Source organism: Homo sapiens, chromosome 5 (assembly GCF_000001405.40).
Source record: "Homo sapiens chromosome 5, GRCh38.p14 Primary Assembly".
Taxonomy (NCBI): domain Eukaryota; kingdom Metazoa; phylum Chordata; class Mammalia; order Primates; family Hominidae; genus Homo; species Homo sapiens.
Window position 1 is genome coordinate 117,403,556 of NC_000005.10, and position 933,372 is coordinate 118,336,927.

The window sequence follows — 933,372 nt, forward strand, 5'->3', positions numbered from 1 at the left end:
TAGATGTAAGATGAATTTTTTGTTTTAATTTTAGTAATTTTATTAGACATCGTCATTATTGGTTATTCTGGGTCTATTTGTCTATATTTGTGTTGTACTCTTTTATTTGTACTTTTAAGTCTTTTTATTTTTTTTTAATTTTAGGAATGTTCTTGCATTATAACTTTTATTATTTTTTGTTCTCTGATTTACCTTTTTATTTCAGGGAATCATAACATGTATCTTGAATCATTTTTATCTGTCTCCTACATCTGTTACCATTTCTCATATTTTTATATAGCATTTTTTTATTTTTTGTTTATTTCAAAATATTTCCTTCTCTTTACCTTTGTCCTTCTCAGTCATAATCTGTTATGCTTACATGTTCTTGTGTTTTTCCTAGTTTAGTCTTCAGTTCTAAATAACTTTTCTAAATCTTTCCCAGTTCTATAATCTCAGTTCTAAATTTTTTCCACTCTGCCTTATGTTGTCACTCAAATAATTTAAAAAAAATTATTTCAGTTCATTTTGAAAGATTAGATTACAGTGCTTTCTGATTTATCCATGTGTCTATCAGCCTATTCTACATCAATCATAATGACCTAAAATGGATCATGTTTACTGAGAGACTGTGATAAAGCAGTTACTCGGCATATATCATTAAATGTTGAATGGAACATTCCTATCTACTTTAGTCCACACACTCCCTTCCTTCTTTTTTTTTTTAGTTTTTTTTGAGACGGAGTCTCGCTCTGTCACCTAGGCTGGAGTGCAGTGGCGCAATCTAGGCTCACTGCAAGCTCCGCCTCCCGGGTTCACGCCATTCTCCTGCGTCAGCCTCCCGAGTAGCTGGGACTACAGGCGCCCGCCATCGCGCCCGGCTAATTTTTTGTATTTTTAGTAGAGATGGGGTTTCACCGTGGTCTCCGTCTCCTGACCTCATGATCTGCCCGCCTTGGCCTCCCAAAGTGCTGGGATTACAGGTGTGAGCCACCCCACCCGGACCCTTCCTTCTAATAACGCTATGGGTTTTATTTATAAGGTCTTCATTCACTTTATAAGATTCGAGAGAACTTTGTTCCAATCTTGGCTCTGCTGCTACTTTTAATAGGTAATTTCAAACAAATGACTTAATTTTTCTGAATCTCAATCTTCCTCAATAAAATATGGTTAATGTCTATTTATAAAATTATAGAAATTAAATAAATGTAAATGCTTAACACAGTGCCTCACTCTATGAATGGTTGTTACTTTTGTTATTACTTGATTAATCTTGGTATAAATTATTAAATCTGCTCAGTAAAAGTGCTCAATCATCTCTTTTCAGTAATGTGAAAATGACATTTTCTTCTAGCTCAGTAATACCATATTTTTCATTGATAATTTAAATTCTTATTCATGATATACTTTCATGAATATGAAAGTTGGGCTTTTCTAGCCCAACCTTATTTTCCCTATCTTACTGGTTACTTTAATTTTAATTGTATCATTATTCTGACTTTTTTTCCAATGAGACAAAATTCCTCACGTGCCATGAAGTTGCTCAGTTCTGAATTACTGCCAAAAATTGAAGATATGCTTTACAACACTTGCAGATAACACCTATGCCATATATGTGGACAAAATGAAGAGAAGGAGGCTGTGGGTGAAGGCTGAAATCCCTGTATGATAACTCTGCACCTACCATGATTCTTTTCTCCACTCATAACTTGTATTTCCTCCTTGCTTTTATTTACTTTTTATTTTATAGCATGTTCTGATTTCAAACACATTTTTTCTCTTTTATTGTTTTATTGGCCCTAAGTTGGAGACACAAGGCATTTAAACAAATGGGTGGAAGGGGAGAGAAGGGACTATTATCTAACTGTTCCCTATAGTCCTGTCTACATTCACACTTGCAGACTGTGTATGAACCAACTGAACTATGTAACCAGGTTCATTTACAGTGTTTTGAGACAGGTTGATTTGAGTTCCGGGTGCAGATAATGCGGTGGATTTTTGTTTCATTTCAGTTTTGTTTTTTAAACATATTCATTTAGATGATGATTCATATATCCAAGGCTGTTGCAGATCTGTTTCCACACATTGTGGGTATAAGGTAATGATTACTTGTCCTGATTGTGTACCAGGATATTTTGAGAAATATGAGCCCCACTCCCAAGTCAGTTTTATTCGGGAGGTTAAAAAACAAAGGCATAGTCATTAATATCCAGATTTATTATTCGCTATGAAATGTACTAGTTGAATAGGCTTGGACAAGTTACTCAATTTCCATGAGAATTATTTGATTTTTAAAATGAAATGATGGTAATAAAATATCTGTAACAGTTTTAGAAAGCCACTTATCATGGTACTTGGAGAGAGCATGTTTTAATAGCAAATATTAATATTCCTAAAAATACATTCAAATTGTGGAAGTTGACTGAGCAAAGGTGTTGATTTATGAGATGCAGAAATTCAAAGTCAACTTTAGAATAAGTACCTTTTCTGCTCCAGCTCGTTTGTTTCATTTCCTAAATTTATCTGAGACACAAAAATAATTGACTGTACTCAGTGGCATTTGAAGATAGTTTTCCATCTTTATCCCTCCATAACTATTCAATAGTAGATCAAAGAAAGAAAGAAAAATCACAGATCTGAAACTGATCCTAGCACATTCTCCAGAGAGGAAATGCTACCAGTACTTGCTGCGACTGGGTCGCTGTCCCTGCACTTTGGCTCTCACAGTAACGGCTGATGCTCAGCTGGAAGAGAGTGGCCTCCTGGGCACCCTACTTTTAGGGTAGAAATGCTTATAGTTCATCTATGCAGCTTTCTGGAGTTCATGGACTTCACAGTTATCATCCACATGTCTTTGTTAACTATTCTCACTGGGAAAGTATATATTTGGTGTTTAAACCATTTTTTTTTTTATCTACTCCCTAATCAATTACGTCAGCAAAAGAGGAAAAATCTATTTTAGAGGATATAAAGGGATATAAAACAAAGACAGATTTCAAAATTTCTATCATTTTTAAAATGTGTAGAGAAAGCAAATTTGAATAATTCATTATAAGCCAATTTGAGAAAAATATTCCATCAAATACATCTTTTTAACTGTATTAACAATTTAGTATTGCCAGAAAGTAATTCCTTCAGCAGATGTGTTGCTCACCAAAATCATCCTAACCTCATACACATAAATAAAACCCTTATTTCATACTTTTTGCCTAGTTTCTGGTCCAGTTCTAATATTTACCTTACTTTATTTAAAACATTCTATACAACATGTTCTATATTTTTCTTTTATTAATTATGTCTAAGATAATGCCAACTATACTCATTTCATTTCATTTCTTATTCATTATGAATCTTTCTAACATCCACTTACAAATGTTTCTATTGCCTTTCTCCTCTTTCTTCTGTGTCCGGAATTTATTCCTTCTGGTAGGTTCTTGTTCTCGCTGACTTCAAGAATGAAGCCATGGACCCTTGCAGTGAGTGTTACAGTTCTTAAAGATGGTGTGTCCGGAGTTTTTTCCTTCAGATGTTCAGATGTGTCCGGAGTTTCTTCCTTCTAGTGGGTTCGTGGTTTTGCTGACTTCAGGAGTGAAGCCACAGACCATCGCAGTGAGTGTTACAGCTCTTAAACGTGGTGCGTCTGGAGTTGTTCGTTCCTCCCAGTGGGTTCGTGGTCTTGCTGACCTCAGGAGTGAAGCCACAGACCTTTGCAGTGAGTGTTACAGCTCATAAAGGTAGTCCGTGGACCCAAAGAGTGAGTAGTGCAAGATTTATTGTGAAGAGCTAAAGAACAAAAATTCCACAGCGTGGAAAGGGACCCAAGTGGGTTGCTGCTGCTGGCTGGGGTGGCCAGCTTTTAGTCCCTTATTTGGCCCTGCCCACATCCTGCTGATTGGTCCATTAAACAGAATACTGATTGGTCCATTTTACAGAGTGCTGATTGGTGTGTTTACAAACCTTTAGGTAGACACAGAGCACTGATTGGTGTGTTTTTACAGAGTGCTGATTGGTGCATTTACAATCCTTTAGCTAGACAGAAAAGTTCTCCAAGTCCCCACCAGACCCAGAAGTCCAGCCAGCTTCATCTCTCACTTCTTTTTAAATTTTACATATATCTTGGAACATAACATTTTTTGGCTTGCCATTCTATTCCCCCCTCCACCTTTAACATACTACCTTTTTCATTTAAACAAACTTGAGCTTTTATTCTGCTTTCTTTGCTTTCAAGAGACACATTTTTGAGAGTTTTTGTTTTTGCTTAACTTCAATTTAATTTAATTATTTAATTATTTTATTTTTTTGAGATGGAGTCTCCCTCAGTCATCCAGGCTGGAGTGTAGTGGCACAATCTTTGCTCACTGCAACCTCCACCTCCTGGTTCAGGTGATTTTCCTGCCTCAGCCTTCCAAGTACACACAGGCATGCAGGCATGCGCCATCACATCCGGCTAATTTTTGTATTTTTAGTAGAGATGGGGTTTCGCCATGTTGGCCAAGCTGTTCTCAAACTCCTGACCTCAAGTGATCCACCAGCCTTGGCCTCCCAAAGTGCTGGGATTACAGGCGTGAGCCACTGAACCCAGCCAACTTTTATTTTAAGTTCAGGAGAAATGTGCAGGTTTGTTATATAGGTAAAATTGTGTTATGGGAATTTGTTGTACAGATTATTTCATCACCCAGGTACTAAGCTTAGTACCCACTAGTTATTATTCCTGATGCTCTCCCTCCTTCCACTCTCCACCCTGATAGGTCCCAGTGTGTGTTGTTCCCTTCTATGTGTCCATGTGTTCTCATCATTTAACTCCCACTTGTAAGTGAGATTTACATGTGGTATTCGTTTTTTCGTTGCTGTCTTAGTTTGCTGTGGATGATGGCCTCCACCTCCATCCATGTTCCTGGGTAGGACATGATCACATTCTTTTTTTTTTTTCTGCATAGTATTCCATGGTGTTTATGTACTACATTTCCTTTATTCAGGCTACCACTGATGGACATTTAGGTTGATTCCATGTCTTAGCTTTCTGAATAGTGCTGCAATGAGCACACACATGCATGTGTCTTTATAAGAGAACGATTTATATTCCTTTGGATATATACCCAGTAATGGGATTGTTGGGTCAACAATATTATAGATCATATTGTATTTCTTTCTTTAGGTCTTTAAGGAATTGCCGCATTGTCTTCCACAATTCTTGAACTAATTTACACCCCCACCAAGAGTGTATAAGCATTCCTTTTTTTCAGCAACCTTGCCAGCATCTGTTGTTTTCTGACTTTTTAATAATAGCCATTCTGACTGGTGAGAAATAGTATCTGCTTTTGATTTGGATTTTCATTCTCTAATGATAAGTGATTTTGAGCTTTTTCTCATATGCTTGTTGGCCATATGCATGTTTTCTTTTAAGAAGTATCTGTTCATGTCCTTTGCTCACTTTATATGAGGTTGTTTAAGAGTTTATTTCCCTTTTGAGTCCATCATATTTTTTCTGTCTTCATTTCTGCTTGATCACATTGTGCTTATCCGCTTACATATTTTATTCTCATGCAGTCTTCTATGTACTCTCTCTACATATATATACATATGTATATATACATATATACATATATATATATTTGGCTTATAACTTCCTAATTTGAATTCCACGACTTTATATATCTCTACAGATTTGCTTTTTTTTTTTTTTCTTTCTTTTTTTTTTCTGAGATAGATCCTTGCTCTGTCACCCAGCCTGGAGTGCAGTGGCGTGATCTCGGCTCACTCCAACCTCTGCCTCCTGAGTTCAAGCAATTCTCTTGCCTCAGCCTTCTGAGTAGCTGGGATTACAGGTACCTGCCCACCACGCCTGGCTAATTTTTGTATTTTTAGTAGAGACAGGTTTTCACCATGTTGGCCACACTGGTCTCAAACTCGTGGCCTCCTAATCTGCTGGCCTCAGCCTCCCAAAGTGCTGGGACTACAGGCATGAGCCACCGTTCCCAGCCTCTTTTATTGTTTTGTTGTTGTTGTTGGTTTTGTTTGTTTTGTGTGTGTGTGTGTGTGTGTGTGTGTAATTTATGAATCTGAGGCAGAGAAGAATGATGATAGGGGAATAGGGGGGCTTAGACTCTGCTTAACTGAGTTCTAACTAGCCTGGAACTATTGAGAAGACAAGTGGTAGTTTCAGAGAAGTAGGTCCGAAAATGGGCTGCATCACTCACTAGGTGTTTGACCACTGACAATGTAAACTTGCTTATTCTCAGCTTTCTCCTCTATCAAATGGAGAAAAAATACTTGGCTTGTACAATTGTTGCTAAATTCTATATGTATACTGGCATATATTGGCCACCCAATAAATTGTAAACACTACTGTTTTTGATTTTTAATAACTGTTAAAATCTATACACTATACAAATTCAGCATTGAGATGTTAACAAGATGAGTTAATTGCTACTTAGATTCAGGTCTCAGATTTTCTTTGTATCCCTAAAAGTTATGAGTGACTCAAAGAGCTATTTTTATATGGGTTATATCTATTAAAAGTAGAAGTTAAGGCAAATAAATTGTCAACATATATATTTATGCATTTATTAAAATAATAATAAATTCATTACCTGTTACACCTTTGCAAATATCACCTGTTTACTAGAAGACAGCCAGTACTCATATCGGCGTCTGTACTCCATCTGTGTAGTATCATATATCACATAGCCTTTGGAGAACTTGATGGTTCACCATGAGAGTATAAAGTAAAAAAGATAGTAAGTTCCATTACTATTAAGAGAATAGATTTGACTTTGTGGGTTCCATGAATAGATCTCAGAATCCCATGGGATCCTCAATCACACTATGAGGATCACTAATTTATAGCAATCATGATCCCTAATTTTTAGTCTTATATTAATGTCCACTTGACTTAAAACCTTGTGGACTTTGGTTAGTTATTTTTGTTGTTTTTTTGCTTATGTATTGGAATTTTAATATAAAAAAGGGGAAGTTTGGACTACATTTTCTCCAAGGTTCCTTTCAGCTCTTAAATTCAATTGTATAAAAATGTTTTATTCATTTTTCAACTTATTATTGTCTTATTTTGGTACAATATTCAACATTTCACTAATTTTTTAAACATTTCATTTTTTTTCAAATTGGGGCAACAAGCTCTCTTTACTTGCCAGCATAGTAAGTGTTGAGTGATATTGCTATATCTGAGTTATGGGGGTATTCAACAGCTCATAGCATTTCCCCCCAAATTGGGTAAACATAATGAATTCAAGAAAGTCTAAGACAGGCTGGATGTGTTCAGCAGTGAGATTTCTTGCTTCACATTAAGGAATTCATGAAACTGCTTCAGTTCTCTAGAAGTTACTTAGTCTCTCTGATAATCAAAATCAGATATGTATGCATTGTGCATTACTTACACATTGGAATTTTATATACCCTGTCCCATTTAGAATGTGAGCTTCATGAAAGCAGAATTTTTTTCCTGTTTTGTTCCTTCCTCAACATCCAGACAAATACTGGCACATTGTAGATGCTCACTAAATGTTTGTTGAGTAGAAAAGGGCATTCAGATATACACTCAAGAATCATAGTATTGTAATTTAATGTTGGCAATGAAATATCAGTAGAAAATTTTCACCGAAATAAGCCAGACTGCTATTACCTTTCTCTCTCTCCTGCCCACATCAGTAACATATCCTGAAAACCAGAACTTATCATTTATTTTTAAAAATAAAAATAATGTGTTGAAATTTTATTTGATTTCTACTAATATGGTGAAAATACTAACTTGCAAATAAAAGCTTCCTAGAACTTTCTCCACAGACAAAATAGTGTAGCTTTAAATTTATGAGGATTGTGGCTTCTGAAAAACAACAACAAAAAATATAAATCATTTCAAATGACCGGGCTTCAAATATCATTTCATTTATGAAAGGATACTCTATTTGAGAGCAGGAATTTTTCATAAAGCTACTCTCTTCACTCTTTCACCTCCTAAATTATTTCTAGGCTGTTACTTGAAATTGGAGTATGGAGTTGAGTTCCAACAAAAATCCTTGGTACTCACTGGCTCTTCTTGTGCTAATCCTTTGTGATTGTGTTGCATTCTGTGCCCAGCTTGGCCTTTGCTCAAGATGTTCAGTTGTTCTGAATGAATCCCTCCATCTTTTTGCATTTCAGCTCAGTGAAATCCCTGGAAACACCTTGAAAACAGGATCTGTATCTTTTCTCTGTATCTCACTAGGGTCTCATCAGGGCCTTCTTGTCTAACAAGGAAGTGCAGGAGAAGAACACATTTCATGAATTAATTCAGTGAATAAATGAAATAATGAAATCAGAAGCAAACACAATGCCCTTCTTGCTCACCTTCCTGTTTTTGGATAATATTATGCTTAATCATCTCTAAAGAATGGAGTGGATCCTCTTAATAAAGTCTGTTAGTCCTTACATTCCTTTGTTAGCAGCAGGCCATAAGCCTCAGTGTTTATAGGAAGGGTGATATCCTTAATGCCTAGCAATCACTTTAGGTTTATTTCTTCCTTTTGGCTTGTGTTCCACAGACAAATTACAGTGTTCAGGCAATTATTGAGATAACTCAGGTAATAAACCTGCTTTTACTAAAAGATCCCTTCCAGTGCAAATGAAAAACAGTTGTTCACAATTAGGTAACATTTTTATGGGCATGGTTGAAATCACCACTTAATTGTTTAGAGGGAGGCAATATGTAAGCCTCAAATACTTAGTATTTTTGCTCTAGTAGATATATCTATTTTTCACCTCTTTTATCATTTTGGTCTTTGGTTTCCTCTGGTTTTCTTGTGGATATTTCTTGTACAATATTTACAAGTTATTTTTTGAATCAGTGTTTTCAGTTCTACCATCTCCATCACTGCTAATATATGCAAGAGATATATTTGTAGAGAACTTTAGCATTAATGGCTGGATTTTAAGGAATCTTTAAAATGCAAGGAAACACAAAAAGGTCCCCCGATAGTACAATACTCCCTGAAGACTTGATGACCTATTAAAATTATATCCAGTTCTGCAATATAATTTTGTAAATATTTTCAGATTACATAACTAGTAATATTTTCATAAGAAAACAATGTCAATAATAATCTGTTCTGATACCACACACAGCACCTGAGAGGCTCATTCAATGGCTAGTTGTGGTGTCAGCAGCTGTGAGAGCTATCAAGTTTTAAGGAGGTGGATAGAATATGCCATGTAGCAGAGTTTCTTATGGAAGCCTCCTGAGTGCTATTTATATGGTGCAATAGGTTTAAACAGTACTGATGCACACCCAGGAAAGATTAGTTTTGGCTTGAAATTGTCATTCTTTAAGAAATCAGAAACTAGGGCAGAATACTAAATTGCTGCAAATGAAAACAGAAATAATGAGTCTAAGGAAAAGTTTGCCTAAAGGCACAAATCACTCTGCCTTTATCCCCTGATTAGACAGATAATAACAGTGAATTATAACAAGGCTGCTGCAGAATCAGAGTCAGTAAACAGAGTCTATACAGAGTCGTAATATTTGTAAACCCAACTAGAGATAATGGATGTCAAATATATTATTTTTCCCTCCTCTACATTTTAACATTTTATCAGAGTAAGAGATGAAATCTTTTTGGTAATCTACAAAATAAAATAACAATTACAATTTTCTGTAAAAAGCAAATAGCAAAGAATTGATGGATTAGTAGTTACCAGCACTCAGCCGAGAACGTTTTCTTCATGTTTTCCTCTGCCCGCTGTTACTACATTTCAGCCAAATTCCTTTGTCAGCTAAATTGCAATTTAAAAAAAAAGAAACAAAAGAAGAGAGCAAAAACAAACATACTATACGTATATTCCATATATACCAGTTAGTGATCAATCACTGTTAATGGACAGCATGTTTATGTCTCAACTGTTAATTCATTGCTCCTCGGCACCATTTAGTTCTGCAAAATATGCAGTGTTTTAGAATACTCCCTGGATGAAATTTTACCTTTTCTGTTAGGGTTATCAGTCAAAACTTAAGAGCTATATATATGACACATCTTGGGGACATGCAACACAAAAAGAAAATATATCCATGTTCATTTTATAAAAGTTTCTGATAACCTCAGTGATAGTTTGCAGGGCCTGAAAATCAGATGGGTGCTTTTTATAAAGCTAAATGTGATCATGGAGTTCACAAAGTTGAGCACCTATTATTTTACACTTTGAATTCTAATTTGTTCTTTTCATTAAAAAGAATGCGAACGTGTAAGTCACTTTAACAGGTTGATATACGGGCTCATGACAGTTTCTTACGGGACTTGCCACCTAGAGATACTCTAATGGGATGTCATCTACACTTGCCAAATCATATTATATGACTTAGCCATAGCTGTGAAAAAAGCGATCTGAGTGCCTCTTTTACCCTATTGAAGAATTTAAATAAAGTTCCTGTAGCCTTGGCCAATCAGGCATATTACCCTCCAATAATAGAATTGCAGTCACTCGATGTTCCATTTAAAGACAGCATTAAAAATTTTCTTGTCAGGAGACTCCCATGGCTGGAAAGAAGGGTCTTTGATGTTGAATGGAAAGGAAATATTTTTCTGAGACAGTTTGGAAATCAAGTTCCAGATGACGGCATCCATAGTATCACATAAAGATTTTGCCAGAAGCAAGATATATTTGACTTAGTTGCTCCTTGTTAGCCTGAGAAGGGGATGAGAAATTTCATGACAGCAGAACTACTTTTGAAATTTTGTGCACCATTTCTTCTTTCAGATGTGTTGGATTTCTAAGAAAATCATATTTCTTTGAGGAAATACAGTTATTTTGCTTGTAGCTACTCACTAAAAAGGGCAATTGAAATTAACAACAACAACAACAACCAACCAAGAGTGAATGTAAAGCAAAGTAGTTAGCATAGTTAGCACTAGAGAGCTCCAATAGACCTTCAAAATTTGTCACATTTCTTTCTACCACTACGAAGTGAGAATATGCTATCAGAGACTGGTGAGAATTAAGGACATTTCAACGGACCTTATTTCCAAAGAAGTAAGACTTTCTCTGTTCTAAAGGAGATAGTTAAAGATCAGAAGTGAAGAAAGATGTGTCACTTTTGGATAATCTCTGCTTTTCATAAAGTTTCACTAAGGAATGGGGTGTCCCAATGAACATTTACTATTTGAAGAGCTAAGAAAATAGAAGTATTATTAAAATAATAATTTTATTGAAAATGTGGGAAAATACTGACTTCCTTATACAATATTGCAAATCCAAAACTGATTTGGGAAACAATAGGATTAGCCATCCAAATAATTTAACACTTTAGCTTTTGCTTAGTAAATCATGTTTTAATATAACAATTCTTTTGGGTAATGTGGAAGTCATTAATATGGCTCATCAGATGTTCTCATCTTTTTGCCTATTAGGCACTCCCTGGCCCTCTTATGAGAGGGATAGACATGTGACTGAATGTGGCTGGCCAATGAGTTCTGAACAGGAATGATGTGTGTGACTTCTGAGCCATAATATTTGACAGCTGAGACAGAATATTCTTTTGATTACTGATCTAGAGTTATCTGTGTCTCTGACAATATACCCAGTCATGGCTGCTATATCTGCTTGGCTCCAGGATATGAACAATGCTTTGTTGTGAACAATGCATACCAGAATTCTTAGCCATCCAAGATAGACACAAAGCAGAGATTTAAAATAAGCCATACCATTTCAAATCATGGAGATTCTGACGTGGTTTGAACAACCACAATCTAGCCAATCATGACTTGATAAAAGAAAGTTTTTGAATTTCTAAAAATATTTTTCTTTACAAATTAAAGGGCTATGGTCTAAAATTGGTAAACTATTTGAGAATTTTAGAGTTGTTAGGAACTTCTGTATTAAGCAGCCCATTCAGTAGCCTGGCATTTAAGCTAAGTTCTACGGAATCCTGTATGCTGATGCAATTGTTTTTGAGAGAGTTAGGTCCAGAATGTTGCTTAGTTTCTATTCTGAAAGCATCTCTGCCAACTCTAGAGAGTTTAGATATCTACTTATTTATATCTACATCTATCTATATTTATATTAAACAAAAGTGACAGGACATGGTAATAGATGCAATGTATAGGTGAATTAGAGAGAGGTATCAAGCTTGACTCCCAGGTTTCTGATAGAATGGCTGAATTGATGGCAATACCTTTCACTGAGAGGAAACATTGGCAGAAAACCAGTTTTGAATGAAGAGGTAAGTGTATTTTTGGACACGTTGACTTTGAGTCACCTTTGAGACATCAAGTAGATGTCAAGATGCTAATTAGATAGAGAAGTCTGAAACTCAAAGTAGAAATCTGGACTTGGATATACACTTGTAAATTTTTTGTATATGGTGTAATATAGTGTTTATAAATGAGATGGTGGAAGAAGAAAGAATGACAACAGAAGAAGAGGCTTTAGAGTTAAAACTTAAAATGTTTTTCTATGTAAACAAAGTGCTTGCAATTTAAAAGGAGTGATAGAGAAGGGATGTAGAAGCAAAATCAGGGAGTATTGCCTAATAAAAGCCAAGAAAAGAGAGTATTATAAAAATTGGTCAATAATGTTAGATGGCGCTGCAAATTCAGGTAAAATAAGGACTGTTATATTTAGTACAAATGAGATTACTGTTGACTTTAGTAAGAGCTGTTTCAGTGGAGCATGGAACTAGGACAACATTTTAAAAATAACATATAATGGTATTTTAAATAGGTTTGTTTATCCCTCTTCATTTCTAGTTAGAGTATGGGTTTGTTGCCTTTTTTGATTCCTAAAAGAAATGATGCAGAAAATACATTTTATAAAATACAGACAGTGCTTCAAATCCTCAAATCATTGTAATAGCAATAAAGCATATAGTAGATGAAATGCTTTCATGTACATTAATTCATAAAATCCCCTAGAGGTGAGAATCTTTCATTCATGATCATTGTTCTAAAATTCATAAATAAACACCTATTCCACTGTCTTAAAATTATCATTTATGAAGTAGCACGGTCTCAATATTTTGCTCATAAGTCATAATAATTATGAAAATGGCAACTTATTTATTTACATGCTAATTTTTATTCAGAAAATATGATGTGAATGTTTAAATGCACAATTTTAGCTAATCAAAAAAACATTATCAAATTACAATCCAAACAGATTGTCTGACTATTAAAATTCAGCAAGTCAAATGTTCTAGGGGTCTAGCAGGAGGATTAAGGCGAGGTCGCTTAATGGCAGGCATACCACTTACAGCTCCATTTACGAAGAGAACAGGCAGGCAATCTGGCTGAGCTTCACCTGAATTCTCTAGAATTTCTCTAGAAACTCATGAAAGACAGTTGTGCATTTCTGGTTCTCCAAATAAGCTATCTACAATTAAATCCAGCACATGTGCTATTTCTTCAAACATCTGTGAAAATAGGTTCTGAAATATAGAGTTAAATGAGTAACACGCTTTGAAACTACTTTCTCTCATTTCGAATTCACATAAATGCCATGCATGAAGTCATTTTATAAAATGCTTTTAATCAGTGTCTATGATACTGCATTTATGGCACAGCATGAATGAATAAAAAGGAAAAAAATGTAACAAATCTGTTCATTGATTAGTACATAATTTAGTGTGGTTTAAGTTCCACTTTCCTAACTTAGATGCTTAAGCCAAAAAGTAGTACCTATTAGATTGAAAATTACTTATTTCTTAGTGTCTATTTTTCTTTAAATTTTCAAAATATTTGCAACAGTGAACAATCTAGCTCATAGCTTCACTTACATATTATTTAGATTTGCTCAGGTATTTCGTTTAAATGTTCATTTCGCTTGTTGCTAATTGTTATCATTGAGGAAAAAATTCTCAAATTCAATTTAATTTTATTAAAACAAACCTCTCTTGATTTATGTGGGGGCATATGCTGATTTTAATTATAGAGAGAAATTTTATCTGAACAGCAAGTGGAGATTAACCTTCACATCCTAAAATAAACATCCTGGAAAACCATTCAGTCAGCCCATATTATCTTTACATCATTACAACAGTCAGAGGATGTTTAATGGTAGCAATCCAACAAAAGGTTAGAAAACTAATAAATATTTAGGCTGGAGTCCATGGCTAATTAAAATCACATAAACAGATAATCAGATATCCAAACCTCCAAGTTTATTGTTGTCCTTTTAAAACTCAAAAATCTAATGAGCATAGCCTTTAAGAATAAATTAAGAACTCTCAATATCGAGATCAAGCAGGGGAGTGCATGTTTATAAGAAAGATTTTTTAAAAAATGCCCATTATCTTTTGACCTTTGGTGAAGTACATGATATTCTCATATGGAGTAAGCCCCTTGAGGATATTTGGACTAAAGAACTTAGTGTGTCTTCCAATCACAATATATTCTGATTCTATTATTGCAAGCAACTCCTCATTTCTACTCCAAACCCATCAACTCTAACGAATAAGAAAACCACATGAATTTGCACATTATCAACTCAATTATGACCTGATAAATAATTTCAAGACTATTCTTAAAATGGTCAAGAAAAAAACATTTTTATTTTCTAATTAACCTGTTTATCTTTGGCTTTATGGACTTCATTGATCGTCAAGCCTTAAATGACTATTAAAGTCACTGCTTTCTGTAAACAATACTTATGATAACTTTACAGATAACTCACTCAAAGGATTTTTTTTTTAATTACCCCTTGAGGCAAATACATCACGGTGATTGAAGCTAAATGAAAATAACTGGTTGCACCAGTTTTGACTATGTGTTTCATTAACAAATATTAAATTGTTTCTAATTACATTTTTTTGTCTTAGGATGTAAAGTCATGCTAGATGACAAGTGAGGAGAACATGTATTAAATACAAGTATAGATATTTGTCATTTTTTAAACCTCCTTTCTGGGCCCAATATGAGTGAAATAGTTTTGTCCTGTAGTCACAAAGTGTATAGCAACTCTTTGTAGTTTTTGATATATAGTTATTAATTGGGTTCTAAAAGAGCTTTTAACCTGCCTTGGCTTACGTTTGCTGTTACCAACCAATCTCACCTAAACAGGTGAAGGCCATGCATGCTTTTCATTGTACTGTGAAAAAAGTCTATGGCAAAAGATCAACTCATTGCTCTAGAAATGTTATCAAACGTTTTGATCATGACTTTAATAATTTAGTGAACCTAAAACAAATAATTTTGAAGAACAGAAATAAATTATTCACCATACAAATTTCAAAATAGCCATGTTTTTCTTCAAAACATTTAGGAAGAAAAAATCAAATATTTTTTAAAATCATAAAATAAGAAAAATACCCATTATAGCAATATGACAATAAATTTGAATGAGAAGAATTCTCTAATAACATAGGAAAGCATTTTAGAATGAACTTATTTATGTTAAAACTTCATTTTGTGATGAAGATATATCAGATAAATAGGAAGATAAGAAAACCAGGGAGAGTAATGTTGGTATCACATACTGTACATGAAAGAAAAATATTTCATATGATATAAAATCACATTTCATTGAGAAAAGTGTGATAGCAAACATATGAATCATAAAACTATCAAATATTACAGCAGCAATAAGTCACAAAGCAAAAACAATTTGGAATAAAATGACCTATTAACAAGAAACTATTGCAAAACTTTTAGAATGCCATTGTGATTCAATGGCAGATCAAATGTACAGGGTACTAATGAGAATTGCCATTTACTTGAGGAAAGGGTTTTTTTGTTTGGTTTTTACTTGTTTTTGCAGTTTTTTATTGTGATAATATACATATAATATAAAATTTACCATCTTAACCATATAAAGTATACAATTTAGTGGTACTAAACACATTCATAATGCAGCACAACCATCAGCACCATCCATCTCCAGAACTCTTTAATCTTGTAAAACAAACTTTATATGCATTAAATTATAACTTTCTGTTTCTACCTCTACCCAGGCCCTGAAAAGTAACTTTCTACTTTCTATCCCAATTATTTGGACTATTCCAGGTACCTTATATAACTGAAATAATGTATTATTTGTCTTTTTGTGACTTAGCATAATATTCTCAAGGCTCATCCATGTTTTAATATAGATCAGAATTTCCATCCTTATTAGGGCTGAAAAATATTTTATTGCATGTATATGCCACATTTTGGTTATTTATTTATCTGTATATGTACACTTGCGTTACTTTCACATTTTACCTATTGTGAATAATGCTGCTATGAACATAAATATGCAAGTATCTGTCCGGCACCTCACTTTCAATTTTGGGATATATATCAAGAAATGGAATTGCTGGATGGTGTGATAATTCTATTTTTGATTTTTTGAGGAACTGCTGTAATGTTTTCCACAGCGATTGTACCATTTTACATTACAACCAACAGTGTACGAGGGTTGCAATTTTTCCACATCCTGACCAGCACTTGTTATTTTCTGTTTTTTTTTTTTTTTAGTGATAGTCATTCTAATGGGCATGAGGTGGTATTGCAGTATAGTTTTCATTTGCATTTCTTTAATGCTTAGCGATATTTACCATCTTTTTATATGCTTTGTTCATTAGTTTTGTATTCAAGTCCTTTGCCTGGATTTGAATTGGGTTTTTTTTTTTTGTTGTTGTTGTTGTTGAGTTCTGTATACATTTTAGATATTGTTCCATTATCATATATGTAATATGCAGATATTTTCTCCCACTCTGTAGGTTGCTGTTTTACTCTGGGAAAGTAGTATCTTTTGATGTGCAAACTTTTATAATTTTTATGAAGTTCAATTTGTCTACTTTTATCTTTTGTCATCTGAGCCTTTGGTGTTATGTCTAAGAAATAACTGCCAAATCCAATGGCATGAAGATTTTATTTTTTGTTTAAAGCTAACAGTTTTATAATTTTAGATTTTACATTTAGGTCTTTGATCCATTTTCAGTTAACTTTTTTGTATTTGGTGTTAGGTAATAGTCCAACTTTGTAATTTTGCATGTGGATATACAGTTTTCCCACTACTGTTTCTAGAAAAGACTGTCCTTTCCCCATTGAAAGGTCTTGGTACCTTGTCAAAAATTATTGGATTGTATATATGAAGGCTTATATATAAACTTTCTATAGTATTTCATTGGTCTATATGTTTGTCTTTATGCCAGTAGCACACTGCTTTAATTAAGTGAGCTTTGTATAATAGTAAGTTTCAAATCAGGAAGTGTGAGTCCTCTAGCTTTATTCTTTTATAAAATTGCTTGGGCTATCTGAGGTTTCTTAAGATTTTATATCAATTTTGGAAGATTTTATATAAATTTCTTTCAACAACTTTTATAGTTTTCATTGTACAAGTCTTTTACCTCATTGGTTAATTCCTGCTTTTTTATCTTTTTGTCAGGAGATTTTTGATTACTGTTTTAATCTCCTTGTTAGTTAGAGTCTATTGTATTTTTTTTTCTTTGAGACAGGATCTTGCTTTGTCACCCAGTCTGAAGTGCAATGCCCAATCACAGCTCACAGCAGCCTTGACATGTAGGCTCAAGTGATTCTCCCACCTCAGCCTCCCACAAAGCTGGAACAATAGGTATATACCACCCATGCCTGGCTAATTTTTTAAATTTTTTGTAGAGACAGGATATCCCTATGCTGCCGAGGATGGTCTCAATCTCCTGAGCTGAAGGGATTCTCCTGCCTTGGCTTTCCAAATTGCTGGGATTACAAGTATGAGCCACTGCACCTGACCAGACATTATTTTTCTTTATGACTTAGTCTTAGCAGGCTTTGTATTTCCAGGAATTTGCACATTTTTTCTAGGTTATCTAATTTGCTTCTGTAATTGCTCTTGTATTTAACTGTAACAAAATATTTCTTTATTTTGCCTCATGTTTCTATTTAGTGTCCTTAATTTTTCCTTGGAGGAATCCTTTGAGTATTTCTTGCAGAGAAAGTCTACTGGTAATAAACACTCTGAGCTTTTGTTTATCTTGGAATATCTTAATTTCTCTCTCACTTTTGAAGAACACTTTTGTTGGATATAAGATTCTTAGTTCACAGTTTTTTTTTTTCTTTTAGCACTTTGAATATATTAGTTCACTACCTTCTAGTCTCCAAAGACTCTGATGAAAAATTTGCAGACAATCCAATTGAAGATCACTTGTATGTAATGAGTTACTTCCCTCTTGCTGATTCCTATATATTCTTTTTGTCTTTGGTTTTGAAAAATGTGCTTATAATGTGTCTTGGTATGGATCTATTTGAGTTCATCTTACTTGGAGTTCCTTGAGCTTCTTGGATGTTTGTATTTATGTATTTCATCAAACTTAGAAGTTTTAATTCTTCAGATACTGTCTCTTCCTCTTTCTCTATCTCTTCTCTTTTGGGGATTCACATAGTATGCATGTTAGTCCACTTGATGGTATTCCATTGGTCCCTCTGGTACTATTCACTTTTCTTCAAATATTTTTCTCTCTGTTCCTCAGACTCAGTAATTTGCATTTTCCTATTATTGTTTGCTGATCATTTTCTCTGTCCACTCAAATATGCCTTTGAATTCACCTAGTGAATTTGTTATGTCACGTTGTACTTTTCAGGTCTATAATTTTTTGTTTGCTTCTCTTTGAAATTTTTTTTGTTGTTAATATTTTTACTGTTGTTGGACTTCCTTCACATCTTTTCTTAGTTCTTTGAGCATCTTTAAGATAGGTGGTTTAAAGTCTTTGTCTAGTAGTTCTGCCATTAGGTCTTTCTCAGGGAGAGTTCTGTTGATAATTATTATTTGAAATTGTGATACCTTCCTGTTTCTTTGTATGCCTTCTTTTTTTATTTTAAAAAAACATTCGAATGTAATAATGTGATAACTTCTGAAATCAGATTTTCCCCCTTCTCCAACATTTTCTGTTTTAGGTTATTGTGTTTGTTTCTTCTTATTATTATAATTTTATAGGCTATTTCTGCATGAACAATTGACCTAAGGTATGGATATATAAAACATATACATAAAAACAGTAAATTATATTGATTGAATTATATTGTTGAATAATGAACCAACCTTGCACCCTTGAGATAGAACTCACTTGTTAATGATGTATTATGTCTTTTATGTATTGTTGGATTCAATACATAAAATTCAATTTGGAGCCAGCAGATGTCATCTCTCGTGTTAATATTTGGTTAGAAATTTCTGTGTCAATGTTCATGAATAATGTCCTTTGCAGGATCTGAACTTAGTTTAAACTACAATTAAAAAATGACCTAGAAACTGTTATTCATCTTATATTTCCTGAAAAAGTTAGTGTAAGACTGTGGAACCAGTTTAAGAATTATCAACAAAAAAATTTGATTTCAGATTGATATCTATCATGGTTTTGTGTTATTTTTTTCTGATCAGTTTTTATTAATTGTATTTTTTAAAGACTTCTGTACTTCATATACTCTGTCAAATTTATCAGTATAAATTATGCATAATACTCTTTATTAATGAATATGATCCAACTAACTTGCACCCTTCAATACTTGTATTTGGGAATTTGTCTTTTTTCTTTTGTGTGTGTGTTAAATCTTGTTAGTAGCCTGTTAATTTTATCAATTATTTAAAAGAATTTTTAGCTTTGTTAATAATCTTTCTAGTATGCATTTTACTTTTATTGCTTTTTGATCTTTTAATTATTACTTTATATTTACTTTGAGATTAATTTGTTCTATTTTCCTTGCTTATTCAGAGAAAACTTAGGCTTTTTTAAAATATTTTTTATTCTAAGCTTCTAAGCACTGTTTTAGCTGCATTCTCTATCATGTGATACCTGTATTTTTATAATTATTCAGTTTGAAATATTTTCTAATTTGCCATTAAATTTTTGTTTGAGTCATGAGCTTTTTAAAGAAGTACTATTCAAATTCTAAATATTTGGGATATTTCTAATAACTTTTTATTATTGGTTTCTCATTGAATTATGTTTTGGTCTAATGATAGTAATATTTCAGTCATTTAAAATGTATTAACGTTTATTTTTATGGCCTAGCATGTGGTATAACTTGGTGAACATTTCATGCACACTTGAGAAGAATATGTATTCTGTAGTTGTTGGATGCTGCATTTGATGAAAGTCAGTTAGGCCAAGGTGATTAATTTTGTGGTTCAAATAATAAATATCTCTATATTCTGTCTGTTTTTGAAATTTCCAGTGTGATTGTGGATTGGTCTCCCTCTTTGGTGTTATCAAATTTTGCTATATGTACAGTGAGGTATTAGCTTCAATTTTGAAAGACAGTTTATTGACTATGGAGTTTGACTTTTTAATTTGTTTATTTAGTTCTTTAAATATACTGTTTCATTGCCTTTTGGTCTCTATTGTATCAAATCACCTTGGTCTCTAATAACCTGTGGGTCCTATATAAAGAATTAGTCTTGTTTTGTCTCTTTTGGACAGATATAATTAATGCAAATTTACAAATACATTTTTAAAAACGTTTAAAGTGCATCATACAAATACGAAATTGAATAGTGTAATCTCTCCCTCTCTTTCTTGTCCCTCCTACTACCTTCCCATTTATTGATCATAATGTATATACTAGCCGGGTTTCTATGCAATTTAGATATAATATCTGAACTTTTGCAAAGCAATATAACTGTGGTATTAATATTTTTTTTCTTATTCTCAGCTGGGCATGGTGGCTCATGCCTGTATTCTTATTACTTTGGGAGGCAGAGGCAGGCAGATCACCTCAGGTCAGGAGTTCAAGACCAGCCTGGCCAACATGGCGAAACCCCGTTTCTACTAAAAATACAATTAGCTGAGCGTGGTAGAGGGCGCCTGTAATCCCAGCTACTCAGATGGTTGTGTCAGGAGAATCACTTGAACCCAGGAGGTGGAGGTTGCAGTGAGCGCGATTGTGCCACTGCATTCCAGCCTGGGCAACAGAGCAAGACGCTGCCTCAAAAAAAATTCCTTATTTTCTTCATCTATAAAATGTGTATAATAATAGTAAATACATTATATGGTTTTAGTGAGAAATAGTGCAATAATGATTATGAAACTCTTAGGAAAGTGTCTGCTTCTTAGTAATTGTTTATTAAATGACAACAATTAAAATTATTTTTGTTATGCCCATTTTACAAATGCCAGTTACCAATTTATTGCCTCTCAAGTTTAAATCCACCTTATCTGTCATACTTTTGATACTGTTGCTGGCCCCAGTAGATTTCTTTTTTCAGCTGGCTCAATGTTAGGCTCTGTCAATAGAGGGTACTGCTTCAGTGTGTGGCTTCTTTGGTGCAGAGTCAGCAGATATCTTCTCTCATGAACCATCTCTTGCTCATACCTTCTGGATAGTTTCTTTGCAGTCGGAGGCTGCTTATTCTTGTGACAGCCACACCCTCTCAAAAGATGTTCGAATCTCAGTTTTGGGGATAGAGGCTCTTGTTAACATTTTACTTTCTTCATTGCTTACTCTCCATCAACTTTTGATGTAGTAGCTTTGCTTTTGCTACTACTATACTAAACCCTCACTTGGTTTAGTAGTTTAGTAGTTACCTGCATTTTAACTAGCTTACAATTCTTTATATATAAAAATTTTTTAAATATAAAATTCCTTTGTTCATATTACTGATGAAGTTTCTGTCTCTTGATTGGACCCTAAGTGATGGCACATACAATATCTAAGTGTTAGAAAATTGACTAACTAAATCTCACAAAATGGATGACCTGTAGGGCTTAGAATTAAAACCGGTTTTACTTTTGTGCAGATTATTATCCATTAAGGCCTACAGATCTGCTCTCTATCTCCCTCCATCTTTCTTGGTGCCATGAGAGACTGACTTTGTCCTCTGTTAGTGAATTCCTTTGTCCTCTGTTAGTCAGTGGGGGGTACCAGCAAGCGTTCAGGAGGAGGGAGAACATCAAAGTATTATTCTCCCAGCTCTCTTCCTGCAGGGTTGCTGTAGTTTGGCTTCTTGTTACATGGCTTCAGCTTCTGTGACAGTCCTCTTATTTCCATTTCCTGATAACACTTTCTCCTCTTGTCTTTATAAACCTAAGGGAGGTGTCTTAGCCCCGCTATATCTAGCTATAGAATATTGCACTGTCCCCCATGGTTTCCCAACACCTTGCCAACACTTTTGAAAAAAGTGTCTTTATTAGATACGTCTTAAATTTTACTAACTTTATTGCACCATCTGTTTTCTGCAGGGATCTTGACCAAAATAACAATATTCAAAAGTCTGTGCTCAATACCTTAACTTATAATGCCTCATTGGAAGCCAAATATCATGCCAAGTGCAAAAGTTTCTCTGCCAAATATTTTAACGTTTCATGTATTTGAGTTGGGATTTACTTAATTTTAAAAATCATCTAGAGAGGAAAATCCAATTTGAATGTTGGCAAAATGTTCTTTAAAAATAGAATTAAGTTTATGAGGAAAAGAAACTCTAGCTTCCACCTGTATCTTCTAAGCATTCATTTTCTCCTCTGGAAGTAAACATCTTTAAGTTTCTTGTGTTCTCTTCCAGAAATTGTCCATTCATTTACAAAGATTATGATAAATAAATGGATGTACAGACAAATGATAGATTAAAAAAATCTTTACACAAGTGGAAATACAATACACACAAAATAAAATTTCACTTAAAAACTACTTGGAGCTTTTTCTGTATCTGTCTTTATTTATTTTAGAGACAAGGGGTTGTGCTGTGTTGCCCAGGCTAGAGTGTAGTGGCACAATCATAGCTCACTGAGGTGTCACACTCCTGGTCTCAAGTGATCCTCTCACTTCAGCCTCCCAAGGCAACAAGATTACAGTCATGAGCCGCTGTGCCCAGCTCTCTCTCTTTTTTAAGGTAGCCTTTTAGTATTTTACTTTGAAAATATGCCATCATTTATTTAGCCAGTAATCTGATGATGGTCAATTGGCTTCTTTCCAATGATTTACTATCACAAAAATTCCACAATGAACATATTATATGTTTGTAAAAGTGCACATGTATATGTATTTGCACACAACAATATACTTTTAGGATTAAACCTAGGGGTAGAAGGTGTACACTTAATATATTGACATTGCCAAATTTCTATTGAAGTTGTACTGAATTATATTTCCACCAATAATAGATTACAATTCTCTTTTTCCTACAAATATCCTACACCATCTAATAGATAAAAATGTAGTATAATTATACCTTTTGTAGCATTTCTTTTCTGATTTGCATGGGTGAGATTAAGCACCTTTTCATATATTTAAGAACTATTTGTATTTTCTTTTTAAGTGTAACTGTGTTCAATGTTGTTTATTTTTCTACAGTGCACATTTTTTGAGCTATTATATTGATAGAGCTTTTTGTGTATTAAGGAAATGAGCCTTTATCTGTAATGATGTGACAATATTTTTTCTTAGTTTTTTCTGTTTTTCTTTGGACATAGTTTATGGTTTGATTTAGCCATTCAGACATTTTTAAATTTAATGTGGTCTAATATGTTAGGCTTTTATGGTTTGGGTTTTTTTTTCATACTTAGAAAATCATACATTTTCTAATAATTTTTTTTGTTTTTAGTCCAATATAATTTTGGTATACGTTTATATTTGTCATCCATTTTGAATTTTTTTCAGTGTAGGTAATATAGTGGTCCAATATATTTTTTTCCGAAATGACGATTGATCACACAACTATTTTAAAATCATTGATTGAAAATCAATTTTCACTATTTATTTTCAGAATTACTTTATCATGTAATAAATTTACACACATATATTAATATATGTATTTATACATATTTAAGACCGTCTATACTCTTTGTTCTATTTATATTTCTCTGTTATTGATTTATTTCATACTATTTTATAATATGTTTTGTAATCTAATAAAATATTTTCTCCTGGTTTTGGATCTTTATTTTCCCACATGACTTTGGATCTTTTTTATCTGGATCTTAATTCAAAGTCCTGTTGGTATTTTTATTGTGGTTTTATTAATTTAAATTTAGTAGAAGCATTGATAGAGTTGTGATACTGAATCTTCCTCTAGGAATGGCATATTGAATGGCTTACTCTTTAGGATAGTTTGTTTTTTTCTTACCTCATTGCCATAAAATTGGTTAGGTATATATTAAACAATATGTTGTGAGAAAATTCTCCCTCTGTTCTTGACCTTTCTGATTTGTGATGAACTTTATCTGCCCTTTCTTATCAGCAGATGACCTAACCCTCTCTTTCATGGACTAAATAAAATCCACAAATTTAAATTTTCTGCCACAATATCCTTATTTACTTGTATCTGTATCAAAGCTTCTCCTCTTTTCTTTAAGAAAAAAACAGAAATGGTTCTTTACTTTGAGATAGGCATTATCTGTTATCCAAGTGTATTTCTTTTTTGCTCTTCAGAGCCATAACTTCATGACCTTTAGCAGCTAAATATTTCTTCTAACAAATTCCAGATATATTCTCTTCTTTTGACCTACATCACTGTCATTGTTGTGCAGAAGGTCAACAATATTTTCTTTGGTAATTGGAATAACTTCCTAATAAATCTGCATATCTCCAGTTGTGACAATTTTCCCCAGTCTCCGCAAATTCATTCTTCAACTTTCATTGTTAGTGTCCAACTGAATTCATAATGTTCTTGTTCAACTACACATTTGATTGTTATACAGTCTTACTAAAACCCTTCAATAGGTTCCCAATGCTTTTCAGATGAGGGCCAAGCTCCTGATCATGGCTTGTAGAAGGAGACCACACATTCTGGCTTTTCTTTATCTTGCCATCCTGATCTTACTATAGTCCTTGTGACACTTTGTGGGCTCCCAAGGTACCCAGTTTAGTTTTCTGAATCTTGAGTCTACCATGCTCCTCTCTACTAGTGCAGCAATATATATATATAATTTTTTTTTCAGCTGATTTTCTCTTTGTCTGGAACTTTCTTCTATCTATTCCTCTCCTACTCCTAAAGGAAAACTGTTTTAATTCAGGTCAACTTTACTATTTACCTGACTTATTACAGGCAGTAGAGCATAGTAATCAGGAATATAATATTTAGGATGAAAAATTCAGTTTTTGAATCCTGTTTCTACCACATACACAATTTGTGTGATCTTGGGCAATTTCTTATCTAATCTGAGCCTCAGTTTCTGATTTACATAAAATACTGATAAGATCTACTTCACAAAGTTATGACAATTAAGAGGTATAAAATACATGATGTGCTTAGGACATGGTCCAGCTCTGAGTAAGTAGTCCATAATATTATCTTCTTCTGTTATGTCCAGGTTGCCTTCTTTCTTTAGGCTATTCTCCACAATACAGTGACCTCATCAAGTTACAAATATGCTTAAAACTCATCTGGGCCTATTCAATATCTATATAATAAAGAACAAATTCCTTTCTTCTTTTACTTAGCATGTATTTATTGGGAACATTTTATATGAAAGTTATAGTGTGATGAAATAGTGAATGGTAAATGAAACACTTTCAATATTCTGTCTTAAAGAGCTTATATTCTACTAGAGTAGACAGATCTAGTATTTCTCTCTCTTTTAGATCCTAACTGAGGATTTTAGGGTGCTGTTGAAGCAATGAAATCATATATCTTGTGCCCTCATGGTTTAAAGACCCAGAAATTGTTTCCTTAGGGGAATTGTTTTAACCGAGCCTGATAATATGAATAGAAATTACAAAGGAAACTTTAGCATAAGTAGTTTTGACTTGCGAGTCTTTAATGTGGCTATGAATCATTTTGTAATTTTGTCCCTTCTTGCTTTTCCACATCTTTCTGGTTTTTCCTTTCAGAAGCTTTGCTTAGGCCATAAAAATTATCTATAGTTTCCCAAAGAGACCAGGTTCTATTGACATAAGCCCTTTGCATATGTTACTGTCTCTTGTTTGACTGATTTTTCTCATCTTTTTTTCTTAGATAACTCATCCTATCCTTCAGGTTTTAGCTTGGATATTCCTTCTTCTGGCAGCCAGTTGAATTTGTTGTTCTGTAGATTACGTAGTACCTACTCATACAACATTACACTGGGTTTGCCTCTGTAGTTTGCAAAGCTCCACAAAGGCAAAGGCAAAGGCAATATTCCATTCTACTTTTTTCCCTTAGTTTCAAAAACAGTGCTTGGTACATTATTGCAGGTTGTCAATAAACATTTGTTGAGTAGATATATGAATTTCTAATATAAAAAGAAAATGCATTTAGCACATTCAAATCAGAACGCAATATTTTCCAATATGTTGTTGAATAATGTAGTGTGTGCCAAAAATTTAGGAAAGAATATATCTTAATCCAAAAAATAGAGCATCTGTCTTCCTAGCAGAATATAATCAGGAAAAATTTATGGGATAGAAATGGCTTTGGAATGTGAGCTGTCACTTTAAATTAATACCTTTTCTGGAAAAACTTTGCTACTCTTAGCATTATTGAAATTGTTTTTTTTTTCATATAACAAGTGAATGCATGTATACATATATATACACATGTGTATTCTCACATTTAAAATTGATGTATTAAGAAGGTTCTAGCAACATTTAGGGAAACATTAAAAATCTATGTCCATGCAAAGACTTAAACATTTTTATAGTGGTATTATTTATAATTGCAAAAAACTGGGTAACAATCCAAATATCCATCGACTGCTGAAATGGTAAACAAAATGCATCGTATTTATACGATGGAGTGTAATTTAGACATAATAATGAACAGACTACGGATATGAATATACCTCAAAAGCATTATAAAATAGTGAAAGAAACCAGACACAAAAGACTATGTATTGGATGATTTCATTTATATAAAATTTCTGAAAGGGACAAATCTCTAAGAGACAGAGAGCAATGCTTGCCTAGGCCTAAGAAATGAGAGTAGGGACTGACTGCAAACGGACAAGAGGCAATTTTATAGGGTGATGGAAATGTTTTAATGTTACAATGATGCTTACACAACTGTGTAAATCTACTAAAAGTCATTGAAATATAAACGTCAATGTGTGACTTTTATGGTATATAAATTACTCCTCAATAAAGCTCTTTACAAAAAGATTGAAAGAAACACATCCTAGTGCATTTTCTATTGGAGTATAAATTAGTACAGAGTTTTGGAGGATATTTTAGTAATATATATCAAAAGCCTTAAGATTATATTCTCTTTGACATAGCAATTACACTTCTGAGATTTTTGTTTTAAGGAAATAATTAAGAAATTATTAAAGTACACAAACATTTAAATATAAGAATTTTATTTCAGGATGAAAATTTTTCTTTGTTCAAAACAAAAGTTTTCTTTACTTATAATTGCCTCAATTTTTCTATTTTGGTTTGCATATAATCAGTGCTTTAATAAAAATAACATAATATTTGGTTTTAGGATGAATATTAACAGTAAAATAAGTTGGAATTAATCTAAATATTCCAAGGGAAATATGGAAGCATTTCCTAACTCTTCCTCATGAATAGTTATTCTCTTTTTAATTCATATAATATAGCTCCATAGCTCCTTTTGCTTCCCCACCCATACCGTCAGCTTTAACTGACTACATAAACATACTGGAGAAAAACTACTTTCCTAGCCGACTTCACAGTTAGATGTGCACATGGTATGAACTACTGACCAATGTATGTGAATAAAACTAATGTGTCCAATTTCTGAGCCATGCCAATTAAAGTCATGTAGCTTGCAATCTAACTTCATTTTTTCTTCACCCATCCTGTGCTTGGCATGTAGATGTGGTGTTGGTGAGCCACATTAAAACTCGTGGTTGAGGACAATGTACTATAAGTTATGACAGAGTGACAAGGTAGATGAAACCTAGGTCCCTGAATGACATGAAGCAGAGCTGTCCTTTCAGCCTGGACTGGCCAGATGGTTAATGTAAAACAGAGAGCCACTGCAGGTCTTCCAATAACATCGTTTCATTCAAAGTTCCTTCGTCATTATGTTGGTAAGAAAACAAATAAAAAGAATCCTGCCTGGGCCAACTCTCTCTGTGGAGTTTGCTCATTCTCCCCATGTCTGTGTGGGTTTTCTCTAGGTACTCTGGTTTTCTTCCACACTCCAAAGATGTGCACATTAGGGTGAATTGGTGTGTCTCAATTGTCGCAGTGTGACTGAATGTGTGTGGGTATGTGAGTGCACCCTGTGAAGGTATAGCATCCTGTCCCAGATGGTCAAGGTCCCCACCTTGCACCTGAGCTTCTAGGATAGGATCTAGTCACCCATGACCCTTAACTGGAATAATTGGGTAAATAATTATCTTACTTATTACTCTTTCTCAAAAATATGAATAGCTCATATTTATTTTAATGTTTAAGATTAGAAGTGTTTTGGTCTTTTTTTTTTTCTTAGAAGTTCAATGATGCATTGTGTCCAGAAATATGCCATTGGAATTTGACCCTTGTTTGTATCAACTAGCTTATGGTAAAATTGGTTTTGTTATATATGGTTTTGCTTACAGTCACAGCTTCCAAGAACGTATTGATGTTTAGTGAGGACTTAATGTACTTTGATTGTATGTCAGCTGCTCTAGTTCTTGTTCTCATGTTATAGCAGCTTAAAGTAGCACCTTCTAATATAGGAGAGGCCAAATAAAAAAAAGTGATACGATTAAGTGAAATATAACCATTAATTACATACTGGAATTGAAAGAGAGCTGTGGACATGGGACATGCTTTATTTCTGGATATATCTATACATTTCAGCAGTAGACACACCAAGTTATAATGGCACTAAAAGTTGAAAAAGCATGTAAACAATTTGCCTAGTAAAGATATTTGGGATTTTTTTTTTTTTTTTTTTTTTTTTTTTTTGAGATGGATTCTGGCTCTGTCACCCAGGCTGGAGTTCAGTGGCGTGATTTCGGCTCACTGCAACCTCTGCCCCCAGAGTTCAAGTAAGTCTCCTGCCTCAGCCTTCCAGGTAGCTGGGACTACAGGCCTGCACCACCATGCCTGGCTAATTTTTGTATTTTTGATAGAGATGGGGTTTCGCCATGTTGGCCAGGCTGGTCTTGAGCCCATGACCTCAAGTGATCCACCTGCCTGGGCCTCCCAAAGTGCTGGGATTACAGGCATGAGCCACCGCGCCTGGCCTGGGATTCTTAAGGTAAAAATGTATTATATGCAGGATGGTTAAATGATGCTAAGATATTTAGTTATACCCCACATAACATTCTACAGTGTGACAATATGATATTTTTCATTCTCATTCAATTCTCTATCTTTGAGAACTCATTAATTCATAGAACTTAAACTTCTGCTACTCTATATACCAATCCCAGATCTATTTCTCTGAGTGCAAAAAATTCTCTTAAAACCTAAGGGACATGCAAAGCTGGGGCAAATATTATGTCTGTTCACATGACGGGGGGTAAACTTGACTACAAAGAATCTATGGGCACCTAAGACCAATAACTGTACTACCAAGATAAATTCCAGATTGTTATTATATTGCACAGTGAAAGCTAACTCAGTATGAAATGAACTGTCTTAGGAGATACTGGAGTTGTCTTAATATAATCCTATCAAGTGTTGTAGATACTAAAGATAAAGTAGTAAAAATTATAAATATGTATTTTGGCCTAAGTGACCATTCAGACTTTTGGTTATCTCAGAGGTTACCACATTCTTTGTTAAAATGCATGTCCGAACAATGCCATAGTTTGAATGCAATGCTTTGTACAAAAAGAGTTTTTTGAAATTATATTTTCCTTATTTTTAGAAAATAATGTTTTTATATTAACCTTCAAAGTCTATGCTAGCTATATTTAGGCATGTCTTTATGATCACAGTTTCAGCTAAATTTCCTGGAAACTCACTGTTGTAGTGTGCTCTTACCTGAATTAATTTTGTTTTACTCTTCTTGGTCCTCAAAGACTGAATTTTTGGAACATTTTAGCACAAACCACAAACATCTTTAAGGAAAAACAAATAAGATACTTTTTGACATCTGGAAACCTTACAGTTAGTTTTTAGCTTATAAGTTTGGTCACCCTTCATAAGTTTACTTACAATAGCAAGTACATTTTATGTGCATTTTACATGTTGGTGTAATATAAGATACAGTCAATGCTGACTTGGAAAGATACACAGAAAATCTTTGCAAATTTTGAGGTAGAAAAAACTACTGTTTTATATGTCTCCACTAAAATGACAAAGATGCTTAAGTAAAGTTATAATGCATTTATGACTCATTTTTTCTATTAAAAATAAGAACTGATATAATGATTTTCAACATCTACTGTTGATTTTCTACAGACTGGTGATTCGATCATGAGTAAAGGAATGGTGACTGATTTTAGCCTTTGGAGAGTTGAAGAGAGCTAGCTAAAACTGCAGGCTGTGATTCAGAAATCCCATAACTGAGAAAGCCTAAAACTCAAAAAGGGCACGTTTATTGTTGAGACAATATGGCCTAAATTAATCTGAGTATATTCAAATGCAAAGTGAAAATGCTAAGCATTTAAGTGCCTTCAGCTCCTGTTCATTCCCCTAAATGGAAAAGCTGCTACAATGAAGAAAATACCTGGCAGCAGACACAGTGGCTTGGATGTGGCAGGCAGAAATGAGCTGCTTATACACCCATGTACTCCTCTACAAACCATGTAATAAATGTGCATGAGTCAGTGGGAAGTGAAATGGTTAGCCATATAATGCAGAAAGGTGTATTTTCTTCCCACATTAGCAAATTAAAATACAGCCTGCCTTCATTGTGAGATGCAATTTCTCTTTATTTTATATATATTTCCTCCAAGCTGGTTCTCTTTATTTTAATTTCTTGAACCCTCTTCCCACACTTTGATGGAGTCAGTTAAACATTCACTAGCTCTGTTATCCCCACCTTTAAATGAAATAAATATGGTTTAAGTCTGAAAGCTGCTTGCTGCTACATGAATAAAGGTAGCAGGCACTTGCCTCAGCAAAACAAAAGCAGCTGAAATGTGGTGAAATGCACATATTTATAGATGACACTGCAGTATTTATAATGTGAGGCTGGAGTCTCTACAGTGGAGATCTGGCTCTGTGTGACTGTGCCACTGAGGTCAGTTCAAGGCAGCTGACTGGCTTTCTATATATGGCCTGGGGGACAGCTGTTAAATTTTGAGACTAGAGCATTTAAAACAAGTCTTGGACCTGTTAAAGTCTAATAATTAGAATGAGAAATGGCAGGACTGGGAGTAAAAGATGCCATAGTCTTGACATTAGGGGAATATTTCCAAAAGAAATGATTTTGTGTCAGGCTGTAGTTATTACAAAGAAAATATTTAATTATTTTTGTGGTCTGAGTAACAAGTAGAACAAAAAAATCAATGCAATAAAGTTTGTAATTTTGATTATGTGACTCTCTCTTTGAGCAGTACTTGAGCAGAAAAGCAGATAGGCTCTGATTAGGCTTATAAATATAGAAATGTATTGATCACACACAAAAACTCCTTTAAGTGTTCCCTGCATGAGGTCAATGCATCTTTTAAAAGAGTAAAAAGATGTAGCTTGTCTCTCAAGGCTCCAACAAAGTTCGTGGAGCTGACATCTCTATAAATTACAGAAACATATTGACTTCTTTATGGACTATCCACAAACCAAATGGGATTATGTTGAGCAGTGTTCAGAGAATGTGCAGAACCCTATTTTGATTCCATTGTATGGATGTAAATTTTGTCAATGTTAAAGAGTCCAAAGGAGCAGGGGGAGCTGTAGATAGACACATTTGCATGAAGGAACTGGATTTTTTAGCAAAGTTATGAAGATTTTGGTTGCAACAAATTCTAGCCCATTTACCTCAACACCCTTCACTTTTGTTTATATAATGAATGAGATATGTTTTCACCTTCCAAGGTTCTTATCCATCTATAATTTTAGTTGCTCTGAATTATCCCTGACTACATTCTCCAAACCCAAACAAGAGAATGTTCCTGCTGAACATCATCCTGTCACTACAGAAACTTTGGAATCTTTGTAGAACATTTCTAATGGCTGGCAGAAAACTTTCCTTTTCAGAAGTACACTTTTGGCTCAGTTCCTTTTCCCAGGGCAAATAAGGAGCGTTATCATTTCTCTTAGTAACCAAATACACGCTTGTAACAAAGTAACATTTATACAAAACTCTTAGAAAATATAAAAGAAAGCTAAGCATTTCCACATAAAGCAGCCCCTATGGTCTAAAAGGATGTTTGTTAAATTATCAATTATGTAAAATTACTTCAATTGTTTCTTCATAGCATCAAAATTCTAGAAACTCTTTCAAGACCCAAGTAGGCAACATCCACTGAATAAATGTTAAAGCTGTCACTTATGTATCATAGTTCTATGCTCTAATCACTCAAGCATTTTTAGGAAGAAGACTCATACTTCCCATCTTATAACAGGCATTTTATCCTAGTCATTAGAGATGTAAGTTAGCTCAAAATAAACCAGCCTAGATCTGAAGGGATTTGTACTAGAGACATATTTATTTTAAAATATGAGAATTAAAATCTTACTAACTTTGGTGTCATGTTTTCAGCTGCATAAGACATTTATCCAATTAACTATTTTATATGAGTGACTTCGATTAGATGTAACTATTTTGAAAAATAGGGAAAATCAAGATTATAATTACAGAATAAACAAAAAAAATCAGAGATTAAAAAATATACAAGTCTTTCATTGTACATATTTATTTATGTCTTCTCAGTTAAAAAAGAAACAATTCTCTTGAGTGCTTACCATGTCGTAAGTAGATATCATGTTAAGCGTTTTGCAGGTGTCAGTTCAGCCATCTCAAGAATCATTTAAGTTTGATACTATTAACATTACTTCTATTGTAGGAATGATGAAACTGAGACTTCACCATTAATTAAATAAACTTATTGGTAGAAGAGAGAGTCAAATTCTGGTATTTGTCTACCCCTTAAACAATATTGTGCTGCGTTTCTGATGGAAAACAAGAGCAGCAAATAGGAAGTCCAGGCCAAGCAAGTTCATTAACTGAGGTCACTCATCTACCTAATGGCAAAACATGAACTGAGACTATAATCTACTGACTCATAATCATTAAGACATTTTTATTCCATGAAAATATTAAATTTGTGTGCACATTGTGTATTATATGCCATCTTATAACTACTGTTTATAACTCTTACATAATTTATAGCATATATAAAAGTGATACAAGATTAATAGATTTTTAAAAATGATACACTTTATAATTTTGTCTATTGTTGCCGAAAAGGGCACTCAAAAACATCTCTCCCAAATACTCCACCAAAAGTGTTGTGGAAACCCCTTGAGAGAATTGCTCTATGATAAATGGGTCATTCCCTCCTCGGAGTGGTTGACTTTAGTTGAATAATTTAATTACTCTCCTTTTACTACTAGCTGAGTTTAATTGCACGGAAGGTACAGGGATGTATTTTACTGGTCACCATTAATTGTTGAATTACTTAATTTTGAGTTGGCATAGTGAAGGAATTCAGGGACGGAAAAATTTGATTTTGTTGCCCCCCACCCCACGCCCCCCCTCACCTCCCCCCGCTCCAGATGATTTGTGTAGAATAAACTTGGTAAGTTTTAGGATGCAGAGGATGGGGTAGGGAAAATGCAAGATCAGCAACTAGGAATAGTGCCAAAAGGGAGGAAAATATACCACAGATACTTCAGCTACTTGTTCATTTTTCCAGACGACTGGGTACTAGGTTTCATGTGATGCTATAAGAGAAACAGACAGACAGTATCTCAAATAAATGATAAGCACTTTGGACCTTGAGGGATCAAGAATGAGAAATGACAACTTTGCTTTTACTCACACTATTTTTTCTTTCCCTTGGATACCCTCCTTTCTCCCTATGCTATAGTTTGGTGTGTTTGACCCCTCCAAATCTCATATCAAAATTTGATCCCCAGTGTTGGAGGTGGGGCCTAACAGGAAGTGTTTGGGTCATGAGAGAGGATTCCTCTTGAATGGCTTAGAGCCATTCTCCAAATAATGAGTGAGTTCTCACTCTGTTTGTTCCCAAGAGAGCTGGTGGTTAAAAGAGCCTGGAACATCCCCCCTCCATCTCTTCCTTCCTCTCTCACTATTTGATCTCTACCCAGGATGCTTCCTTTTCCTTCTGACATGAGTGGAACCAGCCATAGGCCCTCATCAGAGGCAGATGCTGGCACTTTGCTTCTCGTACAGCCTGCAGAATGGTGAGTCAAATAAATACCTTTTCTTTATAAATTACCCAGCCTCAGGTATTCCTTTATAGCAACACAGAAATGGAGTAAGATCCTCTCTATCCACCTGGAAAATCCTACTTCCCAGAGAGTTTTCTTTTATTTGCTCTTGCCAACAAAGTAGGGTCAACAGCTTGAAACCAAACCTTGTAAAGGTTGCTAATGTGTGGTTTTAAAAATTCAAATGCCTTTAGAAACCAGGCAGGGGACCTTAATGTGAAGCAGGAAAGATTATTCTAACAAAGGATTGTGTAGACTAAAAGGGGCATCACCCTCAGACACTGAATACTCAACAATTATTTGAACAACTTGAGTTAGGATTTCTTCTGAATTGTGCTGGATACTGCTTTGGCAGCTTAACAGAGGCTCGAGAGTATGTTGCCTCATGATTGTCAAAGGAAAGTCTATTATTACACTCCACAATGGCTCTAAAACCTGGTAATGGGCTATCCTATTTCTTACTACATTAAGTAACTTCTATGTCTAATGGCAATAATTTTTCAAGGTTCTTGAGCCCAATTTTTATAGATTTTTAAATTACCTATTCTCTGTATATATATATATATCAGTTTATATCCACCACTTCCAAACTTTTTCTTCTAACTTTCAATGTGCTGCTTCTGATTTTTGTGGCCTAGGACTACGGATAAATACATTTTTGAAATTTTGCATAAAATAAAAATAAGGTTTGAGTAAGCAATCTTAGAGCTATGTATAAATTGCAAGATATATTTTTTATATAATATTTGATAGATATTAAGCAATACATCTAACATTTAAGTAAATTTAAAAGTTAATTAAAATATTAACTATGACCTCACTATCAAACTTATAAACTATTAAAATACTAGTAATATTAATACCTATTATCTGTTCTTCCCATATTTAATTTCTAACTTCCCTACCAGAACAAAAACTACTCTTAATTTTGTGCTTATCATTTGTTTGTTGTAGTTTTTTAAATAGTACTACTATATATTTAAGTGTTAAACAATATGTTGCTTAGCTTTCTTGGTTTTGAGCATTATGAATTATCAAAATTATGTCTTCCACTATGAATTGCATTTCTCCCTCATTATATTTCTCACATTTATCCGTGTCGTTTTATGTAGTTGCAATTTATTCTTCTCATTCTTTCATAATATACCACCGTGATTATTGCAAAATTTCTTTACCCACATTCTAGTCAATGCATCATTTCTGTTTTTTTCAATTCTATGAACAATACTGTTACGAACATTATGTCTTTCCTGGTATACATATGCAAAATTTCCTCTAAAATATTGTTCAAACATTTTACTGTGATTTATACCACGATATAAATTTTAAACAACAGCTTGGTAGATATTTACAATAAGGAGTCTTTTAGTCTATGAATGTGGTATATCATTCCATTTATTTAAGCCTTTTAAATCTTTCTCTTTTTTTTTCTTCTTCTAGAGACAGAGTCTTGCTCTGCTGCTCAATCTGGAGTGCAGTGTTATGATCATAATTCACTGCAGCCCCAAACTCCTGTGCTCAAGCTATCCTCCCACCTCAGCTTCTTGAGTAGCTGGAACTACAGGCACATGCCAATATGCTTGGCTATTTTTTTAATTTTTATTTTTTATATATATGGGGTCTTAACTTTGTTGCCCAGGTTGTAAATATCTTTTCATAAAGTTTTCTTCTTTGCATGCAAACCATTAGCCACACTGAATTTTTCTATTCCCTCTTGAGATTACAAGTAGAAAGCAGACCTTCTAGTTTATCCCTTAGTTCTTTTAACATTCTTTCATATTTCCCATTTTCTTTTATCTCTAAACTATGCCGTGAGTACTTGCTCCACATCTGTCTTCCAATTCTTTTATAACCTTTGGCTGCTTTCTTACCTACAAATTAATTGTAAATTGTAAATTGTTGTTCTAGAATTTCATTTATTCTTTTCCAGATAAGTTTTGTAATTGTAATAGTTTATTTTCCATTGTTCACTTAAAAAAAAACTTTCTTCTTTTTCTCTTGAATATATTACATTATTTTATATTTTTTCTGATAGTTATATTATCTGAAGTCTTTGAGAGGCCTAAAGTTGTTGCCTTTTTAGTTTCTGCTTACTCTACCTCATGTTATATTGTGTTTTCTAGGTTTGTTTGTTTGTTTGTTTGTTATTGAGACGGAGTCTCGCTCAGCCGCCCAGGCTGGAGAGCAGTGGCGTGATCTGGGCTCACTACAAGCTCCACCTCCCGGGCTCAGGCCCTTCTCCTGCCTCAGCTTCCGAAGTAGCTGGGACTACAGGCGCCCGCCACCACGACCGGCTAATTTTTGATTTTGTATTTTTAGTAGAGATGGGTTTTCACTGTGTTAGCCAGGATGGTCTCTATCTCCTGACCTCGTGATCTGCCAGCCTTGGCCTCGGAAAGTGCTGGGATTACAGGCATGAGCCACCGCGCCCAGCTAGGTCTGTTTTTATGATTAAAATATATTAGCTATACTTGGTTGAAGTTAGTTTGTAAAAAACTGGGTCTGACTCAATGATGTTAACCTCCAAAGAGAATTTTATTTGTTCCTGCTGGATCCCAGAACCTGCTATTAATCTGAAGCTACTTTAACCTCCTCAGTGTTTCAATCTTAATCCACTGGTATTAGGTCCAGCTCTTTCACTGGTATTCCCAAGGCCTTGGCTCGAATTGCAGCATCACTAGTGGTATTATTTCCCAGGGCAATTATGTACCATTCACAGCTACTTTCTCTCATTAAAGTTCATCGTTTTGTTGTGGTGGTGGTGGTGCTTTGGGCTTAATTTTTACTCTTTGGAGATTTTCCGTATTTGTTATTAACCTTGACCTCAATGTCTTTCAAAATACGTTTTATCCAGATTGTAGCCGTATTGTAGCCAAAAGACCTTTCAAAGTAGCTAGCTTAACTCCCTTATTTCCAGAAACCAAAGCCCACATGCATGATATCAACTTTATGGCTACTTGACATCTACTGAGTGAATGACAAAATTCATTAGCAAACTAAAGAACATAATCAGCTTATGTGTGAATGTGTTGGGGAGTCTGCTTACAAATTTATGTTTGACTTATACAAATAACTGTACCTGTTACTTTGGATAAATGAAATTGATGAATCTCTTTGGGGACTATGCAAATATTAAAAAAGAAGAGCCTGAAAGTTTTATCTGCTGGATATAATGTTGTGGGAATGTTAATAAGAGTTAGATTATAACTTCTGTTAATAAGATATCTCTGGTGCTATAAAAAGAGGTTTTTGCTTCATTGATAGTACAGTGAATTAAAAAACATTAAGTAAATGCTTTTCCTCATGTGTCCACATTAAGAGGAGAAGGCAAGTTCTTGTTGGAAAAGTACTAATAGGACTTCATTCTTCTAATTAGATTTACTTTTTTTCTTTTCCTTTTGACAGCTGCCTGGGAAATATATAAAATGTAGTGAGCTGAATGGCATTAGGGATTTAATAGTGTCTGAGAAAAAATTCAACTATCTGTGCATTGTTTTAAGCCAAAGAAATACAATAAATTATCCAATTAACCTTACAGTCCTGTGGGTCTTTAAGTGTTATATTGTACATATTATCTTTCAAAGGACTATTCCACTCTCTTCATGGTTTTGCTTTATCATTTTGGTAAGTACTTTCAAGTTTGTGTATGCATCAGGATGGCTGAACAGGTTTCTTAATACATCCCATGAGGTGGCAACAGAGAGACTCCAGGGTTGAGGTGGAGGCAAGTGATACTACCTTTATGGTACAGTGCTATCATATTACTCCAACTACTTGCCACAGCAATGGCTGGAGTGCAGGAAGGTTCTGAGGATGTGGGGAGGAGGTGTATAAGACACAACTGTGCCTAGGATGCTCATTTTGAACAATCAGTTAGGACTTTCTACAGTTTGCGTACTCCTTAGTCTCTTGTACATCACATAGTAACTACTCCTTAGATTGCTTTTCCTGTGCTTTTTGCAAGTTAGGGATTATTCACTTCATTAAGGTGTAATCTAATACACTGGAATTGTCTTTTCCATAAATCATAAAAATAACTGTTCTATAGTGTCCTGTTTATGAAAATTCTTAAACATCACTTAGATTTTATAGTAAATATAAATATCACAATTATTCCTTTGTGTTTAACTACAGAAAAGCAGAAAATATTATTTTATGCCTGTGAAATGCAATGCAGGAAATTTAAATTCAGGATATAAATCAAGCAGCTGAGAGAAAAATCCATGATTAATTTAATACTTTATTGAAAAAGGCACTAAAGAATGGTCACAAATGTAGTGGTGTATTATAGATAATCTAATTGTTTATGTAACTGCAAATTTTTTTAAAGGCAATGTCTTTAGTTCTGCTCATAAAAAAAAAAAAAAAACAGCTTGAGCCCACAACTTCTAATCACACATTCAAATGTATTCAAACTACAGATGTTAATCACTCAATTCATCTTTCCAGCTGTGATGAAGATGAGGTTAGGGTGAAGTTGAGTGTATGAGTTTTTCAAGATAACAGATTATTGAAAATCTGGGCATCTACCTGGGTTTTGTTTTTTATGTTTGGAAATAAGAGTGGGTCAGAGCACATAAGAAAAATGTTAAAATCAAACTGAAATCTGAGAAGAGACAGTCTCTCAGAGAGCCAGCAAGCCTGAATGGGATAGAAGAGAAGACATGAATTAATTAATTAAAAGAGGGAATTGAAAGACTGCTGTGAAACAGCGTTACTGAGGAAGACCAGTTTCAGAGAATATAAGGTAGGAAGATGATTTAAAAAGCAATGACTATGGACCAATCAGACGAGAACAATCAGAGATGAAAAAAATAATTTCTGAAAATGTATCGGGTAGCTTATGAAGCTAAGATCATGAGATGACACCTAGGGCAGAGCCTAATTTTCTCACGTAAGTCTCTATAACCTCTCAGATACGTATATGCACTAAAGACATGCAAGTGCAGTTGAGAGGGCAAATTAGTTTTCTGCAATGCTGTCCTAATATGTTCAGACACATATTTCATAGCAATTCTCATACCCATGTGAGAATGTGTTAATTACAACAATGTTTATGGTGGTCAGGTGTTACAGACAATTTGGGTGACAGCACCAGAAAATGTGAGTAAACATAAGTAAATGTATACCATGATAAATCTTTCAGTGATTCAAACAGTGAATTAGATATATTTATGGCAAAATGGATATATAAATAAATATATGTAATATTTACATATATTATATATATCCTTCCTGATATTGGTCAATCTACCTAAAGTTATAACAATTTCATCAAAATTTAAAAAAAATCTGCATTTATTTGCTTTTTCTTTAGTTTTCTCTCTTTTTAAATTAACTTTTGCCTTTACATTTATTATTTACTTTCTTCTACTTGCTTTGAGATTTTCTTCTTTATCCAGTTTATTATATTAGAAGCTAATATCACTATTTGAGACTTTTCTTATAAGTATTTAATGCTATAAATTTCTTTCAAAACATTGTTTTAGCTGTATTTCACAAACTTTGATATATCATTAGCATTTTTATTTAGTTCAAAATGTTGTGTAATTTAATTTGCCTTTGCTTTCTTTAAAACATGGGCTACATAGAAATGTGTTTACTTTGTAATTACTTGAGAATTTCCCATACATATTGCTGTTTTTATATATATATATTTGATATATAAATATATGTGATATATATAAGATATATATGTTAATATATAGTTTAGTTCTATTATGGTCAGAAAATACATGTTTTATAATTTCAACTCTTTTAAATTTATTGATTTTGCTCTGTGGCTCAAATTATAATTTCTCTTGTTAAATGTTTCATGTCCACTTGAAACTAATGTCCATTCTGCTGTTGTTAAGTTGAAAGTTCTTTAAATATCAATTAGTTGATTTTACTCCCTGGTAAAATTTCTTGTTTTGAATTATACTTTGGATCATATTTACATGGCCACTACAGTTTCCTTTTCATTATTATTTTAATGGTGTATCTTTTCCCATCCTTTTGCTTTTTCTATATGTGTCTTTACATATATATTTTGTAAACAGCATGCAATTCAGTATGGCTTTGTTATCCAAACTGATAATCTTTGTCTTTTTATTGGAGTGTTTAAAACAATTACATTTAAAATAATCATTGATATGTTTGGGTTCAAATATTTCTTTTTACTTTTTTTTCAATTTGTAATATCTGTTCTTTGTTCTAATTTTCCTCTTTCCATGTCTTCTTGGATTATTTTTATTGTTTCATGTTATCTCCACTAATTATTTATTGGTTACACTTATTTTTTCTCCTTTTGTTTTAGTGATTGTTATAGGGTTTTATATACCTATGTCTCTCTCTCTCTTTCTCTCTGTGTGTATGTGTATTTAGCTTATAATGGTCTACCTTCAAATAATATTATACTACATTACATGTAGTATAACAACATAGAATATACATTCATTTTCCCCCCATCTTGCTTTGTGCTATTTATGTCATTCATTTTACTTCTACATATATTATAACTCCCAAAATATATGTTGTTATTTTGGTTTACACATTTGACTTTTAAAGAGATTTAAAATAAGGAAAAATATAGTTTATACATTTTCTTACATTGCTATACCTCTTTTTTTGTGTATTTATAAATGTATCTGTTATATTATTTCTGCTTAAATAACTGCTTTTAATGTTTATTTTAAACTTTTGGTTTGGCTGTTTTTCTTTCAGTACTATATATTACCTCATTTTCTTTGGACTGCATACTTTTAAATGATATATCTGATATAATTGTTACCTCTGTTCCCTTATATAAGGTGTGTTTCTAGCTTGTCCAACCTTTACTACTTTTTACTCATCTTTGGTTTTCAGCAGGTTGACTATGATATGCCTATGTATGTTATTCTTTATATTTATCCAGTTTCGAGTTCTCTGAATTTATTAGAGCTGTAGTTTATTTAGTCTTTCATTAATTTCGTAAAGTTCTCACCCATTATCTTTTCAAATGCTTCTACAGCCCTATTCTCTTTGTTTCTCTCATCTAAGGCTGGGCGTCCAATTACACATATATTAGATCATTTATTAATGGTCTTGGATATTTTATTTTTTCACTATATTTCATTCTCTCTCTCTCTACACACACACAGTTACACACACATTATATTTTGGAAAACTTTAATCAAAATATATTCTAATTCACAGTTAACTTTCTGTAATGCCTTTAGTCTGCAAATAAGCATGTGAAAAAATTTTTCAACTTTCATATCATGTTTTCTTAATCTGTCATTTCACAGGATTTCCTTTATAGTTTCTATCTTACTGCTAAAATTCTTCATCTGTTCCACACCGTTCTTATTTTCCATAGATTAATGAACATATTCATTATAATTATTTAAAAGTCCTAGTCAAATAGTTTCAAAATATGTTTCATTTCTGAGTCTGGTTCTGTTGACTGCTTTCTCCCTTGATGATGAGTTCTTTTTTTCATGCTTATTCATGTCTCTTGTGATTTTTAAAATTAGATTTAGGTATTGTATGCAAAAGAACAACGGAGACTAAAGTAAACAGCATTAACTCCTGGGAATTGGTATGCTTCTGCTTCTATCAGGTTGTCTCGGGGATTGAGACTTCTATTAGTCTCTTTAACTCTGAGTCTCAGAGAATGTGGAGAGAGCCTATTCTCAGTATTTTTGTCTTTTCCTACACAGCAACAAAACTGCCTTTCATAGTTAAGAAGTCTTGTCCAGGTGGTCTTGAACATAAGCAGTTTTTTTTCACTTCTCTTCCAGTAGCAACAGCATCGCGCTTTGTATTTGTGTAGGAGCCTTGAAACAACAGAGAATTTATCCTTTCTCCAGCAGCAGCCAACCTTTGCTTGGGATAAAAAGAAGAAAGATTTACTCTAAAAGACAGACAGGTTTTCCTTTATTTTTTCTCCAGAGTCAGCTTACCTATTTCTGGAATCTAAGCTGAAAGTTTTCTTGCCCCTTACCTGGAGGAAGACAGTTTTTGCTTTATATGAGAGAAGAGTTAATTGTGGGTTTCATACCTGTTCTATAGAAAGAAGCAACTTACCTCAATGTTTCATCATTAAGGGAGACTTTCTCAGGTGGCCTTTTTTGATTCTACTCTTTCTCATGGACACCTGGTGGAGGCTCATGAGAAAGTTCTGGCAAGTGGGTGAAGACTACTTTTGTATTTAGAACTCCCAAGAATATTAACCTGTGCCACTAGCCCACACTCTCTGTTTATGTGTTTGTTAACACTGAAGATTTTTTCTTCTTATTCACTTCAATGAGTGTCATCTCTGTTTGATGTGCTTTGCCGGGGCAAGATACTTAGCGTGGCCTGTCCTGTCTTTCCTTAGAGGAATTTGTTACACTTTGAAAATCAAAGTACCTCATTGCCTTGGGATTTCAACTCATTGAAGAATTGAAAAGCAAGCAAACAAGCAGGCAAACAAATGAAACCCCAATAACTCTGGTTCTGTATATTTTCTTTGTTTTACTTATTGTTGGGTGGGATCAACGTTCTCTTATGGCTTTCTGGATTCTTAACAGAAGTAAAACTCTGATTGGTCTTTAAGAATAAACCTTAGTGAAAAAAATGAGAACTATAATGACATATATAATAGCATTTAAGTAAATTAAAATATCTTCACATTATACAATTTGCATTTTCTAAAAGAATTTCAAATAAAATTAAATACATTATAATTGTTGCCTGAGGAAGAAGCAAAGGAAAGTGATATATATTAACATAAATGAATGAATTAAAGATAAATGAATAAAGCAAGAAAGGAAACTTTCATTAAACAAAGTTGATTAAGTGCAATAGACAGTATGATAAACTCTGTCCTTTGTACTTGAAATCCAAAAGGTATTGATAAACAAACAACCAAACACAAAAGATTGGATATATGACATTATCTTTTTCCACTTGTATTGCAATGCTGTGCATATATATCATCTTGGATCCCTCAATATGCTGCTTATAAAGCTTATTTTACTTTAATAATAAATGTATTATGAAATATAAAATTTGACTCCATTGCATTACTGTAAATATTTTAGTGGTTTTTTTGTGAGTATATGTAGCTAATTGGAGGATGAAATACAATGTTTTAAGCAAGTGTGATTAACATAATAAAGCACATGAATTACTATATTTTTGTGAAAAGAATAAAACAAAATACTATGAACATACATCATGGAGGAAATATTTTATTTGTTAATATCGTGTTTACTTCTTTAATGGAAATAATTTTAGTTCTGTGTATCCATTTGAAATAAAGTCAATAGGCAAAGTGATTTGTCTAGGCTGTGAACGATTTGTGGTACCTTGGGACAGATATTTTGCCAATTATGAGCCTCAATGTTTTTTATCAGACTCACGAGGTAATTAGATTTTAAGGTCACTTCCAAATCTCATAATAAAGAATAGCCTACAATAGATAGCAAGTCTTGGAAAATGTTTGGATAAGATACCAGAGAGTACAGCCTAAGACAGGACACCTTGATAAAAGAAAATGAGAGAGAACTTTGTAGGTTGAGATTTATCAAGGTAGTTAAAAAAATAAAAACAAACTAGTAGAATAGTAAAAGTAGGAGCAACTTTCACTGACTGTAAGTAGCATCATGTAGTAAGCTTTGAGTAATATTGAATAAAATCTTAATTCAATTCCACTGTCTTGTGCCTACACATACATCTCTGTATGAGTCTTGTTGGCTGTGCAGATTTAGAAAATTGATAGTTCTACCTCAAAACCACTATGAGTATTCTAAATAGGATTTAGATTCCTCTCTAATTTAGCTTGGTTTTTCATCAAAAGCAGAGACTGTAAAGGATTTGTACATAGGTGGTTTATTTAGAAAGCAATGGAACCTCAATTTAGAGAGCTAAGTGAGTTTCCAGCAAGAGTGGACAGCAAAGGAAAAAGAGTCCACCCAAACTACATTATCGGATTGCTCAGTGGATGCATCAGTTGGAGATAGATCTCTTGAAGTCCTTTAGGGGAGTAAATAAAATGTTTCTCAAATTTTCCACAAAAGATCTCTAAGCAAAAAGCACATGACACACCTATCTTGAAATGCAAGTAATATCTTATACTCTTGAGCTGTGTGTGTATGCATGCCATACAGTCTCTCAACACTGCTCCATATCAGGACTTAGAAAAGCCCAGGAAGAAAGAAAAACTCATGCAGAGACTGTTTGAACCAAGGCACTGTCAATATACCTAAGTCCAGTCTTACCAGAAGCTATTTACAGAACAAGGTGAGTCTGAGAGGATGATGTGGGGTGGTGTGGAAAAGGGTCTGATATACCTGAAGCTTTGGCATGGCAAGTAAGTTATTAAATTCCCTCCGTCTGGGATTGGTAAGACAGTCCTTCAGTGTGATTCACAGAAGAATTTGCTTCTTATCTTCTCCTGGCTAAACTTAAGACTGAGCTTAAATCTCAGACCATTGGCAGAGTATCTGCCTAATCTTTCAATATACTCAAGGATCGGCACGGGGATGTTGGGATGGAACATTTTTCTATGTACATTTAAGTTTCATGGAAAAAAACTAACACATATTTTGTGTGTGATTTTTACATAGGGCAACGATTATTCTGAGTTAAGTACTTTTTGAAATAAGAAACAATATTTTTATTAATTTACACTTAAGAAATAATTTCTCCTGCTGTTTCTTGTGCTTTCTTCACTCTATTGGCAGAGGTTTTCTGTGCCTTTGAAAAGCTTTCCAAGTGCTAGAGTTGCTTCATTCAAAGTTTGCTTTCTCAAAGTTCCAATAAACCTAAAACCGTATTATTTTCATAGTGGAAAACTCAATGTGCTAGTTTTCAATCAGAATATATATTTTTTAAATTTCTGGTTGCTTTGTTTCACTTTACTTAGCTTCACAACATAAAAATAAAGAATTAGAAGTGTTTATTTTCTCTTCAATAAACATATATCTTGAACAATAGTATTAGTTATCAAAAGTGACTTTCACCTCCAGATGAAAGATACATTGTTTAAAGAAAGGAAAAGTATGGAAATTTCCACAGAACTACTTTTCAAAATTACTGTTTTATTCATTTTGATATATTTAGAAAAATGGGAAAATAAGTCATTTTGAAGTGGTAATAAGATATAATCTTTAACAAAAGAAAGTTTAGGGACATACTACTAAGAAAAAAATAATAGCTTTGTCATCAGTAAGAGAGATGTCACTGGGTGACTATGAGAAGACTGGAGGTAAAGTGGAAATGCAAAAAGTTGAAGGAAGCCAGCTGAGAGGTTAGATTTAGATCATAAAATTCTGAGAAAAATAGATGAAGCTTGGTGAAATCTCAAATACATTTTTATTAGTAAAACAATTACAATCCCACTTTCTTACCAAGTATTAAAGGTACTTGAAACTTCTAATTCAAAAGATCAAAGAGAGTGGATGCAATGCATTCATATTGTTCTTTTAGTATAGTTTTATGTTTCTCATGGACTATAAACATTTTTACTTTCTTTCATAATTTGTGCTGCACAGTTTCCTCTCAGCGTGAAATCAAATACCATTTCCTTACTTTTTGGTAGACCTTTATAAAACGATTACACTATAAACCAATCAACAAAAGATGACATTTAAAATAGCCATCTACCTTTTGGCATTGTCTACTGTAAAATTAAAAAAAAAAAGATTGAAGCAGTGTTTGCCTCCCAACTGTCCTTGCCGTCACAGAGGACATGGAAAACCCAAATCAGAGGGCTAACAGTGCCACTGTTGAATTCCATGTCCTTTAACTCCTTACACAAGTAAGTGCTCAACATACCAATGACTTTTTCTAACCCAAACTATTGTAAAGTTGCTATTTTGTTAATCTGGAATGCATTTTCCTGTGGAAACAATATCATAAACTAAATGGAGTCCCAGATATACCTGTTGAAGTAGTTTTAGTATTCATTTAACAACTAGAATATTAATTGGGACAGTGCTGTTGCTGAGTCTTACATTGACTTTGGGGAAAGGATAAGGAGAGATATACAGTCAAGTAGAAAAAAGAGGAAGAGATAGTCTCCCTATTATGGGTTCAGGCTAAATCATGGGAAGATGTCAAAATAAGGCATTTGAAATAAAGAGGAACATTCTCTCTTGGCTTTTCAGTTCAGAACTCATGCTCTAAGTCTCCCTTAGTTGGCATCTCAGATAGGTGTAAAGAGGGAAGGCATCTTATTCAGTCTTGATGGTTATGACTGATGCATCACCTTTTTAATTCTGTCAAAAGGTTAAAAAAGAATATTAATAAAATAATCTGTAACTACCATGCATGGCAGACCATGTCAGCCTTTATCCCAAATCCATTTTACTTCTTATCTGGGCATTTTTTTTTTTTTTTTTTTTTTTTTTTACTTTCTTATCTGGACAAGAAGGAGTGATGAACTCCTCCTTCTTGAAGGCAAAGTTCACATCGCTTCACTTAGCAAAACATCACCATATTCTGAGCTCCCAAATCATTTGGCTGTTCGTTGATGAAGCCAAGGTTCTTTATATTTAATAAAGCAGGAGTAGAAGGAAGACAGGTAAGGAGAGAAGGGAAAGGAGGAGAAAGACAATAAAGGGAGAGAAGGAGAGGAGAAGAAAAAGAAGAGCAAAAATGTTTTATGCTTTCTTTCTTTTATATTCACAAGGTATGACCCATATCCAATAATATTTGGTACTTTCAAATCTTATTTGGAATATTTGGTACTTCCTTGTAATAAATTTTATTCTTTTAAAAACTAATAGGACTTAATATTTAGAGAGTTAATTTTTGAAATTTAATATTAACCTAATGCATATTTTGATTAAATAAAATAAATTATTCCCTACAAGAAAGTCCCTTTGGGGAGTTTATTGTCTTTATATTTTGCATTCTATTCACATGTTTTCTTACACAGTATCTGTGGTGTGATTTTTATTTTATGGAAGGAGTGGCTAAGAAATGGTCTGCACACAGGTCAGTTCAGAATTCCCACTACTCCACATTTATCCAAACAGCCAATTCATAACAAGTGTTATGAACGAGAGTTACATTTAGCGACATAGAAACACACTTCCAGTTATAAAAGTCATTTCTTCCCTTCTTTCTTTTTCTTTTCTTTCTCTTTCTTCCTTCCTTCCTTCCTTATTTTCTTTCTTTCTTTCTTTGCTTTCTTTCTTCTCCTTCCTCCTTCCCTCCCTCCTTTCTTTCTTTCTTTCTTTCTCTTTTTCTTTCTTTCTTTCTCTTTCTTTCTTTCTTTCTTTCTTTCTTTCTTTCTTTCTTCTCCTTCCTCCCTCCCTCCCTCTCTCTCTCTCTCTGTCTCTCTCTCTTTCTTTCTTCCTTTCACCACATTTTGACAGTAACATCAGCCCTATGTCAAACATGAGACAGGCTGGACCAAGGTCAGGTTCAGGAAAAGTAGACAGAGTACACTATGAATTATCTGTTTTTCTTGAAGTTGTGTGTATGTGAAATGCATTAAAGTAAATATATGTTATTATTTGATTTAAATATTAAATGTACCATGTGCATTATAGGGTTTATTTATTCTAGAAATTAAATTCTGGCTTACATACTTCAGAAACAGCATTTCTTCAACGAATTCCATCACATTTGTCCCAAATTCAAAAAAATTTCCTTTTCACAGATTTTTGCAATTTTTTTACCCATTATCTCTCATAGTAGTATATGATTTTCTAGAGGGCAAAAGTATTTTTTATCGTCTTTGCACTTTGCTGTCGTTAGCAAGGATCTTAGTGTAAGACAGGTGTTCAATAAATATTGAATGATTGAGTGGAAATTGTCCAAATGTTCTGCTTTCTGTAGAATGTTTTTATCCTTTACTTTTTACATCTCAGATCCTCTAATAGTTTCTATTATTAAATTATTAACTCAATTAAACATTAGCTCCCTTGGGGCCACAGAAAGGGCTTCTCCTCTATATCTACAAGGTCAGCAAGAGCAATCACTTGTAAATTAGCTGTAATGGGATGTGATTGCTGATGTTTCTCTGTACTTATAAATCTCATTTCTTATTTTGCAGGCAAGTTCCTAATGGATAATATGATGTAACTTTGGTGATTTTGTGATTTTGACACCTATAGTAATTGTTTCGAGGGAACTAAAAACCTCATAACAGATAATCTTTACAAAAAGCAAAGAATCATGTCTCTATCTATAGTCTGCTTTTTACAATAGATCTGTATAGTTGGAGCCTACATTTTATACCAAGTATTCATAACTCTAGATATACTTATTGTTCAATTGACACCTTCATCAAATATTTTTCTACTGCTTTCAAAAGTCTAAATTACAGATAAACAATAGTTTTTACATGGAGCTTAGTAAACTGAAAGTAAACTTCTTAAAATAAGTTTTAGATTTACCTCATTCCCATCTTCTCGTAAAATATATCACTCTGTCTAGAAGAATGGGAAAAATGGATAACCACAGAAAAGGAGTTTTTGGTTGAGGATTCTAGCGATAAGGATATTGGTCTTCCAGCTTCTGTTGAACCCTCTGGTCTGGCAAAAGCCACTCTTTCCCCTTGCCAGACATGAGCAGCCTCATCCCAGCAGTCTTTACAAAAGCCCCATTTGAGGAACATAGCTCAGAAGATAGCATCTTTTCTCCTCAAGATGCTCCCCAACCATTTTTATTGTCTCTAGGTGGATAAGCAGAGTCCACTTTCAGCATAAGCCATTCAGAAAAGTGTAATCTGTGGTCTGGAGGAAATAGATCATACCTAGAAGAAATTTTAGGAGTTCACTAATACACACTAGCCCACCTGGATGTGGGGGAATATGTGTGGAAGGAGTACTGGACTGTAGACTTATGCAGGATTTATCAAAATGTAGTCTGGGGTCAGTAGCATTGCATCACCTACAAACTTGCTAAAAATGCATTTTTGGGCCCTATCTCAGACCTACTGAATCAGAAATTGTGGGGATGGCACCCAGCAATCTGTGTTGCAACAAGCCCCCCAGGTGCTTCTGATGCCTGCAACAATTGGAAAACCACTTCTCGCATGCATCACTTTACATCATTTGTAGCTTCACTATGCCTTGTTACAGCTACTATTGTGGTCACCTGCTCTGCATGGGCTCCAACAAATGCAGCCTAACAGTACCATGCCTCATGCATGTGCCCTGAACCTCTTGCCTCCTGCCCTACGGCTATCTTTGGATGCCAAAGGCACAAAATGCTGTGGGATTTAGTTTACTACCATATATATGCAATGTGGAAGTATGAAAATTTTCCAGTTTCCCCAGAGACAATCTTTGACACATGGGAGACACTGGGGAAAACATTTTTTATCACTTTTTCCCTCTGGATAGACTGTTTTGAAATACAGTTTATATGTTTTCTTAGAGAATGCTTCTTAGAGATCAGGCAATCACCACTAATTCAATAGCACATTTTTGTAGTATACTCTACTTTTTAAATACTCTTTCTCTCCCTTTGTCTCTCAGGTCAGCTCTCTGGGATTACATTTCCTAAAACAGTAGTAGCTCATAAGCCTTTGCCTCAATCTCCAATTTCTGGGGAAACCAGGCTAAGACAAAAGATGCCCAGTACGTGAGATTCATTGCAGTATCATTGTGGCAGTTCTGATGTGTACTTTCTACGTAGAAAATAATATGCAAAATTCATATTTTTATAAAATGTTATAATAAAAATTGTTACATTTAACATATTAAATAATAAAGTAAATGCCTGAGAGCAAACTAAGACATTTAATATATGCATTAAGTTTCTAATCATTATTTTTAGGCAATTCTACTGGGTACCCAATGAGGTTTTATTGTACCACTTATTTATTTATTTATTTAATTTTTATAGATTTTAGGAGCACGCATGCATTTTTGTTACATGGATATATTGCGAGCAGTGAAGTCTGAGTTTTAGTGTAACCATCACCCAAATAATGTACATTGTACTCATTAGGTATTTTTTCATCCCTTACCCCTCTCCCACTGTCCCGCCTTTTGTAGTCTCCCAAGTCTATTATTCCACTCTGTATGTCCACATGTATACGTCGTTTAGCTCTTATTTATAAGCGAGAGCATGTGGTATTTAACTTTTTGTTTCTGAGTTATTTCACTTAAGATAATAGGCTTCGGTTCCATCCATGTTGCAACAAAGGATGTAATTTCATTATTTTGTATGGCGGAGTAGTATTCTATGGTATGTATATACCACAGTTTCTCTATCCAATAATCTGTCAATGGACACTTAGGTCAATTTCACATCTTGGCTAATGTGGACAGTGCTCTGAAAAACATAGAAGTGCAGGTATCTTTTTGATATATTAAGCTCTTTTCCTTTGGGCAGATAACCAATAGTGGGATTGTTGGATTTAAGGATAGTTCAAATATTACTTATTTGGGAAGTTTCTACACTGTTTTTCGTAGAGGTTGTAATAATTTACATTCATACCAACATTGTGTAAAGCATTCCCTTTTCTCTGCATCCTCTCCAACATCTGCTATTTTTTGACTTTTTAATAAAAGCCATTCTGATTAGTGTGAGATGATATCTCAGTGTGGTTTTAATTTGCATTTCTCTGATGGTTAGTGATGTTGAGCATTTTTTTCATGTCTGTTGGCTGCTTGTATGTCTTCTTTTAGAAAGTGTCTGTTAATTTCCTTTGCTCACTTCTTAATGGAGTTTTTTTATTGTTTAAGTTACTTGTACATTTCTGATATTAGCCTTTTGTGGGATGCATAGTTTGCAAATTCTTTCTCCCACTCTGTAGGTTGTCTGTTTACAGTGTTGAGTATTTATTTTGCTGTGCAGAAGCTTTTCAGTTTAATTAAGTCCCATTTGTCTTTTCTTGTTTTTGTTGCATTTGCTTTTGAGGTCTTAGTCATAAATTATTTGCCCAGGCCAATGTCCAGAAGAGTTTTTCTTAGGTTTTCTTCTAGAATTTTTATAGATTGAGGTCTTACTTTTAAGTCCTGATATGGCTTGGCTGTGTCCCCACCCATGTCTCATCTTGAAATGTAGCTCCCATAATTCCCACGTGTCATGGGAGGGACCCAGTAGGAGGTAACTGAATCATGCGGGCAAGGTCTTTTCCTTGGTGTGGTGAATTTCTCAAATGGTGGTTGTAGTAGTGACATACTGGGCACGTGAGTAAATGCTCAGTCTCCTATAGAGACAGGCAGGTGGAGGCCTCAAGAAGCTTATCTCATTTCCATGCGCTGTGCTCTGGAGTCAGATTTTGTATCGGGTTGTGCAGTTCAACCTCCCGGCCAGTAGGTGGCACTAGTAAGTAAGAACTGGCTGTGGCAGAAACAGGTAAGTATAGGCTTAATCTTTATTTTCTAGGAGGAGCTCGCTGTTACCTGAAGGGATGGACTGGTCGGTGGAATGTCCGGTGCCGTGAGTTACCTGCTCAGCCCTGGAGCAGGGGTCAAAGCTGGGCGGAGCTGGACAGCCAGTCTCAGCCTCAGGTACTCCAGTGACAAGCAGCAGCACCAGTGCTGATGAGGGTAGCAGGGAAAACTGGTGAAATGTGCCGAGGTCTCTCCAGAGGTGGTAGGCGGTTGCGCCAGCTTCACATCCTGGATAGGCAGGAACGTTTCCCTATCATACTCCTGTCCCGGGTCTCATGTGTCTCAGTTCAAACAGACACTGCCGTCTATCTTCAAGCTGCAATGAAGCTGAGAGCCACAGAAAACACCTGTACCATGGTTTCAGGGAGGAGTCTCTTCCCTCAGCCGAAAACAGACAGCTTTGCTGGTCATCTGTTCTCCACTGCGAGGACGCTGCCACTCAGTGTGGAGAGAGGAAGGGGTTCTGCCTATGGTGCAAGAAGGTCGGACTCGGCAGGTAGGCACACCACCAATATCATTGTAGCTGCTCCTGATAGTCCTGTATTGGCTGTCCACAGGCATCCACGGCTTTGTCTGCAGCAGTGGGCAGTCGGGAAGGAGAAATCCTCCTCTCTACTACTGTGCCTGAGCACTGGGGCTGCCTGACCACTGGGGCTAAAAAACACTTCCCCCCAGAGCACTGAGCATGGTGCCCATTTCTCTGCTGGAAGGGGTGCTGTCACCCTCAGTCCCCAAGCAGGAAACTCTTGGGCACGGGAGAGCATACGCTCTGGCTTCGTTTGTCCCATGGGGCACTCCCTAGGCGCGCTGCACTCTCCCTTCCCCTAGGGGCAGCATACCCTGAGGTTCAGACCACCGGGAATTCTGCAGCTACCTTAGGTACATCTGGCCCCATGTGTGGCTGCTGCAATCTAAGCAGGTGCTAGGGAATGTCTGCGGGGGATCTGGTGATGTGGAGACACGAAGGCTGAGATTTTCTGGGCAGGACAGAGGACCACAATGATGCACACTCAATATGGCGCTTACCACTGCAGCTCAGGTCTGGGGAGAGGGTGAGCAACTTTACACAAGCTGGTAGCCTGGTGCAATGCCCTCAGTAAATTAACAAATCACCACCCACACCGGTCCTTGGGCTAGGGCCAGCAAAGGAGCTCTCCTACAGCTCGGAAACCCAGTCTGCCACAGCTGTGAGTGGAACGCAAAACACCGCACCTACCCTTTCCACCAGACTCCAAGTTCCTTGGGGTTCAATCTCTGCCACACTCTTCCTTCTTTTTTCTGTGCCCTAGCTTCTTTCTGTGAGTTCTCCAATAGGTTCTGGCACTCTCTCCTTAATCTTCTATTCAACTTACGATTATTCATCTGTAACTTTGGTTCTTTCTGAGGAGAACTGGCATCTGACATCTCAACTCAGCCATCCTGAGAGGGCAGAATTTTGATAAAATTAATAACACTATTTTCTCCCTTTACTCTGCATCTCAAGAGAATGAAGCGGAGTTATGACTTTTTCAACAGAATCATAAACTTCCGTACGCCATTGAGGAATAAGGAGCATATTCCTTCAGCACCAGATTTACCTTTCTTCTTAGTGGCCTGATTTTGATGCTGCTTTTTTGGATTAAAAAAAAAAATCATTCACTTTGCAAATGGGATAATGAAAAGTATACACCTCAATTTCTTTTTGGGATTCAGTGGATCTTAAGAGAAATCAAGTTTCGATGTGATCAATGCCCCAGAAAACAGAGGTGCACTTACAGGGACATGCTAATGCTCTTGGTGATCCTTCTGTAAGATGCGAATGGTCATTTATTCCTCTCTTGTCTGAAAAGTCCTTCCTTAGGTGCCTAAATTACTCTTAGAGGTGCATCGCCAGCCCAGGAGAAACAGACTTCTGAGACAAGGCTATCTTTTGTTCTGTAATTTAGGGGATGTTTTGAAAAAGCCCCTGAAGTGAAATGTTCCCTTAACCTGCTCACAACATTGTCTTACATTTTTCATTAAAATGATTTTCTTCAACATAAGTTTTGATTTCCAGGAGGCTAGTGTTACAGTTTTAAGTGACTTTCTTTGAATGTCCAAAAACGCTTTAAGTGGAAAAACAGATGTTTTAGTTCTTTCTGTTGAAACCACCAACCAAACACTATTCAGATCAATGCATCTTCTCTAAGAATTCTATATTTAGCCCATTATTATGCATCGGGGCATGCATTAAAATCTTTTTCTTCCATTTTCAGACTATTCATATTTTAGGATTCTGGACTAAAACGTAAACCTATCTTGTTTTCATACTTCCACGTGCTTCTGTTATAAATAAACATGTCCCTGTTGTCAGTTTCAGCTCCACTCTACAGCTTATCTGTGGCTGACCCCCTCCACCTCTGACTTATTGGATCCTCATGAGGTCTCCACATCTTGATTTCTGAATAAGGCCTATCCCAAAAGATCCATCAGTAGTTATGTCATTGCTAACTCACAGTTACATCCCTAAAGTTCATGCCAACAAAATAAGCAATTGGATAAAATTATACTGGGGGATGGAGTAGAAAGCAAGTCCATTGGGATTTTACATTTTAGAAATGTGAAAGTAAAAAAAAGAGAAAATGTTGTCAATTGGTCGTAAGAATGGGACAGACTAAACAACACAAATGTCATTTAATCTTCTTTAAAAATAATCCATTTATGTTATACGCATTTTCATGAGTTTTGATATATGACTTTTAATGGCAATTTTTAGTAGTTTTAAAATATTCATCTAGCCTAAGTAGATTATGCTTGATTTGATCACTTCTATATTTGTGGTTGTATTGATTTTCTTCAGTTTCTTAAAGATAAAATTTATTGCAATAAAAATCTAGTTCTGCATATAAGTAGTCCTCTTCTGTGGAATTATGACTTTAGGAAATATATTCCCAAAGGTGGAATTACTGACTCAAATTGGATAAACATTTTATCTCTTACTACATATTGTTTCTTATAAAGCAGACAGCGGTGTTCAACTGTATTAGTTTCACTACAGTCTCACAAACTTTGAATGTTTTTATTTAAGCAATTGTTTTATCCATAGAAGAAGAATACAGTGTGTCCTGAAAAAAAAAATTTATTTTTTTATTTCTTCAATAATGGACAGAATGCACGTTTGCCATGTTTTTATAATCACTGCTTATATAAACTGTTTGTTCATATCCTTTGCCTTATTTAATATGAAAAGGAAGACTCTAAAAATACTGTAATAATCACAATATAAACACTTTGGAAATCCTGTCTGATGCAAATGTTTTCCTAACATTATTTTTTTCTTAGGCGCTTTCGTTTGTATGAAATTTTTATTATTTTATATATGTTCATGTTATCCTGTCAATAATTTCTTTCTATTTTTTAATCTCTGCTCTTCCTCACTGCTAGAGATTGGCATGCCCTTGGATGAGTTCTGTATTTATCATCTCTTCTATATCTGTTGTCATTTATAGGTGATTTCACTTGCATCTCACCCCTTTGGCTTTAAGTATCATTTATATGCAGATGATTTTTATATTTTTATGCCCTGACTCTACTTCTCCCCTGAGTTTCACACACATGTCCAACCAGCTACTCTTCGTCTCTACTTATACGTTTATCTCAAACTTAAGATATCTAAAGTAGAATTTTTGATTCCGTTCTCTAAACCTGTTTCTCCCCACTCTATCTCATCTTAGAAAATAGGTCTATACCTATTTTTGTAAGTCAAAATCTAGCATTGGTTTGATTTCATTCTTTCCCTCAACTTCACCTCTAATCGTCAATAAAGACTTTCATATTACTTCCATTTTTCCCCAACTCCATACTAGCTGAAACACCATCATTGTCTACCTAGGATACCAAAAGAATGACAATCTGGCCACCCTGCTTCAACTCTTGTCCCCTAAAATATGCAAGCAGATAGCGGAGTCAACCCTTTTACTTCCATAGATCAAATCACATGATCCTTCTGTGTAAAACTTTCCAATGTCTTCTCACCCCATGTAGAAAGCAATCCAAATCTCTTGCCCTGGCCATCCAAGGTCTAGATAGCTACACATTATGAAGCTACACTTACCTCTTAATTCATGCAATTTTAGTTCTTGTTCATTTCTCTGTACTCACATGGCACTTTGTTCTGTCCATAAAGCATGAAAAATTTGTTCTTACCCCAAGCCTTTACTCTTGCTGGACTCTGCATAAAATGCTTGTCTTTTTGATATGTGTACGACTGCCTCCTTTTTGTCACTCAAATCACAGTTCAAATATCACCTCCGTCAATTTTAATTTTGAAAGAGACTTTCTCAGAGCACTCAGCAAAAAAAAAAAAAAAAAAAAAGCTCCCAAGACACTATCTATATAGTATCATCCTATTTTGTTTTAGTAATAACACTTATTGTTTTTCTTTCTTTAACTTGTCAGTTGTTTATTTTCTATTTCACGGAAATAATAGAAGCTTCAGGAGAATCATTATCTGGCATCTCTAGCATCTTAAATCATGGAAGTAATTCAATCAACATCTGTTTGATGAATTAATGAATGAGGTTTTTTTTTTTTTCTGCTATAAATCTGAGAGTGTTATTTTGTGATGAATCCAGACACTGGTAAACTTTTTTTATTTTCTTGTTTTTCTCCACAATTTCTTTCTTAATTAAATTTTAATTTTTTGAATCAGAAATTTATTTGCATGGTTCAAGAAATTGAAGCTATAAAAAGCAGTATATTCATATCTTTCTCCCCTCCCTCTTTCTTGTCTCTTTAGTTTCATCACTCAAACAGGGGAACAACTGTTTTCAGCTTCTTACAGCACTTCCAAAGTTTGTCTATATAAAAATGACTAAAAATAAATATTTTTATTTTCTACCTTCTTTGTAAGCACTGAGGTTTCTTAACGTAAAAGCTGTGTTAACTTAGATTTTTCTTTCATCAATCATACATCCTGGATATCTTAGGAGAATTCTCATTATTTCTATAGCTATGTCACATTTTCATTGAGTAGATATATTATAATTAACATAGCCAATTCTTGTCCCCATCAATGCATATATGATTATTCCATTATTTTACATTTAATAATAATGCTGCTATGAATAACCTTGTACATACCTCATTATGCACATACATATGTCTCTAGGATATTACCCAAGTTGGAATTTCTGTGCCAAGAGGTATATGCCTTTGTACTTTTCATAGATGTTGCCAACTTGCTTTTCATAAATCTTATACAAATTACATGCCCATCAGCGATATATGATAATAACTGTTTCCTCAGAACTTTGCCAATGGGAAGTTTTAGCACTTGAGTTTTTGCCAATCTAATAGATAAAAATGGAATAATTTATCTTATGACTGATGAGAGAACATCTTTAAATATGTGTAAAAGCCATTTTTACTTTTTTTTTTACAAACTACGTTCTTTGCCAAATTTTTCAATTTGATTCATGTATTCATTCAATAAATATTTATTATGTGGCAGGTAGTGTTCCAGATACTTGAGATATAGCAAGTATATAGATGAGTTATATATTGCAAATAGACTTATGTTTATATGTTTGACTTTGCTTGTGTTTTCTTACCTTTTGGCCATGCAATGGTTTTGTTAGGTAATTGAATTTCTACTTTCTTTCTAAACCTTGTCTAGGAAGCTTCTGCTGCCACTGTGATACAAGTCATAGTTTTTGCATTACTGAATGAATGACTCCTCATCTTTAGGAAGTATATTTTTCTGGTGCCTTTAAAGTGCTGCCACTGCTGGGTCTTGCTTCACTCTCTTTTTTTTTTTCTTCTTCTTCTTCTTATGCAGCTTCTATAAATTTCTCCTAATTTCATTTTAAATGGGGTGCATGGAAAAGATATTTATTGCTTTTATATAATTTCCAGGAAGAACAGGTTGGCAGGAGAAGTTGATATAGACAACCATGTTCATACCAGAAGTCTCTACTTACATTTTTTTTAATAAGACATATGTAATTATAACCCTATAATAGGCATTGTCACAAAAAGTAGTCAAAAAAGTTTTGGGGGTTTCCACAGTGGCCAGCTGGGAGAAGTGATGTAGGAAAAATTTATTCTTCAAAGGTCATTGATATTGGAAGTGAATTATCCAATCAGAATACTATTAAGAAGGTAAGAGACACAAAATTGAAAAGTTCAAAATGGTGGAGAAACTCTTACTTCCAAGACAATGTAATTCTATATAAAATCTCTCTCTAATATCTTCACCAACAAGTGTAAAGATATTCATATGCTGAAAATATTATCTAATGAGAATCCCATGCAACCTGCGCCATGGATGCTAAATCATTACATGTAATATTTACCTATTTCTTGGGAAAATGTAAGTCAGGTTTCTGTTTCTCAATTGATATCTCTGCACGAAAACTATTAGGGATGTGCTCAGTCTTGACACTGCCTATTTTGCATAGCATATATTCCTGTACATATTGAGAGGATTAATGATAAAAATGAAGGGGAAACTTTTAGATCACAATTTGCCCAGTTAATTGAAGACTACATCTGACTAACACTCCCTTTCCATTGCAATAAAATGAACGTAGAGACCACTTTTGATTTTCCAGGTGCACACTAACCAATTTAAAAATAGCTGTGGTTCAAGCACAAAGAGGAACTGGGCTGATCTGTGGTCAGGTAGGAGCCTTGTAGTATTGGTTGTCTCTCCCTCTGACTGGAAGCTTGATGGTGTTCAGCAGGATAGAGGGGACAATAATGGAACTGAGCAGGGGCATGTAACTGGTCAACATATTGAGAACTTTCATTATAGCCAAGTAAAATTTATATTGCTCTATTTTTGATAATTTTTTGTTTTGTAATCCATTTACTCCAACAAAAAGCAAAGCCAATTCATTTGTTTTCTGCTTTTATAAAATAAGAACCTCATGGAGTTAGTTGTGAAACAAGATTCCACTTAGAGAAATATCCTCAGTAACAGGAATAGTAGACAATACCGTCTTTATTTCAGACTAGAAAAGTAAAGCTTCTAGTATAAAGAAATCCTGTTATTAGTTGCCAATAATTAGATTGTAGATTTGCACTTTGAGGTGATGGACATAGAAATAGATTATGGGAATGAGCAGCACCAGATATGACTAATGTAGAACTTTGTTCAGAATAATTCAATTATGTGAAAGAACATGCTTAGGGAACTATGTCTACCCTGCTACTTAGAGTCTGTGTAGACCTGAATGTCAAGGGATCCTTCCTGTCACGAGTCCAGAAATCCTAAATTCAGTAAATTCAAGCCAGCTGTTTCTTGATTATTCATTAGAAAACACTTAGTAGAAAATAAGCAAAGTTGAATGCTACAGGACTAGTCTTTAAGGAGTTTATTTGTCGGGAAATTACTCTCATCCCATAATTCTAACAATGAGTAATATTTTTCAAATTACATATTCTTTAAAAAATATTATTGATATTTTACAAAGGTAAATACCCTCTGCTCTTCACTATAATAATAACAATTTCCTAATGGCTCAAACTGTGTAAAAAGCAGTTAATGTTTTTGGAAATAAATAAATTTAGGTCACAGGGGTACTGAAGCCCAGATAAAGAAATAAAGGATCTTTATATTCACATAGGCAAAATTTGATTTTCTGCTGTGCCTTGTGTCTCTAAAATTTAGGCATTAACATTTTAAATTATATTGTGCTCATAAGAAGTAGGTTGTGTTCAATGATCAAATCATCAAAAATGATGAATGATCAAAAAATGATCCAAAAAGGAAAGATGTTTCATTTTATATGATACTATTGAAAGTAAACTGGTCTCTTCTCTCGCTGATGAAGGAATATGTACTACATCTACATTTATTTTACACAAAATCTAGAAAATCAATGAATTAAGATAATTACTCAAAATTCAGAACAACAAATACCTTTATTGAATCAAAATGATAATTTGAAGAAAGTACACTTTGCAGCTAGAATAATAGGTGAGTATCCCATGCTTTGAAATCAGAAGAAAGTTAGAAAATGAGTGTATATGTGTGTATATATGTGCATGCATTTTATATGAATGGTCTGGATTTATTGTGCCAATAATCACACTGAAAATAAAATGTGTTTTTATATGTTTATATGTAAAAATATTATCATTACAATAATATATTTTCTCTTCTATAATACCTGAGAATTTTCCCTTTTCTATTGTTTTCATATTTTTCTCAAAATAAATGCTAGAATACTGGATAATATTTTAGTACATAATACTGAAATTAGATAATTGATGACTTTTTATTTACACAAACGTATGAATTCAAGATACTCTAGGAATTTATAATTCTTTGAAAAACAAATAAAACTGCAATGAAAAGGTAAAAATTCTGAAAGTACTTTATTCTTCAATTCAGTTCAGGAATCCTGACTCTCAGATACAAAGGACATGCCTGAAATAGTCTACTCCCTGTGTAAATTTGCTGATTTGTAAGAGTTTTGCTTTTTATTCCTCGATACCAGCAGAAGATTCAAAAAGATTTTTATTTTTGTGATACTATTTATATCAATTAGGTATGGTTCCAAAAAGAATCATCACATTTACTACATAAGGCAGATAACTGAAAGTTTATCCTAGAGGCAAAATACTTTTTATTTCTACCCTCAAGCATATCCCTATAATTATCTATTCCTAGTCTTTTATTAGTACATGTTCTCCACACAAATAAAGCAGGTTAGTGATCTCTAATCCTGAAGGTCATTGTTTCCCAAATCCATAAAATTGAATTTACTCCTCGAATTTGCAGCCTTTATTTTATCACATTAGCAATAGAAGATCATTCACATAATCTCTAATAGTTTTCCACATTACTTTTTAAAAGTTAAAGAAAATGGTGATTATTTGAAAATTAAGGACTTAAATATGTTTGACATGTTGAAAGCCTTGTATCTTATGTATTTCTTCTGAAGCGTTTTGTCATTTAAAGCTAGCTTTAGGCTTAGGGATATTTATCCAGTGGCAACATGACGATAAACATGTCTCACTGCCCTCCTTGCCAACTCCCTATCCCTTTTATTGGTAAGACTCACGGTTTTGTTATGAAATATTCATGTTTGGAATTTCAGGCTGCTCCATCCTGTCAAGTGGATGACAGTCGCCTGGAAGGCAGCTGTGCATGTAAATTAATCAACCTTACTTATCTGCCCAAATATATCTTCTGTTTCTTAGGGATTGAAAAAAATACCTAGCCATTTCCAAAGCACTGTGCAATGAATGTAGACTTGGGAGATTTTTGTAGATTTGACTGTTTTCTTCTCCAATATACCTGGACAGTTGCCATTATTATCTTCTTGAACACTTTGCAAAGCCATTTATGAATAAACAGAAGTGCTGCAATTGGCCTTTCTCACAAAAATTTTGTGTGGGTTCATTCAGTTGCTCAGGACACAAAGACACACAGTGTACTTCATTAGTGTCCTTGCATTGTACTCTGGTTCTCAAACTGATCCTTAGAAAGGTTGTAGCAAAATAACCTTATAAATCAGAACTTTTGGACTGAGGCCAAGGACACTATTTTGCACATGCATTTTCACTGAACAGCTTGGAGTCCAGATACCTTAACTAACATCTTTACAATCTGGCTCTAACAGATATTCTACTGCTCCTGTTTGATCACGTTAGGTACACTGAAATGTTCATGTATTTTGGCATGCATACTCTCCAGTTCCTCCATGCACTTGTGGTTTTCTCTGCCTAGTCTACCATTGCCCTTTTATGTTTAAAAAACTCTTGATCATTATTTTTTTCATAAGAAGCATGCTTAGATATACCTTTTATTTACATATGTATATTAAATTTTTAGGCATATATAACAGTTGTACATTCTTATGGAATACATGTGATATTTTGATAATCATATAATGCATGATGATCAAATCAGGGTAATTGGGATATTCATCACCTCAAACATTTACGTTTTTTCTGGTGTTGGTAACATTCCAAATCCACTGTAGTTATTTTGAAATATACAATACACTATTGCTAACTATAGTTGTCCTATTCTGCTATAGAATATTAGTTCATATTCCTTCTAACTGTGCATGTCCATTAACCAACTTCTATTTATCCCCTTCTCCCCCAGTACCCTTCCCACCCTCTGATAACCATCATTCTATTCTCTACCTTCATGAGATCAATATTTTGAGCTCCTGCGTATGAGCAAGAATATGCAATATTTGTCTTAATGTGCCTGATTTATTTCACTTAACCTAATGTCCTCTAGTTCCATCCGTATTGCTGTAGAAGACAGAGTTCTATTTTTTTTTTATGGCCGAATAACGTCCCATTGTGTATATATGCCACAATTTATCTGTTCAGCTGGGTTCATGGAAGTTTGGTTGATTCCATATCTTAGCTATTGTGAATAGTGCAGCAGTAAACATGGGAGTGCAAATATCTCTTTGATATACCAATTTCCTTTCTTTTGGATATATACTCAGCAATGAGATTGCTTGATTGAACAGCAGTTCTGTTTTTAGTTTTTTGAGAAATCTCCATACTGTTTTCCATAGTACCTATACTAATTTACAATCCCACCAACAGTGTCCAAATGTTCCTCTTTCTCCACTTTCTCCCCAGCATTCATTATTATTTATCTTTTTGGTAGAAGTCATTTTAATGGGTAGTATGATATCTCACTTTGTTTGCATTTCTGTAATGATTAGTGATGTTGAGCATTTTTCATATAACTATTGGCCATTTGTATGTCTTCTTTTAAGAAATGTCTATTCAGATTTTGGCCCATTTTAAAATCAGATGATTATTATAATTATTTTGCTATTAAGTTATTTGAGTTATTTATTTGTTCTGATTATTAACCTTTTGTCACTTAAATTGTTTGAAAATATTTTCTCCCATTCTGTAGTTTAGTCTCTTCCCTTTGTTGATTGTTTCCTTTGCTGTGCAGAAGCTTTTAAACTTGATGTGACCCCATTTGTCCATTTTTCCTTCAGTTATCTCTGCTCTTCAGGTCTTACTCAAGAAATTTTCTCCCAGAGCAATGTCTTGAAGTATTTTCTCAATGTTGTATTCCAGTAGTTTCATAGATTCAGGTCTTAAATGTATGTATTTAATCTATTTTGACTTAGTTTTTCTACATGGTGAGAGATAGAGACCTAATTTCATTCTTTGGCATATGGATAACCAGTTTTCCCAGCACCATTTGTTGAAGAGACTATCTTTTCCCCAGTGTATGTTATTGGCACCTTTGTGAGATATCAGTTGACTGTAAATGTGTGAATTCATGTCTAGGTTCTGTGTGTCTGTGTGTGTATGTGTGTGTTTTAATGCTATTAACATGTTGCTTTGGTTACTATAGCTTTGTAGTATAATTTGAAGTCAGGTAATGTGATACTTCCAGCTTTAGTTTTTTTTTTTTGCTCAGGATTTATTTGACTCTTCTGGGTCTTTTATGGTTTCACATAAATTTTAGTGTTGCTTTTTCTATTTCTGTGAAGAATGTCATTGATATTTTGACAGAGATTGCATTGAATCTGTTGATAACATTGAGTAGTATGAACATTTTAACAATGATGACTCTTTCAATCCATGAACACAAGATACAGATATCTTTCTGATTTTGTGTTCTCTCTCATGTATTTCATTAATGTTTAATCTTTCACTTTATTGGCTGTTTAATTCTAGGTATTTTATTTTATTTTAGCCACTGTAAATGGGATTCCTTTCTTGGTTTCTTTTTCAGATTGTTTGCTGTTGACATAGAAATACTACTGAGTTTTGCATGTTGATTTTGTAACCTACAACTTTACTAAATTTATTTATCAGTTCTAATTTTTTTGTGTGGAGTCTTTAGGTTTTTCTCAATAAAAGATTATATAATCTGCAAATAAAGATAGCTTGACTTCTTCCTTTCCAATTTGGATTTCCTTTCTTTCTTTCTCTTATCTAATTGCTCTAGCTAAGACTTCCAGTACTATGTTGAATAACAATGGTGAAAGGGGCATCCTTCTTATGTTTCAGATTGTAGAGAAAAATATTTCACTTTCTTCCCCATTCAGTATGATACTAGCTGTGGATCTGTCATATATGGCCTTTATCATGTTGAGATATGTTCCTTCTGTACCCAATTTGTTGAGAGTTTTTATCATGAAGGGATGTTGAATTTTACCAAGTTCAAATACTATTTTTTTCAAGCAGAGTCTGTAACTCTATCTTCTATGCACCTACAACTAGTTGTATCTTTCGGGCATTAATTTTTTTTTTTTTTTGCTTCAGCATACAGTTAAGTATTTGCTAATCTAATATGCTCTTGGATTTTGAATTCTGAAGTACAAGAGTTATATCTTTCTTTTAAACCTTGCTATTACTGGATTGATTTTCTAATGGTATTTATTCTATTTGCAACAATCTGACAAGTTCAAATTTTGAAAATGATTTTTAAAATATAGAAATTGTGAATGCTTTCCATAATGTAAGTGTCCAGTGTTCTTACATTGATACTTACAGTGTAAGGTTACCTTAGACACTTACTTTTTCATATATATATACACAAATATATATACACACACATATATACATATATACATACATATACTTATATGTTTTATATGTATGTGTGTACATAATATAGATACATATGTATATCTATATGTATATATGTATACACATATGTATACATATATACGTATGTATATATGTATCTATATTATATACACCTTTGTATATATGTATATATGTATCTATATTATATACACCTATGTATGTATGTATCTACACACATATGTATATATGTATCTATATTATATACACCTTTTAATTTGGAGTACTTTTAAAGAGCTTCCCAAAATTTTATCTATAGCAAATCACGAGTTCATAAATTTGAGCTTCATTCATTAAATGAGTTGAACAAAAAATATCCCTTTGTAGCCTTGAAATACTCGTCAGTTAATTGTTGTCATGAGGTTCAGTTTGCAAAAGTTATTTTGAAGAAATATATAGATATCTTCAAAATTTGTTTAAGTGGTTGTTTTCTATTAATGAACCGTAAAAGGAGCCATAAGAGATCACCTTTCATTACCTTGTCTCTAGTTTGACCCAAACCATTTATTTTTTATGAGTCTTTAGAGAAGAAGAGCCTATAGCCTGAATCATTTCAGTGATTAACAATGTTCACTACCAAGACAGTTTTATTTGTTTTTAATCTAAGTTACTAAAAGTAGGTCTATTTCCTTTTGTCTTGTCTTCAGAAAAGATGGAAAACAGCAGGTTACCATCCTCTGCAGAGAAACCACTCATATATTTGAAGACCATCAATAAGCCATCCTCCTCCAGGCTAAACAATCTCTGTCCCTTTAGCCTCTAAAATTGCTCTTGTAGTCCAACATGTTAATCATCTTTGTAGCTCTTCTCTGAACATTATCCTACTCCTATAAGTTGTAGATTGCATAATGCTTTTCTAGGTGAGGATTCAGTACATTTTGTTTTGATTGATTACAAAAAAGAACATTTTTTTAATAGGCAATTTAGTAGAGCTTTACAGTCACATATTTTTCAGAACATTCCCTACTGAAAACTCTTCTATGTGCTCCAAATATGGTTAATATAATGAATTAAATGTGCAAGAGAGAATATCCTATGGCTACTTTTATTACAATTTAAGTATGTAAATTTAGCCACTTAATTATACATCAGAGTACTTTAAATGGATCACTATGACTGAACTCCAGCAACCCAAAATAGAGCCTGGCTGCATTGAGTTTAACTGCTATAATCAACCTGAATTTACAAATCCATAGAAATTTGGTATAATACATATAATGGAGAAAGATGATAAACTGACCCTGAATGGGTCATTATTTTAGAAATGATGTTGCACTATTGTGGTTCTAAACCTATCAATCCCATTTTCTTTTTAGTTGCCCCTGGTGACCAGTCATCTCCATTATGTAGCTATGGCTCGCAGGTAACCTATGGCCAAGAAAAGATAGTAACTATACACATGGAAGCTAATAGGGCCCCCATTTAGTACAGGGATTGTAACCATTAGAAATTCTCCTTTATATAAAGATATGTAACCCTTTTGGTTTTAACCTTTTCCTTTTACACTATTTATCCATACTAGTAGTAGACTAGAAAACTTAAATGCAAATAAATGCTGAAGAGAAGTTGAAATAATATTGAAATTTTTAGAAATTTTAGTCATTCCAAGGAGATGTTACTTGTATTATTTCTAGTCCTTCTCTATTCCTGATACAACATGGGTATTCTAAGCAGTAGATCCTTCTTTAGTGTTAATAGCATGCTCCAAATTATATGGAAAATATAAGGCCTCATCTTTCCACTGCCCATACTTGCCCCCAAGTACAGTGATATTATGAGTAAAGGCCAAGGATATGTATCTAAGAGTGAAAATTTAGGTTAATAAGGAAATTTGGATTTGTGTCTGTTGGATTGTGTGTGTTAGTGTATGTTCTTTTTTTAGGCCATCTTTTTGTACTTATTTTCTCCATTAGAATTGCATTAGCTGGGCTGCTACAACAAGCTAAGCCTGGGTATTTGTACTGCTAGGAAGAAAATGTGTGCCATCAACAGTTTAATTAGGCAACTGGATGGAAAAGAGGAAAAGAATCATTTCCCAGACCTCTTAGAAATGTTTTGTTGAGGGAAAAAGCAGTCAATATAGATATATTGATATACTAATAAAGATACAAATATACTTATTAATCCATCAATCAGTCTATCTATTTATCTATCTATTTTCTGAGCTATCACAAGGAATTGGTTTACATGATTGTGGGGAAGTAATTTGAATCCACAGGGCAAGAAGTCAGGAAGTGAAGATCACAAGCAGACTGAAACTCTGAAGCTTCATGATGAAGCTGTTGTCACAGGTAATGAGGAAGGGAAGGTTCTATAAAGGAAAAACAAAGTGTAGACCAAAAATATCAGAGCATGGCTAAGGACAGTGCCTAAGTCTTTTTAAAAAGGCTTCCACTGATTAGGTCAGGCTCATGAGGATAGACCCTGTACTTTATTTAATTACAATTTTAATTACATCAGCAAAATACCTTCACAGCCAGCACTTAAGTTAGCATTTGATTGAAAGACTGGAAGAAGATGTATGTATGCTACAAAATGGCTGCTGTAGTTCCTTCTGCCCTCATATTTTATGTTGCCAATTTGACACCTTAAAAAAGTCATCATAGACAGGTCTGGATGTTTTTCCCAGACATTTTTCTCAGTGGGCGTCTATCAGGGATTCCTCTGATCATTGCAGTTGTGAGAACAGAATTCAGAGGTCTGAATCGTGATCTTTTGCAGGCAAGTCTGTAGATCAAACTATTATACCTAGATGCTAAATTAAAAACAAAATGAAAAGCAAAAAATCCCTCAAAAATCGATGATGGCATAAAATTTGAGAACTAGAAGAAATCGTATACATTACTGTGCTTATTTTCTCATTGTTATAGTGCTAGTTAGTAACAGAGTCACATCGAATGGCCTAATCATATCATATCTTAATAACACTTAAAGACACTACTCCATGATAGTTACCTGTGGAAACCAAGGAAAAGGGAGGCTAAATAACTTCCCAAGTTACTGTTAGTAAGGGAGGTAGGATTCAACATAGATGGCCTAATTTCCAAGGCTGTTTTTAACCTGCGTGCTCTACTACATATCCCAGACTAGAATACACATATCACAACTGCTGGCCACATAGTGTATTTTTTTCTAGTAGTTTCTCATTTAGTATGGAAAAATCATCTCAAATTACTTTTATCATTTGGCAGGTAGGAAAATCCATTATCTAATGGCTTTTTTTCTTTAATTCTAATTCTTCCCTTTTTTAACTCCATTCTTTCTCTCCTAAGAAAAATATCTAAAATATATTTCTGTGTTTTGACTTGTACCCATTTATTAGTTTCCATTTCTTTTCTCTTTCTGTGACTTCAATAGATGAATTTTATCAAAAGGTTGTTCAGATATTCAAGAGTCCCCTTCTTATTTTCACTAGCTTTTTAAACTATAAGCTTAGCAAGATTTCAAGCTTATAATAGCTATTCTTTTTGAATATCTGAAGTCTAGAATTTTAGTTTAACATTTATTTTTCCTAAATCACACACATTTAAAGATCTTTAGATGTGGCATGTACAAAAGATTAATCACAAGTCTAACATGAATCTGGAAAGCTGTTATTTCCTAGGGCAATATGGAATTACAAACCTGTTATTCCTTATAGTTTTTTTCTGTAGATATGATTCTGGTAGGTTGTACTAACTGCAAATGACTTTCATCCAACAGCAGGTTTGAAATGACTTATTTTCATACAAAAATAAAACCATATTAAAAAATCAAAAGCACTAAACAACAAAAATGAATAATCAAAGACTCTAAAGTAAAGATCATACACATGCCAAAAAAAATCACACACTTTTCATAGCTATATTGGGGCTTAATTTATGTACCATAAAACTCACCTGTTTAAAGTGTACAATTCATTATTTTCTTAGAATATTTAGAGAGTAAAAAATAAAACTTTCTTTGGAGGAATAACTATTCAAATCCTTTCCATTTTTAAATTGTGTGATGTGACTTTTTGTAATTTAGTTGTAAGCATTCTTTATGTATTCTAGGTACAAATCCCTTACCAAATATATGATTTGTAAATGTCTTCTCCCATTCTATGGGTGGTCTTTTTACTTAATGATGTTCTTCAAAGCACAAGGGATATATGTCATATTTTAAAAATCACCAATTTCTTTAAATAGTTACATGAATCTAAACAATTAACTGGTTAATTGGAGGAAGAAGTATTCTGGTTCCACTTCTAATATCATATAACATAAATTAGAGCAAGTAGATAACATGGTATTTAATGGCTGTACCTTGGTCAAGGATCATTGAAATGACTGGCTTAGTATTCTAAAATATTTGCAGTGAGTGTTTATATCTACTTTTATGCATTCTTTTTTTCTTTTCAGTTAATACTCTTGGATAATGTATTTAAGGATGCTTAAGGTAAGCCATTTGAATTTTATCTGAGTCTTAGTTTATAGATGCAATAAGATTCTGCCTACTGAATTTTCTCTTCTTCTGAGATTTGGTTAGCCCGTTTTCTAGCAAGCTAGGACAAATTTCTGTAATTAGTATTATAAATATTTATAAAAGACTACAGTAGACACAATTTAGCTTTTTGAATTTTGCATAAATGCTACCTTATTCACTATGTCGAGTATTTCCCTTACAAATTAATTTTTATACTAGTGCATTCAAAAACAATGTCTTGAGAGATTTCCCACATCTATTGAACTAGAGATGACAAACTGCAATTGAAATAAAATACAAACATTTTCCAAATGTCAACATTTGTTTACATTTTACATAGGTTTCTAGGAGTCTTATCATAAACTATTATAAATAAAGGTGGTGCAATCTAGTACATTGTTTTTTCCTGCTCTAGTTGACGTACTCATTCAATTTTCTAGAAACACCCGTAACTTTAGATCTATATATCACAAGTTAATCATCTTGATATGTAATTACTTTTATGATTAGTTTATGATTTTATTTGAGCCCTTTGTGTGAAGATAGTGAAAGCTTTTTATCTTACACTGATTTTATACCATCTTCAACTTTGTAAGAAGCCTTTTAATCAGAAAGGCTAAGAAATTAGTCAACAGCATTTATTTGATAATATAGTTTTAAAAAGGTAGAAATATTACAGGTTTGATATTCTTTTCCAGGTTATAAAAATTATGTATGAGTTTTCATAATGTTAACAGTGGAGGTGATGGGAATAAATATGAATTGGGTAATTTTCTACTTGGAGGAAACCAAGGCAACATAAATAATCTTTAAGTGATTTAGTTATGTAAAATTACTTATTGGTCTTTTGAATGACTCTATTCTTGTTCATTTAACTAGGTTGTATCACACAGAATCATTCATTGTAAAATAAATTATAAATTGTGCTTCTAAAAATATTGCGATATTCTCATCATGATTTGTCATTCTTCTAGCAACAATGTTAAAGTGATTGATGCATTCTAAAGAACTGCAAAACAGAAACAAAATAAAATAAGAAAGTTTGAAAGTGTAAGATTTTATAAGTTCATAGCAGACACACCATAGATGAAGTTAGGGATGTTAACAAAATTCTGTATAACAAGCAAGAGTGCTGAAGAAATAAATAGGTTGCAGCTTCATATGAAGCTCTTCTCCTTCTCAAGAGAAAACTGCTTTTTTACATGAAGTCTCTAATAACATAATGTGGTTTGAATCCTTGTCCATAAAGTATGTTGTGCATTTCTTTTTATTGTCGTGGGCCCAGCCCCTGCTGGGACAAGTCAGCTGTGAGAGATTGAAATTCTCTCCTTCACTTCAGCTGCAGCTGCCAAGACTCTGCCTCCCAGGCCTGTATTCACCAAAACAGTGATTACCTTGGACACTTGCTAAATCGTGGAAACCTCATTTGCACCTAAATACAGTCTATGTACATGAATAATAATTGCTTGTCTTTCGGGTGGAATTACGTAAACATACAGAGAAGCTACATACTTGGACATATTTATGACAGCTTGGCCAAGAGTTTTCAAAAATCATTACATCAGGCTAATTAATCTTTTGAATTTTGCACAAGGAAGTCTGTTCACATTAACCAATGCCAACCTTTCCTTCTCCCCATCTCCTGCTGTTCCACATCTGAAACCAAACTGCCTTGCCCAACCAATTTCATTGAACATAGCCTTAATAGACAACATTTACTGAGAATTTGACAAGCATGGGACTCTAAACTAAGGACTTTATATGTGGGAAGAATATTTTGTAAAATATTGGAGAGATAGTCATGGCACAATAATTTAAAACAGCATGAATTATGTATTCAGATATACCCAAATTCAATTCTTGGCTACGTCTCATGCTAACTTGGACTTAAACTTTCTGTTTCAGTTTCTGCATATTGGAATTAAGGGGGGTAATTATAACTTGGAAATTTTTTGAGAGACTTCTCCCAGGACATGGAGCCAGTCACTTGAGGAATCAACATAAAAACCAAGGACTCAAGTCCCTGTTCTTATCAATAAGTTTTATTGTCACCATTAATTTTTGATAGCTCTTCCACTTTTAACAAGGTTGTTGAGACCCTTCAAGGTATTGAAAAATATTGCTCTATTTATGGCTTATCAGAAATAGGAAAAATATGACATTATTTTATATTTCTGAACAATTTAAATTCATACCATGCATTTTAAGTTTTGAAAACTCTCCTACAGTATTTCCCACAGCTCATCCACTCCTGTCTTTCCAAGTACTTTTCTTAACTCAGCTCTGATAAATAATTTTGTACAGTGTGCAGGGTTGTGCATGGGTACAGTGTGCAGGGTTGTGCATGGGCGGCAGGGAGTCATGGCATATGTATGAGGAAGGAGTTGCAGAACTGAATACAAGTAGTGGGTTTGAAGAAATAAAAAACTTGATTCCATTTTCTAACTTCTCATTTTGTCACATGTGTTCTGTGACTATGAAAGTGGTGTGTTTCTCAGTATGGATGACTATCACTCATAAACTGGAAACTTTTGGTTCTAATTGTTTCTTTTAACACCAGTATAGAATATGGCAAGGAAATATTAAGGAGAGTGAAGGAGAAAAGATAAAGACTGTTTTTGATGTTATTAAAATCTAAGTAATAACCATAAAGGGTTACATAAATGAACATAAATCTACAGGCCATTAGAATGAATTTGCTGTTAGTTTTATTTTATGAAGAGCTTGGGGTGAACCCTTGAGCTCTCGTCATTATGTGGATTTTATCCCAAAGTATCCTATGGGCTGGATTAGAGGAAACACAATAAGATTTATAAAATGTTATTTTTAACTCTCTTTATTGGCACTTTGTGCATGCACATACAAATGTAACTTTACAGCACCCCTGCATTGTGCATGATAACCTGAAGATGCTGAAGAAACAGAAACTCAGATTTCATTGGATTAACACTTATTTTTACCCAGTGGAGTGCAGGTCAAAGGCACTCCATAAACTGAATTTGTAACTCTAGGAAGCAATGTTCTGAACCAGAAAGCAGGAAAGAGTATTAATCAAAAGTGAAAAGGTTCTGCTGAAAGCGGAACAGTCTTGGAAAATGATTTTAAAGATCACTTGCCATGCACACAATTATTTTGTATTTGCAGTTCATGCCAAGAGTTTAAAGAAAACTGATGGGAAATTTCATTATTCAAGTATGCACTGTATGTACAATGTAATCCCAGTCACTCACTGGGGCAAGGCAAAAGTGACATTAAGACAGAATATTTTAAAAATCTAATTGTTCCGTACTATACAAAGTGAGCTTTCATTGCAAATAATTATTCCTATTATGAGGTCTACAGAGGCATAATATTGTTAAAATGAGAATAGTTTCTGAACCATATAGACTTTTATGGATATTTAAAAAATACGTCTCTAAAGTGTTGAATAACTGGCAGTGTTATTCCTTATTTTCATTTTTTAATGTATTTTACCAGTTCAGGAAGGATGTAGTTCAATAAAAATTCCCATTACAATCTGAAACTTCCTCTCCATTTTCATAATAGTAACTGGGGACACTGCTTCAAACATAGTTAAGCCTTTTAAAGGTGTTGAAGAGACAGCTTTTGTCATTTTTAAAAGATACGTATTTCTTAAAGAAGGGATAAGGTTGATAGACTTAATATGATAAGAGATTCTGTCTTACAGAAAAATAAAATCAACTCAAAGAGATGTTTTTTCTCTTTCCCTTACATGCCAAAGTAGTGGACTACTTTCTTGTCCCAGGGTTTTCTATATAAGCTCAAGAACATACATCCCATAATATCTGTTAAATAAAAAAAAGATTAACCTTTTATTAAAAAGATAATAATAGAATTAAGTGAAACCATTTACTACATTGAAGGGATTGATGTTTTGTTGAAATAACTGGTTAAACTAAAATATTTTGTCCATTGTCTCATTTTTATTCTAATTCCAGTCACAGATTTACTTGTTTATCTGACAAAAGATAGTGCTATTGTGGAGAATTACGAAATAAGTATAAATCTTCATAGTATAGGTAAACTACACTTTCAAAAAATAATCCTGTAGAGGAAAGAGGCAGTATCTTTTAAGACTCACCATCAGTTCCAGTCTTTGACCTTTGAACTTTTCCTGTTTCACTTTCATTGGACTAACTCTGTATGATTCCAAAGTTCATTCTCTGAGGTGGAAGTTATAATGACAGTTCTACAAAGCTTTTATTTTTTCCTCACCCAGATTACCATTCTATCTTAGGAATTTAAGCAAACTATACAGTAAATACAAGATACCATGTAATAAAGTTAGTACATGTCTTCGATGAGTTTTACCTAAGTTGCATCACTTTTTTTGTGGTTACCTTATTATTGTTCTGAAAAAATTATCTTCATTTCTCTACGTAATATATAGAAAATAACTTTACATTAATGCACAGACCACTAACATATATTAAAATCTCAATGAAATTAGTGTCATTTTATCCTTGTTTCCTGAGCTATTTAATTGGTTGTTACTTTTGTTTCCTACAGTGTATCCTTTGTTTTAATATGCTTTTTAATTCAGTCATCAAATATTTATTAACTGCCAACTATACTATGGCAATATATTTTGTTCAACAAATGCTTCTTGAATGCCTAGTGTGTGAAAGGAATTATACTGTGAAATTCGGGTATAAAAACATATGCTCTTGATGGTCTTATCCTCCAAATGCTTATAAAGAGCTAAGTAATAAGCCAAATGCTATTCAAAATTAAAAGTCATTGTGTAATTTTAAGACCTTCAATACAATCACCAAGGAAATATTATGAGACAAACTCCAATAGCTCATTTTATGCACATTACTCATTTTGATAATTAAACTGATAGCACTTAGAATATAGTTATGTTATATCTTGCTTTAAGTTGGATAAATTAAAATATTTTTTCTAATGCAATTGTACCTGATTTTGTGAAATATTTTAATTCCTAACAGCCTTATAGGCATATCTCACTTTATTGTGCTTCAGTTGATTGTACCTTCTAGAGTCTATGTTTTTACAAATTGAAGGTTTGTAGCAATCTGTATCCAGCATGTCTATTGGTGCCATTTTCCAACAGCATATGCCCTCTTTTGTCTCTGCATCACATTTGTTAATTATTGCAATAGTTGAAACATTATTAGTATTATTATTATATCTGTTATGGTGATCTGTAATCCATGATCTTTCACGTTACTGTTGTAATTGCTTCTGTACGCCATAAACTGCATCTGCATAAGATGGCAAACTTAATACGTTTTGTGTGTTCTGACTGCTCCATTGACTTGCTATTTTCCCATCTTGCCCCTTCTCCTTGAAGGAGAGGCTCTTTATTTCCTGAAACATAGCAATATTGAAATTGGGACAATTAATAACACCACAACAACCTCAAAGTCTTCAACTGAAAGAAAGAGTTGCACATCTTTAATTTTAATCAAAAGCTAGAAATGATTAAGCTTAGTGGGGAAGTCATGTCGTAAGTCAGGACAGGCTGAAAGCTGGGCTTCTTGTGCCATTTAACCAAGTTGTGATGCAAAGGAAAAATTTGTGAAGTAGGTTAAAAGTGCTACTCTAGTGAAAACATTAATCATAAGAATGCAAAGCAGCCGTACTGCTGAAATGGGACAAAATTTGAGTAGTCCAAATAGAAGATCAAACCAGTCACAAAATGTCTTCAAGCCAAAGCCTAATCCAGAGCAAGATCCTAATTCTCTTGAATTCTGTGAAGGCTGAGAGAGGTGATGAAGCTGCAGAAAAAAGTTTGAAGCTAGCACAGGTTGCTTCATGAGGGTTAAGAAAAGAAGCCATCTCCATAACATAAAAGTGCAAAGTGAAGTAGCAGCTGCTGATACAGTGGCTACAAGTTATCCAGAAGATCTAGCTAAGATAACTGATGAAGGTGGCTACACTAAAAAACAGATTGTCAATGTAGATGAAACATTCTTCCATTGGAAGAAGATGCCACCTAGGACTTTGATAGTGAGAGAGAAGTGAATGCCTGGCATCAAAGCTTTAAAGGACAGACTGACTCTTGTTAGGAACAAATGCAGCTGGTGACTTTAAGTTGAAGCCAGTGGTCATTTACCATTCTGATGATGTTAGGGCTGCTAAGAATTAGGCTAAATCTACTCTGCCTGTGTTCTATAAGTGGAACAATAAAGCCTGAGTCACACCATATTTGTTTACAGCATGGTTTACTGAAATATTTTAAGCCCACTGTTGAGACTTACTACTCAGGAAAAGAAAGATTTCTTTTAAAATATTACTGCCCATTGACAATGCACATCCTCACCCAAGACTGATGGAGATGTACAAGGTAGTTAATATTACTTTCATGCCTGCTAAGGCATCTTTCATTCTGCAGCCCTTGGGTCAAGGAATAAATTTCACTTTCAAGTCTTATTATTTAAGAAATATATTTCGTAAGACTACAGTTGATGGATCTAGGCAAAGTAAATCAAAAAACCTTCTCGAAAGGATTCATTCTTCTACATACCACTAAGAACATTCATGATTCATGAGAGGAGGTCAAAATATCAACACTAATAGAGATTTGGAAGAAGTAGATTCGAAGCCTCATAGATGCATTTGTGGAATTCAGTACATCAGTGGAGGAAGTAACTGTATGTGGTGGAAATAGTAAGACAACGATAATTATAAGTAGAGCCTAAAGAAGAGGCTGAATAGCTGCAATCTTAGAGTAAAACTTGAATGATGAGGAGTTGCTTCTTAGAGATGAGCAAAGAAAGTGGTTTCTTGAGTTGGAATACACTCAGTGGATATGTTGTGAACATTGTTGGAATAAAGACAAAGGATTTAAAATATTATGCAAACTTAGTTGATAAAGCAGTGGCAGTTTGATAAGAGTGACTCCCATTTTGAAAAATGAAATTGTGTGGGTAAAATGGCATAAACCAGTATTACAACTTACAGAAAAATATTTTGTGAAAGGAAAAGTCAATTGATATAGCAAACTTCATTGTTGTCTTGTTTTCAGAAATTGCAACAGCCAGTTCAACCTTCAGCAACCACCATACTGATCAGTAGTCATCAACATTGAGACGAGACTGTACACCAGCAAAAAGATCCCAACTCAATGAAGGCTCAGATGATTTTAGCATTTTTTTAGCAATAAAGCATTTTTAAATTAAACTATATACATTGTTGTTTTAGACAAGTTTTTGCACATTCAGAATACAGTAAAGTGTAAACATGACTTTTATATACACTGGGGAAACCAAAAAATTTGTGTGACTTACTTTATTGCAATATTTGTTTTATTGTGCTGATCTGGAGCTAAATATATCTGAGATATGCTTGTACTGATGATTATTTTAACACCAAGATATTTTAAAATTCATTAAATAAATGTTTATTTAAATAGACCTCTAGCATACATTTACTGGTAACTAAAGGCTTTGTTAACAAAGGGAAATACTAAATTATTAAGGTTTTGCATGACTTTGAAAATTTCTATATTGAATTATAAATACTATGGAATTATAGCCTTTTTTTTGTTTTTTAAATCAAAGATTTAAATTTTTCTCAAATGCATCTTTATGATTGAAGTCTGCTTATCATTAACATTTGATATCAGAAGCACTAATTCTTTGTTGTAGCCTTGTTTCATCAAAAGCTGATCAACTATGTCTGTATGAGTCTGTCAGAGAGCTGAAAAAGTAATCAAAGGTCAAGATGGAAGCTGCAGCTACATACAGGATCCCTGTGCCAGATCATGAGAGCTGAGAGTTACGACACAGATAGTTCTGGGTGAAAAGCTTACTAGTAATAGAGTATAATATGTTTTAATTTAAAAACAATTTACTATATTTAATTCAAACTAAAATCATAAAATCATTAGAATAAACTATAGGGATAAATTTTAATGACCTTGGCAACAAAAGAAAAAGTAAAAAAAAAAATGGGCTTCACAAATATTAAAAACTTTAGTGCATCAAAGGACATTATCAAGAAATTGAAAGGCTCTCTGGAAGAATGGGAGAAGATATTTGCAAATCATATGTTTGGTGGGGGAACAGGATCCATAATATATAAAGAATTCCTACAACTCAGCAACAAAAAGACAAACAACCCAGTTAAAAAGTTGGCAGAGGACTTGAATAGATATTTCTCTAGAAAATATACAAATAGCCAACAAGCACATGAAAACATATTCAAAATCATTAATCATAAGGTAAATACAAATCAAAACCACAATGAAATACCAGTTCAAACCTATTAATATAGTAATAATAATAATAATAGGCTGGGTGCGGTAGCTCATGCCTGTAATCCCAGCACTTTGGGAGGCCAAGGCAGGTGGATCACCTGAGGTCAGGAGTTCCAGACCAGCCTACCAACATGGTGAAACCTTGTCTCTACTAAAAATACCAAAATTAGCCGGGCGTGGTGGTAGGCCTCCCAGCTACTCGGGAGGCTGAGGCAGGAGAATTGCTTGAACTCAGGAGGCAGAGATTGGAGTGAGCTGAGATCGCACCGTTGCACTCCAGCCTGGGCAACACAGCAAGACTCCTTCTCAAAACAAAACAAAACAATAATAAGAATACTAATAATCAGAAAAATAACAAATGTTGGTGAGGATATGGAGAAATGGCTGATAGGAAGGTAAAATGGCACAGCCACTGGGACAAACAGTGTGTGGTCTTCAAAAAGCTTGTTATGGACTTGATGTGTCTACCCACGTCCACTGCCAAGTTCACACTCACTGTGATGGTATTTGGAGGTAGGGCCTTTGGGAGGTCATTAGGCTAGGAGGGTAAAGCCCTCATTAATGGGATTAGTGCCCTTATCAAAGAGACCCCAGGGAAGCCCCTTACCATGTGAGGGCACAGTGCAAAGACAGCAATCTACAAATCAGGAAGTGGTGTCTCACCAGGTACCTAATCTACCAGAGCCTTGATCTTGGACTTCACAGACTCTAGAACTGTAAGAAATAAATGTTTGTTTTTTAGGCCATCCAGTTTATGGTATTTTTGTTACAGTAGTCAGAACTAAGACAAAGCTAAACAGAATGACCATGTGACACAGCAATTCCACTACCAGGTGTAATGCCCACTGTAATTGAAAACAGGGACTCAAACAGACACTTTTATACTAATGTTTTTGCAGAATTATTCACAATAGTCAAAAGGTGAAAATAGCCCAGTGTCTATCAACAGATTAACGCATAAACAAAATGTAGTATGTATACACATACAATGAAATATTATTCAACCATAAAAAGGATTGAAGTTCTGATACATGCTACGATATAGGTGGATCTTGAAGTCATTATGTTAAGTGAAATAAGCTGGGCACAATAGGACAATATTGTGTGATCCCACTTAAATGAAATATCTAGAGTAGGTAGAACTAAAGACAGAAAGTAAGTTAGAGGTTACCAGGTTTAGGGAGGAGGTGGGGAACAAGGAATAATTGCTTAATGGTTACAGAGTTTCTGTTACAGGTGATGAAAACATTTTGGAAATAGATAGTGGTGGTGGTTGAATAACACTGTGAATGTAATTAATACCACCAAATTGTATGCTTAAAATTTTTTTAATTGGCATTTTACATTATATAAAACCACAATAAAACATGTTTTAAAGCATTTTATACTTAGTTCATTTTAACTAACTTTGTATATCTTTATATAAAAAACTTTATATCTACTCGAGTAAATATAATTCTACAAGAAAATTGAAGAATATATTATTTATATTTTCCAAGCAGTACTAAATATGTCAAGAAATTTTATTTAGTGCTACACGTTTCTAGGCACTGATTTAAGAACTTTACCATTCTTAACTATTTCCTACTCATAAGAACCCTATGAAAGAGTAATTATTATTACTTTAGCCATTTTACAGATGAGGAAACTGAGAGGTAGAGGGTTAAGTAACGTGTTCCAGGTGCAGTAAGCAGCAGGTGGTCAAGCTGAGCAGCATCTTCAGTCTGCTTCCAGAGTTTCTGCTCCTAACCACGAAGTTTGGCCATTTTGACATTTTGCATTTAAATTACTTGAAATTTAATGATCACACTGAAGCCAGGGAATGCCCATGTACAAGTGGAAGAATTCTTTCAATTCTTTCAAGAAAAGTTTATTATGCTGTCTACAAGTTCCCCTGGAACTGATTTAATTGTTGCTGCTACTAGTCATTATTAAAACTTGGCAAGCGGTTATCAGTACTTTTGCATTCAAACTATACATGTCATGTCTCGTTTTCAATGTGCCACCTGAAAATTGCGCTTTAGTCAGTTCAGTTCTCAGAGTTGGATGCCAAAAGGTCAGTTAAAACATGGAATGTATTAGGGAAAGAGCCTTTTCCTCTCCTTTATGAACCCTCTGTCACAGCAGTCTGTTATCTCTACAGTGACCGGAGAATGGATGAAATTTGTTGGAAATGAGATCCACACTGTATCTCATTCATCTCTGTGTCCGCAGCACAAGGTACAGTGCTTAGCATGTGGTAAGGGCTAAAAACACTTTTGTTACATGAATGAAGAAAGGAATGGCACAAACAGAGCTGAGTAATTTTCTAAAGACCTTCTAAGGTGTCCCAATTCATGGTGTAACATCACAGGAAGGCAAAGAACTGAGTCCTCCTGCTCTTTACATGTGTGCCTGTATCATGACTGGGTGTGAATTCTACAGCATTTCTGCAGTGTCCATGACGCCGTGATTGTACTCTATGTTGTTTTATCTTTGGAGTTTATAGATTTGAATTTGAATGTTTTGATAATCCGAAATACATCGTTGGATGTGCAAAGGAATGCAAGGAAGGATCAACTCTTTCTGGCCAAAATGGAGACAGTGCTGTTTTTTTTTTTGTAATATTTCTTGAATGTGTCTAAGCAGAGCTGGCACTCTGCCCAGGGATAGGGGAATGAGATACCCAGAGTGCAGGGTTCAGACACTCACTCCGAGGCCTGTGCAAAGACAGAGTTAGCACAGACATGGACCTGAGAGTAAAGGCTTCCTAATGTTTGCACCCTAGGCACCCTTTTTCCCCTGAGCCTACAATATAAAAGGGCAGCACTGGAGCTAATAATGAATGACTCTAGGGCACACTGTAAATGGAAGTGAAAAGCTGATGGGGAGATGGAAAGAGAGTATGGCAGCTTTGAAAGATGGGGAGAGTCTTGCAGGTGCATGTCTTCCTTCCATGTGTTGTCACAGGCCCTACTATGCACTGGTGCAAGCAGGCTGCTCAATAAATTTAACTGGTTGGTTAGCAGCTTGTTTGTCTGTGTGTTTAGGTATCCCACAGTTATAGTTCAGGAAAGATCTTTGCTATGGAGGCAGAGAAGATGAGGGAGACAATGAAATCTGGAGGGAACTGATTCATATTGTCTTTTAAGAAGGCCTGAAATATGAAGATAGAGATTCCCGTGGTGGTTGGTCTAAACTTTCAACTTTGAGTAAATATGGACTATCTTACCGTGGGAATTCCACGTTTGTTCTATGGAAGGAAGAACTTTCATTATTTTTGAATATTTTTAAATAACTGTAAATCATTAGATGACATTGTTTATAAGTCATTGCAAAATAATTTTAGTTTATTGATAGGTAGAGCTATAATGACTAACATATTTGTACTTGGTGAGTGCCAGTGATGTAAATAATCTCTATTTCATCCAGATACCTTTGGGTTCCTTTGTATTGTTATGGTGTAACCACCCACTCTCAACTATTCTATCTCCCCAGTTCATTATACTGTCTGTGTGCTCTGGTTTCCAGTAGCTAGCCCCTGCCTGTCTCTGCAGAGGGCCAACCGTGGATGCTGTGTTTTGCCATGGCCTCCCATGCAGACAGCTCAGAGGACCTGGGGATTCCTGCTCCTTCCCACCTCAAAGTCAGATGCCATTTCTTTAACATTCATTATATGGCCGTCATGACCTGCTTCCTGCCTGTCCTGTGAAAACCCTGCATCACTCTCCCCCATAATCCTTTCATTCCAGAATGCTCTCTCATAGCCCCTTTGTTTCTTCTGCTAGAAATAGTGTTTCTCTTCTTTTACACCTCAGTCAGCTAACTCTGACTGGTCCTTATGATCTCAGCTGAAAATTAATTTTCTTCTTCATCCCCTAAATTTGGGGTTAGGAGTACATCTGATGCAATCCCAGAATGCTTTGTACTTCCATGACAAGCTTATTTATTTATTAATGTACTATTTGTACATGTTTAATTTATTTTCCTACCAAGTAGCCTGTGAACTTTGGAGACCAGGGATGGAAGTTTTGGCTTCACTGTGGTAACCTGAGGGTGTACACAGTGCCTGGCATATGCAAAACACATAATAAATACACATTAAATATAGGAGTAACTCCATGAATTGATTTGATAAATTGGTCAATATATGGTTTATAAATATAAATCACTTCTGGTAACCTGGGAGTATACATAGTGCCTGGCATATACAAAACACATAGTAAATATGTATTGACTAGATGAGTAATTAGATGAATTGATTTGATTAATTAATATATGGCTTATAAATATAAATCACTTGACATTGTGTCTTATTTTCTTGGCTTACATGCATATTTGCCAGATTCTACATAGTAACCTTATATATGTTATATGTTATTATGAGGGATATTAATATGTATATGTATGCTGCTTTCTCTAGAAAAGTTCAAAACCACTTTAAGAATCAACACATAAATACATTTAAAAACTAAATATTTAAAGATCACTTTCTATTGATTTTCTAAGGGGTTAGGTGTCAACATGTAACCAAAAATTCATGTTTATTCACAGAGAGTATTTTCTAACTTGGGGCAATCCCTGGCCACAAATGTATAATGTTTTCTCCTGCCCTCTCTCCCAGCTTAAGTGTATTCATTTAAATATTTAAAAATCAGTGTTGGCCTGTAATCCCAGCACTTTGGGAGGCCGAGATGGGTGGATCACCTGAGGTCGGGAGTTTGAGACCAGCCTGACCAACATGGAGAAACCTTGTCTCTACTAAAAATACAAAAAATTAGCCAGGCATGGTGGCACATGCCTGTAATCCCAGCTGCTCCGGAGGCTGAGGCAGGAGAATTGCTTGAACCTGGGAGGCGGAGATTGCAGTGAGCTGAGATGGCGCCATTGCACTCCAGCCTGGGCAACAAGAGTGAAACTCCGTCTCAAAAAAAAAAAGAAAAAAAAATCAGAGTTGGTTGGGATCTTCTACCATAAATATTCAGTATTCTGTGAACATAAAATGTCCCTCAGAAAAATTAGAGAGGCCTTTTAAATATTTTCCTAAAGCAGAATTTGCAAAATGATAGAACCTTGGGAGGAATCTCTTCTGAAAATAGAGCCCAAGGAAGGGTTTTTTTTTTTAAATTTCTTTACAGAAGTGTAGAACTCAGGAAAATTAAATCAAGGGAGAGAAAACCAATATAAGGATGTGTTCTCAGCCTTTGTCCACCACTGTGGGTGACTGTAGATGATCCATGTATGTGAGCTTTGAGATCATTCCACCAATGACACAAAAAGGAGAGTGATTATCAACTAGCTTAGGTACCGCAATGGTCAATGTGTGCTCCACTTGCATTTCCAACTACCCAGACTCTAACACTGGGTGACTGATTTAAGTGTAGCATGCTGAGGGGTCAGAAAAGCCCTGGATGGAAAAGTGAAATCTACTCAGTGCTGCTGAACAAAAATACATCAGGTTCCCCTCAGAGGGGCTGATTTCCTGAGCAACATCCAGAATATTGCTGGGTGTAGAAGATGTAAGTTGAAAAGCAAGAGTTATCCAATACACTTAGCCTGGTGGTTGGGGAATGAATACCTCTCACAGATGTGTTTTGTTTGGTTGTTGCAGGATTTTTTTTGTCAGTAAATTGCCAATATTTAAAAATCAGTAGAATTCATATAATAACCTGAATGTTGTGCTTCACTTCCAAAAATGAGATGAATCTCTCATAGATGTGGTTTGTTTAACCATTATGAAATCCAATTGTTTTGCCAATTAAGTTTTAATCTCTAAAATTAAGGTGATGTCACATAGCTATCTGGATTATAGATCACTGCAAAACTGAAACTCCTGGGCTCTAATGATCCTTCCACCTCAGCCTCCCAAGTAGCTGATTTGCTTGACTTCTTAAAATGGATCTTCTAGACGTGATGATTCACATTACCTCAAAGCTGGAAGGAAGTTACATGTGTGGTGTTCATGCCCTTTTAGATGGGGGCATATTCAACAGTCTGCCATTCACTCATGTTGCTCCCTCTTTCTATTTGCATACTTGTCTGTCCCCTGCAGATAGTTGCACGTGAGACCACAATTCTAAAGACTGGGACCCCTTCCCAAGGTAGATGGTTAATGTGTTTGCCTAATTGGAAACATCATTTGCCCACCTCTATTCTGCTGTGTGCCCTGAGCAGCTGATGTGCACAGATGGCATCTCTTGGGCTCCCTTTCCACTGTGGCTTCAGGTTGTTCTCACCAATGGGAGCCATTGGCAAGAAATCAGAGGGCAGGAGGAAAAACAGTTTGGGGAATATTTTCTCCACTCTTTCCCAGTTTCAGCATCACAGCTATGAAAGTGGCTGCATCCCTCTGTAATCACAGCTCCCCTGAGCTATCACTGGTCTCTAGCAGCTTAATATTCTCCCCTTTCCCTTTTAGGCTGTTACTAAATTTTGGATACCTCCACAGTATTCTTTGGGTTTTCAGAAACCTGACCTCACTACTGTATGCTGTCCCTTCATTAAAATATCTTCAGCTAATTCACCTGATCGAAATTCTGTTTATTGGCAAGGTCCTGACTAATATTAATAATAATAGAGCCACGCTTCTCTCAGCAGTCATTTGTCAAACCCTCTTTTCACTTTAGGGAAACAAAAAAATCTTTCTATTCTGAGCTGCTTTTACCTTCACTGCTGATCATGATCCAGTCCTGTTTTCCCACTTAGCTGACCATGTGCACTACTGAGGCCTAATCTGCTGCCTTGCTTTGGTTTACACTGTCTGCTTCAACCTGACAGCAGATTGATTGACTACTGGGCCAAGAGACTCCTTGCTGGGCTCTCAGGTTACCCACTGTACTTGGCAAGGCTTCAAGTGACCATAATGAGTTTCCCATCCACCAGCTGTAGCCCAACCTGTCTTGCTTGCAATAAGCAAGGGCAGTCAAGTCTCTTATCTTTCTTCCCTCCTCCAGAGCAGTGTTTGTGACTTTAGATTGTTTACTTTTTTGATAACAATCTGTGTAAAAAAGCCTATGGAGACCAACTTTTGATCCTGGTATGACAAGACAAAGATTCCTCCAGCAGAGAAGGCACCAGAGGCTTTAAAAGGTTGACTCTGACCTTTGCACAGCTTGACATGATGAGTAAGCTTTGGTTCACTCCTTGGTCCATCTTGCAAGATACCAAAGTGTCTAACTCCCCAGGCAAGTGCAGACTCCTGATGATCTTCTTAGCCTCCACTGCAGCTCTAAGCAAGCTCTATCAGCCCAATTTCAGATTCAGTATTTCAACAGCTGTTCAAGCTCCTGCTCTTACCACCGCATCAAAACACTAGAATGAGACAGACTTGGGCTTGAACACCTATTTTGCAAATATGAACAAGTTACTTAACTTATCTGAATGTATTTTTTTGTCTTTAAAACTGGGATAATAATTCCATTCAGGAAGATGGAAATAGATAAGTTATGTTAATTGCTATCCCAGTGTCTATTATGTAATAAACATTCTACAAATGTTAGTTTCTCTCATGAAATGGAATCCAAATTATTCATCCCTGTTATCAAATGCCTGCCAAGCATTAGCCAACTTTGTTAAATTCTCAACCACAGCGTAGAATCATGTGGTTAAGAGTATAATCTGTGGGTTGGGTGTGGTGGCTCAGGCCTGTAATCCCAGCACTTTGGGAGGCCAAGGTGGGCGGATCACAAGGTCAGGAGATGGCGACCATCCTGACTAACATGGTGAAACCCCGTCTCTACTAAAAGTACCAAAAAAAAAATTATCCGGGCGTGGTGTCAGGCACCTGTAGTCCCAGCTACTTGGGAGGCTGAGGCAGGAGAATGGCGTGAACCCTGGAGGTAGAGCTTGCAGTGAGCCGAGATCGCGCCACTGCACTCCAGCCTGGGTGACAGAGTGAGACTCCATCTCAAACAAAACAAAACAAAACCAAAAAAAAGTATAATCTAAAATCAGAAAGATCTGGGCTGAACTCTGGCTATGTACCTTCCCAACTGTATGATGCTATAAAAGTCAGCTGATCTTTCTGCATCTGAATGTATTAACTCTGGAATTCTATTGCCTGGGTTCAAATTCTACCTTTATTCCCTTATTACCCATGCAAACTTAGACAATGTACTTTACTTCTCTGTGCTTCTGCTTCCTCATCTGAATTTAGATTTTGACTGGAGATCATCTACCTTATTGGGTCATTGAGATAATTAAATGACTTAATTCTTATCAAGTGCTTAAAACAATGTCTGTTCAACATAAGTTAGCAAATACTCATTTCTTTATATGTAAGATTGGTGTGATATTTACTCACAAAATTATTGTGAACATTAAATAAAATAATAAATTGTGCAGAACCAGATGAAAGTGCCAACATCTGGCCATAGGCATTTTCTTAAGTAACACCATAAGCTGTTAACATAATGGCTGACACATATTTAGTGCTCAATAAATGTTACCTGTCACCATTTTAATATCATGTTAAGGTAAAAATTCACAACTCTCACTGACGTCTTTGTATGTAATTGATATCATTAACACCCTATACTCTTTCCTCAATAAGCCACCCTAATGTGGCCCAGCCTCAGATATTGCTTTTGTACGTCGAGAATATTGGGTCTGTTTGGTCTAATCTTCTGTACACAGAAGAGATAAGAGCTTGCTTTCACTCCCAATACATGTTTTGAATCCAACTTCTAACTCTAAAAAGAGTATCCCTTAATAGAGCTTTACAGGGATCTGGCCAACTTCTTGTCTAAAAGGCATAGTGGTATTCTCCTCCACCCCTCAAGGCTCTGTGAGATTGTGTGTACTGGCAATATGTGTCCAGATATTCCTTCTGGTTTGGGCCATTTCCAGATTGTGGCAAGCTATAATTCCATGAGTAGCTTCAAAGTTGCAGTGTAAAAACCTCTTCCATCTACTGTCCCTAGTTGGCTCCTGACCAATCACCCCCTTGAAGTGATGGTTATGTCAATAAAAAAATTATGGCTTTTGGTGTGGAGCAAGAGAGCAGCTGGCAAAAACTCTCCTGTCTCTTTCACTGAGCTCAGCTAACCATGTGCCACTTCCGTCTAACATCAGAGAAACAGGATAGCACACTCTCCAGAAAACAAGGCAGGCTTGCCTTTGCCAGCACCAAGGAGAGAAACGTGGTGAGAGGGCAGAGGGATGCTTGGGCAACAAGCTCCTCTTGTAATAGTCCATGAGAAAATGACCAAGAAATGTACTAAAGGGCTTCTGCTTAGACATTTTGTTCAAGAGTATTTATATAGATCCACACAAATGGATAAGTTTATAGAAGCACTACACTGAAGAAAGCCCTCTATTCAGGCCTCTCTCCCCAATTCTAAACAGGACTGAATGAACATCTCTGCAGATGGTGTTTCAAAATTCATTTGAACAAAAGTGGCTAGATGAGGTAATGGCCAGTTAGGTAAAAATGTGCTGGGAGAGAACAAGGGAAAATCCTTGCTGTAAAAAATTTTTTATTAAATAATTGGAAAAATGGAATGAAACACCTGCAGTTTATAAATCAAAGTTACCATATGGTATAGAATATTTGCTAATAAATTCTTATAAGCACAACCCTAAAAGTGAAGACTTTTAAAAGTTTTTGCTATGGTGCAATATCTTTTTATATTAGTTTATTTCATCCTATGACTTTTATTTCAAACTTTAAGTTAATAGATTATTAAATTGTACTTTGAAGCTCATTTCAAACTCATACTAGTGATAAAAATGCACAGCAGAGCAAATTACTGAAGAATAAATGGCAGCAATGAATTAACAGTTGGGGCATTAGAATAATCTTTGGACAGCTTTTACTCCACTTTTTGTTGATATTCAGTTTTATGTTGATGCTTTGGGGTGATGAAAGCAATAGTTTGTTAATGGTAAAGTGGTTGTAGCAAGTATCTTCATTTTCAGGCACTATATTATGTATACTTTTAATTGTCAAATATTCATTAGCATCGGCATTTTTTTCCAGACCTTCTTTCCTCTTTTAGAAAAGAAATAACAGTAACAGAAAAACAGCATAATAATCACTTCCTAATACCCCATTTACTTTTGACATGTAAAAGAACAATTTTGTTTTTAAAGACAGATGGTACATCGCTTGCTCTATATTATAAAATTCTTCCTGGACACATATTATCATAGACTCAAGTATCAAATATTCCAATCCACATTTACTTCTCAGGTATTTCATGCTGATAATTCTTACACCTTAAATACAGGACTTTAAAACGTAGAAATGGGTTCATTAAAAATATATTATATGCACGTATCTGAAAGAGTGTTGCAGAACCAAAACAATACCAATGTCTAAGGTTTCTAAATTTGTACTGAATTGCCTTTAGTGTCTTGGCATATGCTTTTGAATATCCTTAATGATTCTAGCTGTTTGCCCTCTGATGGTAGATTTAATGCTTCCAATTGTCTAAAGGGCTCTGGGAGCCAAGTTCAGTGCAAAAGGAGCTTTATTAGAAATAATTGCACTTACAAAATATTAAGTCCACTTTGTTAGTAAATTCACAAGTCATTTACTTTTAAACAACTCAGTGTAGTGCTACTATTTTAAGTTAAAAGAAAACTTTCACAGAGGTATTTGTAAAGTTTGGCATGTAAATCTGATTTGGTGAAAAAGGGTAAATTTAAGATTAGTAGAATAGATGCTTCTAATATGCTGGATAGCCAGCAGGATTATAATTTTCTGTAAAAATCCTATTCCAGAGCAAATGTTCATAAAAATCCTGAGGAAAAACCAAAATCTATTGGGTAAATGGTGATTTATATTGAATCAGAAAGATTATCATTGACATATCAGCCAAAACCATTTGCTGTGTTATAAAATCTCTCTCATTTTTAAAATCATAATTTGATGTCATTTAAAAGAAAGACACATGTCAACCCTGTAGTGAGCTACTAATTTATGTGTATATATACATATTTGTGTGTCATATACACTGTATACATTAATATATATTACATTAATATTTGTTAATATACATATATTTTCAATAATGTATTATTGAATGTTATTGAAATTATTGAATAAAAATAATATATATTATTTTCAATAATAAATTTCAATGCATAAAATACTTAACTATTTTAATTAAAGTAAATCAGAATTCTACATGTACTATTTGCCACAATCCATTATAAAGTATTTTAAAAAATTAAAATTGAAGTTTGCAAAAATATTCTTTGGTCTTTCACATTCTTTTTTTTTTTGCACGTTTTTATTTTTATTTATTTATTTTCATTATTATTATACTTTAAGTTTTAGGGTACATGTGCACAGTGTGCAGGTTAGTTACATATGTATACATGTGCCATGCTGGTGTGCTGCACCCATTAACTCGTCATTTAGCATTAGGTATATCTCCTAATGCTATCCCTCCCCCATCCCCCCACCCCACAACAGTCCCCAGAGTGTGATGTTCCCCTTCCTGTGTCCATGTGATCTCATTGTTCAATTCCCATCTATGAGTGAGAACATGCGGTGTTTGGTTTTTTGTCCTTGCGATAGTTTACTGAGAATGATGATTTCCAGTTTCATCCATGTCCCTACAAAGGACATGAACTCATCATTTTTTATGGCTGCATAGTATTCCATGGTGTATATGTGCCACATTTTATTAATCCAGTCTATCATTGTTGGACATTTGGGTTGGTTCCAAGTCTTTGCTATTGTGAATAGTGCCGCAATAAACATACGTGTGCATGTGTCTTTATAGCAGCATGATTTATAGTCCTTTGGGTATATACCCAGTAATGGGATGGCTGGGTCAAATGGTATTTCCAGTTCTAGATCCCTGAGGAATCGCCACACTGACTTCCACAATGGTTGAACTAGTTTACAGTCCCACCAACAGTGTAAAAGTGTTCCTATTTCTCCACATCCTCTCCAGCACCTGTTGTTTCCTGACTTTTTAATGATTGCCATTCTAACTGGTGTGAGATGGTATCTCATTGTGGTTTTGATTTGCATTTCTCTGATGGCCAGTGATGATGAGCATTTTTTCATGTGTCTGTTGGCTGCATAAATGTCTTCTTTTGAGAAGTGTCTGTTCATATCCTTTGCCCACTTTTTGATGGGGTTGTTTGATTTTCTCTTGTAAATTTGTTTAAGTTCTTTGTAGATTCTGGTTCCATATGAACTTTAAAGTAGTTTTTTCCAATTCTGTGAAGAAAGTCATTGGTAGCTTGATGGGGATGGCATTGAATCTATAAATTACCTTGGGCAGTATGGCCATTTTCACGATATTGATTCTACCTACCCATGAGCATGGAATGTTCTTCCATTTGTTTAAAAACTCTCAATAAATTAGGTATTGATGGGACGTATCTCAAAATAATAAGAGCTATCTATGACAAACACACAGCCAATATCATACTGAATGGGCAAAAACTGGAAGCATTCCCTTTGAAAACTGGCACAAGACAGGGATGCCCTCTCTCACCACTCCCATTCAACATAGTGTTGGAAGTTCTGGCCAGGGCAATTAGGCAGGAGAAGGAAATAAAGGCCTTTGACAAAATTCAACAACTTTCATGCTAAAAACTCTCAATAAATTAGGTATTGATGTTTTGCTGAACACCAAGATATTCAGACACAGGAGAAACCCCCGAGGAGCCATAATTAAAAATAAAAACAGCAACAAAAAACAAAAACTGCAAGTTCACACTGTAGGGAAAAGAGACTTCACAGATTTAATCCAGGGAAGTTACTAAGCAAGCAAACAAACAAAACACAACGACAATCCTCAATAAAAAAATCAGAATCCAAAGTTACTAAAACCTATAATAAAAAATGTCTAATATTCTACAAAATTTTAAGAGACCTGCAAAAAAAGAGGGAAAGAAGTGTGACATTCAACAAAACTAAAAACAAAACCAGTCAATAGAAACTGTCATTAATTGTCCACAGATATTAGATTTACTAATAACTGCAAATGAGCTATTATTGGTATTTTCAAAGAGCTAAAGACAACAATATTTAAAGATTTAAAGGAAAGTATGACAATAATAACTCAACAAATAAGTAATATCCACAAAGAGAAATGAATTATAAAAATAAACCCAATGGGAGTGCTTACAATGTGATTATCAAGGTTAGCATAACTATTGAAAAGCTCAAAATGTATGAATTCAGACATTTTCAAATGCTCTGGATGTTACAACTTGAATTCATTTTAGATACATATTTTTTTTTTCTCAACAGGTATATAATGCTGTGTATAGCATTTAACAAAAGTTGGTGCTTTCTTTTTGAAAAAATAGGTCCTGGCATTTTCTGGCCCCTTTTTTCCTCCTCCTTCCAATACAAATACTCACTTGCTCAAGAGCAATAAGTAACTCATCTTGGCACATTTTGGAAAAAAAAAAAAGAGTAATGGAACCAAATGTAACAATTTTTCACTCAATCCAGGGAAAAAAGATAAAATTAATATGTTCTGCATTTTTTCAGGATAAGACTGCTACTCCATTGATAGACCTATATCAGTTGGCTGCTAAAAGGACAAAACCCAACTGAAAATGGTTATTAGAGTCCATCAATTTCATGTGTTGATGTTACCAGCTGTACTTTCCACTGAGTTTCCAGTTCACTCAATAACCCAGAAACAGAATAAATTGAATTGTTTCTTTTAAGGAATAATATAGCAAAAAGCAATGTGAGGTCAAATTAAAATAAATACAGTAATATTAAGAGTTGGAAGAGTTCATAATTGGACAAAAATACCTGTGGCCTTTGTGATCAGAAATCCTTCAAATAAAAAGTTGCATAAAACGCTGGTGTGGATTATTGGCTGCATATCCAGATTGTATAAGGAAGAATCTCAACAAAGTGAGTTATCCACAGCATCTTGCAAGATCAATATGACTGAGCTATACAGTAGCTCAGGGAACTGATGAACCAAAGGCTTGAAAAGTAGGTTGGAGTTAAAGAATTGAAGCCCAGACTAAGATACCAAAACTCTGAATTCTTGCACTCTGCTGCTCAAAAAGCATTAATTGTTCCCCATCGCTAAATGTGAACAGACAGCCTTGAAAGATCAGTGTGGTACTCACATTAGGATGGATTGGAGACGCAGTGTATTGGAGGCAGAAATAAGATTTCAGAAAAAGATATTTTCAGAACAGAGAGTTGGCATCAGAGAAGGCCTGTTGATCACTTCCAGACTCTCCACATCAAATCCAATGTTAAACTACATTTTTATAAACATGAACCTTCTCAAACTCTGACAAGTTTGCATGCATAATTGAGTAACTTGTGACCTCTGACTCAACTTTAACATTCTTCAGTGACTTTGCAATTTTTTCTCACATCTTTCACACTTTATGAAACATATATTTTCAGAAAATTTTATATATATATAATCCTAACAATGTAATTAAACTTGCAGCTCAGTAATATATATCTTTAAATACTATACACTATCATAAAAATGTTATACATAGCACCATCTGTTGGCTGAGGTATCTTTAACAGATGAGAAATGTTTTATGTAAATTGGATTAGAATATCATTAAGAAATTTGAAAAGAGAAAGGGAAAATAGTTTTAATTAAGATGAGAAAAAGATGAAGTCTGTATGTGGTCACTGATAAGGAATGAAGCTTGTAATTCAGATTATTTTGGCCTCTGCCATGAGTAATAGCAACAAGTATGACAAATTGATCTTGTAATAATCTGTATTAATTTGAGATAATAAAAGTGATTTTTAAAAGCCATCCTTCATATATTTTACGTAAAACAGGTATAAATAGTGAATGCAGTCACCTTAAAAATGCAGTGCCATATGTAAAACAATTTATGAAATAGAGACACTATTTACTATGCGGTTAGAAGATGGAATTAACCAGATAATAAATAGTTTACATGTTACTCCTTGCTTCACTTTAGCCCATCTCTGAATATTCAATAGTGTAATATGTATAGACAAGCTGCATGGGAAATTTTAGTTATATTTACATGCACATCAGTGGAAATTCAGCAATGGAATAAAACTCTATCCTTAATATTTATTTCTTAATGAGTATTTGTCACAAGGACAGGTATCTAGTGCTTATAATTTTTTTTTTTTTACTTTTCCCTAGGTTGTGTCTATTGCTTTTAAGAAATACCAACAACTGAAAATTATCAGAGAAGTTCAAGAATACTATTTTCAGTATTAGATTTTCACCATCTACTATATCAGAAAATCAATAAATATACGTTAGGTGTCATGGCCGAATATTAGGCAATCCCTGTCTCTAAGGACTGCCAACACATTATAATAAAAGAGAAGATTCACATAAAGGACAATATAGGAAGAAAGGTTATATTATTTTAAAATGTAATAAATATTTGACAATAAATGATAAAGGTGTTCATATATGACAGTTCTTTTAGACCTGAAGTGGTAGGTAAGACTTAGTGCTTATATATCTTGTCCTTTCCATGCTTGTTCGTCAGCCGCTAAACTCCAGTCCATTATCCTATTGTTCTTTTCTAAATAAGGCTTTCATAGTTCTGTGTGTTTTCACAATGCATTCTCACCTATTCTCTCTTTCCAAACTCAGATTCACTCTTTAGTAGTCATCTTAACATGACTTTCATAGTGCTTTATCATATAGCCTCTGCTCATTTCCCAACTTCTTTCTCATCAATGTCTCAATGATATGGCATGCTCCATGTATGCTGAACTTATTTATGTTCCTAAAACATGCTAAATTCTCTTTTCTATATAATTGAAATTACTGTTTCCTCTGTCTACAATGCATTCTTTTTCCACCACATCTCATCCCATATCTCATTATTAGTTTATAATTCTAACTCATTTTTCATCTCTCAGATTAGAAATCATACCGTTTTCAGAAGCTTTCCTGTTTTTCCAATATGGGTGAAGAGTTCCTCTCAAGTACTCTCTTGTATGTCTGTGTATTAGGACTTACTACAACTATACTGTAAATTCCCAGTTCCTTTCTAGCCTGTAATTTCTATATATATTCTTTAAGACTGAGATCTAACCAGATAACGTAGTGTCTAATACATGGTGTAGACACAATAAATGTTTACAAGTAATTTAACATACAAATGATTCATCTCTCTTTAAAAAGCAGAGTTAGTTGTTACCCTTTATATGTTTCCAATTTTTTTTTTTTACCTTTTGTCATAAGTTACCATATTTATTTTAGGAAGTAGTTTAATCTTTATGTGCAAGGATAGGGACTGTCTTGGCAATTCCAAACCTTAGCAGAGTGGATGGCAGGATAGGTTTTAAATACACGTTTATTGATATATTAATGATAATAATATAAAATCAGATTGGTAGAAGGTCTAGAAAACTAAGGTACTACAGTTTGTCTCTGATTCTACTGCAAATCAATTATAAATGCAACAAATATTTTTCATCACACAACCAAAATTCAAAACTTTAGTCCTCCAAATAATGTTTTACAACTATTTCTTTAGTGCATTTTTTTCTCTAAGAGATATCAGTAAACATGCTTGACATATTTGAAAAAAGTTTTCATTTTTAAAGAAAATCTCCTTACTGTGGGATTTGCTGTTATTACTTCTTTTTTCCTATAGTTGTAAATTTATTGTGGCAGTGAACACAAATATAAATTGCAAGAACCTATTTGAACTGGTTTTATGCATTAGAATAAAACTTTGCAGTTTTATTAGAATATTAAACAGCTTTTGTTTTTCTTCTAAGATCTTGAATTCATCTGTATATCCTGGAAAAGGCAGAAAATAATCTTGGGAAGCTGAATTTAGTAGACATGTATATGGAACCCAAGTAATCTCAGGAGGATTGCAAATATGTAGTTATTCAGCATCTGCTAGACACTCTTCTGGATGTTGAGATACAGCAGTGAAAAAAAGCCCAACTGTTTTCATGGTGCTTATGGAGTTTTAAACATTGAAAAAAAAAGAAAAAAAAAGCAAATACAAAAAAGGAAACGAAGTTAAGATCAAAATAATTAAATAAGATAATTTTATATGAGTATAACTTCCATGGAGAAAATTAGAAAATGATAGGTTTAAAGAGAGGTAGAGCTTTAAATACACTGGCCAAAAAAAGAGTTAGCGTCTGAAAATGATTGAAAGGGCAAATGAGGGAAAAAAAAGTGAAAAATGCTTTAAAATAGAAACAAAAGTTTGTTAGCAAATTGACTGTTTTCTTTGATAGAGTTTACATTTTATTAAAGGTATATTAAATCATGACTCTTGATTGTTCCACCAGGTTGGGCAATTTGGTGAATTAAAAGGAGTTATGTGAGTACAGCATCCCACTCTAGGTAATAGCTCTTGGTAGAGCCCTATGTATTTAATAAGTGCTTAGGAGTATCTGTTGACCTGATTTGAGAATTTCTACTGGGATACATTGCTTTTCCTCTTTTATGACAAGAATAGTTTTAAAAATAAAGCACATTGCTTAAAATCAGGACACAAGATCACAGAGACCACTGTGTAAGGCAAGTCCATTTTTAAGCCTAACAACCTTGAGGGTGTCCCTTTGAGCAGGAAGTATTACATGTATACTGGGAAGAAAAAACTTCATTACTGTGTCCATTCTTTAGGAATCACAACTATCCTTTCAACTAAATAGTTTGCTCTGTCTCTTGGGATATGATTTGGATCTTTGAGAAGGAATGCAAGGTTATTGGTCTGGCTTGAAACGTTTGCACATGGTAATCTAAATCCCTGAAGAAACTTTCAAGTTTCTGGCCGAGGCTGCTGCTATTGAGTACGATAAATATGTTTTCAGAAACTCAGAGCAATAGAGAGTGAAATAATTTACTGGTAACCTTTTCAAAACTTTAGTTTCCTGTTGTGAACATAAGTTTGGTCTTTTGTCTCATTTGACTATCAATTTTGAGTTGCTTCATTAAATTTTTCACTGGGTCAGGGCCAGGTTTCTCAAGGGGTGGGAAAGAAGCATACAAAATTGACTAGGTGTAGGCTGCTTTTGAGACATGTTTTCTCCTTTGCATTCTGTGTTTAATGTGTTTAAGAGCTTTGGGAAAAGGAGTTGTATTACCTGCCCTGGGACAAATTCTGCCCTCAAAAACAAAACATAATTGATTTATAAGTTAGCAGTAATATTTCAGAGAAAAAGTTATTGATATTTTTATTTATCAACATAATTATTAAGGTGCAGGAAGGGCTAATGATATAAATATTTAGTTTCACAATTTCACTTTTAAAAGTTAGCCTAGTTCAACTCTCTGTGTATATTAACACAGATAGTCACAGGAAACCCAATCATGGAAATTTGTTGACAAACATGATCCCCATAAATCTGGGAATTAAGACCATTTCATTATGTATACTTTATTTCAGGTATTGGCATATCCATCTTTATTATCATAATCACTGAGATATGTATGAAAGTAGATATGTTCCTGGAACTTTTTATATAGCTTTATACACTTTATCTCATTTAATATATACAGTAACCCTGTAAAGTAGCTATTTTTTATGGCTACATATTATGAATGAGAAATAGAGTTTAGAAAGTTTAAGTAACAGGCCTAAGGTCACACCCAAAATTTCCAAGTTGTGCACAAGGTAATTTCCGGTACCATAAATAGCCAATAGGAAGATTCAAATCAAAACGTAGAATTTTATCTATTTTGTGAATGCTTTGATAGTCAGTGATCCTTGATACTCTCATTTTTTTTTTTTTTTTTTTTTGTGAGAACAAGAAACCAATGTGATGGTCAAATTAAAAACATTTTCTCTAAAAGTACTAAACATTTTTGGGGTCATTATTAAGTCTAAAAGGAATAGAGAAGTAACCCCAGGAGAGTAAAAAGTCCCACTTGTATTTCTGTTTTCCAATCTGAGAAGTACTAGGTGGGCTCAGCTAACTCTGTAATCGTATGATTTCTAGAAGTGAGTAAAGAAGTCCTTGGTTTCTTCAAGGTGTCTCGTCCTGTATAGCTACTGATACATTGCAAGGAGAGTATGAGAGAGGCAATACAGTCCAGAGAACAATGTCTGGGTTAGGGTGGCTGAAGGCCACCTTTACTATTCGTCTTAGGAGCAACCTCCCAAATCTACAATGTAAAAATGGTGGCTTTGATACAGTTACTATCTGAGGTCTTCCCCAGATATATTTTTTTAAATATATGCCTTAATTTTCGCCTTGACTTCTTTCTTAATGGGCCTCTTCTATTGAAAGCATTATGTTTTAGGAACTATTGTCCTGTGAAGATCTGAACCCAGTGCCCTAGTTCACCTGTGTCTTCATCATTTAGTATAGCAAATTAGTTTGTTGTTATGAAAATAAAATTCACAAGTAATTTTTATGTCAGCTTTGTGTATTATAGCTAGACACCCTTGACACAGATTTATTGCACTTCTTGGCAAAATATGTGAGCCAAAGGAACTTTCAAGACAGCAAAGAGAAATATTACAATAATGCAGTGTTTTGTGATGAGATAGGTTAAATTAAAGAACACTGGTGTATTGTGAGGAAAAATATACAAACAGTTATAAAGAGAGGTCATGACACGAGTTCATTCACATTTAAACAGGCTAGAAGAAAAGAATCAGGTTATTTCTGAAAGTCGTTGTGAGTGAGATTGATGCTTGTAGTTTTAGGAAATCAATACAGTGCCGTCTCTACAGTACATCTTGATTTGTAATTCATACAGTGTTATGAAATGTTGTAAATCTTCAGGAAGAAAAGGGGCTAAGCCTGAGGAGTTCATGCAGGAGAAACTAATGTTAGAGCAAAATGATGACTATCCCAGATTTTACACTTATTTCCTTCTCTTTTACCTATTAAATTTAGCTTTATGGTAAAAAGCCATGATATCTGTCAAAAGATATAAATGAAGGTCAAGCCATATTTGTTTTTCAGTTAGTGAAAGTCTAATTTTCATGCTAAATGTAACTGACAAAATGTTATGATATATAAGGCTTAGTTAAAAAATGTAAATAGAGGGATGTATAATTTTTTAAATTACTTGAAAATATTCAAATTTTAAAACCTTGTATTTCAATTTATGACTCAAGTGGTGAGCGTACAGTCACCATGAAGAAGAGAAATAAGATTTAGTTTCATTTAATAGATAAAATATGACATGATATTTTAAACTTAAATGAAAACTACATTATTTGTTTCTCTGAGTAATTATTATGTAATAATTAAGATTGTAAGTTTTTAAGAAAGTGACAGTATCTATGTTTTTTTTTTTTTTTGAGATGGAGTCTCGCTCTGTCGCCCAGGCTGGAGTGCAGTGGCGGGATCTCGGCTCACTGCAAGCTCTGCCTCCCGGGTTCACGCCATTCTCCTGCCTCAGCCTCCCAAGTAGCTGGGACTACAGGCGCCCGCCACCACGCCCGGCTAATTTTTGATTTTGTATTTTTAGTAGAGACGGGGTTTCACCGTTTTAGCCGGGATGGTCTCGATCTCCTGACCTCGTGATCCGCCCGCCTCGGCCTCCCAAAGTGCTGGGATTACAGGCGTGAGCCACCGCGCCCGGCCCTATGTTTTATACTCCATGCTGAATAGAAAAATTTGGACACATCATTAGACTCACAGTAAACACATATAGAATAGCATAGCACAGTATAGGGTAAAACTGGGTAGATCACAAGATCTTCTCAAACGCTTTCAGTTAAATCCATCTATATATAATAGCATAAAAATTGTGCTACCTTACATTATTGTTTGTAACCAAAAAAAATTTAAAAAATGAAAGTTTAGGCTCAGTAAATTAATGGCTGATTCTGATCAATTTATCTGCAAACCTAACATCAGTCTGCTAAATTCTACTTTTTGGGCCAGATGATAAAACTTTTTCAACACTGAGGCGTGTTTTTATTCAGCCTTTCGTTTTTCTTTAGCACACTACAACATATTTCTTCATCATAATCATAGTAATATTATGCCCTACAATATTCATTGTTTTACAATCAAATGAAGCACAGCACACTTTATTATATACATATTTTCCAGCTACCTACCCACCCTGCTATCTGCCACCTGGTTTAGAAAAAATCTTGACCCTTAACAAAAGATTGCTAGCTCTATTCTGTGGGTAACTAAGATGGTTTTCCAGTAGTGTTCTAGAGACAGTATTCACAAGAGCCAATTTTCGCACAATTTTTTCACAATCTATGTTAATTGAGAAAACACTGGTAGCTTGAAATTGACCGTGGAGGGAATATTTGTACTATGGAAATTGGCAAACCCTATGAATCAGGCTTTTTTCTCTCCTCCCCCGCCCCACCACACCCCTGGCTCCTGTGATAGCCAAGTATGTTAAGTATACCAGCCTACCACTGGTTTTCCTTTCTTTTTCTTTTTCTTTTCTTTTCTTTTTCTTTTTTTTTTTTTTTTTTTTTGAGATGGAGTCTTGCTCTGTTGCCCAGGCTGGAGTGCAGTGGCGCTTTCTTGGCTCACTGCAAGCTCCGCCACCTGGGTTCACGCCATTCTCCTGCCTCAGCCTCCCGTGTAGCTGGGTCTACAGGCGGGCGCAACCATGCCTGGCTAATTTTGTTTTTGTATTTTTAGTAGAGATGGGGCTTCACTGGGTTAGCCAGGATGGTCTTGATCTCCTGACCTCGTAATCCGTATTGTCTTTTCTATTGCTTCCCATTTTTACTGTAGAAAAAATAACAACAAAAAAAACCATAGTGGTATTTTAACTACTTCTTTTACAAACTCTAAACCACAAATAATCATGGGATCCGACAGGCCTGCAAAAATGGAGATTTATAGATATATTTTGGAAAAGAGACATCTTTATTTCTTACCATTTGTAGTAAGAGGAAAAGATGTTATTTTTAATACCCAATTCAAGTATATATTTTGATACATTGTATTTTCATACTCAAAGTCTGATGAACTTTACAGCCTTTGATAACTGGAAATTTAGAAAACATTCCTTCCTATCTGGGCTTGTAGTTTCATTTCATTTGGAGATTGAATTTGTCTTTCTATTATTCCCTACCTGCTAAATTGAACTTTTGGAGTAGTCTTCAAACAGTGATGGGATGCACAATATGATTATGTTTTAGAATGAAAGTATTAATGAAACAACAAAAACTATTAATAGTGTTAAATTGTAACAGGTATATTTAGCCGTGTATGTTCATTTACTGTACTTACATGGTATTTTTTCTCTTCTATTTCATATGTGGGCCTAGAACTACTTAGCATTTTCTCTTTCATTTTTAATTGAAATACAATTATGAAATAAGTATGGAATTCACATGGGGAGGCTTTCCATTTGCTCCACTATGTATGTCAAAGTACATGTGATTTATACTTTTCTCTTTAAGTCAAACAACATTAGTTTTCTTTGAACATCTGGGTGGCATCTGGGAGATCTACTCCACGCAGCATTAATCAGAATATCATTGTGCAGTATGGGTAATGACCGATGTGAATAGAATACATTTATATGTAGAAAAGCTCACTTTATTGATTTAATACTACTCAGTGTCCTGAAGTGCTTTGGTTTTCAACGCAATTTAAATATACTGCCAAAGTTTTATTTATTTCATCAATTTACACAATATTTGTCTTCCAAAGTACTGTATAGTAATCGCAACCAGGCAAGACCCAAAAAGCACTTAGTCTTCCATCTTCAGTCGTTCTCACTGATCATTTTCCTAGGAGCTAACTTTATAACCAGCAGCTGTCTGGGTTAAGATATAATGCAGCCGGCCAAGCAAGGTGGCTCACACCTGTAATCCCAGCAGTTTGGGAGTCTGAGGCGGGTGGATCACCTGAGGCCAGGAGTTCAAGACCAGCCTGGCTAACATGGTGAAACCTCATTTCTACTGAAAATACAAAAAATTAGCCTGGCATGGTGGCGTGTGCCTGTAATCCCAGCTACTCAGGAGGCTGAGGCAGGAAAATTGCTTGAAACCGAGAGGCGGTGGTTGCAGTGAGCCGAGATAGCACCACTGTACTCCAGCTTGGGCAACAAGAATGAAACTCTGTGTCAAAGAAAAAAAAAAGAAAAAAAAAGAAAAAAAAAATATATATATATATATTGCAGTCTTTTTCTTTTTTTTCCCTTCCATCCTCTCCTGTGTGAAAGGGACACTTTCACTTTGTTTTGCCAACAGTCTGCTTCTCTCTCTCTGCCTCTCTCTCTCTCTCTCTGTCTTTCATTCCCTGTCAGTCTCTTTCCTCATTAGGAATCATTTCAACGTCTGATCATGGAAAACATAAAAATTAAATTGTTAATGTCTTGCTATTTTTTTTTTAAAATTTCATGCAGTTTTCCCGTCCTACCCTATGTAAATTGTTTGCTTTCTTTTTGTTCTTCTCTGAGTGTCTCCTATTCTTAGCCTAGTTCAAAAGCCCTTAAAGTCAGGACTATTTATTGTTGTATGGGGGTCAATCTTACTATCTCAATTTATGAATGAAGAAAAAAATAAGAGAAAATAAAGAGACAAATACAAGAAATGTGAATTAAAATGATATAAATCTAAGGGCTTTTAATATGTTAATTATTTAGTGTTTAAATTATTTTTGAAGGCATTCTTTAAACCCAAACCCTCAAATAATGAATAACTAGCATGTTTAAATTTTTAAAAATTTTTTATTTCCATTGTTTTTTAAAATATTTTTTGAATGTTCCAGTGTTTCTTAATTGTTAATCCCCTGAAGGGAAAGACTCTGTTTAAATCATCATGTAAAGAACAACATGCCAAAGAGAAACAAATATACATTTTTCTGGCAATTAAAATAGTAATCAAATATTAACTGGTTTTATTACTTTCCTTTTACTTATGGTAGCAAATGGTCAGTATGGTAAGAGGCAAAATGAGTCAGTTATCTCTGAAGTTTGTTTATCTTATATTTCTCTAACAATGAAACATAAATATGTCTATAGGTTTGAAATTCTAATTCTGAAGCCAGGATTACAAATGTGAAGGCAATAGGAGTACCTGCTGAGCATATTCTTCCCAACAAATACATCCAATAGCGCAAAATCACTAGAGATGACTGCTCTCTGTTTATCACATCGGATCTTCTTTAGATACCAGAATCAGAGATTCTTGATTTCCAGACAAATATGACTGTGGTAATCTTGATTTTAAAAAATAGCACATACCTTTAATTTCTACGAAAATATAAAATTTGATATTTCTCTCTAGTTCTTATCCCAGTTTCCAAATGACTTTGCCTGTGATGATTATATACTATTAAACTTTGACTGAGGTCTTCCCCAGATGTAGCTACATGAGTCACTGGTTAAAACATTTCTTTACAGATGTTTGGAAAGTGCTCTGGGAGTTGGTGTAACAGAGGGTGTTTACTTATATGCTGCCTCAAGTAAATCAGCGACTGTTATTTCATGTACCAGAAGCCTAATGAGCCAATGGTGACTGCAAAATAAAAGCAAACTGGGTGTTATTCATCCCACACATAGCTATTAGGAAGAAGAAAAACTAGCTGTAGATTATGCTAAGTCAAAACAGCAGAACAACCAATTTTACCGTTTCCTACCATTGCTTTAACAATTGAGTTTAGCACTTAAGAGGTCACAAAGCAGTTCTGTATCTAACAAATGTTATGTATTAAAATAATTTAAATAGACATCTCTCTTCTTTTGAGAGAAAATGAGATAGTTTCTGGCAAGAGATGTATTGAGCAGATAACAACTCAGAAAGCAGTCTAAATAGAGGAGAGTGGAGCAAAGGCACAAAGAAGGGGTGACCCTTGATTTCCTCTGTGTTTCCCTGCAACCCCCTAAGCCCCTTAGTAGCTATTTTCTGCTTGCTATGTAGGTCATTATTATGGCTGGGAGTGCATTAGGGATTCACTTTTTTACTCCTATATTCTGAGCTGCATTTTTCTTGTACATATACACTTACAAACACAGACATATATACTCTTTTCTAATTATACTGTTATCCTGGAAATTTCCACTTTTGTGATGAGGATACTAAAAGCACAGAGTAAGGAAAAAGCCACAAGAACTTTCAGATTTTAGGGGGGTGTTTCTCCTTTCTAGACTCCAATGGCTTGGAACTTCTGTTCTCTTGAGGGAGTAGTGTTTGTGCTGATTGAAGTGACTAAATTTATAAGCAAATTGCTGAGTTGGAGATATGAGAACAGACACCAACACGAGAGGAGGAAGAGAGAAAAAGCCTCTCACAATGAAATAGTAGCATGTAATTTTTAGAACAGTAAGGGGGGTATCAAAAAGTGGAGAAAAATACAAATATTTGAGGGAAATGGAACAATACCTCTACTTGATTAATCAAAGGTGGGTTTAGTCCACACATTTGTGATACACGCAGAGGCACACAAACATTCAAGCTCACATTACCAATGAGGGAATGTCAGTTACTTTTAAATGTTTTTACTTCACTATCAATAACCAAAATTAGTGCTCTGATTGTGGCTTCAATGTCAAAATATTGGGGGAAAAATCAGAACTGTTGTGCCAAATTGTGCTTTCTTGTTTCAGGTTCACTGGTCCACTTGTGAATTCCTTAAGAGAGCCAAGGATTTGAAACTCAGTTGGCATGAGTGAAAAGGTGTGCCTTTCCTTGATCCTTGTTTTTCCGAGGTTGTGGACAGTCATGATCTTTTCATTTTATGTGATCTCATGGGTGAGAGAACTGCACACCTGCTTGGCTCACACTAAACTACATTTTTTAAAAGCCTAAATACATAACAGATGCACCAGAGGATTTATTCTGGGAGGAATTTGCTTATAAATTCAGACAATTAACACAAACAGCACAGTCATAATCTTATCCCTATGCCGTAATTACGGTATAGATTAAGTTGGCATTGTGTATTCCTTATGGAAATGAATCCAATATGTTTTATTCATATTTATTAGATGTGCTCAATAAAACATATTGCACATATATTTAAAATACGAGACAGTTTTATACATGCTATTGGAAATATAACCTAGTTAAATATTTCTAATGATAGTAACAGTGTTGACAGGTGATATTCTGTTTGCAAATCTTTCTAGAACTTATCAGGACCACCAAATCTGTCAGACACTCTTTGTTTTTGTTTTTGTTCTGAGACACAGTCTCACTCTTTCACCCAGGCTGGAGTGTAGTGGCGTGATCTAGGCTCACTGGTACCTCTGCCTCCTGGGTTCAAGCAATTCTCATGCCTCAGCCTCCCAAGTAGCTGGGATTACAGGCGCGCACCAAAACACCTGGAGAATTTTTGTGTTTTTAGTAGAGATGGGGTTTAGCCATGTTAGCCAAGCTGGTCTTGAACTCCTGGCCTCAAACAGTCGGCCTGCCTCGGCCTCCCAAAGTGCCGGGATTACAGACATGAACAACTACGCCCAGCCTGTCAGACACTCTTGAAACCTACTTCCTCCAGGAAACTTTCCTCAACTAAATCGAGTGATGCTGAAGCCCTTGACATAGAAATTCCTCAAATCCTCTTTCTTCACGGTCCCTCTAAATGCGGCTTTACAAAATCAAAATGCTTCATTTACTCCTTCTGATTTTCCTCAGAGTAATTATTGTGTGTCATTGCTCTTGTTTGAGACAGTAGGTTTCACAATCACAGTGTCTCAAACTTACTCATTAGTGTAATGCCAAATGTTTACTATATTCAAGTATCTATTGTAATATGTTATAAATTTCACAAAATTGGCTAATTTTTATATTTAAGTCATTTATTTAAAAGGGACATTTTAATTACTACTATACATCTGAAATTAGTATTTTTCATAAATGAAAGATAAATATAAAAGTAAAACAATAAAAACATAATAATGTAATTAAATTCCACCTTGAAACCTTCGCCAGAGGAAGCTAATTTAATGCCTGATTCCCAATTGTCAGAAAGGACATAAGAAGGGTTAAATGTTAACGACTTAATAGTAACAGGCATAGGCTTGCCTCTGATGTAAACTGAGAGAATAAAAAAGCAATCTTAATACTTACAAAGAATTCTTAGGAAGAACAAAAATTAAAAAGGAGTAACTTTCTCACCATTTTTTAGTAATGTACTTGTATTACTGACTACAGTCATCTTATGTACCATCACTGTAGTGAGTCACACATTTGAGGATCTTCTGCCTTGCTGATGTGCAGTATTATGTCATCTGTAAAGTATACAATATGATATAAAATATAGACAGTAACTTTTTTATACAGAAAAAAATATAAAAGGAAGTCCACTAATGTGAAGTTCAAAAACACTCTAATACATGGTAATAGGAGTCAAATTAGTGGTTACTTTTGTGGGTTAGTTCATGACAGCAGATATTCAGGACACTTCTGCAGTGGGGGGTGGTAATATTCTATATCTCAGTCTGGGTAGTAGTTACATGATTGTGTTTGCTTTGTGAAAATACATTCTGCTGTACACAGTATATGTGCACATTTATGTTGTGTGTTATGTGTCAATAAAATATTATTTAATACAATAATAATAAAAAGATATACTTGCTTACTTAGGAAGAAGTTCACAGACAGGATGGCATCATGATAAGTAAACTCCAGTGGTGTGTTAAAGATGGCTTGTACGGGCTTGTGAGAATTACCAGCTAATCTTCTGGAGTTTTGTAAGCTGGCTATTAAACACAGCCATTGCCCAAAATCAAATTATATAAAATCATGTTAAAATTAAAGGTAATAAATATAACTCATTATTTCCTAATTATTATACTATTGTTTATATTCTTGAAGTTATTTACTTCTAAATTCTATGGTGAAAATACCATGTAATGTACTACTCCACATCTTTGCCCAACTCTGCTTAGTGACATCAAGGTTGTTACCTTAAATCTGCCATGCAGAGAGTATTTCCACCGCAAAAGTTATCAAACAATATAAATTAGGGCATCCTTTACATCTAAAGAGCCAATTGTTAAACATAGCACAACACTGCTACATACAGTGTTTGAACAATGACATCAAAAAATCAAAGACATTTGCCTGAGGTCTTACTCATGAATTCCTTGCCTAGACTATTGTCCAAAAGAGTTTTGTCTAGGATTTTCTCTAATATTTTTATAGTTTCAGGTCTTACACTTAAGTCTTTAATGCATCTTGGGTTGATTTTTGTATATGGTGAGAGATAAGAGTCCAGTTTCATTTTTCTGCATAAAGAAATTATTCTGGTGCTGAACACACAAAAAGCCCTGACATCACCACTATGCACTACAGTCATGTAACAAAATTATATTTGTATCCCATGAATTTTTACAAGTAAAATTTTTTTAATTAAAAATGTTTGTAATACATACAACTAATACAAAAACTGATATCAAGAATATGCAAAAATCTCTATAAGTCAATAGAAAAAAAAGATAGACACCCAAATAGAAAAATAGGCAGAAGGCCTGAACCTTGCAAAAATGTATATATGTGATCAAAAAGTATGAAAATATGTTATACTTCATCAGTCATTAGGAAAATGTAAATTAAAATCATAGTGAGATACAAATATAAATGCACTGGAATGGCTAAAATAAAAAAAAAAAAACTGAAAAATCTAAATGTTGGTGGCATTGTGGAGCAATTACAACTTTTATACCCAACTGATGAAAGTGTAAATTTGTACAATACACATGGCAGGACTTTTATAAAGCTACACATATGAAAACCCATGACCTAGAAATTCCCTTAGATTATACTCAATAAGAATGTTCACATATCCAAATGGACCTAACAGACACATAAAGAAATTTCCAGACAATATCAGCAGAATACACATTCTTCTCAATCTCATATGGCACATTCTCCAGGATAGATTACGTGTTATACCACAAGTCTTAAATATAAGATATTGTACCAAGTATCTTCACATATCAGTAACAGAAATAAAACAGAAAAATTTAAAAACATGTAGAAACTAAACAACACGCTCTTGAACAACAAAGAAGATGCACAAAGAGCATTTGACAAAATTCAACATTGCTTCATGAAAAAAACCTCCAAAAAGGTAGACATTTTATAAATGAAATTATAAAACCACTGGATAAATGATAAAATAAGAATATTTTAAAAAATGTGATTCTAAAATACAAATACAGCCTACCAAAACTTATGGGGTGCAGCAAAAGCAGTACTAAGAGGCAAGTTTATACTGCTAAGAACCTAGATTATTAAAGAGAAAAAAATCTAAATTTAAAACAACTAACTTTATACCTTAAAGAACTAGAAAAGCAACAAGTTAAACAAGGAAATATTGAAGATTAGAGCAAAAATAAATGAAATAGAGGCTGGAAAAGCAACCGAAAAAAACAATAAAACTAAGTGTAGTTTTAAAAAAAATAATAGTTTTTAAAAAAATAATATTGACAAACCATTAGATAGGCTATAAAGAAAAAAATTATTTAAAATCAGAAATAAAAAGATATTACAATGAATGACACAGAAATGAAAAGAATAAGAGAATATCATAAACAATCATATGCCAAAATATTAGGTAAACTTAAAAAATGACAAATTCCTGAAAACATACAACCTATGAAGACTAAATCAAGTAGAAACAGAAAGCCTGAATAGACCAAAACAAGCAAGGAGTTGAATCAGTAATCAAAATCCTCCCAACAAAGAAAATTCCAAGACCAGATAACTTCCCAGCTGAATTCCACCAAACATTCAAAGGATAATTAATATCAAACCTCCTTAAACACTTCCAACAAAATAGATAAAGAGTGAACATTTTCCAACTCATTTTATTAGAAAAGCATCATGCTGATTCTGAAGCCAGACAGAAACGACATACATAAAAACTGTTGGTCAATGCCCTTGATGAATAAAGATGCAAAAATCCTAGCAAACAAAATTCAATAGCACGTTAAAAGAATGAGGCATCATGTTTAACTGGGATTCATCCTTTGGATGCAAGTTGTTTCAACATGAGAAAATCAATCAATATGATACACCATAGTAACAGAATGAAAGACAAAAACCACATGATTATCTCAAAGATGCACAAAGAGCATTTGACAAAATTCAATATTGTTTCATGAAAAAAACCTCCCAAAAGGTAGACATTTTAATAAATGAAATTATAAAACATTAATAATTTTTTTAAAGATACAAATAAGTGAAAAGACATTTCATGTTCATGGATTGAGCACAATTAATATTGTCAAAATATCCACATTGGTCTTTCACAGGTTGCCAAGAACAGACAATAGAGGAAAGAATAGTCTCTTCAACAAATGGTGTTGGGACAACTGGATATCCCCATGCTAAAATATGAAATTGGACTCTATCTCACACCATACACAAAAGTCAACTCAAAATGCATTGAACACTTACATATAAAACTTGAAACTGTAGAATTCCTAAAACAAACAAAACAAATAGGATAAACTTTCTTGATATTAGTCTTGGTAATCACCATTTGGATATGACACCAAAAGCACAGGTAATAAAAGCAAAAGTAGACAAGTGGGATTACATTAAAAGTCTTCTGAATAGCAAAGGAAATGATCAACAAAATGAAAAGACAACATATTGAATATTTGCGAAAAGTATTTGCAAATAATATATCTAGTGAGGGATTAATATCCAAATATATAAGAACTCATACAACTTAATACCAACAGTACAAATAACCCAACTTAAACATGTGCAAAGGACCTACATAGGCTTCTTAAAAGAAGAAATTTAGATGGACAACTGGCATACTGAACGGTACTTAACATCTCTAATTATCATGGAAATGCAAACCAAATCCGTAATGAGATACCACCTCATAGCTGTTAGAATCACTATTACAAAACAGATAAATATATCAAGTGTTGGTGAGGATGCAGAGAAAAGGGAACCCTTGCATACTGTTGAGGGGAATGTAAATTAGTACACCATTTATGAAAAAAATATGAAACGTCCTCAAAAAATTATAAATAGAACTACCATATGATCCAGCAATTCCACTTCTGGGTATATCCAATGGAAGTAATGTCACTATCTGAAAGAGGTATCTGCATTTCCATGTTCGTTGCATCATTATTCACAATAGCCAAGGCATGGAAACATTCTAAATATCTTCTGATGGATGAATGCAGGAAAAAAAACACAAAACTCTGTGTGTGTGTGTGTGTGTGTGTGTGTGTGTGTGTGTGTTTGTGTGTGTATTATTCAGCCTTTAAAACGGGTGGAAATCCTTCCATTTGCAACAATAATTGGAGTGGGAGGACATTATGCTAAGCAGAAAAGGTAAGACACAGGAGGAAATACTGTACAATCTCTCTTATATGTGGAATCTAGCAGAGTATAGTCATAAAGAAGAAAGTAGAATTATGGTTTCCAGGTAAAGGGGTGGAGAGGAATAGACTGATATTGGCCAAAGGGTGTAAAGCTTTAGTTATGCAAGGTGAATAATTTCTGGAGATGTAATGCTGTGCATGGTGACAATAGTTAAAAATACTGTATTGTATACTTGAAATTTGTTAAGAGGATGCATCTTAAATTAAGTCTCACCACACACACACACACACACACACACACACACAAATGGTAACTATGCAGAGATGATAGGTATGTTAATTAGGTGGAATGTGGTGATCATTTTACAATGTATACATATATCAAAACAAAAAGTTGTACACTTTACACATACACCATTTTATATGTCAATTATACCCTAATAAGCCATTGAAAATGAATAAATATAAAAACAAACTCAAAAAAATGACGAGCACAAGAAAGACGTTTCTCAATTCTCTCTTTAAGGATTGAAGAGGACATTCTCACAACTCTACAGCTATTTTATCCTTTTATATTATTTGTCAGAAGTGTCTACATGCTTATTCTATTAAGGAAATGGTATTTTCTTAATTCCAGTTCAAGTAATAGGCCAGAATGGAGTAGTCTTCAACCTTTAAGCTATTTAACAATGCGGGGGGATAGAATAGATATTAGAGAATCACTTCCAACACCCAAGCCATTTTGCTGCTTTCTGGTGGACACTTTTAACTTGTGGCCCATACTTAAAGCCACATTTTTACATCTAGAAATTTCTCAGCACAAACCATATCACAGTTTACATCATAATGTAAAGCAGTGATTCTCAGTTCCTTCAGAACCAATGATCCCTTCAATGTCTTGAATGAACTCCACATTTCTTTATCTCACCTTCTCGGATCAGTTTAAAGTTTCAATATAACTTTCTAATAATTGAAGAAAAATAATTTATAGTAAAATAATGTTTTATTATTAAAACATATAGGAATAACTACATTAGTTGACATAATGAAGTAGCCAGATGCTTGACGGCATTTTATGATGAATAAAGTTGTTTTTAGGGGAATAAAAATAATAACCAATAGAATATTTTGACACCTTTTCTTTATACTTGACATTTTAATGTGAGGACTATATAAGCACATGACTATGCAAGCTATGATTGAAAATTGATACAGGTGACTTAAATGGTTATGGCAAGTTAAATACCATGAGTAGCAATGCCTTGAGCAAAGAGATCTTTGAAATGGTGAACAACTTTGGAAAAATTTCCAAAAAAAACAAATTGCAATCTTCTATTGACCTACCCAGTGTTATATTTCTGGAGAAATTAACATATATTAAAACTTACACAAATCCTTCTTTTTATATGGAAAGCAGAGTGTTAGACTTGAGGCTTGTAAAATTATTAACAGGTGGTTTTCTTTGATAATCTCTAGTGAAAATTTCAAAAGTCTCATAGCACACAAGTAATTTATGGCTAAAATAATCTCAATATTATTTAAGACACTATCCCTGGACACTACACTAAATGCCAGAAGTCACTCACAAACATTTTGATAATCAAAAATGCCCTCACAGATTTCTAAAATGTCCCTAGGGCCATTTGCAACAGGGTTGTAAAAAACACTCTAAAAATGAAATGAACTTAGATCTTTGAGTTAGAGAGTCTTGGTTTTAATTCCTTATCCTATCCCTCTTGGTTGTGTGGACTTGATAAAATTAATTCGAGGTCTTAATTTTCTTCTGTGAAATAGAAACTGTATCCCAGGATTTTTTTTTAATGATTAATGAGGTTACTAGGCACTGAATAGGTACTCCCAAGTAGTTACTTCTTATTTCTCTTCACTTCTGTTTTTCTTTCCATATTACTGTACATTATTCTTTCCAGCATATTTATTTCATAAGAGGCTATCACCAAGAGGGGAAATTATAAATCAAAAATATACTCTAATCCAGTATAGGAGAAGACATTGGCAACCATGTGGAAAAATATGGAAGGATAAAATTGATTGCACTTGTTTTTCTTAAAAAGAGATGGTTGAAGCAGTCAATTTGATAACTCCTATACCTAAATATAACTCTTTCTTTAGCTCTTAAACTAGTAAATAAATTAAACACTGTACTTGGAACAAAGGCCCAGGCCATGTAAATGGCACCTCTACACAGGACATAGATAATATCATTAGAGCAATATTTTTTGAAATAGCAATGTCCAAAAAAAAGGCTTGGATAAGTAACCACACAAACCCACCTCCTAGAAATACGTTGAAGTAGTTTTTAGTTTATGTGTGCAGTGAGTTAGGAAAGGAGCTATTAAGCCAATTTTGTCTTGTTAAAAATTCACAGATTTAAAGGGGTGCAAACCAGAATATAGCAATGCCAGTTTCTTCTACGTAAGTTGATTAGGAAATCTTGATTGATGGCCTAAAAATTACTAGGATTATTCTTTGGAAAAGCTATAAATATTTCTTCCATGTTCTCAAATGGCAAAAAGGTCTTTTATTTGCTATAGTTGAAGTAAGTCTTCTACGTGGATGGCTGCATACATTTGGAAATTTGAAGAACGTAAGCATAACACACGAAGGTTGCCAAAAAGCCCCATAACACTATTGCACTAAATATTAAAGTATTCACATGAGAGTTTCACAATTGTTTCCTCACTTCCTCCATTACTTTAAAATTAGGTAAGATGCTGTTTTAATAATTAATTTCTTGGAAACAAGATATATTAGTCCTAGATTTAATACAATGAAGCCACATTTAAGACTGGGTTATATTTCTAAGGCTAATATCATTGGTATGATAAAAATAACCCTCAAACATTTCTTGATCCTTATTGAAGGTGCTACAGTGAATACTGGCGCTTTGTTGCTCGTTTTTCCCCATGGGTTGGAATACAACCCTGCTTTTTTGATGGAGAGGTACGTGATCTACTTTTCTTGCAGCTAGGGTTTGTTTTGTGTGAAATATACACATCTTAAAATACTGAAATCATATTTAATCTGTAAGAGATGTTCATATAATGAAAGAAATTACAAACTGAGGCTCACTGGAGAAACAACAGATTTATGGTTTCTAGAAATAAATTTAAATAAATAAGTATAAAAGCTCTTTAAAAATAAAGATTATTGAATCCCACAAAATATATCCTCAATTAAAGGGAAGATGGTATTTTCATCTAAAGGAAGACTCACTGTCTTAAAGAGATCACTGTTCAAGCTCCAATAAGCATTGGTAAAAATTAATAAATTGGTTACAAAATTTATGTGAAGGTATAAATGTCCAAAATATCCCATATTAAAAACAAGGAAGGAGAAATTGATTTCTAGATATCAGCTCTTTTTCTAAAACTAGATAATTAAACTTATGCTATATTAAAACAGAAAAAGTGACAGATGACATAGAATTCAGAAACATATCCATGTATGTGATAAAATCATGGAATATGGGTAGATATTACAAAGAATGATTTTTGACAGTTATTTTCCTTCAGTATTTGATAAACATGTGCTGCATCCTTCTGGCCTGTATGGTTTCAGATGAAAAATCTGTTGTCATCCAAATTGTCAATCCTTTGTAGGTAATGCATAGATTTTTTCAAAGAAACAACATTATAGCAGTTTAAATGAATGAGATATATATCAGTTTGAATAGTTCTCAAGAACTCACTGTTGACATGAAAAACAATTCAACAGTGAAAAACTATATACATTTTAATAGAATTTACATACAGATAATACTTTTGAAACAAACTACATTGAGTGTGTGTATGCATATATCTAAAATTATTAAAGTGACTCAGAAATTTCCATACAGATTTTTTTTTTATTGTAGAAGCCCCTCTGGGTAGAAGAGAAACAATGGGATAGACAAAGGGAGAAAAATGTTGACTTTATTTGTAATGTTTGATTTGTTCTCTAAATCAGATTTGAGGAAAGTCTTATGATTCTTTTATTCTGAGCAGAGCACACAGGTATATATATTATTTTTAGGTTCCTATTTTTTTCTTGTAAATATCTAAAAAATGGAAGTTTCCACTTGTGCATATTCTCATTTCAAACTGATCTACTAATGGTAATTGTGATACATAATTAAAATATTAAACTTTATACCACCTATAAAATATGTTCTAGAGAACCTCAAGCAGTTCAACGGACATATTTGGGCAAATTTTTGTGCCAAAGATGTAGGAGCTGGGCTTTGGAATATACTACAGGTTATTCTGTTGGTCAAAATGTGGACATTTTTGCTGAGAGCAGAGAGGTGTAATTAACCGTGGCTCTCTCAGAACTATAATTCTGTCTCCAGGTGTCTAGAAAAGGTATGCTTAAAATTAAAAGGAGAAATCTTACGATAATAGGTAATTTACTCTCTTACTATAAATTACAGAATTAACCTCCAAATCTGTTTTTTCTCCACATAAACTACAGTAGGCAGTATTCTTTAAAAGTTATATTCTGTGAAGCAGTGAATTATAGGGTTTCTAAAACTACTAGCTATCATCATTTTTAGAAACATACAACTCTCTTCACTAATGCAACTGTACTTACCCAAAGTTAAAATATTATTTATTTAGGTGTTGAAAAATTTATATAGATGCTTCTTTGCCAACCCATATCATTTACAGACCTATGGTAATGTGGTGACATTTTGATTTAGGCATATAAAAATTTCCCTTTATTAGATATTTTAAATAAAGTAAAGAAAAACTTCTGGAAGAGAGTTTTATTTTTGAGGCTTCTGACAGTTGTAAATCTCAGCAACATTTACCTTGTAAATTTCCTATGCATATGAGGAGATATCATTTTTCAAGTGTAGAGGCTACAATACCCTCACAGTGAATGTATGATGCTTTGCACACATTAGATCTAGTTTACTTTGTAAAATAATCATGTCTTTTGACCTGTTATATTAACTTAATGTCAGGGACTTCTAAGTTCCCTACTGAGCTTTCCCTACTGAGCTTTTGCCTTTTTTTTTTTTTTTTTTTTTTTTTTTTTTTTTATCAAAGGATTAGAGAAAGATGTAAAAAGAGGAAGGAAATTGAGAAAACTTGCCTTATGGGGTAGCAAACAACGAATGAAAATAAAAAGAAAATATCTTACACTTCTATAGCTCTTAGAAGAAGGAGACACTGTTTTAAGTAATTTACAAAATGTTCCTTTATTTTCACGGCCACTCTCTGAGATGGACACATTATTACAGTATTCCCATTTTACAAATGAGGAATTAGATCACAAAGAAGTTTAGAAACTCGACCAAGATCACACAGCTCATATAGTAAACAAAGAAGCTGAGATTTGAACCCAGGCATTTTAACTCCAGAGTTCATATTTTTGGTTGCTACACCATATTGCTACTGAAAAGTAAACCAAGGCTGTAAAAAGGTGACTATGAAGAAACCCTAAATCAATATTGATGTAGTTAAGATAATTTGAAATATTTTTATAAACTCTTTTTCTTGCAAAAAATCTGCTGCTTCTACCTCTTATTGCCTATCTTAGTAAATGTGACCAATAATCATCTTTTAATACAGGCCAGAGAACATAGACTCATCCTAGATTTCTACTACTTTTACACTACCAAAGGACCAAATCTTACAGGTTTAGAATACGAATGATTCAAACAGCTATCATTTACTCAGCATCTGTGGTCATAAACTGTGCAAGTTACTTGATCTGTGATTCTTGTATCTCTCATTTCATGAACACAATTTTAGGTAGGTATTATTATCCCTACCTAAGATTCACAAAGTTGCATTAATTTGTTTAAATTACATTGTCAATAAGTGACTGAACTGGGGATTGGCCCACACTCTTTCAACTATACCATACTATATTGATTATTAAGTATCTCTGCTGTGTAACCCATCTTTTCCATCCCCATTGCCATACCCTTCAATCATCTCATCATCTCATCTTCATTAGTACAAAATGTTCTTTAACAGATTTTGCTGCTTTTAGTGTCAAAATTCTCATACTCTCATCCATCCATATCCTGTTGACTATTATCTAAAGGGCACATTTGATTATGCCACACCCTTGTGAACAATCACAACTGTTTATTACAAGATAAATACAGTTTCATACATTCATAAGGCACTTCTAAATGCCTCCTTCCCTCACTAGTTTCTTATTCGCCCAGACTATCTTCATCCTTTGCACACAGGCGCACACACACACACACACACACACACACACACACACACACACACCATGCTCCAGTAAAATTAAACATTGGAAAGGTCTCTTTTTTCTCTTGCTGCTTAAACAGAAGGAAAGGTCTCTGAATGCACATTAGTGTTTCATGTTTGTATACACTTATTTATTTAAATCCCCTTTGTTGTGATTGCCATAGTATTTTTTTCTTAATCCAACTACAAACTCAATTCATGTCTTGTTGCTTTATGCATTCTTTCCCACATTCTTCTTGCCCTTATCCCAGTCTGAGTTATATATCTCTCTCTGTGTTTGCATACTTTTTATAGGACTATGTTGTAATTGTTGATTTTATTTTCTTTATATATCACATACAACGTAAGAATTTTCAGGATATAATTTTAAAGAAGACTAGGAAATCATCAATTTTTTAAGATTTTAATGAAAGAACCAACAGCTACATTTCTGAAAGGGTTTAAGTCAAGTCAGTATGTAGGCAGTGATAAGGGCCATACTCTCACAATTCCAGCTTCGTAGCATGTAGTTAAGCTAATAAATATTTCCTAAGCAGGTCGGCAAATGAACACTGCTATAAAAGAATCTTACATGATTATTTGTTTCATTTTGAAAATATACTCTTTTTATCCAATGAAAATATGCATTAGACTGCTGAGAAGGATGTATTAGAATGCTAAGTGTGGGTAAACAATAATTTTGCCTTGTGTAAAGAAATATGTGGTTTAAAAAAGCAAATCTATTTATGTGCACTAGTCTGAATATCAAGCTCATAAGCTTAAATTAATTTGGTGCTCATGTTGATTCAGAAATCGTATTTAGTCATTCACTCAACAGATACGTATTGAACGTCCCAAATAGAGGAGGAGAGGAAAGGATAGCTCATTTGTGGACGAAAGATGTGACATACAACAATGCTAGTCCAGATAGGAGAGGAACTGAGTGGTGAAAATGCACTGTGGGCACTGAGAACAGTGAATAGGAAGCAGTGGGAAGCTGAAGGGGCGTGTGTGCCAATGTCTGAAGGTATGATTTTGCCCTGAGGGCACTGTAATCCATTTAAAAATCACAAATTGATTATAGTCTGAGAAATATTACTCTAGCACCATCATGAAGCTCAGATAGGAGAAGACCTATTGAGTAGGGTTGTTATGAAGTAAACTGTTGGTTGACAATAGGAGGACAAGATTGGAGGCTAGTCAAGCAGGCCTGGAGATGAAGCATATAAAAGTCAGTGACATGGGATAAGGAATGACCAGCAATGAACAAGATGAGGAAGTTCTCACAGAATTTGGTTTCTGATGATTACATTAGTTTCCTTTTGCTGCTGTGACAAATAATTACAAGCTTAGTGGCTTAAAATAATATAAATTTGTTATGTTACACTTCTGCAGATTAGACATCTGAAATCAGTTTCATTGAGATAAATCAAAGTGACAGCAAGGCTATGTTTCTTCTACAGACTCTAAGAATAATCTGTTTTCTTGCTTTTTCCAGTTTCTAGAGGTCACCTGCATGCCTTGGCCTGTAGATCCTTCCTCCATCTTTAAAGCTAGCAGCACAGTGCCTTCCAAACTCTTTCTCTGTGAACTCTGCTTCCTGACTTTGCCTCTCTCTCATAAGAATTCTGTGATTCCACTGGGCCCACCTTTATAATCCACGATAATCACTTCATCTCAAGATCCTTAACCTAATCCCTCATGCAATGTAAGATAATGTATTCTTAGGTTCCAGAGATTAGAATGTGACATTTGGTCAGGGAGAATTATTCTGTCTACCATGATGGTAAAGGAAAGGTTGAGTTGTAGATTGAAATTCACATATTTGTCTCAGAAGTTGGTAACAGTATTTACTGATACAGATAATGAAGGGAAAGAAGGGTGAAGTAAAAGGGAATGCATCTTTGTATGGCATTTTGAATTTGTGCTAACTCAATATGGGATATCATATAGCTGACCAAAAGAAAGGTGGCCATATGTACTAAAAGCTTAGCAGAGAGGATTTGTCAGGATGTATTGATTTCAGGGTCATCAATATTTAAATGAATGGTAGGAATCCCACTTCAGGTCACGAAGAAGTAACTGGTTCTGAACTTGCTCTCTTTCTGTCAGCTATAAAACTTGACAAATATATAAGGTGTTGATTTTCAGGCAATAAACAACAGGCATTAAAAAGTATAATTCTTTGGCATTGGAAATCTTACAAGATTTATCCACAGACAACTTTGCTCTTTGCTTGGGGACTAGCTCCTGACCAGAGTGCAAGGAGCTCTAACACTAGGTATGATGATCCCATTGAATGAAGTGGCAGAGATCAGAATTCAGAAATGGGCACCAGAGAGGAGGAGACTAAACAGATACAGTACTCAGGTATTTATGGGAGGTTTTTTTCTAAGTTGTTGACTGTAGGCTTGGGTGCACAAGTACAGAGTAAGACTGGTAGGCTTACCAGGGAGTAGCTGCTTCACAGTTGAGAGCTGAACAGAGATATTAATAGTGGTGAGAGACATTAGAGCTCCATTTCAGCCAAAGAGGAGAGAATTTTCTTAAAGTTGTGGATATCCATCTGAAGCAATAAAATGCCCACCTAAGGTGTAAGAAAAATGTCTTATAAAAGAGTCAGCAATTTTTCAGGGTATGGTGAGAGAGTAAACATTTTAAGCTTTGTAGGCCATGTGGTCTGTGTTATGGTTACTCAACTCTGCTCTGTAGAACAAAATAGTCATAGATGATACATTAACAAATGGATGAGACTTTGTTTCATTGAAACTGCACTTACGAAGTCAAGAGGCAGGCTTGATTTGGCACTATACAGGCTGTAGTTTGCCAGTCCATGTCCTGGAGTAAGGCCTAGTCGCAATCTAACAACCCCCCACCCCTAGAAAAAACAAACAAACAAACCCTGAACTCCCCCTAAAATCCCTGAAAACAAGCCGTGGTAAGATCCCATGAGAGAACCAGAGATTGAATCTGCAAAGTTAGAGAGAAAGGAGGACCTCTTGGGCTTGCCACAATTCTGCCTTATAAAAACATACAAACAAGCCTAAATAAGGTGATCAGCTTTTATATGAGCAAACTAAAGAAATAAAAATTAACATTCTCTAGAGGACAATAACGGAATGTAGATTCTTCACAATTCTTTCCTCATATGTTCACCATACAATAAAAAATACTAGATGATCAAAGAAATAGGAAAATGTGATCCATATCCATGGAAAAATGCAATTAATATAAAATAACCCTGACATCTCCCAGATGTCAGATATAACAGAATAAAGCATAATAACTGTTTTCTATGATGAAGTACTTAAGGAAGCCTTAATAAGTCTTAATATGTGAACAGACAGAAAACCTCAGCAGAAAAATGAAAATTATGAAAAGAAACCAAATGGAAATTCTAGATTTAAAATCACAATAAGTGGGCCAGGCACAGCTATAATCCAAGTGCTTTTGCAGGCCAAGGTGGGAGAATCGCATGAGCCCAGGAGTCTGAATCTGGCCTGAGCAACATAGTGAGACCCTGTCTCTACAAAAATAAAAATAAAAATAAATAGCCAGGCGTGGTGGCACACACCTGTAGTTCCAGCTACTGAAGAGGTTGAGGTGGGAGGATAGCCTGAGCCCAGGAGTTTGGAGCTGCAGAGAGCTATGATGTGCCACTGCACTCCAGCTTGGGTGGCAGAGCAAGACCCCGTCTCTAAAAATAAATAAATAATCACTGAAAAAGCACTTACCAGCATATTGGGAATGGCAGAAAAGAGACTCAGTATATTTGACAGATCATTAAAAATATCCAAAATGAAGGAATAAGAATAAAAATTCAAGAAAAATAAATCAAGTTACAGAGCTGTATGGCACAATATTGAGCAATCTAGCATTCACGTAAGTTTATACCCCAAAAGAGAAAATCATGAGAATATAATAGAACAAATATCGAAAAAAGAAATGGTTAAAATGTTCCCAGTTTAATAAAATGATTTGAGTTACTTACTTTCTGAGTTACTCTTACCTTCCTGTAAGAGAAATTCAAGCAAGATAAACAGATAGGAAACCGTGTTTGGGAACATTATAGTTGAACTTCTACATACCAAAGAAAAAGGAAAAATCTTTAAAGCAGCCAAAGAAAAAAGAAAACCAATGAAAAAAAGAAAAAAACACTGTAAAGAAAGGAACAATGAGATGCATGATGAATGACTTTATGTAAGAAATTAGAAGGCCTGAAGAAAAGGAAACATCTTTGAAGTGATGAAAGAATCAATTGAGAATTCCATACACATCAAAGTTATACTTCAATATTAACAGTAAAATAAAGACATTTTGAGATAAAAACTGGGAGAGTTACTTTCCAATAAATCTACCAGTCAAAGCTAGGCACAGTGGCACATGCCTGTAATCCCAGCAATTTGGGATGCCCAGGTGGGTGTTATCGCCTGAGGTTAGGAGTTTGAGAACAGCCTGGGCAACATGGGGAAACCTTGTCTCTACTAAAAATGCAAAAAATTAACTGAGCTTCATAGTGCATGCCTGTAATTCCAGCTAATCGGGAGACTAAGGAGAATTGCTTGAACCCAGGAGGTGGAGGTTGCAGTGAGCCGATATAGCACCACTGCACTCCAGCCTGGGTGACAGATCAAGACTTTGTCTCAAAATAACATAAAATAAAATAAAGTCTGCAAGTTAAGAAATGTTAAATGATGTGCTTCAGGATGAAGGATTTGATGTTTGTTGAAAATGTGACTATATCAGAAAGAATTTATACATAAATGGGTAAATATAAATTTTTTTCTTTTCATAACTTCCCTAAAATACAACTTATGTTAGAGCAACAAATATTTAATATTATAAATATGAAGATACAAAAACAATAGCACGAAGGTTCAGGAAATGGGCTAATGGAATTCTACCATTGTAAGGTTATTGCATTTGTCAAGTTGGAAGTGGGAAGTATAAAATGTGAAGGATACAATCTTGACTCTAAACAAACTTTAATGAATTAAGGACGTATAACTTTTAGCCTTAGACCAATGATGAGAAATGCTTTTAAAGAGATTCTTTTGGCAGATAGACCTGAATTTATCCTAATCATCCTCACCTTCTGGTATTCACACCATGATATAATTCCCTCCTCTCGACTGTAGACAAGACCTATTTTTTGTTTGTAACTGGCAGTATATGACAAACATGATGGTTTATCACTCCTGTGATTATGTTATAGTGTATAAGACTCCATCTTGCTCACAGACTTGCTCTTTCTATCCTGCTGGCTTTGATGAAGTAGGATCCATGTTGTGAACTGTCTCTGAACAGGGCCATATGGCAGGGAACTGCAAGTGTATTTGTTGGGAGAAAAGCTGAGTGTTGGAAGAGAAGCTGAGGCACGGCTTGCATGTCTGCTAGACTTGCTGGCTCCTTGTTTCTAGCACTCCCATTATCTCAAGCAGCCATGTTTCCCATTCACTTGATACACTGTTTCCTTTCAACCCCCACATCCTCACCACCTGTTTGTCTGTTTGAGCACTACTAAATAGTGTGGGCTCCCAGAGCTCGGGGACTTTGCAGTCTCCACACTCACGATAGCCCCCTGGTCCCACTTTCTCTCTCAAACTGTCTTTTTCTCATTCCTTTGACTCTGCTGGACTTCATAGCCCCCATGACCTGGTGTTGGGTCTGATCACACCAACAGTACTGGACTAGTCAAGGGTGGCTTCAAGTAAGAACCTGAAATCCTCAGACACAGCCATAAGAAAATGAATTCTGCCAACAACCTGAATGTGCTCAGAAGTGAATTCTTCCCTAGCCAAATCTTCATGTGAGTTTGCAGTTTGGCTGACATGGTGATTGCAGTCTTCTAGAATTTTGATCAGATGGCAGAGCTAAGCCACGCCTGGACTTCTGACGCATAGAAACAGTTTTAAAATCAATCATCATGTCATAAGTTTATCTATGTAACAAACCTGCATTTGTACCCCTGAACTGAAAAGTTAAAAAAAAAATTGATAACTTAGATAAAACTGACAAATTTGTTGAAAACTACAACTTAAAATTTGCACACGAATAATTGAAATCTGAATAGGTCTGTACCTAAAAATTAATTTGTAGTCATAGTAATTTCCAAAATGAAAATCATGGAAGGTTTATGTGGCAAATTCTACCATTTAAGGAAAAAATATGTCAACTTACATAAATTCCAAAACAAAAGAAGAGGAAATAATTTCTGACTTATTTACTGAAGCAGGTATAACTTAACACCAAAACCAGATAAAGATATTATAAGAAAGTGTAAGCCAATATCCTTTAAGAATATAGAAGCAAAAATGTGCCTTAAAATATTAGCGAATTTAAACCAGAACTGTATGAAGAGAAACTACATCATGGCTAAATGAGCATTTATCAACAATTCTAAAATCATCAATGAAAGTTATCGCATTATCAAAATAAAAGAGAAAAATCATATCTCAATAGATGTAGAAAAATTATTTGACAAAATCATGCCTATTCATGATCAAATAATTCAGCACATTAGGGATAGAAGGAAATTTTATAAACTTGTAAAAGTCATATATGAAAAGCCTCCATCTAGCATCATATTTTATGGTGAAATATCAAGAAATTTCTTTCTAAGATTGGGAATGAGACATGAATATCCATTTGTACAATTTTTACTCAATATTATTCTTGCAATAACATTTCTAAATATGATTTCTAAATAACAAATCTCATTTCTAAATCTGCATTAGTTCTCCAATGTAACTGCAACAAATTACCACAGATTAGTAGCTTAAAACAATACAAATTTATTCTCATAGTTTTGGACGTCAGAAGTCTAAAAAGAAGGTGTCAGCAGGGCCGTGTTCCTTCTGGAACCTTTGGAGGTTTTCTTTATGTTTCCAGCTTCTAATGGCTACCTGCATTCCTTGGTTCCCAGGTTCTCTCCATTTTCAAAGCACATCACTCTGACCTCTAGTTCTGTCACATATATATATATATTATTTGATCCTTCTACTTCCATTTTTTAACAAACTTATTCATTACATTGAACCTACATGAATAATTCAGAATAATTTTTCTAACTCAAAATTCTTAGCTTAATCACATCTGCAAAGTCTCATCTGCCACATAAGGTAATATATTTATAGGTCCCAGGAATTAGAATGTGAAGATCTTTGGGAAAGACTGTTATTCAGTCAAACTCAATAAACACCATGGAGGAAAAACCTATAGCTAGTATTACACTTAATGGTGAAATATTGAGCATTTTCACCATAAGAATGGGAATAAGACAAGGATGTTCAGTGTAGTTATCTCAAAGGTTTAGACATTACTTGGAAGCTTAGGCTCCCAGGTGAAATCAGTTAGGCTTCTTGTGACCCAGCTATATAAGTCATACCACATAATTTCTTCCACAGTCTATTGTTTATGCCAGTCCCAAGGAGAGGGGTTATTAATTCTATCTCTTAGGTGGGGATAGCAGAAATTTGTTACCATCTTTAATCTATCACATTTTCCATTCTCCTCAAATTGATTAATAGATTCACCATAATTTCAATAAAAATTACAACATACTGTTTTTTCTTTTGATAGAGATTAGCAGACTAATTCTAAAGCTCAAAATAGAAATGCAAAGGACCTAGGATTACTCAAATAATTCTGAAAAATAAGAACACACTTGGGAGATATACATTACCTTATTTCAATACTTAAATGAAAGTTGTAGTTCAAGACTATAAAGTATTTATGTGATGACAGAGTCCAGACCTGTGGATACATGGCATATTGATTTTCAAAAGTTATCCCTGTGATGAGGGATAATGGTATTATCAACAAGTGTTGCTGGAACAACTAGATATTTGATGAAAAAATATGAACCATGACCTCAGTTGAAACCATACATAGAAAAATAAAAAGTTATCATAGACCTAAATGCAAATCTACAAGTATAAAACTTGTTGAAGGAATCCTAGAAGATATCTTCATGATATTGAGATGGACAAAGATTATTAGATAGGATACAAAAAGCATGAAACATAAAAGGAAAGGTAGATTTGATTCATTAAAATAAAAAATATTTGACTCTTCAAATGACATTCTTGAGAAAATTAAATGATAAGCCACTTACATGGAGGTAATATTTGTAAGACATATATTTGACAAAGTTCTTGTATTTAGAATACAACTCAATAATAATAATAAAATAACACAATTAAAATAAATGGGCAAAATATTTTAATCAACACTTAAAAATGGATGACATATGAATGGAAAATAAGCACATACAAATATTTTCAAGATTTTATTCATCAAAGATATGCAAATTAAAACTACAATGAGATGATACTTCACAGACACTGGAGTAGCAAAAATTAAAAACTATTAGTGAGGCTGTTGATGAATAACTGCAAATCTCATAAATTACTGGAAAAGATGTAAAATGTTATAAACACTTTGGGAGACTCCTCGGTTGTTTCATGTAAACAGAGTCTTACCATTTGGCCCAGTCATTAATTTCTTTTCTAAAAATTTACCCCCCAAAATAACAACCTATATCCACCAAGATGATTGTGTGCAAATGTTTATACTGGCTTTACTCATATTATCACAAACTGGAAACAACCCAAATGTCTATCACTAAGTGAATCGATTAAATAGATTGTGGTATATTCATATAGTGGACTGCTACTTAACAATAAAACAAATTAACATGGGCAAAACAACATATATGACTCCCAAAAATATTATGCTGAACAAAGAAGTCACTCCCAGGAATGCACATTATGTATTTTTTTCACTTATATAAATTGCTAGAAAAATGCACCATGATAGAGCTTATTCTGGGCCATAAAGCAAGTCAGTAAATGGAACAGAATTACGGTCATACAAAAATATATTCTCCGACTTCAATGTAATTAAATTAAGAATAAACTATGATATCCAGGAAAACCCCCAAGTAACATAAAATCAAATAACACTTTTAAATAGTTGATGGCTCAAAAACAAAATCACAAGGGAAGTGGAAAATATTATCAACTGAATCATAATGAAAATACAATATATTGAAATCTGCTGGATGCAGTTAAAGCCGTCCTTAGAGAGAAATTTACAGGTTTACGTGCTTATATTAGAAAAGAAGAAAGTTCTCAAATTAATGATCTCTGTTTTTACCTTAAAAAGTCAAAAGAAGAATGACAAGGAAAAGAGAAGAAAGAAGGAGACAAAGACGAGGAGCAACAAAAACTCTCAATGTAAATAGAAAAAAAGATTCAATGAAGACAGCAAAAATCAACAGAATAGAAAACAGAATGTTGAGAAAATTAATGAAACCGTAAGTTTTTTTTAATTACCACAAAAAGATGAACTAAAACTAGATGGATCAATAGCAAAAGAAGGATATCAAATTATCAATATCAGGAGGAAAAATAGGCTATCAGTAAAATCTGTGGATTTAAAATGATAAAAAGGGGATATTATGAACAACTTTATGCCAACAACTTTAATGACTTAGAGGAAGTGGATAATTTTCTGTAAAAATACAATCTTCTAGAACTGATAAAGATAAAACAAAAAATAAGAATAACCCAATATCTACAAAGAAATTGAATTTGTTACTAAAAACCTTTCCACATAAAACCTGTACATGAATGTTCATATCAACTGTACTTATAATTCCTCAAAGCTAGAACAAAGCCAGATATGCATCAATGTGAGAATAAACACATTGTGTAATACTTATATAACTAAATAATACTTAGAACTAAAAATAAAGGACCTATGGATACAATATTAATATTAAAAAATTACTCAAAAGATTATATACTGTTTACTCCATGTATGTAAAATTCTGGCATTAGTAAAATGGAATAGATGAATTGTTGCCTTGAAGATGAGTGGCAGCAGAGAATGTCTCTGATGGGATCCGAGGAATTTCCTGGGGTTATAGTAATGTTTAATAATGTGAAAAAATTGGGATTATATAGGCATATGCATCTATCAAAGTTCAGTAAACACACACTTACCTTTGTATAACTCATATATTAATTTTATTTTTTTATAATTTTATTTATTTATTTATTTTTTATTATACTTTAAGTTTTAGGGTACATGTGCACATTGTGCAGGTTAGTTACATAGGTATACATGTGCCATGCTGGTGCGCTGCACCCACTAACTCCTCATCCAGCATTAGATATATCTCCTAATGCTATCCCTCCCGCATCCCCCCACCCCACAACAGTCCCCAGAGTGTGATATTCCCCTTCCTGTGTCCATGTGATCTCATTGTTCAATTCCCACCTATGAGTGAGAATATGCGGTGTTTGGTTTTTTGTTCTTGCGGTAGTTTACTGAGAATGATGGTTTCCAGCTTCATCCATGTCCCTACAAAGGACATGAACTCATCATTTTTTATGGCTGCATAGTATTCCATGGTGTATATGTGCCACATTTTCTTAATCCAGTCTATCATTGTTGGACATTTGGGTTGGTTCCAAGTCTTTGCTATTGTGAATAATGCCGTAATAAACATAAGTGTGCATGTGTCTTTATAGCAGCATGATTTACAGTCCTTTGGGTATATACCCAGTAATGGGATGGCTGGGTCAAATGGTATTTCCAGTTCTAGATCCCTGAGGAATCACCACACTGACTTCCACAATGGTTGAACTAGTTTACAGTCCCACCAACAGTGTAAAAGTGTTCCTATTTCTCCACATCCTCTCCAGCACCTGTTGTTTCCTGACTTTTTAATGATTGCCATTCTAACTGGTGTGAGATGGTATCTCATTGTGGTTTTGATTTGCATTTCTCTGATGGCCAGTGATGATGAGCATTTTTTCATGTGTTTTTTGGCTGCATAAATGTCTTCTTTTGAGAAGTGTCTGTTCATGTCCTTCGTCCACTTTTTGATGGGGTTGTTTGTTTTTTTCTTGTAAATTTGTTTGAGTTCTTTGTAGATTCTGGATATTAGCCCTTTGTCAGATGAGTAGGTTGCGAAAATTTTCTCCCATTTTGTAGGTTGCCTGTTCACTCTGATGGTAGTTTATTTTGCTGTGCAGAAGCTCTTTAGTTTAATTAGACCCCATTTGTCAATTTTGGCTTTTATTGCCATTGCTTTTGGTGTTTTAGACATGAAGTCCTTGCCCATGCCTATGTCCTGAATGGTAATGCCTAGGTTTTCTTCTAGGGTTTTTATGGTTTTAGGTCTAACGTTTAAGTCTTTAATCCATCTTGAATTGATTTTTGTATAAGGTGTAAGGAAGGGATCCAGTTTCAGCTTTCTACATATGGCTAGCCAGTTTTCCCAGCACCATTTATTAAATAGGGAATCCTTTCCCCATTGCTTGTTTTACTCAGGTTTGTCAAAGATCAGATAGTTGTAGATATGCGGCGTTATTTCTGAGGGCTCTGTTCTGTTCCATTGATCTATATCTCTGTTTTGGTACCAGTACCATGCTGTTTTGGTTACTGTAGCCTTGTAGTATAGTTTGAAGTCAGGTAGTGTGATGCCTCCAGCTTTGTTCTTTTGGCTTAGGATTGACTTGGCGGTGCGGGCTCTTTTTTGGTTCCATATGAAGTTTAAAGTAGTTTTTTCCAGTTCTGTGAAGAAAGTCATTGGTAGCTTGATGGGGATGGCATTGAATCTGTAAATTACCTTGGGCAGTATGGCCATTTTCACGATATTGATTCTTCCTACCCATGAGCATGGAATGTTCTTCCATTTGTTTGTATCCTCTTTTATTTCCTTGAGCAGTGGTTTGTAGTTCTCCTTGAAGAGGTCCTTCACATCCCTTGTAAGTTGGATTCCTAGGTATTTTATTCTCTTTGAAGCAATTGTGAATGGGAGTTCACTCATGATTTGGCTCTCTGTTTGTCTGTTGTTGGTGTATAAGAATGCTTGTGATTTTTGTACATTGATTTTGTATCCTGAGACTTTGCTGAAGTTGCTTATCAGCTTAAGGAAATTTTGGGCTGAGACACTGGGGTTTTCTAGATAAACAATCATGTCATCTGCAAACAGGGATAATTTGACTTCCTCTTTTCCTAATTGAATACCCTTTATTTCCTTCTCCTGCCTCATTGCCCTGGCCAGAACTTCCAACACTTTGTTGAATAGGAGTGGTGAGAGAGGGCATCCCTGTCTTGTGCCAGTTTTCAAAGGGAATGCTTCCAGTTTTTGCCCATTCAGTATGATATTGGCTGTGGGTTTGTCATAGATAGCTGTTATTATTTTGAAATACGTCCCATCAATACCTAATTTATTGAGAGTTTTTAGCATGAAGGGTTATTGAATTTTGTCAAAGGCTTTTTCTGCATCTATTGAGATAATCATGTGGTTTTTGTCTTTGGCTCTGTTTATATGCTGGATTACATTTACTGATTTGCGTATATTGAACCAGCCTTGCATCCCAGGGATGAAGCCCACTTGTTCATGGTGGATAAGCTTTTTGATGTGCTGCTGGATTCGTTTTGCCAGTGTTTTATTGAGGATTTTTGCATCAATGTTCATCAAGGATATTGGTCTAAAATTCTCTTTTTTTGTTGTGTCTGGGCCAGGCTTTGGTATCAGAATGATGCTGGCCTCATAAAATGAGTTAGGGAGGATTCCCTCTTTTTCTGTTGATTGGAATAGTTTCAGAAGGAATGGTACTAGTTCCTCCTTGTACCTCTGGTAGAATTTGGCTGTGAATCCATGCGGTCCTGGACTCTTTTTGGTTGGTAAGCTATTGATTATTGCCACAATTTCAGCTCCTGTTATTGGTCTATTCAGAGATTCAACTTCTTCCTGGTTTAGTCTTGGGAGAGTGTATGTGTCCAGGAATTTATCCATTTCTTCTCGATTTTCTAGTTTATTTGCGTAGAGGTGTTTGTAGTATTCTCTGATGGTAGTTTATATTTCTGTGGGATCGGTGATGATATCCCCTTTATCATTTTTATTGCGTCTATTTGAGTCATCTCTTTTTTTTCTTTATTAGTCTTGCTAGCGGTCTATCAATTTTGTTGATCCTTTCAAAAAACCAGCTTCTGGATTCATTAATTTTTTGAAGGGTTTTTTGTGTCTCTATTTCCTTCAGTTCTGCTCTGATTTTAGTTATTTCTTGCCTTCTGCTAGCTTTTGAATGTGTTTGCTCTTGCTTTTCTAGTTCTTTTAATTGTGATGTTAGGGTGTCAATTTTGGATCTTTCCTGCTTTCTCTTGTGGGCATTTAGTGCTATAAATTTCCCTCTACACACTTCTTTGAATGTGTCCCAGAGATTCTGGTATGTTGTGTCTTTGTTCTCGTTGGTTTCAAAGAATATCTTTATTTCTGCCTTCATTTCATTATGTACCCAGTAGTCATTCAGGAGCAGGTTGTTCAGTTTCCATGTAGTTGAGCGGTTTTGAGTGAGATTCTTAATCCTGAGTTCTAGTTTGATTGCACTGTGGTCTGAGAGATAGTTTGTTATAATTTGTGTTCTTTTACATTTGCTGAGGAGAGCTTTACTTCCCAGTATGTGGTCAATTTTGGAATAGGTGTGGTGTGGTGCTGAAAAAAATGTATATTCTGTTGATTTGGGGTGGAGAGTTCTGTAGATGTCTATTAGGTCCGCTTGTTGCAGAGCTGAGTTCAATTCCTGGGTATCCTTGTTGACTTTCTGTCTCGTTGATCTGTCTAATGTTGACAGTGGGGTGTTAAAGTCTCCCATTATTAATGTGTGGGAGTCTAAGTCTCTTTGTAGGTCACTCAGGACTTGCTTTATGAATCTTGGTGCTCCTGTTATGGGTGCATATATATTTAGGATAGTTAGCTCTTCTTGTTGAATTGATCCCTTTACCATTATGTAATGGCCTTCTTTGTCTCTTTTGATCTTTGTTGGTTTAAAGTCTGTTTTATCAGAGACTAGGATTGCAACCCCTGCCTTTTTTTGTTTTCCATTGGCTTGGTAGATCTTCCTCCATCCTTTTATTTTGAGCCTATGTGTGTCTCTGCACGTGAGATGGGTTTCCTGAATACAGCACACTGATGGGTCTTGACTCTTTATCCAATTTGCCAGTCTGTGTCTTTTAATTGGAGCATTTAGTCCATTTACATTTAAAGTCAATATTGTTATGTGTGAATTTGATCCTGTCATTATGATGTTAGCTGGTTATTTTGCTCGTTAGTTGATGCAGTTTCTTCCTAGTTTCGATGGTCTTTACATTTTGGCATGATTTTGCAGTGGCTGGTACCTGTTGTTCCTTTCCATGTTTAGTGCTTCCTTCAGGAGCTCTTGTAAGGCAGGCCTGATGGTGACAAAATCTCTCAGCATTTGCTTGTCTGTAAAGTATTTTATTTCTCCTTCACTTATGAAGCTTAGTTTGGCTGGATATGAAATTCTGGGTTGAAAATTCTTTTCTTTAAGAATGTTGAATATTGGCCCCCACTCTCTTCTGGCTTGTAGGGTTTCTGCCGAGAGATCCGCTGTTAGTCTGATGGGCTTCCCTTTGAGGGTAACCCGACCTTTCTGTCTGGCTGCCCTTAACATTTTTTTCTTCATTTCAACTTTGGTGAATCTGACAATTATGTGTCTTGGAGTTGCTCTTCTCGAGGAGTATCTTAGTGGCGTTCTCTGTATTTCCTGAATCTGAACGTTGGCCTGTCTTGCTAGATTGGGGAAGTTCTCCTGGATAATATCCTGCAGAGTGTTTTCCAACTTGGTTCCATTCTCCCCGTCACTTTCAGGTACACCAATCAGACGTAGATTTGGTCTTTTCACATAGTACCATGTTTCTTGGAGGCTTTGCTCATTTCTTTTTATTCTTTTTTCTCTAAACTTCCCTTCTCGCTTCATTTCATTCATTTCATCTTCCATCGCTGATACCCTTTCTTCCAGTTGATCACATCAGCTCCTGAGGCTTCTGCATTCTTCACGTAGTTCTCGAGCCTTGGTTTTCAGCTCCATCAGCTCCTTTAAGCACTTCTCTGTGTTAGTTATTCTAGTTATACATTCTTCTAAATTTTTTTCAAAGTTTTCAACTTCTTTGCCTTTGGTTTGAATGTCCTCCCGTAGCTCAGAGTAATTTGATTGTCTGAACCCTTCTTCTCTCAGCTCGTCAAAGTCATTCTCCATCCAGCTTTGTTCCGTTGCTGGTGAGGAACTGCGTTCCTTTGGGGGAGGAGAGGCGCTCTGCTTTTTAGAGTTTCCAGTTTTTCTGTTCTGTTTTTTCCCCATCTTTCTGGTTTTATCTACTTTTGGTCTTTGATGATGGTGATGTACAGGTGGGTTTTTGGTGTGGATGTCCTTTCTGTTTGTTAGTTTTCCTTCTAACAGACAGGACCCTCAGCTGCAGGTCTGTTGGAATACCCTGCCGCTTGTGAGGTGTCAGTGTGCCCCTGCTGGGGGGTGCCTCCCAGTTAGGCTGCTCGGGGGTCAGGGGTCAGGGACCCACTTGAGGAGGCAATCTGCCCGTTCTCAGATCTCCAGCTGCGTGCTGGGAGAACCACTGCTGTCTTCAAAGCTGTCAGACAGGGACATTTAAGTCTGCAGAGGTTACTGCTGTCTTTTTGTTTGTCTGTGCCCTGCCCCCAGAGGTGGAGCCTACAGAGGCAGGCAGGCCTCCTTGAGCTGTGGTGGGCTCCACCCAGTTCCAGATTCTGGGCTGCTTTGTTTACCTAATCAAGCCTGGGCAATGGCGGGCGCCCCTCCCCCAGCCTCGCTGCAGCCTTGCAGTTCGATCTCAGACTGCTGTGCTAGCAATCAGCGAGACTCCGTGGGTGTAGGACCCTCCGAGCCAGGTGCGGGATATAATCTCGTGGTGCGCCGTTTTTTATGCCCGTTGGAAAAGCGCAGTATTCGTGTGGGAGTGACCCGATTTTCCAGGTGCTGTCCGTTACCCCTTTCTTTGACTCAGAAAGGGAACTCCCTGACCCCTTGCGCTTCCGAAGTGAGGCAATGCCTCGCCCTGCTTCGGCTCGCGCACGGTGCGCCCACCCACTGACCTGTGCCCACTGTCTGGCACTCCCTATTGAGATGAACCCGGTACCTCAGCTGGAAATGCAGAAATCACCCGTTTTCTGCGTCGCTCACTCTGGGAGCTGTAGACCGGAGCTGTTCCTATTCGGCCATCTTGGCTCCTCCAGCAATTTTATTTTTTAAAAAAACTCTTCAAGTACTGAACTTTTATTATTGATGTGCATACTGAAATATTTAGGGGAAATTAATGCCTGCAATTTACATCGTATGGACAAGGGAGATGATATATGAATACGTATGTAATAACATGAGTTTAGTAAAATGTTAATATAGAACCTAGATTGTGTGAATGTAAGAGTTCACTATACAAATCTTCCAACATGACTGTATATGTGCTTGTGTGTGTGTATGTTGTGTGTGTTTGTGTGTATACCAATGTGTTGGTTAACAACATGGATATGTTCTGAGAAATATATCGTTAGGTGATTTCACCACTGTGTGAACACCATAGAGTGTACTTACACAAACCTATGTGGTATAGTCTACTAGACACCCAGGCTATACAGTAATATTGTCTATTGCAGCTAGGCTTTTCCAACTGTCTATTGTAATGGTATGTTACCGCATTAAATACTGTAGGCAATTGTAACATAATTGTAAGTATTTGTGTATCTACACATAGAAAAGTTGTAGTAATATGATTGAAAAAATAAAAAATGATACACCTGTATAGGGTACTTACCAGGAACAGAGACTGCAGATCTAAAGTTCCTCTAGGTGAGTCGGTGAGTGTGAATGGGAAGGCCTAGGATATTACTGTATATTACTGTAAACTTATTTATAAACACTGTAAACTTAGGCTACACTAAATTTATTTTTAAAATATTTTCTCTTCCACAATAAATAAATAGCTTACTGTAACTTTTCTAATTTATAAACTTAATTTTTTAACTTATGGATTCATTTGAAATGAAGCTTAAAACACAGACACATTGAACAGCTGTACAAAAATATTTTCTTATTCTATAAACCTTTTTGTATTTTTATTTTTTAAATTTTTATTACTTTTCACTTTCTAAATTGGTTTGCTGTAACTAAGACACACATACATAAGCATAGGCCTGCACAGGGTCAGGATCATCAAGATATCGCTAGACAACAGAAATCTGTTAGCTCCATTATGTTATGGGAGCATCATCATATATGCAGTTCATTACTGATGGAAACATTATGTGGCGCGTGACGGTGTATATATATATTTGCTTTCACATTAACTAACAGACTTTAGAGAAGTGTTTGCATCCCTAGGAAACATTACCTTTGAAGTTCTCTTTTCCCATCAGAGAATCAAGAGTAATAATATGAGATAACATCTTAGGTTTTTAGTCTTCTGCTACTCCTGATTTAACTAGGCACAGTCAAAATATCTTCAGTACAGCAATGCAATTCAATAGGAAAATACGGCTTTTCTTTATCTCTTCTTGTCAATTACAACACATAGCTTTATATTTGTGGTAGATTTTCTTCAAGAAACTGTGTTTTATTTCTTGGTGATTTACACTAGCAATTATGTTAGAGGACTGGGGCTGGAGATGCTAAATTTCTTGGATGCAGAATTAAGTCAAAGATGAAATGGAAGCCAATCTCAATAAATAGCATAATTTGTCATGTACGAATGAATTACCTTATGCCAAAAAAATCCTTTTCTAATTTGATATTGCTTTGCCTTTGAAACTTTCATTTCTTGCCATTACTTTTTTTGGCATATTCCATATTCTCACTATAAATAGCATATATCATCTTTTAATTCAACAGTATTTACATTTATCAGGTCTTTTAGTGCTACATGTTTGTAACTTTAAATATGATCACATCAAAAAAATAGAAGACAGAAGAAAGAAAAAGAAATTACTAAATTACACAGTACCCTGAATGCTAATTTCAGGGAGTATCCAACAGATTAAAAATGTCAAACCGGTAACATTGTGTTAGTGGGATTTTCTTTAACAATGATACTGATTTTTTTTTTTTTTGCTTTAACAACATAACAGATTCTATCTCAGGCACTGGGACTTGCGAAAATTTAAGAATACAGAATGATAGGATTGAGAAAAGGAAGACAAACTGGTCAGAGGAAAAATGAAGAATCACAGGCTGGAAAGAAATAATAGATATGAAGATGCAGGTTGATAGAAAGGCTTAAAAATGAATAAAAGATTAATATAAGGTAAAGTAAATGAAGAAATTTCTTTAGATGCTGAATTTTTTTTACAATTTGGATGGCAATTACGATAGTAACAATACACAAAATAGTAATCCATTTTTTTCTTTAAGTTTTCCCTAGCTCCAGTATTTAGGAGATCCCCATTTGATGGTATTCAAGTGAATTAAGCACATTTGTTTAGCTTCAAGGAAAATAGACTCCTAGTGTGAAAAAGAAAGAGGTTTTCCAGTAAATGATTTTAATAAGTAGAAGGTAATACAAAGTAAAGACGCTTGAACGATTAAAATACATAAAAGTGTGATAGTGAAATGCATTGCTATTTTCTAGTTCCTATTTTCTGTGGGCCAGGCGCAGTGGCTCACGCCTATAATGCCAGCACTTTGGGAGGCCGAGGCAGGTGGATCACCTGAGGTCAGGAGTTTGAGACCAGCCTGACCAACATGGAGAAACCTCACCTCTACTAAAAATACAAAATTAGCCGGGCGTGATGAAGCATTCCTGTAATCCCAGCTACTCTGGAGGCTGAGGCAGGAGAATCTCTTGAACCCGGGAGGCGGAGAATCGCACGCCATTGCACTCCAGCTGGGCAAGAAAAGCGAAACTCCGTCTCAAAAAAAAAAAAAAAAGAAAAAGAAAAGAAAAGAAAAAGAAAAGAAAAGAAAAAGAAAAGATTTGTGTGTGTGTCTGTGTGTGTGTGTGTGTGTGTGAGTGAAAGCAGATATATGATCAATCTTTAAAAATTGCCTATGTTGGGAAATGGGAAACTTGTGCATCAGCTTTCTCACAGGAGAAGACCAAGTGATGATGGTCTATTGATGTTAGTACATTAAAAATTATATTGTAGTTTTTTTTTAAAATACAACTTTAGCTTCTATTATTTAAAATTGTTTACAAACAAGTAACCAGTCTTTCTCTGTTGCATCTCTGTCAAGTTTCCCTCTCTATTTGTTCCTTTTTAGACTCAATTCCCAGTTCCAGCCCTTAGGATTGCTCGCTCTACTTTTCCATGTTTACTTCTTCCAGATCTTTTCCTCATTTGCATGAATCGGCACTAAAATAAAAATAAACAAAATGTATGACATCTTGTCTATAGACTTGTGCATGTGTGCTTGAGCCTGAGTATGTTTATGAAGGGAGGAAGCATGGAGAAGGGAACAAGAAAAGATGGTGTTAAAAAAAATGTCATGATATTGCTGCAAGTTCTTATTACAAGTGACAGAGGAGTTACTGACAATGGAATAAGAAAAAGACAAAAAAAGAGAAAAAAATAATGTTTTCATTTCTTGATGAAGGGGAAATTCTCACCTTCAGAAAAGGTGATCTGGAGATTTTGGGTCAATATTCATATAAAATAAAATTTTGGGACACTGGATTCTACATTAGAAGCAGAAGAACAATTATAATTGTGTAACAAAGATAGAAAGGGACTCTAAGAAAATAAACTGAAATAAACTAGGCAAGTGCTGACTAGTGATTTTAAGTAAAGATGAGAATAACATGACTTATCAATTGCTAAAGGACAAAGACAGGTGGGTGAACATAGAAGTAGGATCTATACAAAGGAAGAAGGGAGCCTTGGGAAAGTATGCTATAATATTTATTTCTGTTTTTAAAAAAGGAGGTGTAACAAAGCTGGAAGTTTTACTAAGTGAAGGGTTTTCTCAGAAAAGAAAATGGAAAAAAATCTTGGGAACGGAGGAGTTGATCAAAAAAGTTTAGTCTACAAGTCCAGGGAGGATTTGTAAGCTCTCAATCTGATAGGATTTGAAGATAAAAGGAGTAATTCAGTGAAGAGGTTAGAGCAAATAGTTGATTATTGTTCCACTTTGTGTAATCATGTAGTGGCTTGGCCTTAGGATGACCTTCTAAAGTTTAGAGAATCTCGAGAGCAAAATTGTACCAGGGGGAACTATAATAGTTAGAAGTGAAAATTCGACTTTGCTAGTCTAAGGTTCAGCATAAGGGTGAATTCTAGCAATTTTCCATAATCATTATTCATCAAAGACCACAGACTTAACCATAGGGCTATATTTGAGGTCGACAAAGCGGAGAAGACACAGACCCTAGAAATAAATCAGAGTATAGGTGAGGTGGGTGATATTTCAAAGCCATATGACAAAGATTTTTTGTTATTGTTTTTCTTCTTTTTTAAGCATAGAAGAAAGACAGCATTCTCAAAGCCTTCAGAGGGAGTTAGTCATTTAAAGCAGCATCTGACAGTTCAGGCAAAGAGGTCACGGGGAAGCTACTGATCTGAACAAGTGGACATTAGATTGCTGCGAAGAATTAGATATTCTTTACAGACTCAGTCAGGTCTGCACCCTACTTTTAGTGGCTTTAGTGACCCATGTATGATCCAGTAAGATGACCTTCTATTCCAAATGTGTTATTCTTTGAGTAGATTACACACTTTTCTAAGAGTCTCTGCTTACTTGCTGGGAGTCGATACAGTAGAAAAAAGGAAATAATGGATTTAGCTAGGAGCTGGAAATGATGGTGGCTCCATTTTAAGACAGAGAAGTAAAGAAGCCCTCAGCACTGAATACTGAAGAACGTATGCCAGTGGAGCCCATACGCAATAGTCCTTTACAAAGAGAGGACATCAGAGTCACATTTTCTTACTGCACATGTTACTTGATGATTGTGATAAATTGTTTTTTTTTTTTTAAACTGCAGTCATGACTAGACAAGGAAGAGATCATTTATTGAAACTTCCGAAATAGTCTGACCTTCCCCTAAGGCTTTGCTTGTATACATATGTTCAACAACTCTCATGACTTAATAACTAATCTTGCCACGTTAATCTCAGCAACAAGTTTTCGAGGCTACTAAATGTTATATATTAAATTAACATTGTAATATGACACTTTATCCTATATTGATTTTTCTCATTGTTGCAGAACAACACAGTTCCCTTTAGTGTTGAAAAATTCCCAGATTCAGAAAGAAAAAGCTGTAGTCATGTCACCATGATCCCTTGGGGTCAGAGATTAGGCCACATCAATAAGCCTAACGAAAAAACCGTTGTAAATTAAAACATAATAGAAGGAAACAAGATTGCCTCCTCTATTTCAAGTGACAAGAAAATGAGGAGGAATACCCCAAAACTCCAGAGTTATGAATTATTCCTACACTTTAGTAAAATAAAGAAATAAACATTTTAAAATGATATTGATTTAAAGATGGCTGTGTTCACAGTATCGATTAGGATGGTTTGTGTGCTTAGATTCTTATAAAGTGAGACTGATGAAATTGTTCCATCAGTTCCATGATATATAACATGGCCTGCTTTATATATATTCCATATATATATGTATAAAATTTATATGTATGCCATGTTTTGTATAATATATAAGGCCATATTATATGTAAGTATATTATATGAATATATGTAATATATATTTATATAGAGAGATGGGGTCTTGATCTGTCACCCAGGCTAGAGTGCAGTGGCGTGATGACAGCTCACTGCACCCTTGAGCTTTTGGGCTCAAGTAATCCTCCTGGCTCAGTGTCCAAAGTAGCTGAGACTACAGGCAGATGCCATCATACGCGGTTAATTTTTTTTTTTTTTTTTGGCAAAGATGGGGTCTTAATATGTTGCCAAGGCTCATGTTAAATATTTCTGTATACTCACCTATTAATGTTTCTCCTTTCAATGTTGGTTGTATTCATTTGTTAAGCTTTGGGTAATCATTTTTATTTTTGATGTATATATCAAATTTTAAAGGTAAATAAAATGTGCATATAGAACATACACATGGTGTTCATGAATTCCTTAGATCTTCAAGTGACTTTATTAAGAATCCTAATTTTTACAGATAATCTTTTTAAAAAAATTGTGCAGCATTTAAGGATTCCTAGAGTAAAATCTGAGATGTGCCATGTATGGATTGCTTGAACTTTGATTATTCTTCCTGCTGCTTTTTAACTTGGTAGGTCCTGTTAATAATTGAACAGGTCACTGTGTATATAGAAAATGTGGATAGGAGTAAGAGAAGAATAAGGAGTGATAGAGAGATAAAGGATCAGTGGAGAGAAAGCAGAAGGTGTATATAGTAAAAAAGTATAAAATAAACCAGAAAACAAGCAAGAAATGCAAAGTAAAGAATTTTAAATAAACTTTGGCTCAAAATATTGTGTCTCTCTAACATGCTACAGAGGAATCAATTTCTAGGCTGCTCTGAAACCAGGATGTGACAGGTGGCTGATCTCCACCCTCTAATAAATCCAGAGCCTCAATTATGGATTGAATTCCTGTCATTCCTTATATTTTTTGTTTACTTTTCACAAGAACTAAAATCAATGGTGTGGTGAGAAGAAAAAATGAGGTGGAGAATAGGGAAGAGAAAATATTATATCGACTAAAGACTATTTCATACAGATTTCCGACTCTCTTAAAAGACCTTGTCCTTCAGCCTGAGTCCATATCTTCTAATGATATTTCTTTTGAGACAGGTGGAACTCACACAGGAAGTAAGAATGTTATTCTAAGCTCATCTCTTTAATTTACTAATTTGTGTATGTTAAGCCCATTTTGAAGAGTACTCTTGGGTTAAAATGTCTTTGAGGTTATACTGCAGGTACCCAAAACAGGGTGTGGTGCTTTTTTGTTTGTTTGTTTTTTGTTTTTGGAGTGGGGGAGAGAGAGAGACACAGAGAGAGAGAGAGAGAGAGATTAACTTCTGACCTACATGGAATTATTTCTGGTCCTAAGAACAATTATCAAGAGGTTAGGGCTTTCTGAAAAGCTGGTTATTGACACGATAAATAAAAGCAGCCCCAAGGTAAACATGTCTGTGTATTTCAAAGTATATAAAACATACCTGAAGAATACAGATGTGCTTTCTTCTAAGATAGCCCTTGAAACACGGAAATTTATTAGTTCACCTTTGCCAGCATATGCTAATGATCAACTATTGAGATACATATTCTATTTTCCTTAGACAACCAATGAGCAACTCTTTGGTGTAAAATTATGGCAGACCAGTTTAAGAATTATTTGTCTGTTGTTTTATTCTAAAGAAATAAGGCATGACTGAAAGGCAGACACCTAAGTCCATAGAAGTCATCCAAATGTTTTTTTAAAAACATATTTGTTATACTTCTAGGCTTGAAAATAAGCCATGGTTCATGTCCCAAAAAAGCAAAGAATTCATGACTAAGACCTCAAAAGCAAATGCAATAAAAACAAAGTAGACAAATGGGACTTAATTAAACTAGAAAATTTCTGCACAGCAAAAGAAATTATCAACAGAGCAAACAGACAACCTGCAGAATGGAAGAAAATATTTGGAAACTATGCATCTGACAAGGAACTAATATCCAGAATCTATAAGAAGCTGAAACAACTCAACAACAATAACAGTGAAAACCCCATTAAAAACTGGGCAAAGGACAAGAACAGACATTTTTCAAATGAAAACATACAAATGGCCAAGAAGCATATGACAAAATGCTCAACATCACTAATCATGAGAGAAATGCAAATTAAATCCACAATGTGATATCTTACACCAGTCAGAATGGCTATTAATAAAACGTCAAAAAATAACAGATGTTGGCAAAGACGTAGAGAAAACGGAACATATATATTCTTGATGAGAATATAAATTAGTACAACACTATGGAAAACAGCATGAAGATTTCTCAAAGAACTACCACTACTGGTAGTTCAAGAGATCCCACTACTGGGTATCTACCTGAAAGGAAAAGAGATCATTATATCAAAAATATAACTGAACTCATTTGTTTATTGTAGTACTATTCACAATAGCAAAGATATGGAAATCAACCTCAGTGTTTATCAGTGGATGACTGCATAAAAAAAATCTTTCATATATACACATAATATACGTATATACATAATATAGGTATATACGTATATACATAATATAGGTATATGCATATATACATACATATAATATACGTATATACGTATATACATACATATATACGTATATACGTATATTATACATGCATATAATATACGTATATACATGCATATAATATACGTATATACATGCATATAATATACGTATATACATGCATATAATATACGTATATACATGCATATAATATACGTATATACATCTACACACATACATATAATATATGTATATACATCTACACACATACATCTAATATGTGTATATACATCTACACACATACATATAATATATGTATATACATCTACACACATACATATAATATATGTATATACATCTACACACATACATATAATATATGTATATACATCTACACACATACATATAATATATGTATATACATCTACACACATACATAAAATATATGTATATACATCTACACACATACATAAAATATATGTATATACATCTACACACATACATATAATATATGTATATACATCTACACACATACATATAATATATGTATATACATCTACACACATACATATAATATATGTATATACATCTACACACATACATATAATATATGTATATACATCTACACACATACATATAATATATGTATATACATCTACACACATACATATAATATATGTATATACATCTACACACATACACATATGTATATACATCTACACACATACACATATGTATATACATATACACACATACACATATGTATATACATATACACACATACACATATGTATATACATATATACACATACACATATGTATATACATATATACACATACACATATGTATATACATATATACACATACACATATGTATATACATATATACACATACACATATGTATATACATATATACACATACACATACATATATGCATATACATATATACACATACATATAATATATGCATATACATATATACACATACATATAACATATGCATATACATATATACACATACATATAACATATGCATATACATATATACACATACATATAACATGCATATACATATATACACATACATATAACATATGCATATACATATATACACATACATATAATATATGCATATACATATATACACATACATATAATATATGTATATATATACACATACATATAATATATGTATATACATATATACACATACATATAATATATGTATATACATATATACACATACATATAATATATGTATATACATATATACACATACATATAATATATGTATATACATATATACACATACATATAATATATGTATATTCCATGGAATACCACCCAGCTGTAAAAAAGAATAAAGTCATGTCTTTTGCAGCAACATAGATGGAACTGGAGGCCATTAAGTGAAATTACTCAGAAATAGTAAGTCAAATACCACATGTTCTCGCTTATAAACGGGAGCTAAATAATGTGTGCACATGGACGCAGAGTGGGGAATAACAGACCTTGTAGACTCAGAAGTGTGGGAGATTGGGAAGGAGTAAGAGATGAGAAATTACACTCTAGGTTCAATGTACATTATTTGAGTGATGGTTACACTAAAAGCCCAGACTTTGCTGCTATGCAATGTATCCATGTAACAAAATTCCGCTTGTACTCCTAAATTTATGCAAGTTTTTAAAAAATTTTTATTTTAGGTATAAGCAAAACAAAACAAAGACACTAAAAATAAATAAACAAAAAAATAAGAGAGCAGGGTCCAGTTTTCAGATAAGAAGGCAGTGGGGGACTTGTGAAAATGCTCATCATCACTGGCCATCAGAGAAATGCAAATCAAAACCACTATGAGATACCATCTCACACCAGTTAGAATGGCAATCATTAAAAAGTCAGGAAACAACAGGTGCTGGAGAGGATGTGGAGAAATAGGAACACTTTTACACTGTTGGAGGGACTGTAAACTAGTTCAACCATTGTGGAAGTCAGTGTGGCGATTCCTCAGGGATCTAGAACTAGAAATACCATTTGACCCAGCCATCCCATTACTGGGTATATACCCAAATGACTGTAAATCATGCTGCTATAAAGACACATGCACACGTATGTTTATTGCGGCATTATTCACAATAGCAAAGACTTGGAACCAACCCAAATGTCCAACAATGATAGACTGGATTAAGAAAATGTGGCACATATACACCATGGAATACTATGCAGCCATAAAAAATGATGAGTTCATGTCCTTTGTAGGGACATGGATGAAATTGGAAATCATCATTCTCAGTAAACTATCGCAAGAACAAAAAACCAAACACTGCATATTCTCACTCATAGGTGGGAATTGAACAATGAGATCACATGGACACAGGAAGGGGAATATCACACTCTGGGGACTGTTGTGGGGTGGGGGGAGGGGGGAGGGATAGCATTGGGAGATATACCTAATGTAAATGACGAGTTAGTGGGTGCAGCACACCAGCATGGCACATGTATACATATGTAACTAACCTGCACAATGTGCACATGTACCCTAAAACTTAAAGTATAATAAAAAAAAAAAACAAACAACAACAACAACAACAAAGAAAAGAAAATTCTTACGTGTTCTTGATGATATTATGCATTACATTTTTTACATTCAATTGAAGCACAAGTAATTAAGTGATCAAGCACATGCAGAGTAGAAAGTGATTGCTTTACGTTAGAGAAAAGCCAAGGGGATTTGTGGCACAATCTGGCATAGGATTTTGTATGCTCTGATCACCATTTTCTACTTAATTTTCTTTTAGAACTGTTAGAGACACAATTAAAATAGATTCTCTCAACTCCCCAGTGTGTGGATAATTTTACTGCCTTTTAGGCCCAAAATGGAAAGCCTGAATTGTTGAATGACATTTACGTTGATAGATAAATGTCTCTCTTCAATTGTGGTATTTCTATCATTTCTAGTGATTTCAATAGCACTGAGATACAAAAGGACAATAAATCTGATAAGAAAAGTAAAAAAACATTTCCCCTCATTACTTTTTACTTTTTAACTCCTTCCATCTCCTACTACCCAGGCTAAGGCCAGCTATAAGTTGTAGATAATATAATTAGCCTCAGATGGGAAAGTAACTCTGTCTACCTAGAGGTGAGAATGTTATGATGTTCCATTATACTTCGCAGTAACAATAGTAATAATAGCATTGCTACAACATCACAAAATATGCATGAGTACAATACAATTATGTGTGGCAATATCATTTGCAAATATATGCAATTTTTTAAATTATTATACTTTAAGTTCTAGGGTACATGTGCACAACGTGCAGGTTTGTTACATATGTATACATGTGCCATGTTGGTGTGCTGCACCCATTAACTCGTCATTTACATTAGGTGTATCTCCTAATGCTATCCCTCCCCACTCCCCCGACCCCACAACAGGCCCTGGTGTGTGATGTTCCCCTTCCTGTGTCCAAGTGTTCTCATTGTTCAATTCCCACCTATGAGTGAGAACATGCAGTGTTTGGTTTTTTGTCCTTGTGATAGTTTGCTTAGAATGATGGTTTCCAGCTTCATCCATGTCCCTACAAAGGACATGAATGCATCCTTTTTATGGCTGCATAGTATTCCATGGTGTACATGTGCCACATTTCCTTAATCTAGTCTATCATTGATGGACATTTGGGTTGGTTCTAAGTCTTTGCTATTGCGAATAGTGCTGCAATAAACATATGTGTGCATGTGTCTTTATAACAGCATGATTTATAATCCTTTGTGTACATACCCAGTAATGGGATGGCTGGGTCAAATGGTATTTCTAGTTCTAGATCCTTGAGGAATCGCCACACTGTCTTCCACAATGGTTGAACTAGTTTACAGTCCCACCAACAGTGTAAAAGCATTCCTATTTCTCCACATCCTCTCCAGCACCTGTTGTTTCCCGACTTTTTAATGATTGCCATTCTAACTTGTGTGAGATGGTATCTCATTATGGTTTTGATTTGCATTTCTCTGATGGCCAGTGATGATGAGCATTTTTTCATGTGTCTGTTGGCTGCATAAATGTCTTCTTTTGAGAAGTGTCTGTTCATATTCTTTGCCCACTTTTTTATGGGGTTGTTTGTTTTTTTCTTGTAAATTTTCTACAAAGAACTCAAATATATGCAATTTTATACTCCATAAGTAATTGTTGTACAAATAAATTAATCTTAAAATTTATAAATTAGTTATTTTCAAATATTTTTCCTTTTTAATCTCTTTAACAAATATTGGGATCTCAAGATGAGCCAAGTGATAATCCAATAAATTATATGAGTAACTAATTTTGCATGGCTTAGTGAATGACAGAGGCAGAACCAAAAGCAGCTCCATTTTCTTCACCTGTGCTGGATTCTGTGGCCTAAGCCAGTGAAAAACTAATTTGCAGGTTATAGTTGTTAAAATTGAGTCTTCCCTGAGTAGTACTAAGGCCCTAACTCCTACTGGGGCTGAGGAGGTTATACCATTTTTCCCATACTTTTAATTCAATAGTCGTTTCTTCCTATTTTCAGTTCATCATGGGTCCTCTGGAAATCTCCTACCTTTGTGAGCAAAGATTACTGCAGGGTGGAAGACAGGTCCATGATTGCCCAGGCTGCAGTGCAAGAAGGTGAGCACATTTCAGTTTATCTCCCTACATTAGAAGGAAGAAACTTCTAGGTTAACAATCAGATGCATCTTCACATCCTAATGACCCCAATAAGATTAACTTTCACTTTTATATCTGAGTCAGTGCCAAAGGAAATGACAGTCTCCCTTCTCTTTTTGAGAAATTCATTTGTTCATGTATGCAGCTGAGTTTTTGGGTTACCTAGTATGTTATAAGGATTGTGAGGTGCAATGAGCACAAGGGTAAGCAAATGAGCTATCACAGGTCCCTTACATGTGGATTGTATGTTTGAGTGGGGAGGACAAATCTCCACACTTGGAGTAGTAATTACTACTCAGAGCCAATTACTCATTACCAGAATCACTGTGCTTTAGGCTTTGATCTTTGCTAGCATATATCTTCTTGGGTGAAATAAGTTACATCCCTCTATAAAAATCAGTGGTTAGAGTCATTGGTGAGAGGCAAGTTGGCAAAAGCAACAACCAACTTCTGAAGCTGCTGTCTAGCTGGGTACTTTCTCAGATTGTAGACTCAATAGTAGTTAGATCCCCAAACATTTGCACTGACATGCTATGTTACAGTTGCAACTGGTCTGGAGCCCGTGTGCTGGTCTAAAGCTTTTTCAATGCCTCATACAGAAAATGAGGAATGGATATTCTGAGACTATTGCTGTCCTTACTTGCAATTGGAATTCATGAGGCTCTAGTTTTGAGAAAAGGAGAAACGCTGAAAATGGCATGCCAGCTGGCCTTGATTCATTATTTACCCCGGGAACACTGGGCTTTAAGACTCCCCTGAAGCTCATAGCTGTCTCTCTTAGCAGATGTGTGAAACTTCAGCTCTTCCCATGGTAGTTTTGCACTATGACAATCCCTGAACACTGCTGTTACCACTGTATATGAACACTGAATGAACAAAGACATTTTCTACCTGAGTAAACCATAAGCTCAGATTTATTAAAATGCCAAGAGGTTAGTTATTATGGGAGATTAACAGAGCACTGCTGATCCTATTTTTTTAAGCAAGAAGACTTGATAGCTAAAGTTGTATGCCTCCTGAACTTACATGATTATTGCCCTGCTCCAATCCTTCATTTCAATGCAGGGTTCTTACAGCATCAAACAGCAGTTCTGTATGACTAACAGAAAAGCTAAACTTTGCTTCCCCTCCTTCCGTACTTTACCTGTATAAGAATGTTTAGATGTTTTCAAGTATGAATCATGAATGTTCTGAACTTTGGGAAGGTAACAGGTCAAATTTTAGGGTGTGTACATGTTCTCAACAAAATAGAAGTCCTATCACCTTCTTCACAAGGTAAAGAGTAAATTCACCTTCAGATCAATGCAAAATCACTGGAAAATAGTCATTGAATGGAAAATATATTTTGTGTTGGGCTGATAACCTACAATTTGGTGGGAGAAAAGGCTCTTAGTTGTTGCAGCTCCCAAATTTGTGGTATAAATACTTCTATCATGTAAGTTTAACAAATGACTCACCATATTCCTAAATACTTAACAATTGGCTCTTGCAAGCTATTATCAACTGGTTCCAGTAGAGCTTTTCTAAACTACATATTTCCCACTTAGGGAACAAATTGACCTCGATATGACCTAGTTTACTGTTTTTGATCAATTGAAAATAATTACAAAGAGATTGATTCTCCCTGTCCATTTGGGTGGAAATTATGCAGGAATTGCACCCTTCTGTTCAGGTTTCCAGGCCGCTAAAGCATCCCCCAAGGATACACTTATCCTTGACTGGGATATACTGTGCTGAGCTTATGAACTAAAGAGATGTCAAAGTCAGATACACAGAAAACAAGACCAAACTGGGCTTCCAAGAAAGGCACCTGAAGGAGTAATAATGGTATGAGATATAAAATCAAATGGACATCAAGAATTGTAAAAAATTCACAGGATGAGACAATTCATGCATTCAACACTAATCAGTTTTTGCCCTTAAGGACTGTATATTCTTATGGGGACTGGGGAAACCAATAAAGAAATCAACGAAAACAGAAAGAACAGAGATAGGGAAATAACAATATATGCAATAAAGAAAATTAAACAAGTTAATAAGACAATTTGGGTTTAGATGAGGAATGCAGAGGAGTCCTTTCTGAAAAAGTAACTTTTTAAACAAAATATTTCAGGTGGCTGTATTAGCTTTCTATTGTTTCTGTCACAAAAAAGTACCACCAAATCTTTGGATTAAAACAACACCAATTTATTTTTTTACAATTCTTGTGGTCAGAAGTCTAAAATCAGTCTCACTGGGCTAAAATCAAGGATTGGGAGACGTCTATTTATTTCACCTGAAGTTGGAAGTGCACTTGACTATTACATATTGGCCATGTATATTAGTGTTGCTGGAAAATTCCTTTTTATTTCAGTAATACATCCTTACATTGTTTTAGATTTTTCCTGCCTAGAATTGCATAGTCCATGAGTAATATTATATTATTATCATCCATTTCAGTGCTGATAAGTGACAACAAAAGGAATGACTTTTGTTTTGTTTCATTTAATGGGTTGGTACCTGCAGTGCCATGCTGAATAGAAGTCATCATAGGGAACAAACTAGGGCCATTCCCAGTCACAGGGGGAAAGAATCCAAGTTGTCACCATTAAAAATGATGTCTAGTGTAGATTTGAAAACATGCCTTTAAAAAGTAACATTTGAATCAAGCCCTCAGTGATAAGACGGAGCCAACAAACCAAAGATTTGAAAGTGTCTATTAGGTAAAAGTAACAAAAAACCAAGTACTTTGAGGTGGAAAATGCTCAGTGAGTTCAAGTGGCAGCTACTGTGGCTACAGCCCACTGCATGAATGTCAAGAAGATTAGTAGAAGATGAGGCTGAAGAAATAAGCAGGGGTACATTGTTTAGGGCCTTGTATGCCATATAAAGATTTTGTGTTTCATTCTAATTTTAATAAGAAATCGTTACAGTCTTTAAAGCAATTGGTGATATCTGATCTATATTTTCTAAAAGATAACTTGTTTTCTATAGAGAATGTAGATGGCAAAGGAAGTATAGAATGGATGTATATGGGCTAATCTGGAGGAATTCAGAGACAGACTCCTATGGTTGTTTATTATACAATCCTGGCACGGATTTGCAAATAAGTAGTTCTTGTCAGGGGCAGAAGAGGTACAAAAACTTTGTTTCAAAAAGAATGGACAATGTCTACATTGAAGTAACATAGAATCACAGCTTTTTGGCTTTCTTTTTTTTTTTTTTTTTTTTTTTGCTTAACTGAATGCGATAACACCAAGTGCCAAGGTCTCCTGCATAGCCAGTCCAATTCAGCCTTTAAAGTTAAATGCTTACATGGAAAGGAGCCCATTTCAACCTTTATATTGATGGCTGCTACTGCAAATGATTGGTTTGGTCAGCAAAAGGCTAGCAGAAAAATGAAACTTGTAAACTTTCTGACAAATAATGGCTCATAGTACAAAGAGTAAAGTTTAATGAGTATCTTTTCCCCCAAAAAAGTAAATTAAAGAGGAACGACTTATTTTCTCTTTAATTGGGTAAAAAGCTCTTCATGTGATGACTTTCATTGTGTACCACATGGGCAAACATTTCATGAATTCACCACTGATTTAGAACTTCGTAGACAACAAAAGTATTTCCTTCAGTATGTCTATTTATGGATTCTAAATTTCAGTAATTAACCAAGAAATAAAATAAACCATTTTTAATTAACCTGAAGATAAAACCCTTAAGAGATTCTTTTTTCTATAAAATTTTAAAATGATTCCTTATAATTATTTAATTATAATTACATAGAAATAAGGTTTTAGATTCTATTTTGAAGCATACTAATGTACCTCAAAATGAATTGTTACCTATAATTAAGAGTCACACTTGCACAGTAACTTGCAAATCTTGCCCGTGCTGAGTTTTCAACCTTGTCATGATAATGTTAATATAATGGTGATAAAATGCAGCAGCTACCTGATGACTTTGAAGTAGTCCTCTTTACAGAGTAATTTCTTATATATGTCTATAAATTAGATATAAGATGATTCTTTTTGCAAGCAAGTTTATTGCATTAAGCTGTTTCAAACCTATTATCAAAGACCAAAGGTAAAAAAGTAAATGGCATCTAGTAAAAAAGTAGATGGCAATAAATTTATTTCACCACATTTAAAATTAATATTCAGAATTAGTTATTGGCAATATGTACAAGGGCATACATGAAACACATACACGCATTATAGACAATCTATTTTCTGAGTATGAAATGTCCTTCAAGGAATCTTGCATGCAACTTTTTGTTTACATCATTATCTTCTAGGTTAATTCTTGCTACGAATAGTAGCCTGAGATTCATAACACAGTAACATTTTTACTATTGGCTAGGCAAATAGTATCAGAATTCTGATAGGGTAGAATCAGAAAGGGAGGAACAAAGAGGGAGAGGAGGAGGAGAAAGTGGAGGAAGAGGAGATCATAAAACAGTAGGAAGAACAAGAAGAGGAAGAAGAAGAGAAAGAGGAGGAAGAAGATGAGGGGAAGACAGAGAAGAAAGCAGCAGCAGCAGAAGAAAAGAGAGCAGTGGGAACTGCTATACTAGTTCATTGGGTGAATCCAAAAAAGTGACATTAGCGTTCTTCCTTCTCCAAGATGAAATCAGGATGGAGTGGTAACTTTCCAGCCATCCTTATGATAAGACATCAAAACTTTGTTTAAAATATACCAATTTCCCATAATGTCTGATGGCCATTTTTCATATGTAAGCTGCAGAAATAATTTTTAGGTCAAATATAACTTGGGGAGAGATTTTATATTATTTAGGATTACACAACACTCTTCTGTTTATGAGAAGCAGAGGCTCATTCAGGTTATTTCAACAATAGAAAATGTATTGTATGGATACATCCAGAGCACATGTGTCAGGTCTCAGAGAAACCTGGTGAAATATAAATATCTGGGCCTCCCAGCAAGAACAGGAGCTGCAGGACAACCATGCCTCATGATAGGTTCCCAGGTTCCTTGAAAGTTCTGCTGAATACATTATTTTATCATCCCCTCAGCAGCAGAATTTCATTGCTTTTCCTCTGCTTCTGTCAGTACCAATCAACTGGTCCTCTTTACTTTCCTATTTAAACCCCCTCATCCATTTTCCCTACCTGATTTTCCATTTAATCACCATCTTCCTTATTTCAGCAGAGCTTTGGCATTCTGCCACCATGAAGGCCACTGGCAAACCTGTGCATGAATTTTGTTATGGGCTACTTGTTACAACTGTGCAGTCAGCTGTGGCCGGGAGGCTGGCTTAGTAGTAGTAGCAGGCTCTCTTCCATGTGGACCATGGGAGTGGCTACAGTTTGGATGTTTGGCTTCTCTGGTCACCAAATATTTGAGAGATGATTCTGATTACAGCTTTGAAAGTTTCCACATTTCGGAATCTTAATATATAAGATATATATACATGTATGTAATAAAATTATGTATATACAATAGATATGTAATAAAATAACATATAAGATATATATATGTAATAAAAGGGGAAGGATAGAATCAAATAGAAAAATAATATATAAAGTTATCATGGCAAGCCTATCACAATGAAAACTGAAATGTCTCAAGTAAGCAAGTCCTTGACTTTCTGAAAAACCTCACATTGATTAAGTCATTCACTCATTTAGTTATTCATGTTACACATGCTATTGATCTTCTACTATATTTCACAATCTCAACAAACAGGTTCCCAGACCCTACTTCCAACCTCTCCCTTTGCCTTTAGTGTGGCCTAAGTTGCTTTATGAAATGACATGCAATTAAACTAAATACATGAAATTAAATGGTGATGCGTATTTTCAGAGATTACATGACAGAGGCCACATTAGAGAGTGTGCTCAGGGAGGCTATCTCTGCTACTTGTGCTGAGACACAAAGAATGAGAAGGAACCAGCCTAAAGCAATAATGTTCAATGGCAGCATTCAATTTTGCAGTGCCCCATGGTGACAAAAATTAATAGAATGCAGTTTTTAACCCCACCTTTTCACCTAGCTAATTCACTATGTACAGCAAAATATGGGTCCAATGGAAAAGGCATGTGAGGCATTTTCTTCACATTAGTCCTTTAGTACTGCAATGGTACTGTTACAATAAGCCACTCGTTGGCTTGCTTCAAATGTTTCTGTAATTTGGGAATAAGAAAAGAAATTGCCACCTGGAAGAGAATATTTTTCAGGAATGATAGGACAGCCCATACCACAAAATTATACTAACAGCAGTTGAGCATTGATCCATCTGGAATCTTTAAACAATGCATCTGGCAATTTACAGGTAATAACTTGCCACATTTGACAGAAAAGGTCATAAATATTTCTTATTATTACCAAACAAGACACCTGTGAGCTCCAAGCTAATACTTATAAATCTATGGGCCATATTGGCTGGCTGTCCTGAAGTAAACATAAAGTCAGCTAATCTTACAAATTGGAAAATGCCAGAAACACAGCCAGAAGAGAGAATATTTGTGAATAAAAGTAGTCTGTCTTATGATAAGATGTAGTTGGATTTCATCTTAAGTCAGTCATTGATATTACAATCTGTGATATTACAATCACAGATCCCTGTTTTTCTGGAACTCTCCTGGTTTATGCCAGTTGCCTTGGTGTATTAAAAGGTAAGTTATATTGTCTCCCTAGTCCTAACACAACCGTCCTCCAGAAAACAGAAAGATAGAGTGAGAAAGAACTGAAACATAACTTAGATTTCCAACTCTCTTAAGAATAGAAAATAAAAGAGTTGTTCGTTTTACTGAGGATACCACTTCCTTAGTCTCTCCTGCTGCATTACTGGCTCAGGCTGAAGGAGAGCTCTCCCAAAAAAAAGCAGGCTAGCATCCTGATATACATATATACACACACACACACACACGCACACATATATATATGTGTATATATACACATATACATGCATATATACATATACACACATATCTCTATATAATATAGAGATATCATAGGTTATATATCATATATGTTAGCTTGTCATATATATGATACATATATGATAGTCTAACATATATATGATAGGCTAAACTCTGTACTCAGCTAAGTGCAACTGCTCTAATGTTCTTTCTGAGAAGTAATGCTGGCCTACTAACATTTTCTGAATCCTCAATAATACAATTCTTTTTTGAAAAAGCAGTAGATGTATTGTATACACACTCCAAAAGCACAAAGAAAAAATTATTTATAAAAATGTCAACTAAAGACTAATTTTATAAATATCAGGAATAACTGTATTAAGCACAGAAATTTAAATTCTTCTAACTAAAATGCATTAACTTAATATGATGAATTCTAGTGGATGTGAAAATTATCAACTCATCAATCATTTGAAATTTGCAAAGAAAAGGTTTTTGAAAGAATTCAGTGTCACTAATATCTCTTTTTTTAAAAAGATAAAATTTCATTGTTCAATTCCCACCTATGAGTGAGAACATGCGGTGTTTGGTTTTTTGTCCTTGTGATAGTTTGCTGAGAATGATGGTTTCCAGCTTCATCCATGTCCCTACAAAGGACATGAACTCATCATTTTTTATGGCTGCATAGTATTCCATGGTGTATATGTGCCACATTTTCTTGATCCAGTCTATTGATGTTGCACATGGACACAGGAAGGGGAACATCACACACCGGGGACTGTTGTGGGGTGGGGGGAGCGGGGAGGGATAGCATTAGGAGATATACCTAACGCTAAATGACGAGTTAATGGGTGCAGCATACCAGCATGGCACATGTATACATATGTAACAAACCTGCATGTCGTGCACATGTACCCTAAAACTTCAAGTATAATAATAATAAAATTAAAAAAAAAGAAAAAAAAAGATAAAATTTTATTGCAATAAACAAGTTTCTTCTCATTACAGACTAGTTTCTCCTTACCTTTTTAAAGTTCTATGTTCCCTAAGTTTTGAGCTTCATTTTCTTTGCATCAAATAACTTATTTGATAAGAGTGGCTAGCATTTTCTACATAACAGAAATCAAGTCAGGCAGGGCACAGTGGCTCACACCCATAATCCCAGAACTTTGGGATGCCAAGGTGGGTGGATCACCTGAAGTCAGGAGTTCAAGACCAGCCTGGCCACCATGGTGAAACCCCATCTCTACTAAAAATACAAGAAATTAGCCGGGTGTAGTGGCAGGCGCCTATAACCCCAGCTATTTGTGAGGCTGAGGCAGGAGAATCACTTGAACCTGGGAGGCAGAGGTTGTAGTGAGCTGAGATCGTGCCACTGCACTCCAGCCTGGGCTACAGAGTGAGGCTCTGTCTCAATAAATAAATAAATAAAATAAAACGAAATAAAATAAAATAAAATAAAAGTCATTTAAATTTCAGGATATGATTAGCAGAATAAATTGAGGTAAACCAATGGTAGCAAAAGCAGATTAAAACTACTCAAAATAATTCTTTTCCTGAAAAAACTTATACAAATGGTCATGAATTCAGATTATGGGTTAAATAGTGAGGGGAGTTGGTGAAGTTAAAAAACAATGTATTAGGAAGCTAAACTAAAATGTATATAGTTTGTGTGGTGTTCTTTGAAAATTACATCAAAGCCATATTATCTATATGTGCATACATCTTAGCTAAAATCCACCCAGGAGGTAAAGAGAGAGAAGAGTACTAATGCATTAATTATCCCTTTGCCCCATTTAGAAAAACATGTTAGTTAGTATTGCCTATTTCATTAACACCCTAAGATAACCATGCAATATCCGAATTTCACACGTTTAAAAAAATTTCTGTGTTCAGGGAAGCAAAATTGAGAACGTATTTAAATATTCATTATTAAAATTAAAGTGTAGGGTATTTGCAAGGTTTTAAATGGCTATCTTCCAAAAGAGAAATATAATTAAAAACTTGATTTGTGGAATTTAAAACATTATTTTACTTTTAGCTATTAATTGTATCTGCCTTTATATCTTTTCAAGACCATCCTTATCTCTATATGTATACTTCTATACTGCTTTTATTGATGATATTGCTTTAATTGGTTCTTATTAAAGAATAATTTTTATCCATCCATTAAAGAACATCCATTAAAGAACAATTTTCAACCTTAGTCTGTAGTGCTACTGCAAAGTAGCACTTTCCTTGAGGAAAGCAAAGTGTCTTTGAGGAGAGAGAAGAATCTCCACCAACTTCTGATTTGATAGGTCTCCTAAGCCTTGTCTTGATTGATGGCAAGATGAAAGCAATACCTGTTTAATATACCAGAAGCATGCATTCCCAGGTGCAAGGGGCCCTTCATTCTCATGTTTCCAGAAAATGCTTTGATTTTATATAATGGCTGAGTATTTTATCCCATGTCAATGGATTAAAAATTTGAAATCATGATAACAAATATAATTGAGAGTTAGTAAAAATTAACCTTTGGCATCATTCATTTCCCTATCATTTCTCCCTCCACAGTATGATGGCACCATATCTCATCTTGCACCTCAATGATCATCTAACAAGAATCCTTCTGCAGATCCCATCTAAAATTACATTTCCAGGCATTCCACATAACCGGAGGAAAAAAAACATGGATCCTATGGAAAGTATGTAAGTAAGATAGACTTCAGTTTGAATCTATTCTGACACCTCTGTAACATTAAACAGGGTGTTTTGGCTCTTTTACTATGAGCTTTCTTATCTGAAAGTAAGAATAGTAGCAATTTTCTTTTAAACTTGTTGGAAAAGTTAAATGAGATATACGTTTAAATCACTTTTGTGTCTGGCACATAGTAGGTATGCAATATACAATTAACTTTTCTACTCTCTAATCCAACATATCCACCTTGATTAATAAAAATGCATTTATCTTGGTGTACTAATATGTGAAGTGGGTCTTTAATACCTTAATTTTTTTTCATGAAACATCAGAATTAAAACTCCAAAGCATCACAGAATCTATAATTTATCCACATTTTTACACATTCCTAAACAGAATTTAGTTTTACTTTTTAAATTTTCCATATGTTTGAATGTATGCAATTATAGATTTGAAACGTATGTATATACATATATAAATCATTATCTTCAAATTTTAAAATTATTACTTTCAATATTTCTTCATAGTTCATAGTTGTTGCTTTTATAGTTGCCTAACATCCTCTTTTACTGTTATTGGAAACTTACCACTATATCCAGAATTTACCACAATAAATAATGTTGCTATTAAAATTTTGTTTTATATAATCTTTTTCAAAAATTCTAAGAAGCAAAATGACTGAACCAATCTGGGTAGTCACTATCTTTTAAGTGGCCCTTGATAGCAGTATGTGAAAGAACAGTGAGTTTTTCTCAAAGGAGTCATGTTAAACTTGATGTTCAGTTAACAATGTGTTTCCATAGGGCTTAGAGAAAAACCTTATAGCAGCCAGTGCCTTTGACTTCTTGAATCCTTCACCCATGTATACAGCTGACTGTCTTACTCATGAACTTCCAAGTAAATCACAATATAAATCTGGAATTACTCTACAAATATGGACCTCTATGCCCAGTGGAAAATAATTGCCACAATCTTTCCTCTAGGATAATTAATGTTGTTTACATATGTAAGCAACAATACTTATCTTCAAAACACTGAATTCTGAAGAGTTCCATAAACAACAATTTTTCAAATAAAGTAATGTCTTCATAAGCAAATTTACTTATTTATTTTCATCATTTATCTATTTTGTAGTTTCATTTTGGTTACTGTTAACACCTTCACTTTTATCTAAAAAGTATGGCATCTTCCTAATGCCAGTTTTTAATTCAGAGTTTCAAATCATTCAGAATACTGAGGATTATTTTGTGTAAAAATAAATTGCCCATATCATGCGTATTTCATTTCCTTGGTACAAGTTTCTATGTTCAACCCTGTTAGGACATGTTTGACTTCTCTCTCTTGATTTATGTCACTTTCTTTTTCATTCTCTGCAAAGCCCTCTCGCCTTCCAGCCTTTCCCACTCATTTGAGAATACGAAGGTTTGATGTAGGTGAATTGGCCTCCCTGAAGACGAGGAGTTTGACACAGATTGCAGAAACTTTCCTCTAAAGTTGTATATCATATGAAGAGTTGTTAAAAGAAATAGCTGCCTAAAGTATCTCATTTCACATTACCTGGAGAGGGAGTTTTCGTCAGAAACCATCATATTGATAGGTGAAAATACATTGCCCAGCATATTCACCACGACACATTATATATGCTACTCCCATGAATAATTGAAATTGTATCCCACAGAGTTAACATTATTAGCATTCAATTGAGCATATGACAGTAGATTTAGAGAAAAACCTCATTCTGAATATTTAATAATAATATTTAGCATTTTTATGGTATATTATATTTTCAAAGTGAGGTATAAAGATTTATAATGAATTAGTGATCTCCATGGGATGTACCTTGGAAGCATGTCTAGCTCGTTCTGCCCATTTTACAGTTGAAGAAACAGAGGACTTGCGAGATTAAGGGATTTGCTCAGTCTATCTCTGTATCTTCCTTTTACTGAGTTCTGCTGGCAGAAGACATCCACTGTCTTTTAAGGGGAAATTAAGATAAAAATGTAATATACAATGTTTTGTATTGAAATTCAAATATTCAAATAGCACTGACAATGGCTCCTTACTGAAGATGGCATGTGAAGCGAATAACACTGGCTTCTTAATTCTTCCAAAGTCTTCAAAAATAAAGATGATTATAAGTAGGTATTTGGCAGGAAAGATAACTGTAGAGTCATGGAGTTTTGTAGTGAATTGCCCTGGCAATTCAGGTCATGAGGCTTCTTAGCCAAGAAGCAGTTCTATAAACTGATATGTGGGCCTGCTACAATACATAAAATTAAAGGATTCCCCTGGGCATCTTTGTCTACAAGCATATTTCAAAGCATTTTGCACTTTGCCATGATAAATTTGATGTTGAATATTACAAGGTAGCCAGGCATTCAAGGGAATTAAAAACATTTCTAATTTCTGAAAAATAACAAAATGAGAAGGCAATTTTCAAAATATTTTCAGTTTTCACTTCTAATCAAGGAAAAGAGTCTAATGGCCATTAAACATATATATCCTTTTTAGTTAACTTTAGTGTGTGGTTTTTTTTGGCCAAAAAATGAAACTATTGAGAATATATTCCATTTTAAAAACGTTATAATACTATAAACAAAGGTATATTTGAATAATTTTGGCAAATGTCAGGGTCAAGCAAAAATGTGTTTTTAGACAATGAATTAAGAATTATAATAGGATTTTGGAAACTGAATGTATGAGTATTAGTATTAGTATTTCCTCCTTTACAAAAGCACATATTGGGGTATGGAATGACTTATTTATTGTCACAGAACTGATTGGGGCAATGGTCAAATCACAATTCTGATTATTTAACCTTTACTTCTTTACCTTTTTTTTTAAAACTGTTTCTTTATCTCTTTGATTCTTGATTGGAATGACAGAAAATTAAGAATTGTCTTTTTTTTTGAGACGGGGTCTCGCTCTGGTCACCTGTCTTTTTGAAATTAATTTTTATCTTTTACAACTAGATATTATGAAGTTAAAATACCTTTTACTTAAAATATAAACTCATAGTAATGGAAGCTGATTGTGTCAACCGCCTTCCTTCCACCTCCTATCCTAAAATTGTAGTGATTCTCTATTGACTACAAAAAAAAAATTCCTCCCATTTGGTTTGAGGATTAAGACATCTCCTTATTTATCCATAAACATTTATTAATTTACCTTTGATTCCCATTGCCAATCTGTGTTCTGGCCACATTGAATTATTTATTTGGAGTTTCTTTTTCTAATATTTCTGGTTCCCTGGTTTTTCTCATGTTCTCATTGCACCAAATTCTATTTGCTTTCTCTCCACACAGAGTAAATCTGCTCAGCAGCAAGGCTAATCTTACGTTTTATATCTTCTGTGAAGTCTTCTCTGCACCCCAGAGCAATAAGTGGGCTCCTCCTTCTCTGAAGTTTCTGAGCTCTCTAGCTAGAGCTTATCCATTTAGTCACATACAACCTGCTGGACTGCAGACGCCGCAGGTTAGAGTTCTAGCTGATTAACCTTTCTACCTCCAATAGTAATCCCAAAGTCTAATGCTTTTTCTTCATTCATTCATCTACTCATTCATTCACCCATTCAACTAATAACTGCTTTAAAATCCTCTGGGTAATAGGCACTGTCTGATTAATGAGTAGTTACTCAATAACCATTTTGTTAAATGAACAAGAGTAAGCTAACAAAGGTCAGTTTGAAAGGACCTAGAAGTCAAAGAAGTTTATCTGGCAACAGAAATAAAGTAGACTCATTTATTAGAATTAAATGCAGATTAGTAATATTGCTGGACAAATTCCTAATGGATATAGATATCCATATCTACCTACACACACAACACACACACATACACACACACACACACACACACATGGCATAGATTCTTTTCTTTCCTATCTTTGACATAACATGACTGACTGACAAAGCATAACATAACTAGCTTTTGTGGCTCAGAATTTACTTTGAAAGTTAACATTTATCTGAGTTTTGAAGGGTTGATTTTTATTGCCCTCCATACAGTTACTTTTCTGTAGGTAAAGCAGCTTCCTGTGAACCTAATAAAAAATTCACATAAGGCAGATAAAAATATGAATAATAGCTATTTAAAGGTGTATATCAAACACATGAAAGAAAACTTAAAGACTTCAGAAGAAAATCTTTTTGTGTGACCAAAACAGACAAAAAATGGCCTCCAAAAATATAAGTAAAAATTACATAGGAAGAGTTATAAGTCAGAATATGAATACCTATTATATACATCTATATTGATACGGATAGCTATATAAATCCAACAATTATTTTCAAATATCTTGATGTCTATATGCTAAATACCCATATTATATGCAAATTCATGCCATTAAAAATTATAAAATATATGTGCTAAAATTTTCCAATAAAATTCTTTTCAAAAATTTTTTTTGCTGTTAAAAGATGACAGCATAGCTAGAATATAATATCTGGTACCTTTCACAGGCTTCCTTAAAGATTAGTAAGAATTCTTCATGGTATACATCTCGTTAGCAAACCAAAGCCCAAAATATGAGTTGTTAGGAAAAAAGATAATCTTTAACTAGCCTATTTGTTCTTTTTTGGAGGGAGAAAGAGCCTAGGGGATTGTACATCAGTGCTGTAAATTAAAAGGGAATTAAAAATATTATCAGAGTTGCACACTTGCTGTCAGCTTAGAAGTGAACAAAGCTCCCTGTTAAATGAAGTGTGCTTGTTCTTACTTCTTTCTGTGAACTGAATCACGTTAATAGAAGTAACAGTTTGGTAGGTAGGAGCTGGGCTATTGATTGTTTCTCCACAGCGTTGATTGCAAACTTTGAAAATTTGGCCTCATTTCTTCAGTTCACTGGGGAATTGATATTATCTAACCCTTTTACCAAGTTCATATATGAATGTTGTAAATAAGGTCATCATAAATTTTATTATCTCTCTATTTTTTGAAATAGTAAATTTAAATCTCAAAGCCATGTCTGAGAAGGTGAAACTGCTTCTTAAAACTGAGTAAATTTGGTTATATCTTTACTTTAGTGATTTATTTTTCTTCCGACTAGTCATTCTTCCCGCAATACTATCTTGGCCATTTGTTCAATATAGATGAGACCTGAGTACCTCAGTATATGATTTATTTACTTTTTCTTTTCTACTTATTTTCCTATCAATTTCTTAGTCTGCTTTCATATTTACCTACCAGAATGTGATGTTACTCCAGCACTTCCAAGCCTACTTGTAATGATTGTGAACTCTATCTGCACCTTATAACCACATATTTAACTGATTCCACATATTCCACATCAGATTAAATTTTCCATTGTCTTTTGTTACTCTATTTCTTGTTTCAAATTCAAGATCATCCACAAATTTGCAAGTCACACTGGTAACGTTATCTGATCACATCCTTTTCTTGTCCTTTCATTACTTAAAATGCTCATGAATGCAAAGTATGTTGGCTTCTTGGTATAAGAGACTGTTGTCTTGTCTAAATGTATCTCAGGATGAAATAAATCTAAAAAGAAGAATCCTTACTTACCTTTGCCTTACCTTATATTCTGTAATACATTTTATATAATGTCAAAACACAGGAGTAATAAGTAATGCTAAATTGTCCATTACCAGTACAGCTACATGGTTTCAGTTGCCGTTTCAGGAACAAGAGAATTAAGAAAAGTAAAAGATGATATTAAATGTTTGCCTAAAATTTGAAAGTAAAAACAGTCAAGTGAGAAGGATAGTGATAATCTCTACAACCCCCGACACACATTTACCTGTGTAACAAACTTTTACATGTAGCTCTGAACTTAAAATAAAAGTTAAAAAAAGACTAGAGAAATAACTATTTTTGAAATAGTCTTATTTAGAATCTCATATTAGTCTAATGAAAGATGACGCTAAAAATACAAATTATTTAGCATTTTGTTTAAATTATAATATGCATATAAAATTACATCATTCATAAGTGCACACATCAGCAAATCTTCCACAAAGCTAAAACACTCAGGAAATAACAAGTCACATAAAGAAAGAGAATGCTGACAGTCCCCAGAAACCTCTATTGTGTTTCCTCCCATCTATTACCTGCGCTGCAAGCTTACCATATTCTGACTTCTATTATCATTTGATTACTTCACTGGTTTTGAAATGTATATAAATGTTTTTCACCCAGTATCATATTTTTGATTCGTGCATTTTGTTTCCTGTAAATATGGTTTGTTCATTTTTATTGACATACTTTTTTCAGTGAACAAATATATCAAATTTACCCTCTCTTACAAATAGGCATTTTGGCATTTTTAGTTTTTGTCTATTAAAAATTTTTCTGTGAACATTTTTATTTATGTATTTTGGTTAAACGTGTGCATTTTTATTTGGTGTGTGTGTGTATATATATATGTATGTATATGCAATCTCACAATGTCAACAATTTTTTTTTCCTTTAACAATTGACTAATTCTAAAATCTACATAGGCAAGCAAAAATCTTGGAATTGTCAAAACAATTTTGAAAAAGAAAAGCACTGTTGGAGAATTTATACTATCTGATTGAAAGACTTGTGGAACTACAGTAATCAAGATTTATTTTATATACATTATGTAGAGAGATAGATATATAATATCTAAGATTGGAACTGCTGAATTACTTAGAATGCATATGTTCAGGTTTTTCATTTTCAGTTGAAAAGGCAATTATTTGTTTGTTCACTTATCTTGACTCCTTTAGTCCAAAATTTCTAGCCTTATTTCTAGACTATTCTGCCCCATTAAGATATGCGTATTAAGAAAGACATTATGTAATAGGATATATATATATATATATATATGGCCTTTCCCTGCATCCATAGCCCAATATCTTGGTTACTGTAGTTCCATAAGTCTTAAGTTCCATAAGTCAATCAGACAGTATAAATCTTCAAATAGTGCTTTTCTGTTTCAAAATTGTTTTGACAATTCCAAGTCTTGTTTGCCTATGTAGATTTTAGAATTAATCAATTGTTAAAGAGAAAAAAAAACCTGTTGAGATTGTAAATGAGATTACATTAATTGTATTAATCAATCTGAGCAAAAATAACATCTTAAAATTGTTGAGTCATCTAAATCATAAGCATGGCATATGACGCCATGATTTTAGGTCTTCTTTAATTTCTCCCAGTGTTTTTTTATTTTGCTTTGTTTTGATTTTTTTCATGGAGCAGGCCTTGCACATATTTTGTTAAATTCTCCAAAGTATTTTGTGATTTTATTATGTTATTGTACATATTATTCAATTTCAATTGTTTGTTGACAGTTATAGAAATACAATTTTTTCTATATTAATTTTCTGTCCTGTGACCTTGCTCTGCTTCCTTTTTAGTACTTTTTTTTTCTAGATTCCTTTGGATTTTCTACAGTCACAATCATATCATCTACTAATGAAGAGTTGTATTACTTCCTATTCTCTATTTTATATGCATTTAATTTATCTTCTTTTCCAATTGCATTGGGTAAGTGCAATGTTGAATAAGAGTAGTGAGAGCAGATGTCCTTGTCTTGTGCCTGATCTTAGGGGGAATATATTCAGTTTTCTGAGCTTGCACATGATATTGGCTTTTTTCATAGCTATCATGTATCTACTTGAAAAGTTTGGTTTTCTGTTTTTTAAAACCGTTTCATTATTAATAGGTGTTGATTTTGTCAAAGTTTATTTTTTGTCTACTGAAATTTATTTTTCCTTTTATAAAAATTGTAATGATTTTCAATGTTAAAACAACCTTGCAGCCTTGAGATGAGCCACAGTTGGTCACAGTTCATTAATCATTTGAAATATTACTGAATACTCCTCATTAGTATTTCGTTAAGTATTTTTAAATCTGTTTTCACTAACTGTATTAAGGTGTAGTTTCTTATCTTGTAATTTCTTTGTCAGGTTTTGCTACCAGGGTAATTCTGACTTCATAACATTATTTGGAAAGTGGTCCCTCTTCCAGTATTTTCCAAGTTTATGTAGAGTTGGTATTATTTCTTTAACTGTGTCACAGAATTTACCATGAAATCAATTGAGTAAGATAATTTTTTTCTAGGGAGATTTTTAATTGTGAAATTTATAACTTTTCTCTCTGTGTGTATATAGGGATATATAGGAATATTTAGATTTTCTATTCTTGAGTTAGTTTTAATAATTTTTTCCCTCAAATTTATTGGCATAAAATTATTTCTAACATTTTCTAGTTGTCCTTTCAGGATCTATGCTTATGTCCCCTCAATTATTCTGATATTGGTGACTTGCTTCATGTCTCTTTCTTTCCTGATAAATCTGGTTGAGTTTCATTAATGTCACTGATTTCAAAACAAGAGCCTTTTGTTTTATTGATTTCCTCTATTGCTTGAGTACTTTATATTTTATGGATTTCTGCTCTGGTCTATTATTTTAGTTATCCTTTGGCTTACAGTCGATTTTGTTAGCACTTCTTTTCCTAGAATCTTATTGTGCATGATTAGGTTCTTGACTGTTGAACTTTTTAAATCTAACATATGCATTAAAAATATGTAATTTCCTCTAAGTCTTACTTAAGTGACATATTACCAATTTTGATATGTTGGGTTGTTTATGGTTACTGAGTTCCAAAAATTTTTTAATATATACTGTAATTTTTCATAATCTCATGTTAATGCAAAATATGTTATCTAAGATTTAAATATTTGTTTTATTCCCATGCTTTTATTATTGATTTTTAATTCCAGTATAGTCAGAGATTGGTATTATTTAGATCCTTTTAAAACTGTTGAAATTTATTTTCATGGTTCACAATATGGTTTATTATAAAGAGCATGTATTCTGCTGTTTGTACGTTTTGAATAAATGTCAATTAAGTTCACACCAGTTGATTGTGTTGTTCAGGTCTTCTGTTATACTTTCAGTAAATTTGCTGAATTGTTCTCTCACTTAGAGAGAGTGAAATGTTGAAGTTTCCCACTATAATTATAGATATGTCAAATTTTCTTTACAATTCTGTCATTTTTTGTTTTTGTTTGTTTGTTTGTTTGCTTTTGAGACAGAGTTTCGCTACTGTTGCCCAGGCTGGAGTGCAATGGCATGATATCTGCTCACTGCAACCTCTGCCTCCCGGGTTCAAGCGATTCTCCTGCCTCAGCCCCTCGAGTAGCTGGGATTACAGGCACCCGCCACCATGCCGAGCTAACTTTTTGTATTTTTAGTAGAGATGGAGCGTCACCATGTTGGCCAGGCTGGTCTCGAACTCCTAACCTAAAGCGATCCGCCTGCCCCAGCCTCCCAAAGTGCTGGGATTAAAGGCGTGAGCCACCGCGCCTGGCCTGTTTCATGTAATTTCAATCTATTTTAGTGTTTGTACATCTGTTTATGATTATTTTTCACGGAAAACTGACCCTTTAATAATTGTATAATATCCCTCTTCATCTCTCTAAACACTTTTTTTCTAAAATCTACTTTTTCTTAAATACAGCGACTGTACTAGTTACGGTTAGTGTTTTTATAGTATGTCTCTATTACTCTGTTATTTAACCTACTTGTTTTTTATATTTAAAGTGAGTTTCTTATACACAGTATGCAATTGTCTTGATTTTTTATTTTTTATTTTTATTTCATTTTATTATTATTATTATTATTTGAGATGGAGTCTCGCTCTGTTGCCCAGGCTGGAGTGCGGTGGCACGATCTCGGCTCACTGAAAGCTCCTCCTCCTGGGTTCACGCCATTCTCCTGCCTCAGCCTCCCGAGTAGCTGGGACTACAGGCGCCCGCCACCACGCCCGGCTAATTTTTTGCATTTTTAGTAGAGACGGGGTTTCACCTTGTTAGCCAGGCTGGTCTCCATCTCCTGACCTCGTGATCTGCCTGCCTCGGCCTCCCAAAGTGCTGGGATTATAGGCGTGAGCCACCGTGACTGGCCTATTTTTTATTTTATTCTATTCTATTTTATTTATTTATTTATTTATTTATTTATTTATTTATTTATTTATTTGTCGGAGTCTCGATCTCTAGCCCAAGCTGGAGTGCAATGGCACCATCTCGGCTCACTGTAACCTCTGCCTCCCAGGTTCAAGTGATTCTTCTGCCTGAGCCTCCCCAGTAGCTGGGATTACAGGCACCTGCCATCATGTCCGGCTAATTTTTGTACTTTTGTAGAGACGGGGTTTCACCACGTTGGCCAGGCTGGCCTGAAAACTCCTGACCTTAGGTGATCTGCCTGCCTGGGCCTCCCAAAGTGCTGGGATTACAGGCATGAGCCACCTCACCTGGCCTGAGTCTTGATTTTTTGAGTGGTCTGCGAATGTACGTTTTTTAGTTGGAGTGTTTAGTTTAGTGTTAAAATTGCATTTACATTAAATGCAATTTTCAATGGTGTTGAAATCCACCATTATAGCATCTGTTTTCTCCCTTCCCATCTGACGCTGTTCACTTTCACCTCCATCTTCTTGGATCGAAGATATTTTAAATAATTCAATTTATATTCACAATTAAATTACTGAGTATACACTTTTATTCTTAAGTGCTTTTCTAGTGCTTATGATACACATCTTAAATTTATCTCATTATAACCCCAGATATTGTATCAACATGCTTAAAATGAGGGAAATTACAACAATACATTTACACTTACCCCCTCCAATTTTTGTGCTTTTTGTGCTGTTACAGCCACAAATTTTAATTTTTCAAATATTATAAGCATCACAGTACATTATTTTGTTGTTTGTAGTGCTATTTGTTTTAGTTCATAATCTTTTAAAGATATTTTAACATGAGCATTAAATTATTTTATATTTAGAAACTTTTTTGTTTTTTGTTCAGTGCTTTGCATAGATCTGAGTTTCTATTTGTTATCATTTTCTTCTGCTTCAAAAATTTCTAAAACATCTATTGTATCGATCTGCTGATGACAAATTTAATTAGGTTGTCTGAAAATGTGTTTATTTTTTCATTGAATTCTAGATTTGAAGATTTAGCTCCTTATTTGCCACCTTAAAGTCATGTCATTGCCTTTATGGCATTCATAGTTTCAGACAAGCTATATATTGTAATTCTTAACTTATTTCTGTGAAGGTAGCAAGTATTCCTTGCCTTCCTTTTGATTTCTTTTTATTTTCTTATCTGGTTTTCAGTTACTTAACCATGATATGACATGATGTGATTATCTTTGAAGGAATAACTTTAAAATTTTTAAATTAAAAATATATATCTATGCATTCAAAAAGCTAAATATTAAACTACTTGATATTATAGCAGACTATCCTAGAGCTCTTTTTATTTTTTAACCTTTATATTTATCTCTGTGATTTTTTTGTTTAGTTGAACATTGCTATGTCTTCAAGTTCACTGATCATTTTTACAGGTTTCTAGTATGATGATAATAAATTATGTATTATTTTTAAATATTAGCTATTGCTATTCACAATTGCAAACACATGGAATCAACACAAATGCTCATCAATGATAGCCTGGATAAAGAAAATGTGGTACATATACACCATGGAATACTATGCAACCATAAAAAGCAATGAGATCATGTCCTTTACAGGGACACGGATGGAATTGGAAGCCATTATCCTCAGCAAACTCATGCAGGAACAGAAAACCAAACACCACATGTTTTCACTTATAAGCGGGAGCTGAATAAGAGCTGAATAAGGAGAACACATGGACACAGGGAGTGGAACAACACACACTGGGGCCTGTTGGGTGATGGAGTTGGTCAGGAGAGAGCATTAGGAAAAATAGCTAATGCATGCTGAGCTTAATACCTAGATGATGGGTTGATAGGTGCAGCAAACCATCCTGGCACACGTTCATCTATGTAACAAACCTGCACATCCTGCACATGTACCTGGCACTTAAAATTAAAATTAATAAAAAAAGAAAAAAGAAAGATGGGTGGGAGCATAAACTGAAGAATTCAAGCAGCCTTTACAAACTATAAAATGCAAGGAAATGGTTCCTACTTAAAGCCTCAAGAAAAGAAGGAATACTTATTCATTTCTTCCTGCAATTTTAAGCTAATACATAGCATCATTTTCCTTTTACAGAAAATATTTTCTTTATACAGTCATCCTTCAGTGTATGTGGGGAACTGGTTCCAAGTACCCTGGATATACCAAAATGCACACCCACTCAAGTCCCACAGTTGACCCTGCAGAACTCACATATATAAAAGGTCGGCCCTCCGTATATGCAGGTTCATAAATACTATATTTTGTACATATACTATACTGCATTTGATTGAAAAAAACACACATGTAAGTGGACCCATGCAGCTCAAACCTATGTTATTCAAGACTCAACTGTAGTAGATATGCTGATCACAGGTTTTCTTTGTTTTTCTATGACTAAAAATGTCTATTTTACATTCAGTTTTGAATTATGCAATAATAAATTATGAAGGTCTAGCTTAATCATTATTTTCTTATAGCTGTTTGAGGATATCACTTTGATGTCATGGTAGAAAAATTGGTGTGCCACCCAAATACTCCCATCAAGAAAGAACTTGTCTTTGTTATCAGCAGACATTCTCCAGCTGTCAGTAACTTCATGATTTGCCTCCAGTACACATAGCTGTCTTTTCAAAATGTGCTGTTTTCGGTCAACTGATAACCAAGGATTGCAGTGGAAATATAAAGACACAGCGCATTAATTGGCCCAACATGGGCTAAATCATAGAGGCCACAGATTTCCATGAGATTAGCCAAGACTTTGCTGTATCTTCATCATAAATTTTCAGTTTTCACTCAAAATCCTACCTCTTTCCTGCTTTATGCTGCAGGTGTTAATCACTAATAAATATCCTGTATGCTAAACCTTGTCTCAGCATCTTCTCTAGAAAACCCAAACTGGGACAGTTGGTATCAAAACTGATTTGAAAAAGCATATGATGAAATAAGAATGTGGAAACTGATTACTCACTGCATACCTAGACATAAGTTATCTGTCACTGATTTTAAGTGGAACACAGACCCAGTGATAGTCCAGTTGTTAAAATTCTGGGAAAAAGAAATACAATAGAATGTGTGATGTAGCTGGCATTTGAGATACACAGAGGGAATAATAACCAACAAGTTTCATTATTTTTCAGTTACTAAGCACCACTGGAATCCTAAAAGAGAAAATGAAAACCGCAAGTGATTAACAGGCAGGTAAAAGCCAAGAGTGGAAATCAGATAACCTCTTTTGTGATTCACTCCTGCTTAGCTTTTACTTGCAGCAGCAGGACAGAGAAAGCTGGGAACCAGGATGAGGCCCAGTGGCTGGGCTCAAAATTGTAGCCCCTACTGCCTGTAGTTGATATCAGAGCCTCAACTGATACTAATTTTTCTTTCATCCACTTTTTAGTTACATTACTTTAGCACTACATCTGCTGGCTGCAGTGGCTCTCCTGGAGACCAGTATCTCTGAAGGTTCTGAGTTCCTGTCTTCATGTCTTCACTCTCAGGCTGGGGTTGCTTCTCTTGCCCACTTACCATCACAATTGGACAAGGGAACCCAAAAAAGTCTAAATGGATTACTAGGATTTTGCACAAATTTCTCCCCGGCCCCATTCCCTGTAACATGGGTACCTCCTCATGAAGATCACTGTAACATAGTCCTGTCAGCCAGATTGGTTACTTTTTTTTGTTGTTGTTGTTTTGTTTTGTTTTTTGACTGCTGGTCTCTGATCCAAAAGCAAGAAAAGGGCAACGGCAGTTGCTACATCTTATAATTCACTGGGAGTCCTACTATGATTATGGCAACAGTATGTACATGTGTGTACTTGCACTTTTAACCACTTAGAAGCTATAATTTTGGGAAAGAGGAGTATACATTTTCCCAGTGGATCAATGGGTGATGGATAGTAGGGCCACTGCATCTTCCTACCCTTGGCTTTGAGATCTAAATATTAATATTCTTCTCTTTTGATAATAGTATCATCTAAGGGTTGTTGACTTGACGCATATTCTTTATTCTGGAGAATGGGAGTCCATTCCCATAGAATATCATCTTGAAGCCAGTGCTTGAACTGATCCAATACTATATCAGGCTGACAGCTTTTCAGTGGTGTGACATGTGATATTTCTAGTAGGTTCCATGATTACGGTCCCACTCCCATACCCCCTTTGTTGTAAAGTGGGATTTCATTCTTAAAATATGTTATGTGATACCACGTTCTTACAGATCAAACATTCCATACTTTCTTAGTTAGCGGTGCTGCCTCAGGCCACATAGGTAGAAAAGACAATCCCCATATTTAGAATATGCTTTTTTTTCTGTCTGATTAGAACAAATTACAGAATTAATTACGTGGAAACAGGCCAACGTAATCAATTTTCTGTTGTGTAGTCCATTGGTGTCCTCAAGGAATGGTGCCATATTGGGAAATCAGTTCAAGTCTCCACTGCTGGCAGTTTGGATATTTTGTGATAGCAATAGCTACATCAACCTTCTGCCACTGGGCCCATACATAGCCTCTCTTCTTTACTTATGGTCATTCTTTTCATATGTCCATCATGCCAGCATTGGTGTAGGTGTTCCTTGAGGCTGGCTGATGTAAACTGGCTGATTCATTATGTCTACTTGGTGGATTAGTGTCTCATCATGGGTATTCTTTGCTAGGCATTAACATAGGATACAAAGACCTTCAGGTTTTGTTTTACATCCATCCACATTTCCTCTACCACAGAGCACTTTCCCCAATCTTTTAATAATTCTTTCAGACTCTTGATACATCTAGCATAGCAGCTAAAATTGAGCCTACTACTTGGGTGAGTTGGGTTTTACTGTCATCCTTCACCTGAATCTGCAAGGCTTAGAGTGGTGAGTTAAAAATGGCAAATACCCCCACTACTACAGCATTTTGATCTGTGAAGGCAAGGCAACAACTTTTGCCATCTACCCAAAGGTACAATATGGGTAGATTGCAAGAGTTGTTACCTTTGTAACATTGTTTTTATTATGTTAACTAGGGTGACAATGTCAAAACTTCCTCTTTGTCTTTCTTAGTATCATATCCCTTAACATACAGGTCAGGAACCCAACTCTGGTTGCATCTACTGCTGCTCTTCAAACATTCCTCCAGGAACAGAGGATAACCAGAATTCTGAAGAAGCTACTTGCAAAATGTATGTGAAAACTGAATTTGAGCAGAACAAGGATATATTGTTAGGAAAATAAGGCTAGATACCAATACCTACTTCAAGGGAGGACTCATTATCTCAGCTGCCAGAAGACAGCTTCTAGCTGTCTGAAACATCAGAGTTGATTCAGCTACAGAGGACCACTTCACCTAAGGGCCTTCCTTTCCTGCAGCAGCCCATATTCCATGAACAATTGCAGTAAGGAACAGAAAGATCCAGCTATTATGGCAGGACAACTCTCATGGGCCATATATTCTCCCAAATTCCAGTGGGGTTGGCTGAAGCATTTTTAGGGTAGCATTACAGCGTAACTTCTCCCTCTGCCCACTCCGTCTTTCATTTCTATGATATAGGTATGTATTCTTAGTAAATATCGTGTACACCAAACTCTCTTTCACTGTCTGCTTCAGTTGAACCCAAACTTGGACAATTGTCATCTGGTTTTGTTTCTGATAAAAAGTTCAGTATCAGTGTAATATTTTATCCTACGAAGAAAATCTCTTTTCTTCTGATTGATTTCAAGTTTTTCTTTTAAAATTTTAAAAATAATTTTATTAAAAATTTTTGCAAAGATTTGGTAAATTGTTTTTGAATTTTATTTTAATGCTAGAAAAATCTCTGGAACATTCAGGAAGATAATGCAGCATATGTGGAAAATAGAGTTCTCGCCCCTAAAAAGCTATACATTTAATTTGGTTATGTTGTATAAAGCAATGTAATGTTCAAAAATCCCCTTCAAAAGTAGATAAAGTGGTTTTCCTAATGATAACTTACTTTGTAAGGAAAACTATCCATGTTATTATTTTCTCAATGTTTTACTTTGTCTCCAAACTGAAACTCATCCTTAGTGGGATTATCTGCATCTAACCTCAAAGCCCCCAACCAACCCCCTACCATCACTTTAGGATTTCGAGAAGGCTGGATACAGTTCCATGATCCAACTTCAATTATCAAATTTAATCCCTTCTGCTATCCCCCTCCAGTTTTCAATTTGTGATATGGATTTGACTAATTTTTAGATTAAATTGTTATCTCTATAAATTAAGAGGTCAACTAGATAAACACTATAGTCCTTTCTGAGTCTCTATTATTCCATGCAATATATCTCTTGGAAATTCTTAGTTTTATAACAGGGATAATACCTTTCAAAAATTTTTTATTTAAAACATCTATTTCTAAAACAAGGTAAAAAATATTTAAACATGTTTATTATTCAACAGTTTTGCTACAATGATCTTTTTTGTATTTTGCCTCCTAGGTTTTGTAGGCTTCTTAAATATAATATTTGATATCTGTCATTATTTTTAAAATCTGCTAGGTATTATCTCCTCAAATGCCACTTCTCCATTCTTACTGGAATTCCAATTACCTGATATTAGGCTTTACCATTCTCCCAAAAATTTCTTATGTTATTTTCTGTTTGTTTGTTTATTTGTTTGAGACAGAGTTTAGCTCTTGTTACCGAGGCTGGAGTGCAATGGCATGATCTCGGCTCACTGCAACCTCTGCCTCCTGTGTTCAAGCGATTCTCCTGCCTCAGCCTCCTGAGTAGCTGGGATTACAGGTGCCCACCACCACGCCCAGCTAATTTTTGTATTTTTTTTGGAGATGAGGTTTCACCATGTTGGCCAGGCTGGTCTCAAACTCCTGACCTCAGACGATTCACCTGCCTCAGCCTCTCAAAGTGTTGGGATTACAGGCATGAACCACCATGCCAGGCCTCTTCTGTGTGTTTTTAACATTTTTGCCTCACCATTTTTAAGTTAGGTTGTTTGCTTTTTGCCTCTTACTAGTTTTTTAACTAGCTAGTGTTTTTAAACTTGCCATTTGTGTTTTTATTTTGTCAGTGTGTATTTTTTTTTTTATTTTTCTGACCTATACTTGATCCTTCTTTACAATTTCTTATGGTGTGTCAAAATTCTCAATGACAAATAATTTTGGCTCCTGGAGTAACCTGTTCTCAGCTGCTTTTTCTGTTGTCATCATCCCCATTAAGGGATTTCCTGGGGGCAGAATTACAAGATAACAGAAAAAAATGAGAATAAATAAAAATGGGTATTTCACTTATTCTTTCTGAGTTTTCAGCATTTCTTTTTCCACTCCTTAAGTCAGACTAGTAGATTTCTTTTGGATCTTTCTCTGCAGTCTAAAGCTTACTTCCAGTTTTCAAATTATGCTGAGTTGAGGCCAGAGGATACCAGAGGTGGAAAACAAAAGGTAAACACAACACCGTTTCAATGGTACGTTAAATTGTGCCATTCTTTCTTTATCTAGTTCCTTGTATTTAATTTTCAGAGTTCCCAAATAATAACTCCTGTGCATCTATCTAAGTTTCTTTGATGAATTCAGTAAGATATAGAGAGGTGTGTGTTTATCTTACTCAGAATCAGCAGGATCTACCCCAACTTTATCCTCTATTATCTAGAATATAGTGGTCATAGTTATTTTTACATTAATGTCTGACAATTACATTATCTCCATTTCCTATGTTTCTGTTTTATTGTGTATGGCTGCTCTTGGTTTTCATTGCTTTATCTTATCTCTTAGAGTATTTTTATTGTGTTACTGATATTTTATAGAAAAATGTTATACAAATAAATAATGTTATACAAATAAAATGTTGACAAGCTTCTGTCAAGCAGTTAGTAGCAATAATAATCACTGATGATCTTAATTCAACTTCAAGAACTAGATGATTTGAAGATGTGAGGTCCAGTTTATTTCTAATTTGGCCTAATTCCTAAAATGTGGTTTTCACGATTTCAACCCACTGGACTCCCTTATCAGCAGGCCTTGAGTTCCAGTTTTGCCGTGCTAGCCCAGAAGTGCTAACAAAAACTCTATTCAGCTTCTCAGCCTTTTAGAATGTATTAATTATCAAATACACATACCTGGTAGTCTTTAGAGACTAATGGGAAAGGCTTGTGATTTCTTTCTAGTGGGTTTTCTCAACAGCACTCTGAGAAGGTTCTCAGTGAATGTCTGTTATTATTGTTGTTCCTTGCTTTAAGAAATTGTTGGGTCAATATGGCCATGATGACCACTTATTTTGTTAATTAAGAATAATGTCTAGTGTGCAGTATTGCATGCTGTGCTTTCAAGGTCACAGAAATACAGCCTTCAAAATAAAATCTAAGAAAATATAGAAAGAAGAACTTAGCATGGAATTCATGTCATGCATTAGAAGGAATTTATTCTCAATCAATTTAGGAAACATGACTCGCCATGAAAACACAGACTAAAAAATACAAATTAATTAATTATCTATTAAGTGTTAGTCAATACACTAAAAAATGTTCCCCAGAGAACTGTTCCTTGTGGTGGATCTGGATTTGTTCATACTGAACAAAGGCACTTAAACTTGGTCTGAATTTTTAGGTCCTTTTCACACCTTACATGGCCTACTTTGTAAGACACCATTCATTCATGGGTTTGTTCCTTGAATACACATTTATTTAACACATAACTTATTTCAGTCACTTTGAAAGACATTAAATATAAAGACTGTATGTAATAAATGCAGAGCTTGCTCAAAAGGAGTGTTTAACACAATGGACATTGTTATCAGTTCAATGAAAGAGGTATTAAGTGTTATTTTATGCTGCAAAAGCATGTGAGCCATCACATATATAGAAGTGAAAAGAAAAGCAGATAATCTTTCTATTTTAGGTATTAAAAGGTCATTGATTTTTGGGGGGTTGCATACACTAGACACTCAATATATGTTTTAATAACTCACTACAATTTTCCAACTAGTGCTATGATACACAACCATGTTTAAATCTTTAGTTCTAACAAAACAAGTGGAGTGTAGGTTACATGCCTTGCCTGCTTTAATTATTTTTTCTTTCCAACATTCACATAGTACATTGACATCACTGTGGATTCTCATAAATTTTAAAACTATGGCTGTACTGCAAATTTGGATCACAAACTCCTCCAAGAAACACTTAAATAGCTTTCTAATTATATAGAAATTATACACAACTTGTATTATTGCATGATTTTCCTTGACCTGTAATGTTTGAAAGTAGGCGTGAATTGAAATTCTGGGAAAAACATATTCTTTAACTTCAAAGTCCTTCAGGTATGCCTACAGCAGCCCTTCACTCCAGGGACTCTATTGAAAGATTGCATGGGCAATGGAACTGTCAGGAATGTTTGTCTCCTTTAAGCAAAGTTTTGGATTCTATTCACTTGACACATGAACCAAGTAGGTAGAGATCAATCCAGTTGCATCTGAACCACTGGAAGTCTCATTAAATGATACCATTTACTAACCACCTTCTGCCCCATGTTCTACTAACCTAGGGGGATTTCAGAAACATTGCCAAGGTCTCTTCTGTCTAAAAAAGGGAGGGGGGCAGTTATAATTCAGCAGCTTGGGTAGCTTCTTCTTTCATTGTGTGTAATTTATAAAGCCAGACAGTTGATATTTATTGTCTATATTGTGGCTAAACAACAATAAATAGCTTTTCTGAATTACTAATGTCCTTTTCCAGTCCATGCATTATAATACTCAGGGGTCTGTGTTGTTTTATCAAAAGGCAATAAAGATGAGAAGCAGAATCCACTAGCCTCTGCCCCTACCCCGCTAATATGTTGACTTACCTCTGAGTGCTTGTAGACTCTAGCACCCATCATAGGCCAGATATTATGCTGGGCTATGGGAACACAAAGTTGAGTAATACATACTACGGCTTTCAGGTGTGACCCATCTACTGATGGCCTTCCACTGATAGACTCCTTCCAGGAGTTTGCCTCTATCTCCGCCACATTTTTTCATCGAAGATTTAGAGTGCTTCAAATTTTAAGTATTGTATTTAAATCCTTGGGACTGATGGAAAAGTATTTTTCAAGACTATTTATGTTGTTTTAGATAGAACAAGATAGAATAATCTTGCAAGTGTCTGATATAAAAGAGTTTGAGGTCACTGCACCTAAACATTTGTTGTTGTTGTTTTTTAAGAAACAATCATTCTTGTTGCTTAACAAGAATGATTTCTCATAATAGTGACTAGAAAATATACAAAAACAGCTTAAAAATTGAAAGCCTCTGAGTTTACAGTACCTATATGTAGCAAGATTTATTCCTATCAATCAGGAAGATGTTAAAATAAATCTAACAGCACTTCATCCTAAGGAGCAGTTAAGTCAGATCGGTTGGAAAGAGAATTTTCAGGCTAGTAACGCTCTCTACTTTTTTCAAAGGAAGAAATTCAGTGCCCAGGTATTTTTTTAAAATTATTTGTCATCACAAAATTAATGTAAGCTTATTTACTGTAAAATCATGGTGAAAACCCTATAATTTTCCTCAATTAAATGTTTAATGTAGTAAAAGCTGTCTCAATAAAAGAGGTGATCAGTTTGTAAGGCAGCCAATGCAAATAAGAGCTTTGAACTCATTTAGGTTCCTTAACACAATGATAACTTGGGAAGCCTTAGGACTTAAAAAAAAACAAAAAAAAGAGTAGCCACAAGATTGGAGAGTCAGGAAGGCATAGGGTCCCACCACAGGAACTGTATAGGTTTAACCTAAAGAAAAAGAGACTAACAAAGAGAATGGTCTTCAAACTGTTGAAAGATCAACAAATATAAAACGAAGTAGACATATATAAGCCAGCACAGGACCAACTGGTGGAAAATAACAAGGAGAAAACACTTCTGTCCTGCATGAACGTGAGTTTCCTAACAGTTGATGCAGCCCAATTATAAGATGAGCTGCCCTCTGAAAAATACAGCCTCCCACACAGTATATGCTTAAGAAAGGACTATGTGGCTATCAGTCAATAACACTGTAAGAGGGTTTCCAGCAATAACACAGGAGATAGGTTTAGGGGCCTTTCATTAGAAAGTCTATTTCTGCTTCCTCTCTGTGTTTCCCCTCTCTCATTTTCTCTCATTCCAAACATTTAATTTCAGGTGGCTCCACCCCAATAAAGACAAGAGAAATAAGCATTTGGCTTAAGGTAAATGGACAAAAGAATGGTAGGAAGTATTTTTAGCACTTTGTGGAACCTCAGTCCTCTTGAGATGAGAGCCTTGGATACTTTCTTTTCCCAGAGCAGATGAAAACAACAGGCACCAATGTAGCATTTCTATTTGCTTTGCTTTAGGATAATTTATATTTCTTTAGTATAGAGGGCCTAGCACCATCATGCTTGGCTTAAAGCAAACACATTTTCCTGCATCTATACCATGGGAGTATATAGAATTTTTCCAAGAAAACTTCAAAAGAAACTCTTGAATGAATACAAACATATCTGAAATGCTATTTTTACCTCATTGCCTGAACATTGAACAATAATCAAAGCTTATGAAATTCTGCTATACTTGTGTTCACTAATTACCTCCTCCTCTTCAATTTCTAATTTCAGTTGAAGAGTTTCAAAAATAAGAAGAAAAATAGCAGAACAGTATGAGAAGACAGATGGCTCAGCTGATGACAAAATCCATTTGACTTTTACCACATTGGGAGATGGAGAGCTTGATTAATAGTTGGTCAGCCAATGAGACAATTTAACAAGAAAAGCTACTTGGCAAAATATGTCTTAACCAGATACAGCTATGTTATAACTGTTATAACTTAAATGTTTCTTGTGGAATCACCATTTTGCATCAGACCTCTTAAATATGCCTGTTTGAATAAGCTCAAACCAACATAAAACTGTTTCTAGCATTAAGTCCACAACGTAAGCCAATATCAATCTATTTTAACTGCATCTACTGATTAGGTAAAAAAGAAAATGCCATTGAAAACTTCTTAGTGCCTTTCCCTGAATGGCACTATAATCTATTACAATTACCAAAGAGAAAAAAGATCAAAGAACGCCTGCCTATACAAATTATTCTTAGAATACTAGAACTTCAGAGTTGGAAAGAGCCTGAAACTTCTTCTAGCCAATTACCTTTATTTTACAACTGAAATTAATGAGGCGCAGACACATGAAGTGACTTTGCTGAGACCACACAGACTTGGAGGAAAAACTATGTGAGAACATGAATTTCTGGTCTTCTAATTCAATATGCACTATCTTTTTTTTTTTTCCATTTTTTACTATATGCATAGTCAGTTATCTTAGAAATGTTGTTAGGATTATTATGGCTTCTTTTTTAAAGTTGGAGAGGACATTGCCCATTAAATTACATGTGCCTGTGCTTCAGAGTTATCCAAGATCGGAAATTGTATATCTCAAAATAAACATGTGAATAGCATTTTTAAAATGCTGTTTAATAGAACATATCTCTTGTAAAAGCCTGGGGATAACATGATAATATCTGTTAATTTTAACTAGATTAATTTCTTTTTTTTTTTTTTTTTTGAGACGGAGCATTGCTCTATCGCCCAGGCTGTAGTGCAGTGGAATGATCTCGGCTCATCTGGGCTCACTGCAAGCTCCACCTCCAGGGTTGACGCCATTCTCCTACCTCAGCCTCCTGAGTAGCTAGGACTACAGGCGCCCGCCACCACGCCCAGCTAATTGTTTGTATTTTTTAGTAGAGACGGGGTTTCACCATGTTAGCCAGGATGGTCTCCATCTCCTGACTTCGTGATCCACCCGCCTCGGCCTCCCAAAGTGCTGGGATTACAGGCGTGAGCCACCGCACCCGGCCTTAACTGGATTAATTTCTAAATAATAATTTGGAAGGGGGGATAATTTTTATATCATTGATTTACTTGTTATTATTGACCAGATTTTTGGTAACCTTTAGTTTTGTGAACCCATCATAATATTATAAGGAAAATAGCCAAGAGGAGCAATGACTTTAGAGCAGATGACCCCTTGAGCTAAACCTTTCAAGGGAAATAAATCACAAAAAAAATTATAGCAACTTTAGCTTCAACTTGAGAATACATGCTCAAAATATTATGGCTGTGGTTATTACACAATGATATATTATGTGAGTGATTTCCTAGGGAACCTTCTCTTCATCTTGTTATTATTTTTTGACCATACTGGTTTATTTATACAATTTTATACTAGATGCTTCTCTCATTTCCTTGATAACACAGCTGCACACACACACACACAAATGTCTGTCTATTGCTGAACAATGTTAAGTAATATAATTTGACACATGTACATTGCAAATCAATAAATGTGACATTTTCTTTTCCTGGTACATTCTGTATAACTTATAACACAGCTTCGGGTATATGATATGCCAAGTCATATCTTCTGTATTATATCAACTGAATAAAGGAAAAGGCTGATATAATTTAATTTCTTAGGGTAGATTACTTTTGTCTCCACTTAAAAACTGCCTCTCATGTTTTGAATTAAAAGTTGTTTGTCAAATTGGATATACCAAATCATTGCATTCCTAGCTGTCTATATTAAAGACATTTAAACATTGTATATATAATTACTACATATACATTAATAATATATAATGTATGTATACACATCATATATATAATTAATATGAGAGAAACCGTTGATCATCTTTTTATAGTCCCTAGACTGTGACAAAAAATGTTAAATATATATTTTCTGAGTGTATATCTAATAGTCACATGAATGTGACATACTCCATAAGTCATCAAATGATAGTATTGTTTTGTGATTTTTTACTGTATGTAAAGTTATCACTTCCAAAAAAATCTGCATAATATTATTGAATTCTAGTTGATCCAATGCATGCAGAAATATTTGGAGGTAAATTGTACTAATTTAAGCAAACTTTTTAAAAATTCATCAAAGTAAACATGGATGTAAATATAGACAGAGAGTTGCATAGACGGATATGTGATAAAGCAAATATAACCAAATAATAATGTAGAATTTATAAAATCAGTAAATGGGTGTTAATTGCACTATTATTTTGATATGTCTGTATAGTTGAAATTTACATAAAAATACTGGAAAAACATAGATATGTCCAAGTTGTGGCTTACTACTTGAGATATTCCTTCAAATTTCTCTAATCTCATAGATTATTTTACAGTTTCAGTATAAACAACTCAAATTTTATGAGAAATTACTTGTGACTTAAACAGTTTTTAAATTTAATAATTATGGCCTCAGAAATGAATGACACTGTACTTTAGATCAGGTGCTTTCAATATTACCCTGTCTCTAAACACTGGTTTCAAAGTACAAGCTATCGATAATTAAAGAACTCTAATAGGCAGGTCAGCTCATCTCATTAGCTGGGAATACAGTATGCATGCAACTCATCTTGACAGCCTTCAAGGAAGTCAGAGCTGGTAACAATCACTCTTGAACATTATATCCACTGCCTTGTGGAATGCTGGCATCTCAGTTGTGCACTGGTTATGGTTCTTAAGCAGATCTGTTGTCCCTCTCTGGCAACCCCTTGGCCTACCTTCAGTGGCAGTGCAGTGGTCTGCCACCTAAGTAAGAACATCTGTCAGATCCTTAAACTCTCATAGTGAATGTCAATCCAACCATTTATAGATTATGGGAATTTTCCATCAATTAACATCAATAAAGCAAGTGCTACTCAACTTGTAAATATTTAATAAATGCCTTTTATGTCAAGCCTTGTGCGAGGCTCTGAACATAACAAAGATGAAAAAACTACCATGGGATATTGTTTTCATGAGAGACTTAACAAAAACTGTTGGCCACTTAGCTCCTATCTAAATTAATGTTTTTTTAAGAAAGTCACTCTAAGGCAAAGTCATCTACTCTATGGGACTCTCAGGTTTTAATTTAAATTATCAAGTGAGACCATCAGATAGCCATATATCTGCATCACATATGACATTTTAATATTAAACTTTCAGATTCAAGGGAAATAAAAGAACAACAACAACAAAAATCACTTCTGTCTTGATACTAAATCTGATTTAAAAGGCATGGTATATACATGTTCCCTGTAAGGTCAATAATCAATTAATTTTATAATTAAACACTAAAAAAATTGACTTCAGATAAAATTTGATACACCACTTCTATAAGACAATGAAAAATATGTAATCTCTTTTTACCCAGATTTCCAAGAAGTTCATAGTGAAATTAAATGTTTAATAGCTGTAACTATATTGTTTTTCTACTTCTGTTTTACTAGGCATAATATATGAGAGTTTAAAAGATGTCAAATCACTTTTAGGAAGAGGAAGATCATACAGATACCTACAATATTAGTCATGTGCATCAAATGCAGATGTGTCGCCCAATGTAGTTTAAATGATTTTAAATGAAGTTGTTGAGCTGTATTGTAATTTATTGCATTAAGAATGTTACCCTATACTTTCTGACTACAGTGTTACTTTCTCATGATCTAAAAGCCAAGACAAAATATGCACTGAAAATCTATTAAAGTTTTAAAATAAATCATTAAAATCATTTTAACAGGCAGAAAATTATATCTGTGTAAGAATTCTGAAGTCAACATAGGGTCACTTCATATTTATCAGTGAATGATGAGATGGCATTTATTTTCCCCTCACTGTGTATCTTGTAGAAAGTTGGAAAATTAGCTGCACTTCTTCTGATAACAGGTCCAGGAAATGAGATTTGAAAAGAACTAGAAGCATTTTCTGTGACAAACAGAGAGCTTCCTAATTCATTTTAGCAGCATCCTTGTTATTCATCTTCAGGCTATTATATAGTCTCTTGTGAGCCAGGGATAGGGCTATGGAAGAGAGGGAACAGGAGAGACAGAAAGAGAGAAAGAGAAGAGAGAAAGGAGGAAAAGAAGAGGAGGAGGAAAGGGAAAAGGAGAAAGAATTTTAAAGCGTTTATACTTTCATACCTTTTATTCAAATCTATGCATCTCATATACCAAAAAAATGCTGGGATTGCTAAGAAAATAATGTGAAGTGCAACACTCCAGGTCCCTCAGAAAATTTAGTCTTCCTTAAAATTATTATTATTATTGACTAAATATCAATTACATATAATAATTTCTGAAAACAGTACTTATTGATTGAGAACTGTAGGGCAGTCTCTCCCTCAGGTAGGTTTTGTACAGCTTATAGAATATGTTTCATTATGGTATTGAAATATTTTCATTCTCCCCAAAGGTCTTTTGTTAAATATTTAATCACTGAGGCAGTCCTAAATAGTCTTGTATCTCAGGGAGTGAAAGCCAATATAATGCTCCATTAAGTTTATACAAGTAATTGATCTATATTATCAGTCAATTATAAATGACTTACTTTCATCCATGCGTATTACTCTGGAAAATGTGAGATAGAGTTCACCTGTTTTATTCCATATTTCATAAATTTCCAAAACATAATACTTTTTTTTTCCTTTTTAAACATTTTTATTTCAATAGTTTTTGGGGAACAGGTGGTGTTTTGTTACATGGCTAAGTTCCTTACTGGTAATTTCTGAGATTTTGGTGCACCTGTCACTTGAGCAGTGTACACTGTACCCAATATATAGTCAGTTATCCCTCACCTCCCTCCCACTCTTCTCCCGATCCCAAAGTCCATCATATCATTCTTATACCTTTGTGTCCTCATAGCTTAGTTCCCACTTATAAGTGAGAAAATACAATATTTGGTTCTCTATTCCTGAGTTACTTCACTTAGAATAATGATCTCCAACTCCATCCAGGTTGCTGCGAATGCCATTATTTTGTCCCTTTTTGTGGCTGAATAGCATTCTATGGTGTATATATGCCAATTTTTTTTGCCCACTAGGTGATTGGTGGGCATTTAGGCTGGTTCCATATTTTTGCAATTGCAAATTGTGCTGCTCTAAACATAGGTTTGCAAGCATCTTTTGCATATAATGGATGTCTTTTGTTTTTATACATTTATTCTTTTTAACAAAAGGCTGTGGTTTTCTCTTCACACTTCTCTTCATAGCATAAGATATCATCAGTGAATCTTTCTGCATTGGAGGAAATTCAATGGTTTGTGAACAAAAGTCTTTGGCCTGTCTTCATCTGGGCAGGAGCATGACGATATGCAAATATCCATTTGAACAGATCTGTGATGCAAAAGAGGGGTAGTGCTAAGTCTTGTACTAAACGGAGCATGACTTGATATAGTTAGGTTTTCTCTCCCCACCTGAATCTCATCTTGAATTGTAATCTACATAATCCTCATCATGTCCATGTGTGAAGGGAGAGACCAGGTGCAGGTAATTGAATCATTGGGATGGTTTCCCCCATGCTGTTCTCGTGATAGTGAGTGAGTTCTAACGAGATCTGAGGTTTTATAAGTGGTTCTTTCCCCCTCGCTCAGCAAGTCTCCTTCCTGCCATCTTGAGAAGAAGGTGTCTTGCTTCTCCTTTATCTCCTGCCGTAATTGTAAGTTTCCTGAGGCCTCCCCAGCCATGCTGAAATGTGAGTCAATTAAACCTCTTTCCTTTATAAATTACCCAGTCTTGGGTATTTCCTTATAGTAATGTGAGGACGGACCGATAGTACAACTCATACAAGTAATCTCAGAAGGGATGAGACCTGAGAAGTGTCAGTGGGGCAGAATATCTGCTTTGTAATCTGAACATTGTAGGGAGGGATGTGATCAAGTGAATTTGTTAAGTGGCAGCATGATGCCCCATTTCTCTATGTCTCCACTATTCATGGCTTGTACCATCTCTGTCAATTGTGTATAGACACTGAAACATTGCATACTACTCTGTAAGCTAAGTTCCCTACCCTGGGTACTTCCAAGCCTATGAACTCATTTGCTAACCAAGAACAAGAGTCGCCCACCTCGAAGTGGTTTTAGAGATGAAATTTATATCATACTGAAGAGGAGTCAGGTGGTTTTAGAATCACTGTTTGGACCTTGAAATAGAAATGCTTATTCATAATTAAGAGCTTTAAAAGAAGCAGCAGCAGCAGCTGAAGACTTTTAAATCTTCTTTCCCAGTCATTCACTATGAAATCTAACTCCATTCCTGGAGCGCAAATTGATGGCATTTAGGACTTTAGTGTTTTCCAGGTATCAATAAATCCCTGCTAGTGTCTCTTAGTTTTTCTAATAGCCAGGAGGACCAGTAATAAAGTACAATAAAAGGTTTTAGTAAAAGAAGTAACATTTCCTCATATCATTAAGATACGTTTTAGGCATTCTTTTAAAATCTATTATTTGAGTAGCCCATATTTTTTACAATTAATTTTTAACCATTTTATTATGAAACGCTACACTACAAATTAATAACTCGTCATAATGCTAAATGATGAGTTAATGAGTGCAGCACACCAGCATGGCACATGTATACATATGTAACTAACCTGCACATTGTGCACATGTACCCTAAACCTTAAAGTATAATAATAATTAAAAAAAAACAAGAAAAAGAAAAAAATAAATAATTTTTAGTGTGCTATAATCATACGAAGGGATATTATATATCAATGACAATAAACAGTTACATGCAACATTATGGACAATTTCACAAAGATAACATGTAGCAAACTAAGCTAGACTTAAAAGAATACATGCTGTATGGTTCCATTTAAATTAAGCCCTAAAAATAATAAAGCTGAACTTTAGTTTTTAGCAACATGATTAGGTGATGAAATTATAAACAAAAGGAAGCAATTATTAGTGAGGTGGGACATGTACTAATGATTGATTAGAGGTTTGAGGGGTATTCTGCTATCTTACCAGTGTCTGATTACATGATACTGTTGGTGATAAAAGGTGACGGATTTGTCACAAACAAGGAGCTATTCATTTTGTTTAACATAATACTTAATCTCACAATCACTAGCTCTGTGTTCACAAGTGCCATATTATTTGTATCAAGGCATTATTAGTGAATAACCTTTGGTTCTAATATTGTAGCAGTTTACACTTTTTCTCCATTCAGTCCATCTCTGTTCACTCATGCTTTCCTTAAGTGGACATTTTTAATATTGGAAGATCCACCATTCCTTTCAAATTATTATTTTTAGTGTGTTCAGGAAATCAATATCAAGTGATAATTACTGCCAAATAGTTCTCTCGTAAATATTTAAATTATTTGATGACTGCCCAGGTAGAGAATAGGGTATTTTATTGTTGTTAAAAGTGAGACACACAGGAGAATATGTTTGGGCAATGGATCATGAGGTCAAGAGATCAAGACCATCCTGGCAAACATGGTGAAACTATGTCTCTACTAAAAATACAAAAATTAGCTGGGTGTGGTGGCGCACGCCTGTAGTCCCAGCTACTCGGGAGGCTGAGGCAGGAGAATCACTTGAACCCAGGAGGCGGAGGTTGCAGTGAGGTGAGATTGTGCCACTGTACTCCAGCCCGGCAACAAAGTGAGACTCCGTCTCAAAAAAAAAAAAAAAAAAAAAAGTAAAAAACAGTTTCAGCATTTGTGCTTAATGCCAAGCTATTCTTTCAGGAATTTCATTTGACATGTTGTTGATAAATCAGTGGTTCTGTTCCTATGAACAATAGCAAACACACCTAATCACTATGTGCTAGTCACTATATGTATGCATATATATATACACACACTAGTTACTATATGTATACATATATATATATATACAAACATATATACACATACAATATATTAACTCAGTTTAGCAAATAATTTATTAGGTGAGTACTATTGTTATCTCCATTTTACAATGGAGGAAAGTGAGGCACAGAGCAATTAAATAACTTAATAATTTAGTGGTAACACATGAACACAGAATCATGGTCTAAATTCTCTTGAAGGACAATTGAGTTTAAGATGCCCACCATTTTAAAATCAAAATACTGAAAAACAAACTGTACTTCTGTTTTTAGAAAATGTTTGAATATCTAATGCTTCCTATTTCACAATTTAGCTCATTTATTCTTGTCTACTCCTGAAGCTATTGCAAAGTTAATTTCTAGCTTTTACATTTTATTCCTAAATAATCTAGCTGTTGTGGTTTTAACAAATACAAAGATTTTTTAAAGTAAAATATATTGAGTACATTTAAGGTATACAACATAATGTGATAAGATACATGTATATATAGCAAAATGATAATTATCATGGAACAAATGAACATATCCATCATCTCACATACTTACCCATCTCCATCCCCCATTGCAAGAGCAGCTATAATCTACTCATTTGCCAACTCTCCTGAATACAAGACATTTTTATTAACTATAGTCCTTATGTTGTATGAAGGATGAACGAGTCGAAAGATCTAATGTACAGACACTTGAAGAAATCCTATGTTCTAATGAATTCAATTAATTAAATTTGTACGATATATAAGACATGACATTTTCATGAATCAAAACAAACAACATGGTCTCTGCCTTCAATGAGCTAATATTCCAGAAGGGAGAAAATTGTAAGAAGCAGGAACCTTGGGAGATAAATTATTATTGTGAAGTCAGATCATAGAAGTAGTTGCTCACAACAATGAATTCAAGTCAGAAAATAAGCAATGAAAGGGGTACAATCTCATGTAATATACATTGTGAATTTTTAACTAAAGAAAGAAAACAAACCTTTCTGTGCTCCACAATGTGGTTCCTTATGCACTACCATCATCATAAATGGCACTGAGAAGAGAGTCAAGGTAACCGCTGAGAATTTTCAGTAAGACTTACCAATGAAGAAGGAAGCAGAAAGACTAGGTATGAAGGCAGCATGAGAAGCCCATTTACTGAGGCACGATTTCAGAGGAGGTTCGTCAGAGGCTATTTTACAAGGTTCTTCATTACATTGGGTGAAGAGCTAAGGGTTAGACAAAGGGGATACTCCCCTACCTGAATGGAGTTGACCCTGGCAGTAAAGTCTGAGGTTGGAAAGCATGGTTTAGGACTCCAGCAAAGGCTGCCTAGGGCACCAGTCAAGCTCTCCTTCTTGAATCCGTCTTTTATCTTCAGACTACAGAAAAGCAGATAGAATAAATGAAGGTTTGTGGTAGAAGACAAACATGTATCAAAAAGCACTAAAGGGGCCAGGGAGTGTGCAAATGCACTAAATCAATTAGAAGTTCCATTCATAGAACCACAAAGAGACAAAAAGACATGATATGGCAGCTATGCCAAACACATAAGTAATAAGAATAATAGAAAAGAATATTATACAAACAGAAAACAAGGAATAATCAATTTGGAAGAAATTTAAGGCAAGGAACAAAAGAAAAAATCTCTATAGTATTTCTGTGTAATTTATCCTGTGGAATATTTTAATAAGATTATGAATTAAACAGGTCAATAAATGAAGAACAAGATAATAAAACAACAGACCGATGTGGTTGGAAACTAAAACTGAAAATAGTTTCATTGTAAGACTAAGGGGAAGAAAAGGAAATCATATATGAAAATTATATGAAGGGCTTGAGTTAATCACCTTATAAGCAGAGAACAAATTCAGAGATTTTTAGTAATCATGAGAAGGTGATAGATATGGAAACAGTCAACGATGACCCTGAGTAAAGATAATTGGTGACCCCTAAGGAAAAAAAATTCATTATAATGAAATGGCAGACAATTTTCCTGGAATAAAGGAAGGACTTAATATCCATTTCAAAGGAGTGCATTCAGTTACAAGAATGATACTACAATGGACACTGAGACATAGCCTGGTTAAGTTACTGAATTTCAAAGGTGTAAAAAACATTCCTTAGATATGCAAGCAGACAAAAAGCAAGTCACTTTTGTGGGTGAAAATTTCAAGCTGACCTCTACAACAATATTGAATTTCAGAAAACAGTAAAGCAATTTGTGTAAAGTGGTTGAGGAAAAGGTAAACCTAGAATGTGATGTTCAGCCAAGTTTTTGCTCAACTACATTACAACCACAAACAGACATTCTCATACATAAACTCAGCTGATCAATTTCCTCTTCTTAGTTGTTTTGCTAATGGGCTCCAATCTCTCACGGAGGTCACTTGTATGTGGGAAGATGCTGCTGTCATTCCCAAATACATAGCAACAGTAGATATAGGATTAGAAACAAGAAATGTTCAGAAAATTATACCACAATGGTTTTTAAAGTGTGGTCCTCTGACCAGAAGAATTAGTATCACCTGGAAACTTGTTACAAAAGTAAAATCTTAGACACCACCATCAAGACGTACTGAATCAGAAACTCAGGGGACGGGGTCCAGATATCTTTATTTTAGTAAGTGTTCCAGGTAATTCTCATGTACACTAAAGTTTAAGAACATTAGTGCTAGTGTATTCCTTTTACAGGTAGATGTTAACACTCAAGGATCAACATCCAAGAAGCGTCTAGACTGCCCAGGATTAGGATTTCAACAGCAGTCCTGAGTCTAGAGGGCCAAATACAACACACACAAACTCTGGGGCCAAGGCTATGTGCTGAGCTGTGTGCTGAGTTATTCCTGCAAGTATTGATCGACTTCCCCTCCTGCCTGTGAATGATTACATGTATTGAATGGAATTGGCCATTTAAAAAACAGCTTGCCATGACCAATTAAGTCCAAAGTCTTTATGAAAAACAACTGAGGAAACAGATGGCATATAAATTTGGAAATAGGTAACATGAGGGTGTAGAAAGAATGACAGAAAATGGCAAACAAGCACAGAATCACATGGGGATTATTATGGCTGTTGGGGCGATTGAAATCAGCCTTGAAATGAGCCAACATTCTGAAAGGAGCCCTTGTTACAGGTGTGATGTAGGCCAGCTGGTCTCCAAAGTCAGGGGTGCTTTCATCTGGGAAATACAAAAGTCAAATACTGCAGGTATGGAAAGAAAATATCGGGACTTTATATCCTTTAAAAATGCATTATTTGAGTGCATGATTTATAAACTACAAATTAGTACATTATAGAATAGATAAATATGCATTGAAAGAAATCCTTAGGGGCTACAAATGCGTGAATTGAAGACATTTCTTGGTGATGAAATCTAGTCAGCAGCGAAATGTATAAAAATATGAGACTATTAAAACCATTTAAATGAAAAGCCAAGGCCAAGTAATTGGGAGCATTATGGTTGCAGAACAGAAAGTGTTGTTTACCTTGAGAAAGAAAATATTTATCATACAACCCACATGGATTGGAATGTGGGAAGAATAATGATGGCTGTATTGCACAACTCCAGAGGGAGACATTCCTATAACATAAAATGTGAATTGTACATCCTAGAGTTACACAACGCAAGAACTTGAGGCAAAAAGGATGTGAGGAGAAGTATGGGAGAAATAAGTCCCTTATCATGTTTCATATCAAGTAGTCAACAAGTATTGTTTAAAAGTGAAACATACAATTGAAAGGAAATGATGGCTCTACACTTAATGATCTTTGTGTTCTTTCAGAAACTTAATATTTATATACTGATATATCGTGTATATGAATAATTGAAGTTTAAACTCCTCGTTGTCATTCAGCTGCTTCTATTAAATTCAAGTAAAAAGAAATTATATTATAGTTAAGAATAGCAAGAATTGTGAAATCTCACTTTTAGATACTTAGGTATCTGTGAGTAACTTTTTGTGGTCTTTCTTATTTTGCTGGAATTTTTAATAATATTTACCAAAAAAATCATTTTTTTTAATAAAAATCCCCCAAACAATGTCCTTTTTAGCACTGTGACCTCTCCTTCTCATGGCCTCTAGTACTCACTTTTACACTGAAGGCAATTTAGATTTATTTTGCCAGTCAGTAACTATTATAAAGCCATGAAGTTAATCTCACACTCAGCTATAAACACTAAGTCTTATTTCCAACACTTTTTCTCCATCTTAAGTTTACAGAACTTCGTATAACAAAAGCAAAATGAGCATTTAAAACGTCGTTGCATCCCTCTAATATTGAAAAAAACAGTTTTATACTCCCCAAATTAAAATTTTTCTGTCAGACCAAGGAAACAATACACACACAGGCATGCACACACACACACATATACATTTTTGACCCAGTGTTTTTGAAAAGAAAATTATAATTGAACTATATGAATAAATGGGGTTTGAATATTTATCAGGGAAAAATGTGAAACAGTAATATACCTTGTTTTAATTCTCAGTTTTTAGTATGTGCCGCACCTCCTTGAGGAAAAAGACTCCATCTCTCTGTTTTACATGAAATGTAAACAAGCTTGATTAGAGGCCCATGCACTGGCTTGATGATGAAAGTACCATATTGGAATGGCTTTCTAGAATATCAAAAAGTAATCTCAGAGCATCAGAATAGAATATTGGGATCTTTGGCCATGCAGCCTAAGGTCCTTACCCATCACTTACATTGGAATTTTGTAGATAAGTATATTGTTCCAATTCAGAAATAAATAAATATTTACTCTAGAAATCTTGGCGGGGGAGGGGGAGTCAGAGAAAGCAGCCCACTGAAGGAAGAGAAAAAAATCAATCAATACATTTATTTTATTATTTGCACTTATTTTATTATTTGCATTAAGGGAATTATGTGTCAATTATAAGTGTGACTCAAAAGTGAAGCCTCGGGATTTACATGCAGTGAACTCTCATATGCAACCAAACCTTTTGCTCACTTAATTGGTTTTAATGTTTCAACAACTATTTATATCATATCTCTTTTTTCAAGATGAGTAAATTGAAGCCTGACCTTCAGAGAGATAACAAAACTTGTCTAGGAACCCAGGGCAGATAGGAGTAGAGGTGGGATTCAAAAATTGGCATGGCATTTTTTAAAGCCCAACCTTAAACTTCTATCTAGTGGTCCCCAACCCCAGCTGCACAATGCAATCTCAGGAGAAACTTTTAACAAATCTTGACGTTTATACCAAACTTACAGAGATTCTGATCTGATTGGTCTGGAATGTGGCTCAGATATTGGCAACTTTTAGAAAGTCTTCCAGGATATCTACTATATAGATGGTTGAGAAGCAGGTCCAATGCCAAGCTATCGCACTCTTTGATGAAAAGTCTTGTAGCTCACCACAGACCCCATTCCTTTACCTTGGATCTAGATGATAAATAGTTTGCCCTGGGTTAGTTTGTCTGTTACAATGAAGACACTGGACATTCCCATTCCTCATGTCAAACATATTTATTACCCTAATAAATTTTAGTACAAGAAATGGTATCATAAGCAAACTTATCAAATTCTAGCTAATGTAAGTTCTGACAGTATTTGCTATAAAGACGGGTCCAGCATCAAAGTAAATCTTTGACTGCTGCCTTATTCCAGGTATTTTCAAGGTAGAGAGAGGGGGTGCTGAAACAATTCTTGTTAGCTTTGCATTTTATTGAGATTTTTATGAAGTTCTAGGTGTAAGCATTTACTCACATCAATAAAGACAATATTAATACAGCTGCAAACTTTTTCACTCAAATAAGAATCAGAGGGAATAAAATAAAGAACATCATTTGCTGGAAACTGAAACTGTTTTGTAGGTTAATTTTTGCCAGAGAAGCCAAACCTGTGGGTAATCAGCTATACCCTCACCAATAGGTGTCACTGCAGTAAAGAATTACTAGGTGAGGTCCTCATGTTGAGGCAGTGAAATCAGATCTAGGTGCTAAAAGTAACTAAAAATTTTTTCTCTTTCTGTGTCTCTCCCCACACACACGCATATACATATACACATATATATATACACTATATAAGTATATAGTATATATACTATGTTTATATACTATATATGTATATATACAATATGTTTATATACTATATATGTATATATACACTTACATATATACACTTACAGTGTATATATACACTTTTTGTATATATATGTGTACATATATATACACTTTTTGTATATATATGTATATATGTGTACATATATACACTTTTTGTATATACACTATATGTATATAGTGTATATATACATATAGTATATACAAATATATACTATATACACTATATAGTATATACAACTATATACTATATACACTATATAGTATATACAACTATATACTATATACACTAGTATATACAAATATATACTATATACACTAGTATATACAAATATATACTATATACACTAGTATATACAAATATATACTATATACACTAGTATATACAAATATATACTATATACGATATTATATATGTAGAGTATATATATGTATATATATACACATATATATAGAGAGAGAGATACACACAAATTGTACAAATTATCTTTTGTTACTTTTCTCCCACTTCCCTCTCTTTCCCCTTGAGTTATTTCTAAAGAGGATATCCTTAGTGTAAAAGAACGGTGGTGAACAAAGGGAATTGGAGGTATAAATAACATACAGGCACCGTTGGACCCGTGCTCTTGGTTTTCATCTGCCATACTGATGATTATTAGTGCTGTTCAATTCTTTTTCATTCTTCAATAATTGTATTTTATTTTGTATGTACTTACTCTGTACTACATGATTTTTTGAAACATATAGACATTGTGGAATGACTAAATCTGACCACTTCACATGTGCATTCTCTCACACAGTTATTGTAATGATAACACTTTAAATGCATTCTTAATATTTCTTTCTTTTTTTTATACTTTAAGTTCTGGGACACATGTGCAGAACGTGTAGGTTTGTTACATAGGTATACACGTGACATGGTGGTTTGCTGCACCCATCAACCTGTCATTTACATTAGGTATTTCTCCTAATGCTATCCCTCCCCTAGCTCCTCACCCCCCAACAGGCCCTGGTGTGTCATGTTCCCCTCCATGTCCATGTGTTCTCATTGTTCAACTCCCACTTATGAGTGAGAGCATGCGGTGTTTGGTTTTCTGTTCCTGTGTTAGTTTGCTGAGAATGATAGTTTCCAGCTTCATCCTTGTCCCTGCAAAAGACATGAACTCATCTTTTTTATGGCTGCATAGTATTCTATGGTGTATATGTGCCACATTTTCTTTACCCAGTCTATCACTGATGGGCATATGGGTTGGTTCCAAGCCTTTGCTGTTGTGAATTGTGCTGCAATAAACATATGTGAGCATTTTGTGGAAGACATTGTGGCAATTCCTCAAGGATCTAGAACCAGAAATACCATTTGGCCCAGCAATCCCATTACGGGGTGTATACCCAGAGGATTATAAATCACTCTTAGTATTTTTAAGAGTACAATATATTGGCTGGGTGCGGCAGCTCACGCTTGTAGTACCAGCACTTTGGGAGCCCAAGGTGGACAAAGCACCTTAAGTCAGGAGTTCAAGACCAGCCTGGCCAACATAGCAAAACCCCATCTGTACTAAAAAAATATAAAAATTAGCTGGGAGTGGTGGCGGGTACTTGTAGTCCAGCTACTCAGGAGGTTGAGGCTGGGAGAATTGCTGAAACCTGGGAGGCAGAGGTTGCAGAGAACCGAGATTGTGCCACTGTACTCCAGCCTGGGAGAGAGAACAGGACTCTGTCTCAAAGAAAAAAAAAAAAAAAGATACAATATATTATTAACTATAGTCACTATGTTGTACAGTAGATCGCTTAAACTTAGTGATGTGAACTCCTTAGGTAAGTAAATTGTGCTATCTGAAAACTGTTAGCACTATAGGCTATGTTTCACCATTTATATTGTAATTTCATCTACTGTTAGGGCTATAACATATGTTCTACGCTTTACATTGCAATTTCATGTACTTTTGGTCTTTCTATTATGGACTTGGCAATACTACATTGTATAATACTATATTGAGGGACTGACATGAGAAGGATGAGTGGAGTTTCTTCATAACATTCACATATATCGCCCATCAATGCTCTGCTTATTGCATGCATTCATATACCCACTAGAAAATAAGACCGACTTTGAGGAAACAAGGCGAGCCTTATCCATCTTTGAATCTACCATTGTGTCTAATAAGGTATTTTCAACTCAACATTTACTGTTTGGGACGCCTTAAACTAATTTAGGAATTGAGTCTGGTGAAAACCAAACTTAAGTCACTTCAAAACAAAAGGAAACAAGGAAGCAGGGCCCACTAGAGCAGAGTAGGCTTTCTTGCCTGGGAATCATTCCACGCACTCATGAATTGGGTTCTTTCTGGGAATGAGTAAAATAGCAACAAATCCAATTTGATCAACTCTGAAAAAGGACGCATATCTCAAGTAAGAATGAAATAAATTGTTTCAGAAAATGTAGAACCCAATATTCACATTGCATTTCTTACAGAGAAGGTGCTCACAAAGCAGAAAGCATAATTTTGAAACTTCGAGAGAGTCAAATTCTGGAATGCAAGGTTTGGACAGAGAAAATCTGAAAGAACAAGAAAGAGAAGCAGAGAAAGTGCCAGCTTGAGATGGATATAGATTATTAAATAAGGTTGTGGCTGTGTTGAGACTTGAGAAGCAGTTAGACATCCTTTGCTAGTTTGGGGAGTCTCAGTGAGAGAAAGGACAGAACCAAAGAGAGAGAGAAGAGAGAAGGAGATGGAGAGAGGGAGAGAGAGAGAGAGAGATGGGGGGAGAGAGAGAGAGAGAGAGAGACAACAAAGAATTAAACTTAAGGAGAATAAAAACAAGAAAAGGGAATGATGATGGGATTGGTACAACAGCACAAAGCCAAGACTAGTTTCCTATTATCTGAGCTAGTGGGTGCCTGGCAACTGGAAAGAACAGGAAATATCTCACAGGCTGAAGAGGAGGAGGAGGTGCTGCAGTGAGCGGCACACATGGCCCACAGAAATGTCAGCCCAGAAGGAGAGGCAATTGTCCCGCTTCCAAACACTGCCAAGGCTTATTCCTTAAGGTTAAGCTTGGAAAAATCACAAAGTTCTGTGGATATGAATCATATTTAGAACATTGTAATGATTTCTTCATCTCTCAACATGTGAACTAGTTGTTTATGGAACTAATTGTTTCTTGGAATTCAAACGTTTTGGTTTCATAACAAATACAATTTGTGGAAATATTTCTCAACGCTTCCAGATCTTATTGGAAACCACGATTAGAAAACAAATATATCTTTGGTCTGATTCCTTCTTTAGAGGGGTAACATATATACTATTTTCAGCAAAACCAACAATATAAATCATCTTGTTGAAATTCTTTGAAGTGCTAAAAAAAAAAATCACGCATCAAAAATAAAAATAGATTAAGCCAGGTGCGGTGGCTCATGCCTGTAATCCCAGCACTTTAGGAGGCCGAGGTGAGTGGATCACTTGAGGCCAGGAATCTGAGACCAGACTGGACAACACGGTCTCTATTAAAAATACAAAAATTAGCTGGGCATGGTGGCAGGCATCTGTAATCCCAGCTACTCTGGAGGCTGAAGCAGAAGAATTGCTTGAACCCCGGAGGCGGAGGTTGCAGTGAGCCAAGATAGTGCCTGGGAGACTCCAGCCTGGGAGACAGAGAGAGACTCCATCTCAAAAAGAAAAAATAAATAAAAATTAAAAATAAAAACAGTTTATACATACACTAAAAAGCGACAAGACAACATGCAGAAATATTTTTTCTTTTTGTTGAGCATAAAAGAAAGGTCCTTTGTATCAAAATATTAGTTAATTTTGTTAATTTGCTGACTGGTACAAATGAGAATGCCCAGGCTTCTCTAAAGGAGATTGAATTAAGAGATGTTTTTCCATCTCAACAGATATATTGAACTTTCAGTTTGCAGATATTTTCTAAGAAAATGAAACAAATAATGTTCATTTGCTTCTGATAGCCTGCTTTGACAGAAAACACGCAGTAAATGATTCTGAAAGAAGTGCCACTCTGAAAAATACTGGCAGTCATATCATTAAAGAAACATCGCTAGACTAATTCAGTCTCCAATTATATTTTACATTAAATGAAGGTAACTCATTATTCATTTGCTGTAAAGTCAGCCCTTTTAATACTTTCAGGTCTTTGGGGCATAGTAGTATTTTCTTAACAAACAAATATTTGCAACTTTGGTAATATACTGAACAGTACCTTACAGTGCCATAGAATCATCAATGTCTACATGTGTACCTATACACATATACATCCAGACAGTTAGCTTAAATGATGAGAATTCTAAACTCACAGATGAACTTCAGGTTATCTATTATTGTGGTCAGATTATTTTTTAGCCATCATACTACTTTTAGAAGAGCATTGGAAAATTCATTCAAAATTGCTGCTTGAGTACAATAGTGAAGGTCTAAATACTGTTGGTAAGGAAAGTGAAAAAGTGAAAAGCAGTTTTTAATTTATAATACATTTGTGCAAAACTGGGAGGAATAACATTACATTTCAATTGAATGAGCTATCAGTCTATTGAACCGTACAAATCTCCTTAATATATTTGGATCCTGTGAAGTTCATTTATGCAAGAAATGTCAAAACCCATTTAAGGGAATGATCAATGAAATGTGACAGCACCATGTAATAAATAAAACAATAGGTATCAATCACAGAATGAAAACAAACACTGAGGCAAGTTATGCAGTTGAATCCTGCCCCTTTTGTTGTATTGCCCTCTTGCCTGTGCCTAGTAGTGTAGATGAACACACATGACCACTACTTAAATTGTTTTTTTACTTTAGAGAGTGATCCATAAATGATATAGATATTAAAATGTGGGGGGGAGGGAGAACAAACAAAACAAAAACAATGCATTTTGGAGTGTCTAGACCTGGATATGAGCCCCTGCTTTACTCCTTATTAAATGTGTGGAACTGGGCAAGTCACATTCTCTCTAAAATGGAGGTAACAGTATTTGACTCTCAGTTGTTACAAGAAAAAAAAAAGTACATATGTGTGCTTGTAACTGAGAATGTTTGTCATGGAAGGTCCATGCAACTGTTGCATAATGTTAACTGGAGAATACACTACTTTTTGTATTTTTTAAGTCATTTATTAGAAAATAAATGTAAAGTATCTAACATGAAAGTTAGATGATTTTAGTGTGTTCTTGTTTTGTTTGTCTTAAAATTATTCATCTTTTCCTAGCCTCCTTGTACTAAATAAGTTGTGTAGCTGATGTTTGATGAGACATATATAAGAACATAAACTATGGGTGTGAGTTGCCTGTGCTCTAACTCTGGCTTTATCTGATTTCAAGCTGTTTGACTCTGAAGGGGTTACCTACCTTGTCGAAGTCTCAATTTTTCATCTATAAAGTACGGATAATGACTCATACAGTCATTGTCAGAATTAAATGTGTTGAGCACATATAAACATGCCTCACACATGTATTCAGTAGATGTTATTATTATCATTCTTAATGATTCCTGGAGAGTACCACAACCAAACTCACAAAGCTCATGCAAACACTAACTACAGCTAGCCAGGCTAGCTGTAGGAGGGTCAAGAAGCAATAAGGCATTTTATGCCATAGTGGATGGCAGGGAAAATTCCTCTAACTTCTATCTCATCAAAGTTCTATTTACAATTGCTTTTATGGAGGAAATCCTCATAAAAGTATATATCCCAGATGTATTTATGAGTGCATTATTTGGTCTCAGGAGTTGAGCAGAAGTACAGTAACTTGAGACTAATTTAGAATTGTTGATTTTGAAAAGTTTCAGATGGAGCCCAAACCTGTCTCTGCATATAAGTTACACAAATGATTCTAATAGAGTCAGCCTTGAAAGCCATTATGTTATTGTGTACCTAGAATATGTTGGTTATGGTAGGTGGTAAAAGATACAAATACAATTAAAACTGTCCATTTCTTCAGAGAATCTATTAGAGAAAGGCAAAACAAATAAATTACACTGCTATTATTGAGACCTGTGAATAAAAAGATTTTTTAAAATTCAGAGAAAAATACAAGTAACTTTTTCTAGAATTTCAGAAAACATTAAATACCTTGTGAATGCTATGGCTAAAGAACAATTTTTCAAACAGATTCTGTGGAAGAGAGGGTGTGCCAAACATATGAACTGCATCTGTAAAGTATGGAGGCAGATGATCTGATGACTTATTAAAGCAATCTCAAGTAATAAAGTATACTGAGAAAGAAGTATGTCTATGTATGTGTAACAGACATTAGTAGTTTATAAACAGATAAGGGACACAGTCATAGAGAAAACTGACTACTGTATGGAATAGATAGTTAATTCACTTAAGGAAAGAATAGAGCTGGAGGCCTAAAGGAAGCTGTTTAAAAGCTTGGAGAATACCCGATTAAGCCCTGACCTAAGATGGCAGCAATGGAAATGATGAAGAGAGAGCAAATTTTAGAGATATCTCAAAGCTAGAAATGGCATGACCTTATGACAATGACAGTGCGATGTTAAAGTAGAAGTTCAGTATTTTTATTAAGGAAGAGGATAAATGATATATAAAATACTGAGAGAACATGAGAGAATCACCAATTTTAGAAATAAGTGTGCATTTACTATCTTAATCATGAGGAGCTTGTTACTAGAATTAGGGCACCTCTTCTCTTTAGCTTTCTCCTGAGGTCCAGAGTAACTTGGGGAAGGCAGAAATAGTTTGGCCTAAAAATATATATAGAAACTTACAGAACACTGCCACATATGGGGCTGGCAAAGTATAATCCACACTGGCCACAGAGAAGTAATCGTTTAGAAATAAATGTATGAGACCAAATGCTATAGAAACTTCATATAACTCCTGCAAATTGTACCCATAGCTGACCCATAAGGCCATGATAATTAACACTGAGCTTTTGAAGATACAGCCCGGTGAGAAAGAGAGAAAAAATAAATAATTTAACATGCACAATGCTGGGAAACTTTAAAAGCATATGTATGTTATTGTTCAGTATTCACCTAAATTAGAGTTACATATTCATTTAGTACTTGCATTTAAAAAGGTCTCATTCAGGTCCAAACCACCGTATTTATATTTTTATATCAGAATAGCTGAGTCTCTCTCAGAAGTTTGCAAAACAAAATAAGCAAGAAAAAATGAGGAAAAATAAAGCCATTCAAGTCAATTTGTTGGTTTAACAAAAGGGAAGATAAGGAAAGGCATCATAAAGCTGTTAAATCATAAAATTTCTTTTACATAAAGATAGAAAAGCTCACTTTGGACCAAGTGTTCCTGTCTATCTACTTCAACGTAATTCTATTTGAATATTAGTGTTTCTTATGACAGAAATGAGAATTCCAAGTCTTCACCTCTTCAACTTTAATTCATTAATAATTCCTAAGTAAACCTGGAAATATTTGGAGACTTGAATTTTGGTCTATTAAACTGTCTGGGAAGGTGACATTTAAAAATATGAATGGATGACTTAAGTAGAACCCTGAAAAAAGCAATAGGTAATGCTGATAAAAAACTGCACTGCAAGAAACCAATCCAAAATGAAAAAGGAAAGAAGGAGACACCAAGATGTCAAATAATAGGAGTGGGCGGTGCTTTCCCTAGATGCATTGGAGTTCAAAGATGAGTTATTTATTTATTTATTTATTTATTTTTTTATTGATCATTCTTGGGTGTTTCTCACAGAGGGGGATTTGGCAGGGTCATAGGACAATAGTGGAGGGAGGGTCAGCAGATAAACAAGTGAACAAAGGTCCCTGGTTTTCCTATGCAGAGGACCCTGCGGCCTTCCCCAGTGTTTGTGTCCTTGGGTACTTGAGATTAGGGAGTGGTGATGACTCTTAACGAGCATGCTGCCTTCAAGCATCTGTTTAACAAAGCACATCTTGCACCACCCTTAATCCATTTAACCCTGAGTGGACACAGCACATGTTTCAGAGAGCACAGGGTTGGGGGTAGGGTCACCGATCAACAGGATCACAAGGCAGAAGAATTTTTCTTAGTACAGAACAAAATGAAAAGTCTCCCGTGTCTACCTCTTTCTACACAGACATGGCAACCATCCGATTTCTCAATCCTTTCCCCGCCTTTCCCCCCTTTCTATTCCACAAAACCGCCATTGTCATCATGGCCCGTTCTCAATGAGCTGTTGGGTACACCTCCCAGACGGGGTGGTGGCTGGGCAGAGGGGCTCCTCACTTCCCAGTAGGGGCGGCCAGGCAGAGGCGCCCCTCACCTCCCGGACGGGGCGGCTGGCCGGGTGGGGGGCTGACCCCCCCACCTCCCTCCCGGATGGGGCGGCTGGCCGGGCGGGGGGCTGACCCCCCCACCTCCTTCCTGGACGGGGCGGCTGGCCGGGCAGAGGGGCTCCTCACTTCCCAGTAGGGGCAGCCGGGCAGAGGCGCCCCTCACCTCCCGGACGGGGCGGCTGGCCGGGTGGGGGGCTGACCCTCCCACCTCCCTCCCGGTCGGGGCGGCTGGCCGGGCGGGGGGCTGACCCCCCCACCTCCCTCCCGGACGGGGCGGCTGGCCGGGCGGGGGGGCTGACCCCCCGACCTCCCTCCCGGATGGGGTGGCTGCCGGGCAGAGACGCTCCTCACTTCCCAGACGGGGTGGCTGCCGGGCGGAGAGGCTCCTCACTTCTCAGACAGGGCGGCTGCCGGGCGGAGGGTCTCCTCACTTCTCATATGGGGCGGTTGCCAGGCGGAGGGTCTCCTCACTTCTCAGACGGGGCGGATGGGCAGAGACGCTCCTCACCTCCCAGACGGGGTCGCGGCCGGGTAGAGGCGCTCCTCACATCCCAGACGGGGCGGCGGGGCAGAGGCGCTCCCCACATCTCAGACGATGGGCGGCCGGGCAGAGACGCTCCTCACTTCCTAGATGGGATGGCTGCCGGGAAGAGGCGCTCCTCAGTTCCTAGATGGGATGGCGGCCGGGCAGAGACGCTCCTCACTTTCCAGACTGGGCAGCCAGGCAGAGGGGCTCCTCACGTCCCAGACGATGGGCGGCCAGGCAGAGACGCTCCTCACTTCCCAGACGGGGTGACGGCCGGGCAGAGGCTGCAATCTCGGCACTTTGGGAGGCCAAGGCAGGCGGCTAGGAGGTGGAGGTTGTAGCGAGCCGAGATCACGCCACTGCACTCCAGCCTGGGCACCATTGAGCACTGAGTGAACCAGACTCCGTCTGCAATCCCGGCACCTCGGGAGGCCGAGGCTGGCGGATCACTCGCAGTTAGGAGCTGGAGACCAGCCCGGCCAACACAGCGAAACCCCATCTCCACCAAAAAAATACGAAAACCAGTCAGGCTTGGCGGCACGCGCCTGCAATCGCAGGCACTGGGCAGGCTGAGGCAGGAGAATCAGACAGGGAGGCTTCAGTGAACCGAGATGGCAGCAGCACAGTCCAGCTTCGGCTCGGCATCAGTGGGAGACCGTGGAAAGAGAGGGAGAGGGAGACCGTGGGGAGAGGGAGAGGGAGAGGGAGAGGGAGAGGTAGAGGCGATGAGTCATTTCTTGATACACTGAATATAAGAAGCTGTTAACACATTAGAAAGACTCAGAATTTTTAAAGTACTAGCTAAATATTATACTAATAAATACTTCTCCTACATTCTTTAATTCTAGGATTAAGATACAAGGGCGTCTCAGGATCAATTATTTGAATAAGAAAAATTGAAGTATCCTGATTTGTATTAATTGAAGATTCCACAGGCAATTAAAAATTATATTTTATCCTGTCCTGACTTATGCCAGCAACTGCTAGAAATTATGTAGTGTTAAGCCATGGGTTACAGAAGATCTATATAATTTACAGCAAATAATTTACCTTAAGGAATAGCAATACAATTTACTACAATCCATTGTCATATGGGCACAGATAAGCTATTGTTCTTACCTTATAGAGGGCTGAGGCCTATATAAACTATCATGGTGGGAAGATCTCTGGGATCCAGAGCTTAGACACCTAGAGTCGAGCCTATAGAAAAGCTTCAGAGAGCTGCTTAGCGTCTTAAACTTTAAGTGCCTATGCAATGGGGGGAAGAAAAAAGAAAGACTTTGAGAGTGGAGAGATAAGGGATTGTGAAAATCAACTCTCCTTTTACATAAATAAGGCTAGGATTGGCCCAGGGCTAAATGGACCTTATTATGTTTACCTCTCAATTTGGAGTTTAGATGGCTGAAGTTATTATTCATTGATATTAACTCAATAAGAGCATACAGTATAAATTTTAAACCATACCGAATATTCAATCACATAGAGATAATTTGTCACAGGGAAGAAAGATTGACTGGTGAAGCCTAAACTCTATATTTTTCCTTCTTCCTGTTCTAAGGAAGCTCTATTTAGCTATTTTTAATAATGTACAATGCACTGTCATACAATGAGCTCCTCCAAATTTTAAAGTTTTAGTTTATAAACCATGTATTGTTTTTGGACACTAGAAAATGTCAGCAACTGAAAATCCACCAGAATAATAAGGTTTAGGAGCCTTGTCAGATGAACAAAAAATATGTGGTCACTTATATTCCTGTAACAATGGTAATCAATTATACAAATAAAAGATGTTCAATTTATAATGAAAAAACCATATATATTTTAATAATTGATGCATGTACAGTATTATGGTTTAATATTAGTGAGAGATTTTGTGACCCACCTAAAGAATGCTAAAAAATTATTAAGCGATATAACATAAACCTGACTAAGTGGACACACCTCACACATTTCTGTTCAATAGAAGACTAAATATTTTTTAAAGAATTATTCATTATTTTAATTTAATAATTTAGAGTACTTCAAAGTAAAATTTCAATAAAATTCTGACATATTGGTAATGCATAGGGATTTTTTTCAGATTTCCATCTGTGAAGAGGGTGGAGAGAAAAAAAGAAGGAATTTCTAAGTTTGCTTACCAATTAGAAATTGTGGCTAAGAATGCTAAAGTAAATTTTTGTACTGCTAGCCAGTGTTGACTACAAAAATATTTTAGTTCCTAGCGTTACACTGAAACTTTTCATATCATGACACACATAAAAAATGAAAATATTTTTATAGCAATCTAAGGGTAGTTAACAAGGCTCTTTATGTCAAAAAAAATCTACCAGCTCTCCCAAGGGTTGAGGGGATCCATATCTTGGCATACCTGTCACCCAATTCCTGTACGCCAGGGTGTCCTATCACATACCCATTGTGAATCTCTGGCTAATGGACTGGACCACCTGTACTTTCTCATGAAAATGACAGAATCTGTGAAAAACAAGTATATCATAAATAATTAATGAAAGGCACCATTGCAGTCATAGCTTATATTCCTCCTGGATCATCTTGTGAGTTGATACTTTGGGAAAAAAACCTGATAAAATGGAATCAAGGGAGGGGGGAAAATCAAATGCATTATGAATTATCTGTGCCTTTCTCATGACACTTTTTGTGTGTATTTAAAATTTATTTAAGCTATTTATATACTTGTCTTATCACCCATTAACAATCAAATCCCTCAGTACCAAATCACTCTGAGATAAGCTGCTATCTATCACATATACTATGTGTTTAATAAATAATTATAAAGATGAAAGGGAGGCTGGTGAAAGAGAGAAAAAGATATAGAAAAGGTGAAAAAATTAGTAAAAAGTAAGAGAAGGTGGAAAAAGAGAAGAGAGGAGGAAGAAGGGAAATACATTTAGAACTTTTGCATATTTGTTTTGAATCAATTACAAATTTTATTAAGAGTCACCAATAGAAACCATGACTCCTACTATTAAGGTGTCTCCTCTCATTTAGCAGAATGCTAGTCACATAATAGAAATACAATATTATAGATAAAACAAAAAGTAGAGAAAAGGGAATATGAAAAGAGCGTCATTTTTGACTCATTTGATGTAAGAGCTGTCTATTTAGTGAAATGCAAGCCCACTGCCTGTGCTGAAATATGGACTTAGAAATAGGAGTTTACAGCATTTTGCAAACTGCTGTAAGTTTCTGGTGAAACAGCTAGGTTCAATACTTCTTCAAACTGATGAAAACATTATGGATGAGTCCTTACGTTTTCTCAGTGAAGTTGTCACAGGAGTTTTGTGTCGATTCTTTGTTACTTAGTTCCTGCAGCTAATCCATATTAGCCAATATCAGTTTGATTTAAAAAGAGCTGATAGATATCACACCAAAGCCTTCCGCATATAACAAGAAATGAGGACAACAACTTTGTCCTTGACTGATAATGTTAATTTTAATAAGAAAAATAGGAGAACCAGAATATATAACAGTAGATTAACTTTTGTTTTTCTTACTCTTTTCCTGAGACATAGCATTTAAGTAAAGTGGAAAAAATTTATGTAGGCACTTTCTCTGCATATAGAAGTTATAGACTTTTACTTGTTTACATCATTTACTACTCATTGATTTAACATGCATATGTTTATGCAATTCTAAATGATTATTTCAGATACATTTATTAAACACTAAATCTTCCTTAGTGAGAGTCCTATGTGAGATTCCTTAAAATCTCACATTTTGCCGTGTATAATTTCTTAATACTTATATATCAACCTATTCTGATAACTTATTATATACATTCAATATAGAAGCTCAATATATTTTTAAATAAATAATTTTTTAAATTTAAATTTTTATTTTATATTAAATTTAAATTTTAAATAAAATACTTCTTTGGAGAAAATGAATAATACCCTGATAGTCAGTCTATATAAAGTATTGAAAAAAAGCTGCCCCAAATAGGAATATTAGAAAAGTTGATTTTTATCTTAAATAGATTTATCATAATTTAAAATGTTGTATGGTTTTCATCACTATTTAAATACACTGGTCAGATTAGTGTGAAAAAATCAGTAGCCATTATAGATATTATTTACCATAATAATAACTCATCATCATCTGCAAGCTCATGTCAGATATTTAATGCTCAGCATGAGTATATGATGCAGCGTTGATGACTGGATGGAAATTACTATTCAAGATTTACAGATAGGGAAGAACTGAATATTAAGTCTAAGAATGTGCAGTGGCAAAAATGTAAAAATATATTTAGTGTGATTTTTATGGTAATGCTTAAATAAGAGGATGTTCACCTTTGTAAGTTTTGTGCTTATTGCTCTCACATTTTGCAGTATATAATTTCTTGATATTATAATTGACTCAAGCGGGATAACTTAAAGGTGAAAATAAACTCATAGCATTAGGATAAATACCTAATGTAGATGACAGATTGATGGGTACAGCAAATCACCATGGCACATGTATACCTATGTAACAAACCTGCATGTTCTGCACGTGTATCCCAAAACTTAACATGCTATAATTAAAAAATAGAAATGTAAAAAAAAACCACAATGAAATATCATTACACATGTATCACAACAGTTAAAAAACCAGTGGCATCATCAAATGCTGTTAAGGATGTAAAGAAAAAAAAAAGAAAAGAAACTTATGTATCTGGCAAACATGTATATACAGATGCAGTGACACAGTCCCTGGCTTGGAGGAGCTTGTCGATATTCTCATATTTGGTATATAATCATAACCTGAGCTTTCAGTGGTTGACCCTTAACAATATTTTACTCTTTTGTTTTAAATTGTGATTTTAAAACATGATAATGACAGAGTTGATCTAAAGCTGGAGAACTCCAATCACAAAGCTTGTGTTTATGAACTCAGCAAAAATGACTCACTGTTGACTGTCTAACATTATCTGTGGTATAATGCAGTCCTTGAACATGAACACACCTCCTTTCTGTGCTAAACATCTTCATTGTGTATGGAAGCAGAATGCATCCAGTTCGTTGAAGCTAGAACAGTTCTACCACATTTAAGCTGAGGGTGTTGGCAGGAACCTCCCAATATATTAAGGACATGATACAAAAAGATACATAGATGTCAGCCAAATAAGTGGCAATGTTGAAAAATGCTGTGTAGGTACTTTCTAGGAATTGAGGCTATCAATTCTGCATAGGAAGAATACTATATTGAGCATAGGTGGCAGCCATCAACATGTCAACAGTAAGCACATGATTGCGCAGCCTTTGTATATAACAATGCTATTGATCCCCCATCAGTGGGGCATGTACTTGGAGCTATTTGGGCTGAGAGTGATGATGGATCTGAGCTGGTCTGCCTAAACTTCATTACAAACAACTGTTTGCAGTTGGGAAACAGATTTTTCTCTCCAAATGAATCTACCTGGCTTCAACTGGCCTATTTCAAAGCATTGATCCTACCTACTAGCCCTGACCTGTATGTGGCTACCTCTGCTCTCATATGTAGAAGTTGTTAGATAAAGTATGCTAATGATTTTAGATTCTATACCCTATCTAAATTATAATTTATATTATAGAAAACCTTTTTCATTCAAAGGCAAGGGGTTCAGTCCTCTTGGTAGAATAGTGCCCTTAAAAAGTGCACTTAAAAAGAATGTTCAATCAGCCTCCCACTCCCCTCTATTGAGGGCTGACTCTACAATTGTGCACTAGAAATAGTGACTATAGTGGTGTCAAGAGGTTTATGTTTTTAATATGCTTATATAAAGACTGCAGGTGGTGAAGTTACTTAGATGTGCTTCTGAATCCCAGTATCATAATATACTATCTTGAACGAATTATTCCCTAGGCCTGAGTTTTATTATCAATAAAATAAAAATACTGACAAAATATAAGTACAAAGAAGACAATAATGCTAATGTTTATTTCACAAGGTTGCTGTAAAAATTGAGTGATAATCGACTCAGAGTAAGCACTGGAAAGTTTTAGTTCACATATTCATCCATTCAACAGTATTTGTTGAATGTCTACTCTTTTCCAAGCACTGAGCCAGAGATAGGTTTATTTATGGTGAATAATACAGTTATGGTCACTACTATCTCTTGAAGCTTATATCCTACTTCCCTTTACCCAGTTCCTCCATATTTCTTCCCTCCTGTAGTATTCAGTGTTGATAATCTATATGAAAGCATGAGAAAATTGTTCAGAAATATCTCCTTCAAAATTATAAGTCAAGAAATTCAAAGCAATTGATTTGACAAATTATTTCCTATGGTTAATATGGTTTTTGTACTAGCCTACTGTCATTTATAATGTAATGCCTAGATTATAGAAATATAAATATATTTCTTTTCTAAATACATTTTTGCAATTTTGCCAACATAGTCTAAGTCTCATGGCATTTTTGAATTTCCTGAAAGGGTTTTACAGTAATTACGATAATATAAATATCAGAAAATAGGAAAAGCAATGTGAAATACTGGCTAAAATGTGATCCGTGATATGTTTTTTTATTCTTTCTGTATTGCAAATCTGTTAATATAATAAGAGGTAATTCTAACCTTGGGGATGTGAGAAACAAAAAGTAACATGACAAAACATTTGCATGTATTTACTATATGCCAGACACTACATTTTTACATATTAACTCTGTTAACCCTCATGGCAACCCTATGAGGTAAGTATTATTAATTTGACAAGTTACAGATCAGAAAAGTGAGACATAGAGTTTACATAACTTCCCTCAGTCACAGACCTCTTTGATTCCAAGAGTCAGGGCCAGGATTCACATACAAGCTATAGGGCTTTCAGAGGCTATGTTCTTTTTCCAGTGCAGATGCTTTAGGGGAAATAATGCAACAATGCACCCAGCGATTACATTCTATAGTCTACGTACATATCCACACATTTCAACACAACCCTACTTAAAAATGAAATTGGATGAGCATTGTAATCCTCCACTTTGTTAGCTTGGGACATTTGGCAAGTCCTAGCCCACATTAGGTCTATGTAGACCCTTCCTCAGAAATCTCGATTTTTTAAAAAAAATTCCATTTCTTTTTAATATGGTTACCTTGTTCTAACTGTTGCATTTGATTTCCCAGGATGTTAATTTCCTACTGCTGCTATAACAAATTACCACAAATTTTGTGGCTTAAAGCAACACACATTTATTATCTTATATTTCTGAAAGTTGTAAGTCCAACATGGGTCTCATCAGGCTAAAAATCAAGGAGTCAGCAGGAATGCAGCATTTCTGGGAAAGGGGGCTGGCTCTAGGAGAAAATGCACTCCTTTATCTTTTCCAGCTTCTAGAGACCTCTTGCATTTGTCGATTCATGGATTTATCCTCCATCTTCAAAGCCAGCAATGCAGGAGATCCTATTTCTCTCTCTGACTTTGGCCCTCCTATGGTTCTCTTATAAGAATTCAAGTGATACATTGGCCCAGACAGAAAATGCAGGATAATTTCCCCATCTCAAGACCCTTTACTTATCACATCTACTAAGTCCTTTGGCTATAGGAGGCAACATATTCAAAGGTTCCAGGATAAGGAAGTTGGCACCTTGGTCGGGCGCGGTGGCTCACGCCTATAATCCCAGCACTTTGACAGGCCGAGGCGGGCGGATCACGAGGTCAGGAGATCAAGACCATCCTGGCTAACACGGTGAAACCCCGTCTCTACTAAAAATACAAAAAAAAAAAAAATTAGCTGGGTGTGGTGGCGGGCGCCTGTAGTCCCAGCTACTCGGGAGGCTGAGGCAGGAGAATGGCGTGAACCCAGGAGGCAGAGCTTGCAGTGAGCCAAGATCGCGCCACTGCACTTCAGCCTGGGCGACAGAGCGAGACTCCATCTCAAAAAAAAAAAAAAAAAAAAAAAGAAAAGAAAGTTGGCACCTTGGGGACCATATTCAGCATATCAGACCTAATATCCCTGAATAGTCAGCACTTCCTGGATGCTATTGATTTGTTCTGTAACATGATTGTTCTTCTTTCAAATAAAGCTGATTGAATGCAAAGTAGCCTTCAGTGACTCCAGCCATGTCTTTCAAGTCCCTGCTGCTTCACGTGATCCTGCTGACTCTGGCCTCCTTTGTAATTTAGACTCTTCTGATTAGAAACCCCAGGGGTTATATTAAAAAATTATTTTACTTTATTGAAGACAGGATTCACAATGTAGGCCCAAACTGTAAAACCCTTTATTAGTCTCTTTACCAGTTTTACATAGAAGAATGATAATTCTGACACATACTGAACCCACTAAGCTGAGAGTTGTAGCTTCTCTGAGTCATGACATGCCCACATGTTACAGAATTCAACAGTTTATACTTTGATGAGACCTAAACTTGGTTCTTCAACATTCCCATGGTATGCTTGTTTCAGATGAGGTGATAACTTACATTGGACCTTTAAACTGGGCACTTCTACATACCAAAAATATTACAGATATTATCTGATTTGACCTTCAAAACAATTATCCAGATATCTGAATTCTGACTACTTCTGGAGCCTTATTTTCTAATTCCCTCTCACTATTTCTCTGAGCAGCAGCCACCCTGGACTCTTTGCAACACCTCAAATACATGAATCATGGTCTCTACTCAGGGCCTTTGTACTTGTTGCCCCTCAGAAGTCATATGGTGTCTTCATTTTACTCAGGTCTGTTCAAATGCCACCTGTTCATGAAGGATTTCTTGGTCATTCCATCTATCATAGCCCTCAACCTCTCTGCTTTTTCCTCAGGGCGCCTGTCACTAAGGTCATTATATAGTCTTCTTAAATGTCTTCAGTGTCCCTATCCTCCATTGGCATTCCAGCAAATCAGGGACCCAGCAGAATTACTGGCACAGCATTCTGTCACCAGTTCCTAGAATCATGCATGTCACCAAGAAGCATCCAAGAGATATTTTACAGACCAAAAAAAAAAAAAAAAACCCTGAGGTTTAACTTAAGCAACTTTTCCAAGGTTACGATTACTGCAAATCCATGTCCAATATATTATATCGCAGCTGTTTCCAAAATGCCATTCAATCTTATTGTCTCGGTTCATTTTCAATGTGGGAGTATTCCCTCAATTAGACACGAAAATTCACATAGACATTTGGACTAAAAATGACTCATAAACTTTTATGCTTTTTTCTGATATAGAAAATATAACATAAGGATTTTGCGGCTCTTACCTCCAGTTTGCCTTTCTCTGCTGGGTGCTGCCTTCTGGCCTCTGCCATGCCAAGATCCTATTATCCCCCTTGATAGTATAGAGTCTGGGTCTCCAGCATGATGTGCTCTGCTCAATCCTGGTGCAAAAAAGCAGTCAGCCCTACTCAGCAGCTCATTTTTTTTTACATTTATTTTAAATTAATATATAATAATTGTACGTATTTATGAAGTACATAGTGATGTTTCAGTGCATATAAAGTATAGTGATCAAATCAAGGTAATTAGCATATCCATCATTTCAGACATTTAACATTTCTTTGTATTGTAAACACGTAATCATCCTTCAAGCTATTTGAAACTATGTGTATAGTTCTTAACTAGTTATCCTACAGTGGTATAGAACACTAGAACTTATTCCTCCTACCTAGCTGTAATTTTGTAACCTTTAACAAATTTCTCCATATCCCTCATTTCCCTCTATCCTTCTCGGTCTCTAGTATCCTCTAGTGATAGAAACTATGTGATCAACATTTTTTAGCTTCCACTTATGAGTGAAAACACGCAGTGTTTAACTTTCTGTTCCAGACTTATTTCATTTAACATATTGTACTCCAGTTCCACCCATGTTTTTGTGAATGACAGGATTTCATTATTTTTTATGGCAGAATAGTATTCCATTGTGTGTGTGTGTGTGTATGTGTGTGTGTGTGTGTGTGACATTTTCTTTATCTATTCATCTGTTGTTGAACACCTAACTTAATTCCATATCTTGGCTATTGTGAATAGTGCTGCAGTTAACATGATGGTGCAGATGTCTCTTTGATACCCTGATTTCCTTTTCTTTAGATAAATGCCCAGTACTGAAATTGCTAGATCATATGGTAGTTCTATTTGTAGATTTTGAGGAATACCCATACTATTCTCCATAGTGGTTGTACTAGTTTACATTTGCACCAACAGTAGACTAGAATTCCTTTTCTCTGCATCCTTGCCCTCATCTTATTTTTTTGTTGTCTTTTTGATCATAGCCATTCTAACTGAGGTGAGATAATACCTCATTGTGGTTTTAACTTGCATTTTCCTGATGATAAGTGATGTTGAGCATATTTTCATGTATTTGTTGGCCATTTGTGTGTCTTAAGAAATATCTGTTCCAATTATTTTGTCCATTTTTTAAAACTTTTATATTAGATTTAGAGGTGCATGTGCCAGTTTGTTATGTAGGTAAGTTGTGTGTTGTGGGGTTTGGTGTACAGATTATTTCATCACTGAGGGAATCAGCATAGTATCCAATAGGTAATTTTTTGATCCTCACCCTCCTTCCACCCTCCACCCTCAGGTAGGCCCTGGTGTCTGCTGTTCCCTTCTTTGTGTCCGTGTGTACTCAGTGTTTAGCTCCCACTTATCAGTGGGAACATGTGGTATTTGGTTTTCTGTTCCTGTGTTAGTTTGCTTAGGACAATGGCCTCCAGCACTATACATATTGCTGGAAAGGACATGATCTCATTTTTTATGGCCGCATAATATTCCATGGTATATATGTACCACATTTTCTTTATCCAGTCTACTGTAGATGGACATTTAGGCTTAATCCATGTCTTTGCTATTGTGAATAGTGCTGCAATGAACATACACATATATGTGCCTTTATGGCAGAACAATTTATATTCCTTTGCATATACACTCAATAATGGGATTTTTGGGTTGAATGGTAATTCTGTCTTAAGTTCTTTGAGAAATCACCAAACTGCTTTCCACAATGGCTGAACTAATTTGTATTCCCATCAGCAGTGTATAAGCATTCACTTTTCTCCACAAACTTGCCAGTATGTTATTTTTTGACTTATTTATTTATTTATTTATTCATTTATCTGTTTATTTATTTTTGGAGACAGAGTCTCACTGTCACCCAGGCTGGAGTGCAGTGGTGCAGTCTCGGCTCACTAGTAATAGCCATTCTGACTGGAGTGAAATGGTATCTCATTAGGGTTTTGATCTGTATTTCTTTAATGATTAGTGATGTTGACATTTTACCCATTTTTTAATCGGATTTTTTTTTTTTGGCTATTGAGATGCTTCAATTCCTTATATATTCTGATTGTTAGTCCCTTGTCACACAAATTGTTTGTAAACATTTTCTCCTATTCTGTAGCTTGTCTTTTCACTCTGTTGATCATTTTCTTTGCTGTGCAGAACCTTCATAGTTTAATATAATTCTATTTGTTTATTTTTGCTTTTGTTGCCTGTGTTTTCAAAGTCTTATTCATACAGTCTTCATATTGCTCTAGTGAAGGGAATGTCTTCCTATGAAGCAGAACTAGGTGGTGAGGTTTCTAATATCACATATTAAACCTATTCGAATATCTTCATCTCTCCAAGTCTTCTAAACTTTTCATCAATATTCATCCAAGGCAGTTCCAGTAGCTTCTCCTCATTTACCTGAGACTATTGAGCAAGCTCCAAGAGTCCTCCTGCAGTGCATTGCGTGGCAAACAGACCCAAGGATGGCCTCTACACATCCCTGCCTCCTGGTCCTCATGATCTTGTATAATCCCCTAAAGTTGAGTGTAGGAAGCTCTCATTTGCTTCTAACAAATAGATGATGGCAAAGGAGAGGGGATGTCATTTCTGCCATCATGTTATATGACATTGTAATCCATCCTGTGGGGAGACTTTGCTGGCTTAGATAAAGCAAGCAATCATATTGTGAGCTACCCTATTCAGGGACCATAGATCAAGAAACGAAGTCCCTTGGTCCCACCATCCACAAGGCACTGAATGCTGCCAATAACTGCAGGAGCTTGAAAGTGGATACCTCCTCAGTCAAGTCTTGAGATAAAGCTTCCAAATTGAGTGCAGTGTATACTGCTGGTATGATGGGTGCACCAAAATCTCACAAATCACCACTAAAGAACTTACCCCTGTAACCAAACACCACCTGTTCCCCAATAACCTATGGAAAAAAAACCTTCCAAGTTAACACCTTGATTGCAACCTTGTGAGGACCAGAAGCAGAGGAACCAGCTAAGCTATGCCTAGGCTACTGATCCACAGAAACTAAGATAATAAATATGTGTTTCATAAGCTACTAAGTGTGTGATACTTTATAATGCAGTAATAGTTAATACAATTAAGAAATGTTCCACATGTCCTTGCCATAACACAACACTTTCCATCATAGAGTAGCACTCACATGTTAATACATTCTTTTTTATCCAAATTCATATGCCACACATCCCCAGTTCAACATTTTCAAGAACCAGGGAGTCTGTGGAAGTCTAGGGTTGGGAATTCAAAAATATTAGATTTTATCTATCCAAATGTCAGGGTCCCACTATTTTCCTGAACACTCAGTCCCATATTTAATCTCATGTGAGGTTCTACTACCTTATAATTAAATCTTGAGGCTGCTTTTCAGCAATGAACCCTATGGCTGCAGGTGATAAGTGTTTCTTCAAACTCTGCTAATGCAGCCTTCTCAATTTCATAGCATACTTTGAATTGATTATTGGTTGAACTAAGCCTGTCATTTTATTTTCGTAAGGTTTTCAGAGCATTAAAGCAGGTGATTCCATAATTTATCTACTTATTGCTGACCCTATAATGCTCAAGTCCCACAGCTGCCACATAAGCCAATGCTTTACTTTCATTTGTACTTCATCCCAATCTACCTCTCAATAATTGGGAAGCTACAGAATGTCAGGGATTAACATCAACCCACACTGTATCAGCAACAGAGTACTTATCAATATTTCACTCTTCAATGCAGTTCCAAAATTTCATTCTGTGGGTCTGTTTTCTGCCTAATTTGATACTTTACTGGATCAAATGTTATTAGCCTATGTTTCCTCTGGAAATCAGAACTGGGGCAAAAGACTTTCATGGGGCAGTTTATTTTGAATAGTGATCAGATTGAGAATGTAGGGCCACAAAGACCAAAACAGAAGAGGGGCCAGGAGTGGTGGCTCACGACTGTAATCCTAGCACTTTGGGAGGCCAAGGCAGGCAGATTACATCAGGTCAGCAGTTCAAGACCAGCCTGGCCAACATGGCGAAACCCCATCTTTACTAAAAATACTAAAATTAGCTGGGCATGGTGGCGGGTGCCTGTAATCCCAGCTACGCAGGAGGCTGAGGCAGGAGAATCACTTGAACCCAGGAGATGGAGTTTGCAGTGAGTCAAGATCATGCCACTGCACTCCAGCCTGGGTGACAGAGTGAGATTCCATCTCAAAATTAATAATAAAACAGAAGAGAGTTATTGAGTTAATTACTGCTGTAGGTAGCTGGGACTTGGTCCAGATGGGAATTTCTATAGAGCTAATTAGGATGTATTTCAGAATTGTTCACCTCAAGGATAAAAGGCATTTGGATTTATACATTAGCTCCCATCACCCATCTGATGAGGGTCAGCATGCATGGGGTGAGCATGCATCTTTCTCACATTTCTGAGTTTTCTGTAAAAGTTGTGATTTCCTTGTAGGCTCATAGGTATTCCACACCATGTGGTGAGAAATACCCTGGCAAAGAAGGTGAAAGAGGGACAGAGGATGTCTAAGGTTAGATGTTGTTTGAGTAAAGCTGGGAATAATCTTTTTGAGTCACACTTTCTCTGTTTTAGAACTGTGTTGGTTAACATTGTTCTATTGTCTTCTGTTGTATACTTTGTTCTATTTTTCTATTGTATACTTCTGTTGAGAAAGAGGAGAATAGCTTAATGTTTCTAATTTCTACCAGTTTGATGTATCTAGATGATTGAGGAAATCTATCTTAAGCTTTGAATTTTGAATTTCATTACCTTCCCTGGAACACAGGGAGTCATTTTTAATTGTAATTTCTATACTTTCAAGTTTTAAAATAAATTTGAATGATTTAATCAATTCGAAGTGTTCTCCACTCTAGCAGATAAATTACCATGAAATTAAATTATTTTCTGTCTTTATTGTATACTTTCAAATTGTTTTCATCTTGTAGGATCATCTTTATTGACTTTAATTATCTTAAGATTATCCTTTATGTCACTTTATGGTTTATAGCCATACCCATTTTCTAATTTGATTGTTATTTTATTGTTGAGTTTTGAAAATTCTTTATATATTCCAGATCATAGTTCTTTTTTAAATATGTGATTTGCAAATATCTTCCCTAGTCTGTAGCTTTTCTTTTCTTCTGAACAGTCTTTCACAAAGCCAAATATTTAATTTTGATGAGGTTCAGTGTCTCCATTTGTCCTTTTATGAACCTTTCATGTTTATTTTCAATTGGAGATTTTAAATAAGTTGATATGCTCACAGATTAATTAGTCAAACAAGAGACATTGACTATAAGGAAGCAAGATGAGATTACAGAAGAAAAATACCTGAGGGGGAAGTAAATTCAGATCCAGAACATGATTAAGGATTGGCTGTTGGCAAGCCTGAGCTAAGTTCTGAGAAAATTACGTGAGAGTCCTACATATGAATACTGGGGAAACACAGAAGCTCCTCCCGGGGCTCAGGGTAGGGTTCTCAAAATCTTTAACCAGCAAACCTCTTATATTAGACAAGTGAATAAAAAATAACACATATAAATTCACTAAGGGGGCTCACTAAGGGGGTACATACTCTTGAGTTCTACGTGGGTGGTAACACTCCTCTGTCTTATATCCTGTGCTCTTATATTAGAGTTTCAGACCTTTACTTGAAACCATGAATGTTGTACTCTGTGTGTCCAATGACTGGCAACACTCAGGGACTTTGATCTTAGCTGTTCTCTCTTTTGATACTACTGCAAACTGAAGCAAAAGTTGTCACATTAGCCAACTCATAAGGAAAGTGGGGTTTAGGTGTCTTGTTCAGACCCTGTTGTGATTGACTACAAAGATTGTGCTTTTTAAAATCTTTCCCCCACCAGCTGTTGCTCATAGAATACATTCCTATTTTACTGGTTATTTTAAATAGAGTGCACTTGTGTTTAAAAATTCAAGATGTCATATATATATTTTTGTCACCAAATTTTTCACTATCAATAGGACATATCATTTTTATTAGAAAAATAGAGTATACATCCTAACTACTTGGTCAAAGCAAGTAACCACATTCTTTATTATATCTGAACTGATCCAAAAATAGCAAAGTGGCAGATGGAGATTTTTGTAGTCCTTGTGATTGAAGAATGAATCAGAAAAGTACTTGTAAAAAGCCCACAATCTTTGATGGGAAAGAGATTAACTGGGCAAAACATATCTGCAATGTCACTGAGTAACTTTGAAGAATGTACTTTTTTTTTCAAAGTGGCAAATATCAATCTTAAAGGTCTTAAAAATATTTCAGACTGTTGCTCTTCTGGATTACATTTTAAAAATTTCTTTTTGGAAATACGAAAGTGCAATTATTGTTTTAAGCTCATGAAAAATACCCACAAGTAACAACTAAGCATTGAATTCACTTTATATAATTTTAAGGCAAAAATGTGAAACCGTATTTCCAACTTCCAGTGGGTAATATAAGAATCAGAACTTGTAGTGCATATCATGTGATCTAGTTTAACACTAGGAAATTTTTAACATTTCAGGGTGGTAATTTATACAAAAGGGGTCACAAGGATTCCAGTTTCAAGCTAGGATTTGAATTTAATAAAATTTGTATCATTAGTTTCATTCCTTGCATACTCAACAATGTAAGAATTTTTTAAAGTGCTTAAAAACACACAGTAATTCTTGCATTTAAAGATGCATCTTAATTCTTTACCTAATTTTTAGTCTAGATAGTTACTAATTAAATATGTCTCTCTTCCTTGCAGATGTGTAAGGAAATTAAACCAGTTCAGAGACATGTTTTAATGTTACCTAGAAAACATAAAACATCTGTGATTTTATCATAATGTGAATCAGTTTCTACTCCATTATTAATAACCAACTAATAACCAATTATGGAAAAACTACTGTATTTTCTTTAGCACTTAATATACTATCTTGCACATTTTAAGTTCTTAACAATTGTCCTATGTGATTTTAACAAGAAATGGGTATGAGGTTTCCTGTCATATTTTAGAAATGAGGTTGTAACTCAAAACATGGTTTTCAAAATATTTAACTATGCATGTTAAACTGCTCTTCCTAAGCAAGCATTATGTGATTCTTTTAAAATGGGATTGTAACTATACATTTTATGGGAAAATTTAAAAACCAATATTATTAAAAGAGAAGGGGAAAGATAAATCAGATGCAACTAAAAAGGGAGTGTGCTCAGCTAAATATGGAGATGGTGCCTATAAGCATGCAATGTTCCCGAATAAGTATCAGATAAAATAGTACAAAGGTATTTGAGCTATGAATCCTTTATAACCTTTGTTTTCATTATATCTGACTTTGGCAGGCAGGAAGTAAAGGAAGGTGGGATAATTACCTGGGACTTCAAGCTGAGTAGCACTGGATGGATAAATCCATGTTGGACTTTATTAAAACCCAGTAGCATAAAACATATGAAAGAGAAAGCATAAAGTGCCAAAGAACTCCACATCAAGTGTTCACTGCCTGGTTGATAGAACTCAACAGTTACCATTTTGAAGCACATTCTGTAAAACATTATATCACTCTATTTCTTATATCTCCTCTCTAGCTGTATGTAGTGTTTTTGATAAGAGAAATAACACAAAATAAAATCAGCCTTAAAAATTAGCATTTTTCAAAGCTCTGACGACCATGAACTGATGTAGTACTTAGTTTTTCCTGTTAATAATTCTATTGATCATTATGATATATATGATGAAACAAACTTTCTTTAAAATGTAAATAATTATAAGGGCTTGAAAGTATACATGGCAATACGTTATCATGTCTCAATGTGCAGTAAGACAAATTTGTTTGGTTTTTAGCATATCTTTTGTGGGAAGAATATAGAAATTAATGTGTCTTTCCATATGATACTCTTCTGAGTGCACCCTGATTGATTCACAAATAACTTCCCATAATTTGACACTTCTTTGAAACAGGATTCCATAACATCAATTCATTTTTGATTTAATAATTTTTCTAGAAAAATATTGCCTATTCACTTTTTCTTTTTATAAATGTTGCCTGAGGACCTACTATGTGAAGCATTATTTGCAGCTGTGGTGAGGAATATATGAATGGATAAACAATCTCCTTCCAAGCTTAAAGAGAAAACTACTCAAGTTAAAAACAAAGTCTTTTAAACAAGGTAGTAAATACCACCATGGTCTGCTTCCAGGCAGGATCTATCCCCTCACAGAAAAACACAAATAATTAGAAATAGGCATTTCCTAGGAAGACCAAAGAATCTGTTTAGCGTAGCTTTTAGTTTAAAACTCATCGTCATTGAGTGTTTGTGGTCATTGTAAATTATAAAATATCTATAACCATGTCTTCTACAATACAGATGGAATCATTTACAAAGACCCAAAATGAGATAAGGAGAAATGAAAGAAATCAAGAATGAATTTCTAAAGAATAATTAGATTTTTTTGGCTATACTTATAACTAGACAGAAGGCAATTTAGTCAGTAACCCCCTACTCCAGCATTCATTAATTTATATGGTACATTAACAAAAACTCGAGGATCCTCAGAAGGCACTCCCAGCCAGCAGCCCTCTTCTTGATGTTCCTTTATAAATGTGTTTCAGTGCTCCATTTTATCATCTTCCACTACCCAGACCAAGGGGATTAAGAATGGAGATCTGACCCAAAACAGACCAATGGACTACGATATGGTTCAGAACAAGGGGTCTGCTTAGCAGTGACACTTCACACTCTATGGTAACTGGCTAAATTAATTATGCCTTATCCTTCTTACAGAGTTTAAATGTGAACCATACAAGGTACATGCACAGAAGAAGAGGCATGTGGAAAGAATGGAATGGACATGAGTGATAAAAAGCAGGTGATGTAGTGTAGAGGAAGAGTCAAAGGTGGAGTCACTAGAAAAGTGGTTGCAGGCCCAAAAGACAGAGAATAGCTGAGTAGCCATAAGCATTAAACTCTAAGGAATAAAGTATCAGGTGCTTCTCTTGAGAATTAGATAGCTAAAGTTAGAGATTTAAAAGGTTATTGTGATTTGTTCTTTACTCTGTAAGGCCTGGCAATGAGGATGCATTCAGAAAGGGGAAATGGGCAAGCTTAAAGTTGCTGCAAATACAATGAATATAGTATGTTAAGGCATTGAAAGTCATTCAGTATGGTGAGCAAGAATACAGTGTGTGAGGAGAAAGCTTTGGTAGACAAGGGCCATATTGTTTATGCTCTAGTCAGTTTGGGAAAGGGTGTGAATTTTATTTTAATTGCAGTAAGAAGGTATCAGAGAGTTTTCAGCCCAAAATAAATAGTTATGATTTCATCGTAAAAATCTCATAATATTAAGCTACTGTCTTCTCAGTGGATACTATGGGACAAAAATGGATAAAGGGAAGCCAGTTTTATTTAATATCAAACAAACTCAGGTAACAACTGGTAGTGTTTGGGGCTAGAATGTTAACATATATTGAGAAAAACACCCATATGGAACATATTTTGGAATTAGTGTAGCTGGCTAAAGAATTAAATAAAGGATACTAATGAAAGAAAGGAAAGAAGGGTATTCCCTAAAGATTTTAGCTTAAGCAATTGAGTGGATCAGGGTGCCTGCAATCTGCTAAGATGGAGAGAGAGATGTAAGACTAGCAGAGGTATGAGGCATTGCATGGAGATCTCTCTTCTGGACGTGTGAAGTTTGAAGTGTGTATTGATCTCAAAATGAAGATGTGGAACAGGCAGTTATATATACTGTCTAGAACTCAAGGGGGAGGCCAGGGCTAAGGAGATACACTTTGAAAACATCTGTGTACTGATGACATTCAAAGCCTAGATGAGATCACTAAGGGAGACTATACAGATGGAGGTCATAGGATGCACTTTCCTGCATAAAAATTAAAGTGTCTGTGCATAGCAAATGTGAAAGAGTGACTCTTGAAGGTTAAACTGGAAGAATATGTTCAACACAATCAAGCCAAGGGTTAATATGTCTCATTGAAAAAGAGTTACTCTAACTTGGTTAAAAAATAAGCCAATAGGGAAAAAAATGAATAAAGAATATAAACAGTGCCAGGAGCAGTGGCTCACGTCTGTAATCCCAGCACTTTGGGAGGCCGAGGTAGGTGGATCACCTGAGGTCAGGAGTTTGAGACCAGCCTGGCCAACATGGCGAAACCCCGTCTCTACTAAAAATACAAAAATTAGCCAGGCGTGGTGGCAGGCGCCTGTAATCCCAGCTACTTGGAAGGCTGAGGTGGGAGAATCGCTTGAACCTGGAAGGCAGTGGTTGCCGTGAACTGAGATCATGCCACTGCATTCCAGCCTGGGCGACAGAGCAAGACTCCACCTCAAAAAAAAAAAAAAAAAAAAAAAAAAAGGAAAAAAATATATAAACAGGCATTTTGTAGTAGAGGAAATACAATTGGTCAATAAATATGAACAGATGGTCTACCTCACTAGCAATCAGGAAAATGAAAATTATGGCAATTGAATATCATTTTTCATTCATCAGATTGGCAAAAGTTAAAAAGAAAATTAAGTCCCTTGCTGAAGTGGATTTATGGAAATAAATAGTTTTATATATTGCTATTGGGAATATGAATTTTTACAGAATTTGGGGAAAAAAATCTGGCCTTACCTGTTTAAACTAAATATACTCTTTGACTTAACAATTTTCAATTTTAAGAACCTATTCTATGTGCTTAAGGACAAGTATATCAAAAAGCGTATTTTTTAGATATGCAAAATAAATTGAAATTCATCATGGGGGACAAAATATAGTATGTTCATATTATGGAATATTATGTAGTTATAAAATAATTTTTAGACATTTTCAATAAATCTGCTTTTAAAAAAGAAACTTGGAGTTTGCTTAAAATTAAACTCATATGTATATACATGTATAAGTGTGCAACATTGTCTTAAAATATATATCAAATAATCACTTTTTAAAAATCTGAGGTGTCTAGGCTTGTGAGTAGGTTATTTTATTGATCTTTTTATTACTTGACTTATGGAAACAACCATGTTATATGCTTGTAATTAAATTAAATATAAATATGTTCATTTTTAAAGAGATAAAGCATAGCTTTTTTAAGAAAAAGGGACAAAAGTACATTGATAGAGTTGTTTGATATTCAGCACTCTTTTTTATATTGGCTTTTTTATATGGTTTGGCTGTGTCCCCACTCAAATCTCATCTTGAATTGTAGCTACCGCAATTCCCATATGTTGTGGGAGGGATCTGGTAGGAGATAACTGAATCATGGGAGTAGGTCTTTCCTGTGCTGTTCTTGTGGTAGTGAATAAATCTTACAAGATCTGGTGGTTTTATGAAGAGGAGTTCCCCAGCACAAGCTCTCTCTTTTTGCCTGCCACCATGTAAGACATGCCTTTGTTCTTCCTTCATCGTCTGCCATGATTGTGAGACCTTCCCAGCCACATGGAACTGTGAGTCCATTAAACCTCTTTTTCTTTATAAATTACCCAGTCTAGGGTATGTCTTTTTATCAGCAGCATGAAAATAGACTAATACACTTTTACTACCACCTACACCTCAATTAAACTGACCTGAACATTGCTGAGGTAGAAGACAGAGTGAGAGTAAGGAGAGATGAAGTGGTTTCAATCTTTACAATAATAAAATATTTGTCCATCAGCAAGAAAACTCAACCTGGTTTACTAATGGGCTGTGCGTGAAAACTCTGAAGCCTGTAAACTAGTTCTTAGCTGCACACTTGTCATGGAACAGTTGCTAAAAAAAATCTAATATAATGAGTCAGAGAAGTTGCTGCATAGACCAACTGATGAACTGTCCTAATTTTAATACTTTTGTAAAGACATCAGATATAAGTGAAAGAATAGCATACAATTTTAACCTGCACAATCATCTACCAGTGAATTCTTCTCATCCCCAAAAGAACTCACATGAATAGCAGTCACTACAAATATATTAACTTTTTAAATAAGTTTTGGACCACTTACGGAGAATAAAATGTTCCCCTACTAAATATACTATGTATCAGACTAATACAAATCAGAAGCGATAACTCTAACAACTTGTATATTACCAGAGAAAAAGACAAAAAAGGGTTCTTAATTTTCTCATACACTAGTTGAATGCTGATTTTAAAAGCTATGAAAAAATAACTACTAAAAACAGAAGCCATATGCATTTCTAGTAGGAATAGCAGTATATATATGTTTGTATAGCAAGTGGAATGATTCATAGCACTTTTAAAATAGAGTATATAATTATAGGCCTAGAACCATACCTGGGCTTAAATAGAGTAAATAATTATAGGCCTAAAACCATACCTGCCTGAAAACGTGCCTAAAAAGAGAGATCTGTTTTTCCTTTTTCTACTTGGTGAATGGGCTATTTTTAATTGCTGAGTTTGAGATAAGGAATTGTTTACCCCTTTTCTACATTGTCCTTAGAATGTGCAGAGGAAAAAAAGTCACAGTCAAGGGAAATTGCAAGCCACACAATGGTAATTCATATGGAAATTTTAAAAAGTACCTCTCTAGAAGCAAATATAAAATAATACAATAAAATATAAATAACATGGATTTTAAAGCCAGAGAGGAATTCTAGCCATACAGTTTGGTAGTCGCTACTTTCAGAAATAAAAGCAGAGAATTCAGTACTTTGGAACTCTGTTACTCTCTCAACAAGGGAGTCAGCCCACTGGTCAGGAATCATGGCTGTTACATCACAGGATTTATGGCTTTGTACTTCTGTGCATTTGCTATTATATCAGAGGAGTTACTTAAAGCCACTTTCCATACCAGACTGTCTGGGGTTTGGATTCTGGCTCTGCCAATTCCTAGCTGTGCAAACATGGGCAAGTTGCCGAATTATTCTGTGCCTTTGCTTCTTTGTCTCCAGAAATGGATAGTGATGTAGAGCCTAATTCTGATGTGAGATGGTATAACTGGAACATATCATAACAGTAATAATAATAGGAATAATTTTGAAGTTACTGGGTGTCTTTGTTGCTCTCATTGCTTTATACATATTAAATCCTTTCATCTTCACAACCTTATGCTATAAATACTTATGAAAACAGTAATATTATTATCCTAACTTTATGAATGATGAAATGTTTCCTTAAGAAAGAAATATAGGTAAAGTTATACAGCCAACACACAGTGGAACCAAAATGCCAATCTGGGCAATATGGCTCCAGAGCTATTCATTTCTACACTTCTCCTTACTAAAAAGATTTTCAACTCTCTGTACATCACTTTAATACCTATACCATGTTGGATGAATTAGGGTCAAAAAGCAAAATAGTCAAAGTAAAGAGGAGGAACTGTCTGTTCACAGTTTATGTACACCATCCAAAGGACACACATTGTTGCTAAATCAAGTACTGCTTCTCCTATTCATTCTTCCATATTCATGTGTCCTTTATCTCTACAATGAAACAATAACCCTCCTGACAGCACTAGGCAGTCCAAAATTCTTGATTATTGCCAATATTGATGGATAATGAAGGGTTGAAGAGATTGCTCACACTCCATTAATCTTTCTCTGATCATGTAGTAAATAATCAATACATAGTTACTGGCCTGACCTCACAATAGTTAGTAGTCATGGCTCTCCAGTCTGCCAAGCTGAGTGGCAGGCATTTCAGACCTAGTTGGCTTTCAGTGGGATATATGTCACTCTTAAATTCTCTTATGCGGCAGTGACTATCTCTTGCCGCATAGTTTTCTATGTTCCTGCAGATGCCTATTTGCAGTAGAAAAACTCAGCTCTTGAATTGAACAAAGGCAAAGCATTTCTCTCATTAGAGAGCATAGAGATCTACTGCAGAAGAGTTCACATAAGCTCTAGGCTTATAAATAATCTTCATCCTGGCACAAATACAATCATAAGGGATGCAAGGTGAATGGTGTTAAAATCTGAGAAAACAAAGGCAGATGGACAGTTTGCACCAAATGGTCTCCTGGGCACAGGCACAAAAAATATGCAAATAGTTGAAAGAAAGTGTAGGTCTGCTCAAGATGTAATACTACAAGCTGAGGAAGACCCAAACAGGAGAAGACACATTGCATTGAGATTCGAAGGTCCTGTTTGGTGTTACCTAATCACTTTTTTCTCCATTTGCTTTTTAAAAAATATGTTTATTTGTTACAGATCTTCAACCTCTGCATGTTCTTGCTTTTCAAGTTAGAATCTTTTCCTTTCTGACACAATGCAGCAGGAATCTTGCAAACTAGAGTACTGCAGCCAGCTGCTTGCTAGACTGTCACCCTTTTAACCTGCAGCTGTGCAGGCAAAGTGCTGACGGGTCAATTACTGTGAGGAGGGAAACTTCTGGGAAGGAAACAAAACCTGCCAACCAAGAAGCAGATGCTTTAGTCTGATACATTCAGGTGGCTGCCTACCCACGTGGTACTGAGGTAGGGTGATGATTATGTGTAATGACTCAGTATATTGTTACTGTGATTAAGCACTCATACTTTAAAAGTGAACATAGTATATGGGAGGTAGGACTCATGCTTCTGCAGAAGACCCTTGTTCATCTCATTCCCCTTACTATTTCCAACATTTTCCTGTGATTTATATACTCATTTTTTTCAGTAAAGTATGTACTGTCAGCTCTGTGCTAGGTGTGATGGTAAGCACCAGAGTTATAAAGGAAGCGAACAAAGTGTCCCTGTTTTAATAGAGCTTATTTTCTAGGTGAAATAAAATACAATAACCATGTTAACAAACAAGTGAGATACTTTTATGTGTCGATACTTAATATGAAGAAAATACAATAAAGTGATATAAAATAAATGAATTTGTGTGGATGAGGTTACATAAGATTGGATGGTTAGGAAAGTCTTCTCAGAGCATGTAACTTCTAATCCGAGACAAAAAAAAGTCAAAAAGAAGCCATACAAATGATAATCCGAGTGGAAAGGTGTAGTTCGGATAGAACTAACACCAGTGGAAAGATGTCAGCAAAGAACTAAGCTTGCCAAACTGAATATGTTCAGGGAAAGACAAAAGTCCTTTCTGCTCATTTATTATCATTAATTATCATTTATTATCATGTGGCATTACCGACTTGAGGACTCAGGGGATGGAATATGGCATTGCCAGAGAAGCTGGCAAGTGAGAGAGGAAATTTTTCAAAGGAAGAACCCAGCAGGTGAAAGCGAGGTCCAAAATCTATATATAAATTCAGATCAAGCCATCTGATCAAATGGCTTGCTTAATTAGCCACTGAAAAACTGCTGAAGTGTAAAAGAAGCTCCATGGGGGCAAAAGAAAAGTAAGAGCTGGAAAGCTGAAAAACCAAACAGAAATGTCAGCAACTTCTTACCATAATTTGGAGTTGAGTCCAGCTTGGTCCAGTACCTGCTAGGAAAAAAACTCAACAATCTTCAGGGGAAATTTGGAAAAATTCAGAATCTTTATAAAGTATCTTTGACAATATGTAGTATAAAATACAAATACATGCAAAGAAACAAAGAAACGTGACCATGCGTCGCCCATAGTCAAGAGAAAAAATAGCCTATCAAAGCTCACCTGAGGAGAATAAGTGCCTGAATTAGCAGACAAATACTCTAAAGTGGTCATTATAAATATATTTAAATACTAAAAGAAAAATATGTTAATAAATGAGCAGATAAAAAATATTAATAGGGAAATATAAAGTATATGTTTTTTTAGGAATCATATAGAAATTTTCAAACTTAAAAGGTCAGTATTCAAAGATAACCTCACCAGATGGACTCTAAGTCATACCAGAGATGGCAAGAGGGCAAAAATAGATAAAAGTGAAGATACATAAAATTATTCCGTTTTAAAAGAACAAAGAAAAAAAGACTGACTTATGGAACAATATTAAGCAGTCATATACATTCTTCTGAGTTTCAAAAGAAGAGGAAAGACAATGGGACAGAAAAAAAAATATATGAATGAATAATTACTGAAAACATTGTAAATTTGTCCAAAAGGTTAAGAAAGCTCTGTGGCCCAAATTTGTTGAAAAACATTAACTTACAGATCCAAGAAGCTTTTTATTCTAAGTAAAATGAATCCAAAGAAAGTTATACCAAGGCATATCATACTCCATAATACATACTCTAATAACTAAAAAAATAAATAAAGAGAAAATCAAATTTCTTTCACAGTGACCATAATAAGGATTCTCATCAGAAACACGGGAGGCAAGAAGACAAGGTAATTGCATCCTTGAAGTGCGGGGGTAAAAAAATCAGCCCAGAATTCTTTAGTCAGAAAAAAAAATCCTTCAAAAGGGAAGATAAAATAAAGACATTGCAGATAGATTAAAAATGAGATAAACTATTACTAGTAGACTTACACTATGAGAAATGATAAAATGTTTGAGTCGAAAATTATTCTAAGATTTCACTTATTCCAAGATTACATCTGGTCTAAGCTGTACATTTGGTACAAATGGTATCTCTGAATAAATGAAAAGTAATAGAAATGTTAAATATATAGGTTAAATTAAAAGGTTATATAATTTTGTTGTCTTAATTTCATTAAACATCAAAGAACTTTTTAAAAATAATTATTATTTTTCTTTTAAGTTCTGGGATACACGTGCAGAATGTGCAGGTTTGTTACATAGGTAAATGTGTGCCATGGTGGTTTGTTGCACCCATCAACCTGTCAGCTAGGTATTAAGCCCAGCATACATTAATGGTCTCCCCTGACACACTCCCCCAACAGGCCACAGTAAGTGTTATTCCCGTCCCTGTGTCCATGTATCCTGTGTCCATTTTTCAGCTCCCACTTATAAGTGAGAACATGCAGTGTTTGGTTTTCTATTCCTGCATTAGTTTACTTAGGGTAAGGACTTCCAGCTTTATCCATGTCCCTGCAAAGAACATGATCTCATTCCTTTTTTATGGCTGTGTAGTATTCCATTGTACATGTACCACATTTTATTTATCCAGTCTATCATTGATGGACATTTGATAGGACATTTGATGGACATTTGATGTCTTTGCTATTGTGAATAGTGCTGCAGTTAACATACGCGTGCATGTATCTTTATAACAGAATGATTTATATTCCTTTGGGTATATAGCCAGTAATGAGATTGCTGGGTCAAATGGTATTTCCAGTTCTAAATCTTTGAGGAATCTCCACACTGTCTTCCACAATGGTTGAACTAATTTATGTTCCCAACAAAAGTGTTTCTTGACTTTTTAATAATTGCCATTCTGACTGGCGTGAGATGCTATCTCATTGTGGTTTTTAATTTGCATTTCTCTGATGATCAGGGATGTTGAGTTTATAAACCTTTCAAAGCAAGCATTATAAGCCTGTATTGTAAGGTTTATAGTGTATTAGGATGTGATATGTATGATGACAATAGCACAATGTATGAGGTAGAGTCTTTTTCCTTTTATTTTGTAGTTGATATAATAATTGCACACATTATAGGTTACAGTTATATTTCAATACATGTATACAGTGCAAAATGATCAAACCAGGGTGATTAGCATTATCAGTCACCTCAAAGAGCCATCATTTCTTTGTGTTGTGAATATTTGAAGTCCTTTCTTCTAGCTTTAAAAAAAATATACACAAAATTAATGCTAACCTTATTCATTCCACAGTGCTAGAGAACACTAGAACTTATTCTTCCCATCTAGCTGTAACTTTGTGTTTGTAAACCCAGCTCTCTTTATCCTTCTCTCTTCTCTACTCTACCTAAGCCTCTAACAATCACAATTCTACTCTCTACCTCTATGAGATCATTTTTTTTTAGTTTCCACATATGAGTGAGAAAACATAGCATTTAATTTTTTATGCCTGACTTATTTAACTTAACATAATGTCCTCCAGGCTCATCCCTATTAAGATGAATGATGGATTTAATTCTTTTTTATGGCTGAATAGTATTCCATATATATCACATTTTTAAAATCCATTCATTTGTTGATATAAACTTAGGTTGATTAAATATCTTGGGTATTGTGAATAGAACTGCAATAAGCATGGGGTCGCAGGTGTGTCCTAGATATACTGATTTTGGATAAACACCTAGTAGTGGGATTGCAGGAATTTATGGTAGTTCTATTTTTAGCTTTTTGAAAAACCTTTATACTTTTCCATAATGGCCATACTAATTTTTATTCCTACCAACAGTGTATAAGAGTTCTCTTTTCTCTGTATCCTCACCAGCATTTTTTATATATTGCCTTTTTGATGACAGCCATTATAACTAGAGGTAATATCTCACTGTGGTTTGAATTTACATTTCGCTGATAATTAGTGATACTGATAATTTTTGCATATACCTTTTGGCCATTTCTAAATCCTCTTCTATGAAATGCCTAGTCAGGTGTTTTGCTCATTTTTAACTCAAATTATTATTATTATTTTGCTGTTGAGTTTTTGAGCTTCATATATGTGTATATATTTGCTCTGTCTCCCAGGCTGGAGTGCAGTGGCACAATCTTGTCTCACCACAGCCTCAACCTCTTCAGCTCAAGTGATCATCCTCCCTCAGCCCCCCAAGTAGCTGGCACTACAGGTGCTTACACCACACTTGGTTATTGTCTTCTTTTGTATTTTTTATAGAGAGGGGGTTTCACCATGTTGCCCAGGCTGGTCTTGAACTCCTGAACTCAAGTGACCTGCTTACCTTGGCCTCCTAGAGTACCGGGATTAAAGGTGTGAGTCACCATGCCCAGCCTTCTTGTATATTTTGTATGTTAGTTACTTATCATTCAAATGCAGTTTTCCCCTGTTTTACAGGTTGTCTCTTCATCCTGTTCACTGGTTTTTTGTTTGTTTTGTTTTGTTTTTTTGCTGTGCAGAAGCTTTTTAGTTTGATATAGTTTCATTTGCCTATTTTTTTTCCCTGTGCTTTTGAAGTCTTTGCCATAAACATCTTTGTCTAAACCTATGTCCTAAAGCATTTCCCCTGTATTTTTTTTCATAGTGGTTTTACAGTTTGGGGTCTTACATTTGTTTTTAATCCACACTGGTTGGTTTTTGTATATGGTAAGAAATAGGGGTCCAGTTTCTTTTTTCTTTTCTTTTTTTTTTTCTTTTTTTTTTTTTTTTGCATATAGATAGCCAGTTTCCAAGCATGATTTATTGAAGACAATGTCCTTTCCCCTCACTATGTTCCTGGTACCTTATTGAAAATCAGTTGGCTATAAATACATGGATTTATTTCTTGGTTCTCTAGTCTGTTACATTGGTCTATGTTTCTGTTTTTATATCAACACCATGCTGTTTGGGTTACGATAGCTTTATAGTACATTTTGAAATCAAATAGTGTAATGCTTTGAGCTATGTTCTTTTTGTTCAGGATTTCTTTGGCTATTTGGGGTCTTTTGTAGTCCCACACGAATTTCAGAATTTTGTGTTTAATTTCAGTAGAGAATGTCATTGGTATTTTGATAGGGATTGCATTTAATTTGAAGATTGCTTTAGGCAGTATGGTTATTTTAACAATATTAATTCCTTCAATTCATGAACATGGAATGTCTATTTGTCTCTTCCTTAACTTCAATTATCAGTGTGTTGTGTTGTAGTTTTCATAGTAGAAATTTTTCACTTCTTTGGTTAAATTTATAACTAGCTATGTAATCTGTTTTTGTAGCTATTACAAATGATATTGTTTTCCTTTTCAGCTATTTTTATTATTGGCATATAGAAATCATATTGATTTGTGTATATTGATTTTGTGTCCTGTAACTGTACTTGTTTATCAGTTCTATGTGTTTTTTGATGAAGTCTTAGGTCTTGCTGTCAATAAGTAAGATCATGTCATCTGCAAAGAGAAACAACTTGACTTTCTTGTGTGTTTTTTTGTTTCTTTTTCTTTTTCTTTTTTTGAGACAGAGTCTTGCTGTGTCACCCAGGCTGGAGAGTACAGTGGCACAATCTCAGCTCACTGCAACCTTTGCCCCCTGGGTTCAAGTGATTCTTGTGCCTCAGCCTCCTGAGTAGCTGGGATTATAGGCACCTGCCATGATGCCTGGCTAATTTTTGTATTTATAGTAGAGATGAGGTTTCACCCTGTTGACCAGACTGGTCTCAAATTCCTAACCTCGGGTTATCCACCTGCCTTGGCCGCCAAAAATGCTGGGATTGCAAGCATGAGCCACCACACTCAGCCTTGACTTTTTTTTTTTTTTTTTTTTTTTTTTTTTACTAATTTGGATACCTTTTATTTCTTTCTCTTGCCTGATTGCTCTAGCTAGGACTTGCAGTATTATGTTGAATAGGGTTCATGAAAGTAGACTAGCTGTTTTGTTCCATTTCCTAGAGGAAAAATACTTTAGCTTTTCCCCATATTGTATAATGCTACCCATAAGTTTGTCATATAGGGCCTTTAATATGTTGAGATGTTTCTCCTTCTATGCTAATTTGTTGAGAATTTTCATCATGAAGAAATGTTGAATTTTATCAAATGCTTTTTCAGTGTATATTGATATAATATTTCTTTGTCCTTCATTATGTTGAGGTGATATTTATTGATTTGGTGTACATTGAACTATTTTTGCATCACTGGGATAAATCTCAACTTATCATAGCATATTGTCTTTTTGATGTGTTGTGGATTTGGTTTGCTAGTCTTGTATTGAGAATTTTTGCATATATAATTATTAGAAATAATGGCCTGTAGTTTTGTTGTTGTCGTGGTGGTGGTGGTGATGTCCTCATCTGGTTTCACTATCTGAATAATGCTAACCTCATGGAATGAGTTAGAAAGAATTTCCTTACCCTTCATTTTTTGGAATAGAGAATAATTGGTGTGAGTTCTTTATATTTTGGTAGAATTCAGCAATAAACTCATATGGTCCTGGGCTTCTCTTTGGTGGGAAACTAGTACTTATTCAATCTCATTATTCATTACTTGTCGCCTCAGGTTTTTAATATTTTCTTAGTTGAATCTTGGTAGGTTGTGTGTATACATGAATTTATCCATTTGCTTTTGGTTTTTCCATTTGTTAGTATATAGGTGTTTACTTTAGTCTCTAAAGATCTATTTTATTTCTGTGGTATCTGTTATGTCTCCTTTTTCATTTCTGATTTTAGGTGTTTCGATTTTCTCTTTTTCTGTCAGATAATCTAGTTCTTGGTTTTCTATTTTCCTTATATTTTCAACAAGCCAGCTTTTTTTGCTGATCCTTTGTATCCTTTTTAGTCTCTATTATGTTTAGTTCTGCTATGATCTTTATTATTTTTTTCCTTCACTAACTTTGGGCTTGGTTTGTTCTTGCTTTTCTAGTTTTTATGAACTGCATAATTAGGCTGTTTATTTGAAATCTTTCTACTTTTTGATTGAAGTGTTTATTGCTATAAATGTCTCTCCTCATACTGCTTTTGCTGTATTCTATACATTTTGGTATGTCGTGTCTCCATTTTTGCTTGTTTCAAAATTCTGGTGATTTTCTTCTCAATTTCTTCATGAACCCAATAGTTGTTCAAGATCATGTTATTTAATTTCCATTTATTTTTACAGTTTTCAAAGTTTCTCTTATTTTTGATTTCTGGTTCTGTTCCATTGTGGTCTAAAGAGATTTTTTAAAATTATTTTTTAAATGTTTGTTGAGACTTGTTTTGTGTCTCAACATAAGGTCTATCCTGGATAATGTTTCATGTGCTGTAAGAAGAATATGTATTCTGTAGCTGATGGATCAAATGTTCTGTAAATGTCTACTAGGTCCATGTGGTCTATAGTTCAGATTAATTCCAATGTTTCTTTGTTGATTTTTTTTTTTTGTCTAGATGATCTCCCCAATGCTGAGTAGAAATAGGGTATTGAAGTTCCAAACTATCATCTTATTTGAGTTTATCTCTCCCTTTCAATCTAATAATATTTGCTTTATATATCCGAGTGCCGTAGTTTTTAGTGCATATGAATTTATAATTGTTTTGTTCTCTTGTGGAATTGATCCCTGTATCATTATATAATGACTTTCTTTGCCTCTTTTACGATTTTCGCCTAAGATTAGGTTATGGTTTGGCCGTGCCCCCACCCAAATCTCATCTTGAATTGTAGCTCCCATAACTCCCACATGTTGTGGGAGGGACCTGGTGGGAGATAATTGAATCATGGGGGCGGTTCCCCCATACTATTATCATGGTAGTGAATAAGTCTCACAAGATCTGATGGTTTTTTAAGGGGTTTCTCTTTTTGCTTGCTTCTCATTCTCTCTTTGCCTCCCACCATCTAAGAGGTGACTTTTGCTTCCCATTATGATTGTGAGGCCTCCCCACCAATGTGGAACCGTGAGTCCATTAAACCTTTTCCCTTATAAATTACCCAGTCTCAGTTATGTCTTTATCAGCAGTGTGAAAGCAGACTAATACAGATTATTTTGTCTGCCATAAGTATAGCTACATTTTTATGCTTACATGATTTTTTTTTCTATCATTTCACTTTCAGTCTGTGTGTTGTTACAGGTGAAGTGAGTTTCTTTTAGGCAGAATATAGTTGAGTTCTCTTTTATATATTTTTTAATCCATTCAGCCATTCTGTAACATTTAATTGGCAAACATAAATGGTTAACGTTCAAGGTTGTTATTGATAGGTAAGGACTTACTCCTCTTATTTTTGTTAATTGTTTTCAGATTGTTTTGTACACTGTTTCTTCCTTTGTTCCTTTTTTTTATCTTTACGATTTGGCGATTTGCTTTAGTGATAATATTTGTCTTCCTTTTTTCTTATTTGTATATCTTCTCTACCAGTGAGTTTTATATTTTCATGAATTTTCATGATGGTAGATATTATCCTCTCACTGTTAGATGTAGGACTCTTTTAAGCATTTCTTGCAGGTCAATCTAGTGTTGATAAATTCTCTCAGATTTTGATTGTCTTGGAAAAACTTTATTTTTCCTTTTGAAGGATATCTTTGCTGGTTATTTTATTCTTCATTAACTTATTTTTTCTTTCATTACTTGAATATATCATTCCATTACATCCTGAACTGTAAGGTTTTTGCTGAGAAATCTGCTGTTATTGTCATGGAGATTCTCTTAACTGTAGTTTGATGCTTTTTTCTTGCCGTTTTAAAAATTATCTTTCTGTCTTTATCTTTAGATAGTTTGACTATAATGTGCATCAGAGAATACCTTTGGGATTGAGTCTGCTTGGCGATCTTTAAGCTTCTTGGATTTGGATGTCCATAAATCTTCAAAGACTTGGGAAGTTTTAGCTATTATTTCATTAAATAGATTTTCTATGCCTTTTCTCATCTCTTCTCCTTCTGGAACATACAAAACTTGAACATTTGTTTACTTGATGGCATGTGTCCCTTGTGTCACATAGACATTCTTCATTCTTTTTATTATTTTTGTTTTTTTGTTACCTGACTGTGCTGTTTCAAAAGACCTGTCTTCAATCAGACATTCTTTTTTTCCTGCTTGACCTAATCTACTGTTAAAGCTTTCCTTTGTATTTTTTTGTTTCATTCTTTGAATTCTTCAGTTCCAGGATTTGTATTTGGTTCCTTTTTATGATATCTCTTTGTTGAGTTTTTCATTCAGATTATAAATTGTTTTCCTGATACTTTTGTATTTTCTACTTGTGTTCTCTTGTATTTTACTGTTTCCGTAAGATTATTATTTTGAATTTATTTTTAGGCATTTCATCGATTTCCTTTCACTTGGGGTCTATTATTGGAGAATTATTATGTTCCTTTGAATGTGCTGTGTTTCATTGCTCTTTCATGTTTCTTCTCTCTTTATGTTGACAGAATATATCTGTGCATATGGTGTAATGGTCACTTCTTCCAATTGTATTGAGTAGCTTTTGGAAAGAAAGATATTTTCCTGTAGATGTTATATAGTATGGACTGAGTAGGGTACATTGGCTTTGATTTTGTGTTGGTGCCATATTGTTTATTCAGTTGTAATAAATGTCAGTGGTGTCTGTGACTCAGTAACTTAAACTGAGGTTGTTCATGGAGTCTATTATAAGGCTTTGTTGGTAACAGTAGTACCAGTTGGGCTGGTCTTGAAACTCCTGCGTGGTATATGCAGGCATTTGTGGTGGTAGTGAAACGCTGGGTAGGTATGTCCTTGAATCCCTGGGTGGGGCATATGGGTGCCAGCAATGGTGGCAGTGACCTAGGACAGCCTGCTTGAGGTAGAGTGTTTTAACAGAAATATATTACTGCATGTAGTATGACATGTTAAAATGTGAATTCTAGCCAGGCGCGGTGGCTCATGCCTATAATCCCAGCACTTTGGGAGGCCGAGGCAGGCAGATCACAAGGTCAGGAGTTCAAAACCAGCCTGGCCAACATGGTGAAACCCCGTCTCTACTAAAAAAATACAAAAATTAGCCAGGCATGTGACATGCACCTGTAATCCCAGCTACTTGAGAGGCTGAGGCTGGAGAATCCTTGAACCCAGGAGGTGGAGGTTGCAATGAGCCAAGATCACACCACTACACACCAACCTGGGTGACACAGCAAGACTCCATCTCAAAAAAAAAAAAAAAGTGAATTCTACATAGACTGAGATAAGTCAAGAATGTGTAGAGAAATCTCTACAAAAGGCATTAAAAACAAAGAGGAAACTAAAATTTTAATAGATAAATGAAAATTGGAATTTTAATAAAATATTTACATAATTCAAGAAAGGTAGAATGGGAAAAACACAGTAACAGCAAATAGGTGACATAGATAGGAAACAGCAAAATGGTTAGCCTAAATCAATTAACATCAATAAGCTTACCAGATATACGTGAAATAGTCATTGGATAAAAAAGCAAGATGTGACCATATACTAGTGCCAAAAGATGGACTTTGAATATAAAGAGAGATTATTTGAAGGTAAAAGTATTGAGAAAAAGATATATCATACAAACAGCACAATAAAGCTGGAGTGATTATATCAGGCAAAATAGATTTCACGACAAGGAGTATTAACAGACATAATGAATAAAGGTAACTACAAAAAAAAGTTGAATTCACAAAGATTTAAACATTATAAATTTGCATGTACTTAATAATAGAGCTTCAAAGTGCATGAAACAGAAATTGACAAAACCAAAAGGAGAAAAAGACAATCTACAAATAGAGATGGATATTTTAACACCTTGGTGCAGTATTTGGAAGAAAAAATCTAGGCAAAAGTATCAATATAAACATAGAAGACGTGAAAATCATTAAAATCTACCTTAACCTTACCTAACTGAATTTATATTTTACTGCACACAACAGTGGCTTAAAGTCTTTTTAGGTGTATCTGGAATATTCATCAAACATAGACTCTAAATTAAATTACAAAATACAAATGATTGAAATTTTACAGAATATAGTCTCTGACAACACAAGAAATTAGAAATTAGTAACAATAAAGTATTTAGAAAAGCCCCCAATATCTGAAAATGAATAACATACCTCTAAATAGCTCATGGATCAAGAAGAAACTACAAGGGAAATTAGAAATTATACTAAACTAAATGATAATGAAAACATATCAAAATTTGTGAGAGGCAGTTAAGATTATTAATACTTTTCTTGTTTTTTTTCTCCTTAAACTTTAGGCAGAAGAAGGAGTAAAGAAAGCATAAATTCTGTATCTGTGTTTGGGTAAATATATTTTTATTAGGTATGCCCAGCACAGAGATTTACTTGTAGTAAAGAGCAATGCCAGATACTTAAATATTGCTTCCCACTTCGTGATTCTAATTTTATAAATATTTCTATCAATCTGTTGGTATCTATTTTAACCAGCCCTCATGGTTAAGTCTCTGAACATGACAAAAGTCTTTGAACTACTCTACCAAGAGTGACACAGTCTCCATCAAGCTCTGGAGCCATGTAGTCATGGCAGAGCAAAGAGTATTTAGCTCACTGGGGATTGGAATTCAGCATCGTTACAAATGGACACAGTTCACACTGGGACACGATATCTCCTTGGATGTCTGGATAATCTCCACTTTCTTTTTTGCCCTCATAGCTGATATGGTCCAGGGATTCTGCCTCTTCTACATTTTCTCCCCTGTTAGAATGGAGGTCCTAAATCCAGTCAACTGACTGGAGCTAGTATTCTTCCTAGGCCAGGACAGCCCTTTCCTTAATGTAGGCAGATCAGGCCAAAATAATGATTGTTGAAAATGATATAGAAAGATGAATAGAATTGTGCTTTCTTTGCTATCCTAGGGTATGAAAACATATTCTGTTCTCCCTTTTCCCTGTAATTCTACAAACATCTACTGCACACTTAAACAGAATCTGCAAATTTCTCCCCTGAAAGCCAGAGAAGTTTCTCTGCCACACACCAGCTCTTTCTCTTTGACACGTAAGAAGATGTATCCTTTCTTACCAACCAGCAGAAACTGGGACATGCACACCACTCCCGTGCCCTCCCACCTCCTTCCCAGTCTTTCCTTCTTCCACCTGAGTTGACACTTTTGCCCTTGAGAGATTCTCCTGATTACTCAAGACATTCCGTCCACTTTAAGTACAGGCCACAGGTCCCATGGCAAGAGCATTTGTCTCTTAACATGTAGGAGTCTTTATACATTCCAGTCTCTAATGATGACAGGCTTGCAGTGGGCTCTTAATTCTTAATTTCTTACGGAAGTTTTAGTTTTCTAAAGGCAGTCTAGGCCTTGCAGCATCTCTTCTGAATTCTATGACACATGAAAAGTGCTCAAATATTATGCCAGCCCTCATGATTTCACAGTTCAAACTTTATCCCATCATTCTCACTTCACAAAATGCTTCCATCCACCAGAAACCCCATTTCTGTGAAGAAATGAGAAATATATTTACCCTCTAACTGGCACACTACGTATTTTAAGTGCTGACCACACAATCTTCAAACCATTTTGGTAAGACATGCAGTGAGAGCATAGTTAGAGCTGAAGATTTTCCTTATTAAAAATTGCTGATTGCTTTTCCTTTCAGCATAAGAATGTGCACCTTATATACAAAGCCCTGCAATTCGAATGTAATTAAAACACATCCATTACCTCACACAAATCCAATGACACACAAAAGTAGTTTAAATGGGCATATAGACCCTCAAAAGCCTTTCTAACATCAATGGGAGGTAATTTCCTGTAATTATTTGATAGTGATCAGGGCCAAGAAAATTTCATGAAATAGCTGCTGTTTCCATGATCAATAGGGTAATCTTCCTTGACACATTAAAAATAGCTAGTAATAGGTAAAAACAACCCATGACAGATGATGAGCAACTTCTTATATTTTGAAAGTGTTTGTTGTGTCGCACTAGAAGGCTTTTTTTTTCTTTGCTATTTATCTCCAAAGCCCTGCCTTGAATTGTGACACTAACCACTGCATGTCAATTTGTAGCTCTTTCTTTATTCCAGACTTTACATTTTAGGCATTGTTGTGATTATGGCTTTATTGCCTATGGGCACAAGTACCTAGGACTTTGGGGCCATAAAGCTGCCTTTGCAGCTTGTGCCTTTTCTGACAATCCAAAAAAGTGGCTTTTCCATATTTCCTTCATTTTCCTTGTCTATGATATGAAAAAGGTTTGCAGCATGGCAAGATCAATTAAGAGCAGAAACCCAAAAGCTGTTAGCTGAAAAACAAACAAAAAATACCTATGGTGAAGCGTGATTTTTGGGTGAAGTTAAAGGCAGGAAGCTGGTAGAGTTCATAGGTTGTTTAGTGGATTAGTTGATAGCATGTAAATATTTAAAATGTTTATTTAAAACTACAGGTCTCTGGATTCTTTTGAAACATCAGAAGCTCTTGAAATAAAAAGTCTGGTCCTCAAGTGTCCACATTCAGTTGATTCTTCTGTTTAGGTTGGCATCTCTCTGATTGACCACTCTCCACCTGGTCTGTCTCACTCATATATATTTCCTTTTAGCCACTGTGAGCAACTGTGTTTCAGGTCCCTGGTCAATGACTGTTTCTCATCAAAACACCAGTATCCTTGGGAACAATAACATATTAACTGGGCCTTATGAACCGTTATACATTAATAGGAGTGTGTTTTTCTGATATTTCGGCAATTTTACCTTGTATTAACTCTGGCTAGAACTTGTTTGAAGATTCGACTTTAAGTCTTACAAACATGTATCACAATGATTTAAGTCCCCAGACATACATTTTCCAATAGGAACGGGTTATTTTCATTGAAATATAAATGCTCTACTAATATTGCCAAAGGAGGAATAGATGCACCTGAATTGTCCTGAGAAATGCCCTCACTGCGCCAGATGATCATCCCAAGATATGATGCTGGAAATCACGAGGGTTCCTGTATGCCACCGAATTATATTCAGTAACAAAGCCACCCACCTCAGATGCCCAGGAACATCTCCCTTTTCTGTCAATCATCTCTGATCATTTCTTTAGCAGGAAGAATATCAATATCCGTCAATCTAACTTCTCAGTTGGGGTGAATTTTCTAAGATATGAAGAGACAGATGTCAAAGCTTTGGGTAACCTACAAAATTATTACATTATTATTCCTTACAACTTTATTCTGGTATTGCTATACTCCATGCTACCTGGCTAACAGTTTTATACTTTATATTGTATATTGTATTTTTATTACATGGCAAAACACACATAAGCTTTCTGGTCAGAAAGGTTTTAGTTTTACTCATGTTGCTATCATTTCTTAGCTGTTTGACCTTAGGCAACTTGCCTAAACTCTCAAACCCTTACCTGTAAAATAGATACAATACCACTAACATTAGAGTTAAAATGAGTTACGTAAGATAATACACATGACAATATCTGACATATTCCTTGTACTTAGTAGTCATTTAATAAAAATTATTTTCTCCATTTGCCAACATCTGTTAAAAGGCATAGCTTCTGTCATTACATGCTTTCCAGCATGTCTTTGCTCCACTTATTTATACTGAAAATCAACATCTCCACTTCCATTTCTGTAAAGTTGCAGCTTCATTGAGTCTTATGAAGTATTAATTGACAGGTTTATAGTTGCGAGATAACCCAACTTGAACTTTAAATAATGAAAGGGATATGCTGGCTCAAACAGATGAAAACTTGAAGTAAGTTTTGACCAATGACCTAAATGACATGACCAATGTCCAGTTTCTATCTCTCCATTCTTAGGACTGATACCACATTATTAACCCCCATCTCAGGCAAGCTTTACCCTCAAGGCCATAAATTGCTATCACCCATAGCAGAGACTATTTGTCTCCTCATTTACATTCAATAAGAAATATAAACTTTTATTTTTCCCATAGCTCATATATAAGTCTCAGAGTTGAGTCTCATTGACCTGGTTAAATTTAGCTACATAATATTCCCATAATAGTTGAGGAATTAGGATATGTGTACTGGTACAGTGAAATTTGGGTCTATTCCCATTACTATAGTGGGTGATTTTTTTCATGCAAATATTATGTCTGGTTAATTTAAGGTTGTGATAGGAAGATGAAGGGGGAATATGTGCTGAGGAGGCTAACAACAAATGGCTACAAAGCCAGATTGAACTGGTTCACCATTCATGCCCATCTTAAAAGCACTTCCTTTCTGATACTGTGTATTCTACACCACATGCTGCCCTTTTCAGAATGTGGGTGAGGTGATACCTCCTTAATAAGGGTTCCTAGAACCTTGTCTCTCTTTTCTACCTGGTAACCTCTTCAACAGATGGGGGCCTCATGGAGTCACAGCCAGCAGGGTTCGGATTTGGGCATAAGCTGTGAAAGTAGAATCCGGTGTTCCCATCCCTGGTCTGCCTCCCCTCATTGTAGGATTAATCATTGTTCTAATGCTAGAGGACATAACACTATCTTTCCCATATTGAAAATAAAACATACTTAACAGTGTGCTTGGCATATAGAAAGTGCCTAATAAATTAAATAATGGTTCTTCTTACAAAAATGAGACTAGTCTTAGAGAATGTGTCTATAAAACATTTCCCAACTTCTCCCAGGCAAAGCCTCTGTCTCAAATCTGCTCCTTTGTGCCTTATACAAGTACACAAAAATAAGTGTCTGCAATGTGAAAAGTGACACGTAACTACCATTTCCCCTGCAGAAAACTGTAAACCCTTAACAGCAGGAATTTACCTATTTTTATTTCCACCAGACCAATTTAAATTGTTACCTTTTATGAAAAACTTCCTGCAGGCTAACATTTACTATAGATTGTATCATTAGTGCTTAGCCCAATTTTAGGTGTTGTTGGGTATTACCAAAATGGCACTGTCAAGAAGCTCTGGGCACTTTCTACTTAACAGAAATGTAGCTGAAAATATCGGGACATACAAAGGAAAGTAGGATTTTCATCACTACATGGATTCCTCAGGGAGGGAGATCACCGAGGCTAAGCCAGAGTGGATATCTTCACCCAAAGTAAAATTAGGTGAACCCTGAGATGGACCTGGCTAGAAGCTCTGGAAACAGAGCCTCATCTAAAGGAAGAAGTCTGCTTGTAGTAATGGGAAAACTTGCACATATGTTGGTATCTCTGTCCAGAGAGAAACAGAAAAGGCAAGTGTGTGGCTACTAGATATCAACGCAAAGGATTACAACCAGAGAAATATAATGTATAAGAAAATTGGAAAGGATCACAGAGCTGACTACAGAGGATGACAGGCTTTACCTATTAAAATTATGAGCAGTGCCTCCTCTTGTGAGTCTCACTGACCTTCATATATTTTCCTTTCCACTATTTTTCTTTCATCAACATAACCTCAAATCAATATTATTATTTTTCTTCTTTTACCTCACTGCAGACCAGACTTTCCCTTGTGGCACCATTTCCTGCTTCTGGAAAATGAAAACAGACACATTTCTACATTTTTATATGATTTGTCCCTAACATTGCTCCTGGCTTCTCCAATACTGCTATTTTAGCATCTGTAAGCATTTGGCTTCATCATTCTAAAAAACAAAACAAAAAACAAACAAAAACACACTTCATGTCTTTCTAAACTATGCAGAGGTTATCAAGGTACAACAATGTTACATCTGCTGTGATTCTAATAAATTCTAAATTAAGAGTATGAAATCCAGAATGTCTCTTGTTGGTAGCCCATGCCATGCCAAAAAAAAAAAAAAAAAACAAAAACACTGGCTGTCTTTGCTTCTCTTGACTACTTTCCAGATCCCCTCATGAAGTAAATTTGAATGAAAAGAAAGGATGAAAGGAACACTGTTCAACCATGGGCAATCTGAGCAAGAGGCTGGGTTAGAAAAATGTGTAAATGGAAAATTGGTGGGGGGGATGATGACAACTTGAGCTGAAAATTTTAAGAGTGCTTTCATGCTATGCATATGCTTTTTCATGAGCCTGCACATTTATTGATATTAAATAAAATATTCTCTGACGTGTAAATGTACCTGACGTGAATATACACTGTTCTCCATTTCATCCCATAAATAATTAACTATTTTTTTTCCCAGGAGTGCCTAAGGAAGATTTCAGATTAGGAGGTCATTCTTAGAAAAACAATTTTGAGGTTTCTTTTCTGGGGAAGGAGAAAGGGCTTTGACTTTTCATTGATAACCTCAAATATATTTTTAATCAATTATTTCCCTTCATTTTCCTTTACGCTTCTATTTGAGGTGCCCAACCTTTAAAAGTCTTACCTTTAAGGGAACTAATCTTTATAGAGGAGACTAGAGCTCCATAAAGCTGGTACTGATAATAATATGTTTTTGGCCATCTTTACTAAATTAACTCACAGGTGAGTTTTAGACAAGTCATACTTCTTTGTTGGATCTCAGCAGCATGCATAAAACAACTGGAATTGGACTAGATGAAAAATAGTCCTTTTGCATTGTTGGTATAGTGATTTCCAAATACTTTACAAACCTTATATTTAGTATCTATAATAAAACCCTTAGGGGTATATTTTAGCAGATGAGGGAACTGAGGCTCAAACAGGCTGAGCGGCATGAACAAGTTCACTCAGGACTGCAGAGTAGAGCAAGCATTTGAAGCCAGAGCTCTCGGGCTCTGCAAACCATGGCACTTTTATTAGGCTACAGTTATCAGCCCTGAGGTGGTAGAGGAGATGGCTATCCAGCCTTGAGATACTATCACTATATTCAGGTGAAGATTCTTGTCTCCAAAAGAGCAGGTCAAAAACTTAAAAAAGTATAGGTTTATTGAATATCTGTTACATGCCAAGTACTATGATAGGAACTGAAGATGAGAGATATCTATTTTTTAAAGAGAGAGAGAAAAGGTAACATTTCACTGAACTTGAGGAACATAATAGCACCTATTGAAGAAGGCAAAAAAATGTTAAAGCATATTACAATGCAATATGTGAAATAATTGGATATTAGGACATTTGTCTCTCTTATAGCATAGTAATTAGCATTAAAAGAGAATTGAGAGAAGAGACTTTGTTGATTAAATATTGCATTTCCTATCACTCCTAGTACTTGGGTGTGCACTCCTCATTGTTTAAAGGAAAAGTTACATTTTTGAAATAACTGTTACATAATAGACATTATCAACCACATTGCAAATATATAAATATATTTAATTTTTAAAAGTTTATTTTCAATATTTAAAATAATCTAAATCAAGAATCTCTGCGAGAAAAGACATACTTGTGGTGAACAGCTCTGCAGAGCATTGTGGACTGGAAATCCACAGGAGGCCATGGCAGCTACTTCATTTATTTTATAGCTAGCAAGTTGCCAGAGAGCTTTGGAGGAAATGGAGAAACTCAAGTAAGTTAGACAAGAGCTAGGTGAAGGTAATTCAGGCAATGGTTAAAAAGATGGATATTTTTATTATAATTAATAAGAATTAATGCAGTTTTAGGAGATAGTAGTGGCAATTGTAAATAATGAAGGTAAAAATTTAATAACTGAATGAAATTTAAAATTAATTGTTATTGATAGCCAAAAATCTTCCCTGCAAGAAGGTACTTACGTTAAGCTAAATTGGTTAGAATGATTCATTCTTTGAATGGAGGAGTGTGAGCCTGAAAAGTCTCAGTGAGAGAATCCTGATATAGTTTACTTAGCTAGAAGCAGGTGCCTAAGAGTATAACAGAAAGGGAACACTATTTCAGTAAGGGACTAGAGCAATCTTTTAGTCAAGTCCTATTCAAACCATCTGTATTAAATGAATATGTTTTTCTAAAATAAACAAAAGATTATTTTTAAAATTTCTAATCCATTGTAGATCAATATTTTGCAAAATTCAATAAAAATAGAAAAATAAAAGACATACACAATATAAGCTTAACTTTAAAAAATATGTTGCTTGGCAAATATAAAAGTATATTGTTTAATTGTTATACATTTCCTAAATTCTTATTCTTTAATTTCTACATTTGAATAACCAAGAACCAATAATGGTTTGCAGATTACTAGATTATTTTTGGAGAAGTCCACACACAGTGTATTAGTTAGGATAAAATTAGCTAAGGTAATAAGTAAACTCCCAAATATGCAAAGGCTCAAACACAATAGAGGTTTATTTCTTGCAAAAGAGTCTTAGGTGGCAATCCTTAATGCAACAGTGCAGCAATGAGGTTCTTGACCATGCAACTTTCCCAGGCCTTGTGTGCCAAACATGCATCTTAATCCAGACAAAAGAGAGAGAGCAGGTATGCAGAGGCACCTGCCTTTTAAAATGCTTAGGCCTAAAAGCAACATACATCCCTTCTACTTATATTGGTGAGAATTATGCATGTGATCATGCATAGATACAGGGAGTTTGGGCAATATAATTCGTGACTGTACAGACACCTCCCAGCAGTTACTCTATATTATTGTAGAGGAAGCATGAACTTGGGTGGACAGCCAACTTTTTCTAGCTTGCCTCATCAAAAACAAATCATTGTTTTGGCTTCTGTGTATCTTTTGTTATGAGAGTAACAACAAAAACAAAAATGATTATAATAATGTCAGATAAAATAGTCAATATTTATTCAGAAACTCCAGTATACCAGATATAGAAGTAAGGACTTTTAGTCATGATTTTATTTTAAATAGATAAATTGGCATTTCCAGTATTAGTAAGGATTTGTAAAAGGTATTTTGAGTTGATTGCCTCTGGGTGGGCTAATAGGGGGGACTTCTATATTTTTGTGGCTGAAGGCAGGACTTTAGGAGAAAAATGCCTCATAGAAGCGCATATATATCTTTCCCTTGTATCACTGCTTTCCACTGTGAATATATCAATAGAGACACAGGATTTTAAACATATACCAGACGTTATAGGGGAAGATGCTCTGGCTTACATAGTATTTGGGATTGGTGAGATAATGAGTCAAAACAGTATTGTTTTTCTTCCCACTTTGGCTGGGAAATTTATAAGACAATGACAACTCTCTTCCAACATATTTTGGCTGATATTCCTTTTGATTGTGTATCAACGTCTCAGGCAGGATGGGGCACAGGGAAAATTTCCATAGTTAGCAAGGCAACAATTCATTTGGTCAGACTGGAAAATAATATCATGTGGTTTCCAAGGAAATTTTGAAAAAATCTTCCCAAACATAAAGGTTTTTATTTTCCTCCTTAAAGGGAAATTATTGCAACTGGGAGTATTCTTGATTTGACATCCCAAAAAGAAAACAAATGTGTCTGAGATGAAATAGGAACTGGAAAAAGAAAAAATAAAATGAATGAACTTACTTTTCCTTATACTGTTTTATCATTTTACCTTCAATATAGAGTGAAAACCCATATATATATATGTGTATATATATGTATATATGTGTATATATATGTATATATGTGTATATATGTGTATATATGTATATATGTGTATATATGTGTATATGTGTATATATGTGTGTATATATGTGTATATATGTATATATGTGTATATATGTATATATGTGTGTATATATGTATATATGTGTATATACATATATGTATATGTATATGTGTGTATATACATATATGTATATGTATATATGTGTATATACATATATGTATATGTATATATGTGTATATATATGTATTTTAGCTGCTTTGATGTGACAACAAAATATAATGAGGAAGCATTATATTTCTATGTTGTTGATTCCATTCTAGCAAAAATAAAAATTCAAACAATCTACAAAATCATAATTTTTCTTGAGACCATCAGAAAGCTGAGATTACAAGGCAACCAGGTGAACTGAATTTCAGAGGATATGAGACCCATGGAGAAATGGGATACATAGACTGTTTTATCATAGAGTACCAGAAGAAGAGGTGGCTCCCTGAAAAGGGATAAGTTGAAAACAACTAAATTTCAATAAGTTCTTCAAGACTTAGTGATGGTTAGTGTGACAAAGTTAATTCTTCCCATATTCAATGAAAGTCTGCACATACTTGCCAAGTTCTTTTCTCTGTCTCTATTTTGGTTTACCGGAAAGAATGTGGGTAAGGCAGCAGACATGTGTGAGAGCACCCCTTGGTATCACACAGGAAAAAAAAATCTTGTTATTTTCCAAGATCCATCTCCTATTCAAAGCAAAAGGTTTACACTGATGGGAGAGGACTCAAAAATATTTTCATGCCAAAGGCTCAGGCGAGGTTTGCTACTATTAGAAGAGAGAAAGAAGGAAGAGAAAACATCTGCCTTAGGAAGAGGCCAAAAACTTGCTAGGGCTCAAGATCGTGCATTGAAAAAAAGCAAATATCTGCTCCCACCACTGGTGGAAAAAATACACTGAGCCTTTCTCTCCACCTGCCCCCAATAACTGGACAAAATTTCGCTGTCACCGGGGGTGCATGTGGTGGCTGAAACGTGAGGGAATTCCACTCCAAGGCGCAAATGCTCAAGGTCTGCCTCAATCTGAGCCTGGAGGAGAGGAACCAAACCCACCCATCCCCCCCCACCCACCTCATTGGCCGGGCGCGGTGGCTCAGGCCTGTAATCCCAGCACTTTGGGAGCCCGAGGCGGGCGGATCACAAGGTCAGGAGATCGAGACCATCCTGGCTAACACGGTGAAACCCCGTCTGTACTAAAAATACAAAAAAAAAAAATTAGCCGGGCGTGGTGGCGGGCGCCTGTAGTCCCAACTACTTGGAAGGCTGAGGCAGGAGAATGGCGTGAACCCAGGAGGCGGAGCTTGCAGTGAGCAGAGATGGTGCAACTGCACTGCAGCCTGGGTGACAGAGCGAGACTCCGTCTCAAAAAAAAAAAAAAAAAAAAAAAAAAAAAAAAAAAAAATTACATTCCACAAACACCTCACAGCAAATAACAAACAACAGTTACTGACCCCTTGGGAGGGACAGGAGCACAAAGGCAGACCTCATCTGTGGGGTAAGCATGTAGGGCCTCCTGAAAACTGAGGATAGAAAAAGAACCCTGAAACAAATTTGGGGACACTCTAGGAACCAAACCAAATGAGATAATATCAGTACACTGCTTAAGTAAGTATGATACACTGAATGCAAACATAGTAACACATTTGTAAACTCAGTTTAACTACTTGCCAGATTAATTTATTGACTTGACACCTATGCATACTTTGACAGCCTTACAGAAGAGGCATGTTCTATTCCAATTGCTACAGTTAAATACTATTGACTTGACTGTCTGCCTACACTCATGTACAGAGTTTAATTTTTTTTAAAAAAATTGAGAACCACAAAGAGTAGAGGAAAAGATACACAGTTAAATGATAAAAACGTTAACAGAAATGGACCCAAAGAAAAAGTTAACAGAAATCGACTCCAAGAAAAGCCAATGATTTGGAATTATTCAAAAGGATCTATAAAGAGTTAGTTAAGTTATAAGAAATAGGGGGAAAGTTAGAATATGTATAAAAATAAGTGAAGAATTTTGACAGAGAAAAAAAGTTATAAAAATTAATCAAATAAAAATTCCACTTGCGTGTGTGTGTGAGAAAGAGAGGAAGAATTATTTCTTTCACTTTCAGGAAAAATAAATATGAACCAGGATTCTATAACTAGTTAAGGGTATCTTTTAAAACAAAGGTGAAATAAAAGCTTTTTCAGACAAACAATATCTGAGCTAATTCATTGCCAGCATGTCTACCTTAAAACAAATATTAAAGGACATTTTTTAAACAGAAGAAGTATAATCCAGATATAAATTTCCATGTGCAGAAAGAAAAAATGCATAGAACTATTAAAAGAAGAGGAGGAGGAGGAAGAAGAAGAGGAAGAAGAGAGATTGAATATTAGAGACTTTTTTCCCACATTTAATCTCTAAAAACAATTGCTGAGAATAATTAAGGGAGACCTAAACAAATGGAGACCACTACCATGTTCATGGATTAGAAAACTCAATATTGTTAACTTCTCATTTTTTCCCAAATTGATATTGTAGATTCAATGTAATCCTTATCACATACACTTTTTTTGTAGAAATTGACAAACTGATTCTAACATTTATATGAAGGGATCCAGAGTATGTATGCAAAACAACTTTGAAAAATAAAAACAAAGTTTAATTTGATTTTAAACTTTATAAAGTTATGATAATCAAAAAATATGTTATTGGCCTAAGAATAGGCATATGGATTTATAGAACAGAATAAATAGTTGAAAAACAGGCTCTCACATGCATTGTCAATTCATTCTGAACAAGGTGTCAAGGTAATTCAATGCAAATAATCTTTAGCACAAATGATGTTGGAACAATTAGATACTCATGTCCTCCCTCCACCCAACCCTTCCCCAGAAAAAAAAAGAGAAAGGAAAAGAAAATTGACACCTTACATTATATAAAAAATTATATTCTACATGAAGCGTACTCCTAAATGTAAGAGTTCAAACTAAAATTTACTGAAGGAAACAGAAGAAAATTATTGACATTTAAGGTTAAGCAAAACTGTTAATGCAGTTAGCAGTTAGGGGTATCTTTACTGTATATAAAACTTAAAATAATGACAAACAATTTCATTATGCAGAAAAACACTTGCATTTTGAATGATAGTATTAATAAGATGAAAACATAATACACCCTGGGAAATTACATTAAAAAACACATCAATAAAGAATTTGATATAAAAAATTCTTGTGACTAAATAAGACAGCAAATGATCCAATTAAAATGAATAAGTTATTTGAATAGATAATTAAAGAATATATACCATTGTAAGTGAGCATGTGAAAAGATACCCAACATTTGCCGTATGGAAATGTACAGTAAAACCATGATGAATTACTACTAAACACATATTAGAATAGTGAAAATCAAAAAGACTAACAACACCAAGTGCTTGTAAGAATGTAGAACAACTGAGAATACAAAATGTTACTCTTATTTTGGAAAATTTTTGTCAGTTTCTCATAAATTTAAACATACATTTTCCATACAATTCAACATCCTCACACCTAGATATACCTAAGAGAAATCAAAACGCATATCCACTCACAAATACTTAAATGTTATGGCAGCTTTGTTCATAACCTCCCCAAACTGAAAACAATCCAAATGTCAATTAACTGGTAAGTAGATACACAAATTGTGTTACATCTATATAATGGAATAATCCTCAGTGATAAAAAGGAGCAAACTACTGATACATATAACAAAATGTTTACATGTAAAAGCATTATGCTGAGAGAAACAAGTTAGATAGAAAGGCCCACATGATTCCATTCATATAACATTTTGGAAAAAGCAACACTGTAGTGACAGAAATCAGATCACTGCTTGCCAGGGGTTGAGTGATGGGGGTGGGGTAAGGAAAGGATTGTCTACAAAGGGTACAAGGAAACTTTCTTTGGGTGATAGAAATATTATAAATCTTCCTTGTGTCAAGCTTATAACTATATAATTAATAACTTTCATTGAACTGTATAATAAAAGGAATATATTTAAATCATACCTCAGTAAACCTGATTTAAATAATTGAAGAGAAATTAAAGAAAGTATGGAAATCCCAGAAGGAATACTTTGATAGAAGAAGGTCTCCTTAACACAATTCTTCACCTAAAATTGTGAGAAACTCTTTCTGTTGTGTCTTAGTAAATGGAGATTTCCAGATTTCACTGACATTGCTGAAGACAGGCAAAGTAGGATTAGGGCTGCAATTCTAGATAATGTGTTTTTTTTTAATTATTATTGTATTTTAAGTTCTGGGATACACGTGCAGAACATGCAGGTTTGTTATATAGGTATATATATGTGCCATGGTGGTTTGCTGCACCCATCAACCTATCATCTACATTAGGTATTTCTCCTAATGCTATCCCTCCCCTTGCTCCCCACCCACCTCCAGGCACCAGTGTGTGATATTCCTCTACCCATGCCCATATGTTCTCATTGTTCAAATCCCAATTATGAATGAAAACATGCGGTGTTTGGTTTTCTGTTCCTGTGTTAGTTTACTGAGAATGATGGTTTTATGAACAGACACTTTTCAAAAGAAGACATTTATATGGCCAACAAACATATGAATAATAGCTTATCTTCACTGGTCATTAGAGAAAAGCAAATCAAATCCACAATGAGTTACCATCTCATACCAGTTAGAATGGTGATCATTAAAAAAGTCAGGAAACAACAGATGCTGGAGAGGATGTGGAGAAATAGTAATGCTTTTACACTGTTGGGAGTGTAAATTAGTTCAACCATTGTGGAAGACAGTGTGGTGATTCCTCAAGGATCTGGAACTAGAAACACCATTTGACCCAGCAATCCCATTACTGGGTATATACCCAAAGGATTATAAATCATCCCACTATAAAGACACATGCACACGTATGTTTATTGCAGCACTTTTCACAATAGCAAAGACTTGGAGAATGTGGTTTCTAAGAACTAGAAATAATAACATAAAAGACTTGTAGAAGGAGCCCACATGACGTGATAACACTTCTCACTAGCAATATTATGTCTTCAAAATGGCTATGAGAAGAACTTTTACTATTTTTTGTAAATCACTGCCCAGGAATTTTTTTTTAAACATGACCTTTTAAGTCATCTTGAGTCACCTTACTTGATTGTGAAGAAAATAAGAAATTAAAGCTGGGGAAAGGTGGGTTACTTACCTTTTAAAAACATAGTTTTGGATAAAAGATATTTTAAAAAAATGATTCCTGCCTTTTGAACCAGAATTTCATCCTGAAATCTAAAATAAGAAAAAAATATAGAAAATGTTTTTAAAATGTGTGAAGGTTTATAAATAATACTTTTATTAAAAAGTTGGATCATTTAAAATTTCCCATGTGATTATAATTATGTCAAAAATAAAAATACAAATATATACACAAACAGAAATAAATATTTAAATAAAATAATGTTGTGTTTTCTAAGATGGCTGGTATTATGTATTTATTATTATTTTCCTTATTTTAAAGGGATTAAATTAACACTAGTACCATATTTTTTCATGGTACTAGTGTTAATCTTGCATGCAACATGTTTTTGAAAATCTCATGTTTTCATCATTTGGTCCCTAAAAGTAATCCAGAGAATCTAAGATTATAGATATTAGTAAGAAGCCAAGATTATATGTCTTAATAAGGTTAAATCTCTGTGAGAAACGGTAGCTGTGGTAGAGAGAACAATTCAAAGACAAAAATTACTAAATTGTCTTTAATTGAGCAACTTCTGTTATTATTGTTTTTCCTCTGTGGCAGGCTGTACTGGGATGCATATTAGATGATCAGAATTTGCTCTGATTTTAATTGCTTATCCATTACTGTATATTATTTTTAAACTTGTCAGCATTAAAAAAAAAACACAAATATTTACTATCTGAGAGTTTCTGTGGTTCGGGAATCTGGGTGTTATTTAGCCTGGAGCCTTTGGCTCAAGCTCTTTCAAGAAGTTGTAGTCAAGCTGTTGGCAGGAGTTGCAGCCCCATCTGAAGGTTCCACTGAGCAGGGGGAGTCTATTTCCAAGCTAACTCATATGGCTTACGCCTGGCCTTGGTAATGAGATGGAGAGAGAGATAGAAAGACAGAGTTAGATGGAGAAATGAGAGAAATCACCCCAGATGGAAGTTGCAATCTTTTTATAACCCAACTAAGAGTTGGCATCGTGTCTCTTCTGCCAATTCCTGTCAGAAGTGAATCAGTAAGTCTAGTCCACACTCAGGGAGACAGGATTATTACACACAGGCATGAATGCCAGAAATCCAGAATCCCTGGGGGTTAGAGACTTTCGACCACAGCTCACATCAGTTTTTCTATCACCAAGGCTCACCCTGGTCCTTTAGGGACTCTGATCTTTCTACCTGGCTTGCACCTGTGCTGGCTGTCACATACACTCACATTCATAAAATGTTGATCATTTCTAATCTGAGTTAGGGAATGTTAATGCATTAATCATTAAACTCAGGTTTCTTCTTAATATGTTAGTTGCCTTCTTTCTTAATCACATTTTTTTTTTTTTGCTGAGTGATTAATAAAAAATCAGTGGTTTGAGGGTCTGTAAGAAAACCACATTTCTAATTATTTGTATTGAGTAACTGATCTAAAATGATAGACAACAGATATTGAGCTGATTTGTGTTACGAGTAGGATAAAAACAGCCATAATTTCTACAATAGATTAATAAAACAAATCTCAATGACTAAATGCTTAGAAGTGTAAAGCATAGTCATAAATACAGTTCAATGTGTAGGCAGTAAATGCCATAAGTAATCTTCCAATTCTAGATATTTCTTACCACTGAAGTGGAAAATAAGCAACTTAACCTACAACTAAGCTTGAACCCTGTGGGATTAATAAATAACCAGAAGTTTAAATACTTAGTTTAATTTTAGGATGAGAATGACATAAGCTTATTACTCACATAAGACTCTCTTGAATTTTCTACATTATCTACCAAATATAACCACTGAAAATTGTACTGATTGATAGTTGTGGTTAAGTTTGTAATTTACTCATTTGACTTTTTTCTCCCTAAAGTACCCAAGACTTATTTTGAAATAGCACACCCTTTATTTTGTAGAATTAGTCTACTTGTCCTCCCTCCCGCTATAATATATAGCCCCTAAAGGAGCTGCCATTTCCTTAAATAACCTGCCTTCTCCCAGCCATCTAGAGTCAGGGATGGCTGGGAATCATCTTCAGGTATGTATTGTACTCTATTTTCTTGAGCATAGTTACTGGTTTTGGATTGGACCCATGACCATGGGTCAGCCAATCAGAACTTTACTCTGTGATATTTTGAATAAGCCAAAACGAAGAGCCCTTCCCTCCTATGTGACAAAGATGAGAAGCTGAGAACCTTGGCCTGCTGTCTCCACTGCTTCGAAGACATGGAAATGGGTGGTCTGAATGAAGCTGACTCCTAGAGTCAAGAGCCTGGTTATTTTAGAGTCTCTGCTTTCAGTCATCTCTAAGGTCAGCTGTGCCTGCTGTTGCCAGATATGTTGCATGGGTCAATACCTTTTTTAAAACTTTTGTCTAAGCACATCTAAATTTGGTTAATATTACTAGATATCATCACATCTTAGATCATGCAGATATATTCATATTGCATATATTAAGAGGTAATAATATGAATGAAATAAAGAGACAAGTAAAATGGAAAATAAATAGGTTAAGAAAACTAAATAATGCATTCATATAGGCTAACAGTAAGTGATAGAGAAATATAATTTGAACTTGCAGAATAACTGAGTTTGAATGAGTTTTGATTTGAAAAACTGAATTTGAGCAAAGTATTAATTTATATTAAAACAGAGAAATGGCTATAGTTTATTGACAGCTTATTACAAGCCAGACACTGAACCATGGTTTGGACTTATGTGGATAATACTTCTTAATTATTACCTTTTTTAAATCAATGCTCTGACCTAGGTATTATTATTTTCATTTTACTGATGAAGAAACTGAGTCTAGTAGAGGTAACTACCCTTACTCCAGGCCTTCTAGTAAGTGCAGTCAGGATTTGAACTGTTTGACTACAAGTATTTATTAAGGCCAGGCTAGGCAGATTACAGATTATTTTTGTTCTGTAGGCAGTTGAGAGATACTATTTGTGTGTGTGTGTGTGTGTGTGTGTGTGTGTTTAAAGCAATATCTACCTTCGTGAAAGCTCTATTTTTAGAAGATGAGTTTTCACAGCAGTGTGCAGAAATGGATTGGAGAAAGGCCAGGCATATGTTAGGAAGCCATTCAGTAGGCTAAAGCAGCAGCCCATGTGTGGGATGATACTGGGAAACATTTAAAATAAGCAAAGCTACAGGCTCGGTGAGTGGGTGAAACTTCCCACTCTGTAAAATACAGGACCAGATTTTGTATGTATGATTTACTATTCCCCAGGCAATGTATATGATAGAAAATCTTATTGTTAGGGGAAATGTATAACACTTCTTATCTGATCAGTGTCAACAGCAGCAAATGTGACCTTTCCTCATAGAACAGTAAGTAAAAGATGGCCACTGGAACAGATTCAGTGATGTTGTGCTACGCAGCTTGGATCACATGGAATTGCTGGATTGATTTACAGTTACTACTTGGCCCTGTCTTCCCATATATGTGGAAAACTGCATATGTGTTTAGCTTGTATCTTATTACTCCTAGTTTTTTCCACTTTGCTTATATTTTGAAATTACTTGGAAGACAGGGAGTTGTTTAATAAATTTTGTCATAGTCCTGGTGAAGATGACACACCTTTACTATGTTGGATTTTTCTCTACCTCCCCGGAAAGAAGTGTAACACAAAGGCAGAGCAAAGGAAAGTTCCCAGAAATCCTGACTTTCAAACTGAATCATCAGCCACAAGCTGAACACTTGTATGCAATAAATCAAGAATGCAACATTTTATTCAGATGCCATGCATTAAAGCCAATTTACAGCCTCAGGTATTACTAAGTACCTTGGAGGAGTCAGTGACAGAAACAATAGACTTTCCAATTATTATGAAAAGGTGGTGAGAACCCGCTCTGCCCCTGTGAGACACTTCTTCATCCACAGTAACGATTTGGCTTCACTCTGGGCTATGCATGTTTCAGCAACCCATCTGATGGCCTCCCCAGTTCTGGGATTCTTTTCAAAGATAAGGGTATCGAGTGACAATTTTAATGTTCTGCAGTTCTGAGTCACTCACCAAAGTGAAAATCCAACTTCAACTGCATGTAAAGATTGTAGCATTATCCTAATAAGACAGAGAGGAGGAACTCATTGGAGGAATGATATCATGTTAATTAAAGCATTCAAAGCCACTTGATATTAGCATACCATTTGGATTAAATACATAAATAACTTTGTTCACACTAGTGAGTTTATCAATTTACATTTAGTCAACTTTATGTACAGATATAGACATGTTCCTGTTGATGCCATGAATATTTTCAGGGTTTCTTTAAAGGGGAAATTTAAAAATGGCAATCTGATTTTGAATGGCCTAAAGGTTGTTGTGCTTCAAGCACATTTGCTTAACACTCCATAGAATTAAAAAATGTGTGTGTGTGTGTGTGTGTGTGTGTGTAGTTCACATCAAAGAATGGGAGGTGTTCTTTAAAGCTGGAGAGGGTACTTTGAACCCTAATCAGGCCAGTGCCTCACACACCACTCTTTTCACCAGCCACTCCTTCGTACTCCTACTTAGTGACATTATTGATTATTTTACATTTTTAGGATGTCTGATAGAGTCTGTGTTCATTCAAGCTTAACCCAACTGTTTTGCAGCTTGAAACTTCAGTCAATTTTAAATTATTTTATCTATCCAACATCAAACAAATATCCTAACTAAAATTTTTACAGAAATAACAGAATTGGTCATTTGTGACACTAGATAATCATAGCCCAAAGCTACATTACTATAGTTAGAATAAACAACCATGTTAAAAACCAAGTATGTAATTTAATCATTTGTAAAACTCAAAGAAAGCCATAGGAACTACTTCAGCGTTTATCTAGAAATGTATTAGTAGAAATTATAAATATTCAAAATTGATATTTTGTATGTATAAATAAATTTTAGCAAATTAATTTGGTCTCTCTACAATGAATTCTGTACACTTTGAACATATTGCTTCCAGAATTATGTAAAATACTTGTAATTTAGACAATAAGGAAAGAGAATTTTTCTGAGGGCCTATTGCAAACCAACTTGTAATGACAGCTCATAATTACTGAGTGCTTACAGTGTGCTCAGTACTATAGGCTAACATTTGATATGTTTTCTCAGTATCCAAGGTTTTGATGAGAAAACTGAACTACAAATAGATTAAGTAATTTGACCAGGGCGATACGTAAGAATTGGAGCCATAATTTGAACTTGAGCAGTTTGATTACAGAACATTTGCATGTAACCTTTATCCTAAATTGTCTCTCTTGCAGGAATCGTGGACAAAGAAACTATGTGATTCACTGTGAAGGACCTGTTAATAAAACTGCAATTAAAAAAGAAATTCATAATAATAATAATAATAATAATTTACTTATTTATTTGCTTAAATGTTTCAGTTTTGGCCACAGGGAGCTCTTTCAGTTGATTCCTGTGTCCCTTTGACATAGTCTAAACTACAAACACCTTTTCTTTGTAATTTTGTCTTGAAGTTTTTTTTTTTTTGTGTGTGTGTGTGTGTGTGTTCTTTTGTTTGTTTTTTGAGACAGGGTCTCCCTCTGTCACCCTGGCTGCAGTAGAGTGGCACAATCTCAGCTTACTGCAACCTCCCCTTCCTGGGCTCAAGCGATCCTCCCATCTCAGCACCACAAGTAGCTGGGACAACAGGTGCACCACCATGCCTGGCTAATTTTTGTATTTTTTGTAGAGATGGTTTTTGCTATGTTGCCCAGGCTGGTCTCGAACTCCTGAGCTCAAGCAATCCACCTACCTAGGCTTCCAAAGTGCTGGGATTACAGGCGTGAGCCACTGTGCCTGGCCTGTTTTAAACACTATTTTATGGCTCTTCAAGGTGCTCTAGGTTCATCTGGTATATTCATGTCTCAGTCTTAGAATTAACCATTTCTCCCAGGGATAATTGGAGAACTGTATTGGAAACCAATAACTGGGTGGTAGATGTGCTTGTTGCTACTGGGATGTCATTGTCATAAGCCCTAAGCATATAGCAAGAAAATATATTCTTGTATACTAACAAATGTACGTAGACACATCTATAAATATTCCCATATGTATCAATCTATATCTATATTAAGCTAAACACAAGTTCGTACTGTTGTCTCCAACTCTGATTTGTTAACATATGAAATATTCTAGCCTGTTTCCTTTGTTGTCTGTGTTCTCCCACTCCAATAATGAGAAGCCTGTCTCCTGCCATCAGTAATCCACTTACTTAGCTGTTTAATTTTAGTATAGAGTTTTCAGAATTGTTTGCCAGTACTCACATGAAAAACAACTTTAACAACTAGAGTATTATGCTCATTTACAGTTCCTTTTGGCTTTAGTCTTAGTCCCTACTTATTTCTAAAGTTACTTAAGTCAACACTTCTCCCACACCTGCTTTAGTAAAGTAATTTCATATATTTGTAACACAGTTAGATTTTGTCATCATAGTATTCATTCTATTCTGGGATCCACTGATGTTCTAAATTTTTTTTTTCAATTGCATATATTAATATTCACTTTGTGCCTTAAGGTTTATGTAGATTTAAAAAATTTTACAGTATCAAGTATCCACCGCTGCAGTATCCTAAAAAATAGTTTCATAAATAAATGAGTAGAAAAGTATGGACAAATTTCCAGTGCAGAAAATTCCAAATAACTTATGCATATATTATACATTCAGGAAGATGGAATTTAACTCCTTGTTTCTTAAGTATGGATTGCACATAGTGACTTCCTTTTTACGAGTATAGTTTGGAAAGAAGGAAAAAGAGTAATTTAATTGTGGAGCAACCTGACAAACTACTTCAGCTTGGTGATCAAGATTAACATCAATAGTAATAAGTCATGTTATTGGCATGAGACCTCGACATGAAGTGATGAGACTGGCCCTTTATCTCTTGGTCTTCCTTCCAAAAACCCATAGCCCCAGTCTACTTATGAGAAAAACACCAGACAAAGCCCAGTTGAGGGATATTCTACAAAAAATCTCATTAGTACTTTCCAAAATGGTAAAGATCGTCAAAAACAAGGCACATCTGAGAAACTATCACAGTCTGGAGGAGTCTAAGGAGACAGGGTGACCAAATGCAATGTCGTATCTTGGATAGGATCCTGGAGCAAAAAAAGGATATTTGGTAAAAAGTAAGTAAATCTGAATAAAGAATCAACTTCATAATAATATATTAATTTGGCTCATTAATCTTGAACAGTGTACACTTATAAAAGACACTAATTATAGGAGAAACTGGGTGTTTGGGGAGGAAAGTATATGAAAACTCCTTCCTATCCCTATACAACTTTTCTATATAAAACTGTTCTACTATAAAAAGTTTATTTAAAAATATATAACATAGGAGGCACAACTTTAAAAGAAGCATAACTATGGCACAGATCAACTTCTTGTAAACTGGGTAGGTAGGTATCAAAGTGATGATGAGTAATTTCATGGAAAGAGTAACTCTTAAAATTCCAAACTAGAATTTGAAGAAAGGCGGACATGGGAAATCTGAAGGCAACAGGTCATTCCCCCAAAGGTTTGGATGGAAAGGTTTGGATGGAATTTTAAAAATATGCCAAAATACTGAATGCATGTGAGAAAGATACGCAATGTAATGATCTTCTCTATTTTCAGGAATATACAAATATTTGAAGTGTGTAATTGGCAAATAAGATTTAAACAAATCTAAGCTTCACAGGTTTCTGGGAAAAGATGATAGTGCTTTTCAGAGAAGATGTCAATGCATCTGCTGAACTCTGTTGGTCCACTATAGTATCTTCCTTAAGAAGGTTAAGCATTGCAAGATTAGCTAATGCAATTTTACTTGCCCAATTCCATAGATTTCACTGAATTCTAAATAGACTTATTCAAAGGTACTGGCTTTTTCATATCTTAGAAAATAAGGCATTTTCAAACAGCCAGAGAATTTTCTTCCCTTCCCGGAGTCAATATGTTTTATATTCCTATATTCTGCATAGATGAATTCACAGAATATTTTCTTTTCCTTCTTTGTTAGGCAGGATTGGTCTGAGGTATTTCTTCTCACTGATCGTGAGAAATCTGTGGTGTTTCTTAAACTCGAATTTGCACACTAGTAATAACCAATTGGTCTTACACATTTGAACTGAGCACATTTATTCTCTTTGATAATGATTTTCTAATATTAATTTCCTGGGAATGAGGAAGAAAGGGTACAAGAAAAGATGTACCAAATCTATATGTCAGCTTTTTCAAAGACTGTATGACAGTTGTGACTCGAAAAGAATCCGCAAGGTGACAGTAATCCCTTTCAGAAAGGAAAAACGAGGGCTTGCTAATTTTTGAACAAGTCTTAGGATATGTGAAAAGATTACATTCTAGCAAGTAGTCACATCACACTTCTGGTTGGTTATAAGATAGGCAGAGCTCATTCTGGAGGGAGAGGTCCTGGCAACCACTGCAGCCAAATCCTTAAAATGGCCGCCAAACTTCCATCTTCTAGTGACTAATTCTTACACAGATTTTTGCTTAAATATAGCATCATGAATGCACAGCTGCAGAGGATGTGCAAAACAGCCAAATTGTACACATTGCAATCTGTGAGGAGATTTTTCTTTCTTTTTATGTCTGGGGTGTTGTTTCAAACAACCATGTGGATGCTGTCTTTGGCAATCTGCCATTTCTCTAGCACATTCATAAAACAATTGGAATGGCAGTACCTGGGTGCTGTTCCCAGAGAGGCATATAATGTGGAACAGCTGCTCTTCTATTGAAATCATTATGGAGTGTCAGCCTGAGATATGAGTGGGCACTGGTTTAAGGATCACTGATGAATAATGACTAAGTGGGTTTTCAAAGAAGCAACTTGAGGTTCCCCCTCTCTGTCTGGCATTTTTGCACAGGAGCTGCCTGCTGGGAAGCTCAAGAAGAATCTTAAATGTCATTTAGAAAAACTGTCATGTCAACTTTGGCACAAAATATAACAGCCGTGTCCATGTTAAGCAGAATAGGCTACAGTGAGTTATCATGGAGGTATCATGGTTTCTAAGGAGTATGGCTTATAGAATATGTATAATTGGAAATAGAGAAATTAGAAATTTCCATAGATTTACACACCTGTGAAGTAAATGATTGTGTTGCTGAAAATAAAAATTATTAATCCGATCACTTAGCAATAGGTTGTGTGCATGTGTGTGTGTGTGAGACATTCCATTCCATCTGTAGCATATTTAGTAAATATTTTCGTAAACATTCATCACAAACCATCTACATATGTTAGCCAGTGAACTAGAAAATAAGCTATTAATTGAATGGAGCATGGACATGCCTGCCCTTATGGAGTTTATTTTTTTAATGGGGGAGACAGAATCTCACATGGCAATGTGATAAAGTTATGAGAGTTATAAATATAGGTCTTTCTTCCTTTTAAACTCCCAAAGCATCCATGTTGCTCAAGATTCAGGAGACTACAACAGCTTCAGAGAAAATAACATTTGGGCTGTTTCTTGAAGAATCAGTAGGTCACCAAGTTGAGCGGATTGGATACAGGGAGAAGTGTAGGAGAATGTTGGAGGGGAGTGTTTCAGAAGCTAATAATATGGTCTACAAATGAAGGAGAAACTAAACAGACTGTTATTTGAGAACAAGAATGACAAAAAGTGAGTATGAAGCAGAGAGAAGCTAAGATTGAAGAGAGGGGTGGCCAATAAATGTTGTATATATGTGCTCAGAGGTTTGGACTCACCATTGTGGGCCAGCACTGCCCCACGTGTCCCTGCACTATCATTCCCTAAAAGATGCTCTGTTAAAAAAAGGTTTTTGGCCGGGTGCGGGGGCTCATGCCTGAAATCCCAGCACTTTGGGAGGCCGAGGCAGGTGGATCACAAGGTCAGGAGATCGAGACCATCCTGGCTAACACCGTGAAACCCTGTCTCTACTAAAAATACAAAAAATTAGCCGGGCGTGGTGGCAGGCGCCTGTAGTCCCAGCTACTCGGGAGGTTGAGGCAGGAGAATGGCTTGAACCAGGGAGGTGGAGTTTGCAGTGAGCTGAGATCATGCCACTGCACTCCAGCCTGGGTGACAGAGCAAGACTCCATCTCAAAAAAATAAAAAAAATAAAAAAAATTTCAGTGGACAAGTGTGTTCTCATCTTAGAGATTCACAATGACATTAGGAAATAAAAAGCTTGCAGTAGACTTATAATTAAGAAGGCAGTTTAACTAGACAGTAGGGAGACAATCAAAAGATTTAAAGCAAGAAAATGTGTGAATAAGTTACTTTTAGAAGAAAGTTATGCCAGAATTGTGGGAAATAAACTAAAATAAAGAAGTCTGGGGAAGAAAGCAATAACAGTTGAGTCCATGGGACCGTGATGAGACTCAGAGAAAGAAGTGACAATAGGAATCAAATGAATCAGAAATGCATCTCAAAATAAAATGAATCTGGTCCATGAGAATAATGAGAGATGTAAATCCAATGTCATGTTTTCTATTGGACCACGATAAGTTTGCATGAGTAGTACATTGCCATATTGATAGTGATAAAATTAACTATCATAAATTGAATGCCTACTCTTGTGTCTCACACTACATATGACATTTGAAAAATCATATCTCATTCCGTCTTCACAATAATCTAGAAAAGTAGGCAACATTGAAGGAAATAATCCTCATAAAGTTTAGATAAACTAGCCCACAATCATATACTTAGCAACTAACCAAGGTGTATTATAGTACTGATTTTCTGACTCCAGAGATTCTGTCACTGTAACACCAGCACCAAGCACAGACATTGGGGAAGAACTCCTGCCTAGAAGGGACACCCCATTGCAAGTACAGATGGAAGAAAATTTACGTTTACTAAGTCTGACATTCTGCTTGGAGAAGAGAGCCTTTTAAATGTCCCATAGTGATGGTTTGAGGGCTGGAGAGTTTGCCAGTAGTCATGGGGAAAGGTAGAGGTTTAGAAAATGTAGTTTGTACCTAATGTTTTACAGTGCTGCTCTATGCTTAAAGAGGCCATTCAACCAGTAATCTCAGTTTTTCACAAGTTTTCAAAAAATCAGAATGAAGAATAGAGTCATTTTATCCAAAACTGATGCCATTAAAGCCCTTATACAAGTGTTCATGAATCCAACTTATTTGAGAATATTTTGGATTCTCACAAGGACCCTAATTTTATTCATTTCAGAACTAACTCTTAAGTGTGTTTGCAATTCTTAGATTGCAGCAACAGAATGCATACTCAGTGATGAGCATGGGGGTCGCTCCCAGAGCCAGAGCAGGAAGAGAAGGAAGGAATGTTTATAGAGCAAGGGTGAGGACATCTGTGGAAAAGGGTCACCATTTCTAAAAGAAAATAATATTCAAAGAACAGAGCCAGCACATGCTAAGGAGAACCTTTAGGAAGAACATACACAAATAGCATGATGAGAACAAAGTAGCAAGGGCACACTCTTATTTATTTATTCCACAAAATGTATTTGATGCCTTCTAGGTGTCAGGCTCATGCTTGAAGTTGGGAAAGCAGAAATACACAGACATGAAATATGTATGGAAATGCTGATGAGATATTCTTTACCCAGCCCCTGCAGTACAGACTTAAGACATTCTTTCTTTCTCACCAAGGAATCCTCTCCAACAGCATACTTAAGGAGATGCCGAAGAGTTAGTTCCCAATATAGTATATGTGAATGTGACCACAGCTATAGAACATGATAGGAATCAGATCCACCAATGGTTTAAGAGATGCTTGAGCTTACAATCCTGCCAGTTGTTGTTGTTGTTGTTGTTGTTTTACAGTATATAATAGTCCCCGGGTGATTTTTGACAGCAGCACAGACTTTTTTTTTTTTTTTTTTTGAAACTTCTTTAATTGATGGATTCCAGTTGGCCTGGAACTACTGTCACTTCCTCTAAGAACAGAAACAGTATTTCCTGGAATCCACTTCTTTGTAAGAACTAGCAAAAGATTTGAAAGAGGGAAATGAAGACAGTTTTTAATATCTACAGGCAGTTACAGCTGGGTGAACATAGAAAGTAGAAAGTAGAATAGTTAGTTCTCTCTTCTTATCTTCTTCCCCAAATAAAATCTGAAAACTCTTTTTTCTTAATGACAAATTCTCTAATAAATAATACTGTAAAACATATTAAAGATAATAGCCTAAAACTATAGGTTGTTTATTATAAAACAGCTGCATAGGCAGTATCACTATTTTTGTAACTGAAGTCAGAGCATCATCTTTAAGAAACGATTTGCACAGAGTTAATTTACAGTAGCATGTCAGACAATGTCTCTTTCTCAGGAGAAATTCCATAGATGTTCTAATATATAGCTGGATAAGAAGATGAGCTCTGAGCTCCTAATCAGGATACCCTTACAATTCACTTTCTTTGATATCATGCCAATAATCACAACTTTAACAGGAATTAAGATATTTCCCACAAAGGAGAGAGGCTTTCCATGATCACAGTATAGTAACAGAACTGCTTGTGGTTTAAGTAACTACCCACACTACCTCGATCATCATTCTGAAGGCCAACTAAGGTATAAGCCAGGTGTTTTGTAGATGGTAGAGGCAGAGGAATAAAATATGAAAGTAATAAGAGAGAAACACAAAAGATGAACTTCACTTCATTCCTCATATTGCAGAGAGAGAGAGGCAGGCCTGAATATATTCACAATGACATGACTACGACAGGCAAGGTTAAACTACACTTTTCTACCACCATCTACGTAGACACCATTAATTGAATTAAACAAAGTTTCCCCCAAGAGGGAAAGAGTAATTGTATTCATGATAAGAAATATTGAAAGATTTTACGATAACAAGCATTTAAAAACCCAAGCATTTTTCTTATGGGTGTCTGAAAGAAAATCAGAGAAAACGGCTTATCACCCAATGTAACTTTTTCCTTAGGGCCGAAGCATTATGTCCTTTAAATGGAGTAGATTAATGCTGATATTCATTGTAATCCTGTTTTAAAATGTCAAGTTAGGATCAAGAGCTAGCTCTCTCATTTTGGAGATTCATTCATAGTAACATTTTATAGTATAATGGTGAAGCAGTTAACAACTCATTAATTGCAAGTACTGTATATTGAAAAAACATACCAAAACATTAAACTGTTTTTTTAACAGCAAATAAATGGAAGAAAAACATTCATGCCTGGGACATTTCCTCTGCATTAAAAATCTCTCCTGTAGGACTTTGCCAGAGTAAATATATTTCATCCATATGCAGAAAAAGGTGCTGTGGCTATGTAGCTGAATCAAAATTTTGAGTAATTTCAAAACACAATTTTATTTTCTCTAGCTTTTCATTTTTGATTCCATCTCCAAATCTATTTACATTGACTGAAGCTTTAGAAAGGTTTCAGTCATGCTCCAAATCCCTAAATGCCTCCATCTGAACCGACATCAATGGAAGTGAGATATAGCCCATGTTACAAACATTGCCAAGCCGGGGATTTTACCACAAGCCTTGGATTTCCTTTAGTGACAACAGCCAAAGAAACATTTATCCAGACCCTTTTCTTCCCAGCCACTAAAAGATAATTCAGGTTCTAATATTCCAAGACATTCTTTACCTCCCTCTCTCCATGATGTAAGTACATGGCTCTTTCCTTCAAGGATGAAACCTGAAGAATTTTAGGAGCTAATTGTCACCAGCACTTAGAAGTCTAATCACAGTGATAAAAAGGTGTTGTTTGGCCTTTACAGTTTTCTAAAGTGCCTATATTGAAAGCATGAAATATTATTTCAGGCGTGCTGGAGAGTGAATACTTGTTATTCATACTTGATTCAAATTAGGCCTTTTTAGATCTAATGCTTATCTTGTAAGATTAGTGCAAGCTATAATCAATACAGTCAAATTTCAGCACTTTCCTAAAATTAATACTGAAAGTCCAGAAGGGAAAATAATTGTACATTTAAAAATACAGAGCAGGTAATAATGCTTTTTGACAGCTTATGGTACTGATCACTAACCAAAATGGCTTGATAAATACAATTTTACTTGAAATTTCAGATCATTATCTCTCCCGATGAAGATGAAAGATATTGCTACAAGATATTCCCAGCTTCTAGCATCCACTAAAGTGGGTAGCCAATGTGTTTACAGTTGCCTGTAAAACATAATCCCATGTACATAACCCTGTGTTTCTACTGGTGTGCTTTGTTTTCTTGGTGATTGTCATGAACCTTTCAGACTGCAGTGAAGACTGAGGCTACAACCCAAAGATGGACGATGCTCAGGAACAAAAACAGCCAAGTTGCAAATACACCAAACTTCAAACAGAAATCTAATCACATCTGTTTATCAAAGTATAAATCTCATTGCACCAGCATGTTACACACAGACTGGTTGCTTTAGGCCAGGAAGATCTCCAACCATATGTTATACTAAAGAAACTTTTAAGTACATCTTGGGTTTATAGAAAGTAACGGGTTCTAATTAAACTAAAGAGCTTCTGCACAGCAAAAGAAACTGTTCATCAGAGTGAACAGGCAGCCTACACAATGGGTGAAAATTTTTGCAATCTATCCACCTGACAGAGGGCTAATATCCAGAATCTACAAAGAACTTAAACAAATTTACAAGAAAAAAACAACCCCATCAAAAAGTGGGCAAAGAATATGAACAGACACTTCTCAAAAGAAGACATTTATGCAGCCAACAAACGTATGAAAAAAAAGCTCATCATCACTGATCATTAGAGAAATGCAAATCAAAACCACAATGAGATAGCATCTCATGCCAGTTAGAATGGCAATCATTAAAAAGTCAGGAAACAACAGATGCTGGAGACGATGTGGAGAAATAGAAACACTTTTACACTGTTGGGAGTGTAAATTAGTTAAATCATTGTGGAAGACGGTGTGGCAATTCCTCAAGGATCTAGAACTAGAAATAACATTTGACCCAACAATCTCAGTACTGAGTATATATCCAAAGGATTATAAATCTTTGTTCTACTACAAAGACTCATGCACACATATGTTTATTGCAACACTGTTCACAATAGCAAAGACCTGGAACCAACCCAGATGCCCATCAATGATAGACTGGAAAAAGACAATGTGGCATATACACACCATGGAATACTATGCAGCCAATAAAAATGATGAGTTCATGTCCTTTTTAGGGACATGGATGAAGCTGGAAACCATAATTCTCAGCAAATTAACACAAGAACAGAAAACCAAACACTGCATGTTCTCACTCATAAACTACTCATACTCTCACTCATAAACAGTGAGAACACATAGACATAGGGAGGGAAACATCACACACCAGGGCCTGTCGGGGGGTTGGGAGCTAGGGGAGGGATAGCATTAGAAGAAACACCTAATGTAGATGACAGGTTGATGGGTGCAGCAAACCACCATGGCACGTGTATACCTCTGTAACAAACCTGCACGTTCTGCACATGTACCACAGAACTTAGAGTATAATAAATAATAATTTTTAAAAAGTAGGGACAGCAGTTCAGGTCAAAGGAAAGGCTGGTCTTTGGAGTCCATCACCCTGGCTTTATATCTTAGCTACCATGATCCAAATGTGTGATCTTGGGTAAGTTACTATTTTCATTGAGCTTCAGTGTCCACATCTATAAAATGATAAAATTAATATCTAACCTTTCATGAAAGCTTGTGAATATTCAATAAAGTAAAGAATAAAAAACACCTGGCTTGATAAATGATGCCTTATTGAAGCATTTGAATTTTCTTAGAATTGCTTCTAAGTTAAGTAGAATAGTTAGTTCTCTCTTCTTATCTTCTTCCATTCATCTTTCCCCACCCCACACAAAAAGTTATCCTATAAGAGGCAAAACTAATAGTAGTGGGTATATTTATGCTTATTCTTGGGTTCTGTGTCAGCATCTCTTATTTAAGACCCTAGATGGTCATCCATACAAAAAAAGGGAAATTCTCAATGATAAATAAATAAGCCTAGTTCTCCACTGAGAGCAGCAAATTCCCTGCTTGAGAGATTTCCTTGACTTCCAGGAAAAGATGCATGCTGCACTTTTCTTTCAAAAGGCCCCCATGAGAGAATATTTATCATCTTTAAAGCAAAGAGGCTGTAAGCAGCTGTGCCCATTCTACCACTGAGCCTTGGAGAACCGAGCCTTGGAGAACACTCTAAAACCACTTGCAGTCAGGGGGCACACCACAGGCTTTTAACTAACATTTTTAAAGGCTCTGTGCCAATAGCCAGATCCAATTGATACCAAGTCATCTAAACAATTCTACACCAATATGCTCACCTGTTGTATTATGCAATAACCATGAAAGTTTCTCTTCATCATAGCAAAAGTAGAGTCCCAAGAGGCTCTCCCAAACCATGCTTGTTTTGCTTCTCAGGCCAACAGAGTGGTATTCTATCATTACATTCTTAATTGAAAACTCACCAAATGCAATTGAATCTCTTTTCCTGGAGTGTTTCATAGCACATCTCTCTTACCCTGGCTGCTAGATAAAAGACTAACTTTAGAAAATTCTGTTTCTCTCCCGTCCCTTCTTCTGAATTAATATGTTTGCGTTTATTTCACTTTTACGTATGTTCAGTATTTAAAATGTTCATTGACTATAAACTTTAAAGTGCTTTGCGAATCACTCATTAGGTCAATAACTGCACAAAATAGGAAATGCTCTAACATTTATTTATTTCAAGTGTAAGTAGAGGATTACATTTATGGTGAGAAATTTTACATGGTCAGGGTTGGTGTGGGTCTGCTATTCTGATCCAGTGAGACCCTTCTGATTGGAAGGAGCAATTTACATTTTGACATGATTGACACAGTTTCTAATAAGGTATTCTGAAAGGAGTATTAATATTCTAAATGGCCCTGATTTCTAAGTTCAGAAACTCCCATCTGTGCCAATTAGCTGGAAATGATTGCACATATAGTGGAATTAATACCCTGCATTGGTTTTCCCAATCACAGTATAACTGCAAAGGTCAATTTCAATTGGTTGTTAAATGTTCCTATTAATATAAGAATGGAAGTTAAAAATGGTATCACCTATTTGTTTTTAAAGTCTTTAGTCAATCATGAAGCATTCATAATGCTTTATGAAAAATATCTTAATGTGAACAATCTTTCAATATGTTATATAACTGAGCAAATAAATAACCTTGGGACCTTGAAGGTTGACTTTACACTATTAAATAAAATTTAGAGGAAGCCATTGGTTTGGACTAAGGTCCTATGTTAGGCCCAACAGACTGAATCAGAACTGAGTCACTCATGCTGTATTTCCACATCACAAAGTCAAAATTCAATTGTATATCTGATTTTCAAAAACATCAAGAGAGAGAAAGAGAATAGCCAAATTCCCAAGCAAGCCAGTTCTTTCAGCATGATAAGGAAGTCCCTTCTGCTTTAACCTTAACAAAGAAACTTTGAAAGGGCCCATCTGCTTTTTGTCTTCTGTTTCTGTTTCTTCAGCTCCTTTTTCGCTATAAAACTAAACATCTCTGCACAGCTCATTGAGACGCTCAGTTTTCTTTATAAAATGTGGTGTTGGTGTTGCCTGATTCTAGAATTGCAAATAAAAGCCAAATAAGATCTTTAAACTAATTTTTTTTTGTAATTTTGTCTTTGACAACACCATCATAATGTTTTAAGTAAAACCCACTTTTGCTAAATTGTCTTGCAGAATTAAACAATGACTCCTTTATGTTTTAACAAAGGTGAGTGTTCTAAAATTAAGTCTTTCCCAATTAGACTTACTTGCCTAACAAAATCTTAGTGCCATCTTAAAAGAACCATGAAACGTATATTTTTTTCTAAATGATTTATTCTCAGTGAATTTGCAAAATATTTAAATCCTAGTCTTTCATCTAGTTTCAATGACTGCAGCGAAACTTACAGAGAAGTAGAAAAGGGCTACATATTGAAATTCCTAGAAAGGAAAACATATTTCATTTTCTTCTTACTTAGTCAGCGGTTAAATGCAGGAATCAGCAATTGCCTTCAGAAAATCATACTTTATCAGTGCATGGAAAGGGAGGGGGTTTGTAATTGCTTGGCCTAGAGTCAGGAGTGACATACACATCTGTCCTCAAAGAAAGCAAGCATTCCTAGTGCTAATAAATCAATCAATCCACAAGGAAATGCCAGAAGAAGGGACTAAAGTCTGGAAATTCACTGTTCCTTTGGAGCGTGTTTGCAGGTGAACCGTTGCCTTAGCTAGGCTGCTGAGGGGGGCAGCTGTGAGAAGGGAAGGAAGCTTCTTATGCATTTTATGCATAGTTCTTTTCAATAGAAGGCAGTAAATGACATCAAATTGCAAAGACATTGACTGAATATTGGGATGCATTCAAACTTAATTTTTCTTGGTTAACTCGATCATACTAACCATCAAGGTACAGATTTAGTAAGATAAAGCAAGAGTTCTTAAAAACAAAACCCCAAACCAAAGCTTTAGCAAAACTTCATTAATATCCTTTTCTCAACCAGATATTTTATATATAAATATAAATATGTATGTGTGTGTGTGACGCACACACAAACACCCACTAGCTGTGTGTACTAAAAGTCAAGAGCCAGGGTTTTCCTACAAAATTTACTTGGAAAATGTATACACACAAATCTCAAACATAAATTAGTAATTCTAACTGAGCTGTTAAACATTTAAGGATTTATCTATCACAGACTCCCTAAATGTATACCCAGCATTTGGCAGGATACAGTATGTAAGCAATAAGTTACCTTTCTCTGAATTTTTTTTACCAGACCCAATTTTTTAGAAAACAGTTTGGTTTTTTTTAGAGGGGCTGGGAATGGGGTTGGGCAAGGGTGTCTGGTTGTTGCAATTTCAAGTGTAAAAGTAGCTCACTTTCTTACCCTACAAAATACTATTGGATATATAGACTGTATAGTAGGGAGAAAATTTAAAAAGGAAATACTTAAAGTGGCCTATATAAAGTATTAAAAACAACTGAGTTCTTGACAAAGAAGAATTCAGCATATTAAATAATTTCTGTAACTCATATGTATCTTGGGCTAAATGTTAATAGTTAATTTGTTGAGTAAACATTCTCTTCATCCTATTACATGTAGAATGACTGCAGAAAATTTTTCATATATTACCTATTTGCAAATACACATCCTTCACATTCATATTTTTAGCTCTACATGTTAGAACACAGAATGTTAACCACAAAATAAAGGTCTGAAGATTGATTTATTAAGAATTAAAATGAAGTTATGAGAAGTGTCAAAATAATTATGCATCTGGAAATTTCTGTAATATCAATAATTTAAAAGCCTATTTCCATTTTATACAAAAGAATATCAGTAATCATCAAAGCTGATATTGGATCAAAAATGAGACATGGCTCCTGTGATTATATTTTTAGATAGATTGAAAGAGAGAAATCCAGATTTAAACATAGATATAAAGTAATATTTATTCAAATATAGGATATTTTAGTCACCAGATTTCACATGTGTTTTGTGATTGGAGTTACCATTAGTGAACAGCTATGTATTTACCATGGAATTTTGCCTGCCATCTAGGAATGCAGTGTTTCAGGCATGGAAATAATTCTGGATCATGTGAATATTAACAAAGAGGGGCACTGGAGAGTCATGAAGTTCTCAACAGAAAAATTCAAAATAATTTTAGCGGCTATCACAGCAAATATCTGACTTTGGATTCTTGGGACCAGCTTATTAAGAAAGACCCCTTCTGATTCTGGGCATCATTCAAACTTCATATTAACTATTTTTAACAAAAATAAAACAAACATTTGACATATTTTCATGTAACAAAGACCATTGCTTGTTCGAACAAGGATTATAAGACAGCTTTGAGTTCCCTAAGATGATCTCATGAATGTACTTATATTCTTTCCACTGAGTGCTGCTCTTCACAATTGGCCCCCTACTCTAGACATAGCCAACATAAATGTAAGACTATTAGGAGGACTAGATATTATAAAACTCTTAAAAGTTTTATAATAAACTCATAAAAAGTTAATAAAGTGAAATAACCCAAAGCCAAAGGGAAACTGAGTGTATACATGTGTGTATAAATAGGTGGATATATACATGATTGATTGATTAATCAAACAATAGATGATAGTTAAACATAGAGATATAATTTGTTTCATTATCAAAGAACTTAGGACAGTGATGTCCTCTCAAAATTTCATTTCCTAGTTACTAGCATACCTAGTAAAGTTCTAAAACATGAAACTTTTTTTGTAATTATACAGACAAGTTATCTTTATTCCATAAAATCTACTATAGTTAATGCCCTCTACTAGGTTATTGAAAGATAACCTCTTCAAAGATGCTTAAGAATTGTAAAAATATGCATATATTCCTGTGTATTGGTAGAGTTTTTTATATGTGTGCATAATTAAAAGAATGATGAATACCAATTTCACAACACTAGTTACTCCTGGGGAGAAGTTGGGGGATGAGCTGATGTAATTGTCATTTGGAAATGTGTCTTTACAGATAAGTGGTTGAACTAATTCCATACTAGCTAGTAAGTAGATGCTGCCCCAGTTCATCTGAGTGTTCCCTTTACCCATTCTCCCTTCAGTCCTTCTTCTGTGGACCACCTTAATAGCAAGGGGCTCCAGAATGTGGCTTTAGAACTTGGGCCTATATCAACTCCCTTTGTGCTTCTGTCTTATATGTAATTAGATAATGTGCATATCACTGTACATCTTTTGTATACTGTTTCCTAGAGCATTAATTCTTGGTTTGCGTTATGAAAATATAGATGTTTTATATCATTAATTAAATATACAGCAAATAAAAAGGGGAGAAGGGATCAAAAGACAAGTGGACAATTCACCAGAACAGTCTTCTATTTGTGACAATTTTTTCCTAAGCTTTGTGATGTACTGCATAATGGGCTTTGGTTTCTTTCTTTTTTTTTTTTCTATATTTAACTAGGGCTCAGCCAGAAAATTTATCCTGCATGCTTCCCTGGGAGACATAATATTCACTGACATTATCAATACTGGGCGCACTGCCCAGCGAGTGATTCAATATTAATTATTATTACTTATCGAGCATTGACTGTGTACTTTGGGTTACTAAAAACATAAGAGACAAGGTCTCTGGCCTGAGGGTGTGCAGAGAGCTTAGGTTAGTGAGACAGGATAATTTGGCTGATGCATACACAGCAGATCTGAGTTCGGTTGTGTTCCCTCTGCTGACCACCTCGTTGTTACCACTCACAATGGGAAAACAACCCGGTCATTATTAATCCCGATAGAGATCTCACCCAAAGACTTATGTTTTTTCTTGTTGTTGTTTTTGGCTTTTAGTATTTATTGGTCTAGTTTTAATGCATTTCACATCTTTACATGCAGGCAGTTTTAAGGGACATAATTTGAGGAGTACTAAATGATCCACTGCCCTAATGTATCACCAATAAAAATATTTGCTAACGTTTGTTTCTGGCTATGTTTCTGGAAATGTGCAATGGAGTTTACATGTATTATCTCATTTAATGTTCAATCATAAAAATTCAAAACCTTTGGTGTAAGAGTTTGTAAGAGTAAGAATATGCAAGCAGTTTGAAATGGTAGAGTGAGGAAAAAGCAGAATTTTTTATAGGAAGAAAACTCATTTTGTTAATGGGCATATTTAGATATAAAAAGCTTTTTTTTTTTTTAACTATCCAAGACTCTGAGAAATGTCTGTAAGGAAAGTGTGTCACTAAGTTCTTCTGTCTGTGGAAGTAACAGGGACTTGGAAGATCTCTGAATCTGGAAACTCTGAAGAATCCAGAAACTAGACGACCTAATAACTGAGGTACTTTAAACTTGGCAATAAAGAAATATTAAGGGGAATAAAAAGGAGAGGAGATCTCAGAAAACGTTGGAAGCTAGTCCTGGGTGAAGGACACATTAATCATGAATTACCTCAAGAGAGAAAACAGCCAAGTTTTTTAAGGTAATGATATCTAACCTTGTATTTTAAGCTACCCTATGTGTTGAGTTACAGTCCTCTCTGCTAACCCAGACTTTGACTAAAAATCAGTTATACACTCCACATACTAATGGCATGTCTGCACACAGAATAAAGAAGTGTGACAGGAGGAATTTATAAAATGACCCCTTAAAGATGTCTCAGCCTCATCCCTATTTATATCTATTTATATACCAAGATATCACACTCAGGATTATGTTATATTATATGGCACAGTTGACCTAAATTGTGAGACTACCAGGTACCTTTAATCTAATCACATGGGTCCATAGAAGAAGAGCGTTTTCTCTGGCTGATGGCAGGAAAAAAAAAAAGTCATGAAACATGTGGACTTGATGCATGGTTGCTTTGTTGAAGATGAATGGGGTCACATGAGAAGACACACGGGGGGCCTTAAGGAGTTGAGAGAGCGCCCTGACAACCAGCAAGGAAACGGGGGCCTTAGTCCTACAACCGCATGGAACTGAATCCTCCCAACAACCTGAGTGAACTTAAAATAACTGAGCCCAGATGACACCTTGATTTCAGCCCTGAGCATAGAACCTACTCAAGTTCACCTGGACCTAAAGAACTCTGCACTAGTAAGTGGGTGTTGTTTTAAGCCAGGAAATATGTAATAGTTTGTTACACAACAGTAGAACACTGATATCAGTTATCACCATTACAGACCAAAAAAGGAATGCACATAGAAAAGGAATCATGACACAAGACAGAGAGCATAGAGGAGGAATAGGACAGAGATGATAGATGGAAAGAGAAATGTAAGCTCCTTGAGAAGCATCAGCTGCATTAGGAGGACTCAAGATTTCCCACAGTGGGATGGATGCTCATCAGTTTTATTTGAATGTTAAACACGTGTGAATCTTCCAAATGTCCTGATTTGGGGGAATATCCTGTGAAAGAGACATAAAATCACTGTCCCCATTTATGAAAGTATTAGTGAGTAGGGAATTTTAGTGGCCTGGTGCAGAAGGGATGTTAGAAAATCCCTAACTGTGGTGAATACATAAAACTGTATTTATCCCATCTTGGATTATGTTTTCAGATGGAAGCTGTAAAAGTTATAATGTGTTAAAACTATAGTAGTTAACCATGGAATATTTCACAGGTAGCAATCAGAAATCAGAGGTCTTTTGTTTGCTTCAAGATATTATTAATTATATCTACAAATACTAGTATGCTCTAGACTATAAGGGTACTACACTTGCAATTAGATGGCATTAAATTAAGGCCAGAATATCAAAATACATATACATATATATATATATATATATGTGTGTGTGTGTGTGTGTGTGTGTGTGTGTGTGTGTGTGTGTGTGAGATGGAGTTACGCTCTGTCACCCAGGCAGGAGTGCAGTGGAGAGATCTCGGCTCACGGTAACCTCTGCATGCTGGGTTCAAGCGATTCTCCTGCCTCAGCCTCCAAAGTAGCTTGGATTGCAGAAATATACATACATTTTCTAAGGACTTCCAGTTAAACACAGAAAACTGATCATTCATTTTCACTAGAAATCCTACTTGAAACAGCACTAAAATATCAGTTAAAGAATTTTTTATAGGTAAAAACCAGAAAGAATAAAGAAAACAGAGGAGGGAAATACAGCAACGCAATTTTAAAAACCAGAAAACACTAGGATGAATGGTTGCTGACCTATAAGTGGTTACTACCATCCAGATGTAGGCACATTTATGGTATAGCAGCCTGGAAAACCTCAGGAATTGATGGTACTAGGCACATCTGATAGAGAGTAGGTAATGCTGAAAACAGATGTACTGTTGGCATGTCTCTCAAATCACACCTCACACACTATAGAATTGCTTATTCCCCCTTTTCCCTTCACAGCCAAAGACTGTGAGGTACATTAAGCTCAAGAACATAGGTTCTAGTGGAGGAAGGGGAAGGGTCATAATACTGGAAACAAAGGGATTTAGTGAAAGACAACACATTAAATGGTGAGGTCTCAAGCCTCCATCTTCTACTAGATTCTGTGCATGATGGCAGTCAAGTTTACAGCTTATGGCAAGAGATTAGACTACGGGTTTGAAACAATGGCCTACTGCTTGTTTTTATAAAGTTTTATTGGTATATAGCCATATCTTTTGTTTATGTATTGTCTGTGGCTACTTTTGTGCTACAATGGCAGAGTTAGCCAATAAGGCCTAAAATATTTGCTACCGGCTTTTACAGAGAAACTTTGCTGAACCCTAGGCTAGAAACTCCTTACAAGGAAACTGACTGGGACAAGTAAACCATCTATAGAAACTGAAAACCAGAGTTTCCAAATGAAATGGCTCAGCATGTATGTAAATCCTGCAATAAATCTACCACTAGACAAAGCCCATCTATGCAAATAGAATTGACAAACATCTTTGCAGTGAGTGCTTAGCTTCCCTTTAAATATAAAATAACATCCAAGGATTACCAAACATTTAAACAAAGTCTATAACACGAAATACAAAGATTAGAAAGAAAAATGCAGAGATTGGAGCTAAAAGAATCAATGAAGGTAGCAGAAGGAAAAAATGAATATACATACACATATATATGCAATGTCCTTGGATAAATAGATGGCATCAATTAAATGAAAAAGGGTTATACAAAAGAAGTATTCAGATAAAGCATTTTAAAATTAGATATACAATACCTGAAAAAAAATTCACATGACATTCTGGAAGTTCAAAGAAATCTAGAAAGTAGAAGAACAAAAAAAGGAAAGCAACAAATAACTAATCTCAGAAATTTTCTAAAGTGAAAACACTAGTGTTTCCAGATTGAGTGGTGAAACTGAGGGCTCACCACAATGTAAGAAAATAATACATATTTCTTCTAGGGCTCTGATACCAAATTAATTGGCAAATCTCAGCTTTTGAAACTGGCAGAATTTATATTAGGTTGGTGCAAAAGTAATTGCTGTTTTTGCCATTAAAAGTAACACAATTACTTTTGTTTGTTATATTGACCATATATTTATTACATACAATACAAATTCAAATTCTGTTGAATTTGAGAAAAGAGCTAATATATGGTCAAATTAACCAGTTTTTGTTCAGGTAATCTCATTGTAGATGTTTTGTTTATCACAAGTTCAGATTATTTTGCAAAATGAATCCAAAATACCTAGGCTAGATGCTTCACAACTAACTCAATGGCTCAACAATTCGTGTAACATTTTAGGACATTCGATGATAGTAGTGTCCACTCTGAGGAAGTACGGCTGTTTCCTCCCAAGTAATCACAGAAAGTCCGAAGTTCCCAAAAGCAATCCAAGAGAATCCATTTTGCCAAAGAATATCCCAAAAGTATTTTATGAGAATATATATATCAAAAATGCTGTGAAAAAAGCATTAATAGAAAAAGTGATTTAAGATTTTTTCTTCCTCGTCTTTTTGCACCTTACAGATATAAAATTCAAAACTGATGTTAACTTTTTTATTACACAGATTTTAATAGGCTTATCTCTCTATAGTAATGGAGAACTTCTGAAAACCAAAATAGAAATATGGTTTGTTTGCATAAAAGTTCAGTGCCTGGCTCTTAGAAGGTAATCAAAATTTTAGAAGGTAATCAGAATTTTAAGATTTAATTTAAAAGTTTAAATTGTATTCATGTCTTTAAATTCAATAAGAAATAAGACATATCATATGTTCACATTATTTTCACCTCTTTATGAAGTGAAATTATTTAAAACTGATTTCAAAATGTCTTCAAACTTAGGTTTGGTGGGTTTGCCAATACAACTTTAATATATTCAGAATTACTTCATAAATATCCATTCATATCAGTTTATAGTCTTGACTTTTGTCTTGATGTTATTGACTGTGCATCTTCATGGGCAGAAAGACATGAAATCTTATAATAAATCTTGGAATCTCTTTCTAAACCTTCCTTTTCATCTATTCAATTTTTAAGTCCATTTAATTAAAGTATATCACACATAAATCTTCCTCTCTACTGTCATAGCTAGTACTCTAGATCAGGCCCTAGTCACTTATGGCTAGGCTAACTAATACAGTAGAAATCCGAGGGGTCTTTGTGTATTGAGCCTCTTGTCTAGTATATCCTGTAGGTGAATTACAAGGAGTTACTCCTTGGCTCAGAATCTTTGAGTGGATTCCAGGGCGTTCAGAAAAGTCCAATATTCAGTATAATGATAGCCAATAACCATGTGACCTGCCACCAATCTCTAATTCTGGCCCTATTATAAACATAGACACACATACACACACACACACACACACACACACACACACACACGGACACACCATCCTCTCAGTGTTACTGGCCTTGCTTTGCTCTTTGCCATATCACTTTCTCTTCTAGAAAGCCTCTCTTTTATATTTTCTTATGCTAATAAACATCTTCCAAAGACCCAGATATAATACAGATATTGCAAATAGGTGGTTTGGTGGTTTGCAGGTCAAAAGTGGGCATCAAATATATTTTGTTAAACTGTGTGTGTATATAATATATATGTAGGCATATATGAATTTATGAAATATAATCAGTTTATATATTATATATTATATCTAATTTTATAAAATATAAAAACATAGATATATAAATAATATATACATATATAAATACACTTTAAAAAATTTGAAAGGTTGAAGATTGCACATAGAACTTTGGCTTTGTAGCTTCGCTTGAGAAATCAGAAGTCTTTGTCACGTAAGGGTCCTTATCCTAGAAGGTAATAATTAGCTAGAGCTAAGGAAACGTTGTCCTCTTTAAAAGGATATACACTCTCCAGTTTTCCTTGGTCCCTACCACTCCCCTTTATATTACAGATGGTTTACCCAGTTGTTCATTTATGCCACTCTCCTCTCCTCTTTAACCTTTGTTATCCCTGTAGACTTTTGAATCGGTAACCTCTGTTTCCTATCTTCTTCTCTGTGAAAACTTGTCTGATTACTCCATTCACTTCAGATCCCTGCTTTCTCTGCAGTCCTATAGATTTTTAAAGTACTATTTTTCCATCTTATTAACAACAAAACAAACAAATAAATACAAAAATCTACGACCAAAAGCAACATTTGATGCCTTTCTCCACTAATGCTTTTTAAACTCCTTGAGAGTTGTATTAAGTCTCATTTGATGTTTTTCCTCTCAAGGAATTTAGTTTAGTAAAGCACAAATACTTTGCGATATTGTTTTTCTTCAGAGGGTAAATGAGTAAATAATGAGGCTTCCCTAAAATAATTTTCAATAAATATAATTTGCCACTTCACTAAAATGACAAATATACAGATATAGCTCAATGAGATCACTGACATACATAACAATCATTAAGAGTTGTCACTTAACTATTTCTTTTATTGTATTTTACTTTCCATGGCTAAATAATCTGCCATTCTTTAAGCTCTGCATTTGGTAGTCTCATTTGCACATGTGTTTTTCTCATATCTTCTGCAATTATCTTAATGGAATGCTTATTTGGGCCCTCACAGATCTTGCCATATGGAAATAACTTGTTACTTGCTATGATCTTACATATTACTTCAGCATCTCCACACACTTTTGTATGCAACATGCAAAACTCAGTCTTCATTAGTGGTAGAGTGATTTGTTCAAGGAGACAGACAGGGTAATTAAATCTTACAGAGTCAACCTATTAAGCCCAAATTACTTAGAAGACTATAAATTTAGAGCCATTGCCCTTCTTTTTAAGTTGGGCAAAACGTGGAGTTTGGTTCCATGAATTCTTGGTCTTAGATTTGTTTGAATGATTTGATTATCTGGTTCCAGGGAATTAGAGTGGACTCACATTTTTTAAATTGACTAAAATGTAGCTGTTAAAACAGAATAAAAATTGACTAACGGATTACTTGAAAATTGACAGCACAACTCCTGATAGATTAAAAACCCTAACATCTTCTTTATCATTTGATCCAGGAGGAGAGAAACATAAACCATCCCTCTACTACTTAAATTTGGACCTTCATTTAACCTTCTAAATATTCTTTCATTTCGTATGTGTTGGCTCTGGAAAACATGAATGATATGCTCATCAAGAGAATTAAAGTACAGTTGTTGTATATTAGTCTAAGGGAATTATCAGGTCTCTTTAATAATAGGAGTGTATCTTTGCAATCAATCAGCTATTCATTAATAGAAATAGCAAATTTGTCTTCATTTCTAAAAAATATTATTTAGTTAGACTGAGACTCTTCCTACGTGTTGTATAATTGCTTTACAACCCTTTTAAAATTACTGTCATTTTTGCTTTTTATTAGCAGAGTTCATTTTTGTCATGTCTATGTGATTGCAACTAAATCAGATTAAACTACAAGATTTAGTTTGGCTGATTTATATACCACTAAGTGTTGTTTTTTTATCTTGGTAAATAAACAGTAATGATGTAGTTTGAATATAGAGGTATTCTATATTACTCATCATATGTATGTATTAAGAAATAAAAAACTAGCTGCTTAGATGACAGCATCAGCTTTGGCAGACAAAAATGTTGAACTTGGGTTTAGTGTCCCCTTTGACAGTAACTTCCTTAGACTTCTGAAAATGTATGCTGAACCAGTGAGACTATGAGGCTAATCTGTTTTCCTGTTCCTACTATCTTTCTAAGAGTGCGAGTTAAGAAGTATCTTTTTACTTCAATTTGCTCCCTGAAGAATAGGAAAAACATACAAGTTTAAATACTTAAATAAAGATCAATTTAGTCCAAAACACTGAAAAGAGTAAAATATAATTAGCCTTGACATCTGCATGCCTATTGTTTTAAACATGATTTTTAAAATATCTAAAGATTATTGGCATTACTTACTAGTTTCCTATGTAAATAAAAAGTGTATGGACTTGGTATCATTATTCAGGCTGTTTTCTAAAAAAATCATTAACAGTTTCTTTTATGTACAGTTAGTGGACATGATTAGTAAACATCTGAATAATGTTCTCTTCTTTTTCCTTTCAGGTAAACTTTTACTGAAATTTTCAGGTAAATTTTTGTTTCAGGCAAATTTGTGCTAAATTGTTATACCAACAACAAAGCATATAAATCATAATTATTTAGCTTTTTCTGTACAATTGTATGCAAAGTGAACACAGCCATATAAAAAGTACTCAGATCAAGATGCAGAACATTACCAGCAACCCTGAAACCCACTCATATCCTTTCCCAGACACCGTCCTTCCAAAAATAACTACTATTCTGGTTCTAAGACATAGATTAATATTTTTCTGTTTCTTAAAGCACAATGTATATACCCTTTTGGCTGGTTTCTTATTGATCTCATTTTTGAATTCAACCATGTTATTGCTTGAAGCAATAATTTGTTTGTTCTAATGATGTGCAGTATTTTGTCATATGAATAAAACAAAGAGTATTTGGTTTGTTTCTCCTTTGAGGTTTTCATAAATAAGGATGTCATAACATGATTAAACATGTCTTTCTATTGGGCATGCACCTAGAACTGCTATTGTTAGGTCAAATGGTAGGCATATATTCGACTTGGCAGATGCTGCCAAATAGTTTTCCTAAGTGATGTTTTCCAATTTACACTCCCATCAATAGTGTATGAGAATTCCATCTCTTTCAAAACCTTGCCAACACTTGGTGTTGACTGTCTTTTTCATTTCAGGCATTCTGCTGGGAATATATAAATATCACATTGTAATTTAATTTGAATTTATCTAATAACTAATTAATTCAAGAATCTTGTCATGTGTTTATTTGCTGTACAGACTAGTATTCTGAGAGTCTGAACAAATTCAAATCATATCCATATGGCTTCTTAGCATTAGTGCTCAAACTGTCGTTTTGTAGGACTGGGACTTTAGTAGAAGATCTGAGTCTATATGCCATTGGGAATAAAATAATGAAGCAAAAACATTCCTCCTACACCCCTCCAATATCACCATGCCTATCCTCAATGCTTGCAAAAGTAGATCAGCTTAGGGTGAGGGATGATTGGGTAGGTATAAAAGAGATGTCTAATGGAGCTAAAGATACAAAATGTCATGGCATGCATGATTTTTCCATTGTGGAACATATATTTAACCTAAAAAATGTCAATCAGTCTAACAAACCAAAAAAGGAACATCGATCACATCATAGTATAGAGCACCCATGGTGAAGACTGAGAATCAGATGAGGCAGCACACAAGCATTCCCTGCATTCTGTGGTCCACATTGCAGGAAACAATCCTCCCGTACCACCACCACTCCCCGTCCCCACACACTGTCCATTAGGTATCAGCTAACAAAGACTGTGGTAAAGGAAACTCGAAGCCAATGTATAAGCAAATACTCAGGATTTTCTGAAAATAGCAAGGGCCTTAAAACAAGAAAACACCAACACCAAAGGTCAGCAAGAGATAATAGTAGCAAAAGCCATACAAAAAAGAAATAGAAACTATTATCATGGCCACATTAATTCTAGTTCCTCCTAATATACTGAGCAGGGAGGGTCTAGAAAACTATATTAGAGTAGAATCTCATAAGACTTAAAAAGGGTCTTAAGCATGAGAGGAACAGAATGGCAGAGGGAAAAAAGACTTGAAGGGATTGTATTCTTTACACAAATTATCTTTGATCTAATTTTAAATATAGGTAAATTTCTCAAATGGCCCAAGTGAAGATGTTTTTAAGACACAGTAAATTAAGGAAAGGCAAAAGGGAAGAAAGCCAACTGGGACAGGTAATTTGGAAAGTGAAGAAGACAGAACTAATAAGCCAACATGTATTGAACATCTTTTGTGTTCTGAGATAGGGAGTGAAGCACCCATCTGAAAGCAAGTGTGTGAACTGTGGGAGAAAAATCAGCCCAGGAGCAATGATTTCACACATCAGTCCTTGGAGGTATGTTGTACCCAATGAGGACACAATCATGGTGTCATGCAAATGTTGCCACTATGTACTCTGTCCTTAATCTTTGTCAATTCAGTCTTTTCTAAGGATTCGAAATAACAGAAAGAAAAATTGTAAAGTTGTTTTGCTTGTCTGCCTGCCTGCCTGCCTGCCTGCCTTCCTTCTTTTGTTTCTTTCTTTCTTTTTTAGTCTTGCTCTGTCGCCAGGCTGGAGTGCAGTAGTGCAATCTCTGCTTACTGCAACCTCTGCCTCCTGGGTTCAAGTGATTCTCCTACCTCAGCCTCCTGAGTAGCTGGGATTACAGGCATGCACCACCACACCCAGCTAATTTTTGTATTTTTAGTACAGACAGGGTTTCACCATGTTGGTCAGGCTGGTCTCGAACTCCTAACCTCGTGATCCGCCCACCTCGGCCTCCCAAAGTGCTAGAATTACAGGTGTGAGCCACCGCACCTGGCCTGCTTTCTTTTCTTTTTAAAATATGACCATTTAACCCAATTTCCTGCCTTAAGTCTTATGAATGGATCTCCTCTTTTGGGATTTTGACACATGCGGTGTTCCCTTTGCCATCTCTGCCTTGCCATTGCTCCTCTTGCCATACCCATCTCCTTTCCTCTTTTGAGAGAGACATATATTTGTCTCTCCATTTGTTTTACAAAGGAATCTGGATGGCTGGGAAGGAAGGGCTATTTTTCCTCTTGGCATGCTGTCAGGCATTTGTGGCATGTTGCAGTTGAGACTGTGTTTATTTTTGCATTGTATATCAGTCTAATTTAATATGATTCCTGCATAAAACTGTCCACCCATACACACACACATTTATATATTTTATTTTATAGTCAGGGAATAAGGATTTTTCACCTCTAAAAGAACAACTGGCAGACTGTGGTTGCTGCCTGCCTACTGAATAGTTTATTGAGAGCATAGTTAAATTGACATGAGACTTGTCATAACATTTCAAGTTATCTTTGGAGTAGGAGCCATGATTTATTTATTTATTTATTTATTTATTTATTTATTTATTTATTTCTCTTTCTTCTTTTCTTCTTTCTTTCTTTCTTTCATTCTTATTCTTCTATTTAATGTCTTTTCATTCTATTAAGCTCAGGGTCGGCTTAACTCAGTAACTTGGACTTGACATCATACCTAACTTTTAATTTTTAAGAATTCGGGTTTGAGAAATAAAGTTCCAGATCTGATGAAGGACTGCATGGTGTTAAATTTGATAACTACCTCAATATAGTACATAAAATTAAAAATCTCCCATGTTTTCCCTGCTTCAGGAAGCTGGAATGGTAGGACAGTCCACCTGCCTTTATGAAACAGTGTAACTCCCATTCCTCCATCCTGTCCCTGGCAACTTTGTATCCTCATTTATTTTATTTTGCTTATTTGAGATAAAAAAGGATAGGAACAAATAAAGTAAATCACTTGAGACCTCAGAGAAAAATTGTACTGTAGGGCATGTTAGCACTTACTAGCCTATTATCTGTATTCTACTGTGTCTCTACACTATGGAATTATTAAATTTATTTTGATCCATACAAACCATTGTCCTGTGAATAATGTGACACCCTAAAAGCATCAAGTAAGAAGTTCTGCTGTCTCTGCTATTTTAAATGAGCATGTGTAGTTTCACTTCTCTTCCTCTCAATTGACTCCTCCCAAAAGAGTATAATTAGCAATAGTTTCTGGGTTACTGTACCTATTTAGCATGTCAGTAAAGACCTAGAGATCAATGGGCAACATCAAGGCAGTAGTCCAGGTTTCATGAATAAATTTCCCCAACCATGAAATTCAAATCGGTTCATTCGGATGCCACATAGAAAGCTGGAATGTGATGCCTCCCAGATAGAATCCCAGGGAGTGCCTTCAGCGGGGAAATAATGGTCTAGCAGACACTGCTCTCCATGAGGGGTAAGCAACAGCATCATGAAGTTAGAATAAAGACTCATTACAGGAAACTCTGAACATTTGCCTCAGATGCTACCACCCTGAGACCCCAGGCTTTCTCAGAGAATGAGTCCAAATGAATACATCTGGGACATAATAAGCCAAACCACAGAGATTTTGCACTGAAAAATAAAAAGCAGCAATGCTGGAAGTGAGCCAAAGGTTACAGTAAGCCATGATCATATCATATACTGTGGATGTCCAAGATGAAATATGGATGTGCCCATGTGATGAATGGCATATGGCCAAAACAGAAAACACACTTGCCCTTTGACGTTAAGTTCCAGGCATCTACACGTGGGAGACATTTCCATGAAGGAAAAAGCGCTCAAAATTGGAAAATAAAGCAATTGAGAAGTTGATGTTGATGGAAAGATGAAATGAGTTTAATAGAGACAGGTTGCCTTTATAAACAAAAAGACAAAGAGTTATACAAGATCTTGAAGAATTTGTTCTCTATATCCCTAATATCTAGAAGAGTTCCTGGCACATGGTTATTATTCAATATACATCAGATGAATGAATGGCTTTCAAATATAAACATTGCTATAAAGAAGTCATCACTGTGCCCTATAGGAACATACAACCACAAGGTATTTTTAAGGTTTTCCTTTAAATGCTTGAGAAGTAATTTAAACAGAGTAGACTCAGATATTCTTTCTAACCTCAAGACAAAGTTTATGTGCTCTCATAATTCACAAAGGGAAGGTGAACTTTTTAATAAAGCCGACAAGCAAAATTCTCTTGATTGTGGGACATTCCAGGCCTGTGAATAAGCCTTTACAGCTGTGCCAACATTCATAGACAGAAGCAGAAGCTTGTAATTGATCACATATCATAGATTCCCCAGAAGAAATTGTGAACTCTAAAAGCATGCACCCCATTTGCCACCTAGTACCCTGTTCTTGCTCCTATTTAGATGTATAAATGAAACTTAGTAAGTTATATTTTGCCGTATATGAGGATTTGGGGCTTTGTCTCGGCTTTGTCTCAAATAACTTCAGCAATAGAATTATACTTTAAATCTTGGCTGATTTTTGAATAGCCAAAATGTATTCATTGTGTGGCTGCAAACATGTAATGTGGTATGCACTTGATCAAAACTTTTAACAAATTGCAAGAAAAGATATATGCTTCCCATATGGGAAGTCGGAAATGAAAGGGCAATGCTTATGATTCAACACTGCAATGTTTAAATAGTTGTTCCTGGTAAAATTAATTCAGGATTCTAGCTCTGTAGAGGAGATCAAAAGGAAAACTGTAGAAACTGTTGCTATCTTGACAGATCATCTGCAGCAAAAACAAAAAAAAGAGTAACTTCTATGGGAAGATTAGGATGTGTGAGCACTGAGGCTTTATGAAAAGGTGCATTCAAGGTCTTTCTTTTAATAGAGTTTGAATGCTTGATAATAAGCATATTGTTCACAGAGTTTTGGGACGTGATGACAGAGTCTATTTTGTGACCACCCGGCTTCCTCTGGCTAACATTAATTATATGCAGAAATGTAAGTTGTGAAGTGGACGACTGGAAAATAAGCATACCAACATGTGGATGGGCTTTCATGTAACTGGATCACCTTCTGCTTCTAAGTAGTTAGAGTCCTACATGGTTACTCTTAGCCTCCTTTTGGTTGAGGCTATTCTTCAATTCAAATCCCAGATGAGCGATCAAGTGCAATGTTTTCTACACTAAATACCTGTTCTATGCAAATTAATTGTTAAGGGTTAGATTGGCATTAAATGCAATTATTAACTTATTGAAATAATGTGGAAGGAATACAGCCAGGAAGAGACACATGTCAGACCATTTCAAGATCTCAAAATGAAAGAACAACATGTGGGTCCTCTACTGGTTCTTTAGATCCCATTTTGTGTTCCACACTGGGTAGGGTTGCTTCAAGCCACATTGTTCTTATGTTACTCTTCTTTTTAGAAGTTGGCAGTGAAGCCCTAGTCACAAACCCTGTGCATACCTTCCTTGTTCTCTGCAGAATTTATCTAGTTGTTCATTCCCCTTTTCATTGGATTCCAGGCCAATGAATTTCCCTCTTTCTGCCATCTCTCTGACTCTAACTTGGATGCTTAATGTTCCTCTCCTTTAAATTTAATGTAAATTTCCCACAGGATTCTGCCTTTGGCTGTCCTTTCTTTTCCCTTCTAGAGTTATCTTTCATTCATGCCTTCTGCTTAAGAATCCTAAATCAAGAAACATGTTTTTCACTCACCCTATTTGCAAGGGACTACAGCCATTCTCCTCATAAATGTCCTGTCAGCACCTCCAATTTGACATGCCTATAACTAATCATCTACTTTCTTCTTTATGTATTCTATACTATGTCTCATCATACTCTCAATTGGCAGAAGCTACTGCTCCAGTCGGACAGACTCAAAACTGTAGAGTCCTTCCTATAGTAGGTCTGCATTATAAATTTAGTGCTAATCTTGTAATAATGTAAGGAAGTAAATTGCGCTTCTTTACTGTCTTTCACATGTATCCCTTTCCTTTCTATTATTGCTACCAATCATCTAGCTAAGAACTGTGTCTCTCTCGTAAACAATATCTATAAGAGGATTTGTCCTACTGCAATTCCTTCCTTGAACTTACACCTCTGTTCATCAGACAAGCATTACTATTACCATCACCATTGTGTAGAATGGTAAGAAAAGTATTATTAAAGCAGAACTCTGGTCAAGCCATCCCCAATTATATAACTTTCAATGGTTTCCAAATACTTCCTAAAAAGTAAAGTACAAGAAAAACAAGGAAGACTAATTCTAAAGCAAAAAGCCATTGGGTTATATGAAAGGAAGACTGGAAGAAGAATCAAAGATAATAGCAAATATTTTCCACGTATAAGCTGAAGGACTGTGGATATGTGGTGAGTTATTACTAAATTATGCAAAGAACCATAATTTGCTTATTCAAATCATTACTCTCTTGGACAACTTCCTTTCCTAGACACCTTAGTATTATTCTATAGGTATACATGTATAAAATGAATGTATTTCCCAATGATGTATTATGGAATCCGATCAGTCATATGCTTGTAGAAATGGGGCTGGGAAGACAAGTGAGGACCCTGTGGGATGAGGCCTGTGGCTTGGTGTTACCGGCAAAAGGCTGAACAACTTCTGAATTTTGCCAAGTCTAGAGAAATGCTGCTCCGATACATCTCTAAATATCAGCAGGTCTGTTTTTGGTCAATGACTAGCTGTGACACCTAGAAGGGAAGCAATGATACTAAGAGTTAACAGCTTTTCCCAATCTGTACCAATCACATTTATTTCTGAAGAAACCCTTTGATGTACTGAAAGCTCTAGAACAAGAAAATTACTTTCTATCTAAAAGGCTCCATCATACCTAACAATGAAAATCACATACAATCCTTCAAATCCAAATAAAAGTTCATTTTCCATAAAGCCTTTCTAAGTTATTAGAAAGGTTTTTGTCCTCTGTATTTTATAGCTATTTTTCTGAATCTCAGTTATAATCTATTATGTCGTGTTGAATATATTAGAAATATAATGTAATGTATTATCTCTTAATGTATTCTACATTCCTCAGTGTCCACAATGGAAGGAGAGAACATGAAATATAAGATCGAAAAACGTGTTTGAGAACCATCTCTGGGACATATGAGTTTTGTGAGGAACTTTGAATGAGGTCCATAACCTTTTTGATACCCACTTTCATAATCTGCAAAACACCAACAATAATATTTTCTCAAACAAGTGGTATACAAGAACTTTGCTGATTAATCTAGAGGTACTTTGTAAATGATAATGTGCTCTGCAAATATTACTTACTATGCACATCCTACTCTGTACCTAACCGGAATCTTTAATATATGAGGCACTCAATAAATGCTAAATGCCTGTAGAATCAAATTGAATTTCAACCCTTCAAGGTGGAATAGGAAATATTAAAACAAAATTTAGAAAAGACACTTTATATGCACAGATTGTTTTTATAGATAAATGATTTCCCAAATGAATACCAACAAATAGGAAATTGTATTGGCGGTAGCTCAATATCTGGAATGTTCTGCTTTAAACCAACGTGTATCTTCATCATTTTTATTTGGTATTATCAAGAAAATAGAATGTAGTCAGGCTTGATAGCATTGCCTTAGGATCTAAAAGACAGAAAGAGCACATTTATAAAAGAGAGACAAATAGAAAGTGAATGAGGAAAAGGGAAATTAATCACTGGGGAGAGACAGGGAAAACGTAACTTCAGTCTAATGAATGCTATGATTGCACTTCCCTGCTTTCACATCAGTGGGGCAAGTGAACATCCAGAATAACAAGGAATCACTTTGCTTTATAGCACTTATGATCTTTACACAAAGTATGAATGTTTTCTGAAATCTTATCAGACCTGTATATACCTTAAGTTTGAGGAGAAGATATGAGTTTGGTTGCTAGCTACTCCACATTCAACATAGAACGAAGGTCCTATTACTCCTATTTTACAACCGAGAAAACTGAAACACAAAGAGATTTCCAGTGATACTTAAAGATAATTTAAGAGAGCCCAAAGTTATAGTGCCTTTGAGCCTAGGAGACAGAGTGAGTCCTGCCAATGATAAGATCCATATTCTGTGCAAAATCAGTGTGTTCCAATTCATCAATGACATTCACCATTCAAGGCCTGAATGACATTCACCTCTTGGGGACTGGAGGGTAACACCCTGGTTACAGATAGTGTTTTAATGGTGGAACCAACCATGGTTTCCTACAGATCTGTGATTCCTAGATGACTTCTCAGGAAGACATCCTGAACAAGAGAGCCAGAGAAAGTGGGAAAAAAAATAGGGCAGGCCTAATAGCAATCATAACCATAGCTAGCATTCTCTGAATGCTTACTATGTGCTGGGAAATATGGTGCATTCTTGATAGGTGGTTCCTTGCTGTTCCTCACAATGACCCTATGAGGCAGGTACTGTTATTATTCCATTTTACAGGTCCAGTATGGAGATAGAAATAGCCACTTGGCTCCAAACACTTTGCTCTTAACAAGTGAAAGTGCCTTCATACTACACCAATCATATGATATAACTGAAGCCAGCAGAGTGTTTTTGAATAGGCGTGTCAGATAGTTCACTTGGGGGTACCTATAAACAACTGTGATGAGTTTGAGAAGGGAATTAAGGGACTATGTGAATGAATGGGGACCTAAGCCCTTATGGGTTTTCACTGCTAAAGAAATCCAAGTTTTTCCTGACCTCGGTAGCCTGAAAGTACAACTAGAGTTGTCGTACTCTGGATACTTGGAAGATGCTCATGGGACTCACATTCCTTTCAGAAAATTTCCCTCAATTTTTCTGGCATCTGTGGATAGTGGAAAAAATATTTCTCTGTTGCTGTTTTATTCCAGTTTCCTGGTTAGTATCTTATCAAAGCTACTTTTACCATTGTAAATCTTTTGGTTCAATCTTAGTGTGTTTTGTTGTCTTCTGTCTTCTTATGGTGGAAGTATCATGGACAACTGGATGATCAAAGTATGTATCAGAGAGAAGGAAGTGGAGGATAAACATGTAAGGTGGAGAAGAAAGGCTGACCTCAGAGTGTGTGTCTCACAGCTGCTTCTTTGTAATGCTTTGGGGTCCCTTTTTTGTGGAAAATGTAAACATACAGGACTATGTATTTTGATGACCCCAACTTGTCAGAACCTTGTTCTTCATGCATAAATTCCCTCTAAAACCGCACACATGAACTACCTTTTCTACTACTGAAAACTGCTTCTAGATCCTTCCTCCATACCATGTGAAAATTATGTGAATAATAACATTATAACTAGTAAAAATGAAATGTATAATAACAATTTAAAGCAATGGTTCTCAAGCCTAACCTTTCTGTGTTTATGAATCACTTTAGCAGTATTGTGATACATATGGAATTCCTTCTCAGAACAATGTTATTAAATGCATAAAATATTTAAAAATAAAAGTAAAAAATCATTTATACTGAAATACAATTATCAAAATATTAAACAACAAATTTGTGATATAATAAGTCATCTTTATTAGCATACTAAATAAAGTTCTTGGCAGCAAGTCTAGTAATTACTGTGATTTCTGAATAATCATGAGGGTCAACAATATTTTACCATATTTGCAACAACTGTAATATGATTTGAAAATAGCTGTGATTTCCATGGGGGATGAAGTAACTGTCGTTGCTCATATTACTGTGCATGTTGCACAGGAATGTTGGCATTAACAATTGAAGGGTATATAAAATTTCAGTTAAAGATTGGTGAAAATAAAGAGGTAATTTTTTTCATCTTTGATTGTCATTCATGATGTCTTGGAGATTCTGTGGACCCAAGGTTTAGAAGACTGAATTAAATTGCTGTAATTGTTGTTCTCTCCAGAGATTCTGCTTCTGTTTATTTTATTTTGTTTTGTTTTGTTTTGTTTTGTTTTGTTTTTTGGAAACAGAGGCTCACTCTGTTGCCAGGCTGGAATGCAGTGGTGCAATCTTGAGTCATTGCAACCTCTGCCTCCCGGGTTCAAGCAATTCTCCTGCCTCAGCCTCCCGAGTAGCTGGGACTACAGGCGTGCACCACCCACGTTCAGCTAATATTTGTATTATTATTAGTAGTAGTAGAGATGGGGTTTCACCATGTTGGCCAGGATGGTCTAGATCTCTCGACCTTGTGATCCATGATCCACCTGCCTCGGCCTCCCAAAGTGCTAGGATTACAGGCATGAGCCACTGTGACCACCCTCTGCTTCTGGTTTTCAAGCTTATGAATGATACACTGTTGAATTTTAAATATGAGTTATTTTATAATAGAGAATTTGGGCAAGCCATTGCCTTCTTCTCATTCCTAAAATCATGCCATAAACTAGACTACCTGGTGTACACACCGATATTTCTGAAATTCCCTCATTTCTAACCATTTGCAATTGAAGGGGGCATCAAAAGTTACAATTGCTATGTGGGTGAGGTAATGCAATTAACACTTTTATCTCTTGTCTAAACTGATATTCAATTGTCTATTTAGTTATATGCCAAAAGAACTAATGAAAGAAGTCATGGGCCAGGTAATTTTGAAGTAAGATATCTGTGCATGCAATTACTTATAAGGAGAATTCACAAAGCACATGTATCCTAAAGAGCCAAACTGCAATTTAACCACCCTGGATATATAAAAGAATAGTGAATGGAAATAAACATGGGGAAGGATTATTGGAGGTGGATAAGTAGGTACTACAAACAAAATTTTCCTATGTATTGCGTGTCCAATGGATAGCCCAGAAATCAGTTCATCTGCTTCTGAATGTGGAATTCTGCACTCCATAGAATTGTTTGTTTTGTTTTTTGTAAAAATTACCTTAAACTAGAACTTTACAAATCATTTTAATTACATGTGTGATACACAAATGTATTGTTCTATAATATTAGCTATTACAGATAAAACCAAAGTGCCCTTTATCCCCCTTTATCCTTCTCTAGATGTGGTTATGTCTATTGAGTACATTTCCACACTTTTCTATTACATATATATTGGATCATGAGTTTATTATTTATTGATTTATTTTATTTATTTATTTTGAGACCGAGTCTCGCTCTGTCGCCCAGGCTGGAGTGCAGTGGCGTGATCTCTGCTCACTGCAAGCTCCGCCTCCCGGGTTCACGCCATTCTCCTGCCTCAGCCTCCTGAGTAGCTGGGACTACAGGCGCCCGCCACCATACCCGGCTAATTTTTTTTGTATTTTTATTTTTATTTTATTTTTTTTTTTTTTTGAGACGGAGTCTCGCTCTGTCGCCCAGGCTGGAGTGCAGGGGCGTGATCTCTGCTCACTGCAAGCTCCGCCTCCCGGGTTCACGCCATTCTCCTGCCTCAGCCTCCCAAGTAGCTGGGACTACAGGCGTCCGCCACTACGCCCGGCTAATTTTTTGTATTTTTAATAGAGACGAGGTTTCACCGTGTTAGCCGGGATGGTCTCGATCTCCTGACCTTGTGATCCACCCGCCTCGGCCTCCCAAAATGGTGGGATTACAGGTGTAAGCCACTGTGCGCAGCCAATCATGAGTTTATTTTTATATCATATACATATTTTTATAGTTTTCTCAACAATATAATTTTGACATGTTTCCGTGTTACTAAACACATATCTATCTACCCTTCTTAGCTACTGAATATGGATACACTATAGTTTATGTGACCATTCCCTTTTTATCCAGCACTTGGGTTTTTTTTCCCCAATATATTTATATTAAAAACAATGTAGCAACAAACATCTTTTTACAAACTCCCTTGAGCTCACATGATTGTGTTTTCATCATGAATAAGCTGATAAATAGACTTCCTGTGTCTTTGAATGTGTATGTGATTGTATATACACATAGTTGTGTATATAATTGTATGAGACACTGCCATATTGTTCTCCACAATGTGTAGATTTATACTTTTGTCAGTGCTGTATAATATTTCCAATTATCTGTACCCTTGCTAACACTTGACTTTATGATATAAAATGACACTAGACTTTTATTTCTTTAGTCAGTCATAACTGGAAGAGATGATGCAAGGTTAAAGTGATTTCTAAACAGAAATTTCAGGGTCTTGTTTGTCCAGTGCCCCACACAAACTCCTCTGAACATTCTCGACGAAATACATGTTCCTAGTGAGCTCCATCAGACAACAAGCTGAGCAAATTATTGGGACATATGCAGTGCCCTGAAGGTCACTATCTTTGAACAAGTGTAGATATGGCACTTTATAGTATGAGAGCTTTGCCTAGAAATATCGTTTCAAATATAGAACTTTCCTCTAGTGATCTCTAAATTCAGCAGGGCTCTTAGGAAAACAAGTGGCTTCTTTAGTTGGTAGAATAAAACAGTACTTTCCAGTTGTATCCAGGAGCACTCAGAGATCGTGGCTGTTTTGTTCCCGTTGTGTTTGTGAGGCATCCATGCTGGGGGAATTTCAACGAACCAGCTGCTGCCACAGACAGCTGGAGCCAGCCCACCTCTCTCTCTCTCTCTCTTTCTCTTTTAGCAACCTCTCCTGGAAGACTATAGGATCCCTGGAAGGTTTTCTTCCCTAGCACCATGATGTGTATATAGTGAATTTTATTTCCACTTTCTACAGCTCCCAGTCATGTTCAAAGTCCCAAATGTCTTGGTTTATTTCATGGCTGTATTCAAGCAGAACTGCTTGTGAAATTAATGAAAGAAACACTGATGGAACAGAAGTAAAAAGGACAAAGCATTTTCCCATCCATTCCCACTTTCATACTCAGAGAGGTACACCACAAAGTAAACAGGGCTCATGTGTCCCTTGAGTTTTCTGAGGCAATAAAGACCCCTTTGCTCTCTATGTGGGAACAGGACTAATTTTGTGTCCATGTTTATTGTAGACACTAAGTGGAAAGCATATTCTCTTGCAACAAGATGTATCATGTCACATCCACTTTTTCTAATGGTCGAAAAACAGTCTGGGACCCGGCTGAGTCAGAATACAGGAATCTTTTGATGCAAAATAATTTCCTTGTCACTTTATTAAATCTTTGTGAAGTTCCATCTTAATAAATTAACATGTAAAGGATGAACATTTTCCAACCTTGGTGGATATAGACTGCTTGTATTTAATTAAAAACATTGATGGCTCCAGAAACAGGATTTGGTGCCCAGAGTGAGAGTTCTCCTAACGGAGCCCTGGAACTTGGACACAATTTTTGGCTTGGGGCTGTCAGTTCTCTTTTCTCCTGATTGCATCTCTCTGTAGAATATCATTTATCTTAAGAGAGCCTAATGTCATACGTCTATGGTGCAATAAGCATAGCTACATAAAACTGTGGATTGAGAAAGGATTGAAACTGAGTTCAAAATATATATAAAGATTAAAAGGACACTTCTTTTTCCACAATAGTCCTTTAGGGAATAATTGTAATTACCATTTATTCCAATTTCCATAGCTTAGTTTTTGGCATCGTTTTGCAGAGTGTGAGAAATTCACAGACTGAATGTGCAGTGTTCAAACTTATAACCTTGAGGATGGTTACTGTCAAGTTTAGCGTCAACTCAGTACTTTCCCCCATTCCTCTGGGTATTCTCTTTTATGTCATTTGTGTACATGCCTCTATTTTCTAGTAAATGTTAAGCTTCTGTTAAAACCTAGATAATATTTTATTCAACTTTATGTATTTTCCAACTTATCTTCTAACACAGTGTGTTGGAATCAGAAGCAGTTCAATAAATATTGGTTAGAGGGAGAAATAGAGGACAGTGTTTCACAAAGTGAGCTACCTAACATGATTACAGGCAGTAAAATAAGTATTTTCATGATAATACTATGATAATTATTTTGTGCTTATTATTAGAAATCACATAGCTTCTGATCAGATCTGCAACTTCAATGTTATTTTAGAAGTTAAAATGCAGACAAATTTCAAAGAATAAATATTAATATTAAATATTAAAATAGGTTTTATGTGAATATGAGAAAAATTGTGGCACTGGTATATTTCAATAGCAACAACATGAGAAAACTCAAGGGTCCATATGTTACCTGTAGTTGTTATTATCTGTGAGTTTTAGCTCACAGATAATTAAAAAAAAAAAAAAAGACAATATGCTGAAGTCAATTTCAGAACCAAGAGTAGAACCCAGGACTCAAATTATACTGGGATATTGAGCTTCTAACTACTATAAATCTTGACTTTCTCATCTAGAAAAGAAACTGATTGGACTAAACTGGGTAGTCGCTCCTGTGCCTGTAACTCCAAAAATAAGAACCAAATAATAGTATTCAATGGTGTTCATGGGTACTTTAAAGAGCCATTTATTTGTTGCATTGTTATGTTTTTTTCTCTGCAATTTCTGTATTCATTCTCAATTTATACAGCATGGCTCTGATCCAGTTTGCTGCCAACCACTATACAATTTATCTCTTTATTATATAGGCCAGAATGTGAGGATAAATTTAATTTTGGGCTCTGGCAAGTCAGATCTTGATATGCTATGGTTCCCCTGGTAGTAATTTAAACAAGTTTCAGTGTCCTTTCAGCGTATATGAATGTAGGTGCTTTTTTACATTTCTTCACCTGCAGAAATGGAAGTTTTAGATAACACTTTTCTCTTGGTAAATAACACATTTTATGTAACCAGTTTATCCTCCCATATGTTTCTCATGGTGATATCTTTCTATTAAGGACTTTTTGAGCACTTAAAGGCCTGCTTCATCAATAAAACTAGATTTATATTGCTTTCACGAGTTCTAAAGTAGTAAATGCTTTAAACAAGGTTTATGGTAAATATAATTGAATTATAGATCCAAAGTTCATATTTATAGAGGAATTATGTTACTGGAAGCCTATAGAAAATGTAGTTGATGATAGCTAATAGAATATTTCACGTTAGGTACAACCACACCAACCTGTAGTCCTGCTTGATATTAATGTTCATATCCTCTTCTTTCCTAAAGTATATTTTCTAGAAATAGAGACATTTTCAATTAAACTGCATACATTTTTCTTAGATTTTCATCTTTTTCTCTGACTCTAACTTTCTTAACATGTCACTCAGTGGGAACTGTTAGAATGGCTAACTATAAGAAGGTTCCTCTTTGCTACATTTCAAGTCTGTTTAAACTCTAAAATGAACAGACAATTTTACTTTATTCTTTGCATGAAATGACATGAATTAGAACAGTCTAATATGAAATATAATTGCTCTAGCAATGCTTGCAACTGGCCTTTGAGGAATAGTGTTTGAAGATCTCAGTGGGACATTAATTCAGTTGAAATTGTGTCCCTCAGGTCAGCCCCAACTTCCCAATTTTTCTTTAGTGATATAGTAGGACACTGTAGAAGTATGTTCACAATCAAATTTACTCCCCTAAGCAGATGATACAGCAAATCTTTTATTCACCTAGGTCAGTTGGCATGATCTAAGCAAAATGCCTTATTAGATGAAATGTTCCCAATTGCTCACTGGATTAATACAAATCTGTTTATCTGAATCTACAGCTGGCAGTGTAAACCCTTTTGTGAGTTCATTGCTAACCCTCTAAAAAAGAAGGTCACATTGCTGAAGTGGGAAAAAGAAAGAAGACAGGGAAGCAATACAGTTCTTTCAGACAAATGGGGCACACTTTTGAACAACCCGGCAAAGCAACTGAGTGGAGACCGTATATCCCAAAAGTACAAGTAAGAAAGCATGATTGTATCAATTGTATCCTTGAGAATCCAAAATATCAATTCCCCTCTTAAAACCTTTAGACCAGCAACTTAGAATTCCCAGTCATTTTTTTATTCATTTAATTGTCTTAATTGTCTATTTCACTTTGGCAGCAAAGCATAGTCACACAGAAAACATACATATATGTAGGGTCTACCATGAACCACTCATTACCTTAAGCATAATTACATATATTTTCTTATTGAATCTACTTGGTAACAATATGAATAAACTGTTATCCATATTTTCCAAATGAGACAAAACTGAGGTGCAAGGAGACACAGTAATCTTTCCCAAGGTCATGGTACTATAAGGTCAAAAAATTAGGGCTTTAACATGGACTAGTATGGCTCCAAGGCCTGTGTTCTCTATACTGCATCATGCTTCTCAAAAAAATTTACTATTTTTATTAGTTACAAACAATAGAACCTAAGCAACTTCATATGATTTAACCTAATAAGTTTGCAGTTGTCAAACCAGGTGGTGCACAGAACACATTTATTTCATATGATTGCTGGCAACACAAGAAGGGCTCGGTTTGGGGGACCACAAAACCTCAATTAGTAGCTTTGGCTGATTTTAAGGGAATGTTTTGTATAATAACCTATTACTTTTGAACAAGGTATAGGCCAATGTTTCCCAAGCTTTTATGGGCATACAATCACCAGGGGATCTTGCTAATGTACAGATTAGGATTCAGTAGGTCCATGGTGGAGTCTGAAATTCTGCAGTTGTAGCAAGCTCCCAGGCGATGCCAATGTTGCTGGTCTGGGAACCACACTTTGAGTAGCAAGAGATTAGGCAACTATTCTTAAAAATAAGTATTCATTCTTTAAGAATAGTCTGGCACCAGTAGCAGCTGTCTCTAGCCTGCAAAGTTGCTAAGTGTCATTTGTGCCATGCCTTGCTTTCTGAAGCCAAGAAATTAAGAACCAGGACCTCTGGACTCTGTGTAAAATGCACCACAGCACACCTCCTGGCTCTGATCTCTTCCTAACAGGAAGTACTTCCAGGCCTAAATAAGTAGGAAGTATTTAGAGAAATAATCCCCCTCATTCCAGCTAGATACCACCAACTCTGTGATAATTTATGTTAGTTGTAAGCAGTGAGAAAAAAACAAGATTAAAAATTTCCAGTTATAAAGTAAGCAAATAATTAATGAGTTAGTAATCTTGAGAAGCTATATTATTAATTTGGTAATGAAGACACTGAAAACTAAGACTAATTATGATTATAATTACTTTGTAAAGACTATAGGTTATTACTTATTTGTCTTTTGCTGAATAACACACCACCTTAAAATTTAATGGCTTAAAATAATAAATATTAAATATTGCTCAGAATTCATTAGGATATCTACACTGGGTCAGCTAGGGCTGAGTGGAATAGTATGGTCTCACTTACAGTACTGAGACCTCAACTGAGACTGCTCTGTCATCTTGGAGCTGGGACCTCTCTCTCTGTGATCCCTCATCCTCAGGAAGATATACGGGATTCATTTTTCATTCTTCTATTTTTATTTTTTTTCTAGTATTACTGAACTGGCTGGAATTTTCAGTAAAATGCTGAATATGAATATTGATAGTAGAGCCCTTGTTTTTTTCCTGATTTAAAGGGAAATCTTTCAACATTTCCCATTGAGAATATTTTTTGTAGAGACTCTTTATCAGGTTTTTAAAAAAGTTGTCTTTACCTAGTTTTCTAAGAGGTTTTTTCCTTATTTTTTCAAATACCGTGTGTTCTGACTTACATATGCCCAATGTTAGTGGAACTAAACTCATAAAAATGGGATTCTTCACAGGGTGATTCCAGAGTTCCCAGGAGCAAAAGAGGGGAGGTGTCAGTGTGGAAGCTGTTTTTTAATCATCTTCTTGCATAGTGTTTTCTTATATCCCATTGTCAAGGCAAGTCATGAGGTGAAGCTAAAATTCAAGGGATGGAGGCATAGACTTCACTTGCTGGGAGGGGCTGTGAAATATTGAGAGCATCTTTTCAATTGAATACATTTTGCTTTCTGACTACAATTAGTGATACTCCATCCACAGGTAAAATATGCTTATACCCATCTCAGGATCCCTCAAAGTCTTATCCAATGTTGTCATCAGGTCTTAATGCAGATGAGGCCCCTTGCATGGAGTTCTTCTTGATTCAGAAACCTGTGAACTAAAAATACAAGTTATCTACTTTCTATCTATCCCACATACAATGTTGGACAGGGACTGATTAACTGCAACAGACACTTCTACTCAAAAAGATGAAGAAAAGGAAGGGCATGGCAGTCACTGATTCATAGCAATTCTGAAATCCAGCCAGGCTCATATTAGCAGGTCTCACTATTTGCGGGGCAAAAGATGATTTCTGATTAGGGCCCAGTTCTGGTCTTCATGATTTACTCTCTAACACTGCATTTCCATATGGCTTTTGGCTCCACTCTCGGTTTTTCACTCTGCTCATTGAGACATCCTTCTTTTTCCACAAGAAATGGCTCCTATTTGCAGCTGAGTAATTTTCACCTTGCTTCTTACAGTAGCAAATGCAAAGGCCACTGGTCTTCTTTTAAATATAAATTATCTTTGTTCCTTTTAGTCTAAGACTGGTTACCTATTGATCTGATTCAGGTTCACTCCATGGCCTGAAAGCCACATTCCTTTTGTTTGTTTGTTTTATTTTTAAAGACCAGCCTCTATTTGGTGCCATGGGTCAAATTGGCATGACACAATACTCTTAGGTTCCTAGACCTTTAATCCAGCTATGTCTTCAAGAGAACTCTAACAACAGATCTTATAGTCACTTCCTTGACTTCACTTTTGGCTCTGCACCTTGTTTCACATTTTAATAGAGTTATTTTTGTAAGATAGAGAGACCATTTTATTTTCCGACCATGCAAGTCCTGGCTTCTAAATTCTGCTGCAAGTTGAATAGTTCCTTCTGTAGCTCATTGACATCTTCCTCAATTTTATTATTCACAGCCATAAACATCCGCTGACACTTTCAACATTCTAGTTGCAGATTTCCTTAGCCAAAATCCAAAAGTTCACTAGGTACACTCTCAGTTTTCCAAATTATCACAAGCAACAGTTTTTCTAATTTGTTTTGCTGCTATATCATGAGTTGCTATTTTTTTAGTATTCTTTAGAAATTTTCATGCCATTTTTTTTCCAGGCTTCACTAACAGTTTAACTACCCATTTTTCTAGACTTTATTAATGCTTTATTCACAATTTTCCAGTCTTTTCCTGTTCCATGGTCTGAAATTCAATGCCATGCACTTTAGATTTGTGTTCAATACCACCTACTTCCAGTATCATTTTATGCCTTAGCTGTTGCTGTAAAACAAATCACTCTAACACCTAGCAGCTTAAAGCAACATACGTTTATTCTTTTTCAAAATTCTGTGGATTTTCTGGATCATTCTTACGTTCTGAGTTCTTAGCTGGGACGGTTGAGAGTTTATGAATGCCTGGAGCTCTTTCCACAAGATTTCTCACCCATGGAAGGCTTGTCTTGGCTTCTGCCCATGATGGTCTCAGGGATCCTAGTAGCAAGAAAGGGCAAGCCCCAAGGTGATATAGTATGTTTTAAAACACTGCTTGCATCACATTTGCTAATATCTTATTAAAAAATTAAGGTAACATGGGCAAAGAGAGATTCAAGGGGTAGAGACATAGACTTTGTGTCTTGAAGAATGGATCTGTAAAATACTGATTTTTTTCCTTCTATCTATTATTCTAGATTCCAAAGAAATATACTCTTACTCTACTTGAAAACTATTTAAAGAAATAAAATTTATTTTTAACATAGAATATTAGAATTGACATTTCATGAAACATACACAAATATATATAGAAATAGCTATAGCTATGCATAATATATATATACATATATACACTTATACACACACATAGGTGCGTGCATATGTGTGTGTGTGTATTCCTAAATCAGATGTCTCTCTTCTGAATAAAAAGCATTAGATTCTTATCTTCTTCCAGAATTTCTGTGCAATTTTTTCTCCATTCTCTTTTACAGTTATACTCTACCTTAATTCATTCTATTTAGCTAAGGAACTTTTAAGATGGGAATTTAGTTACTCAAAATCATATTATTTATATAAAAAATTTAGCATCAAATTTGCATGCATTCTGTAGGTCAAATCATCAATTATTTTTATACATAATTACATAATAAATTCCATATTATAAATGTTCTTTTAAGAACACCATTCCTACAATAAGTACAGTGTTTACTTTCTACATGTAAATTTAAGTTAGGTAAAATGTTAACAAACGTAGAATTGAGTTTGTTACCTTCAGTTACCAGAATTTGTCTGGAGTATTCTAATTTAAATTATACATTTAAATATTTCCAAGCAAAATAAATAATTTTTACATAATTGGAATTTATTTCCACCTAAAAAGTAGCCAATCGCTTCAATATTGAAAATTTAATTCATTTAGAAAGAGAAGTATACTTCTAATCATAGAATTTATCCATTACTCTGCTCACATTTGGAATACTTGAATATGGAAATATTTTGACAATATAATTACAAAGAAGTATGTGATTTTTATTTCTCCATGATATATTGAATTTATCGAATGTTGCCATTTTTCAAGGAGACTGTCATAAAAGGAAAATGACGTGAGAGAACTGGAAATATTGGAAAGAAAATATTGATGAAGGATATACCACAGATTCTAAGCTGAAAAGGAAAGTGAATGGTAGAAATTGATTGAGATAGAGAAAGTACAAGGTTAATGGGACAAAATAACTCAGAAATGGTCTTAAAAAGAATAAGAAGGAAAACAGAAGTGGAGAATATGTAAATGAGACAATTATAGATGTGTTTCTCAGAATATCTCCCTGTTAATATTTCTCATTTGACTGCCACTTTGTTTTCAATTTTAAAATGTAGTAGAATATATGTATCTCTCATTACAAAAGTTTTCATCAAATGTTTATAAGGTAAAATTTTTATTTATGCTCTTGTAACAGTATAATATTTAAAATATATTAATCTTTGTTTAATTCCTATTTTTATCATCTACATGATTGCACAAGAAGTGCAAAAAGAGCCAAATAATTAAACAATGTTTGTTTTAAATTCAACAATGACCCCTCATCTCTCATTTCCCACTCTCACTTTTTTGGCCATATAAGCTAAAAATAGTGTTTGTTTTTCTATTTTAAGCATTATCTATTGACCTCCCACTGTGGATGAGGATTTTCTCTTTCATCCCTTCTTAATTGCCAGCACACACATGTGTCCTTTTCATAATCCTATACCTGCTAAATATTGTAAATTAGGTTAGATCAACATGCAATATTTACATTAACTCATTATTATTACTACATAGGATCTCTATTCACCATCATCTGGGGAAAATATCCTTTGTCTCTTGTTTGTATTGTGTCTCTTGTATCTTGTCTCCCACGTCTTCTTCCTTTCTTGGTTTACTCTCTCATTGTGGGAGATAATAGCCTACTATAACTTCCTGAAAAAATATACGTGGGATTTTGGGAGGTTTTCTTGCATGATGATATTTTGGCTAGGCAAACTGTACTCTGTTGGAAATAATTTCTCTTCAGAATTTTGACGGCATTGGCTCACTACTTTCTAGTTTCAGAATTTGTTATTCAAAAGGCCCAAGCCATTCTGATAGCCTAATTCCTGTGGAAATCTAAATCGTCTCCCCTCTCTAGCCCCTGTGGAAGTTTGTAAAAGATCCTTAGTTCTCTGAAATTTCATAGTGATTTAACTTTGTATGATTTATTTTAGCCATGTGTGTAGGTAATTATAAGGCCTTTCAATATGATAATTAAAGTCCTTTAGTTCATGAAATAATTTTGAATTGTTTCATAAATGATTTTCTCTATTTGTTTTACTCTTGTCATTCTTTCTGGAATTTCTTGTATTCAGATGTTGAACTTTTCCAATTATTTGTTTAATTTTTGTAAGATTTTCTCATATATTTTTCCATGTATGTTTTTTTTGGCTCTACTTAATGGGATTTTTTTTTTACTAAGTTTGTCAGCATTCTATGAGTTTTCCTTTCTGTTATCACTTTTTTACAAAATATTCAAAAGCTCCTTTTGGATCATTGAGTGTCCTTTATAGATAGATAGATAGATATCTAGATATACACACACATTTATATATATACATTTATATATAATTACATATATTCTGAAATTTCTTTGTGTGTATATATGTATGTTCTTGCTTCATGGATGCAATATATTCTCTTATTTATCTAAAGACATTAATAGTTTATTTGAAAAATTGTTAGATTTGCATAATATGTTTTATGTTGCTTTTGTTTCAAGTGTGTGTGTGTGTGTGTGTGTGTGTGTGTGTGTGTGTATGTGCTTGTCATTGTAAATTTTATACTAGGAATTTCTCAAATATTGTTCTTCACTTATTTTGGTCTTTGATTTTTTATTATAGGCTTTTTTCAGATAGTGAATAATCCATAAATTTCTACTCATATTATACCGTATAACACTGAATAGATAATTGAAATCCCATGGACTTGCTGACTGAATTTCACTAATGAGTGCACTGCCTGTGCTTTTCCTTCGGTAGACATAAGATGCCCATCACTTTGTGCCTTTTCCTTGTAAGGTCTAATTCACTAGAGAAGAATGTGTCAACGTTCTTGCTAGCATTCTGTAAGCCAACTGGCAAAAGAGGAGGGTTCAGGAGCCTCAGGAATTGGTATGTAAATATCCACTTAATGCCACCTTCACCTCCCTCATTTTCAGTAGAGTATCCCTATCCACAACTATGCCTAATTTTTCCTACTCCAGAGGCTCTCTATTTTACCCTCTGGAGAGAACAAACCTCCAGAGTTCTGCTGAAGTATAGGAAGGTTGGTTTCTTGGCTAATGGAACTGAGGGTGGGGATTGGATCAGAGATATGCAAAGCCCATTAGGGGACCTCCTTGGTTTCAACTAAACATTCAGCTTCACAACACATAGGCCACACTTGTACCAAGCTACTCAGAATGATATAAGCAGGAAACACAGCTTGGAAGGAGGGCAGTATCAGGCATTCCTTCAAAAAGAGTCCTTGCAGCAGCTCACATGGCAGTTCACATCCAGTAGCTACTGTTATCCCAGATCACAACTGGAGGGCTAGGAGGTAAGTCCGTGTTAGGAGGTGCAAGAGTCACTTTGGCTGAAAAGACCCATGACTCATAGCATAACTTCCAGAGTTGCATGAAAAACTTACCAGCCATTACACTCAGAATAGGCCAAAGCTACATCCAATCCAGATGTAGTTTATCAGGAGTCATTGCATTCTAAGCAATGTTGCCTGATAACATGGTTAATATATTATTTTTATCAAGTTTCCAGAGGATCAGAGTTAGACAGTTAAATAAAGTGTAAATTCTGAAGCCCAAAGAAATAGCTTTTATTAAGGCTTTATCCAGACAATCTAATTGCTTCTTTTACTTTTTATTTTTATTTTTTAATGAAGCAGGAAGGAAAAGAGAAAGTATGAGTAGAAATATGGGGATAGAGGCAAATTAACAAAGAGTGAAGATAAGGGCATTTCTGTCTATTTCTTCATTTTCCAGGAAGTATGAGGTAAGAACACCATCGTAGGGAAAGGATAGATAAGGAAGTGAGTGATTTGTGGGAGGAAAAAGTGTGAAGTAGCATTTTGGTAAAGTATATAAGGAGTATCCTAACTCCTCCAAAATATATTATGGTCAGTAATTTTTTTATTTAAGAGTATTGGTGTATTACTTATAGCAGATGAAATACAATAATGTGTATAATGGTCTGAATACAATAGAAGTCGATTTCATGCTCATATAATTGAATTAGGCAGGAAGACAAGGTGGTGGCAGGACCCTCTTCCATGTAGTCAAGTTGGGACTCAGACTGGCAGAACCACTGCCGTCTTCAAACTTAACTTCCAAAGTTATTGGGTCTTCTTTCTTCCAGCCAGAATGGAAGAATGCAAATGAGAATTTTCTTTGCGTTAGGCCTGGAAGTGACAGCTCTCCCTGCAAATGAGCACACCTAATTGCAAGCAAGGCTGAGAAATATCCAGCTATGTGCCCAGTGTACTAAGGAGAGCATGGATTTTGTTGTACAGTTAGTGAGCATTTAGATTTTTTAAATATTTGTATTGAATGCATAAAAATAAACATGTTAGAATCAAACGATATATGGTAGTCAGTTGCTTTTAAAGACATTATTTGAAACATCTTATTTTTTAAAACTGTCATGTCCATAAAATGCTGTTTAATGAATTAGTGGCAATGATTTCAATAGCATGACATTAAGGGTTATCATTATATCATTTTAGTAGTGATTGACATGCATGTAAAAATGTACACTGTTCTGTTACAAAATATACCGCTAGACTTTCCAAAACTGCCCATGGATCAATTACCTTCATAATAAATGAAGAATTCATCTTTAGTTTTAAAGAATAAATTAATAGCTTATTTTTTATCTCCATGTCTTATTTTCATAGATATTCATTTTTTAAAATTCAGGTACCACCATATTTTGCTCAATTGTACATGGTATCAATTTACTATGTTACAGTGGGTATGCCATTTTATAGGCTCAAAAGAAGTCAAACGTGGAAGTAGGAATATCCAATTTATTAAAATGCATCTGTTACTCTTTCTGATATTGAATGAGCCTATTCTTTTTGGTGATCTTACATTTCTTAATGTAATATGGGAGCTACAGGGGGAGCTGAGAAAATATTTCTATCAAAAATATACTTTATGATATTAAAATAAAATAATAATTGAAGGATACAACTTTTTAACTTGTAATTAAGGTTAAATATTAAAATGGGTATTATCCCCTTAGTTCATAAATGTTAATTGTTTTAATTTTACCAGTAATATCATCCCAGTTTTATATATTTATGAAATGTCTTTTCTTTTACTGATGGTGGTTTAAAACATGTATTATTTTCCTTTTAAAAATGCAACTTCACAAAAAAGAGAAGAAAAAGAGGGTAAACCCACCATTTGGCAGCCTGTTTCTATTCATTCACATCTTTCTGTAACATTATCCTTTTGATCTATTGGGCTGCAGCAAAAGATGAAAGTTTCATGGTACGTGAGCCACACTTGCATTACTGTTTTTCAGTTACACAGGGATGAAAAGAAAGTGCTGTCCCTACTCTCTGATTATTTTTGCATATGTGTAACTTAGAAAGTGACTGTAAAAACTGAAACTTTCCATCAGTCTAGTTTGCAAAAAGAAAGCTTCTCATGGCCAATGTAGAAGAATAAACATCTAAGTTCTGATGTTTGAAAAATTAATCCAAGGCCAATGCCTTAGGATTTAAAACATTTAAACTTGCCTTCATTAATGATAATCTATCCATTACTAAGGAGATTCACATGTGTTACATAATTACTTCATATCTACCCAGAAGTGGAATCTTTGGAAGCCCCTCCTTTTACTCTCCAGTGGAGAAATAACCATGAACCAAGCAACCAAAGTAACTCTCAATCTCAACACTACCATTCTGCACAATATCAGTGTGTCTGTAATCCCTCAACTTCAGGAAAAGAAGGTACAATTACAAAGGAGAACAAGTCTGGATATATTGTTTAGACATATTTCCTACACTTAAAAAAGAAACAAAAAACAATATACATTTGCTAAGAACCTAAAAGCCATCAGGAAATATATTTGTAGCCAGAGGTTACAAGACAACGTATTCACTTATCTAATTTTATTTGAGGAGAAGGAAGAAAACTTGTTTGGATGCTGATTTAGCATTTCAAGCTATAGGAACACAAAGGCTGGTAAGATGTCTCATTGCCAAATGATGCTTTTTCAGAAATTAATGCTAAAAATATAGAATTAAAAATTATCTTATAGGCTATCTTTTAAAAAGTCCCTCCTTTTATCAATGAGTAAAGTAAAATAAAGTGAGATTATACACTGACGGAGATGAAAATCAGAGGTTTTAGTTCGGTGGAATAATGAAGATTATCTGATACAAGGTGATACCTGGTGTTCTATATCTAGCTGGGTTTTCGGTATCATACCATGACAGGCATAAATTCTGAACATCAGTTCTCTAAAAGTGTGAGCAGAATGGCAGAAGACCTAGGTTTTTGCTCATTTTCTTTTCTTCTTTTGATGAGAGTTGCATGCTTATATATTGTAGAAAGGATACACCTCTAAAACACTGCTCCCTTAAAATGTAGTGTTGTGTGCTATTCCTGATCCTACAAGGATCTTTGGTCTTGGATAAATGATACATGAGCATGTTAAAGAAGCTCTTGAAGATTATTTATGATTCAAAGTAATCTAGGCACATACCATTTAAGAAACCACAATTTAAAAAAAAATCTGCCTAGACCTCATCCCACTTCTTTCTTTATGTATCAATTTGTCAAGTTTTTATTAAGCATATGTACTTTTTTTTCCTCTTCTGGGTGCTGTTCTAGGAAAGCAATTCATAAATAAGATTGGTAATATTCCTCCCCTCAAGGAGCTTAGAAACCAGTAGTAGGAGATTCATAGAAAACAAGAAAAAAAATAAGTGAATTTCAAAAGTGGTATTTCCAGTGAAGGATACAGAAAAATATGATAGTGTTTGGGAGAGATAATATTTCACAAAACGATCAAGGAAGGACTCTTTAAGGAGGCGAATTGAAAGACAATCTAAAAGATAAGAATCTAACCATGAGCAATTTAGGGGAAGAATGTTTCCAAACAGAGGGTTAAGCAAGTACACAATGAGGGAAAAATCAGGGCTTGTATTTTTGAGGGAGGGAAATAGAGTCCATGTAAATAGAGCACAAGGAATGAGGATAATTTTGGCATGTAACGAAACAGAAAACTTGGCAGGGCAGATTATGAAGCACTTATGGGCTATCATAAGAAGTATAGATTTATCACACTTTGAAGTTGAAAGAAACAAAAACATTACAACACAGACTGTCCTTTAAGGCAAAAATAATATTAATGTTCTTTATTTCCTTAATACTTACCAGAGTGTCTACTATGTAGCAGACAATCAGTAGATATGTGTTTAATTAAACATATAAAATTTGTTGGTAGGAAATGGCTGATATTGCTAGTATGAGCAATGTGTTTTTAAGAACCTCACATTTTCATTTCATATCCCATTATTAAATAATATGCCTATGAAGAATGATGTAAGCAGGGGTGTGGAGCCCACACAGGAACAGAAGTTTAGTGCATTTCTTTTTGGGAATCTCCAGAGTATCTACTTCATGATAAAATGGAAAGCTTTCAATGTGAGAACCAAACATTTAAAATGTAACCCAGACTGGACCACTCTAAACTGCCTGAGATTTCCTGGCAGGGTCCATTTGCACATATTTTTCAACATTTAAGTAAATTCCCATCTCTTTCGTTATAATTTTAACATTTTTTAAAAGGCATCATCAGAAAAGATTCTGTGACGAAGAGCATTACAACACTCACAGGGCACCCACACATGCATCCAAAGACTTCAAACTGTATGGGCAGACTTTTTTTTTTATTTATTATACTTTAAATTTTAGGGTTCATGTGCACAACGTGCAGGTTAGTTACATATGTATACATGTGCCATGTTGGTGTGCTGCACCCATTAACTCGTCATTTAACATTAGGTATATCTCCTAATGCTATCCCTCCCTCCTCCCCCCACCCCACAATAGGCCCCGGTGTGTGATGTTCCCCTTCCTGTGTCCATGTGTTCTCATTGTTCAATTCCCACCCATGAGTGAGAACATGTGGTGTTTGGTTTTTTGTCCTTGCAATAGTTTGCTGAGAATGATGGTTTCCAGCTTCATCCATGTCCCTACAAAGGACATGAACTCATCCTTTTTTATGGCTGCATAGTATTCCATGGTGTATATGTGCCACATTTTCTTAATCCAGTCTATCGTTGTTGGACATTTGGGTTGGTTCCAAGTCTTTGCTATTGTGAATAGTGCTGCAATAAACATACGTGTGCATGTGTCTCTATGGCAGCATGACTTATAATCCTTTGGGTATATACCCAGTAATGGGATGGCTGGGTCAAATGGTATTTCTAGTTCTAGATCCCTGAGGAATCACCACACTGTCTTCCACAATGGTTGAACTAGTTTACAGTCCCACCAACAGTGTGAAAGTGTTCGTGTTTCTCCACATCCTCTCCAGCACCTGTTTTTTCCTGACTTTTTAATGATTGCCATCCTAACTGGTGTGAGATGGTATCTCATTGTGGTTGTGATTTGCATTTCTCTGATGGCCAGTGATGATGAGCATTTTTTCATGTGTCTTTTGGCTGCATAAATCTCTTCTTTTGAGAAGTGTCTGCTCATATCCTTCGCCCACTTGTTGATGGGGTTCTTTGTTTTTTTCTTGTAAATTTGTTTGAGTTCATTGTAGATTCTGGATATTAGCCCTTTGTCAGTTGAGTAGATTGCAAAAATTTTCTCCCTGAATGGGCAGACTTTCAACAACACATCCTGTATTATTATAGCATTGCTCTGGGATAGTCTGATTCCTGATGTATATAATTACAGGGGCTGAAACAAACCTCAAATCTTTAGCGTGTCCCTGGCCTACATAACCATTACCTAGACTTAGCTTTGGCTGAGGAGGAAAGTCCTTTACCGCAGCACTCCTGCTTTAATTTTGTAATTTCTCTCAGAGTCAAATTTACCACGAGCCCTCAAAATACAGCGTAGACTTTGAGGGAAAGTAAAATGCCTGCTTTGTATGTTCACAGAGGTATTAATCCAGTGAGCTTCATGGTTCAAATCCACTCATGCTTTTTTTTTTTTTCTTCGTTGATTGAATCATACTTGCTTTTGGAGAAATGAAGTCTCACCATACAAATTATGTCTCTAGAGTACATTGGACACCTGGAGAATGCAATGACTTTCAGGCAACTCTGATGCCATGGGGCAGATTCAGATCATTTAGCAATTGACTGATTGCTTTCACCAACTGATAGCCAAGCAGCTTGAGAGTTAACGTAGAGATCCATGGTTGCAATACCGAAAAGGAATGTTTGACTATATCCGAGTCATACATTCTCATTACTGTTGGAAACAAGGATTTATATTTGGCATATCTTTCAGTTACACACTATAAAAGAAGAAAATGTTGTGTTCATCCTGGCAGAAACAATATTTTCCCTTTTAGATTTATTTTAAAAATAATTTACTGATTGAAAAGTCACACAGGTAAATCTTTTTTTTATTATTATTTATTTATTTATTTATTTTTTTAACAGAAATAATGACATTCCCAGACCAGCAGACTTCAGTTCAAAATGTTAAACCAGGCACCATCTGGAATATTCATTTTCAAACTCTATGCCAATGGGATCAAACCCTGGCATGCTCGACCTACATTTGATTAACATTCTTTTAAAATAGAACTGGCAAATCAAAAGTCCTTTAGATTCCTGACCTTTGCTCAGAGATATAATGACAAGCTTGAGATGGCCTTTGCTATTTAATACAGAAAACTTCGACACCTGGCTGCACAGTGAACATGGAATGGAAGAACGTGATATTTAATTATTAGCAAAGTCACACAATTGTCCAGAAACAAAGTCTATGAGTTAAATGTATATTGGAGAGCTTAGAAATGTCACTTAAATGCTCCTAGTCAAAATTCCACTGCTTATTAATCTCACGTAGACATTCTCTTGCATGAGTTATTCACTATTCAATGTGGTGAGAGTTTGGGTTTCCTAATTGCATCCTAAGTTCTGTAAGGGTAAGGGAAGGTACACCCATTATATTATTTCTTCTATAGCCTCCATCTCCTTTTTATTCATTGTTTTTTGAGTGCCTTCTGTTTTCCGAGCAGCAATACTGAAGGTTGCAAATATTAATATCAGTGTTCCCTGCTCTTGGGAACTTCAATCTAATGGAAAAGACAGCTATGAAAACAAATAATTATAACATATTGGGAAAAGAGGTATACTATAGGCATGTAAAGAATGTAATGGGACAAGAAACGGAACAACCACATTGGCCTGGAGAGTTAGAGAAAGCTTCCCAGAGATTACTTGGGACTTGGCCTTGAAACGTGAGTGGGATTTAAACCACAGTAAGAAGAGGAATACCATTTTAGGCAATGGCAAAGGCCTGAAGGCCCATACGACAGTGTAGAAACATTAGTCCTTGTCCTATTTAGCTTTGGCTAGAAGAAAACACCTTCCCTAGAAATCTTGCTATAACTACATGATTTTAGTAAGAGTAATAGGAACATAATAGGAATGTAAATTCTGACCAATATAATATAGCAGAAGTATGTGGCTTAAGGCAAGTCATTTGGAGCCAGACTGCCTGGGTACAGATTCCAGCCTGAACACATAAATGCTATGTTACTTTCAGCAAGTTACATAAGTGTTACAAGCTTCAGTGTCCTGGCCTGTAAATTAAGGACGATATTAGTAACTATCTCACATAAATTATTGTACAGATTAAATAATTATTTTAAAATACTTGGAAAACTGATGGATTTGTGAAAACTTTTTATAAAAATTAGCTACAAATGTTTGAATTAATTGCTTTTTAATAGCTTTATTGAGTTGTAATTTATGTACCATAAAATTCACCCATTTAAAGTGTGTAAGTCAATGAGTTTTAGTAAATTCACAGGGTTTTGTAACCATCACCTCAACCTAATCTTAGAATTTTTTTTTTTACTCAAAAAGAAAGCTCATACATATTAGAATTCAATCCTTATTTCCACCCAATCTGCTTCTCAGATCTAAATAAACACTAATCTTTTTGTCTCTACTGATTTCCCTATTCTGAAGATTTCATATAAATACAATTATATGTATGTGTTCTTTGTATCTGGCTTCTTTCACTTAGCGTAATGCTTTCTAATGCTTTCAAGGTTTGTCCATGTTGTAGCATGTATCAGAACCTCATTCATTGTTATGGCTAAATATTATATTGTATAAATATACCACATTGCATTTACTTATTTTTCTGTTGGTGAATATTTTAGTCTGCATTTTGGCTATTATAAAAATGATACTATGAGAATTTTTCATAAGGATGTATAAGTTTTTGTATGAATATATGCTTTTGTTATGTTTTTGTGTGTCTTGGCTATATATGTAGTAAAATTGCTAGGTTTTATGGTAACTATACTTTTTTTTTTTTTTTTTTTTTTTTTTTGAGATAGAGTCTCGCCCTGAAACCCAGGCTGGAGTGCAATGCTACAATCTCGGCTCACTGCAACCTCCACCTCCCGGGTACAAATGATTCTCCTGTCTCAGCCTCCTAAGTAGCTGGGATTACAGGTGCCTGCCACCACACCCAGCTAATTTTTATATTTTTAAGAGAGACGGGGTTTCACCATATTGGCCAGGCTGGGCTAACTATACCTTTAACATTTTGAAAAACTGCCAACTGTTTGCCAAAGCAGCTGCACAGTTTTACATTTCCAGATCTTTTACCCATTTTAACAATTGAGTTGTCTCATTACTGTTCAATTATTAGAGAGTTGTAGATTCTTGATACAACTTGATTAGATAAATGATTGCAAATATTTACTCTCATTCTATGGGTTGTTTTTATTTTTTTGATGGTGTTCTTTGAAACCCAAATATTTTTAATGTTGATGATGTTCAATTCATCTTTCTGATGTATTGTAAAGAATTAGTTTCACTACCTTAAAAGTACGCTATGCTTTATCTATGTCCTTCCCTTCCTATCTCCAAAACCCTAGGAACCACCCATCTTATTTCTGTACTATTTTGCCTTTTCAAGAATGTTGAAAACATACAGTAAGTAGCTTTTTCATATTGACTTCTTTCACTTAGAAATTTGCTTTTATGATTTCTCTGTTTTTTTTTAATCCTTCATGTCTTATTTCTTTTTATTACTGAACAGTACAGTTTGCTTATAAATTCACCTACTTATGGACAATTTGGTTGATTCCAAGTTCTGGTAATTATGAATAAGGTTGCTACAGACATGTGCTGGTTTTGTGTGGCCAAAATTTTCAGTTTATTTAGGTACATCTGAAGAAGCACAATAGCTGGATCATATGGTAAGAGCTTGTTTAATTTTGTAAAATACTGCCAAATTTTTTCAAAGTGACTATACCATTTTGCATTCCCATCAGCAATGAATGATAGGTCCTGTTGCCCTACATCCTCACCAGCATTTGGTGTTGTCAGTGTTTTGAGTTTTAGCTTTTCTAATAGGTAATATTTTGTTGTCGATGTTGTTTTAATTTGCAGTTCCCTAACGACATATGATGTTGAGTATTTTTTTATATGCCATTCACTATCTGTGTATCTTCTTTTGTAAGATATCCACTCAATTTTTTTTCCTTTTTAAAATTGGATTGAGTTTTTTTTTATGTTTAAGAGTTTTGCATATATTGGATATCAGTCCTTTTATTTTATCTTATTTTATTAATTTATTTTTTTGACAGAGTCTTGCTCTGTCGCCCAGGCTGGAATGCAGTGGTGCTATCTTGGCTCACTGCACACTTCACCTCCCAGGTTCATGCCATTCTCCTGCCTCAGCCTCCCAAGTAGCTGGAACTACAGGTGCCTGCTACCACGCCTGACTAATTTTTTGTATTTTTAGTAGAGACAGGGTTTCACCATGTTAGCCAGGATGGTTTCAATCTCCTGAGCTCATGATCCGCCCGCTTTGGACTCCCAAAATGCTGGGATTACAGGCATGAGCCACCACGCTGGGCCGGATACCAGTCCTTTATCACGTTTTTGCAAATATTTTATCCGTCAGTAGTTTATTTTCTCATTCTCTTAACAGTGTCTTTCACAGAGCAGAAATTTTCTAATACACCTAGATTTTCTTTTATGTTATGTTTCACAGATTTTATAGTTTCACCTTTAACATTTAGGTCTATGACCTCTTTCGAGTTTTTATTTATTTATTTATTTTGTGAAAGTTACAAGGTAAGTGTCTAAGTTCTTTTCTTTGTATAAGGATGTCAAATTGTTCCATCAACTATCCTTTATTTATTGAAATATCTTGGATTCTTTGTCAAAGATCAGTTGACTATGTTTGTATGAGTGGATCTATTTCTGGGCTTTCTATTCTTTCCTGCTGATTGATTTATTTTTTACCAATGGTATTATTTTGCCAATATCACACACTATTGGTATTGGTAAGATACCATTTTATTACTGTAACTTCACAGTAAGTCTCAAAATCAACTAATGTCAATATTCCAAATTTGTTCTTCCTTTTCAGTAGTGTGTTGACCATTTTAGGGTCTTTTGCCTTTCTCTATAAACATTTTAATCAATTTGTTGATATCTACATGTTAAGTTACCGGGAGTCAAACTGTGTTGAATCTAGAGATCAAGTAGCAGAGAATTTACATCTTAACAATATTGAGTATTCTTACATATACATGAGCATGAAATAGCTCTTCATTTACTTGGGTCTTTTAAAATTTTCTTTAGTTTTGCAATTTTCCTCATATAGGTGCTGTACATATTTTGTTAGATTTATACATAATTTGGTTTATTGGTAATGTCAACAGTATTGTTTTTAATTTCTTATTTCAATTATCAATTTCTGGTATATGGGCAATCTATTGACTTTTATATATTAACCTTGTAGCTAGCAACCTTGCTATAATTGCTTATTACTTCTGAGAGGTTTACTTGGTTGATTATTGATGACTTTCTACACAGAAAATGATGTCATCTGTGAACACAAATATTTTCCCCCCAACCTTTCTACCTTTTATTACCTATTATTTTCTTATTGTATTAGTTTTGACTTTCCATAAAATTGTGAGTAGGAGTGGCTAAGAGGGGATGCATCTTTGGCAGGAAGATTCTTAGGCAGAAAGCGCAACATTTACTATGATGTTAGCTGTAGGTTTTTAGTAGATATTATTTATCAGAAAGCAGAACTCCCTCTCCATTACTAGGTGTTTAAGGGTGTTATAATTTGTTGAAGAGTTTTTCTCTATTAATATAATATGATCATCTTAATTAGCTTGTTGATTGGATGAATTATATTAATTGATTTTCAAATGCTGAACCAGTATTGCATACTTAGATTTTTAAAATATATTGTTGGGTTTGATTTGGTAATATATTTTGAGAATTTTTTGCATCGTTGTTCATGAGATATGTTTGTCTGTGGTTCAGATATCTTTCAATATTTGTATCTGGTTTTGGTATTAAAGTAATGCTGTTTTCACAGAATAAATGTGAAAGTGTTTTGTATGCTTTTGTTTTGTAGATACCTAAACAACTGGAGTACACACTTTTAAAAAGGATTGTACAGAACTTGTATTTTTTCTTAAATATTGGGTAAAATTCACCAGTAAAATCATCTGAGCTTAGTGCTTACTTTTTTGGACGTTTATCAATTTCTTATTCAATTTCTTTAATATAGGCTGTTCAGATAAACTAGTTCTCCTTGTGCCAGTTTCCAGTTTCTCTCTTTCATGGAATGGGTCAGTTTTATGTAGGTTATCAAATTTGTGTGAGTATAGTTGTTCATAATATTCCCATATTAATCTTAAAATATCCACAGGATTATCTCTCATTTTTGATATTAGCAATTTATGTCTTCTCTTGTTTTGTCTTGATTTATATGCCTAGAAGTTTATCCCTTTGTTGAACTTTTTAAAGAAGCAGCTTTGGTCTTGTTGATTTGGCCCATTGACTTCATGTTCGAAATGTTAATGATTTTCCCTCTAACTTTTATTATTTCTGTCTCGTTGTTTTGGTTTTCCATTGCTCTTCTCCAGTTTATGAAGTTTAAATGATCAATTTTAGATCTTTCTTCTTTCCTATTATATGCACTTCATGCTATAAATTTTCCTCTAAGCACTGTTTTTGCTACATCTCACAAATTTTGATAAGTTGCATTTTCATCTTATTTGCTCAAAATATTTTAAAAATTTTCAAGACTTTTAAAATAACTTTATTTTAGGTTCATGGGTACACATGCAGGTTTGTTACATAGGTAAACTCGTGTCATGGGGGTTCAGTGTACAGGTTATTTCATCACCTAGCTACTAAATGTAGTACCTGATAGTTATTTTTCTGATTGTCTCCCTCCTTCTACTTTGCTCCCTCAAGTAGGTCCCAGTATCTGTTGTTCCTGTCTTTGTGCCCATTGCTTTTTATTATTTAGCTTCCCCTTAAAATTAAGAAAATGCAGCATTTGGTTTTCCTTTCCTGCATTAGTTTACTAAGGATAATGGCCTCTAGCTCCATCTATGTTGCTGCAAAGAACATAATCTTATTTTTTTTTTATGGCTGCATAGTATTTCAGGGTGTTATATGAAGCAGAAAAATGCAAAAAATAAAAACAAATTTCCTTTCTCCTTTGGCATAAGTAAACTTATGAGCTTATGGATTCCTGTTTTCTGTAACTAGTAACTTCGAGTATTCTGTTTTTCATCTAAGCAGCACAGTGAAGGTCATGAGATGCCTGAGCAGGCCTGGATTGCAGCCATCTAGGTGCCATAGTGAAGGTTATGAAATAAGCCCGTGCAAGGCACTTGAGCAAGCCTAGATAATAGCCACCTGGGCCGCATAGCAAGAGTCACATGTAACCCTGAGTTATGAACCTGTCACAGATTGATTAACTGTGTTTGTTCTTCCTCCGTACATTTGCTTTCATGCCACTATGCTTCACGCCACTGTAAGCTTGTTTCAAACTAGCCAACCCCCTTTTTGAAGTGTGTATAAGAGTCAAGTCCTGTCTTTGTTCTGGGACCAGTCGCTGGATGTTAATCCACTGGATGTGAGTGCACTCAGTAATGTCCTCCTATTCTACCTACTGGTCTCTCTAGTCCCCCAAATCCTGCAAAATACATGTACCACCTACATTTTCTTTACCCAGTCAAAAGGTAGCCCAAATAGCCAAGGCATTCCTAAGCAAAAATAACAAAGCTGGAGGCATCACATTACCTAACTTTATGCTACAGGACTACTGTAACCAAAACAACATGGTACTTGTACAAAAATAGACACATAGACCAATGGAACAGGATAGAGAACCCATAAATGAGACCACACATCAACAACTATCTGATCTTTGATAAACCTGATAAAAACAAGCATTCAGGAAAGGATTTATTTTTCAGTAAGTGGTGCTAGAATAACTGGTTATCCATATGCAAAAGATTGAAATTGGATCCTTTCCTAACACCATATACAAAAAATCAACTGAAGATAAATTAAAGACTTAAATGTCAAACCTCAAACTATAAAAACTCTGGAAGATAATCTAGGAAATACCATTCTGGGCATAGAAACTGTCAGAGACTTCTTATTTGACTCACGTGTTAATTTGCAGTGCTTTTTTATTCTCCAAATATTTGGCGATGTTTTTAGCTATCTTTATCTTGCTGATTTTTACTTGTTAATATCTTTCATGACTCAACATATACTTTGTCTAGCCGTATGTCCCATGTAAGCTTGAGATGAATGTATATACGACATTTATTGAATGAAAGATTCTATAAATGTCAAATAGATCTAGATACTCAATGGTGGTTTTCTGTAAACTGGATGAAGTTATTAATTAGAAACCTTAACATAACAACCCTAGTAGCTGTACATGTTAGAGACTTCAAAGTTTTTTGTGCTAGTTATTTTTTCTCCCCTCTTTTCTTTGGGTTTCGCTAGATACTCTCTCTTAATTAGAGACTGTGTATTAGGCACTTAATTAGAGATTGTGTATTACAGCTCTTGTAGCTAATTCACTGTTTGTATAGTGAAGTCTTATTGATCTGGTTGTAAGGTGATGGGGAGGGAAGCATTCTGTAATCTTATGATTAAATCCCATTCTTTTAGTGGTTATGAGTCATTGGGCTATGACCTTTGTGAGCATTTCTTAGCTTTTTAAAATCTCGTCTTATGTGAGAAAGGAAGACTAGGGGAGTTTGGAGTTGTTTAACTGACATTTTCCTAAGTCAGAAAGGTCCTATAGTGTAGGCCTTTGTTATGGAGAAGTCTCTAGAGATATTTCAAAATGGTTACTTCCTTCCCAAGTTTATTTCAAAACAGTGACTGTTCATTATTCCTGCCTGAAACAAGATAAATTATTCTCATACTTTCATTGTGAGTACCTACCTGGTGGGGCTACAGGAGGTTAAAATCATGAGAGTTCCGCCACAAGATTGGTACCCCAGGAGTTTTCAATTCTCAAGATTAAGTCCCCTTTTGAAAATATGATTTAATCCTTTATTATTGGATATCTTGGAGGTGCTATCCAATTGAAATTTACATTTTTGCCTCATTTTAATCCAGGGATAAATTGCTAGCAAATTTCCTCTCTAGTTGATTTTAAGAGGGCACACAGCACAGCCACCATAGATATCCATTCCTTCCTTGAGATTGCCAGGGAATAATATAATTTTTTTTTAAATCCTGGCATTCTGAGAATTATCCCTAGGACAGAGTAGCTCATTGTGTAGTAAGTTGTGTTTAATCTCTTTGTGCCAGTGTACTTCACTGTGTTGATGGGTCTGTGTATGCTTAAGAAATGTTTCTGATTCTTGATTTCTTGATCTGATTGTTTTGGAATGAGTATAGCTTAGCACACACTCACAGCCTTCCAAACCCCAGCATGAAGTGTGATTTCAGGAGGGCTCTTGTTGGCAATCTTTCTATAGTTTCCTCTATTTTACCTGTATCATATCCAATGCCTATAGGCGTGCAGTTCTCTATGCTCTTTTCAAATAAATTCAGTCCTGTCAATTCTTATGGCCTGCCTTTACCCTTAGCAGATCTCAGAGCTACTGCACTGGAACTAGCGTGGGGTGGGCAGGGGTGGGGGGCCTGGATTTTCCTGAAGTGATGCCTTCACATTATGAATGATCATGGGGTGTGGTCAAACTGAGAAGACCAGACCATACCTTCAGGTCTTCTCAGTTTGATTCTTTCCAGCATGGAACCACCACCCTATGAACATTCTGAGGCAAGGGCCATTGGAACCTGATTATTCTCAGATTGCTCTATGTAAAGTAGAGCTTCTACTCTATGAGTGGGCTGGTGGGAAGGTAGAGGCAGGGAGGCACCTGGTTGTTTTAGCTATGCTTGCATGAAATAGAACACCTGCAACACAGGGTGACAAGGCATTAGAAATCCTAACAACCTGCCCTACCCAGAGTGAAACCATAGCCCAAGAGTAGACAATGGTGAAGGGAGAGAGCCCCCATCTTCTAGGTCTCACTTGCAGGTTGTAGAATACCCAGGGCAAATTTTCTGTTATAGAGAACCTGGGGGAGCAGTGGGGATGGTAAAGGATTGGGTCATGGCTCAAATGCCACAGACTGTTGCCGTTCTTAGTGAGATTTAGTGCATTTTCTTGATGAAGATTTCTCCATTTGCTGTATCCCTTAGGAAAATTTCTAAAGACTTTAACTGATTGTTAGACAACTGCCTCGATTGCTTTTAATTATGATAAAATATATATAACATAAATCTTACTATCATAACCACTTTTAAGTGTACAGTTCAGTGATATTAAATACAACCAAAATCTTGTGTCACCTTTACCACTATTCATCTTCAGAACTTCCTTCATCTTGTAAAACTGAAACATTATACCCAATAAACAATAATTTTCCATTCCTCTCTTCCCCTAGTCCCTGAAAACAACCATTTTATTTTTATCTCTGTGGTAATTGACTACACTAAGGACCTCACATAAGTAGAATCATATAATATTTATCTTTTTGTAACTGGCCTATTTCACTTAGCATAATGTCCTCAAGGCTCATCCGTGTTGTAACACATGCCAGAATTTCCTTCCTTTTTCAGGCTGCATAGTATTCTACTGCATGTATATACTGCATTGTGCTTATCCCTGCATCCACAAATGAGTGCTTGGGTTGCCTCCAGATTTTAGCTGTTGTGAATAACACTGCTATGAACACGAGTGTGCAAATATCTCCTTGACACTTTCTTTTCAATTTTTTGAATATCGAATATATACCAAGAATAGAATACTGGATAATATAATTCTATTTTTAATTTTTTGAGGAACCACCAAACTGTTCTCCACAGTAGCTGTACCATTTCACATTCCCAACAACAAAGCACAAGGGTGTTGACACTATCTTGTCAACACTTGTTATTTTATAACTTTTTGGTAGTAGCCATGGTAATGGGTATATGATAGTATTTCATTGTAGTTTTGATTTGCATTTTCCAAATGTTTAATGGCATTGAGCATCGTTTCATCTGCTTACTGGCCATTTGTATATCTTCTTTGGATAAATGTATATTAAAATTTTTTGCCCATTTTAATTTTTACTATTTTTCATTTTCTGTGGTAAACAAAAAATGATTTAATAGAAAATAATAACAGATATGAAAAACTAATGAAAATATAAACAAAAATCTAAAAATAAATGCTATTAAAATATACATCAATTATAAGGCACTCTAAATGCAAAATTAAAACAAATAACAAACCAAAAAAAAAAAAAAAAATTACAGCTCTTCCCAGGAATGCTGTTTGCCACAAAATGTTTCTTACTGAGCAGAGTAACATGCGTTTTGCTTTGCCTGTGGTACATATCATAAATGCAAATTTCATAGCAGACACTAGAGACAATGTTTCATTGAATACACCTTTTAAAACAACTTAATTGCTGAAGTATTACAACATTCTTGCCTTCTAAAGGGATATTCACTGACCTTCCCACACTTATCAGATATTTAAAACTTTTTTTCTTTTTTTTTTTTTTTGAGAGGGAGTCTCACTCTGTCACCCAAGCTGGAGTGCAGTGGCGCAATCTCAGCTCGCTGCAACCTCCGCCTTCCGTTTTCAAGCAATTCTCCTGTCTCAGCCTCCCCTCCTGAGTACTTGAGACTACAGGTGCCTGCCAACATGCCTGGCTAATTTTTGTATTTTTAGTAGAGACGGGGTTTCACCTTGTTAGTCAGGCTGGTCTTGAACTCATGACCTCAGGTGATCCATCTGCCTTCACCTCCCAAAGTTCTGGGATTACAGGCATGAGCCACTGCACTCTGCCTAATAATGTTTTGTTGTACTAGAATGTTAGAAATATTGAACTTTGTTGGAAGCCTGGCCAACAAAATAGTATTTGTAAATATGATTGGGTGGCTGTGGGGAGAGGGATTAGGAAATTAGGGGGTGAGGTTTAACAATCACCAATGTGCACTTCTTATTTCCCTTAAAAAAATGAAGTTTCATAATATTAGGAAACACAAATGTGTCATAAAATTAAGAATTGGAGAAAATGTTTACAATAGCTTTTCTACATTTAAAAAATGAAATCATGGAAGAACTGACTGATAGCTGTGCCTATATTTTTTGTGTGGACACTCTATATATACACTGTGGATAAATATGTACATATGTTAGCAGCAACTTTATAATTTGTACCTCCCTATTGATTCCAAAATCAAACCAAAATAAAATTCTTTTTATTTTAAGAGAATGGATACTCTCTTACCAATCAAAACTGTACAGAAGTGAAAAATAATATCTGATCAGACATACTGTAGATTAAATTATTGCATAAAATATGCAAAATTTCAAATTATTTGATATTTCTAGAGCAATATATTACAGATAACAGTTCTACAGCTTAAAATTCTACAATCTGGAAATAAAAAATAAAGAATTATGTAACTTTTTAAAAATTCACTTTATTGAATCATACATTTTGTTGAAAAAAAAGTTTACAAAGTTCAAAATGAAGCACAGCAGACCTTTACAATACTAAAAAAATTAGTTCAGGAACACTCTTTTCAAACATTCCCACAGCCTTTCGCCTAAAATCTTATGAACAGTATGGCGGGAGGGGTGATGTCAAAGCAGAGTCCATTTCATTGTAAGGAGCCACCACACCAGCACACATCTTGCCGCGCTCAGGCAATTTCCCCTCACTCCTATCAAGCAATCCTGAACAAGGTGGTTGTTCATTACTATGATTTCTTCTGTCCTTGATTTTGAATCCTTGAGGTATCAGTAAATAAAAACTCACAGATGCCTTGTCAGTCAGGATTCAAGTTAGGTTATTAAAGTGTGAAATCTTTCTCCACTGGAATGATTTGTTTTAATTTTGTGCATGTGTGTTATAGTCCCACTAAGTAGTTGTTAGTTAAAAGTTAAGAAGGACTTCTCAAGTGTCCTGCACGGTGCAGAAGAGACTCCATGGATATTGAAGGACTATAGTAAAAATCCAGAATGGGTCAGGGATTTCTACATTGTATATTGATCAAAGCTGCCCAGTTTCTCTAGCACAACTCAATAGAAAAACCAATTCTCATTCTCTGTTTGTACCATGGCTGGCCATTGTGTTCTGTATGTTTTGATGGTCTGGAAGATATCTACAACTCTTTCACATCTCATTATTTCCAAAACAATGCTTAATATTATGAAGATTTTACTCCTTCCAAGCTCACATTACAGTGAACTGAACTGGGTCCATCTTGACCACAGTACTCTTTTGTTTTATGCACTTGGCCAATTAAGTCAATAAATCTTTTTCCAGACTTTGGCACTTTTTAATCTGGGCAGTCAGTGAACTGGAGCTGTCTCACTGTTCAGGACTGGCTGTCCTTGGCATCTATGACTTTAAATTCCCTTGTGATAAACTATGGCATGTTGTACTCAGCCACAGGATCTACAACAAAGTACTGGTATCTTGTGGATTATTCTGCTGGCCAGTATTGGTGACATTTTTCTCTGCCCATTTCACACAGCTTGGTGAAATTGTGTTTCCAGAGCATCCACTGGAAGTCCTCAGTGATCTCTTTCAAGGGTCCCTAATGTAAGCTTTCTATTGTCTTTACTCATCAATAAAACTGGCATTAATGTAACCAGATACTTCTACTCCATGGATAGGCTGCAAGTACAACCTTGTGGATTTATATGGTGTAATATTAACAAGGTGATTTTTGAAATTATTGCATGGAAACACAGAGCCAAATCATGAGTGAACTCCCATTCACAATTGCTTCAAAGAGAATACAATACCTAGGAATCCAACTTACAAGGGATGTGAAGGACCTCTTCAAGGAGAACTACAAACCACTGCTCAACAAAATAAAAGAGGATACAAACAAGTGGAAGAACATTCAATGCTCATGGATAGGAAGAATCAATATTGTGAAAATGGCCATACTACTGAAAGTAATTTATAGATTCAATGCCATCCCCATCAAGGTACCAATGACTTTCTTCACAGAATTGGAAAAAACTACTTTAAAGTTCATATGGAACCAAAAAAGAGCCCACATTGCCATGTCAATCCTAAGCCAAAAGAACAAAGCTGGAGGCATCACGCTACCTGACTTCAAACTATACCACAAGGCTACAGTAACCAAAACAGCATGGTACTGGTACCAAAACAGAGATATAGACCAATAGAACAGAGCAGAGCCCTCAGAAATAATGCCACACATCTACAACCATCTGATCTCTGACAAATCTGACAAAAACAAGAAATGGGGAAAGGATTCCCTATTTAATAAATGGTGCTGGGAAAACTGGCCAGTCGTATGTAGAAAGCTGAAGCTGATCCCTTCCTTACACCTTATATAAAAATTAATTCAAGATGGATTAAAGACTTAAATGTTAGACCTAAAACCATAAAAACCCTAGAAGAAAACCTAGGCAATACCCTTCAGGACACAGGCATGGGCAAGGACTTCATGTCTAAAACACCAAAAACAATGGCAACAAAAGCCAAAATTGACAAATGGGATCTAATTAAACTAAAGAGCTTCTGCACAGCAAAAGAAACTACCATCAGAGTGAACAGGCAACCTACAAAATGGGAGAAAATTTTCGCAACCTACTCATCTGACAAAGGGCTCATATCCAGAATCTACAATGAACTCAAACAAATTTACAAGAAAAAAACAAACCCATCAACAAGTGGGCAAAGGATACGAACAGACACTGCTCAAAAGAAGACATTTATGCAGCCAAAATACACACGAAAAAATGCCCATCATCACTGGCCATCAGAGAAATTCAGATCAAAACCACAATGAGATACCATCTCACACCAGTTAGAATGGCGATCATTAAAAAGTCAGGAAACAACAGGTGCTGGAGAGGATGTGAAGAAATAGGAACACTTTTACACTGTTGGTGGGACTGTAAACTAGTTCAACCATTGTGGAAGACAGTGTGGTGATTCCTCAGGGATCTAGAACTAGAAATACCATTTGACCCAGCCATCCCATTACTGGGTATATACCCAAAGGATTATAAGTCATGCTGCCATAGAGACACATGCACACGTATGTTTATTGCAGCACTATTCACAATAGCAAAGACTTGGAACCAACCCAAATGTCCAACAACGATAGACTGGATTAAGAAAATGTGGCACATATACACCATGGAATACTATGCAGCCATAAAAAAGGATGAGTTCATGTCCTTTGTAGGGACATGGATGAAGCTGGAAACCATCATTCTCAGTAAACTATTGCAAGGACAAAAAGCCAAACACCACATGTTCTCACTCTTAGGTGGGAATTGAACAACAAGAACACATGGACACAGGAAGAGGAACATCACACACCGGGGCCTGTTGTGGGGTTGGGGGAGGAGGGAGGGATAGCATTAGGAGATATACCTAATGTAAATGACAAGTTAATGGGTGCAGCACACCAACGTGGCACATGTATACATATGTAACAAACCTGCATGTTGTACACATGTACCCTAGAACTTAAAGTGTAATAAAATATATATATATAAAAAGAAATTATTGCATGGAAGATTGGCACTGAGGAAACCTGAGATGTGAGCTTTTGAGCTGATTAGATGCTTAAATTTGAGCACCACTCCTATGACATTCTGTCCCCTCTCTATTTGTGTCAGTTTCTAATATAGGCATACAAGTTTCTAGCTGGAACTTTGGTATTTACACAAGTAACTGCCTCTAACAGTGCATCATGGACAGAGATACACTGGTCTCCTGCTTGAACCATGTAATTCCTCTGGGTTCTCATTAAAGTTGCATAGGCATAATTACCTACAGTTTTTTCATGCTTGATTCTTTCCAACATGGCATCTATGACAATGAAACAACCAGTCCAGCCAACTCCTTCAGATTCGGTAGGCTGTGCAAGCATGGCAGCTGCATCTGCTTGTCTTCTGGTGTGGCCTCAGGAAGCTTTTATGCAAGGTGGAAGGTAAAGGGGGAGTGAGTGTGTCACATAGTGAGAAAGGAAGCAGAAGAGCCTTTGCCAATTTTTAAATCAAGTTGCTGTTGGGATTGTTTGGTTGTTGAGTTTTAGTTCTCTGTATATTGATGATAGTAAGCCTTTATAAGTTACGTGATTTGAAAATATTTTCTCTTATCCTATGGTTTGCATTTATCACACTTGGCTGGCAATGTCTTGATTCACAAATTTATTATTATTTTTTTTTTTTAGAGATGGAAATCTCCCTATTTTGCCCAGGCTGGACTTGAACTACACTCAAGCGATCCTCCTGTCTTAGCCTTCTGGGTAATTGGGACTACAGATGCACACCATCGCATTCTAATTTTAAATCTTTATCGACTCCTGTGTGTCTATTTTTGTCTTTTTCTGTGCTTTTGGTGTCATATCCAAGAAAGCACTGCCAAATCAATGTCATGAAGCTTTTCCTTATGTTTCTTACAAGAGTGTTAGAGTTTTAGTTTACCTTTAGGTTTTTGGTATATTTAGAATTAATTTTTGTATAAAGGGTCCAACTTAATTCTTTTACATGTGGATATCCAGTTTTCCCTGCACCATTTGTAGAAAAGATAGTCCTTTCCCCATTGAATGGTTTTGGTACCCTAGTCAAAAATCATTTGACCATATATGTGAGGGTCTATTTCTGGGCACTCTATTCTATCCCACTGGTCATATGTCCTTCTTCATGCTAGTACTTCATGGTTTGATTATTGTAGCTTTGTAGCAAGTTTTCAAAATCAGGGAGTGTGTGTCTTTCAGGTTTGCCCTTTTTCAAGATTACTTTGACCATTCAGTGTCCCTTGAAATTCTATATAAATGTTAGGGTGGATTTTTTTATTTCTGAAAAGTACATCACTGGGATTTTGATAGATATTGCATTGAGTTTGTAGCTCACTTTGGGTAGTATTAACATCTTAATACTATTAATCCTTCCAATTCATGAATATAGAATGTCTTTCCAATTATTTATGTCCTCTTTAATTTCTTTAAGCAATATTTTGTAGTTTTTATTATACAAGTTTTTAACCTTCTTGACTAATTCCTAAGTATTTTATTCTTTTTGATGCTATTGTAAATGCAATATTTTTTAGTTTCCTTTTCAGATTGTTCAGTTAGTCTATGAAAATGTAACTGATTTTTGTGTGCTACCTTTATAGCCTCCTGCTTTGTTGAATTTATTATTTCCACATTTTTTGTAGAATTGTTAAGGTTTTCAATATATATGATTGTGTCATCTGCAGAGATAATATTACCTCTTCCTTTTCCATTCATACGTGTTGCATTTCTTTCGCTTGACTCATTCATCTGGCTAGAAATTCTAATATTATATTGAAGAGAAGTACCACAATTAGCAACCCTTGCCTTGTTCTTGAAATTAAAGCTTTTAATTTTTCATAATTGAGTATGATATTCACTGCAGGTTTTCATATATGGCTTTTATTATGTTGAGTGGTTTCCCTCTATTCTTAGTTTGTTGAGTGTTTTATCATGAAAGTGTATTAAATTTTGTCAAATGCTTCTCTTTGCATCAATTGGGATGATAATGTGTGCTTTTTTTAGTACTTTCTTTCTGTTAATGTGGTGCCTTGCATGGATTGGTTTTTGCATGTTGAATCATCTTTCCCTTCCAGAAATAAACCCCATTTAGTCATAATGCATAATGCTTTTAATATGTCACTAAATTTAATTTGCTAGTGTTTTGTTTCAGATTGCTATATCAATGTTTATTAGAAATTTTGGTCTGTAGTTTTTTTCTTATGATATTTTTGTCTGATTTTAGTATCAAGGTGATACTAGCCTCATAGAAGAATTAGAACATTTTCTCTTCTATTCTATTTTTTGCATAATTTGAGAAAGATTTGTGTTAATCCTTTGAGTCTTCTTTAAATGTTGGTAGAATCCTCCAGTGAAGCCATCAATCAGGTCCTGGGATTTTCTTTGTTGGGAGATGTCTGAGTACTGATTTAATCTCCTTACCAATAGTTATAAATCTACTTAGGTTTTCTATTTCTTCAAAATTTAGTCTTGGCAGGCTTAATGTTTTTTGCAATTTGTCCATTTCACCTAGATTAGCCAATTCGTTAGTGTACAATTTTGAATGTTTAATTTTAATTTCTCTGGAATCACTAGTAATGTTCTAATTCCTGAATTTAGTGATTTGAGTCTTCTGTCTTTTTTTTATAGCTGTTCTATTCGAAGTTTTGTCAATTATTTTGATCATTTCAAATAATCAACTTTTGGTTTCCCTAAATTTCTCTATTGTTTTTCTATTCAGGGCTTCATTTTTCTCTGCTATAGTCTATTATTTCCTTTCTTCTGCTAGAGTTGGCTTTAAGTTGTTCTTTTTTTCTGGTTCCTTAAGTTGCTAAGTTAGGTAGTTGATTTCTTATCTTTGTTGATTTGAAACATGTTTATAGCTATATATTTTTCCAATTAGCACTACTTTCACTGTGTCCCATAAGCATTGGCATATTGTGTTTTTGTTTTAATTTATTTCTAATTATTTTCTAACTTTTGCTTGTTATTTTTTCTTTGATCCACTGGCTGATTTGGAGTTTGTTTTTTAAGTTCCACAAATGTGTTCATTTTCCCATTTTCTTTGTGTTATTGACTTCCAACTTCATCTCATTGTGTACAGAGAAGATACTTTGTACAACATCTATATTTTATATCTATTAAGACTTAATTTGTGGCCTAACATGGTCGGCCTGGAAAATGTCTCATCGGCACTTGAGAAGTATATGCATGTAGTTGTTGCTGAGTTAAGTGTTCTGTGCATGTCTGTTAGATCTAGTTGGTTTATTGTGTTAAGTCCTCTGTTTCTTTACATATATTCTGTCTTGTTTTTCTATGGATAATAGAGAATGAGATATTGAAGGCTCAAACTATTACTGAGTAACTTTTTATTTCTTACTTCAACTTTGTCAGGTTTTGCTTTATATATATTTATAGTCTGTTATTAGGTATGAAAATATTTATAATTTCCATATCTTTTTGCTATATTGAAACTTAAAAAAATTAATTATATTTTAATTTCTGGGTTACACGTGCAGAACATGCAGTTTTGTTACATAGTATACATGTGCCATGGTGGTTTGATGCACCCATCAACCAGTCATCTACATTAGGTATTTCTCTTAGTGCTATCCCTCCCCTAGCTCCCCATCCCCCGACAGGCCACAGTGTGTGATGTTCCCCTCTCTGTGTCCATGTGTTCTCACTGCTCAATTCCCACTTATGGGTGAGAACATGTGGTGTTTGGTTTTCTGTTCTTGTGTTAGTTTGCTGAGAATGATGGTTCATCCATGTCCCTGCAAAGGACATGAACTCATCCTTTTTAATGACTGCATAGTATTCCATGGTGTATGTGTGCCACATTTTCTTTAACTAGTCTAACATTGATGGGCATTTGGGTTGGTTCCAAGTCTTTGCTATTGTGAAGAGTGCTGCAATAAACATACGTGTACATGTGTCTTTATAGTAGAATTATTTATAATCCTTTGGGTATATATCCAGTAATGGGATTGCTGGGTCATAAAAATAATGACCAAAAGAGAGCAGAGGTGGCTATGCAAAATCAGACAAAATAGACTATAAATCAGAAAAGTTGGCAAGAACAAAGATATTATATATTAATAAAAGTTTCTGGTCAGAAACACTAAGATCTTGGAGAGAAAGAAAATGCACTTAGGTACATTTTTACCACAGTTTTTCTGCACAGGAAACTTACAAATAAAAACAAAAATAAAGAGATGCTGAAGGAAAAGTAGCAGCTTGAACATATGTTCAAGCCACTGGGCTCGGAGCAAAGAAAACAAAAATAAAACAAGCAAAGTCACTGGGCTCGGAGAAAAGAAAACAAAAATAAAAACCAACAAGGAAGCTACCAAGGAAGATAGCATTTAATGGGGACAAGATCCTGAAGAAAAAAGTTGTATGTGCATGAAGTGATATGTAAGAAACTAAACAAAAATCATATACTAAAACAGCTAAATAGAAAAAAGTTTATAGAATATGAAGAAAAAGTATTTTATACAGCTGTACAATGTATTTGTCTTACTTTAAGTGTTCTTCCAAAAGAGTCAAAGAGTTAAAAATAAGTTTATAAAGTAAAAAAAGTAATAAGGAGCTAAGGTTAATATATTATTGAAAAAAAGAGTTTTTTAAATGAATCTGGTGTAGCCTAAGTGTGCAGTGCTTCTAAAGTCCACAGGAGTGTACATAATGTCCCAGGTCTTCACATTCACTCACTACTCATTCATTGACTCACCCAGAGCAGCTCCTAGTCCTGCAAGCTCTATTCATAATAAGTGAATTATAGATGTACCACTTTTAACCTATTTTAATATTTTTACTTTTCTATGTATAGATACACAAATATTTATTATTGTGTTACAATTTCCTATAGTATTTAGTACAGTAACATAATATACATGTTCATAACCCAAGGAGCAATAGATGACAATATCATATACCCTAGGTGTCTAGTAGGCTGTATCATCTAGATTTGTCTAAGTACACTCTATAATGTTCAGATAACACTGAAATGGCCTAATGAAGCATTCCTCAGAATGTATCCCTGTACTTAAGTGACACAGGACTGTATATGATCAAATGTGTTATATTTTTAATGTATTGAATACCACAGAATCTTTAGCACATTCTACCAGATTAACTCATTTCTGTGCATATGTGAATAAAACTTTTCTTTCCATCTGTGTGTACATGAGGGGTATACTGAATTGGCATGAGGAGTAGTTAAATTACTACAAACCTTTGCAAATAATTACTGAATGAATTGGATTTAAAAAATATTATGCAACTAAAATATATGATAGATACTGAATTATAGTAAATACAATAGAGACTGAATTGGGACTTTATAATACAAAACCAAAAAAATAGTGATTGTGTCATTGTTATTAATTTTATAAAGTTTCATAAGTTTATATTTATAAAACAAATTCATACTAATATAGTATCACTTTTGTTAATTTTATATATACTGTGGTTTCATGTGTTTATTAGCAAAAATCAAGTTGCTTCTATAAAAGTTATAAAACTACTGAAGAAAAACTATAAGAACATTTATGGAAGAGTTTGTACCTGCAGTGCCTAAAGAGTGCTCGATGATGCCTATTTGATGATTAAATGGATAGGCTAACTTACGTGGCTAATAAGCATGTATATATAAGCCTATATTTGATGGTCTTAAATTTCTTGAGGAATAATACTTTTCATATTCCATATATGAAAATAATCGACTTTTAAAAATCCTACACATCTTCTTAGTTATAAAGCCAAATGACCAAATGGTTTCCATAAATGTGTATAAAATATAAGCTCTGTTTCAGCTACCATTGTGGCACAGGTGTGAACCTAACATCTGCTTCAAATTAGGGTGATCTTTTTAAGAGCTGAATTGGAATGCTGCAGAATTCCATTAGAGACTACGTGAAAATGTGGACAGGAATAGCTAAAAACACTACAACTACTGAATCAGCCAAATCCTCCGAAGTTGACATTGCTACATCCTGGAATGTAAAAATAAAAACAAGGATGCAACTGGAAAAATACATTTGAAGGTGCAAAGCATGCACTTGGTTGAACACTTATACCAAGGATGGAGGAAGTAAAATGCAGCTGCACAGAACTGAAAATATTTTCTGGAAAGTAATGCTGACAGGTGATATGCTTTTAAAGAATGGCTTCTTACTAGCCATGCAAAAATATGCAAAAGTTGTTTTCACCCAGCATGTTCTGGGTCTACAAGACATTCTGCAAATGTACTGAGGTCTGTTACCAAAAAAGGAAGACGAACAAAAATAAATATTTTAATATTTCTAATATTTCTCCTGGTAGAAGCCCTGAAGTGATATAAAGTGCCTGCATTATAATGAAAATGAACTTGAGCAAACCTTGCATTTGGATGTGGATTTTTCCTATGGATCAGGATTTTTGAGTACCTGGAAGAGAAAAGGAGCATTATTTGTTATAATACTTTAACAACTATTTCAGTACTGCTTGTTAGACAATTTTTAGGAAGACTACACATAACTTTTTAGGAGATATGTGGAAAAAACAGATGTTGACCAGTATTACTGTGGTACATAGGTGGAATGCAATTGCTCTTTGATACAAAGCTCTACAAAAAAAAAAAAAAAAGGTTTTTTTAAATTATAGATTTTCCTAGTTAACCTGTAACTGTGTTTTTTTTCTTAGAGAGATAAAGTGATGGAAAAGAAGGATGAATAGTCTGCCCAGGACTCATAATGTTGGTATTTCTTTTTTATAGTTAATTCACAAAGGTGGTTATCACTGGTAACTCTTTGTGGAAAATTCTCCATTCTTTTTTCTTTAGAAGTAAAAAGGGACTGTTTCATATTTTATCCAAATTACAACCAAATTGGTGAGGAAAATGTGAGTCAAAGTATTTTCTAAGTCATAAATATTTTTGAATGTTTTTGCTACTAAAGTTTCACTATAACAAATCTCAAAGAAATAAAATATACTAATAGGACATTTATGCTCTTCAAGGAAGTTCTGATGGGAGCATTTAAGTCTGGCCCCAACCTGGGGACTACCTGCTTACTTATTGTCCCCGAGGTTATAGTCATACCCTGAGGTCAGTGGCTTCAATCTTTCTGTAGTTGCTGGTCAGCTGTGGGACAGAACTGAATCCACCTCACATTCTATGTTGGGTACAGCTGAAATTTAGTGAGTTCAGCTGGGCACAAAGCTGAGTAATTTTCAAATAGAATAAAGCAAAGCTGTAATCTATATCTTTTTCTTAAACACCCTCTGTACCTACCCATTAGTAATAAATTTGGCTGGGTGGTTAGAGTTTGGGATGTAGAAGTGACTCTAATATTTAAGAGATGAGTCTGCTAGTTTACTCTTTTTTAAAATAATTTTTGAATTTTGAAACTTAATTTCTAAATAACACTCTCTAAAGAATCTAGATCAAAAATTGTTATTTCATCAGGAGCATTAACTAAATAAACACTGTTAATAATAGCATTGAAAATTATTACACACCTATTGGCTCAAGCTTATGGCTTTTGGTAGAAGAAATAGCAGACCATAATTCAGATTTCATTCATTCATTCCCATCAAGAGGAAAGGGTTTGCCGATCTAAATTTGAGCAGGTTGGTGAAGTATGCATATGTCTTTACAAACTTATTTCATAGTTTCATTTAACAAATCTTCAGGTTCAATTTCACCCTCAATACATGCCTTATAGAGATAGATATCACAATTATTAGATGAATTTATGATTTTAGGGTTTGCATCATACCCATATATTCACAAGTTTATAAATTCTGTTTTTAAAACCATCAGATCTTGTGAGACTTACTATCATGAGAACAGCACAAGAAAGACCTGCCGCCATGATTCAGTTACCTCCCACCGGGTCCCTCCCACAACATGTGGGAATTCAAGATGAGATTTCGGTGGGGACACAGCCAAACTATATCAAGAGTTTAACTGACAACTGCAATCATCCCAGACACCTGACCCCACTTGCCTGTACCTTTCCTCGGAGGTCCAATAAAAATGCCTGAAGCTCAGTGTTCCATTTAGGGTTCCACTTTCTCACCAGGATGTCTGTACAAGAGATGCATAGTCTTACGGGAGAGTAAAGTATATATCTTTAAACAATTTGTTTACTATGATATTCTACTAAGTGCATTTATTATCTTGCTTTCTCTCCTACCAGCAAAGGAAAAAAAATCATCTTAAGTAAATTTTTATAGATGATACTATCCCAAATTCTTCAACAAATGTTTTCCTGTATAATTTTTAAAAGGTTTGTTAAATGATAATGCCTTACTGATAGATTGTTGTATAGAAACTTTACTGGAAGGGATTCAGGAATACTGAAGAATGGAAGAAATCACAGAGAAGTCCAGCTTCTGATTCACCTTTGTGGGTGATATGGTTAGGCTTTCATCTTGAACTGTAATCCCCATGTATCAAGGAAGGAACCTGATGGGAGGTGATTGGATCCTGGGGGTGGTTCCCCTATGCTGTTCTCTTGATAGTGAGTTCTCAGGAGAACTGATGGTTTTAAAAGTGGCTCTTCCTTCTTCACTCTGTCTCTCTCCTGCCACTATTTAAGATGTGACTTGCTTCCCCTTAGCCTTCTGCCATGATTGGAAGTTTCCTGAAGCCTCCCAGCCATGCGGAACTGTGAGTCAATTAAACCTCTTGATGTGGTTTGGCTGTGTCCCCACCGAAATCTCATCTTGAATTCCCACGTGTTGTGGGAGGGACGCGGTGGGAGGGTCTTTCCTATGCTGTTCCTAAGCTCACAAAATCTGATGGCTTTATAAACAGGAGTTTGCCTGCACAAGCTCTTTTTTTCTTTCTGGCCGCTGTCCACGTAAGATGTGACTTGCTCCTCTTTGCCTTCTGCCATGATTGTGAAGCTTCCTAAGCCACGTGGAACTGTGAGTTCTCCATTAAACTTCTTTCCTTTGTAAAGTGCCTAGTCTGGGTTATGTCTTTATCAGCAGCGTGAAAACGGACAAATACACCTCTTTTCTTTATAAATTGCCCAGTCTCAGGTAGTATCTTTGTAGCAGTGTGAGAACAGACTAATACAGTGGGCATGTTCTGCTCCATACAATCTGACACTTGATTATAAAGTAATTGTTCGCTGTACGTTCTTTTATCTCAGAATAACCTGTTTTCTAATTAGTGCTTTATAGAGTGTTATAAAGTGTTATAAAGTGTTACAGAGTGTTACTTTAGCCTTTGCTTGCTGCAAAAGAAAAATTGGGCCAGAAATTGGCTATATATCTATCGGATCTCCCTCCCTCCCTTTCTATCTCCCTTTCTCTCTCTGACGAATCTAATCTGTGAACGATGGCATTTGAAAGCAAAGCAAAATGCAAAATACGCAAAAATAAAAGTTCTCTGGTGTTAGAAGACAGAAGAATCTTTTGAAAATTTAATTAAAAATTAAATTACCAGGCCTCTTCCTTAGAAATTCTGATGTGGTAAGTCTGAGCTGGTATCCAGGAATTTCCACTAAATAAGCTTCCTTGTAATTCCATTGCAGGTGATTCTTCTACTCATGTTAAAAACACTGGCTTAGGGAATCTGTATTAGGGATTATTCTGGTTGGCAGAATTTACCTATTTTCTAGCTATTCTACTGATATTTCCAGAACTGGTGGTCTATGATAAAGCATTTGAAACTTAAGTATTCGATTCTGGCTATTTGAAACTCACATTTTTCCCAGAAGGGCATTATTGTCCTATTATGAACCCAACAGCCATTCCTGCTTTCCTTTTTATTGACTTTTGCTTGACCTACTCAGAAATAACTATTATTTGGGTCCAGCGAGGCCCCAGGCTGTTACATATTTAGCACTTCTTTCTCCAACTCTAAGCCATCCAGCTTGGCTTAGCTATATAAAAAGCTCTTTCTCACAGCGGTGTTTCTGCCTGGTTGTTTATTTAGTGCATATCAGTTCACTGTTGCTTGCTGAATTGTTTCTTTTTGCTTGGCAGAGATGTTAAGTTCCCTGCTCCTATTGCTACATATTATCTGCAGCTTTCAGCCAAAATTATTAAGCAGATTTTGTTTAGTGAAGCTACATTTATTTAAAACAATTTTCTTTACCTGCAATCATTTGACTTTTTCATGATGTTCCTGCCTGATTTGCTTGAGATTTTTAATGATAATTCACCAAATAGTATACGGGAAGGTGGTTTATAAAATCATGTAGGTATTTGAATGGTTCAAAGGATTTTACTGTTCCTTCCACCCCAACATGTACCTCTTTTCATTGTAATTTGCTTGTGTGTGTGTGTGTGTGTGTGCGTGTGTGTTTTCATCCCTTCTCAGTTCTTGAAAAAGAAGTTGTGCCACATAATTAGTGGCCATTTAAGTCAGAGGTAATTTTTGGTTTACAGTAGCCATATGTCCTGATGGCACAGTTATTTCAAATACATTATTCAATTTTCTTCATGAATGTATTCATAGTTAATATGAGCGAGTCCTGAATTACGGGTGAGGGTTTATTTTCACCATTGCTCAATTTCAACAATTTGTGTTAATTCTACCTTCTAAACATCTCATGTATTCTCTCCTTTCCGTCCCAGTTGTCACTGCCTTAGTAAGCTGTCACTGTATTCTGCGGTGGACCATTAGGGGCCTGAACCTGAACTTCTATTTGCCCTCTGGATTACTCTGTTTAAATTCTTCCACTACACTTGAGTGATCCTGGACAATCTGCCTTCTCATGCCTCTGTGTCAGTGGTCCCCAACCTTTTTGGCACCAGTGACTGGGTTTGTAGAAGACAATTTTTCCATAGACTGGGGTGGGGGGAAATTGTTTCAGGATGATTCAAGTGCATTACATTTGTTGAGCACTTTATTTCTATTACATTGTAATATATAGTGAAATAATTATGCAATTCACCGTGAAGTAGAATCAGTGGGAGCCCTGAACTTGTTTTCCTGCAATCAGATGGTCACATCCGGGGGTGATGGGAGATAGTGACAGATCATCAGGCACTAGATTCTCATAAGGAGCTCGCAACCTAGCTCCCTCACATGTGCACTTCAAATAGGGTTTGTATTTGCTCTTAATAGAATCCAGTGCTGCTGCTGATCTGACAGGAGTTAGAGCTCAGGAGGTAATGCCAGTGATGGAGAGTGGCTGTAAATATAGATGAAGCTTTGTCCACTTGCTAGCCGCTCACCTCCTGATGTGAAGCCCAGTTCTCAACAGGCCTCAGACTGATACCCGTCTGTGGCCCAGGGGTTGGAGCCCCTACTGTATGTGTTTGCCTGTGACCTTCCCTGGCCTGAAGTTCACAGCCCAGCTGACCCACTGGCAATTCCTAAGCATTATTTAAGAAAGTTAGTGTAAAACTCTTCTCAGTAGCTTCAAAACTCCTCTCTGTCTCAAGTGGGCCACTTGAGTCCTTGTTCTCATCTATCTCCTGTGTCCTCTTTTGTTGCAGAAGTTGTGACGTGTCATGGAAAATATTGTTTTCTTCATCTGTTTCTTTGGAAAATTGATGTCATTTTGCTCATTAAAAATCTTTTGCCTAGCCAAGTATCTTGCAGGAAATAGATGTTGATTTAAGAAATAAGTATTTACATGTGATAAAGAAGAAAGAATATAATAAATTGACGTTTGTGTTCATTGGCCTCCATTATTTTTAATGTAAGCCCTATTTCACTTGCCAAATTTTTGAGTCTGCAGGAAAGTTATTTCCCTGTCTGTTATAAAGATTTTATGTTTTTATGTCCTTGTTGAAGAGTTGAGCTCCAATTTTTTTTTAAGAGACAGAGATTGTCGGGTGTAGTGGCTCACGCCTGTAATCCCAGCCCTTTGGGAGGCTGAGGCAGGCAGATCACCAGGTCAGGAGATGGAGATCATACTGCCCAACATGGTGAAAACCTGTCTCTATTCAAATACAAAAAATTAGCTGGGCATGGTGGCACATGTCTGTAGTCCCAGCTACTCTCAGGAGACTAAGGCAGGGGAATTGCTTGAATCTGGGAGGGGGAGGTTGCACTGAGCCAAGATCATGCCACTGCACTCTAGCCTGGCGACAGAGTAAGACTCCATCTCAAAAAAAAAAAAAAAAAAAAAAAAAAAAAGAGAGAGACAGGGTCTCACTGCATCATCCAGTCTGTAGTGCAGTGGTGTGATCATAGTTCACTTTAACCTCAAATTTCTGGGCTCAAGCAATCCTCCCACCTCAGCCTCTCAAATAGCTAAGACTACAGGTGTGCACTACCACACCTGACTAATATTCTCTGTTGACCTCTGTTGTTGTTGCTTCAGGTGGCAGTTTAAATATAATCTAAGAAATGAAACTTGACCTCAACTCACTACAAACCTCACCTACATGACGGTTATACCCATGGGAGAACGTCACGTATATGTTTATCTCTGTTCCCATGTGAAAATGACAGTTTTGAGTCTCTTTAATCTAGTTTTTATCCTGGTAATTCCCAGAATATCAGGACATTGTTTAATTTTTATATTCCTACTACAAGATAACACATTGTTCTGTCTAGATCTTTTCCTGCCTGTTCCCTCCAAAGCTACTCTCCGTGCTGCCAAACTCAAGGGTTTAGTTCAGATCTCAGCTGAAACTTCAAGAAAGGTTTTCATGATTGTCTAAGGCAAAGTCCAGTGATTGTCACTTACCTCCCTAAGCCCTGCTTTCACTCCTATGAGAGCATTTATTACTTTGCAATATGACAACATATTCACATCTCTGTAGTTAAATGTTAAACTATTAAATTGCAAACAGAGATTATCTCCTTCACTGTTAAACCCATGTACTTAAAGAGGTGTCTGTATAATAAATATTTATTACATAAATACAACTTTTTGTGTTAGAACTGACATTACCGTTGATCCTTGAATAACATGAGTTTGTACTGTGTTTGTACACTTTTACCTTGATATTTTGCAATAAACATATTGAAAAATTATTTGGAAATTTGTGAAAATTTGAAAAAAACTCACAGATGAATCCTGTAGCCTAGAGATTCAAAAAAAAAAAAAAAAAAACAAAGGAAAACTTAGTTGTGCTGTCAATTCATAAAATAGATGTAGATACTAGTTTATTTTAGCATTTACTATCATAAAAATACACAAGTCTATTATGAAAATTTAAAATTTATCAAAACTTATACAAACACCTACAGACATGGTGCTATTTGCAGTTGAGAGAAATGTAAAGAAATATAAAGATGCGGTATTAAATCATGACTGAGTGCAATTTACTGCAGTACACACCATACTACTGTAATAATTTCATAGCTATCTCCTGTTGCTATTGTGGTGATCTCAAGTATTGCAAGGATCTGCTTACATGCCATGTGACAATAATTATCTCTTTTTGTGCAGTTCTTCTCTCCAGTTAATTGTGTGTCTCAGTAAAATTGATCTCTCCAAGTTCTTGCATATTTTTCATTGTGTTTACTGTAATACTTTAAATAACACCATGGGACCCACATAAAGTGTCACTAGTGTTTCTGGGAGTGCTCCCAAGAAGCAGAGAAAAGTCGTGACATTACAATAAAAAGTTCAATTACTTGATATGTATCATAGATTGAGGTTTGCAGCTGCAGTGGCCACCATTTCAAACAGATTATTTATCTTGTAAACAGATGACATAAACTTACAGCATCAATGAATAAAGTGTAGTTCTGTACATTTATTTTTCTTCCTTATGATTTTCTAACATGTTCTTTATTGTAGGAATACAGTATATAATACATATGACATAGAAAATGTGTTCATCAACTGTTTGTTATTGGTGAGGTTTCCAGTCCACAGCAGACTAATAGTAATTACATTTTGGGGGTGTTAAAAGTTACATGAGGATTTTTTATGGCAGGGGCTGGAAACCCCAACCCCTTCATTGTTCAAGGGTTGGTTGTAATCGTTTTGAAAATGAAAAGTACATTCTTTGAAATGACCATATAGAAAGATCCAAGCTGGAACCTGCAAAACAAAGGTTGGAATTGGAATTTTATGATTCAATATAGGCTTTCTGATGATTAAGAAAATTTAATCTATGTTATCTTCTTACATGTCTTATGACAAATGAAAAGTAGCATATATTGTTTTTATGCTAGGAAGCTTTAAAAGTGTTATTGTTTGGCTCCGTTTGAGATCTTTTGAGTTGCCCCTTTAAAAGTAGCTGACTTAGAAAGTGCTCAGGTAATGTCAGTGTCAGTTTTCTGATGAGCTACCAAGTGCTGATGTGCTCCTGAGTGAGGGCACAACCGTGTTTGAGTGAGAGTCTCAGCTGAGTGGACAGGTGGCCATTTGGCTGGGTGACAGTAGGGCTGTCTCTACAGAAAAATTCACAAGTAAAGCTGATGACAGAAGTAGAAATGAATCCTTTATTGGTGTGAGGTAGGTAGATTCAATCACAGTTAATTAAGGATGACAGAAAGGACATAAACTGAATTACAGTCTAATGAAGCACTTGGCCTTATTTGCTGTGTGACAGACATTCTGGCTATTGGCTCTCTTTTACTTTGAGGACATTTGGATTTTCTCTTTTAGACACACATGATCATGTGCAGAATAGCAGAGTCTGAGTGCAGACTAATCCCATGACAACCTTGGATATTGTGATTGTTGTTCCCTATGCCCCAAGAGCTCTGCTTCCCACTTAGACATGGAAGAACCAGTATAGGTACCTGGAGAATTTTGCTTAATGACCTGCAAGTTGCTCAGTGATCTGAAGGTTTGTGTCTGAAATTATGGAGGCATAACTCTCTCCTTTTTGAATCAATGAATATATGCATCTGTTTGACTAATTAGTACTCCAAGAAATCTAAGCTCTCATGTTACAGTATATGCCTTTTATTTTTTCTAATAACCTTGTCACTTGAATTCTTTTCATAAATGATATTTAGAAGATACACTCATGAAAATGACAGTATACTCCATGCCAAGTCTTATTGTGATTGTCATTCCTGATGTTTAATAAACTCACATTTATGTATAGCCCATCCATCTCTTCCCCTTTCCAGGACACAGTGTTGTTTTCATTTTACCCAGGCACTTTTCCTTTTAATGTTCACTGCATTGTCAAACATACCTTATCTGAAGTAAATGATGTTACTGGCTGTCCTGGGGGAACACAGTAAATATCCGTAGGTAAATAAAAGCTCTGGTAACTTCTGCAATGTCAACTTTATCTCTGTCACCATTATGGTGATGGAAAGCATGCGAAGCCTGCTGGTCCATTTCATCTCCCTGACTACATCTCTTGCAGTTGGGGGAATGTGACTGATGTGCAGCTACACAAGAGTTTTAATTAATTTGAAATACTACAGCAGCAAGTAAAGATAAAGTTTCAATACTCAGATGTATCTAGAGGCCTAGTATCATTAGCAACTTCGTCAATATTCATTCATCTATTTATTCATTTATGGGAGTCTCATGCATAACTAGAAGATTTGAGCTGTTTAGAGAGATCAGCCAATCTTCCCATGGGGAAAGAACACTTGTTCTAATATATTAATGATCAGTAGAAATTAAGTTATGCAAGAAGAAAGAGAGAAGCCTTCCAAGTAGTGACTATATAAAAGTTATTTTAGTATGAAAAAATCTGTTGAGTACAAAGAATAGCAAGAAGGTTTGTGTGGCTAGAGTGAAAAGACTAAGAAGGATAGAGTATGGTTTGAGATGATGTTGGGGAAGTATGTGGAAACCATATCATGCTAAATATTGTCACCCATGTTAGAAGTTTTTGTCTTTATCATTAAAACTATGAGAAACCTCTGAAAGTTTTAAGAAGTGTGACTATGTATTGTTTGTGGTACAGATATCTTTCTGAGTGTGTCTATGGGGTATCTAACTGTGGCATGTAGCTGTGATTCTCTGGGTGCATGTGTTTGGATGAGTGGCATAAGCAAATTTTATTAACCTATTCAATAAGTATTTTGAGCACCTGTTCCGGGTACTCTTCTAGTTCTTGAAATGAGACCTGTAGATAAGATACACAAGATTTTTGATTTCATGGGAACATTCTTCTGGGAAAACACAAGATTTAAAATACCCAAAGTCAAATAATGAAATAATATAATTTTGTGTAACGATATGTGCCATGAAGAAGATTAAGTAAAGTAAGAATATAGAGGATGAGATGTGACAGTGATTAGGGGAAACCAAAGTGAGGGAGTGAGTTATGAGAAGATGTAGGGAAGAGCATTCCAGACTGTGATGAGTAAGCGAAAGTCTTAAGGGGGGTATGAGCTTAGCGTGTTTGAGGAGCAACAAGAAGACTATGAAAGAGGCACCAGGCTAGGACATGAGTTGAGATGAGTTCAGAAAGGTAGTTAGGGTTTAGATTTAAAGACCTCACATGGCATATTTATTAGTGCCTTCCCACTGTGAAGTATGGCTAAAAGATTATAGAGAACAAGGGAGGATATAATGATAGATGCAGAGAGTGACAAGTCTTTTGCAATAGATTTGGTAAGATAGAGTAGTAGTTTGTGGAGGAGGATCAGATTCTGGATACGTTTTGAAGGCAGAGCCAACAAGACTTACTGATGGATTAGATATAGACGGTAGTTGGAGAGATCATGGACAGAAAAACTAATTTTGTTTTGGGCCTGTGCAACTGGGTAAATGGTGATAGCACATACTGAGATGGAGAAGATCAGGGGGAGAATGGAATTAAGGAGAAATTATTCTATCATGTATTTGGGATTTTTTTTATAATGTCAGAATAGGCATTCTGACATTCCTGTTAAGCATACAAGCCAAGATCAGATTATGAAGTTGAACATGAGTATGGTTTGCATTTTTAAAATGTGTCTACCTTTGATGTAGAGCAGATTGTTGTGAAAGCACTCTTGCCTCCCACCCTACTCTCTTAGTAACCAAACTGTAGTCAAAGTGTGATTTAAATGTACATACTTAAAGGAGGAGGTGGTAGAAGGAAGTGATATCGTAACATTGAAGAGTTCCAGATGTAACTTGAGCTTCACAGTGGAGTGGGATGGAGGAGATTTAAAGATTTCCAGGGTGTTGGCTGTGAGCCTAATGAGTTTAGTCCTAATTTCCTGATGGAGGAGGAAAGTGAGGTATCCATCCCTTTCCATCCAATTATAGAACCCTCTGCAGATCATCATGTAAGGCTATAGACTGTGTGCATGTACAACTTCAGGAGCAATGTACCTAGAGTGAGACAGGAGAGGTGGCTGGTGGTCCTTGGAGTGGAGCGGATCGGCAGACCTCCTTCTATCACTTTTATTATTGTAAATCTATGCTGTCTGATACAATAGCCATTAGCCATAGATAGCTACTTAAATTTAATAAAATAAAAACTAAATAATATTTAAAATGCAGTTGTTCTGTAGCACTAGCTATATGTCAAGTGCTTAATTCTCACATGTGGCTGGTGACTACCATACTGAACGGGGCAGATACAGAATATTTCTATCATCAAAGCAAGTTATTTTAGACAGTATAATATGAAGAAAGAAGTGGATTGGATGATTTACTGTATTTCTGCCTTGTAGTTCAATTTCTCTCTCTTGAGACTAAATGCAAATATTTTATATTATAGAGAATCCAGTATGAATTCAAACTTAATCAGGAGTTTGTGATAGGAAATATCCAATAGGTTGGAGTCATATACTCCTGCAATTCTCCTATATGGGCTTTACCTTTAAAATATTAAGCACACACACATATATATACCATCTTAGATAATAAAACAAATCACTGCTCTTCTTATATTGAGACTTGGAAACAGCTTCTGCATTAATTCAAAGAAACACAATAAAAAATAGAGTTGGTCAAAGCTTGTTTATTCTATTTAGAGTCCCAGAAATGTACTTCCTATTTCTTTTGTTCCAATTTGATGAAGCTTTGACACTACAGCGAATTATGTAAGTTATAAACAAAGAACTACATCATTATGAGCAGAACTTAACGTAATATCGTAATATCAGCCTTTAATGGTCTTTTGTAAACCTGTGGTATGAATAGCAGTGCCTTACAGAAAATAGCACAACTGATCTAAAGAAAGCACTTTCATTCTGCACATTAACTCATTCAAGAATAAAGGACACCACACTATACAATGAAGTGTATTGAAATAGAAAAATTCATGAAGCCAAGACTGCCAAATTATTTATCTTTCATTAAAAGAGAAAATCACACATTATTATCTCTGGTAAATGAACGTGTTTGTCAAAGTTGGCCGTGGGCTCAGAAATAATAATCATAAGAAATTCTATCCTCAATAAAGTAAGTATAACTCTGTTTTAATATAAATTTTAGGAAAGGGATTTCTGAGCATGGAGTACTTTCAAAGGAAAATTTAAATAGCCCTGTGGGTCTTGCCTGACCATCAGTAGGGATGACACATGCGTCTCTACAACTCGGTGGAATAGCTCATCCATGCCAAAGATATTTTTCTATCCTTGTAACTCAGTTACTGATCAATTCATGCATAAGCAAGAATCTTAATAACGATTGAAGATTTTCAGCTATAGAAGCTTGGAATTCTATGCCCAGAAAGGAAGTAGATATGCAACACTTTTTAATTTTAATAACTCCCCCTTTTTACTTTTTTGGAAAATTTAAATAATATGTGCCAGAGAAAGATACCAAACAAGAATTTCCATTTCAAAACAGTTTCATTTGAGGCTATACAATGAATAGCATGGAGATAATGTGCAGGTGTCCTGTCTTGGTTCTCACAGTCAAGAGCAAAAGTTTCAGCCTACTAAAACTGAGAGCTTTCAACTTAGAAACTCTTTTTGTTCTAATCATAAACCATGCATTTGCAGGAAGCAAGGACATGCCAAATTAAATAAAAAGTTTCCTTTCCTGTTTCAGAGAAACTCTGAAGAAGGTTTTTCTTTTTAAATTATTTGTTTATTTATTTTTTTTTTTTATTTTTAGGGGCAAACTGCCAAGTCTGTAAATATTCCTGGAAAAATTTCTGAATAGGCACCTCTTGATATTTTCATTGAAGAGTCTTGTCACCTTAGAAAAAGGGAAAATATGCTGCATCCCTTAGCTATTCAAGGAGAAACTTGAGTTACAGTGAAAGATTTCTGCTATGTTTTTAGTATGATCTTCTGAAAGTTTTTGTAGATGCTGAAACTTCTGAGGGAGTTAAAAATTCACCTTTAGAACCAACCTGGCTGGCTCTAACCCCTGAAATGTTTTCCATTATTCATAGTTGCTTCAGGAGCTCATATTAACTTTCAATAGTACTGTTGTGATAATTAATGATTATGGCACCTCCATCCTGCAGGCCCTGCCCCTTTATTTTGCTGTCCTCTTGATGGAGGTTTAGATTATCTTTCTATAGAAAATATTTCATTTTAAAGAAAGTTGTGTGTATTATTTTATAAAACAATACATTCAGGTTCCATCTCATACCTCTTTTTTTTTTTCTTTTTTGGTTTGGGGGATCTATTGGACCTTTCTCCTATTTTTACTACATTCTAACTCACAGAGATGATCTGAGTTCACACCCCTTTGTTGTCAAAAGAGGAGAGACCTTTGGAAGCCACGTTGGCATACTTTCAGGTACCAAAGGAAGAAACTTAGACATAAAACTACCAACTGTTCACAGCATTGTAGAATGCCAGAGCTGGAGAAAACCCTGAAAAAAAATGCCTGAGAAACATAGCAAGATATTGTCTCTAAAAAGTTTTTCTGAAAGTTAGCCAGGAGTGGTGGTGTATGTCTGTAGTCCCAGCTCTCTGGGAGGCTGAGGTGGAAGAATCTCTTGAGCCTAGGAGTTCAAGGCTGCAGTGAGTTATGACTGTGCCAATGCACTCCAGCCTGGGCAACAGAAGGAGACCTTGACTCTACAAAAAAGATTAAAATTCTTTTAAAAAAATCTCTAAAAAATAGAGTCTATCTGCTTATATTTTAAAGATGAAGAGAGATTTACATACAGATAGATTTTGTGAATCAAAGCTGAGTCTAAGTTTCAGGTCTCTGGATTGCCAGTAGAGCCCTCTTTCCCAATACCCTGTACTCTTGCTGCTGTCTTTCCTGAGTAGCATTTAGTCTCTCTAACTTATTTACTTTAATCCCAAGTGGAGTTGCCTACATTACTCCCTTTCTGGTCTCTGGAGCGTGTGACTCTTTGCTGTGTGCCCCAGACCCATCCCTGACCCTCTGGAAACTTTGTGACTATCACCCACAAACAGCTCCATCCCTTAACAGCTCCATCCCTTTCTGTGAACCTCTGGCATCTGTTTCTCTAACCATCATTTTCTTTCTTCTCTTTTGTCTCTGTTCCTAAGGGTTTATCTGATATCTGTTCTCAGGGTAAACAAGTCAGGCTATAAATTCCCCTTACAGGAATTTTGGACAGGAACAGCCTGACTTATCTTAGAACTTTGACACTTCAGAGAATTGGAAAATGTACTTCATCTTGCAGGAGGCATCCCTCAGCATTTTTAGCAGGAAAAATATGTTTTCTCTGCTAAGTGCTTTTAGTGCTTCTCAATTATATTCTTTTCTCTTTCTGCTTTTCCTTCAATTTTTTTAGTAGGTAATCCACTTGTTGGATTATCATGAGCATGTGAAATTTATAATAACAATAAAAAACTCATAATGATGTACAGTATTTAGGGTGAAAATAAATCATAATTCCTGAATAGAGCAAGGAGCCCAATTAGAACCTAGGATCTAAATGTATCAATTATTAATAGTTAGATGGACTGAGTAAAGTAGATTGAACCATATTCCACCTGGAATTGATGTTATCTCCTCAGAAAGATGATTTTATCTTCTCCAGCTTGGGGAACCTACTTCATCATAGGCAGGAGTTGGGAACAGATAAAAGTCCTGACGGTGATTCCTGAGGTAAGCAGTAGGTTAGGGGACAGAAACCCAAGGGATCAGCCTCCTCCCAGCAGTCTCCTCTAACTCAATCACCCTGTCTAGCCCAAAATTGTGCACTAATGGAAGTGAGGCTCCATCCAGTCTTCCTTGTCAGGGAAGTCCCTTCTCGCAGGAGGAAGGAGGAATGTGGAAGGATTTATTTTGAGTACATCTAGAAAGGTGGAAAGTGATGGTGAAGCTACCCGTTTATGTGTGGAATCAGGAATATGGGATGAAAATTTTTTCAAATTTTTTTATTTCAGTCTAAATAAGAATTAACATCTAGAGTTAAGAAAATGATGTTTATCTTTCTAGAGCATCTATCATGCATTAGAAATGATGCTAGTGTTTTACATACTTTATCTCAAGCCTATCAATAACCCTTTAAATGGTATAAAAGAACAATTCACCTCTCTCCCCATATTCTCCCCAATTCAATCATTGTATAAGCCTGTGGAATCTAAATATCATCCTAGTAAAAAGCAAGGAGGAAAAAAACTGAATTGATCAAGTGTAAATATTTAATAACTGAATTCACCTAAAACTTACTAAGATATTAATATTTTCCAATGGAGTAGAACAGAAAAAGATAAAGGAAGTTGCAATTTAAATATTTTTGAATACTTGGATTTAAAATTCATAAATTTGTTACAAATTCTTACATTGTAATATTACAAATGATACATATGTAAACATTATGAGGTGAAACTGGCAAGCAGGAGGCCAATCGGGTTGAGCTTGGGAAGGAAGGCTTTTGCCCATGGATGGTATTCTAGGTATAGAAGAACGGCAGGAATAAGACAAAGTGCTAGGAGGAGTTACATGGTCTTATTTTTGAGGGAAGAACTTAGCCACAGAACTCAGGCTCAAAGCTAACATGAGGCCACAGCCACTGTTGTTACACAGCACCCTGACCTCCTGGTCTGGGTTCTTCAGAACAACAACAGAAACTATCTTGAGATCTAATTTAGCATTAGCTCAGCAGGTGGGGATTATTTGGCCCAGATAAGGGAACCGGTAAGTGTAGTGGCACGTGGCCTCATTTCTTAGAATTGAAATGCACCTGGTTTGTATTTCTATTAAAACAACTCTCACTGCCGACCTTGAACATTAAAATACATTATTTCAGACTGTACATACGAATTTTAATAGTGTTAAGTTTCAGCCTCTTTTCTTGAATAAGCATTTTTCATTCCCAATCACAGTTTTTGTTTAGTTTTATGCTTATAGATGAATCCTAGTTGTACATATTTTTGGCATACTTGTGATATTTTGATACATGTATGCAATGTGTAATGATCAAATCAGGGTAATTGCAATATCCATCACTTCAAACATTTACCTTTTCTTTGTGTTGGGGATATCACAATTCTCCTGTTCTAGCTATTTTGGACATAGAGTAAGTTTTTGTTAAATTTTTCTACCGTACTATTAGATACTAGAACTTGTTCCTTCTATCCTACAATGTTTCTGTAACCATTAGCCAACTTCTCTTCTTCCTGCCCATCACTTCCCAGCTTCTGGTAACCACCATTCCAGTCTCAACCTCCATGAGATCCAATTTTTTTTAGCTCCTACATCCCAATCACTTTTTGAGGTAGCTGAAGCATCATCTACCCACTGATAGATGTACCTGGTTTACTTCAGTCACGTGGCACACAGACCTTTAGACAATTCTTTCTTTTTCTAGGAATTATATCCATATATAACCTAGGGAAATAAAAAGTTACCAGGAGAATCACCACGTCTATTACTTAAAAGGGACATCAGAAGTGAATATTCCAACTTTCCAGCCATGTGGACATCCCGTCTATAGCATCCCTAAGGGGAGGTCTGGTCTCCTAGCCTGTCTTATGTTGATTGGTTCCTCTTTCTAAAATGTCTTTGCTCTGGCCTAAGAATCTGGGAGAAAAGCACTCCAAAGGATGCAGGATAAAGAACACATTCGTTTGAAATTAGGAAAGATGAAATTTGGAAAAAATAGTAGCATTAAGGGTTGCACTAAATGTATTATAAACCAAAGGTTAATAATCTGTTTCTTAAATTCTTCCTTCAAATTTAAATAATTTTTTCATATATCAGTTGTCAGTTCTATTCATTCATCATTTATTCCAAAATAAATTTAAAATACCATAGAAGCACATAAAAAACAGCAAACCAACAGAAGTGAGAAGAAAATCAAAATAATGCGAGACAAAAATGAGGCAGGGACAGAGGACATTACAAAGTCTATTCAGTTGTTGCATATACTTACAATGAGTGGTTATCAGACTTTATTCACGTAGTTGCATAGGGATCATTTATTTTCCTTGAAGTCATTGAATTGATTTAATTGATTTAAATAGAAGTGTGTCCTATGCTTTTCTACTTAATTTCATAGCAGATTTTTGTCTACAAATTGACACACATTTTGACCAAGTTCAAAGCTTCATAAAATCCTTTTGTTTGTACTAGTGAAATGGTCCCAGGTATTTTCTATCTCTATTTGTTTATTCCCCCAAAATATGACCACCTAATGTTGGAAATAAATGGCTCAAAAAGATTGTAAAGTAACAAATACATCTTTAAATTACAGTATATATATCCACAAATATTTATTGACTGCTAAGCACTGTTATAGAAATTTGGATCTTATCATTAAAAAAAAAAAACAAAAAAAAACCTAGCTTCCTGAAGATTACATCCAACTGTAGTGGTTTTCACTGAGCTGCATGTTGGAATCAATGAGAAAAGTAAAAAATGTTCTGATGCTTGGACCGCATGAAATTCTGAGGTAATTGATTTGGGTGTGGTCTGGGCATCATCAGGCTTTTTAAAAACTTCCCAAGTATTTTAAACATGCAGCCAAAATTGAGAACCACCATACAAGTGTAAAATAGGTAATATTTTTAATTCAAGGCAAATATTTTATATTGAATTCTGTGTCATACTCAATATCAGTGCTATTTATAGCATATAAACTAGAAAATGAAACAAGTTAAGAACTATTTTTTATGAGAGTTGTTGTAATTAAGAGGCCAGATATGAAACACCAAATGGACTTGTAATTATAAAGCGGAAACATGGTGGTAGAATAAGAGAATAAGACTTATAAAAACATCTTAATCAAATGATTGTTCTTGGGGTACAATATCACATCGCATTTTGACATCTGAATTCTTTCAGACAAGCCACAACATGGCAATAGTGTTTTGTCACAAAATTAAATAATTTGCTTTGAAAATAAATGTGTTTTTCTTTTGCATCTTTTCTTCAATACAAAAGCTTTCCTTAATGAAAAGTTGTACACAGGTTAGTGTACATGGCTATCATGTTTCTTCCAGTGAATGGGGAGTGGGTATTGTACATGAATGGTTCTTAAGGCACTATTCTGACTTCAGACCATGTACCTAGTACCCCAAATCCAAGAAATTATATATTTTTTTAAGTTGTGAATTTATGCTTGTGGTGGACAAGTTGAAGTAGTAGATTTTCTTTTTTTTTTTCCCCCCCCAAAAATAGTTTTATTTTGGAACTGATTTTTCTTTTGGCAGAACTGACTATCCAACTGTATGGCTACCTCATTCTTATGTCAGCAATTCCGAACATGTGGAGCTCTTTTTGAAAACAGTGCCTATATAGGTTTGCATTTAAGTATGTCTCTCTCATGCTTATTTATTTGCTCATTTGAAATGAAGTAGGCTGAGGCCTTATCAAACTTTAATGTGAATACAAATCACCAGTTGTCAACAAGAGTAGAGATTGAGATTTTCCCTTACCTGCAAACTAAGTTAGCCTCCCACAGTTTCATGTATTTTGGCAGAATACATGAGGTTTGTGGTCCAGAGATAACCTATTACTCACGACACAGAAGGCAGAATGATGCTTACATTACCATTGCTTCCCCTTACTCCTCAAGTACATGCTGAGTACGCAGTAGGTTTGTATCACTGTTGAGGAACTTCAAATGTAGGAAAGTCCAATCTTTAAACAAGTTACATAAAGCTCTTTTCTGCCTTTCCTCCAATGGGAAACATTATTTTTATTACCTTGGTCAGCAAATGAATCTGTCCTCTGCTTTGCAGTGAGATACCATGTCTTTCTTTTGAGACCATTTGCTATACAAACATCCTTGAAAACAAAAGCTGTCAATGCCTTCAGACTTTCAGAAGACATGAAGTATGAGATACCCATGGAGAACTGTGTCCCAACACTGAGGATTTTGTTTGAATAAAAATTCTGATTCAGGTGGTTTGGGGTTGAACCTGATATTCTTCATTGCTAACAGGTTTCTAGGTGATTGATGCCAATGACCAAATGGCAAGCAGTAGTGGGCATGTTTATTATACTCTGTAGCCTGGCATACTGTCTTGATTTTAAAATTCGGCAGAATTGTATGTGGGTATATGATGACGAGGCCATGGGGGAAAAAAAAACTGATGCGTCTCCTGACATACTATGTTTGTCTCTGTGTGTGTGTGTGTGTGTGTGTGTGTGTGTGTGTGTGTGTTGTATGCACTGACAACCTGTCTAAACGTGGCCAACTTAGAACACTGTGTAATGTCACATACTACATATTCCTGACATTATAAGAACTCTTTGCTACCTAGGCTTTTAAGGAGAAAATCTTGTGCAGTGATTAAGAGTATAGACTCCAGAGTCAAAGTTCCTAGATTCAAATTTGGATTCTGCCATTTACTAGCTCTATAAACTTTAGCTAGTTATTGAACTTCTTTGCGATTCAGTTCCCCATTTATAAAATTGAGATGATAAAAGTCAATAGGGGCCAGACACAAGGGCTCACGCCTGTAATCCCAGCACTTTGAGAAGCTGAGACGGGTTTATCACTTCAGGTCAGGAGTTCGAGACCTTCCTGGCCAACATGGTGAAAATCAGCCAGTGTGATGATGTGTGCCTGAAGTCCCAGCTACTCAAGAGGCTGAGGCAGGACAATCGTTTGAACCAGGAGGTGAGGTTGCAGTGAGCCAAGATCATGCCAGTGTACTCCAACCTGGGTGACAGAGTGAGACTCCCCACCCCCCAGAAAAGTCAAGAAGTGTCAAGTGCTTAGAAATACCAGTCCACTGGTGACAGCTACATGAATCTTTGCTATTATTGCTGGGTCTACTAACACCCTTTTTAGATGTATACATGAGTTGAAATCAAATTATGAAATGAATTGGCAAAAATACTTGCTCTTCCATTGAGCAACACGAAATATGAAGTTTACGACATTAAAAATTTGTAATCAAATTATTGTTCTCACCTAATCATGTTATTAAGGACTCAATAGCTATAAACTTCTAGTTATTAAAAAGTAAAATTATTCTCTAAGTTACATAAAATGAAAAATACATTTTTATTATATGAAATATCACAGATTGCATATATGATTAATGTACCTTAAGTGCCGTATCTTAAGAATAATACCTTAAAGTAAACAAAGTAATTACTATGCTATTGAAACATTGAGGTGAATGAATGGTCAACTAATACTTTTGTTGGCCTTCTTGAATTTAGGAGAGGCATTTGTATAATTCTGTTCAACTTAGTGAAACGGCTCTGTTGTCTGGGGTATATACCCTGGTTTTTGGTCTCAGTTGAGAAAGAATTCCAGACATTGATGCACATGGGAGTGAGTTTTAGGAGCAGAAAATTTAATAGAAAAAGAGGAGAGAGAAAAAAGGATTCCTCATATTGAGAAAGTGGGTCACCCAAAAGAGGGTCTCTAGTTTGTGGTGGAAGGCAATTGATTTTCTACAGGGGCTTGAGGAGGAGGTGATTGATTTACACAGGGCTCAGGGGATTGGATCCACCAGGTGTGTCTTTTACGTAGCCAGCGAAAAGACTGGCCCTCCCACCCTAGTCTTTTATTATGAGAATGTAGCCTCCACCTGGCTGGTCGCCATGAGGCCTGTACATGTGGGTTTATCTGGAGGCTGCCATGACACCTGGTACGAGTAGCGACAACAAAAAGAGGGCAGGAGACACCATATTGAATTTACCTGGCTTCCAGGTACAGCTGCCTGCATTTACATATAAAAGCTTCTAGTTTGCATATCTATGCCTAAGTTATCAGGTTGCTTTCTGTAAGAGAAGAAATGGTTTAGGGCTGCTTTTTACTAAAGGAAAATTCCATGGAGAACTTTGACCCTTTCTAGTTGCCTAAAAATTATTTCCTAATAACTTCTGTATTATCAGCACATATGAATAAATGTCTCTTATTTGATGGTTGTCTTACCAGACATTGCGGATATAGAAACAAGACCTAGCTATTAAGTATCTCACAATATAATGGAGAAAGAAAGGTACGCATTATATACCATTATTTAATTATAGATATTACATAAGAATTTGTGGACACTGAACAAGGAGCAATAATTTTCGGCTTCCTAAAACATGAAGTACATCAGAATTTGACATAATTGTGAATCATTTTCCTCTCAATAACATTTTCCAAAATAAAGAGCATCTTTCCTTTTGCCATTCATTTTATGCAATTTATTAAAAAAAATCATTCATTCAAAAATAATTTATTAACTGTCCTGCTATGTGCAAGGAATCTATAAGAGGTGCCAGGGTTAGAAAAACAAAATAAAAACAAAAACAAACATATGGTCTATGACCTCAAAGATGCACCGTGTGTAGTCAAGGAAGACAAATAACCGGCTGCATGAACGTTGATGTGATAATGATGGAGGTAACACACAGGTGGCTTTGAAAACGTGCCTTGAAGATCATGCCAAGGCATGCTGCTGTTCTTTCATTTAACTTTATTTTGGGGGTAATAGAGTGACTTAAACTATTTTTGCGTTTATTATCTATTTGTATATTTATTTCAGTAACTGCCTGCTCATCTGCATCATTCCCTTTAGTTTCTATTGAATTATTCATCTTCTTTTAAACTAATTTCCAAGGTTTTTATCTTCATGGCACTGCAGCATCATTAAAGGATTTTAATAAGGGAAGTAGGGAAAGGGTTTATGGGTGCACATAAATTTTGTAAAACTTATCACTATTCTATCATGTTTTTCTTATACCCTATATGGATATTTCAAAAAATCAAATCAAATCAAGCAGCAGAGTAGTATAGAGCAAGAAACAAAGTCCTCTGCTGTCTGTCTCCAGCAGTCCTACTCGCGAATGTAAGCACTTTTAAATTTATTTTGTGTTTCTTTCAATAAACTTTATAAACATAATCAAGTATGTACAGTTGACACCCTTGAAAAACATGGGGTTTAGAGTTACCTAAACACACAGCCCCCTCCCCATGCAGTTGAAAATCTGTATAACTTTTGACTCCCCAGAAACATAACTATGAATACCCTACTGTTGCCCAGAAGCGAAGTTGTATTCTTACAATAAAGTAAGCTAGAGAAAATAAAATGTTACTAAGAATATTATAAGAAAGAATATATTTACTATTTATTAAGTGGAGGTGGATCACCATGAAGGTCTTCATCCTCACCGTCTTCACATTGAGTACGCTGACAAGGGATTGGTCTTGCTGTCTCAGGGTGGCAGAGGCAGAAGTAAATTCCAGGATAAATGGACACACACAGTTCAAACTTGTGTTGTTCGGGGTCAAGAGCATCTATTTCTATCTTTATCTACCTATATATTGGTATACATATATAAAGCTTAATAGTAATTTTAATAGCAATGAAATCATTCTATTTGATATTTGTTGACTTTTCTGTTTAATGACTTGAATAATTTTTTATATATCGTTATACTTAGATTTATCTCATTCATTCCAGCTTTTTAATATTAGTAATAGCCATTGGTGATTTATACATATAATATTAAGTATGTTTTCAATCTTTTGTAGAGTGTGTTAATGGAAATAAAATTGCTAGATTAAGGGCATGTGCATTTAATATTTTAGTAGATAACACTAAAATATTTTTTTCACAAAGACAGTACCAATTTACACTCCCATCAAAAATGTATGGTTTTTTTATTTCTACCAATGCTTACCAACACTAGCTATGGTAAGCTTTCTAATATTTTCTAAACTGAGATAAAAGTTATTATTACAATTTTTTAAGGTGCAGTTTCTTAGTTATAAATAATTTAGGGTATGTTTACAAAATCGTATTCATTATTTTAACGTATGTGTAAGGGTGTGTGTGTGTGTGTCTGTGTGAATTTCCTGTTCATGTCCTTAACCAATTTTAGAAATTGAGTTGTTTTTCCTTAATCTCAAATTTATTTATATTAATTATCCATTTTAACAACCTAGAGTTATTCAAAAATCCATAGATGCTTTAGAGGATGGGGTTTAGTTTTGCCAATATTGTTTTCAGATAAGGAGTTTTCAAGAGAGAACTTTGGTAAGAAATACTGCAGAAGGCCGTAGAAGTTAATGGCTAAAGAAGATTTACCACTCAATATTCTTTCACCTGCACCAGGCAATTAGCACCCTACTCATTCAGTCAAGAATATCTTTGAAAAATAACATGAAGTTGAAGTTCATTCTTCTTTTAAAGCTCAATAGAATCCTCTCTTTCGCCTTATGAGCACTTTAGTTTTAAGTTCTTAGGCTTTTTTTTTTTTTTTTTTAAATACATTTGTGCAGCTTCCATGCTGAAATATTCAAGAAGAGTAAAACACATCAAACGTATTTAAAGATAATGCTTGGGCTTGTGACCTCTGTACATTTGAATATATTGTTTTTATGTGTTCTGAATAACTTTATTCCGAAATAAGTTTCCACATCATTCAGGTTTGTTAAAGTAGTTAACACAAGGCTATTAGCAACTTTTAATAATAAATATTATACTAGTTCTAAGTTGTTCATTAGACATATTTTCCTTGGAAAATATTAACAGTATAAACATTTCATGATTAATAATAAAAATATATAACTAAAAATATGTAATTTTATTTTTATTTATTTATTTATTTTGTTATTATTATTTCTTGAGACAGAGTTTCACTCTTGTTGCCCAGGCTGGAGTGCAGTGGCACAATCTTGGCTCACTACAACTTCTGCCTCCTAGGTTCAGGTGATTCTCCTGCCTCAGCCTCCCAAGTAGCTGGAATTACAGGCATGCGCCACCACGCCCAGCTAATTTTTTTGTATTTAGTAGAGGTGGGGTTTCACTGTGTTGGTCAGGCTGGTCTTGAACTCCTGACCGCAGGGTGATCCACCTGCCTCGGCCTCCCAAAGTGCTGGGATTACAGGTGTGAGCCACCGTGCCTGGCCATGTTTGTTTGTTTTTTAGAGATGGCCTCTTGCTCTTTCACCCAGCCAAGAGTGTAGTGGCATGATCATAGCTCACTGCAGTGTCAAGCTCCTGGGCTCAAGTGATCCTACTGCTTCAGCCTCAGTAAGTATAAATATTATCCATAGTGATAATCACATAAAAGTAGATATAAATAGATTCATTAAAAGTATGAACAAGTTTATTTTAGGATATATGGCAAAGACTAAATGGAAAATTTCAACAAAATTTACCTTAATTAGAAAGTAATCTTTACAAAACATATTTAGATGTTAAAATGTTGTCTATGAGGGAGTTAGCCTGATGTAAATGCTTTGTACAGCAGCTATTTTAGAGATGAGTCTCCATTGCTTGATATGATTGTCTTTTTAAAGATGCTGAATATAGATTTTAAGTTCTCAGAAGAAATTTAATAAAAACCTATTTTATGGCTCTCATTGTATATATGGAGATATTTCTGGTCTATTGGTAAGTTTATCTGAACTGGTAACTGAAAATAACAAGTTTCAAGAAATAAACTCACATAATCAAAATATGATTCCCTTTAATAAACCATTCTATTTTTACAAGAGTTACCACTGTTTTTGAAGAAGTTAGATAATATACTAAACGAAGTTTTCAGTAGCTGTTTAATAGTAATAGATTAGGTGTGTGCATTTTATTTCCAGTATTTCATTGAGTAGAGACCTAAGTGATATTTTAATTCAAATTCAGAAAAATGAAGAAAACCAATTTTTTTATTAAACCTTATGTGTAAAATAAACTCTATCTTATAAAAAACAAAATGTTATTTGCTGATTCATGCAGAAAACATTGATGCCAGCTCATAACAATAAATGGAGAAAATTTGTTGTAATATTGATTTTTAATTTGAATTACTGAAGATAGCGCTAATGAAAACAAATCTGAAAAATATCACTCTCCATCTATCACTGAGTGGGGTCAGGAAATTACTTCCATCATTATTTGTCTTCATTATTTAATGTAATATGAAGAGTCATCTTGAATTTGGAGAAACATATCATTTCAAGGTGACTATAAAACACAAAGCCTTGGCCGGGAGTGGTGGCTCATGCCTGTAATCCCAGCACTTTGGGAGGCTGAGGCGGGCGGATCACGAGGTCAGGAGATCGAGACCATCCTGGCTAACACAGTGAAACCCCGTCTCTACTAAAAATACAAAAAATTAGCTGGGTGTGGTGGCGGGCACCTGTCGTCCCAGCTACTCAGGAGGCTGAGGCAGGAGAATGACATGAATCCGGGAGGCGGAGCTTGCAGTGAGCCAAGATGGTGCCACTGCACTCCAGCCTGGGTGACAGGGCGAGACTCCGTCTCAAAAAAAATAAAAAAATAAAATAAATAAATAAAATAAAACATGAAGCCTTTTTTCTGGTGCATGTTCTTTGAATGTTTGTTAGAAGGCAGTAAAATATGGAGGCTCAAGGCAATGAAGTTTGGTGCTTTAGACCAGTGCTTCTCAAACTTTAATATATCTGTGAATTACTTGGAGAGTAGGTCTGAAGGGACAGGGGCTTAGAATCTTTATTTCTTTATTTTTCTTTTTTTATTTCCATTTCAATGGGTTTTGCGGTACAAGTGGTTTTTGGTTACATGGATAAATTCTTCAGTGGTGATTTTTGAGATTATGGTGCACCCATCACCCAAGCAGTGTACGCTGTACCTAAAATGTACTATTTTATCCCTCACCCGCCTATCAATCTCTACCCCCAAATCCCCAAAGTCCACTATATCATTCTTATGCTTTTGTGTCCTCATAGCTTAGCTCCCACTTATAAGTGAGAACATATACTATTTAGTTTTCCATTTCTCAGTTAGGAATTCAATCCACTTAGTTCTGAGTTCACTTAGAATAATGGACTCTAGCTCCATCTAAGTTGCTGCAAAAGACATTATTTCATTCCTTTTTATGGCTGAGTAGTATAATTAAATAGTCAAAAACCAATAGATGTTGGCAGGGATGTTGGGAAAAGGGAACACTTCTGCACTGCTAGTGGGAATGTAAACTAGCACAACCACTATGGAAAACAGTATGTAGAATCCTTAAAGAACTAAAAGTAGAACTACCATTGAATCCAGCAATCTCATTACTGGGTATCCACCCAAAGGAAAAGAAGTCCTTACATGAAAAAGACATGCACACGCATGTTTATAGCAGTGCGATTCATAATTGCAAAGATATGGAACCAACCTAGGTGCCCATCAACCAATGAGTGGATAAAGAAACTGTAGTATATGTAAACCGAGAAGCTTCATTGCTAACAAGCTCCCCTTTGATGCTGATGCTTCCAGACTGTGAGCCACACTTTCAGTAGCAAAGCTTTGGAGCACTTTCTACTATGGAGTCACGTTTTGTATCCTAGCCCTTGCCCAAATGTGAACCTGGATAAATTACACTGTACTTCAGTTTTTGAATCTGTGAAATGGAATAACAATGAACTTACCTAATAGGGTTGTTGTGAAGTTTACATGAGTAAATATACAAAAAGCTCTTATAATAGTCCGTTATAATTAGTAGACATTTCTGAAGCTATCATTTTATTTTTTTATTTCTTCCCAGTTGAGCAATAATGTGTTGTGATAAAGATATAGAAACCATCATTAGAGAATTTAATTTGTTTAAATCTAGACTTTAGAAATAATCTAAGGAAAATCCTATATTTTACAGTCTAAGTGTTCAGATTAGCTAAATACAGAGAAATGCGGTTTGTTAATCTCCTGGTATACATTCTGCTTCCTTTTGCCACCCTCACCATTGTCCACTATAAATGATTTTTTTTTAACTACAAATATCTCAAACGCTTTTGAGAAATCGACAATTTAAACTACCATGTGGAGGTAAAAAAATGAACAAACAAAAAACTGAAAGGCAAATCATACACATTGTTACCTAGAAACCCCAGATTTTCCTTCAAGATGGTGCAATAGCAGTGACTTGCTGTGCTAGCCTCTGTATCTTTGTCCTTAGCATTTGTTTCAGTAGTGATACATCTGTAACCTCAAAGGTATAAGTGATGCCCCTTCCACTGAATTATTTTTGAGTAAGATGGAGAGGTGAAAAAAATATAGGATGGGCTTCAACTTCAACTGCAGCCCATGCATTGATGATCTTTGCTGACAAGAATGTTGAACATAATGAAGGATGCATGACAAGATAGAAAAGTGGGTCATAAAAAACGGAACGCCTTTGCTGCCAGGATGCCGCTCTGGTTTCTGGGTTAATCATGCACTGCTGGAAAAAGCATTTGTGTTCACATGCCCGAATGAATCTAAAGACCATAATGAACAAAATCTTGTTTTTTTTCTTACCCCTCTATAATGGACACTGGTATTTGCTTTTCTGAGGAGGTAATTGTAGCTATCTTTCTCTCCCAGGTTTTTTTCTTTTTTATAGCCTAGATAACTGGATAATGCTTTAACAGCTATTAAATAATTACTATATTTGGCATTGAGGTAGCCATAGAAATAGATAAAGCAAAGTTAAGCTTCCAAGGAACTCATAACTTAGAACAGCGTATAATGCTTCTCACACATATCATCCAATGTGTGAGGTAAATGTATGAGATAAACATTATAAATGAAGTATTGCGGGTATTAGGAGAAGGGAAAAATTATCAGTGGACTTTCCTTGAAGGAATTAACAGTTAATCTTTGCCAGGAAAATTAAAGAGAATTTTAATATGAAAGGAGGAAGGGGCTTATCAGATGGGATTATAAATAAATCCTAGGCAAGCTCTGGTAACAGCAGCATTTAAATCTGGCCTCCACATAAGTTGTGTATTTGACAGTGATGGAATAAGAGAGTACTTGAGGGTCAGATCATAAGAGACTTTACTTGTGCTAAAGAATATGGACCATTTTTCTTCTAATGGAAATGGGGAGACCTGAAGATTTTTACATAGAAAATTATCATGTCTAAATTGTGGTTTCTGAGCATGCCATAATCAGCTGGTGGATATGGAACAAGGACTAGTGAAAATACAAGGAGTCAAGTCAGGATAATCTGGGGCTGTAGGCCTCTTCCTACTGAATGATGTGCCAAAAGGCCGAGATTAAATAACCCTTAGTTACTACATAAATTGACTTTCCATGTAACTTCAATGTTACATCTATTAAGCTCTATAATAAAAATCAATTTTCCACTCTTATCAAGACAAAGGAGTAAATATGGAAGCCATGGAAGCTGTGGCATGAGCACCATCTGAAGACGGTTATGCTGCCTTCTAAATCCAGGATCGTGACTCTTGGTCAAATCTAAAGAATAAAGATTACTGACTTTGACACAACGTGTTGTGTTTCTAATGGTAATAATGAGAACAGAAATTATTATAATTAATCCAAATTAATGAGAACCAGAAGGAAAATTGAAAATAAATGAAAAGTGAAAAGATTGTAAGAGTTAAGGAACAAACTAGTGCATTAAAAGTTTACTTTTATTTTGTTTGTATCTTGTACCTAATAGTAATCTAAATTATAGAAAACACTTTTGTTTTGTTTTCCACCAGAAAATGTCTGTTATAAATTTTGGAATAGAGAAACTAGTGGTGAAAAATTTATGTATTGTCAAAAACCATTCTAGGGTTCTTTTGTGATTACTCCTCAAAACAACCCTATTTCATAGTTGTTATTAACTTGCCATTTACAGATGAGGAAACAGTCCCAGAAAGATTAAATGATTTTCCCACATTAATTTTTCTATAAAATACCACAACCAAAGTTAGAGCCAAGATCTATTGGATCTAAAGCTCACACTGAAATTGTTCACTAATGTTGCATAAAGTCTACTAATGTATTTTACGGAAGAATCACAAAGCATGATTATTTCAACCAGTGAATCTGAAGTGATAATACTTAAGTTTATGTTTGGGCTCTGCTCCTTAACCAATTTGGCGTAGTCATACAAGAATTATTAATTATTTTTAGACTTTATTGTAAAATGGTGGTTGTTACCTGCTTTATGGTTGTTGCTGGAGTAATAGAAAAGCTCAATGTGAACTCACAGTCTTGAACACTATATAAATCATGCTGAATATTTTATTAATATTAATACCAAAGTTTAACATTTTATTTAGCACTAAAATGATGGTGGTAATAATATTTGGGCTTTGTGAAGCTCATACTTTTGATTTTAATATGTTCTGTTGGTTCTTGTGTTTAAATGAACCTTGTTATTTCCATTTGTCTAAATACACATAATGTCAGTTTAGAAGCAGAAAATCAACTCTAATTGGTATGTAAGAAGTAATTTGGGATAATGGTAGACACTCGATTTTGAAGTCCCACAGATCTGGTTTTATTTTTTAAATCAGACACCCTGGATGTATGTATTTAAGCAAATCACTTAACTTGAAATATTTCCATATTTACCAAATGAGAGATTAAAATATGTAAAGTTACTATGAGTATATGAGATAATATACATAAAGTCCCTGATACACAGTGAGTGCCTAGTGAAAGGCAGATTCTATTGTAGTTATTAAAGCTAATTTCCCATTAATTCCCTTGGGTAGATGACTTCACAATATCATGAGGGAGAAGACAACATTGGCAAAAAGAAATTTCATTTTTCTTCTGAAAGTTTAATAATAATAACAAACAAATAGGTCACCAGGGCTAAAAATCAGAAGGTTGACACTCTCAGACATTTCTTTGACCCTTAATATTCTATCAGGCCTGAAGAACATGAAATAATGTACTGGCAAGGAAATTGGCAGCGGGCTCCTGTGATTAAGGTCCACATTACAAAACAACTTATATTTAGGTACACAGATAAGATTTTTTGTGATCATTATATGTTAAACTCATATATATTTAGAAAGTTTTTATATTAATTTGTCATGGACAATAGGATTCATACTCTAAAAATAATGTAAAAGGAAATTGTTAATAATAGTATACCAAAAGATATCTTTCTTTGATGATTGCTCTGTAGGTTCTTAAGAGTGATAAAATGAATAGTCTTTGAGGTCAGATTACTTAGTTTTATTTTTGCTTTTCTCTAGTAGCTGTATGGCATTAGATAATTTGACTTTAAATTTTAGCTTCCTCATCTGGTAAGAAATAAAAAAGGGCAAACAGTTGCCTCTTAAGTTTGTAAAAATTAATATAATCATGTATGCAAAATACATAATATGATGCCCAACACTTTGTGTTAAGCACTCCAAAATGTAGTGATTCTTGCCAGTGGCAAGTTACCAACCATCACTGTGGAGCTCGTTGTCCTGTAGAAAGCAGTGGGCTGAATCTGACCTCATTTGAATGTTCCTTTGTGTAGGATATATAAATATTGGTTTATTTGCCTGCTGTTTTCTAAATTCTTTCTTTGCAAAATAGGTGAGAATTTATTCATTTGAGAATTCTGAGATTTATATCATCTCAGAATTTATTCGAAATTTCTGGTTCTTTGCTTACAGAGCAGTGGCCATTTCTATTTCTGTCCACCAATGTCTCAGCTTGTTTCCAGTACCAAATTTAAAATATGGAACTAATTGAAGCCAGTTTAAAAAGGCAAAATCAACTTAGCTTTTGAGACAAACCCATAATTTTTCACCACTGTTTTCTCTGCCTGCCAAAATAAGCACTTTCTTAGGCAAATCTTATTTTCCTTTGAAAAATCCATAGGTGTAAATTTGCAAGCCGCTTTCAAACTTTTGCCTCATTAAGCCTAATGCTTTTTGGAATCACAGTAAACTATTTGCTTCAATAATTTATTTTGGGAACTAGTTACAGGCACTAATTCAGCTTTATGCAGAGAAGTATTTCTTTCTACCCATTCTTTATTTCTTGCTTTTTAATGTTATTATATGTTCTTCATGTGAAACACCAAACTTTTATTCTCCATACCACTGATTGATCTTGTAACAAAACAAGTGTGTGGTTGAAGGGACATACGCATACATAGATAGTATTTTGTAATGTTGATGTCCTATCAGAATATTAAGGAAACATGAAAATACCATAGTCTACGCAGTGTATTCATAAATTGGAAATCAGAGTTTGATTTGTAAGTTTATTTTGAATATGAAATAGAATTTTCATGACAATAATTTAAGAAACAGTGATTAGAATACAGTCATTTAAATTCAGCACATACCTATGAAGCACATACTATGTGTAATGCTCTGTGTCCTCTTTACTACTGGGGACACACTATCTGACTTCATGAACTGAACTTCATGTACCTATAAATAGTGATACTAATAACTAGCATTTTCTGAGAAGTTATGCTAAATATTATATGTTCAACATACATTATCTCATTTATCCCTCCCAGTGAAGAGGATACAGTTGTTACACTCATTTCATAAATTAGGAGCCAAGACTTATAGATATTTAGTGTCTTGCCTGAAGTCAGAAAACCAGAAAGAATCCTTATTTGAAACCAAGCCTGCCAGACCTTGAAATTCATGTTATTACTCAGTAGAGGTAAAGCCTATTTAAATGTCTTATGTTCTCACCTTTAAGTACCACTATTAGCTAGATGGATATTTGCAGGCTAAGTTGAGTGTTTAATTGTCATTTACAATATTGCATTCTTCAATAGTGTCCCACAGATTGTTGATATTATATCTGCCTCACGCTTCAAAAAGTTAGCAGGGGATCCTTCCAACTTCAGGTCCAAAATTGAGCCCTGTTGGCCTCACTACCAGCAGTGGTGGCAAAAGAAGGCATGCCAGGTGAAGGGAGTAGAAAGGTGTTAAGGTCTCACCCAAGGTTAATGCCTTTGGCCTGAGGGAAGTTTGCCCTCAGATATAAATTAATGAACAGAGTTTGGGCCCCCAGACATGGATTGGTTCACCCTCTTACTCTACGTGTACGTTCTTACGTTGATATTTTAAGAAAGAAATTGTCAATGGGAAGGAATTTTAGGGAAGAAACAGGTAAATAATGAAAGAAGAAAATAGAAATTTTAAAAGAATATAGTAGAAATCTCTTAAAAAAACAGCAAACTTTTTTTTTTAATCCTCTAAAAGTAGATGGATTTGTGTTATTTAGTAAGAAGACATTTTCACTGTAAGTGAAAATCTCAGGACTTTCTAATCTTAGATTCAAAGTGTTTAAAGATATTGATGGGATAGAGTTTAAGAGATTATATTATTATTCACACATATGTGATTGTGTGGTAAATGGGCTACTGGGGGAGAGGAGGGCTTTACATCTCCTTGCTGGAATATTCATGGCTTGCGTAGGCTGGAAGAGTTGATGATGCCTGCATGCATTTTCATAGGGTGGAACAAATCTGAATGTTTTCCTGTTGGGGGGGTGGTTCATGGGCTAATCTGTGAAAACTTTTATTTATCTCTGTATTATACAAACCCGTGATTCTGTCATTAGAATTGTCTGAATAATTACCAAGCATAAAAGCTGCATCATGATTAAAACATGAAATACAGAGGATGTTTATCAGAAAATTTTCCAGATCTCTTTGAACTTTTACTTTCATGAGAGTAGATGTTTTTTGAGATTACCTCATGGGGAAGGCGTAACTGCCTAATCATAATAAAAGTCTTCCTTCCTATGTTTATAAAACTGACAGATGTGGTTTCCAGAAAGTCAGATAATTTAGAAGTCGAGAAAAAGACAAAACTAAATGGTAAGTTTGTAAAATATCTTAAATGATTCCAAATTCATTTTTCCTTTAGATCAATGTCTAAGTTTGGAGTAGTTGTAGACATTTTTCAATAAAATGATTTGTGTTAATCTAATACAATTTATCTGAAGGAAAAGGTCAAGAAATAAGAACATTTTTAAAATAAGGTATCTGGTGAAAGTAAATACTGAAAACTCTGAGACTACATGTTAGATTTGTCTCTTGAAAATTGTTTCAGATAGCTTAAAACTCATGAGATTATAATGCTGAATCTTTTAGATTATTCTTGCACGCGTATTTTTTACAAGTGAGGAATTTCAAACAAGAGAAATTATGACTCCGATGATAGAATTTGGCAAAACTTTTACTATAAGCCAGTCTTTTCAAATCTGTTTGTTGTTCTTTCTATGAAATCTTTTTTGACTCTCTGATTATTCGATATAATTGTCCTTAAAATAAAAAAAAAAACCGTCTGGTTTTACTCTTCATTTACAAGAGATATCAATAGTGAAAATTTAAAGTAAATGATTTGTTTTTTTAAATTTATTAATAAACTGATGATGTAGCTATGCAATTCTATGCTTATTTTTAATATATTTGAGGACACAGAGTTTTACTAGATGACAAAAAAGGCTAGTCTAGTGTGGATGGGTCTGCCTATATACTCTATTTCTATTTTATTCATTGTGCAGCACTGATGAAAAAGAGAAGGTCTAATTTTCTGGGTTCCAGTGACCCTCTGATGAACACCGGGTGCTGGAGGTTTCTTCTAAAAGATAGCAAGTTTAAAATCTGAACTGGTGAAAAGTAATTCATAATAATGCTTACTTAATCGGGAAATAAAAAGAGGGACTAGAGTATCTAAATGCAGATGAAAGACCTTAGCTCTGCTCTGTATTTCTGTGGGTTAACCTCACAGTGGTTAAGAGAGTGGTTTAGAAACAACCAATTTGCTGAGCAATCCTGCTGACCAGTTCTCAACGGAAGACCTGGGGGAGTACTCTGTTGCTCTCCAGAGCTCTCTCTGTAAGGCCCTCTCCTCTCTTGTACTCTGCCCTGACATTGCTAGCTGCCTTGGCCTCCTTGACATTTCATTCAGCTCCTGTCTTTCTCTCTAAATCTAGGCTAGCATTGGGTATAGAAAGATGATCAGAGACTGGGAAGAGCTCATGTATTGGTTAAGAGAAATCTGATGCAGTAATGTGGTCAGGCATATATTTGTAATATTTTATAGAGTAAAAACTCAATGCTGTTATATTTTATTGTTACAACATAAGCAAATCAAACTGTCCAACTCTCTACCTTTCTCCTGTTGCTTATTAGAGTTGTTAAGTTTAGAAAGTAATGGATAGGTTGAGCTTCACATTTTTTTGTCTCCTATAAACTCCCACCGCAGTAATATAGTTTTTATTGATTACATACACACATATTTTTCCTACTTTTCACACTAGTTAATTATTGTGCAGACCACAAAGGTGAGAGTTCTAGTGAAACATGCGCTATCTCTTTCCTTGGATTTATGTAAACAAATACAAACATGAAAGTAAATTTGACACAGCTTCTGCTTCTCCCCTGCAGTGGCTTTGTGTGTTTTCATGCCAATTGTCAACATCCATTTTTCTTATCGCAACACTTTTCCTCTCCTTAATTCAGTTTTTATGTAGAAATTTGCCCAAGAAATAACCTAGTTAACCTCAACTTCTGTTTCAGCATACTTTGACATTTGTTGGCTAGAAAATTCTTTTTTTTTTTTTTTTTTTTTTGGCTTTTTCAGCAGTAAGAGGTGTGTCTGCATTTAGAAAAATATGTTCAATTATATAACTTATTTTGAAATTAACCATTGAAAAATTCACAGGGAGGCAATAATGATTTAGATGGTTTTGATTCATATATTTATTTCTCATTCAAAAAATAACTGGAACCTTCATAGTAAGAGGGGGGCATGATGCTTGAGAACACTACCTCTGTTTCTCTAAATCTACAAAATAAACCCAAATAAATAAAAATGAGAATAGATAAAAGAGAATGCAATAAGTCCTATCTTTTAAAAAGTCATAGGCAAAGGAAGAGAAAAAAGGAACCTTTAAAATAACATAGCGATTTCATCAGCTTTCAATTTCCTCTGTATGCCAAATATATTGATATGTTAAGAAAAAAAGTTTAAGAGACAATATCATAAAAAAACCCCTCCATTACCACCCCGCTCAAAATAATAGAATGAGCCCAGAGGCAGAGTTCTTAACATGAATCTCAGGAAGTCTTTGCTTGGCCCATAAAGTGCTAGGTGGCCTGACCTCTAGACACATCTCTGTTTCTCTCGTATCTCATCCCCTTAATTCACCCGGGTCTGTTTTCTTTGTCCTTAATTTCCTGAACATGCGCAAACCCTAGAGTCTCTTCTGAAGCTTGGTCATGTGACTGAAACGTTTTTATACAGCCTTCACATGATTAGCTTGTTTTATTATTGTTTAGATCACTCTAAAAGTGATTGCTATGCAAACCTTCATGATATGAATGAATAGCAGCATTCATTTTAATTACAAAATCAGATAGGGCTTGCCCTCTTTAGAGTTAGTGATGGGTTAGGCACTAACTAGGAGTACTTCTAGCTTGGGGATGTGCAGGTATGTTTCTGTTTCTTAATGGGAGTGTGAGTAATGTTTCCTTCCTAGATCTAGACATTGGTTTTTGAAGGTGCTTAGTTTGTGAAATGTATTAGGCAATAAAATTATATTCTGTATACTTTTCTGTATATACTTCAACAAAAGGTAGCAAAATACACACAGTTACAAATCTTATCTCATGTTATCAGACACTGTATAACCACAAGCAAGTGGTACTTAAACATGTTTATTTGGATTTTGTTTCGTTTTGTTTTTTCTGATCCCATTACTTTGTGTTTAGCCTCACATAATATCTCCATCCACTTCTGGAATTTTAAATGCTAAGAACTGAAGGCCATCTTCTAATTCTTTGGACTTAGACCAGGCCAAGTCTTGGACATGAAATGTTTCATTCTTTCACCAAATAATTCTCACTCACGCCAACCCCACTAAAATAAATAGCTACAAGTTTTCATCTTCATTTCCTCATCCGCAAATTTCACTCACATAGTCTTTCATTGGCAAGTAGTCATTTTTTTGCCTTGTGAGTTTATTTTGCTAAGTGTTGTTTGTATTTATTAAGTATTCTTAACATGATATTGTAACTTTCACTTACAATATGGAATATATTCATTAGAGTACATAAGGTGAGAAAGTCTGGAATTAGAACTGTTGAGAGCCCGTAGCCTGGAATTACATGGTACTGCCAGATGGAAAGTAGTCACGACTTCAGCAGGAAGAATACAGGTGCTCTTCTTAGAAAACTAGTCTGTTCAGAGAAATAGTCTGATGGTTACATTGCGATTGCAGTGTATGACTTACCTGGGCCATCTGGACTCAGCCAATCATACAACTTCATTGAAATCCACTAGTAATTTCACTTACAGTTGTTTAGGTTTTTGGCTTTATAAAAATCCTGTACTAGCTCCTTTTCCTGAAAACCCCATCTCACAGGGACTAAGCCTTCTTTGTTGGGTGAGGGTTTCTCTGCCTTAACTAGCAACCAACTCAGGTGAATTTTCATGATGTCTCTAAGTCTTTATTTTTCCCTTGTCAACTCAAAATATAATTTATAGTTAATGTTCTTTCACTGCATTCTTATGCAGGATTTTTATGTATATTACTTACAAATATGCCCTTTCATGTGTTTATTGAATTGACAATTGATGTCTTGAATATATCATACAATAAGGGAATTCTCAGTGAATTATTATGTAAGTGTTTAAGGGTGTTTTCTTAGTATCTGAGGAAAAATTGGTTGGGATTTTGAAATGGCTTGGGAATGAATTATTTTTTACAGTTAAAATAATAGAACAAGACTCCTGTTATTTAAAAACTTGGTATTCAACTCATTTGCAGGATTGGGCTAGATTCAGATAACAAGGAATGCCTGTATTAGCAAATTGAATTAAATGATATACAAGTATAATGCAGCATTATAAAATAGCCAGTTAAGGTTCATGCCATGAATTAAAAAATGACTCAATATTAATAAATATAATACTACAGAGAATGAGCCCACTGGAAAAACTGCTATTTCATCACCAGTCCAGTTACTGAATTCTTATTTTTTCAGTTTTTTTTAGTGGATTTTGTTTTTAGTATTATAGTCAAATTATCTGGGAAAAGTAACCATTTTCCCTATTCATTTAGAATTTTTATGTATCTTCTGAAGTTTTTCAAGTTACATTAGCTACTTCTACAAAAGGGCAAAACTACAGTTGTAACATTGGGCGTTGATGTCTTGTCCCTGAATTAAGAAATATTGGTCTTTTTTTTATATGATAAAGATTCATTTCATATATGTGAGGAATACAAGGATTATTGCACAAATATGATTAAGAAAGCTAACAAGACATATAATATGCATGTATATATGTGTCTGTATCTGTGTGTTTATATGTATATGCATATATAACAAAATAAATCCCAGATGACAAAAAGCCTTAATTGTAAGAATTTATTTATAAAGATACTATGCAACAATAAGATAAATGTATTTATTGGAATAGAATAGGCCATTCTGAATGAGACAGGAACCAAGAATCTATAAAGAAAAGTTTTAGGTAGTTTTACTGCTTAATAGTGCACTACTTTTATATGATAAAAATAACCTAGACAAAGTTAAGTGACAGATGATACATTGTGAAAAATAAGTACATGGCTAATTTCAGGCAAAAGGCAAATTTGATTTGCAAAGATCTCCTGGAAGTTAGTAAAAAAAAATTATATTAAAGAAGTGAGAAAGTTATATACGTAACTATTTCTCAGACTAAAAATATAAATGTTAAACAGTGTATTAAAATTCAATCTCACTTTAATAAATATGAATAAAAGTAATAAATAGATAACATTTTAACCTATCAGATTGGCAACTGTTTAAAGGTTTTGATGCAATTCAATGTTGGCAAATATATGAGGAAACAAGATATCTTTAATATTTCACAAAAGATGCCAAGATAGCTGTACAGGATATTAACATTACTATTACCATAACTATTCATAATAGTAATAAAGCCAGATTAAACATCTATCAGTCAGGAGATAGTTAAAATGTATAACTATATACTATAGCTATTAACCCAGAATGAGGTAAATCTATGTGTTTGGGTATGAAAAATATGGAATCCCATTGGTGAAGATAAACAAAGAAATGTATATATGTGAGTATAAATGCTTTACTAGAAAGATAAATTTTTAAAAATGTAGTTAATTTTGAGGAAATATATGGATGTGATTAAATGTGGGAAGGAAAGAGTAGACTTTGTATTTCACATCAGAGACTTTCATATACATTTTTTTTCTTTTACCATTTACATGCAATATACATTTTCATGTCAGCAGCGTTCCAAGAGTGATAAAATTAAGACTTTTTTAAAAAATTTTTCTTCCCTAGAATCTTTAATAAGCAGAATGAAAGAATTAAGATTAAAATGAACGTCTGCTACTTTCATGATTAGATTATTTTTAATTTGTTTTATTTATTTATTTATTTTTTTGAGACAAGGTCTCACTCTGTCACCCAGGCTGAAGCGCAGTGGGCTCAAGCAATCCTCCCACCTCAGCCTCCCAAATAGCGGGGACTATACGCACATCTGGCAAATTTTTATTTTTGTAGAGATCTTGCTATGTTTCCCATGCTGGTTTCAAATTTCTGGCCTCAAGTGATCCTCCTGCAATAGCCTCCCAAAGTGCTGGGATTGCAGGTGTAGGCCACACCATGCTCAGCCTGTGAACAGATAATTTTACAAGCATTTTCCCCCAGACTGTACTCCTGGGTGATTTTTTTCCTAGATATTTTAATACCAGAGTTGGAGTTAAGCCATGTATTGAATAATCATAGCTTGAAGTGATATTAAACTTGAAGTGGAATTTTCTCCCATCACTCTTTCAAATAACATATATGTATGTATATCAAATCATCTGTCCCAATTCCTAAATCATTGCACAGTTTTCTAGTCCCTTTCAGTTAATTAAAATCACAATCAGGTCCACTTTAAACCTCTGATCTCATCTCTCCTTCAGCCCTGACCTTGGCTGGAGGGACCTAGGTACGAATAGCTCTTTTAATCCTTTTCCTCTCACTTCAACGTTGGGGCAGGAAGGAAACATTAAAGGAAAGAGAAAATCTTTTCACTGAATTGGGCATGACAGAAGTACAGCATTTCTTTGGGGTGGCTGTTTCCAAAAGTCCCCTTTAATACATGTGTTAATTCTTTGGAAGGCCCTTGGGAAGCCTCCTCATTGCCCTGTTGCCTAGTGTATGAGACTAATTCTAACCCTATCAACCTCTTTTAACCCATTGCCTTTCCCTATGGGATGGAAAGCCTCAGCTAGGCAAATCACATTTGATTCTACTGACTAATTCTCACTCTCATTCCTCTTTTACTGTTGCACCTTTATATTGATGTAGGCAGGGGATTTGGATTGTGAGTCAGCCAGCCTCTGATATGATGTAGAATGAAAGATGTACAGGCTCATATTGGGTCCAATTCCAAGACAACAGGAAGGTTACCACTCAATTTTATTTTCCACTAAATTCTCCCTAAATATACTAAATACACCCCAACAGCTAGCTATCTTTGTAAACTTAAGTAAGTCTTTGGTGCTAGAATTCTTTAACATATCCTAAATTTCTTGTTAGATTTAAGCTTTCTTGAGAACATTACTAATTTGATAGTGCTAATATTCTGTGCCTAGAAAAAGAGAAATGATAAGACATAATGCTGAAGTTATAAACCAAAATAGGATTCTATATAGCATTTTATTCCATAAAAATGAGCTTGAATTTTTCCCTCTCAGTAATGAGAAGCCGCTGAAAATAACCCTGGGTCAGAATAACTAGCTGTTTCATTCGAATTTACCCTGGCTGCTGTAGAACATTTGAGGAAAAGTTGGCTGTTTTGAAGCACCAGACTCACACCTATATGAGTTTGTTTCTAAATTCAGTAAGTAAAGCAAACACCATTGAAGGTTGTCAGAAACTCCTTAAAAATTAACTGGGAAAATGCCAGTTTGGGATCAACATACCATCTCTAAATAGTCACAACACAGGCAATTTTCTTTCCAATTGGAATATGTCTGCTGTGTGCTTAAGTGGTTGGTGAGTTCACATTTAGTGTTATATTGTACTTCTATGAAAAGTCTAGACTCACTTAGGGAAGCAAATAGCTCACGCATGAAAGAGACATGCAGGAACCAAGACCTCTTTCTGATTCTGAAGTGAAATAGTGGGTGGAATTGCCTATGCTATTCTAGTATACTTTTCCTCTTTAGTTTCAGAGAATGAGTAAAGCTAATTATGTTAAAGTTAGTTATATAATATGGCTCCATCATTATCTCAAGAGAGCATTTAAAGAAAAATGTAGAAAATTATATCAAAAGCTACAAAAATAAAATTAGATGAATATATTAGTTTTCTAGTTCTGCTGTAACAAATTACTACAAACTTGATCGCTTAAAACAACATACCTCCTAAGAAGAATGGAAAAAAGTCAATGTTTACATGGAATCTTAGACAAGAAAAAAAAATGTGATTTGGGGAATGATAGGATTTAAAAGAGACACAAATTATACTCCAGATATCAGTTTGGAATAGAGACAAATAGAGTCGTTATTTATTATAAGAACTTTAAAATGTTTAATATAAATTGGGAGAGAGATTTTTATTTTAATTACATTTAGTAGAGCTGTCGATATATATACAAGTCTACAGTTGTGGGTAAAGATATAAGTTGAAAAATAAGATTTGGAGTCATTCACCTATATGATATTTAAAGCAGGGAGCATAGATCAGGGTTCTTCACTTTGGCACTATTGACATTTTGTACAGGATAATTCTTTATGTGGTGAGCTGTCCTGTGTATCATTTAGTGGTTTTTTTCCTCCAGAAGTCTGTAGCACCCTCCAGTTGTAAGGAAAATATCTTCAGACATCATCAAATGCCTCCTGGAGGATAAAATTGCCCCTGATTGAGAACCGCTAGCATAGATGACAGAACCAAGGCAAAGAGTTTGATTGAAATTTGAGGGATGAAGAGGAATCACTGGTGTTATGCCAATATTTGTTGATAGTTAGAAAAAGGGTCATCCTGAAAGGGTACTGATAAGATTTGCTCAAATCTCATGTCAAATTGTAATTGTCATGCCAAAATCTCATGTCAAATTATAACTCCCAGTGTTGGAGGAGGGGGTCTGCTGGGAGGTGATTGGATCATGGAGTGGATTTCTCCCTTGATGTTCTTGTGATAGTGAGTGAGTTCTCAAGAGATCTGGCTGTTTAAAAGCACTTTCCCATTCTCTCTATTCCTCCTGCTCCAGCCATGTAGGACGTGTCTACTTTCCCTTCCCCTTCCACCATGATTGTAAGTTTCCTGAGACCTCCACAGCTGTGATTCCTGTACAGCCTGTGGAACCATGTGTCAATTAAACCTCTTTTCCTTATAAATTACCCAGTTTCAGATATTCTGTTATAACGGTGTGAGAATAGACTAATACATGTACTGAGGGGAGGGTCTGTTCTAAACAAAGGAGGAAAACCAGAAGAATAGAGCATCAGAACTATTAGAGGAAATTGAAGAGGCGGAGGATCATGGTGGACGGGAGGCAGGATTAGATTGCAGCTCCGACTCGGATGGACAGAGCAGCATGTGGAGGCTGGCATCATGAATTTTTGCTCCAGAATGACTGCAGGAATATATCATGATACCTGAGAGGACCCCCTGAGGGAAGCAGATTGCTCCTGCAGGACCCGGGAGACACGCCAAATACTGTGAGTGTCCAAACTGTGGAAGTGGGAAAGGGAGATCATCCTCCCCTCAACACAAACCCACACTGGGGAAACTGAAGGTCTAGATTAAGAGAGATTCTGACCTTACCTGGGGCTGAGTCAACTTAGAAAGCTGAGTGCAATACAGAGGTAGAGGAAGCAGCGGGAAAAGCCTTGGGAGCTCGCTGGGTCCCCTAGCAACTCATTTTTGCCTGGTCTCACAGGGGTCCTCCAGGAAGGCAACTAGAGGTGCTGAGAAAAGGCCACACAGAGAAGGAAACCTCCAACTAAACTTTGTAACAATTTGAACTGATAGAGAAGCCTCCTGGCTAGAACTCAGGGGAGGGTGTGAATTCGGTGTGCAGACGCCACAGGTGGAGAAAGAAGGAAAGCCATACTTGATTTTGCTGCTGGGAGGTGGGTAGCCTGGGGCAAGTTCTCAGTCCTGCTCGCCCACTGCCTGGAAACAGACTCAATGCTGTTGCGGGGAGCATGGTGGAAGTGAGACCAGCCCTTTGGATTGCAAGGGAGCTAAGTGAGGCCGACTTTCCCCCAGTTCCCTGACAACCTGCATAATGGAGACAGTCATAATCCTCCTAGGAATATAACTCCATTGACCTGGGAACCTCACCCCCAACCCCCACAGCAGTCATAGCAAGACCTGCCCAAGGGGAGTCTGAGCTCAGACACACCTAGCCCTGCCCCCAGCTAATGGTCCTTCGCTACCCATCCTGGTAACAAAGGGTATATACTCTTGCAAGTTGTAGGGCCCTGCCCACCACCTGTTCCTCCTTTTATAACCACAGCTGATGCTCTCTGGAGAGCCCCACTTCCTGGCAGGAGGCCAACCAGCACAAAAATCATGCATTAAACCACCAAAGGTAAGAACCTTCACAGAGTCCATTTCACTCCCCTGCCACCTCCACCAGAACAAGTGCTGGTATCCACGGCTGAGAGTCCCACTGATGGTTCACATCACAAGACTCTGGGTAGAAAACCCCCAATACCAGCCTGGACCTTGATAGACTTGCTGGGTGGCTAGATCCAGAACAGAGATAACAGTCACTTCAGCTCAGCTCTCAGGAAGCCACATCCATAGGAAAAGGGTGAGAGTACTATATCAAGGGAACACCCTGTGGGGCAAAAGAATCTGAACAACAGCCTTCATCCCTAGACTTTCCCTCTGACAGAGCCTACGCAAATGAGAAGAAACCGGAAAACCTATTCCGGTAATATGACTAAACAAGGTTCTTTAACTCCCCTACCCGCCCAAAAAATAATCACACTATCTCACCAGCAATGGAGCCAAACAGAAAAGAAATCCCTGATTTACCTGAAAAAGTATTCAGGAGGTCAATTATTAAGCTAATTAGCGAGGCACCAGAGGAAGGTGAAGCCCAAAGTAAGGAAATACAAAAAAAAAAAAAAAAAAAATGACAGAAGTGAAGGGAGAAATATTCAAGGAAAGAGATAGCATAAAATATAAATCAAAACTTCAGGAAACAATGGACACACTTATAAAAATGCAAAATGCTCTGGAAAGTCTCAGCAATAGAAGTGAACAAGTAGAAGAAAGAAATTCGGTCTCGAACACAAGGTCTTTGAATTAGCCCAATCCAACAAAGACAAAAAAGAATAAGAAATGTGAACCAAGCCTCAAAGAAGTCTGGGATTATGTTAAATGACCAAACCTAAAAATAATCAGTGCTCTTGAGGAAGAAGAGAAATCTAAAAGTTTGGAAAACATATTTGGGGGAATAATCTAAGAAACCTTCCCTGGCCTTGCTAGAGATCTAGACATTCAAATACAAGAAGCATGAAGAACACCTGGGAAATTCATCGTAAAACTATCATCGCCTAGGGAGATTGTCATCAGGTTATCTAAAGTTAAGATAAAGGAAAGAATCTTAAGATCTATGAGACAAAAGCAGCAGGTAACCTCTAAAGGAAAACCTATCAGATTAACAGCAGATTTCTCAGCAGAAACCCTACAAGCTAGAAGGGATTGGGGCCCTCTCTTCAGCCTCCTCAAACAAAACAGTTATCAGCCAAGAATTTTGTATCCAGCAAAAAAATAAGCCTCATATATGAAGGAAAGATACAGTCTTTTTCAGACAAACAAATGCTGAGAGAATTTGCCACTACCAAGCCACCAAAACAAGAACTGCTAAAAGGAGCTCTAAATCTTGAAAGAAATCCTGAAAACACATCAAAACAGAACCTCTTTAAAGCATAAATCTCATAGGACCTATAAAACAAAAATACAATTTAAAAAACAAAAAAACCCCCAAAAATCCAAGGTATACAGGTAACAAATAGCATGCATGGAATGGTACCTCGTATCTCAATACTAACATTAAATGTGAATGGCCTAAATGCTCCATTTAAAAGATACTGAATTACAGAATAGATAAGAACTCACCAACCAACCATCTGCTGCCTTCAGGAGACTCACCTAACACAAAAATACTCACACAAACTTAAAGGGGTGGAAAAAAGGCATTTCATGCAAATGGACACCAAAAGTGAGCAGGGGTAGCTATTCTTATATCAGACAAAACAAATTTTAAAGCAACAACAGTTAAAAAAGACAAAGAGAGACATTATATAATGATAAAAGGCCTTGTCCAACTAGGAAAATAGCACAGTCCTAAACATATATGCACCTAACACTGGAGCTCCCAAATTTATAAAACAACTACTAATAGACCTAAGAAATGAGATAGCAACACAATAGTAGTGGGGGACTTCAATACTCCATTGACAGCACTAGACAAGTTATCAAGACAAAGTCAAAAAAGAAACAACGGATTTGAACTATGCTGTGGAACAAATGGACTTAACAGATATATACAGAACATTACATCCAACAACAGCAGAATATACAATCTATTTAAGAACACATGGAACTTTCTCCAAGATAGACCACATAATAGGCCACAAAATGAGCCTCAGTAAATTTAAGAAAATTGAAATTATATCTAGCACTCTCAGACCACAGTGGAATAAAACTGGGAATCAACTCCAACTTCAAAACCATGCAAATACCTGGAAATTAAATAACCTGCTCCTGAATAAACATTGGGTCAATAATGAAATCAAGATGGAAATTAAAAAAATTCTTCAAACTGACAACAATAGTGACATAAACTATCAAAACCTGTGGGAGAAAGCAAAGGTGGTGCTAAGAGGGAAGTTCAGAGCCCTAAACACTTGCATCGAAAAGTCTGAAAGAGCACAGACAATCTAAGTCTACACCTCAAGGAACTAGAGAAACAAGAACAAACCAAATCCAAACATAGCAGAAGAAAGGAAAAAAACAGGATCAGAGCAGAACTAAATGAAACTGAAACAAAAAATATGAAAGATAAATAAAACAAAAAGCTGGTTCTTTGAAAAGATAAATAAAATTGATAGACCATTAGGAAGATTAACCATGAAAAGAAGAGAGAAAATCCAAATAAGCTCAATAAGAAATGGGAGATAATATAACTGATATCACAGAAATACAAAAGATCATTCAAGGTTACTATGAACACCTTTACATGCATAAACTAGAAAACCTAGAAGAGATGGATAAACTCCTGGAAAGACACAACCCTTCTAGTTTAAATCAGGAAGAAGTAGATACCCTGAACAGACCAATAACAGCAAGATTGAAGTGGTAATTAAAAAAATTACCAACAGAAAGAAGTCCAGGACCAGACAATTCTATCAGACATTCAAAGAAGTCTTGATACCAAGAAAAAGAGGGATCCCTTCCTAAATAATTCTATGAAGCCAACATCACCCTAATACCAAAACCAGGAAAGGATATAGCCAAAAAAGAAAATATAGACCAATATCCCTGATGAACATAGTTGCTAAAAATCCTTAACAAAATACTAGCTAACAAAATCCAACAACATGTCAAAAAGATAATATCCATAATGATCAAGTGGGTTTCATACTAGGGTTGCAGGGATGGTGTAATATATACACGTCCAGAAATGTGATTGTAGCTCACTGCAGCCTCGAACTCCTGGGTTCACACAGTCCTCCCACCACAGCCTCCCAAAACACTGGGATTGCAAGCATGAGCTGCCATGCCTGGCCAGCCTATTTTTGGCTGGACACCAGTGGGCCAAAAGCAGTGGGGTGCTGTCTGGGGAGCTCTGAGCATGCACTTGTGTGACAGGCTGAGCCTAAAGACTGTTATCCAGTGTCTGCCCTCCAGTGTGTAGCATGCTGCGCACTGTCGCTCCATGTTGCTGCCCACGTGTCCCCACCAGGCAGGTGTTGGTGGTTATCTGGACACTGAAGGGTCAGACCTGGAAAACTGGGACCAAAAGATGAGGTCTCCATAATTTAAGGTGCTGTTAAGAGTTCGTTCAGGTCATAGGACTTCTTTCATCTCACCCTTCCTTGGAATCCTCCTGCTTTCATCTGGGGATCTTTTAGAATGAAACCACTTGTTATTGTGGAGGGCAAGGTGTCCTAATGCCCTCCTCTTAGAACCTGAGCCAGTCGAGGCAGCTGCATCTGTCTACATGTTTTATCTGCAGAGATAAATAGTTATTGAGCTTTTTTTGTTTGGCCTTGTTTTATTATACCATAAAAAAGATTTTCCTCTTAAAAAAAAAAAGAAATGTGATACACCACATAAACAGTATTAAAAACAAGCATCGTATGATTATCTCAATAGATGCAGAAAAACAATTCTACAAAATCCAGCATCCCTTTATGGTTAAAACTCTCAGCACAATTGGCATACAAGAGATGTACCTCAATATAATAAAAGCCATCTATGACAGACCCACAGCCAACATAATACTGAATGGGAAAAAGTTGGAAGCATTCACTCTGAGGACTGGAACAAAACAAGGATGCCCACTCTCACCACTCCTCTTCAACATAGTACTAGAAGTCCTAGCCAGAGCAATCAGAAAAGAAAAAAAAAATAGAGGGCATCCAAATAGTAAAGAGGAAATCAAACTGTCACTGTTTGTTGATCACATGATTGTTTACCTAGAAAACCCTAAAGACTCCTCCGGAAAGCTCCTAGAACTGATAAAGGAATTCAACAAAGTTTCTGGATACAAGATTAATGTACATAAATCAGTAGTTCTTCTATATACTAACAGAGACAAGGCTGAGAATCAAATCAAGAACTCAACCCCTTTTACAATAGCCGCAAAAAAAAAAAAATTAGGAATATACCTAAGGAAGTGAAAGACCTCTACAATGAAAGCTAGAAAACACTACTGAAAGAAATCATAGACAAAACAAACAAAAGGAAACACATCCTATGTTCATAGATAGAATCAATATTGTGAAAATGACCATACTGCCAAAAGCAATCTACAAATTCAATGCAATTCACATCAAAATACCACCATCATTCTTCACAGAATTAGAAAAAACAATTCTAACATTCATAGGGAACCAAAAAATGAGCCCGCATAGCCAAAGCAAGACTAAGCAAAATCACATTACCTGATTTCAAACTGTATTATGAGGCCATAGTCAACAAAACAGCATGGTACTGGTATAAAAATAGGCACATAGGCCAATGGAACAGAGTGGAGAACCTGGAAATAAACCTAAATACTTACACCCAACTGGTCTTCAACAAGGCAAACAAAAACAAATGGGAAAAGGACACCCTTTTCAACAATGGTGCTGGGGTAATTGGCTAACTACATGTAGGAAAATGAAACTGGATCCTCATCTCTCACCTTAAAAAATCAGCTCAAGTTGGACTAAGGACTTAAATCTAAAATCTGAAACTATAAAAGTTCTAGAAGATAACTTTGGAAAAAAGCCTTCTAGACATTGGCTTAGACAAGAATTTCATGACCAAGAACCCAAAAGCAAATGCAATAAAAACAAAGATAAATAGCTGGGACTTAAACTAAAGAGCTTTTGCATGGCAAAAGGAGCAGTCAGCAGAGTAAACAGACAACTACACAGTGGGGGAAAAGTCTTCACAAGCTGTACATCTGACAAAGAACTAATATCCACAATCTACAATGAACTCTAACATGGAACAAGCAATTCCATCAAAAAGTGGGCTAAGGACGTGAATAGACAATTCTCAGAAGAAGATATACAAATGGACAACAAACATGAAAAAAATGCGCAACATTGCTAATGATCAGGGAAATGCAAATCAAAACCACAATGTGATACGACCTTACTCCTGAAAGAATGGCCATAATCAAAAAATCACAAAATAGTAGATGTTGGCATGGATACAGTAGACAGGGAACACTTCTATACTGCTGGTGGGAATGTAAACTAGTACAACCACTATAGAAAACAGTGTGGAAATTCCTTAAAGAACTAAAAGTAGAAGTACCATTTGATCCAGCAATCCCACTACTGAGGAAAATAAGTCATTATATGAAAAAGATACTTGCATGGGCATGTTTATAGCAGCACAGTGCATAATTGCAAAAACGTGGAACTAACCCAAATGCCCATCAATCAATGAGTGGATAAACTGTGGTGTATACACACACACACACACACACACACACACACACACGATGGAATACTACTCAGCCACAAAAAAAAGCAATGAATTAATGGAATTTGCAGTGACCTGGCTGAGATCGGAGACTATTTTAAGTGAAGTAACTCAGGAATTGAAAAGCAAACATCATATGCTCTCACTCATAAATGGGAGCTAAACTATGAGGATGCAAAGGCATAAGAATAACACAATGGACTTTGGGGACTCAGGCAGAAGGGTTAGGAAGGGGGTGAAGGATAAAAGACTACAAATAGGGCCGGGCGTGGTGGCTCACACCTGTAATCCCAGCACTATGGAAAGCCGAGGTGGGAGGATCATTTGAGGTCAGGAGTTCAAAACCAGCGTGGCCAACATGGTGAAACCCCATCTCTACCAAAAATACAAAAATTAGCCAAGTGTGGCAGTAGGTGCCTGTAATCCCAGCTACTCTGGAGGCTGAGGCAGGAGAATTGTTTGAGCCCAGGAGCCAGAGGTTGCAGTGAGCAGAGATGCGCCACTGCATTCCAGCCTGGGTGACAGAGTGGGACCCTATCTCGGAGGGTGGGAGAAAAAAAACAACTACAAATAGGGTGCAGTGTATACTTCTTGGGTGATGGATGCACCGAAATCTCACAAATCACCACTAAAGAAGTTACTTATATAACCAAACACCATCTGTTTCTTAATAACCTATGGAAATATAAAATAAATATGGGAGATCAATTCAAGAAAGAAATGGTAAATTATATCACAAGCTGTAAAAATAAAGTAAGATAAATCTATTGGTTTTCACTGCTGATGTAACAAATTACTGTACTCTTGGTGGCTTAGCAAACACAAATTTGTTTTCATGTAATTGTGAACATCAGACATCTAACAAAGGTCTTCGTGAGCTAAATTTAGGAGTCAGTAGGGCTGTGATCATTTCTGGAGGCTCCGGGGAGAATCCGGCTCCTTGCCGTTTTCAGCTTTTAGGTGTTGCACTCATTCCTTGGCTCATGGCTCTTCTTGAGTCTTCAAAACCAGCAACATCACATCTGTCTGATCCTTCTTTTGTTGTCAAATCTCAGTCTCTGTTTTGAGCCACAGTTGGAAAATGTTCTGCAATTTGAAGGTTTCATGTAATTAGATAGAACTTACTTGAATAAACCAGATCATCTCCTCGTCTGACTCACCTTAACTTAATTACATCTCAGTTTCTTTTGACATATAAAATAACACATTCACAGGCTCAGGATTACGACATTGACATTTGGGAGAGTTTTATTTTGCCTACCACAATGAATACATTAAACACATTTAGATTTAGCAGTAAGAAAATCTCATTTCAGGAATAGAAAATGAAATACTATATGTTCTCACTTACAAGTGGGAAGTAATGTACAATGTACACTACTGAGGTGACTGGTGTACTAAAGTCTCAGACTTGACCACTATACAACTCACCCATGTAACCAAAAACCACATGTACCCCAAAAGCTATTGAAATAATAAAAGATGATCACATTTTACCTTGTTGAGAGCATCTCAGAGGAATGGGGAAGGCGAGAAGTTAGATTTCAGTGCGTTAAAGAGTACATAGCAGCTGAGGCAGAAGAACCAGTAAGTATATAAGCTTAGAGAAAAATATAAACAATAATATAATTAAATCTAGGGTACATGCCTCATAGCTTTGTTAATTTTTAACACCTTGCTGTATATGCTACAGATCGTTTTCCATTTCTTTTCTCTTTCTTCCTTCCTTTGCTTGCCTCCTTCTCTTGTGTATCTGTTCCCAACTCCATTGTATTTCCTGTTTTTGCAGAAGAAACCACTCCTGATTTTTTATTTCGTGGATGTTTTAAGATTTTACCATGTTTTAAGAATATCAATATGTTTATGGATACAAACATATTTTTTGCATGTTTTTGAAAGTTTTTAAAGTGTCCTTCTGTACTCTGTTTTTGAAATTTATGTATCTTGATAGCTATAATAGTAATTCACTTGTAATTACTGAATAGTATGCTATTGACTGAATGTAGCCTAATTTATTTATCTGCTGATAAATAAGTTGCTTCTGATTTTTATACTTTCTTTTTCTTTTTTAAATCAATCTTACTGATATTTTTATATTTTAAAGGTTTTCTTAAAATCAGTTTCTAGTCTATTAATCTCTAATATAGCCTTGCTTTCTACTTTGTTCCATTTAGTTCTCTTTATTTTTCCACTCTTCCACTTTTTTATTTTTTATTTGTTTTTGCAGTGACAAAGGAACATTTGTTTTTGTGCCTTTTTTTCCTGTGTGCATTTCAAGTCTTTTTCAAAACAAGGCCCCAGGAAACTCTAGATTCATTTATGTCCCTGGGCTTGGTCGACTGCTGCAGGAGTCTTAGGGAGCCTTGTACAAATGCTAGAGTTGCTCATTTACCAACATTAAACCCTGGAATAGACGATGCAGCAAAGCAGGACTCCTTCCTCCATGGAATGTGCTGATTTCAGATGAGGCGGCAGCCAGTATAGAAAATGCTGGAATGTTTCCTTGGAACTGGACTGTGATGAGAGGTGCTTGCCATGAACATAAGCTACTGTTCTGTACTGTACTGTACTGTACTGTACTGTTCTTCTCTTCTCTTCTCTTCCAGAGTATCGCTCTTGTTGCCCAGGATGGAGTGCAATGGGGCAATCTCGGCTTACTGCAACCTCCACCTCCTGGGTTCAAGCAATTCTCCTGCCTTAGCCTCCTGAGTAGCTGGGATTACAGGCATGCGCCACCATGCCCAGCTAACTTTTGTATTTTTAGTAGAGACAGGGTTTCTCCAAGGTCAGGCTGGTCTTGAACTCCCGACCTCAGGTGCTCCGCCTGCCTCAGCCTCCCAAAGTTCTGGGATTACAGGCATGAGACACTGCACCTGGCCAACTACTGTGTTGTCTTTGACCCTTCCTTTCCAGTTTTTGAAGATAAAGCAGGAAATAATCTTCTCCAAAGATACTTGATAAAAATTCCCCCCCCCAAATACAAAAACACATGCTTCCATTTAATTGATAAAAATTTACTGCAGTTTGGCACCTGGGTTCAGCTGGCGGATGAGCTGATTGATGTGTTCACCCTGATAGCCAGGTGTGCCCATCTCCTTGAGGAAGCCCACTCTTCTTTTGGTAGCATGAAGGGCCATTGAGAGGTGGAAAGGGTGCAAGAACCATGAAATCTCCTGGAAATGCTTTCTTAGGAAGGCAATTTCATGAATGAGGTCTTCCAAGCAAATGACACCAAACTTCCCCAGGTGTTCCTCAATCACTGTGTTGTCTGTCAGAGGGATGGTCTTATTATTGACCTTGGCTTGTCTACATTTCAGAATGAGTTACCAGACAGACTTCAGATTTGGAAATCCCCAGGTCACATAAGGTTCCACTATTCACAGCATTTTTAGGTTCTGTGTGGCGGGGGTGGGTGGTGGGATGACTTTTACAAAGACACCACTAAAAATTTTCTTTACGTGAAGTCTTGCAATGGTTCTCTGCACCAGTAAACTCATGCTGTCAATCCTTTCGATGCATACAACAAAGGCCAAGGAATGTTTATCTGGCAATTCCAAGGCATGAGGTTTCACTTCTAGTCATCTGAGATGCACCTTGTCACGGTTCTGCTGCTGGGAATCATGTAGGAAGAATTCTAGTTGCTTAAACCTGAGCTATTTTCCTTTCCTCTGCTCCTTCTTTGCCAAAAGTGTCTGCTTTGCCTGGGTAGCTTTGAGGGCTTGATAAGCTTTCCTCTTTTTTTTTTAGGAGATTTTCTGGAACCAAAGGGATTTTTCTTTGCTCCTGCTCCGCCATCTTTCTAGTGTTGCAGCTACTGATCCAGTCTTCCAGTTTATTTTCTGTGTCCTTTTTGAATTATGTGAAACCTATTCTTTGCTCAATATGCAAATAATAATCAGTATTTTATTGTAATATAAACTTTTCAGACCATAAAATTCTTCAAATTAATGTTTTATTTGCATCTCAGCGTTTTACATGTAATATTTCTTTTTGCTTTTAAATATTTTTTAATTTTCACTAAAATTTCTTTGTGTGTATATCCATAGCTGTTTAGAAATATGCTTCTAAATTTTCAAGTGAATGTGTTTCCTTTTACCATTATGTTACTGATGTCTGACTCAATACAGAAAATATGGTTTAATACATAATTTATTTTATTTATAAGGGAACCTTAAAGCATTTGCTTTGAAGAGGCAGCAAGAGTGATAGGCTTGGTTTATTAAATATAACATATTTATAATGAATGAAGGGCTCTTTTTCCATAAACGAAAAACTTGAGAATGTTAACATACTAATGAATGAAGCAGGAAAGTATGAGACGGAAATTGGGTGGTCTGATTTCCCGGAGCTGTAGGTGATGAATCCCCCAGATTTTGTTGAGCGGTCTTAGAAGGGAGTAGGGGAACCTCCTTCATTGTAACAAGAGAATGAAGAAAAATGTGTGTTACTGTAGGAAACTTCGTTGGTTGAGAATTTACAGAATTGATCACTATTTTCTGAAAAATATAAAGCAAAACTGTCTAATAAAGTAGATGGCAGGGATTAGTAGGAAGTTTGAGAAAACTAAAAAATATATGAAATTTTTCCTTAGAAAATAGCAAAATGGGAAACTTTTAGAAGTCTGTTAGACAGTTAGCTCTAGTAGCTAAAATGGGTCTCCATTAGTGATCTCTATGGGATCTCAGAATAAACTGTAAGCAACTTTCCACAGACTCTCATCTAAAATTGTTGTTGAAAATTGGGAGTAACTGTCCTCAAATCCCTATCCAAATTATATATAGTCCATTGTTTCCAGTTCCAGGTCCTTGGGGGTACATCCTTAATGCTCCATTCCATGCCGCCTGGCACAAGAACAATTTATATCTTTTCTTTAAAGAGAGAATTTCATTCTGGAAATGCTGAGCAGGTCTTAGTTAGTAGACTCTAGTTATATAAATTCAGAAATATTGAAGGCATTACATTTCCAAGATTTAATTTAGGATTCAAACTTTTTATTTAGCATGCACATTACACAGGTCTCAGTTTTGTAACTAAGTGCTCTTTCTACTTTAAAATCATTGTTGGCTTCAGTGCTGCCCCCAAATATCAGATTTATTTTGTGTTCACACCACCGTTTAGATCCCAAACACTCCTTAAGTTTGTGAATTTGTAATTCCTTTTTCCTGCTTTTGTCTATGTGTACACACACACACACACACACACACACACACACGCGCACTCTGCCAGTTGAAACAGTATCCACTCACAAAACATGTGACAAATAATCTCCCAGTTGAAGTCTGAGATCCTTGACTACCATAGACACTTATGAATAATCAAACTGTACAATATTTTATTACAGGTCTCAAATGGTTTGCCTATTTTATCCATATTGATTGTTTTCTTCTAGTGATCTCAAAGTAGGTGATTAAAAACCTAAGGTATACATTGTTGGTGATATTTTGTATGCTCTTCTGGAAAAAAAGGTGATCAACAGTCCAGGACTGAGTTTTTCCCAGAATTAAGGGGTTCCCAAGATGTGAGATTATCAGTTTTAAAAATGGAATAATCCTGGGAAAATTGAGACAATTGTTTATCCTATCTGAAAGCCAAACTAGATTCAAAGTTTGGGTTATCTAGATTTCTAGCCAGAATTCAATGTTTCCAACAGTTTGTCATTATTTAATTTTTTACTTATATTCATAAATGTGGAAGTTCCTCTAGTGTGTTCTGTCTTACAAGTTAGTCTCACAAGTTTTGTACAATATGCATTTTAAATGAGGTATATTTAAAAAAATGTAAGAAGCTAGCTTGGAGAAGTAATACTTCCTCAATAAAACTCTATTTGCTTTTATGTATACGAACATTTACAGAGAATGACATCTTAAAAAGTCTGGAAATAATTTGAGGTTACAGGCCATGAAACTTCATGCTTTAGGTCTAAAATAAAATGTCAAAATACTTCACCAGGTTTTTCAGACACAAAATAAAATAGGACAAATGAATGATTTGGGGGAATTTGAGATGAAGGATATTATCTGAATAATACAAGCAGAGAACAAAAGTGGAACTTTTTTAATTAAAGTTTTTTTCACACAGTTATGTTAATTTCTTTGGTTTGGACTTTAATAATACTTTAATAATGCACTAAATTAGAATATAGCACAGGTGATTGTGGAAATAAGTATTTTATTGTAAGGTTTCAGGGGCATATTCTAATGTATTAAAATGGTCTCAACTTCTTTGTCTAATATCCCACATTTGATGTTACACGAGGAGTAGGTGCAAATTTTGATGGAACACAAAGGAGCAAGTGAGAAAGTAGGCATTTTCCATAAAGTAAATGGGCAAATTTTTTAGCATGAGATATCAATTTTTGAAAACTTAAAGCATAGGAGAAGGGGGCATATTTACAGGTAAATAGTCAAATCTACTTGGTGATTTTGGTCCAAGTAGAACGGAAAAAAACCAATTTGCACAGAATGTAGTCTAACTTCTATTACACAAGTATGTTTCTGGACACTGTGGCCTAGTGAGAAAATATTTTGCAGACATGGAGATGCATGTATATCACTGAGAGATGGGGATAAACTGTTAGAAATAAACCAGCAATGATATTTTAAAACATCTTTGTTTTCCCACATAGTAATTAAAGCAAAGAGTTACTACTGTTCCTAGAAAGAACAGGAGGATGGTATCGCTATGTTTTCCTGGGAATACAATCTGTGTGGACACGGTCTGAAGATTTCCCAAAGGGGATTCATGACTTTTGAGAAGAAAGTCTAAACAAAATTACTCTCCTTTGATACAGGAGAATGAAGGAAGGTGAGAAGATCAATTACTTAGCATGTTCACAAAGACTGTACAATCAGAGGAGTGGTTTCTTGATAATGACAGGCTCCTGTGACAAGGCCTTCAAAGCACATCAAGGGGTTGATTGAGCTGCTGGAGCAGGCAGGCATATGTGGTTAGCTTTCTTTGTAAAAGAACAATGGAAACTGGTGTCACCAGGTGACTTACCTAATTTTCACCTGTTTGGAGTGAAAGAATGGGGGGCGGGCGCGGGTAGGTAGAGGTAGAGTCAGCAGCAACTGCCTTGCTCTTCTCTCCCTCCCCCATCTATCCCTGTTTTGTCTGACAGAGGGCAGATTAGGGCAGCTGAAGGAGTTAGAGGGACTCATGTTTTATAATAAACCTTCCCTGCTCTGTGGATTTGTCCACAAAGTTAATATGATTTATGCTGGATGGTAAGTTTAATTTGTGCTTTTAAATATGGATCAAGGACTTCATAGATTCCTTCCTCTAATCAACATTTATGGAGCACCTCATCAGAGCCTGGCACTGTGCTAGGTGGATTTTTGTAAAAACTGAAGATAGAAGGATTTTGAAATAGGTTTCATTCTATTTTGTCCATTTAGACTTTACCAGTAGCTATTAATTCTGATAATAAAGGGCAAGAAAAACAGAACATTGCTCTCCTCTCCCTAACTGCCCCCCCATTTCCCATGATGTATGTTTGACATTTCCATGATTATTAAAGTTTGAATAATGAAATATTTGGGGATTTGTGCATATTTCCCCCTTTACCTGCTAATTTTTAATGAGTAGTCAAATTAAGACATGACGGGGCAAGGGCTATGTTGCGAGAAGGTTCTGTATTATTTAAAACTGAATTATTCTGTTCCTAAATCTGGAGGACCTCACAACATGGAGGCTGTTTTATCTAAATCTAGAGAGTACTTCTGGAAGTTTCTTGAAAGCCCAATTTTTCTTCCTTTTTCGTATTAATTTGTTTATAACACTGCCAAATACATTGATTTATCCTCTTACCTACTGTCAAAGCAGCCCAGCTCTGATGTTGAACATGGGCCATTTCAGGTAATCTATCATAAAATGGCTCAACAATGCCAAGTTTCTTTAAACCCCTTTCTGAATGTGTTTTCTTACTCAAAAGCAGCTGCTTTGTGGAGTGACCCCTGCACCTGGTGTGTCAAGATTCAATAACTAATTGAATACACAGTGATTTCGGTTCTCCACCTGAGACAGCACTGATAATGAAATGGAGACCTATCTCAGACAGCAGAACCTATAAATTAGCTTAGTAGTCCATCAATCTAAGCCCTGTCAAAAAAAAAATGAGAGAAAGAGAAAAAAAGAATAACTGTTAGAAAATTATACCCTTCCACATTTGTATCCAACAAGCAAATAATCATCAGCACACTGAATCTGTGTTAGGAAGGGGAATAAATATAGCCTTCTATTAAAATCCTTAGCACATAGAAAGAAATGAAAGCACTTACTTGGGCTGAACACATTTTATTTAACAATGAAGGTCTAAATCCCAATTTTATCTTCACTGTCATGAGTACTCCCTATTTTTATATATAATAGGTACTATTGTACAAAATATATGCTCCTTACAGTATAAGGGTGAGGCAATCTAACAAATCTGATGCTTCAGGTGAGTTGCCAGAGACACAGGCTCTGAAATAAAGTTTAGTATGCGTAAAGTTTATTAGGAAATGTCCCAGGAAGGGAATGAAGGTGGATCATGTGGAGGAAGAAGCTGGGCTCCAGTGCAGGAATACCAAAACCTCAGCCTCCTTCATGAGGAGCCTGATGTTTGGATTTACCCTCCAAGTTGCCCAGATTTGGGATCAGACTCATATACTTGAACAGTCCTTGTATGAATGCTGCTCCAAGGAGGCACCATGACATTGGCCGTGGAGTCTCAGAGTGGGCTTGGGCATCAAAGGCTTAGCTGAGAGCACTTTCTACACTGTAGGGAACAATCTTGGGACTCCTGGAAAGCGGGCCTGAACACAGCACAGTGTTCACTACATCAGGAAAGTGACAGCTGTCACAAGCTACGGTAAGCATCCAGACAGATTCAGGAATAAAACAAAGAGTTCAGGAGAAATCTGGGTAGTTAACTGTTGTATTTCTTCCCAGAATAAGTGCTACTGAAACCCCTTGAACATGAATGTCCCACTGTTAATTTCCTGATTTTTTTTATTCTTTAGGCATTCTTTGGTAAGATGAAGTAGTTTGACTCTACATAGGCATATCATAAATTTCACATGAGAGTTTAACAAACAGAGAGGTTTTTAATAACATCCTCCAGAGCAGAGTGTACGTAAGCTCAGAAAATGGTCAGTCACAGGTGTCATCACCTTCCCAGGGTTGTTTGTTGTTGTTCATGGAATATTCTGGAAAGAAATAGGTAAGCTACTACAGACCACGCAGGTTGGTTTTGTGGACTGAATTCTGTCCCTTGCCAAAATCCATACGTTGAAGCCCTAATCCCCAAAATGACTGTATTTGAAGATAGGACCATTATGGAGGTAATTAAGTTTAAATGATATAAAAAAGGTGATGCCCTAATCCAATATAACTGGCGTCTAAGAGGAGGATGAGCTACCACAGTTCTAGTTCTCTCTACATGAGCACGGAGGAAGGAAGGCCACGTGAGGATACAGCGAAGATGTTTATTAGACCAGAAACTGATTTGGTCAACACATCAAGCATGGACTTCTAGCCTCCAGAGCTGTGAGAAAATATTTCTGTTGTTTAAGCCAGACTATCTGTACAATTTCATTATGGCAGCCCAAGCAGACTAATATAGCTGGTTACATGGTTAGCAAATAGAGGGGCCATCAGTTTAGTCTCTTTGCACTACATAAAACTGGAGATAATGAATAAAGAAAGACAACTTGCATGTAAAAACAAGTTACAGGAGTTTGAATAGTTGACATAAATTAGTTGACATGAAATAGTTGACTATTACAAGCATAGGCAGTTAACTGGTGCTTTAGAAGAAAATTATATTACAGGATGCGAAAACCTTCTCAAAGGAAAGATGTGAAGAAAAGTTCGGGATAATGTGGCATTGACATGTTAATCTAGGTCAAGTCTTCAAAACCTTAGCACTATTGACATTTTGGGCCTGATAATTCTTTGTTGTTGGGGGCTGTCCTGTGTGTTGTAGAATATCTAGTAGCATCCGTGGGTTCTACCCACTAGGCGCCAGCAGCAATCCTTATCCCAAAGTGATGACAATCAAAAATGTCTCCAGACATTGCCAGAAGTCCCCTAGGAGACAAAATTGTCTCCCTACCTCTTTTTGAAAACAATTGATCTTTAAATAATATATTCTCAGAGATAGCCAGGAATATGAGTGCATGCACTGTTAAGGTAAGCCTAGGGAGGAACTGTGTTTTAATTACACATTAAAAACAAAACAAAACAAAAAAAAAAGAGCTGTTTTGTGTGTGGTGTCTTTTGTTCCTTGAATGAATGTGTTCCTCGCTATATATTTGTCATTTGCTAAGTCAAAGTCAAGGTAGTTGTGTGTGCAATGGAAATGGTGTAATTGGAAATGATGAAAATTGGGTGTAGAAAGAATGAAAAACATAATGGAGAAAGTCGCTGGCTGTTTAATGTAATCCTCAGGAGATTTTTTAACTTCAGGGGTGGTTTATCACTGGAAATATCTAATAGTTACATTTTTAAAAGGCAAATATGATAATCAAGTCTTTCTTCGACTATGTGATAAGAGCCAAATTATTTCATTCTTTATCTGAATTTTTAATAGAAGTTTTGAATGTTTGCATATATTAGGAGTCCTTTTCTCATTTTGCAAATATGTGAATTGAAGAAAATGCAATTTAATGTTACCTGATTCTAAGCTACTGCATATGTTATGTTGCATGAGACACTAATATAACATAATGTTAGATAATGAAATGGACATTTCAGATTATGCTATCACTTCTTTTTTCTCTTAGGGACAGATTTCTTATGATGGTTAAATGTTTAATGCTATATGAGGTTTATTAAGCAGAAGCATCCCATTTCCTTTCACACACTTAGAAAATAAACATTGTGCCGGATTTATCTGTTCCCACAGCTGTGTGTTTGTAAATGTCAGAGCAAGACATGTTATGTTAGATTGGAATCTATTATCATTCATGACAAAAAGTTGCATTTGAATAGTTATGAGTAAGGGACAGAAAGCAACTAAAGGAAATTCACAATTACATTCTTCTAGAACCTAAAGCAATAATAAAAGAATCTATGATTTGCCTAGTTTTTATGAAAAATTTGCTTTCAAATTTCTTGTCTTTCTTGGTCTTGTGCCAATTTTTGAAACCCCAAGTAGGTTTATATTCGAGGCTTTTTCTTGTAGGCAATGGAAATGTTAACTGTCTTTGTAGTTGTAGATTGTGTTTAGCTTAGTTGTTTTCAGATCCTATTCCTCTTCCCTCAATGAAATGAGTATTACATCCATCAACCAAAGGTAGCATTGCTGTCCATTTGCAAGTGACTACGTAACCAGCAAGAGAAACAAAAATGCAGCGTTTTAAGAAATGAACAGTAACAGTCACCAAAATAAATTATCACAGTAGTCTTTCAGCAACATTAGACTCCTATTTCCTGAATACTTTTGATTTATTTTCTATTTGTGTTCTTTATACTTTCTTCCAACTGAATACCTTCATACCTTCAGTCTCTGATTAAATGATTCTGAATTTAAATGCCATCTCTTTTATGACATCTTTAGAGACCAGAAAATCCATTGTTTTTTAAAAAAAATTCTAGGTTCCCTTGGCCTTCAACTCCTGTGAACAACATGCTTTCCCTTTTACTGATAGCTTCCCACCTCAGCTCCTGGTGTTCAGTCATTAACCAACCATTTTTATTTCCAGATGTTCTTCTTTTACCTGGACATAAAATGGCTCCAGGATGGCTTTGTCACTCAAGTCCTCTATATCTGTGTTGGGAAACAATTCTCCATGAATCTTTTCTAATTCTATGTCTTTTGGGCAGAGGCACTTTCTGCGTTTGTGCTAGACTCTCTTTTCAAGATGTATGTATAGGGAGCAATCTTAGAAGATGGAAAATTTCAGGCTGGGCACAGTGGCTCACACCTGTCATCCCAGCACTTTGAGAGGCCAGGGTGGGCAGATCACTTGAGGTCAGGAGTTCCAGAGCAGTCTGGCCAACGTGGTGAAATCCTGTCTCTACTAAAAATATAAAAATTAGCGAGAAATGGTCACGGGTGCCTGTAATCCCTGCTACTTGGGAGACTGAGGCGTGAGAATTGCTTGAACCCAGGAAGCGGAGGTTGCGGTGAGCTGAGATTGTGCCACCGCACTCCAGTCTGGATGACAGAGCAAGAGACTCCATCTCAATTAAAGAAAAAAGAAAATTTCTACCTCTAGAATAAAGACTGATTTGTTTACTGTTCAGTATAATAGAGATAATATTTCCCTCTGATGCAAAGATCATACAGACTACTATTGCTCATTATAAAAGACATGTGTTTCCTAAGCTCAGGATTCCTCTCCTGTAGTACATCCCACTGTGTGTTCAAGTCTCACTTGGTCTACTTTATATAACTCTGTGGGAAGTTGGGTTTCCACTTCTAGTGCAAATGCTGATTATCTGGCTAGGTCTGTCTCTTTTCTTTTTTTCCTTCTTTTTTTTTTTTTTTTTTTTTTTGAGACGGAGTCTCCTTCTGTTGCCGAGGCTGGAGTGCAAGTGGCGTGATCTTGGCTCACTGCAACCTCTGCCTCCCGGGTTCAAGCGGTCCTGACTCAGCCTTCTGAGTATTTGGGAATACAGGTGCCTGCCACCACACCTGGCTAATTTTTGTATTTTTAGTAGAGAGGGGATTTTACCATGTTGGCCAGGCTGGTCTCAAACTCCTGACATCAGGTGATCCACCTGCTTTGGCCTCCCAAAGTGCTGGGATTACAAGCTTGAGCCACCATGCCTGGCCATTGCTTCTGCTGTTTCTATGAGTAATTAATCATCTTTTGTTTCTGACCCAGGAGCCTTGTGTCTCCTGTCAGTCTTTCTAAAACTGGGACAGTCTAACTTGCTAGCTTGCAAGTAGGATAAAGTTTCAGCCCCTTAACAATTCTTGACATTCTGGTCCATGGAAAATGTTTACCCAGTCTTCCTCAGTGTTAGTGGGCCTGTAGTGACTTCTTAAACACTGCCCTCTTCTGTCTTCCTTTCTGCCTTATCTTCAGATTCTTAAGGCATGCATCAGATCATAGTCAATTATTAATTCAAACTCGAGGAAAACATCTCAGACTTCCCCAATGATCCCATTGTACTTCTCTCTGGAGTTGTGTTGAAGGAAACAGCATTCATTCCCCTTAAATGGGAGATCGTGATTGGATGCTTCCAAATATGCTTCTTGCCAAATAATTTTGTTAATGTTTTTTTCCTCCACTCCTTTGATCTTTTTATATTCTCAACCTGAACAAGAGTACCCAAGAAGGGCCCAAGAATACCTTTTGATATATTCTCACTAATTTATTTGATATCTATCACAGGAGGGGCTTGGTAGAAACTGAAGCAAGGAAAATCGCAATTTTCTTTTTATGTATAGTTTAAATGTGCAATATCTATATATTAATAAAACTTTTCTGAGTAAGTTATTAAAACATACATAATAAATATAAGCATCAAATTCAGGCAAATATAAACCCCCATCCAAGAAAAGAGAATAAGCGGAATGGGATGAAAGAAGAGAAACAGGTGCCTTCCACTGTATCTGTAAAAGTAGAGGTAGATTTGGGAACAAATGACAAAATGGTAACATTTGACATACGATAGAACTGAGTGCTAAACACGTGGTATTTGCTATCTTAATGTCTGTACCTTTCTCAATTCTTGACAATTTATCGTAAGCATATAATAAGTAAAGTTTATGGTGCTATATTTGCTTTCATAGTTCAGAATTATGATTTGGTTTCCTAATACTTGAATGACAATCTGGCTTTTATATACTACTTGGGATCCACTTCACTTCTCAGAGTTCTAAATTCATCGCTCTGTAGTCTTCTGAGGTTGAATATTGCCTTAGTTTAAGTCAAGGCCAGTAATACCATCTTTTTTTTGGTTGAAGTTTTTTTTTTGCCTATTTATAAGATTCCTTTTGAATGCCATATTTATCATCATTTTAATCTAATTTAGTTCATAATAGCCAGTATTTTTTATTCCTTTCTATGTATTGAGCATGGCTTTAAACAATTATATTAAATTGTTTAATCCTGATTGTAACGATATAAGGTATGAGACATTATAGATGACCCTTTATATAGAGAGAAACAGGCACACAAAGTACATTATCCCAATTTATACAGTAATTGGTAACCTGCTTTTAAGCATAGGCAATATTGCTCCAGAGCTTGTAGTCTTAGACACTATGCTATGTTGCCTTTCAAATTATGCATTAATTGCTTAGGTAAAACATAAATACATATTTATTTTATAAGCATTAAAATAAAATATATATCAGAAATTCTCATGTTCATGAACTCAATCTGCCTAACGTTTTCAGGTATTGCAGAGCATTCCAAATATTCATATGCCATAATTTGTTTAACCCATCTGTTTATTGACATTCCACAATTAAGCCTTAAAGGCACACAAAAATATAAGTGATTTATAGTTATTTTGTAAATGAGGTATATATATTTCTTATATTCAGTTGATGAAAATAGTACTGGTATGATATGCTGCCCTCTGATAGGCATCTTTCTTCACTGCCAGAGACACACAAGACACACTAGAATAAGAAAGTGACTTCCTCTGGATTGAGCAGATTTAGGCTGCGCTGGATTTTTTCTTAATTTCTTGTTTACCAAGATTGGAAAGATGATAGTATACACTTTCAGGATTCTCAGCACTATATCATATGTGTCAATAACTATTATAAAATACATACTTGAGTGGACCAATTATAAACTGGATTTAAGAGATAATCCAGTTAGGTGCTTGTCAAATTGCTGTTGTCAGGAACTCTTCAATTTAAGGCTAGTTCTCTTGTCTCAAAGTTTATCCTTGCAAACACCTTGTCTGAGAAGTAAGTGTCATTTGGCCACTTGAGTCTTTCATTTGCAAAGGGTTAACCTGTTGGATATAAAGTAGACACTGACTGTTTCCCTGATTGAGCTTGAGCAAAGGAATTGAACCTCTACATTGTTTTTTTGTCTTACCTTTCATTCTATCTTAGCTTGTGCCAACCTACTCTTCAGGGAATATTTAGTTTGTGCTTGTCAAAGCTCCTTAATTTTCTTAGCTGAAAGGTGTTCTAATAAATAGATTAATGTTAACATAATAATTTGAATGAGAATAAAGAGATAGGAATAATGAACTCAGAACCTTTAGCTAGCTCATTTAAAAATGAAGATATTAGATCGTAGATGAAGATCCTCTGTAAGCATGGTATTTGCATACAGGGTTATGAGGATTTGATAGCAGGGCTTAACCGTCTTATCCATAGATTTTATGTGTTTAAGAAAAGCCGTAATTCAGAGTTCTGTATTTTCTGTGGCAGTTAAATGATTTAAGTGAATCCTGAAACAGGCCCTTTCTGTTAATTTCAGAAATAAATAGCATGTTTTAGGCAATTATTCAAAGGACGTTTTTCTTTAAGCTGATGGCAGGAGATAGAAAGGAGATTTATTTCAAAACAAGTTGAATATTCCCTCAGTATGTGTGATTGCCACTCCAACAATAATAGGAAATTAAGTTTCCGTAATGATACCAGTTTCTTCAACTAGAATCAACAGGAGGGTTTCTCCACTCCACTGAAGACTATCATAAGCATAAGACGTTTGAAAAAATAAAATTGTTTCAGGTTTACTTCAATTCGAATCTCAAGAGTAAACTGTTTACACAATAATTTGTGATAAAATTCAAAATAACCAGAGGATTTGGAATGTCTCAACACAAAGAAATGATAAATGTTTGTGGTAATAGATATGCCAATTACCTTGATTTAATCATTGCACATTGTATGGAAAATATCATATGTAGCTGATAAATATGTACAATTATGTGTCAAAGAATAAACTGGTTACATGTACAAAGAAGGTGGTAGGCGTGGGAAGGACTGAAAATAAGTGCATTTATCTTTTTTTTTTTTTTTTTTTGCCTCTAATACAACTGTAAAAACATGAGTCCTAACAACTGAGAATCTTGGTGAAAGTTTAACAGTTTCTGGGGTATTTGTTATTTTCACTATTCTATCAAACTAATTTGTTTCTTTCAACTTGAGAATCCTTTCTCACTTCTCTAGATCTCTAAGAAATTGTTTTATCTTTTCATTTTGAATCTGGTTCCATCTAACTCAGTCTTGGGGTTCCTTAACTAGTGCTTTTCTTAACTAGTATTGTAAACTTACCAACATCCTTTGAATCCTGTTCCTTATGATGTTTACAGTGATAGGTAACATTTAGTGAATAGACAGACCATTTCCCCAACATCTCAGTGGCAATATTTCTTCTTTAGTAAGTGAATGGAGTCACTTACTAAAGTCACTTACTAAGTCAAAAGTAAAGGCAGATTTAAGTAATGGTGATTCAAATGATAGCCAGAACACAGGAGAGAGGCCACTAGGACTTTTTTACCACTACTCAGTGAAGAATTTGAGGAGTTGAGTTCCAGCTGTCAGAGGTGGGAGTGTTAGTTCTATCTAGAATGCAGTGGTGTCACAACATTCTCCAAGCACTGACACTAGGCCAATGGTGGTCCCAGGTTAAATGGAACAGTCATTGAAAATGCTATAGCTGGCTGATGAACAAGAGAGATCGGAGTTGGAATAAGGTATGTTGCAGTTGGGAACTGGGACAGTAAATGAAAGCATTTAAGAACAGCTATTTTTAGGGAAAATTTTAGTCTGATAGGAAAAAAAAATAGATATTTAAAAAGAGCTGAGCCCCGGTGATCTCAAAATACATTCTTTTGTCATTACATCACATTAAAGCCTACCATATAGGCATTTGTGGTGGAGAATGCCTAGTTGTTTAAATCAATTGCTCTTCCCTTCTGGAGGCATAAGGAAATATTTTCCAAGCTCCATTGCAATTGAGTGAGGCCATGTGACTGAGTTCTGTAATTGCATTAGCAAGATATCAAGAATAAGATGAGAGTGGTTATGAGAGCTGACATTTTGTATTTTAGTAATTTAAATACTATAGTTTATAATTTTAAAATTTTAGATAATTAGAGGAAGAAAATTAAATATGCATTATTTCATTTTTACTGGCATGCCAAATATAGACTGGACATTTTATATCATCACATGCCATTTTAGAATTTATAGAGAGGACCAGAGGCAACTCCCAAGTGGATAGGCTCATAAAATGAATAAGCAGAACAAAGATAACCTGGAAAATATTTTCTGAACCTAGATGGCTTCAATTTCTGATAAGCTGAATAAATACTCATTGGACCTTCAACAGCTTTATCTCTTCTCTGCCTTGCCTGCCTAATGAAAATACCACTAAAGTAATTCTTGAGAGTTGTCTTTTCTTTTCCACAGGCACAGGCATAACTTTTCATATTATATAACACTTTTTTAATTTTAAGAAAAATGGAATACATGCAGAAATCATGAAAAGTGAGATTACAATTTGTGACTTTATGGATAGAACCGGGTGTTTGCTCCTTAGTTGCCCCAAACTCAGCTATAAGAACAGTTGCTTCATGCAAGTAATAATTAGTTTAAGTGTTTCAACAGGTCAGTTTTTCAATAGTCTCTATCCATTAAAGTTATTTTAGCCTCCAAATGTGTTCATATGTCTTCAAGAGTTTATCCTAAAATACCCTGAAATAGCTCACAGAGTATGAACTCTTGAATTTAATAAACTTTGAATTAAACAGAAAAAGATCAAGCAAATGTATACGAATTTTCGACTGGTTAAGTAGCACCCTATTGGAAAATTATTGGAAAGAATCATTCATTTGTATCTGTTTTATAGGAGTCCAAAAATTCATCCACAGCTGAGAGGGTCTCTTTTTCTTAAGGTTAGGATGAGTGTCAGTGAAGAAGAGGCAGGAAGTATATAGAAATTTTTTCTTTCTCCTACACACGTTAATAGCCCCAGCTATTCTTTGAAAGTATTAAATAAACTCCACTTACTACAGTAGATGAAGCTAATCTTCTTTTTATTGGGGAAGAATAAGGACTTAGGTTCTGGATTCTAGTACAGGAATCAAATTTGTCTCCATACTCAAGGTCAACATCCTCCCTCACCCTTCATACTCTGACATTTACCCTGAAGTTTTACCGGTGCCTGTGCTTTCTGTCCTCAGCATTTGGATTGGATTTGGCTTACTTCCACCCACTCTGAGTGTTGAACAGACTTGTGATTGCTTTCAATCAGAATAAATAAGGAGATTACTGTGCATAATAAACAAATTGTGGGCTAAGTCCTGTCATAATAATAGTTTTCATTTTTGTAACAGATTGTTTTGGGAGATCTTGAAGAATTTGAAAATATGGTTTCCCGTGTTTTGCTGATAGGAAAACAAAGTCCCTGGCACCAGTCTAGGATTACAAATCTCAGAGACTACAGCCGAAAACACAGAACTCGCGTTTTGGAAATTTGGACTCGGTTCATTAGAGCAGGATAATAAAAACATGACCAGGATCCCCATCCTCTATTTGGAGGAGGTGGATTTGCTGATTCTGCTAAAGAAATACTTGGTAAAGAATTTGTTTTCTGTTTTGGGACTCCAAAATCATTTACAAAATGCAGAATGTGAATCCTAAAAAATAATAGCAGAGGGTCATATGCTAACTGCCATCTCCAAGGAAAATCTGAAAACAAATTTGCCACTTTGAATAAGCACTTTTATTTATGCAGTACAATCTATCTGTCAAAACAGCATGAGGCTCTGCTCAGTTAAATATTCTAATACAATTAGCAAAGTAATGTAATTGGCTGGCCTTAATAGACATCAGCTCTACGGGCAGCATCACTAAAGTTAACAGTCATGCTGGAGATGGGACCGAGAAGCTGCAAATGAAGCCAGATGTACACACAGAGGGGCTATAGACCCATCAGGATTTCCTGGGGGGAAATATTCATTAAACTGTGCATCTGGTAGAGTGCTTCAAAAATCTGCCCCTCCTTAATGATCCTTTGGCAGATTTGTTTTTAAAAATACCTCACCCCCATTTGAAAGGTAAATCTATATATGACAGTCTTTAGTAAATTAATATATTATTACCAAAAGTATTGTTAAGTCAAAATGATAGTTTCTTATAATGGTGGTGATGCAGTGTGACGGAATCCTCCATATCTCGTATTGTTGAAGAAATTTGAAAAAAAAAAAAAAAAGATTAATGTTCAGATTTACTTATTTTTTGACACTCTTCTCATCAAGAGACCATGGTCTATATCCCTTGTTCCTTCCCCTTAAATCTGGGAAGGCTCTGTGACTGCAGTGACTAATAGAATATTACTGAGTGGTATGTCAGTTTCGGTACTCAGGCCACAGAGACATACAGTTTCCATTTTCTATCTCAGAACACTCACTTTTGGAATTCAGATGTGAGAAAACCCAAGTCCTCTCAGAGAGGATCATGTGCAGAGAAACTGAGGCTCCAGGTGACAGTCCCAGATGAGCTTCCAGCACACAGCCAACACCAAATTGCCATCTTTTAAGTTGTCCACCTACATTGGTCCAGCTGCCTCAGCTGTTTCTGCATAGAGAAGAGCTGAACTACCTCCCCAGATCCCTGCTCACATTACAGATTTTTCACCCAAATTATTGAGTGCTGTCATTTGAAGCCACAAAGTTTTGGGGTAATTTGTTATGGCCATGATAGATAATGGAAATGCTCATCAACAGGTAGCCAAACACATTGAAAAACACATACATTCTTTCCACAATTTCTTTTCTGTCTGGATTTGAAAACAAATTTCCCTCAATAAAATAACTCAGTGGCAATTTTCTCCAGGTCAGTGTTTTTAATTTGTAGCCTGAAATCTGTATGTTTAACCTGATACCAAACTTGTTTGTTCTCTAATCCAGTTGTTGCTGTTCATTTACACTCTATAGATATCTGTGATTCTTCTGAAACTCAGGAAAATACTGCTGGCAGCACCTTCCTTAGTGGTCTCAAAGACTGGAGAAGAAAAGTGGATTCTCACAAGAGTTAGAGGCCTTTCCTTTGCTGTTGTTTATGTAATTTTGTCTCGCGTGTTTTTATAGGATGTGGTACATCTTATTTCTAAAAATTAGTTAAGTATATAAATTACCATGATGATTACACTGTAAGTGAATTAATAAGACTCATCCCTGTACCAAAGCTCTGAATTTCCTCTTTCTTCTTATAGATTTCTTCTGAATTATGGCTTTTCCTTTCACATGTCCAACTTCTTGATGCCTACTGACATGCTCACATTTTTCTCTTTCTATAAATTGAATTTATTCCTCAGCCTAGCTATTCTTCCAAGCTACTGACATTTCTTTCTTATTTTCATTTGTTACCAGGATTCTTTAAAGAGTAGTCCACCCTTGATTTCTCTCCCTTACGTCCCCATGGTTCCACTGACATAAGTCACCAGGTGAACAGTGACCCCATACATGTTAAGCCTAAAAGATGTTTTTAGGCCCTAGGTTATGCTTTATATGACACACAACCTTCATAATCATTTATTTCTTCTTAAAATACTATTTATTTCATCTCCATGGCACTGTCATCTTTGTTTTTCTCCCATCCCTGTGATTGCTCCTTCTTGAGTTTCTCTTTTTTCCCAGAAGGTGCTTTCTTCCCTCCTTCTAGATGGTCCCCTCCATACACATGGCAAAAATTGCTCTTTGGGCCATATTTCTCTCCTGAGTTCCAGACCCTTGTATTCAACTACCTGTTGGTTGTGTCTACATTTCCCATGTTGAAACTATCATACTCTACTTCCTACCAACCTGTTCAATACTTTGTTTACAACCTCAGGTAAGTGGCACAATCCTCCATCTAATTGTCCAAGAAAAAAAAAAAAACAGGAATGAAGTTTACTTTCTCTCTATCTCATAATTTCCAAATTCAATTAATCACCAAAAGTTCCTTTTCTTACATTCTTAAACTCACCCACTTCTGTCCACTTCTTTCTAGTTGCACTATTCCAACTGTAGTTTAGGCAGTCATCGCCTCCTGTTTCTGTCTCTCTGCCTCCTTTGTTCACCACTCCAATCCATTTTTTACATTGCAGTCAAAGTAGTCTTTCTAAAATCCAAATCTGAGCATGACATTTCCCAGTGTAAAAATCTTCAGTGACAACTATTCCCTGTTTGGACATAGTGTCTTTTAAATTTTTTGCTTCCCAGAGCTCTACTCCATCTTTCAGTGGTTGTGCACTTTGCACTGGTGCCATTCAAATTCCTTTTCTAAACCATCATTGGGAAACACCAGCTTGCAGTCAAAGTTGCTGTGATAAATGGCAGAGGGCTAGATCGCCTTTCTTTATAGACTCATTTTCTGTGACATGCTGGACAAACCTCAAGTTGCACCACATTTTAAATGAGACCAAAATCATTTGAACTTTGACAAAACATCTCTTAAGAGTCCTACCTGCTATCTTTATGGACTGCCAGTTATTTTGATTAAATATCCCCTTTGAACCTGCAACCTTCTGTTGTCCTCTATGAGACAGCTCTTTAGTATATTTTGCTAAATGATAGCAGCACATGTCGCTTTAATTTTTTTTTGTCTTGTTCTTTTCTCAGACTAAAGCTGTCTGTTCCTAGAGTTTACCTGTCGATAGACGATACTAGGACCCTGTGATGATGTAAACCTATTCTTATTATCTTTCTCCACTAACCGTACTTGAAATGTACAGATTCTCATTTGTAATGATAATCCCCAAACTGTGAATATTTTTCAGATGCCATCTGATCATTACAAGATAAATCTGTATGTTTCCTTTTCAGATTTTTATAGTTCTTGTTTGTATTGTGTGGCAGCAAGCTAAAATATATCTTTTAAGACTATTTTTTTTTACTCTTAAAACTCAGGGTTTTATATCAATGTTTTAAACAATTCTAGTTACACTCCACTGCAATAGTAAAGCCCTAGGAAAAGCTAAACAAAACTCAGCTTGTGCTTATTGATTTACGTATTGAGTAGTTGATCTTATAAACAATGCACTGATGCAAATACCTCTAAGCTTTAACTTTTAATAGCTATGTATATCTAGTAATACTTTGCTGGTTATAAAACTTAAAAAGAAAAATGTTCTAAAATTCATTCCTTCTTGTAGAAAGCAGAAAATACTGGAAAAGCGAGAGAGAATCAAAATTTTACTTCTTTTGTATAAAGGATAACAGCACAGTTAACTTTCTACAGTACTGTCCTTCAGTTATATAGTTCCTAGCATATAATGGACACTCAATAAGTATAACAAATGGCTGTGGAATGTATGGAGGAATGTATAAGAATGAAAATGACAGTATATTTTTATTTTATGAGGTACTCTTCTAATATGATATTCACAAAATCCTATTATCTATATGTAAACAATCCCCCTATATGCAACCATTTCCCTATTGCTAGGTATCTGAATAATTCTTTATCAGAAATAAATGCAGATATGATATGCCTTCAGATATATCTTGTCTGCTTCTGTGATGGTTTCCCTAGAATAATATATATGTATTCCTTTTTATAAACTTCTCATATTGTCTTTTTTTTTCCAGAATAATTTAAATAACTCATGCACTAAAGGAGTCAGAGGTAATGTGTTTGTCAGTGATTCTTAAGCATGCTAAGATGCATGCTCAAAGCATATTTCACAGATTTTACTAATTTCACCTTATGGGCTATTTTATTCTTATATCATCTACATTTTTAAATTCAGTTACATGTGGAAAAATCTGTTTTTCTCTTGCCGCATCTGATGTACTGGATAGTATCTGGATATATTATGCTTTCTTATACAATAGCATACATATATATCTACTATGTGACATATTTATTTTTTCTATTTAAAACTTTTAGTTGGTGTTACTTAAATCTGAAAATGAAAATATATAAACTATATATTTTGTTTACATGATTAATTCTATAAGTTATAGGTCTTCCATGCTTCAGTTATGTCTGAGATGAGCCAAGTCAACACCTAATGTATGGGCAACATTTAAATGTATGGAGCTTTCAGGGTTTTGCATGGCAAATGTAGTTGTTGATAAAGGTAGTAGTATTGTAAATTTCCTTTTTTTAAACTTGTAAGTTCAGGGGTACAAGTGCAGATTTGTTACATAGGTAAACTTGTGTCATGGGTGTTTGTTGTACAGATTATTTCATTGCCCAGGTATTAAGCCTAGTACCCATTAGTTATTTTTCCTGCTCCTCTCCATCCTCCTACCCTCCACTCTCTGAAAGGCCCCGGTGTGTGTTTTTCCCCTTTGTGTGTCCATGTGTTCTCATCACTTAGCTCTTAGTTATAAGTGAGAATATGTGGTATTTGGTTTTCTGTTTCTGTTGAGTTCACTTAGGATATTGGCCTCCATCTCCATCAATGTCCCTGCAAAAACATGATCTCATTTTTTTTAATTGCTGCATTGATACAGTATTGTAAGTTAAAAGTGATAGATTTCAAAGAATGGTTTTTGTCAAAAAATGTACTTTAGGTATCATCTAATATAATTCGTAGTTTTTTAACTGTTTTCCAATGTCATTTAATAGGGTTTATGTGACTAGTATCTTAAAATTGTTATGAATTACACTGTTATTTTGACTCTTCAGAAAGTGCTTCCAAGTGCTTAAATCGTATGCCATCACAGCTCACTTAGGATAGAAACTGATTGTATGTAATGTTGTTTTGCATAAAATAACTTGAAAACTGCTTCATTCATTGTCTACATTGTGGTAGACATTGTGCCAGGTTTTTAATATACAACCTTTGTATCAATTTCATCAGCTTCATTTTTTCATACCTACTTTGAAAGGTAGGTAAAATTATAGAAACTAAAACTCAGAAAGCTCAAATTATTACCTGAAGGTCACACAGCTAATAAGTATTAGAATCAACACTTGAACATATACGTGTCTGAATTCTTTCTCTATGCCAAAAGCTGTTGGTGTCTTCTTGGACTCCAGAATAGTTTCATTAGTATACATGAATTGCTAAATTATCTGCCTAAGGAATTCAGTGAAAGTAGGTGAAGGCAGAATACATTTCCACAGGTAATAATATTAACCTAATTTTTTTTTGCATTTTTCAATATACTTTTTAATTTTTTTTAGGAATTACAGTGTAATATAAGTTATTCCAATATCACTTATTCTTCCTTTCATTTGATAAACTTTTCTGAATGAGAGAGTAATTACAGGTAGAGTGTAAGAAGTGTACCTACTGTGGTTATACTGTCATGGTGATTAAACTTTTAGTGCTCTAAATTTCTTGTAAGGTTTTGCATAAGAAAGATATTGATTTTAGGTTTGTTAAGTCAAGTGTAAATGTTAAAATTTAAAGTTAACCATAAAAATGATACCATATATAACTTCTGAACAAGTAGAGGGGAAAAAGCATTAAAAAGTTCAATCAATATAATAGAGTGCAGGAAATTATAAAAGAGAATGAAAGAATAGGCAGGGGAAGAAGTAAACAAATGCTAGTAGAAATAAAGCTAAATGTCTTAGCAATCAACATCATCCATCATGAGTGCTAAGACAGAAAAGAAGTTGAAAATTGGTGATGCATTCATCTCAATAGACAAAGAAAAAGGCTTCAATAAAATCCAACAATCATTCAAGATTAAAAAACCCTCAACAGACTAGGCATCAAAGGAACATACCTCAGATAATAAGAGCCATCTATGACAAACCCTCAGCTGACTTCACACTGACTGAGCAAAGCTGGAACAATTTCCTTTGGAAATGGAACAAGACAAGGATGCCTACTCTCACCACTCCTATTCAACACAGTACTAAATGTTCTAGGCAGAGCAATCAGGCAAGATAAAGGAATAAAAGACATGCAAATAGGACAATAAGTCAAATTATCTCTCTTTGCTGATGATATCATGCTGTACAGAGAAAACCATGAAGACTCTGCCAACAGCCTTCTGGAACTGACAAATTCAGTACAGTTACAGCATACAAAACCAATGTACAAAACTCAGTAGCATTTTTATATATCAATAACATTTCAGCTGGAACTAAATCAAGAACACAATCTCATTTATAGTAGCCATAAAGAAATGAAATACCTAAGAATTCATCTACCCAAGAGGTAAAAGATCTCTACAAGGAGAACTATAAAATATGATGAAAAAAATGAGATGACACAAATAAATGGAAAATGTTTCATGCTCATTGAACCAATATTATTACAATGGTCATAGTGCCCAGAGCAATTTACAGGTTCAATACTACACCAATCAGAATACCAAAGTCATTTTTCACAGTCTTGGAAAAATTTATTCTAAAACTCATTTTATAAGTAAAAAAAGAACCCAAATAGCCAAAGCACTCCCAAGTGGAAAAAAAACAAAAAACAAAAAACTCAAAGTCAGAGACCTCATATTATCTGACTTCAAAGTGTAATGTAAACTTACAGTAACCAAAACAGCATGGCACTGTTGGAAAAACCGACACATAGACCAATGGAACAGAACAGAGAACTCAGAAATAAACACACAAACCTACAACCATCTGATTTCAACAAAATCAACCAAAATTAGCAATGCAAAAAGGACTCCCTATTCAATAAATGGTGCTGGGATAACTGGCTAGCCATATGCAGAAGAATAAAACTGGACCCCTACCTCTCACCATATACAAAAATCAACTGAAGATGGATTAAATATTTAAATCTAAGACCTCAAACAATAAAATTCCTAGAAGAAAACCTAGGAAATAACTTTCTTTACATTGGCTTTGGCAAAGAATTTATGACTAAGTACTCAAAAGCAATTGCAATAAAACAGAAATTGTCAAGTGAGACCTAATTAAACTAAAGTGCTTCTGTACAGCAAAAGGAATTACCAACAGAGTAAACAGACAGCCTACAGAATGGGAGAAAATATTAGTGAATTATGCATTTGACAAAGGTCTAAATATCTAGAACCTGTAAGATACTTAAATCAACAAACAGAAACCAAATAGTCCTAAAAACACTAACAAAATTGACAAATGACATGAACAGACACTTCTCAAAAGAAGATGTATAAGCAGCCCACAAACATGAAAAATGCTCAACATTACTAATAATCAGAGAAATGAAAATCGAAACCACAATGAGATACCATCTTACACCAGTCAGAATGGCGATTATTAAAAAGTAAAAACAGATGCTCACGAGGCTGTGGAGAAAAGGGAACACTTATACGTTGTTGATGGGAATGCAAACTAATTCAGCCAGTGTGGAAAGCAGTTTGGAGATTTCTCAAAAAACTTAAAAGAGAACTACCATTTTGACCCAGCAATCCCATTACTAGTTATACATCCAAAAGAAAAATCATTCTACCAAAAAGACACAAGCACTTGCATACTCAAAACATTAATCCCAGTAGCAAAGACATGAAATCAGTTTAGGTGTTTATCAATGGTGGACTGAAAAAGAAAATGTGCTACATACACACCATGGAATACTATGCAGCCATAAAAAATTAAGAAAATTATGTCTTGATATGGCTTGGCTCTGTGCCCCCACCCAAATCCCACTTTGAATTCTAATGCCTATAATCCCCACGTGTCAAAGGTGGGACCAGGTGGAGATAATTGATTCATGGGTGTGGCTTTCCACATGCTGTTCTGGTGCTAATGAGTGAGTCTCCCTAGATTTGATGGTTTTATAAGCATCAGGTATTTCCCCTGCTTGCACTCACTCCATCCTGCCACCCTGTGAAGAAGGTGCCTGCTTCTCCTTTGCCTTCCATCATGATTATAGGTTTTCTGAGGCCCCCTAAGTAATGCAGAACTGTGAGTCAACTAAACCTCTTTTCTTTATAAATTACCCAGTCTCAAGTATTTCTTCACTAAAATATGTCCTTTGTAGCAACATGGATGAAGGTCATTATCTTAACGCAAGAACAGGAAACCAAATACTGCATGTTCTATTTTGTAAGTGGGAGCTAAATATTAAATACACGTAGACAAAAACTATGGGAACAATAGACACTGGAGAGTACTAAACAAGGGAAGAAAAGAGGGTGCTTTGATTAAAAAAAAGGATTTGTAGGAACCCTCTCTATTAGGAAAATTAGTGTTACAAAGACTCACATGAACTGTCATTTGTCTTTTGACCTAGTGACAACAAAAAATTTGAGGTTCTCCACATTAAAATATATTTTAAAAAGGAAATTCCTGATATAGATGATACTCTGCAAACCAAGGACCTTGGTAGGAATTCTGACATTTTGGTTATGGCATAATTGCTGACCAAGAGTTTTGGTTTAAGAGAACTTTGGGCAGAATCTCAAGTGTTGAACCTTGTTAAATTTCTATTTCTTTGTGCTAAAATTACCATCACCCCAAATTAATGAGTTTTTCTGAATCGTTCCCTCTTTCAGTGCCTTGTTCTTTTCCTACCATAGTTTGTAACTATATAGTATATGTTCGTATATTAGCTTAATAGCTATCTTTACAACTAATCGGTATCCCTGACAAGGCAAGGCTACTGTTTCGTTCTCCAATCTCAGGAATATCACCTGACACAAAGGGAACATTGATAAATATTTATTCGGTGCAAAAATGAATGCGACTGATTATTGAGAGAATTTTCACCCTATGATATAAAAAAATTAGCTATCTAAATTCATTTCCATAGTTACATGACAGAAGAATTCCACAATAAGAGCTATATAGTCCTTTGTAATTAAAGAGTAGACTTTCTGAAAATATATATGGGCAAATATAGAGATTATTAGCAGCTTTATATTCATCCCATTCTTTCTAATATCACGTGTGGCATATTTAACCTACTTGTCAAGAGGAAATAGACATTATATATACTTTGAATACCATGCGCAGCAGAGGCTTGTTTCATTTGTTTGCATGCAATTCTCAGTTTATCTAGAATAACAGCAGAAGATGAAATTCCTGGGAGTTTTCCTGTAGTTTGGAGTTAGGCTCAGCACTTACCAGAGTTAGTAATTGCATATTTATTTATGTTTGCTTAATATCTGTATTTCCTGAGGGCAAGGATGATTATCCTCATAACTATGTGTATATATTCTAGCATCCCATCGGCGTTACTATTTTTCTGCTTAGGAATGACAGACATGTACTACATAATCCCTTAGAAATGGAGTCATGGAGACTGTGTGCATTTGTAATTGCCTTGTTATCTGGAGACATTCTAGGGTGTCATTAAATTTTATTGGGCATTTCAGGAGTATTTTTATTCCCTCTAAGGTCTTGGTATGGATTTATACCAGAAATTATTTTTAGGGCAAAGCAGAAAAACTCTAGAAAAAATAACATACCTATGAGCCCCATTTAGTTTTCAAAAAATAAACATTATCATAAAATCTGCATTTCAGAGTTTACAACTCAGTTTTTTTGTTTCATTTTGTTTTACAGTGATAAGAGAGAATATTCTTTACACAGTAATAAATATAAAATTTGGTGTATGTATTTTTTTCTAAAATACACATTTCCAAAGTTACTTAGGAAAAGGTTTGAACCGCAAAATTTATTAAGTGCACAACGCAATGAAACAAGGATCAAATGTTACCTCCTTCTTGATGAAGGGAAAAAAGCAAAACTTTTCAAGGAAATATACTTCATAAACAGATTTTAACTCAAAGTTGTTTGTATTTAAATATATAAAGTTAACCAGAGAAATAAAACTCTATAGCCAAGTACCTCATAATTACCGAAGAATATTAGCTTTTGCTTGGTGTTCTGATTATTTATAATTATTGCTATATATTTTGGAATACCTTTTAATTATAGAATTTGTTTATTTCACTTTGTGTTATTAACGGGAAGATAGCTCTGTAATAGATTACGGAGGAGAGAGGTGCAAGTGGGAGAAGTGACAGGGAGAAGGGAGGCTTTTCTCCTCTCTGAACTAAGAATGGTTTATTAACATTTGTGTTATCACACTCTGGAGAAGGAAATTGTATCCCTGCTCTGTAAATTTTTTTTTCATGCAAAGATGTTGAATTAAAAGGAAAATTGTCATACTAAACAGTTCATTTCATAACATTTGATTCTGCACGTATAAGGAATTAACCTAATGTCTCAAAGAGTTCACATAACAAGTTAATAGAGAGCAACAGATGGAAATAGGTACAGAGAACAATGCAATGTCTTCTAGGTTTTACCTTTATGGGTGATAGTTTCTTGAGTGTTGAGCCTATTCTAGGATACATAGACATGATGAACATTTCAAGAGTCTCTTTACACTGAAAAGAAGTGGTGTAAAAGAAAAATTGCATCTATTAGAATTAAATGGGCAAGAACAATTTTATTCTAGAGTATTTCAATAGGGTTTAAAACTATTGCAATAGGAGAGCAATTCAACTCAAATTCTCAAACAAAAGGCAAGAGATTTTTTAAAGCACTGGGGTTAGCTAGTGGAAAAGTACTGGAAAAAGTTAATAAAGAGGTTGGTCAATGTGATTAGGCCATCTGTGTTTGCTAATTGGTGCTTATGGAAGTTAGGCACGGATCCTGCCATAGACTGTGACTAGGGCACCATTTTTATTGATGATTACATTTCAAAGGGATGGCTCCCAGGTCCTTGGGAAAGACATTCCTTGGTTGTAGAAGATTAACATCTTAAAGAGGAAGAAAAAGAATTTACAGCTGCAAGTTTTCTAAAGTAAATGCTCTAATAAAAGGGAAGTTAGGGGCCTATAGTCAGGAAGAAGCCTGTCTAAAGTTTAGTCAACTGGGGAAATGTTAGAATCATCTAGGTGAATAGACGTGACATGTGTAGGTAGTAGAGTTATCATCTTGGTTGGTTAGGGACAGATTTGAAGTCTCAATGGATGTTGAGAGCTCAATTTTTTTCTCAATAGTTTACAACAGTTTACTAAATGTAATATTATTTTCATAGGCTTTCAACTCAGAAAATCTCATTTTTGATTTACTAGTTGAGGCAAAAATAGATTATAATATTTCTTGTGACAGCTCCAAATTCTTTTACTTCTTGATTTTTCTCTCCCAAAAGTATAATATAAATATTATACATAATACTACATTTTAAGGGGTATAAAAATCTTGTATGCAATAATTTTAAATGATATACAGTGCTAAAAAAAACATAAAATTGGATCTAACACCATAATTTTATTGTAAGACATTCTTTTTAAAAACATTTAATACTTGGGTGATGAATACCTTAAAATTGGATCTAACACCATAATTATATTTTATTAACTGTAAGACATTCTTTTTAAAAACATTTATTTAATACTTGGGTGACGAATACCTTAAATATCCTGATTTGATTATAACACATTCTGTGTATCTAAAAAGTTTTCACACGAGCCCCATAAATATATATAAATATAATGCATGAAAAAAATTTAAAGGTACATTTAATAAATTTCTTTTAGTTTCGAAATTGGGATATAAATTATAATCTATAGCATCTCACATTTATCAATATCAGTTTATTTTCTCCCTCCTCTCTTCCCTTTTCCTTTTCTTTTTGAAATTCTCAAACCCTGGCTGGATTAAATCACCTGAGATGTATTTTGTTTCACCACATTTTGTTTTGCGTTTAAACACTGAAACACGAATTCCTGGGTTCTACTACCAGGTTTTCTGATTTAAGCTGTTTATGGTAGGCCCCGGGCATTTGGACATTTTAAAAGGTCCCAGATGATCTTAATGTACAGCCAAGAATGAGAAATACTAGTCCAAGTAATTGAGAGTTGATTACATATAAAATAAGGGTTTCAAAACTAGCTGATTACCAACATAGAGATTGCTGAGTCTCTTCCCCATAGGTATATTTAGGTTGCGGCCTTGGAATCAATGTTTTAAAAATCCAATACTGAGGTTTGCACTGATGTGACTGCCCCTTAAGAACTGTGTTGTCTGTTCCCCTGAGAAGGATGGGCAGGAGCCAGCAGCATGTGACACTTCAGGGGCTCTTGCTTCAGCTTTCTTCTTGTGATCTTCACGACCTCTCCACCTTTTAAAGCTATATTGAGATGTGTCTGGATTTATCTAAGAGATGTCTTCCTGAAAATATTCCTCCAAAATTACTTCTGACTATAGAGGTGGCTTCTTCAGGTACTACTTAGTCTCTTTTGTTTTCTACCACAGGAATTACTCATATATTTTAGCCTCTTGCTATAGAACAACTATTTATCTCATTTTTTATTTCATTGCTTTTACTTGCAGGGTCTAGTACCAAATGGTGTAAAATCTTCTCCTTCTCAAAAAGTAGCTAAGTAAGAATAAACATAGTTTTGGAGTTTGTTGTTGTTTCTTTTTTTGAGGGATTTCACTAGTAGCAATAAGCAGAGACCAAAAGAATTAAATAAGCTTATCAAGGTTTAAAAATCTAAAGCTATCTTAGTGTTTTTTGAAGTGTCACTGCTAAAGCAGACTTTCTTCTTTTAACTTATCTTGAAAATTAGAGGTAGCCAGGTAAACTTTCTTTGGACAAATTTCTTTGGACAAATTTATTGACATACTCTAACTTCTAGCAGCCTTTTTTCTTACTCAGTTGTCTTCAATTTTACCCTATTTAACATAAGTGGGGGCCAGCAAGTCTGGCACTAGCCAGTTGGCTTGAATCAAGAAACAAAGATAGGTTATTTTGGCCAAAAAAAAAAAAAAAAAAAGCCAGAAAAACATTATTTCAGGTGATCTCCGATTAAGTGAGAAATCACTTTCAATCTATCATGGCTGTACATAGTAGAGATATTCGGTTCCATGTACTGTTGGAATCCGTCAGCACAGTATAGAATTTGAGGTGATCCCTAGATGGCAGTTTTCCCTTCCTCCCTTTTCCAGTAACCCTGGTTACTAGAAACCAGGGTGTCAACCATCATAAAATTTCTCTGAAATAATGATGTTTATACAATACATGTATGAACTCTTGTTTTAATTATCTCACATAGACTCTGTGTGTATGCTTAAGAATTTTTGCAGTGTGCAGGATTGTAGAAATCTCATCCTTAGAAAACTGATATGCTTGCCGGTGCCTCATTTGTATATTTCTTATGCACACACTTAACATCGGAAGAATTATTACAAATAAAACATCTTCCTTTGAGTTTGTTTTTTGTTTTTTAAATCTCAGGCTGAGAAACATTGTTGCTTATAGCATTATTACTTCACTTCCTCAATGACTGAGACTGCAACATGACACACTATGGCATTTTTAATTCTCACAAGTTAGCATATAAGATTATTCTTCTGGAGAGTGTGTTATTTCACACCAAGCCCTCAGTGCTTTGAAATGCTGCCATTGTTGATGCAGGTTGAGCACTCCTACATTTTTGGTACAGGTTGGTAAGGTTGAGTGTTCCTTATTCAAAATGCTTGGGACCAGAAATATGTTGGATTTCAATTTTTTTTTTAAATTTCAGGATATGTACTGATTCAAAATATTAAGTGAGTATTCCCTTTGAGCATCCTGTTGGTGCTCAAAAAGTTTGAGATTTTGGAGTATTTCAGATTTTTGGATGAGGAATGCTTAATCTGTACTTGGAAGAAGTAAAAGTTAGAAGCACAAAGTGTAGTTCCGAAGAGAACCTCTTGCTGCCTTTCGTGTTCCTCCTTTATGTGATTGCATTTATCGCTTTTCTTTAAGATTTAGTAAGATCAACAGTGGTCTAAAACCTCAGAGTTGGAAATGTTCTCAAGTCATTTGGTTCTGAGAATTAAGCACATGAGATGGCGATTGACTTTTTTTCAATAAAAGCATGACATCATTGGTAAAACTGGGCCACAGAGCCATAAAGAAGATTGAATGGCTCACTTACTCTGTACACTCTAATTTAGATATTGGAATTGATACTTTTTGCTGCCTGTCTTGCTTGTCATTTTATTAAAATAGGCATTGGCTTTGTTAATTCAATTTGTTTTCTCTGTGTTCATTAGTGCCTTATTTTTTTTCTACTAAGGTGGCAAAATTTCATTACAGTTTTTAACTGTCTCATCAGTAGAAAGTACTTTGGGATGTAAATTGCTTTTGGCTAGGAGTTGTTTATCAGTAAAAATTGTTTTTGGATGTAAATATGGTTTGGCTGTGATGTGCCTGAAGTTTAAATTTTGTATTATTTTAGAACATTGTTGTTCTACCATGAGTACTAACTTTGGAAAACTTCCAATAAACTGTTCAGTTCTAGTCAACTAAATTGAATATATGATTGGAAATTAGTAGGCGTTGAACATGTGTAAAAGTTCAAATTTAGCATAGGTATAAAGGCATGACCTACCTTTGGAAAAGCCAAAGTCAAATATATAGTTTATATGCCTAAAATTATATATATTTAATGATTAGAAGATCAAATAATAAAATTCATTGCAAAGTACTATTTCATTCTAGTTTTCAAACATTTCCTGAAATTGGAGTACGACTGTATTTGTTATGCACATATATAGTGTCTTCCTCTTCTCTGCTCCTAACCACTGACCACTGACAGGCTGTTTTAAATGTATGGTTTGTTATGGCTTGTTTTCTTACCACTGGTATCATGTAATGTGCTGGAGGGTAATGACTATAAATGACAACTTTTATGACAATGAGTTCTATGGAAAGTTTAAAAGTAAAAAGTACATCACTGAGTGAAAAATATCCTGGGTATGAAGTACCAAGGTGTGATTGATATCACTTCTTGTTCTTGTTCTTGTGACAAGAGCAGAGACGTAGTAAAGCCCCAGCAGGCAAGGAATTAGAGGAGAAAGGAAAGCCTTAAGTGTTGAAACGAGCACAATATGATCAGAAGTTGTCGATATGGGTTATCTGTAGTAGAATGCAACTCTGTAGGAGTCACAAAGATAACTGATAGGCAGAGTGGCTCCTGATAATGAAGTATGGGCTTGGACTTAGGAGATTCAGTGTCGGCTCTGTTTGCAAAGTTAAGGAAAACCTCTTTACAGACCCCAACAGGAAAGTAGCATGAAAAAATGGTGTTTCCAACTTTACTGCTCCCCTGTAAGTTAGGAACAAGCTACTGGGAAAGGTATCTGGACATAGGAAACATTAAGAAAGAAAAGAGATGTTTGAGTTCATATACACATTTAAAAGAAGAACTATTGGCAGGAACGTCTGAAAAGCAGTAAGGTCTGTCTCAGTTTAGACAGCTCATGTGCAGTGTGCACACAGAGTGTAAACCTTTTGTAGGGTACACCGTAAATGTTGAAGTGCAAAGTACTTAAGAATATGTCGCTGGGCTGAGTGTGCAGAAAAATTCAGGTGGCAAGGTGTGTATAAAATAAAAGGAAATGGTAATAAAAGGTAAAGAATATTTGAGGAAGAACAGTAATTTTAGTTCAGGCTAAAGATAAAGTAAGAAAAACAAGAAGCATATTAAATCAAGCAGACATAGCTTATTCATTTTTAAAAAAATAAAAATCATACCTTGAAACCTGAAGTTACTCTCTCTATAAGTTAAATTCAGAATTAATGAATAAAAGAAGCAGCTAGAATTTAAAACAAAATTGGCTCTTGGGTTTTGAGATGGAATGGTTAAGGAGTGGATGACAATTTGTAGTGGAGTAATGTGGTAGAAAGAATAGTTGGCCCCAAAGATGTCCACATCCTTATCCTGTGATCCTGTGAATATGTCAGGTTATATGGCAAAAGAGAATTAAGGTTTCTGATGGAATTAAGATTGCTAATCAGCTGACCTTAAAATAGGAAGATTATTTTTGATAATCTGGATGAACCCAATGTAATCACAAGTCTCCCGAAACCATGGAAGAGGGAATCAGAATTGTCAATGTCCGAGCGATGCCCTGTGAGACTCAACTGGATCCACTGGCTTTGAAAATGGAAGTGAGCCAAGGAATGCAAGCAGTCTCTAGAAGTTGAAAAAGCAAGAAAATGTTTTCCCCTAGAGACTAGAAATGAACCAGACCTGTGGTGGGCACCCCTTTTCTTTTCTTTTCCTTTCCTTTAGTCTTTCTTTTCTTTTCTCTCTCTCTCTTTTTTTTTTTTTTTTTCGAGACAGGGTCTGTGGACATCTTTTTCTATTCCTTTTCCCTTTCCTTTTTCCTTTCCTTTCCTCCCCTTTTTCCTTCCCTTCCCTTCCCTTTCCTTTTCTTTCATTTTTTTTCTCTTTTTTCCGCTTCCCTTCCCTCTCCCTTCCCTTCTCTCTCCCTTCCCTTGCCCTTCCCTTCCCTCCCCGCCCGAAAGTATTAGTTTTGATATTTGAAATACAGACTCTGATTATCTGGCTGGGAAATCTTGGGGAAACTGCTTAACTTCTTTTGGTGAGCTTTCTCATCAATTATTCCCCTAACATCCAGAAACACTTGTTGTTAGTTTTGTTGCTGCCTCTGGCTGACCATCCTCTGACTCTTTCTCTTCACTCTTATATTGCTGATGGTCTCCAGCATTCGGATTTATTCATTTCTGATTTCTTTTCCAGAATATACCTCTATATTTTAGTGATTCCGCTTGTCACATATTTTCCCGAATGATAAGCCTATTTGTCTATTCAACACCCAATCATTTCTTCAAATTACAATCATATTTCCAAATAACTCCCTGGCACCTTTACAAGGACACAGCAAGCTCAACTTGTCTGCAAACAAATTTACCACATTCTCCTTTGTCCCAAATTCCTTTTAGTAATTTTAATTCCATTTAAATAATTAAATGCCTTTTAAATATCTAAAATACCAATGTTTAATTTTTCTGGTTAAATCACATACCTTTATTCTTTTTTTATCGTTATTGAGGAGAAGAGGAATGGAAAGAAAATTAACATTTATTGAACAGTAAATATTTGTTAGATATTGAAATAAACCTCTTCTTACACATACAATTGGGATTTAAAAAAATGTTAAACTAATATAGTTAAACTGAAGTAGCAAGTTTCACTGCGTCTCACCAAGCCTTTAAGCAAAAGCATCAATCACTTCTGGAGGAAAGAAGATACCATATAGAATAAGGATTCGCAAGCTATTTTCTGTAGCTGACCATAGTAAACATTTTCATCTTGGTGTGCCGAATATCATCTTTGTCTCATATTCTTCTTTGGTTTTTGATTTGCTTGTTCATTTGTTTTATTTAACAATACTTTTTAAAATGTATAATCTATTATGAGCTCATGGACTCTACAAAAATAGGCTTGATTTGGCCTGCACATGATAGTTTGTCAACTAGAACAAATAGAGCTGAATTTTATCCATAGTGAGAAGATATTCTGAAACTTAGACTTTGTTGAGAAAGAAAAGTGTTTTTTCTAATTTATCAATATTTCCTTTTACATATAAAAAATTAGCTCTAATAAAACTGAATTATTTTTACTATTAGGTATAACATAGAGGAATGGATTTGTGGGATACTCCCAACAAACAGGAAGGGGAAGTAGAAAGGCCTTCTGGAGATGAGAGGGGAAGCCAAGGAAAAAGTGAGAGAAATTAAACTTCGGCATGTACTCCTGCATGTCTCCTACCCCTCAACATTAGAGGTGGCAGAAATATTCAGTAAGATTTCGGGGTGAGGGAAATTCCAGAAGAGAAGGACTTGTCCTATTTTTCCCAATATAGAACCTAAGAAAATTAGCAGCTCATTAAAGAAGCACCATGTCTCAAAAGTTTTAAAAGTGATAGAACATTTGGCAGAGGATGTTGGTAGACAGGGTCTAAGATATATCTTATGATATATGTAGCTAGAATTAACCCTGTAGAAGATTCAGAAGTTCTCAAATATTCCAAAAGCAAGAAGTTAAATTGCTGAGACAAATGGTGCAGGAATAGGGCTGGTGTTTGAGACAAGGGGGATTTAAGACTTCATAATAATACGGTTGTCAGGAGTTATGAACTTCAAAAGCAGGTACAATTCTGAAACCTCAATAAACAGCTTTAGCAGTAGATTATCCAAGGACCAGGCTAGAATGACTATCTCCCAGTGAGTAGCTATAGAACAGTAAAGTGGACATTGCAATTTCTTAAGATTTAATCAGGCAGTAGTCTAATTTAAAGATAGTTAAAATTTCTGATACTCCTATGATCATGATGTGGAGATTCTATGATTGCTTTGAACAACATGGTATGGTGGGAATAACCTGGTGCCAGTCTTCATGCCCAGGCCCTAAGTGGCTGGCAAATTCTTCTGTCTCTTAGAACACATGTTCTTGGGCACTGCCTTTGGATATCTCCAAACTCAATGTTTTGCGAAGCCTAAAACACATGGGGAGGCTACATGCAGGCACCAAGGTCAACAGACCCAGCTGAGCTGCCAGTCAATAGCCTTCATCCATTAATGTGAGATAGTCATCTTGATGTCAAACCCAGTTAATCCTTTAGATATCTGTAACCCCAGTGGATTTCTGGCTGCTACTATGTGGTAGACCTGAAGTGATAAATCAACCACAGTTAGCCTACAGAGCCTTAGGAGATGATAAGCAATGCCACAATATGTAATCGCAATACAAGCCAAGAACACTTCATCACTATGTGGTGAAGAGCTGCCAAGGTGAACTACCCATACCAGGAGTGTATTTCTTAAGAATGTGAAATAGACTTTAATGTATGGAGCCATTTTGATTTCAGGCTTAATATACTAAGCTACAGCCAGACATTTGAGTTCTCAAAAGTGAGGTTTGAAACTAAGTGATTATTAAAACATAATCTGCAGACCTCTGAGATTATTTTAGGCAGTTTTTAATATCAAAACTATGTTTATGTAATTCTAAGATACTAATGATGTTTGCATTGATATTAAAAAAAATAATGGTCAAAATTGCTGATGCCTTAGCACAGATCAAGGCAGGAGCAATGAACTGCACTATAGTCATTATGTTCTTCACTGGCAAGTATTTTGGATTAAAAAACTATTTCACTTAAGAATTTCCTCAATAAAGAAGTAAAACAATGGTAACTTTAAAAATCTCAACCCTTGAGAATATCTTTTTAATGCTGTGTTATAAAATGGAAGTATGCATGACAAAGTATGATGTTTGTCTTAAGGAAAAGTACGTGTGTGATTTTTGAGTTGTGAACTAAACTAGCTGTTTTCATGGATCACCTTTTCTACTTGGAAGAACAACTGACATACAGTGGTTATGCAGACATGGGTTTCAGGTAAAGACTTGAAAGTGAGCCTGCCGTTTAAAGAAAAACAACTGATTGTATTTGTTTCCAGTAATAAGTGTTTTCAAGGAAAAATTATAAATTTTGCATAGTAGAAAAAAGAATGCCCCTTCCCTTACAAGACTCATACCCAAAGCCCCATGAGTATATTATGATACATGACAAAATGGACTTTACAAATATAATTAAGGTTCCAAACCTTAAGATAGGGAGATTATACTGGGTTTTCCCAGCAGGATCAATCTAATCACACAAACTAATAAATAAATAAATAAATAAATAAATAAATAAATAAATAAGCAGGAATCTTTTATCTGGAAGCAAAGAGATGAGCCATAAGAGGAATTCAGAGAAACTGAAAGTATAAGAAGGACTCAACATGCTGTTCCAAGTTTGAAGATGAAGAGAATATTATGACGTGCAATACAGGTGTCCTTAAGGAGCTGAGAGCTTCCCCGGATGACATGCTATCAGGAAATGGGGACCACAGACCAATAACCATATGGAACTTAATTCTATTAACAACCTGAATGAGCCTGGAACCAGGTTCTTCACCAGAGCCTACAGGCTGGCCAGTACCTTGATTTCAACCTTGTGAGACTCAGAGCAGAAGAACAGCTGAGGCCAGCTGGACTTCTGAATTATGCAAATGTGAGATTATAAATGTGTGCTGTTTTGAGATGTTAAGTTTTGATAAATTTTATAGCAACAATAGAAAATGAATACATTTGAAACGTTTTTATTTGCTACCTTAAGCTTGACAGACATTTCTCAAGAGATCAGTGGTGATATTAATATGTTTTTGACATTATATAATGAAATGTGTCAACATATGGAAGATCTGCAGTAACTCATTCAACCAATATTTCTCAAAAGCTACTACAAAGTCACACATGAGCGGAAAATCTCTTCAGATTACGAGTCCAAAACTACAAAAATTTATTGATACGGTTTCAGGTTTTCAGGTACTATTTACTTTTAAAAAGCTCTCACTTACTGAGTTTTTTGTTGTAGCATTAAAGAACAGCCATAATGATGTGAAAAGACTGTTAGGCTACTTTATCCCTTTCCTACAAAATATTTCAACTAAAAATATCTCAACAAGGCTTGGTACGGTGGCTCATGCCTGTAATCCCAGCACTTTGGAAGGCCGAGGTGGGCAGATCACGAGGTCAGGAGTTGAAGACCAGCCTGGCCAACATAGTGAAACCCTGCCTCTACTAAAAATACAAAAATTAGCCAGATGTAGTGGCATGAACCTGTAGTCCCAGCTATTCGGGAGGCTAAGGCGGGAGAATTGCTTGAACCCAGGAGGTGGAGGTTGCAGTGAGCTGAGACCGTGCCATTGCATTCCAGTCTGGGTGACAGAGTGAGACTCCGTCTTAAAAAACAAACAAACAAACTCAGCAAACTGAATGCAGAAGTGTTTATGAGAATACAACTACCTTTTATTAAGCCAGATACATAGACATTAAGCAGATTTGCAAAATGTAAACTAATGCTGCTCATATCACTTTTATATTTTGGAAAATGCAATTATTAACACATTTCTTTACAAAAAAATGAGTTTTTATCGAAATTAATGTGAATTTAAAATTGTTTTAACTTCATAATATATATAGAGAAAGACATCAATAGATACCCCATATAAATATATAAACATTATAACCCACATAAACATTTTGGGTTATTATTATTATTATTATTTTTGAGACAGGGTTTCACTTTGTCACACTGGCTGGCATGATCATGGCTCACTGCAGCGTCTGTAGCCTCCACCTCCTGGGCCCAAGTGATCCTCCTACCTCAGCCTCCCAAGCAGCTGGAACCACAGTCATACAACTACCATGCCTGGCTAGTTGTTTATTTTGTGTAGAGTTGGGGGGGTCTCCTTATGTTGCCCAGACTGATCTCAAACACCTGGGCTCAAACAATCCTCCTGAATTGGCCTCCCAAAGTGCTGGGATTACAGGTGTGAGCCACCATTCCTACCCTGCATTTCTTAATAGTTTCCAATGTGTAAGGGATTTTGAGATAAAAACTTCGGGAACCACTGACCTTGCTAGCCCCCAAGAACACAGACTGTCTATAAAGAAATCTGGCTGCTAAGTTCCATACAAAAAGATAAGAACCCTATTTCTATGTGTACCATAGTTTTGAATTTGAGCTTTGAACTGACTGAAAAATCAACATGAAAAAAGTCTTTTTTTAAATCTTTACAGATCAGTCTTCTTTTAATTGTCCAGGTTAAGTTTACTTTCCTTGCATTCTCACCCCGTTTGTCATCAGGAAAAACATGGAATTCAAAACAAAATGTGATCAGTTGTAGAAATAAATTGTACTTTACCTCTATTTGGTAAATGAGAAAGTTGAGGTTCACAGAGCATTAACATCACTCTTTGCTTAAATAGTTTCCTATTGCTCTTTGAGTATTATATAAATTCCTGTGCAGATACTTCCTAGTGTGTCCATTTTCTTGGTAGTGTTATCTGCAACCAAAATTCTATACCCCATGTACTTTAGGTACTACACAAATCAGGTGATTTTATACTTCCTGAATACATCAACAGGTTATTTTTTCTTCCCAAGTTCTATAAATGTATTTTTCTCTCTAGAAGATCCTTTTCCTTCTGATCCACCTGCAGATTCTATACCTATAGAAAGATAATACATATGTCGTCTCTTATCTGAAGGCTACTTTGACTAACTTCTTTAAGACCTTGATCAAGCATGATTAATGTCTTCCTTCTCTTTCTCCTATTTTATACTTATATTTATAATGGTACTATACATTTTAATGGGATGATTTGCAGAATTCTACTTTTTCACTTTTGACTTTCCATTATACTTTTTATTTCTTCTCTACTCATCCCATGTGTCACTGCATTCATATTGGCAGCATAACTTTTAATTCACCTGAATAAGTCAAAATGCAGTTTCCTAGGGTGCTGAAGACATACTGTAACAGAAAAGCCAAAAAAAGTTGTTAGTCTTGCCCACTCCACTATGAATCCTTGGAAAACAGGATTCTGTCTTCATAGTCGCAACATACTTCTTGGCACATTTAGATGCTGAGAAAATATGTGACTGATTCATGCATGAATGATGAATTGTTTGAATTGGATAGTCTCTCTAAAACTCCTTTTCATTCTTTAGCCCTGTCTTTTTGTCTGAACCTCCTCACCTCTTTTCATTATTCTTTTCTGCCTGGTTTTGTTTTGCTTTTCCTTTGTATTATATATATCTATATATCTATATATATATATCTCCACATATAATTCAAAATTATAGAATTATGATTATATAATTCTATATAATTCTACATCTATTTTACACATAGATGTAGAATACATATGTCGAATTTTTTTTCTATTTTCCTTTTAAAATAAAAACACTTGAACAGACCTCTGTTTTAAAATGGCATTTAGTCAGCAGCCTCAGATGTAGAATTTCCCATCTCTCATTCTTTTCAACAGTGGGTGCTTGGAGATAACTTGGAAATTTCACATCACTTCACTAACAGAAGCAAAGACAAACTACCTAACTTTTGCCATTATACCAAAGGGATATCAATTTTTTTTCTATTTTATTTGAAGTTCAGGGGTACATACGCAGGATGTGCAGGTTTGTTACATAAGTAAACGTGTACCATGGTGGTTTGCTGCACAGATCATCCCATCACCTAGGTATTAAGCCCAGCATCCATTAACTATTCTTCCCGATGCTCTCCCTCCTCCCCCAACCACCCTTAGGCCTTAATGTGTGTTGTTCTTCTCCATGTGTTCTCATTGTTTAGCTCCCACTTATAAGTGAGAAAATGCAATATTTGCTTTTCTGTTCCTGGGTTAGTTTTCTGAGGATCATGGCCTTCAGTTCCATCTGTGTCCCTACGGAGGACATGATCTTGCTCCCTTTATGGCTGCATAGTATTCCATGGTGTGTATGTACCACATCATCTTTATCCAGTTTATCATTGATGGACATTTATTCCATGTCTTTCCTATTGTGAACGGTGCTGCAATGAACATATGAGTGCATGCACATTTATAGTAGAATGTTTTATATTCCTTTGGATATATACCCAGTAATGGGATTGTTGGGTAAAATGGTATTTTTGCCTCTTGGTCTTTGAGGAATCAACACACACTGTCTTCCACAATGGATGAACTTATTTATACTTCCACCAACAGTGTAAAAGTGTTTTGTTTTGTTTTGTTTTCTCCACAACCTCACCATCATTAGTGGTTATTTGATTTTTTAATAGTAGCCATCTGACTGGTGTGAGATGGTATCTCGTTGTGGTTTTGATTTGCATTTCTCTAATGATCAGTGATGTTGAACATTTCTCAGTGTTTGCTGGCTGCATGCATGTCTTCTTTTGAGAAGTATCTGTTCATGTTCTTTTCCCACTTTCTACTGGTTTTTTTTTTCTTATAAATTTGTTTAAATACATTGTAGATGCTGGATATCAGACCTTTGTCAGATCGATAGACTGAAATAATTTTCTCCCATTCTGTAGGATGTCTGATCACTCTGATAATTTCCTTTGCTGTGCAGAAGCTCTTTAGTTTAATTAGACTCCAATTGTCAATTTTTGCTTTTGTTGCAATTGCTTTTGGTATCTTTGTCATGAAATCTTTGCTTATGCTTTATCCTGAATGATATTGTGGAGATTTTCTTCCAGGGTTTTATAGTTTGGGGTTTTACATTTAAGCCTTTAAGCCATCTCCAGTTGATTTTTGTGTGTGGTGTAAGGAAGGGATCCAATTTCAGTTTCTACATATGGCTAGCTAGTTCCTCCAAAACCATTTATTAAACAGGAAATCCTTTCCCCATTGTTTGTTTTTGTCAGGTTTGTCAAAGATCAGGTGGTTGAAGGTGTGCGGTCTTATTTCTGAGTTCTCTGTTCTGTTACATTGGTCTATGCGTCTTTGCTCTTTAGCAGTACATGCTGTTTTGGTTACGCTAGCCTTGTAGCATAGTTTGAAGTTGGGTAGTGTGATGCCTCTAGCTTTGTTCTTTCTGCTTAGAATTGTCTTGGCTATTCAGGTTCTTTTCTTGTTCCATATAAATTTTAAAATAGTTCTAATATTTTGAAGAATGTCAATGTTAGTTTAATTGAAATAGCACTGAATCTATAAATTATTTTGGGCAATATGGCCATTTTCATGATATTGATTCTTCCTATCTGCGAGCATGGAATGTTTTACCACTTGTTTGTGTCCTCTCTGATTTTTCTGAGCAGTGGTTTGTAGCTCTTCTTGAAGAGGTGTTTCACTTCCCTTGTTAGCTGTATTCCTAGGTATTTTGTTCTTTTTGTGGCAATTGTGAATGAGAGTTAATTTATGATTTGGCTTTCCTCTTGTCTATTGTTGGTGTACAGGAATGCTAGTGATTTTTGCACGTTGATTTTGTATCCTGAGACTATCCTGAAGTTGCTTATTAGCTGAAAGAGCTTTGGGGCTGAGACGATATGGTTTTCTAGATATAGGATCATGTCATCTGCAAACAAAGACAATTTGACTTCCTCTCTTCCTATTTGAATACCCTTTATTTCTCTTGCCTGATTTCCCTGGCCAGAACTTCCAATATTATATTGAATAGGAGTGGTAAGAGAGGGCGTCTTTGTCTTGTGCCAGTTGTCAAGGGGAATGCTTCTAGCTTTTACCCATGCAATATGATATTGGCTGTGAGTTTGTCATATATGGCTTTTATTATTTTGGGATATGTTCCAGTATCATCCTGATACCGGCAGAGATATAACAACAACAACAACAAAAAAACTTGATGAACATTGATCCAAAACTCCTCAACAAAATACTGGCAAACCAAATCTAGCAGCACATCAAAAAGCTTATCCACCATGATCAAGTAGGCTTCATCCCCGGCATGCAAGATTGGTTCAACACATGTAAATCAATAAATGTGATTCATCACATAAACAGATCTAAAGAAAAAAACCACATGATTATCTCAATAGATGCAGAAAAAGTCTTCAATAAAATTCCTTTATGTTAAAACCTCTCAATAAACTAGGGGTATACATTGAGAAAAACTATCAGTTATCCATTCCTGGTTCAAACAATTAGATGATGATGACCCTCATTTTGACTCTAAAAAATGTGGCTACCAACTAGCTTGCAATGTTTGCTGAACGCACAGCAAATCAATAATGCGGTCATTGCATTTACCCTTTGAGTTCAATAAACCCCTTTTAGGTTTGTATAGTTTTCATTCATTTTACAAAAAAGTAGAAGGAAAAAAGAGAGTAAAAATAACTTTAAAATAGTAAGAATGTAAACATAGCTACACTTTTGTTTTAAGAAAATATTGGTGTACAAACATGAAAGATATAAGAATGAAAGGTCAAAGAGCACTGTCATAAATACATTTAGCAAAATGGGATGATCTAGGTTTTCTTGTAAAATATTGAGAAGTTAGATCCTTCATGTTTCATGACTAACAGGTTGAGAGTACATATTTTATTTTTCTTTTTTTTTTTTTTTTTTTTTTTTTGAGATGGAGTCTTGTTCTGTCCCCCAGGCTGGAGTGCAGTGGCGTGATCTCAGCTCACTGCAAGCTCCGCCTCCCAGGTTATTTTTCATGATCATCTCCATCTTCCCACCCACCACCAACCCTTAAATTGGCCCCAGCATGTGTTGCTCACCTCTGTGTGTTCATGTGTTCTCATCATTTAGCTTCCATTTGTAAGTGAGAATATGCAGTATTTGATTTTTCTGTTCTTGTGTTGGTTTGCTAAGGATGATGGACTCCAGCTCCATCCATGTTCCTGCAATGGACATGATCTCTTTCTTTTTTGTAGCTGCATAGTATTCTATGATGTATACGTACCACATTTTCTTTATCCAGTCTATCATTGATGGGTATTTAGGTTGATTCCATGTCATTGCTATTGTGAATAGTGTTGCAATGAACATACGTGTGCATGTGTCTTTATGACAGAACAATTTATGTTCCTTTGGGTGTATACCCAGTAATAAGATTGTGGGTCGAATGGTATTTCTTTTTTCAGGTCTTTGAGTAAACACCACACTATTTTACATAATGGCTGAACTAATTTACAGTCCCATCAAGAGTGTATAAGCATTTCTTTTTTTCCATAGCCTCACCAGGATCTGTTATTTTTAGACTTAATAGTAGCCATTCTGGCTGTTGGTATCTCATTGTGGTTTTGATTTGCATTTTGCTAATGATCAGTGATGCTGAGCTTTCTTTTCTATGATTGTTGCCTGCATGTATGTCATTTTTTGAAAAGTGGCTGTTCATGTCTTTTGCCTAATTTTTAATGGGGTTGTTTTTTCTTGTGCGTTTGTTTAAGCTACTTATAGTTGCTGGATATTAGACCTTTGTCAGATGCATAATTTGCAAAATTTTTCTCCCATTCTGTACGTCCTCTGTTCACTCTGTTAATAGTTTCTTTTGCTGTACAGAAGCTCTTTAATTAGATCCCATTTGTCAATTTTTGATTGTTACAATTGCTCTTGGCATCTTCATCATGAAATATTTGCTCATGCCTATGTCCCTAATGGTATTGCCTAGGTTGTCTTCCAGGGTTTTTACAGTTTCGGGTTTTGCATTTTAGCCTTTATCTTGACTTAATTTTTGTATATTGTGTGAGGAAGAGGTCTAGTGTTGGGAGCAGGCCCCCCAAAATCTGGCCATAAACTGGCCCTAAAACTGGCCATAAACAAAATCTCTGCAGCACTGTGACATGTTCATGATGGCCATAACACCCACTCTGGAAGGTTGTGGGTTTACCAGAATGAGGGCAAGGAACACCTGGCCCGCCCAGGGTGGAAAACAGCTTAAAGGCATTCTTAAGCCACAAACAATAGCATGAGCGATCTGTGCCTTAAGGACATGCTCTTGCTGCAGTTAACTAGCCCAACCTATTCCTTTAATTCAGCCCATCCCTTCATTTCCCATAAGGGATACTTTTAGTTAATTTAATATCTATAGAAACAATGCTAATGACTGGCTTGCTGTTAATAAATACGTAGGTAAATCTCTGTTCGGGGCTCTCAGCTCTGAAGGCTGTGAGACCCCTGGTTTCCCACTTCACACCTCTATATTTCTGTGTGTGTGTCTTTAATTCCTCTAGCACCGCTGGGTTAGGGTCTCCCAAACCAAGCTGGTCTTGGCAGTCTAGTGTTTCAGTCTTCTGTATGTGGCTAGCCAGTTATCGCTGCACCATTTATTGAATGGGGAATCCTTTTTTCACTGCTTGTTTTTGTAAGGTTTGTCAAAAATTGGGTAGTTGTCAATGTGTGGTCTTTTCCTGGGTTATCAATTCCATTACATTGGTCTATGTGTCTGTTCTGGTACCAGTACCATGCTGTTTTGATTACCGTAGCTCAGTAGTTTAGTTTGTTGTTGAGTAGCATGCTGCCTCTAGCTTTGTTCTTTCTGCTTAGGATTGCCTTGGCTACTTGGGCTCTTTTTTGGTTCCATCAGAATTTTGAAAGAGTTTTTCCTAGTTCTGTGAAGTCTTTAATCCATCTTGAGTAAATTTTTATAAGGTCTAAAGAAGGGGTCCAGTTTCAGTTTTCTGCATATGGCTAGCCAGTTTTCCAAGTACCATTTATTAAATAGTGTATGCTTTCCCCATTGCTTGTTTTTTGTCTCATTTGTCTGATATCTGATAGTTTTAGGTGTGTGATCTTATGTCTGGGTTTTCTATTGTGTTCCATTAGTCTATGTGTCTGTTCTTATACCAGTACCATGCTGTTTTGGTTACTATAGCCCTGTAGTATAGTTTTAAGTTGGGTAGCATGATGCCTCCAGCTTTGTTCTTGTTGCTTTGGATTGCCTTGGTTACCTTGGGCTCTTTTTTGGTTCCATATGAATTTTAAAATAGGTTTGTCTAGTCCTTTAAAAAATGTCATTGGTATTTTAATAGGCATATCATTAAATCTATAAATAGTTTTGGGCAGCATAGCCATTTTCACAATATTGATTCTATCCATGAGCATGGAATGTTTTTCCATTTGTTTGGACCATCTCTGATTTCTTTTAGCAGTGTTTTGTAGCTTTCCTTGCGGAGATCTTTCATCTCTGTACTTAGACATGTTCCTAAGGTTTTTGTGTTTTTTTGGTTGTTGTTGCTGCTGCTGTTCTTTTTGTTTTGTTGTTGGCAATTGCAAATGGGATTGCATTTCTGATTTGGCTCTCGGCTTTACTGTTTTTGGGGTATAGGAGCGCTAGTGATTTTTGCATTGATTTTACATCCTGAGACTTCGAAGAAGTTGCTTACTAGGTTAAGGATCTTTTGAGCCAAGACTATGGGATTTTCTAGATATAGGATCATGTCAACTACAAACAGGAATAGTTTGACTTCCTCTCTTCCTGTTTGGATGCCCATTATTTTTTTTCTCTTGCCTGATGGCTCTCTCTAGGTTCTAATACTATGTGAATAGTAGTGGTGTGAGAGGGCATTCTTGTCTTGTGCCAGTTTTCAAGGGGAATGCTTCCAGGTTTTGCCCATTTAGTATGATATCAGCTGTGGGTATTCCATATATGGTTCTTATTATTTTGAGGCACGTTCCTTCAATACCTAGTTCATCATGAGTTTTAAAGAGTTCTTATCAGGAAGAAGTGTTCAATTTAATGTAAAGTCTTTTCTGCAACTATTAAGATAATTATGCGCTTTTTGTCTTTAGTTCCATGTATGTGATAAATCACATTTATTGATTTGTGTGTGTTGAACCAACCTTTCATCCCAGGGATAAAGCCTATTTGATCGTGGTAGATAAGCTTTTTGATATGCTGTTAGGTTTGTTTTGCCAGTATTTCATTAATGATTTTTGCATTGATGTTCATTGAAGATATTGACCTGAAGTAGTGTGTGTGTGTATGTGTCTGTATGTGCATGCACATGTGTGTGTGTGTGTGTGTGTGTTTTCCAGGTTTTGGTATCAGGATGATGCTGGCCACACAGAATGCATTAGCGAGGACTTCCTCCTCCTCAATTTTTTTTTTAACTTTAAGTTCCGGGATACATGTGCAGAACATGCAGGTTTATTACATAGGTATATGTGTGCCATGGTGGTTTGCTGCACCTATTGACCCATCCTCTAAGTTCCCTCCCCTTGCTCGCCAACCCCCAACAGACTCTTGTGTGTTATTCACCTTCCTGTGTCCATGTGTTCTCTTTGTTCAACTCCCACTTATGAGTGAGAACATGTGTTGGTTGGTTTTCTGTTCCTGTGTTAGTTTGCTGAGGATGATGGCTTCCAGCTTCATCCATGTCCCTGCAAAGGACATGATCTCACTCCTTTCTATGGCTTTGTAGTATTTCATGATGTATGTTTACCCCATTTTCTTTATCCAGTCTATCATTGATGGGCATTTGGGTTGGTTCCATGACTTTCCTATTGTTAATAGTGTTGCAGTCAACAAACATGTGCATGTGTCTTTATGGTAGAATGATTTATATTCCTTTGGGTATATAGCCAGTAATGAGATTGCTGGGTCAAATAGTATTTCTGTTTCTAGATCCTTGCAGAATCCCATACTGTCTTCCACAGTGGTTGAACTAATTTACTTTCCCATCAACAGCATAAAAGCATTCGTATTTCTCCACAGCCATGCCAGCATCTGTTATTTACTGACATTTAGTAATAGCCATTCTGACAGTAATGAGATGGTATCTCATTATGGTTTTGATTTGCATTTCTCTAATGATCAATGATATTGAGCTTTTTTTTGTATGTTTGTTGGCCACGTAAATGTTTTCTTTTGAGAAGTGTCTGTTCGTATCTTCTGCTCACTTTTTGATGGGTTTGTTTATTTATTTCTTGTAAATTTGCTTAAGTTCTTTGTAGATTCTGGATATTAGCCCTTTGTCAGATGGGTAGATTGCAAAAACTTTCTCCCATTCTGTATGCTTCCTGTTTATTCTGTTGGTAGTTTCTTTTGCTGTGCAGAAGCTCTTTAGTTTAACTAGATCTCATTTGTCAGTTTTGGCATTTGTTGCAATTGCGTTAGGCATTTTCGTCATGAAGTCTTGGCCTATGCCTATGTCCTGAATGGCATTGCCTGGGTTTTCTGCCACAGTTTTTATAGTTTTGGGTTTTACATTTAAGTCTTTATTCCATCTTGAGTTAACTTTTGTACAAGGCATAAGGAAGGGATCCAGTTTCAGTTTTCCGCATATGGCTAGCCAGTTTTCCCAGCATCATTTATTGAAGAGGAGATTCTTTCCGCATTGCTTTTGTCAGGTTTGTCGAAGATCACATCATTGTAGATGTATGGTGTTATTTCTGAGGTCTCTCTTCTGTTCCATTGGTCTATATGTCTGTTTTTGTACCAGTGTCATGCTGTTTTGTTTACTGGTGCCTTGTAATATAGTTTGAAGTCAGGTAGTGTGATACCTCCAGCTTCGTTCTTTTTGCTTAGGATTGTCTTGGCTATATGGGGTCTTCTTTGATTCCAAATGAAATTTAAAGTAGTTTTTTCTAATTATTTGAAGAAAGTCAATAGTAGTGTGATGGGAATAGTATTGAATCTATAAATTACTTTGGGCAGGATGGCGATTTTCACAATATTGATTCTTCCTATCCATGAGGATGGAGTGTTTTTCCATTCGTTTGTGTCCTCTCTGATTTCCTTGAGCAGTGGTTTGTAGTTATCCTTGAAGAGGTCCTTCATATCTCTTGTTAGCTGTATTCCTAGATATTTTATTCTCTTTGTAGTGATTGTGAATGGGAGTTCATTCATGATTTGGATCTCTGCATGTCTATTGTTGGTGTAAAGAAATGCTTGTGATTTTTGCACATTAATTTTGTATCCTGAGACTTTGCTGAAGTTGCTTATAAGTGTAAGGAGTTTTAGGCTGAGATGATGGGATTTTCTAAATATAAAATCATGTCATCTACAAACAGAGACAATTCAAATTCCTCTCTTCCTACTTGAATACGCTTTATTTCTTTCTCTTGCCTGATTGCCCTGGGCAGAACTTCCAATAATATGTTGAATAAGAGTGGTGTGAGAGGGCATCCTTGTCTTGTGCTGGCTTTCAAAGGGAATGCTTCCAGCTTTTACCCATCCAATATGATATTGGCTGTGGATTTTTCATAAATAGCTCTTATTATTGTGAAATATGTTCCATCAATACCTAGTTTATTGAGAGTTTTTAACATGAGGGGATGTTGAATTTTGTCAAAGGCCTTTTCTGCATCTATTGAGATAATCATGTGGTTCTTGTCTTTGGTTCTGTTTATGTGATGGATAACATTTATTGATTTGCATATGTTGAACAAGCTTTGCATCCCAGGGATGAAGCTGACTTGATTGTAGTAGAGAAGATTTTTGTGCTGCTGGATTCAGTGTGCCAGTACTTTATTGAGGATTTTGGCATCAATGTTCATCAGGAATATTGGCCTGGAGTTTTCTTGTTTTGTTGTCTTTGCCCAGTTTTGGTATCAAGATGATGCTGGCTTCTTAAAATGAGTCCCTCTTTTTCAGTTGTTTGGAATAGTTTTAGAAGAAATGATACCAGCTGCTCTTTGTATTTCTGGTAAAATTAGGCTGTGAGTCCATCTGGATCTGTGCTTTTTTTGATTGGTAGGCTATTAATTACTAACTCAGTTTCAGAACTTGTTATTGGTCTATTCAGGAATTCAACTTCTTCCTGGTTTAGTCTTGGGAGGGTGTATGTGTCCAGAAATTTATCCATTTCTTCTAGATTTTCTAGTTTATTTGTGTAGAGGTGTTTAGAGTATTCTCTGATGGTGGTTTGTATTTTTGTGGGGTCAGTGGTGATATCCCCTTATCATCTTTTATTTATTGTGTCTATTTGATTCTTCTTTCTTTTTTCTTTATTAGTCTAGCTAGCCATCCATTTTATTAATTTTTTCAAAAAAAAACAGCTTCTGGATTCATTGATTTTTTGAAGGGTTTTTCTTGTCTCTATCTCCTGTTCAGCTTTGATCTTAGTTATTTCTGGCATTTTTGGATTAGTTTGCTCTTTCCTCTCTAGCTCTTTTAATTGGTGATGTTATGGTGTAGATTTATAATCTTTTAGCTTTCTAATGTGGGCATTTAGTGGTGTAAATTTCCCACTTACCACTGCTTTAGTGGTGTCCCAGAGATTCTGGTATGTTGTCTCTTTGTTCTCATTGGTTTCAAAGAAATTATTGATTCATGGACACAGGAAGGGGAACATCACACTCTGGGGACTGTTGTGGGGTCGGGGGAGGGAGGAGGGATAGCTTTAGGAGCTATACCTAATGCTAAAGGATGAGTTAATGGGTACAGCACACCAGCATGGCACATGTATACATATGTAACTAACCTGCACATTGTGCACATGTACCCTAAAACTTAAAGTATAATAATAATAAAATAAAAAAATAAAAGAAATTCTTGATTCTACATTAAATTCATTATTTACCCAGGAATCATTGAGGTGAAGGTTGTTCATTTTCCATGTAATTGTATGGGTTTGAGTGAATTTCTTAATCCTGAGTTCTAATTTGATTGCATTGTGTTGTGAGATACTGTTTGTTAGGATTTCAGTTGTTTTGCATTTGCTGAGGAGTGTTTTATTTCCCATTATGTAGTCAATTTTAAAATAAGTGTCGTGTGGCACGGAGAAGAATGTATAGTCTGTTGATTTGGGGTGAAGAGTTCTGTAGATATCTATTAGGTCCACTTGATCAAGAGCTGAGTTCAATTCCTGAATATCCTTGTTAATTTTCTTTTTCTCTGATCTGTCTAGTATTGACAGTGGAGTGTTAAAGTCTCCCACTATTATTGTGTGGGAGTCTAAGTCTTGTTGTATGTTTCCAAGAACTTGTTTTATGAATCTGGGTGCTCCTGTATTGAGTGCATATATATTTAGAATAGTTAGCTCTTCTTGTTGAATTGTTCCCTTTACCATTATGTAATGCCTTTCTTTGTCTTTTTTGATCTTTGTTGGTTTAAAGTCTGTTTTGTCAGAGACTAGTATTGCAACCCCTGCTTTCTTTTGGTTTCCATTTGGTTGGTAAATTTTCCTCCATCTCTTTATTTTGAGCCCATACGTGTCTTTGCACATGAGAAGGGTCTCCTGAATACAGCACCCTGATGGGTCTTGACTCTTTATCCAATTTGCCAGTCAGTGTCTTTTAATTGGAATATTTAGCCCATTTACTTAAGGTTAGTATTGTTATGTTTGAATTTGATCCTGTCATCATGATGCTGTCTGGTTATTTTGCACAGTAGTTGATGTGGTTTCTTCAGAGGGTCATTGGTCTTTATATTTGGGTGTGTTTTTGCAGTGGTTGGTACTGGTTTTTCCTTTCCGTATTTAGTGCTTCATTCAGGAGCTCTGGCAAGGCAGGCCTGGTGGTAACAAAATCCCTCAACATTTGTTTGTCTGGAAAGGATTTTGTTTCTCCTTTGCTTGTGAATGAAACTTAGTTTGGCTGGATATGAAATTCTGGGTTGAAAATGATTTTCTTTAAGAATGTTGAATACTGGCCCCCAGTATCTTCTGGCTTGTAGAGTTTCTGCTGAGAGGTCTGCTGTTAGCCTGATGGGCTTCCCTTATAGGTTACCTGGCCTTTATTTCTGGCTGCCCTTAACAGTTTTTCCTTCATTTGACCTTGGATAATCTGATGATTATGTGTTGATTATGTGATGATTATGGGTTGATCTTCTCATGGAGTATCTTAGTGGTATTCTCTGTATTTTCTGAATTTGCATGTTGGCCTGTCTTGCTAGGTTGGGGAAGTTCTCCTGGATAATATCCTGAAGTGTGTTTTCTACCTTCTTTCCATTATCCCCATCTCCTCCATGTACTCTAATCAATCATAGGTTTGTTCTTTTTATGAAGTCCCATATTTAATGGAGGCTTTGTTCATTCCTTTTTTTTCTTTTTTCTCCATTCTTGTCTGCATGTCTTATTGCAATAAGTTGATCTTCAATCTCTGATACCCTTTCTTCTGCTTAATCAATTCGGCTACTGATACTTGTGTATGCTTCACAAAGTTCTCATGCTGTGTTTTTCAGCTCTATCAGATTATTTATGTTCCTCTCTAAACTGATTATTACAGTTAGCAGCTCCTCTAACCTTTTATCAAGGTTCTTAGCTTCTTTGCATTGGGTTACAGCATGCTCCTTCACCTCAGCAGAATTTTTTATTAGCCATCTTCTGAAACTTACTTCTATCAATTCATCCATCTCATACTCCCTCCAGTTCTGCATCCTTGCTGGAGAGGCACTGCAATCATTTGGAGGAGAAGAGGCAGTCTGGCCTTTTGGATTTTCAGCATTTAATCATTGATTCTTTCTCAGCTTCATGAGTTTGTCTAGTTTTGATCTTTGAGGCTGCTGCTTTGGATGGGCTTTTTGCGGGGACTTTTTTTTTGTTGATGCTGTTGTTGCTTTGTTTGTTTTTCTTTCAAGGGTCAGGTCTCTGTTCTGTAGGACTGCTACAGTTTGCTGGGGTTTCACTTCAGGCCCTATTCATCAGGTTCACTACCATGCCTGGAGATGTCACTCAAGGAGGCTGGAGAACAGCAAAGATGGGTGCCTACTCCTTCTGGGATCTCTGACCTGAAGTGACACCAACCTGATGCCAGTAGGATTGTTCCTGTATAGGCTGTCTGACAACCCCTGTCAGAGGGTCTCACCCAGCTGGGTGGTGTGGGGAACAGGACCCATTTAATGAAGCACTTGACTGTCTCTTGGTGGAGGGGGTGTGCTTCACTGGGGTGAAACCCACTTGTCTGGAACTGCCAGGAGGAAAGTCTAAGTCTGCTTGTCCACAGAGTCTGTGGCCACCCCTCCCTCTAGGGGCTCAGGCCTTTAGAGATCAAGGTTCTGTCCATAAGCCTCTGGCTGGAGTTGGAGTTCCTATAGGGAAACCCCACCCAGTGAGGAAGGATGGGTCAGGGTCAGGCCTGTAGAGGCAGTCTGGCCGCAGTCTGCCGTAGCCAGTGTTTTGGACTCTGGGGGACATCTCCTGGGAGCAAGCTATCCAGCTTCCCTGGCTCCAGCAGGGGAAATGCATGGCCTGGAGCTATAGAGATGGATGCTGCCCTTCCCCCATCCAGGGAGCTTAGCATATTAGGCATTTATGAGTCCCTTTGCTGGTTGCTGCCCCTCCCCCAGGAGCTCAAAGGGCTTAGCAGGCAGCTGCAGCTGTGGTGCTGGTCTCCTCTCCCCTCAGGACCTCAGGAGGCTTAGGCAGGTTCCAGCTGAGAGGCTGTTGAGTATCTGCAGGGCTCCCAGATTTGGATCCTAGGACCCGCTGGCATGAGTTTGTGAGTGAGCTGTAAAGTTCCGTGGAAAAAGCACGGTTTCCCTGGCTGGGTAGCACTCCCTCACTGCCTCCCTTGGCTGGGGGATGTGGGGTGAGATCTCCCCTGCCCCGTGTGGCTCTCAGGTGGGCCACTGTACCACACTGCCCTTGCTTCCTCTCCATGGATCATGCCAGCCACCTAATCAGTTCTGATGAGAGAATCTGGATACCTGGTTGCCGGTGAAGGATTCATATGCTAATTATGGTTCTTTTCCATAGGAGCCTCTGATGGCTGCTGTTTCTAGTTGGCCATCTTGGCCCTGCCCCTTCTCCTTAACATTTATGGAATAGTTTCAAAAGGAATGGTATCATGTCTTCATTGTACATCAGGTAGAACACAGCTGTGAGGTCTTCTGGTTATGAAGTTTTTTTGGTTAGTAGGTTATTTATTACTGCCTCAATTTCAGAACTTGTCATTGGTCTATTCCACAATTCAGTTTCTTCCTTCTTCAGTTGTAAGAGGGTCTATGTGTCTAGGAATTTATCCACTGCTTCTAGATTTTCTAGTTTATGTGCATAAAAGTGTTCATAATGTTCTCTGGTGTTTGTATTTCTGTGTGGTCAGTGGTATTATCCCCCTTGTCACTTCTGATTGTGTTTATTTGAGTCTTCTTTTTTTTTTCTTATTAGTCTAGCTAGTGGTCTATTTTCTTAATTAAAAAAAAAACTAGCTCCTGGATTCGTTGATCTTTTGAATGACTTTACATGTCTCAGTCTCCTTCAGTTCACCTCTGATTTCGGTTATTTCTTGTCTTCTTCTAGCCTTGGGGTTGGTTTGCTCTTGGTTCTCTATTTGTTTTCATTGTGACCTTAGGTTGTTAAATTGAGATTCTCTAACTTTGATGTGGGCATTTAGTGCTATAAATTTCCCTCTCAACATTGCCTTAGCTGTGTCCCGAGATTCTGGTATGTTGTATCTTTGTTATAGTTAGTTTCAAATAACGTCTTGATTTCTGCCTTAATTTCATTATTTACCCAAAAGTAATTCAAGAGTAGATTATTTCATTTCCAAGTAATTGTATGGTTTTGAGTAAATTTCTTAGTCCCGATTTCTAATTTGATTATGCTGTGGTCTACGAAATAGATTGTTAGGATTTCAGTTTTTTCCATTTAGCTGAAGAGAGTTTTTTTTTTTTTGGACACAGAGTCTCGCTCTGTCTCCCAGGCTGGAGTGCAGTGGTGCTGTCTCGGCTCACTGCAAGCTCCGCCTCCTGGGTTAACGCCATTCTCCTGCCTCAACCTCCCGAGTAGCTGGGACTACAGGAGCCCGCCACCACATCCAGCTAAATTTTTGTATTTTTTAATAGAGACGGGGTTTCACCATGTTAGCTAGGATGGTCTCGATCTGACCTTGTGATCCACCCGCCTTGGCCTCCCAAAGTGCTGGGATTGCAGGCATGAGCCACCGTGCCTGGCTGAGAATACATATTTTCTTTATGGTCTTAAAAATACATTGTTCAGGGCTGGGAGCGGTGGCTCATGCCTGTAATCTCAGCACTTTGGTAGGCTGAGGCGGGCAGAACACCTGATGTTGGAAGTTCGAGATGAGCTTGGCCAACATGGAGAAACCCTGTCTCTACTAAAAGTACAGAATTAGCTGGGCGTGGTGACGCATGCCTGTTATCCCAGCTACTGGGGAGGCTGAGGTAGGAGAATCACTCGAACTCAAGACGCAGAGGTTGCAGTGAGCCGAGATCGCACCATTGCACTCCAGCCTGGGTGACAGGGCAAGACACCACCTCAAAAAAAAAAAAAAAAAAAAAAATTCCACAGAAGCAAGAGTGCACATTTGTCTTGATTAGTGTGGCAGTCATTAGGGCTATTGATTGAACATATTCAGTGACTTTTCTTAGGATATACAATAGGATTGCACTTCCTTGCCCCTCAGAAGTTGAGCTTCACCATGTGAGCACAGAAGTGATATGAATCTCTTCTGGGTGGAAGTTTTAAGCACCGTTTTGTGAATAACCACATTCTCTTGCCCCTGCTTTAGAAATATGTTAAGTATGAGTTGAGGTGGGTCCTCTGTCAGACTTTGCCCATGAGTGAACACAAGAAATAGAAGCTCCAGTTAATTTTTGATGGGCAACAACTTCTGTGGTCATAAACTCCCTTAAAAAATCTTTTTGGAAGGTGCAAGATGAAAAGCCACTAAAGAAAGAGTAAAGTGATTTATAGAAATACAGAAAAATAAATATCATGAAAAGTATGAAGGGAGGGTTTCAAAAAAAAAAAAAAACTTCAAACATACCCAAGCTGCTGATGGAGAGGGATGAGGAAGAGGAAGTAGAGGAGGATGGAGACTAAAATAAACAAGAAAGTTGTGTCCAAGAGCAAGAGGCCATCTATGATCCATAAAAGAAGAGATTCTGTGGTGGGGGAGCCACAGCGTCAGGACATAGGAAGTCAGTAAAGTATTCATTCCCTTGTGTATTCTCCTCCCCTTTAGTGTTGTCTGGACCTAATAACTTGCTTCTGCTGAGTAGATTGTGGCAAACTAATAGTATATCACTTCCAATATTAAGTTACAAAGAGACTGTGACCTAAGTCTTGGGTGTGCTTTCCCTCCCTTTCCATAAGGCATCTCACCCTTCCTGAGGTAGGCCAGCTGCCATGTCCTGAGGTAAACCTATGAAGAGGCCCATGAGAGGGAACTTAGACATGAATTTCTAGGACATTGAATCAGATCTTTCAACTCCAGGAAAGCCTTGAGATGACTGTTCCCACCTGCTGACAGCTTGACTGCAACCTTGTCAATAAGAACCTTAAGCCAGAGGCACCCAGTTATACTGTGTTGGGATTCTTGATCCACAGAAACTGTGAGATAATAAGTGCTTGTTGTTTTAAGCTGCTAATTTTGGGGGTTATTTATTACACAATATGTAAGTAATGTTCCATTAAGGCAAACGATACGTAAGATTATTCAGTGGCATTCTTATCATCACAGCCTTCTTTACATTCTTCTCCTTAGATTATTTCCCTTAATTTCTTACGTTCTCTTCAGTATTGCCATAATCCAGTTTCCTCTGTACCTAGTCATCTTTGACTTACATGTGATATTATATTTAGATCAGTTCCAAGATTGAGTCAGCCTGCATAGTAACCCTGCTCTCTTGACTTTGAGAGTAAGGTTGACTGGCATAGGTTGCCTCTATTTAGTCCTTATTTTTAAACACCATTGACTTTCAACATCAAAATGACTCTGTTGAACGGTATCCTAAAGGGTCTGTGCAAGGTGCTAATACAATAGTGTCCTTTCAAGAAGTTGAGTTGCCCAGGTCAGCTGAGTTTATAGGATTAGAAGTTATTCGAAGGTATTTCACATAAAGGTGATAGTTAAGTCCAAAAAAGAATAAGCCGTCTAAAGGTGAGAATGTAGGGCCTCAAAAAAGTTTGAAGTAATGTGTTTGTGTGTGTTGCCAAAGGGAAGGAGAGCAGAATAATTTCTTTTAGTCTTTTTTTTTTTTTTGTCACCTCGCCATTTGATAGCATTTGCTGACACCATCTAATTCATAGTAAAATATGCGATGAAAACTCTGGAAAAGCATTATTACCACTAACCCATTTCTCAAGAATATTGAAGAATTTTTTTGGGGATAGCCAAATTTCTAAAGTAATTGCCTGAGAGTAAATCTGTTGATATGGCAATAAGATGATGAAGAGATCATGGCGCTGTCCTCTAAATTTTCCTTAAGCCCACTGAGCTGTGAAGGCTGGGTCTAATGCACTTTGTTGCGATTTGAACCTCTGCTGAGAGTACATTATTAACAGTGTTGTAAAACAAGGCTGCCGAGGACTCGGGCCAAGAACCTCCCTGTAGTATAGAGGAACTAGGCAATGACTTTGCCTGCTGAAGCCAAATCAACTGACTTGTTCTGTCAAAACTACCAGTCAAGCTGCTTATTTGACACTGGGGAGAGAAAATGACCTGAAGATTGTCTGAATTTTGCTGTTTACAATCATCTCTGCTGGCACCATGCATGAAGACAGACTTATTACTAAAACTCTGTATTTCCACCTTTTATTCCCTAAGCTAATTTTTACTGTTAACACTGTAGTGATTAAAAGGATGGGCTTTATCACTTCTTGGCTTTTTGACTAAGATCAAGTGTAGAAACATCAGCTTCAAGGTCAAATAACTGGTCAGGAATTTGGCTTCATCCCCTAATAGTTCTAAATCTTTTCCCAAAAATAGATGAATCGTCTGAGTCTCAGTTTTCTCATCTGTAAACAGGCATCATAATAGTACCTAACTCCTAAGGTGGAGAGGGTTATAAAGACACAGGAGGAAATATATGGAAAACTTTTAGAATGTTGGCACATAGCATTTAATAAACTGTAGCTATTAATATTTTGCTATTATCAGTATTAATAGCTCTTAATTGTATTAAATTATCCATAAGCTTTAGTGAAAAATCCATTTATGTTTTAATTCCACTTATTTTTATTTTCATAGAACATTGAGCTCTTTTAAAGGACTACTGCTCTGATCAAAGTTAAAGAATTTAGTTTACAAAATTTAAAATATTTTCCTAAAGTTAAAGGTATAATTAAATATTATGATTACAAATATACCGAACTCTATAACTTTTGGGTCTTAAAGTGTATGTTTACTTCTCTATTTGATTTTTAATTTAAAATGTAATAACTGTACATTTATCAGTATTAAATTTTCTCTATTCACTGAAAAATCAACAGAATTGGGTTTTCCTTTAGGTTTGGGAAGAGATTGTCCCAAGTGTAATTTTTTTGAATATAATTTCAAATCAGTTGTTCTTGGTGTTTATTGCTTTATTCATTACTAACGAAAAAGCCATATTTTTCTATATGTTTGCATATATAAGGAATTGTGTGTTCATAATGCTTTCGTATATACCCCAGCTTAAGTGCTTTTCTGATGAACAGGTAAAAGTAGACAGATATTCATTTTTCTGCCAGCATGATCAACATTTAACTGGGAATACTAAATTTGTTTATTGTTTTTTATTTACCTTTTTCTCCCCAGAGACCATTATAATTCAACCGTCTTACTACATGAGGGTCAAGGTTGTTGTTTTTGTCTTTTCTGTTGTTAAAATATACACACCCTAAATATAGACAAAGAAATACATATTGGCAAGAAGACTGAGACGCTTGGAGGCCTTGGCCAGGACTTTCCATTAGTCACAGTCTGATTGATTAAATACTATCTAGGGCACTTTATTTAGTGGTATTTACACTAATGGTGGCATGAAGTCTTTGTTTATTTAACTACAAGAATTTCTGTAAAACTATATGGGTTTTTGAGAACAGTTCCATTACAGTCTATCTTGCTTACAAATTCATATATGTCAGGATCATATAATGACTGGACCCTCTAACCTTTTGTTAAAACAGATTTCTAGTTTTGAAACTTTCTTTTCTAAGTGTAACGACAGCATTTAGAACAGCCCTAGAATTTCAAAAATATCCCAAACCAAAAAATGTTTGATACTTTTACTAACTACAGCTTTGGAAATGCATTTATTCTTGAGGGATATTAAATAAAGAATAGGTGAGTGTTCTAGATATATTCATTTCAGAGCTATATGGCATGGATGTGGATCTCTAGCATATTGTAAAATATTAGTCCACAATATGTTTTACACCCAATGTAATTCTATTATTATTTCCAAGAAGATATTTTGCACTCTTGGATGTTGATTCATTAAATCACTTATTCAATGATTATTTATTGCCTGAAGCAATATTTTGAGTTCTGTAATTACAGTAGTGAACAAACAAGGTTACTTTCCTGAAGGAACTTACTCTTTGGACAAATAAGTCAATTCATACTGTGTCAGATGCTGAAAAAAAATGCAAAGAAAGGAAATAAAGCAAATGTAGAAGAAACAGGAATGCATTAAAGTTGAGAGGGATGGTATAATCACTCTAGATAGATAAGGCTTCTCTACAGTAATTATAAGGCTAAGGCAGAGGTAATGTTGGAGTATATAAGGAAATGAGAGGCCTAGCCATATTTAGGGTATTCCAGTAGACACGAGTATGATTGACATATTCAAGAAACAGTGTTAATGCTGATGTGGCTGAAGCAAAATGGACAAATGAGAAAGTAGTTGGGAATGAAGTTAAATGGTGGAGATGAAGGAGTTACCATATTGAGCCACTGGAAAACATTGTAGGGACCCTGGCTACTCCTCAAATTGAGATGACAAACATGGAAGAGTTTTTAGTAGAGGAGGGCACTAAGTTTTCTTAGGAGGATTCTATTACTGTTTTAGGAGGATTCTCTGGTTGCTATTCTGTAAGAAGAGACTGAAGAAAATGGAGCATGGGAACAGTCAGCAAGGTCAATTAGTAGTCCAAGTAAGATGAGAACTGAAAATTGGCTATCGACTTTAGCATTGTAAAGACCACCGTGATGACCTGATAAGAAAGCCACCACAGGTGGATTTTCCACAAGCAGACCGTGAGATGGACTTTGGCTAGCTGAATATTTATTAGAGATTTACACCTGTGGGAGAGAGGAGAAAGCTGTATTAGAGTAAGAATTTGAACGGAACAGTGATGCAGGCTCAAAAAAGCCTTGGACAATCCCATACATACATGAATTTAAATGAAATGTCAAGAGTGTCCTGCATTAAGCTTAAATATTTGGGTCTTTAAAACGTACCACAATAGTCACTGGATGTGTGCCTGCTAGGAGAGGCATGTGGTTGGACAAGGTAGCTCTCTGCAACTAACGCAAACCCTGAAAACCCTGAAAGCTGAAGTCTGTATGTTCGATGATGCAATACAAGTGAAAAACACCAACATAGGGGGAAATACTGGACCAATATCCCCCTGAAGCAGGAGAGAATAGGATCTAGCAGATCTTTGTATAAAATAGTGTTAACCAGTAGTTATCAGGATGTATGCATAGTAAGTGTAAGTCAACTACTTTCTTTTCTCAATTAAATATCTTTAGTAAAACTAAGTTTATGCCTATTAGAGGGAAACATATTAAAGGGAATCATAATTTTTCTACTCAATTAAAATTTCTCACTTTAATGGGTGAATCTAGAGAGATTTTCTTTCACAGACCTCTCATTGAATTATTGGTTTCAACAATATATAAAGATGTCATACTGTCATTACACTTAAAATTTGCTAGAACACTAGGAGATCACAATGAAAAATGTTTGTTTTTCTATTCATGAGATGTTGACTCTGAAGGTTTCTTGAAACCTGTGGTAGTGGCCATCATATTTTCACCCTCACCATAGGGCCGAAATGCACCCTTTAGGAGTGTAGGTGAGGTAATATAGAAATCCAGGGTTGAGCAATAGGGTGAAGGTCCTACTTGGATGACATATGTATTTCTTGTCAACTCAACTGCCTTTCAACACGGAGCATGCTGGACACATGGATACACTAAACTGAATAGAAACAAAATATGTAAAATAAGCTGCTTATATTCAAATGCTGTTTATGGCTATGTCACTATAACTCATATTTTGAAGTCTAAAAAGATAGCTATTATTAAAACTTCCTGGCTTTGTAGCAGACATGGTTTTAAAATTTATACTAGAAATGAATAAAACTACTAATGTGCCTTTTATGTGGAGGCAATTGAAAATACTAGGAAACCTATTTGTTGTAGTGGCGTTCATTCTGTTTAAGTGAGTTGAAGTCAGATAGAGGAAGTTTTAGGCAGAGATAACTAATGCAGACTCTTAAACTTTTGAAAAGTTAGTGAGAAAGGACATAGAAATTTCTCCTCTGGAGGACACTGAATAATACAGAGTTTGCAGACAAATGAGAACGGCAATTGATGACCTCTGCATGTTTCTTCAAACCTTAGGATTCTCTTCAGCTCTGTCCCAGAAGCGCTGTTTGCTGATGGCTGAACTACTTTATTTCTCTACGCCTCATTTCTCTTCCTGATAAATTTGTGAATGTTCTTCTAACACATCTGGTGGAATGGTTGTTAAGAAAACCCACCCCTGAAGATTATTTTAACCGACAGTTTTGATCCAAGAAAGTTACATCACTTGACATTAAAACATTCCTATATTTTCACAAACCTCTTTCTCAGAAAATGAATGAGAAATATACTATTGTATTAAGAGCTAGTCATTATTACTTACCAATGCCATGGCAAGAAAGAAAGGAATAAAGTCAGCAAAAATTTTCAAGTAACCAAATGTAGTTCACATAGGATTCCATTATCTTCCTTTTTTTGATTTAATCCAATCTTATTTCCACTATTCTCCAAAACATGCCAACCTCTCCAAGTAGGACATTCTATTGCCAGAAATGTTCTTTCTGCTCTAACTTATGCAAATCCTATTCACTCTTCAAATCACTATCTCTCATTATATATTCTTTGGCTATTTCAGATCTCATTGATCTTTCTTTACTCACAAATCCAATAGGCTTTATAGTTTGCAGAATATTCTCCTAGATTTAATTACATAAGTTCAGTAGTGTTGACTAGAGTTTCAATTGTCATATTCTATCACCAACTATACTATAACCTCTTAAAAATACAGAATTCAATATCTCCATTGCACCTAGCACTGTGCCCTGCTACTGAAAATCCCTTGATAAATTCTCTCAATACACCAAATTAGTGATGAGATTTCTAAAGTAACACTTTGTGCATCTCTAAAGAGCGCTGTTTAGATATGGTTTAAATATATACCTTTTAAATCAACGTGTAACCTTTTGAAGCTTTAATAAGCTATGCTTTTAAGTATTGACTGCAGTTTGCATTTTTCAAAGAGCACTGGCCTAGATAATTTGGATCAATTACCCTGAAAGTAGAATTAGCAGCCATTATTTATTTGTGAAGTCAGTGAAAAAGCTTTTAAAATCTCACAAAGAAATACAATTTTATTCTTTAATCTTAAAATAATTCAGAAAAGATACAGCAAAAATAATTATCTACTTAGGGAATATTCCTTAATGCTCCAGGGTTATAAACAATAAGCAAAGACATTCATTTAGAACAAAAATCTTGAAAAGTATTAACGTGAATGAAGGTGTGTACATATCAAAAACCCACCTCTAAAAGAGAGATTGGAATAATAGTATTACATATATTCAATGTTAACCTTAAAAACATACTATTATGAAAAATGGAAATATGAATGAGACAAATCAAAGTCAGGGTAGTAGTTCCCTGATGAAATGGGGAAGGAACATAAGATTGGGGAAGGTTATTAAGAGTAATTCAACCATATCTGTATTGCTTATTTAAAAAGAAGAGATCTGAAACAAATGTGGCAAAAGGATAACATTTTTAAATTCTGAATTAACTACCAGATATGAATATTGTTATATTCCTAATACACTTTGTATATTGTGGTTTGATTTTTTTAATTAAAAAATATTGGCATGTTACTTTTCAAGTTTCCTATTTTGACTAGAAAACCAAGATGGATAAATTCCTGAACACCTATACTCTCCCAAGTCTAAGCCAAAAAGAAATTCGTCCCCTGAACAGACCAATAATGAGCTCTGACATTGAGTCTGCAATAAATAGCCTACTAACAGAAAGCCCAGGACCAGTCAGATTCATAGCTAACTTCTACCAGGTGTTAAAAAGAAGACCTGGTACCATTCCTACTGAAACTATTACAGAAAATTGAGGAGGAGCATCTCCTCCATAACTAATTCTATGAAGCCAGCATCATCCTGATACAAAAACCTGACAGAGACACAGCACACACACACTTACACACACAAACTTTACGTCAATATCCTTGATGAACATCGATGCATAAATCCTCAACAAAATACCTACAAACTGAATCTAGCAGCATATCAAAAACTTAATCCACTATGATCAAGTAGGCTTTATCCCTGGGATGCAAGGTTGGTTCAACATATGCAAATCAATGAACGTGATTTATTACATAAGCAGAACTAATGACAAAAAAACACATGATTATATCAAAAGATGAAGAAAAGGCTTTAGATAAAATTCAACATCCTTTTATGTTAAGAACTCAATAAACTAAGCATTGAAGGAACAAACCTCAAAATAATTAAAGGCATCTGCAACAGCCAACATCATACTGAATGGGTAAAAGCAGGAAGCATTCCCCTTGAAAACTGGCCCAAGACAAGGATGCCATGTCTCACCATTCCTATTCAACATAGTATTGGCAGGACTGACCAGAGCAACCAAGCAAGAGAAAGAAATAAAGGGCATCCTAATAGGAAGAGAGACAGCTAAAATATCCCTGTTTGCTGACTACTTAATTCTATATCTAGAAAACCCCATAGTCTCAGCCCAAAAGCTCCTTCAGCTAATAAACAACTTCAGCAAAGTTTCGGGATACAAAATCAATGTAAAAAAATCACTAGTATTCCTATAGACTAATAACAGCCAAGCTAAGAGCCAAATCAGGAACACAATTCCATTCACAATTGCCGTAAAAAATACTTAGGGGCCTGGCACGGTGGCTCAAGCCTGTAATCCCAGAACTTTGGCAGGCTGAAGGGGGCAGATTGCAAGTTCAGGAGATTGAGACCATCTTGGCCAACATGGTGAAACCCCATCTCTGCTAAAAATACAAAAATTAGCTGGGTGTGTGGCATGTGCCTGTAATCCCAGCTATTTGGGAGGCTAAGGCAGGAGAATCATTTGAACCAGGGAGTCGGAGGTTGCAGTGAGCCGAGATTGTGCCACTGCACTCCAGCCTGGTGACAGAGCGAGACTGTCTCAAAAAATAAAAATAAAAATAAATACTTAGGAATGCAGTTAACCTAGGAGGTGAAAGATCTCTACAATAAGAATTGCAAAACATTGCTCAACAAACTCAGAGGTGACACAAATAAATGGAAATACATCCTTGCTTACAGATAGGAAGAAACAATATCTTTAAAATAGCCATACTGCCCAAAGCAATTTACAGGTTCAATGCTATTTCTATCAAACTGCCAATGACATTCTACACAGAACTAGAAATAACTATTTTAAAATTCATATGGACGCAAAACTGAGTCCAAATAGCAAAGACAGTCCTAAGTAAAAACAACAAAGCAGGAGGCATCATGCTACCTGACTTGAAACTATACCACAGGACTACAGAAACAAAAACAGTATGGTACTGGTCAAAAACAAGCACAAAGACCAATGGAACAGAATAGAGCCCAGTAATAAGGCTACATGCCTGCAACCTTATGATCTTCAGTAAAGCTGACAAAAACAAGCAATGGGTAAATGACTCCTTCTTCAATAAACAGTGCTAGAATAACTGGCTAAACATATGCAGAAGACTGAAACTGGATCACTTCCTTATACCATGCACAAAAATCAACTCAAGGTGGATTAAAGAGTTAAATGTAAAACCCAAAACTATAAAAACCTTGGAAGACAACTTAGGCAATAACATTCTGGACATAGGAACTGTCAAATATTTCATGACAAAAATGCCAACTCAATCACAAGAAAAGCAAAAATTGAAAAATGAGTCTATTTATTTAGAGACAGGGTCTCACTCTGTCACCCAGATCTTGGCTCCATTGCAATGTCCAACTCCTAGGTTCAAGCAGTTCTCCTGCCTCAGCCTCCTGAGTAGCTAGGACTACAGGTGTGCACCACCACACCCAGCTAATTTTTGTGTTTTCAGTAGAGATAGGGTTTTGCCATGTTGGTCAGACTGGTCTCCAACTACTGGCCTCAGGTGATCCACCCACCTTGGCCTCCCAAAGTGCTGGGATTACAGGTGTGAACCACCATGCCTGGCCAAAAAATGAGTCCAATTAAACTTAAGATTTTCTGCACAGCAAAAGAAACTATCAACAGGGTAAACAGACAACCTGCAGCATGGGAGAAAATATTTGCTAACTATGCATCCGACAAAGGTCTAATATCCACCATGTAAAAGGAACTTAAACAAATTTACAAGAAAATAAAACCAAACGACCCCATTAAAAAGTGAGCAAAAGACATGAACAGTTTTCAAGAGACATACATGCAGCCAATAAGCACACATTTCCTCTTAACACCAGTATTAAAAACCTCACTATCACTGACTATTAGAGGAATGCAAATGGAAACCACAATGAGACACCATCTCACACCAGTCAGAATGGCTACTAGTAAAATGTCAAAAAATAACATATGCTGGTGAGGTAGCAGAGAAAAGGAACACTTGTGCACTGTTGTTGGGATGGTAAATTAGTTTAGCCATGTGAAAGACAGTGTGGTGATTCCTAAAAGAGCTTAAAAAAGAACTACCATTCAACCCAGCAATCCCATTACTGGGTATATATCCAAAGGACTGTAAGTCATTCTACCATAAAGACACATGTACGACTATGTTAACTGCAGCACTATTTACAATTACAAAGACATGGAATCAATCTAAATACTCATAAATGGCAGATTGAATAAAGAAAATGTGGTACATATACACAATGGTATAATATGCAGCTATAAAAACAGAACAAGATGATGTCTTTTGCAGGAACATGGATGGAGCTGGAGGCCAGTATGCTTAGCAAACTAAAGCAGGAACAGAAAACCAAATAACACATGTTCTCACTTATAAGCATGAAGAAAATGATGAAAATACATGGATACAAAGAGAGGAAGCACAAACAGTGGGAACTACTTGTGGGAGAGGGTGGGAGGAGGGAAAGGATCAGAAAAAATAGGAAAGGAAAGGAATAGAAAAAACAACTATTGGGTACAAGGCTTAGTACCTGGATGATAAAATAATCTGTACAACAAACCCCTATTACCTAAGTTTTCCTATATAACCTGCACATGTACCCTCAAAAGTAAAATAAAAGTTTAAACATAGTTCCCTATTTTGAAAGATTAGAGCAATATTTCATTGTTGATAGACCTTCAATAATAGTCAAATGTACCTAATATATATTAAACATCTACATGGTTCTATGATACTAACATAAACCCATAGCCAATGAACTCTTATTGTCAAGAAGCTTATAGAGTAGAAGTAGAATTAATTTAATAATTAATATAGAGTAGAAGTGAATTAGTAGAGTAGAAGTGAATTAATTTAATAATATAAAAATGACTCTGTATTATAAATGTTAAAGTCAAGAGTAATTTTTTTTTTTTTTTTTTTTGACACAGAGTCTCACTCTGTTGCCCAGGCTGGAGTGCAGTGGCACCATCTCAGCTCACTGCAAGCTCCACCTCCCGGGTTCACGCCATTCTCCTGTCTCAGCCTCCCGAGTGGCTGGGACTACAGGCGCCCACCACCACGCCTGGCTAATTTTTTCTATTTTTAGTAGAGACGGGGTTTCACCGTGTTAGCCAGGATGGTCTCGATCTCCTGACCTCATGATCTGCCCGCCTCAGCCTCCCAAAGTGTTGGGATTACAGGCGTGAGCCACCACGTCCAGCCAAAGTCAAGAGTAATTTTAAAGGTAAAGTTGGGGTGAGATGAAGATTCTGGGGAAGATACAGCTGAACAAAAGCATATAGGAAACTCTATGTTTGGGAAAGAGTAAATCATATAATTCAGTTAAAAGACTCGTCACAATGTGGAAGCAGGGAGAAATTAAGCTGGCATGCTTCCTTGGGGCATCAAGCACACATTTTTCCCTACACACTGGTAGAAATAAAAACTGGACTCTAACTTCCAAATCAAAGTAAGAAATAAAAAACAAAACATTGTTTTCTAATATTTTTGTTATATATCATTTTCTTGATAAGAATCATACTCATTTTGGATTTTTTTTAAAAGAAGTTGGGGCACAGTTGAGTTTTGGGATAAATAATAGTTTTAAGCAAAACATAATATATCACAGCCTCCCACCTCTATGCATTAAGTTAGCAATATAATACTTAAGCAAAGACTATTGTCTTAACTTGGGCTGCCACGACAAAATATCCTAGCCTGAGTGGCTTGAAGAACAGAAATTTATTTTCTCATTGTTCTGGAGGCTGTCATCAGTGTGCCAGAATGGGTTCTAGCAAGGGATCTCTTTGGGTATGCAGATGCCCACCTTTTAACTGTGGCTTCACATGGCAAAGAAAGAGTGAGCAATCTCTCTGGTGTCTCTTCTTACATGGGCATTAATCACATCACAAGCATCTCACTCTCATGACTTTATCTAAACCTAATGGCCTCCCAAAGGCCCCATCTTTGAATACTTAACATTGGAGGTCAAGACATTCATTTTAGCATGTTAAATTTGGGGATACACAAATATTTAATCCATATTGATAGGAAACCTATTCTTAGTAGACTTCAATATATCACTTTTAGTTTTTCTAGAAAAAAGCATGCAAAATAATGCAGTATTATACTGTTTCTAAATAGATACAGATATGTGTACCTTAGAAACATAGATTATGCCTCTGTTCAAACATTCACTTAATATAGGTAATATTTGAATAAAAATTAGTCAACTCATTCTCAGAGCCAATTTAATGTAAAAGCTGATGCTGTCTACTATAGCACAGCACTGTCCAATACAGCATTCTGCAATTATGAAAGATTCTGTGACCACACTGGAGACTACTGTAAGCTACTAGCCACAGGTGGCTTTGGGGTATTTCAAATGTTGCTAGTGTGATTGAGGACCTGAAGTTTTCATTTTATTTGACTTTAATTAATTTACATTTAAATAACCACATGCAGGCTAATGGTTACTCTATTGAACAACCCACTTCCAGTATTTTATATGTTTTCATTTCCAAGCAGTTGAATTTTTAAATTGTTCCCATGTACTAATTTCAAGTTTTGCTTAAATATAGATATAAAAGTGGTATATATTATTTTGGAATTGGGGATTAATTAATACTTTATTTGTAGCTTAAAGTAGATTCTAGTTGTGTAAGTGTTCTTTGGATGCACACAGCTCACTGTATGTAACGTTTGTAACACTGGTCAATAGTAGCTCCACTGCTGAAAATGGAGTGGATATGATTACAAACACTTGGCACATTAATACCGTTGTGTTAAAAAAGATGCCTGACTTGATTCTATACAACATGTTCATTTAAGGATATTTTCTCTTGAATAATTTTGTTAGGTCACCAAAGAAGAATTAAATGGTGCTTAGCTAACAACTAGGACAGAAGTCTTATTACCCAAATGTTAGCCTAACAGATAAATATCATAATGTAAAGTTTCTTAGGTTTCTGAAAGCTAGTGAAAAACAATTTGAGGTTGTAAATATATTCCTTATTCATTTATGAATATATCTCATGGATGTTAATATATTTTCCTGTCACCTGACTAAACAGAAAAGCAAGATATTTCAAATGTCTGAAACTTGAAATTGTACAATAGCTGCACTGTTTATCTCTGATTAGTTTTAGAAAGTCGCAATTTATTGTGACAGTAATTTAAAGGAACTCTTTCAAGAGTAGTATTTTAAACCTAACATTTAACATATTTCTCCTTGTAACACTTTTGCAATCATGTGTTCTCTTTTCAAATAAATGCAAACATGAATCTAAGCTATCAAGGAAATAAATGAACCAAATCATACCACTGACCCATAAATGAAGCTGCTATCATAACAATTGAATTTACATCATTTAGGAAAAACATGCACATTCAGATGTGGTCAGGAAAACAGCATAGCTACAAATGATATGTGAAAACTAGGGTGGCTATAATATTTCAGAAACATCAAAAGCAATTTGAGTAGTTTTTAAGAATAAAAATAATTGTAGACTAAGTAATTAAGCTACAGAGCATTCAAAATACAAATGTACAGTGGGTAGAGGTATTTTCTAAAAGTGTGAACCAAGTATAAATCTTAACTTTTCAATATTTCCTGAGGATAAGAAATTGAGAACCACCTCATGGTATTTTCATATACATCGTAAGCATTGTCAAATAAACATTAGTAACATCAGAAATTACTCTCACCTTTATTTTCACTGTTTTACCTTTTTACCTTGATAAAGCCTACATATTGTCCCAGATAAATGTAAGGTTAGATTCATATCAACAGGCATTAGCTTTTGTGTGTGTGTGTGTGTGTGTGTGTGTGCACATGTGCACTTATATGTGTGTGTATTTGTATTATATACATATATTTTTAACCATGAAATCATGCCTATTTACCTGGGTGTGTTATTTGTATAAAGGTTAAAAACATAATTTTAAAAATTAAGCTACTATGGCCGGGCGCGGTGGCTCACGCCTGTAATCCCAGCACTTTGGGAGGCCGAGCCGGGTGGATCACGAGGTCAGGAGATCCAGACCATCCTGGCTAACACGATGAAACCCCGTCTCTGCTAAAAATACAAAAAAAATTAGCCGGGAGTGGTGGTAGATGCCTGTAGTCCCAGCTACTCGGGAGGCTGAGGCAGGAGAATGGCATGAACCCAGGAGGCGGAGCTTGCAGTGACCTGAGATCGCGCCACTGCACTCCAGCCTGGGGCACAGAGCAAGATTCCGTCTCAAAAAAAAAAAAAAAAGAATAAGAAAAAGAAAAAAAAGCTACTATTTACTTCCTATAATCTGCCTTATAAGATCTTAGAGAGGAGTTTGTTGTGTATTATATAAGTCATTTGTTTGTCAAATTTCATATTAAAGTGTGTGTGTGTGTGTGTGGATGGATGGATGGATAGATAGATAGATAGATAGATAGATAGATAGATAGATAGATAGATAGATTTGAGATAGAGTCTCTCTCTGTCACCCAGGCTGGTGTACAGTGGCGTGAGCACAGCTCACTGCAACCTCCGCCTCCCGGGTTCAAGCGATTCTCCTGCCTCAGCCTCCCTAGTAGCTGGGACTACAGGTGTGGGCCACCAAGCCCGGGTAATTTTTTGCATTTTTAGTAGAGACGGGGTTTCAACCCGTTAGCCAGGATGGTCTCTATCTCTTGACCTCGTGATCCGCCGGCCTCAGCCTCCCAAAGTGCTGGGATTACAGGCATAAGCCACCACGCCCAGCCCATATTTATATTTTTTATAAAAACCTAAACCTGGAAATAAGGCATGAAAGGGCTGCATGAACTTTCAATGCCATGTTAGAGCACAATCACACTAGGTCACCAGGCTTTCTAAGGGAATAAAACTTCTATAACTTACTGTTTAATTTTACCCAGGAGCTGGATTCTGTAAAGTTACAAGAAAACGTGAAGCAAATTGATAATATGCAAGTTATTTTTGTCTGATAGGATGCAATTGATTTCTGCCTTGTAAAGAAGATAATTCATGTGTTTATGATATTCTTAATCATTTTTTAAAAAACTAACAAAGCTACCCTTTTCCACAAACTGTTATTTTAATATGCCACTGTGGTTTTTTTAATATTCTCTCTTGAACTATTTTTTTTTTTGCAATTCTGTTGGCTTACTATTGATGACTTAAAACCTTGACATGCTTGCTATGAATTTATGACAGTTATGCTTTTAACATTTTGTTTTTGATCACGTATTTTGTTGGTGAGATTATTTTAAAGCTAGTAGAATTCAGCTAATGAAATGCTTGGCGATATGTATCATTAGGAGGAAACATAAGGTTAAGTGATACTTGAGACTGAGGTAAGCTGAGAAAGAGTATCATCTCTGTGTGAAATAGCTTACAATTCTCCACACCATCTGTTCATCACAATCAATGCAATGACCGTCAGAAGTAAGAGGAAGCAAATCTGTAAACTTCCAATTTAGTGGTGTTTTTAAACCATCATTATCATTAAGGAAAAATTCATTAAATTATCTGTTGTGCTGAGTAGTATACGGATCAATTTAACAACATAGTTCTTGCCTCCTGGCAGCAGACAAATTAAAATAGATACTAGTGGTAAATTCAAGGGCAAACACATACAAATAAGTTTATCACCATGAACAGATTAAATGAGTAAGATGAATATTTATTTTAAAAAAGAGAATGTGATGATCCTATGCAGAGTTTTAGTAACACTATAGTCTGTCTGAACAAGCATGCTGTTACTGGATTAGAACTAGATTTGAACTCCCATTTCAGAACTTTTGAAATTTGATCATGAGAGATGAATGAATATTTTTGTAACTTTTTATTTTCTCTAAGTCAGTTGGCTAATTGTTATTACTGGGACTCTACTATGAAGTACTGAAAATAAAATCCTAGAAACTATAAAAATTGATTTCTGGGCTTAAGAAACTTGTTCATACATTGTTTTCTATTAGTCATTCTTGTCTAAATTATGTTATTCTTTTATTATGCCACCTGTTTGTAAGTAATTGTAAAACTCTGCAGGAACCTTTGAGATGTTTATTTAAAAACCAAAGTGTGGGTATTAGGTGGGCTCACTGATACTGGGGTATCATTTTTTCTAGGCTGCTTCAAGAGACACAGGGCTAAGAAATTTAATTATAGCTTCTTATAAATACCTCCACTTTCAGTTCAACCACACAGACTTTTCCCTTACCTTTCCACTATTCATGCTTTCCTTCCTTTTGTCACAGTGAGGACTCTCACTAGAATCTGTTATAATGTCTCCTCTCTCAATCCTGATATTATTATTATTATTATTACTATTTATTATTATTATTATTATTATTACTAGCAGTAGTAGTTGTAATAGTAGTAGTATTTTACAGGGTCTCATTCTGTCACCCAGGCTGGAGTGCAGTGGTGTGATCACAGCTTAGTATAGACTTGACTGCTGAGGCTCAAGTGATCCTTCCACTTCAGCCTCCTAAGCAGCTGGGACTACAAGTGCGTGCCACTATGCTAAGCTAATTTTTATATTTTTTTAGTGACAGGATTTTGCGAAGTTACCCGGGCCTCCCAAAGTGCTGAGATTACAGGCGTGAGCACTGTGCCCAGTGTATCCTGATATTATTAATATGTATCTTCTCTCTTCCCTGGTTAACCTGGTTAGGAATTTATCCATTTAATCCTGGAAAATCAGCTTTTGTTTCCTACAAAGTCATGTGGCTGGCAAGAGGTAGAGTCAGAACATGTGAGATCACGCTCTGATATGTAATGATTTTTCTCTTTCTGGATGATATTTATTTTTAAAGTTAGGCATTCTCTATCTTTAAGTTATGATGAAGGCATGGTTTTTGTAGTTTGTCATTGTTCTTGTTGTGTGTTGGTTTTGGAGGGATGATTGATAGATGACTATCTTGGAATCTACTGCTCTCTTTCTGTATCTGAATTGCAGAATGTAAGTTTGCATTTACTAATCCAAAATTGGTTTAAGAATGTTTTAATATAAATCGTTATTAATTATATTGCTATAGTGTTATATTAAAAAATACTTAAAGGACATGAACTATTTCTAACTCCTAATATATTACAAATGAGTAAATATAATAAATGATATTTATATCAAAATAGCTGTCGCCATAATATACGCTGACCAAAAGCTCAATACTTTCATTAATATCAGTGATAAGCCAAGTATATCAGCTATCAATGTTATTAAAAGATTGTTTTAGAAGATATACATAAAGCAATACACCAGGAAAAGGAAACAGAGGTATAAAAGTTGGAGAAAATGAGGAAAATACATTATTTCAAATAATATTTAAATATAATTTGAGAGTTGACCACTTAAGAACTATGTAATTGTCTAGTATAGTAGAGACAAAAAAAAAAAAAAAAACCAGACATTTCAAAGACTTGGTTAAAATAATAACCAGTCAGAAATCACAAAACTAAATGATCCACATTTTTCAGAAAGAAAAAGGTGTGGAAACAAATATGAAAAACTGAAAATTTACTTAGAATAAATAGTAGAAAATAAGAAAATTATAGTTGATGACTCAGTATTGAAATACTATAATATAAATTCTAATGAAATTTGAAATCATGTGGGCAAGTTAATTAAAAACAAAAGAATAAATGCTTGTCCATATTGCTTTATGTTTACATAGTTCATCTGGTAGAATAAATATTATTTTGAAAAAAGAAGGGCTCTTAGTGGGAAATACAATACCAAAGTTTAAAACATACTAGTTAAAACAGTCTGTGATTGGAGCAAGGCTAGATTGATTGTGTATATATGAGAGAATAGCATTTGCCAAGTAAAAAAATATTATATTTGCAAGATACTTAATATGAAATTATCAATATTTTCCTATTCCTTGTGTACAATATTTGACTAAAAAATCAGTGTGTATGGTATTGTTATTTTTAGAAATCATGTGCATTGAAAAATAATTTTAATTAGGCAAAAATTTACTTGTACCTTTTTATATTTTCTAGATTTTGTATAGTAACATAAAATTCAGTGTTTAACAATGATTTAGAAAATCTTTTATTCTTTACCTCATGAGTTTAAAATGAGAGATATTTACAATAATTGATTTATGTGTATATTAACTACAGTTTTGTTTATAATAATACAATTTTTCAATTTACTTATGTGCTTATATAAAATTAAATAACATTACCTTTTAAAATGAAATTTCAAAGTCTATTTAATATTCAAAATATTGAGTGAAAAGGCAGTATAAATCTGTATAACTGTGGATAATTATAATATAATGGAAAGCAAAAAAAAAAAAAACAGAACATTAAGTGTAGTTATCCCTGTCTAGTGGTATTATACATGGTTTTAAAAAATTACTTTCTATATTAGACACTGAAACTTGTTACAGCAATCAATAAGTGAGAGCTTATTTAAAAGAATGATAAGACAATAGTGTCAAATGCTACAAACTCTTTGGTGGGTGGGATGGGGGTTGAAATGTATCACATTTACACCGAAGTCCAACGGTAGGCGTCACCTCTCTGTGGTAAGTGGTCTGACCAGTCGATGAGTATTAGAGTTATCTACTTTTTAAATGAAGCAGTGAAGGTAGAGAGTGTTAGGGCAATGGTGGAAAACATGGGGTAATAATAAAGAGAAGATTTGAGTCTAGTTAAATTGTCAATGGAAAGACCGTTGAAAGAGGGGAAGGGAAAAAATACAGTAGAGAGAGAGTATCATCGAAATTCTTAAGAGGTAATTTGAAGTTCTTGAGGAAAAAGAAGAAAATAATTGGGATGTAGAACATAGATGAACTAATTAGATAAGTGTTGGATACCTTTGACAAAGTATGAAGAAGAGGGAGGTGAAAGATAGAAAATTTTAAAAATATTTAGATAGGGGCCAAAATACAAAGTTTTTTTTTGTAATATTTGCAATTTTGTCTTTGAAATAGAGGACTGGTAGGCTCAATTAAAAGTATTTTAAGGAAATTAACTTTTTTTTGCAGTACAATAATGATATGACTACCTTTAGCTGTGAAATAATAGTTTTTCAGTCATCAGTTTTGTAACAGTTAAGACACTTAAAATGCCAAATATCATTAAGGCTTTGAGAAATGAGAACTCTTTTTTTTTTTTAATTATAGTATTTTTGTCTTTTTTTTCCTTTTTCTATTATTATTATACTTTAAGTTTTAGGGTACATGTGCACAATGTGCAGGTTAGTTACATATGTATACATGTGCCATGCTGGTGTGCTGCACCCATTAACTAGCATCAGGTATATCTCCTAATGCTATCCCTCCCCCCACCCCCCACCCCACAACAGTCTCCAGAGTGTGATGTTCCCCTTCCTGTGTCCATGTGTTCTCATTGTTCAATTCCCACCTATGAGTGAGAACATGCGGTGTTTGGTTTTTTGTCCTTGCGATAGTTTACTGAGAATGATGATTTCCAATTTCATCCATGTCCCTACAAAGGACATGAACTCATCATTTTTTATGGCTGCATAGTATTCCATGGTGTATATGCCACATTTTCTTAATCCAGTCTATCATTGATGGACATTTGGGTTGGTTCCAAGTCTTTGCTATTGTGAATAGTGCCGCAATAAACATACGTGTGCATGTGTGTTTATACCAGCATGATTTATAGTCCTTTGGGTATATACCCAGTAATGGGATGGCTGGGTCAAATGGTATTTCTAGTTCTAGATCCCTGAGGAATCGCCACACTGACTTCCACAATGGTTGAACTAGTTTACAGTCCCACCAACAGTGTAAAAGTGTTCCTATTTCTCCACATCCTCTCCAGCACCTGTTGTTTCCTGACTTTTTAATGATTGCCATTCTAAGTGGTGTGAGATGGTATCTCATTGTGGTTTTGATTTGCATTTCTCTGATGGCCAGTGATGGTGAGCATTTTTTCATGTGTCTGTTGGCTGCATAAATGTCTTCTTTTGAGAAGTGTCTGTTCATATCCTTCACCCACTTTTTGATGGGGTTGTTTGTTTTTTTCTTGTCAATTTGTTTGAGTTCATTGTAGATTCTGGATATTAGCCCTTTGTCAGATAAGCAGGCTGCGAACATTTTCTCCCATTTTGTAGGTTGCCTGTTCACTCTGATGGTAGTTTCTTATGCTGTGCAGAAGCTCTTTAGTTTAATTAGATCCCATTTGTCAATTTTGGCTTCTGTTGCCATTGCTTTTGGTGTTTTAGGCATGAAGTCCTTGCCCATGCCTATGTCCTGAATGGTAATGCCTAGGTTTTCTTCTAGGGTTTTTATGGTTTTAGGTCTAACGTTTAAGTCTTTAATCCATCTTGAATTAATTTTTGTATAAGGTGTAAGGAAGGGATACAGTTTCAGCTTTCTACATATGGCTAGCCAGTTTTCCAAGCACTATGGACATTGTTATTTCGAGTGAAATTAATATAACCTTTTCGAAGAATTATTTAAAATTCTGAGTAAAGTTAGATAGCACTTCTGAAGTCTATCCTTCATAAACTTTCATGTGTTCAAGAAAATAGGCATAAAGATGTTCAACCTAGCACTGTTATATTAACAAAGGAATAAAAATAATTTAACTTTCCAACAGAAGGGAAATGAAAAAATTGTGGTTTAGTAGCATGATGAAATGTTACTAGAGACATTAAAATGAATAAGTTACACATAAATAACTGCCAAAACTTTATATTAAATTAACTCAAGTTTCAAAAAGGTATACATAATTATTAATATCTTATTAGTATAAACATTTATTGATAAATTATAAAAACAAATATGGAAGCTATATAAAACAACTTCAGGAAAGTGAGAACCGATTGTCAGCAAAAGAGAATAAAGAGCATAACTTTAGTTTCATCTATAACTTTTTGCAATCAGAAATTTCTTAAAAGGCTTATTTATGTAAACCAAATACAGTTATTTATCTAACTGCCTATGTTGAAGACAGATGAGCGTTAACTGAAGTTGTTACTAATTGGGGACTTAGATAAAAATTAATATGTAATATAAAGCAGCACTCCTCAAACTTTTGGCAGGGACCCATTTCATGGAAGACAGGGACCCATTTCATTGAACCAGGGACCCATTTCATGCAAGACAATTTTTCTACAGATGGGGTCAGGGAGGTAATTTCGGGATGAAACTATTCCACCTCAGATCATGAGGCATTAGATTCTCATAAGGAGTGTGCCATCTAGATCCCTTGCATGCGCAGTTCACAATAGGGTTTGTGCTCCTATGAGAACATACTGCCCCTGCTGATCTGACCTAGGTAGAGCTCAATCCGTAATATTCTCCTGCCGCTAACCTACTGCTGTGTGGCCAGGTTCCTAACAGGCTATGGACAAGTGCTGGTCCCTTGTCTGGGGGCTGGGGACTCCTGATATAAAGTATATTCACATGTAAGTTTAAGAATAAGTATTTATGCAGTAGGATATTTGAGAAGATAAGTGAAGTAGCCCCGCAGGCTTAACGTCTACCCTGAATCTGTCAAACAACTCAAGGACTGACCCTCATCTAAGAGTTATGATTTTGAAATTGAAACCCAACACAAATGTTTAAAGATATGTTGAAATGCGAATTAAATTTTTCTGTGTTACATAATATAATATTAGGATTGTTTATTGAAAATTATAGAGACATAAGCTCAAGGACAAACTGCCTAATGATTAGAAATATATCTATTTAAACACATCCATTGATGAAGAATTTTATACCTCCTAAAAAATCAATTCAGTAGCCCAATAGGAGATAGGATTTTATAGAAAATGTAAATAATTATGTTCCCCTAACTCAAAATATCAGGATGCTTTTCTCGGAGGTTTATGCATGTATGGCCTGATTGAAGCAGATTTAATGAATATGAAGATTGTGGTTTAGTTTAGACTAAAAATAATTGAAAGAAGAAAGGATGGGTGGGAAGAAAAGAGAGAGAGAGGCAGGGTTCTTTTCATGTTTAAAGAAAGTGAAGTTCTGAGGTGTTGGTAATGTTTTAGTTCTTTGAGTGGGTGAACTTTCACAAGTGTGTTCAATTTGTGATGATACTGAGCTGTCTCTACGATTTGTGCACTTTTTGTATGTGTACCTTATTTCAATAAAGAGCTCTGTAGGTCTTAAAATTTGCAAGTTCAGGAAACAAATTGCAGGTAAAAGTCAACTTGATGAGGTAAGTCTTTTGTATAACACTGTAGGCGTAAAAAGCACCGTGACCTCAAAAGTCATTAAATTTCATTTTTTTACTCTTTGAGGTTCATAGACGAAAAGCCCAACATGAAGTAAGATAATGAGTCTGTAAAGCTTCTCTGGGGGCTTAATGAATTCAAGGAGAGAAAGGACATTTCAAAGTTTCCATTACTAAAATATTTATGTCAATATTTAATCAAGCACAGCAGTTTTTCCCATCAGTTTCAATTTTTATTGATCATGGTGTTGAGATATTGGCTTTCCATTATTATTTGGATGCACATTATCCCATATCTTATCCAAATATATTTACTTCCTGACTCTCAGTGAACATGGAACAATATGGAAATGAACATTATGATATGAAAATGAGGGCTATTGTACTTTCAAATATGGAAATAGAATAGATCTACAAAAGTCCACACAGAAAATCTGGATATGAATTAATAACTACAATTACCAACTTGATATTTTTTGTGAAAGGCTTTATGAATTTCTATTTTATCTCCTTTCAGAACCGATTACCTTAAATATAGCTTACATTACAACCAGCTATGATGTATCACAGACATTTTCTGGGACATATCTCAAGCATACTTTTAATAGAGGGCAGGGGAGAAATTTGTTTCTTTATAATTTACAGACTCATACCAGTGGTCTTCTTACCTTATCCTAGAAGCTACTTATGCTGTGAGTTTATGCAACTGATATCTTAGCTGAACTCCTTTCTGTGGGTATTTTTGGGGAGAGCATTTTGACTTCTAATTAATTTTATCTATCAAGTTCTTATGTAAACAAAGCCATATATTTTTCTCATGAACTTTTGAAAATTTTCTTATTTTATTTTTAGAGCAGCGGTCTCACTCTGTTACCGAGACTGGTCTCAAACTTGTAACTTTGAGCTGTCTTCTCACCTCAACCTCCCAGCTAGCTGGGATTATAGGCATAAGCCATTGTAGCCGGCTAGTCATAACTTTGTTAATAGGTCAAATGGCAACAATATACAAAATAATAAAATTATGATATTAATGGATAATTTTTGCTAGTATCTCAGAGACAGATATTTTGTTCTGCTAAATTAATAATGAAAATAGTTAACATTTTTTGTACTTTACAAACGTAGTCACAAAAATCCTATAAAGCAATTATAATTTTACTTGTTTTTTGGAGGTGTAAGTTGAGTTTAACTTTCCAGCCCCCAAAACAAAGTTTTTTCTACCCTGGCTTACTCCTTGGCACTTCCTTCCACATGTTTTCTATTTGGTGATGGTATCTTTGTCCTTGTAATCACCTGTGTTCAAAATCCTGGGGACATCTTTGGCTATTTCTTGCTGAAACTCCATTCACCAATTACAGATGGATAAATTGTCAATGAAAAATAAAAGAATATAAAACAAAAACCAACAGCTCACAAATATACTAAAAATATCTTACAAGGGGAAAAACTTTCCTAACTATGATATAAAATATAAAATATGTCATTAAGACTGTCAGAAAACTTTGACCATAAAATCTAAAATGTAAAACATGAACACAATTCTGTATTTTAAAAAAACACAGTATAAAAGTTAAGAAAAAGACCAACCAGGAAAAATTAGCAAAATATAAAGAACCAATACTACTAATAAGGAAAAATTCTCAAAATCAATTACTGATTTTTAAAATTTTTAACAGGAAAATGGTCAAAAGACAGGCAATAAGCAGTTAAGTACAGAGAAAATATAGTTGACTAATTTAAGTGAAAACAAAATGCTCAATCTCACAAAGAGTTAAGGAAATACAATGGGATGTCAGATTTCATCTATCAGGGAACAAAAGACTGATTAACTCTTGGGGAAAGCGAGGGGAATTAATTATTGAAAAAAGTATACTTTGGCAACTTTTAAAATTCGGTTAAAAGGTTTATATGTACTTTTCTTACCAATACCAAGGAAAATAAAGAAATCATATATCTGGGGCAAAGTTTTTCCTAAGGGATAGTCATTGTCATAAATAACAACCATGTTAAATATGAGAAAAATGTGACAACTACTAACGTGTCTTAAGAGCTGGGAAATAAACCCAAACGCCTCTTGACCAAGCGGTGGGCTCTGTTCCTGTAACTGCTTCTGCTTTATGTCACTGTCCACTGTGCTCTCAACTTTTCTGTCCTAAAGGTTTTTCCCCTAATGTGCTGTTTATTTTCTCGATCAATGTGATGTTATCTCTTCACCTAGTAAACTCTTCTTGATTCTTCATCTCTCACCACCCTCTAGCCCATGCCCACCAGTCTTAGGTATCCACAGTAATTTAGGAATGCTCTCTCCTCTCTCATTCCATGTTCAATATCTTTCTCCTCTGCTGTATTTTTAAGTTCAATGGAGACAGAGATCATATCTGATGTGTCTGACCTTTGCTGTATGCCTAGCACTTAACTTAATGACCGGCACCTGTTAGGCACTTAATAAATTCTTTCTGAATTAACTAATGAAATTACTTTGTATGTATACTATGGAATTCATCCTATTTATTCATTACAATGATGTCATGAGTACACTCAACTATTCATCCATTACAATGATGTCATAGCATATTTAATGAAAAGTACTTCATGATATAAAACTGATTAAAAGCACTTATTCTCGTACATACCATCCCTAACTCTCAGGTCGCAAGACAACTATCTGCTTTGAGGTCATTACAACTAACCACTAATTATGTCTTCAGATATAAGGTCATTGGTCACAAGAAGCTCAAGGCTTCCGGGTATTCCATTATACTCTGGATTCTAATCTACATAAGGCACCAAATATAGTTTTTTTTTTTTCCTGACTCTTATTTTCTTCTTTTCCCTAACTCTTTCAACCTTTCTGCTGTACTCTCCAAAAGCCAACATCAGTTTTCAGTAAACTCTATAACCTCAATGTTTCCTTCTCCTCTTGCTCTAATGAAAACCCAACTTCTCTGAATTAACCCTTTCCCTTGAAGCCTCCTTAAAAGGTGCTTCTTTTGTTCTTTCATATTTCTCATAGTCTGGAGCCTGAAGTAGAAGAGGTATTCTCCTTGCTCATTACCTTTTCCAGACTATCTTTACTCCTTCTAAAACATCTTCAGCTTCTCATGTTCGGTATTACCAGACAATATGTTCCAGCAATACCCTTCCATCACACACATCACTTCTACTTAAACCTTGAAGATTTTTAGTCACTGGGATCCTCCTAATTATACTCCTTTCTCTTGGTCATGATCTATACAATTATATAACCTGTAACTGCAGGTTTGATAGTCTCAATTTTAAGCACCCCCACTTGCTGCCAATTACATATGAGTTTTTCAGTTCATCTTTTTTTTGGCCTACTTTATCGACTCCTTGACACCAAGAAATATTAGTGCAGTCTATACATTGAGTTCTTTCCTTAAACTCTTTAAATTCTATAACTCTTCATTATAATTAGTTTCTTATATAAAAGTCAAATTTCTTACCCATATTCCTTTCATTGTATTTGTCTAGGAAGCATCCAATTTTGGTTCCACGCAACTGCAACAAGCTGGAAAAATAAAACCCACAAAACAGTGCTGGTATCGTCTCATTTCAAATTCATGGTTATTAATCTTAAGTGGGTCTTTATTACTGTGTAGCAACCTTCCTAAATATCCCTAGTCAATCTCCTCCACTCTCCTAGATGATGTTTTCATACTGATGTTTTGTGTTCTCAGGTACTCTTAATGCTTTCCTCACTCTCATCACATAGCTTAGCTCCTTTTATGAGAAGAAACCTGGAAAAATAAGAATCCTAGTCTTTCCACAAGTATCAACTACTTCATCATCCCCACTCAACTCCATCTGTATGTTTTTCCTTTCCTCTGTTTGTTTGGATTAATTTTCTGTGTTCCTGTCTGAGGAAACCCCCCCCACTTGCACACTAGATACACCGTTTGTTACCTTTTTCACTCCACAAATCCTTCTTTCCTGAATCATTTTTTTCTTCCTCTCTACCAGATCATGCCTACCAGCTTAGCAAAAAAAAAATGCTATTATTTCTGTCATCTAAAGAAAGAATCCTCTATTGATCAGAATCCCCTCAGCTACCGTTTTTCTTCCAGGGTACCACACACACACATACACAAGGGTAAATCGACTTTACTCTTTTCCAAAAACAGTAATGTATTCTTCCTTGGTACATGATTATCATTCTCAAGACCTTTTCTTTTCAGACTGAACTATTTGACTGCACAAGTTTCCTCTATTGGTTCCTGGGGTCAGTATCTGAGACATCATCTAAAACTAGGGAAGGGTGCTCAGGGGAGAATTCCTGTCTCTGGAATTCAGATTTTATTTTTCCTCACTTCTTGTTGCCCATATAATCAGTATAAACTTCTCTTTTTGACTTGTGTTTTTGTTCTCGTCCTTAGATAGGGACACTATATTGCTCTTACATGATAAGTCTATGGGCTCTGCAATGATAGAATCCTGGTTTATGAGATATTGCAATATTAAAAATGAGACTATGACATTTTATCCATAGCTGGGTTTATAATATACATGTACGAGTATGGTGTGTGCATGTTTCTGATTCACTGATAATCAGGCAAGCCTTACTTTCACAAATGAGGAAACTTAGGCCCAGGGAAGTGAATTAACTTTTAAAAATACCATCCACAGAAGAACCAAAGTTAGGAGAGCAACCTCTGTTCCAAATATCCATACCATGGCTAGACTCACTCGGACTTTGCCCACAAACTGAATATTTTGTCCACATATGAAACAAAATTTATGTTTGAGTTTTTTCTCATTCCTTGTCACCAAATGAGCTGAATGCTTTAAGAACTGATGGATGGCATGGACATAGACAGAAAGGAGTATTGAAAGGCTGCTGTGAAAAACCAAAAGATACCTTGTGATTTTGTTGGCTATAAAATCCCTTCTGCTTTCTCTCTGGACCATAGCTGTGTTTCTTTTCTCCTTTACCATTGATAAAGAGAACATCAGTAAGTTCTCTTGTTTCTTGTTTCTTTGCCCATTACTCCAAATAGAATATTTTGCTACTTAGTTCCTCTTTTTGCTTTCCTCTTTATTTTTCTTACAGACAGCTGTTGCACAAGTACCACGTTTGTTTTAGGAAAAAGACATTTAAAGATAATAATTCACAAAGAATGGATAGCTCTAATCCTGGCTGTTAGTTTATATGTTATATGTTTGCTTACCATATTTATTCTAAACACCTGTTGTGAAACTAAGTGAAAAAAGGTAAATGAGAAAATGTCTCCACAGACTTTTGTTTTGCCAGACACAGGCCTACTTACTAAGGCATTTCTAGCTTACATAAGACAAAACCAACAAAAAAACAACAAAAACCTTAATCATATTTTCCCTGATTTCAGCATTGAAATGAAGTCATTAAAGAGTGCAAAAACTAAAAAGGATCAAACAAAACCCTTCAGTCTCTCAAATTTTCAGTAATGCAATATTCATGATAAGACATGAACTAATCTATTCCATGAAATTCAGTGACAATTTAAAAAAGGAAAAATAAAATTTCACACACTAAACTATATTTGCACAATTTTGAAATGGGCTTATAGATCCGAGTTTTGCTTATAATATGACTTTGTAAGAATTGAAGCTAATTGAATTTGAGAAGTGTCAGGCACCATTTATAAGCAAAACCAAATGCTATGAGATTTTCAAGCTCAAATCTGGTTTAAGCTTGAATGAACTCAATTTACAAATTCAGACTTTAAACTTGCAGAGTAAAATGCATATAGGGAGAAAATACGCTTTCATCAGCAACTAATTTGGAGTTTATATTCCTACATTCTGTTCTATTTTTCCAAATGATGGAAATACTTTTTGACCTTGAAGTGAAGGTTTGAAGGTGAAGGACGGAAGAAAAGCGACCAAGATGAGTCCGTTTGTCTCCTATCAGTCAGAAAATTTTTCTGAGAAAGCTAATGAGAATATAAAACACTTTAATGTGTTTCTCTTGAGAATTTATTTAGGCTGAGACTACCAGAATGACTACCTGGTTGTTATCTATCCAGTGTGTAACCAGAAGCTTTCACAATCAGAGATTAAAATGGCATAAGCACAATTTAGAGTAGTCTTATCCCTGGTTCGAGATGATTCACTATCCTATAACAGAGACAAGACCCCTGGACATGTGGCCCCAAGGGCAAATGCTTAATAATAGTGCAAACCATGAAGATGAAGGGTGAACAAGATGACAGGATTAGCAGGAGCCTGTAGCCTGATAGTAGGAAGCAAGATGACTGGATAATGGATCTAAAATCTTGGACACCAATAAGAAGATGACAAAATGATGAAAGAGATCATTAGAGGGACTGAGATGACAGGCTCTTCTGATGACAATGCACAAAGGAAATATACTGTGTCAGTGAATCTAGAAGCACTGCTGCTATCAACTCTGTGAGCACCATTCACCTAATTGTCAGCTAGGATTGTTTAGTTTTATAAAAGCCTTGCTGCCTTTGTGCTGTAGGAGTAGGAGAATTAGAATGGTGGTGCTTTATCAGAAGGCTGAGGAACAATACACATATCCCCACAAGCGCAAGAAGAGAAGAGAATGCCATGAGAGAGGACTGGCTTATTTTTCATTCCAGCAAGATTTCATAGGTTCAGCTCACTTGGTCCTGTTTATTCACCTGTCTCCAAGGATACTTAAAAAAAAAAAAAACTATTAATGGTTTACTTGATGTATTTTCTCTGTGTTCCCCTCCTATCCCCTTTCTTCACATTCATGTCTTGGACACAATTGGAAAGAGAAGTTAGAAACTATTTTCCCTTTATAGGCTCTTCTCTGGTGTTCCATTGAGCTCAAGTCTCCAGCCCCGGTCCAGTGTCAGTGCCTACTCAGTGCTTAACTGGGATCTGTTTTGAGCTCTGTCCCACATCTTCTAAGCCATTGTCTTGCCAAAACTGTGTGATGCATAATACCTGCAGGAATCCACAAAGCTGTTTACATATAGGTATGAACTTCCAAATATGTGCAAGTTAACTTGGGGGCAACTCTTAATTAGTTGAGGACTGCAGGATCAGGTGGATAAATTCTTCCCACTTAAGTCTCTCCTGTGGACAATTTGGAAAGACTTACTGCATGGTTTCTTAAAGGATTGCAAGAACCATCAGTTTCCAGTTGCCCATGGCAGAGATCTACTCAGTGAATATTTGGATCCTGTTTTTTTCCTTCCTATCATTTTCACAATAGCTACTTTTTAATTTGTATTCCTTTTGATCACTTCTCACGATGAAGTAACCAAGAAGCAACCCTTTTTCTCAGGGGTTTACTTTATAGAGGGTCAAGACTAAGATAGTTTTCATTTTATGCTTCCTGGACTGGAACAGTAATCTGAAGCTGGTTTTCTCAAAATGTTATACAGAACACAACTTTCTCAAGATGTTATTATATCGAAAATTTTATTCTGAGAAGAATTTGGAAAGCACTTTATCCTATAGCATACTAAAGGGTTTGAAAAGTTCCACAGTTAAATTTGCCTATTTAAATTTGTTTAAACAATCATTTCTTCACATTTTTTGACCAACAAAAATTTTAAAAAGCAATAATTAGTAATCAGCAGCAACAACATCAACAGCCACAATATAGTATTCCATGAAATGTATCAAAAGAAATGCCGTGATGAATTTCTTAGTGTAGTAATTATGTATTACTAGGAAGTCTCTGAAATCTTAGATTGTGCTCAGGAAATGCTTGGCTTCCACAAGTTTTCTGATGTTTGGAGCAAATATGTACATTTTCCTATAGTCTGTCAAGGAAAGCCCAGTTTTAACTATGAAAAACTTTACCTGCATGTGATCTAATATAATCCTGTCTGCCTGCCTGCCTTCCTTCTTTCCCTCCTTTTATGTTTTTTATTATAAAACTATTGAGGGAGGGGGTAGTGACTGCACAAAATAAATGCAAACAATATCTAACAATGTATCATTAAAAACAAAATGTATCAAGTAATATGATTTTTAAACAGTATTTATTGCTCCATACATTAGGCAATAATTCTGTTTTTCTTCTGTAGCTTTACTTTTTATTATAAAATTTGTAAACATTCAAAAATATATATATATACATAAAACACCAATGTACTCATTAGATTTAACAATTGTTAACATTTGGAAACTTTGCTTCATCTATTTTTTGCTAAAGTAATTTTATAGTAAATTATAAAACTAATGGCATTCACAATATTTACTTCAGTACTGGAATCACTAATATAAATAAAGACATTATGTTAAATACCACCCAACACCTTGATCACATCTAACAATAATTCTCTATTATCATCTAACATCTATTCCATATTCAACCTCTTGATTGGATCAAAACATTGGTTTGTTCAAAATAGAACCCAGTTAAGGACACTATGTTATATTCATTTTTTATTGCTCCTAAGTTGCTTTAAATTTAAAACAATACCTGCTTTTCATGACTTTTTTGAAGAAGCCTAACTGGTAGTCTTATAGAATGTCTTACCTTCTAGGTTTCTCAGATTGGTTCCTCTCATTGCCATTGAATTTGTTCCTTTATCTCCTACATTTTCCTTAAATCAGAAATTATATGTAAAATATTGATAAATTCAGAATAAATATTTTCAAGAGGAAAGTTTCATAGAAAATGCAGCATTATTTTATTTTGACATATTCCCATATGAAGAATTATATTTATTGAGCCTATTCTGTAGCAACCTACATCCACTGGTGAAAATCTATCAGGAAACTCATCAAATCTTTCTCACACAGAGCTCCTACTCATGCTTTCCTAGTTCCCTCAGTAGACATAGGACCCTTTCCAGTTGAGAAGATAGCTTTTACACTTATCCTTTCCCTTTAATCTATATAGTTAGACTGCTTCTCCACTTGCATGTTTAATAAAATATATTTCTGTACCATTCGTGTGATGAAATTTCATAACTAATGACCCCTTGTTTCTGTTTTCTGAATGCATTTACGAGGATCTTATTTTCTACCTTTTTTCATTAAAGAATCCAGCACATGGGGTCTGGGATTCTGGAGCCTAAAATATATGCGCCTAGTCAAGTTTAACAGTTTAGCACCTAATTATTTAATTATATTCATAGTGAGAACGTCAGATTCTCTGCTTACGAGTAGATTCCCTGATAAACCATTTCTTATTCTGTTAACCAATTTCTGTTGAACAATTCAACATATTCTATATTCTAGCAGAAACTTTCACCTAATTTAATATTTTTTTCTATCATAATTTTTCTTCCTAGAACATTCTCACTTACTTGTTTTTTACCTATTACATTTATCTTTGAACTCCTTGCACTTTTTATGTTTGTTTAGTGAGTTAGCTACTTTCCTCACAGATATTACAGAAAAAAAAAAGCTAGTTCTACAATTTTTTCATATGGTTGCTAAATACAAAACCACCACCCACTTCCCCTTCCCAAACCTCATCTCATGCCAACATGGTAGAAATGCTCTTCCTACTTTTCACTTCCTAATAGTAGTATGTAACTTATTTTTCATTTGAAGGTAACTTATTTAACATATTGTCATCAATACTACAATATTCAGAGTTGAAGTAAAGATAGTGACTTTTTTCTGCTCACAATTCTTAGAAATACATCTTGCTGGTAAGTCAACATTAAGAAACCCCTCTCAGTAGAGAATCATTTATTTGCAATAGAATATAGACATAGTTTCTGTCATCCAGGAACTACTTCTAGCTCAGTGGTTACCAAGGTCTCAAAGTGTAGTCCTGAAACCAGTAGCATTAGCATCGCAGGGGAACCTACCAGAAATGAAAATTCTGGGGCCCCATTCTAGCCCTACTGAATCAGAAACTTTGGGAGCGGGGCTCAATGATCTGTGTTTTTACAAGCCTTCTGGTCAATTCTGATGTGTGCTAAAGTTTGAGAAATATTATTCTAGAGTAAGAGATACCATTGTAGTGTAATATTACCAAATAGCAGAAGTTAGATTGCAAGCAGTCTGTCTCCCTTCATTGTGATGTTGTTGGTCAGTCTAACTTTAAATTGCCTTCAATTGATTCAGACATTCTAAATACAAATCTGGGTGTAATTCTCTTGCCATTTCCTTGGACTGTGAAAAATGTGAAATGCAAAAAGAGGAAACTGAAGGAGAATAAATATAGTCTTTCCTCAATAAACTGTGAGTGTATTTCCCTATAAGTCCCTACATACCTGTAAGTTTTGTGATACCTGTTTTGCATTACAGGCTGAAGCAAGACAGAGAATGGTTATTGTGTTCATTCTTTCTTGAACTGGAGAAAAAAATGACAGTGACTCATAAAATATCAGAAATTAGAGGTGAAGGAGATCAGACTTCATATATCATCTAGTTTATTCATTGCCAGAACAAGATTATTTCTTACAGTGTATTAACTGGTGTTTTGTTGAGCCTAATTTATTTAACTGGTTAACATATTTAGTTTTACATAAAGCAGACCATAGACTCAACCTGATATTTTTCTATTTTCAATACATTTTGGTAGGTAGTTACATCTGAAACATTCATAAGCACTCTATCTCATGTGCTTATAGGCATATACTCTCATTCCCTGTTCACAACCTTAGCCCTACCTGAGTGTTCTTCTCAAATCAAGTTTCTAAAGCTGGACTTCTTGATGTACTCATAAATATTTTTAAAGTATATAGCTTAAGCAAAACATGCAACTAGAAGAACTAGTAGAATATAAAGCGTGTCAGTGTATCTATGGCACTGAGATAAAACAAAACCAAACTAAAGCAAAAATCACACCATTTTTAATGGATTTTGCAGTATCTTGAATTGCTCTGGAAAAACTTCAGGTAGTGACTTGAGTAGTTGGGAAGGCTGTACGTTTAACTTTGTGTAGCAAAATTGCTATTCAGTTATCTACATCAGAGTTTATTCATTATTCATTTATTTCACAAATATTTACTGAATAATCAGCATATACCAAAGGGTACGTGTCTTATTAGCTATGTATATTTACTAGCTGTGTAAATGTAGTTGGCATTTAATATTGCTAGGTGCAATTTTCTCTTCTGGAAAATGATACAAATCTCTAGGAATTATTGAGAGAATTAAATGACATATTGCATGGGAAAAAAGCTGAGAAGAATTTCAACACATGGTTAGTAAGATTTAGATATCATCACCACCACCACCACCACCACCACCATCATTATCATCATCATCATCATCACCATCATCATCATTATGTATAAGGAACAGTGGAGCAGAAAATTAAATAAACATCAAGACTATCATTGTTCAATATTGATAAAGATATTCTTTATAAAGATCTAAGTAATAGTCTGTTCCAAGTGTCCTGTACATCTAACTTGGTGTGTCTTTTTAAAATATGTACACATTGAGTGAGAATATGTGTGTGCTTATGCACATGCATGAATGCTTGGATGTGTTTTAGAAATACTTAGAATATCTCTCTGATAAATAAAGTTCCAGAGAATCTCTTATTGAAGCTGGTTTAGTGGGTAACCATGCATTTCTAAAAGCCTTGAGAATAGTGAATTCATTGCCCAAAGACCCACATATCAGAGTAGCATATTCAGTGAATTTAGAAAGCCTGGCCTGCAATTTAAGTGATACACAAGAAGAATTTTTAAAAAATATTTTTCTACATCTTAGGTAGGTTCAACAAGTAGCTCTTAGAAGTGGAAAGCACATATGTGACATATATGTGATTTGATTACACATGTCTTTGATCTAAATATATCCACATATATAAGATAAACATATTTTATATGTTTAAATATGATTATAGTTTAAATCTTATCTAATCATATTTTTAAATGCAATAATAAAACATTATAAAGATTACTTTTTGGAATGAGAGTTGTAGGATATTTGTGCCTAGTATTTTGTATTACAGACATGTCTTATTGGATTATAATCCCCAAGCTTATTTGATGCATCAGTGATCTTTGCCACAGATTTCCAAACTGATAAGATTGGATCAGACTGTCCCAGATGATCAGCATCCTTACTCAGAAAGGCAATTTGAATATTTCACTTTTAGAAGATTTTCAAATAGTCATGTGATTTGTGGGAGCTTAATAATCAATGGACTGTAGATTAACAGTAACTACAAATTCTTACTCTTCCTGTTACTTTTATTGACCTTTATACTCCAGTTTCATTTAAGTTAATTCTTAATTTTCAGTGTTCACTAGATGGTCTAATATTTCACTTTCTGACTCAAGTTTCTCCCTGCCTTCTGCTTTTTTTTTTCTCTAGGAAATCAAATGTTTACTTTCAACACTGCTATCTAGGCTTGAGAAGAACATGAATACAATCTGTTTTAGCTTAGTGATATAAGAAACTAAAGTAGAATGTGAACATAGCTGAATGGAGAGCAGTGGGTGGTACTTATAAATGAAACTACCCTTTTTTTTTTTTTTTTTTTTTTTTTTTGAGACAGAGCCTCACTCTGTCACCCAGGCGGGAATGTGGTGGCACGACAATCTCGGCTCACTGCAACCTCTGCCTCCTGGGTTCAAATGATGCTCCTGCCTCAACCTCCCAAGTGGCTGGGATTACAGGAACCTACCAACATGCCTGGCTAATTTTTTGTATTTTTTAATAGAGACAGGGTTTCACCATGTTGGCCAGGCTGGTGAACTCCTGACCTCGTGATCCATCTGCCTCAGCCTCCCAAAGTGCTGGGATTACAGGCATGAGCCACCACACACAGCCTGAAGGTACCTATTAATTGGTAAGTTAAATGGAGTCTTTAGATTGCTTTAAACAATTGTTCTTTAAAATACTCATAAGAGGAGACTAGCTTCAGATTTTAGTGATGGCACACTATTGGTGGGAATGTAAATTAGTAGAGTCATTACGGAAAACAGTATGGCATTTCCTCAAAAACCTAAAATTAGAACTGTCATAGGATCCAACAACCCCACTGTTCAGTATATATCCAAAAGAAATGAAATCAGCATATTGAAGAAACATCTGCACTCCCATGTTTATGGCGCGCTATTCACAATAGCCAAGATATGGAATCAACCTAAGTGTCTATGAACAGATGAATGGATCTTTAAAATGTGGTATATATACCAAATGGAATAGCATTCAGCCATAAAAAAGAATGAAATCTTGTCATTTACAGCAATATGAATGAGACTGTAGGACATTATGTTAAGTGAAATAAGCCAGACACAAAAAGGCAAATATCGCATGTTCTCACTCATATGTGGGAGCTAAAAAAAATTGATCTCATGGAAGTAGAGAATAGAATGATGTTTAGCAGATTGGGCAGGGTAGTGAGAAGGAGGAATAAAAAGGAGTTGATTAATGTGCAAAAATACAGTTAGAATGAATAAGTATTAGTGTTTGATAGCATAACAGAGTGATTATAGTTAAGAATAATTTATTGTATATTTCAAAATAATGAGAAGATTTGGAATGTTTCCAGCACAAATGACAAATGTTTGAGGCAGTGGATACCCCAATTTGATTTATTACAAATCATTACACATTGTACCCTTGTATCAAAATATCGGTTGTATCCTGTAAATACGTACAACACTCTCTCTCTCTCTCTCTCTCTCTCTCTCTCTCTCTCTCTATATATATATATATATATATATGGAAACATATATATAAAACATATGGAAATATATATATATATATTTCAGCACGTTTAGTAAGATTTAGATATCATCAGCACCACCACCAGCACCATCATCATCACATCATTATTATCTATAAGAAACAGTGGAGCAGAAAATTAAATATGTATATACATTTCATATATATATTTCATATCTATCTATATATATATATATAGAAACATTTCAGTGATAGTAAAATATGAGGCTGTTTTGGCTGAGTCCTCTATGAATGAGACCAGCACTATGGAATTCTGCAACCACATTTTATGTACTTTGTTTGCAAACTCTCTAATCCAGTCACACTTCATAGCCTTCAATTAGTTTCAACATGGCCAGTCATTAAATTTTCGGAACACATCTGGGAGAAAGGAAAAAACACAACTATATCCTGAAGGGATCCCTACCTGTAATATCCTCCCTAGGCTGAAAATTGCATAATAACACCAACTTAATATTCATGGGACTTTGTTGCAAAGTGATAACCAAATTTGCATGTTTGTGTGTGTGTGCATAGATATATTAGGATTCAAAAGTATGATTAAATAGAAGCACAATAAGGAAAACTAAGATATGAAAAATATACATACACATAAACTGTGCAGAATATATTCATGTTTATATGTTTTCTTATTCTATTTCAAACTTTCTTCAATTATAGGAATATACAAAAATAGCTAGACTCAAGATTTTACTCTTTTTCAGTATTAATTATAACCTCCAGGTATATATTTTTATTTAATGTATAAATTTTTATTATCAAGTGATAAAAGAACTAAAGAGAGTTCAAAATTTTAATATAGTATCTCTGTTTTTTTGGAGTTAACATTTCATTGAAATACAGTATTTACAAGATGCCACAAATCACAATTATACAACTCAAAGATTTTTAATAAAGTGAACATAACCATATAAAGAGCTCCTGAGATAAGAGATGGAATCTCACGAGTCCCTCCCATGTCCCATGCTGCTCACATGTCTCACACCCCAAAGGTATTCCAGTTCCAGAGGGAGCTACTGTCCTGACTTCCAGCACTGTGCATCACTTTGTCTCTTTTTGAAGTTCATATACATTGAAGTACTAGCTTGTGCTCTTTTTGCCTGGCTTCTGTTTTTTAACATTATGATTGTGAGAGTTAACCGAGTTGTTGCTTGTAGTAATGATCTGTTTGTTCAATTTGCTGTTGCTTTTTTCTCTTTTTGCATTTCAACATATGAATGAGTACATCACAAATTACTTAGTCTGTTGGTACTAGACTTTGGTTGTTTCCGTTGTTTTGCAATTGTTAATGCCGTTATGAGTATTTTACATGCCTTTTTGTGTACATATACATGTACACCACATATCTATCTATGTATACATACATACATACATTCTTATTGGGTATATTCCAAGAGTGAAATTGTTGTGTCATATGATAGACATGTATTGAGTATGACACATTTCTTACAAATGTCTAGCATATGCACTTTTTTTTTTTTTTTTTTTTAGTGGAGAAAGCTGTTTTAGGAAGAAAAAAAATCCATGCGATTTTATAGAATTTTACTCATATAACTGTGGATTTGTGGTAAATTTCCTCATGGAAAACATAGCTTTTGCCATTGGCTTACCTATCACTGTCTCAGAAAGTAAATTGACTTAAAAAACTACATAGTAAATTAAGTATATATTTTCCTATGTGAAAGATTGATAAATGATTCTGACATATAATGCAGTGCCTGATACACAGTAAGCATTCACTAAAAGTATGTGCTTTGCCAAGGAAGATACACAGATGGCGAATAAGCATGTGAGATGAAGTACACCACCATATATCATCAGGGAATTTCACATTTAAACAACAATGAGACACCACTGCACACTTAGTAGAATGGCTGGAGTTCAAAACAGTGACAACATTAAATGCTGGCAAGAAGGTGCAGCAGCAGGAACTCTGATTCATTGCTGATAAGGATGAAAAATGGTGCAGCTACTTTGGAAGACATGTTGGCAGTTTCTTAGAAACTAAATATATTCATATCGTATATTCCAGCAGTCATGCTCTTTGGTGTTTACTCAAACGAATAGAAAACTTATGTTTATACAAAAACCTAAACATGAATGTTTGTGGCAGGTTTATTAGTAATTGCCAAAACTTGGAGACAACCAAGATGTCCTTCAATAGATGAATGAGTAAACAAACTGTGGTATTTTCATACAATGGAATATTATACAATGATTTCAGGAAATAAACTATCAGGCTACCTAAAGATATGGGTGAATCTTAAAAAGCATAATGCTAAAGAAAGAAGGCAATCTGAGAACGTACATACTGTATGGTTCTAATCATATTATGTTCTGGAAAAGACAAAACTGTGGTAATGGTAAAAGCATCAGTGTCTTCCAGAGGTTCAGTAGAAGTGAAGGAGGGACAAATAGGTGAAGAACAAGAAACATTTAGGGCAGTAAAACTATTCTGTCTGATACAGTAATGATGGATACATGTCATTAAAATTTGCTAAAATTGATAGAACTGCACAACACAAAGAGTGAACCCTAATGTAAACTATGGACTTGAGTTTATCATGAGGTATCACTATCAGTTCATCAATTGTGACCAGTGTACCATACCCAATACAAGATGTAACGGTAAGAAAAGCTGTACGTGGATTCGGAGAGGAAGTATGTGAGAACTCTCCGTACTTGCCAATCAATTTTTCTGTAAACTAAAGTTGCTATAAATAATAAAGTCTACTAATTTTTTAAAAACGTGTTCTTGACCACATTTTCCTCAACTCCTAATGTTGTCCATTCAGGTGGAGTATCAAAGTACTGAACTCAGAGCCAGGACAAAGTAGAAGTAACATTTTTGATTTTTGTATATAACATTGTATTGGTCAGCTATCCCAATAATCCACTTTTAATTGAAGAACACTCGAGTTATTTTAAATATATATATATATATATATATTTTAAAAGGCAGTAAATATTTGGAGGACATTATTATTAGGGAATTCAACAGATGAAATTATTATGATATTTGAATGAATAACAATTATCTTCTGGATCTTAATCTTTTTAAAAGCCCATTTATATGGAAAATGAATCATAATAAGATGTTAAGCCCCAGGGAATATAACAGTTACCTTCTCTACACTTTAGAGTGCTTTCTCACACTTTAGTGCTTTCCACCTTGAAAACTTGTCAGAAATGTTCCTCATATTTCAGAGACAGTACATTTAAAAAATTAAACTCCATACTCTTCCAAGGTATCAGAAAGGTACATCCTGTTTAAATAGTCTCCCTGATGTATGTTTTTAGACTCTAAGTATATATTTGAATAAAAATCAGAATTAACTAATTAATGAAAAGAGAAAACCTTTGAAATGAGTCTGATTTTTTAATGCATCTGGCTCTCTATTTTTTCCTGCTCCCATTCTGAAAGAACTAACTTCCCATCAGTCTATACGTCAAAAACATAGTGTCCCTTTCACCATGTAATCTCAAAAGTGAAGGTTCATTAGTAAAAATCAAATAGAGTAGGTTGATGAAAATGTGGATGGTAAGGTTTTAGAAACAGGAAGAAAAACATTTTTTAAGTAATTTTGCTCTAGTAAGGAGCTTAGAAGTGGGGCTACTGAAGAGGAATGCAATGTCTAAAGAGGACTGTTTTGAGGTCAGATACCTAAGTATGCTGCTGAGACTGATACAGCAGAGACGGAAAATTGGATGGGAGAAATAGGGGGAGTGGTGGCGAGAAGTCCTTGAGTAGGTGAGAGGGGAGTAGCAGCGTTGGCCTAAAATGTGAGCAGGAACAATTCATCCAGAATAAGAGAATTGCATAGCAACATTTGCAGGCAAGTGGTTAGAGAAAGTATCAGGAAATTTCATATGTTTTCTAATTGCATCTCTTTTTCTCAGAAAAAAAAAATGGGAAGAGGGGTTAGCAAATAAGTGATGCTGGTAGAACACTCAGAGCTGGAAATTTGCAAAGAAGGGAAAGGTTAGAAAGTCTGACATAAGCCTGGGACAATAAATTGAGTGACAAAATACAGCAAGAAATGTATCCCATTGTGCATGCTGTTAGATTGCAGAGTATAATCATAGCATTAAATACCTGTTTTTGAATTCTAAGAAATAATATTTTTAAGTCATTAATTCTGAGAAATTGCTTATACAAATGAACAATGGCCGGAGCATTCATAACAATAGGTCTCTGACCCATGGTTTCTGCAGCAACCAGCCAAGGAAGCCAAACTACCATTTCTGCAGAATGGTCAGGGCTTGGTCAATGACTACCAGCTTCCAACTCAGAACAAACCAGAGAAAGCCAAATATGCTCCTAGAACCTATCACATAAGATTCTCCACCTTAGTGAGCTTGCTTCCAGCATGCCCATTTCAGTAACCTCCAATTGTAGTGTACCTGAAGCCTTCTAATTTTTTCACTATCATACTTTCCCATTCCCCTGCCTGCCTTGTAGTCTCCAACAAATGCAAATAATGGTGCTATCCCCATGTTATAATAGGCTCTGAATAAATAATCTGTTCTCATTTGTGTGGCCTACATTTTTTCCACATTAACTTTGATATTGTGTAAATATTGCCTTTCAAAAAACTATATACAGTATGTGTATCACTTCAGTAGAAAAAAAGTTAAACTACTTGGTATCCTTTAACAACAAAACTGGTGAGCTTATTGATTGTTTCCATTTTTCAACTACGTAGATGAGAACATAGTGTAGTGACAAGAGGATGTGGTGCAGGGTTGCCCCCAAAATGGGGCTTAGCCCAGGAGAGTTCTAGGCTTCACTAAGGAAAGAATTCAAAAGTAGGCAGACAATGAAAGCAAGTTTATCAGAGCAATAGTATATAGCAAAATGGCTGCTCCATAGACAGAACAAGGCTAACCCATAGGCAGAGGAGCCTAGAGTAGCCATATAAACCAAAATGACTCTCCATAGGCAAAGCAGGACTACCACATGGGCAGAGCAGCTCAGCAAAGCAGCAATGGCAGTTCTGAGAAGCAGCAGGAGCTTACAGCAACAGCAGCAGTTCAGAGGAGGACCAGCAGCTGCAGCAGCCTCCCCCACTGTGAATTGCTGCCTGACTATATTTATACCTACTCTAAATTATATGCTAATTAAGGGGCAGGTCACTCAGAATTTTCTAGAAAAGGGGCGAGGGAGTTCCTAGAAGCATATAAGGTGACTCCTAGGTCATTGCTGTGGCATTTGTAGAACGTCATGGTGTCGGTGGGAGTATCTTTATGCTAATGAGCAGTGAGGGCAAGTAGAGATCAGTTTCATCACCACCTGCTGATATAAAGAGTCTTCTCTGCTACATTCTATTTTGATCAGCAGGGTTATTTTCGGTGCTTAGAAAAAGTGTTGATGGTCTTCTACCTCAGATGGGCTTTGGAACAGGCATATGTAGTCTCAAGTCTTTGTTTCTTCATAAATCAGTTGAATCACTTTGGTAAAGTTATTTAACCTCTAATGCTACAGGTTTCTGATAAGTAAAATGGGGTAATACCTGTTATCTCAGATGACTTTTTGAGAAGAATATACAAAGTATGCATAACTCATGGGGCTTAGCAGACTTATAAAATAAATTATTTTCCTCTTGCAATTCTCCTCCTTCCCCTTGACCCATTCAATTACATTGAAAATGTGTTTATGTAAAAATAGCCCCAAAATAACAAGAACTTTTAAAAAAGGTTTTGTTTTCCAGTCCCAGCAGTCTGAAAACCACTGTGTCACTGGAGCAAATCTAAAAAGTAAAAAGGATTGTCTGTGTTTCACTAAGCCACCATTATTTGATTTGTTTTGTTCATAAAAGTTTACATGCTAGGAGATTTCTTCAATGATTTCTTTTTAAGGGAGCAAAATTTCTTTCTTCAATCACCATGTTCAGGTCAAAGTACCTTGTCATCTTTACTTCTGATAGTTCCAATATCTGCACAGTGCTGGGCACGAGGCTGAAGCCATTGTGTTCTGGATTGAAATATGTACAGAGAGATGAATAATTATACTTCCTCAATCTCCATATAGAATCTCAGAGCAAATTTCCAAACTCCTTTGAGAAAGAGTTCTGTTTAATTCAATGAAACAAGACAATTACCAGTAGGTGTAATTCTAGGAACTGAATAACTGGCTGAGAAGAGATTTACATAAGTAATTATTAAGAACAAAGTTCGTATATTAGTTCATCTAACTCTTCAGTTGTTAAGATATAAAAGTTGCTCTCTAGAACTTGGAAAAACTCATTAATTTATATCTAGCTTTCACAATTAGGTTAGCTTTGTACTTACAGAAGCTATATTTTCAGCATCTAAAACTTTCGTTTCACAGATCCAATTATACTTAATTAGATTTGTGAAAAGAAAAAACAGTTCTCATTTGTGTTCAATATATAAACTAAATTTCTATTATTTTTACATATCTTTCTAAATTCTGTTAATCTTTGTGTTAACTTACATTGTTATAGTTATAAAATTGGTACCTTTTAAAATGATGCTGATACTGTTTATATAGTATCATTACTTATTTCCTACAAGTGGTATAGAATATAAAATGTTAGAAGCTTTTATTAACACTAAAAGATAAATTTTTAATGAAAAGAATTCATTCAAATTGTATTTACAAAATATATTTTAGTGGGTTTTTACAAAATAAAGTTATATGAACCATCAACTTTGGATATCAATTCATATCTTTTTTTAAATATTAAAATGAAAATTGAAATCAGATTTGTTTCTTTTTTAAAAAATTCTACTTTAAATTCTGGGGTACATGTGCAGAACGGGCAGGTTTGTTACATAGGTATACATGTGTCACAGTGCTTTGCTGCACCCAGCAACCCGTCAGCTACATTAGGTATTTCTCCTAATGCTATCCCTCCCCTAGCCCCCCAATCCCCAACAGGCCCCAGTGTGTGATGTTCCCCTCCCTGTGTCTATGTGTTCTCATTGTTCAACTCCCACTTATGAGTGAGAACATACGGTGTTTGGTTTTCTGTTCTGGTGTTAGTTTGCTGAGCATGATGGTTTCCAGCTTCATCCATGTCCCTACAAAGGACATGAACTCATCCTTTTTCACAGCTGCATAGTATTCCATGGTGTATACGTGCCATATTTTCTTTATCCAGTCTATCATTGATGGGGATTTGGGTGGGTTCCAAGTCTTTGCTATTGTGAATAGTGCCGCAATAAACATACGTGTGCATGTGTCTTTATAGTAGAATGATTTATAATCCTTTGGGTATATACCCAGTAATGGGATTGCTGGGTCAAATGGTATTTCTAGTTCTAGATCCTTGAGGAATCACCACACTGTCTTCCGCAATGGTTAAACTAGTTTACATTCCCACCAACAGTGTAAAAGCATTCCTGTGTAAAAGCACATCCTCTCCAGCATCTGTTGTTTCTTGACTTTTTAATGATTGCCATTCTAACTGGTGTGGTATGGTACCTCATTGTGGTTTTGATTTGCATTTCTCTAATGACCAGTGATGATGAGATTTTCTTCATGTTTGTTGGCCTCATAAATGTATTCTTTTGAGAAGTGTCTGTTCATACCCTTCACCCACTTTTTGATAAGGTTGTTTGTTTTTTTCTTGTAAATGTGTTTAAGTACTTTGTAGATTCTGGATATTAGCCCTTTGTCAGATGGAGAGATTGAAAAAAATTTCTCCCATTTTGTAGGTTGCCTGTTTACTCTGATGATAGCTTCCTTTGCTGTGCTCTTTAGTTTTCTTAGATCCCATTTGTCAATTTTGGCTTCTGTTGCCATTGCTTTTGGTATTTTAGTAATGAAGTCTTTGCCCATGCCTTTGTCCTGGATGGTATTGCCTAGGTTTTCTTTTAGGGTTTTTATGGCTTTAGGTCTTATGTTTAAGTATTTAATCCAACTTGAGTTAATTTTTGTATAATGTGTAAGGAAGGGGTCCAGTTTCAGCTTTCTGCATATGGCTAGCCAGTTTTCCCAATGCCATTTATTAAATAGGGAATCCTTTCCCCATTGGTTGTTTTTGTCAGGTTTGTCAAAGATCAGATGGTTGAATTCTTTTTAAAACAAATTGCTATCAGTATAGTATATCAAAAATAATCATTGGCATAGAAAAATACAGAAATATTTTTTAGAAAATTTGTAGTTAATTGGAGCTACCAATGATGCATATACAAAAAACCATAATATAATCTAGAATTATTAGATGAAGGAAGTAGCTGGCAACCACCTAAGGGATAGGAGGCCAACAATGGCATCAACTTCTGATAAGCTAAGTGTAAATACAGAGAAATGTGAAGCTTCTCCTTGTTCACAAACTAACAAACCCCTCACAATAATTTTCTTCATAGACTGTGAAGATAACTAGCATGAACTTGATAATTTTGATAAATTTTAGCTAATACAAAAAAAATCTGAGATAAAATTTTTATTGAAGTAGGAAAAGTTATTGATATAGCATAAAATGTCGTGATTCTATCTTTACGTAAGCTATGTGGAAAGCACCTTAGAATACTGTTTTGTTGTGTGTGTTTGTTTTCCTTTTCCTTCCGCAAAGGCTGGAGACTGTTCAATAATGGACAAGCACCAACAGTAGGATTTAACAAGACACTCTGAAAGATGATCAAACTTGTACTGCAAACTTCAACCTTCTTAAAACAATAAGACAACACATCTATCATATGTCTTGTTCTGAGGAATCAAAGCCTGTTGCTGTAAAGGTGCTGTGGCTTCCTCACCATAACCTTTATTTATATCCTCCTTAGAACACATTTTCTCATTGAATAATCATTACCATGCAATCATTAATATCTTATTTGAAAATAATACAGAGTCATTTCTGTTGCAGTGAAGCACTGATTGGAATATTCTGAAGCTGAGGATAAGTAATACAAGGTTCATTTGGTTAGAAAGATGTTCATTATTCTTTGCTACCATTGCCTTCTGGCTGCTTGAAGATCAGGGCCTTGATCCAGTGTTTGCTTTTGCCTCCTGCATTTAGGGAATACTCCTGTGTTGTAAAGTCAGAATCAAGTAAGACGATTCACTAATAGTTGCAGATTTTCAGTTATTTTTCCAATTCATTTGAAGCATCCATAAATGTTTTTAAAACAAATTTAACAAGGTATTTTTGTGAGGTTGAACACTCTGCCCTGAAACATGTTGAATGGAGATAAAGACTGAAAAAGACAGTGTGATTCACAGGCTGTGTTGGGAAAATAAAGGTCCATTGATAAGTTTTTAAGGCGATAAATTGAGATGATTAATTTTAACACTCCATTCAATTGTTACTTAATTGGGCAATTTCAAAAATTTTCTTTAAAACTCAGTAAACTGCAAAGAGTTGAATTCTGTAATGAGCCAAAATGATATTCATGAAAACTGTGCTATGTTATTTGTGCACGATCTGCATAATAACCAGTACCAGAGCCACTCAACTTCTCTCAACAGTCATGGCTTAATGAGATAGTTATCCACTCCTAACTCCAAATGTTTCCTTTTTTTTGGTCTTATTCAATATCAGTAAGCATCTGTCAGAAATGCTTACAATTATATAGAAGCACTGCCTTCAGTTTTTCTCACTAGTACCAAAGTGACTTTAGCTGAGCTTCTTCTTGTTAGCTAGGAATTTGATCTGCCTTCCAGCAGCATTTTTGGAGACTGTATTAGTTTCTAGGACTGCTATGATAAAGTACCAAAACCTGGGTGGCTAAAAACAACTGAAATTTATTCTTACAAGGTACTGGAGGCTAGAAGTCCAAAATCAAGGTAATGCTCTCTCTGAAGGACTAGTTTTAGGGGAGAATCTGTTCTATGCCTTTCTCTTAGTTTCTAGTCTTGCTGCAATTCTTGTCAGCCCTTGGCTTGTAGAGGCATCACTCCAATCTCTGTTGCTGTCAACACACAGCATTCTTCTTTGTCTCTTCACATCTTCTCTCTGTGTGTCTTTCTGTGTCTCGTCTTGTGACACCAGTCATATTGGGTTAGCAGCCCTACTCCAGTATGACCTAATTTTAACTAATTGCATCTGCAATGACCCTATGTCCAAATAGGTTCTCATTCTGATGTACTAGGAGTTAGGACTTCAACATGTCTTTTTTAGCAGAAGGCAGGCAAGGAGACACATTCAATGCGTAATGGAGAAGAAGTTTTATGATGGAAATAGTACATGAAGTTCTTAGCTGCTCATTAGGCATTTAGTTCATGGTTGTTTTATGTTTCATATTGCTATATTAATATGTGGTATATGTTTATTCTCTACTTCATTTTACAGAGGATTGAACACAGCTTGAACAAACACACAATATAAGCGTGATTAAAGAAAACTTAAACAGAACTAAAGAATGCATAATATAAGTAAAATTAAGACAAGCAGGGAAAGAAGACAGTTTAGGAAAGGAGAGTACATTCCTGAACACAGAATTGGACAATTAGAGATCATAGTTCGAATTATAGCTTTACTGTGTACTAGCTGTATGAACATGGGCAACTTCCCTTTCTCATCTATCCTGATAATAATCTTACCTTGTATTCAACATAAAGCTTTTCATTCAGGATAAAAAACAATGAGGTGATTTTGTTAAGTTGCTTTGCCCTGTGCCTGACAAAAGCTGTGTGCCCTAAAAGATAGCACTTACTAATGTATTAACTTTGAAAAAAATAAATATACCAATAATTTTACTGTAAGGGGTTTCAAATTTGCCTTTAAGCTCCCTAGAAGCCAAAGCAAAAAGAGTTATATGATTAAGTAAATAATCATCACATTCATGTAAGAGCAAAGCCACTGGTTCCTTAAAGGAAGCCAAACTTTGCATTTATAATTTCCCAGAGATATTTCTCATCTAAGACATTCTATTGAGAATTCTGAATTATTAGTGAAAATGGTCCTAAGAAATGCAGTGTTGAATATTTTTAGTGCATGTGTCTTATAATATTCTCTGAGGAAATTTAAAGTACATGAAAAATACAAATCCCTGAAGATGTAAGATAGTTTTACTTAGGGTACATTGTATTTGATAGAAAGAATATATAGTTTTTAATCTTCCACAAATGCCACTTTTGTGACTCAACTTTTTTTAATTGAGTCTACATAAAATTTGAGTTCGAGGTGAGATGAGAATTTGCATATTACTTATCATGTTGACCCAGTGGCAGTACTCTTTAATTTATGTCATTTATTTTGCTCAACTAATATTTAAGTGCCAACTATACATCAGCTTTACTGAGTGTCCAGGAATTGATAATAAATAAAAATGGATAAGAATTTCTGTCTTCATGTTGTTTACTTTCCAGTGTAAGGAGGCAGGGAACAAAGCCTGAAATCCTGTTTCTCCATCCCCCACCTATTCTTCTGTGTCTAGCAGTCCAGTCAGACTAGTCTGTCATTTCAAAGCTTCTTAAACATCTGATGATGACTTCTTCCCTTTCATTAAAAATCAAAATTGTTAATTTTGTTTTCCTCATGACCTGAGAGAAAGTAGAATGTAGAAAGTGGCTGTTTGGTTGCTATGAGGTGGAGTTTTTAAGGATATTGAGGAAGATAAGAAAATCATCTGTTACTCTCTCATACCCAGTTGAATTTTCACCATAACAGGCTAGGATGCTAATCCAAATTACTCCCGACTACATACATCTATGCAACTATAAAATGAGAAATACTATTTTAAAGAATTTTGAGACTGTGTGTATAAATATATTAGCAAAAGTTTTAAAGGTTTTAAATAAGTGGCAGCAACAATGTTGAACTTTACTTGAGCCTTGTATTCCCAGAAAACAACAATGGTTGAGAAATTTCTCTACCTTTTATTCTCTGAAATCTATCTTCCTTTTTTTATTCTGAGAAATTACCAGAAAGGGCCACTCTGCCCTTGCATATTCTAAGACCCACCTGTGTGTGCCCTTCCTCATGGCTCTCCTCTTTCATAAAACCCCAATTTTCTGCCTTGAAAAAAGGTTTTCCTCATTAGTAACAATTCTCCCTATTGCAATAGCCTGTATAAAATCATCTCTTTAATTATCTCATGCATTATGTGTTTGACAACAATTATTTTTTTACTTTCATAAAGTCAATGCATACTTTTGCTTATGTAATTTAATTATGACATAGAATTAAACACGTAATGAACCACTCCTTTAGGAATATTATTTCATAAAGACTTAAAGAATATGCTCTATTTTTCTTCTTTTATAATTATGTTGACTAAGAGCAATGAACATATCTTTTAAAAGTCTTACAGAAAATACACACAAATGAGAATAGATTAGTTCTCTGCAGTTTTTTTTTACATCTGCTTTATGAGAAACATGTTTTTGGTGGTGAGAGTTTATTTATTGTATATTTAACCAACTATTGTGAAAGTCCTTAAAGTTTCATAAAAATATGTGTAGTTTTTTTCAGATAAAACTTTTGACCTGGAGAGTTCTTTTAACCCATTAGAGCGGTTAATCTTCTTTACCTAAGCCTGTGTCTATGCATAAATATTTTGATAGACTCTATTTGGGTAAATTTAGGGAGCCAGAAAGTTGTAATCCTCTAAAGAAATAGTGACATTTGTTTTCCATTGAACAGAAGAGTTCTTTTTTTCCATGCATTTTTAAAGGATTCTGCCCAATTTTAATATTAGAATATTCTGAAAACTGGCATTTATAGATATGGATTTTTTATTCTGAGTCCAATTATCAGTTTTTGCAGGATCAAAAACGTGCATGCCAAAAGACCTCTGGGAATTTTTATGTAAGTATTCAGGTATAACTGGAAACATCCACATGCACTGGGTAGTTTAAAATTAGCCATTTCCTCACAAGTTCTTGCTGCTTCTTTCAGTTCCGGAGGCTGTCAGGATTTACAGGATACCTTATTTACTTAGAATAATTCAAATACCTTTTCTTTTTTGTCCAAAAAGCAGGGAGAGAGTACCTACGCAAATAGTTAAAGTGAACAAAATTATGAGAGATATATTTACCTACTTAAGAAAATGAAGAGTTTTAAAACTCTTTGGAAGCAACTGTTTTATGCCATACATTTGCAATGTAAACAATGGGGAGCTATATATATCCAGGCCAATGTTGTGATACATTTATCAAGGCCATTCTTAGCTATTCATTAAAGCAAAACAAGGGACATTCTGCCAGTCAATTGTCCAGTGCTGGCTGCCACCTTCTCTTCACTGGGAAAAACAAACAACAGTAAAAATCCCAGCATTTATTTGAGGACATTGTGTAGAGTAATAATATCATTGAGTACATGTTTTGAATTTGCTTTGGAACAAATTGATTTATTACTACAACAATTTAGCTTTGTGATTCCTATTACCCATTAACTGCTTTAAATAAGAAAACTTTTTTTCAAATAAGATAAACTTACCCAAAGCAGGAAAATCCAAAGGAAGATTATTTGATCCCAAATTTATATTTTTCTGACTCTAATTTTACTCATCTTCTTTGGCTATCAATGAGAAAATGGAAGAATTTCTTCCATTAGCTTGTCTTGTTCTTGAATTTCTTCCAGTTAGTCTTGTTCTACTGTCTTAGTTGGTACTATAGCAGTGGGTTGTTCAAATATAGTGCTTTCTGAAATGTGAAATACCGAAAATTAGTCTGGCAATGTGCTGCTTGGAAGGAACATATGCTGCACCGTCTGGCAACATGTGGCATAGTCACATAGGGCAGAAACACTGCATACTCTGTTTACTTGTTGGAGACCCACAGTGCACTTTCTTATACTGAAGGTTCTGATAAGTCTTGCAATAAGCATGTTTAATATTATTTTAAAGTGTTCAATGTTTATGATCAAATAAATTTATGTAATTCTAAACTAATATATTAAAGGGCTTCATATAACAAACTAGATATATTATCTAGCATGATGAACCTTATTATAAACATATGCAAGGCAGTGGGTAGCCTCTCAGTAGCCTCACAGCCAGGCTTCACAAAGGAATGTTTTGTTCCCCATGGTAAATAGTCATCCAAATGACCTTTTGGGTAGAAGAGCAATGCTAGGGTGATCCGTTCCTTCAGTATTTTCAGTAGTCATTATTATTCCTCTTCTCTAATGCCATTGTGGGAAGCCAGTATACCAGTTGTGGGAGCAATGGGAGCAGTAGAAGTAGTGAAATGATCACAGATTGAATCCTCTCCAAAGACACAGTTAATTGGATTTTTAATCATAAGCCAGTACAGGCAGCTCCAGTCCAAAACACCTCAGAGATTCCTGGCCAGTCTAGACAATTTTTTAAATCACAGGTCAACGTGTTTAATGCCATATGACTTACTCCTCTGCCCACAGTTGACTGGGCCAATGATTGGCAGTTGACTGGAAGTCACAGGTCTTATTTGTTATATGTTAAATTCTTATATTTACAAGGGTCACTTTATGAATCATCTATTCTTTAAAATTGGATTAGATGTCTTTCTGTGTTACTCAAATGAATTAAGAACCATCATGTGTATTTTAATTATTTGACACAACTTGTGAAATAGTTCGATGAGGCTAGTATTTGTACTATAATTAGTACTTAGCTAAAATTCAGTAAATCATTCTAGTTTGTTTGTTTGTTTGTTTTGAGATGGAGGAGTCTCTCTCTGTTGCCCAGGCTGGAGTGCAGTGGCACTATCTCCGCTCACTGCAAGCTCTGCCTCCAAGGTTCACACCATTCTCCTGCCTCAGCCTCCCGAGTAGCTGGGACTACAGGCGCATTCCACACACCCAGCTAATTTTTTGTATTTTTTAGTAGAGATGGGTTTTCACCATGTTAGCCAGGATGGTCTTGATCTCCTGACCTCGTGATCTGCCTGCCTCGGCCTCCCAAAGTGCTGGGATTACAGGTGTGAGCCACAGTGCCTGGCCGATCATTCCAGTTTTAGTGTCAGAGATTCAAAGCCTACATGATTTAACACTCAGTCTAAAGTTTTTTGTATCTGTCTCCCTCTTTCTTATTTACTGTACATTCAAGGTAGACTCAAGATTCACTCTGCACCAGTCCTCCATGATCCTTCTGTTTGGTCTTGCTTCATCAAGGAGAATTTTTGTGCAGTGCTACAGATGTCGTTGTATCATCCTTATTATTTTCTCCATCTCTCAAAAACAATTATATAAAAATCATTGTTATATCTGCTGAACTTAGCCTCATGTACATAAGCGGGGAATTGTTGTTAGGGGATTTATTGACCTCTATTTTAGTTTTGTTGTATAGTATATTCACTCGTTAAATTTACCCAGATCCTGTTTCTGCCTTAAAATTGTCTTTATGGTGATATTAACTGATGCAGATGCCCTATTAGGAATAGAAAATGCCAGTGTTTTCTTACTTACTCACAATGAAAAATGACCACTCAGCCAAGAAAAACTAGGTCTATGCAAATTTATGTTTTTGTCACATGTGAAATAACAGCATAAAGATAAATCCATTTGCTTGCTATACCTCTTTTTTCAAGGGGATTCTCCTTTGTCTTCCTCCGTATTATAAGCTTATGTTCTCATAACTGTTAATATAGATGCATTAAGAGGGGTGGTTATGGCTTGGCACAGTGGCTCACGCCTGTAATCCCAGCACTGTGGGAGGCCTAGGTGGGTGGATTACCTGAGGTCAGGAGTTTGAGACCATCCTGACCAACATGGTGAAACCTCGTCTCTACCGAAAATACAAAAATTAGCCAGACGTGATGGTGTGCACCTGTAATCCCAGCTACTCAGGAGGCTGAGGCAGGAAAATCGCTTGAACCAAGGAGGCTGAGGTTGCAGTGAGCTGAGATCATGCCATTGCATTCTAGCCTGGGCAACAGAGGAAGACTCCGTCTCAAAAAGAAGGGTGGTTACATAGAAAGTCTCAGAGGAGAACACACTCTTAGCATTTCAGGTAGTAGTTAACCCTCCCAAATTTTCTCATAAATAGCTGGTTTTTAATATGTGGTGAGGGAAGGTGAGACTCAGCACTATCACCAATGTTGTCTCATACTGTGATTCTTTCACAGATTGATAATGAAAGATGCCCAGTTCTCTTGATCCAGCCAATGTATTGCAAAGATAGTCTAGCACTTTGAATTTTCCAGTCCATCTTACTGTCAAATACCACTATGGACAGCATAAGAAGATACTGTGCAAAACGCTCAAAGGCCTAAAAAATATTCAATCTTAGATAAATAAATAGTTAAAAGGGTTATTCCTAGGAAAGAATGGCATAGCTCAACCTCTAAGGGATAACTGGTTGTAAAGATATATTTCTGTATCCACTTAAAATAGATTATTTTAGAAGAAGGCAAGAAGGAGTAAGGTTTTGTTAGTTTTACCCCTGAGCCGTAGAATGTATTAGTTCATGGCTGATGTGCAGCAAATTCTAACAAGATCTGTCAGCCCGTGGAGATGAGCCATTTGTGAGAATCCTCATTTATGTAGTACATATTTGTGTTTTCTGGGTATCACCTCTTTTTATTCCACTTTCATCTAGCCTAAACATCTAGTTTTTCTTAACAGATTTGATTCACTATTTGGCTTTCAGATACATTTATATCACCTACTCTCATATCCTACGTTATTATGTCGCAAAGAACAGACGCAAGAAAAGCTGTCTTTCCATGTTCACTCCTCTTTGACCTGTGGCATGGGCTCTAATTTCTCCCTAAAGATGTTCTGGATATTTTTTCCCTTGTCTTTTGCCTATTTGAAAGGGTAATCTAGAGGATCTATAGTAACCTTTTTTTTTTTTTTTCCCTCTCCTGTGCGCTTTTTCTGTTTCTCCTTTAGCTGACTTTATTACTACCAAACACCTCATTTTTCAGTCTGGCTCTATTTTCTTTTGATGTCATAAACTTCAGGATAAGGTGCTTTGCCAGATACTTGGTAAGCATTTTTATCTTTAAATTCTGCTGGCCTTTCTTTGATTGTTAAAGGGGTTCTTATGTTTTATTAGACTTTATTTTAACAGCAGTTTTAGGTTTATAGAAAAATTTGCACAGAAATCCCAGAGACTTTCCATATACCTCTCCTTCCTCACCTTCTATCCATTAACATCTTGCATTAGTATTGAATATTTGCTAAGAACTTGTCTTGATACAGTGTTATTAACTAAAGTTCATAGTTTACATTAGGATTTAATTTTTGCATTGCACAGTTCTATGGGTTTTGATAAATACATAATGTCATGTATCCACCATTGCAGTATCATACACGATGTTTTCACTGCCCTAAAATTGCCCTGTTCTCTGCCTGTTCATCCCTCCTCCCTCCCCCCTGAAAACCTGGCAGTCACTAACTTCTTTACTGTCTCTAGGTTTTCTTTTTTCAGAATGTCATATAGTAGAAATAAAAAAATATGTGTCTTTTCCAGATCAGCTTCTTTCAGTTAGCGATATGTGTTTATAGCTCCTTCATGTCTTTTTGTAGCTTGATAAGTTTCTTTTCTTTTCTTTTTTTTTTTTTTTTTTTTTTTTGAGATGGAGTCTTGCTCTGTCGCCCAAGCTGGAGTGCAGTGGCATGATCTCAGCTCAGCTCACTGCAACCAACCTCTGCCTCCCGGGTTCACGCCATTCTCCTGCCTCAGCCTCCCAAGTAGCTGGGACTGCAGGGGCCCACCACCACGCCCAGCTAATTTTTTGTATTTTTAGTAGAGATGGGCTTTCACCATGTTGGCTAGGCTGGTTTTGAACTCCTGACCTCAAATGATCTTCCCACCTCAGCCTCCCAAAGTGACGGGATTACAGGAGTGAGCCACCATGCCCGGCGGCAGCTTGATAAGTTTATTTTCTTATCACTGAATAATACACTTTTGGTGGGTGTACCATTATATATTATTTATTTGTGTACTTTTTTTCTGTTCCAGTTGGCCATTCCCATCTCTTAGATCCCCTAATGTGTGCTTTTAGACCTATTCTCCTAGTATGTTTCTTATCATAATCATCCTTTTTGTCTTTTCATCTGAACTTTAAGAGATGTCACAACTTCACTTATAACTGAAGTATTTTTTTCAATTTACCATTAATTTCCTCCATTGCAGATTTCATCAGGAATAATGCTTTCATTTCCACGAGTTATTTCAAGATCCCAATGATTTCATTCTCTCTAGATGTCTCCCTCCTACATCAAGTAACTGTCGACTCTCATCTTTATTGCTTGAACAGCTTCCTAACTTGTTTCCCTTTATATCCCCTTAATCTTTGTGAATCTATTATCCATACATAGATGTGCCAAAATGATATTCTAAATACAAATCTGATTTTGTCATGTTCTTGCTTACAGCGCTTCAGTTTTTTTCCCATTATTCTAATTTTGGATTTTTAAGATTGATATATTTGTACATATTTTAGGAGTACATGTCATATTTTGATACATGTGTATAATGTATAATGATCAAATGAGGATAATTGGAATATCCATCATCTCAAATATTTATCTTTTTTGGGGGGAATATTACAATTATTTTCTTCTGGCTATTTTGAAATATACAATAAATTATTGTTAACTATAATTTTCCTACTGAACTACTAGATACCAGAAGGAATTCCTTCTACCTAGCTGTGTTTGTGGACCCATTAAACAGCTTCTCATCATCTTTCCTATTTCTTTCCCCTTCCCAGCCCCTGGAAACCACCATTCCACTCTCTACCTCCATTAGAGTAACTTTTCTAGATCCCACATATGAATGAGAATATGCAATATTTGTTTTTCCATGCCTGGCTTATTTCAGTTGACAGAACAACCTCCAGTTCTATCCATGTTGCTGCAAATAACAAGATTTCATTCTTCTTTATGAGTGAATAATTTTCCATTGTGTATATATACCACATTTTATTTATCCATATATCTCTTTTTGGACACTTAGGTTGATTCTCTATCTTGGCTATTGTGAATGGTGCTACAATAAACATGAGAGTGCAGATATTTCTTTGACATGCTGGTGTTATATATATGTGTATATATATATTATATATATATCTGCTAGGTGTATATATTTTACACATATATATACACACTTACATATACATATACATATATATCTATACTTACATACACACACACACACACACACACACACACACTCACACACACACGCACACATTTAGCAGTAAGATTGCCAGATTGGATCATATGGTAGTTGTGTTTCTAGTTTTTTCAGGAACCTCCATACTGGTTTCCATAATGGTTGTACTGCTTTACATGCTCACCCACAGTATATGTGCATTCCCATTTCTTCACATCCTGACCAGCATTTGTTATTGTGCTTCTGATAACAGTTATTCTAACTGGGATGAGATCCTACCTTATTGTGGTTTTGATTTGTACTTCTCTGATTGTTAGTGATGTGGAGCATTTTTTCATATACCTTTTAGCAATTTGTATGTTGTTTTTTTTTGAAAAATGCCTTTTCAGGTATTTTCCCATTTTTAAATCAGATTTTTTTATACTGAGTTGAATTCGTTATATGTTCTTATTTATTCCTTGTTGAATGGATAGTTTGCAAATATTTTCTCCCATTCAACAGGCTTTATTCTTCACACTGTTGTTTTTTCATTTGTTTGTTTTTGCTATGCAGACACTTTTTAGCCAGATGTAAATCCCATTTGTCTATTTTTGTTTCTGTTGCCTGAGATTTTGAGGTCTTACCCATGAAATCTTTGCGCAGATTAATGCTCTGTAACATTTCTCCAGTTTCATAGTTTCAGGTCTTACATTTAAGTCTTTAATCTATTTTGAGTTGATTTATGTATATGGTGAATTATGAGAAGCTAATTTCATTCTTCTGCATATGAATATCCAGTTTCCCCAGCACCATTTATTAAGAGACCATCCTTTTTCCAGTGTGTATTCTTGACAACTTTGTCAAAATGAATTGGCTGTACATGTGTGAATTTCTAGGTCCTCTATTCTGTTCCATTAGTCTATTTTACATGTTCCTAGGATAAATTTCAAAATCCTCAGCATTCTTCCTGGTCCCTGGATGAGCTAGCCCTTGCTTCCCTCTCCAGCCTAATCATGTCTTTCCTCCTCACTCTCTTCTCCTGACCTCCTGGACTCTTTCTTCTTTGAACATACCATTAATTTTTCTTACTTGTAATGCTTCCCATTTGACTTTTCCTCTCTTTGCTTCATGCTTTCCCCAAGTCTTGGCCTGGCTAATTCCAAGTCATATTTTCCTTCTTGTCTTAAATGTCACTTGCTCAGGGAAGTCTTCCATGATTCCAAAAATTCTGTTGACAGCCTACTGTCATCTGTGCATCTGTTATAGAGGTGGTACAGTTCACCTCCAGAATGCTACAACCACTTGCAATTAATTCTAATTAATTTTGACTAGGGGAATAGCTTACCATTTAAATGCAGACATTGTTAAAGGCAGGAAGTGTGTTTTCATCATTTACAACAGTGTCTTCAGAGCTCAGCTCAGTGCCTCCAACAAAGCAGCTGAACAAAAGAGACTTTTGAAAGAGTGATTTTCCTCACCTCTTTCCCTTTTTGCACAGGGCTATTCTGGTTTCATAGATGCAATATCTCAAAATCTTGTTAAAATACAAATTAAACATTTGAAAATGTCTTTTTTATTCTTTGCAGTACTCTATTTCAGAGGATGTATTTGGTCTGATTTCTTGGAACATATTATCTTTTTAAAGATATGTGATTTTTTTCCCTATTTACTGGAAAGTATTAATCTCACTGATAAGGATGGATAAATTGGAATAGAAATAAGGTTCCTCTGGGATTGGTGAGGATATCTATCTGAAATTACGGTAAATCTATTATTTTCTTTTCAACTTTCATCTGAATTGGAAACATTCACTATGTAAATTCAGAGATATGGCAGCCTGAGTGTAAAGAGAAAATGAAAGCTAGAATCGGAAAGTTTGCCTCTGCAAGGAAGAGTTCCTGTTTCATGTTTTCCCAAACCATCAGAAGCTCTGTTTTGGACCTGACACAGCTGCTCTTGTCAAAAGCCAATCTCTTCAGGTTCCCTTTTATCTTCAGAGCAAGAGGCTTGCAGCTCAGTGTGGCTTCAGCAAACTGAACCCATCCTATAAGCATCAGTGAGTTTGAAGCAGGTCCCCTGACTGCCCCACAGCTGGCTTCACCTCTAAACTTACCCTGTTTATTAAAGATTGGACAAGCTTCCACCAGTATCTCCTTTGGTTATTTCTTATGCAGACTGTTCTTAGGCAAAGGAAACACATTTGGTTTTTTCTCTAATCTCATCTCATGTTCTCTAGATTTAGCTAAAATTTCTCATTGTTTATGACGTGGATCTCATTTCTCTTGTGCATGTTTCTCCTTGATTTGGATATTTTCATGAACATTTTAGAAGGAATTGCTCCCAAAGCACTAGTGTTCACTTGTTTTTTTTTTTTCCTTGCTCATATCCATTTAAAATATGATTGGCTTATGTCAATCACAATAGCCTCACTGTTTATATATGTCACAGAATATGCAAAACGGAGGTTGACACAGGTAGGGTGCTGGGAGACTGGCAACCTCACTGTGCAGTCAAGAGGGATGAAGGCCTAAGGGAAGGGTGTTGGTGATAGAGGATGTTAATCAATTGAGCTTCTCCAGTGGACTGGACCTGAAGTAGTCAGTGGTATCCTGTGTCTTGATTCTACTTCTCCCTTTATTCCCAAACATCTGCTATGGTGTATGTCTGTCTGTGGCATCTTCTTTCTGCCTAGGACTTTGCATTCTCTCTTCCCTAGGATAACTGACATTTTCCATCCTCTGTCAATACAAATTTATTGGTTCACCTCTTCTGCACTCTGTTGGAAGTAGACCAATTATTGCAGTTTACCCAGTAACAGAAAAAAGCACACATCTTGAGCACCAGAGAAACATTTGTACATTAGTCATTTCCTTTTACAGATTAAATCTACTTTGTAGCTTACATTCTCATGTGATGGGGAAACCATTTGATGACTGAGTTTAAGTGTTAACAGACTTCTCCAAAAGAACCTGATATGCAGTATGATCATTTTCTTGATACTTCAAATAGTGGCAATTTGGAGCAGTAGATCTTGCTTGTTTCTTCAGTTTGAAGGGAAAATTTAAGCAGCTTTATAGTTTTATTTTTATATAAGTCAAACCAATATTGCTTTTGGATTATCATTTCTACTAAAATTCATAATTGTCTATAAGAAAGTGGAATGACCCTTATTTCAGATAAATCAAAGGAAATATTAGTTTGCTTTTGAATAGAATCTATTTTGCCAAAATCAATCTATAAATGCATCTGGACTTGATTAAAATAACTTCGTCTTTATTTTTTTAACTTTTTTTGTAATGGTAAATGCTAGATAAATTATTATTATTATTATTATTATTATTGAGACGGAGTCTTGCTCTGTTGCCCAGGCTGGAGTGCAGTGGCATGATCTCGGTTCACTGTAACCTCTGCCACCCACGTTCAAGCAATTCTCCTGCCTCAGCCTCCTGAGTAGCTGGGACTACAGGAACCCGCCACCATGCCCAGATAATTTTTTTGTATTTTTAGTAGAGACGGGGTTTCACCGTGCTAGCCAGGATGGTCTCGATCTCCTGACCTTGTGATCTGTCCACCTCAGCCTCCCAAAGTGCTGGGATTACAGGTGTGAGCCATTGCACCCGGCCAGTAAATTATTGTGAATTATAACTGTGTGAGAATCTATTTTATGAAATATTTTACCAGAATAAAAGTTCTAAATGTCACACTAATGTGTGTGCATTTGTTGCATTTGTTCAACTTTCTAAAAGGAAAAAAATTGAACATTATTGACTAATACCTAAGGTAAATATTTTCATGTCTGATCTGACTATTTAACACGTGGGAACGAGCTGATGCAATTCTGAAAGGATGCAAATAGTCTGTTTTTATATTATCCACTGAAGTTTAACAACTGTGACTCCAAAGAAGAGGGAAGAGCCAATTGCCTTTTCCTCTTTATATTTTACTTTTCATTTGTGTCATAGACACTTGGATAATCTGGGAACATGAACTAGGAGATTTCTTTTCTATTACCAATGTGAAGGTTTCTTCATCTGTGAATATGTGAATATGGAGAACTCTCACTAGGAGAGTACAGTCCAGTAAGACTTAGGCCATTTCATTCCCAAACTAGTAATTATTTAGTTGTTAGTATGTGTCAGGCATTTTTCTAGGTACCAACTGATGATTACCATTTCTCAGTTAACATAACACTCACAACAACCTATGAGTTAGATGCTATTTTTATCCCCATTTCAGAGATGAGGAAGCTGAGGCATGGAGAGGTTAAGAAGCTTGCCCATAGTCACTTAAGTAGTAAGTTGCAGAATGGGAACTAAAATCCTGACAGTGTGGCTTCAAGAATATAACAAACCATGGAATGTTTATATAATGTCATGAGATTTTTTCAGTATACTTGATACTTTATAATATCTTTTTTATGAGGAGAATAAAGGATTACCCTTCTATGATTCAAATGGAAAATAAAACAGTTCAATAGGTGTCATCATTGTCAAACATCCTGGTTGTAAGATGATGACTTACAGAGAGAGAAACACAAACCAGATCCTATCAGAAGTAATTGGTCACAAAACAATGGGCTTCTGGAATCCTTCCTTGGTCTTTTAAAAGAGATCAACCTCAAGAGAAAACCTTATTCTCTGTTATGGACTGAATGTTTGTGCCCTCTCAAAATTCATGTTACTCTAACTTCCAAGGTGATGATAATTGTAGGTGGAGCCTTTGTGAAGTAATTAGGTTTAGATTAGATGTGAGTGAGGGTGGGGCCACATGATGGGATTAGTGTCTTTGTAAGAAGAGGATGAGAGACAGACTGCTCTCTCTGCCATGTAAGGATATAGTGAAAAGACGGCTTCTAGAAACCCTGAGGAGGGCCGTTACTTCTGATCTCAGACTTCCAGCTTCCAGAACAATGAAAAATAAATGTCTGTCATAAACCACCAAATCTATGGTATTTTGTTAAAGTATCTTGGACTAAGATACCTTCAGTGGTTGAGAAATCAGTGTGGCTAGAAGTACCTAGATTCTTACTTAATATTGTCCTAAATACAAAGTAAAGCCGTATCGATTAAAAAACCAAACAAATAAACAAACAAAAAACCCTGTGACTGATGCCTGTCCCGTAGAATTACGAAATTTTACTCCTTGATCTATAAGATAGACCTTTTTATAAGTCTGGGAGTCTGTGTCAGGGCAATTTTCCTGATATTTTGTTAAGAATTCCCCTGATCACGTCGGTGACAGTGATGACACCAAAATATCATCAAAGTGTAATTTTTATACCCATTCTAATTTTTTTTTGTTTGTTTTCCAACTAAGACAAAGAAACAAACAAATAGCCTCAGACATCTGTGTCTATACCTAGGTATTTTTCTCCTCACCTGGGAATGCTTGTCTAATAGCTTCTTTCTTGTTATGGCAGAAAGAATCCCTGCGAAGTGGCAATGAACCCATGTCACATACACAGTTGGACCAAATTTTACTCTTAATCAATTGTCTTAGCCACGTTATGGTTTTTTATCTAATTGTTTATTCGTAGGATGAGCTAATACCTTGCAACCAAGCAAATTTTTATGGCTCTCTATATAATTTCTGAACAAATAGAGTGTATAATGGAAATGAAAGTGCTGACATTGTGCTTTCTATAATGGCATGAGTGGACTCAGTATTACAAAGTGCTCTTTTATTGCATCTTTCCACCAGGCCATTTATATGAAGCATGGATTGAGATGTAATTTAGAAGTGTGATATTAGGACTTGAACCCAGTATGAAAACCATCCAACAAATAGACAAATGTAAATGATCCAGAAACAGAAAACAACGGACTCACCAAGGCCTCTGATAATTTAAACGTAGCTATTAGAGTCTTTCTGAGTGTGTTCTAAATCAGGCTTTGAATAAATGCTTTTTTATACACTTAGACCCAAATCACTTTACACTTAAAATATTAAGATAGATGAGACCAAGTTCTTTTCTGCTTGAATAAAAGAAAATCCTGAAGTCATTGTAAATTTGTTTTTAAAAAATAGAGACCCATTTTTCTGTGTACGCTTGTAAGGTAAGTATTTCATAGGAACTGAAATTTAAGGAACAATATTATTGATTCTGTTTATCGTTTCTATAATTTAACCTGAATCATTTGTCCTTTATTTCAAGAAAAAGAAAAATAGGAAAGTAAAAAAGTAAGTTAACTAGTAAGTAAAAGAAGCAAGAACAAATGAATAAGGCCATTTCTTTCTTTGTCATTATTTACTAAATATTGCCAAAGAGGTTACAGCAGACATTGGGTGGCTGATGAGGAGGGTTGATTCTAAAATCCTACACGTTGATAAATTCGGCAAATCTCATTGGATCAATATTCTAAAGGAAAGGAAGGGAGTGAGTTAGTAGCTGTTTATTTCATCTTATTTAATGTGTCTGCTCTTTCGTCATCTTTTTCTTTTTCTCTTCTCTTTCCCAATCCTCCAATTCCTCAGCCTCACTCAATACAAAAATGAGAATTAGTCACGGAGATAAGATTAGTCTGAAAATATTTGAAGTATTTATTTAATTAAAGAATGGATAAGTGCAAGAAAGAGAATAATAAGCTGAACTGGGGAAAATTGTTTTGCAACTGTCTAAAGGACCTTAATGTGTTAATTCGGTGTTTGTGGGCATTAGCTTATACTGGAATTTTAAGAATTCAAAGAAGTACAATTTTTTGGTTGTTATTCCTCCTATTTGAGCACTTCTTTCACCTAAAGTTTCTTCTCTCCTGTCTCATAAGCTTTCAAGTGCTTTTTTGCTGCTTTTAGGTTATTTGAATTCTTCCATTCTATATAAGTTTACATACTTCCCCTTATGTTTTATTTTCTTCCTCCTCTAACTAATCAAAATTTCAAAGAAATGGTGATAACTCAGTTAACTGTAGCTCTGATTAATATAATTCACACTAAATCTTATAATCTTATGATAAATAAGATTGTAAATTCACACTAAATCTTATAATAAATAAGAACCAAGTTCTCACAGGGCTTTTTGCATTTTTAAAATAAATATTGTCTTTCCAAATGATTCTGGAAATGGAAAAATATTTCAGTAGAACACTTTTTGCATTCTTGGTCTATGCTAGCCACCATCTCATTTGCATACTCTCAAATATTTCATTTAGTCAATATCTTTAGCATAGATGGAATAATGAAAGAGCATGGACATTGGAATTGAGACCCAGCCTCAAATACCAGCTCTACCACCAATTAGCTCAGTGGCCTTGAACAAGTTAGAAAACATTGATAAGCTTTTGAGCCTTCTATGAGAAGTTTGTAACAGTTTACTCCTGAGAATGATATGGGATAGTATATATAAAGCACCTAGAAAAATACCTTGCACCTTGCAGGCACTTGATAGCTATGGTATCTATTGAGTAAATGATTTGTATTTAATAGGATCACAAAATACTTAGGTAGGAACATACTCAAGAGATAATTGAGTGCATCTTCCTTATTTACAGATGAGAAAGCTGGGACTCAGAGAAGTCAAGTGTCTTACTAAAGGCAAATAAATAATTAGAAATGGGGTTAGAATCTATGGCTAATCTGTGGTTTAATTATTGTTCTTTATATTATTTTATACACTTGCCCCTCCAAGCCCTGCACCATTCTTAATTTTGCTGGCTTTTTACTGTGCCAGTCCACCCACACACTAAGAGAAATCACCATTTTCTTTGTCATTATTTTTTTTTGTCTGGAAGAGAAATATTCTTTTGCCTTTTTCTTATTTCATAATGATGGCCTATGAAAGTAACTGGCCTATTTTTCACAGGGTACTTTCTTCCGCCTTCTGTGTTTTTTCTAACAATAGTAGTTTCATAGCCTCTACTTTAGATCTGCCACATTTGATTCATTTTCTGAAATATTAATTTTCCCTCAGACAATTGGTTCTTCGTTCTGCTGCCTGTAATATCTTCTAACAGGAGATTTAGTTGAAATGATCCTCCTCCTTACAATATTATATTTTCTAGATTTTTCCTAGCTCAGGATTTAATACTACATATACATTTCATGGTAATGTGAAATTATTTCCATTGTACCTTAAAATGATTTTAAAACACATTACAGATTTAATTCCTTCTCACAGACAGACTCTACTTCCAAATTTTTCTACCTCACTGCAAAATAGGGGGGTGGCAGTGGGGGACGTGGGGGAGAGGTGAAGGAGTTTACATTGTCCTGCAAAAAGGACATACTTAGGTCAAAACAGTCAGGAGGAACAGTGCTCAGTTTCTGAATTTCCACTTCTCTGATTATCCAATCTATGTTTTTCTCAAGAGTTCTGCTAAATGTCTGTGCTGCTAGACAAAAATCCCATATAATATATGTAAATAGCTCTGCTAAATGTCTACACTGCTAGACAAAAATCCCATATAATGTATGTAATTACTTAAACTTGTATAAATTATGAAATATTTTAAAAATCTATAAAATGTATATTTTGGTTTTTAATTTTACAAAATAAAACTTCAGAGATACTGAAGCCCCACCCAATCTTTTTTTTTTTTTCCTCTCAGAGCAACCATTAACCTGGAGTTTGCCCTTATTAGTTTAATTCATGTTTTTACAAAGGAAATACATACAAATATACATATGAACCATAAATAGCACTGCTGTATGTTTTAGATAAATCATAATATCCTATTGTAGGTGTCTTTTTTTATAACTTTTTCTTTTCAACATTTTATGTATGAATTATGTATTAAAAGTGGATTTCCACTTCACAAATTTTAACTGCTAAAAAGGGTTTCATTTTATGACTATGATGACTAAGCCAGAGTTTATCACACTCCATATTTGGGCTAAAATCAATCATGCAATGTGAACATTTCTAGATGCTTCTTTTTGCACTTACGGAAGAACATCTTTAGGGTGACTACCTAAAAAAATTATATTTGATTTCACAGTGGCTTACCCTTGCACCATCATATAAAAAATTTCCATTTTATTTATCTCCTTGATAAGTGTGTGGTGCTAGTTTTTAATTTTAATTTGCTGTTTTAAAAAATAATTTAAAAATTGATATCAGTTTTTTTAACCTTAGATATAGAAGGCGTTTTCAAGCCTAGAAGCAATAACACCCTAAAATAATGAGAACATCTATCTCCTAGATCTTGGTTTCCAAATAAAATTCCTTATTCAAAGTAACCAAAGTGCCTAGGAAAAGTGACTGATTCTAGGAATGGTTCAGGGAAAGTTTGAAATGGGCCAGGAATGTCTTATTTTTCCAGAAATTACTCAAGAAAGAAAAAGAAAAAAGAGCACAGGAGCCAGTTTAATGAGACTTCCATTAACCAAATCTGTAAAACTTTAAGCATCAAAAATGAATAACTATGAAACAAAAAACTTCTTTGAAAAGATTAACAAAATTGATTAGCCTCCAGCTAAGCTAGCTAACATAGAAAAGAGAGATGACACAAATGACTATATCAGAAATGAAAGAGAAGACATAACTTACATGATCACATGTACATTGAAAGGATAATAAAGGAACACTATAAACATCTCTATGCCCACAAATTTCATAATTTAGATGAAATGAACCAATTCCCTGAAAGAAACAATATGCCAAAATTCACACAAGAAGAAATAGACACTCTATACAGGCCTATATCTATTAAAAAACTTGAATCAATAATAAATGCCCTTTCAAAACAGAAAGAAACATGCCCAATGGGTTCACTGGTTAATTCCAGCAAAAAGTGAGAAAAAAAGTATACCAGTACTCTACAATCTCTTTCAGAAGAGAGAAGCAGGCATAATACTTCCTAACTTATTCTATGAGACCAGCATTACCCTAAGATAAAAGCAGACGAAGTCATTACAGCAAAATAAAACTTACAGGCCAATATTTCTCATGAACATAGATGCAGAAATCCTCAACAAAATATTAGCAAATTGAATCCAACAATGTAGAAAAAGAATTATACACAACAGCTAAGTGGAATTTGTCCCAAGTATGCATTCAAGGCTAGCTCAAATTCAAAAAATCAATTAATGTAATCCACAATACCAACAAGCTAAAGAAAAAACACACAATCATATAAATGCATACAGAAAAAAATTTGAAAAAAAAAAATTGAACACCTATTCGTAATGAAAACAGAAACTAAGAATAGAGGGGAATATTCTCAACTAGATCAAGAGTATCTACAAATATCGTACAGCTGACATTATACTTAATGGTGACAAACTCAAAACTTTCTCACTAATAGGAAAAAGAGAAGGTTACCTCCTCTCATTACTGCTTTTGAACATCATACTGGAATTCTAATGCAATAAGAAAAAGGAAATAACAGATGTACTAATTGGAAAAGAAGTAATACTGCTTGTTCACAGATAGCATGACTGTCTATGTATAAAATCTGAAAGAATTGACAAAAAACTCCTGGAACTAATAAATGATTATAGGAAGATTATAGATTACAGGATACAAGGTTAACATACAAAAGTCAAACACTTTCCTATTTACTAGCAATAAACAAGTGGAATTTGAAATATAAGAACACAATGCCATTTATACTTATCAGCCCCCAAAATGAAATACTTAGGTATAAATATATCAAATTATGTATAATAACTATTTGAGGAAAACTACAAAACTGCGACTAAATCAAATAACTAATAAATTGAGAAATATTTCCTGTTCATAGATGGAAAGATTTCATGTTGTTAAGATGTCAGTTCTTTCCAACTTGGTCTACGAATTCAATGCAATTCCGAGAAAATCCCAGAAAGTTACTTTGTACATATCAACAGACTGATTATAAAGTTTATAAGGTGGGTAAAAGACCCAAAATAGCCAACACAATATAAAGGAAGAACAAAGTTGAATGTCTGGCTGTATTGATTTCAAGACTTACTATTAAAGTCATAGTTATCAAGACAGTGTGGTATTGGCAAAAGAATAGACAAATGGATCAATGGAGCATGATGGATATTCCAGAAATAGAGCCACATAATTAAAGTCAACCAATCACTGACAAAGTAATAAAGGCAATTACAACAGAGTTAAAATATATTTTTCAACTAATGCTGCTAGAATAACTATACATACACATGCAAAAAAATTAATCTAGACACAGGTCTTACACCTTTCCCAAAAATTAACTCAAAATGGATCATGGACCTAAATGTAAAATGCAAACTGTAGAAGTCCTGGAAGATAACATAGAAAATCTAGATGACCTTAATTTGGTAATGACTTTTTAGATATGACAACAAAGGTATGATCATGAAAAAAATAATAAACTGATCTTCATTAAAATTATAAATTTCTCCTCTGTGACACTGTCAGGAAAAATGCAAAACAAGTCATATACCAGAAGAAAATATTTGCAATCAAGCCATGAAAGGTACTGGAGGAAATTTAAATGCGTATAACTAAGTGAAAAAGGCCAATCTGAAAAGGTGACAAACCCTATGATGTCAACTATATGACATTCTGGAAAAGGCGATACTAAAAATATCAGTGGTTGCCAGCATTTAGGAGGGAGGGTGAGATAAACAGAGCACAGAATATTTTTGTTTGTTTTCTTCAACAGTTCAGTGATACATGTGCAGGATGTGTAGGTTTGTTACATAGGTAAATGTGTACCATGGTGGTTTGTTGCACAGATAATCCCATCACCTAGGTATTAAGCCGAGCATCCATTAGCTATTCCTCCTGATGCTCTCCCTCCTTCAAGCCTCCCAACAGGCCCCAGTCTGTGTTGTTCCCCTCAATGTGTCCATGTCTTCTCATTGTTCAGCTCCCACTTATAAGTGAGAACATGTGGTATCTGGTTTTCTGTTCTTGTGTTAGTTTGCTGAGAATGATGGCTTCCAGCTCCATCCATGTCCTTGCAAAGGACATGATCTTGTTCCTTTTTATGGCTGCATAGTATTTCATGGTGTATATGTACCACATTTTCTTTATCCAGTTAATTATTGTTGGACATTTGGTTTATTCTCTGTCTTTGCTATTGTAAATAGTGCTCCAATGAACATAGGCATGCATGTATCTTTATAATAGAATTATTTATATTCCTTTGGGTATATACCCAATAATGGGATTGCTGGGTCAAATGGTATTCCTGCCTTTGAGGAATCACCACGGTCTTCCATAATGGTTGAGCTAATTTACACTCCCATCAACAGTGTGAAGAATTCTTTTTTCTCTGCAACTTGCCAGCATCTGTTGTATTTTTACTTTTTAATAGTAGCCATTCTGACTGGCATGAGATGGTATCTCACTGTGGTTTTGATTTGCATTTCTCTAGTGATCAGTGATGTTGAGCTTTTTTTCATATGTTTGTTGACAGCATGTATGTATTCTTTGAAGAAGTGTCGGTTCATGTCCTTTGTCTACTTTTTAATGGAGTTGTTAGTTTTGTTCTTGTAAATTTGTTTAAGTTCCTACCTGTAGACTCTGGATATTAGACTTTGTCAGATGGATAGTTTGAAAAAATTTTCTCCCATTCTGCAGGTTGTCTTGTTCACTCTGATGATAGTTTCTTTTTTTGTGCTGCTCTTCAGTTTAATTAGATCCCATTTGTCAATTTTTGCTTTTGTTGTAATTGCTTTTGGTGTTTTTGTCATGGTATCATTTAGATTTTCTTCTATATTTTTCATAGTTTTGGGTATTACATTTAAGTCTTTAATCCATCCTGAGTTAATTTTTTTAGATGGTGCAGGGAAGGGATCCAGTTTCAATTTTCTGCATATGGCTAGTCAGTTCTCCTAGCACCTATTAAATAGAGAATCCTTTCCCCATTGCTTGTTTTTGTCAGGTTTGTCAAAGATCAGATGATTGTATGTGTGGTCTTGTTTCTAAGTACTCTATTCTGTTCCATTGGTCTCTGTGTCTGTTCTTGTACCAGTACCATGCAGTTTTGGTTATTGTAGCCTTGTAGTATAGTTTGAAGTCAGGGAGTGTGATGCCTCCAACTTTGTTCTTTTTGCTTAGGATTGTCTTGGCTATTTGGGCTCTTTTTTTTGTTCCATATGAATTTTAAAATAGTTTTCTCTACTTCTGAGCAGTGATTTTAAGGGCAGTGAAATTACTCTTTATGACACTGTAATGGTAGATACATGTCATTACAAATTTTTTGAAATCCATATAACATACAACACCAAGAGTGAACCATAATGTAAAACTACGGACTCTGGGTGATAATGATATATCAGTGCGGGTTCTTCAATTCTAACAAATGTATTTGGTGGTGGAGGGATGTTGATAATGGGAAGGCTATGAATACATGGAGGCAGGAAGTTTACAGGAAATCTCTGTACTTTCCACTCTGTTTTGCTGTGACTCCAAGACTGCTCTATTAAAAAAAAATAAGAAAAAATAAATCTAAGTATCTAAAAATCTAATTTTGCAACTGTAAAAAAAGAGAATGGCTACAATGCATTATAATATATTGAGAAAATAATCTACACTAATACCAAAAAACAAATGACAAAAGTATAATAAAGTTAGAAGAAATGATAGTTATAAAACCATGATTTTGCAAAAATCATATTAAAAATTGACATGGATAAATATTGATGGATATAAAACCTAGGGGTTAAAGTTGGTTGGCAAATAAGAGATTTACATAAGTTCAAATTATTTTCCCATAGATTACTCACTAATTATGAAATGATTAAAAGGTACTTTTATAGCAATAAAATTTAGAAGAAACAGCCTTAACTAAGTGATCAAGATTAATATAACCATGCATGGAACAAACTGCCGTTAAGTGCCTCCTGATATCATACTCTGGGAAAGATACTATATCACATACGTAATATTTCTGCCAAAAACTCAAAAGCATAATTATAAAGAAACAACAGGAAAAACCCAAATTGAGAGAAATACTACAAAACATTGTGTCTGTACTCTTTTAATACACCAAGGTCATAAAACACAAAGAAAAGGGAGGAAATGCTACATATCAAAGGAGAGAAAACATACAATATGACTAAATGTAAACTTCTGCATTGGATCCTGGTTCAGAGGGCAACATTGCTATAAAGGACACTCGGAAGATAATTAGTGAAATAGGAATATAAACTATATTACATGACAGTGATATAGCTATGTTACATTTTAAAAATTTGAGGTGTGGTTATGAGAGAAGGTTTTAGGGATGGAGGGTCATGATTTCTACAATTTACTGTCAAATGTTTCAGCTCCATCCCTTCCCTAAAGAATAAGAATAACAGTAATATATTATATTATCATACTATTATGAATGTATGTCTTGACCATACATTCATATGGTAGTATTAAACTTTTAAAATATTTCCATTAAAAGCCTATTTTGGATTCAGTTTTGGGTTAATTTTGTAGTTTAAGGAACAAATCAAAAACTTTGTGATATTGCATTGTCTACTCAGGACCATAGGTCTTCTTTTCTGTACATCTTTTACCTTCTCCAATAAAGCTTTATAATTTTTTAAAATTATTCTTAGGTACATTATAAGTTATACTGTTTGTGTAGGTAGTACCTTCTTAAAAATTATCTAATTAGTTCTGACAATACATGAAAATGAAGATGATTTTTATATATTCATCTTTTGAACTCTCTAAGTAATTCTAATAACATATCTGTGAATTTCCAGGATAATTCATGCAGACAAGCATATCATTCTGAAAATGCCAGGATTTTTTCTACCTTTGTTTTGTGATCTTATTGTATTCTTAATCTTGGTTTTTATTAACTTATTCAGTTAATTAGGTATTATAGCTCACTGTTTAGACATAGACATGACAGATATCCTTTTTTCTGTTCTTAAATGAACACTTTCAGTGTTCACTATTTAGTAGCATAGTTGCTGTAGGTTTGGGTCAATATCTTTTTGTGAACTTATTTGAAGCTCTCTTATTCTTAGTTTACTTAGAATTCATTTTTATTGTTATGAATGGTTTTAAAATTTATCAATCTTTTTTTTTTCCTTCTGTAAATACTGGAATGGTAGTATTGCATTATTCTTTCATCTGTTAATGTGGTGAATTACCTTAATATTTGTTTCAAAATAATAAAATATATTTGGATGTTTGGAATAAATTCTTCTTAGTCTTGATGAATGTATTATATATTCTGAAATTATATTGAAAATATATCATTTAAGACTTTTGAATTCATAAATAAAATCAGCCAATGGTTTTACTGGCTTAAATTTTTCCTATCTTATTTATTAACAATAGTATATTAGTCCATATTTTTTTTTCTATGTTGTGGATCTTTGATTTTTGAAGACTTAGTAGAACTCATTTGTAAAATTATATGGGCCTGTGGTAATTTTTTTTTAAAGTTATTGTCATGCAAAGATTTAAAGTTTATAAAAGTTATTTGGAGTAGGAATTATATGGGGATTGCAGGTTTATTATTCTCATTTTTGCAGTTGAAGGAATTAAGGTATAAAAATTGGAAGACTTTTCTTATGTTTCTGTGACATTTACATAGAAAACTAGAAATAAAATCAGTCTTCTCACCAAACCAACAACTTCTTGTTCTTCCTCCCCACAATCCCGAATCTGCGGAAGCACACCTGACTAAGTAGAAGCTAAAGCCATTGGTGTTGATGTTATTCTGTTTTCAAGGCCTGACATGAGTATTCTCTCATCACTGAGGCCACAGGAGACCAAAAGTGTCAGCAAGTGATGTCCTTTGGTAGGTATCTCCAAGAAGCATAATTTTGCAAACATGTAAATGCAAAGAACATTTGAAACCTTCTGGAATGCCCAGTTAATCTTTGAATCACCATGCAGGGTTTCTACATTTTTTTCTCTAGGGAAAAGTAGTAATGTCCTAGAAGCCAGAGGGATTTTTATTCTTAAGTCTGTTGCTTTTCCAAGGTCTTCATTTGATTTTATAGTACTCTTGACAGGGACTATGAGGTGGTTGACTGTATTACAGGCAGACTTCAGAGTTTCACTCACTCCTGCCACTTGACAAAAACTCTCTTGAGAGCACAAATGCAAATGTTCTCACTTCAACAGGCAGAGTTTAATCTGCAGCTCTGGTGTGTGGATTCTCCATCATACAGCATGATTCACTAAATCCGTCTTTTGCTATGACTCTAGGGAAGCCATCACTTGTCATTCTGCCCAGTAGAGCATGTTGTAGCACCTGCTTTATATTGTACCTTGCCACAAAGTATCCTCTCTGGTAGAACATCAAACAGTCAAGTATTCCCATTTATCCAGTACTGGGGGTGGGGGGGCGTTCAGAGGGATTATACAGTGAATTGCGCCAAGCTTCAGCTGTGCCAGTAAGGTATTAACTGTGACTACTTTTCTCCTTTTCTTATCACTGAAGAAACAATAATAGAATGAAATATAATAAACAGACAATAAACTTTCCAATTTTAAATGACATTTTCATCCACTGAGAAAACTGAGTTAGGTAAGGTAAATCATAAGGTAAACTTTCACCTAAGAGACAACTTTGCACAAATAATTTTTTAATTCAATTATTTTTAAATTTTCATTTTATTTTAAACTTCCAAAATTTTTGGACTTTATTTTTCCATTTTCTTTATTTTCAGAAACATAATCTGGCATTTTTTATAAAGCAAAAATATCTGAAATACCTAAGTTTTGATATATTTTCGACCATTTAATATTTGTGATAATGCTATGAAAAATGTATTACCATTTCTAATATATAAATTAAGAACTTTAAATTAGGAAAGTTTAAGTATATGCCAAAGGTCATTACAAAGCTAGAGACCTGTCTTTAGTTTGTAGCAGAAACTGTTATCTATCTAAAATCAGTTCCCCACTACACATCATTTCTTTCTGGGAGTAGACTGCAGATGTACTCTTTTTGCCTCTTGTCCCCGGTGCTATTTACTATGTGCTAAGGGAAAGCAATCCTATATTCAGCTGATGGGTAATTTGAATTATCTACGTCTATCACAAGCAGTCAGCCCTCCTGCTCGTTTGTTTTAGTACTGGACATATGGCTGAAATATGGTCTATGCGATACTAAGAAAGATCTGCTAGGGAGGGATTCAGACAACTTTCCTTACTCTTATACAGGGAAACTCAAGGAAGAAGAGTACTCTTCTTTTCTGTTTATAAATAGTAGTCTCTGCATGTGATAACTGCTGTGGAAGCCATTTTGTATCCTGGAGGAGAACCAGCTTGAGAATAAGACCAATTCTCTGAGAATGGCAGAGCCGAAGATATTAATTATTTATGCCTATGAGAGCATCATTAAGTTGCTGAATTGATGAATTTTGGGGATACTCCACTTTAGGCCTTCTTGCTTTTAGGAAAAATTTATTTAACTGTGTTGAAGCCCCCAGAGTCATCCTGACACAGAATTCAGAATGTCTAACTCAAAAGCCAGCAATTCTTCATAGAAATACCACAACAGGTAGCTTCCACAAGTAACCTTTTCTTTTTTTTTTTTTTTTTTGAGATGGAGTCTCGCTGTGTCTCACAGGCTGGAGTGCAGTGGCGCAATCTCTGGCTCACTGCAAGCTCCGCCTGCCGGGTTCACGCCATTCTCCTGCCTCAGCCTCCAGAGTAGCTGGGATTACAGGCGCCTGCCACCACGCCCGGATAAATTTTTCGTATTTTTAGTAGAGACAAGGTTTCACCATGTTAGCCAGGGTGGTCTCGATCTCCTGACCTCGTGATCTGCCCGCCTCGGCCTCCCAAAGTACTGGGATTACAGGCGTGAGCCACTGCACCCGGCCACAAGTAACCATTTTTAACATAATAGTAATAGCTGTCAATTAGAATTAACATTATTTTTTAGAACAGAGTTTACTAATTCAACCTAAATGAGTGGTTTTTGGTTTTTTGGAAGCCCGAAAAACATTAAAGAATAAGAAAACTAACTTCTAGCAGGTAACTGCTCAGACCTTCTGGCTTTTACAGATCCTCTGGTTTTTCAACAGAAGCCTCTAAGTCTAGAATTTTTAAGGTACAGTCTTTTGAGTTTCAAATTTTGGCCACGAATTTATTTATTTTTAATTATTCAAGCCAATCAAAGAATAAGCATGAGCTATATTTGGTCATTTAGCTCTAATTCTGCAACCTCTACCTTTGAAGATTATAGCTCTCATTATATCTATAATTTCATTGTATAATATATGAAATAAAGTGTATGCTTTTTACACTAGCCTTCAAACAAAGATAAACCCACCAGTGCTGAAAATGTTTCTTTATCACTACTTGAACTCCAGCAGAAACTGCACATATTGGATCCAGGGCAAGTTGCATGATTTGTACCCAAGAGGGTGTTTTGTCTTGAAAAATTACTGCATCTTCAGAAATTTCAAGTTTGGATTTTCAAGAAAAATAGTGTTTTCTGTAAAAAGTTTGCTTCGATGACTCCAAAATGCTCCAAAGAATTTTTTCAAGTTGTAGGACTAGATAGCTTATCATAAGATTTTGAAATTCACCTAATGCCAGAGTGAAATGTCACAGGCTTACTGAAGTCTTTAAGGGATAGGCAGAGCTTAAGAATAAATGAACTCAGGAAATGCTTCAGAATTTTATGATTTTAATTTGATATATCTTAGCCTGGAAGTATCCTACTGTGAGAAATGATTTTCTCTCTCTCTTGTTTTTTCTTTTACTTTTTACCTGTATTTTTGCCAATTATTAAAATAATGCATGACTGTTCCAGAACACTTGAAAAGTAGAAGAAAAAAACATAAACGATTAGAATGTAAATTAATAAAATTCCTACCACTCAGAGAAAACTGTGAATACTTTGGCATAATTTCCCTCAATGTACTTATTTTTCTACATTTTTATCTTACCTGTTTGGAATCATATAATCATTTCTGTATCCTGTTTTCCCATTTTAACATAATTGAACCTAGATTGTAGGTCTGAATCTTGAAACCAGCCTAATCTTTAATTATTTTTAGGTAACAATTCATTTATTTCCTCTCTGTCTAGAAGCCTTAGAATATTGTAAATTTACATTTGCAATTCAAAAGTTGTGCTAGAATATACCTTATGCTAACTTTGCCTGGAACTCAGTAAATGCATTTGATTTATAAAAATAATTATCTTCATCACTTCATGACATTTCTTTTAAATACTTTGCTTCTATCTCTATTGTTTTGGGTGCCCTTGGAAATCAGATTCTTAAGTTAAATCTCAGTTGTCTTTTCTCCTAGAGTTTTTGTTCTTTTTAATATTTTAGGGTTTTTATTTGCCATTTGAGACATCTTCAAGTGTTTTGTTGAAAATATTCATTTATTAAAAAGGGAATCCTTTCCCCATTGCTTGTTTTTCTCAGGTTTGTCAAAGATCAGATAGTTGTAGATATGCAGCGTTATTTCTGAGGGCTCTGTTCTGTTCCATTGGTCTATATCTCTGTTTTGGTACCAGTACCATGCTGTTTTGGTTACTGTAGCCTTGTAGTACAGTTTGAAGTCAGGTAGCGTGATGCCTCCAGCTTTGTTCTGTTGGCTTAGGATTGACTTGGCGATGCGGGCTCTTTTTTGCTTCCATATGAAGTTTAAAGTAGTTTTTTCCAATTCTGTGAAGAAAGTCATTGGTAGCGTAATGGGGATGGCATTGAATCTATAAATTACCTTGGGGAGTATGGCCATTTTCACGATATTGATTCTTCCTACCCATGAGCATGGAATGTTCTTCCATTTGTTTGTATCCTTTTTTATTTCTTTGAGCAGTGGTTTGTAGTTCTCCTTGAAGAGGTCCTTCACATCCCTTGTAAGTTGGATTCCTGGTATTTTATTCTCTTTGAAGCAATTGTGAATGTGAGTTCACTCACGATTTGGCTCTCTGTTTGTCTGTTATTGGTGTATAAGAATGCTTGTGATTTTTGCACATTGATTTTGTATCCTGAGACGTTGCTGAAGTTGCTTATCAGCTTAAGGAGATTTTGGGCTGAGACAATGGGGTTTTCTAGATATACAATCAGGTCATCTGCAAACAGGGACAATTTGACTTCCTCTTTTCCTAATTGAATACCCTTTATTTCCTTCTCCTGCGTGACTGCCCTGGCCAGAACTTCCAACACTATGTTGAATGGGAGTGGTGAGAGAAGGCATCCCTGTCTTGTGCCAGTTTTCAAAGGGAATGCTTCCAGTTTTTGTCCATTCAGTATGATATTGGCTGTGGGTTTGTCATAGATAGCTCTTATTATTTTGAGATACATCCCATCAATACCTAATTTATTGAGAGTTTTTAGCATGAAGCGTTGTTGAATTTTGTCAAAGGCCTTTTCTGCATCTATTGAGATAATCATGTGGTTTTTGTCTTTGGTTCTGTTTATATGCTGGATTACCTTTATTGATTTGCATAGATTGAACCAGCCTTGCATCGCAGGGATGAAGCCCACTTGATCATGGTGGATAAGCTTTTTGATGTGCTGCTGGATTCGGTTTGCCCGTATTTTATTGAGGATTTTTGCATCAATGTTCATCAAGGATATTGGTCTAAAATTCTCTTTTTTGGTTGTGTCTCTGCCAGGCTTTGGTATCAGGATGATGCTGGCCTCATAAAATGAGTTAGGGAGGATTCCCTCTTTTTCTATTGATTGGAATAGTTTCAGAAGGAATGGTACCAGTTCATCCTTGTACCTCTGGTAGAATTCAGCTGTGAATCCATCTGGCCCTGGACTCTTTTTCGTTGGTAAGCTATTGATTATTGCCACAATTTCAGAGCCTGTTATTGGTCTATTCAGAGATTCAACTTCTTCCTGCTTTAGTCTTGGGAGGGTGTATGTATCGAGGAATTTATCCATTTCTTCTAGATTTTCTAGTTTGTTTGCATAGAGGTGTTTGTAGTATTCTCTGACGGTAGTTTGTATTTCTGTGGGATCAGTGGTGATATCCCCTTTATCACTTTTTACTGGCTAGCCATATGTAGAAAGCTGAAACTGGATCCCTTCCTTACACCTTATACAAAAATTAATTCAAGATGGATTAAAGACATAAACATTAGACCTAAAACCATAAAAACCCTAGAAGAAAACCTAGGCATTACCATTCAAGACACAGGTATGGGCAAGGACTTGATGTCTAAAACACCAAAAGCAATGGCAACAAAAGCCAAAATTGACAAATGGGATATAATTAAACTAATGAGCTTCTGCACAGCAAAAGAAACTACATCAGAGTGAACAGGCAACCTACAAAATGGGAGAAAATTTTCACAACCTACTCATCTGACAAAGGGCTAATATCCAGAATCTACAATGAACTCAAACAAATTTACAAGAAAAAAACAACCCCATCAAAAAGTGGGCGAAGGACATGAACAGACACTTCTCAAAAGAAGACATTTATGCAGCCAAAAAACACATGAAAAAATGCTCACCATCACTGGCCATCAGAGAAATGCAAATCAAAACCACAATGAGATACCATCTCACACCAGTTAGAATGGCAATCATTAAAAAGTCAGGAAACAACAGGTGCTGGAGAGGATGTGGAGAAATAGGAACACTTTTACACTGTTGGTGGGACTGTAAATTAGTTCAACCATTGTGGAAGTCAGTGTAGCAATTCCTCAGGGATCTAGAACTAGAAATACCATTTGACCCAGCCATCCCATTACTGGGTATATACCCAAAGGATTATAAACCATGCTGCTATAAAGACACATGCACACATATGTTTATTGCGGCACTATTCACAATAGCAAAGACTTGGAACCAACCTAAATGTCCAACAACTATAGACTGGATTAAGAAAATGTGGCACATATACACCATGGAATACTATGCAGCCATAAAAAAGGATGAGTTCATGTCCTTTGTAGGGACATGGATGAAATTGGAAATCATCATTCTCAGTAAACTAGCACAAGAACAAAAAACCAAACACTGCATGTTCTCACTCATAGGTGGGAATTGAACAATGAGAACACATGGACACAGGAAGGGGAACATCACACTCTGGGGACTGTTGTGGGGAGCGGGGAGGGATAGCTTTAGGAGATACACCTAATGCTAAATGACGAGTTAATGGGTGCAACACACCAGCATGGCATGTGTATACATATGTAACTAACCTGCACATTGTGCACATGTGCCCTAAAACTTAAAGTATAATAATAATAAAATTAAAAAAAGAAAATATTGAAACTCTTGGTTCTTTCCCATTTAATATATTTTATAGGCCCAGTTTTATCTCTTTTTATGGTTTATATATCATCATGAAGAAATATTACTTGGAGTAGTGTTTTCTAAAAGGCAAAGTGAAGAGTTTGTCCTTAGGCCCCTCACAGTCCCTATTACCAGCAAGAACAACCTGCTTCTAGTTTTCACCCTGCCCGCTTATCCACTTAGGATATTCTCAGGCAAGTAAGAGTTGTTGCGTGCAATGCAAAACTTTCCGTCTTTGGCCTCTTCTTGCCATGTTACAGGCTGGAAGTTACCATACCTAAATGACACATTGGACGTTTCAGTACTTAGATTTACAGTTGATCATAGCAAGTTGATTGTATGCATTTCTCTTCATGCTCACATGAACAATTAAAACAAAATGAATAAATGAGAAAAGTTAAAGACAGAAAAAATATTATATTCAAGAAGTACTAAGAGACAGTAGTGGATAAGAAATACCAACCAGTTTTGGAAAGCTGAAAGACAGAAAGTAGAGTAGTAATGAGACTGGCAGAGGAGGCTAAAGTCTAAATACTCCCAGAAAGGGATGATAATAAAATTAAGTCTATGCATTAGAGCACTAGAGAGTCTCAGGGAACACTGAAAGCCAGGATGAGGCTTGAGATAGAAAAATGTGGATAAATGATAGAAGAGTAACTCCCAGCACCATACCAACATAATACGATTCCTCCTGTACCCAGCAAGTGTGTTCTTCCTGCTGCACAAACAAAATCAATTCATGGCATTGAAGTAAAGAATTGAATTAACATGAGGCCAGATATGCCACATGGGAGATGGAGTTATCACTCAAATTAATCTCATAGAAAGCTTATAGGTTAGGGGTTTATTAATCAATTATTATTGTGACAGAGTCTCACTCTATCACTCAGGCTGGAGTGCAGTGGTACGATCTCAGCTCACTGTGATCTCCACCACCGGGGTTCAAGTGATTCTCCAGCCTCAGCCTCTTGAGTAATTGGGACTACAGGTGTGCATCACCACACCCAGCTAATTTTTATATTTTTAGTAGAGACAGGGTTTCACCATGTTGGCCAGGCTAGCCTTGAACTCCTGACCTCAAATGATCTGCCTGCCTTGCCCTCCCAAAGTGCCAGGATTACAGGTGTGAGCCGCCATGGCTGGTCAAGGTTAGGGGATTTTAAAGGTAGTTTGTGGGGAGTGGGGAGGGTGTCAAGGCAATGAGTGTTTGCTGCTGACTGGTTGGGTTGGAGATGAAATTATAAACTGAAGCTGTCCCCTTGAGCTGAGTCACTTCTGGGTGGGGCCACAGAAGGGATTGGTGGGTCCAGGGGGGCCACAGGTATTGGACATGGAGAAAAAACCTGAAAAGGTATCCAAAAAGTCCAATCTCAGATTCTACAATAGTGATGTTATCTGCAGGAGTAACTGGAGAAGTTGCATATCTGTGACCTCCAGAATAAAAGCTGGCAATCATTTATATATACACCTTAGCAGAATTCAGGGGCCTCTGTCCTCCTTGTCTGGTGGCCTCTCATTAGCATTACAAAGGCAGTTGAGTTTTGGGGAAGGGGTATTATCATTTAAAATATAAACTAAATGTCTACCAGAATTAGCTTTGCCTAGGAATAATGAAGGACAGCTTCAAGGCTAAAGGCAAGAGGGGTTTGACTCGATCAGATCTCCCACACTGCCAAAATTTTCTCACTGATAACGGTTTTTGCAAAGGCAGTTTCACTCCCAGCCTCTGCAGGAAAACCAGTCTCTTCACTGGAGCAATTAAACGGAAATTTCCTGACTGTAGAGCAGCAGTTACAGAGGAGGGTGTGATGAAGGGCAAGACTGACACTCGGAGATAATGTGGGAAACTTTCTTTATAAATCTTGATGCCCCACATTTCTTCCTCTGTCTATGCTCAGAAAGCAGATAATTAGGCAACTGGAAGATTCTTCTTTAAAGCTATGACCAAGATGATGGCCTTAATGCTTCTATCAGCTGGCTAAGCTTTAAACAGTCCTCTTCCTAACAATACTCCTTATCTCCCATTTCTTCGCACATTTACTTTCAAAAACTTTCAATCGTAAATTCTTTCTCTGCCCTTTTGAACTGTAAATCTTCCACAATCCAGGAATATCTTTCTTAAGGGCCTAGGAGCCATCTCCTTGAAACATGGTCATTGGTAAAGATAGTTCCCCTATATTCGAGTCTCCTTGGGAATGTGGGAGCCTAACTTCCAAGGATGCCAGTTAGCAACAAGAGGTGGCCCAGTCACATAGGCCAGCCTTCTCCCGGTGTCCTCCAGTACTTTTCCGCTAACTCACCTCAATGCTTAAGAACTCTCCCACCTTTTGTTTCAGAGTGTTACTGTAGGTAGTCAGGCAGACATGAGCAGGTCAGGAGAGGGGCCCTACCTACTACTCAGGAAGGATTGTCAGGCAACCATCAGGTGATGATGGACTGGTTATTAGAATTGTCTCTCTAAAATAATTGGTTGCAGCTGGTGCCAGGGAAAGGCGGTCTCCCAACAGATAGAAAAAAACTGAAACTGATGATAAGCAGCTTCCTGATAAGATCTTAGGAGTTGAGCAAGTGGGCTCAAGCATGCACACTAAGAGGCAAAATGGTAGAGTTTAACTGGTATATGACCTTCCTCTAGGATCACACAACTGGTAAGGGAAAGATGCCTCAAGTGAGCATGTGTACAACTTCAGTAAACACTGTGCATGTGTCCCCTCCCAAATGCCGGCAGGCTGCTGCACACGAGGACAGCCCACCCCAAGGGAGGAATCAGGGGAGAAGGGATGAAGCCCCCCTGGAAGTATGCCAATGTATAAAACCCCAAATCAAAGGTGAAACTGTGCATTTGAACTCTCAAGTTGCCTACTTGGCCCTTTTCCCAATTACTTTACTTTCTTTCAGTCCTGCTCTAAAACTTTTTAATAAACTTTCACTGCTGATCCAAAACTTGCCTCAGTCCCTCGCCTTATGTCTCTTGGTTGAATTATTTTTTCTGATGAGGCAAGAATTGAGGTTGCTCCATACCCATATAGATTCGCCACTAGCAAGAGGAGTTTAGTTCCATCTCTTCCTTCTATTACAATAGTCTTGAGTAAAGTCTTACTTATTTCTTCACTTCACTTGAGATAGTTGATGCAGCTTTGTTGTGTGGGGTAAATACCCAGGGTTTGTCGTCTCATGTCAAGAAAATTTAGGACACGGACACACATGAGTAGTTTAGGAGCAGAAGTTTAATTGTCAGAAGAAAGAGAAAGAAGAACAGCTCTCTCTCTCTTTCTAATGAGAGAGGAGCTACCAAAGTGAAAGATCAGCTAATAGCAGAGTCCACTGGATTATATAGGCAGGCTTGAGGAGGCGGTGTCTGCTTTATTTAGGGACCACAGATTGGTTCAATCAGGTATGACATTTACATAGTGCACAGGAAAGGCTGGCCACCCATCCTAATCTTATTATGCATACGGGCTTTGCACTTGACCTGTGACATCTTGTCTGTTCCTTACTGTACATGTGGCTGACAAAAAAGAAGAGAAGATGGAGCCACCATTTTGAATATGCCTAGATAGTATTTATCTGCTGGCCTGCTTCCAGCTTGCTTGTCTATGTCTGCAGCTTAATTTTACAGGCTTCTCTTTGTTAGAAAATGATTTGAGAGCTGCTTTTCATTAAAAAGGAAAACCTTACTGAGGACTTCAGTACCTTCACTATCTGCCTAAGTAATTTCTTCTTAACTCCTATGTTATAGTTTTCCTTTGAGAGCTCAAAGGTCTCCCAGAAAAGACCTGCAGATGCTATAATGTGTGAAGTATTAACTGTTTAATTTTCATACTGCGAGGAGGTCCATTTGTGGCAAAACGTGGTCACATACACATAGCTTCTCATGCATCACTCTTACATATGAACTGGCAGCCAGGCTCATCAACCATTTGTGAAAAGCTTTCATTCAGAATTCAGAAGAAAAGCCCAACAGATCATTGAACTAAGTGGGAGGTGGGTGGGGAGGGAGAGAGAGAATGAATACTGTATACCAAAGTAAGTCAGAGGAGTTATGGAATGAGAGTGTTATCATTTATATTGTTCTGGAAAAGGTTAGGGTATTGATTATAGTGTACTAGTAAGCATGGTAAAATGTCCAGGGTTTAAACTGAAAGAACAAAAATACAGTGGTAACTTTACAAACGGTGTGAGAAAATAAATGAAAGATGATCACAAAAGAGAAAGGATGCTCTGCAACCACTATCCTGCAAAATAAAAAGGGAGAAAATGGAGGAATAAAAGAAAGAAACAAAATAAAACAGACTAAATGGGAGCAAGGAAAACAGTAAAAAATTAAAAAGTCTAGGAGAACCATTATGTACAATAAATATAAACTTGCCAATTAAAAGAGATTGTAAGCCTGTACTTTTTAAAAATAATGGATTTGTGCTATTTAGTAAAGATATACCTAAAATATAAAGTCACAGCAAAGTCAAAAGGACAGAAAAAGATGTGCTAGGTAAATACTAGCCAAAAGAAAGGGGACGCATCTTTGCTTTCCTGTGTCCTCTTTATATGCCACTGACTCAAGTTTATTGGTAGTGCTGCTAAAATATTCTATATCTTGTCAATTTTAATCTTTTATTCTATTAATTACTGAAAAAAGTAGATTACATTTCTGATTATGAAGCTTATTAATATTTTCTTAAAATATTGTCAAGTTTTTTGCTTCATGCATTTTGAGGCTATATTATTAAGTGCCTGGAAATTTAGAAATATTATTCCTTAGTTTTACCTTCTTGTCAAAATGTAGTTAGTCCAATTATTATTAATAAAGTTTGTTTTCATAAAGTTTGTTTGATCTGATATTCATATAGCCACCTTGGCTATATTTTGCTTAGTATTTTCTTGATCTGTCTTTATTCTCCTGTTGCTTCTAATATCTTTCTTTTGACTCTAAGCTCTACAGTTCCACTTATATGTGTCTAAGTGTGTATTTCTTATTATTTATCTCACAATATGTCAGAATCTCTGAATTTGAGAATTTGAGAAGTTCTCAGAAGTTCTTTTTGGACATTGCTTCTCTCTGTGTTCTCTTCTGGAAACAGTTGTATTTTCAGTCTGATTCTTTGCTCTTATTTTTTAGCTTCTCTTGTTCTCCATCTCTTTGTCTTTCTAGGCTCTTTTCCGATGACTTTAATGAGGTTAAACACTTTCTTTTGTTTTGGGTTTTAACTTAAATTTTTTAAGAAATTGATATGATTTGGAGCTGTACCCCCGCTGAAATATCTTGTTGAAGGTCATAATCCCCAGTGCTGGAGGTAAGACCTGGTGGGAGGTGACTGGATCATGGGGGAAGAGTTCTCATGAATGGTTAAGCACCATCCCCTAGGTTCTGTTCTCATGATATGTGAGTGAGTGAGTTCTTGTGAAATCTGGTGGTTTAAAAGTGTGTACCATCTTCCTCTCTCTCTCTTTCTCCTGTTTCAGCCATGTAGGACATAACTGCTTCCCCTTCACCTTCGGTGAAGTGAGTTTCTTGAGGCCTCCCCAGAAGCTGATGCCACTATGCTGCCTGTGCAGCCTGCAGAACCATGAGCCAATTAAATCTCTTTTCTTTATAAATTACCCAGTCTCAGGTATTTCCTTAAAGCAGTATGAGAATAGACTGATATAACATATTAAGCACATATTTAATGTTTGATATTTAGTAACTCAATTATCTAAAATTATTTTCAGCATTTTTTTCTCCTATAGATTCTCATTGATGGTGGCTAGTTTTATGATGTGTTTTTAAAAATCAAATTGTATTTTTAGAATTGGGGAAATCCTATGAGGCCCAAGCTGTTTTGTTATTTATTTTTATTTATTTATTTATTTATTTTTGCTTTTTTTTTTTTTGACAGGAACTCTAAACTATAACTAAACTGTGACCCCTCTTAAGCTCTTTACTTTGGACTTCCTGGATCTTTCCAATACTGTACATTTGAATCCCTAATGGTGAGAAGATCAACTTCTATTATTTTTTCTGGAGAAGACATATAACCCATCCAGATTTGAGGTCAGACAGTTAAATGTCTTTTTGTATGTATGTATGTATGTATTTACTTATTTATTTATTTATTTGCTCATTTATTTTTTGAGACAGGGTCTCGCTCTGTCACCCAGGCTGGAGTGCAGTGGCGTGATCTCAGCCTACTGCAAACTCTACCTCCTTGGTTGAAGAGATTCTCCTGCCTCATCCTCCCATGTAGCTGGGATTACAGGTGTGCACCCCCACACCCAGCTAATTTTGATAATTTTAGTACAGACAGGGTTTCACCATGTTGGCCAGGCTGGTCTCGAACTCCTGACCTCAAGTGATCCGCCCACCTTGGCCTCCCAAAATGCTGGGATTAAAGGCGTGAGCCACCGTGCCCGCTCTACCTGTTTTTCTTTTAAACTGGCAGTTGAGATCTTTTTTTTCCAGGACACCTTCACTGAAGGTAGCTCTTTAAGGCAGCAGGATTCACAATGGTGAAGACTGGCAACATGCTATAGGACAGCTCTAATTTACCTTCACTTTTTCTCTCAGTTCCAGGTCCCCAGAAATATATCCAAGCTCTTGAGGAGCTCTTCTCTGCATTCAAAGGAATATTTGATATTTTATCCGAATATTTCTTGATGTTTGGTAATAGGAGATTTTTTGGAATATTTAGTCCATTATTTAAGTATAAATAGAGGCCAGTCTAATTATTTTTTATATTGAAAGTATAATATATTTAAGAATTTATAATGACTTAATGCACTGAAATATGTTAAAATGGAAATTTAGTAGAAGAAAGTAGAAAGTTTTATTTAGATCCCTCTTAGTGTTATTTGCTAACGATTTTTCTCTTTCTTGTGCATTACATTTTTAAGTAGAAATAATTTCAAGGTTGAAGAAACAAACTGAAAAACAATTAGGCAAAAGATCCACATAGATACCTATTTCAAATAGTTAAAGAGCCTGTGGAAATATATCTGAGAGCCTGAGGTTGACCGTAAAGATGGTAATAAGACAAGATGCTCTGGCCTCAAAGAAAAATAATTCTAAGTACTGTGAGTAAAAAAAAAAAGCTCAAACTTTTTGTGTTTGATGGGGATGGCATTGAATCTATAAATTACCTTGGGCAATATGGCCATTTTCACAATATTGATTCTTCCTACCCATGAGCATGGAATGTTCTTCCATTTGTTTGTATCATCTTTTATTTCATTGAGCAGTGGTTTGTAGTTCTCCTTGAAGAGGTCCTTCACATCCCTTGTAAGTTGGATTCCTAGGTATTTTATTCTCTTTGAAGCAATTGTGAATGGGAGTTCACTCACGATTTGGCCCTCTGTTTGTCTGTTATTGGTGTATAAGAATGCTTGTGATTTTTGCACATTGATTTTGTATCCTGAGATGTTGCTGAAGTTGCTTTATCAGCTTAAGGAGATTTTGGGCTGAGACAATGGGGTTTTCTAGATATACAATCAGGTCATCTGCAAACAGGGACAATTTGACTTCCTCTTTTCCTAATTGAATGCCCTTTATTTCCTTCTCCTGCATGATTGCCCTGGCCAGAACTTCCAACACTATGTTGAATAGGAGTGGTGAGAGAGGGCATCCCTGTCTTGTGCCAGTTTTCAAAGGGAATGCTTCCAGTTTTTGTCCATTCAGTATGATATTGGCTGTGGGTTTGTCATAAATAGCTCTTATTATTTTTGAGATATGTCCCATCAATACCTAATTTATTGAGAGTTTTTAGCATGAAGGGTTGTTGAATTTTGTCAAAGGCCTTTTCTGCATCTATTGAGATAATCATGTGGTTTTTGTCTTTGGTTCTGTTTATATGCTGGATTACCTTTATTGATTTTCATATGTTGAACCAGCCTTGCATCGCAGGGATGAAGCCCACTTGATCATGGTGGATAAGCTTTTTGATGTGCTGCTGGATTCGGTTTGCCAGTATTTTATTGAGGATTTTTGCATCAATGTTCATCAAGGATATTGGTCTAAAATTCTCTTTTTTGGTTGTGTCTCTGCCAGGCTTTGGTATCAGGATGATGCTGGCCTCATAAAATGAGTTAGGGAGGATTCCCTCTTTTTCTATTGATTGGAATAGTTTCAGAAGGAATGGTACCAGTTCATCCTTGTACCTCTGGTAGAATTCGGCTGTGAATCCATCTGGTCCTGGACTCTTTTTCGTTGGTAAGCTATTGATTATTGCCACAATTTCAGAGCCTGTTATTGGTCTATTCAGAGATTCAACTTCTTCCTGGTTTAGTCTTGGGAGGGTGTATGTGTCGAGGATTTTATCCATTTCTTCTAGATTTTCTAGTTTATTTGAGTAGAGGTGTTTATATTATTCTCTGACGGTAGTTTGTATTTCTGTGGGATCGGTGGTGATATCCCCTTTGTCATTTTTTATTTCATCTATTTGATTCTTCTCTCTTTTCTTCTTTATTATTCTTGCTAGCTGTCTATCAATTTTGTTGATCTTTTCAAAAAACCAGCTCCTGGATTCATTGATTTTTTGAAGGGTTTTTTGTGTCTCTATTTCCTTCAGTTCTGCTCTGATCTTAGTTATTTCGTGTCTTCTGCTAGGTTTTGAATGTGTTTGCTCTTGCTTCTCTAGTTCTTTTAATTGTGATGTTAGCGTGTCAATTTTAGATCTTTCCTGCTTTCTCTTGTGGGCATTTAGTGCTATAAATTTCCCTCTACACACTGCTTTGAATGTGTCCCAGAGATTCTGGTGTGTTGTGTCTTTGTTCTCGTTGGTTTCAAAGAACATCTTTATTTCTGCCTTCATTTCGTTATGTACCCAGTAGTCATTCAGGAGCAGGTTGTTCAGTTTCCATGTAGTTGAGTGGTTTTGAGTGAGTTTCTTAATCCTGAGTTCTAGTTTGATTGCCCTGTGGTCTGAGAGACAGTTTGTTATCATTTCTGTTCTTTTACATTTGCTGAGGAGTGCTTTACTTCCAACTATGTGGTCAATTTTGGAATGGGTGTGGTGTGGTGCTGAAAAGAATGTATATTCTGTTGATTTGGGGTGGAGAGTTCTGTAGATGTCTATTAGGTCCGCTTGGTGTAGAGCTGAGTTCAATTCCTGGATATCCTTGTTAACTTTCTGTTTCGTTGATCTGTCTAATGTTGACAGTGGGGTGTTAAAGTCTCCCATTATTATTGTGTGGGAGTCTAAGTCTCTTTGTAGGTCAATAAGGACTTCCTTTATGAATCTGGGTGCTCCTGTATTGGGTGCATATATATTTAGGATAGTATGCAGAATCTACAATGAACTCAAACAAGTTTACAAGAAAAAAACAAACAACCCCATCAAAAAGTGGGCAAAGGATATGAACAGACACTTCTCAAAAGAAGACATTTATGCAGCCAAAAAACACATGAAAAAATGCTCATCATCGCGGCCATCAGAGAAATGCAAATCAAAACCACAATGAGATATCATCTCACACGAGTTAGAATGGTGATCATTAAAAAGTCAGGAAACAACAGATGCTGGAGAGGATGTGGAGAAATAGGAACACTTTTACACTGTTGGTGGGACTGTAAACTAGTTCAACCATTGTGGAAGTCAGTGTAGCAATTCCTCAGGGATCTAGAACTAGAAATACCATTTGACCCAGCCATCCCATTACTGCGTATATACCCAAAGGATTATAAATCATGCTGCTAAAAAGACACATGCACATGTATGTTTATTGCGGCACTATTCACAATAGCAAAGACTTGGAACCAACCCAAATGTCCAACAATGATAGACTAGATTAAGAAAATATGGCACATATACACCATGGAATACTGTGCAGCCATAAAAAATGATGAGTTCATGTCCTTTGTAGGGACATGGATGAAGCTGGAAACCATCATTCTCAGCAAACTATCGCAAGGACAAAAAACCAAACACCGCATGTTCTCACTCATAGGTGGGAATTGAACAATGAGAACACAAGGACACAGGAAGGAGAACATCACACACCGGGGCCTGTTGTGGGGTGGGGAAGCGGGGAGGGATAGCATTAGGGGATATACCTAATGCTAAATGAGGAGTTAATGGGTGCAGCACGCCAACATGGTACATGTGTACATATGTAACAAACCTGCAAGTTGTGCACATGTACCCTAAATCTTAAAGTATAATAATAATAAAATTTTAAAAAAAATTTGTGTCTGACCCTTGGAGCCCCTTTTGTGTTACTATGATATTCTAGAGCCCACTCTGCTCTTCCTGCATTTGTTCCAGATAATGAAATGCTTGTGGTGACTAATCTATCAAGAATAAGAAAACCATCTATTTTAAATGGTACACACTTCTTGGTCTTTATTATTAAGTCGGTTTCTCTAGTCTCTAAACTTATTTTTTTCTATTAGCCCAGATTTCAGTTATTTGTATATTTTTATTAGTATGCCTGCCATACCCAAAATTGGGTAAGGCAGTGATGTTTTTCATTTACATAGTGCATCTTGTTTGTGTGTTGAGATTTGATATTACAAGCAAGATAAGAACATAATTACAAGATAATTTAAAAGAAACTGGCCATACATTTTTTCTCTCTTCCTCCTCCTTTCTGCACTCCCTCTAACCCCCCTGTACTGTAAGACAAGAAAAATGGTGCTTCTCCAGGAAATACCGGGAAGAAGTTACAATGAGAAAGAGTTCAGCAGAAGCAAAACTGAACATATCTCTAACCATTGTTAAGTCTTTAAAATTTGCTGCTAAACCAAACCTAATGGTTTAGATAGACCAACCACTACATCCCTGACATTTCAACGTTCCTTGCAGCCATGGCCATTGCCATGTATCTTTGCATTTCATCCCATCAAAACTCTGAGTATATTTCCATGTCCCTGGTTTTGTATTTGGTTCCGTGACTTGGTTTTGTGGTGTGACATGTGAAAGATATTCAACTAGAACATTATTAGTAGTACCCTGGAATTATACTATGAAAAATGCCAAGCATGAGATGTTTATGTTAAAGCATTCTAACTTGGGAAGAAGGGCAAGCTTTTTATGGGGGCTTTAACGTAAGGGAACCAATCAAAGTTCAACAAAGCTTAGCAGGAAGGGCTAGGCCAAAGTATGATTAATTTTGGAAATGGGAATAGAAAAATTGATCTTATGAATTAGCGGCCTGGATTTTAAATAACTTTCTATTTACTTTTTCACAGGTAAAAGTTAGGGTCATGGTTAACCATTTAACATAGTGTACCACTTAGTCATAGGCATATATTTAATTTAGAAGATATTTTTTGTTAGTCTAGATATTACCATTCTTTGCCTCTTGGACAGCCTTTGATGGGTAACTGGCATAATTCACACCTCTCTTGTCCAAACAATAAAACTCCTTCTATTGAATTTATTTTAATATAAACACATTTTAAATGTACAATTTATTGAAATTCTTTAAAACCAGGGACTATATGAGTCCAGTAAGTATATTTTGATTTGAATTAAAATTCAAGTAATTTATTTCACTGAATCCAATCTAATTATTGGTTTGTGTGAATTTTACCTATGTGAAAAAATTTGAAAGGATATTTGAAAAAAGGAATAAAAGACATATATCTGATGTATCTGATAAAATACTTTAGGAAGTATTTTCAGATTGAAGATGTACATATAACACCTGAAATTATAAAACTACTGAAAGAGAGCATAGGAAAAATACCTGCAGACATTGGTCTAGGCAAAGATTTTATGGCTAATACCTGGAAAACATGAATAATAAAAATTTAAAGAGACAAATGGGACTATATTAAACTAAAAAGCTCTGTATAGCAAAGGAAACAATCAACAGACTGAGGATACATCCTGTTGAATGAGAGAAAACATTTGCAAACTATTCTTCTGATGAGGGACTAATACCTAGATTATGTAAGGAACTCAATACTAAATCAAATAATTCCATTAAAAAGTGGGCCAAGGACATGAACGGACATTTCTCAAAAGAAGACATACAGACGGCCAAGAGGTATATGGAAAAATGCTTAACATCGCTAATCATCAGGGAAATGCAAATCAAAACCACAATGAGATATCATCTTTCCCCAGTTAGAATAGCTATTCTTAAAAAGTCCAAAAATAACAGATGTTGGTGAGGATGTGGGGAAAAGGAAACTCATATGTCGTTAGTAAGAATGTGAATTAGACCAGCCACTATGAAAAACTATAGAGATTTTCCAAAAAGCTAAAAATAGAACCACCGTATGATCCAGCAATTCCACTGCTAGATATGTATCCAAAGGAAAAGAAGTTTGCATACCAAAGGAATACCTATACTTGAATGTTTATTACAGCACCATTCACGAGAGTCAAGATATGTAATCAACCTAAGTATCCACCAAAGGATGAATGAATGAAGAAAATGTGGCACACATACACGATGGAATAGGATTTGGCCATATAAAGGAATGAAATCTTGTCATACGCAGCAACATGGATGAAACTGGGGGTCATTATGTTAAGCAAAATAAGCCAGGCACAGAAAGAAAAATATTGCATGTTCTCATCAGAGATAAAAAATATTTACCTCATAAAGGCATAGAGGAGAATGACAGATACTAGGGGCTTGGAAGGATGAGTAGGTGGGAGGGGGAGGTAGGATAATGAGTACCAACATACACATTAGATAATAGGTATAAGTTCTATGGTTCAACAGCAGAGTAGAGTGACTATAGTTAACAATGTATTGTATAGTTCCAAGTAGCTGGAAGATAGGACTCAAATTGTTTCCAACACACAGAAATGATAAATATTCAAGGTGATGAATACCTCAAATACTCTGTCTTGATCATTATATATTCTGCGCATGTAACAAAAATCACATGTACCCCATAAATATGTAAAATATTATGTATTAATAAAATACACATTAGTTTTCAGTATTCCCAGTGCAGCCTTAAACAAATCAAATGCTTACTGAAGGTGTCCAGTATATTTAGAATGTATAACATATTTTTTTTCTGCCCTCAAGGACTACAATCAAAGTGGGTGGAGTGGAACAGACCATAGATTCTGTGGGAATGCCAAGAGGGAGACTAAACTGTGGGATACAGTAGTCTGAGAATATTTCATTTTATTGGTCACATATATTTTCGTGTGTACAGGAATGTATTACCTTCTTCCCTAATGCAAATACTAATGTCTTCCTATTTTCTCCTTGTCCTTTGCTCACCTTAAATAAATAAGTAGATTTCAGCTAGAGGCATTATCAGTGGGCAACTGATGATAATAAAACATGTATCCTAGAATATAAAATATCCCCCATTTCTTTTTTTTTTTTTTTTTTTTTTTTTTTTTTTTTTTGAGACGGAGTCTCGCTCTGTCGCCCAGGCTGGAGTGCAGTGGCGCGATCTCGGCTCACTGCAAGCTCCGCCTCCCGGGTTCACGCCATTCTCCTGCCTCAGCCTCCCGAGTAGCTGGGACTACAGGCGCCCGCTACCACGCCCGGCTAATTTTTTGTATTTTTAGTAGAGACGGAGTTTCACCGTGTTAGCCAGGATGGTCTCGATCTCCTGACCTCGTGATCCGCCCGCCTCGGCCTCCCAAAGTGCTGGGATTACAGGCGTGAGCCACCGCGCCCGGCCAAAATATCCCCCATTTCTATGGAATAATTCACATTGGTGTTTATAATAAAAATATAAAGAGACAAATGGGACTATATTAAACTAAACAACTCTATAGCAAAGGAAACAATCAATAGAGTGAGAATACATCCTGTTGAGTGACAGAAAACATTTGCAAACTATTCTTCTGACAAGGGACTAATACCTAGAATATGTAAGGAACTCAATACTAAAAAACTCTGTACAGCAAAGGAAACAATCAACAGAGTGAGGGTACATCCTGTTGAATGAGAGAAAATATTTGAGAACGAGTCATTTGACAAGGGACTAATACCTAGCATATGTGAGGAACTCAATGCTAAAACAAACGGGAACTGGATACTACAAAGAAGCTGACAGAACACCTGTTAGTGTGCGGGGCTCATGGCCCAGAAAAAAGGGGGTACCTTTTCCTGCAGTTCTAACTTAATGCTTATAAAAATTGATTGAAGTGTGGATGATAGAAACCCAGAATTATGATCTTTACTGATCCAACAGTGACTATTTAAAATATGCTCTTTATTTTTTGTTTTGTTAACAGAGATAAAGAAAAGACAACAACATGGTCTACCTAGGGCTCTACATAAAGAGTTATTTTTTTAATCCTTTGATTTATTCATGATTTCATTTCTTTTGCATATGGGTTGATGGCTTCAGCTTTCCACAAAAAAAAAAGGAAAAAAAAAGAAAAAGAAAAAAAAAAAGGATATTGAGACCTAAACTCTCTACTAAGTCTTAAAAGTGCTTTTACTTCTATGGTATTGAAAGCAAAAATGAAGTTTGAATAATGAGGTTATCCCATATAGGAAATAAAAATAGGACATTAAAAATTTTTTTTCCAATTTTTTCTTCATATTTAGTTGAACAAAAGTAGACAGTCTGAGTTACATACTTACAAAAGCCAATCTTGTGGCATATATACATTAGCTCCACTATACATACTATCACCCAAAATGTGTCCACAGAAGACTTAACATGAAGTATATATCTTTTGACTTGGAACATTTGTGCTTCTGGTCTTACTGTGGTCTTACCCCATGCTAGAGTTATAATACTATTCCATTATAATGTGACACAATTTGAGTTCTGTCAACCCTTTTATCATCTTTAAGTCAGGAAATCTTCTTGCAATATATTGACATACCAAGTGTCTAAAGAGATTTTATGCAGTGCACTTAGAAAACTGATTTATTTTTAAGAGCAAGCGACCTAGATTTATAATAGACCAAGTGATTGAATGCTAACCATCTCTCCTCACAAGTCATAATGGGCAGTTCATTAATAATGTTTTAAAGAAAATAAAACATGAATTGGGAGAACGTCCAGGATAGAATGTTACTCCAAAGGTTCATGTGTCATTGTCATAGGGAAGGAAAATCTTATAAACCTTTATACTTTTAGTTTTATGTAACAATATATACATATAAAATATATTTTAAGACTGGCTTTTGTAAGTATGTAACTCAGAATGTCTACCTTTGTTCTGGATAACAAACTTAATTTGAAGAAAAAAATGTTTTGGATAACCATTTCATTTTTACTAACAAAAGGTAAACAGCAGATTTTAAATAGCCACTGTTTGATTGGTAAAGATCATAATTCTGGCGTTGAATAATCTGCACCTCAATCAATTTAAAATCATCAGTTACTTGATTCCTATCAAATAAAATTCTTATCAAATGTTTTATTATGAATTACTCTCTTTAACTCCAGTAATGTTTTCTTTTTTTGCCTTGAAATCTATTTTGTCTGTTGTTAATATAGCTTTACCAGTTTATTTTGGTTAGTGTATGTTTTTACTATTCTCTTACTTTCAAACATTCTGTCTTACATGTGGCTCTTGAAATCAGCATACAGTTATATTTCAGTTTTTAAACTTATTTACAAATATTCATCTTCTAAATAGAGCATTGTCTCCATTTACATTTACTGCATTTAATAAAATATTACAGTTCAAATTTACTATCTTGTTCTGGGATTTATATATTTATATTCTTTCATGTTTCATTTTCTCTACTTTTTTTGGATTGATTATGATGTTTTAGCTATAAATTTTTAAAAACATTTCATTTTGTCAGACACATGTATTCATGTAACTACCACTACTGTGAAGATATAGAATTATTCCACCACTACAAAGTATTGTGTTACCCTTTGTGTTACCTTTTATAGTCATATGCAATCCCTTCTTCCCCATCATCCTTATGCTGGGCAACCATTAATCTGTTCTCCATAAAAATTTGTAATTTTAAAAATGTTTTATAAACTGATTTTTATGTGATCTGTAATGTTTGTGAGGGTATCTCTGTATTAGTTTGCTAGGGCTGCCATAAAAAAATAGTGGGTAGCTTAAATAACCGAAATTTCTTTTCTCACAGTTCTGGAGGCTGGAAGTCCAAGATCAAGGTGCTATCAGGGTTGGTTTCGGCTGTGGCCTCTCTTCCTGGCTTGTAGACAGCTATCTTCTCGCAGTGTCCTCACGTGGCCTCTTTGTGTGAAGGTACGATGGTGGGTGCAGAGAGTTTTGTTATTTCTTGGCTCCCAAGGTCCCTACCTGGTCTGCCTTTTCTCTCCACCTTTCAACGTCTTCTGTTCATTTTATATATAATGTCCAGGGATCTTAGCTATACTTAGAGGAAAAAGATAAGTATGTTTACTGCATTAATTATGTTGAATCATTTCATTGCTTTTTTGGCTGGTTTAGAAGTTTTTATTTAGTTACATGGTTAAACTATAGATATTAAGTTTATCAATACTTTTATCCTCTTTCTGGGAAATACAATGACCTTTGAATAGTTTGATCCCACTTATGTATCTACTCCCAACTTGTCCTCATATATTTTAATTTTATACTCGAAAACCCCACAAGTTGTTATTTTTAATGTTTCATATAATGATATTTAGTTTTTTCCACCTTTTTATCACTTCATTTTATTCATTCCTCTTGTATATCATATTCTCCATCTGGGTTTATATTTTCTTTTGCTTCAAGTACGTCGTAAATAATTTCCAGTATGGGTTTATGAGTAGCAAACACTTTCAGTTTCTGTTTGTCTGAAAAAATACATTTTACTGGCATCCTTAAAAGATGATGTTACTGAGTAGAATTAGTTACTTTCTTTCAATATATTGAGTATATTATTCTACTGTTGTTTTTTCTCTTTTTATTTTGGGAGGTTTTCTTTGCTTCCATTTATGCTCCTGTAAAAGTTATCTGTCATATTTCTATGATTGTTTCAAAATGTGGTGTTTGTCTTTGGCATTCTACAGTTTAATTATGATGGGTCCAGGTGTAGATAATATTGTTTTTATTTATTCAGCTTGAGATTCATTGGTATTTTGTGTATGTGGATAGGGATATTTTATTATTCATGGAATAGTCAGCTATTATTCAAACAATGCCCCATTCCTATTTTCCCTCTCTTTTCTTTCTGGAACTCTGTTTTAGTTTATATCCATACTTTTCAATATATTCTTTATGCTTTTTATATGTGCCTATATTTTCCTTTTTATGTTTCTCTATGCTTGCAGCTCACAAATTCTGTCTATATATGTCTGTGACTATATCTCTTTGTCTGTATGACTGCTAAATTTATCCAGTGAGCTTTTAATTTTAATAATTATATTTCTCACTCCTTAAAGTTGCATTTTTATTACTAGATTTCTATTTTATAATTTCCTTAATATGTTAAGTTTGTTTTGTTTCCTTAAATACAGCAAGCATAATATTTTTATAGGTTTTATCTGAAAAACGAAAATATTTGAAATCTTTAGGGATATGTTTCTTTTGTCATATTTGCCATGCTGCCATGTTTAGTTGTCTTTGTGTCAGGTTATCATATGTGAAAATATATTCACTAAATAGATGAAGTACCTTTCTCTAGAGAGAATTGCCGTTTGCATCTGTTATGTAGATTAGGGTATTACTAATTCAAAAGCACCTAATTCCAAGTTTAAGTCTTAAAACTACCTGTTGACTATTAATTTCTAGTATCACACTATGATATTTTAGCCTTTTTGGGTCTCAGATTACTGTGCTAAATTTCCATTATTAGGCTTTACTTTCATGGGTATCAGGTTTAATTTTGGTTCTTCCTGACAGCAAAGATTTTAACACACAAGTTCGAATTTATTAGTATAGGCAAATGCCATCTAGGTAAAAACAGCATTAATACTTGGTTACACCTGGTAGTTTACATTTCCTGTTAGTTTTATCCTAATGATTTCTTATTATCTTTTTATGTCACCTTGCTTTTAAAAAAATGTAAGAAATGTTTCATCCGGTAGTTTAAATTACTTTTGGTAAAGGAGAGGTGGTATGAATAGCTTAGAATGCCGTTACCAGAAAGCAGACATTCTTTTACCCTGTCTCAGGCATCAGCAAATTTCTAAAGTTTGCAACATTAGAAGCATCATTTTATATATTTAGGAAAACTGAACATAATCAGCCTAGGACTTTAAAAGATGAATTAAGTCTTAGAGCTAATCTTCTTACTTGATGCTTCGTGGACTTCATAGCTCTTAGTAACATCCATTTCCAGCTCTTTTGAGGAGACAGGTAGATAGACAGATAGATGTGTGTGTAATATATATATATATATATATATATATATATATATATATATATATATATAAAATGATATTGCTTGGATAATAATAAATGTCTTTTCCCTTTTTTATGCAATGAAAGCAGGTCCTAGAACTTTCAGGAAATATTGCTGACATCATACATATATGAAAATGTGGTTAGATATGGGTGAATTAAATTGGGATGCTTATAGCTAAACATTATCCCAGGAAAAAAAAGGAAACATGTATTACAGTGCAGGAGAAGCACAGCATCAACTGGAAAATTTATGACCTCACTCTTACGTTCTCAACATCAGAGAAAGGTATCACAAAATTTCTAATTTGAAAGGAAATAACAAATTCTTAGGGTGGCAGAGGTTTAGAGAATTTGCCTGAATTTTGTACCACAGTGATTTAAAAAAAAATAGGTGGAAAAACTGCATAAGTTTGGCTTAACAGTAGCTCCCAAGGAGCAGTGCCTGGTAAATGTGGTTCCAAAACTTCCAGCAGGCCATCAGTCATGAAGGGAACAGAAATATTCGGGGGTAAGAGAGAAGAAGAAACTGTCTCAGTGTGGGCCCAAGGGTAGAGTGGAGACATATTTATCCAGAGCCTCACAGGCAGAGTGGAGACATATTTATCCAGAGCCTCACAGGCCAGACACCATACTGGGTGCCAGGGGTATAGCAGCAGCTGAAATATTTTTCACTCTTACAAATTTCCAATCCAACATAGAAGATGATATAAAACAAGATAGTAACTAAATAATTAAGTGTAAAGATGCTACAAAGGAAACACATTTCTTTGCAGGAATTTGGAGAGTTAACTAGGTAGCCTTGACCTATTTTTGTTCTACAAAATTTCACGTTATTTCAATTCTTTTTATCTTTGGTTCCCAAGAATGTCAAATATTCTAAAGACTCCCATTTTTTATCCTTTTCTAAATATGTAAAGATACATGAAAAGGTTGTATGTATATTCACTCTGGAAGGCAGTATGGCATCTGACCTTTTGGCTAATGTCACTAAAATGAACTCTTGATCTATTTCCCCACGGTACAACATATGTGAACACACAGCAAACTTTCACTCAGCCTGGAAAATTCACAATCCAACTTATGAAAGTAGTGCTTGTTTTCTACTAACATAGCTAACCAAATTATATAGTCTACTCTAGATCCAACTCACTTAGGCTTGTTAGAATGTTTCTGTTAGAATCCATTTGTGTTATTTGTGGCAGAAATTTCATGCCATGATGTACTGTGGAAAGAAATAAAAATGACTGAGAGCAAACATATTTTTCCCCTGTCAAATTACCTGAATTTCAAAATAGTTCCACAACACTACAATGTGATCTATTCCCTTTTGTTATCTGATCAGACTGGACCCGAAAGCCTCCAGTATAATAAACTTTTTTCTTATATACCAGCAATTTTGTTATAAACACATTGCTGACTGAAGCCTAAAAGACCCAGGGTTAAAAAATGATCCATGATCTTGCTGTTATGAGAACACAAAATGTATTTTCTGAATTCGGAAAGTCAGTGGCAATGCTGGGCAGTGTTGCTTTAGTAAAATAAAGTGACTCATCTCTTGGAAATCAACTATACCCAAAGATTTGCTTCCTCCAAAATCTTCTAGTTCACAGTCAGGAAACAAGTGATCTTCAGGAAAATCCAAGAAGTCAATTTTCCTATATGCCTGCTTCATGTAGATAACTTCCTATGGATGACTTCAATTTTCTTGCTGATAACTTCTATATCTAAAAATGCTGATAACACATGTACACGTCTAGAGAATACACACAAGGTCACATACATATTAAAAACAAAGTCTTCAGCACAACCTGTAATTCACTGGTCACATGTAGCTGAATGTTCATCAATCTATGGATATTTGTTCCTGTGTTTGTTGCAGTGACAGAAAGGGGAAGAAAAACCCACAATCACCTAGGTTTAGTTTTTTTCTAAATGCTAATAGAATTCTGGGCAAGATTTAAGATTTTGAAAAATATCAGTAATGAAAAAATAAAACTACTAGAAAAGTGACTTCCAGACAAGAGTAATTCATACTTGTATGTCAGAATTAGCTGTTAACTCTTCTCTAGCCCCAGTGCACACTCAAAACATCAATATGTCCTTCTGACTTCCTGGGTAAGGATGCGCTTCAGTTGAAGACTTGGAAGCAATTTTACTTTGACTGTTAAGCAAAGGCATTGAACTTGACGCAGAAAGCTAAAATTGGCAGAAAGATCAAGATGAGCAGAAGTGTGGCAGGGGCCAGTGCCTCCCCACTCCCACTTCAGGCACCTATGGGGCACTCTAAGTAACCAAGGGGAGCTTGCAAAGGGCCTATTGGAGAGGCACTGCATACACCCTATTGTATTGCTTGTCAAATAACCAAAGGGAGAAATTACATCATTTTTCATTAGGGAGCATACATTTGGTTACAATATATATCCCAGGAATTTATTAAAGAATTTCAGTAAAAATAACCTTAGCATATCAATGCTGAGCAAGATATAAAAATACTGCCATATGCCATATATTAGTTAGCATATCAAAGGGCCATATAAAATGAAAGTTTTGGAGTATATTTGGGAATGTTCACTAGAAACTTAAGTACACTTACTACTCTCTGCTATGCTATTTTAAGAAGATAGCACAAAAGGTATTTTACTCAAAGAATTGTGCATTAGGCTATTTTGAAGTTCAGACATCAAGTATTCTTCATATATCAAATGTTAATTATATATTTAATGCCATCTTGAGAATTAATTTATGTAAAAAGTAGCATTTGGCATAATGAATTAGAAATTTTAAGAGTTTTATGATAACATGAATATATACTTAGCTGTAGTATGATGAAATAGTATTGAATGACATTCGTCAGAGTTATATGCACAATATAATCATACTCACTCATGCTAGTAAATAAAGACCATGCAGAACTTCTCATTGGGGGAGAAGTGTCATCCAAAGAGGTCTTCTAATTTCACTATCCCATCAATCTCTCTACATGCATACAAATGTTATCAAACTATTCTGTGGAATAAAAACTGATATCATGCAGGGAATCGGTAACTGGCTTAAAAATGAAACCATTAATTAAAGTCAGAAACCAGGCTTCCAAATGATCACTCAAGGCTCAGATTATGTAAAATTCCTCACGGTGTGTTTTGAGTATGTGATATTTAATATGTGCAACCTCTGTTCAAGACCTTCAGTTTAGAAAACTGCAATCATTTCATTTTAAAGCCCTCACAATATATAAAACTATATATACACACTGTATTTACTCTTTCAGACATGTTTATTCTCAGCTGATATGACCAAGAATCATGATCTTTTTTATTTTTTTTATTTTTTGAGACAGTCTCCCTCTGTCACCTAGGCTGGATTACAGTGGTGTAATCCTGGATCACTGCAACCTCCGCCTTCAACCACCGCCTGCAACCTCCGCCTCCTAGGTTCAAGCAAGTTTCATGCCTCAGCCTCCCTAATAGCTGGGACTACAGGCATGCACCACCACACCCGGCTAATTTTTGTGTTTTTTTTTTTTTTATTATACTTTAAGTTTTAGGGTACATGTGCACATTGTGCAGGTTACATATATATACATGTGCCATGCTGGCACGCTGCACCCACTAACTCGTCATCTAGCATTAGGTATATCTCCCAATGCTATCCCTCCCCCCTCCCACCACCCCACAACAGTCCCCAGAGTGTGATATTCCCCTTCCTGTGTCCATGTGATCTCATTGTTCAATTCCCACCTATGAGTGAGAATATGCGGTGTTTGGTTTTTTGTTCTTGCGATAGTTTACTGAGAATGATGATTTCCAATTTCATCCATGTCCCTACAAAGGACATGAACTCATCCTTTTTTATGGCTGCATAGTATTCCATGGTGTATATGTGCCACATTTTCTTAATCCAGTCTATGATTGTTGGACATTTGGGTTGGTTCCAAGTCTTTGCTATTGTGAATAATGCCGCAATAAACATATGTGTGCATGTGTCTTTATAGCAGCATGATTTACAGTCCTTTGGGTATATACCCAGTAATGGGATGGCTGGGTCAAATGGTATTTCTAGTTCTAGGTCCCTGAGGAATCGCCACACTGACTTCCACAATGGTTGAACTAGTTTACAGTCCCAACCAACAGTGTAAAAGTGTTCCTATTTCTCCACATCCTCTCCAGCACCTGTTACTGAGAAAAACAAGCAATGGGGAAAGGATTCCCTATTTAATAAATGGTGCTGGGAAAACTGGCTAGCCATATGTAGAAAGCTGAAACTGGATCCCTTCCTTACACCTTATACAAAAATCAATTCAAGATGGATTAAAGATTTAAGCGTTAGACCTAAAACCATAAAAACCCTAGAAGAAAACCTAGGCATTACCATTCAGGACATAGGCATGGGCAAGGACTTCATGTCCAAAACACCAAAAGCAATGGCAACAAAAGACAAAATTGACAAATGGGATCTAATTAAACTAAAGAGCTTCTGCACAGCAAAAGAAACTACCATCAGAGTGAACAGGCAACCTACAACATGGGAGAAAATTTTCGCAACCTACTCATCTGACAAAGGGCTAATATCCAGAATCTACAATGAACTCAAACAAATTTACAAGAAAAAAACAAACAACCCCATGAAAAAGTGGGCGAAGGACATGAACAGACACTTCTCAAAAGAAGACATTTATGCAGCCAAAAAACACATGAAAAAATGCTCATCATCACTGGCCATCAGAGAAATGCAAATCAAAACCACTGTGAGATATCATCTCACACCAGTTAGAATGGCAATCATTAAAAAGTCAGGAATTTTTGTGTTTTTAGTAGAGACTGAGTTTCACCATGTTGGCCAGGTTGGTCTCAAGCTCCTGACCTTGAGTCATCCGTCCACCTTGGCCTCTCAGAGTGCTGGGTTTACAGGCGTGAGCCACTGTGCCCAGCCCATGATCTCTTGAATGACTTTATGAATTTTATTATTTTAAAATAATTTATTGAGAAAATCACTAGGGCAGTACAAAGACTTACATTTTATTACATGTTGCCATTCAGGTCTCAGTTTCCACATAGATAAATAATTGTCCTAATCATTAAAGTTGTTGTTCAGAATTGAATATAAAATGTATCCAAAAGTATTTGGGGCACTATAAATTGTTGAATGGATATGGCCATTACTATATATAGCATTGGATCCGTAAGACTGATGCTGTCACAAAATAAGTATTTTGTTTAGTTTTTCACATGAGGTTAATGTAGACACATGTTCAAAATATCTTTAAATGGATACATTTCTCAGGTCTTTGCTCCAGATTAAGTTTCTCCAGCTGCTATCCTTGTACTTGACCCTGATTTATCCAAATCCCTTCTCTTATATTTAAACTCTAGGAATTCTCCTGTGTTAATGGTAAAGGCCAATTGCTTTGGAAAGCAGTTTTTAACCTCTCCAGCTGGACTGCATAAATTGATTAAGTATGTATTTACTGAGAAGCTACATTGTGTTTGACTCTGTGGCCATGCTATGTATTCTTTTTCTGACCTTCCTTAGCATGTTTTCCTTAGGGAACATGTCCTTTTTACCCCCAGCTATTTACTACAGCATATCTCATCTCTTGCTTTAGTATATAAGCTCTTGAAAGCCAGACTATGTTTGATTTATGTTTCTATTTGATGAACACCTTTTTCAGTACTTCATAATGCATACTTGATAGAAAGTTCCTGAAAGTATCAATGAATGAATGAATATATGAATGTAATTCTTAGCTTAATTTTCTCTGATATTTTTGCCTCCAAGCAGTGTTCTGTTTATTTTTACACATTCTCTGACATATTATAGTAACACTCTTAAAATATATATTAGCCTCATGCAATACAAAATACATCTTTGCTATGGTACTTTTTATAATTAAAATAAGTTTTCTTTCTTTCTGACAATATTCCTTTGTTCCAGCAATACCATGTTCCAGGTTTTTCTTTCTTGGACTACGCTTTAAATGTCAATATTTCTTAGGATTTTATCTTTGGAATTTCTTTTCTTTCTCCACAGTTTTCTCTGAAAGGTTTCACCCATTTCCGTGGTCATACTACATTTATTTGAGAATGAATTTCAAATCTCTAGTTCAAATTCAGATTCTCTCTTAAATCTTCTATCTGCTTATCCAACTACATATGGTACGGGATCACTTAGCTAACGTAAGGACCCTGCTACTCAAAATATCTCCCAGGGAATGTTCAAACACACCCACCACTCACCCAAGACAGATACCTGGGTATTCTTTCCAACTCTGTCTTTTTTTCCTTCCCATACCTGTAATGTTAATCTGATCATCAATGTATCTCTGCAATCCGTTTACCTTACTGTACTCTTAATATCATTTTACTACTTAAAGCCATTATCATCTCCTTCAAAGTTCATTAATGTCTGCCAACTATAATATTGTTTTTCTATATTACAGACCTTGCTTCCTTGCCCATTCACCACTCTAGAGCTGAGGGCATTTTCCAAAAAAACACATCTTGTTCTCTCATAGCTACATCTGGAACTCTGCCTACTCCAGGCTCCACTCCCTCACCCCACCCACCCAATAGTGATGGTGGACTAACTATTTTCTCCCCATCTTTCAGATCTAAACCCCACATCACTCTTTCAGATCTAAACCCCAGAAAGTACTCTTAAGTACTTTCTGAGTACATTCTGGGTACATTGATTTCTTTCATCATAATATTTATAAACATAGCTCAAGTTCTTAAAGCTACTTCCTGTCCATTATTACCCTTATTTATAAACCCTTCTAATCTTATTTCTGACTTTTATATTCACTTCATGTTTTTTTTCTCTTAAAACATTTATTGTCACTTCGTGGTATTAACACTTCATTATATTTGGAGGTTAGTTTGTATAGTTATTTGCTCACTCCTTGCTTATATATAGATATCTTATTTCCCACCTTTTAAAAACAGATGTTTATGTGAGCAGACTCTCATACATTGTTAATTATTTGTTTTGATTAGCATGAAATGTATTTGTTTATAATTTCAGGACTTCGCTATTTTAACATTTTATAAAAGGGTATTCTTAAAATAATGATGGATATTCCAAGTGAGGAAATGGCCTTACATTTCTGCTACAGAGTTTTCTTAGACATCAAGAATAAATTTTAATTGTAGAGTAATTTTAACTTCTCAAGTTAATCCATTCTAGAATTTAGAATCTCCATTGATGTATAATCTTATGCAGTGAAGGAACCCTTGTTCATTTCCCTGAGACGAATTCATGATCATTTGCTTTACCTCTTGGCATTTTATAGTATGATCTTATGCAGTTATATAGATTCAGAATAATTCGCACAAGTATGCATGGCTAAACATGACTTAAAGTGAGCATTTGCATGGTATTTCCTTTAGTGGTTAGTTTAGGCCAAACCTTCTCTGTTGTCTTGAATAATTCAATGATCTTTTTTTTTCTTCTTTCCAGAAGAAAAATGAGAGAGGTGATTCAAGCTGAGGTAGGCTAGGCATTTCCAATTGACAGCTGTAACCTTGTATAACTAAATCCATCAGAAGTATCCTGTTACAGATATAGTGCCGAATGTTTCATATCCTTTTTTGTAAAAAAGGTCAGTGTGTCCAATTCATAGTATCTTAGATCCCAAGGGAGGTGTGTAATGTTATTCTCCATCTAGTAAAATGTATTAAGACTGTTTATTGAAACATAGTACAGGGGCTCAACCTTTTTTGACTTCTTAGAAAACTTTATGTGGAGACAGAGTAGGAAAATGCCTATTAAACCAAAAGTAACTAGAACACATCTGTCAGGTTTACGCATTTTGTGTGTTATATTTTCTAATATATGTGGATTTGGAACTATTTAGAGAGATGAAAGAAAAGTAAAATATCTTCATCCTGGTTCAGTAACTGATTACTATATAAAAGTGATGTAACATACATATACTTAGAATAAAAATTATGTCTTAGTAAATTTCTGAATTGACTGTATTTGATAAGACATGATTAAATCTAAAGAGTTGGATTGACAGATGATTTCCATTTTAAGTGAAGGAAGTTATATACATTCTATAACAGCAAAGCCTTAAAACAAAAATACTCCCTTAAAAAATATAAAATCAATCACAAGATCATGAAGATAGTTTTCAAGTTTCTTTGTTATGTATACACGAAACACTCAAAGTCAAAACGCTATTTTAAACTCGTAAGGAAAGTCGGGACAAAAGAAATACTGTTTTGAATCTCTACAGAGGGAATTCAGGAGGATCAAGATAACAAAAATAACTGAAGGCAGCATTGCTGACATAAAATCAGCATTATGTTCTGCAAGGCAGCCGTGCCCTTGAAAACACAGCTTGGATTAGCTGTAACTATTGCGGGGTGAATAACATAATCTTGAAAAGAACATATATGTATATATCTTATAGACATTCTTATAGGAGTGCTGGTTATAATTAAGTGTTATCAACATGTGAGGCTGAAAATGCAGTCCATGTAAAGCAGTAGAGATATGCTTCTCAGAATCTGTCTCTTCACTTTGTTAGTCATCCTTATTAAAAAAAAAAAAAAAAAGAGGAATTGGGAAAAAATAAATTTCTAAATCTTCTCCCAAAATAAGATTGTTATATCTGCTGTAATAAATCTGATAGCCCTTATAAAATTTTGGCATGTTAAAGTGGAAAAATATATAATAAAATGTTGTATTTGCTCCAGGCACATCTTTTACATTCATCTTTATTTTTAAAAACAAACTTTCAAAGTTTCATTTTGTGCTATACGTTCCCCATTTAAGTTTGTTCCAGTGCTCTAAATTAGTTAATGTGACCCTACATGGTCTGTATTTTTCTTTTTTACAGTACAGAAAATTAATAGCTAGAAACTAGAAGACTTACCATGTTCTAGACAAAATTCTGAGTACTCCACAGGCAATTTGAGTCCAGAGCCCCCAGCCTTAAATACCATGCTGTAAATGTCATTGCTTGTTTGGGATTTGTGGTTTCTCCCATTTTTGTGATACATATTCTGTACATATTGTGAGGCTTGTTCAAGAGTGAAAGTCATTTGATTTGGGAGTGAACCTAGAGTTCAAAGAGTAATTTTTTTTTTTTTTTTGGTCTGTTTCTTATTAAGTATATGGGAGTTCCCATGACCTGATAAACTGTGTGTGTGTGTGTGTGTGTGTGTGTGTGTGTGTGTGTGTGTTTCCCCATACTTTGCGTAGGATAGTTCAGGCAAGAGAAATAACTGCATTTGTTGCTAGTGCAAATTTTCAAAAAGGAAAGAGGTCAGAGAAGTGATCATTTCTAGCTAAAATGGTTTTGTATTTTAAAATAATGAACTGTCTGAAGACCTTTTTAGCATTTATATTTTATCACATTTTATGGAAGGTAAAATGAACCATAAGTGGCATTTGAAAATGTTGTGAAACTTGAAGCTCTTATTGTTATCAAGGTTATTCTTCCTCAAGCCACTTTCTATTTACTCTCAAGCGAGTCATGTCAAGCTCTGCTTTTTTATTTTTGTCACCATCATTTGGGTCTTCCAGTGTCCTTCAGTTTTTCAAATCCTATCTATCTTCAAGTCCCAGGCTTAATGCCCAGTGCTTTAGGAAAGAACTTCTATAACTAAGGATCTTTTCATTTTTAATTAAGACCTCTTTCTCTGACTGTTTGTTACAACATTTGTTAATTGCTGTTTATTAAAACACACCTGTAATCCCAGCACTTTGGGAGGCCGAGATGGGCAGATCACCTGAGGTCAGAATTTCGACACCAGCCTGGCCAACATGGTGAAACTCTGTCTCTACTAAAAATACAAAAATTAGCTGGGCATGGTGGCAGGCACCTGTAACCCCAGCTACTGAGGAGGCTGAGGCAGGAGAATCGCTTGAACCCAGGAGGCAGAGGTTGCAGTGAGCTTGGGTTGCACCACTGCACTCTAGCCTGGGTGACAAGACTGAGACTTCGTCTCAAAAACAAACAAACAACAACAACAAAAAGTTTACCAGGTATGTGTGTGCGTGCATGTGATTCTGTATTGATTTCTACTTTCTTCTTCCTCATATTGTATATTTTTTCTTCTACACCGAGGGTTGGGATGTTGCTGGTAATCTATAAATGTTTTTAACTGATTGATTTATAAAGCAAGTAGAACTTGAGTTACCCATTTCAGTGAATTATATTTCAGTGAGTCAAGATAAATTGTACCAAGGTCAAAGGAACTTACACTTTAAATTCAACATGGTCTTCATATTCAACAAGAGCTTTGCCTTGACCTTTCCTTGTAATTGCCTGAAGACGTACTCAGGGATTATGTGGTTCACTCTGAGGCATTCTACCTTGGGGTCTCATAAATCATGGATCTTCAGAATAAAGCACTACAAAAATAAAAGTTTGCCACTCTCTTGTTTTTTTTAAAGTACAGTGACTGAGTGATTCTGCCCCAGATTGGAGTGGGTACGCTTCTGTGAGCAGTGTATATTAGGTCACCGGATGAGGAGGATGCAGGACCAAGCCGAAACTAGATTATGACAGTGGACCTGGCAGTAGGAGGGAGATTAAGACTGTGGCTACAGAAGCTGGGCCCTCAGAGACAGAGGAATGACCTGAGCAGTACTAAGTCTTGGTCTCTAGACCTGAAACACTTAACTGATTCTGCAGCCATCAGGCAGGTGTAATGAAGCAGCTTGAAATTCAGTATTAGCTAACTAATCCAGGGCAATTGATTAACTAGGCAAATGTGACAGAACCCCGATGAGGACTAGTGGTAGGAAGGGGGGCCACTGGCTGGATTCTGGCACGGTATATAAGTCCTAGCTTACGGTTCCTGAGGGGAGAGGGGGAAATGCTAACTAACCCTGTGTCTTAGCCAGGTATCTCCCCAGGAAGCAGAGCCGGAGACAAGCAGGTAATTTATTTTTGGAAAGTGACTTTTGGAACAAGAGTGGAATAGAGCAGAGGAGGAAAAACCAATACAAGGTTGTATATTCTGTTGGTCGCTGCTTTTGGCAATTGGGTCTCAATCTTGCAAACATCTTTGGAGGAGCCTCAGAATTGTCTCCTAGTGGTGTGAAGAAGGGGATAATTTATCCATGGGCTTTCATTTGTACTTCCAGGGCATTTCTACTGGGCAGATTTCCGCAACTTGGCTCTCCACTGACTTAGAGAAGTCCCAAGGCAATAATATAAAATACTTGGGACAGTTGTGGCAAAATACTATCAGCTTATATTAGCATTGCTTAAGAGGATATGAGAGAGGTATACGAGGTCATTTATTTATAAGGGAACTTAAAAGGATAAATAAAACATCATTTTAAAGATTAAGCCAGTGTAAGGAATCAATACAAAAGAGAGAGATGGGAAAGAGAAAAAAGTAAGATTTGGAGGATGGATGGAATGTGAGTGGTATGTAGAGTTCTAAAATGAAGCCCAAACTTCTCATTCCCTGGAGTATTGCTGTATCACTTAACCTCCTAGAGTGTAGACAAGACCTATGAACATGAAAGTCACTCCCTTCATGAGGTCATAGTATATGGCAAAGGTGAGGGATAGTCATCCAGTGATTGTAACGATGTTCTGTGATGTAAAGGGACTCTATCTTATGAGACTGGAGAGTTAGATTTCCCTGCAGGCTTTGAAGAAGTAAGTTATAAGAGGAACACATGACTAGGATGATCAGGGCTAAGAGTGGCCGGTAAGAAAATGGAGGCTTCAGTCCTACAACTGCAAAGAACCAAATTCTGTCAACAATCTGAGTGGACTTGGAGGAGGACCCCAAACTCCAGATGAGAACACAGCCTGTCCACTGCCTTGATTTCAGCCTCGTGAGATCCTTAACAAGCAAATACTCTAGCTACCCTAAGCCTGAAATACTGACCCATAGAAACTGTGAGCTAATAAATGGGTTTTCTTATAAACTGCTGTATGTGGTGATTTGTTATACATCATGAGAAAAACAATACAACATGTAATGACCTTTTCAGCATTTTATTTTTGAGGCACTGATTCAGGCTTAAACTGTCAGGAAAGCATGATAACATGAAGCAAATTAGAAATTAGCATCTGGAAACCAGTTCAGACATGATTAAGGAGGGCAGGCCATTCTGTGTGGTGACTAGAGCCCAGATTCTAGAATCAGACTTCCAGAGTTTGAATCCCAACTTTAACAATTAAAAAAAAAAAAAACTCTTTTGCCATGGGAAAATTGCATAATCTTTCTCTGTTATACAGTTTTCTCATTTGGAAAATAGTAGCACCCACATCACAAGCATAAATCAGAATTAAATGGGATAAATAAATGAGTTAATACGTTAAATAAGAATTAAATGAGATAAAACACAAAGATATTTACAACAGTGTCTTTCAAACTGGAAGTGTCAATAAATTAGCCATTATTTAGGGAAAATTTAAAAAATCCATTCAGATAGTCCAGGTAGGAAATGAAGGGGGAATGATGGTGGGGACAGAGAAAGAAGTCGCAAAAGTAGAGATGACAGTTATTCTTAAAGGAAAGTGATGAATAAGAAATGTACATAACTAACATTGAGCATTGTTATGGGTTGAATTTTGCCCCCTCACAAATTCTTATGTGGAGGTCTTAACCTTCGCTATCTTAACTAGATCTATCTTAAGAACAAATTCTTATGTTGAGGTCTTAACCTTCACTATCTTCCAATGTGTTTGTATGTAAGATAGTACCTTTAAAGGGGTGGTTAAGTTAAACTAGGGACTCTAAGTTAGCATGGACTCTAATGCAGTCTGACTGGTGTCCTTCTAAGAGGAACTTTGGGCACACAGAGACACCGGGATGCCTATGCACAGAGGAAAGTCCTGATGAGGACAGAGAGAAAGCAAGCCAAGGAGATAGGCCTAAAAAAGGTTTAGGAGATGGCTGCCTTCTGCTGGTCCTGTTGACACCTTGATCCTGCGCTTCTAGTTTCCAGACTCTGAGAAAATAAATTTCTGTTGTTTAAGCTACCTCGTGTATGTTATTTCATTATGACAGCCAAACTGACTTATACAAGGGTATACTATTTGTTTCCTATTTTGCCTCCCTAGATCCACTCTTCACGTGCCTTCACCCTGCTCTGTCCAACAGGATGCTGCCCTTCCCTGCTTTAGTTCAGAATTTCTGGTGGGCATCAAGGGTCCAGCTTGTACTGGACTCCTATACCCTGTGTCTTTTCCTTGCCCCCTTAACAATGAGATTAGAAAAGGTCTTTCGCTTTTTTGAGTTTCTTAGTGCCTCAACCTCCCAGATTTGTTTCCTTAAAACAGTCCATACCATCTGAGGTGAGTTCTGCTTCCTGTCAGGACCTGAATGAGGTGGGGGGAGCTTAGATAAATGGACAAAAGTGGTGAGCAGAGAATATGAAGGTAAAATACCATTTGGGAAAAATGTGTTTAACCAAAGGGTATAATTGTCTCAAACTAGAACAACTGAAGTAAGGAGTTTATTAGCTGATCTAATCAGCCCCGGGGAGGCAGTAGATTGAGGCGGCAAAAAGAGTTCACCTCCACTCCCCCATCCCACATTACTCCCTAGATTATCTCATAATAGCAAAGTTTTAAATTTCATCTATATAGTGAGAACTCATATGGGTCAGGGTTCATAGCAGCAAACAATGAAACATTTAGATACTTCCAGGGAAAAATAATTATAGATTATGTAGTACTTAAGGAATCATCTGTGGGACCTGAGAACCAGGATTGCAGGCTGCCCAGATGCCCTAAACTACCCAGCTGGCCACATCTGCGCTTACACTGCCATCCTTGCAGGCATTCTGGGTCTGTCTCAGAGCCTCTAGAAAACTGATGTCTCCACTACTACCCTTGCCTGAGTAGACATCACTCAGCATTTGCCTTCTCTGTCAGGAGCAGTTGTGTAGTTTGGAGTTCCCTTTATTCTTCCAGCAACCCAAGTTCATTTTCCCTTTGCAGCTTTTATATCTACAGTGATGATTAATTTTATGTGTTAACTTGGTTGGGTCATGTGTGTCCAGATATTTGGCCAGATATCACTCTGTGTGGATCTGCAAGGTGTTTCTGGATGAGGTAAACATTTAAGTTGGGAGACTGGGTAAAGCAGATTGCTCTCCATAATGCGAGTGGCCTTCATTCAGTCAGTTGAAGTCCTGAATAGTGAAAAAAGGCTGAGCCTCCCCTGAGTAAAAGAGAATTCCTCCTGCCTGGCATCCTCTGAACTGGGACACTGGCTTTTTTTCCTGCCTTCAGACTAGAACTGAAACATGAGTTCTTCCAAGGTGTTGAGACTGCCAGCCTATGGACTAGAGATACATGGTTGATGCTCCTGGTTCTCAGGCCTATGGACTTGGGTTGGAGCTACACCATTAGCTCTGCAGGTCTCCAGCTTGTCAATTCACCCTTCAGAGCTTAGGACTTGCCAGCCTCCATAATCAGTGAGTCAGTTTCTTATAGTAAATCTGTTGTCTGTCTAATCTATCATCTATCCATGTATCCACACCCTATCAGTTCTGTGTTTGTAAAGGTTCCTGACTAATACCTGTACCATTTCTTCTATCTAGACTGCCTTTTTCCTTTTCTTGGCCTGACTCACTCATTTAAATCCTTTAAGTCTTAGCTCAAATATTACTTCCTCAAAGAATCTGTCCCTGAACACCTTAACTAATATTTACTACTTATGCTATGACCCTCCATCCCTTTATCCTATATTTTTCAATAGAAGTTACCACTATCTGAAACCATATAACTTAATTATCTTTTAATTATATTTTCTTTAGAACCCCTTAATACTTAAGCTCCATTAGATGAGTTCTAATCAATTAGATTAGGGTTCTTCTCCATCTTGCTCATTTATGTTTTCCTATCCCTGAGAATTGTGCCTGGCATAAATAGATGCCCCCAATACTTTTATGAATGAATAATTGAAGTACTCAAGAGGCCCAAATGAGAAAATGTCTAACCCTGGTCAGCTGGCAAAGGATGAGAGAAAAGGCTTCTCTCAGTAGCAACATTTGAATTAGATCTTGAAGAATGAGGAATTTTTCAGACAGGGATAGAACGATATCAGGCAGAAAGCAACACTTGTACAGAAGTGATGAAAAGCTTGGAGCGAGCTGCATGATGAGCATCTCAGAGTGGTAGGAGCAGAACAGCACATACGTGGTAGGAGTGGCACCCAAGAATCTAAAGGCAGGTGGCATTCAGATTGTCAAAGTTCACCAAATTCAGAGTTTATTTGCTTGGCACTGGAAAAAAAAGTTGAAACTCTTTAAAACAGGCTGATATGTCAGACTTGTTTTAAGGCAGTGATTCTCTAAGTGTGGCCTGTGGCCCCTGGGGGTTCCTGAGACACATTTGGGAAATTGTGTCCTCACTTTGCCTGGCTTTGTGTTATCTGGGGTAAAAATCTCTGATATGCATGAGTTTCAGTTAATAAGGTAACATACCAAGGGTGAGGACTGTTTGTATATAGTAAATATTGATATGATGTACCCCACATGAAATTAGTTAGGGTCCTCAATAATTTTTAAGAGCATGAAGTGATGCAGATACCAAATTTTGAGATCTACTGTTAAAAGAAAAATATCTGGAAGAGTAACTGAGATGAGCACAGCCTGTTTGTAAGGAAAATAGACAGGAGGCTGCTGGGCCACTTCCCTTCTCCACAGAATGAAAACAGAAGTGTTAACTGCTGCTACGGGGATGAAAGGGAAAGCTAGGATTTGAGAGATTGAGAACATTGAATTCATAGAAATTTATTATTAGTGTCTGAGTTCACTATATATATTTTTTGATCCAGGGTCTCACTATATGGCTCAAGCTGGTCTTGAACTCTTGGTCTCAAGTAATCCTCCTGGCTATGTCTCCCAAGTAGCTGGGATTACAGGCATGAGCTACTGCACACAGCATGTCTGAGTTTTTTAAGCTGGGCTCTTAGGTGGATGATCATAATGCCGTCAACTCAGAAAACCATACACACGCACACACACACACACACATACACACACACACACACGCACACGCTTTTTTTTTTCACTTCCTTCTTACAAGGTTTTCAACATATTGAGCCTAACATTATTTTTGTGATCCAGCTACTAAACTTGCTAAGGCCTCTCTTGAAGGAATATTGGATTGCAACACCAACTCATCTGAAAGACTCTCTTGCTGTGTGTGCCCAAGACTTTTAATCTGGTGCTAATTTGAACCATTTGTATTTTTCCCCTTTTTACTGGATAATTTTATGGATGTGGTTATTTATACGAAGTTTTTTAAAAACATAACTGTGATTTTTAAAATATTAGAACAGTGTTTGTAAGCATATTTTAAAAGGAAAGGTTAAAATTATTGTGTGACATGAGCCAGACAGTAATGGATCTATGGGTGTTGTTTTTCCCCCAACAAAGAAAACCAGGGTTTTTGATCTACAATCTTCAGTCTCAGTCACAGTCTGTTGCAACCGTCAGAGTATTTGTCCCAGAAGACCCCGTTCCCACGCTTCCTCTGGCCATCTGGAACAGACTTTCTGTACCTAATTGACTCCATGATTCCTCTTTCCTATTTCAGAGCTTCCTGTTTCTGCTTTTCTATTTCTGACCTCTCACCTTCCTTCTAATAAAATAATCACACTCTTTCTCCTCTTTTGAAATGCTTAGTCATTCTTCCACTTTAATGTAGCTATTTGTAGCCTTCTCAACCCTGTTCCTAGTAATAGCTTGAGATGTCACCTATGAAATACTTCGTCATCAGAATCTTATGGTTTTATGTGAATTCATGGTCACTGAGTTAAACTCAGTTATAAATGATGACATGAAGAAGTAGCAGTGTTACCATTTTTATAAGCCAATGTGCAAAGCATGAAGGACTAATCCTACTTTATAATTTTAATGCACTATATAGTTTACAAGGCATGTTTATCACCAGTATCTTACTTGGAACTCTCAATAGCTCTATACAGAAGGCAAGGCAGGTATTAAAATGCTGATACTATTTTCTTCTTCATATAAGTAAGTAAAAAATATTCTAAGGTACTTAAGGTCATATTTTTCACAGTCTCTAAGACTCAAGTTTTAACAGTCCCAATTCAGTGCTATATTCTCTAATTCATGCCACTCTCAAGAGTCTTAGAAATTGTTTACAATGGGGTGGATGAAACTATTATTTACCATTTAGTGACATATAGGGTGTTTTTCCTTACCATTGATAAAATGTATTATTGTTCAAAAAGCTCAGTCATTTGAATTCTTCTTCTCGTCACTCTGGTTAGGTGACCAGTCCTAAGTGGTGGTCTTCTAGTAGCTTCTAAGCACTTAATTCCAGAAGGTGAGACAGATCCTAGAAGCAGACATACCAAACACCTGGAAATAGCTCAAAGAAAAATGATATAAGGAATGGTAAAATGAATGCAGGAGGAAAGACTAAAGGTGCTTGTGTATTTAATTCAATAAATAATAAGGAGCATAAGAAGAATATATTTGAAAGATGCAAATATCATATTTAAGCTCATAGTTTGTAGAAATAATAAAATATAAGTAATAAGCAAAAGAGTACATTTTGGTTGAGAAAAAACAGAATGATCCAAAAATACTATTCTAAGAGAAAGTAAATGTATCACCATGAGTTATTTAAAATAAGCTAAAAAAAAATTGGGTTTGAATCATGAATAACACCCAAATTGGTGCATCCTTCTGTCAGATTCCTGGAAAGTGTATTTGATGAAACATTGCTTTATTGACATTTGCCTTTCTGTTCTGAACCCTTGAGACTACTCAATACACTGAAAAGGTACCCAGCCCACTCCTTTCTCTTGCTAACATTTGCTACATGAAGTTATATTAATCAAAGTTTAATCAGTGGGAAATCTTATGAACTGTAAGTCAGCCAATGGTACCAAAGTCCCAATGTAAGGGGAATATCTCTTTATGAATTCTTGGGCCATTATTTTGGAACTGTGTCATATCCTAGAACAAAATGCCATCTGTGGAATTATTAGGATATTTTGAAAACATCTACTCATTAAGAATTTTAAATGAAATGAAATAGTTTTTCTACTCTTGAATGAAGTCCAAGTTTTTATATTTTGTCTATGTGCTACTACCTTATTTGCTCTTCAACTTTACTTTTGCTAGCCATAAATTAATGTTTGATTTTCTTTCTGATCCTATTCTTTCCAAATACTCAGTCAACCTCTGTTTCAGATTACATCAGGGCCTTCTTTCGTCCCCTGTAATGACAAACCATAGTCCATGAGTCATAACCCATGTGGCATACGAAACTAATTTTGATTGGAGTGGGAGAATGATGGAATGACCTTGTGTTTCTGTGTTTACTTTTTTCCCAACACTTTAGATGTTGTATTTGCTGTATAAATATATTTATGTTTTATTGCAAATTGGTTGTACTTAGTCACAGAATAACTTCATTTTGAATTTATAGAGTGTTTATTAAGTGGTATGCACTATTTTAGGCACTGGAAAGAAAGAAATCAGATTCATTCCCTCCCCTGCTTCCCCCATAGTAGGTCATAGTCTTCCAGTTGAGAGAGCTCTTCTCACATCAGATTATAATTATTTATGTGTATGAGCTAAAGGTAAGCATAGTAAGCTGTAGGAAGTTATGGAATGGGACAATTAACCCAATCCCCAGAACAAATAAGTCTTCCTTGGGGAGAGTACATTGTTTCAGTAACAGTTTCAATTTCTATAATAATTTTTTTTTTTTGAGACTGAGTGTTGCTCTGTCACCCAGGCTAGAGTGCAGTGGCACAGTCTTGGCTCACTGCAACCTCCGCCTCCCAGGTTCAAGCAATTCTCCTACTTCAGCCTCCTGAGTAGCTGGGACTACAGACACTTGCTACCACGCCTGGCTAATTTTTGTATTTTTTGTATTAGTAGAGATGGGGTTTCACCATATTGGTCAGGCTGGTCTTGAACTGCTGACCTCATGATCCGCCCACCTCAGCCTCCCACAGTGCTGCGATAACTGGCATGAACTACTTCACGGGGTCAGCCATTTCTTATTGACAAGATATATTCTCACTTAACCATTTTTAAAATGTTTGTGGCATAGAGATTATTCATTACTATTTGCACTTCAGAAAGCAAACCTATAACACAATTTATGTGATTAGTTTAAGATCACATAGAGGATAAGGCCAAGAGATTTTAGTCTAGATTTCCTTCCATGGGTACATAATTTTTCCTCTTGTTTCATTTTTAGAAACCATTCTCTCTTGGCTTTTTCAGAGTCCATAGAATTATCATAGTTAAAGATAATACTGTGTCTCTGTGTCCTTCATCTAAATGAAAACAAGTAAAATAGTATACATTTTGGACTCGCATTCTTACCAGGGGTGCTACTTACAACTTCTTTTTTAGCATTACTAGTAGGTACATTCTAAAGATTATGCCACTTCCATTTTTTACTTATTCAGTTTGGACTCCCTTTAAAATGGTAATCCACTTTTCTTTATGTGCACCTTGATATCAACCTCAAAAAAAAAAGTGTTCTGTCCTGCAGTTCAACATGTCCTCTCTGGAGTCACTAGTGAATAGGCACCATTTTTTAATTTTTCCATTTTGAGTAAACGTGTAAACCTGAAAGACGCCAAAAGGGAGATTTGCTTTTGGCAGAGAATTAAGAAAAATAGAGAAGCTGGTCATTATTGCCATATGCCTTGCTAGAAAAAAAAAATCAATCATTGTCTGAGTGTGTGAGTAAAACAAATATGGTTGAGACAACTGTATTTGGTATGTGTTTCTGCAAATCTTTAATTCCTGTGATGCTTTATAATGTCTCTGCTGGAGGAATAGGGGCCAAACAGTTGAGAGCTATAACTGATTGAGCAGGAGGAAGTCTTCACTTCAAGCTTTGTAAATTCATGTTGTCAAAATTGGAGACCTGCTATTTAATATTCCTTTTTAGGTGGCATCTTCATGTCTGAATTCTTGCTCATAATGCTCAGAGATTGTACCCTTTGGGATATTCCATTTTTCACCTTGGAACCTGTCATCCTAGACTGTCCCTGAATAGTTGAGTTCAATGTCACCCATACCCTAGAAAAGAAACTAAATAGCATTTTAATACAAGTGCTAAGTGTCTGGCAGAATCGGGTATTTTTCAGTGGCTGACAGAATGACGTGGCTATAGTCTGTTTCAGTGAAACAGATTTGGTAGAACAGTTTCAATTATGTACCCAAAGAAAAATTTTGGGCCAAATGCAGCCTCATCAAATGCAGTTCAGTGAGTCTGAAAGCAGGTGTAAATGTAGTGGAACCAGGAATTACAGACCATGTAATTTGAAAATGTTCATCATCCAATATACTATAAAGATTATAGACAGGGGCCAGCCTTGTTAAATAAGTCACCCTCCGAAAATCTCAGTTTTGGATAAACGCAAAGAACAAATTATCACTGTTGTGATTTGCTTAAAAAATAAAATTAACATGCACAATATGGCCATGAAATAGATATAGTTATTATGACAGAATTTCATTATTTTTCCTAATGTAATCAGCTGAAAAGATATAAATAAAACAGAAAGTACTTTTTCTTATTTCTTTCCCTATTGTAACCTCAATTTAAAATTATTTTTTCCTATATCAGAAGATACCTTTTATTTATTTAGTCATATATTTATTTAACAAACATTTGTGAGTGCCTAATAGCTGCCTGTTTTCTATAGGCAATATACCAGCACAAACATGCTGATGATGGTGAGGACTACCTATGTCAGTAAATGGTTGCCTTTTTCCCTTGGTAATGAAATGAGCTGAGTAAACTTAGTAAGTCATAAAATAACAAGGTTGTGAAAGACAGATGTACCTCATCGGAGTCTGCTATTACCATAAATATCAGCTAATATCACCTTATTCATCAGAGGGAAATTCTTCAGAGGTGGTTTTTTGCCTTCTATATATGTGTCTATTGTTGTGCTTTATTTTCAACACAGAAGCTAATTTTAAGATTGTTCAGGCTTCAGTGAGCAGATTTTCTTTTTTTGCCTCATGAAATGACATCGCCTCACAGAGCCAATGTTTCCTAGTATTACCATGCTTTAAATGCACAGCTCTAAAAACTGAGACCAAACTATGAAGGAGTAATTATTATTATTTTATTTTATTATTATTTATTTATTTATTTTGAGACAGAGTCTCACTCTGTCACCCAGGCTGGAACGCAGTGGCGCATTCTTGGCTCACTGCAACCTCCACCTCCAAGCGATTCTCCTGCCTCAGCTTACCAAGTAGCTGGGACTGCAGGCGTCCGCCACTATACCCAGCCAATTTTATGTATTTTTAGTAGAGACAGGGTTCCACCATGTTGGCCAGGCTGGTCTCGAACTCCTAAGACAATAAGAAAAATATACACCTCTTCTCTCACCTCCCAAATCACAGGAAAACTGTCATAGGTGAAATTTTCCTATAGTCTGTTAAAAAAATAATCTTTTACAAAGTGAACGCCTAAAGTGTACCATGTCTTAGCATTGATGGTGAGAATGGTGGTCAGTACAACTGTCTGCTCACTGTCTGGGCTCACCATAATATAGCCTGACAGTCTCAGGAAATAAACACCCTTTTATATCACTAGTGGAGGTGCAAAATGATTCAATGTATATTAGAGAAAATTTGGTGGTATCTAACAAAACTACATATTCAGTGATCTTTTCATACAGTAATTCTGCTGTTAGGAATTTATCCTAAAGATCCAGCAGCAACAATGTAAACACATATATGCATGAGTTTATTTCATTGCATAATTATTTCCAATTACAAAATATTGGAAACTACTTAGGCATCCAAACATATGGCATTGAATAAACTATGATACAAAATATATACATGAGGGAACAACCTACAGGCAGAGAACATCATAAAGATCTCTGCAAACAAATAAAATATGATTTCCAGGAGATATGAAGTAAAAATAAAGTTTAAAAAAGCTTACATATATGTTGTTTTTTGTGTGTGTGAGAAGAAAGCAAAGGAAAAACATAATCTGGTTATTTCAAAGGGAATCCCAGGAAGGATAAAACAAAAAATAAAAAAGTTAGGTGATGTGTTGAAGGAATATGGGGCGGAATGAGACGTCTCTGAGTGTATCTTTTTTATATCTTTGAATTTGAAAGTCTCAAAATTTCAATATCTTGAAAATTAAATAAAATTAATAATGAACGAAAGGGAGAAAACAAAACTGACAAATATTAATCCTAGTTGTATTTCAAGTGACAACTATAACTAAGCTGAAGGGAGAAAGAAGGCATGAGAGGAAGATAGGTAGAATCATCCAGTATTTATATCTAGAAAAGTGAAAATTATAGAGACAGAAAGTAGAATGGTGATTTCCCAGAGCTGGGTGAGACAGAGAATTGGGGAGTTAGTGTATAATGGGCATGGAATTTCAGTTTGGGAAGATGAAAAATTCTGGAGATGGATGGTTATTGTACAACATTGTGAATGTACTTAACGCTACTGAACTGTACACATAAAAATGGTTAATGTGATATACATGTATTTTACCAAAAATAAAAACAAAACTTATGCTATGAGAAGAAAGGAAGAGGAAGGAAGGAAAGAAGGAAAAGAAAGAGGGGAGGAAGGAAGGAAAGAAGGAAAAGAAAGAGGGGAGGAAAGAAGGGAGGATAAGAAGGAAGAAAGGAAGACAGAAAAACAGATAAATGAACCAATCAAAATGATTTCATAATTTCATAATATTTGACTATATGAATTCAATCTTGGGTGGGGAAGGGTGTGATGAGGAGAAGAATTGCTAATGAATCTTGAGCTCTTTTTGGTATTCTTGTTTATTGCAGTGATATAGGAAAAATGACTATTAACTATTTTGCATCTATTATTGGATTGAACAAATGAGTGAATATGTTGATTTTGTTGACAACCAGGATTTTCATTATGGAGGAAGGGATATTCAAATACAGAATGGGGAAAGCTATCCCTGTGGATAGAAATTAAAGCATTGGTATGAACTCATATTTGCTAAAATATATATTTTATGTGCATAATGCGTATTTATGTCCACATGCAGATATATATGTATGCATATATTTAGTGTATGTGCGTATGTATATGTTATATATACATGTATGCATATATTTCCTAGTCATCCCTCTGAGATGGCCAAGAAGTAAAGACGCCTGCTGGCAGTGAGCATACCTGGTGCTGAGGTCTTGGGTTCTAATTGTATTCCCCACTAAAACAAATGAGGACTCCTCAGAGAAATGGCTTACTTTATAGCTGGCACAAAGCAGGTGCAAGATGAGCCTGGAACAACTTGCTATGCTAGAACAAAAGCTAATGCTAAAAATTTTTTTTAAAAGATCAAGGAATAACTCAAAAACATAGGAGCCAGCTTAAATGGCCTCCAACTGGCCAAATCTAGGACAGTTTGTATGCCAAAATAAATCATAAAGTACACTAATAAATTTTAAACCAATGAAAAATAGGAATTCATCCCCATATGAATAATAAGATGAATAAGTATGTACCTAAATAGAGAAGAATGGAAGGTTCTTGCTTACAGTAGAATGTAAGCACTGGCTGATAAATGCAGAGGAACATCATTATTTTATAATCATCAGGATAAAGATTACATCAGATGAATTATCAATGGTTGCTGTCTAGGAAAATTTTGATAATGAGAAGGGTATTTACATGATCTTTAAGTATCTCCTCACAGATTGCTTATTAGTTGCAAGGGAAAGAATAATTATTGAGTGAATAAATCTGATAACATTGAGTAGGTGATCAAAATTAACATAACTAACAAGGAACAGATGGTCACGTATGACACTAGACTGATGCCCTGCAAAGGACACGACTCCATCTATCTAATATTTTGTCTGAGAATGTATAACCTTAATTTACTAATGAGAAAATATTTGAAAATAAAAGGAAAAACTTATCAAAAGAAGGTGTATTTTATGTCACTTCCATAAAAGAAAGTTTATTGACTTTTTAGGGTTCTTTATTCTGGATACAAGTCCTTAGTGGCATATGTAAGGTACAGTTATTTTCTTCCAGCTTTTGGCTTGTTGTCCATTCACATAACAGTGTTTTCTAAAGAATAAAACTGATAATTTTATCAAGTCAAATTTTTTATTTTTTCACTTTTTTAATCTAAAACTGTTTTGTCTATCCCAAAATCTTTTTTTCCTGTTTTTTTTTTTAATGTTGTAGTAGTATCTTTTAAATTTATTTACTTCTGTGGTGAATTTCAAGTTAATTTTTGGATAAGTTGTGAGGGTTAGGTTAAGGTTCATTCAGAGAAGAAATTGAGGACATTTGAGAATTAGACAACAGGTCATACATTTCGCAGGTCACTATGGAAAACTTTGAAGACAAATGGTTGTCTGATTTGAATTAAAAAATACAACAGAAACATGAAAGTGAGAATCCAGCAAGTGACCACTGAATGTCTTTTATTTCATGTGTTTAATGTGTAAACTAGGAGCTAAGGCACAGTTGGTCCCAATGGTCTTTAACTGATGTTCACATGTGAGGCTATGAGCATTGAGATGTTCCAGAGTCAGTGTGTGATACCACAGATCATCTCTGCCATGCTGAAGTCCTCTTCCCTAAGCCTCAGTCATTTCTTTCACTTCCTACTCAGAAGACTTCTAGAAATGGCTTGTGTCATTATTATTTTCATTGTGCTTGATGAATACTATGTTTATTACCTTCCCTTCCCAGAGTCAGAATGTTCCAACTACTATGAAAGGTAGCAGTTTCTTAAGCCTTGCTGTAGATGTTCCATGAGTCTGAACAATGAGTTGCACGTGTTTTGAAGCTGTGGCTAATGTGGCAAATATCCTCATGCCCTCCCTCCTTTCCCACAATGTTTCCCTTGGCCCCTCACTCCGTATTCTCTGGAATTTCACTCTTCAATAAAAAGTCAGCATGCCAGCTTCTGCTTCAGACTGTTTTCTAGAAAACTCAAGGTAAATCAATAAGAGAAGAAAGAGAGGAGCTCAATGAGAGAGGGAAGAGAGGATTATGATCTTAAGAGGAAAAGGAGTTCCCTGAGACCCTTATTGAGTCATTTTTTAGTGGGGCCATCGATGAGCCTGGACTATGCCCTATTCAGCCAGTAGCAGCATGGAGGCTGGCTGAGGGCAAGGGGCACCTGGAGCATATGAGCACTGTGTATCCTGGTTGATCCACAGTGACAGGGACTGGCATGAGGAGGAACATGCTAAGCTCTCTAGCTGCCTTTCATCATGGTTGATAGACATATGGAAGCCCAGAGAAGGGATGGTAGCATTTGGAGCATTTAAGAGGACTATAGAGTCAAAATGCTTTTAGATAACCAAAGGGAGACACAAAGAGAGGTGTACACATCATGCATGATTCTAAAGAAAGCAAACAACATTTGGGAGAAAATTACAGTAGCCAGGAAGGGGTGAGACTCACACACCACTGAAGTGTGAGCTGAAATAAAAGCTCTACCCGAAGGAGTGGCCAGCATATTTTGGCTACATTGGCCAGAGTTGTAATTTGAATCCTTTGAAGAAGTCTATTTGCTGACATACTGAGTTTTGTAAAGGAGGACACTAAAGAAATACAGTATAATTCTTAGAGTAGAAAAGTGTTTACAGATATGGTAAATATATTAAATGCTAATAATTTCCCAATATATATGCTAAACATTTTACCAATATGTATTCAGCTTTTAGTTCATTAACTCTAGTAATAAAATGATGTCGAATGCTAAAAAAGTTAAGACAATTAACTTTATGTTTCTGGAACTTCATTAAATACAGTAACATTATAATCAATTGCCTGCATTATTTTTCTATTGCTGCCAATGAATGTCCTCAAATAGTAGTTTAAAGCAGCACCCATTTATTAGTTCACAGTTCTGTAGGTCACAAGTCTGAGCATGAGTTAGCTAATTCAACTGCTTAGGGCCTCACAGGCTGAAATTAGGTTATCGGCGCATTTGTATTCATTTTTCCTAGAGGTTCTGGGAAAGAATCGACTTCAAAACTCATGGAGGTTTGATATGGTTTGGCTGTGTCCCCACCCAAATCTCAACTTGAATTGTATCTCCCAGAATTCTCCCGTGTTGCGGGAGGGGCCCAGGCCCCCGGGGAGGTAATTGAATCATGAGGGCTGGTTTTTCCCGTGCTATTCTCATGAGAGTGAATAAGTCTTACAAGACCTGATGGGTTTATCAGGGGTTTCTGCTTTTGCTTCCTCCTCATTTTCTCCTGCGGCCACAACGTAAGAAATGCCTTTCGCCTCCCGCCGTGATTCAGAGGCCTTGCTAGCTATGTGGAACTGTAAGTCCAATTAAACCTCTTTCTGTTCTCAGTTTCGGGTATGTCTTTTATCACCAGCATGAAAACAAACTAATACAGTAAATTGGTAGCAGTAGAGTGGGGCATTGCTGAAAAGGTACCCAAAAATGTAAAATGACGTTGGAACTGGGTAACGGGCAGACGCTGGAACAGTTTGGAAGGCTCAGAAGAAGACAGGAAAATATGGGAAAGTTTGAACCGCCTAGAGACTTGTTCAATGGCTTTGACAAAAATGCTGACAGTGATATGAACAATAAGGTCCAGGCTGAGGTGGTCTCAGGTGGACATGAGAAAGTTGTTGGGAACTGCGGCAAAGGTGACTCTTGTTATGTTTTAGCAAAGGGACTGGCGGCATTTTGCCCCTGCCATAGAGCTTTGTGGAACTTTGAACTTGAGAAGAGATGATTTAGGGTGTCTGGTGGAATAAATTTCTAAGCAGCAAAGCATTCAAAAGGTGACTTGGGTGCTGTTAAAAGTATTCCATTTTAAATGGGAAACAACATAAAAGTTCAGAAAATTTGCAGCCTGATCATGCAGTAGAAAAGAAAGCCCATTTTTTTGAGGAGAAATTCAAGCTGGCTGCAGAAATTTGCCATTTGCCTCCTGCCATGATTCTGAGGTCTCCCCAGGCATGTGGAACTGTAAGTCCAATTAAACCTTTTTCTTCCCAGTCTCAGGTATGTCTTTATCAGCAGCATGAAAATGGACTAATACGAGGTTATTGGAAGATCCAGTTTCTTATGACTGAGAAACTGAGGTGTACAATTTCTTGCTTGCTGTTGATAGAGGATTGCTCTTAGGTCTTAGAGAGGGCTTGCATTTTTGCTACATTCCTCCAATCTCTGTCTTCAAAGCAGAAACATAAATTCTCCTCACATGGAATTTTTCTCATAGTTTGTCCCTTTAAGGACTCAACTGATTGGGTAATCTAATCATAATCATAATTCAGAAACCTAATCATAGGAATTATATCTTAATATATTTACAAGTCCCTCCCACTCAAGATGGAGGGGATTATACAAAGATATGAGTCATAGTGGGTGATGTTGGAATTTGGACTACTACACTGCATCACAGATGGAGAATATTAGAGCAAAAAATATTTTTAATTTAGAGAGAATGCGGAAGTAGTTTTAGAGTTTTTCTAATGTTTTAAGAGGATATTAGAAATGAATTATGGCTAAGAAGATTCCAGTACTATGGGTCACTCATAATGATAACCCCAACTGCATTTGTAGTTTAGGAAAAATGATGAGACACACACTCACACCTCCCAATAAAACAGAAGACAAAGTAAGATATAACTTAAGTATATAAATGGTATTAGAAAAATGCAGAATGATTGTCTTTTATGTTTTTTTCTTTCCTTTCAATTATTTGTATTTCTTCCTCTGCTATTTTCTGAGACCAAGTCTAGTCTTTCTGCCTGTAATATGACACCGCTTCAAAAGGATTTGTCTTTTATTGAATCATCTGTGATTGACCTGACAATAATTAACTAATCACTAAAATGAGTTACGAAGGGCAAATAAAGATTTCTCCTATATGTCTGCCAAAATAAATATGTCTTAACAGAAGCCTTTGACAATTTTTTTCAGGCCACATCAATTTCTTATAATGGTAATGGTGATGATGTTGTTGGTGGTGTCTATTGAGATGGGAACCTGATTTATTAAATTGGGCTCAAAATGACCCTGGAAAGAAGTAAAACAATCATTTTTAATGAGGTTTACAACTGCTCTTCTTAATCAGCTCCATGGGCTTATACCTCTCCTCCCATTGTAAAATCTAAGACAATTTAATTGATTTTTGACATCCTCAAATAATGTATTAATGGTCTCTTTTTTATTTTATTTTTTAATTGGCAAATAATAATTGTGCATATTCGTGGGGTACATAGTGATGTTTTGGTACATACAATGCATAGATCAGGTGAGAATAATTAGCGTATCCATCTCAAACATTTATCATTTCTTTGTGTTGAGAACATTCAATATCTTCCTCCTAGCTATTTGAAACTATATAACATATTTTTGTTAACTATAGTGATCCTACAGTGGTATAGAATACTAGAACTTATTCCTCCTATCTAGCTTTAATTTAGTGTCATTTAACAATGTTCTTACTACCCTTCTCTTTACCCTACCATTCCCAGCCTCTGGTATCTTCTGTCCTACTTTTTACTTCTAAGAGATCAACACTTTTTAGTTTTCACATATGAGTGAATGGTCTTTATTTTTTGAAAAAATGTAAACACCAGTCTAGTATAATATTAAAAGTCCAAACTGTCATCCATTATAAAACTTCCCTCTTGAGTTTTCAGACAATTAGTGGCTGGCTGTTGTTCCAGTTATTATTGCCACATAATAACTTCAAAACTGCAATGTCTAAAACAACCACTTTATTTTGCTCACTGCTTTATGGCTCAAGAATTTGGGAAGGGCTCATCTGGGCAGTTTTCACTTGGATTTCTTCTGCAATTGTGGTCATATGCTGGTTGGTGCTGCAATCATCGGAAGGCTCATCTGGGCTGGATGTCCCGATGGCTCACTCACGTGACTGGCTGTTTGTTGAGTGCTCAGCTGTGGCTCTTGAAAAGCATGCTTCCATGTGGCTGCTCCATGTGCCTTGACAACTGAGCAACTGTTTGAAGTTCAGGGCTCATTAGAAAACAAACAAATAAAAAACAGTGTTCTAGAAGAAAGCTGGAAGCTGCACATGTATTATCTAGCCTGGAAAGTCACAGAACTTCACTTCTGCCAAACTGTTTGAATAAAAGGGGTGATGAACCACTCAAATTCAAGGGAAAGGGAAAAAGATTCCACTTTTTTATTGTAGAAGAATGTATAAAAATGTATGTCTACCAATGAAAACTATCATGGCCCCTTTATACGAGGTGGAAATCTTGCTCACTATAACTGCACACTTTGCTCTAATGTCAGTGGAAGGTCAGCTTGCTACCAATGCAGCTCCGTCTCTTCTTGCTGACCTTCTACACCCAGGCCCCACCCCAAGCTGGTAAACAATCCACAGCCTTTTACCTTTAGATCACAACAAATATTAGGTATCACCCTATACATCAAAAAAATTTCAGGGGAAACAGGCATATAAACTTTGGTTTAAAACTTCTCTTTTTTTAAAAAAATTATTTATTGGTGTGATGTATGTGGTTGTGTAGTATGACAAATGACCCATCATTGGGGGCTTTATTTGAAATTAGAAAAACTTGAAATTTTATATTATTTATTTATTTTCTGATTATTCAATATAGGCTCTGTACAGAGTATGAAAACAGAAAATAGCCAAACAGCACTTCACAGCATCAATCTGTACAGCTCCCTCGAGGTTCAGAACATACGGAGACTCCATTATTTATGCTGATGATCACATTAGTCACTTGATACATAAAGTCGTCCATATTTTAGGGTAGTTGGCTTTGAAGAACTTGGAATTAATAAAGAAAAAATTATATGCAAGAAACATTTTTCAAACTTTAATTTATCTAGAATATGTATCATTTAACATTCGAGAACTATGAAATGATTCCCAGAAAGGAATTACCAGAAAGCAACCTTAAAATACTTGCAAAGTAATAGAAAACACATCCAAGTTAAATGATGAAACTCCTTCCTCCAGGGTTCCTAAACTCATATTAATAATGTGAACATTGGACATGTATGAATAAGTTTTAGTGTTGTTACTTGCAGTAAAGTTTGTATAAGAGAAATAGGTGTGATTCTGTCTTCCAGAGATTTGACTTTAGAGGATAACACACTATTGATAGCTTATAAAGCAAAATGCTTCTGCTGACTGCCATAGGCCTATGGAGAACTTTGCAGAATGTTGCTGTTATCATCCAGCAGGAAGATTTGAGCATCATCAGTTTTATTTCTTAAGTGCATGTCAGACAGGCCCACAAAATCCCTGCATGGGAATTATCTCAGAGCTCCGATAGAATCCCAGTTGGGAGGTCCACTTGGAAGAAGTAAAGAAATCTGTAGTTGCTGCTTTTGTGAATTGGGTATGTGTCACTTTTATTAACCACGTCCCAACTTCATGGATTGCTTAGAAGAAAAATTTGGTTCAGTATCTGTTCAAGTTGTAAATTTAACTAATGAGAGTTATAAACTGTTATATATAATTTTAGTCATTTAAAATTAGTGCATTATGATAATCAGCCTGGGATAGCAATGGAAGTTTAAAAGTCAACTTCTTATGAATACATTTAAACTGAGTGGTGTGTGTGTGTGTTCAGGCACACACACATGCATCTATGCCCTAGGAGTGCATCTTTTATGTTTAATATTTTATCACAATATATTAACCTTTTTTTAAGACATGAGAGAAAAATCTTCATTTTTTATAATATTATTTGAATTATCCTTTTCACTTGGCGTTCCTTCTTATCTGTATTCTTTAAGTGACATTTAATAGGAATAGTGCAGTAGAGTGTGTCAGATATAAATTTTTAGGTATAAATCTCAAGTGTGCAAATATGTAATTGCCTTTATTTCTATAGCTAAATTGACCATTGATCTCGTTTAATTACTTATGTTTGAAAGAGAAATTTAACCTTGCAAAGTCAAGTCAACTCAGTCAATTTTAGTTGAAAACCTAGTCACTTTGGCTGTAAATACATGATCAGGTGAAGGTTTTCTACTCGCCTTCCCCTTCTCTCCCTGGGTGACATAAAAGTGCAGGCAGAGGTGAGGGGTGGGAATGCACATGTTTCATGTTATAATGGCAGAAATATACTTCCACTGACTTCTGTTGAAATAGGTATTTCTGCACATGATCTTGGTTGTGTTCTGGCATCTATTTCTGGCATAGGTAGTTTTACCATGAACTCCAAAATCCAGAGCACACAGATTTTTCTGTTCATATCTTGTTTCTAGACTCTTACTTTATAGTGTCACACCTCCAGGAAACACTGATTTATCAACAGAGTCCATTTTCCTCCATGTAAGATTGCTTAGATTCTTTAATATTCTAATGAGAAATATTAAATATACAGAACATATTTGTGACACACAGCTGTATATTTAATCTAAGAGCAGTTTGCACTCAGTTTGCAGGAGCCAAAGTTGGCTAAAAGCGCCCTGTTCTCCAAATTTTGAGTATCTGTGCTCTCATCTCTGATTACTGCTTTTGATCACAGAAGTACAGACAAAGAGGGAGGAAAATCGTTGTTGCGCCTCCACCCATTGTTTCACTCCCACTCTGGCTGAAGTGACTTTCTGGGCACTTAAAGGGCTGGCACACCTTTTTACTCCCACTTTCAGTTATATCTTTCTCTCCTTTTGGGAGCCAGACTTTAAAGACCAGGACATTCAAAAACAACTGCATATTAGAAAGTGACTGCACATGCTGTTGGCTCAGAAGAGCTGAGAAATTAAGTTTACATCTCAGACTGATGCTTGGCACAGAGACAACCTACAATTGAAAAAAAAACTAAATAAACACAATAACGAAAACAAAAACCCTACAGACATGGGAAATCAAATTTCCAGAGATGCCACATTATTAGATTTAAATGTCCAGTTTTCAACAATAACAACAAAATCACAAGACACACAAAGAAATAGGAAAATATAGCCATTCAAAGGAAATAAAAATAAATCAAAAGAAACTATTCCTTTGAAACATCTGATGGTAGATATTCTAGAAAAAGATTGTAAAACAGTTGTCTTATAGATGCTAAAAGAACTGAAGGAAGATGTAGAGAAAGTCAAGAAAATAATATGTGAACAAAGCAGAATATCAAAGGGTTAGAAACTGTAAAAAGAAACCAAAAAGAAATTGTGGAACTGAAAAGTACAGTAACTGAAAGTATAATAACTAGAGGCATTTAAAGGAAGATTGAGCAGGGAGAAAAATAGAATTAATGAAGACAGGACAATGGAAATTATCATGTCTGAGTGACAGAAATAAAAAATACTGAAAAAACATTATCAGAGTCTAAGGGACGTGTTCAACAAATCAAGATATGCATTGGGGGAGTCCTGGGAGAAGAAGAAATAGAGAAAAAAAGGGCATATTTGGAAAAATAATGGTTGAAAACTTCCCATATTTGATGAAAGACAAAAAAAAAGCATCCAAGATCAACAAATTCTATGTAAGATGAACTCAAAGAGAGTCACGTTAAAACAAATCATAATCAAAGTTTGAAAAAAGACAAAGAGTGGGCCTTGACGGCAGCAAGGGAAAAGTAACTTTGGTCAAGGGGTCCTCAAATAAATTATCAGCAGATTTATTATCAGAAACTTTGGATACTAGAAGGCAGTGGGTTGATATATTCAAAGCACTAAAAGAAGAAAAAGAACATCCATGCATCCTAAATTCAGCGAAGCTCTTCCTTAAAAGTGAAGGTGAAATAAAAACATTATGAGACACAAGCTGGGAGACATTATTACCACTAGACCTGCACTTAAAAAATATTCTTGAGGGTCCAACAAAGTGAAAGAAAGTAATACTAGACAATAACTCAAAGCCACATGAGGAAATAAATGTCTCAAAAAAGTAAATACATAGGCAATGATAAAAGCTAGTATTGTTGTAACAAAGGTTTGTAACACCACATTTTTAAATGTAATTTAAGATAGTAATATATTTTAAAAGATTATTTATTTATTTTGGGGGGAAACACAATGTTTAACTATATAATGTTGTGAAATCAGAAGGGGTGGGAATGGAGCTGTAAAGCAGAGTTTCTGTATGTTGTTGAAGTTAAGCTGGTATAAATTAGAACATTATAACTCTAGATATTAAATATAATTCCCATGGTAACCGCAAAGAAAATAACTATAAAATATATACAAAAGGAAATGAAAAAGAAATGTAAATATTTCATTAAAAAATCAACTAGATGTAAAAAAAGACAGTAATGCAGAAAAATGAGGGCAAAGAAAGCTAAGACATCACAAAACAGCAAAATGACAGAAGTAGGTCCCTCTTTATTAGTAATTACCTTCAATGTAAATGGATTAAACTCTCCAATCAAGAGACAAAAATTGGTAAAATGAATTTTTAAAAAATTTAGCTTGTATGTGGTAAGAAACTCACTTGAGATCCAAAGACAAATAGATTGAAAAAGAAAATATGTATATTTTTTATTTTGTTATTTTTATATTCCATAAAAATGACCAAAAGAGAGCACAGGTGGCTATACAAAATCAGACAAAATAGACTATAAATCAGAAAAGTTTGCAAGAAACAGAGATATATTAATAAAAGTTTCTGACTAGAAATATTTCCAATACACCCAACATTTTGGGGGGTATTTTATTTAGTTATTCTTAGTAGATGGGTTAGCCTGATACAAGCTACTTCTTCATAGTTGGAAGTTAAGGTATATTATGGTCATTTTGTTATCTTGATTTCTTGGGAACATGCCTGATACCAGTACAATGTATCTTCCCACTGAAGAGGACATCTAGAGTGGTCTCTTTGCAGTAGTCCCTTTTACTATTTTTGAGGTGAGCGCCAGGTCCCCTCCTCTTTCCCTCCTGAAAGTTCCCACAGCTTTCTCTCAAAGCCCTCCTTACAAAATCTCACCTCTGCCCCCACCACCTTTGGCTCTTGAGACTTTTAAATCCTTGATGTTTGTTTTAGAGTTATTATTTTTCTCAACCACTGGTCTATTCTCCAATTAACTTCAGAATGTAGCTTTCTTATCTTCATCTCCAATCAAAACTGAGAGCAACTGAGTCCTTTGAAAATATTCTATTGTATTTTACTTAAAATATCTATTAAATGTTTAATTTCATATCATCCAAAAAAAGGTAATGACTCATGGCTCTATCTTATTCTATCTTAATCTAAATCTGCATAAATTTTCCCCTAAATATCTTCCTCTTTGTCATCAAATACAAAAACAAAAGTTGAAGTAAGAAATTCTGGTTTCACTGAGTTATCCTTAACATTGCATAATTGGTTGTAAGCTACATATCCACATTCAATATAACCTTAAAAATCCTTTCCATTGCCCTTAGCTTTTGCTAAGCCTTGTTTTATTTTATAGTTTGGCCTTCAAAATTCTACCATCTGAGTTTTGAATTACTCGCATATATTTGTCTTTTTTTCTCATCATTTTTACCTGCGTATCTTAAACCAAAATTTAAACGTTCTTGGATCCACACTGGATTCTTTCACCACATTCTTACTTTCTTTTTTATTTAAATGTTTTATTGTATAATCAATACTGAAGTTCTGAAAGCCTTCAAATGTTAGAGAAAGCTTTTTTCTCCCATAGTCTTATGGTATGTAGTAATACCTCTGTCTTTTCTAAAATGTTTGAAATCTAACTTCCTTCCTATCATCTAGTAACTAGGGATGTAAAAAGAGATACTAAAAATGATCTATTATGTTACATTCACTTATATATTTTCTTAGTTGGCAAATTACAATTTACTGAATGAGTTTTACTTTTGTTTACCTTAGTTTTATAATATACTAAAAATATTGCCTGATACAATAGAATAATATTTTGCAAAATATTTTATCTGCTGGGTAAGATGCAATTAAAATTTACATTGCATCCAATATACTCAGAAGAACGGAATATTGATTGATATTTATAAGAGGACCAAGCACAAATGAGGTTTTTTTATTAACAGTTTTTCAGTATAATGTTCTATTTTGGTGCATATTCTTTACCAGCATATTCATTATCATAATTTCAGTGTAAAGTTATGCAGTAAATTAAATGAAAATCTTTTTAAAAATTTATCCTTGAGTAACTTCGTAAGCCTCAGAAAAGAGGTCTCAATAAAGCCTATTTTGCAATAAATATTCATTATCCTCTTATGTAAATATCACTGCTTGGATTAGTCAGTACACTTAAGAGATTAATGACAATAAATAAGTTTTATACCTCACACATAGCTGATATATCCATTTCCAGATCCTTATGTGTATGCGGACATTATATGTCATATTCCTATAAACTTCTTGTTATAAATATCAGCACTGTAACAATAATGACCTTATCATACATTTCACAAATCAGAGACGTTACTTGTAGGGAATATAAACCATTAGACACATTTTAAATGTGATGGTTGATTTATTTTTGGTATATACAAAAGTCTCTGTAGCTTTTCATACTGTCAAGAACCTGGAACTATTCAAGAAATATAAGTCTGTTGGCTCTGTGTGGTTAATGACACTAAGTCCGAAGGGGGGAATGAAACAGAAGGCCTCAGAGCTGAGTAAGACACATTTAAAGGTCTCATCCAATGCAAGATCTCAGTGGGATTTCAAGCAGTGTGTAATGTGGAAGGTCATAGACAAAAACTTTATAATAAACCTTTCTAGCCAGAAAGCAGTCTTCCATGCAATCTATCCCCAAAATGGCACACTAAATAAAAATAACATCGCTAAGTTCATAAGTTCCAATATACTACTGGTATATAATTAGATATCCAAATATTTGGTCGTTAAAAAAATATGATATGGGTACATTGTTGTATCTAGCCCTCCTTTGTCACCTCCAAATAGTGAAAAAATAAAAGTAAGATGGATACACAAATAATGATAATGGACAAAGGTTAAATATAATCACAAAATGAAATCTCCCTAAGAAAATATAGTTTGTTTTAGTTCAATGAAGAAAATAGTAGTTTCTTCATGTGGCCAGTAATCCTCATTGCTTTATTAATATATTCAAAAATGGTTAGTGAGCTTGTATCATATGAATAGCAAACTATGCCACCTGGATTAACCAGCAAAATTAAATCTTAAATGATTAGAGATGATCTCTCCATGTTTATCCTTTTAGCCACCAGTTATCTCCTCTCTCTCAAGTCTCCATTGTAGCTGAAAAGACATAAATAGGTGTGAGTTTAGTAGGTGTTTTATAAGAGAGGAGGAAATTTAAAAATGTAGATAGTTATTAAAACCTTTAAATATTTGAGTGCACTAAAGTGTATTGCTATGCATCAAATTTATGTTTGCTCTCTTTTAGTTACAGCCTTAATTGCTTCCTTTTTGTGTACCATCTCACATAAACTATTGTTTTATGTATTAAATCAAAGAAGCTTTGTTCACACTCACTATAACTCACCTCACTTTTTGCTCTACCTGCATACAAATATTTAATAACATCTTTTGTATCTACACTTCTTGCAATATCTTACTTTTGCATAATAATGAGAGCCGAGAAGGTAAGCTTAGTAGCAACACTGATGTAATTCTCAGGTTGAGTTTTATCTCTAAATGTTTTTCTCTAACATTGAGTGCCATAGAACCTATTAGCTTGCTCTGGATAAAAGTGTGAGACTGATCTATAAAGATTGCAAATGAGGGTTAGGATTCACTTTTGGGAGTCCTTATTTTTTGCAGGAAATCTAGAATCCTTCATGCTTACCTTAACAAAACCCCAGCTGCCACTATGTCTCTGCTGACAACCTCCATCATTTTCCCACCAATAAGACATAGGAAATAAAGGGGAATCAATATTAAATTTATTTTACATGTGAAGTACCAATAATTTTTCTTTAACACCCTACTCTGATGCACTTCAGCCTGCAACTTTGAAGTGGAGTATTTCTAAATCAACGTCACACAACAGTGGAACTCAAGGATGTTATTTATTCAGATGTTCTTCCAGGTTTGAGAAAAGATACAGGCATCACTGTCCACCTTCCATCTGATGAGCCTTTCTGGCATTTTAATTACCTGAGTACTGATTTTATCTAGCTAGAAGTTTATCTTAGTGTAGTGGCGGCAGCAGCAAAACAAGGTCACAGTTACAATATCACCGGGGAGATCCAGACACATCACTTTCAAAACACCCGTAATAGTCCTAGCACTTCGGGAGGCCAAGGCAGGCAGATCAATTGAAGTCAGAAGTTGGAGACCATTCTGGTCAAAATGGTGAAACCCCTTCTCTACTAAAAATACAAAAATTAGCCAGGCGAGGCGGCATATCCCTGGAGTCCCAGCTACTCCGGAGGCTGAAGCAGGAGAACTGCTTGAACCCAGCAGGCAGAGGTTGCAGTGAGCTGCGATCGTGCCACTGTACTCCAGCCTGGGTGACAGAGTGAGACTCTGTCTCAAAAACAAAACAAACAAAAAACACCCATAATGGGACAACATTGAAGCTGTACCTTCTGCATAGCCGTTCTTTTCCTCTAATCACCCCTACTTCTCTAATTGATTCTCCTTGTTTTTTTTTTTTTCCAGTGTCTGAGTTCATGACATACCCTGGTTCTCAGCTGGATGTCAATTAATCCCTAGTAACTAAGATGTTAGCCAATAAAGCTTTATATATTCCCTCCTGCAGTTATTCACATATCAAAAGAGAGGAAATAATCCTGTCAATCTAGAAGGATTGAGTTTTCAAAAAGAAATTATGCCTATCTCTCCTCAACGGTTCCTAATCAGTGACTTCTAATTCCAGTTTCACTCATCAAGTAATACAAACTGAAAAATCTATATGTGCTAACCAAACAGCTGTCCGACGATGTCTTAGAAACAGGGTGGTTAATCTAGACACATCACAAACTAGTGCTAGAAAGGAGTTGGAAGAAACCAGTGAGCCTTTTACCAGAGCAGAGCTCTGTTTTATTCCAGACACCCACCAGCAGCTTATATAAAAGTCTAGAATCAGATCAAACATTTGCATAATTCTTTATATCATGTAGTCAGCTATACCTCACGTTTAATACTATCATTATCATAGCGACAATATAATATTTTAATTAGAATTTTTAAATATACCTCAAAACCGTATTGAAACTTACCAACAACAAACTAAAGGTAAACAGAGAAAAAAACTTCTCCAACAACATTTTTGGGATCAGAAATACCACCCAAAGTCCAGAAGCCCAACTGTTTGTCAAAATTAAAAGATGACAAAAATATAAGTAGGTAATTTTTAAACTTCAAATAAAACTAGAGCAAAAATTAAGCTGAATAATCAAACTCTGACTAGGTCAGAGTTTATTGCCTGGAGACTCAGTTCTCTGAAACAAGGTAAGGCCGGTGAGAAATTCTTTGAAGTAGTTAATGAAATAAGATAAGGACTTTGTTCCTCCTGATTTACACATGTTCCTAGTGCTGTTACCTGAATCAAATATCCTTCCTGAACTCAACCCCCTTAGTAAAAAGGACAGCAAAATCTACCTGGTAAAGTTACCATGAATATTATTGGCTCATTCAGTGTAAATATAGTTGAGTGCTTTATGTGCCTTTCTGAATACAAAATATACATGCTCATCTCAGAAAATAAAACCTCGCTACTCCTTGAAAACACTTCGGCATTTTTTCCCTAGTATTTTATCTTAGTATCACAATCCTAAATCTTGCTTTATTCACTAAACATGTTATCATGAGAGGCAAATGCTGCTAAACACAAAGCCCAGAAAATCTGAATCTCAGATCCTTTCATGGAATTGAACAGGTTGCTAAAGCTCTATGAGTCTCAATATTTTTACTTTGATGATGGGGATATTATTAGCTACTTCATAGATTCATTTAATGAGATAAAGAATGTAAAAAGCCTAGCACAGATTGGATATATATAATTTATCAATAAATTATGTCCATTCTATCCTGGAAGCTAGTGAAATCAAGCAAGGGAACTAACAGGCAAAACCATCCATCAAGTAACTAGGAACTATCCTCAGGTCTTCAGTGCTTTCAAAACTGTCAGGAAGGGGTGTGTGCGTGCGTGCGCATTGAGTGTGTGCCTACGTGTGCGTGTGTGTGTACATGCCATGCTTATGTGCAAATGTGCACACATACATGCTTTGATGTATATTACCTTAAGACACTACCAGAGTGGAAATCTCTTCTGGGGCAGGGACACAGAGATGGGTGCGTGTGTGTGTGTACGTGCCATGCTTATGTGCAAATGTGCACACATACATGCTTTGATGTATATTACCTTAAGACCCTACCGGAGTGGAAGTCTCTTCTGGGGCAGGGACACAGAGATGGATGCCTTCTGAAGAAGCCCATGGGGAAAACTGAGGTAGGCTGCTGATCACTCTGCAGTCCTGCTAGACATCTCTGTCACTGTGAAAAAGGAGTCACCATTCATGACAGAATCTGCTAGGCCTTTTGCTCCTGTACAGTCTCTAAGTAGCAGGCATTCCTGTCCTGCACTTTGGAGCCTCCATGCCAAGATGGCATGCTGAGATTTTGCAAGCACTGGACCAAAAGGGTTATTTTTGAGCTAGATGTGGCTCACGGAATCTAAGCAGAGTACAAGGTAATAAAATCAAGACTTTGCCAACAAAATTACCCCCTTATTCCCTGTCATTAAGATAGTTCTGCTTTACTCCACAGGATATAAAGAGGATTTAGTTGAATAAGTCCTATTATTTATTACAGCCACCATTTACAACAGAAATAGTTTCCACCCGCCTGCTTTAGGAAAATGGACAAATTACTAGATCATCACTTATGGCCACAGAAACATCAGTTTCCTAGCCAACAGAACACACTGCAGATAAAAAGATACAAGATGACAGAGAAGGTGATAGAGCAAGGAACGGAAGCTTCTGACTTTCTAGCATTGACTTTGAAAGTCATAGAAATATGAGAAACTTTTAGAGGCAGCAAAGTGGACTGGAAATGTGGAAATGTAGGCTTCCAGGTATACCCACACAGAAATTTAACCTCAAAGAAAGACAACAATTTTACCACAATTCATTGACGGGTTGAATTTCCAGCTTTCATGTAAGGTCATTGAAAATAAGAGTAAATGCAGTCTTTTCAAATAAACACAACTATCTATTTTGTTCTCATTCAATCAAATTCAGAATGAAACACAATGTCTGGATACATTTAAATTCCTTGACGGTTAAATGCATTTGTAATGTTGGTAAAGGAAAAATTATATATTTTAATGCACTAATGCAAGAGAGACCTGTATCTCCTGACATCTTTGAAAGTATATATTTATAATTTTTTTCTTTCTAAAACTATGATTGTCCCAACCTGTTTCTTAAGTTAAAAATAAAATAATTACATTTTAACAATCGCAAACATTTTGAGTATTTTTGAAGAGTAATAGCCTTTAGTTGGTTTCTAACTTGATAACTCTACTGTATGAATATGAATAACATATATAATATATATGGATAATTTTAAAAGTATTTAAATAGCCACCACTTTGTCTTTTCTAGTCTAGTTTCTCTTTAATTAAAGGCTGTAAAAATCCACAGGGACTTTTGTATAGCTGTTACTTCTGGGAAGTCAATCAAATAGTCTGGGGTTCCTAGTCACCTGGGAAGCCAGGAAGAAAATACACTTTAACAAAGTACAAGTGCAGTTGCCTAAAAATCTGGAGTCTGACTTCTGGTACTGCCACCTCTTAGGAGCATTTGACTTGAAAAAGTGACTTAAGTCCATGAAACCTAGTACACACGTCTTCCTGCATTAGATTACAGGCCAAGAACAGGGTGCTTTGAAAAAATAATTAAAAATATACAAACTTTGTGGAGTTGTTTGGATTAAAAAAATTAGATGTTTTATAAATATGTAATAATAAAGTGGAATTCCATCTATTATTCCATTCTCTGGAGATAATTGCCTTCAACAGTTCTATTTCTCTGCTCATCTTAGTGTATTATTATTTTTATTGTCGTTATTTTATTTTATTATAAATATTTTTTGAGACGGTGTCTCACTCTGTCACCCAGGGTGGAATGCAGTGGCACAATCTTGGCTCACTGCAACGTCTGCCTCCTGGGTTAAAGCGTTTCTCCTGCTTCAGCCTCCCAAGTAGCTGGGACTACAGGCGCCATACTACCACACCCGGCTAAGTTTTTATTTTTACTAGAGACAGGGTTTCACCATGTTAGCCAGGCTGGTCTCAATTTCCTGACCTCAGGTGATCCACGCACCTTGGCCTCCCAAAGTGCTGGGATTATAGGCGTGAGCCACCACGCCCAGCTCTTCCATTTTATCTTAAGAAGTTTCCCTATCTAGTAGACTCTCCTCTGATAAATTCAAATATTATTTGATGCATAATTTTCTTTTTTCTTAACAACAGTTTAACAACAGTATTCCTTGCATAAAATGAGAGACACCTCTATTCGTTGCAATTTCAAGTCGTTCCAGTTCTTCCAAAGGTCAAGTTACTGCTATCCCCACATAATTTAAACATTTATAATTCTTTGCCCCCTAGGAGTTAAGGAGCTTCTAAACAGAACTTGCTTGCAGAGAATGCTTTGTGATCAGAGAAACTTGCTCATTAGCTTGAAAAGACAGTTAACATTTCAAAGTGTAAAGACATTATAATTGTATTTTTGGTGTAGTAGAGAGCGCCTAATGAAAATTATAGAGATGCTACATTTGTTTAAAGATTTTAAAATACAAGTGTATACTCTAAAAAATACCAAAAGGATTACACAACTTAGTCTCCTTTGCTCAGAAGCCACAAGTTATATTTAAACAATCACAATTTATGGAAGCCTGGAGAATTTCATGTTTTAAATATTATAAATCTATTTGGGATGCTTGTTGAATCTGAGGTATGTAATATGCCATTTATAAAGATATATGTAAATATCCACAACTCTGTATGTCGATAGCTGTTTAAAAATGGATACTTTCATTCCCTCATCCAAGCACATGCAGTAGCATGCTGACTATGTGCCAACAACTGTACTAGTTTCTATAGGGAATAAAGAAGAAAGGAAAGTTTCAAGGTACAAGCACCCTCGCACACTGTTGGTGGGACTGCAAATTGGTATACGTTTTGCAGGCAAGATGGACAGACTTTCTTGAAATCTGAAATGTGTATAGTTTTTGATCCTGCATTGCCACTTCTGAGAGTTTCTCCGAAAGGAAAAAATGTGGCTGTGTGTTTGTGCATGCATATGTGTGAATGCAGAAGTTGCAGTGAGCTGAGATTGAGCCACTGTACTCCAGCCTGAGCAACAGAGCAAGACTCTGTCTCAAAAAACAAACAAACAAACAAAAAGATAAAGTGGAACATAGTTTACAAAATAATTGGAGACTTCTTAGTAAATATTTTTATGATTGTGATCTTTTTGGAGTTATAATTTCACTTTAAGATTTCATAATTGGCACATATGAATCACTTCAAAGGATGAAATCCAGAAATTGAGTTCAGTATTCAACGAAAGCAACATAGTGATGTCAAATCTGTTAGCTCATTTGGGCTACATGGGCAAGACAGGGGAACGATTCAAAACCTAACAGCTAATGTCACACTCAGCAAGAGAACAAGGCAAAGAAGTGGCTTAAATACAAGTAAATATTGCAGAGGCAGAGGTCATGAAGATTCAGACTCAAGACAGACAAGTGGCAGAAATGTGGCAGACAGATGGAAAAAGAACTAACATGCATTGATTTTTCAACATAAACCAGGCACGGTGGCAACATCTTTTCAGACAGCTCTTATTTCTCTTAATCCTTCCAACAGCCTCTGACAGTCATTTATACTGATATTTATAGAAGAGGAATTGAAGCTCAGAGAACCTAAGTGGCTTTCCCAAGGGTTACTCAGTTAATAAAAGTTAAGGTTAAAGCAACAAAAAGGATATTCTTTGAACTGCCCCATGCTACAGACCAGGGTGAAGACCCAAGTGAGAAAAATCTGTCTTATAATAGGGAGAGAACCTGTCTTTTCAGTAAGTTTCTGAAACTCTATGAGAGTAGGAAGTAAGAACTGGTTTCCTAATATGGGATTAAGTTTAGTCCAGCAGTTTCTCTAAGTATCATTTTAGGACCACATCTGTAAATATTGCCTGGATCCTATTAAAATGCAGCTTTAAGAGTTTTAACAAACATCACACATGACTTTTAAGCACAGTAATACTTCAGAAATACTGATTTAAAGGCTCTAAGTTAGTTGTGATCGTATAAACCTTGATACCTAGCATATCCAGAGGAAACCGGTATTTAAAATTCAGAGGAAAGCTATCCAGTTTTGCAGTTTCTGAATATGATTAAAAATAATCATGAAATGAGGACAGCAGAATTAATTCCACCCTTAGTGACAAATTAAGTCAGAGCAGAAAAAAATAACATACTAGAAATCAATTTCAAGGATTATCAAATAACAAATGACAGAATTACTAAACGCTAATAACAGAAGTGTCAGTTACACTAAAGCATGTGAAAAGCATTTGAATCGCAAACTAGCGTATGTTGATAGTTCTCATGGGTTTTCAGAACTTTGAGGTAAGATGGGATGTAAGTAGTTGGAAGAGTATTTTCTAAAGCAGCTGTTCACCTACTATTTTCAGACATATTAGAATAAGGGCTCAGGTAATTAAAGTTCCACCTTCAATTTAATTGCCAATTACTCTATCTAAGTGAATCTGGTAGATGCTGTATAAGAAAGCCAAGGAGTCCAAGCGCCCAAAATACTTAATTATCAATTGGGAATTGTACATACAAATTGTCTGTGGGGGAAAAGGAGGATTCTTTCTAGAGTAATCGCGTTTAGTACCTATGATGGACTCTACCAATGTCAAGAAGGAAAAATGTTATTCAGGAAACAAATTTCCTTTCCTTCATTCCACATGTCTTTCAGAAATACTATTTTATTTCTTATTTTTTGTTTTTGCATTTCAAACACTACATCCACAATAATTTTTCCACTCACCTCAAATAAGGTGAAGTGTAACATGTTACAACTTCCAGGCATGATATTCAAGCATAAAGGGATTTGTCACCCATGAACACACATGTAAGTTCTAAAGTGACTCAGGAAAATTTAGTTAACATTTATTTTGTTTTATATAATCTCCTAGCACTATTCAAATTATTTATATCAATCATCTGCTTTAATTCTCTCAGATATGTTAATTTAGTTCTCTCAGATATGTTATCAATATACGCATTTTACAAATGAGACCAAGACTCAGAAAAGAGGAAAGTTGCCCAAGTCACAGAGTCTGTAAGTACTGGAGCCAGGATTTCATCCCAGGAAATCTGACTCTAGAGCCCAAACCTTAACCACAATGCCATACTAACAGCAATTGCAAACACAAATGTGAATATATGTAGTATCCAAATCAGCACAAATGTCTCTAACATGGAGTACTTAATGCTTTTAAGAAAATAAATGCAAAGTTTTAAAAATATGCCTATTGCACATGTTTTAAATAAAGGAGCTTTACACAGTTGAGTATGGATTTAATTTTGATCCTGTGTAGCTCAATTTCTAGAATCTGTGACTAATAATGAGAATCAAAGTTCATACTGACAAAGCTGCATCTCTGAAAGATTCTAAAGTTTCTTTTCAAAAATGAAAAAAAAATTAAAATGATGTCAGTATAGCCTGATTGTTATGTACTTTAATTATCTGAAAATTGACAATTTGTTAATGGTTTTGGAATAAGATAAACTAGGATCACATCCAAGCTTAGTCACTGACTATTGCTGTGATCTTAGCCAAGAACTCATTGTTAGAACTCGTTGTTGTAATCCTGTATGTTAAGAAGGTAGACTAATTATTACCCCAAATGCTCTTCCTGGTCAGGCTACATCAGAATCCTGCAGGAGGCTTGCTAAAACTTCACGTTCTTAGGACTTAGACCAAAATATGTTGAATCAAAATCTCTGATGGTAGATATTCACATTTTAAATAAGTCCTCCAGGTGAACATGTGAGCACTGAGTTTTGAAAACTAATGGACTAGATGACTGAAATATTTCCAAGACACAATTTCACAATTAAAATAAATTACAGCTTCTTTTTCCTAATTTTAAAGAAAAGAAAGAGCTAAAAATTATATCAAAAATATAATGAACTATAATTAATACTCTGTATGTTATTTTCTTCCCAATAGAGAAATTTTACTCATTGCCATTCTTTTTGCCTGTATTTACATTTTTCAGATTTTTAAAATTTATTATAGGTACATAATAGTCGTATATTTTTCTGAAGTAACTGTAAATTTCTTTAATACACATGTCTCACTCTATTGCCCAGGCTGGAGTGAAGTGGTGTGATTACAGCTCACTGCAGCCTTGACCTCCCAGGCTCCAGTTATCCTCCTATCTCTCAGCCTCCTAAGTAGCTAGCGCTACAGGTACACACCACCATGCTTGGCTATTTTTCTTTTCTTTTTTAATTTTTTTTCTAAAAACAGCGTTTTGCCATGTTGTCCAGGCTGGGCTTGTGGTGTTTTGATAAAGGCACACAATGTGTAATGATTAAATCCAGGTAACTGGGGTATCCATCTCTATTAGGCTGTTCTTAAATTGCTGTAGTGAAACATCTGAGACTGGATAATTTATAAAGAAATAGGATTAATAGCCTCACGGTTCTGCAGGCTTTACAGGAATCCTGGTACCAATAGCTGCTTGGATTCCACAAGGCCTCAGGAAGCTTAAAATTATAACAGAATGTGAAGGGAGAGCAGGCACATCACATGGTGAAAGTAGGAGTAAGAGAGAGTAAGGGGAGTAAGTGTCACACATTTTTAAATGACAAGATCTCACAATAACTTACTATCATGAAAACAGCATCAAGCCATGGGGGATTTGCCCCAGTGACCCAAACACCTTCCACCAGACCCCATCTCCAGCACTGGGGATTATAATTCAACATGAGATTTGGGTGATGACAAATATTGAAGCTATATCATTCTGCCCCTGGCGCCTTCCAAATCTTGTGTCCTTCTCACATTGCAAAATATAATCATACCTTCCCAGCAGTCCCTCAAAGTCTTAACTCATTCCAGTGTTAATTCAAAAGTCCAAAGTCCAAAGTCTCATCTGGGACAAGGCAAGTTCCTTCTACCTATGAGCCTGTAAAATCAAAAACAAGTTATTGACTTCCAAGATTCAATGGGGTTATAGGCAATGGGTGAATATTACTATTCCAAAAGGAAGAAATCAGCCAAAAGAAAGGGGTTATAGACTAGGAGCAAGTTTGGAACCCAGTAGGCCAATCATTAAATCTGAAAACTCCAAAATAATCTCCCTTGACTTCATATCCTGTATCCAGGGCACACTGGTGCAAGAGGCGGGCCCCTATGGCCTTGGGAAGCTTTACTCCTGTGTCTTTTCCACACTGAGATTGCAAGTTGCTGATTGCTGTACCATTCTGGGGTCTGAAGTTCCCACAGCTCCACTAGGCACTGCCCTAGTTGGAATTCTGTGTGGAGACTCCAACCTCACATTTCCCCTCCACGTTGTTCTAATAGAGGTTCTCTGTGAGGGCTCCACCCCTGCAGCAGGCTTCTGCCTGGGCACCCAGGCTTTCTCATACATCATCTGAAGTCTAGTCAGAGCCTTCACTTTTGCACTCTGCATGCATGCCTGCAGGCTAAACACCATGTGGAAGCTTCCAAGGCTTATGGCTTGCATTCTCCAAAGTGGCAACTCAAGCTGTACCTGGGCCCCTTTGAACAACAGCTAGAGATGGAGTGGCCAGATGTGGGGAGCAGTGTTCAGAAACTGCACAGGGCAGCAGGGCCCTAGGCCATGAAACCAGCCTTCTCTCATAGGCCTCTGGGCCTGTGATGGGAGGGGCTACTGAAAAGGTCTCTGAAATACCTTTAAGGCATGCCCCCACCACTCCCCTACCCTTGTCTTGGCTATTAGCACTTGGCTCCCTTATAGTTATGCAAATATCTCTAGCAAGTGGTTGCTCCACAGCCTCCTTGAATTTTTCTCCCAAAAAGAAAAAGCTTTTTTTTTCTTCTCGGTCACATGTCCAGGCTGCAAATTTTCCACACTTTTTTACTCAACTTCCGTTTTAAATATAAGTTCTAACTTTAGGTCATTTACTGCCACATTTGAGCATATGCTGTTAGAAGTGGCCAGGCCATATCTTGGATGCTTTGCTGCTTTGAATTTCTTCCATCAAATTTTCTAGGTCATCACTCTCAAGTTCAAATTTCCACAGGTCTGTGGGGCATGGACACAATGTAGCCAAGTTCTTTGCTAAGGTATAAACATGGGTGACCTTTGATACAGCACCCAGTAAGTTACTCATTTCCATCTGAGACCTGATGAACCTGGATTTCACTGTCCATATTACTATCAGCATTTTGATTACAACCATTTAAGCAGACTGTAAGAAATTCCAAACTTTCCCTCACTTTGTCTTTTTCTGAGCCTTCCAGACTTCCAGCCTCTGCCCATTACCCAGTTTCAAAGCTGCGTCCACATTTTCAGATATCTTTTGAGCAATGCCTCACTCCTTGGTACCAGTTTTCTGTGTTAGGCCATTTTTTCATTGCTATTAAGAAATTCCAGAGACTGAGCAATTTATGAAGAAAAGACGTTTAACTGGCCTACAGTTCTGCAGGCTTTACAGGAAGCTTGGTGCTGATATCTGCTTGGAGGCCTCAGGAAGTTTACAATCATGGTAGAAGGCAAACGGGGAACAGGCACATCATGTGGCAAAAGGAGGAACAAGAGAGAGAGTGAAGGAAAGGTGCCACACATTTCTAAATGACCAGATCTCACAAGAACTCACTATTATGAAGACAGCACCCAGTCATGAGGGATCTGCCTCCATGACCCAAACACCTCCCACCAGGCCCACCTCCAGCACTGAAAATTATAATTAAACAAGGATTTGAGTAGGGGCAAATATCCAAACTGTATCACAATCATCTTAACCATTTATCATTTTTTTCTATCAGGAATATTGCAATTTCACTCTTTTAGTTATTTTAAAATACACAATAAAATATTGTTAACTATAGCCATCCTATTGCACTACTGAATACTATATCTTATTCATTCAAACTATATTTTTGTACCCATTACCCATCCCCACTTTATCTTCATCCCCCCATTACCCTTCCCCGCCTCTGATAACCATCATTCTACTTTCTGTCTCCATGAGTTCAATTCTTTTGTTTTAGCTCCCACATGTGCATTAGAACCTGTGGTATCTGTCTTTCTGTGCCTGGATCATTTCACTTATAATGACCTGCAGTTTCATCCATGTTGTTGCAAATGACAGGATTTTCTTTTTTATGGCTAAATAATAATCCATTGTGTATATGTACCATGTTTTCTTTACCCACATTTATTTTAAGTTGTTGGACAGTTAGATTGATTTCCTATCTTGGCTATAATAGTAATGCAATAAACATGAAAATGCAGATATCTCTTCAATATATCGATTCCCTTACTTTTGAACAAACACCCAGCTGTGGAATTTCTTGACCATTTTTTCATTCTATTTTTAGCTTTTTGAGAACCCTCCATACCATTCTTCATAGTGACTGTACTACCTAAATTCTCACCAACAGTGTGTAAGATTCCTCTTTATCCACATCCTTTCCAGCATTCATTATTGCCCATTTTTTAGATTAAAGCCATTTTAAGTTTTGATTTTTATTTCTCTGATGATTAATTATGTTGAACATTTTTCCATATACCCGTTGGCTGTTTGTATGTCTTTTGGGAAATGTCTATTAAGATCTTTGGCCCTACTAATTTTTTTAAGCTTTTTATTTTTAGAGACAGGATCTTACTCAGGTTGCAGTGCAGTGATGTCATTATATCTCACTGTAACCTTGAACTCCTGGGCTCAAGTGATCCTCTCACCTCAGCCTCTCTAGTAGCTAGGACTACAAGGACACACCACCAAGCCCAGCTAATTTGCTTTATTTTTTAGCAATAGGGTCTTGCTATGCTTCCCAGGATGGAGGCCAATTTTTAAACTGAATTACATTTTTCCTATAGAGTTGTTTGAGCTCTTTGTATATTCTTATAGCCTTATATATTCCTTGTCAAATGGGTAGTTTGCAAATATTTTCTCACTCTCTGTGGGCTGTCTCTTCACTTTGTTGATAGTTCCCTTTGCTGTGCAGAAAGCTTTTGGCTTAATGTGATCTTTTTTGCCCCTTTTTGCTTCGGTTGACTATGCATTAGAGATCTAACTCAATAAATCTTTGCCCAGAACAATGTCCTAGAGTTTCCCTAAGGTTTTCTGCTAATAGTTTCATAGTTTCAGGTCTTAGATTTAAGTCTTTAATCCATTTTGATATGATTTTTGTATATGGCAAGAGATAGGAGTCTGGTTTCATTCTTCTGAAAATGGATATCCAATTTTCCCATTTATTGAAGAAGCTGTCCTTTCCCTAATGTATTACGTTCTTGACATCTTTGTCAAAAATGAGTTGCCTGTAAATATGCAAATTTATTTCTGAGTTTTCTATTTCATTAGTCCATGTGTCTGTTTTTATACCAGCATCATGTTGATTTGGTTACAATAGCTTTGTAGCATAATTTTAAGTTGAATAATGTGGTTCCTCTGGTTTTGTTCTCTTTGCTTAGCACAGCTTTGGGTGTTTAGGGTCTTTTGTGGTCCCATATCAATTTTAGTGTTTTTTTTCTATGTCTGTGAAGAATGTAATTGGTGTTTTGATAGTAATTGCAATGAATCTGCAAATTGCTTTGAGCAATAAGAATATGTTAACAATAGTGAGTCTTCCAATCCATGACATGGAATATCTTTACGTATTTTTGTGTCCTCTTCAATTTCTTTCATCAATGTTTTGTAGTTTCATTGTAGGGATCTTTCACATCTTTGGTTTAGTTTATTTCTAGGTATTCTATTTTGTTTGTAGCAAATATGAATGGAATTACTTTGTTGGTTTACTTTTCAGATTGTTCACTCTTGTCATACAGAAATGCTACTGATTTTTGTATGTTGATTTTGTATCCTGAAACTTTACCGAATATATGTTTTCATTGTATTCTGCTAGAGTCTTTAGGTTTTTTAAACATAAAATATGTATGCAAATAAGATAATTTGACTTCCTTTCCAATTTGGATGCCCTTTATTTTTTTGTTCTAATTGCTCTGGCTAGGAAACCCATAGTACGTTGAACAAAAGTGGTGAAGGTGGGTATCCTTAGCTTGTTCCGGATCTTAAAGATTTCATTTTTCTCCATAAAATATGACACTAGCTGTGGGTTTTTCATATATGGCTTTTATTGCATTCCTTCTATACTCAGTTTATTGAGGGTTTTTTTCATAAAGCTGTGTGGAATTGTATCAAATGCTTTGTTTTTGACATCAGTTGTAATAATAATAGGGTTTTTTTCTTTATTCTTTTGATACAGATGTATCACATTTATTGATTTGCATAAGTTTAACCATCTTGGCATCCCTGGGATTAATCCCACTTGATCATCATGAATGATCTTTTTATTGTGTTGTTGAATTCAGTTTACTAGTACTTTGTGAGGAGTTTTGCATCTATATTCATAAAAGATACTGGCCTGTGGTTTTCTTTTTACCTTGTGTTTTTATCTGCTTTTGGTACCAGGTTAATAAATTGGCCATGTGGATTGAGTTTGGAAGTATTTCTTCAGCCTTGATTTTCTGAAATAGTTTGAGTAGGATTGGTATTAGCTATATTTCAAATGTTTGGTAGAATTCAGCAGTGAAACCATCAGGTCCTGGACTTTTCTTTTACAGCAGACATTTTATTTTTGCTTTACTGTCATTGTTTTTGGTCTATTCACGTTGCAGATTTTTTTCATGGTTTAATCTTGGTAGGTTTTATATGTCTAGAAATGTAACCATTCCTTCTATGTTTCCTGATTTATTGGCATATAGTTGCTCATAATAATCTCTAATAATTTTTTGAATTTCTGTGGTATCAGTTGTAATGTCTCCTTTTTTATCTCTGATTTTATTTATTTTGATCTGTCTTTTCTAATTAATCTGGCTAAAGTTTTGTAGATTTTGTTTATCTTTTCTAAAAACCAACTTTTCATTTATTGATATTTTGTATTTTTTTGGTTTCAATTTCATTTATTTTTGCTCTAATCTTTATTATTTCCTTCTATTTGGGGGGTGTTTGAGTAGCTCTTGCCTTTCTAGTTCTTCAAGATGCATCTTTGGGTGTTTATTTTAAAGTTTTCTACTTTTTTGATGTAGGTGTTAGTTGCTATTTACTTCCCTAGTAGGACTTTTTTTTTTTTGCTCTATTACATCGGTTTTGGTATGTTGTGTTTCCATTTTCATTTGTTTCACGAAATTTAAAAATTTTCTTTTTAATTTCTTCATTGACCTGATGGTCATTCAGGAGCATACCATGTGTTCGTATTATTTCCAAAGTTCCTCTTGCTATAAATATTTAATTTTATACCATGCGGCCTGAAACAGTAATGTGATTTCAAATTGTTTGAGACTGATTTTGTGGCCTAATATATGGTCTATTCTAAAAAATGTTTCATGTGCTACAGAGAAGAATGTATTCCACAGATATTTGGTGAAATTCTTTGCAAACATTTATTAGGCCTATTTGTTCTATAGTGCAGATTAGGTTTGATGTTTCTCTTTCGATTTTCTGTCTGGATAATTGGTCCAATGCTGAAAGTGGGGTGTTGAAGTTCCTGGCTATTACTGTATTGGTGTCTATCCTTCTCTTTAGCTCTAATAATATTTGCTTTATATATCTGGATGCTCCAATGTTGGGTGCATATATATTTACTACTGTTATGTCCTCTTGCTGCATTGATCTTTTTAATATTATATAATGACCCCTTTTTTACAGTTTTTGTCTTGAAATCTATTTTATCTAATGTTAGTATAGCTACTTGTGCTCATTTTCTTTTTAGTTTTTTTTTTTTACAATTTTTGTCTTGAGATCTATCTTTTCTAATATAAGTACAGCTACTCCTACTCATTTTGTTTTTGTTTTCCATTTACATGAAATAGCTTTTCAGTCCCTTTCTTTTCAGTCTGTGTCTTTATAACTGAAGTTAGTTTCTTGTATGCAACTTATAGTTGGGGTTTCAACTTATAGTTGGGTTTTCAGCCTCACTATGTGTCTTGGAGTCCATTTTCCAATGTTATTATTGATAAGTAAGGATTTACTGCCACCATTTTTTAATTTGTGTTCTGATTGTTTTGTTGGTCCTCTTTTTCTTTCTTCCTTTCTGTTTTCCCCTGTATAAAGGTGTTTTTCTCTGGTATTTTAAAAAAATTCTTTTTATTTTCTGTGTACCTGTTATAGGATTTTTTTGTGGTTACTATGAGGCTTGCAAGTAAAATCTTAAAACCACCTATTTTAAACTGATGACAAGTTAACTCTGATTACAAAGAAAAGGCAAAAATGCAAACTAGCACAGAGAAAACTAAGAAAACTTTACATTGTATATTATTGCAAAATTATAAAACAAGAAGGAAATTTGAAAGCTATTTGACCATTTACTTTTAATTAAGACCTCTTTTATCAGGTTTTAAGTATCACATTTGGAAGACGATTTTCTCCATTATTCTGTTTCTCCAATAACTCAATTGACTCCAAAAATGATCATCAGCAGATGCCTAGATAGTTTATAATCCCATATAAATACTGAATTCTTCTATTACAAGCTTGAGGGGATATTGCTTGAAAATTGCTCTATGTAAAGAAGTAATTTATTCTTACTGTAATTTATCCAGTACAATTAAACAGTAAACTTAAAACACTAGAGCACCATAAGGTTTCTAGATGGTGCCTTAATCAATTACAAGGAAAAATTCTAAGATTCTCTTTTGTCTCATAGAAGTAATTCTTTCACTGTTTTGACTCTAACAACATAGGACGAGTTACATTAGCTGAATATAAGCCAGAATGAAGTGAATTTCCATATGCCATGTAGAAATAAAATTTCTAATAAAACTGCCTCAATATAATTAACACTTGTTATATAAATAGTGCTCAATAAATGTTAGCTTAAATAATTAATTAACTTAAATTTCTTAGACTTACAACTCAACAAGTAAGCAAATGGAACACAATTAAAAAATGGACAAGGAATGTGAATAGACATTTTTCCAAAGAAGATATACAAGCACATGAAAAGATGTTCAACATCACTAGTCAGTAAGGAAATACAAATCAAAGCTACAACTGACACTACCTCACACCAATTAGAATGGCTACTATCAAAAACACAGAAAATAACAAGTGTTGGTGAGGATGTGGAGAAATTGGAACCCGTATGCACTGTTGGTAAGAATGTAAAATTATGCATCCACTAATGGTAAATGGTATTGCAGTTTCTCAAAAAATTAAAAGTATAAGTACTGTATAATCTAGAAATTTCATTTCTGGATATGTCCCTAAAACAATTAAAGCAAGGACTCAAATTGATATTTGCACATCTATGTTCACAGCAACATTATTCACAATAGCCAAACGTAGAAGCAACCTAAGTGGCTATTAAAAGCTGAATGGATAATGGGCTTGGTGGTGCACACCTGTGGTCCCAGCTACTCGGGAAGCTGAGGTGGGAGAATCACTTGAACCGGGGAGGCAGAGGTTGCAGTAAGCCAAGATCGTGCCACTGCACTCCAGCCTGGGTGACAGTGAGACTCTGTCTCAAAAGTTAAAAAAAAAAAAAAAAAAAAAAAACTGAACGAATAAGCAAAATGTGCTATATCCATACAACAGAATATTCAAATTTAAAAAGGAGGAGAATTCTGACACATGCTACAACATAAATGAAACTTGAGGACATCATGTTATGTGAAATAAAGTAGTCACAAAGGACAAATACTGTGTAATTCTACTCATATGAGGTACATAGGTAAATTCATAAAGACAGATAGTAAAATGATGGTTGCCAGGGGCTGGAGAGTCAAAGAGAATAGAAAGTTATTGTTTAGTAGGTCAAGTTTCATTTTAATATGATGAAAATGGTTATGTGGCTATATGGTAGATGGTGGTTATGCTGGCACAACAATGTGAATAAATTATGATTAATGGTGAAAATTAGAATTTTGGATACTAAAGTTAACATATCAAACAAGGTGCCCAAATTATTTCAAAACTATCATGAACACCTTGAGCAAAGTAACTGTATGTTACATTTTTGTACCCTCAGCAGCTAAACTAGGACCCAAAATTCCGTTGCTTAAAGATTATTTAACTGATCTGCAAAATGAACATTTTCAATGAAAGTTGGTTTTCCTTTACTCTTAAGATGGAAAAGTGAGTGGGGCTTGAATTACATAAGCAGCATGACTTGAATTTTAACATAACCTTTTAATAAATGACTAAATGAGCTACAGTCTGTGGGCCAAATGCAGAAAAATCTGAAAAGTATGTGAGGAATCTCCACATAGAAAAATAGTTGTCTTTCCTGGGGAGTAAAACAGAAATGTCTAGAAATGTAAAGTAAGATGATTAGACATCTGTCCAATGAGGATTTTTAAATCAAAATGGAAAACCATGACAAGTTTGACATCTATACCTCTGATGATTTAAATAATCCATTTTAATCTGATTAGGATGACTTAGAAATGATTTTGCTTAATATTTACAGAGGAAGGCAGGGTAAAGTAGCTTTCCTGAAAGCATAAAATTTTATGAAATATCTTTACCCTGCAAAGAATAAATCTAATTTAAATTATACAAATATTATTTGATTTGAGCAATGCTATGTAGAATGGAAAAACATTAGGATACAAAGTGGTGCCTTAATAAATGCAAAATTCTAAAATTGTAACTATTCTTTGAATTATGTATAATTAAATCTATATTTTATTTCAAGAGAATTGAATTACAATAAAGCAATGAAACCCACTAAACACATAAAAATCCTGTTTTTCCATCTTATAATGTTACTGGCGACTCCATTTTAGCATATAGAGACCTGTCTGATATTTAAGTATATTCATCTTAATTACTAATAAAATGATATCAAAGTAAAAAAGAACAAAACTGCTTTTATGGAGGGTAGGAGGAGGGAGATGATCAGGAAAAATAACGAATGAGTACTAGGCTTAATATGATACATGGATGACCAAACAATCTTTACAACAAACCCCTATGACACAAGTTTACTTATAACAAACCTGCACATGTACCCCTGAATTTACAATAAAAGTTAAAAGAAATAAAAATAATTAAAAAAAAAAAAAAGAAACACTCTTCGGAGAAAAAAAAGGAAAAATTCTAGGATGCTAAAAAATGAAGTCATTTTTTTTCTGCTTTACTTTTACCTAAAATACAAAAACAAAACCAACTATTCATGAATTAAATACATTCCAGGAAAAATGTGCAACACATAGGGTTTTACGAACACACAAGGGTTGTAAGAGTTTGCTGTATGTTACCTTTCTGTTTTCTGACACATGCTGCCTTCTGTTTAAGGATCTACATACAAAGCTTCCTAGGGAAAGCAATTCTAACGCCTACCGAAGCTGTGACTTGCAATTTCATCACTTAAAATTCTCGGTTTTCTTCTGACTCTAACGGAATTTTTTTTGGAACCTAGAAGTAATAAATGATTAAAAGTCAGTCACTTCTGGTTCTCCAGACTAAATTCAGGTAGGAATAAAGCTGGAAGTGACAACCTGCAAACTGGTCCCCAGTCCTCGAATGCACACTTTCCCTTCTGGCTCTGCTCTGTACCTGAAGATACTGGCCCCTCCCAGCATTTCTCAGGCTTCCCTGCCAGGCGACTTCCCATGGGTTTGGCCTATGACAGGTCTTGGCAGAAGGCTAAAAGCTGGAGAAAGGGAGAAAGGAATTTTCCTCTTTTCCTCTCTCTGCCTTGGGTGTTTTTTCTTATCTAGCTATATCTGAGTGAAGCAGAGTGAGAGAGTTCTTGTAAGAACATGACTTTTGTCCAAGATTCAAGAGCTAGATGTTAACTCAGACTCTCATGTCAGCTTCTGTCCTAGAGGAGGCACAGTGGTGGCTGGCTGGAGTATCACATTTGACTTTTTCTTCTAAACCCTCATTCTGCTAATCTAGTCTTAGAAGTAATTAAGCAGATATAAAAAGAAGGTTTTAAAAAGAGTGGGGCAGGGCACAGTGGCTCACACCTGTAATCCTAGCACTTTGGGAGGCTGAGGTGGGTGGATTGCCTGAGCTCAGGAGTTTGAGACCAGCCCAGGCAACACGGTGAAACCCTGTCTCTACTAAAATACAAAAAAAATTATCTGGGCGTGGTGGTGTGAACCTATAATCCCAGCTACTCAGGAGGCTTAGACAGGAGAATCGCTTGAACCCCAGAGGCAGAGGTTGCAGTGAGCCGTGAGCATGCCACCGCACTCCAGCCTGGACAACAGAGCAATACTCTGTCTCAAAGAAAAAAAAAAAAAAGTGAAAGAACAAAATATGCCTCATAATCAAGCATCTTAAATGTCAATGGTTTAAGAAAAATAAAGTCCATGATGTTTAGACCATTCAATAAACCAGTTAAAAATAAATATTTAAGTCAGTCAGTTTGTATACTTCACTAAACGTTTGCATTAGAAGTCAAGAACTTAATTTGCCATGCCCCTGCCCCTGCTGTATCTCCAATATCTGAAACTCAGCCTAACACAAAGTTGGCTCTCAATAAATGTTTGAATAAAGGATTAAATGAGCATTAAAGAAGGATCTAAAGAAAATTTCATACCAACAATAAATAAAATTATACATTTAGTTTAGTTTTTCTTGTTTGTTTTTTACTTGTCTCTAGTGCTTATTATTATCATAAAATAATTGTAAAGGTGTAAATTTTTGTCAGCCATGAATTTTCCTTTAATCATCAAAGAAGTTGGAGTCTCCATCCCTCACCCCACACTCATAAATATATGAGATATATATATATATATATATATATATATATATATATATATATTTTTTTTTTTTTTTTTTTTTTTTTTTTTTTTGAGACGGAGTTTCATTCTTTTTGCCCAGGCTGGAGGGCAGTGGCATGATCTCGGCTCACTGCAACCTCCGCCTCCTGGGTTCAAGCGAGTCTCCTGCCTCAGCCTACCCAGTAGCTGGGATTACAGGCTCCTGCCACTACACCCAGCTAATTTCTTTTTGTATTTAGTAGAGATGGGGTTTCACCATGTTGGCCAGGCTGGTCTTGAACTCCCAACCTCAGATGATCCACCTGCCTCCATCCCGCAAAGTGCTGGGATTACAGGCATGAGCCACCATGCCTGGCCATATATGGGATATATTCTAAATCAGTTGCCCATTTTTTTTTTTTGGCTGACTCTTTAATGGAATAACCAGATATTTTGGTTTCATATCATCACAGCCAAGTGTGCAGTAACTAAAAAGATGATTTCAAATGATATCTACACTTAACAACATGCACCAACTTCACCATATGTTTTCTACCCTTGTCAACTTGTTTATGTGACATTTTATCTGCAGGCAACAGCTTTGTTCCTCATGGCTGGAGTCACATACTGTGAAAACAAACAGAATGAGAGGTAGATAGAAACTACTCAGTGAACTCACCTGTGCTTGAGGCAGCCTCACATTGAGATTCTAGTGACTTCATTCTAGGGAAGCTCACAACCAAAGAGAGTTCCTCAAAGTCCCTTTTCCTGAGCTCTGAACAGAGGGAATCTATACTGCAGTGGCAACTGACTGATGAAAGTTCCTGCATGTTTGTGTGCACACATGAGCTCATGCCGCATACATGTATGCTTTTGTTCCGTACAAGTTCCTCCCTTAACCCTCTGCCAAAGTATCAACAGTAGTTACCTTTAGTGAGAGGGACTTGTGGAATAGAGGGGACATTTTTTTTTTTTGCTTTATAACTTTCCATATTAATTATGTATTTTCCTTTCAAGAAATAAGATGCTTTTAAGAGGAAACATTAAAAAATTCAATATACAAACGTCTCTTGAATTGGTTTGATTATTATCATTTCTAGTTCGAGATTTGCAACTAGACTTTCCCACATGACTAGGAGCTTGATGTGGAGAAAAAGATTCAAAGTGTATTTAAATACACCAGAAGCATTAATTATCCCTGTGTCCTCTCTTTCACTGAGGAAGAGAAGGATAGCCATCAATTAAAACAAGAAGTTAAGTTTTTACCACCTTAATCTAAGTTTTGGAGAGGAGGGACTAGTATGACCTCATAGGTTCTGTCCTTGTCTGGTCATTGTCGAAATGGCTTTTTTTTTTTTTTTCTTTTTTTAGACGAAGTCTCACTCTGTCGCCCAGGCTGGAGTGTAATGGCATGATCTCGGCTCACTGCAACCTCCGCCTCCCGAGTTCAATCAATTCTCTGTCTTAGCCTCCCAAGTAGCTGGGATTACAGGTGCCTGCCACCATGCCAGGCTAATTTCTGTATTTTTAGTAAAGATGGGGTTTCACTATCTCGGCCAGGCTGATGTTGAACTTCTGACCTCGTGATCCACCCACCTCGGCCTCCCAAAGTGCTGGCATTACAGGTGTGAGCCAGTGCGCTGGCCAGAAATAGCTTTCTTAAGGTGACCTTAGAGAATGCAAAATGACAGCATTAACTGAATGTGTGCCTTGTTGCCATAGTCTATCCCAGAGAACTGGTCATTGAACACACTAACTTAATGGACAGTTTGACTGTAGCAGCATCAATAAGATTGACCAAGAAAGCATTCAGTGCATCAGTTACTCATTGTTTGGGCTTTCCAGGGACAAGTAACCCACACATCGTTATAAAACATTCAGGGAAAAGCCAATATACTATTACATCAAAAACATATTTAAATTTAAATTGCAGCATAATATTAGGTTATACCAGGCAATAATATTTCTAAGGCATAGAGACTTCATGTCTGGCCACTAAAGAAAGAAAGTTTCATTACCAGGTGGCAATTGCTTAGAGATCCTTACAGCCCAGAAAGAATGTTGTCCCAGAATTCATGGTGTCAAGACCTGTCTTAGTGTGACTTGAGTTGGGTTACTTGAGAAACAGACTTTGATATGGGTACTTGCTGGCAGGAGGGTTGTTGGAGAGTAATTTGGGGAAAAACTTTAAGGAAGTAAGGGAAAAAGGCTTGGGGAGAGGAAGAAATTTAAGTGTGATTCAGTTTAAACAGAGACCTTGGCCAATTCTACAGGGAGCTCTGGAATTGATAGAGCCATTCAGAACTGTCCCAATCCTAGGCAAGGTGGCCAGGCTTTAACACCTCTGCATCAACTGCTCATCAGATGCAGATGTAACACTGGACAAGGCAACTCTCTTTGGCTGAAGACAAGTCTTGATGAGGGACTCAGATGTGAGTCATCAGTAGCTGTCATCCCTTGAAGCTCTGAAAGTAAGTACCTTGGTCCCAAAGGATGGATAGGGTGGAATACCACAGCCTCCTATACATAGGATGTCTAAACTACTGGGCATGTACCTAGTGCTAATAAGTCTGTCTCATGTTTCATCTGTCAGATTAAACTGTGTTGAATATAGTTTTAAATAACAATTAAGGCTGGGAACGCTGGCTCACACCTGTAATCTCAGCACTTTGGGAGGCCGAGGTGGGTGGATCACAAGGTCAGGAGTTTGAGACCAGCCTGACCAACATGGTGAAACCTCGTCTCTACTAAAAATACAAAAATTACCCAGGTATGGTGGCACGCATCTGTAATCCCAGCTACTTGGGAGGTTGAGGCAGGAGAATCACTTGAACCCAGGAGGCGGAGGTTGCAGTGAGCTGAGATTGCGCCACTGCACTCCAGCCTGGGCAACAGAGCGAGACTCTGTCTCAAAAAAAATCAATAAATAAAAAATGAAAATAACAGTTAAAAGTCTATAAATTTTGTCGTCTTAGAATATTTGATTCTAGAAATTGAAGACCTTGTTTCTGAATGATAATATTCTGCAAATATTAAGAGGATATGGTGTTGATAAGAAAGTATACTACATTTCCTACACTGTTCTCACTAAATTAAATGGTATTAAAAGTTTCAGATTAAAGGACTAGCACTGACAGCAATAACATTATTATTTAGAAGTACTGATCATTACGATGAGATGTGCTATTGTACGTAAATGTCCCTATCATCTTATCTGTCTAATCTGCTTATCTACCTATAATTTTAATCGGATTCTAAGACATATCTGTGATCCCAAATAGTTGAGGATCAAGAGTTACAAAGATAAATATCACAGTCCCTTGCCTATGGTTCCTCCACTTCACTAAAGATACTGCTAATAAGGCCCCTTTCATGGCCACACACTGAAAATGAAGCATAATTATTAATATATGTAAAGAGTCTTTGCTCAGAAATTGTAGTCTGGAATTTCAAGATGCTGGCTTTCTCACTTACTGTGTGAACAAAAACAACCCTTTAATCCTCCTAGATTTCAGACCATTTATGGGAAATGGGAATAAGAATCCCTGCCTCACAGGGCAATGGGAAAGCTTAACCAAACTCTAGTATGTGCAGGGGCTTGTACAGTACTTAGCACAGAGTAGACAGACACTCATTGTTAGCCAGTATTACAAATTATTGTTCTTATTGTCCCACCCCACCTCCACCAACACTTACTTTAAAGTCTTATGAGTTTTGAGGAGTAAGAGAAGATCACAGAAAGGAAAATGGTAGATGAAAATTGGTTAAGTCTCAGAGAGAAAGAGCACTGAAATACAAATTTTCACACATGCTGAATATGATTTCTCAATGAAAAGATGTTACAATATCTTGTAACTGGTATGAAGTATATCAGGGACTAAAATTAGTGTCATATATTGACATAAAGTGTAATATATAAAAGGTGAAATATTTATACGATCTGAAGAGAAACCAGAGTATATTGATATAACGTGTAATATGTATCACAATTAGAGTCAACTGATTATCAAGGGATCAAGTGGTAGTGCAAGTCTAAAAAAGTAGCTTCTGGGAAGAAGCTAAAAGAAAAATAATATGTTAATACCAGACCAATATTAAAATCAGCCACAAGTTATATAGTAAACAAAATTGAAAATATAGTGAATTGATCATAACAGTGTCCCTTTCTTTGATCCAAGCCTTCAAAATAAAGACATTATTCCTTCAAGGGAACAGTCTTAAAGACCTCCCACCGTGTTGTATATAGAAAGATATGCTATACTGATATTTACATTATGAGAAACCTACTACTTCTAAATATTAAATTACTTAAAATTAACAATGTTTATTTTGTATGTTAAGGGTGTAGGACATCCCTCTTGGAATAGTTTAATTTCCACTTTTCAGCAACCGAATATTATTTTATTTCTTTTCCCGTTTGGAGATTGGTGTGGAAGAGGAGTGGAGAATGCACGTGTAAGATGAGGATAGTGAAATGAGAAAAGATAAAATTAATGTCTCATTTTCCTTTGAGGGACTAATTTTGATTATGTACAGTTTTTTCTCTAGCACTGAATCAGTTAGGACTCTTAATTGCAAGCAAAAGAAACCAAATCTGACTGACTTAAAAATAGTTTAAAATATATTTAAAGTAATTTATATTTAAAATATTCTGGAGTAACTCACAGGCTTATACTATCTAAGAAATCACATTCTAGGCAGCTAGAACCACACTCAAAAACCACACAGTATAGGACCAGTGTGATGGGGACACATCTGCTGCTACCTCTTGACACCAGACACCAGGACACAGGCCTGCAGTGGCACCATTTCTTACACAGAATGCTGCCTGCTTCTGGTGCCCCTATACCTCCACCCTCAGAAACTGGAGTTAGTTTCCACATCCCACAGTACCCAAAACAAATTATCTCCACCTCTGCCTTTTGTATTAATATAACAAGATGCAGATTCAACTTTCAGTTGCTGGAGGCTGCCTTCTCTGCCTAAAATACTGAGGACCTGTGTTTCTGAGCTTCTGTAGTGGGAAGTGGGCTCTTCTTCCCACCACGACTTATATGGCAGAGTTTATCAAACTAAGAAAGTTATTCAGAGGCTGAAAAGCTCAAAAATGTGACAGATTTCTTTCTTCTTCTTCTTCTTTTTTTTTTTTTTTCTTTGAGACAGAGTCTTGCTCTGTCGCCAGGCTGGAGTCCAGTGGCATGATATCAGCTCACTGCAACCTCCTTCTCCTGGGTTCAAGCGATTCTTCTGCCTCAGCCTCCCTAGTAGCTGGGACTACAGGTGGGTCCCAGCTAATTTTTGTATTCTTAGTAGAGACGGGGTTTCACCTTGTTGGCCAGGATGGTCTCGATCTCTTGACCTCGTGATCCACCCACCTCGGCCTCCCAAAGTGCTGGGATTACAGGCGTGAGCCACTGTGCCTGGCCAAAAATGTGACAGATTTCTACTATAATACTCAAGAAAAAGTAAAACTTTGCAACAGCCCCAACTTGTGGTATATGCGCTCATGACTTTCAAGTTAATTCTTTGTATCTCCTCAGCTTTTATATCCCCAAGTCTCATGCAGATGACTTGAGTAATTAGTATTCTCATGAAATTATCTACAGTGTATAGATAAATTTAGTTTCATTAAATTTAAAATGCCTTGCCAAAGGTCACACGCCAAAATACTAAAGAAGATCCAGATTCAGGGCACAGATATTGGGTTCCCTGAACTCAATACTAAAGACATTGTGTCCTCTTTGTGTTTTCCAAGGATAACTATTCATTATTCATTCAAATTAAATGTTCTAGTGAACAACATGAAAATTATCTTACTTTAGTTACACAGAGCAAACTGCAAAGCCAAATGGGACTTCTATTGAATATTATAATGGAACAGGTCCCAGTGAAGCCCTTTTACTTGATAATGTTCATTGGTAACTCAATTCAAAAATTACCTTAAAAAGTTCAGCTGTGAGGCAAGGCATTCAAATGAATTACTTGAGCATGACCTAAAGGATTTGTGCCAAAAACTAATTCATTATTTTTCAGTGCCTCTCTAAGTAATTTTCTTTGGCTATTTAACATATATATATCTGATGTGAAAGCCCCAAAGAGTAGTTGAGAAACTAACACCTGATAAATTTGTAGAATCATAGCCACTAGATGCAGAAGGATCAAAGGCAACCAGACTGGATGGAGAAATTAGGCTTTATTAGGCTGTGGTCTGTTCTGAAATTTTCTGTTTCCCACCCTTGTCTTGGAGGATGCTTTGCTTGAAAACTAAGAATTGCATAGCTACACTGGACAGAGTAATTGTTAAATTTTAGAAAAAAAAAAACACACCTATTTTCCAGTTTCAAAGAACAGCTTCTATTTCCTCTTCATAATATACATGCTTATGGACTGCATGCAGTAGAAAGTTGGCTGCCTTTTATGGGCAAAAGAATCCTTCATAGGATTCAACCAGCTCACAGAGGATGGCTTTGGGGTTAAGAGCAAAATATCCTTAAGACTAATTTGTGCAATTTTGTCCATAGATGGGGGTGTGTGTGTGCGCATGCACGCATGGTGTTTACTTCCATATGTATGTGTTCATATCTCCCTTGTGAACCCAGGGTATTGATAGAGAAAAAGTTGTGATGAGACAGGAGGGAATGAATGGGATTCAGATTTTGAATTCAGTAGACTTCTAAATCTAGTTCTCCATGCCGCAGAAACTATGACAGTTGTGTTGAAGACAGAAAGACCACTCTACTCTTGACTTCCCGTTTAATGATCAACTGAAAATTTAACAAGCTGCTAGCCACTCTTTAAATGCTCACACCTAGTCCTAGGGAGAACCGATTTCAGTTCTAAAAAGGGTCTTTCTAATAAGTAAGCCTCCCCCTCCCTAATAATTTGAGTTGTGAATTCCTGATCCCCGAGGCATTTTAGCAGAGGCTACATGGCAGTGGGTCCTACATCCTCCAAAAGGGACTCAGTTAATGAATTAATGATGGATAGTAGTCAGTGATCTGCAAAATGCCTGTTAACTCTAAGACTCTGTAATTCTAAAATCCAGTTGTTAGAACTAGAACTGTGGTCACACCAAATAGCTGCCTGATGAAACAGGTAATAAAGACAAACATCTATGACAGGATGGAGCCTGAAGAACTAACTCTCAGGATCAATACTCCAGTCACCAAGTGACAGGTAGCAACGACAGCTGCCAGAAACTTGCTAACCTCTCCCAGTCAAGTCAACCTCCCTGACTTTTATGTTTGTCTATTTGGCAGCCCTCCTAATATAACTATTGTTGAACTTCTAGTTAACTTCAACAACAGTATAATGTATTGCATCAGTATAAATTTAATTCTCTTACAGACAATTTTACAAAGGAGCACTGTATTTTGAATTATCCTTATAAATACTGGCACTATTTAATGAGCTCAATGCAGCATTGCAAGTTTGCAAGTTTTATGGGATGGCTTGAGTGGAAATGTTATAAAATGAGATTTCAACATGTAAATCCTCAGAATTCGTATGTTGTATTATCAGAAAATCATCACTTTAAGTAAAACTAAAGCTTTTGCACACTCACTTCATTTTTGGCTCTGTTGGTTTTGTTTATGTATGTGTGTGTGACTTTATCTCTTTTTTTGCCATTGGATTTAGTAGGAATGAAGGACTAATGGGCATTCCGGGTTCAGGGTACAGTTTGTCACACTAGGCAGCCAGTATTAAAGTCTCTTTTTTCCCCCAGCAGCCATTTCTCTCTCAACCAGTAGCCAGAAATGAGAGCTCAAGTACAGGGGGGCCATCCATTCTGCCCTCAAACTTTTCCAGAACAGCTTTGATTGCTGCTCCAAAACCATGGGCTTTCTAGGAGTAGGAGTTGCTTTATCCTTGCTTTGATGCAACATTCAAAATCTTTCTAAATTTCATCTTTGAATCTTAATTTTTAACCTCTTAGTGGTGCTTCAAATATTTTTTCCTATTCATTTAGCAACATTTTCAAACTGCATTTCCCTGTAATTTGTACCTCATTTAACGTTATTGCTTGAAATTATTTTGGGATGGGGTTAGTTCCAGAGATTTCCCACAAAATAATGTTGCATTGCCTTGCTCAGTTAAGGACACAAGTTAACTTAAAACAGATAGGAATTATAAGCAACACGATCTGTGGAATCATACATATGTAAAAATAAACAGATTCATATGTCAGAATTCTTCTAGTATCAGACTTTCTGTATCTTTGATAGAAATAAAATTTGTGAAAAATTTTTTCATAAGCAGTTTCGAGAAGACAAATGGTTCGCTTAAGCTTCTTCTCTGAAGACAAATAGTTCTCTTCAGTTTCTCCCCTGAAAATGACTACAATTATAATTAGTTATTGGAAATTTGATGAACTTCTTGCAGGCTGTTCATAAACAGTACCTGCAATTACCCAGTCTTTTGCCATTTATACCTACTCAGTACTGTGTTTCAAGTTGAAATTGCTGCACTGGTGGTTAAGCAGGCATCTAAGAGAAGTAAGACAACCTAAGTTACATAAAGTAAATTTAATATAATTGATTGATAAGCATTAGCCCTGGGGTCAGAGAAATCTTACAATTGGAAATAATTGAGAAATTTGGAATATATGAGAGGAAAGAACTTAGGCATAGTGCAACTTAATCCTTTCAGCCTTAGATTTTGGCATTTATAATAACAGGTAGAGAAATAGATTGGGGTGGGGGAGGGTGGAGTGGGGAAGGTACACTTTCTTCATAGTCACAAAAATAGCCAGTAGAAAGAAGCTCTCTAGGCTTTCTTGAAAATAAGCTGTGTCTAATGGAGACATCACTTTGCATCTTTCTTGGGGGACCCACAGAGGTACATCTACAGAATTGGTCACTTGTTATCTGCCCTTCCCTTCTGCGAATGCTCTGTTTTTCATTGTGCCTGGGCCTTCTCATCGGCTGCCATGTCTGTATGGTATCACAATCAACTTTTTTTTATTCCAACTTCAACTCTGCTTAATCACTACCACTTAATCCTTCTTTGCTTAAGTTCACATATATTTATCATAAAAATTAAATGGAAATATTAGTGTAAACCACTGACTCCTGTGCCAGTATCAGAATAATGGTTTAGGAACTGCTACCCTATCATTATCCTCATTAGTATCATCAGTAGCAACAGCAGCAGCAGCCTTCTTATTCCTTCTCCCTTTATACTATTGTTTATATTATGCTATGAAAAATATCAACATCAATTCTGTCCATTAAGATACATAAATGCTTATGTTCAATTAGATTTATGTACCAATTTTTTCCGGGAGGACAACCGGGTCTTTTGGGGGTAAGGGGGAAAGTAAAAATAGCTAACGGCATACTTTTGGAAAAATATTATATATACACACACACACACACATATATATACATATATACACATATATACGCATATATATACATATATGTGCGTACATACATACATATATACGCATATATATACATATATATGCGTATATACATACATATATATGCGTATATATATGTACACATATATATATGTGTGTGTGTATATATATATTTTTTGAGACAGAATCACTCTGTTGCCATCTCGGCTCACTCTAACCTCCACCTCCCAGGTTTAAGAGATTCTCCTGCCTCAGCCTCCCAAGTATCTGTGACTACAGTCATGCACCACCATGTTCAGCTAATTTTTGTATTTTTAGTAGAGACAGGGTTTCACTATGTTGGCCAGACTGGTCTCGAACTCCTGACCTCAAGTGATCCGCCCGCCTTGGCCTCCCAAATTGCTGGGATTACAGGCATGAGCTACCACATCTGGCCATTATTTTGAAATTTTTTACAGAAATAAATAGAAAAGACAATTGAGATATATTTTACAAACAGCAGTATTATAATATTAAAGTATCTCCTTTACAGAAATAACCTTACTTTCACTGTTTTTTCCTTTGATTTACCTCTCATATTTTCTTAATAGTCTTAACCAGTCATTGGCATCAGCAGTTCTTGTTTTCATACTCTTAATAAGAGCTCAAAGGCTAATTAAAAAAAAAACTAATGGAATTCCAGATTAACACACATAGGAACTAAAGGAAAAATTTCCTACCATGTTACCAAGTAGATATCAGACTTGAGATATTTAAATGTGGTCCTTTCTATCCACCAAGTTTGTTTTCAGTGAGGCTATTGACACTACAGTGTTACTCCTGGACAAGTCCAGACAAGGCTGTAAATCTGCTGAAGTTCCCATTTGGCTGAAGTGTCTTCCAGTTTAATTGCCTCTTCTCTTCTGTTACTTCTTCTGAGTTTAGCAACCTCTTTAAATAGTTATCTCTGGAAGCATACATCCATTTCTCTTTCCAGCAAAGTTTTAAACCAACAAACTGGTTTTTGATTTCTGAATACTTTGAATTCAAACTCCAAAAGAGAGATTTTGACTGGTTTTGGCAATATCTATTATAGGCTGTGGCTATTGTATAGAACACTAAGAGTGGACCACTGTATGAGCCACTCTTCAGTTCGGCAAGAAATGTAATAGATGGCATGGCCGTCTTGGGTCACGTGCTGTCTTCCACCCAATCAGCTGCAACTCAATGGAGTGCAGCTCTTAGTGACCGTGGGTAAGAAACCATTCTGAAGGAAGCTGTGATTTGTTTGTCACTTACAAAAATGAAGGAGGAATTTTTATAGCAACTTTATTCATAATTGCTGAGACTGGGATGCAACCAAAACATTATATTTTTATCCACTAATGGGTTAATTGATAAAAAAAACTGTGGTACATTCATACAATAGAATATAATTTAGTGATAAAAAGAAATGAGATGTTAAATCACAAAAATTTATGAGGAAATCTTAATATTGCTGAATGAAAAAAGCCAATCTGAAAAGGTTACATACCATATGATTCTAACTATATAACATTCTGAAGAAGACAAAACTCTGGAGACAGTGAAAAGATCAATAGTGGCTAGCAGTTCAGGGGGATGGAGGGAGGGATGAATACGTAGAGCAGAGGATATTTTTAGGGCAGTTAAACAATTATTCATAAGATATTGTAATGGTAGATACATGCAATTACACATTTGTCAAAACTTATAAAATGCACAACACAGCATGAACTGTAATGTAAACTATGAAATGTGTTAATAAAAATGTATCAATATTGGGTCACCAATTGCAATAAATGTACCACACTAATGCCAGATGTTAATATTAGGGGCAACTAAAGTGTGGGAGGAAGGGGCATATGGGAACTGTCTGTGCTTTCTGATTAATTTTTCTATAAACCTAAAATTGCTCTAAAAAATGAGTCTTTTTAATGAAGGAAGGGTAGAGAGACAAATATATGGTGAGCAAGAGGAAAATACAAAAGATCATAAAGTCTATAAAAATGTCTCCAAAACACTGCTTTTTCTGTAGGTCCAAGTTTCTTAATAAAAAGTACGAGTCATACATGTTATATTAGTTTTTTTTTTTTTTTAACAATGCTGGTAAAACCAATTGAATTTCACCATTCCTCTGCTGGCAGATAAAAATCTGAAGTAATATTTTAAGGATACTGGCAGATTTGGATTGAAAATTCTAGCAATACCAGAATTGCTGAAACATTAAAATATGTTTGTTTGTTTTTAGTTAAAAATGAACAGATCAACCTTTTACTCTTCTCTGAAAAATATAGTGAAATTAATAATCAAGAACGATTTTCTGAAATGAAAACATCCGAACAGCATACTGCAAAGACATTCAGGGGAAAATAAAATAGGTATGTACATATTTTTTTTGTCAAGATTGAAATAAGGCAGTGCTTCTGACCGGAGGAGTAAAAAGAAACTATATCTTTAATTAAAAATTTTAAAAAGTACTGGCCACATTCAGACTAGAACTGAGTCTCCTGTCTCAAAGTTCAGAGTTATTTCCACTACATCACCAGTGAAAAATAAGGCTGGAAAGGTGGGACAAGCTTATAAAAAGTAAGCCAGAGTAGAAAAGCCTTAATTACACAGAAAATAACATTTTGAACAAAGTTTTTATAAACCAAGAGAGGTCAGGGTAGATTAGAGTGAAGAACAAAAGTCAGTCTTGACAGGCACCTACTTGACACTATCATTAAAAAATCAGAACTTTAAATGAAAGGGGAAGGCTTATAAAAAAGATCTTGAAATAGATACTGGTGTTTTTCACCCAGGAAGCGATCTGAGAGCTCAAGAAAGATAGGAATCACAATTTCTCTGAAAACTGAAAAAAGTACTCTAGAGTTTATGCAGGGAATTCCTTTCAAAGTAAAGTTGGGTCAAGAGAAGTAATAACTTGTAGGAAATGAGAAGTACTCAAAAGATATGTTAAGAAAAATCTTTTATAAGAGAACATAAAAGAGACTTCCTTAGCCAACAGATAGAAGAAATAATATTTAGAGAGAAAGAACCATTTCCCACCATTTTATTACATAAAAGGATGTAATATCATGTAACTGTAGCCCAGCCAAATGAAAATTACCACTCCAAAAGAAAGCCTGCATAGAAGGTACTCAGAATTGATACTCTTGCCATGGATGTAAGAGTGGGATGGGTAAAATTATGCTTTATATAGCATAATATAAAATGAAAAAAAAAATAAATTGCCTATGTATTGTCACTCTGCTATTTTGTGCCAATCACTCAAAATTGAAAATCAACTTGAGTTTATCACTGACAGACAAAAAATTATGGATAAGACTAAAACAGAATTCCAATGTCCCCTTAGGATGTCGAAAGGCAGAAAAGTACCACTCTTACCCTAGCAAGAAGGAAAAAAAATAAGGTAAATCTACAAATCAACCTTTTAAAAACCCATTGAAACCAAAGGTTCACAAACCAACCCATAGCCTGAAATCTAAGAAAAGACAGGAAACTTCAAGGAGAAGGACTCAGCACTGGCTTACCTAGGGCACAGCTCAGGAGGAAGGCAGGTTTGTCACGCAAGCAAGTAAGAAACTTTCAGCTAGAATCTTCAGCAAACTGCTCAAGACCAATTGTGAGCCAGTGTGAGAGCACAGAACCCTAGTCACAGCAGACACTAGGGGAGCTTACAGCCACTTGCAAGCTCTTCTCCCCAGACCTCACAGGATGCTCACAAAAAAGACTCAGGATGGAATGGGAGTGGAAGCCTTCCTTGTGGTGCTGCCTGAAGGTAAGAAGTGAACACTGCTGCAAAAAAGCCATGAAGCCTAGCCTGGAACTTTCTTTCCTTAAGAGCAAAAGCCTTAAGCAACTAGGAAAGGCAGCAAAAACTGTTTCCCCTAGGATACATGTGAAGACCCACTGGCTGAGAGAGAGGCAGGAAACTGACTTGGACCCAGACTTACTGAGGGACAGGATCCCAGAGAAAGCTCCACACCCAAGACCTGGTGATGCGGAGGCTACCTGAGACTGAGGATGAACCAGGATAACAGAGAACAACATCACACCCTCTCAACCAGAGGCCATGCAGAGTAAGAAGTATGAGGAGTCTACCCCTGGTCGAGTCTCTCTGTCTCTCAAAAACTCTGAGACAGACCCTATCTGAGGTACAAGCACACAGGGAAGTTAAGATGAGACTTCAGGTAACCATAGTGACAACAAAATTCTGAGAGAGCTAATAAATAAGTTTAAAAAGCTGCAAGATACACATTTGATAACCAAAAATCACTTTTATTTCTATGCATTTGCAATGAACAATTGTAAATTGAAATTTTCAAAAGCATAATTTTCAGTGGCATCAAAAAGTTTGAAATAGGTATAAGTCAAAAACTGTACAAGAGCACATCTGTGCTATAATCTACAAAACACTGATGAAGGAAATCACAGAAGACCTAAATAAATGGAGAACTGTGTTGTATTCATAGTTTGGAAAATTCAGTATTAAGATGTCACTTATTTCCACATTTACCTATAGATTCAATGCAAAACCTATCAAAATCCAACTGGGATTTTTTTTCTGTAGAAATTTAAAAACCTATTTTAAAATGTGTTGGGAAAGGAAAGAACTAATCTACAGTAGCAAAACAAGTCTGAAAGAGAAGACCAATATAGGAGAGTACAAACTGCACGATTTCCAGACTTTCTATGAAGAGATACTAATCAATAAATTGTTGTGCTTGTGAATACACAGACGTGTTCATCTAACTGAACAAAATAGTCTAGAAGAAAACATAGGGGAAAATCATTGTGACCTTCCGTTCAAGGCAACAATTTAAGATACCTAAAACATGAACCACATTTTCAAAAACTGGCAAATTGGACCCTATCAAAAACCTTTGCTCTTCAATAAAAAAATGAAAAATAAGCCACTTGTTGGGAAAAGTATTTGTAATATTTATGTATGATGAAGGACTTTTACCCAGACTATCTAAAAAAACTCTCAGCATTCATAAAAGCAAACAAATAACAATAAATGATAAAACAATTGAACAGATACTTCACCAAGACTACTTAACAAATATGCATATGAAAATATGCTTAATACAAATGCAAATTCAAATCACAATGAGATGTCTCTTTATACACATTAGAATAGCTAAAATAAAAAAAGAACTGACAATACCATGTTCTGGGGACGATGGGGAACAACCGAAACAATGACACCGGTCTGGGGAGACTCTAAAATACTATATTTACTTTGGAAAATAGTTCGTCAATGTCTTTTCAATTTAAACATACATTTATTATATGACCCATTGAACAGCCCACAGGTACTTACTGAGGTGAAATGAAAACTTATAATCATTTTTAACCTGGACATGGATGTTGTAGCAGTTTTATTCATAAGTACCATAAAATGGAAACAATTCACATGCCCTGCAATTTGTGAATAAAACAGTTTATCCATAAAATGAATTCAACTTAGCAATCAAGAAGTGAACAAAGTATTGATACTCACAACTTGGTTGAACCTCAAATACATTATGCTACATGAAAGAAGCTAGACTCAAAGACTGCTTACTCTACAATTCTATTTATATGACGCCAAAAAAATCAAACCCATAAGGACTGAAAACAGGTAATTAGTTATCAGGGTAGAGTGGGGAGGGTTTTTCTACAGAGAGGCACCAGGGGATTTTTTTACAGGATGAAACTACTAGGTATTGACCGTACTAGGGGTTTTATAATTGTATGTGTTTGTCAAACGTTCATGGAAATGTATACTAAAAAGGGTGAATTCTACTTTAGGTCAGTCTTACCACAATTTTTAAAAAGAATTTATGGTATTGATTGTAACCACTCTAGGTGCTCTTTCAGATTTTCTCCATAGTTCCCCATCTTTATTAATCAGGAACTCAGAGAAAAGTTATCTAACAAGAAAATGATCACCATGAATATGACCAATATTAAGTATTAGAAAAAAAGTTTAGCACATTTTATAGATAAAATATTGAGTCTATAAAGTAGTGTATACCAACATAATATTGGCTTATCAATATTACAGACAAGTGTAGCTGTCCATGCTGATGCAGTTGTCTAGTATATCTGGCATGAGCTCTGGAATGAAGATGTCTAATATCAATCCTGATGCTTTCGTAAAAACTTTTAGAGTAGGTACATAGAGCTAAGTTCTTGACAGGTGAAATAAACTTATCCTGAGAAAATGTCTTCTTTCTCAGGTGATCATCTGTTGGTCAAGCTGAATTTAGAATTTCTCTTTGGAATCGTCTTCTGACCCTGCAGCACATTCTTTTGATGGTCCTTCGTATGAACTCATCATTAATGTTGAAAATGGGATTTAATTTTTAGAAACAATCCAGTTATTTGAAGTATGGTGACTAATGAGTATTTTATCTTTTCCATTGTGTAGCAAAACAAAACAAAGCAAAATAAGAGTAAAGTGAAGTAAAGCAAAATAAAATAGGTAGATGAGTCTTCTTAGTCATAAATTGAAGGCTACACCAAAAGAAGAGTTTCCCAAATATGAGCAAGGACAGTGTCATTGAATAAGCATATAACATGCTAAATTAACTATTCTGAAAGTCAGCTTTTCTTGAAGGTACATGTTTGGCCATTCTTGTTATTGTACATGTAAACCTCATCTATTATAATTTCTGGTTAAGAGTTCAGAGGAGGATTTTATGAGTTTTGTTTTTAGCAAAAGAAACCACCTCTGACTAATTCAGCTAGTGATCAACCATAACCCCAGATCCCTTACACTGTATTTGTCCATAGCCACTGATTCCCCATTTTTCATTGTGTACTGTCTCTGCCCAATTACCCACACTAATGGAGAAGAGCAGCGGTGCAGATAATCTCAAGTAGCAGATGATGCAAACACATTTCATTTTTTGTTTTGTTTTGGAATGCAGTGTATGACTATTTTTACAGAAGGCGTACACATTCCTATTTATAGCTGGCTTAGGCTGTGGTCAAAAGTGATGTGCCTATTCTCACATTCACTGCTACAGCAGTAGAAAAAGTCATCCAGGAGCAAGCATGGCATTGAGGAGCAGCTGGCTAATAGCTGGTCAGTATCGAAACTGCATCAAGAATAGTTAAACATGATCATTGCCTTATGCAGTTTATTAAAGTTGGTTTCTGTGTGCCTGCTTTCAATACACTGACTACTTTACATTTTCCTTTATGTACATCGTTTGCTGCAGCCAAACTGAAATACGGTTTCATTCATTCATTTTCTTTCATTCATTCATTTGCTTAATAAAAATATATTGAGCACTATCTGTCAATTATTATTATAGGCACCAAAGAGAAAAATAAACAAAACCAAAATTCTAATCTTGCCCTGATACTTTTCTAAAATAATTCCCTCTGCCTGATATTCCCTCACCTTCCGCTCTGGACACTCTGGGGACATCTCTTTTTCCTTTTCAAACCTGCTAATTTCCATTTGGAATCCAGATGCATCGGGAGACGTGGCTCCTCTAAGAGGTGTAGCTGTTAAGCATGTGACCCAGGTCAGTCAAACACAGTGAACCCCAGGACTTTCGCGAGGAATCCCCAGACACTTGTGCTCTACTCTGCCCTGGATTCTGAAGAATGTTGGTGTGAGCATAGAAACTGCTGCAATGACAATATCACCATGAAAGGAGATTACTGATTTGTAGCCAGGGTTGATCCACAATTAGCAAAGCTGAAAGAAAAAGTCCAGAAACATAGTTAGAGGTTTTCTGTTACTTACAAATAAAAACATCATAATAGATAAATTCACATTGCTTGGTAAAATACTATTGGTATTAATACCTCAAGGGCCATCTTAAAAGTTTTCCTGATCCTTGAAATAAATAATATACTAGGTATTCCATGTGAAAGGCACCCCTGGGCCCATAGACTAAAATCAGAATGTGGGCCCCTCCAACAGTGCAATGTTGTAAGTTTGACTTGAAACAAGAGGAGATTTGATTTTTCTCCACTTAACTTTTCTAACATTTCGCATGAAACTCTCTTAGGCATTGTTTTAAGATTATTTCTATATTTATATTCTTCCCCTTTCTACTCTTTAGTCCTTTAATTGAATCATCCCTGCTGAATTTCATTTGTTTTCTTTTCCAGCTTGACTCAGTAATTTTAAATTTTAATGTCAATGTCTCTGTCACTAGACTCTCCACCCAATATAATGTCATTAGAGAACCAAAATAGCTCATTGTGGCATAATCCAAGATCAATACTTAAATAGAGGTTATAGTAAAACTCACAGTAAATTACATATCAGGGTTTAGTCATTTAAATGTTTCATTTTCACTCTATGACTTCTGCAAGTAAATCTAAATGGAGAAGAATGATTAAGGCTATTCACATTTCTGAAATCAGGAAACCTGGGCCAAGTACATCACTTACTAGCGATGTGATTTTTAGCAAGGCACTTAACCTCTCTGAGTGTCATGTCACCCATTGACAAAATGAATACCTGAACTACTCAGATTATTTTGTAAATTGTAAAACATCTTATAATTTTAATTATCTTATCTTTTTATCCAACAATATTTATTGAAAAATCTAAGTGCCCAGTCAGTATTGCAAGCCACCAGGGATACACAAATAAATGTTGTCAATAAATCCATTAAGGGGGAAACAACATGTAAAGAAAGCTGAAAATTCACAGGGAGACAGCATGGAAAATTTCTTCGGTTAGTATGAAACAGACTGCTAGCTATAGATCCATTTAGTAAAATTATGTTTCTTTTTATGAGGTAAACAAGTAGACCATATTTCTAAGCCTCTCTTGCAGATAGGTGTGACCATAAAACTGAGTAATAGAAGATGAGAGGACACATAGAAGTAATATGCATACTGTTTCTATGCCAAATAAGTTAAAAAGTGTATATGCCCCCTCTGACCATCTTCTTCCTGTGAACTGCTAAATGCAAATAATAATGAAGCCATATGGAGTGAAAGAACAGCCATAATTTAGAGGGAACATGAATACCTGACTGACCGATGAAAGACAGGTGTCTCCTGTTCTGGCACATGTACTTCAAATAGTTATGTAAGGAAGAAAAAGATATTTATTGTGCCTAAACCATTAAATATTTGTGTCAACTTAATACTTAAGCATAACCTATCTTAACTAATAATCAATAACCCAGCATACCATGATCTTTTGTTGTTGTTGCTGTTCTTGTTGTTTCCTACTTAACTGGCAGTTCCTTCTTGATCTCTATTGTGGTTCCTTTAAATCCTTAATTCGTAAATTCAGAATGTCCCTGAATTGTCTTTGAACATCTTTTTGTATCTATATGCTCTTCCTCAGTGATTATAGGATTTGGGTTTTACTCTGAGTGAAAAACAAAGTCATTTAATCACATAGATTTGAATACTGTTTTCATGATGATAATTCTTAAATGTATATTTCTGACAACTTTTTCCCATGGAATGCATGAGGTTTAATAGATGTCAAGTATGCTTGACATCCCTGCTTGGATAACTCAAAGTCATCTCAACTTTAACATGCCCCAAACTGTGCACCTTATACTACTTCCCAAACCTCCTTCTCTCTGTGTTTTTCCATCTCAATTAATTATGCCAAAATGTTACCCTATATCCAACTCTCAGCTATACACTCAAAGCATACGCAGGATTTAACACTACTTATCAACTCCATTACTACCACCCTCAATACACCATTATCATCTCACAATGGATTACTGCAGTAGCCTACTAAGCCATCCCCTAACTTCATACTTTGCTCTATTACCATCTATTCCCCTCATAACAGCCAAACCCTCCTCTGCTTTCCTTGGAAAATGCTCCAGTAGCTTCCTTTCCACTCAAAGAAAATGGCAAAGTTGCAAATGCATGTATGATAGGTAAACTACCTCTTTAACTTCATTTCTACAATTCTCCTTTCACTAACTGCTCCAGTTTCTCTTGTCCTCTTGCAACTCTTCAAGCACTCCGGGTACCCTCAGACCCCAGGTAATCTTAAACTTGGCACTTACTGTTCCTCATGCCTGACTTGCTTATTTCCAGGACGTCCTTATGACATGCTTCCTTACCTTCTTCAGATCTTTACTCGAAAGTCACCTCATTAGAGAGCTCTTCCCATGCCATCCTATCAAAAATTGCAACCCCCCAAAATTTTTATTGCTCTTTCCTGTTTGATTTTTCTCTTTGTCCCTTCTCACTAGCTAACATTTTATTTTATGTATTTACTTTATTGTCTACCTCCTCCTCAAGAATATAAGTTCTAGAGAGGCAGATTGTTATCCATGTTATTAAATTTTGCATCTTCAGAACATAGAATAATATCTGGTATATAGAGGAGCTTAATAAAATTTGTTGAATGAATAAGTGACGAAATGTTTTTTATTGGTTTTTCATATTGAACTCGAAGGTTGAATAGAGCCTAGCCACGTAAAAAATAGGAGGTGGATAGCATTCCTAAAATAGATGAATGGAAAAGGTAGCAGGGCATATGTGGGTAACCTGACAATCAGACAATCACGTGCTGATCATAAGGAACTCTTTGAGCAGTGATGAGCTACGAGGTTAAAGATGGAAGCAGGGGCTAGATTACAAGGACTTTTGCCCTGTGCTAAGGACATGGCTTTTACTCTAGAGTCAATAAGGAGCCACTGAAGAACTTTTAGGTAGTGGAGCAAAACAGCAAATTTACCCTTTAGAAAAATTACTCTGACAGCATCATGGAGGATACAGTAGAAGGAAGCAAGGCCAATTTAGGGAAAATTAGTAAGAAATTACTGCCGTTGTCCTGGATAAAAATGCTAAGAGTATGAAATAGAAGGAGACACACGTGAGATATATGTACAAAGTAGAAATAATGGTATTTGGTAACTAATCCACTATGGAGATTAGGAAACAGAAATTGGTTCAGAATAAGGGATTAGAATGACATCTGCCTTGTAAATGTTCTCATATTTTCCCAGTTACCTACTTTCTCTCTCCTTGGGTTGGTACTCCACCCAGGCTGAAGCATCTTAAATCCCTGACTGGCCACCAAGAGCCTAGCTGATGCAAGCTAGAAGTTAGCTCCTCCCAGTGTAAACACCAAGGAGTGGAAAATGTGAACCTGTGGAGGAAATCAGGCAGATAAAGTTATCATTTATTCTCTCTTCTGTAGACCATTTCAAAGAATGGTTTCAACTTGCAGCATGGTCAGAGAAGTTCAGTATGCTCCGAAAGTGCACCTTATGAAAGAACTTCGTGTCCTTTTATAGTTTACTGTAAAGCTGGAACCAATATGATAATGCATAATTTCACATGGCATACATCTTTTCTTGCTTCAGATTCCTTCTGTCCTCTTCCTTACTAACTGGGTCTTGCATTTCTCATGCAAAGTGTGAGCTCGTTAGTCCTTTTCTCAGGATATACTCTCTATAGCATCCAGGCTAACACACATAAAGTCTAATGTTTTAACTTGGAGACTGGCTAAATGGTTATTCCATTCAGGTGCAGGGGGACATTAATAAATTCTACGTTGATACTGTAAGGCATAAAGTACTAAAGCAACATACAAGTAAATATTGTGTAGTCTGCACTAGAGATCGAGGGAGAAAGTCTGAATGACAGGTAGAGATTTGTAAATCACAAATATAAAGACTTTGGTGGAGTTTTGAGTTTAGGATAAGAGAAAATGTCTATGAAATATAAACCTATGGAATATGGGCAGAGACTAAGAAGGAATTACCTGAAATACATAAAAATTAGTAAAAGAATGCTTTAATGAAAGTTAAGGGGGAGAGAGTTGCATAAGGGATAAAGTGTACAAAAGTGTCAGATATAATGAGGATTACAAAGTGTCAGATTTTGCAATTAGTCTCTTATTGTTGATATTGTTGGAAGTTATTTCAGTGGAATGGAAGTGTCAGAAAGCAAACTGTAGTAGGTTAAGCAGTGTCAGGGAGGTTACAAAGTAGAAAAGATGATAAATTCCTCTTATAAAAAACATTACTTGGAAGGGAAAGAGGTCACTGGCATTTTCACCTTGGAAAGAAATATCACTACGAGTAGGCCTTTCTGAATGACAGAAAATGGCGGTGGCATTTAAAAATTATGCAAAGCTTATTAGAGATACCATCCTTCTAGAGTCACTGCTAATATTAAAACCAGCGATTTTGTTAGCTAGAAGGCATTGCAAATCACATATAAGCATTACATTGGAGTGATTGGATATGTTAATACTGTTGCAACAAAGTAATATGGAATTAATAATTCCCTTTTCCACCACAAGATAATACTCATCCTGGAAGACAGCCCCCCTATGAGATATATATATATATATATATATATATATATATATATATATATAATTTATAGAAATTCTTTCACTATCACAGAGCAAAAATAGGGTATTCTGGCTAAGCTACAATTTTTACAGATAATAGAGAAGAAGGAATCTCCTTAAATTTCAAAACCATACACATGTGTACAATAACAAATTGAGATCCAGTGGTAGTCATAACCATAAATGTACAGTTTATAAAAACTCAGTACTTAAAGTCCAACCTATGAATAATTTATTCAAGAATATTAAAAAGTTTCTATTCTTATTAAAAACACTTCAAGTCAAGAAGGTGACAATTCTGAGTCTTGATTATTATTAAGTACAACAATTTAAGATAAAAAAAAATTAGCTGATGACCTGAGTAAATAAATGATGAGAAAAAATCAGAAACGGAAATATCTGAGACAAAGACTTTTAGCCACATGTGGTTGTGGTTTCACCAATATATTAACTAGGGAGAAATATTGGAATCCATGGCTTAACCATGTTATGATTTGGTAGCTATATTAGTAGGAATATATGATCTGTAGATCTTCAGATATTTCCCTTTAATATCTAAATAAGAAAAGTGTAAGTCCCCATAAGAATTGACCACAGGAAATTCAACTTTATTGGATTTTCCTCTCCACATATTTCTGGGAATCCTCATGGAAATTACTAAACATTCCATAAATACAAGTTGGCTGTCATTTGTCTGCTTAGTCTCCTGCCTCACTGCAGACATCTAGCCAGAGTTTCTCTGTTGATCACACACAAGTCCTCTCAGACTGCCCCCACTCCCTCTGCTCCACTTAACCTAAATTTAGACACAGGCTTCTCCCTAAATTTCAACCAGTCCAAATATAACCAGATTGCAACGTTTAAACTTTGCTGAGACTTCAAAATAAGGGAATTGAAACTCATAAAATAAAATACATATAACTAGAAATAAGTTATGACCAGAATCCATAAGGCAAGACACTTCTTGAATATCTTACTTGTAAACCCCTGGTTGGTTAATTCTGTAGGAATCACTTATATCCGAACCTTGGAATATAACTCAACATACTTCCCACCCTGGAGTCCAGATTCTCAACCACTCTAAGGCCGTCATAGAGTAAAGGCATTTATTTTCTAAAATTACATTAGATGCAATACAAATACATTTTTGCAACTTCATTTTATTGAAATTGCCAATTTATCTGATTCAATTGCATAATAAGGTCCATTAAGCTGTTTTTTCCTAAAATAAAGGAAATCTGCCCTCAAAGGTGAACTCAATCACATCTCCAGCTTCGTTATTATTATTTTTTTGATGGAAGGAATGAGGTTCAGCCTCAGCTAGAATAGACCTTATGGCATGTATAAAATTTATTTTCTAACTTCTACCAAACAACAGAAGTCAATGTATTGTACATTAGGATCAGGCAATGAGGGATAGTAATTCCTGAAAGATGGAAAACAAATGAGGTGGTCCCTATGACTGCAGCAGTTTACTACCTGGAAAAAGTTTCCGAGGAGAAGAACATAGGTAGAGTTCAGTAGTCTCCCTGAATTAGAAAACATACTGGGAGCTCAGGGCATCCAAACAGGTGGCTAGAGTTCACGAGGCACTACTAATTTAAATCCTTTAGTTTGGCATGTAAGGTTCTATATGATTTGATCCAATCATCTAACTCCAGTTTTATCCATTCAGGAATCTCCTCTGAAAGTCATTTTTCAGGCAATTCAAACCACTTGCAGTTCTCTGAACATGTCTTTCTTTGCCTTCCACTGTGAAAATGTTTCACACTGCCTCCCTCTGGAATAGCTTGGTGTTCCTCTGGTGAATACCTCATGACCAAATCATGACTCAAGCATTACTATCTCAGTGAAGCCTTTCCTAAGATGTTGCCTCCCCGCTTCAAAGCTGTGAGATAATAATTTTGTAAGATAACAATAAAATAATAAAACTGTATTATAACAATAAGTGCTAAGTCACTAGGTTTGTATGTGTTTGTTACAGCAGCAATAAGATGTGAATAAAATAGTCTGTGATCACTTCTGTCATGGTCGCTATTAATATAATACATTAATACATGAATGTATTTCTTTGTTTATGTCTCCTATAGCTAGTAGAATGTAAACTTTGTGAACAACCATAATCAGGGCATATTAATCTCTGAGTTCTTATTCCTCAGTATAATACCTGGCATCACTTAGCATAATACCTGGTATGCCTGGTATATTAGTAGGCACCTAGTATTTGTTGCCTGAATGGATGAATAAAAAAAAATTGCTTGTCAGTATCTCTAATACCTAACCCATTTCCTTCAATCCCTGAGCTCCTACCCTAATTTCGGTGACTGAATGCCTAGAATAAATGAATCCTTCTGTTTTTATTTTTTTAACTTGAAAATAAAGTTTAATCTTATCTTATTTATCACCAGTGTGTCTTTGGACTATCACCCCAAGACTCCTTGTGAACTCTAGCCGCCTCCTTGGATGCCCTCAGCTCTCAGTATGTTCTCTAATTCAGGGAGTCTATTGAACTCTAACTATGTTCTCCTCCTTGCACTACAACCTGGAAACTTTTTCCAGTTAGCAAACTGCTGCAGTCATAGAGACCACCTCATTTGTTTTCTATCTTTCAGAAATCACTATCCTTCATTGCCTGATGTACAATATATTGATTTATGTTGTTGTATAGAAGGTAGAAAATAAAGCCAGGTGCAGTGGCTCATGCCTGTAATTCCAGCATTTGGGGAGGCTTAGGTGAGTGGATCACCTAAGGTCAGGAGTTTGAGACCAGCCTGGCCCACATGGTGAAACCCCATCTCTACTAAAAAAAAAAAAATATGAAAATTAGCCAGGCATGGTGGTGTTCACCTGTAGTCCCAGCTATTCGGGAGGCTGAGGCAGGAGAATCACTTGGACCCAGGAGGCAGAGGTTGCAGTGAGCCAAGATTGTACCACTGCACTCCAGCCTGGGCGACAAGAGCAAAACTTCACCTAAAAAAAAAAAAAGTTAGAAAATAAATTTTATACATGTCCTAAAGTCTATTCTAGCTGAGACAGAACCTCATTTCTTCCATCTAAAAATTGAAGTTTAACCTTTTCTTATTTATCACCAATATGTGTTTGGACTATCACTCCAAGACAGGTACAAATGAAAAGAAATTGAAGAATCATAGAAATAAGTATGTTAAAGAAAAAAAAAAACTAAAGAAAACCTAAACAACACTGGTTTTGTTTCAGGAACCAGAAGATGGGAGAGAAGCTGTAAATCTCTCTGGAGTCCAGCCTGAGTAAATAGCCGCCAGTGCCAGAGAAAGGGAGCCCAGATATAATTTGGGAGCTGGACTGGGCAACATCCTTGAATTGTCTGTCCTTAGATATACACTTCTGCCACACATCCCCACTATTGAATTTCAGCCATCAGTCCCTGTTTGCATGTCCCATGCCCACCCCAGGTGGTGGGAGCTACCATCAGTGACTTGTTAGACATTACTCCAGCACCCAGGACCTTAACAAGGAGTGATGTTTCCTGTCGACCCAATTTAGATATGAGTGTATTTTTCTGTGAAAATAGTATAATGTTTCCAATGAGGTTTAAGATATAACAAAAGGATTCTATCCATAATGTCTGTTGTGGGTAGAATGTATCTTTTTACATTGGTCTTTGAATTTTACCATCATTTAAAATGTTTTTATGGGAAATGACTTTGGGTTCCCAGCAGACTATTTAAATATCATACTGCATATAGCTCAAATAGAGTCTTGATTTGTAAGTAAATAAACACTTCTATCATGCCAAGTAAACAACTTTGGAAAAGGCATATTTTTAATTCATCAGAGGTTCAAAATTTGTGCAGAACAAAACTGAAATCTGACTTTTATTTACAGCTTAAAAGTTTCCTAGTGGTTTTGAAACTAGAAAATACAGGTATCTTATGCTCTCTTTCCCTGGCAGTGACACCAAAGAGCCACCCTACTCCAAAGTGCACTCTGAAAAAGGAACAAAGTCTCATTCGCCAAGAGCAATAAGAAAACAGCTTCAATTGCTTTTCTCCCCAAGCATCCCTTGTTTAGCATCGGCCTTCTTTCTCCCCTATAATGCCAGACAAATTAAATGATCTGGGCTACTGCTTGTTATTGAACATCCAAAGGGATTAAGTTTCAAATATTCAGCAATAGATTGATGCTGCTGGAAGAAAAACTGGAAGCCAATAAACTGCTAGATTGAGTTGATGGCTCCATATGTAATGTCATCTGAAAGAGTATGCGACAGTTTGCAAAACAAGCAGGCTTTAGGCAGCACAAGCACTTGGCTCAGGCATTTACACAGGAATGACAAAACTAGGTTTTTATGTCTGCAGTGCCTCTAACCCTATGATGGTTTTGTCACCATTTGGGCTTTTCTCCTATGGTGACCCAGCTAGCAAACTCAGAGCAAAGTGACCCAACTGAGAAGTAAACATTCAGCAGCTCTTGGCTCAAGAAAACAAACAAAATAAAATTGCATGACATTTGGGGTAAACATTATGGATTTGCTTAAACAAAATAAATCAGTCTGGTATTTCAAGACATTCACTAGTTCTAATACAATGGGAAAAAGGAAAACAGAAGGAGCCAGCAATCTCTGTTTTTTATCAGGTTTTATGTATAGGTAGCTGGCATAGCCAAGCCAGTTCCTTAAGAAGCTGTTCATCATCAACAAAAGAAAAGGAGATGGCACTATTTTAAATACTTTTCCAAAGCAATTATCTATTTCATTGTAGTTTCAGAAATGAATTTTGTTTTCTCCATCCTATAATTGTAATTATTTTCTAACTCCTTGAGAGAGATTTACAGTGACAAATGGGGCTAATATTTTTCATTGTTCCTTTTAAAATTTTCCACTTATGCCATTTATACTATAGATGATAGATTTGCCCTAGTTCCAAATCTACTTTGCAATAATTAAAGCAAATAAAAATATCATTCGGCCTGATTTCCACATGGAACTTGTGCTAAAAAAGTGTTTTATGGCCATAAAGAAATCACTGTACTGTTTATATGAACAGATTTCTAGCTATTGATCATGATTAAATTAATCATTTCCAAACATTTTGGTATAAAAACAATTTTGGCAGGGCAAAATCACTTTACTTTCCCTGGGATACTACCCGACAAATAACAGTATACTACTTCTAATAGCCTAGTTCTTGGTATTTCTCACACTATGGAGAATAGAACAGAGTGCTTTGGGCAAGGTGATGCAGAAGGGAGAGCAAAATCAGAGTTGGGAATAAATGATCTTCTTATTGAGGCTTTGTCTGAGTTCTCTTCTCCTTCTTTTACTTTGGAACATAGCTATGAATGAGAAGGATTCCATTGAAAATGGTCTATGACAAGATCCAGGTGTTAGCAACATCATTAATTCTACCCAGTCTCCTAACACTATATAGTCATTCTTGGCCAAAGGTAATTTCAACTCTTTCATCTTTTTCAGTCCTGATAATCATGCTATCTCCTCTCCTCTCAGTATATGAATTAATTTCTTTAAATTACAAATAGCACATGCTTCTTTGGGTATATTTTAAATAAGCAAAACTTTAAGTTGTCATCTTTCTTTTGAAGGAGTCTCTCTTCTCATTGAGACTTTTTCTTTCTCCCTTTCCCCTTTTCTTTCCTCCCTTCCTTCCTGCTTTTCACAAACATAACCTGAAGCTAATTTTACTCTTACTTTAACTTCTAAAGTTCTTACACTTTTGAACTCGGTCAAATTAGAAATAGATTATAAATAATTTGAGATTTGAAGAGCTAGTAATATACCTAGTATATGTCAAACAAAATAATTGTATAAAAAAGGAAGGTGGCACACTTCTTAAGGAGCTTTATTTATGAAATTGTTTTAGACATTTGCCTGATATGATCAGTTTATAAGCTATATCATAACGCTAAAACAAAGACTAAATTAATTCTTACTGAAAGTAAGCTACTCACAGAATATGGAATGTAACAGGAGGCAGGCAGGTTTCTATTTGAAATCCATTTAATATTTCTGTTTCTACCAAGGCTTTGTATTTTTCCTAATGTGCTGTCATCATTACTTTAATTTTAGTGCTTATAACATTCCAATCCATAAGCACATTTTAACTTAATTATTTTTATTACAAAGCTGTATTCTTGGAGAAACGTAGCCTCACCTATTGTTCTACTGTGTACACTGTGTGTACACTGCATAGTACCTGAAGCAGCAAGTACTAAACATTTTTCTCAGTCAACTCTGGGGTGCAATGTGAGATCTTCTTTTGATATATTCATATTTTTGTGAACCCTACATTCCACACCTTATACTATACTTATAAACAGAGTAAAGTTTCAAAGTCTGCTTTGATTTTTCCCCAAAATTGTGATTAACAATTAAAATGTAATACTTGGGTCTTGAGGAAAAGTTGACTTAGTTACAACCTAGCAGTATCACCTGGAATTTCTACAAAGCCATGAGAAACGTCAGGAGAATTCATTTCTAGTGCTGGGTCTGCTCCATATCAGCTAGGTGATATGAAGAAAGTCACTTACCATTGTAGGTCCTGAGCCTCTTGAAATATTAAATAAGAGGATTTTAAAAGCTGGTTTCAAAATCCACTTTCAGCTCTCACAGATCATAAGCCTTTGTTTCTTTGCTTGATTTGATTTTATTTTTAAATCAACTTTATCAAAGCATACTTTATGGATAAAAATATACCAATTTTAAATGCACTGTTCAATGAACTTTGACAGTTATATACACACAAATAACTAGCGATCCGAACAAAATATAAGACATTTCCAACTTCTCAGAAAGTGCCCTCGCGGCCGTTTTCAGTCAGTCCTTCCCCTTCCCCCTGACTGCAGGCAATCCCTGATCTGCCTTTTTGCCCATTCCTGAATAGCATGTATGTGGAGTCAGACAGTATGCCCTCTTTTTTGTCTGGCTTCTTATACTCACCCAAATGCTTCTACAATGTGAACATATTTTTGCATATATTAGCAGTTTATTAATTTTTTATTGATGGACTGTATTTCCTTTCATGGATTTATTATTTTGTTTACCTGATCATCTGCTAATGGGCATTTCTGTTATTTCTAGTTCTCAGACATTTTGAAAAAAGTTGCTCTGAACATTTGTGTGCATATATATGTACCGTCTTTTGTGGACATATGTTATTTCTCTTAAATACCTATGAGTGGAATTTCTGGGTCATATGATAAATATATGCTTAGCATGTAAACAAATCGCCAGTATTCCAAAAGGTATGTACCATTTTGATTCCTGACTGCAATGTATAAGAGCTCCAGATGCTCCAGGTCTTTACCAGTACTGAATACTGACAGTCATTTTTTATTTTAGGCATTCCAATGGATGTCTAGTAACTAGTCGTGGTTTTAGTTTACATTTCCCTTATCACTGGTGATAATAAACATCTTCTCCTTATGGACCATAAATGTATCTTTTGTGAAGAGTGTGTTCAAATCTGTTGTTCATTTAAAAAATTGTATGGATTTCTGTTTACAATTGAGTTATAAGAGTTTTTTGCATATATTCAAGATACATTTTTGGCTAATATGGATTTTCCAATACAATAATGTATTTTGATTATTTTCTCCAAGTCTGTGATCTGTTGCTCATTTAAAAAAATTACATGGATTTCTGTTTACAATTGAGTTATAAGAGTTTTTTGCATATATTCTAGATATGTTTTTGGCTAATGTGGATTGTCCAGTACAATAATGTATTTTGAATATTTTCTCCAAGTCTGTGATTTGCATTTTTTTTCTTACGTATGGCTTTTCAAGAGCAGAAGTTTTAATTTGATCCATCTTATTTCCTTAATAGCTAATGCTTTTTGTGTCCTGTCTTAGACATTTTCGTCTTCTCTAAGATTGTGAGCATTTTCTTCTAGGTTTTACTAAGAATTTTAGAGTTTCAGATTTTATGTTTAGGTAGACTATTTTATTTCTGTTTTTGGTATAGTGTGTGGCAAAGGTCAAAGGTTGTTACTTTCCGTCCTTTTATTCATCTGTTCCAGCACCATTTGTTGAAAAAAATATGTATTTCTTTCCCCACTGAAGTATCTTAGCACTGTTTTTGAAAGCCTCTTAACTGTATGTTTACAGATCCATTTCTTGACTCCCTTATCTATTCCATTATACATCAAACCTTAGACCCGTATCATAGTGCCTTTATTATCGTAGCTTTATGATACTAAAGATTTAATCAGTAGTATAAGTCCTCCACCTTGATTTTTCAAAACTATTTTGGCCATTAAAGATTTTAAAATTTTATTTAAATTTTGTAATAGGTTTGCCAATTTCTAAAAATAAATACAGTGTTATTTATGTTTGGGATCGAGTTGACTCTATAGATTAATTTCGAGAGAACTGATAATAAGATTGAGGCTGAATCAAAAAACATGGCATATCCCTCCTTTTTAGGTCTTAAATTTCTTTCACCAATATTTTGTACTTTTCTGAGTACAGTTTTTGCATGTATCTTGTTAAACATATCCCAAAGCATATGATGTTTTTGATAGTATTATAAATGTAATCTTTCCCATTTGTCATTTGATAATAAAAATGCTATCCACTTGTGTAAATAGAGATTTACTTATTCTGGACATTTCATATAAATGTAATCACACAATATGTGGTCTTTTGTGACTAGCTTCTTAGGCTAATGCTTTCAAGTTTCATCTTTATAGTAGCATGTAACAATACTTTATTGCTTCATATTGCTGAATTATATTATCTTGTAGGGATATGGCACATTGTATTTTTCCATTGATCAGCTATGTATTTGGATTGTTTCCACATTTGTTCTGTTATAAATAATGTTAGTCTAAGCATGTATAAGCTTTTGTGTGAACAAATGTTTTTATTTCTCTTGGATATATCCCTTTGAGTAGAATTCTGGGTCATATGGTAACTCTATGTTTAACCTTTTGTTGAACTGCCATACTGTTTCTGAAGGTGACTTTATAATTTAACATTCCCACCAGCAGTTTATGAAGGTTTCAATTTCTCCATCTTCTCACCAAAACATTATCAACTGTCCGTTTTTATTTTAGTCATCCTAATTGGTATGCAGTAGCATCTCATTGTGGATTTGATTTGTGTTTCTCTCATGGCTAGTTATATTGAAAATATTCACGTGCCTAATGCCATTTGTGTATCTTCTTCCAAAAAAATTTATTCAGATACTTTGTCCACTTTTAATTATTTCTTTTTCTTATTGAGTTATATGAGTTCATTGTATATTTTGGGTACTAGACTCTTATCAGATGGATGATTTGAAAAATATTTCTTCTACTTTGAGGGTTGTCATTTCATTGTCTTGATGGTGACCTTTGAAGCATCACAATTTTTCATTTTGATTATGTTCAATTTACCTATTATTTTCTTTGGTTGCATTGGCTTTTAGTGTCATATCTAAGAAACCATTACCTAATACAAGGTGATAAATATTTTTGCCTATGTTTTTTCTAAGAGCTCTAGAGTTTTAAATCTTATATTTAGGCCTTTGATCCATTGTGAATTATTTTTTTGTATATAATATGAGGTAGGAGTCCAATTTCATTCTTTTGCATGTGAATATGCCATTGTTCCAGCATTGTTGAAAATACTGTTCTTTCTCTATTGAATTGTCTTGATATATTGTAGAGAACTTATTGATTACAAGTATGAGGCCTTATTTATGGACTCTTAATTATATTCCATTGATTTATATGGTTATCATGCTAGAAATGCACTGTCTTGATTGCTGTAGCTTTAAAATAAGTTACTAAACTTTATGAATTTGCTAAATTTACTTAATTTACTTAATTGTTCTAGCTTTTGTATATTTTAAAGAATATTTTACATTTATGATTATATCATATTAAAATAAGCAATGTTTTACTTCCTTCTTTCCAAACTAGAAGACTTTTATTTATTTTTCTTTCCTGGCTAGAATCTGTGGTGCAATGTGAAGTGAAAGTGATGAGGTCAGTAAGATATATGATAAATCCCATATGGTTTGGCAGCCACTCCATATACTAAACAAGATAGTGAATAGATCAAAGTAAGTTAAAAAATTCACGAAGACACTGCTAAATATCAAGAAAGTAATTTGACAGTCAACTTCTCTGCATGCTTATGAAGCATAATTCTAAAAAAGTCAGTATTTAATATACGTCTCTTTTACTGCTATAACATATAAGGAGCTATACTCCAAAATTTTGCAATGTAGTTTCCCATAGAATCAGTGTCATGAACAAATGATTGTGTTCCCATAACAACACAAAAAAGTCTCTGTAACTCATGGTGATGGTACAGTGCAGCATTCAAGATTGGTCTCTGGAATGAAGCCACTGGACATTAAATTCAATCTATTCCTCTTGCAAACTGTGCAACATTGAACAAGTTATTTAACTTCTTGGTTTATCAGTTTACTTATCTATACAATTGGGATAGTCATATATCACCTGCCTTAGAGCATTATTTTGAATGTTTAATGAGATAGTGCACATAAAGTACTTAACACATTGCTTGGTATACTCAATACATGATAGTTATAATTTTACTTGGACTCAGGTACCCCTGAAACAAAGCATTAATTATTTAATGTGTTAATAGAATTACTGTGTTCACTAATTGAGTGAAACCTAACCAGAAAATGTTTCCATTGCTCCAAACTTTTGTATAAGTACGTCCTGAAATGATGGTATGTTAATTTTTACTACAGAAATCCCTACAATAAAAATAATAGAAGTATCCACAAGGGGTTCTCACTGCATTATGATACATAGCAAATTCTCCATTGGTCATATCCTATCATGTGTACATCCTTCAAATTATGCTTTATCAATTTGGTGTGATCCAAGAATTTATTCCATGTATGTACAAAAAAACAAGAGAAAAATAATGTCTTCATTCTAAAAAGAGTTCCTTAAAGACATGAGACTTCATATGTGGCTTAGTTTGGGGGTGTTTTTCTCTCTCACTTTTTTGTTTTATTTATATTTCCATTTCCAGCAGCTACAAAACTGTAGTCAAAATATTCAGAGTGTTAAATATTCTACAAAGACCAGCTGTTTACCCAACTGCAGTTTTTAAAATTAAGCTACTTGGATTGCAGGGTAGCAAAGGAAACAAAAGGTGGGGGTGGGGGATGTTGGATGAGCACACATGAAGGTGAAAGAATTTGTTTCTATTTTAAGAAAACTGCTAAATAGTTCAAAATACTGTGATATAGAAATCTAAAAATGTGTCCATATATTATTTATTCATCTAAGTGTAATCGACAAAATAAGATTGTCAATAACTTTGTACTTTAGTTCAGCTGTACTTTTCCAAATATACCCCAATTATGTCTTAACAAACGTCTTTCCTGTCTAAATAATAAACAATTTTTTAATGAAGAAACAATATACATCAAATAAAATAATAAAACAGTCTTAAAGATAAAATTTTTACACAGGAAAATTTAAACCCGAATGGACTTGGGATATGACTGAGTCATGTACCATATAACTGAGATAAATATTAAATCTCAGCCATCAGTTTTCTAATACAAATTTCATTTCAACCTTAATTATATCTACTCTCTTGGTACAGTGATTATAAAAATTCAAGGAGAAAAATATTTAAGAATAACTTGTCATTCATGAAGGAGTTTCAGTCCCTTTGGAACGTATCATGGTTCAATATGACTAGCACGATGATTCCTATTCATCACTTTGCTGGGTAAAATACTGTAGGCTTCTCCCCTCTCATCTCCACCTTATTAAGAAAACTGTGAAGCCATATTTTTTCTCTTTTTGCCTACTCTTACTAGAGTAACTATTAATACTGATATGCTAAAACATAATTTCTATGTCTTTAGAATATAGCACATGTTAGGAAACATGTTAATAAGGGTAGTTTTTGTCCGAAGTTAAAGAAATATAATTTTTGGTTCAGTGTGTGTGTGTGTGTGTGTGTGTGTGTGTTTGTGTGTCGAGAAGCAGAGCGAAAGAGGACAGAGCACTGAGTTAGTACGCAAACATTATTGGCACACAATTAAATGCTCCATTGTCATTTCTAAACAATAAATTCAAACGTGTGAAATCACAAAGAGTAACTGGCTGTCACAAACTCAGTGAGGAAGGATTTGTTTAGAGAGAACAGCATGATCCAGATGTGGCATGCCATTCTTATTCACATTTGCTAAAACCAGCTCCCTCATTCCATCACCTAAAGGACCCAAAGCTTATGCACAGTTGATCATGGACATTCCTGCAGCCCTTGGAGAGTAGAAATTATTGTAGTTTATGCACAGCCTGCATCACCTAGATGCCTGGCAACCTCTCATATTTCTCCTTTCTCCTATCTATTCTACCCAGCTTCCCTACTCCAAAGCTTCCTGCTTTTTTTTGTACGCAGCCCCATGTCATCAAATCAACAAGTCCGGATAAAGTTGCTGACCCAGGTAGTTGAGTCAGCAATTCTCATTCATCCTGGATCCTCACACTCTTCGTAGTGAATCACCTGAAAGATGAGGAAACATCTTTCTTCTTTCTTGCATAAAAGACTAGCTTTCAGTATTGCCTGAACTGCCTCCTCCACCAACTAATGATAAGTAAGGAAGAGTGAATAAAGCAAGTCCCCTCCTGCCCCTGTCATAAGGTTGAGAAAGAACAAAGTAACTGCAAGATATTCAAAGACTGAGAACTTCCATACTGTCATACAGACAATCAGAACCTAACTTGTGCAAAATTGGTCACTGAAAATAGAGCAAACAGAAGTTTCACAGTGCAACTCTTCATTGTCAGGAAGCATATTTTCTGAAGTTTTCTTTTTATCGCAAGGAAGTATGAGTCTATATTCAAAGCTATCTGCCATTTTACTTTGGCATTTGTAAATCTAGTATTCCCTATAGTGCAAATGGCCAGAAACCCTGTAGTAATTCTCAAAATAAATAAGAAACAGACTGTTACATGCCATCAATTATATATTTTTTATCAGAATAGGAATTGATTTTAAAATTGTTATATACCATCAATTATATATTTTTTATCAGAATAGGAATTGATTTTAAAAGATATTGTAAAAATTGCATGGAATACTATGTTTATGAATGTATGTAATTTATATATAATGGGAAGGCATTTAATTAATTACCACCTCTACAATAAGTCTTACCTCTTATTTCTCACTTTTTAACTATAATACTCACTTTATGCCTGTACGCCAACATTTTCCTGTATCCCAAGATATTTTGTTTTACAAATAATTTGCAAGTCTAGCCTTTCTCTACTGACTTCATTAATTAGATACAACCCTCATATGATTAATCAATATTTTCAGGTGTGGCAAGTGTTGTATAACTCTTCAAGCTTTCAGAACAACTTCCTACCAAAAGCCTTCAAAACAGCTTTCATTTATAAATTTCTCTCAAGAATACTTACTACTGGTTCTCTTCCACTTGCAAAACCTCATGGGAAGGTCCAATTTGCCTTTCCAATTTTTTATATTTTTTCCTAGGCTGCTTCTTTCACCTCATGATCAAAAACATAATTTCTAAACATAGATAATGTTATTTCTTCACTGTAAGACCTCTTAAATAATAGATAATTAATTTCAATCCTTTCTCAATGAAGCATGAAGACTTTCGACAAAAGCTCTTATCGCTTGCTAAGGTTAACCATACAATTTGAACAGAAAAGCCTTTTGTTTTTCAACTCACAAGAAAATGTTTGATGCAAAGAAAGATTTGCTGGTTTTTGAAAGAATATGATTAATAATAGATTCAATCATAGGACTGCATCAAAGGTTCAGGTGGAGAAAACGGGAATGAAATTGATAGAAGAAAAGATGCTTAGATGATGCAAATTAGGCTAAAGAATAATATAAAAGGATTAGCAATCAGTGAGTCAGTTTTTAATTAAAAATAAAAATTCATGAGATCCTGTGTAAGCATTAAAGTACAGAAAGCTAATATTTGTTCATAAAACCATCTCAATGAAAGTTGAAAGCAGAATATTAAACTATTAGACTACTTATGAGATAGAGCAAAGAAGTTCATTCAATTCCTTAATAAATGGAAATGGAAAAATATACTCTGAAAGGAAAAAAATATGCAGTAAATGCCTTATTAAACATACATTGAGCACTGAAATACAAGATTAACAAATACACTTTGTAGGATGATTTTCATTAGAATAATAGACTTTTTGTTTGTACATTTTATCCTTATAAAGATATGATTTTTTTCTTCCTCACTCCCTACAGTTCCCTAGTCATTAAGCCCAGCTGGTCTTTCTCCATAACTTTAAAATATGTCTCCTTTTCATTCTACAGGCAGTATCCTAATGCAGACTCTATCATTTCCTATCTGAATTCTGATTGTGGTCTCCTAGCTGATCTTTCTGCTTTTAATTTTTTCTCCATATAATTCTTTTTATCTCCCACTTCCAGAGTAAATCCTCTTTGGTAATGCAGTTGCCCTTTTCTAAAACCCTTAGTAAATCTTTGAATCCTACTAAATAAGTTACGAAAATTTAGCTTAGTGCTAAAGGCCTTTGGCAAACTGATCACTGCAAACCTTGTCTCTACTTTTCTCTAATTCCCTGTGCTATAGCAGAGCTGAGCTACCTGTCAGGACCTGCACATATCTCATGTTCTCAGACTTCTTGGTTTTGCCCCAGTCATTTCCTTACCATGAAATGCCATTTTTTTTTTTTTTTTTTTTTTTTTGAGACAGTCTCACTCTGTCACCCAGGCTGGAGTGCAGTGGCGTAATCTTGGCTCACTGCAACCTCTGACCCTTGGACTCAAGCGATTCTCATGCCTCAGCCTCCGGAGTAGCTGGGATTACAGGTGCATGCCATCACGCCCAGAAAATGTTTGTATTTGTAGTAGAGATGGGTTTTAGTCATGTTGGCCAGGCTGTTCTCAAACTCCTGGCCCCAAGTGATCCACCGGTCTTGGCTTCCCAAAGTGCTGGGATAATAGGCATGAGCCACTGTGCCCAGCCTTTGGAATGCTATTTTTATCTCCTTTGTCTGTATCTGAATTCTACTCATATTTTATAGCCTTCTCAGCTGAAATGTCATCTCTTCCATTTTTGTTCATATTTCTGAAATTGAAAAATATCTTCGCCTGTAAACTACAAGCTTCATTTTGGCATAAGTAAAAATCATAAATCGTACTTGACCAAGTGCCTTGTATTTTCCCAGTCCTGGCACTTTACCTATTTGTTTCATCTACTGTTTCTAGATGTCCAAAGCACCAAGCCTAGGACTCTAACATACCAGTGACACACTGAACTACTGTTGAACGAATGAGTTATGTACAAAAATTCAACTTAGTGATGAATCATGCTTTGCATGTGTATAACCATAGTTGTTGAGCTTACAAACTAATTACCAACAAGTATTATTTATAATCTCCACGTTACTTAATGAGAAATTTACCAAACATGTATATCAAATGATTAGCACAGTGACTAGTAGATACTAAGTGTTCAAAAATGTCAGTTGTTGTTATTAGTATTAAGAGTACTTGTATTAGTAGTATTTGTAAAATAGGTTGTGTTAGAGCTTATGTTTTGCTTTTCTTAATCGGTTTTGCATGTTTTCACTCAATGGATTTCAAATGTATTTACATAAAAAAGTAAAAAGAAAAATATGAGGAAATTAGTAGAATGGATTAATGTTAGGATGCTGATAAGACACAGAAATTAGAAGTCCAGCTTCCTAATGTGAAAGGGAGTTCCTTTTTACTCATCTTTCCTAACATAAGGGCGTCATGTCTGGCAACCTGTTAGCTACTTGATGGCTTAAACTAAAAATTCAGCAATGCCCTGTATTCTCTCTGCAATACTTCTCTTTACCTTTTCTAACTTTCAAGGTGTTTGACCTTGTTTCTACACTTACAGACTGGCGTTTTCTGATCTGGCAACTGTACTTGATGAGTATAGTTAAAAAATTTCTCTTGTACCAAAATAAAGATGAGCTCTTTGGAAAGCCTTTCTTCTTATTCATATTTTGCAAAACAAAATTTTCCTGATCTAAAGTGTAGCTTCTCTCTGGATACGCTGGTGATTCCCTGAGCTCAAAAATCCCATGATTGAAAATCTTATAATATCTATAAAGAAAAACTTCTTTCTCTGAAAGTTAACTGCTATAAACTATAGAATAAACAGCTGGGGAAGACCAAGATGTCAGCACTCCAGGAATAGGATAGCATTAGAAGACGGCAGGATGATACATGATGATGAACCAGCTTTACTTACATTGGAGCCTGGCTGAAAGAAATTAAGTAGCAGTTATCTGGCCTAAAGTCTTTGAACAGGGCCTTCATATGGATTATGTCCTCCATGGGATCTTGTAAAATGTTACATTTCTTTAGTTAGTTCTTTTGTTTTGCAATATTCTGATCAGCTCACACTCAAAAGAGGAAATATATTATCCTACAAAAAATTTGGATAGAAGGATGAGGCCCCTTTAGATGTATATAAGGACTCAGCAATAGCAAGACCTTTGGGCCAGGGAATTTACATCTAAATTGTCTACTTGAAACAGTGGTTAAGGCAGAACTGGTAATATTTACTCAGTTTAGCTTTATTTGCTCTCAAATATTTATTTTCAGGTTGTGAATAATCTGATATCTTTGAACAATGAGGTTAGCTCGTCGAGCTAGTGGGCAACTAGATAAGGAATATTTCAATCAAGGAATACAGAAAAAATAAATAACAGCAACCTGTGTGCCAAGGCCCTACCAAAGAACATGATGTTAAAGAAAATATCATATATGTTCAATTTTGGGAAAGTTTTTTTTTGTTTGTTTAGTGCCACTTGTGTAGTACACTGGAGAAATTAGAAAGCATATTTGTTATAGACTGAATGTTTGTATACCCACAAAATATATATGTTGAAGTCTAAATTTCCAATGTGATGGCATTAGGAGGTGGGACCTTTAGGATGTAAGTATGTCATAGGGTAAAATCCTCAAGAATGAGATTAGTGTCCTTATAAGGAGATAAATCAAAGTTTTTTGTCTCTGCCATATGAGAACACAGTCTAAAATATATAAGGAACTCACTACAATGCAACAGTAAAATAACAAATAACCCAATTAAAAAATAGGCAATTACCTGAATAGACATTTCTCCAAAGAAGACATACAAATGGCCATAGATACACAAAAAGTACTGAACATCACTAATCAGAGAAATAAAAATTGAAACCAAAATGAAATCTCTCTTTACACCTATTAGTATGAGTATTATCAAAAAGTCAAGAGATAATAAATGCTGGTGAGGGTGTGTAGAAAAAAGAACTCTTGCAGTCAGCTTGTGGGAATGTAAATTAGTACAGCCATTATGAAAAATAGGATAGTGGTTCCTCAAAAAATTGAAAATAGAACTACCATATGATCTACCAATCCCCCTTCTGGGTATATACCCAAAGAAAATAAGATCAGCAGCTCATAGAGATATCTGCATTCCCACGTTCATTGCAGCCTTATTCACAATAGCCAAGATTTGGATCCAACCTAAGTATGACCATAGACACACAATTATATGTATGTACACACAGTGGAATGTTATTGAGTCTTAAGAAGGAAAGAAATCCGATCATTCATGACAACATAGATAAACCTGGAAGACATTATACTAAGTGAAATTAAGCTAGACACAGAAAAAAAAATGATGCATGATCTCTTTTACAAGTGGAAACTGAGAAAAGAAATAAAACCCAAATATATAGAAACAGACCATAGAATCATAGTTTCTACAGGCTGCGGGGGTAGGAGGGATAGTGAAGAGGATTTGATATAGGTCAAAGGATACAAAGTTTTAGTAATGTAGGATGAATAAGTCTAATGACTGAAAATACAGCATGAGGACTACAGTTAATATTGTATTGCATATTGAAAAATTGGTAAGAGAGTAGATTTTTGTGGTCTTAACCACACACAAAAAGAAAAAGCTAACTCTGTAAAAAGAAGGGTATGTTCATTGATGAGAGGGTATGAATCATTTCACCATGTATGTACATTTCAAAACATTGGATATCTTAAATATACACAATAAAAATATCAGGAAAAGAAAAATAAATTGGAGATTATTTACTCCAAAAGTATTATCTCTAACAAGATTGGCAATTGTTCTTGTGGCCTCACCCCTCAGAAATCGGCAAATGCTGCCAAGTTCTGTCTAAACTTGAAGGCTTTCAATAGATTATTCTAATAAATTATCTTTCCTCTAATGCTACCCAGAAGTAGTTGCAATTTTATATGAAATATTCCTGATACAAGATTTACATGATAAAAAGCAATAGCTTTCCTTTATACTGGCAACATATAACTTACATGGATCCCATTCTTAAATATAATTGATTTCTTAAAAAGTATCCTAGGATAAAGCTAACAAGTACATGAAAATAATAGAAGAGAAAAATTATAAAACTTTATCAGAAGACATAAAGTTAATTATCTAGAGTTGCCACATTTCTGTATAGAAAGACAAAATATGTTAAATGTACATTCTTTATAAAATAATGCATGGAATTGATGTGAACCCAAAGAAAATTTTAACAAATTTTAATTGAATAGGTTAAGCTAATTTTAAAGATTATATGGGGGAAACGTGTGATAGAAAAGCCAAAAATCTTTTAAAAAAGACAATTACAGGGCACTTAAAATGCAAAGTATGTATCTATATACACAAAGTTTGAGAAATTTTAAGAGTTATTTTGGTATTAAAATGTATAAATATATTAATGAAAAACAATGTAAAGTCAAATATCAGACCCATGCATTCACAAAATTAATTTTATAAAACATGTAACATTGCAAGGATGTGAAGAGTTTTAATAAAATGCTTTTGGAAAAATCTGAAAGAAACAAAGTTGCATGCCTATCAAACTCCATGCCCCAAAACAAATTCCAAGTAAATTATAGTATCAAAACAATAATATAAATTTAAAACTCTAATTTAAATGTATTTAACATTAGAAGGGCATGTATACGATCTTGGTTAGAAAGTCCCTTGTATATAAGACAGTAAAAAAAAACCCACAATAAAAACAAAAAAGAACCCATAAAGGAAAAGATTGATAGTTTTAGCTATGTAAAAACTTTTAAATTATTTCAAACTAAAATACACATCATAAACAAAATAAAGAGACAAATCTTGTGATAGAGGTTTGACACAGATTAAGGAAGGAATTGAATGCCAAACTAAGCGCAGTGAATTTTTATCTGTGAGCAACTGAGAACCATAAAAGGTTTTTGACAAGGAGGGTAAAATGATCAAAGATGCCCTTTAACAAAGGAATTTGTTCAGCCACATAAAGAATGAATTAGAGCTGCAGTGTCGGCCTATGTGGGGAGGAGAGTGCTGTGCACACAGCTGTTCAGTTTGGAGTTAAGATCAATTATAAAGCAGTTGCAATGGTCCAGGAAAAGCAAGGCCATCTTGGTACTCATGTGAAAGACGAGACTCACATTTAAGAATCTGAGAATCAGAAGAGGTAGAGAACTAATGTTTATTGAATGCCTATATGTACTAGAGATGATAATTTACCCATAGGCAAGCAAAAATATGTTGCCATGTCTGATCTCTCCAATGTCAATCCCATGCTTTTTATTCCTCTATATATTTCAAGTTGCCTCATATGTAACCTACCCTTAGCTTATGTATGGCCACCCTTCATACAGTCTGGAATAATCAGAGTCAGTGCATAAGATAGAAGTATCTGTGAGTGAGGTATGTGTTGGAACGTGTTAATTCAGTAGGCTGAGTTGCTCAAACTCTGCACATTCCAAAGAAAGGCCTGTCTTCATGACTGACCCTTAGTCAAAGCTTTGGAGATGACCTCAAAGTAGTTGATATATTTTGTTGGACAAAAGTGTTTTGTATACCTGAGGCATTAGGCCATGCAGTACCAATGTTATCAAATAGTTTATGCGAAAAATGTGATGTATTATGGTAAATGCCGGTTTTTACTCAGCTCTGGAGTCTGAATATCTATAGTCAGTAGCATCAGTGCTTCATACCTATGTGACTGTTCCCCCACTAAAAATTCTAGACATCATGCCTTGAGTCAGCTTCCCTGGTTGGTAAAACTGTGCATATATATCACACATTATTGCTGGGAGAATGAAGCAAGTCCCACAAAACTCTACTGGGAGTTGATAGGTGGAATACTGCACCTGGTTTTACCTGGACTTTACCCCCATGTGCCTCTTGCCTCTTCCCTTTACTGAATTTACTCTGTAACCTTTTTGTGTAATAAGCTATAACTGTGAGTATAACAACTTTGCTGAGTCCTATGAGTCCTTTCAGCCAATCATTGAGACTAAGAGTGGTCTTGGAGACCCCTGACAAAGGGCAGTTGCCCTGTGAAGAGCTACTCTCTGATGGATAAGTTTTGTTTTCTAGTATGGCTAGTGAAGGAAGCCAACAAGGAATCTGAGAGAGACAGAAGAAACAAGAGTGCGCCGTCTTGGAAAACAAGGGAGGATAGATAGCTACCTAGGAGGATGGAGAGATTATCTATCTATCTATCTATCTATCTATCTATCTATCTATTTATCTATCTATCAATCAATCATTGAGACTATCTATCTATATCTATCTAGAGAGCAGGAAGAGGACCTTTGAGGTGAATAAAGAATGAAATTAGGTGCTTGCAAGAGGGTATTTGAAAATCAGTGACAATTATGAAGAAAATAGTTTCAGTAGAATGAGGAAAACAAGTTGTAAAAGAATTTAAGAGTCAGTAACCTGTGAAACTTTAAGTGTAGACTATTGGTACAACTTAGGGGGTCAAAGGAAAGAGTCCAAAGTTTGAGCACAGGAATGAGTTCTGTTGTTTTGTTTTTAATAGCATGTTAACAGGATGTGTGAGTTAAATCACATAACATAGGTTCAGTTTCTGCTCTCACTTATTGTGTAGATGCCTAACACTAGTCATAAAATTTATCTGGGCCCAAGTTATCTCATTTGTAATGAAATGGGCTAAATATATTAATATTTGTTCTCTGATTAGGTTATCGTGAATATCAAATATAAGTTGTTTGTGAAGATGTTTTGAAAATCTAAAAGACTAAACATTTATATTGCATTATTTTTACCTCCACTTGATGTGTAAACGGGAAGTATAGTTAGGCAAAATAATAAAAAGAGTCTAAATACCCTTATTTTTCTGGTCTTAGTTAAGGGGTATTTAATACGTGCATGTAGTAATGTACGAGTAATATATCATTATGGTGTATACCTCTCTCTACTGTTGCTTGTAAATTCCTAGTTACTGAAGAAATATCAAGTTGTTTATCTTTTTAATCTTATAATACTATATTAATAAACAGAAAATGATTTCAAGTTAGGTTGGAAATGAGCCCCAAATATCACCTTCCTATGTTTGAGAAGCTACTGTTTAGCCATTTAGTAAGGACATTATCTACCGTTTAACCATCTAGTAAGGACATTATCTACCATAAAAGATTGTTTTTGTTTGTTTGTTTTTCAGAGATGAAGTTTTGCCATGTTGCCTAGGCTGGTTTCAAACTCCTGGGCTCAAGTGATCTGCCTACCTCAGTCTCCCAAAGTGCTGGGATTATAGGCATCAACTGCCATGCCAGACCAAGATTAATTATAGAGATCATTATTATATAAAAAACTGAACAGATTGTAATTTTATTTGTCTTCCCCATCAATGTATTTTTGTGAAATCTAAACCATTATTTTAAAAATAATTGTGTTGTATACACAATTTAAATACATACACCAACCAATTTAAATATTATTTTTCCCGGAAAATAGCTAAACTAGCTTATAGTAGAATTTTTACTCTTTATTTCAAAGATTTTTCTCGTAGCTGTATGATAGATGTCATCTCTGAAGTGCCCTGGTCCCATAAACATAAACTCTGTAACCTCCTGAACTATGGAGGAGAATGCTTAAGTCAATAGAACAGAGATTACTGGAATCAAAATCCACCATGTGAAGTCAAGGAAAAAACAATCTTAACACTCAAAAGTTGGTTACAAAACAAATCAATCAATTTCAAACTGGCCCCATTTGTGGAAAGCTCCTCTTTAGTTTGTAATATACCAGTGAAAATGCCATCCTACTTAAGTATCTTAAATCTACCATGTAGTTTCTAATAAGGAAGACGGTGAGAGTGAATCTGCTAAGATGTACACAGACAAAAAAACTAATTAACAGAGTTATAAGAGATAGCACTACAATAAAGCACCATGTTGTCAATCATATTGCCATGCTTCCTTCTCTGCATATTCTGATACAGTCTTAAAACTGAGCGGCCCTTAAAAGGACAAGTGTTAAAGACACATTTGTGTAGAGACAGGAAAGAAGAGCTGCCAATATTTGTGGTTTCAAGAACCAGTTATAGGTCAAGAACAAATGGAAGGTCAAAACATATTTCTTTTGATTGCCTTTCATAGGTTTCAGCAAATGTTTTTTGTCTGAGAAAATAAATATCGAACACATTTAAATATCACTTCCTAGATCTTAAAAGATGAAGTGTGCAAACACATTCAAGAACACCTATCTTTTAAGAACATATGGACTGCTGCTTACTTAACATTAATGACTGATTACTCAAAAACTGGTGCATAGATCAAATTTTGCTAGGGCTTAAGCGTCTGGTTCATAGATTTGGCCAGTAGAATCAAACAGTCGTTCATTTCAGAAATTGATTTATTCATTAGAAAAAGACAAAAGATAGTCTGGCAGTCAGAGGTAACTTTGGATATTAACAGTTTTTTTTAATTTTCAAGTGTATATTCATGAATCTCTTTTCAAAGAAAATCAAAATTACTCAGTTAATACAGACTGAACCTCAATCAGCCCAATGATCCCAAGAGATAAGTCTCAAAAAAAGCAGGTTTTTAAATCCTGTTGGAGTTCTAGCATAAATAAACTGCCCACTACAAATTGAACACACAGCATTTGCCTATAGTTTGCTGCTTTTAGAGATTGCTAGCATGTTGAAGAATAATTATTACATTGGTAACAACTAGCAAGTATCTTCTGCTATCTTAAAACCCGGGATTCTAGTTTGACTCCATCTCTTCTTCCTTTTATCCTTCACTTTCTCCCTTCCTTCCTGCCTTCTCCCCTCCGCTCCTTCTCCCCTCCCCTGCTCTCCTCTCCCTTCCCCTTCTCTTCCCTTCCCTTTCCTTTCTTCTAGGAAAGTGGAAATGTATCAAATGAGAACATCTGATGTTAGAAAGCAAAGGAAAATAGACGTTCAAATTGCTAATTGGTACCTGCTAATATCACTTATGTTGTTAAATAACTATTGAGCAATTGTATTATTATTTTTAAGGTATAATATTGGGCCAAATAAGTTTGGTGGTCTGTCAATTAAATATATATTTGGATCATCACTTACAGGCATGAGTTTACTTAAATATTTTAACTAAATAGTCCCCATGATTCCAGTCAACTAATAAAGATTAGAACACTGTGTAAAACATGCTTTCAAAAATGTAGGGCCCTTCTTATTTACTTCTGATAAGATACTCACTAAATCTCTAAACATTGCCTCTCAGTTTATGAATATTTCTATGTTCCTGTCAAAACAAAACCTACATTACTGTGTGTATAAGGAGGAGAACAGCAACAAGAGTACACAGAAATGATTGGATTTTGGAGTCTGTAATTATTTTCTTTCCTCACTCCATTCCCCACTGTCCCCGACCAGAGCCAATATACTTAAAAGCACATTGTTTGCTCTTTATTTACCACTTAAGTCCAACTAGCTTTCTCTGCCTCAGAACCAGTGCTTTCTGGAAAATACAAGAACTGGGTACCCAATCATTTTGTCTAAGCTCTGTGAAAAGAATTACTGAAGAGGTCCAGATACAATGGCCAAACTTTAGCAGTATCTCTTAGACAAAGCTGTGCCCAATCATCAGTGGTTCCAGAAAATCACTGCTTCTTTTACCATCTTTACTGCGTTGCCATTAGTGCCTAAAGTGATGCAATAATAAAAAGCAGCCAATCACAACTGCTATAATGAACTATTTTTAAAATGGGGAGAAGATCACTAAATATCCTCCAATAATTATCTTCTCTGAACTCCACAGTAATACAGTTGTTTCTGGGAAGGCACTGCCTAGACAGAGATGATAGTTCCCAGCTGATCTTACAGCTTGGTATAGAGATACCAACAGTTTCCACACTGGAATGGAAGCATAAATGGCTTGCACCACTTCCAAGATAGAACCTCAATAAAAAGAGGTTGTACCTCCTCAACATGCTGTTTTCTACCTAGAATGTTGATGAGAAGAGTGACACTGGAAGGAAATCTGCTGAAGATGGCAGAGCCACTTTCAGTTTGAGTCCCTTAATGACTAAGGAGAGCAGTGCCACCTGTCACAACACAATGAATTATTGCATGAAAGAGAGATGAACTTTCAGTCACTGAATGTTCAGGCCCTTTCTTGTTATAATGAGTAGAATTGTGTTTGCCAAAACTGCAAGAAAGTAAATAGTTAAAAGGAATTTAAGAACACTGACCACCAAACGCTTGCAAGGATGTAGAGCAACAGGATCTCTCATCATTGCTGGTGGGAATGCAAAATGGTACAGCCAGTTTGAAAAACAAATTATTATAAAGCTTAACACATTCTTATATGATCTAGCAGTTTTACTCACTGGTATTTACAAAAATGAATTGAAAACTTATTTCATACAAAAACTGGAACACAGATGATTACAGAAATTTTATTCATAATTGTCAAATTTGGAAGCAACCATATTTGCTTCCAAAATAGGAAGCAACCATATTTGCTTCCAAAATAGGAAGCAACCATATTTGCTTCCAAAATAGGAAGCAAATTTGGTAGGTGAATGGATAAATAAACTGTAGTAAATCCAATAACCTACTAAAACACATCCTGGTTGCTCCCAGTATGTACTGTAATGCATCTATTCAATGAAATATTATTCAGCAATAAGAAATGAGCTGTCATCTAGCTGAGAAAGAAGTCAAGAAAGCAACCCCATTTACAGTAGCTACAAAAATAAAAATAATAAAAATAAAATATTTAGAAATAAATTTAGTCAAGGAAGTGAAAGACTACAGGAAAACTACAAAACACCCATGAAAGAAATTGAAGAACACACTAACAAATGGAAAGACATTCCATGCTCATGAATCAGAAGAATTAATATTGTTAAAATGACCATACTGCCCCAAACCATCTACAGATTTAATGCAATAGCTATATGCAGAATGAAACTAGACCCCTCTATCTCACCATATATAAAAATCTAATCAAGATAGATTAAAGACTTAAATAAAACTGGAACTATAAAACTACCAGAAGAAAACATTTCAGGGCATTGATCTAGCCAAATCTAGGCAAAGATTTTGTACATAAGACCTGGAAAGCACAGGCAACAAAACCAAAAATAGACAAATAGGACTATATTAAACCCAAAAGCTCCTGCAGAGCAAAGGAAATAACAGAGTGAAGGGACAACCTGTTGAATAGGAGAAAATATTTGCCAACTGTTCATCTGACAAGGGACTAACATCCAGAATATACAAAGAACTGAAACAACTCAACAGTAAAATAAAAACAAATCGCATCAAAAAGGAGGCAAAGGACATGGATATTTTTCAAAAGAAGACATAAAAATAGCCAAAAATATATTTGAAATACTCAACATTACTAATCATCAGGAAAATGCAAATCCAAATCATAATGAAATATTTTTTACCCCAGTTAAAAATACTATTATGAAAAATAAATAACATTCTGGTGAAGGTTTGAAGAAAAGGAAACTTATATGCTGTTGGTGGGAATGAGAATTAGTATAGTCACTGTGGAAAACAGTAAGGAAATTTCTCAAACAACTAAAACTAGAACTATATGATCCAGCAGTCTCACTCTTGAATATCCAAAGGAGAATAATATATCAGTATAGCAAAGGGATGCCTGGACTCCTGTGTTTATTGCAATACTATTCACAATAGCCAAGACATGGAATCAACCTAAGTTTCCATCAACAGACAAATGGATAAAAAAATGTGCTATGTATACAAAATGGAATATTATTCAGTCACAAAAAAGAATAAAATTACTATTGATGGTGGCTCATGCCTGTGATCCCAGCACTTTGCAAAAACAAGGCAGGAGGATCACTTGGGGTTGGGAATTTGAATGCAGCCTGGGCAACATAGTAAGACCTCATCTCTACTAAAATTTTTTTTAAAAATTAGCTGGGCCTGGTGACACCATCCCTGGAGTTCCAGCTACTCATGAGCTAAGGCAAGAGGAGCCCAGGAGTTCAAGTCCTTGAGTTCGAGGCTGCAGTGAGCTGTGATTGTGCCATTGCACTCCAGTCTGGGCAAAAGTGAGAACTTGTCTAAAAAAAAAAAAAGGATGAAATCATATAATTTGCAGCAACATGGATGGAACTGGAGGACAGTATGTTAAGTGAAATAAGTCAGGCCAGAAAAAACATATTGCATGTTCTCATTCATATGTGGTAGCTAAAATGATTGATCTTATAGGGGTAGTAAATAGAATGATAGATAACAGAGGCTGGGAAGAGCATGTGGGTAAGGAAGAGGCATAAAAAAAGATTGGTTAGTGGGTACAAACATACAGTTAGAAGGAATGAGTTCTAAAGTTCAAAAGCAGATTAGGGTGACTATAGTTAACAATGTAATGTATATCTTCAGATAGAAGAGAGGATGTGAAATGATCCCAACACACAGAAATGATACGTATGTATGGTGATAAGACACCCCAAACACCCTAATTTGATTGTTATATGGTCTCTGCATATAACAAAACATGTATGTTCCATAAATATTTACAAATATTTATATCAATAATAAGTAAAAATAATGATTCAGAAAAACTCCCTCCACTCACACACACAATGAAGAAAATGAGCTATCATGCCACAAAAGGACACGAAAGAACTAAAATGCATATTGCTAAGCGAAAGAAGGAAAGGATACATTACTATGGGATTCCAACTATATGGCATCTTGGAAAAGACAAAACTTATAGAGACTATTAAAAAGTCAGTGTTTGCTAGGGGTTCCAGGTGAGGGAGGAAGGAATGAATAGGTAGAGACAGTGGTTATTTAGGGAGTAAAACTATTCTGTAAGAAACTAGAGTAGTGGATATATGTCATTACACACTTGTGAAAATCCATAAAACTATACCACAAAAAGTGGATCCTAATTAAAAAAAAAACATGGACTTTAGTTGATAAAAATGCAACAGTGATAGTTCAAGAGTTGTAAGAAATGGACCTTACTAATACGAGATGTAAATAACAGGAAAGTGCATGTGTGGTAGAAGAGCTAGGGTATGGGGGATTCTCTGTACTTTCTGCTGAATTTTCCTATAAATCCGTAACTACTCTAAAATAAGTCTATTATTTTAATTTTCTTTTTTTGAGACGGAGTCTCGCTCTGCTGCCCAGGCTGGAGTGCAGTGGCGAGATCTCGGCTCACTGCAAGCTCCGCCTCCTGGGTTCATGCCATTCTCCTGCCTCAGCCTCCCAGGTAGCTGGGACTATAGGCGCCCGCCACCATGCCCGGCTAATTTTTTGTATTTTTAGTAGAGACCGGGTTTCACCGTGTTAGCCAGGATGGTCTCGCTCTCCTGACCTCGTGATCCACCCGCCTCGGCCTCCCAAAGTGCTGGGATTACAGGTGTGAGCCACCGCGCCCAGCCAATTTCTTTTAAAATTTATGTTTGCTTTCATCTGTAACCACACACACATGCACAGAGGACTGGCTGAGAAGGTGAGGAGCATAACAATGGAATTTAAATTGACTGAAAGAAGTGATGAAAATAGAACAAGGGAAACATGAAATGAAGGAATTGAAGCATTAGTGAGACAGCAGTAAGAGTACACAATACCTTAGGTTTAGGCAGGAAGATTTAGGACAGGATCTCACCGCTGGCATCTCATCCTGAGAGGTGACAGCGTGCTGGCAGCCCTCGCCAGCCCTCGCTCACTCTCGGCACCTCCTAGGCCTTGGCGCCCACTCTGGCTGCGCTTGAGGAGCCCTTCAGCCTGCCGCTGCACTGTGGGAGCACCTTTCTGGGCTGGCCAAGACCGGAGCTGGCTCCCTCAGCTTGAGGGGAGGTGTGGAGAGAGAGGCACCGGTGGGGGCGCTTGCGGGCCAGCTAGAGTTCCGGGTGGGCGTGGGCTTAGCGGGCCCCGCACTCGGAGCAGCTGGCTGGCCGCTGGCCAGGGCAATGAGGGGCTTAGCACCCAGGCCAGCAGCTACGGAGGGTGGGCCGGGTCCCCCAGCAGTGCCGGCCCACTGGCGCTGTGCTCAATTTCTCACGGGGCCTTAGCTGCCTCCTCGCTGGGGAGGGCTTGGGACCTGCAGCCCACCATGCCGGTGCCTCGCCCGCCTCGCCCTCCTCGCCCCCCTTTCCCCCCACCACACCACCCGCATCCCCCTTTCTGTGGGCTGCTGTGCAGCCGGAGCCTCCCCGACGAGCACCGCCCCCTGCTCCACAGTGCCAGGTCCCATGGACCACCCAAGGGCTGAGGAGTGCGGGCGCATGGCACAGGACTGGCAGGCAGCTCCACCTGCGGTCCCAGTGTGGGATCCACTGGGTGAAGCCAGCTGGGCTCCTGAGTTTAGTGGGGACTTGGAGAACCTTTATGTCTAGCTAAGGGATTGTAAATACACCAATCGGCACTCTATATATCTAGCTCAAGGTTTGTAAATGCACCAATCAGCACTCTGTGTCTAGCTCAGGGTTTGTAACTGCACCAGTCAGCACTCTGTATCTAGCTAATCAAGTGGGGATGTGGAGAACTTTTGTGTCTAGCTCAGGGGTTGTAAATGCACTAATCAGCACTCTGTCAAAACGGACCAATCAGCTCTCTGTAAAACAGACCAATCGACTCTCTGTAAAATGGACCAATCAGCAGGATGTGGGTGGGGCCAGATAAGAGAATAAAAGCAGGCTGCCCGAGCCAGCAGTGGCAACCCGTTGGGTACACTTCTACACGGTGGAAGACTTGTTCTTTCACTCTTTGCAATAAATCTTGCTAGCGCACACTGTTTGGGTTCACACTGTCTTTATGAGGTGTAACACTCACCGTGAAGGTCTGCAGCTTCACTCCTAAAGCCAGCAAGACCATGAACCCACTGGGAGGAACAAACAACTCCAGATGCGCCGCCTTAAGAGCCGTAACACTCACTGCAAAGGTCTGCAGCTTCACTCCTGAGCCAGTGAGACCACGAACTCACCAGAACGAAGAAACTCCGAACACATCAGAATATCAGAAGGAACAAACTCTGAACACGCCACCTTTAAGAACCGTAACACTCAGTGGGAGAGTCCGCGGCTTCATTCTTGAAGTCAGTGAGACCAAGAACCCACCCATTCCGGACACAATCCTACTATTGTCTGCTCATGGAAGAGTAGCAAATTCCTAGCTACCACTAGTGATACCACTATGCCTTCCAAGATCACCATATTTTCCATGATTTCTTCAAGTTTAATCACTCAAGCCCTGCAACAACAGCCTAAACCATATGCAAAAGTGATTCTTACTAAAGCAGTATTTGAATATATACCAATCTTGATTGTTTACTTATGTTATGGACACTTTAGCTTGATTATGTAATTTAATAATCCCTGTCTTAAAGAGAAGAGAGGCGAACAACTTGCCCAAAGTTTTCCCATGAGTTACAGAGCTTGAGTTTGAACCCTAGTGATCTTACTCAAGGTTCTGGCCTCTGGGTGTCCATGTGTTGCCAGCAGTAATGACTGAGCTGTAGAAAAGGCTCTTTTTGACAATCCAATTTCTACTTTATAACCATCCCCCTACTGGCCAAGAAACTCTGAAGTCTGATCTTAGCAATCCTTCTGTCATTTGTGCATTGTTCTTCTTGTACAAGGCTAATCACTTTAATCATTTTTCTACAAGACCCATTGTCTGGATGCACAACATTGTTGTCTGTGTTACTTTTTATATCAATAACAGGAATATCAACTAAGCAGAGAAGTTTAAGCAATAACTGCTTAAACCAAGCCTTCGTCTATAGCTTACAAACAGTTCCCCTTGTAAATCATTTCCATAGGTGGTCCCTAGTCTCTCTGCCAACTCATCAAACCTACATCAGATATACCAGATTTACTATAGTCATCACCATGCTGGAACCTGAATTATTTGGAATACATTTTAAGATATACCAGGGAAGAATTTGGAAGGAAGTAGAACCATCACTTTCACAGTCATCACTTTCACAACCATAGCTTTCATAGTTTCAAATTGTGTAGCAAAATCTACCTGAGCAATATGATTAAGCTACTAGTGAGTTTCTGAATACCACTGAAATGCTTATGAAAGACAAGTGAGGAGTGTATATTTCTTTGAATTAACCAGCCTAAAAATAAAGGAGACTTTTTTAGTTGCTGAACCAGATTTTTTGGTGCATACACAGTTTGTTAGTTCCATGGTTTGCTTCACTCTTGCTCGAAGTGCTCAAAGTGCTCAAAGTCCTAGGTTTGGTTCTAAATGACTGGGTGTGGTTTACTTTTTTTATGATTAGTAGTTTTCTGCTAAGTTAGTTTTCAAACTTTATAGATGGTTGTTATAGTTGTTTTATTAATACTTTTAAAAAATATTTCTTTCATTTTTTAAGAGATCAGAGTGCATAGAACAGGTAGGTTTTTTTTTGTGATGTGGGTCAGCAAAACTGAGAAGATAGCACAATTTATATTTTAAAAATACTGGGCTTTTTAGCAAAAGGACTTCAAAGAAATCACACATATGATGAATTCTCAAAATCATATAAAGCTACAATTATTTAGTTGCAATCTCAGTATCTCAAAGGAGCCTAAGATGATGTAAAGAGAAAGGGAGGAAAGAAAGGAAAGAAGGGAGGAAGAAAATGAGGGAGGGATGGAGGGAAAGAATGGGTTATATAAAGGTGTATACCACCACAGGGGGAATAAGTAACACCTACTTTTAAATCAGAAATCAAATAAATGAAGTTTACGTTATTCTAAATGGTTTTAATCACAAAGACAGCTTTTAATATTGGAGATTCACAGGAATAAGTATCACTGCTTCCACAGTAGTTTGATAATAATATTCATTGATTATATTAGCCCAGTCACCATAAATGTACACTGCACTACTTCAATTATGCTGGCACCTTTTAAGTGCCTGACCAGCAAACCTCAAAGATAATATTAGTTGAAAGAAGATATGAGCTTAAAATGGTGGCCAATAAACTGGTGTCTAAGTGGAACCAGAAGTATAGTTTTAATTTAATAGGATAACCAGAACAAACGGCATCTGAAATTTCAGTAAAACACCTCATTTGGTGTAGAATTTCCTCCAGAACAAATGCTAAACAGAAGAAACCAACTTTGATGTCATTCTGCAATGGATCAAGAAAGGATAGTTTAAGCTAACTGTAAGATATGGTGTGTATATTAGTTTGCCTTCTGTATCTGCTTACTACACCTATTATGCAACTGAATGAATTATTAGCTATACACCCCTGTAGATTAAATTCTAGCACTATCTCTAAGGGATACATGGACTTAAAATGCAGAACTGGGAAGTGGATTTTGTTTTGTCTTTTGAGTATGGAGGCATCACTATCATCATTAATGATTTTATTAATGAGTAAACTAACAATATTTACAGAGACAAATGTTACTAGGGAATTTCCATTCAGAGGATAAATGGTAATTAATATATGCTATAGAGGTAAAGTGAGCTACAAAGAAACATCATAGTCATTAATCAGGTTCACTTCTTATGTCAAGTTAATTCATTCAACCACTTTGGATGGCCATTCATAAACAGAGTTATAGCCAGTGAATGAGAACTTAGCAAGTGGGTGAGATCCCCAAAAATGTCTGAAAGAACAAGTTGAAGATTATTTTCCCACTAAATTAAGAACATTTTATCTTTACTCAGGGAGAAATACAAACCTATTTCTGTTTTGAAAAATGAAACTTATTATTGATGTACATACAACCATAGGTCTTGAGTTTATTTTTAAAGTAATAAATATAATTGATTCATGTTCTTTTGCAGAATTTTCCAAAGAATAAGTTTTGTGTCTGTATTTATGCACACATCCAAATATTGTATGTAAGGTAAACGCAATGAGTATTTAGTATTTTCTGGTTTTGCTTATTAATAATAATGGTGTCTACTCATGATTTGAAACAGCAACACTTTGAAGAATCATAATGTCATAATTTCTAGTCCAGTGCACAGATATCCTAAGAAAGCACAATCAACATACATTTCTGTAGAAATTGTGTGAAATGTGTATCTGCAGCACTGCAGAAATTGCAGAGACGCAGTCTTCTGACTCCTTGCTTCACTGCCTTTAATGCAAGTCATCTACCAAAGTAATGAGGTTGACGACAGAAAACTTAATATTAATTTTATGTGGCTCACTCAAACCTTTTTCTCATAAAGAAAAGTTTTTGTTGTTTTACTTAAACTAACACCACCTCGTCAGAGATATCACTCTTTGGATTTATATACATGAAACTAGACTACTGTAGTAGGAAAAATATTGCACTATCCAACATTAACCTTAGCCTAGAGCAAAACAATAAACCCTCTACGTGGTAAAGCAAAACTACTTTTATGAAATGCAGCAATTGATTTCCTTTTCAACAATTGATTTTGATTATATTCCATGGTCAAGGACTTTCAATTAACTTAAACGTTACCTGCTATATGTATTCTTAGAAGAAAACTGATTCGCTTTTAAAGCTAAGTGATTTGGAAACTATTTCTGTAAATCTATCTTGCAGTTTACTATCAGGAAAATAAAGTCCCTTTGCCTTTCATTACTGATCATAGCCAAAACATATGATAATGATAAAAGCTACTTTAATAGCAACATAAATACACTAATTGTAATAGAAAAACATGGATGTGAAATTAATTATATTAGCAAATAGAATGGTGATCATTAAAAAGTCAGAGAACAGCAGATGCTGGAGAGGATCTGGAGAAATAGGAATGCTTTTACAATGTTGGTGGGAGTGTAAATTAGTTCAACCACTGTGGAAGACAGTGTGGCAATTCCTCAAGGATGTAGAACTAGAAATACCATTTAACCCAGCAGTCCCATTACTGGGTATATACCCAAGTATTATAAATCATTCTACTATAAAGACACATGCACATGTATGTTTATTGCAGCACTATTCACAATAGCAAAGACTTGGAACCAACCCAAATGTCCATCAATAATAGACTGGATAAAGAAAATGTGGTACATATACACCATGGAATACTGTGCAGCCATAAAAAAGGATGAGTTCATGTCCTTTGCAGGGACATGGATGAAGCTGGAAACCATCATTCTCAGCAAATTATCACAAGAACAGAAAACCAAACATCGCATGTTCTCACTCATAAGCAGGACTTGAACAATTAGATCACATGGACATATGGAGCATCACACACCGGGGCCTGTCGGGGGTGGGGGGCTAGGGGAGGGATAACATTAGGAGAAATAACTAATGTAGGTGACGGGTTGATGGGTGCAGCAAACCACCGTGCCACGTGAATACCTATGTAACAAAACTGCACATTGGGCACATGTACCCCAGAACTTAAAGTATTAAAAAAAGTTGTATTTCTATCCTTGATTCTTCCATTGTTTTCCAACTGCCTTTTGTTCATGTCAAACTTAATTTTTCCTCAGAAGTTTCTTGTGTGAGAGGAGGAATGGGAGCTGTGACATGCTTAAAGAAATTCCATTTTCCACTCCTAATATACCAGTTTTACATCTTGTCTGTTAAAGCTTCAGACTGGGCAAGACCCTTAATGAATTGTTTCCCCTCTATAAGGCAGTATCTGCTATGCTGACACTTCAGAAAATAGCTTCTGGTACATTAGCGTGTCTTTAACCCTGAACTCAAAAAATAAACTTTTAATCTGAAAATGACCTACTTCCCTGGGGACGAGTGGTCCTTTACGAGACACTGAACAGTTCCCTAGGCCTATGCTTGAACCTCTGCAACCGTTGTGCCCTCTCTTACCTGTAACTCATTTGCTTAGAAAAAATATTGAGAATAAAATTAGTTTTTAGAAATTCTTACTAGTAATTTAATATTGTAAAAGTGTTCTTATTCTTGCCCTCTAATATCGTTCAACATAGTGCCATTTCCTAAGTTACTGCAGTTCATTAGCTGAATAAAAGCAGCTCTGCTGATATAAATTTTTTTAGATAAGTTCACCTTTCTCGAGGAGCAAATGAAAAGGGCAAAGCATGACAATTTCTCATTTTATAATGGGAAATTTATTCAAGACTTTTTTTCCTCATTTATCACTGAAGACACGTTACAATTAAGTGCCTTCATTTGCACATAAGTAGCCTGCAAACCTTTTTTTAAAATTCTCCAGGTATTTACGGTGTGTTTCTCTCTAGCTATTTTATGTTTCATTTTTACTCTCTTTACCTATTAAGCAGTCTGACTCAGAACCTGCATTGAGTTTGTCAGTAATGACAAAAGAGCTGGTAAAGAATGGTTTTCATTAAGTCCTGCACATGTAAGCAAAATAAAAATGAGAAAATAAAAGTTATTGAAAGAAAACTATGTATTTCTCCTCCCTGATAATCTACATGCTGAGTAATTGAACAATCATTTTTTATGACAATGTTGACAGAAAATCAGAAATTAAAAATTATGGGAAAGAGAAATGAAATATTCTGTCTTTGGTAGAAAACAGCTTATTCATTTTCCTTACAACTTAAAATCCTATCATCTAAAAAGTTCAGAAGCCTAGGTACACATGCCCCATCACATTGAATGCCTTCTCCTTTCATGTACGTAGAAGTAGTGGGGTTTATTCCTAGAATTAAAGGAAAATTGTCATGATATTTTCATTATGTTAATGATTGCTATCTTTGTAGTTGTCCCTTAGAGGCCTAGAACAGAAATCTGTTTCTTTTTAGATGTATTTCACTTAATAGACTAAATCTTTCAATTTTACCATTCAGTTTCCCAAGATGAAATATGTGTACCAATGATTGTGCAATATAAAGATAGTGGCTCAGATCTGAGAATGTAAAATCTAGTTCAGGGCTCTTTGACCTTGAATGAGACTAATAACGTTTTGTGTTCCCATCTTCTGAAATGTTCTGTACAAAAATAGGTATTATTATATATTTATCTATAAAGTTAAGGAATTGAAGTAAATAATTTGTGAGGTTATTTCAATGTCAAATTCTATGAACATTTGCTCAAATATAAATAGTACTGTTTCCATCATTTTAACTAATTCCAAACATGAGCATCCACAAGACCAACTACCTTATACAAATCACTAAATAGATTATATATTCCATATCACAGAGAATAGTCTGGGTATTAATATTCAATGAGAGTACAGCATATGATTTGAATTTCTTCTTGATTGTAAGAAGATGAAGGTTATTTTCACTGGTCATTAGAAAGATAATTTTCCCTAGATTTTCAATAAGGGCATGAAGTTTACCCATGGTTTGGCCTATAGGTCAACTCTCAAAAGGTAATGAGTACAAAAATTCATTTTCAAAGAGAAGATCTTTAAATTCTTAGTTGTACAAAATTAAGTTTTTCTTATTGATTTTTTTCTATATTTCTAAGTTAAACCTGGCACCATTTCATCAGTGGTCTGCAAACTTTTTAAAACTGTAAAAGCCTTTTTATTAAAAAGAAACTCAAGTTGTATAAAAGAATGGTAACCAAATGTGTATGAGACAGACCACATATGTCCCAGACAAATTTGCAGTCCATAATCTTTTCCAAAGTTAATGTATATGTAAACGGGTCAGTGATGCTTAAAAGAGGATCTTCGTAGGGAAAATATCGTAGGATATTCTCCGTCTCTATGAAAGATAGAAGGAAGATGCACTTCTCATCACATCACATTAATGTTAGCTATAAATGCTTCAGGGAAACTATTTAGACATCTTGGTCGGCGTTCTCTGAAATTGTGAGGGTTGTATGAACTAATGCCTGACTTTCATCTGAGAAAACTAAAAAAGTTAAAAAAAATTGCATCTGACCCTCAAACAAGAGAATCTAGAGAGCAATACATAATTTGACCAATGCCTTTCTTTAGTGATAAAGCCTGAAGTATGTAATTTGCAACAGGACTCATTCACTGTTGCCTTGGTATCAACTATGAGTTAGTCCAAAGGAGGTGTGTGAGTTTCCTGTGAAAAAAATGAAGACTATAGGAAAAGTAAGATAACAAAAGACCTCAGTAGAAACACCTAGATGCCTATTATCAAATACCAAGATCTGAGAAATTAACCAAAAGATAACAACCCAAATAGAGTCAAATATAGAACCAGCCTCTTACTCAATGCCCCCTATAAGGAACCTATGAAGAACATATGAAAATACCTCAGGAGAGCCAGGTTTAGTATTCATCAGAGACAATTCAGGAACTTCAACTTTAACCACCTTTAAATTCAAATTCAGCGGTTTCATTAATATCTTAATTTTCATATTCTAAAAATTGATTTGAAACTATGTTTACAACTTAAAATGATATTAGGGCTGACATATATTATCTAGAGGAGAGCAGAAAAGTCATGAGATCAGCTAGAGTTGCCATCTAGGGGCAAAGAAAGGAGATTACTCCACTGAACAAAAATACGAAAGGGAATATATACAGGAAAAAATGAAAAACACCATAAACCAGTTCTGATTTATTTGGTCTCCCCAAATATTGTTAAGAACATACTTAGCAAGTATTTGAATGAAATTAACAAGAAATGAAGATTTGTTGTATAGTGTTTAATTGCATGTATATATTTTTAAATTTTCCCCAAGAAAGCATCAGTTGCTTAGATTGTCAGTAATTATAATCAAATTAGAGAAATTAAACCAATGACATAAAAAGACTTTGCACCTGACTTCACATTCAATAAGCGGTATTGTATTTTAATTGATTTTAAGTAATGAAGTCTGAGGTGTATTTGTACAAAGTGAAGTATTTTATATTAAACCAAATTATTGCCATTATTTTTTTCTCTTTAAATTCAAAAATTAATCTGATTTCTATATTATTTTCTGAAAAGGAGTTGTAAATGGAACAAAGAAAAAAATCAAGAGAAGAAAAACAAGATAAAAGCTCAACCAGATGGTTTTGTAGTTTGTCTAATGACGATTTCGTTGAAAATATTAGTTATTTACGGCTTTGAATAAACAAGATCTAATTAAGAAAAGATTAAGTTTCAGCAGCCTACAATGATGGAACTGGAGGTCAAAATTACACTAATTACTTATAAGTGAACTTAGGCTCTTTAGATGTTATCTAGTTTGTAAGCTTAAGGGAGATGAAGTGAAGACTGGTGAAATGTTAGCAACTGCATACATGTTACCAAAAGCAGCTATCAACATTGAGTTAGCCCCATTTACTAAACTTCCATGAGGAATACACGTGCAAATGCACAAAGGTACATATGAATGCATATACACATAGATACATGTTCTGGAAGAGAGACTCTCCTGGAACAATATTTATTCAGGGAAGGAGCTGCTCCAGTATTCCAATATTTCAGGTTCAGCAGGAGCACTTTATTTCTTCGTTTAATGTTTCCCTGTGTTTATTTCAATTCCGTATTTATTTGAAGGAAGCAATATCTATTTGGCTTAAATTCACTTACAGTTAATCAAATGTTATTTTAAATATTTTTCTAGGTATTTAAAGATGTAAGAAACTGAAAGTTTTCTCTGTCTTTACTACTTTTTTTATAATTGAAAATTACACTTTGGTATGAAAAAGCAAACTTGAATGTCAAAAGATTTGCATTTTGGTTTAGACTAACCAATAAGGCAGTTCAAACAGAACATCTATTTTTTAGGGCATTATTGCAGTAAAAGAATTTATTCTCTATTAAGTTAACTAAGGATAATGTGTACTTCAAAAATGTTGGAACAGATATTGAGACTATAGATTTAATGGCTTACCAAAGATGCTATAATCTAGCTGGTAACATGCATTCTAAATTGGTAAAATATTTGGGTACTTTTCACACTGATGAGCTTGCAGCCCCTGTGGAGGCATTGCAATCTGTTGTGCAACACTGAGTTGGTATTTGCAAGGGAGTTTTTTTCCTCTCTTTTAAAAAATGTCATTTTATAAACCCAAGGAGCCCTGAATCCAAACACCAAATACATAAAAATAATGATTCTGTTTACAATTTTTAGCCATGAATTTCTAAATAAAATTCAAATGCATCTGCTTTCTAAAGGATATGAAGGTGTTTCTATTATTTTATGCTTATTAAGTTGCAATAGCGATCATCAAATGTTACAGGGAAGGAGCATAACTATGATAAGTTATTAAGTAATCATTTCATTATTTCATTATTTCTGCTACAGAATATATTTAATACAAATTTTCCTGCCACAAATTTATTCCATCTTTCAGAATGTGTGAACTCTGAGGTCACAGACTGGTACCCTATATGCAAAATTCATTCCCAGAGACAATTTTGGTGGCCTCCATGGTAGGATAAAATAGTCGATGTGTTGCCAACATTTAAAAAATTGTGATATTTTGCAAAAAAAATAGATTTTCAAACTTTTTGAAAAATTGAGAGCTCTGGCAATATGTAGGTTTGCATTGTCTTAGGACAATAAGCAGAAACTGAGAGTGACTCCCCCTTTATAAAGTCATTCACTCTCCACCGCATTACAGTCACCAACATTCCCTATTGTCTTGCAAATTTAAAGGTGAATGTAAATTAAACCTTCGGCATTGCTTTTTATTATCTTTTTTGTTGTTGTTTTTCACCTTAGAAACCTCTTTCTTTACTCGTTTCTATTACTACTTACTCCCTATGAGGGGTATTTAAGACTTTGCTTTATCTATTCAAACTCTTCCCATAAAATCTATCCAACCTTCTATGACCACTTAATATTTTCACTGCTCATTCATAAAATCTTTACATTGGCTGACGTGCACTATCATACATCTTATAATCTCTCCCCCAATGGACTGTAAGCATTAGGAGAAGTGAAATCATGCTTTATCAGGTATTTGCATAACTTTCAAAGTTTGTTCAAAATATACTTGATTCCTAATAAATGTTTGATGATTATATTATTGGAGGTACTGCTGGTAGTGAAACTTGAATTCTGCTTCAGTCACTGTCTACCAATTTTCTCACGGGCTTGTGGTGATAGGAATGTCAATACTAAACAGAAATATGGGTACTTCGGAAAAGTAACAAGTAGGGTGGAGTAATGCTCATTTAATAATACAAAATTTACTGAAACTACATATACATTACAATCTTTAAAATAATGAGACTATTTCAAATGTCTAAAATAAATTTGGTGTTTTATGGCCTTAGATATTTACATGGAAAACATGATAAATTGTATTTCCACATCCTGTCATGTTCAGAGTAAATCATACTAGACTTGCCCTCCGCTCTAAACAGTGGTAGAAACGGACAGTGTATATGAAGCAAATGTCTTAAGGCCTGAAACAACAGGCAATATAGGACCATGATACTTGAAAAAAAATACAAAGGACACAAAGTGGATTCCCAAAAACATTCTCTTCTCCGCAAGAAAGCACTTCCTGCTATATAACAGAGAGGAAGAGCCCAAATAGACTGCTGATCCACTGACCTAAGGAAGCAGAAATCAGAGATTATGCCCTTGATTGGGGTGGTTTCTCAACCTACCAGGAGACCATGGAAGTGAGATAATAAACTCACCACAAATCTGGCTGACTATTAAGGTATACGTGACTGTGGGAGACTCAAGAGAACCCAGCAAAAATGAAAGCCAGGGAAGTCTTGATAAATTACATCAACTCACACACTGCCTGGGTGGCAGAAAGGAAAATCATTATGGACTGAAAGTGAGCATGAATAACCTCTGCCAAATCAGTGACTGACACACAGACCCAGGGGATATATACATAGGCAGGAAAACAAAAAAGAACAGAGATAGCAGTGGCTACACATCATTATGGGAAGATAGATTCTGTGATTTAAGTCAAAGTAGTTAATAAAAATAAAACCAGCCGAGCATGGTGTCTCATGCCTGTAATCCCACCACTTTGGGAGGCTGAAGTGGGCAGATCTCCTGAGGTCAGGAGTTCGAGACCAGCCTGGCCAACATGGTGAAACCCCCTCTCTAATAAAAATAAAAAAAAAAATTAGAAGGGTGTGGTGGCATGCATCTGTAATTCCAGCTACTCGGGAGGCTGAGGCAGGAGCATAGCTTGAACCCAGGAGGCAGAGGTTGCAGTGAGCCGAGATCACACCACTGCACTCCAGCCTGGGCGACAGAGTGACACTCTGTCTCAAAACAATATATATATATATATATATATATTTTATATATTATATATTATATTATATATAAATATATATATATATATATATATATATATATTTTTTTTTTTTTTTTTTTTTTTTTTTTTTTTTTTGAGACGGAGTCTCGCTCTGTCGCCCAGGCTGGAGTGCAGTGGCGGGATCTCGGCTCACTGCAAGCTCCGCCTCCCGGGTTCACGCCATTCTCCTGCCTCAGCCTCCCAAGTAGCTGGGACTACAGGCGCCCGCCACTACGCCCGGCTAATTTTTTGTATTTTTAGTAGAGACGGGGTTTCACCGTTTTAGCCGGGATGGTCTCGATCTCCTGACCTCGTGATCCGCCCGCCTCGGCCTCCCAAAGTGCTGGGATTACAGGCGTGAGCCACCGCGCCCGGCCGCATAAATATATATTTTATACTTTATATATATAATATATATTATATATGTATCTCAAAACTTTCAGAGAAATAAAAAGAGAATCTAGATTCACTACAATATACTATCAACAATGACCAGTTTTCAACCAAATAGTAACAAATGTGACTTGTACCCAAACTCAAGAATCAAAGTAGTCTAGTTGATAGGAAATAGTTTAATACTCAGTACAACCAGTTAGGGTGAGCCCAGATGTTGAATTTAGAAACGAAATTCAAAGCAGATATTCTAAGTAGGTTGAAAGAACATGCTACCAGGCCAGGCATGGTGGCTCACATCTGTAATCTCAGGAATTTGAGAGGCCAAGGCAGGAAGAGCACTTAAGGCCAGGAGTTTGAAAACAGTCTGGGCAAGGTTAGCAAGACCCCATCTTTAACAAAAACTTTATTTTTTATTAGCTGGGCATAGTGTCAAATGCCTGTAGTCCTAGTTACTCAGGTGGCTGATGCAGAATGATTGCTTGAGCCCAAGAGTTCCAGGTTATTGAGCTGTGATTATGCCACTGCAACTCCTGACTAGGTAATAAAGTGAGATCCACTTTCTAAAAAAATAAAAATAAAAACAAAAAAATGTCATCATTGAGCCAACAAATAGGGTATCTAACAGAAAAGTTAACAAAGAAGAAAGTTAAAGAGATTAAAAGGATAATAACAAGTGAAAGTTTCACTAGATGGGCTCAATGGCAGATTTGAGATGGCAAATGTAAGAAACAATAACAACTAAAAATCAGTAGAATTATCCCATCCCAAAACAATGAAAAAATCTTGAAAGTGCCAAGAAAAAGCACCACACATCACATACATAGTAACAATAATATAATTAATAAAACAGTTCTAAAAACTCTATGTATATGTGCGTGTGTATATATATTTTTTCTTATGCTCTTGAATAATCATATAACTGTTTAAAGAACAAACGATAGCATTGTATTGTCAGGCTTATAACATCGCTAGATAAGGGAAGAAACTGAGATACATCATTGTGAAATTAATATATTTTACTGGGACTAAGTCATTATTTGTGGTCAATAGTGGCAGTTTAAATATGTATATCATAATATCTAGAGCCACTGAAATTGACTAAAAAATTTTTAAACATTCATAAAAGAATTAAAAACTTGTTTAATTTTTTAATAAAGTTGTTTTTAATTTTGTTCTTTAATAAAGTTATTTAATAAATATTTTTAAACAAATTAGACAAATGGAAGATAGATGTGAGACAAATATAAATGGAAGCAACATAGCAGTTCCAATCTTAACCATACCAATGATTACATTAAATATGAATTGATTAACTCGAAAGGCAGAGATTGTCGGACGAGATTGAAAAAGCAAAATCCAACTATATGCTATCTAAAAGAGATGAACTTTATATTTAAAGACAAATTCAAATTCAAGCACAATTCAAGTTTATATATATAAATAGGTTGAAATTTAAAAGATAAAAAAGATATACAAACAATAACCATAAGTGAGCTGGAGTGGGTACTTTAAGCTCACACAAAATAGACATGAAAACAAAGGTTAATGCTAGAGACAAGAACATTTTATAATGATGAATGTGTCAATTTATCAGTATAAATTAACATTCATAAATGTATATGCAGCTAACAACAAAGCCTCAAAAATACACAAAGCAAAACTAACTTCTATTAAAAGAAGTAAAGAAAAATTCAATAATTACAGTTAATTTTAACACTTCTGTCTCAGTAATTGATAGGACTAGTAGACAAAAAATTGGTAAGGAAACTGAATGTAACAATTTTATTAAGCAACAAAACCTATCTGACAAATATAGAACACTCTATTCCACAACAGTAGAATATATTTATTTTCAAGTGCAAATAAAAATATCCCATGGGAATAAAATTTACATTAGACTATAAAACATTTTAAAGAATTGAAATAATGTGTTTTTCTATCCACACTAGAATTAGAAATCAATAACAGAAAAAATCTAGAAAATACTAAAACATGAAAAATCAAGTAATATATTCCTAAATTAACATGGCTCAAAGAAAAAATATAAATATACGGAAATATATTAAAAACACAAAATATTGAAACTTTAAATATTTCTTCTAAGAGCAGGAAATGAACTAAAATCAACTCATATAAGCTTCCAAAATCAACTCATATAAGCTTCCAACTTAAGCTTTTAGAAAAAGAAAAGGAAATCAAATCTAGGTGAGTAGAATGAATAAAATTTTTAAAAAAAATCACAGTAGAGATCAACACTTTTTTAAGTAAATTACAGATAAGTTCTTTTTTTTCAAGATTTTGTGTGATTTATTTAAATTTCAGATATTGATAAGCCAATCTACAGTGTTATAAATCAGGTAATGAGAGCTTGAACTTAAATGGTGGCGGTAAGCCTATATAATCTATACAAAACAGTATTTTATGAAATAAGTACTATTACTATTCCCATTTACACATGAGAAAACAGGTCCAGAGAGGGTAAGTAATGTGCTAATTTTCTCAAGAGCACAATGGTAATGGCAAACTCCTAATTCAAATCTAGTCTGTTGAGCTCCAGAGCTCCAGTTCTCAGCATATGATAGACAAGAATCAGAAAAAAATGCCCTTTCCATGGAAGACAATGAAGAAATTGTTAACAGGAGAAAGTATTTTCAATCATTAAATAATTTTTAAATCAAGGCAAATAAATTGTGACTGCAATCTGCCTAATGGCTATCAAATTAGCTTAAGACTTCCTCTGCAACAGATGTAAGAAAGAGAATGAGTGAAGGGAAATTCGGACATTTTGAAATAGAGGAAAGAGTTCATATTAGATATTTTTTTCAAGCTCACTCTTCCTTAACCATATTCTTTCTTATCTCCACTATAAAATTGCTCATTAATATTCTCCTTCCCACAGACTCTTTATTCTGTGAAATCAAAAGTTATTTATTTAAAAAGAGAAACAAAAGTGAAAAACATTTAGCCTGACTCATCAAGAAAAAAGAAAAATTATTAATATCAGGAATTAAAAAGGGAGGAAATAAGTAAAGATACTATATATGGAAAACTATAAAACATGGCTTAGAGAAATTAAAGATCTAAATAAATAGAAACATATGCCCTTTTAATGGGCCACAAGATTTAATAGTGCTAACCTGACAATTTATCCTAAATTAATATTTAGACTCACTGTAACCCCAAACACAATCCTAGCAGGGTTTTCTGTAGGAATTGAAAAGCAGACTTCATAGTATATGTAGAAAACCAAAGGATTAAGAATAGCCAAAATGACTTTGAAAAAAAAAAGATGAAGATTTTACACTGCTGATTTTAAAACCATTATAAAACCACAGTAATCAAAACTGTGTGGTATTGGCTTAAGAAGAGTCATATAAATCAACGGGAAATAATAGACTTCATAAATAGACCCACATATTTATTTACTATATAAGTATATATATTTACCATTCATATGTATATATTTACCATATGTGGGTAAATATACAATGTGAGTCTATATATATTTACATATATATGTATTTACCACATAAATATTTGCCATATATGTATATATACAGAATATGGTAAATATGTGTGTGTGTGTGTGTGTGTGTGTGTGTATGAGACACATGTATCATATATACGGTAAATTTTTTTCAAAAATTGTGTCAAGGAGTTCAACGAAAAGCATTATTTTTAATAACTGGTGCTGAAACAATTGGATATTCATGTACACACATAACAAAAACCCACAACAAAACTAACCTCAATTTTAATATGAGCATAAATGAAAATTTCCTAAAAATGCATCATAAATCTAGTTGTAAAACATAAGAAAATAAATCTTAGAAAACATAGTAGAAAATTTTTGTGACTTTTTAGGTAAAGATTTCTCAGTACACAAAAAGTAGAAATTATTAAAATAATTGATAATTTGAACTTTATCAAAACTGAAAAATTGCCCTAGGAAAAAAAATAAAATTAAAAAGTGAGCCAAAGATAGAGTAAATATATTCAAAAAATGTATTCAATAGAGCAATTTTATCCAAAAAATAGAGAACATTAAAAAAAGACAAATTTAATAAATCTTTTACTAAAGAAGATATGCAAATAGCAAAAAGCACATGCAAATATGCTTAACATGATTAGTCATTAGGGAAACAAAAATTAAAACCACAATAAGATACCAATAAACTCCACTAGAGAAATTCAAATTAAAAAGACTAACAACATCAAGTGCTGGCAAGAATGTTGAAAACCTGTAACACCCATTAAATGATGTTTAGAATGGAAAATGGAAAATGGTGAAGTCATGTTGGAACACATTACAGAATTTTTGTTTAAATGAACACCTAATACACAACTAGCTATTCCCCTCCTAGATATCCCTAGGTATTGTCATTACCCAAGAGAAATAAAAACATTGTTCACACAGTCTCAAATGTGAATATTTACAGCAGAAATATTCATAATAGCTAAAAATTAGAAACAAAACATCAACAGGTGAACAGATAAACACACTGTGGCATATTTAACAATGAAATACTACTATTCATCAGTAAGAAATATTAAACTATTGATCCTCACAACAACATGGAATAACTTCAAAAACATGTTTAGTGAAAGAAGTTAAACATTTTATAAAACTACATATTATAAGATTCTATTTATATGAAATTTCTAGAAAGACAAAAGTAGTAACAGAAACAAATTAGTTGTTATCTGAGTTCAGGTGTGAGACAGGAGATTACTTACAAAGGGATATGAAGGAAGTTTTTATGTTGATGGAAATATTCTAAATTTGGATTGAAGTGAATGCTGTACAACTATATAAACTTATTAACATTTTTTGAACTGTACATTTAAAATGGATGATTGCTATGGTATATAAACTATTCCTCAACAAAACTGTTAAATTCATCTCTAAGATACAAAAATTTAAAAAAAATGTGTCTACACCTAATAAAAGAGCTTCAAAGTACATAAAACCTATACTGACAGACCTAATCGGAGAAAAAGAGAAAAATACATTCATAATTTGAGATACTAACACCCCTTCTTCATGTTGACAGATTTGGTATACAAAAACATCAGTAGGAATATATTAGATTTGATAGGAATGTTGATTACTTGGTCAATACATTTGTCAAATTTGTATTGTACCTTCAGGATCTGTTCATTTCCCTACACGGTTTAACAATTAAAATCTGAGTCATTTAATAATGCAATGGAAATAGATAAAAAGAACAGAACAAAGATGATCATTAGATAGGTATGTCAGTGACAGAGAGTAACAAGTCACAAGGTAGAAAAAGAGCAAATCAAACCCAGATAAGGATTGTAAAGTTTCTAAGCTACTCTTACTTGTCACACTTTCTTGCCGTCTATAAAATCATTATATAGTTGAAAGCATTTATGGCATTAACAAAATTTTTATGATTGAATATCCTTGTTTGGCAAAGATTTCTGGAAAAGATGATTGATTTGATTTCAAAAATAACCCAAAACTTTGATATTACAAAACTACCCTAAACCATTTTACTAATTGAACCTAGTATATTCAGTTGGTAGGTTGGTAAACTGGAAAACATTTTTGAAGCACAAAACTCAAAAATACCAAAGAGAAAACAGTTAACCCCAGTAAAAACTGTAAAAATGATACCAATAGAAAAATAATTGCCCATTATTGAAAATACATCAAAATATGTTAATCTCAAGAATAATCAAAATATAATAAAAATATAATTGCATGACACTGAGATAGTTATTTGTATATTATCTACAGGTTTTTTTATTGTATTTAAACAGATGGGCATTGTGTTTGTCAGGGTTCTGGAAGCACATAATAAATAATGTGACTTGGCACTGTTCTAGATGCTGAAGATAGAAGAGTGAACAAACCCTTACACATATGGTGCTATATATTCATAAGAGAAAACTAAGGAACATAGATAAAAACGTTCACAGGATCTCTCTGGATGGTAGAATTGAGGGTGATGTTTGTTCCTGTCCATTATACTTTTAAAATTATCTTCTTTATGTAAAAAAAGACATCATTAAAAATATTTTCTAATTTTTGAAGCATCTTTATAGGGACCCTATAAAAACCTGTAGGATTCTGATCTGAGCTGTTTCATTCCATAGAAGTCAATCACTGTCAGTGGGAAACCCCTAGGGAAGTCTAGAGATTAAGAATAAAATCTAAGGAAATATAATTTTAAAATTCACTCATGCTTCTAGCAGCATTGGGAGCAACTGTAAGACTTGCACTCTTTTGATAATTGTAATTCAGCATGTTCCCTGGGGCTGTTCTGAGTCATCTTCAGTAGTGATAGAAGTCTTAGCCTTGAATTTCTTTTCCATAAAACATCTGACATAGTTCACAATGATGGGAGTGAACTACCTTTTAGAATAGTTAAAGATTGTTAATGAAAATATTATAAATACTTTCAAAGATAAAGGTTAGGAACTCTAAAGGGTCATAAAAACCAAGTACAAATTCTTTATTTTGCCAGATTTGGACAATGAAGCTTAAAAGCATTCAGCAACTTTCCTTAGTTTCATGGTATGAATAACAAAAAGCTGTCTGCTGAGTCCTGGTCTAGTGTTTTAGGTATGTAAAAATTAGTTTCAATAAAACAGTTCAAATCCCAAACATGTCAATCTGATTGAAACAAAAGAGTTATGTAATAGTGAAAGAAATGAGCTGAATTGGCCATTTAGATTTAATTTGCTCTATGTGTGTGTGCTAATTCAAATTAACGGGTATATATTTTTACATTGCCAATATCAAACTATGCTTGAGAGTTTAGTGTTTCCTCTGTGATACCTGAGGGATCAAAGGGAAGGTGTATCAATCTAGGTCCAACCAGGAGAAAGAAACTACATAGTGATTCAAGCAAGGGAATTTTAATGTAACAAATCATTAAAGTATGATAAAGAGTAACTATAACATGTAAAGAGAACCTTAAAAGGGCACAGTATGTCTGAGAGAGTATCCAAAGAAGGGCAAACTTGGAAAGGAGGTGTCCTCTCCAAGGGTGAGGTTCAGACCACATTGGAGAAGGCATGGCTGCAGCCTGCCGATTGACAGTGAAGTTCACTGAGGTGCCCAAGACAGAGTTGGATCACAGTAATTAGGCAAGCAGGAAACAAGCCTCTGGAGCACAGGTGAGCCACAGCTGGTGGAGAATACACTGCTGGGAAATAGTGCAGATGATGGAACTAACAAGAGAAGCTTTCTCCTTCTCCATTGCCCCTCCAATGCCCTCTACTGAGAAAGTTTAACATTGTGCTCACTTTAAAGAAGAACAGTTTAAAGGAATTCCATCCACTTTTGCAGAGCAGGTATTAAAAATTAACTTTAGACCTGAGAAGCAATAAACTGATAACTGGAAAAGGAGGCTTATAAGATCAGGTTCTGTGTCCCCACGTCCACCAGAGAAGTTCTGCTCTTCCATGTTTAATAAAGAATGGTTCCCAGCAAAATTTATTTGAAAGCCAAAAACACTGAAAGACATTATAGAGGAAAAGATACAACATAAAACTTTTAATTTTAGACATAAAAGAAAACTATTAAAAATAAAAATGTTAGTGACATTGGAAAATTCTTACTATATAATAGTACAGGTTAGAGAAGGAAAGAGGGTTGCAAGACAGGGCTCTAGAAAATAAGTAGGGCTAATAAATAATTTGCACCAAAGTTTTTGAAAAATTAAAAGTACTAATTGTAATATGAGAAATGAGTATCTGAATGAAGCTTACAAGTCTATAAAAATCAAGCAAATAGAAAAGAAGAAACTAATTTTTAATGTTATATAAGAAGGAAAATAATCACTCTTGGTCCTTGATTCAGTAGTGAAAAATACTTATTGTGATGGTTAATATTAGGTGTCAACTTGATTGGATCAAAGGATGCCTAGATAGCTGGTAAATTATTGTTTCTGCGTGTGTCTGTGAAGAGCAGACTGACATTTGAGTCAGTGGACTGCGTAAGGAAGACGGACCCTCAATGTGAGTGGGCACCATCCAATGGGCTGCCAGTGCCACTAGGACAAAGTAGGCAGAAGAAGGTGGAATAACCTTGCTTGCTTAGTCTTCTGGCTTTCCTCTTTCTACTATGCTGGATGCTTCTTGCCCTTGGACATAAGAGTCCAGGTTCTTCTGCCTTTGGACTCTTGGACGTACACCAGTGGTTTGCTGGGGACTCCTGGGCCTTCGGCCACAGACTGAAGTCTGCACTGTCAGCGTCCTTACTTGTGAGGTTTCTGGACTCGGACTGAGCCACTACTGGTTTCTTTCTTTCTTCCTCATGGCCTATCGTGGGAGTTTACCTTGTGATTGTGTGAGCCAATTCTCCCTAATAAACCCCCTTTCATATATACATGTATCCTATTCATTCTGTCCCTCTGGAGAGCCCTGACTAAAACACTTAGGTAATCATGATAAACACTGATTGGACAAAGATTGTGCTGCTATTATATCAGATTATTGATGTAAGACGAAATAAGAGTGACATTGGGAGCTAAATCTTACCAAAATAACCAGATCAAAGATTCATTATGTAATGCCACAATAGAGAAATTGATAGTTGCATACGACTCTCTTTGTTTTAGAAATATGGAAGCAAACACCAAACACCATACAAAATGGACAAAAGGTTGCAAATGGCTCTGGCAATTGGAACTGGAGGTAAAATAGTCTGACTAAGGGAAAATGCTGAATTTCATTAAAAATGTTTTAGCTTAGTTTGATTATTAAATTAGGCACAGATTTGAATTTGATAGGAACAAGCACAAATCTTATACATAGAATAATCTCTACAATGCAAAAGTCATAAGAAAAACATTGGAAGAAAATAAAAAGTGATTGCTTCTGGGGGCATATTTCTATATGCCATTTAACAATTTCTTGTACATATATTCATTCCAAATTTCCTAAAATTAGTATCATCTTAAAAAATACATAATGAACAAAGCAAGTGAAAGGTTAAGTGAAATCATAAGATACATGAGAAGAGAAAGCATGAAAGATAAACTAAGTTAAAATGAGTGTGGAAGGATCATTCCATCAAGTAAGCAATATTAGATGACCATTGTGAAGCTAGTACTGAAAGAATAAACAAAAAAAATGAGTAAAACATTCTCCATTCCTTTCAGGCACTTAAAAGTAAAATAAAAAATAAATGGAGGAAATAAGTTAGATAAGTTTTATTTTACTGAAAAACAAAAAAAAATTAAAGGTCAGTTGATAAGCTTAGAGGTCCTATAACTCAAATTCAGTCAAAAATGAAAGAATCATTCCTTTTCTGAGAAGTTCTGCTCTTCTGTGTTTAATAAAGAGTGGCTCCCTGCTCCTACTGTCAATAATTGTTCACTGTGAATAGCTCTCATATAAAATTTTAAAGATTCTTATAAACTCCATAACATACTATTCAACTTGCAAAATGCAATATTGGACAGAATTTTTTCTTAAAAGTTAATCTTGTGGATTCTTACGAAATCTGCTCATCCAGATACGAGTTGTAATGATGACTTTCTTCTGTAGTATTTACTGCTTGCTTGAATTGGTTTTTAAATATTAAGTCAAAAAAGGGCACTTCTCTCCCATGTCTGCCTTTTATTCAGGTGTGATTAACCAACATGCTAATGAAGCTTAAATGTCAGAGCCATTCCTTGCACGGGCCCCCTCTAGCAACTTACTCTACATGTTTTTGTGGGATTTGCAAAAGCAGGACACTTTAATCAAAATTAGTTAAGACTGCTGCATCTTTCCGCTTCGATTTAACTTTCAACACACTTCTGTTGTATAGGATCATATTTGGAGTGTCTATGAAGTAGTTGAGCTGGGAACAATTGAGTTTGATATTGTGGTCCACATGGACTACAGTCATGTCTGTGTATATTTGAGTTATTGTTAGCCATCCTGGTATAGGTATGGCTTTCAGGATTACTCCTGCAGCCCACTGTGTTAACTCCCTCAGTGTTGAGACACAAAGATACAGAGAAGAGGTCTCACAGAGCTATTAACCTGTTCTACTGAGGGTGGCACTGGAAGGATACAGGCAGCAAAGAAAAGAGGGTTTGAAATGCATTGCATGAGAAGCTAGACTGTGAAAAATTTATCCAACTCTTACCTGTCATAAATAAAAGAAACTTTTAATACAACTTCTACTCATATTTGACAGCAATAGCATGACATTTGTCAGACATTATAATAGTAAGTTGTGAAGCTAAAAGAATATTTTAAATTATCAGTAATGTAAAAATAAATTTCAATCAAAAGACTCATTTGCTCTCTAGTTTTTATGAAACCTAAATAATTGACATCTAAAGTGGCAATCAAAGTTTGAAGTAGGAAAGAAATAGCAAGAAGTCTGTCAGGCAATTATTTAATTAAAATAAAATAATTGTCTTCTGGGTTTCGTAATTTTACCGGTACTCGACAGAGTTTTATAATCTGTAATGTATGGCAATTTATTTTTTCATCATAAATAAATGTTAACTTTTGTACATAATTTTCTATTTGTAATTTTTATTACCTTTTTCTCATAAAACTGAGGCCACCCCCTGGATTTTTAATTGTTATTTTAAAACATTTTCTATGCTATGTTTCTTTTTTTTTTTAAATAAAAGAAGCTTTATGTAGTTGATCTCAGTGTAGATCACCTCAATAGATAAATGGAACCCATTTTTCTCCCTTTTAGCTTCATGAGCAATGAATTGAGATGATCCTGCAATATGAGAAAAAAAATCCAAGAAATCAACAAAAACTGAAATAAGTCAAAGGAAATAACAGAGTTTGTAATAAAATATTCTGTGCAAAACTTCTGGATGGAAGCTGCCCACTGTTTCAATCCATTCCTCCACTTCCACCCACATTAACCTTCAAAAGGTTATTGGCCCCATTTAAAGAGGAAAAAGTGTTATGTCCCTCCATAAGAACTACTAAACAGACAAACACAACACAACGCAAAACTAAATCCAAGAAAAAAGGAAAAAGAAAAGAACATACGTAAAAGATGGATGAGTAACATACAGGAAGTATCTTAGAAAATACAGAATGATTGAAAAAATCAATTTCTATTATCTCCATTGAAATCATGGGCACCTTATTTCTTTGGAAATATGATAATAAGACAAGAAATGAGACAAGTGTTAAGAAAGAGATTTTGATTCAGAGAAGAAACTGGCTGGCAGTATTCAGGAAATAAATGGAAAAAATATATATACTACACAGAGTATCCTGTATGATATGGCTTAAACAAAATAAAAACCGAAAATACAGACACATTGTAAATGATCTTGAGGAAATGAGAAATGGAAGGAAAGAATGGAGACAAAAAGACAGAGAAATAAAGAGAGACAGAGGCAGTGATAGGAAAACAAAGAATATCCAGCAAACACTTACTTTTGTCTCTAAAACACAACAAGAAATATCTGAAACAGGAAAAAAATGACAGAATACTTAAGAAAAAAGTATATCCTCAGAAAGATGCTGAAATAAGATGAATAAAGAATCACACAGGTACTGTGGCATAAAAAGTAACTTATAAACAATAGGTGAAAATCAAATTGGCCTCATTCTTCTCAATTCTATACAAGATCAGAGACAAAAAGAAGGAAACAGTTCTTCACTCAGTGTTGTCATCTGAATGTGTCATTTGGAATTGTGGTCATCGTCTTGGGACCAAGAGTGGAGCCAAGAGGATAAATCAACATATAATAGAAAAAGCTGATTATTATTATTATTTTCCTTAAGGCAGAGTCTCGCTCTGCCACCTAGGCTGGAGTGCAGTGGTGCGATCTCGGCTCACTGCAACCTCCGCCTCCCGGATGCAAGTAATTCTCCTGCCTCAGCCTCCCCAGAAGCTGAGATTACAGGCGCCTGCCACAATGCCCAGCTAATTTTTGTATTTTTAGTAGAGACAGGGTTTCACTATGTTGAGGCCAGGCTGGTCTCAAACTCCTGACCTCAGGCAATCTGCCCGCCTTGGCCTCCCAAAGTGCTGGGATTACAGGTGTGAGCCACCACACCTGGCCTACCTGATGATGATTTTAGCCAACTCTGGATCCCTCCATCACCTTTGGATGATAAATTTTTCTTATTGCTTAAACCATTGTGATTTCAGTCCTTGGTTACTTGTTATTGAAAGCTTCCTACCTGAAGCAAAGAGGATGTAAATGTTGTTAAACTTCACCACGTAAAAATAGTAATATAAGTAACACAAATCAGAATATGAAGGTAAAGATCAGGAAGGTTGGGGAAAGTTTACTAATTTCCTTATCTTTTACATCCGAAACTCAAACACAATCTAAAATTGAAACAGCGCAATTCCACCCTCAAAATTATTTTTACCTACCATTATAGAAATCATTAAGGAATTGATATTTCTTACAGTGAAGAAATTGAGTACTTTTAGCAAAATGTTAGCACATTTTTCATTTCACTTTAGATGCTTTATGTTAAAATCAAATAAAATTAATAATTTTAGAGAAAATCATATATAGTATGTGCCCCTTTTTTTGAAAATTTTTGGAGATTTGTTATTAAAATTAAAATTCCACTTCAAGATACAGCATTTTAAAGCCTCAATTTCCTTTTCACATTTCCAGCGTATTATTAAAGGGAAAAAGGCAAAATTATGCATAAATCTTAGGTGCATAAGTTGATTAATTTTCTCAAATTGTATATACCTCTCAAATTAAGAAATAGAATACCAGCACGGCCTCAGAAATAGTCAATAACACAAAAGATCAGACCATGTCTCTCAGCATAAGTTAATTTTGCCTGTTTTTTGAAACTTATATAAATGGAAACAACAGTATTATTTTGTGTCTGTTTTTTTTTCACGCAACCTTATGTGTGAGAGAGTCATCCAAATGTGCTAGGCATACTTACAGTTTTTTCATTCTTTTTGCATTACTATAGGATAATTTAGGCATTTATTTTACTGTTGATGGACATCGAGGTAGTTTCCAGGTTGGGGAAATAATGAGTAGGGCTGTTTTGAACACTCTTAAATATATCCACTGATGTATAGATCTGTGTTTGTTTCTGTTGAGTGTATAAACAGAAGTATGTTGCAAAAGTAAAAGCTATACGAATAGGTAGTGTTAATGTATACTGGTAGTTTTGCAAACTGGTTGTACCAATTTACACTTCCCAAAGCCATGTCTATGAATATTGGTTATGCTACAGTTACCAAAAATTTGCATCTACTTGATGAATAATACAGTTGTTCATATTTTTCTGTTTTTGGCAATCTGTATATATCACAATATTTAAGTGGTTTTGGAATTATGTCCTCTTATTTGTCTGAAGTAATTTGTTTTTTCCAACTAGAGCAAGAAAGTGATTATTTTAATGTCTAAATCATGTATTGTGTCAACCCTTCTTTTAAAAATAGCTACAAAAAGTCCAAAGGTTTATCTTTTTTTCTTAGAATAACACCCATACATCTTAATAAGGTCCATAATTTATTGCATGAAATTAGCTCCTTTCAATTCTGTTGCACCCACAATATCTTTACTGCTATTTTCAGGTTACACCAGGTTTTTGTTCTTATAGCTATTGTTATTACTTTTCTTTTTTCTTATCTCAGAGTCTTTCTTCTGGTTTATTTTAATCCTCTGATTACTGACTGTCCCAGAAATCACATCTCCGTTCAACTGTCATGTAGCAAGAAATGTAAGAGCAAGCCTAATTTTTTTTAGGCTTCAAAGTTCAACTTATAATTTTGAGGGTTATGTTTATAAATTTTAAAAAGTTGTAAATCATATAAATTTTAATACCACTCAATCACCTTAAACATTTAGTTAAGTAAATCCCTCCATATATTCTACCTTATTTAATGTGTTTAATTTCCTTTTAAAATTATTATATTTTAATTGACTAATAAAAACTATAAATATTTATGGTATACAGCATGTTGTTTTGATATATGTATACATTGGGAAATAACTATATCAAGCTACTTAACCTATCTATTACCTCGTATAGTTAACACTTTTTTGGTTGTGAGAACATTTAAAATCTACTCTCTTAGGAATCTCCAACCATACAATAATATTATTAACTATGGTCACCATGTTGTACAATAAATCTTCAAAACTATTCCTCCTGTCTAACTGAAACTTTGCATACTGTGACTAATATTTCCTCAATCCCCTACCACCACCACCAACCTCAACTCCCAGTAACCTCATTCAACTCAAATGTTTGACATTTTTAAATTCTACATATAACTGTGTTATACAGTGTTTGCCTTTTTGTGCCTAGCTTATTTAACAGCATAATGTACTCCACGTTCATCCATGTTTACACAAAAGACAAAATTTTGTTTTTTAAAGCTGAATAGTATTCCATTGTGTGTATGTATATACACCACATTTTTAATCCATTCATTTGTCAATAGACATACAGGTTATTTTCAGATTGTGGCTAGTTTGTATCACCCTGCAATGAATGTGAGAGTGCAGATATCTCTTCATAATCCTAATTTCAATTCCTGTGGATATGTACCTGAAAGTGGGATTGCTGGATGACATATTAGTTCTATTTTTAATTTTTTAAAGAATCTGCATACAGTTTCCATAATGGCTGTACTAATTCACATTCCTACCAACAGGGTGCATTGGTTCCCTTTTCTCTACGTACTTCTCAACACTTTTTCTGGTCTTTATGATAATGGGCATTCTAACAGGTGTGAGGTGGTATCTCATTGTCGTTTTAATTTGCATTTCTCTGATAATTAGTAATGTTGAACATTTTTTCACATAATTGGCCATCTGTGTGTCTTCTTTTAAGAAATGTCTACTCCAGTCCTTGGCCCTTTTTTTTACTTGGGTTACCCATTTTCTTGCTATTGAGTTGCTTGAGTTCCTTATGTATTTTCGATAATAGCCACTTATCAGATGTATGGTTTACAAATATTTTATCCTTTTTGGGAGGCTAAAAAATTATTTCTATTTGTCTTTCTATCCTTGAGTCTTTATAGAGAAATATCTTATTTTGAGGACATCAAATAGTAATAATAGTTATTCCTTACTAGTGAAAATTAGTGGTAGACTCTATCTTTTTGCTTTGAGTAATTTTACAAAAGCAATAAAATTATTTTTTAATTTCAAATTGTATTTTCCACACAGCAGATATGCATGCATGCAGGTTTGTCACTTGGGTATATTGCACTCAGGTAATAACCGTAGTACCCGACAAGTAGCTTTTAAACCCATTCCCCCGTCACTACCCCACCCCAGGAGTCCATACTGTTTATATTCTCATGTTTATGTTCATGTATGCTCAATGTTTAGCTCATACTTTTAAGTGATGTCACGCAGTATTTGGTTTTTCTCTTCTTGAATGAATTCATTTAAAATTATGGCCTCCAACTGCCAAGGACATGATTTCATTCTTTTTATGGCTGCATAATATTTCATGGTGTATATGTACCACACTTCATTGATCTAATACACTATTGATGGGCACCTAAGTTGATTCTGTGTCTTTTCTCTTGTGAATACCACAACAAGGAACATATGAGTTCAAGTGTATTTTAGATATAAAGATCTATTTTCCTTTAGGTATATACTCGTGGGATTGCTGGGTCAAATGGTAGCTCTGTTTCAAGTTGTTTGAGACATCTCCAAACTACTTTCCATAGTGGCTGAAATAATTTACATTCCCACAGACAGTCTCCTTTTCCCCACAGCCTTGTGACCATCTGTTGTTTTTCAACTTTTTGATAATAGCTATTCTGACTGGTGTGAAATGATATCTCGTTATGGTTTTCATTTGCATTTTTCTAATGATAAGTGATGATGACTTTTTTTTTCATATGTTTGCTGTCTACTTGAATGTCTTCTTTTGAGAAGTAACTCCTCATGACCTTTGTCCATTTTTAATGGGGTGATTTGTTTTTTGCTTGTTGATTTAAGTTGCCTATAGATTTGAGATAGCAGACTAGATATCTACGTATTTGTCTGATACAGAGTTTGTGAATATTTTCTCCCATTCTGTAGGTTGTCTGTTTACTCTATGAATGGTTTCGTTTGCTGTGAAGAAACTCTTTAGTTTAATGAGGTCCTACTTGTCAGTTTTTGATTTTGTTGCAACTGCTTTTGGGTATGTAACCAAAAATTCTTTGCCAAGGGCGATGTCGAGGAGGGTATTTCCTCGGTTTTCTTCTACGATTTTTACAGTTTGAGGTCTTACATTTAAATCTTTCTTCCATCTTGAGTTAATTTTTGTATATGTTGAAAGGAAAAGTAAGAGTCTAGCTTCGTTCTTCAGCATATGGCTAGTCAGTTATCCTGGCACCATATATTGAACAGGGAGTGATTTCCACATTGCTTGCTTTTGTTGTCCTTTATTGAAGATAAGATAATTGTAGATGTGCAGCTTTACTTCTGAGTTTTCTATTCTGTTCCATTGGTCTATATGTCTATTTGTTTTTTCCTTGTTGATTTAAGCTGCTTATAGATTCTAGATATCAGACTAGATATCTATGTACTTGTCAAATACATAGGTTGTGAATATTTTCTCCCATTCTGTTGGTTGGGAAAACTTCTGAGTTTTCTATTCTATTTCATTGGTCTATGTGTCTGTTTTATACCACTATCATGCTGTTTTAGTTACTGTAGCCTTATAGTATACTTCAAGGTTTGATGGTGTTATGCCTCCAACTTTGGTTTTTTTTGCTTAGGATTGTTTGGCTATTTGGGCTCTTTTTTGTTCCATATGAGTTTTAGAATAGTTTTTTTTTCTAATTCTGTGAAGAATGACATTGGCAGTTTAAGTATAGCATTGAATATGTAGAGTCCTTTGGGCAATATGGCCATTTTAACAACATTCATTCTTCCAACCCATCAACATGGAATGTTTTTCCATTTACTTTGTCATCTCTGATTTCTTTTAACATTGTTTTGTAGTTCTCCTCTCAGAGAGCGTTCACCTCCTTGCTTAGATGTATTCCTAGGTAATTCATTTGTGTGTGTGTGGCTACTGTGAATGGGATTGTGTTCTTGATTTTAATCTCAGTCTGGATGTTATTGGTGTATAGAAATGCTACTCATTTTTGTACACTGATTTTGTATCCTGAATCCTTCCTAAAATCATTGATCAGTTCTAGTAACCTTTTGGGGGTGTCTTCAGAGTTTTCTAAGTATAGAATCATACAGTCAGTGAATAGAGATAAACTTCTTTTCCTTTTGGATGCCATTTGTTTATTCATTCATTCATTCATTCATTCATTCATTCATTTAATTTTTTTTTGAGACGGAGTCTTGCTTTGCCACCCAGGCTGGAGTGCAGTGGTGTGATCTTGGCTCACTGCAAACTCTGCCTCCCAGGCCCAAGTGATTCTCCTGCCTCAGTCTCCCAAGCAGCTGGGATTACAGGTACCCGCTACCACACCCAGCTAATTTTTGTATTTTTAGTAGAGATGAGGTTTCACCATTTTGGCCAGGCTGGTCTCAAACTCCTGACCTTGTGATCCACCCACCTTGGCATCCCAAAGTGCTGGGACTACAGGTGTGAGCCACCAGGCCCAGCCTATTTATTTCTTTTGCCTGATTACTCATACCAGGACTTCCAGTACTATGTTGAATAGGAGTGGTGAGAATGGGCATCTTGCCTTGTTCCAGTTTTCAATGGGAATAGCTCCAGCTTTTGCCCATTCAGTATGATGTGGCTTTGAGTTTCTCATAGATGGCTCCTATTGTTTTGAGGTATGTTACTTCTTTACCCAGTCTGTTGAGAGTTTTTATCATGAAGGGATGTTGGATTTTATTGAAAGTCTTTTCTGCATTTATTGAGATAATCATATGATTTTTGCTTTTAATTCTGTTTATGTGACAAATCACACTTATTGATTTTGTATGTGTGAACCAACCTTGTCCCAGGAACAAAGCCTACTTGATCATGATGGATTAACTTTCTGATGTGCTGTCGGATTCAGTGTGCAAGTATTTTGTTGAATTTTGCATCCATGTTTATCAGGCTTATTAGTCTGAAGTTCTTTCTTTGTCATGTTTCTGCCTGATTTTGGTATTAGGCTGATGCTGGCTTTATAGAATTAATTAGGGAGAAGTCCTTCCACCTCAATTTTTTTTTGGAATTAGTTTCAGTAAAATTGGTGCCAGTTCTTCTTTGTACATTTGGTAAAATTTGGCTGTGAATCCTTTCAGGGCTTTTAGTGGTTGGTATTTTTGTTTGTTTTTTGTTCTTGCTGATTCAGTTTCAGAGCATAATATTGTTCTATTAAGTGTTTCAGTCGCTTTCTGATTCAATCTTGGGTGATTGTATGTTTCTAGAAATGTATCCGTTTCCTCTAGATTTTTTAATTTGTGTGCATAGAGCTGTTCCCAGTATTCTCTGGTGATATTTTGCCTTTCGGGGAATTACTTGTAATATCATTGTTACTTCTGATTATACTTATTTGGATCTTCTATCTTTTTTTCTTTGTTAATCTAGGTAGCAGTCTAGCAATTTTGTTTATATTTTTGGAGAAACATATCTTGGTTTTATTAATCTTTTATATAGATTTCTACATCTCAATTTCATTATGCTTTTCTCTAATTTTAGTTTTTTTTCTTTTCTTCTGCTAGCTTTGGCTTGTTCCTTTTTTGCTAATTCCTTTTGGCGCAAAGTTAGATTGTTAAATTGAGATATTTCTAACTTCTTGATGAAGGCATTTATAGCTATATACCTTCCTTTTAACCCTGCTTTAGCTGCATCCCAGAGACTTTGCTAAGTTGTATTCCTGTTTTCATCAATTTCAAAGACTTTTTTGATTTCTGCCTTAGTTTCAGTGTTTACTTAGGAGTTATTCAGGAGAAAGTTGTTTAATTTCCATGTATTTATGAAGTTTTAAGAGATTGTTTTGATATTGATTTCTATTTTTTTGCACTGTGGGCTAAGAGTGTGTGTGTATTTCAATTTTCTTTGAATTTATTGAGACTTGCTTTATGACCAAATATGTAGTTGATCTTAGAATACGTTCTGTGTGTAGATGAGAATAATGTAAATGTATATTCTGTGGTTGTTAGGTGGAGTGTTCTGCATATGTCTTAGGTCTAATTGGTCAATTGTGGAGTTTAAGTTCAGAATTTCTTTATTGGATTTCTACCTTGAAGATCTGTCTAACACTGTCAGTGGGGTGTTCAAGTCTCCACTATTGGTTGTCTAAGTTTTTTTACAGGCCAAGAAGAACGTGTTACATGAATCTGAGTGCTCCCATGTTGGGTGCATATATATTTAGCATGGTTAATTCTTCTTGTTGGATTATACCATTTATAATTATGCAGTGCCTTTCTTTGTCCTTAATTTTTATTGGCTTAAAATCTGTTTTATATGAGAATAGCAACTCCTGCTCTTTTTTGTGTTCCATTTGCATGGTAGATCTTTCTTTCCCCATTATTTTACTTTGCACCTGTGGGTGTTGTTATATGTGAGATGGGTCTCTTGAAGACAACAGATGGTTGAGTCTTGTCTTTTAATCCAGCTTACTACTCTGTGTCTTTTAAGCGGGTAGTTTAGCTCATTTACATTCAAGGATAGTATTAGTATGTGTAATTTTGATTCTGTCATCATATTGTTAGCTGGTTGTTAACGTAGACTTGATGGCATAGTTGCTTTACAGTGCCTGTGGGCTGTGTACTTCAGTGTGTTTATGTTATAGCAGGTGTCATTCTTTCTATTGCATCTTTAGCACTCTCTTAAGGACCTCCCACAAGGCTGGTATAGTTGAAATGCATTCCCTCAGCATTTGCTTGTTTGAAAAATATTTTATTTCTTCTTCACTTATGAAGCTTAGTTTGGTGGGATATGAAATTCTTTTTTGAAATTTCTTTTATTTAAGGACACTGAAAAAAGCCAGTCTTTTCTGGCTTGTAAGATTTCTGCTGAAAGGTCTGCTGCTAGTCTAATGGGGTTCCCTCTGTACATGACTTCTTCTTTCTCTCTAGCTGCCTTTAAGATTCTTTTCTTTGCATTGACCTTGATAAAGTTGATGACTATGTACCTTTAAAATTGTTGTCTTATGTCTAGCTAGGGGTCTTTGTATAATTTGGATTTGCATGCAACTTCTTTAGATTAGGGAAATTTAGTGGACTATATTTTCAAATATATTTTCTAAGTAAGTTGCTTATTCTCTCTCAGGAATGCCAGTGAATTATAAATCTATTGTCTCTACATGATAGTATATTTCTCAGAGAGGTTTTGTACACTTTTTAAAACTTATTTTTTTGTCTGAGTTGATTTGAAGAACTAGTCTTTGAGCTCTGAGATTTTATCCTCAGCTTGGTCTCTTCTGCTGATACTACTTCTTATTGTATTATCAAATTTTTGTAGTGAGTTTTTCAGCTCTAGAAGTTCAATATGGTTCATTCTTAAAACAGTTACTTTGTCTTTCAGCTCTTGGATTGTTTTACTGGATTTCTTGTATTGTGTGGATAATAAAATCCTAAAAATTAATCAATTGAGCATCTATTTTGAACATTTACTTTGTACTATTTCAACCACAGAAACACATTCAGGCAATAATATTTTATTTCATGTTTCATAGTTACATAAAATAACAGTTACATAAAATATATATTTACCTAATTGTATACCTACTATTGAACAAAGAATATAAATGGAAATACTGATATTGTAACTTAATAATCTATACCAAAATTTAGGATTATAAAGAGTTTTAACTTCATAAGACTTTGGACTCATTTTTCAAGGCAACTATAAATTTGATATTTGATTACCTTATGAAAGAGTAGATAAACATCAGATAATTGTTTTTAATATTTTTGAAAAGGAAGTAAATCAGATATAGATAAAAAGAAAGGAAATATTCCTAAAACAGTGCCAGAAGAAAAAATTATCACACAAAGCAATGTTTCATATAAATTTTGCCTTTGTTAATGCTTATACATAAAATACTCTTTGCAGCTGTTCACCTGGTTAATATGTATCCCTCAATTATCACCTCAGGCACCATCTCTTCTAAAACAGGCTTTTGAAATCACTGGGTTGGTCCAGGTGTTTGTACTCCTATGCCATTCTGTTTATATCCATGTAAGATAAACTACCTCACTATATTAGAAATGATCTGTTAGGCCAGGGTTCTCAAAGTGTGATTGCCATGCTAACAGTGTTAGTGTTACCTGTGAACTTGTTAGAATATACATTCTCAGGCTCCTCCCAAGACATACTAAATTACATTTATTTGGGGGGGGGCGGGGGTGGGGCCTAGCAATTTGTGTTTTAACAAGGGTTCCAAGTAATTTTAACATATGCTAGTTTGAGAGCACCAGTCTACTGATTTGTCAATAGAAGGTAAGCTCTGTAAGGATAGGAACTTGTATTGCCCATTTCTGTATTCCTGAATTTCTAGCATCATGCCTGGCACATAATACATTTTTCCTGAAGGCTCAGTCTGACAAAGATGGAGTCCACGAATAACAAAAATAATTGCTAAACTTTATAGTATTCTTATTATGCTTTAGACATTGTACTAAGCATCCCAAATATGCTTGTTTATGTAATACAACATTTCAATGGGACAGATACTATTTGGTGTCTCCATTATTGCCCATTAAAAAACAAAGCACAGAAAGATTAGGAAACTTCATAAGAGAACACAATTAACAAATAGTAGAGAGAAGGTAAAATCTCAGTCCGTCCACTATAAAATTGTATGGACTCACAATTTGTAGAAATACTCAGAATAATTTTTCTCTTCAAGTATTTGTATTTATCTTATCCCTTTGTCTTGTATATTGGTAAATTTACAACATCTCAACCCTACAAAGAATATTTTATATGCAGACTTTCACTGATAACAAATGGGCCTCTTAAACTCATGTACCTTTAAACTACCTTAAACACTTACATAGGCATGTATTTACTCAGTCACTTTAGAGGATTTATCTGAAAATTTTCCTAATAAAGACTTAGTTCTACTTTCTGAATTACTACAAAACTCTTTTTTAGTTTTATACCCACACCAAAACCCTACAGATACTGAGAATTTGTTGAAATATTTTGAATTGGTTATTAGTCACTGTGGGATGAATTAAAACTTAATGTAAAAAGAAAATGTGTGTCTCATCAGATCCTGTAACAGTTATCACTGAAATAAAGTAAATAGTGTGTTTTATAAATTGGATTAATTGAAAGTTATATATTTATAACAATATTTAAGATAGACCATAAATTATCAAAGTTTAAGATGGTAATTTTTATGTCAGTTCATCTTCATGTACACATAATAATAATATTATTCTCCACTAAACTTACTTAGAACAAAATATACTCAGGTTGCATAAGAACTAAGTTTGATGATCATTTCTACTGGATTTTACTTGGGGCCATGCCTGAGGCTTGGGCTCTACACAGGCTGAAATGTTTACATGTAAAATTATGTCAGTTTATTTTCATTTTGAAAAAAAAAAAAGCCATTACCCTCAGTTTCTTAAAATGACAAAATCTCAACAGATTAAACCATTCAATATCTATTGCTAGAATATTTTGGAGTGCAACAAAGATATAGTTCAGTAATTCAAATTAGCACAAGGCTAATTATCATTTTATCTTCATTATGTGAGCTGACTGTAGCACTTCTTAATTCCATCATTCCTTTTGGTGTCCTGGCAAAACCACCAGCCTGCAGGTGCCTTGACTGTGGCTCCTGGAATTCTGCCTGATCTCCATCTTTGCAAGCTGACACTGCAGCCAGAAAACAGATTAGATTATGGTGATGCTGAGCTGTGGAAAAACTGCTCAGTCCAGTAATCTTATAACAATTCAAAATATCCATCAACAATAGCCTGGCAGCATCATAATTTAGGGTCAGTTTGAAGCAAGTTTAATTCCATCACATTATGAGGTGTTGGCCATGTAAAGAAATTATTCAAGTGAGAAAAAGGGTGGAAAAAGGATTAAAAGATATACAAATTGTCAAAAATATAAGGAAGAAGAACAAAAGCATTCAAAATGTAAATAAAGATTGTTTCTATTTCTTTAGCTAGTATAGCTTAGCCGAAAGCTTCAAGAGGTTAAAACCCTCTGAAGAATTGTTACCATGTTTCCCTGTCATTAATTGTCAAAAGGAAGATTGTGGAAATATGAAAAAAATGAATAGAATCTCCAATAGATTTCTATGGCAACATATGGCAATATTCTATGCATGAAGGGAAGTCACTCTATTCTGATTTCTTGACAGGCTTACTCTGTGGTTCATGGATCATCTGTCAGAGGGTATGGAGACAGAACACAGGATATGCACTGAATCACTCAAAGAATGAATATATCAGTCAGCATCTGTTAATTATATGCTTGCATTTCCTACTGGCTTCTCATTATTCTGAAGGGAAACTAGCTGTTAGAAATAACTTTGGATATTGCCTGTGGTCCATAGACAGATAATAGGTACACCTAGAAGAGGCAGAGCAGCTGAAAGTGAAGATGGACTAATCACATCTTGAGCTGGGTTACTTTTGGTGGAAATAGTCCTTGCAATAAATATATGAAAGTGGGAAAGATTGAAATTCCAAATAATTTATCATTTATTAATGTGTGGTGGCTTTTCTCTTGGAAATATGTGTCAGATATTGTGTTATGTAGAATTATAAGATTCACCATCTCCTGGTGTACACATCCTCTGTACTCTTCCCTTAAGTGTGGGCAGGACTTGTAAATAAAATAGGATAGCGTTTCCATAATCGGTTACTAATCAGAAGGCTTCCAGTTAATTAAAAGATTATACTAGGCAGACCTAGTTTAATCAGGTGAGTCCTTTAAAAGAAAATGAAGTGTCACCTCCTGCTGGCCTTAAAGACACAGTCCCCATGAATTCTACAGCTGCAAGGAAGTGAATTCTGTCAACAACCATGTGAACTTCCAAGAGGATTCCCAGCCCCAGGTGTACTTGTGTAGAGCAGTAATTTAAGCCCATACTTGCAAGCTAGGAGCTCAGAGTTTCATGGGTCTCTCTGAGTTTACTTTTCTTGAGTTGACAAGGATTCTTCCATAATGTGCTTCAAACTGTGATATAGGATGGCAGATACTTACCCTCAATTTTACATCTTTATTTTCTGTGTGCTTTCTAATCAAAGCCAAATATTGGATATTATATTTTCGTAGATTTTCATTAACATGTGATGGCATAAATATATTAACACAAAAAAATTGTAAATTCAGATATATAAGATTTTTAAATTTATCCAATAATTTGGCAGTTTTTTCACCTTATTTTCCTTTGATAATTCATAATAAAGGGTAAATAGATTATTAGGTATTTCTCATTGAAGATGACTTGCTGCCTGAAGCTCACAGTCTATACCAGAGCTAGTTCAGTGGTATTATTGCTTCATAATGTCTGTCACCACTTCCTACATTCTCTCAGTGCTATATTGACAAGTACCCCAAATGACTACCATAGTACATGATTTTACTACTTGAAAGAAAACTAATGATTCCAGATGTGTAGTCTGCTAAATAATGATAGCTGTTTTCAAATATTTTAAATAAAATCAAGAGAAAAAGGAATTAGGATGTTGTTATGTGATTCCAAGAAACAGAATTAAGATAGTGTGTGACGTTAGGTAGAAATGTCAACAAAGCTATCTAATATGGTAGTTAATTAGGCAGAATTCCCCAACAATGAAGGTATTCAAAGCACAGATAGATAAGCCTTTCTCAGAAAAGATCTGGAGAGCTAATCAGCAGTTAACCTTGAACCTAAACACCTTTATTTCTCCCAGCACCTCACGTAGTGTCTCAGGTATAGTAATTACCAAATAAACATTTGCTGACTGAATGAATATAAATAGGAAAATTTAATATGTATAAAATGTGAGTTTCCACTTATATTTTCAGCATAGTAAGTACATGCTATACTTTTTTACCATGGGATTCCACAATTCTGTAGTGAGAAATAGCACATATATGAAATTCATAATACATTTATCAAACAGATCAAATAAACATCTCTTCATGAAATGGAGACATGCAGGTCATTATTTCTTGATGGTTATACACTCTCTAGGGTGTATCTAGGCAGTCATTTAATAAAAGGAAGGGAGAGTTTCTGATTTGGTTTGAAAGTCCTTCTTTTAGAGCCTCAGCAAAAGACTGATGTATAATTAACTAATGCTGGATGAGCTTTCCCTTACATTTCTATATGACTCTCTTATTTCCCTCTATCAAACCTGTAATGTGGTACAGAGTGGAGGAAATAGTAAAGAAGTAGGCCTACCTCCACCATGAATTACCTCCACCATGGAGAAAGCATAAGGTATACTTGTGTAGAGCAATAATTTAAGTCTATACTTGCTCATGCTGCTTAGAACCATTTGCTCCAATATCTCCAGTTTCTCTATGCTTGCCACAGTTTCAGACACCCACATTGCTGCAGAGTTCATCCTGCAGAGCTCACTTCCTCTTGCTTTGCTCCTTCAGCTCAGTGAATTTTCTGAGACTAAGGTATCTACATATAGAGCTGTCATGTATACCTAGCTATCCCTGCAAAGAACTTCTGAAGGGCACAGGGAAACTGCTCATCTTGACACTTCTTCATTTAAGAGACTTGGACGTGTCTTAGCATTTGTGCTACGAGGTTGTGCCTGGTTCCTCTAACATTACTCTTCTTCTTGACATTTATAAGAATCTTTCCAGTGTGGAAAGAGGCCATCACTAAAACTTTTTTGTACTGATCTGAAAACATGCAGCTGAAAACACCAATTACATGATTTCAACATGTTTTAAAGTAAGGGTTATGCAATATGCAATCTATGGTTTTCTTTTTAACAAATAAAGAATATGTACTGTGTTAAAACATACAAAACCATTAACACATTTAAAAAGTTGAGCTTCTTCTGTGTGATGTTAATGACAAGTGTGGTCACATCAGAAGTATCGCCATTTCATGACTACAGAATACAAATAGAAAAAATAAACAAAAATAATTCTTTGTACCATGATCAACCATCAGAAGAGATGGTACATAAAGTGTATCCAAAGAGAACAATTATAAGAATTAAGAGTCCTGAATTTCATGTGCCATCTGACCATTCTGAGAGCAAAAATCTTAGGCTCAAACATACATGAAGTCAGTATATTAATTAACATCCAACTATAGGTGAGCAGGACAAATATTGAGGCATCCAGGGACCTAAAAAAAGACATATTTCTAGGCCATGTCCAGGTGTCATTGAAATATACTCTCTGGGAATGTTGTCTAAAAATACATATCTTTGAAAAGCGAACTCCTTGATTTTATTATTGTCCAGGTTCAGAAACCAAATCAGGTGGATATTGGAGTTTGTTGTTCAGATTCTCCCTTCAGCAAGAGCCAACTGTTTCACACTGGCCTTTTCCTGGGTGCAGCCCACATCTAATTACTAGTCGATGTGACAGAAGAAAGACCTCATGCATGCCTCTATTTGGAGTAACTCTGAAGGAGTAACAGCTGTAAAACTCCCTATGGGATTGGATATTTCTTTCATTCCCTCACAGGCATTGTTCCTAGGAGCATTCCCCAGTAAAGATCCCTCAAGTAACTCTCCATATTATTAATAAAATCAATTTCTCAGGGAACCTAACCTAAAATAGCTGGGTATTAAGTGGTCCTTGAATGCAAACTCTAAAATAGGCAGTAGATAATGGTGGAGCAATGTGAGAAAGGTGTAGGGATAGGGGGAAGAACCAGAAGTCCCACAACATTACAAGATAGAGAGTGAGCAAGGTAGGCATTCAGTGGAAAGCAGCACAAAGGGGTAAACCAAAGTCAGCAGAGTAAGGAGGACATCAGAGAAGAGAGTGACCTGCACAGAGTGCCTGAAGTGGAGTGAAGAGGAATTCTACCAGACAGAGGAGGTCAGCGTTGCATGGACTATTAGAATCGAGGAAGGGTAAGAAAAAAGTCCCTCCAGGAATACAATGTCTTGTGCAAGCTCAACATTGGGTTTTGAAGCCCAAACAGAGCGAGAAGGAGATCTGTATAAGGAATGGTGAAACAGTAGCTCAGGTTGAAGAATCTGTCAATGTGAATTTGGTAGGATGTCTTTGTGAGTACTGTAGGCCACTGTTGAACAGAGGAAAAATATTGGTTATGTATATATGTGTGTGTGTGTGTGTGTGTGTGTGTGTATACATATATATATATAGAGAGAGAGGATATATATATATCATATATATATCACCTATATATATCCTATATATCACCTATATATATATCCTATATGTGTGTGTATATATAGCTATACCTATATATATACGTATATATATACGATATATATATACCTATATATCGTATATATACTATATATATGATATATACACCTATATATCATATATATATCACCTATATATATCATATATATCATATATATCACCTATATATATATATCACCTATATATATCCTATATATATTGCCTATATATATCCTATATATATATTGCCTATATATATCCTGTATATAGGATATATAGAGATAAAATGTATGTAAATGCCACTGTGTATATACACTTTTTATATATACATACTATAGCTCTGTGCCATGAGAGTACCTGATAGCAGTGACACCCTAATAGCAATATATATACTTAACACCCATATTTTGGCTTCTAAATTTTATTCTCAACTTAAAGGAACCAGAACTACTTAACAGAAATGACTAGAAATGACTGGTTTCTGGGCTGGGTCAAAGAAAGTACAAGGTAAGCCTGGAATATCTTTTTGAGACAAAATAAGAATATGCTTAAGAATTGTGGGACATACTAAAAGAACATAGAAATCAGCTTGAACAGACTCCACTGGCCAAATTTGAATCAATTTCATCATCCACATGAATAGTTCATGGGAGCAAATTCCAGGTGCCTCTGAAGAACAGTGGTGAGGAGAAACCCTCACTGGGCGTGCTAACAATATTAATGAACTTGGACTACTCAGTAATGGTGGTGAATGGCTTGTCTGGATGGCCAGAGTCCTGGGAAGAAAAGATTGGTGCATTAGAGCAAAGGATTTCTGGAAAAGAAAATGTTAGTGCAGACGTGGAAGAGCATATAAGGTTGAAGATTACTGCATCATATGTTAATACCCATTAGAGAGCAACCACAACAGAAGAGTGACTCAACCAGCTGATGTCAGTTAGGTTGTGCCATTGCCCACCCCAGTGATTGCACAATGAGCTCATGAATATAGTAGCCCTGGTGGCCAAAATGGAGGCTATGCGTGAGCCTAACGGGCAAATACTGCTGAACACTACTGATTCTGCTACTAATGATACTCAGTCTCAAAACTTTCTGCAATAGAAACTAATACTGAGTCCCAGATAAAACACCATTCTTTGAAGAGTCCAACTAGGCAATTGGTGGCAAGTTGACTACATTGGACAATCTCTATCTTAGGAAGGGCTTCTATTAATATTGTTGAAATTGAGATATAAATGGATTTGGTTTGCCTCAACCAGAAACACTATCCAAGTTCTTTCTGAGTTTTTGATCCATCCACATGATATCTATTACATCATCTTATCTAAATGAAAGGGTCTCCAGGAAGCATCTAATTTAGATGAATTGAGAAGAAAGAATATAACTATTTTTCAGACTCCTGGGGTCCCTCCAGTATCCTTCTTTGGAATCCTGTAGAACAAAATGCAAATAATAGCCATGAAAAGGGAAGGAGAGTAAGGAGCCAAAGGGTGAGAGACTGAAGGAGCAGAAGCAGCAGCTTTTTATGTCGGACACCTAGTATGTGCCCTATGATGGAGGATTTATAGGTTTGATCACACTTAATTCTCAAAAAGCACACAAATAAAATATTACTCCAATTTCATAGTGGAAGAAGATAAAAACTAGAGGACTTTAGAAACATACACAACTAGTAGTGTTCCTACTACCTGAACCAAAAATGTATTTCATTCACCCTAGAATCTCCTCTTCTATTTATAAGAATAAGGGTTTAAAGGAGACAGGACTGAGAAGAGTGGCCAAGCAGGTTAGGCTCTACTCAATCGATTATAAGTGGCTCAAGCATCAGAGTCTAACAGCTAACAAGGGCCAAAAAATATCAAACTGTTACTCTGTGCCAAGCACTCTCTTAAGTTACCTACATGGATTATCTCATTTAATTTTTAGGAACACTGTCTGAGGAGAGATATTATTTACCTCATTTTATCAGTGAAGATACTGATGCTCAAAGCAGTTAAATAACTTACGGCTCACGCAAATAGTGTAGTTCAGTGGCTCTCAAACGTTAGTGTAGAGAACACGTAAAAAAATTGTTGAAATACAGAGTACTGGGTCTAATCTGCAGAATTTCTGATGGAGAAGATCTGGAGTAGAGCCTGAGAACATGCACTGCTAACAAGTTCTCCTGTGATGCTGATGCTGCCATTCCAGGGGCCACATGGGAGAATCAATGGTAGAATCATGGACAATATTCAGAGTCAAACTTAGGCATCCCAGCTCTACAGCCAACATATTCTTTGCTAAATTGACATTTTTAACAGAACTAATCTGGATAGGAATGAGAAGCATTGTTAGCATCAACCTGACTTGCTTTACGACAGTATGCAAGAGGTATTTGTGTTTCAATTCCATAGCCAAACCTTCTGCCAAACCTATGGAAAATTAATTTTTCCTAATATTAATGCAAATTATATTCAGTGGTATATCCAAGTAAGCCTAAATAACAATGTATTTCCAAAGCCATCCATAGGTTTACATTCTCACGTGGTTCACACTAAAGACCCTTGAGAGCAAAGGAGTGACAGGAAGTTGGTGGTGTCAGGCTAAAGAAGAGAAGCACCAGAAAGTGGGAGATACGAGGAAAGGGAAAGTTAGTAACCATTTCACTACTGCAATTTCTCCTAAATTTGACCTTAAAATGGGACACCGTTGTTTTTCCTCATCCTTTGGGGATTAGAAGACAAATGAATAGATCCCCTGCCCTAAGACGGGCTTGAAATTACTTGAATCCCATTGTCGAGCTCTGTATAAGGTCTAAGGACAGAAAAAATGTATAAACTCAAGTGGAATACAGGGTTTTGAGGAAGACATGGTTTAAAGTTGTGTAACAATTAGAAAACAGCACCAAACAATATGATCAACTACAATTAGCACTGTTAATGTCAGTAGAAGCCACAAAGAATCAAACAGAGGAACTTCAAGGTAGAAGCAACAACACTTAGCCCTGGGCCTCCCAAACTCCAGAATAATAGAATTCAACAAGGAAATAACTGAAGTCACCTTCAGGCAAACACCACAAAGTAGAAGCAGCTTAATTCTCTAATTCTCTCTAGCACCTTGGACAGAGTATGTTCTACTGGCCTGGCAGTTTTATTCTTATTAACGATTACTAGCCTGGAAGTAGACATAAACAACTGTATTTTTTAAGAAGGAGAAGCACTATATGTTTTTTAACACAATTCTTCTGAGAAGCTAAAAATGCTTTTAATGTTGTCTTACTAATCTCTTTATCCGCTAGAGAGTGAAACAAGTGTAATTAAATAGAAATTACCTCTACTGCTCTTAAAGTAAGATAACTTTTGACCTCTCTTCCAAAATACTCATGTTCTATATTATCTTTATTTTTCCCAAAGAATTTTCTTCCCTGTAAAATGAGAAGACATTTTTCAAACCACACCATTTAGGGATTAACTAGTATATGTTCAGGGAAAGAAACAAATAAAACCCAAACTTGGAAATAAGGAAAAAAGATTTTTTAATTTTTAAAATAATGTTATACTAGAACATTTTCTAAAAAGACTTCCTGAGGGTCATCTCATTCTCTCATGGAATATAATTCTGATTTACTAGTTACACTTGATTAGGATTCACATGTCTTATAACTGTAAAGTTAGAGCTTGAGTTGTAGAAAATTAACCAGGTGTCATTTTTTTCTGTTTGATAGAGAAGATAACCCCTCAAGGTTATAATTTTATTTCCCTGTAGTATATTAATGTGTTTCATATCATACTAGGAAATCTTATTCCAGATTTCTTTCTCCACTGACCTTGTAAATCTTAATTTCTCATATCCTCTTTCAATCAGGTTTTCATTCTGTGGGTTCCTGTATGACTATAATGAGTTAAATAAAACTTTGACACAGGCTACCTACTTGTATGAGTACTTTTTAACAATTTGAGAGTCATACATTTGCATGTAAATGAAGTGAATCCATGTTTAAGTATTTTATCTACGTTTTTTCTTCATCTCATATTTAACTTGGATGAAAGGCAATGGTTTGAATGAAACTCAAATGAACACAGTAAGGTCAGCAATCATATCTTGGAAATCAGGCAACAAGACTTACACTTTTTGCTACCTTATCCAGGGCTCTGAAAATTACAGAGTATTAATGAATATTTTTATGTAAAGATTTAAGAAGTCTTAGATCAGCTAAATCAACTAAACTGCTCCCTTGGAACAGACCTATACTCTGTCTTGCAAAGACTGGTCATGTCCCTGCACATTTTCATAGTCACTACAGAAACAAGGTTAATCTATTGCAAAGTTCTGCCAAATTATTGCAAATTTGGTAGCAGGAAATATGGCAGAGTCTTTATGAAAAGATGAGAATTTATTCAAAGCTAGAACTCCAAAGTCCATATGTCTTGTTCTACTTCTACCATGGACTTGTGCATATTTGTAGCTCAGTTCAATAAACATTCTGATTAGTAACAAAAAACAAAGAGGAATAAGGCATGGCTCACACTCTTGTAGAACATACAGTTTATTCCATTTTAAAAAATTTCATATGTAGGTATGTAGTATCTTTTCAGTATCCACCCCTTGAGACAAGCAGTAAATATTAGTTTTTGCCTTTCACTTAGAATATTTCTCAGAAAAATCAGAATGAGAGACAAAAATAGATGCATAAATAAAGTCAGCTGTTAATAAGTGCTAAGAGGAAAAATTAAGGGGAGTAAGAAGAGTAAAAATTATGAAGGCTCTTATTTTATACGTGATTGGTTTGTGCTGGATTGGGGTTTCTATGAGAAATTTTACATGTGGGTCAGGAGCAGAATGAAGTGAGAGGAGAGTATTATTGATACGGAAAGAGGGCAGGAAAGTGCTGAGAAGAGAAGGGCAGGTCCCTAGCTAAGGTTCCACCCCTGGGCCTGTACCCACGGAACTAGGTGAGGACAGGCACTCCTGCCTTTGTGCCCAAATGTTGCATTTCCAAAGAACACCCTGGCCCATGATGCCCCCATCCTATGCCCATAAAGTCCCCTGAGACTCTAGGAGGCAGGCACACAAGTGGCTTGACGTCAAGAGGAACACACTGGCGGAAGAAGACACAAGCAGCTGAATGGCAACAGAATGTTGAGGGGAGCATGCAGCAGAAGGGCACACAGACAGATGCTGGCCATCCACCGGTGGAAGGCCGTGGAGTTTGGCCGGGATAGTTGGAGGACAGCCCGGCTCCCAAGCAGCCTGACTCCAGGGGAAAAGCATCTCCCTCTGGCTCCGAGATCTGCTGAGAGCTACTTCCACTCAATAAAACCTTGCACTCATTCTCCAAGCCCACATGTGATCCGATTATTCTGGTATACGAAGGCAAGAACTCTGGGATACAGAAAGCTCTCTGTCCTTGCAGTAAGGCAGGGGTCTAACTCAGCTGACTAACACAAGCCGCCTACGGACAGCTAAACTAAAAGACCACCATGTAACACACGCTCACTGTGGCTTCAGAAGCTGTAAACATCCACACGTAGACACTGCCGTGGGGTTGAAACCGCAGCCTGCCTGTCTGTATGCTCCCCTAGAGGTTTGAGTAGTGGGGCACTTAAGAAGCAAGCCATACCCATCGCACGTCCTGCAAGGGAGACAAGGGAAGTTTGCCCATTTCATTATTCTTAATTTATACCGGGCCATAACAAACAATAATATGAATATTCATTTTCTGTCTTACAAGAGTGTTTTAAGAAAATTTCTAAAATATGTAAATAGCTGTAAATTGAAAAATGAGTGATTATCTAAAATAGAATTTTTATCATAATGTAATCTAAAATTGATTAAAAGTTAAAAACAAAATGAATTTTTGCCTTTTTTAACTGTGTAAACACAGTTCACTATAAAGTGAAGGATAATAATTTCTGTTTTCTGAGAATCTCTTTGATTCCTAAAATCAAAGTCAAAATAATTACATTCGATTATTATTGCTCAATTCCTCAAAACCAAATCAAAACTTAGCTTGCTTATGTTTAGAATACTAGTCCTTAACCTTGGCTGCACATTGGAATTACTTGGGGGAAATTTAAATATATATGTTTGCCTTGCTCCCCAAAACCAGATTTTTATGTACTTGGTCTGGGGTGTATCGTGAACATCACTATTTCAACAGCTCCCTAGATGACCTCAATGTGCTGCTAAAGCTAACCACATCTATTTAGACCATAACTTTACCAGTTTCCTGCTTGCATCTCCCCCAACATCCTCCCCTAAAGTTTCTAGTTGTCTCCTTTCATTTTTTGACAGAAGGCCCATACCTTGTTCATCACATTAACAATATTTTACAACTCTTACTAGCTCTTCCTCTTGGAAGATTTTACTTAATTATTTATATTTGAAGAGTTTTTTTTGCCTTAGAGCTCACAGATTTTCTGTTTTAATTTAAATTAATCATTTTCTACCATAGTTGTATTAGTCCATTCTCACACTGCTATAAAGAACTACCTGAGACTGGAAAATTTATAAAGAAAAAGGCTTTAATTGGCTCAAAGTTCCATAGGCTGTACAGGGGGCATGGCTGGGGAGGCCTCGGGAAACTTACAATCATGGCAGAAGGTGAAGAGGAAGCAAGAACATCTTCACATGCCGGCAGGAGAGAGAGAGCACAAAGGGGGAAGTGCTTTTAAACAACCAGATCTCATGAGAACTTGCTCACTATCTTGAGAACAGCAAGGGGAAAAATCCGCCCCCATGATTTAATCACCTCCCATCAGGTCCCTCCTCCAACACATGGGGATTAGAATTTGACATGAGATTTGGGTGGAGACACAGAGCCAAACTATATCACTATTCATTGCTATCATCCTTGAATTTCTTTTAGTGAACTCTTGGTTTAGTTCCACAATTGCATGTAAGCTATGTCTGACTCTTCTGGTCCTTGTCCTTGTTTTCCTGGAATATACCTTAAATGACTTCCTTAGGAATAATATATAAACATCCTTTCTGAGTCCTTGTAGATCTGAAAATGTTTTAATTATGCTTTTATATTGATTAATAATTTAGCTATGTCTAGAATTCTAGGCTCAAACCTGTTTTCCCTTGAAGATATTTGAAGATTTTTAAAAATTCTATTCTAACTCCTAAGGCTGTTGGCGAGTAGTATGATGTGTCCCTCTACTCCTGCTAGATTGATTCTTTTATTCCTAAAACAATTTACCATTTTCTGTGTCCCTTCTTTTAATTATATGGTCTATATCCTTTTAATGATCTTTACCATTGCTAAACCTTCTATTCAATAATAATAATTTCAAATATCCACATTATATTCATTTTCTTTTTTTTTTCTCTTAACATCTTGTTATAATGTTATGGATACAAAGTGACCTTGAGTTTCTCTGAGAATTTTAATGTTTTTTTCTTTTCCTTCTTCTGTCCTCTGAATTTTCACTTTTTCTTCTGGGATCAGCTGTGTCTTTATTTGTCTTTCTTTTTCATATTGCTGATTTTTTTAGTATATGGTCATCAGGTTTTAGCCTTTTATAGTTAAAAATAAGGGGGACAGAAAGATTAACTGAGTGTTCTCAGTATACAGCTATAGCTTGAAGACTTGTAGGATTTGCTTTATGTGACAGGAGGAGGAGATTTTCACTAAGTTGGGACCTCCCAAATCTCAGAATAAGGAGGGCATCATTTTGGACACAAATTCTTATCCTAGTAGCCCTATTCTTCTTTGATCAGTTAACTTGAAATCCTTAGAGAGGAGCCTTTCTTTTTAATGGGAGGGCACATATCAAAATGCTGATAAGCTAGTGTGGAAGGCAGAGGCAAGAGATAGACGGGAACGCTAGTGCATATGCTTCATGATAGACTTTCAATCAATCACCCTGTTTTTAGCCTCTTCTTCCACCACCATCTGAACCCAAATCTGGAGCTTCTGTGAATGCCACAAGAAGGGATCATCTGTCTCCCTTCTCTGCGGTGTCCCTCTGGGTATTCTGGGCTACAACTTCCTTCTCTATGTTTGATTTATAAAAACGCTCCCATTGACTTCTGTCTTTTAGAAATTTGTGGAAATCCATCATTCACTAATAACCTCCCTACATCATACTATCTTTACTGGTATAAATTTATGCCTTTTCAATATTTTTTTCTCTGCTATTATACAAATTGCTTCTTAGATGAAGGCAGACCAGTAAGTATGCTTATTCTCCCATGTGAAGTCAGAAAAATTGAAGTTTCATTCTTCTGTTACCTCTTATAATTTAAGTTTGACCTAAAGTCTTCCCAAAATCAATTGTTTCAATGATAAGTAGCAGATCCATCTACAACTCCATCTACAACTGACAGATGAATTACATCAAGAGTTTTACCCTATATTGACTGTACTCAATTAATAGCATCAAATGCAGATTTTGTTTTATATAAAACAGATGGTAGGACTAGAAGAGAGTTGCTTATGTTGGATAGGCAGAGGTCAGCCTAAGAGCCAATGTTTGTAGAAAGGGCTGAAGAGCCCTGATTTTTTTTTTTTTTTTTTTTTTTTTTGAGATGGAATCTAGTTCTGTCACCCAGGCTGGATTGCAGCGGCATGATCTCAGCTCACTGCAACCTCTGCCTCCCGGGTTCAAGAGATTCCCCTGCCTCAGCCTCCAGAGTAGCTGGGATTACAGGTGCCCGCCAATGCACCCAGCTAATTTTTGTATTGTTAGTAGAGACAGGGTTTCACTCTGTTGGCCAGGCTGGTCTCAAACTCCTGACCTCATGATCTGCCCACCTCGGCCTCCCAAAGTGCTGGGATTAGAGGCGTGAGCCACCATGCCCAGCCGATTCTTAAAGGTGGTAAGCCCCATTCTCCCCACAGAACTCGCTCTGTACTCTTAAGCTTCTTTCTCAGTTCCTAGGACCAATTCAACATGAGATGGTAAAAACTGAACAGCATCTGCTTATTTATTCTCTCTAGATCTAGACAGGGTTGAGGCACTGCTTTGCTTGACACCTTCTTTTTGCAGGTTGGACACCTGTGCATGTGCTCAGCCTTTCTGATGACGCTGCCTGCCTGCCTTGAGTTGGTTGACCTGGATGTCCCCCTTTTTGTTCCTCCATTGGCACAGAGCTCCCTGACTTACAGCCTCCGTGTCACTGTTCACAGTGATTTGATGGCTCTGTTCTTTAAGCTTCTTGCCCACCAGCCTGAATCCCTGTCTACATCTTGTTATGGTTATTTTCTAGGACTTGTCTAGCACTGTTAAGCATGCTACAAGTCAATTTATGCAAACTTTGAGACAGGACAGGATGACAAATTATCTGAAACAATCTTTAAGCCTCATTTCTAACAATCTCCACTGCCTTATCCCAATGTGAATTATCTAAACCTGCTGTAAGAGGCAGATGAGTAGAGACTAAGGGTGTATTTGGATAAAATCACTGCTGTAATAATTATACAATTTATGACTATGGCAGAGTGTTTCCTCACCCAAGAGTGTAGAAAATAACAGTACTACCCGAAGGGTTTTTTGAGAATTATAGGAGATTATTTCTGTTAAGCAATTAGAACAATCCAGGTATTTGTTTTGGTTATCCATAGTGCCCACCTCTATATCATATGCACACTTTTGACAATCCTACTTAACTTACTCAATGTTCCCCTGAGAATTTGAGTGTGGCTTCAGCCTGGGCATTCAGCTTGGTGTCCTTGATTCTGAATTGTATTCCTATCTCTAAAAGAAGAACCTTAGAGCTACACAGCTGCCTATGAATACTATGCAATTTTAATTACTGAAAATTGAAGAATATTTATATTATAACTTAACTTTTAAAATGGAAGTTAATTATTTTTGGAAAAACTGTTGCTTATTTTCAGTAAATGGTAACTGAATATTAACCTATGAAAATATATTATTGACATAATTTGGGGATGAGAATCAATGGTAGGAATTTGGACAGCTCCTCATTTAAAATTCAAATTTTTCCTGTATAATGAAGATAGGTGTATTTATCTTGAGTCTTACAACTACCACAGCTTGTCCTAAATAGTTAGATGAAGTTTCTAAAATTGTAGTGGTAAAGGTATTTTACTAGTTTTTTTTTTCAGTTAAATTATGTTAATGCTGAGTAAGTTCTGTTTGAAAAAAAAAAGTAAAGACCAATTTTTTTTTTATGATTTAGTATAACCATTTCTTATAACTGTGGTTTCAGTCATCTAGCTGATCACTATGTTTCCGGAGGAGGTTTGAGCCTAGTCATCAGTATTTTTAAAAGCTTCCAGGTGATTTAATACACCAGCCTTTTGGGAACACTCCTCTCCTACACAAAACAGAGAATGTAAACACTTGCATCACATTTAAAAGGAACAAATATAAATTTTCACCCCGAATATAATGCAAGTTGACCATGGTGGATGTCACAGCAGTATTACTTAAAGTAATATTTACCAAGCTTGCCTAATTATAATAATCACCCAGGGCAATTGTTGAAAATGGCCCTCTCCTGACTGAAAAAAATCTTCTGATTCACTCCAGATTCAGTAGGCCTATTAAAAAAAATAAACAAACAAAAAACAGAAATCTGCATGCTAACACATATCCCAGCTGATACACATGATCATATATGTTCAGCAAATATGAGCATATAGGGCTTGGGTAAAGATGTAGGCTTCAAGAGAATGTAAAGTAATGTTAAGCTCATGGGCATGTGCCAGAGTCCCTATGTACATAACAACACTAGAAGTCTTGACTTATTTGGAGTTATAGAAAAATATGTAGTGAGATAATGGAAACATCCTTAGACATACAGGTGTTTGGATAACAATATAATAGAACGCATCTCACCAGGCTGGCAGACAGCAGTTAGCAGCATAGAAAGGAAGTTGTACTAGACAATGCAGGTGACCATGGATCTCAGCCTCTCCTTGGCCTTGTCCCCATTCTGAGTGTAAAGAATCACTTTGGTGAACCTCTCCTCATCTGCTAGTTGCCTTATGCTAAATACTGTTTTATCAATTTGTGTTCCAATGCTGGCGTTAGTATGCAAGTATGAGGTCCATGACTTATATTTCACTATGGGGTAAGGAATCACTTTTCCTTCTGGACACGAACGAGAGAAGATGTAAAAATAGGTTCGGCACGGAGTCAACAAATGCCAGCCCAGTTCATGTTTTTGTAAACAAAGATCCTGGGGGATACAGTACATCATTCTTTCATGTATTATTTGTGGCAGCTTTGGGACTGCAATGTCAGAGTTGTGTCATTGGAACAGAGGTCTCTGCAATGATAAAAGTATACCTATGTAGGCCTTTACAGAAAAAGTTTGCTGGCTGTTGTGCTACGACCACCTTGCCACTGTGAAAGTATCCAGAACTGTGTCAATTCAGAACAAAGCAGAGTATGAGGCAGTGAGAGGCTGAGCCCTGAATACTGCAGATATCTGAAGCTATCCCTACTCCTGGGCTTTTCAGTTGAAGACCATGAATTATTTTTTTGTTTTGCTTTGTTTTGGTTTTGCTTTGTATTTTACTTAATCTGTTAGAATTGGGTCTTCCTTTATTTATAACAAAAATAGTCCTGACTAGTAACAGTTACAATAATTAAAAATATACAGAGCAGAAAAAATCTAAATTTGCGAAGTATTTAAATATCTAACCAACACTGGGTGACATTAAGAAGCTAAGTGCTTTTTGCAATGAATATCAAGACTACTACCTAAAAGTAGCAAATGTTTGCAGAAACAATTGAAGACAGGCTGATAAGAGAATGATTTCTGTCAAGACCAAGACAGAGACAACATGCCAGCCATTCTGTGATGAGGTCTTCAACAACAGCCTAGAGAGTAGGGATTAATGGTATATATATTTTACATGCTAGGTAATGGTGTTTCATATTTTGCACTGGTTGGCTTGTATTAGCTGCTGGTTGAACTCATTTAGCTATACAGTCCCTTTTTTAGTTTAATTCGGAAATGTGTTTTGTTCACACATAAGTACCTGTTTTGTGGCACAGAATCTGGCACAAGGTAGATGCTCAGTAAATAGAACAAATGAGCCTAAACTACCTGACTCAACATTTTCAACCTGGGATACAGATCAGAGTAGTATGTAACAAGAGTATAAAGAACTGGTCCCTTCAGCTTTCTTATCTGAAAAACACAGCCCCTAAATATCCTTCTACTTTTTCAAAGGGATAAATCTCCCTGACATATCCAGTCTATCTCGTAAATTCTTAATAGCAATGAGCTAAGCTGCTCAGTGCTTTTTGCAACCATAGAGCCACCTTATTTATGGCCCCTGATAATTTTTTTTCATTTAAATATCGCTTACTCTTCACCTTATAAAACTGAAATAAGCATGAGACCTGGTGAGACTGATTTCATCTTCCGTTCACTGTGTCTTCTTTTGGAGGATATGCCCATCTTGGATTTGAAGGAAAAGGAAAGCCATTCATTATTGTATGAAGCAATAATGTTCCCTATGATATGGTCAAAAATATAGTGAGCCTTTGTTTTTTCAGAGGAAGAACTTTCTATATTTCAGGCTTCATGTATAAAAATTGTTTCTGTGAGTCTAGTGCTTAATCCCTTTGTTTCCATTAGGATAAAACTTGCTTTACATAAATCTTCTTTGAGTCTTCAGTTAAGAACAAGAGGCCTTGGATGAGATTTACCCTAAGAGTCAGATATTCTTCATTTTACTGATAGCAAAGAATCATATAGACCACTTGTTCAACATAAATCTCACTTGAAGATTGGAGAATAACACTGATGGTTAATCTTCCCAAGCCCCAAAGAAGACTTGCATTAATCACCTGAAGCACTTACCTTTAGTTGAGATTATTTTTATTTAGAAACTACCTCCTAAACTCACTGTATTAGTCAGCGCTCTCCAGAGGGACAAAACTAATAGGATATATGTACGTATATATGGAAGTTTATTAGAGAGAATGGGCTCACATGGTAAGACAGCAAAGTCCCATGACAGGCTGTCTATAAGCTAAAAGAGAGAAGCCAGTAGTGTGCTCAGTCCAAGTCCAAAAGCCTTGGAACCAGGAAAGCCAAGATTGCAGCCCTCATTCTGAAGCTGAAGTCCCAAGAGCCCCTGGGAGGCCACTGGTGAAAGCCTAGAGTCCAAAGGCTGAAGAGCCTAAAGTCTAATGTGCAAGGGCAGGAGGAGAGAAAGCAAGCACTCAGCTCTGGACAAGAGAGACCGCCAGAGGACTAGCAAACAGCTTCTCTCTTCTTCTTCTGTCTGCTTTGTTTTAGCCATGCTGGCAGCCAATTGGATGGTGCCCACACACATTGAAGCTGGTTGGTCCTCTCCCAGTCCAATGACTCACATGTCAATCTTTCCTGGCAAATCCCTCAGAGATATACCCAGAAACAATACTTTAGCAGCCATCTAGGCATCCCTCAATCCAGTCAAGTGGACACCTACTACTAACCATCATGTTCACCATGCACCTAGCTTACACCTTGCTCTCTATTGATAATAATAAAAGAAAAATTCCTAAGAGAGAACATGATATTTGCATTCATTATTTAGAGCTGTGTAACACACTACCTGAAAACCTAGTGACTATAGCTAACAAAAATGTACTGTACTCAGATGATGGAAACCCTAAATGCCCTAACTTGACCACTATACATTATATACATGTAACAAAATTTTACATATACCCCATAAATTTGTGTAAATAACAAAAAACTTAGTGATTTAAAACAACAGTATTCATTATGTCGCAGTAAGTCAGGAATCCTAGCACAGTTTAGCTGGGTCCTGTGCTCTGACTCTCTCACAAGGCTACAATCAAGGAGCTGGCTAGAGCTCTCATCATCTCAAACTTCAACTGGGAGCAAGATTCATTTACAAGCTTGCTCACTTGGCTGTTGCCAAGATTCAGTTTCTCATGAGCTGCTGTACTTAAAGCCTCACTTTCTCTACAGCTATTAGCCAGAGGCCTCCCTCCTTGGTGCCTTGCCACATAGATCTCTCCATTGGGTAGATCACAACATGGCAACTGGTTTTTATCAGAATGAGCAAGTGAATAAGGAAGAGAAAGTGCCTTCAACATGGAATCACGGTTTTCATAACCTAATATCAAAAGTGACATCGATCACTTTTGGTATATTCTACTTGGTAGAAGCCAGTCATCAAGTCCATCCCACATTTAAGGTGAGAGGATTACACAAGGTATGAATGTCAGGAATTGGGGGTCATTGGGAACCACTTTAGAAGTAAGGCTACTGCAATGTCTTTATGAATCAAGTTGCCAAAGGAGATTGCAATCTTCAGGAAAAAAATAGATCGAAGTGTAAAAGTTTATTTGCTACATTTATTTGCTAGTCTTACCCACTTTGGATATCATCCTGTTGCCCTCCAATTAGCTACTTAATTCTATTTCCATTCTCAGTACACTAGAATGTGGCTAGACTTAGCTGTCAAACACTGTAAAAAGATTTGCCTCTTTCTTATCATGGACAGCTACTTTAAACTTATTTCTCACAAATCTCTCTAACCCAGGGGTCCCTAACCCCCATGCCATGGATCGGTACCCATCCGTGATCTATTAGGAACCAGGCCACGCAGCAGGACGTGAGTGGCTGGCAAACCAGCATTACTGCCTGAGTCCTGCCTCCTGTCAGATCAATGGCAGCATTAGATTCTCATAGGAGTGAGAACCCTATTGTGAACTATGCATGTAAGGGATCTAGGTTGCATGCTCCTTCTGAGAATCTGATGCCTGATGATCTGAGGTGGAAAAATTTCATCAGCACCACCCCTGCCCCTGCCCTGTTCTATCATAACATCAAGTGCTCAGGTTTTTCTCATGCTCTCCCCTTGGCCCCTTTGAATACCACCTCATTACTCTCCAGTTAGCTACTTACCTCCATTTCCCTTCTTAAAACACTTGAATGGGGCTACTGCTGTCTCCAAAGCACTGGTCCAATGCTTGTCAAGATTATCTGTTCACATTGAAAGTCAACTGCTTCTTTTCAGATCTTAGCTTAATTGGCTTTCTCTGTCATTTAGTACTTCTGAATGTGTCCATCTTCTAGAGGTACTTTCTTCCTGAGGCTTCATGACATCATCCTCTTAGTGTTGCCCTACCTGTCTGTCCACTATTTCTCAGTCTTCTTCACAGAAAAATCAGTCTGAGCCTAGCTTATTAATGTTCACTTTTAGATTTCTAGGTCAGGCCCTCTTCTTTTATTTTTTATTATGCAAGTACTCCTAGGAAGATTTTAGCCACTATTCCTATTTTAATTACCTACTATATGTGAACAACTCCTAAGTTTTATCTTCAGCACATATTTCTCTCTACTAAACCTCATGCTCCTATTTAACTATATAAGAAACATCCACTTGGTAATTCGAGTTTAATGTCAAACTGAGTTCTTCACCTGCTTCAATCAACTCCTAAGAGCCTCCTCCTCTCCATGATTAGAACGTCCACGCATTCTGCCAGCCAAGCCAGAATCCCCATAAATCCTTTGCTCCTTCCTTTACATAAATACCTCTAGCCAATCAACCATCAAGTTTCAATGAGAAGGAAAAAGAGATTGGGTGCTAGGCTAATCCTTACCTAGTACTTCACAGCCCCCATACTCCACACTTAACCTTCACATTACATGAAAATTATATCTGGACGACCTAAAAGGTAGGCAGAATAATGGGTTCTGCAAAGATGTCCTAATCCTCAGAACATGTGAATATATTATATTACATGGCATGAGGGAAATAGGCTGTAGACAGAATGAAGGTTGCTAATTAGCCTTAAAATGGCGAGAGTATTTTGTGTTATTTGGGTGAGCCCAATGTAATTACAAGGGTTCTTAAAGGTAGAAGTGAGGGGTAGAAGAAGAGTCAATATCAGAGTAATATAAATTTGATAAAGACTAACCCAGCTCTTGCTGGCTTTGAAACTATAAGAGGCTATGAGTCAAGAAATAAGGGAGGCCTCTAGGAACTGGAAAAGTCAAGAAAATATATTCTCCCCTAGAGTCTCCAAAAGGGAACACAGCTCTACCAGCACCTTCATTTTAGCCAATGAGATGCTTTTCAGACTTCTTACCTCCAGACTTGTAAGATAGCCTGCTATATTTGCATTGTTTTAAGCCACTAAAATTATGTCCATTTCTTAGAGCAGCAATAGGAAATTAATACATCTTATTTTTCATTGAGTCATTTTTTATTATTTATGTTAGACTAAATCTGACAGACTCTGAATGTTTGAAGTATATCATCTCACTCTTATCAAATAATCAAACCCAAGAGAAATTCCAAAATGCCTTTACAACAGGCAGGAGGTAAGAAGCAAAGCTGAACCAGACCACTAAACAAGACGCTACTCTTACATTCAATAACCTATTTACCCTGGTTAGATTTTTTAAATTCCTGAAACTAAATTAAGGAACCCAAGTTCCCTTTAAAGAGAATTATCTTCTACAAGGTTTTGGAACCAGGTCATTGTCATTAAAAATTTACCTCTCATAACATTTTTGCTTCAATTTCTATCATTTCGGTTTAGGAAATACTAAAAGAGAACAAATAAATTGTTTAGGGAGAGAAAAAATACAGCTCGGAAACTAGATATACATAAAGAAAGGAAGAATGTGAGAGAAGGTATAAAAATAAGATTTTTTTCTTATTCTTAGTAGATCTAAAAGGTAAATATTGGCTTAAAGTGATAATAGTAACAATGCATTGAGTGATTATAGAATGTGAAAAAATAAAACAAATAAGATCGACGTCATTGAAAGGAAGAAGAAATTGGGAATACTATGCTATAGGTATGAATGAAGTAGTGCAGGTGGACTTAGATAAATTAAAAATGTATATTGTGGGTATACATGGTGGCTCATACCTGTAATCCCAGCACTTTGGGAGTCCGAGGCAGGCAGATCACCTGAGATCAGGAGTGTAAGACCAGCCTGGCCAACATGGTGAAACCCCATCTCTACTAAAAATACAAAAATTAGCCAGGTATGATGGTGGATGCCTGTAATCCCAGCTACTCAGGAAGCTGAGGTCGGCGTATCACTTGAACCTGGGATGGGGAGGTTGCAGTGAGCCAAGATCATGCCACTGTACTCCAGCCTGGGCAACAGAGTGAGACTCTGACTCAAAAAAAAAAAAAAAAAGGATATTGTGAACTCTAGTACAATCACTATCAAATGTGAAAATGAAGAAAAGGTGATATATTAAGGGAGGAGATAAAATAAACCAATACAAAAATGCTCAAATAAATAAAACCAGGAAAGGAATAAAAAGAAAAACTACCAGAAAAAAAAATGCAAAAATAGAAAGTAATTATACACATGGTAGGTATTAATTCAACTGTATCATTAATCACTTTAAATGTGAATTTTCTAAATACACCAATTAAAAAGCAGAGATTGTCAGAGTAGATTAATAAAATAAGACCCAACTAAATGCTGGCTACAAGAAAACTAACTGTAAAAATCAGAGAAGTTCAAAGTAAAGAGGTGAAGATAGATGCAAAATACTAACATTTACATTAATAAAAAAAATCAGGAATATCTATTAATCTTAAAGCAGATTTCAGAACAAGTAAAATTATCAGGGAAAAAGAGAAGTATTCCATCATGATAAAGAGTTCAATTCTCTGTGAAAACATAATCATAAATGTATATATGAACCTACCTAACAAGAGCTCATCAAAATATGTGAAACAAAAATTGATAGAACTGCAACAGAAACAAACAAACCCACTATTATAGTTGGAGACTTTAAGACCCCTCTTTCAGAAATTGATACATTAGGCAGGCAGAAAATCAATAAGGATATAATTGACTCAAATAGCACTATCAATATACTTGCTGTAATCAACATTTATAGAATCCTGCATCCAAAAACAGCAGACCAGATTTTTTCAAGGTCACATAGAATCTTCATCGAGATGTAAAACAATCTTGAGCATAAGACACACTTTAACAAATTAAAAAATAACAGGAATTATATAAATTATATTCTCAGACTATAAAATAATTAAACTAGAAATGAGTAATGTAAAGATCATTAATCCCCAAATACTTGGATATTAAATAACACACTCCTTGATATGGTTTGGCTGTGTCCCAACCCAAATCTGTTCTTGAATTGTAGTTCCCATGATACCCATGCATCATGGGAGGCACCCATTGGGAGGTAGTTGAATCATGGGGCGGTTACCCTTATGCTGTTTTTGTGATAGTGAGTGAGTTCTGAGGAGATCTAATGGTTTTTTAAAGGGCTTTTCCCCCTTTGCTCAGCACTTCTCTCTCCTGCTGCCTTGTGAAGAAGGATGTGTTTGCTTCCCCTTCCACCATGATTGTAAGTTTCCTAAGGCCATTCCAGCCATGCTTAACTGTGAGTCAATTAAACCTCTTTCCCCTATAAATTACCCAGACTTGGGCATGTCTTTATTAGCAATGTGAGAATGGACTAATACACTCCTATATAACACATGAGTTAATAAGAGACTCAAGAGAAATTTAAAATATTTTGAATTAAATGAAAGTTATAACATGCTAAATCAAGTTTAGCCTAAAGCTGCCTTCTTACACATTTTATGTTTGGTTTAAAGATTTACCCATATATAGTGAAATGAAGCCTAACTGAATGTGTAAACAGACTATAACCTACTCTGTGCCAATTACTCACTTTTGGACAATTAAAGGTGAGTGACCAACCGTTCAAACCATGTTGAAATAAAGCAAACACCAAGCTGTAACCAATTCATTTGTTTCTATACCTAACTTCCATTTTCTTTACATCACTTTTCTTTTTCTGTCCGTAAATCTTCTTCCACCATGCTGCTGTACTGGAGTCTCTGTGAGCCTAGTGTGGCTTTGGAGGCTTCCTGATGGTGAATCATTCTTTGCTCAGTTAAACTCTGTTAAAATTAATTTGTCTAAGTTTCTTTTTCTTTTTGTAACAAATAAAACATACCAAATCTTGTGGTATACAGTGAAAGCTATGCTCAGAGGAAAATGTATAGTATTAAATGCACATATTAAAAAAGAAAGTTCTAAAATCAATAATCTAAGCTACCACCTTAGAAAACTAGATAAGATCATTTCAAGCCTAAAGCAAGCAACATTTAAAAAATAAAAATTAGAGTGGAAATCAATGAAATTGAAAACAGGAAATTGAAAGAGAAAATCAATGAAATCAAAAGCGCTTATTTGAAAAGACCAGTGAAAGTGATAAACCTCTAGCCAGGCTAACCAAGAGAAAAAAAGAAAACATAAATTGCCAAAATCACAAATACAAGAGAAGTTGGCACAACTGATCCTATAAACATTAAGAGGATAATAAAAAGATTATTATGAAGGAGTCAATGTTCACAAATTTGATAACTTAGATAAAACAAACCAATTATTTGAAAGGCACATCCACCAAAACTCATACAAGGAGAATTATCCTATGTATCTTAAGGAAATCAAATAAAAATTAATAACCTCCCAAATAAGAAAGCACCAAGGCCAGATGGGATCACTGGTGATTTCATCATTTAAGGAGGCTGATGCAGGAGGATTACTTGAGCCCAGGAATTCGAGATCAGAAGGAAACAGAGAAAAAGAAGGAGATGGAGGAGTGGGAGGAGAAGAAAGAGAAGAAGGAAGGGGGGAGGGAGAGGCGGAACTGCAGACCAATATCTCTCATGAAAGTAGATACAAAATACAAAGTCCTCAATAAAATATTAGCCCATGAAATCCATATATATATATTTTTTTTTTTCCAAACTAGAGGGATTTATTTTAGGTAGACAAGACTGGTTCAACATTTGAAAACCAATTAATATAATCTACTACATCAACAAGCTAAAGAACAAAATTACATGCTCAATAATGTAGATAAAAACATTTGACAAAATCTAATATGTATTTATGATAAAACTGTCAACAAACTAGGACTAAAAAGATACTTGTTCAACTTTATAGAGAACATCTACGAAGTCTACACCTAACAACATACTTAGTAGTGAGAAACTGAGAGCTTTTTGCTAAGATTGGGAACAAGGCTAGGCTGTCCTGTCTTACCACTTTTATTCAGTATTGGGCTGGAAGTACTAGTTCGTGATAAAGACAAGGAAAGGGAATAAGAAGTATACAGATTGGGAAGGAAGAAAGACCTAAAACTGCTTTTATTTGCAGATGACATTTTCGTCTATGTAGAAAATCCCAAAGAATTGACAAAAAAGAAAGAAATCCTGAAATTAATCAAGAATAGCAATGTTTCAGGTTACAGGTTAATATACAAAAGTCAGTTGTTATTGTATTACTACAAGAGCAATGAAAAACTAGAATTTGAGTTTTTTTAAAAAATTACCATTTAAAATGGCACTCAAAAATAAATACTCAGGTACAAATCTAACGAACATGTATAAGATCTCTATACATACAAATGATAAAATTCTAATGAAAGAAATCAAATATCAAAATATGATAAATAAAATTTGCCTAGGAATCAGGGTCAAGATACCATATTCACTAAACTAGGCAGAACCTCAGTACGATGCTGAACATTTATCACAGGATGTGCTTGATATTTCTCTTTATTCAATTTTCCCACAACATTTTCTACTCTTTTCCCACTGGTTAATATCTTTTCCTATCATTAATCTATTGAAATATAACTTTGAAATCACCGTTAATTTCAATATGTATATGCATGAATGCACACATGCAATGTATATGTGTGTACACATACTTATTTTTGCTTGAAGACAATAGTGCATTTGATAAAATAGTGCATTTGATAAAAATAGTGCATTTTTTTCTCTAGAGTGACAAACCTGTATGTGCTAATTTTCTTGTTTGAAAACCTATATGCTCAGTAGCTATTAATATTATAGAAGTAATTAAATAACATTATTCTCCCTCTGTTTACAATACCTGTTTTATCAGTGGGATCTAACCATGATCAGTGTACACCAAACCTATGATGAGATCAACAACTTATTAAATAAATGCTAACATTATGCAAAACTGCCCCTTTTTTCCTCCTTTAGTAAAAATGGCTCCAGACAATTCTCATATATTATGAAGAAAACAAAAGGAACATTAAAAAAAATTACCAGAACTTGATATGGTATATTATATTTTTAAAATCTAAGCTACACCCTCACTTTTTGGATGATAAAACTTATTTCTTACCCATTGCAAAAAAAGTAGCTTGGCCAACCTGATTGTGTCAATGGACAAAATAATACATGATGTATACTCCTAGTTTGGTGAACAAGCAAAATTCAGAAAGATGTCACAGACTCAAAAAATAAGTTGAAATAAAATAGCCCCGAGATTTAAGAAACAGAGTGGTATAGGATTTACTATTCCAAAGGTCAAAAGGCATGTCTTGGACAGGAACTAGAGAATTACATAAAGCATTAGTAACATTTTACATTTATTAAAATCTATTAATAGTAGCGTTTTTTTATATGAAGCATCAGTTTTCATGGAGCAGTAGAAAATGCTACTGAGTTGGATGTCTTCATTTGTTTAGAACTCTAAATCAAAGGTTAGAAAATTGGAAAAGAGTGATTAGAAAAATAAAAATATTTGTCACATTCCATAAATTTCGAAATAGAACTTTACTCTGACAGTCATTTATAACTGGATCACACACAGAAACTGTACACTTGGTAAGGAGTGATTGAAAAATTGTACAAAGTGCGTTATTGGCTTCATGTCATTCTTTGAACAGCAGCAAGTAATGAACTCCTTTCTCAACAGAAAGAGGCCACTTGTATTCAAGGGCTAGTTACTTACATTCCTAATCACTTATGTCATTTTTCACTTCACTGCTTCCTAAGTAAAATGAGTTGGGGACTGCAAAAAAGATAGAGTGATGTTTTCCATTGTTCAAGTTACAAGACAGCATATTTTAGTAATTAATGCCACATTTGCTAAAGATATTATCAAATTTGGAATAGCAGGAGCATTTACTTGTCAACACTGAAACATAATTCCAAGTTTCCTTCTGAGTTATATAACAGTTCAGTATCCCACTACCTCCATCCAGAGCAGGTCTTAATAGTTGGAATTAGCTATGTACATTTCCATATCTCCATAGAGACTAAAGAATAATCACTTTTATATGTAAATACATTTAGTGTAACTACCCTAGAGACCACAGTGGCTGCTGCAGTTATTAATGAAGCTGCACTTAATTTGATGCTTATCCAAATTACTCTCCAGGAAAAATTCAAGAAACTGAACATGATTTGAGTTCATCAGACATCACTCTTACAATGTTTGATAAACTGGGCTAGCATGAGTAAAATTGCTTATACTTTAAAACAGTGACTGTTTTTCTGGTTAGGATATGAAATGTGCATTTTTTTTTTGCTCCCCTCCCAAGGTTATTCAATCCTCTGTTCTGAGTGCGTTGCTTGAGGCTCCTGGTGTCCACATCTCTAGGGCCATTGCCTACTGTTCAACCGCAATATGGCCAACAAGAATCCTGAATCAGTAATAAAAGCCAAAGTGAGGATGGCCAGCTGCTACAGGGGCACAAATTTGGCTATGCCATCACCACTATCCTTTTGGCATTTGAAAAACTTCCACCAATATACATATACACTTTAATAGGGTTATGCCTCGTAGTAAACTCAGAAAACTTGGTTGACTACATCTTAGAATACAAACTTCATTCAAGACTCCCACTGAAGTCTATGGTGGGGCTGCTTAGGATTATCTGAGGGCATTTACAGTGTAATTCTTTATACTTATACTGTCACCTCCACAGGACTTTTCAGTTAGTGCCTGTGGAAAATACTATTTTTCTTGACCATCTTTCAGTGTAGGACTTGTTTCCAGAGGTTTTTTTTGCCCTCCTTATTCCTGCCTTTCCTTTTCTATTTTTCTCAACCAGGTAAATCATTAGTTAATTTCCTCTCTTCATTTATGTTTTCTGTTCTTGCCTTTTCTCCATCTCGTATCTGTCAGTAAAGACTTATTATCCATTTCTGTTTGATCAGTTTCTATTTTAGCTAATGAATTTCTTTGGCTTTGAATGTTCCCCAAAGTCAAAACACCACAACAAATTCAGCAGGTACTTGGTAAAAGCAAAAATCTTTCAGGATTGACTTGAGAAACTTTTTGCTTCTGCTAGCCTACCTGCTATAAAATCACAACTTCAGGCCATGGCTTAGCAGTTGGAGCTCACAATTATGATTAATAATTTACACTGTTCCTAAACTGACTACATTTTTGGCTCAGAAGAAGAGACATTTTACTAAGTTCTACTGAAACCTCACTGGCTGAACTGTACCTAGGGCTGGCTTAAGGATTGAACTAAGCTGAGTAAGAATTAATTTAAAAGCTTAAATGAAAAAAAGAGAGAAGTTAGGAGCTGCCCTTGGAAGAGTCTTTTTAAGGATCAGTGTTGATAATTTTCTAAACCTTCCCTCACTTGCCTAAATGTAGAAGCTTCTTTCTCATTAGGAATTAGGGGCAGGATAATCTAAAAAGGACGAAACCTCTTATGTACTAAATAATATGAATTACCAAATGCGGTACTTGCATTATGAGGTGTTTGTGTGTTGGGTGGTGCAATTTCATTTTGACAGGGAGAATTGGGACCACACATATTTGGTTTATCATTCCATGCCTGAATTTTTGATCCAGTAAGATGTTTTAGTTTTTCCATAAATTATTTCAAGTAAAGAGAACAAAGACATAGATACTTATTGCAACTCATATTAATCATCCATTCATTCATGAATACTCTGTGACCCCTACTAGGCCCCACACCAACCTGAAGGGAAAACTTACAAGAAACCTAATTCACCAAGCATGTTGTCATTTTAATAGTCTTTTTAATTGCAGAATTGCAGAAGAATTTTTACTTAAATTCATATTAAATACTTCTATTTTCTTTTAGACTGAAATCTCTACTTAATCACACCCTCACTTTTCCTCCCTTCTGCCATTATTCTTTGTCATCCCCTATACATTTGTAATATTCTCTATGTTCTTCTTTTACCACCGGTTCTTCTAGATCACATGGCTATACAGCTTGCAAGTCTCTACTCTTGTCTCTTAAGAGGCTTTATATTTGCAATCATCACAAAACACTGGGCTCTTTTTTCCAGTCTTTCAATTACATTTATAGGTTTCAAAGCTACTGACATCATATTCTTTTCTGAATCTAATACAGAGCATTGCACTTAGGTAGTAGTTCAATAAATGCTTACAGATGCTATGCTTGAAATAATAGCTTACATATAACTAAGGGGTCAAAAACTATGGCCTATGGGCCAAACATGGCACCCTCCAACCTGTTTTTGTAAATTAACTTTATTTGGGACATGGCTATGTCTATTTGTTTACATGTTGTCTATAGCTGTTTCTGTGCTACAACAGCAGCATTGAGTAGCTGAAACAAAGGCTCTGTGGCCCACAAAGCCTAAAATATACACTGACTGGCTTTTTATGGGAAATGGGCTGACTTCTGATAAAGTACATTGAAGGAAAGCGGGAAAAAATAAGCTTTATTTGGGTGCCTGAAGAGATTCCACAAGAAGTGCCCACTCCTGGCCCTCTGTTTCCATTTCTCTCACTGTCTTTGCCTCACTGCAAACACACCCACCAGGTCTGTAAGTAAGATGATGTTGGGCTTAGCCATCTGAAGCTGAGCTTTTGTAAAGTGTCTCCTAGAAACACACCTGTTTATAAGCACTTACACTGAGATACCTTAGATAAACTTCTGCAATCGATATTTAAGGCATCTGCTGATCCTCACATATGGCCACTGACAAGTGACAGCTGCCAATCAGTTGGAACTAACATATAAATTTCACTTACCACAAGACACAAGCTTAGAGGAGGGTGAAAGCCGTCCAAATGACAATGGCAAATGACCCAATTAACCATTAGAAATCATTTCAGTAGGAAAATTCTCCTTGATGTGCCAGAAGAGCACATTTAGCTGATTTATTTTGTCAAAATAAAATTGATTTTGGCAATTTCAAAACTTAAAAAAATGTATGCCCCAAGTAAAGAACTTAAAATAGGACTTTTTACATGGGAACTTGAACAATTATTTTTGTACTTTTGTATTCATAGTTTCCCAAGTATATCACAGTGTGTTCATATACATATTTATATATCTATCTAGCTATGTATTTTCATTTTCAAATCTAAAAATTCATAGGCTTACATGTATTCCAATTTAAATTCTGGGTAAAAATTGCATAGATTATTTTGGATTATCCTAGCTACATATAGTTTGATGCTCATGTATTTATTCAGTGACTATTTCTTAGGAGCTTTCATGTTCCAAGCATGATAGAAATAGCATAGTACAGTAAAAAAGAGCACCAGATTTCTAGCAGTCAGAACTGGGTTTAAATCCCATCTCCATAAGCTCGGTGACTATAGATAACTTATTGACTGTCTTTGAGACAAAATTTAGTTTTGGGTAAAATGTGCAATATGGTATTTTCCTCTATGAGAGTTGTTGTAAGAATGACATGTGGTAGCTGTATTAGTCTGCCTGGTATACATCTATCCACTTCAGGCTTCTACTGCCTTCTGCTGGGAGTCAGCCCTGTGTGCTGACCTAGGAATGATTACTAGATCCAACATGGACCAATTATAGTAACCCTGTGTCCCTGGTAAATTCTCAAGGATGGACGTTTGCCCCATGTCAGGACAGTCAGAGTCCTTTCCAAGAATTTTTTACAACCACAGCTAGAGTGCATATCTCTTTGCTTATGAGATCATGAGACTGGAAGGACAAATCTAAGGATGCTGGTTAAAAATGCCTCCTCAAGTACGGAAAGACTGTAGGAGAGAATAAAGTAATAAAAAAAATATGGTTGGAGAGTTACTGAGTTTCCCTAGTTCCAGCCCCTAGGTCACAAGGGCTGTCCTGAGGCCCAGTCCTTCCAATACAATGCCGTCCTGCTAAAACTGCCTTGTTGTAAGTTGAGAATCCTAGCTAAAACAATATAGAAATGCTTAGCAAAGCACTAAGTCACTGAAAAACAGATGTCGGTGACCTTATCCTATCTCTGGGAGTCTGAGAATAAGGAGATGCATAGTTTATGGTCCCTGTCTTCAAGATGTCTCTGACTTAGTATGTTAACTTTTTAGACAGTAGGGACCTTATTTCTTGTATTTTTTTCCCAACACCAAGAGCAGTGTTTGACACATACTAGGTAAACAATACTTATTTGTTGAATGCACAAAAGCATGATTAAATAACTATGATACTGACATACTGAGTATTATAATAGATACATAAAGACATTCAAGAACATCAAGAGGAAACTTATCTAAAAAGGTTTTTGCAAGCACTGTACATAAAATGTATATGAGCACATAACAGGAAGCTAATTAAACTGTTGTTATGAGTTTTGACAGGAATTACCTGCCCTGCAATATTCAAGGAGAAAGAAATGCCAATATTCTCTATTTTTTTATATTAAAGAAAATACAGTTCTGACGACCTACTTACTCAAGGCTGCACAGGGCCCAATGCTGGGCACAACTTGTGTTCCTTGCACTCTCCATTGAATCTCACAAAAGTACCTGGACTGGAAAATTTAAAAGAGGAGGGTCCTGGCCTCAGACACAATGCCACTGAATTACTTGAGGTCCTGCTGTACATTGCCTCTCTCTTGCCCTTGTCCATCACCGTCTCTCAGACACTATCTATCCAGGTCACTGCCACAATGACCATGCAGCAACCCCTTTGAAGCTGCACTGACAATATTTTTGGCATGATACCCAAAGTCACATAATTGAATGACCAGGTCTCCCCAAATACCCACTGTGCACATCATTTTGTACATCTCCAAGGTGCAGCATTGGGACAGAGTTCTGATCTATACCACCATGTCTGTCACATTCTCATTCTCATAGAAGCCAACTCCATAGAGGAACACACTTTTTCAAATTTACATCCTATCTTTACTCTGAAGTAGCATGAAGATTCATTTCCCAAGTTCAGTTCAGCTAGACATTCACAAATGGCCTATTTCTGAGAGCACAAAGTTAAACTCCTTAGAGGAGAGTTTCTTTCTTTTTCGTTTTTTTTTTTTTTTCCATTGTGATCCCACTGGTGATCAAACAAGAAACACTTTCTTAGTCATATTTTTCTGGCACCTTTTTACTTGTGAAAACTTGCTTTTCTATATTAACGTAATCTTTTTTTGGTGTCATTGTGATGATGATGATAGTGGTGGTGGTGGTGATAAAATGAACTGAAAAAAGATGTAGATAAACGCAGATTGGACCTTTTTTATTATATATTTGGAAGAAAATGCCTATTATGATGCATTTTCCCCAGAAGAAATATTACTTTAAGGAATTATAATTGCTGGTTTGAGTTCAGTAAAACAGAAGTTCTCTTGATACCTCAAACATTTTAGACAAATGTGTTCATATTCTATTCAGGCAAAGATAAGCATTATTAGTCTAAATAAACGTGGCATGAGCAGAAAGCACTATACATTGACACAGAGAGAATCTGTATACTCCTTGTTTATTTCAAATCTGAAGTAGTTGAGGGCTTTCATATGTCATCCCAGTTTCCATATTTTGCGCTGAAAGCTTCTTTAGCTGGAAATTCAACTACTAACCCACTGTAACTTCATCTGTTTTTCATGTCACTTTGTGCTGAGCAACTACAGTAATCTTGTATCGCTCCCTCTCAGTTGTGACCTTTCACTGAGTTTCAATAGCATTAGATGAGCTAGATGCTCTATTCCTAGGCAACCTGTGGTAAAATAGAAATTGAAATGCTAAAATACACCAAAGAGACTACAGCTTTTGGTTTACAATTTGTTAGGATCAAAAGAGGCATTAGCATCAACAGATTTAATACTTTCTTCAAAAGAAATATACTTCTAAGAAAGAGCTTTATTTTCCTTTTTAAAGCTAGGCAGAGAGATTTTTTCTATAGTAAGAAATACTGGCAATTGACTTGATAATTATAAATGCAAGTAATCCATTTACAACATCACAGATTCTGTATCTTTCGGGTGCAGAAAGTTATTTTAAAATAGAAAAAAAAAGAGCTAAGTAGCAAGAAACATGGAAATTCCCCAAACCAACCACAAGATTGATAATATTTATTTCAACCAAAATTTTAATTCATTAGGTGCTTTTCTATAAAAATGAAATGAAAATATCTAGCCCACAAAGTGATGTACCTTTCCTAAAACTGTAATGACTTAAAATAGCATTAACCATATCAGCCTAATATACTATTTTTTAAAATTTTATTATAGTTAGCAATTTGTGAGATGTGATTAATCCTAAACTATTTTCTGTTCTAACATATATATCATACAAATGATTTATCAGTGCTTTAAATGTGTTGTGTACTTTATAAAGAATAGCATTTGGTATTACTTTGTCCTTTGAAATATTATGTGATTTGATGGGCTAGTGAGAAAAAAAAGTGAAATCACTTTCCAATCTTCATTTAGAACACATAAAAACTTAAAGTGCTTATGTCAGTAAATTTACTGGCTATTAAGTCTTATCACTTGTTCTTGTCTCAAAAGTGGCAAAAAAAAGAGGGCATAGAAATATTTTGTCCCTTGGACATATTTTATGAGAGTCTTAAAATTATGCAAAATTGGCGTATTTTGCTAAAACTTGTAAGACAACTTTGAAAATAAAAAAATTTATTTGTAAAGTATTATATTCAAATTGTCTAGCCTCCTGAATGATAATCAAAGTAATATATATTTTGGAAGTAATTCTTTAAGGAAAACTGTGCAGCCTATGAGCAAAGCAATTGTATTTTTAAAAACTATGTGATGCAAGGAAAAGTGAGTCATTAACAAATATCTATGCTACATAACATAAGGTTGATATGCATTGTTTTTATGAAACATGAACATTCGGCCAAAATTTACACAGTGACAAAATAAAATGACAAGCATCTTTTTAAACTAATCATATACATGTCTTATGTTCCAAATGCAGATGTTTACTTCCTGGTAAATATATCTTTACAAGAATAGTTAGTTTGAAGCACTGAGAATGAAACACGCATTTACTTTGGCCATTCCTAGCAGAGTGCTTACTTGGCTAACATTTCCACAAACTTCTGAAAGTTTCTAATCCTTGGCTAGCATTTAACAACTGCAGGGAGAAAGGCATAAATATTTTCAAAATATATGCCTTACATATATACTTGCCTTTTGGATTTGCCTCAAGGTTTATGAATGTCTTTGTATACTTTTACATATTTTAAAACTACTTTACCTATCATTGCAAATACAGTCTTCATTTTAGCCTAACTTAACTGATTAACAGTAGGCTTATAAAATTAATGCTTACTGATAAAGAAGTTTTAACTCATTAAATTTTAACTTAATCAAGGATACGTCTGTTGAGGACATTTTAATATTTTAAATTAGATTGTTCTAGTTCCAGAATCAGAATTTAGGTTATGTCTAATAACTTTTATATATGACTGGGACATACTACTTCGCAGTCTCATCTGTTACTTTTAATTTGCAGTATGAGATGCAGAAGCCCACCAGATAGAAATGGAAGCAAAAAGAGTCTGCCTTTCACCAAGGTCTCAATCTCCTGCATCTTGTATGTCAACAAATTCCTATGTGCCTAGGAGAGTCCCGTGCAGAGAGAGGAAAGTCCCGTGCTGAGAGAGTACAGCCCAATTTGGTTCTGTGTCAGTGCCATGACAAAGAAAATGGCTATTAACTGCTGAGTGGAAACCTCTCTCAGCAAACCATGGCTTATACACAGTGACTTATTCAAAATCCCCTTATGCTGTTGCTACTCTTGCAATAGCTCAGTATTTCACCCATAGAAGTAGCAATTCTTGAGCATTAGCTTCAGTAAAAATTAGTCTTTGGCAAACTGATGACTGCATTCTGGATCAGAGATCTTTAGATTCCCTCTTCTAGCTACCATTACAAATCAAGAGTCATGATGGAATCCAAGTAGACTCTTTTACAAAGAGCTATAGCATAAGATCCATTTATTGGTAGGAAAGTCTCATGAGGACAAGGACTTGACCTGTTCTGTTCTCTGCTGTAATCTCAGCACATACAGCAGAAACTATAATATAGCAGACACTCAAATATTTGGATGAAGGAAAGAACAAGAAATGAAGGGTGAAAGGAATTTGGCATATAATGTACTGATGCCTGTGCTCTATCCACCGGGAAGTATTGACTCTAATGAGCAATGATGCAATCAGTGTGGATCTCTACAAAAGTTGCATGGAAAACATAATTGTTAGAATTAAATCCCCTAGTTCTAGGCGTTATGAGCAATGCTAACCCTTACCGATGCCTACTGATGAGATTATTTCTCTCATATCCAGAGGAGGAATCTGGGGCCCTTTTCATTGTCTACCAGTGAGGGTTATACAATCATAAACACACTGATTTCCATTTATCTCTTCCAATGCAGTACAAAAGTCAACCTACTGATCTCTCGTCAAAACCCTTAGGGACTCTGATTCGTATTATGCCTCTGGGCCAATGAATAGAATAATCCAAGTACATCTCGATAAAACTCCCTAAATCTAGATGTGAAAGAGAAAGAATGGGAGAGGTGATATAATTCCCTTTCTTCATAGATAAACCCTGGTTTCCACATGCAATTTGGCCAAGCTTCTTTCCAAATCTTTATATGCTGAAGGAAAAAGGATTAATTTTCCTAAGTCAAACCAAAAAAATTCTTTACGTTTAATAGCTTAGTCAGGTTGCACTCCTACCCATATTAGTTGCCTATTGCTGCATCAAGAAATTATCACCAAAACGTAATGATTTAAAACAACAAATGTATTATTTTGCATAGTTTCTCAGGGTCAGGAGTGTATTTGTGACACAGAAATGAATTTCTTTAGAAACTGCTAAATTGAGCCTTCAGATGAGACTACAGCCCTGGCCAATATCTTGACTTTAATCTTGGTTGGCACTCACTCATGCTGTTGTTGGCAGGCCATGATCCCACCCCACCTGGCCTCTCTACAGAACTCCTCCTCAACATGGCACCTTTCTCTCATGGGGAGCAATCCAAGAGAAGGCACAAAGAGCACTTAAGAAGGAACCACAGACACAGTATACCTAATCTTGGAAGTGACCTGTCATTACAGCATCAACTCAAAGTCCAGAATTCTTATCTAAATTAGGTTCATGTGTGAATGAGGACTCTTTGGGTAAAGTTACCTAAATACAGTTCCTATCTATCTGTAGACTTATGTAGTTAAAGGGATAAGTCTTCACACACACACACACCCCTAACGTGCAATAGAGGTACAGATGTAAGATAACTGCTATAGACACTACTGTTCAAAAAGGGAGAAAGTAGAAGGCACGAAGATGTCACTACTCCATAGGAAGCCTTAAATCCAGCCAGGCAAACACTGGAAGTTCCTTGATGAGGTCTCAGGACTTAGGAATGATGCTCCACAGCTATTGGCTCTGCCCTCTGGCTCTTGGTTCTGTACCCTATCCCATCTTTTCTTATTTCATGAGAAATATCATCTGTTGGTAACTGGCCAGCTTTCTCAGCCTGCTTCTTGCCAATAGAATTTAAGGCCCAAGGACATTTTCTTTATCCTTGACATTTTGTTCCCCTCAGTTTGAGCTGGTTATACTCCTGTAGCATTTCTGAATGAACAGCATGGCCCTCTGGTGAATTCTCTTGGAATTCACTCCATATTTTAAAAGCCATACCCACAACTCTCTTTAAGAGAATCCCCTCTCAGAGGCTCTAATTTTTTATTGAGAGGACCTGTGAGGAACACCCTTATTTTCTTTAGAACATTTTGTCTTACTGTCTAATATCCTGATATACCACCTCGGATCTTTCTGAAACTGAAAAAACAAACAAACAAACAAACAAACAAAAAACAGGATCTTACAGTCATACACTCAGCTTCACTATGCCTTCTAGCAGTATCTTAGGTTTGATTCTTGCTTGGAAGCCATTTCTTAATTTAGCATAACTCGCCCTTCTGTAGAAACTGAGAATTTTTTAAACTATCAATTCCTGACTCTTCATGTTTAACAGTTCTTCCCTTAATCTACCTTTTTCTGTTTGCATTTTACCAAAAGAATCCAGATAGCACTCTTATCTCTTTCCTTGGAAATCTTTGCTAGATCTTTCAGCTCATTAGGCTTATTTTTACTTTCCATGTTACTGCAGGCATTAGTGTTGGTAAAGGTCTGCCACTAGATAAAAAGTATTGCCTTTCCTCCAATTTCCAATAATATTTACCTCATTTTTCCCCAAGGCTTCATGAGTAACTCTATCAAAGACTGTGAGTCTTCTACTAATAACTTATTTAATTCACTTTAGACCTTCCCTAACATCCTCCTTAAAGTCTACTGCAAGTTCCAAAACCTCTTCCACATTTCAGGTTTTTGTTTCAGTTGCACCTCAATTTTGGTGCCAAAATGTACTTTGTTTTTCTGTTTCTACCTAACACAAATTACTCATGAAATTTAGCAGCTTAAAACAACAAACATTTGTTATCTCACATGTCTGTGGGTCAGCAATCTGGATGCAGCTTAACTGGATATTTCTGGCTTAGGGACACTTAAATGTTGCAAAAACTTGTTGGCTCTGGCTGCAGTGTCATCTCAAAGCGCAACTAGGGGGCCTTCTTGTACACATGGTTACAGGTAGACCTCTCTAAAGGACTTCCTCACAAATGTCAGCTGCTTTCCTCCAAGATCAGCAACTCGAGAGAGCATCCAAAACAGAAGCCATGAGTTTTTATAACATAATCTTGGAAATAATATTCCATCACCTCCACTGCAGTTCATCAGAAGCAAGGAAGTGCAGCCCACATGTGAGAAGAAATGATTACATAGGGAGTGATAAAGAGATCACTGGAAGACCTCTTGGAGACTGTCCACCACAAGGAGTCAAAGGACTTCAAAAATAATTTGTTCATTAAGAAATGAATTTATGGCCAGGAGCGGTGGCTCATGCCTGCAATCCCAGCACTTTGGGAGGCCAAGGTGGGTGGATCATCTGAGGTCAGGAGTTCAAGACCAGTTGGCCAACATGGTGAAAACCTGTCTCTACTAAAAATACAAAAATTAGCCAGGCATGGTGGCACATGCCTGTAGTCCCAGCTACTTGGGAGGCTGAGGAAGGAGAATCGCTTGAACCCAGGAGGCAGAGGTTGCAGTGAGCTGAGATCACGCCACTGCAATCTAGTCTGGGTGACAGGGTGAGACTCTGTCTCAAAAAAAAAAAAAAAAAGAAATATGAATTTATATTTAAAAACATACCATCACTAAGGAGCTTGACAAGTTAGTGATTTTTTTGAGTAGCAGAAAAAAATTAGTCAAGAAGAAACAAAAGCTATCATAAAACAGTAAAATTAGCACACAAGAAAGAAATCATCCAAATAAGGAACACTATAGTTTGGAGCAAAATATTGTGTTTAAAGCAGGAACATTTATTTTATCCTGACATTGAAATATCCTTAGTCATGTAACAGACTTAATGATACTTCATTACATTTTCTTCCCTACAGTGTTAATCACACCATTTGGTTCTGAATAGTAAGAGTTATATAATTATAATCAGTTAAACACCTTTATACCTTCCCAATAAAAATTTTAGAATACATAGAGAATTGAAAATTTAACTAACTTTATAAACAGATTTTAAAAATTACAAATCTAAAACGTAAAAGAAAGATTATTACAAGAACAAAAGTACAAAAATATATATACTGTGAAGTATAAAGTGAGAAATGGCAGAGTGTAATAATTTCCTCCATTTTAATAGTGGTGAGCCAAGAAATACTGATATGGTTTGGCTGTGCCCCCCGCAAAATCTCATCTTGAATTGTAGTTCCAGTAATCCCCATGTGTCAAGGGTGGGACCAGGTGGAGGTAATTGGATCATGGGGGCGTTTTCCCCCATGCTGTTCTCCTGATAAGTGAGTTAGTCTCAGGAGATCTGATGGTTTTATAAGCATCTGGCATTTTCCCTGCTGGTTCTCATTCTCTCTCCTGCCTCCCTGTGAAGAGGTGCCTTCTGCCATGATTGTAAGTTTCCTGAGGCCTCCCCAGTCATGCTGAACTGCGAGTCAATTAAACATCTTTTCTTTATAAATTACTCAGTCTCAGGTATTTCTTTATAGCAGTGTGAAAATGGAAAAATACAAATACCCTGTACTTTTAATTAGGTATATAATAAATATATTGTTCAAAATTATGAGGACAGCAATAAAATAAGAAAAGTACAAGGACAATAAAATCGATGTGGGACATACAAAGAAATATAAAGAATATACATTCATACAGGAGTTTGAATATATTATCTAAAGCAATAAATCAAGAAATAGAACTATAAATATGTTATTGTGTTTTATGATTGTGATGAGGAAGGTAGCCTAAAAATGCTTTTAAGGGGGGGTAGAGCTGAGATTAGAGAAGCTTGTAGGGGTACAATTTTCTTTTAACTTGATAACATTCTAAAATGTTTGTATTGTTATACATGTCTAAATATTATTTTTAAAATTCACAATCTAAAAATAAATACCTGTAATACAAAATGTGGATGCTGTTTGTTAAGTGTGTCAATAAACTGCTTTAGTTCTTAACCCTGTGTTGTATCCATTCTCCAAAGATGGGCCTTCAGCAAACCTCCTTTTAGTCCCCTCACTATGAATCTGGTTCAGATCTTTGACCTGATTATGGCAGATAGAAGGTGACAGACGTGATGCTGCATGGATTCCACAGCTAAGTCATAAAAAGTCTTGCAGCTCCTGCCTGGGTCTATGGGACTTTTCTCTAAGAAGTCAGCAGCTATGTAAGATGTATGACTTCCCTGAGACTACCATGGTATAGGGAATCCCAAGCAAGTGATGCAGAGAAGTCACAGGGGAAAGAAGTGCTTGGCAAGACCCAAGCTAAGACTTAGATATGTGAATGAAGAAACTACCTTAGACATCTGCTCCAGTTGAAACTTCAAATGTCTCCAACCCCAGACACCATGAGAAACCTCAAGTGAGGACTACTCAGCTGTTCCTGGCCAATCCATAAAACCATGAGAATTAGTTGTTGTTCTAAGCCATGAAGTTTTGAAGTAGTTGCCATTTAGCAATAGATAACCAGAACAGCCCCCTAATTTAGATACTGCTTCTAGTTAAAGATCAGTTGAAATATTTGAAATGTTGAAATATTTGAAATGCCTCTCTGTCTTCAAATTTATCTTCACAGCTGAAGTTCTATATTTTCTGGTTTATTTCTGCATCAGTCTTTACCCCTAGGCCTTGTCATCAGTTCCACTTTTGCTATGCATCCTTTAGTCACGGTTGGAACTTTGCCGCTCATTCCTGTGATGCTGACTCTTGATCTCCTTTGTGTCCCTCAGAAGAATACTTAAGTTACAATGGAAGAGCCTTGGCATGATCACGGATAATTCAGGGTGGGATCACCTTGGCAAATTAGCCATGTTTCTGGCTCTGATCTTTAGTTCTATAGGTCCAAAAATTTGCTTGCATTAGTGTCCAGAGTTCATCAGGCTCCAAATAAACCAAAGATCCATGTAATGCAGGATTTTATAAACCAAATTTGTAAGCCATTAACCTGCAAACCAGACTGCTCAGTTGTACTTTACAGTTAAAAATTATAAATCTCATCGGGATGGGATAATCACATTTATCAACTAATTGTGTCATTTCCTGCAGGAAAATCTATTTAAAAAAACAAATTCGAATCCAATTTTGCTTTGTACACATGGAATGACAGCAGAGTCACAGTACTATTCACAGTACTATTTTAATGACCCAGGACATCATGTTATGACAATGAATGTATAAGACTTGTTACAGGCGTCTCTGCCAATAAGGAAAGCAAGATGAAGCAGTTTGTAAGTGACCTCTGTTTCTGGACATTAGAGAAAGGGCAAGTCAACACAGTCATCTTTTCTGTCATCTTTCCTAGATTGCATGTTGACCATTTCCTCTTTGTGGACTTGTTCTTTCTTTGCTTGTTAATGTGAGGTCTCATTAGGACAGAAGCAAACTCTATTAACTGAATCTTGTTTCTGGCCTAGAGAATGTTAGGTCTCTTTTTTTTTTCCTTCTTTTTTTTTTTCTTTTATTATTATACTTTAAGTTTTAGGGTCCATGTGCACATTGTGCAGGTTAGTTACATATGTATACATGTGCCACGCTGGTGCACTGCACCCACTAACTCGTCATCTCGCATTAGGTATATCTCCCAATGCTATCCCTCCCCTCTCCCCCCACCCCACCACAGTCCCCAGAGTGGGATGTTTCCCTTCCTGTGTCCATGTGAGCTCATTGTTCAATTCCCACCTATCAGTGAGAATATGCGGTGTTTGGTTTTTTGTTCTTGCAATAGTTTACTGAGAATGATGATTTCCAATTTCATCTATGTCCCTACAAAGGACATGAACTCATCATTTTTTATGGCTGCATAGTATTCCATGGTGTATATGTGCCACATTTTCTTAATCCAGTCTATCATTGTTGGACATTTGGGTTGGTTCCAAGTCTTTGCTATTGTGAATAATGCCGCAATAAACATACGTGTGCATGTGTCTTTATAGCAGCATGATTTATAGTCCTTTGGGTATATACCCAGTAATGGGACGGCTGGGTCAAATGGTATTTACAGTTCTAGATCTCTGAGGAATTGCCACACTGACTTCCACAATGGTTGAACTAGTTTACAGTCCCACCAACAGTGTAAAAGTGTTCCTATTTCTCCACATCCTCTCCAGCACCTGTTGTTTCCTGACTTTTTAATGATTGCCATTCTAACTGGTGTGAGATGGTATCTCATTGTTGTTTTGATTTGCATTTCTCTGATGGCCAGTGATGGTGAGCATTTTTTCATGTGTTTTTTGGCTGCATAAATGTCTTCTTTTGAGAAGTGTCTGTTCATGTCCTTCGTCCACTTTTTGATGGGGTTGTTTGTTTTTTTTCTTGTAAATTTGTTTGAGTTCATTGTAGATTCTGGATATTAGCCCTTTGTCAGATGAGTAGGTTGCAAAAATTTTCTCCCCTTTTGTAGGTTGCCTGTTCACTCTGACGGTAGTTTCTTTTGCTGTACAGAAGCTCTTTAGTTTAATTAGATCTCATTTGTCAATTTTGTCTTTTGTTGCCATTGCTTTTGGTGTATTAGACATGAAGTCCTTGCCCATGCCTATGTCCTGAATGGTAATGCCTAGGTTTTCTTCTAGGGTTTTTATGGTTTTAGGTCTAATGTTTAAGTCTTTAATCCATCTTGAATTGATTTTTGTATAAGGTGTAAGGAAGGGATCCAGTTTCAGCTTTCTACATATGGCTAGCCAGTTTTCCCAGCACCATTTATTAAATAGGGAATCGTTTTTAGGTCTCTGAAGTAACCTAACCATGCCCTAGTAAATTGTTAATTTCATACATCATATGTTAATTTTGTGCCTATCATCAGGATTTAAGAGCTTTTCTGCTGGGATATCTAAGAATCACCACCAGTAATCTAAATATCATCATGAGAGAAGCAGTCCTCGGTTCTCATTTTGGGCTTATCAGCTCCAAAGTCAAAGCAAACCAAGAAGAATGCAGTGAAATATTAATAAATGCCATATTCACAAGCAGTATTATAAAATTTAAATAAACTGACAAATTCAAATAGAAAAAGAAGCCCCAATTGCAAATTTGAGAAGAAAGAAATTTTTATTCAGTCAAAAAATAATATAAAATTTTATTAGAATGAAACTGTTGTTTCTTAGAGATAATTATTTTATGCATCCCTAGTGTAATACAATCATTTAAAGCAAGTAGTGGAGGATCTATGTTGAAATATTTTTATTTCATATTCAGGGCAATGCACTTATTTGAAACAAGGGAATTTGGCCATTAAAATGATGTAAAACATCATATGATGTTTACAATATAGTATTCATTAACTTTAAATTCAATTATTGTAACAGCACTGAGCCGGTATTGAAAATGTGATTGTGTATTTCTTTCTTACTTATTCATAATCACCCATGTACATCTTCCCATAGGAAAGTAATCATGAAATATGACCTACAAAGCACCAAATTCATGAAGGTTTTGTTTTTTTGTTTACTTTGCTTTCCAAATGTGACATTCCAGGTTTGATATTTTATTACATTGCGCAGAGAGGAAACTAGCATAGAAAATGTCTCTTTTTTTCAGGCAGTTCTATGAAGGGTAAAGAAAAATCCAGGGAAGGAGGTCAGTGCCAGAAAATGTAAGTCACTCCAAAGGATGTCAGTCCCTCAGAACACAGCACAAATGAAAACTTACATATGATTTCAGGATGGTGACTAACTCAAGGTATTCAAAACTTTGGGTAGTAGCTACATATCCCTGAGAGATCCAGAGAATCTCAAAATGTCCCCTAGTTAGTTGATTAATCATTCATTTATTCATCTATTAATAAAAATTTGTTGAGTGCCTACTATATGTTAGACACTGATTTAGAAGCTGAGGATAAAAATATGGAAAAATAACCATGTTTACCTTTAAGGAGTGATATGGTTTGGTCCTGTGTCCCTATCCAAATCTCACCTTGAATTGTTATCCTTGCAATCCTCATGTGTCAAGGGCGGGACTAGGTGGAGGTGATTGCATCGTGGGGGTGGTTTCCCCCATGCTGTTCTTACGATTGTGACTGAGTCTCAGGAGATCTGATGGTTTTATAAGCATTTGTCATTTTCCCTGCTGGGTCTCATTCTCTCTCCTGCCACCCTGTGAAGAGATGCTTTGCTTCCCTTTCTCCTTCTGTGATGATTTTGGATTTCGGATTTTTTGAGGTCTCCTTATCCGTGCTGAACTGTGAGTCAAATAAAGCTTTTTCCTTTTTAAGTTACCCACTCTAGGGGAGTTCTTTGTGGCAGTATGAAAACATACTAATACAAGGTGCAAACAGCTTAGTAAGGGTTACAAGCAAGTGAAGAGTCAGTTACAACAGTGAGGGTTAAGGGAGCAGATAGGAGATAGTTTAAGCTGAAAAAGAATAGATTGTTGAAGAGTTATGTAAAAGGTTGCTAAGGTGGCTGGGCGCGGTGGCTCACACTTGTAATTCCAGCACTTTGGGAGGCTGAGGCAGGTGGATGACCTGAGGTCAGGAGTTCAAGGCAAGCCTGGGCAACATTGCAAAAACCCGTCTCTACCAAAAATACAAAAAAAAAAAAAAAAATTAGCTGGGCGTGGTAGTGGGCGCTTGTAATCCCAGCTACTCGGGAGGCTGAGGCAGGAGAATAGCTTGAACCTAGGAGGTGGAGGTTGCAGTGAGCTGAGATTGCACCACTGCACTCCAGCCTAGGCAACAAGAGCGAAACTCCATCTCAAAAAAAAAAAAAAAATTGCTCAGGTGATAAAGTTAGATGTGGTGAATGTTTTATTGTATATATGTAAGGTGCAAAACATGTTTTGCTACACCTATACATAGTGAAATGATTACTGAAATCAAGCAAAGTAACACATACATCTCCTCACATACTTTTTTAAACAACAGAATGTATTTAGAAATTATTCAGATGCATTTAAGACCCATTTGGTCCCCTCTCATCTTTGTCCCCTGCCCCATGAAAATACCTTAATACATTCTGTTCCCTCTGCATAGAATGTTGTTAAATTCCATTTCTGCTCTACTTCCCCACTAACAGTATTTAATATCTTCTACCTAGAATATCACAATAACCTCCTCTGTTATTGATCTGCCTATATTTACTCCTCAATCTAGTCAATTTTACATATCACTGTCAACTATATTCTAAAAATGCAAAATGATCATATCATTTTCCTGCTTAAAAACTTTGTTGTAGCTCAGCTAGCTAAGAAATAACATCAGTGGTACCCTTACTTTAACTAAATATATTTAATATCCTGTCCTGTCCTGTCCTGTCCTGTCCCTGTCCCTGTCCCTGTCCCTGTCCCTGTCCTGTCCTGTCCTGTCCTGTCCTGTCCTGTCCTGTCCTGTCCTGTCCTATCCTATCCTATCCTATCCTATCCTATCCTATCCTATCCTAATCCTATCCTAATCTTATGCTAATCCTATCCTATCCTTATGCTATCCTATCCTATCCTTATGCTATCCTGTCCTATCCTCTCCTATCCATCCATCCATCTGTCCATTCATTTATCCATCTATTCCTCCATCTGTCTATTTCCAAAACATCAATTTAAGTGTTTAGGTTCCTTGCTAGGCACTGACAATATAAAGGTAATGTGAAGTTTCCACCTTCAAGGCATGCCTAGCTCAGTGACCTCAAACTATTTCTCTAGGCTTATTTCTTACCACTCTCCCCAGCTCCTACTGATCTGATTCAAACACAAAATCCATATTCTCTGCTCCAGCCACACTAATTTTCTCATCTTTCCCCAAATACTTCATACTCCTTCGTCATCCTACATATTCTCATATGTGTTTTTTTCTCCTGGGATATCCATGTTTATTTTCACCTCTTGGGGAATACCTTTAAAAGCTGGATTGTATGTGACCTCTAAAGATCCAGCTCATATATGGCCTTTGTAGCCCTCTAAGATCTACCCCATGAGTTGGACACTGTTATTTTTAGAAATATTTTACAGATTAAGAAAATAAGAGTCAGAGATTAAAGACTGGTCCAAGATTGCATAGCTAATAAGTGGTAGAGCAGAATCTGAATTTGAGCACAGTTCCTTTCATTGCAATTTTTTTGTGTCCCATTCTATATAGTAATTTTCAACTCAACCTTCCTACTCTTAAGTCTGAGTCATTAGTCCGAGGCATCCAGAAATTTCTATTTTTCCCAAACCTCAGAGGTAGTTTTTGTGAGTGTCTCCAGATGCTTTCAGTCTATTATGAAAAACCAGCTTCACTTGGATGAATGGTGGTTCACACTCAAAAACATGTGTTCTGCTTCCATCTCTGATAATAACTCTCCACAAAAGTGTGACTATGTTTCCTCTGTGCATCTGTTTCCCCATCTCTAAAATGTGCTTAGGGATAACTATGTCATAATTCAGCCAGACTGAATTACTCATAGTTTTTCATATGTTTTCTCCACTTCCAGTCCTTTGCTCATTATTACCTGTACCCACAATACTCCATCCTTCCCAGGGCCCTCCTTCTTTCAGCTAATGCTTACTAAATTTCTCCATCAGAGTGTATCACAAGACTCAGCACAAAGTACAGTGTGTGTGAGCACATGTCAAATGAATGAATGAAGGTCCTCAACAGTTCTCATGAGAAGCTTCAATTGATCCTGCAAGAAATGCAAGTACACCTTCTACCTTTGCCTTCAAATTCCATTTTGTAACAAGAAGTGAAAAGAGTTCCCTATGAAAACAGGGCAGGGATGAAGGAGATAAAGGCCTTATTCGTGTAACACATATCTAATAGAAAATACTAAATTCTTAATCGGAACATAACTTTCTGCATAAATCTTTGCACCTAGCAATTTTTAAGTCAAACTTGATTGTAACTGCATTCCGCAGTTTAGTGGGAGTTTTTGAATGTGTTATTCAATTTACCTTGTAGAAAACATCAGTAAAATTTCACATATCTATAAATAGAATGCTCTGAGGAGAAAAGGGCTTTTGGAAAGATATGACTGTATTTTACAAGCCAACACAACGTGCTTAAGGGAAATTCATTAAAATTTACTTTTAGCTTCTCTAAGAGTTCTCGCTTTGAAAGCAATGAATTTTACCTCAGAAATCCTTTTTTTCTTTCTAATTCCACTTAACACTTTCATCTTCAGTAGAAGGTACCTACAGCAAAGTTGTCGGACAGAGTTTTCCACACTCATGGAAATGTTTTCTGTCTGCACAGTTAGGTAGCTATGAACCACATCTGTCTATCAAGCACTTAAAATCTGGCTAATGTGACTGAGAAGATTAATGTTAAATTTTGTTTCATTTTAATGAATTTAAATTTAAATATAAATAACCACAAGTGCTAGGGGCTATTTTATTGAAAAGTGCAGCTCTAGCATACTTTCTTTTCCTAAATGTCTTGACTTTAGTTAGATGTCATTCTTGGATATCATTTTCCAAATGGATAGGGAAACAAGAATTCTTTCACATGAGAAGAAGAATGTATCTAGAGGGGCCTATTTACTTTATAAAAAATGATCTGAGGCAGCTTTACTTACATATGTAATTTGTATCTTGCTATGGATAATGTAGACACAAGTTGTCACCAATTTTCTCATAAATTGAGGAGAACTGTATATATTGTATTGTTACTTCTACAAAATCTTCCCCTTCTTCCAAAGGATGTTTGACTTGGAATGGCATCCAATGCTTCACCACCTGAGTGTGCCTAACCTAACATCAACTAATGGCACTATTATCACTACAAAATTACTGCTGGAGTGCACATGATCTTACATCTGCTTAAACACTCTTTTTACTGCAGATGGCTCCAGCCGAAGACCAAGAACTCTCCTGGAGTCAAATAAAGTTTGGTTTATTGGCTTGTTGAAACAAGGGATATGGCATACCATAGGGAATTCCGGGATGACTCAGCAAGAGGGAATTAGGAGAAGCTTGTTTGGGAATATGTGTTTCTGTTACATGATTTTGGAGCGTGTTTAAGGAAGTAAAATTTCACTGTGGATGGGGCACTACCAACTCTATGACTGGATATCTTATTTTTTTTTATCTGGAAGAAAAGAGAGATGGAGCGTGGCTAATGCCATATCTTGGAAAGAAGCAGTAGTCACTCATACCAGACTGGTATGGGGTGGGTGTCTGATCATTATTTTTTGTTAAAATTTGGTCAGTATTTTTGTTTTCAACTGTGCTTAGGCATGATTATAAAGTTATCTTCTCTGATACTGATGTTATATGAAATCATATATGCTCAACAAGAGAATACATAGCCCAGGGTTTAGAATCAGACCAGTTCGAAAGCTTTTTTTTTTTTTTTTATCTTCACTATATTCCTACCACCCCCATTCAATAATTATTCACAAACTTTCAGAACACACATCTGGAACTCAATAATGCTTTACCTCATTTTTCTAAACAGTTTGTTGTTCCCTTCTCTGTCTTTCTATATCATTGAAAATGTGTGTGAGTGCTTCTGTATATAATACATACGTGTATTTAACCTTCAGGAAGTATACATATTGAAAACTTTTTATGCACCATCATTGTATTAAGCAGTGAAAATACAAAGTGAGCAAAAAAGACAATGCCTAGTCTCATGTACCTCAAAATCTAATGGAATAGTAAATTAATATATATCAAATTTGCAACTGTGAAAAGTGGCGTGACATAATGGTTCATGGTACTATGACAACATATAATAGGGAAATTGGCTTGGTCAACAGAAACAGGAATGATGAGGTGAATGATGAGGTAGATTTATATTACACATAAAGGGGAGGTTAGAAATATTCTAGGCACAGAGAAAAGCATGGGAAAATATCCTGTGGTGGACAGGAACAGGATGATCACAAATAAATGAAGAAGCCCATTGTGCCTAATAGGGCCCAGATCATAAATGACCTTGTGGGCCTTTTTAGAGCATCTTCTCTGCTCATCATTAAGAGTCCTAGAAAGCTATTTAAGATATTTTAACACGGAAAATGTGACTTTGGCTTTAGTGGTTTGGAGTTGGGTGTCAGAGCCTATTTTTATAGGGAAACCAGTTAGAAGACTATTTGAGAAGTATAGGAGGGGTCTGATGGGTACCTTGACCTAGAATGCTGGTGGTGGGAATGAAGAAAAGTGGATGGATTTGAGGTCACTCCAGAGATGGATGGAGGGAGTTCAGTGAAGGAAAGGTAAGAATCACGGATGACTTCTAATTATGTGGCTGAGAAACTGAGTGAATGGTGGCATTATTTAAATAAAGAGGACCATGATTTAGTTTTATTTTATTGGTGGATGGGGTAGAAATAATGAGTGAATTGTTGAAGTTCCACTGTGAGATTTCTATGAAGTGGTTGAATACGTTAACTTTGCCCTTGGAAGAGAAAACTGAACTAGAGATGATAAATTGTGAATCAGTTGTATATGAGTAGAAATTATGGCTGTGAGGAGGGACACATCTACTTGTCTATAGAGTAGGAAGTGAAGATTCTCTCTAGCCATGGGAAAATCTACATCTAATGAATAGCTGGAAAAAGATGATCCCACACAAACTCCAGAGAAGTTATTAGAAGTAGGAAGGATAACCAGGAGCCTATGACATCCCAGAAGCCAATAAAGGAAATTATATATATTTCCCATCTCGTAAATAGAATTTGAAGGGTTTTTTTAAGAAGGTGTTATACTTCCAAATCTTTTTTTTAATAATTTTAATTTTAACTTTTATTTTGGACTCAAGGGGCATACGTGCAGGTTTGTTAAATCAGAATATTGCATGATGCTGATGCTTGGGGTATACATCAAAACATCTAGGTAGGAGCATAGTACCCAATATGTAGTTTTTCAACCTGTGCCTGCCTCCCTCCCTCCCCACTTAGTAGTTTGCAGTATCTATTGTTCCATGTTTATTTCCATGTATGCTCAATGTTTAACTCCCAGTTATAAATGAGAATATGCATTATTTGTTTTTCTGTTTCTATGTTACTTTAGAATTATGACCTCCAACTCCATCCATGTTGCTGCAAAGAACATGATTTCACTCTTCTGTATTGCTGCATAGTATTCTATATTGTCTATGTACCACATTTTCTTTATCCAATATGCCATTGAGGTGGTTTAGTAGTACATTTAAGAAAAACAAGAGAAATCCCAGCACTTTGGGAGGCCGAGGCGGGTGGATCATGAGGTCAGGAGATCGAGACCATCCTGGCTAACAAGGTGAAACCCCGTCTCTACTAAAAATACAAAAAATTAGCCGGGCGTAGTGGCGGGCGCCTGTAGTCCCAGCTACTCGGGAGGCTGAGGCAGGAGAATGGCGTGAACCCGGGAAGCGGAGCTTGCAGTGAGCCGAGATCCCGCCACTGCAGTCCGCAGTCCGGCCTGGGCGACAGAGCGAGACTCCGTCTCAAAAAAAAAAAAAAAAAAAAAAAAAGAAAAACAAGAGAATAAAGTTAAAAGTAAATTGGACAGGAAGAACATATAGGTAGGAAAATAATTCTAGGAGAAGGTTATTTTTTCATTCCATGGAGTTCTACGCCATTGCTAAAATGTAGACAACACATTTACTCCTGGGCTCCTTTGTCTCCCTTAGTATTTTATGACATGTAAAATAGGGACAAAGTGGAATTTATAGTGTAAAATGACAATGCACATCAAGCATGTTCAGCTTCAGTGATAAGTTCAAGGTAATCATGTCTATTAGAAGTGGTAGTACTGGAACAGCGCTCATGGTTCTAGAAGATATGTTGTCTCCACTTTATTATAAAATATGTTGGTGGTGTGCTAGTTTCCTCCTAGACAAGAGAATCTGTCATGCTTCTCTCTGTATTTCTAGTGGCTGACACAGCCTGGCATTTAATAGATATTCAGGGATACTATTTAATTAATGCCCCTCAACTATTCCTTTGAATTTCTCAGTCATTTAAAATATCTGCTCAGAAATTACAGAAAGGGATTGGTGTAGATGCTTAAGCTAACTCTTTTGGATATAATTTTGGAAATTTACTCATAAATGAGTGTGTATTTCTAAATTACAACCCACTGATGACAATGAACTGTATCCTATTAGATCACAACTTTACCATCACTAATTAGTTCTTTTTCAGGGGCCATGTACAAGTGAGCTGAAGTATTTTTACTGGTGAAAACCCTGTAAATTACCCTAAGTCATTTCCTGAAAGTAGCATATTAAGCTAGAATTGTGTTTTGAATTAGTGGTCCAAGTTTATGTCCCTATACCAACTTTTGCAGATAATTGGGGCTAGGATACTTCAGACTTTTACACACTGTACTGCATATTCACTAATCTTGACATGTATTCTACTTCTTCCATTTCTTTCTATCAGTGAAAAATTGGCCAGTTAATGAGAAGAAACCTGTAGTCATCATTAAAACCACCTTACTTGGAATATTTTAACTTCAGCATTCTATATGAAAACTAACCATTAAAAACCAACCCATTGGCTTCTGTGCTTTTATTAAAAATATGAAAGTAGCCAACCTAAGCTATAATCAATTGGTCAGTCAGTGGGTATTGATTAAATATTTAGCATATGTGAGTAGAAAACTAACCTGAAACTATAAACTAAAAATGCATTTTAATAAGCAACCTATTAATAAGTATTATTTACACTATTTTAAGTACTTTGCAGATGTTATAAAATTTAATCCTAAACAACAAATCTGAACGTTAGGTCCTAAAGTGTAAAGACATTGAGAAACTTCGTCAGTGTTAAACCTTAGTAAATGGTAGAGCCAGAATGTACCCTAGGAATTCCATACCTGCCTGCACTTTCAGCTACTGCATCCCCAAAGCCTGAGTACCTGACTACATTTTACCCACAAAAGACGTGCTGCATCATTTATTTTTTGGTGTAAAGTTTTAGGTCAGAAAACTTTTTATGATACATTGGATAGACCCTAAAAATTATATTATTTTATCTGTCCCTTTTGAGATATATACGACATTAAGTATTTTCCAAATCAGATCAGACAGATTTCATTTGCTTGCTTGCTTTTTGAAAGTTGCCAATCTTCAAAGGAAGAACTTTTATTTTCTTTCATATTTTGTCTGAACTTGGATTTGAATTACATTAATAATGATAAACATCAGTCTCCACCTGCAGCCTAAACTGGAGTTGTATATATGAATCTTCCAACCTTGATGAAAACAAGGCACTCTTGCCTATTTTAAGTTCAAAAATGTATTTCTTTCAAGCACATCTAATACATGCTATTTTGGTATAAAGATTGGAAGCAGCAATCATAATTTTATTTCTTCTACTGAACATCTTGCACATGACTTTACTTGTTATAATGGCATTGAAAATTACACAACACACTATAAATTCCAATTGGAATGTAACATATTTTTGCATTAAATTAAATATAAGGAGAGACTATAACCTTTGCACCAGTATTCTCCCTAGCCCTGGAACTATCATATGATGATGTTTTATAAATACAATAGCTAGAATTATCTGTGCACTACTTAAAACCTGTATGTAGTCAGAAATATTATATATTCTCTCCAAGACCAATTCCATTGTAAATTAATGATACCCATGTCCAAATGAGACACTGTGAATGGAACAGTAAAAGATGTTTTTATTTTTAAATTATTATTTTTAAGTTCCGTGAGACATGTGCAGGATGTACAGGTTTGTTATATAGGTAAACGTGTGCCATGGTGGTTTGCTGCACCTATCAACCCATCACCCAGGTATTAAGCCCCACAGACATTAACTCTTTATCCTGATGCTCTCCCTCATCCTGCCCCACAACAGGCCCCAGTGTGTGTTGTTCCCCTCCCTGTGTTCATGTGTTCTCATTGTTCAGCTCCCACTTATAAGTGAGACCATGCGGTTTTTGGTTCTCTGTTCCTGTTAGTTTGCTGAGTATAATGGATTCCAGCTCCATCCATGTCCCTGAAAAGGATATGATCTTGTTAATTTTTATGGCTGCATAGTATTCTATGGTATATATGTAACATATTTTCTTTATCCACTCTAAAATTGATGGGAATCTGGGTTGATTTTATGTCTTTGCTACTGTGAACAGTGCTGGAATGAACATACATGTGCATGTATCTTTATAATAGAATGATTTATATTCCTCTGGGTATATACCAAGTAATGGGATTGCTGGGTCAAATGGTATTTCTGTTCTAGGTCTATGAGGAATCGCCACACTGTCTTCCACAATAGTTGAAGTAATTTACACTCCCACCAAAAGTGTAAAAGCGTTCCTATTTCTCCACAGCCTTGCCAGCATCTGTTGTTTCTTGACTTGCTAATAATCACCATTCTGACTGGCATGAGGAAGTATCTCACTGTGGTTTTGATTTGCATTTCTCTATTGATCAGTGATGTTGAGCTTTTTTTTTCATAGTTTGTTGTTTCATGTTTGTTGGCCGCACAAATGTCTTCTTTTCAGAAGTGTCTTTTCATGTCCTTTGCCCATTTTTTGATTTTTTTTCTTGTAAATTTGCTTAAGTTCCTTGTAAATTCCAGATATTAGGCCTTTGTTAGATGGATAGATTGCAAAAATTTTCTCCCATTCTTTAGGCTGTCTTTTCACACAGATGATAGTTTTTTGTTGTTGTTGTTGTGCAGAAGCTCTTTAATTTAACTAGATCCCATTTGTCAATCTTTGCTTTTGTTGCAGTTGCTTTTGATGTTCTGTCATGAAATCTTCGCCTGTCTCTATGTCCTGAATGGTATTGCCTTGAGTTTCTTCTAGGGTTTTTATAGTTGTGGGTTTTACATTTAAGTCTTTAATTCATCTTGAGTTAATTTTTGTATAAGGTGTAAGGAAGGGGTCCAGTTTCAGTTTTCTGCATATGGCTACCCCATTTTCACAGCACCATTTATTAGCATTAGTAGACACCTAAAACTAAATATAACTCAAAACTGAGGGCAGTGGAAACATTGTCCGTTTAGAATCTTTAAAGTAACACAGGCTTTTCATCTAAATTAATACATATTCCAAGTAGAGGGTATTAAAATCCCATGAGGATTGCATTTTCTGGGAATAATTATATGGGGCAGTATATGTTTCAAACTAGAAACCAAGTTTTAATAAAAAACTATTGAAAAATAAGCATATATTACCTTTTCAAGGCATTTTTTAAAGAGATTTTTGAGTTATTCAATAAATATGCTTTAAATATGTTCTGTTCCTAGGACCATGGATTGGCTTGGAAGGCATTCATGAAACTGCAATATAATAACATAACATGCATGTATATACATGCTTGCAGTAGATCATTCTTGCATTGCTATTAACAAATGCCTGAGACTGGATAATTCATATGAAAAGAGGTTTAATTGGCTTATGGTTCTGTGGGCTGTATAGGAAGCATAGCTCTGGCATCAGCTTCTAGGGAGGCCTCAGGAAGCTTACAATCATGGTAGAAGGTGACGTGGGAGCAGGAACATCACATGGCAAAAGCAGGAGCCACAAGAGAGAGTGGGGGAGGTGCCGCATTCTTTTAAAACAACCAGATCTTGCAAGAACTCACTATCATGAGAACAGCACCAAGAGGATGACACTAAACTATTCATGAGAAATCCACCCCCATGATTCAATCACCTCCCACCAGCACCATTTACAACACTGGGGATTACAATTCAAAATGAGACTTGGGTGGGGACACATATTCAAACTATATCAGTGCTATTGCAATTTTCCATTTTGCTGAAGCAAATACTCTTTTAAAATTGTTAATGTTACCCTATTCCCAATGACGGTAATGATATGTCTATTACTTTTTTTTTTTTTTTTGCCTTAAGTTACTGATACTAGAATTGGATTTTCTAAAAGTAGTAAGCTTTAGGAAAACCCCAGCTTCAATATTCATCTATCTCAGTTATCAATAAAGGAAGAAATATGGCTCTGCTATACCTTGGGCTAATATTGACTGATAAATGCAACTCATATTACATTTGACACCCTCCTAGACTATGTTTTCAGTGCTGTTTTCTGTTTTCCTTATTCATCCAAAAGGCCTTTGTCTTACATTTAGCCCCACAATCACAATTCCTGATACCTATTCACTATAATCTACCTTAGAGTTCAGTTTGCCTAAATTGTTATCCTTTTTACACAAAAACATTTGGCCCCACAATCACGATTCCTGATACCTACTCACTATAATCTACCTTAGAGTTCAGTTTGCCCAAATTGTAATCCTTTTTACACAAAAATGTTTGAAGACTAAAAATATTTTGACTCTCTGTTCATGGAATTTCATATTTCTTGTCAATGTAGCTATTTGTACGAAAGAGTATTTCTACAATAATATTTATCCAAAGTCTGCAATGCATGCTGCTAGGAGCATTCCTATTGATTTTAGGTAGTACAAAATCCAAAATACTTACTTAGTTTAATAAAGCACTGAGTTCTTTATGCTAAATAATATTTACGAGATGACCTTGGAGTGTATGTATATGTGTGTATACCTATATATTTAGAAATATATATATGAATTTATATATACACACATTATATATATTCATATTCATTAAAACTCATTTATATAAGTAAAAAGTTATTTTTAATTAAATAATAGAGCTATTCACAATTGTGTCAAAGAATTGTAATGTATGACAAAATTTGTAAAGAACAAACATTAACCATATAATACTTGATTTAGCATACTAATATTATGAACTAAAGTGGCACTATCTCTATAAATATGTTAATATTCATAAATAAATACACTAAAAAGTGACTAATATTCTCTGAAGGTAACATAAATGGTACAGAAAAATTAAAAGTGTTGGTCCTTGTTTCAAGAATATTATTGACTTAATCCTCATTTATTTAATGTTACATTATTTGTAGCTTTCTTACTTTTAATAGTCAACAGTTCATGCTCCATGTGTACCTCTTCATAAAACAAAAAATAGTTATGTCATCAGCATGAGTGTATGAATTCTGTGATATAATACAAATGTAATTACTTTATTGGAAGCCAATGACCTAATATAGATTTATAAAATCTTGAAACACCTTTTATTGCAAGCTAAGGATAAAACAATTTATAAGTAGCTTAGAATTATATTGTTAAATTTATTATTCCAGTTTCCTGGGGTCTTCCCTACCAAATAATTGCTGCTTGTTTTCCCACTGGCTTTTGTGATTGTAGCAATGGTTACCTCAATTCAGTGGACTTTATTTCCTCATCAGAGTCTTCAGACAGCCACAGTATTTCAACCGAAGGATAAAGCAGTAATAAAATTATTCAAATATGAAAAAAAGAAACAATAATTTCTAGCAATCAAGGTAATGAGGTCACGGTATTAAAATTGGAGCAACATTTTTTTCTCTTGAGTGAAAAAAAGGGAGAAGACACAGTAAAAAATAATACACTAAAAAACTTACTTACATTGCATATAATACTAATTTCATGTCAAAGAGTTACTTTTATTTCAAAAGGTGAATGAGTACATATTAAGCAACGTAAAAAGCAAATTTGCATGGTGTATTGAAAAAAGCATCACATATAGCCAAAAGTAGACTGGGTATAAATTTAAAATTTACTACCTAGAATCAAATTATGTAACTAACTTGATCATCAGTTCTTTATTCACCGTTAAGAAAAATAGTAACATCTACCTAACAAGATTAAAGGGGATGTCTGTTGCAGAATAGATGCCTAGGAAATGTTAATTATCTTTGTTATTAACAGATTATAATGCTAATAATCAAAAGAATAACAAATTTAAAAAATCCACTAATATTAACCCACCCCCAAAAATGTACAGGGAGAAGATGACCTATGTAACCAAATAGATGGGTTTTTTTCTCAATTTGCTTTGATTAAGCATGTTTGTATGGAACAATTGGGCAAGATAGAGGAATTAAAGGCTTCTAGATTAAAAGGGAAGAAAAAAACTGTTTTGATTCATAAATGTTATGATCCTTTACATGGAAAACTCTAAGGATCCACTACAAAACTACTGGAACTAATAAACAATTTCAGCAAGGTTATAGCGTACAAGTCAATTGGATTCCTATACACCAGCAATTAACAATCTGAATATAAAATTAAAAGTTCCATTACAAATATCATAAAAAAAATTAAATGCTTAGGAATAAATTTAACAAAAGAAATACAAGAATTTAACATTGTTGAAAAAGTTGAAGGTGATCTAAATAAGTTGAAAACATCCTATGTTCATGCATCAGAATACCTAATATTGTAAGATGACAGTACTTTTCCAGTTGATCTACAGATTTAACACAATTCCTAAAAAAAAATCCCAGCTTCCCTTGTTCAAGAAATTGACAAATTGATACTAACATTGATATGGAAATAAAAGGACCCAGAATAAGCAAAAAGATCTTGAAAATGAACAAAATCCGAGGACTTACACTTCCTGATTTCAAATTTACTACAAAGTCACAGTAATCAAGACAAAAAAATAGTGGCATGAGGATAAACAGATAAATGCAATAGAATTGAGAGTCTGTAAATAAACGCTTAAATTCATGTTCGATTGAACTGTAACAAAGTTACTAAGAAATTCAATGGAATGGAAGAAAAATAGTCTTTTCCAGAAATGGTAATTAAATTATTAGATATGCCCACGTAAAAGTAAATTTCGACTCTTACCTCACACCATACCCAAAAATGAACCCAAAATTGATTGTAGACTTAAATGTAAGATCTGAAACTCTAAAACTCTTAGAAGAAAAAGAAGACAGCCTGACCTTTGTTTAGGCAGTGTTTTCTCAGATAAAACGGCAAAAGAATAAATTATAGAAGAAAAAATAGATGACATCATCAAAAATGTTAAACTATTTTACTTAAAGGGATACCATCAAGAAAATAAATAAAACCCACAAAGTGGGAAAAGTGTTTTCAAATTATATATCTGATAAGGGATTTGCATCCAGAATATATAAAGAATACTGACATCTCAATGATAAGAAGACAAGAAATATAATTAAAACATGGGCAAACGATTTGCATAGACATTTCACCAAAGAAGATATGGAATGGCTAATAAACACATAAAGAGGTTTGCAATATCATTATTCACTAAGGAAATATGAGCTAAAACCACAATGAGATCTGCAATTCACAATGAATCAAAACAACCTCATATTCATTAAAATGGCTATAATCACAAGAACAGAAATAACTAGTGCTGGCAAAAATGTGGAGAAGTTGAAACTTTTGAAAACTGTTAATGGCAATGTAAAATGGTGCAGCCACTTTGGAAAGGAGTTTGGCAGTTTCTCAGAATGTTAAACATAGAGTTACCACATGACTCACCAATTCCACTCCTAGATACCTACCCAAAGGAAGTGAAACATGACTGTGCAACAATTTACACAGAAATGTTCATAGCAGCACTAATCAGAATAGTCAAAAAGTAGAAATAACCCAAATGTCTATCAGCTAGTGAATGGATAAAGAATGTGACATATCTATAAAATGTGATAATATTCTGCATTAAACAACAACAACAACAAAAATTAAGTGCTGGCTAGGCACGGTTACAGATGCCTGTAATCCCAGCATTATGGGAAGCTGAGGCAGAAAGATTGCTTCAGAAGTTTGAGATGAGCCTGGTCAACATAAGGAGACCCTGTCTCTAAAAAAAAGAAAAAGATAAAAGAGGACAAAAGAAGAAGATGAGGAGGATGAAGAAGTATTGATGCACGTACAACATAAACTAACATCAATTATGTCAAATCAAAGAAACCAGGTACAATATACCACATACTGTATAATATTGTTAAGATGAAATATCCAGAAAAAAGCAAACATATAGGTGCAGAAAGTAAATTGATAAGAATAGTGAATAAAAATAAGTAGATTTTCTGTGTGGGATAATATAAATGTTTTAAAATTAATCATGGTGATTATATAACTCTGTAAATACACAAATATCATTGAATCATATACTGTTTCAAGGTGAATTTTCTGGTATGTCAATTATATATTAATTAAAGCTATTACAAAAGTTTAGAGGAAAACTAATCTACCAAAAATGGAATCTGCCTCGCTGTTATTGTGATTATATAGGGGTTAATATTTTATTTAGGGGGTAATAGTGTTGTTATTTGATTGCTGGTTTGAGATGGTTTTCCGTGTATTGTGGGGTAAATAAATTTAGTAATTATGGGATATTCTGATTCTATCAATCATCTTTTTTGCTCTTGAATGCAAAGAATCTCTCTGTGAAAAAAGGATAATACAAATGTAATACAGATAAGTTTAAATAAAATCTCTGTAGTTCCAAACTTGTTTGGAATTATCAATGAGAAGTATCAATTCATAAAGTATATCACATAGATATAATTTTAAATGTAGATAAAAAGATGATAGATTATAGATATTGATACAGGTATACATATATGAACAAATTTATCCTAACTTTCTCCAGTGAAGAGGCTTAGACACAATGAGCAATCCAACCTCAATGGACATCCCTAGAATCCAGATTACGATCTTGAATTAGTATTTCTAAGTTTAAAAAAAGGACTTTTTGAGAAAATGACAGTTTACAGAACTGGGACAGGAAATATGCAAAATTAATCTAAAAAATTTCAAGCTGGGACACACTTAAGTACTGCTACTAGGTCATGTCAAAAAGACTCAAGAGACAAATTGAGAAAGCTTCAAATGACCAAAGATGGGTAATTTAGAGTTTCAAAATGGTAAGATCAAATATTTAAATGCATAAATTAGTAATAATGATATTTGTAAACGAGTTGGTCATCTTTGGAGACTGATAGATAATTCATTATCTTGAAAACTGGCAAGAATGGAAAAGAAGTAGTTATTTTGCTTTATATGAATTCACCACCATATAATTAATAAATTAGAAAAATAATTATTTATTAAAGTATTCATACTAATACACGAGAAAATAATTATAGATGTTGAAATCCTCAATTAATTAGCGAATCTAGACATTGAATATAACAGCTGTGACATCACAAAAAGACCACTAGATATTAAGTGCTTCCTGCTGAAAGCAGATTACCTCTTGTTCTGCTGTAAGGATAAAAACTGAGTTGAAAAATGTCCCTGGATCCAGTAACTCATTTTAAGAAAATACAGATGAAAAAAAAAATGTGTTGAACTTCCTTGTTAGTATGCAATAAACTAAATCCAGATTGACCATCTCTACAGATCAAATGCCCATTTTTCTTCAGGTACATTTTGAAATGAAAATAAATGAATGAGGAAGATTCAACTATACTGTGTATGGATGCATATTTGAAGTAATACAACTGTAAAACAATTCACAAAAGTGACCACTAGAACAGTCAGAATAATAGTTAATTTTAGGTAGAGGAAGGGGCTGTGATTGGCACAAGACACAGAGAGTTCTGTAGTGGCTGTCAACATTCTATTTCTTTATATAAGCAGCGATTATAAGACGGTTTACCAGGTATTATCTCTTAAGCTACTTTTTGTTTTTGTGTTTTGTGTGGTTTTCTGTTTTTGTCTCTTATTTTTCAATAAAAAGTGTAATATAGTTTTAAAATAGGTAGCATTTGAACCTCCCATACAATGAAGAAAATTAAGGCAAATGAAGCATATTCATAAAAAATTTAAAAAGTTAACTATCAGAGAATTAGTAAAACAAGCATGAGCAAAATGAAAGATTCAGTGGTCAGCCTTAGTACTTTCAGACTCACTACAATTCTGCAGGTCACGCATTCCTCAAACTTCAGAATCAAACTGTCATTTTTATTTTTTAATTTGAGCAAAGATTTATTCTTTTTTTTTACCCTAGTGAGTTATGTCATATTTTAGTGATTTTAGTCTTTTTTTTAATCTATGTGACATTTTATGGCTTGTAGACAAGTTCAAACCAATCAGACATATTCTAAGTATCATTTGTTTGGTTGTATTTCTGTCATTTTTTTCTTACACTGTTATTTCTATTTTATAAAGATTTATAACATTTAGATTCATGTCTGTGACTGTAATTTATTATTTTCTTAATGCTATATTTAAGTGGATTTAATGTTCACCACAAGCTCTTGTAACAAAGAAACCACACTCGGTACTTTCTTATTTTGATTCATCACTGGTTTGTCTGGGTTTTTATCGGTGAGTTGTTTTTTTCAACAGTAAGTTGTTGATAAGCTTAATAAGATTTATCAACAGACACAGAAGAGAAATGCTTAATATATGGTTTCAGAAATATAAACTATTATAATTTATTCTAAAAGAAAATATCAATATTTCAGTGAGTATGAAAAAATATACAATTTTTTCAAAGAAATAGCTCCAAAAATACTTGATATGTTATTGCATTACCGGTGGTATAGACAAACATTCAAGACATAAAAATTCTCCATGTTACACAAACTATTTTAGAGCACAAAAAAATCAACAGGCAATAGCAACAGAACACATTAAATAGTCCCAAAAGATCTTATACATCATAATTTGACAAAGTTTGAAATCTTTTGATTAAATGTTACTATTTCTACCAGAATTCAACAGGCATCTTTTGTTTATGGCTGAGCATTTCACATTTTTCTTAAGACTAGAATAAAGGTTAATGTCAGAGACATTTATTTTGACTTGCTAAAATTTAGATTTTTTTCCCTTCTACTTAAGTGCAGATTTAATCCATCGTTATTCATTACTTGGATGGTCTATGGTAAAGGATAATTTGCCTTTAATGCTATGTTTAATTCATCAAAAATATCTTTAACTTTTAGGAATTTTTTGTGGGCTTTATTTTATCATTTGGCAAATTAACAGGAAATTTTTGAGTAGATATTTTAGGAATTCTATCCTCAGTAGCATCAGCAAACGTGACTGTTATAAAGTTAAGACTCTGTATATCTATCTCAATATTTTCTTATTATAGTCTGTAGTCTTGGATTTTCTTAGAACCAAAACTTTTATGACTTACGTATGCCAAATGATGGCAAATTCTCTATTCATTAGATATTCCTGTAGTACTAGAAAATTAAGTCAAGTAAAATAATGTTTTTATATTTAAACATAAACCTATATTTTTCAGAATAATCTATATATATTCCATAAAATACATCTTATAACTTCTATATACTATGGTTATTAGAAGTGAATTCTATTCATAGTCTCTATACTAACTAGTTGTGAGAAATCATTAGGTTGCCTCAGTTCTCTGATTAGTGTGACCATCATATGATCTTCCTTATCCTTTGCAGGTGTAGCACAGTGTGCTTTCATAATAATATGTGATCATTATGTTTATGATTTTTTCACCAAACATAAACTATTTCTTCACCAAACATAAGTAAAAAATGACATCCTTCAAAAATTCTGCTTGCAAATTTCAGCAATTGAAAATTGCTTTACCTGTGTTATCTAAACTGTGTTTCAAAAACCACTTTTGTGTTTATCGCTGACATTTCTCTTCTATATCTTATGCTCAACTTTTTGCTTTCCCCCATATTCCCTAAAATGCTGTTAAAATTAGATTTTTAAAGCACCAATGGCATCATCCTTTGAAAATTTTAACTTTCATAGCTTTCACTGCCTTTATCAGTTTATTCGACATCTTTCTTGATTCTCATCACATCAACTACCAGAGCAATTTTATATGTTATTATGATCATCTGATTTTCTTTCAGGACACTTTAATTCCCGTATCAAATCCAAATTCCTTATTTTTTCTTCTACAAATGAATATGCAGTCATATGAGGGTTATATATTAATTAATTGGTATGAATTTTTCAGGCCTTGCATTAATTAGTAATTACATGCAGCTGTTAGTAACAGTCGTGACTACAGCACTTTTAAAATTTCAGAGATTTATTTTCCAAAGTAAAATAGAAAATTATGTTTTCCAGTCCTGATATGTCAGCTATACATAGTCATTAGGGAGCCAAGCTTGTGTTATCTTTCTTTCCACAATGTTAAGCATGTGTCTTCTGCTCTCAAAATCATAGGATGGCTGCTGAATTTCCAGCCATCACATTCATTTTCCAGGATGACAAAAGAAGAAGGTAAGGGGCACAGCCACAGTTCTCCCAGACAAGTCAGAACCTTTTAAAGATCTATTCTGGTAACTCCATCCAATTACTTTTATTTGTATCTCATTAGTCACCCCTCAGGGCAACTGAGGCTAGAAAATATAATCTGGCTAGATACATTGCTGCTCCAAATAAAATCAAGGATCTGCTAATTGCATTTGTGTCCAGCTGGCAGCTCTATTTCCAAATTATTAGATTAGACTTGTATAAATAATTCTGATCTCTGTGTTTGCAATAACCAAACTACTTTTTTTCAAACTCCATTTTATTTAACTTAATTGCAGTGCGTTTTTCTTAAAATAAAAAAGAATATGCTTGCTTTTATAAATGTATTTAATGTTTGCCATTTGAGTGTTTGTCACTTGAATATTTGTTACATAGTTTCTTTTTAGAAAGACAGCAAAATATTTGTCTCAGCAAATTAGATATGGAAGTTTGTTAAACTCAAAATTAACTTTCTTGAACTTAATATTTTACATTTGAGGTTTTATATCAAACATAAAAATGAAAATATATTTTGTTGATATTTCAACAAACTTTAGGTTATAATTGCAATTATATACTTACTCAAGAAAAAACCAAATAATATTTCACATCTATGGTTCTTCCTCACATAAAATTTTCCATTAAAATTATATGAATGTATGCATGATGTGTCTCTGCCAGGTTTTGGTAGCAGGATGATGCTAGCCTCGTAAAATAGTTAGGAAGGGAGTCCCTCTTTTTCTATTGTTTGGAATAGTTTTGGAAGGAATGGTACCAGCTCCTCTTTGTACTTCTGGTAGAATTTAGCTGTGAATCCGTCTGGTCCTGGGCTTTTTTTTGTTGGTAGGCTATTAATTACTGCCTCAATTTCAGAACTTGTTATTGGTCTATTCAGGGATCTGACTTCTTCCTGGCTTAGTCTTGGGAGGGTGTATGTGTCCAGGAATTTATCCATTTCTCCTAGATTTTCTAGTTTATTTGCATAGAGGTGGTTATAATATTCTTTCATGGTAGTTTGTATTTCTGTGGGATCAGTGGTGATAACCCCTTTATCAGTTTTTATTGTGTCTACTTGATTCTTCTCTCTTGTCGTCTTTATTAATCTGGCTAGCGGTCTATTTATTTTGTTAATCTTCTCAAAAAATCAACTCCTGGATTCATGGATTTTTTGAAGGGTTTTTCATTTCTCTATCTTCTTTAGTTCTGCTCTGATCTTAGTTTTATCATCTTCTGCTAGCTTTTGAATTCATTTGTTCTTGTTTCTCTAGTTCTTTTCATTGTGATGTTAGGGTGTTGATTTTAGATCTTTCCCATTTTCTCATATGGGCATTTCATGCTATAAATTTCCCTCTAAACACTGCTTTAGCTGTGTCCCAGAGATTCTGAAACATTGTGCCTTTGTTCTCACAGGTTTCAAATAACTTATTTATTTCTGCCTTAATTTCATTATTTACCCAGTAGTCATTTAGGAGCAGGTTGTTCGGTTTCCATGTCCTTGTGTGGTTTTGAGTGAGTTTCTTAATCCTGAGTTCTAATTTGATTGTTATAATTTCCGTTCTTTTGAATTTGCTGAGGAGTGTTTTACTTCCAATTATGTGGTCAGTTTTAGAATAAGTGCTATGTGGTGCTGAGAAGAATGTATATTCTGTTGATTTGGGGTAGTGAGTTCTGCAGATGTCTCTCAGTTCCGCTTGGTCCAGAGCTGAGTTCAAGTCCCAAGTATCTTTGTTAATTTTTTGTCTCATTGATCTATCTAATACTGACAGTGGGGTGTTAAAGTCTCCCATTATTGTGTGGGAGTCTAAGTCTCTTCGTAGGTCTCTAAGAACTTGCTTTATGAATATGGGTGCTCCTGTATTGGGTGCATATATATTTAGGATAGTTAGCTCTTCTATCCCTTTACCATTATGTAATGCCCTTCTTTGTCTTTTTTGATCTTTGTTGGTTCAAAGTCTGTTTTATCAGAGACTAGAATTGCAACTCCTGGTTTCTGTTTTTTTTTGTTGTTTTGTTTTGTTTTGTTTTTCTTTCCATTTGCTTGGTAAATATTCTTCCATCCCTTCATTTTGAGCCTATGTGTGTCTTTGCACATGAGATGGGTCTTGACTCTTTATCCAATTTGCCAGTCTGTGTCTTTTAACTGGGGCATTTAGCCCATTTATATTTAATATTTATATTTAATATTGTTATGTGTGAATTTGATCCTGTCACTATGATGTTAGCTGGTTATTTTGCCTGTTAGTTGATGCAGTTTCTTCATAGTGTCAATAGTCTTTACAATTTGATATGTTTTTGCAGTGGCTGGTACCGGTTTTTCCTTCCCATATTTAGTGTTTCCTTCAGGAGCTCTTGTAAGGCAGGCCTGGTGGTGACAAAATCTCTCAGCATTTGCTTGTCTGTAAAGGATTTTATTTCTCCTTCACTTATGAAGCTTAGTTTGGCTGGATATGAAATTCTGGGTTGAAAATTCTTTTAAGAATGTTGAATATTGGCCCCCATTCTCTTCTGACTTGTAGGGTTTCTGCTGAGAGATCCGCTGTTAGTCTGATGGACTTCCCTTTGTGGGTAACACGACCTTTCTCTCTGGCTGCCCTTAACACTTTTTCCTTCATTTCAACCTCGGTGAATCTGACAATTATGTGTCTTGGGGTTGTTCTTCTCGAGGAGTATCTTTGTGGCGTTCTCTGTATTTCCTGAATTTGAATGTTGGCCTGTCTTGTTAGATTGGGGAAGTTCTCCTGAATAATATCCCAAAGAGTGTTTTCTAGCTTGGTTCCATTCTCCTGGTCATTTTCCGGTACACCAATCAAACATAGGCTTGGTCTTTTCAAACAGTCCCATATTTCTGGGAGGCTTTGTTCATTCTGTTTCATTCTTTTTTCTCTAATCTTGTCTTCATGCCTTATTTCATTAAGTTGATCTTCAATCTCTGATATCCTTTCTTCTGCTTGATTGATTCGGCTATTGATACTTGTGTATGCTTTATGAAGTTCTTGTGCTGTGTTTTTCAGCTCCATTTATGTTCTTCTTTAAGCATGATACGAATATCTTTCACATAATATTTGACTTTCATAGCATAGTTATAAAGGCCAAGTGCTTTTGCAACAAGCATTTAAAGATTTCATCAATTTCCTCAAAGGCCTCTTAAAGATATCTACAACATTTTGTAAAGTATAGAAACAATGGATTTTAAAAAGAGGCGTGAGCCACATCCCAGACTTAACAAATGTTAAGATTTTGTTGTATTTGTCTCAGATATTTTTAAATGAATTAAATATTACAGATAAAATCAGAATATTCTTTGGTTCATACACATATAATATGTAGAGATCCATAAAATATATATTGTGTCAGCACTCTTATATCTTTCCATAAATTTTTTATACTGTTTATGTGATTTTATAAATTATTTAAAAACTCATTATTTTTGAGATATATCCTTATTAATACATAAACTTAGTTCTTCTATTTTAAACACATATATAGCATTACATTGTACAAATATTCCACAAATTATTTATTGGTATGTAGCTGATGTTGAAATAAACATCCATTACATAAGTTCCTCTAAGGTACATAAGTTTCTCTAAGGTATACATTCAGATCTAGGATTGCTAGTCATAAAATATTTACATCTTTGATACTGCCAAATTTCTTTCTAAGATGGCTGCACTTGTTTATAGTTCTGCCATCTGTGTGAGAGTTTCTGTCTCCCCACATAGTCACCACATTTTGGTATTGTCGTCATCCTTTTAAATGTTTGCAAACCTGATGAGTTTGAAATTATATCTATCTCCTTATTTCAATTTGCATATGCCTCAACACTCATGTTTACTTATTATTAATGTTTTTATTGGGCTTATCTATATGATTTGCTAACTATTCGTCATAGTTTTTGTCTTATCTTACTGATTTGTAGAGGTATTTATTAATTTAGGCTATAATTATTTGCCTGTGATCTGCTACTATATCAATATTGTTCATTGTCCTCAAATTTTACTGCTTCTAATCTCCTTTTTATTTTTGAAATAGATGCATAACATTTTACGTAGTATATATATTAACTTGTGAAACATAACACTATAATAATCATGTGTGAATTTACTGCTAGACCATTATCGATGTCTGCATTATCTTCCCCATCCCCTATTCCCCTATCCTATCCTCCTTTCCAAAGCTAACCACTGTCTTATTTTAAATTTTGTTTAATCATATATAGCTTGTTTTGTTTCTGATTCACTTAGACTATCCATTACATTTGAAAACTATTTGCAGAAATAATATAAGGATTATTATAAGAAATAATGTAAGGATTATTTTACCATCTGCTAGAGCATACTATTGCTGCTTTCTGCCCTTCATTTGGAAGTGCTATGAATTCAGAGCTATATCACTTCATTATTAGATTTGAGGTTCCTTGAACCCCCAGCTGATGGGAAACCAGGTTTGTTCCTCTGAGAGCTGGTAAACTGTAACAGTTGATTATCACATGGAGAGCATAGCCATTTTGATGCCAGTTCAAAGTGAAGGGTGGCCAAGGTAGTGACCAGGGTAAAGTGAGGTACCTAGGGTGCAACATTTAAGAAGGCACTCATTCTTAGGCTGGTGCATGTGCTGACAGCAGTCTCAGAAGGCGGATAGACTTCAGAAATATTAACACCTGAAAGACACTAAAGTGTAGTCTAAATATGAAAATTTATTATTTACAAGTATATAATCAATTTTTCTATTATTTATTGAAGAATCTATAAGTTTAGTAATTTGTGCTTTACTGTCATATATCAAGTTTTGAAAAATATGTCAACCTAGTTTTGATCTTTTTACTTTCTTCTATGGGTTTGCTTTCTCTTGATTGCTGTGGGAAAATACTATACTTTTTAATATATCTTATGTTTAAATATTTCTTATGTTTGGGTTGTTTTCAAAATTGCCTTCAAAATATTCTTGGCCTACACCCTTCCACGTATTTGTAGAATTCCACCAGAAAAACTGTCGGGATTTTGGTTTGTATTAAAATTTTAGACAAATTAGGAGGAAATTAACATCTTTCAAATGTTGAGTTTTTGTATTAATAAATTTGGTATTTCTCTCCATGTATTCTTTTATTATTAATTTTTAATAAATAAAATATTTTTATTTTATTAACTTATATATAACAATTTATAAATTTTTTTTAAAGTACATTTATATGTATTATTTTATCATAGGGCTTTATCAATGTATAGGTGATATACAATGAAAGGGACATATTTGCATTCTACCAACTGATGAGTTTTAACCTATATATAAACCCATGAAATCATCACCACATTCAAGATAACGAACGTTTCATTACCACCAAAATCTTTTTTCTGACACTTTGTAAAGCATCCTCCCTTCCAGCCCCATTCACAGGCAAAATCAGATCTGCTTTCTGGTCCTATGTATCAGATTGCCTTTTTTAGAATTTTATATAAATGAAATAAATCAGTATATACTCCTTATTTGGTCAGGTCTCTTTCACGCAGCATAACAATTTTGAGATTCATCCATGTTGTTGCATTCATCAGTAGTTTATTCCCATTTATTGATAAATCATTTAATTTTATGGTTATGCTACAATTTTTTAAATTAATTCATCTGATAGACATTCGGGTTGTTTCTAACTCTGGGATATTGAGAATAAAATTGCTATTATCATTTGTGTACAAATCATTGTTGAATATACACTTTCATTTTTACTGGATTCATGATCTAGGAGAGTAATAGCTAGGTTGTATGGTAAGATTATGTTAAAATTTTTAGGAACTACTGGACTGTTTTCCAGAGAGTTTTCAACATTTTATATGTCTACCTACAGGATATGAGAACTATAATTGCTCCAGATTCTTGCCAATACTTGGTATGCTTAGTCTAATTTTATCCATTTTAGTGACTGCATAATGGGTTTTTATTGTGGTCATTGTAGAGCATGAGTAGTGGTATCTTGTTGGAAATTTACTTGTATTTCCATAATGACTAATAATGTTCAGCATTTTAAATGTGTTTATATGCTGCTTATGTATCCTTTTTAGTAAAGAGTCTGTCAGAATATTTTGCCTTTTAAATTGGGTTGTTTATCTTATTATTTAGTTACAAAAGTTCTTCATGAATGCAAATACAAGTCCTTTGTTGAATATGTGTTTTGTCAATACGTTCTCCCAGTCTTTGACTTGTCTTTTCATTTTGTAAATGGTACGTTTTAGAGAACAAATATTTTTTATTTTGATGAACTCCAATACTGTTTTTTTTCTTTCCTAGTCCATGCTTTTATTAGGTTGGTGTAAAAGTAATTGTGGTTTTTGTCATGACTTTTAATGGAAAAACTGTAATTGTTTTTGTACCAACCTAATATTTTTGTTTATTTAAGACATTTTTGCCTGTTGTATGTCATGTGATTTTTCTGTTTTCTTTTAGAAGGTTTCTAATTTTGCTTTTATCATTAGGCATTTATTGCATTTAAAATTATCTTTGTCTATGGTATAAGTCAACGTTCATTTTTTGCATGTGGATGTCCAATTGTTCCAGCACCACTGGTTGAAGAGACCATCTTTTCCCACATTGAATTTCTTTGGCATCTTTTTCTTTGTTGAAAATCAATTGGAGATATATACATATATCCTATATATATGAATATACTTATATATATTTATAATATATAACAAACATATTTATAATATATTTATATCATATGTCACATATAAAATATACATAATATAGTCATATATATTAACATATATATTCATATATCTTAATATATGTATAACATGTTTAATATATATTGAATATATATTCAAAGAATCTGTTGTTTTTCATTCATCACTAAACTTAACTTTATGTAAATGCTACACTGTCTTAATGACTGTAGCTTTATAATCTTTGAATACTCTTGGTACTGCCCATCATATAAATTTTACAATCTTCTTGTCAATTTTTGCCCCTTCTCCCAAAAATCTCATGTTTAAATGGGATTGAGTTAAACCTGTAGAACAATTTTGGGAGAATTGATTGATTACAATATTAATCTTCAGATCCATACATATAGTATAGCTTTCTATTCACTCAGGTGTTTAAATTCCCTCCACCCAGTTTTGCAGATTTCAGTATGCAGGCCTAGCATATCTTTTGCCAAATTTATCCCTATTTTTTTATACTATTGTAAGTGGTATTCTAAATTTTAATTTCTGAGTGTTTATTGTTAGAATATAGAAACACAAGTTTTTGTACATTGACCTGTATCTTGAAAACTTGCAAAACTCACTTGTTAGTGATGTTTTTGTACATTGACCTGTATCTTGAAAACTTGCAAAACTCACTTGTTAGTTATTTTAGCATTTTCGGTAGTGCCTGAGGATTTTCTACACAAATGATTATGTCGTCTGTGAATAATCACAGTTTTATTTTCTTTTCCAGTGTATGCTTTTCTTCCCCCCTGCATGATTACACCAACTGGTACTTCTGGAACAATGTTAAACAAAGTCTTAATGGCAGATATCCTTGCCGTTTTCCCCTCTTTAGGGAGAGAGCATACAGTGCTTCATTATTAAATACAATGCTAGCAGATTCTTTTTGTAGATACTCTTCATTTGGGTTGAATAATATTCCCTTTATTCAAATGATGGACAGTTTTTATATTGTGTATGTTGTTTGCAAAATGCTCTTTAGCAACTATTGAGATGTTCATAATGCTTTTTTCTTTTGTTTTTTAATATTGGGAAATGCACTGGTTGATTCTCAAATGTTAAATTAATCTTATATTCTGGAACAAACATAATCTGGCACTAATATACAATCTTTTTTGGAAAATACAATATACTAATATGCTAAATATTAAATCCTAGGTAAAAATTTTTGCATCTATTTTCATGAGGGAAATTTGTTTCCAGTTTTATTTTCTTGTAATATCTTTGTCTTGTTTTGGGCTTAATGAATAAGGTGTTAAGTGTTCACCTAGGCTAACTTATCAGCTTCTTTCTTAACCCAGTTCATCCTATGTATACAGGTGTAAATAATTCACATTCTGTCTCCCATAAACTTCATATACACACATATTGCATAGCATACTCTTAAGTAAGTCTTAAATTCATATTAAATGAATATATAAGCAGTAAATATGTAAGACAAGTAATTATAATAAAAGTACAAGTAGTTAACAGCAAGTGCTTTATTTATCACATTATAATAATTCCCTTTATAATCTTCAGAATAAGCTTATGCATAGGTTCTATTTACTGGCATTGTATAAATAAGAAAATTTTGTTTATAGAGCTTAGGTAACTTGCCAAATCTAATAAGCAGCAGGGCAGGGGTTCTTTTAGACTATAAGTTGAAAATGCTTTTCATTTGTTGGTGCCTATAAAATCACTCAATCATACTCTCACTCTTAGTTTTTCAATGGCAAATGAATAAGAAGAAACTTCTAGATAAATTAGGCAATTTAGAATAGTATATTCTTAATTTACTGCTTTGTCAATATCACATTCTAAGATTCTAAGATTTCTTATGTAAACTGAAATCGTGCAACATCTGAGTTTTCTTTTTCAGAGGAATATTTACAGAATATAAAATGTCAGGAAAACCTAAACATGGTGACCTAACAGACAAACTTCTTTATCTGCTTATGTATTGGCAAAATGAGTGAAATACGTGAAAAAAAAGAAAGAAAACAGAAATAGAGTAAAGCAGAGAAACTAAAACAGATAGAAGGCAGACAGGCAGTTAAGCAGAGCAGAAGAGAAAAAGGCAGCAAATGGCAGTCCTCATCAAATTTTTAGGCTTTTCTTTTTTCTTTTTTTTTTTGCTCAGTACCTTTAGTAACTGGGATGTAGTATACTATCTTCATTCAAATCACTTTGTACATTAAAGCCCTCCACCCCACCTCATACCAGACACTTTAGGATTCACATATTATCTAGCCATGAATGAAGACAATGGAAGACAGAGAACAAGACAAAAAATAAAAAAAAACCTTCACAACTTTAAGACAGGTCCACCATTTTACCTAAGGCTTGCATGTTTCTTTTCATTGAACAGGCACAGTATATTTCTAATGGGACCTCACTCCTCCCAACGCTCTAATATCTCATAATTTATAAAACAGCTTTCTTCCTTCAAAAGCTCAGTTTACTTTACAGATATCTCATTGATTCTCACAGTATTCCTTCAGTGAACTTAGGTGACAAGAATTATTATATATTTTACTGGGGGCAACAAAAAGACTGAAGCAACAAGAACCCATTATCACCAGTGAGTTACTGAGGACTAGGAATTTCAAACCTAATGCTGTTACCTCCCTTCATCTCTCTTTAGGCTCTAAAGTCTTTAGGCTCCTGAGTCCTGCTACTCAGCAGGTTAGGGTTTCACAGGGAAGAACGGTAGGTATACAAGTAGCTATTAGATGCCTACATAACCTCTGCACTTGAATGTCTGGTAGTTAATTCTGATTGAACATGAACAATTTTTTTTTCTCCTGAAACCACTTCTCTTTCCAGTATTCTTATCTTAGGAATAGGACTATGGTCCACCTAGTTGATCAAACAGCCAAAATAGTACATTCATTATTTTTCCTTTTCTCCTGTTTTTCTTATCTCCAAATTCCATTGACACCACCACCAAGATTGATTCCAAACAGATGCATCTTGACCCCTCTTACTGGTAACACTCTAGCCCCGATTGCCATTATCCATCCTGACAGTCTGGTAATCAGACAAATGGGAAACTTCCTAACATCTACTACTGTAATGCCCTGGTGTTATTAGGATTAATGGCATTATTATCCCCCTGATGGCTGCAATACCAGTCCTCCTTTCATGCTTACTTTCTCTGCACCACAATCCACTCTCAGCAAAACAGGAAGAATAGTTATACATGTTAATGGCTTAAAAAATGAAGTTTAATTCTACTAGTTTTATTCCCAAGAAGTCCCCTAGTTCATAGTAATATCATGCGTGTTAGAATTAATTACTTTCATTTGGTATTTACCTTGATGTATGTGTGTCTCTGTGTGTGTGTGTACAAAACAATGCTATATTTATGTAATATAGTACTTCTTAACTTTTCACTTTTGGACATCATCTATTCATTTCCATCTATAAAAGATGAGGATTTGGCTCTTTTACGATTCTCCTCCAGAAACCACATACTCATTTTTTATACCTTCGGCCCTCTAATATAGGTTATTGTAATTTGTGTTATATAAGTATGCAATATTTGTATTATCATGACTGTACAAATGCTACTTATAGCTGAGCCATACATGTTTTATTAAGGAGAATTAATATTCTAAATACTTATAATAAATTTAATCTCTACAATTCCTCACCTAAGTGATTCTCCCTTAAGCACATTCAAACATAGGACATAGTCTCTGTTTCATCTTCTCAAAGAAATTTCCTCCAAAGTCCTCTCAAGTATTCTTTCTGCACTGGCTTAAGCCTGATATACGGCTGTCACTCTGGCATCCACTGCTTCATCCTGAAGATTCTCTTTGCTTCTCTTTCTTTGGTATCTTTGCTCTGTTTTATGAAACCTATACTTCCTCCTCCTTCGTTTATTCCTCTTTTTTGTGAAATAAACTCTCTATTAGCTTTCTGAGAAAAAGGCAATGACAGGTAAATTTTTTTAGACATCGTGCATATCTGAAAATGCCTTAATCTATCCTTATTCTTAATTGACAGTTTAGCCAAGTATGATATTGTAGATTGGAAAATGTTTTTACTCAGAATTTTTAAGGCATTGCTTGTCTTCTAGGTTCCAGTATTATTTTTGAAAAGTCTGAGACTATTGCAATTTTGATAATTTGCATAAAACTTTTTCTTGTTAATTCTGGAATATTTTTCCTCAATGTTCTAAAATTTTAAAATAATATGCCTTGACATGGACCATCTCCATCTTTAGTGCTGGTCACTCAGTTAATCCTGTGAGTCTACCAATTTATAACACTCAGTTGTGAGAAATTTGTTTCTCTGATAATTCCTACTTCTCCATTTTCTCTTTCAGGAATTCCTATTATATGTAGGGTAGACCTAATGAAGTAGTCCCCTAATTTTCTTGTCTTTTATCTCCTATGTTTTATATCTCTTGGTCTTTTTGCTCGATCCTCTGGAAGATTTTCCCAACTTGATCATCCAGTCATTTTGTGAACATTCTATTCTATCATCATATTTTAATGTCATAAGATCTCTATTCAGTTTATGTGATTGTATTATTGGCTTATTGGTGCAGTACCTTTAATTATCTAATTCAAAATATTAATGATTTCTTAAAGTTTTCTATATCTTGCATGGTATCAATTTCTACCAATTCACCATCTTTAACTGTAAGTATTGCAGTGATCTTTTTAAAAGCATAATGTTATTTGTTTTTTTTTTCTGTAATGCCTTCTAATGCCTTCAAATATCATCGCATTGTATTTAGACTAAATGTCTTACAAACAACAACAATTTAATTGTAACAGTTAGACTAAATGTCTTACAAACAACAACAATTTAATTGTAACAGTTCCAGAGGCTAGGAAACCCAAGATCAAGACTCTAGCTGAGTTGATAGATATCGATTTTCTCACTGTAAGTTCACAGTATGAAAGGGGCAAGCAGTCTCTGTGGAATCCCTTTTATAAAGGCACTAACTCCCTTCATGAAGGCTTTATTCTCATGACCTAATCATCTCCCAAAGGCCCAGCTACAAATCCCCTCGCATTACAGGTTCAATTTTAACATGTTAATTTTAGGAGGACACAAATATTCAGGCTATAACTCTCCAATTCACCTCATTTCATTCTCATAGCTAAAAGACACTCAATATATTTTAAATAAATTATTGAGGCAAGATTCAAATAAAAATTTATGTAACTTAGATTTCATAAATCTAAGTTTCTATCCAGCACAGTAATTACAATGTCAACTTTCAATCTGTTTTTCACGCCAAATTGTATTACCTACCACGATAGGTTGATCTTCCTGAGGTGTGGCCTAATCATGTACTATTCTTTTAAAGCCATTCTGACCATTTAGTGATAAATTAAACAAGAGTAAATGTATCAGTATGATTACCAAGACTTTCCTAAATATGACTTCAACCTGACTCTCCAGTATTGCCCTTAAAATTGGTTCCTCGTAGAAATAAAGAGAATAACCTCATCTGCTTATTCAATCAGTGACTAGAAACAGATTAATTGAGCTACCTCTGCTGGAAAAGACTAAGATGTTATGTTATTGAAAATGCATTTTTTTAATGTTAGAAAACAAAATGTGTGTTCATTTAAAAATTTTCATGTAGAAGACGATTTGCTCAAGATAGTTCCAGAATATCCTTGAATAGCAAAAAGGTGAGAGCAAGAAGTGGAAAGGGCAATGGCAATGTAGGGAGATTTAAAGTCGAATTTAGAAGTGAGAGTACAGGAGAAGACAGCAGGGGAGTTGGGTCGGAACCTATGGTAGCAGTTATAAGCCAGAGATAGAATCCATTTTCATGGCAATTAGGAAAAAGCAGGGAAAAAGAGGCTAGACGGAAGGATGCAATTTGCCTATTCGTTCTTTAGTCTAGACTTTGCATAGTTCTTGAATCCATCAAGAAGAATCTCCTTTCCTAGTGCCATCACCCTTACCAGGGCACCATTATCTCTCATGGGGCTGTTGAAATAGCCTCGTAATTGATTTCTATGTATCCAATCTAGTCTAGGTCTGTTCTATTCTTTACATAGCACTGAGAGTGATCTTAACATCAAAATCTGATTACCTCACTCTCCTGCTTAAATTGTTTAAATAGCTCCAGTTGCTCTTAGGATAAATCCTAAATCCTTAACTGGGACTAGAAGGTCCTGGATCTTCTAGCCCCTGGACTAAGCCTATTTACATGTGTATATATATATGGTTATATATATAGGTCTATGGATATATATATATATATATATACACACACACATACACATATAGAGAGAGAGAGCGCCATAGGCCTAGTCCAGGGCTATATATATAATATATATATATATAAAATATATATATGGTTTTATATATATGTCTATGGATTATATATATATACACACACACATGCATATATATATATATATATATATATATATATATATAGTACCTTGGATAAACATGATGAGGACTTAATGTATATAGGTGAGGAAAAGTAGTCATTTCCATAGAGAAATTTTTTCCCACCTAAAGATGACATTAAGTCCTCATCATGTCACTTAAATGTCACTTCCATAGGGAGACTTTTCCTGACCTAAAGGTTATGTTAAGTCCTCCTCATGTTTTCCCAACGTACCTTATTCGTCTTGGAAGCACTGATCACTCCTGTAACTTTTTATTTAATATAATCCATCTCCTAGATTGTAAGATACACTAAAGGATATTTAGACTCACACCTGTTATATAATATATATTTAATGATCATTACTGTTGTCATAATAGTAGCTATTTCTTGAATGCTTGCTATATGCCAAATGCTAAGTGCTTTATTGACCTTGATTTATTTATTCCTATTTTAGAGTTGAGGAAACCGAGGTACAGAGTGATTACAGGAAAGCTTCAAAGCTCCTAAGATAATGAAGGCACTAAGTCTGGAATTAGATCACTGGGCTTAAATCCCAGTTCTGCCACCTGCTGTGTAATCTTAGGCAAGTGACAGATAAATAACAGTACTTATCTCATAGGGTTTTCAGGAAGATAAAATGAGCTAAGACATATTAAAATTTTAGAATAACGTATGGCACATAACTGCTACATAAGTTAGCAGTTATTATTGAATATTATTATAACCACTATACTATGGCAACCCCAACAAATATTTATTGACATTTCTAGAAATGAGAGGAAGAATAAATGGAATTATTCACTGAAAATATTCAATGCATTTTTCTGGGGGTATGGTTTAAACACTTCAGTGTACTACCTCTGATTTTCAATCACTGAGATTTTATACACATTAGTCCCCGGTAGCTCGAGGAGTGCCTACCGGGAAATAAAATGGAGGTACTATTTCAAATATACATGTTGTAGCCATTAGCTACAGTGCTAAAGCATGTGTATTACAAAAAGAGTGGAACCATGAGCCATCCTGCAGGAAATCTGAGCTCCCCTAAATGAATTGAGCATTTCGTAGCATCTGGAGTTAATACGTTAAACAAAGCAGTGCGTACCACTGCTAAAGTGAGAGGTAATGTAATAATTTAATATTTTAGCAGCCCATAGTATGAGGAATTTCCTTCCTCACATACTCTCCATTTCTCAGATTGTCAGCATTTTAATAGAAATTTTAAGGAACATTCCACCAAATAATATTCCTGACTTTGTTCCTCCAAAATTATGTCCCCAAAGGAAAAAAGTTTCATATGCAATTCTATATCTATCTTAATCTGATAAAATTGAGAATAAAAAGCAGTTAATGCCATGGACGTTTTTCCATTTTAAACTAATAACAAACATTAGTGTGGGCAGATGTGTGGGAAGCTCTACCCTATTTCTAGTTGTGAAAATGTAATAGTAGAGTTTGATGTGCCCTTCAGTGTACCTGCAGATGAGACTACACTGGTTCTGAAATACCTGAGAAGTGGAAAACAGTTCTTCTCTGGCACCTAATGAGAGTTTATTAGGTTGGTGCAAAAGTTACTGCAGTTTTTGCCATTACTTTCAATGGCAATTGAAATATTATGATGTGCTCCATTAGTGTCATGCCCATTCAAAGTTAAACTATTTCTAAAGGTCTTTCAGAGTTGTTCTTCAATTTATTTTTACCCTCAGTGCATTATTATCTTCCTACTTTGAGGAATGTCTACTTGAGACACACGATCTGCTTAGGTAAAACTAGGTAACTACAGCAGCTATAGGGCCATTGCAAAGTAAGAAATAGTTGCAGATTATAATGAAATAGTGTGGGTCTAGATTAGATTCTGCTTACCGATTAGTTGATTGAATATGGAAGTGACTAATTCCAAGATACCAGCATTAAGTCTATTTATGAATTTGCAATGACAAACTAGCTATATACAAAACAGATCAGACTCTTTAAGACATTATTAAAGAAACAAATCAGGTGATTCTGGGAAAATGGCAATCATATTCCGTTTTTCTCCACTAATAATTTCAAGCTGTCTTTCTTGCTGCTAATCCAGCAGTCTAATAGCTGCTGGATCATAAGAGACATTTTGATTCCATGGAAGTCTACCTGAGGCTAATTTTGGAGCCCCGGCAAAGAACTCTAAACTCATGAGCACTGAGAAGAATTGGGCATTAGGAGATCTGTGATGCCCAGCAGATATTTGAGACTAGCCTTCTACTAATTTGCCTTAGTATGTCTGTATCCCTGGCCTCCAACATATCAAAATAATGCTGAAAGGCTGATTATTACTTTGCTTAATACTTGATATTAGACTATTATTACAGATAAGAGTATATTTTCCATATATAAACACACATATATATGTCCAAGCAGAAAAACAAAACTTTAACTTGAATCTGAATAGTTTATGAGATAACCTCATAGTGCCCTAAGAGAATCATACATGAGAAAAGAAAAAAAAACGCTTACAAACAAAGGAAATCACATGGAAAAAGACTGAATACAGTGGAGAGTAGCATGGTGATGAGGACCACAGTGACAGCTGCATGTTCAGTTCAATATGACAGCTAACTTGGCCAGTAATAGGATGTCAGAAGCAAGGTGTTAGTTAGTCAAATGGAAGGCAGGAAAAGATTGAGGACTAGCCTTGCCATCTGCCCTTACATGGACTCTGACAGTTAAACCTTAATGGCAAATGAAGCCCAAAAAGGATGTAAAAAATTTAACTTTCTTCATTTTTAAAAAGCTGAACTCAGGAAGCCCCATTCTGTCTAGAAGTGTAAAATACTGTCTTTCTAATTAAAGCTGAACTCAAACCTTTCAGATACACTCTGTTTGTTTAGTTTTCCTTTCCCTTCCTCTTTCCCCGGCATATCGTCTCCGTTTTGAGGGTTCTCATGCAATGTCATGCCTAGAGGAAGAAATCTTCCTGGCTACTGTGGGAAAAGACCTCTCAGTTTTTCTGGTATCTCTTTCTCAGAGACCTTCTTCTATGTTTTACTTTCCCATTCCTTTCCAATTCTCCTTTTCCTCCTGAATTCAGAAAATCTTTATCTCTTTGAAGGGAAAAGGTGGTTCTACTCAACTGCACAGTCTTCCTCTTGGGCCACAGCTTCAGAACATAAAAGCCAAAAAATTGATATATTTGTTCTTTGATTATATAACAATCAGCTTTCCCAAAACCAAGTATTGCTCATATGTAACATCTGAAATGGAGAAGGGTCAAGGACAGAAAGTAGAATTTGAAAAAAAAAAAAAAAAAAAAAACAAAGCACACCTCAAGTCAAGTAATCCACAGAACAATTTAAATTATTATCTAGCCACATTTCTACCTTTAATCTTGCATCTTGACAAAGAAATTGTAGTTTTCACACAGATGTCCCTTTCCCAACTTTAGGGTCCATCTACAAAATCCATTGTTTCAGAAAAGCAATTTCCACACACAAACTAATGCACAACAATGTGGGTATTAGGTCTTCCAGGCTGCCCCAAATATGCCTGAATGCTGTGAAAAGGCCTGGATTCTGGGTGAAGTACAAACTTCCTCCAAGAACATCATTCTCGGAGATGGTAAAATAGCAATTTGAGTTACCCTTTGGAACATACATGTCTACACTATAATTCACTATGTTATCACTACATAAAACAATGCCCTATGTAATAGGTACTTGGTACTTTTCATTTTAACATTCAAATGTATTTTGAATAAAATTTGATGAACTTTCACTTAGCCTCATAAAGCAATCATAGTGATGGCACTTAGAAAATGAAAAAATTAAGACAAGAAAATTAAATGACTTGGCCTGAGAACAGTGTTGAAAGCAAACTTTTGAAACCAATGACTATTAATACATTGAGAACATTTGTATTAACCATTTGGCTATTCTTGGGGTATGAGATATAGAAGCTCCAAAATAATAAACCTGCAAAATGCCCATATTCAACATTAAGTAAATGAAAGAAGCTAACAATATTCCCTATTTTTTTTTCAGTTTGCAAAATACCTATAGTACAAAAATATGGGTAATTCGCTGTGAATAGATACCAGGATTATCGTTCACAATAAAAATTGTGGCACTATTCACAACAGCAAAGACTTGGAACCAACCCAAATGTCCATCAATGATAGACTGGATTAAGAAAATGTGGCACATATACACCATAGAATACTATGCAGCCATAAAAAAGGATGAGTTCATGTCCTTTGCAGGGACATGGATGAAGCTGGAAACCATCATTCTCAGCAAAATATCGCAAGGATAGAAAACCAAACACTGCATGTTCTCACTCATAGGTGGGAATTGAACAATGAGAACACTTGGACACAGGAAGGGGAACATCACAGACTGGGGCCTGTCATGGGGTGGGGTGAAGGCGGAGGGATAGCATTAGGAGGTATACCTAATGTAAATGACGAGTTAATGGGTACAGCACACCAGCATGGCACATGTATACGTATGTAACAAACCTGCACATTGTGCACGTGTACCCTAGAATTTAAAGTAGAATAAAAAATAAATAAATTTTGATTACATACTTAAATTAATAACTTTAAAAATTAGCCTACCATGGTGGCACACACCTGTAGTTGCAGCTAAGGCAGAGGGATCACTTGAGCCCAGGAATTCAAGGCTGCAGTGTGCTATAATCACAACCTTAAATAGCCACTGCATTCCAACCTAGGCAACATAGCAAGACCATCTCTCTATTTCTCTTAAAAAATAATAATAATAAGCTTGCTTGTTTAGTATTTCAAATTATAGAAAGACACCTAGCATAATGAATATGAAGGTTGTCTGAATATAAAGCAAACAAATACCTTGAATAAATATGTCTGGATTGAAAAAAAAAATGTGAACTTCTACAATGCTACTATTTCTCTCTCATGTTGTCATTTCACTTATTCAACTAGCATTAAACTAGTCAATAACATATTCCTTAAATACCTAGTCTGAAAATGTTGACTTTTTCAAAAAAAAATTCTTAGCTATTGCAGAACTACTATCTTTATGCCACAGTATGATGCCATTTTAATAGAGGTATTTATGGAATAAAGATAAAATGATGTTAGAATTTAACCATTTACTAAATGGGACTCTATTATCTTCTACATAGCTAATTTTACTAATTTTATGCAGGACTGTGGGTCTGAAACTATCCTAATTAAAATTATAAATATTAAAAACTTGAAAACACTCCATAAAGAAACTCAAAATGTATCAGAGAGGAGTGTTCTAGCAAAGCTTAATTGGCCAAGTCCATCAACATTCCAAAATCCATTGAAAGTAGGCAAACTACTGTTCACAGAAACCATGTCATCTGATAACACTCTGAATGCTGATCTGTCTGAATGACCTTTTGGACTTTCTGAACTATGTGACTCAGTTCAACTTATACAGATACCTGCAGGTTGCTCTTTTATCTCAAACATTCTTCAACATTTAAGATTCTCCCTCAGATTATATCTTCCAAACTATAAAATAAATAAATAATAACCAAGAATAGTAAAGCTTTCATTGCACAATAAGTATATTATTTAAAAGCTAGTTAAAAATAGATTTTTCTGGAAATAAAAATAAAGCGTTATAACTTTACATAGAAAAAAGATACATGAACAGTCACTTTTCTGACAGGCTCAAAATTTATTAAACTTAGATATGTTTATTAAGCTTAAAATTTTGCTTTTTCTTCAATAGCAAGTTTTGTTTCAGTTGCTAAGTACCAGTATTATAATAAGTGCAAAACACTCAAAATATGTTTCTTGCCTTCAATTCAAGGGTAAAGAAATATAAATGCAAATAACTATATGGAGTGTCAAAATGTGACTTTTTTACAATAGTAGCAATAATAAGGTACCATGGCAGAAAAAGAGAAAGAACAATTAATGACATAGCACAGGTACAATTGGACTTGGGTCTTGAAGACCAAGTAGGATTTTAACAAGCCAAAACAAGGATGAACGTGCCTCTGGTCCAAGGAAATGTTCTGAGCAAATACAAAACAAAGGATATTCTCTGAAGTTATCAAATAGTCTAGTGAAGACTGAAGCAAATTTATATTTGTGTCTTTTACCTAAACATGGTTAATTTTCATATAATAGTTAACAGTCAATCATACCAAACTTCGCATTTTGGAAGCAACTGTGTAAATAATTTTGTGGAATGCCATAGTAATAAGGCTGCTGGTAATTTCTGCCTATTTTTTACTCATGACTCTTCAAATTAATATTTATTCTTATCTATTATTTTATAATTTTCATTTATTTTTACATATCCATCAGACTCAAATCTAAGTGCTCAAACTTATGGTCCTAAATTTCTACTTTTTTGTAACCTTAAAGAGAAAATGAAACCACTGAAACCAAGCAAGCAGATCTATAATATTCATCTCATCAGGTACTGCCAAACAGACCACCAGCATTTTCAGGCTCATAGTAACTTATGCCTCGATCCTAAGCCTTAGATTGTCTCAGAAATTAAATGTTATGGAATAATTCTAGAAGTCTGCCATACTCCATTTTCAGCCCAAACTATCTTTTATAAGAAAGAATGGCATATGTCTACATTTTTTAAAAATCTCTATTCAGATGAATAATAGTAAGCTTACAATCATATTCAAAATCCTACACTGATTCAAGAAACATAAAATTAAAAGAGTAATAATATTTTGACAATTTTCACATGTAGAGTAACAGGATGTCAGAAATGGGACTTTTACTGTCTCAATTTTAACTGAAACCCCAAAAGTCAAGAGCAAAACAATAGATGCCAAGTATACCACATTCTATAGCATAGGCCAGCAAACTTTTTCTCAAAGGACGAAATGGTAAATATTTTAGGCTTTGCAATGCATAAGATTTCAATCCTTCAGCTCTTCCATCGTATCTGGAAAGCAGCCATAGGTAGTATGCAAATGATGGACATGCCTACGTTCTAATAAAACGTTACTTACAGACACTGACATTTAGATTGCATCCTTTTCACATGTCATAAAATGTTATTATTCTTTTGCTTTTTTTCTATCATTTAAAAACATAAAAATCATTCTTAAAGTACAAATTATATAAAAACAGCAGTGAGCTAGAGTTTGCCAGTAGACTAATTCCTATTCTATAGTGAGGTGCTAGACCACCTATGCTATTATAAAATCATTTTAACAACATTTATGTTCTCCCACTTCCAGTATATATAGTTATAGAGGTTTGACAGGGCAAAATATATTTTACCTTTAGGGGAAAAAAATACTCAAGTGCTGTGTCGTTTCCTTTCATCTTCCTACCTGGAGGCAAGAAACAAGAAAGTTAAAGCAGCTGAGAAAAGTATTTTCTTGTAAGAAAGTTCTTAGTATGCTATGATGTCTCTCTACTGTTCCCAACATTGGTGGTCAGAAACGGATGTTTCCTAGTACATTGAGACAGTGTGTTCACCCTGAAGTTTTAGCTTGAGATATCAAAGAGAAGTGGAGTTTCAATGGTGGACCCCTGCTCTTCCATCTATGGCAAAACAATGATATTTGAATTCTTGCTTGGGCCCAGAGAGGGATCCAGTCGAAATTCATTATAAAGAGGACACTACCCAGAAGATTACACAAAGGAATAAGAAAAATCCCAACAATGAAAGTCTGTGTTGGAGTCAAATGGGTTGTCTCATTCTCTGGCAGATGTTTATTGCGGCACTATTCACAATAGCAAAGACTTGGAACCAACCCAAATGTCCAACAATGATTGATAGACTGGATTAAGAAAATGTGGCACATATACACCATGGAATACTATGCAGCCCTAAAAAAGGATGAGTTCATGTCTTTGTAGGGACATGGATGAAGCTGGAAACCATCATTCTCAGCAAACTATCGCAAGGACCAAAAACCAGACACCGCATGTTCTCACTCATAGCGGGGAATTGAACAATGAGAACACTTGGACACAGGAAGGGGGACATCACACACCAGGGCCTGTTGTGGGGTTGGGGGAGGGATAGCATTAGGAGATATACCTAATATAAATGACAAGTTAATGGGTGCAGCACACCAGCATGGCACATGTATACATATGTAACAAACCTGCACGTTGTGCACGTGTACCCTAGAACTTAAAGTATAATTAAAAAAAAATATATATATATATATACATATATATGTATAAAGAAAACTGGTTAGGGTTAGGTTTTAACAGGGAGTGTCAGAAAAAAATAAATTTGTTTTCTGCTTCTATCCTATCAGTTCCATCTTACTCAGCAAGAGTTAGAATATTAATGGTAGTTATAATAGTTTTTTCAGTTATACTTTCCTAATCCTTCAGAATTGGTTTAAATGCAAAGAAAAAAGTTGTTAAATTATGTACACAGTCCTGCCCTTAATTGCACTTTGGTTTCATATTGACATAACATGTTCCCCTTGCCTTTGATAGTACACACTGATGATTTCAGAGGCAATTTCAATATTCTCTAAGTAAAACTGATAAAAGAATCTAATGAATTTCTCAAAAGCAGCCTATTTTTCAAAGGTGACTGTAATATCATCAAATATTTATTTTTCTGAAATTTACAGATGGAAATGAATCATTCCCCACTTAGCATTACTTACAGAAGGAAATAGGAAGCATTTTTGAGATCTGCCTTTGACAATATTTTCAAGTTATTACATTTAAGCAAAATATAAATTTGGCAGTAAGTTGCAAATGGCACAATTATAGCTGCATTCACGTTTTTCTGTATTTTGAGAAGTTGCGTAAATGCAGACATTTTTACTGTTTCTAAGACATCAGAGGTTTGAATCAGAGGTCACTTCTCAACCTCCCCTTCAGAGAAAAGTAAACTGGATGGATTATCTGAATTCACAAGTTGGATTTATACATCACATATCACATTCATTTCCTGTGTCTAAGTTGAACATAAAATTCATCCTCCAAGCCAGAGTAAAAGGAGGGCACTATTAAACATTACATCAAAGACAACAGGTGTAACAGACTGCTGGGCAAACCATGTGTACGGTAACATTGCCTGTAACTGGCAGGCTGTAAGTTTCCAAAGTGTATTTTGAGCAACTCACAATCATTCAATCATGTCATCATAAATAATTTTCTTCAGAATTAACAAAAAGAAACTATTTTATACATGTATTTCTAAAGAAGAAATTTTGTGGACTTTGGAAGTCCTTTTTCTTATACTCCACCTTACCATAACCGTAATATTTCACTTTGACAAACTTTATGTTTTGTGTTGGTTCTTTGCCCAACTTTCAAACTCTGAGCTCCAAACAAATAGCAAGAACCTCATGACATGTGTTACTGCTGCTTTTTAATTTTCATAATGGATGTCGGTAAATATCAAGGAGATGGGAGGGAAAATATGCACTTTAGGCAGAAGTAGGGGAGCTGTGTTGCTTTTGCAGCTCTTTATTTTACTAGATGACTTGGGATTTGGGAAATTAAACATTTCAAAGATTAAAAGAACTTGGAAAAATGATTTAATAATCATTACAATAATTTCCGCAACCTACTTCACAGCGAGATGTAAGTCTCATTAAATTCAGCCTCAGATGAGTGAGCTGGAAAGATGTGGTTGGGCACTCAGAACAAAGGTGACTGACTTGCTGAAGTTAGAAGCAAACAGAATAAAAGCACTTTTCATCAGTTCCAAGTGAGCAAAGACACAGAGACAAATTTCTTGCGTGAAATTTTGTCTAATTAGTTAATGGATATGTTAGAGGGCAATGTTGCCAATTTGTTGATATAAATGATTTTCCCATTTCCTCCCTTGTTGAAGGACTTTCTTTATTACTTGTGAACTTTTCAAATTGCACCCAAGGCTCAAAGCAATTTGAACTCAACGGGAAATCACCATTCCAGAAAGACTCCTAGAACTGATCTGTATCTCATATGAGAAATTCAGAATCCTATAAACTGGGTGGCTGGAAGCTCCAGGCTGTTGCCAAATCCATGATCTGAGCATCGCTAATAAGCATTTCTCCCTACAGATGCTCAACACCAGAGGACTCCTTACCTCTTTTTTTTTCTCCTTATTATCTCCCTAAATTATAATACTAAACATGATAAATGCTTGGTTTCTAGTATCACTCACAATTCCTTTTATATGACCCCATTTGGTAGCTTCAATCAATCATTTCCCATAATGGCTGTTGCAACTGTACATTGACCTCCTCAAGCTCATTCCATCAGAAAACACTCTCTGCTGAGGCCCTAACTTTCTCAAATTCTTTCTCCTGCACTGACACAGGTCACTTACTATTAATATGTCTTTGTTCCTTCAAATATCCTTCTTGACAGTGCCTTCTATGCTTCAGAATCAATTTTGCCATGTCTGCCTATACTCTCAGAAACTTGCTTAGTTATTTCTTCCATATCCTATAATGCCATGCTTGCTCTCTATGCTCTCCCCCTTATCTCCCATCCCTACAACTTGTAAATGTGTACAAGTTTCTCCCAACTAAAAAGATAACACAAAACAACATCAACTAAACAAACCAAAGATCTCTGGATTCTGTTGATTTCTAGGTCTCTCTTTCTGTGTGTGTCTCTTTCTAATAATAAAACTCTACATTTTCACATTGACCCTTCAAGTCCCGGGAATTGTACTTCTACTTTCACTTCTCTTCTAAAACTTCTCTTGTCCAAGTCTCTAATTACATCCATTCATTGATCAGTCCTTTGTCTATTCTTCTCTTCATCTTTTGTGACTTCACAGTGTTCTTCAATGTCAAAAGCTTTCTTTGGCCTCTAGAACAGCATTCTCTGGTAATGATTTTTTAATCTTACTGTCTGTTGTTTAGCTTCTGCCCAGGTCCCTTTTATCTTTTCATTCCTTAAACTTTTGTGTTCTTTAGAATGCAGCACTCTCCATGTATACACTAGACATGGCTTCAATTTCTTTCTGTCTTCTGGTATTCTACACTACATGTCCAACTAGGTCACTTTTTTACAGCTTTAAATCTATATATTATATTGATTCCTGGATGAAGTATCACATATATCTCCAAGTCAACATATTATAACTTATTATTTTCTTCCCAAACCTGTATTCACTATTTCAGGACTGTTATAACCAGCAACACAGTCTCTGAAGTTAGAGATCTTGGAATCATCCTATATAATCTGCTTCAACTAATCATCTTCAACATATTTAAGCAGACTTTTCCTGGAAACTTTACCTCCTAAATATTTCTCTATTTCTTCCGATCAATCTGGTCCAACTCGCTGCTGCCTTAGTTTAGGGCATAATCATCTTTCACTTGAACTAATAATCTGGGTACTATCTATAACTTCAAACTCACTCTTATCCCAGCAGCTTTTCTGATCAAAGAGAAGGAAAAAAGAGTCAGGTATCTGATCCTTGAATAGCAGACACCCCACCTGGTAGCAAACATGGGCTAGGCAGTGTCCTGGAATTATAGCCAATTATACCTACCACTGCTTCTTTTGATTGAGAAAGGGAGGGGGTGTCTATTTCCTTCTCTCACTACTTTGTGGATAGACATGAGACTCAACATCTGGCTTTTGCTTGTCTTCTGACAGATTCCTGGTACTCTAGCCTCTATTGGCCTTTGTTATTCACTTGATGCTGATGCTAGTCTCACCTGTCACATTTAGGTAAGCCGTAGGCAGGACAACATAACATAAAACTATTCCCTGAGTTCCTCATAAAGAGTTTTAGTGTTCTCTAAGATGGATTTAAAATTGAGAGCATATCTTTGTTTCACTTTTTTATGAATTATTAAGATGACAAGAAACCAAGAAATGGCAGAATAAAGGAATACAAATGATCAAAACCATGATATAAAAATTCAGGGAAAGCAAGAAAGTGAGTGTGAGACCATTTTGAGAGGGAGACGAAAATAACCTGCTTTCTAAATTTTTGAAAAAAATAAAATAAAACCTTCTAAATATCTGAGAAAACCCTGAGCAGAGGCTGCAGTGGTGGCATTAGGATTCTCACCCACTAACCGACATACTACTGTTTTGAAAATTGTTTAGGGAAATCTACTGCCATACACAATCCAGCTGTTCTAAACTATATTAACAAAATTATTACTAAGAGACAAATAGAAATTTAAGAATACCCATAATCTAGCGTAAAATAGACATCAATTTCTTAGAATGTATTTCTTTGGTAGGATTATAAATAAACTTGTCATTGTCGTTCTACATTTGTGTAAACAAGCAAGCAGACACACAAGAAACATGTAGGCAAACACTCAAATCGTGGTAACAGTTTTTCTCCGTTATCTCTCATCAACAAATTTGAAGCTCATTGACTATGTTTTTGAAGTCAATTCTTTAGAAAATTGGTACATCCGTCCTAAACCCAAGTTTCTCCAGGATTATTTTGGGGGGGCATAATGAGAAGGTACTGTAAGATACAAAAGGTTTTTCTACTTTAAAAGAACAGAGGCTTTGCACTAATGGGTCAGGGGATTGAAGAAGCACCCAGGAGCCATGCTCTCTACTGGGATGCAGACAATGCTCTTGGAAGGTCTGTCTGTATTGATAATGCAATGTGTTTTACCATCAAATCACTTAATAGAATCGAGTTAAATGTTCACATTTAGATTTTACTGACAGTTCCATTGCTTACTCGTCTACTCCCTGAGTAAATATCCTCTGTGAAGTTACAATAGATAGTTATTTCTGCTCTATTTCTATTGCTTTATCGTGACTTTTTCTCTAAACTTAAAAATATCTGTAGCCAAAAAACGGTTGCAACACTGAAAGTAATTATAGTTCATGAAGTGTGTAACAAAGATGACATTCAAAGATGTTGTATAGGAGCTACAAGCCCCAGGCCTGCAGAGATTGGGCAGGTGAGCTGAATAAGTATCTGGAGTCAGGTGGAGACTTCGTGCTACATTAATGAGAACACCACTGTTTAGCGTCAAAATATGGATCCCATATAAGAATGATAGCCTTGAGTCTAATTTTTCAAGAGAAGCCCATGCTCTGGAGTTTTGTTTAACATTTCCCAACATTGAAATTTTTACCTTTATTATTTCAAATTCAAGTTATAAAAAAATTATGAACAGGGTTTGGGCTTGGAACATGTAAAAATTTTTTCTAGAAACTAATAATAGTTAATATAGTCACATATATAAATTAGAATACAATGATGACTAGCATCTGTATGCATAAAAACTTTCTTTTATTTTCCCTTACAGTCTATGTATTGGAGGTAATATGAATAGCTGTTGCCATCATCCAAGGTGGTCTGTGGCCATATTCTTGGCAATTGTACAATCTCATCAAGCTCTTTAAATTTTTTAACTCTCTGCTTCTTTCTGCACAGGAAAGTGAGGATGAAACCAGATAATGTGTCACTTGATATCACATACTGTCTTGCATTTAAATGCTCATTTAAATTTTTGTTTTATATATTTATTATTTCCCTTTAGTAAAACTAAAGAATCGAGAACTTTTTTTCATTTGTACACAATAATACAAGTTAAGCTCTGACTTAATATTAGAAGATGGAAGAATCTAAGTATCTTTTATGTTGGACTATGAGGACACTAATGACTTATTTTGAGAGCTATTGATCTTAGCAATGCAAACTCGAGTTGGGCTCAAATTTTCATTGTATCAATAGTTTAACTTATATTTCTATCTCTGATTTATGACCTTTAGGCCTTAGGTGAATTTCTAGGGGCTTCACCTAACTAGTTTTCTATCTGTAGTTTAGTAGAACTGACAACTGTCAGGAAATGTGGATTCAGGAGCATTTAAAGGGGTCACCAGCACCAGATTATCATGTTTTCAACGGTTCTTCTCAAGAACTGTCATATCATCTTAGGATTTAAATTTTCTGCTTAGTATTAAGTGAGAGAATTAGTAATATCGCCTAGCAATTGCATTTCCTTTTATCTTGCTTAGCATTTGTCATGGTGAAAAAACAGTTTTAATCATAGAAAGGGAAAAACTGTTAGCACATTTATTCATTAGTATTACAATAATTTTAGGCCAACTATATTAATTTATTTTTCAAAATTCTTCACTTGGTTACTTATATCAAAAAGATATAATATTAATTTATACATATATTTATACTTACATATCATTAATATTTAAGTCATAGATGTTCAGGCTCAATATTTAAACACTGATAATTCCTGATAAGGTGAAATATTGACTAATTATATAAAGTAATACATAATTTTTAACAGCAGCAATATAAACTAAAACCTTATTCCTTGAATTGACTAATTTTTGCTTCTATTATATCATTTTAGAGATCAAATATCTTTCTGTTTAATACCTAAACCACACACATACATGTGCACACACATATACACATACACAACAAGATGGAAATTAGAGATCTTCAGGGATATTTTAAAAACTATACTACAAGAATCTATAGAATGACAATGACGCTGTAGGATGGGAGGCTTAATCTTTAAGGAAGAAATATCCTAGAACAAGTTTAACCACAGATCTGTCTTACAAATAGAAAAACTTTAAAATTTCATAAAACAGAAACTAAAAAGTGGGTCAGTTGTCAGTAATGTATTAATTTTTCAACACGAGAATTTAATTTTCTTATACTCGTTTTTCAGGTTTCCTTTGAAGTTAATAGCAACCAAAATGGAATAAGTTTGAATATAGAGTCAGCACACTGCATTTGTTAATGCAGAGGATTTGCAGTACAAAGGAAATTAATGAGTCCTTTAAACTAACACAATTTTATGTTTTGCTTTGAACATGTGTTGCATTGAAAGGCAACATTTGCGCTAAACTGGTAAAAACAAGAAAGACGTAGCAAGTTGCAGGGTTTCTGTAGTTCAAAGAAATTCCACAGAGAGCCTTCTTCAAACCACAAAATCCCCACCCCTCATTACCCATGTCTAGTAGCAAGCCCCATTATTTGGCCAAGAAGAGGGCAAGGGTACACACTGATGCATGCAAAGAAGGAAGATAACTTTCTTACTTTTAAAAGAACTTTGAGAGAAAGAGAGAAATAAAAATATTTAAAATAGAAAAAATACAAATAAAAAAATAAAAGAATATCACAGTTCTCATATATGGATAGCTATCATAAATCAACAAACTGTTTTAAATATCATACAATCACATGTTGTCATCTTTATTTCCAATAGTAACTGTTTCACAATTGATATTCTAGTTGATTATTAATAAATTCTATATTATCTTCTAATAAGAAACCAAATATACCAATTTCTGGCTTTCAGTATTAAAAGCACATCTCTCCTCATAAAACTGTTGCTTTTGAATGAGCAAACACCCTCTGCTATATTACAAACCTTTCTAGCTATTTTGGGGCCAAGATAAGTGACAAAGTCACAGTGACTTGAGGGAAGTTGTTACCCTCCTCAGGACACCTTCCTGCCACACACTAACAAGTGGTTCTGGGTTGCTATTTCAGGTTCTATTTTTGTACATCTGTTGGGAGAATTATACCTCCATATGAAGCATCTTCTTTTGGCCAAACTCAGAAGCTAGCCCAACATAATACTGATTCCAATAGCATTGACTTCATATATTGAAACTTCCTTGTTTATTATGTTCAAGGCAGGAAAGCCACCACTGTGATTCATTTTTGTATGTAAATATCCTAGAAAAAAAAGAACTAGAAAATAATTCGGCTTGTTCTGCTGTGAATTCCCACTTCTTACATTGACCTATATTAATGATCAGCTATCTCTAGATAATTTCACATTAAGTCAAACAATAATTTTTCTATAATTAGGTATCTGGCTTTATCATACATCCGATAATTTAGAACAGTGAATCTTGACACTATATGTTAGAATCACCTGGAGAGAGTGATACTAATGCTTGAGGCTCCATCCCCAGAGATTCCAGGTGTGTCGGAATCTTATACCAAAACATTTAAAAAATACCCAAGTTAAAAGAAAACATAGCCAGTGTGGAGATCCACTGTAATCATGAGATATTTGTTTTGTTTATAGTTTGTGTGGCTGAGTAATAACATAAAACCAAAGAAACAAACAGAAATTATTAAGCAACTACAATAAGCCGGAAGAGAATATCTTATCTGCAAATACGAAATTCTCATACCAACCCTATTCATCAAGGGGGCAAATGGTTATTACAAACTCATTTGCCCACATACCAGAGAGCAAACTACATCAAAGCTGAGTTGACCTACTGAGCTCCAGCTTTACAACAGGTAGGCTTGACATCTAGAAAACCAAGCAATAACTAAAACAGTCTGAGCTAGTGACCCAGATATTCCTAGTATTTAAAAATCCTTTATTATAATTCACAAGAGCATTTCTTTTCTTCCTAGTGTTATCTTACTTAACATTAACTTTTCTCCCAAAGCAGAGTAGGAAGAGGGACGAAAAGGTACTTTAGGTTCCCCTCAGTGATTTTCTGTAAAGGGCAAAACATCTACTCCTTTTACTCCAGGGACATGTTCAGCTTCATGCAAGTTTCAAGCACTTAGCATGAGAGGGTCAATGATTCAGGACGTGTCAGGGTGGACATATTCCACTGATGTAATCTCCCAGTAAAGAATCTGCAACCACAGATACCTCAAAGGTACAAGGTTGTTACAGTCAGAACGACTTATAGGCAGTACCCAGTAAATACGTAAAAATCATAGGTTGTCACCATCAGAAAGAACTGCTAGTATCCACTTATGCCCTCCACATGATTAACTAATTTTTAATAAGTCACTCAGCTTCTCCTTAGAGTCTCCAGCAACAAGAAACTAAACCATTAGTTCCTATAGTAATATATTCCATCTTCAAAGAGCTCTAACTCTTAACATAGTTTTTGCCTTTTTTGAGGATAAATCTGCCTGGCACAATTAGACCTACTGGTCCTCGCAGTTTCTCTTTAGAGTCACCCAGAATAAATCCTATTTTAAATAATACTTGAAGATGGTATCACATTAGGTTGGTGCAAAAGTAATTGCAATTTTTACCACAAGTTGTTTTGTTTTGAGACAGTCTTGCTCTGCCACCCAGATTGGAGTGGAGTGGCGGGATCTGAGCTCACTGCAACCTCTGCCTCCCAGGTTCAAGTGATTCCCCTGCCTCAGCCTCCTGAGTAACTGGGATTACAGGCACCCATCACCACAACCGGCTAATTTTTGTATTGTTAGTAGAGACAGGGTTCCGCCACGTTGGCCAGGCTGGTCTCAAACTCCTGACTTTAGGTGATCTGCCTGCCTCATCCTCCCAAAGTCTAGGGATTACAGGCATACCTGGCCCTTATTACAACTTTTAATGGCAAAAACCACAATAGCATTTGCACCAACCTAATTTTCATGAACTTGAGTAACTTCTTTTCCATAGTCCCACAGCTACAATCTTCAGAAACCTAATCATCTCGATTACTCTCTTCAGACATGCCTCACTATGTCATCACAGTATGTTGCCCACAACAAAACCAAAACAGAGCGTGGTATGACGATGGAAGAGTCACATGGGACCATATTCTACCCAAAACATCTATCAAAAAGGATTTGCTTTTCTTTTTTTAGTGACCTCCTATTTAAACACACCTTTGTAGTCTTCTACTCAGTAGATTACTTTTTTCTTCATCTCTCTCTCTCTCCCCTCCCCTCCACATCCAAATTCAAAAATGTCCCAAATCAAAATTTGCTTTAAAAGTTCCTAAAAGAACTGTTTATGATTTCCTCCAGGCCTATACTTTTTCTCAGTTGGCATTTATTGTTTTGGCAGCAAAAGAAGAGAACATGAAGAAAGTTTGGAAGCTTTTCCCCATAGTGACATAGACAAATTAGTCTAAACTGCCTTAAAATAAAACAAAAAAAAAATATGGTGACTACTATGGGAGATACTATTTTTCTTCAAACTTTAATTGAACTTTATTATATGTCTGAAAACTGAAAACCCTGTGTTAAAATACTGCCATGCAGATAATAATATTTTATTATTCTTTTAAATATCACTCAATAAAGATGATGTTGTTTAGTGGAAAAATCCATTTGTGTTGTTTCTAAATTCTCAAATCAATTGTTAGATTAAGAAGCACATGCTTCTTGATGGGAAAAGGAATTATGTATGGGTAATTTTCATACCTTGATTGAATACTCTCATCAGAAATGAAATGGGCATTGGGCTCTGAGGAGGAAATTCTGGAATCATTCCAGACTGATCTATCTTCCCTGGTGCTTAGGTTGTAAGGAGCTAAATGCATCACAGTATTAGAATGAAATGAATTATGCAGAACCTTTGATAGAAAGCATGTGCAATTTCTTCCCTAAAGACTCTTCAAATCATTCTGTTACATCTTTCTTTGATTATGTGGTAGTTAGGCTGAAAATAAGTAACCCCTCAAATGTTTTAAAACACATATATATATATGGATTGCATAAAATTAATTAATATCTTTACCTTTAGAAAAATCATTCCAGGAGCACATTTGCCAGTAAAATACATTTAAGACAGTTTCAGTACTCCTACTAAACTCTATTTTCAGAGGTTTATAATGTGATCATAAAAATTCATTCCAGGCTAAAATTCAGCACCAAGGAAAATGTGCTTTACACATGGTAGGTAACCATTTCCTCCTCTTTCATTCCTCATGACTGTTGTTTTTTTTTTTTTTTAAGAAGTTTTCACTGTGTTTTTCACAAGTTGAGTCATTAACCAAACTGGCAGGAACCAAATCACAAATGAATTTTTGTCATTTTTTAATTTATTTGCAACTTTCACCTCCTCTCCCCTACCATTCCCCAGTCCCCCTCCTTGCTTCCAAAATACATGAGATGATTGGAGATTTTTTTTTTTTACATAAAACTGCAAATTTAAAGAGTGTACTTCAAAGACTGCACACTACCATGCTTCAGAAAATCTGTATAACTACTGTCTACCTCTGAGGGTATTAAATTTACAAAGACTTAATCCAAATCTTGTTAACATCAGCTATTGGTTTATATGTAGTAAAGAAATACATGAAAGGTCACATTTAACAAACAGTAAATGTTTATTGTTCAAAGAAGGAATGATGTCATTTTTTCAGCACTCTGCAGCTCCTACACTGAACCATGACTAGTACCTTGAAACCCACGAAATAAAGAAGGGTTAAGCTGTATTGAGAGCACCTGCCTAAACCCAGACTCATTTCTGGAGAGCAGAAGTTTGATGGACCAACTTTTTCATTAAAAGTTACCCAGTTCTCCTGATTCTAAGAGTGAAACTAAAGATCCGAATCTGGGCTCTTTTATGCCTTTACTTCTTGTCTTTGGGCAATAAATAACTTGGTTATGCTTTTATCATTGATTGTGTGTCAAACCCTTCCAACCCATAATCCTTAGGAGGAACCCTCTGAGTATATTTGGAAATATTGGTATGGCCTTCTTTTTACCCTTGATCATAATGTTGTATCAAACGAATGTGTAATTTTTAAGAACATTTACATAATATTATTTCATGCCATTCTTACTGTAACTCTATGAGGAGATTTACCCAGGGCGTGTCGGAATCAGAGAGAGGAAGCTTTAAGGGACAGGGGGAGAATTGTATGACTGGTCTGGTTTCCTGACTCCCAGGGCTGGAGGACTTTCAGCGAGAAAAGTGACATTCCCTCTCCACTCCAGTGGAGGAAGATGGAGACAGCATCTTGCTCCCTCCAATCCTAGTCTCCAAACATCCAGCAACACACTCCTGCTGATAACAGGCTCTTTTGCCTCAACTGCCAGAGCCAGAAAACAGACTCACAGGAATAAAGGGTTTGATAAAATAAATTGATCCAGAAATGGAGTAGGGAAACAATAAACAAGATCACAGCTAAGTGTTCATTTGGGGTGGTTATTATGGGCAGGTAAGATTGAGAAATGGGTGAACTATGAGATCTTAACTCATTGAAAATGATGCAATTTTAGATTTGCTGAAAAAAAAATCTAGATTACATGTCATTTTCACATCACTAACAATCAGATTAAATCCATATTTGAAAGAGTATGATTACATATTCTTTTTCCGCATGTGAATTTTTCTTTCTTTTTAAGAGACAAAGTCTCACTCTGTTGCCCAGGCTGGAGTGCAGTGGCATGATCTCAGCTCGCCGCAACCTCTGCCTCCAGGGTTCAATCAATTCTCCTGCCTCAGCCTCCTGAGTAGCTGGAACTACAGGCGCATGTCACCACACCCAGCTAATTTTTTTTGTATTTTAATAGAGACGGGGTTTCACCATGTTGCCAAGGCTGGTCTCGAACTCCTGAGCTCAGGCAATCCACCTGCCTCGGCCTCCCAAAGGGCTAGGATTACAGGCATGAGCCAGCGTGCTCGGCATCTCCTATGAATTTTTCTGAAGGTACAGGTGAACCTCAATAAGGCTTATTTGAATGTATCTACTTATTGTTAATCTAAAACCAGACTTTAAAAGACAGACTACTTAGGCAACCATCTCGGGTTTCTAATCATTTTTGAAGCCCAGAAAATGTTTTTCTCATTGCTACTGTTCCTACATATTGCCAGTAAATGTCCTGTTCAGGAGGGAGAGACATACTTGCAAAACCTCTCTTCTTTGTTGAAATTGGTGGAGGAAACACATTCAAAAAGAAAAATAAGGAGCAAATGCATCTGTTTTTATCACTGCTTAATGTTTTTCTTCCCTTAAAAATGTCCATTTTTATGTAAACAAGTTTGTTTTTCAGTTACCTTTCTGCTAGACAAAAAATGTCATTAATTCTCAAATGTCTTTCCTTAGGCAACAAACTCCTGGGTGCCACTTTAGCCACATATCAGAAGAGAATATTAATTTAAATAATTAGAGGAAATTGGTCTTTATAATCATCTTTGCAGAGTAGAAAACAGAGGGAGAAAGCCCCACGCACTGTGGATTTAAAGGAATGCAACAGTATTTGTGCCATTTTACCTCAGAGCCCGTGTTATGTGCCTGTTTGCTATTGCTGGGTCACCGTTGCTGCACACTGAGGGCATAATATGTATAGAGAATATCCCCTTTCCCCTCACCCCAAAAAGAATACAATATTTTAATGTGTTTACCCACATATCTTACTACTTAAAAAACAAGGATTTTCTTCCATAGTTATTTCCCATTGAATAATGCACACTTTCATCATGTTTAATGCTTGTCTGACAAGAGTTTTCCCAGTGGTCACTAATAGTGGTACCTTAGGTCAAACGTTAATATCTCAATAGCTTTTTTTTCTCTCTTCAGACCATTAATTTTTCCCTATGAGTCCTGTGAGTTGTGGAGAGATTCCGTTCAAATGGCAAATGCATAATAAATATTTGTTAAACATATAGACAACTACACTGTTCAAAATTTGTTAGATAACTTGGTAGTTATTTTCCACAGTTTAACTATGGAAATAACATACTGAAATATAAAGCCACATAAAAAAGCTCAAACTCCTAGGCATGGAATATCAGGCCCTCCAAGAACCTACCTCTGTGGACCTGAACAGCTTCTTATCTCACTGTTCCATCTAAAGGCTAAGCTCCATTCAACCAAAATTGGTTAGGTTATTCAGTATTTTACATTGATGTAATTCTCTGTCTTTGGCATGTTGTCCTTTTCTCTATCCACCAGGAAGATCCCTATTTCTCTTTCACAATCTGGCCTCAGCTCCCCAGCCCTACTGCACCTCATCCTTACCTCTTTTAGAAACATTTCTTAGATGTGCTGAAGACTGCTGTTTACGTCTCTGTCCACTTGAGGTTTTATGTTTTCTTCTGTGTATTCCCTGGGTCTACTACAATGGTGTGCACTCACGGCTGGTACTCAGTAAATGTATCTGACTCAATAACTAAATAAGGTCTTGTATAAGTGGAGTCTTCATTTTCTATAATCCTCTGAATAATGTAAAAATCATTTGTAATTCACTAAGTAATTAGAAAAATACTTGTTCTCAATGTTTTTTTAGTAGCATCATAGTGACTTCTATAATTAAAACACAGACTTCACGGATTACCTAGTCACGGGATTTATGTAAACAGCACCAGCCCAGGCACTGGGAGACAAGTCATGTGATTAATGTAAAAGGGTTCCAGCCCTACCACTGACCAGATGAATTTTTGAGAAAAAACTTAATTTCTCTGGACTTCACTTTCATCATCAGTTAAATATAAGAGTCACGAGATGCAAGCTCTGAAACCCTTTTCTCTCTGACATTCAACCAGTCTGTCATGGGAAAGCGTCCAAGTATGCTGGTCATAGGCATCACTTTTTCTGTACATTCAACCTTAACTGAGTGTCTACCACACACCAGGCATTGTACTGCAGCCAAGATGGACAAGACAGAGGAAACAGTACTAGCACTGTCACATTTTTAACTCACAACCACACCCTGATAGATATAACTATTCCAAGTTCCCAGGTGAGAAAATGGTAGCTCAAAGAAGGTAAATAACTTGCCCAGTCTCATACCTGCTAATGACAAATCTGGAATTGGAATTCCAATCTTTTGAATCTTAAACTGCTAAGCTGATAAACTGCTTGCATTCTACCATAAACGATTTAAAGAAAAAAGATACCAAGAAACAATGTTGCTGTGCATTAGACACAAATACAAACATTCTCACTATATAAAACGTGGCTGAATGAAGTTGGTGATGGAATAAAATTTTACTATTTTTAAAATTATGCATTCATTGTTATAGTGAGTTTTACTTTCTGTTTTTCCAGTAATATATAAAAGTGCTTTTTTACTCTATTGCAGAATTTTAAAAAATGAATGGAAAGTGTTCGTAATTCAGTTTTTCCATATCATAATTTTTTAATATTTATAATCATTTTCAGAATTTAGAGCTTAATGTCAAACATTATTATACCCACATAGATAGAGTAAGCCAGACATGAGGGACATGGATGTTTGGGAAAACGAGGAGCATGTTGGCTTCCGTTATTTAACCTAAATTATTCCCTCAAACTTTTAACTTATTTTCTATGTGTGTGTGTGCATGTATTATACAGTGTGTGTTTACATAAATATATTTACATATTATATAGTGTATTTATATATTGTATATATGTGTATACACACTATAAACAAACTAGTTTATATATAAACTATATGTAGATAAAATATATATTTTATATATTATTTATATATAAACACAAAGACACAATATATTTATATATGAACACATTTAGATACAATATAATATATAATATATAAACACACATATAGACATGTAATACACATATACATAATACATGTCTATATGTGTGTTTATATATTAACATGCATACATATAATACGTGTTTTTTAATATATAAAAACACACATATGGACATATGTATATAAACACCCATATAATACATAATTTATAATGTGTTTATATATATAAACACTACATTTATACTATGTAATATTTATATATTGTGTTTAAGCCACTGGTACACTCTGGCTGTATACTTAAGCTAATGTGAGTAAAAATATTAATAACAAGATTTGAGGGAAATATGTTCTCCCTTCATTCACTGTCAAGAGCAGGCAATGGAAAGAAATTGAAAAGGAACTATGCAATTCAAACTGCAGGAAGATAAATGGCCAGGAGAGATTTTGTTTTGTTTTGTTTTGTTTTATAAAGGCATTCAAACTCTGACCAAAAAACAACAAAAAAAAATCAACTGGGTTTTTTAAAGGTTTTGCTATGCCAAGGAGAACCTAATACATCACTATAGCTCCGAACAGAGAACAGAAGAAAGAGAAGGGGTCACAGCTATCTATCAGCCTTTAAACAAACATCGTCTAAGTTGCCACAGGTAGCTCAGTACATAACATCAAGTTATGTATCACTGAGGTGCAGCTGCTCACTGCTTAAAATAAAAACTGAAGATTTATATTATACCTACTTCCTGTCATCTACCTGTCTTCAGTTTTCAGCCAGGGGAAAAGGAAATTATTTTTTTTAAAGCTATAAACAAAGATAATTATTCATTCTTAATTTTCTGTAGACAAATATTTTAATGGGGTGGTACAAACCTTAGATTATTTGATTTGTTCAGAGTTTTGTGACATTGTTCAACAAAAATAATAAATAAATCTATATTTATAGGTAGAACAATGACAAACTCTGTGAGACAATTCTGTGTGCAGTTTTAGGGTGCTTCTCAGATTTTCATTTGGTTAAAATGACTCAATATACATGGCTGGTACAGCTCTCATCAAGTAATCTCTATTGGTAATGACAACTGTCATATAGTAATCAGCTAATTAGAAGATAGAACTTCAAGTTTATTGAAAGAATTTCCAATGGTAATGACAAGAATTGCTTGATAAATGAACTGTGTACAGCCACAAGGCTTATGTCTATGTTTTCATGACTTTACTGCTATTATTCAAGAAACATCTGTCCTAGGAAGATGAAATTGCACGAAACTTTTTGTTTCAAGAACTTTCTGAAAATCTATTTATCCAACTAATAGACTACTTAACTAAGTCTCATCAAAATAGTAGCTTTTTGCAGAACAATAGATTTCTCAATTAGGCTTATCAAACAACTATTTTATCTTCAAGGTTCATTTTAAAACTTTCCTTTAGCTGTGTCCACCAGTTCTAAATTATTATATCTCAAAATGTGCACAATCCCAGTCAAGCTCAGTACACCTCACCCCGTATGGAGACTCCTACCTCTCTTAAACCACTATCCATGTTATATATGTCATCCAGGACCTTGTGCATTGGAGACATTACTAGGACTTTTCAGGATAGAGGTCTCTTTTGTCTGATGAACAGGTTACTTCGATGGCCTGTTTGGGGACTTAGAATATAACATATACCTATAGATGGACGATAAATGTTCCACTCTTCTATAGGTTTTAATAGTAAAAAAAAAGACAAATGAGTCATAATTCCATACATCTTACATCAAGTGAGTACAAACTTATTCTCTTCTGGTTTCCACCAAAGTTAAATTCCAGATGACAGCTGGACTTAGAGAAATCTAGTTTTGACTTCTATTTATATGCTTGTCTTTCTCAACATGTTCTGATTAATTTAGTTAAATGACTGATCTATACCTGATTAAAAACTAATAAGTTAATTAATATGAACAAGTTAGTTGATATCTGTAGAAACAGCCACTAAATTTTTTAAGTTAAGATTATTTCACACTTGTCATTGGAGAAGAATAATTATATCTGAAGGAAAATTACAGAAGTAAAGGTTTTAACATCGAATACAGCTAAGTATTTATTTTAGTATTTATTTTAACTGTAATTTGTTCTTGTTACTGAAATTTGAAAAATATTTTAAGTGATTAACTTGAAAATAACTATCATCATTGTATATGCCTCTTTAAAGTTGAATGTGATATTAAATTATGGTCCTAAGGCTTATTCCAACCTGTTTATCTAGAATCAGAGATAGAAGAGTTAGTGAATTTTAAAATCTTTTCCCAGAGGTCTTATTCAAAACTCAATTTTGGTTTGATGGGAGAGTTAGCAAGCCTTTTATGTTTCACACTTCTAAATGAATTCCTATTCATTCTTTATATCTTTTTGTTTGTTTCAATTGGTGCGTTTTTGTTTTTAAAACTTTTGGTAAAATATACCTAACATAAAATTTAGCATTTTTACCATTTTAAAGCGTATAGTTCAATGGCATTAAATACATTCAAATTGTTGTGCTACCATCACCACCATTCATCTCCAGAATTTTTTAATCTTGAAAAACCTATTAAACAGGAATTCCTTATTCCCCTACCCTACTCCGCCCCAACATCTGACAACTACAGTTCTGCTTTCTGTTTCTATAAATTTGATTACTTTAAATATGTTATGTAAGTGGAATCATACAGTATTTGTGACTCACTTTTTTCACGGATATAATGTCTTCAAAGTTTATCCATATTGTAACATTGTTCAGAATTTCCTTTTGTGAAAGCTACATAATATTCTGTTGTATGTATATAACAAATGTTGTTTACTCATTCGTCTGCAGATACACACTTGGGTTGCTTCTACCTTTTGGTTATTGTGATCAATGCTGCTATGAATATTGGTGTACAAATATCTGTTTGTGTTCCTGCTTTCAGCTTTTTTGGCCTATATCTGGAAGTTGTTTATTTCTAGTAAAGAAAAACCCAGGAAAGGAGTTAAAAATTGCTACTGAAATTAAATGCATTTAAAAATTTGATATATTGCAAAAGATGCAATAAATATACAAAAAAGAGATAACAATTTAATTGACAAAATAATCTTGACTGTGTTAAAATATTCCTCTCCATAATGTTGTATGCCCATCTATACCATTTTACCAGATTCCAGAAAACAGTCAATATAGAACCATATAAAGGAGAAAATCATTCTATCTCACTGTTTTATGATTCAGGTCCAGTTAGTCAAGGGATATAAAAAGAAAATAAAATAACATTTGAAAACATATTTTGGCTTTAATTATAGTAAAAAGCTTTTTACATAGATTTAGAGTACGTATTAGGCATTTTATGCAGTTTCTTCCATTATCAAATCCCAAGACAATGATTCTCCACAAGATAGGGTAGACAAGGGTCTTACTCGTCTTTTTAGCCTGAACAGAACTTGACACATAACAAGCAATAACTAAACATTTTCTAAGAAATATTTGTTGATTATCATGGAGTTTTGTCCAGTCCTATATGTATTTTATATCTACAAGGAAAATTATGATTTTTCCACACTTAACATTGTGCAAAAATTTTCATACCTAACTCAGCTCAGGTAGTCTGTAGCTGTGTGATATTATAAAAACAGCTAAACTGGAAGCTGGCAAACTGGAGTTTTGGTCACTATTAATCAATTACCTTTAATAAGTCATCACTTTACCTCTCCTAGAGTCACTTCTCTCACTTATCAAATAAGACTGAATAAGAGATAATCTTTCAGCTCACACCTTCTGCATGGGAGATTAGCTCCTAACAACCCCAGAAGAAATTAAGCTGTTTCACAGTGAAACACTGTCAAAAGTGACAGTTTGTTATAGGTGTTATTATTAGTACCTCAAGTAATTTTTAAGTACCTTTTAAATTAAATAAGATTCTCAAGATTCTCATAGTAACAAAACAATATACATGACTTTGTTTCTATGGAAAAAATCTGTGTTCAAAATTATAACCTAAAATAGATAAACACATTTTATTCTTTTAAAATTGTATATATTCCCATGTGCTTTTTGTTAGCAAAATTTATAGCCCAAGAAGTCAAAAATCATAAAATTATTTCCTAAACATTAGTGACACAGTCAATTAAAATTTCATTTTACTTGCTGAACTCCAACTACCTAATAGATTTTCTTTTCTTAATTGAACAATTATTGGACATCATAAAGGTGTAACCCAGGCTAAATCTACAAACATAATATATAATTAGATAGTATTTCTACTATTTGATAGGAGAAAATGAACAAAAAATAATAACTGTACTTTTATGAGCTTTTAGTCTAATTCTCCTAAGAAGAGATCTTCAGTCTTGACTTAAGAATATTGATAATCAATAAGTAAAACGTGCATCTCTTTCTAGACTTTTATTCTTAAGGTCTTTTCTAGATTTAACATTTTATGATAAAGTGTATATTTTTAGAAAGTACACTCCTTTGAATTTATTAACATATGCATTTCAAACTAGAAACTAATCTCTAGTCAAAGTCTAACAGTTTACTTTAAAATAAAGTTTTCAAAATAAAAATGTGTGACTACTATGAGTTTTATGAATACATATATCTACTTATTCAAATGATATTGAAAACCTATATAGGCTAGGTTTTTATGTGGTCCAAATCAGAAAAATGCATTTTGCCTCAGTTGAAAATGCTTCACAACTTATTGCTAAAAAGATATATGCAAACCTTGGTTACATGTTGATTTAGGGTACAGAAAAAAAAGCTGAGATAGGCTAAGCTGATTTTAAACTTAAAGTAAACAAACAAAAAAATTTATTTCTGAGGATGCATAAACTATTACTAGGATCGGAGATACCTGCGATTGCAAATAAAATAACGTAAGAGATAAAGCAAATTCTCTGTAAATGGACTGCTACAAAATTTATAAGACTGTCTTTGGGGTGTTGGGAGGAACTGGAAATTCTATTAGAACTTGAATTTCATAGAAGTTTGCAAGAATCATCAAGAATCTAAGAACAACTTGTCAGATGATAGTGGTGAGCAAGTGATTAATAAAGAATGCAGTTTATAAGGGACAGGCTTTAAGAAGACAGAATAATAAAGAAACTAAGACTCCAAGCATCCTAGAAAACCCTGCTGGGCCACAGAAATGGCAGTGAGGAGGCTTTCAGTATATGGCTGTTATTTTCAATGGTTTTGGAATGGCAGCCTTCATGCACTACAACTTCCATTTCTGATATCAATGCTCATATTGATATCAGAAGGTTAATAACTAACAAAGTTCATGACTGCCAAAGAATCCTCATGGTTGGACTATACTCCTCTCCTTCATTTTCACCAAGTATGCTTTTTCAAATTAAACCATCTGAGGAAATTTTTTTGGCAAACACTAAAGCTTCTGTTCTCCTTTCAGACCACATAGGCATCACGGTTGTTTATTCACACTGGGATTCTGTTACAGTGTTTGCCAGATCACCAATCCCTCCTAAAATCGAGGAGCCCACTTTAGTTGAAATAAAACTGTTTCTACCATAGTACAAAATAATTGTCTTCATTTTTCTTTCTCTTCATTACAATTTTGTTTAGATGAAATGTGAGTCTTAGATTTGCATGGATGTTGAGATTAATTGACAGTATCTCACAAACATGAACTTATTATTTACTAATATTATTGAAATAAAAATATGCCATTCTGTTGGCTTTTTTTTTTTTCTTTTTTTTGAGATGGAGTCTCACTCTGTCGCCCAGGCTGGAGTGCAATGGCACAATCTCGGCTCACTGCAACCTCCACCTCCCAGGTTCAAGCAATTCTCCTGCCTCAGCCTTCTAAGTAGCTGAGACTACAGGCACCTGTCACCAAATCCAGCTAAATTTTTGTATTTTTAGTAGAGATGGGGTTTCCCCATGTTAGCCAGGATGGTATCGATCTCCTGACCTCGTGATCCTGCCTTGGCCTCCCAAAGTGCTGAGATTACAGGCGTGAGCCATCATGCCCAGCCTCTGTTTGCTTTTAAATCATGTTTTAAGAATATTCAAGGATGGAGATGAGTAATGTGAAAATGAGGATGTGATCAGCTTAAGGCCTTTCAGAAGATATTTTTAGTTTATTTTTACATTTTTTTAGTTAAGATTGTATGTGCTCACAGTTAGTAAGTTTTCAACCTGAAGGAAATTCACCTTTTATTTAGTTCACCATTTTCTTTTCACCATTCATCATTTTTCTTTTGCATTATCTATAAAAGTTGAAAGCGTGCGCTGTCTTCCCCGTGTTGAATAGAGATTGATGGTGCGATGTCAGGTAAGGGGTTGAAGAAGACAGCTGTGAATATCAGCAGGGATGCTGCTCAGTGGCAGAGGGAAAAAACAATACTGTGACATCTAAAAATGCTGAAAAAATGTTCAGGTTTAAGAAATTTATTTTTAAAAATAGGTTGGCAGGTTGCCACATACATCATATTAAACCAAACTTAATTTTATTGGCTTCTTGTTTAGTATTTAGTTGCGTCTGTTTTTGGGAGCAAGCGATGGCAGGTATACTGAAAGGCTATTAAAGTAAAGAGAGAAGATCTCATTCCCCAGAAAAATGCACGGGCAGGTAAGGCAATCAATTTCCACATGCCCAGGGTTTTCAATTCAGCCCTTTCACAACATTTCATTGTCACTACTTCCAGCCTCTACGAGAGCATTTACTTCGCATATTTTTATGCCTGTTGGTATGTCTTCAGGGAAACGTTTATTTATACTCAGAAAAGGTTTATGTTTTTTGTAAAAGGCAAGAGAATATTACTGAAGCTAAAGCATAATAGATAAGGTTATCTATTGCTGAAGTTGGCTGATCCTGGGGATTACTATGAATGACAAAGATCATGATCCAACAGGGTCTGTAGCTTATCTATGTCAGATAAATATAACTGAAATGCTACTATAAGGTAGAATTTTGCTCCAAAGCAGAAATTCAATACCAAAGGACTCAAAGTGTCAGAATTAGATGGTAGATGAAAGAAGAAAAAAAAGATAACCCCAAGCTCAATTCACATTAATCAATATATCATTAGTTCCTCTTAACCAAGCTGTCACCATGTTAGAAATCTCTTTCACAAAAAGTCTCCTCCTTTCTAAAACTTCAATATATCTCTTGGAATGTGCTCATAAATAAAGTATAAAAGGTACACAATTTTTCTTTGTGACTAAAGGAAAGCAAAGAGTTTGTCTTTTTCAAGCTGCACTGGGAGGCTTACCGTGAAAGTAAAGTAGCAAATTAGCAGCATGCTAGGACCCCTCCTAATATCCTTATAAGATATTCATGAATATCTCATAAGATATGAAATATATATATGTTTGAATTCATGAACATATATTTTTACAGTATATGCATGTGTGTATATACACACATATACACACACTATATATATATATATATATATACACACACACACACACACACACTGTGAAAACCCCTAGAAACAAAAGCAAAAACAAGAGTCAATAATTTGCCAAGGTCCTAGGTAAGTTTTCAACCTGAAGGAAATTCACCTTTTATTTAGTTCGCCATTTTCTTTTCACCATTCATCATTTTTCTGTTGCATTATCTAGAAAAGTTGAATGTGTGCCCTATTTTCCCCATTTCAATAGAGATTGATTGTGCAATGTCAGGTAAGGAGTTGAAGAAGACAGCTTTGAATATCAGCAGGGATGCTACTCAGTGGCAGAGGAAAAAAACAATACTGTGACATCTAAAAATGCTGAAAAATTGTTCAGGTCTCAGGTGAGTAAGATGATACTTTAAATCAAGGGGGAAAGTTTTAAAAGCACAGTTACGTATCACTTAATAACAACGATAAATTTTAAGAAATGCATTTTTAGGTGATTTTGTCACTGAATAAACATCTAGAGTGTATTTACACAAACTCAGATGGGATAACATAGTACACATCTAGGCTATACAGTATAGTCTTTTACTCCTAGTCTACAAGCCTGTACAGCATGTTCTTGTATTGAATACTGTAGGCAATTGTGGCACAGTTATAAATATTTGTGTATCTCAACATATCTAAACATAGAAAAGGTAAATATACAGTATTATGATTATAATATATTATAAAGATTATGGTATTATAATCTTATGGGACCACTGTGATCTATATGGTCTGTCCTTGATTGAAATGTCATCTGGAGTGATGACTGTACATTTTTTCATCTAACCCATTCTGGAGGGCACTAACCAAACACGTTCCCCATACCACGCTAAAGGAAGAAAATACATCCCCTACAGTCCTAAATTCTACATCTGATACAATACATCCACTGACCAATAAAAAGTGCAGCTATTCCTCAAATCCATGTAATTGTCTTCCAAATCAGCCAGATTCTGAGCCATTCCACCTAACCCTTATTTCCATTAACCCTTCTCTTCCTACAGCAATTTAAAACAGAATTTGGAGATTATAAGAGTATAAGACCATGGGGTTCTAAATTCATAAATAAAAACTAACTACTGAGTATTCCGCTTATTTAGACCACTGCTTCTCAAATTATCTTTCATGAAGGACTAGTTTATTTATTTTCCTAAATTTCCCATCTGTTACACATGAAACTGGCAAAAAAAAAAAAAAAAAGAAATGAATCACTCGAAAAATTAAACTAAAATTAATCATACAAAATAATATATTTATTTATTTTTAACAGAGAGAGGGTCTCACTATGTTGCCCAGGCTAGTTTAGAACTCTTGGGCTCAAGTAATCCTTCTGCCTCAGCCTCCCAAAGTGCTGGGATTGCAGGCATGAGACACTGCATCCAACCCAAAATAATATTTTTAAACTATTAGATTCGACAGACAAAAAAATTACCATCTGTGATTTTTTTTTTAAGTTTCAGAATGTTCACTTTCAATTTCTTTAGTTATCTCTTTGTGGGCCCATAGCAAACATTTTGCACACTGGTACCAGCTGTGAGCAACCTTTTGAATATTACTGACTTAGATAACTCAGCATGCAGCATAGAAGAGCCTGTATCAGCTCAGTTTTTTAAAATGAAATTAATTCTTGCCAGGCTCTTCAGGCAGAATTTAGCACACCTTCCTTTCCTTCAGGTTTAGATCTGAGAGTCTATAGCTGCTAGCAGCCAAGTGGAAACAAGCTAGAAACACTCCAGCCAGCCAGCCTGCTGGGAAGCATTGAAATTGGATAGTACTCCTGTGGAGCCTTTAAGAAATATTAGAAAAAAAAAAAAAGACATTACTCCAAATCTGTGAGGAAGTTCATATCTCTACAGATAATTAACAAGAAACATGATTTCAGAAGTCCACCAAAAAGGAAGAAGGTAACACAGGCAATTTTTAAACCAAGAACAAACAGACACACAAAAAAGAACATGATGAGCTAAAACCAAAAATGCAACAATTTGACTTAATAGAAAAAATAATGAAATCTTTAGCAGATTTAAAATCCATTAAAGTCGCTAAAAAGAATGAACATTGAAAAAAAATTGTATCAGTTGTGTTGAGGATAAACATGAATGCTATTCTAGAGGAAATAAGAGAGATGGAAATGCAGGAGGATGAAAAATATATGAGATAAGAAATACAGATTCAGTCTAGATTCCAGTCTAGATTTTCCTGAGTAAACAACAAAAACAGAAGATTATAGATCCAAAGAGCTCAGTAAGTTTCAAGAATTTTGAAAGCAGTTTCTCAATAAATATTGGATTAATGATTAGCAACAGAAAGACAATTCTACTAGCAACTTAGTTTAATCACATTCAAGTAGCTGTTTAGCTATTCTTTAGAAACTGTTCATACTGAATTCAAATAAAAGCAAATGATTTAAGTACATTCCAGTATTTGATGCACTTTCTGTTCCTCACCACGAATTAGGAAGGGGTGAGGAGATGGTCAAAAGCAAATAAATATGTAAATTGACAAATGGGATCTAATTAAACTAAAGAGCTTCTGCACAGCAAAAGAAACTACCATCAGAGTGAACAGGCAACCTACAAAATGGGAGAAAATTTTCGCAACCTACTCATCTGACAAAGGGCTAATATCCAGAATCTACAATGAACTCAAAGAAATTTACAAGAAAAAAAACAAACAACCCCATCAAAAAGTGGGCGAAGGACATGAACAGACACTTCTCAAAAGAAGACATTTATGCAGCCAAAAAACACATGAAAAAATGCTCATCATCACTGGCCATCAGAGAAATGCAAATCAAAACAACAATGAGATACCATCTCACACCAGTTAGAATGGCAATCATTAAAAAGTCAGGAAACAACAGGTGCTGGAGAGGATGTGGAGAAATAGGAACACTTTTACACTGTTGGTGGGACTGTAAACTAGTTCAACCATTGTGGAAGTCAGTGTGGCGATTCCTCAGGGATCTAGAACTGGAAATACCATTTGACCCAGCCGTCCCATTACTGGGTATATACCCAAAGGACTATAAATCATGCTGCTATAAAGACACATGCACACATATGTTTATTATGGCATTATTCACAATAGCAAAGACTTGGAACCAACCCAAATGTCCAACAATGATAGACTGGATTAAGAAAATGTGGCACATATACACCATGGAATACTATGCAGCCATAAAAAATGATGAGTTCATGTCCTTTGTAGGGACATGGATGAAACTGGAAATCATCATTCTCAGTAAACTATCGCAAGAACAAAAAACCAAACACCACATATTCTCACTCATAGGTGGGAATTGAACAATGAGATCACATGGACACAGGAAGGGGAATATCACACTCTGGGGACTGTTGTGGGGTGGGGGGAGGGGGGAGGGATAGCATCGGGAGATATACCTAATGCTAGATGACGAGTTAGTGGGTGCAGCGCACCAGCATGGCACATGTGTACATATGTAACTAACCTGCACAATGTGTACATGTACCCTAAAACTTAAAGTATAGTAAAAAAAAAAGCAAATAAATATGTAAATGCACACAGATGACACAGCAGTGACCCTCACGTGATATCATGATGCAAAATATCCAGTGAGCTGTGCCGTCTTGGTTTGCTTCACCTTTTTGTTACCTTCAGTGGTTATAGCTAGTATATGAGTCACTGCTAAGAAGACTCCAGAATGCTTTCAAGGAGATGCTTAAGGCCAGCAATGTGGGCATTTGTAGATTAGCTTGTGGGAACTTGAGGAGGAAAGACAGGATTTTTTTTTTTTTTTTTTTTTTTTGGAAAGGCCTTCTTTACCTTCCCAAGAGCTGTCATTTAGCACTGCCACGTTAGGAAGAGCAGAGAGACACCTCCTAACATATCTCCATCTACCCACATAAGCCACTCTTCTTGTTTCCATACTTGGGCCCTATCTTTCCCCCAACTTTTATATGCTTTTTACTTTTTACTACACATTATTTATCTGAAGACTCTTCCATTGAGTTATACCTTAAAATATGTATCTTCCTCATGGGACTCACTCAATATGGAATAATCTTCTACATATTTTCATAAAAAGCACACATCATTAAGCAACGAAACAAAAAACCCAGTGCATGCTTATAGGAGGCCATTACATAGTTTTATTTTGTTTTGGGATTTTATTTTGGTGTGAGTGAAAGAAGTGTGTGCATGTGTGTGGGGGTGTGGTTAATGTTGAATTTCCCATAGAATGTGGAGCTGCTCTCTTGGGACCATAACATGTATATCTGAGAAAGCCCAAAAAGAGGGCAAACCTATGGCTTAATATTAATTTTTCCTGCATAAAGGTAATTGAACCATTTCTTGTATTAGTACTGTTTTTGAGCCCCATAGGCCTTGAATTATGAGTATATTAAGAGAGAGAGAGAGAAGATAATGGATGATCTAGTAAAAAGAAGAAAATATGTAAGAAAAAACATTATTAAAGGCACAAAATTAGGATGCAATCAGGAAAAACATATAGCTCACTTGGATTATATTTGTATTACTGACAAAACACACAATACAAAAACATAAGTGCATACCGTACAGGCCATATTGAATATCAGAACAAGTAGTTAGACATAGAGCCAACAAATATTTCCTGGCAAAAGTATCACTGGACCAATGTGAATTTAACTGAAGCAACTTCTAGAAATATATTAGCCTTTGTATAGTCAAAAATTACTACTTGTTTTAAGAAAAAGTAAAATAAGCAAAAGGATTTTTTAAAGTGAGAGTAAATAATGATGAAATGCTATTCCTTAAAGAGAAAAGAGTCTTAGCTGGTCACTATAACAGTTACGCGTAAGGTAGGGAAAAGTTTTGGTAGAATCTAATATCATCCTTTCAATAAATGGCCTACAAATGAGATCTGTGAGGAATAGTCTAAATAAATTTATCTCTGTAGTTCTCAAATGCTAAATAAGACTAAAAGGTAGAACTAAAGAAATGAACATATATGGATTTACAAAAGTCTAGATGAGAAATAATGAAAGCTAGATCAAACCAACATTTTGCAAAAATTGGATATTTTAAAGGACATTAAACAAACAAAAATGGCAAGATTAATAGCAGCAGAAAAATGGTAGGTTAAAATAAATCAATATAAAGAGGAGCTAAAATTGATCCTATAGTGATCCCATGCAAATGGAAGAATTTGTCCCCTTGACAAGCAGTGCTGGGAGAAGACAAAACGTTTATAGAACACATGAAACTGGAGGTTTTTTGTGCTGGTAATTGAATTGTAATTAATTGAACCATGTTAGGATATAGGCAAGAGAAGACAGTAGATGCATAATGTCACTTGTACCTAGAGGAAAAAAATTAACATTATCAGAAGAAAATTATTTACACAATATAAAATTATTTATAAAATTAGACTTCATAATGCACTAATTAAAAAGTTTAAAGGCATTCATGCTCTGAGTCAAAACTGGCTTTAGATACGTTTTGAATCTAATAGTACTAAAGTTCTTTTGGTCCGTCTAACCAAAAGTACTTAATTGTATTATATAAGGAATACTTTTCTTCTAAAGAGTACATTATATCCAAACAGTCACTTTATACACTGCCTTAAAAAGAGACGACTTGATCCACAGGGATGAGCAAAACAGATTCCAAAGGGAAGAATCTACATAAACAGCACTAAGTTCCTTAACTATTAAATTGAATAACAGAAAAAAGTGGCTAAGTATACTAGCAGTCCAACTATTTTATATTAAAGTTAACTTTTGTTGCCATTGCCACTGCCACCCTTAAGCATTTTAAATACAACGAAGCCCAATGAATTAATCTGTCCAAATAATTGGTAGCAAAATATTTGACCAATAAAATTGAGTAAGACCATTTGTTTGTGATTAAGTCAACAATTTTTTGACAATTATCAAGTATCAATCTAAATAATCATGTTTTGTTAAGGTTTATTCATTGAACAAGAAAATCAATTAAGTATTATATTGAGAAAAATATGAAAATAAACTATTTGTGTCTTTAGGTTAAAACAAAAAATCAAATGTCAGGCATATATACAATTTAGAAAAGGAGATGAAGGAAAGCAAACATTAAAATGTCAGGAATTTAATATAACCTATTCTAAAATTTAAGAGGACCTGAAAGATAATAAGATAAATGAAGAATAAAGACCTTGAGGGGAAGACTATTAAAGATCATGAATTCAAATAAAGAAAGAGGAGGCTTTAAAGGATAATCGTAATTAAATAGCTGTCTTTTTGTTACTATCTCTCCTCAACTCCAACCTTTAATTCACACTCTATGAGAAAATTAAATGACTCCATGATCAAGCCAGTAGTTAAGACTATATCTTTAGTAGAAAGTGGACTTCAATGGCTGAAAATAATTCAGAGTGAAATACAGCTGCAGCAATCAAGCAATTTTTAAAAGTAGTGTTATCAGTAGAAGCATTATGTAACTTGTTAAGGAGCACAGTGAAAGAAAGCTTAGTTTATAAAACAGCAGAAGAAAACGATATCAAAAGAGGCGAAAAGTAAATATAATAAGCAGCAAAGATCCACATTTGTATGGGTAAGGGTAAAGAAGTAAAAGTGAAAGATACAGTCTCAAATACATTCTAAAAATTTAAAGTACTTACAATTTTACAAGCATTTTCACATCAAGGCCTAGAGTAAGTTTTATAAACCAAAAAGTCAAACTAAAAGGGTATTATACTGGAAATAACAACCTAGTGGATGGTAGAACAAATATCATGTATCCAATCTTCCATAGTTTGTTATAGAAATATGAATGATAAGCCCTTGAAGAAAAGTCATATGCCCTCTTACTTTTTAAATAAATAGCTTTCATATTTCCCCATAGAAGATATATTTGAAAAAAGGCTAAAATATAACTAAATAAAATTTATAATAAAGTACATGAAATTATTTGGTGAAATTACACACTGCACAGTATAAATGGAAGAGTTCAAAACTATTTGTACTCTAAGCCACACTTCAAACAGTGGCTGTCAAATAGCCATTTAACTCAATACAAATATAGAAAATATAACTTATTTTCTAGTTAAGCATCAAATATTTAGTCCAATTGTAAAAATATATTTTCCTTATATAAATTAATGAACACTCCTTAGTTCTTTTCCAGACTCGAATGTCACAAAACTCTTCAGCAAAATATTAGATAAGCCAAAGACATTAAATTAGAGATTATTCACATTGTAAACAAAGAAGCAACAGTAAAGTGAGCAGAAAACAGGACAATCAATGTTAATCAGAATTCATATAAGAATAAAAATGTCCAAATCACAGAAAATTTTATAAATCTCTTTTTAACCTTGTATATTTTCAGTTTTATTTTCATGGGGCTACTGAATTCAGTATTTTAATAAAAAAAAATATCAGGGACTCATCTCCCTGGCAAAGAATTGTTTCTGGTGGTGACTTTGGATTTTCCTTCTATATAGCTCTGGGTAAGTGAATAGGGTGGTCATTTAATCCAGGGTCTAGGGCACACAGCAGACAAACCAATGAGAGAGCAACACAGTCCAAAGATAAACCAACAAAATAGTGAGATTAGGTTTAAAAGATAAACGAGAGAAAGAATAAAAAGCTAAGATACAGGGGAATGATTCCAACATCACAATGGTGAATAGGTAACCAGCCCAGAAGCAGGTGCCTGGCTATTTTAATCTCCTTGAAGTCTGCACACCACTCCTTGTAGCTAGTTAACCATCAGTGATCATTTTAACAACCACTAATTCAGCCAGCCTGCTTCCCCAGTCAGATTTAACATTTAGTGGAATATAGATCTTTTTTATGAATAGCTTTTCTTTTACATGACAACAACAATTCATGAGCAGTCCTACATTCCTCACTTTCTAAGTAAGCTTAAACTTAACTTCAGTACTAGTCTGGAGTCATCACACCACTGTGTAATGCAGGACAAACTTGAGCTTCTCAACTGTGAGAAGGCACTGACATCCTCAAGGGATCAACTTAACCTCCCAAGGATTGAGTTCTAATAAATTCAAGCAATGGGAAGCTGAGCTGCAGTGCAGCTGAGAACCCAGACATATATCTGAAGATGCCAAGAAACATGGTAATTGCAGGGTAGAGTATTTCCTTTGTGAAAATCTCATTTGGATGGGATTCTTAATTCAGTCTTTCTATTAGCTATCTCAAAATGCCCAACGTTTCAAATCTATTACATCTTGAAAGTACCTCTAAAATCTTCACCCATTATCAAGCCAAAGCAATTTTCTAAGCTCTGACTCAGATAACTTTATTTCATGATTTTTAATAATTAGAGCATTTTTATGCCCAATAAAAGACATCTGAGCCTCAGTATTTTTCATCCACAAATCACAAACAATTTATTTTCTATGAAAGCTATTCTGAATCTCTATCTACTAAGGAAATCTTCCTTGCAATTGCACAAGTTTGGGAAACTACTTCCTATTTACTAGGGGTACACTTGGGATATTTTCTCTTCTAGATAATATTGGAAAATATGCTTTGAGGGCTATAATAAGCTAATTGGAAAAATAAAAGTTAATTCACTGCAAGAATCCCCTCTCTGTACCTGTAGCATTTAGTTCAGTAACTGCAACACAGAAACGGTGGAATGAGTGACATGGTATTATTATTAAAATAATTCCCTCTATTTATATGCCAGAAAATATTTTTTAAAAGTTTTAAGTATGTATAACGTTGCTGCATCTAAATATTAAAATATTATTCTCATGAAGCAAAGTTTATCATTTAATTCTAGCTATCAACATTATATAATAGAAAATTTTTCTTAAACAATATTAGAGTAGCTACAAACGTGACTTTTGTGCTGTTGTTCACAGGAATGGTGGAATGTTTTGAATGTATTAACTATGGCTTATATTTTTAATATATCATTTGTTGTGTATTTTTTAAACATAAAAAATATAACCTCAAAGCACTCAACAGAAATGTACAGAAAACTATAAAGGAAAGAAAACCCTTAGCAATTTCACCATTAGAGATAAATTATGACTTATCAGTTTAATGTGTAATTTAAGGTTTTCATTCTACAATTATATTATGTGTACATTTAGCATATTCTTATTAGTGGAAAATAATACCTTCGGCTTTTTTCCCCATCACTCAGTCTTCCACACTGATTCAAGGCAGGTAGAGAATTGGGACGTAGTACAGCTGAATGGATAAAGCAAAGCACAAGCTTTGGTGTCACACAGACTGGGCTCACATTCTAGATATCCCACTTACTAGTGTGCTCTAAATACATTAATAAAACTCACTGTCCTCATCTTTAAAACAAAGATGATAATGCTATCTTATAAAATAGCTATGAGGATTAAATGAGATAGTGTAGGTAAAAACACTACAAACCATGCCACACACAGTAAGTGTTGAAAACCCAGGACTCAGTTTACCTTAACTCCTTCTCTCCTTTCTAGAATAAGACAATATGAAGAGTAGATAGTGATTCAGCATTAAGCAAAGACTCTTCCATCTCAAAGATTTTCGGATCAAAGCGCCTCTCTTGGAGAGGCTAGGAACAGATGGAATAGATATGAGGAGGAAGCATGGCTCAATTTCTCAGTACAAATGGGAAGCCCATTGCTAGTAGTTTTTGCTTGTGAACTCCCCAAGAAACAGAACACTGTAATAAGTGAACAGAGTTGTACTCAATGAATTATGAGCTTTTCTAGATCACCCTTTAGCCGCCCATCTCTGGGATAAAAGTTTCTGCACTCTACTCAGCATTCAGCACATGCCATAGCTTAAATTCTATCCCAAAAGAAGTAGGTTTAAAAACATGAAATTAAATGTTGGTGTCTGTGCACACAGTGAAACAAATTTCTCTCTTGTTCTACTGCTTTACAAAGCTCATCTGGGATTATAGATCAAACTGAATTCAAACCTCACTCTCAGATTTGGCCTTCAGCCTGAAAGGACAAGGTGAGAACTTGGCCCATTAAACATTATGGAGTAAGTCAAGTAGTGAAAGGTTGTGCAGAGCTCCAAGCATCTCCAGAATGTTTTCAGCTTTTTACGTCGGAGACCTTTGAGGTTTGATTCCACATCAGGGCTCTGAGCTGTGTGAGTTCACACTGTCACATTAGGAAAATGCCAGGAGAACACCCGTCTGTGCAGACAAAACCTTACTGTTTCCCATTAGGGCTCAGTGGCGCCTGTTCTCACATTACTATGGTTAACCTTGGGTTAAACAGCATTTGGATAATAATGGCATAAACTTTTCACAGTTCACTTAAAACTTTATAAGGGTTGGTTCTTTGTAGAGGAGAGTGCATTAATATATAAAACAAGCATGTTTTTTAGTTTAACTATTTGGCTTTGTGTGCTTTCAGGGTCACTATTCCAGCAAAATGTAGGCAATTTCAATGTTTTTTTTAATAAAGTGAGAGAATGCAAACCTTTACAGTTCACTTGAATAAAGCTGTATGACCTACATACCGTGCATTTAAAACAATTATGATGCTGTTGCCAGACAGTATGGGGTATATTACTGGAGCTACCATCATTAGGCATGCCTCAGCATAACTCTTAAAGAATCCAGATGGTGGTTTTCAACTTTATCTCCATGGTGTACCCTAGGAAGTATGTGTTACAATCACAGTCTCCTTACTTCAAAGTTCTGTAAGCAGAGCCAACAGACGAAGGGGCTTCCTGCTGTTATTGGTGGGCTGTAACTGCACTAGCCATTACGCTCAACAGAACTTATATGCAATACAATGCCCCTGATCCACAACAGCAAAGATGTGGCCAAAGGGCAAAAACTGGTACATAGAGGAATTTCTCAGAACAAGGCCAACTGTTTTTAAAATTACATTTTTTTCTTTCAAATTCATCATTTCAACAGAAATGGAGAGGGGAGAAAATGAATATATCAATTGATTTTTTTATAAAAATGATTTCTAATAAGGTCTTATTATAATAAACAAATACTCAGGTAGGATAAGAATAAGATAAATCAAACCAACTGAGGGTCAAACTCTGGTTATCTTTAGGTATATAGGTAAACTAGAAATACTGCCTGTGAATCTAAAAAAGGATTTTCATAATTTAAGCATAATTTTCCTCAGTGTAATCACAAAGGCAAAATGATTTCAGCTTGCTGAAAATTGTGGAGGAGGCTGTTATTATGCTGTAGTGTTTTACTATAATTGTTTATATACTTAACTTTGCATTAAGACTCTCTATGTGTTCCAGCATTGTACAGTTTTAAGTTTCAATATTGGTTTCACTATTTAATTTGGATTCACTGATCAGATAATTCTGTCAACTAAATCTATAGAATACTTCATTAGATTTTTAAACATATGACATTATTAAATTGGTATTATCTGTCAAAATTTAAAATACACACAACCTTTGATCCCAAAATTCACTTTTAATAATTCATCTTATAAATGTTTTTTCAGTTATACACAGATATGTTCAAGCTAACTGAAACATTTTTATTAGCAAAAAAAAAACCTAAGAATAAGTTTCCATCAATAGGAAATTAGTAAATTTACTAGAAATGCTACAAATGATTTAGATCTTTCTGTACTAATATGGCAAGATCATCCAGATATGTTAAATGTTTAAAAAATAAGATATACAATATTGTGTGTAGGATAAACTTACTAATATTTCCTAAATGTTTCATCTGTTAAAAGATTCCATTCATTTTGGGTTATGAGTTGCTTTTATAAATAATTTTGTACCTATATTTCCAATGATTTAAAGAGGAGTGAGAGAATATACGTGATATGGTTTGGCTGTGTCCCCACCCAAATCTTATTATGAATTGTAGTTCCCATAATCCCCATGTGTTATGGCCAGGATCGGGGGAGATAGCTGAATCATGAGGGTGGTTTCCCCATCCTGTTCTGGTGATAGTAAGTTAGTTTTCACGAGATTTGATGGCTTTATAAGGGTCTTCCCCCTTAGCTGGGCTCTCATTCTTCTCCTTTCTGCCACCATATGAAAAAGGACAGCCTTGCTTCCCCTTCTGCCATAATGGTAAGTTTCCTGAGGCCTCCCTAGTCCTGCTGAACTGTGAGTCAATTAAACCTCTTTCCTTTATAAATTACGCAGTCTCTGGTATGTCTTTGTTAGCAGCATGAGAGCAGACTAATAGAACATGTTGTCAAGTCTCCCATTTTAGCTGAATTCAGTTCATCTTAATTGTGTTTCATAACACTATTTCTTAAAATAATTTTAGTTTTGTCCCATCTAAAGCATATAAAAATGACGGTTTTTGTTTGTTTGTTTGTTTTTGGTATATTATGTGATCGGATTCTATTTGCTATGCAGGAATTACATCATGACTCAAAATTAAGGCATGAAGAGTTGTCAGAACTCTGACCTAATAGGTCATTGACTACTATTTTTATCAGATCTCTCACTAAGTATATTCTTCATAAAAATGTTAATTTATTAATTTTTTTAACATGGTGGGGTGATATGTTCCTGATTGGGATAAACAGAAGGCACAAGTATGAATAAGATGTTAGCACATACCAAAATTTTTCATTAATAGAAATAATTTTAAAAATATTACAGAAGGGGGAAAATATGACAGTTATAAATAATTTCTTTAAAAAATTTTAAATATAATTAACATACTGATTTTCAGACCAGTTTTAGGATTACAGAAATGTAAGTGGAAAATATAGCATTTCTATATTCTTACATTCTCTCCTCCCACCATCCCACTTTCCCCTATTTTAACATTTACATTAGTGTAGTACATGTGTTAACAATAGATGAGCCTATATTGATACATTATTGTTAGCCAAAACCATTAGTTTACATATTTCACTATTTGTGTTGTACGTTCTACAGGTTTTGGCAAACGTCTAATGACACAGAGCCACCATTGCCAATTTCACCACTGTCTTTCACCAAGTTGATTCATTTTGAACTGGCTCCAGCAATCTACTCAGAGTTGACCTCAGAGCAAAAAATTGAAGTGGGTAATACATTAAATCTTTTCTCTCCTCACTCTCTACCTGAAGTACCCAGTGCCCTCTCATGGCCACAGGCTCTGCAGTCATAGATAGCATTTTTTCAGGAACAGAAAGAAAATTGTGATTCTTAGCATCCCTCTATGTCTCTCTTCTCAGGAAAGGTTGCATTAGAAACTGTTGTCTCGTGAGCTGGCCATTGAAGCCCGAGGCATGGACTGTTTACAGCATTGTTACAGGTATCTGAATTAGAAGATGGCTTGGCCCTTAGATTTGGATTTGCAAAGTATAGCTCTTTAGCAGTGAACATGCTCTGTTAACTGTCCTGTTAAGATGGTTATTTTCTTTTAATAGGCTTTAAAAACAACTAGAATCCTATTTCTTTCAATAGAGATTTATCAGTACCCTAGATGAATTCCTACTCACCAATTTTTCTCTATAGATTTGGTCCATTGTAGGACCTTGGAAGGTTTGTGTTTTTTTTTAACTATTTACTGTTCAGTTATCTTTGAAGTTTGTGTTAAAAATACACGGTTGGTGGGAATGTAAATCAGTACAACCGCTATGGAAAACAATATGGTGATTTCTCAAAAAACTAAAAATAAAATTACCATATGGACCATCAATTCCACTACAGGGTATTTATCTAAAGGAAAAGAAATCAGTATATCAAAAAGGTATGTTCAGCTCCATGTTTATCATAGCACTATTCACTATCGCAAAGATATGGAATCAACTTAAGTGTCCACCAATGGACAAAAGAATAAAGAGAATGTGATACAAATACACAATGGAATACTATTAAACCTTAAAAAATAATAAAATCCTGTCATTAGCAGCAGCATGACTGAAACTGTCATTATGTTAAGTGAAATAATCCAGGCACAGAAAGGCAAATATTGCATGTTGTTACTCATATGTGGGAGCTAAAAACGTGGACTTCATAAAGGTAGAGAGTAGAATCATAGGTATACCAAAGGCTGGGAAGGCTACAGGGAGGACAGTGATGAAGACAGATTGGTTAATGGGTACAAACACACAGATAGATAGAAAGAATAATTTCTAATGTTTGATAGCTGAGTCGGATGACTATAGTTAACAGTAATATATATTTCAAAATAGCTAGGAGAGAGGACTTGAAATGGTTGCAACACGTAGAAATGATAAATACTCAAGGTGACGAACAACCTAAATACCCTGACTTGATCATTACCCATTTTATGCATGTGAGAAAATATCACATGTACCCCACAAATAAGTATTATGTATCAATAAAAGGGATATATTATAAACTCAGATCACCTGGCATAGGATCTACCAAATATGTACAAGTTTAGCAAATACAAATTTGTCATGGGCAAAAAAAAAGAGAATGAAACAAATCACTTATTTGCCTAGAATGAGTAAAAGTAACCCAACAATATTATTGGAAAAATCTCATTCCTAAAAGTGAATCAGGTTTGGCATTTTTAATACAAAAACACAACAAAATTAAAATTTAACTAAGACCTGAGTTCCACTCCAGGCACCAAATTAAAGCAAAATATGGCACAGAGTAGTCTATAGACTTCAGCCTTTAATAAAAATAAAATCTTGACCCAGGTGATATAATTTAAATTAAATGGCTTTTTATAATTTAATTATACAACTTATATAAGGTTGCACATCCTTGAGATGTCAAAATGTGCCACCTTTTCCGCTAAAATTTCAGTGAGACATTAAGAATTGTGTTAAAAAAAAAAAAAAAAGCCTGCCTTCTAGAGTAAGCTGTACATTTTTTGAAGGGTGCTGTTTAAGAAAAATGTCTAATTTTTTTCATCTGGTTAATCAAACAGTGGGAAGTGTTGTCATGGATAATTGGGCTACTGAGTTTATCATTATAATTTGACATTTACATAGGTCTTTATACTTTCAAAATGTTATGCAACCATTTTTCTTGATTCCATCAATATTACCTTGAGAGGTAAATTAATTCTTCAATTTACATTTTACAAATGAGCACAAAGAAGGAAGGTGGGATGAAACAAGTCAGATGCAAAACTAAGATAAGAGCTTCTTGTCCTGGCAGGCCTAAGCCACTATTTTTTATCCCTTGAGGAAGCCTAAGCCTTTCTGTTTGAAATTTTTCAAAGAGAATTAAGCTGTCAAACACACGTTAACAACCAAGGCCTCTCATTTTCTAGCCCAGGTGGTCCAATTACAGATTTAGCCTAAAGTAGAATCAGATATAAAATAATATGGCAAGTCATGGTTGCTACAGTCTTAACTATCTTTTATTTTAAAACAGACTTCAAAGATTAAAAATAACATGTCTTTACTCATGGGTAAATTTTTCTTTCCAACTCTTCCTCCTCAGTCTTTTTCTGCTTTCTCTAGAACAATATTACCACTCTGCAGGGTCTATTTGCAACAATCCAGGAAGTTCTCTGGGTCTGCCCCAATGTTACAGAGAAGAAATGATGACCATAAAAATAGCACATAAACATGGGAATTAATAGGGTCAGTATTTGACATATGATTGAAAAACTTAATCAGAGGACAGAATTCACACATTTCAGCCTAAGTGTCTTTATGTATATGTCATCTTCTTCCTTTGATTGCTTGGCTTCAAACCACCCCATCACCATCACCCTCTGCTCATGATGAATGCCTACAGACAGAGCTAACACATGAGGTGGCAGTGTTCTCCCCGTTGATAATAGGGGCTGAAAGAAGCCAGTTCAACTCAGGATGTAAGGATGCCACTCAAAGTACTAAATGTTCATTTATACAGTCCATCTGAATGATGGATTTTCAGCATTGAAGGGATCCTAAAAGAATTCAGATATTTAAAATGGAATATTGAATTTTTTGGAGCTTCAGTAGGGCTAATGTAACTTTTTTTTAAAGGATAAGATGTATTGCAAAACATCTAGACTCAAATGATCTGGATCAAATCACAACTCCACAAAATTAAATTGGGTTAATTTATAATTAGGCTTTATGGCAATAACACGCTAGCTGGATAACTTGAAAATAAATAAAAAGAGCAAACTCAATCCTTCTGTAAATACTGTTACTCTTGGTAAATGGCATTTTATGTTAAGAGCTCAGAGTGTTAACAGTGGTGTCAAGAATAGGTCAAATTATTAAAGAAAAGTTAATTTCTCATTCTTGGAGAGGCGTACCTTCCTCCAAGTGCAGAATTAGAAACTTCATCAATCTAAAATAAACGGACTTACAAATATTGTTTATGTGCTTGGAATGGCACCAAAGTAGTTAAGTAAAATGTAATTTGAAATTTGGCAGTACATATATAAGTAAGTATGTGGATGAGTGTATACGTGTGCACTCTCAGAGTTAGCTCTTTTAAAATTAATTTTATTGTTGAAGTTGTATATTGATCCTCAAGTTGGAAGACAAATAAATACACAAACAAAAAGATGTAATAGGGCATAAAATTTGAAATTAACACTTTTGTATTTATTGAGTTTATTCTCAATGTCTCTGGAAAAAAATAATTATGAGTGTTATATTGACACTGTAGGTATTCTATATATATTTGTGAAATAAATTATACATGTATATATCAAATGTGCTTATATATTTAAATGGAATTTATTAAATTTCATCTTCAATGAATATATTTTTTATAATTAATTATGAAACATTGTTCTAAACAGCAAAGTCCCAGATGCCAAACCTACATTGTTATTCATTCTGCATCCGTCTACTAATTCACACCTGGCATTCTAGTTTCAAAATCTTCTCTTACCATTTTTGTTGAGAATTATAAAAACAATTTTAAAAGGATAATATTCATTCTGATATATAACTTCTGTAATTTTATTATTTCTATCTTAAGGATCACATGGATTTTGTTTTACAATTGAACTCCCCCTTCCTATTAAAATAAAGAAACAAAAACAACGCTTTTCAGCACTCTTAGCACACTTTCTTGCTCACTAAATTGACTAATTAGAAAGTGTTGTATCCCATCTATTCCTAAAATTTTGACATTAATAAATTATCCATAACTTGTGTTTTGAATGGCAAAGTTGTATTCAAAAGTAGAAAGACAGTCAGTATGCCAAGTCAGGTAATGAAGGTTGTATTTTATGGAGGCAGGACTCTGATTTTTACTAGCCTTTTCTAAGTACATTAACATTGTAAGCTGTATTTTTTAAAACATCTGTAAATTATAAAAGTGTTGCTATAAGAGTGTGTGTCTATAGTTGTATGCCTAAAAGGCTGGAGAACATACTGGTGAATACCATCTCTGTAGAAAGGCCAAAAGGATGCCCTTGAAATTCATTTTAACTCCTTCAAAATGACCTGAACCACAAGTCAGGAATGAAAATCAATGCCTATTTACTTTCTATGCACCAAGTATTATGAAATTACAAAAGCAATATAAAATGGCTGCCAGTTTGTCATTTTCTTTTTTAAAAAATCTTATCACTGTTTGAAACTACTTACATAATATATCAAAGAAACAAAATAAGAGTAATTATACAAACATTTAAAATTAAGTGTTCCTAAAGGTGAATATTGATGCACAGAAATTGGCATGTTTACAAATGAATTCTACCACAAATTCTACCAGCTCTCTTTAGTGTTTTCCCTCACACCATACCCCAATACGATGATTCTAGTTCCAGATCCCAGCTACCTTATAAATCATGTCTGAACATAAGAAAAGGATGAAATCTCCTATACTCCTTTAATTTCTCCCCAAGTAGACCTTATTATATCCGGCCCTTCTTTAAGCTCAAAATAACATTGCTGATACAACTAATGATGTTGCATTGTTCATCTCAAAAGATTCTCTTTGCCTCAGTGTCTTTAATGATATAATAAAAATAACATTTAAGACATAAAAGCCCATAATCATAGAAAGAATCATAAATAACCTTAGAGATTACTAAGTCTAGAGTGGCAGTTCTCAATCAATTTTTTTTCATTATCACCTTCCAAGGAGAATTTTCAAGCGTTGTTATCCTAGTCAACCCTTCCCTCATGAAATTTAAATATCACAACTACACTCTATATCTGTTTATCTACTCTCTATATATCTAATCTATGTGCTTTATACATTAAATGTGTAGGGGCTTTTTTGGTTCCCCTCAGAAAAAATTTATGCCACATTGGGATAATATCATCTTTGTGGTGAATGTGTTTTTCAGTTAAGGAAACATGGCTGAAATAGAGCTAGTAAAATAATAAGATACATCTATCACAATGGTATTAGTCAATTACAGTGGGGCAAGAGTTGTCCCAACTACCTTTGACAATCACCAGTGAGATATTGAATATTTTATTGCTAGAAGTGAATCTGAGGAAGCAATGATACCACTATTAAGTATAATTTTTTCCTCCTGGTCTTTTTTTTGTTATTTCTCTTCTGTTGATTATGTGGATACCACTCCATTTTTATACTAATAATTCTAAAAGTACATGTTACTTCTTTCTCAAATCATTTATGACTTCTACTTTTTCCATTCAACTTTTCTGTTTATCGCACTATTTCACAGCATCTTCTACCAATAACAAAGCAGCTTAAGGATACAGTGTGTAAGAATATATGCACACATGCATAACACATATATAATACATATGTAAACACATGCAAACCTATTATTCAAAAGTGGAGAAAAGGCTAAATATTGTAGTACACATTCTTCACTGCTAATGACCAGAGGCCAACATGTGATATGACAGATCGTAGAGGTTGTTCATGATGACATTTAAACATTCCAGTTTTTCATCTGATCATGACAAATTTCTGACTAATGTAGTTCCTTTTAGTGAAGCTTAAGTCATAGTGTGGAACCAAACCATTTAATATAACAATATTTGACAACGTAATAGTGAGAGGTTCAGAAGCACAATCAATAAAAATAGATCCTAGGCCACAGCAAAAGGCAATCAAATACTGTCAAAAGAAGGTAGCTGACTCAGCTCCTAATTAATCAAATGAATCACTTAAACCCCATGGAAATAATGGCAAAAAAGAATCTCAGAAATTCTGCACTAGCTGAAGTATTTTTTTTCTTTTTTTTTTGATGTCTGTTGGTCTTTTTTGTTCCCAAAAAGGACAATCCTGGCAGGACTTAAATTTCATGATTAGGTTTGTATCACAGAGGTTTTTTTGTAGTTTTATGAAAGGAATGTGGAGACAGAATCTGGGTCCTTGCCCTAGCTTTGATCATTACTGGTTCTCTTTTTCTTGGAAAGTTCCTGAACCTCTCTGATTCACTCTTGCATTATGCATAGGTTATTGTGAGGTCAAATAAGATAATGAATATGAGTTATAAAAGCTGCTAGGTTTCATAGGAAGTCCTATTTTATCATCATTGCTATCTTCCTAGGAAGGTAGGAAGTGACTACCTTCCTATTATTTCCTATTTCAAATACATATCAAGCAAGATTTTGTTTTGCATTTAGTTTCAATGGGACAGTAGTAAACTATAAACAAAATATCATTCCAGGAACATTACCTTAATGTCTTGATGACATTGATGTCCAAAAGTTACCGACAGTGAACAGTGAGTTCCATGAAAAGAATTCTGAGTGTTGATCACATTCATGTTCACTAACATAGTTGTCAGGCTTTCCCCCATATATCCCAGGCTTCACTTTCTCAGTTTTTCTTCTACTGAATAATCATTATGTGTGTCACATGGTTCTAAACACTGAACCAGGTGGTAGTAATGAAGAACTGACCATCAGGGACTCAAGTTGGAGAAAATACTGCAGATAGTGGAATAGAGGCTCAAGTGTAATTCCTACTCCCGTCCCTTTAAAAAAAAAATGAGAGAGAGAGAGAGAGAAAAACTGTCCCTTACATTATTTTGGCCAGAACTAGTGATCACAACACCCCTTTTAAATTTCCTTAGTGCTCAGATCACATTCTACCTTATGTTATAGCTCTTTGTGGGTGCATTATACGTCTATTATCACTCTCCCCAATAGATTGGAAGCTCCTAAAGATTAGTGATTACATGTTAGTCATTTTCCTATCCTGAAAATAACAGGAAGTATTGTAGCATATAATACACACTGACAAATGTTTGCTAAGTTAAAATGAACAGAGAGGACACAATTTGAGCTTAAAATTTGCACTTTTTAAAACGTTATAATTTGCGATCATGACATTCTTTCTATATTATAGTGTATATTTAAAATTCCCTTATGTACTAGTTTAAAATATAATCTGAATATGAGAGGGAGAGGAAGAGGGAGAGAGGGAAAGAGAGAAGATAGAGGACTCTGAAATATGGTTCTAATGAAAAAGGGAAGAAAACAGTAAATTATTAGAAAGCCCCATTAGAATTTATCATGGTAAATTCTACTCCTAACCTTTACCTCAGCCTCTCATTTGTAACACTATTGATCTTCTGAGCAGTTTGTTTTAAAGCATGTTTCTGAAGGTTAAATTGGACTGAACAAGTGAATTTCTGCCTTTTAAGATGACAAACTACATACCTGCTCCTTGAGGAGAGAGTTAAGAGAGAGCTAATACAAATTTCAACACAATTATTATCTGACTTGCCTTTTAGCTGACCAAGACTCTGCCTCATCCAAATTAGGTTCAATGTTAGTCTTGCTTTTGATTGTGAAATTATTTCCTATTTTCTTAATTGTTCCAATTTATTAATTGCTAGTCAGCAAAAGACTTCCATGTAACCAAATGTGTGTGTTTCACGTGGAGGAGCTAGAGGTGAGACAGGCTTGAGCCTCTGATAGCAGTGCTCTTCACTAGTCTTTTCTAGTCATGAGCTCCAAATCAATAGACTGAAGAGCTGTTTCTAGTGACCCAGATCAGAAGTGAAAGTTGGAGCTTCTTTTGGCTGAGAGTGCCCGACAGTAATTCATGCATTGTAAACACAGTCTGTCGAGTTGTCCCATGCCTCAGCAGTTTACAGGGAGTACAGATTATTAAAATAGAGTTGGGGCTCGGTTTTTGCTTATGCTTCTGTCATGGTCTGTTGCTATTGATTTTTTAGGAGGCACAGACTCTGTGTCTGTCCACCCAAGGGATACTTTTGGTGCATGGTTGAGCTCTATGAAAAAATGATCTTATTTGTTTATGCCAGTTTTTCTCTAAAGTATGTTTTATATTTTTGCTTGATGTCCAATAAATTTGTTGTTATGCACTCATTTTTACATGTATTAAAAATATATAACCAGCACATCAGAACCACAGTTTGTTATATCTCATTTCTCAAAATAAAGCAAATAATATTTAGAAATATAAGAGTTGTGCCAGTGATGTAAGTATTATAAATTCGGGAAAACACTGCTTTATACCCAAACTTGATGCCTTACAAACAGGAAGTAGGTAAGCCACCTAGATTGAGTAGTTATTTCATTTAGTCCTGTCATTCCACTTTCTGATATAACAAGGCAAAGTATTATAGGTAAGTATGATCAAGATAAATATGTATAAAATCTTCAAAATGAAAATTTTTAGAATATTAATCAGCTCAAGTGACCTGTGGATTTAGATTCAGCAAAAGTCAAATCATTTCCCCTAAAGCATAACTGCATGCAGTAAAAAAAAAAAAAAAAAAAAAAAAAAAGGATACAACATAATTAACCTATATACAATTTTAAGTTTTGTTCCTAGGCATCAGCAGCATAAAGAAGCACAAATAATCTTACTCTGGTTTATCAAAAATGGAAACAAATTTCCAGGAGGTATTTTTCTGAATCCGACTCAAATGAGTGGATATGTTGCTGAACAAGTAGCTATATTTTAATTTAATTCCTGACACCGATTTCCAAAGAAAAGAGGGCAAGAGCTCATTGCCCTACTTTGGGTCTCTTCCCATGGCTTTCCACTGCCCTGAGAATAAAGCTGACTGCCACACCATAGAATAGAGAGCTCATCATGATCTAACTCCTACCTAATGTGTCAGGTTCATTCTTCCCATCTTCTTTATTTGCTAGGATTCACACACCTGAAGTTTTTGTGATTCTGGACTAAATTCCTTCTTTTTGTAGAAACTTTTTGCATATTCTGTTTGTCAGTAACACTCTTTCCCAATCTCTTTACATATCTATTACCTTCTCACTTTAAGGTATCTGCCTAAATCCATCTTCTCAAAGAGCCTTCTCTAACCATGCTGTTTTTAAGCAGATAGCTTCACTCTGTCTCATACTTTCTCTCTGCTTTTCATTTATTTCTTTCACAAGAAATAGTAATTGACTATTAATTTCTTTTGTTATGTGTGTGTATACGTGTGTTTCAGTCTCTTTTTTCCTTGAATAGAAAGTTGATTAGGACAAGGACTACTATCTTATTCACCAATTTTTCCCTTAGCATCCTGCATAGAGCCTGCACACAGTTTAAGTCTTATTAAATATTTTTGAACAGCTTAATGAAAGTATATCTTACTGGTGATTTCATTTTAATTATTTTGAAGACTCAAATCATCCTAGGTTTTTTGAATAAATTCCATTTTCATCACAGTATTAAAAACATAAAATAGGACAAATTAGACTTTATCTTTTTAAAATTGTTCCTACAAAACTAAACTCAAGGCATGATTTTCAGCTCTCGGGTTCTGCAACCTCAGCTTTGCATTGGGAAGGTATGATGAATCTCTCTCTTAAACACAAAGTCATACCAATTTAAAACCCTAAACTCAGGGGTGTCAGGAGCCATCCTGCTCTTTATAGTCTTAACAGTACAGTTTTTCTTTCTGCAATGTGTTTTTTGATAAATTATCCAACTAGTAACTAACCAGTCCTTTCATCAGTTTTCTTTGTTGAAATCTATTTTTCTCTTTGACATTTAAGTTTTTCTATCTTCCTCGTGTCATTTTTCCATCTATCATTTTCTCTTTCATTTTCCTCAAGAAATGAGTCAGTTGGAGAGTATTTTTTACCCTTGTCTTCTATCAGATGTGAAGGAAAACCTGTTTATTGACTTATTTGTTTCATTTCCAATTATGTGTTTTCAATTACAAAGCGTAACTTTTAAATGAAAATATTTTCTTTCTTCACAAAGCCATATCATTCCAACTATCTTCTTTTTATAAACTAATTGGTTAATCAATTCAACAAGAATTTTTTCAACACCTACAACATGATTGATATTGTCTAGGCTCTGGGGAACAGCAGGAAATAAAATATTAAGTCCCTGCTTGAATAGACTTCCAGCGGGGCAGGAACCTGCTGATTAAAACATATGTTCCTGTGCATGCATACATGTGTAAATACACACCCACACACCCCCACACACATACACACACTTGTCTTACCTGCTGAAATGTGGAGAGTCTATAGAAGGGAAAGGAGAGAATACAAATTGGGAGACAATCCCGCAGTACTTGCCACAACATTTTTACTGCATTGTATTAACTTTACCCAGGAAATGAAAAAAATGTAAAACTTCTCAAATAATTAATAATATACTATGTAATCTCTAGGTTGCAGGAACACATAATCCAGTTGGGTAGAAGAGCCAAACAGTAAAGCTAGATTTCCTCACCTCTCTCTCCAACTTCAATTTCAACTAGTATATGGACTTCATGCTCCAAGCATTGACATTTTTCTGAAGATATCATGTCATTTCACCATCTCATGTTTTTGCAAATGCTGTTCCAACTTCATAACGTTCCATTTCCACATTTCTATCTGCAAAATTTTCTTCATCCCTCAAGACCAAAGTAAAGTGATAATACCTAATACAGACCTTGGTTCACAAAGATACTCAATAAATGGTGCTGAATGAATGAGTTTAGAAACAAAGATAAAGCTGATATGATTCTACATCAATGATGCAAATGCATAAATCCTGGTAGGTTCAAAGTGAGAGAGAGGGCTCAGAATCAGCAATCATGATGGAGAGGTACCATTATTAAAAATTGAACAAAGTTTTTTTGAGTGGCAGAAAGAGAATGAAAGCTATTTTAAAGGAATAACACAAACAATTTGGAAGCATATGACATATTTATTTCCTTCATACTTAATATTTGTATTCTGCCTAACACTCATGATTACATTACAATAAAAAATTTTCATTTGTACTGAAATGTCATTTATGCCACTATGATATATTTATTAAGAAATGATCTGATGCATAAGGTTGGTGACCTTTGTTTGCTCGAAGAAAAAACATTTGTTTCCTTCACAATTAAGTGGATTTTCCAGATCAAAGTCTCCTGATACATTGTTGATAAGTTCATTTCTAACTCTGTTAACATTTAACACCCATCCTGGATATTTATAAAACAAAAATAAATTTAAAATATTAATATTTTACATTAACAACAAAGTCCATTTGGAATAAACTTGTCTCCCAAGACCATTAGTCTAAAATGTTGAGGATGTCAATATTTACATAGCATACTAACAATGACATGAATAATTTAGAACAGAAATAATAAAGTCAAAAAGTTACCTGAGTCATGTCAAGGTAAAAGTTTATGAAAATGAGACAAATTGATAACTGCATTGGATTGATGTGTTCTACAGTTCAGAAAACATTCCTTTATTAATAAAGTTCATTTTTTCTATTCCAAACATTCTCTGCATAGCTTTGTGATAGTTCCATATTTTCCACTAATGTGGAAAATGCCAGTCCAAGCCAGAGATTTCTTGCTGTAAGGTTAGGAGACCTAATCTTAGCCTTGGGATTGCCTCTGCCTGTAACTCCCTTACTGGAAGACTGAACATATTAGTGGGTCTGCTGAGCTTCTGCTTCATCCTCTACAATGTGAGGAGAGTACGGAGGGGAGTCATGATCTCTAGAGTCAGCTTGTGCAGCTCAGGAATTCTGTGAGTCTGTGAGTACTTTCACAAGCTCCTCTGGGTACCTAGGAGAGGATTCCCTTTTTGGAGGAATTTCTCTAAGGCTTGGTCAAGAGTGAATCTCCAGGCCTTGGACTGGTTACCTAAATCTCAGGTCAGCAAATCATTCAATGATAATTTTTATAAAAAGGTAATATCATGACTCACACAAATATAAAATGATCTCTTGCAAAATATTTTGTTTAACTGATTAACTACTGAGGGATCCAGTAAGATACTGATCTCACATCCATAGGTCAATCAGAATTCTGAAATGTATTTATTTTAAAAAGCAAAACTCTAGGGAAAAAAAACACATAAACTAGAGAATATATTTGCAGCACATTTTATGAATAAAGGGCTGGTTTTCTTGATATATAAATATCAATAACTAACAAAAGAACTAAAGAACTAAGAATGTAAGAGCCCTAGAAATGACTGAAACCTCTGATCTCTTCCATATGGAGTATCACATTAACCAAGGACAATTAAAGGTATTTCTAAAAGTACAGAACATAGGAGGCAAGTTTCATATAAAGCTATCCATATAAACCTATTTCACATAAAGACAACAAAAAATGAGAATCAAAAACATTTCAGCTGATGAAAACTCTCTGACTTTACCTGCTAGGGTCTGAATATTTTTGTCCCCCGCCATTCATATGTTAAACTTAATCCGCAATGTAATAGTGTTAAGGAGTGGAGCCTTTGGGAGGTAATTGGCCATAAGGACTATATCTTTTTATAAAAAGAGGTCTGAGTGAGTTTATTCACCCCTTCCAACATGTGAGGACACAAAGAAGGAGCCATCTATGACAAAATGGGCCCACACTAGACACCAAATATGCTAGTGTCTTGAGTTTGGACTTCCAAACCTCAAATAAATAAATAAAATTAAAAAAATAAAAAGCAAAACTCTCTTTTCATGAAGTAATAATTGCATTTCATCAAATGAGTTTCATTTGCATTTCTACAGATGAGAATTATTTGCATTTTTATGTTTTCTACAATGTACAGTTGTAAAACAGATCAAAAGCACTGAAAGGCGGATATAATGCAGAGGAACACATAAGATATAAAACTTAGTAATATTTTACTAGTATTGTTTACAGGCTTTCACAATTTTTCTCGACAGAGTTTGTTCAACTTAATTAGAAAACATTATCCTTTTTCTCCTAAGTTATTTAATAACCTTGCAACATTTAAGACATCTATTTCCTAACAATATAAATATCATTGAAAGTTTTAAATTTGGAGATATAAGGACTTTCATTTCATTTTTAAAAAGTTGTGTTTATTTTAGACGGAATCTTTTGTTCAAACAAAATGTCAATCACAGAAAGGTAGAGGTGACCTGGTTAAAGTTGGAGGTTTGAAGAATCAGTATCAGAGTCTCCTCAAGCTCTTTCCTTATTCCTGAGGTGGCTCCTACGTTTTAAAAATTATGTAAGTAAAGTTTTGTCTCATTTTGGAGTGAGACAGACATTAATTCAACCCCATTCTACTTAATTGTTATACAATCTTTGGCCATGTGTTTTGACTAACTTCTGTTTAGGATGTTAAGAGAATCATAATAATTGTGTCTTAATGTTGCTGTAAGAACATTAAGGTATTAGGTATTAGATATAAATATAGATACAGATAGATACATCCAAAAGGTGGAAACAACCCAAATGTCCATCCACAGATGAAAGGATAAACAAAATGTGGTGTATATATATTATGAAATATTATTCATCTCCTTAAAAATAAATGAAATTCCTCTCCATGCATGGCACAGATCAATCTTGAAAGTATTAAGCTGGCCAGGTGCCGTGGCTCATGCCTATAATCCCAGCACTTTGGGAGGCCGAGGCAGGTGGATCACGATGTCAGGAGATCGAGACCATCCTGGCTAACACGATGAAACCCCATCTCTACCAAAAAAATACAAAAAATTAGCCAGGCCTGGTGGCGGGTGCCTGTAGTCCCAGCTACTCAGGAGGCTGAGGCAGGAGAATGGCATGAACCCGGGAAGTGGAGCTTGCAGTGAGCCAAGATCATACCACTGTACTCCAGCCTGGGTGACAGAGAGAGACTCCATCTCAAAAAAAAAAAAAAAAAGTATTATGCTAAGTGAAATAAGCTAGATACAAAAGGACAAATATTGTATCGTTCTGCTTATATGATAAATATAAAACAGGCAAATTCATAGAGACAGAAAGCAGAAGGCCTGACGGGAGGGAAAATGGGGAGTTATTGTTTAATGGGCACAGAGTTTCTGTTTGGGATGATAAAAAAGTTCTGGAAATGGATACTGTGGGATGGTAGCACATCATTAATGTACTAAATGCCACTGACATGTACATTTAAAAATAGTTAAAATGGTAAGTTTTATGTATTATTTCACCACAATAGAAACAAACACAAAAAAATGTGCTATAGTGTCTAATCCTTACTCATAATAAGGAGTATATAAAAGTTATCTCATCATTATGATTGGTATTTTATTTTACTTCTTTAATATTTCATTTTACTTACTACTAACAATAAATTCACACTGCTAGTTAGTTATGAAACTAAATCTCTCCTTGTATCTAGATTTTCTGGCTCCTAATCTGATACTCTTAATGAGATCTCATATATTTAACTTTTTTTAGAGATCTCTTCTCTCTCAGATGCTTGGGCACATGACTTTATTCTAGCAATTCCTTACCTGGTATGCTTCCAACAAATCACAATTAGTAATGTAATTTTAAAATAACAATTACAATTTTTTGCACACATTGATAACTAATTTTTTGGTGATTACCAAGTGTCTATAGGAGTGTCTCAGTCAGGGTACTTATCTAATAATTATTTTTTAAATGAATAAACATATGTAAAATGTGAACACATAAATTCATCTCTCTTCCTTCCTGTAGTCCCATTGAAATGACATTATATAAACAGACAAATCATAAACCCACGAACTATTGGAAGGAAAAACATAAAAGAATAAGATGCCAACAAAATTTTTTAAACTGGACACCTGGCAATAGATTTAGGTGAGTCAGAAAAGACTAAAGCCTGTCTTGTAAAGGAGGAAGTAGAGTCTTGCCACACTGAAAAATCCCAAAAGGCTCAGGAAGTGGAAACATCAGATACCTCTAAAGACCAAGGGCCAAAGGGGAGCTGAAAACACGAGATAAATGTCTTTTAAAAAGAACAATTAGATGTACAGATTTCAAACTAGGCAAACAATGGACTCACCAACTCACAACAAGGCAAAATATGGTTAGTTAGCTTTCTGGAGTCTTAAGTCAGGGAAGAAACAGAACTTAGACTATTCATAGCTATAGGTAGGGTAATAAGCCATACTGAGCAGAAAGTTTAGGAATAAGGCTGCTTTCCAGTCTGTTTGCACAGAACTGTTTTTCATCATTTTGGAACCTCACAATTATAGGAAGTAGGCAAAGAACACCAGTTATATGAGGAATGACCCTTACATGAAAGTCTGAGAGGAAAACAAACAAACGAAAAACAGAGAAAACATAAAACGCAGAAAGACAGAGAATGTTTAAGAAGAAACTATGATTCTCAAAGAGACAAGAGAGGTATTGTGATTACAATATAAGAACACAGGTAAGATATTGCAATTACAAAATAAAAACAAGACTAGGGAGAAACTGGTTTCTCCCTGCTCATTCTCACATAGCGTAACTGTAAATCCTGGAAATAATGCAAGATACAACACAGGTGAATTCCAAAAGGTAGCAAGAAAGAAGAACTGATTTGGGAAGCCAAAACTGGAGGAACAACACAGCATCAGGGCATCCTATGTCTCCCTCCTCAACAGGAGATGATGACTCAAACGCAGCACTTCCAATTCCCAAACCTAGCAACAGAAAGCAGCCCACATAGGAAGATTCTTCCCCAGGAGAAGAGTATCTTTGACAAAATTGTCAGCCCTAAATCACCACAAGCAGGATTGATTGGACGCTCCACCCACAATGAGCTGCCAGGGAAAGTGATCTTCTTTTCCAATGAGCCTGAGACCCTCTTTTCTACCAAGAAATTGGAGGTAGGAGGTAGGAGGTAGGCAGGTAGAGCTGGAAGGAAGGACCAAGTCTCAACAAGTGAACTGGCCTTGAGAAGCCTCTTTGATCCCACAGGCCTGAGACTCCCCTCCTCTGACCAGAAACACTAGAACAGCCAAGGGATACCCATGAGAGGATACCACCACCCCCTCCACCCACAAGAGACACTCACATTCCCTCAGGCAGCACCAGCAGGGGTGAGTGGAAGCCCCACCTGCACCAGATAAACCAAGCAGACCAAAATAACATCGCAAAGGTTCTGAAAAACTGTCATTGGGACCATAGCCCAGAAAAATAGGCAGAGAGCTGTGTGCTAACCCTAAACAGGGTGACTACCTGGTAATATAAAAGATTTAAGTAGGACCCAGGGTCACATAATATAATAAATAAGTGTCCAGCATATAATCAAAAATCACCTGTCATATGAAGAACCAAGAAAAATCACAACTTGAATGAAAAATGACCATCAATGGATATTAACTTCATAGTAAATCAGATGTTGAAATTATCTAACAAGAATCTTAAAACAACTGTCATAAAAATAGTTCAGTAATCTGTTATAAATCTCTAGGAACTAATGAAAAAATAGAAAATCTCAGAAAATAATTAGAAGTTACAAAAAAGAACCAAATGCAATTTATAAACCTGAAAAAATGCACTAAAAAACACCAAACAGCTCACTGGATAGGCTCCATAGTAGAGTGGAGATGATGGAGGATACGATCCGTGAATCTGAAAACAGAACAGTGGAATTCACACAATCGGAAAAAGAACAGACTAAAAAAAATGCTCAAAAGAGCCTCAGGGACCTTTAAGACAATAATAAAAGATCAAAGCAATAGACATGTAGATCAACGAAACCCAGCAGAAAAACAATAGTCCCACACGAACATACCTTCTCATTTTACAAAAGTAGAGCCATTCAGTGGAGGAAGAATAACATTTTTACCAAATGCTGCTGGAACAACTGGACATCTGTAGACAAGTGCATGAACTTTGTCCCAAACCTCATCCTTTAAACAAAAATTAACTCAAAATGGACTATGTACATTTTATAGTTTTAAATATAAAACTGTAAAACATTTAGAAAAAATATAGAAGAAAATATTCAGTATCTAGAGCTAAGCAACAAGTTCTTAGAGTTGACACCAAATCGTAATCTGTAAAAAAGATTGATAACTTGGGCTTCATCATCTGCACTCAATAAGAAAAAAGTAATTCAATTAGCAGATGGGCAAAATACATGAAGATATTGCAATGAAGAATACATATAGACTGAAAAGAAGCACATGAAGATGTTCAGCTTTATAGTCATCAGGGAATTGCAAATTACAACCACAGCACTACATACCTCTATGGAAGACTAAAATAACAAATGGTGACAACACCAAATTCTGGTGAGGATGAAGAGAAACTGAATCAACACATACATTACTGGTGCAAACGTAAGAATGCAAGAAACAGTTTGAAAACAGTTCAGTAGTTTCTTTTAAAACTAAATAGGCAATCACCATGCAACCTAGCACCTGCACTCTTGGACAATTATATCAGAAAAATAAAACCTTACATTCACATAAAAATCTGTGTATGAATGTTCATAACAGCTTTATTTGTAACAGCTAAGAACTGGCATCAGCCCAGGTGCCATTCAACAGGTGAACAGTTAAGGACATGGTGGTCTATTCATACCATGGACTATTAGCAATAAAAAGGCATGAACTATGCACACAACAACTCCGATGAATCACAAAGGCATTATCCTTAGTGAACAAAGGAAGTCTTGGAAAACATACATATTGTATGATTATACTTAAGTAACATTTTTAAGAGATAAAAATTGTAGCAACATAGGTTAGAGAAGTAAGAGGATGTAAGTTTGGTTATAAAAGGGTAATATATGAGCCACCCTCGTGGTGATGAAACTTGACTGTGGTGGTAGAAACACAAACCTACACATATGATACAATTATGTAGAACCAAACACACACTCACATATGCACTCATACACAAGCACAATGAAAACTGGCTGAATTGGAATTAGTTTGGTGGATTATATCAATGTCAATGACTGTAATATTATACTATAGATTAATAAAATGTTACCATTAGTCCTAAATAATGTATGCACAACTTTCTGTATTTTTTCTTAAAACTGCATATGAATCTAAATTATTGCAATCAAAATTTTGAAATAAAAAGAACAGAAGGCTACATAAAAAGAACATTCAAAAACCAGAAAAATATCTAGAAAATTACAAATGAGATATTGGTAATTCAAATAAAAAATCAACAGAAAAGTTGAGGCAAAAATGGAAGGAAAAACGAATGATTCAGCAGCTCTTTCCAGGCAGTCAAACAAACAAATAATATAAAACCAGAAAAAGTGATCCGAGAAAATAAAGAGAGGAAATTATTAGATACAACAACAAACATTGCTAGCATTGAAGACTTCAGTCTCCAGAATAAACATTATATATAAATGCACAGAACAATGAATAAGAGAGACCAGCAACAAGGCACACCATTATAATTTTTCAGAAACACTAAAAATAAAGACAGGAGTCTGAAATAGTTTATGTGGAAAAAAAAAAACCCTAGGTCACATAAAAGATTAGTAATCAATATGACATTATAATTTTCATATAGAAGCTAAAATATGTAAAATAATAAAATCTCAAGACCCCAAACTTAACTATACCAAAAGGAAAGTTAAGGTGGGGAACTGAGTCATGGAAAAAAACAAAACAAAAACATAACTTCCTTTTGTTCCCGAATAGATAGATGTAACTTCACATGCTGACTTTAATCTTATGTAAAATTAGATTTACTGAGAAAGAGAAGTATACATAGTTGACTTCCTCCCACTTCCATCTTTTCACATGTAAAGTGTAAATTCACTGAGTGCTAATCAAAGCCTCACAGGAATGAAACCACTTGCCCCATTGCCTACCCTCCCCATTTTTTCTTTCTTCCCATTTTCCCCTTTAAATATTGAAGTTCTCAAAATCCACTTTGGAAAAAGCACAAGACACAAATCTTATGTGTCTTGTACTTCTTTTTCCCTGAGCACGTCCTCAACTTTGGCAACATAAACCTATAAATCAATTGAGATTTGCATTGGTCACTTAGTTTACAGAGACAATCAGGTAATTGCCTACAAAATTTCAAGGGGAAATGAAATGCAGTCTAGAATTCTACACTCAGCTAGACTACCATCAAATTAAGAATGGAATAGTAGAATTTTTAGACATTTATGCTCCCAAAAAATGTAACCTGCCCTGCAATCTTTTTTAGGAAGCTGCTAAAGAATGTGCTTGACTAAAACAAGGCAATAAGCAAAAGGAAGTCATAGCATCCAGAAAATGGGATCCATCATGCGCACAAAGAAAAGGTGAAGAAAATTTCCAGGATGTTCAGAACCCACCAAAAACGAAAGATTCTGGTCCAGATCAGAAGAGAGGGAAACACTCTGAAAAAGTCCCTCAAATACAAAATTAAACAGAGTTTAAATGATGTGCTTGACCACAATAAAAGGCTTCTTGCTCTGTAAGATTTCTGGAATTAATTAGTGATAAGCAAAGATAAATATAAGCAAATCATCACAACAGAGTGAACACATTCCAGTAGACCACATGGATGAGCTTTGGAAAATACAGATATACGCATAATGTAATCCCTTAATTTCTGGGAGGCTGGAGGGAGGGAAAGTTTGAGAAGGTAAAATGTGTGTGTTAAGAGTGGGAGTGGGTAATATGGTTAGGCTTTGTGTTCCCACACAAATCTCATCTGGAATTGTAATCCCCATAATCCCCACTTATCAAGGGAGAAACCAGGTGGAGATAACTGAATCATTGGAGGCAGTTTCCCCCATGCTATTCCTCTGATAGTGAATTCTCATGAGATCCAATGATTTTATAACGGACTCTTCCCCCTTCACTCAGCACCTCCCTTCCTACTGTGTCCGGAAATGGTGGGTTCTTGGTCTCACTGACTTCAAGAATGAAGCCGCGGACCCTCGCGGTGAATGTTACAGTTCTTAAAGGCAGCGTGTCCGGAGTTTGTTCCTTCTGATGTTCGGATGTGTTCAGAGTTTCTTCCTTCTGGTGGGTTCGTGGTCTCGCTGGCTCAGGAGTGAAGCTGCAGACCTTCCCGGTGAGTGTTACAGCTCATAAAGGCAGTGCAGACCCAAACAGTGAGCAGTAGCAAGATTTATTGCAGAGTGAAAGAACAAAGCTTCCACAGCGTGGAAGCGGACCCTGCAGGTTGTCACTGCTGGCTGGCGCAGCCTGCTTGTATTCCCTTATCTGGCCCCACCCACATCCTGCTGATTGGTCCATTTTACAGAGAGCGGATTGGTCTGTTTTAGAGAGAGTTGATTGGTGTATTTACAATCCCTTAGCTAGACATAAAGGTTCTCCAAGTCCCCACTAGACTCAGGAGCCCAGCTGGCTTCACCTAGTGGATCCCGCGCTACACTGGGGCTGCAGGCGGAGCTGCCTGCCAGTGCTGCGCTGTGCGCCTGCGCTCCTCAGCCCTTGGGCGGTAGATGGGATCGGGTGCCGCAGAGCAGGGGGCAGCACTCATCGGGGAGACTTGGGTCACACAGGAGCCCAATGCAGGAGGGGGAGGCTCAGGCATGGCGGGCTGCAGTCCCCGAGCCCTGCCCCACGGAGAGGCAGCGGAGGCCCCACAAGAATTCGAGCACTGCGCCGGCGGCTGGTGGCTGGTGGCCAGCACTGCTGGGGGACCTGGCGTACCCACCACAGCTGCTGGCCCGGGTGCTAAGCCCCTCACTGCCCCTGGCCGGGGGCTCCGAGTGCAGGGCCCACGGAGCCCACGCCCACCCGGAACTCAGTTGGCCTGCAAGTGCCGCCTGCAGCCTGGGTTCCCGCCCACGTCTCTCCCTCCACACCTCCCGGCAAGCTGAGGAAGCCAGCTCCAGCCTGGGCCACCCCAGAGACAGGCTCCCACAGTGCAGCGGTGGGCTGAACGGCCCCTTAAGCGCAGCCAGAGTGGGCGCTGAGGCCCAGGAGGCGCCAAGAGGGAGCGAGGGCTGCGAGGGCTGCCAGCACGCTGTCACCTCTCACTACCACCTTGTAAAGAAGGTGCCTTGCTTGCCCTTCACATTCTGCCATGACTGTTAAGTTTCCTGAGGCCTTCCCAGCCATGCTGAAACTGTGAGTCAATTAAATCTCTTTCCTTTATAAATTACCCAGTCTCAGCCAGTTCTTTTATTTTATTTTATGTATTTTCAGACGGAGTTTTGCTCTTGTTGCCCAGGCTGGAGTGCAGTGGTATGATCTTGGCTCACTGCAACCTCCGCCTCCCAGGTTCAAGTGATTCTCCTGCCTCAGCCTCCCGAGTAGCTGGGATTACAGGCACGCCACCACACCCAGCTAATTTTTTTTTTCTTTTATTTTTAGTAGAAACGGGGTTTCATCATGTTAGCCAGGCTGGTCTCAAACTCCTGACCTCAGGTGATCCACCCACTTCAGTCTCCCAAAGTGCTGAGATTACAGGCATGAGCCACTTCGCTTGGTGTGGCAGTTCTTTATAGCAGTATGAAAATCGATTAATAAATAAATTCTTACTAGAGACTGGGATGCTGCTATAAAGATACCCAAAAATGTGGAAGTGACTTTGGCACTGGGTAACAGGCAGAGGCTGGGACAGTGTGGAGGGCTAAGAAGACAGGAAGATGTGGAAAAGTTGGGAACTTCCTAGAGACTTGTTGAATGGCATTGACCAAAACTCTGATAGTGGTGATATGGACAATGAAGTCCAGGCTGAGGTAGTCTTAGATGAAGATGAGGAACTTGTTGGGAACTGGAATAATGGTAACTCCTGCTATGCTTTAGAGACTAGTGGCATTTTTTTCCTGCTCTAGAGATTAGTGGAACTTAGAACTTGTGAGACATAATTTACAGTATGTGGCAGAAGAAATTTCTAAGCAGCAAAGTATTCAAGAAGTGACTTGGGTGCTCATAAAAGCATTCAGTTGTATGCATTCATAAAGAAATGGTTTGGAATTGGAACTTATGTTTAAAAGCAAAGCAGAGCATAAAAGTTTGGAAACTTTGCTGCCTGACAATATGATAGAAAGGAAAAACTCATTTTCTGAGGAGAAATTCAAGCCAGCTACAGAAATTTGCATAAGTAACCAGGAGCCAAATGTTAATCACCAAGGCAATGGGGAAAATGTCTCTATGGCATGTCAGAGGGCTTCATGGCAGCCCCTCCCATCACAGACCACAGACCCAGAAGCCTAGCAGGGAAAAACGTGGGCCAGGCCCAGGGCCCTGCTGCTTTGTACAGTCTCAGAACTTGTGCCCTGTATCCCAGCTGTGGTTAAAAGGGGCCAATGTACAGCTCAGGCCACAGCTTCAGAGGGTGTAAACCCAAAGCCTTGGCACTTCAATGTGTTGTTGGGTCTTTGGGTATGTAGAAGTCAAGAAGTGAGGTTTGGGAACCTCTGCCTAGCTTTCAGAGGAGGTATGGAAATGCCTGCATGTCCAGGCAGAAGTTTGCTGCAGGGGCGGAGCCCTCATGGAGAACCTCTGCTAGGGCAGTGGAGAAGGGTAATGTGGGGTTGTAGCCCCCACACAGAGTCCCCACTGGGGCACTGCCTAATGGAGCTGTGAGAAGAGGGCCACCATCCTCCAGACCCCAGATTGATAGATCCTCTGACACCTTGAACCTTGCACCTGGAAAAGCCACAGACACTCAACACCAGTCCATGAAAGCAGCCAGGAGAGAGGCTGTATCTTGCAAAGCCACAGGGACAGAGCTGCCTAAGACCATGGGAGCCCACCTCTTGCCTCAGCATGACCTAGATGTGAGACATGAAGTCAAAGGGATCATTTTGGAGCTTTAAGATTTGACTGCCCTGCTGGATTTTGGATTTGCATGGGGCCTATAGTCCCTTGGTTTTGGCCAATTTCTCCCATTTGGAATGGGAAAATCTACCCAATGCCTGTACCCCCACTGTATCTTGGAAGTAACTAACTTGCTTTTGATTTTTCCAGGTTCATATGCAGAAGGGACTTGTCTCAGATGAGACTTTGGACTTGGACTTTTGGGTTAACTCAGGGGACTGTTGGGAAGGCATGATTGGTTTTGAAATGTAAAAGAAACAGAAGATTTGGAGGAAGTCAGGGGCAGAATGATATGGTTAGGCTTTGTGTCACCACCCAAATCTCATTCTGAATTGTAATCCCCATAATCCCCACATGTGAAGGGAGAGACCAAGTGGAGATTACTGAATAATAGGGGTGGTTTTCCCTATGCTGTTCTCATGGTAGTGAGAGAGTTCTCATGAGACCTGATGGTTTTATCAGGGGCTCTTCCCCCTTTACTTCACTCTTCTCATTCCTGCCACCTTGTGAAGAAGGTGCCTTGCTTCCCCTTTGTCTTTTGCCATGATTATAAGTTTCCTGAGGCCTCCCCAGCTATGCTGAACTGTGAGTCAATTAAACCTCTTTCCATTATAAGTTACCAAGTCTTGGTCAGTTGTTTAAAGAGTATGAAAATGGACTACTACAGTGGGAATGGGAGATAAATTATGGTAAAAATGTCAAAGTATCATCTCTCTCGTAACAATCAGTAGAATATACAAAAATTTTTAAATAGCCATAGCAATATATTTTTTATTTGATTTATTTTACCTTTCAATAGTATTGTTTTATTTACCACTGTTATAAAATACTTTATATGAAAATAGATAGAATAGTATAATGAATCTCCATGTGCTCATCAAATATGGTGGTAAAGAGCAGAACAAACAAGTGTTAGAAATAGGGAGAGGTGGAGCAGGAACTGGTATTTTTAATTGTATGCCATTTAGCACTATCTTAAGTTTTAACTACTTATATGTCTTATTTTAATGACATAATTATATAAAAATAAGCATAATGCAAATAATTTTAGAAATTGACCAAGCATAAAAAGATTAAAATTGGCTGTGCATGGTGACTCACACCTATAATCCCAGCACTTTGGGAGTCTGAGGCAGAAAAATCGCTTGCACCCTGTAGTGGGAGTTGCAGTGAGCCGAGATCTCACCTCTCTCACCTCTGCACTCCAGCATTGTTGATAGAGTGAATAGGACTCCATCTCAAAAAATAAAAATTAAAGATTAAAATTATCCCTATAATCCTGTCACCCAGAGGGTACCACAGCTGAAATGCCAGTGTATTTTCTAAAATTGTGGTGTAAAGCTCAAAAATAAGATAGTTGATTCAAACAAACACAAAACCTTCAATCTTTAGATCTAATATCTTCCTTTGGAAAATACTCTTAATCTTCAAGCACTCTTTGGAAAACAGTAACATTACAATTGACATTGCAATTGACACTGGGGAAATCTTGGCAGGAACTGAATTGAGTAGCTTGGAAAGGAATCACCCACAGCTGTCCTTGACTGGATGTATCCAATTTGACCATTAAACAGGAGAAAAACACAGGGCCCACTAATTGAGTATGATAATCAGCAGCCTACCTTAGAGTCACTTTTGTGAAAGTTAATTCAGTTTGATTAAGCCTCCAAACCATCACTGTTAAGCTTGAAGCAATATTTCATGACTGCTATTTCTCTCTAATGGATTGCATTACGACCTATGAGTTTTAGTCTTTTTAAATTTGAAAATGTTATATATATCTTATCACCAGTTACTCTTACCTCTTATCTTTAAAATGTTCCAACGTAACTGCAAAATTACTATACCCTAATATCCCATCTATACAGATAGCAGGTCTCACATAAAATCTCATTCTATTTTGCAAGTCATTTATAAAGATACTGGCTGTTCCTTTGTTCATATGACCATTGATTTAAAGAGTAGTTAAAATGTCCCATCCTTTTTCCTTTAACAGAATTTTGTCACTTCTTTGCCATTAAAGAATAACCTAACTTATCTGCTAGCCTTGGGTTTAAGATGTTAATTTTTGTATTTAATGTTTCTATCAATGACCCTGTAATGTGGAAACTATTTTAGATTTGTCTACAAGTGCAGATATTTCTATTTAGGGAGGGCAATTTTATTGAGGCCTTTTGGGCTTTGGGACCATTTCTAAACTTCGCTCTTAGTGCTAAGAGTGAAAATATTGTTTTCACAATACAAACTCAAGAAAATGCTGAAAAATTAGCCTGTCAACACTTTTCTTCTTGTTAGATTTGTGTTTGATTCTTGGGGCTATTGTATAAATTTCCATAATTTATGCAAACAATGTAAGTAAGTCACATATCAAAAACAATCATATTAATGATACAATATTCTCTTGAACACTGGTGGGTTGGCATCATTTTCTTAAACTGGAGATATAAATGTACATTTAAAGTATATAAGCACACATAGATTAGTATTTTATACTATTGGTAGTACTGTATCATCCCGAGAGTTATATCCCCTAATGAAATGATAAGCTATTGGTCTTGAGGGACTCAAGATGGGCACTGACAAGGGTGGGGACACAGAGGAGTATACCCACTGACAAGCTGTTTCACCTAAGAGAGGCGTGGTTTGAAAATTGTACCTGGAAGGGCATTAGGACAGAAAAACTGTATCACTACAAAGATTCTATATAAACAATATTTTTATTATCAGTTTCTATCATAAGTCTTATATTAGTCACATTTTGAACATACACTATTTTACCCAATTTGAGAAACCTAGATGTAACATTTGAATTTTGTGGGCTGAGAATATGTTAAATTTTGAGGAAATTTGTAACATGTAGGGGGTCATATAATGCTTATTTCCTTCTGCATCACCAACCCATTCCATTCTTTGTTATTGCCTAGTTACCCCAGAGAAATAGAAGTGAAGCTCAGTAGATGCTTCCCTGATCAAAAACACAGAATGGGCCAGGCGCAGTGGCTCACGCCTGTAATACCGACACTTTGGGAGGCTGAGGTGGGTGGATCATGAGGTCAAGAGATCAAGACCAACCTGGACAACATGGCAAAACCCCGTCTGTACTAAAAAAAAAAAAAATACAAAAAAATTAGCTGGGTGCGGTGGTGTGCACCTGTAGTCCCAGCTACTTGGGAGTCTGAGGCAGGAGAATCACTTGACCCTGGAGGGGCAGAGGTTGCAGTGAGCCGAGATTATGCCACTGCACTCTAGCCTGGAGACAGAGGGAGACTCCATCTCAAAACAAACAAACAAAAACCCACACAGAATATTACAAGGCTACAGCAAAGAAAGTTTTCATACAAGAGCTCACTACCCTTAAAACCCACAAGCAACCACAGGTATTTTCTGTTGTTTTAGTTTATTCTGGAAAAAAAAAAAAAACTCTCTAAAAATTACCACCTTTTTACCCATACCTGTATCTCTTCTTGGCTCTAGACTGTCTAGACTTCTAGCCAGCTGCGAATTCAAAACACATCTCTCATTCAACATACCCCAAAAATTTAACTCAGAATTTTCCACCCAATTTTGACCCTCTCTCTGTTTCCACCACCTTAGTAAATGACAGTGTCTGAAGTAGAAACCTGGGAGTCATGATAATTTCTATATTTCCCAAAACACCCACATCAAGTTCAATCCACCTACTATATCATCTTTCTCATCACTCAAGTCCAGCTCACCATTCTCTCATCTAGAAAATTACAGTGGACTTCTAGATGTCCCTTTGTGCTTAAAAAACCCTCAAAGGCTTCTCATTGTTCCTAATAAAATGTCTGAACTACTAATAAAAACTAAAAGCTTTTGTGTGAACTGGTCCTTGCCTACCTCTCTAGACTCACTTCTTGCCACTCTGACTTACTCTTTCAGATAAACAATCTTTCTGTTTTTGTATTGTGCTGTCTTGTATTGTGCTGTTCTGTTTTGTATTGTGCTTCCCACATGCTGTCTCCTTGTCCCAAAGGATTTAGTGACTCTATTTTCTCCCGGTTAGCTTGTGAGTAAGTCTTATACATTCTTAAGTGACCATTAGACCAATTGCCATTGCCTTGTATCCTCAGACAAGACATGGCTCTCATGTTTATGCCAAGACTCTCTATTCTTCCTTCTCAGTAACTCTACTTTACTTGAGGTTTTACATTTAATTGTTTAGTGTCTCTGTCATTTGTTAGACCAGTGGTCAGCAAACCTCTTCTGTAAAAGACCAGTTAGTAAATATTTCAGGCTTTCCCAGGCAAATGGTCTCTGTTAAAACTACTCAACTTGGCTCTTGTGAAAAAGCATCCACAGACACTAAGTTAACAAATTTGTGTATTTGTGTTCCTGCAGCCTCTGGGTCATAGTTTGTCCATTCTGTTATTAGATTATAAAATCCATGAAGGCACTGAGCATATTTGAATTTTTCACTGTTGTATTTCAGTTTCCACTGCAATATTTGGCACACAATAAGCATTCAGTACATATTTATTAGATGAATGAGGGTCAATAAATGAACAAGATTTTGGATCAATATTAATCAGTTGTGAGGGTGCATATGTATATATTTTTTCATCTGTGCTTCTAAGCCTCAAGAAAGCAATTGTTTGACAAAGGAGATTACTCTTAGATGATCCAGTCATTATTCAGATTTGCTCTTGATATGCTTGACAGTCTCAGACAAGCTCAAAGCACAGAAATTTAAGCAATTAGTGAGGGAGTCTCTACTTGTTCATAAGATCCCTTAAACAAAACAAGAGTTTAAAGGAGAATGAGAACTAAAGAGAAAAACCATGCTCCAGTATTCTATTTTCACCTATCAGGAAAACTGAAGGAGCAACTAAGAATCTTTTCTTTTTTACTAGTGAGCTAAGCACGTAAGTACAGAAACAGTAATTATTAGAAAGAGAAAAAAAAAAAAAAAAACTCTTAACAAAGCCCAACAAGGAATCATAAAGACATTCACTTCAAATTATGGCTGAGAACTTCAGTAGCAGCCAATTAGGCACTTAAGCTTCACTTAGAAAGGTTTTTATCCAGAAAAGAATAGTTTCTGGGGCTTCCAGTCAAGATGTTAAATTGAGCATACACAGGTATGTTTATCACGTCTCAGTTAAGGTTGTTTGGAACCAAGAGAAAACCCAGTAAGATTTAAACCCATGTGACTATGGGGAAATGAGACTGGATGTATGCCTCAGGGACCCAGGCTTTAAGCCAGTGTCGGAAAGAGTAGATTCAGGAGGTGCTATCACTAGTCAGTGAAAAAGCACTGGGCTCCCTGCATAGAGCTTGAGCCTAAACAAGGGCTATTACTTATGTGAACAGTGACTTGAAATTTCAGCAGCCAACTTGTAGCAGCCACAAACAAAATGCTTACCCAGGACATATGTGAAAACAGAGAATACCCATACTATAAGAATCACAAGCACATGTATTGATTACTGTGGGGGTCTGAACTGATCCCACCCTTTAGTTACAAAACTACTGAACTGAGAAATAAATCTAAGTGTTGATTCAGTTCTGATGAAACCTATAGTGTCACCTGAAGAGAAAGTGAAGAATTCCCCAGAATACATATGAGAAAAAATACCTATTAATTCCATAAAATAGTGTCCACAGAATCAATAAACTAGGGAATTTACAAAGAACCAGACCACAGTACAATTCACAAGGCATTTTTTAAAATAAATACGTTTCAAGAGGGCAAAAATGAAATCCATAAAAAGAAGATGCTATGAAAGAACGACAGGCAGACACAGAAACAAATCAGAAAAGAATAAAAATTACATATAAAACAAAGTATTTGAAATAAAATAATAACTAAAACTGTAGAGATGCTAAAGAGTAACTTACTACAATAGGAGATCAAATCAAGTCTCAAAGTAGAACAGAAAGCTGTATAGAGACAAAAAGTATGAAACAGAAGGTAAGAAGTATTACTTTCTTATGGTAAGAGAGAATGAAAAAGAAATATTTAGTACAGAATGAAAATTTTCCGTAGTTGAAGGTATAATTCTTCAGCCTACAAGTGTTTCCAGAATTCCAAGGATGATTTTTAGAAATTCTACCCAGACATGAAAATTAGCAAAACTTCTTAACGTTTTCCAAATAGGGGAAAAAAATCAGTACTCAGAAACTTGTACCTAGGACGAGACCCATCAGAATGAACACAAATCCAATCAGAATGGATAGCAAACTACTTACCAACAACAATAAAAACAAAAAATGAGATGAAAATAGTGTAATAAAATCACCAAAGTATCAAGGAAATATATTTACCAAACTAAAATTTCACAAACAAGCACAAAAATGAAATAAAAACATGTTTGGACATAAGATTTTCAAAAGAATTTCTACACACAAGTGTGCACTGAAGGGATTACTAAAGGATGTATTTCTTGAATAATAAAAATGATTCCACAAATGGAGGATTGGGACGAAAAGAAGTAAGTATATGAAAATAACGTTTTTGTCTGGGCATGCTGGATCACATCTGTAATCCCAACAGTTCGGGAGGCCAAAGGAAGGTGGATCGCTTGAGGTAAGGGGTTCAAGACTAGCCTGGCAAACATGGTGAAACCCCATCTCTACTAAAAATACAAAAATTAGCCAGGCATGGTGGCACACGCCGGGAATCCCAGCTAGTTGGGAAGCTGAGGCATGAGAATTGCTTGAACTTGGGAGGTGGATGTTGCAGTGAACCAAGATCAAGCCACTGCACTCCAGCCTGGGTGATAGAGTAAGACTTCATCTAAAAAAAAAAAAAAAAAATAGGAAGACAATAAAAATTTTTAATTATATCAAACATTTAAGAAAGGAATTACACAAATTCTTCACGATTTCTTCCAGAAAATAGAAGCAGAATCATTACTTCCTAACTCATTCTATGAGGCCAGCATTACCCTAATACCCAAAAGAGACAAAGACATTGTAAGAAAAAACTACAGACGGTTATCGTTCATGAACGTAAATACAGAAATCCTCAACAAAATATGAGTAAATTAAATCTAACAATGTATAAACACAATTATACACTGTGACAATGTGGGATTTATCCCAGGTATGCAAGGCTAGGTCCACTTTCAAAAATCAATTAATGTAATTCATCAGATAAATTGACTGAAGAAGAAAAATCATATAATTTTATCAGTAGATACAGAAAAAGCACTGGATGGAATCCAATACCCATTAATGATAAAAATTAGAAAACAAACTGAAAACAAGGAATTGAGAGGAAGTTCCTCAACTTGATAAAGAACATCTACAAGGAACTGACAGATAATATCCTATTTCATGGTGAGAAACTAGATACTTTCTCCATAAAATTGGGGATAAGATGATACGTCTCTCACTACTCCTATTCATCATTATACTGAAAGACCTGGCTAATGCAATAAAAAAAGAAAAGTAAATAAATATATACAAATTTGGAGGAAGGAAATAAAATTACCTTAGATCATGGATAATATCATTGTCTATGTAGAAAATCTCCAAGAAAAAATACCCTGAAACTGATTATTATAGAAAGGTAGGAAGATATAAGTTTAATATATGAAAGTCAATTGCTTTCTTGTACAACAGCAATGAATTAAAATTTGAAATTAAAAACACAATGCCATTTACATTAGCACCAAACATACAAATAAAAAATACTTAGTAAACTAGAAAAATATGTATAAGGTCTACACAAATGAAACTAAAATATACTGATGGAAGAAAGCAAAGAAGATCTAAATAAAGAGATAGTCCATATTCATCGATAGGAAGATTTAATATTGTTAAGATGTCAGTTCTTCCCAAATTCTTATTTATTGCAATTCCAATAAAAATTCCAGAAGATTATTTTGTGAGTATCAACAAGCTGATTCTAATGTTTACATGGAAAGGCAAAAGACTCAGAATAGCCAACATAATATCGAAGAAGAATAAAGTTGCAAGACTGGCACTAACCCACTTTAAGATTTACCATATATCTACAGTAATCAAGACATTGTGGTAGTGGTGAAAAATGGACAAATAGACCAATTAAACAGGATAGACAACCCCAAAATAAATCCACGTAAATATAGTCAGTCGATCTTTGACAAAGAAGCAAAGGGAATTCAATAGAAAAAGACAGTCTTTCAGGAAACGTGCTGGAACACAAGTTGGGAAACATACGCAAAAAAAGAAAAAATAATAATCTGGACACAGACATTACATATATCATTACATTATACATTATACATTACATATTACATTACATATATCATTACATGTATCAGAAAAATTAACTCATAATGGATCATACATCAAAATGTAAAACATAAAACCTGATATGGTTTGGATGTTTGTCTCCTCTAAATCTCATGTTGAAATGTAATCCCCAGTGTGGGAGGTGGGACCTGGTGGAAGGCATTTGGGTCATGGGGTTAGATCAGATCTCATTAATAGCTTGATGCCATCTCACGGTTATGAGTGAGTTCTCTGAGTTTATAAAATATCTGTTTGAGAGAGTCTGGGACCTCCGGTTCTCATTGTCTCTTGTGCCCTCTTTAGCGATGTGATGTGCCTGCTCCTCCTTTGCCTTTCACCATGATTGTAAGCTTCCTGAGGCTCTCAGCAGAAGCAGATGCTGGCACTATACTTCTTGTACAGCATGAAGAACTGTGAGCCAAAATAAACCTCTTTTCTTTACAAATTACCCAGTCTCAGCTATTCTTTTCTAGCAAGGTAAAAACTGACTAATACAAAACCATAGAAATATAGAAAATAACAGAGGATAAGATTTAGGTGTCCTTGAGTTTGATAACTTTTTAGATATGACACCAGAGCCATAAAAGAACATTTAATAAGTTGAACTACATTAAAATTGAAAACTTCTGCTCTGCCAAAGACACTTTTCATAGAATGAAGAGGCAAACCACAGCAAGAACATATTTACAAGGTGCATATCTGATAAAGGACTATGATCTAAAATATACACAAAAACTCTTACAACAGTAAGAAAACAATCCAACAACAAATTGACAAAAATCTGAAAAGACACCTCACAAAAAGCTATACAGATGGCAGATAAGCATATGAAAAGGTTCTTAATATCACATGCCATTAGGGAATTATAAATTAAAACAATGAGATACTTCTACATGCCTATTAGAATGACTAAAATATGAAACATTAACAAAATAAATGCTGACAAGGATATAGAACAACAGGAAATCTCTCGATTGTTAATGGGAATAAAGTAGTATAAAAACTTTATGAGATAGTTTGGCATTTCTTACCAAGCTAAGCATTGATTTACTCTCTAATTCAGAAACCATGCTCCTTGGTATTTACCCAAATGAGGTGAAAACATTTCGACAAAACATACACATGGATATTTATATTAGTCTATGCATAATTGCCAAAACTTGGAAGCAGGCAAGATGTTCTTCAGTATTTGAATGGATAAACAAACTATGGTACATTTATACAATGGAATATTATTCAGTGATAAAAAGAAATGTGCTATCAAGCCATGAATAGACATGGAGGTATCTTAAATTTCTATTTCTAAATGAAAGGAGCCAATCTGAAAAAGCTAATATTACATGCCTCCAACTGTAAGTCCTACTGAAAAAGGGAAAACTATAGAGACAGCATAAAGGTAAGTGGTTTCCAGGGACTAAAATAGAAGAAAAGAAGGGAAAACAGGGGATTTTTCGGGTGGTAAAACTCTTCTGTATAGTAGTCGACGGTGGATTCAAAACATTATGCATTTATCCAGACCCATAGAACTTCACAAAGCTAACGCAAGCTATGAGCCTCTGTGGATAATAATATATCGGTACTAGTTCATCATTGGTAACAAATGCACCGCGAATGCACGATGTTAATAATAGAGAAAACTACAAGAGAAAAGGATAGTATATATGGAAACTCTGCCTGCTGCCCAATTTTTCTGTAAACCTGAAACTTCTTTAAAAACCAAAGTCTATTAGTCTAAAAAAACACCTTGGTAAATATGGTTGGTAAATTTAAGTGATCTTAAAATATAAATTAGCAAAACTTATGTATTTTAAAGATGGCTTAAAATTCTAGATAAAAATAATAAACAATAAGAGACAGTTTAGAAGCAAATTTGACTTCCTCAAGAGAAAGAAAAAATTATTAACTCTCAAGACACCTTAGAAATATAAAAGTTGATTTCAAGTTTTGTCATGAAATGACAGCAATTCAGTCAAATCTTCAGGCTCCATTTCTAATTATAGTTCTCTTGCTATTTCTACCAAATCGGCAGTTACTTCCTTCACTGAAGCCTTGAATCCCTTAAAATCATTCATGAGAGTTGGAATCAATATCTTCCAAACTCCTGTTAAAGTGGTTATTTTCACCCCCTCCCATGAGTCATGAAAGTTCTTAACGGCATCTAGAATCATTTCCAGATGGATTTCAGTTTACTCTGCCCAGATCCATTAAAGGAATCACTATCTATGGCAGCTATAGCCTTACAAAATGTATTTCTTAAAAAAAATAAGGATTGAATGTCAAAATTACTCTTTGATCCATGGGCTGGAGAAAGGATATTGTGTTAGCAGCCACAAAAATATTAATTTCCTTGTACATCTCCATCAGAACCCTTGGGTGACCAAGTGCACTGTCAATAAGTAGTAATGTTTTGACAGAAATCTTTTTTTCTAAGAAGTAAATCTCAACAGTGGGTTTAAAATATTCAGGAAACCACACTATAAATTCATGTGCTGTCATCCAGACTTTATTGTTCCATTTTGAGAGCACAGGCAGAGCAGATTTAAGATAATTCTTAGGTGCACTAAAATTTTCAGAGTGGTAAATGAACATTGACTTCAACTTAAAAGTCACCAGCTGCATTAGCCTCTATAACAAGAGTCAGCTGTCATTTGATGCCAGCCATTGACTTCTCTCTATGAAAAGCCTCGATGGAGTCTTCTTCCACGATAAGGCTGTTTCATCTACACTGAAAATCTGTTGTATAGTGTAGCCTACTTCATCAATTATCATAGCTAAGTCTTCTGGATAACCTGCTACAGTCTTCCATATCAGTACTTGCTACTTTACCTTGCACTGTTATGTTATGGAGATGGTTTCTTTCCTCAAACCTCATGAACCAACCTCTGCTAACTTCCCATTTTTCTTCTGCAGCTTCTGCACCTCTCTCAGCTTTCACATAATTAGGGCCTTGCTCTGGATTAGGCTTTGGATTAAGGGAATGTTGTGGCTGGTTTCCTCTTCTATCCAGACCACTAAAACGTTCTCCACATGAGCAATAAGACTGATTTTCTTTCTTATCATTAATGTGTACACTGGAGTAGCCTTTTAAATTTCCTTCAATAACTTTTCCCTTGCATTCGCCACTTGACTGTTTAGTGTAGGAGGCCTACTTTTTGGGCTGTCTCAGCTTTTGACATGCCTTCCTCACTAAACTTAATTATTTCTAGCTTTTGACTTAAAAGCTAAATGACTTTTCTTTTCGCTTGAATACTTAGAGGTCACTGTAAAGTTATTAATTATCTTAATTTTAATATTTTTGTATCTCAGGGAAAGGAGACCTGAGGAGAGGGAGAAAGACATGAGAGAATGGTAACTGGATTATTTCACATAGCATAGCATCTTCCAGGTCCATCCTTATCATTTACTGCAAATGGTAGGATTTCCTCCTTTTTTAAGGCTGAACAATATTTCATTGTATGTATACACCACATTTTTTTAAATCTATTTATCTCTCAATGGATACTTGGGAAATATGTTTCAATAGAAATTTAAAAAGGAAAAAGCAAAGAGCAAATATCAGTGAAATGGGATAGAGTTGAGAACCAGGCTCATACATAAATGACAGTTTTGGAATGGCAAATCAATAAAAATTAGAATGAACTAGTGAATAATTAGCAACAATTTTTTCTCAATATAGAATATTTTTGAAAAATAGTTTTCTTACCAAATACCACAAAAATAAAATCCCACTGAACTAAAATACAAACATAAATAAAAAACTTTAAATCTATTAAAGCAGACAATTTATAAGAAGTCAGGTGGAAAAGAATTTCTTAAATAAGATTTTGAAATTATATACCTTATGGGAAACAATAATACATTTTATTATATCAAAATGAAACAATTTTAAATATCAAAGTTTATTATGAGCAAGGCAAAAATACAAGTGACTACAGTATTACAACATGTAAAGCAGTCAAAGGATTAGTATGCATATTCCAGAATTTATAAAGAACATGTATAAATCAGTAAGAAAAATGTTAATCATAAATTAGAAAGTGAAAGCCAGAACAGATAAATTATAAAAAGTTTTTCAATCTCATTAAATTATTGAATAAATAAATTATTGAAACAACAATTTTCCACTTAATTTGCCAAATTGGTAAAAATTTATATTCTGATAATGTCAAGTATTAGAATTTGGGGAAAAATGGTATTCTCAAATACAACTAGTAGAAGCATAAGTTGATACAACTGCTCTGGGAACAATTTGGCAATATCCAGTTAATTTAAGTATATGTATGTCACACAAATCAATTCAACAACTGTACTTCTGAGTATATACCCCATAGAATGCTCACACTGGTTGGCACTGAGTGGCTGTGGCCTTTCCAGGTGCACAGTGCAAGCTGTCAGTGTATCTACAATTCTGGGTTATAGAGGATGGTGACCCTCTTCTCACAGGTCCACTAGGCAGTGCCACAGTAGGGACTCTGTGTTGCCGGAGGCGGGGGACTCCAACCCACATTTCCCTTCTGCACTGCCCTGGCAGAGATTTTCCATGAGGGCTCCACTCCTGGACCTGGACTTCTGGGCCTGGACATCCAGGCATTTCCATACCTTCTCTGAAATCTAGGTGGAGGTTCCCAAACCTCAATTCTTGACTTCTGTGCACTGAAAGGCCCAACACCACATTGAAGCGCTGAGCTTGGGGCTTGCCTCCAAACCTTTATGCTCTGCTTTCCTTTTAAAAATGAGTTCCAATTTCCCATCATCTCTTCATGGATGCATAAAACTGAACATTTTCAGAATAATCCAGGTCACCTCTTGAATGCTTTGCTGCTTAAAAATTTGTTCCATTAGATACCCCAAATCATCTGTCTCAAATTTAAAGTTCCACATAGCTCTAGGGCAGGGGCAAAATACTGCCAGACTCTTTGCTACAGCGTAACAAGAGTCACCTTTATTCCAGTTCCCAACATATTCCTCCTGTCTTCTTCTGAGCCCTGTAAACTGTTCCAACTTCTGCTTATTATTCAGTTCCAAAGTTGCTTCCATATTTTCAGGTTATCTTTATAGCAGTACTCCACTCTAGTGGTACCAGTTCTCTGTATTAGTCTGTTTTCACAATGCTATAAAGAAATAACAGAGACCAGATAATTTATGGAAGAAAGAGGTTTAATTGACTCACAGTTCTTTATGACTGTGGAAGCCTCAGGAAAGTTACAGTTATGGCAAAAGATGAAGCAGAAACAACGAATGCCTTACACAGTGGCAGAGATAAATGTAAAGGGGCAACTTCCAAACATTTTTAAAACCGTCAGCTCTTTTGAGAACTCCCTCACCATCATGACAACAGTATAGGGGGAAACTTACCCCATGATCCAATCACCTCCCAAAGGTCCCTCCCCACTTCCCTCGACACATAGGGATTACAATTTGAGATGATATTTGGATGGGGACACAGAGCCAAACCATATCAGGGAATAAACATAGAAGGCATAAGTTCTAATGTTTGGCATCAGAATAGGGTGACTAGAGTTAACTGCAATGTATTATACATTTCGTAGTAGCTAGAAGAGATAACCTGATTGTTCCCAACACATAGAAATGATAAATACTCCAGGTGATGGAAACCCCAAATACCCTAACCTGATCATTACACATACCAGGCATGTAAGAAAGTATCACATGTACCCCATAAATATGTAAAATGTTATGTATCAATACAAAATTTTAAAAAATAAGAATAGTGTCTTCTCTACATAAAATTTACCTTCATTTGTATACTAATTGAATCCTATGAAATAACTGTCTTTGGCTACTATAAATTGCTCTTCCTCTTTCTTACAATACATGTGTATTTTACATGTACCTATTTCCCCATAGAAAATAGATTTTAAAAAACACACACAATATAATGAATATTAAGATATATTAATTTATAATTACTTGGGTAAGAACCACACAGGTGAGAGAGAGAAAGGGAAGAAGGGACCTAATCAATGATACATCTATATTTTGGGACCTGAAAGAGCCATTTCGTTTCCGCTGAGCATGAAGTTTTCATGGATAGCAGGAATTTTCCTTTCACTTTTTTCTTAATATCAAAGAAATCATTTAAGAGTGTGGACTCACTAACCACAGGAAATGATTGTGCTGTGCTTCTCCCCATCCATTCAGGGTCTATTTATGTATTGAACGTTATTTTCCAGAGATGGGCCCAGAAACCACAGATGGGAGATGACTCAGGAGAGTGGGATAGGCAAGAATTGCTGCATTTAAACTATGTTCTCACTCAGATACTACTGTTCTAATCAGGTCAGGAAGAGTAAATAAGCTTCTCAAGTCACTAGCTTGGTGTTCATGAAGTTACTTACTTTCAAGAAGGATTCTTCTGTCAGTAAAAGAAACAAAAAATGGACTGAAAATCAATACATCTGACATGCAACCTGACATTGCTAGTAACACTAACTCTCTAATCCCCTTGCACTGTTTTTCTCTAATAATGAGAATTAGATGAGTTGATATTCATTCTGCAACATAGTCTCAAAATGATAGACGTGAGTTTTCATTTTGCTTCTGCTATTAATATACTCAGGGCTTAGAATTTCATTGATGTTAGATCAATCAATCGTTCATTCGATAGGTAGAGAGAGAGAGATGTAGTATACACACAGACGTATGGGTGTAAATACATATATATATGTGTGTATATTTTATAAAATGGGTGTGACAATACCTAATATGTCTTTAGTTGTTATAAAAAATAATAGTTATTAAAACGCTAAGGAACTATATTGAAAAGTGAGTAATTTTGGTTTTCTAATATAAAAATTGATCTAGAATAATACCACTGATTGGAAATACTTTAAAAGCATGAATATAGGTCTTATAATTTAGAAAGAAATATTTTATTTTTAGAGGCATTTTCACTTTGAATTTTTCATTTCCATGTATTTCTTAACAAGTGCTAGAGGAAACCTTCTTTTCTATTTGATTTCTGCCTTTTCACATGAGTACAGACAGTTTCATATTTCTCATGGTTTTCCATATGTCTCTCCTTCTCCGTCTAATTTTTTCTTTTCTGCTTCGATAATATGTAAGTTTAGCTATAGGACATATTGGGAATACTTTTCTTCTAATATATTTTCTAGAATAAAAATGTTGTTCTTCAGGACTCCTGAAACCAGATGTAATTCATGGTTAAAATCCTTCACAAAATTATGAAAAAGTTTATTGTTGACACTTACAGACTCCTTTATGTAATCTGTTTTTCTTTCCTTTGCCTTCTGTCACAAATCGACACTCAGAATGAGAGTTGATATGGTCGTTGATAAAAAAATGTATAAAATATAGATAAAAGGAATAAATACGTATGCTTACTAAACGGGCTGACTGATCTGTTGCTAATATTCACCCATACCAGTCAGTTAAGAATGATTCTAAGCTTGTACTCATGCTCAGTAGGATAATAAGCCATGCGTAGCGAGTAACTTTTCATGAACTTTGGCTAAAGTAGACCTCTTCCAAAAGTGTTTGCAGTTTTTCAAGGTAGAGATACAGTGAATTAGATGACTACTATGTGATGGAAAATATATTTGGGAGGAAAAATTTTCTTAGGTACTCCTAATTTTTATTCTGCTTTTCTAGCCACACACATATTTCCTAAAATGAACTACTGTGGCAGCATCTTAGAAATAATGAGTTGCTGAGTCCTTTAGAAGTTTTTCTCTTCAAACACCTTATGGAGGATATTTAGCGCAGCATGTACTTTCTGAGGGCTGTCCCCTTTTTCTTCCCCAGCCTTGCTCCTCTCACATGAGATATCATTTCTAACAGCTCCAAGAGAAGTTACCTGTATTTCCTGATGCCCCCAAATTGCCCTTAATCAACACACAACACATTCCCATGTGGAATCTTCACCTATTGTTCATTTCCTTCGTTAATGAAAACTTCATCTTCCTCTCCCCTCAACACTGCCATAGATTTCTATGACAATATTATTCAGACATCAGTAGTATGGCTTCTAGCTTTCTATTTTGACAAGACTGTATAAACCCAAAAAAAAAGCCAGACCAATTTTTATTATGAAAATATAGCATATAATAATAAATTTTAATGTTGACTTTTATATTAAAAAATGGCACTTTTGTAAACTCTCTTCTGGTAAGACTACAAATTATATCACTTTTCTAGTGGGCAATATGAAAGCATGTATCCAAATTACAATATGTATATTCTCTGAATTTAATCTAAAAAAAACATAGACATAGGCAAAGATACATATGCAACCTGATATATACATGTAAATATATATACACATTATACTTATACAAAAGTGCTATATTTTTTAACCTAGTAAGTCGCAACCCAATTTATATATTATGTATATATATGCAACCTAATTTATATATATATATGTGTGTGTATATACATATATATTTTACATATATATAAAAATTGGGTTGCAACTTACTAGGTTAAAAAAATAATAGTTTTATATAATGGATATCATTGCAGCCAATACAATAAATAAGATACGAACATGGAAATGAATTGTTATTGAGTAAACTATCTGTTTAAGGGTAAACAGATAAGTTGCAGAATTGGAGAAAATATTTGCAAAATATGCATCTTACAAAGGTCTAATACCTAGCATCTTTAAGGAACTCAAACAAATTTACAAGAAAAAACAACCCCTAAAAGCCCACTAAAAGTGGGCAAGGGACATGAACAGACACTTTTCTAAAGAAAATATACATGTGGCCAATAGCATATGAAAAAAAGCTCAGTATCACTGATCATTATAGAAATACACATAAAACCACAATGAGATACCATCTTACACCAGTCTGAATAGTTACTATCAAAAAGTCAAAAAATAACAGGTGCTGATGAGGTTGCAGAGAAAAGGGAATGATTATACATTGTTGATGGGAGTGTAAATTAGTTCAACCATTGTGGAAATCAATGTGACAATTCCTCAAAGAGCTAAAAGTGGAACTACCATTTGGCCCAACAATACCATTACTGGGTATATATACCCAAAAGAATATAAACTGTTTTACCGTAAAGACACATGCACACAAATGCTCATTGCAGCACTAGTCACAATAGCAAAGACATGGAATCAATCTAAATGCCCATCAACAGTTGACTGGGTAAAGAAAATGTGGTACATGTATATTATAGAGTACTACATAGGAAAGAACAAGATCATGTCCTTTGCAGGAACATGGATGGAGCTGGAGGCCACCAACCTTAGCAAACTAATGCAGGAACAGAAAATAAAATACTGCATGTTCTCACTTGTAAATGGGAGCTAAATGATGAGAACACATGGGCATAAAGAGGGGAACAACAGACACTGGGGCCTACTTCAGAATGGAGTATAGAGGGTGAGAGGAGAGAAAGCAACAGAAAAAATCACCTGCAGGTACTAGGCTTAATACCTGGGTGATGAAATAATCTCTACAACAAACCCCCAGGACATGAGTTTACCTATATAACAAACCTTTACTTGTATCCCTCAACCTAAAATAAAAGTTAAAAAAATTATTTGTAGTTTCGTATTTGTACTCTAAGGTATGTTTATATATTAATTGTCTTGGTAAGCCAAATATATAAGTGTGTGTGTGTGAGCGATATATATATGTGTGAGATATATGTGTGTGAGAGATATATGTGTGTGTGTGTGATACATATATATGTATGTGTGTAATGGTTATCTCTGAGGAGTGGATTTATAGAATTGGAAGATAATTTTCTATTTCACACACTTTTTGTTACAACTTTTATATCAGATCTGTATACCTTTATAATTTAAAGTATTTCTCCATTTTGAAAAACATTACTAGTGGGAGAGGACACAAGGCAAATAACCTAATGAGAAATTGAATCCAGGAACAATTGAAAGATGGCTTGTACAACAGCTTCTTACTCTTATTCTCTTTGCGTGCATGTCACCTAAGTATTAGAATGTATTTCCCTTATATGGCTTCTCATTATCATCAAGCACTCTCCATTTCCTGAGATTCCTGAATTACGTCCCTTGTTTCTAACTAGATTTGTTTCTAAGCAGATTTTATTCTTCTACTCTATCTCCCTGTGCTGAGCACTGTCCTTGGCAGAACAAGACAGCAACTGCAACAATGATTCAGACAAGAACAAACACAGCTCTCCCACAGGACAGCACACACAAGGGGAAGTTCCCCTATGCCCATGGAGGGGAATTGCTAAGCGAACTGTAGTTTAGAAATTCTTGCCCAGGAAGAAGTGATGGGCTTGTCAGTAGTTCTCTGATTGCTCACTTACAGTTAGCCTGGATTCCTTGGAGCAATGAGGTCATCCAATCTCTAGGATGTAAATCCTAATAATTTCTGGGCACATAAGACATATTCCTTTTATTATCTGTGGATATCAAAATTGGGCTATATCTTTTGTTTCTCTTTTTTTCCTCATAGACTCATTTTTGGGGGTTCATGTAGTATTTCTCATTCTTCTTTCTATACTAAATGCTCTAGTTAGGTTTTTCTGGCAAAAAAAATTATAGCCTGAAAGTTGCTTATGAATCTGTTTCTATCCTTTTGACTTCAGATAAATCCTTTGAGAATAAGCGAAAGAACTGCCCCCTGTTACGGTTTTAGCTTTCATTGCACTTTAGTATAGAAGTATGAAATAAACCCTTCAGTCAGACATGCAGGAACACAATATGAAATGAGGCCTTGGGAAATTTGGCATTGTTATGGGATTAGAGACAGCCACAATACATAGTCAGTTTTTTAAAACGGGCTAGCTATAATTTTGGGACAGCAAATGTACTTCAAAGTGAATATATCTGTACACATAAATATAGACATAGTTATACACATGCAGGTTAATGAAAATGTGGATAGGGGCTGTTCTACTTAAATGTTTTCAACTTATACATATTTATAGACACATACAAAATTACATTGACTTTACTCCACAGAAAAAGTAGATCAACATGCCCACTATCTAGAGTTGGCATTAGCATTAGTGCCTTGTAATTTTAGACCCTGTGATATTTTATGTTGGTCTCTATCTGCAGACTAGTTAGTGAGGTTGGCTTAGTTTTGAGATGTTTTACCAGCCTTATTTGCTGTATCTTTGGTAACTCTTGGTTTAAGAAAACATTTAAATTTCTACTAAGAGAGCTAACAATCACAGCTGAAACAAAAGCAAAGTAATTTAAAACATGCACGTAGATTAAAAGTGGTGAGAAAACAAAAAAATACCTTCCGTGTATATCGCATAAATCATTCCATAGTGAAAATGACTCTGAAAAACCACACACAAATCTTGCAGCAGGTGTGTATCACTCTGTTTGTGTAATAAATACTAACAATATTAACACAGCCTCCCAACTTGTCTTCCTTTACATTTGCTGCCCCCCCCGCCCCCACTCCGACCCCATGTTTCATTCTGATTCCAAACACAGGAGCAGAATGATCCCACTAAAACACAAGTAACATCATGTTACTTCCCTACTCAAAATCTTCCAATCTGTTTTTTTCCTCAAAGATCTATTAATCTTTCCGCAACCCCAGTTGCCCTTCTTGCCTCATCTAGTTTGCCTCTCCTTTTTGCTCAAGATGTTCCTTACACGCAGCTTCCTTGCAATTCTAAGAACTCATTAGCACTCTCCCACCCCTGTGCCTTTGTGCCTAGTATTTCCATTCTTTGGACCAATTTCCTTCCCAATACACAAGACTCTTTTCCTTTCCCTCAAGTATTTCCTCTGATGTCACCTTTCCAAGGAAACCTTCCTTGACACCCTACTTAAACTGTAACACTCCCTCCTTTTCTGTTCTAATTCAGTGCACCCTTTCCCCCTCCCTGCTTTAGACTTCTGCACAGTGCTTACTAGCATGTGGCAAACTATATGTATTTACTCATCTATTGATTTCTGTCTTCTTCTATTTGAAATAAGTTTCTCGAGGGCAGGAAATTTTGTCTGTTGTGTTTAGTCCTGGATACCTAGTACATAGTAGGTACCCAAAAAACCTTTGTTAAAGAAATGAGTATTTAGTGAATTGATTAATGAAAAATAAAGGATGACTATGTCTGCAATGAAGCAAAGTGACTTGTGAACTGGGCTTTAAGTGTCTACCTAAAAGATCAAGATCCATATGGGTATCTGTTAGCTTAATGTCAATTCAAGAGAAGACAGTCTACTGAAGAGCAGGCCACATGGCAAAGATGAAAGAACTACAGAGCTCATCCAGGAGGGAATTTAACAAACTTAATGGATTTCCAAAGTAGATAAAACTAGTTAATTAAAAATTTTAAAGCCTAATAAAATATATTTACTCAATAATAAGAATATCTGAAAATATTCAGGTTGAAAGGCATAAACTCCAGGCATAGAAATTCTCAGATTATCTTTGATGACATTCTCTCTAACTCACATCCAATTCACCAACAAATCTGACTACTTCCCAACTCCACCATTATCCCACCAGTCCAATCCACTATCAACTCTAGCTGAGATCCATATGAGACTCCTAAATAGAGTCTGTGCTTCTACTTTTGTGCCCCTCTGGCCTTGCTGACTCATAGCAGCCAGAGTGATCTTCAAATTTAGAATAAATTCCTAAGTCTTCACCACAACTTATAATACGCTACATGATCTGCAGCCCAGCTACACCACTGACCTCATTTCCTAACTTTTTCCTCTCCCTCATATGCTCTGGCCATGATGGTCTTTTTGCTGTTCATTAAGTCAAGCAAACCCATGCCTCAGGTTCTCTGTACCCACGTCCTGGAACAGGAACATTAATTCTCCAGATATGCAGGTCGTCCACATCCTTACTTCATTCACTACCTCATTCCTATTTTTGTTCAAATGTCAGCTCCTCAGAGAAGCCTTTTCTTTCTTTTTTTCTTTTTTATTTTTTTGTGATGGAGTCTTGCTTTGTCACCCAGGCTGGAGTACAGTGGCATGATCTCAGCTCACTGCAACCTCCGCCTCCCAGGTTCGAGCAATTCTCCCTGCTTCAAGCCTCCTGAGTAGCTGGGATTATAGGCACCTGCTACCATGCCCAGCTAATTTTTGTATTTTTAGTAGAGATGAGGGTTTCTCCTTGTTGGCCAGGCTGGTCTTGAACTCCTGACCTCAGATGATCTGCTTGTCTCAGCCTCCCAAAGTGCTGAAATTACAGGCACGAGCCACCACACTCGGCCAGAGAAGGATTTTCTTACCGTCAAATGGAAACTTACAGTCCTTGTCATTCTTTATGTCCTTCTCTACTTTTTTATTTATAGCCCTTCTCATTTCCTAACATTATGCTATAGATGGATCTATTCCTATACTTTATTGCTGTATCCCCTGTGGCCATAACTGCACCAGGTACAGAGTAGGTACTGAGGAATATTTATTGAAGGCATGAGTGCTGAATGTAATGTATAGAGGGACTGCAAGTTGAAGTTCATCTTAGTCACTATGCATAGGAAGAAATGAACTTAAAATATAGATTTATAGGCTTTCAGGACCCAACATGCTCAAAATTAGAAGAATGCTTCCACATTTTTACGTTCACAATTACTTCCTGCTCTGGGAGAAACCATTCATAACTACTGTAAACATTTCTGGGGTTTCCAATGGGGTATGATGACTGAAGGTTCATTTGACAACACATCTTACTTTTTCCTGAGCCCAAGCTCTTATTTTTCCAAATTATAAAGTTTTTCTCATCTGTATTTAAAACAACCGTGTTTGTGACCTAACCCTTATTTTTTAGCAAATTGTGCATTTACTAAAAGATATTGAAATATTCAGGAGGAAATCATGCATTTAAATCCCCAAATCCTCTTATAGGAAGCATTTCCTAATCCTATGTAACTTGTAGAAAATGTTCATCTAATCTTCTACTCTATTATGACTCCTTATAGTTAAGGTAATAAAAAAGAAATTAAGTTGTATGTTTTCCATCCTAATCTATGTCTACTTAAAAAAACAGGGAAATAGAATAGTATACATATATAATGTGTTACTTGTTAAATTGCTGTTTTCCTATATTCTAACTTTTACAATAATAAGTCTGTATTATATCTCACCCCATCTAAATAAAAAGTTTTGTGCAAATACTTTAGGAAACTTCTGTGATTGTAAAATGTCAAGCTCTCATAAAGCATGTTTCAAAAGAGAGACAGAAACATCTGAAGATGTTAGAACTGAGATAGAATTTTAAATACCCAGATTCGCTAATCGTTATGCAACCTCCTCAGTCAGTGGGTGCTGCTGCTTTTTCTCTCACAAGTAGAATTTCTAATAGATTTTCCTCGCTGAAAAAAAAGGGGTCAAGGAAGACATCATTCTATAGATATACCAAGTAGCTGATGCACATTTGTGTGGATATCAATTGGTAAATAGCTAGATTGTAAACAATCTCCATGTTAATTTTATATAAAATTATCTATAATGTTACAAGATTCATTTTTAAAATAAATTGCAAAGTATTGTCTGGATAGCAAAATATTTTCCACTTTAGTTCTTTTTGTTTTACCCGAACATTCTTAGTATACTGTTAAAGCAACAGTGCCCGTCATTATTCAGTTTAGCAATATTACTTCTAATAAGTAGAAATATAAATGACTTGAAATCCACAAGGCAAACATCCATTATTTGTTTTGACTGCATCAGGATATTATTGGCAAATCAGGTATTAAAAGACATTAACATTTTGTCTTTAAAACACAAACTGTGGCAAATTTACAGGTAAGCTGACATTGCATATATAGACAGCCTCGAGAATTCTAGACTATCATTCACAAATGTATTTTTCGAATATTCGTAGGACCTTATACCTATGCCAATCCCAGGTGTGGCAGCAAGACTACTTTGCTGAATAAACTGACATGGCCTCTTCCCTCAAAAATTTTAGGCCATCACTGACTGACTTTGCATTATCTTATGTACATGCATGTATGTGTGCACACATGCACACACACATATACACACACACACCCCTTGAGGCAGGTGCTTTTGATCTTTTTCAAAGAAAGGAAATGGGCAGTTTCAAAGTCACTGCCTGCTGCTTAGAAAAACAGAGGTCATGAATGTTTCATTGATATAGCTCAGATGTTATCCTTTATGAATGAAGGGTTTCTATGCAACTTGATTGTGGAAATTGTCTGCCTACGGGAACTCACAGAAAAAAGAAAACTATTTGAAGTGGGTGTTTCCTGCATAAAAAGAGGATTATGATGATGCATTCTCAACCTTAAATTTGCGGGTTTTTTTTAAAGTCATGACCACAAATGCGGCAATGAAAATACCATAAGTAGTTCACTTTTCCTACACCACAAAACTTGGCCAGGAATAGCACATACTTTTGGCTACATCTATATCTCTGATTAATTTTTTGAATGCAGGAAATGTACAATCATGGCATTTAAACAAATGAACACAGACGCATATTGCTTCAACTTAGAGAAAAGAAAAAGACCAAATTTCATTATGTTACGATACACACACACAAAAAGAGTTTGTGTGAATGATCAGTTGGAGGATTTTTAAATGTATTTTATTTACTCCTTGACATACATCCGCAACTCCAGTTGACATTAATGGGAATTACTCAGGTGTATTGAGAAAGAATAGGCCTTTTGTGTGTATACTTGTATGTTCAAGTAATAAATTTACATATGCTCAAAGAAACCCATTTGGTTTTTCTTTTTAATATATTGAGTTAAAATCACGGCATACCTCATAAGAGGTAGTGAGTGAAAGATGGTTAGCAAAGAGAAGGTTCAGATACTAAGTAGCTCAAGATGCATTTCATAAATTGTCCCTATTTCCCTTAACCATCCAGGACAGAAACTAGTTTCTTAATTTATCTTTCTTACTAAATGGGAATTGTATTTTCACCATGTGGAGAGGGGAATGACCACAGGGTAATCCCAGGGAGCCACTGCGGTCCACTGCAATTGATGCAGCAACAGGGGCTGACAGTGGCCTCAACTTCCCACAAGATCTCCAGACACTGGCAGCCCTACACGCAACTCTCCCGGGCAACAGTCAGCATGTACAAGGTCTGTCTCTGCTCGCAAGAGCGCTCTCATGCTGACAAAGGCCTCCTCCTAATGCCCATGCTATGAAGAGTCAGATTATAACACAAGCAGGATGCATCCAGCACGCAAACCCCCAGGCCCCTGTCTGTGAGACTGGGAATCTCATACACCCTTAACCGAGGACTCTAGCTGGCATCATGTGACACTTGGCGAATTTGCTCAAACCCTTCACCCAACACTAGTTGCCTCAGAATGTCTTTTAAGAAAACAGTTAATATTTCTTGGTGGTTATTTTACAAGTTCATTAGATGAAAGGTTTGTAAGCAGAGAATCACTTTCAGTGGAAAAAAAATCATAATATCATACCTAACTTAGTTATCTATCCATTCTGGCTGCTCTCTCGCTTACGTATTTCCTAATCAGGCCATTGGATTCTAGCAGGAGGGACAATGAGAAGAAAAATCGAGGCTAATCACAGTGAATGTAAAACTAAAAAAAAAAAATTAAATTCTGTCTCAGAAGGTTTGAGTATTTTCAATGTGAGTCTTTGGAGTGACATACGATTTGCTCTTGTGGCTTTTAGTATCTGCATAGGGCAACTAGAAACAAAGAGTGACGGCCAGACAAGGTGTTTGAGGAAGTCTGGGGCAGAGGAAGTTGTCAACAATGCTTGTGAGATAACTAAAACAATTTTAGCTAAATATATCTGAACACTTTAGAAAAAAATGTCTTCTGTCTCATATTCAGAACAAAGATAAAGTACCAGTCAAAAGTGTAGATTTTCTACTTAATTACTCAAAATCAAAATAAGCAGGTGATCTCTGATTAAGCAGAATGCAAATGAGTAGGATTTGACAATGATGCTTTAGCAGCATGTCTGAGAACACCAAAGCTGCAGCTGTAAACTAAAGAAATTAAGCATATTAATTTGTTTCAGTGTGTCCATTGGGATAGATGACTGATGATCTGCCAGCTGCTGTTTTAAATCACAGCATTTCAGAGTAGAAGTTGATGGCAACTTACACAGTTGGATTTGGTTTTCTACTAGAACTACCTAATACAATACCACAATTCACAGTTAAGTGTAGTCGAAAAGGGCAGCAACATCAGAAGGCAGAGAAGACCCTGATGGGGGTACGTACAAGCTTCCCAGTGCTTCAGGATTCATTATTTTAATAATGACAAAATTAAATCTTAGTATCAAAATGACCAGGTGTGAGGTTATGCACTTGGATCTTCTCCCTTCCTCGCTATACACCAAAAACATTAGTAAGTCTCTGGTGAAGGTATTTGTAGGTTCAATACTTTTAGGTTGCTGATTGCTGTGTTTGGCTTCAAGTTTTGTGGTAATAAACAGTGATGCCCAACCCTCTCAACTATGTATGGCTATTCTATTGCCTGCTTTAATAAAGAAGTAAAAGGAGAATTACTACTTGGAAGGTACTTGCTAACAAACCATTATTTTCTTTAGCTGCCAACATCTCAATGGTATTAGAGTTAGTAGTTTCCAGTTTCCCAAGACCACAAGCAGAGAAGCCTGAAAGAGAATCATATTTTGGGACAGTTAAACTATGAAAAGTTTACTATGCAGTGACTGTGCTTAAGAGTCTAAAGAGATTGATAAATCTAAGGGACTCTTGCCTACATGGAGACAAGGAATGTCTTTGCAGTTTATCTCATCTGGTTTCAACTTCCTGTATTAGAGCTACAGAGACTGCAGGTCTTGGAGAGTCAGACACACCTTGGAAGACAAACCTCAAGCTGCTACTTACTGGTTGAGTGATCCCAAGCATATTAGCTAACAAAAGATGTAGTTTTCTCACTCATAAATTGTACATGAACACCTCCCTCATGGAGTTGTTTTAAAATTTATGTGAGATAGGGATTCTGAAACTAGAGTTAGTGAAACCATCCTACACAAACAAGCACTCAATGAATTTCAGGTAAATAATAGTAGGTATTATATGTTACCTACTGTTAGGTTAATTATAGAAATGAGGAAATTGAGAGCCACTGAAAACATGTGAGAGACTGTTAACCGCGGAACCAGAGCAAAATCTCAGCTCCTTAAATGGGGTATAGTCCTCTTTGCAGTATATGGAAATAATATGTTTCTGAGTGTGGGTGTGAATGTGTGTGTGTGTGTGTGTGTGTGTGTAATTCAAATGATGTGGGACTGGTGCTATTCTTACTAAGTCAAGACAGTAGTCTCATGTCCAGTATCACTTCTTCTATTCTCTGTATCCATTAGACTCTCTTTTTTCCTTTAGGAAATTTGAGATACTCTTTGCAAGCAATAATGACATGAGATCGTGTTCTGAAACATCTATGCTTTTTTCTTACTTGGATATCCCCATAGTGGGAAGCCTTTCTGTATACAATGTAATAACTTGGCACCACCACATTGACAAAATTTATTCAAGATAAACATGAATACAGTCATGTCTAATGATTAATTTATTCATTCTTATTAGGAATGTCAGGTGTCAATGATACAGAAGTAGACAATACAAGGAAGGTCTTTACTTGCTTGAGCTTAAACACTAGGGAGGAAAGAACAGAAAAACACACAAGCAATTAATTTGCATGATCTTGGGCAAGTAATTTTGCTTCACTAACTCTCAGTTTTCTTAATCTTAGAATTTGGAAATTATTTTAGATAAAAGGCATCATTAAATGGGAAAATTGCTATTAATAAAATACATCAAAATATTTACTACAGATGTATCAAAGAACGAAATGTTAAAAGAAAAATTATAAAATTTTTAGAATATAGGAGAATATTTTTTAACCTTGTGCTTAGGAAGATCTTAAATAAGAGTGTATACTTATAAGCCAAAAAATATGTTGACATAGTCAATTCCAAAACGAAAACAAAAACAACTATATGACCATAGAGACCCCCCAAAAAAGTCAAAAGATACATAAAAGATTGAGAGAAAACATTTGAAAAACATACAATACCCCAAATTTTCAGTAAAGCTCTGAAACTGATAAACTACCCATTATAAAATGAACAAAGACTGTGAAAAGGTGTTCCCCACATCAGAAAATGCAGAAGAAACACAATGTCAATATTAGCCAGAAAAATACGCAAATTATAAAAATGAGAAAGTACCAAACTTTTGTCATTAATTTGACAAAATCTTTAAAGACTGACTGTATGTCCCACTGAAAAGGCATAGGAAAACATTTCTTCTCATACACAGTTGGTAAGAGTATAAATTATGACAAATTTTGGAAAGAGTAATCTGGAAATATTTATTAAACTTTAAATCACATTAACTTTGACCTCAAAATCTTACTCTGGGAATGTAACCAACTAAAATAAAAGTACATGTACTTCAGGACATATGTAGATAGATTTATGTATGGCAGCATTATGTGTAGCAGAAAAAAAAATACATGGAACAGCCTGAAATGTCCATATATAAAGAAATGTTTTTATCACTTATGTTATATCCATTCAAGAGACTTCTCTATGAACTCCTAAAAAGAATGAAACATATGTATATGTGTTAACTTCGAAAAAAATAATATTTTTTTAAGTTTTTAAAATTATACTTTATGTTCTAGGGTACATGTGCACAACGTGCAGGTTTGTGACATATGTATACCTGTGCCATGTTGCTGTGCTACACCCATTAACTCGTCATTTACATTAGGTATATCTCCTAGTGCTATCCCTCCCCCCTCCCCCCACCCCACAACAGGCCCCGGTGTGTGATGTTCCCCTTCCTGTGTCCAAGTGTTCTCATCGTTCAATTCCCACCTATGAGTGAGAACATGCGGTGTTTGGTTTTGTGTCCTTGTGTTAGTTTGCTGAGAATGATGGTTTCCAGCTTCATCCATGTCCCTACGAAGGACATGAACTCATCATTTTTTATGGCTGCATAGTATTCCATGGTGTATATGTGCCACATTTTCTTAATCCAGATTGGAACCAACCCAAATGTCCAACAATGATAGACTGGATTAAGAAAAAAATAATATATTATTTAAAAAAACAGGATCCCTAATAGTGTGTGTGTGTGTGTGTGTGTGTGTGTGTGTGTATGTCACATTATTGTTATTAACTATATGTATAAATATGTTTTTTATTTGTATAAACAAAGAATATAGTAATGGAAGTTTTGGGATTCATACAAATAAATGCCTAAGGGATTCCATTATGAGGTGGGATTAGAAAATTAAAATGAAAATTATCTGTTTACATTTGATGTTCCTATACTATTTGCCTTTTTGCTTTACAAGTGTTAATGCTTTAATTTTCAAATCACTGAACAAGACACACCTGCCCACACTGTAGTGAGGATTTGAGGAGAGATGTGCACAGAAATAACCAGCACACGCAAGGGGCCGGTCACTTTTCCAGAGCAGCCAGAGAAGTTACCATAGAGGGGGTGGCCTTTGAGCTAAATATTGAGAAAAATACAGAAATGCATCTTACATTGGTTTATGATTTTGGAAACGGGGATTCAGATCTGATCCTCTTATTAACACCAGCGATGTCATTTGATAGTGTGAGTCTACCTTCTAAATCTCTGAAAAGTACTCTCTTCTGAAATATATATGGCTTTTAAACCTATAAAAATGTACTCCAATCATTCATAATTTTACAGATTCTAATTAAAATAATATACTATGTAATATATATCTAATTCAGATTGGAAAAGTCTGATCATCAATCTTCTGTCATTAAAAAATCTGATGATAACACTGTTAGTTAAGATTTAAGAAAAAGGTATTCTCATACCCTGTTTGTGGAGTATATACATTGTTACAAAGTATGAAGGGCTCTTTGGCAAAATGTTATGAATTTTAAATTTGATCCAACATTTCATTTCTAGGAATGTATCTCACAAATGTACCTACAAAGATACACACATGCATATGTTCAAAAATATTCATGACAGTACTCTTTGTAATAGTAAAGTGTTAGAAATAATGTAAATATGAAATGGATAAAATAATTTGGGCAATGGAAAGAATAAGGGCAGGAAAAAATGAAGCCTAGAATGTGGTTTTCAACATCCAATATGCAATTTTTCTTCTTTCATAGCTGGTCTACCTCTTCTGAGTTGGGCCATGTTGTAACTTAACCCTCTTCTGTGACCTGATAGTCAGCACTGGAGTGGAAGATGGGGCCAGTTCTGCAGAGGACAAGCATTGTGGATGATGGATGATGTTGTGTCCTAGCCAGACTATCTTTACCCAGCCAGTGCGCCCAACTCTCAGCTGCTGTAAATCTTGGTTGCTTATAGCTCACAACTTCCTCTTTTCAAGAAATTAACTTTGACTAAATGGGAGCCACCTCACTCAAGAAGTTACTTCTCCCACCCCAGGACAGCCTACAGCCAGGGCTTGGCCCTTGTGCTCATAGGTAACAACAACACTAAGGTGTGACTTATGCCCAGAGCACCCCAAGGTATCTAGCTAAAGCGAGATTCCAAATGAAACTTCATCTGTGTTTAGCCACTTGCCATGCTATGTCATATACTTCCCTCACTTCTTTTATCTTGAGGGCTATCAGGGCCCTGGTAATAAAGAAATTGGACTCTGAAATTTAGGAAAGGGTTATATAAGAAAATGCCCTTGAGAAACTTAAGCCGTGGATTCCCTTGAATCCCCTGGTCCTGCAAAAGTAGACCATCACTCCTGTTAGAGGACAGCATCCTCTCCCATCTCATCCTTGCTTGAAGACTATGCAGATGCCTCAAGTGAGGCAAGGTTGCTCATGAGACAATGTTCATCCTCTGCAGGATTTGCCCTATTGTCCCCTCCTGGCCATTAGATCAATCAAGACGGTCAACTAACAACATGGCACAACACGGAAAAGCCGAGTCTGCTAAGAAGGGAGAAAAATTACGTGTTGAAGAACCCACAGAACCTAATTATCATCCACCAACAGGAACCAGGAGAGTAGCCCCATGATTGGATCTCCGGGATGCCAGATCATGAGTGAAGGTAAAGCTGGATAACAAAGATTTTTGTCAATTTCAGGGAAATTATTTTATTTAATTTAATACCTGACAAAACCCTGCAGGACAGTTCTGATGTGCTATTAGGACGACTCAGAAATTTGAAAAAACATAAAGATGTCTGAATTGTTCTGACAGGCCATAGAGAAAGAGATCAAAAGACTCATTGATAGGAGCATGTTAGAATAGACCAACTACCTAAGACCAAAAGACCTACATTCCAACTATATTCCTTGAAAAGATCTAAAGGACCCACCATTTACCAAAATGGAATAAGCTGATGAAGGAGGCAACAGTATCATTGAAAATCTCATAGTGGCTGTCCTCTACAGTCTGGGCTGATGACATTCAAAAATATTAGCCTGCTATTAGCAGGCTCAACAGCAATCAAGATGATGTGATCCTTGAACAGCAAAGGAAATGTGGCAGCATTTAATTGCTAGAAGTAAAGTTCAACAAGTAACAAGGTCAGAATAACAGGCAGGGAAATCTCACCTGCAGGGAGCTATGCAACTGGCTAATACCACAGCCAATGAGATAGATCAACAGCCAATGATAATGTTGTTTAATATAATATATAATCCAAAGAAATCAAGAATGAACAAAGAGAAGAATGAGGCCCAGTCTCAGTCTTTTGTCCCAGATAGAAAATCAAGATCCCGGCACATATTGCAGTTCTCAGGCAGTTCTCAATCCAAAAACCCATCATTTGAAGAATAGGTTGAGTCCTCAGCAGGAAGGAGTCTGAAAAACTATGGCAAGAATAAACAGTAATGCATCCCCTAGTCCTTGCTCAAGGAATCTATGACAGATTAAGACAACCAAACATTGAGAAGCATTTTGAACTATTCAACTGTGACTAGTTGATGCTGATACTTTGAAACCCAAACCTTGATCTGATCATGCCACCCTGGTTAGAGTAGGGTAGTACATGGGTTTTGTTTTGAATTTTTTTTTTTTTTTACCACTCCGCCAGTGTCCATATAGTGACTAAGTCTTATCAATTCTAATTCCAAATGCTGTCTTCCATCGGTCTTTTCTTCTTTATCCCCAAAGACACTCATTTTATCACTCTTGCTTAGGTCAATTAAAATAACTTGTTGATTATTCTCCTTGTTTCAAAGTATTTCTCCTTCCAGTCACTCAGAATGATGATAGAAGAATGATGTCAGAGTTTTCTTAATATAAGATGAAAACCTCTGCATCAATCCTTTGCTTAAAAATCTTCAATGGTTACTATTTTGCCGTACATAAAATATCAAACTCCTATTCCTTATGTGATCCTTCACAGTCTGGTCACATTTTACCTGCCATCCTTGCCCCCTGCCACACACCCCTGCTCCCTGTGTTCTGACCATACAGAACTTCAACCAGTGCCATTAACAGGTCACCCTTTGAATTTCTGATAATTTCATTTTGCCCATCTAAAAGGCCATTCCGTGTTGTTTTTTCTACCTATTTCTCCCAAAGCAATCATTCTGGTTGTGAACAAACAACCTGAGGTCCCTATCAGCATTGGTTCAATGGAGACTACCTGAGCCATTGAGGAAGGTAAAGAATGCTTCTTTGAGAACCATGGCTTTAGAGATACTGTATCAAATATGACTTGACAAACCTATTTAGAAATAGACTCATTTTTCACATAGCAAACGCCTGCTTATTCAAAGTCTAGTTCAATTATTACCTTTTCATGTTCCTATTATCAACCCTTGCAGAATTAATTGTCCTTTCACTTGGGTTCCCAAAGCAATTTATTCTAACTCTACTATACTCTGTAAAACATGTTATTATAGTTTTAAATGGTGTCTAAGCATTTTTGTATCCCTAGCATTTATCATGGTGCTTGGCACATAGAGTTCCATCTACATTCTTATTGAATTAATATTTGCTCTCCTATACTATCAAATAATAATGAAGTTAATGTGTATCTAGAATTTATAGGTAGGTTTTGTTTTGTATTTTTAATCTTCCTCCCTCCTTCACCTCCCAACCTTATGTGGTATTCACTTTTGACTTCATTGGATTTACTTGAGCTTTGAATTTGTGATCCTATCATGTATTAACTTGTAGAGCCTGACCAACCACTTTGGTAACCTTTTCTAAGGCAGGAGAAAAAGGAAGTGTTTTACCTGTTTTATTTTTTGAATTTTTATTGTAAAAATTTCAATCATTAAAAAAGCAATGAGAAAATTATAATAAATGTCCTTCTTCATTACCAACTCATAGCCCAATTTTGTCTCACACATATTTCTACTTACTCCCCATTTTCAAGTTATTTTGAAGCAAATTAGAGATGTCATATTATTTTATTCATAAGTATTTTTATAGTTACATCTAAATGTTAAAAGAACTCTTTTTAAAAATATTTTTAACCCACAATACCGCTATCACTTCTTTTAAAAATGTCAGTAATTTCTTATTATCAAATATTCAGTCATGTTCAAATTTTTTGTACCTTTGAAACCTTTAGTTATCTGCCTCATGAAAAGGGAGATTAAAGTGTGCTCATTTTTTGTAAACTAGAGTATGTCCTGTATAGTCAAGGATGTAGGTTGGTAAGCTCAAATAATTGTGTGGCATAATTACTGACAATAAGGAGTTAATATAATTCTATCAATTTCACTACATTAGAAAAAGAAAAACAAGGAGTAGAAATGCATATTCCACCTCCCACTCACCTGGACTTCTCAGGGTGTTCCAGAAGGATGGCATTCTAACCTTCCCCTCTGTTGAAATCACAAACAAGAGCTGATTACAACAGAGGAATGTGGCAGTCTTACATATTTTTGTGCTCAACACTCAATTTCACCTCTTTATTATGTAATTACTGATTACTTAAAACTAAAGCTAATAAATAAATGCTAAGACTCTCTTCCTCATAGGAGTATAGTAATGACTGAATTATGCAATATTTTAGAAAATGGATATTTTATTTGCAATTTAAATACTCTATAGTCCTCACATTTCTATTTCATGATAGAGTAATAACAACCTTTCTGCTGAATATATCCATTGTAAGGAATTTATACAAACGTACTGACTCTTCAAATGCTTCCTCATGCACTTTCTTTGAAGGTGGAAGTGTTGAATCTATTAGTTCCCTGTCCCAAATAATATTTTAACAGTAAACCCATTTCACTAACCACGATTAACTATTTTTTCCTGTTATGGACTGCATGTTTGTACCCCATATTCCTACCAAATTCATATTTTGAAACCCTTTGTGATTGGTATCCCCAAGGTGATGTATGGTATTTGGAGATGGGGCCTTTGGGAGGTAATTACGTCATGAGTGTGGAAATCTAATGATAGAATTAGGGCCTTTATTGTAAAAGACACAGAGAACTTGCTTTCTCTTCTTCTCTCTTCCATGTGAGGATACAAGGAGATGCTGACCATCTACAAGCCAGGAAGAGGGCCCTCACCAGAACCTAACCATGCTGGTATCCTAAACTTGGACTTCCAGTATCTAGAACTGTGAGAGAGAGAAAAAAAATGCTTGCTATGTAAGCCACCAAATCTATGGTGATTTGTTATAGCATCATAAACAAGACATAAGACATAAACTGACCGAGACCACTATAATAATAAATATTATCTGAATAATCTATTCTTTAGCCTTTTGTCTTGGCATCAGATGGGCACAGCTTAAAACACAGCTGGGGTAATAACTTTTTAAGTAAGAGAAGTAGTAAAGCAACTAAAAATAAAAATAATGTTAGGCTATATTGGGTACAGAGAGCCAGAATTGGAATCTATTCTGCTCTTTGCTAAATACTGGCTTTGTGATTTAAGCAAATCTCTTCTCTAGAACTGATCCCGTCCCTTTAAACAATTGTGAGCACTGGATTAGATCATTTGTAAGGACCCTTTCAATAAAGGAGCTCTTTCTAAATATGAATAGAAGATATTCTATCAGAAAAAGCTGTTAGAATATCATCTTACTAGCCAAAAAAAGGAGAATCAGGTTGACTCATTTACTGAACTAAAAACTCCATCTACTCTTCTAATTTATGCATTTGAATAAGAATTTTCATAATTCTGTTTCCTGTGACTTGTCAAATCATACACTATACAAAAACGTATTGACATAAGCTCCAGGTAAGCAGCAGAAAAAGAATCAATGCATTTTATATGCCAATCCTTTTAAATTGATCATTGTCCTCGTTCATCTCAGACAGTGAAATGACTTACTTAGGATGAAGATATTTCCAACTAGGCAGGACATTTTTCCTGATTAAACTTTTCTTATAAAAACCAAGTGATTTTTATAAGAATTCCTGTTACTTTTCCTTACATATTCTTTCACAGGCAAAAGATATTTTAATAAAAAAAATGCAACCTATACATCAAATATGAGTCATTGAATAAAACACAGCCACGCTGACTTTGAATTATACTTATAAGGCAAGTAAAGTAGTTCATGGGCTCAAAGGAAATAGAGTTTATACCTAATTAAGTGGGAGAAGAGGGAAGAAGCAGGGATGCAGAATTATCTTCACAGGGAAATTTGTGTTTGAAATCAGCCTTAACAAATGAACAAAAAGCAAAAAGCAAAGATAGAAAAGTATTCTAAGGAAAGGAGTCAGCATTGGGAAAAAAGATGGAAGAGAGAAAAGTACAGACAGGCGTGCTACTGTCTGCTTTCCACTTACACTTTCCCTTAATATTCACAAAATCTGAGTATTATTAGCATAATTTTAAAGATGTGTAAACTAAGGTTTAGGCAAATAAACTTTTTTGTCCAATGTTACACACCATATTATTAACTGGTCTTAGGTTACACACCTAATAAATAAATAAATAAACAGCTCTCAAACCCTATTATGAAAAACTTCAAAACCATATTATGCTCATATAGTAATTTATTCAAAAAGCATTTATTAAGCACTCACCAGGTATCAAAGACTATAGTTAAAACTAGTGATGCAATAGTCACTATCTATAAGGAGCCTGGGGACTCTTAGGCTGGGTGAGGAGACAGTGAGCTTCCCAGTTGATATGCAATAACCTTTGCCTACCTTTTTTACTTCCTGCACTGGTTTCTGCTCCACAAGGTACACTTTGAGTTCCTCCTCATAAGGACCATTTAAACTGGTCCCTATTCTCCACTGAATCCTCTTTGCAACAAGGATTATTCCGGTACAAGTAGGAGCCCAGCACAGGGCTGTCTGGAAACAACAGCTAAGAGAAGGTCCTATCATGAAGATGCTTCCACTGACCCAGGAGGAAGCCCAGACCCAGTGTCTTAATCCTCAAGTTTCCTTCATTGACCTTGGGCACCTTGGATGTATGCTCAGGAGCAGAGGCATTCCAATATGTTCTTTCTTTTACCAGGGAGAGTTCACGACACCCAGGAAAGGTAGAGCTCCCCTTCTCCTTGCCTACTGAAGCTCTTACAGGCAAGAGTTGAGTAATACCTCCTCATAGCTTTCTTCTCTTTTACCTTCTCTTTGTCTATAACAATGCATTCCCACCATTCCTTACTTTCATTCTTCTTGATGTGCTAAAACATGAAACAAACTGCCCTTATTCTCAGGAATTCAAAAGTAGACAAGCTATTTTGTTTTCTAGCATTGCAAAGCTTACGCATCTCCTCCACTGTGAGGGAGCTTCTTACTGCATGCTGAAATTAGTTTATGCCCCAGAGTGTTTTGAGCCATTTCTCTGGGCCGCAAGTAAGACTTGTCCATAGGTTTGAACACTGAGCATAAGGAATATCCAGGCCTCAGGGGCTAGTGATAAAATATAAAGGTGCTTCAAGTTTTAGATGACCGTTACCAGGGTTGATTTCCATAGAACATTTCCCTGAAGTACAGTTATTAATTGGATAGAAAGCCAAATTATCTCATGTTATCTTCATCTGAAGGTTAGAAGAAGAAATGCCTTAACAAGAGACTAGGAAAAGATGACATCAACTGAGTATTTGATAAGACATACACACATACACACACACACACTTTTATTTTTTATTTTTTATACTTTAAGTTCTAGGGTACATGTGCACAACGTGCAGGTTTGTTACATATGTATACATGTGCCATGTTGGTGTGCTGCACACATTAACTAGTCATTTACATTAGGTATACCTCCTACTGCTATCCCTCCCCCCTCCTTCCACCCCACGACATGCCCCAGTGTGTGATGTTCCCCGCCCTGTGTCCAAGTGTTCTTATTGTTCAATTCCCACCTATGAGTGAGAACAAGCGGTGTTTGGTTTTCTATCCTTGCAATAGTTTGCTCAGAATGATGGTTTCCAGCTTCATCCATGTCCCTATAAAGGACTTGAACTCATCCTTTTTTATGGCTGCCTAGTATTCCATGGTGTATATGTGCCACATTTTCTTAATCCAGTGTATCATTGATGGACATTTTGGTTGATTCCAAGTCTTTGCTATTGTGAATAGTGCCGCAGTAAACATACACACACACACACACACACACACACACACACACACACATATTTTCAATCTGTTATAATGGCAAATATCTTACTGTTCATGTTTTTCTGTTCTACTTTTCAGGGTAATGGGGTAGGCAATTAATATTTCTTTTAGAATATAAAGAGTATTTACAGATGGCTGGAAATAGGAGTAGAGGCAGTCTATATCCTAAAAAAGAATTGATTCAAATTTTCGTCTTTATTCCCTTAGGTGAAGTTTATGTCACGTTTTAAAATTCTATAGGATGCAGGGAGAGAGTAAGTGGAAGACATCTAAGCTTCCACATTCCCACCGTGATCTTTTATAATCCTAGCTACTAGAAAACCCCTCAGCACTCGGGGTCTCAAGACTAACATAGGGAGCTGGCTAGAGATTGCACAGAGGCATTGCTTCAGAGAAGGAGCCCACACTGTGACCCATAGGCCCCTGCCCTTGAACAGCTGGAGCACGGCACCATTCAGAAAGTCCAGCTCACACAGAACTGCTTCCCGCCCTGGGACTGACAACACCACTGCTGCTACCAGGCCAAGGAGGGAGAGGAAAGGCCAGGCACTTTTACACACTCCAAGGGAAAACCCAGTGCTGCTGCTGTGGGTTGCTGTGTAACTAAGGAGTGAGCAAACCACATGTCCCTTAGCCGCCTGCCTACACTGCTGGCACCGAAAGTGGCCCCGCCCTACCCCCAGGGCAGGCCTGCTGTGCAGTTGCTGCTGCCTCTACCTGAGCATTCTGCTAGCAGCCTGGGAACTGCCCCACTCCTGCCTATCACAACCAGCACTTGCACACACCACCAGAGGCCTGAGGACAAGTCCACCTGCCTGGTCCTGTCACCCAAATATTTGAACATGCTGTCCAGGGGCCTGGAGATTGGCCAGTCTAGTCCACCACCCTTAGCATGTAAGCACTTCTGGAATCTGAGGTCAGGCTGACCCAACCTGTAATATCACCACAACTGGCACCCACCTGCCTGTGCCACCTGCTCCCTGGCCCACCCACGCCATTGCAGCTACTGCCAGCACCAGCTGAAAGCTCTTAGGTTCCAGTACATAGTTCCACCACTGCTACTGCCATTGTTCATATCATGCTCACTGCCCAGGAGCCCAAGGAACCACCAAGACACTTGGTTCACCACTGCCACTATGAGCAGCCAAGCAAGCCTCCTGGAGGCCTAACAATCAGCCTGCCTGGACCCACTAACACTAGAGCCAGCACACACTGCTCCAGGGCTCAGGGACAGGCTTGCTCACTGCTGCAAACATGAGGCCCAAAGACTGGCCCATCTGGCATTCCAGTCCCCAGCAAAACTTCACCATAGCCTCCATTAATAACTGCACTCTAAGCCACTGAAAAAAATCACAGATACCATGGATGCTATATACAGCTGAAGAAATCATGCTGAGACTACACTACTGCATACAACCAAAATAGAAGTCAAAGAGGACTAAACAACCAACATCATAGATAGAGCTTTAGAAAAAGTACTCCCCTATGAAAGCAAATTTTAAAAATTAGAAAAAGTAACTGTTACACTGGATGCAGAGATATCAATGTAAGGACACAGGAAACAAGAAAAAGCAAGAAAATGAAAAACAATCCACTCAAAAGAAAAACAATTTTCCAGTATATCCCCATCAAAAAGACTTGTGAAATCTGGATAAAGAATTCAAAACACTGATTTTAAATAAGCTCAGTGAGATACAAGAAAATGCTAAAAAAAAAAAAAAAAAAAGAAAAAAGGAAAAGAAATCAGGAAATCATTTCAGAACACGAATGAGAAATTTACCAAAAAGATTTTAAGAATGAACCAGGGAAGATATTCTGGAACTAAAGAATTCATTGAAGAAAATACAAAGTACATTTAAAGCATAAACAACAGACTAGATCAAGCAGATGAAACAATCTCAGAACTTGAAGACAAGTCTTTTGAAATAGTCCAATCAGACAAAGATAAAGAAAAAAGAATTTAAAAAATGATTGAAGCCTCCATGACATTTGGAACAACATAAAGTGACCAGATACTCAAATTATCAGTGCTCCCAAGAGTGAAGAGAGAAGAAAAGAGTTAGAAAATCTATTTAACAAAATAACAAGTGAAAATTTCCCAAGTAGAACAGGGATGAGATATCCAAATACAGGAGGCCCAGAGATTTCCAAACAGATACAATGAAAAAAGGTATTCTTCAGGGCAGATTATAGTCAAACAGTCTAAAGTAAACAAAGAAAAAAAAATTTCTAAAAATAGCAACAGGAACTATCAAGGAACCTCCATCAGACTAATAGCAAGTTTCTCAGCAAAAGCCTTACAAGCCAGCAAAAGATGGAATGACATTTTTAAAGAGCTGAAACAATAAAAATGCCACCCAAGAATACTATATCCAGCAAAATTATCCTTCAGAAATAAAAAAGAATTAAAGTTCCAGACAAGCAAATAATGAGAGAATTCATCAGCATTAGACCAATCCTACAAAAATTGCTCAAGGGAGTTCTACAACTAGAAGCAAAAGTACATTTACCATCCCCAAAGCACATGAAAATATAAAGCTCACTAGTAAATCAAATATACAAATGAGGAAGAGAAAGAGATCAAATGGTACCACTACAGGAAACCACAAAACCACAATGACAAAGAATAAAAGAAAAGGAAAGAACAACAAAATAGCCAGAAAACAACTAGCAATATGACAGAAACAGAATGTCGCATATCAGTAAATAACCTTGAGTATAAATGGGTTGAACTTTCGACTTAAAAGATATACACTGGATAAATGGATTAAAAAAAAAACATGATCCACCTATATGTTGCCTGCAAGAAATGCATTTTAGCTGTAAAGACACATATAGACTCAAAGTAAAGTAAGAGAAAAATATATTCCTTACAAACAGAAACTACAAGTAAGCAGGAGTAGCTATACTTATATAATTCAGAAAAAATATATTTTTAGACAAAAACTTTAAGAAGATACAAAGAAGATCATTATGTAATGATAAAGGGATCAATTCAGCAAGAGGATATAGTATTGCAAATATATATGCATCCAACACCGGAGCACCCAGGTATATGAAGGAAATATTACAAGACCTAAAGAGAAAGACCCCAATACAATAATAGCTTGGGACTTCAACACCCCGCTTTCAGATTTTGACAGATCATCTGGACAGAAAGTCAACAAAGAAACATCAGACTTAGTTTATACTGTAGACCAAATAGACCTACTAGACATTTATAGAACATTTTATTCAATAGCTGCAGAATACACATTCTTCTCCTCAGCACATGAAACATTTCCCAGGACAGCCCATATGTTTGACTACAAAACAAGTCTCAAAAAAATTCAAAAAATAGAATTGAAATTATATCAAACATCTTTTCTGAACATAATGAAATAAAACTAGAAATCAATAACAAGTAGAACTTTGAAAACTATACATGAAAATTAAACAACATGCTCCTGAACAAGCACTTAGTCTTTGAAGAACTTCAGAAGGAAATTAAAAAATTTCTTCAAACAAATGAAAATGAAACACAACATACCTAAACTGGTAGGAAACAGCAAAAGCAGTGCTAAATGGAAATTTATAACAATAAACATCTACCTCAAAAAGTAGAAAGATATCAGACAACAGAAATAATATAATGCACATCAAGGAACTAGGAAAGCAGGTACAAAACAAACCCCAATGTAGCAGGAGGAAAGAAAAAGATCAGAGCAGAGATAAATGAAACAGATACTAAAAAACAACACAAAACATCAATATAACAAAAAGTTGGTTATAAAAAATAAAAATAATAAATTGCTAGCAAGACTGAGAAAAAAGGAAAGATGACAAATAAAATCAGAAATCATATGATCATCTTGTTGATACAGAAAATTTACTTGATAAAATCCAATATCCTTGTATGATAAAAACTCTCAACAAATTAGGAATCGAAGAAACATACTCAAAATAATAAAGGCCACACAGGACAAACCCACAGTTAACATACTGAATGGGGGAAAGCTGAAAGCCTTTCCTCTAAATGCAAGAAAAGAAAATTAAAGGCATCCAAACTGAAAAAGAATAAGTCGAGTTGTCCTTTTTTGCTTACAACATAATCTTACATCAAGCAAAACGGAAAGACTCTGAAAAAACTCCTAGATTTCATAAATAAATTCAGTAAGTTTGCATGATACAAACTCAACGTACAAAAATTAGTAGTTTTTATATATCAATAATGAATTAGCTGAGAAACAAAAAAGTTAATCCCATATATAATAGTGACAAAAAATAAAATACCTAAAAATAAATTTTAACCAAAAAGGTAAAATACCTCTACCAAAAAACAAACAAACAAAAAACACCTCAAAACACTAAAATTGAAGAGTATACAAACAAATGGAAAGATATCTCATGCTCATGGGTTAGAAGAATTACATTAAAGTGATCCTATTGCCCAAAGCAATCTACAAGTTCATTGTAATCCCCCATCAAAATACCAATACCATTTTTCATAGAAATAGAGAAAACAATCCTAAAATTCATATAGAACCAAAAAAGAACTAGAATGGCCAAAGTAATGCTGATAAAAAAAGAATGAAGCTGGGGGCATCCTACTATCGGACTCCAAAATATATTACAAAGCTATAGTAAACAAAACAGCATGGTGTTGGCATAAAATATATGCATAGACCAATACAACAGAATAGTGATTCAATAAATCCATGTATTCACAGTCAACTGATTTTTGACAAAGGCAGCAACATTCACTGGGCAGAGGACGCCCTCTTCACTAAGTGGTGCTGGGAAAATTAAGAGAACCATATGCAGAAGAATAAAACTGGACCCCTACTACTCCTCATAAACAAAATTCAACTCAATATGGATTAAAGACTTAATCATTAAGTCTTCTTAATGTTAATCATTAAAGTTAATAAAATTTAAATCAGTGTTTGCATAAAACTTCTAGAAAAAAATATAGGAAAAAAGACTTCAAGACTTCAGTCTAGGCAAAGATATCATGGCTAAGACCTCAAAAGTAAAGACATCAAAGGAAACAGTCAACAAAGTGAAATGACAACCCGTTGAATGAGAGAATATATTTGCAAACAATGTATCTAGGGACAAGTGACTAATATCCAGAATATATGAGGAACTCAAACAACTCACACTAAAAACATAAATAATCCCATTAACAAGTGGACAAAAGATACAATCAAACATTTCTCAAAAGAAGACATATAAATGACCGTCAGGAATATGAAGAAGTGCTCAACATTGCTAAGCACTGGGGAAACCCAAATCAAAATCACAATGAGGTATAATCTCACCCCAGTTAGAATGGCTATTATTGCAAAGACAAAATAATAGCAAGTGCTGGTCAGGATGTGGAGAAAAAGTAACTCATACACTGCCAGTGGCAGTGTAAATTAGTAAAACCGCTCTGGAAAATGGTACAGAGATTTCTCAAAAAAACAAATATTGAACTGCCATACAATCCAGCAATTCCACTACTGGGTATTTATCCAAAGAAAAAGAAATATATTTTTCAAAAAGATACCTGAACTCCTATGTTTATTGGAGCACTATTCACAATGGCAAAGATATGGAATCAACCTAGTTGACCATCAGTGGACAAACAGAAAGACAATATGGTATATACACACAATGAAATACTATCCAGTCATAAAAACGAATGAAATCATGTCATTTTCAGCAACACGGATGGAACTGGAGGTCATTATGTTGAGTGACAGAAAGACAGATACCACATGTTCTTCCACATGGAAGCTAAAAAAGTCAATCTAATTGAGACAGAGAATCAAATTATAGATACCAGAGGGTGGGTAGGATGTGTGAATGGGAATGAGGATCAAGAGAGGTTGATTAGTGAGTACAAATATATCAAATATATAATTAGATAGAAGAAACAAGTCCCAATAATCAATAACAGAGTAAGATGACTATAGTTAGCAACAGTATACTTTATATTTCAAAGTAGCTAAACCAGAAGACTTGGAATGTTACCAACACATAAAAATGACAAATACTCAAGGTGATGGATACCTCAAATACCCTAGCTTGATTATTACACATTCTATGCATGTAGCAAATACATGTACCCCATAAATATGTAAAATACATTGTGTCAATACAAATTTCAAAAATCTATATAATTCTTTCTTCCTAATTAATTTATGAATATATGTTGTAAGCATGTGATATATTTTGGTTGCTAGAGTTGCACTGGACTTACAGAAAATCAAAGTCACAAATCCCCTCAGCAACTGCCTAAAAAATGTCTTAAATGTTATCAGCTTTAAATGTTGCAAAGCTGTGTTTATTTGGCTTGTAATTTTGAATATATCCCAAATGACAAATTAAGAGCTATTAAACCCTGGCTTAATAGCCAGGGTTTGAGTCCCTCTTATGAGTCTATTCTTCTATCAAAATAGAAAGGGACCCAACTGCTCAAAGACATAAGGTTTGCTTTATCTCAAACAAACATAGCTAGAACTTTGGAAATGAGAAAGAAGCAACATTTTCTGGAAAGGCTTAACATTTTATTACCAGTGAGTATATTTGCTTTGGAAAAACCTTTCAACTGAACAATGGTTTCCATTATCCTGAGCCTTTGGTTTTCCTCTAAATCCTCTTTTGTAGGCATTTCTTAGCTCTCTCAACACTGCTTGACAGTTTTGTTATTTTAGTTTGATTTTCTGCAATTCTACTTCTCTGCTGTCTGGATGATTTTATTATTTGCCATATTCTCTCTTTCAGATTGGGAGTCTTATTCTGGTTTTGGCTTGCCAGAGTTTTGGCAAGCTACTGCTATAAAATACAAGAGATTTGGAAGCTATGCAGATGGCAAATGTAGTGTTGTATGCTTTCATTCATGATGGGCTTCCGTCTTTTTTATAACAGGCAGGAAAACTGCCAGCTCTTATTCCCTGTGCCCGCTTCTGACATATTTAAGCAAGATTGTGGTAATGATTTGCAGGACTGCAGGCTTTTTAGTTGGGGTACACTCTGGTGGTTGGAATTTAAAGGAAAAAGTTTCCATTGATACTTAGCATTGATTTTCTTACATTTGTTTTCTATATTAATGACTCCATTTACCTTTGAAGTTAACATTTTTCCTTTAGAAGAGTTAAAAGATTACCTAATATTTTCTTTGGTTTTTATTGTTTGTTTTTCCCCAAAGCTAGTACTCATGATAACAATGAAATTTATTTATGTTTTTGAAAGAACATCTTGCCAAGCATTACCACTAAAATAATAAGATCTACTCTCTCAATTGTAATTTAATAAACCTGTTTCTGGAAATGACTTTTGGAAAAGAGAAGCATTCATTTCAGCTCATTAGATCCATGAGCTTAAGCTTAGATAAATAATTCCTGTTCAGAAAAGGTAGGACAATTTTGCCACAACATAGCTTGGATATTTAGGATGCTCTGGTAAATCAAAGGTGTGAAAAGTGCAATCTTATGCAAAAAATGAAATATTGACTGGCATTGTTAATAAAAGTACATTTTTCCATCATATAACTATGGCACTGTAATAACCAAAAATAATTAAGTCTTCCCAGTGCCTCAGTTTCCCTTGATTATGCCTTTTTTCTCTCGTAGGGAGATGTGTTGGGGAAAATATTCTAATTAATTTCTATACAACTTAAAAGCTCAGGACAGGAATATACAAGCATCAGCACAAGTAAAACAGGCCTTCACAAATATAGCTTTGTTAATATAAATTAATATATTGTATCAACATATCAAATTTTATTCTGTCATATTATATGATGTCTTTTAATTTATGGATTCTACTATAAAAAGGCACACAATTTTGCTCCCGGTCACACATAAATAATATGACAAATAAGCAACTGGTCTGATTCTAATCTCCCCTGCAGCCCTAAATATTATGTCCTCCCTCAATAGAAATCTGAATCAGTAGGAATTCTGAATGCAAAATTAATGGAGTTCTAACCATGAAAAACAAAAATAAGGGTTTCAGATATCCCAGGAGAGTTCCAATACCTAACCCAGAACTTGGCCAAGTCAATTCTTCACCACAGAGGATTCTGCCTTTGTAACAAGGCATTTGCTTTCCTGGTCCTCCCTACAGAATGCCAATAATGTCTTTCCCCTCAGTTAAAAGGTCAGAAAAAAAAATATCCCTAACCACTCCCACATACCACATGGATGGCAAGATACTGACAACCTCCATTTGAGAACCACTGCACACACAATATTGGCTTGGAAATTCGACAAACCTAGAACTCCAAAGAGACAAAGACAATTCTGTTACACATTAAATACTGAGTTCAGGCCAGGTGCAGTGGCTCATGCCTGTAATCCCAGCACTTTGGGAAGCCAAGGCGGGCAAATCATGAGGTCAGGAGTTCAAGACCAGGCTGGCCAATATGGTGAAACCTCGTCTCTACTAAAAAGAATACAAAAATTAGCCAGGCATGGTGGCGCGCACCGGTAGTCCCAGCTATTCGGCAGGCTGAGGCAGGAGAATTACTTGAACCCAGAAGGCAGAAGTTGCAGTGAGCCAAGACTGGGCCACTGTACTCCAGCCTGGGTGACAGCGCAAGACTCTATCTCAAAAAAATAAAAATAAAAAATAAATACTGAGTTCAACCAAAGGACCTGTATGTGTTTTAGACAATTTTTCTGTTGTATAGGATGTATGGACTGCCTTTTGCATTATTAAATCTACAATTTATTTACCTTGATCAAAAAGTCAAAAAGAATCATGCAGACACAAACAAAAGGTAAAGAAAATAAAGCTAAGTATCAATTTTTTTCTTGGATTCAGATGCTTTTCAATTAGTAGAGAATCTGTGTCTGCTTTTATTTAACTGTATATACAGGTCAATTAAAACTGAAATAAGGAGATTGTAATACAAAGGCTAAGGCTTACCTGACCCTAAGACCACCTTATTTGTAAATTAGAATTTATGACTAGAAGTATTTTATTATGAGGTAATAGATTCAGTAGAGTCAAATGAAAGTATTATCAGCTTCATTTAAAATTGTCTGATAAAAAGAATATAAACAAATATTTATAAAGTAATAGGGATAGGTTTACTGACTTATGTATATTTTTCAGCAAAAACTTACCATGACAAAGACATTCATCAACTCCATATTAACCAAAGTACATATTTCAAGTTAGAAAGTTTAGCCTACTTGCCATTATAACTAAAGTGTGTGCCCATAATATACCATGTTTTATTAAATGATTTTTTTATGAAACGTTTCTGAAAGACACAAAAATAGACTTGAAGAAGTGAAAATACATGCTATATTCTTGCATAAGAAGACACAGCATTCTAAAAATTACAATTTCCTCCAAGCTACATAATACATTTGATATAATCCCAATACAAATATCATAAGAATTGTTTGTAGCATTATACAAGTTCATTTTAAACTTCATTTAGAAAACTAACCATAAAGCAATATCCAGAGAAATCTTACAATGTATGGGGGAACTACTTCATCCAGATACTAAAATATATTATAAAGTCTCTATAATTAAACTATATGCTATGGACGTATCAATGACCAGACATACTAGTAGAAGAGAGTAGGAAATTCAGAAAATGGATACTAGAGCATTGGGAAATTTGGAATATAATTAGCACAGCATCTCAGATCAGTGCTATGAAAACTACATAGTCATATGGAATAGTGTAATTTTGAATCATTCCTCACATAATTTATCAGGATAAATTTCAAATGCATCAGAGGTTGGAACATTAAAAATATCACCATACAGGTAGTAGGACAAAATGGGAAAATTTCACTATAAATCAGAGTAGAAAACACTTTCCTAATTATGATTCAAAACCAAGAAGTAATAAAGAAAGTGGCAGACACATTTTTGTACATTAAAAAAAATCCTTATGGCAAACACAGACACAGACGAGTAAAAAGACAAATTGTAAACTAGAAAAAAATTATCAAGACTATATTACAAATAAGAAGTTCATACCCTAAGAAATACAAAGAAAATTTAATATTTCAGGACCAAAAGACCAATTGCCCAATGAAAAATTTACAAAGAAACATAAATAACATATAAAGATGCTCGCTCTCACTCTCTCACTCATAATAAAAAATGCAAATTAAACCTATTATCAGATACCATTTCTCATCTATCCAATTGGCAAACATCTGAAAGTTTGACAGCATACTCTGTAGTTGGCTTGTGGGGAGTCAATCATTCTCATACATTGCTGGTGGGAATGTAAAATGACTCAACCCAAGGGAATTTGATATCTAGCAAAATTACATACACAATTACCCTTTATCTCAGCAATCCCACTACTAGGAACTTTCCCAAAAATACACTGGCAATAGTACAAAATGTGATACACAAAAATAATTTATCATAACAGTATTTGTAATAAGAAAATACTGGGAAAAATCAATGTGCATAATTACAGTACTGCTTGAATAAACTTTAATGGAGTACTCTGCAGCTGTAAAATTGAACGAGGACAATCTCAGTCTACTGTGGTATAGTGATCACGAGGATAAATTATTAGGCTTAAAAAAACAAGGTACAAAACAGTTTTATTACTATTACATAAAAAGAAGAGATAGAAGTATGTGTGTATGTGTGTATGTAAGCACAAATACACTTACATATGTAGGTATTGATATACACTCATGTATATATACACTTACATATATAGGTACATGCATATGTGTATATACATATATATTACAAAAAAACAGAAAGATAAACTAAGAATAGCAAAAAAAGTCACCTATTAAAGGAGGCAGACATAGAGATGAAAGTTAAACTCATCTTGAGCTTTGGCTTTGGAGCCTTGTAAATGTTTTACATTTTTAATAAACAAAAATAAAGATAAATAACAAAAGGCAACCCTATATTTTGAAAAGTAATTCAAGAAAATGAATCTAACTGTATATTAAGTTGGTGGCATAGCTACATAAAAATAGTTATGTTGACAGATTTAAAAAACAATATTTTCATTATAATCCTTGTGGGATATATCCTAAGGACAAAAAGAACAACAAAGAAATCTTATATTGTACTCAGTGATTTAATCATAAATTAAAATTCTGGCATTGTTATTTTGAAACTATTATGAGTATATTGTAGGACAAAAGAAATAAGTAATTTTGTTAACTGCAATAGGAACCAAGATTTTCAGATAAAGAGAAAGAGATGTGAACATAAAACAATTTAAATGAGTACCCTATAATCTGAAATCTGAGTTTCCAATATCCCTATGAAGTCATGAAATATTTTCTCTATATAAAGAAGTATGAATTTTCAAGTTCTGAAAGGTCAAAAATAAATGGTAATTCAGTAACAATAGTCAACTGTAGAGTACTTGTTTTGGAATCAAATTGTCATTTTCTGCTAAATGAACGAAGGCTTTTTGGAGCAATGGGTGATTCCAGGTCTTGGAATATTCAAAATGAGCCTGGAACATCTTGTACCAAAAAAACAAGAAAGATTTCAGACTATTGCAGTTGTATTTTAAAAAAAAAAGGTACAAGAGCCAATAAACTCTGATTGGTTACAAATTGAGTAATTTGAGCACCAGAAAGAATAATATTTGCAATTGATCAGAACACAGTGAGCATTTCTTTAAAAATCATTGGTTAACTGTGAAGTTGCTAAAATATCAACTCATTCTGCAAATTAATGAATAAAGGCAAATAATCAAACCTTTACCATCATTTTACAAATTATGTTTGGAGGGAACAATACTGATGAAAGGAAAATTATTCTTTATAGAAGTATTTCAGCTACAAATGCAGAAAGAATAAAAAATTTAAAATCACAATACTGTGATCTCTAATGGAAACAAACATCTTAGCACTGATTGCCAATGGGCAACCATTTTGTGAAAGTCTTAGGAGAAACCCTGGAATAGATTGATGGGGCTTACAGCTCCGAACCCACCTGACTAAAAGTGAGGCTTCCTCCTGATATGATGCACTTGATGTTTCACAGCACTTCCTGAAGTGTCTTTTGAGGGTTTTTTGCTTCAAAAAAAAGTGAAGCTTAATCGAATGCTTCAGATTGAAATTTTACAAGAAATATGGAGAATGAATAAATTAGGTAAATCAGTAAATGATGCCACAAAGAAGCAACCAGAGAAATCTAGAATGTGAAAAAATCCCGCCAGACCTAGTTTCATTTGCAATAAATAAATGTCAAGGGGAAAAAAAGGAGAGAAGAAACTGCTATAGAGAAAAAGAATTTACAAACATTAACAAAGTACATGTATAGACCTTGGTGAAATTGTAATTTGAACAACTGTAAAGATAATTTGGCAAATTTGAGCATGGACTGGATACTAGACGATATTGTTAATATTAGTTGTAATAATGATCATGTAAATATGAAAAAGTCATTCGCCATTAGAAATATATTTTGAAGAATTTATAGTTTCTGATTTTTTAAATACTTTAGAAAAATGGGGAAGATAGATGAAATAAAATTGCAAGATGTTAATAATTATTGAAGCTAGATGATGGACACACAGTTTATTGTGTTATTTATTTTCTACTTTTGTTTGAAAAATACCATGATAAAAAACTGTTTTTAATTTATTGATTCTGGGCACTTCTATCTTATAACTACTAGTGACTGCTCCCCTTGTACAAACATTGCAGAAACTGTATTCTTCAGCATGTGATTCATATCACATAAATTTCCATTGTTCTTTTTTTAAGTGAAATTTATTCTTTCATCAGACCTGGTACATTTACAGACAGAGTTTCAATATGTTCTGCTTCATATGCTTTCTTAATCCATTAAATAATATTATATAAGTGAGTTTCAGATTTAGATTTTCTTCACAATGAAAATAAATGAAACACAATTATGCCTGTGAAGGACCCTCTGCTTTTATGTGATATTTTATCTCAACAGTTACCAACCTGTGGATCCTGAACCTTTGGAAAACCACAGAGAAAATCAAGCAGCCATGAAATGAACTGTGTGTGTAACCCCTATAATATTTTACACATATAAGTAGTATTAAAGTAAGAGTTTACTGAGCTGCCTTTATAATTAAATAAAATCTCAATTAGTGAATATTTAAATTACAACGACTCCTCTTATATAAGGTTATGTTTTTCTTTACATGAACAAAAAATGCCCTAATTATTAACAATATTGAAGACCGCTGACTACTTGGTTCTGACACTATTTAGTGTTTAATTTTCAGGTATTTTAGAAATAGCAGTGATTTGTGTGTGTGTGTGTGTGTGTGTGTGTGTGTGTGTGTGTGTGTGTTTAAAGAAAATAATCCCTAAGGGGTCCCTATTCAAAAGATTTCCTGCAGATGCATCATGAGTGGTCCTTCATCATTCCCTGAGACGAACTCCTCTCTACGAAATGCTAATAGGTAGAATACCATGTGAATGAAGCCATGTGGACTTGTGCAACACAGTGACTCTGAGCCTCAGGAACCTTTTCTCCCTAAGACTACACAATGCAAAAATGCTGTTCTCTTTTTGTATCACAATCACGTCAAGTTTTAGGATAATTTTTGTAACATGTAGTAAACCAAGAAAGATATAATATAGCCAATACCAATAAATAAGATTGTAGCCAATATCAATAAATAAGATTGTACCCTCTTATGGTAGAAACTGAACCTTCTCTGGATTTTACCTAAATCTGGTCTCCAGCATGACTGTAGAACACTGAAGGAACTAGACTGAGTGAAGAAAATATGCTGGTGCCCAGTGGACTCCACATGCTGGAGATTGGCTGCATATTCATGAATGCTGATTATTATTTAGACCAGATGAAACCCTATTTTTTTCTAGATGCTTCTTAACTATTTTACAGATATCCACAATGAATTGTTTACACTATCCTCATGAACAAGATACTTGTCACTTATTTTTTTTTCACTTTGATGTTCTCTTCCAAATAGTTTCCCTTTCTTAAGATGAACATTGTTAGACATAATTATAAGCATCTAAAGGCACACTGCTTTACCAAGTAAAATGCAAGATTCTTGTTCTTGTTCTCTCGTTGTTTATAAAGAGTTAAATCAAACACTTTGTGTGAGGGTAATGTGTGTATATGTCAGGGAAGCTATAATTGACTGTAGAATTTCTTCTCTTCTGATGCCAAGACAATATTGGAGGAAACCTGAGTCCTAAAACTTGAGATTCCAATGGTACCATTGCAGTCAGGGTGAGGCATGAAAAGCTGTTTGAAGTAAGAGTAGGATGAAAGAATGGATCTATCACTATCTCAAAGAAACCTAAAATTAGAATGGGGAATAAGAGAGATTGATATTATCTCCCTAGCTGCATTTTTTATACTTGTTCTCCTTAAATTATTATCTACCTGGGCCTCTGTTTATGCTTGCTTTTCTTTGAGATAGTATGGGGTAAAGAAATTATTATTAGGAAATATTTCTCTATATAAAAATGCTTAGTTTATGTATGAAGAACCAGTTACCCTACCTTTAATTTTGCCTGTAGCCAAATGAATTTTTAATATTTAATACTTGTAGATAAATGTATTTAAGATCAGAGTTGTGAAATATTTATAGAGAAAGAGCTGATGATGAACTCAATACCAAACCCCAGGCCTCTGGGTCACTTTTATAAACCTGATAACTATAAATTCAGAGGTGAAATGAATGGAGGGATAAAAAAAAAAGTAACATGAACCCAAGATTGAAATGACTACCTAAGAGACCAGTTAAAATAGATTAGTACCCTTGTAGCAGTTATTGATGACATTTTAAAGAACCAATTGACCAATATGGAATAACATAAAGCAAGAAAGCACTATCTGATGGAGGTGACACTCGGGATAGGTTTTCTTACGGTTTTGTTTTTTCTCTGAAGCACAAACTCTGCTCAGACCCCTATGTGTCAAAACTGACTAAGCCAATAAATTGGCTTCCATAGAACTTCACTTTGTTTTTTTCATTTGTAAAGTAGAAAAATGAAAGGACAGTTGTCCTTTACTAGAAAACTAATAAAACTTATTTTTGAAAGCTAAAACTATACCCCTGCTGAAGATAAAGTACTATGGAAGGTCTAAAACTATTAACAAGTAAAAAATAAATCTGATTTTATAATAAAAATATTTCATGGGAATTATTACCTTTGTCATTTGGTATTTCAAAATATCTGGTTAAAAAAACAAACAATCTAATTTCATTAATTCTCCTTTTTTAATAATCAAAAGATAACACATTCTCCTTTATTATACCATATTATTAAGTGCATAACAGGGTTAGCTACAGATTAGCCATTGGGCACATGTCTATGGATTGATTAGTTGATACACTGAAACTCTATTCACACCAGAAACTATGCCCCTAAGTATTGTTTCTCTTTCTTGCTACCTATAACGTGCTCCCTGGTTACTTCATTCATCCCAGTTAGAAGGACGAATGTGTGGGCATGCTAACAATAAAATTCCTGTCCCAAGATCTTTAAGCTAATATAGACAATTGAATTTTTAAAAGCATTCTGGAGTTTGAGTCACTTAAATGGGACTTGATAAAGCTATGCATACATTAGGATTGGTTTAGAGAAAAATATTGGTAATGCCCAAAGGATGCTCATCTGAATTTGTGTCATTAGTTATTCTTCTAAGACCCGCCTCTTCTTCTTTAAAATGCATGCATCACTGAACAGCAACCATCACCCAATATTTTAATGAAGAGACACAAAAAAAATTAAGCATGAAAGAATCTTCCAAAAATGAACATAAAAAATAGATAAGCCATTTTTGGTGATGATGAAAACATAAATGCCCATGGGAGCTAAGTAGGTAATATAGATGAGTAGACTGAAATGATCCAGTTGTAAGAATAACAATAGAGCAAGGGCAACTAAAAAAGGGCAACAGAGCAAAGACAACTAAGAAACACCAGGGAGTAGTAGAAACTGTAACTGTCCTCAGACCACAAATACTGTTCACAGGGAAGTCATGGCTTGGCACCAACAGAGAGTGGCCATGAGGATGCTTTTTAAGGAGCAGGCAGAAATCTATATTCTGTTTGCAATCTCTCCATTTTTAAGTATAGTAACCCTTTTAGTCCATTGGGTCTACTAAAACAAAATACCATAACTGGGTAGCTTATTAATAACACAGATTTACTTCTCACAGCTCTGGAGGCTGGGAAGTCCATAATCAAGGCACTGACAGATTTAATGCGAGGGCCCATTTCCTGGTTCAAAACGCCAACTTCTCCCTGTGTCCCCAAATGGAGGAAAGGGCAAAAGAACAGTCTAAGGTCTTTTTGTTTTTTTGTTTGTTTGTTTGTTTGTTTTGATATGGAGTCTCGCACTGTCACCCGAGCTGGAGTGCAATGGTGCAATCTCAGCTCACTGCAACCTCTGCCCCCTGGGTTCAAGTGATTCTCCTGCCTCAGCCTCCCAAGTAGCTGGGATTACAGGCGCCCACCACCATGCCTGGCTATTTTTTTTTTTTTTTTGTATTTTTAGTAGAGACGGGGTTTCGCGATGTTGGTCAGGCCGGTCTCGAACTCTTGACATCATGATCTGCCTGCCTCAGCCTCCCAAAGTGCTGGGATTACAGGTGTGAGCCACTGCGCTTGACCTAGAGTCTTTTCTATAAAGGCACTAATTGCATTCATGAGGGTTCTGCCCCATGACCGACTCACCTCCCAAAGTCCCCACCTCTAATACCATTACATTACCGATTAGGTTTCAACATATGAATCTGTGGCAGGACACTGGGGAGGGCATAATCATTCAGAATATAGCACTAAGTAATTCAAAAAACAATGAGGCCATCATAACAACCAAAGAAAACTGATTTGTTTGGAGTCAAGTTCATTTACTAAGATGATGTAACCCCTTAGTCATGACATTACCATTTAGAAAAGTAAGATGGGTTAGCCCACTATTTAACAATTATTGCCATTAAATGGTGAAGCATACACAGAATTTTGAGGGATGTGCAAAACAGTTTTTATTTTTCCTTTTTTTTTTTTTTGAAATTTTATTGAGTTCAGGGGTACATGTACAGGTTTGTTATACAGGTAAACTTATGCCATGGGTGCCTGTTATATAGATTATTTTGTCACCCAGGTATTAAGCCTAGTATCCATTAATTTTATATCCTAATCCTCTCCCTCTTCCTACCCTCTACCCTCAAGTAGGCCCCAGTGTCTGTTGGTCCCCTCTATGTGTCCATATGTTCTCATCATTTGGCTCCCACTTATAAGTGATAGCATGAGGTATTTGGTTTTTTGTTCCTGAGGTAGTTTCCTAAAAATAATGGCTTCCAGCTCCATCCATGTTCCTGCAAAGAACATGATCTTGTTCTTCATGGCTGCATAGTATTCCATGATGTATATATACCACATTTTCTAAGTTCCAAGACACATGTGCAAGATGTGCAAGTTTGTTACATAGGTAACCATGTGCCATAGTGGTTTGCTGCACCCATCGGCCCATCACCTAAACATTAAGCCCAGCATGCATTAGCAATTTATCCTGATGCTCTCCCTTGCCCTGCTACCCCCTGCCCATGACAGGTCCCAGTGTGTGTTGCTCCCCACTCTATGTTCATGTGTTCTCATTGTTCAGCTCCACTTATGAATGAGAACATGCAGTGTCTGGCTTTCTGTTCCTGCATAAGTTAGCTGAGGATAATGGCTTCCAGGTCCATCCGTGTCCCTGCAAAGGACATATTTTTCTTTCCAGTTATGGAGTTATGGCTCTGTCTATACAGAGCCATACCTTATACCTTATGTTAAGCCTGCCTTAACATACATAAAAGTTGTTTCTCTCAGATCTCACTTCCCAACCTGTGTTTCCTATAAGGTACTCTCAGACTGATCACTTCTCTACCCAGCCCGGAGAGTCCTCTTGCTTTTTGTTCATGGTTATTGTCCCAGGCTACCATTAGCGCTGTGTTTTTGCCCCATGGAAATGGCAGGAGATGGAGTTGTTCCAGAATTTCTACACAGATAGCATTTAGGAGCAATAATCTGTCAAATGAGGTGAAGTGGGAAGTGGAGGCTAGGAGATAGATTAAAACTTCATTTATTGAGTGAGCATTTTGTTAATGAACAGTTTTTTTTTGTTTGTTTCCTTTTTTTTTCTTTTTTTTTTGCGTGTGTGGTGGTTTATTGTGGCTTTGGGAGTAGTGGCTAGCAGACATCACCATTTTAGTGCTGCTAGTAGGGACGAGATAGTCCGCCAGTCAGTTTCCACCTACAGGAGGAGGAAATGAAGGAAAAATTGTTCTTCTAGGCCTAAACCCAGGGTGAAATAGCTACTACAGAAGCTAATATTTGATTGCTAATATTGTCTATCAATTTCTGTAGGACTCTGGTATATTTTGCTTAAAGAATCTATTTTTTTTCTTTATAGCAACAGCTCCATATGTTGATGTGAACTGTGACTCCAGGAGAACGGTGGAAAAGTGTCTTGATCCAGGAAGGAAGGGGTATAGAGAAAATATGAGTCTCACCACACTAGAAGCAACATATGCAAAATCCATCAAACACACCATAAAATCAATGTGGGAGTAACAACACCTTGGCCTACTGCTCCCTGAAAAGTTTTTCTCTCGTCAAGTGATGACAGGCGTACATTTGTAAATAAATTACCAAGTTGCTTTTGATTTGATGGAGAAGGAAGAAAAGGATTGTCTCCTGGAAGTATTTTTATTGTCTTAATAGGTAGGATAATATCTCTGTTCAGCAAACTGAGATCTTTTGAGAATCTTAACAAATGTATACCCCTCCCTCTCACCTTTTCCTCTCTGGTGTATTTCATAGGCAGCTTTGCTAACTGACTGCACTACTACAAATAGATTCTGTCACTTTAGAAATAGGATTTTTCCTTTTATAGGCAGATTGATGGACTAAGTGTCAAGGTTTTAGAACAGTAGCATGACTGGGGCAGACACTATAAACCATAAATCCAGTATTGACAAATGTTCTAGCCAATCCAGATTTTCTATTTGTTAAATTGCCTTTATGAAGTCATACTTGTGCAGCACAGAATATGGAAAATAATTGACAAGTTCTGAGAAGCCAGTTACTGAGCTCATAGTTTAATAAAGAAAATGTTAATGAACACTTGAGTATTATAAATTGTTATAAGAAGATTCTCTCTTCATTGTTTGCCAAAGTATGCTAATAATTCTTGACTGACTAATAAGCAGAGGTCATTCTAGATCTACAGATTTTGAAAGTTGGAACTTTTTATTTGTACCTTTTGTTTCACTTGTCAAAGTGAGCTAGTAACATAGAATAAACTATAAAAAATATGTAACAGAATCATAGCTTGAAAAACATCTTCTTAGAATTCAAATTTAATATAAATATTTTAAGAAAATTATATTTATGCCATTGTAAAAACATTACTTGGGGACTCCCTAAAAAAAGGTAATAAGGTATCTCTCAAAAAAGCATCAGAATCAAAGAATATCCAGCAGCCAACAATTCTCATTTTATAACCCTAATTCCAATATTTGCACTAGAACATCGGTTGTCCTTATCCACGCTTCTGCACAGCAAAAGAAACTACCATCAGGGTGAACAGGCAACCTACAGAATGGAAGAAAATTTTTGCCATCTACTCATCTGACAAAGGGCTAATATCCAGAATCTACAAAGAACTCAAACAAATTTACAAGAAAAAAACAAACAACCCCATCAAAAAGTGGGTGAAGGATATGAACAGACACTTCTCAAAAGAAGACATTTATGCAGCCAAAAGACACATGAAAAAATGCTCATCATCACTGGCCATCAGAGAAATGCAAATCAAAACCACAATGAGATACCATCTCACACCAGTTAGAATGGCGATCATTAAAAAGTCAGGAAACAACAGGTGCTGGAGAGGATGTGGAGAAATAGGAACACTTTTACACTGTTGGTGGGACTGTAAACTAGTTCAACCATTATGGAAGACAGTGTGGCGATTCCTCAAGGATCTAAAACTAGAAATACCATTTGACGCAGCCATCCCATTACTGGGTATATACCCAAAGGATTATAAATCATGCTGCTATAAAAACACATGCACATGTATGTTTATTGTGGCACTATTCACAATAGCAAAGACTTGGAATCAGCCCAAATGTCCATCAATGATAGACTGGATTCAGAAAATGTAGCACATATACACCATGGAATACTATGCAGCCATAAAAAAGGATGAGTTCATGTCCTTAGTAGGGACATGGATGAAGCTGGAAACCATCATTCTCAGCAAACTATCACAAGGACAAAAAATCAAATACTGCATGTTCTCACTCATAGGTGGGAATTGAACAATGAGAACACTTGGACACAGGATGAGGAACATCACACACCGGCTCCTGTCATGGGGTGGGGAGAGTGGCGAGGGATAGCATTAGGAGATATACCTAATGTAAATGACGAGTTAATGGGTGCAGCACATCAACATAGCACATGTATACATATGTAAGAAACCTGCAGGTGGTGCACATGTACCCTAGAACTTAAAGTATATAATAATAAAAGTAAAACACATTGTTATTTTATGTACCGCTAAAAAACAAAACACTACTAATTATAATTGTAAGAAGCATTTTGATTTCAGAAATATTACAGTAGTATAAAAGGTACATCTCACAATTGATTTGGCAGAAGATTTCAAGGAAAATCTCTAAATCTTTACAGAGCAGTATATTGGAAGCAAGCAGCTAAGGGAATATGATGGAGTTCAGTAGTTGACATTTTCTTGCTATTTCTCATATCAAAGTGAACTCCTATTTTGGAGTTCAGAAAGAGATGTTAATCTGATTTCTGCTTTTCATAGAAAAGAGTAGGTAATGTAAGGCAAACCCAACACATCCTATCTTTACTATGCTGGGATTTTGCTAAATGTTTGAAAAACAAATTCAGATCAAGGAAAAAACCGTCCAGGCATAAATAAACAAGCAATCAACTAGGACCTAATGAAAATAATCATTGAACTACTCATGCTGCAGAGCACAAAAAAATCTCCAATATAGCACTGTCCATTTTAAATATGCTCAGTTTGAACTTTCTTTGAAAATACCACATGTGTTTGGGCAGCTGTCATCTTTTAGAAGTTCATATTCACTTTGTACCCTTCCTGTTCCCATGGGCAGACTAAGCTGAACATGCTTTTAGAAGAGCATTCCCCTTGCACTTCTATAGACATGCACTGACTGATGTCAGAGGCAATGGGGTCTTGGAATAGGGTATCCTATATCTGAAAAAAATCCAAAAGAAAAAAAAAAGAATAGACTTCTTCTGACACTGGGAAGGACATTTTATTAGGAACCTAAACTTTTTTTTATCTAAGAAGAAAGATATAAATCCCAAACAAAGCTTTAAACAAAAAGGAGAAATTCCCTGCTTAGGTTTCTACCACAAAAACAAACTTTGGTTCCAGATTTATTTATGGAAATATACCTTTTCCAAATCCTTTTTCTTGTTTTCACTAAAACAATATGTAACCTCTCCACTGAGACTTAAACTCCATATATCCATCTTTCTACTTATCTCTCCTCGGATGTCTAGTAAGTGTCAATAACTTAATATGGCCAAATCACTGTGTTCTAACTCTGTCCTCTTGTCTTCCCTATTATTTACTGTTACATATGACATTGCCATCCACCCAGATGTCCAAACAAGAAACCTAGGAATATACCTTGATTTCTTATTTAATTTCACCTCCTACATCTACTCCAGCATCAGTACAAAATATACCAAAATCCTTTAGTCCAATTTTCCCATTTATCAGTAATATCCTGAAGAGGCTACTATGATTTCCTGCCTGGTTCTCTAGTTTGTTCTTTCATAGCCCCTAATCCTTTTTCCACACAACCACAAAGAAGTTTCTTTCCCAAATCTCAGCTCCTGTGCCACTTCTTAAATGTAAATCAGGTTGTTACTACCCTAAGTCTTCAAATCATTTCCAATTGCATTTCAATTACTAGTTACTTCACCCTCTACACTTCAGTTTTATCATCTGTAAAATGAGACTAATAATGATACTACTTCATACAATAGCTATGAAGATAAAATGAAGATAGGTAAAACTATCAGAATAGTGCTTGGCACATAGGCAATGCCACGCAGAGCAGAGTTGCTGTTGTTTACAACTCAAATGTAAACCCCTTACCAGGTCTGACCCTCTCCCTCCTCTTCCACTACGTCTCTTACCACTATTCCATTCCTCCAATGATCTGGTCTCCTTCGTCTTTCTCAAGCACATTTGGCTCATTTCCTTCTTGAGGCCTTGAACCTTCTGTCCTTCCTGTAATCATTAGCACCCAACCCTCTTTTTGGCTTGTTGCTTTTTATTTTCCAAGTCTCAGATCCTCTGACATTTCTTAATGAGACTTTCCCTGACCACCCAAAGTAAAATTAGCACATCACCCTGCTTTATTTCCTTCATAGCACTTTTAATTTCTAAATTTATTCATCATCTTCATCTCCATGTCACTAGATGAAATCAGGGCATGTTGTTGTTACTAGCCTTCTGACTTTGGGCAAGTGTTTAACCACTGTGGGTCACAGTTCCTCCATATGTAAACTGGGTAAATTTATACCTTCATTATAGAATTATGAGACTTAAAGTAGTTAATCCATATAAAGTATCTAGGACTGTCTCACAAATAAGTGCTTATCATATAATGACTTCTTTAAAACAAAAAAATAAATGAAATGTGTTATATAAAGATATTTCATATCTGATGTGAGAGCTCATTAAAAGTGGAGATTGATGGGACATTAGCCTGATACTCAGAGAAAGATGCTGTGAGAGTACCTTTCAAGTGTCAAGGAAGAAGTAGGTCCAACCTGTCGGAAACCTGAGATTTTCTGAGTCTCCATTGTGGATTATGATTTTTATCCACTAAAAGACATGAAACTTTGGTCTCAGAAGAGAAGTTGTAAGGCCTCCCTACTGTTTTCCTTTCTTGAAGTCTGGAACTGTTGGTCCAGCTGGACTGGACAGCTAGAGAAAGGTAGTAAGGCCTCTGGTTAATGTCAGTGCCTTTGGTGTGCAAACTCCCAAGATGAGCTCCCAACTTCCCCTAATACTGTTTTATACGCCTAGAGATGCCCCACAACAGTTTTGTTTTATTTTACTTAGTAAACTATGTCCTCCTCACACACTTGGACTAGCCTAAATATATGTAAGTTGGTTCAGAGGTGAAGTTTCCCCCCACTGAAGAGCTCCTTGTAGCACATCCAACCTGCTACAGGCAACATTCTTGATTGAACAACTCCCTGGACCCAGAGTATATCATACTTTCTGCTAATTCTCTGCTTTTAAGTTATCATCAATAAATCTTATTATGGCTAATACACCATGTCATTAGTGGTGTGGGCTACCATGTACCTTGAACAAAGCTCAAAAAATATCTACCACTTTTTCTACTCAAAGCTTTTTATGCAACTAGTAAAATCACCAATCCATTTATGCCTGAGATACAGCTAATATCACAGAAAATAAATTGCAGTTTGGAGAGGTTGTCTATTCTAGTATCAGCCTGAGATATTTTCCTGACATCTCATTTTAATTATAGAAGACATAATTAATAAAATTGCATCCTGGTTACCCTCAAATCTGTCCATGGTCCAGTTTTACCCTTTGACTTGTGTCCAAATGACACCAATTTTGTTAAGGCGCAGCTCTGGATTCAGAGGTAAACACATTCATCTTCTCATTAGGTCTGATGAAATCTATCTGCAGGAAGGTTATGTGCCAAGACACTGATATTTGCCAAGAGGATGCACTGCTATAAACTTCATCTCTGAAAGTCTTCCAGTTGGAAAAAAGTTAGAAGGCTTCCTCCAGAGAAAATGAACTAAGAGGAAAGATTTGAGTCTTTTGGTTTAGGAATTTTACCTAGAGTTAGTTCCTCTTGAGGGAAATTCAGTGTATCTGTTCTTAGCAGTTCTACAAAGACTTGAGATCTTTCAAGACAAACATTATGGTCTTATATAAATTCAAGTAAACTTTCTTTGGGAATATAGCCAAGGGAAGTAAATTTGCAAAGAAGTTATAAGAGTTCACTAGAACTTGACTCTTAAAAGAATAAAATATGCATATTTACTCTTGCTTAACATCAGATGAAATCTAACTAGGAATATAAAAGATATGTAAAATAAAATACAGAAAAAAACTGGAAATTATCTTCAACTTTTATGAACACATGAAGGTAATCATATCACACAAGATGGGCCCAGAAATATAGAGAACTATTTATTATAACAAGATCTACACCCTCCAAGCAGGATCTAGAGAAAGGTCCCAAATCAATAGTCACCCAACAGGTTACTCCCAAGACGAACATTCTAATGAGTGATTCCTAGAAGTGTCAACACTGACAATTGCTAAGTTCGGGCAATGGCAGTCTTTTCTGAGTTAGCAGGAACCTGTCACTGCACCCTGGTTTTACATTAGGCTAATAATAATTACTACTTTTTCATATATCTTCTTATGTGCTATCTGACTTACACAGACTCATATTAGAAGCCCATGAGCCAATTATTTATATTTCCATTTGGCAAGGTAATAAAATGTATTTATTCTCAGAAATAACTTACCAAAGGCATCTGCATTAATTACATTTTTCATGTTAACTACAGCACAAATTCAGTGTGTAATTAGCAAGGCACAAACAACAGAGATTAAAAATGGCAAAAAATTGCGACAAAAATATGTTACAGGGGAAAGATGGAGTTGAACATACTTTTCCCTATTTCTATGGCTAAGTAGAACTAAAAGCCCTGGTCATTATATTACTATATGAAACAAACATGAGAAGACTCTGAAAGGTGGATAGGAGTAGGTAGAACGGCTAGGGACCTCAGGACCTTGGAATTGACATAGAGGTGAGTTCTGTGGTTTGTTTTGTTTGTTTTGGTTTTTTTGCCTCATATATCCTAGATTTGGAGCTGGAGGAGCCATTAAACCCGAAAACCTAACAAGCATAGACAAACAAAATCCTGCCCTCTTTAACCAAATAATGAGGGAAAGGGCAGCCTAGTAAAATAGTGAACCTCAGACAATAGCCACCCTACTCCAGCCGAGTACAACAGAAAAACCTGTGGCCCCCACACCCATACATTCCAGCTGAGGCTGAATACAGTGCCTAGACTTCCACTAAGGGCGGGTTGTAACGAGGCATCACAGTACCCTGCTGGGGGTAGTGTCAGAGAATGCTGAGGAAGAAGTTGGGACTTTGATTCCTACTGTGAGGTAATGAACCCATTCCCAACGATGTCAATGGAGACCATGTGTAGATCCTGGACTTACACCCCTATCTGGCAGTAATGAAGGCTTCCCCCCCACCCCAACACACACAACTCTAAGGTGTCAACAGAGGCTGAGTGGGAAGTCTGGACTTTTACCCTCACCTGACAAGAATGAGGTGGGGCACCCCCATTCCCTGCTAGAGTGATGTCAGAGTTAAATTTAAGATAAGCCAGTTAAAATGAAACGTTTAAATGAGGTCTAGAACTTATAACATAAAATGGAATTGTCTGGCCTTTAACCCCAAATCACATATCATACCAAGAATCAGGAAGGTCTCAAACTTAACAATAAAAGATAGATGCCAACACTGAGATGGCAAGATGTTACAATCATCCAACAAAGATTTTAAGGCAGCCATAATTTTTTAAAAATGCTTCAGTAAATGATTACCAATATACTTGGAACAAAGGAAAAAATAGCAAGCCTCAGCAAAGAAACAGAAAGTATCAGCCAAAAAGAACCAACAGAAATTTTAAAATTGGAAAGTAAGTAACTGAAATAAAAAAACTTAGTGGAAGAGTTCAACACAGAATGGAAAGGACGAAAGAGCCAGTGAACTGCAAAATAGAACAATAAAAATTACCCAGTCCAAACCATGTAGAGGAAATTGACTGGGAACAAAAATGAGTTTCAGGGGACTGTGGGTCTTAAAAGATCTAGCAGTCAAAAGGATAAAAAGGTGGGGTTAAAAAAACCAAAAGAAATAATGCTTGAAAACTTTTCAAATTTAGCAAGAGACAAATCTACAGATCAGTAAACTGCATAAATCCTAAATAGGCTAAATTCAAAGAAATCTAAGCCAAGATACACCATAATTAAACTTTGGAAAATTAGACAATAAAAAATAGTTTCATTTTTGAAAGCAGCCAGAGAAAAATAAAACCTTACCTATGGGGAAAAACTATTTGAATAATAGTGGATTTCTCATAGAAACCATAGAGGTCAGAAGTGGTACAATAGTTCTCAAGTGCTGATATTAAAAATAAAACAAACTGTCAACTGATTATTTTATCCAGCAAAAATATTCTTTAGGAATAAAGGGGAAATTAACATTTTCAGATGAAGGAAAACTAAGCAAACATATTGCCAGCATACCTACCCTAAAATAATGGCTAAAAAAATTGTAAACAGAAAAAAGTGGTGATAGAAGGAACTTTGGGATATCAGAAAGAACACAGTAGGCAAAAACATAAATACGATAAACTTTCCTTCTCCACTTGAGTTTTCTAAATTATATTTACTATTGAAGCAGAAAGTATAATACTATCTGATGTAGTTTTAAATACATGTAAATAAGATATTTAAAACAATTATATCATAAATAGGAGAGGATAAGGTGACATCAAAGAAGGTAAACTCTATACTTCACACAAACTGGGAACATGACATCACCAGTAGACTCATGATAAGTATATATAACAACTAGTAATTACTTAAAAAAAACTATACAAAGGAAAACATTAAGAGGTACTATTAACGATCGCCATTCTAACTGGCATGAGATGGTATCTCATTGTGGTTTTAATTTGCATTTCTCTAATGACCAGTGATGATGAGCTTTTTTTCATGTTTGTTGGTGACATAAATGTCTTCTTTTGAGAAGTGTCTGTTGATATCCTTTGCCCACTTTCTGATGCCGTTGTTTGTTTTTCCTTGTAAATCTGTTTAAGTCAGTAAACAACAGATGCTGGAGAGGATGTGGAGAAATAGGAACACTTTTACACTGTTGGTGGGAGTGTAAATTAGTTCAACCATTGTGGAAGACAGTATGGCAATTCCTCAAGGATCTAGAACTAGAAATACCATTTGACCCAGCAATCCCATTACTGGGTATATACCCAAAGGATTATAAATCGTTCTACTATAAAGACACATGTACAAGTATGTTTATTGTGGCACTGCTCACAATAGCAAAGACTTGGAACCAACTCAAATGCCCATCAATGATAAACTGGATAAAGAAAATGTGACACATATACACCATGGAATACTATGCAGCCATAAAAAAGGATAAGTTCATGTCCTTTGCAGGGGCATGGATGACACTGGAAACCATCATTCTCAGCAAACTAAAGCAAGAACAGAAAACCAAACACCACATGTTCTCACTCATAAGTGGTAGTTGAACAATGAGAACGCATGGACACAGAGAGGGGAAGATCATACACCAGGGCCTGTCGTGGGTTGGGGGGCTAGGGGAGGGATAGCATTAGGAGAAATACATAATGTAGATGATGAGTTGATGGGTGGAGCAAATCACCATGGCACGTGTATACCTATGCAACAAACATGCACATTCTGCACATGTACCCCAGATCTTAAAGTATAATAAAAAAAAGAGGTACTATAAATACATAAAATGGAATTCTAAAAAATATTCTCTAACACACAGAAATGCTGGAGAAAGTAAATAGAGAAACAAAAAGACAAACACAAAACAAAAATTAAATGGCAACATAAACCCTAACATATTAATAATTACATTAAATGTAAATAGTTTAAATACCCAAATTAAAAACAGAGATTGACAAAGTGGATTAAAAAACACGACACAACTTTCCACTGTCTGCAGAAACCTCACTTTATATATATAGGCAGAGTAAAAGTAAAAGGACCAAAAAAAGTTGTATCATGCAAACATCAATCAACATAAAGCAGGAGTGCATATTTATATTAAATGACATAGACCTAAGAGAAAAACAAAAAGCCAGAGACAAAAGGGGCATTACATAATGATAAAAGGGTCAATTCACACACACACAATACAGTAATTCTAAATGTGTATAAGTCAAACAACAAAGTTACAAAATCTACAAAGCAAAACTGATAGAACTGAAAGGAGAAACATCAAAAATTCACGGTTATAGTTGGGACTCTACATACTTCTCTCAACAATTTATGGAACGAATAGACATAAAATCTTCAAAAGTATGAAGGAATTCAACACCACCAACAACAAATAGGATCTAATCAGTGTTTACAGAATGCTCCACAAAGCAACACAATATACATTCTTTTCAAGTGCCCACAGAACATACGCCAAGATAGGCTGTATCCTGGGTCATGAAGCAAGCCTAAAGTAAATAAAAGAATTGGAATAATGCGGAGTGTGTTCTTTCACCTGAATGGAATCAAATTAGACATGAATAATAAAATGATAACAGAAAAATCTACAAGCACTTGGAAAGTAAACAAGTAACACAGACCCATCTTAAATTAACTTATAGGTCAGAAAAAAAACTCAGATAAATTTTTAAAAACTACATTGAAATAATGAAAATTAAAACAGATGTCAAAATTTTGGGGATACAGCTAAAGCAGTACTGAAAAGAAAATTTATAGCACTACATACATACATTAGAAAAGAACAAAAGCCTAAAATCCATAAGCTAACATCTCACCTTAAGAACAAATAAGAGCAAAATAAACCCAAAGGAAGCAACATAAATGAAATAACAAAAATAAGAGCATATATAAATGAAAAAGAAAACTAATAGAGGAAACTAATGAAACAAAGAGCTGGTTCTTTGAAAAGATCAATGAAATTGACAAACATCTTAAAGATGACAAAGAATAAGACTAGAAGGAGCAAATTACTAACATCAGGTATAAAACAATATCAGTATAAACCTTTCAGACATCAAAAGGTAATAAAAAATGCTGTGAACAAATCTATATACACAAATTAAACAACTTAGATAAAATACATTAGTTTCTCAATATTGGTCATAAACTATGACCATATAATAACTACAAAAATTGACTCAATATCAAATATATAATTTGAGTATCCCTATAATCATTAAGGAAATTAAATTCACAATTTTAAAATTTCCATGAAAGAAATCTCTAGGCCCAGATGTTCAGAGAATTCTACCAAATGTTTAAAGAAAAATTAACACCAATTCTACGTAATATCTTTCAGAAAGTAGAGTAAGAGGAAACACTTTCCAATCCATTTTATGAAACTGTTATTACCCTGATACCAAAAAAAAGACACAGAAAGAAAATATCAAAAGAGAAAACCAAAGACCAATATTCTTCATGAATATATATGCAAAAATCATCAATAAAATATTAGCATATGAAACTCAGCGATACATAAAAAGAATCATACCTCATGAATAAGTTTTGTTCCATGGATGCAAGGCTGATTCAATATTTGAAAGTTAATAAATGTAATCTACCATAATAATAGGCTACAAAGAAAAATTAAACAACCATATCAATTCATGCAAAAAGAACATTTGACAAATTGCTAGGTATTAGAAAAGATTACCTAGTAGAGCAATGGCATCTCAGTTTCAATTCCTACACATTATATCAGAACAAATATGCAGTGTCTAAAACCCGTTAGCTTCTCCTATCTTTGTTAAGTTTGCTTATTAACCATAAGAGAAACTCATCCTAGTCAGCACGCATAAAAGTGAGGCTGCTTTATATGACACAGCGGTATTTCATGGACTCCAAAGACAGCATACTCAGTCAGACTTTGCAAAGGATAAACTCAAAAAAAAAAAAAAAAGCTTGAAAAACCAAGTCAGCTGCTTTCTTCTTCTCAAAGTTCCAAGATCTCTTGTCATCCTTTTCTCTGTAAAACTACCTCATTTTTTTATCCCTGAAAAGGAAATCCATAAGGTCTGAATTTGCATATTCTCTGTTCCTATAACCAAGGTTTAGTCCTGCAAGCCTAACCACAAATATACAGGAGAAAGAATTCCACTCAGTCTGGTACAGGTGCCCATTCCTGGTCCAATCAATTAACACCAGAAAGGTGAGGGCCTCTGGCACATACATAGCTGAAGGAGGTGAGAGATGGGCATTGTTGGGCCCCACAGATACTCCAAAAACTACCCACAAAACATATTTGAAAATTCCAATATATCTTCACTGTTAAGAGGAGCAAGAAAGTTGTAAAGTTAGAACTTATTTGTTTTTGACTAGCTCTTCCCATATTTTCAGATTCCACTCATTCTTCAATACTTAGTACAATCCCACCTCCTCCATGAATCCCTATCTCTATATTCTAGTTCCCAAAATTCCTATGCACTAGGTCATTTAGGATGTAATGATGCATTACCAGATATATTTCACTACTATTTTACATTTATTAGTGTTGGCTCAAAAATCATAACTAAGGCTGGAGTGCAGTGGCAAGATCTTGACTCACTGCAACCTCTGCCTCCTGGATTCAAGCAATTCACCTGTCTCAGCCTCCCAAGTAGCTGAGACTACAGGTGCACACCACCACGCCTGGCTAATTTTCATATTTTTAGTAGAGACAGGGTTTCACCATATTGGTCAGGCTGGTCTCAAACTCCTGACCTTGGGTGATCCACCCACCTTGGCCTCACAAAGTGCTGAGATTATAGGCATGAGACACCACACCTGGCCCACAACTACTACTTCTAAATGCTATTCTCTTGTTGGCACCTCCTACACACACAATAGCACAATAAGTGTTCAATGAAATCTAATTTACTTATAGAATAATCATAAACATATTTCTACAGTCTTTTCCGAAATAGGATCCAAGAAACTGCATATTTGAAAGTGATACAAAAATATGAAATATGTTGGTTGAGATCAAGGATACTCAAGAAATAAATTTGGAGTTTTCATATTTAAGTATTAAAATAAAAATGCTAGAAACTTAGAGTTATTTACCACTGTTATTGAACCATTCCTCACACAATACACGGATGAAAAAAAGTACCTTACCCATTTAACTGGCAATAAAACTGAGGTACAATGGTGCAAAGATAATTATATGGGGTTGAAAAGAAAGTCAGCTATGAAGCTAAGGCTTAATTTTATATGTGTATTTTATACATTTATTTATTCTTTATTGGCTATGTGTTATGGTTCTATGAAAGTTACCAAGAAATAAAAGAAAGGGTCTCTCTCTTTAAAGAACTCATAAGTTGGTGGCGGAGACAAGATACATATAAATTAATTAAAAGATAAAATATGTTGAATAAAACCCTTTGCTTGGAAGCCCATCATAGGCATATGCACAATTTTTTAAATCTTAAATTCCATTATCCTACTCTTAGACTACAAACTCCTATCCTTATATAACTCTCACTCTCTTACCTTTAATATATCTTATATTTCTATTTTTGAATACTCATGCCTCTGTGCCATTACATTTTCTCCTAGCCTACCAGATATCACCTTTCATTTCTTATCCTGCCTGTATCCCATGCTAAAACACCATAGTTACTCAAATTACCCTCAATTTTCTTGGTCTTCTTTTGGTTCTATTCATTTATTTAATCCATCAACAAATACATAGTCAACACTTTCTTTGTATAAGTGCTATGCTGTGCACTGGGGCTACAGCTGTAAATAAAACCACTGTCCCATGAAGCTTACATGGTCATAAATCAAGCCAACCCCTCAGCTTCTCTTTTACACCCTGACTTAACTCTGATAAGGGAAAAAAAAAAAAATCACACAGTAGGATATAATGATGCCATTAGAAATGCATGATCTCCTACCTAGCCCAAACTTTAAATAAACTCATGATCTCGTTGTGAATTCCTCTGTTCTTTATTCCAAATGTTTCCTCTTCTTCTCAAATCATTTACTTCCCAATTTCCCACCCTTGGCAAATAGCCTTGACTCTCTTTTCACTAAAAAAAATAGGTCCATCTTGTAAGAATTTCCTCAGCTGCTGCTTCTTTTCCTTGCATTCATCCCCTCCTGGTGTCTGGTTGGTTCCCTTTCAAGGTGATCCCCTTGGTCTCCTCCATCATGTTTCAGATCCTGCCCTCTCCCATCTCCTCAAAGATCTTGCTCTATTAACTAATCATCACGTCTTTGTGTGCCTTCAACCTCTATGATGAGTCTCACTCATTTGCATATGAACATGTTTAAGTCTTTTCTGTCTAATCTAGAAAAATAAACATAACATCCCCTTGTTCTGACTTGTTCCTCTACTTAGTATTCTATCTATTTTCTCCTCTTAAAAAACAGTAAACTAAGTGAACCATAAGGAAGCAAAATTGTAAAATGCCCAGTATCCAAGGAGGTTTTCTGAGGGATCGTGAAGGTCAGAAAGCTCTCTGTGACTGCTCATTCTACAGTGGTATAATATTTACACACAGTAGCATGACAATCTCAGTGATTTGTTAACACTTTATATAGCATTGTTTGTTGTGAAAAAATCCCTGGTGCCGTCCTGTTAGTTCTGATAAGCTGTTCATGTTCAATAAAAGCAAAGACAGCCGTTCATTGCCATTTGCTTGGAAGCTCACCGTAGGCATATGCAGCAAGCCAGAAAATGCACACAACTCAGGAAAACGGGGAAACGCCACAGTTGGCAAAAAAAAGTCTCACATCTCTTGACACCAGAACCAAGCTTAGGAAAGACCTCTGGGCCAAGATGATTTGTGTCTCTACTGAGAGAGCAGGGCAGAGCTGGCTGGCCTTTCACCCTCTCCTTTTTCATCCTGCCTCTCTTCAGAGAGAACAGGTTTCTTCACGAGAGTCACCTTGCTTTGGGTTCCCAGCAAGCTGTGTTTCCCCTCTGAACATCTCAGCATCGTAATTCTCTATCCTTTGGATGCCAGTGCAACATAGAAGGTGGAATTACATGCTGGAGAAACAAGACAATCGCCTCTATTAAAAAAATAAATACGTAAGTAACAAATCAGTGTTTGATCCTGACAATATCTACAAGCTCTAGAGAAGCAATGGATATGAAAAGTTCTAACCTTTTTTTTTTTTTCAACCAACTGCAATATCATTTCCATTATTTCTCCAGGCTCCCATTCTGAATTCAAAGCAATTTATCTGAAGTTCAGACACAGTCACTGTGATTTAGTTTCAGTTTTATGGCAACTGCAGGTCTCTAATAAGTATGCTCCTTTCATTGATTTGGTTCCCCTTCAGCTACTGCTATAAATGTAATTGAAATTTTTTATTTTTTTTTCCTCCTGACCTAACTTTTTTTTTTCAACTGACAAGACAGCAGTCAGTGCAATGTCCTATGAGTTTTATATACTCCATTAATAAGAAATAGTTTCTTTTGGAAATGGACTTTCCTATCGTTTTCCTTTAACAAATTATATGTTTTTTAAAAGCCAAAGTAACCCCCTTCCTCCATCACATTTATTTTAGAGTATCAGTTAATTCCAACACTTAGAGTGGGAGGAAGATCCTTTCAAATGTTTTGGATTGTAACACATAGCACATGTAGTAAGCTGACTTTTAGAAAATATTTTTTACTTTTTAAGTCGTCACTCTTCATGTTGAGATTTTTCTCTGTTGATGAATTAACATGTTTATATAAGGCTGGACTGTTTTATATTCCCCATACCTCAAGGTGAAAGGAACCAATAACTGTTTTCAGGCAAACACAAGTACTTCCTAAGGAGAAAGATAGTTATTCTTGATGCAAGGAGGTTGACAGTCTTGTCTGTTACAAGCCAAAACCCAGTTATCTCTTGCCTCTCATGCATAATCCTTGTAAACATAGACAAAAAGTGACAGATTGAAGGGCCAGCCATATTTCATTCATTTTCTTTTTCCCTCTGAACTTTCCACCTCGATTTGAAATGTCACTTTTAATATAACTGTATTCTTATATGTATCTGGATATGTTTATGATGACACTATTTTATTTGTCCATTCTAGTTTAATTCTGCATATTTAGAATATATTTTGGAATTTGGTAAATTAGATCTTCCTTCATTTTTCTTATTAAAATATGTTTGGGGTTTGCTTACACATTAATTACTTCAAACAAATTTCATAAACACAAACCAGAAAATTTTTCTTAGTATTTTCTAAATGAAAACAATCAATTCATCTCCTTACAAATATCCATCTCCCATTTATTTAGGTATTTGTTTATATCATATAGTACAGCTTTTAATATCATATTTCATCAAATCTAGTACAATGTTAATATTAAATGATCATTATTTTATATACAATTTAAAGAGAGAAACCACTGTTTAATTATGAGATAATATAAATTATATCTATTTTAATTTCAAAGATGATAAAATTTAAAATAAGTGCATCATAAAATCAATGAAATACGGTAATTCTTGTCTTCATGATGATCTAATTTATAAGGACTTTTTTTTGTGCCTAAACTTGCCATCAGTTAATTTCTTACATATTTAGTGGCTTGCTTTGTTTAGATTTGACTAATAGTGAATATTTAATTGAAGAACCATAGGTACACAAACATGCAAAATTTCTAACTGCACAACACAATGAACTATCACAAACTGAACACCCCATATAAAAAGCACCCAAATCAAGGATCAGAACATTACCGATACTTCAGAAACTCTCTTTGTGCCTCCTACTATTCACTATTCTTCTCCTAAGGCAAATTCCTATGCTGATTGCTAACAGCCAAAGATTAGTTTTGCCAGGTTTTGACCTTGTATAAATGGAAGTGTATACCATACACATTTGTATACTGTGTACTCGTTAGTATCTAGCTTTGTTTACTCAACATTACATTTGTGAGATTCATTCTTTTGTTGTAGATATAGAGCTTCATTCTAATTGTGATGTGATATTCCACAGCATAATAAATATTCCACTGTATAATAACATATTTATCCATTGCACTATTATTGGGCATTTGAGTTTACATATTCTATTTATAAAGTACTAATTTTCTTTGAAAATAACTCTAGAAATAAATTGTTACCTCATTGTATGCTTAAGAAATAAAACATGCCTCTCCCTCTCACCTCTCCCCTCTCCTCTCTCCCCTGTCTCCCTCTCCCCACGGGCTCCCTCTCCCTCTCTTTGCACGGTCTCCCTCTGATGCCCAGCCGAAGCTGGACTGTACTGGCCGCCATCTCTGCTCACTGCAACCTCCCTCCCTGATTCTCCTGCCTCAACCTGCCGAATGCCTGCGATTGCAGGCGCACACCGCCACGCCTGACTGGTCTTCGTATTTTTTTGGTGGAGACGGGGTTTCACTGTGTTGGCCGGGCTAGTCTCCAGCTCCTAACCGCGAGTGATCTGCCAGCCTCGGCCTCCCGAGGTGCCGGGATTGCAGATGGAGTCTCGTTCACTCAGTGCTCAATGTTGCCCAGGCTGGAGTGCAGTGGCGTGATCTCGGCTCGCTACAACCTCCACCTCCCAGCCGCCTGCCTTGGCCTCCCAAAGTGCCGAGATTGCAGTCTCTGCCCGGCCGCCACCCCGTCTGGGAAGTGAGAAGCGTCTCTGCCTGGCCGCCCATCGTCTGGGATGTGAGGAGCCCCTCTGCCCGGCTGCCCAGTCTGGGAAGTGAGGAGCGCCTCCTCCCGGCCACCATCCCGTCCAGGAAGTGAGGAGCGTCTCTGCCCGGCCGCCCATCGTCTGAGATGTGGGGAGCTCCTCTGCCCCGCCGCCCTGTCTGGGATGTGAGGAGCGCCTCTGCCCGGCCGCGACCCCGTCTGGGAACTGATGAGTGTCTCTGCCCGATCGCCACCCCATCTGGGAGGTGAGGAGCGTCTCTGCCCAGCCGCCCCGTCTGAGAAGTGAGGAGCCCCTCCGCCCGGCAGCCACCCTGTCTGGGAAGTGAGGAGCGTCTCCGCCTGGCAGCCACCCCGTCCAGCAGCCGCCCCATCCAGGAGGGAGGTGGGGGGTCAGCCCCCGCCCGGCCAGCCGCCCCGTCCGGGAGGGAGGTGGGGGGTCAGCCCCCGCCCGGCCAGCCGCCCCGTCCGGGAGGGAGGTGGGGGGTCAGCCCCCGCCCGGCCGCCCCTTCTGGGAAGTGAGGAGCCCCTCTGCCCGGCCACCACCCCGTCTGGGAGGTGTACCCAACAGCTCATTGAGAACGAGCCATGATGACGATGGCGGTTTTGTGGAATAGAGTCGGGGGAGAGGTGGGGAGGGGATGGGGAAATCAGATTGTTGCTGTGTCTGTGTAGAAAGAGGTAGACATGGGAGACTTCATTTTGTTCTGTACTAAGAAAAATTCTTCTGCCTTGGGATGCTGGTGATCTATGACCTTACCCCCAACCCTGTGCTCTCTGAAACATGTGCTGTGTCCACTCAGGGTTAAATGGATTAAGGGCGGTGCAAGATGTGCTTTGTTAAACAGACGGTTGGAGGCAGCATGCTCGTTGGGAGTCATCACCACTCCCTAATCTCAAGTACCCAGGGACACAAACACTGCGGAAGGCCGCAGGGTCCTCTGCCTAGGAAAACCAGAGACCTTTGTTCACTTGTTTATCTGCTGACCTTCCCTCCACTATTGTCCTATGACCCTGCCAAATCCCCCTCTGTGAGAAACACCCAAGAATGATCAATAAAAATAAATGAATAAATAAATAAATAAAAGAAAAAAAAAAGAGGAGGGGAAGAGTAAGAGATACCAGAGATTAATACTTCTCTCTCTCTCTCTCTGTCCATCATTCTCTCTCTCTCTCTGTCTCCTTCTCTCTCTCTCTCTCTCTCTCCTTCTATCTCCCTCCACCTGTACACAGAGGAAAGGCCATGTAAGGACAGAGCAAACAGGCAACTGTCTGCAAACCAGGAAGAGAGGCCTCACCAGATATCAACCTTCATGGCACCTTGATCTTGATCTTTCCAGACTGTGAGAAAATTAACTTCTGTTGTTGTTTAAGCTGCCCTCCAACTCCGTCTGTAGTATTTTGTTACGGCAGCCCAAACAGACTAATACATCAAGTAACCACACAAATGCATGTACAATTAAAACTGACCTAACTGTTAAGAAGAGGAGATAGGGCAAGAGTATATTTATCGAGGGTATTCTATCTGGTCAGAGATGAGAGAGAAAGATTTTTCTGGGTAAAGTTAACAAGGTATATAGGGTGGGGTGAATATGGAGTGGGGAATGGTCCCAGATAGGGCCAATTGCTTGTGCAAAGGCCCTGGGGTGAGACAGAGCACAGTTTATTAGAGAAACCAAGTGGCAGCTGTGTGATTGGGGTGCTAAGAGTGAAGAGGAAGGTGATACAGGTGAGGGTGGAGAAGAGGGTGAGGCCTAACTTCCCAGGACCATGCAGGATTTTCACTGCTAACTTGGGCCACTTGCACACCAGACTGGAGCTGGAAATGGTGGGTATGGGAGACAGAGATCAAAATAACCTCTAGATGTCCACTTGCATAGCTGGTAGGTCACGGGACCATTCATGATAGGGAAGCCCAGGAGAGAACCAGATTTCAAAGAGAAAGTCATGAATTTGCACGTGTCAAGCTTGTTGTGCTTTTGAGTCACTTAGAAAGAGACATTTGTTTGCGGACCTATCTACAAGTCTAGACTCAGACAGAGACCTGAGTCATGTCATTACACTGACAAGGTGGGAGAGGTGATTCGGGACAGTCATTCTCAGACTTTGAGTTTCAAGACCCCTTTACACTCTTAAAAACCATCAAGGACCTCAAAGAGCTTCTGTTTATGTGGGTTATATCTGTCCATATTTACTGTATTAGAAATGTAAACTGAAATATTAATATTAATTTATAATAAACCTGTTTTACCTTAACATAAAAAAAAGAAATAAAACATGCAAAAATATTTTACTACAGATTAATTTTGTTCTGAAATTTTATCTTGGTATATAACAATAGTAACATTTTATCTATATATTTGTTTCCCAAGATCAAGAAGAGAATTCACGCAAAGCCATGGATTAGTCTGGGTTAATGCCATGAATTGAAGAGGCTTCCCTTCTGAAATATTGCATGGGATCAGAGGGGTTTCTTACCTCGGACACCAAGTGTCACTACCACAGATTTTTTTTTTCTTTTTTGTGCTTCTTTATTTATTTATTTTTCCTCCATTGTCTCCTTTACTTTCCCAATAATAATGGCACCTTAAAATGTCCTCAAGCTGCTTAATTTAGTGGTGGAATGCTCCTAAGATTTAAAAATCTGTATCTATAAATATAAGATTTGACAGATTAAGAAGGAACAGTGCTGGGCATGGTGGCTCACAACTGTAGTCCCAACAATTTGGGAGGCCAGAGGTGGAAGAATTGTTTGAGCCAAGAGTTTGAGAACAGCCTGGGCAACAAAGCGAGACCTTGTCTCTACAGACAATAATACTATGAAAAAATTAGCCGGGTGTGGTTGTGTGTGCCTATAGTCCCAGCTACTCCAAAGGCTGAGGTGGGGGATTTGCTTGAGCCCAGGAGGTTGAGGCTGCAGTGAGCCATGTTCACGCCACTGCATGCCAGCCTAGGTGACAGAGTGGGACCCTGCCTCTAAAACAAACAAACAAAAAAAACCAAACCAAACAAACAAACAAAACAGAAAGAAAGAAGGAACAATGATCATATTTTAACAATAAGTTGTTTACCATTTCATAAAATGAAGACTAAATCACTGAATAAATAATAAAATGAACGAACAAATCAGCATAAATTCTACTTTACTAAATTCTCCAATGTTCAAAAATATTTGAATGTTTATGTTCATTTCTGAAAGATCAGTTTCTGATTAAAGTATCACTGCCAGCAGACAGTCTTTCAAAATAAGTAGGAAAGTGTAAGAGAAAGTAAATTCTTCAAATCTGCCCTCTAAACATGTTCTCTATTCTACATACACCACTGTGTCATCAGGGAAAATAAAGGCAGCCCCTGCCTTCGTGCCTCCAGTCACTCATGCTCAAGATGAACATGGAGGCTGCATGGAGCTACGGAGCCAAAACAGGCTTTCAAAGCAGCAGGCGCCAGCTTGGGTAACTTATCTAATTTCCATGAGCTTCAACTTTCTCATCTAGAAAATGGGAATAATAATGCCACCTTCATACGACTGTGGTGAAGAGCTGACGTGGACAGCATCAAGAGCAGCTGCAGTTTTCATTTCCTTTAGCCAATGGTAGGAACATCGTTTCCATCTCCTATGAGATCAGCAAGTTTTAAACACTTTTATCAGAACCGTCCTTTTATCAAATGAAATCTTAAAAAAAAAAACTATAAGCAATTTAATTAGTTGAAAGCAAGGTGCAGTTTGAAATACGTACTGAAATGGTTCTTCCATAGATCATAGTGGAGGAAAATAGCCAAATTTTTTACCACGTAGCAAGATACTCTGTGCACTTCAGAAAAATTGTAAGCCTTCTTTTCAACAAAATTCTATTTTTTTAACCTTTATTTTAGGTTCGGGATACATGTGCAGGTTTGTAATATGGATAAATAGTATGTTGTGGGCATTTGGTGTACAGATTATTTCACCATGTAGGTAATAAGCATAGTACCAGATAGGTAGGTTTTCAATTCTCACTACCTTCCCAGCCTCTGCCCTTCTCATATCTATTGTTCTCATCTTTGTGTCCATGTATACACAATGTTTAGCTCCCACTTATAAGTGAGAATATGCAGTATTTGGTTTTCTGTTCCTGTGCTAGTTCACTCAGGATAATGGCCTCCAGCACCATCCGTGTTGCTGCAAAGGACATGATCTTGTTCTTTTTTGTGGCTGTGTACTATTTCATGATACCATGAAATAGTATATATGTACCACATTTTTCTTATCTATTCTACCGTTGATGGGCATTTAGGTTGATTCCGTGTCTTTGTTATTGTGAATACTGCTGCAACTGAACATACGTACGCATATGTTTTTATGACAGAATGATTTATATTCCTTTGAGTACATAACCAATAATGGGATTTCTGGGTTGAATGGTAGTTCTGTTAAATTCTCTGAGAAATCGCCAAACTGCCTCTCACGATGGCTGAAGTAATTTATATTCCCACCAGCAGTGTATAAGCATTCCCTTTACTCTGCAAGCTCACCAGCATCTATTGTTTATATGACTTTTTAATAATAGCCCTTCTGACTTGTATGAGATAGTATCTCATGGTTTTTGGTTTGCATTTCTCTAATGATTAGTGATGTTGGGCATTTCTTCATATACTTATTGGCTGCATGTATGCCTTCTTTTGAAGTGTCTATCCCCTCCTTTGCCCATTTTGTAATGAGAATTTTTTTGGTTGTAGATTTAAGTTCCTTACAGATTCTGGATATTAGACCTTTGTTGGATGCACAGTTTGCAAATATGGTCTCCCTTTCTGTAGGTTATCTCTTTCCTCTGTTGATAGTTTATTTTGCTGTGCAGAAGTTCATTGGTTTAATTAGATCCCATTTGTCAATTTCTATTTTTGTTGCAATTACTTTTGCCATCTTTATCATGAAATCTTTGCCAGGTCCTATGTCTAGAATGGTATTTCCTAGGTTGCCTTCCAGGCTTTTTATAGTTTTAGGTTTTACATTTAAGTCTTTAATCCATCTTGCATTGATTTTTTATACGGTTTAAGGAAGGGGTCCAGTTTCAATCACCTGTGTATGGCTAGCCAATCATCCCAGCACCATTTATTGAACAGGGAATCCTTTCCCTGTTGCTTTTGTTGACTTTGTTGAAGATTAGATAGTTGTAGGTGTGCAGCCTTATGTCTGAGTTACTATTTTCCATGAGTTTATGTGTCTGTTTTTGTACCAGTAGCATGCAGTTTGGGTTACTGTACCCTTGCAGTATATTTTGAAATTAGGTAGTATGATACCTCCACGTTGTTCTTTTGCTTAGGATTGCCTTGCCTATTTTGGCTGTGTTTCACAAATTTTAAAAAAGTTTTTTTTTTTCTAATTCTGTGAAGAATGTCATTGGTAGTTTGCTAGGAATAGCACTGAATATGTAAATTGCTTTGGACAGTATGGCCATTTTAACAATGTTGATTTTTTCCTATCCATGAGCATAGAATGTTTTTCCATTATTTGTCATCTCTGATTTCTTTGAGCAGTGAAAGATTGTATTGAGACATCCCTACAAATCTCATTCTCATTGTAGAGATCTTTCACCTCCATGGCTAGCTGTACTCCTAGGTATTTTATGCTTTTTGTGGCAATTGTGAATGGAATTGTGATCTTGATTCGGCTCTCAGCTTGAATATTGTTTGTGTATTGAAGTGCTACTGATTTTTCTACATTGATTTTGTATCTTGAAACTGCTGAGGTTGTTTATCAGATCAAGGAGCTTTGGGGCAGAGACTATGGGGTTTTCTTGATATAGAATCATATTGTCTGCAAACAGAGATAGTTTGACTCCCTCTCTTCCTACTTAGATGCCTTTCATTTCTTTCTCTTGCCTGATCACTCTGGCTTCAACATCCAGTACTACGCTGAAAAGGAATGGTGAGAGAGGGCATCGTCATCTTGTTCTGGAAGGGGAATGCTTCCAGCTTTTGCCTGTTTAGTATGATGTTGCTGTGGGCTTGCCATAGATGACACTTATTATTTTGAAGTATTTCCCTTCAAGGCCTAATTTATTTTCATACAAAAGATGTTGAATTTCATCAAAAGCCTTTTCTGCTTCTATTGAGGTAATCATTTGTTTTTCTTTTAGTTCTATTTATACAATGAATCACATTTATTGATCTGTATATATTCAACCAACCTTGCATCCCAGGAATAAAGCCTACTTGATTATGACAGATTAGTTTTTTGATGTGCTCCTGAATTTGGTTTGCAAGTATTTTGTTGAGGATTTTTACATCTATGTTCATAAAGAATGTTGACCTCTAGTTTTCTTTTTTTAGTTGTACCTCTGACAGGTTTTGGTATCAGGATGATGCTGGTCTCAAAGAATGAGTTAGGGAGAAGTTCCTGCTAAATTTTTGGAATAGTTTCAGTAAAAATTGTACCAACTCTTCTTTGTATGTCTGCTAGAATTCAGCTGTAAATTTCCGGGTCCTGGGCTTTTTTTGTTGGTAGGGTTTTTTATTACTGATTCATTTTTCAGAACTCACTATTGCTCTGTTCAAGAATTCAACTTTTTCCTGGTTCAATTTTGGAAGGTTTTATATGTCTAGGAATTTATCTATTTTTTGTAGGATTCCTAGCTTGTGTACATAGAGGTGTTCATAGCAGTTTTGGAAGGTTTTTGTATTTCTGTGAGGTCAATGGTAATGTCTCCTTTGTCATTTCTGACTGTGTTTATTGGGATCTTCTCTTTTTCTTTATTAGTCTAGCTAGCAGTCTATTTACCTTATGCATTCTTTCAGAGAAGTATTGGACTTATGGATCTTTTGTATGGTTTTTTGTGTCTCAATTTCCTTCAGTTCAGCTCTAACTGCTTGTTTCTTGTCTTTTGCTAGCTTTGGGGTCAGTTTGAGCTTGTTTCTTTAGTTCCTCTAGGTGTGATGTTAATTTGAGATCTAATTTTTGATGTGGCTATTTAGCATTATAAACTTCATTCTTAACACTGCTTTAGTTGTATCCCAGAGATTCTGGTATGTTGTATCTTTGTTCTCACTAATTTCAAAGAATTTTTTTATTTCTGCCTTAATTTCATTGTTTACTCAAAAGACATTCAGGAACAGGTAGCTTAATTTCTATCTAATTGTAAGGTTTTGAGCAATGTTCTTAGTATTTATTTCTATTTTTACTGCACTGTAATCTCAGGGGGTGGTTGGTATGATTTTGTTTTATTTGAATTTGCTAAGGATTGTTTTATGGCCAATAATAAGGTTGATTTTAGAGTGTGTGTCATGTGCAGATGAGAAGAATGTATATTCTGTTAAGAGTTCTGTAGATACATATTATGTTCATTTGATCAAGTGTCAAGTTCAGGTTCTGAATATCTTTGTTAGTTTTCTGCCTTGATGATCTGTCTAATACTGTCAGTATGGTGTTGAAGTCTCCCACTATTATTGCATGGTTATCTAAGTCTCTACATAAGCCTCTAAGAACTAGCTTTATAAATCTGGGTGCTCCTGTGTTGGATACACATATATTTGAATAGTTAGGTCTTCTTGTTGGATTGAATCCTTTCCCAATATGTAATGTCCTTTATTTGTCTTTTTTGATCTTTGTTGGCTTGAAATCTGTTTTGTGTGAAATTAGAATAACAAGCCCAGCTTTTTGTTTTCTATTTGCTTAGATTTCTCTCCATCCTTTTACTTTGAGCCTATGGAACTCATTGCATATGAGATGGATCTCTCAAAGATAGTATACCATTGGGTCTTGTTTCTTTATCCAACTTCCCGCTCTGTGTTTTTTAACTGGGGTATTTAGCCCATTTACATTCAAGGTTAATATTGATATGTGCAGATTTGACCCTGCCATTGTGTTGTTAGCTGATAATTATGCAGACCTGCTTGTGTGGTTGCTTTATAGTGTCATTGGTCTATGTACTTAAGTGTGTTTTTGTGGTGACTGGTATTGGTCTTTCATTTCTATATTTAGCAGTCCCTACAAGACCTCTTATAAGACAGGTCTGGTGGTAGCAAATTCTCTTAGTATTTGCTTGTCTGAAATTAATTTTATTTCTTCTTTGCTTATGAAGCTTACTTTGGCTGAATAAGAAATTCTTGGTTATAATTTCTTTTCTTTAAGTATGCTTAATATAGGCTCTCCAATCTTTTCTGTCTTGAGAGTTTCTGCTGAATTGTCCACTGTTAGCCTGATGGGGCCCTCTTTGTGAGTGACCCTCTCCTTCTCTCTAGCTGCCGTGAACATTTTTTTCTTTCATTTCAACCTCGGAGAATCTGATGACTATGTGTCTTGGGGATGGTCGTCTTGTATAGTATCTCAAGGGGTTCTCTGCATTTCCTAAATTTGAATGCTGTCTTCTCTAATGAAGTTGGGGAAATTTTTATGGACAATATCCTAAAATATGTTTTTCAAGTTACTTGCTTTCCCTCCCTGTCTTTCAGGGATGTTAATGAGACATAGATTTGGAGGTTTTGTTCATTCTTCTTTCATCTTTTTACTTTATTTTTGTCGAGTTATTTCAGAGAACCGGTCTTCAAGTTCTGAGATTCTTTCCTCAGCTTGGGTGATTCTGCTCTTAATACTTGAGATTGTATTCCAAAATTCTTGAAATGAGTGTTTCAGCTCTATCAGATCAGTTTGGCTCTTTTTTAAAATGGCCATTTTGTCTTTCATCTCCTGTATCATTTTCTTCTATTCCTGATAATCTTTGGATTGGGTTCTGAATTTCTCCTGAATCTCAAGGATCTTCATTTCTCTCCATACTGTGAGTTCCATTTCTGTCATTTCAACCATTTCAGCCAGGCTAAGAACCATCATTGCTGGGGAACTAGTGTAGTTGTTTGGAGGTAAGAAGACACTCTGGCTTTTTGAGTTGCTAGAGTTCTTGCCCTTGTTCTCTCTCATCTGTGTGGATTGATGTTCCTTCAGTCTTTGAAGTTGCTGTCCTTTTGTCCTTTGGATGGTTTTTTGTTTGTTTGTTTTTGTTTTTTGTGCTTTTATCTTTTTTTATGCCCTTGGGGTTTTATTGTGGTACAAGGTGGGTTCAGTCAACTGGCTTTGTTTCTGGAAGATTTTAGAGGGGCAAAGCTCAGCTCTGCAATCCTGGGCTGCATCCTTTAACTCTGGGAGGTTGGTATTGAGCCCCTGGCTTTGTTCTTTAGCACCTCAAGATTAACCTGCTGCATTGGGGCAGCCTTCCCTTTCCTGCTGGAAAGGGAAGCAGGCAGCGAGGTGTTCCCAGACCGCTGGCCCTGGCACTCCGATGAGTGGTGCCAAAGCAAGGCACTTTGTTGGGGTCAGGATTCATGCTCTTTGGTGTGTAAGTAGTGGCAGCACAGCGGGGTACACATGTCAGCTGGGGTTGGGTACCAATGGAATATAGCTGCTGCATTCCTGCTTGCTTACACAGGTGGTTGTGGCGGAGGCAAGGGTGGCACACTGGCAGGCCTAGGGCTACTGGCCTCACTGCATGCCTTTGAAGTGCTGGTGGTGATGGGACAGGGGAACATAATTCTTTTGAAAAATAATTTTCACAGAAAATCTCTCATTTATTAGCTGAATTCCAGTATCTGCCAACCATTACAGACAAGAATACATCTTAAAGTTGCATCATCCAACCTATTGTTAGTATTGAAATGAAGCCTCTTTCTCTTTCCCTTGAAGTGGAATCATAAACACGTACACACATACTGGCACATGTGTATCATCTGTTGTAAGCTTATTACATCTCCCTATCACCCTCAAACTCTTGGGATTCAATAACTGGAATTTCTTTAGCATGTCTTTATAGATCTACTTATTCTTCATTTTCATCACCCTTCTTTGAGATATTTTAGCTCTCTATATCTCACTTCAGATTCTTAAAACTTGGAAGAAATGCTCCTCATTAAAGAGAGAAACTCAGTCCCCAAAAAACAAAGTCAGCCAAACATCTACAACCAAAACTGACTTTGGTAGGGTGTGCAGAAGGAGATGACACCTAATGAGACAGAGAAAGATGCAATTTAAAATCTGTCTCTCAACACAAATACTTAATTTTTAGCTTTGGTAGCCCATTTATACTATGTCACACCAATACAGTTAGAGAAATTGAAGCTGAAATTAATCTATTTCCTCTCAGCTCTGAGCCTGTCCCTTTCTAATCTTGTATAAGTAATCGTTGATTCAGATATCCTGTTATTTATGATGCTGTATCCTAGAAAATACACTCTTTGCTTAAAGCAAATGAGTTATAAACAGTTTTGCGGGTCAAATCAAACCACTCACTAAAGATGAGATTCATTAGAAGTGGAAAAGGACTGCATATATTGAAACCTCCTGCATGTCAGGCTCTAACTTAGACTTGTTATCTTATTTAACATACATAAATACACACACACACACACACACACATACACACAGAGAGAGAGAGAGATGGTTTGGCTGTCTCCCCACTTAAATCTCATCTTGAATTGCAATCCCCATAATCCCCAGAGGGAGGGACCCAAAGAGAGGCAATTGGATTATGGGGCAGTTCCCCCCCCATAATGATATCACTCATGATAGTGAGTTCTTAAGAGATCTGATAGTTTTATAAGTGTTTGACAGCTCCTCCTTCACATGCTCTCTCTTGCCTGCTGCCATGTAAGACATGCCTTCTTCTCCTTCCCCCATGACTGTAAGTTTCCTGAGGCCTCCCCAGCCATGCAGAACAAAGTCAATGAAACCTCCCTTCTTTATAAGCTCCCCAGTCTCAGGTAGTATCTTCATAGCAGAGAACAGACTAATAGAGTAACACCAAGTAGGTAAGAGTGCTATTTTAAAAAATAAGTAAACTGGGCTCAGAGAATTTGAGCAGTATCTCCTAGGGCACACAACTATTAAGAGGTTGATCTAGAAAACAAGTCATACTGACTCCAAAGTCAATGATTTGGGGAAGGAATGAAATAGTAAGGTAGTATAAAGACTATTTCCAGAACTATACCAGGAACATCCCAACTGAAATACACATTCAGTGTAGTGACCACTTTGCAGTAGGTTAATGAATAAAAAGTGTTATGAATGTCTGGGAGTTCCCCACCAACACCCTTGACAGCCAGTCCTGAAAGCCACAGCATTCTCATTACGTGGATAGAAGGCAGGCATATTTTCAGAAGAGAATTCCCATCAAGCTGAGAACTGTCTTAGCAGGCAGATAAGAGCTTCATGCAGCTCCCTGTCCTCTTGCCCTGCCAATCACATCCCATGTGCAGACAGCCTAAAAAAAGCCATTCCACAAATTACGAGAAGAAAAGAGGCTCTGTGAATGACTCTGCTTTGCTATTCTCCATGTGCCTAATGCATAGGTCCTCAAGAACTAGTCAGCAGCTACCATTCACTTAATGTGGCTTATATCTTGGTAATCTCATGTAATAGGATTTTGCATCTACAATGTTAATAAAATGCCAAGTCTCAAAAGGAGTTGAAGTGAAGTAATATTCTTTTTAATTCAAAAGTCTTGCTACACATCTGTGCTTTACAATTATTTGTCTAAAACAAATCGACTCATCAGTTAATTTCCTTAACTAAAGTAGTACATAAATTAGAATATCAATTACTAAAGAATAATGACATCAAAGTTACGGATTTAGCCATTTTATTGACTCAAAATGGATCTTTTCCTTGAGAAATATCAATAACTAAAACTATGACTAAGACAGTTAATAACAATTAATGCATAAAGTCAGAGACCAAATCACTTTTAGCCCTGTTACAAGCATTGCCTGGTCACTAGTTTGATTTTTGACCTTGTTAATATGGATGTCAGAGGGCATGAGGGTATACCATGTCACTTTAAAACCTAATTCTTCATGCCTAAATGGCCCTTCACCATACAATGGATGGAAAGCAGTAAATTGTATATTCCAAGCACTTCTGGTAGTATTTTTTATAAGAGAAGCTCATAGATTTTTCTGGGTTTTTTTGTTTTGTTTTGCATTGGTTTTGCTTTTATCAAATCTTTGATTTAAACTATGTTAGATTATGCTGAAAGAAAAGCAACAGTATCAGGTTAAGTTTTCAGGGGTAAAATATGCTTATAAATAAAATAGTCCCTAACGTAAAAGAGACAATGTGAAGACATCTCAAGAGAAGATGTGAAGACATCTCAAGAGAAGATATAAAGACAGTATTACAAAGAAGAAAAATAGGCATTAAATTAGGTGACATGCCTTGGACAAGAAAAGGGAACCAAAGAGCAAAGTGTTAGAGAGGGGCTGGAAAAGGGAAACGTTCAGGCAGTTCTGAGCCCTCTTTTATTCTTCCAGGGCTGAGTAGGAGTGCTACAGAAAACACTGGAAATGTGAGAATAGGATCTCCTAGGAAAATGAGAACATAATTTTCTTCCTGCATTAGAATCACTAATAACTTTCATATAGCTCTTGCAGTTAAACGCACACACACACTTACATACACACTCCTTATTAAGAAATTAATGTAATTATCATCCCCATTTAAAAGATGAGAAGCCCAGTTATTAGTGATTAATTTATTTGCCCAAGTTAACCCAGCTAGTCAGAATTAGAATTCTGGCTTGAGCTCTGGTTTGCAATATCAAATATTGTGTTTTTTTTCCCATTACACCATGTTATTCTTAATTAGCAATTGTTTGTGTGGCAAGAGAGAACACAAAAGTGATTGCTTTTTCTGCCTTTTCCCTGCTACGGAGTAAGGATACTTTTGCTGGAACAGATTCAAGAAATGCAGGGGAAAAACGAAGCCTTAATATCCACAGAGGTTAAGAAGATCTACATAATAAAAAGCAAAGGTTAGGGGCTTGGGACGGAGACAGCAGCTCTATTGGCTCAGCTTAGGAGGCAACGTGAGGGCGACAAGGAATTCTTTTCCTACTCTAAGAGTGTCTGCAATAAATTCTGTATAAATTTTAAGTAGTAGCTTTGAGCATTAATGTAATAATCTGTTGTTTTTTTAAATAGATGTTGCCATACTTTGGGAATATATATATATATATAATGAAATACATGTATTTCGTTTTGCTTACTGAACTGCTATTACTTTGGCTCCATACTAACATTAGACCACATGGACTCTAGGCTTATGTGGGCTTCCTTTGTGTAATATATCTTTTTAATATTCTGGTAGTAATGGTAAAATGTAAAAGCCAATACTGGAAAATTTTACAAAATAATAAAGTTAAAACAGAAACTGTGCAAATATACAGTAAACCAAAGCCTCCAGTCTTCTTTTTTTCCCTGAACAACTTCTACCATTGGTCAAAATGGTCTATGTTTTGTTACTTGAAGGTACTGCAGACCTTTCTGGCTTCCTATCTTTGCTCCAGTTTTCCTTTAGGAATGGCTTCTTGTGCTTTTCCAGATGAACACCATGCATCTTAATTTATAGATCTCTTCTTTAACTAAGAACTCCTTAAGAAATGCATGTGTTCATTTTGCAGGAATTCATTGAATTGTGGGGGATGCGTAAAATAAGAGATAGAAACTTAAAGGGAGTTTACTACCTATTTGGAGATGCTATATGGAAGTAGAGAGTAGGGAACAGCCATATCCATTTCAAAGTAACCTACATAAAGTAGAAATCTTAAGACCCTTTGGATAAGTGAATCTTCTTTAGGTATTTTGATCACTTCCACTGAGTGTAAGGCAGCTGGAAAGATGATTCAAGGGCTCATTAGCTGATTGTCAAAGCAAAATCATTCCTAGCTTTAGCCATTTGAAAATCAAGCAGAGGAACTGGGAAGATTGCCCAGCAGGCAGCAAAGAGATGTTTCTACCACGAGACGATGAAAGAGATTTGAATATTATAAATTTAATTGCAGTCTTCATTTCTGAGCCTCCTACTGACCATAGACATTGAAAGAATTGGTCTTGTTTGTGACTCTACTAATACAAGGTCCTGATATTAGTCAAGCAATCAAATGAAGTTTCCTACATGTACTTACTTTATGCCAAGCCAACAGTTTAACAACTCAGGGTAGCAAACTGAAAAGGCTACTCTACCCAACACAGAAAAGCATGAAAGTGTGAATAGTGTATTCACACACTAGGGACAACAGGATGATGCTGTCTTATTCCCTCAATAAGTTCAGTGAATTCTTGTCCAGTGTTATGCCATCCTCTCTAGGTTTTATTTTCTTTGTGTCATGTTGGACTCCACGGATTTCTAAGCAACAGACAAAGGTAATAATCTCCTTCTTATGATGCTATAAATACAGAGCCACCTGTTTGATTCCAAAAGGAAGGTAAAGTTCCTTTTAGATAATGGTAGAAATCCAGGTAAGGTGATATGCACTGGAATACTTTAAAAATACACTGATATACAAGGAATATGGGAACAGAATCTAGAAAATTGTGAACAAGAAATAAGCACCCTGGTGAAGAAAAATCAAACCTCCCTAAGTACAACTTTTTCCAGGAAAGCTATAATATAAATATTGAACAAATTTGGATTCAAGACTACGTTTTTAACATAGTTAACTGTATTGCTTTCAATTAAAATATGGTTCATATTTTATTGGTATATTAGGAATTTAAAGTGATTGTCCAATTTAGAAAAAATGCAGATACATTACAGACATTTCTTTTTTTAATGCTGTCTCCTACTTTTATATTAAACTGTTCAACTGCTGTCTAATATCTGTCCTCCATCCCCCCAGTTTCTGGCCTCTAAACAGCAGCAAACCGACTTACGTGACATTCAGTGTCTTCTCTTCTCTCTGCTCAACCCCTAGTAAGCCACAACTAGTCAGTTCAAGTGAGAAAATACAAGTAAAAGGCAAATAAAGTGTATCAATTTTTATCCCTGAACAGTCAAGCAGGGACTAAAGTGTCTTCCAGAAATTGTCTTTTGTAACTAGAAATCTAGATATTTGAAAAACTAGAATAAAATTTGGCCACATAAAAAATGCCCCATTTAAAGTTGTGTTATAAGTAATTTGTATTAATTTGGGACCATAACTTTTATGCTGCTATGTGCATGGCAAAAGATAAAAAAGGCAATGTTTCAAAAAATTAATAGTGTTATTTCTACAGGGTAAGGTAATGTCACATACATCTACACATTTAAAATGAACAAGTATAATTTTAAAATTGGGGGAAAACACAGTAAGACACTTTGAGAACATATTGTCCTTGCATAAAAGACTTTTATGCAAATAAATTTTGTCTTGGTACAACAGTTCCAACAGAGTACAACTAAAACTCTACTTGATTCTAAAAGTGTATGTTCCTTTTGAATTTAATACTTAGCATTTATGACAGGATATACTTGAAGCAGTAAAAAAAAAAAAAGCACAATTTTGCCTTTGAAAAACAAAGTAGGTTTTCTCCACAGACAAAATGAATATAATAAAAGCCAAATGTTTTAACAGATGAGTAGAGAACTCATGATTGAAAAAAAAATACAGGAACTCAAAGTCATCTTCAAAGCAAGTAGTTTCCAGAATCATACAGTGTATGTAACAGACATTTGCAGAATTTTACTGAAGTATAATCCAACATATACAATGAATCTTTTCCAGTGAAAATAAACTTTGCCTGGGATCATAGTTATGACATATTTAATTATTTTCTGGATACTCAATTACACAATGATCAACTCCGATCCCTAAAATTGATAACATAAACACCCAATAAAATGATGACACAGTAGCTTAAATTTCAGAGGGTTTTCAAAGTCTTAAATAGTTGAAATGATTTCAGTTAGCATTGGTCTCCACAGGTCTCCAAATTTTTCACAAGACAAATACAACCTCAATAAATTTCAAGAAATATTTGCTTTTGCTATTTCCAACATGTGTCAAATTTTCTACGAAGACAGAGTTTGAAGAAAAATTTTTCTGGCCTTAGTTATTTATGCCAATTGGATTCACATCAATGATACTGAAAACTCTAAGCAGCTGTTTCTGGTTCTCACCAGACTTGCAACAAAATAAAAATTCCATCTGATTAGTATCAATGTAATTTTAAAACTAACACATTCATACAAAACAAGTCCAAGACAAAAATCCCCCTAAAGTCATCTTTTCCTGGGTTCCTGATTTAAGAAGCACAAAGCTACATATACTTAAGATCTGATCAGAAAAAAAAATAAGAAGTGATAAATTCAGCAACCTCTTTTGCTGCACATTGAGCACCTTTTCAGTAAAAGCTGTGGAATTACATGTTTTTGTTCTAGAAGTATCACGTGTGGGAGGGTAGAGCTAGAGAAGAAGTCAGAGCATAATAAGTATCTCAGAAATTTAAAATACTAGGCACTTTATATGTATTATCTAATGTAACCTTCCCAAAAGTTCTATGAAGTAAATATCATTATTTATTATTCCGATTTTATGGAAGAAGAAACTGAGGCAAAGAAGTTCCAGTGATCAGATCAGGTGGCACAGTTAGTAACTAGCAGAGCACAATTTAAGCCCAAATCTGTCTAATACCAAAGTCAAAGCTTCCAATGTATTAACTACCCTACCTTTCAAGAAAATGCACAGGGTCACGACTTTTCTATAAACTGGCGCTTTATTGTCCTAGCACAGCTCTGACTAAAATTTGTGTCTAGGGTATCAATATTTCTGTGAAACCTACATCTCCTCTCAGATTACTGATCTCTTTTTCCAGTTTCTAACCAAATGGAGAAAGGAATTATGATGTGAATTCCATAAAATTTACGTTATCAGGTTGCAAGAAGATGGGAGAGCAACTTTGTCTGTTCCCTTAGGTAGTTCCTAAAACCACTGAAACCAATCTAAAATACTTAGCTTTGTCATAGATCTCCCTCTCTCTCTCACACTCTCTATCTAGTCCAGCTTCTCTTGAAAAGAGGAAAGAGATCTGGCAGACCTGGTGAAGCATTTCTGCATACCAACAATTTTCAGGAAAATGGGCTTGAAGTCTGCAGTTCAGTGCAGCTGGTGTCACTCAGCTATTGCACCTGAAGTTTTGTTCTTCCCTAGTTGGTCCCATGGGTAGCTCTAGAGAATGTTAGTGTGCTTTAATGTATGTGATTCTAAGTATGTCTGCTCCTGACTTTTAAAGACATGACTTTTAAAACACCAAATTCGTATTTGAGCAATACCCAATTAATATTGTGGTGGTCATTTGTAATCCACATCATTTCCTGTTTGCTTTCCTGGGACATTGTAGCATTGTTCTTCCCTAGGTACTTGAGGTTATATGTGGCTATTAATTCGCCCTGGACAAAGAAATGTTACCGTAAGAGACACCTGGCAATTTTAGGAAGAAGCTTTAAGTGCTAGGCTGAGAATCACTACAGTTTTTATTTTCTTTGCTATATGAGGAGCTGCTCTGTGATCCTGAATACAGGCATAACGATGATGCCAAGCAGAGCCCACAGCAGCCTCAGTGGATATTTAACAAGGGAGAAAAATAAACCTGATGTCTTAAGCCATTAAGGTTTGATGGCTGTTTGCTACCACAAATAATGCCCCCTGTTTTGATGATTACCACCACATTATGAGTGGCAGATTATAATACCTTTGCAAAACCAGCCATCTGCTGCCTGCGGAATGTACTGGCTCACCTTTAATGTTCAGAATAAATAGCCCAGCATATACCTTGAAAGTGAAAAAGGAAGAAAGAAGGAGGAGGAAGAAGGAAGAAGAGGAGGAGGAGAAGGCAACTAAAGGCAGCAATCATTGGTAACATTGGCAGTATAGTGATAAGAGTATTCTTCCAAATATATTCCCAAGTGTTACTAGAATCACCATGGAGATTATAATACAACACAACCTAAGCTTACCTACGCCAGTGTAAGTTGTCATCATGTAAGACTTAGAATGTTGGACTAGGAGAAATCAAGGAAGCCACATTCTTATTTTATAGAGGAAGAAATCAAGGTCAGAAAGATATTCAGTGCTGTGAAATAGAGCTTTCTCCAGTGATGGAAATGATATTCTGTACTGTTTAGCATAGTAGCCATTATCTATGTGCCTTAAGGAGCACTTTCTGTATGGTGGCATAATGTGATACATCTATACAGGCAACTGAGAAATTGACTTTTAATTTTACTTCATTTTAATGTATAATAAATATTCTCATGTGACTGGTGACTACTGTATTGGACAACATAGGTTTAAATACTTTCCCAAAGTAATAAAAGTAGTTAGCATCAAGGTCAAGATTCAAAAGCAGTTCCTCTAAACCTCAGCTTAGAGTATTTTCTAAGTTTCCTAAGAATATGGAGCAGATTGGCTCTTATCCTTATACACATATGAACAGTAACATCTGTTTTCTTCTAGTACTACTGCTTTATACATGAATTCTCCTAGACTCTGCGCTAGTATCCCATAGTAACTTACTATTTTGCCATTCTCTATGCAGTTGTAAGTATGTGACTCTAAGTATATCTGCACCTGTCTATATGAGGCATGACCTTTACACAATGATTTTCTTTATCCTGCTGTAAACCTTAGACTTGGTAGTTGGCTTTGTGTCAAGTAACATGATTTCAGGAGTTCTCTAAAATGCTTACCTATACTCCCTTTTTATTAATTCAGGTTCTAAATAATGCTTCTCACTTTAATCTTCTCATTTTATCTTGCAAATTGATAGAATGATAAATAAGAGGTAAAGTATAAAAATATTTCATGAAAATTTCAATAAAGTGAATTCATACTGGTGTATTAAAGAGTGAGAGCTGATTCATTCCAGTGATGATTGATAAGTGAGGGAGTAGAATGTGATCATAGGCTTGCCATCAGTGCTATAATTTGTTTATTACTGAGCCCTTACTATGTGTACAAGCTTTTTACATATACTTAGTTCCAGGATCACAAAGAGGTAGATTCTGCTTATATCTCTATTTTATGTATTTCCAAAATCACATATCCAGTAAATGAAGCTTGGTTCAAAATCAGGCAGTGAGTCTATGCCATAATAGCCTAGGCAAAATAGACAATGTGAAAATATAAGGAACTAAGAACAAAAAAAATGAGTTTCTCTCCTGTATCTGCCATGAATTTGCTCCACAAAATTGTGCAAGAAACAACTCCCCCGAGCTCATTCCTTTATAGTAATAAAAATAGGTTGTTCTAGATGTCCTCTAAGGCAGCTAGAATACTAATAGAGTATGGAGGTGCAGATTCTAGTCCAAGCTAAAATCTCGTTGAGACCTTGGGCATTTTTCTTACTGTGCATCTTTTAGCCTGTAACTTGTCTGTAAAATGTTGCTAATATTGCCATTTTATAGATTTGTTGTAAAGATTAAATGAAGTATGCCGCTAAAGTACCTGGCATGGTGCCTACAACTATAGAAGCTTAGAAATTATAATGTCCTTTTCCCTTTTAGCACTAATATCCAAATATTCTAAGTGAAACTACCACATAAAACATTCCTTAGCCTTTCAGCAAACATTAATTAACTAAAAACACTACGTGTGATTCATTTACGATCAGGCTGTGGTATACAGCCTGATCTGCACCTGACTATATGACGCATGACCTTTACACAATGATTTTCTTTATCCTACTGTAAATCTTAGTCTTGGTAGGTGGCTTGGGTGTCAAGTAACATAATTTCAGGAATTATCTAAAATGCTTTCCTACACTCCATTGGTACCAATACAGGCAATATTGATATAAAGGGATTATATTGATACAAAGGGAACTACTAGCCATTACTTGTGCCTGTGATGTAACAAAGGCTGTACCACATCAGTGCATAAATCACAAGGTGTATCTATATGTAAGAAAAAGAAAATTATTTGCTGAATAGCAATGAAGTCTTAATACTCAAACTAGTACATGTGTGAAACACTAGTACATCTGTCAAGCAAAATGCAATGTAATAAGTCAAAAATTAATTTTAAGTATTCCATCATATAAAAAATGGTTATTATAAATTACATAGTATTTTCAAACATTCAAAGATTTGGGGACCAGAACTTTCCCAGATGTGGAGGGAGATAAGTACCTACAAGAACTCAATTGATAATGCATTTCAACTCAAAAGGAGAAGAGAGGATTTTTTTTCATCAATGATAAGGGGTACATATCATACAATGCAATAATAAAAAAAAGCAAAGTTGCCAACATAAGGAGGGATAGCATTAGGAGATATACCTAATGCTAAATGATGAGTTAATGGGTACAGCACACCAACATGGCACATGTATACATATGTAACAAACCTGCACATTGTGCACATGTACCCTAAAACTTAAAGTATAATAATAAAATTTTTAAAAAATGTAGCCAATCTCATCAACATTCCAAAGACTTTTTATAGAAATTTACAACTGATTCTAAAATTTATATAGGAATGCAGAAGATCTTGGAATAACCTAAGTGATTTTTTAAAAACAAGAACAAAGTTGGAGGATTTATCCTACCTGATTTCAAGACTCAGTATAAGCTATAGTAATCAAGATAGTTGGTATTAGCAAACGGCTAAATAGTTAGATCATTGGAGTAGCATCCAGAATTAAGCCCACACTTTCATGTTCAATGGATTCTTGATAAAGGTGTCAAGGTAGGTCAATAGGAAAATGAAAGTCTTTTAGCAAATTATGCTGAATCAACTAAATACCTGAGAGAAGAAAAATGAGCATCAATGCTTGTCTAATATCATATTAAAAATATTAACCTGAAATGGAACCTAGAAATGTATAGACATAGATATATAGAATACATATATAAAATCCAAACTACAAAATTTCTAGAAACAAAATCTTTGTGCCATTGGGAAAAACAATTCTTAGCAGAACACAGAAAGCATAAAACATTTTAAAAAGTTATAGTATGCATTTCATCAAAATTTACAAATTTTTGGTCATCAAAAAACCCCACTAAGAAAGGGAAGCCACAGACTTGGAGAAAATATTTACAACAAATATGTAAAACAAATCACTTGTATTCAGAATATGTAAAGTATGCTTAAAACTCACTAAAAGAAAAAATAATTTTTAAAATATTTGGACAGATATTTTACCAGAGATGATATATGATTGGTCAATAAGCACATGAAAGGATGTTCAATGTTACTTGTCATCACAGAAAAATGCAAATTAAAACTGCAATGAGATAACCTCTACATATTTGTTAGAATGGCTAAACTAAAAAGACTGTCCATATCGAGTGTTGGTGAGATGTGAAGCAGCTACAACTCTCGTACACTGCTGATGAAAATTCAGATTGGTATTTCCTAGACTTTTGAAAACTGTTTGATACTGTCATAAAATGTCAAACATAAACCTAATATATGATCTAGTCAAATACTCATTTTGAGGTATTTTCCCGGGATAAATGAAAACACTTGTTTACGCAAAGACTTTCATGAGAATGTTTACAGCAGTTTTATGTGAAATAGCTAAAAACTGGAAACAACCCAAATGTTCATCAATAGGTAAATGGATAAACAAATTATGGCATATCTATATAGTACAATACTATATACAATCAATACATCTATTGATATGTTCCATAAGGATGAAGCTCAAAACTATTACACTGAATGAAAAAAGTCAGACACAAAACAGTACATAGAGTATGATTCCACTAGAACATATTGATATGGTTTAGCTCTGTCCCCACCCAAATCTCACCTTGAATTATACTTCCCACAATCCCCACGTATCATGGGAACAACCCAGTGGGAGGTAATTTAATCGTGGGAGCGGTTACCCACATGCTATTCTCATGATAGTGAGTGAGTTCCATGAGATCTGATGGTCTTACAAGGGGCTTTTCCCCCTCTTGCTCGGTACTTCTCCCAGCCATCATGTGAAAAAGGACATGTTTGCTTCCCCTTCCACCATGATTTTAAGTTTCCTGAGGCCTCCCCAGCCCTGTGGAACTGTGAGTCAATTAAACCTCTTTCCTTTATAAACTACCCAGTCTCAAGTATGTCTTTATTAGCAGTGTGGGAATGGACTAATACACATATCATCTGATCTATAGTGATAGAAAGTCTATCAGTGACTATCTGGGGACAGGGGTGAATAAAGGGAGAGATTACTGAGGGTCATGAGGAAACTTTTGGAGGTGGTGAAAGTGTTTGTTATCTTTACTGTGGTGATAGTTTCATGGATGTCCAGATATGCCAAAACTTAGCAAATTGTATATTTTAAATATGGGCAGTTTATTATACATCAATTATCCGTCACTAAAGTTTTTTTTTTTTAATGCAGCAAAAATGCCATGAACAAACTTAGAAAATGGGTCAGTTAGGGCCAAAATATTTATAGCACATATAAATAATAAAAGATAGTTTTTCAAATTTATACAACTTATTTAACTTAATAAAAGAATGACCTGCCAAATGTCAGTGTGCAAAGACTATGTATTAACAGACTGTTTAACTTCAAAGGACAGAAGGATGCCAGGAAGGAAGAGAGGGAGGGAAGGAGAGATGGAAGGAGGAAGGAGGGAAGGAGGGGAAGAGGGGAGGAAGAAAGGCCAGTAAGAAATATCCAGTAAGCATATACTGGTCAAAATGACATCCTTTTTTTCTTCGTATCCCTATACTGGCAATGGTGTGGTTGAAGAGACAATTTAAAAAGATAAACTGATGAAAACTTGTTGGATAGGCAATTAGTCAATACCTACCAAATTTTAAAATTTGCATACTCTTTGATTTAAAAATTACAAATTAATATATTTGTATAAGGATGCTGATTGTAGAATTGAAAAAAACCACACACAAAATAGCCTAAATGTCTATTCGTAGGAAGAGACTTAATAAATTATGATATAACATGCAATAAAATATTATGCAGTTTTGTGAAAATAAACTCACTGACATAGTAATATCTCCTAGATACAATAGACGAAAAGGGCAAGATACAGAACAGTATGTGGTATAACTGTTTCCTTATTAAATTTTTTCTTAAAAGACACATACACCACTGGGAATATTGATATGCATAATTTTTCTGATAGAAAATGCACAAGCTGTTAGACACTGTTAAGGGATTGCCTTTTAGGAAAAGGATTGGGTTAAGAAGGAAATATTTTTTTCTTTTCCATTTTATGTCTTTCAGTGTGGTTTAAATTCTACAAAATGTTTTACTTTCTTTTGTATGTCAAAAGAAATTTCTTCAGGAATAAGACGTTATTGCTTATTTCTCCTTTCACAAAGTTGATAATCAAAAACACTAAATTTTTAAGAATAGCTTCATTAATGAATGATTACATTTTACAATAGAAAGAATTTTGATCTGCAGGCAAGGAAGGTGAAGATAGTTGACCTTCCTAAACAACGCTGGTGAGACATCCAGGACTCAAGTCTTTCACTGACTACACATCTTATTTAAATTTCTAATACACCATTGATTATTGGCTCAGCATTCATGCCTCATTCTAGGGGGTGGTCTCCCAAGGCTAGGTGGTTTTGTCCCTGAGTCTGTGCCTAAGCTAACCTTTTAATCAGCCATTCTAACATTCTACTGGGCTGGCTGCTTCAGGAAGATGAGGCATATGGTAAAACTCATAAATCCTATTGTCCTTTGCCTGTTGTCATACCTCCTTATAAAGGTTGCATTTAGTTAACCTACTCCCAAGTGGTTGGCAGTCTTCTTGAAGAATGGTGCTAAGTCCAGGGCTTAACATCGATTCGTGCTCCTGGCAGAGAGATTGTTGAACAGTACTAGGATCTAGATCAGCCTTAGTGAGAGAGAGTTCATAGCGTTGTGCCCTAACCCTGTCACTATGGCCACTCCATTCCTGGCTGTGTTGTGCCAGCATAGAGTGCCCAATGACAGAGAATGGTTGACATCTACAGAATGAGATCCAATCCATTTAAGTGTTTAACATCTCCTCCACCGTGAACAGTCTCTGTTCTAAGACACAAAGATCTTTACAGTTTGTACCATCTTGCTTGGTCCATCCTTGCTCTCTTCCACGGACCTATTTTTCTCAGATCATCCTGCCTTGTTCCCTCCAATCTCCAGACCGACTAGCTAAGCCATTTCCCACTGTTCACGGGGCCATGTAAAATTCTACATTAGGAAATTTCTTCATCTATACAAACATAACGACCAAATGCCATTTTTGCACAGTGGGATGATTTCCTTTCACAACACCCTTAGTGCTACCCTTGACTGGGGAGCAGTGTAGTAGCAGTCAATTTCAGGCAAGCATAAACCATACTGAGACAACTTATCTGTGACCCAAGCCCAGGATTTTTCTCTTCTGTCAGCTGATTCTAGGAAAATCTCTATTATGAGTTGTGAGCTGAGTGAGACATACGTGCATGGGAGTTTACACCAAAGGCCCATGCAATTTATTGTGCCTACTGGGCCTGCTTGGCCCAATTACAAATATATTATTTCCTTCTCACAAATGGTTGAAGCTATATCTGCCCAACCTTATGATTTAGCACAACTGATAATGTTTAGCTCATGAGAGAAGCTCTCCCTATGTGGCCACTTTTCCCATGGTCAGGTGTTCAATTTCACTAAAGCCTGTTAGTCTCCTAAGAACTCTATTTCAAACAGAAAGTAAGTCACCACTTCAGAAGCTGTGGCTTTGGTCTAGAATGCTGATTACCTGTGCTGGGACTCCTCTACTGGTAGTTGCCAGAGACATTATATCATGTCCAAGCTTCAAGGAGCCATCCAACAGCTTATCTTAGTAAGACGCTGAATTCCAAGACGTGGGTTAGTGCTCTCATATTAATGAATTCTCCACAATTCAGCCTTATATTTTGCAGCCCACAATACAACACCCTCAAGATCTATTCTCATACAAGTTTTCCCATTTGTTAATGGTACATATGAGCTAGATCCTTAATTTCCTTCAGTGTGTAAGCTAATTTCTTCCTGAGCAGAAACTGCAATTTCTTGCTCAGGCTCCACTGAGTCTCAACTCTCGTAACTCCTTTGGAAGCAAAGATGTGTGGCAGGGAATTAGTATGAGGATGAGTAATAAATTTCAAGACACCTACCCCATGCATGGGTTTTACAGGATCTCCAGAGAAATTGAGGCTTTTCTTGTCTGTTAAATGAGAAGGCTACATCTCCAACCCAAGAGTATTCAGAAGTATTTCATCTTTCAAGATTCTTACGTGTATTTGCCCAGCTTTTTCCACTCCATGCCTCAGGGTCATATTTTCTTATTAGGACCATAACTTTACACAGGAAATGTGGGAGTCTGTGAATTAAGTCTCTTTTTCACCTCTGCTATTCTTACTAATAGATCTTCAACTTGGTTTTCAACCTAAAATGTCATGTACCTTAAGCAATAATAATCTCTTTAATTCTCTCATGGAAGACCTCTAGCTTTCAGAACTGACCTTGATTTGGTAATTAGCTGATCTAAATCTGTCATTTCTTTTTTCAAGACTTCCAGACAGCAGTTAACAAAAGCCAGTGAACTCCACAATTCTTGTAATTACCGTTACCCTCAGACTATTGAAGTCCCATAGTTACCATGTAACCCAAAACATCACCTTCTACGTGGCCCTCATCTCAAAACAGCATTGGGAGATCCTTTGTAACTATGACCAAGCAATCCAACTTCAGGAGCCCATTATCTGTTTTTATGGTCACTCCTGGCACTAACTATCTGAGCTCCCCCTGAAATCAGATACTGAGGCAAAGAATCATATGCAGGTAACTTATCTAGAAACTTTACCATGGAGATACAGCGTGAAGGGCAGAGAAAGCAAAAAAGAAAAATAAGGAAAAGCTAATACAAGCTTTTAGCTTTTCCTTATTTAGTAACAAGTGCTACTAAGTTGGCCACTACACCCTGCAGTACCCTCTGAAGTGTCTTATGGAATGTAACTCAAAACTATTTGCCCAAAAGATAATTTGGAAGGCATTTATCCATGGCTATAATCCCATATTGTTCAACAATATCTTATGTATGTCAAGTCATAATCCCAGATTGTGCAGTTATAAGCGTCAAGTAAGTTCCGTGGGTTCTACATGTCTGAGGCTCAGAGAAACCCCCAATCAGGAAGTAAAGGTTATCAGAACAGAACCTGCCCAAAGATAGAAGTAAGAAATTGAGTTAAGGATTCAAAGTGGTACATAAGAAGAATCTGATACTTCATTTGATTTTCTCAGTAAGCCTATGTGTTAGATACTCCTTTTTTGTTTTTTTGTTTTTTGAGGCGGAGTCCCACTCTGTCGCCCAGGCTGGAGTGCAGTGGCGGGATCTCGGCTCACTGCAACCTCCGCCTCCCAGGTTCAATCGATTTTCCTGCCTCAGCCTCCTGAGTAGCTAGGATTATAGCCATGCACTACCACGCCCAGCTATTTTTTGTATTTTTAGTAGAGACAGGTTTCACCATGTTGGTCAGGCTGGTCTCGAGCTCCTGACCTCATGATCCGCCTGCCTCAGCCTCCCAAAGTGCTGGGATTACAGGTGTGAGCCACCGTGCCTGGCCATGTTAGATACTCTTGTTAGCCCCATCTTACAAGTGAAGAAGCAGACACAAGGAATATGTTTAACCCAGGCTAAGTGCAAGTAGTAGAGCCAAAATTTGAAGGCAGGTAAAATTTGACTCTTTGGAATCTTAACCAACACCCTACACTGTCTCTCCAACATGAGTAGGTACCAAATACGTAAAGGCAGTGAGCTGAACATGTCAATTATGAAGGAGCTTCCCTTGACAGCAGAAACAGTAGAGGAGCCGAACTAGCCTAATCTGATCCAGAATTGCTATTCTTTCCCCAAACCAGATAATATGACTAATGCTACTTTATTCTTAGCAGGTTATCACACTATTCATAAGCAGTAAGATAACCTGAGCCACTCTGTAATGCAACAAACCTCTTACCACTAACCCAACCAGAGGTCACTGACAGATTCGGCAAAAGCTGCTCTAATCCTCAGAAAACTCATATTTCCTGTCACATTTTGTTCTGTCTATGTTTAATTCAAGGAACATTAAAAGGGCATTGGAATTCTAGAACCTACAGCATTAATTGCTGCTAATGGGCCTGATAGATCCAATAGAAACAGCAAAACAAACAAGAAATTGTTCAATTATAACTCTATTTCCCAAAAATAAATACCTATGGGATATAAGTAGCTTTGTTATTTTTGATAAGAATTATATAAAACACCTGATTAGTATTGATAAACAGACTGCAACACAGTTGGTGTCACTTCTCATTTCTTTCACAGTTTCAGCAGGAGGCAATGCAGTATCATTGTTTTCTCATCACTGAATAACAAAGCAATACAATCAGATGCACAGGATATTCTGAAGCAGTTTCCATGGTTAGTTAAAATTTTCCTATAAGCGTACCCAAAAAGGTTTGAGAATCCTCTCCTGTGGGTAGAGATCATCTAAAATTAATAAAATGGCACAAGAAGGCAAAGGAAGAGTCCTCAGGTGGCTTTTTCTATTCCCTTTTCCAGAATGGAACGGCTCTTTAGAACCCGCTGGATGGGGAAAATCACACAGTATACAAAGCAGCCTTGTCTGCAGAGATAATGCAAGGCAGGATGTGCAAAAAGTGACCAGAGGTCAGCAGTCCCTGAACCAGCCTGTACATTTGAAGTGTGTTCCCACTCCAGTCTATCACCAGGTCCAGTTCCTCCCTTTTTGCTTGCCATGAATCTGATGTGTATTAATAATCATGCCCATTATACTTATTGTAGTCTAAAATCATATTACAACTTCTGGAGTGATTGATGCCCACATAGAGGAGCCTAACTGGCCTAATGTGATCCAGAAATGTATAGAAATGAACAGAGAGATATCATTCCAAAAGTTGCCATTGAACTTCTATTCTCAATTAAGAAATTGTATGCCTTAAATGTTAGAGCTCAATGTAAAATTAGACAAGCTAGCCCAGTATTTCCTAAATGCCTTTCCTTCATGATTCTTGCCATATCTGCATCCCGTCAGTACTATTATTTGCTAAACATTTCATTTTTCACTTTTTTACTTAGCATTAACATCTAGAAAATTATATGCATTATTTTTTTGAATATGCATTGAAATAAATGCATAATAACTAATAGGTTGCATACGCCACCTAAAATAATCTTAACTGTCACCACTGTGTATGTACATACCACACCTTAGAAAATGATAATCTCCTCAAACACCCGCTTTTAGATGGAGAAACTAATGAGACAAGTAAATTTCCCAGTGTCACTAATCTAGTCGGTGCTGTGGCTGGGACTGACACACAATTCTCTTGCCTTGCAATGCAGGCTATTTCGTGTGCATCATGCTGACTCAACAGAATGAAGGAAAAGCATGATAAATGGGGCAACATTAAAAACTTATTGCACTTCTTGGCTCCATGTAGTGATTAAGGATCTATACAGATGTCTAAGCAAAAACAGAGCAACCTCACTGCCCTTTCTCACCCCCCAGAATTTCTCCTCCTCTATGTTCAATGATTTTAGCAGACATTATTCTACTGTCTTATGGTTTTTATTCCTCATCTTCACCCTTATCAGTGTTATTATTCCTTCTGTCTCTATTAGAGGTCATGATCTCTTCGAAAGTTGGGAGTAAAGGCCAAGATGTTGCATTTTGCCTATAAATAATCATCTTTGTACCTAGGATTTATAAAGTGCTTTATAGTTTTTTCAAAGCCCTTTCCCAAGTTTTATCATTTTCAATCCTCACAACATCATTATAGAATTCATACTTTACTGAGGATGTTTCTTCTGGGTTGCATGCTATAATCAAAAAAAGAATCTCCCATAATAAGGAAGAAGAGAGACGCAATTAAAATTACTGAAGAGTTACCATAAAAATATCGCAATATATCTGTTAATCTATCACTCTTTTATTATACTTTTGTATTCTTAGCAAGAGTGATGTAAGCGTAGCGATGCCATGCTAAGAAATGTACCTTTCTTCAGTAAAATGTTCCATTTTATCCATTATCTTAAATGATGGGCTTGTGAAAGCTGTCAGTGAAGTCACTTCAACATTGCAGTCTTCAATGCATGGAATAAAAAGTGACATTCTCTTGATTAAAATTAATTTCCTTGCCATGGAAGAACATGCAATATCCATCTCCCTAATGGTTCTAAAGTCCTTGGAATAATAGATCAGGCAGTTAAAGTAAATAAACATGGCTCCCAGGAGGGGGCAAGGTTTTTTCGGGCTAGAGTCAGGGTAACCCTGGAGAAAAACAACTCCTTAACAATACCAGACAGACAGATGATTTTGGTGGCCAAAGGCACCATCTTCAGTAATCTGTAATTAATGATGTCAGCCCAGGATATGGGATCCAATAAGATAGTGTATTACAGACCACAGACTCACCCCAAGCCCCATTAGGTGGCTTCCTTTGAATACATCTCTCTGAAAAATTACATTTGCAAGTTTACCAGCTCTTAAAGGTCACCAGTAAATTAAACTGCAGTGTGTCATGTGGGGGCTTAATGACCATGAGAGTTAATGTACCTCTCTAATTATCACCTCAATCACATAGAATGGCTTATTCATCTTAACCTGACCTATCACTTGCCTGTTAATCTGTCCCACCACAAGTTAGTGCTTGTAGGAAAAGATTCTTAATGGCTCTCAAATGGTTATGTAAGAATCTACAGTCAACTCCTTGCTTCCATATATGAGTTTGCAATATAAAAACATGAACTGCAGTCTGCTATCACCTCTCTTCAGTCTACTCTTCTTTAATGTCCAGCACATTCTTTGACTTCCTTCTCCCAAGTGCTGAGTCAGTGTGCCTACCCACTGGACTACCAAAAGTAAACCATAGAATCAAAAATCCACTGGAAAATGCCTCTTCCAAACCATCAACTGAGGGGGAAAAAAGTTTTAACACATAAGATCAAAAAAAAGTGTTGATATTAATATGTAAAGAGGTCATAAAATTAATAAGAATAAAGCAAACATTCTGTAGGAAAGACTTCGGTAGATGACAGAATCAGATAGTGCACTAAATAAGATGCATAAATTGCTGATAAACATGTGAAAAACATTCAACAGTTTAATTGAAAACACACATTTTAAAGTAAAATGCCTTTTTGTCTATTAATTGGTGAAGAATTTTTTTTAATTATACTTTAAGTTCCGGGATACATGTGCAGAACATGCAGTTTGTTACATAGGTATACACATGCCATGGTGCTTTGTTGCAGCCATCAACCTGTCATCCAGGTTTTAAGCCCCGCATGCATTAGCTATGTGTCCTAATGCTCTCCCTCCCCTTGCCCCCCACCCCTGACAGGCCCCAGTGTGTGATGTTCCCCTCCCTTTGTCCATGCATTCTATTGGTACAACTGCCACTTATGAATAAGAATATGTGGAGTTTGGTTTTCTGTTCCTGTGTTACGAATTTTTTTAAAATAAGAATTCTTAGTATTGGTTATAGAATGAGATAATAGGAATTCTTACATAATGTTTGTGGGAATGAAAATTGGTATGATTTTCTAGAAGGCAGGTTGGCAATACACATAGGAATTATTATAATGAACAGCTCAGCTATTTTAATACTTCTACTCAAAAGTTATTCTGAAAAAACAGTGGAGATTGTAAAATGATTTCTACAAAGGTTTATTCAAATTATAGATTTATTATGCTGCAAATTTGGAAACAATCTAAATGTCTATGATTAACTGATTAAATAATGTTACATCAATATAGAATGCTATGAAGCAATTAAAATGGTAGTATGTATTAGTATTTATTAACATGTAAAACATAAAAATTAAAGAAAAATCAGAATTTTGTATATGTACATGTTGTGATATAAATATATACATGTATACATACTGTGATATAAATATGTTATTTATATGCACATATTGTGATATAAATGTATATTACATATATGTACATATGATTTAAATGTTATATATGTACTTATTGATATAAATGTATATATTACATATATTTCTGACATATAAAGGTAATTTAGTGCATAGACAGTTTTTACTTTATACTTTCCTTGCAAATTCTAAATTTCTATAATGAACATGTATAGTTTTCATAATCAGATTCAAGGCATATATAGCATATATCATCACTCATCACTTGAGGAGTATCAAAGCCAGAGATACATATACATATGTGTATTCTACTCCATTTGCAACTTTTTTAATGTTTTTATGGGAATGCTATGCCAAATTAATGCACTTATGTGTTGGATTATCAGAATTGTACTCTTCCCATTTATACGAAAGATCCACCTCAAGCTAATGATGAGCACTATGTAGATGGAAGGTAAACCCACAAATGTTAGGCTGACACACTGAAGCCAACTGCCCAAAGCTAATTGTCATCTAAAGTGTGCTGCGTATGTTTTCAACAGTGGGAGAGTATATGAATAATTTCTATTAAAAATTCTGACATTCACAGGATTCTTTCACCTTCATAAACCAGTAAACAGGACAATAGATGTAGATGTCCTTCAGACGCAGGATGAATCATTCTACACAAACAACTGTTGGCCTGAATACCAGACCCCACTCCACTCTTAAATTCTATCAAGGCCCTGTGTAATTCTGAGGCAATGATTCAGATGTCATGGCCTTAATTGATGAGTACTACGAGGCCCTGTACTTAATTTCCTTGTGCCATTTCTCCATTAAAACCATGCTCTGGGTAGTTTTCTACAGGGCCCTAGAGAATCAGGGAATTCATTGAATTTGCTCTGCTGCATTAAAATAGGCAGTCCATTGGGTACCACTTATATTTCATCTCAGAGATCAATAGGACCCTCCATTCAATCCCAAAGAAATTCACAATCATCCTTCTTTTACATGAGACATTGAGTTAGTAGTCAGTTTAAATTTTATTCCCAAGTCTACAGAGATTCGTATCTTCAGGACAAGCTAGTCTTTTGGCCCTGATCAAAACTTCTGACAGAAAGGAAAGTACTGCTATGGATACTGACACCCTCTATGGAAAAGCAAGTATATTTCAGAAGACAGAAATACAAACAAACACTTAAGCCTTTTATTCCTGTTCTTATAAGAGATTAGATTAAATTTCCAAATTTCCACAAGCAAGAGCTTAATAAACAGTTGGATATATAAGTAAAAGCTCAATAAATGCCTTTAATATTATAGTAGGACTGTTTTTGAGATTAAAGCTGATTAGACAACTGAGTGGATTTGTTTGAGGCCAATGATAATATTTTCTTTGCCTAGAATAATGAAATGTGAAAGACAGTCATTCCTGGAAGAAAAGATGGTCTCTTTGTAAATGTAGTTAGAAATGATAGCCAAATACATGTGCTGAAAATTGTGTCTATTTACAGTAATATTCTTAATACTTCACACTCTCTAGACATAGCTCATCATTCTTCCCCAATACTGGTCAGGCATAAAAAATAAGACCAAATATGAAGCAAAATTGAGACCCATAACCAATGAAAAAAATTTCTGAGGAAATCAGCTAGTGCACACACAGTGTATTCTGCTATTTCAGTTGGACCTGCTGTTGGCTTTGACATAGATATGAGATGTTTTTTGATGATGGAGATTCAAGGCGTGTATACTTGAGCAGCGATGAGGCCCCAGATACACACGCATTATGCTATCAATTTTATATTACTTTGCTTTCAGGCAAGCAGATCTCAACAGCCCATCTTTATTTCAGGAAAAATAGTCAAACCCAATTTCACAGGTAAAACAAAGTCGGTTTTTGCCACAATATAGCCATATATAAACAGGATGCCTAGCCATGAAATAGAAAGTGCTTTTTTTCTTACACAGAAGGTCAAAGACATCTGGTCTCAATATTGTTTCATGTTCTGTTGGCAATAAAACATTTTCTCTGTTTGAAAACTAAAATGTTGAGCACAAGTTAGGAAAATTGCCAAGCTTGTCTTTGTTAACTGAGCTGAAATTTATTCTTAATATTTGTTCTCTTATAATTTAATAGCAATTTAACAATATCCAACTTCGTTTTAGCATTTTGCGTCAAAGTATAATAAAAAGATATGGTAAAGGGGCTTTTAGTGAAGGATAAAAACTTCATGAGCAAAAAGTCTCTATTTAAATGCTGTGGATGCTTATTTAGCTGTTTTTCTTCATTAAATATGAATTATAGCTCTTTAAATGCTGATTTGGAAATCAGGAAGGTTTAGTTTTACTCCACTGCTTTATATCCACAGGCAACATAAATCTATTTAAAAGCTGATTTAAGAAAGCAACTTGGGGAAGCAAATTGCTAGTGATTTGATCCCTTGAATTTTGCATGCTACATAATCAGAATCAGGTTTTACAGAGTACCAAAATGTTTATTTGAATGTGGTTGAAAAGACAATTATTTCTTAAAACACATAGAATGGCTAGTGGTAGAGTTTAGCACAGACTTACAATACCCCCACGAGGTATAGATAGAGTAGGGAGAGGGCCTGAAGACAATCTACCTGAAGGCAAGATTTTTTTGTTTTTTTTTAATAAAGGAATCCATCTCTTTGCTTCTTCATTGGAAAATATAGATAGCTATTAAAATTACAACCCCAGATGCAAAATACCTTTGAATTATAATTTCAATACTGAAAACAAACTATTTTTGTTAATACAGTATTAAACTAATAGTTTAGAATGGGACAAAATGTTATTATCATACACCTCATATAGCAATGTGATGACTTTGAGATCAGGACAAATCTAATTCACAGAGCCACCATTTCCAAGTCTTCCACAGGACAAAGTAAAGAAATGAGGTACACAGATCACTTTATTTCAAGACCATCCTATAATAACTTATTATCCAAAGTGACATGAAGAATTAATGGAATTGAAAAGTATTGTGTGGTATTGACAGTGTTGTTTGAATAGTTTTCTCACTCTAAGTGACACAAACTGATTTACTTCCCATTTGCATGCAAAAGAAAAACTGAGTTTCCATGCACAATGTAGTAACAAGAAATCACTCTTCTTCACTGTCTTACTGCAAGTCAAACGCTGGCTGAAATACAAAATAAAAAGTCAGAAGAGAAAAGGATGTTTAACGGTATTCTTTTAAAAAAAAAATTCAGGATGACCAGAGATACTTAAATTTCTCCTTTTGATTGAATGATCAAGAGTCCAGGAATGGATCATATGACTGTGTTAATTTTGACTACTTAGAACAGGCACATTCTATGTTAGCAATTCTGATAGCTTTTTGTTTGACTCACACATAAATCACCTTCACCAACCCACGATAGCACAGATAGACATTAGGTGCATCTTTTTGGAAATAAACAAAAGGTGGAAGTGGTGTATTTTCAGATACTTTCGTTATTGACTAGTAAACAAAGGTCAACCATTCACAGTTAAATCAATTCTATTTTGCTTTAAATTTTTTTAATTGTAAGGGAAAGGATAAATTACATTTCACAGCTGTTTGTACATCAAAGAACTGAACGTTTTTGGGATGGCCAACTATTCAAAAGTCTAGCTAAAGAAACCGCAAAAAAAAAAAATGCAAATTTTGAACTCAATTTTGTAACTGGGAATTATGGTAATCTTACAGCGAAATTCATGTTAATCTATAAAAGATTCTGCTGAATAAGGAGCCATCCAATCAGTGAGGAATGATGGTTGCAGAACTTATTTCATGGAAAATATAATCAAATTTCTCCTTTCTGTTCAATCTGAATCACTCTGGTCTTGTTTTAAAAGATATTCACACTGCTTTGCATGTCAAAACTAGAAATGTTGTACTGACTAAAATACTACTAATTTTAACATAAAGAATAGAGAAACCAAGTTTGAGGTAACAGAGAAATAGATGTGAAATGACATAGGTTATAAACCTTACCTAATAAATAATTGGAAAAGAACTATTATTATTAAATATAGACAAGATATAAATTAGCCAGGTTAACTAAATAACCAATCATTTTACTGAATAAATTATTCCCTCAATCCTCCCCCCAAAAAGTGTTTTTTATGGCAAACCATTGCTAAAGGAAGTTATTGTAACTTAGCAAAGTTTGTGTCAGTCATATCTAAGGATTTTCTTCACAAACTGGAGGAATTTGGTGAATTTTAGTAACAGTGGTAAGATTTTTTTATAACAAATTACCCATAGGTGGAGTCAATAAGATGTTAAGAGAGAGAGATAGTACTGTAGACTATTTGTGTCACCCCAAAATTTATATGTTGAGATCTAATCCCCAATGTGATGGTATCTGTTGCAGGGAGGGCCCTTGGGAAATGATTAGGTCATGTGGTTGGAACCCTCACAAATGAGATTAATATCTTTGTAAAGGTGACTCTGGAGAGCTCCCTCACCCCTTTAGCCATACGAGGACACATGGAGAAGACAAATGTCTATGAAGCAGGAAGCAGTCTCTCACTAGACACTGAATCTGCCTGTGCTTTGATTTAGGACTTCCCAACCTCCAGAACTATGAGAAATAAATTTCTGTTGTTTATAAGGCTAATCATTTAGTGCATGGCTCTAAATAGTGAGGAATAAATTAATTGTTATTTTTATTTTCAAGGGTCAAACAACTATCCCCCAACCTTCTTTCAGCTCAGCTTAAGCGTCTTCTTGAACCAGTTTCTATTCTGTGTATTCTGTGTACTGAATTCTGTCTCCTGTGATACCCAATCATACTTCACATTCTCATTGAGGCATCTCTACTTATGCCACCCTTGATTCTGATTCTTTTATCTTAATCTTTTTGTTCAGATTTTTTAAATGATTTGATCCATATACCCAGTTTCACTGAGGCACAGCTCAGAGTACACTCCATAGTGTGTGTATTTATATACCTAAGAGCTTTATTTGACTTACTTTAGTCCCACTTCATTCCACAATCAACTTGAGGTGGTTATAAAAGCTCACTATAAGTTGATATTTTTGTCAATTTCAACTGAGCCTGAAATATGTTTATTACTGTGTATTATCACTATTTATAGTACATAATACAATATAGTCTTACTGCTTTTCTGGGGGGTGAGACCAAAGGAAGAGAAGCAGTAGGTTGGAGGTGATTATAGAATGAGATATGCAAAAAATAGCCATACATATGCTAAAAAGGACAGCAAATCAAGTATAATGCTGAATTTCACTTCCTTTTGCTTTCTCCATTCCTTCAAGAAGTGACTTTAGTAAGAAGGTGTTAAGATCAGTTATGGAGGATAGGACTTAAAGTAGAAGCAATAAAGTTCCAGCCAATCCATATCAGCTCTGGTATATTTCACAACATCTTTGGGCCACTTTGGTAAAAATAAAAGTTCACTAAGCCTAGTATGCTTATTTCTTCTTGCATCTTCCTGGTCACTCTAATTCATTATAGAATATGAAAATAAAACACATATAAATATTTTATTTGAAAAACTTTGTTTTATCTCTGGATATATATCTTTAATTTTTTAAACGGATTCACAATACACTCAATTTAATTCAGCAAGGTTTTTGAGTATTTACTATATAATATGTAGTAAAGTGCCATGCTTTTTTCTTTTTTTTTTTTTTTTTTTTTTTGAGATGGAGTCTCACTCTGTCTGTCGCCCAGGCTGGAGTGCAGTGGCATGATCTTGGCTCACTGCAACCTCCACCTCACCCGGGTCCAAGCAATTCTCCTACCTCAGCCTCCTTAGTAGCTGGGAGTACAGGCATGCACTACCACACCCAGATAATTTTTGTATTTTCAGTAGAGACAGGGTTTCACCATGTTGGCAAGGCTGGTCTTGAACTCCTGATCTCAAGTGATTCGCCTGCCTCGGCCTCCCAAAGTCCTGGGATTACAGGCATAAGCCACCACGCCCAGCCCTTAAAGTGCCTTTTAAAGTGTAGACTTTCAGCAAACTTAGCATTTAATGTGAACAAGTTATCTATAAAAAGATAACTTAGGCCAGGAACAATGGCTCATGCCTGTAATCCCAGCACTTGGGAGGCCGAGGTGGGCGGATCACCTGGGGTCGGGAGCTCGAGACCAGCCTGACCAACATGGAGAAACCCCATCTCTACTAAAAATATAAAATTAGCCGGGTATGGTGGCACATGCCTGTAATCCCAGCTACTCGGGAGGCTGAGGCAGAAGAATCGCTTGAACCCAGGAGACAGAGGTTGTGGTGAGCTGAGATCGCACCATGGCACTCCAGCCTGAGCAACAAGAGCGAAACTCCGTCTCAAAAAAAAAAAAAAAAAAAGATAACCTAGGCCCAGAGTTGCTCAAAGATCATAATCTATAATAGTAGACACAAGTCAAGGACAAAAATTATAATTGCTATATTATCAGAATAGTATAATTCTCAATTTAATTCTAAAGAAGACTTGTAATAATTTAGAGAAGGGACCATTCAATAGAACAGGACAGCAGATCTAAATCCCAAAGCCACCTTCATGGAGACAATATTTGAAAAAGAAAAAAATTAGCTGATGAGCAGGAGATAAGAGGCCTAAAAAAAGATCCACAGAAGTGGCCAGGCATGGTGGCTCATGCCTGTAATCCCAGCACTTTGGGAGGCCGAGGTGGGTGGATCACGAGGTCAGGGGTTCGAGACCAGCCCAGCCAACATGGTGAAACCCCATCTCTATTAAGATACAAAAACTTAGCTGGGCATGGTAGCATGTGCCTGTAATCCCAAGCTACTCAGGAGGTTGAGGCAGGAGAATCACTTGAACCCGGGAAGTGGAGGTTGCAGTGAGCCAAGATCACACCATTGCACTCCAGCCTCGGCGACAGGGTGAGGCTCCATCTCAAAGAAAAAAAAAAATCCACAGAAGCAAGAGTGCACATTTGTCTTGATTAGTGTGGCAGTCATTAGGGCTATTGATTGAACATATTCAGTGACCTTTCTTAGGGTATACAATAGGATTGCACTTCCTTGTCCCTTAGAAGTTGGGCTTTACCATATAACTTAGTTTGATAAGTGAAATCAGCACAGAAGCGATACGAATCTTTTCTGGGTGGAAGTTTTAAGCACCATGTTGTGAATAACCACATTCTCTTGCCCCTGCTGAAGAAATGTGAGAAGTATGAGTTGAGGTGCGTCCTCTGTGTGTCAGACTGTGCCCATGAGTGACCACGAGAAATAGAAGCTCCAGTTAATCTTTGATGGGCAACAACTTCTGTGGTTATAAACTCCCTTAAAAAATCTTTTTGGAAGGCACAAGATGAAAAAAGCCACTGAAGAAAGAGTAACATTATTTATAGAAATATAGAAAAATAAATATCATGAAAAGCATGAAGGGAGGGTTTAAAAAAAAAAAGCTTCAAACATACCCAAGCTGCTGATGGATAGGGATGAGGAAGAGGAGGTAGAGAAGGATGAAAACTAAAACAAACAAGAAAGTTGTGTCTGAGAGGCCATCTATTATCCATGAAAGAGGGGATTCTGTGGTGGGGGAACCACAGTGTCAGGGCATAGCAAGTCAGTAAAGAGGAGTTAGACATGCAAGACCAGAACATGGAGACTATTATATTGAGGAGTTTGTGAAAAAAGGGATGCAATAGAAATAGTTTGGGAATAAAGGAAGAATTTTTGTTTTGTTTATAAAATAAAGAAAAACTTAAGTATGTTTAAAGTAGAAGAGAAACTGTCAATAAAGAGGGAAAGATAAAAGGTGCAAAATAAGAAGGAAAGACAGAAATATCCCAGAGAGTTGAAAGGAGATAAGGTCAGGGAACAGGTTGCAGCATTCACCTCAGATGATAGAGAAATGGAAGTATAATGGAGAGGAAACACTTTTAAGGAAGGTCAACTTGGATGACCTTGTCTTCTCATTAAAGTAGAAGGTCAGATTGTTCAAAAAAAGGAAGGAGGAAATGGGGCTCAAATGAGAAGGTTTGGAGGATCTGTTTCAGGGAGTGTGATGTAGAGCCTGCCGCTAGGGGAAAGATGGTGTAAATGTGTGGTAAGTCCACTGAGTACTGATTCTGTAATTGTACCTCGTACTGATGATACAGTACATTATAGTAAATAATTATTTGCTCAATGTCCTATTCAGTCCCAGTGACTGACCTGGTTTAAATATAAACTGATGTATCATTGAAAATTCATTCATAACTCCAAGTCAAGTCATTCCTTAGGTAACTTGTCACTCTCTAGTAAGGATTCTGGGACTCTAGATATCTAGTTAACAATTTACATTTGTATTACATTTGATAAATTTAATTGTCAGGAAGCTGCTGTAAATTATACAGTATTTAATAGTTGAATAAAGGGAGGATCCCTGACTTGATTAAGGCTTCATAGGTAATAAATTACACAGCCAAGAATAAAACTCAGTCTTTATTTGCCAAGTCCAGAATAAGAAATTGTATTTCTTAGAAATAAGCACAAGAACTGATGGTGACTGTAAACCCACTTATTTAAAATATTAAAGAGGGAATTATGGATGACTATTTTAGTAAATTATATAATTGTATTAGCCCATTCTCACACTGCTAAAAAGAAATGCCCAAGACTGAGTAATTTATAAAGAAAAGAAGTTTAATTGACTCACAGTTCCACATAGCTGGGGAGGCCTCAGGAAACTTACAATCACGGCAGAAGGAAAAGAAGCACATCTTACATGGTGGCAAGTGAGAGAGATCAGGGAAAACTGCCTTATAAAACCATCAGATCTCATGAGAACTCACTCACCATCATGAGAACAGCATGGGGGAAATCGCCCCATGATGCAATCGCCTCCCACAAGGTCCCTTCCTCTACACTTGGGGATTATGGGAATTACAATTTGAGATGAGATATTGGTGGGGACACAGAGACAAACCATATCATTTGGCCACCAGTCCCTCCCAAATAGGTTTCACATTTCAAAACCAATCATGCCTTCTAAACAGTCCCTCAAAATCTTAACTCTTATTTCAGCATTAACTCAAAAGTCCACAATCCAAAGTCTCATCTGAGACAAGGCAAATCACTTCTGCCTATGAGTCTGTATAGTCAAAAGCAAGTTACTTCCTTCCTAGATATAATGGGGGTACAAGCATTGGACAAATGCTCCCATTCCAAATGGAAGAAATTGGCCAAAATGAAGGTGCTACAGGCCCATGCAAGTCCAAAATCTAACAGGACAGTCACTAAATCTTAAAGCTCCAAAATGATCTCCTTTGAATCCATGTCTCCCATCCAGGTCACCCCAATGCAAGAAGTAGGCTCCAACGGCCTTGGGCAGCTCTTCCTCTGTGGCTTTGCAGGGTACAGCCCCTCACCCTGGCTGCTTTAATGGCTGGCATTGAGTGTCTGCAGCCTGGGTGCATGGTGCAAGCTGTTGGTGGATCTACCATTCTGAGGTCTAGAAGACAGTGGCCCTCTTCTCTCAGCTCCACTAGGCAGTGCCCCAGTGGGGACTCTGTGTGGGGGCTCTGACCCCATACTTCCCTTCCACACTTCCTTAGCAGAGGTTCTCCATGAGGGCTCCACCCCTGCAGCAGACTTCTGCCTGGAAATCCAGGCATTTTCATACATCCTCTGATGTTGAGGTGGAGGTTCTCAAACCTCACTTCTTGACTTCTGTGCACCCACAGGATCAACACCATGTGAAGCTGCCAAGGCTTGGGCCTTGCACCCTTGGAAGCAACAGCCTGATCTGTGCATTGGCCCCTTTTAACCACATCTGGGATGCAGGGCACCCAGTCCTGAAGCTGCACAGAGAAGCAGTGGGGCCCTGGGCCCAGCCCATGAAACCACTTTTTCCTTCTAGGCCTCAGGGCCTGTGATAGGAGGGGCTGCCATGAAGGTCTCTGACATGCCCTGAAGACATTTTCCTTATCTTCTTGGCTATTAACATTCGACTCCTCATTACTCATGCAAATTTCTACAGCTGGCTTGAATTCCTCCCGAGAAAATGGGTTTTTCTTTTCTACCACATGGCTTGGCTGCACATTTTCCATACTTTTATGCTCTGCTTCTCTTTTGAACATAAGTTCCAATTTCAAACCATCTCTTTGTAAACTCCTAAGACTGAATGCTTTCAAAATCAACCAGGTCACCTCTTGCATGTTTTGCTCCTTAAAAATTTCTTGCAAAAGATTCCCTAAATCATCTCTCTCAAGTTGAAAGTTCCACAGATCTCTAGGGCAGGGGCAAAATGCTGCCAGTCTCTTTGCTAAAGCATAGCAAGAGTGACCTTTGTTCCAGTTCGCAAGAAGTTCCTCATCTCCATCTGAGACCACCTCAGCCTGGACTTTATTGTCCACATTGTTATCAGTATTTTGGTCAAAACCATCGAACAAGTCTCTAGGAAATTCCAAACTTTCCCACATCTTTCTGTCTTCTGAACCCTCCAAACTGTTCCAACCTCTGCCTGTTACCTAGTTCCAAAGTCGCTTTCACATTTTCAATTATCTCTATAACAGTAACCCACTACCTCGGTACCAATTAACTGTATTAGTCTGTTCTCACACTGCTATAAAGAACTGCCCAAGACAGGGTAATTTATAGAGAAAAGATGTTTAATTGACTCAGTTCCTCATGGCTGTGGAGGACTCAGGAAACACAATCATGGCAGAAGGAGAAGAAGCAGATCTTACATGGCAGCAGGCAAGAGAGAGCAAGGAAGAGCAGGGAAAAGTGCCTTAAAAAATCATCAGATGGCCAGGCGCAGTGGCTCATGCCTGTAATCCCAACACTTTGGGAGGCCAACGTGGGTGGATAACCTTAGGTCAGCAGTTTTAGACCAGCCTGGCTAACATGGCAAAACCCCATCTCTACTAAAAATACAGAAAGTAGCTGGATGTGGTGGCATGCGCCTGTAATCCCAGCCACTCAGGAGGCTGAGGCAGGAGAATCACTTGAAACCGGTAGACAAAGGTGCAGGGAGCTGAGATCACGCCACTGCCCTCCAGCCTGGGCAACAAGAGTGAAACTCCATCTCAAAAAAAAAAAAAAAAAAATACCATCAGATCTCCTGAGAACTGACTCACTAATCACAAGAACAGCATGGGGAAAATTGCCACCATGATCCAATCACCTCCCACCTCCCATGAGGTCCCTCTTTCAACACACTGGGGTTGAAAGATCTTATGGGGATTACCATTTGAGATGCGATATGGGTGGGGACACAGAGCCAAACCATATCAATAATGATTCAGGGTGAAAAATCCTTCTACGCTGAAGGCATGAATCTAGGCCTCAGAACCACCTATATCTCTTGGACCACTGTGGGGGAGACCTATAACCCTTAAACTAAAATAGAAATAAATGACTTTTACAGTGGAACCATAGTGGGATGGCACTGGGGAAATGTTTTGAGCTTTCTAACCCCTTTTCAGTTCTTGGCTGATGAATGCTGATTAAAAAAAAAAAAAAAAAAGTCCAGGCTGGGCACGGTGGCTGATGCTTGTAATCCCAGCACTTCGGGAGGCCGAGGCGTGTGGATCACAAGGTTAGGAGTTAGAGACCATCCTGACTAACATGGTGAATCCCTGTCTCTACTAAAAATACAAAAAAACAAAAAAATTAGCCAGGCGTGGTGGCGGGCGCCTGCAGTCCCAGCTACTCGGGAGGCTGAGGCAGGAGAATGGTGTGAACCCGGGAGGCAGAGCTTGCAGTAAGCCGAGATCGCGCCACTGCACTTTCAGCCTGGGTGACAGAGCAAGACTTTCTTATCAAAAAAAAAAAAAAAAAAAAAAAAAAAAAAATCCAACAAAGAAAAAAAAAGAAGAAATACAACATAACACCCAATGGAAATAAAAATTCCACCTTTCTCACCCAAACCTCCTCTATTCTGATATTTTAATTCCATTAAGATTATGAAGAAAAATGAAATCTCTCAGAGCCTAATGCAAAATTGTGCTCCAGACTTACTTGTTTATCCCTTTGTAGCAATATCAGACGCTGCTCAAAAGAGGCAAGCAAAATAGCATTTTGTAGTTTATGAAGAAAATTATTCTCTAATTTTTTTCAGAATTCAAATGAAAGCTGTGGTTTGAAGCCAGTGAAACAGAATTACATGTGAAGTTTAGAAGGGATTAATTTCATAAATTTCTTAAGTTGTTGACGGAACCATCTGGCAGTTTGAGAGATAACCATTAAAGTCTATACAAAAAAAATGCCTTTTTGTAAGATTATAATGACTGAATATTATAACAGCAGGAGAATAAAAACTAATGCATATTTTATCATTGAAAACAAATGCTCTGGACTTTAAAAGGCATGTGGGATTTCTGCTCACTTCTAAAGGAAAGCAACTAATGAGTGATGCACATCTACAACAGCCTCAGAGGTACCGCTTCATTTGATCCTCATGGAGGGCTGCAAAGAAATTATCACCTGCACTTTTCTGAGGAGGAAATTATAACCCAGAGAAGTTAGGTGATATTCAATGTACTACAAAGTGTAAGCCATATGCATAAAATTTGAACTAAGATTAGTATTGCTAAAACACTACATGCTGGTAAATCATACTACCTTTTGAAAAAATTAATACTATGTATCAGATAGTTGTAGATGAGGACCAGAGATTTTATTGTAATTACCTATGAAGATGTTTCTGGCCAGTCTGGCAGTCAGTGATTTACCAAATGTTTTCACAAAAGTTCTCCTGTTAGTTTGTCAGTACATCCTGACTAAGCTTCATTATCATTACTATTTTAAGGAAGAGAATATATTCCAGTTCAAGGTAATTTGACCCACAGACAAAAACAATGCTTCTTAAACTTGGATACATGTCAGAACCTTCTAAGATTCCAACAAAACGTACAGATACTTGGGCCAAAAAGATGGCTCTCTGAGAAAGGTCCATGTATGCTTATGTGTAGTTTTGTAAAATATCCAGGAGCCTCTTAAAATTGAGATCTACTAAAATAGGGTTGTCTCAATGTAGAAAAATGCTCAAGCAGCCTAGTCAAGCTGGAATGCCTGGAATTGAATTCCAGCTTCAGCATATGTGGAATGTGCAACCTTAGGCAAATTAATCTTTTCTGAATCAGTTTTCTCACCTGAGAAATGGGGGTAATTAATAATGCCTATGTCACAAGTTCTTACGAGGACAAATGAAAGTGTATGTACTGAGAAGGATATCTGGCACATCCTAAGTGCCTAATGATAGCAATTGTTAATCCAATACATTATTTAAGGAGGCACAGCTGGAGGGCTTCATAATCCTTTCTGTGAATCAGGTAGCCACTGCAAGCTATCTGTTCCTCTTTCAAAACAAGGCCACTTCCCATAGACATCCATTATGTCTCAATAGATGCATGAAATGTCAGGCAGGAATCAGGTTTTTAATTACATTAATGATGCACAGAGGGACAAATTTTTATCTGCTACTGTGGATGACCCCAGCTGTCTTTTCCTGTGCAGCCCCTTTATACCTTCATCTCGGATTTTCACAGCGCCTGCTCTAATACCTCAGCCAATTTTTTCCACGGCTCATTCACAGCACAGCTCTAGCAAGTAATGTCAATATTTTCTTTACACAGCTTTCAAGAGTGATTTAAAATGCCAATGCAGCATATTACTCATATCCTAGGCATTTCTCTAACACAGCTCCTATGAGCTATACAAATGGTGCACTTGGAGCCAATCTTACATAGCCTTGTCCTGGTTACTGGAGATTGCACAGGTTCAGCAATTTGACAAGGGTCACACAGCCAGTAAGCCACAGAGCTGGGACTCCTAAACCCATACACTATACTTTGCCAAGTGCAGCACCAGTCTCCTCAACTGTCCAGAGAACTTCTCTCCAATGTCCTAGAAGCTTTGCCCGTATTCTTCACTTCTCATCCTCACTCCCATCTGTGCTCTCTGCATAGACCTTGCCCATGCTACCACAGTTCCGAAGCCTTAATGTTTGTTACTGAAATACATGCTGGGTTGGAGATTGGTTCTAATAGTCTCTCTAAACTACTTCCTTTCCATCTTTCCGAACTTACCACTACTTCACAACCATTCTCACATATCACCCCGATTCCTGACATCTCCAAAGTTCATCCTGATTTCCAAAAATTATTTGTCTCTCCTTTTGCTGCATTATATGCCTGCAACTTCTTCTCCCTAAGTTGACCTTTCATCTGCAATGATTATCTCCTATCATTCAAGACATCTCTCAAAGCCACTAACAACTGAGAGTGGAGACAAAGAATGGGATTTCTGTATTTTTTTGCTGCTGAATCATGAATTTGTTTTGAATTAATAAATAGATGGATAATTCCTTTTGGTTTTCTGTAAGATTTTCCTAATATAAACCAACAAGTAACTTCAGGCTTATTTAAACAACTGATACCTGGGGCACGCCAGTGTCAGTGACTGGCACATGGCATGTTCTACACTGCTCACAGAACATGGCTATAAAATATCACTCTATTTCCTCATAATTTTATTAATCAGTCAGGCATTTGGCAAACACTTATGAAATGCTGTCTGTGTGCCAGGCACTGTTCTTGATGTTAGGGCACTACCCTGAACAGTAGACATGTATTCTGCTCACATGTAATTCCTATTAATAATAAAAAGCTATGGAAGAAATAAAACCAGATATTATGATAGCGCGTGAATAGGAGAGGCTAATTAAAAAGGTAGTCAGGAAGATATATCTCAAAAAGTGGTGTCTGAGCTGAGGTTTGAACTATGAAGAACTACCAAAGCAAAGAGGATTTTTTTTTTTTTTTGGAGTGAGTGGAGTAGGGCGGGAGGAGGTATTTCAAACAAAAGAAAAGCAAGTCAGAGGTAGAAAGAAACTTAAATTTCTTGGAGTAAACAATAGGAGACCAGGATCGGTAGATGATAATGAGCCAGGCTTGCAGCGGTAAAGATGAAGTCAGCCAGGTGAGAAGGAGGCAGACCCTTCAGGGCCTTATAGGCTAGGGTAGCAGGTTTAAACCTATGGAGCTTAAAGTGGCAATGATCTGATTTTTTTTTTAAGGATAATAAGGGTATTAGGGCGCTATGTATGTGGGAAATGGATAGGGTGGAGATGAGAGTAGAAGCACAGAAGAGGCTACTGTAGCAGTTTATGAGCAAGAGGAGGGCCTTAATCCTGAGCAAGCTACATTTTTTTAATACAGTATTCATTAAAAAAAAAACAGAGTTTGGCTTTGCAATAGTAGAGTTGCTATGGCTCCAGTTGTTTTGTCCATTATTTGAATGTAAAGACACTCAGTATAAGAGCTCTCAAAAAGCCTTCATCCTCCTCCATCAATTTTTTAGAATCTTTTCAAGGAGAAAAAACAATTGGATTTATTAACTCAGCCAGCTTACACTCATAATTGGCATCAATTCTGCACAGGGAAGTCAGTGCAACCCCAGAACCCAGGGCTCCTCCCTGTATGCTGTCATCTCATTGGCCTTAATGCACCTGCTTCACTGTTTCCATAAAGCAAGAGTTTCAGCAAGGAAAGGGTCATTATAGCATGTTCTTTGTGCTGGACACTCTATGAGTGACTCTGAGAAATAGAACAACAAGCAAAACCCTTGGGAGTGCTTAGGTTTCCAGTCGTGCCTACTTAATGATAATCAATTTAACTAAGAGATGTTTCTTATTAAAATTTCCTTGAGAAAATTCCCTCTCTCCTGGCAGTAATGACTTATTTCTGAACTGTCATCAACTTGTTAACATTTTAACTAAATGGGAGTAGAAATTTCTAAGGATTATTAGTGTTTTCACCTAGAGTAAACATATCAATTAACGTTCTGGGATAAATAATGAGGATTAATAATATCAGGGCGGAAAGTGATATTCTGTGAAGTTTAGGGTTCTCTTTTGCCTACTTACCATATTAACAGCCAGAGGGTGAGCACAATTCCTATTTTTTCATTCATAGAATTCCAGAACTGGGCAACAAAAAAATGAAGATCTGGCTAGGGTAAGTGTCACATTTGAAACCTGCATTGTTATGTGTAGACAATACAGAGGGTTCTGAGGAAAATGATAAAGAATTGATCCAGCTGGCCGCAGTGGTTCACACCTGTAATCCCAGCACTTTGTGAGGCTGAGGCAGGCAGATCACGAGGTCAGGAGTTTGAGACCAGCCTGGCCAAAATAGTGAAATCCCATCTCTACTAAAAAAAAAAAAAAAAAAAAAAAAAAAATTACAAAAATTAGCTAGGCGTGGTCATGGGCGCCTATAGCTACTCAGGAGGCTGAGGCAGGTGAATCACTTGAACCTGGGAGGTGGAGGTTGCAGTGAGCCAAGACTGAACCACTGCACTCCAGCCTAGGTGGCAGAACAAGACTTTGTCTCAAAAAAAAAAATTAATTAATTAAATTAAATTAAATAAATTGATCCGCAAGTTCAAACCAAAATTTGTACCAAAAAAAAAAAATGCTACCTGCTTAATTCAAATGAAAGTAAATCAGATGTTTGTGAAAGAAACTGAATGGCACAGCAAAATAGACTGAAAAAGTTCCTTCAATATTAATACCAGTTTTAGATTATTTGTTTACCTGCTTAAACGATTCATTTATACATGAAAGAAAAAAAGTGTTTTAAGTAATAAGATAATTGTATATAATTGAGAAGAAATTATTGCAGGATTCCTAATAGGATACAGAGCAGTCTTTATCAAAACTGACAGAAGGTTAATATTAAAAGAACCTCAGAATGTCCTGTGAATATGGCAGATTTTATTGTTATATCCTCATTCATTTTTATGATAAAAGTTCCAACAAAATATACTAGTAGAATTGATTAGGCTTATTACTTGCCACAGAATTTAGGGAAAGTAAGAACTAATTAAAGACAAGAGAATCTCAGAAACATTAACAAATTACTTTTCAAAGATTTAAAAATATTGTCGAATTATGAACATATATTATAAAATTCCACACAATATAGTGAAAATATATGTGATTTGAATAGTAGAAATACTAGGAGAGAAATTTTCAGCATCTTTCATAAGCTGTTCCTTCATTCTTCCATTTTTTAATGAACGCATGAATTAAGGGATTACTATGGGCCAGGCATGGTCCTGGAAACTGAGAACACAAAAGAGAATGAGACAAATCTCCCATCAAGGATCTTTTAATTTAGAGTAGTTGTTCTTAACATATGAACACACACCACATATCACGTGTAATTACTTTCAGAGTAGTTACTCTGAATACCACAACTGGAATTTGAGAAAGCCACCACACTAAGGTTAAATGTGTAACACTCACCTATGGACTAAGATACTCGTTGTATACTGGGTTAGGAAATGACAAACTTGGGGAAGAAAAAGGCAAGATGCCACCATCCCAACCACTCTGCATTCCAATGTTCCATAGAGAACACTGATTCTTGCTGGCTGGTGATGTGTTTTAACTAAACTAGTGGTTCAAACAAACACAACTGGGTCAATTTTGTTTGTCTACTGCACACAAGAAGGAATAAATACTATCAGGCAGAAAGAAACCATCCACCCAGTCAAAGACCCAGAGGGCCCACTGAGCTGCCCAAAATTCTGTCTTCCCTCTGTGTCAGCTTGGTACATAGGCTAATTATCTTTATAAATATCTATAATTTCAAATTCATTCTAGCTGCCCCAAAACTTATCTTACACAATTCTAAATGTTTTAGAGGATTATGAGTCTCATGATAAAATAAGAATATATTTACAAAATGAACTATCTTATGTTTTGAATATGTTTCAGTGTGCTGATTTTTATCTCTGTCTGCAACCTGTTGGCATTTATAGTCTGTACTATACAATTGCTTATATTTTCCATCTTTCTATTTCTTTCTGTTTATTGGTTTGCCTTTATTTTCAGCATAAATAGGAGTTCCTTCATGGTAGAGTTAATTCAGTCTCTTCTTTGTATCTCACATACTTTAGGATAGCACATATAGCATGTGGTAAGAGTTTTAGAAGCAATAGTGATGGATAGTATATAATCCTTTTTCATAGAGTCTGAACTGTGTATGCATGCATATGTATTTATTTAATATGTGTGTGTATTTAACAAATATATATGTATTTAACATTTATTTAATAAACACATATATGTCTGTATGGCACATATTTGTTAAATAAACAAACATAATCTTAGATAGAAAGTGATAAATTTATCACTCATTGTTATTTTCACCATTGCACCATATAGAAAATAAGTTTCTCTACTATCACTGTTTCATAGTTTTTTTAGTCTATACATTCCCTCACATTTTCCAAGTATACAGCTTTCTGAATTTATAGTATAATTAATAATATTTCAATTTTATTTCTGATTGTAAAATATCTCTCTAAACCAATACGCATGCAGTTGGATAAAATAAAAATAAATGATATCCTTAGTCAAATTATTAACTTCAGAAAGAACAGACATTAACAATAGTATTATGTTAAATAATGATGTTTCTGGCTACAACAACATAACAAAAAATATAAATACAAAATATGAAAAAATATATAACAGAAGGATAAAATATTTATAGATGTTATTATGCTACTTCTGGACACAGAAGATACGAGAGAAAAACAAATAAAATCAATAGTTCAATAAGGTGTCCTGTTATTAAAATTACATATGTGCGAATAATAATTAGAACAGATAATAAAAACTGTATCACATGCACATAACTATACAAGGCTTGGGAATAAACAAAATAACTATAGAGTCTAGTAAATATTTTTTTAAAACTACAAAAATATACTGAAAGACACATAAAAGGTGACTTCATTCAGGATTAATTAATGATCCTAAATAGCAAATTTAATTTTTATACATTAAATACTTGGTAATTCTCCAAATGTTAATCTACAATTTGATTTCCAGTAAAACTTTCAAGATGACCTTAAAATTTAACAAAGTTTCTTCTGAAGAAAAAATAATTATCAAACTACTGAAAAATAAATAAAGGAAGAGTGAACAGTGCAGGAAGGTTGGCTCTGCATGTGTATCGGAGGTGCAGAAGCAGGTTTACCCTGACGTGGAGAACTTTTTCGAGTTTCTACACTTCTCCATCCTGCCCTGATCTCTCAAGCCTGGCATCAGAGGCGTTCCCAACACCTTCCTAGCACCAACCTCGCTCCAAAAATCTCCCCAGAGAAAAGTGCCATCTGCTGCTAATGGCAGATTAGGGGCTTTGTAAGCGCACTTCACTCACTTGAAAACTGCAAAATAACATGTAGAGATTCACACTTTGAACTTTTATTCAAGAAGGAATATGGGAGTACAACATAAGAGTGAAAAAGATTTTGCACGCTTTCAAGTATGTAGCAGGCAGTAGCCTGCATTGCTGATCTGGAAAATCACGAGTGGGACCGCAGTGCATGAGACAGGGGAGAGATATGTCCACAGTACACATTCCCATTGGGGAGCCAGGCAATCTAGGCCACAGGGGAGCTCCTTGACCCCTGTGCTGGATATGACATGGGGAGCAGTCAACAGACTGAGAAGGAGCAACAGTGGGAAGTAGACTGTATGTGCTCCCACAACCCAGTGCTGATACAAGGAGGTCATTCTTGATCCTAATTCATAGTGGGCTGCTGAGGAACTTGCCAGCCAGCATGACAGGCAGTCACTGGTTCGAAGAGTCTCCAGAGGTTTGTGATCTAGTCTCAAGTAAGGGAGGAGCCGGAACCCCATAGCCGGAACCCCATAGCCAGAACTGAGAGGTGAGTGTGGCATGGGCTCCAGCCACAGGCACAAAAATTGAGTGCCTGCCCCTTCCCTGCCCAACCTTGTGGGATCAGACCGGGAAGGGTGTGTCCTGGGATACATGGGTTCTTATCCCATGCAGAGAGTTTTGTGTCCTGCGGCAATTTCTTAACCTGAAGACCAATTGCTTATGACTTGACTCAATGCTTCAGCATGCTGCCAGCAGTGGGAGAAAGCCTTGACAGGTTCAAGACCATAGGAAGAGATGCATTCCACTACCACCTGCTAGACTGCAGAGCCTGAGCTGCCCCTCTTTCCCCATGCTGGCTCTTTGGCACAGTAGCAGTTGCTTCGCTCTTTGTTGGAGTGTTGCTCCAGGGGCCCGAGGACTGCCTTCTGGCCCATATCAGGGACAGTGCTTATGCCTGCCATTGGAGGGCTCAAGCACTTGCCAGGCCCAGCCCCACTTGGCTTTTCCCCACCTATACACCTCAGACGCAGAACACAGGACCAGGACAACTGGGAGTTCCATGGACCAGCCCATTGCCTGAAACACCCAAGTATTCCTCCTGGTTAACAAAGATCATGAATAAATACTACTGCAACTACAGCAGCTGGCTCTTACCTGTAAGGGACACTCACTGGCCAGGACGTCAACCTGCACAGCCCATTACATCTGCTGACACAATTGCACAGGACTCAGGAAGGAGACAAGCTTTGCATGACCTCTGCTACCACCATTGTTCATGCCACCCTAGGTACTGACGAGGCCTTGATCCCACTCACCCACGCAGTACATTACTACTACAACTAGAATTTAAGGAAGCCACCACACTAAGGTTATCTGAGGGGGAAGAAAAAGTAGTAAGTTTGAGAAACCTATTTAAGGAAATACTTGATGAATACTTCCCTAGTCTTTCAAGACACTTAGACATCCAGATACAAGAGGCTCTGTGAACTCTAGGAAATACATTGCAAAAAGAACTTTACCAACACATATGGTCGTGAGACTTTCTAAAGTCAATATGAAGGAAAGAATTCTAAAATCAGCAAGAGAAAAGTGTCTAGTCACCTGTATTAGTCCATCTTCACACTGTTATAAAGAAATACTTGAGACTGGGTAATTTATAAAGGAAAGAGGTTTAATTGACTCACAGCTCTGCATGGCTAGGGAGGCCTCAGGAAACTCACAATCATGGCGGAAGGGAAAGCAGGTACATCTTACATGGTGGCAGATGAGAGAGAGCAGGCAAGAGCGCAGGAAAACTACCATTTCTAAAACCATCAGATTTCCGAGAATTCAGTCACTATTATAAGAACAGCATGGGGGAAACAACCCCCATAATCCAATCGCTTCCCACCAGGTCTCTCCCTCAACACCTGGGGATTACAATTCAAGATGAGATTTGAGTGGGGACACAAAGCCTAGCCATATCATCACCTATAAAGGAAAACCCATCGGATAACAGTGGACTGATCGGCAGAAACTATATAAGCCAGAAGAGATTGAGGTCCTATTTTCAGAGCTTGGAAAAAAAAAAAACTATGAAACACAAATCTTATATACTGCTGGAACAAGCTTGATAAACAAAGGAGATACAAAATTATTTCCCAGAGAATCAAAAACTGAGGAAATTTGGCCCTACTAGACCAGTCCTACAAAGAATGCTCGAAGGACTTCTAAACATAATAATGAAAGGTTAATATTCACCATCATTAAAATACACCAAGCTATACAACTCGCAGGTTTTATAAAACATTTACACCCAGAAAAAAAAGAAAGAAATTACATGGAAACATGGCAGAACTCCACTAAATGACAAAGACAAGGAGACAGAGAAATAAAATAGAAACAACCCACAAAACAACTAGACAGCAATTAACATTATAACAGGAATGAAACCTCACATATCAATACTAATCTTGAACATAAATAGACTAAATCCTTCACTTAAAAGATATAGATTGGTGGAATGAATAAAAAAAGTAACCAATGATATGCGGCTTATAAGAAATTCGTCCTACTGGTAAAGACACTTATAGACTGAAAGTAATGGGATAGAGAAAGATATTCCACACAAAGAGAAAACAAAAGTAAACGGAAGTAGCTATACTTATATCAAATAAGACAGACTTTGAATCAAAACCAGTAATAAAGGACAAAAAGTCGTTATATAATGATAAAGGGATCAATTAAACAAGAGAATATAACAATTCTAAATATATATGGATGTAACACCAAAAAATAAATAGACCTTTAATTAGACCAAATAGACTTAACAGACATTTACAGAAGATTCTACCCAACAACCATAGAATATACATTTTTTCTTATAAGCACATGGAATATTCTCCAAGATAGCCCAATATTAGGCCATATAACAAGTCTCAGTAAATTTTTAAAAACTGAAAGCATACCAAGTAATTTTTCATGTAACAGTGGAGTAAAACTAGAAATCAATACCAAGAGAAACTTTGAAAACTACACAAATACAAGGAAATTAAACAACATACTCCTGAACAATCACTGGGTCAATGACAAAAGATGAAAATTTAAAATTTTTCGAAACAAATGAAGATGGTGATGCAACATACCAAAACCTCTGAGATACAGCAAAAGTGATCTTAAGATGAAAGTTATAGCATTAAATACCTATGTCAAAAAATGGAAAGATCACAAAATAACAACATCATTCCTCAAGGAACTAGAAAAACAAGAGCAAATGAAATCCATAGCTAGCAGGAAAAAATAAATAACAAAGATCAGAGCAGAACTAAATAAAATCAAGAGCAAAAATACAATAAGGTGAATTAACGAAATTAAAATTTGGTTCTCTGAAAATACTAAAGAAAAAAAATGATGAATAACTAGCTAGACTAACCAAGAAGAAGCGACAGAAAAGCTAAATAAATATAATCAGAAATTAAAAAGGAGACATGACAACTGACACCTGAGAAATATAAAAGATCATCAGAGACTACCATGAACAACTCTATCCCATAAGCTACAAAATCTAGAGGAAATGGACAAATTCTTGGAAAATACAATCTCTCAAGAGTGAACCAGAAAGAAGTAAAAATCCTGAACAGACTAAAAACAAGTAGTGAGATTAACGCAGCAATAAAAAAATCTTCCAACGAAAGAAAGCCCCAAACCAGATTCTACCAGATGTACACAGAACTGGTACCAATAGTACTCAAAACATTCCAAAAAACTGAAGAGAAGGGAATCCTTCCTAATTCACTCTCCAAAGTGAGTATCACCCTGATGCCAAAGCCAAACAAATAAGGAGAACTACAGACCAATATCTCTGATGAACACAGATGTAAAAACCCTGAATACTAGCAAACCAAATCCAACAGCACATCAAAAAAATAAATAAATAACATGTTATACACCACGGCAAGCTATTTTTTATTCTAGGGATGCAAGGATGATACAACATACACAAATAAATAAATGTGATTCATCACAAAGCAGAAGTAAAAGCAAAAACCATGTGATCATCTCAATAGACGCAGAAAAAGCATTTGACAAAATTCAGTATCCCTTCATGATAAAAACCCTCAACAAACTAGGCATAAAAGGAATGTAACTTTAAATAATAAAGGCCATATATGACAAACCCACAGCCAACATCATTTTTCCCTGAAAGAGGAAAAGTTGAAAGCATTCCTCCTACAAACTGGACAATTTTCACCACTCCTATTCAACATAGTACTGGAAATTCCAGCCAGAGCAATCAGGGAAATGAAAAATAAATAAATAAAAGGCATCCAAATTAGAAAAGAGAAAGTCAAATTTTCTGTTTGCTGATGATACAATCTTATACCTAGAAAACTCCAAAGACTCCTCCAAAATACTCTTAAATTGATAAATCAGCAAAATTTCAGGATATAAAATTAATATACAAAAATTACTTTCATATCTACACACTAATAACAATCAAGCTGAGAATCAAATTAAAAATTCAATCCCAATTACAATAGCTACAAAAAAAATTCCAAGATATCTATTTAACCAGGGAGTTGAAAGATCTTTACAAGAAAAAGTAAAAAATAGTGATGAAAAAAATTGTAGATGACACAAAGAAAGGGAAAAACACCCTACGCTCATAAATTAGAAGAAATAATACTAGCAAA

The 933,372-nt window shown here is 35.5% G+C and overlaps 1 protein-coding gene, 5 long non-coding RNA genes and 2 pseudogenes across 6 annotated transcripts, besides 7 other annotated features; 6 read left to right on the plus strand and 2 right to left on the minus strand.

Moving 5' to 3' along the window:
• Positions 585-785: a silencer, noted in NCBI's record as "peak5430 fragment used in MPRA reporter construct". NCBI's record gives its function as "represses an SCP1 promoter by STARR-seq MPRAs in K562 erythroleukemia cells {active_cell/tissue: K562}" and the evidence as "EXISTENCE:reporter gene assay evidence [ECO:0000049][PMID:32103011]".
• Positions 810-1,310: an enhancer, noted in NCBI's record as "H3K4me1 hESC enhancer chr5:116740061-116740561 (GRCh37/hg19 assembly coordinates)". NCBI's record gives its function as "activates a minimal SCP1, AML or CMV promoter by ChIP-STARR-seq in primed H9 embryonic stem cells {active_cell/tissue: H9 hESC(primed)}" and the evidence as "EXISTENCE:reporter gene assay evidence [ECO:0000049][PMID:30033119]".
• Positions 11,957-176,189, plus strand: LINC00992 (long intergenic non-protein coding RNA 992). The gene is made up of 6 exons (NR_046089.1): positions 11,957-12,184; positions 33,969-34,064; positions 68,347-68,383; positions 142,544-142,641; positions 152,091-152,225; positions 173,693-176,189. It is a non-coding gene; the product is annotated as a long intergenic non-protein coding RNA 992 (long non-coding RNA).
• Positions 51,053-51,222: an enhancer, noted in NCBI's record as "active region_22954". NCBI's record gives its function as "activates an Ori minimal core promoter by ATAC-STARR-seq in GM12878 lymphoblastoid cells {active_cell/tissue: GM12878}" and the evidence as "EXISTENCE:reporter gene assay evidence [ECO:0000049][PMID:35858748]".
• LOC124900192 (uncharacterized) lies at positions 51,394-75,813 on the plus strand. The gene is made up of 2 exons (XM_047417986.1): positions 51,394-51,899; positions 75,426-75,813. The coding sequence occupies exons 1-2, from the start codon at positions 51,554-51,556 to the stop codon at positions 75,473-75,475; spliced, it is 396 nt and encodes a 131-aa protein (XP_047273942.1). The 5' UTR covers positions 51,394-51,553; the 3' UTR covers positions 75,476-75,813.
• On the plus strand, positions 102,089-104,259 carry LOC124901050 (uncharacterized). Its single transcript, XR_007058909.1, has 2 exons — positions 102,089-102,149; positions 104,058-104,259. It is a non-coding gene; the product is annotated as an uncharacterized LOC124901050 (long non-coding RNA).
• Positions 129,282-129,798: an enhancer, noted in NCBI's record as "H3K27ac-H3K4me1 hESC enhancer chr5:116868532-116869048 (GRCh37/hg19 assembly coordinates)". NCBI's record gives its function as "activates a minimal SCP1, AML or CMV promoter by ChIP-STARR-seq in naive and primed H9 embryonic stem cells {active_cell/tissue: H9 hESC(naive and primed)}" and the evidence as "EXISTENCE:reporter gene assay evidence [ECO:0000049][PMID:30033119]".
• LOC100129526 (protein tyrosine phosphatase receptor type D pseudogene) lies at positions 313,770-316,392 on the minus strand (annotated as a pseudogene).
• Positions 326,806-862,507, plus strand: LINC02147 (long intergenic non-protein coding RNA 2147). Its single transcript, NR_104997.1, has 3 exons — positions 326,806-326,853; positions 521,455-521,576; positions 861,799-862,507. It is a non-coding gene; the product is annotated as a long intergenic non-protein coding RNA 2147 (long non-coding RNA).
• Positions 375,064-376,055, minus strand: RPL7L1P4 (RPL7L1 pseudogene 4; annotated as a pseudogene).
• Positions 485,145-485,294: an enhancer, noted in NCBI's record as "active region_22955". NCBI's record gives its function as "activates an Ori minimal core promoter by ATAC-STARR-seq in GM12878 lymphoblastoid cells {active_cell/tissue: GM12878}" and the evidence as "EXISTENCE:reporter gene assay evidence [ECO:0000049][PMID:35858748]".
• Positions 485,325-485,504: an enhancer, noted in NCBI's record as "active region_22956". NCBI's record gives its function as "activates an Ori minimal core promoter by ATAC-STARR-seq in GM12878 lymphoblastoid cells {active_cell/tissue: GM12878}" and the evidence as "EXISTENCE:reporter gene assay evidence [ECO:0000049][PMID:35858748]".
• Positions 570,185-570,802: an enhancer, noted in NCBI's record as "NANOG-H3K27ac hESC enhancer chr5:117309435-117310052 (GRCh37/hg19 assembly coordinates)". NCBI's record gives its function as "activates a minimal SCP1, AML or CMV promoter by ChIP-STARR-seq in naive H9 embryonic stem cells {active_cell/tissue: H9 hESC(naive)}" and the evidence as "EXISTENCE:reporter gene assay evidence [ECO:0000049][PMID:30033119]".
• Positions 783,914-803,420, plus strand: LOC124901051 (uncharacterized). Its single transcript, XR_007058910.1, has 2 exons — positions 783,914-784,036; positions 803,165-803,420. It is a non-coding gene; the product is annotated as an uncharacterized LOC124901051 (long non-coding RNA).
• Positions 862,508-879,018: 16,511 nt separating the features above from the next.
• Positions 879,019-881,222, plus strand: LINC02148 (long intergenic non-protein coding RNA 2148). Its single transcript, NR_104609.1, has 2 exons — positions 879,019-879,172; positions 880,158-881,222. It is a non-coding gene; the product is annotated as a long intergenic non-protein coding RNA 2148 (long non-coding RNA).
• Positions 881,223-933,372: the final 52,150 nt, after the last annotated feature.

Excerpts from the sequence above, each read along its gene's own strand:
- LOC124900192 (XM_047417986.1), top strand. The coding sequence starts at position 51,554 with ATGAGGGTAGCAGGGAAAACTGGTGAAATGTGCCGAGGTCTCTCCAGA. Across the intron at positions 51,900-75,425 it reads AAGAAGGTCGGACTCGGCAG|AAATTGCAACAGCCAGTTCA; the intron begins GTAGGCACACCA and ends TCTTGTTTTCAG.